Source organism: Desmodus rotundus, chromosome 8 (genome assembly GCF_022682495.2).
Source record: "Desmodus rotundus isolate HL8 chromosome 8, HLdesRot8A.1, whole genome shotgun sequence".
NCBI classification, from domain to species: domain Eukaryota; kingdom Metazoa; phylum Chordata; class Mammalia; order Chiroptera; family Phyllostomidae; genus Desmodus; species Desmodus rotundus.
The window spans coordinates 95533812-96512033 of NC_071394.1; the positions used below are offsets into that span (position 1 = coordinate 95533812).

The following is a 978222-nucleotide window of genomic DNA, read 5'->3' on the forward strand; positions in this document are numbered from 1 at the left end:
AGATGAGCACCGTGGCCCAGGCCTTTGGAGGTTACAGAGATTGGGGACCTTCGAGGCTTGGCGCAGGAACCCAGCCTAGGACTGAATGGGCGCTTCCACTCCTGTCCTAAGAGACCGGCGATAAGGGCAACGAACGGGAAGGGCTGGCACAGTGCTCAGCGCGCGCAAGGCGCTGGAAGGTGCTCGGCGCGCGCAACACTCTCGGCGCGCGAGAGGTGCCTGCCCGCTCCCGGCCGAGCCCCGCTGAGGCGGCGTGGGCGCCCTGAGGGCCGAGCCGCAGCGCGGCGTCCCGGTGCCTGCGCCGGGCCGGGTCGGCCCCTCAGCTCCTCCCCCTGCCTCCTCCTCCCGCCCGCTCTCGCCTCCTGAAAAGCTAGCCCGCCCGGGGCGGCGGCGCAGAGCCGGCCCGGCGCACGAGGCAGCCAGCGCGGCCATGACGACGGAGAAGGCGCTGCCTCTGGGTAACGGGAAGGCAGCTGAGGAGACGCGGGAGTCTGAGGCGCCGGGGGGCGCCGGGGGTGCGGTGACCGCGCGCGACCTGCGCGACAAGCGCGACAAGGCAGTCCACGAGCGCGGCCACTGGAACAACAAGGTGGAGTTCGTGCTGAGCGTGGCCGGGGAGATTATCGGGCTTGGAAATGTTTGGCGCTTCCCTTACCTGTGTTACAAGAACGGAGGAGGTGAGTCAGCCGGCCGGCGGCACAGGGGAAGATGCAGGGAGGGGAAACCAGCCCGTTGGGGGCGGGGAAGCAAGGGGTGAGGGCGACACCCCTCCCGCGCCAGTGCGTGGCGGGACCCTCGGGAGAATTCCCGCTCCCGGCCACCTGGCGCGCGAGCTTACCCGGGGAAGGCTTTCCCATTGCGCATGCGCACGTGCTCTTCGCACCTAAATGTGCCGCCTGTTGGCACGTGAGGATTTGTCCACCAGGTGGACCTGATCAGGACCTGTTTTGTGTGTGTCCTACCTTGCTTTTGGGGTCAGGAGACAGCCCCTTTGAGCCTCAGTTTTCCTAACTGGAAACTGCCATGAAGAAAAGGGGCTCGATTTTGAGTGCTTACTGAAATGCCAGGCTCTGTCCTGCGCTTCCCATTTCTTCCTTGAGAGTCATCTCACCCATTGTGCAGATGAGGAATCTAAGGGTCAGAGAAGCCACTCACTTAATAAGTGATAAGATGGCATTGTGACACCCAAAGGCCTTGTTTTACATTGGGATTAGAACGACAACAGGGAGAACTTTTTGCTTAGGCACTGCTCTTTGATTTGCTGCCCAGTCTTTCATTTGATCTTAAGGCCCTTTCTAGGACCTCTTTTTGTGCCACTCTGGTGGAAGAATTGGCACCAAGCACAGTCACCCATGACAAATAGCTACAACACTGATTAAACGTTTAGGAGATTCTTAAGAGACTGAGGGTAGGGGCCTTGGAAAGGAAGGTGATGAGATGATCCTTTGTAGTGACAAAATATCCAAGTAAGTTTGGTGGAGGTGCAGCAGTGAATCCTCAAATTTCTTGGTTCAAGGAATGGACTCCAGACTTTAGGAACCACCACCTGTCATTATCATGAGAACAGCAGCAGATCCAAGGCAGGGGACCTTGTAAAACCTTACTAGGTGGCATAGTTTCCCCAAGGAAAAGCCTGTATCTATGTATTCCTGTCTTTCTGTTTCTCTGCCCTCCCCCCACCCTCCAGCAGATCCCCAAACTTCAGTGAAGGTAGCTTAGAGTTGGCTGGCAGGGACCACGCTGTTAGGCTGTGTGGAGCAGGACTTCCTGTGTGAGCAGCTGCAGGGAGAGCAAGAACAGTACTGCTTGGCCTGAACTCTTTCTTTGGAGACATTCATCCTGAAGGCACTGGCTGCTCCAAGCCTGCTTTACACTGGTAATGAAGTGGCCACTGATGTTGTTGGCTTGGCAACAGGCAGAGAGGAAGTGGACTCCGGGACCCTGAATGTACCCTGCACCCTCAGCTGTGAATCCCACCTCTCTTAGCAGATTCAGCTTTCATAAACTGCCCTGTCTGCTTAAAAACCTTTAGGATAGCCCCAAACAAAAATTGTTTTATCATAATTTTTTGTGCAGGAAATTTTTATGCCAAAACTAAAAGCATTCCTAAAAGCAGAAACAAGGTAAGTTGGGTTAATTACAAAGTCTGCCAGAGATTTAAAAAAGTGTAGTGAGTAGTTTTAAAATGAGTCTTTTTTTTTTTTCTTTAACTTGCCAAGAGTCTCCGTTGGGTACACAGATATCCTGATTTCATTGAGCTAGTTGCCTTAAGGAATTACTAGCATACATAGACCAAAAGGCTTTCAAAAAGTGTCATTTGTTAGGTTCTAACAGGGGTGTCCGACCTTTTGGTGTCTCTGGGCCACTTTGGAAGAAGAGCTGTCTTGGGCCACGCATTAAATACATTGTGACACGTAATCACAAAATAATCTCATAATGTTTTAAGTAAATTTACAGTTTTGTGTTGGGCCACATTCATAGCTGGTTGGACACCCCTGTTAGAGGATTCACAAGTAAGTTACAGCATATTAGGGAAGCTGCTGCAGCTTGTTTTAATCACTTAGGTTAAATGCGGAAAACAGACCCTTTTATCCCCTTTCACATGCTTTTTGCCTTCTAATATAGTTGGGGTATCTGCTTATCAACAATTTACCTTTTAAAAAAATATCCATACAGCTCTACTCATAGATCCCAATAGTAGTTGAAAGTATTTCTTTCCCAATGTGAAACTTTAAAAATAGTGTCTTGCCCAGAAAATCTAAAAGCCTTTCAAAACCTGGTAGATATGGGTCTACTATCAGGATTGATCAAAATTGTTGCTATTGATCCTGCAGTTAGAGACTTCATTTTGCAAAAAGCAATTTCAGGTAAAGCCTTCACTCGTGAGATCAGATGATGGGGGAATGGCATGTGTTTTCATGCTTTGTTATTAAAGAGAGAGAATGAGGGATTTGGAAAAGTTCCTTCTGGTTTTAATAGCACATGCTCACCTCAGTTACTTAATTTATTTCACAGAAAGGCACAGGCAGTGGGTATTGTGTTTCAAGATAGGAGTAATAAGGCTTATGGTGGTCTTTTCTCAGGTTGATCCAAAACCAGCCTTTCTGGACAGATTCTCTCTGCAAACTCCTTATAACTCAATTTCATGCCTGGGCCTCGGGTATCGGGACCTGATACTGCTCTTTGCATACCTCCTTAAGAATGCTTTTCTTTATGAAAAAGATGTTTTGCAGGTCACTTCCAAAGTAAATAAGAAGGGGGCCCCTCACCTGGTCTTTTGAAGTTACTTTAGAATAAAAAAGAAGGATGCAGCATTCAGGGAAGGAATGAACTTAACCAGTGCTACAGGGTGACCTGTAGAAATAAAAGAAGCAAATAAAACATTTTCTTTTATATTATCATCTTATCCACACAACAATTCTGTGAGATAAGCAGTGCACAGATATTAGGTAAAGCCCCACACACACTACAGAGGAAGAAGTTGAGGCAGGGAGATGTGAGGTAGATTACTCATGGTAGTAGGGAGCAGAGGGCACAAACCCAGGGCCACATTTTCTGACTCTGGTCCTCATCATGGCAACCTGAACTCAAGCTTAGAGGATATTCTGTCTTGCTTGTAGTAGGTACTTAATAAAGATTTCTTGTGCTGAATATAAAATGGTGGGGGCAATTTTAACCTCATTTCCTTATTTTACATTCTTGCAGGGGCATTCCTGATTCCCTATGTGGTGTTTTTTATTTGTTGTGGAATTCCCGTCTTTTTCCTGGAAACAGCTCTGGGACAATTCACGAGTGAAGGTGGCATTACATGTTGGAGAAAAGTTTGCCCTTTATTTGAAGGTAAGATTGAGTTAATCAGAAAATAAAATGATACCTGGATGATGTCAGGGTGTGAAGAGTAGCTGAGGCTATTTATATAAGGCAGGCAGAGATTCAAATCACTCTTTTTCCTTGTTCTTTCAGGCATTGGCTATGCAACACAGGTGATTGAGGCCCATCTAAATGTGTACTACATCATCATCTTGGCATGGGCCATTTTCTACCTGAGCAACTGCTTCACCACTGAGCTCCCCTGGGCCACCTGTGGGCATGAGTGGAACACAGGTATGGCCCCGAAGGAGGGTTTCTCTGGAATTGAGGGTGTGTCTTTGTCCTAGAGACCAATCCTGGCCTCTGGCTTCTCTATGTGACCCAGATTTCACTGAAACTGGAGGTCAGTTCTGCACTATGTCTGGGTCCATTCTGTGGGTTGCAACCATGAAGACTGAGCTGAGCCCTGGTTGAGGAATTGGCATGTGTAGGTGATGAGGATGCTTTTTCCTTGCTTTGCCAAATACAGAGACTGAGTCTTTGGGGGCAAGAGTTGAGGTATGAGGGGTTCAGGCTCCAATTTCAGCCCTGTCTCTAGGTATTGAATTTTCCTTCATAAATGAAGGTTAGATTGGCTCAGGGGTTGCAAACAGGAGGCTAATTAGGCATTAGGTCAGTGACCAGCAAATATCAACAATGTGTTTGGTTGCCCAAACTATTGAAAAATCAGAAGACTTCACATGAAAACCCAGATTTCCAGCTTCTCTTGAAAAACTGAAAATATCTGGCAACACCAGACCCACATTCCCACATTCTTGCTTGGCAGCAATGGCTGTAGCAGAGAAGCGGCTGTTGCCCTCAGATGAGGCCACATAGTCCTCACCCAGTCCTTCCGCTTATTTACTTTACCTGTCCAACCCAGGTAGATATTTGAATTCATTACCCCACTGTACTGCTTGAATGAATACGTTTTTAGATTACTTTAAATTCTAATATACTATTTGCTTTCCAATTTCTCATCCTATCAGGACTAAGTATAATCCAGAGAAGGCAAATACCTGGAATGTGCCAACTCCTACCTCTAGTTCTGTTGTGCTTAGAGCAGACATCGCTAATTGATTATAGAACTCTTTCCTTTTGAGTCTAGTCTTGGCCTCAGAGCCCTTCTCAGCACTGCTCCGGCACCCATTGCCTTTTGGTTGGAATTGGCGTATGTGCTTTAAGCCACAGGTGGCAAACACAAGGCCCGTGGGCTGAATCCAGCCCTCCACTTCGTTTTATCTGGCCTGGCACCTCATTTCTACCCGGCTGCAGGGCCGAGCTCTCAGTTAACTGTTAAGGAGTAGTTACATTTATACAGTCCTAAAATTACATTTGACCCATTGAAAGCAACTACGAGGCTGATGTGGCCCCCAATGAAAATGAGTTTGACACCCCTGCTTTAAGCTATTCATCAGCCATGTGGTTAGGTTGTCCCTAGAAGTGGCCTATCATCCTGAAGGCTGAAGCATCATAAGATTGGGTGGTATGTCGGTCACCATCAGAAGGAACAACAGACATGAGGCCTAGAAAGTTCTATGAACCAGTTTCTAGCCATGCATAGCTTTGCCTTGCTCTCTTGCCTGTTGCATGTTATGGAGGTTTCACTGTCTTTCTTTAGGGCACTGATTCTTAACCTTTCTTTGGCCAGGGACCTCATACATAAGCTTATCAAACTAAAATTGAAGGACATATTCTTGGAGGCCTGTGAGCCCTCCATGATAATTTAATTGTGTACATTTATATTGAGGATATTCTAAAAATATGCACATGTTCTGGATCATTTGTACAACCACCTTGTAACTGAGGACAGTCAGATTTTAGTGCCTGACTTTGTGTGTGTTTACAATTGAAGATGTATGCTTGGTAAATAGGATGATGGCAGTCAAGGGAAAAAGAGCAGAGAGATTTAATTCATAAATTGTACATTAGTACTAAATGAAGTTCCAGTAGGAATAAAGGTTTTGCGAAAGTGTGAACAGAGAAAATTGGTGTGATAGAGTCTCAAATAGTGCATTAAAGAATAGGCAAGTTGAACCCAATAGACTCCGCCTCCTACCTGTCAGTATATTTTTCTGTTGAATCCACTAATATGGCATTATCTTTATGCTATCGATTTATGCTATCCGTTTGAATTGCATTGTGTCTGGAGTTTAGTTGGTATTTAATTGGTAAATTTAATTCTGGTTTATAGTTGTATGAATACTATATTACAAAGAATTTATGACTCATTGTTTATTTGTACATGATTAATGACCATCTTAATAAAAATACCTTGTCAAACTTGGGTGTCTGAGAAATTTTTTACTCTAGGAAAAAAAACTAGGAAAAGAAACATAATTTTAGAGAACCTGATAAAAGCCAAGGGCTCCTCTCTCCAGAAAAAGGCACAGGGCACATCTGCACCTTTTACCTATACTATCAAGTTTCCAGACTCCTCTCAGGACTCCCTGTGGGCTCCACAGATCACCTCTGTTCAGAATATGATTAACACTTGCCAAGTGGAGTGGGAAGCAGGCAGACAACTGGGGGAATTTTCCCCAGCAGACTGCAAACCTTTTCTTCCTCTGGTTTGCACTCTCCTTCTTCTAAAGGTGTGTGAACACTGGAGATATGTGAAACAACACATATAGGAGGTGCTTTCTGCCCCTGGAGATTGCAGATGTAGTTTGGAGGGTTTGTGTATGTGTGAGAAGTGCTATAGTGAAGCTGAACACTGGCTCTATGGCAGCCACTGTGTAGGGCGCAGGGGCTCTGGAGTGAGTGGGTGAAGGAGGCCCTGCCCTCGGGGAGCTTAGTTTGTCGTGGCCAAGGTGGCTTTGTCAACAGAGGGGGGTGCTATAAAGAGGCACAGGCCTCATGGTGGCAGACAGAACTGGACAATGACCATGGAAAAGGAGATGGAACCTTGGCTGGGGGTGATTCTGCTTTCTGCCTCTAACTGGCTGGTAACTTGTAGAGGAGGGAGAGGGTATGGGTGGAGGTCCCTTGAAAACTTGTGATCCTTACATTACTCCTGTTCAAAATAAAGGGAAATGGAAAAAGTGGTACCTTGGAGGGCCTTTAAATTCTTTCTTAGAATTCAGTTTAGGGAGATAAGGGAGGAGGGGTATATTGGTTGATTTGGGCCTTAAAGGATGATTTGGATGTTTTTACTTAAGCTTCAAATCTCCCTTGGTCATCAAATTTCCTGAAAGGAGAAGAGACATTCAGTAATTTCTTTCTTAGATTGATTGATTGAGGGAGGGAATTATCAAAAAAAAAAAAAAAAAAAGCTAGAGATTCTTTGCACACACCAATCATTTCATCCAATCATCACATATTTATGCCATCCACATTACTGCTGGGGCCACCGAGCAGGACAAGTAAATGTACGGGCAGGCTTTTGACAGGGAAGTGGAAAAAAGGAAAGGAGATTTGAGAATGAAGCAGGAAGAAAGAGTTTGATAGGGCACACTGAGTGAGAATGAGATAGAAAAGGTACCCTGCCCCCAAAACTTTTCCTTCAGTTTCAATGAGACCAAGCCTCTCGAACTGTAAGTTATTGATTTTACCCCTGTGTTCTTTGAGGCATGTTTACTTGGAACGGTGGAATGGTGAGGTGAAACTGCCTGGTTGCTCCATCAGCTTTGAATGTTGCCCAAGATCTGGCCCTTGCAGAAGTTAATCTTACATTTCTTGTCTTGTTTCCACTGTAGAGAATTGTGTGGAGTTCCAGAAACTGAACGTGAGCAACCACAGCCATGTGTCTCTGCAGAACGCCACCTCTCCTGTCATGGAGTTCTGGGAGTAAGTGGAATATGGCTTATCTCCCTTGGCCTGTGGGGGCTCCATCCTGGTTCTGCTCAGTTAATATTGCCCTTTCCCATGGAAAAAGCCTAACCCTTCTTCCAGTCTTGCACTTTCTGGCTTCCATGGGCATTTGACAGCATTGGAAGCCAGAGGGGAGCTCTTTAGAGGTTTCCCAAAGGGACAGCTGAGAGTAATGCTTTCTTGTTTTTTGATGACACGTCAGCATACCTAATGCTTATTAGAGCAAGAGGTGCTTGGTAAAATGATGGACAGTTTAAAATACTCATTTTTAACAAAAGAAAAGATGTTTGCAAAAAGCTAAGTCAAGAGCATAGTTAGCCTGGAAAGCAGAAATCTCTGGGCGAACAGGTTAGCTTTCTTTCAGTAGCTGACATAGATGAACTTTAATAGATAAGAGGTTATCAAGAGGCAGGTTTCAAGTGTGCTTAAGGGAAAGCATTGTCTCACAGCATTGTCTGTAAGTACTTCTGAAGGTTGTGAGCACTCATCTCCAGACGTGTTGACCAGTGTAAGGCTGCTGCTGATCATTGTTGGGGAGGTGTCTGAATCCATGGACATTAGAGGCAGTAATTGTATATATAGGTCACAGGTGGCAAACACAAGGCCTGCAGGCCGAATCTGGCCCTCTACCTTGTTTTATCTGGACCAGCACCTTGTTTCTACCCAGCAGCAACGCCGAACTCCTTGCCCCTAGTTAAGGAGTAGTTACGTTTATACAATCCTAAAATTACATTCGGCCCTTTGAAGGCAACCACAAGGCTGATATGGCCCCCGGTGAAAATGAGTTTGACACCCTTGGAGGTGGATATTTTCCAGGAGATGCCCATTTTTCACCAGCATTCCAAAGGGGTATATGACCTGGAAATTACAGGGCTGTCACATGTTACTTGTTCGCTGTACAACCCTAGCGGGATGTCATTAACACTGTGAAATGTGTGCTCCAGAATTGTGCAGTGTCACCCTGCATAACTGTGCGTGATCGACCTGACTTAGGAGTGTCTGTAGTAATGGTAGACGGATGCCTTTCCCAAGTACTGAAGAGGTTTCCTTTGTGGGTCATAGGCTGGCTAAATGTATTCTGAGGCTTTTTCATGTGAAAAAAGTTTGGTTCATTGAAGACCCTCCCCTCCCCTAATGCTGATTAATAGTAGCATAGAGGGGCAGTGGTTTTATTAGTGATTTTTATTTTTCTTGCCTTTCTAAAAGTCATTATGCTGAATTTATATTTATCATCCTTTTGTGTATGCTATATGTATAGATAAATCCCAAATAATACCGAGGTCTTTCTTGCATGTTTTAAAGTTTTACATTAATGGTACCCATTACTTATATTTTTACAATGTTGTTTCTTTGCTCAGTATTGATTTTAAGATATATCTCTATTGATACATGTAGCTTTGGTTCCATCATTTTTTTGGTTCCTGTTATATAGTATTTTAATGTATAAACAGACTACATTGTGTCCAGCCAGCTCCTCTGGATGTCTCATTTCCCACTGTTACTAAACACACTGAGTGAATGTCTTGTCTGAGCTTCTTTGTGTGCATGTGTGAACATTTCTAAGCCATATACCTAAGAGTGGAATTGCTGGGTGGTAGGGTGCATGCATTATCATTTTTTGCAGATAATGTCAAATTGCTTTTCAAAAAGACTACTCTAATTTTTTCTCCAAACAACAGTGTATGAGAATTTCTACTGGTCTACACACTAGATAGTACTTGGTCTGGTCAGAGTTAAGTTTTTCAGTGTAATGGGTATGAAATGATATCCCATTATTTTAAATATGCATTCTTCTATTTACTTGGCAGGTTGAGCATCTATTCACATTTTTTATTCCCTATTTGAGTGTCCTCATCTGTAAACTTCCTACTCATATCCTTTTCTCTTTGGATAGCTTATCTTTTCTTATAGCTAGGAAATCTTGATGTTGGGTTGGCCAAAAAGTTCGTTCGGTTTTTTCCCATAAGATGGTTCTAGTAGCACTAGACTTAATTGTCTTTAACTTCATTTGAAACAATTTTGTTAGGTTGCATTGTGACAGCTGTCATATCAGCATGCAGTTTTTTCAAAAATTACCAAAGTTGGTGAATTTTTATGTAGCCATTTTAATATTGAAGATGGAAGAAAATATATAACATTTTTGGCATATCATGCTTTATTATTTAAAAAAAGGTAAAAATGCAACTGAAACACACACAAAAATTGTGCAGTGTATGGAGAAGGTGCTGTGACTGGTTGAACATGTCAAAAATGGTTTGTAAAGTTTCCTGCTAGAGATGTCTTGCTGGATAATGCTCCATGGTCAGGTAGATGAGTTCAAGTTCATAGCAGTCAAATCAAGACATTAATTGAGAACAATCAACGTTATACCACATGCGAGATAGCTGACATAGTCAAAATATCCAAATCGATAGTTATTGGTGAAAATTTTAAAAAGTGTGTTCTTTATTTCACGAAAAAAATAATACGGGCATTTTGGCCAACATAATACATTCTAGATATTAGTATCTATGCTGCAAATATCTTTTCATAGTGTGTGGCTTTTCTTATTTATTTATGGCATACAGGAGTTTTAATTTTATTGAAGTCAAATTTGTCAATCTTTTTGGTTTGTACAGTTGGTGTCATACTTGAGGCCTATGTCTTTACCCCAAAGTTGTAAAAAATGTTCTGTATTTCCTTCTAAGAGATTTATAGTTTTCTTTTTTCACATTTATGAATAATATCTACCAGGAATTTTATTTTTGCATATGATATGAGGTAGGAATCCAGTTTTTTAAATATAAACAACCAATTTCTCCAGCAGTATTTACTGAATTGTTCATCCTTTCTGTACTGATTGGTAGTGCCATTTTTCATATATTGTTTTCCTAAAAGCACAGGTCTGTTTTGGGATTCTCTATTCTGTTCTATTGGTCTCTTTTGCTAATTGTGTGTTGATATTATACCTATAGTTTTATTGTAATCCTTGAGCTGGTAAGGCATGTCCCTCACTTTGTTCTTTTCCAAAATTATTTTAATCTTCCAAATAAATTTTAGAATCAGCTCATCAAATTTAAAAAAAAACAATAAAGAACAAAACAACTCTGTGGGAATTTCAGTTGCAAGTGTATTGAATTTACAGGTTAATTTGGGGAAAACTGATATCTTTATTCTTGAGCTTCTGTGCATAGACATGGTTTAGCTCTACACTTATTTAGGTCTTTTTAAATGCCCAGTGGAGTAGTGATATTTAAATGTGGTCTGCATAGTAGCAGCCTTAGAATCACTTGGTTAGAAATGCAGATTCTCCAGCCCTTCCCAGACCTAATGAGTCATAGTCTCAAATAGAGGATCCATGTAATATTGTGATAGAGAGGAGACCGCTGTGGGGGAGAGGGTGGGCCTGTGTGGCCTTTTTAAACCCCATCAGGCTACGGTTTCTCAGAGGACTGCCACATAGACTTCTTTTGGACCTGCATATTGAGGATCTATAAAACATGGTCCCTGTGCCCCCTTAGAGAGCCCCTCCTGAAATCCCAAACTGGAAAAGGTCTCTGTAATTTACTGTTGTTTTGTACCATTCATTTCCTTTGTAACATATATGAAAAACCTCAGTCAAGTAGTTATTTATGCTTTGTGCTAGTTTATTGTCTGAATTCCCCACAGGCAGTGATGAAGCAGCACCTTTTATGGCTTCATTTACCACTGGTGGTCTATGGGAGGCCCCCAATGAATGATTACAGAGTGGATAGATGCATGAGAGGAAGACAGGCAGGCAATATTTTCATGAAAATACTACATAAGAAGAGTCAAAGTGGGCTCTGGTAAGAACTCATCTTGTCACTCAGCTCTCCAGTGACAGCACTGATTAGTTCCAGGGTCCCTTTACAATAGCTATATTATACCTTTTTGCCTGTGACTTTGGTCATTCAAGATGAAAGCCCATGGGAGAATGAACCCGTGGTTCTAGTTTTGTATTTATATTGTATCTGTGTCATCTATGCAGTGCTGAATTCTACATCCAAAAAGTACTCCAATGCTGATGTGACACTCAGATGCTTTCGTCTGACAGCCCTAATTCATCTTTTCCCCAGAGAAGAGCTTGGAACGTAGAGAGTCTGGGAGATGTGCACAGCATCCTATGAAAAACTATTTGGGGCCATGTAAATTTGAGAAGAGTGAAAGCTAGGCCTTTCAGTAAGAGCGTCTGTTATCTTTGATTAATCCAAATTCCCATATGTATTTTCCAATGAAATCATTTGGAATCTTTCCCCTTCCCCACCCTGAATGCTGGCATTATACTAAACACGGTCTGACAAATACTTTGCTAAGAGGAAGTTCTTCCTTAAATTCAGGTGACAGTTGACTTCTGGAGCTTTGGAAAGAACAGGCCTTATTTCTTTCCTATGTGACAGCCCTTCAAGTATTGGACCAGATTTCCTCAAAACGTTTCTCCTCCTGTTCTCTTTACTGTTTCCATGTGTGGCTGGCTCACAGACACCCCACCTCTGTTCACGTATCCAGTGGGCTCCTTTTGTCCTTTTTTCACTTCCTGTAACTGTGGGACCTCATTCAGGGCCACACTGCTTGGTCAGAGTAGACTACATTGGCTGTCTGCATGCTCATTCATTTGGCAAATGTCTGGGCTCCTGGGGCACATAGGAAGGACACTGCACATTTTTGGAGGAGGCAGAAGTATAAGATGAGATTCTAGCCCTCTAGCACAGATTACCATAAAATCCTTTACAAGGTGCTGCTTCCCTGCCGATGGCCAGCCATGGCTTCACCTAGATCTTAGGCACCTGGCCCCTCCCACTCCCCATCTTGAAGGTCCATTTTCCTTTTCAGGGTATAATTAAAATTACTGGTTTAGCCAGTGAGTCAGTCCTGGATTCTGGCCTGGGCAGGAGGCCTATTGGAGTAGAGGTGGCCTGTCTTCCTAATTTCAGATTTCAAAATTAGGCTGACTTATTTCCCTTAGTATCTCATTATGCATCTGGTATCCGTGCATTTATCTAAATGTTTGCAGTTCTAAATTTTGAGCCTGTGTGTTCTGGTGGGACTGAGTACTATTATGTGCGTTGCCAGCATTGTAGCATCAGATGGGCTTTGGTCTGTTTTCACTTCCCTTTCTCAGGCCCTTGAATCCCTTTAGTCAAGGGTTTTGTGAGCAAGTTCACTTTCACTATGTATACAGTTGAAATCGCTTTTACATGGTGTCCATTCAACAAATTTTATTGAGCACAAATTGTGTGCTTGGCCTGAATTAAGCTCCATGTCTTTGTTCAAAATGTTTATGTACACTGGAAGAGTTTTTGAAAATTTGTTTATTTCTAAATCACACAGCCACTTGAGTTGATTTTTTTTTTTTTTTTTGGACATGAAACTGGAGAGGCAGAGGAGCAGGAGTGAAACCCTGCTGGTCCCTGCCTTTCTCTAAGACTCCCCTTCCCCTGCCCACATTCTTCCTCTATGCTGGCCTTCCTTCTGTCCTTTGTCTATACTGGGCTTGTCCCAGCCTCAGTCTCAGGCTTTTGTTGTTCCCTTTGTTTAGAAGATTCCTCACAAGGTGTTTGTGTGTCTGGTTCCTTATCATTGAGCCTTAATTCAAATGGCATTTGGGAAGTCCTCCCTGACGTTCAGCTGAATCAGCACCCATCCCTTTCCACCCACATCACTGTTTTATTGTCTTCATAGTACTTAGCTGAAATCCCCATGTCTTCATTTACCTATTTTCATTCTCCCTCCATGAGAGTATAAGCCCCATGCCACCAAGGACTATTCTGTTTTATTCACTATTATCTTGCCAGCACATTCTAGGTGCTCAATAAATAGTAGTTGAAATGGATGAGTGGAAAAGTGAATAAATGAATGAATGTTTCTTAACCCCTTGGCATTTAAGTTTTCTTGACTATAGATTGGAAATGATGACAGCATCTACCTGCAAGGTTGAGATGAGGATTAGAGAAGTCCTCACTGGTACCAAGCCCAGCACAGCTTAAGCCTTTTGGGAAGGTTTAAAGGCAGAAAGAGAATGTTCATGATTGATGCTACCATTTGTGGGATGGGGATTAACCTTGTTCCCTACCTTGCCAACCTCTTTGGATTGCTGTGAGGATGAAAGGAGAAAGTGTGTATTAAGAACTTTAATGGGTTGTAAGTGGGGTACCCAAGTACGGAGGCTCAGTGCCTTGTTCAGCCCCTTCCTCTGCCAGGGCAGATTCATGGCTGAGTCTTATATAGAGTTGGCCCGTGTGCCAACCACAGGGTCAGAAGTTGTCCCCCAGACCCTTTCCCTAAGCCAAGACCCATCACTGTGTGCCACTGTCTACTTCTGCCAGTTTGGATTGCCCCACCCCCAATATATCACCTCATTCATAGCCACAGCGTGACTTCAGCCAACAAGTTCTGGAGCTCAGTGTAAATCATGCTTCCTCCCCTCACCCAGTGCATAACCCTGGGCAGCTTAGATAGCCTCCCTGAGCCTCTGTCAGATCCTCTGAAAATGTGATGGTCATAGGACCTAACTCTCAGGGGTGCCAAGAGCATCAGATGAGGCCCATATGCCTTGCATGTGGTACATTTTTAGTATATGGTAGCTAAGCTTACAAGGAAAACTTTATTCAGGTCTCTGAGAGTCTACATGAGTACTTTTCAACATTCTTAGAGAAGGCCCAACCATATCTGTTTGCCTGTTATGGTGGACCTAGAGAACTTTCTTAGTGTATTTTCTTCCCTTGAATGTTCTTTCAACATTTTTTTGAGCACTTAGTGCATTCTGGGCACCTTATCAGTAGCCAGAAAGATGAGGGGTATGCTTTCTGTTCCTGAAGTAGCACACAGCCTGGTGGGGAAAACTGTATGTAAAAAAATTAAAATAAATAAAATAAATAAAGCTTTAGAAATATAAGGCAACATTATTTGTATGATGCTTGCACGGAACCAAGATGAGGAAGCCCAGATGTCTGGGCTTTGATGAAGGCTTCATGGAGTTGACAATGTTTAGCTGGGTTTTACAGGATGAATAGAAGTTTATGTGATCAATGGTGGGGTGAATGAAAGGCATGCTAGGTAGAGAAAATAGCATAGGCCAGAGCTCAGAAGAACTAAAGTTGTTTGTTGAGGTTTACCTGCAGTGCTACTGCCTCTGGAGCCTGAGGAATGGTGGAGGACTTTGCTGAGGAGGGAGACAGGAGCCAGAGTTTCTGATCAGTCACAAGCCTTTATTGAGCACCTACTATATGTCAAGCATCATTGTAGGTTCTGGGATATAATGTGAATAAAACAAAGACTCGCCCTGGTAAAGCTGACAGCACAGACAAACCAAATAAGCAGAAAGCATTCGGTTGACTTGGGATTAGTCTCCTGAAGAAAAAGCAAAAATGGAGTAGTAAGTGTCACAGAGTCAGGGAGGACCTCTCTGAGGAGGTGGCATTTGAGCAGAGACCTAAGAGAAGTAAGGGATCCAGCCATGCAGATATCAGTGACAAGCTCTGAGGCTGAGAGAGCAGGAAGGGCAATGACCCTGAGGTGGGAGGATGTTTGGGGACTAGCAGGCGGCCAGTGAGCCTGGAGCCAGGCATGAAGGACCTTAGTATTTTTTAAAGGGCTTGAAATGATCCTGTGGGATGCCTTCAGAGGCTATAGCATCTGTGGAGTAATATGATTACGTCTGGGCATAAGGCATCCCCAGGATGTCAGAGGGGCAGGGGCAGGGTTAGTGGGGTACTAGCTTCATCCAGGTATCTGAAGCTGAGATGTCTGCCTGGAGAGAAGGGAGATTGGGTGGGAAGTGGTACCCTTACCTCTTGGGGAAGATGGGCAGAATCAATCTTGCAAGGACAATGGTAATTCTGCCTGGCCATGCTATGCACCAAGGTGAGAAAAGAACTGTCCCTCTGATCTCTTAATGCCTTTGCAGCTACCCACTTGCACTAAGATATCTCTATCTGCACACTTCCTCGGTGAGCTTTTCCTGAGAAGGGACAACGGGAGGCTCCGTCTGAATGTGCAAACTCTCATGGCTTTTAGATAGCAGCAGATGTCATCTTAGCAATAACCCTCAGTACTTGGGCTGCACATATGCTTTGCCCCCCAACGTCTACTTCTGAAACTGTTCTACAGGCATGACCACAATAGTTATGAACAGCTTGTTGATGGTAACACTGTTTGTGATCATTAAGAAAAAAAAACACAAGTAATAAGTTCTTAAATATGATGCTGATTAGATAAATTATGGTATATTCCTGCAACAACTGCTAAAAAGGAATGAGGCAGAAAAGTGTTGATATAGAAAATATCTCTAAGATAAAATTAAGTGAAAAAGGCAAGATACAGAATGTTGACTATAATACCTGGTATATAAAAATACATGTATATGCCTTATTCCCATAGAATGTTTCTGGAGGGATACATAAGAAACGATTAACCTTGGTGATCACCTGAGAATGGGATGTGGGGGAAGAAAGAGTTTTACTTTTTGCTTTATACTTTTTTGTACTATTTGAATTTTTAAAGATTAAAAACCAGGAACATGATTATTTGATACTAACAAAAAGTAGGAACCATGGGGTCCTTGAATAAGTTGTCATTGATTATAATGATCCTCCTGTGTGAGTGACAAATACCATTTACAGCTCTGGTTTCACCTTAATAATCATTATTTATTTTACAAATTATTTTTGTTAACATTAATTTATTTAGTTTTTTAATCAGCCTTTTGAGATAAAAGAGGAAAAAATCTCCATTTTCCCATTATTCGAACATAATTTTGGAGAAGCGAGGGATTGCACCCCATATACTCAGAACACAAAGCCAGCCTCATTGGCTCCCACTGCCCCTCGGGCAGCCACAGTTTCCCCAGAAGGGCCTCTTCTTCGCGGCTGCCTCTCCTTGCATGTGTTGCCCCAATGGACAGAGGAGCTCACCTCTCAGAGAGAGGCTTCTTCTTGCTTAATCCTCCCCACCGAGGAAGCACTGGGCCCTGACTAGAGGAGAACAGAGAGGAGGTCCAGTTGAGGACGTAGATGGTTCTGCCACAACACAGATTCATTTCGAGGGAACAGGGCTTGGCAGCCCCTTACAGCTCTCAGGAGGTGCACCAAAGCAAATCCGAATCGGCACTTTGTTGCCTGAGCAGGGTGTTGCGTCATTTTTGTTTTATTTAATATTTAACTGATTGCAAAAATTGTGAATGTTGTAAGCAGTTAAAACACAACAAATATATAAATGTGATATATTTGTGTTTCAGATTGTACAATGGTCCCCCCTTATCTGCGGTTTTGCTTTCCATGGTTTCAGGTACCCACAGTCAGTCATGGTCTGAAAATATTAAATGGAAAGTTCCAGAAATGACAACTTAATAAGTTTTAAATTGCATGCCGTTCTGGGTAGCATAATGAAATCTTGTGTGATCCTGTTCTGTACTGCTCAGGACATGAATCATCTCCTTTTGTCCAGTGTATCCACACTGTACTGCTCCCTGCCCACTAGTCACTTTGTAGCTGCCTTGGTTATCAGATCGATTGTCTCAGCAGTGCAGTGCTTGTATTCAGGTAATCCCTATAGTAGCCTAACACTGTGCCACGGTGCCTGCGTCACTCACCTCATCTCATCATGTAGGCATTGCGTCATCTCACACCATCATGATAAGGATGAGTATAGTACAATAAGATATTTTGGGAGAAAAATTTACATAACTTTACAGTATTGTTGTAATTATGTTTTATTATTAGTTATTGTTGTTAATCTCTTACCATGCCTGATTTATAAATTAATCTTTATCATAGATATGTATGTATAGAAAAAAACATAGTACAAATAGGATTTGGTACTATCCATGGTTTTAGGCAGCCATTAAATGTCTTAGAATGTATTCTCTGTGGATAAGGAGGGGCTATTATATATTACTTATAAATGAGTCTTAATCCATTCAGGCCACTATAACAAAATACCATTGACTAGGTGACTTAAACAGCAAACATTTATGTGTCACAGTCTGCAGGCCGGGAAGTTCAAACTCAAGGTGCTGACAGGTTCAGTGTCTGATGAGGACTCATTTCCTGGTTCACAGAAGGCTGTCTTCTCACTGTGTCCTGTAACAGAAGGGATGAGGAAACTCTCTGGGGTTCCTTTTATGAAGGTTCTAATCCCAGTCATGAAGGCTCCACCCTCATGACCTAAGCTCCTCCAAAAGGCCCCACCTCCTAACACCATCACTTGGGGGGTTAGGATTTCAACATAAGAATTTTGGAAGGACATAAGCATTCACTGTATTGCAGTATGTTTCCCAATCCCTGCCCCACCTCCTAAGAGATGAACTCTGTTAATAATTGATAGTCTTTTTCTGCCACTACTTTCCTGTATATTTAATATCATTCTTCTTATTTTCCTATGATGACATCAGATCATTTATGCCCTATCTAGGATGGGTGAATTAAATCAAGTAATGTTCTTAGAGGACCATGCTCAGGGCCAGGGTATACAGTGGGTGCTTAGTAACAAAGTGTGACTTTGTTTTCATTACTGCACCCATCAGGACATAAAAGGAACCTGAGATAAAACTCTTCTGGTTCAGTAAATCACTGCTTTGCATTATTTAGTGTAAGACATCCATATTTGTTGGGGGGTAGTGATCAAAAATGAATAATAAATCACAGCTCTTCAGCACTTAGTAATCCCAATTACTGCTACCCCTACTGTACCCATTCCACAGACAAAGAAAGTGAGTCGCAGAGAGATTTAAGTAACAAGCCCAAGACTAATGATCAGAAGCAATGGATTCTGAGGCAGGGAGAGGTTAAGTGTCTTGTTCAAAGTGCCTCTCTTGGAGAATGAGAGCCAGACCTGGGCTGAGAGCAGGCCCCTCTGATCCTTGCCTGCCTCCCTCTGCCCTTCTGCCCTTCTGCACTCCTCCTGCCTGTCTGAAATGCTATCAGCTATCTGTCTTGGGCAGAATCTGACTGGCATGTCCCTCCTCTCTGCATTGACCTAGGTTCTGGAAGGAAGAGTTTTTCAGCAGATGGGGAGGTATAATTAGTGGAGGGAGGGTGGAAAGAAAAAGCTAATGGGGAATGACTAAAGGCAGAGGGCTCCGGTGCCTAACAAAAACAAAACAACTGTTGGGTTGTGTTTTCTCTGGGTTTCAAGGGGTTCCTTTAGGAAATGACTTGAACCATGCTTTTAAAAGAATTCTGTACCTTCCAGCTGAGCCAGGTGTTGAGTGTGAGACCTGCAGACTCTGATCTGCTGGGATGACAGATGTAAACTGAAGCTGGCCTCTGGAGTGTACAACTGATGGCCCTGCAGCTGGTAGCACAGGTGTTAACGAATGACTTTATTTCAGGCTTGGGCACAGAATAACTCAGAAGAGGCCGCTACAAAATTCTAGTGCATTATCTCTATTCTAGATGATTTTTAACAAAACCATGAAAAAGTATAAAAGTATGTAAAGATTTTCTCTCTCTCACTTTCTCTCTCTCTCTCTCTCACACACACACACACACACACACACTCACTCACACTTACTTCTACTCCATGCTTTCCCTGGAAGTCCTGGATGGAAAAGAAGTACCAGACCTGGGGCACAGACTGTCCTGCTTACTAATGGGGGCCCTGCATATGATTCTGAGCTTTTGTATCCTCATGGATGAAATGTGTGTACCTCTCCCACCCTTCAAGTGCCGTCAGTATGAAGTGATGGTGGTAGGTGGGAAGTAATTGGTCAACATTAGCTCCTCTCACTCCTGCATCTCTCTCATCTCGAGCCCATCCACCCTCCCCATACCACAGCTGAGGTGGATATGGTGACATTCAGAGAGCAGAAGTCTCCTGGTGGGATACATGGGAGCTGGCAGCAGACCCCCACTCCCCACTCTAGAGTTCCTCTCCCTGGGCTTCTCCTGATGGCACATGTACCTTTCTTGCTCACTGTCCTTCTGTGGCAAACAGTGGCTCTTTGCCAGCCTTAACTCAGAACATCTCAGAGGGGCCAAGGGGAGTTTACAGTGGCATGTGAGGCAGATCTGCTGTATCATGGGAGCCTGTCAGGCTGGGAAGCCTTGGGCAGCACTTTTGGGCTGTGCTGACGGAGAGAAAGGGTCAGGCATCTGAGGGTCCTGGGACCCCAGCCATGGGGCAGTAAGGCCCTATCCTCTGTAGGGGATCCGTGTCCCACGAGTGCAAATGGACTACCTTACAAACCCGTGGTGGAGTCCCACAGGCTGTGGCAGCTTTTCTGTTTCTCAGCCTGCCCCTCTGTCCTTGCCTCCAGACCTGCAGAACTTCTGTTCACATCTCCCTACAAGGCCCAAGTTTAGAGGCTTTCCCCTGTGTTCTGATGTTCTCACAGTCCCCACATCTAGACATACTCTCTTTTCACTGCCTCCTACTTCCCAGATCTCACCCTCCCACAGAGGGCCAAAACAGGCATTGAACTTGGGGTCAGGAGACTACAGTGCCAGGTCAGGCTCTGTGACTTACTAGTTTGTGATCCAAGGCAAGGTACCTATTACTTGGAGCCTCAGTTTCCTCAGAACAATGGGAGTGAATCAAGATGACATTCACAAGAGTGCCCTTCCGAAGTGTGTATTCTGCACAGTGTTAGGGAGTATTGCTTTGGAAAGGCAGACACTTAGTGAAGGGCACTTCCTTCTTAACAGCTTTTTAATAATTCTTAGGTATAATTTACATACTGTAAACTGTATCCCTTTTTAGTGTATAAGTCAATGATTTTGAGTAAATTTGCCAAGTGTGAAACCATCACCACAATACAAGTTAGGACATTTCCCTCACCTCAATCAGATCTCTCATGCGTGTGTACAGTCAGTCTCCATTCCTACCTCCAGGCGGCCACTCATTCACTTCTCTTCTCTGTGAATTTGCCTGCTCTGGACATTGCGTATAATTGGAATCATGCAATGTGTGGTCCTTTGTCACTGTCTTCTTTCACTTAGCATGATGTTTTTAAGATTCACCCATGTTATAGCATGTATCACTAATTTATTCCTTTTTGTGGCTAAATAATATTCCATTGTATTATGTACTACATTTTGTTTGTCTATTTATCCTTCAGGTGATAGAGAGTTGGGTAGTTTCAGTTTGGAGCTATTATGAATAAACTAGGAATGAAATTGCTGAGTTTTATGTTTAACTTTTTAAGAAACTACCAAACTGTTTTCCCAATATGGCTAAACCATTTTATATTCCTACCAATAGTATATGAGAGTTCCATTCCTCCACATCCTTGAGGACATTTGTTATTGTCTGTCGTTTTGACTATAGTCATCCTAGTGAGTGTGAAGCAATATCTCATTGTAGTTTAATGGGGAATACTTCTAAGTAGATTTGGGAAATATTGGGTTACCCAAAGCTTTAGAGGTGTCTTTATTTCAGGACTTCTCAGAGACTTTAATATTCTAATGAGCATTGAGACTCTTTAAGAAGGGCCACAGTGTACAGCATTTTCTCAAATGAGGTCCCAGTGTGACCTGAGAACTCAGGGTGTCTTGAAGGATTAGTGTTCTTTGGGAAGCATTTGACTAGAGCAGGGGTCAGGAGACAACCAGTCAAATCCCATCTGCTGCCTGTTTCTGCAAATAAAGATTTATTGGAAGACTGCCACATTCATTCATTCATTTACAAATGGTCTGTGGAGGCTTTCACAATGTAAGGATACAGTTGGATAGTTGGGCCAGAGACCACAGGCCTTGCAAAGCCTAAAATATTTACTTTCTAGCCCTTTACAGAAAAAAGTTTGCTGACCCCTGACCTAGCCAGTACCTGGTGCACAGCAGATGCTCACTTAACCTTTAGATGGAAGAAGGGACTTGTCCCAAGGGACCTAGGAAACATTTGTAAGGTTTTATATTATTCGAGCTGGTGCTTGAAGGACAGACGGAATTTCGAAAGCTTGGGGGAACTGAGAAGGACATTCCTGCCAGAGAGAGCAGTGAAAATGAATTTTGGAAAGTGAAAAAGTGCGGGGTGTGTTTGGGGACTGGTAGTAACTTTTATGTGGGCAGTTGAAGAAATTGGAGCCTTAGCTCTCTACCCCTTGGGCCTACTTAGGTCCTTAGTTACATCCCTTGAATGACGTGTTCCTGTTTCATCTTCCCCAAGTTGGGGCAGCAGGCCCAGACTTGGCCTGGAAGTTGAACAGAAGTGGCTTCAGGTTCTGCCTCTGCCTTTCTGAATATATAATATAAGTAATATTACTTCCCTAAGCCACAGTTTTTCCATCTATAAAATGGAATAATAGTTGCACTCACCTTAGGAGTAAGCATGAAGGAAATGCAAACTGTTGCCATCCATGTTGTTATCTTTATACTTTCGGGTAGTAAACTCACTGGGGGTAGAACACACCTGCTTTACTCATCACTGTAGCTCTAGTCCTCAGGGTCCTCAGCATGGGGTTAACACCCTGGAATTATCTACTGAATGAATGCATGATGCAGATAGCTCAATTTCTTGCCTAGGAGGGTCCTGAGTCCTGCACTGCTTTAGGGCTTCAGCTGTGGGCTTTGCAGGAGCTGGCCCCACACATGGGGAGAGTTGGGGGCCTGCACTTCTTTCTTCCCAGGAAAGTGAGCAGAACTCTGAAGGCAGAAGGATTGTGGGGGGCAAGGGAGGTGGTTGGGGGGAGCACTGGGAAGGCACATTTGTTTTGGAGATGGGCCTTTTTTGTTTGTTTGTTGCTTTGGGAGACCAGAAAGGAAGACTGAGCAAGGCTATTTATAGCCCAGCTCCTCAGTGCCAGCTTTTAGGGCGGTCTCTGCGTCCCTGGCAGTACTTTCTCTGTGGCAGGTTAAAGAAAGGTGATGTGTTTGCCCTCTCCGTGCCAGACATTAAGATGAGGCCTCCCTCAGGCCCCGCTGGGAGCTGTTCCCACAGGGCCTCTGACAGGCTCTCTGCAGTGGCAGCGGGTGGTGGCATCTTGATGGGGGGAGGGGGCTGCACCATCTCTGCTTCTTCTGGTCAGACCACCCCTCGCTCTGGATGCTGGAGTATCTGAAAGTGAAGCTTCAGGTATGAGGCTATTTCCTTCCCTCCAAACTCAGCCCCTCTGTGTGTAGGAGAGACAGGGAAGAGGAGGTAATACTCAAGGAATAAGAGAGGGCTTGAGCCCCTTGCCTCCTGTCACTGGGATCCATTTCTGGCGAGGCATTGGGTGTTTGGGCATCAGAAGAACCTGGTTTCAAGCCCCAGTTGGACAAGTTGCTTCACCTATCTGGGCCTCAGTTTCCCCACCTGTAAAATGAGTATAATAATGCCTTCATAATGAGAACTGAATGCCATGAGAAGTGAGGGCTCTCAGGTGGCACCTGCCACTGTCCCCTCCACTTCCAGCAACTTGTTTCTTCCTCTGAGTCTCTCAATATGGACAGAGCTTGCTTTTAAACTCCCTTGTTGGTTTCCCCAACTCTTTGCCTCCAATTCCTGTAGAAATGACATTTCCACCTATGGATGATTCTTTTCCTTCCTACATCTCTGGGACTTGTACCCCCTTCTTCCTCTCTTATCCCACATTCCCTCCTGTGATTAAAACTTATCCCTTCCTCTCTTCTCTTTTCCATTGACTATCCCAGTCTCACCAACCTGAAAACAAAACAAATATAAGTAAGACAGCTCTTGTTCTCTGTGGCCCCTTTAGGTACCATCATCTCTGACCCCTTAGAGCCCAACTTCCCAAGAAAGCCGCCTTATCAGGAGCTCACCTCCAGTCTCCTCCTCACCACATAATCTGAAGTCTTCCCCACCAGGGGACCAGCAGTCCTTGCCTCACCCACCCCTCCTGGTCCCAAATCTCACAGCCCCTCTCCCTCTTACCAGGCTGCTCCACAGCACTTGGCAGATGGGCTGCTTCCCTGTCTGGAATGCCCTCCTTTTCTCCCTCTGAGTTAGGGAATGCCACCATACCTGGTTGCACCCTGCCTTTCTGCTCACCCTTCTCCACCTCCTTCAAGGCCTCTTCCCTTCTCCTCTCTGCTCTGTAGATGTCGGGGTTCCTGAGTCTCTGCGGTAGACCCTCTCCCTCCCCTTCTCCAGCATTCCCCAGGCTGCCTCATGCTCTCCTAGGACACTGATCTCTGCCCTGCAACGCTTTTCTGAGCTTTGCATCTGGAGACCCATTTGCCTTGGAGCATTGCAGCTCCTTGGGTGTCCCACAAGCACCTCAAAATCATCTTATCTAAAAGATTGATTCTTCACTTCCTCTTCAACCCCACTGGACAGTTTATCCACTAAGTACAAACCTTGGTGTCAGTCTACACCTCTCTCTTCTCTGCTACCTGCTACCACTGCTGCTCTCAAACCCACCAGTTCCCTCCAGGGCCATTCCCCTACCTTAGTCCAGACCCTCCCTATTTCTTCTCCAAATTCAGGTAGAATTCTCTGTACTAGACACCCTGCTTCACTCCACCCTAACCATACATTCCACCCACTGTGGCCAGATAGTGTTCTGAAACATGTATCTGATGGGGTCTCACCCCTGTTTAAGATTCTTCTATCACCCTTAAGATGAAGCCCCACCTCCTCAGTTAGACTCACAGTCCAGCCCTTGCTCACCACTCCAGCTATGTCCTCACCTCCATTACTTACACTGGCTTCTATGGCACTGACCTGACATGCCATGTCCTGCCCTGGCCTCACTGAGCTTTTGTTTCAGTCTGCTTGTTGTTGCCCTCAGTGGCCTTTCTGTCCCCAAATGTCCCCTTTCTTCTTTGCTAACTCTCCTTTGCTAAATACCCTTCAGGCAGGACCTACCTCCACCTCTATATCCTGATGTTGGCCAGATCCCCAGTAAGGGTCCCCTGCTTTTCTCTGCCATAACCCTCTCCACACCCTGCTCTGTTAACTCACCTGCCTTCCTCATTAGACCACAAGCTATTAAGGGACCCCTGGGCATAGCACAGTAGCTGGCACACTGAAGACACTTTAATAAGTATTTCTTATATAAATTAATAAATGCATAAAGAACATATATAGTGTACTTTTACCTAACATACAAAGAAATGGAAGGTAGCTTTGGGGCATACATTTACCTTAGCTGTAATTTGTGAAGAAGAGAGGAAGGCAATGATTTTAGTGTTATAGGAGAATCTAGAAGTTAACATTGTGACTGAAAGTGTGGGCTCTAGAGTCAGGATCCCTGGGTTCAATTTATAGCCTTAACTTGCTCGTAGTATGACTTTGGGCAAGTTATTAACCTCTCTGTACCTCAGTTTTTCTGTCTTTGAAATGATGATGGTAATGGTACCTACTTCAAGTATTGTTGAGATGGTTAGATGAGTTCATGCTTGAAAACCTATAGAAGGGAGGTATCATCACTCCTATTTTACAGATGAGGAAGCTGAGGCTCAGAGACGTGATGTCCCCTATACAAAGTTACACAGCTGAGAAGTAGCAGCACTGGAATTTGATCCCATCCCATGTCTGTATCTGCCATGGGCTGGAGAAACATAGGTGTTATACTTCCAAGCTCTGAGATTTCAGCCTTTGGATGGAAATCTTTAGAAATATTGTACTCTTATGGCCTGAAAAAGATGCTTTCTGAAGAATCTGCTTTTGTGCCTGGCTCACAGTACGTGCACGATATTACTTGAGTAAATGAATCCCTTCAAAGGGCCCCATCTAGTCTTCAACATTTCCCGCTCCCTGATCAGTATTGGGAGGTCTGGTCCTGCGTCCCTTTTTTTGCCAGGGTGTTGGCAGCAAACTCTTCCTTATTCAGACCTTTCTTCTGTCCCAGCACTTTATGGGGGTGGGTCATTAAGAAAGCGCTTTCCCAGGAAGAGCTGTGCCTTCTCCAAGTCCCCAGAGCTGAGTGCCCAGCCCCCATCCTCTCAAAGGCTGCCCTTGTGGGTTTCAAAACAACCCCACAGCCCTGCAGGCTGAGAACCCTGCCCTCAAGCCCCCTTTCTTTAGAAACCCAAGGTCCATGGCTAGTTAGAGTCAGTGCTGGTAAAACCTAAAGAAAATAGTTTGAGGATGTTTTCAAATAGTGTCTGGTGAAACAAAAGAGCAATTCATTCTGCATAGCTTTTAGTAATCTGCTTCCCATTCTGGGAATTAGATTGTTCAATTAAGCGAGAGGGAGCTGAAGCAGCCTGCATGACTCAAAAGTTTGCAGCATCCAGAATGTGGAATAGAGGGGACCTGAGCCAGCCTACTCCTGGCTAGTCTGCCCCTTCTTTCTCCCTGTCTCTGTGTCTTTTCCAGCTTTCAGTTTTCTCAGTTCAGAAAGCAACTACATCAACAAGAAGGCATGTGTGTGCATGCATCCCTGCTAGCTGAGGACCTTGTGTAAGTGTTTCTTTGAGGAAAAATTCAGAGGCTGGAGTGGAGTAGGACAGAACACACCCAGGTCCTTTCCATCTGCAGTGGCACCCTTTCCTGCTTTGGGTTGTCCCTTCTCATAATGGGCTTTCAGGGCACTTCAGGGGGTCAGTTTGTAGATGGTGGGTATATATTGTCTACAAGGCTCTTAATCTGAAGACAAGGTGGTCAGTGAGCCCCCTGAAGTTCCTGCAGAATGTTGGGAGTAGGGAGGTGCATCAGGGTATTTCTTTGGGGAGAAAGTAGCTTCTCAAGGGATTCCTGACTCCCTCTCCCAGTCTTCCCCATACCCCACCCCCCAAAAAACATAAAAGGTTGAAAACCATTTTGGTGGAGTTCGTAAGTTACTCCTTCCTTGCCAGGAATCTCCTCTTCTGTGGTGCTCAACCCTTACTGTGCTTGAGTAATCCTTGGGGAAACGTGGCAAAATGCAGCTTCCCAGGGGCCATTCCGTACAGATTAAGACTTCATTGGTTCTGGGATGGGGCGCAGGAATTTTTCTCTTTTGGCAAACATCCCACAAGGATCATGCTTTGGGCCTGCCGCTCTTTTGTAATAATAGATACTCTTTGGGTTTCATTTAATAAGACCTGTAGTTTTTAAATGAATTAAAGCCAGAGGCTGCTAAGACATAAGAAGCAAATAAAGTGATCACTGTTGTAACTATGTGGCTCTCTCCTTTCTTAAATAACTTGGACCTCTTTTGTTTCTGACTTATCTTAGTCAAGCACAGAAGCCATACCATGCATACCTTCTTATCCTCAGTACCTTAGTATTAATGTAATGCCCAACACAAGTAGTTGTTCAATAAATGCATACTTATGTGGATGTTCCTATAGGTCTGGGAGCTGGTTTCCTTTTGAGTAAATCCATGGCCGCACAGAGCCCAATTTTGTTTGGGGGCCTGCCTGATTTCTCCTGTGGGGGTTGGGCCTGGAAGGAGCCTGCAGACCAGTACTAATTGGTGTCATTGAGTAATTAATGCAGAATCAGGCCCCAAGTGGATTCCCAGGGAGACAGACACTGAGGGAGGCTTTCATGCTTGGTGGGATGGGAGCTGCTTTCTCAAAGGACGTTCCCAGAGCACTGAGGCAACTGGCGTGGTCTGGTAGGGGTGGTTTGGCAGCCGGGATGGAGTTTGTGGAGCAAGTTTGGAAGGGGTTTGTGTTGGTGCCATGGTTCTGCACAATATGGAGCGTGGCAAGTTTGACTCTAAAGGAACACAAACTCCAGAAGTGGGTTCTGGGAGCCAGACCTGTGTCAACTCTGAAGAATGGATGGGTTCTGAGGGATGGCCATAGCTGGAGACTAGCTTCAGTGTGCCTAGGGGTCCTCTCTCTCCTGTAGCCTGGGGCCTTTGGGACACCCCTACTCCTTGGCATGCTACTCAAGGCTCCTGATGAGTCCTCTGTTTACTTTTTCTGTTTTTCCCTGTGATCCCTGTGCTCTAGCATTCCCCAAGTGTTCCATGCTCATTTTTTGGCCTTTGCTTATGCTATTCCCTCGACCTAAAATACTCTTGACCCCTATATCTCCTGGCTAAATTCCATCATCTTTCACAGTATCCTCAAATATTACTTCTTCCAGGAAGCTTTCCCTGGCCCCCTGTAGCAGTCAAGATAGGTTGGTTTATGCTACAGTAACAGACACCCCCAAAGGTCTCAGTAGCTTAAAGCAACAGAGTTCATTTCTTGTTCACCCAGCACTCTGACACAGGGTGGCAGGGGGGTTCAAGTAGTCACTCAGGAACTCAGACTTCTAGAGGCTCATCTTAACATATGCTTCTATCATGACAGCAACAGTAGGGAAAAGGAGACATGGTGAACCACACCACCTGGCTCTGAAAGCTTCTATCTGAAGTGACATAGGTACCATTGGCCAGAGCAAGTCCAGTGGCCACCCTTGAGTTCAGCAGTCCAGGGTGTGTGATCTCTGCTGAGGGAGGGACCTGAGTGTTTATGGACAGTCCTGTGGTCTCCTAGTACCCTGAAGTAGGCTAGGAGTGTTTTGGTCAAGCCAAAGGCCCTGTGCTCCTCCCATCATATCGTTACTATGTTGCACCGTAAACCTCCTGCTAACTGGGCTTCCATGAAGGCAGGGGTCTGGGTCTTGCCTTGGGTTTGGCTAAGAAGATGCTGGATTAATGGTGGGTGATGAGTAAAGGAATGAGCCACCTGTCCCTGCCTCTCTGAAGCACTAGTTTTGCTCAAGGTTTGGTTGAAGTGGGCCATCTCCAGTCCCTGTGATTCATGGCCCTTTCTTCTGCAGACGCCGGGTCCTGGCTATCTCAGATGGAATTGAGCACATTGGGAATCTACGCTGGGAGCTGGCCTTGTGTCTTCTGGCAGCCTGGACCATCTGCTACTTCTGTATCTGGAAGGGGACCAAGTCCACAGGAAAGGTAAGAAGTGTATCTTCAAGCAACTAGTGCAGGCAGGGGAAAGCATGAGTTGTCCTATGCCAGTACACAGGTGACCCAGAGAGTGCCAGCGAGTTCACATTGCAAAGTTGTCAGGTAGGAGGAGCACTGAACAGGTAGTCCTCTCAGGAGTTCAGAGCTAGAATCCCACTTATTTGTCACACAGCTCAGGGCTATTCACTTCTACCTTCTGAGCCTCAGTTTGCTAATCTGTGAGATAACAAAGCCTTATCCTGTCTTCTTACTTAGTTGAGAGCCACACATGGAAAGGGGAGTGAAAGCGCTTTGAAAACTAGGAAGTGCTCAACTACTACCACACAGTTTTTTTTTTTGTAATCAAGACTTGTGCTATAGGTGTGTGCTAGTGCAGGTAGTGCTGGCTGCCTCCACTGACAGACCCCAAGTTGTCACCTGCCTGAGGTCTCTGGAGGAAAGAGCAGATACTTCCACCTTGTTACTTTGCTGTGCCATCTGCACCATGTGGACTCCAGGGTTGGTGCCTCTTCAGTGAAGAGAAATGGGAGGAGGCAGTGGCTTTTAACTGCCCTGTCCTAAAAGTCACTGTGACTCCTCCAGTTATTGCTGCTGGCCAGAACCTGAAGCATAAGCCTGACCTAATGCAAGGAAGGCTGTGAAATGTAGGGGAAGACAGGGACGTCTGCTGAGCACAGCCATCCCGTGCCACAAGAATCAGTAGAGATTATAAATGTGTAGCTCATGGCCAAGTGCAGCCCACTCATGTGCTTTATTTTTAATTTTAAAGGAAAAAAATTAGTTTTCGACATTCAGAAATTAGGAAAATTCATGTCAAAAAAAGTCATAGAATTCTTGCATTACCATGGAAAATCGTAAGATTTGGCAATACTGAGTTTGCATACCTACATGGCAGAATGTGGCTGAGCTAGCAGCAGCTACCTCCTTCCAAGGATACATGGTTGGCCACAGTCCCCACCATTCCCAATTGCCCCTGATCCTGTGGCTGAGCATCCATGCAATTAGTTTCCTCCTTTGTGCCACTCATTTTTTCTTAAGGAAAATGAAATTTTTCTTATACTTGAGTCACCCTGACGAACCGCATCACTCCTTGCCTGCTTGCTTCTGGTAAGCAGTTGCTCATAAAGTTGATTGTAAGGTAGTGTCTGGGTCAGAGGCTGGAGACAAAACCTCTGAGAAAACAGGTACTTGTCAACTCAGGGCCCTTTTACAAAAGATGGTCCTTTGAGTTCCCCCAGTGGTAGGTGGAATCAAGAGGAAAGTGCTAGAATTTTGGCCGTACGTGGCCTATGGGAGGGGAGTTAGGAGAACACAGAAGAGATATCAACAAACCCCATGCTATGGGCTATAAGGAAGCTGAGGCCTGAGTAGAACAGAGACTCATGTCTCTTCAGCCAAGATGATTTTGCTGATCTTGGCTTTGTCTGGTTTGTATCATAAAGACAATAGGATTTTTCTGGTTTTTCAAATATAAAAATCATTGCAATCTGTATCTGTTTCTTCAGACTACTTATACATTGCCTCTGTCCCCCTCTTTGCTGCCTCTTCTGGCTAAAGAGGAGGAGAATGATGGGAGGGATTAAGAACCAGGGTCTGGTATCAGGATGTACATCTTAGGTCTGTCACTCACTAGCTGTGACCTTGGGCAGATCACTTAATATCTTTTCTGCAAAACAGGGATTGATAACAGCTCACTGTATGGGGTGTTTGCTAGGAGTAAATGCAAGAATGCACGTTCAGCCCATAGCAGGGTATGTAACTAATAGTAAGTGCTGAGTAATGGAGATTTTTGAAAATCTTGTTATAAGGTAAAATTTATTCATTCAAGAAATAGTTTCCGAGTATCTACTCTGTACCTAGTATTATTCAGTGGGTATCGAAAAATGAATAAAACACAGACCCTGCCCTACTCAGCTAATAGTGAAGGTGCACTGTGAACCATAAGGAGAAGAGAAGACGTGTCATGGTTGGTATTATTATTGCTTCTTCTATGATTACACATCCTCAGGAGTTGATGCTGAGGCCAGCGGGGCTTGGCTAGGTGGTGGTATGCATGGATGTGGGGAGGGAGTCGGGGGGGAGGGTGTGAGGTTGCTTGGACAAGGTTTTGCACATGCATTGAGTGTGTTGTCCATGTGCATATGTGGACTTGGGTGCTCAGGCCCAGGACATGGGTCATGGATTAGTTTGGTTTCACTTAGCCCTCAGGAGAAAGCTCAGTCCCACAGTGGGGCCAATTGGCTGGGTCATTAAGTCTATGTGTTAGAGATTTTTTTTTTCCTCAGAGAGTTCTAGTGCAGGAACAGAGTTTCAAGGAAGGAACTTGAAGGCTACATTCTTGGAGATTTCAGAAAAGGCATATGGGGAGGAGGGACCATTTCTCCATGGCCTTCTGTTCATTCCACACTCTGCCAGGGGCTTTTCGTCTATATTAGTACATGAAATCCCATGAACTGGGGAGATACTGCTTCTGTTTTATAGGTGGAGACCCTGAGACTGAGAGGTTGAGTAGCCTGGCCAGAGTTACATGGCAACTTTGTACCTCAATACTGACCCACTTTGCCTGTCCGTGGACTCAAAATTTAGAACATTGTGGTATGTTGAGTGATGTCCTTTTACCCAGCCTCTCCAAGTCTACTTTTTCTCATTTCTAGTATAAATGGTAATGATAGCAGTAGTGATAATACAATACTTATAAGTAATAATAGGTAATAGTTATTGAGCACTTCACATGCCCATTGCATTCAAACCTTGAAACAACCCCAGGAGACAAGGACTAGCATCATCTCCATTTTACATACAAGAAAACTAAGGCTTGAAGGGTTTAAGCAACTTGCTCAGGGACCCTGAGGTAGGAAGCTAAGGGCTGAGATTAATCCCAGGCCTTGGTGATCACATAGCACATGTTCTGGATGAGTGTACCGTCATGCCTGCCATGGGGACAATGACAGTTTTCTTATAGGCTGTTTTTGAAGAGGCAGTTAATGAGATAGCTTAGTACCATAGTAGGTATTCAATGGTTGTTGGTTGCAGCTGGATCTAAATGTGCTTTTAAGGTAAGTGCTAAAGTCAGATGAGCCAGTTAAGCATTTTCCTAAAGGCTGGGTTTTGAAGGCTCTTCCCATGTTCCATACCCAAGACCAGGTTTAGCATCCAGGGTGAGATGTGGTTTGCTGGCCCTGTGAGATTCCCTAGAGACCATGTGGTCCACCCTAACCCTTATTTGATAGATGAGGGAACTGAGGCTCAGAGATGGGAGGGAGCGTGTCTGAAGCCACACAGAGAGTGTCACATGTCGGGTCAGGAACTAGAGCCTGTGGCCCAGCTCCAGTTATATACAAATGACAGGTTCTGTGAGTCAAATCTGACCGTTTGGGGAGACGAAGCGTTCCTGGATTGGCACATGGGATCTTCAAGAGAGGGTCTGATGCTTTTGTTACTCTTTCTCACCTCACCTTGTACATGAGCCATGTCTAAAGGTTGGGTTTTTGTTTGTTTTTTGTTTTGTTTTGTTTTTGGATTCTGTGCAAAAACAGCTTAAAATCAACATAGGGTCATCTGAGTCTTCCTGAGAGGGCAGAGGTCACCCTGCCTCTTGCCTGCTGGACCCTGGCCAGAGCCACTTTCATGAAACTGTTCAAGGAAGGAGAACCCTATCTTCCCACTAAGTTCCAGCCCACTTCCTGGTACTCAGATCTCAGCAGAAATATCCGAAATTTTATTAATTCGAGAAGTAGTTCCCAACCTCCTTCTTTCTCCAGGGTAAAAACTGTAACCCCAACTTCAGTTCAATTCAAAGAGCCTGTCCCCAGCTCCTAGAGGCACATGTTTCAGGCTCAGCCTTTCGGCAGGTGGTTGTCTAAGCGGGATTTGAGCTCAGGTCACAACTAAGTAGATTGATTGTGAGGCTGTGACAAGGCCACAGATGAAATCCTGGCAGTGCTCTCCAGTGGCCCTGTGGGGAGTGAATTACATCAGTATGTCCTCCAGGGACAGCCTCTGCAGGTGTCCTTCAGCTCCATCCTCTCCTGTGCCCTCCTCATGGAGTTTACACTCTTCTGATGTCATAGAAGCCGACATTCAGGATCTCCCCAGGGTCAGAGTGAGCTCTTAGAAGAAGCTGCTCTAGGCTGGAGAGTACTAACTAGGGGCCAACTTCAGTATGTAGCAAGGTGCCCTGCAGCTGTTGCTTAATAAATATTTGTAGAATGAATGAATTCCACCTGTGCCTGGGCTCCCTACAAGGTGCTGGAATACAATGGAAAGGACAGTTGATAGTCTTGTCCCCCACACAGCATGCAACCTAGTAGGGCAGACACAGACAGGCAATTACAATTCAGTGTATTTATGTCAGCATGAAACAATAAAACAGTTAGAGAATTAGATCCTAGGAAGGTGAGGATTTTAATGGCTGAAAACTAGCTCTGAAATATTAGACTTATAGCAAGTCAGAACTGGATGGCACCTTAGTGTTTAAGTCCAACCCCTATTTTACAAATAAGGAAGTGGAAGTCTAGAGGGATTGCTAAGTTTTCCCAAGGCTACCCTGCTTGGAAGGAAGAGAGCTAGGATTCAAACCTTTGTCTCTCTACCTTCCCTAAGGCTGGTCCTTATCTGTACTAATACCTCCAGCAGGAGTTCCTATAGAGGTTCGATGTGAGCACGTTGATCGTAGTTCTGAGCGCATAGTAGGTGGCTCAGAAAGCCATTTATATTCCTGCCAGGGTGCAGTGGCTTCAGTTGTAGTTCTACACAATTCTTCTTCCTCTCCTTAGACACTATTAGAAATTTCAGACATCTGGGTTAAAAAAATGCATTAAAACTTTTCTTGATTGTATATTATGTCCTGAATAAATGGAGGATTCTGAAATACTTGCTTTCTTAAGAGGAAACATCCAAGCTGTTTGTAACTTGTCATCTTCTGGATGATAAAAAGTTTCACTCTGGATAATTGAAAAACAAATAATTGAAATCAGGTAACTAGAGAGAGCATGAAGACATCTGGGATTTTTCTGTGTCCTTGAGTTTTTTGTTTTTAAAGATTTTTTTAGAACATATTTAGGTTAATAGCAAAATTGAACAGGAAGTACAGAGACTTCCCCTATGCCCCCTTCCCTGTTAGCCTCCGCTATTATCAACATCCCTCACCAGAGTGGTACATTCATTATAGCTGATGGACCTACATTGACACATCATAAATACCCAGAGTCAATAGTTTTTACATTAGGGTTCACTCTTAGTGTGGTACATTCTGTGGGTTTGGATAAATGTATAATGACATGTATCCATCATTGTAGCACCATACAGGATAGTTTCAGTGCCTAGAAATCCACTGTGCTTTGCCTATTCTTCTCCCCCTTATCCATCCTCTGGTAAATACTTATCTTTTTACTGTCTCTTACAGTTTTGCCTTTTCCAGAACGTTATATAGTTAGAATCATATAGTATGTAGCCTATTCAGATTAGTTCCCTTTACTTAGTAAAATGCATTTAAGGTTCCTCCATGTCTTTTCTTGTCTTCATAGCTTATTTCTTTTTGTCATTGAATACTATTCCATTGTCTGGATGTACCAGTTTATCCATTCACCTATTGATGGACATCTTGGAAACTTCCTAATTTTGACAATTATAAATAAAGCTGCTGTAAATATTTACACACAGGTTTTCATGTGGACATAAGTTTTCAAATTCTTTGGATAAATACCAAGGAGCATCATTGTAAGAGTATGCTTTGTTTTGTAAGAAACCACCAAACTGTCTTCTGGAGTGGCTGTTCAATTTTGTATTCGCACCAGCAGTGAATGAGAGTTCTGTTGCTCTTCATCCTTGCCAGTGTTTGGTGGTGTCAGTGTTTTTGAATTTTGGCCTTCCTAATAGGTGCCTTGTGGTATCTCACTGTTGTTTTAATTTTCATTTCCCTGATGACATATGATGTGGAGCATCTTGTACATTTGGTGAGTGTCTGTTGGCCCATTTTATAATTGGGTTGTTTGTTTTCTTATTGTTGAGTTTTAAGAGTTCTCTGAGTATTTTAGATAATAATCCTTTGTCATATGTGCCTTTTGCAAACATTTCCTTCCAGTCTGTGGCTTGTCTTCTCACTCTCGTGACATTGTCTTTTGCAGAGCAGAATTTTTTAATTTTAATGAATCCATCCTATCAACTGTTTCTTTCATGGATTATGCCATTGGCGTTACATCTAAAAAATAATCACCATACGTGAAGTCACCTAGATTTTTTCCTATGTTATCTTCTAGGAGTTTTATAGTTTTGTGTTTTACATTTAAGCCTATGACCCATTTTGAGTTAATTGTATGAAGGACTTAAGGTCTGGGTCTAGATTAATTTTTTTGTATGTGGCTGACCATTTGTTGAAAAGACTGTCTTTGCTCTGTCCTTGTTTTTTAATTCATCAAATTCATCTTGCCCATCTCTGCCATCAGCTCCTCCCCCTGATCTCATAAGCTTAAAGCCAAGTCATTATCGATAACTTCCTCCTTTACAACTCACCCAATTATTGACCAAATAAACCTACTTTTGTAATCACCTTGTAAAACATTCTGTCCTCTCCATTTTTTTTGTCTATCTAGCCACTCACCCAACCACACATTTAACAAATATTGAGCCCTCAGTACCTCCAGAGTGAAAATTTCTCTTAGAATTTCCCTTTTGTACAGATACATTCCTGACATGCAGAATGACACAAATGAAATGCTTTGTATTCTAACAATAATTACAAGTAAATTCAAGGTGTGTCCTTGTCTTTATTCTATTTTAGCATATGATAGCATGTAAAGCAATGTTTCAACTTTGTGAAATCCCTAAAACCTGCCATGCCTATTTGTTGAAGACCGAAAAAACCAATTGTAACTGTGTCCTTCTCTTTTAACTTTGCTAGGCCTTAGTCTAATCCAGGGATTGGCAAACTATGACCTGAGGGACAAATCCAGCCCGTGGCCTGTTTTGTAAATAGAATTCTGTTGCAACAGAGCCACATCCATTCCCTTACACATTGTCTGTGACTGCTTTTGTGCCACTACAGCAGCAGAGTGGAGCAGTTGGAACAGAGACTGTGGCTCACAAAACCTAAAATATTCACTGTCTGATATTCACAGAAAAAGTTTGTGGGTCTTTCTCTACATTAACCTATCATGAATTCATCTAGACTATTTGCCATTTAACAGGAAACTAACATATAAACTGCTGTCACCCAAAGCGTGGACTGTTTCAAACACTGGAAAGCTACAGTGATGGTTTGCAATGGAGAGCTTTTCTGAAGGATACTTGAAATTTCACCCCAGCCTTTCCACCCCAAAATGTGCTATTTTTTAATACCCATAGGCTTACTTGCTATGAATGTTTCTTATTCACTCATTCTTTCACTTATCCAGTAAATGTTTATTGTGTACCTACTATGTGCCAGGCACCAGGCTGGGGGCTCTTTTCAGTGGTGAGTGAACCAGACCATAGAGCTATGACCTGGTAGAGGAGATGGAGCATGAACAAGTCACAGAAATGCTGTGGATGGGAGAAGGGGTTCTATGAGAGAAAAGAAGGGCAGGGGAGCTCAGAGGGGTCAGAGAAGGCTTCCTTGAGATGGGTGCTCCATCTGTGATGGGAAGGGTGGGAAGGGATTGGCCAGGTAAGCAGCACGCATGAAGTTCTCAAATGGGAAGGACTTGGTAAATTTGAGAGGTGAAGCTTGTTGGACCAGGTGGACCTGATGGTGGCATGCAATGAGGCAGGGAAATCAGTAGGGGTCAGACTGTGGATTTTATTCTAAGTGCAATGGAGAGCCACTGAAAGTTTTTAAGCAGGGATAGGATGATCTGATTTTTATTCTTAAAAGCTGGCTCTGGTTGCCTGTTGTGAATGGATGAGCGGGGATGGAGAGGCTGTGGGAGCTCTGTTAGTGGGTGACTGGGGAGGAGGAGGCAGTGGAATGGAGAGAAGTGGTCAGATCAGAAGTACTTTCTGGTGTGGCATTGTTGTTGTGCAGGACCTGCTGCTATCCTTTGACTTTTGAAGGGGGATGGCTCATTGAGCCTCTGGCCTGGGTGCTGTACCCTCTGAAGACATCCATCCTTGCCCACCAGATAGTCAGTGTCCCCTCATGCTGCCCTCCCTTCCTCCACAGCTGGGTCCTGTGCTTTGCTCTCTCCCTTCCTGGTTTCTTCTTCTGTCCTCCTCCTCGTGGTTGATTTATGGATTTTTCCCCCTAGCTTCCTGGTCTCTAGGAGCAGTGGTTGGGAGGGGAGAGTGCTGCAAAAACAATTCTGGTCCCTTCCCCGCCTCCTCCTATTGCCACTTTAAAGGAAGCTGCAGGATTAGCTGGGGTTTTAAGAAGAATCATGCCTTTTCACTGCTTTATGGCCCTGTTTTTATTCCTTTCAGAACTCTAGGACACCAAGGCAGGAAAAAAGAAAACACACACACGGACACACTCATACAGAAACAGCTGCAAATAGCCTTGAATTGCTCCTTTTTCTTTCCCTTCCTTCATTCACCAACAAGTAGAGGGTTTGGAGGGGGCACAAGAACTCCTAAACAGCCATGTTGTCTTGCATGATGATAATAGTAAAAACAAATGTTGAGTGACACTTAGTTTGACCCAGGTCCTGTTCTAAAGCCATTACTCCATTAACCCACTGAGTCTTCACAACAACCCTATGAGAAGGGTATGATTATTATCCCCGTTTCACAGGTGAGAAGACAAAGGTTTATAGAGCCTAAACTGCTTGACCTAATACCATGGGGGATCAGAGCCCACTGGGGTCAGGGAGGGCCAGGGTGGAACCCCTTGGCAGGTGAGGCCGTCGGCTGAGCCAGCCAGCCCTACTGCTGCCAGATGGAGATGCAGCCTTGTAGGGGCCATGGAGGCTCCTCCCTCCAGAGTTTGCCTTTTTCTCCTCCCTCCCACCACCACCAAGGCAGTTGGAGGTGCCAGCAAGGAAACCATCAGTAGCCTCACACGGAAAATTTATTCTTCTGGAGCACCCTATAAAGTGGCTAATGGATTCAATGAGGCATAAAGCAGGAGTGAAGGGGGCAGGGAGAATAAAAGGGAAAGATATGTGAAAGGGAAGAGAACAGGCTCAGGAACGGAACTGGGCAGCACTGTCTCTCGGCCCTCAAGTAGTCTTTGTTGCAGCCTGAAGCAAGCAGGGGACGGCGTTGGTGGCGGAGGCTCCCCGGGCAGGCTGATGTCTGCATTCAGAGAGGAAACTAGAGCGTTCATGAGATGCATGCAGAGAGCCCAGGCGGCCGCGGAGAGATCCCTAGGACCCTAGGACACCCAAAACCACAGCCACCCAGAGGCCTTTGTGCTGAGTTGGGTGTGCTTCTCACACAACTGTGGTTCAAGGAGAGCTGTAGGTTGTCACATTAAGTCAAAAGAGTTTAGCATCTTGATTCAGCTCTTTCTTTGGCCTTGAATGACAGCGCTTCACCTTTAGCAGGAACCCTGGCAGCAAGGAAGGTTGGAAAAGAGGGAAGCTTTGCGACTCAGTAATACCGTCTTTATTAAAGGACAAAGGCCCCCCAAAGTCTGGGTGGTTGTTGGGTGGGAGGAGTTCTGCAGGGCTGGCCACCTCCTGAGAAAGCCTGTAGAGGCACTGAGAGGGGCCTTGGGGGGGGGGCCCTGTTAACTCTTAGGGAATACCTCAGGCACCTGGCACTGTGCTGAGCCCACCCACATGCCTGGGTCTCCCTGGGACACGGGAACCCACCCTCCTGTGTGGCAGGGATAGAAGAGTCAAAGTGGCTTTGCACTCAGCGCCAGACCTAGTGCAGAGCAGTTGGAAAACTAAGCCAGAAATCAGTGAGGCATTTATTTTGTGCCTACTGAGTTAGCACTATGCTGGGCACTAGGGAAGAGGTTAGAAGACTTATTAGCTGTCTATTCTGCCCTTAAGAATTGTGCCAAGAAGATGAAGACAGAGATAGCGATGAGGAAGAATGGCACGAGCCAGTGTTTGGCATGGAGTCCAGCCCCACCGCTTGCTGGCTATGTATGGTTAAGTGCTGGCCATCCTGACCTTCTCTGGCTGTTCACGTCACTTCATCTCTCTGGGCCTCAGCTTCCACTTCTGTCAAGGTTAGCATGACAAGTGACAGGTTTGGGGGGCTGTGCTGGTGTCACTAGTAAGAGGATAATTCAGCCTGGGGTGGGTGCTGGCAGCCAGAGCACACTGTAGGGGGAGGAGAGCATGGGGTTAGCATGTCCAGGACACTCTGGGCAGGGGCTGATGTGACACGTGGACCAGCTCTGACATATGTGATGGGAACTGTGAGGAGCAAAAGCCTGAAGAGGCATTTGGAGAAGCAGTGAAGGATGACAGGGGCCTAGGCAGAATGTGGCCCAGATAGCCATGCAGGGGGCTGGCATGTTAGGGAGGCACCTATTTGATGTCAGCGTGGAGGCAGTTGGCCAGCTCATGCCAGTGCAGTAGGAATTGATGAGGAGCCACTGTCTTCCTCCAGCATGCTTGCTAGGTCCCCCCTTCCTCCCCACCCTGTTGCCACCTGTGTCAGTCGGCATTCAACCAGAGCAGCAGAACCAGCAGATGATATATTGTATTTTGCCATGTATAGTGCACACTTTTTTGCTCAAATTTTTGAGGGAAAAATGAGGGTGCACATTAGACATGGGCATAATGATTATATAACATGGGTATTATAATCCTGTGTATAATGTGCACAAAAACGTGGGTGTGCATTATACATGGCAAAATACGGTATATTAAGAGATTCAGTATGAGGAATTGGTGATTGTGTGGGCTGGCTGGACAAGTCTGAAGTCCATAGGACAGGATGAAATTCTGTGGCAGAAGCCAGCAGAGCTGCCCAGAGGCATAAGTTCTTCATTAGGGGAACCTCAGTTCAGCTCACAGGGCCTCACTAGGCCTTTCAATTGATTGAATCAGGCCCACCAAGATCATCTACGATAATCTCCCTTACTTAATTAAAGTCAGCTGATTGTGGACTTTAATCACATCTACAAAACTTCTTCATGGCAACATCTAGATTTGTGTTTGAATGACTGGGGACTGTAGCCTAGCTACCTTGCACATTACAGAGCCTTCCCATCACCTTCACCCAGGTGTGTCCCACCTCACACCTGGATGATGGCACAGTCCTTTACTGTGCCATGCTCCCTGCCCAGGCCCACTGCTTGTCTTCCACTGCCAGACTTGGCTTCCTTAATTGTGGCTTTCATTGCATGACTTGCCCTCAGAACTCTCCAGTAGTTCCCCATCCCCTATAGCACCTACACCAATTTTTTTAAATTTCCCAGACAATATTATAACAACGGCTGTTTCAAAGTAAAAGAATAGCCTCCCCAAGTTGTTTACATGTTGCCCTCTGATTCGTATAATCACATATAATCATAATTTATACCCCATTTGATCACAACATAATAGAATTCAGTATTTTGCCTTTTTCATTTTATAGTCCATCACACAGCATTTCCACCCATTTTGCCAAAAGACGATCTTTAAATTCCATTGAGTAAATATCCCATGACATCATAAACTATGCTATGGCTGTTGGACTCTTAGGATATTTAGTTTTTCCACATCATTGAGAATGTTAAAGGAAATATTTTATGTAAAGTGCTTTCCTGCCCTAGGAAGATTATTTTATTAGGAAGCTTACAAGGTATGAAACCTCTGCCAGAATTGCCTGCTTATCTCCCAGAAAATCTTTGCACACCACCTACCTCCTCCAGCAAGACTGGGCCCCTACTATCTATCTTCTCCTGCCTGGATGCCTTCTGGCCTCTAACCTCCTGACATTCTGCTTATGGTTGAAGGCCCAGCTCAAATCCTGTGTTGGTATTTGGGAAATGTTAGGATTGGATGGAGGAGATTTAAGTCTCCCTCACTCATTCCAAACAATGGTTCCCTCAGACCTGCCTCCCTGCCTCTCTCCCCCTCACCACCGGTTCACCCTATGTTCACTGGCAGGTGACTGGCAGCATATGGCCTTATTCCAGCTCTTGCTTCTTCATCCACTGTTTTTTTTCCTCCATCCTGCTCTCTTATTCTTTGAGGAAGCCTTCAGTGGCCCCTCCCATCCTTATCCTCCTTGGCCTTCTCTTATCTACCCAAGACTCTTGCAGTCAGCAGCATCCACCTGCCCTAAGTTTGCCTCTACTTGTCTCTTGACTGCTGTGCTTGTGGGCTCTGGGGAGATTTCTTACCCTGAGAGGCAAATATTTATTAAGCATGTCCTGTGTACCATGTCCAGTTCCCGGGACTGCAGATATCCACTCTAAACAAATTTAGAGGCTAGAGTGTAGGCAGACAAGTAAACAGGCAGTTACAAAATATCCCTGTGCCTGGGAGAAACTTGGCCTAGAGGCAGTGACATCTAAGCTGGCCATGAGGTATGGATGGTTATTAATTACCCAAGGGCAGAGGAGAAAGGGAATTCCAGGGGAAAGGACCCATGTAGTGGCCAAAAGTTGTATCTTTTCTCCTCCCACATCTCTTTGTTTTTCCTTCCCTTTTTCTTTCTCTTTATATATGTTGAGTGAGCATCAATTACATGTCGGAGGCTGCTACACATTTCTTTGTCACTAAGGTGAGCCACTGTGGTTCTGGGAATTAACCATCAGGTCCTCTGTTGGTTAGTTCAGTCAGTCAACAAGTGTGTGATGCCTATCACCTGCAAGGACCTGTTTGTTTGATTGGGGTAAAAGTTTCGAAGTACTTCCTGGCAGTTATACAACTAAGCCCTCCCCCCTACCCATGGCCAAGGTAACAGCAGAGGAAAAACCTGTCTTATGGGAAGGAAGTGAAAAATGAGGCAAGGTCAGTAGGAATTATGTGTGATCCCATGTGCAGTTGTAGGTACAGGTCCCTTTTCAGGGGGATGGAGGGAGATGGAAAGGGGGTCAACAAAGTTATGGAGTCAGATCGACCCAGGTTCAAAGCTTGGGTCTTTCCCTGTGAGCTAAAGAAACATTTACAGAGTGCTTATGTGTGCCCAATACCAGGCTCAGCACTCTACATTCATTATTTAATTTAGCCTTCACAGCAGACTGTCAAGTGAGTGTTAGTAAATCCCCTTTATAAGTGAAGATACTGAGCTACCATGGTATCATAGTACCTCTATGGGCCCATAGAGGTAAGCTATGTGTACAGGGTCACACAGCTAGAGGAGGAATCAGGATCTGAATGTAGACCTGCAAAGATAGATTCCCCAAACCAGTGTTTCACCTCCCCCCCCAATTGATGCCTGAATGATGCTTATTGTACAGTAAACATGCTAATCACTATTGCTTTCATTTTATTGCTTGTCATTTTTATAATCCATTCTTCCACTTAAAAATTTCACGGGCCAGTGGATTCACTCACTTGAAGATAATTAACACAATTTGGTGGTGTAGATTAACTGTCAAATAATAGCATAGTCCTTGCTGGTATGGAATTTGGATAAGGAAGTTACTATGTCCCAGACTGGTCTGTAAAGGCCTCCTGGAGGATGTGGGATGTGAGCTTCACTTTAGAGGACAGCCAAGTGGAGGGGCTGAGCTGCACCTCCAGGGGAGGAGGGGTAAGAAAGGGTAAGAAGGGTGGCTGTGGCAGAAGGGTAGTGATGGGCCAGATTTCAAGTTAGGGGGAGCAGAAGTGCTAGCCTGAGATCCTGGGCCCATTGAGGTAGGGAGCCATGGAGGGTTCTTGAGCAGGGATGTATTTGAGGAAAGTAGAGGGGGCACAGACAGGCCTCACACTGTGTTCTATGCTGCAACAGCAGCTGTCTTCCTTCCTGTTTGGCAACTATCCATGTGTAATGAAGTAGAACCCCCAGTGAGAACACTGGAGCAGATGATAAATCAGTCTGCAGAAGCCAGGCATAATCTTTATACTGAATCACAAGTATGTTGTGTCACCATTAAGATTGACCCAGAATGCTTACTATAACAGTACCAACACCAGGAACCAAGTGCTCACTCCATGCCAGTCCCAACATTGAGTCCTTCACAAGCCCCCAGGGCTGCTTAAGCCCCTCACAGGCCCAACAACCCTTGATGATGAGGATTTGAACACTGCATTTGCCACCCTGAAATGCAATTCAGAAATAATGTACTTGCACAGGTAAGTTTGAGAAAATTGATATAATACCCAACTATATTTTAAAGGAAAAGCAAAAGGGAAGCGCCTTATAATAAAAAAATGTGTTTTTCACGATGTAAAAATGCTCAGGCATACCACAAACATCATGGGGTAGGCAGGTGCTAGCCCACACCTGGAATGAATCACTTGGAAGTAAGACAAGAAAGCCAAGGTTCCATTGAATACTGTCAATACTTTTTCTCTATGGTTTATATCTTGAGATAGAGCTAACCACATACATTATTATAGAATCACCACAAGTGCAAAGGCTGCAAATGTGGACTGATAGAAGGGTGTTGCTTTGGCCTCTCAGATTCCACTCAGTTTCCATTGCTATTAGTGACAGGATTTTCTGAAATAATGAACACAGTTTGGTAAAGTACTGAATAAAAGAGAGTACAGCCTTTCCTCAATTTACATGGTAATTGCATTTCTGGAAACTCAGTTTACATTGAGATGTGCTTTGAGGTTATACTCGTATAGAAAACAGTTAGATTCTAGGCTTTATAATTATAATCAGCTCCCTGCCCCCCGACACACACATGCATGAGTATCTGGTGGAACATTTGGAAATCATAAGAAACGGGGCAGTTTTTGTTATGTGGGAACTGTCCAATGCATTCATTGCAGGAACACCAGCTTTCCTAGCCCTTGGTCGTTAATGCCATACCTGTCTTTGTAATGAGCTGAAATGGCCCCACATGTCTCCAGGTTGCCCTTTAGAAGACAGGACTATTTTTGTGGCATCCACTAATTCACATTCTGTCTAACCTTAACAACAACTCTCTCAAATAGATACTTTCATTCCCACCTTATGGTCACATACCTGAGGTTTAGAAGGTGCCATGACCTGCCTAAGGTCTCAGAGCTGGGACTGGAACCCACTCTGCTTTTCTGCTTCTCTGTAACATTTAACACTGCATTAGTGTTTTATGGAACCATGTGCCTTAAGATTAATTTACCATGCATTTATTAAACATCTCCTGAGGTCTAGGTACCCTAATAGGTCCTTGAGACACAGAGACAAATACCCAATATGTGGTCCCTGTGCAACATGTGGGGTGGTCCAGAGATAAAGAGTGTGAGAGAGAGCATGTGTCTCAGAAAGGCACAGAAAGAAGTTTGGTGTGGCAAAAACAGGCAATTCTTAAGAGGGAACAGAAAGAGACAGGCTAGATTGGTGGTCAGGGACCAACCTACAAAGGGTTTGTAAATGAACTTACTTATAAGTTGAGAGCAATGGAGAGTCACTAAAGGGCTTAAAGCAGAGAGGTGATAGGAGCAGGCTTTTCTTAGAGAAAGGTCACTATGATAGTGGCGTGGGAAATGGGTAGCTGGGAGCCAAGGCTGGATTTCATGTAATGGCAGTTCAGTAGGCAGCTATGAGGTGGGGGAGAAGAGCACAGGCTTGAGAAATAAGCAAGTGTGAATCAGCCCCCATGACTGAATATGGATGGTGAAAGAGAGAAGTCCTAGATGAAACACACATTCCTAGCTTGAGGGCTTAGTAGGGCTGCTGGACAGTGTGATGAGGTAGGAAGAGGAGGCTTGGCTGGAGTTGAGGGAGATACGAGTCTCTCTGGGGACCCATTACATTTGCAATGCCTGTGAGACTGCAAGTGGAGATGTTTGAGTGACAGATGAGGGTGTCTAGAGCTCAGGAAAGGGGAATATAGAGTGTAGTCTTGAACATGTATGTTAGGATTTCTTTACCTGGGACTCACAAATGTTTCAAGGGGCCTCTTAACCCCTTAGAATTATATAAAAATTATGGGATTATGTGGATATGTACACTTTTCTATGGTAAGGGTCTATATTTGTCACCTGCTTTTCAGAGGGGCCTGTGTCCCCCAAAAGATGAGAGTCCTCTGATGTGCCATATTTCATCTAAGTTACGCTGTTATCTTATATACCAGAAGGTACATAATGCTTCCATTAAGAAGGACGTTTACCAGAAACAAAAATACTTCTACCTAATCTGCTCTACTTTGCCTTAACCTTATTCTTGTGTGACATATGAAGGAACCACACCAGATTTTTGTTGCTTTGAATTTTCTTTATCTCTTCCCAAGGCCTTTGCAGATTCTTCTGTTTGCTCGTATATCATTTAAATTATAATAGCAATACTGCAGTACTCCAGTAACAACAAAATACAGCTTCATCTACTCATGTGTATCTTCCTTTCTTAAATCCATAAAGTACTTGGTTGTTTCTTTGCAAGAAAATATGGAATCAGACTTCCAGTCAACATGGAGGTGTAGCAAGACATGTTTGGCCTCTTCGTGCAACCACAGAGAGAATTACAACTAAACCTCAAAACAAAGAACACCCAGAACTTTCAGAAAATCAAACTGTATGGAAGTCCAACAACCAAGAGTTTAAAGAAGCCACATTCATCCAGACAGGTAGGAGGGGTGGAGATAGAAATGGGCAGAGAGGCAAAGAGATGCAGTGTGGCACGAGAGGTGGTGGCAGCACAAGTGGTCCCACATTCATGTGTGGTGGATGAAAATTGGGAGGGATACCTTGGGAATGAGCAATCCCAGCCCCAGACCTCACAGCCCAGGGTTCCAGTGCCAGGAAGATTAAGTTCGCATAACTTTTGGCTGTAAAAACCAGTGGGGGTTGGGGCAGTGGAAAAAATTGCCAGATTTTCAGGAGACTCTACTTAAAGGGTCCGCATGGTCTTAGAACATACACAAACCCACCACTCTGGGATTCAGCACCAGGGCAACAGCTGGAAGGGTGCCAGTCACATACAGGGAGTGGTGAAGTGACTAGAAATGGGGCAATCACTAGATAAACCTCCAGAACCAGCCAGGCAGCCAGGCAGCAGCACTGTCTCCTCTCCGAGCCCTCCTTCCACACAGAGCCACAAAGTGGTGAAGTGGGTTGCTCTTCCCTGGCAATTACCTAAGACTCCACTCCACACAATTTACAGGTGCCTTTTCTACAATAGGCCATGCTACTAAGACGGAGTCAAAGGAGCTCTACCTAATACACAGAAATAAACACAGTGAGGCTGCCAGATTGAGGAAACTAAGAAATAAGGCCCAAATGAAAGAACAGAACAAAATCCCAGAAAAAGAACCAAATGAAATGGAGATAACCAGCCTATCAGATGCAGAGTTCGAAACACTGGTGATCAGGATGCTCAAAGAACTCATTAAGTATGGCAACAACATAAAGGAAGAAATGGTTATGCTAAGTGGAATAAGGAAAAATCTACAGGGAACCAACAGTGAAGGGGAGGAAGCCAGGATTCAAATCAATGATTTGGAGCATAAGGAAAAAATAAGTATTCAGCTGGAACAGCAAGAAGAAACAAGAACTCAGAAAAACAAGGATAGTATAAGAAGCCTCTGGGACATCTCCAAACATACCAAAATCTGAATTGTAAGGATACCAGAATGAAAAGAGGAAGAGCAAGATATTGAAAATTTATTTGAAAAAATGATGAAAGAAAACTTCTATAATTTGGTGAAGGAAATAGACATACAAGTCCAGGAAGCACAGAGTCCCAAACAAGTTGGACCCAAAGACGACCACACCAAGACACATCATAATTAAAATGCCAGAGGTTAAAGATAAAAAGAGAATCATAAAAGTAGAGAGTTATCTACAAAGGAGTTCCCATAAGACTGTCAGTTGATTTCTCAAAAGAAACTTTGCATGCAAGAAGGGACTGGCAAGGATTCAAAGTGATGAAAAGCAAGGGCCTACAATCTAGATTACACTATCCAGCAAAAGTATTATTTAGAATGGGAGGTCAGATAAAGTGTTTCCCAGTCAAGGTAAAGCTAAAGAAGTTCATTATCACCAAGCTATTATTACATGAAATGTTAAAGGGACTCATTTAGGAAAAAGAAGATCAAAACTCTGAACATTAAAATGACAACAGAATCACAACTATCAACAACTGAATCTAAAAAAAACTAAGCAAACAACCAGAACAGGAAGAGCAGGAGGCAAGCATAGATGATTTTTCTTTCTGGAAATAAAGCTGTTTTGGAAGGGGCATGTTGCAACTAGCATGGGTGGCCTGAGAAGGATCTGTATTGCTCAGGGTGCCTGAGGGAGGACAAGAAGAGGCCTGAGTCATTGACCTGTGAAATGGATGACAGTCAGTCTGTCTTAGAGATTAGACAATGTTTGCAGGATCCAGACAGCTCCTTGCCCTTTCTGGTTGCAGATTCCAGCCCTGAGCATCAGCTGGTGCTCTCCTCTCCATACCTCCATCACCACACCCAGTACGTTGAAGAATACAATAAGAGGACATGGAGTGGTACTTCTCACCTGACAGCCTCCCTGCACTGGTAAATCCCTGCCAGGGATTTAATGGTGTGTTCTAATGGTGCCCTTGGTCACCATAGCAACACCAGCCTTCTAGTCCATGAGATGGATGGGGGCTAAATCATTATTAGCCAAGGTACTGAGTATGTTTTCCAGGCACTAATAGCTTCTAAAGCCAGTGTAAGCTTGGCTGGGCACTGAATGGAATATTTATGTTGCTTGTGCTTCTTTGAGGATTTGTTTTCATTTTTGTGATCTTTATGGTGGAGCAATGTAAAAATCAATAGCACTGATTCACCGTGAAATAGGCTTAAATAGTAGACTTCCCCATCTAGTGATATTTAGATCTCCCATAGACAAGAATTTGAATTGCGCTCAACTATCTTAATGATCGTGGTTGCTACTTATGTACCTTGTCACTTCGGGCCCAACTTCCCTGCCACCATGCAGTTTGTTTCTTTCGCTGGAGGTTATGTTCCAAGGTTGAAGTGCCTTGCATGCTCCACAAACCTTCTTGCTCTAAGGAATTTATTTGCACAATGCATTGTAGATCAGGACTCTTTGGAACAAGATGGACAGCCTGTTTCCTTTCAAAGCTCAGCTATGTCTAGGAGGACCTGTCTAGCCATACCTCATCACTTTGTGTTCTGAGTTCCCACTGCTGCTGTCCACTATGGTCCATCACTTAGCTGTCTGTGTCTAGGGCTGGCTTGTACACCCAGCCCATTCATTAGCATGCTCTCCAAAACCAGCTTAGGGCCTGGCCCACAGAGGACTCAATAAAGAACTGGTGAATAAATTAAATAGAAAGTTCTTTAGTCTTAGATGGAGAGGCTCAAGTGAGAACGGGGATAATTTACACCGAAGGCCCATTGAAGACACATGGGATTATATCCTGTTTTGTTCCATTCGTTCTCTCTGGGTTACTGAGGTCTGAATGTGTTCATTTATCAACTGTTTACAGTATATGTAGGACTTTGGGAAATGCATTTGGAGCCTGCATAGATGAGTAAGGCCCTTACCCTCCAATAGATCTCATCCGAGAGGAAGAGGCAGGTGTATGAGAAGGTGGAATGAAAGAAGGGTCATGTAAAAGGCTGGAGGGGAGCTGGTTACTAAGGGTTGATGTGTCAAGTCGTTAGACCTAGTGCTATGTAAACACTGGCTCATTTAATTCTCACATTTACCATGAAAGGTGAGAATTGTTATCTACAGTTTATACATGTAAGAACCCGAGGCTCAAAGGGATTGAGTTAATCTGCTGTATTATTATTTCCATTGTACAGAAGAAAATACCAAGACCTAGAAAGATAATAACTTGCCAAAAAGTCAGTCACATACCATAGAAAATACCAGAAGCTGGATTTGAACATGGTTTTTCTTAAGTGAAGTTAATCTGTATGCCATAGTGCTGAATGAGCTGTGGGTTATAGAAGCAGTGTTTTTTCTGGCCTGGATGACCTACTGCCGAGTCCTGGAAGACATGGTGTTTGAACTGGTCTTGAGGTTGGCAAGATTTGGTAAGTAGACAAAGGGCAAAGAACCTTACAGGTGAAGGAAATGATAAAAGCAAAGGCTTGTGTGCAGAAAAGGGCAGGGTTTGTTTAGGAATCACAGGAAGATGTGTTATGGGGTGAAGCTTGAATTCCCAATGGGGCTATGGAGTAGTTGAGTGCTGGTTTTGGAGTCGAATGGATCTGAGCTTGCATCCTCCCTTTCTTTGAGCTAGCTGTGCAGCCATGGGGCAAATACTCAACTTCTGCCTCAGTTTAAGTTCTGTGAAATGGAAATGATAACAGTCTCCATCTTGTAGAACTGAATCACATGAGAATAAAGCATCTAGGCCCAACAATAAGTATTAGTCCCATTCTTATCAGGTACATCTTGATCTTCCATTTCTCCTGACCTGAGCACTTTTCCTTGTTTGCCCTCTGCTTCCAACTAGGGTGTCCTTGATTACTAAATAATAAAGTTGTGGAATCTCAAGGTTGGAACAGGCCATGGGTGTAGATGATCTTTATGGCCCAACCATTTGCAGAAAGAAAGAGTAACACCATTCCCTGGGCTTATAAGATGTTTGGTTTCTTGCCCACAATGCCCCAGGTCCTGAAGATGCCTCATTGATCTAATCTTCCCCTTGTGGCCTACCACAGCTGAGAGTGGCATTTTGGGATAGGTATCTGATAATTCTCAACAGTTTTTCCACTGTGAGCTGCACTTGAGCTCCCAGCAACTGCATACCCCTCAACAGGGAACCCTCAAACTCCTCCTTTGCTGGGTTCCTGGAGCTTCACAAAGGTTGGTGATGCTCACTATCCTTGGCTTTTCCCAAAAGTCACCTCCCCTCTTACAGGGCAGGCTTTATCCCTGTCATGTACGTATCTGTGATGACACAGCTGGGTGCATCTTTCTGTCCAACTCAAGTTTTGAAAAGTCCCTTTTACCTTTTTAGATTGGAATTCAGTCTTGCCTGGTTTCATTCCACTATAATTCTCCAACTTCCTCTAAGTACTATCTGTACCCTAGCCCCTTAGCCTCCATAGCTGTTGGATGGAGTTGGGAGTCCAAAGGATTCTTGTTTGTAATTGCCATGTAGACTTACTCCTATTGTTCTCTGGCATTCATTCCAGAGCCTGGCTGCTGTAGCTCCTCAGGATGGCTATGTGTGTGTCTCTTCTATCCTGATGTTTTTCTTACCTCTGGGCTGTATTTACCCAGATTTTCCCCAGCCAGTGAATTACTACCTCTTTATACCAGTCTTTGGTTGCTGCCACATTTCCAGCCATTCCCACTGTCAGTGAGAGGATCCCTTAAGGAGTTTTGGGAGTCAGTCCTCTGCCCACCCTGCAGCTGAAGCAGTGCTTACTCCAGCCTCTCTGTTTGCATTCCTGAACCCCCAGATAAGTTGTTCTCTGCTGACCAACTCACTCTCCAGGCTGAAGGAATACTGCTTACTGACCCAATGATGGGCAACAAAGGCAATCACAGTCCTTTCAATTATTGAGCAGTGTCTGTGTTAGGTGCTTTGCCTGGTGATCTCTAATCTTCATATCCACCTTTGAGATAGGCATTGTCCTCATTTCACATGGGAGGAATATGGATACTCTGGAAGGTCTCAGAGGCCTTCTAAAACATGTACTTGATGATGGAATCCACAACAAATTGGCTGCCACCCTGTCAGGCTCATTTGCTACAGTGTGACAGAGAAGTTTAACACTTTGGCTCACCAAGAAATGGTGATCTCTTTGGCTGGTCTGTTCTAACTGCCCTTTTAATTTTACTGGTTAGATCTTTCTGGAGACTTCCTGACTCTGTTGCCATTCCTGGTTGACTTCAGGTGTAGAGGATGGTCATTCTCAAGAGTCTACCTTCAGGATTTTCAGAATCTTCACTTCATGTCTGAGTAGAAAGGAATAGTATGGATCATCTGGATTAGTGTCTTCATTTAACAAAAGATGATACAGAATTAAAGTGGAAACAGGACCTGCCAAAAATCACAAAGGCTATGGGTGGTTAGATATTTAATTTACATGTTTGACTCATTAGAATGGAGACCTGAGAGAATAGCAACAGAAACAAGGTAGTTTGTTTCTTTCTCCCATAACAGTCCAGGCATAACCTGCCTGCCTTACCTTAGGTGTCACCCTTATTTTCATGGTCTAAAATGACTCACTACTTAGTCTTCATTCCAGCCCATGGGAAGGTCAAGAAGGAAAAGAGAGGATGCCACCCTTCCCTTTAATGACACCATCTAGAAGTTGTACATGGCACCTTCATTTGTGTCTGAGTGGCCAGAACATAGTCACATGACCACACCTAGCTGTAAGGGAAGCTGAGAGATAACTGTTTTTATTGGGTCCAGTTGAAGATTTGGGGGTTTGTTACTGTAGAAGGCAGGAGAGCAGATCTTTGGGGAGGGCTTATGGTATCTATTGCTGTGATAGAATGGGGACTAGAACCTGGTCATGCCACTTAGCTTTGCTGCCTCCCAGTTGTAATCTTGTGTCTCATCACCCTTCCCCTCTTCTCAACTCAGCAAAGGGATGATGCCATGAGACATGGATCCCAAGGTGTGCTGGTGTTTCAGTATATTCCTTTAGGCTCCACACATGGGCTAACTTTCATAGCTAATGACAAACTACTTGTCATTATACAAAAATTGTAACTTTAACTCCCAATGGAAATATTGCTGCATTGCTAAAATACCATTATTTCCTTGAATAATGAATATCTTCATTATTTTCTTGTAAGAAAACATGATTTAATCTACCGATTGGAATTTAGTTGCTTAAAACAGATAGAATGATCTATGCACAGTACCTGTAAAGGTGACAGCAGTGGTGAAGAGGCAAGACATATCCATGGGGATCTTCCTTCTTCAGATTCACACTCCCCTAGCATCTTGTTCCCAGAAGTCAGTGATATCATAGGGAGGTTGTGCCACACTATTTGGTGCCTGCTATAATGTTCTTGCCTGGGAATTTATGTAGTGCTCTCTCAAAAACCAAAGCATGGAAAATCCATCGTTATTCAAAGAGTGATTTTCTAAGGATTAGATGTTCAGTACTATGCTTTTCAACCATATGGAATGGGCAGGTGTACTCCAGACACAGAGGCAAGCCTGACTGGAAGAGAAGTGGGGAGGGTGGGGCTAATGCAGTGTTTTTGAGATTGGGGCTAGTGGGCAATGATGGGTTACTGCCAAAATTCAGGCAAACAGAACCCTTGAGGACAGAGAGAGAAGAAAATAGGAAGGCAATGGTTGGCCAGGTTTGCATCAGAAAGCACAGCACGTGTAGTGGAGAGAGCAGGCTTTGGATCACTCATAGCTCTGTGACCTGGAGCAAGCCACTTCAATCTGTAATCCTCATTTTTTTGTTTTGTCTGCAAAATGGGCTCAGGACCTATTCAATGATACGCAGATCAGTTAGAGAAACTATATGACACATGTACTCATTAGGTGCTCAATTAATAGCAGTGTGTTCCAAGGCTTGGGTAGCTGGATCCCTGAAGGCTCAGCCTAAATCATTGCCAGAACCTTGGATAGTTCCATGGAGGCCTGGTCTTTTTTTTTTTAAAACAGCTTTATTGAGGTGCAATTGATACACAAAAAACTGTACATATTTAATGTATGCAATTTGATGGGTTTGAGCATATGCATACACCCCTGAAACTGTCACCACAATCAAGATAATAAACATTCATCACCTCCAAAAAGTTCTCTCATGTTTCCCCCAACAACTAGTTTTTATAAGAACACTTAACATGTTATGTGATTTGCCTCTTAACAATTTTTTTAAATTTATTTTTAAATTATGGTGGACATAACAATATTGTGTTAGTTTCAGGTACAGAACATAATGAGTAGACATTTGTATACCTTACAAAGTGATCACCACTCTAGGTCTAGTATCCATCTGATACCATATATAGTTATTATGATATTATTGACTATATTCTCTGTGCTGTACTTTACATCCACATGACTTATTTTGTAACTGGCCATCAGCTATGGAAGCAACCTAGGTGTCCATCAATAGATGAATAGATAAAGAAGATGTGGGACACACACACAATAGAATATTACTCAGACATAAAAAAGGATGAAATCTTGCCATTTACAACAACATGATGGACCAAGAGGGTATTATGCTAAGTGAAGTAAGTTAGAGAAACACAAACACTACATGATTTCACTTACATGTGTAATCCAAAAAAACAAAACAAATAAACAGAAACAAACTTACAGAGACAGAGTACAAACTGATGGTTGCCAGATGGGAGGGGCTAGGTGGATGGTGAAAAAAAAAAGAAAGAGGTTAAGAAGTCCTGGTGTTTTGAAAAGGGTTGTGGTTGACAATGGGGGTCCTTCCAGAAAACACTGTGGATGCTGGGAAGGACCTCAGGGATCCATCTAGTCTCTCCCACAAATATGGGAAATGTTCTTTTTACTAATGGTCTACAGGATGATTTTAGTGTACCGAGATTTAAAAACATTAAATCACACAAAGAAACAATATTCCCCTTTTAATGTCTCTTAAGGGAAAATGTACAGTGGGTTCTGGCTTATCATTTAATGCCTCTCTGACCCTTGCTACTTGTCAATGTAAGAAACATTCAAACCTGTAGAGAATTTTTGTGAGTTTCTCCGAGAAAAAGTGACAATTGCCAGGAAGCAAAACCTTAATGACTTGAGATAATGCTCCAGAGAAGGGCAGTTTTGCACCGTATTTTATACATTACAATCAAAAGAAGAGGCAAAGTGGAAGGTGCAGGCAACCTCTGGGATTGGATGAAAAGTAAAATGATAGACACATCTTTTACATAGGTGGGTACAGGATAGTAACAGTCAACAATTAACATAACAACAGCAATGAGGGGATTTTGGGTCTCCCCTTGGTGTGGTGCCTGTGCCTGGAAGGGTCCATCCAGAGAAAGGAAATTTGACATTCCAAAGGTATATTATCATAGTTGCCAAAAAACAACAGACAGGCTCAGTTAAGGTAAAAATTGACCTTTGTTAGCAAAAAATACTGGCCTAGGACATGACCACCCATCATGACCTGCTTTTAGTTAGGAAGTTTTTAATTTCAGACTATCCTGTGTGGCTACTTTAGGTCCCTGAGTTTGTAAAACCACTACACAGGCCTCCTCTGAACTTGTCAGGTTTAGTATGTGGCCCCTTTTCTTTGATATAATCTTGCTGTTGAACAAAGAGAAAAGAGAGCAGATTCAGAGCCTTTGGCTAAAATTTAATCATTTTATTTTTATTGCATTTATTTTTGCATTTACCTTCTATTTAAGCCAAGAGAAAATGCTTTTCTGTGTATGGTGTTCACAGTTTTATTACATATATTTATTTAATGTAAAAGAATATATTGATTTATAAAAATATGAAGTAAATAATACAAAAGTGATTCATGTAAGTCCCCTCCTCATCCCCGACCCAAAAAAGAATTGGGAAAATGGTGCAAGAGGGGCTGAAGTTGGGATTAGCTTTCTCCTGCCTCTTTGTAAATGGTAAAATGCCAGCCCAGAGAGGGTGTGGAACTTGCCCAAACTGCAGCATGTTGGATCTTCTAAGCCTGTGACACTGGTTCTTGTCCCACACCACCCTGCTTTCCTGAAGTCTTTTGAAGAACACTTGGCTTTCCAGTTGACCCCATTGTCCTGGAAAACTTAGGGAGGGGCAACTCTCCCACAAGTTTCGTGGCATTCCCAAGGACCAAACTCCCTGCTATGAAACAAACAGCAGTGTCCTGGGAGGAGGGGGAAAATACCCCACAATTCCAGCATTGGTATGCAAATGAGCAATTAGAGTCAATTAAAACAGGATACAGTGTAATTACCACCAATTGTGTTAACCTTTATATTCAGGAGGACTTGACCTGCTAAAAGGAAATTAAACAATAGTAAAAAACTCTCCTCACCAAGGGGTGTGCTTAGGACCAGAGTCTCATTTCAGGGGCCTGAGTGTTCCGACAGATTAAACCCTCCTTTCCCCACGCCCACCTGGGTGTGAGCCACCACTGGCAACAGCCAGGAACAGCCAGGCTTCGCGGTACCTTGTTAGTGACCTTATTGTGCCCATCACCAAACACTGCATAATTTAGCATAATGCCTGAGCCCTGCTTGGCTCTTCCAGACAAATCCATCCGGGGGACTCAGACATCTTGAAAGCAACACTGAACTTTGCTGGGAAGCATCTTGTAGCTGAACTTCTTTGCCCTCTGTATCTGAATTGGTCTTTCATTTTAAACCAAATCTCTTTGTGATGTCCTGATAAACACCTTTCTTCAAATCTGATTCAATTTTCCGAATCTCATTTTATGTGGATCCAGCATTTCATATGAACAGAATTCAAAGTGGTATTCTGAAGACCTGCCTTCTAAGAAACCTCAGAGTTCCAGGTCTTAGCTTGCTTATTTGTTTATCCTTTTTTAAATTTTATTTTTATTGTTGTTCTATTGCATTTGTCCCAATTTTCCCCTGTTGCTCTCCCCTGCCCCACCACACCCACCCCACCCTGCTCCCCACAGTCAGTCCCCACACTGTTGTCCATGTCCATGGGTCATTTATACCTGTTCCTTGACTAGATCCTTCCCCTTCTTTCCCCCTTCCCTCCTCCCCTGCCCCTCTGGTCACTATCAGTCTGTTCCTTGTTTACAAAGACTTATGAAGCACATTTTATGTACCATTTACTGTCCTCATAGCTGCAAAGTAAAAGACAAAGCTCCCTTTCCCTATAGAACTTATATGTTAGAAATCTGAGTCTTACACGGCAATAAAACAGCTGATAGAAATGGCTATAGTGCTGGGAGGATGCTGAAATGGCCGGGGGTGAATGTGGGATATGGGTCAGGGAGGACGTGGCGCTTTGGTCTCTCAACATTTGGGTAGATGGCACGGTTTATACTGATAGGCTAAGAAGATCAGATTGAGATACTGCAGACTGACATATAACGTAGGTAGGTCAGTGATATGACAAGTGGAAGGCACGGTCCTTGACTTTAAGGTCCCTCAGACTTGTGAGGATTTGGACATACCAAGGACTAATGTTGTAAGTGGGCCAGGAGCTTGTGAACGTTATGGACAAAGGGAGGTATGAAAAGGCAAGGAGGCCTGAAGGAACCTGCATGCTCCCCAACTCGAGGAACTTGACACAGTGGAGAATAGAGTGGGTGGGGAAGGGTAGCAACTGGTGAAGCCATACAGCAAGTCACAGCAGAGCCAGAATGGAACCCAGGGTCATCTGACTTGAATGTGGGGCTGGGGGTGAGGGGAGGACTCCAAGGAGCAGGAATACACATGCCAGATTCATGTGTTTGAAACCTGGGCCACAGTATAAACAGTGTAGGGCTGTTGCATGATGGAGAAAAAAGGTGATGAAGGGCCCTGATGATGGGGATGAAGAGGGGGTGTAATTTCAGAATATAGTTGGAGGTCAAGTTGGCAGCACTTGATACCAATGGTTGAATATGGAAGAACCTGAGGAAAGAGGCTGTCTCCAGCTTGAGCACCTGGAGGTTCCTAGACATCCCAGGGACAAGATTCTGTGCCCTTTTCCACATCCTTGGCTAGTTCCACATCTTCCCTGCCTGACTTGTCTTCTCCCGTTCTACTTACCCTCGGAGACTCAGCTTCAACCTGCTGTCAGTCAGAAAGCTGAAACTCTTCAACATCGACCATTCCAGCCTGGTCTCTCTGGTCTCCTTTTCTGCTTTCATCCTACTTCTGTGAGTGTCATGCATCACACACTCAGCAGTTCTTTGAGCACACACCTCAGTCTTACCATTCTGAGGACGGGGACAAAGGACCTGGAGGAGACTGAATGCATACGTGAAAAATGGACGAGCTTAAGGGTAGCCAAAAGTGGGCTTCTTCTCAACTGATTATGGGGGCTGTGTGGAGTCCTGTGTGGAGGGTCTGAGGCAGCATCCAGGCTTATCTGCAGAGTGTTGTGAGCAATTAGTGATGTCTGCCATGAATCCAGGAGGGTTATGGCAGTGTGCATGTGATTTATGTGCCATCTCTTGAAGACAAGATCTATATTGTTTGGATAGCCTATAGCTGTTCTCAGGAAAAATCAAAGATGACGCCCAAGTGTCTGGTATGGCTGGGGGTAGAAACACGTTAGAGGGGATTTTAAGAGAGCTGAGACCAGCGATAGATACAGACTGTCCTCAGCATTGCATTTCAACTTTCATACCCCTCTCCACTTGTGTGCATTGCATAATGATGCCCCTAAACCACCTTTTGTACCCTGACTCGAAACTCTCAAACCTCAGCTTACAAAGGAATTTTTCTAGTGAATGCCTGCCAGCCAGTAGTTCCATTTGGCAGCCTAATTTGTTGCCTGCACTGTGGTCTTTGGGCAATTCATCTGCATATTTTATTTCCTTTATGATTTTATAAAAGGCATATAAAAATTAAGGTGTGGATACCAGTGGAAGAAGTGTAGCCCTCCAAATGTAACATAGAAGCAGAGAATCCAGTTAGAAGTCTAAATAATGGAACTACTTCAGAATCATCAGTAGTGATTTAATAAACCATGCCACTGTGGTCACTGAGGAACAATCTTCTGTATATGTTACTGGTCAGGTTATAAGTGACCCTTTAATGACACCCCAGTGGCCCAGTCCACTCAAACCAGACTGGTCAGCCCTGAATAGCATGGCTCAGCGGGTTGGGCATCATCCTGCAAACGGAAAGGCTGCCCATTAGATTCAGGTCAGGGCACATGCCTGAACTGCGGGCCAGGTCCCCAGTTAAGGGTGTGTGGCAGGCAACTGAGCAGTGTTCCTCTAGCACATCAGTGTTTCTCTCTATTTCTTTCTCCCTCCCTCCCCTCTCTCTAAAAATTAAATAAACAAAATCTTTTAACAGACAGACTTATCAAATAATACCCAACAAGTTTAATCACATGAAGGTGACCCCATAGACCACAGCTGGCAAACACAAGCAAGGCCTGTGGGCCAAATCCAGCCCTCTACCTTGTTTTATCCAGCCCGGCACCTTGTTTCTACCTGGCGGTAGTGCCAAGCTCCTTGCCCCTAGTTAAGGAGTAGTTACGTTTATTCAGTCCTAAAATTACATTTGAAGGCGACCGTGAGGCTGATGTGGCCCCTGGTGAAAATGAGTTTGATACCCCTGCCATAGGCAAAAGACAAATTTCTATGATTTTCAGTTGTTCTTACATTCTACATGGTAACAAACGTTCTTTTTGTTAAATTTGTGAACACTGGGGTTTAAGATAGCCAAGCTCCAGAGATATCATTAATCAGGTCCTGGGTGGTCTGGATAATTAACCTTTGCCATGTAACAGACATGAAAGTGGAAATTATTTGGTAAAAGCAATATATTTTTAGCCTGACTTTTCATAGGTGTAAGCTGATTAACTGGGGGGATTCATTTTGAAGGAAGAGAATTAAGGATTTACATGAAATTCTTAAGATCTATGATAGACTTAAGATCTATGATAGACCTACGAAGGTAAAGGAAATGGAGATTTTATAGCATGTTAGTCCTCTGGGTAGAAACCAACAACCCTACTGACTGCTGGCCTCTAGTTTTTATTATTATTAACATCAACCATTGGCCTCTTATTATATATTTAACTTACAATCACCTTTTCTGGATTCCATTGGATATGACAACAGGAGATTGTTTGTACTGATTACATGACATGTCGATTGATCTGATGGTTGATTTGGAAATGGGTGCTGTAGTTGGTGGGGTAGAGCTCTGGGTGGGCTGAGGATGGTGCCGTCATTGTAGGTTAGGGACAGTGTCTGGATGAAATAATCTAGCCTACAGCCTGTATCAGCTGGATCCAATGATACCACCCCCTGCTGGCTCTTATTTCCTATTTTTGAGGACTGGCTTCATGTCACTGTCTTGTCACTTAGCAACCAAATGACTTATGTTTGTATTTATATACAGTATAGTATCTTACATTTCAGTTTGTAATTTAAGTGCAAAGAAATAGAAGTAGGTTGTTTTATAGTCTTTTTGTCCCTTCAATCCCTCCAATGTTATGTGCAATACTATATTTAGTGTTTCTATTTCAATTTTTGTAGGATGTTAATTTACATAAAAATAAAGTGAATACTAAAAGAAAAAATCTTGTATAAATGGCTACATTTATACAGCATATAGCCATTTCTACTGTTAGACATTAAGCACTTGGAATGGGATAGGATTTTGTTCTCTTCCTCCTTCTGTCCCCATTTCCCATGTCCTAAACTCCTATTCATCCTTTATGGGCCAATACCGAAGCCACCTCCTTGGAGAAGCCCTCCCTGACTGCCCCTATAGTTAGCTACTCCCTTCTCTGTGCTCCACCATCCTTTACATTCCCATGATTATATAGTGCATTAATTATCTGCCTACCTGAATGTCTACCTAGTCTTTCTATCAGTGGAGAAGCCTCTTGAAGCAGAAACTTCCATCCTGTGGCTCATTCTTATTTGTACATGCTAGAGTCTAGCTCAGTCTTTGATACATAAAGTATTATTGGTGTGTGAATGAGTAGGTGGGTGAGTGAGTAAATAAATAAATGAATGAATGGTGTGGAAGGCTGAACCACTGCTAGAAAAAAGCCTGGCTTGGAAAGGGGTGCGAGGCTACACTAGCACTGGAGGAATTAAGATGGTAGGCCTTAGAGCACAAGTTTTTATCGGAATTAGAGTCTCTGCATTGTCCAAAAACTTGTACACATGTACATGTCTGTGCACATTTGGGGGTAATGGAGAGAGGGTCCATAGTGGTCTTCAGAGTCTCTGAAGTGTCTGTGACTTCCAAATATAGACAAATTGTTGATCTAAGCAGATACAACAGGCAGGTCCCACTGAGAGGAAGTAATCATCAGTGATTGGAGGAACGCATGCAATAAAGGGAAAAAATTCAGAACTGGAGAGAACACTGCATCCTGTAGGGACATCAGGTAGGGGGCATGGCCCCAAGGACAGGAATAATAGTCTGTGAAGGTATTGCCCTGTCCTTCGAAGCATCTCTTTGTGAGGAAGCCCAGGGAAGATTTTGTTTCTTTCACTGTCTGGATTCTTAGACTGAATCCATGGGCTGAGGAAGCCTGTGGGGTTCATTGGCCTCAGTTTCATGCCTCCAAGCAGACCAGGCTGAAATGATTCCTGGAAAACACTGGGAAGCAAACATCACATCTTTCCTGCCCCAAACAGCTTCCCTCTCCCCCTTCTCTTTCCTATCCTATCCCATCCTGTCCTTGGCTATGAACACTGGCATTTCATTAAGAACAGTGCTTTTTAAGAATGTGGATCTTGGCCTCTTGGTGAATTATAATGTGAATTTAGAGGGTCATGACCAGATTTTTTTAAAAAAATGAAATAGTGTATGATAGAAAATATTGAGTGTATCACACGTTAGAGTGATATAGTTTTGTGGAACTTCCCTTTTTTAGCTCAGTGTGTACAGGGTTATGACGTGTGTATTTCTTTCTGTGAGTTGTGGTCAGAAATGTTTGAAAAGCAGCGATATCAAGCTTTATTGTAAGACCCAGCCCTTGAGGGGATAGTGGTAAGGGAGGAGGCAGGAGACTAGGCTGTGTGAGGGATTCACTTCTTGTTGCTACACAGGGAAGCCTTTTGCCCCACCAGAAGTTAGAGGCCTGCCACATTCCCTACTGCCGTCACCCCTTCTTGATTCTAGTCTCTCCTCTCTTGGGCAGGTTGTATATGTCACTGCGACCTTCCCCTATATTATGCTTCTGATCCTCCTGATCCGAGGGGTCACATTGCCTGGGGCCTCTGAAGGCATCAAGTTCTACCTGTACCCTGACCTTTCCCGGCTCTCCGACCCACAGGTAAGAGTCGTTTGCTCGATGCACTGCTGCCCACTACCACTGGGAAGCTTTCTGCAGGCCTCTGATGCCAACCACAGAGGCACAACAGCTGGTTGAGCAGTTAGAAGCCTGCAGACCCCTTCTCAGAATTACAAATGTCAATGCATAGATTAAGTATATAGGAAATTAAATATAGTGAAATACAACAACAAAAGCATTAAAAAAGACAAATTTGTGGCATGGTAATAATATACTTGCTTCTTTATCAGTACATTAAATAGCAAGACTCAGCAAGAGGTCCAATCATTTCTGTGATTTCAAGAGTAAATGCTATTTGGAGGTATCTATGTCATTGGAGGAGAACATCTGGGATTTCTACTGCTAACAGTACTACTGTTTGTTGCCTGCAGTCACAATTGAGGGAAATGTTAAATTTCAGTTAAAGATTAGTGAAAATAAAAACATATTTTCCCCCCATCAAGATCACAGCTCTCAGAAGTTATGCATCTCAGTGAGAGAAACTGGGTTTTTGTTGGCAATTGATTTTCTTTGTGGGGATGGCTCACAGAAAGAAATAATTGGTGAGAACTGGCTGGCCTGTCAGTTATCTTAGGTAAGGTACTGCCTATTCTGAAAAGTGAGTAGTAAATGCTTATGCCCAAGTTTCTGTAAGTGGGTAGGTACATGGTGTTATGCCTAGGGTATGTTAGACAAGAGATGAAAGCAGAGCATCTTATGGCCCCGGGGTCTCAACCACTGCTTCTTGTTAGAAGCTCCTGGGAAGGAAAATCCCATTTTTCAGAGCACAACCCAGACCAATTAAACTCTCTGGGGCTGGGTCTCAGGTGTCAGTATCTTCTAAAGGTCCCCAGGGAATTCCAGTGTGTGAACATGCTCAAGGATATTTGAGTGGGTGAGCAGGCACCCACTTTTCTATTAAAACAAACATAGATCATGCAGTAGAATGCGTAAGCTGCATTCAGAGAATATGAGGTTTGCAAAATATTTCAAGTCTATAATCTGTGGCTTCAAGACACCCCCCGTTAGGAGAACTTGGGTGGGAATGTTCATGGAGTGCTAGTTAGTACAGCTCAGATGTACCTCATTACTGTGCATTAAGGCCCATGATGGAGTGGCAGTGTGTGCTCACTTCTGTCTCAGTTCGCTGTGCTGTGAGGGGCTCCAGGTGCAGGGCAGCACCAGGCCCCTGATGTCAGTATCCTGAATTGCAGGCAGAATCCCTAGGAAGAAGGAAATTAGCTCCTGACTGTTGACCTTGCCCATTCCAACCTCTGATGGCGTGGGCTCAGTTGGAGAAGCGGTTTTGGAAAACATATTTCCAAAATCACTGGTCTATGTATTTTCGTTAGATCTACAAATTCTACCTTAATCCAGGACAGATTTTCCATTCTTTCCTCTGCACACAGGCTTCCTTATCCTACTCCTCAAGGTCAGTCAGGGTCCTGAGTATCACCCAGTTTCCATACCTGGCTGATCATTGGAACACCAGGAAATGTTAAAATGCAGATTCCAGGCCCCATGCCTGGAGATTCAGTTCCAGGGCCCTGAGATGGTACCTGGGCATCATTAATGATTATTAAGCTTCAGAGGAGATTCTAGTGATCAGAAAAGTTTGGGGAAACCCCATCAACACCTTTGACCTTAGAGCCCTACACATAGACACATGTGCACACACAAACACATACCACCCACACTCAGAACAAAGTGAGGCCAGGAGTTCACCATTCAGGGCGTCTGCCTCAATCATCCCAGTTCCTACCATCTCCTTTCTTCTGGACCTTAGCTCCCAGACCAGCCCTTACCTGCAGTGCCCCTCTCCACACAGACACAGTTACTCGGTGACTCACCAGAAGAGCTCACAGGACTCAGAAGTAGTTATAGTCTCAGACGTGGTTTATTTCCTTTACATCAGGCGGATTCTGGAAGGATCCACACACAGGGTTCCCCATGTTCTCCTGCCAGGAGGGGTTTCACAGAACTTGCTTATACTTCCTGCACCAAAATACAGCAGCATGTGGGCAGTGTTTCTGCCCAGAGGAGCCTGCTTGGGACTTGAAGTCCAGGTTTTAATGGGGGTGTTTTATTAACTGCACAGGTATTTTCTGCCTGCACAATCCATCACAGTCCTTAGAATTTCAGACTCTCAGAAGGAAAGCAGGTGTTTGCCATAAACCACTTTGTTGTACAAACAGCCTAGGCAGGATAGTACATCAGAATTCAGTGCCCCAGGCAGACAAAACAACTGAATCACCTAGTACCATAGGGAACATCTTAGCAAGTTCCTAGACACCAGTCAAGAGTAATCCTGAAAGCAGGCTCTACTGGTGAGCAATGTCAGGCGTGCTATGGTAACTCTTTCCTGCAGACCCAAAATATTTGTTGTTTGGCCTTTTCTAGAAAGAGTTTGCTGCCCTCTGAGCCCTCAGATGCCTATGAGGGGATAATTAATGGGCTCCGACCCTGATCTGACCCTCTGCTCTGTCACTGTTGCTCCCTGCCTCTGCTGCCACTAGCCTGGTCCACGCCACCATCCTCTCCTACTTGACAACTACAATAGTCTCTTAACTGATCTTCCAGAAATGCCTCTTGACCCCTCTAGGTCACTCCCCAACAAGCCACAGAGTGATTTTTTGAAATGTAAATCTGCTGAACACCTCTTTGCTTAAATCCCTTCTGGGATTCCCTGTGGCCTTTGGAATAAGATCCAAAGAGGGGGCCTCCGAGGTCCCTCATGAGCTGCCTTCTTGTTATATCTCCTGTTACTGTCTCCACCCTTCAGTTCATTCCAGCTATTGGCCTCCTTTCTGCCACAGGCCTTTGCACATGCTATTTCTCTGCTGGGAACACTCCTTTCTTACTCAGACTTTCCCTTCCCACCTTGTCTCTGCTTTTCTTTTAGGGCTCAGTTTAAACATCACTTTGTCAAGCAAATTTTTCTGAATTGCCAGCCATGGACCCCCAGTATTCTGTACTTATTTTCCAAAGTATTTATCATGTTTGCAATTAAATATTTATATAATTTTGTATATATTCATATTACATGTATGACTTATTTGTTTAATGTCCATTCATTTGCTCTACAGATATTTCCTGAGTATCTACTGTGTATTAAAGGTTAGTCTAGGTATTGGGCATATGTCAATAGACAGTGGACAAAACAGTGATCCCTGCCCCATGGAGTTTATATTCTAGTTGGGGAAGGGAGTAAACAAAATTAAATAGTAAAGCATGCAGTCCACTAGATGGTAACTGAGACCGTGGAGACAAAATATGGCAGCGAAGAGAGAGTGCCGGGGGAAAGGACTGCACTTTCCAACAGGACAGCGAGAGAGGCCTCGCTGAGAAGGCAGCTTAGAAACAGAGTCTGTATCTGCTTTGTCCACCACTGTGTCCCCAGTTCCTCGCTAGCTTAGTGCCTGGTACCTAGTAAGTGCTCAGTAAGTGTTTGCTGAATGAATATAAGAACCAGAGCTGTTTTGATTTTTGAAGAAAGGTTCTGTTGCTTTAGCAAAATGTCTAAAAACCTCCAACTCCCTACACCTGTGAGCTGTACTAATTTTTGATTCTGTATCAGTGATGGCCAGGAAATGTGTATGTGTGTGTATGTGTGTCTCCAAAAGCAACAGTAATAGCTGATTGTCTGGGGCAGAGATAAGGATAGTGACCCCAAAGGGAAAGCAAAACAAGACTCCATGTAGCTGGTGTTTTATGGAAGCTGCGGTGTGTCTCCGGATGGGCCCAGCATGGCTGGAGAGGAAGGTTCAAGCAGCCCTGAGCCTGCTCTCAATCTGCTCGGGGGGCTGAAAGGCTGGTGGCAGGGTATTCAGTCACGCTGAGTCTGAGAGAGGCTCTTGATGGCTACTCCAGCTCTGGAAGCTGGTGTGTCATATAAGGTGTGTCTCAGTGTGCTGAGGGAAGGCAGCCCATGAACAGGTCAGTAGAATGTCAGTACCCCACCTAGAATGTCTACTTGACCAAAAGAGAGATCCAGGTCAGAGAGGCTGACCCACTTCCTTATGGTCACACGGTAATTTAGTAACCCTATTATAACTTAGGGTTGCTGAGATCTGGGTGGGAGAATTTCTAAATAAAGGGAGGTGAGATCTTAAGTTTAAAAAAAAAAAAACACAACAGATCCACACCTCCCAATTCCAATGGTTCCCATTTGTGCATAACCCAGACTATGAGAAGCAGCAGGGCACAAGCTTCAATTCCTGCTTTCCCATTCCTGGTGGTGTGGCCTCAAGCAAGGCACCTCACCTCTCCGGGGCCAAGTCTCCACTTCTGTAGAATGAGGGTCACAGGTTGTATTTGCCTGCCCCATCAGATGGCTATGAAAGTTAAGTCTGATGACCTAGTTGGTGGAGGAACTTTTTTTTTCAGTTTATAATTATATATTTATTTTAATGTGCATTAGAAAAAAAATCATATCAAAACCATGACTTCGTAGCTCTTACTGTTTGTGATGCAGCCAGGGCTGAAAAATCATCCTGGGGTAGTGTTAGGACTTCAGGTAGCCCCGTGGTCCCCGCTGAGACAACCGAGGCACAGTTCTCAAAGTTAGGGAAAGTTGGCCAGGAGAGCTGTGGGCTGAAATATTTTATCAGGAAGTCAGTAAGAGACTTGATTTTGTGTATGTTGGTATTCTTTTACCAAGTCCAGTTGTGTTTTGTTTTTTTTTTTTAATTTTCTGAGTAATCATCTTGACTTAGTTTCCCATTTGCACTTCAGTTAGCACCAGGGAGGAAAGGTCCCAGAAAGTGTCACTAGGCCTGTGGTTTGGCTGGTCTGGGAGTGTGAAAACCCTAGTGTCTTGGTTGGGGATGATCTGGGAGTTGCAGTTTTGAAGCCTCCATGACTAGGAGGGACTAAAGGGTTGATTCTGGAGCCACTCTGGATGGAGAGATGGGAAGGAGATATCTGGGGAAGGTGAGCCCCCCAGAGGTCTGAGGGTGCTTCCAGAACATGTTCAGATCTGCCTCTGAGCCCTGTTGGTCCCCTGGGCTGTTCCATCCAGTCTCTGGGGGCAGGGAGGTAGTCTCAGGTGGTGGGATGAGCACACAATATGTAGAATGAGTAAGGCCTCCTTCTTCCCTAGGAGCCCACAGTTGGGTGAGATCAGAGTTTCTCATCCTTCCTTTTGGACTTTTGAGGGCAGATAGCTGACGTTGCAGGCATTAGACAGAACCTCCAGTGGCCTGGTCTCTCCTGCAGCCTGAAGAACCAGCCCTGTCCCAGGGCCGCAGTAATAGTTGTGCAGGTTGCACATTACCGTCAGAGCTTTACTTCTTACAAAGGTGACTGGGCTTTGTGAAGTCTGGGCTCTAGGGTAGGAGGGCTGGTGCCTTTGCCAGTCAGCTGGGGCGGGAGAGGCAATGATCCACAGGAGGAAGACAGCCCCCAGGGTGCCTTCCTGCCCTCTAGGACCTTCTCCCTGAATCCCAACCAGAGTGATACGGAGGAGCTCAATGCAGCTCTGCGGCCCCTCCCTGATCCAGGATCTCCATTCCAGTCCCACCCCAACTCCCCTTCCCTACAACTTATCAGGGGCTCAGACACACATATTTGCTGTTCATTTACATTTCTAAGGGACACTGGGTATCTGGTAGGTACAAAACTCCTGGGGGCTTCAACAAGGGAAGATTCACTTTGAGGGTCCCTCCTGGCCTTTCTGGGTTTGTGTGGCAGGGATCCCAGGTGAAGGCTGATTAAATGTTGGGCCAGAGGGTAGGTGAATTCCTACTGACCCTTTCCTTCTGTCTCCCCAGCCAGTAAGGCCAGAGAACTCCAAAAAGCGTGCAAAGAATGCTTTGCTGTGGGGGTCCTGGGAATGAGGACACTCATTGACCTCATAGTTACACTAACTATGAGGTCAAGAGAGACAGCCATCAAAGTTGTGTTAAGGTGTGAAGGGCTGTGTGCAGTGAGGGCTTCCTGAGCACAGTATTTAAAGTCACACCCCCTCATTCCCACCCACACATCCTGTCTACCTCACCCACTTTGGTTTTCTTGGAGACACTTGCCAACATCTCAGACACTTTTGTAGCAACAGCTTTACTGGCTAGAACATAAGCTTCATGAGGGCAGAGAATTGACCTCTTACGTTCACTATTAGGTCTCCAGCCCCTGGAACTGTGCCTGCCAACAGTAAGAGCTTAGAAATATTTTTTTTTTGAATGAATGAACAACAATTTCTGTCAGAGTCTGTGTGACTTTACGGTGATGTAGCATATACTATGGTTGTCAGTTGGCAACCCGAGAGAAGGGTTTCCGATGCAGTGGCATCTGGTATTGAGGGAAGGAAATTTGAGTCACTCTATTGCCATTGACCAGCTGGGTGGCCTTCAGCTTGTCCCTTTATCTCTCTGGGTCTCGGGACTCTCACCTGACCATTGGGGTAAGAGTATCTACCACACAGGGTAGCTGTGAAGCAAGTGTACACGTGAAAGCTAAAGCTCTTCTAGTCCTTATATTTGGAGCCCAGCCCTGGGCCTGGCACACAGTAGGACTCCAGGAACACTGGTGATGCTCCTTATTTTGCCTCCATGTCACTGGTGTTGGACAGGATAAGCCATAGCCCTGCAGCCCAAGGGTAAGGCTTTGAACTTGGAACCAAGTGCCTTTATTATGAATCTAGTAAATTAAGTTTCTCGTCAAGAACTTGAAGCGACACAGCAGCCCGCCTTCTTTGTCCCTTGGAAATTTGCATTCTGTGGTCTGTTTAAAAGTTTCTAAACATCTATTTGTCTTCACTGTCAGCCCTGTGTTCTCTCTGAAGTGTGAAGTGCTTCCACTCATTTTTTTTTCCCTCAAATTTTTATCTTCTGTCTTTTCAGTCTTTGGGGAATGGAGGGGCTCTTGCAGGAAATCACATTTTCCCTGCCCTAGATTCCTGCCACTCTCACTCATCATTGTGTTTCAAGTGTGTGTTTTCAGGGCAAGAATAGAAAGGCCTGTCAGGGATCCAAATTGTGGGGTCTGCTTTCCCAGGGCATGCACACGTTCCCCAAGTTGGCCTTCTCTGTAGGGACCCGGAGCCTTCAGCTAAGGTGTCCAGATCCTGTGGATAGGGTAAATGAGCCCCAGCAGTGGGAGTACCTCAGAACAGTAAATCTCCCTGACCTCCCCATCTTGCCGCAGAACAACAAATCAGGGTTTAAAACCCTACCTGATGAACCTGACAGACGTGACTGAGGAATTGCTGCCACCTGGTGGCAGTGTGCTGTGACTCCAGTCAAGGATCCAAAGAAAAATGGGCCTCTTGGCTATTGGACTGTCAAAGTAAAATGTGCAAAATTGACATTGACTTAGAGACATTAGATACGTTTTTTAAAAATATTGCAAACCTCGCTGACATAGGGACCACACCCTGGAACCCAAAATCCCCCAAGGTTTCCTTTAGGCATATTTGATTCTGGGTTAGGGTCACTTCTCCACTCAGTACCGGGCACTGGGGGTGCAGAATCAGATTACGTGTGGTTCTTGTCTTCAAGGAGATGACAGTCTCTTGGGAGAGACATATATTTAAGTCAGTGACAACAGTGGTGAAGGGTTGGAATTCATCTGACACAGGTGTGCTCCTTTAAGTTACCGGGTAAATTCCTCATAACTTACATGCATCCCTGATCTAATATCATGTGCACTTAAAGAAAGGTAGTAAATGCTTCCTTTTTTTCTTGACTGCTTGAAATTCCTTAAGAGTTGCCTGTCTGTGAAATCAGAATTCCTGCACACACCAATGACATTCTGCACATCACTGGGGCACTTCATTAAATTCTTTCAGCCACAGGTTCAGTTAAGGCGAAGTTTTGTGATTTTTGTTCTCAGTAGTTTCAGCAGCACCTTCTTAACCTTCAGTCTTAGTGGTTGAAGAGTGTTTGAACAAAGTAGTGATACTAGTTATCATTTCCTGATAGCTGACTCTGTGTCAGGTCTTTTGCTTAATAAACTCATCACTTAATATATGACTTAATCAGCAAGTAATTTTCCATTGAAAATTACAATATTCTAGATCAAAGGGTAAAGTGCTATAAAACTAAATTCTCATGACCAGTAAGATAAGTCTGTGAGGTCCTATCTTATAGGTGCTGAGAATTTTAAAACCTATGTCCTAAAGGTTTTACAGATGAGGGGACTGAAGCTCTAAGAGGTTAAAGCACTTACCTCATGATTGTACAGGTAGCAGTTGAACCAGGTGAGTCTGACTTGGCCATGTAAAGGATGGATGCAGTGCTGAGACTGTCGTCTCTCATTTTTCTGGACTTGCTCTGGCTCTTCCCAGCCCTGGGTTGGCAATCCTGGCTGTGGAGTCTTTGAGCATTCCAGACCTACATAAATGGTTTGGAAGAATCCCCATCCAGTGCAGGCATTGCCTCTGTAGTAACCTGGTCAGCCGCCGATGGGCCCTCCTATGACAGAGAATCCCTTCACCTCCACTTTGGGACAGTTCTTTACTCTCCTGGTTCCCAATGTTGAAGCATTCATTCATTCTTTCATTTGCTTATTTTTTTTTCTTAGCTTAACTGCTGTAATTTGTCAGTCCCCCACTTTGGGAATATCCACCAAGGGTGAACACACTAATTCAAATGGAGCCTAAACAACTGAGGCACTGGGCACCCTTCTCTGGGTTAATAGAATAGCCTCCAAGTTGGGTTCCATCCTCCAAGGTGGGCCTCTGACTCACCACTACTCCCTTTCTCACACAGAAGACTGAGGGAGCTTGGAAAAAGGAATCCCTGATTGTGCAAATTCGTGCTGCTGGTCTTTGAATATATTTTCCTTTAATGCTTTGAATATATTTATAATAGTCACTTTAAAGACTTTGCTAAATCTAACATTTTCTTTAGAGTATGGATTCTATTTTTCTGGGGTTTTTTTCATGTCTGGAGATTTTTGGTTGCATATTGTGAATTGTGATTGAATGTTGTGGATATTGTTTTGTAGATGTTCTGGATTCTGTTATCTTCCTCTGAAGAGTGTTGGATTTTATTTTAATAAGTAGTTCAATTACTGGCTGCCTTAAACTTATATAGGTTCAACAGTATGTTAGTTAGTGCAAATCTATGGAGATCCCAATCTGTTTTCCAAGCTCCTCTAACTTGATAAGACACAACAGGACTTAATAGGATTCTAAGCTGTGTCGCCCTTGTAAATCTTGACAGGGCAAGCCTTTAGGCTTTATTATGGTGGGTCTAGAGTAGTTCTTACTCTGCAGCGATGGTTCTCAACCAGGAAAATACTGCCTCCCAGGAGACATTAGGCATTGTCTGGAAATATTTTTGATTGTCACAACTTGGGGTAGAGGGCTACTGGCACCTCCTGCGTAGAGGCCAGGGATGCTGCTAGATATTCTACAATGCACAGGACAGCCCACACAACAAAGAATCATTCAGCCCAGAGTGTGCATAGTGCCATGGTAGAGAAACTCTCCCCTAGGGCATGGCCCCTGCTCCTAAGGAGAGGTCTTTCTGTGTCTTAGCTGGGTGCCAAGGGTGAATACTTGGGGTTGACCAGATCTGTCTACTCTAGAGCAGTCTGGGAGCCCCAGCTTCCTGGTAGTGCTCTTTACTTGGTAGTGTCCAGCTCTAGTGTCTCTGCTGTACTCTCAACCCTATAACAGCACTATCTAGAAAGCCTCGGGTGGTTTCACCCTGCATAGTTACAACACAGCCCTGTTCTACATAGCTCTCCCTGCTCTATATAGCCCCCCACTTCTGGTGCCCCACACTATAGATTTCAGCTGCCCTGTAGTCTGGTCCTGCTTCCTCAGCTTGGTGAGACTGTTTTCTACTTGGACTCCATCTCTTGTCCCCAGGAGAAGGGCTGGGCAAACCCCATTGAGGGGGCCCCATATCTCAGGGATAGCAGTCTTGCCCAGCATGTTATCCACTGCCTGAAAACAGTTGCCTCCTTCAACTATTTTCAAAGTGTTTTAAGCAAACACTTTGTCTGCTTTCTTGGTTGCATATGGCAGGAAGGCCATTCCTTTACCAGCCACTCATTCAGTCATAACCAGAATCAAAAGTCTGACTCTGTTGCTTACAGTACACTGCCCCCACCCCCGCCCCAATCCCTGGTAGCTTCCACTTGCACTAGGATTAAAATCCAGACTGTTCACCATGGCCAAGGTGAAGGAGTAGTGAGTGGCCTGGTTCCAACTCCCAATCAGCCTTGGACATCCCAGGCTCTTTCCTGCCAGAGGTCCTGTCTGCCTGGATCATTGTTCCCTTAGATATTTTCACAGCAAGCTCCCTCTCACCCTGCAGGACTTGGCTCCAAAGTCTGGTCATCTCTGACCAGCTGAGCTCAAACATCCCCAATAAACCCCATGACTTTTACCAAGCTCCTGTTTTATTTTTATTCACAGGGATAATGGCTGTCTGAAGAAATCTTGTGTTCATTTATTGACCCTCTCACTGTTAGTATCCCCTAGATAGAATGTCAGCTCCATATAAGCAAAGAATTTGTTTCTCTTGTTCACTGTGGACTCCCTGGTACCTGGCACAGAGAAGCACATGTTAGGCTTCCAGTCAATATTAGATGTGTGTCTGGGTAGATGGGTGGAAGGGTGGGTGGGTGGATGTCATATGGTGATACAGATAAAGGACTGTAGTAGGAAGAGAACAAAATTATTTCCAATTATCCATCCCAGAGAAGACATTATGAAACAGGTAACCTTTGATTTGGTCCTTGAAGGATGGGGAAGGGAAGGCTTTTTGGAGATAAGCAAAGACCAGAGAGCACATACATAAATGGTGTGGCTGTAGGTCAGGGATTTCGTGAGAGAGAATTATACATAAGATGGGTTGAGACAGAAGACTAGGGCCCCTTCATTGAGAAGCTTGGGTGTCAAGCCCAAATAGTTTAAGACTTCATTCAGTGGTCAGTAGGGGACTGTTGAATCCTTCTGGGCATGAGGTTGACTGATATGAATAAAGACTTCAGAAGATTATTCAGACAAGAAAAACCCCACAGAGCTTGGCAGCAGAGAGTTTTAGAATCAGAGATGCATTTAATGCCTGCCTCTCCCTCACCCACTGTGTGACTGTGAGCAGGTGACCCGCCCTCTCTGAGCCTCAGTTTCCTCTCACAGACTTTTATTCATCTCCAGTTCTTTCTAGATGTGATAAAGGTAGGTAAAATAGCACATATAAACTTCTCCAGGTGCAGAAAGAGCAAGAAAATAGAGTGAGTTTGGAAGTGAAGAGAAAAGAAGCTGAGGAGGTTTTACAGTGTCATAGGGGATGTGAGAGCAGCCCTCCAGCTGTGATGTCACAAGTTCATTGACATGATTGAGTTAGTGCCATGGTGTGAACTTGTCTAATGACTCCCAGAAGCCCAACTGGCACTACAGAGTAAAGAGACAAAGGGCTGCCAGCAAACATTCAAGATGCACCTACTGTGTGCCAGGCCTGACCGTAAGGTGGGAGTATAAGGGATGAATCAGGCTGTGTTTTTCCCTTGAGAAGTTTGAAGTCTTCTAGGAGAGAGACATGTCACAGGGTTGGCCACAGCAGGGGCTGGTGAGAGCTGCAGAGGGTGGTGACCCCAGCTGCCCCAGCACAGAAGAGGAACAATTACAAGCCTGTCTTCAGGGATTCTTACTTAGGCTGTTGTGTGGGTTGTGTGTGTGTGTGTGTGTGTATTTCTGTTTTGTTTAATTTTAGAATTCTAACCTTACATTCATTCATCCAGGAAGCATTTGAGCACCTGCTGTATGCCAGGCATTGTGCTAGGTCTTTGCTTTTTAAATGAATCAATAGAAATGTACAAAGTATCCACTCTTACCAGATATTTGCTGGGCTCTGTGGAAGTGGTGTACAGGGGCTGGATGAGTGATGTGTTCTAGGACAAGAGTTTTTGATTGAGAGAGAGTCTTTGGCCCCCCATTTCTGAAGTTGTATAGAAAATGTATGCATTAAGCATAAATGTATAATAGGTTATGCTATTACAGTGGTCCCAATGTTCCCCCTTCGACCCCCTCTGCAAAGTACTTGGTACTGCAAAGTACCCCCTATTCCCTCCAGCAATTCCCCCCCTTAGTTCATGTCCATGGGTCATGCATATAAGTGCTTTGGCTTCTCCATTTCCCATACTGTTCTTAACATCCCCCTTTCTATTTTGTACCTACTGATTATGCATCTTAATCCCTGTACCTTTTCCCCAATTCTCCCCCTTCTCACTCCCAGCTGATAATCCTCCAAATGATCTCCATATTTGTAATTATGTTTTTGCTTTGCTTGCATGCTTAGTTTGTTTTTTTTAAATTCAGTGGTTGATAGTTCTGAATTTATTGCCATTTTAATGTTCATAGTTTTGATCATCTTCTTTTTCTTAAATAAGTCCCTTTAACATTTCATGTAATAAGGGTTTGGTGATGATGGACTCCTTTAGTTTTACCTTGTCTGGGAAGCACTTTATCTGCCCTTCCATTCTAAATGATAGCTTTGCTAGATAGAGTAATATAGGTTGTAGGTCCTTGCTTTTCATCACTTTGAATATTTCTTGCCAGTCCCTTCTAGCCTGCAAGGTTTCTTTTGAGAAATCAGCTGATAGTCTTATGGGAACTCCTTTGTAGGTAACTATCTGCTTTTCTCTTGCTGCTTTTAAGATTCTCTTTATCTTTAACCTTTGGCATTTTAATTATGATGTGTCTTGATGTAGTCCTCTTTGGTTCCATCTTGTTTGGGACTCTCTGTGCTTCCTGGACTTGTATGTCTATTTGCTTTACCAAATTAGGGAAGTTTTCTTTCATTATTTTTTCAAGTGAGTTTTCAATTTCTTGGTCTTTCTCTTCTCCTTCCAGCACCCTTACAATTTGAATATTGGTATGTTTGGAGATGTCCCAGAGGCTCTTTAGCCTATCCTTATTATTTTTGAATTCTTTCGTCTTGCTGTTCTGATTGAATGTTTTCTTCTTCCTTATGTTCCAAATCATTTATTTGATTCTTGGCTTTATCCACTCCACTGTTGATTCCCTGTAATTTTTTCTTTATTTCACTTAGTGCAACCTTCACTTCTGTCTGGGTGTTTTTTATGCTGTTGAAGTACCCAATGAGTTTCTTGAGCATCCTAATACCCAGTGTTTTGAACTCTGTATCTAATAGATTGCTTATCTCCATTTTGTTTAAGTCTTTTTCTGGAGTTTTGTTCTGTTCTTTCATTTGGGCCATATTTCTTTTGGCTCCTTATTTTTGCAGCCTCTTTGTATTTGTTGCTTTGCATTAGGTAGAGCTGCTTTGACTCCCTGTCTTAAGTAGTGTGGCTTATTATAGAAAAGTACACCCATAAGTTGGTTGGGGCCAAGCCTTAGGTAATCACCACAGCAGGGCAACCTGTGTGGACCAGATTGATGGAGTCTCAGATATAATGTCTCCGCTCTGTGGGGGAGGGCTCAGGAAAGGGACAGCGGCTGCTACCTGGCCTCTGGGGTTTTGTCCAGGAGGAAGCCATCCCCCAGCTCTTGCCCTAATGCCAGACACCTCAGTTTCTCCCCCACATGACACTGGTGCCCTTCTGGCTGCTGACCCAGTGCTGAAGCCCAGAGGGAGTGAGTCTGCATAAGTCATAAGCCCATTCCAGGCCCTTTAAGAGGCCATGCCTAAGAATCCCAGTTTCTTCCTCCAACCCATCCCCCACTAGTTTTATAGCCAGAAGTTAGAGGGACTTATCTTCCTGGCACTGGAACCCTGAGCTGGATGGTCTGGTGTGGGGACTGCTCACTCCCAAGGTATCCCTCCCAGTTTTTATCCACCACCCATAAGTGTGAGACCACCCATTCCATGTGTCTGCATCTCCACCCTTCCTGCCCATCTGGATGAATGTGGCTTCTTTAATTCCTTGGTTGTCAGACTTCCATACAGTTCAGTTTTCTGACAATTCTGGGTGATACTTGTTTGGTATTTTATTTGTAATTTTTGCTGTGGTTGTGCAAGAAGACAAGCCGTGTTTACCTATACCTCCATCTTGACTGGAAGACCTAAGCATTTTCTTTTTTAATTAATAAACTTTTAAAAGTAGTTTTAACTTTACAGAAAAATTAAGCAGAAAACACAGATAGCTCCCATATCTCCCAATCCCCCTCCCCCCAGTTTTCCCTCGTATTAACATCTTACATTAGTATGGTACATTTGTTACATCAATTGATGTATTATTGAAACATTATTATTAACTAAATAAGTTCATCATTTACATCAGGGTCCACTCTTTGTGTTGTACATCCTATGGGTTTTGACAAATGCATAATGTCCCGTATCCATCATTATAGCCAGATGCAGAATAGTGTCACTGTGTTAAAAACCCTGGCACTCCACCCAGTCATCTCTCCCCAAACCGCTGGCAACCACAGATCTTTTTGTAGTGTGTTCAGATTGGCTTCTTTCACTTAGGGGTATGCATTTAAGGTTCCTGCCTCTTTTCTTTTTTATCACTGACTGATATTCCATTGTCTGGATGTACCACAGTTTGTTCATCCATTCACCTGTTGGTAGACATGTTGGGTACTTCTATGTTTGTCAATTGTAAATAAAACTGATATAAACATCTGTGTGCAGGTATTTTATTGGCATGTTTTTCTTAAAAAGTGTTCATCCATCCCCCAAAATTGAGATCCCTGTTGAGCTTTCACCTAGAGCTGTAGATACAGGGTGGGGCTCACCATCAGACCACTTGGACTTGAGTCACAGCTCATTCACTTACTAACTGTGTAACCTCAAGCAAATTACTTAGCTTTTCTGTGCCATGATGTCCTCATCTGTAAAAAGGGTTGTTGTGAGGATTAAATAAAGTAATGCTCATAAATGGTATGCATTCCTTGTGTCTAGTGCATAGAAAATGCTCAATAAATGTTAGCTATTTTTTTCTTTAGGAGATAAATATGCCTTTTATATTATTTTCTTGATCAAAACGTCAGGCATTTTTGTAGCATTATGTAGCATTTACTAATCTAACCCATCCTATTCTCAAAGAGTGTGTTTTTTACAGCCTAAAGAGAACAGATAGGGCAAAATAGAAGATACAGATTTGAATGTAAGCTATTGTTCTAGCTGTCGTTGTGCATATAGGCAAAGCTAACTGACATTTCAAGAAAACTGTCTAAAACCATATGCCTCCAAGTGTGGTCCCCAGACCAGGAGCAGCAGCAGCACCACCTTGTTAGAAATGCAGACTCCAAGGCCCCATCCTAAACCTGCTCCATTAAAGTCTGCATTTTGGCAGCATCCCCCTTTGGCTTGTGTAATACGGAAGTTGAGGAACGCTGGTCTGAGACACTTTCAGGGCTGGCCGAGACCTGTCAGACACAACAACAAGGGTTGTGGTCAGAGGAGGCAGAAATGCTGGGCTGAAAATGTGAACAAGAAGGATTTGCTGGCTGTTGGGGCCACCCACCTGTCTGCACTCACACTCCAGGGCAGAGGGAAGGAGAGCTCACTCCAGGAATTTCTGCAAAGGGGAACCCCTTACTCATGGGATTATTTGGGAGTGAGATTGATTCTTTCAAGGATTGCTACCCGCTAGAACTATAATGTCCAATATGGAGACCACAAGCCACATCTAACTCTTTAAATTTAAAGTAATTGAAACCAAATAAAAGTTAAAGTTCAGTTCCTGTTTCATCAATTAAATTTCAGGTGTTCAGTAGCTGCAAGTGGCTAGGGGCTATCATATTGGACAGAGCTGATATAGAACATTTCCATCACTGCAAAAACTTCCATCAGACAGTAATGCTGTAAAAGGAGAAAGGCTCAAGAAGCAGGAGAGCCTGTGGAAACTGAAACTCAAATTGTACCTGATACTTGGAAATTAAGCAGTGACTCCTGGCTTTCTGAAGGCATGCTACTGTGGGTTTTCCTTCTTCTACCCCTTATGGGCCTGGTTATTTCCAGAAAAGTTCAAAAAATGCCCACTGAAGAGTCAGGACCAGAACTGTGGCCACATGTATCTTGGGCAGAAAGGACTGCAACTGAAGGTCCCCCTGTGAAGTGCTGAGAAGTGTGTGGTAGCTGCATATGCAACAGCCTCAGGCTGGGAAGGAAGGGTCTCCCTCCAAGGACAGTGGGTAGACAGATGTGGGTGCTGAGTTAGATTGGCTGTTAACTAGCTTTGTCTTTCTGAACAAGAAAATACCATAAGACACAAATTTTCTTCCAGATTCCACACTCCCCCATTGTTCTTATTATTATTGCCACCTTTTTCATACTGCTTTATTACTTTTTAGAGTGGATACTTACTTGGATTTACGAAGTGTTTACCAATTTCTTTGCCCTTTATTTTCACTCCTTTTTACTGGGTTAAACTTCCTTTTTGTTGAAGTACACCCTTTAGTAGTTCTTTCAGCAAGGACTGTGGGAACTAAGGTCTCTTAGTCTGTGTTGAAAGATACTTATTTCACTATCACTCTTTTTTGTAAACGTTTTGGTTTTTTTTTTTATTTTTTATTTTTAGAGAGAGAAAGGAAGGGAGAAAGAAAGAGAGATAGATAACAATGTGAGAAACATCAATCATTTGCCTCTCATGTGCACCCTGACTGGGGAGCAAACCTGCAATGCAAGCATGTACCATGATAGGAATCAAACTAATAACCTTTCCATTTGTGGGTTGACACCCAACCAACTGAGCCACACTGGTCAGGGCTCACTATCACTCTTCAGTGGTAGTTTAGCTGAGTATGGAATTCTGAGATGGTAATTTTAAAGTTACGGTTTAAACTCGGATGCCCACGTTGCAGGAGCAATGTGGTCACATTCATACCTGGCACTTCATTGTTGAGCCCTGGGCTGAGGGTCAGTTTTCTAACATCTCATTCACTAGAGGACAATGCTTTTCTGGCTCCTAGCTTTTTACAGTAAGCCCACTCAGCTTTTTGTCATGCCCAGGGGCTATAATCTTACCTCTGTCCTCTGGAAGGGGTTTCAATCTCAGCCTGTCAGGCTTCTGTTTGTGTGTGTATTACCGTGGGTTGCTGAGGCTATTCCTCCTCCTCATCTCTTAGACTTGACTTTTCTCATTTCTGGCATCTGGGGCAACTTTCTATCTTCCTTTCAAAGAAGGCTATGAATTTTAAATTATTATTTTTCATAATTATATTTTCTATTAAAATGTTTAAACCTCAATATTTGCTTCTCTTCCTCTACTAGTCTTGAGTATGACATACTGAATGTTCAAGCAGGACATCAGTATTATGGGAGATTGACCTTAGTCATTCATGCTTAACAGCTCAATTTTATTCATAAAGTCATGTTTGTGGTGATTATTTCATATTTCATACTATCTACAAATACATTTTCTGACAGTAAATTTGCTTTTAACACATGGAGTAAAATCATATGCATCAAAGTATTTGACAAAAAGCTCTATAGAGCCCATTTATATTTGCTATTTTTAACAAGTTTGAGAGTCAATGTCTAGACCCATTTTCTTCTTTTGTGAATGAGTAGCTGAGTCCCAGAGAGAGGACATGACTTACTCACAGCCACAGCTGGTTGAGAACTGAACTAAAATGCAGAACTTCCAGTTGAAACATTTCCCACCCCTTTGAGCCTGTTCTCTCATCTGGGAAGTCAAGAGTTGAGATTAGGCATGGAATCAGGTCCCGACGCACTAGCATGTGACCTTGGGCACATCGCTGAACTTCTCTGGGCTTCCATGTTAATAAGCTCTATTCTCTACACTTCAAGTGACTGTCAAGAGTATCAAACAGGCTGACATGTACAGTAGAGCTCTAAGAAACTCGAGGGCTGCAGAGAGGTGCATGCAGTTCTGAATTTAGATGCTGTGACTGTCTCCTGCAGTTCCTCCTTGGTCAGAAAGAAGTGTGCTTTACAAACGCAATGTGTTCTGATGACTTCTGACCCAGCACAGATTGGAGCAAGGATTTCTTCTGTTTGTGAGTAGCAAGATGATGGGATTTGATACATCTTAGTTTTCAGGGATTATAACATTTGATGTTCTTCTCTTTGAAAACTCACTGGTGTGTGAACCTCATGTTCCACTTCCCTCACTTTTCATATGCAGGCCAAATGCTGGAAAGCCCTGCAGGGCAATTGCTGAGGCCTGCATAATGTCCACAAAGAGGTCAAACATAGTTCTGTCTCCTTGATTAGAACCTTGGCGACCATCCCAAATGTTAGAGGCAAGTGGACACAGCTCAGCCTCCAATGAATAAATGCCTAGTCCTTGCACTTCCCACCCTCCCCTGCTCCTAGGAGGCAGTTTGCATAGTGGGAAACTCTCAGGTTCAGAATCAGGGGACCCATATTAAACAGAGATTGTGTCTCCTTATGCCAGTGTTCCTTCAGCCATAAAATTAGGGCCTCAAGTCTAGTCTCTGATTTTCAGTCTTTTCACTATTAATAGTGATTTACTTTTCTTTCCTCCCTTTTGATCCATGCCCATGCGCTAGTTCATGCTACCAGGAAGTTCTTATTAGCAGTTGTATGTGTCTGATTAATAAAAGGTGGCATATCCCAGAATTAATTCTTTAAAATGTCCTTTGTGGAAAATGAGGCCCAGAAAGAGGTGAGATGATTTATCTGTGGAAATATGAATGTTTTTATACTATAAATCATCTGAAAGGGGAGAAGTCATATATTTATAGGATTATAGATGATAAAGTATTAAGATTTCTCAAGGCCATGAGAGTAAGTAGAAGGAGAGGTCAGATGAATGTCATTCTAAGCAGGTATATGGTTAACATCCTTAGGGAGATAATCTAAACTATGCTTGATCATCACCCAAGACACAGATAACATCCTCTTCCATCATACCACCCCCATGGTGGCTTGCATTGCCCAGCACATAGTAAGTGCTCACTAAATGCTTGTTTTAGAATGTGGTCATCTCAGCACTATGCTCCTGGCCAGGACAGTGGGTGCCATAGTGATTGTTTATACCTCAAAATAGGTGACAGAGTGGAGAAGACACAAAGAGTGAAAGAAAGAAAGGGTTCTCTAAGAAAGACAGGTGAGGAAAATAACATATGGGTTTCTTAGTGAATGTCTCAGAGATGGAATGTAAAATGAGCCCATAAAATGGTACCAAGCATAACTGGGGGATGTGTACTTATACATTCTAGTACATAGCTCCTTCTACGTTGAACCCTAGACAGTCGTTCCACCTCATCCAGAAGGGAATTGTGACAGAGTGAGGTTTAAGAACTGCTCAGACAAATCCGTGAATTGCAGGTAGATGATTTAAGGAATTCAGACCTGTTTTTAATCTTCGAGGTGATATCAAGGAGGGGACAAGGAAGTCCCAGAAAACTCCTAGGTTTTATGTTGAGGAATGAACACTGGCTTTGGCTGCTGTCACCTGGACAGGGCAGGGACTTCCTTAGATTACCCCCTCTGATGTGATCACGAAGCATACATCTTCTCGCTGAGTGTCCTGGGAAGCATTTCACTCCCCTCTCTGCAGATGTGACTCTTCTCCTCCTCAGTGAGCCCGCCAGTTCCTGCTGTGGGGATGGGAGCTTCCTCTCTGTTGTCCCGGTGCCCTGCCTGCACAGGGACACCCAGATAGCACCACCAAGATTCTGCCATTGACATTTTGCTGAGTCTGCTTCATCACAGACCTTTTCAAGCCTTCTCTCCATCCATCCATTTTATTTTCTTGATACATTTTAAAGTAAGTTGCAGACACCACACACATCATTCCCTAAAGACTTCAACATTCATACCTTGATTTATTTTTAAAATTATCGCTCTTAGCTGTTGCTCAAGCCCATGCCAAGGGAAATCACTGAGGGAGGTGTGAAGAATGAGGACAGCCCCCCTTTCCTGGTAGCTTTGCCCAGAGCTGATGCCACAGTCCTGGAGTATCACTTGGGAGGGAGTGTTGTGGCCGCCTGTCACATGTCCTGTTAGTCCACCTGTGAGGTTAGCCATCCCTCCTGTCTCCTCCCCCTCCAGAACGATGACTTCAGATGTTGCAGTGGGATGCCTGCCATGCTGTTAATGCTCAGTCACTCACCCATTCCCCCAGACACGCTCTGCCCTCTGCCCTCTGCCCTGGGTGCTCTGGGCTTGCTGCTTCATTAGTCAGAATCTCAAGGATCAGGTGTCATTTAAAGCTATCACCTCTCTGTTCAGATGAGCAGAGGAGAGGCAATGTGGATCAGGTGGACATGTGACCGTGAAGGTTGGCAAGGATACCGACAAGTGGAAGGAGAACAGTATGTGAGAGGACTCAGGCAGGTCACCAGACATAAGGCACCAAATCCATTTGGACAGTGGGCCTGTGAAGAGCCGACACGTGTGTGCCACTCTGGTCACCCTGGACATTCTCCTCTTGGCTGACATGGTGGCAGTCTCCTGAGAATATTGAAGGGAGAGCTGCAGGGTTAGATCTGGGTTTGAGTCTTCCACTTGCTGGCTGGCTGATTGAGAGGCACTTGTATAGTCTCTTGGGCCTCAACATCCTTATCTGTAAAGTGGAGATAATAGTACCCCACTCAAGGTGGTGGTGTAAGGATGAAATGAGATAAGCATCAGCCTCATAAGCCCCCAGCAAAGAGAGTGAGGTCTGCCAGGATTAGAGGGCCAGGTTTTCTGCCACTGAGATAATACAAGAAAATCCATTGCTTTCTTTGTTTAAGGGCATCTTTGTACCCCCAGGTGGAGCTCATGTGGGCAGCTTGTGCAGCTCCCCTAAGGCCCCTGCAGAGGTGGTAGATTTCCCCTCAATCTTCACACTTAATGCTACCCAGGGATAATGGTCCCAGGGAGACAGAGAGGCCCCAAATGAGACCTGCAGAGCCCACCTCCCTGGGGTTCATCCACTGGGCCTTCAAGAGGAGGTGTGAGCTCAGGAGTAGGCCAGGCCTCCTGCCCCTCTTTGGAGCACTCACACGTGGGTGGGGAGGAGGCTGGGGCTCTGGAACCAGTTTCAAATACTGATTTTTTTTTTATGCTTACCCTCCTGACACATGCCTACTCAGCCCCCAGACCCTTCAAAGGTGCTTTCTCAAGCCCGAAGTAATGATCCCTCTCTGGCCTTTCATCCCCTCCCGCTGGTTGCAGCACCTACTATGCCAGGTGCCAGAGTGTGCTCTACATGCATCCTCTTACTTATCTCCAGAACAATGCCAGCATCTTGGAGGCTGCTGTTATCCCCACTGCACCCAGGAAGAAACTGAAGCTCAAAGAAGTGGCCTCCCCCAGGTTGCCAAGCACCAGCCAGATCTGTCTGATTTTGTGATCTGGGAAGGTGCTTGTCTGACTTTGTTTTCCCTTGCTACATTGCAAGCCTCAGAGCAGGGGACTGGGTCTTCATTATCTCTATATTCTCCATGCCTGGCAGACATAAGATGCTCAGAAAATGTTGCTGAGGGGAATTGACTCACTAACTTCAGTTTCTAGCAGCAGAAAACCTTACAGACTTTCTGCCCTAACTTCCAGTGCAATGCAGGAGTTTCCCCACTCCATCCCTGACTGCGTACTTACCTCTAGCAATAGGGAGCTCATCCCAGTGTCAGACCTGTCAGCCAAAAAGGAAACTCTTCTGCTGCTGACTGTGACTGTCCTTACTTTCTAGCCACCATGGATCCCCTTTGGGAGGCTCCTGAGGGCGGAATTTGAGTGCTTTTCCTTTCACTGTCAGAATTCTATTTCACATGGAATTGAGTAGCTTTTTCCTACATCCCTGCTTTGACTGCCACAGGCATTTTCCAATTCAAACTCTGAGCAACTTCAAGCCAAACATAAAGCGATGAATGAAATACCAGCTTTGTGAATCCATGGGTCCGGGAGGGTGTGTCCCATCCCCTCTCTCAGTTCTTTGCTTAGAAGTGTTCCTGGTGGGCAACTTCACATAGACCTGTTTTTCCCCTACCTCTAGGCATTTGTTGATACCATTTGCACCACTAGAATATTCTTCTACTTCCTTCCATTCTTCCAGGCCAGGACAAGTGCCAAAAATCCATTGGAAACATCTATCTCCATGAGGGTAGTGTCATTCTCCTCTTCCTTTTATAAAGACCCTGCCCCTAGCATTTGACTTGAAGTTTGTCCCTTGGTGTTGGGCAGGAGCATGAGCTCCATGGTGTCATAGCCTTCCCATCATGTGCTTTCAAGACCATAAAGTTGAAACACACTAAGGAAAATGAGCCCCATCTGATCCTAAAACACATCCTTGCTATATAAACCTAGGATGCCAAGGCTAGAAGACCATTTCCCTCAGGTTTCGGCTTATTTACCAACTTTGACTGATGATAGACTTCTTCCACCATAGGTAGACTGAGGGCAAAAGAGTGCTGTGATTAGTTAGCAACTTTGGCCATCAGAGGAATTGATTAGTAATGTCTGCCACGAGCAGGAATAGGAGTAGGATGTGTGTGCCATATACTGTATTTTGCTGTGTATAATGTGCTGCCATATATAATTTGCACCCATGTTTTTGGCCCAAACTTTCAGGGAAAAAATCTTTCATTTTAACTTTTTATGTATTTATATTGAGATACTTTTTTGTATTATAAAGGAGTTTTAGCATTTATTTTTGAACATACAGATATCATTATTGCTTTCTAGAGAGACACTTTTAACGCATAAGCATAAACAATTTAAAAACATTTATATAGATAAGGAATTAGTACTATTAGTACTACCCATATACAATGTGCATCCTTATTGTTTCCCTCAAAAAATTTAGACAAAAATGTGTGGATTGTACATGGCGAAATATGGTATTTGCCACCTCCATTGCAGTCCAGTTTCCTTACTTTACAGATTAGAAAACTGAGGTCAGGAGAAAAGAAAAAAACTGTAGGGAGAAGAAAAGAAAAAAAACTGTAGGGAGAACACACAGAAACTTTCAGGGCAACCTGGCATTGGAACCTGGTGTCCAAGGCCCTCTCCACCTCGCACGTCCTCTACTTAACCTGGTAGCTAGGACACTGCGTGAGCGTCAGTGTTCCGTTCCTGTGTCCTGGGGATGGTAAGTACCTGTGGGCCTTCAACAAATATTTCTGAGTGTTTACCACGTACCAGGCAGTGTGTGAAGTGCCAGGTACGTGCAGCAATGAAAAAAACAGATGAAACTCCCTGCTCTCATGCAGTTTCTGTTCTACTTGAAGGAGCTAGACAATAAACAATGAATATAATAATGTGATTAAATGTATTTACTTCTCTATGGGCAGATGTAGAGGCGGCTGCCTTAACCAATCATGGCTGTTTTCTTTTTTTTTTTTTTTTCCTCCCAAGGAGTCCTTCCTTCAGACTAAAGTGTTTGTGATGGCTCAGGGAGCGTCCTGGCGTGCCCTTTCTTTCCCTGGCGCTCTGCCTCAAACCAGCTCCCTGATTATTAGAAGAGAGAAGTGGTTATGGTGGGAGATGATGAGGCTTCAAATCGGCTGCTTGCTCAGCTGACACAGGAGAACATGCCAGCTCGGAGCTTGGTTGGGAGCTAATGTCTGATTTATCCCAGGAAGACCCTGGCCTTGTGCTCCTCGGTGATGAGTTTTGGGTTCTGTATCCCCACCACTGATACCAGCTCAGCCTGCCCCTGCCTCAGTTGTTCTCAGCCAGGACTAGATAGGGTGCCCGGCCTGGGGTCCCTTAGAAATATGTATGGATTTCATTCTGGCTTCCACAACGACTGGATCTCCTCTAGCATTTAGAGTGGGAACCAGGGATGCTAAACCTCTTACAGTGAATAGGACATTCCTGCCCAATGAATTGTCCTGTCCAAAATGCCAATAGTGTTCCTCTAGAGGAGCATTGTCAGGGGAAGACCATGTCCTAATGTGTAGCCCCCCGAGGCTACATAGATAGCCCTAAGAAAAGCTCAGAGCTGAGAGTGTGCCACTTTCAGGCCTTGCCCATGCTTCCCATTGCTCTGAACCTCCTCTTTTTAGTTCTTTGGTAAAATGGGTTGCAATTATTTCATGCAATGGATTAAGGGGTAGATGTACATATTCCCCAGGATTCTACCACATAAGGCATGGAGGTCATTACCATTGGCACAGTGCCAGCGACAGCCTGTCCACTCCCTCTGTGCTCTGTGATAGGGACATGGCTATCTAGCCTCTGGGCAAAGGCCCAGCCACAGTGACCCTGCTCCCTGCTGCACACAAAGAGGCCACCAGGGTCAGCCTACACACCCAGGCTCCCCTGCAGAACTGAACAGCTCCTCGCCACCTGCAGTGCAACCCTTCAGCCCAGTTACAATTTACTGGCAGGGCCCGAGTCAGCCCCCAGGGCTGCCAGCCCAGGGAAGTGCTTGGCACTGAACCAGAGGCTGCAGAACATATTTCCAGTGGGGCTTCCAGGCCAGGAGCTTCTGCCCCTTCCCACCACTGTTCCTGCTGGCCCTTCGGCCTGCCCAGTGCATTAGCATTTAAATATATCCAGAGTCCTCTCCCCCCATGCCTGCTCCCCACATTGAGTCCACCAGGGAGGGAGCACTTGAATCCTCCTCCCTGAGACTCCCTTCCCTCATAATGGCCATACTGTATTCATCAGCTTCTGTATGTGGCATTAGCCAAAAGAAGGAGTGAGGGCGCCTAGCAACCCAGAGGGGGCTGAGAAAGAGGTGGGAAGGAAGTGATTTTCATGTAATTATTCACTTCTACAAAAGCCGTTGTCAGGTACACACTGGAAACACAGCTGTTGTATTATTCTCCTAACCTACTTTTAATCTTTTAAGAATCTTTACGAATATAAAAGGCTAAAAGAAAGAGCTTAGTTCAGCCATTTTCTGCCAGGCCATATAAGTTATGTTTTTGCCTCAATTGAAGGCTCCGCTTACAAAAGTTGTGTTGTGTGTGTTTTGTGTATATGTGTGTAGCTGTTTGTTTGAAAAGAAAATGTTAAAGGAAAAGGCTGTGGGGCAAGATCTCAAGGAGGGCCACCAAGCCGTGTCCTGGCTACTTGGATCCAGCGGCATGCATGTTGGGTCTGGAGGTTTTCACGCATCTTCTTCTTAGCTGGGCACTGGGACGGCAAGGAGCCTGGGAGCAGTGAGATGTTGGTTCCCTCTGCCCCTCACTGCTATACCCACGTTTGCTGCCCTAAGGGAAGGTGAATCTGCTTTAGTGATGGGCACTGCCATGTTTGGTGCTGTTCATAAAAAATGGTAAGTTCATTGGTGGAGAGGGGGCTGAGATGGTGGAAAAGATGTAGGAGCTTGTTTTCATAGTAGAGTTGAGAAGCATTAGCCACCCAAAGAAATCAGATTAAGGGAACCACACCAGATACCCCACTACGTCCCTTGTATTCACTGTATCTTATTTTCACGGACAAGGAATTGAGGCTCAAAGAGGTGAAGTAACTTGCCCAGGGTTACACAGCAGGTAAGTGGAAAAGCCCTTTTCATTAAGACCCAGCAGGGCTTGCAACCAGGCAGCTGATAAAAGCCATCTCATTTCATTTAGTCCCCTCTGCATGGTGCTTCAGTGCCTCTCCTGAAGGCAGGCCAGGTTCTGGAGGGCAGTTCCAGAGGTTCAATTTGTCCCTCAGTCAAAGGGGCCTCCTAACACAGTGGCCAGCATGTACATCTTTCCAAAGCTAAATGGACAAGTAACTTCACCTCTCTGGGTATTGTTAGTTTTTTCATCTATAAAAAGGGAATAATAATAACACCCTTTGAATTGAATCCCTGTAAAGTGCTTAGAACAGCCCTGGTATGTCATAGGTGCTGACAGAGGTGAGCTCGTGCCATCATGATTATTAGCATCACCGTCATCACACACCTCCTTTGCTGGTGCTTTTGTGGCAGGATGAGTTAATGCTGCACGTGTGGGAGACCTCAAAGTGTCAGTGCAGAAAACACCACCAACACCAGGGTGCAGAGTAGAAATACCAGGCCCTCCTGCTGGGGACAACTTTGATGACAAGCAGAGGCACTGCTCTTCTGCCCTGACGGGTGGCTCTGTTTGTAGACCTCGTGTCTGGGGAAGCTTCTTTTTGTAGCCCATGCTGCCTTAGACACCGTAAAAAATCACTCTTTAACCTTAATTCTCTTTCAGCTCCCCAGGTAGCAGCTGCACCTTCATCGGTTGAGTGGACCCTGGCCCCTACTGCCATGTACCCTCATCTCTTACAGCCCCCTGTTCATGCTTCTCCACCAGATATGCTATAGCTTAGCTGCCTTGTGCATGGTCTATCTCTCCTGCTAGAATGGAAGCTCCCTAAGAGCAGGAGCTCCTGGAACTGTGCCTGTCACATAGTGGACACTTGCTGCATGTTTATTGTGGGGGGAAGAAAGGAAGAGTCTTTTTTTTTTTTTTTCCTTTTAGATGTTTGAAGACCAGCATATCCTACGGAGGAATCAGTGTTGACTAAGCACTTGCTGTTCACTAGAGCTCATGGCTGGGTTTCTCAGCACTTCTTCAACACTCTCCAAGAGCCAGGCACTGAGCTGAATCTTGGTTTCAAATATATCTTTTTTAATCTTTTGTGTATGAGAGAAAGTGAGGGAGGTGCTAATCACCAATGTACAATGACCTCACCTCGACCTCCCCAGTCAGATAAGTCACTTCTCTTGAGGTAAGAAAAAGACATGAAGCCTTCTCCCTCAAACTTCTAAGAGATTAGACATTCTCCTTAATGGTCAAGGTTAAAATGTGGGGAGAGGGTGAGAATGTTTCCTCCCATACACACAGAGGTCTCTGACCTGAGGATAACGATGCCCACTGCAGGGCAGCATGTGGGTCACAGGACATAAGAAGGTACCTTGTAAACTGTAAAGTACTGTCCATATGGACTGGGGCAGCATATGGTAAGCGTCTATCATCACAAATATGTGTGAGCATGAAAGAATTCATCCTTGCCCGTCATCCTTCCTTACCTCTCCCAGATAATATCACTGAGGATGTACTCCATGTGGCCCTGTGCTGGGCCCTGAGGGTCTACTTATAAAGGTGGGTTGCATCCTGATCCATTGCTTTCTGCTCCTACTGTGCACCAGGGTTCATCGGAACCAGTTGCCCTGAAAGAGGTGAGGTTGCCCCAGAGCTGGAGGACAGGACCACCCTTCTTCTGAAGGGGCTCCGCTCCCCTGTTCCCATGCAAATCTGTCCTCCAAACCTCTGAATGTGGACTGCCCACAGCCACGCTGCCAGAACGCCCCCCATTCATTGCTGAAGAACATAGGGAGTGATCCGTTTCTCAGCTACTGACCCAGCTTCCTTAGGGTTTATTTTGTGGAGACTATTTTCCCTTCAAATTGTGTTGAGAAATAGGAAGCCCTTTCTCCTCTGAGCTGCCCCCTTTGTAACATCCTGGGACATGCTGGTCAATGGGGCTCAGTTGCCTGGTCTTCCTTTCATTGAGGTGGGGTTGCCTTTGTGCTGTTTGACTTGACAGCCACAGAGCCATTTAAATCCCAGCTGAGACTCCAGGACTGCTTGGCATACCAGGAGGCCTCAGTGCTTCTCTGTAAAACCTGGAGCCAGAAAGCGTTGGGTTCAAACCTCACTCTTTCCTTATTAGCTGTTTGACCTTTTCTGTGTCTATTTCTCTTGTATAAAAATGGAGATGATAATACTTACTTAATGACATGGTTCTGTAAATTATGAGATTGTTGTGTACATGAAAGCCTCAGGTACATAGTAGGTTTTCAACAAGTATATCTCAAGTTTTCTAGTCTTGAGGCATCACCAAACTGGTAGATGGGTTCATGAATGTTCTTTTAGCCTGTTTTAATTAGCTTCTCATCTCTACCATTGTCAAAACATTGCAATGGCTACCATGATGTTGTCTGATTTCTGGGTGTTTGTGGAGTACCTAGTTGAAGGAGTAGCCTTAAGTAAAAGCTACTTGAAATAATGACTGTAGCAGAGATAATGCTATGTTTTCACCAACCATTTATTGTTTCTCTTCCTGGTTAAATGGGAAGACTGAATATTCCAAACTCCCTTGCATTTAGGTTGGGGTCACGTGACTTAGTTGTGGTCAGTGCTATCTGAGCAGAAATGATATAAGCAACTCCCAGGCCTGACCCTTAAAAACTTCCAAAGCAAACTTCCAACACTCTGGTCCTCTGCCTCAGAGGCTGTGTTGACGTGGATGTACCAGAAGGTAGGAAGACTTGTGTCACTAAGTCACTGGGTAGAAGAGAACCCCTTCACAATCTGCATGTGGCTTTGGGGGGGCAAGAAATAAACTTCTGTTATGCTAAGCCATTGAGATTTGGGGGTTTATTGTTTAATTCAGCATAGCCTATCAGTAATTATCTTAACTAATGCAGTAGCTTCCTGATGAATTAATTAATTTTTACCCAGACTGAGGGGGGAGGCTGACAATGGGGGCCCTGTTGCATTTTCTCAACCACAGGCGTATGTTTAAGAACACAGACACACATTGGTCATGTCAGTCTTTTAAGGAGTCTGTGTTATTAGACTCCTAATGACACAGATATGTCCTGTGAGGACATATCATTCTTCTTTGTGAAACTTTTTCAGGGAAAACTAATCTTGAAAAGTTTTGGGCTCTGCATGCCCAGTGAGCATACACCTCAGCAGAAAAGTTGCTATCAATGTGGGTTTTCCAAATGTGAAAAATAAATATCGCCAGTGAAGAAAGTTTTGGATCTGGGGTCGGGGAGATGTTAAGTTATAACTAAAGTTTTGATGACTTCCAAACCTGTGTCCCTAGCCCAGACCTAGACATTTAGCCCTAGACTTTCCACCTGTCTCCTACACATCTTACTGTAGCTCAAACTTGCCCTGCCCAGAACTATACTTACCCATTTCCCCATTTTACACCTCCAACCTCCACTTCAAAAACTGGCTCATCCTCTAGTTTCGTACCCCATCCACCCAATTGCTCAATTCTGGTTATTCTGCCACCTTCATTCAAGACCAGTCTTATTTAATCTACCCTCTAAAGATTTCTTGAGAGCCATGGAGACAAGAGGGCAACAGGAAAAAAAGTTTTAAAAAATATTTCTCAGAATCTCTTCACCCAAATGGAGAAAGTAGGATAGTAAAACAAGCAAACAAAAACAATGGATAGCATAACTAGGTGACTCCAGGAACTACAAAATGTGAACAGGTGGGGCCAAATACCAACAGCAATAATGTCTGCATGAAATCAACTCTGTGGGATGAGATGAAGATGAAGATGAAGGCAAAGGGAATTCAGAATGAGATCCAGGAGACCTCGAAATCTCTAATGTGTACTCACCCCTAGGAGGAGAGGACTCTGGGAGTAGAAGCTTGGTGGAGCTATCTGAGGATGCCAGCCAAAACTAGGAGGGATATATTCAGGCTCCAAGTCATAGGTGAGTGTTGGAGGACTGTGGGAAGTTTGGGCCACGGTCTGGGCCCTGGGGCTCTAGGGACTGACCACCTGAGGCTCCATGGCCAGAGACACCCACACACTGAAGAGCAGGAGACACTAGAGAAAACAAAAAGAGAAATTTTGAATAAGACTGGAGGAAGGGAATAGAGAACAATAATTTCAGGAAGTACTGTCTACACAGTCCTATTTTTAAAGACTTTTTGGTAATAGCAGAAGAGGTAACTCTGGAACTGTGAGGCTAAAAAAAGAAATCTACCCTGGATTGCCCCTATTCCTCCATACAAAACCCTCTTCTAAGAATACAGAAAAATACATCTCACAGTTCAGCAACAAAAAAATATTGTGCTCAAATCTCATACAAAGCTATAAGAAGAATTATGAACACAGTAGTGTCCTTTCAGTTAATAAATGAATCTCACAAATACAGACCCATAAAACATCTAAACACTGAAACTTATTTCAAAAACAGCTAAAAGAAATTAAACCAACAGATGCTTTGAAACAATAGTGTAAGTGGAATTGTTAGACAAAAAGATTTGAAAAGATGGCTTTTGAAGGGAAGAGATATTTCAGGAGAAATAATTAAAGAGAAGGAATAAAGGAGTGAACAGACACCATGGGTAATACAATATAAGGTAAATAGATGATGAAAAAGGGAAAAATAAAGTCAGAAATGAGGAAATTTTTTTTAATGCAAGAAAAAGTGATAGGTATAGAAGATAGACAAAGAAGATCTAACATACAAACAACTCCCTAATTAAGAAATCCAAAGCAATGGAAGAGAACAAATACTAAACACAGATTTTTCCCCCTTGAAATATGAGAACAGATTTGAATTTGCACCTTGAATAAGTATATCACATGCCTGGGAAAATCAACCCAGAATAGTCAACATTAAGACAGGCTCTAATAAAATTATTGGACTTTAAAGAAAAAAGAAAAATCCTGTTGGTCATTCAGACCAATAAAAGAGTAAGGGCTTTGTAAGGGGAAACAAATTAGAGTGGCATCAGACTTTTCTGCAATAGCAGTCTGTGCCAGGAGACAACTAAGCAACATATTCAATATTCTCAGAAAAAGAAAAAGAGAACCAAGGATTTTATGTACAGTCAAATATGAAAGCCACAGATCAACTATTAAGAATGTGCAAGAACTATGGAAATGTTGTTTCCCATGAACCTTTCCAGAGGAATTTGCTAGAAAGCAAACTACAGGCAACCATATTGACTAGACAAGTATAAACATAAAGGCTAGGGGTGAGCATTAAATTTATAGTCATCTGTAGAACTCACACTAATTAATGGCTATGAGGGAGAAAATATTTTTAAAAGATTTTATTTATTTATTTTTAGAGAAAGGGGGAGGGAAGGAGACAGAAACATTATTGTGTTAGAGAGAGAAAGGTTTGCCTCTCACATACCCCCAACCAGGCACCTGGCCCATGACCCAGGCATGTGTCCTGACTGGAAATCGAACCAGCTGCCTTTCGTTTCCCAAGTCAGCACTCAATCCACTAAGCCACACCAGCCAGGGTGGGAGATAATATTTAATGGTTGTATGTTCTGTTAATGCAGATACAGTACAAGTATTAAAAATTAGGAGAGAATGGAGTGTGTATATGAAAAGTAGAATACATTTACAGATTGCCTTTAAGTGTTAACTGAAAACACATGGACTTTTTCTTTCTTTTTTTTTTTTTTCAAATTAGATGTCAGAGGAAAGGGAAGCAAGAGAAATAGAGGATACTGGCTAATTTCAATATTCCTCATGGTAGGAAACCAACAGACATTGCCAAAAAGAGGGAGGACTAAGCGTATTATATAAAGGTGTTGACTTAATGAAAACCATCAGAATAATAACAGGCTTTTTCCTACAGAGGTAGGGGAGCAAGAGGGAAAAAAATCATTTGAGAACGCATTCCCCTCTCACATGGACCTTAGGCCCAACACGTCTCCTCTCATTGTTTCTCTGGTCTTTAAAGGTATGCCTCCTCCACACAGCCTTTTCTGATTGCCCCAGCACATGCTAATCTTTCCCCTCATCTACCACTCCTAAGTACCAGTACCTTGTTCTCTGAATGTTTTATCTTATCTCATCTGCAGGCAGAGATGGAGTGTCATATTTAATGGTGCAGTGCCTTTTTCAGAGTCTGGCGCAGGGTTCTACACACAAGAAGGCACTCACTAAAGGGTTCCTCGGTAATTTAGTGTTGGTCGTAGGCTTTAGGCTAACAGCCTCTGGGCTTTTCTAAGAGCTTAATGTTGCTATTTACCACAGTTCTTTCAATTTGTAGTAACAGCAGTATCATTCAAATTGACTTAAGAAAAAGAGGCCTCTGAACTTGAAATGTTCTAGGGTAGGTCTCATTTCAGTTATGGCTGGACACAGTGATTCCAGTCATATCACCATTATCAGTCTTTCTTTGCTCTAGACTCTGTGTCTAGACTCAGTGTTGGCTTCATCCTCAGCCAGGCTCTTCTCTTCCCTCATGGTCAAGAATGTGTCCTATTTGCAATAGCTCCACTAAAAGTCCCAGGGTTGAGTTTCATTGTCTTGGTTTGTGTTACATGTTCATCTCTGACCCAATCATTGTGGCCAAGAGAAATGCTTTGATAGACCAGCCATGGGTCATGTGACCACCCCCCCAAACTATCTCTGAGTGAGGAAGAGGTAGGAAAATTGGGGTGCTGTTACCTGAAAAGGGGAGATGATGACTGGGCAAAACCAATAAACGTCTGTTTTAGTGTTGACATGCTCAGTGAGTAGACTACAAGAAAAATTCCCTATAGGTGAAAAATCATGGTTTGGGGCCCATCCTTGAGACATATGGGTGGAAAGCTCTCTCTGCTATATTCAAGCTCAGAGAATTTATTTACATGGGACCACTCACCATGGGGCCCAGTTCCGATGGAGAAACCAGCTTTCCCACATGGCTGGGGGGTTGTCTCTCTGGCCTGGGAAGAGGACATTTATTTTTTAGAGGCATTAAAAACAAGCATGAGGCTCGGGGAGCACTGAGCATCCCTGCAGGCATCTCCTGTGATCTGGTTTTGTTTCCTGAGTCACCAGCTGTACTGTGTTTTTCTTCTCTGTGTGTTTTACTGGACTCTGAGACTTGAAGAAAGCACCAGTGCCCGCTGCACCTTGGAGCTCTCCCCTTTCCAGGCAAAATACATGTATTTTCTCTTTGGGATTTTATTACCCAACACAGGTAATTTGGGTAAAGGGAATGCACTGAGATAGAAAATGGGGAAACAGAACAGGAGAACTTAAAAACAGAATCCATTTCTCTCCTAAATCTTCGACTCGTTTTTTTTTTTTTTTTTTTTTGCACTGGACCCTTCCTATCAACATTTAAGCATCTGCAGGCTTCTACCATTTAAAATAAATCCTCCTGCCCTGGCCAGTGTGGCTCAGTTGATTGGAGAATCATCCTGTACGCCAAGACAAAAAATTGAGGGTTCGATTCCTAGTCAGGGCACATACCTATATTGTGGATTTGATCCCTGGTTGGGGTGTGTACAGGAAGCAACCAATCGATGTTTCTCTCTCACATTGGTGTTTCTCTCTCCTTCTCTCTCCCTCTCTCCCTTTCTCCTCCTTCAGCTCTGTAAAGAAAAAAAAAAGTCCTCAGGTGAAGATTAAAAAAGTAAATAAAATAAGTTTTCCCTAAATTTTAATAACCCTTTCACTATCACCTTATCTTTCAACTCCCCTTTAAGGCAGAATTTCTTGAAGTTTTTTTATATTCCCGTTTTCATTTCCCCCTCATATTTCAACTCACTCTGATCTGCTGGAACTCCCCGTATCCCTCCAATACACACACTTTATGAAAAAGCTCTCCCTAAGCTCTTCATTTAGCTCCAAGACACTAAACCAATGACCCTATGTTAAAGGGGAAAAACATATCCATTTCTTGGGTTGAGAGCCAGCATTATGATCTTCAATTTTAATAGCTATTTGTTGAATGATTTTAAAAAAATCAAGCAAATTCAGGGAAGAGTGACCTGTCATGTAATCAAATCCCCAAGAAAGAGGAAATAGAAATATTTTGCCTGGAAAAGACAGAGTTCTAGGGTCCAGGAGACACTGGTGCTTTCTTCAGATCTTTAAAGTGCTACCACATGGAAGAGATAGATGTGGTCTGTGTGGCCCCAGGGCTAGGAAAACAGGAAGGGTGATTTCCTGTCATTTTAAGAAATGTTGTAATGGTCAGAATTCTCTAATGAAGAAAGGGGCTACATCATGAGATGGTGAGCTCCCTGTTGCTGGCAGTAATCAGGTAGAAACTGTTCCATCAGAGGTACCCAGAAGAGAGTCCTGTGTTGGGTAGGAGATTACACCTGAAGACTTCTGAAATTCCGGGATTGGTTAATCATGCTTCTCCAGAGGTGGATCTCCATGAACCACATCTGTCACTCCCAGCTTGTGTGGTCTGGAGCAAGTTACTCAACCTCCTTTCTTCAGTTTTCTCAGATGTAAAAGAGAGCTAATAAAAGCACCCACCACATAGGGTTGCTGTGAATCTTCAAATGGCTCAGCAGTAATGCATACAGGACTCAGCACCTGTGCCTGGCGTGTTGTGTTTAATAAATATTTGCTAGTGTTTATATTTAGTTCAAAGCCCTGTTCTCTAGGTGGCACTCGATTCAGAAGCATCAGTCTCATCAGTTGCATTTGGCTTTTATTTGTGGGTTTTCCTTCATAACTTCTAGCTCAAAAAGAGCCTAGGAGAAAGCGTCAGGGAAGCCACTGTAATTCCTGTTGTGCACGTCATGCTGTCGGTAGCAGTTTTTGTCAGAGGGGGTCTTAGGGAACAAGGAAGTAGTTTCCATATGTACCACATAAGAAGCCTAAAATGCATGTATTTTGAAGGGTGATAAACATTTGGTTGGCTTTCCATGCCACCTCTTATGCTCAGGTCAGCTATGGCAGTGCTTCCGTAAACAGAATCCTATGACAGTTTTTTTGTGGTAGTCTTAATCACAAAGAAGAAAAATTACTCATTTTGGCTCAAACATGCCAACAAGCATGCTCCACATCCCAGGGGCCTACATTCCATATTGCATAAATCCTCTCAACACTCCCGAAAGGGAAGTTCATTCCCACTTTGCAGATGAGGAGACAAAGCCTCAGAGAGGTTAAGTAACTTTTCTATGATTACACAGCTGAGGCAGGGTCCTAAACATCTAGTTCTTAATTCAGTGAACTGCTACCCATAACTTCTGAAAAATTTTGGAATTAATTAAGGAAATTTATATTTAATCAAATGGCCCCCAAGAATAGAACTCCTAAAAAACACATTCCTAAGAAGGTTAGGAAGTTTGGTTATCCCTTTGCCTAGTCTTATCAGAGGATGAGTGTGGATGGGGATTTCAGAGAACAGGGCCACTGCACATCTGACTTCTCTCTGCGCCAACTTCTTTGTGCCTTTTGCAGGTCTGGGTAGATGCTGGAACGCAGATCTTTTTCTCCTATGCCATCTGCCTGGGTTGTCTGACTGCTCTGGGAAGTTATAACAATTATAACAACAACTGCTACAGGTGAGCATTTCCCTGGGCCCTGCCAGCTTTCCACCAAGCCCTGAGAGCTCTTCACTCTGCCTGGCTAGCTTGTGTTTGTCTTCCTGCCTTATAGGGCCAGACAGATGGCTGTTTCTCAGCCTCTCCCTGCCCCACTGTCAAAGATAGGCCATGGAGGAGCTAGGAAAATAACAAACATGATCAGAGTGCATTCCAGGCTGCAAACAAATCCACTTTGGAATCTCACCCAGCCCTCCATCTCACCCTTTTTCCCAGGGTAGATGAGCAGCTTACCCAAGGTCATGCAGCTAGTAAGTGGCAAAGTTGGGACTTGAACCTAGGTCTTCTGACACAAAGGGCCTTGTTTTTTCTGCCTTCTGTTCATAAACCTGCTTCCTGCCCCTTCTCATTTGACAGTAGGGTCCTTTCCTGACCTACCTGCAATGGCCAGTGCCCTGCATGCCCTTCAGCCTGACAGGCCTCCCTCCCTGGCCTTCTGCAGCTGGCCACACCCAGCACCCAGTTGGGGCTCATGGGGAGGTGAGCCCAAGGCTGTCTGACCTTGGCTTCCTGGCCCCCCAGGCCGGCAGTCTGAGTTCTGCCACAAGGCTGAGACTCACAGGGGTCCAGGGACTTGCCCAAGGTCACCCAGCAGTGCATGGTACAGCAGAATTTTGCATCCCAATCTCTAAGTCTAGGCCCATGGTCTGTTGTCATGATGTCCCTGCACCCCTGAATTAGTGCCTGGTCACAGCAGATGAATATTCAGGAATGACTGGACAGCACCTCCCTTCCTTAGAGTTCAAGAGCTCCTTATTCAGGTATGAACTCATAGAATGATGACAATGAAGCAGCCTCTGATCACAGATTAGTTGATAAAGGAAGAGTTTTCAGCACATGATTCTGAGACAGGATAAGTATTTGGAGGGAAATAATCAAGGTAGATAATGATACTTTCTCTCACATATGTACCATACTAAGCGTCAGACTGATTAAAGAGTTAAATATTTTTTAAAAGGAAGCCATTCTAAAACGAGAAATAAAATTCTAGTATGCGTGATTTTTTCCCCCAAGCAATTCTCAGACCCCAGCTGGGTGTCCTTCAATTAAATTCAATTCTGATACTATCTACCCAGAGATAACACCAAATCCCACAAGTTAAGGGCTGATCCTATAAGACTGCCCCTCCCCGCCTCACACACCCATCACAAGTCCAAGTTGTCATCTGTGTGTCTGACTGACAGGGTTCGATTAATTTGCTAGAACAGCTCACAGAATTCAGAGAAACATTGTACTCACAGGATTACTGGTTTATTATGAAAAGATATAGCCCAGAAACCGCCAGATGGAAGAGATGCATAGGGAAAGGTATGAGGGAAGGGGATAGAGCTGCCCCTCTCCCCGAATCTCTGCATCTTCACCAATCTGAGACCTCTCTGAATCCCCTCCTTTGGGGTTGTGTGTGTGTGAGGCTTCATCACATAGGCATGATTGGTTAAGTCACTGGCCACTGGTGATAGAACTCAATGTCTAGCCCTTCTCCCTTCACTGGTGGTCAGGGGGTGGCATCCTCTCTGAAAGCTAGCTTCGTGATCACTTTCTTAACCCATTTGTTAAGTCAGCCATGTGCACTGTGTGTCTTATTAAGTGTGAGACACTGGAATTGGTACCTCGGGAGATACAGCAATGGCACAGCAGAAGTCTATAGTTTGTAAATTGGGGAAACTGAGGCACTGAAGAAGTGAAAGTGAAAGGTCCAACATGCTGAAAAGAAAAGATGTTGTGGAATCCAATACACAATCAGGCAGCAAGTTATATTGTTCCTGTGGGCCTTTGGGCAGAGAGGTGATTAGGCATGGCTGCACAGAGGCACACTGCAGAGACCAAATGTCAGACCAGGCTGTCCAAAAGATCCTTTCTACCTTCACAGTCTTCATGGGACAGTGGGTCTAGGGAATGAGAGGTGAAGCACTTGGTCAGCCACAATACATAGGGAAACCACGGACAGGAAGAGAAAGGCCATGGGACAGGGAGAGCAGCACAGCAGACCTCAAGTCCAGGTTGAGTGTGCCCCCCTTGGGATATTGGAGAGGGATGCTGTCTGCACAGAGCTACAGCACATCAGCAGCTGGCGTTCAGTGCTGGGCCCTGCAGAAATCACTCAATCACTGTTGATCACCTCAAGCTAGGTTGTCAGCTCATGAGGACACAGGCTGGGTCTTCTTGTTTGCCACCATCCCTTGAGTCTAGCATGGTGCTGCCTGACATGTAAGGAAGTGTGGAAGGGCCATACCATTATACAGATGAGGAAACTGAGTCCCAAGGGTAAATTGCTTGCTTACGTTCACATTGCCAGTGATGGAATGTGGCTTGGAACCTGGGCCTTTCTGGTTCTTTCTCCCCTATTCTTCACTCCCAGGGATGATCAGTTCTTTCCTTGCTACAGCAGTTGGTGTGGATTTAGCCAAGACTGCCTTGGCTAAATCCACAGCCAAGACTGTCAGGCTGTGTCTCATGGCAGTGGCAACTTTCTTCCCCACTGAGCACATGGGTGAACATGCTGGTCACTAATGATCCCTTCTGCTTTCCCATCCAACAGGCAGGTTTCACCTCCTCCCATCAGCAGAAGAAACTCAGTCCCCTAGGTTGTTGCCAAATCCAAGGGCTCATTTTATTTCCTTTACCAAATGGTTCCACAAGCAGTTCTTCCCAGCTCAGAGGGAGTAAATTAGTACCCTCTCTTCTGACAGCATAATAGCTTCTGGAGGTCTTCAAAGCTGGCTCAGCTGCTGCCAGCTTCACAGTGCTTGTTACATAAGCTTTTCACCTAGAAGGTGGTCTGTGGAGGAGGAATTAGAGGGATATGGACAGGGCAAACCAGGCAGGGAATATCCTCACTTCAGAACACAGGCAGCTGAGCTCCATCCCCTGAGGGTGTGGGTGCTCTGAGGGTGGGGGTACAGGACACAGGGCTGGAAGCAACCTCTGGCCTTGCAGGGCTTCCTGGTGGTGTAAGGAAACCTCTTGGGAGGCCTCTGGGGCAAGATGTCCCTTTGTGGTAAGGGACATCTGTTTTTCAGCAACCATATGAGGCCCAGAGATATTGTCCACAAGTTAGGACTTGGAAGTCTTGACTCTTAGGGAGCATCCTCTGTGTTTAAATGCTAGAAAAAGTGTGGGCTTTGGTGTGTGAGATAAGTGGATGCACATCTCAACTTCACCACCAGATAACTGTGAGACCTGAGTTGTGCCGCTCCTCCCTGAGCCTCCAGATTCTGTGACACAGTGCTCAAAAAATCCTAGCGCAGGACCAGACACATTGCAGATCCAAATTATACAGAATTCCTGAATGCAGAGGATGTGGAGAAAATGCTTTTCTCACCAGCACCACCTTGTTTCCCACTTTGGGTGAGGCAGTGTCGGGAAACAGGCACGAGGAGCAATCCCAGGAATCACTCTGCCCTTACCCCGGCCTGAGCTGAATTTCCTTTTGAGAGGCGGTACATCAGGCTTGCAGATAAAGTCCTCAGGTCTGCCAGCCCATCCTGCATCCACACCGCCAGAAGAGTTCTTTAAAGGAACCTGTATCTGTCATTCCGTGCCACAATAATGCTGTGTCGTAAACCACCCCAAAACTCAGTTGCCTACCCCAACAAGGCTTTGTTTTTATTGCTTGCAAGTCTGCTGGTCAGCTAGGAAAGCTCTCCTTTGGGCAGTGGATTGAGTGGAGGTGGCTCCAGGATGCAGGCCAGGCTCAAGTCTGGTCTGTGTGGGTACATTCTGGGTTCAGGCTGCAGGGACAGCAGTTTCCCTGCAGAACTTTTTTTCATGGCAAATCGCAGAAGGGACAAAGGAAAAATCAAATCACATAAGCATATCTGAAGCCTCTGTGTCACATCTGCTAACATCCATTAGCCAAAGCAAGTCACGTGATTAAGTCCAAAGTCCGTGGGGCAGAGAGATATGCTCCACCCCAACTAAGAAGTAGAGGGGTGACTATTTGCTGGAAAAGGATTTAATCTATCACAAGGCCCAAGAGTCAAGAGATTCAGTCTACCCAAGCACCTTGTCTTAGGGCTGCTTGGAGACCAGGACTGGAGAGAAGATTTTGCAGGGAGAATTGGAACCTGAGCCCCAGTCTAATGCCCTCTCCACTATGCCCTTGACTCTCAGAGTCATTGCAAGACAGCAGGGTGGTATGGTCACCGACATTAGTGTACCCTTTGGTTTTATTACAAAATGTATGGTGTCAAGAGAAGAGGAGGTGAGAGTCTACTCTCTTCTTGAGTCTAGTGCTCCTATACCATTGGAAGAGGGGCTGAACAAACCACAGTGTATTACAGATCATGAGCAGGATGTGGAACTGGTAAGGGAACTGGGATGTTTAACTGACAGAACAAAACTTCAAGGGGATACTTTTAGAACTTCCAAGCCTGAAGGAGCTCCAGGTTATTTGGGAAGGTAGAACTAAAACTTATTAAAGAAGGCTGGTTTTGGTCAAACACAACATGAAAGTTAGCCTGGAAGCAGCAGGAGCTTTCAATCAAGGGGATAGCACTCTGAGGAGGTGATGAGCTCCTGATATGGGGGGAGCAGAGGCAGCTGGCCACCTGTAGGGACACTCCAGTCTAGTCATGCCTCCAGCAGGGGGCTGAACAGGCCATTTGGGAGCTGCTCCCTTTAAAGTGGAGCATCATATATGTTATAAGACTAACTCCCAAGTATGCAGTCTGCAGTGGCTGAGCTCCTAAGAGGCTCATTCTCTGTCTTGGCCTCATGAGGTTGGGGAACCCCGGGTGGGAGGATCTGGGACTAGAGGGATCCATCTTCTTCATCTTGATAAAGTCATTTGTAGTGTGATTCTTCTAGGTCATGGCTTTCTGCTGGCAATTCTTTGCTGGTGAGCCTCACCCAAAATCAGGTTACAATCATTGCTCTGATAAATCTCTATGAAGGGCCTGGCCTGGAAGGGCTGCCTTCCAGCCACACCAGAGCAGGGACTGAGCAGTGAGGTCTGTGGGGTGCTGCTCTGGTAAAAAGCTTGGCCAAGAGGCACATCTCCTGAGTCTATGGGGAGCTTCCCTTGTGAAGCCCACAGGTGCTGCCTTGGCTAAGAAGCAGCTGTTTCTCAGAGGCTTCTTCTGCTCTCTTTTTTTTTTTTTTTTGAGCTCCTCTCCTACCAGGGGTTTGGAAGAGCATTGGTTTGTCTCCAGGTGTTTTCTTTCTAGTTGTACACTTTCCCACTAGCCAGCCTTCCTCCCTTCCCACTCCCTCTCTATGCTTCTGGTCTGTGACCTGCCTGTCTTCTAGAGGTGCAGCAGAAGCTGTGTGACCATGGGCCAGCCACCTAACCTCTCTGAAGCACAAGGGCTTCACCAGGCAAATGGCGCTTTTCGTGCCCTCACTGCCTTGCCTGCCACACAAGACAGCTATGGTGCTCAGACAGAATGTTCCAGCCTGTGCAGTCCACCCTGACCTGAGCCCCCTAACTGCTTCCCCTCAGGGACTGCATCATGCTCTGTTGCCTGAACAGTGGCACCAGCTTTGTGGCCGGCTTTGCTATCTTCTCAGTCCTGGGCTTCATGGCATATGAGCAGGGAGTGCCTATTGCCGAAGTGGCAGAGTCAGGTAAGTGCCAAAGGTGGGAAGGCTTTGGGTGATGGTTACAATGAAAGCATTGTTTCTTCTCCTCAGCTCATTCTCCTGGGTCAGGTCTCTGGCAGTGGCCCTACCATTGATCCTCAAACCAGGATGCTGGGAATTACCTGGGAGGGAAACCTTGACACCTCCTCACTCCAGAATCTCCAAGTTGTGTAGATTCCGCCTCCTGAATACTGCTTCATTTCATCCACTTTTCCCCAGCTCCAGTGTCTCCCCACCAGTCCAGACCATCATCACCACTCACTTGAATGACCACAGGAATTCACTAATTTTCAGAGAAATGCAAATGAAATCCACAATAAGATATCACCTCACACCTGTCAGAATGACTATCATCAATAAATCCACAAATGACAAGTGGTGAGGATGTGAAGATAAGGGAACCCTATTGCACTGTTGGTGGGGATGCAGATTGGTGCAGCCACTGTGGAAAGCAGTGTGGAATTTCCTCAAAAAATTACAAGTGGATCTGCCTTATGACCCAGTGATTCCACTTCAGAGGATTTATCTGAATAAACCCAAAATACTAATTTGAAAGAACACATGCACCGTATGTTCATTGCAGCATTACTTACAATAGCCAAGATGAAAATATGAAGCAACCCAAGTGCTCATCAATAGATGAATGGATAGAAAAGGCTGTGGAATGAAAAAATATATATACACACACACGTATATACACACATATACATATGTATACACATACACATACATGCATATACACACACACACACATATATATATAATGGAATATTACTCAGCCATAAAGATGAATGAAATCTTCCCATTTGCGACAGCATGGATGGACCTCAAGAGTATTATGCTCAGTGAAATCAGAAGAAGACAAATACCATATAATTTCACTTATATGTGGAATCTAAAGAGCAAAATTGAGAGGCTTCTGGCCAAGGTGGAGGTGTAGGTAGACACACTGTGCCTCCTCCCACAACGAAAAGAAGGACAACAACAATTTAAAAACAAAAAACAACCAGAGCTGACAAAAAATCAAACTGTATGGAAGTCCGACAACCAAGGAGATAAAGAAGAAACATTCATCCAGACCGGTAGGTGAGGTGGAGATGGGCAGCTAGGGCGGAGAGGACTCATAGCAAGGCGGCGGTTGGTGGACCCAGCAAGGTGGCAGATTATGGAACGGGGCAGGCCAGGCTGCAGCTAGCAGACCCCACAAGGTGGTGGCTGGCAGACCCTGCGGCCCCACATTTGCGCATAGATAAACCAGGAGGAACAGCGGGGGAGTGAAGCAGACCTCGCAACCCAGGGCTACAGCTTGGGGAAATAAAGCCTCAAACCTCTGAGTGAAAACACCCATGGGGGTTGAGGCGGCTGCAGGAGAAATTCCCAGCCTCACAGGAGAGTTCATTGGAGAGACCCACGGGGGCCTAGAGCGTGCACAGGCCCACCCACTTGGGAATCAGCACCAAAGGGGCCCAATTTGATTGTGGGTGGCTGGAGGGAGTGACTGAAGTCCGGCAGAGAGTGGAGCAAGCACCATTGCTCCCTCTTGGCCCCTCCCCCACATACAGCGTCACAGCACAGCAACCAGCTTGACCCTGCCCTGGTGGACACCTAAGGCTCCTCACCTTTATGTAACAGGTGCGCCAAGACAAAAAAAATGGCCCAAATGAAAGAACAGATCAAAGCTCCAGCAAAAATACAACTAAGCAACGAAGAGATAGACAACCTATCAGATGCACAGTTCAAAACACTGGTTATCAAGACTCTCACAGAATTGGTTGACTCTGTTCGAAAACCAGATGAAAAAATGAAGCCTATGCTAAGAGAAACAAAGGAAAATGTACAGGGAACCAATAGTGATGCGAAGGAAACTGGAACTCAAATCAATGGTGTGGACCAGAAGGAAGAAAGAAACATCCAACCAGAAAAAAATGAAGAAACAAGAATTCAAAAAAATGAGGAGAGGCTTAGGAACCTCCAGGACATCTTGAAACGTTCCAACATCCAAATTATAGGGGTGCCAGAAGGAGAAGAGGAAGAACAAAAACTTGAAAACTTATTTGAACAAATAATGAAGGAGAACTTCCCCAGTCTGGCAAAGGAAATAGACTTCCAGGAAGTCCAGGAAGCTCAGAGAGTCCCAAAGAAGCTGGACCCAAGGAGGAACACACCAAGGCACATCATAATTACATTACCCAAGATTAAAGAGAAGGAGAGAATCTTAAGCAGCAAGAGAAAAGGACACAGTTACCTACAAAGGAGTTCCCATAAGACTGTCAGCTGATTTCTCAAAAGAGACCCTACAGGCAAGAAGGGGCTGGAAAGAAGTATTTCAAGTGATGAAAGGCAAGGACCTACATCCAAGATTACTGTATCCAGCAACGCTATCATTTAGAATGGAAGGGCAGATAAAATGCTTCTCAGATAAGGTGAAGTTAAAGGAGTTCATCATCACCAAGCCCTTCTTATATGAAATGTTAAAGGGACTTATCTAAGAAAAAGAAGATAAAAAATATGAACAGTAAAAATGACAGCAAACTCACAGTTATTAACAACCACACCTAAAACCAAAACAAAAGAAAACTAAGCAAACAACTAGAACAGAAACAGAACCACAGAAATGGAGATCACATGGAGGGGTGTCAATAGGGGATTGGGAGGGGGAGGGGGGGGAAGGTACAGAGAATAAATAACATAAATGATAGGTGGAAAATAGACAGGGGGAGCGTAAGAATAGTGTAGGAAATGTAGAAGCCAAAGAACTTATAAGTATGACCCATGGACATGAACTATAGGGGGGGAATGTGGGAGGCAGGGGGTGGGCAGGATGGAGTGGAGTAAAGGGGGGGAAATGGGACAACTGTATTAGCATAATCAAAAATATGTGTGTGTGTGTGTGTGTGTGTGTATATATAAACAAAATTGAAACAGACTCAGACACAGTGAACTTGTGGTTGTGGACTGGAGGACTAGGTGAAAGCTGAAGGGATTAAGAAGTACAGTAAGTAGTTACAAAACAGTCATGGGGTGTAAGTACAGCATAGGTAATACAGTCAATGATGCTATAACTACATATGGCACCAGTTGGAGTACTGGAAATATGGAGGGAAACACTATGTAAAAGAAAAGATGGGCTAACTACCAAGCTGTACACCTGAAGCCAAGTCAAAATAAAATAAAATAGTATTCATATTTCAGAATCCCTAATGAAGGAAAAAACAATAGAACAGGTAATATTTAAAACTATAATTAATAAAACTTTTCAGAAATAGAAAAACAGGTTAATGTATACATTGAAAGAACTCTTTGGTTACCAGGGAAAATTAACTCCGAATGGTCATCTCTTCCATTTATATCCTAGTGAAGATATTTACCTTTCAAAGATAAAGCTAAAATCCTCAAGACTTCCAGGGAAAAAAAGATTAAATATCTTATAAAGGTAAAAGAATTAGTCAGCCATCATACTTTCCAAGACCAATATACAAAGCAAGGCAACTATGGAGCAGCATTTTAAAAAACATATGTATGCACAAAAAGAAGTGTGAATCAAGGATTTAATATCCAGCCATTTCTTCAAATGTGGAGGCTATTAAAAAAAAAAAAAACATTTTCAGCATACAAGAACTTAGAGACTTCCACACTCATTAGCCTTTTGGAGGAATCTATTTGAAGGTGAGCTTCATCCAACCCAACAACAACTGGGAAAACCTCAGAAAAAGAACTGATAGTGAGCACCTGAAAATATATAAGTACATCTAAGACTAAGACCAAGGTGGGGAAGAGGATAGAGGACTAATGTAGAAATGCTGTGTACTGTTATAAAGTAGAAATCATTCAACTAAAAGGTGGAAAGAGAAGGCAAGAAAAGAGGAAAACAGAAAAAACTCATTGTTGTGGGTGTGGGCAGGAGGCGGTGTTAAAGGATGGGGTGGGGATTAGGTGGGGACCAGGAGAGCCAGAGAGCAAAGGTTCAAGTAAGAAAACAAGGGCATAAGGACACTTTAAAAAGTGTAAGTGTAAAGGTAACCACTAGAACAAAAACATAAACCTTCCTAAATATCAAAAATCACTTACAAATAAAAGAAGAATACACAAAATATAACAAATATAAAAAATACACATAATTAGAAAATATTTTGTCACAGTTAAAACCAAATATATCAATCATATTAGTAAATGTGAATGGGCTTAACTCATCTATTAAAACATGTTCAGCTTGGCTCACTAAATAAGACCTACATCCTGTAAGTAAGAGACGCCTAAAACAGCGATCACAAAGAGTAAAAATCAAGGTATACACAACAATAGAAGTGCTGATATCAGACAAAGTAGAATCCAAGCCTAAAAGCATTAAGCATGACAAAGTATTTTTTAATGTTAAAAGCCACAATTCTTGATGATAGAGCACATTTGAAAATATATGCACCAATAACACAGCAATGATCTTTATGAAGCAAAAACTGTAGGAGATGCAAAGAGTCAAAGATAGAAATAGCACTAAGAAAACCATAATAAACACAGTTATCAATTAAAATAAAAGAATGATAATATTAAACTCACCATTCAAAAAAGCCACAAGAATAACAACAGAGTGACTCAAAAGAAAGCACAAGGAAGGAAATAATAAAGATAAGAGCAGAAATTAATGAACTAGGGAGCAGAGAAACCATAGATCTAATTAATGAAATCCTGAGTTTTTAAAAATTAAAATAGATAAATTACCAGATGATCCAGACCAAAAAAGAACACACAAATAACAAAATAAGAACTGACAAATAGAAAATAATTGTTAAAGCAGAAGAAATTTTTAGAAGTCATAAGATTACTTTGCAATTCTCTGTGCACATAAATTTGAAAACCTAGATGAAATGAATATTTTCCTCAGGAAACACATACTGCCAAAATTGACCCCATTTCATTTGGAAAGCTTAAACAGGCTAATTTCCATAGAGAAATAGACAAAGTTATTGAGGAGCCACCCCACACAAAACACCAGGCCCAGATGGTTTCACAGAGGAATTCTACCAAACCTTCAAGATCCAGATGCTCCCAGTGCTCAAGAAGTTACTCCAGAGCATTGAAAAGGAAGAAAAACTCCCTAACTCCTTATTGAAACATGTATATAATATTGATACCTAAACCAGCTAAAGACAATACAAAGAAAGAAAACTACTGATCAATATCACTCATCCGTATTGATATAAAAAATATGAAATAAAATATTAGCAAACAGAATGCAAAATCACATTAAGAAAGTAGTGTACCATGACCAAGTAAAATTTAATCCAGGAATAACAATGCAAGGTTGGTTTAATGCTAGGAAGTCCATTAATGTCATATGCCATACTAATAGATCTATAAAAAAGTCAGAAGATTAACAGATGTTGAAAAAGCCTTTGAAAAAATTTAACACCCATTCATAATTTTTTTAATCAACAAAACAGAAATTTAGGGATGTCATTTTCTTCAGCTTTTTGAGGTATAATTAATAAATAACATTGTAAGATATTTAAAGTGTACATCACCTCACAGACTTGTCTTCGTGGGGAGGTGAGGACATTTTAAGTCTACTCTCAACAATTTTAATTATACACTGTAGTTTTACCAACTATACTTAACCATGTTACACATTAAATACTCAGACCTTGCTCCTTGGTGAGAATGTGTACCCTTTTACCATCCTCTATTTGCCCCACCCCTCCAGCCTCTGGCAACCACTCTCCTACTGTTTCTATGAGTTGGACTTTTTCTTTACATTGCCCATGTAAGTGACAGTACTATGAAGTATGTCTCTGTCTGGCTTATCCCACTTAGCACAAGGCCCTCAAGGCCCATCCTTGCTGTAAATGGCAGTATTTCCATCTTCTCAGGGCTGAATAATATTCCATTACACATATACTACATCTTCTTTATCCACTCATCTGTTCATGAACACTAACATTGTTTCCATGTCTTGGCTATTATGAATAATTTACTTTTTACTAACTACTGTGAAGTTATTTATTTAAATTACAACTGTGTGTATGTATAAAAGTTTAAAAGCAAGTATCTGTAGTATCCTGCCTATCATGTAATAAAGAAGGGGATATAGGAAATACATCTGCTCATTTGTACAAAATAAATATAGAAAGATAAGTTAGACTCTAAAAAGAATGGTTATCTATGGGGAGTGAATGGAACAGGGGTAGAAAGAAGATAGCAATTAGAAATGGAGTAGTAAGGATGAGAGGGAAGCAGCAGTTCTGAGTGTATCTTTTTTTCCCATTAGCTCTGACTCGTAGAACCACAGCAAGGTTTCACATAACACCCAAAATAAATAGTTACCTTTTGTGGTAGAACCATGAGGGAATACAAACAGTAACAGATGAGTTTGATTGTATTACAAATGAATAATGTAATCACACCAAAAGGAATGGGGAAGGAAAGAACTAACCTAAGTAAATTTCAGGGAAACAGTATTTTGGCTGGATATTATAAGGCTAAAAATAAAAATAAATGTACTATATTCTTGTTATTAGTATGTTGGTATGGATTAGCAATTCTATAACCATTGTTTGTATATCTTAGGATTGAACTAACCAGTCAATATAGATAATAGAGACAAATTTTTCACTGTTTGAGAAAGAAGTTGCATATAAGAAAAGTGGAGAAGCTAGAATGAACTATATTAGAACTGGAGGTATCAGTATGGACTCATGGTTTTAATATACAGAGAGATAGATATAGAAATATATCTGTATATGTATGTGCAGGTAAATATACATACATATATTTCCTAGTTTGTGTGCTGAGAGGATCTATGAATAATGATACACCGTAGCATACCTAGTGGCCAGATTTGGTTTATAAACACCATTCTCCAAAAAAAGGGACCAGAGCTCCTTGGAGAGGCACTTAATTTGAACACTGGGGCAGGACGAGATGAAGCTAGAATATTTCGTGGTGCCAGAACATAAAGACATGTTTAGAAAAAGGATGGAGCATGTCAAAAGGGCACAGCAGTCAACCTTAAAAAGCTCCCAATGGCCAAACTGAACAATCTGAAAAGCAAAATAAATGATAGTATTGGATTAAGGTGCACAGAACAAACTAAATACCCATGAGTTTATACTCAAATAAATAAAAATTGAATAACTAAACAAATAAATGGGTGTGAAAGGACAACTCTTCCTTACAGAAAAACTCTAATTAATAAATATAGAAGGGATGAAGAAAATACAAACCCATTAGGCAAATACAACAGGAATAATTGTTGCAGGCAAAACAATCATGTAAGATCCACCAGTGGGTGCTAAAAATCAGTGGGTGAAAGTTTGACTTGACATCGGATATTTTCATAATCTCAAAATATCCTCCTCAAGATATTTATCAATTACAAAGGAAAAGACAGTAAATTTACAATGGAGAAAACTGGCAGGCGCCAACTTAACCAGGTGGTAAATATCATCGGTACTAAGGTTTACTGACTTGATGAACCTCCTAATGTGATACACACTGAGAAGGACACAACATCACTTTAATGGTGTTCTTAGCCTTCAAAATTGCCTAACCTCAGTTTAATCGTGAGAAAACGTCAGACAAACCCACACTGAGGAACATTCTGCAAGATAAAGGCCAATAATCATCAAAAATGTCAAGACCACAAAAGACTGAGGAACTGTTGCAGACTGGAGGATACTAAAGAGAGGTAACCGTGAAGTGCAATGTGGAGTGTGGAATTGGATACTGGAACAGAAAAAAGGATGTAAGGAGAAAAACTGGTAAAATATGAATAAGGTCTATAGCTTAATAGTACTGTACCATTGTTAATTTCCTGGCTATTAAATATTGAATGCTTTCCCCTAAAATCAGATACAAAACAATCATGTATGCTATTTCCTCTTCTATTCCATATAGTACTGGAGATCCCAGAGAGTACAATAAGGCAAGAAAAATAAATAAAAACATTAAAATTGGAAAGGAAGAATAAAAACTGTCTTTATTCATAAACACAATTAGCCAAATAGAAAATCCCAAGATAAATGAAGCTTACCTGAGGACATGCGAACCAAGCCTTCTGTTTGAAATAGCCAAAAGAAGTCAATGTGGACCTAGGAAATGAAGGGGAGAACAACATTTGTCCAAGCCTGGACTACTAACTACCTACAGAGGAATCATTGGTTGTCTAATCCCTGCCTCACCATACACTGACCAAATCAGAATCTCTGGGTTGGGCCTGAGAACCTGCATTTTAATAAGAACCCCTCTTGCCCAGAAGATAATAGTAGAGACAGGTTGTGCAGTGGAAGGCGTGTGTGTCAGACCAACCTGGGTTTGAAGCCTGACCCTTCCAGACCCTGGCTTACCTCTCTATGCCTCTGCTAGTTCACCTGCAAAATGAACATCATGGTAGTACCAACCACGTAGGGTGGCACGTAGGATAAAAGATATTTGAGTGAGAATTAGGCACAACACCTGGCACAAAGGAAGCACCCAACACACAATGGGTTAAAATAACAACTGAATGCGGGCCTGAACTCCACCCACCACCTTTCTCTCTCTCCTCCCTCTGCAGGCCCCGGCCTGGCCTTTATCGCTTACCCCAAGGCTGTCACCATGATGCCTCTCTCCCCACTGTGGGCCACCTTGTTCTTCATGATGCTCATCTTCCTGGGCCTGGACAGCCAGGTAAGGCACTGAAGGAAGGGGGCAGTTGAGAGCAGGGAGGCTCCGGGGGCTAGCCAGCACCTCCAGGTCCTGGTCCTCAGGGATCTGCTTACAGCACCCCCTGCATTTCTGCCAGCACACCTTCCCGTCCCCTAGGTGGTCTCCACCATCACCCCCAACACAGATGCTCAGGTCCCTCTAAGTCTCCCCAAACACTGTTTTCCTTACTGAAATTCCCAACACCTAATTCAGGTTTTAAAACACTTGTATCTGGGAAGTACTTCTGCCCAACAGCACCACCTAGCAAAGCAGAAGAAATTCTCAGAAAGTGGGCTATGGTTAGTGATATCTGAGGGCCTAACTAGCATGTGTCCCTGTCCCAGTCAAGTCATGCATGACACAGGGACATAGAAAAGCACCTTCTTCCTCCCTCCATGTCTGTATTGGGGCCACCATGACATCACCCACAGAGCCACATGGGTCTTCAGTTACCTCCAGTTCCCAGTCCCCCGACATCTCACCTGCCTGCCTCTGTTCTCAGTTCCCACAGGGCTCTCTCAGACCCACCCTCCATTTGGCAGCCTGCCCTCCTCAGTGAAGGGTGCATAGTTAGAACTAGCAATTTACCCATCATCTCACACAAATGCATGCACTTATATCCTCTCAGACTGTAAAACTCGCCCCAGCCTGCCCTCCCAATCCTCTCCCTGGTTTTTCAGCCAGAATCCTGTCGCCTTCAGTCGCTCTTCACTCGCTCTTCACTCTCAGAAAGGTGCCCTTCACCCTGCTGCCTCCTCGCAGCTGGTTCCCCTAAGAGACCCAGAGAATGTCCTCCAGCCAAAGCTGTGGCTTTGCTATTGGACTGGGGTCTGTTGGCAAGGTGCTACCCATTGCTCATGACCTTGTGCAAGTCACTTAGCATCCAAGCCCTGTGTCTGGCTTGGCTGTCAACCCAGCCAAGTCCAATTTCTTCCCCTGGATGGTTTCTCGGAAACTGCTAAGCTGAACTGCTAAAGCGCCAGGTGTTTCTGCTGATAATCTTCACTTCATTGTCATTCATAATCTTCCCTTCCATTGTGGTTGATAATCTTCCCTTTCATTGTTGTGCCCTCAGGAGGGGTCTCAGCTAGTGTGTGACAGTGACAGGCCTGCCTGGGCAGAGGGAAGTGGGGGGTGGGGCCTGGGTTCTGTGAGCCCCTGGGCTGAGTTGGCCCAGCAATTGGGCTGAGTTACTGTGTTCCCCAGGGCGGTCAGTGGATGTGGCATGGAGAGCAGGTGGCCGCTCGGCTCACCCCCACGTATGCTGTGCTTGCTTTGTGCCTGGGCTGTGTCCTCAGCTCCTTGTCGTAATAACCACTCAGGCTGGGGGCTCCTTTCATTGTCCTCATTTTGCAGATGAAGAAACTGAGGCTCAGAGATGTACAGGGACATGCGCCCAGGTCTGTGTGCCTCTTAGTCTACATGCTCTGATGTTTCTCTGAGTTTGATCCTGGGTGAGCACAGCCCCCCTTGCCATAGAGGCAAGGCAGCTTGGAGGGTAGGATCCTGGGCTTTGGAGTCAGGGCTGGGTTTGAGTCCCAGCCCTACAACTCTTGCCAGCTGTGTAACTGGGCTCGTTACTTCCCTCTGTGCTGCAGTCCTTTTGCACAATGAGGATGTAAATACCTTTTCTGAGGAGGTAGAATGAATCATAAAGGATTTGGGACCAAGAAATGGCTCCAGGGATAGGGAGCACCCCACATGGTGACCAGCAAAAGAATCCTTTATAGCTCCCTCCCTCCCTCCTGGCAGTGCTGCACAGTGGTTAAAGCCTAGCCTCTGGAACAATATTGCCTGGTTCAGATCCAGGCTCTATCATGTAATACCTCTGTGCCCTTGGCTGCTTATACTCCTATGCTTCTGTGTCTCACTTACAAAACAGGGATAATAATAGTACTTAGCACATAGAGATTAATTAAATCAATATCTGTTTACTGCTTCAGACAAAGCCCGGCACACAGCACGCACCATGTGTATGCCATTATCATTTTTTATTAGTTATCAAACATTTTCTCAGGACCTTCTTTGTGCCACTGGAAATGAGTGTAAGGAGACAGATATAAGCCAGCATGGGCCCCCAAAGGGTAAAGGGTGTGGCCTTGGCATAGAGGAGAGGAAAGAGGGCAAGGAGGGTCAGGAAAGGGCACATGCAGATCTGCCCACGGTGCTGGGAGGGCCCGGGGAGGGGTGATTAGTGTGTCAGGACATTTGGTCTGCATGTTGGTGGGTAAATAATGGAACTGATGCCGTGTGCCTGGCCCTGCTTCAACATGGTGGGACCCAGATGCTCAGTGGCTCGAGCTCTGCGGTCAGAGCCTGCCCAGTCTGCCCAGGCCCAGAGACTCACTCAGTGGCAACACAGGGGCTGGGTGCTGGCTTAGCTCTGATTGCCTCCACCCAGCAGAGCACAGGTCACCTGAAGCAAAGGGTGGGGGACTATCACAGTCCTGAAGAATGAGCAAATCAAGTCCTGCCCACCAAGACTGACCAGAACCTGCCACCCACAGAGCACTCAGCTTTCAGGACTCCCGTCTTGCCTCCCAGGCAGAGACTGGGTCTCATTTAAGCCATTGACCCCAGATCAGGGCCCAGCACAGAGGCCCTTGACAGGCAGCATGGGGGAGAAGGAGTACCAACCAGCTTGAGAGTAAAAGTCCAGTTCAGGTCCTGACCCAGCCCACTTCCTTGCTGAGTGATCTTGGGCAGGTTACTTCTGTTCTCTGAACCTCAGTTACATGGGCATGCTGGGGCCCTCTGCATGCTGGGACTGTGGCTGTTATTCCCAGGCCCTGCATCCATGTGAGTGAGTATGGGAATGAAGGTAAGCCTGGAGAGGGGGAAGCCCAGGGTTTAGGCCCCCTGTGCTCACCACAGCCAGGGCCACTAAAATGCCCTTATTCTTGGGCTTCACACCATTGTATCTACCCCATCCAGTTTGTGTGTGTAGAAAGCCTTGTGACTGCCGTGGTGGACATGTACCCCAAAGTCTTCCGGAGGGGCTATCGGCGGGAGCTGCTTATCCTGGCCCTGTCGATCGTCTCTTATTTTCTGGGCCTCGTGATGTTAACGGAGGTGAGTGACGTGTGAACAGCGTAGCACCGGGGGAAGTGCCTGGGCTTTGAGTTAGGCCGCTCTGATATCATACCCCAGTTTGAAAAGGACTGGCTCTGTGACCCTGGCCAGGTCTAGTACCTTTTGTGTTGACTCATTTCTTTTATCTGCCTAATGAAGTGTTGTCAGAATCTCCTGCAAGCTTTCATTAAGCCTCAGCACGACGTCTTTCATGTGTAAATGCTCAGCTAAAGGTCACTGCTGTCACTACCAGAGGGGCTTAAAGCTCGTGGAGGGAAATGCTGGGATTCTCTGGCGTTCTGGATGCTGGGGCCACCCCTAACGATAATATGGGGTGAAGGGAACAGTGTCAGCTACAAGCACCTCAACTAGTTACCATTATTGGGATAGAGATCAAGCAGGCTTTCCTGAAGCATCACAGAGAATAAATACACTTTTGATGATGTTTGGCCCCTTCAGGCACTGTGTATTCTAGCTTCAGCCCTCCTGTGTACCCGTGGTCTTAATGGGCCTGTGCATGAGGAAGGGCTCATCTTGACATCAAAATTAAGGTTGCTGCATAAAATCATGTTTCTCTTGCCCTACTGCAGCCATCCAAGTACCTTGAGAAGGTGACATTAAATATTTTTCTCCCTACACTCAAATTAATTTAAAAATCAAAAAAACAAAAAAACCTGTTGCCTAGAGACAAGAAGTTTAGAAGAAACAGGGAAAGAAATGAGAGAGCTCAGAATCAGTCAAAGCAGCTGCTATGGTACTAAGGTCAGCTTGTTGAACCTCCTCATCTCTACTTCTCAACCAAATGCCACCACCTCCTGGAAGCCTCCTCTGCTTTCCTTCCCCACAGCATTTTGTTCCAAGCTCAGCCCAGCCTCCCTCCCACTGTTACAAAGATGCATCTGTTCACCTGTCTCCTCTACCAGACCCTGAGGTCCATAAAGAGACCTTGCCTGGCTCTGTGCTCTCAGGGTGGGCACTTGCTGTGAGGTGGCTGGTGTTATTACCGCTCCTAGTCATTGTCACATTAATGGGAGTGATAATCAGCATTTGAGCAAATGAATGGTGTGGCATTTCTCATTTCCATCTAGCTTCTCCCCAGGCAGGAAAACTGGGGCTGCTGTGAGCAGGGCCTCATTAAATGCTGATTAATTACGCAAAGTAGAGTCTTTGGTCACACACAAATTGGGGAGGGTAAGCCTGGTGTGTTAAGGAGGCTGGTGAGGACAGGACTGCAAGAGCAGGCATTGACATGGAGCAGGCAGGTGGAAGGTCTTAGTGGCCCTCTGGCCCTGGGTACCACCAGCTTACAGAGCCTTCATGCCTACCCTGCACCTGAGGCTCTGGGTCTGCCCAAGGGTGCCTTGCCACCCCCAGGGCCCAGCAGGAAGCCAAGACTTGGCTGCCTGAGACCATGACTTCACATGCCAACCTTCTGCCTCCACGGAGGAATATCTGTGCACAATCACACAGGGGAAGTTCAAATTGCCAAATGGGCCGTGTCAGCCTTGGCCTTCACAGTAATTGCTGGCAGGATCTTCTCCCTCATTTATAGACATTTAAAGCTCAGCTCTAGGGGAAAAAAGTAGGCCACAAATTTCTTATGTTCTGCTGAGGCAGTAGTGAGTGGTTAGGGGGATGGCCACCTGGGTTCAATCCTCAGCCCCGTGACTGGCTAGCTTGATGACCTTCAGCAAGTGTTCTTACTGCTCTGTGCCTCAGTTTCCCCCTATGAATATTGGAGATAACAATAGTGCCTGCCTTGCAATAGGCCAGCTGAGTGTGTACCTCCTGGGCCTCCCACTGAACTTAAACATCACAGATTTGTGTATTACAGAGCTGGCCCACATCACTCCTGTATCCTATAAAGATTGGTTGTACACCTGCTGTGTGCCAAGCCCTAGGCCAAAATGAGAACACAGCTGTAGACAAGCCATTCAGAGTCCCTCCTCCATGGTCTCTCACTCTACACAATTCATTTTGCACTCATAGGGAACCTACTGTGAGCCAGACTCTGTAACGAGGGCCTTAGGAGAGGGCCCTAGTATGTGGGCCTTCCCGGCTGGAGCCCCGCACTAACTGAGCAGCTGAAAGGGGAGTACTTTTTTAAATTCTGAGTTCATAAAAACATGCTGTGGAGGCCCAAAGAAATAATGAGGCTGTCAGGGAGGGCTTCTTGGATGAGGTAGCATTTGAGCGGAGCTTTGAAGGAACTTACAAGTGAGAGGGAACAGCATGTGCAAAGGCACAGAGGCGAGACTGTCCCTCATTCTGTCCAGGAGGGAGCATGTTGCAGGTGGCTGGTGATAAGGGGTAATGAAGTCACGTGAGGAGGGTGGTCCTGACTGGCAGGCTTAAGGAAGCCCAAAGGTAATGTTAAACTGCAGAGTGGCGTGGTTGGATTGGCGTATCAGAAAGCTCCCTGTGAAAGCTGGTGTGCAGGTTTGGAGAGGGCAAGGCTGGGGGAGGCTGGGAGGCCCGCGGGAGAGGCTGTTAGAGCCATCAGGGAGATGTGCTGAGGCTGCTCAGCCTCCAGGCTCTGGTTTTCTATGTTGTTTCTGGCATTGGGAAACAAAGATAAGAAAGACCATCACAATCGCAGCAATTCCCAGAGGATGGTGTCTTAGGGATGCTCAGGTGCAGAGGGTGCAATGTTCTAGGGATTAGGGAGAAGCATTCTGCCCGGGAGGAAGTGACTGCTGGCTCATGGTAGGCATAGGGCAGAGCAGGGGGTCCTTTCCAAGGCCAGCTGGCTGACCCTGCTCCCCCGTGTGTCTCTCTATCACTCTGTCCATGTGTCTGTCCTCCCACCCCACAGGGAGGAATGTACATCTTCCAGCTCTTTGACTCCTATGCCGCCAGTGGGATGTGCCTTCTCTTTGTGGCCATCTTTGAGTGTGTCTGCATCGGCTGGGTGTACGGTGAGTAGAGGCCAAGCCCACCCACACTGCAGTGGCCCACATCGGTGCCCAGGGCAGAGGTGGGCTCAGGTTCTCTGTGGCCTATCTCTGTCAATGTCAACCTCATTCCTTCCCCCCAGGGACTCTTTGGCTCTTCCCACTTGGAATACCTTCCTGTTTTATACTCCCACAGAATCGCGAGGGGTTTCAGGCTTAGGGACTGTGACCTTGGGCTAATCCTTATGCCCCTGATACTTAGTTTTTCCATCTGCAAAATGGGGTCATCAGCACCATGTCTCCAATTGGAGGTAATGTAGGCAAAGCAGGCAGCACAGTGCCTGGCTCTCAGTCAGTACCTGCTTCCTGGCCCTCCTGGTCCTGGAATGAATTGGGTTTGATGATGCTGGACATTCCCATTGTGAACTTGGTTTAGAAATAGATGCCCCTGCAGGCCACTCTGCTCATTAGCCAGCCCAGCCAGGCCCTGGCCTTCAGAGCCCTGACCCCCACCTCCAGGCAAGTCAGCCAGCACCTCACCCTGCTTCCCAGGGACCACTTTCCACCATTCTCCCACAAACTCCTCACCATCTCCTGGGCCTCACTGCCCAAGGTCAGGAGGGGTCCTCCCAATATCAGACCAGAATCCCTCCTTCTATAGTTCATCCCAAAACCTCGCATAGGTATAACATCTGAATCATTTTAAGCAGTAATGATTAAGGTCCCTGCCACAATTTTTCTGTGTCCAGCTAGGACACACTCCTAGCCTTCCCACCGAGTCTTGTACAGAATTCTCAGGTGTGTGTGCCTGTCTGTTTTATTCTGGACAGGAAGCAACCGCTTCTATGATAACATCGAAGACATGATTGGCTACCGGCCATTGTCACTCATTAAATGGTGCTGGAAGGTCGTGACCCCCGGGATCTGTGCAGTAAGTGTCCACCCCCCCCTGCCCCCCACTTTTCCATTCCAGAGCCCCAGACCTGGCAGAGCTGTAAATGAGGAGATGACATTGCCTGGGTGACCCTCTGTGTACTCAGAGTCCAAGGCACCCTATATCTTCCTAAAGTGGAGTCAGGGCAGTCTCTGGGATCCCAGCTGTGCCACCAGCTTGCTGTGTGACCATAAGCAAGTCACCTCCCTTCTCAGAGCCTCAGATTCTATACCTGCAAACTGGGCAGCTGTGACCCCCTCCATGGGGGCTGAGGGTCACTTGAGAGACATTTGGCTTTGTTGTTAACTGAGAAAGCAGCACAACTGAGGGTCAAGTTGGGTCTCATGCTCTTCCCTCAGACCAGACCACGGGGTCAGAAGCCTTCGTGAGCTGACATTTAATAAAAAAACAACCCATTGCTCTTCACCCAGTTCTTGGCACTGGAAGTATCTCAAAGCATCTTCACAAACCATTGTAGTTCTGAAAGGCAGCTTTGAAACCACTCCCCAGAAATAGCTAGGAAAAATAAAACTCTCTGATTGGGCAGAGGCTGGGGATGAGGCTCTTGAGGGGTTGGGGGGTAGAAGAGTCTCAGAGCCCCGTGAGGTCCTGGGATCTGTGGGGGTTCACTTCCTCTGTCTCTGATGCTGGTGGGACAGGCCTAAAACTTGCTGTGAACCAGGGCAGAGCCTTGCCTCTCCAAGGCTGTCACATGGGGTAGTTCCTCTCCACTCCAGGCTTCCTGCACGCTGGCCCCAGGGACCTCTCCCCATCTGTCCACAGGGCATCTTCATCTTCTTTCTGGTCAAGTACAAGCCACTCAAGTATAACAACGTCTACACCTACCCTGCCTGGGGCTATGGCATAGGCTGGCTCATGGCCCTGTCCTCCATGCTCTGCATCCCCCTCTGGATCTTCATCAAGGTGTGGAAGACAGAGGGGACACTGCCTGAGGTGAGACTGGGGGAGGAGAGGTTGGCAAGGTGCAGGGCAGGGATTGGCTCTACCTCAGAACAGGCTGGTGAGCAGGGTTGAATCCATGGGCACCTCTCTGGGTTTCAGTTTCCTCTTCTGGACAATGGGTGTGGTGAGAACAGGCCCCCGTGTGTCTCTCAGTTAAACCATGGCTAGATCCTCCTTGACAAGTGTTCATCACAACCACTGTTGTAGAGACATCTCTGAGGCCTCAGGCTTGAGCCTGCTTCTCTGAGCTCAGCTTCAGTTTCCTCATCTGTAAAACAAGGACAGTGGCAGTCCCTAACTTACAGAGCTTTTTCTGAGCACTCTCTGAGTTCCTGTAAGGAAAGCACTTAGACAAGCACCTGAAACAGGGAGTGACCAAGTGTTAGCTCTTAATGTTCTGTTAATGCGTTAAGGACCCCACTCCCAGGGCAAAGGAAGATGGCATTTGGGGACTAACACCCATCCCACGTCCTCACCCTACTAGGTTCTCTACAGGTTGTGTATTCTTTAGTAATCAGAGCAAACCAAGGTGCTGGCATCATTTTCTGTATTTAATAGGTGGAGAAAAAAGCTCAAAGAAGTTGTCACTCAAGCAAAAATTAGTGTCACAGGGCCCAAAATTAGCAAACCAAGTTTTTTTGTTGAGATGTAATTGGAATGCATTGTATTGGTTTCAGGGGCACAACATAGTGGCCCAGTGTCCGTGTACATTGTGAAATGGTTGCCACAGTCAGTCTAGTTAACACTCGTCACCTCACACAGTCACAGTTTTTCTTGTGATGAGACTTTTAAGATCTACTCTCTTATCAACTTTCAAATGTGTAGTACAGTATTATTAACTGTAGTCAATGGACTGCACATTGCATTTCTGTGCCTTATTTATTTTGTAAGTGACAGTGTGAATCTCTTGACCCTGTTCACCCAATTGCCCACCCGCTAATCGGCCCTCTATCTTTGTGAACTCAGTTGTTTTGTTTTCTTAGATTCCACATGTAGGTGAAACTGGGTGGTATTGTCTTTCCTGGTCTGGCTTACCTCACTCAGCATAATGCCCTCAGGGTCCATCCCTGTTGTCACAAATGGCAGGACTTCCTTTTTTCTATCTGAATGATAATCTAGTGGGGGGGGTCACATTTTCTTTACCCATTCATCCATCTGTTGATGCACACTGAGGTTACTAGCTTTTGTAAATAATGCTGTGGTAAACATGGGGTGCATACATCTTTCCAAGCTGGTGTCTTTCTTGTCTTCAGATAAATATCCAGAAGTGGAATTTCTGGATCATATAGTAGTTCTAGTTTCAATTTTTTGAGGAAACTCCATACTGTTTTCCATAGTGGAAACCAAAAATTTTAAAACAAATTGTGTTTAAGTATGATAAAATCCACCCATTTGGGAGTACAGTTCAATGCTTTTTAAGCAATTTTCAGCATAGGGCATTTATCACAATAAATTAGTTTTACAACATTCTTATCACCCTAATAAGGTCCCTCATGCCCATTCACAGTTGACCCTGCTCCCACCCCCAGTATCCCTTCCGTCTCCATGGATTTGCCTGGTCTGGACACTTCCCCTCAATGGGATGGCGCAGTGTGTGGTCTCTTGGTGGCAGATGAATTATGCCCAAGCAGTCTCATCCCAGAGGGCTCGCTCTCTATTTACTCTCCTTTCCCACCTGCTGGCGGATCAGATGGTTTGAGTCAGTTTCTCCCTCATTTAGCAAACTGTTTGCAGTGTGCCAGACTCTATTCTAAGCCGTTTACAAACACTGAGCCATTTAATCCTCGCAGCAGTCCTGTGAGGTGGAGGCTCTTATTTGTCCCCATTTCACAGATGAGGAAGCTGGAGCACAGAGAAGTGAAGCAACTTGCCCAGGGGCACGCACAGCCTCTGAGTGGTGAAACGGATACTCTGGAGTCTGTGCTCTCATCCCCTGAGCTTTATGACCTCGTTCTTCTGCTGGACTGGCCGCACTCCATTGTGGAGCCCTGTCTCTGCCCCAGTGCCACACCCCAGGGATCTCAGGGGTTGACCTTGGTCTCCCAAGGCAAGGTCAGAGGGAGATGGGAGTGGGTGTTGTGTGCAGACACCCAAATGTGGCTGCCTACTCAAAATTGGCTTCACTTAGCCGGCCTGCCCACCAGGTGGCCTGGACTCCAGAAAAAGCTATGTATCCAGCCAGCAGGAGCAAGCCTGCTTGTGCTCCTAGAGCAAGTCAGGCTCCTTGGCACCTGCAGGGAATGTAGGTCAAGGGCAGTTGGTTAATTCTGATTTGGGACCAAACATGTCCAGAGGACAGTGGTCCTGCTCCCCTAACACCTCAACCACTGCAGGCCCCTGCCCAAACTTCCAGTGGCCTTTTGGTATTTAGAAGTGCCAGCATCTCCTGGAGAGTCCTCCAGAGATTCTCTCAGCCCTGTGTGGACTGGAGGGAGGAAGGGAGGAGTGGCGAGTTTGCTGAGTTCCCTCCATCTCCCTAAGCTCACATACCTGCCCGAGCCGAGAGCAGGTCTTATTAAAGACAGCGAAGTCTTTGGAGGCAGTCAGACCTGGTCCCCAGCCCTTCCTTCCTGGGAGAACTTGTGTCAGTTAGTCCACCTCCCTCCATTTCCACAAGTTCTGCCAACTGACACTGACAGGAAGGATGTGGAAGGAAAAATGGCGTCCATGGTCCTTACCTCAGAAAATTGCTATGAGGATTGATATTCTGTGCTAATCTGTGGCTAAATCAACTAATCTGAGCCTCCAGACAATCCTAGATGATAGTACCATTGTTATCCCCCTTTGATACATGAGAAAACTGAGCCACACAGAGGTTAAGTTTCTTGCCCCAGTTAAGTGGTAGATCTGGGGTTCAAATCCAGGCGCCTGGCTCCCAAGCCCATGCTCCTAAGCCCTGCCCTATATCAAGAGCCTGGTGCCATGCCTGGCATACAGGAGGTGTTCAGCACTGGTGAGTCTGCCTGTGAATCCCACTAGGACAATCTAGGTTCAGCCTCCTAGGCATGGCAGGATCTAGAAGAGAAAACAGACCCTAGATCATGGGAAATCAGCCACCCAAAAGTCTTCCCAGACTTCTGGGGAAAGGACATCTTAAATCCTGGCCCCATGTCTTCTCCCAAGAGAACCGGGGTGAGGAAGGAGACACACAGGAAGATGAGGGTGAGACCCCAAGGCAGGGCTGTGGCAGCAGAAGTGAGGGTCAGGAGTGCGCCCGTGACCACCACTTCCTCATTAGTGTAGTTGGGGACGAAAGCCATTTCATCTCCCAGCCCAGTGCCAGCCACTTTTCAAGGTGGCGTGAGGCTGTAGCTGTGAGTATTGGCATTAGTGATAGTGTTTGCATCTTCAAGTTGCGGCCCAAAGAGCACATGGCACATACCACATGTTTCCCTGGGTGGTGGCAGCATGATGACATCCCTTTTGTGGGAAATGCTTCCATTTATCCAGCAAGCATTATATAAACAGCCCTGGAGGTTCCTTAGCTCACCCTCACAACGGCTCTGCCAGCAGGTACTGTTATCCCATTTCACAGATGAGAAAAAAGCAACTCACAGAGGTTAATGACTTGCCCAGCACAGCTAGGGAGTGGCTTCTCAGTGATTCAGGCCCCAGAGCTCTGCTTCTACCAGAGGGAAGGGAAGGGGCAGTCGGCCCTGATTGCCGCTCTCTCATCCTAGTCACCTGCAGTAGGCCAAGGACAGGCAGAGCACTTCAACACCCCCTACTACTCACCAAAAGCTAGGAATGGGTATCTCCATCGTCCTCGTTTTCCAGAAGTAGAAACTGAGACCCAGGAGCTCAATTCATCGTCCAGGACAGAGCCCGAAGTGGCAGAGCTGGGGCCTGGACCTCAGCCCGATGACCCCATGCACCCTGGCTCTCCGCCCTCGTTTTCACTGTTAGGGTGGGAGAGGCCGAGGCAGGCCCCAGGACCCTGGCAGCCGCTCTCTGACAGCTCTTCTCCTCCTCTCCACCCACTAGAAATTCCAGAAGTTGACAATCCCCAGTGCCGATCTGAAAATGAGGGGCAAGCTTGGGGCAGGCCCACGGACGGTGATGGTTAATGACTGTGACACCAAACTCAAGGGCGATGGGACCATTGCAGCCATCACAGAGAAGGAGACGCACTTCTGAGTGTCCACCTGCCACCTCGGATGCCTCTGCTTCCTTCTCCTTCCCCGTGTGTACAAATGAATACCTGAGAAACGTACTTCACCTAATGATAGAGGCTTGCTCGTTTTGCACAGGACTTATTAACAAGTTAATTTTAAGGTGGTTGTGTACACTTTGGTTTAAAGTCACATTCCCCTCCTCACCTTCAGTTATCATGTAAGTAACATTGTGAAGAGTTAATACGGTACAGGGACTAGCAGAATCTTCTTGTGCTAGGACGGTTTAACCAGTGTTTTCTAGGGGTTAAGAAGAAATGTATCATATGGTCAAACTTTTATACTTGGACTGTGGGCAGGTGGGGTGGGAGCGATGCCTGACCTCCTCTGTCAGCCTTTTCAGTCAATCAATCCATGTCCTGTGTTTGCTCCTGACCATCACTGCCACCCCTCCTTCACACACCCAATGAGGCTGGGGGACTTTTCCTTCAAACCCTCCCTTTCCCATCCCCAACCTCTTAGCAGTGGGTTTGCAGACAGCAAGGCTATGTCAGAGAAGGAAAAGTCCCACCAGACTCAGGACTCCTGGGTTGCAGGTGCCCATCTACCCTGGCCCTACTAAGTGACCTTGGGCATTCCCTTCCACTCCCTGGGCTCAGTTTTCCTGTCTCCTAAGTGGGAGGGTTGGATCAGGTGATCTTGAGGTCCTTCCTGGCCTGGCAGCTTCTCTTGGGGACTCTTGTCGCATGCCTCGCTGACTTGCCGATCTGCCCTTCATCTTGGATTTTTCTGAAGACTCTCAGGCAGTCATCCTTGTACTCACCCTCCACCTGCTTATTTTAAATCAAGTTCATCATGGAAACAGTGTAGTGGTGATACATGTTTTCCCAAAACTCTAGTTTGATTTCATCCATGAACACTTTCTTCTCTGGAGACCAGCCAGGTCCTGGCCCCCATCCAGGCTCCTCCTGCACTGTCTGCTTTCACCCTCAGCTCTGCCTCTCCATCTTCAGTGGAGCTGGCTGTAGTTGGCTGGGCGCTGGCTTTCAGGCTTAGGAAGCAGCCTCTATTCTGTTTGTGGCCATTTGTTCTGCCCCCATTGCAGCCAGGATCTGTATTGTAGAACCTCCCACCAACCTCCCAGGGGAAGGAACGACAGGCAGGCCCAGAGCCTGGTGTCATCCTCTGGGCCCTTCTTCATGCCCCTGCCACGTCTTCTCCCTCTGGCTGTTGCAGGCCCTCCTTTCTCCCCCACCATCCTGATACCTCTCCCTCTGCATCCTTTCTGTTACCAGCAGAACCTTGGAACCTTCACAGAAGCTTCTTCCCTACCCTTTTTTTTTTTGGAGCTGTCCCACCTGCATCTCTCCCAGCAAGCGCTGAGAAGCCCCAGCACTTACTGGAGGGGAGACTGCTCCCTGTCCCTCCTCCCTGCAGGCCTGGGGTCTGTGAGGAGGCTGGCTGGCTCAGACCTCTCTGGCTGATCTTTGTCTTTTTTTCTTTAATTGGATTTGACATTAAGCCTCTACCTTGGATTTTGAGTTACTTGGGGACAGGGAAGGCACATTCTTTATCCTTTTCTTTTATGTTCCCAATTTTATTTGGTGAAAATGCAAGCTTTGTTCAAACTGAGGCTTTAGTTTCCTATAATAAACCTGTGTGTTTGATTCACCCAAAAGTTCCCAAACTCCCAGCTTCTCTGCTCTGGGCAGCCCCCCTCTGACCCTGAGCTTGCTGGAAGGGAAGTCCAGTGCTGTCCAGGCAGGCAGGACACCGGGTTCTGGTCCCCCGTTTGCACACACAGCCCAGGCCTGCCCAGCCTCTCCCTGAGCTCTTTGATCTGGTGGACCCAGGAAATGGACTCCAGAAGCTCAGTGCTCAGCTGGGCCCCCTGCTCCTGTCCGTTGTCATCTGCTCTTCCCCCAACAGGTCCTGGGGAGGCACCTCCCCGCTGCTGCTGCTACTGGTTCTCCCTCCGCCCCACGACAGCTCTCACAGATGCACAGCCCCGCAGCCTTGCCTGGCACACACCGCATTGTACATAAATGTGGCACTTAACATTCCACTCACTGAACACTACTAATGGGGCAGGGCAGAGGGAGGGCCTTTGTTCTTTGTTTTTTGTAATTTCCTACTAGTATTTGGGTAACTTGGGGGTGGGGAGGAAAATGTTGGGGCAGGGCAAACATCATTGTGAAGACTTTTTTGATATTCATTAGAAACAATACATCCTTTCGGACATATTTACAGTATTATTAAAAATGAAAAAGGTTGTACTGTTTTGTATAATGAACGTTTTTATTGGGTATTCAAAGGGCACATGGTTGTCTGCTTACTCATTTTTAAAAATTAAAGGAATGAACAAACTATATGTGGCTGTTCCCAGCAAAGTGGTATTCATTGAGCTTTTCTTCCTGTTTTTTTACTACCTTTGTCATATTCCTGCAAAAGCATCTTGGTTCCATATCTGGAAGTTGCAGTCCAATTTAGGATTACCAATTAGAAACACTCAGGGGTGTTTCAGGAGCCCACACTTTCTTTCATGTATTTATGACGCATTGAATATCTACTGTGTGCTGAATGCTTCCAAGTTACCTATTTAGCCCTCACAAGAACCCCATAAAGTAGGCACTTCCCCTACTTTATTCATGTATTACTTCCTCCACATTACAGATGTGGGAAATTGAGGCACAGAGAAGTCAAGTCACTTGCCCAGAGTCACACAGCTAGTAAACAGCATGAACAGAAAGAGAAAGTCAGGTCTGTCTGACCTCAAAACTCAGTCTCTTAATCAGTATGCCTGACTGTGTCTTGTGCTGCAAAGCCCCAAAGTAGGTGAAAGCCACTTTACAGCAGCAGCAACAGTAGCTGCCACAGAGCTCATGCCCCTGTCCTCTTAGGCAGCACTGTGTGTCTGAGGCAGGCAAGGGGGTAGAAAGAGATGAGGATTTGGACCATGCAGCCCAGGCTTGGCTATAGGATCTGCCCTGCCAGCCTCAGTTTTCTCATTTCTGAAGATCCCGTGAGCTCCAAGTATGAGTGATAAAACTGTGTTCACGCTGGTTATTATTACCCTGAAGAAATTGTGCCTACTCTCTAAAGGCTTGGTATTCTCAGACTAGACAAAATCTCTAAATCTGTGTCTGAGATTTTCAGAGTGGCTCGAGAGCACAGAGCATATCTTGTCCTGCGCGTTCATGGTACAGTGAGGTCACCTACAACGGTGTCTGCTCATTCTTGCCTAGTCGTCTCTTTTGCTTAAAATCCCTGATCTCTGGATCCACCTGAACCTGTCTTGGCTCCTCACCCTCTCTGAGGGGGTAATATCTGCTCACAGGGGAAGCATCCCACAAAGTTTCAGAATTCAGAACATCTTTGTGGTTCCCAGAGCGCCCCTGAGTACTTCCTAACTCCACAGAGCCACAGAGACGGGTGCAGTCACCTGTCTCCTGACACCATTCCCTCCTTGTGTCTGAAAGTGTATTGTGTTAAGCAGCTGTCAACAACACTCGAAGAGGCTGGGTCCTGGAAATGTGGGTCTCCGTTGTTCCCACGATATCTGATCTGCAGACTCTTAAGCTTACAAAATTGGTGACCTGAGGCATTAATTTACCCAGTAAACTGTGCAGGCTGCAGTGTGTGCTAGCAATCCTGTCAGCCAAGCCTGGCTCTGCAGCCTAGCTCTATTAGGCACTGCAAATAACCAGAGGATTCACCCAGCGCAGCTCTAGAAGTGAAGTCAAAGATCACTTCAGTCCTAAGAGATTTTTCTCTGTGATGGGGAAGAGGATCATGCACCAAAGAGCTGCCACTTTCTCCTGAGAGCTGCAAATTTTGAAAATAGGGTTGTGTATTCAGCAGGTTTTTACTGAGCATCTACTGAGTTTCATGCCTGGACCTAGGATTGGGCATATTGAGACAAGTGGAAGGGTCCCTTTCCTGGAATGTTCCTGCTCTTCTTAGTCAAAAGGACAAATGTCCATACTCCTCTGGATGGGGGTACAGCTCATGGGGAGAAGCTGTTCTGCCCTCCTGTTTACAGTTTTCTGGTGTGAGCATTGCAGTGTGGCACTGTGCAAGTCTTTCCACTTCTCTGGATCTCAGTTTAGCCATAGGTAGAATGATAAAAGAATGAGACCCAGAGAGGAAACATAGCTGGGTCCAGATTCCCTAGGAAGTCCTCTGCATCCCAGGCTGTTAAAACTCAAATAAGCCCTTGGTCTGGGCACCTCATTACCCACAGGGAGCAAAGTCGATCTTTATTGCCAACTCCTGGCTATCTCTGCCTCTCTTGAATAAGGTCCACTTTGTGAGGCACCCTTGGACACGTAATGCATGCACTGCTCTCAGAGCTTCCAGGCTAGCTGAAGTGTAGAATGACCACCACAAGAAATTACAGGGCAGAATATACCAGGAACCAAGAGCTCAGTGGATGCCAGGGATTCTTGAACCCCTACTATGTTCCAGGTGTCATGCCTGAATCACCTCATACAGCTGCAGAACAAATCTAAGAGGTGCTTTTTTAATCTCATTTTTAATGCAAAGGAACTAAGGGTTAGAGACTAAATAAGTTGCCCAAAGAGATATCAAATATACCTCCTGGAAGGTGAAGGAGCTGGGTAGAACCAGGTTTGCCAGGTCTGAATAGAGCTCAAATACCCAACCGCCTAACCAAGGATGTGGGCCTTGAGCTGTACTTTGAGGGGTGGGGAGAGTTCACCAGGCAGGGAAGGACGCTTGAGATGAGGAAGCAGCCTGAGCAAAGGTAGAGGCAGAAAAGTATCTTTGGGGGAAGAGGGTAGAAATCAAAGTCCTCCTCATCCCTGGTCTACCTTTATACCCCTTGTGTAACTTTACCTGCTGAGGCTGGGGTGGCCCCTCCCCAATTTCTTGGATAGAGCAGGGGGGTCAGGTAACACCATGCTCATTGGGGATGGCATCTGGTGTAGGCCTTGGCACAGAGTAAGTGCTCCAGGGGGCTGCAGCTTCAATGAACAAGTGTCCAGCTTGCCCCAGAGTGGAGAGCCATGGGAAAGGGGATAAATAAGCATTGAAGACCTAGTACTAGAAATCATACTGGGCCCTTTCAGGTGTTACCTTGCCCTCCATCACCCTGTGGATTTACATGGTGTTCACATTCTATCAATGAGGAAACGGGCTCAAAGAAGCAGAGTCCGCCACCCAGGGTCTCACAGCTGGATAGCAGCCGAGCTGTGGTATCAGAGCCAGAGGTCTCTGGCTCCAAGTCCCATGCATTTTCTATAGATCACTTTTGGAAGCCACTGCGTACCACAAGGCCATCAGCACTGCTGGATCACTCAAGGCCATGGAGCAATAGGTGGCATTGGAGGCCATATAGGGAAGGTCTCCAGGAGCCTTGAAACACCTTTGTTGATGCTAGGGACCTCTGGAAGCCTCCATAGTTCCCTAGAAAGGATATGCGCTGCTGGGGTTTGCGCAGATGGACAAGGGGATGTTTGGGGCCAGTGAGAGGCACTGAGGCTGGAAGGGACCATTAAGACGCGTAGAGATCACTAGGGATCTAGTAGAATTCTGTGGAGCCTCAGTGGGTGATGGGGCCTTTGGGAGTTGTGAGGGGATGAACCCACTGGAGGGTGGCATGAAGGTTATAGGGGACCAGTAGGGAAAATGAAGGGTCATTGGGGAGCACTTTACAGTCAGAGAGCCACCAAAGTTATAAAAAGTATTAGGGCCCTTGGGCATTATTGGGGGCATTGGAGCCATCCATCCAGAGTTCTAAGGGGTCCTTGGGGCCACCTTGCAGGAAGCATGTCTCTGAAAAGCACCCTGCAGAATGCAGCCTTGAGGAAAGAGAAGGAGGTGAGGAGGGTGCTTGGAAATGCTTTTGGAGGTGGGGGTTTAGACAATGGAGCTGACATGAATGTGAATGAAGAGGGGCAGTGCCCAGCCAGAATTGCAAACCATAAGAGGCAGGTGGGCAAGTTGGCCCCGGGCCAAGGACTTCATGACCTTGACCTATTGAAAATGGAGCTGGCTTGGCTTTTCTGGAGAACCCCGCCTGTGTGTGTCAGACAAATTCTAGCCAACACTTGGCTTTTCTTATTCTCACAGGAATTTCCTCTGCCTTTCTTTTGAGTCTCTTTTCAAAGCTAGCCATTTCTGGAGGGAAAAGCCTCTTGTATCCTTTCCTCAGCAGGATCTTGGGCCCCATCAGAGAAGGGTGACTTAGGGGAAGCCCAGCAGAGAGTCTGGGCCTGATCTGTGGGCCCGGTCAGATGGTGGACAGAGGGGCCAGAGGAAACAGTAGAACAAGGGCCAGTATCATTTATTGATCAACTAACATATCATTTGTTAAGTACCTACCATGCACCTGGGATAGGGTCTACTGTTAGTCTGCAATTGTAATTTATTCCCATTTTACAGATGTGGAAACAGACCTGGAGAGATAGGTGCAGAAATTTGCCCAACGTCACACAGACTGAGCTGGAATTGAAAGCCAGGTCTATCAAACCCAGAGTCCTCGTTTTTTGTTTTTTTTTCCCCCCCTCTCTACAAGGACAATTGGCACAAGTCTCTAGCAGGGAAGAATGAATCCTAGGCTTCCCTCCCCTCATCCCTGTCCTCCTACCCAGAGTCAGACTCTGGTGGCAGCAAATCAGCCGCCAGGTGGTGCTGTTGCCAAACCCAAGCCCCCGCCCTTTGGTCCAGGCTTTGATCAGGGAGTGAGTGAGGTCAGAACTAGAGCTAAGGTGGAAAGTCGAAACTAGAGGGTCCAGAGGCCCAGCCCTAGGTGCCCAGATGAGGGACAAAGAGGCTGCCCTTAAAAAAAGACACAGTTCACCCTCTCACCCAGCTCCACCCGTAGCTCCTGTTTGCACCACTACCCAACTAGCCAGACAAACCTGCATTCAGTTCTCAACTCCCCCACTCACTTTTATATTCCAAAAAATAAAATCCAGCCTGGCGGTGTCACTGAATGGATTGAGGACGGGCTTGCAAACCAAAGGGTCGCCGGTTCAATTCCCAGTCAGGGCACATGCCTGGGTTGCAGGCCAGGTCCCCAGTAGGGAGCATGCAAGAAACAGCCACACATTAATATTTCCCTCTCTTTCTCCTTGCTTTCTCCTCTCTCCAAAAATAAATAAATAAAAGCTTTAAAAAAACAAAAAATAAACTCCATAAACCCTTTTAAAAAAAAATCCTCTCCCTATCACTGAGAGGTTGGTTACTGGCTGCGTGGCCTCAGGCAATTGACTTCACCTCTCTGACTTCAGTTTCCTCATCTGTGCAGATGGACACAATAAGCCCCTTCTGGCAGGGACTTGAGAGGATTAAATGAGAAGATGCTGTGCCAAAAGTGTCTGGTACATAGAATATGGTTCTTGTTGCATGTCACTCTTCTCAGGCAAGTGGCATAAAGGCCCCAGCCAGTGGCATGAGACCTGCATCCTAGTTCTGAACTGCTATATGCCTTGGGCAAAATCACTTTTCCCAAAATGGGGCTAATCATAGGAACTCTCTCTTTGGGTTATCCTGAGGATTAAATGATATAATGGCTATACAGCATTTGTTTTATAGAGCTCCAAGTAAATAGGAAAGGTGATTATTGAAAATACTCTCACTAAAGATTCCAGGTGGTACAGTTGGATGAAGATGTAGATGGGGATAAGGTAAGAGAAGCACCAGCAGCCCCTCAGGCACTGACCAGGCCCATGGGACAGGTGTGGGTTTTGCTCTGACCGTGGACCAGCAATAACACTGGCCCCGTCAGCCTGATCCTGCCTTGGTACCTGCCCTGACTCCCTCCAGTCCCTACCTTCCTCCATCTGCCTTGGCACCCTGCCCCCAACCCATTTGGACACAAAAATCTAGAAAAAAAGATGAGAAGGCCAAATGCTGAAATGTGGATTATGATTATCTCTGAGTGGTAGGGTTTGGGCTGATTTCTATTTTTCCCCTTTTTTCTATACTATCTAATTTTTCTTTAACAAAGAAAATCTATTGCTTATATATTCCAAAAATAAAAATAAAATCAATAAAGCTATTTTTAAAATCCTCTCTGTACTACTGAGGGATTGGTTACAAATGAAGGCTTGCAAGGAATGAAAAATGGTTCTCCTATGGTTGGAAGAAATGCCAGGAGGGAAAAGGAAAGGAGGCATTGTCACTGCAAACATCCCTTCAGCACCCTGGCTCCAGCCTCCCCTGGGGACCTGGGCACCCCAGGATCTGAGATTGGATGAGGGAGAAGCAAATGGAGCAGGACCCCCCTTCTGGGCCCTATAGTTCTCCACAGCATTTACAGGAGTTCCAGCAGCTTTAAGCTTGTCACAGGAAGTTTGTGGTAGGTGTTTGAGAAGGAGAGAAGGAAGCAAACATGCAAGGCAGGCACACCTTGTTGAGGGATGAATTTCTACTGACCCCTTTTATTTCATCAAGCCCCCCTCTCCACACATGCCCGTTGAGGGAGGTGGGATTATTAGTAAAATTTATAGATGAGGAAACAAATGTGTGTGCTTATATATCTGACTGCCTTCTAGATATCTTTTTTAGGGTGTCTGTTGGAGCATCTCAAACTCAATTTTGCCAACTCATCTCTACTTCCCACTCCCACCAGCCTGTCCCTCCTTATTTCAATAAATGATACCACTTCTTCATTCAGCAAGTATTGATTGAGCACTCACTATGACCCTACCCTCATGGAACTTGTATTCTGGTGATGGACAAGACAAAGAACATTTTAAAGTAAAAATATATAGTATTACAGAAGATAATAAATAATCTAGCTAAAAATAAAGTGGGTATTAATATAGAGAGGGCCAGGGAGTATGGGGTGGGGTTGAAATTCTAAATGGGTTGGTCAGGGAAGGTCTCACTGAGAAGACAAGGGAAGGAGCCTGTGACTCTGGGGAAGAGCATTCCAGGCAGAGGAGACAGCACCTGCAAAAGCCCTGGGGTGAAAGCTTATCTGCAGTGATCCCAGAACAGCTAGGTGTCTGGGGGGCTGGAGCAAAGTGAGCAAGAGGAGAGTGTAGAAGACGAGGTAAAAGACGTGGTGGGCATATCATGAAGGGCCTGGGAGCCTGGTGTAAATGTGAGATGAGGAACCTAGGAGGGTTTGAGTAGAAGAGGAACATAACCCAATTTCTGTTTTAATTATACCCCTCTGTCTGCTGTGGGAAGCTTGGGTGGAAGTAGGGAGACCAGTGAGAAGGCTGCTGTCATCCAGGCAAAAGATGATGGTGGCTGGATGAGAGAGAGAGGGGTGGGGGGTGGGGATTGGACATATTTGGAAGGAAGACTGATAGGATTTCCTGGTGATGTAGAGGTGGGGTGTTAGGGGTGCCTGAGGATGACTGAGGCATGGGGCCAGCTGACCAAGTGAGAAATTCTCCTTACTCCCCACATTCTATCAATCAGCGAGTCTCCTTGGTTCTTCCTCTAGCAAAGCTCTCAAATCCACACACTTTTCTCCATCCCAGCCACTGGCCAGGACTATCCACTGTCACCTGGACATCTACTGTGGCTCTGTCTGGACTGTCTGCCCCCCTCTCCTCCAATGAGTTCCCCTCTTGTGATAAGACATTTCACAACTGTTAGTGCTCCTGGATGGGTGGACCTGAACCCGAGAATGTCCCACCTCATTCACCAACTGCTCTTAAGGAGCTTTCCTTCTGCTTGAGTTTCCACTCCAAAAGAAAAGCAGAGGGCTTCTGGTGCCAACAGAAGAGGAAATGCTTCTGGGTCACGGAAAAACTCACAAAGTCATACCTCCCTGGCACACCTGCCTGCCAGGGCCAACTCCATGATTACCAAGCATCATTCACAGGGGGAGATGGTAGTCCCAGAGTTGACAGGGAAGGCTTCCTGGAGGCAGTGGCAGAGTGGCCTTTGAAGAAGATCAGAGCTTAGTGATTTCAAGTGGGGGCTCTGGCATCTTATGGATGTGGGTTTGAATGCTGCTATACTACTTATACCATCTGGGTGACCTTGAGCAAGTCCCTTTACCTCTCTGAGCCTCAATTTGCATCATCTGCAAATTGAGACCAATACTATTCTGGCTTTGAGATGTTTGCAAGACCTGAGAGTTCCATTAATCTAGAATAATGTCTTCTAAGTTCCAATAAAAGGAACAGGCACTAACTTTGGAGTCAGACTAGATTCCCGTCAGAGCTCAGCCACTTACCAGGCCAGTGACCTACATCAAGACACCCACCTCTCTGCCTCCATCCCCTCCCCTGCAAAGTTGAGCCTACCTCTCACAAAAGAAGCAGCTAGTATTAGGTGCCCAGCCAAGGTGCTAAAGAATTTGGACTTTACCTGGAGGCAGCTGGGCCCACTGCCTGAATGGCCCCCTTCCTGGGCTGGGGCAGCTGCAGTCCCAATGGCGTGCTTTTTTATCTCTAAGCTGCAGTGGGCTCCGCAGAGCTCGCAGAGTCCCTGGGTAAGGACAAAGAGCTGTTGTTCCCGTGGATCTAAAATTGCCTCCCTCTGATTGCCGCTATACAAACCCAGGCGGCTGCTCGCTTCCCCCATCCAGTGGGGTCTATTTCAAGAACACGCTGATTAGCGCTGATTGCGCCTTGATTATGGCGAGCACAGCACCCAGCCTCTTCCTCAGGCTCCACAGGAGTACATGTTCCCACTCCCTCCACACCCACCCCCCTGGCACCCAGTGGCTACCAGACCCCACACTGGGGCTGGGGTCCTCATTCTGCATCTACCACTGGTGGGATCTGGGCAGGTCACCTCCCCTCTCTCCAGCCTCTATTTCCTCCAAAGTAAAATTCTTCCATGATCAAGAAGGCACCCAGCAAAATAGTGCCCAGGGAAATGTGGCTCTAATGGTGGGCTTTAGACACCTGTGATAGGCTGTGATAGGGAGGGACATGGTTTGGGCCAGGGAAAGCAACCCTTCAAAACATCCCATCACACCACATGTGCATGTGCACACATGCATACACACAAACGTGTGTACACAGACACACGCAGACTCATAGAGATGGCTCCTGCCTTTGCCTGTACTTGAGGCTGACCTTGGTGGAGTCGAATTACACTTTATAATGAGAGCTTCCTAGTTGTCTTGGGCACCTTATCAAGTGCAAACACCACAGCCATCTTTGGAGGCACACATTTTGTGCCATGTGCAGGTGAGGAGGTGATGTGACTTGCCCAGCATCAACCAACAGTCATCATCAACAGGCAGGTATCAGTCTGAGGAGGGGGAATGGTTGCTTGGCAACTGCTGGGGTCCACCTGAGCCTCTGGCTGGCTGTGTGAGGTTTGGAGCCAGCAACCTTCTCTCCCCTCAACTTCTTTCTCTCCCATTCCCCAGACTCAGACTCCAGCCCCCAGCTCTACTTCATGATGGCTGCTGGGAATGGTGAAATCGGGATTTGAACCAAGGTCACTTCAAGGGCAAAGCCTGTATTTTCCACCATCCCACACCTCACTCAGGGTTCTTCACCAAGTTGTAGGGAAATCCCAAATGGGAACAGTGTATAAGCCATCTAATGCTAGTTATTTCTATCTACTATGCTTGTCCCGTGTGATCCTGGGGAAGGTTTTTCCCCACCCATGGCCAGTTACTTCCTCTGTAAAACAGGGATTTGACTCAGGGTGCCCCCACATCTAAGCTGGTGCCCATGGTGGACGAGCTGATCCTTGGAATAACCTGAAAGCACATTTTAAAAATAAAGGTCTGGACTCCAACCATAGAGATCTGAAATCAATAGTCCTGGAATAGGCCTAGGAATTAGTGTTTTAAGGTGCTCTCCAGGTGAGGGTCAGTGGTTTTGTCTGACATCAGTCAGTTCTGCCCCCCAGGCCTATCCATTCACAAGACTTATCTGTTCTCTCAAATGGGCCTCCAGTCCACCCAGTTCTCTGCACCCCACTGCCCCTGCCTCCAGTCCATGCTCCAATCATTGTGTGCCTGGACCAGGGCCGACCCACCTCCTCGGGCTCCCTGCTGCCACTCTGACCCCATTTGGTCTGTTGCTTTTTTTTTCCCTTTTCTTTCTTTCCTGAGGATGAGTGCATTTAATCAAGTTGTGTCCAGTCACTCATCTCTCATTTTTTTCCTCCCGAAGACCCCTCCTAATAACCATCAAAGGGTCTATTTCTGTTTTGTTTATTCATTTATTTGGGGATTTGTTTTTAGATTCTACTTATGTTAGGTTATGCAGTATTTCTTTCTCTGAATTAGTTCACTTAGCATAATACCCTCTAGGTCCATCAATATTGCTTCAAATGGCAAGATTTTATTCTTTTCTATGACTGAGTAATATTTCATTGTATATATGTACCACATCTTCTTCATACATTCATCTATCAATGAACATGTAGGTTGCTTCCATATCTTGGTTATTGCTAGTAATGCTGCAATGAACATGGGGTCCATATATCTTTTTGAATTAGTGTTTTTTATTTATTCAGATAAGTACTCAGAAGTGGAATTGCTGAATTGTATGAAAGCTATATTTTTAATTTTTTGAGGAACTTCCATACTGTTTTCCAGCATGGCTGTACCAATTTACAATCCTACCAACTGTGCACAAGGGTTTCCTGTTCTCTATATCCTTTGCTGGTTTATTGATGATGGCCATTCTGACAGGTGTGGAGTGGTATCTCATTGTGGTTTTGAGCCTTTCCCTGATGATTAGTGATGTTGAGCATCTTTTGGCCATCTATATGTCCTCTTGGAAAAAATATCTATTCTGGTCCTCTGCCCATTTTTAAATCGAATTGTTTGTGGGTTTTTTTTTTTCCCCTGTGTTAAGTTGTATGAGTTCTTTATATATTTTGGGTGTTAACCCCTTATTGGATGTATCATTTGCAAATATCTTCTCCCATTCAGTAGGAGGTCTTTTTATTTTGTTGACTTTTTTTTTTTTGCTGGTCCATTTTCTGCATAGCAGATTGAAGGATCTTAAAATGCAAATGTGAGCACCAGTACTGCTCCCCCACCAAACATCCTCCAGTTTAAACTACCAGTGGCTGCCCATTGCTCCAGGGGTAAAGACTAAACTCCACACTGTGGCCCATAAGACCCTCCATGGACTGGCTCCTGCCTCCTCTCCTGCCTCATCTTATACCACCCATCTCCCTACCCGAAGCCCCTGGTTGCCTTCCAGATATCAGATTTTGATTCACTCTGTGCCTGTCCACCAGAGGGCCTTTGCATTGCTGTTCTGTTTTCTTAGACACCTCTCCCTTTTACTTCCATTTAACTCCTGTCCACTTATTACATGGAGCTCAAACCTCACTTCCTGGAACTATCCTGGGAAGAATTGAGTTTTCCTGAGGGTAGTAAGCTCCCCATGCAAGGGGGATTGCAAGAAGATTTTACATATCCACTTGAAAGGAGGTCAGGAAGATTCTTCTTCCCACTGAGGAGAGTCTGAAGCCTCTAGCACAGGGGTGTCAAACTCATTTTCACCTGGGGCCATATGTTACCTTCAAAAGGCCAAGTGTAATTTTAGGACTATATAAATGTAACTACTCCCTAACAGTTAAGTGAGAGCTCAGTGCTGCCGCCAGGTAGAAACAAGGTGCTGGGCCAGATAAAACAAGGTGGAGGGCCAGATTCGGCCCGTGGGCCATGTGTTTGCCACCTGTGCTCTAGGACAAGGGAGCCCTGCCCTTCAGGGGTTGTGGGGGGCAAAGGAGGAGTGAAGACTTGGCCCTGGTCCCCAGAATCCCAGGCAGCCTAAGCAAAACCCTGTTGGTAGCAGCAGGGGCTCCAGAGCTCTGGCAAAGAGACTGGAAGTCTCTTTAGATTTTCCACTTGGCCCCTGGGTCCTGGGCAGCGGTGGGAGGTGGAACAATCCAACTAGACTCCTGGTTGGCGGGCAGTTGCAACCCCGAGGGATTTTGGAGGAGTGTGCCAATCAGTTCTCTCCTCTCCTATGCTACTCTGACACCCCTTCTCTCTCCAGCATCTCCCATCCTTTTCCCCGCCCCCTTCTTTTTCTCTTCAATGTCTTCACTCCTTTCTTCCCTCCTCCCCACACCCATCTTCCTCTCCTCTTTCTTCCTTTCCACCCCCACTGTGTAGACTCTGTCTCCCCTGCACACTCCTCTTGCCTCCTCTTCCCTTCCCATCTTTCACACCCCCTCCTGTCTATTTGGTTCTTGTTTATGTCCCTCTCTGCAGCACCAACCCCCTTCCCACTCCCATCTGCTTGCCAAAACCAGGACCTCTGTTCATCCAGCCCAAGGTCCCAGGGAGGGCTGCAGGGGCCAGGCCAGACCAGGATGTTTCGGCAAATGGTCTGAAGTAATGACCTCCGTGTGGACAGAACAGGTAGGAAATTAGCCTGCAGCCCTGTGCTGTTCCCCACAAATTTCAAAACCCCCTAGGACACTGTTAGGGGCTGGGCTCCAATGTCACCATCCTGAGGAAGAAGAGGAGGGAGATACAGGCCCTTAGAAGTCCTCCCCAGAAGTTGAGTGGCCTCAGGGGCAGGGAGGGGACCTGGCTGTACAAGGAGGGCACAGAATAAATGGGGATCTGGAGGAGGCCTTATCAAGTTAAAGTTCAAGAGCACAGGCTCTGGAGTCACACAAGCCCAGGGTTCAAATCCTGGCTCTGCTACTTCCTGTTTGTGTGACCCTGGGTTAGTCACCTGACTACTCTAGGCCTCAGTTTCCTGTCTGTGAAGTGGAAATAAAGCTAGTTCCTGCCTCCCAGGACCATTGTGAGGATTCCATGAGCTAATAATGTATGCAAAGTGCTTAGCACCAGACCCCATACATATTGGGTTCTCAGTATCTTTAATGGGTGGCTAGGGACTGACCGTGGTCCCAAGCTTGACATCTGCATTAAGGTAAATGGGGGTGAACATCTGAGCCAGTCTCTGAGTTTCTAGATGAGCCCTCAGAGGGAGGAGGGTCTCCAGGGTTAACACCCCCCTCAGAACCATCATCTTCATAATCCTCCCAATGTCTCAGGCAGGTGGGGATGATTTATCCATGTTATACACAGAGAAAGGGACCTCAGGCAAGTGAGGCCATGTGCCCCAAGTCTAAAGAATGTCTATCCAGGCCTGGGCTTTCTTAAATGTGTGGCCTCTTAACACCTTTTTCACCCTCCATTGCCTGGAGCTGGGCCTCAGCACTGGGGACCCTCATGGGGCTGGCTCAGGGTCTCTAAGGCCCATGCCTGGGATGTGGGAGAAAGGTAGAGGTATTGCCAGATTCTGGGATTTTGCATACCCCACCAGCCCCCACCCACCCCCTGTTGCTAGGCAACAGCTACTCCTGGCTGAGGGTACAGGCAGAGGTTGAGCAGAGAGGCTGACCAGCTGGCTCTGTCCTTCACAAAGAGTCTGGTGGAAGCTGTTCCCAGTCCAGGCCCAGTGGGAATCTGAGCCTCAGAGATTTGTCAAAGGCCGTTAGAGACAAGGGTTAACACACCCTAGCACCAAAATGTCAGAGCTGGCATGACCCTTAGATATCAGCTCATAAAGAGCATATGCACCATAACCCTCAATTTCTCAGCCAGGGCAGACATTGCTAATCAATGACATAATTCTTCCCAGAGCCCAGCGTTAGCTTCAGGGTTCTCAGCACAGGGGTCAGGCAGTTCCAACACTGGATCAGAGCTGGCATGCAACAGAAGCCTTTATTATTTCTTATCTGCTTTGATCCTCTTATTTTACAGGTAGGGAAACTGAGGCAGAATGAGAGGCCATGGAGCCTGGGAGTCGGATAACTTCAGGTCTTAACTCTTTGCCATCTTAGTGTGACTGTGGGCAAGCCCTTTCACCTCTCTGAACCTCAGATTCTATGTGTGTAGAAAGGGTTTGAGGAGAGCAAGCCCTCCCTGTGAAAATTAAATGGGGCAAAATGGAGGAGTGGGTGCAAGCACTCCCCAGGGTGCCAGGCACAAAGGTGGCACTTGAGGAATTTTTGATGCTTTCCTTCCTTTCTTGTTTGTCTCCTCCAGGGCTTGGCAATAACCAGGCTGAAACCCAGACATCCCCCACCCCCAAGACATACCTTCCTCAGTTCTGACTCTGCCAGCCACTCCATTCCTGGGGCAGATACCTGCACAAAAATGGGTTTAAATGTCGGGAGGAGGGTGGGGTCAGAACTGGAGCTTACCAGGTCCTTGGTGTGGCTGGAAGATGAAGGAAAAGATGGTCACCATGGGCAGGAATTAGGCCCACAAGAGGGAATGGTTGCATGGCAACAGCTGGGGACCACCTGACTGTGTTGTTTGGAGTCAGCAAACCTCTCTTCCCTCAACTTGCTTTTCATCTCTCCTCAACTTCTTTCCCTCCCATTCCCCAGACTAAGACCCCACATCCCAGCTCTGCCTCCCAATAGCTGCTGGGGAAGGAACTTCCAAGGGCTTCCTCTCCACACACCACACACACATACACACAAACCACACACATGTGCTGATTTCCCCTACAGAGCTGTTTGTTTTCTCCCCTTGAAATGTTTCCATTGTCTTCTTGATCTTCTCATCTCAAACATGACCATTCCTGACTCAGCCAAGGAACATAGCAGGTCCTGATGTTGGCAGCAGCACAAGGGCCCCCAGGAATGGGCTGAGGCCAGGAGTTCTGTGTGTGCCAGGTGGCTGTGAGGAGGTCAATGGCCAAGGGACCAAGCGTCAGGGTCCCCACTGATCAGCTCTGCTCAGGCCCAGGGCTTGATGGGCTTGTCCCACCTGCAGGGAGGAGCCCAAGTCTTCACAGGGGGAAGGAGGAGGGGCTCCTGACCCTGGCCTAGTGGCCTCCTCTGCCCAGCCTCTCTGCCTGCACTGGTTCTCATTGCTCCTAATTTGGACAAAGGACTTTGTCTCAGTCTTTGTGTGTCTATTTTGATGGGCTTGGGCACTCTTACCAGAACCACTCGTCCCAGGTTTTTTTTACATTTTGTTGAAGTCCTCTATTCATTCAGAGTCTATCAGTCCTTTTTGTCTTTGATGTGCAAAAGATCCAGAAGTGACAGTCATCCAGGACCAAGAGTATAGCCATCCAGTTGAAGCACAAGTTTGAGATTGTTTATTAATTATTCATTACCTCATTAACAAAATTTTATTGAGCATGTACTATGAACCAACTGCAAGTACCATGCTGGATGCATGCTTCTTGCCAAATGGAGTATCTATACTAATAAATCCATCCATAAAAAATTAAAATGATAGTAATGATATGTACTCAAAAGGGATCAAGGACCTGATGCTCAGTCTAAGGCTAGGGAGGGTTTCTCCTGACAGGGTGGTCAAGAAAGGCCACTCTGAAAGGGACACTCAAGGGCAGAGAGAGCCAGCAAGGCACAGTGGAAAGAACATCATTGCAGGAGAAAGGAAACAGCCGATTGTAAACTCCAGGTGTGTGCGAAGGACAGAGAGGAGGCCGCACCACTGGAGGGTAGTGAGTGAGGAGAGACAGCAGGACAGAGGTTAGACAGGTAGCAGGACCTGGTGACGGGTCTTGTGTGGCCTGCAGGGAGCAGGGCTGAGGGAGAGAAATAGAACCATAGATGAGTCGATTTCTGCCTTGGGCAAATCAAAGCCACTGCTGTGATTTGTTGAGGGCCTACTATGTGCCAGACCCAAATGCCTCATCAAGTTGGTGTGGGGAGCCCATGGCTAACCCCTAATCTCAGCCCTGAGACTGAGTCTTCTGGCCACATGGGGCTTCAGACAGCATCTCAGGGCATGAGTTGCAAAAACACCCCCTCCTTGCTGCTTTCACCTGACCTTCAGCCACCCCTGGTACATGAGCCCCAGGTAGAGATGCTAGTCTGAGGCCTGCCTGCTGATTCAAACCTTAAGATCTTTCAGGAAGTCTGGCACTCAGAGGACAAATTCCCTCATGGTCCAGGGAATTATGCCATTTTGTTCCTTGGTCTCCCAATCTGGGAGATTCAACCTAGGCAAGGACAGATGGCCACTGGTGCCTAGTTACTAAGACCCTCGGCCAGCACTTACCTTCCATATTCAGATTGGGTCCCTCCTTAAAATGGGGCTGTCAATCCCACCGGAAACTTATACAAAATCCAGATTCCCAGGACCCATTCCTGGCTTGCCAGTTCAGTCTCGCCAAGGAAGTTCTGGGTTTTTAATAAGTTTCTTTGTGACTGGGACCCACTGCTCTGGAACAGGGACCTGGTGAGCCTCACTGTGGGACAAAGGGGGAAAGTAGGGCCCTGGAAGCAGAAAGCCCCAGGCTTAAATCTTAGTAGACCTACTGTGTCCCCTGGGCAACCTCCCTGAAATTCCCTTTCCCTGTCCAGAATGGGGAGATCAAATATGACTATAGTCCCTCCATCCACTGCAAGGATTATTTACAAGGAATGTCAAGTTCCTGGCAGATAGTTGGTGCTTAATCAATGGCAGAGTTTTCACAGCTGTCTTTGAGGTATGTCCTTCTTATGAATGTTTAGATAGAAACCGCCCCAGACTTCTAGTCAGGATGGCAGCATAACTACACATGGCTCACCTTCCTGCACAACCACATCAATATTACAACTAAAATACAGAACAACCATCACTCAGAACCGTCAGAAATCGTGTTGAATGAAAGTCTGACAACTACGGAATTAAAGAAACCATATCCATCCATACTGGTAGGAAGGGTGGAGACATGGAACAGGCTGGTCCCACATCCACATGTGGTGGATAAAAATTCAGGAGGGATATCTTGGGAGCAAGGAGTCCCATCCCCACACCAGGACCCACAGTCCAGGGTTCCAGTGCCAGAAAGATAAGTCCCCATAACTTCTGGCTGCAAAAACCAGCAGGACTGAATCAGTATAAGAAACCTCTGGAGTCCCAAGCAGTTCACCTTAAAGAACCCACACAGACTCACTTCCTCTAAGCTCCAGCACCAGGGTAGCAGCTTGAAAGGGACCAGTGGCATACAGGGAGGAACCGAAGTGTCTGACATCAAGGCAGAAACTGGTGGACAGCTTTCTCCCAGACAGAAAGGGGGGCAGAGGCCATTGTCCCTTTTCTGAACCCTCCCCCCACAGAGCTACAGAGCTGGCAGGCAGGTACCATACTGAGACTCCATCAACCTGGCTAACACTGTTAGCCTTACCATAGAGATTCCTTCAGGCTCTATCCCACCCAAATTATGGGTTCACCCAAGATACGAATGGCAGTTCTTGGCTCATTCTTCACAACTTCCTAAATCCTCTCAAACAAACAACAGCCAGCCTCAGTAAGCCCCCAACCCCTGGACCCAAGCCCCCATACCTCTTGCTAAGTGGCCCCAGGCCCGGCATGAGCAGCAGCCAGCCTAGATTCACAGCCGTGCTTCATCTGGGTTTCTCCAAGCCCAGCACAAATAGCAGCCATCTCAGATTGCTTTATAGCTCGTGCAGGGTGGCTCCAGGCAGAAAACAGGTTGGGGCTGACCTTCACCTGAATCACCTCGGAAACCCCAGAGCCTGCACACTCAGTGGACAGCTACAGACCACATCAAAGTACCAACACCATGCCCCTGCATAGCTGATCCTCCATGGAGGGTGGAGGTTGGTGGTCAGTGGTCACAGCCGGTCCTTGCAGCTAACTGGCCTGGGTAAATCCCTCCCATTGATCTGTCGACAGCAACCAAAGCTCAACAAGAGGAGGGTGTACTCAGCCCACACAAAGGGCACACCTTGAGTACCCAGCTCGGGTGATAGGGGAAGCTGTGCCATTGGGCACTACAGGACACTTACTACATTAGGAGCCACACTACCAAAACAGGGAGTCACAGCAGCTCTACCTAATACACAGAAACAAACCTAGGGAGGCAGCCAAAATGAGGAGACAAAGAAACATGACCCAAATGAAAGAAAAGATCAAAATTCCAGAAAAAGAACTAAGCAAAATGGAGATAAGCAATCTATCAGATACATAGTTCAAAACACTGGTTATAAGGATGCTCAAGGAACTTAGTGAGGACCTCAACAGCATAAAAAAGATCCAGTCAGAAATGAAGGATACACTAATTGAAATAAAGAATAATTTACATGGAAACAAGTAAATGTTACAAGAGTAGATGAAGCTAAGAATCAGATCAATTATTAGGAACATAAGGAAGCAAAAAACAGTCAATCAGAATGAGAAGAAAAAAGAATCCAAGAAAACAAGGATAGTGTAAGCAGCTTATGGGACAACTTCATGTTTTACAACATTTGCATCATAGGGGTGCCAGAAGAAGAAGAGAAAGAGCAAGAAATTGGAAATCTATTTGGAAAACTAAAGAAAGAAAACTTCCCTAATTTGGTGAAGGAAATAGACATGCAAGTCCAGGAAGCACAGAGTCCCAAACAAGATGGACGCAAAGAGGACCACTCCAAGACACATCATAATTAAAATGCCAAAGGTTAAAGATAAAGAGAGAATCTTAAAAGCAGCAAGAGAAAAGAAGTTAGTAACCTACAGGAGAGTTCCCATAAGACTGTCAGCTGGTTTCTCAACAGAAACTTTGCAGGCTAGAAGGGATTGGCAAAAAATATTCAAAGTCATGAAAAGCAGGGACCTACAACCAAGATTGCCCTAAGCAGCAATATATCATTTAGTATCAAAGGGCAGATAAAGAGCTTCCCAGACCAGAAAACACTAAAGGAGTTCATCATCGCCAAACCAGTATTATATTAAATGTTAAAGGGGCTTTTTTAAAGATCAAAATGATAAACAATAAAATGGCAATAAATACATATCTATCACCAATTGAACCTAAAAAGCAAACAAGAACAGAGACAGAATTGTGGATATGGAGAGCATTTTGATGGATGCCAGATGGGAAGGGGCTGTGGAAAAATAAGGGACTTGGGTGAGGGGATTAAGAAGAACAAATAGGTAGTTACAGAATAGTCATGGGGATGTAAAGTACAGTAGAGGAAATGGAGTAGCCAAAGAAACTACACATGACCCAAGGACATGAATAAGTTCTGGGGATTGCCTGAGGGAGTGGGGGCATGCTGAGTGGAGAGGGGGCAAAGGGAGAAAAATTGGAACTACTGTAATAGCATAATCAATAAAATATAAATAAAAAATAAAAATGAAAAAACTACCCCAAATGATTTCCCAGGGCCTACTGAGTTATCCCCTTGTTCCTGCTCAGACGGATATGCTGAAATCTCTCAGGCAGGTCTCCTCGATGCCAAGGGCACTAGGCATATGCTTTCCTCAGCAGAGGCAGAGAGGGAAAGATTGTCCCATGTTCCCTGAATCTCCTGCGGGAGGGGGAAAGCCTACTTACCCAGTCCTGCTGGGCAGGGGAGGAGGGGCCTGAGGAAGGCTTAGAGAGAGGAAATGAACCCCAAAGTGGGTCAACACTGCCCTGGACACTAACCCATTTCCACTCCCTCCTGCTTACAGACCCGCCGGCCCTGGAACTGTCAGCTTGCATTTACTCCTGTCCTGCTGGCGACGTTGACCCCATTTTTTATCTCTTGCCAGCATAGGGAGAGGGAGGCTTGAACAACTTGAGCACAGAGCATGGGGGTTGCAGGGAAGGCCTTATGTTTCATGCTAGGTGTTCTAACAGTGTTTGTCACCCATGTGTCAACTTTATTTGGAGTGGGGATTCTGGGGTTTTGAGTGGGACACTATCATGGTCAAAATAACACAGGCTTTAGGGCAGCCAGATGTGGGTTCTAAAACCAACTTCCCCACTTCTGGGTCGTGTGGTCTTTTGCAATTAGCTTCATTTATTCTGAGCCTGTTTCTTCATCCATAAAATGGGCTGTTGCAAAGTTCTATTAAGATGACACCTATAAAAATCCTTCCCTGGGGCTTGTGGAGAGGAATGCTCCGTGAACGGTAGCTGTGATTCTAGTGTGACAGAGGCTGTAAGGTCAGGCTTGGGGAGTAGTCGGACCTAGGCTAGAAACCTGGCTCTTCCCCTAGGAGTTGTATGATTTGGGACAGTGGCTTAACTACTGTCAGCCTCTGTTTCTTCACCTATAAAATGGAGACACTCACCTCCTGGGTCTGTGAGGATTAAATGCAATGACGTTTGTAACAGTCTTGTGCAGGGTAAACTCTCAGCCAGCGACAGCTATACTAATGATAATCAGGAATTATGTGTGAAGCTATTCACCACATGTTTTCTGAGCACTTCCCAGCACACACAGCACTGGGGGCTAGTAGGGATGAAGACCCTGGGCTCTGGGCCTCAGAGGTAGAGCTTGCTGACAAGTGGATGGACAGTCCCAGTGCAGGTCGTCCCCCCTCCATTCTCCATGATGTGGTGTGGGGAAACCTGGCTTAGCCCAATCCCTTTGCTCTGCAGAAGGGTCCAAAGGAGGGTGATGGGCCCCAAGTCACCCAGTTAGGGAAGGAAGCCAGGTGCCCCAGAATGCCATGCTGCCTCCCTGATGGCATCTGCCTCCCTAAATGACCCTTGACCCCTGCCCACCACATGCAGGCCTTGGGTCTCCAGGGAACAGTGTATTCAGAAGTAATGAGCAGACACTTGTGCTTGGCCAGCTTCCTGGCTATCAATGATCTAGCAACTCTCACCACTGCTGCTGGAAATCAAGCTGCAAAGGTCACTTGATCTGGGCAGCTAGTTCTTGGCAGGTCTTGTGCCCATACTTGGAGGATGTGAGATGAAGCTCTGATGAGACCATGTGGAGTAAAGAACCTGGAGGGGTCTACAGAGAGCAATCCCAAGGCGGGCCTGAAGGGGTGAAGAGACACTGCATACTGTGAGGGCCAGGGGCCCTCTTTTCCTGCACTCCAGTGCTGGTGATATGCTCTGCCCAAAAGCCCTCCCCAGGAAGTGACCTCAGCCAGTTGTTGGCCACATGCTGCTGAGGTAGAAATATTCCAAAATTCCTCCAGTCGGGTCAGGATTTGGGGTATCCAAGGAGAGTAATTAGAGACTCAGACTTGGGACCCAGGTTTGTATCCAAACTTCACCACTTACTACTTGTGCCTCAGTTTTCTCATCTGTACAATGCAAAAAACAATAATAGTACTGATCTCACAGGGTGGTTGGAAAGTTTAAATGAGTTCATAATGTTAAGTGATAAGATCGAGGCTTGGCACAAAGCAAAGGCTTAGTGTTATCTGGTATGATTATCAGAGTGAGCAATCCTATCAGAGGCAGGGAGCACAGACAGGTGAATTATCAAGGAGTTACCTAAAGGAAACCTATGCAAATGGCAAGTGCGTTTTGGTGCCTGAAATGCATTTGATGACTCTGATTCTAACTCACATGCTCTTGACCACTATTATCTCAGCACAGCTGTCTGTGCAGCCTCCTTCTCACTTTGCTCAAGCACATGCCAGAGCCTTTGCCTAAATGTGAGGGTGCCCGTGGAGCTTACTCGGACCTCATGCATGTGCAGCTCAGAAGTACAGGGGAGTCAGAACCTTGTCCCAGGAAACCCTTGACAAATAAAGGGACTGATGGGCAATTGGGGGTGGTATTCTGTATATCCCTTGGAAGGTGCTGGCTTCTCCTCTTTCTGGATCTCTCTCTGCCTGCTCCCCAAATCCTATACTTTGAATCTCCTTTCACACAAACAGCCTCAAGCAAATCCTTGCCTCAGATTCAGAGCTCAGGGGAAGCTGATCCTGGCTCAGGAGCATGAGTTCTACCCTGAGTCTGCCATCCGCATATAATATGACCTTGTGCAGAATGATGCCCCTCTGGGTCTTGGTTTCTTTGTCTGCTCCATGAGTGGGTTGGACCTTTGTGATAGTGACCTGCCACAGTGAATGGTGCAGGTGTTAGAGAGAATTCTGGGTGTCCTCTGGGTGACCACCCCCTCCACTCCTCCTCACCTCCCTGCAAGCCTCTCCTCCTGGCCTGCATCTATCTCCCTGTCTCACCCGCTATGGTCTTATCCTGCCATCTGCTTTTGTCTCACCCAGCATGGTGTGTGATGGCTCAGGCAGCCCAGGGGCAGGTGTCTGTCCATACATAGAGCCACAGGTGCATGTTCACACCCTGTGCACATGTGTTCAAGTTCTGAATCCATATGAACACCACATGTGCAAGTGTACGTGCAGGGATGTGCAAGCCCACTGTGCATGTACACATGTGTGCATGCTTTCCCAACCTCTGGACTGTGACCTAGGAGTTCTCACACCATCCAGCCACAGCTATAATTAGGCAGAGGGGTTCAAGGTGCCCATAGCCTGAGAGGGAGGACCACAGGTTACCTCTCTGCACTGCAGACCTAGCCAGCCAGCCCCAGGGAGAGTAGTGGAGGGCACAAGGAGGTAGATGTTCTCTGGCAGGGGTGGTGTGTAGCGGTGCTTAGAGGGAGGAAGGAGGAAAGGAACTGTTACTGGTACCAAGGGTTTGGTACCAGTAACAGTTGTCATCACAGGTGTCATCTCCTCTTGTCCTCACAACAACCATGCAGTAGGGAATATAAGCCCACTTTACAGATGGGGTAGTGGAGTGTGGCAGTGGAGGGGGACTGATATGGACTCTGAAATTCAAATCTTGCACCCACCACTCACAAGCCTTGGAAAAGGGCCTTGATGTCTCTGACTGTTGGTATGCTTTTCTATAAAATGGAGCTAATGATTCCTACTTCTCAAGATTCTAGTGGGTGGGGGATGCATACAAAGTGGTTTCAGTCTGGTACCTAGCAGAGAGGAAGTGATTTTAAATGATGGTGTGATTACAACTAGGATGACACAGATGGGGCAGAGACTATGGGTCCAGACTCCACCCCCTTCTCCCTCATTCCTGCCCCTTTGGAGGAACTCATTAGCCCCTTGGCCTTGGCAACCTAAGGTGGCAGGCAGCATTCCTGGAGGCCTTCTCTTCCTCCTCCCCCAAGTACACTCACTGCTCAAAAGCAGAACTTTGGGGAAGGCAGCTAAGGTCACACGAGCCCCCTTCTGAGCCTCTCAGTGACAAAAATAAAATGTGTAGCTGTCAGGAGTATTATGGAACTGTCAAAGGTATATGAAATCTCTCCCGTGAATTATTAATAAGTCACGGGCCTACCTATTCAGTGACAGAATAAAAATGACAAAAATATTTATCAAGACACAAAGAATTTTTTAAAGAAAAAAATATGAGCTGTGGGAATAGTTGTCCGTGAGTTTCTAGAACCAAAAGCCAAAGTACGTAGTGTTTCAAGAACATGGAAAGCGATGTGGATGGGAGAAAAGGGGCTTCCTCTCATCCGGCTCCTCTGATCTGGAGAACAGCAGCCTCAGCTGTCTGGATCTCCACTCCAGTGGCTTCCTGCTCCAACTGCAGTTGCCTTTGCCTAAACCATGGTCAGAGCTGACGACGCCACGAGCTGTAGCCTCGTCTCCCTAGACTCCAACTCACTGTGGAAATCACTGAGCCCAGTGACCCCATCACTACAGGTGAGGCTGGGGGTGCAACCTGATGATAATTGTCTTTCTCTGAGAAATTCAAGATAACTAATCATCACTATGATTCTGGCAGCTGTGACTGCTAATGGAGTTAGAAACTGTCAATCTGAAGGCATAATCAAGGCATAAATGGGCCAATACTCTTAACCCAGTGTGGAGATGAATATGAATTGTGGTGGCTTCAGGGTCTCAGGTAGAGATATCAACAACAGCCAGGAGGTGGGGTCACCAGCTCAGAAGGAAGACAATAAATGAGCAGAAACTGTGTGTGTATTCAGGGGTATTACTGCCTGAGTGTCCCCAAGAGATAGTACTTTATGTAAAATGCACCCCTGTTTTCAAGGCAGCAGTGCTCATCTTGGCACTTTTCCCAATTTATCTTTTGATGGATATTTACTGAGCACCTGCTGGGAAGGCAGCCAGAACTCATTCACAGCCAAAAATAAGTAAATAAATAAAAATTGAAGTTCACACAGTGTACTCCCCATCCCTCATTCCCCAAACCCTCAACCTCTTCTCACCCCCAAAGGAGTTTGATCTCTGTGTTTCAGAGTAAGGTGAGGGCTCATTCTAAGTTACTCATGTCTGGTAAGACTCCCTATGGAGCTCTGAGAATTTAAAATAATCATCTCTCTCATTTCTCAAAGCCATCTCTCAAACCATGGCAGGTGGTGGTTGCCTGAACTGTGTGCCCTGCCAATGGGTGTGTACAGGGAGAGTGGGGATGTGCATGATATGATCCCAGAAACACAAATGAATTATATATCACTCCCCAAGTGCTTGGTGTTTACCAAGACTATATATACATGCATTTAATCCTCCCCACAACACCCTGGGATAGTTATCATTATCATCCCCATTTGATAGAGGAAGAAACTGAGGCACAAAAATGGTTAAATAACTGCCTAAAGCCACCTTGCTAGTGAGTTCCAGAGCCAAAATTTGAATGCAGATGGCCTAAATCCAGAGTTTATGTTCTTAAATCTCGATTGAATAGAGGAGAGTTATTCTTGATGAAGTCAAACAACCATAACACAGCACAGTCAGGGAACAGAAGAGAAGCAAATCATACTCAGCACCTGATATGTGGAAGGCACTGAAAAGGGTACCGGGGCCACCAAGGGAACAAAGACTCTGTCCCTACCACGAAGGAACTTTCAGCTTGAAGCCAAGAGGGACCCAGACATGTAACACTGGGCTCCTGAGCAGTCACTTCCTGTGCTCTGAGTTTTAATCCTTGTTCCTCCAATTACCAGGTAGGTGCCCTTGGGTAAAGGTGTGAGTTTGAGTTCCCCCAGAAGCTGCACATGGAACAAAGATTTACATTTAAATAGTTTATTTGGGAGGTGAACCCAGGAAACATTGATAGCAAAGTGAGGAAGTGTATTGATTATCTACTACCACAACAAATTACCCCCAAAATTAGCAGTATAAAACAGCAAAGGTCTGTTATTTAATAGTTTCTGTGAGTCAGGAATCAGGAAGTTGTTTAGCTGGCGGTTCTGGCTCAGGGTCTCTCATGAGTTTTCAGCCAGCTGTCAGCCAAGGCTACAGTCATTTGGATTGACTGAGGCTGAAGGAGTCACACCAAAGACCATGGTTTTTGCTCTCATGGTTGTTGGCAGTCCTTGTTTCCTCACTGGCTGCTGGCTGGGGCCTTCAGTTCCTCACCACATAGGGCCTCTCCATAGGGCTATCCCTAACATGGAAGCAGGCTCACCCAAGAGAGAGTGAGGAGAGAGGGAGAATACCAAGACAGAAGTCACAGTCTTTTATAATCTAGTCTCATAAGTTACATACCATCACTTTTGTCATACTTATTTCACACAGACAAATCCTGATACAGTGTGGGAGGGACCACAGGGATATGACTACCATGGAGTGGGGATCATGAAGCATCTCACAGACTGGCTATGACAGAGAGTGAGATGGGGGAGGCAAAGGAAGCCAATAGATGATCTGTTTCAAGCCAGGTCTCACTGTAGGTGTTTAGCCACACCAAGGGACTCTGGGAGAGAATCTAGAACATGCCTCAGAGTTATCCCAACATACAGGCGAGGGTGATATGGCATCTTTCCATTCAAAACTCACCCATCATTGGCTGACAGGTGTTTCCATGGGCTTTAACTCCAGTTCTTTCAGCTTGCCCTGTGCACTAGGCAAGTTTGATGGGTGATAACCCTGACAAAAATTTTCTTCAGTACTGTCTCTTGCCCTAAGATTCCTGGTTTGTAAGCACTTTCATGATAAAGTAATTGTGCAGTGACACACCAGTGTTTGATAAAGCATGTGATGTGGATAAGGTAATCATTCTGATGGATGATTGCGAGGATGAAATGAGATGATGTCAACACCTCCTTTGTAAAATCTATTTTTCCTGGCTCCCATTCCTGTACTCTTTCCAGCTCAGCACATCACTTCCCAAGTCCATGCAGTAACACTCCAGGCCTTACTGCTCTAATACTTAGATCCCAGAGACAGACCAGGAGTGAGAACAGGTTATTTCTAAAGTAGCTGCCAACCTCAGCATCCAAGAGACTTGCGGGACCCAGGCTGTCCAGTGCAGTATCAGAACCTTGGACAGCTCCCAAATGCATGACCCTAGCATAAACTTGCTTGCCTGGTTTTATTCCTTCCTTGTCAGTAGTGCCTACACATTACTTAGATGTCTTAAGGCCCTTCTGTATGTCAGTAACATGGTTTGTCTGAGGCTTCATGGCTAGAAAGGGGCAGTCCAGGACTCAAACCCCAGGTATAACAGTCTTAGAGAGGTGGCTTGGCTCCCTGTGCCTCAGTTTCCTCATTTGTAACAAGGGAACAGTGTTGGCTTCATGGGCAAGTGATGTGGCTTAAATCACTCTTGTCACTTAAGGGGATGAGCATTTTTGTTTTGCCCCGAGCCCTGAAAATCTCTTAGCCAGTCCTGTGTGGGAATGATAATCACAGCACCTCCCTCCACTGGACCTGTTCTGTTCCTTACTCCAGATCCACTCTCCAGCCTTCTTCACCCTGCTCTGTGGCCCAGAGGTCTGGATTACACACTCTCAGGCTCTCTTGTACTCTGACAAACAGTTGGGTTCAGCCAATGGGAGGAACTAGCAGGAGATGGGAGGGCAGGAGGAAGGTGGATGCTTAGGTCTAAGAACATGCTACTCATCCCCCAGCAAGGTGCTTTTCCCCTGGTGCTTCTCTCCCTGTTGAGTCACGGCAGGTTGGCCACATTACTCTGTGAAGTTACAGCTCCTGCCTGGCAGCCCTCTCCTGGAGCTACAGCCCCTTTCACCACATTCCAGTACTGTCTCCTCTTGGTCCATGGGTTTGTATCACCATCATCTGTGCAGAATTTCGCCCCTTATCTTATGTATTTTATTGCTGTCTTCACATGGCCCTGTGTGGTTGTGGAAACTGTCATCTGCATTTTATAGGTGAGAAAACTGAAGCATTGAGATTACATACTTTCTCAAGATCTCATAGCTAGTCAAATAACCAAATAAATGAAAATTCCTTCCCCAACATAGGGCTTTAAAAGACAATGAGTGCTATGGAGAAAAATAAAGGAGGGCAGGAAATTGAGAAAACAAAATGAAATACGGTGATCAGAGAAAAGTTCCCTGAGATAACAACATTTGAGCCAAGACTTGAAGAAGGTGAGGGCAAGTAGGATCCATGTGAGGAAACCAAGTTCCAGGTAGAGTGAATGGCACATACAAATCCCTGGGGCAAGAGTCTGCCAAAGTATGGAGAACAGAAACAGCCAAGAGGCCAGTGTGGCTGAGATAAGGGGTTGGGTTTCCCAGAAGATGGGGATACAGGGCCAGATTATTTAAGGCCTTACAGGCCTTTGCAGGGACTTTGTCTTCCACTCTGAGGGAAATTACTTCTAATAAAGTTTACATTTAATAAAATCCTTCTGGCTGCTGGGTTGAGAAGAGAGTAAAGTAATGTGTGAATGGGTAAGTGAGTGGATACATGAATGAATAAATGAATGCATATCCTTGTACCTTTTAACAGATTCATTTAACCACTTACTTTGTGGAGAGACAGGAAACAAGAGAGAATAAGTGGTGGAAACCCACACTGCATACAGAGTCTGGAATTCGGGCCCAGCAGACAGGCAGCTGGGCCTGGCGGGAAGCTAATGGTCTTTGCTGTGTTCCCAGCCATCCCTGCCTTTCCTGAGTTCCTGCTGCCAGCACAACCTTGGGGAGCTGGTGTGATCACACACATGAAAGTGAGCACCCTGCAGAGAATATCATCACAAGACTTGTGACAACTGTTTTCCTTCAGAGTGTGCTTTCGTGAGGCCCCAGGCCAGCCCTTTTCATCCTTCTCCAACCCCTGTGCTGCCACCCCAGGCAGCAGGCTGAGGCTGCAACACTCTTACCCATCCTACCCAAAATGAGAAATAGCACAACTGCTGAAATAATAACACTCCAATGTAGGCAGCCCTGCTCTGCAGGGAGGAGGCCCACAGCTGCCTATGAAGAATTCTTCACGGGTGCTGGACAAAAATGTGGCTGACAGATGCCTGATCCCTCCAACAGAGCATTAGCTTCTTTGAATCAAACACTGTTCTCTCTTCCTCCCCTCCTCCCTCTCTCAATTATAAATTAGGAAGATTGAGAGAAACAAAGAAGAGATGAAGCTCAAAGACAAAGGAGAGCCCTGGCCAGTGTGGCTCATTTGGTTGGAACTTTGTCCCATAAATCTAATGGCTGCAGGTTCAATTCCCAGTCAGGGCACATGCCTCAGTTATGGGTTTGAATACAGTCCCTGGTTGGGGTGCATAAAAGAGGCAACCAATTACTGTTTCTCTCCCTCTCTCTCTTTTCCATCTGCTCCCTCTAAAGCATGTTCTCAGGTGAGGATTTAACAAAGAGAGAGAGAGAGAGAAGGGAGGAACAGAAAAGAAGACAGCCCTATGAAGTATCACATCCCTTTTATGCAGATGTGGAAAATGAGGCTCATAGAGGTTAAGTCACTGGCCCAAAGACACAGGGTGGGGAAGTGATGGAGCAGGGGCTCTGTGTTCTAATGTTGATGCTGCCTCCATACAGTGGTTTGATGTGGGGTACATTCTGTGCTGGTTCCTCAGCAGGGTCAGGATTCTGAGATCCCTGGAGCCTGGGCTCCAGGTCCAGTGATTAATGAAGCCTGAAGGTGGCCAGGAGAGGGGAGGATGCCAGGGGAAGGAGCCAGGGCTGTTCCTGTCTTTAACCCCCAGAGATTCCCTCTAATCCAGCCAGCAGGCCTCACTCAGCTCCAAGTGCCCTGCTTTCTCCACTCCACCACCACCCATGGTCTGGGCCAGGGTGGGGACCCTGAGAGAACTCAGACATCAGCGCTGCTCTCATGGGGCTATGGGTCTAGGGAGCACACACAACCTAAACCCAGAGTAGAAGTTTTCAACTCCAGAGGACCTTATTCAATCTTCAATGGGATTTGACTAATTCTACCCATACCCTACTGTTCCCTGAGTACCTCTCTATAACAGTATCTGTTCCTGACCCTGAGGCTACAGTGGCAAATAAGACAAGGTCCCCACCATCAGGAGTTCTTGGACAGGCTACCAGAGAGGCAAATGTGTAAACAAATAGATCCAGGGCAGGATTATTAATGCCTCTTGAGGCCATCTTTTTAGAGTTGAGTGGAAATTCAGAAAGAACTGATTGGAAAAGTAGAGTGGGCTTTGAAGCATGATTGGGAGTTTTCTCAAAAGAAGAGGTCTGGGTATTCCAGATAGAAGGAACAGCTTGAGCAAAGGCCCAGGGGTAGCAAAAGTCCTGGTGTGGCCCAGGAATTTCCAGAAAGCCAAGAGCAGCCAGAGTGTGTCCTATATCTCTTCCTTTCTCTTTTCTCCACAGTCTCTAAAAAAAATCCCTCTGCTGCTAGAGCAATTCTGCTCTGCCCTCAATTTGCATTCCTCAAGTGCTAATTAGTCCAACATTCCCACTGGAGATCTCACCCCCAAAAGCTATACAAGTATTTATCCAAATAAAATACCTTGCTCCCTAGGGAGAAAATAGGATTCTTAGAGTGTATGATTTTCTGCATATTGTTGCCAAAGAGCTGGGAAGACGCTGTTCATTCAGTTGAAGTATAAGAGTAGGGAAAGAGGCTACCGCTGTAGTTGGGGAGGCTAAATGATTAGGCATGGATTAGGAAGTAGGGGAAAGTGATTCATGAAAAGGTTAGAGAGGCTGGATCCAGATTAGGGAGGCGAGAAATCCAGGATAAATTGCTGACATAAAGTCCAGGGCAGCTCATTCAGCCTGGGCCCTGGGTGGCCACCCCAGACTTGCTTGAGGTGAGCAGTGTTGGCATTCAGAGCTGTCAGTGATTAACTCATCAACAACATAGCACACTGGAAAATTGGCTCTGACTTAGTGGCTCATTAATACCCACAGTGACCAGCCCGCAGATGTAGAAGTCCTTTGGCCACTCTGAATAAAGGGCAGCCTCCTGAGAGCTCTGGCATTAACCTTTCCCTGTCTCCCTTTGCAGGGCACACTCAGGGTCTGGAGGAAGTGAGCATGGGGGCTGGGCTCTGGGCCACCAGCAGTCTTTCAGTGTGAAGACAGACTCACATTCAGCAACTCTCAAGGGCCAGAGTCCCGTGGTGCTTGAAATGATTAGGCCCAACCCCTGCCATTTTGCAGGTGGAAAAACTAAGGCTCAGGGAGATGAAGGAGCTTGTTCAAGGTCACTCAGCAAGAAAGAGCCTGAACTTGACTCAGGCCTGAGCCTTTCCCACTCTGTCCTCTGTCTTCTAGCCCCTGATCTATACTTACCTGGGGTGCCAGTCACCACCCCAGGCAGTTGGAAAGAACAGAGTATGGTCACAACCACCCTTAGCTTTACTACAGGTAAATAGAAGGGACATTTCTGAGAGAGCAACAATCTTGTCTTACCTAACTCTGCACCCCGGTCCAGGGCTGGGTAGAGAGAAGTTGCTTAATAAAATTTAAAACAAATCCACAAATGAGTAAGCTCTAATTCATGCCAGAATGTGGACAAGTCTTTTAAAGTCAAGTACAAATTACTCTGTGAGTTTGGAAGAGGAAGACATCAGGAAGGTTTCCTGGAGGAAGGAGCATCAGAAATGGACCTTCAAGTAAAGAGGCCCAGACTGGCCCTGCCTGGGCATCTTCTCACTTCAGCTTCACAACAACAACTGTTATAATTAAAGTAATGAGTATATCCACTTTACAGATGAGGGAACTGAGGCCTGGTCAGGAGAAGTCCTTTACCCAAGGCTTCACAGCCAACAAAGAAAGGAGTTGGATTGTTAAGCCAGGTCCCCATCCCCAGATCACACTTGACCCCCCTCCTGCCGTGGGTTCCAGTCAGATGTGTCCATGGGGGAAGAGTTATCGTGACATCACCCTCCCCCCACACACCCAGCATGGGGCTCTGCAGACTGGGAGCCTCCACAGATGTCTGACAATGGGAATTTAACCCAGTGAAACCTGGGATCTCAACCCCACCCAACACAGAGGGCTGCTGTGAGGACTCCATGAGTAGAGACACTCCACCAACATGCTCAGTGCTAGGCACACAGTAAGCCTTATAACAGGGGAAGGCTGGTGGGCTGTTTATTGTTATTTGGACTTGACCAGCATTCCTTGCTGGATTAAAAATAATTTAGGTCCCCAGAGAAGGGCAGAGCAGGGGTGGTCACATGGTCACATGAGGTTCAAAGCCATTTCCCAACTCCTGACACCCCAGAAAGTGCTCCTTGACCCTCAGAAAACTGCCCACTCAGCTTCCATTGAATTTTGCATCCTTTGACAACATAAAAGCTCCTTCTAATAGATCATTCAAATGCAACTCCATCACAGAACCACGCATCTACTCCCATCTCATCCTGTCCCTGCCCAGCTTCCTGTTCCTAATCAGAGGTTGGATGCATCACATGTCAACTAGCCTGGAGTGTGCTGGGGAAAGTGGTTGAGCCTATGGGTGTGTGTGTGTGTGTGTGTGAGAGAGAGAGAGAGAGCGCACCTAGGGGAGTGTGTGTGTTTGTGATCTCCATAGAGTGTGTGTGTATGTATGTGTTGTTTCAGTAAGACAAAGCTGCACTATGCTGCAGTAACAAATGGCCCCCAGATCTCAGTAACTCACAGCAGCATAGATTTATTTTTCAACATCTACCAGTTAATTCACAGGTCACCTATGCACCCTATGGCTCTGCACCCTGTCAACTGCACCCCAAGTCCCAGAGTAAATGGGAAGCCCCTACTGGAACACTGCTGGTCACCATGGCAGAGGGACAAGAAAACAGAGAGGAATTTCTAGCTTCTCTTAAAAGTTCCTGATTAGAACTGACACATAGTAACTCCACTCCTATTTCATGGGATGGAGCTGGTCACATGAGCCGGCCTATCTTCAACAGGGTAGGAAGTAGACCCCTGTCTCTGGGAGGCCAGGAAAACCTGTGAGCAAAAAAGACGCCACTGTGATTCAGGTGTGTGAGAAGCCAATTCAAAGGAGCTTTTGCATCTCAGTGTGTCATGTGTGAGAAAGTACAAGGTGCACAAATCTACCTGCTGGGGTGCCTTCTACTCTGGATGTGGACAGGTGTAGGCTGGTGTTTCTGGGTGTTAAAAAGTATGTAAGGAGTGTGTAAGAGAGCCTATGCTGTGGAAGAATGGACAAATGCAAGTGTGCATGTGTGGGAAGAATGTAGGTCAAGGGGATGTTAGCACATAGGTGTGCCTGTGTGTGAGTGTATGTGAGTGTGTGTGTGTGTGTGTGTACATGCCCTAGCAGAGCACTGTTTGAGTCCATCTGAATGGGTACCAAATGCACCCCGCACACACCCAAGCATACGCTCCTTTCCAGAGGGAAGTGGATCTTGCAGATGGGAGGTGAGATGCTCAATTTCCCAGCTGATGATTTAGCAGTTTTATTCACCCCTCATTTGTGGCCATCTGTCACCTTCCACACAGCGGCTGCCTCCACCTGGCCTGTGTGCAGTGGCTGCGAAGGAATAGTGGCAGGACTTAAAGACAGGAATTCTGTCCTCAGCTACCAGCTCGAGTGTGGGGTCCACTTCCCAGTACTGGGACAGACCCTTTCAGAGGTTCCCTGGGAGATAGGAGCCCAGTGGGGGACAGACCCAGCCCTGAGCTGTCCCAAAGGACAGAAGGGATTTGGAAGTCTCCAAAGTGCCTCGGACTCCCCCAAACCTCCAGCAAACTTCCTCTTCTCCCATCTTGCCCCATCATTCCCTATAGGCACCTCCAGCCAGAACAAGGAAGCCCCTCATACTTGCTGAGAGAGTCGCCACTCCTCTGAGTGCTAGTCCTGAATCAGGCTCTGTGCTAAGTGCTTGACATGCACTGTCTCTTATAATCCTCACAAAACCTGAAAAACAGGTGTTATTGTTCTCCCTGTTAAACAGGTGACAAAACTGAGGCACAAAGAGCTGCCCAAGCTGACATAGGCCACTTGTAGCAAAATCAGGCCTGTGCTAAAGTCTCCCTGGTCAGCCGTTTAAAATGGGTACAGGACTGCGCTAGATCGCTTCTTCCATGAAGTCATCAGGATTAACATCCTGGAGGGACCAGGCCTGGAGCCATGTTGGGACAGCAGCTCTGGGTGTGGAGGCTGGGGGTAGGGAGGTGGAGCAGAGAGCACAGGTCACACCGTGTTCTTCTCTGACAGCCACGCCACCCCTTTCTGGGAAGAGAACCTCTCCTCAGACAGACCCCTCACTTAGCCCTGTCCTCTGAGTCTAGCACATCCTTGAAATGAGCCTTCCAAGCCTATAGCTGATGTTTCCATGTCCCTGCTCAACAGTTGCCCTGGTGCCCTGTCACCCTTGGGATGAAGTCCAGCCTCCCTAACATGCTGTAGCAGGCCCTGACCTTGGGCCTTGCCCCCTGTCCAACCTCATCACCCCCCTTCCCCTCCTCCCTTGTTCCTTCACCCATACTCCTTTACCTCTGATCCTCTGTACACACTGCTTCCTCTCCAGGAACACTTCCCTTCTCCGTCACACTTTCCAGGCTAACTCCTGACCACCCTGACTTCCTCAGGAAAGCCTTCTCAGTGTCCCAAGTCCACATCAGCGATCCCATCTCCGTGCTGCTGCAGTCCCCTCTCATTCTTTAGAAGGTGCCTCTCTCTTCCCAGCTGAATTCTAAGTTCCCGGGAGTCAAGTGCTACAGTACTGTTACTTGCAGTATCCCAAGCCAGTCACATGAATTATCAATCTCCCTCTACCTGAGGCCAGAGACTATTCTAGAGGGTAGTGATATGGAAAAACAAAAAAGATGGATTAGATGGAGCGTGATTAGTGTTTGGCTGCAGCTTTAAGAAAGGTGATCAGAAAAGAATTCCCAGAGGTGGTGACAAGAAGAAACCAGCCATGCAAAACCCTGAGAGTAGGAGACTCCTGGCTGAGGAAGCAGCAAGTGCAAAGGCCCTGAGGTAGGAGTGGGCTTGGCATGTTTAGGTTATGACCCTGTGGGTGGGGTGTAGAGAGCTGGGGAAGGGGGTGGTTCAGAGCAGTAGCAAATAGTTTCCTGAACATTTCTTCATTTTGTCTTTGCATGCTCTGGATCACCTCTTCTGGAGAGCCTTCTCTCACTGCACATTCCTCCTGCCTCTGAGCTCTCCCTACCCCTGATGACCCCAGTCACCTCTCAGTGCCCTTAAGATACAGGAGTGTCCAAACCCCTGTCATGTCCTATTCAGAGGATGTAAAAAGCATTTTACAACCAGGCCTTCCTCTCGTCCCAGGACCCATGGCCAGATTATCTGTCAGATTTGGAAAGGGTCCCAAACAGGACAGTTGTCCTCTGTGTCAGGTCCAGCTCCAGTTATCAGGTCCCTAGGCAAGGCAGGCTGGGCTGGCTGGGATGAGAGGCCGGGTTATTTATGGAATTTAATTTCCCTGGCTCCCTGCAACTCCCAGGAGCATCACAGGGAAGATGCAGAAAGAATTTTTTCTGGGCCTAGGAGAGGGATTCAACTGTCAAATGAATCAAATGCCCCTGGAAGGGCCCATGGACATTTCAGGGCAGTAGCTGAGGGACCAAGAGAGACAGAACAAAGAACTCAAGGCTGAGAGCCAGAAGACCTGGGTTTGAGTCCTGACTCTGCCCCAATTTTAAAGCAACCCCTTCCCTGGGCTCCAGTTTCCACTTTAATATGAGGTGAAAAAGATTGATCTAGGTCAAGGGTTGACGAGTATGTGTGTGTGTGTGTGTGTGTGTGTGTGTGTGTGAGAGAGAGAGAGAGAGAGAGAGAGAGAGAGAGAGAGAGAGAAAGAGAGAGAGAGAGTGAAAGTCCACATAGTAAATGTTTTAGGCTTTGTGGGCCATAGAGTCTCTATCACAATTATTTATTTTTTAAAAAACAGGTGGCAAGCTTAACTTGGCCTATGAATTATAGTTTGCTTACCCATAGTCTAAGTGACCTTTCTAGTATATCAGTCAGGAAACTTAAGGTTGCAAGCAACAGCATCCAACGGAAACTGGCTTAACTAAGCATTGTCTAAGAGAGGAGGGCTCTTTGGGTCACATAAGAGAAAAGCCTCAGGGAAACTTCAGGTGTGGTTGGATCCAGAGTCTCAGATGATATCATCAGGATGCATTGTGACTGAGTTTAACTCTACCATTCCTTCTTGAAGAAGAAGAACAAAGTTGGAGAACTGACACCACCTGACTTCAAGACATATTATAAAGCCACAGTAATCAAGACAATGCCGTATTGGAATAAGAACAGGCAAACAGGTTGGTGGAACAGAACAGAGAGCCCAGGAATAGACCCATACAAATGCAGTTAACCATCTCTGATAAACAAGCAAAGGCAATGCAATGGAGAAAAGATAATCTTTTCAAAAAGTGGTCCTGGAACAACTGGACATCCATGTGCAGAAAAAGTGAACCTAGATACAGACCTTCCACCCTTCCCAAAAGTGTACACAAAGTGGGTCATAGACCTAAGTGTGTAACTCAAAATGATAAAACTCCTAGAAGATAACACAGGAGAAAATCTATGTGATGTTGGGTATGGTTTTTAGATGGAACCCCAAAGGCATGATCCAAAATGTCTTTTAGAATAAATAAACTGTGCTACATTCAGATGACAGAATGTTATTCGGCACTAGGAAGAAACAAAGTACTAAACCATGAGAAGATGTGGAGGAATCTTAAAGGAATATTACTTAGTGAAAAAAGCCAGTGTAAAGATGGTATATACCGGATGATTCTGACGACATGACATTCTGGAAAAGGCAAAACTATGGAGACAGTAGAAAGATCAGTGGTTGCCAGGGACTTGGGGAGAAGGAAGGATGGGCAGGTGAAGCACAGAGCATTTCTAGGGCAGTGAAGCTATTCTCTGTGACATCATGATGATGGATGCATGCCATTCCACATTGTCCACACCCACAGAATGTACAACCCCAAGAGTGAACGATAATGTAAACTACGGACTTTGGGTGATGATGATGTGTCTGCGCAGGTTCATCAATCGTAACGAATGTCTCATCCCGGTGGGGATGTTAATGATTGGGGAGGTTGTGCATGTGCGCAGACAGGAGATAAACGGAAATCTCTGCCTCTCCCTCTTACTTTTGCTGGGAACCTAAGCCTTCTCTTAAACAGAAAGTCTTATAAAAATGTGGAAGAATGATAACAAGAGTACGATACTATTTTTATAATATAAACAATATACACACAAACCCAAACCACGATTTTAGTTTTTTCTAGGTGTACATATATTTATATGTATGCAAATGGAAAAAGGTCTAGAAGGACATGTGACAAACCGTTCCTATTATGTCTGGGAGGAGAGGAGGAGTGAATGAGGATTCAGTGGGATGATCAAAAAGAACTTCTATCTTAAATAGCATAGTGGGTTTACAAGGAGTAAATACCAGAAATACTTGTGCAATTAATAATATTTTTAAAGAGGAAAATGAAGGAGTACAAAATAGGGAAAGAAAGGAGAGAGAGGAAGGAAAAGTCAGAGAGAGGGTCAGAGAGAAAGTAAGGGAGGGGAGAAGGGCAGGGGAAGCAGATTGTGCAGAAACCCCTTGTGGCCTCCGCTTCCCTCACCTGCCGAGATCTCCAGCCCACAGCACCCTGGGGCAGACAAACTGAAATCCCGGGGCTCTGCAGTGTTCCCTTCCACTGAGCTGACAGGTCCTCTCCCAGGTCTTGCCTGCTCCAGCCCTGGCCTCTTGCAGAGCACTTTATTCCCTTATCAGTGAGAACCAGCAAGGACCACATTGCTGGCCCCACTGATTGCAAATTGTTTCTGAAGGAACATTTTGCAATGGGTTTTCCCTCTTCTGAGTCTATTCTAGGAATGTCAATAGCTTCCGTTTGGCATAAAAATGCTGAATCCATTTTTCTCATAAATAATTATATTGTGATCAGCTGCCATTCTGATAGCGGATAAAGAAAGTGGAGCACACATTTGCTGCTTCTGGATTTCCTAAGATAGAGATGTATGGATGCCATGAGTCCTGGTGGAGCATCCACTCTGTGCCAACCTTTGAGTCCATAAACTCCTTCCGCCTCTCAACACTGCTTCTGGAGAGCCATGGCTGTGTCTTTTTTAACTGAGAAAGTAACAGCGACACAGTAATGTCACCCAGCTGTGGACTCCTAGAATGAAACAGGGGCTTCTGAATCCAAGATCAGGATTTGCGCCCCTGCACCCCATCTGTCCCTTATTCTCAGAAGGCAAAAGTTCCAGAAAAAGAACAAGGGTAATGCTCCATGGCTCAGCCTCATTGGGCATCATCTACCTTTGCAGTGCCTATCCCTTCCCTCCTGGAGGAGGCACAGTGTGTCACCCATAACCTTGGATCTAACATTTCCCAGGGGCTCTGGCTGACCTCTCCCTCTGAAACCTGCAGCTCTGTGTCTGCTCTGCCAAGTGCTCACTGGTCCAGAAGTTCCTGGAAATTAGCACCCTCAGAGCAGTTCTCAAGCAGTGGCTGGCATCAACTAGTATATAAATACCCCAGCTTCCTCTCTCCAGGGGTGGAATAATTCTGAGGTCTGTGTGTTACACTGTTTCCTAGAGTTTCCCCACTGGAATTAAGATTCAATTGCCCATCTGGTAGCTGGCTGGCAGTGCAACCTAAACGGACTGCTTTCCCTTCCCAATCTCACATCCCACTTCCCTACCAGGCTCCCTGTGCCTCCCAAATAAACTGCTTGCACTCAAGTCCTTGTCTGGGGTCGGTCCCTGGGGAAACCGAAACAAGAACCCCTCTGAAGCCAAGATCCGGACACTCTAATAGAAGCTTTGGACACCAGCGGCAAATCTTCTAGAAGGAACTTCTAAGGTCAGAGCTGATTGCATCTTTCTCCAGACCCCCCTAGGTTAAGTTCAAACTCCTTAAGGTGGTATTTGGATATTTAGAAGTTTTGCCTGTTCAGAAATTATTTCTCTGATCGGGTTACAACCCCTTGTTTGGGGTTGGGGGCAGATTACTTCTCCCAAACTCAGTCCAAACAGGACAAAGGATAGTATCCTGAGCAAGACTGTGGTTGAGTGTGTGGATTTGAATCATGCCTGGGTGATGTGGGCAAGTACTTCACTTCGCTGAGCCTCTGTTCTTTATGTGAATTGTAACAAGGATAAGACCTCCCACACAGGTCTTGTGAGGATTAACTAAGTTCATGCACACAAGAGGCTGAGTACAGGGCCTGGCACGTGGTTCAGGGGGGATGACTCCACCCTGGGGTCCATGGAGATGGGGTGCATGTGACTCAAGCTTGGCCAAAGAGAACATAAAGTACCCCTGACCACAGAGACTAGCTCAGGAATGGGTCTGTGGTTCAAGTTAATTCAGTGAGAGTCAACCATGGGAATTTCCTGGTTATCCTGGGAATAAGAGCATCTTTCCTGATGAGAGGATAGGATGTTTGTCTGGGGCTGCTGGGAGCCACATTGTCAACACATGGGGGAGATGCTGCCACTCTGAGGAAAGCAGAACTGAGAGAGAGAGAGAGAGAGAGAGAGAGAGAGAGAGAGAGAGGAGATATGTGGATATACTGAACAGTTATACCCTTGGCATTTTGGTTGTTCAAGTCAATAAATTCCACTATTCCATTTGGTGTTTTGAGCTCAGATTCCATATCTTGCAACCAAAGGAATTTGGAACGGAGACTCACTCAGTAACTAAATTGAATGAGTCAAACAGCCTTTCGAGACCCTAATGTCAGTGACTTCTTCCTTTTATCTTTAGCCACCCCAAAATCATATCAAATAAAATGGTAAGAAACCCAGCTTATTAAAGTGGAACTGTCCTGGTTGAATCAGAGAGGGGGATCCTTGAGCCCTTCCGCCACCACCACTTACACATCGCTGCCTCCCAGAGGCATCACTACAGGAAGATCCAGGGAGCAGTGGGACCTCAAACCAGTGTCCTGTCTCAGCCCCAAAACTATCAGTGGAGGAAACAGAGCCAGACGGGGAAGTGACTTGCCCAAGGTCACACATTCAGACTGACAACTGGAATCCAGGTGAGCCTCGACTCCACCCTCTGCTGCTGTTTCCTAAGTTTCAGCCATTCACAGGCTACACTCATCATTTTTGTTTTTAATATCCATTCCCCACTTTAGGAATGTTGCCCGACCTGTACAGTACTCAGATCTTTCTCTAAATCAACCCCTCCTTAAACTGCAATATATTTACTTAAAAAGAAGCATTTCAGCACTGCAAATGGAAAGCCAATATCCGTTGCCAAAATAGAAACCAACTTCAAATAATTACAATAACAATAACCAAGAAAGAACAATGTTATTACATTCTAGGTTGCAGGAGGGAGGCTGAAGCCAGATCTTTTTTGTTAAAAAGGAAGATTAACAAGTATCCGAGGGGTACAAAGGCAAGGCAGCAGCAAGCCAAGAGTTTTATTTTGATGTGAATAGAGGATTGGAGGTGAGTGGAAGAAGCAGTCACTTTCCAAGTTTGAGTCAATGTTGTTTCACGCCATGTCTGGGTACCACCTGGAATCCCCTCCCGGTTCCCCAGTGGTAGACGTCTGACCCAAGGGAAACTCTGCCACAGTCCAGTGCTTATTAAACATAAATGTGCACATGAGTTTCCTGGAGATTTTTATTAAATACAGATTCTAATTAAGCAAGTTGGGGGAAGATGGCTGAGATTCTGCATTAATAATCAATAAACTCCCAGGTAAGGCCAATGCTGCTGCTAGTCCCTGGAGGGCAGTCTAGACCAGGAGTCAGGAAATATGGGCCATTGGCCCATGTGCCCCCTGCCTGTTTTTGTAAATAAAGTTTTATTAGAACACTGCCATGCTCATTTGCTTATATAATATCTTTACCACTGAAACTGAAGAGCTGAGTAGCTGCAACAGAGACCATGTGCCATGAAAGACTAAAGTATTTACCATCTGGCTCTTTACGGAGAAAGTTGGTGATTTACTGGTCTAGAACATGACACTCTTGTGCTGGGCAGGGGGTCCAGACCCTCCCAAGCCTCTGACTGTCCAAGGCCACAGAGTAAGGGGCCTGAGGGCAGTCAGCCCACCTGCCATCTTTGTCAACCCCTCCCCAGCTAGGGCTAGAAATGAAAACCTTGTGATCTAAAACAAATACACAAACAAATGAAGGTGATTGTACAGAATGCAGCATCAGCCAGAGTCACATGAAATGCTTAACCACTTTGATGAGTCAAGGAGCAGGGCTGTCAGGTCAACGTAGCCCTTGAATGTCCCTTTTGCGCTTGTGGATTGTGGACCCAGAGCCCCGCACTGTCATCTTCTGCCTCCCCTGGGCTGGGTGGGGAACTTAAATAAGAGCCCATTTCAAGGACTCTTTTCCTATCAAAAGAGGATGCTATGAGTTCTTACTCACAAGGACCCAGAGCTCTCATATGGGCTGCTGGCATATCTACCAAAGTACAACATACTCCCAGGACCAGTAATCCCACTCGAGGGATTGGAAAGACAATTCTGTGAGTGAGTCTTGGCTTAAAAATGCATGGCATTTTACCAGCGAGTCTGTGTAAAAGAAGACCCCTGAACAGAAATGTGTTCACATGTACACCAAAAGTCATGTACAAAAATGTTCTCAGAAGCACTGTTTAAAATAGCTTCAAATGGGAAAAACATAAATGTTCATTAACAGAAAAATACATAAATTATAGCATATCTGCGCCGGGGACTACTATACAACCCTGAAAAAGAACGGACCGTTATCATGCCCAACAGTATGGATGAATCTCAAGACATGATGAAAGAAGCCAGACACACAAGGGTATGGCTCTGGCTCTATTTATGTGAAGTTTAAGAACAGGCAAAACTAGTGGGGTACTTGAAACATCTGGGGGATCATTTTGTAACGTGCACGATTGTCTATCGCTATGCTGTACACCTGAAACTAATACAGAATTAACATTGAATGTGAACTTTAAATGAAAAATAAAACGTAACAATACTCATATATAGATACAAAAGGAATAGGCAAAAGTAATGTATAATGCCAGAAGTCAGAATAGTGATTACCTCTTGGATGATGTATTGACTGGGAATCTCTGGAGAGCTAAAAATGCTCCACCTCTCGCCCTGGGGGGTGGGTGCATGGGTGTGTGCTGTACGCACAGTGAACTATACACACAGGACCAGTGCTCTCTGTGCCTTTTAATGTGTGCGTGTTAGACCTGATTTTGAAACATTGTATGCAGGCTGCTTGGCTGGGCCAAAAGGTAAGGTGTGTTGGCTTCTATGGGTCACTGTAGCACCAGGGATAGGCAGGGAAGTGAGGCTTATAAAATCTGGCTGCTGGTGGCTTTGGTCACCCAGTTGTGGGCAAGGGTGGGGTCAGAGAAGCACCTAAGGGCTTGGCAACTAAGAAACGGTTTCCCCACTTCCTCCTTAAAAGGAGCCCATCCCTCATAGATGCTTATCTCAAAAGTTGCACTCAAGGTGCCACCTTTTTAAAGCCACCAAAATCCCTCTGCAAAGGGCTGCTATTGCATGAACTACCACCTTAGATGGGCACAGGGCACTTGGGACGCATCACCTTACAGGAAACAACCAAGCCAGCTCAAGAAGCAGACGCAACAATCTGAGCAACTTGCCTGAGGTCACACAGCTGCTAAGGGTAATGTGCTTTTTAGCCCTTTCTTACTTGACTAGAGCTTAAGCACATATCAATGCTCTATAGATAAGGCCAAAAAAATCCTTAGGAAGGTGTGACAGTTTATGAATATTAAGAAAGTGGTTACAAGCCCCAGCTCAACTGCCTGGTTTCAAATACCAGCTCCAGCACTTCTAGGTGGGCTCTTGGGCAAGCTACCTAACCTTTCTGTGGCTTAGTTTCTTCACCTGTAAAATGGGCATATTAATAGTACTCCCCTCCCAGGCTTGTGAAAGGATTGCTGTCAATAGAGCAACTAAACAGTCTCAAGCAAGTATGCTCTTGACCATGTTAGCTACTTGTACATTATTCAATAGCATTTACTGAGCCCTTCCCAAGGCTGCACACCCTTCCAGCCTATCTCACTCAGATTTCATGATGCGTCTGGAAGCTTCTATCTCATTCCTATTTCACAGACCATGAAACTGAGGTTTAGAAGGATGAATGGTTTTTATTAACTGAGGGCCCCCAGAGAGTGAGTGGCGCAGCCAGAGTTTGAACCAGGTCTTACTAGCGTTCAAACTCTGCGTGACTTTGGATAAGTTGTTTCACCCTCTGAATCAGTTTAATCTGCAAAATGGCAATAATGCCACCCATCTTATGGGGTCTTTGGGAGGGTATTGCACTGACTCATATGAAGGGTTCTGGAACCAAGTTTCTACTCAATAAATACTTAGGTAGTTACTTAGCATTTTAAAGGCATGACTTGCTAAAGTCGTGTAGCTGCTGGATAACTCCCCGGGGTGTGAGTCCAGTATTCCCATCCTGAGACCCATGTTCTTTCCATGGCACCAACTGCCTCCTTCTGCCTTCCTTCCAGGTCTCTGGTTTCTTTCCAGTCTGGTCACCTGGCTCCCCTCATGTCCTCCTGGGCTTCTGGAGAAGCCTCAGTATCCTCAGTGACCCTCATGGGAATTAACCTCAGTTGGTTGTCCATAGGTGACCAGTGAAATTCAGATCCAACCTGAGAGCAACTGTGATCCTCACCAGCTGGGCAAGGCTTTCACTCCCAGGAGCCTGGAAGTGCCCACAGGAGAAAAAAATAAGGGTTTTTGGAACTCAAAGCCTTTCTTTCACACTGTCTGTCTAGGGGCAGATGTGCAGGTCCCTGAACATGACACTCGAGTGGGGCATGAACACAAGGTTTTCACTTGTGCATTCCTCTGTTAAACAGATATTTAGTGGATGCTGCCTGTGTGCCAGGCATTGGGCTATTTACCCATTTCTGACCTCACACAGGTTGGAGTCAAGGAGGAGAGACAGAGGATAAAGCCAAGGGTTAGCCCAGTGTGTACATTTCTATGCAGAGTGAATGCAGCCAGGGGACTGAGCCAAGTCAGGAGGGCAAGAGGAGTCCTGCTGCCATGCAAGTTGAAACCTGCAGAGTAAAGAATAATTCACTAGAAGAAGAGGATAAGGGAACAGTGTTCCTGGCAGAGGGAACAGCATGTGTGAAGACCCAGAGGTGAGCACATTTTGAGGGGCAGTTGAAAGTAGCCTCATGTGGCTGGATACAGACAATGTGTGTGGAAGGAATACAAGAGTCCCAGGCTCTCTGCACTGGGAAGGAATGTAAGGGTGAACAAGTATTGAGCACCTATTGTGTGCAGGGTTTCAAGGGACAACAGTCCCTGCCCCCACCCAATGGAGAGCAGTAAGTACTGAAAGGGAGGCAGGAACAAGATCTGTATGGGAATTTGAAGGAAGAAGAAATCATATACAATTGGGTGAAAATTGAGCAAGATTCTTGGAGGTGGTAACATCTGAGATTGCCTTCAGCTCTCAATTGTCAACTGGAGACAGAGGGCAGGGCACTTCCTTGTGAAAGGCAGCAGGATAATAAATGTATTAAGCATTTACCATGCACCAGAGTGAAATCTGACTTTGTCTAGCAACCTTGGCAGGTAGATGCTATTATTATTCTCATTTTGTGGATGAGGAAACTGAGGCCAAGGAAGGTGAGGTCACTTGTTCGACGTTTGTCTAGTTCCAAAGCCAGCACACTACCCACAACTGCATGCTGTGGAGAAATGTTTATTGGGACAGCTACTCGGGGACAGACTAATTCACCACAGCTGCTCCCCGTCCATTTGCGGGGGGGTTGCCTCTTTGGAAGCAGCAGTCTGACCAAGTGATAAAGTATTGAACCCTGCTTAGTGCGACACACACAAATATTTGAACACTCAGCAACGAAGCCGCTGCCAGGGACCTGCCCCAGCATGACTTGGACAGGATAACAAAGTGATCTTATGTCCTATTATCTCCCGCAAGGTTTATTGTGGTTTTTCAAGTGGTTACAAACATTAATGCAGCGGTGCTTCTGCTAATGGGGAAGTTTCTGGCATGAAGGGAATGTGGTTAAAGTAATAATCCCCCTTCAGCAAACAAACATGAAGTCCTGTTTCCCCACAGAAGATGTTTTCCTAGATGGAAGGGAGGCCTCTCAGTCTTACTATAGTTTTGGGAAAGCTGGAAGATGGAATTTTGTCGTCCATGGAGACTGAGTTGGCTCCAAGCAGCTGATAGGGGTGCAGGCAGGAGGCCTGGACAAGGAGGTGGGGAGCAGATACGGGCTTGGCCTCCCCTGAGCCCTCACCCAACAGCCTGGTGACTTGGGATGGCAGCTGGGAAGTGCAATCTCTTTAATTTACAGGGAGGAGCCTGGGGCTCTGAGAGAGGAAAAGACTTGCCTGAGGTCACACGAGGGGGTCAGTGACAGATCTTGGCATCCTGATCTCACAGAGTCAACTGTGGCCTAATGGGAGGCTGTCTGGGGTGGCAGGAAAATCCCAGGGGCACTGGCTTTGGAGGTGGCTGGGCCTGGGCTGGACCCCAGCTCTGATTCTCTCTAACCATGTGACTTTGGGCCAGCCACTCTCTGGGCCTCTTTTTCCCCACGTGTTAATAATGAGCACAAAGCAAGTGCTCCAGAATGTAGCTAGTAGTCATCATCTTCCTGGCCCTGTCACCAGTTAGCTAGGTTCCCTTGGGCAAGTCATTGCCTCTCTCTGGGCCTCAGTTTACCCATTTCTAAAATAAAAAGATTCAATTAGGTAATATCTAAGGGCCATGTCCAGTCTGACACCCTGTAAATCTATGACTCAGTGAATTACCCTAAGTCAAGAAAGGGAGAAGGCTATACCAATAATATTAACAATAACTTTTCAATCATTTACTGAATGCCTACTGTGTGCTAGGAACTCTGCTTGGTGCCAGACTTCCTAATGTCACCCCTGAAATGCAACAGCCCCCACTGGTCTCCTGACTTCCAATGTTCTCCCATTCAATCCACCTTGCATACCTGGCCAATCTCAGCTTTCTTAAACCTTACCCTTCATGCTTCTGCTCCAGCACACTCAGTGGCTCTCCAGTGCCCCCTAAGGTCAAGTTTAATTCTTTCATGTGGAGGTTAAGCCTTCCATGCTCAGGCCCTGCTGTCTCTAATGGAGTCTCCTATCAACTGTGTTATCTCTTTGTCTAGATTTCCCTGTGGTGCCTCAAGCTCAGAGGTGCTCAATAAACATTTGCTGAGTGAACAAACACATGGGTGAAATGTTTCTGTAAATAAGCCTACTCAAACTTTAGTCATTTGCAAACCAGCCACAGGAGTTTTGCAAAAAATCTGTGTACTGTGTCTATTTTTATTTACTTAAATATTTTCCTTTTTTAGATTAAATAAATGTATCTCAAAAAGAAACTGTACATCATACTATAACTAGAAGATCAGTATTACTTGCCAGAAATAGGTCTCCATTAAAATAAACGCAAGGACAAATGAGCAATGCATTCAATTCTAACTCGATATTATTGTCTACCAAGGCTGGAGTCCTACCGCTCATCTCTCTTACTTAAAATGGGATTAGTACATGCTCTTAAGAGGTGTTAAGGACAAATTAGCACTAACCTGAGACTTGATCACGGACAGAAATCACAAGGATGTTACAGGCAGATGAGTATGAACGAGCTTTTGCATGCCAAGTTATTCTACTACACTGAAAATCATCCTAGTTACCACCAGTGGCTGCCAGCCCACATTTTGGGAGCCCTGCTTAACAGAACTCACCACTCTAGCCCATGGGGAATGCATGTGAGTTCTCTGAAAGACTTTAGCCTGGGCTTTTGGGAAGGACACAGAGGCCCTGCTTGCAGCCACCTCAGTTTCATAGTATAGTGTCCCTTATCTAAAGCCCCATTGCAGTTCTTAGAATTCAACCAATGTGAGTTTGTTGTTTGAAACTATTTGCCTGGTAGAATAATGAGGTCCCCATCCCTGGAGATGTGAAGGCAGACACTGGACAGTCATGGAGGTGTGGGGAGACGGGCAGGGAGCAGGGAATGTTGAGGAGACAATCTAGCATCAGATGGTCAGTCACCCTATGAGACTGCCCTGACAGCCAGAGTTTGCTTCCTTCCATATGTAGGCAAAATACACCCAGAGCAATGAAAATGGAGGGAAATTAACTTCTGAGCAGGAATACAGAAAAACAAAAAGAGACAAATTTTGTGTGAGGCTATTCAGGAGACCTGAAGAAAGGAAGGAAGATGGAAATGGTTATTATTATTCCTTTATATAAGTAATGCTTTATATATCTCAATCCAGTACTAGATTCATCAGGACTATTTTGGTTGTAAGCAACATAAAGAGAATTCAGAGTTGCTTAGGTGACAAAAAGAAACTTAAGGAAATTTAAATAACTAAACCACCTTCAGGCATGGCTGAACCCAGGGACTCAAACAATATTCATCAGGTCTTAGTCTGCTCTCTACCTCTCAGTTCTGCCTTCCTCTGTGTTGGCTTCATTCTCACATGGGATCTGCTCAAGATGTGAAAAAGACAGCTGCTTACAGCTCCAGGCTTAGAAACCACAGCAGAGACCAAGCTTCTGTTTGACAATAATTTTAGCAAAAGTCCCAGGGAGTGTTCTCATTGACCCAGCGTATGTCACATGTTCCCCTCATTAAGGTCATGGTAATGTGTTCTGGGTCACATGCCTACCTCTGGAAGGAGGGAACCCCATCCAGCCACATGAATGTGAGTGGAAGAGGGGAAGTTCCCCATATTAAAATTGAGGTGCTCCTTAAAGAAGTTGAAATGAATATCAAGCAAGTGAAAAACAGCCTCCATCTTTGCTTACTTCATACCCTTGCTCAAAGCTGTGCCCACATCTCCATTCAGATGGCTCCTATTCATCCTTGGACCACAAATGGTTCAAATGGTACTTCCTTGAAGAAACCTTTCCTGACCATCCCAAATTGAACTGGCAGCCCCTGAAACGTGTGCTTCTGGCAGATCTTGTCACTGGGCTTGTGTGGTTATTTGACAACAGCCTCTCTCTCACACTGGTCCAGGACCACCTTGAGGTCTGTGGCCTTTCTGTCTTGCCCACTGCTGTGTCTCCAGAGGCTAGGGCAGTGCCTGGCAATCAGAAGGAGCTCATAAATATTCATGAGAAGTACTGGTGGAGGTCACAAGGATCTGGTGCCCAGCGATGGGGGAGGAATGGATGGGTCAAAAAAGATATAAAGATTCCATGCTGTGGCCAAGAGTGTGGGGAAAGACACAAGAGAAGACTGGGTGACCTTGGGGAGCCCTGTGTGTTGTGGGACCCCAGGAAGGATGATCAGAGTGTGGAGCTAGGTGGGGACATGGGAAGTTAATCAGCAAATGCCAGCCCTGGGGACAGAGAGGAGATGAAGAGTAGGTCCAGGCTGGAGAGAAGAAATCTTCTGTGAGTCCTTGGGGGATACAAAGGGAAAAGCAGTCATGACCCCATTCCCAGGAGCATTTGTGAAAGGAAGATGAGGCCAGGACTTAGCAAGGGGAAGGGAGGGAGTCCTCAGACACTAGGCTGGGACTGGCTGGGAGAAAGACTTCTTTGGGACAATCGTCAAACCTTAAGAACTGGAAAGAAGAGTGTGTCTCCGGGTTCTGCTGTCATCCCTGGGTGTTTTTTCCAGGCTGTGTTTCCCTTTTCGGTCATCTGTTTATCCATCTGTCCATCCAAAACACACACAGCCACTTGTGTCTCCACGACCAACCCCTGGCAGGAGACGGGGAGTACCTTCCAACTCACCCCTCCCTGCCACAGCACACACTCAGCCTGGTCCCAAGAAGCTGTTAGCTCCAGGCCAAAAGCTGCGCTCCCCTTGCAATAGACAGCGGAGGTTGCTGGGGAGAAGAAGGGGGGCAGAGAGGAGGCAGGAACCCACACTGAGGACCCTGTAACCTACAGAAATGAGGAAGACAGAGAAAAAGAACAAAAAGACCAACAGAAGCAGACTTACAAGGTGGAAAGAGAAAAACCAAGAGAGAAATCCATGTTGAAAGGGACTGGGAGACTGAGACCAAGACAGCCTGCGGACCCCAAAGCCAAGGTAGGGACGAGGGCACCAGACTGGAGGAACAGGAAAGAGTGAGAGAGAGGAGGAAGGGAGCGTGGAGCCAGCCAGGCAGAAGAGAGGGTTGGGAGAGGGAGTGGGGAAAGGAGAGAGAGAAGAAAAGGAGAAAGAGGGGCGAAGGAAGGGAGATATGGAGGGGAAAATGGAAGGGGGAAATGGGAAAAAGAGGGAAGATGGGTAAGAAAAGGAGGGCAGGTGGGCTGAGGGAAAGGACCGAGGCTGCAGGCGAAGACGCTGCGAGGAAGCAGCTGGGAGCTCGGCCCCTGTGGGCGCTGGCGAGGGGGTGGTGGGGCCGTGGACCCGCGCAGGGGCCTGGAGGCGCGGGCAAGCCCCTCCCCGGGTGGGCGGGCTTCTGCGCAGCGGCCACGCCCCCGCCCGCGCTTCCCGCCCCTCTGTCCCGCGCTCCCCCGCTGCCCCCCTTCCCCGCGTCCCTCCTCCCGCCCTCGAAAGACCGAGCGAGCGGCGAGGTTGCGGGCGAGCTGCGCGGAGCGGAGGAACCAAGAAACCGGGAGCGCGGCGCGGACCGTGCCGACAGCGGCCCCGCGCCCGGAGCTCACCAGAGTGGCTGAGCTGCCCGCACAGCGCCCGCAGCGGGCAGCGCAGCCCGGGCCGCAGGTAGGAACGGACGGCTGGCGTCGGGGCGTGGGGCGCAAAGCCCGGGACAGTCGGCGCGGGACAGCCGGGTGCCCCGATACGCCGCCGTGGGCCTGGCGGGGTGGGGGGCGGATACCCGGAGATTCTAGCCCCCGCACTTCGCCTAGCCTGGGGCCACATGAAGGAGCCAGAGAACCGCTCCGCCCGTCGACGTTCATCCAGGCCATTCCCTAGGGAGGCTAGGAGGGCAGGGGACTCGAGGGAGAGTCACCAGAATCGCATGCCCTTTCCTTGTGGCTGGGCGGCTTGGACCCCCGGTTGGCGCTGGACTCTGCTGCAGCCGTCGAAGCGTCGCGTCCATTCCCCAGGGGGTTGTGGGGGACCCTGGAGTGAATGTTTGGGGGACCGTGCGCCACTTTTCTCTCTCAGAGTCAGCTGCGTCGAGATAGAGTAGTGCCCATCATTTATTCTCCAAAGGCTAAGGAGGCCAGCGACTTGGGGACGGGACACCTCCTCCCTATCCCAGGGCAGCTCCAGCTCTCAAGAAATGTTGGCTGAAAAGCACACCACAGCCTGGGCTGAGCGCACACAAGCTCTCGCTGCTCTCCCCACTCCTTTCCCCTAGGGATGTGGGGTGAAGGGGCTCCACGGGAGGTTTTAAGGACTGTGCCCCTTTGCCACCAGGGCACTGCTCTCATCTTGTCTTGTGTTCTGGAATTTACTTCCTCGGGATGACGACTGTGCCTGTCACGGCTGCCTGGAGGCAAAGACCGTCAGGTCTGCCTGTACCCCCACAGCTGGCACCCACAGATGCCCTGTCCTAGCTTGGGTTAGTCTTCAGACAAGGAACTCAGACCTGGCAGCCTCTCCCCCAGCTGAGTCTCTGAGCTAGTATCCTCCCAAAATAGACGTGAACCCTAAGGAGAAAACTGGATTTTAAAAAACCAAATGATAACACCCCGTTTCTTCCTAATGTGAGGCTGGAGCTTTGCCTTCCCGTCTCTGGAAGCTCAGCCTCATCCACGAAGAACTGGTGGGGGGAGGGTGCGCTGAATAAAATGGCTCCTGAGCTTTGGTGACACCCCCCAAATCAGAGATTGTCAGGCTATGCAAGTGGACTTTGGAACTGACCTTCATTTTTCTATGACACAAGGTGGGTGCTGGGTGAGAGAGCAAGTTCTCAGGTGCTAGGTATTGCCTAGCTTCTCTCTTTGGGAACTTTGGGAAAAATGTATTCATAATGGAGTCTGCAAAGGCTACCTCAACTCCCAAATTCCAGCACAAAGGAGGTCAGTGGGACTACAGGCTCCTCGCACCCTCTGTCTCCTGGAGCAAGGAGTGGGAGGGACCTTTTCCCAGAGCAACCAGGGCAAAATGGCTGAGCCTCCCCTGAGCCTCAGATATAAATTGTGAGGCAGGCGGCAAACAAAGAAAGCACTCTCTCCAGCAAAGCACTGGCTCAGTGGCCAGTCCTTGAAGGACAAACAGTGAGTTCAGCGGGACACACAGCCTGGCTTGTCTGGCATAGCATCTGCAGAGTGGGGCGATCCCTAAGAACCACACAGGAGGGAGGCAGCTGCCTGGGGGGGGAAGCGGGAACCATCTTTCCTAATGGGTGACTCTTTATGCCAGGACTGTAAGTGTGGTGAGAAGTATGTCCCCCAGGAACTCCACATGGGGCTGGGACGGGCTTCTAGAGGCCAAGGAGTTAGGCTACTCAGAGGGTAATGACAAAGAAAAAGACCAAGTCCATCAAAGCTGAAAGAGGCACAATAGCTGTTGCCCACCCCCCCCCAAATTTCACATGCCTGGCAACCAGGAGCTTCAAGGCCATGAATTTGTTTACGCATGGCCCAGCAGACAGCGGGCACTCAGGAAGTGTTTCAGAATAAAGCCAGCATGGATGGAAGGTGGACCTACCTACGACATATACCCGTGCTATTGAGCCTTCGGAGACCAGGAATGAGCCCTGGACAGGTTAGACTTGAGCCGGGGTGCTGCCATTTTCTGGCCAGGTGACCTTGGGGAAGTTCTTGTCCCCTCTGGGAGTAAGGAATGGAGCACCGAAAGCTTCTGATGTACCCAGCTTATAATTCCTCAATAACCTTGTGCAGCAGGTACAATTCTAACATTCCACTGCAGAGGTGAGGAAACTACAGTTCAGAGAGGGAAAGTGACTTGCCCAAGGTCACACAGCTAGACGAGGTAGGGTAGGGATTTGAACCCTGCTCTTCTAATTTCCCAGCCAACACTTGCCTCACTGCTGCTGAGTCTCTAGACGTGGGTCTTCACCTGCACAGAGTGATGTGGTGGGGTGATGGTTGGGATTTGATGACTGACAGTGAGGTCCCTCAGGTCTGCCATCAGGCTGTTCCTCTACGTTGCTGGCACGTGCTAGGAGCAACGTGAAATAAAGCATGAAAGCCAAGCGGCTTCTCGCCATCACATAAAGACACTTCCTGTCAGTGGAGTTAGAGGTGTCCCAAACCACTTGGACTTCGGACACACCCTTTCCCCTTCCCTTGCTTGTGTGTGCATCACAGGCTGAGTGTCAGCCCCTATCTATTAAGCCTTGCCTGCTGCCTCCAGCCCCTTACCTCCCAAAATAAATCCCCTTTGTCCTTGGGAGCAGGTGGGATGCCCAAGCCTGTCCCTGTCACCTGGCCCGAGGTATACCCAGCTTCAGACCTGTCTTTGCTCATAGCAGAACAGCCCCTTCAATTCAACCATGCAGTCCCTTCAGCTTCTCTGTGCCCAGAGGATGGTGGGTAGAGCACAGCCCTTGGCATGATGAAAACAACCTTCGGTTGACTCCAGTGGCAAAGAGCAGCAAGGCCCCCTCTCAGGAAGGATTTCGTCAGAATTTTGTCCACTGCCCTGTGGCATTTCTTGGCTCCAGCTCCACAAATGGGCCCAGCGTCAGCAGTCCCTTTTGTCACCTTTCCCCCATTCTCTGAAGGTCACTAGGAGGTAGAGGGAAAGAAAGTGGTGCAAGAAAGGGCAAAAGGCTAGGAGGCGAGATGTGTACTCCAAAATAGGGCTTTCCAGGAAATGTGCCTCAGTGAGCTTTATGAACTTCCAGCATGTTCTGTTGGAGCTCACCTAAAGCCCTCAGGAGCCAGGAGAAGGGGATGAGGGAGTAAGTGGGAAGCCAGCTAACAGCGGAGATAAGGGTTGCCTGGCATAGACCGTAGGTGTGAACACAAGCTGTGATGTTTCAGCGCAGGCTTGGATTCAGTCATAAACAGGAAAAAAAAAAAAAGAGCCCACTCAATATTGTTCCAATGATAATATCATCAATAATAATAGCTAACAGTTATTGCAAGTTGATGATCTGCCAGGGAATGTGGTGTGTGTTTTACTTAATATTATTGCGTTTAATTTTCACAAAACCCTATGAGGTGTGTAGTGGAATTGCCCCTGTACAGATGAAGAAACAGATAAGTCGAGAGCTTTGGGTGCTGGCTGCAGGGTTGCTGGCCTTCTCAATGGCCCTGGAGCCCCAGCTCAGCCACAATGGAAGAGCCCCTGGTGTTGTCACTTCTCAAGGACCATGGCTCCCCATTTAAGGCGCTGCACAGTTAGAGAGCACTTCCCATCCTTTTCTCTCCTTGGAGCTTTTCCAAAGCTCTGGGAGACCAGTAGCATGATAGCCACTGTTTAATAACTGGGGGAGCTGAGGCCCAAAGAGATGAATTTGTACCCAGTGTCCCTCAGCTGCTAAGTTGCAGAACTGGAATTCTCACCCAGCTGCCCAGCCTGTTGCCATGTATTTGTGACTTAGACTAAATTCATTTAAAACTGGTGTTGATGTTGTGCACCCAGCTATCTTTCCCTCATTCTTAGGTGTCCCCAATTTGTCGTCACCCTTTGGCTGTTCTGGAAGCCACTGAGAGTAGCCGACAAAGCCATCAGCTTCGTTTATCGTGATCTGACATGACGTGAAAGTGGCATCCAATTTGATGCAAGCTGCCTGCAGCGAAAGGCCTTCTATTTTTACATTTCTCACAAATTGGAAATTACAAGGAGTCCAGGTCTTGCAAAGCAATTGGCTGTGGTGCTCTGAAAGCAGGGGGTGTGCAGCTAGGTGGAACGAGCCACATTAGGGGTTCAGGGGCCCTCTTGGGTCTGACTCTTGGCAAAACGGGCCCCCAGCTTCCTGGGCCGGATGGGATCCTGGCACACAGGCCAGGTTGGAGGATGCTGCCTCGGACAGTGGCCTGCAGCTCTGCCCACCTGTCAGCTGCATAGTGTCTGCAAGATCAGAGTCACATGCCAGCTCTTGAGATAACTAAGCCCTGGCCAGAGGGACATTCAAGGTCAAAGATGCCCTGAAAGACATTGACAGCAGGTTGCTCTCATGGCCTTATTGTTTGGTGAGGAGGTTCTGTACAGGGAGAGGGCAGGAGCCACAAGGAAATGAGCAATGACATTTGGTATCAGCGTTGCTGTTTGCTGGGACTTGGGGCTTATAACAATATTCCCTGACATCAAAACGGTACTTTACAGTTTGCAGGGAAAAATACGCTCTTGCAGCTCTTCTTTCTTTTGATCCCGTATGAAGTATTCCAGGGGAAGAAAATATGGCTCTTGATATCCTGAGGAAGATTCTTTTTTGAAACAAAAACAGACATTTTTTAAGCTAGTTTTCTCATAAAGCTCAAATCAGAATGACCTTGACTCAAATAAGCCTCTTTGCACACACATGAGTACATGTACACTTAACATTTATATAGAATTTCATTAAGTGCTTTCTCAATTGAAGCATGCAATAGCCCCGGGAGCTCCAAGTGAAATATATTATTACCATTATCTCCATCTTTTGGATGGAGAAACTGAAGCTCAGGGAGCCCTGAACGCCCTTATCCTTGACCTCTGGTTTCCTAGCTGATAGGAATCACCTTTACTAAGCCCAAATCCAAATTCTCCAGGTAGCCCCTCAAGAAGGTGCCCAGATGAGCCAGGGTCTGTAAGAGGCAGAGCACAGAGGACACAGGGATGGATTTTGCAGGGAGTTTGTGGGGAGGCACAGCCTGAGGTTTAGGAGAAAAGAGCCATGGCGTCTTAGCTAAGCTGTGGCCGGAGGTGAAGGTGTCTTTGCCATGGTGGTGGCATGTGGGGAGAAAGGAAGGGATGATTCTCTCAGACACACATGCAGGCTCACAAGTGTGCTTATCCACATGGATTTGGGTGAAAATGAACACTAGGGACCCTGCAAGATTCTCTACAAGGATCTAAGGGCCTTGATAACCAGGAAGGTATAGGAAAGTGTTCAGACATGAGCCTCAGAACATTGGGCCCCCCCGGAGGAGTGCGCAGTGTGGTGCTGAGCCATGTTCAGACAAGAGGGTAGAAGGGGAGGGGATGTGGAATGGAAACCACTCATCCCGGCAATGATTTCACCTTCCCCCTGTCCTTGAACTGCTATCCGTGCTGAAGACTGTGACATATCACAAGTTTTAGGAACTGACTTCTGGGGTGTTAGGGGAGGCAGGGGTACCTGAGGATTTGACATGTCCCCTGTCTGTGTGGCCATCCTGGCCCCGACCACACAGTGTGGAGAGCCTCCTGGGCACCAGGACTGGGCTGCCTGGGGCTGGTGAGAACAATGCTAGGGGATGGATGCCACTGTCCCCGTGGGCAGGAGAACCACCCTGAAGCCAAGGGAGGTGGAGCTGCTAGCTCTGGGTTGCCCAGCACACTGAACAGCTGGATCCCTGTGCTCTGTCTGAGCTCCATCCTGCGATCCAGCCTCACTGCCGCCTGAATCCCTTTGCTCCCACATTGGATGTTTCCAGAGCTTGAGGTCAAGAACTCACCTATGATTAAAAAACAGAAGTGAGCTTGGGGTTGGGGAAGAAGTCTTACTGGAGAGAATCCTGTGACGATAGAATTTAAGTGCATACATGTATTACATGTACATGTTTAACAGATTGGTTCAGCATGGTGACCCAAATAATCAGATGTGTACAAGCCCCAGTTTTGAGCTCTGACTGCGACCCAGACACTGAGTGGAGCACTTTCCCAGCAGTGTCCCAGGATCCTCAATAAGGAAACTGAAGCCCACTGAACTCATGCAGTTGTCCAAGGTGGCCCCCAGCATGTGGCAGAGCTGCAACTCAGACCTGGGTGTGCAGGACCCCAAGGCCTGGGCTTGCAGACCCAAGAAAGAAGTGGGAGACAACATCCAGTCCGATAGCCTTGAGCCTGCTTGGGATGGTGGGCAGGGTCCTTCCCTTCTCTGGGATTTGTGTTTTCAGTCCATAAAGCCAAGGGGTTTGGACTGGACAGGACAATCAGCATTTCCTGGCATGCAGACGGGGGAAGGGAGGCTGCATGCCCCACTTCCTCCTCCATTTCCCCCATAATAGCCTCCCGAGACTAATGACTGGGGAAGATAAGAGCCCTTTCTCAAATGGCAGTGAATGCCACTAATGGCAGAGCAGATGTGGCACTGTTAATTATGCCATGGGTATTAAATGAGAATGCCAACCCCAGAGGAGTTAAATAGCACCACTGGGCTACAATGGCTGTGCCTAGAAGTGGTGCCATCATCCCGGGCCAAGGCAGAGCACCCCCTCCCTTGGAGCCAGACAAGAGTCACAGAGCCTCGTTCATACCAGTCTTGTCCCCAGCACTGGCTCTGCAGCAGCTCCTTGGAGCTGGAGTCACCAATGGCTACTCCAGGGAGATCTACACAAGTTATCAGCAGGAGCAGATGTGGTCAAACAACTCTACCAAATAAAACTTGGAGCACCTACTGTGTTCCAGGCCCTTCCATGGATCATGGAGGCATTGTTGCTGCTTTGAAGAGCTGCTCACAGTCAAAACCATAAATTTCCTGAGAGCAGGAATGCTGTGTCTTCTGGGTCTCCAGTGGCCAGCATAGTGGAGGACACATAGTAGGTACTTACCTCTTGCTTTTGATTGTGTGACTCTTTAAGTGAGAGCCAGAGGCCACACAGGTGGGAGCTGGAGCAAGATCAGCCATGGGCCGAGTGGGGCAGAGGGACAGGGTAGCGGACTGGCTCTCTTCTTTAGGCACCGACTTAGCCTTTCTGGATGGCTGGACTTTCTACTTGCTGGGTAACCATGGACAATCCCTTTGTCCTTCCTGAGCCTCAGTTTGCACATCCGCACACTGGGCAGAGTGAGGGCTGTGATGGGTGCAAGAAAATCTGTCTCCTACCCATCCCAGCCCTGAACATGGTGGGTCACAGAGATTGCATTCATGCCTGAAAAGTGACATTTTGCAGGCAAGCCAGCAGGAGGGGAGAGTGCAGCTCTTTGGAGAACCAAAGGCAGCTTCTGGTTCTTCTTGTGGACTTGAAATGTCACTCAAACCTCCAAGCCCTCTTCAGTAACTCTGTGTTCTCACTTCCTGGACCTCAAAGGCTATTTCTCAGGTTTTTCTAGGCCAGAGAAAGCCACAAAACCCACCCATTTTGGACACCTCTGCATTACAGATAGGTAAACCAAGGCTGAGAGAGAAGTCCTAGGCCCACAGGTACAATGACCTGGAGCTTCTAACCCCTAACCCAGTGCTTTTCCTCCTGCCCCAAGTCAGCCCAGCTCCACTGTTGAGAAATTATTAAATAGAGTTGGTGGAAGGACTCTGGTTGCCATGGCAACAGAGCCTGTGTCCTCTGGAGATAATGGCGTTGCACAAGGCAGAGTGATGTGTGTTGAATGCTGATTCGGGAGCTGCTGGAGCAAGCGAGAGAGTGGAGGGGACTGTGTCTAGGGTTTGAGATTCTCCATAAAGGATGCTCAGGGCTGGTGGGGCTGGAAGTAGGCATGAGGAAATGGCTTTGTCTAGTTTCATCCTTCCTATGACCTTGGCAGAAAGGGATAATCACCTTCTCTTCTTCATGAAGGCACAAAGTAAAGTGAAGAGAGGTGAAGTGACTCTTTCCCCAGGTCATGCAAGCAGGCCAGAGTGAAGCTGGGATTTAAACCCCAAACTACTGCTGAGAGTTGGGGGTGGGGGGGAGACTGGAAAGGGACACTGTGAGGGGGAGGGTGGTTGGTGGCATAAGGACCCAGAAGGGAGCCAGCTCTGAGTGCTGAAGTCAGAGAATCCAGACCTCTCTAAAGGCTGTTAAGGAGAGTTCTCACCGAGATCTGATGGGCCAGGAGGGAGGATTCCAGCACAGGAGGGATGGGGAAACAGAGCAGCAAGGTAGGTCCAAACCTCAGCTTTGGTGCAAAGTCAAAGCCCTTCCTCCCACTTCCTAGGTGTGCGACCCTGGGCAAGTTATTTCACCTCTCTGAGCCTCAGTGTCTTTATCTGCAAAATGGAGATAATAAGACTACCTCCTAGTATTTTTGTGAGATAAGGTAGGTAGAGCATCAAGCCCCACTCTTGGGCATAGATCAATCAACAGTCGCTATTATCATTAACCAGAGAAGGGAGGTAGGAAAAGGGTCTGTTGCTTCCAACCATGGATTGCTTCTAATTTGTGGGGTTTGAAGAGTGGAATGGCTAAAGCAAGACATGCTCTGGCTGAGTGGCTCAGTTGGTTGGAGCATTGTCCTATACACCAAAAGGTTGTGGGCTCGATTCAGGGTCCTGGCACTTATGGTACCTAGGTTTCAGATTCAATCCCCAGTCAGGGCACATACATGAGGCAACTGATCAATGTTTCTCTCTCGCATCAATGTCTGTCTGTCTGTCTGTCTCTTTTTCCTCCCATCTCTCTGCCCACCCCCTCTAAAACCAATAAACATATCCTTGGTTGAGGATTACAAGAATGACAAATAACAGGCTCTTTATTCCAGGCTGGTGAATATCAGAATGAACAGCCCTTATCACCAAAAATATGAATAAATATTTTTGCATTTGAAAAACGTGATTGATGTACCTCCCTGCAAATGTACTGTCCCTAAAAGTATATGTGCAAACCACACTAGGGGAAGTTGTGTTTTCTCTCTGTGGTTATCTAAATGACTCCATGCTGCAAACGCTTTTGGAAAATAAATACTCTCACCCACACACACCTTCATTTCACTCTCCTGCACAGCTGGCACAGTAGATTTACTTCCCTACTCGGGAATTGGAGAGCATGGGGTTAACACCCTGAGAAACCCCAGAGTTCATCATTTGCATGCTGGCAGAGATGTGATGAGAGCTGGCAGACAACCCCGTTCCATTCTGGAAGCAGAAAGAGGGTGCTGGACTCAGGCCTTTGGCTGTTTTGGAAGCAATGGTGAGCGCTAGGGTCCTGACCACTCGGAGGCAAGCAGCCATTTTGTTTGTTTCCGCAAACCTGTCCGCTCCAGCCACCCCAGAGGTAGCAACCTGTTTCTGGATTCCAGGAGGGGAGGGCCGTTTGCCCGCTGCTCGTCCTGGGGCTGGATGGCAGGGCGGGAGGCTATGAGCCTGAGACTGTGGCTTCCAACACTTCCATGCCATGAAGCCAGGAGAAGCGTTGGGAACAAATGAAGGCAGTTGAGGTTTACCCAGGATTTGAATGAATGTGCTACTCACAGGATAGGTGCACCGCACGTCCACTTTGGGAATCAAGTTTAATGAACACTTCGCTCCTCGAATTTGATTTGGTCAGCATCTCCCATTGGCTCCCATCATTCCCTTATATTGATTGCCTGTAGCTTAAGGCAATTTTGACATTCTACCCCGGACTTTCCCCCATAGCTATAAAAACAAAAACAAAAACAAAAACAAGTAATGCTAGACCTAATCAGGTGACTTACTATATTGTCGGCCAGGTGTCGAGCATTTACCGTGTCCCAGGTGGTATACATTATAACCACTTTACGTATTCTCCCATTTAATCCTCACAGCAGCCCTGAAAGTAGGTATTATTGCCTTTGTCTTAGAGAGATTAGTGACTAACCTTCAGTCACACAGTGCCTGAAGGGAGACTCGAAACCAGATTTACTGCCCTGGCCGGGAGCCCAGTTGGTTGAGCGTTGTCCCCACACACCAAGGTTGTGGGTTTGATCTCCAGTCAGGGCACATACAAGAAGCACCCAATGAATGCATGAATAAGTGGAGCAACAACTGATGCTTCTCTCCCTCTCTCTCTCAATATTAATTAAAAACAACAACAACAACAGGGTTTATTTCCTTTAGGCCAGTGCCTGTAACCGCTGCCTTGTTCAGCCTGCCCCTGTCATGGCTCATGACAAGTAAATCTCTGAACTCCCCTTGAATTTGTTTATTGTCCATGGAACCTGAGAACATTGCTCAGTAAAAATCCCATTTTCTCAGATGGGTAGGTTATTCTTGCTACGTGGAATGTTTCCCTTTATAAAGAAGGGAGGATTCCTGCTGCAAAGGTTCTTTTTGAAAGCTAAGTGAACGAATCAAGAACAGATGCACCAGATGCATTGGCTGAAGTGGGCATTCATTCAGTCTTTTAAAAGGAAAATTAGCTTTCTCTGGTGGGAAATATTTGAGACCCTGGAATCTGACCTTTAATTGACTCTGAAAATATGCTCCCTCATTCTTGCAAACTTTCCTAAAGCGGTTCTCTTGACATTTTTAAAAAACTAACTGAGCTTATATTAAGATACCAGTAGGGTTTGTTGTTTCCCAAATATAAAATGATAATACTGAGTGTGCTTTTGTAAACATCACTCCCCCCCAAGATTTTTGCATATCCTCCTAAGGAAGGGGCAATGCTAACCCGTTCCTTCTTCTACCGCTTAGAGAAAGAGCTGCCTGGATTGCATCATGTACATTAGGATTGCAAACTCAAAGGCCGTTGAGGGCCAGGCAGGTTAAAGAAATGAGTAAAGTGGTCGGGAACAAGACGGCAGTCATGGAAGGACTAGTAGTAAGTTGGAAAACATGTACCCACAAAGCATGCAAACACATATTTTAAAATTCTAAGCTGCTGCCACTCAACCAAACACAGGTGGGACCCATTTGGCCTGCAGGCCACTAGTTTGAGATCCCTGGTAGCTCTGAGTGCAACTTTGTGTGACCTTGGTCCAGACAGTTTACCCTTGGGGTTTCAGTGCGCTCATCTCTAGAATGGGACTGACAGTCTTCAGAGCTGTGGAGAGAAGGAAATGGAGTCCAGGTGTGGACACTTGGTCAGGAACCGTGGAGATGCCCAGGGCCACTGTCCCTGAGGTGCCATTCTGTGACACAGAGTCAGCTCTCCACTTGGGCTGTGTGTCTGTGTGTGATTTATTACAGGTTGTCATTTAGTTCAGCCAGTCCCTGCAGGGTTAATATTTGTTTCTTTTTCCCAAATTTGAGATCTTAAAGGGCCTTTATCCTAATGCCCTCCAGAGCCTTGCAATTGTATCTTGAACAAGAGAGAAGTTATTTAACTCCCTGGTTTTCTTATAAGTGTGTCTTAAAAACCAGAAAGTGATATCAGAGAATGCTAGGTGGTCATCATGTCACTTTTATTTTCTGATCTGAATTAATCCTTTCTGGCCTGCTGAGCCAGGGGCCTTGGCAGAGGCATCCCCTGGAATGGAAATGCTTGAGAATTCCCCACACCAGCCGGAAGAAGGTGGGAAAAAAGAAGCAACCTGGAACAGGACTGCGAGGTCTGGAGGCTGGAAACCTTGGTCGTCCCAGTGTGGGTTTCCTGTGTGCCTGGCGCGGGGTGTATCTCACTTAGTGCCTCGGGCCCTCCTTGGAAGGCTGAGACTGATGGGTTTACCCACCCAAAATCCCGGTAGAATCAATGGAAGGAAGTCAGCGGGTAGGCCCTTCGGCCTGGGTTTCAATCTGAGCTCCTCAGCCACTTGCAACCTTAGGCTCCTCCAACCCCAGGTTTCTTATTACTAAAATGTAGGCTCCCTTCCTCTTTGGGCTCTCGCAAAGTTTCAGGGAGATCACAGAATATCTGTGTTCCTTCTGTGTCCTTTTCCTTGTCACTCGGCTACTCTCCCTGTCTTCAACTCTCCTCTTGCCATTTTCTTCACTCTCCTTTTTCCTTCCTCCTTCCCACCTTCCTCAGTCCCACCCCTCCCCACTCCTAAGCATCCCTGTAGGGGCTCTAAACTCCTCCCTCCAGCTGCACCCACAGGAGCTGCAGCCTCTGCTCTGGTGCCGGCCCAGGAGGTGCTATCTGGAGCTTTCCCTACAGGAAGCAATCAAGAGCCCACTCGCGGAGTGTGCACATCTCTTCGCAATCCCGTGACCTCGTGGTGGTACCCAGAACTGGCTGTGGTGGGAGCGTTCACACCACAGAGATCAGCAGCTGCCCCAAATCGGGCCTCTTGTTTGCTCTCGTGAGAGCTCCTTGTTAAACACGTGCCAGCACGGCGCTGCTTTGGACACCGGTGCCACCTCCTCCAAAACAGACATTTCTTCAGGACTTGTAACAACAACGACCCCATCACAGACGCTGGAACTCAGGAGAGCACGTTTGTGTCTAGCACTGTTTGGGCTGCTGCAGGGAAGCAGAGGCAGTTGAAGACCGAGGTCCTGTTCATACAGAGTTGACAGTATAGGTGGGTACATAGGACAGAAGAATTAGCTATTAGGAGAAAAGCCAAGTTGTGTAGAGGGACCAGGCCTTGCCATGGCCCCCACCATGGTACCAGCTCAGGTGCTGTCCTCCCACCCCTCTCCCACTCACCCGCACAGCTGCCAAATCACTATCCGATGAAATCTCCCCACCTGAAAGGCTCCAGTGGCCCCAGACTCCCCTGATGCCCACAGTGGACAAGGGCCATTAGAAGCATGGGCTTTGGAATCCAGCTGCTGCCTGCTGGACCTGGGACCCTGGGCAAATTGCTTTATGCCTTGAGCCTCGTTTTCCACATGTGTGCAGTGGAGTTTTGTGAGAGTTAAATACTATCATCCATGAATGTATCAAACATATAATCAGTGAATAAATGACCTGTATGATCATTGTTCTATTACAGGGTATAACACCACCCCCTTTCCTACATTCAAAGCCTTTGGTTTGCTACTGGTCATCTCCCCGTGATCCCTAAATCACCCCAGATTCTAGCCAGCCAAGCCAAGCACCTCACCATCTCAAAATGCATTATGCATTTTGCCCTGTTCGCTCTGCCTGGAATGGACCAGAAGTCAAGAATTTTAGTCCTGCTTCAGTAGCTGTGATTGATTATAAAAGAAATGTCTCTACTTCTTTACCCTTCCCATCAGCCCAAGTGCCCTCCTCTCCCAGTTGCTTGCTAAAACCCAGGCCCCCTGGGCAGAGTGCCATCCCTCCTCTGGGCTTCAGGAGAACTTATCATGTGGATGTTGGTTTCATGGCCCATCTCCCAGCTCTCCTGAAAGCTCAGTGGCAGCAAAACTCAGACTCTGGATGTATCTTTATTCCCCTGCACCCAGCGTGGGCCCTGACTCCCTGGAGGTGCACTGGCGATGCGGGTTGGATTGGATTGGATTGAATTGAAAATTGCTGTGACAAAGCGAGGTGCTCAGTAAGGCACTGCAGACAATTAAGAGCCAGAACAGATGTTGGCAAACCACTGATTGTGTGAGCGAGACAACCAGGATGAGATGAGAATGAAGACAGAGGTTAGAAGATGCCCTAGAAGTCAGAGTCCAATTCTCCTTGCACAAGGAGGGAAACTGAGGCACAGAGAGGGAAAGGGACTGGCTCCAGATCACACAGCTAGTCTGTGGACTCCAGAGTCAAGCTAACTGTGCTTCCTCCTCTCCCATCAGTCCCTGGAAAAGCTCTCTCCCTGCAGACAGGTCCTAAGGCCGAGCCTTCTGGCTGCTGCAAACGTAGGGAATGTTTGCAGTTGGAGTAGAGCTGGGGCCTCCCAGAGGGGATTGCCACCCCTTGGGGTTGGCTGCCTCCTGGGAGACTCTAATTAGAGCCCCTGGTCCCAGGGGCCTGGTGAGAACTGCTCAGCCTAGATCCCATGTGACCTCTCACTGGCTCCCGGGATACCTGCAGGGCTTGCCCAATAGGACCATGCACGTTTCCTGGAGCCGGAGTTCAGAGGGTCTGGTGCTAGCAGCCTCTCTTGGGCTTCTTAAAAGGAGCAGCAGATCTTCTCCTTGTTAGGGTTTGTTTTGAAGGGAGTTGCCTGCTAGAAATGCGCCACTCATACACTCACCATAGGTAGGCTTGGGGGTTCCACAGGCACCCCATAGAAATGGCACACTGGAGTGGTTAAGACCATTGGCACAGGAGCCTGGCTGCCTGGGTTCAATTCTAACCCTACTAATTCTTAGCTGGGAGACCTTTGGCAAGTCAGTTTACCTTTCTGTGCCTCAGTTTATCCTTAAGTAAAACGGGGTTGGGTGATAATAGCAAGTTAATATAATAAAACATTTAGAGGCTCTGGCACATTAGTAAGTGCCCAGCTCACTTCCTCCCTACACTCTGAGCTCTCCTTTACTTTCCCTCTTTGTTAATGAAAAGTTGGGGATTTTATCTTTTTTAATGCAACCACAGAAGAAAGAGAACCATGGTTCCATGATTTCTGGAGTTCGTTTCCCCTTTGGATGGCTCTGTTGAGCTTTCAGCAATTATAAAACTGATTTTTTTCTCACACTGGTTGTTGGGGCGGGGTGTCCTTTAGCTTTCTCCTACATTCTGGTTTTGGAGGCACCCAGAACACCAGACGTCAGGCTCTGGGAGGCTGCAAGCAGAGGGAAAGGGTGGGAGCCTCTGTTTTCTTGGCTGTTGTATGACTGTGAGGCCAGGTGGACTGATCTCCGTGCAGTCACATTTCTCCCCACCCAGAACCCAGCAGGCAGGCCCAGGTCACAAGGCCACATTTAAGGCTTCAGAGAATTTCACAGAGGCCAGTGTGTGGGAGGCACCTGCTGGGTGAGCAGATACCACTGGACTGTGATTCAGAGGGCCTGGATTAAATCCCGTGTGACCTTGGGCAGCTCATTTGGCCTCTCTGAGCATCAGTACCATCATCTGCAATATGGGACTAATAATCATTTTAGCTTCGCTGTATTTAGCACTTGCTGGGCCAGGCACAGTACTAGAAAACTCAAATCTAGGTCTTATAGTGTGTGAAGTGGTTACCATTGGCCCTATTTCCTAATGAGGAAACAAACACTAGAGAAAATAAGTAACTTACTTGAAAGTTACACTGGGATGTTGTGAAGAGTAGGCATTCAATTAATGCTATTAAAAAATGGGTCTGCATATTATCTCTCAGGTATGTGGAGGCAGCTGAGGGGTTTGCTCCAAGATGTGGAGTTGCTTTCCTTAATCTCTTAAATAAGAGTGTGCAGTGGGCCAAGAGTTGGGGTGTGGAAGGTGTGGAAGGGTCATACCACTTGTGTGCTGTGTGACCTTGAGCCAGCCATCAGCCCTCTCTGTAGACAGCTAGCGTAGACCAGGTGTACTAGTGTGGCATGGACCAGGAAGGAGGCTGCGTAGTGCCTGGCCCCAAGCCCTACTGGCTGAGGGTCCCAGGATGAGAGCCTACCATCTATACCTGTAGCTGTGCATTTTGCTTACAACTTGCACCCTGGCAAAGATTGACTCCTTGCCCCCAAATTGGGCTTGAGCCTCTGAGGCCTAAGTCCTAAGGCTGTGGAAACCCTGTCCAGCTGCCCCTTCTCCATTAGAGCACCTTCTGCAGGGAGTTTTCCCTGACCTCAGAGGCAATGCATAACAAGGGCTGCCCACAGTACCTGCCCTCCACCTGTACAGTTCCAGCCTCCCTCTAACCTTCTGCACCTGATCATTAGCCATTAATTTGTCCTCAGATTCGTACGTTTTCTCAGTTACAAAGCTCTTCCATAGCCATTCATCTCGTTCAATGACACTCTAAGCTGCTATTTATTGAATATTTCCTGTGTGCCAGGCCTTCTGCGTTCCCCGGCCTCTTTCCATGCATTATCTTGCTTCAGTTTTGCAACAGTCCTATGAAGTATTACAGGGTTATATTTATAGATGAGGAAACTGAGAAGCAAGCTCAATATCTAGCCCCTGAATCAAGCTCCGTGAAACAATCAGGGTCATCCCTGCCCAACAGCTTCTGCAGCTGCCATGTGCACCTGAATCACAGGACCTGGATAACATGCAGCTTCTGATGCCAGGGTCTGGAGGGGGCCCAAGGTTCCGTACTTCTAACAGGCTCTTTGGTGATGCCAGTATGCCCCACAGGGAACCACACATTGAGTAGCAAGCAAAGTCCTGAATCACTAAGCGATTTCAGACTCCTTTGCAATGGAATGGCCCCAGGCTGGCAAACCTCAGTTTCCTTATGTGTCAGATGGGTGAATTTGCGTTCAGCTTACAGAGATGGAACGAGTAGTGGATGTTATAGCACCTGTGAAATGCCTGGCACACAACACGTACTCAGTAAATGCTGGCTCTTCTCCCTTGATAGGAGCTGGCATGGGTCTGGGTGCACAACAGATGCTCAATAAAGCGTTTTCCAATTGATTGGGCCCAGCATTTTTCCCTAAAGCAGAGAATAAACTGCATTATGTTTCCTCTTGGAATGAAGCCAAACCCAATATTAATTTTTTTCCTGAACTGCAGTTTCAGAAAGAAAGAAAAGCGAGTAGAGTAATTGCAGTCTGAAGCAAACCTCTGTAATTTCTGTAATTACAGAACAGAACAGGAGCAAAACAAAGCAGGAATGCGCACAGCATTATGGGAGGGAGTGGGGGCCCTACTCCCAAGCCCACTGCCTCTCTAGCTCTGCATGGCACCCCACTAGCTCCAAGTGCGTTCTGGGCCCAGTCCTGGCCGTGGACAATAGCAGTCCTGAGACTCTGGCCTTGGCCTTTTGGCCTCTGCCTAAGTCCCCACCCCACGCAGACTCCTGTCCCTCTCATGCAATGGGACAGAGGCAGATTGTTCAAGTGGCTGCCACATTCACCCCTCCCCCAGACTACCATCTAGCCCAGGGCAGGGCTGCTGACAGCCAATCCACCAGTGAGGCCTTCAGGCCCCACTTCCAGAATAGATCTTCAGTGCCACTCCTTACCACCTCCACCCTAGCAGCCACTGTTCAAGTCACCACCATGTCTTGCCTGGACTCTCAGCCTCTTAATGAACTTCTCTGCTTCCATCTTGTACCTCTTCTAGGCAGCCAGGGTGAGACTCACAAGAGAAAGTCAGATCACCCCCACTGCTTAAACCCTCCAATTTCTCCCATCCCATTTGGAATAAAATCTGAACCCCTAGCAGTGGTCTCTGGGACCTTGTGTGACCTGGCCCCTGCCTGCCTCTGACCAGCTCTGTTCCCTGCTGCATTGGACTGCAGCCACCTGGACCTCTGTGCTGTCTCTCAAACAAGCCAAGCTCATTCCTGCCTTGGGGCCTTTGCACTTGCTCTCCCTCTGTTTGAAATGCTGTATCCCACAGAGTCAAATTTCTGGCTCCTAATTCCAACTAAAAAAAAATTTGTTTGTTCAGGCCAAATAAAATAAGTCCTAGGGCCAATTTTGACCCATATTGCCACTTCTGATCTAGAGCTTTCCAACTCCATGTTTTATTTTTCTTACAAGGCATCTCCTCACTCAGGGATTGACAGAAATATTCCTTCTGCTTAGTTTGACCCATTTTTGTCAATGGCTTTAGGATTTAGTCATAGCACATCAGAAAAGGATGGGGCGTCATGGGGACATTTTTACCACCTTCCTTCCTTGAGTCTCTTTCTTTAAGTCCTTCCCAGAATCCCCTTGAGTGAGTCTTCTTCTATAATCCTAATCTGTTCTGTAATAATAGTCTATTATATAATCACATAATACATGATCACTCCTGTCCCATCCCTGCAGTCGGTCCCTAAGTTCCTTGGTCTGGCTTTCAAGGCCCTTCACAAACTGGCCTTCCAAGCTGCAAACCTCCCTACTTTTGTTCATGTATTTCCCTCCATTCAGGATGCCCTTCCCTCTTTTTGAGCCTGATGAACACCTATTCAACCTTTAAAACCCAGCTCAAATGTTCCCGCATCTGGGATACATTCTCTGGCTGAATTAACTCATTCCTTCTAGGCCTACAGTGTGTTATCATACACTCTTTCAGTACTTATGATTGTGATTAACTGTAGGCAGAAATATTTCTCCTTCTAGGCTGTGACCTTGTCAAGGTCATGGACCCTATTAATCTTTGCAACCTGAGTGTCCAGTTCAGCTGTATGTACACATTAGGCCCTCAGTAAGTATTTACAAAATTGAATCTTTCTGTTGGCCCTATTAGTTCACTGATTCAAATTCTGGTGACCAGAGTATAGTTCAGAATACAAAATGCTTGAAACAATTGTTCCATCATCATTGCAGCACATAGCATATGCTCAGTAAATACTTGTTGAGTGAATGAAGGTGCGAGTGAGTAGGTGAGTGACTACCGAGGACTTATCGCTTGTGGACTCATATTAACAGTGCCCTTTTAAAAGTTGCTTTGGTGGAATTCAGTTAATGATGGTATATTAAGGACCTGGAAGACCGTGGAACTAGGTTTTTGTCCACCTGATGAGGAAGAACTGAAAGACTCTGGAAGACAGCCTGGGAAAAATGCCCTGTGCCCTACATCATGAGTAGTGAGAGGCATTCCTTCTACCTGCTGTACCAGCAGGTGAAGGTGGGCCTCAGACTGGCACTCAGGAGCAGAGAGACCCACAGAGCCATCCTCCAAGCCAGAGCATCCCCTTCTCTGCAAAGCACAGGAGGCTGTTTCAGGAAAGGGGAGACAACAATGGTAAAAGGTTAGTTCAGCCTCAGAGAACATTAATCCTAGAAAGACAGCGCGTGCCTATGCTTTCTGCGTGCTCTTTTTCATGAGGGGAACGACAGGTTAACCCGCTGGTGTCAGGAGGTAAAATTCCCATGCAGCTCTTCCCCTAGGGTGCATGAGCGAGGCAGCTTCTGGACCTACTTTACATAAGCACTGGGTCCCTGGCTTTTTCACTAACAGGGGTCCCTTTATCCTTTTCTGCCCATCTACTAGATGTTTGGGTGTTTGCCTTTTTCTTACCAGACTTTGTTTATTACAGAATGATTCCTTTTTATTATTTTAACCACACACACAAATGTTCCACTCCCAGCTTCTGACTGGCCCAAAGTGATCAGCCAGACCACTTTGCATTGGTATAAAAAGAGCCAACACAAAGCACTTGACATTTTTATTAGTTAGTATTCCCCATGGCAACTAAAAGGATGATTTTCGACTGGGTTTTGAAAATGCTGAAAGATGCTGAAGGGCCTGAATAATAAACCCTCAGTAGATGTTAGCTGCTGTCATTATCATCACCATCATCATCATCATCTCATTATTATAGCCTCTAGAAAGCTCTGAATACCAGATTAAGAAGCATGATCCTTAACACAGCTGGTAACAATCACAATGAGGAAATAGTGGAGATTCCTAAACCCTCACTCTGAGCCACACATTCTTTCACATGCTCTATATACATTTAACGTGGTCTCATTTAATCTTCCCTGCAAACCTATGAATGAAGTGTTGTTATTATCCCCCCACTGTACAGATGAGGATCCAAATGGGGAAGTAATTGACCCAGCTTTAGTAAGTGTTAGACGGAGCTGAGGTCTGATTAGCACTGAGGTAGTAGCACCAATTATATAAACTCGTGGCTTTATGTCTTTGATCTTCACATATTGTACATGTTCTAAAAGGAAAACTCCACATACGCCTATGTGGCTCTTCATAGGGCAGCTATAGACATTTGGCTAAATCTGAATTCACTTTCCCATATTCTGGAGATCACACGTATGACTTCCTCATGCTGAGTCCTTCAGAGCAGCCACCGTCTCTGATCCCTCCAGGCTCAAGGAGGGGCTTGATATACTTGTGGAGAAGAGAACAGTATAAACTTCCTGGTGAACTGACCTCTTCCCCCTGACCTTTTGACCTCCTTTTGTGTTGATGTTGAATGGTTTCTTCAAAGGACGTACCCACGAGGTTTCCCCCTACTGAGCACGTCCTGCTGTCTTGTCTGCTCATGGGAAGTGAACCAGAGCTGCATCTGGCTGTCTCTGGCTCACTTGTGCACCCTCACTCTCCCGTTCCCTCTCCCTTTCTCTCTCCCTCTCCCTCTCTCTCTCCCTCTCCCTCTCTCTCTCCTTGAATGGTGTTGGGTGATTCTGAGGCCCAGGGCATGGCATCAGCTTAAAAACACCCAGCAGATTTTGGAGTTTGGTTTCAGTCTCCATGATAATCAACGAGTAAATCCAGAGTAGAGGCAATAAGTTGTTACCACAGGCCACAGGCATTGAGAACTTGGTCTAGTGGTGAGAGGTAGTGCGTAGAGAGTTGAGATTGTAGCAGAAATCCCCTGAGCCCAATGTAAGCAAAAATGGAGGTTTTATTTTATGACTGTGGATTGCTTTGTAATCCATGAGCAGGAGCATAACCCGCCTCTAGGATGCCTAGAACCACAAAGTAAAATGCCTTCAAGTGTCTCCATCTTTTGATCTCCATTTTCTTTCCTCCTCAGCAGACCAAGTCTCTCTGCTGCTGAGTACAAGGTGGTCAGAAGGTGGCTACCTCAGTGGTATCAAGTCGCTGGACAGACTGGCCTTCTTTCTCTGCTAAATTCCCAGGGAAGGAGCATTGATTGGCTAGCCAGGGTCAGGTGACCAGCCCTGGTCCAAGGTGGTTGGATTATTTTAAACAAACATGGCAGTTGACCTACACAAGGGTAGATCATGGGGACAATTAAGGGCATCATTGTTTTCACAGCGAATGGCTGATACCCCAAAGGGGATCCATTTCAGCCCCCCACACTTTTCTGAGGCTGCTCTCTCCCCTGAATATCCCAAGTCTCTATGGTAGACCACAGAATCGCCTGCCTCCTGCCATTTCTGACAGCGTGCGCAGCGGTCACCCTACCTGAGTCTGACGGTGCCATGCTCAAGCCAGGACCTAGACAAGCCTGTGGGTCATCCTTGAGAACAAGAAGCAGGGTTGTCTGAAGGTGATCTGGTTCTCCATGAACTCTAGGAAGAAACATTGGTGTTTGGTAATGGCGATTGCATGTGAAGGGCCAGAAGGCAAGTGCACAGCAAGCCTGGGTCCCCCAGCAGGGCAGAGCTGAGGGGAGGCAGCCACTTGGGGCAGGGGCCACACATTGCTTTGGCTCCTGCATCTGAGAGTCCACAGCCTAGTTAGTACTTCACATGTTCCTGTCTGCTCTGAGGGTTCCATAAGTTTATTCTCTGTGATTTTATTAATTTAAAAAATGTCATAGAAATTTAGAAATTTATTTTATCTATAAATTTTTGTAGAAATTTAAAAATAATTGTAGAAATCCAGAAAAGTGCAAAAAAAAAAAAAGAAGAAAAAAGCAAAAATCACTTATAAACTAATCACTGGGAACATATTAGGTAAAATCATTATGCTATTTTTTTTCCTTTTTTAATGAACAGATTTGGGGGGAGGGGTAAAATAGGAGCATACTAAATAAACTGTTTTGAAACCTGCTTTTCTCATTTCCCAAACAAGGGGCTCTCTCTCATGGTCTTGCATGTTTTTTCATAACATTACTGCAAGGTTGGATGGAGGATGTGGAAAATCATCAGCTGCATTCATTGGCTCCCAATGGAGCCCTGAGAAGCGGCAGCCCCTCTGTTATTTGACTTTCCTTTCTGATAAAATTATGGAACGTCTTCCTCACGGTGCCCTCATGCCCACTCTCACAGCTGTCCCAAAGGCATCAGGCCCCACTCCTGCATGTTCCCAGGACCTCATGGACCAGCCATGCTGCATGGACTCGCTGAGGTCACCCTGGCTGGGTGGCTCCAAGGGGCTCATACACAGCATAGAGGCTGGCAGGCTTCCTGCACCCCTGCTGCTCTCTGCCCAGGGCTGCCTGTCAGTGCCGCCTGCCAGTTCACTGCCCCTCCTCTCTTCCGCTTTGCAGGCTCTTACCCAGGAGTTGCAGAAGGAGCTGCTCTGGAGCTGACCCACCACAGAAAATCATCAGGTCATATCAACAACCAAAATCAACCATTTCCGAACCAGTCAGGTGAAAAGCATTCTTATAAGCCATGAAAGCTCATTTTTGCCACAATTCTACAAGGCAGATAGCCTTACTCCCATTATAGAGATGGAGAAACTGAGCCAAGCAATCAGGAGTAGTACCTGGGGCCATTCCGCTGGTAAAAGGCAGAGTGGAGATTTAAACCCAGGGCTGGACTGAGTCCAGTCTCCACTCCTCACTTTCTCTGGAACTAGAGGTCAGAAGTGTGCAGTAGGTAGAACATCAGCGGATGCTTGAGGGTCAGAGAGGTCATCTAAGCCAGTGGTCCTTCCTCGCCCGGGGTCTGGGGCTGGCTCCCCCATTATAAGAACCTCCTTTAGGGGATTTGTTAGAAGTATAGATTTGGGGCTCATCTCCTAGGCATTCTGCTGTGGCACATCTTGGGTGGGAGCTGGGAATGTGTCTTTATAAAGAGCTCCCCAAATGACTTGGAAATATAGCCAGTCTTGGGAACTGCTGATGAAATAGCAAAAAGTTCTCATTATTTCCCAGGCACAGTGAGTCTCAATAAATAAGTGAAGAACAAGAACCCAATGAGGGATATCTGTATCATCCTCAGTTTAAAAGGTAGGGAGAGTGGGGCCCAGAGAGGTCAAGAAGTTTACTCAAAGCCACACAGCTTGAAAGTGGTAAAGAGAACTTTGATCACGGTCAGTGTTGGTGCTCATATACCACCTTCACCCACCACCCGCAGCCAGGACACCTCCCTGTTCAGCCCCACGTTCAGATCTGCCATCGCTTACGCTGCTATGACTGTTACAGCATCAAAATGAAAATCTGCACCCTGGGAGGCAAAGACGGGGATCACTTAACTTTTCTCTCTGGAAGTGTGATCACCTTTGGCTTCTCCTCTGAGTGTGACACACAACGGAGGGCGCGTGACCTGGACGGCTGGAGTTGAAGCTAGTTCGGGACACAGCAGACCACACCCTTGCATGTTGTCTTTGGAAACAAGAGGCACCCCCCTTCCTCTGGGAGCAGAGCCTGGCGGGAGGCAGAGGGCTTATAGGAGCTTTCTTGGGCCCTTAGTTTTTTGTTATTTTTTGTTGTTGCTTTGGGGCAACTCCATAATCTTGCCTCCCTTCGTTGCCTGTCACCCCAGCCCTCTGTTCTAGGGTGACCTTGAGTTACAAAACTGCTGTCCACGTGGACTGGAGCTGACGTTGCACGTCCATCTGCCAGGACCCCTGCGTCCAGACTCCGAGACATGGCAACTAATGGAAGCAAGGTGGCTGATGGGCAGATCTCCACAGAGGTTAGCGAGGTCCCTGTGGCCAATGACAAGCCCAAAACCCTGGTGGTCAAAGTGCAGAAGAAGGCAGCGGACCTTCCGGACCGGGACACATGGAAGGGGCGTTTCGATTTCCTCATGTCCTGCGTGGGCTATGCCATTGGCCTGGGCAACGTCTGGAGATTCCCCTATCTCTGCGGAAAAAACGGCGGCGGTAGGTGCTGGCCTGGCCACTTTCCAGCTGGGCCTGGACCCTGCAGAAAGTGTCCCTCTTAGATGTTTTCTGGGGCAACCTTAGGGGAATGGGTCCCCTAAAGGCTCCAAAAGGAGTGTCAGGCCCCGCCTCCTGTTTCTTGCCCTTTTGTTAAAGGATTCCCAAAGGGCCATCGTACTCTGTCAATATCAGAAACTTCTTTTCATTTGCAAAGTGTGGGGCATATATTTTGAGCAGAGAATATCCTTGGGCCTCATTTTGGCTGTGGGTGCTGCTTTTCAGGCAGAGTGTAAGGAAATCATGGCAGGGACCCCAGAATGCCCTGCCGTGATGCTCTCTCTGACTGGGGCTTCTTCAAAGCTATGGGGCCACAAGCGTTTCTCTTCTTGACCCCACAGGGGCCTTCCTGATCCCCTACTTTCTGACGCTCATCTTTGCGGGGGTTCCACTCTTCCTGCTGGAGTGCTCCCTAGGCCAGTACACATCCATTGGGGGCCTGGGGGTGTGGAAGCTGGCCCCCATGTTCAAGGGTAAGTCTGCAGAGCGGGGCTGTGGGTCGTGGTAGTGACTTTGCTCACAGGATGGTGGTGAAGCCAGAGCCTTCTCAACACGCTTGACCCCTCTGGACAGAGGGAGCTGCTCAGCCACACCTGAGCAGAGTGGAGCTGTTACAAGGGGCCAGATGACCATGCTGGTAGAGAGGAGGACCCAATCCAGAGGCCCCCACACACACATCAGCCTGCCCTGTTCTGTGATCTCATTCCCCTGAGTTTCCCTGTCATGTGCTGGGTGCAGCTTTCTTAGCTTCCTTGCTCGTTGCTGACAGACACTCAGGTGAATACAGGGAGAAGCATGCTTGCTGGCAAGCCCAGACCTAGCCCCACCTTCAGGCAACCTGTGTGGGGAGAGGGGGGAGCTCAGACTCAAGGCCTGGCTCCCTCACTTGCCAGATGCATGTGACCTTAGCCAAGTTCCTGCCTCTTTCCAAGGTCAAGTGAGATTGTAAACGTTGTGTGAAATGATAACAGCGACACGCACTGGGGAAATTATGGTTATTAAATGAATATCATTATGGTGTGTTCACTCCAGGCGTGGGCCTCGCCGCTGCTGTGCTGTCCTTCTGGCTGAACATCTACTACATTGTCATCATCTCGTGGGCTATCTACTACCTGTACAATTCCTTCACCACGGTGAGTGGCCCCTCCAACTGCTCCTCGAGAAGGAGCCAGACCCAGAACCACATGCCATCCCCTGGGACCACTGTTCTGTGGACAGGGCTATTCCTCCAGCAGCCGGGGTAGGGGATGGACTTCAGCAGCCCTTGTCTCCCCACAGTTATAGCCCAGTGATTGAGCCCCTGCTCCAGGCCGGGCACTGAGCCAGGCACTGTGTGGGCTAACGTCTAACTCTCATGACACCCCTCTAAGGTGGGCATTGTTAGCCCACCTTATATGGGCCCAGGTTCAAACCCTGACCCTACTGTGTACCAGCTGTGCAACTTTGGGAATGAGGTCTTACCTCTCCGAGCCTCAGTACTCTCATTTTATAAAAGGGAAACCCACCTCCCAGAGTTATGAGAATTAAGGAGTAAATGTGTATAAAGTGCTTAGGTTTGTGCCTGGCAAAGAGCAAGCACTGTAAACTATTCACTGTTGACAACAGTGTACACAGGCTCCAATGAATGAGGCCTCTCGCCCAAAGTCACATACTGGGAAGTGGCCCCAAGATGACACACAAAACCAGTGGTGAAGCTTGGAAAGTTCATTTTCAGAGTGAAAAGTTACAGGTTCATATCTCAGCAATGGCACTTAGGAGCTGTGTGATCTCAAGCATGCTGCTGCTCCTCTCTGATCTCCAAAAAGGGGCTCACAGCATGGCATACATTTGGGAGCTGTTGGAAAGGGGGGTGAGATAATGGCTGTGAGGAGGCTCAGAGGACCGTAAAAGTGGACAGTGTGCTAGGACCACTGTTTCCAGCCCCTGGGGGTGTAACAGGGCTTGTCTGCACCACTGTTTCTTTGCAGACACTGCCGTGGAAACAGTGTGACAACCCCTGGAACACAGACCGCTGCTTCTCCAACTACAGCATCGTGAACACCACCAACATGACCAGTGCTGTGGTGGAGTTCTGGGAGTGAGTGCAGGGTTTTTGTGGTGGGTGGCATATCAGCCAGGGCCCGCAGGCACTGAGACACCCTCAAAAAGCTGCTGGAAGAGCTGAGTGAAGGTTTGTGGAGATGTGGGCAGGGCTAAGGGAGAAGAAAGGGTGAAGCCCGTTCCTCCCCCAGAGAGAGCTGAACCTTGGAAGGGCTGCTAGACGTGCACTAGACCTTTGACAGAGAAACCCAGCTGTAGACAAAGCAACAGCAGGAGGATAATCCTGGCATCTCTTTCCTCCCACCCTCCAAGCTCCTGCTATTGGTCAAACCCAGAAGAAGCCAGAGGGCAAGGGAGCCAGTGGCATGGAGAAGGGTGGACAGTGGCCAGCAGAGGGGAATAACCATGATAGGCCGAGAACTATCAACAGAGGAGGCTAATAATCCCGATTTATCCTGAAAACCAGTCCAGAGTCACCCGGCATGAAGACACACGTGCACACACACACTCCGTTGGTAGTGAAGGCCACACTGACTGTTTCATCATAGAAGGAACATTGGGAACATTAATTTCCAAAAAAAGAGGTCCTGGGACCCAAATCTCCATGGCACAAAGGGAGTATCTATGCCGGACAGCTTGAAAGGGTCTCCTGGGAGCGACCTGGTAGGTTCCACTGCACCTTGGAAAAGCTGCCAGGAGGAGCCATTCTCAGGAGGTGCCAGAACAGGTGACGCCGATCTCTTTGTGCTGAAACGTCCTTGGCTAGGCTGTCCCCTTACAAATAAAAATCACATTCTGCTCTGGCTGGTTCTGCTTTTAGACATCTCCCACATACATCCATCTCACACATGTCTAGGCTTTTCATTCAACCCTTTGTTCAATAAACATTTCTTGAGCACCTACTATGTGCCAGTCTAGTTAGAGACAGGGATAAGTAAACAGGCAGTGGCAGCACCAGGCAACCAGTGCTAAGAGGAGGAACACACGGCAAGCTGTGGGGACCCTAAGGAAGCACCTGGACCAGCCCAGGTAAGGAGTAGCATGTAAAGATGAAAAACAAGGTCGGGAAGACAGGTGTTGGCAGAAGGAGGAATATGCATGAAGGCTTGGAGTCAGGGGAGAGCAACCAAGGCTGGAGTGATGGGGTGACAAGTAGTCAAATGTTATGAGAGTTTGAGGGGCTGTGGTGAGAGCCAAGAGTAGAGAGAAACAGGGCCAGCTCCCCAAGGCTTTGCAGGGTCCACCTGGAGAGTTTGGGCTTCATTCTGAGAACAATAGGGAGCTATTCATTGCAGAATTTTAAACGGGAGTAGTGACATGACCAGCTTGCAATTAGCAGGATCCCCAGGGCCTGGAGTGGGGACAGAGAGAAAGTGAAGGTGGGGGGGTCCTACTAGGAGGCTACTGCAGCCATCCAGGTGAGTGACAGTGGTGGCTGAATTAAGGCATTGACAGGTCGGCACTTTCTACCAAATTAGTATAATGGACCCCACAGTCCCCACCCAGCTCTTAGATCTTAGTGCTCACAGATGTCAGCACAATTATCTTGGAGAACAGTGCTCATGTCCATGCACTGGCCCCCACTCCCCGGGTCACTCCAGCCCCACCTGACTACCTCCTCCCTCCACTGTTCCATCAGGCGCAACATGCATCAGATGACAGACGGTCTGGATAAGCCAGGTCAGATCCGCTGGCCTCTGGCCATCACCCTGGCCATTGCCTGGATCCTTGTGTATTTCTGTATCTGGAAGGGTGTTGGCTGGACTGGAAAGGTGAGTGATGTGCACAGTGGGAACTGGAGGGGGCTGGGTCTACAGAGGGATATCCACCCTGGGCAAGCAGTCTGTACCTCCCAGGAACACTATACAGTCTTAATTTAAGCAGGTCCTTTTGTCTGTCTATGCCTCAGTTTCCTTTCCTGTAAAATGGGAATAACATTACCTCTGCTGGGGAGGTGCGAGGATTAAAGGAAATAATGAAAGTCAGGTACCTAATGGAGCCAGGCTCACATTAAGTCTCTTGAGACCACCTCAGACCTGGCAGAGCCACCACGAAACAGAGGGCACATGCTTCTCATGGACCATTAAACAAATTGACCTTGAACACCTACTCTGTCCCAGCCTTGTCCTATGTGTGGGCAGGTCCAGGGGTGAACACTCCACATCCCAGACTTTGAGGAGCAGCAGAGATGGATTGATTAGTAGTCAAATACTCAGGCCTCGTATTCAAATAGTACTGAGTGCAGATCCCAACTCAGCCATTCACTGGCTGTGTGACCTTGGGCCAGTCACTTCATCTCTCTGAAACTTAGTTTCTTCCTCTACAAAGGGGGTTAATAGCTCTGCTTATCTGTTGGTTTGTTATGCAAATCAGATGAGCCCATGATTTTGTAAGGCACTCAGGAGCTAGCAAGGGGAGTTCTTGTTTTTGTTTGTATTACTGGCAAGGGCAGAGCCAGGCCACGTTGGGATGTTCGGCCTGAAGACATTGAGGGAGCTTGCTGATCAAACTAGGGGGAGGAAGACTGGACCCCTACTTCTTTCCCCCTTTAAGCCCCACCCCATGAGTCCAGGGACAGAAGGTGGCCGAGTCTCTCACTGGTCTTGGCCTAAAGAACTCAGGACAAGTGTGTTGTCCGAGGTCTTAGAGCAAGTAAGGAAGAGAAAGGATTTGAACTGACTGAGGCTGGAGACAGGGAGGTTCAGACTACCTGAGAAGCTAAATAAGCAGAATAGAACCTTAATGAACTCCATACTTGGGCATGGGTACAGCTGATGAAAAACTGCCCTATTTCAGTCTACTGGGAACTTAGGACCTAACAGGTTCTCAGATTCAAGGCGGGTGTCAAAGCAGTTCTGCTCTGTCCTCAGGCTACACAGGCAGGAGGAGGGCACAGTTGTCTCCAGGCCCAGCTTTTGGAAGCAGAAGAATGGAGGGCCTAAGGGCTTCAGAAGAGACAGCTGAGTTTGAATCTCAGTCCCTGGTTCCTAGCTGTGTGCTCTTGGGCAAGTCAGTTCACTTCTCTGAGCCTTAGTCTCCTCATCTGTAAGTGGTCACACTAATAGTGGCTTACAGCAGGGTTGTCACAAAGATGGGGGGGATAATCTATGCAGAGTGTATAGCAGATGCCTAGCACATAGTGGGCTCTCAACACAAGACATCGATTATAATCATTTTTGGGTGGTATCTAGAGTTCCTGCTACATTATGAAACTGGCTAGTTCTTGAGGACAGGAAGTATGGCCTCTCTCACTGCATCTTTTGAGTGTCAACCCATCCATCAGTAAGCATTTACTGAGCACCAACTGTGTACCTAGCTCCATGCTGAACATGAAAGACATACTGAAGTGCAAGACCGAGCAACAAATATTAAGTATGTTTTATGTCCTCAGGCAACCAACCTATCTGAGTAGCAAGGTGGATTGTACCTATTTTCCAGGAAAGAAAAAAATAGGCTCAGGGAGGATAAGAAATTGACCCAACGTCATGCAGCTTGTGGGTGACACGAATGGTTCTCAATCCCCTGTTCCTAATTCTAAGTGCGGTGGTTTTGCGATGGGATTATGGCCACGTTTCCTAACCTTGCAGAATCTCAGAGTCTAGGCAGGGGGATGAAGAGAACCCAGAGAGCAATTTATGCTAAGCATGCCTCTGAGGTACAAAGGTCATTGAACCTGAAGATTGCTCTTTCACACTAGGAGCAAAGCAGTGTAATTTCCGACAATGATCTCAGTCTTCTGATGATCAATTTGGCAAAAAAAAATTTTTTTTAAGATGATTATGCCCGGTGCTGGCATCTGTGCAGGAAAGGTCTGTCTGTGGCGCTGGACAAGCCTCGGTTTCTGGAGGGTAACCAGACGGTGTGGATCAAAAGCGTCCGAGAGGCTTATTCCTTTTTTCACAGTAACTCCACTTCTAGATATTTTCCAAAGGCTAGTATAATTGTTTTAGTATAACTTGTAGCAAATTTTTAGTATAATTTGCCTACTTTTGTAGAAAAAGTTTTATGTAGTATTATTGAGATTCACATAAAATTGGAGGCCATCTCCATGGATGGTGAAACCTATTAAGGGGCTACTTGGTGTAATTAAAGCTCACATTGTTATGAGACAATAAAACAATGTTTAGTAAACAAAACAAGAAACAAAGCTGTGTGTTTTTTAATTTTAACACATTAAATGAAAAGGTAAGTACATAATTTGAGCCTCACTTTGTAAGAAAATGTGATCATATATGCAAAGGGAAGTCTCAAAAGAGGAACAGTAAAATGTTCACATCCATGCACTTACGTATTTGCCTGGCATTTACTGAGCACCTGCTATATACCGTGGACTGTTCTAAGCACTGGAAAAACAGAGAAGTGACCAAGACAAGCCCTGTCCTTCATGTAACTTACATTCTATAGGCTGCTGAGAACAACTTTAATAGTGTGTTCACATGTGATTTTTAAATTTTCCTGTCACCACATGTATTACTTTAATTTAAACAGAAATCAGAAAGTAGGATGGGTAGGGGAAGAAAAAATTTAATGCTGAACTGGTTGGTTCTGACTCCAAGGAGGGGCTACAGAAAAGTAGCAAGCAGAACAGGTTAGGAATCCAGGAAGGCTTCCTGGAGGAAGAGAACTGGAACCAAGCCCAGAGCCACAACAGGTACAGATGTAGGTGAAGTGGGGAAGGAGGAGGCATAGGTGCGCTGGAGGGGGTGTGACCGTCACCCACTTTTCTCCCAGGTGGTCTACTTCTCAGCCACATATCCTTACATCATGCTGATCATCCTGTTCTTCCGTGGAGTGACGCTGCCGGGGGCCAAGGAAGGCATCCTCTTTTACATCACACCCAACTTCCGGAAGCTGTCGGACTCTGAGGTGAGCAGTCCTCCTGGCCCTGGGTACCAGAGGGCACCGGCCTGGTTAAGTGCACACCCGAGTTCTGAGTGAAGGCCGACCAGCATTAGCATAAGTTATTGTAGCTCCCTGACCCTCCTAGGTAAACTGGGATTGTTGCCAGGTAGAGCTGGTTAGCACGCGTAACAGGCCCTGGAGCACTGGGCTTTGTGATTACAATTTTGACTGTTTTTTAATCATTCTGCCTGTAGGTGTGGCTGGATGCTGCTACTCAGATTTTCTTCTCCTATGGGCTGGGCCTAGGATCCTTGATCGCTCTGGGGAGCTACAATTCTTTCCACAACAATGTTTACAGGTGCTAACGCACAGGAGCTCCTTCCTCTGGAGCCACGCTGCAGGCCTTTCTCCATTGTCAACTCCATCTTTCTCAGAGCCAATCCCCTTGGCCACGTCTTCTGGTTCTGCTCCTTCCTTGGGGGTGCGGGGTGGACCCCCCTGTCCTATAGCCCCACTCCCGGACACTCTCCCCGGCCCTGCCCTTTGCTAACCAGTTGCTCACCTTGCTGCCAGCACCCCCTCCCTGACTGTGCCCTTCCCTCTCTGCAGGGACTCCATCATCGTCTGCTGCATCAATTCATGCACCAGCATGTTTGCAGGATTTGTCATCTTCTCCATCGTGGGCTTCATGGCCCACGTCACCAAGAGGTCCATTGCTGATGTGGCAGCCTCAGGTCAGCACCACACAGGACCAGGGCTCCTGGAGAGGGAGGGGCTAACCGCCACCTTGGCTCGCTGCACTGAGGTCACTGTGTGCCAGGCAGCCCACTGAGCGTTTACATGGACTGTACCCCCGAATCTTTCTAACACTAGCTCTTGTTATCCCTGTTTCACAGATGAGGAAACTGAGACTCACTGAGGTCAGCTGCCTCAGGGAGCTAGAAAGGTGGTAGAACTTTGGAGTTGAGTCCAGACCTGGCTGATTACAAAGCATGGCCATGCTGGCTCTTCCCTCACAATCCTGGATCTCTGGGGGGAGAGCAGTCGCTGTTGCCCCCAGGGATATAAACATTAGTCCAACTCAAACATGTTCACCACCGTGACACAAAGCACCTAAGTCCATGCATTTTTCTGAGCTCCAAAAATATTCCCACCCCATGGGCTATGCCCACTCTGCTCTCCACAGTCTGGCACAGGGTGCAAAAAACCCCCCAGGCAACACCTCTCTTTCCTGCTCAGCCAGGAAAGCAGCACACAGGAGGACCCGTCACTCTGCGTGTACAGCAGAGGCCCAGAGGCTCGGGAAGGAAACATGACTAGCCACTTCCCCACTGTGGGCTGGCCATGTGGGAAGGAATGCTCTCCACTGAGGTCCTAATCGCCCCCACCGGGGCCATCTGCCACCTCATTTCTCTGGAACTCGCAGCCACCACCCCTCTTTCCAGAGCCAGACCCCAGGGAGATTAGAGTGTCTTTCCTTTTCCTCCCAAGGTTTTCCCTGATTGCTTGAATATCACCCCACCCAGATACTCAAACACAACATGTCCCAAACTGACCTCCTCAAGCCTCCTCCTCCCCTGTGCTCCCCACTGCAGGGAAGGGTTCTGCCATCCAGTGTCTAGGCTGGAGCCCCAGCATCACCCCGGACCATTCTGTCACCTTCACTGGCAAACCAACCAATGCCAGGACCTGCCCGTTGTGCTTCCAAACTAGCTCTTCATCTAGTCACCTCTCTGCCCCTGCACTGTCCCCACTGCTGGCCAGCCTCTGCATTTCCTCCTCTCACTGTGCTGGCCCCCTCGTCTCTGGACCCAACCCTGCAGCCTCCCCTGCCGCGCACACACTCTTTTCCTCATGTAGAAAGAGGGTCCAACGACACCCAAAAGCTTTCCCAGAAGACGAAATAAAGCTAAGAAAGTAGGTGGGCACTGAGTATGCTGTAGGTGCTTGGTACATTTTATTTATTTATTTTTTACCCTTTTCTGCGCAGGCCCCGGGCTGGCGTTCCTGGCGTACCCTGAGGCAGTGACCCAGCTGCCCATCTCTCCCCTCTGGGCCATTCTCTTCTTCTCGATGCTACTGATGCTGGGCATCGACAGCCAGGTGACGACCTTCTCCCTGGCACCTGGAGGAGCCCCTTCCCCAGCCTTGCCCATCTGGGAGAAAACAGGGAGAGGAGGCCACTGCCCTAGGCCCCCTGGGAAGATGGCCAGGAATTTCAGACCCCTAGAATGTTCCACTGCACAAAACTTCAGAAAACAGTTCGGCCACATTCCCCATTTTTGAGATGGGGAAACTGATGCCCAAGGGAAGGGACTCTCCTGAGTTCACAAAGGGAGGCAGAGGCAGATCAGGCCCTATTGTCCTGATGCTTCTGGGCTCTCCAGTCTCCTGCCAGAGTCAGGCTTTGGCTGGGTTGGGCTTGGGGCCCGTTGCGCAGCTGGCTGACTCTCTTTCCCCCTAAAGTTCTGCACTGTGGAGGGTTTCATCACGGCCCTGGTGGATGAGTACCCCAGACTCCTCCGCAACCGCAGGGAGCTCTTCATTGCTGCTGTCTGCATCGTCTCCTACCTGATTGGCCTCTCTAACATCACCCAGGTAAGCTCAGTCAGCTCCGGCACACCTGTGGTGCTGCATGCCCCAGGGCCACTCCCAGCCTTGTCTTAGTCCACTTTCCACATTTTCGTGCCAAGCCCAGCACACACTGCAACTCTAACCCTGCCTGGGGCACCAGGGCCTGCTTCCTGCAGGAGGGACTGCAGGGGCTCAGTTTCAAAGGACTCACAAAAATTAACTGGAGAGTCAGGTGGAGTCAGTTGGGCCTTTGAATTCGACACTGACCTTTCCTCTCATTCCTACTTTTCTTTTTCTATGGGTAGTAATGAGCAAGGCTGTCTGCATTCAAGGCCCGCTCCCTCCACCCGCCAGTCTACTCAGAAGGCAAAAGCATAACTGATGAACTGGGCAGTAAATACAAATGACCCTAAAGGCATGAGCTCAATTCTGTGCATCTCATTTATGATCCACAAAGCCACCCCTGGATCCAAATACAGTTCAGACTTAGAGTTACTGTTCATTCATCCCACGGTAGTTCATGAACACCTACTGTAGGCCTGGCATGACACTGGAGATTCAGCAGTTAACATGACAGACAGTATCTGCTCTCTCGGAGCTTCATTTTGGTGGACAAGACTGACATACACATTAGGTTATTAAATGCCTTGAAGAAAAGAAGATAGTGGAACAGAGAATGAGCAGCAAGGACAGAGGAATGCTACCTCGCTGGAGGAGTCAGGGGCAGTCCCTCTGAGGAAGTGATAGTTGAGCTGAGACTCAAATTCTAGGAAGAGCCAGCAAGGGGAAGATATAGTTAGGGGAAGAAAGCACAGCAGGTGCAAAGGTCCTGAGGTGGGCAGAGGCTTGGTGAACTTGAGCAACAGAAAGAAAGTCAGTGTGGTGGGGGCAGAGGGAGTCGAGGGCTAAGTGGGGGATATAGAACTAGAAATCATGCAGGACCTTCAAGGTCAGGGAATTTGGATTTTATTTTATATCTTTCTACTTATTTATGTATTATGTTATTGTCTTATTTAAGCCATGGAAGGTTTTAAGCAGGGGAGGGACCTGACTGATTAAACTGTGGACAGATGGCTCCTCTTTCTGCCCTCCAGTCTTACCAGAAATGGGACATTTCCCTTCACTCCCCGCACTTCTTCCCAGTCCCCAGAGAATCAACACTCACATCCTCTCAGGGTCACAAGTGCTTCCTGGAATCTACCCGCAAACCATCTTGCTGCAGTTTAGCCTAACCCCAACCTCAATGGACTGTAAAGTCCAAGCTGACTGTGAACTGAACGTGCTGGTCCCTAGCAAAAGTGGCGTTGCTCTCACTGCTTTTCCTCCTGCAGGGGGGCATTTATGTCTTCAAGCTTTTTGATTACTACTCTGCCAGCGGCATGAGCCTGCTGTTCCTCGTGTTCTTTGAATGTGTCTCCATCTCCTGGTTTTACGGTGAGCATCAGCCCCCTTCATTCCCCCACTCATTCATTCCATTTTTTCCCTTCTTCATTATCGTTCAGTCAATACAACTTGAACACCAGGCCCTTTCCATACATTCACGTGTTTAGTTCTCACACAATTCAATGACGTTAGCACAGGAGGTTCCATGTTTAGGAGACACCATAAGAACAGTTAAATAAACTCATTTAAAATGGAAACCAAAATTTCTTCATAAATTTTGGGATCAAATGGTTTGTTTGAAATTTTATCTAGAAAAGGGAAACCAAAACTACAAAAAAAAATTCTAAAGTTAAAAGTATGCACTATGTTAGAACAAAGAATGAAGGAAATAATGATTTTATTTGTTTATTTTGTGGCCTAAGTTTCCAGACCCAACTGCGTGCTAGTCAAAGGATATCCTTCCCCACACTTGATCGCAGCAAGGTGATGTGTTTGAGGAAAATGTTCTCCGAGGTCCCCCGTAGAACTTGGTGATCATGTGTCTTCTTTGCCACCTCAACCTCCTCATCATTTCTCTTTCCTCAACTCTAACTGGCCTGGGGCTATTGATCCTCCTGGTCAGTGCATTTGCTTGTAACATGAGCAGCACTCAGCATCACTTGTGAACTTCACGGCATCTGTGGGTCTTTGCAGGATTTGCGGTTCTTCTGTGCAATCACCAAGCGCTGGTAGCATCAGATCACCAGGGAAACCCGTCCCTACCCCCAGGAATGGCGGGAGAGATGTTGCCTGTGAGGGGCATTAACAGTGATGGGGACACGTTTTGTTAGTATATTCAGTTTTTGGTAGACATTTTCACATTAAGGTGATTTGCTTTCCCACACAACCCACTTGCTGTGGGGATTTGGTTATTGAATACTTAGATAACAAGCACCTTCAGAGCATTAGCCCCATGTTACAGTTAAGGAAACTGAGACTCAGAGAGGTTAGGTGACCTACCTGTGGTCATACTGTGAGAAAGTGACAGCTTGAGTTTAACCTTTCATGCTCACAACTCATCCATCCCTCCTGTTTTCACTCCAAATGTCACAGGTGTCAACCGATTCTATGACAACATCCAAGAGATGGTTGGCTCCAGGCCCTGCATCTGGTGGAAGCTCTGCTGGTCCTTCTTCACCCCAATCATTGTGGCGGTAAGGACAAGGCTTGACCAGCCCTGTTAGGATGAGGACAGACCGGGTCCTGGGGAGGCTCGGATCCAGAGAGAAACTTTCGGAGGCAGAGGTGGATGGACGAGACCCCAGACTCCTGTTCCCTAACCTCCCAATTGTTGAGCATCTGCTCTGTGCTCTGCATGAAACCAGACATATCACCTAATTTTCACAAACCTCAGAAAAATAGACAACATTGCCTCACTTTACTGCTGGGAGAGCACTTTACCAGCGCACCCCAGCCAGCATCACCCAGTGTGTCAGCGCTGCATTCAAACTAAGTCAGCCTAATGCTGAAGCCCAAGCTATCCACACAGGGAGGTCTCTCATTCTCAGCATCTCTCATTTCCTTCTGCAAGGGGAAGCTGAGGCATGAGCAGGCCTGGGAGGGAGCTGCCCCAAGTCCTTGGTGTGGCCGCTGGGCCACTGCACGTGTGTCCTGCACAAGGACACCCAGCCAGTGGGGATGGAGATGACATTCATCCTTCTGCTTGCCAAGCTGGATAATTTGGAAGAGGGGATGCTTTTTTCTATTGGTCCTCACAGAGAGGGTACCTTTTTCTATTGGTCCTTCCAAAGAGGATGTCTTTTTCATATTGGTTCTTCCAAGAAGCGTGCCCTTTTCTATTGGTTATCACAGAGAAGGCTTCTTTTGCTATTGCTCCTCCTAGGTGGGGTACCTTCTTCTATCATGCATAAAGGCACCTTATGTATTGGAAGTGGCCTCAAGTGCAGGATTCCCAAGATGTTGGGTCCTTGTGAGGGTCAGCCTCAGAATAGGGGTGGAAGACAGTGGACCTACCAGCTATAGGATCTAAGGAGGGGCCTTGATTGTCCAATAAGCATGACCGACTGCCCCCCACACCCTCTCCTCCACCCTCGCAGGGGGTGTTCATTTTCAGTGCTGTGCAGATGACTCCTCTCACCATGGGAAGCTATGTTTTCCCCAAGTGGGGCCAGGGCGTTGGCTGGCTCATGGCTCTGTCTTCCATGGTCCTCATCCCTGGGTACATGGCCTACATGTTCCTCACCTTAAAGGGCTCCCTGAAGCAGGTAAGCCCCTTCTCCACCCTTGCATCGTTGGTCCCCCTCCCCCACTGTATTGGGCCAGCCCCTACCCTTATGGAGCTCACAGTCTAGCTGGGGAGGCAAATAAATCAATAGCCAATGACAATGGAGTGTGAGAGGTGCCATGATTGGGTTAAATCAGAGAGGCGGGTAAGCCCTGCCTGGGTTGAGGAGGGTTGGGGAAGGCTTCCTAAAAGTGGAGATAGCTAAGTGTGAGCCAGAGTTTAAAAACAGAAGCAGAAAGAATGTTCCTCGAAGAGGGCAGGAAGCATATGCCAAAGCCCACAGGCATGAACTGATCAATGTGGCTGGAGGGTAGAGGGAGGAGGGTGCAGGGGGCAATAAGAGATGAGGCTGGGAATTTACGAAGGTCTGGCCAGATCACGGAGGGCTTTGAAAGCAGAACAAGAACTTTGGACTTTGTTCTGAGGATAATGGGGAGCCATCAAGGATTTGAAGCAGATGAAGGGTAGAATCAGATGTGTTGAGGGCTTACTCAAGACCTCATTTGTGAGCTCGATAAAGAGAAAACGTGGTCTTACCCTCGAGGAAAGACAAAGCGTGTGAGACACGCTGCCACCGGCAGGGCCCCACTAGCACCTACTAAGTCCATGCCAGCTCTTCGTTAAATTATATCAAATTCTTGAGTGAAGCAAGGCAGTGCGGGAGGTACCCAGGTGCTAGGGACATTAATGGAGCAAGTGCAGGTGGAGAAGATTTCTCTGAGGAAGGTGGGGAATCAGATTACACAGGGCCACAGCTGGGAAGACCCTGATCAGTGGTCCTCAACATTATTTCCCACCAACATGTACTCTCTAGACCCACCCAGAGTCAGAAGGAGGGGCTCCCAGGTCTGCAGTATAGGGAAGGTGGTGATGGGGTGTGTGCAGTCCCTGGAGTTGCTGGGTAGCCTCCTTTTATCACAGATTGAAAAACTGAGGCCAAGCGAGGAAACCACTTACCCATTCCTTATAGTAAGTTATCAGCACAGCCTGGGCTTGCAGCCCTTTTTTTCCAGCTCCAGGTTCAGTGTTTTTATTTTCCATTACCTTCTGCTGAGCCTCAAAAGGCAGTCAGGTCTGCATTTGTGCAGGAGAGCACAGCCTGGGCAAAGGCACAGTGGTAGGAAAGGGCAGGGCGTGTCAGAAGATGGCACATTATGGGACAAGGCAGGATTGCAGGGGGTGTGCGTGGAGAAGGTGGTGGGAGAGTCACCCACCCAGCGATTATGTATTGAACACCTACTATATGCCAGACACTGTCAGTACTGGAGACACAGCACTGAACAAAACAGGCAAAACCCCAGACCTCTACTAGAATGTAAGCTCCAAGAAAGGTCACCCCAGCCAGTGACCTTTCTTGGAGCTTACATTCTAGTAGAGGAAGATCAACAAATAACAAAATAAAAGCACATTAGATGAGGAGAAGGACTATGGAGAAACATAAAGTAGGAAAGGGTTTAGGGAGTGCTGGGGAAGGCCTCACCGAGGAGAAACACTGAGCCAAGATCTAAGGAGGTAGCAATGGAGCTGTAAAACTATCTGAAAGGAAGGATGTACCAGACAGAGGGTACAGCAAGTGCAAAGGCCCTGAGGCAGATGTGTGCTTGGTGTGTGTGAGGAGCAGTAAGGAGGCCAGCGTGGCTGGAGTGAAGTAAGTGAGGGGATGAGCGGAGGACAGGGAGGTCTGAGATGACAAGGGCCAGATCATATGGGGCCTTACAGGACTTTGGTGAAGTGGGAGTCCCTGCTGCATAACGAGGAGGGACACGATCTCTGACATAACCCTCCAACTGCTGTGTTGAGGATAGGACGAAGGGGATGATGGTCAAGAATGGATGCGGAGGGCCAGTAGGGAGTTGCTATAACCCAAGAGAGAGGGGGTGTGTATGGGAGCGCCGGAGGGTTTAGAGACACCCTCTAGAGAGACCTGGCCAGAGTCTGGGCACAGTTTGAAGGCAGAGCAGACAGAATAGACTTGAAAAGATGGTGGGGGAAGAGAGCGGCCAGTCTCCTTCCACCTCAGCCCGAATTCTCCCCGGTGCCCGCAGCGCATTCAGGTCATGATCCAGCCCAGCGAAGACATCGTTCGCCCAGAGAATGGTCCAGAGCAACCCCAGGCCAGCAGCTCAGCCAGCAAAGAGGCCTACATCTAAGGATGCGGGGAGGCTCCCCAACCCGACACTCTCACCAACTCTGCAGTCCCCCGCCCCCAGCCTGGCTGAGCAGGACCACCACTTGATGTCTGAAGATACCATCTATCTCAAGCTACCTCGAGTGGCGAGTCCAGACACCATCACCACACAGAGAGGGGAGGTAGGGGACAGTCTCACCCCTGGTGGGTCCTGCCGTGGGCTAACATACTTGATGGCTCCAGCACCCGAGGGCCGGTGACCTTTTTGATCCGGGCCCCACAAGCATCAAGCAGTCTGCATTTGTGACTGCCCTGGTAGATCATTTTTACCCCGCCAGGGAGTGTGACGCAGTGAGGCTGCACCCTCCTGGCTTTTAGTAGTTTCCCTGACTGTTCTCTTACCACTGAAACCCACGACTGTTATCTCGGATTTTGCAGGAGTTCGTTTCCCTCGGAACGCTGCTCTGTACACATGACAAGGGCATTTTGTATAACAGAGGTCTCTAGGGAGAGCTCACTCGTAAGTACCAGGGAGCCAGAGGAGCTCTTTCATTTTTCGGTTTTCTCCTTCCCGAGGCAGCTTGACTTTAAAACAAGCCCCAAGGACCTCAGTCAGCGTTCCCAGACATGCTTCCCAGGCAATCTGTCCTTTTTCCCTGCCACTGGCTGAGTGAGCACCTCTGCGGCTAAGCTTTCCTGCCCCCTCCTCAGCAAGCCATTCTGATTGCACCTGGCCCTGCTCCTTGGAAAACTGCCACAAGCACAATTAATTTTTTTATCGTCATTCTGGGGGAACTAAGATCCTGCTGGGGAAGTTCCCTAATCAAAGCCCCAGTTGCTCTTAGGATGCCTGTCTTTACAAAGCACAGAACAGTTGCAGAGGAAATCACGGTCAAGTCCTGTCCCTGAGTCAAAATGGATCCAGTAATCTTTTTTAAACTAACTCCCTCACTGCCACCCCATTCAAAGCTGCTGCCTTCTCACCTTTTCTGAAATTCCTCAGTGGGAATCCCCTCACTGCCACTAAAATCGACCCAGCCACTGACTGAGGAGCTAGTGTTGATCCAGGCCCCCACTCCCACCCCCAAAGTGCTTCCAAGAATAAAACTTGCTTCCCTGGGAAGTAGTTTATGTTCTTTTCCGGAATGGGCCCTGCGGTGGCGGCAAATTGGCAAATCGGGTGAGGACAGTTCCTTGCAAGCCCCAGTAACTCAGCGTTTCTCACTTGCTGGGAAGATGAGTTCCCATGTAGCAAATCGTCTGTTGTGCCCTGTAGCTCCTTAGCTAGTTAGTTCACAAACTGTGTTTTACAAATAATCCTTAATAACTGTGGTAAATAACTGCGACTGTGGGTTTTTTAATCTTTGTCATTCTCACCTGAAAGTGACCAGTGACCAGCACACCAGTTCTTGCAATAAGGTATTACCCTCAGAATATTAAGCACATTATTGTAGAGAAAACAGAAAGCACTTGCACACATCTAAATGCACACACAAGTACACTCGTCCTCATGCGTGGTTTATAGGGTCTTGTTTGACATTGTGTAGGAAATTGAAAACCTTTTCCTGCGGTCATCTGTAACATAGTCTCATTCTAAGGCATCCTGGATGCCAGCTGGCGAGTTCATGATTCAACTGCATATGCATTGCTAATGTATAGGGCTTAGACTGAAAGGAACCCTTCACTGTGTCTCACGGTCCCACCCCATCCTGTGTGAATTCCTTTAGAGTAAGGGCAGGAAGACTTCACACTTTCTCTTTGTTCTTCAATGTGAAACTAAGACCAAGTCTCTTCAAGACAAATGCAGTGTATTTCATGTTTGTAAGCACGTCTAAGTGCACTGTTTGGCAAGAAATCCCCTAACTGATTTCCATCCAAACCTACTCACATAGCACAATAATATGTGTCGTACAATTACTGTGAGAACTGTGAATATGTGTAACTTTTTTTAGTATTTGCCCTGGGGAAAAAAGATATTGTATTATCATATATGCTTTTTTTTTGCAATAAGGATTTATTCTCTGAACACCAAGTAAATCTATCTCTATATAAAAATATATGTAATATAAACATATTCAAACTATATACAGAGCCTGTTTTAAAAAATTACAGTATTATTTAGTAAAATTATCTGTTCTATGGACCAAATGTAAAATATTTATAAACGAAGATGCATTTTAAATGTCTATAAATGGTGTCATAACTAGAGCACGGACATTATGTACATTCCTAAGAATTTAGAGGAAAAACAATAAAGGTTCTATGATACACAGCATCAGACGTTCCGGTGTTTGTGGTGGGGGCACGGCAGCCTCTTTTTTCAGACTAACACACATGCGATACTGTTCTTCTCTGAAAGAGAGAGAGAGAGAGTTGGGCTCTAAATCCAGTGATACAGAGCTGGACTTCCAAAAAGTTTCAGAATGTGTGGATAAAAAAATGACTCTCTGCTACCAAAGGGAGGTATTTTTACTAGTCTAGAAAACTTGAATGTGGTCAACTAAATAAAGGTCTAAAAGCAGGATAATAGGAACACATAGTTAACAAGGATATTCATTTGCTCATTAATTCATTACTCAAAATATTATTATTTTTAAATTGTTTTGATTTTATTTTGAAAATCCTATTTAGGAAAATTTGAATTCCACAGAGAAGTTGTAAGGATGGTTCAGGGGACACCTGGATTCCCCAGTTGTTGCTATGGTGAGTGACACTTTAACTCTCTCTGTCAGTCAAAGTTCAGTCTGGAAAGCAGAACCACTGTGAGATTTGCAGAGTGAGGGATTTATTATGGGATCAAGAACTTATACAACTGAGGTTGAAGTTAGGAAGTGAGGGTCTGGAGAGAGAGCTGGGGATCAGAGCTAAGTCACTAACCAGCCTGAGCAAGAAGAGGTATGGGCAATAAGCCTGCCCCCATAGTTCCTGCTGCTCCTTTTGCATGTTATAATCTTGATGCCTGGTGAGCACAGACTTCCAGTGACCCAGTTGAGTGAGACTCAAAGGCAGCACCAGGTATGTGTCTGGGTCTACAACTGAAAAGCAGGGGCTCTGAGAGCCCTGAGAGGTCACTCCCTATCGAACTAGAACTTGGTTCCAAAGCAGAAAGAAGGCACTGGTGTTCTAAGAAACACCCATCCCCAAGGAACCCTCGTCATATGCTTTCTTACTCAAGTTACTTCCCTGTATTAGCCAAACACTTACACTGAAAATGATGGCATAGAAGGAAGAGGAAAGACATGGGAACCCATATGTTCTTTTTCTTATCAGTAAGCTGAAGACAGTGAGTATTGGCAGAATGTGAGAAAATCAAAGAAATGATATAAAAGCAACACAGTTTGTGCAGGTTTCTACTGTTCTGCTAATATCGACATGCATATGCACGTATAAACTTCAAATGCATATTGTGTAATTCACCTATGAATTAAATGCTCTTACATTTGCATACTATAAAGATGAACAGTGAAATTTATGCTAAACATTTGGATTTCAAGTTTTCCTTTGCTTAGGATGATATTAAAAAACACCATGACCAGTCAAGAGAAAGACCATGGAAGGAAGGAAAAGCTTTATTTTAGTACCTTTAGTAGCACTTCTTTCCTGCTTTTGAACAAGAGGTCCTGCACTTGCCTTTTGAACCGTACCCTGCAAATAAAGTAGTCGCCACGGGGAAAGTCTAGGGGAGGCTCTGGCCTCTGTGTAGCTCCCTGCTCTGGATGTCTGGTGGACACCCTGGGGCCACCAGTCAGCAGGACACTGGGAAGGGGAGAGCAAGGACAAGCTGGACCTCTCCTGCACCTCTGGGAGCACAGAGGTGTCTCCTTGCATCCGATCCTGAAGACCTCCAGAGAGCAATGGCTCCTGCTTTACTTCTGCCTTCCAAACCTTGGGCAGTGTTGCTTTTGGCCAACTCTAATCCAGAACCACACAGAGAAGGGGATTCTGGGAAATGCAGTTTTACCTTAACAAGTGGCTAGAACAATACAGCCCACCCCCGCCACACACACACACAAACACAATAATAATATGATGAGTTTGCTAATCCATTTGAAAGTAAGTTGCTGATATTTGGACTCTGCTTCTTTTCAAACATGAGTCTATCTGCTCTAAGAAAAAGAACATTCTCCTACGTAACCACAATACACTTATCAAATGCAGGAAATCTCACACTGTTACAATACAGTTATCTAATCTACACTCCATGTCCAGTTTCTCTAACTGGCCCGACAATGCCTTTTACGGCGATTTTTGTCTGATCCTGGATGAGACAGTGCATCAGGTTTTCATGTTTCCTGGCACACATATTTCAGTACCTCCACTCGCCAGGTAGGGATGACACAGTGAGACTCCCAAACTCACTGGAGTTTGATTTGGGGCAGGGGGAGAAGCCCTTGCCATTCTGTACTAGGGGGGGCAGGGACAGGTGCTGCCTCTGGCTCTTCCTCTAGACAGCCTCAAGCCCCGTTCCTTCCCTTCATTCAGGTCTCTGCTCAAATGTCATCATCCAGAGGCCTTCCCTGGCACCCTACTTAAAATAACACCCTTCCCTGTCTCTTTCTGTCCCCTAACTCTGCTTTATTCCTTATTATCAGTGTTCATATATTTATTAATTTGTCTGGCTCCCTCCAATATAGCAGAAGCTCTGGGAGGATAGAGACTTTTTTCTTGTTCACTGCTGTTTCCTAAATCCCCAGAGCAGTGCCTGACACACAGGAGGAGCCCCATAAATACATGAATGAATGAATGAATGAATGAATGAATGAGTGAATAGAGGGAATGACAATGTAGCAGTCATCAAGGTCTCTGGCTTTGGGGTCAGACAGCCCTGAATGTGAGTTTTGGCTCTACCACTCACTCTCCATGCATGTCTGAACATGTCAGTGAAATCTCTTTATGCCTCAACTTCCTCACAAAATTGTAGTTAAAGTGAAATGAGTTCAAACAAGGAAAGCACAAAGCATAGTGCCTGGCCCAAAATGAGTACACGAAGAATAGCAAGTGTTATTACAGCAATAGTGCCTGAGATCAAGGTTCATCCCCCACCCAGAGCCTTGTGTTTTGAAGGATTTTGTCTACCAAACTGTCACTTAATAATAAGTCCCCCCTTTTTTATCAATCAGATGTGGCTGCTAATTAGAGCTCCTGAGGTAACCGGGGTGACAGCACTGAGCTGTTGTCATTCCAGACAAAAACGAAGCCATGTGGCATTTCGGGCGCCCAGCTCACCCTGCCCGTGGGTAATTATGCGATTTCCTCTGGGCTCTGTGCATATGAAAAAGGAGGTTCCAGTCGCCCTATTGGTCTCTCCAGGGACCCTCACCAGTCCAGGGCCTCAGGTGGGGTCTGTATATCCATCAGCTCATGAAATACTTGGTTGCAGACTTTGCATTTCTCCTCTTCAAAATCAAAGCCGTGCGGATTCCTTTGAGGAGTAAACTTCCTGGCAGGGTGACCATGACCCTGGATGGAGCTAATAGACAAGATCACAAAAATGGCTCCCAGTCCTGAGGCTCAAATTGTGCGCTGATGGCTCTTTTCTTCAGATAAACTCACAGCAGTGGGACTGCTGAGGCGGTTTTGAGGCCTGTGCATTTTTAAGGGCACTCACACCGAGAGCTAAGTTGTCTTCCATCTTTATTCCCCCTAGAAGTACCCGTGGTGATGACTCCCCCACACTCTTTCCCAAACCAGGGCTTGTTATGTTCAAAATCATTTCCAGTTTCACAGCCAAACATATCTTAATAACTGAGCTGCTATTTCTTTGATGAATTCACTGATGCTGGTCTTTTCTTCCCCCACCCCCGCCCTCGTGCTTCTGGCTGTTAGTATTTATTTTGTCTCTCCCCTCTCTGTCCTCACAAACCATCCCTTTCATGATCCTCTTGGAAACTTCTCTGGGTCACACCCCAGGCTCCCCACGCTGCTGTGGGGCTGTTTAGAGCAGCTGCCCAGCGATGTTGGCAGTGATGGCAGTGACAACATCGACAATGAAAATGAGCATGTGCTGAGTCTCCGCTAGTTAGGAAGGAGGTGCCACCCCGCTCCCAAGTGTTTTCTCCTGACCCCTCCCGGCAGCCCACAGGGTGTAGATGATGCTCAGGTTAGTGGCCCAGCCTCACCTCCTCCGGCCTTTCCATGTCCGTTTTTCTGCACACTGGCCCCTGATGTGTCTTCACTCTGACATCTAACACCTCTCGCCTGTGCCACAGACACAGTATTGCTTTTTATAATGGAAAATACATAATAAACTGTATTTTTTTAAAAGCACAAAGCCACATGAGCTTGCCACTGTGGAGGGGGACAATTTACAGACAAGACCATCTCATTACGATGCTCACACAGCTAAGGACCGTCCACATCTGGCTTTGGGAGGAAAGTCTCCTTGCACTGAAACGTGCTCACGAGGGTGGGGGCCCCACCAGGATGGAAAACCTAGCAGCTTTATCCAAGGAGAAACCAGGGTCTCCAGCACTGTGCTCACTGGAGGTTTCACCTAACGTTTTTAAGGGGATTCACTGGTGTTTTCTTTGAGGTTTGGGTCAGTTCAGGTCTGAAAAGAAGCAGACACCAGGAGAGAATTAAAAATGGGATAGATCTGCTTGGGTGAAAGCCTTTAAATGGCACAGGAGATAAAGAGCAGGAGCAGGCAGGGAGATTGGCCACTGTGAGGCCAGGCACCTGTGCAAGGAGATGGGGAGGAGGGAGGCTGGGGGGGGGGGCAAGAGCCTCAGGCTACAGGCGATGCTGGGACACTGTCAGCCAGACCAGTGGGAGAGTATGGGCTTGTTCAAACACTACCTTGGATCCCAAAGTGCTGCAGCGGGCCTTCCCCTCCCACAGCGTCCTCCAAATCACAGGAATACAAGAACAAGAAAAGGGAAAGGACACCCCATTTCCTGCATGCCTTCTTCCTGCCCAGCACTTTCTCGTGGAATGCTGTTTACTCCCTCCACCAATCTGCCCCCCCCATGAAGGTTATTATTTCCTTTTACAGATGAGTATCCTGAGCTCAGAGAGGGGATGCAACTCCCCCAGGCCCACACAGCTGTCAGTCACAGGACTGGACACCACAGTGGCCTCCATGGGCAGAGACACACACGAGGCACCAGGCAGAGTGCAGGCCAGAGGGAGACCAGGAAAATCCCAGGGTGTGGATATTGGGGGCTTCTGCCTCTTTTCTGGGGGAGCCTCAGGGATTGTCCCTACCTTTTCTGGGGACAATCTGGATGTAAGGGCCTACACTAGCTCAGTGAGTCTGGAGAGAGTAGAAAAGCAAGACAAGTTTACAAGGACCATGCCAGGTAGCCCCAGCCCAGAGGCCCAGAGCACTGCCTCTTCAGAAGATAGCTTTAAACCAACAGCGCCCATGCGGTCCTGAGAGGGAGCCAGGTAAAGAGCTGATCCCCAGGCTCCACCTCCCCCATTCCAGTACAGAAAGTTTGAGCTGGAGCCCAGGGTTTGCCTTCTAAAAAGCAACCCAACCAAGAAACACTGTGTAAAACAATCCAGGAACCCAAATTGAGGAACGTTTTATAAAACCACTGGCCTATACTCTTGAAAAATGTCAAGGTCATAAAAGACAAAGATTGAAGAACATTCAGATTAAGGTGATGTGACAACTGAATGCAACGGATAATCTGAAATTAGATTCTGGGCCAGAAAAAAAATGCATTTCCTATTGTTGTAAAGGGCATTAGTGGGACAACAGGTGAAATTTGAGTAAGATATGTAGATTAGATGATAATTAGATAATTTTGTGTCTGTTAATCTGCTGGTTTTGGTCAATGCACTGTGGTTGTGTAAGAGAATGTCCTTTAGGAAATGCATGCTGAAGTATTCGGGGGTAAAGAGACATCATGTCTACAATTTATTCTCAAATAATTGAGGAAAATAATAATACACACGTGTGTGTGCAGAGTGAGAAAGAGAAAGATGAAACAGGTAAATGTGAAGAAGTAACATTTGAGAAATGCAGGTGGATGGTATACAGACTATTTATATTAATTCTGCAACTTGTAAGTCTGAAATGTTTTAAACACACAATCTAGGAAGAGCCTGGGTGTCACCGTCCTTTGATGAGGGCCCTACAGAGTGGTGGGGATGGGGGTTCCTGCAGGGGTGAGGGAGGTGGGGAGAAATGCAGGCTTGGGTCTGGATCAGGACTGCACCTCACTCAGCCACTCCTATCCCTGCGGCGGCCCCTCTTCTGGAATACTCCTCCTTCAGGTCTCCGCTGAGAAGGTACCTCCATGAAGCCTTTCAAAATCGCCATGGTCCAGGCTGTGCTGGGTGTCCCCTGCGCTCCCAGGGCTCCCTGTCACAGGATTTGTGTCCCGCACTGGCCGATGAGCCCCTCGGGGCAGGAGGGGGTTGTGGCCTGTATGTAATTCATCTTTGTGGCCCCAGTTCTGGCATGTTTACCACATGCCAATATTCAAAAGACATCTACTTTTGGTTTTCTGTTCCTGAGACCCAGCATTTTACAATATACACCACTCAGCCAAGCCCTGCCTAACCTCTGTGTCATTAGTTCCCATCAAACCCTATGCTAGGTCTGACTACTCTCATCCTACAGATGAAAATAGGATACTTAGAGAGAAATGAGCGACTTGCTTTAAAAACCATTCACTGAATGAGTGCATGAGTAAATGAATGAATAAGGCAGAACGTGCAGAGGGTTCTACGAGCAAGGGGCCAAAGGTGTGTTTTCAGGGTGGGAGTGGGACTCCAGAAGCCAGGTCCCAGTTGAACTGAAGAAAACACATTTTCATAGTCAAGATTGTCCAACAACAGAACAAACTGCCTTGGAAGTGTAGGAAGTGAGCTCCCCATCCCTGGAGGTGTGCAAGCAGAAGGCCCCCCCTTGACAGAGATGAAAGGAAGATGGGAGGTGGCTGCACACCTGGGAGGGACCACTTCTGTGATTCTCCTTGCAGCACGTTTTCTGAGCTGGCCCAGTGGGAGAAGGGACTTGGTTTTCTGAAAATAAGCATCTGCTCTCTTTTCCTCACTCTTGCCAACCCCCACCCTAAGAATAACATTTTTCTAATGACTGAGTCCTGGCCCATTAAAACATTAATTTAAAAAAATGGCCCTTGCACTTAGAGTACTTTTAAGCTGAAGCTTTGCAACAAAGCAATGGCCTCATTAGGCTTTATTTGAAGCCAGGAAGCGACCTCCATTGAGACTAATAGTGCTCACGTGGGGCCTGCAGCTGGCCCCATCTGGGCTTGAGAGCCAGCTGGGAGGTTCAGACCGCATCTTCTCAGCCTCAGCCAGAACCGGGCTGCCAGCCTCCACCTCAGACCCCCACTAGCCCTTGATGTGGGGCCCTCACCCGGGGCGTTGCCCCTCCAAATATAGTTCAACTCTGGCCTCTCCTTTTCTTCTCCCCAACCCAGGCCACCTCCGTGGTTTACCCAGTGGCTGCAGTGGCCTCTTAGCTGGCTGCTGGCTCTCACTCTTGACCTTCTAACCCATTCTCCACACACAGCTGGTGAGCTCTTTCTAAAGCTGAAGTCAGGTCATGAGACTCACCTACTGAAGACCCTCCAGCAGACTCCTGCGCTGAGAATCAAGTTCAGACTCCTCACTGTGCCCAGCAGGGTCCTGTCTGACCTGGTCTCCCACCTTTCGCCACATCCAGCTGCCCCTTGTTCTCTGCCTATTCTCATCCCTGGCTTTGTCTGTGCCTGCCCTCTGCCGAGTGCTCCCTGTGCCCCCATCAGCCCTGCTTTGTGAACTCCTGCTCATATTTCAAGACCCCCCTGGAGTGTTCTCTCCACCAGAACTGTTTTCTGAGCCAGGCCCCTCCCATGCTCAGGAGGACTCTGAACCGGCTTGGCTGAGCGCAGAGGCACTGTACTATCAACTCTTCCTGCTTTCATTCCCCAGCCAGACTGTCGGTCCCATGAGGCCAGGGGCTGTTCTGCTCACCACTGTTTCCCTGGCACCAAACACACGCGTGTCACATTGTCAAGCCCTGATAACCACGTGCGTATTGAAATGGGCAGATGTATGAAACAGTAAGAATACCAGAAGACAGATTAAACAGTTTCCTGGAAGAAACAAACCAACAAATATAAACAAAGGAATATTAACACAAATGATTAAATGGATGAATATATAAATGTAAATAAGTGACAGAACATTTCCTCCAAAATGTTTAAAGCAACGGCTCTCAATCCTGGCCACATGTTGGAACTACCTGAGGAGCTTTTAAAATATCCCTGCAGGCCCCATCTCCGATGACTAACTCAGAATCTTAAGTGGGGAGGCTGAGGCTTCAGACTTTTTAAAGCCCCTGGTGATTCTAACACGCAGCCAGGGTCTGGTGGCTCTCGGCGTGTGGTCCCGGGCACAGCATCAGCAGCTTCACCTGGAAGCATCGTGTTTCTCAGACCGGGGCATCATCACCACCTGACTTGGGAGTCTGGACTGGGTCCCAGCCATCTGGGTGTCTAACAGCCTCCAGATGCTGCTGGTGCTGCTGGTTGGGGGTGACACTTGGGGGCCCAGGGCTCTCGAAGTGCTCTTTCCCTCTAGCCCTTTGCTGAGAAAAGAGAAGGATGGGAGGGGTGACAGGTAATGCTTGCTGGTCTGGGGCAGGAGGCTCCACAAGGATAGGACAGAGATAGCGCTACCAATTTTTCTCCCTTTTCTTTACTTTCCCATTTCTATAGATGAGGAACCTGAGGCCTGAGGAGGATTAATAATTTGCCCAAAGCCCAGAATCAAATCTTTTTATTTTATTTATTTGCCAAAAAAAGATAACTTTGTTTACTTTTCCATAACTAAAGTTAAATATCTCAACCCCCCCCCCCCTTTTTTTTTCCTGGAAGGTAGAAACCTTACTCTTGTGAATAAATTCCAAGGTTTTTTCCAGGCATTTTAAAGTTCGTTTAATTCAGGATTTTTCCCACTTCATGCCTTACTCCTGTGAGGCATCTTTTTCCTTGAAGACTCACATGGCGCCACAGCATTACTGATGAGGGAGCGGCTAGAAGTGCCTTGTCAGAGCGGGCTGAGCTGTAACTCTTTCCATCTGATTCTCACGCTCCTCAATGCAGGTCACTCATCCATTAACGCAGGATCCACAAGACCTCCATTCCTCATGGGATGCCTGTCCTCCTGTGCCTGACCATCAGATCACTAGAGGGTCTTCTAGCTCTCTCCTAACCAACTTCTGTCTCCTAGAAACACAGATGCCCCCGTGCTAAGGGAGAATCTTGAGGCTGTCTTAGACTCACTCTAGGAATTAACTCCCAAAGCAGCCACCACATGTGAACAGCAAACCCATTTGGTTTGTAGCCATCCAAGTGTCAGATGAAAACTAGACATGAATCAAACCCTTTTAAAAATGTATATAATGGAATATTTATTGAGCACTTGCTGTGCCAGGCACTGCTGTGAACTAGAGGGAAGGCGCCTTAACTCAGCCCTACCCCCTTCCAAGTTGACACCAGTTCCCCAAGATTGGAACTTTAGGGATGAAAGGTCCTTGGTGGGGGCTCAGCTCCAACTCACCGGGTACCAGGGGAAGTCAAGGGCTGGGCCAGGCTTCCTGTTTCCCTCATATCTGGTTGGAAGAAGCAGATCTATCCTGCTTCCTGAGCTCCCAAGGCCTGCCAAGACCCATGGGGAACATAACCAAGAGCAAATGAGACAAGGGAGCCAAGTGGAGGCTCCTGGCTGGCAGGCCTCCAGGATGCATCCTTCCTTGGAGGATGATCAGGTTCTGCAAAGCCCATTTTCTGTCTATCTAGGTGTTCTTTGGAGATGCTGTGAAAGACCAGTTGGCTCCTGAACCAATTTTTCTCTTCTTCTTCAGTATGAAACCCTGATATCGTTCAGATATCAGGCAGCCTTGGGCTACATCCAGCTGGCTAACTTCTCTTTCAAATCTTGGCTTTGGTGCCACCTCCAAGAAACCTTCCTGGACTGTCGGCCCACCAAGCAAGCAGACCCACCAAGCAAGCAGAGAGGCAGTAAACCCTCACCTGTGCCCAGCTCTCTGAGACAAAGTCCTCATTCAGTTCTCTCAGCAATCTTTGAAGGCAGGTGGGATAGGCCTTCTCAGCCCCACTTGACAGGTTAAGAAACTGAGGACAGAGAGGACATGAGGCCCCCACAAAATCACAGCATTCTTTCTGTCTGAAAACAGGCCCCAGATTACACCTGAGGAATTTGGCAACAATAGCAACAAAAATAATATTTGCTGAGTTTTACTTGGCATTTATAATAAAGGCCTCTCAAAGTTTTATTATATGTATTAACTCATATAATCTTCCCAACAACCCTATGAAATAAGTATTATTATTATTCTCAATTTATAGGTAAGGGACCAGATGTGCAAAGAGATGAGAAACCTGCTCTTTAAATTACCAAGTACTCACCAGCAAATACCCAAATACCCATTTTTTCACCTAGTATCTAAAGCAACTGGAGAGATCTCCCTCATCCATTAAATACACGAGACTTCTAAAAATCGTATATGTCATTGTCAGCAAGGATGTAGTGAAATGAACACATTCATAGAGGAAGGACAGATGCCCAAATTGAAAATTGGATTCAAAATTATAAATACATAGTATCATTAATATTGTATCGCATAGTGTTGTGTTGTGTTTTAGTGTTGTGTTTTTTCTGTTGTACTATATTGTGTTCTGTTGTATTGATTGTGTTGTATTATATTGTTATATACCTGGAAGGAAATTACATACCTGGAAGGAAGTCTTCCCAAGAACTAACTCTGTGTGCAGCAGTATTGGCTACCTTTGTTGAACGGGGCTAGGCAGGGCATCCACTGATCTCCCTCCCCGCCATCGCAGCCCCTTGGACAGCCACCATTGCGTGATTCCCATTCAGATGGGATCACTGAGACACAGGAAATTAAGTTCCTCACCAAGGCTGGGACCATTTGACTCCAGAGCCTATACCCAGGCCCACACCTTCCACATTCTACTTCTCTATACATTCTCTTAGTATAGCATTATGGGTAGATAGTAAAGTTTTTTTATGTTTTTAAAACTATTGTCCAAGCTTTTTACAATGAACATCTATCACTTACATAATCATGAGAGAAAGGCAATAAAGTCAGTTGTTTATGCAAATTGTCCAGAAAGTTCCAAAAGGCTGTACACACCCAAGTGTTAGCAATGATTATCTCCAGCTGGCAGGAGCACTGGAGCATTCTGGACCCTTCATTTTACTCTATTTTCTCATTTTTCCATGGAAAGCAAGCACATGAATTATTTAAAAATCAGGGAAGTTTGGCACCTGGGGTTCCCTTGGGGTCCACAGTGGCTGGAGGGTCAGGCTGGCACCCCCAGACCCCTGCCCACCTTCTGCCCACCAGTCTGGGGCATGGCTGCTCCCTCCCGCAGGAAAAGCACAGAGCCAACACCAGATTGTGTCTCTCCTGTTCCCTCCCAAGAGAGCTGTATCCTTGCTCATCTGGAACTTTCAATTAATCAGGCACCAGGCTCCAGTTCAGAGGCTGAGCAAATGTTCCGAGGAGGAAAAGAAAAACCAGCCCAACAACTCCGAGAGGACAATTCCTGTTAATTAAAGTGAGGATCAGGGTGGCTCTAAAACCCTCTCTGATGAAACAAAAGGCTGGCCAGGGAGTTGTCCTTGAGACAGAAGAGCCAGGTAGGGCAGGGCAGGCAGGGGTGGTGCCAGAGGGAGCAGGGTAGGGGTGAGGAGGGATGAGGAGGGAGTTGCATTGGGGAAGGGTGCTGACCTCAAATGGCTCCAGTTATGAGACCCAGAGATGGGGTTATCACAAGCACTATTAGGAGTGTAGGAAAGGCAGGGAGAGTGTATGTGTAAACCTCGCTGAGAGCACAGAATCCAGGCATCCTTATTCCTTCTCTCATTCCATCCTGTTCCACTCAAGGATCCAGCCTGGCTTCTCTGGTTTTCTGCTCACCATTGTCACTTCTCTTGTCAGCTTCCCAGAGGCCTGGCCCCAGGGATGGATGAGGGTAGAAGACAATGGTGGCAGCGATGTGGACTGCTACAGTCATTGTAGCCATCACATTCTGAATATAAGTCCGACCCTGGGGTGCATAATAAGAGCACAGAGTTTTGAATGTGGCCTCTCTGGGCCTCAGTTTCCTCATCTATAAAAAAGGAATAATATCGAGGCCTATCTCACAAGACTGTAGTGAGAATTGTATTAGTAAATAAGTGTAAAGTGTAGGAAGAGTTCCTGGTACATGGCCTACAGTCAATAAATGTTAGCTGTTACAAGACACTTTGCACTTATTTGCACAGGTGAACTCATTGGTCCATGCCAATGTCCCACGTGGTAGTCACTTTCATGATCCCTCTTGATGACCGATTCAGACACAGAGGCACAGAGAAGCTAAGCAACTTGCCTCAGGTAACACCACTCACCTAGTAAGGAGAGGAGCAGGCACTATGGCTCCACAGCCCACGTGCCTGGCCATCATTTTATTCTGTTTCTCAGTGCGGATGTGTAGATGTGAAAATGCATGGATAGTATTTTGTAGCAACTTTTTAAAAGATGATGTATATTTAGGAAGTGCTTGTTGGAGTTGAAAGGGCAGGGGGCTGCGGGGTCAGGTAGGCTTTTGGTCAAGCCTCTGTGTGGCTGCTTCTAGGTGCGTGCCTTTGGGCAAGCCACCTGGCTCCTCTGTGCCTTCACTACCTACGGTGTAAAATGGGATTCCTGCTCCTTCCCAGGTCTGCAATGGAGTAAGAGGCGGTTGTGAGATGGGGGTAGGGAGGGGAAGGGCACCGGGAGGAGGACCTATAGATTCCCTGTGGGTCCTGGACCCCTGTCCCTGGAGGAGGCTCCTCCCCGCTCCTCCACTCCCTGCCCTTTACAGCAGCTCAGAGCCAACAGAGCAGCCAGAGGCAGACCCTCCGAACCACACAGCCACTGCTTCATAGGGAGGGATGAAGCATGAAGTCCTCGTGTCATCAGACCCCAGCGGGGGCACAGCACATAAAGGAGCAGGAAGGGGGGCTTTGTTGAGGCAGGGATGGGAAGGGGTGAGTGAGAACGCCTATCACGTGGGGCCATCTCAGTTCTGTCACTTCCGCTGGAGCCTGGACAACAACAATGGCTCCTGCCTGGTCCCCTCCTCCAGTCCTGCTACCTCAAACCCACCCTCCACCCTGCAGCAGAGGGATCTGTCTAAAACGCACACCTGATCTGATCTGTCACCTTACACGAAAACCCTCCACGGCTCCTGTCGCTCTCTGCATGACATCCAAACTCTTTGTCATGACCCCGAAGCCCCTATCCATCTGGCCCAGGACTGGTGTCCCTCTTCCAAACTTTCTGGACATTGCCCTCTCCAACTTCAGTCACTCAGCTCTGACCATGCTAAACATTTCTTTGTGCCCTGTGCTTTCACCTCCACATTTGACCATGCAGTTCCCTCTGCAAGGAGCTCCCTTCCTGCTCCCCAGCCCCCACCAAAACTCCCACACCTCTTACATCGCTTCCTTGAGGAAAGCCTCCCCAACACTCCCCGGACTAAACACTGAGTTAGCTGTCCCTGCTGAGGGTTTCCACAACCTCCTAAGCTTGCTTGCTTGCTTGCTTTCTTTCTTTCTTTCTTTTTTTTTTTTAGCATTTATCATACTCTGATGTAATTACTTAAAGGTGTGGTGTGTCTCTTCTTTTGAATTTAGGGAATTCCTTGAGTATAGGAACCAAGTTGGAGTTGTTTATTATTGAAATTCTGGTGCCTGGGACAGAGTAGATGCTAAATAGTCAGATGGATGGATGGATGAAGGAAGGGATGGATGGATGAAGGAAGGGATGGATGGGTGGGTGAAGAGACAAGCAGGTGAGTGGAGAGAGGAAATGATATATTGGCGGGCAAGTAATAAGAAAATAGATTAATTGCTAAATAGTGGGTGAGTGGGTGAATGGATGGATAGATGAGTGACTGGAAGGCTAGTGGACACACAGACAGACAGATGGAAGGATGCTGGTCCTTCCTCTAACATTAGAGGGAGAAAAGCTCTAGTCTTGGGCTTCGAGGTTTGAAAGGCCCCTGTGCTTGCACCCAGCCCTTGTCTTTAATGGTCACAACAGTGGTAACATATTCTTAAATCAAAAATTTTTAGAAATTGAGATGAAATTCATATAACATAAAAGTTAACAATTTTAAAGTAAATAAGTTGGTGGCATTTGGTACCTTCACAATGTTATACAACTATCACCAATATCTAATTCCAAAGTAGTTCATCACCCCCAGACAAAACCCTGTTAAGCAGTTTTTCTCCATCTTCCCCTTTCCTAGCCACTGGCAGTCACTAACCTACTTTCCATCCCCAAAATGTACCTTTTCAGTACATTTAATATAAATGGAATCATATAATATGTGACTTTTTGTGTCTGGCTTCTTAAATCAGGCTTCTTGTGGGCAATAATAAACTATTTCCTGAGGTCAGAGAGGAATCTATAATGTGGGAACACAGGAGCTCTGCTTGGCGGCTCCTGCTCAGAAGGCAGAAGAGCTTGTGGAAGCAGCTGGGACTGAGTAGCAGCCGGAGAAGGACGTGGAGACATGCTAACCTCTGGAGTTTTGCCAAGCACCTGGCTTAGAGTCTGGCAGTAGTGAGAACTTCATAAGCAGTAATGAGAACGTATTAAATAAGAACTGAATTGACCTTTAGTGAATGGAGTAAGGAGGAATAAAGGTTCCCCTCACCATCTGGCTCCGTACCTCTCGCCTCTGTTAGTAAAAAACACAGTAAATGCCAACAAACATGGAGTGCTTGCTGTGTGCCAGAAGCTTCAGCACTCTTTTCACTTACTCTTCCCTCAGCCCTGCCAAGGGTTTATCAGAAGACCCATTTTACAGATGCTGAAGTAGAGGCTCAAAGAGGTAAAGAGACTCACGCAACAACACACAGCAGAAAAGTGGCTGAGCTGAGCTTGAGCCCACGTTTGGTCCAGCACCAACCCCTTGTTCTTTCCCCTGCAGCATGCTGCTCCTGCCCCTGCCCCTCCTTTGGAGACCTTGCTGCCTATGCAGGACCCAAATCCTGAAGTACTGAGGCCCTGTATCCCTCCCACAGGAACTTTCTGCTGCCCCTAGAGCCCCAGATAGGCTACCTCTTCCCTGAGCCTTTCTCTCTCTGCCCCCTTAGGCTGGCCCCGGCCTGCTGGCTCAGGCAAAGGCTACTCAATAGCACAAGGCTGCCACCTGGTATCTGTGAGGGATACAGCAGTTACCAAGGGAAATACAAACAGCAGTCTGAGAACTCGTGCTCAGGTTGGGAGCAGCCCCTCCTCACAGCTCTGAGAGGACTGTGCAGGGTACTGGGCCCATTTCATCTGGGCTCTTCCTCTGTGTCTGGCCCTGTTAGGTGCCTTACTTGCACTGATCTCATTCAATTCTCACTTTAGTGCTACAAAAACTACTCTCTATGCATTGTAGTGGAGGCTCAAGAAATACATGTGGCAAAAAGATAAATACTGTATGATTCCCCTTATATGAGGTCCCTAAAGTAGTCACATCATAGAGACAGAAAGTAGGATGGTGGTTGCCAGGGCCTGGACAGCGGGGGTGGGTGGGAAATTGCTGTTTAGTAGGTACCGAGTTTCATTTGGGAAGACGAAAAGGTCCTGGAGATGGATGCACAACAATGGTTGCACAACAATGTGGGTACACCTAAAAATGGTAAAAATTGTAAATTTATGTCACATATATTTTATCACAGTAAAAGAAGGAATAGATGTGAGTGAATCAACTAAGAAATGAGCAAATGAATAAATGCATAAGTGAATAAATACAGAAGCATGATAATGGCTCTCTCATGCTCAGTATGTGTCATCATTGTGCAAAGTGTGTTTGAAATCAGTATGTTTACTGTGCCCTGTGATGTGCCCAGCACAGCGGAGGTCCTTGGGCACAGAGAAAGAGCCAAGTCCCTGCCATGATGGAGCTGACATTTTGTGGGAAAGACAGTAAAGAAGGAATATTAAAGTGTCAGATGGTGATTATGCTATAAAGAAGAAGTAAGCAAAGTAAAAGAATGAAGCATGGCTTGGAGGGAGATGGGGCAAGCTCTTTCAGACGGGCATAACTGGGGAAGGCCTCTCGGAGGAGATGGTGTTTGCGTGGTCCTGGCTTGATCCTCGCCATACCTGAGGCAGGTTCTAAGAGTATGGCCGTCTTACAGGTGAGGCATCTGAGGCTCAGGGGGAATGCTAGGGATCACACAGCTAGAAGGTAGTCCAGCCAGTAATGAAATTCAGGTCTGTTGGGTCCGAGCCCTGGAGCTCTTACTCAGGTTGTGAATAAGTGGAGGAATGATGAAGTCTCTCAGCTCACGCCCTGTAGGCACGTACTTCAACTCTTGGAGGGCCTCAAGGCTCAGTCCCAGAGAGAGAGCCTTACAGACAGCGCCAAGAAACACAAAGATTCATGTGTCCAGTAGGTGGCGCTGCTGCCCTCCCTAGCTGCCCCAGCAGGGCAAGCCCAAGCCCTAGCTTCTTACAGATCAGTCTCTGGCTGGCTTCCAAGAGGACCCTGGGCAGTAGGACCCGCCTGATGTGCAACTAGACCACTGGGCACTTCAGAAAAAGATGAAAAGCCTCCACAGTATTGCTATCGCCCTGCCTATGAGACAGGCCAGCTTTAGGACATCAGCTCTGTGAGTCACTTACTACTATGTCACCTCAGGCCAGATGCTGAGTCTCAGCTTTCTTCTAGGCTGATGGAGTTAACAATCCTTTCTTCACTCTTCCCAATATTCTGAGAAGATTTGAGGAGTTCATGTATTCACTCATTCAAACGAATTTTCTGAGAACCTCCTATGTGCCTGGCCTGGGGATTCAGCAGGAATCAAAGCCTACAAAAATCTCTGCCCTTGCGGAGACCCCATTCCAGTGGGGAGATAGAGAGTAAACAAAAGAAATTAGGTATGTATTCAATCAGGCAAAGATGACAAGCAAAAAAAAAATAATACAGCAGAGAAGGCAGTTGGGGAGTCTGTCATCAGAGGGTTAAACATTTAGATAAACTTAGATGTCAAGGAACACCTTGCTGAAAAAATGATGTTTGAGCAAAGGAGGTGAGATGGCAAACCATAAGGAAACAAAGAACGGCATTCTAGGTGGAAGGAATAGCAAGTTCAAAGGCCCTGAAGTGGGAGTGTGCTTGGTGTGCTTAAGGAATAGTGCAAAGGCTGGTGGAATGGCTAGGAGGAAGAGCTAGGAGGAGAATAGTAGGAGAGGAGGTCAGAGTGGGGCCCCAGCAGATGCAGGGTTTTCCAGGTCACAGTGGGAGGGGTGAGGTTTTTGCTCTGAATGAGAAGGGAAGCTAAGAAAGTCCTCAACAATGGAGTGCCATGAATCTTACATAGTAACATGGGCCTTCTAGCAATTCTATAAGGAAGGAGACTGGCACATAGTTGATGCTTAATAACTTGTGGCTTTTTATACCAGCCAGGATAGCCTAGGTTATGCTGGGTAACAAGTAACTCCACATCTCAGTGGCTTAAAGCAACCAAGAATCATTTCTGGCTCATATTACATGTCCAACAAAGGACTGGTTCAGGTTGGGGAGGGGAGCTCTCCACTTAGAGATCCAGCTGATTAAGGTACCCCCAATTTATTTTTTTAAAGATTTTGAGACAAGATAGTAAGAAGTAGGAAAATTCCGTGGCAAATGGAATAGGGAAACTGAGATAGTCGAACACAATGGCCAAGCAATTGACAGCCAGATACAAGAGGTTACCACCCTAGAGATAATATCCAAGCCTCGGTTATGTTTCAGCTCCAGGCCCAGAAAAGCAGCAAAACCAGGTGGGCAAGGACAGAACTAACTGCAGTGACTAAAGACCCCCTGCCCTGGTGCTGACCAATCAGAGAAGACCATGACTCTGAAAGGGCACACCTGGAGAACCCTCCCCTGATACCTCCCCTAAGATTCCAGCCTGCAAGAAAGACATAAAAGCCTCAAGACAAAGGACCCAGCGGGCTGCCTCTCTCTCTCTCTGGGAGCAGCTGGCACCATTTTCCTTTTCCTTCTTCTTCCCCCACTGCTTTCCCCACAGACTCGAGTCTCTTAAACTCTAAGGCAATGGGCAGCTGGCAGCTTGTCCCAGGCCAATCCCCTGAACCTGTCCCTAAGGCCCCTTCTCTCTGACTTCCCAGTGAGCTAAGGCAGCCCAGCCCAGGCTCTCCTGTTGCTTCTTCTATGCTAAGCCTATCTCAAGACTCTCAGCAGGCCCGTTCTCTTCCTTGAAGACGTATTAATGAAACTCTTACTCATCCATTTTCATCTCACTGATCTGTAATTCTTTACTGCATCAGTGAGAAGAAACAAGCTTCCAGCAACAATTTTATTTATTTATTTTTAGAGACAAGGGAAGGAAGGGAGAGAAACATCAACATGAGAAAGAAACATTGATCAGTTGCCTCTCACGTGCACCCTGACTGAGAATCAAACCCACACCTCAGGCATGTGCCCTGACTGGGAGTCAACCAGTGACCTTTTGCTTTGCGGGTGACTCCCAACCAACTGAGCCACACCAGCCAGGGCAAGTGCCACCAATTTATGATGCTGATGCTTTAACATAGAGTTCAGGGTTCATCAAGCCTGGGGAAAAGAAGGGTGAAAAGTTGAGCAGCCGCAGTAGCCACTAGGTCACTGCTTCTCACAGAATTAGTCACAGACCTATACCCAGCTTCAAAGGCATATTTTTTAGTTGAGGTTCTCCAGAGAAACAGAAGCAATAGGAGATATATAGATAATTTATATCTGTCTATCTAAACCTATACCTATATCTATGTCTATATAAAGAGATTTATCATAGGAATTGGCTCATGCTATTATGGAGGCTGAGAAGTCCCACAACCTGCCATCTGCAAGCTGGAGACTCAGGAGACCGGGTAGTGTAGTTGTAGCCTGAGTCCAAAGACCTGAGAACCAGGAGATGGTGTAAGTCCCAGTCAAGCAGTCGAGCAGAAAGAGAATTCTTTCTTCCTCTGCCTTTTTGTTCCATCCAAACCCCTAACAGACTAGATGATGCTCACCTGTATTGGGAAGGGCAGTCTTCATTATTCAGTTCACAAGTTCAAATGCTAATCTCTTCCAGAAACACCCTCACAGACACACCCAGAAATAATGTTTAGTCACGCCCTGGCTGGTGGGGGCATAGTCCTGCAAAGCAAAAGGTCCCGGTTTGATTCCTGGTCCAGGCACAGGCCTGGGTTGCAGCCGGGTCCCCAGTTGGGGGTGTGCAAATGGCAACCAATCAACGATTCCCTACCACATTGATGTTTCTCTCCTTTCTTTCTCACATCCCCTTTCCCTAAAAAATAAATAAAATCTTACAGAAAATAAAAATAAAATAGTGTTTAGTCAGACATTCAGGCACCCCGTGGTCTTGTCAAGTTTATACATAAATTAGCCATCACAAAGGGGGCAGGGAAGTATGAGCCTCCAGATGCTCAGGATTGGGGAAATCGAATTAGCAATAATATCACACTGATATTATTATGATTTCCACAATGAACCTCTGTTACTGGCTTAGTTTTTATTTAATTATTAAATTATAAAAACTGCCCCTTCCTTTTGGAGGACTAGGTAACTACCTCCACTCCGAGGACAAGAGGCGGTGCTGAAATCAGGTCGGGAGCCTTACGAAAAGGCAAATAAACGGTCCCTATTTCAGTACGTAGCTTCTCCATCCACCCAGCTCCCCACATCAGGAACCCAGGCTTAACAGTGAACTCTTCCCAATGTCCCCTCCCATGTCCAGTCATCACTTCCTATTTCCTTTACCTCCTAAAGCATTTCTCAAGTGTACCTTTCTCTCTCAACCTCAACCACAACTACTACCTGGCTCCAAGTCCCATAGTAGCCACAGTCTTCCACTGGTCTCTCCCTGCCCTGGTTTTGCTGGTATGGTCTCTGTAAATGTTCACTCTGATCAGGTCACTTCCTGCTTTCTCTCCAGTGACTCCAGACAATGTCTTAATAAAATCCAAGCACTTTCTCTGGACTTCAAGGTCCTCTGGAATCCAGCCTTCTCCTACTCTCTGTTAGGGTGGTAGGTGATATGGGCTAAGAAAGAATTCACAAAGAGAAGAAAGTGCAGAGAGTAAAGGGTTTTTATTTTTACTTTCCCATGGAAAGGAAAGGGGTAGTAGGTAAGGAGATATGAACCAGCATCAGCACCAGCACTGAGGGTTCAGGGCTTTGAGTTTTTATTGGGTAATGGGGTGATGTAGAGAAGGATGTTTCAGTGAGGCTGCAGCTTGTTTTGGTGTTATCTTTGGGTGCAGGGTCCGGTGGTCATTGTGGCCTGGTATGTCCCCTCCAAGCCTTCAGGGCACTTCCAGCAATTTTCTGGTCCTGAGGATAAAGGCTCATAAAACAATTAGGGTCAGTCATGCTTCATGAGATCCAGCCAGCTCTGGGAAAGAGGGTCTGAGAAAGTGGCTTTTGTCCTGTTACTCTCCAGTCTCCCACAATTTCTAGCTGCACAGGCTCACTGGTCATCTGGCTCTTCTCTCTGCTTTTTCATGCCTCTGCACTTTTGCACATGCAGTTCCCTCTCCCTGCAATCCTTTATTCTTCAGTGGAGAAACTCCTGTTCATGGTTCAAGACCTGGCTCCAATGTCCCCTTCTGTGTGAAACTTCCCTGATGTCACCCTGGCAGAGGCATTGAGCTCGGTGGGCACCCCCAGCACATACCCAATCTAGCAACAAGCACACAGTATTTACATTTTCTATGCTTCCTCCCCACCCCCCCAAAAAACATTTTACATTGAAATCCAGTGTCCACACTCAAACACACACTAGATGCAAAAGTTTCCCAAACACTGATTTACCGTGCTACCTGCTATGCTAATATTTCCTATTATAGTCTGTCCTGTTTCATTTTCTAAAACATGCTAATCAACACATTAAATCATTTTGCTGTCGTCTGAAATACACTGCCCTGGAACCTGCAGCAAGGCTGCAGGGATTGGGTTCTTAATTATCTTTCCTCTCCCTGAGCTTGAGACATTAATAAATGTGTGCTTAAATAAATAAGCAAATAAATGAGGAAATGGTTATTTAAGTATGAGTGGGTGAATGAATAATTGAATGAGTGAGCAACTAAACTGATAAGTGGATGAGTGAATGAGTGAGTAGATGAACAAGTGAAGTCATTGTTATGTTGTGGGGATCAGCAGCATAAAGCAGTGGGCTGCCTCAGGGGGCAGGGTTCCTCCAGGTGTGGTTTTTGCAGAGCATATAAAAAATGCAGGTGCCAGGTACCCACCTCAAACCTACTTTCTGGGGTGAGACATAGGAGTCTGCATTTCTGAAAGGTGCCTGGGTGATTTTGAGGTTGGCTAAGTTTGAAGGTACTGCTCCAGCACCTAGCTGAGCTGCCGTTGGAGGGGGCCTGACAAAAGGAGGAGAGCGGGGACTACAAAGACAGATAACAGCCTCCCTGGATCCTTCCCTGACCCACTTAGGAAGGGAACGGACTTCCAGTGAGCCTGCTCCTCCACCCCGCCCCCCACTCTGGGCCTAGCAGTGAGGGGGCGACAGAACCCCATTCAGCACTGCTGACATTTGAGCAGGAGGCAGTGGTCGTTGCCATGGCAGCACATTAAGAGATGCAGAGCCACCTCCAGTTTCAGCATCTGGAGAGGGTCAAGCCTTTGGAGCATGGAGTGGGAAGGAAAATCACTCCCCTAGCATCTCTGTAACTAACAAAACCCTTTCACAAGGATTACCTGAAAGAGACCCAGGAAGTGGTGTCCCCATTTTACAGATCAGAAAAGGACTGGAGTCATTTGCTGAGCCAGTCAGTGGCTGAGCTGGCGCCTGGATCTGCCTTCCTGATTTCAAAGCCTGTGCTCATGCTCTTCTAATAGTTGTGTGTGTTGGGGACGTGACAGGCAAAGACACAGGCTCTAGAATCCAGCTGGCATTGGCGTTTGGTGGGTGGCACATGCATTGCTTTGGCACTATCCTCAGCCCACTACACTGGGCACCCATTTAGGAAAGCTCACATTGCACAGACACACTAGCAGGGAATCTTCCAGAATGTACCTATGCATGCATAAATATAGCTCGTGTAAACACACTCAAAGAAAGTGTACACACACAGCAGTGTCACATGAACACACACCTATACCTGAACATACTTACGTTACATACAGATACACATACACCAGCAGACACATAAGCAGGCACACATCTGTACATAAAAACAGACATAGAACTGACTGCCTTAGCGGTCCTGAGTCATCATCTCTCCATGTATCCACTTCTTCTGAAATGAGACTTTGCAGTTCCTCTCCAGGGGGCAGGGTTATTTTCCTACCCATTGAATCTGGGTTCGGCTGTGGTCTTGCTCTGGCCAATGGAATGTTAGCAGACGCGACACAAGTAGAACCTTGAAGAAGTGCTTGTGTGGTTCTCTTCTCTCTCTTGATCATTGCCTTTACTGTGAAAACATGCCTACAGTGTAAGAGGATGACACATGTGGTGTAGGATCAGGTCACCCCGTTTGTCCCAGCTGAAGCCATACTAGATCAGACAGCCCATGGCTCACAATGGAGACTAGCTAAAACCAGAAGAACTGTCATGTTTCACCTGTGAGCCAAATAAATATCTTTGGTTGTGTTCCCCTGAAGTTTTTTGGTTATTTGTTACACAGCATTACTGTGCCAATAGATAACTGATACATATATACACCGAAGGGAATCTATCGTGATATGCATTGAACTTTTAAAGGCACTGCAAGGAGATCCTGGCACTGTGTTCACCTGATCATATGGTTTTATAAAATTTTCAAAAATAATATTCTTTTTAAAATAAGAGTTTGAGAAATAACTCACAAACCACAAAACTCACTCAAAGTATATAATTCTGTGGATTTTTTAAGCATATTCACAGAGTTGTACAACCATTATGACTATCTTATTCCAGAAAAAGAAACCCCATAGCCATTAGCTGTCGCTCCCACTCCACTCCCCCCTCCTCTGACAAACATTAATATACTTTCTCTATGGATCTGCCTATTCTGGACATTTCATATAAATGGAATCCTACAATATGCAGTCTTTCGTGTGTCTGGCTCCTTTCATTAAGCACAATGTGTTCAAGGTTCATCCCTGTTGTAGTATGTATCAGTACTTCATTCTTTTTGTGACCAAATAATATCCCATTGCATGGATTTGCCACATTTTCTTTAACCATTCATCAGTTAATGGAATTAGGGGGAAAGTAATACATTATAACTACAATTGGTTAAGACTGTTAGCTCTGACTTCCCCTTCTTCACCCTACCCTCATGACAGGTAGCATTTGGGGGAAGTTGAGTTGGGGCACACTTAGTTTGGGACTATGGAGGTATATGCATGTGGTTCATTGTCTCTTCCATCACAGTTTATTACTTGCCATGTTGGCATAGCAATGGCTCTTAGGTATAGTGCTACTGCCTGGTGACAACGTCCCTGCATTATGACATGCACAAGGGAGGCCTGAGGTTGTGCTGAAATATCTCAGTGTGTGCTCTGGTGCCTAGTATGCCAGAAATAGGTAGGTAAAAGAAAAGAACAAGAAAGGAAGTGTAAAGAGCCAGAAATTAGTTTTGGATATGGAAATGGTAAATTTTTCTAATCATCAGATAGGAGGTACTAAGATTGGATTCATTTCTCATGGCCACCTAGTCAAAACTTTTTTTCCTATTTGGGCATACACTTGATAAAGCAGCATATACCATTTCAAATACAAGTACATATATTTTTCTTCTTTTGTGTTGGGAAATATACAAAATACAGTTGATCAGAATTCCTGCATCTATGGGGCCCAAACCGAAAGCTGTGTTCAGCAGCAGATATGTGCTTGAACTCACATGTTTTATGTATCCTAACTCTTAATAGAAACAAATTTCAATCAGCCATTCCAGATAAAAGGCTGGCTTAGCTTACTTTTCTCTCTATAGGAAATATTATAAAAAGCATGCACATATGAAGAGACCATCAAAGAATATACAGCAAAAAAATGTAGGAAATGCATTTCAGATGCTAGCAGAGAGTTAATGAATATGTATGTGATTTTTCTAGATTTTTCAAAGTTTTGGGTATTTGCCTGATTTTTAAAAATTTGTAATATTGTGATTTTTTAAATTCTAAAAACATAGACACATGTATAACTAAATTTGTATTGATCATTTTGAATTTTTTGCCTTAAAGAGGGTTCCCCCAAATTGTACAAATTTAACCCCCCCCAAAACATGATCCATTCCTGATACACAGCAGTGCACAGGACCCTGTGCACCTGTGCGCACAGCTGCACATCAACAGGCCTGCATGCACCCACAGAAGGGAGTGGGGATCACAGCTCTGTCCTTGGGAGGGTGACCCCTTAGTCACAAATTTGACACCACCCTTCAGAAACCCCAGGACCATTCAGAGGCACTCCCCAGCACTGGCTCACCTTTGACAAACAGCACAATTACTTCTGCTGACAGTGTGGCTCTGCCTGCTCTGGCAATCAGCTAATTGGTACAGCTCTAGCAAGGCACTCAGGCAGCTTCACACTTAATTCAACCTCTCTCTCAAATAACACCAACCCAAGAGAAGCATTAAGATGGATGGGGCCTAGGAAAACTCAGGGAGAGGCAGGGCGGGCATCCCTGGAGACTAGCAGAAACATGCAGGCACTCCTCCCTCCACTCTTCCATAGCCCCAGTGCCTCTCTTGTTTCCTGTGCTTGGTTCATGCCCTCATCCTATGTTTCCTGAGTGCCAACATCATGCTAGTCTCAGAGGGTACAGCTTATGTTCTGGAAGAGGAGACAGAATTAACATGAGCACAGTTGTGGGCACATGGAAAACAGCCAAAAAATTTGTTGATGAACAAATGAATGATCAGTTGAACAAAAACAGTGTTTGAAGATGAAACCTGGTTCCACCAGCAGCAAGCAAACACATTTTTCTAAAGATAAGCATGCTGGGAAAGAGATCCCCAGAGTGAGCAACTACAACCTCTCGGCAGGGGGAGGTCCAATTGGGAGGCAGGATTGCCTTTGCCAAAACAAAAGGCATTAACAAATGATTTAATTTAAAAGTGGGCAGAGGTTCTGAACAGACATTTTTCCAAGGAAGACATACAGATGGCCAACAGGTACAGGAAATGTGCTCAGCATCACTAATCATCAGGGAAATGCAAATTAAAGCCATGATGAGATACCATCTCACACCGCTTAGAGTGGCTATTATCAAAAGAATAATAAAAGTGTTGGCAAGGACGTAGAGAAAAAGGAACCCTTGTGCCCTGTTGGTGGGAATGTAAATTGGTGCAGCCACAATGGAAAACTGTGGAGGTGCTTCGAACATTAAAAATGGGATACCTTAGGATCCACCAATTTTGCTTCTGGGTACTTCTCCTGCAAACATGAAAATACTAACTTGAAAAGATACCTGCACACCCATGTTCATACAGCATTATTTGCAATAGCCAAAATATGGCAGCAAACTAAGTGTCTATCAGTGGATGAATGGATAAGAAAAAGTGATTTACACATATATATATAATTATATATACATATATATTTTAATGGAGCTGTAAAAATGAAGGAAATCTTGCTATTTGCAACAATATAGGTGGAGATTGAGAACATCATGCTGTAACAGGTAACAGGGTGCAGCCAAAAGTGGGGGGGCCCAAATAGGGATTTGTAATGGGGTCCAGAACTCAAGGTGTCCAGGAAATATTAAAAAAAATATATAGGATGCCCTCACCCCCACAAATCTGAGCTTGGGGGAAGGGACACATGGAGCAGGGCCATTCAGAGCTGTTTTGTCCAGCAACAGCTGTGCAACTAACCTCTGGCATGGTCATTTAACATATCTGTAACCTTTAACTGGTTTCATGGATATGTTAAATAGCTGTGGGCATGCTTTGAGCCAGGGGGATGGGAGTGACTTCCACCCAAGATGTAACTGGGAGGCAGCTCCCTCTGGTTACAGCGCCTGCATGAGAGCTTGGAGAAGATTGGCTCCATGCCATGGGGCCACACCTGCCCAGACTTACTGTGGCAGCCCAGTAAAGCTGGAAGAATATGGGGATGCTGGCAGGTGTAACTGATTGTAGGAGGAGTCGGAAATGGGGCTGAAGAGGAAGACTGGTGCTGGGATTTAAACCCAGGTGCGGCAGCCATACCAGAGGGAGGACCACGCGGCTTTGGCGGAGTGGGGATCACATGGCTTAGGCAGCAGGAGAGAGTTTGCCAGGAAGAAAAGGGGAGAAAGGACTCTTGCTGGTGGGCCATGAGAAGGTGCCCCATGGTTTTGGATTAACTGGAGATCGTGGCAACGACACAGCTGATGGTGCCGGGAGCCTGAATCATGCACTTGTACTTCTTTTCCTGAGATACGGTACCCCAGACTGGGCAGAGAGAAAAGGAAGAACTGTGTGTGTCTGTGGGTATTCTAAAGGACTTTAGTATTTCAGTGAAGACATTTAAGTCATTACTCTAAGTCTGTATAACTTTTAAATAAATAATTCCTTTCCTTTTCACCAATCTGAGGCATTGAGAGATGTGTTTCCTCTGGCGGCAGGCAAGGCAAACCTAGTAGGTCAGGGGGAGGACCCCCCAGAGAGAAAGGGCGGGGGATCCTTTCAGTAATAGCATATCGTTCACTATAGGAGGCTGTTCCGCATGGCGTGGGCCCAGCTCCCACTCAGAAAAGCCAGTGGGGAGCGAGGTCTGGCACACAGGACCCACACCCACGGATAGGTTCTCCTGTGGGGAATCAGGCCCTCATTGTACCTAGGCCACTTTGAGACTTGCTTTTTGCTAAAATTCCCCCACCCTGAGTTGAGGCAGCCAACATTTACTGCGTATCTTTAAAGTAACCTCCTAAATCTATGTTAAACCTTCCAAGGATGAGTGTAACCAGTTCAACCACTTTTCCTTTACATTTGTAAATATCCTTCCTTTTTGATGTAATTAGCAACATCCTCTCCTTTGTTTACTGTAAAAGGTAACCACCTAAAGTGAACCTGTGCATAGTAAATGAGGACCATCCTCAATGTAATGTGCCCAGAAAAGCAATGAAAGCCTGTCAAGGCAAGGGTTTGGGCGCTCTCCTCTTTTGTTTTTTTTCCATGTTCACATTTTTTTTCTTTTTTTTGATACATTTATTGATTATGCTATTACAGTTGTCCCAATTCCCCTCCTTCACTCAACTCCATCCTGCCCACCCCCTCCCTTCCACATTCCCCCCCTATAGTTCATGTCCATGGGTCATACTTATAAGTTCTTTGGCTTCTACATTTCCTACACTATTCTTACCCTCCCCCTGTCTATTTCCCACCTATCATTTATGCTATTTATTCTCTGTACCTTTCCCCCCTCTCTCCCCCTCCCAATCCCCTATTGATAACCCTTCATGTGATCTCCATTTCTGTGGTTCTGTTTCTGTTCTAGTTGTTTGCTTAGTTTTCTTTTGTTTTTGTTTTAGGTGTGGTTGTTAATAACTGTGAGTTTGCTGTCATTTTTACTGTTCATATTTTTATCTTTTTCTTAGGTAACTCCCTTTAACATTTCATATAATAAGGGCTTGGTGATGATGAACTCCTTTAACTTGACCTTATCTGAGAAGCACTTTATCTTCCCTTTCATTCTAAATGATAGCTTTGCTGGATACAGTAATCTTGGATGTAGGCCCTTGCCTTTCATGACTTGGAATACTTCTTACCAGTCCCTTCTTGCCTGTAAGGTCTCTTTGGAGAAATCAGCTGACAGTCTTATGGGAACCCCTTTGTAGGTAACTGTGTCCTTTTCTCTTGCTGCTTCTAAGATTCTCTCCTTCTGCTTAATCTTGGCTAATGTAATTATGATGTGCCTTGGTGTGTTCCTCCTTGGGTCCAGCTTCTTTGGGACTCTCTGAGCTTCCTGGACTTCCTCGAAGTCTATTTCCTTTGCCAGACTGGGGAAATTCTCCTTCATTATTTGTTCAAATAAGTTTTCAATTTTTTGTTCTTCCTCTTCTCCTTCTGGCACCCCTATAATTCAGATGTTGGAACGTTTCAAGATGTCCTGGAGGTTCCTAAACCTCTCCTCATTTTTTTGAATTGTTTCTCCATTCTTTTCTGGTTGGATGTTTCTTTCTTCCTCCTGGTCCACACCGTTGATTTGAGTTCCAGTTTCCTTCCCATCACTATTGGTTCCTTGTACATTTTCCTTTGTTTCACTTAGCATAGACTTCATTTTTTCATCTAATTTGTGACCAAATTCTACCAATTCTGTGAGCATCCTGATTACCAGTGTTTTGAACTGTGCATCTGATAGGCTGGCTATCTCTTCGTTGCTTAGTTGTATTTTTCTTCTGGAGCTTTGATCTGTTCTTTCATTTGGGCCATTTTATTTCGTCTTGGTGTGCCTGTTACATAAAGGGGCGAAGCCTTAGGTATTCACCAGGGTGGGTAACACTGGTCGCTGCGCTGTGACAGTGTATGTGGGGGAGGAGTCCAAGAGGGAGCAATGGCACTTGCTCCACTCTCTGCTGGTTTTCAGTCACTCCCTCTGCTACCCACAACCAAATTGGGCCCTTCTGGTGCTGCTTCCCGAGTGGGTGGGTTTGTGTAAGTTCTAGGCCCCTGAGGGTCTCTCCAATGAACACTCTTGTGAGGCTTGGAGTTTCTCCCACTGCTGCCTCAACCCCCACAGGTGTTTTCAATCAGAGGTTTGAGGCTTTATTTCCCCACCTGGAACTCTGGGTTGCATGGTCTGTCACCTGGTCCACCAGCTGCTGCCTCCCTGGCCAGCTGCAGCTTTGCCCACCCTGCTCCACAATCTGCCACCTCACTGGGTCTGCCAGCCGACACCTTGCAGCATGTCCTCTCTGCCCAGCTGCCCGTCTCCACCCCTCCTACCGGTCTGGATGAATGTTTCTTCTTTATCTCCTTGGTTGTCAGACTTCCATACAGTTTGATTTTATGTCAGTTCTGGTTGTTTTTTGTTTTTAAATTGTTGTTGTCCTTCTTTTGGTTGTGTGAGGAGGCACAGTGTGTCTACGTATGCCTCCATCTTGGGAAGAAGACCTGAAAAATAGAGACATTTGTTAAAGACACAAGATACAAGAAACATTGTATGTAGGACAATGACACCTCAGTCCCCTTCAAAGTAAGGACCTTGACCTCACACAGTTCTTCCAGTGTTTCTTCCACTGTTAAAACCACTGTGCAAAATCCTTTGTTGGAATTGCCATCAGATGTCCCATTGTATTTTCATGAATCGCATCAACAGTCTGAAATCTCTTCCCTTTCAAAGGTGATTTTACTTTTGAGAAAAGCCAGATGTCACAGGGTGCTAAATGTGGTTTATTGGTAGCAATTTGAATCAAGCTGTTAGCAGCTGCGGCATGATGTTCCTTCTGCTCTGGTAGCAGAAGCTGTGGAATGCATTTTGCTGTAACACGTTACATGCCAACATTCTGTGTCAAAATCTCAGACATAGTAGTTTTTGGAATCCCCAGATCAGCTCCTAATTCTCACAGTCAGTCAGTCGCTGGTCTTTGTTGATTGCAGCCCCTACATGTTCAACATTCTCAGGTGTTCTGCTTGTTGCAGGCCTTCCAGAACGTGGATCACTTTCAACAGATTATTGACCATCTTTGAAGTGTTTGTGTCACATTTTTATTTGTGCTGCACTCATTGCATCATTCCAGAAAGCCTTCTGAATCATATGAATAGTTTCCATGGAGGAATGTTCAAGCTTAACGCAAAATCTGATGTAGATTCATTGCTGTACACAGTCATTTTGAGTGAGACAGCCACACAGTACACATGCTCACTCAATGGTGTCTACCACCCCCGTCTACTAGTATAGTGAACTTGTCATTGTTCATGCATGCACATTCCAGTCCACTCTCCTTGGCTGCCAGGTTACATCAATGTCATGCAAACTGTTCTATTATATTAACAATGGCTGGACTTTTTCCAGACAGACCTCAAAAAAAAAAAAGGGCATTGGCAAATAGCTTTGTTCACAGAGAGCCTGAAACAGCCTTGCCCAGATGCTGCCTCCAGAGAGGGAACACATGCCAAGGACCTGAGGTACCAGTGGCTTTAGAGATGAGGACAGTGAGGTCCGGTGTGGGAGATGACTGTCAGGAGGTTACCACCTGCTATGTCTGAAGACAAGCCGGAAATACTTCAGAGGAGATAATGTGATATGAATGTATATTCTTATTCAAGCTTCAGCTCCAGAGGAGTTATCAGTTGCTTAATCTGGAATTCAGTCCAGGAGTGGCCAGTTGGCATTCTCTCCAGGAAGGCTCCCTGGTTCCAGAAGCCACCAGGACAAGAGTTCTGCTTATCCTTTGTGTTGATCAACACTAGAGGCTTTGCTGATTATCATGACTGTTAAAAATACATGGGTTCTCAGAGGTGAAATCAGTGGCTTGTTAGCCAGCTTAATGATTCTAGAAAGAGGCACTTATTGATGAACCTGATGGTATTCAGAATATATAGCTTGGCTAACACATTTTACAGTCACTTCCTCCCCTGGCATGAACAAGAGGAAAGAATCCAGTGAGCCCCCAGCATGGCTTTCCAGGTTGGCCCATTGGATCTGCATCCAGACATCTGTGTGGGTGATTCTGGTTGCCTGACATGGACTCTAATGGTTGCAGAATGTGGCTCTAGAACATTCTTACATCTGCCTGAAATTCTTGAATTTAATAACATGTTGCATTAACTGTTTGGGCCTTGCTTGCTCATAATAGTTGCTTAACAAATGCATTGTGAGGGCAGATTTCTGCCCACAACTTGCTTTCATTATAATGTGGTAGCAAGACTGTGGGGAAACAGCAAACCCTTACTTGATCCTAACTGTTGGCCCCTGCCATCATTCACTAAATATAACCTCAATTGTGCATTTCATCTTGGCTTAGGTCTTTTTGCAATAATGTCCCAAGGAATCAGTGAACCTGGAACCAGATGCCATTGCTCAGTTGGGAGGGGCCAGGATGCAGCTATGCCACCTCCCTGAGGCATTTTCTCTCCAGTCCCATACCCCATACTGGCCCCTGGCCAGAAGCCATTTGCCTAGCAAATGGGCGGGCTGGGGGAGAGCAGGTTAAGGGTGGAAAGTGCCTTGGGCTTCCTGAATCTATTAGAGATAGCTGTGCTTGAGATTCACCTCCTTTGGGTTCTGTGGACTCCAAATGGCTATCTACCCATGACCCAAACTCCAGGCACAGGCCGCCCTCTGTCCTCCCTTGCTTGTCTTGGAATTTTCTACTTTCCAAAGCTTTTGAGAGTTTGGGAGTCAGGAAGTCCAGAGAGGAAGAGAAGGGAACAAATCTACTTCTCACGACTTACCCCATTCCCACCTGAGTCAACAGTGGAAGCACTTAGTGGGGAGAGTGCTCTGGCTGGTCACTCTGGTCTGGGAAATGCAGCTTTGGGTGGGACTCTGGAAGGCCCCAGGGCTTTGGAAAGGTGTACTGTTTCAGAAAATACTTCTACTCCAGGACTCAGAGGAGCCAGCAGAAACGCTGGGGATCTGGGGTATGACAGATTAGCCACCCCTCTGACAGGCTGGTGAATTTGGAGCTCCCTTGCTACCCGGCATACTCTCTGAAGACCCTCCAAACTGCATGGAAAATACTCCCTCCTCCCTTTGTGGGGGCACTGCCAGTTCCTCTGTGCTCTTCTTAGGTGGTCTCAGAAGGTGGCCAAGCTGCCCACAGTAATGACCTTGAGAACACATCTTCACATTGGCTTTCCTCCTGCCACAGCTGATCTTTCTCCTGCATTGCTGATCCCCAGGGTCCCTTCTCAAACAAACCTCTCAGACTCAGGCTGAGACCCTCCTCAGTCCTTCCCTTCCTGGGTCACCCCTATACACTCTGCCACCCCCTACACGTCCCATTTACAGTATTTATTACCCTTGTGATTAAGAAACTGAAACTCTAGTGTAGTTACCTACTCATGTCCCTCTCCCAGCTAGACTATAAACTCTAAAGGCCACCATAAGTCTGTCCTGTTAACCACTTTATGCCCAGAGCACTTAGTAGGTGCTCAATAAATATTTGTTGAAAGAATGATGATAGACAGGAAGTAGATGGAGTTGCCATCACATACCAATTCTGCCACTTGATGAACCTACCCAGAGCCTCCTGCTGAGTTTCCTCCCCTGCATGAGAATAAGGCCCCAGGGGGCTGTCCTGGGGGCTGAAGGAGACCTTGAGCCCTTTGAACATTGTAATGAACTGAGCAGAAGGGAATGATGGCTGTGATGTCCACAGAATTTCCAGGGCCTTCTAGTACCTGCCTGTGAGAGTCTGGAGGAGCAGGAATTAACATTTGTTGAGCATCTACTCTGCGCCAAGCACTTGGTTGACATTGTCAAATGCACATGCATTAACCTGTATCCTACAGAGAGACAGGAAGGGAAAGGCCTGGCTCTGCTCATACTGGAGATTTCACTATCGGAGGGTAAACCACAGGCCAGGCCCATCTTTATCTTTAACAACAATAGTGGAAAATACCACCAACTACAAGTGATGCCACTGACTTTGTAAAAGCAAGGTCAGGACCATTGTTATCCCTATTTCACAGATGGAGAAACCTGGGATCAGACCAATGATGCAGTCACTTGCCCAAGGGGATGCAGTTTAAAATAAATAAGAGAGATTCAAGCCCAGATGCCTCACCCTCCCCCAGAGCAGGCCTCTGTAGGCTTGTTTTGGATGGCCAGGGGAAGGCGAAGGAGCCAAGAATCCTGATTGTTTCCTGGAAGGTAGGGCTGTACCTTCACCTTGTGTCTGGCAGAATGCATGTGTAGAGGCAGCAGAACAATAAACAAATACCAGCATTCCATAAATGGCACGGAGTCATCTTCATGTCCTTGAGCCAAAATTTTGTTTACCACGACGGTGACTCAGACACGAAGGCAAGCCAGGAAACCCTGTCTGCAGGGTGCTGACCCTGGGCCAAAAGGTGGGCCAAGTGTTGGACCCGCACATGTCATCTCACCTTCAGGGGAACCCGACAAGGTCGGTATAATCACCCCCATTTCCAGAGGGGGAAAGTGAGGTTCAGAGAGGAGTGACTGCCTAGTTTCACACAGTGGTCTCAGGGCTCGACACTCAGTCTGAACCCAAAGTGCACATTCTTTCCAATTACCACCTTGCTCCCTTCTAGAAAGAGAGTAATTTTAAAAATAAAAGAGGCAGCATAGCAGTATAGAATTCAATTATATTGCTATAACTGATTAAAGCTCAATTATATTGCTGGGATTGTTAGACAGGGAGATTAAGGAATAGTGAATCCTTAACCACTGTCATCTTGCTCGGATGATGTCTGTGTCCTACCATTCAAGAGCCTTTGGTCGGCCTCAAATAGTTTTTTCTTTTCACATCCATTACCTTGTTGGTGCTACTCAACCAACCTGTAAGGTGAGTTTTAGTCATATTTCCATTTTACAAGTTTCCCAAGGTTACCCAGCGAGGAGATCAGAAGCTGCGGGGATCCAAAGCCAGCCTGAATCCTGTATTCTTTTATCCTTTGCACTTAACTTGGCTCTGTGTTAAGAGCTTTACAGTCATTACTCCTCATGATAATCTCGTAATATAAGGGAAATTATTCAATCCCATTTTAATTTTTTAAAAGATTTTATTTATTTATTTTTAGAGAGAGGGGAAGGGAGGGAGAAAGAAAGGGAAACATCAATGTGTGGTTGCCTCTCTCACACCCCCGTACTGGGGACCTGGCCCACAACCCAGGCATGTGCCTGGCTGGGAATCAAACTAGCGACCTTTTGGTTTACAGGCCAGCGCTCAATCCGCTGAGCCACACTAACCAGGGCTCAATCCCATTTTAGTTAAAGCAGAAGAAATTTGGAGAGAGGAAGACACTTGCTCGAGTCTCACAGCAAGCAGCCCCTGAACCCCAGCAAAGTCCCAGAGTCATACCCCTTGCTTCCTGGGAATAACAGCAGCCATGTGCTTCCATCATGAGTGCTCAGCTGTCTCCTTATCTCGAAGCTGGATACATGTGGTTTGTGCAGATGCCCGTGGAAGCTTCCTGGCTTGTCCTGGATTTAGGAAGGGGGTGGGGGGAGTGGTCAGGAACCTAGCAGCTCAATTATTTGGTGTGCCCTGGAGACTTTTCATCCATCAACTAGAGAAAGAGCAAAGAAATTCAACTTGACCCACCCCCACACTTTTCTCCCATTGTCATTCTCATTGGGTCCTCATGACCTTCCCAAAAGAAGTGACTTTCCCCACTTTACAGCTGAAGGAAGTGAGGGTCAGAGAGGGAAAATGATTCACCCAAGGCCACACAGCTACATGAGCAGGGGTCCCAACCCAGGGTGTCCAGCAAGCCAGGCTCCTCCCCCTACTCCAGACACCCCAAATCTTGAGGTCTTGTTCATGAGGAGCCCGAAAAGTTAAAGAAAACATCAGAGTTACCTACTTGGGACCTTTCTGCTTCTTATTTCTTCCTGCTTGGCCCTCCCCAGGCTCAGTGCCAGGCTGAGGCTCCACACCAAGGCCATCTCTGCCCAGCCCTGTGCCCTCCAGACCACATAAGCCTTGCTCTTTCCTGGCCTCTTTTTCTAAGATAGCACCCCAGTGGGGAGCAAAGCAAGTAGACAAGGCCATGTGCCATACTTCTGAAAGTCTTACAGCTCTTGCCAAGGAAAATATCAAAGTACAGGGAGAAAATGGCCTTGCACACACTCCTGACCATATTGCTACTTCCCAGCCACTTACATGCCTAAAAGGATATATCCTTCGGAAGTAAAGGATTAATTTTTCCACCTTTGTTAAAGAGTTTATGATGAGATATGAAGAGGAATAAAAAAGAGCCTCAACTGGCCAGAGAAGTGGAAGACCTGGTTTTGATCTCAGTTCTGCCCTGACAAAGCTGTGGGAACTTAGGCTAGTCACTTTACTTCTTTGGGTCTCTTGCAAAATAAGAAAGTTGAGACAGCTGATATCTCAGATTCCCTCCACTCAGCACTGACGTTCTGTTCATTTAAATAAATAAATAAATAAATAAATAAGTAGTCACAATGGAATACTATTGGCAGTAAAGAATGGTTACAGATAAGTACAACATGGATGTATCTCAAAAACATAATGAGTAAAAGAAACTAGACACAAAAGACTACAGGCTACATGAGCACATTATACAGAGTTCAAAAATAGGGAAAACTTCCCTGGGGGGATAAGAGTTAGATTGTGGTTGCTTTGGGGGGTGGTCATTGACTACAGAGGAGCCCAGGGGTCTTTTGGGGGAAACACTTCTGGGCGGTGGTCATACCAGTCTAAACAGAGGTACAAGGCATCAAGGTGTACATCTAAGATTTGTGCATTTTATTGTACTTTAATTATAACTTAAGAAAATATTGTTAATATATAATTATATAAATCCTAATATATAAACATTTATATACCTAAAAACATCATGTGTGTGTTTTGCTTCTACAACTATACACAATAAAAACCACTAGAAGTGTTCCAATGCCAAGTTTCCACAAAACAATTGATAAAGTATTATCCCCCTGGGTGTGATTAAGTTCTACAAGGAAGAAAAATGACCTGATCCTTCTTGATGAAAACAGTTTTTGGTGTGACCAAGCTTTGGAAAATGCCACTTTGTCCAAGTTGAGAGAAAAGAAAGCTTTGAGCTCGAGGAAGTCTATTTAAGGCTCAGGGGAGCCAAATCAGTGGCACATGGTATGAAAACATGAAGGAGCATGGCTGAGGAGTTATTATCCAGATGTGGAAGGATTGCCACCAAGCCCTGCCCTTCTTGGCACAGCCAAAGCCATTAAGGGAAGCTGACATGTCTGGTGTCAGGCCCTACCCAGCTTCAGGCCTCTGAGCACCTCTGGGGGCCATCTTCCCATCACCCCTAGACTAAGCCCCTTCCTAGGTTCACTGTCAGTTCTCAACTGAGAAACCACAGCAGCGTCTTAGCTGTCCCATTCTGTAAGTCTGCTCAGGTCACCATATGAAGTACTATGGACTGCAGAGCTGAAACAACAGGATATATTTTCCTTACAGCTCTACAGATTAGAAGTCCAAGATCAAGTTGTCAGTGGGGTTAATTTCTTTTGAGGCTTTCCCCCTTGGCTTGTAGATGGCCACCTTCTCCCTTTGTTTCTTCCTGTGACAGTTCCTCTGTTGTGCGTCTGTGTCCAATTTCCTCTTCTTATAAGGACACCAGACATCTTGGATATGGGCCCACTCACATGACCTTATTTTAACTTCATTATTTTATTTTATTTTATTTTTAATTGCTTTTAGAGAGAGAGGAAGGGAGAGACAGAAACATCAATTGGTTGCCTCCCCTATGTGTCCAGACAAGGGATCGTATGCACCCGGATGGGGGATTGAACCTGCAACCTAGATATGTGTCCTGATAGGAATCAAACCCACAACTATTCAGTGACAGGACAATGCTCCAACGAACTGAGCCACACCGGCCAGGGCAAACTTCATTACCTTTTTAAAGCTCTATCATCAAATGCAGTCACATTCTGAGGTGCTGAGATTGACTTCAACATAAAATTTTGGGAGGATGTAATTTAGCCCATAATACCTCTCAAGGACACTTTCTGCCCAATCTCCAAAAAGAGCATTCCAAAACACAAATATGATTGCATTGTTTCCTGCTGAAAAATGTTCATGTCTCCCCACCACCCTACCCAAATCCCACAACATCCCCAGGTTGCATTTCAAATTTCTTGCTGTGACTCAAGGTCCCACTCTGATATGGTCCTTACCTACTGTCCCAAATTCATCTCACCACTCTCCCCTCATTCTCTATGCCCACCACTGCCTCTTTGCTGCTCACCTCCTGCCCCAGGGCCTCTGCACAAGTGGTCCCTCTGTTTAATGTGCCTATGGCAAAGTGACTTATGGAGGAACTCATTTCTGACTCTCACTCCTGCAGATGACTAAGAAAAATAACAGCATTATTTCAAGATGGCGGCAACATAGGTGGGAGCGGAGTCCACTTCCCCTCAACGCCAGGGAAATACCTAGCTGATCTGAGGAGCAGAGCGAACAGCCAACAGTATTCCAGCATATACGAAGATCAGAGACCAAAGATAGAGGACACTGAAAGATCTGACGGTAAGAAGAGTGCTCAAGGACAATAAGGTCCCCGGGAACCGGGACCGCGCGGTACAAGGGCTGCAGAGGCGCCAGCCCTGGCGCAGGGGCTCCTGCAGGAGTCTTGGGAGAGGGCCAGGCTGCGCTGTGAGCAGCCAGGTGCTTGATTAGACCAGGGGGGCTTGAAAAGGAGGAATTACTCAAAAAGAAAAAGAAAATAGAGACACTCAGGGGCTAGTTAGAGAACTCTCTGTAGTAACCGAGGCCCCTGGCGCCCCTCCCCCTCCACCCCTGGACTGCTACGCTCACCTGAGGTCCGGCCGCGCGCGAGCAGATTAGCGAACGGGACCCACACTTGAAACCCCGGAGGGGCGCCCACACCTGAAACCTCCGAGATAATTTGGAGCAGAGACTAGCTGCTCCACCCACAGGCCCAAAACCTCGGAACCGAGTGCCGCGTGATTCAGTCCCAGGGCGGCCCCGCCCGCCCGAGAGACTCAAGCCCAGGGCGGCTGGATCGGCCCCCAAGCACAGAGCCTGTGGCTCAGCGGGCTGCGCGCGCGCACCAAGCACAGGGCCGGCTGGGTGCCTGTTTTCCAAATACAAAGCTGCTGGCGAGTGTCCTAACCCCAAGGCGGCTGAATCCGCCACCTGCGCGCCAGCGTCCCAAGCCCTGGCGGCTCGATTGGTCCGCCGGCTGCGCGCTCAGGGCACAAAATAACGTCACAGACCCAAAGCGGCTGGATTCCCCTGCTGCGCACGCACACGTCACAAGCCAAAGCGGCTGGATTGGCTGATCAACGGACTGATTGACTGCCAGGGACCACACCTACAAAACAGCGAAGAGTGTGACCCAGGAAGAGAGAAAAGTGAAACCAATCCTTCCAACCACCCCCTCCCGTTGCACAGACAGGACACCAGCAGAAATAACCTGACCGGTTTAAAGCCAACAGAAGATTTTTTTTTTTTTTTATCCTTTTTCTTTTTTTTCCTTTCCCCCTGAATTCCTTCTTCCTCTCTCTTTTTTTCTTTTTTTTCATTCCTTCTTCCTCCCATCCTTTACCATTTTTATGTCTTCTTCCTGCCTTCTTTTATCTATTTCTATGTTTTAATTTTTGCTAAAATTCCTTCTTATCTTGCCTCCGATCTTTCTTTATTCCTTCTTCCCTCCTTCCTTCCTTTCCTCCTTTCCTATTTCCTTTTTCCCTCCTTCCCATCTTTGTTTTGGTTTGTTTTGTGTGTGTGTGTGTGTGGGTTTTTTTTTTCTTTTCTTTTGCCCCCCCTTTCTCTTTTTCCCACAGGTGAGACAACAAAACCTGGAGTGCTGAAAAGACTAGAGTTAGACCGTGTTAAACACATAAACGTCAGCTCAAGACCAGTGAGCACAGGAGAGTAAGGAGACAGCACCACCGAATCCCATTGGCATTCTACCATAGAAGTTCATATCATAAATCCAGGGAGTCAGAACAAAGCAATTTAAGACGCAGAGGCCAACAAGAAGAGCCTCACAAACAATGGGAAGACAAAGAAACAATTCCCAAATGAAAGGAAAGGAGGAAGTCTCAGAAAGAATACTAACCGAAAAAGAGGCAAGTCAACTATCAGATACTGAGTTCAAAGCAATGGTCATCAGGAAACTCACTGAGCTCTCTGAGCTCAAAGAGAACTACCAGAAACTACAAGGAAACTACAATGAACTCACTGCAAACTATATCAACATGAAAAAGGAAATAGAAAATATCAACAAGAGCCAAGAGGAAATGAAGAATACAATTTCTGAATTGAAGAACACAGTAGAAGGAATTAAAAGCAGACTTGATGAAGCAGAGGATCGGATCAGCGAGCTGGAGGACAAAGTAGAAAAAAACACCCAGAAGGAGCAAGAAAAGGAAAAGAGGCTCAGAAAGAATGAAGAGGCAATAAGGGAAATGCAGGACAACATGAAACGTAACAATATCCGTATAATAGGAATACCAGAAGGAGAAGAAGAAGAGCAAGGGATAGAAAACCTGTTTGAAAAAGTAATGATGGAAAATTTCCCTAATCTGAGAAGAGAAAAAGTCACCCAAATCCAGGAATCACAGAGAGTCCCAAACAAGAGGAACCCAAAGAGACCCACTGCAAGACACATCATAATTAAAATGGCAAATTTCCAAGACAAAGAGAGGATCTTAAAGGCAGCAAGGGAGAAAAAGGAAGTAACATACAAGGGAGCCCCAATAAGGTTAGCAACTGACTTCTCAATGGAAACGCTCCAAGCCAGAAGAGAATGGCAAAAAATATTCCAAGTACTGAGAACCAGAGGCCTGCAACCAAGACTACTTTACCCAGCAAGGCTCTCAATCAAGATAGAAGACCAAATAAAGAGTTTCCCAGACAAAAGAAGTCTAAAAGAATACAGCTCCACCAAACCAGCTCTGCAAGAGATGCTAAAGGGACTGCTTTAAGGAAAGGAAGGAAAAGAGAAAGACAGAGGAACACAGGTAGGAAATAATGGCAATGAATAACTACCTATCGATAATAACCTTAAACGTAAATGGATTAAATGCTCCAATCAAAAGACATAGAACAGCTGAATGGATAAGAAAACATGACCCACACATATGCTGCCTACAAGAAACCCATCTCAGGACAAAAGACTTACACAGACTGAAAGTGAAGGGCTGGAAACAAATCTTCCAAGCAAACGGACAGGAAAAAAAAGCAGGGGTAGCAATACTCATATCTGACAAAATAGACTTCCAAAGAAGGGCCATAAAGAGAGACCCAGAAGGTCACTTCATAATACTCAAAGGAAGAATCCACCAAGAAGACATAAACATTGTAAATATATATGCACCCAACATAGGAGCACCCAAATACATAAAGAAAATCTTGGAGGATTTCAAGAAAGATATTGACAGCAACACAATTATAGTAGGGGATTTTAACACCCCACTATCAAAAATGGACAGGTCTTCCAAACAAAAGATCAACAAAGATATTGTGTCACTTAACAATACCTTAGAGGAAATGGACTTAACTGATATATACAGAGCTTTTCATCCCAAAGAAGCAAAATACACGTTCTTTTCAAGTGTCCATGGAACTTTTTCAAAGATAGACCACATGATAGGACACAAAGCAAGCCTCAACAAATTCAAGAAAATTGAAATCATATCAAGCATCTTCTCTGACCACAAGGGTCTGAAACTAGAAACCAACGCCAAGGGTAAAAACCCAAAACACTCAAAAGCATGGAGACTGAATAGCATGCTATTAAACAATGAATGGGTCAAGAATGAGATTAGGGAAGAAATCAAAAACTTCCTGGAAACAAATGAAAACGAACTCACAACAACCCAAAACCTATGGGACACAGCAAAGGCAGTCCTGAGAGGGAAGTTCATAGCAATACAGGCCTACCTTAAGAAGTTAGAAACAGTTCACACAAACAACCTAACCCTACGCCTACAAGAACTGGAGGAACAACAACAAAGACAGCCCAGAGCAAGCAGAAGGAAGGAAATAACCAAGATCAGAGCAGAACTAAATGACATAGAGACTAAAAGCACAATTGTAAGGATCAATGAATCCAGGAGCTGGTTCTTTGAAAAGATAAACAAAATCGACAAGCCTTTAAGTAGGCTCATCAAGAAAAAAAGAGAGAGGATCCAAATAAACAGAATTAGAAATGAAAGTGGAGAGATTACAACTGATACCACAGAAATACAAAGGATCGTAAGAAATTACTATGAAGACCTGTATGCTAAGAAATTTGAAAACCTAGATGAAATGGACACATTTCTAGAAAAATATAATCTTCCAAAACTGAATGAAGAAGAAGCAGAAAACCTGAACAGACCAATATCAGCAAAGGAAATTGAAGCAGTCATCAAGAAACTCCCATCACACAAAAGCCCTGGACCAGATGGTTTCACAGGAGATTTCTACAAAGCATTTAAGGAAGAACTAACCCCTATCCTTCACAGACTATTCGAAAAAATCCAAACTGATGGAAGACTCCCAAACTCTTTTTATGAAGCCAACATCATCCTAATCCCAAAACCAGATAAAGACACAACGAAGAAAGAAAACTTCAGGCCAATATCACTGATGAACATAGACGCTAAAATTCTCAACAAAATATTAGCAAACCGCATCCAGCAATATATTAAAAAGATCATCCACCATGACCAAGTGGGATTCATCCCAGGGATGCAAGGATGGTACAATATTCGCAAATCAATAAACATAATACATCACATCAACAACAGCAAAGACAAAAATCACATGATCATATCAATAGATGCGGAAAAAGCATTTGATAAGATACAGCACCCATTTCTGATAAAAACACTCAGCAAAGTGGGAATAAAGGGAGCAGTCCTCAACATAATTAAGGCCATATATGAGAGACCTACAGCCAACATCACACTCAATGGACAAAAACTTAGAGCTTTCCCACTAAGATCAGGAACTAGACAAGGATGCCCTCTCTCACCACTCCTATTCAACATAGTATTGGAAGTCCTAGCCACAGCAATCAGACAAGAAAAAGCAATAAAAGGCATCCAAATTGGAAAGGAGGAAATGAAACTGTCACTGTTTGCAGACGACATGATAGTGTACATGGAAAACCCTATAGACTCCACTCAAAAACTACTCGACCTAATAAATGAATTTGGCAAAACAGCTGGATACAAAGTCAATACCCAGAAATCAAAGGCATTCCTGTACACCAGCAACGAAACTGCAGAAACAGAAATCAGGAAAAAAATCCCATTCGATATAGCAACAAGAAAAATAAAGTACCTAGGAATAAACCTAACCAAGGAGGTAAAAGACCTGTACTCAGAAAACTACACAACACTGAAGAAAGAAATTAAGGAAGATACAAACAAATGGAAGCATGTACCATGTTCATGGATTGGAAGAATCAACATTATCAAAATGGCCATACTACCCAAAGCAATTTATAGATTCAATGCAATCCCTATTAGAGTACCCATGACATATTTCACAGATATAGAACAAACATTGCAGAAATTCATATGGAACCATAAACGACCTCGAATAGCTGCAGCAATTTTGAGAAAGAAAAACAAAGCAGGAGGGATCACAATACCTGATATCAAACTGTATTACAAGGCCACTGTAATCAAAACAGCCTGGTACTGGCATAAAAACAGGCACATAGACCAATGGAACAGAATAGAGAGCCCAGAAATAAATTCAAGTCTATACGATCAATTAATATTTGACAAAGGAGGCAGGAGCATAAAATGGAGCAAAAACAGCCTCTTCAACAGATGGTGTTGGGAGATCTGGACAGCTACGTGCAAAAAAATGAAACTCGATCACCAACTTACTCCATACACGAAAATAAACTCAAGATGGATAAAAGACTTAAATATAAGCCGTAACACCATAAAAGTCCTTGAGGAAAACATTGGCAGGAAAATCTCAGACATTCCACACAGCAACATCCTCACAGACACATCCCCTAAAGCAAGGGACATAAAGGAAAGAATAAACAAATGGGACCTCATCAAAATAAAAAGCTTCTGCATGGCTAAAGAAAACAGCACCAAATTACAAAGAGTACCAACAGTATGGGAAAACATATTTGCCAATGATACCTCAGACAAGGGCCTGATCTCCAAAATATATAAAGAACTCACTCGACTCTACTCCAGGAAGACAAACAACCCAATTAAAAAATGGGCAAAGGACTTGAACAGACACTTCTCCAAGGAAGACATACAGAGGGCCCAGAGACATATGAAAAGATGCTCAGCATCACTAGCCATCAGAGAGATGCAAATTAAAACCACAATGAGGTATCATCTCACACCAGTCAGAATGGCCAACATAAACAAATCCACAAACAAATGTTGGAGAGGATGCGGAGAAAAGGGAACCCTTGTGCACTGTTGGTGGGAATGCAGACTGGTGAGGCCACTGTGGAAAACAATATGGAATTTCCTCAGAAAACTAAAAATGGAACTGCCCTTTGACCCAGTAATTCCGCTGCTGGGATTATACCCTAAGAACACTGAAACACCAATCCAAAAGAACCTATGCACCCCAATGTTCATAGCAGCACAATTTACAATAGCCAAGTACTGGAAGCAACCGAAGTGCCCATCAGCAAACGAGTGGATCCAAAAACTATGGTATATTTACACAATGGAATTCTACGCAGCAGAGAGAAAGAAGGAGCTTATACCCTTTGCAACAGCATGGATGAAACTGGAGAGCATTATGCTAAGTGAAATAAGCCAGGAAGTGAGGGACAAGTACCATATGATCTCACCTTTAACTGGAACATAAGCAATAGAAGAAAAAAGCAAACAAAATATAACCAGAGACATTGAAGTTAAGAACAATCTAACAATAGCCAGGGCGGGGGTGGGGGGTGGGGGCGGGGATAGTGGGAAGAGGGTATTACAGGAACTACTATAAAGGACACATGGACAAAACCAAGGGGGAGGGTGGAGAGGGGGGAGGGAGGTGGGTTCACCTGGGGTGGGGTAGAGGGATGGGGAGAAAAGGCATACAACTGTAATTGCATAACAATAAAAAAAAAAAAAAGAAAGAAAAATAACAGCATTTATCAATTCCTCCTCTTGCCCCCAAATCCCTTTATGAATCTGAATAGGCTTCTGATATCTCCAAGAGCTTTTGTGTTTTGGAGCCCCAAACAGAACATTCCAGGTCTATGGAAGAACCCGCCTTCCCCAGACTTCAGATAGGGAGGAGGTTGCAGGAAGGGAGTCTGGGTTGGAGGCAGAGATCTAACTGGGGAGGAAGGGGGTGGTGGGTTTCTCAGGTTGTTATTTTTGCGAGGAAGGAAGAGAGGCAGAGTCCCTGTAATTACAGAATGCTTGGGGACAGGGGAGAGACAGCCCTGAGACCTTCAGTGAAGCCGTGAGGGTTTCCAGTGCCAGGCATGTGGCTGGTGGTGAGGAGAAACTTTTGGAGTCAGTGGGTGGATGGGGCACAGAGAAGCAGGCCAAACAGCTGCCTTGGGGAGCAGAAGGAGAACTGGCCACCAGAGCTTCTGTGTGAGGTTATGGTGAGTGGACTGGTGAACAGGCCCTATCCGTTTCCCTAATTGTTCCAGAAAGCCCCCATCCTTGATTCTTGTTTGTGCCTCAACAGGAGTAGCCCACAGAAACATGCCTGGGACTGAAACGCCTGCCAATCTGGTGAGAGTGGATAAATTGGACCTCCTTAAGTGACTGAGACAAATAAGATAATGTGACTTTTTGTATGCCCATATGTTATGGAGCAAATTGGTTGATTTTTTTATGTCAGCTTGGCTGGACTGAAGTTCCCAGATATTTGGTCAAACATTATTCTGGATGTTTCTGTGAAAAGTGGTTTTTTGTGTGATGAGATCAATATTAAAGTGATGGACTTTGAGTACAGCTGATTGCTGCCTATAATGGGGATGGGCCTGATGCATCCAACCAGTTGAAGACTTTAGTAGAATAAAGACTGACTGCCCTGAGTAAGAAGAAATTCTTCCACAGACAGCTTTTGGACTCAAACTGGGACTCTTCCTTGGGCCTCCAGCCTGCTGGTCTACTGTGCAGATTTTGAATTTATCAATCCTCCATAATCATATGAGCCAATTCCTATGTATACTGTCCTGTTTCTCTGGAGAATCCTGATTAATATACCACCATCCAGTTTTTAGCTTGTCCCAGGCCACACTGCTCATATTCTAGTTAATTCTGTCCATCCTTTCAGTTCTCTGCTTAGATGGCATTTCTTACAGGAAGTCTTCCCTGACCACTATCTGGATTAGGTGCTGGATTAGGTGCCTCCTCTGTGTTCTCATAGTGACCTGTAAGACCTGTGTTGTAGTGCTCATCAACCTGAGCTCTAATTTTCCTATTACAGAGCTTTTCAAACTGATTATTAATTACCTGCATCCTTGAGTAGATTGTGAGCAGAAACTAAGTATGTTTTACTAACAGGGCCCAATACAGAGTTGCTGAGTGATGAAAGAATAGAACAGAATAGAATAGAATAGAATAGAATAGAATAGAATAGAACAGGTAAATTTTTGTATGAGTTTCTGTCACTGCATTAACAAATTACTACAATCTCAGTGGCTAAAAACAACACAAATTAATTGTCTTACATTTCTAGAGGTTAAAAGTCCAACACAAGTCTCCTTGGGCTAAAATCAAGGTGTTGACAGGGCTGTGTTCCTTTATGGAGGATCTAGGAGAATCCACTTCCTTACACATTTCAGCTTCTAGAGACTGCCCACACCCATTGGTTTAGGCCGCCTTCCTCAGTCTTTGAAGCCAGCAACATTGTGACTCTTTGACCCAATCCTCAGGTTCTTTTGAAAACTTCTGTGATTATGTTGGACCCATCCAGGTAATCTAGGAGAATCTCATCATTTCAAAATTCTTAATTTAATCGCACCTGCAAAAGTTCTTTTGCCATGTAACATAACTTATTCACAGCTTCCAGAGATTGGAATGTGGACGTTTGGTGGGGGAGGGGAGGCGAGGATCATTGGTCTTCCTACCACGACACTTTGCTGCTACTTTAATAGCACTGTCCAGCCTACCCTCCAGGGTCTCCACCTCTACTGATGTGATAGGACACAGTTTAATGCCCCCATCTAGCAGATGAGAAAACTGAGGTCCTTGGACACAGGGGCATTTATTGAGTGCCTACTGTGTGCCAGGCCCTGAGCTAAGATCCTCACACGGTTTGTCTCACTTGATCCTCCAAACAACCAGGAAGAGATGTTTTATTGTGGTACACACAATTGAAGTGTTCTTCAACTGCAAGGGATGACAAGCCAACACAAGCTGGCTTTAGCAAAAAACAGTGATTAAAAACCCTGAGGTAGCCCTGGCTGGATGGCTCAGTTGGCTGGAGCATCATCCTCTACACCAAAAGGTTGCAGGTTCAATCCCCAGTCAGAGCACATACGGGAGGCATCTGATGTATGTTTTTCTCTCTCTCCCTTCCTCTCTCTCTAAAAATCAATGAAAACATATTCTTAGGTGAGGATTATTTAAAATTTTTTTCTAGCTCTGAGGTAGATTTTTAGGCCCAGTTGGGTCCAGATGCTCAAAGGATGTTATCAGGAACCTTTCTCACTCCACCTTACGGCTTTGTGTTGGCTTCTTTCTCAATCAAGTTCTTTCATCATGGAGGCAAAATGGCCATAAACAGCTATGAACACAAACCCTAATCTCTCTGAAACCCCATGGAAAAAGAGTTTGTTTCTCAACATTTCCAGCAGAAGTCTTGGAGTCAAGTCTCATTGAGCCTTTAGGTGTCTCGCATCCATACCTGACAATCAGGGAGGACATGAGGATGAAATATGCTTGTAGGCCAGGGAGAAATACTCACCCAACTTGAAGGCCAACTTTTTCCAAACACAGGGCCTGGATATGCAGAGGCCATTTCCCAGGAAAAGAAGGTGTTATTAGCAGAAGTGATGGTTATAAAGGAGGAAAAGAATATACTATTTGGGGAAAAAAATGGTCATTGTCATTATCATACTCATTGTACAGGAGTGGAAACTGAGGCACAAAATGGTCTATATGGTTTAGATCACACAGTGGGTAAGGTGGCCATACCAAGACCCAAACCCATCTCCCTTCCCCTTACACATGGCAGCCCTAGGATTCAGGGCAGGGCTCCTCCACACTTGGATCTCTCTCTCTCTCTCTCACTTTCTCTGACCCCCCAGATTCTATTTATGTTTTGTTGTTAGCTCCCTTCTGGACCCCTGGGATCCTGCCCTGACCTAGACCCTGACATTTATGACCAAGAAATCCCTCTTCGCCTGCAGGGGATCTGTAATAAAAGGAGGAAACAGGCGCTCAGGCACTGACCACCAGCCCCTTTGAAGTCCTCATCTGTGACGGCAGATTCCACATGGGACTCCTCTCCATCTTACCAGGATTCCAAACAAAAAACACAGCTTACTGGCAAAGGCTCCACTTCAGCCAAACCATCTTTCCAAGGAAAGGGCAGTGGCCGGATGAAGGGACAAAGTGGTACTCTTAAAATCGATAAGTGTTCTGCAGGAAGAAAAGGAAATATTTGAGTCTTTGTCAAGCAGTTACTGGAATTGGGGCCAGAAACGGACAGGACAATGATCCCTTCCCAGAGGGTCAGTTAGGGTAAATGAGCAGGATGAGCTGGGCCCTGCAGTGTGGGTGTTGATCCTAAAAAACTGCTCCTCCAGGGATGACAGAACCAGAGATACATCGTTCCAGAAGAGAAAGCAAAGAGCGAACATTTAGCAGGGGCTCACTATGTGTTGATCACATTATGTGATGATGCTCTTAATCCCAATCATCATTCTGAGCAGGCACATTAATTTATCCTTTTTTTTTTTTCCACAGAGGGGAAGCTGAGGCTCAGAGGGGTAAGGCAATTTGCTCAAGAGCACACAGCCAACCAATGCAAAAGCTGGATTCAAACCCAGGTCTGTCTGACTCCAAAGTTAGTGTTCTTTCCTCCCACGATGTACAGTAGGAGGACATATGGACATCCCAGTACATCTCCAGCTCACTCTTTCTGCAAAGTCCCATCAAAAGCAGAGTCCTGGGTTCAATGGACCTGGTGATGCCAAATGATCAATTGTCAAATTTTCAGCAGCACATATAGTAGACAAACATCAAGGGAAGGGGTGTGCACAGGTGACTAGAGGCTCACCTGCCTCAGGTAGTTGTGCATGAACAACTTTCAGGTGCATGGAAGGAAAGTAGAATGATGTGGCAAGTTGGTAAGACCAGATATTAGGTAGACACCGCCCCAAGTCCCTAAAGGGCCCCCTAACCACCACCCAACCAGTTTCCTCAGTAAGCCAAAACTTTCCAACTATCCAGGGAGCCTCCAGGTCCCAGCTGCCCTGTCAGCTACTGGTTGTTAAGTATTTTTGATTCTGCTCTGGCTTAGATGCATAGCCTTTAGATTCTCACCCTGCCTTAGTCCCTAAAAATGTTAAATCTACAATAGGCAGGGCTCACGTGTTTATGGTTCTAGGTACTCTTTCTCACGCAGCTAAGAGACAGATTATTTTTTCACTGCCTATTGAGTGATGGGTATTGTGCCCCTATCGTGATGACTGTTGGGGTCCCAACCAGGTCTCCATAACCAGGCCAGCACGCTCACCCTGTAGGCATGTGTTGTTTGCTAAGAGTTCTCAACATCCCCCTTCCCCAGAGAATTGCCCTCAGGAGCCTCCCCCATTTGTTACCTCCCTCCAAGAGCAGTCCACAGTCAATGCAGACATGGGTACAAAGGGCTGCCCCCCATCTCATCTGGGGCGGGTAACAACTTTGTGGTGTGATCACTCCCTCAGACCTCCATGGATGAGGTCAAGGCTGGACCTTTCCTGTAGTCTTTTCCCCCCTCGGCTCCTCCCCCTACCCCTTCCTAATCCCCTCACTCCTTACAGGTTTTTCGTAAGTGCACTTCTTCAATAAAGCAATGTACCCCAAACCGTAAGACACCCCACCCCATTTTACGGAACAAGAAACTGAGCCATAAATGGGATGCCCCCCAGCTTGGTCTGTCCCCAGATTTCAAGCTCTTTCGATTTTTTCATTCTACCTGGACAGAATGGAAAGAAGACAGGTCAGGAGCGGAAACCCCACGTCCCCACAGGGGTGGATAGCTTTTCCTTCCCCCGCTGCAGCCCTGGCCTCCTTGGGCAGAGCCAGGCTCGCCTCACTTCCTCCCCCGCACTGAGTCATCATCCATGCAGAGCAGTGAAAATCCTGGAGTGGAGCTGGGCAGGCAGCTGACACTTGAAATGAGATTTCTCAGAAGCCTCGGTACCACTCTACTCAGGAAAGCAGGGGGAGTGGGGGAAGGCTCTTCCCTACTCCTGGACCCCCCAGGACTAAAGATGGGGAGGTCTAGGGACTGCTGTGCCTCCAGCTGAGCCTCCCCTAGGTAACAAACTCGCCAAGGGGTTTCAGGAAGGATAAAGCAGGTGGCAAAGCCCAGATGCTAGGAACTAAGCTGACTCAGCCCCTGAGGCTGCACAGCAGGGTAGTGGGGACAGATACCTCCCATGTGCCCAGGGCCCCAGAACATCAGAAGTCAGCTCTGTAGCTTCGAATTCCTACCTCCTAGGGCTTGGCTGCAGACACCTTTCTTCCAGTCATCACTTCTGCCTCTCACCTTTTCCATTTCTTTTAATTGAAGTAAAATTTACATGCACAGAAACATACAGGTCTTGGGTGTACCAACAAATGGATTTTGACTAATGTATACCTGTGTAATCAGCACAGTTCTCAGCATATAGAGCATTTCCAGCACCACAAAAGGTTTTCTCGTGTTTCCTTCCCTCAGGCCATCCCTGTCCTGATTTCTATCACCGTAAATTAGATGTACCAGGTCTTAAAACATCATACAAATGGAATCACACAGTATGTACTTTTGGGGGTCTGGCTTCTTTCACTCAACACCATGTCTGTGAAACTCGTCCACATTGGGCAGGTAGCAACAGAGCGTTCTCTTCTGTTACTGAGTGGTATTCCACTGTATAAATTTGCCACAATTTCTTTATCCGTTCTCCTGTGGATGGATGTTTGAATGGTTTCTACTTTTTGGCTATTATAAAACTTCTATGAACATTATTAAGTGTTTCTGTGGACAAATGTTTTCATTTCTTGTGGGTTAATAATAACTAGGAGTGGAAACAGTGGGTCACTGGGTAAGTTATAAAAACTAACAAACTGTTCTCAAAAATGGGTGTACCTTTTTACACTCCCACTGGCAACGTTTGACATTTCGTGCCACTTTTTATCTTCATAAGCATTTGGCTTTTCAGTGCTTTTTACTTCAGAAATGCCATTTCCCTGATGACTTATAAAGCCAAGTACTTATTCACATGTTCATTGGCCATCGGTATATATTATTCTGTGAAATGTTTGTTGGAGTCTTTTGCTCATTTAAAAAAAAATGTGTTTATTATTTATTTTTATTTTTTGTTAACAATGTTTACATTTAAAATTAGGAGAGAAATATTACACAAATCATCCTTTCTTAGAGAGAGTTTTCTTTCTTTCCAATCTGTAGGCTTTTTATTTCTTTTTCTTGCCCAATTTTCCTGGCTAGGACCTATAGTACAACACTGAATAGAAGAGATGAAAGTAGACACCCTTGTCTTGCTCGTGACCCGAAAGCTTTCAGTGTTTCACCAGTGACCATGCTATTAGCTGTGTTGTCCCATAAATGCCCTTTATCGGGTTGAGGGTGCTCATTTCTGTTTGCAGTATGTTGAGTATTTTTTATCATGAAAAGATTTTTGGATTTTGTCCAATACCTTTTCTGCATCTCTTGAGATGATGATATAATTGTTTTTGGTTCTATGGATATGATTAATTGGTTTTGGGGTGTCAAATTAATTTTCAGTTCCTGGGATAAATTGCAGTTTGTTGTAGTGTATAATCCTTTCTGTAGATTGCTGAATTTGGTTTACTAGTATATTGTTGAGGATTTTGCATCCATACTCACAAAGGATATCGATCTGCAGCTTTCTTTTCTTAAGATGCCTTTTTCTGGTTTTAGGTGTTGAGTAGCACGTGTCCTTTATAATAATTTTTACTTCTATCAGATCAGCAGCATGTCTCCTCGGCTGTTCCTGATTTCAGTAATTTGATTTTTTCTTTTCTCCTGGTCATCTAGCCAAAGGTCTGTCCATTTGTTGATCTTTTCAAAGAAACAACTTTTTGTTGTATTAATTTTCTCTATTTTTTCTTGTTTTACCTTTTTATTTTTAAATTACAATTGGCATGCAATATTATATTAGTTTCAGGTGTATAACAAGATCACTAGACATTTATATAACTTACAAAGTGATCACCCTGATAAATCTAGTACCCATCTGACACTATGTATAGTATTAAAATATTATTGACTATATTCCCTATGCTGTACTTTACACCCCAATACTATTCTCTAACTACCTATCTGTACTTCTCAATCTCTTCACCTTTCTCACCCAACCTACCACTCCTTCTCCCATCTGGCAACTGTCAAAATGTTCTCTGTATCTATGAGTCTTTCTGTTCTGCTTGTTTATTTATTTTGATTATTAGATTCAAATACTTTTGTGTATTCCATTGAAATTTATTTATTGTCTTCTTTGCTATATTTCTTTGTATTAGTCTTCAGTGGGATTACAATATGTATCCTTAATTTATCATTGTCTACTTTACTTAGAATTAATATTTTATCATTTCATGTAAAATATAAGATTCTTATAACAGTGTGTGTGTGTGTGTGTGTGAGAGAGAGAGAGAGAGAGAGAGAGAAAGAGAGAGAGAGGGGTCTACTACCCACTCTTTATGGGATTGTAGTTTTATATTTTACTTCTACACATAGTATAATTCCATATATTATAATCTAATATAATCTTACTATTTTTCTATTAATAATCAGTTGCCTTTTTTAAAAAAAACTAAGAAAAAAGACTCTTTTATGTTTACCCACCTATTACTATTTCCTTGGTTCTTTGTTTCTTTCTGAAGATCTAAATTTTAATCTAGTACCACTTCCATTCAACCTAAAGAATTTCCTTTAGAAATTCTTATAGTGAATGTGTGTTTGCAAAAAAATTCTCTCAGTTTTTGTTTATGTGAAAATGTCTTTTGAGAGATATTTTTATTGCATGTATAAAAGGTTGACAGCTTTTTTCTTTCAGCACTTACAAATGTCATTCCTTTGTCTTTTCCATTGTTTTCAACGAAAATTCAGCCATTGTTTGTATCATTGGATCAATGCCTTTATTTCCCTGGCTGCCTTTAAGACTTCTTCCTTATCCCTGGTTTTGGGCGGTCTGACTGTGATGAGCCTGGTCAAGGTGTTCTGTGTATTATCCTCTTTAGGGTTCACTGAGCTTCTTAAATTGATAAGTCAAATTTTTTCCAAATTATGTTAATTTGGGTTATTATCTCTTCAACTATTTTTCTGGCACCTTCTTTCTCTCTTTTTCTGAATTTCAATGACATGTATATTAAACTGGTCACTAAGCCTCTGTTCATTTTTTCCCCCAATCTTTTCCTCCCTCCTTCAGATTGGATAATTTCTATTGATCTGTCTTCAAGTTTATTGACCCTTTCTTTGCATCCTCCAAATGCTGTTAGATCTACCCAGTGAACTTTCTATTTATAATATTGTGATTTTCAGTTCTAGAGTTTCCATTTTGTTCTGTTATATATTTTTCATTTCTTTACTGGATTTTCTTTGTTCACTCTAATGTCCATCATTTCTTTTAAGGCTCTGATCATCCATATCATAGCTTTTTAAGTATCTTTATCTTCTAATTCCAAAATCTGGATCATTTTGAGACATCTATATCTCTTCTATGCTTTTTTATCTTGATTATGGATCATACTTTCCTGCTTCTTTGAATGTCTAATAATTTTTTATTTTATTATGCACGTTGTTTATAATATTGTAGGAATTTAAGATTAGGTTTTCTTCATTTAATGAGCACTGAGTTTTGTTCTGATAGGCAGATAAGTTATGGTGTATCCCGTTGACCTTGTCAGGTCCAGTTTTGTTCTTTGTTGTGGCTAGTCTTTTTTGGTTTTGTCCTTAGCACTAGCATATGGCCCTAATCTTTGACTCATACTCTTGTATTGTGAACCTTCTGAGATCTCAACTGAATGTCCAAGGTGTTCAGTGAGGGCTGCTAACTATGACTGGGATGGAAGTTTATCATGTGATCACTAGTGTCTCCATTCAGCATTTTTTGCTCTGTGCTTGGCCTCGTTGAGTCTTTCCCTACGTACGTGTGTGTCAGCCCTTGGCCAAGGACCTACTAGAAACCTCCAACAGACTTCTCCCCCTGCCATCCCCCCTTGCATAACTCCCTCCTCTCAGGTACTCTGTCCTGAGGAAGTTAACTACTTCAGCAGATTCAAACCCCATTCTCTGCCTCCATCCGATATTCTGATCAGCAAAGTGCTTCCAGGCTGAACGTCAGGGTGAACAAGAGGTTCACCTATCATAGGTTCTTTTCTTTTAAGAATCACTCTTTCATGGGTGGAAGTGAAATTCGCATTATTGTTTTTAAAAGTTTCATACATTAATGTGCACACAGTGCATACAAAATTAAAAGTGTAAAGAAAGTTAGATGGTGAAGAGTGTCTCAGCCACATCTTATCTTTTCAGAGCTATTCTATAGATGTATATAAAGATAAGCTCCTTTTTTAAAACAGAAATAACACCATACCATAAGCACAGTCTAACAGGCACTGTTGATGTCCTGCCCATGCCCCTTCTACTCATCATTTCCATGCACACTGACCCTGTTTTCAACTCCAGACACCTGAATTTCTTTGCCTGCAGGTTTGTTCTGGCCACAGGAGTCCTCTCAGCCTGCACCAGGGTAGCCTCAGTGCCAGAAAGTTAATGCTTCCTCCCAAGAGCCAATCTCAAGCAATGACTAGCAGGAGTTGGTGTTCAAATACACCAGCCCTCTTGCCTCTCTATTGAGATCACTGAGACACATTTGACAGTATCCCAGAGCTCCCCAGGACTGAGCCTCAGTTGCTGAAAAGTTATCTGCTCAATATCACACCCTTTCCTGGTTCCCCTTCCTTCCCCATCTCACAACCAGTGTTTGCTGGGGTAAACCATTTACATCCACATCCTTGTCTCAGTGTCTGCTTCTGAGGACATGTGGCCCAAGACATTGTATCTGACATCTTCATTTGTTTACATAACAATCTATCTCTAGGTTCATTCCACATCAATGTCAGCATCCAACCACTTCTCACTGCTGCCATCTGGCTTAAGCCACCATTGTCTCTCACCTAGATGATTTCAGTGGCCTCCCAACAGATTTTCTTCCTTTCACTATTGCTTCCCATTGCCTACCTATCCTCAGCGGAGCAGCCAGGGGGTCCTGCTAGCTCCTCCAGCACTGCTTCTCTGCCCTAAGCCCTCCACTGCTCCCCATCATACGCACAGTAAAGACTGAAGTCCTTGATGCTCAATAACCTGAACTGGCCTCATTCCCTACACTCTCCCCCTCACTCACTCAGTTCCAGCCACACTGGCTTTCTTGGTGTTTCTGAAACATGACAGGCACTCTTCCATCTTGAGCTTTTGCACTGGCTGTTGCCTCTGCTTGGGGAACTCTTCCCCAGGTATCTCCATATCTCACACACCATCGCTTCCTTCAGGACTTCACTTAGATAACCCTTCTCTGAAAACCCTCCTCTAGAAAAGATATAAATTTCAACACCCCTCCCTGACCATTCCTATTTCCTTCCCTGTCTTTTTAATTTTTATTACCTTTATCACATTTTAAAAGCATACAATGCCTTGGAATATTTCTTATTCCTTCTTGAATTTCGATTATCTCTTCACTAGCTAAACCTGAAAACAATCACAATACAGTGTGTTAGTACTATCATCACCATCATCATCGTCATCACCACCACCTCCACCACCATCACTGCTCAGACCTGGTTTATGACCAGGGCACACCTGGTTGTAGTTGTTGCTCATATGTCTGTCTCCCTCATTAAATCAGGTGTTGTTCAAGGGCTGGGTGGACCCAGGATTGAGCTATGGACAGGGTCTGACAGAGCCAACGCCCATGTCATTATATTGTGTCCACCAGGATAATCTAGGACAATATCCCGAATTTAGGATCTGTAAGTTTAATTACACTGGCAAGGTCCTTTTGCCATGTAATATAACATATTCACAGTTGGGGTTGTGGACCTCTCTCTGGAGCTGTTTTATTCCCTCTCCTTTCTTCATTCATTCAACAAGTATTTTTTAGCTTTGTAGTCTCCCCATTGGTGCCTTCACTGTGTGCCCAGCCCAGCTTCCCACTGCCAGCACTTGCATGACCTGGCCAGAGGCTTTCTCCAGCTTCTGGAACAACTTTGCAGAGCCCACAGAGTAGGAGAGAAGTCTAGGGAGTTCACACCCACCAGGAGCAACATTCAACCTATGGGTGGATAAATACCCCACTACCATCGCCCTTCAGATGGGGTAACACTGAGGCTTGCGTCTACACAGACTCCCAGAAGACTTCCTCTCCAGTTGCCCTTAGTGGTGACAATTAATAAAGCATACTTTCAAGGCTATCTTCCTTTCCTGCCTTACTCCCTACTTCCTACCTCAGATATGCTTTATACAAAGTACTTCCACTGTTATCTTTGTTTCAGGGTCTGCACTTGTTACCTGACAGGCACCATTCAAGGCCCTATTATTATCTCCATTTTACAGATAAGGGAACTGAGGCTCAAAGAAGATAAGTATTTTGTCCACACAGCTAGCATCTGGCAATCAGGATTCAAATCTGGGCAGTCTGGTTCCAGGGTCCCTACTCTTATAAACTAGACCATACCACCTTTTTTTCCCAGCCATAAATTAGAAACCAAATTTTCTATCTCATAGTGTCACTGTGAGGATTAAATGAGACAGTGCTCGTAAAGGCTTAGTTATAATATGGCACACAGTGAGCACTCAATAAATGGCAGCTTAAAGCAACAATAACAACAATCCTACTACTGGTGGTGATAATAATAATAACTCTGAGGTCAAGGATTGGGTCAGTGTCCTGCCAGTCAAAGGGAACTGGCCACTCTGCAAGTAGATCTATTTTCTAAGAGGAAATGAACAGCCCAGATAAGTGCAGAGAAAGGTGGAGGATGTTGTTATGGCAACTGAGGAGTCTTTTTGTGTCCTCACAGTTGAATAGGTGGTAGAGCAAGGAAGGAAGGAGCTCCTCAAAGGAAGGCAGCAGGAAGCAAAGAGGTCAGACCAAAAGGAGCCCCACCTCCCTGCCCCATCCTGGTCCAGCAGCAGTGACTTCCATGTGGTGGGCTGAGACTGGAGGAGAGTTAGGCAGACTGCTTCTTTGCTGGGCTGGGGGTACAAAGGTGCTCAGAGACCAGGCAGAGAGTGAAAGCATGGGAAGCTATAGCCCTCAGACCCTTAATTTTGAGTACCCAAAGGCAGTAAGCAAGGAATTCAGGTCCTTCACCTTGAGTGGAATGAGTGCTCTGGAAGCACTATTCCAACAGCAGAACCTAGCATCTCCACAAAAGGACTGGTCTGACCCATGTGGAACCCAACATAAGAGCTAGGTATAACCATCCATGCAAAGAAACCAAGTCACTTCTCTTCCCCATTTCCTCTGTGCCTGGTATGGTACTAATTCATATGTATACATTGTCTTCCTCCATGAATTGTATAATCTCTTCATCCATCTATCTATGCATCTACTCATCCATTTCTCCATTTATCCAACATCCATTTATTTCTCCATCCATCCATTCAACTTTCCATTTATCTCCCTATCCATCCTCATTCATTCATCCATCTACCCATCCATCCATCCACCAGTCCATCCATGCATATATTGAGCCAAAAGAATTATAATCCCAGCCCTCTCAAACCTCAGGGTTTTATAAAAGAGACAGACAGACAGGCGGGCATTGGACATAAAGAGAGGGAGGCACATGACATAGGAGGTAGTCTGAGGGTTTCAAACTGGTGGCATCAAACTGATTAATATAATTATGGAATTCATCCCATTGATGTATTTTATTTGGCCTTCAGAATATTTTAAAATAAAAACATTTTACATAAAATTCCTAATTTTTTAAGTTCTCATGAAAAATCATGTGATCTGATCATTCTGAGCTTCCATTCTCATGTGGTGACAATCATTAGAACTTAATAACAGAACGCTTCAAGTTCTCCGCATGTTGTCCCATAGCAAGCCTGGCCTCTCCAGGTATTTCAATCAGCCTGCCTAGGAGTAGAATCAGGATGACCTCAATACAGCAAAGGTCTATCCTCTGCATAGCTAACACAGCTCAGCTGTGGTGGAAATCACAAGTCCTTGCTCTGGAGATGTAATAGATGGTGATATGTAAGCTGGGGAGAGGTGGGAGCAAAGTGTTCAGGGACCCTCAGGCTGAAACCACTAGGCAGGGAGTCCTCAGGAATATGAATTGCCCAGCCAAGTCTCCAAGCTTGGCCTAACTCGGGGCCTTCTCTGAGGTCACTGGGCCCCCAGGATGGTTCTGGGCTCTCACAGCACTCTAAGTTTGCCTTATCGGGATTTGGATTAAGTGATTAATTGTGCAATTTGTTGCCAAAGTTCTGTGCTTCAGTTATGGTTCTTAGGATACAAGCAACAGAAATGGACTCAGATTCATGTATAAGTCAAAGGGAATTTTAGTGGATATATATTAAGGGCTCAGAACCTAGGAAGGCTAGAGAACCTGCCTGAGACTGAGGCAGGAACCCAAGCAATGTCAGAGGGCTGGGATGTCAGGACCTCCGGAGTGGGACCATAGCAAGGGCAGTTTGGTGAGTGTGCCACCACCTGATGAGGAAAATCCAACCATTTTCTTTTTGTCCCTCTGTTCGGTTCCAAATCAAAAAGCTGTGATCAGAGGGCTAGTTGAGGGATCAAGGTCAACCCTTCAGCTAAAAGGAGGGTCCCTGGCTTGGCTCCCATTTACTGTAGCCAAAGGCCGGTGCTACATCCTCAAAAGGAAAGTGTCAGGGATTTAAGTTAAGCCCCTTTGTAGATTTGACTTGAAACATTAAAATATTTTATATGACTATGAAACAAAATTAAAGTTTTTTTAAATCACAAAAATAAAAGATAAAATTAAACAAATAAACCTCAGAAAAAGTTGGTAGTGTAACCACACAGTAAAGAATTATTTCTTAAAAACAGAGTAATTTGACTGTACATCCCTGAGGGGATATAACCTAAGAACCCTAAAACCAAAAATAACTTCCAAAATAAGGGAAAAACTGTACTAAGGGCCCACCAAACATCATATCTGTGTGAGACGTTACAAACACTGGTGAAGTAGGCAGACACTTCTGACCTCATGGAATCCGTTGTTTTGTGGCCTCTACTATCCAGTTCCTCTCCCTTTCCAATATTATCCCCATTTCATTAAAGAAAAAGTTTTACTATGAAAAATTTCAAATATATACAAAACTAGACAAAATGGTATAAAACCCACGTATCCATCACCCAGTATCACCCATTATCAAACTTGTTCCATTTTACCCCCACCCCCAAGATTCTGCCTCCTCCTGTGTTACTCTGAGGCAAATTCCAGACTTTGTATTATTTCAATATGCCTTCATAAATATTTTAGGATGCCTCTCTAAAAGATAATGCCTCTTTAAAATTAAGTAAGTAAGCATAATACCATTATCACACCTAGAACAAATAACTCTTTAATAGCATCAAATACCTAGTGTTCAGATTTCTAATTTTCCCATTATTTCATAAACACTGTAAAATGTTTCATGGATTGTTTGAACTGGAACCAAACACATTGTGACTGGATGTCTCTGAAGACTATTAACTTATGGGTTTCCTTTCCATTATTTCCCCCCTTATAATGATTTCTTTCTTTTTTAATATATTTATTGATTATGCTATTACAGTTGTCCCATTTCCACCCCCCTCACTCCATTCCATCCTGCCCACCCCATCCCTCCCACATTCCCCCCCTATAGTTCATGTCCATGGGTCATACTTATAAGTTCTTTGGCTTCTACATTTCCTACACTATTCTTACCCTCCCCCTGTCTATTTTCCACCTATCATCTATGCTACTCATTCTCTGTACCTTTCCCCCCCTCTCCCCCTCCCACTCCCCTATTGACAACCCTCCATGTGATCTCCATCTCTATGGTTCTGTTCCTATTCTAGTTGTTTGCCTAGTTTGCTCTTGTTTTTGTTTTAGGTGTGGTCATTAATAACTGTGAGTTTGCTGTCATTTTTACTGTTCATATTTTTATCTTCTTTTTCTTAGGTAACTCCCTTTAACATTGCATATAAGAAGGGCTTGGTGATGATGAACTTCTTTAACTTGACCTTATCTGAGAAGCACTTTATCTTCCCTTTCATTCTAAATGATAGCTTTGCTGGATACAGTAATCTTGGATGTAGGCCCTTGCCTTTCATGACTTGGAATGCTTCTTGCCAGCCCCTTCTTGCCTGTAAGGTCTCTTTGGAGAAATCAACTGACAGTCTTATGGGAAGTCCTCTGTAGGTAACTGTCTCCTTTTCTCTTGCTGCTTCTAAGATTCTCTCCTTCTGCTTAATCTTGGCTAATGTAATTATGATGTGCCTTGGTGTGTTCCTCCTTGGGTCCAGCTTCTTTGGGACTCTCTGAGCTTCCTGGACTTCCTCGAAGTCTATTTCCTTTGCCAGACTGGGGAAGTTCTCCTTCATTATTTGTTCAAATAAGTTTTCAATTTTTTGTTCTTCCTCTTCTCCTTCTGGCACCCCTATAATTCGGATGTGGGAACGTTTCAAGGCATCCGGGAGGTTCCTAAGCCTCTCCTCATTTTTTTGAATTGTTTCTTCATTCTTTTCTGGTTGGATGTTTCTTTCTTCCTTCTGGTCCACACCGTTGATTTGAGTCCCAGTTTCCTTCCCATCACTATTGGTTCCCTGTACATTTTCCTTTGTTTCTCTTAGCATAGGCTTCATTTTTTCACCTGGTTTTCGAACAGATTCAATCAATTCTGTGAGCATCTTGATAACCAGTGTTTTGAACTGTGCATCTGATAGGTTGGCTATCTCTTCCTTGCTTAGTTGTATTTTTTCTGGAGCTTTGAAATGTTCTGTCATTTGGGCTATTTTTTTTTTTTTTTGGTCTTGGCACGTCTGTTACTTTAAGGGGCGGAGCCTTAGGTGTTCACCGGGGCGGGGTAACTCTGGTCGCTGGGCTGTGATGCTGTATGTGGGGGAGGGGCCAAGAGGGAGCAATGGCGCCCGCTCCACTCTCCATCGGACTCCAATCTTTCACTCCGCTACCCACAATTAAACTGGGCCCCTCTGGTGCTGGTTCCCGAGTGGGTGGGCTTATGCATGCCCTAGGCCCCTGTGGGTCTCTCCAACAACCTCTCCTGTGAGGCTGGGAGATTCTCCTGCTGCCGCCCCAACCCCCACGGGCATTTTCAATCAGGTTTGAGGCTTTATTCCCCCCCGCCCCAGCTGGAGCCCTGGGTTGCGCGGTCTGCTTCGCTCCCCATCGTTTGTCCAGTTTATCTGTGTGCGAATGTGGGGCTACGGGGTGCTACCTGCCGCTCTGCCTGCCCCGCTCTCCGCCACACCGCCACTCTGAGTCCGGCCCTCTCGGCCTATCTGCATGAATGTGGGGCCGCAGGGTCTGCTAGTGGTCAGACTGCCTGCCCCGTTCGTCCCACACTCGGCCAGTCTCGGTCCCACCAGGGCAACGCGAGTCCTCTCCGCTCCGGCTGCCCGTCTCCGCCCCTCCTACCGGTCTGGATGAATGTTTATTTTTTATTTCCTTGGTGTCGGACTTCCTTGCCGTTCGATTTTCTGTCAGTTCTGGTTGTGCGAGGAGGCACAGCGTGTCTACCTACGCCGCCATCTTGGTTGTCCGATTTCTTTCTTTAAAATTTTTATTTATTTACTTATTTTTACAGAAAGGAGAAGGAAGGGAGAAAGAGAAAGAGAGAAACATCAATGTGAGAAAGAAATATCGATCAGTTGCCTCTGGTACACACCCCAACCAGGGACCGAACCCACAACCACCCAGGCATGTGTCCTGATCAAAAATTGAACTGGTGACCTTTCACTTTGTGGGATGACATCCAACCAACTGAGCCACACCAGTCAGGGCTACCTTATATTTCTTAAAAAAACAAAAAACCTGGATTACTTTTTCTACAGAGTTTTCCAGAAAAATCAGTTTCTGGATTTTGCTGACGACATCAGTGCAGTGTTGCTTCACATGTTCCTCTGTCCTCTGAATTTCCTGGAAACTGGCAGCTGATCTTGAGCTGTGCTGTCAGGGACGGTCGCCCCAGCCACATGGGGCTACCGAGCACTTGAAATGCGGCTCATCCAAAATGAGATGTGCTGTACGTGTCAAATACACACCAGAGTTTAAAGACTAAGTATGGAAAAAGCCTGGAAAATATTTCATTGATCATTTTTATATTGATTATATATTGAAGTGATAGTATTTTAGATATACTGGGTTAAATAAAATACATCATTAAATTAATTTCACCTGGTTCTTTTAACTTTTTTCTACAAAAAATTTGTAGAAAATTTAAAATTATACATGTAACATGTGTGGTTTGCGTGTGTGTGTGTTTATTGGAAAGTGCTGGGCATAGGGTCTGATTGGATTGAACACCATTTCTGGCCAAGTCAGGGACGTGTGGCGTTCTTCCATCAGGAGGCTGGCCTGCCTTTCGCTGATGTTTGCAGCCACTGACACTCAAAGCCTGGATCCACTAACCTACTGGAGGTTGTAAAATTATATTCTCATGCCATTCTTCCATCTTCACTTATTAGCTGCCATGCTATAAAGAAAAACTTCTAGTCATAGGGAAATTAAGTCAGCTCCTCAGAGAGGTCTTCCCCAGTGTCCCTGAATAAGGTGACTCATGGTAGTCCCATTCATACTTGTCTCCATTCTGGCCCTTTTCACCATTTGCCATTATCAGTTTATTTGCTTGCTTGAGTGTTGATTGGTGGCGGCCTTCTCTGTGGCATAAGCATCAGGAGGGGAGAAACTAGCTCTGGTTAATCACCCATGAAGTCCCAGTGTCCCAGCTTGAGGAGGTGCTAGGGAAATATTTGTTGAATGATGGAAGGATTCTGAAATGGACAAGGCTCCAAACCATAACACGGGAAACTTGAGCTCTAATCCTGGCTCTACTGGGTACTGAGGGTCAGTCCCAACCTCTGGGGGCCTCAGTGTCCTCATTTGGGGCAAGCAGGTGGGCAGCCTGGTCACTGAAGCATGGTTTCAGCTCTGAGGGGCTCTACCTCTCCAGACTGACCTCCCATCAGCTCATGCTTCCAGAGACCTCTCTCCCACAAAGACTGAGCTGGGGCCAGGTGGCAGATGATTAAACAGACACCCCACAGCTAAGAAATCTAAAAGCTAATTAACCCTGGCCCAGCAGACTCAAAAGAAGCCAGTCTGGCCTCTACCCTGATGGCGGGTGGCATTAATACCTAATGACTCATTCTAATCATTGTCTTCTCCCAAGTCTTTCCTGTTTCTCAAAACCCTTTCAATCAAGCAGAGTATCCACGGAGAGCCTCTGAGTCCTGTTCCCTGGGGGAAGAGGCCATGAAACAGAAAGCCACCCACCAGGAGCTAACAAGTGAACTGGCCAGACAAGCTTTAATGTTCAGAGAGGATGGAATGATGGAAGCAGGGCAGGGGGAGGGAGTATGCTGCACCTGCCTCTCAAAGTTGCCAGAAAAATTCAGGGCAGTGAGGGATGTGACAATTCTTCACACTCTGCCTGAAGGATTCTAAAAGCTCCTAATGAGTGAACGAGATTAACTTTGCTCTGGCCAGGTGGCTCAGTTGGTTGATGCATCGTCCCTTGCATGAAAAGTTTAGGGTTAGGACACATACCTAGATGGCAGGTTTGATTCCCAATTGGGTTGCATATGGGAGGCAACCAGTCAATGTTTCTCACATCTATGTTTCTCTCTCTCTCTCAAATCAGTAAAAATATATCCTCATTTTAAAATAAGGATTTAAAAAAAAAAGATTAACTCAGTTAACAGGATTATCCCTACCTGGCCTTCTGGAAAACTGGCCAAGATTATACAGCTAGTCAGGGGCAGAGCCATAAAGCCACCCCATACTACTGCTTTACTCATTTACTAAAAAGTATCTACAAGGCACCTGCTGTGTGTTGTACAGTATAGCAGGTGTGGAGAGTACACAGGTATCTCAGGGCAGGGTCCGGGGAAAGGAGCTGGAGTCAGGATGCTCATGCGCCCGATTCTCATGGATTGGGAACTCAGTGAGGATGTGATCACTAGGGGAGGTTGGCTTCAGCCTGGCTCTGCAGGAGTGCACCACTGAGTTGCTCCCATTTTGAGGCAAGGGCACAGGATTTTTTTCCCCATGTCAGTTATTCTTCACAGGCTGCCTGAGGTGTGGAAGGCAGTACCTCCCAAGCAAGGGGGCTCCCGTTCCCATTTGGCCAAGAGCAATTCTCAGTTAAACTGGGGCGGGGGGTACAAAGAACACACACTACACTAAGTATGACTGTAGGTAAAGAACGTAAGATGGGCTTGGTTCCTACTTTCAGAGTCTTAGAGTCGCAGACTAGAGTATCAAGAGAAACCCTCAAGAAACTCACCAAGACCTCCTGACACCACCACAGAAGGACAGTTTTACTTCTCATGGGAAGTAAAAGGGAGTAACAGTCACTTCAGACAATTGTGTGAGAACTACTATGTGCCAAGCCATAGTAGAAAAAAGAAAAATGCCAGAGCTTATACTGCAATGGGAGGCAGGGCCACCCTGTTGCACAACTCCAGGAGGTGACATTGCTCTATCACACTGTAGAGTTTGTAAATTGCAACTTCTGGAACTGTGCAGTGCACAGCCTGGGTAACAAGACATAGCTGTCCCAGTTGGGGGGACAGATAGGAAACAACATAAGTACAGTATGTACCATGTTAGATCTGAGGAATGCTGAGGAACGTAAAGTGGAGAATGCAGAAAGGATATGGGCACAGGGGAGGGTGCAACCGTAGATTGGGAAGCCAGGGACAAGCTCACCAAGACTGCTTCTATCAGTCAACATCCCAGCAGGAAACAGTAGGCATGTCAAAGTGAGTCATTGGAGGAGAATAAGCAGAGGAAGATTTGGGGCAGGATGGAGGGAAACTGCAGGCATAGTGCAGGGGGGCTGCTATCATCCTAAAACGAGAAGGGGAGGAGATGTGACAGAAGACAGAGAGAGGAGCTGTATGAAGACACTGTCACCTGGGGAGGGAACTGGGGAATAATTACCAGACCTCCCTTCTCTGTTACCTCAATCAAGGTGCCCTCCACAGCCAAATGCAGCAGAAGCAGCCTGTGGATTTAGTCCCTACAGTCAGCACCTGGGGGTCAGAGTGGACACAGGTATTGAGCGGATCCAGGCACACAAATAGAAGATACTCACTTGACATTTGAGCAGAGACCTGAAGGAGAAAGGTCATCAACACCTGGAGAAGAGCATTCCAGGCAGAGGGAAGAGCATGGGCAAAGGCTCCACGCTGGGAGTGAGCCTGGAACATTTATGCCACAGCAGCTGGCCTCCGCAGTGGCAGCAGAGTGAACCCATGTGGGTGGAATCAGAAGGTAACAGGAGTGCCTGGCTGATTGTCCAGGCTTTTGAATGAGATAAGAATCCCTGGGTGGGGGCTGACAGAGGAGGGGCATGCTCTGGCTGATGTTTTGACAGGACCAATCTGGGGGCAGAGATGGAGACTGGAAGGGAAGGGATGAAGCCATGCAACACCCAGGTAAGAGATGTTACAGGCTGAGACAAGAGTGAGAGGAGCAAGGTGGCGACACATGGTTGGACACTGATGCTATTTTGCAAGTAGAGCAATGGGATTTTCTGATGGATTGGTTGTGGGATGTGGGAGCAAAAGAACTTGTTAGTCTTGTCTATTATCCCCCAGCTGCTCATTTAGGGCAAATATGGTTCCTTTCTAAGCAGTAGCTTTCTTGTTGTTGATGGAGAAGGGGAACCTATGATATATACAAATTCCCTGTGAAGCCTCTTTGGAATTACTGTTGGCTGTGGGCAGTGGCTAGAACGTAATGATGGCCTTACAGTTCTGCCTAAAAGTGACATCTCTGTCCTTAAGGTTTATATACTTACAGATGAAATGATAAGGCTGAGATTTACGGCATAATAATATGGAAGTTGCTGAAGCTATAGAGGAAATAAAATCAGCCATATATTGAGAGTTGTTGAAGTTGGGTGATGATACATGGGTGTTTATTACACTATGCTCTCTATTTTTGTGTTATCTTAATTTTTCCAAGATAGAAGTTTTTAAAAATTCCCTGTTGTGGATCCTTGTGATGGAACTGTTTTGTATACTATCTCAGCTGTGGTGGTGGTCACACAAAAACACATGCGGGATAAATTTGCAAAGAGACACACACGCACAAATGAGAACATGTAAAACTGGTGACAACTGAATAAGGTCAATGGATTGCAGAGATGTTAATGTCCTGGTGGTGATATTGTGCTGCAGTTACCAAAGATGTTAACCCTGATGAAAAATGGGTGAAGAGTATATGAGACCTCCCCTAGTGTTTCTGGCAACTGCATATGAATCTATAATAATCTCAAAACAAAAAATTTGAAGTCCCTATAAAAATTAGAGGGAAAAAATGTTGGCAAGGATATGGAGAAATTGGAATTCTTGTGCATTGTTTGTGGGAATGTGAAGTGGTGCAGACACTTGGCTAAATGTATGACCATTCCTCAAAAAAATTAAACATAGAATTACTGCATGACCCAGAAGGTGGAAACAACCCTAATGTTTATTGACAGATGAATGGATAAAAAGAATGTGCTAAATTCATACAATGGAATATTATTCAGCCTTAAAAATGAAATTCTGACACTTGCTACAACATGAACAAACCTTGAAGACGTTATGCTAAGTGAAGTAAACCAGTCACAAAAGACAAGAACTGCGTGAGTCCACTTATGTGAGGTCCCTAGAGCACTCAGAATTATAGAGACTGAAAGTAGGACGGTGGTTCCCAGGAGCTGGGGCAGGGGAATGGGGAGTTAGTGTTTAATAGGCACAGAGTTTCGGTTTCAGAAGACGAAAGGTTCTGGAGATGGATGGTGGTGATGGCTGCACAACACTGTGAATGCGCTCGATGCTACTGAACTGTGCACTTAAAAACAGTTAAAATGTTAAATTTTATGTTACATATATTTACAACAACTGAAAAAAGGTTTGGGGAAAGCAAGTCCATTGATGTCTCAAAAAAGGTTTAAAAAAAGGAAGTTATAATGAGATGTCACCAGATTTCCTTATTTTCTGTCCAGAATGACATGGTAAAAGGCAGAAGGAAAGCTGTTGACAGGCTCTGTCTAGGGGCCCCGCCTTTCCCTTTCAGTGCCATCAGAGAGTCCCAGGAAGGGCTCTTTCAGACAACAGTGATATCCACAACATGAGGGAACCTAAGACAGTGAGAAATCAACCACCAAATGACCAGCCAACACCTGTGGTGACAGCCTCTAGGAAGGGCTAATAACATATAACAGGGGCCCGAGTAACTGGCCAACTCCTACACATCCTTCAGATCCCAGCTCCAATGGCCCTTTCTCAAGGACTTCCTTGATTCCTTGGACTAGGTCATGTTTTTCTACTTCAGGATCACTGTAAATCCTGGTTTACCCTGGACAGTCCCAGTTTATGCCACTTGTCCAGGCATAAATATTAATAGCAACCTTTCACTCCCAAAAGAATCCAGGTTTAGAGAAATGTGTCTGTCTTGTTCATGTATATTCACAATGTCTAAAACTGTTAAGTCCACAGCTTTATGTTTAATATGAGCTCAATAAATATTGGTTGAATGAATGGATATTTCCATTATTTGGTAAGTGTCTGTGGTGGCCATGGAGCTGTACCTTTCAGATTCCCCCCTGGATAGAGTGTAGTTGGCAGACTGCCGCCAGCTGCTGTCCCAGGCTGCTCCCAGACAAAGAGTGCGGAGGGAGAGGCAGAGCTGGGCCTTTCCTCCCAATGGGGGCTCCTCCAAAAGCCAGTCTTTGCTCTGGAGTTCCCCATCAGCCCCGCCAAGGCTTTCTCAACACTGCACCACAGTCTGAGGCTCTGTCCACCCAAGCCTCTTCCTCCCTCTCTCCTTTCACAGGTGTCAGACCTGCACTGTGATCTGAGGCTCTCCTGTCTACTCCCACTTGCTCTCCACTTCATTCCTCACAAGGTGCTCCCCAATAAACCCCTTGCACATCTATTGAACTGGTTCTGCTTCTCAGAGGACCTGAATAGCACTGTCACAATAGGACTGTGAGGTGAGAACCTGAGTTTGACTCTCTTATTCCCACCAAGACACGCCCCCCCCATCCCCTAGAAGGGGGCAGGCCCCAGTCCAGCCCATTTTTCCAGTACTCAGTCAGCAGTTGGGGAATACAATCTCTGGCCAGTTCTCTTGTTCTTTCACAGAGGACTGTTGCCCAGTTAGCTTAGGAAACTACCTTTCAGTCCCTTTCCCTCTTCCTATGTATCTTCCCCTCTGGGTCTCACCCTTTGAAAGTTTCTTTCCAACTCTTACTTCCTTTAGTGCCCCCCTCGAAAACTTAGCCTAATGGACATGAATTTTGCTTGCAACATAAACTAAATAAAAAACAAATAAGAGTAAGTAAGAAGAAACATATAACTTGTGAAGACTTTGAAAGCGTCCAGACATTGCCATCAGCATCTTCGCAAATGTCTCTATCCTCTAATTAAATCTGCTTTTCTCTAGCTGCAATATTCAAGATCAATTCAACAGATAAGGAGCATTGATTAAACTTCTATAGCCCCAGTGGTACACAAGCCTGGCTGCACATTAGAATCCCAGGGAAGCTTCTTCTTAAAAATTTTTTTAATTGTTTTTCAGTTACAGTTGTCCCAATTCCTACCACACCCCCGCCCAGTTGCTCTCCCCAGCCCCATCCAACCCCACTCCCAAAGAAAACCCCCACCCTATTGTCCTTGTCCTTTGTACATGTTCCTTGACTTGACTTTTCCCCTTCTTTCCCCAGTTATCCCCCTTCCACCTCCCCTCTGGTCACTGTCAGTTTGTTCTTTATTTCCATGTCTCTGGTTCTTTTTGGAGCATTGGTTTGTTTTATTGACTAGGTTCCACTTACAGGTGAGATCATGTGGTATTTGCTTCTCATCACCTGGCTTATTTCACTTAGTATAATACTCTCCAGTTCCATCCATGCTGCCACGAAGGGTAGGAGTTCCTTCTTTCTTTCTGCTGTGTGGTATTCCACTGTGTAAATGAACCACAGTTTTTTGATCTACTCATCTACTGATGAGCACTTATGCTGTTTCCAGCACTTGGCTATTGTAAATAACTCTGCTATGAACATTAGGATGCATAGGTTCTTTTGAATTGGTTTCTCAGGAGAATCCCAGGGAAGCTTCTTAAAAACAACAAGGCATAGGCCCCACCACTGAACAATTAAAATGCTGAGGCCCAGGCCATACCCCAAAAGATCCAGACTTAATTGGAGGGGGAGCCTGGATGTCAGCTTCCCAGGGGATTAAAACATGCAGCCAGGGTTAAGAATCATTGATACAAGATGTTTCCCACATGCTTTAGATAATTCTGTGATATGAGTGCTACTGTCTAATTTTATAGATGAGGAAATGGGGGCTCAGGGGCCTGGAGGAAGGTAGAACCCAGAAGTCCAAGTTCTGGGTGAGGTGCTGGGCAGCAGCAGCCTGAAACAGTGCTGAGAGTAACTTCCCTCTATCCCTTCCCCAGCCCACCTCCACTCCACCAACTCACCAGCTCTCATTTACAATGCTGTTTTCCACATTAAGACTTGAGGCCCTGTTTTTTCTTTTTTTGTTTTTTGGGTTTTCTCCCTTATGCAAACATCCTAAAACAGTTATTCAATTACAACCACTTCAGGGGTCAAATTCTTATTGGATGGATTTGGCTATATAGCCTATCACAGTGCTTGTAGATACTTCAAAAATGTTTGTTGAAAATTTATTTCGATGTATTTGGATGGGAGGAAGGGATAGTTGAACAGACATAAATGAATAGATGGCAATAAGCAGATAAATAGATATGGATGAATGAAAGGGCAGGTAATTGGATGGACGGGTGGATGGATGGATGCATGAATGGATGTTTGGGTGAATGAATGGGTGAACACAAGAATAACTTTGTTTAGACATTGCCTTGTGTCACAAAGAATTTGAGATAATTATAGCAAAATTAAAAAATAAAAATTTATCACTCTTTTTATACCTGGCTCTGCTCTAGACATTAGAATATATCCATGAACAAGAGACAAAGATTCTTCCCCTTGTGAAGCTTTCATTTCAGCAGCATGAGACAGACAATAATCAATAAACATAATAAATGAGTAAATTACAGTGTATGTTAGAAGGTTAAGAGGTATTGATGAGAGAGAAGAGCAGGGAAAGGGAGATTGGAAAAGTCAGAGGCGGGGGTGGGGCGCAATTCTAAAGGGGGAGATCAGGGAAAGCCTTATGGAGAAGGTGACCTCTGATTAAAGACTTTAAGGAGGTAAAGGAGGGAGCCCTGCAGAGATCTAAGGGAAAAACATCCTAAGTGGAGGAAAGGGTCTGTGCAAAGGCTTTGGGTGGGGGTGTACCTGTAGTGTTTGAGGGATAATGTCAGAGGCCATGCAGCTGGAGCAGAGTGAGTAAAGGGGAGAGTAGAGGATGGTCAGAAGTCATAGGGTGGCCAGGTCACATGGGGCCTTGCAGATGATGGTGAGGACTGTGGTTTCTATGCTGAGCAAAATGGGAGCCATGGAGGGTTACAAGCAGAGAAGAGACATGATCAGGCTTAAACTTTAAAATGATCCCTCTGGCCTCTCTGTTGTAAATTGACTGAGGGTAACTGTTGTAACCAGCCATAGCAGGTTAGGATAGAAGTAGGAGTAGCAATGAGAAGTCATTCAGGTAAGAAGAGATGGTGACTCAGACCAGGGTTGTGGCAGTTGAAGCGATGAGAGGTGCTCAGGTCCACACATATTCTGAAGGTAGATGAAACAGGACTTCATGGCAGTTTGCATATAGGGCATGAGAGAAAGAGAGGAAACAAGTTTGATGCTGGGGTTTTGGGCCTGAGTAACTGCAAGGAGTTGTGATCAACCTAAGTAAGGAAAGCTAGGGTCAGGTCAAGGTTTTGGGAGGGGAGAAATCAGGAATTTAGTTTTGGACCCAGGAGGTTTGGATGTGCATTGGATACCCAGGGGATAGATATCAAGTAGGTAGCCAATATTAGTCAAAATTCAGGAGAGGTCTAGGCTAGAGCTGTAAATGTGGAGTCACTTACATATAAATGGTATTTAAATTGGTAAGAATAGATGAGACACATGGGGAAGAGAAGAGGATTAGGGACTGAACCCCAGGTCACCCAACAAGAGATTAGAGAGAGAAAAGGACTAGCTGAGGGGAATGAGGAGAGACTAGCAGGGTAGGGGAAAGACTAGGAGAGCAGCTAGGGGGTCCCAAAATCAATTAAAGAAGGGAGCCATCAACTCTGCCAAGCCATACAAGAGACAAGGCCTGATAAGTGACCATGGATTTTGTCCAAGGATTTTTGGCTTTGTTAAGCCATTGGTGACCTTGACAAAGGGGCATCTGTGGAGAAGTGAGAGTGAATGTCTGTTTGGCATGGGTGGTGAACTCACAATACAATACAGATGCGTATTATAGGGTTGCACACCTGAAACCTATACAACTCATTAACTTATACCACCCCAATACATTCAATAAAAATGTTTTTTAAAAAGAATAAAGAAAGAAAAATGACAGGGGGAGTTGAAAAGATAGAGGATGGACAGTTTTTAGGAGTTCCACTACAAACGGGAGTGTGAAAGTTCATTGCTTTCACATTCCCTAACGACCTTGTCTCTTGGTATTTAAGTCATCATGTAGTCCTTTCCCTCAGATCTAAGCTATCCCTGGAAACACCTTTAACTGAGAATGGGGCAGAAGCCACACTGTGCTAATTCCAGGCCTAAGCCATGAAAAGGCTCGGCCAGCTTTTGCACTTTGGAAACCCAGTTACCACGCCACAAAGACAGGCTGCATGGAAGAAAGAATGGAGGCCCTCTGCTCAACGGCCCAACCAAGCTCCAGCCAATAGCCAGCACTAGCCACTGACCCTGGGACATCCTAACCCAGCGGAGTTCCCAGAAGGCTACAGCCCCAACTAACACCATGTGAAACAGAAAAACTACCCTGGAGAGCCCTGTCAGCCCACTAAATTGGAGAGATAATAAAATGATTGTATTTGAAAGCCATTAGGGTTGGGAATGGATTTTTACACAGCAACAACTATCCAAAACTGAGGAGACATGAAGTAGAGTCTATAGGGGGAGAGGGGTCAAGAAAATTATTGTTGTTTAAAGATGGGAGAAGTCACAGCATGTTTGTATGCTGGTGAGAATGATCCAGAAAAGGTTAAAAATGATGCTCGAAAAAAGAGGGAGGATGGCTGGAGAGACGTCCTTGAGCAACTGAAGGAGGATGGGGCCCAGTGCACAATACAGATACACAAGTGCATGGTCAGCTCACCTGGCAACAGGTAGGAGGCTGAATATGTGTGAGGAGGTGCTGGTGAAAGGGTCAGGGTGTGGTGGAAGACAGAGTGAGGACCAGAGAAGGGAGAGTTAAGGGTTTAGGAGAGTGGAGGAGTGAAATAACCATCCAGTAGAGCTGGAGTGCGAATGAATAGAAAGGAAGAACCTAATTACCAGGCAGCACAGAGGGCTCTCTTTACATTCAAGGACATGAATTTTAAAGTTGAGCAGAATTGGGCTGGTTATCAGCTTTTCTGCAGCCATGTTCATCTGCAGCTGTGTGGGGGTGGAGGCAGAGTTGGCTGAGAGTGGGACATGACCAAGATGTGGCTTTGCCAAGCGAACGTGGAAAACACAAAAAGTAAGTGAAGAAATAAAGACCTGAGGAAATGTGACTCAGATTAAAAGCTCAAAACCACATTAGAAAACAGACCATGGAAGTGGGGAGAGAGGGGGAGGAAAGAAAGAGAGAGAAAAAGACAGAGAGACAGCGAGAAAAGAAAAATAAGAAGAAAGTATGATCATGTTTGAGATTGGTGTCAGTAGGCAATCGCAGTTAAGTGCAGATGAAGTTCAGATCCTGTACCAAGAACAAGTTTTGATGTGAAGGATGGGCAGGGAGCCAGGAGCCTGGGGCAAACATGGAGCTGACAGGTGAAGCCCTTGATACCCCTTCTTTCATCTCCGACCCCACCCTGCCCCAGGACAAACTTGGCTCCTTTTTAATTTGGTTTCAGTTCACCCTAGGGTGGAGCTTCCTGTCCCTCTCGCACTCCTCCCTCACTCCCCTAAACCTCCCCTTCCCAAGTTGTTAGAAAGCTCCTCAGAGGAACGTTGCCCCAAGATATTTCTCTCCTAGAACATCTTTAACAGCCAACTTCAGAGGTGAGAAGTATTCCAGCAGCTTGGCAGCAGGAAAGCCAGCTTCTGGCTTCTAGGCTGGGAAAGCAAGGCAGGTGGTTACAGTGACCTCTTGCCAGAGGCACACTAAGGCTTCTGGGAAGAGAACCAGACTCTGTCCAGAGATGGGATCCCCTGGCTCTCCCACACCTTTCTGGGTGTCAGCTGCTCTCCTGCTTCCCAAGAGAATCATCTGTTAAAAAGTACAGATGACAAGGCTCCTACCCCAAGCTGGCAGTATGACCTAGAAATCCTTATTTTCAACTAATTCACCTGGTGATCCTAAGGCGCAGTGAAGGTTGGAAACTACCAATTCATCTCTTTGGGCCTCAGTTTCCCTGTCCATTATAAAAGTTAATGCAGGAGTCTACATGTGCTCCCCAAGCACAGATTTGCTTTTGAGCCCACAACAGGCTAGCAGTGTTATTATTCCCATTTTTGAGGTGGGAAGAATGAGGCTTATAGAGGCAAAAGGATGAAGTGGTGGACCACAGGATCTCTAATGGTGTTTGCAGTGCTTGGATTGGAGGAATCTGAGAGGATTGCAGTGGGCTGGCAGAATCTGTCTCCCAATGCTTGGGGCTGACTTAGGCTCTAACACACCCAGGAGACTCTCAGGAGACTTGGATGAGTAACAGGTCAGCATGCATTGTCCAAACATATCACTGCACATGTGTGAGTGAGGTTTTCTCCCCTCACCAGCATCCTTCCCCCTTCCCCACATAAGCTCCCAGTTCCTCCCTGATCAGTTGCTGCCCAACCTATAACCTATTTGGAAATCTCTGCTGTCATTTCTGAGTAAATGATTTATGCACAGTGCCAAGTGGGTGAGTTGGGAAATTGGGAGAAATTTCCATCTGGCTGAGTCACTTCAAGAGGGAGGGGGTAGAGAGCAGTCTCTAGCTAGGGGAGCCCCATGACAGGATCTGTTACTTAAGAAAAGTTACTCTGCTTGTGTGCAGATGAAGGAGAGACTGTTTTAGAAGAAGTAAGCCATAGTTATGAAGCTATGGATAACCACAGCCTGGACTGGGGTGTAGGGAGGAGGAGAGAATGGACATGTGATGGCTGTGGTGACTGATTGGATGGAGGCACAAAGGGGGAAGAGCCAAGGCAGTGCCTGAGGTTTTGGCTTGAGAGTCTGGGTAATTGCAGGTGTTGTGCATGGAGATAGGACAAGGGAGGAAAGGGACCGTGCTATCTTCAGATTTATGCTCCAAGTAACTGGTGCGTAGTGGACCCACTGTGAAGGGACTGAGGTGCTAGTATGTAAGACTTCTGAGAGATTTTCTGATTTCATGGTGGGAGAGTATCCAGTGCCCTGGCATCAGAGTTAAGGTCCCTACTAATCTCAAAGGTGTCCTGGTATGAATTAGAAAAAGGCAACCCCCAGAGAATGGGAGGAACTATTTACAAATCACATATCTGATATGGATCTAGTATCAAGAATATATTTTAAGAGTCTTACAAATCAACACTGAGAAGCAAACAAGCCAACTAAAAATTTGGCAAAGGATCTTAATAGACATTTCTCCAAAGAAGTTGAACAAATGGCCAATGAACATATTGAAAGATATTCAACATCATCAGTCATTAGGTAAATGCAAAGCAAAACCACAGTAAGATATCATTTTATACCTATGAAGATGGCTGTATAAAAGGAAAAAAGTAGAAGATGCATGTAGGCAAGGATGTGAAGACTTTGGAACCTCAAACATTGCTAACGAGAATGTACAAAGGTGCAGCTGCTCTGGAAAGCAGTTTGATAGCTCCTCAAGAAGTTAAACATAGAATTACCATGTGACCCACAATTCCCAGGTATGTCTCCACTAGAATAAAAAGCACATGTTACCATGAAAACTTGTACAAGAATGCTCATAGCAACGTTATTCATAACAGCCAAAAAGAGCTAACAACTCATGTCCACCAACTCATGAATTAATACACAAATGTGGAATATCCATATAATGGAATATTATACACCATAAAAAGGAGTGAAGTGCTGATATAAATGCTACAACATAGATAAACCTTGAAAACAGGCTAAATGAAAGAAGACAGTCTTGTTGGACAACACATTATAGCGTTGGTTCCATTTATATGAAAGTGAAGAATAGGGACATCTCAGGAGACAGAAAGATTGGTGGTTGCCAAACAATGGAGGAGGAGGAGAATTGGGAGATTCGGAGCTGGTCTGGGGGTGATGGAAATATTCTAGACCTGGATGGTGGCGAAGGCTGCACAAAATTTTGAATATACTAAAACCACCCAAGAAGGAAAATAAGTCCTTTTTCCAGCTTTAAACATGATGGTTGACTTTGGCCCAGCTCCGAGATCTTTTAGTCAGCACACCCTCCAGCTGAGTATTCCACTGAGTACTCAAATTCCTTAAGCCAAGCCTCTTCTACACACCCAAACATTCTCATTCTTTCCACTCCAGCTACACAACGTTTATATCCCACATATCTGCAGGAGCCTGCTGGGGACTCACCCTGCCCTCTCATGCCCTAGCCTCTGCACCAAGCCACCTCCCCATTTCAGAACCCTTCTCTCTGCTCACCTCTTCCCTGAACCTCTTTTAGAGGAACCCCACTGACTTCCCACCAACCCTTCGCACTTGGAGAAACACCCAATTGCCCTGGTTTAACCTGGGCTCTGCCTCTTAAAGCCTGTGTGACTCTGTGAGAATCTTATAACATCTCTGGGCCCAATGTCCCCATCTGTAACATGCACATTGCCACACGTCTCAATCACTCAGGCTGCCACAAAATACTGCAGGCTGGGTGGCTTAAGCAATAGACATTTATGTTCTCACAGTTCTGGAGGCAGGAATCTGAGATCAGGGTGCCAGCAGAGCTGGGTTCTAGTGAGAACTCTTCCTGGCTTGCAGACAGCAGCCTCTTCTCTCATCCCATCATGATCCCCACCCTCATTACCTCATTTGTCCCTAGTTAACTCCCAAAGGCCCCACTTCCAAATACCATCATAGTGAATTGGGGACAAAGGGGAGGAAACAAACTTTCAGTCCATAACACCATGCTCACTGCCAGATGCGATTCCACAAAATGATGGATGTATACATCTATGGAGGTGTATTATTTCTCATCATTCCTGTATAGAATGATGAGAAATAATCATGTATAGACAAGTTTCTCTGCAGGGAAATGCCATACACTATTCATAAGCATCTGACCTCCCCATGGCAGGTGATCAAGGGCAGGGGATGTGTCTGCTGCCTTTGAAGTGTTCTCTCAACCAATGGGGCCCAACTACCAGAAGCCAGAATCCAAAATCCAAAATGCCTCTCTCTCTCCTGGGACCCTAAAGCCATATTTTGCCTTGAGTCATGGATATTTGAGTGTCTGACTTTCAGTCCTGACTATAAAGTCCTTAAGTTCTGGGGCTCTGCAGGGAGAGACTTCACTGCTCTAAACCTTAGTTTTCTTGTCTGTAAGATGGAGATAATAAGAGTACCTATCTCACAGCCTTATTGGGAGGGTTAAATGCAAAAACCATGTGGGAAGCTCTCAATAAATGCCAGTGATGAAGATGAAGGTGATGTATTAGTTATCTATTGCTGCATAACAAATCACCCTGACACTTCATGATTTAAACATCAATAATCATTTTTTTCTTTCTCACAATGTTAGTAAGTGAAGAATTCGGTCAAATTCTTTTGGGACTCATGCAGTGCTTTTGCGTGCTGTTCCCTGTGCCTGGAATGCCCTTAGCCTTCTTCTTTGCTTCATCTTCAGCTCACATCTTTCAAAATTCAGTTGAGCTGCCACTTTCCCCTGGAAGCCTTCCTTGGGGGCCCCTCCATCCCTACCCCCATCCCATACAAAACTGTTTTTTTTAAATTGAGCTATAATTTGCATATAGAAAAATGCAAAAACATTAAAAGTTTTACCTATCTATACACCTGTATTATCATCCCAAAGATCAAAGCACAGAACATTTCCAGCACCCCTTCGAAAGTCCCTTCACAGTCAATAGCTGTCCCCCTTTCTCTGCCCCAGAGATTAGTTCTACCAGTTACTGAACTTCATATCAGTGGAATTATACAGTATTTAATTTTTTATGTTTGGTTTCTTTTATTCAAAATAATGGTTTTAACTTTCTTCTGTGTTGTTGTGGGCAGCAATAGTAATAGTTCATCTACTTTTTTTAAATCCTCACTCAAGGAAGGATATGTTTATTGATTTTAGAAAGGAAGGAGGGAGGGAAGGAGGGAGAGAGAGAAAAACATTGATGTGAGAAAGAAACATTGATCAGTTGCCTTCTGTATGCACCCCAACCAGGGATCAAACCCACACCATGTGCCCTGACAGGGAATCAAACCCTCAACCTTTTGGTTTATGAGATGACTCTAACCAACTGAGCCACCCAGCCAGGGCTAGTTCATCTACTTCTGTTGCTGTGTAATATTCCATACTGGGAACTTACCACAATCTGTTCATTCAAACTCCTATTAGTGGATATTTGATTTGCTTCCATTTTGGACTATTATGAATAAAACTGTTATGATTTATGTACAGTTTTTTTGTGGAAATATGTTTTACTTCTCTTAGAGCTAGCTACACCTAGGAATGGAATTTCTGGAGCATAGGGTAGATCTATAACAAAATTGCCAAGCAATGCTCCGAAGTGCCTGTACCATGCTGCATTCCCACCAGGTGTGTATGAGAGTTCCAGTGGCTCCACATCCTGGCCAGCACTTGATGCTGCCAGTCTTCTTAACTTCCGCCATTCTGGTGGGGTCATGGAGGAAGCTCATTGGGTCATTTTTTATTCTTGCTATTTTCTGTCACCCAGAAGCCCCCCTCTTAGGCTATTGTCTCAAGCCTACTGCTTTTTTTTTTCCTGGCCTTTCAGAAAATGAGAAGCTAGAATCTTTTCCTGGCTTTTAAATTTCAAAAGTCTAGAGTCTCAGGGGCAACAGGAAAAGATTCTTTTGTATAGATGACATGACTGATAAGGGAAAATGCAGAGGATTTAAGAAGGCTCCACCACCCTGAAACTAGGCAAGAGTTTCCAGCCAAGGGTGAGGGGGAGAGTTGGAGCAGCAGCAAGGGGGGAAATGGATAGTGCAAGTCCCTGAGCGAAGGAACACTTGAATATGACCCTTCTCTGAGCATGGCTCTGAGCTTGAATAGACTCCAGAATCCCCAGATAAATTCAAGAAAATAGAATGCAGAAAAGACCTGCACTCTTCTCCTAGGTGGACTCATAAGCAGACTTCTCCTAGGCATTTCTCTCTGGAGGAGAAATGGCTATGTGTGGCTGGGCAGAAGAACCTGAAATGTCTAACACAGTTATCTATGTCCCAGGGGACACTGGAGCTGAGCAATGGTTTCTGTGCATTCAGGGGATGTGGGTCCTGGGAACAGCTGAGAGACAGGATGAGATTTAGGAACAAGGGACAATTTAGAATGTGACCTGTGTGTTTGGGTCACCCCTCCTCAAAGAGGAACAAAGATATCTCAGCAGATGCCGATGTGGATAAGTGATGTTGCACCCCAGGTGCTCCCCATAAGATCCCTAGAACTAAGATACTACCCCCAGAGAAACAGAAAAAACAACTTATTGAGATTAGGGTATCTCACCAGAAGTGGGACTTCATAGTAGAGGCTGAGCTCACTTAACAAAAAATCAAGTTACCTTTCTTGCTCCTCTGAGTTCATGGACTGAAACTGGACCACTGTTCACTTTTCACACCGTATCTAGCTGGTCTCTTTATTTTCCTTTTCTCTCCTTGAGACTATAGGCAACTGGAAGTCAGGAATAAGCTCTGATTTGTCCTGAAATCAGTGACCTCCAGACCCAGAGCTTAGGGCCTGGCAGTGAAGAGGGGCTTGGTGAAGATTTGTCAAATATCGATTGTAAGCTCCTTGAGGGAAGAAAGAGGAAAATAGCTACAAAGTTGAACACCTGCTCTGTGCCGTGTTATGCACATTGGCCACTCTGTGAGGTCAGACTATGATTATCACATTTTACCAAATACAAGCCAACATTTCCTGAACCCTCAACCATGTGTCTGGCATCGTTCTAAGTATGTTTCATATATTAACTCATGTAATCCTCACTACAACCCAGTGAGGTTAATGCTGTTATTATCCCCATGAAACTGAGGCATGGAGCAATGAAGTGACTTGCTAAAGATTGTGATGGGATTTGAATTCAGGCTGCTTGATTCCGACATCCATATACCCATCTCCATTCCACACCAATGCCCATTTTTAACCCTGCTCCCATGCTCCCTGCATGGTCCACCTTGCCCGAAATGCTCTTCCTTCTTAATTCCTGCCCATCTTACTGGTGAATTCTTCACACTTTTTACATCTCCCCTGGTGTCCTTGATGCTAAAAAGTAGAAACATTCATTTCCCCCTTCCTTGATTCCTTTGTTCTCATAGCACTTTATTTTTAGGGTGTGTATAATTTAGGATTGGGTTTATCTGCATGTAAGAAAAGATCCAAAATATAGTGGCACAAGCAGGACAGAAGTTTATTCCTTTCTTATATAAGATAAGTATGGAGATATACACATCAGGACTGATATAGTAGCTCCATGGTGTCAGTAACTGAGGCTATTTTATCTGCTCCACCATTTTGGTATGGTGTTGCCTTCTCAAGGTGACATTATAGGTCAAAATGGCTATTACAGCTCCAGCCATTGCATCTATATTCCAAGCAATAGAAAAAAAGAGAGTTTTCCTGTCCCCCTTTAAAAGACTTCCCAAAACCCCCACAACATTTTCCTTTATATCTCATTGGCCAAAATTTAGTCACATGACCATACTTGTTGCAAGGGAGGCTGGGAAATATAATCTTTCAGTTGGATATTGGAAGAATCATTACAAAGGGCAAACCATAATCCATGCCACATTATTACTTTAGCATTTGTCACATCATACCTGGATGGTTTATTTGGATATATTTTCTGCCCAGCTGGTTTATTTTAAGGGCAGATTCTTGGCAGCTTCACTTTCAAATCCCAAAGTCTAGCACATGTTGGAGACACTGGAGATGGAGGAATAAGTTACTAGGTGTTACATTATTTTGCAGACCCTGGGGCCTGTAGCAGGCTTCTTTGCCCACAGCAAGCCTCCAAAATGGATTGAAATGTTTTTGACCTTAGTTTCCCTATTTTAAAAATGGTTATAAATGACCTCAAAAGTTAATTCCAGTTTGGGCATTCTCAGAGTCCACTGTATAAAATTAGAAAAATATAGCTAAGTATTTTAAAAATGAAAATTTAGCTGGAGTTAGGTACTTTGTGTAGCTTTCAGTCTTTTTCTATTTCTTCTGCATAAATACATATACATGTTTTGCATATAACTAGAATCCCACTGAACATACATTTTTGTAGCCAATCATTTTTACTTAGTGACATATGAGACTTCTGCTTCTGCCTATGACAAGCTAGCTTATACAGCTCAAACCTCTCAAAAACCACTAGAAAACCTGGATAAAATCATTAGAAAGAAAATGAAAATTTGTTAGAAGGCATCAAAGAACTATCCAGGAAGCCAGGACTTGAAGGATCAAGATCCCAGAGTGAAAAGAGACACATGACTTTCCCATGAATTCCTGGCTAGATGGAGCTAGATGGAGAGGCTGAGAGACTAAGAAGAAAGCACATACTAAGAGACATAGAAGTTAAGCAGGACTTTCAGCAGCCTGATAGGACTGGAGAGAGAAAAATACAGTAATTTGAGCTGAACACATTTCTGGGCCATTACATGTTCTCCTGAAGCATATGTAAATATTCACTGAAGCTCAGAGACCTTTTCCATACATAGAGTTTTGGCCTTACAAAGAACTCCAGAGGCAATGTAACCAAACACTTCATTTTATGGATGTGGTAACTGATGTCCAAAACTGCTGAGTGACTTGTGTAGGACCACACAGCAAATGCACACAGCCTTCTGTTGCAACCCTCTTGCACTGCCCTGCTCTGCTGCTGTTGCTGCTGGTCCTAGCCTTAACCTCCCCATTCCTCTCCACACCTTCTCTCCAGAGAGAAGGAGAGAGAGAGAGATCAAATTCATCGCACTTCTTGTTGTGATCTTTTAATAAATAGAAGTGCTTTTCTAAAAGGAATCCAAACACGAATCCTTTTATAACAATTATTGGACACTTTTCCTAATTATCAAAGTAGTACAAATTTACTGAGGAAATGTTAGAAAATACAGATAAGTGAAAACCAAAAGCACCTACAAAGTTTCCTCCCCTTCCCACCTATCACTGATACAACTACTTTAAGCTTTTTTATACACAAATATGTATACAAGTTCTGTCCAGAAAGTATCCAACCATGTGCTATGAAAAATAAGATATTTCTGAAGAAGATACAAGATACAAGAAACATTGAAAATAGGACAATAACACCTCAGTCCCCTTCAAAGTAGGAACCTTGGGACCTCACACAGTTCTCCCAATTGCCATCAGCTGCCCTGTTGTATTTTCCTGAATCTCATCAATGGTCTGAAATCTCTTCCCTTTTCAAAGGTGATTTTAGTTGTGGGAAAAGCCAGAAGTCACAGGGTGCCAAATGTGGGCTGTAGCAGGACTGAGCAACCTGGGTGACTTGATGTTTCACAAAAAAACTCTGCATGAGGCATGATGCAGGCATGGGCACATTGTCATGATGAGGCTGCCCATCACCAGTTGCCCATAGCTGCTGCTTTCTGAATCATCCCAATAGTTTCTGCAGAGGAATGTTCAAGCTTAACACAAAATTTGATGCAGGTTTGTTGCTCTACTTGTTCAGTCATTTTGAAAGCAAGGGCCACACCCTATGCATGCTCACTCAACAGCGCCTACACCCCCACTGACTAGTGCAGTGATGTAGTCATTGTTCACACATGCGCATTCCAGTCCACTCTCCTTGACTGCCAGATTACACTGATGTTGCACAGACCATTCTTGTTATATTAACAATGGCTGGAATTTCTCCAGACTGACTTTATATATTTTTGTAAAATGAGTTTACAAAAACCTTGTTTTTCGTGACTTGGCCTTTTAACTTATTCATATCATAACTAGTTTTTGCATAATTCCACATTCTTTAGTATGATCTTAACAGCTGCTATATCTATTCTATTGATGTACTATAATTTATTTAACTATTCCCCTATAGTTAGACATTAGGGCCATTTTCAATCTTTCATTACTATACACAATCTTGCAATGAATATCTTTATGTATACCTTGTTGGTATGATTATTTTCCCAAGAAAAACTCTTAGAGTATGGAATAATAGACTAAACATTTTTTAAATTCTCAACATCTGGTTCCAAATTGCTTTCCAGGAAGGCTGTATCGGTTTACGCTTCCTCCAGCAGTGTACACACCCAACCTGCGTGCTTTATTTAAGGAAGGATGGAAGGGGTAGTTCTTGTCATTCCAGCTAGCTTTCCAGCGTGCCAGATTAACTAAATTTAGAGTAGTTAGACTAGCCTCCCTAGGCCAGAAACTTTGGAACTGACTTAGAGCCAAGTTCAATTTCAGTAACTCTAAATAACATGCTTGTTACTTGGCCCACTTTGGCCCTGAACGATACATATCGGCTCTCACAAACTAAGCAGGAAATAAAAGAAGGAAAAGGCCATCTTGCTTACTTTGGTCAACTATATGAAAAATGACCACGGGATCTTTTTTTTAAAATTTTTTATTGTTATTCAATTACAGTTGTGTGCCTTTTCTCCCCATCCCTCCACCCCACCCCATCCAAACCCACCTCCCTCCCCCACCTCCACCTTCCCCCTTGATTTTGTCCATGTGTCCTTTATAGTAGTTCCTGTAATCCCCTCTCCTCACTGTCCCCTCCCCACTCCCCCCTGTCCATTGTTAGATTGTTCTTAACTTCAATGTCTCTGGTTATATTTTGTTTCCTTTTTTTTCCCTATTTATTATGTTCCAGTTAAAGGTGAGATCATATGGTATTTGTCCCTCACCGTCTGGCTTATTTCACTTAACATAATGCTCTCCAGTACCATCCATACTGTTGCAAAGGGTATAAGCTCCTTCTTTCTCTCTGCTGCATAGAATTCCATTGTGTAAATATACCATAGTTTTTGGATCCACTCATTTGCTGATGGGCACTTAGGTTGCTTCCAGTACTTGGCTATTGTAAATTGTGCTGCTATGAACACTGGGGTGCACAGGCTTTTTTGGATTGGTGTTTCAGGGTTCTTAGGGTATAATCCCAGCAGTGGAATTGCTGGGTCAAAGGGCAGTTCCATTTTTAGTTTTCTGAGGAAATTCCATACTGTTTTCCACAGTGGCCTCACCAGTCTGCATTCCCACCAATAGTGCACTAAGGTTCCCTTTTCTCCGCATCCTCTCCAACATTTGTTTGTGGATTTGTTTATGTTGGCCACTCCGACTGGTGTGAGATGGTACCTCATTGTGGTTTTAATTTGCATCTCTCTGATGGCTAGTGATGCTGAGCATCTTTTCATATGTCTCTGAGCCCTTTGTATGTCTTCCTTGGAGAAGTGCCTGTTCAAGTCCTTTGCCCATTTTTTAATTGGGTTGTTTGTCTTCCTGGAGTGGAGTCGTGTGAGTTCTTTATATATTTTGGAGATCAGGCCCTTGTCTGAGGTATCATTGGCAAATATGTTTTCCCATACTGTTGGTTCTCTTTGTAATTTAGTGCTGTTTTCTTTAGCCATGCAGAAGCTTTTTATTTTGATGAGGTCCCATTTGTTTATTCTTTCCTTTATGTCCCTTGCTTTAGGGGACATGTCTGTGAGGATGTTGCTGCGTGGAATGTCTGAGATTTTCCTGCCAATGTTTTCCTCTAGGATTTCTATAGTGTTACGACTTATATTTAAGTCTTTTATCCATCTTAAGTTTATTTTTGTGTATGGTGTAAGTTGGTGATCTAGTTTCATTTTTTTGCACATAGCTGTCTAGATCTCCCAATACCATCTGTTGAAGAGGCTGTTTTTGCTCCATTTTATGCTCCTGCCTCCTTTATGACCACAGGATCTTACCACTCAGAATGCAGAGTCCCCAGAGGAAGTGGCTGAATTCACAATGTGATGGATGGGGAACTGGACTGGGCACTCCATCCAGATCTAGCAGTCCAGAGCTTGTACAGTTTAGGAGTGCAACATGAGTGACATTTACTTCCTCTGGGTCTTCAGTGCTTTGTGATTTTCCAGTTTCCCCTGTGGAAACGCAAAGAAAGCGCCCATGGTCAGTGGGAAATCTAAAATTTCTCAGGTAAGATTTTAACTGGGATTTGTTTCAGGTCAGGTTCTACAGCTGATCAGCTGGATTCTGAGGCTGGTTAGCTGGATCATCACTGTAAGCAAGTCCCTTCCCCTCTCTGAATCTTCTTAGTTTCCCCATGTGAACAAGGAAGGAGCTGGCCTGGATTTTGTGAGCCATGAATTTTGTTTCCCATGGGAGAGGGAAGAAAGAAGGAGTCTCAGTGCCCACCAGAGCTAAGCACTTTACACATACAAGCATATTTAATCCTAACAACTGCTACATGAGGAAGTGGATATCTGTGCCTGTCCAGAACCAATGTTCCATTATTCTGCTATTAGCACCCTGATGTTCTTTTAGGGAACCATCCCTCACCCACTCCTAGTTCCTATGACTTAGGAGGGGCTGACTCTAACCATAGGCATGTGACTCAGGCTTGGCCATTCAGAGCAACTGTGATAGTTTCGGAGCTGAGCATGTGACCCAAGCTAGGCCAATGGGAGTCAATCCTGAGATTTTTGCTGAAAGTATTGGGAAGCAAGTGATCTCTTTGTCTTGAGGTTGCTTAATTGACCATTTCCACCTTCCTGTAGAAAGACCCATCCTGCTAATAAAACTAACACAAAGGAAAACAGAGTCAAGAGACATAAGGAGACAGATTCATGATAATCTCCTTTGAGCTTCTGTCATGGACTACACCTGAATGCAAAACAACTTCCTAAAATGTTCAGTTCAGAACCTTTTTGGGCTAAAGCCGGTTATAACCGAGTTTATATTACCTGCAACCAAAAGAATCATCACCAAAATCCTGGGTATGACATACGCATTATCATTCTCACTTACAGATGAAGAAATTGAGGCTCAGAGAAGCAGAATAAGCATAGAGCTAGCAAGTGGCAGAACAGATTTTTTAAATGTAATCTTTATTACATTTTTTCCATTACCATTTATTCCTCTTATACCTCTCTCCCCCCAGCAATCACCACACTGTTGTCCATGTCCACGAGTCCTTTTTCCTTTTTGCTCAATCCCTCCACCCCTCAGCCCCTACCCACTAGCTGTCATCCCGCTCTCCATCTATGAGTCTGTCCCCATTTTTACTGTTAGTTCAGTTTGTTCATTAGATTCCACATATAAGTGAAATCATATATTTGTCTTTCTCTGATTGCCTTGTTTCATTTAGCATAATTTTCTCCAGGTTCATCCATACTGTTGCAAAGGGTAAAACTTTCTTCTTTTTTACAGATGAGTAGTATTCCATTGTGTAATTGTCCCATAGTTGTTTTATCCACACATCTGCTGATGGATGCTGGGGCTGCTTCCATATCTTGGCAATTGTAAATAACAGTGCTTGGACTTTTACTATGTTCTTTTGAATTAGTATTTTGGGTTCCTTTGGATATATTCACAGAAGTGGGATCACTGGGTCAAAAGGCAGATGTATTTTAAATTTTTTGAGGTATCTTCATACTGCTGTCCACAGAAGCTGCACCAATCTGCATTCCCTTCAACAGTGCAAAAGGGTTCCCCTTTCTCCACATCCTCGCCAGCACTTTGTTTCTTGATTTATTGATGATAGGCCACTCTGACAGGTGTGAGATGGCATCTCATTGTAGTTTTAATTTGCATTTCTCTGATAATAAGTAACATTAAGCATCTTTTCATATGTCTATTGGCCATCTGTATGTCCTCCTTGGAGAAATGTTTATTCAGGTCCTTCGCCCATTTTTCAATTGGGTTGTTTGTTTTTTTGATGTTAATTTTTGTAAGTTCTTTATAAATTTTGTATATTAACCCCTTATCAAAAGTATGTGTTCTCCCATTCTGTGGGTTGTCATTTTATTTTGTTAATGATTTCCTTTGCTGTGCAAAAAAGTTTTAGTTTAGTTTAGTCCTATCTGTTTATATTTTCTTTGTTTCCCTTGCCTGGGGAGATATGTCCAATAAAATATTGCTAAGAGCAATGTCCAAGATTTTGCTGCTTATGCTTTCTCCTATGATTTTTATGGTTTCAGGTCTAACATTTAAGTCTTTGATCCATTATTAATTTATTCTTGCGTGTGCTATAAGAAGGTGGTCTAGTTTCATTTTTCTTCACATACCTGTCAATTTTCCCAACACCATTTATTGACTAGACTATCTTTAGCCCATTGTATGTGCCTGCTTCCTCTGTCAAATATTAATTGGCTATAAAGGTGTCTGTTTATTTCTGGGCCCTCTATTCTGTTCCATTGATCTGTGTGTGTTTCTGTTTTTATGCCACTACCATGCTGTTTCAATTACTATGGCCTTATACTGTAGTCTGAGATTAGGTAACATGATTCCTCCAACTTTGTTCTTTCTTAGGATTGCTATTGCTACGTGGGGCCTTTTGTGGCTCCATATAAATTTTTGAAATATTTGTTTTAGTTCTGTGAAATCCATCAATTGAATCTTGATAGGAATTGCATTAAGTCTGTAATTTGCTTTGGGTAGAGTAGAAACTTTAAAGGTGTTAATTTTTCCTATTCATGAACACTATTTGTGCTTCCACTCATTTGTATCTTCTTCCATTCCTTTCTTCAGTGTCTTATAATTTTCCAAGTACACGTCTTTTACATCCTTGGTTAGGTTTATACCTAGGTATTTTATTCTTTTTGTAGCAATTGTGAATGGGATAGTTTTCTTAATATCACTTTGTATTAGTTTGTTATTGGCATATAAAAATGCTACTGATTTCTGGATATTTGTTTTGTATCCTGACACTTTGTTGAATTCATTAATCAGTTCTAGTAGTTTCTTGGTGGAATCTTTGGGGTTTCCTATGTATAATATCAGGTCATCTGCAAATAATGACAGTTTTACTTCTTCCTTTCCAATTTGGATGCCTTTTATTTCTTATCCTTGTCTGATTGCTGTGGTTAGTTTTATGTTGAATAAGAGAGGTGAAAGGAGACATTCATCCTTGTCTTGTTCCCGGTCTTAAGGGGAACACTTGCAATTTTTGCCTGTTGAGTATGATGCTGGCAACAAGTTTGTCATATATGGCCTTTATTATGTTTAAGTATGTTACCTCTATTCCCACTTTGCTGAGCATTTTGATCATAAATGGGTGCTGGATTTTATCAAAAGCTTTTCATGCATCTATTAATATGATCATATGGTTTTTATACTTCATTCTGTTTATGTGGTGAATCACATGCTTTGATTTGAGAGAGGTTTACCAACTTTGCATTCCCAGAATAAATTCCACTTGATCATAGCTTATGATCTTTTTTGATGCATTCCTGTATTTGGTTTGTTAATATTTTGCTGAGGATTTTAGAATCTATGTTCATCAGGGATATTGACCTATAATTTTCTTTCTTTACAGTGTCTTTATCTGGTTTGGGATTATGATAATGCTGGCTTTGTAAAATGATTTTTGGAGCCTTCCCTCCTCTTGAATTTTATGAAATATTTTAGAAGGAGAGGTGTTAGTTCTTCTCAGAATGTTTGGTAAAATTCACTTGTGAATCTGTCCAGCCCAGGGCTTTTGTTTGTTGGGAGTCTTTTGATTACTGCTTCAATTTCACCAGGTGTAATCTGTCTATTCCGATTCTATGATTCTTCCTGATTTAGTTTTGGAAGATCATATATTTATCCATTTTGTCTAGGTTGTCCAGTATGTTGGCATATAGTTGTTCATAATATTTTTTTACATTCCTTTGTATTTCTTTGGTGTCAATTGTTATTTTTCCTCTTTCATTTCTGATTTTATTTGATCCTTTCTTTCTTTTTCTTGGTGGGTCTGGTTAAAGGTTTGTCAATCTTGTTTATCTTTTCAAAGAACCAGCCTTTGTCTTCATTGATCATTTGTATCATTTTTTAAGACTCTATTTTGTTTATTTCTGCTCTGATCTTTATTGTTTCCTTCATTCTATTCATTTTGGGCTTTGTTTGTTGTTCTTTTTCAAGTTCCTTTATGTGTAAATTTAGATTGTTTATTTGCCCTTTTTCTTATTTTTTTGAGATAGGACTAAAATGCTATGAATTTCCCTCTTAGGATTGCTTTTCTAGTTTCCCACAAATTTTGGATTGTTGTGTACTCATTTTCATTTGTTTCAAGGTATCTTTTGATTTTTTCCTTGATTTCATTGTTGACCCATTCATTGTTTAATAACATGTTATTTAGCTTCTATGTCTTTGCGTGGTTTTCAGTGTTCTTGTGATTGATTTCTAGTTTCAAGCATTGTGGTCAGAGAAGATGCTTAATACGATTTCAACCTTCTTAAATTTATTGAGACTTGTTTTGTGTCTTAACATGTGGTCTATCCTAGAAAATGTTCCATGGGCACTTGAAATCTTCTACTTGAAATCTTGAATCTTCTACTTTGGAATGAAATGCTCTGAAGATAGCAGTTAAATCCATTTGATCTAATGTGTCATTTAAGGATGCTGTCTCCTTGTTGATTTTCTTCCTGGAAGATCTATCCATTGAAGTCAATGGGGTGTTAAAATCCCCAAGTATGAGTGTATTTCTGTCGATCTCTCCCTTTATGTCCATCAGGATTTGCTTCACATATTTAGGTGTTCCTGTGTTGGAGCACCTACATATTTACTAGGGTTAAATCCTCTTGTTGGACTGTTTTCTTTATCATTATGTAGTGTCCTTCTTTGTCTCTTACTATAGCCTTGGTTCTAAAGTCTTTTTTGTCAGATATAAGTGCAGCTACCCTAGCTTTTTTTCCCTTTCCACTTACATGAAATATCTTTTTCCATCCCTTTACATTTACTCTGTGTGTATCTTTCATTCTGAGATGGGTCTCTTGGAGGGAGCACATACACGGTCTTGTTTTCTTATCCATTTAGCTACCCTCTGTCTTTTGGTTGGAATATTTAAGCCATTTACATTTAAGGTGATTGTTGATAGATACATGTCTAGTGTCATTTTATTGTTAGGTTATTTTCCACTGTTTTTTTTTTCTTTCTCTTTTTCTTCTTCTTTTTAAAGAAAACCCTTTAACATTTGTTGCAGTACTGGTTTGGTGTTAATAAACTCCTTTGGCTTTTTCTTGTCTGGGAAGTTCCTTATTTCTCCTTTGATTTTAAATGATAGCCGTGCTGGGTAAAGTAGCCTTGGTTGCAGGTCCCTGCTTTTCATCACCTTGAATATCTCATGCCACTCCCTTCTGGACTGGAATGTTTCTGTTGAGAAATCAGATGATAGTCTAATTGGTGCTTCCTTGTAAGTAACTACCTGCTTTTCTATTGTGGCTTTTAGAATTCTCTCCTTGTCTTTAAGCCTTATCATTTTAATTATGATATGTCTCAGTGTAGGCCTGTTTGGGTCCAAGTTGTTTGGGACTCTCTGAGCTTCCTGGACTTATGTGTCTTTTTCCTTTACCAGGATAGGGAAGTTTTCAGTCATTATTTCTTTAAATAGGTTCTCAATCCCTTGCTTGCTCTCTTCTCCTTCTGATATTCTCATGATGTGTATGCTGTTATGCTTCATGTTGTCCAAAATGTTTCTTAAGCTCTCCTCATTTTTTTTTTAAGTTATTTTTTCTTTCCTCTGCTCTGCCTGGGTAATTTTTTCTACCTTGTCTTCCAAATCACTTATTCAATCCTCTGCTTCATCTAACCTACTGTTTATTCCTTTCAGTATATTATTTATTTCAGATATTGCATACTTTATTCCTGACTGGATCTTTTTTTTTATCATCTCTATATGTTTTTTCGTGTTGTTGAGTATCCTTATAATCATTACTCTAAACACGCTATCTAATAAATTGCTTGCCTCCATTTAATCTAGTTCTTCTCTGGAGAATTATCTTGTTCTTTCATTTGGGATCTGTTTCTGTGTCTTTCCATTTTGGCTGTTTCTTTGTATTTTCTGCCTTAGCTGCTAAGCTATCATCGATATAACCTCAAGCTGTTATCAGCAGCCTGGCTTAACCACCACACGCAGGACAGAGTAATTCCTGTGGGTATGGCTATTGCTTCCCCTCAGGCAGACACCACTTGGAGAGGAGAGCTCTACTAGAGAAAGGTGGCTTCTGGAGTATGGGAAAGGACTTAGCACAAGGATCCTGGTGGCTCTTCCTTCAGTTCTATCCCCAGAGCCAGCAGCCCCAGACTCTCCTCAAGTGTTTCTAGTCCACTCTGCCCTCCCTCTGCCGGGACCCAGGATGAGTGGCAGTCTTGTTGTGGTGAAGTGGTTTCTTCTGTCTGTCCTTGGTGATAAGGCTTCTCTCCAGCTAGTGTTCAGTTGGTTATTCAGAATGATTTTTCTACAATTTAATTGTAATTCCAGATTTTGTAATCCCAGATTGGTCCAGGAAGGAGGTGGGTGTAGCTTCCAGTTACTACTCTGCCATCTTGAATCCAGACTCTTATAATCTACCTCTTTTTAATCTGTATCTCTAATTTCTGTACAGGAGCTCAAGTGGTTCCTTTTTCTAGCTTTCTTCCACAAAGCACAGAAGTAAGAATAAGCTTGTGGAGCTAGACTGATTCAGGTTCCAGACCAGATTCAGCTGCTTCCTAACTGATCCTAGAATGACTTACTAACTGTATACTCTGAACAAATCTCTTCATCAATTTGTGCCTCAGTTTTCTTATCTGAAAAATGGGGTGATAATAGTATCTACTTCACAGAATTATTGTGAGGAGTATATATACTCCTTTACTTAACATTCTTAGGACAGAGCTGGGCACATGGTAAGTATAACATAAGCGCTAGTTGTCATTTTTCATCTGCTGCCTGTATATTGTTAGTAAATTGGCTATCCCCTCTCCACCCCACCCACCCAGGATATGGCCTGAGTTATTTTATGTTATTTCAGTTCCAAATGCCAAAACAAAACATACATACCCTCGTCCCTAGGGGCTTCAAATAATGCCTAACATGCTATTTCTGAAATGCTGACATTTCTAAAAATGCGGATCACTGTGGGCTTAGCAACCTAAAAACAGCCCAGGAAGTGAAACTTTCAAGAGGAATTCCAAATAATCAAGCCTTTGCTGACTCACAGAAAGGAAGAGAGGGGATGGAAGTATACATGGCCATTTCCTAGCTTTTTTCCCCCCTCTCGATTCTGTCAGCCCCACAGTTTAGAGAGCAGAAATGCATCTTTCTTCGAGTTTACAAGAGCTGCTACCCCAGCTCTTGTAGTGAGTTACAAGAATTAACTCATTTTCAAAAGGTGCATTAGTCTAGTAAAGTATAAAATATGGAGGCCCTGGAGAATCACCAGGGAATGAGGGGGATCTTACTGTGGATTCAGAGTGAGTCCTGGTTTTGGGCTTATGCTATTGTATGGGGGGCTGGTCAGAAGAACAAATTGGGATGCCTTTACCACTCTGATTCATAAAGGTCAGAATTGGTACCCATGACAGTGACATAAACTGTCAGCTATCTTGAATCCAAAGTCTCCTATCTCTGAGCATCACCATCAGCCCTATAATCCCCACCCCGCAGATAGGCTCAGTGGCCAGTGAGCTACCATTAATGGAGCTCTTGCTAAGTCCCTTACATAAATGATCTCATGGAACTTTCTAGGAGCCCCATTGACATGAAGATTAGAGCACAATAATGATGACCTTGGACCTTGTAGCCAGGCTGCACAGTGTGGATTCCAAGTTCCTATGTACTACTAGCTGTGCGTCCATAAGCAAGTTACCTGACCTCTCTATACACTAGTTTTCTCCTCTGTAAAATGGGGATACTAATAGTTCCTTCTTATTCTGGCTGTAGTGAAGATTAAATGAGTAAGCATCTGTAGCACTGAGAAGAATGCATGACACAATGACAGCTGTTTTTATCAACCCTCATCTTATAGATGTGGACCCTGAGGCCAGAAAGAGGGATCACCCAGGCACCATACACAGTTTGTAAAGCCGGGCCTCAAACTAGCTTTATGTGATCCACTGAGTGGAATTGCCCTCTGCTCAGAGGAGGCTAAAACACCCCCAAGAAGCCCCAAACCCACACCCTAGCACACCCCCACCCCAGTTCTCTCCTTCTTAAACACCATCTTCTCCCTCTGAACCTGGGTGTATCTTTTGAAGTGTTGAGATTAAATCTGCACAACTGTTGCAGGTGTGTCCAACCTTTTGGTGTCTCTGGGTCACACTAGAAGAAGAAGAGTTGTCTTGGGCCACACATTAAATACATTGTGACATGTAATCACAAAAAAAAATCTCATAATGTTTTAAGTAAATTTTCGATTTTGTGTTGGGATGAATTCATAGCTATCCTGGGATGCATGTGGCCTGCGAGTCGCAGGTTGGACACTCCTGGAACTTAAGGGGTTCAAATGGAGTTTTCCTGGCACTGAGAAGAGAAAGAAAATTCTGCCTCTCTCCCAGCTTGGGAAATGAAGGCAGTGGGTATGAAACTCTGAAGCTCCCGGAGTCAGAGGGCAGAGACTATGGGCTGCAGAAGAACTACATCCCACCCTCACCTGTGCAACCCCACTGCCCCACTTTCTGCTGAGTCTGGCACAGGATGCTAAAAGAAACTCGTCATGTTTTAAAACTTGAGTTCATCTAGAGGGGCTAGGGAGAAACAGATGAGCGGTGTGGCTTTCTATACCCTGGGGTTGGGGGCGGGGAGTATCAAGTTCCCCAGGAAACCGCTAGGTAGGTCCTTATCTGTCAGTCTTAGTCTTTGTCTGCCTGGCTTTGGCGTCTACCTTTTTCTATTTTAGTCTTTCTAGTAGGGATAAAGGGAGATGGAGTACCACTATATGTGTTTGTCTACCAGTCGGTCTGTGGTTGACTTTGCCCAGTATCATCTCATCTCTGCTTCCTTATCTTGACGTACCTATTTCTGTCTGCCTGACTGCCCTCAGTTCTCGCCAAAATTCTAACCCTTCTTTCACCTCTCTGCAAACCCTGGAGCCGCCCCACTGCGCAGAGGTCGAGGCCCGGGTGCTCAGCGGAAGGAGCTCTCACTCTGTGGGGGGGGGGGGGGGGCGTGGAATAAGGTGTGCGAGTCCGAGGAGCCCCCCCAGGCGCCCCCTACCGGCATGGGGTGGCCCTGGAAGTGCCAAGCGGGAGGCGGAGGCGTTGCAGGCCCGCGGGGCCCGGGTCTCCGCCTCGTTCCTTTCCTCCTACGCTGTGAGGCTGACCACCTTATGCGCGGCTCCTCCCCCGGCTCCCCGCCTCTCCAGTCAGCTCCCTGGGCGCCCCCGCCGCTGTCCTTGCCACTGCCTAAGAGCACCAAGCTTTCAGGCCGCCGAGGCCGCCGCACCACTAAACTTTCCCCGGAGCCGGCGACGGTGAGTAGGAGCCGGGGAAGGACAGGGCGTGGGTAGGGGCTGTAGCGGGGCCGCAGAGGCGGGGTCAGGCTATGTGCTGGCCAGGCTTGGGTCTAGGTATCCCGGGGGAGCCTGGCAGAGACCCCCGGAGCTTGCCGGCGTGGGGTGGGCGCGCCTGGGAGACCTCGGGACGTGGGTAGCTTTTGTAGGGTCCCGTAGCACTGCTCGCTCCATGGCACCCTCCTGGATACTCAGTGTGGCCAGTGCCCCGACGCACAGGCACCTGTGGCTTCCCCGGAATTGGCCAGGGTGCGCGCCCCGCGCGGCTGCCTGCGGGCTCTGATGCGGACAAGGCGAGTCTCCAGCCCTCCCCGAGCTGCCCTGGACTCTACCCGGAGTTTGATGCTAACCTTAGTCCCAGCCCATAGGCGATGGGCATCCATGATCTCTTTCGATTCTTCCTGTCATTTGATGGGACCTTACGTCCCTTTTGTTTGTGGCCGGGTATTATCATACCCATTTTACAGAGGAGGAAACAGGTTCAGAGAGGGAAAGTTGTGTCCAGGAGCACCAGCGAGTAAAGGAGAGAGCAAGGATTTTGAGCCCGAGCCGCCTGATCCAAACTACTTCACACGCAGGCGAGCCCCGGGTTCAGCGTCAACAGAAGTCAGTTGTGGGAAGGGTCAAGAACACCGCCCATGGTCTCCTGCAGCCCGGCTGCACGCCCAGGAGCGGCAGACGTGCGGCGCGGAGGGACCTTTGGTAAAATAGGAGGCCATCACTACTGCCTGCGAGGTAGAAGCGCTTGGGGGCTGCTCGTCCTTCTGCGCAAGGGTGGGAGGGCACTAAATTCTGGAGCCGGACAGAAGGAAACAGCGCAGAGAGTTGCTCCACATTTTTCTCGAAGGAGCCAAGGAAGTCCGGAGTAGAAGCTGGAGTGCAGTTCTTCACGGAAGCCACTTTCCCTTTCTAGGTCATTAGCCTGTTTGTCCCACCACCCCGCCCCAAGAAGATCCCACCCTAATCCCTGAGACTGAGGAGTCCCCAGGGAGCTGATAGTGCAGAGATGCTCCAGGCAGGGCCGCTGTCTACCGGCAGGGGGCTCTCACCTCAGACCTGGAGCCGGGCAAAGGAGACAGCGCAGAGAGTACTGTGGGAGCAATGTCCCCTGGCGGGAATGTGCTTGGGGAACTCAGTCCGTGATTGGGGATAAGCCCCTGTGACTGGGGCACAGATGAAGTGCATCTCCAGAGCATGAAGGAGGGAGGAGATGAGGGTCTCATAGGGAGAGGCTTGGATGCCCCAATCTTGGCTTTAATCTTGGAGCCAAACAGGAACCAGCAGAGACTGGGAGAGGGAGAGTGGATGGAATGATCAGAGTATCATTAAATCCCATTTAGTTCTCACAGCAGCCTTGCAAGGTAGGCACCATTATTACTAGCCTCTTTAGTCTATGATAGTCTTTGAGGCTCAGAGAAGTTAAGTACTTGCATGAGGTTACCCAGCTGGTCCATGGCAGAGTCAGGATTTGAACACAGGTCTCACCTTACTCCTTTCAGATTATTAGTGACACTTAGGCTGCAGATGGGACCTTGGTCCCTCCTGCTTGTGGCTGTCAGAAGCAAAGGTGAAGACTAGAGAGATGCCAGCCAACAGAGTCCCTGTTGCCCCTACATGGGCTCTCCTCTCTCTCTGATAGGTGTCCTGCAGGAGGCCTACTGCTGAGTGGGTGATCACTCACCGGAATCCCTAACAGCTCCACGTAAATACCCTCATATCTTCAGGGCTTGCTAGACCTTCATACACAAGCTCAAGGCAGCCTGTTACTGCTGGCTGTCTCAGGACATATTTTCTTGGTGGAGGAAGAGTCTGTAGGGAAGCCTGTATCATTTTCAAGTATGACAGAGAATCCTTCCAAGGTGGGAGTGGCCCAGCACTGCCTGTCCAAGATTTCAGAGCTGGGTGGAGACTGGAGCTGCCTGCCAAGGTCCCAGTAGCCCAGAGGACTTTGGGCAGTCCTGGGCCAGGAGTGGTTCCTCTTAGGGTCCCTCAGCTTAGAGTCCGAGGTAGGAAGAACATCCTCTCCTTGGACTCTCAGAATTGTGTTTGTGCTTTCCTTTTTACCATCAAGGAGCGACTGAGGGAAAATGGTGTGGCTTTCCGTAACAAAGAGGAGGCATAGCCAAGAGATCAGATTGTGGATTCTGGAGCTGGCTCAAATCCCAGTGCTGTCACTGAGGAGCTCCGCAGCATTGGGCAGGTTGCTCTACTTCTCTATTCTTCAGTTCTCCATGAGCAGAACAGGAGCGTTCGTAACACCTTCCTCACTGGTTTGGTGAGAGAACTGTGTATATGTGCATAAAGCACCTAAATGGTGCCCGATAGTACAAAGAAGTGCTATTTAAAGCTATTTAAATGTTAGTTCTCATTAGTGTTACTATGAAGATCAAACAGGCTAGCTTTTATCCTGGCTCTGCCACCTGCAAGCTGCCCCACCTCTGCTAGCCTGCTTTGTCACCTGTAAAGTGGGCATAGGTCTAGATACAAATGTGTGTCCCAGAAGGCTTAGTGCAGTCTCACTTAGTGCAAGCTTTAAACAGCCGAAACCCGAAGTCTCAGTGCAGACTTATTTAAACTTCTGGTGCTCTACTAGGTACTCAGCAAACACTGGCATTGCCACAATTATTATGCCCAACCTCCCTCCTTCGTGCTGTGGCTTGAACTTCATGCCCTGGCTTGGCTCTGAGCAGCATGGATCTGGGACAGTTTTCTGGCTTGTGCGGGCAGGAAAAAAGCTCTTCCTATCTTTCAGCCCAAGTTCACTCTTAGTGGTTATTTCGCAGGTCCCCAAGGGACAAATGTGGGCCTCTTGGTGGTTGTGGGATGTCGGAGGGTGGGTCTGAAGTTCATTTCACAAGGTCTATCTACAGATGCCATGTATTCACCAAGGCAAAGTTTTCGGCAGAATACACCACCCCAGCTGCCTTTTGTGTTATCCTACTGATTGGGGATATTTTGTTTACCTTCCAGGTAAAGTGGATATATCCAGAGTTCGGAATTTTCTTTTTCCCTTAAAGACAGAATGGTGGAGTAAAAAAAAAAAAGAGAGAGAGAGAGAGAAATCAGCTTAGGGTTAGAACCCCAGCCTTGAACCTTTAAACTGAATGACCTTGGGCATCAGTTTCCTTATCTGCAAAATGGCTATTAATCATATTTTCCAATGTCTGTTTCTCAGGATGGAAAAACAGAGAAAAGAAGGGAAAATGCAGGTAGTTTAAATGGCAAAGAATTACATGCAATTGTAAGTAATTCTCATTAGCATTCAAGCTGGCCATTAGCAGTAATTGCTCCTGATCCAAGACATTGTATCTGAAAGATGTACCTGCAGAGGATCATTCGAGCCCTGGTCACCTGCTGCCCTCCTTTTCACAGTGATGCTGAACATTTCTGAATTGTGGAATATAATTATAATGAAGCTCCTGTATCTTCTTTGTAAGTGACTCACTTTTGCCATTAATGGTAGCAGAGGACTCAGGAGCACACTCATTGGGAACAATACCGCTGATGCTGAGGGAAGAGAGGCCAGGATGCCTCTCCTCTTTTCTGCATTCACTTTCCTTGCTGTAATTCTCCAGTGATAATGCACGAGAATCACATGGACCAGGATCGAAGCTGACAGCTCTCCATTTGTGCAGCAGCTTGGATAGCAAGGCCCATTGAAACTTGATGCTGCCAGTAGAAGGGATGTTAGAAATCATTACATCGCTTCAGAGAGGATGGAGCAGAGGAGCTTGAGGAAGGCACCTCTGGGGAGTGCCTTAAAAGCATAAACTCTGGTGTCCAACAGACCTGAGTTTGAGTCTTGGCTCTGCCAGCTCGTTAGTTGTGGTATGATTTTTGGCTACCTTCTTAACTAGACCCACTGCTCTGTAGAGCAGGGATGATGTCCGTCTTATTCACCAGGGTATTCACAGCTCCTAGCACCTAGAAGAAGCTCATGAATGCTGAATAAATGAATTAATATATTGATAACAAGTTCTTTGATTGAGCCTGAGCTTTGTCATGTGTAAAATGGGACTAACATAGCACCTTCCTTGTAGGTTGTTATGAGGACTAAATGAGGAAATGTTATGCACAGAATAAGCATTCAGCACTGCCCTTGGTGACAAATTGATGAGAGGAAACAAGAACACAGATGGACTAATCTGGGAGAGGAAACTTTTTCCCCACCCTCAGACCAACAAGGGGCGGTAATGCTAGTCATAGGAATCCCCTGCATTTATACAGCACTCTGCAAAGGGCTTTCGTATCCATTGACTCCTGACAACTAGATAGAATGGTTATTCCTGTTTTACAGGGAGGAAACTGAGGTTCAGGGGGGTGGTGGAACACCCAGAGCCACACATTTTAGAAGTAACAGGAGGTGGAATATACGCTCAGGTTGCTCTGATCTGCTAGCCGCTGTTGCTGAGTTCTCTATTGCTCCACAGAGGGTGTATGGTGCGGTGCTTATTTAGGACATCTTTGACTTCTCATGGTACAGTTTCCTGATTTTCCCTCGGTGGTCTTGCACATCTTCTTTTAGTTGCACTGCTAGTTATTTGATATTTTGCATCCTATTATAAATAATATATCTATTTTTAAACTTAATGCTCTATTGACTACTTTTTGGAAAAATATGTCTTCATTTTGCACATTGATTTTGTATCCAGAAATCTTGCTACTCTCTTACCAATTAAACAATGTAGTTTTAGATTCTTTTGGAAACACTACGTATATTATTATAGGAGGTGAAAATAACAGTTTTGGTTTTTTCTTTCCAATCTTATTGTTCCTTTTTTTCCCTTTATTTGTTTTCCCTTGCCTACTGTCATGGCTGTAAGACCTTAGTACAATAATGAACAACCCAGGCATGTGCTCTGACGGGGAATCGAACCAGTGACATTTTGGTCTGTGGAAGAACGCCCAACCTACTGAGCCACAGCAGTCAGGGCTGCTGACCTTTTTGTTTAGAATTTTAACATCATGAGTTCATGAGTGAGATCCATTGTCAATTTTCCTTTCTGGTGCTTACTTGTCAGTCTTTGGTGTCTAGGTTATGCTGGCCTCATGAAATATTGCGGGCAGTATTCCTACTTCTTTGGTTCTCTGGAAAAGATTGTGCAATCTGGGTGTTATTCTTGCTGAGTGCCTAGCGAAACTCACCAGTGTGGTCCCCAGTGAGTGGAAGCTAAAGTGTGTGTGGGGGGGGGGGCTGGGCAGCCCGTGCAGCTCACTCTGAGGAGGAACTTTCCAACAGTGGAAAGCTAGGCTGCCTCAGGCAGGAGTGGATGGGGACTGCGACCCTGGCTGTCCCGAGTGCTGCAGGGGGAGCTGATCCTTAGGCACTGGGTAGGGTTCTTCCAACCAAGGATGAAGGAAGCTCAGCCCAGGGTGAAAGTCTGATGCCTGTAAGTTCCATTTGAGTCTCCTTCTGCTTCTAAAATCGCTGCAGCTGCAGACAGTATTCTTGCCGTGAATTATTATTCCCTGGTGCCCACATGGAGGGACCTGACTCCATGGACCATTCTTCTTCCAGTTGGTAGAAGAGGCTTTCCCTCTCCGTGTTATCAGTCTGTCTGAATCCCCAGATTATAACCTGGGGCCACACTTTTCCTGCTGATTCCCCTTATCCACTCAGGGCTGCTATATTTGGGGAAGATTCTCAGCCAAATCTTCCCTCAATCCTCTTTTACTTAAAAGTATCAGGCACTGTGCTAATTTGTATCATCTCTCTTAATTCCCAAAACAATGCTATGAGGTAGTTACTCTTAGTCACATTATTTAGATTAGCAAAACAAAGTTTCTAATCGTCATTGTTTTAATGGTTGCATCTTTCACACTAAGTTATAACTCTCTAACCTGTTTGGGTTTAGGTATAAGATAAAGGTCTAAATTAATTTTTTTGTTCCTATAGGTACCAGTTGTCCCCATCCTGTTTACTGACTCACTCTTCCTTTTCTCATCTATGCCACCTGTATCAGACACTAACTTACTCCACATCGTCTGAAGCAGAGCTGTGGCATTGCACAGCCCCAGGGGGCACCATTCGTAGGCCTCAAGGTATGTGACCTGGAAACCCTGCCATTAGTAGCAGGTCTCTTTCCAGGCTGTCTCTTCTGGTGTTGAACTTTCTGCTGGTTCTAGTGGATGACCATTATCAGGGTAATGGCAGGAAACAGGACAAAGGCCAACGAGGCACAGCCCAGGTGGAGGGGAGGAGTGGGGATCTGGGCCATGCTGCTTTGATGCATAGAGTATGTTTTCATAGCTAGCAAAGGCATCTGCTTTCCTCTTCTTCTCTCAAACTTTCTAGACAATTTTCACTTGGTGTATTCTTTCAGGAGAGCCTCATTTATTTACTAGCTGGCTTTTCTCTGTTCCTGGAAAGAATCATCATTTAATAAATCTACCTGCTGTCCCTCTGCCTGAACCCATGTGAAGCACAGTTCCATGCCCAGCCCATGTGTGGTCTGGAGCATCTGTTGATGTGACTGTTTGTTGATCCTGGACCCATAATGAAAGCCTCACTTTTCTTTCCTCTGTCTACTGCCTCTAACTGCCTGTATGGCAGGGCCAGCCTGAGGGGCCCATCATGGGCCTCTGACAGATCCCAGTTTCAGTCTCCTTGGAAAATGACGATCTGGCTCTTCAAAGCACCTCCCAGGGGCTCCCCAGAACAAATTCAAGGGAAACCATGAATTCTGCATTTAAATCAGACCACCACAATCTCCCAAAAACAAGTTTGTGCACGGCAGAAAGAGACAGAGACAAAATGAGATTGTAGGTGTAAATTCAGTTACATAAAGGATGCCCATATATTCAGTTTACAGTTATGGGCAAAAGTTCCAGGCCCAGATGCTGTAGATCCCAATCTGGCTCCCACACTTTCCAGAGTGTGTCACAGAGAAGTTATCCAGCCTATATTTGCTTGGATTGCTTCGACTGTAAAATGGGATTAGTGACTGCATCAACAGAAAGGCTCGTTATGAGTGTTAAATGAGTCATGAAATTCCGAGGAATTAATATTTGAGAAGCACTTACCAACAGAGCCTGGCAACTTGTAACTGTTTATTAAAGAAACCACCTGTTTTCAACCAGTGTACCGTGGCATGGATGTGCCACAAGAATTTTTAAAACATGCAATACCTGGCTATTTAGTCAGTGGCACTTACCTCTCTTCCCTCAAATTGTCTAATAAGAAAATGACAACAGCCAACATAACAATAGCTGTCTGGTATGAATAAATCAAAATTATACCTATTTTTTGTCATATTGGCAAAAATATTTTTCGATGGGTTGCAGAATTTTAGTAATTAGTTTATGTGTGCCTTGACATGAAAAAGGTTGAAAATTTCTGAAATAAACCAATTAATAAAGTCATTTTGTCATGTTCCAAAACAAACTCTATTGGCTTTTCATTATTTGAAATTGCATCAATTCTGCATATCAGTTTTTGACCTGCCTTGTGTAATTAGTGTTTTTCTGTGTAAAGATGTTTTCTCTCAAATTAGACTGGAAGCTACTTCAGGGCAGCTATGTACCACTTTCCTGGAGCTCTCCAAGGTAAGGTTCTTTTTTAAAAGTGCTAGAACCAAGAAGCAAGTGGGTTTGGTGGCATTAGTTGAGGTTTCAGAGGCTGGACCTGGACTCACATCTGATGCCATCAATAGTTACCATTCTGATCTCAGAGGAAGCTTTTTAACCTCCCTGGCCTCAGTTTACTCATCTGTAAAAGGGGAATAATAATAATGACAATGATACTCATCTCACGACATTGCTGAGAGCCTCTTCCCACAGATCTTGCAATGAATAACACCTTCTTATGGCTGAAAACTCAGATGGCCCTTCCTTCCCTGGCCACCCCATTTTTACCCCCACACCAATGCAGTTATTCCCCATTGATTTTCCTTAGACCCTCTCTCCCCCACAGACTGCCAGCTCCAGGAGTATAGGGACATTATCTGTCTGGTTTGCTGCTAAACCTGCAGTGCCTTCATCAGTTAGCACCTGGCACCTAGTGAATTTGCAACAAAAATTTATTCAATGAAGGAAGTAAGATTACGTTGAGATCCTTAAAGATAAGAGCATGACCAGAGTGTGCAAATGGTGGCGAAGACCACCAACATGGTGAGTGTCCCAGGTGCATTGTAGCATTCACACACCTGAAACTGCGATTAGGCATTTTGAAAGTAGTAAGAAACACTGAGCAAAGATGAGCTCTTCTCACGATTGTATCAGGAGCTCAATAAATATTTGTCAGTCATTTAGTGATTGATTCTTACAGCATCCAGCACTAGGCTTGACCGAGGCCCTGAGAAGCTCCAAGAAAGAGTTAGGAATACAAGACAAGGTTTTCTCCCACTGCTCAGTCCTGTCGGGTGATGGGATGGGATATAACTCCTTCGCCTGGTGTGAGTTCTGGACCAACTGAGAATTAAGATGAAAAGCAGGGCAGCTGGAGAGCAAATGTCACAGTGGCTGTGCTGACATTGGGGCATGCAGCTGGCTAATGCTGAAAGCCAGAATGGGCGGGTGTTCCTGCTGGTGCAGTGCAGGCAGTGCTGGGGCCCTGCAGAGGGGCCCCTTCTCCTTCCTGGTAGGTAGGGAACAGGCCCAGATGTATGCTCCCTGCAAGCAGCCTGGCTCTTATGAGGAGCAGAAAAGAGCCTGAGTTTACTTTACCTATTTCATCTCTCAAACTCACTCATAAATATGTGGCCCCATGCACAAATGAGGAGGGGGAGAGAGGCAGGGGTGTGGAGGTAGTAAAACTCCCATTACTTGAAAAGAAACATGAGGAAGAAAACAGGGTAAGAAGCCCTGTGTGGGGGGAGGTGAGCTCAAGAGAGGCAGGGAGATCCAGAGACCTCTAATGCCTGATTATTATTCATACCAATAGAGTATGAAAGAGAGTCCCTGACCTTTCTGATCCCTCCGATCCATCTGACAGAGTAAAGGAACTGTCACCTATTAAGAAAGCACTCCTGGCCAGGGCTTTCCAAGCATTATGTTGCCTGGTCTTTTCTACATCCCTGTGAAATAAGTATTAGTATGCTCATTATATAGATAAGAAAACTGAGGCTAGAGATATTAACCAACTTAGGCTAGACTGAAACTGGGGAGACCCATAAGGAGGCTATTATAGTAGTCCAGATGAGAGAGGATAGTCACTTGGACCAGGGGGTGGTGGCAATGGAGAGAAATGGACAGACTGAGATGATTTTGGAGTAGACACATCAGGATTGACAGGTGGCTGAGTGTGGTGAGGTTGCGTGGGGCATTACTGGAGGACTGTTAAAGCAGTGCTGTTGGGTAACTGAGATTTTTTTGTTTTGTTTTTTGCTCTTTGGGTAGAATAGAGGTGGCCCTCCTGGGCAACAATTATTCAAAGAATTAAGAATTCCACAGGCATCACATCTGCACATCTCAGGGGAATTGAAACTGATGATCACTCTTTTTTTCCAAAAGACTTTATTTATTTTTAGAAAGAGGGGAAGGGAGAGAGAAAGAGAGAGAAACATCAGTCAGTAGCCTCTTGCATACCCCAACCAGGGACCTGTCCTGCAACCCAGGCATGTGCCCTGACTGGGAATTGAACTGGTGACCTTTTGGTCTATGGACGACACCCAAACCTCTGAGCCACACCAGTTGGGGCAAGAATTCCACAGGCACCACATCTGCACATCTCAGGGGAACTGAAACTGATGATCACTCACTCTTAATTGGAAGTGCTAGCTGGAGCATACTTAGAATTAAAACATGCAGGGCTAAGGTAGGGGGGGCCTAAAGGGAAAAGATGCCTTCGGTCTATAATACTTGTAAGAAAAGGGATCTGGAGACACCTCTCCCTCATTTCCTTCTTCCCTTAGAGGTAGCGGTTGCTACACCCCACTGTCCTGTCATGTTCCTGGTGTCCAGCCCCCTCTCTGCATCCTCCCTATCCCAGCTTGAGTTTAGGCCTTGTTCTCCCTCCCTAGAATCTCTAACATAGCTTCCAGCCCCCAGGCAGCCACCTGCCATCCCCAGAGGGCTTTTCCCAGGGATGAATCTAATCATGTCACTTCCCTCCTCAAAATCCAGTGACATCCTCTGCAGTCATTAAATAGAATGAAACCTGAGTAGCACCACCTGGAAAGATGTCCATGATAAATGTATTGTAAAGTGAAAAGAGGAAATAGCAGACACTGACAGCATAAGGTGGCCAACTGTAGTGGTCAAAAGCATTGGCTCTGGACTCACCCTGAATTTGAACTCCAGTTCTGCCACTTACTAGTTGCGTGACCAGGAGCAAGTTCTTAACTTCTAATTTGGATAAGGACATCTGAACAACAGGAGTACTCACTCCAATAGGGTTGTGAGGACTAAAAAGGCAATAATCTGAAGTAGTTAGCCCAGTGCTTGGCTCCTAGAAGTACTCAATAAATGTCAGTTATTTTTTTTAAGATTTTATTTATTTATTTTTAGAGAGAGGGGAAGGGAAGGAGAAAGAGAGGGAGAGAAACATCAATGTATTGTTGCCTCTCATGTGCCTCCTACTGGGGACCTGGCTTGCAATCCAGGCATGTGCTCTGACTGAGAATCCAACTGGTGACCCTTTGGTTTGCAGGCCCGCACTCACTCCACTGAGATACACCATCCAGGGCAATGTCAGCTATTATTATGGCCATATCATATCATATATAATTATGTTCACATACATTTATATGTGCCATTCTCCCTTTTCACCTCATTCTTCAGGACTCAGATTAGAAGTCTCCTCTTCCAGGAAGCCTTCTCTGAACACAATCAACCAAGGCTGGGTTAGGACCTTCCTCTGGACTAACAGCACCCTCTGTACTTACATCGACCACACATGTATTACTCTTATTGTAACTATCTGTCTCCCTATGGCTGTAAGCAGCTTGAGGACATGAGCTGTGGCTTCCCCACTATACTCCCGGTGCCCATCACAGTGCTGGGCACAGAGTAAACCCTCAGGAAATACTTGTTGAATGAATGATTAGATGGATGAGTGTGAGCAGGGCTTTGAAACATAAGATTTCAATGGGGAGAGGTGTGGAGGAAGGATTCCAGGAGGGGGAACAGCATGAACAAAGGCAGAGGTAAGAAGGCACATGCTCCAGGAAGAGCAAATGGCCTGGTCAGGTATTGTTTTGTGAAAAGTCAGAGTGGGGCAGGGGACATGATATATATATATAGAAAACCCTAAAGGCTTCACCAAAAAAACTACCAGAACTAATTAATTAATTCAGTAAATTTGCAGGATACAAAATTAATATACAGAAATCTGTTGCATTTTTACATACTAATAACAAACTATCAGAAGGAGAAATTAAGAAAACAATTCTATTTACAATTGCTTCAAAAAGAATAAAATACCTTGGAATAAATTTAACCAAGGAGGTGAAAGACTTGTATTCTGAAAACTAAAAGAAATTGAAGAAAGGAATTGAAAAGAACACAACTAAATGGAAGGATATACCCTGCTCATAGATTGGAAGGATTAATATTGTTAAAATGTCCTTAATATCCAGACCAGTCTACAGAGTCAATGCAATCCCTATGAAAATATCAATGGCATTCTTCTCAGAACTAGAACAACTAATCCTAAAATTTGTATGGAACCACAAAAGACTTTGAATAGCCAAGGCAATTTTGAGAAAGAAGAACGAAGGAGGAGGTATCATACCCCTTGATTTCAAACTATACTACAAAGGTATGGTAATCAAAATAGTATGGTACAAAAACAGATATGTAGATCAATGGAACAGAATAGAGAGCCCATAAATAAGCCCACACCTAAATGGTCAAATAATATATAACAAGGGAGACAAGAACATACAATTGGGTAAAGATAGTCTCTTCAATAAGTGGTGTTGGGAAAACTGAACAGATGCAAAAAAATGAAACTGGACTGCTTTCTTATGCCATATACAAAAATAAACTCAAAATAGATTAAAGACTTAAATATAAGACCTGAAACCATAAAACTCCTAGGAGAAAACATAGGCAGTAAACTCTTTGACATCACTCTTATCAATATCTTAAGGATATATCTTCTGGAACAAAGAAAACAAAAGCAAAAATAAACAAATAGGACTATATTAAATTAAAAAGCTTCTTCACTATGAAGGAAACCATCAACAAGATAAAAAAAGCAACTTACCAAATGGGAGAAGGTATTTGCAAATTATACTCATATATCCAATAAGGGGTTAATAGCCAAAATATAAATTCATACAACTCAACATCAAAAAAAACCTGATTAAAAAATAGAGTACATGAACAGACATTTCTCCAAAGAAGATGTATGAAAGGCCAAAAAATACCTTACTAATCATTAATGAAATGCAAATTAAAATCACAATGAGATATCACCTGTTAGAATGGCCATCATCCAAAAGATATAGGATAACAAACCATGGCAAGTATGTGGAGCCCTCGCACACTGTTCACGGGAGTGTAAATTAGCATAACCACTATGGAATACAGCATGGAGGTTCCTCAAAAAATTAAAAATAGAGCTATCATTTGATCCAGCAACCCTACTTCTGGGTATTTATGCAAAGAAAATGAGAACACTAATTCAAAAAGGTATATGCACCCCTATGTTCATTGCAGCATTATGTATAATAGCCAAGGTATGGAAGCAACCTAGGTGTCCACTGATAGATGACTAAAGAAGATATATGTAATATATGTATAATGTAATATTGCTCAGAAATAAAAAGGGATGAAATCATGCCATTTGTGACAACATGGATGGCCCTAGAAGCCATGATGCCAAGTGAAAGAAGTCAGAGAAAGACAAATACCATATGATCTCACTTATGTGTGGAATCTAAAAAGCAAAACAGATGAGCAAGCAAAACAGAAACAGACTCATAGACACAAAGAAAGAACTGATGGTTGCCAGAGAGGAGGGGTGTGGGGGGATAAGTAGAAAAGGTGAAGGGAAATAGAGGTAGGAACTTCCAGTTATAAAATAAATAAATCACAGGAGTGTAATATACAGCACAGGGAATCTAATCAATAGTATTGTAATATTGCATGGTGACAGATGATTACAGACTTAACATGGTGATTACATTGTAAGGATCAAATCACCACATTGTACATCTAAAACTAATACAATATTGCATGCCAACTACCTTTTTAAAAATTCACAGAGTGTGATCAGGGAGGGTTACAGCAGTTAAGGTGGGCATGTTGGATAAGGGATATAAGCAATGCTCTGTGTAAAGCAAGGTAGCTATAATAGGGGTGGGTATGGAGAGGCAGGTGATGTACTGGGAGGCATCATCCCCTTCTTTCATTTATACTGTGATCCCCAGACTGGCTTAGGTGCTTCTCTGACATTGTGTACTCATCACTAAACTCCTTGAGAGATGGAAATTTATGTGTTTTTTCTAAAACTCTTCTTGCCCACAAAGATAAACTATGTCCTCTCCCCCAACACCTGCTTCCCTCCATCATGTAGGGCTACAGATATAGAGCGGGTTGTGCACTTTGATGTCTGGATCTTAGCAGAAGTCACCCCAGTTTTTGTAGGAGTCCAGGATTTCTAGCTTCTCCACTGAATTGAACCCATTCACTTGACTCTACTTTTTTTATGGAGTTCTTGAATCAAGCCAAAAACAGAAACAGCCTTGCAGTGCATTCCTGGGTCAGATGGTGACATCAGCCTTTTGACCTGTGACCAATAGGATAAAAGTTCTCACTTAAATTCTTGGGGTTGAATGGAATTCTTGCTAAACCCAAACAGGCAGTGCCCAGGCCAGCAGCAGGGGCGCAGGAAGGGAAAGCTGCTGTTGGAGTCTGTTCATGTTCAAGTTCATTCTGGGGACAGAATGACAGGGGCCAGACAGACACAGTCATGCTTTTATAGGGTGATGGAGAAGTAGATGCTGGACAAGTAACAATTAAGCAGAATGTAATGTTCTCAGATGGGATCTACAGTGCTAAGGGAGGCTCAGAGAGGCTCAGTGACTAGCCCAAGGTCACACAACTAATTTAGCCAAGTTGAAGTTTGAACTGAGATACTCTGATCCTTTCCCTCTGGCCTATAGAGCCCCAGAAGGTATGATGCTAATTGCCTGAAACATTTGGAAATTGCTTAGCATCCGGTAAGCCTTCCAATTCTTCCCTTGGTACCTTAGACTGCGTTTGTCCATTCATTCCCTTCTGTAAATATAAGAAGTAGCTATATCCAGGTGCTGGATGCCATACCCTTTTTCCCGAGTTCCGGGCTAGATAGTAGGAATAAATCACAGAAGTAAGTATTAAGTTTTTGATGTTGAGTGCTCCCTGATGCCCAGAGATTTTGTTGTTTCCTCTCTGTTAGAAGCAGGAAAAACACACAGGCAAGGAGGGAAGAAAACTCAGGTGAGCATTAGGCTCTACAGATTGAAGCAAAAAGCTTGAATGAGTTACAGGGATGTGGACACCCCCGGCTTGGAGCTGACATGGAGCAGCATTGGAATCAGTGAGGAATGAAATGTGTTTGTGTCTGAGGGAAAAGCATTCTGAGCAGAGGGAACAGTTAAGACCCTGGGCTGGAGGTGGTTTGGTATATTCTAGAAAGAGAGACGAGGCCTGAGTGGCTGGAGCAGAGTTTAGAGGATGGGGTCATAGGGGTCATGGAGCTAGAAGCTTAGGGCCTTGTTGGCCATTGTGAGGGCCTGGCTTTTGTTCAGGAGCCATTGGAGCCATTGAGGGTTTTGAGCTTCCAATGACACAATCAAACGTATGATAAAAAGCATGGCCTAGCTGCTGGGTGGACAATACACCAAAGGAAGGGGAGAGTAGTGGCAGATCAATGCCATGAAGGGCTAATGCTGTCATTCAAGCAGGGGGTGGGGGTGACCAGGTATGACATGGAGGTGATGAAAAGTGATCAGTTTTCAGATCTATTTTGGAGGTAGAGCTGAGCATCATGGAGGTCTCTCTAATACGCTGTGTCCCCGTCGCCCAGGTAGATGCAAGCTCTGCCTCCTCTCTGCTCCTGAGGTGCCATACTGGGTGCTACTGTTGGGTTTCCTGATCTGTAACAAGAGAATAATAACCATGTCTCCCTCCCAATGTCATTGTGAGCATGCAGGGACCTAGCAGGACTCCTGGCACAAAGTGGATGCCCATCAAATGAGAGCTATTATTAGGAACACTGGGGGCGGGGGGCAGCATGCAAGAAATGGCACTGGGTCAGACTTCTCTCAGGGGATTTGAGCAGCGCTGGCTCTGCTTCATCCAGGGGCCCTGGGATTGAGGTCTTTGCAGTGGGAAATAGAAGAACAGATGCCTTTACTGAACTCCAACCAGGAGCCTGGGGCTTTTCAAGCTTATTGCAATCCTCACGGCCCTCAGAGTGGAGAGACACACCAATCCCATTCTGCAGACTCAGAAGTGAAGGGATTCAGCCAAAGGCCCATGGCAAGTGGCAGAGCTTGAGCCTGAGCAACTGAGCCCTGGCCGAGAGGCAAAGTTATAGTGATTAAAGGCCTAGTTTCAGAAAACAAGTTTGAATACTGGCTCTGCCACTGACTGGCTGTGTGACCTTGGGCATGTCCCTTTCCCTCTCTGTGCCTCAGTCTCCTGATCTATAAAGTGGGTTCCTTGCCTAGTGGGGTGAGGAGTAAGGGAGATGACAGATGTGAAGTATCAGGTAGGACCCACACAGAGCAGGCACTCAAAGGTGGGAGAGCTCCCTTTCCTCACCCCCAGGCCTGAGTCTATGTGGCTCCTGCCTGGCACCTCTGCCAGCATTTTGAAGTAGATGCCTCATTGCCAGGTGCTGTCATGGCAACCAAGAGATGGGGAAACAGGAGAGGCCCAGAGGAGGAATAGGGGAGGGGACATCATTCCCTTGCTCAACCTGTGGCCCACCTCAGCCAGCTCATGGCAATGATGGCTCAGAGGAACAGAGTGGGGTGGGAAGTGAGGTGATGGTGGAGGAAACAGGCTTTGTTCCTGCCGGGAGTGTGGGACACAGGGCACCACCTGTGGGGCCACTGACAGCTACCTCCCAGACCCTTGAAGCCTGGGGAGGCTGGAGCCAGGATGTGACTCATTCTGGAATCCCTTGTCCATCTGCCATTCTTTCTGCACTCTTCAAGAAGAAATACGTTGTCTTTCCCCTTGAAACAACCTTCCATGCCTGACTAGTCAAAGCCAATGACCCTTCTGGCTGTTTCTCTGAATCAATGTCAAAATGTATTGCTCACCATCTTGCAGGCAAGAACAGCTCCATTTGGGTACCTGGTCCCCTATCCAGGTATTCTTCAATAATTAGATGCCTTTGACACCTTGTTCCTAGAAAAGGGTCCCTTCCCCCTTCTGCACATCCCAGCCCCTGGGACTCCATCCTACAACTCTTACTGCCTCCTTTTCCCCCAGTATGTCAACATTGCTAGGCCTCCCACTCCCTTAGAATGTAGACCTCAAGCTTTGCAGCTTTTGGGAGGAACTCAGGAGAAGGACCCCTGGGCTTGGAGTCATACAGAGCTATATTAGAATTCGCTCTTGCTCAGCCACTTATACATTGTGTGACTGGTCAGTGGCCCTTGTGAGTCTCAGTTTTCTTATCTGTTCAGGGCAGACTGGCCTCCCAGGATTCAGTGAGTTAACCCAGATAAAAAAGTATTTGCAAACTGCATTACTGTTACCACTTTCCACCTTTTTTAAAATTCAGGAACAAAGAAGAGATAGAAAGAATCTGCTAAACTCTTCCTTTGGAGAAGGTGGTACCAGCTTTGGAACAGTTTGCCAAACATTTTCTACGCACATACTATGTGCCAAGCTGTGTGCTAGGCACTGGGGAGACAGAGGAAGACAAGGCGTGATACACACGTTTGAACTTACAGCCTGGTAGGGAAGGCAGACCTAGACGTAGGAAGTCTGAATACAATAAGATACGTGTTATGGTCTAGATGTTCACAGGGTCAAGTGTGCTCAGAAGCTGGGGTTAGGGTTGGGGTTAGGAATGGGACAATTATCTCAGCCTGAGAGTGTGCCAGCAGAGTTTTGAAAGATGAGTAGGACTTAATTCAGCAAAATAAGGTGAGATGGGCTTTCCAGACAGAACATACAAACTGAGCAGAACAAAGTGGCAGCCAAAATAGCATGGTGTATGCAGGAAACTGTAAGGAGTTAGGCTTTGCCAGAGAATAAAGTAGAGCTTAAGAGCAGGGGGTGGCAGGAGATGGACACACCTAATATAAGCAGCCTCTCAGTCTTGGTCTAATCTGGAATCTTTTCATCACAACGAGTGAGTCTCAGGGTTAGCAGGAGACCAAGGGGCGTGGAAGGGTTTTAACTGCCCAATTATTATCTGGAAACTTGCTCTTCATGGGGTAGTTCTAGGACCATCAGCACAGACATCACATAGCTTTTTGGAAATGCTGGATCTCAGGCCCCACCCCAGACCCACAAAATCAGAATCTATTTTGACAAGGTCACATGTATGCACAATACAGATTGAGATGTACACAGTGCCAAAAAGCATTCAGACATCGCCCACTCTGCTTCTAGCTCCCTGCCAAAGGTGGGCTTTTTGCTACTCAAGTAGCCCAGGACCCCTACATAGGCAAGTGCCATTAGTCTTAGAGGAGGACTGGGTGGGGATTGGCCCAGCTCCAGGAGAGCTCTGAAACAGGATGTGTCTAAGCTTACCTCCCTGGGGCTTCTTGCTTCATCTGAAGCAGGATCATGTGGGATATCTAAATGCAACTTTTACTTACTGGATAAGGAGAAAGGTTTTCTCTCTTCCTTGTTTTAGTCACAAGTAGTCTCCAAATAAGAGATATTTGGGCAAGAGATTTGACAGGTGCTGTTACTGACTTTTTCTTGGAGATGGTTTACCTTTGAGGACAGGGCACCCAGAGTTTGTCTGTCACTCGCTAAACAGCCCCCATTTCTCATCAGCATGTTCTCCTAAGACAGGGAACATGACTGCAGAGTCTGCCTTACTTCCAGAAACCATGAACATCAGGCCAAGTGATTGGGAATTCTGCCAGGGGCACTCAGGAGCCCCTGAAGAGTTCTACGGAAGGGAGCAACAAGTTGAGTATTGCTTGTTGAAAGGTCGCTCTGCTGGCCATTAGGAAGTGGCAGGAGTGTCTGGAGACATCAGCGCAGAGGCTGATGGAGCCTGGGTCTGACCGGTGGCCCTGTTTTGGTCACACTGCTTATGCCCTCAGAGGGCCCATACTTCTTCCCGCTACTCGGGCAGTAGCTTCAGGACTCTGAGTTCATAACCTGTCTAGTCTGCTGGAGACTCAAGCAGCAGCTAAGTTTGAAGCAGCAACTCAGAACTTGGCTGAGAATAAAATTTGGAACCCCCTGTGGGTCATATGCAGCCAATGTGATTTTCTGTTTAGATCTGGGCAGGTTAGGGGCTGCCGGCTGGAATCTTGGCCTCTTCTGGGAATCTTTCCTAATTCTCACACCAGCCCTTGGAGTGACCACAGAAAGGCCTTCAGAGGAACTCAGGGCCTCCAGGCTCAGCTGAGCAGGGGGAGGAAGAAAGAGAAGCAGAGGCCCTTTTGTTGCTTTTGGTTAATCCATGGGGAACAAACTAGAACGGTGTTTCCCAAAGTCGATGTATGGATTCCTAGGTGAAAGAAAGTTCCATGGCCAAATAAATACATAGCACTTGGAAATGCTGTGTATCATATTTACAGTGCCCAGTAAAGTGCAGAGACTTTGGGTGGCACACATCCTGGCTTTGAATCTCAGCTTCATTATTTACTGTGTGACCTTGGGCAATAAACTTCATTCTTGGGTTCCTTCAGTCTCCTTGTCTGCAAAATGGGAATAATGGCAGCATTGATGACATGGAGTTATTATGAGGATTCATGAGGTGATGATTGCACATTAGGAACACTAAATAAAGGGTAGCTATTAAGTTATTATTATATTTTAATATTAAGTTATTGGTTATAAAATTTTATTTTATATATATAAATTATTTTACCTTTAAAGCCTCTGAGAATTCCTACAGTAAAACCTGCTTTACTTTATTAACCCAGTGATTCTGAAATTTATTTAATCTTGGAGTCTCCTTTTTCACATAACATATAAACCTTTCCTAAGGAATTCATGCTCTGTGGGACCCTGGGAAATACTGAGTTTTCTGTTTTGGGAATAGTCTGGGGAAACCAATGTCTCTGAGCCAGGATCCATTTCAAACATGGATTCTTCTGGGTCTAAAGAGTTATGTTTCATCCTGTTCTTCCTCTATCTCTTCTGCCCCCCAAATCATCACATGCCAGAATTGTAGCACTTGAGACTTGAGAGTCTAGCCCAGGCCTTGGAAAACTCCTACTCATCCTTCAATACCCCATTCCAGTGTGCATTTTTCTTGAAAGACTTCCCATCTTTCCCAAGTAGAATAAGTTGGCCATTTCTGTGTGAGAAGGCCCAGTGTAAACCTGGCACTCATCACGTACTACATTGAACCTCATGCTGAATCATAGTCATCTGTTAGGTGACTGTCTCCTCCTAGGTAGACTGTGAACTTATTCAGGGTTGGCATCATGTGTGGGTCATCTCAGTATTCTAAGAAAGCGCTTGATTAAGACCAGGTTTTATTCATTACCTTCTAGGGATTCCTAATGACTTAGCCAAAGAGAGGAAGAGTGAAGAGATAGCTCTGGGCCTTCTTAGCCTGGGAGTGGCCCTGTCAGCTCCAACATCTCTGCTGGTTCCCATTATCCTGGGGAAAAGAGTCAGTTCTCTCTGATCACCAAATGCATCATTCAAGACCTTTCTGGGGTCTCTGACTGCAGAAGCCCAGGAAGCAAGACAGGATAACTGGGATTTCTGCTGCAAAAGGGCAAAGAGAACCAGAAAGGAATGATGGTAAGAAAAGCCAGCTCCCAGTGCCCACTCCAGATTTCATATACCATGAACTGTAGGATTGGTGGCTTACTGAGAGCTAACAGAGTCCTGTGGATGCTTTACCTTGGAAGGAGACAGCTGTCCCCAATGCTCCAAGTGCAGAGGAGCCTGACTGATTCTGGATGGCTCAGAGGCCAGAGCTGGAACCTGAGAAGAGGCTCCTGGCTCATCCCCACAGCTTCAGGATTGAGCCCAAGCATGCCAGGACCCCACCAGTGGTGGGAAAAGTGGGGAAGGTGAGCTCAATGCCAGGAGGAGGCTGGAAGAACTGTTGGGCCCTGGGCTGCCCAGGGCAATGTTCAGTAGAGAATGAGGCCTGGATCCAACAGGGTCCCCATAGGGGAGTCTTAGTTTCATGGTTCATGTGGATCAAGACCCCTCTCCGCATTGGTGTCTGGAGATCCAGGATGCTGAGTCAAACTGTAGGAGGGGTTTGGGGTTGAGATGCTAATACCTCATCACATGTCAGGGAACCAGCTGGGGAGGATTCCTTGGGGAAGTAATAATAATGATGATGATAGCAGCTTCTGTTACTACTGGACACTGAATTTGTGCCTTTTATGATGAACCTCATATAACCCTCACTATGACCCTTTAAGGTGGGTATTTCATTTCTAATTTGCAGATAAGAAAGCTAAGGATCAGTAAGATGATACAAATTCCCCTAGGTCATGTCGCTAGTAAGCAAGAAAGCTACGGCTCAAGTTTAAGTCTTTCTGGATCCCAAACCCTAGCTCCTGTCCTTAGGCTGTGCTGTCTGTCATCCCAAGGGGAATGGGTTAGATGCCAGTTGTGTGGACTAGGGCAGTGGGTCTGAATCCTTCAGAATCCAATGCCCCTCTTTATAACAAAGAGCTGGTGACCCTGAAATGCAGTTCATACGTAAACCATATAATCTACCTACAGATGCTAAAATTAGTAATAAGCATTCTAGACATTAGTCATATGGCAAAGGAGAAATAAAAGGAAAACCATTTCTAAAAATAATAATACACATTTCACTACACAACTGCTCGGGTGTGCTCACATTCACAGAGTTCCTGGAGCAGACACATGTGGACAGCCACATGTACAATTGGGCGCACACACAGCTACAACACAGAGGGATACAGGTGTGTCGAATTGGCAACTCAAACCCCCTCCAAGTGACTCAACCATGGTAAAGTGCCAAACAAAAGAAGGTATAGGCGTACCTCATTTTATTGTGTTTTGCTTTATTGCACTTCACAGATACTGTGTTTTTTATAAATTGAAAGCAAGACCCTCCATTTAGCAAAAATATCATGAGTCTCTTTATTGTGATGGTCTGGAACCACACCTGCAATATCTCTGAGGTATGACTACACCACCTTCTTTCAAAGGACACAATCAGAACAATCTCAGACAATTCAGAGAAGATTAAAGGTGTGCAGTGAGTTTTTGTATTTACGTGTAAGTGGAATTAGGGATCTGGATTTAGATCATTATAAACAGGTTTTCCACCAACATAGAGTCCAGGGAACATTTGAAAGGTAGGCAGGACAAAGGACAGTGCTTATTCTGAGGAACTTCACTGGCCACTGCCCACTGAATGCCAGTTGTATCCTCCAAATCACTGTGATAACTTCAAATGCCCCATCCATTTGCAGATGCACCCCCATCACCACCACTATCCCTGTTGAAACCCACTCTTTTAGGCTATATAGTGGGGTAGGGTCTGAGGTTTTGAGAAGCACAGGGATACCCCTCCAACACACACAATAAATTCCAGGCCTCTGGCTACTGTTCCAGGAGCCACCTACTAGTAGGGCTAAAGGTTGGCTCAAGGATTGGCCAGGCTAATAAGCCTGTAGCCACGTAGGAAAGGTGGGAAAGAAATGAACAAATATTGAGTGTTTACTCTCAGTTGGGCCCAAGGTCAAACTGTTATTGAGTGGTTAAATAAGATGCAAACAGGACTAACTACAAAGAAGACAATTTCTACATTGTTTTAGAGTCTCAATATAGACACTGTCATATAGTATATGGAACACAACTTAGATTCAAGTACAGCCCTAGTCCTACTACTCGTCAGCCAAGTAACTTTGAAATGGCACCAACCTCCTTTTCTGGTGACCTTCTAATCCATCTCACAACAACCCAAATCAAACATCACCCCATTCATGAGTTATCCCCAGCTCCTCCAGGACAAGGGAGTATTCCCTCCTCTGGGCTCCATGCTCCCATCCACAACTCTCACCATGACACTTACTACCCTGTGTTGTGATTCCTGTATCTGTCTCCTCTGACGGATGATGAGCTTCTTAAGGACAGAGACCTTGTCTGATTCATTTTAAGATTTCCCAGTCCCTTCCCTCCAGTCCTGATGTTCACCATAGTGCATCACAGGCATGAATAAGTGCAGGAGGAATGATTGAATTGATTGAATCAATTCACATTGCTTCACAGAGCAGGCCCTTCGTGCTGGGTGACAAAGCGGAGTAGGTCACAATCACCTGGGACTTACGGGCTGTTTATGGCTTCTCTTTAAGCACAGCAGCTTCTCAGTTGGCCAGAGACAGGAGTCAGCGTGTTCCTGCCACAATCCAGCCTCCCTTTGAAGAGGTTTATTCAAAAAAGTTCCCTCTGTGGGCTTTCTTTCAAATACATTTTCATCCTGCAGTCATCTCAGTCTCTGCATTCTGTTACTGGGTCTGTCTACCCCCAAACAAGCTTTCAGCAGCAGGTTGGTTGCATTTAGATCCAGTCCATGGAAGGAGGGGCACTGCTTGCTGACCCCGTCATCGTCCTTTAGTACCCAGTCCTTTACATCACGCATACTTTGTTATGTCTCTCTTAGGTTCCAGGTTCATGTCTCTCTCCAGCCTCTGGCTGCTGGGCACTGTTCTCATTTTCTTCTGGTTCCAGCTTGTCGTTCTCACAGCTGTGGTCCATATGCCAGCCCAGTTCATGGCAAAATCCCTCTTGAAGAACATAAGGAGGCCATGGGCTTTGGGAACATACCTGGTTTCAAATCCCAGGTCCCTTATTTCCTAGGCAGGTGCCTAGGGCAGATAGTGTTGGTTTTCTGCCCTGATCTCCTTTACAGTTTCCATGCAACCTTCCTCCAGCCTCGCTGTGCTATTGCCTCCAAAGGCATGCACTGCAACCCTTCTCTGGAAGGCTGCTACTGGCCTATGAGCCATTTTGTTCACACATGCAGAGATCCAGAAGTGCCTGAGAATTGACACCTCCCATCCCCAGCCCCTTGGTCCTTGTTGGGTGAAAGCCCATCATCGCCCTTGTCTTGGCTGGCCACCTTGCACTTCAGAGCTCCCCTGCAGGGTCAGGCCAGGTTCTGCCTGAGATTGAGTGCTTGCTCAGCTCCTTCCGCACCTGCCCCTTTCTGCTTTCTCCTCTGACCACTTTCTGAATACATCTCTTTCACATGAATCCTTTGTCTCTGGGTCAGCTTCTGGGGAACCTGAGTTAAGAACAGCAACTTGGGCAGGTCACTTCACATTTCTGAGCCTCAGTATTCTCATCTGTAACTTGGGGTTAGTTGCATACTCCCTAGGGCTGTTGGCAGGATTAAGTAAAATAGTGCATGCAAAGTGCCTGGCTTGTGGCCTGTAGTAGGTCCACAGTTCCTTCTAATGACCCCTCTGTTCAGAAAGTCAGCCAGAAGGGCATTGGCCTGGGAAGTGGGAGTCCTGACTTCAGTTCTAATCTTGCTGATTGTCCTTCTATAAGTCTTTGTCTCCTCAGGCCTCCACTTCTTCTTTCTTCCTTCCTTTCTTTCTCTCTATTTTTTCTTTCTTTCTTTCTTTCTTTCTTTCTTTCTTTCTTTCTTTCTTTCTTTCTTTCTTTCTTTCTTTCTTTCTTTCTCTTTCTTTCTGACAGCTTTATTAAGATATAATTTACATACTATAAAATCCACCCACTTAAAGTGCATGATTCAGTGATTTTTAGTATGTTTAGAGGTGTACAACCATCACCACAATCTAAATTTAGAACATTTTTATCACCCTAAAAAGAAGCCCTACTCATTGCAGTCACTCCCCTTTTCCTCCCCACCCCAGCCCATGACAATCACGAATGTATTTTCTGTCTCTGCCTATTCGGAACATTTCATACAAGTGGGTGCATACAATATGTAGTCTCTGTTGGTGTCTGGCTTCTTTCATTTAGCATAATGTTTTCAAGGTTGATCCATGTCACAGCACGAATCAGTACTTCACTACTTTTTATCACTGAATAATACCCGTGGTATGGGTAGACTACTTTTTTTTCATTTATCAATGGATGGGTATTTGGGTTGTTCTCACTTTTTAGCTATTACGAGTAATGCTTCTATGAACAAGTTTTTGTGTAGATGTACCTGTTTATTTCTCTTGGGGGATACACACACACAAGTGGAATTCCTGTGTCATACGATAAATGCATGTTTAAATTTTTGAGAAATTTCCTGCTTTCCAAACAGGCTGTACCTTATAGTCTCATCAGTATGTATGGAGGGTTCCAACTTCTCCACATTCTTGTCAACACTTGTTATTGTCTATTTTATTTTAGCCTTGTTAGTAGGTGTAAAATGGTATCTCATTGTGATTATGATTTGCATTCCTGATGACTAATGATGTTGAGCATCTTTTCATATGCAATTGGCCATATATCTTAGTCACGGAAATGTCTATTCAGAGTCTTTGCTCATCTTTAATTGAGCTATTTGTCTTTTTATTATTGATTTGTAAGAATTCTTTATATTTTCTGGATATTAGTCCCTTATCAGATAGAGGAGGCCTCAGTTCCCTCATCTGTAACTTGCTGTATTCTTTAGATTAGACACAAAGTATGCAAGATGCCTGTCGTTTACTGGGTAGCTGTTAGTTATTAGCAATAATAGAACATTCTTTTAAATTACAGAACTTCAAGTCCAGATAATCCTCCAGATGTTATCCAGTCTGTCCCTCTATCTATTCATTTCATAGATGAAGCAACTCAGCCCAGAGAGGGAAAGTCACTTCCTGCTCTGAGCTTCAGAAATAGTTTGAAGCAGATCTGGAATTAAGCCCAGCCGTGTGATCTTGGACAGGTCCCTTCCTTTCCTTGCACCTCAGTGTTTTCATCTGTGAAATGGAGGTGAGGAAGGGGTTACAGCTAACCTGCACTGGGCATCTCATATGTGGCAAGCATTGTCTTAAATGCTTTCATGAACATAAGCTTGTTCAATCCTCCCAAGTCATAGATGTTCCTACCTGCCCATTTCACAGAGATGGAGACTGGTACTCAGAGAAGTGAAGTCCCTTGCGTGAGGGCTCATGTGTGGGAAGGGACAGCATCAGGATTCAATCCCAGGATTTTCCAACCCACATACCCCTCCTCTTTTTCACTGCCACACTTTGACTCCTGACACACTCCATCTCCTGAGTCACCCCAGGAAAGCACTTTTCCCTCTTTCTTTTCTGATTTTTATTGTAATTATATCAGAAACTTTCTAATAACACAGAGAAAATCTGAGGAAAAGGGAAAATGCAGTCCCACCCTTCATATACAAGGTCTGTCCAGAAGGTATCCAGCCATGTAATATGAAAAATAGAGACATTTATTGAAGAAGATACAAGATACAAGAAACATTGTACACAGGACAATGATACCTCAGTCCACTTCAAAGAAGGCACCTTGGGACCTCACACAGTTCTCCCAGTTGCCATTAGATGCCCCGTCATATTTTCCTGAATCTTGTCAATGGTCTGAAATCTCTTCCCTTTCAAAGGTGATTTTAGTTTTGGGAAAAGCCAGAAGTCGCAGGGCACCAAATCTAGGCTGTAGGGGGGCTGAGTCACCTGAGTGACTTGATGTTTCACTACAAGCTCTGCGTGGGATATGGTATACAAGCAGACACGTTGTCACAAAGAAGCTGCCAGTTGCAACTTGCCCATAGCTGCAACCTTCTTAATTATTCAAATAATTTCCATGGGGGAATGTTCGAGCTTAACACAAACTTTGATGCAGATTCGTTGCTCTACTCGCCCAGTCATTTTGAATACAATGGCCACACAGTACACATGCTCACTCAATGGTGTCCGTGGCTCCCAGTGACTAGTACAGTGACGGTGTCATTGTTCACACATGCTCATTCTAATCTACTTTCCTTGGCTGGAAACCGTTCTCATTATATTATCAATGGCTGGTCTTTTTCCAGACAGACCTTGTATGATGCTTTCATCACCTTTTAGATTACAGGATTTTGAATGCGATCCAGACCCACCCCAGTGACGTGGGGAGGCTGGAAGTTTACCCACCCCCAAGGCCAATCCCAGCCTAAACTTTGCTGGGTTTGGGGGCAAAGATCCCTTAGGCCTCTTCTTTCAGACATCAGGCAAATCTGCTTTCTCATTGGGCAGGGGTTGGGGATGAGATTGGGGGTGTCTCTTAGGCAGGACCCTTCAAATTCTAAAGCATTGGTTCTCAGCCCAGGGTGGTTTGCCCCAGGGAGGTCATTTGTCAATGTCTGGAGGCATTTTTGGTTATCACAACCTAGAGGATGGGGGGAGGGGTGCTACTAGCATCTAGTGGCCCAGAGACGCTACTAAACATTGCACAAGGCACAGGTGAGCCCCCACCCAAACAGAGGCTTCTCCTGCCCACATAATGTTTCCAAGCACAAGGGAGGAAATCAGACTAATTGTGACAGGCTAAATGGGCATGGGGTTTATCCCTTGGGCTTCTGGCTTTATTTTTCCATTGCATTTAGAGTTTTTCTAAAACTAAACAATGTTCATTAAAAAAAAAAAAAAGAGCTGCCAATAGCTGTCCATTGGATGGTGGGTTCCTAATACACATCCTCAAATAAAAACCTGGGGATTATGAAAAAATTCAAATGCCTGGGTACTAGCGCTACAAATTCAGCTTCGGAAGGTCTCAGATGAAGCCAAAGAATAGGTATTTCTAACAGGCTTCCCCAGAAATTCTAAAGTACAGCCTGGAACCTGGACCATAGCACTGGGAAATAAAACTCCTGCTCATCACTGATGATGAAAGCATCCTTTAAGTTCAGTCTCACAAGCTGCCTCTGGAAGCCTTCCCTGATTCACAGTGGCCAGTTGTTCCTTCCCTGATCTCTCACAGCACTTTGTGCACCCATTACACTTGACATCACAGAGTAGTTAGTCATTTATTTGGTCCTTTAGAGGAGTAACATTACCTTACCTCTGTACACCCAGCACCTATTCCAATGCTGAGTATGAAGCTGGTAATTGATGAATGTTTATTAAACAAACAGATGACTAAGCGAACAGTCCAGCCCCTGTCCTGAGCTCCTCGGGATATGTCCCTCAGACTGAAAAGACCTGAGTTCTAAATTTTCCACTTTCTTACCTTTTAAATTATATTTTACCAATTATGGCATTACAATTGTCCTGACTTTTCCCCCTTTTCCCCCTTCCACCCAGTGCCCCCAAAACCCAGGCAATCCTCACACCATTGTTCATGTCCATGGGTCATGTGTATAAATTCTTTGGCTACTCCATTTCCTATACTGTACATCCCCATGGCTATTCTGTAACTACCTATTTGTACTTCTTAATGCCCTTCCCCCTCCCATCTGGCAACCTTAAGGTAACTGACTTTTTTTCTCTTGCTTTTAAGAGTCTCTCTTTATCCTTTAATCTCTCTTTAACCTTTGGGCTTTTAATAATGATCTGTGTTGGAGTGGGCCCCTTTGCATCCATCTTGTTTGGGACTCCCCGCATTTCCTGGACTTGCATGTCTATCCCTTTCAACAAATTAGGAAAGTTTTCTTTCACTGTTTTTTCAGATAGATTTCGAATTTATTGCTTTTCTCTTCTTTTGGCACCCCTATGAGGTGAATGTTGGACCTCTTATAGTTGTCCCAGAGGCTGTTTATACTATCCTCATTTTTTTTTTTTTTGGATTCTTTTTTCTTCTTGTTCTGTGTGGTTGTTTTTTGCTTCCTTATGTTCCAAATCATTTATTTGGTTCTTGGCTTCATCCATTCTACTGTTGTTTCCCTGTAAATTGTTCTTTATTTCAATTAGTGTATCTTTCATTTCTGACTGGGTCTATTTTATGCTGCGGAGGTCCTCACTAAGTTCCTTGAGCATCCTTATAACCAGTGTTTTGAACTTTGCATCCGATAAATTGCTTATCTCCATTTCATTTAGTTCTTTTACTGGAGTTTTGATCTGTTCTTTCATTTGGGCCATGTTTCTTTGTCTCCTCATTTTGGCAGCTTCCCTGTGTTTGTTTCTATAAATTAGGTTGAGCTGCTTTGACTCCATGTCTTGTTAGTGTGGCCTAATGTAGTAGGTGTCCTCTAAGGTTCAGTAGCACAGCCCCCTCTATCACCCAAGCTAGGTGCTCGAGGTGTACCCTTCGTGTAGGCTGAGTACACCCTCCTCTTGTAGTTGAGCCTTGGTTGCTGTAGGCAAATCAATGGGAGGGATTCACCAAGGCCTGTCACCTGCAAGGACTGGCTATGACCACTGACCACCAGCCTATGTCCTCTGTGGAGGATCACCTGTGCAGGGGCAGGATGGTGCTCTGGCGTAGTCTGTAGCTGTCCACTGGGGTTTCCCAGATGGTGCAAGTCAAGGTCAGCCCCAACCTGTGTTTTGCCTGGGGCACCCTGCTTGAGCTATAAAGCAACCTGAGATGGTTGCTACTTGTGCTGGGCTTGGAGATTCCCAGGTGAAGCAAATCTGTTACTCTAATATGGCTGCCACTAGGGCTCACTGAAGCCCACTGTTACTTGTTTGATAGGATTTAGGAGCCGAGATGAGCCATTCTTTTGAAAAAGCAGCTTGGGTGGGCCCATCAATTAGGTGAGATAGAGCCTCTGTGGATCTCCAAGGTGGGTCACACCGTATTAGCCAGGTTGATGGAGTCTCAGATATGACACCAGATATGACATAGATTCTGTGGAGGTAGGGCTTAGCAAAAGGACAATGACCTCTGCTCGCCCTGATGCCAGACACTTCAGTCTCTCCCTGTACACCACTGGTGCCCTTCAAGCTGCCACTCCAGTGCTAGAGCTCAGAGGAGTGAGTCTGAGTAGGTGAGTCCATGTGTGGGTTCCCCAAGAGGAACTGCTTAGGGCTCCAGCAGCCTCCTCCACTGACTCAATTTGCACTGGTTTTTGCACCCAGAAGTTGTGGGGGCTTATCTTCCTGGCACTGGAATCCTGGGCTGGGTGCCTTGGTGTGAGTCTGAGACTCCTTGCTCCTGAAATATCCCTCCCAAATTTTTATCCACGTCCATATGGGGCCAGCCCAATCCGTGTCCATGCCTCTCCTACCAGTCTGGAGGGATGTGGTTGCTTTGATTCTGTAGTTGTCAGACTTCCATTCAACTTGATTTCTGACAGTTCTGAGTGATGGTTGTTCTATATTTTAGTTGTAATTTTGATATGGTTGTGCAAGGAGGTGAGCCATGTCTGCCCACATCACCATCTTGACCAGAAGCCTCTAAATTTTCCATTTTCTATCATCTTGACTTTGGGCTGCACATGTGCTCTGAGTCTTGATTTCTTCATGTAGAAAATAGGGTAATATTAATCCTTCCCTCTTAAGAGAGCTCAGGTGACATAGGCAAACAGTGTGGAGGTGTTTTGTAAACCTGAGGTGCCATACTGGTGTGGGGTATGGTGTTGCCCCATTCTGGAATGTGGGCACTCTGAGAGAGGTGGTTTGCATTGACTGTAGGCTCTCAGCCTAACTTCCCCTGGGCTCACAGCACTTGGTGAGGGCAGATGGAAGTTCCAAATATGAGCATGTAATACCTCCAGGAGACACCATTGCCAGGCCTTTTGGTGTTTTGTGGAAGCTTCAACCTCTAACCACCTTCCCAGTTTTCCTGCTCCACCAGGCTTCCCTGTTCTTCCTGTTCACCTTGCAGAATCCCTAATGGGTTCTTGGTCCCTTCTAAGCAGGACGAGGCCCTATTCTAAGCCCTTTTCAGCACTCTAGCTCTAAGGTCAGGCTTAGCATCCCATGGTTCCACCCTGTCCTCTTCTGAGGAACTTGACCTTGGGAGTTCAATACCCTTGGGATATGAGCTGTCAGAAAGCTGCCCAGCTTGGTCTCTGCTAAATTTTTGTAGCCAAAGTGATGGGCACTATTTGCCTCAGAGCAAGGGAGAGCAGTTCTGTTACGATGGCATTGCCCTCAGTCATTGTTAATTGCTGCTTTTACTACCGCACCTTTGTCCAATATCAGATGATGAAATCCTGGAAACATGACATAGGTATTATAATTATTTCCATTTTGCAGATGGAAAAACTGAGGCTCCAAGAGGTGAGCTAACTTACTCAAGAGCAAACCACTTCACTCTTGAGAAAGCTGGAGTCCTGCTAAGAGCCGGCTGATGCTACTCATTGCCTCTGAGTGAACGAAGGGGAAGGAAAGATTAATGCCCAGTTTGTCACCCTGCCTGTCTCTGGTCCTCTCTGATTCCCTTTCAGAGTCAGGAGACCATCTCCAGCCAGGTATGAGAGATAAAGTAACACAGGCTGGTTCTCACCTTTCCTGAGCCACAGTGTGCATTAGCATCCCATGCATGAAAGTACCTGGCTCCAGAATGGATAGGCAGACAGATAGCACAGAATGGAAGAGGGGCCAAAAGTAGACACAAATACACATGGGAATTTGGCATGTATTAAAGGCGGCATTGCAGATCACTGGAGAAAAGAGAGATTGTTCAATATATGGGGTGGAGTAATTGGAGAGCCACCTGGAAAGTATTAAGTTGGACTGCAAATCACTCCTTTCACCAGAATGAATTCCAGGTAGATCAAAAATTTAAAGAAAAAAGATAAAATTCAATCTACTTGAAGATAAAAATCTACTTAAAGAAGATGAGAGATTTAAAAAAAAATAATCTTAGAGTAGAGAAGGCCTTTCTAAATATAATATATAATCAAAAGTACACCAACATTTTTAATAAATTCTAATACCTAAAAATTTTAAATTGCTTCATCACAACACTATAAATAAAATCAAAAGGCAAATCAGTCACCTGGAAAAAATAATCACAAATATATATTCCAGACATGAGCTAGTTTTTTTCACATTGAAGAGTCCCTACCAATCAATAAGGAAAAGATCAACCTCATATGGAGAAAAAAAGCCAAAACAATGAGCAGGAAAGGAAATACAAATGGCATTTAAACACGTTAAATGATGCTCAACCTCCCTTACTGAAAGAAGTGCAAATTAAACTACAGAGGGATATCATTGTAACCTATCAGGTTAGAAGGTTTAAAAGTTAGACCAGACATCCTGTTGTCAAGGCTGTGCAGAAACAAACACCCTTGTGAACTGTCAATGCTGTATAAAAGTTCAGCCTCCATGGAGAGCCCTATGAATCTTACAAAATTTTAAATGCACAAACCTTTGACCCAGCAATTCCACTTCTAGAAGTCCATCCTACAGACAGAGTTGCACATGTGCAAAGCAATGATTATAAGAGGAGGGTCTGATGTGGCAAAAGTTTGGAAACAACCATAAGTACCCACCTATTGGATAATGGTTAAATAAATGATCGGAAATCCACATACGACTTACTATACACTGTGAAAAAGAATGAAGCCAACTCATATGAACTGATATAGAATGTTTTTCAAGGACCATTTGTTTAAAAGAAAGAGAGGAAGGGAAGAAGAAGGAAGAGAGGGAAAGAGAAAGAAAAAGAGAAAGGAGGTAATAAAGAAAGGAGGAAAGAAGACAGGGAGGAAGGGAGAGGGAGAAACAAGAAGGGAGGGAAGGAGAAGCAAAGAGCTTATATGGACAGTATGCTGGTATGTGCATAGGCTGGCCCTGGAAAGATACACAGGATACTAGTAACAGATGCTTCTGGGAATAAGATCTGAGTGGATGGGGAATAGAACCTGTTTTTTACTCTGTTTTCTTTGGTACTGTTTTTTCTAATCCTGTGCATAAAAGTATTTATGATATATTCAAATTAATAAAAGAACAAAACAACACAAAAATTTCTGGCACACAGGAGGTGCTTTTTTAAAAAATTGTTTTATTGTTGTCCAACTACAGTTGTCTGCAGTTACCCCCCCACTCCCTCCCCATCCCAGCTATCCCCACCTCCTTCCCCTGATTCCACCCCTCCTCTTGGTTTTGTCTATGTGTCCTTCATAGTTGTTCCTGAAAACCCTTCCCTCCTTTCTCCCCATTATCACCTCCCCCCTCCCCTCTGGTTACTGTCAGATTGTTCTTAATTTCAATGTCTCTGGTTATATTTTGCGTGCTAGTTTGTTTTATTGACTAGGTTCCACTTACAGGTGAGATCATATGGTATTTGTAATGTATCAGTTCCCTTCCCCCTCACTGAACCACTGTTTCCCTTCTGCTGAACTGGAATGCTAAGTTCCAGCACTGCCATCCTCTCTGGGCTCTTTTGAGAATCAAATGCAGCAGTCAAAAAAGAACATGCTTTGAAAGTTGTCTGATGCTCTACTAAAGTAATAAAAATACTAATGTCATTGTTATTTAAGGGTTTTATGGGCACACCACAGGCCTGGCTTGCTTGTCCAAGTGACTGAAATTCTCTATCTCTGGGCCTCAGTTTTGTCATCTCTATAATGGGCCCATTCCCATCTAATGTTGGGTGATTTCTGACCCTGCAGGTTTGGAAAGCTTCCTGCTTGTTCTAACAGGAGCTGCCCCATCTCCTCCCCTCCCGAGTCCACTGGAGGCCCCTCAGGATTATTCAGTGTTGCTTCCACTGGCCCTCCTTTTCTCTGTTCATTAAGGTGCCAACAGAATTATTTAAGTAAATTAAAAGTTTTTAATCTCCTGTGACACAAACACAGATGTTTTTAAAAGGATACAGGACAATCCTAAGGAACTGGGATTGCCTATTTGGAAAGTCAACTGTGTCTTTAAAATATTTTTCTTCTAAGTACAAGGAATTACAAAACATTTGAAAAATAGAAGAAAAAAGATACCTTCAGAAATCCCAACCCTTAAATGTAACTCCTACTATGGTTACTATGGTTGGAATTTTTCTGTAGTTGTAAATATGTAGACATGGTATACATTTACTTGTACATCTATTCTTTTTTATTTAAGCAGTTTTCCATGTTGCTAAAGTCTCTGTATCCTCAAATTGTAATAACTATTCCATCAATTGCTTGTGCCTAATTAGCTTCATATTTCCCCTTGTTGGACATTAGATTTCATTTCATTTTTTCTATTACAGAAATGTGATGCAGAGATTTCCTGTATATAATATAGAAAATGGTTTGTTAGAAGAGGGTTAGTTAAGACAAAACAAAAAAAATACAACTGACCAGAAGATATTTGAGGGGGAAATATTCGATTCATTAATAAATAAATTAAAATCACAATAACCATGAAATATCATTTGTTCAACTTATCAAATTAACAATGTTTCAGGTGACGAAGCTTTTTGATTCTGGTTCCCTGAGTGACTACATGGAGCAGAATCCCCTGCTGACATGCATTGGCCATTTAGCATGAGTGAGACATTAACCTTTGCTTTGTTATGCCTCTGAGATTTGGGGGTTAATTTGTCTCTACAGCATAATGTAGCCTATGCTGACTAATACAGTCCCTAACCTCAGAAAAAAACAGCTGCCATTTATTGAGTGCATTCTGTGCCCACACACTTTATTTGCTTTATCCCATTTAATCCTAAGAGACAACCCTATGAGAGAGCTATTAGTATGTCCATTTTCCAGATAAGAAGCAGAAGTTCAGAGAGTTTTGCTTCATCTCACACAACTGATAAGTTGAAGAATCAGGATTCATCCTTAGGTCTATCTGACTTCATGTATTCTGCAAGGTGAAGATTGAAGGCTAGAGAGACCAAACGAAGGGGAGGTCCTCAGTTTAGGATAAGAAGGAACATCCAGGCCCAAGATCCCAAGTTAGAATGCTGGTATTATAGAGACAAAAATGCCACTTTAAATTTGATTTTTGCCTGTGTAGACTCATCACTGCTTTTGCTCCCACCAGCAAGAAGACTCCCTAATGCAAGCTGTTTGCTATTTCACAAATATTTCAGCCCAGAAACAAGGTCAAAGTCATAAAACATTAGAATGAAAAGAGACTTCCTCTGAGATGCCCTCATTTTAGGGTTGAAGAGGGTGAAGCCCAGAGGCAGGAAGTCCTCAATTTCAGATCACATAGTATGTTCCTGGCAGCCCTCTCAGTGGTGCCTCTAATATTTTGCCCAGGTATTTGCAGAAATCTGCAGAGAAAATGTGTGTCTGGTTTGCCTTTCTTCTATAAGATCCTAAATGCTCCCTGAAGGCAGGAGTAGCATCCACTCATCCTGTCCTTTCATGTAAATGTTTGCCAAACACTAAGCGTTTCACATCCGTTATCTCCTCTGACTTTCACAGAAACCCTCTGGGTGAGCAGAACAGGTCTTGTCCCCATTATATGGATGACAGAAAGTTCTCAGTGAGGTAGAGTAGTTTGTCCAAGGTCACACAGCTCATGTGTAGCTGCAACCCAGATTTCCGTGCTCTCAGATGAATGTGTCACCCTTATTTATCCAGGATACACCCTCAAGCTTACATCATAGCCCAGCCCAGTGATTCTGGCTGTATATTCACAATGTCACTATTTCATTGTTCTGTGATTCAGTTTCTTCATCTGTAAGATTGGGAGGATAATAGTACCTGGCTGAAGAAGAATTAAATGAACTAATATATAGAAAGCTCTTAGAACAGTTCTTGGGACACAGTTAGTGCTTAGTTGATATCAGCCAGTCCTCTAATAAGATACCTGGCCTCACTGGACATAATAGTTTGGCAGTTCTCAAGGGATCCCACTGGTTCATGATGGTAACGATTTGTTGTTTTGCTGAGACAGGAGTTAACTGCAGAATGATATTATGATGATAATTTTAAAACACACATGCACACTTCTTTGTGAAAAATGGCCACTGAGAGAGTGAAAACAGGTAAAATTCAGGTACTTGGAGGTGAGATGGATGGGAGCACATACTTCTAGAATGACTGTGTGATAGGGAGAAATCCAGGAGCCTTCTGGTGTGGTATGGGGAACCTTTGGGACACCATTATGGATGTTAGTAGAAGTGTGTCCTCCAGATGGCATTTAGCCAGGGGCCCAGGAACACCTAGTCCTGCCATGCAGGTTCCAAGAGGGAATGTAAGTGCCCAGAGGACCCTGAGCACTTACATTCCTGGACCCTAAGTGAGCATGACCAAACCAGAACTGAAGGTCCCCTTCCCTGGTCCACACCTGGGCCTCAACTTTTACTACTCCAACAATGAGAAGAGCACTGGCCGCCACATGCTGCCCCAAGGCCATGCCGTCCAGGCTGCTCACCTTAGGCTTCCTGCGGCCAGGGCAGTGGGCTAGCCATGTGGAAGGAAGAGCTGGTCTTGAAGTTTATTGGTTTGGTTCTGGGTTTCCAAGCACAGGTGCAAATAGATATGTGGCATACATGTATGCATTGGGGTAACATGGACCATACTTCAATCTTGGGTCTTTATGAGGCATTTATATGAAGGATACTTGTTTTTTCTAGAGGTGAGAGAGAGTGGTTTATTGTTAAGGCTGTTACAGTGCTTAGAGAATCTGAGACTGAAGGCAAACAGACCTATGTTCAAGCCCCAACTTTGTCACTTTCTAGTTGTGTGCATTTGGACAAGTGTCTTCATTTCTCCTGGCCTGTTTTTTTTTTTTTTTCCAACTCTTGGGAACGATAATCCCTACCCTGATTATTGTAAGGATTAGAGATGACATAGGCTCCTGCTAAGTGGTGGTTGTCACATCGGGGCTCCTACTCAATGCCAGACTCTAAGCTGTAGGCCCCCCTACCTTTCATCTCAATGGTACTCAAATTTCACAACTTTTGCCTAGCTTGTAAACCAACTGTCTTTACTTAATAATTTTCTAAGTCAACTTACTTTTTAATTTAAGCCTCAACCTGAGCAATACTAGCCATGAAATTATGGGTTTAATGTGCTTTTTTCCTGATAGGCCTTAAAATAAATGCATAACCATTAAAACAACAAATTTTCTTGTTGAGACAAAAAAAGAAGAATCACTCTGCCTACCAATACTTCTGTGCACACCATACTTTTGGATGCCCTGCCCCTAAAACTGTCAAGATATCCTGCCAGAGGAGAACCATCCCCCTTTAAAAGACAAAGGTACAGGTTTCCCAAGCAGTAACATGCATGCAGTCAGCACCTTTGAGAGGTCAGTTTGACATTCCTTCAAGACATTTCCTTTTTAAGAGAAATCTTTCAGACCCTGAATCCTGTTCGTGCCTGTAACCAAAAACAGCAAAACACTGTAGCTTTCTGCAAGGTTGTTTTGCTTTTGAAAAGATTCATATTCTTCTCAGTCCCTTGTAAATCAAACCCAAATCTCCAACGTGAGAAGAAACATAAACACCTTTGAATGGGGCTGCCTGGACAGTGCTGATCTTCAAAACCATTTTGTCTTTCCAGCTGTGATGATATTTAGACATTTCTGTCATGGGGTCCCTTGACAACACCCCCGTACTAATCCCCACCCCCACTCTGAAATTTTCCCACTCCTGGGTTGGCTAGAAATTTCCTCCACCTCAGTGTAGTGGGTGGAAATGACCTAGTGTGGCCCTGCTGGAGCTCAGGAATCTATGTGCATTTGTTTGAAACAAGCAACTTTCTGATGTTGATGTCATTGGGTTAAATTATGGGGGACCCTAATCTTGGGGCACTGCTGTTTGTCTTTGCAGTGCTCTGGCACTTTTGAAAGCCCGAGTTTGGCTGTGCTGCTGGATTCTCTAGGACTCTCTGGTTTGTCAGGGACAGAAACCACCTCCACCAAGGAACGTCTATAAGGAGACAGAGCCATCCCAAGGAAATCAAGGTAGGACAGCAAAAGAGCCTCAAGTAGTTCTGGAACCAGAGGCTGAAATGCAGCAGAGCACCCCCACTTCCACCCCACCCCCACAGCTGTTTCGCTCCTCCACCTCCACCCCTGCAAGTCCTCTGTCACCCAGTTACTTCCTGTGTGTCTGATTCATTCTCTGTTCTTAGCAGACTGTCTGTCCCTGCTTCCAGCATCCTTGGACCAGAAAGTGGCCATCCACAGCTTCAGAGTTTTATGCCACCTAGAGAGAGACTGAAATGCCGTCTCTATTACTCTGGTCCCACACTCCCATTGAAGAGACTATATATGCTCTGGCCCCTCCAGTCTCTTCTCTGCCCTACAGCCAGAGAGGTCTTATGGTATTCTTTCTCCACCTTAAAACTCTTCAGCAGCCCCTCGCACTCTTAAGACTGGGCAAAACTCTTCACAAGGTCCTGCATGGGTTGGGTGGTCCTGGAGCATCTTCCCACCCCACCCCCCGCCAACCTCCTTGACTAGGTCACGGCTCCCTATTGGACCCTCAAAACATTTGTTGCAGGTGCAAGTTTATGGTGGTCTGTATTATGATTTTTTTATTTTTACTCGCTGCTAACCTAAAAGCAAGAGGCCTTTCGAAGTGAGAGACAGCAAGCATTTATTTGAGGCCAATAAGAATAGCTATTCAGGAAGCATGGATTCAGACAGAAGCCCAAACAGTGTTCTTTTTCTTTTATTTTTAATTTTTAATTTTTTAAAATTTTTATTGTTATTCAATTACAGTTGTATGCCTTTTCTCCCCATCCCTCCACCCCACCCCAGCTGAACCCACCTCCCTCCCCCACCTCCACCCTCCCCCTTGGTTTTGTCCATGTGTCCTTTATAGTAGTTCCTGTAATCCCCTCTTCCCAGTGTCCCCCCCCCCCCCCCCGCCTGGCTATTGTTCTTAACTTCAGTGCGAGTGGATCCAAAAACTATGGTATATTTACACAATGGAATTCTATGCAGCAGAGAGAAAGAAGGAGCTTATACCCTTTGCAACAGCATGGATGAAACTGGAGAGCATTATGCTAAGTGAAATAAGCCAGGTGGTGAGGGACAAATACCATATGATCTCACCTTTAACTGGAACATAACCATATAGTGTTCTAATTAGGGAACAAAGGCAAGGGGTATTTATGAGACGGGAGGGGAACAGTTACCTCAATAGACAGAAGACATTTCTACTGGTAGAGATAAAATTACATAGGGATATTAATTCTAAACAAAGTTTTAAATTTTTAGTCTGGTTTTCATCAGTCCCATAGTCTTAATATCTGCTTTCTTGCTGTCTTTGCAGACTATTTTGGGGCACATTCATGGAAATCAAGTTGCTTTAGTCCCAGTCCAAATGTTATTTTGCCCTGTTTTTAATATTCCCAGGGTTTGAGGCAGGTGCTCCTCTGGTATGGCAGCTCCGGCTCCATTTTAAAGTGGCTTCATTTATTTTATCTATTTGACATTGTCTACACCCATTCAATGACTCACTCCATCAGGATGGGGACATGTCTGTTTAATCTGCTAGTGCATAGTAGGTACTCCTCAGTAACAGCAACATTAATACTTGAGCCTTAAGTTATCTCTCAGAGCCTTTCTGAGCACCTGTGCTTTATATACATGTCATACATTTGAGATGCTGCCCTTCTGGAAACTGCGTATGATGCTGTCATAGGGAATGATATTACAAATCATAAGTAGCCATTCAGCTTCAAACTGTGGTCCATGGGTCTGCACCATCGGCATCCCCTGGGGGCTTGTTAAAAATGCAAAATCTCAGATCTGACCCCAGCCTTACCCATTTGGAGTCTGTCTATTAACAAATGACTCGTGTGCATGTTAAAGGTGGAGAAGCACTGGGTTAGCACACCCGTTTATGTGCTATAACATCTCTTGATGTCTCTTCATTTATAACTGTTTCTTTAATGTTGGACTTCTATTCTAGACTGTGAGCCTCCCAAAGGCTGGGACCTGGCTACTTTGCAAACTCATTAACCTTGGTGCCTGATATATGGCCTGGCATTGCCAGGCAAAGATTTTCTTTTTCCTGTAAAATTATTCCCCAGGAAAGGGGAATACAAAATCTTTCATATTATAGGAAGCTCTATAAAGTACTTTGTTTTGAGCAAAGAGTGTTGTCTGTAAAAGGCACATTAGTCTGAAAATAACTTCAATGCTAGTTTGGGTGTTTATAATGGTCACTCAATGGATTTAATTTAAGCAGGTAAAGAAATGCAACCCAACTTAGTCATCACTTCTGGAAAGTATGACTTCACATTTGTAATTGCTGGATATCACTGTACATGTGCCTTTTGAAGATCATCTTTAAAAGTATTGCAGTATGTGGTTATGTTGGGTGGTCATGACATATATCCACAGAATTGATCAAGAGAAACAAAACAGATCATCGAAGACTTCCCTCCCATCTTCACACTCTTTCTAACACTACAGTGTTAGCTCTCAGGAAATGAAGAGGGAAGACCACATTTGGCAGGTCGTGACAGGAACATCCCTACTCTGCCTTTCACTAGCTGGTGATTACAGGAGAGTTTTTCAGCTCAATTTCTTCACCTGGGAAATGAGGGTGCTGCTCTTGACTCTGCTTTTGTTTTGGATTCATTTATTCCACTGTCTAGCTGAAGGCTTGGTTATCCAGCTCTCCACTGGGCCCTCATCTACCCCCCTTCACTTCCTATAGCCTCTGCCATCTGTAGCACAGGGGGATGTGGAGACCCTGGGCCCTGCCTTCTGCAAGGCTGTGAGGTCCTAAGAGCTGCAGTTGGTTCTCTATGTCCTCACACTTTTTGTTCTTACACACCCCTCCACCTCACATGCCCACCATGCTTGCTCGTTGTCCCTCCCCATAAGGTCCCAGCCAGACAATCTTCCCTTCCCCACCCTCACTTTCCAAACACTCATGCTCCAAACATTCTCTCCCTCTGATCTAAGTCCCATTTTGTTAGGGCTGTGCTGCCAGGATTTTATTTAATGAAGGAACCAGATGCTTAGAGCATACAAATGACTGAGAGACACATCACATTACTATAATAATTGCTGCGGTGTATCAGACATTTGTTTTGGCCTGGCTCCTGGGTTGCACATTAGGGGGTGGTGCCGTTTTTTGGGATGGAGAAGAGGAGGGTAGGGACTTCCTATTAAAATGGGTGACTGACCTGATGAGGATCCCTGGGCCCACCCCTAACAGTTGTGGGGCCCAAGGCAAGAAAGAGTACAGATGATCTGGGGGGCTACAGCATAGGTGTTGAGGGAAAGGTGGGAGTTGAGGTTGTTTGAAGCCAAATTGTAAGAGGTCTTTAATGTCAATGATGGAATCATTCATAGGACATTGGGAGCCAGTGAAGAGTTTAATAGAATGGCATCATGATCTGATTGGAATCTTAGGAAAATCTTTCTAATAACAACATAGAAGAAGGATTAAAGAGGGCAAGACCAGAGGCAGGCAGACCAATTAGGAAAGAATCTTCATATTCCTGCCAAGAGACATTGGCCACCTGAATGAAGACAGTGATGTGAGAATGGAAGGAGAGGGTTGATGTGCAAGAAATTTCCAAGGCAGAAACTGGTGGTGAGGAAAGAGAATTACTGAGGATGCCTTTTGTGCTTTACAGGTATAGGGCTCACAGGTGGGGAACCCAGTCACGGACATAGGTACCCCAGAAGGAGGCTTGGGAATGCCAAGTTTGAGGTGTACCACCAAGAGGTGTTATCCAGGAGGTGTTTAGATATGTGGGCATGGGCTTGGCAGATCTGGGCAGATTTTGGAGTCACCAGATCAAAAGTTGAGGCAGGAACAGAGGGCCAAAGTTGCTGTCCACACCAGAGATGATGGTGGCCTGGCCAGAAGTGGTGGCAGAATGACTCCAAAAAGTGGAATTGAGAAGCACTTAGAAGGTAGAATGGACAACATTTAAAGATGGTTGGAATGTGGGAGGTGAGATAGAAGTAAAAATCAAAGTTGACTCCTAGTTTTCTAGCTTCCACAACATCTAAGAGGAGGACAATGCAATCCCTGGGACAAGAAGTCATCTAGGGGGAAAGATGACGACTTTATCTGTGTTCTCCCCAAAGCAGACTGAGCCAAAGTCTGAAGAGTTTATTAAGGAGGTGATCCCAAGTGGGAATGGGAAGGGAGCCAGGGAAAAGAATAAAACTAATGAAAGGTGAGTTAATGCACAGATTACTCCCACTGGCAAGGCACCCCGGCTCTCCCGGGAACTCACTGAGACACTGTGGGCCTTGTCTGAGAATGGTCTTATAAGGCTGGTTGAGCCTTGCTACTGGGGGGTTAACCCTCCAGCACTTCCAGCCTGCCCTGCATGGCAGGCAAAGAGAGAACATTCTTGTGTGGAGAGACCCCATCAGAGCACCCAACTGTCTCGAAGTAGACCAAGCCATTATGGGACAGACACCAAAGGTGTGTACCATAGGTGATGAGACAGCTCTCTGATAAGCTGAATCCCAGTCATCTGAAACTTCCATCTGGAGGTGTCCCCAAATAGAAGGCAACAACACTGTAGTAGCCTGAAGGAGTCCTGGACTCTGTGCCCTGGAAGAGTGGGTCCCTTCATGTTTGTGTAGGGCCCTCAAGTGTCCATGGTCTGGTTGGACCTGGCAGGTGGAGCCATCCCTAGACCCTGGGGGTGGCTGCAGAACCAATATTTTAGGGCTCAGTTCTATAGTCATAGACCATTTCTACACCTCTGCCCTCCCTTCTTTTATATCGAGAGCATCACTTGTCAAGTGTTCCAGGAAATGGGACTCATTAAGCAAAGGAGAAGCTGGGGACCTGGGAGAAAATAGGCCCATCTAAGAACAAACCACAGACTGAAAAACAAGAGAGAGTGAGTGGCGAGTGGCAAGTGGCCGTGGGGAGCACCACTTCCATCACATTAGCAATGCTAAGTGAGTTCCCAGCAGTCTGAGGACTGTGCAGAGAGGAGCTTGAGTGGATTGAGCGATGGTGGGTGTGTCCCTGGGCTCTGCTGCAGGCACCGAATGGGTTTGTGTTTCTATTTCTTTGCGTTTACAAGGGGATAATGTGCCTAGCCCAGCACTCTCCAACAGAAATGTATGCGAGCCACAAATGTCATTGTAAATATCCTAGTAGCCACATTTTAAAAAGTAAAAAGAAGCAAGTGTAGTTAATTTCAATAACACATTTTATCTTACTAGATATTTCCAAGGTATTATCATTTCAACAGGTAGTCAAAATAAAAAATTATGAATAAAATATTTTTTCTTGTGGGGGAGGGAACTGAGTCTTCAAATTCCAGTGTGTGTTATACTGGATAATATCTCAGTTCTGACCCACCACACTCAAGAGCTCACTAGTCACATGTAGTCGGTGGCCACATATTGGGTGGTGCAAGCCCAGCCTGTCTACTGGTAGCGAACTATTCAGAGAAGCCTGTTCAGCCCCCATCCATCTCTCCTGGTGCATCTCTGTATTATAGGGTCCAATCCTCATAAGATAACTGCAATAACTGAACATTTACATTGTGGTAAGAACTTTATAAACAGGATCTTATTTGAGCCTCACGCCCACCCTATGAGATATGTATTACTATCCCTATTTTATAGGTGAAACAGTACAGGCACTAGAAGGTTAAGCAACTGGCCTATAGTCATGCTCCCTATTTGTGATGACTCCAGGATTCAAACGCACATCTCTCACTCAGACGTCTTGCGTGTACCCATGAAGCATATTGCCAATCCTAAGAGACACTTGCTCTCATTCAGTTCAGGTCCTTTGCAGACGCTGTTCCCTCTGCTTGCATTTTTTCCTTGCTTGGGTAACTCCCACTCCTCCAGGTAATGGCTTAGACTATACCTCTGGGAAGACTCCCTGAACATATCCTCCCTATCTTGGGCAGGGTGAGCAGAGCGAGCCATCTCCCCAGCATCCCTGCTCCCCTGCCGGAGCACGCATCACACCGTGTTGTAATTGCCTGTTTAACTCTCCTCCTACGCAGAGAACTGTGTCTGTATGTCCCAAAACGTAGCATAGAACCTGGCACATGACAGGGGCCCAGGCTTATTTGTCACATGCTGTTATGGACCTAAGACAGTGTGTGGCCGAAGAGATGCACAGTTGACCACCACTGTTAGTCCCATTTCAGATGTTCCCCAGGTAAAGAACCTGAGAAATAGCCATGTTGTTTGATATGTGTAATAGTCACAATTGGCAGCCATTCCCTGGCTAACAGAATCTGCATTTTATTTGGGTAAGCACCCCTCAGGGAAGGTGACCTGTTCTTAGCTCAGCCAATCCCAGGAAATTTAACCCTGTTGCTGATGATTCATTCAGTAGTGAGCATGAGACATGAGGGAGGTTGGTGGGGCTGGGATCCAGGTGTTTCTAGTAAAGGTCTCCTGGATCTTAAGAAGGAAATGCATGTTGTGTTCAGGTGTGACCTCTGGGCCTGTGGCAGCCATCTTTTAAACAGGAGGTAATCTGGTTTGAGGACATTCATGATGGACATGGAGGATAGCAGAACCAAAAGGTGGAAAGTACTGGAGTCCTTGATGACATCCTTGAGGTGCCCCAACTTGAGACTTATTGTTAAAAGGAGAATACATTTTTTATTACTTAAAACAAGTGAATTGGGGCCCTGGCTGGTGGTGTTCAGTGGATTAAGCACCAGCCTGCGAACCAAAGGGTTGCCAGTTAGATTCCCAGTCAGGGCACATGCCTGAGTTGTGAGCCAGGTCATCCCCAGTAGGGGGCGTGTGAGAGGCAACCACACATTGATAGTTCTCTCCCTCTCTTTCTCCCCCCCTTTTCCCTCTGTCTAAAATAAGTAAATAAAATCTTTAAAAACAAACAAACAAACAAGTGAATTGGGTTTTCTGTGACTTTTAGCCTAAATCATCCCAACAGTTACACTGTGCCTTGGGGAGATAGTATAGTCTGAGACCAAGTGGAGAATAGAGTAGGGACATGGGCTCCAGCTCCAGCATCGATGGGCCTGGGATGTCCTTTGTGCAAAGCGGTGTCCTTTGGGTACCACTTTTCCACAAAGCCTTCCTAGAGGCCCCACCAGGAAGTCATCCCTCCCTCCTCTGGATTCCTCTATGTGTGCATTTTGATGGCTATGCATGCATCTTCTCTCCCTGCTGCTTCTGAGATCTCCAAGAGTAGGGCCTGGGTGTGGGTCATTTCTATACCCACATGGCTGTACCTTGCACACAGTAGGTGTAAGTGCTTGAAAAACGATTGGAGAATGAGTCAAAGGATGAGTAATTTAATATTAAAAATATATATTAATATCACTACTTCTTATTCATAGTAGAGAAGGTATTGTATTTCCCCTAAGTATTCCACCTGGCTGACAGGTGAGTAAATCATTTCCCTGGGACTCAGCTTCTTCATTTGTGAAATAGAAAGATTGGACTAGATCTCCAGCTCAGAAAAACTCCACGACTTAGTAACACTTTATTCCAAGGGCTGCTATGTGCAGAATTGTGCAAATACTACAGGAAAGAATTACACACATTTTCTTCCATCGAGATGCTGAGGGCTTAGGGTGGAGGTTCTTTACCTTTAAGGAAGAAAAAGACCTCTTTGATGGCCCCTCCCAAGAAAGATGCTCCTGCCCTCAAAAGCTGTGGCCAGTTTTAGGGAGCCCATCAGTGGATTCAGCTGGACAAAGGCATCCAGAGGACCCCTTCCTGCCTTCCAGCCCTGTCTGAACTGGAGCTAAGGGAAACAGAAGAAGATACCATCTTTCTCAGAAAAGCCTTCCATGCAGAAGGGAAGGCAGGTGTGCACATAAACCAGTCACCTCCAGGTTGAGAGGTGCTGACAGAGGCAAGCCCTGGCAACAGCTGGAAAGGGATTTGTGTTGCCTGGGAATGCAAGGGAAGGCCCTACTGCCTGCATATGAGTTCACCAGGTGCTGAGAGGAAGGTCATGTAGGCAAAGAGAGCACCCCGAGGTGTGGCAAGGCACTACTCATTATAGAATGGGGAGTAAGTGTGCAGTTAGAACAAAGAAGGAGCCGAGACTGGGGCGGTGAGTTGGGAGAAGGAAGGGGCAGAGAAGGGCTTGTGGAGGGGAGCCGAGAGGAGGTGGCCAAGTACAAGATACTGTGGGGTCTGCCATAAAAGTGGGGATCAGGGCTGGAGATCTCTACAGAAGTGCATATGGACCTAACAGCACACGTGGGCTTCCCTGTCTGAAAAAACAGCACAACCTCAGACTCTGTGAGGAAAGGGCCACTTGTAAATTTAAGGTGTCACCAAGGCTGTCACTGGCCCCCTGAGGGGGAACTGCCAGGCAGAAAGCTCCTGCTCCCCTATCCTGGCTTTGTCAAGTGCCTGCAGAGCTGCCCACAGAAAGCATGTCTAGCTTGGAAAAAAATACCCGCAAAAAGTAGAGACCTTTCCCCTTTGTGTGGTCCCACAGTGGCTTTTAACTCAGGCCCTTGTACCCGGCCCTCGGAGGCTGTTGCATATATTTCAGGAAGTTAAGGGAAATGGTTTGCCTGCTGCCCAGACCGGCGGAGGCCCTGGCTTTTGCTGGAATCGCCTTAGCAGTGTCTCCATGTGGCTCCCCTCACACTGGGCAGGCGCTGGCTGATAGAACAGGATGTCTTTGAGTAATTCAAGGCTGGGAAAGTGGATTCTTCTCTGATAAATGTAGTTTTGTGGTGGATGAAATTATTTCATGGCAGGAAAAATTAAAAGGAGCCTTTGGGAACCAATTAACTAGATAATTTCTCAAGTTCCTTCCAGCTTTTAGCATCCTGACCCTTTGTGGTGTCAGCCTTTGGGCTCCTCTCCCCACCCCAGCCCCCATCCCCTATGCCCTAGCCAAGCTGCTCTTTGGGCTAGCTATTTTCCTGATTTTGACTCCTCCTAAATCAAAAGGAGTCAGGGAATGAAGGGGTGGTCCATCGAGGACCTGCTGTGTACCAGAAATTGTTTAATCATTTCACAAAACCATAGGGTGGGATTATGATTCCCATTGAACAGATGCATTCGCTGAGGCTCAGCCAGATGTGCAGATCCATCCATTGAACAAACATGAATTGAAGAGCTACTTTGTGATAAACCCTGAGCCTGGAGCTGGAGATACAACAGAGGGCAAAATGGAAATGTTACCTACACTCATGGAACTGACTACCTAGTAGGAAAGAGAAGAGATGTAATTAAATAATCCCACAGATAAATGATGTTAGGAGACTTTGGTCTGAGCTAAGGAAAGCTTCCTGGAGGAGGTGATATTTGAGCTGAGGTTGGAAGCATGAGTAGGTATTAACCAGGGACCAGGTGTGCCAAACAGAAGAGACAGCACATACAGAGCCCTTGAGACAGGAAGGAACTTAGAACTTTCCAGGCACTAAGAGGTGTGCGTCACTGGAGCATGGAATGTGAGGTGATAGGAGATGACACTCACTGAATCACGGAAAGGGTCCGTGGGATCAGCTCCACACCACCTCCTGGACCTCGAGCTCATAGATATGGAGAACAAACTACATACCTGGCTCTGTGCCAGACACTGTCATGCCCATGATCTCATTTGCTCCCTGCGGTCACCCAATGGTAAATGTTTTCACCATCCCATTTTACACATGAAAAAACTGAGGCTCAGAGAGGGCAGTAACTGCAGGTCACACCACTGGTCAGAGGCAGAGTGAAGCTTCCCACCCACTCCTGACCCCAAAGCCCAGGCCCCCTTCATCTCCTCATCTCAGGAGCCTGTATCCCTGATGCCCCAGCCACCATCGTGCTGCCTGGTGCCTTGACCCTCCTTTGCAGGCACAGGATTCCCTGTAGGGAGAGCCCTGCCAAGCTCTCCACAGTCCCACATTTTTGGCTTCTGGCCCGTCTCTGTGGCATTCTTTCTTGGAAGCTGAAAGAGAAACTTGGGGTCTGATAATTGTATTCCATTAAGCCTAATTAAGATGCAACTTTGTACAGTTAATGAAGAAGGCAATTTGGAGGCAGTTTCCCCGGTGTCATGGGACTCTCATCAGTATTTGTCTTCTCAGTAGGTAGATCTGAGGATATGGGAAATGTACGCACTGCCCCCCACCCAGCTGCATCTGGCTGGTCTCCAGGGATCAATTCTTCCCACCCCAGGTAGAACATATTGTGCAGAAACTACTCAAATCACGTGATCCCTAATGTGGGGATCACCCAATCCCGGGCCCCTGCCACCTTCCTCCCCTCCAGGTCTCTTGACCTTCACCTTCAGGCTCTGCACCACCCTGGCCCCTGATGAGGGGCAGAGGTCCTGAAGCGTTTCTCTGGAACCAGTCTGCCTGGGTTCAAACCCTGGCCCTACCACTCACCAAGTGTGTATCTTTGAGCAAGTTTCTTAACTTCTCTGGGTCTCAGTTTCTTCCTCTGTGAAATGGGATCCTAGAAGCATCACCTGATAACGTTGCTGTGAGGATGAAATGATAAAATGCGTGTAAAGCACTTTGCAAGCACATGGCACATGAATTTGGATGTTTTCTTTAGCTCTGCCGGTCTCCCACGTACCACATGGGAAGAGTTCTGCCCCACAAACTCCAGGTTCATAGATTTCTTCTTGCTGCTGTCAGAAGCTTGCTGTCTAAGAGTTGGACTTTCCCTGGGTCCTGGATGCCCTTACCCTGTGGTTGATCTGACTGTGATGCTGGGCTATACCTGATAGCTGACCTTCTGCATAGATGGCCACCTGTTAGTTGGCTGTTTTCCCATCTTTGGGTTCCAAAATTGGCCTGCTGGCCTGGACTTCCTTCTGACACCTGCCCCCACTTCCTCTCACTCTCTCACTCTTCCTCCATTTTTGACCATATTTACTGATAAATAAATTACTCAACCAACATCTTATTACTATAGCTAATATTGGTGGAATGTTCACTATGTCAAGCTCTTCACCTATAATTGTTACTTCATTCTTATAACAGTTTACAATGAGACGCAGAAACTGAGATTCAGAGAGGTAGAACAACCTGCCCAGGGTCACACAGCTGGTACAGGGTGGAATTGGAATTCAAACCATGTCTGAATTGCCCCTAACCTCATTTGTAAGCTCTCTAGTCAAACTGCTCTGCAATTCCCAAGTGCCTGCTGTGTGCCAGGCCCTGTGCCCGGCTCCTGGGGCAGAGAGACCGTGTCTTCACCCTCGAGGAGAACACAGACTTACAGGAAGGGACAGCCAGGTGGAAGGGCTGCAGTGAAGAGAACCCAGGGGAGTGGGGTATGTGGACCGTGAGGAGGACCTTTGTCTTCCTAAGGACAAATCAAGAAAGGAGGAGATCACAGAGCAGGGAACACTTGGCCTGCGAGGTGAAGTATGGATGGAAGTCTCTGAGAGTTTGCAGTGGGAAGGGCATTCCTACAGCAAGGCGCAGTAGGTGCGGTGGCATGAAGGTATGGCACCTGGGTGTACTGAAGTCAGGGCCAGGGAGCAGCAGTGGGAATGGGAGGCAGGAAAGTTAGGTAGGGGCCAAATCATGCTGATCCTCAAAGGCTAAGTCAGAATTTACTGGAGGTTTTTCAAGAATCAGACAGACCTGGACTGGTGCCTGAGCTTCTCCACTTACTTGCTGTGTGACATTGAACAAGACACTTTATGTCTCTGAGCCTTGGTTTCTCCATCTATAAGATGGAGGAGAGATCATCAAAAGGCCTCTCTCTTAGGGTAGTTATGAGAAGATGCACAAGAAACATAGCACCGTCTCTACAGAGTGAGCCCTTGGTCAGGACCAATAGCTCCCCTCCCTCAGGGGCATAGGGAGCCAACGTGCCCATGCCTCCGTGCCCAATGGGTCTGTCTGCCCTGTGCCCTGACCACTGTCAGGAGAGGAAGGTGTGGGCCACAAAAACTGGGCCAATAGTTTTAGAAAAGGGGGAGGCTTTCTCACTCGGAAGTTTATCATGTAACGGCAAGAGCAGGTAGTCTTTCAACACCGTGGTGAGCAGGGTGAAGACTTTAAAACTTTGTTTCGCAAATGTTCACACTCCCCTTTACAATTTTGTCATGTCTCCTTACTACCATTCTATTATTTCTTCAACACTTTTCTTTAAATCAATTTTAAGTTGACTCACTGTTTTCCCCAAAGATGACCAAATATTTTTATTAGAAAATTAGATACAGATCATGAATTTAAGATGTTGCTCTTACAACTGCTCTTTTTTTTTTATTTGTGTGAGATTGTTTATTCTTTGGAGATAGAATAAAGCAAGTTTTCAATTATTCATCATTGTTTTGTATATACTGTAGACTAAACTCAAGCAAACTCTCTTGTTTAAAAAAGTATCCTATCCTCCTTTGCTTACTGCCTAGAAGTGTATAAATAGAAAACAAAAACTAACACAAAGCAAATTTTCCAAGTATAGTAAACTTCAAATATCTCTTATTTGGAATTATTTACATCATTGCTCCCTTTTACAAACTTAGTAATGGCGAGCCAAATGTGTGTAATGAGCTGCATGCTATTTTAAAAAAAAATTCTCGAGATTTAGATCGTCTCTCTCTTGGATAACACTTCACAATTTACTTTAAAAAAGACTATAATGTAAAAGGAAGACAGTGACTGAATGAAGCACATTTCTTCAAGGGTTCTTTTTTTCCTCGAATGTTTACTTAGTTGTTTAAAAATGAAGTCTTAGGACCTAGAGCAAAGTTACACACTGAGAGTAATTTATAAAATAGTCTGTCTCTCTTACAAAGTAATTACTGGGTAGCAGTAATGCTACATATGTGTGTTTAAATCAACTGGGAAGAAAATTTTGGAAGACATTCTGAAAATAATTGAATGAATTTACCTTTTCCTGGAGGTTTAGAAATTATAGCATTAGCCAACACTGTCCCTAGTAGCTTTGAAACTGAAATTCACACATCATAATTGGAACCTTCAAGGGACCTAAAACACAGTGTGGCCACACCGTCCGGGTCTGTACTCCATATAAAACTGGCCTCATGGGATTACAGGAACTACTATAAAGGACATATGGACAAAATCAAGGGGGAGGGTGGAGGTGGAGGAGGGAGGTGGGTTCAGCTGGGGTGGGGTGGAGGGATGGGGAGAAAAGGCATACAACTGTAATTGAATAACAATAAATTTTTTTAAAAAAATTAGTAAAAAAAAAAAAAACCAAACTGGCCTCATTCTGAAGTTCAGGAAAACACTGGTCAAGTGGGAAAACAGAAATTAATGTAAAACAAACTATAAATGCCAGGTTCAGATCTACGTCAGTTGTAGTAACTATCAGGATCTAACAAAAAATAATACACAAATCTAAAGTTTCTAAATAACGCTTACAGAGACAATAAATGAATACTTATTCAAAGTCCTTAAAGCAGTATGTCCACATAGTGTGGGAGGAGGAGGCTGTAAACAATGTCTTTCCAACGAGACTTGGCTATGAACAGTTGTGAGAATAATCCCAACACAATCAACTCTACTATCTAAGCAACTATGTTTATAAGGCATGAGAGAAACAAAAATAAATCACTTTCAAACAACATAAACCTTACATGTAAATTTTAATTGACACAATTACACAGAGGAAGCTTAATAGAGTAGAAGGAATACTGAGTAATTTGAACTCACTGCCCTCAAAAATGTGCTGCTAACTACCTGATGAGCTTTGGGAAATTCGTGTAAGTCTCTGGGTTTCAATTTCCTCATGTGCAGGTGAGATAGTTGATTACCAAAGTTGCAGCCTAAGGTGATGGGGATGTTACTAGTGTTTTCACAGGAATAAACTGTTTTGATTTTCTTTATATTAATTTTTAGAAATTCTGCTTGTTAGACCACTCACCTTTGCAGCAGCACAACAGACAGCCATGGACTTATCCGTTAAGCAGGACCCAGCAGCTTTATAAACATCCCTGTGGCAAGGTGCAGCAGCTGCTCCAAGTCTTTTCAATATATTTTGCAGACTCAGCATAATCTCACATTGACCTTGAGACTCTGCACTCATCATAGCTTTAAGAACATTCCCCACTGTATCAGTAAAGGTGATACCCACTATTTTACCCAACTTCTTGTACAAGGAACCCAAACATACCACAGAAGCAAGTTTGGTGAGAAGGTAACTTGGAGACAATCAACCCTTATTGATTGTCTCATAGACTGAGAATGTGTCTCCAATAATATAAAGAATGCCTCGATTCTTAGCAAGGAGTTTGCGGGTAGGAGGCCCTGGGGAGCTGTTCAACAAAGATAGGAGCTGTTGAACAAGAGTCTTGTTTCTCATTTACATCACTCCTGCTGGTTGCTAGCAAGAGTTTCTCCAAACATCTCAACCAATCAAAAATAAACTCTGCCTTCTGAACTTCACTTAGTTGATTGTATGCTTCTTCATTCAGCAGTAAGCTATGAGCTAATTCCATTCTTTGCAGAAAATTCTAACTGGTCACGATTGTCCTCATTAAATGTCAGTCAATACACCTAAAGAAAAAATGGTGCAGGCTCCCCTCCGTTGTCCCTCTCAGCCAGCAGGCAGCAGGGACACCGCCACCGCACAACCAGCCTGAGCTGCCTCCACTAGCGGGATCCCCAACTGCTTGTCCTGGGAGGTCCCCCACAGCTCAGCATCCATCCCAGTCACACTATGATACCGGTTACTCAGCGCAGGTATTTGCAAGCAGCGGTGAGAGGGAGTCAGCAGAGTGGGAACACAACTGTTCTCTTATTATACTTATTTTTTATTTTTCAATTACAGTTAACATTCAGTATTATTTTATATTTGCTTCAAGTGTACAGCATAGTGGTTAGACAATTATATAATTTCAGATGTGATCCCCCTGATAATTCTAGTACCCACCTAGCACCATACATAGATAGTACAATATTTTAAAAGTATATTTTATTGATTATGCTATTACAGTTGTCCCATTCTTTTCTCCCATTTATCCCCCTCCACCCAGCAACCCCCCTCCCTCTGGCCACCCTTAGTTCATGTCCATGGGTCATACACATAAGTTCTTTGGCTTCTCAATTTCCTACACTATTCTTAACCTCCCCCTGTCTATTTTGTCCCTACCATTTATGCTTCTTATTCCCTGCACCTTTTCCCCATTCTCTCCCCTCCCCATTGATAACCTCCATGTGATCTCTATTTCTGTGATTCTGCTCTTGTTCTAGTTGTTTCCTTAAGTTTTTTTTTGTTTATTAGTTGTGAGTTGTTGTCATTTTACTGTTCATATTTTCGATCATCTTCTTTTCCTTAGATAGCCCCCTTAACATTTCATATAATAAGGGCTTGGTGATGATGAACTCCTTTAACTTGTCCTTAACTGAGAAGCACTTTATCTTCCCTTCCATTCTAAATGATAGCTTTGCTGGATACAGTAATCTTAGATGTAGGTCCCTGCCTTTCATGACTTTGAATACTACTCTCCCGCCTCTTCTTGCCTGCAAGGTTTTTTTTGAGAAATCAGCTGATTGTTTTATGGGAACTCCTTTGTAGGTAACTGTCTCCTTTTCTCTTGCTGCTTTTAAGATTCTCCTTATCTTTCATCTTGGGTAATGTAATTATGATGTGCCTTGGGTGTGTGCTTCCTTGGGTGCAACTGTGTTGGGACTCTCTGAGTCTCCTGGACTTCCTGGAGGTCTATTTCCTTCACCAGACTGGGGAAGTTCTCCTTCATTATTTGTTCAAATAAGTTTTCAATTTCTTGCTCTTCCTCTTCTCCTTCTGGCACCCCTATGATTTGGATGTTGGAACATTTAAAGTTGTCCTGGAGGTTCCTAAGCCTCTCCTCATTTTTTTGAATTCTTATTTCTTCATTCTGTTCTGGTTGCATGTTTATTTCTTCCTTTTGTTCCAAATTGTTGATTTGAGTCCCAGTTTCCTTCCCTTCACTGTTGTTTCCCTGTATATTTTTCTTTATCTCACTTTGTATAGCCTTCATTCCTTCCTTTATTTTGCAGCCATACTCAACCAATTCTGTGAGCATCCTGATTACCAGTGTTTTGAACTATGCATCTGATAGGTTGGCTATCTCCTTGTCTCTCAGTTCTATTTCTGGAGTTTTGATCTGTTCTTTCATTTGGGCCATATTTCTTTGTTTTGGTGCACCTGTTATGTTATGTTAAAGGAGCGGAGCTTTAGGTATTCGCCATGGTGGGACAACCCACATCGCTGCAATGCGGCGCTGTATGTGGGGGAGGGGTCAGACAGGGAACAATGCCACTTGCTCAGTTCTTGCCCCTCTTTCAGTCTCTTCCCCCATGTCCCACAAGTGGATTGTGCTCTCTCAGGTGCTGATTCCCAGGTGGGTGGGTTTGCGTATGTTCTAGGATCCCATGGGCCTTTCCAATGGACTCTCCTGTGAGACTGGGAGTTTCTCCTGCTGTCACAACCTCCCACAGGTTTTTACAGTCAGAGGTTTTGAGGCTTTATCTCCCTACACTGGAACCCTGGGTTGTGTGGTTTGTCTCACTTCCCAGTTGTTCCTCCCGGTTTGTTTATCCACACGCAAACGTGGGACCGCCAGGTCCACGAGCCACCACCTAGTTGTGCATCCTCTCCGCCCCAGCCGCCTGTCTCTGTGCCTCCTACCAGTGTGGATGAATGTTTTTTCTTTAACTCCTTGGTTGTCGGACTTCCATACAGTTTGATTTTCTGGCAGTGCTGGTTGTTTTTTGTTTTTAAATTGGTTGTTTTCCTTCTTTTGGTTGTGCGAGGAAGCGAAGCATATCTACCTACACTTCCATGTTGACCAGAACTCTGTATTACAATATGATTGATGATATTCCCTATGCTATACTTTACATCCCTGTGAATATTCTGTAACTTATTTTTCTTAAAAGATTTTATTTGCTTATTTATTTTAGAGAGAGGGAAAGGTAGGGAGAAGGAAAGGGAGAGAAACATCCATGTGTGGGAGAAACATTGATTGGTTGCCTCTCGAACACTCCTCAACCAGGGACCAGGCTGCAACCCACATTTTGTAACTTCTTAATCCCTTCACCTTTTTCACCCATCCCCCTGCCCCCTCACCCACTTTCTATCTGACAACCTTCAGTTTGTTCTCTGTGCCTATGAGTCTGTTTCTGTTTTGTTTGTTCTTTAGATCCCACATATGAGTGAAACCATATGGTATTTGTCTTTGTCTTTGACTTATTTCACTTAGCATAATACCTTCTAGGCCCACCCATGTTGTCACAAATGATAAGATTTCATTTTTCATATGGCTGAGTATTTCATTGTATATATGTACCACATCTTCTGTATCCAATTATCTATTGATGGGCACTTAGGTTGCTTCCATATCTTGGCTATTTTAAATAATAATGCAATGAATATAGGGGGTACCTATGTCTTTCGAATTAGTGGTTTGTATTTTTTAAAAATATTTCCAGAAGTGGAGTTGCTGGTTCATAAGGTAGTTCTATTTTTAATTCTTTAAGGAACTTCCAGAGTGGCTGCGCCAATTTGCAATGACTCACTTTTTGTTGTTGTTGTTAACTTTATCTTAATGCAATACTTTTATTAAAACAAAAGTTTGAAAAAACACTTGAAATCCTTTTTCTAAGTTAGAAACCAACTGTGAACGTTTCAGGGAACTTTTCTCCAAGCAATTATACATACTCTGTTACATACTGTTTTGTTGCCTTAATTTGATAATCATATACATCTTCCCATGTCAATAGAAAAAGCCACATCATATGAATAGCTGCATATTTTTCAGTGTTCTTACATGCTAATATTTAACCAATTTTATAATGACTGGTGGTTATATTGTTTCTAGTTTTCTAAATAATATAAAGAACACTATGGTGAACATTTTTTTGTACCCTGTGGGATGAAAGATTCTCAGAAGTAGAATTGCTGAGACAAAGGATATGCACATTTTAGAGATTTTAAACAAAAATCACTGAACTTCACTCCTGGAATAGAGCCCCAATCTGTGTCACCCCAATTATAAGATGCCAGTTTCTCTTACCCTCATCTGTCTTGTATTGCTCTTAGAGATGCTAAAGTAAAAAAAGACTCAATTAGGAAATATTAACAGAGAGGTTTGGAAAGAATTGGTTTGTAATGATAATTTTTAATCCCTTAAAGATTCTTAACTCTTTTCTTGGCACATCTGATCTGATAATAAAATTGTTTCTGGTTCATATGATGGAAGTAAATGTACCAGTAGTTCACAGTGTTTGGCTAATAGCCCTATGATTTACAGAATCTTTATTGTCTTAGCTCAGGATGCTACAACCAAACACCATAAACTGGGTGGCTTAAACAACAGACATTATTTCTCACAGTTCTGGAGGCTGAAAAGTCCCAGACCTGGGTGTTGGTATGGTCAGATTTTTGGTGAAGACTCTCTTCCTGTCTTGTTGACAGCTACCTTCTCACTGAATCTTCACGTGCTGGACAGAGGGAGCTCTGGTGTCTCTTCCTCTTCTTAAAAGGGCACCAGTCCCATCACAGGGACTCCAACCCCATGACCTCATCTAAACCTAATTACCTTCCAAAGCCTCATCTCTAAATACCATCACATGGTGGGTTAGGGCTTCAACAAATGAATAGGGGGAAAACAAACATTCAGTCCCTAACATCTACCATGAGGACAAGTCTGGGGACCAGTGGGCTGGATCATTGCTTTGGATGTGGGTCTTGTCTTCCAGTGGTAACCAATATGCACAATTGTTAATTGAATGTTTAGTATGTACCAGGCTCTGTTAGGTAAACCCTCCTTGTGAACTATGTCACTGAATCATTAAAACATCCCTCCAAGGCAAGAATTATTAGATCCATTTTACAGAGGTGGAACCTGAGGCTCAGCTAATAAGGGATGGAGCTCAGGTTTGGAAGAAAACTGCAATTCTCTGCTCACGATCACTCTGCTACATAACCAGGGAGACTATGAACTTATGGAGGGTATGGCCTGGTCTTGCTTACATCTGGATCCTATTCCAGTGTCAACACTAAACAGATAACATCAGGTCCAGCTGCTAAGGGTTAGAGCAAAGACTTCAGCATTAGATGACTTGGGTTTGAGTGCCACTGCTGCCCTTTACTGACTGTGTGGCGTTGGCTTTGTTTTTCCCGTCTCTTAAATGGGGTTAATAATCCCTACCTTATATAACTGCCTTGAGGATTAGATGAAATAGTTTATGCACTGGTACATAGTAATCACTAAATTAATGCTCTGGTACATAGTAATTACTAAATAAAAGGAGATGTCGTTATTTTTGGTATACTCATTTGGTCTCCAAAGACTCGTGGAACCCATGAGTAGAGTTCCATAGAGTTAGAGATGGCTCCAGAGACCCTAGAGCATAACATCATTCATTCACTCAGCAAATTTCGATTGAGTGCCTATTCTGTGCCCAGCATCAAAATTCAACAGTGAACAAGACAAGATGCCAGCTCCCAAAGAACCTATTTATGGGGGCAGTTAAGATAAAAAATAGAGTAGCAGGCAAAAAAAATATGTTCCATAATTCAAGTAGTGCTGGGTGCTATTAAGAAAAATACAGTGAAGCAGACTTAGAGAAAAAAAAATTATGCAGGCTAAGGGCTAGAAATAACAAGAGAAAGGGCTCAGGGAGAATTATTTAGACTGAATGGGTGAGGAAGGCAGCCTCTGTGCAGAGATCCGAACAAAGTGGAGTGAACCACAGGAAGATTATCATTAAAAATTTTGGTGCCCAAATCAGCTAACAGGGCCCTAAAAGCCAATGTTGTAAGTCATAAGGAAGGAGGTACAGCTCCTGATTCCAGTGCATTATAATCACAGATGCTGAGCTCTTTCGTTTTCAACAGCTGTGAGAGTACCTAGTATCAATATGTAACTTGGATGAATTGAGAAATGAAACAGAATTTCATAATTACAGTTAGGCCTCTTTGTTACCTTTCACTACCAGAGCCTTAGACAAGGTCTGACACCCTGTCCAGTTATGGCTGCACCAGGGACAGCTACCATCCCAGGGCAACTGCAAACCCCAGGGTGAGGGCCCTCCTGGGTATGACCCAGAGAGCAAACCCTGGGGAGTGCTTATAACTCCAATCAGGATGATAAATGTAGAGGACTCAGTTAACTGTTGGGATTTCAAGATTCTCCTCTGCTCTGATTTGCCTAGGAGAGGTCCTGGCCCTTCCAGGAGCCAAGACATGCTTCTCATGGTCTGGGAAAGGATTTGGGGCACTTCATCCTGTAAGCCTCAATGCAGAAAGATTGTACTCTTAGGGCTGTCCCTATGGTTTGGGGCAGTGTTTCTCAGACCACTGACATCAGAATCTTCTGGGATTCTACTGAAAATGCAGCTTCCATTCCTGAAGCTGCAAAAGAACCTATGCACCCAATGTAAATAGCAGCACAATTTACAATAGCCAAATACTGGAAGCAACCTAAGTGCCCATCAGCAAATGAGTGGATCCAAAAACTATGGTATATTTACACAATGGAATTCTACGCAGCAGAGAGAAAGAAGGAGCTTATACCCTTTGCAACAGCATGGATGGAACTGGAGAGCATTATGCTAAGTGAAATAAGCCCGACGGTGAGGGACAAATGCATTTTAACAAGTTTCTTTGTAATTCGTATATACCCCAATATTAGGGAACAGTTGGTTGGTGGAGCACCAACCAGAGAATATTTGCAGTCATGATTGGCCTGGGACCAGCAGGGCACGTGCTCACATCCTCCTGTGAGACGGCACTTCCAAACCAGGTTGGTGGGTACTGGACACATCCCCAGATTTGTACTTTTGCCTCTGAGAGAACTGTGCCAGGAGTAAAGGCAGGAATTTCAGAAGATGGTGTTGGTCGGGCTGAGAGTTAGTGTGTGTGAGAGAAAGCTCTGCCATACTTCAAATGAAAAGGAAAAAGGAGAAGCTTTTATATCTATATTCTGGAGGCAGATGTGCCACTTTCAAATGGATTCTTTCCCAGCCTGGACACAATTTCCATTTCTCTCTGGTGAGTCATTGCAGTAGCTGCCGTTTGCTCACTGCCTCTTGTGAGTAAAGGACACATTTCAGGGAGGGACTGAGACCTCCCCAGGGACAGGACTGGGGAATTTCTTCTTTGTCAAGTTCAATAAGAGGACCCACTGAGGCTATCCTAAGTCCTGTGCTGTGGGGACCCAGGCACTCCTGATAACCAAGGGGATAGTCATTCTCCTCACCCCTTAATAATTAGCCTCCTTGTTAGCTCAGATCTTGCCCTCTCTTGGGTTGTTTTCAGACTGTGTGAGTGCCATCTTGCTGGTTTTAATGAGAAAATGTCCCCAAGCATTTTTTTAATATTCACCCATGTATCAGTCAGTAGTATAGCACAGTAATTAAGAGCATAGGTTCTGGAAGCTATCCTCCAGTGGCTCCCCATGTCACTCAAAGTTAAAGTCAAAATCCCTAACAGATCTGCAAGGCCCTGTGTTGTCTAATCCCTGTCACCTCTCTAATTTCATCTCCCTCTTACTCAGCTGCAGCCATACTAACCTTCTTGCTGTTCATCAAACACGTCAAGGATACGTGCACCCCAGGGCGTTTGCACAGGCTGTTCCATCCTCCTGTGATGCTCTTTCCCCCAGATCTTGACTCATTCCCTCACTTCCTCTAAGTCTCTGCTCAAATATCACCACTTCACCTTTATGAAATAGCACACCCATCCCAGCCATCACTAATCCCTTTTTTTACCTCAGAGTATCTATCACCACTTGACATAGTATTTATTCACTTGTATCTTTTTATGATTCCTTTATCTCCATTAGAATGATAGCTCCTTGTGGATGGGAACCTTGTCTAACTTGGTCACTGCTAATTTCCCAACGTCTAGAACATTTCTGGTACGTTGCAGGCCCTTAATGAATAATGACTGATTGACTGAATGAATGCTTGTCTCTGTGTGACCTTGAGGTCTTTAGCATCTCTAAGCCTCAGTTTCCAAGTCTATAAAATGGACATAGTTTTGCATGTTAAATGAGACAATAGATGTAAATCCTTTGCATGGTGACCAATTCTCCATAAATGATGACTGGCCTTAGTCTATTATCACTTAGACCAAAAAATAAGACAGAATATGGTAAAGGAAATGAAAGAGGTTTACAAAGGGCACTCCTGTTGAGAGACATCAGAGGTGCCACCCAGGTGGTTGAAATCAGGAAAGGCTTCTCAGCGGGGGGAACATTTGAGCTGGAGCTCTGGATTGGGCCGGATCTCAGCAGGTCAGTCCTGAGTTTGTAGAATGGTGGTACAGGAAGAAGGAACAGGGTGAACAAAGATGCAGAAGGGAGAAAGATCAGGAGCTGGTCAAGTGTGCTTCTCAAACTCCAGGGACTTCAAAAACAGGGGGAAGGGGAAGCAGAATAAGGAGATGGAAGCCTTCCTGGAAGAAGAGAAACCAGCTGGTGCTTTCCAGTAAGTTGTGCAACAACAGAAGAGAAAGGAAGTCTGATTTATACCACCCCTCCTCCCTTCTTGGGGCCAAGTTCTTCACAGTCAGTAAAGCAGTCCCTGAGCATCATTTTGTTGATTTGTCATAACCCTTCTTGAGGTAGGCAGAATTTATTAGGTGTTTGTTAATCCAGTCTGGCAGCAGCTGCAAATAACCCTGAATGGGATATCAAGTCCAAAGAACACCACTGGTAGTGGTGGGATTTCTGGGAGCTATGGCATCCTACTGGCTTGAGGACTGGGAAGAAATTCACATCACAGGTGCAAGGGGAAACCAAGAAGGATGGTATGAGGAGAAAACACTGAATGGCTAATTTTGGAAAGCAGAAGGACATGCATTTATTCATTTGTTAATTCATTCATTCTGTGAACTCTGAGCACTTATTATATACAAGACAGAATATTTAGGCCAAGGGTCTATTGGCCAGGACTTTAGCCACTTTATATATGTTTAGTTTTCTACCTAATTAAAAAAAAGCTCTGCCTTGGCCAGGTGGCTCAGTTGGTTGGAGCATCACCTCATACACCAAAAGGTTACAGGTTCTGTCCCTGGTCAGGGCACATACCAAGGTTGCAAGTTCAATCTCCAGTGAGGGTGCTATAGGAGGCAAGTGATCGATGTTTCTCATCTCTCTCTCTCTCTCCCTCCCCCCACCCCCATCTGCTCTTTCTAAAATCAATGAATATATCCTCAGGTGAGGATTTAAAAAAAAGTTCTGTCACTTAAGGGAGGTGTGGGAGGCAGCCTAGTTTCCTCTCAAATGTCAACTTCAATTGATTTATTGTGGATGCCCAGAGAAGGTTTCTGAGACTATAGTATGGACTCAGCAGGAAGGAATCTAGTAATTGATTAGTGATATGTGCCATGGTTTTAGGAGGGGAGAATAGTGGGTCAAATGCCATATACTTGCCGCTGTAGGAGTGAGTTTGTATATAACTGTAACATACCAGAGGGTTTGCAACAGAATAAAATAGTTTCTTGACTCTGTGCAGTTAGTGAGCATGATGTTGCTGATAACTCGCCACGGAGAGCTGTGAACATTCAGGGCAATCAAGGGGACAAGAACGGATGCCCTGTGGTGATAACTCACAGAGGAAGTTCCCCTGAAAGCTGTGGTATTTCCAGACCTTTACAAGCATCTCATCTACTTCTCATTTGACACTTGTTTAATGCCTCTACCCCAAGCATTCAACTCTGTTTTTCTAGGGATATTCTTTTTGCACTCATATTTCACAGTGTTGTGACATATGTAATTCATTCATTGATACATAATAAACACAACTGGAACACACAAGTTTGGAAACTGTGTCTCTTAGTCAGTACAACTCTGGTTGGGAATGAAGATGTAAAGACTAGAGATTTTACAAGGTAGGGGGGTGATTTCAGTTAATCCAACGAATCAGTTAAGTAGAGGTTAGTTAAGAGAGAGAGCTTCTCCTACAAATATATAGTTGTATTTTGGGGGGGAAAAGATTTACACTCCATATTCCACTTTGTAGCCCTTTTCTCTTGACTTAAGGAAATATTAGAGGTATCTTTTCATATCAAATACTCTCTTATAACAATACCATGAATGGATACATGGGAGTCAATAATGGGGATCTACCATGTCATTGATCCCTTGTTGTTGGACTTTGATGCAATTCCCACTTTGGGTCTATTAAGAATGTTGCGAGAACCAAGATGGCGGCATAGGTAGACACACTGGGCCTCCTCGCACAACCAGAACTGACAGAAAATCCAACGGCAAGGGGGACCAACACCAAGGAAATACAAAATAAACATTCTTCCAGACCGGTAGGAGGGGCAGAGACGGGCACCAGGGTGGAGAGGACTCACGTTGCTGTGGCGGGACTGAGACTGGCGGAGTGTGGGACGAACGGGGCAGGCAGTCTGACCACTAGCAGACCCTGCAACCCTACATTTGCACAGATAAACCGAGAGGGCCCGACTCAGAGTGGCGGAGAGCAGGGCAGGCAGAGCAGTGGGTAGCACCCTGGGACCCCACATTCACACGCAGATGAACCGGGCGAATGGCAGGGAGTGAAGCCAAGTGCACAACCCAGGGCTCCAGCTCCAGAAAATAAAGCCTCAAACCTCTGATTGAAAGTGCCCGTGGGGGTTGGGGCAGCAGCAGGAGAGACTCCCAGCCTCATGGGAGAGTTCGTTGGAGAGACCCACAGGGGCCTAGAGTGTGCACAAGCCCACCCACTCGGGAACCAGCACCAGAGGGGCCCAGTTTGATTGTGGGTATCGGAGTGAAAGACTGAAATCCGGAGGAGAGTGAGGCGGGCGCCATTGCTCCCTCTCGGCCCCTCCCCCACGTACAGCGACCAGCCTTACCCCGCCCCGGGGAACACCTAAGGCTCCGCCCCTTAAAGTAACAAACGCTCCAAGACAAAAAAAAAAAAAAAATGGCCCAAATGACAGAACACTTCAAAGCTCCAGAAAAAATACAACTAAGCGAGGAAGAGATAGCCAACCTATCGGATGCACAGTTCAAAACACTGGTTATCAAGACGCTCACAGAATTGGTTGAATTTGGTCGAAAACTAGATGAAAAAATGAAGGCTATGCCAAGAGAAACAAAGGAAAATGTACAGGGAACCAATAGTGATGAGAAGGAAACTGGGACTCAAATCAATGGTGTGGACCAGAAGGAAGAAAGAAACATCCAACCAGAAAAGAATGAAGAAACAAGAATTCGGAAAAATGAGGGGAGGCTTAGGAGCCTCCAGGACATCTCGAAACGTTCCAACATCCGAATTCTAGGGGTGCCAGAAGGAGAAGAGGAAGAACAAAAACTTGAAAACTTATTTGAACAAATAATGAAGGAGAACTTCCCTAATATGGCAAAGGACATAGACTTCCAGGAAGTCCAGGAAGCTCAGAGAGTCCCAAAGAAGCTGGACCCAAGGAGGAACACACCAAGGCACATCATAATTCCATTACCCAAGATTAAACGCAAGGACCTACATCCAAGATTACTGTATTCAGCAAAGCTATCATTTAGAATGGAAGGGAGGATAAAGTGCTTCTCAGATAAGGTCAAGTTAAAGAAGTTCATCATCACCAAGCCCTTATTATATGAAATGTTACAGGGAGTTACCTAAGAAAAAGAAGATCAAAAATAGGAACAGTAAAAATGACAGCAAACTCACAGTTATTAACGACCACACCTAAAACAAAAACAAGAGCAAACTAGGCAAACAACTAGAACAGGAACAGAACCATAGAGATGGAGATCACATGGAGGGGTGTCAATAGGGGAGTGGAAGGTGGAGAGGGGGGGAAAGGTACAGAGAATAAGTAGCATAGATGATAGGTGGAAAATAGACAGGGGGAGGGTAAAAATAGTATAGGAAATGTAGAAGCCAAAGAACTTATAAGTATGACCCATGGACATGAACTATAGGGGGGAATGTGGGAGGGAGGGGGTGGACAGGATGGAGTGGAGTTGGGGGGGAAATGGGACAACTGTAATAGCATAATCAATAAATATATTAAAAAAAAAAGAACGTTGCCTTTCAGTTCCCAGTGTGAGTAGCGGGGGGCTCAGAACGCCCCAGGGTGGTGAGGAGTGGAGATGGACATCGAAAGGGAATGGAGGGTGGGAACTTAAAGTGGTGTAGTCGCCATGGGAAGCAGGACGGTGGTTCCTCAAAAAATTAAACATAGAGTCACCATATGATCCAGCAGTGCCACTTCTGGATCTATGGAGATAATATATATGTGTGGAAGAATTGAAAGCTGGGTCTTGAAGACATACTGGTGTACTCCTTCACAGTAACATTATTTGCTACACAGTCAAAGGGTGGAAACAACCCTGGTGTCCATCAGCAGATGCAGAGATAAACAAAATGTGGTCTATGAATGCAGTGGCATATCATTCATTCTGACACATGCTTCAACATGGGTGAATCCTGAAGACTTATGCAAAGTGAAATAAGCCAGTCACACACGGACAAATATTGCATGATTCCACTTATATTAGGGGCCTAGAGTAGTCAAATCCATAGAAACAGGAAGTAGAATGGAGGTTGCCATGGGCTGAGAGAGGGGGAATGGGAGTTGTTTAATGGATATAGAATTTCAGTTTTGCAAAATGAAGAGTTCTGGAGATTGGTTGTGCAACAATATAAATATACTTAACACTACTGAGCTATATGCTTAAAAAGGGTTAAGGTGGTAACATCTATGTTATGTGTGTTTTACCTCAATTAAAAAAAATTTTTTAAGGGAACATAGGAGGAGATACAGGCATTAAGTATCAATAGGTGCTAAGACTATTGAACAATTCAACAACCAGACAATGTGTACCTCCTAAAGAAGCCAAAGCCCACCTGTACTCTTACCAAGCAATCGACTCTGAGTCTGAGCAGTCTCTGGAACCAGCTGTGGTTTACAGGACGGACAGAGGACAGAGTCGAGTAGTAAACCGAACCCTGAATGCAGCGTCAGCAACGTCCGGCTGTGGAAGACAAAATTCCCAGGTTCTTCCAGCAAACCTGTGCAGGGATATAAAAGGGATGGGAGGAGGAGAGTACAAATTACAAGAGACTTCAAAAACATGTCAAATTTTTCTAACGTGCCAGAACACAGCGTCTAGGGATGCACGGCTGGGTAATAAAACAATTTTAAAAGACACAGAAGGTGCTTCCTAAAGGTCAGGATAGTGATGACTTGTGGGGCACGTGAGGGGGATGGGACATATGCATGGGGCTTCTCAGGGTGGGGGCAAAGTTCTCTTTCTGGACCTGGATGGTGTTTGCGTTATAATAATCCATTAATCCATATACTAGATTAGCATGGTTTTCTGTGTTTATGCTTTACTGAACAACAACAACAACAAAAATCCACTTTAAAAAAGACACGGGGAGGTATTGGGTACAGAGAGAGGAGTCAGACAGACCTGGATAAAAATCCAACTTCACCTACTGTTAGTACAGCAACCTTTAGCAAGGTACGTAACCTCTCTAAGCCCCAGTTTTCTGATCTGGAAAAGAAATTACAATAGTGCTCAGCTCACAGCACTGAAGTGGCATTTTCATAAGACAATGCACCCACTCCCCTAGCACGGCACCTGGTCCCAAGTAAGCGCTATAAAACTTGGTTGCTGATCCGGAAAAGAAGTGCCCAGATATCTGTGCCCAGATATAAAAGCCCTGAGTGCGATTGTCACCTCTAACCCTGACTCGCTGTGTGGTCTTGGTAAAGTCTCTTCACTGTGGACTGATCCCTCCTAACTTTCCCAATAATCCCCGCACCTTGTAAGAATGATAACTGAGGTGAGGAACCTACCACCCAGGACTCCTGGTGCTCCTCCTCCAACAATGTGCAGAGCCTCCAGTCACCCCAGGAAGCAGCAGGCAAGGCGTGGAACTGCCCGGCTTCCCGTGTGTGCCAGCACATAGAAATGTGCCCCAGACAGACAATGGAGACGGTAATTGTGTTCTCTGTGCAGGAAAAAATAATGCTGTTTTTACCCGTCTAGTCTTGGGCTGTGTCTCTTGTTTGCCCTCCACTACCTTTAGCAGGCTGTGTGAACTTAATAGATAAGTGGAGGGTAGTTACAGCAACGTCAGGGAAGGAAGGATTACTGGACTATCAAAGTTTCACTTTTTATGAAAAGTGGGATTTCATTTAGAATCCCGCTTCCCTGGAAACATGAAGAGACAGCTGGCCAACCCCTGATTTTTTAACAGAGCAGATCAGGGGAAATCAAGTCAGAGAGAGTGCGTGAAGTCCCTGCACCCTGAAATATCTGAGTGTGGGAATATGGGAACGTAAGGAAACCTAACTTCATGTGTAACGATCGGCGGTGCACTGGCACCTGCTAGAAGACACTCTTTTACTCTACCCTGAATTCCCAGGAAGAACCCTCCGAAGATCCCTTTCAATTGACAAATCCTGTGATGTGAGGCCCCCTCAGAATGCTGTGAGGAGCTGCTCAGTTCTGATTTGTTTGTTTGTTTATGACCATCGTAATATATACATAACAAAAATTTACTGTTTTCACCATTTTTAAATGTACGGTTCAGTGGCATTGAGCGCATTCACAGTGTTGTGCCACTGCCACCGCCGTCCATCTGCAGAACCTTTCATCTTCCCGAAACCGAAACTCTGTGCCCATTACACACTGACTCCCCATTCCCCTCCCCCAGCCCCCGGGAACCAGCTGTTCTAGGGGTCTCATGTAAGTGGAAATACATAGTATTTGTCCTTTTATGATTGACTTATTTCCCTTAGCATAATGTCCTCAAGGTTCATCAATGTTGATGCCTGTGACAGGGTTTTCTTCCTTTTGGTTGCTGAGTAATATTCCATTGTACGGATACCACACTTTGTTTATACGTTTGTCCGTTGATGGACACCTGGGTTGCTCCCACCTTTTGGCTATTGTGAATATTGCTGCTATGAACGTGGGTATATCACTTTCTCCTTAGAATTGTGCAGTCATCCTTTATTCCAATTACTGTCAGGTTGTTCTGATTACACAGGGTACTAATATGTACTAGTAGTCAGCTAATACTTCTCTTTAACACCTGCATCCTGGGCTCAGGGACTGGGGAAATAGGAAAGCAGCAGGTGACAGGGTGAGGGTTAGGGGCAGCCAGGGCTGGGCCAGGACCAGGAACCCCAACATGCTATTCACAGCTATAATTTCCATGGATTGGGAAAGTTCTCTTGGCAACTTTTATGAACATTATTACAATATGATTATTTTCCATTTCCTAGCCTCCGAGCTTGTTTTCATAAGAAGCTAAGTAGTTCCTATGTGATTATAAATCCCAGGTGTTGTGTGGGATTTTAATTAAAATACTGCAATCTAGGGCAATTAGCCTATATCACCCATCCATTTGTTCAACTTCCTCTGAGTTCACTGCACCATTTAAATGTTTATAGTGAGTGCAGGTTTCAGTAAGTTCTGGAAAACAAGAGTAGGAAAAAAATTGGTGGGGAAAAGTAAGACTGAAGCAGATACCCCTTTAGGAAAAAAAATTGCAGGCTGACAGGAAGGTACAGTGGCCCCATTTGCTCACTGCAGACATATGTGTCAAGGCACAGCAAGCGGTCCCCTGTGTCCAGTGTGGTTTCAAGGCCCTGGGAAGCATGCACCCTCCATCCTGAGACAGTCCTACCCCTTCCAGTGAAGGCCCCTCACATTCCATATTCAGGCACATTAGACAATGGATAACAGTTGTCCAAACGTGTCAGAAAGAATTTTCCCTTTTCCAAGCCATTCTCTTAAAATGCAGATGTGCCTTAAAGAACAATCTGAATTTTCAAGTTATGAGAACTTTTAGGATTCATCAACTTAATTGTTATCAAATTCTGCTATGAGGAGCTTTTGGGGAGTCTGAGGCAAAGAGGGAGGGGAAGAGCCAGACAAGTGATGCTCTCAGTCCCTCGCTCCTCCGCTCCAGCCAGAGCAGTCTGCTTTTACCTGTTTGGTATGCATCTGTACATGAACCTATAGTTGCTCTACCAAGAAAGGTGTGGGGGGCATTTTGAAAGCCTTTGAATTAGTGCCCCCTTGTTTGACAAAAGAGGCCCAGAGAAGTTGAGACAAGGGTTCAAAGTCACACAGCAAATTCATTCAACAGATACGTGCTGAGCACCTACTATGGACCAGACTCATGCTGAACAAAGATGAGTGCTCTAAGCCTCTGCCATGGCTCTTCAAGGATGGCTCCTCTGCACCCCTGGGAGGACACATGGGGTGACATCAGTGGGGAACTGGACAGCCTTCCCCTGACCAACAATATGTTCCAGCCAAATGATCCTCACACTCCCTGCACACACTCCCCCCGTGGGTGATGCCATCTCTCTGGTGCATGCAAAGGGGAGCAGACATATGTTCTCTTTAGTATATTATCCCCCCCATCATTCCATTTCATCCTTGCTGAAGCCCTGGGATATGTGTACTATTAAAAAAAAATATTCACCCTGGTTGGTATGGCTCAGTTGGTTGGAGTGTTGTCCTGCAAACCAAAGGGTCATGGGTTCGATTCCTGGTTGGGGCACATGCCTAGATTGCAGGTTCAGTCCCCAGTCAGGGCTCATTTGGGAGGCAACTGATTGATGGTTCTCTCACATCGATGTTTCTTCTCTCTCTCTCTCTCTCTCCCTCCCTCCCACTCACTCTCCCTCCCCCTTCCTCTTTCTCTGGAATCAATGATATATCCTTGGGTGAAGAATAAAGATATGGAGGAAGGAAGGAAAATGTTCAAAGACTTTTGTTAAATATGAGAAGTCAGACTTTATTCAGGACCATTGTCATAGGTATTGGGAACACTGCAATGGAATTGTACAGTGGGGGAGAGAGATGGGGCTCAACTGTGAACACAGCATGGGCCAGTGGGATTTATAGCCAGAGAACAGGGTGGGGATCCACAGATGGAAAAGTACTAGGGGGAAACATCATGAGTAAGGGGGATGCTGGCTTAACAGACCTAACACAATTCTTGCTGAATACCGGCCAGGGTGATCAGACATCACCTGGGGTACAGCGGAGGATGAGAAACCTGGTTAGATATCAAGAGTGATCATATATCAAGGTGAGGGATTCCTATTAGACAGACTTAGCAAGGTTTTTGCTAAAAGCTGTATTTTACAAGGGAGCACACAGATGGGCCTAGGAGAAGGTTCAGGAGCCTGACTAAAGTGTGCCCAGGCAAAGAATCTTTGTCAGTAACTACTGTGTGCCAAGCAGTGCTAGCATATGAGGCTATAAAGGTGATTAAGACATGGCTTGGTTCCCAAGGAAATTCCAGCCTAACGGGGGAGAGAAAAGCTCTACACAGATAACCACAATGCAAAGACAATTCTAAATACCATAATGAGATACTGTTAACTGTGCTAGCCTTGGAGCTGGCACTGGGGAGAGAACAGACACATTTAGCCATGAGAAGTGGTGTTGGAACTGGGTCTCTCCTATCTTCCCAATTTTTAGGTAAGGAGTTTGGAAGTTGGAGTCAGGGAGCCCTTGTTTCAAAGCCCAACTGGGCAAGGGATGGGGACTGTCTCATCTGAAAAATGTGGGTGATAATAGTTTCTACCTCAGGGGGTTGCTGTGAGGATTAAATGACACCTGTCCAACTGTTAGCCTTACTAAATGTAGCTCTTATTTCTAGACTTTAGAGGTAAGCCACTGCTCAGCACAGTGCAGAAAGTGGAAAGCAAACATTGCCGAACAGGATGGTTGGTCTGCAGGTTCGAAGAGCAATGGAAAGGAAGGCATGCTGGGAAATGCCATGGGAAAGCTGGGGCCAGGTGACACGGTGGCCCCTTCAATGCCAAACTGAAGATGTGGGACCCCTGAACTCCTTTATTAGCTGTAATAATTGTCTTGTAGATTCCCTTAGGATTTTCTATGTACAAGATCATGTTATTTGCAAATATAGTTTCGTTTCTGCTTTCAAGTCTGAATGCCTTTATTTCATTTTTGCACCTAATTGCTGGGCTGCTTTTAGCTCCTTTCAATTTTGGCTAGGTGAGAGCCAACCCTGGCGAAAGTCAGAGAGAGATAGGGCTGGTCAAATAAGGTCATAGCCAGGTAAGTGCCAGGTAGATCTCTTGAGCTCTGATAGGACACGTGCTTCCAGGCGCCCTCACCTGATGAGCAGAGAGGCGAAGCACAGGTAAATCCTTTTCTGCAGCACTCATCACTGGGGAATGTTTCTGGAGCATCCAGTAACTGTTTATGGAGCCCTTCCCTGGTTCTTGGGGCTGAGGACACAGAGGTGATTCAGACTTAAATTTGGCACTTACAGACTAATGAAATAGTCTGGTCAGTAATTAAGGAATTATAACACAACTTGAAAAGAGTTATAACAGTGGCCTGTGCAAAGTTCAGAGAAGTGCTGGGAAGGAAGCAAATTAATCCTGTCTGGTGGAATTGAGAAAAGCTTTAAAGGAAGTGACATCAGAGCTGGAGTGTAAATAATTGATTAAATGCCTGCCAGGCTGAAAGGAAGGGACCAGGCATCCTGGCAGAGAGAAAACCATCTGCAAAGGTATGGGGTGTGAAAGAGCAGGTCTATTTAGGAAAAGTGGTTTATCAGAAGATGAGGTTACAGGGTAAGTTGGGATGAGATGGAAAAGTCTCCTGGGTGGTAGGGTTAGTTTCCAGAGTAGAACCCGTTTTTGAACACTGCTTCTCAGGCTTTTATTGTGCTGATTGGAGTAGCAAACAAAGAAGAGAAGTCACTGAGAAAGCCAAGTGGGTTTCTATTAGAACTGCATGGTGCTCTCCAATAGATCATGAAGACTGAAAAGTGAGACAGAGAAAGAAAGAGGGAATAAAGCAGGAGCTGATGCAAACTAAAGTTTTGGAGAAGGGGCAGGGAGATTTGAGGGGGAGCAGCTGACACAGGAAATGGCACTATGGGGTGATAGATGGGACAGAGGTTCTTTAGGATATTTCTTGCCTTTTTGAGAGTCTTCATTAAATGTTTATTTTCTATCATTTTTCTTCCTGGGTGTTGGACTTGCATTCCCATTGACTGTAATTCCATGGGTAGACTAGACACAAGGCTATACTTGTATTGTACTTTGTATCCGTAGGGCTTATCTTATGTATCCTATTATCCTGACAGCAGTGGCAAGATATTAAAGAATTCTGAATAGGGGATGGGTTATTGGCTTTGTGATTTTAGGATTGTCTAGCATCTGTGGATAGGATGGCTTGAAGGGACCAAGACCAGGATCAGGATGACCAACTAAGAAGCTGTTGCGACAGTTGAGAGGAGCTGTCATCGAAGGCTAAACCAGAGTAGTGGTAGCACAAATGATCATTGTGTCTGCTCTTCAGTAAGCTGTGATGCAGTCTTAAATCAGGCCTGAGTGTGAGGTGGCAGCAGCTGGGAAGAAAACGCCCTTTACCCATGGGGTGATTAAGATCCTAATCATATTTGAAGGCCTTCAGTTTTCTTTGTGTAAGTCACGCCCAGAGGGAAGCCCATTAAAGCAGCCAGGACTTTGGTCTGGCACCTGCCAGACTCACCATGCACTTCTGCAGCACTTGAAGAGATCTTGACAGCACCACTTTCCTTTTGGTCTCATAGACTCATGCATAACCTCCAGGAACACTCTTTCTTTCAGAGTAAATAGAGTCTGTCCTTACATTTGCCAAAGAAAGCAGCCCAAAGTCAGTCAGTCGCTAAGGAGGTGGTTGCTGTTGGGGCTGGCCAATTAACCAGCCAGACAGAAAGTTCTTGCATGAAGAGGGACACATGTCCAGCTCTCCCTAATACACATGGAACAAGGGAGAAAAGTGGGAGGCTTACTCATGTTTTCATCTCCACCAGCTTGGCCTAGCCTAACACCTGGTACTGCATTCTTGCTTAATTAATAGTTCCTGAATATATTAATGAATTAGCATAACATGAAACCCTGAAAATGGTCTTGTTGGTTCAAGATTGTGATGTGTTAAAGGCACGATTCATCCATTCACTCATTCATTGTTTGGTGAGCTCCTCCTACCACTCAGCTGTGGTTCACAGTCTTGGCTACATCCGGAGAGTTTTTTAAAATCAGTCCACACTCCAGACCAATAACCATAAATCAGAATCCTGTCTCTTTAGGGAATGTGGGTTATCAGAAGATGAGGTTACAGAATAAGTTGGAATTAGTATTTTTTTAAAGCTCCCCGTGTGATTCCAAGGGACAGCCAAGACTGAGAACCACTGTTAGAATTACAGGTGAATATCATATTGCCCCTGCCTATAAAAGGATCGCAGTCTAAGGGAAGGATGCCCAAATTTACCCATTCAGTCAGTGGAATATAGACTTATAAATGATTTAATAGAGATATGGAGACAATACTGTGGGAACACAGAGGAAGGAGTCCTTAGATGTGGCTACAGGATTCAGGAAAGCTTCAAACAGGAAGAAACTTTTAAGATGGGTTTTTGTTAGATAAATAGAAGTTTATCAATATCTCCCTTCTTTCCTGCCTTCCTTCCTTCCCTCCTTCCTTCCTTCTTTCCATCCTTCCTTCCTGTCTTTCTCTCTCTTTTCTTCCCATCTTCTTATATCAATCTTTCCATACCCCCTTTCTTTTTTGATCCTCCTCACCCACTTTATTCTAGTCAGGCTCTGAAGTTGACCCAGAAGGAGACAATAGTAAACAAAAATGAAGTCCCAACCCTCAAAGCCCATGCTCTGGAGGAGGGAATAACATGCACAGACCTATAAAGGCTGAAAGAACCTGGGGTGTTTGGGGGCAGTAAGTTCATTTTTACTGGAGTAAAAGGAGTCAAACTCCTTTTTTTTGGAGTCAAACATGACTCCAAAGTCAAACATGAAGGAAACATCATGCCAGCAACCTAAGAAGTTTGAACTTTTCCTTAAAGGCATCTGGGAGCAAAATGATTGTGTGATGAAATTTAAAAGTGTTTATCACATTTTAGGCAGTACCTAAAGTGGTCTAAATCAGCATGTTGTTTATGTCCAGTCTACTCCGTAATCTCATTTTGGTTGCTGTCACTGCAGAAAACCCTGCTTCACAAAGATAAGACATTGGAAATGGAAGCAGGCTTTTCAGTGCTTTTGTGGCAATCCCAGGGTATTATGCCTTGACTTTAATCCAGAACATATACAGATTTGAAGTTGTCTTAAACATACTTTTAGGGTCACCATCATTTGCTGTCTCAAGCAGTAGATCCTCTTCTAGCTTGGACAACATTGATTCACCTGCTAATGATAATCTGTATTTGCAACCACTCCCCAGTGCTCATCACCACCTCCGTTCTGCTTCAGATCATCAGGCATTAGATTCTCATAAGGAGCATGCAACCTAGATCCTCACATGCACAGTTCACAGTAGGGTTCACGCTCCTATGAGAATCTAACGCCGTTGCTGATCTGGCAGGAAGCAGAGCTCAGGCAGTAATGGGAGCTATGGGGAGCACATCTGGAGCTTGCTCATCCACTGCTCACCTCCTGCTGTGCGGTCCAGTTCCTAACAGGCCACAGGCTGCTAGAGGTCCGTGGCCCAGGGGGTTGGGGACCCCTCGTCTAAATGGTGCATAGACGTGGCATTAATACTGACTGCCACTGGTTTTCAGTCCTTCGGATTATCTCCAGGAGAGTCTCCATTTGGTGCTGGTAGGTCTTTAACATCCACCTTACACTTCCCTATCTTTCTTTTTAACAAAGCAGAGCCTTCTTCAAAATGTCTGGGTAGAACTTATTCACATTGTTTTGTTGTTATCCTATTTATTTTCATGGAAACCTTATATATGTGACAAAATAGTAGACAGCTGGTTGTTCATGTCATTGTGAAATAAACTTAAGCTAAAATAAGTGGATCCATTTTAAAAATAAATAAAGTATATGATGGTATAAAAGACATGTAGATCCTAGTGAAGGTTATGATGGGGACAGGTAAATAACTGAAGGATAGATCCAATTCATCAATATTTCTCTTTATGGGTCGAGTTTCTGGTGTCAAGTGTAAGGACTCTTTGCCTAGCCTTAGACCCCGAAGATTTCTCTAATGTATTTTTCTAAAACTTTTATGTTTTTATATTTAAGTCTGCGAACCATTTTTGTGTTACTCTTTAAATGAGGTATGAGGTTTTGGTTGAGGTTCAGTTTTTCTCCTGTGGATGTCCAACTGCGCCAGTGCCATTTGTTGAAAAGGCACTCTCCTTGATTAAATTGCTTTTGCATCTTGGTCAGAAATTGCTTGGGCATATTTGTGTGGGTCTATTTCTTGGTTCTCTATTCTGTTCCACTGGTCTGTATCTGCCTCTCCTCCAGTACGAAAGCCTTGATTCCTGTAGCTATGAAGGTCTTGAAATTAGGTAGACTGATTTCTCTCCTTTTATTCTTCTTTTTCAAAAAAATTTTAGCTATTCTAGTTTCTTTGCCTTTTCATATAAATTTTAGAATAGTCTCATCCATATCCACAAGAGATCTTGCTAAGATTTGGACAGGAATTGCATTAAATCTGCACATCCATGTAGGGAGAATTGACATTTTTCTATGCTGAGTCTCCTAATCCACGAACACCGTGTACTCCCCCACTTATTTACATCTTTTATTTCTTTCATCAGCATTTTGCAGTTTTCAGCATGCCAAGCCTGTACAAATTATTTGTCTGAGAATGTACGGATTTCCCCTCATTCCTTAAGGGCATTTCCACTGAGTCTAAGGTTCTGCGCTGGCGGTTGCTTTCTTTCAGCATAGGAAGAACCCTGTGTCCCTTCCTTCTCATCTCCAGGTTTTCTCATGAAAAATCTGTTGTTGTTATCATCATGGGAAGGTGTTGTTTTTCTGTGGCTGCTTTCAAGATTTTTTTCTTTGTCTTTAGTTTTTAGAAGTTTAATTATTATGTATCTTGATTCTGTGGACTGATGTCTCTTCCAAATTTAGAAAGTTTTCAGCCCTTATTTCTTCAAGTACCTTTTCATCCTCACTCTTTTTCTCACCTCCTTGCAAGGTGATTACGTGAATGGTAAATCTTTTGTTATAGGCCCACAGGTCCCTGGGACTCCCTTCCTTTTTTTTCCAGTCTATTTTCCCTCTGATGTTCAGACTGGGTAATTTCTATTGTTCTGTCTTTCAGTTCACTGGTTCTTTTCTCTCTTCTCTCCATCCTGCTGTTGTGCCCAACCATTGAGTTTTGATTTCTTATAAGATTTTTCAGCTCTAAAATATCCATTTGGTTCATCTTTTATTTTCTGTTTATCTGTTGAGGCTTTCTAGTTTTTCATTTTTAGGATGATTATTTAAAAATATTTGTCAGATAATCCTAACTTGTCATCTTGGCATTGGTATCTATTGATTGCTTTTTAAAAATCCTATGTGAAATCTCTCCATTATTGATATAGCAATTAATTTTCTATTGAAATATTGACATTTTAGGTATTATATTACAAGAGACTGGATCATATTTAAGTCTTCTGTTTTGTCTGGCTTTACGTGACACTGCTGTGGCAAAGGTGGCAGAAGGCAGTGGAGAGAAGGTACACTGCCTCATCACTCCAAGGTGGGGGTAGAAGTCCAGGCTCCCTACTCGGCTCTGTGACACCTGAAGGGAGAGGGGTCTTTATTACTGATGTGGGGGCTATTTTTTCTCCTCTCTAGGCTTCTTCACGGGGATAAATCCCTGGCTGTAAGATATGCCTACTTACTGTTCCCCATGTGGCCCCTTCTGACACTGTGGGGGATGGGTGTTCATCTCCACCTGGTGGGGATGAAAGTCCCAGCTCCTGCTAGGGATGGTAGGGACACTATCCCAGCAGGGGTGTTGGGTCACCTTGTTGCAACTCCCTACTTGGCCTTTGCTGCTAGGATGGGAACAGGGCTTCAGTGTTTTCTGTGGTGTTTGGCTGCAGTAGAGAAGTTATTGCCGGAAGTTTTCTCTTTGGTAGGCTGCCTCTTTCCTGGTCCTTTGGAAAGAGGCAGCAGGCTTTGCGGGGAGGGCAGCTTTCAGTTTTGTCTGTGCCCATGGGCACCAAGTTTCTGAGTGGCCAACTTCTTTAGCGGAGGGTCTAACTAGAGAACCCAGAGAACTAATTATTGTGTCATTCTTTGGACCCCTTCCCATTCTGGAGATCCTGGCTGGGCTGCCTTTGCCTCTCCACCTTTCAGAGTCATATTTGTTTTAAATATAATGTCCAGGTTTTTATTTGTATCTAGCAAAAGAATAGGAAAAAGCACCATTGCTTCCTCTTCTCTGAAGATGTGTCAGTGTGTTTTAAAAGCTTTCCAGGAAGCCCAGGTTGAGAATCACCAATATAGGCTGTAAGCTCCACAAGGGCAAGGATTGTGTCTATCCTTTACTTATATAACACCTGTACCTGATCTTTTAACAAAGATCTTTTGGATGGATGCTTGGAAGAATGGATAGATGGTGGATGGGTGGGTGGGTAGATGGATGGGTAAATGGATGCATGGATGAATATCAAAATGGAACCGACAGCCAAACTGACTCACACTCACCTGTACCCTTGTGCATACAATACATACTCCTGTCTAGATATGTCTGGCTCCAGAACCAGCAAGAGAGCTTGACCAGCAGGTGGCGCAGAGGAGCCCACAGGTGTGCGGCTTGGGCTGCTGCTGTAGTCAGACACCAAGTCATTTTCACCAAGAGTGAGAGACAGACATTAAAGAAACTCCTAATTACCTAGGAACTCTCTCTTGAAAACATCACATCTGCCTTTTCTTTCTCTTCTGGCAGTTCTTTTATTTACTTTAATATCACGATTTTTTTTCTCAAGAAGAGAAGAGCCTGGACAACTTTGGTCTTTGACAGTGCCTTCCTCAAGGCTTAATCTCCAGAGATTTGGAACAAAAAGAAAACATTATTCATCATGTCCTAAAATAATATGTGCGTGTGCTGAGCTTGGCATGTGTTCACTGTGTTCCTGTCTAATGTTAGTGTGGGTATTTATATTTCCAGTACCATGAAATCTTTTTTTAAAGTGTTGATTGCCTTCCCTTTTCTTCCTACCATAGTGAAAAGGGGGTGGGGATCTGAAGCTCATTCAAATGACTTAGGAGGTAGGTGCCACTTGGGCCTTTTTAAAATTTATTTATTTATTTATTTATTTACGTTTTTTCATTTGGGCCTTTACTTGAAGCTTGATCTTCAGTCAATCTAGGATCTCAGTGCAGGGGCACCAATGCCTACATCCCGTTTCCACATCTCTAAAATGGGGGCAAAAGTGATTCCTTCATTGGGAGGTCACTGGCACTGTGCGGATTAAATGAGTCAATAAGGAAAACCTCCCAGCCCAGTGCTGATATGTACAAAGACTTTGAAATATTACTCTTCTTTTTATTCATTGCTTTATAAGGCCAGATGGTAAGAGATAACAGGCTGGGCTTGACATACTTGTTTTGTTTGCCATTTAGTGGTGATTATCCTTCAGCTTCCTTTTCCTGTGCCTAATTTTAAAAATCCCAGCCTGTCACACCACAGATGGAGGATGGGGAGAGCAGAGAAACAATCAAACAAATTCAACCTCCTACACACTTAGGCCAAATTATAAAATAAGAGCTGACAGAGGGACAGGAGAAAAAGAGTTGATGCAGCTAAGCCATTTCAATCCTTCCACTCCTGACGATTAAGTCAGAGTTGTTGTGTCCCCTTTATGAGAAACCACAAGATACATCAATCAAAAACTTAGGACCAGCTAAAATTGTCCTTCTGCTAAGCCATTAGTTTGCTTTCATTTAAATGACACTAGAATCTTTTATTTAATCCTCTTTCCCTCTTTGCTCTGCCTTTTGGGAAACTCAGATTTGTGGCTCACCTGGAGAGGTTCTTTAGGACCCGCCCTTTGTTTAATCCATATTTGCCTAATAATGCTTTATTTCCTAAAAACAACAACAACAACAAAAAACTAGTGCCTGTAGGTATTTTGAGGAGCAACTGATTAACATAAATAGATTTTAAAAACAGAGATATGGGAATCCAGGCAGCCTCTTTCTTGGTTCACTGATTTTTTTTTTCAAAACAACTTTATTAAGGTATAATTTACACACCATGAAATTCACCCATTGTAAGTGAATCATACAATTCAATTATTGTTGTTAAATTTACAGAATTGTACAATGATCATCAGAATCCAATTTTAGAACATTTGCCATCAGTCACAAGAGACCCCTTCCCATTCCTGTCCCTTATCCCAGGCAACCACTAATCTACTTTGTCTCAAAGGGTTTGCCTATTCTAGACATTTCTTATAAATAGAATCATACTACGTGTTGTGTTTTGTGTCTGGCTTCTTTCACTTAGCATGATGTTTTTTGAGTTCACCCATGTTATAGCATGAATCACTATTCCTTTTTATTGACAAATAATCTTTCATTGCATGGTATACCATATTTTGATTATTTGCTTACTAACTGATGAATATGTATAATGTTTCCACTTTTTAACTTAGTATAAATAATGCTATATGAATATTTACATACAAATTTTTGTGTGAACAGATGTTTTCAGTCCTCTTTTGTATACGTGTAGGTATGCAACCCTGGGTCATATACTAACTATGTTTAACTGCTTGAGGAACTGCCAGACTTCTCCACAGTGGCTGTACCATTGCACATTCCCACCAGCAGTGTATGACGGTTCTAATTTCTCCACATGCTTTTAAAAAAAAATTTTATTGTTATTCAATTACAGTTGTCTGCATTTTCTCCCCATCCCTCCACCCCACCGCAGCCAAACCCACCTCCCTCCCCCACCTCCACCTTCCGCCTTGATTTTGTCCATGTGTCCTTTATAGTAGTTCCTGTAAACCCCTCTCCCCACTGTCTCCTCCCCACTCCCCTCTGGCTATTGTTAGATTGTTCTTAACTTCAATGTCTCTGGTTATATTTTGTTTGCTTTTTTCTTTTGTTGATTAGGTTCCAGTTACAGGTGAGATCATATGGTATTTGTCCCTCACCGCCTGGCTTATTTCATTTAGCATAATGCTCTCCAGTTCCATCCATGCTGTTGCAAAGGGTATAAGCTCCTTCTTTCTCTCTGCTGCATAGAATTCCATTGTGTAAATGTACCATAGTTTTTGGATCCACTCATTTGCTGATGGGCACTTAGGTTGCTTCCAGTACTTGGCTATTGTAAATTATGCTGCTATGAACATTGGGGTGCATAGGTTCTTTTGGATTGGTGTTTCAGGGTTCTTAGGATATAATCCCAGCAGCGGAATTGCTGGGTCAAAGGGCAGTTCCATTTTTAATTTTCTGAGGAAATTCCATATTGTTTTCCACAGTGGCCTCACCAGTCTGCATTCCCACCAACAATGTACTAGGGTTCCCTTTTCTCCGCATCCTCTCCAGCACTTGTTTGTTGATCTGTTTATGTTGGCCACTCTGACTGGTGTGAGATGGTACCTCATTGTGGTTTTAATTTGCATCTCTCTGATGGCTAGTGATGCTGAGCACCTTTTCATATGTCTCTGGGCCCTCTGTATGTCTTCCTTGGAGAAGTGTCTGTTCAAGTCCTTTGCCCATTTTTTAATTGGGTTGTTTGTCTTCCTGGAGTGCAGTTGTGTGAGTTCTTTATATATTTTGGAGATCAGGCCCTTGTCTGAGGTATCATTGGCAAATATGTTTTCCCATACAGTTGTTTCTCTTTTTATTTTAATGCTGTTTTCTTTAGCCATGCAGAAGCTTTTTATTTTGATGAGGTCCCATTTCTTTATTCTTTCCTTTGTGTCCCTTGCTTTAGGGGACGTGTCTGTGAGGATATTTTTGCATGGAATGTCTGAGATTTTCCTGCCAATGTTTTCCTCTAGGACTTTTATGGTGTTACAACTTATATTTAAGTGTTTTATCCACCTTGAATTTATTTTTGTGTATGGTGTAAGTTGGTGATTGAGGGTTTTTTTTTGCACGTAGCTGTCCAGATCTCCCAACACCATTTGTTGAAGAGGCTGTTTTTGCTCCATTTTATGCTCCTGCCTCCTTTGTCAAATATTAATTGACCATAAAGACTTGAGTTTATTTCTGGGCTCTCTGTTCTGTTCCATTGGTCTATGTGCCTGTTTTTATGCCACTACCAGGCTGTTTTGATTACAGTGGCCTTGTAATACAGTTTGATATCAGGTATTGTGATCCCTCCTGCTTTGTTCTTCTTTCTCAGAATTGCTGCAGCTATTTGGGGTTGTTTATGGTTCCATATAAATTTCTGAAATGTTTGTTCTATATCTGTGAAATATGTCATGGGTACTTTAATAGGGATTGCATTGAATCTATAAATCGCTTTGGGTAGTATGGCCATTTTGATGATGTTAATTCTTCCAATCCATGAGCATGGTACATGCGTCCATTTGTTTGTGTCTTCCTTAATTTCTTTCTTCAGTGTTGTGTAGTTTTCTGAGTACAGGTCTTTTACCTCCTTGGTTAGGATTATTCCTAGGTACTTTATTTTTCTTGTTGCTATATCAAATGGGATTTTTTTCCTGATTTCTGTTTCTGCAGTTTTGTTGTTGGTAGACAGGAATGCCTTTGGTTTCTGAGTATTGACTTTGTATCCAGCTGCTTTGCCAAATTCATTTATTAGGTCGAGTAGTTTTTTGGTGGAGTCTATAGGATTTTCCATGTACACTATCATGTCATCTGCAAACAGTGACAGTTTCATTCCACATGCTTTTTAACACTTACTGTCTGTCTTTTAAATTACAGCCATCCCAGTGGGTATGAAGTGGTATCTCATTGTGGTTTTGATTTGTACTTGCCTGTTAAATAATGATGTTGGGTGTCTGTTCATGAGCTTATGAACCATTTCTGTATCTTCTTTGATGAAATATCTATTTATATTTGGTGTCCATTTTTTTACTTGGGTTGTCTTCTTATTATTGAGTTGGAAGAGTTCTTTATATGTGCTGGACATCTCAGATGTATGTCAGATATATGACAAATATTTTCATCCATTCTGTAACTTTCTCCTTTTTTAGTGGTGCGTTTTGAAGCACAAACATTTTAATTTTTATGAAGTCCAATTTAGCAATTCTTCCCTTTATTTATTATGCCTTGGTGTTGTATTTAAGAAACCTTTGCCTACCTAACTCAAGGTCACAAAGCTTTTCTCCTATGATGTCTTCTAAGAGTTTAAGTGACTCTTACATTTAGGTCTGTTGTCAATTTTGAGTTCATTTCTGTGTACTGTGTGAGGTAAAGGTCTAAATCCGTCTTTTCAATGTAGACATCAGTTATCCCAGCACACTATCATTGCATTTGTCTGCTGCCTGCTTCCATCCCTTCCTCCACTTCAGTGTGCCAAGAGATGAGCCACACCTTGCCTCTGTGGCAGCCTCAGTCCCCAGTTCCCCATCACTTCAGTTCATGAGACCAACAGACCATCTTGAGAGCACACAATCCCAATTCCAGTTTTCCAAAAAGAGAATTGTACTGATTGACCTATTTTGGGTCAGATGACAATCTCTGGTCCAATCATACATGCCCAGGGGTTGGGGTTATGTGGTATAACTATGGCTGCCAGGGCTCACACCTAGGTGGATGACGGATCTCAAAGAAAGAAGCATGTTGTGAGCTGAGCAGGTACTTCAAAAGGTGTCGACTCAAGAGTCATTACATCATATTCAGTGTTCTGGATCTGATAAACTAGCTTGACATTTCCAGGGAGGGGCTCACAGGTCATGTTCCCAAAATTTGTTCTTTCTTGACCTGTGTTCAAATGTTCATGAAAACAAAGGAAACAATTGAATAATTGACATTCGAAAACTAAAAGATTTCATGTGAAAATGCAGCTTTATTCTTCATTTTAAAAACAGGCAGATCTGGGCTTAAAGCAATTGGTGGCATGTGAGTGACAGCTGTAGCCTTCAGACAGAGACCATACTCTCCAGGTAACCCCAGTCCCCACCACTCCCTCTTGATCCATGCACAGTCCCCTGGAGTAACTTTTCCTCCCTCATGCTGTAGACATTTCAATGTGTGTCACCACCCTCTGAAAAGCCTGTTGCCCACAGCGTCATATACCTCTTGCATCGTATCCAGAGGATAACTCTTACCCCAGCACTGCCCTAGATGCTAAGTCCAAATCCTGCAGCACTGGGCTCCTAATAGAACTCTGCTATTTGCAGCCAGTGGCATTGATAATCCTGAGTGTTTTATGGAAATTATGCTCTGACCAGACTCATTGAGAATATGCAGTATTTGAGGCACCCCCATGCATGATGCCCTTGTCTCAGAATTAGAGCAAAGAAATTAATACTCTTGACTTACTTGACCAGAATAACCAACCAATGCAAATGTAGCAGAGGGTAGAGCAGTTTGGACTGAGGAAAGAAAGGGTACATTCTCACATTTTACTAAAGAAAATAAAAGATGTGCTACGAATGTGAAAGGTATTTCCTTTTTAAAGGTTTTTCCAGTGGAGTAAACCTATTTCTTGTTGTTGTTTTTAAAAATGAGTACAGTTAGTTCTTATCTCCCTATTATAAAACCAAGACATTCTCATTGTTGAAGTCTTGGGAAATACCAAAAAATAATAAACATCAATTACTACCCAGAGGAAGCCAGTGTTAACATAATATAACAGAGATTCACCCTTGTTCTAACCCTCTTAGTTAACAGAATTGGCACCATCTTGTACGAACAATGTCTGTGGCAAATTTAATCTCATCATAAGCATTTTCCTGTATCATTACTGGGGCTCCACAAATGTGATTGTCAATGACTACATGATATTCTATTCTGTAGCTATCCTGTAATATCTTAGTCCCCAAATGTTAGATCATTTCCTATCATAAATAATTTTGCAGTGAGCACTTTTCTGCATAAATTCTTATTCATGTTTTGAATTACCATGAAAGAAATTTCTAACAATCAAGTTTTCAGGAAAAAAATGGGAAAGTTAGCTGAAGGTATCAATATTCACCAGTAGGGTAAATCTTATCTGACATTTTTTGTTGGTTTAAACATCCTTGTGAAAAAAGTTCCCACACTGTCTGCACTTAGGTCCTTCTCCCTGTGCCTTCCTTATCCATTTGTGTCTCATTTCCTCAGAACCCATGCAGGAAACCTCTCCTGAGTATCTATCAGGTGTCAGCCTGGTGCCAGCACAGGAGAATGGCAGTGAGTGAAAAGGTGTGATCCCTGACATCAAGGAGGGGGCATCCCCTCCATGGTCACGGGTATCACACTTTGGAAACAGAAGCAGTGGACACACTCCATGCCTCAGAGAGGCTCCCTATTTACTTAGGGAGAATCAGCTAAAGATAGTATGATAAGATAGGTGTTATAAAGAGCAGTGTTAGACTTGCCGTGGGTACACAGAAAAAGGAGCAACTAAGTGCTTCAAGGCAAAAGGGTGCTCCAGGCATTGGAGACGGCACAGGCAAAGGCACAGAGGTATAAAAGAGCTTCCTTACACCATGGCCCCAACACGTCTTTCCAGACTCATCATTCCGCATTCTACTCACTTACAAGGATTTCCTCCTAAATCATTGAACTCAGCTGTGTACTTTTTTTTTACTCCTCACCCAAGTATATGTTTATTGATTTTAGAGAGAGGAGGGGAGAGAGAGAGATATATATATATATATCGGTGTGAGAGAGAAACATCAATTGGTTGCCTCCAATATGTGCCACAATGGGATTGATCTCACAACCTAGGTATGTGCCCTGACTGGGAATTGAACCCACAACCTTTTGGTGTACAGGACAGTGCTCCAATTAGCTGAGCCACCTGGCCAAGGCTTAGCTATGCACTTTTATTCTTTCTTTTTTACTCATCCTTAAATTCATCTTCCTTCCTCCTGGTGAACTTCCTCTCATCCTTCTCTGATATTTTTCTTGACATTAATGCTCTACCTTGAGAGAGGAAGTTGCTTCCTCCTCTGTCCTGTCAACTGCTTTGATCTTACCTCAGTCAATCACACTTTTCCCAGTTGAATTCTAGAATTTTTAATTCAGTTTTTGATGCTGTTTATCTTTTATCTTTCTTTTTATGCTAATTGACAAAATTCTTAAAGTCAGAGGCGAGTATCTGTTAGGATTCCGTTTGGCTGTGTGTGATGGAAAACCCAAACTAACCCAGAAATGGAGAGTCCTGGCTAGTAGGGGAGCCCCATTATCATCAGAGAGCTCAACTTTTTCCAAATTATAACTTTACCTTTCTTATTTTGTGGCTCTTCCTCATGGTCCCAAGATAGCTGCTTAAGCTCTGCTTATCCTGTCAACATTCCAGCCAGTTGGAGGAAATAAAGGCCACAGAAAAGATCACATTCTCCCTTTCAGGCTGCTTTCAGAAAGTTGCAAACTACATTTTATTTCCATTTCTTTATGACTTACTCATATAGTAATCCCCAGCTACAAAGGAGCCTGGGAAATGTAGTCTTTGTTGTAGGCAGCCATGTACTCAGTTAAAAGCAGAAGTCTATTCCTAAGTAGAGAACTGATATTAGATGACTATTAGCAGTTTCTAACATAGTGAAAAACAGGGAAAGGTCAAGGACGATCCCAAGAGCCAGACGGGACTGGCTGGCTGGGGCATCCCTGGGTCACTCACAAAGAAATGGAAGAAAACACAACAGTGACTATTAACAGCACTTCCTGTATGTCAGGTGCTATACTAAGTGCTTGCTTTATCCCCTTTTTTAGAGGTGAGGAAAACTGAGTCTTGGTGAAATGAAATATCTTGATCAGCTAACTGGGGCAGGAAGAGGATCAGAGCAGAGGTTTACTAGTTCATAAAGCCCATACCTGGGTTCTTAACTGCTGCCTGATTTTACCACTCAAATGACCCAAGCCATGAGTGGACCAGCAGTGCTAAAATGGGAGGGGGTGAAGCCATTGGGAAAATCTCTCCAAGTCTTCTAATTCCTCTTACCTCCTCTCTTTGGCTATTAGCAAAGAACCTTGCCCATAAGTCTCTTTTATCTAAAACCAATGTCTGCAAGTTTTTCTTAGGAAAATAATTACCACTGAGAAAGTAGGAGTATTTTGGAATCGGATCCAGGCCTGTTCTCATATATCTCTCATCATGGGGAGCTTACTATCTCTCAAGGCAATTCATTGCATTGTTAGATAACATTTGTTTTTAGAAAGCCTTCCCTTACCTTGAGCTGAAAGCTGTATTCTTTGGCATATTCTTCAGTTAGTTCAGTGGTTCTCAGTGAAGGATCATTTTGCCCCCCAGTGGATATCTGGCAATGTCGAGAGATATTTCTGGTTGTCACCACTAGAAGTGGGGGAAAGGTGTTACTGGCATCTAGTGAGCAGAGGCCAGGGATGCTGCTAAACATCCAACCAGTGCACGTGCCAGCTCTTCACAACAAAGAATTATCCAGTTCAAAATGTCAATAGACTGAGGGTTGAGAAACTCTGAGTTAGATCGAACTAGGTTCGAGTCTTGGCTTCACCAACTGCTTTCTAGCTGTATGACCCCTGCAAGCCTGAGCTGACTGTTTCCTCCTCTCTACCTTGAAGATCATCAGAATACCTCCCTATGGGCTTGTGGTCGGCATTTAATAACCAATATATGAAAAGCCCAGGGCTTGGCTTCCTACTGTCAAAGCTGCCCCAGTCAGTGTTCCCAGGATGTGAAAGGAATGCTGACTACCTTTGTTGATCTGTTTGGCACTTGGACCTGATTGGATTAGAATGTTTGTTGTTGTAATCACTCTAGTAAAAGTCCCACTGTAGCTAATGGTTTCAGAACAGACTAGTTGCCTTGTTTGTACACAGAAGTCTCTGGGAGAAAAAGGGTCAGTTTCTGCTTGTCACTGAGTGGAAGTTACCTAGAGGTTAGCAGAGCATTGTCTCCACTGATCCTCAACAGCCCAGGGAGCGAGGTCATGATATTTTTCCTACATGACAGCTGAGGAAATTGGAGACCTGGCTGTTTACTCATGCTCCACACAGCCTCTCAAGTGACAGAGCCTGGGTGATAGGAGAGGGCTCTCCTTCCATCACCTGCTTTGCTACAGACACGGTGCTAAAGAACCTACAGGTTCCCACCTTCTCAAAATGCCCTGTCCAAAGGGCTTCTTCTAGCTTCCATTCTCTCTCCACAGAAGCATATCCTCTGGCCAGGCAGCACCCTCTCTGAAGGCCTGGCCTGGACCCCAGAGAGGGCAGCTCAGAACCCGATGGGGTTCTGACAGCTTGTGGGGAACGTGGCCTCCTGTGTGGCAGGAGGTGCAGTAAGGATCCATGTCCCCAAACACCTCCCACACTCTGTCAGAATGCCAGAGAGTTAGTTATCTCACTGAGTAGAGACTGTTCATGGACTGGGTGAGAGGAAGAGAGACTAGGAATGACTTAAGGGGCCTGTGACCCGGGTAGCCGCACGGGCCCTGAGCTCAGGATTCCCAAGCTTGGCTTAATGTTCTGCTGTCTCCATCTTGAAATTCTTAACTATTTTATTTTCAATTTGTACTGGGCCCTGCAAATTATTCATCTGGTTCTGATGTGGCCAATCCTGCTGTCCTCTTGGCTGCCTGCCCTGTGGGGCCTGCTTTTTTCAGGCTCAGTGCTGGGGTCACATGTTCCTTCCCTCAGGATTCCTCTTCCTCCCCTGACACCCCTCCCCTCAGCATTCATCAGGAGAGGTAAGCCTGCAAGTGCCATTTGTATGCACTGTGGGTGCTACAGTTGCCTTTCCTGGAGTCCTCTTTCAGAATCCTGTGGTTTAGAACAAAAGTGGATTTGCTTGCTTCTGAAATAGACAACTGAGCTGAAAGGAAGCTTTCACCAGTAAGTATCTGTTGAATGAATAAGTTCTGAGCTGAGATATTTCAGACCATCCTACCTCTCACTGTTTATTCACTTAACAAATATTTATTGATCTTTTGCTTTTATGTTTATGCAAAATAACATGTCCAAACTATGAGGGAGAAAACGTGACAAAGCATTGAGGTTACAGTAATAGATGAGGAAGATAACCTTATGCTGTATTAATTTTCTTCAACATTTTATTATGAAAATTATCAATGAAATAGAAAAGTTAGAAGCATCATACAATAAACATCCATATACCCACTTCCCAGGTTGTAAATTGACATTTTGCTCTTTTTCCTTAACATATCTGTTTGTTCATCCATTCTTTTAACCAGTTATCCATCCAATATATTTTTTTATTCATTTCAAAGTTTACAGACATCAGTAGATTCTACCCCTAACTAAACACTTGATATATGACACTAATTTTTAGTTCAGTGATCTCAATTCAATCATAACACTTTTTCTTTTTTAGTGAAAAATTGAAAATATATAGATTTTCATGTAAAAACAAATCATTTTTTCTCCAATATAATTATGGAATGATAGTTTATGCACAATGAAAAAAAATACTGATTCCCCTCTGTGCACAATGAGCCAAAGGGAGAAATAAGAGAGAGAGAAATTTCCTCAAGGCAATGAGGAAAAGAGGAATGAGTCACTTCTGCAGGAGGGGAAGGTCGAGTTGCCTTGGGAAGGCCAAGCTATGGCAGTGTTTGAGGGAACCACTTCCTGCTTCCTTCCAATCAAAACAATAAAAAATAAAATCCCGGAGATGATACTGCTTTCACCTTCTTTCCCTCTTCCTGAGGTGACCGTGGACAATTCCAAGGGATTTCGGCTTGGTCAGGGCTGAAGGTGTATTGACTGGGTTTTGGACATAGGAGTGGAGAAAAGGGACAGGCTGAAACTGTAACTTTGGGAGCTGTCTTCACAGAGGTTGTGTTGGGGTGGCAGGCGTGAGTGGATAAGGCCTCTGGGAACAGGAGCTGAGGGCAGGACTGGGACACAGGAGGAGAAGGTGATGCTGTTGAAGAAGTCAGAGGCAGCACACTCAGAGAAGTTTCTCAGAGAAGTTCGGAGTGTTTCTCTGACTGCCCATTCAGAGCTGGAGAAGAACATGGGAAAATACCTAAAACAAGACTCTAAAAAGGAGACCTGGAAAAGCCTTTAGAGATCACCTACCTCACCCTTCACATTTGACCAACGAGAAAAGGCAGGCTGAGACATGACTCAGAAAATTAGTGGCACAGCTGGGCAAAATGAAGGCCACCCAAGTGGTGCTTTTCCAACAAAGTAAATCAATGGGTTTCTTCCACAAGGACCAATGCCTTGGCTTTGATGTTTATCTTTAAAAAATATGAATTTGGCCAGGATTTTATCTGGTGCTGCCTTAATGTAAAACTAGTATTTTTCTAAATTATTGAGAGAGATTTATAATCACTGTTAGTGTTTCTCAGTCTTCTTTCAACGCACCAGTTTAAAGAATATAAATATAAAAAATGTAAAATATGAATATATAAAAAATACAAATATAAAAAATCTAACAACCCCTTCTAGAAGTTTTAATACCTACTTCTACTTCCCACCCCAACTGAGGAGTCCCGATAACAGGATACAATCTGTTTTCAGTATAGACTCACTAGCAAAAGAGGTGTTACATGTGACTTTGCATAGTTTTATGTGATAAAATTTTTTTGAATATAAAAAATAAACAATAAATATGCGTTCTCAAATAACAATCCTCTCCCCATTTGAGAACCATTTGTCTAAGGAGATGGGCTCATTTTATTTCACACTTTGTGTACCCTTGTAACCTCCTCCATATCAGTTTAGGGGTGCTTTTAGTTGCAAGTAAAAACTCCCACAATAGTTACTTAAGCAAAGAAGATATTTAATTATTTCCGATAGTAACCAGGGTGGAGGAAGAGGATTCCAGATTCTGTTCAGCAACTCAGTGATAACAGGACTCTCTGGTTTAGCATCTCAGTGGTTTTCTTGGGGTTTGTTTCCCTTATGGCCCCAAGATGACCTCCATAGCCCCAAGCATCACTTCCTGTAAGGAATAAGGCCAGCAAGTAGGAAACAATGCTTTTCCTTGTTTTGTGCATTTGTTAGAAAGGAAGCACTTTCCAGAATCCCATGCCAAGAGACTTTCTCATCTACTTCCTTGGCCACAGTTGTGTCTCCTAGCCCACTCCTAGACCAGCCACGAGCAATGAGGAACTAGAGTGCTATACTCAGCTTAGACCAATTATGATGCAGCCCACCTGCCCAGAACACGTGCAACATGGGACTTATACACACTTCACCTTGGTTTTGCCCAACCCCCTAACTAGAATGTAAGCACCTTGAGGGCAGAGATTTTAGTTTCGTTCATTGCTATATTTCCAACACCTGGAACAATGCCAGGAATTCAATAAATAGTCACTAAGTGAAGGAAGGAATAAATGACTAAGGAAGAAGGGGGTATAGGCTATAGGTAACCAGCGTGTCCACTGCCCCTGAGAGCACACAACCCTAGTGTAATCAATGTGATGGGACTAGGTGACTACTGATCACCAAGACTCTAACCTTAATCCTTGTGTTTTTCCTCCCAGGGAGTGAGTCATAGCTGGAGGTTACTCTTGTGCCAATGACCCTTCCCAATTCCTCCAGTGTCACAGAAGACAAGATGTGTGAAGGGAACAAGACCACCAATGCCATCCCCCAACTGATGCCCCTGGTGGTGGTCCTGAGCACCATCTCCTTGGTCACAGTGGGGCTCAACCTGCTGGTCCTGTATGCTGTGCGGAGGGAGCGGAAGTTACACACTGTGGGGAACCTGTACATCGTTAGCCTCTCGGTGGCAGACCTGATTGTGGGAGCTGTTGTCATGCCCATGAACATCCTCTACCTCTCCATGTCCAAGTGGTCCCTGGGCTTGCCACTCTGCCGCTTTTGGCTTTCCATGGACTACGTGGCCAGCACAGCGTCCATTTTCAGCGTCTTCATCTTGTGCATTGATCGCTACCGCTCCGTCCAGCAGCCCCTCAAATATCTGAGGTATCGCACCAAGACCCGAGCATCGGCCACCATCTTGGGGGCCTGGTTTCTCTCCTTCCTCTGGGTCATTCCCATTCTGGGCTGGCATCACTTCATGCCACAGATGTCAGGACGCCGGAAGGACAAGTGTGAGACAGACTTCTATGATGTCACCTGGTTCAAGATCATGACTGCCATCATCAACTTCTATCTGCCCACCTTGCTCATGCTCTGGTTCTATGCCAAAATCTACAAGGCTGTACAGAAGCACTGTCAGCACCGGGAACTCATCAATGGGTCCCTGCCTTCCTTCTCTGAAATTAAGTTGAAGCCAGAGAACCCCAACATGGGGGTCAAGAAACCAGGGAAGAAGTCTCCCTGGGAGGTTCTGAAAAGGAAACCAAAAGTTGCTGGTGGTGGACCTGTTTTGAAGCCACCATCTGAAGACCCAAAGGAGATGAAATGCCCAGGTGTCTGCAGCCAAAAGGAGGATGAGGAAGTGGACCAACTCCATTCTGTCCCCCTTAACATTGTGCAAACACAGACTGAGGCAGAGGAGAATGGCAATGGCTACGTAGCCATCAACCAGAGCCAGAGCCAGCTTGAGACGAATGAGCAGGGCCTGACCATGCATGCGGCCAGCGAGATGTCAGAGGATCAGATCCTAGGTGATAGCCAGTCCTTCTCTCCGACAGACTCAGACACCCCCACAGAGTCAGCATCAGGGAAAGGCAAAACAAGAAGTGGGCCTAGCACAGGCCTCAATTATATCAAGTTCACGTGGAAGAAGCTCCGCTCACATTCAAGACAGTATATGTCTGGGTTGCATGTGAACCGAGAACGGAAGGCTGCTAGACAACTGGGTTTTATCATGGCAGCCTTTATCCTTTGCTGGATTCCTTACTTCATCTTCTTCATGGTCATTGCCTTCTGCAAGAGCTGTTGCAATGAACGTGTGCACATGTTCACCATCTGGCTAGGCTACATCAACTCCACATTGAACCCTCTCATCTACCCTTTGTGCAATGAGAACTTCAAGAAGGCATTCAAGAAAATTTTGCACATTCGCTCCTAAGGGAGGCTACAGGGGGATGCAACTAAGTGTCGCTTAGGATGACCCTGAAGAAAATGGAGGGTGAAAGCCTATGAGTTGCCAGGTAACTGGGCTTTCTGGAGTTAGAATAGTCTTAGGCGCTGGGTCATCTGGAAAGTTCTTAGGCACCACTGGAAGAACTGCAGATGGCAGTGGTCAGCAGAGAATGTACTCTGAGTACAAAGCAGAGCGTTTCCAAGAGAATCGAATCTGAATGAGTGCCCTTGCTCCTCGGGAAATGTGGGAGCCTCAGACTCTCATTGTAATTCAAGTTTCCAGAATTGAATTAACTGGCAATTGAAGAGACATGTGGGTAGAGTTCCTCTGGATAATTAGACAGAACTCTAGAGCCCTCCTGGAATGGAGCTATATGACTGTACAGAGACCTTACATGTGCAGATAAATGATGACCCCTTCCAGGGGTCACCTTGAGAGGCATAACAGCTATTCCACTGTGATGACCACCTCTCTTCTGATCCTCTTTTGCAGCTTTCTCCAGAATCAATGTCTGAACCACCCTGGAAATTCTGCCTTATTCTTACTCACACATGTCTCAGAGTTGATAGGAAGTAATGCAGCTTGCACACTCATTATTTTCAACCCCAAATTCCTTTTAGCTATTAAAAAAAAAAAGATGATAAAAGCGGCCCTCAAAAGAAAGGGAAAAGAAAATTTTAATGGTTTCACATTAAAACATTTTAAAAATGGAACGGGAGAAGCAAGCCATATATCCTGAGGGCTGTGCCAGGCTTATCTCATTTAAGCCCCATGACCCCCTCGATAGGGGGGTGGTATAACACGAGAGGCAAACTGAGGTGCAGCAAGGTGAACTAAGGTGCCCAAGGTCACATAGCTAGTTATGTGAGACAGCTGGAATGAAAACCCTGTGGGGTTCCAGCTCCTTGCACACATTTTCTGCAAAAAGCAAAAATTTGTCCTATTAAGTACATACACACACACACACAATATTCCTGAGAGTGGTGGCAATTCTCAAAAGAATATGTTGTGAGCAGGAACAGCTGACAGAGTATGTCTGCAGCCATCGAAGGCGATACTTCGGAGGGGTGGTGTGTTATTTATGTGTGAGTTCCGCTGTGTTTGCCCCAAAGTGGTCATGTTCTTTTATAGGCACATCTCTCAAGTAAAAACTAGCAAAGGCATGTAAACATACAGTTTTACTTTGGTGCTTATGTTACAGTCTGGTGATGATTTATATTTTAAAATTTGATGCTAAACTGTAATATATGTAGTAAATGGAGTGTCCATACAAGCTGGTATTTTCTGTCTTGTGTTCTTGTTTGCATGATCTGTTAAAATGAGAGGTTTTTTTACCTACCTAAAATACGATATTTAAAACTACACCGTTTTACTTACTTAATGTCACCATTCTGAGTCTCTTGGACAGAGATGTATTGAAAGTATTGTCAAATGTTACAAGAACTGATGTAGGGTTTCTCTTTGGTTTTTGATCCCGTTTGTAAATGTCTTTAGAAAAGGACTTACTTTTTATAACTAGCTTCCTCTCACTCTGCTTTGCACCCCCGAAAGCTCTTCTTGTTCAAAACTGTGGGAGCTAAGGAGACTTTTATCCTGGTTTTAGAAGCTGCAGCTGGTCTTTTCCCAGGTCAGAAGCTGTTTCTCAGGAGGCCTGTGAAAACGTTGCTCCCTGGGATCCCTCAGGACCAAGGAATACCTAAAAAAGATCACTCTACACAGACAAATGGCCAAGTGCTCATCATTTATGTTGATGAACAGTTAAGGAAGCCAGTGAAGAGAAGTGGTTATGAGCTCTGACTTTGGTTCAAAGAGACCTGGATTTGAGCTTGACAAGAACAAGAAACGATCAATATAAATTGTCAGAGCATAAAGAACCAGGTCCACGCATTACTGTACACAGTGTTTACAATACTTGTACTGTGGCTGGTACACAGAGGGGACTCACATGTGGTTTTCAAACAAGTGAGTGTATACTATGTGCCAGACTTTGTACTTTACCACTGTTACCTAATTTAGCCTTTATACCAATGTCATGAAGGAAATTTCCCTGTTTTCACAAACAGGCAAACTGAAGCACAGAGACATTAAGGACCAGCTGTAAGATCTGATTCTGGAATGTGCTTCCTTGCCACAGAATCAACCTTCTATCCCAACTCCTATCTGAATGGTTGAATTCATTTTTAATGTATGAATGAACGAAATTTATAAGAGATAACTCAGTCCCAGTCCATTCAGCAAACAACCAGTGGCTGATGGCCTGTACAAAGTCCGGTTGAAACCAGGCTTTCTGCCCTAAATATTAAAATAAATATCTTCTAGGAGAAGGCTGTTATAGAGACCTTTGCTGTAGATAAGAACTTGCAATTTAGAAGCTCTTTTGGGTTTCTTTTTATAGGCTTAAAGCTGATCAGCTTAACGCCAATTCCTCATTTGGCCAGTTTGCCAAATTCACCAAAAGTTGGCTTCTTTTTAACTATTTACAAAGTTTACAACAATGCATATAGGATGAGGCTTTTAAGAACACTTAAAGGTATAGTAAGTGATTCTCATTTTCTTTCACAGCCACATATTGAGGAAGGTTCAATATGTGTTGTCCCCAGTACACTGCTACTGCAGGGATGGACTGAGTTGTAGAGAGGGGAGAAATAGAGGTGATGAGACTAAGGGTAAGAGAAGGGGACAATGAGGGGTAGAAATTAGAAGAAACTAGAGCAGACAGGGGAAACAGAGGGTCATAGAGGACAGACGAAGGGGAAGAGATGATGGATACCAAGGGACAGAAGAGGAAAAGAGGTGGAGATGGACGTGCAAAGGACAGAGAAGGGAAGAGATTAAGGGGCAGATAGAGAAGATTAAGAGGTAGAGAGATGGAGATAGTTAGGGGGAGTCAAAGGGAGAAACTGAACTATGGGAAGGGAGACACAAAAGAAAAAGTGGAGTGGGGGATGAAAAAAGTGTAAACCAGGTAGCACAGTATACACTCAAGAAAAAAATCTACAGGTGTGCGAAAGGCAACCACACATTGATGTTTCTCTCCCTCTCTTTCTCCCTCCCTTCCCATCCCTCTAAAAAGAAATAAAATATTTAGAAAAAAGAAAAAATCTACATTCAAGAACATATTCTTCATGAATGTATTCATAAGTTAAATTTATTCAAAGGAAGACTAAACTATTTTTAGCTTTTGATAAATAGAAAATTCCTTCAAATCCTTCTCTGAAGACACATGAAAACCAGTCAGCTACCACAGCACATAAATCTTTAAAAGCTTGGGAAGCCAATCTATCCAACAGAAACTGTTGTAAACCTTAGAAGTTGGAAGCACTAGCAAAGTGTGCATTCAGAAAATCCATGAGTCTGCAGATTGGCTACTTGGCTTGCAGAAAATTGCCGGTTGTCTTTTGAAGGAGGTAGATTTAATAGTCGTAACAAAGAGTGAAAAGATTCTGGGGGGCTCTTCTGGCTGTAATACACTCTAAGTTCTATAAAGAAACAATACTGTTAAGATCTAACTCGTCAACAAGTCATTCCACAATGTCTCTGGATTTCAAAACCGAGGTTATATGGTGTATGGTTCCCATCTGTGGAGAGTATGTGCTCTCCTCAACTGAACTACAATACTAGAATGAAAGTAGACTGACCTGAATCACTTGAATAAGCATCACTGTCTTATTGTCCTGCTGTGTCTGAGAACATCCTCTACATTTTTATGGCTTCTGGTCTTACACTTTTCTTGATGCTCGACCATCTTGGTGTCTCAAAGGTCTGACTCCCCCATCCTGGGCAGGAGGGCAGGTCTTCTGCTCAGACCTCACCCTAACTCCCTGCTAACAAGAAGGCCACATTTGTGACTTGAGTGACCATTTATTTGGGATGCCCAGACATCATCTGTTAATTTAACAAATACTTCTTAAACACTTCCTGGGCTAGCCCTTCGTCCATGCACTAGGAAAAAATGGAGAACAAGAGCTACTTTAGGGTTGCAAGTGACAGAAATCAGCTTTGTGAATGGCTACTGAGATGTTCTGTGCAATCTAGTAATGTTTTGGATGACCTTGCCTGGGGAAGGGCTTCAGCCACATCAGCCACAGGAACCTCAACAAGAGAAGTTCCCTCAAGAATATTGCTATTGACCTATGTGACTTATTCCTAGTACTACTCTCTATGAGCATCCATTCAAACGTCCAAAGCTCAGGGTAAAGAATCATCCTGTGTTCACCTCAGCTGCAATCAACTGTGAATGGGGGGTGGGAGAGGGGGAGCAGGTGGCACATGCAGTACAAACATGGCTGGAGGACAGCAGTTCCCAGAGAAGTGGGAAATATTGTGAGCTGGGCAGAAACCCCCAAAGATGTTAATTATAAGGCTCTCGAAGTCCAGCAAGGGAAACAAGCTTATAAAAAACTAATTTCAACCTGTCCTTGTATATGCTCAATAGAGTGAAGCCTAGGGGTGGTGGTTGTCAGGCAGTTGTCAGTTCACATAGCAGGTGACATCCCTACTGGATTTTTAAAAATCAAATATATTGCATTAAATATATACAGTAAAATGCACCCATTTAAGATGTCCATCTCAATCAAGATGCATAGAATACTACTGTCATCCCTGAAGGTTGCTCATGCCCCTTTGCAGACAATACCTCCCTTGATGCCCCAGGCATACACTGATCTCACGTCTATCACTATAGATTAGTTTTTCTGATTCTGGAACTTAAGTGAAATCATATTATATGTTCTCTTTTTTCCATCAACATTTTGCCTAAGATTCACTCACATTTCAACTGGATTTTGAAGACGAAGAAAGGGTTAGACAAGCAGAGAAAGTGTGAGGATATTGCGGATGAAAAAATAAATAAGCAGAATGTGCTTAAAACACCAGAATTAGTTTAGTGTGACCCAAACATGCAGTCTGAGGGGGCAGTGGCAGAAGAGGAACCTGACAGAGTGGGGAGAGTTGACAATAGCAAATTTTACTTGAGCCCCAGGCTCTTAAAAAACAGCAACGGTTAAGAAATCCCTCCCCCACCCAACACACACACACACACACAATTTTGTGCTTCAGAAATGGTTCACTGCAGAGAAACATCAATTCTCATGACTTAGATAAGACTCATGGATGCTTCCTTGTTTACCTGTGGCAAAGATCAGAAAGTCTTGAATTTTTATTCTTTGCCTTATAAATGATTAGCTGAACTACTTGTCTCCATTGATCAAGCCAAAAAATGCCCATTAACCAACTTTAGTTAAGCTTCTGTTATTCCCCAGGTTCCTTAATTTGGACCCTACCACAGGCTGAGGGATGACCCACTTACAACCCCTGTTGAGAACAGGCTGGACACTGACAACAGTGTAGTGACCGCCAGGGGGCAGGGCAGTGGGAACATAGGGTTCTGGATGGAGGTGGAAGAGGGTATAGAGGGGATAAATGGTGATGGGAAAAATAAAATAAAATAAAATAAAAGAAAGAGCATTTGGAGGAAAAACAGTCTCTGATTGACTGTGTTTAGGTCAAGCCACCCTTTCTTCCCACTTTCCCAAGCCCAGTTCCTTCTAGTCTTCTTCACTCTTCCCTAGAGAAGAAACTCTTTTTTCCTAACCCTTGAGACATAAGCAGACCTTTTGGTCAGAGGGGTCTCCCTAGTGCAATATTTCCCTACCTTTTGCAGTGGTCTCTCCACTCTCCTACCCCACCTTGTATACAAATCCTTTCGAATAAAGTATCTCCTTAATAAGTAAAACAGGCTTCGATTAGAATTCTGGCCCAAAAGTTCTTTAATCTTTCTTCAGCAAGCCCCTTAACTTTTCCTTGCCTCCATTCTTTCATATGGGAAATGGGGATAATATGACACCTACAATACTTTTCTGGACCTTTAAGTGTCAATTAGTGATGTGAAAACCTGCAAACATGGTAGATAATCAATAAATAGCAGTCATTACTCTTGTTATTATGAGTCTATAGAGCTACAATAGAGGCGCTTTGCGAATGGCCTAATATATCAGATTAGGTTTATACTCACTATTGTATTTTCGACACCTGTCCACTGCTTGGCACATAGTATACGCTCAATAAATAATTTAGATTAATAACTTTATCCCATTGACAACGGAGAGCTATGAGAATAATGCCTAGTTTAGAAGGAGCAGGTTGGTCACTGTAGACTTTCATGCCTTTCACTTATTAAAATTTTCATCTTCTGTCTACCCACACCTGTCTCCTAATGGTCCCTGTAATACATTTGGTGCTGCCTCTCCTGGAGCACTTTTTTAAAAGCCAAAGGAGCATATACTCGTACACAATCCCAGGTCTAATGAGGTAAAGATTCTCGATAACAGCTCTCACCAGGGCGCCTCTCCCACCTCCAGACGCCCCGCCTTCCCCACGAATCAAGTTCCTCCCACTCAGCCCGGTGCTAGGGTCTCATTTACTAGGCTGGCCCGCAGCTCCTTGTGCGCCTGCGCACCACTAACCCCAAACCCTGAGCGGGCGGGGACAGGTTGCGTCATCGGGGCGCGCTCCGCGGACGACGCCGTGGTTGCCGGAAGTTGAGCGGCGGTAAGTGAGCCGCGCTGGTGAGCGAGTGCAGGGGTGCTGCGGGGTTTGTCTTGGGAGGCCTGGAGGGAAGGTGCGAACTCGGCGTTGAGGGCGAATATCGGAGAGGGTCTCAGGATCCTCCGTCCGTCAGGGAGTAACTGACTCTCGCTCTCACCCTCCTTCTCCAGCTGCGTCTTCTCCACCTGGTTTAGCCCCGGGTCTTTTGACTAGGAAGCTCTTTCTAAGTCAGTCCCTTCTGTCCTCGGACTAAGAGTGCTCGGAATGTCCGGTGTTGGAACACGGGAGCTAGGGCGCCAGATGCTCGTACTGGCTTTGCCCTGATTTGCTGTGTGACTGGCACCTCACTCCCTCTTTCTGAGCCTTCTTCCCTCATCTGTAAAATGGGAGTGCTAATAACGTTATTTATGAAGCGATGACATTACTTACATTGGGCTTTTCTAAGCTAAGATTTTTGATTCCTCGGTTTGATCCAAGGGTTGCAAACTTTAATGGTTATTCAGGTAAGGTAAATGTAGGTGTAAGAAAATTTCTATGCCATACATAAATAGAGTCAGATTTTTATTTTTACTGAATTGAGTTTTCTGGGCACAATACTAACAGACGATGTTGGAGACATGAAACTAAAACTGCAGTATGGATGTGTTTGCGCCTGTGTGCGCGCGCGCAGGCAGTCTCTTGGTTTTTTTAAACCGTGGCGACTGATTAAAATTTTTTTAAACTTAGTGCAACTTAAACCAGGCATATCTGTGCGCTGCCAGTGTGGGAACCTTGGGTCCCATATTCCCTTTCCCATTGAATACTTGCATTTCTTCTCTGACACCCCCACTGGTTAAATTTCTTAAGTGACAGAAGCTCACTACTTCTGGCTGCTCCTATTTGGTGTTCTCCCAGCTCTGACTCTTGAAAGTCGTAAGTTGAACTGAAAGCGGTTACCCAGTAAGTTCAGCCCGTCCCTCCTTCGGGCTCTTAAGGATCTCACTTCCATTTTATTGCCCACAGATGTTTGAATGCTGCTAGTTTGTCTTCGTCTTCCCACCTCTTCTCCAGACTAAGCACATTTGATTTTTTTTTTAACCTACACAACAACTGAGAATCTTGTTACATGTTAGGCACTACTGTAAGCCTTGGTGATGTAGTAAAGTAAATCTGTTTCATGGGGCCTTCTTGATCATGGTGGCAGCAGTTGTGGCGATAGTAATATAATATTTTTAATGAGTGGTAGTTGTATCAGATCCTGATAGATGTTATTTAAAAAACAACAGTAAAGGGGGGAAGAAGACTAAGCTTTTCTCTGAAGTGATAATTGAGTTAACACCTGATTGAAGAAAAAGCCATACTGGTGAAGTCCATTTGCCTAATTGTTTCCCCATCTCTCAACTCTGTGCCCCAGTCTTATTAAACTGCTCACACGCTATGTCTCACCTGTAGCCCTTCACTCCTGCTGCTTCTGCTGCCTAGAAACAGAAGCATCTCATTCCACTTCCATTTTTCTTGGGCAGCTCTTCCCTGCCCCTCATGTGACATAAATTTGAAACCCTTTAAGAACTTGAATATAGGGCTCTCGTTCAGCCACAAGGTCCTTCTGCTCCCAGCCAGCTCTCATAATAGAGAATAAGCAGGAGTATTTATTGAGCTCCCACTATGTGCTTGACACTGCTCTGCAAGCTGGAAATACCAAAATGAGTAAGATACACATCCCTGTCCTTAAGGAATTGTTACTATTTCTTAATTCAAGGAGACAGACAGCAGCTGTTGTAGAGGTGTGCTAGAGAATTCAGGGTATTCATAAGTTAGGCTCAGGCATCAGAGAAGCCTTCTTTGAGGATCTGTTGCTTTATCGAAGTCCTAAAGGATGAGCAGGATTAGACAGGTGAAGAAGCTAAGAGGTGGGAAGATACTGCAGACATTAGGAGTGACGTGACAGTGCATGACCTACAGGTAGTAGGAGTTCACCTGAATTGGAGTGTGGAGTTGCAGGATAAGAGGTGACTGATAAGGTAAGCAGGAGGCAAATCATGAAGGGCCTTGTGGGCAATAGCATGTTAAGAACACACTTTGGAATATAAAATAATTCTGTACCAATACTAGCTTTGCCACTGAACTAGTTTTGTGACCTTGGGCAAGTCACTCTTTCTAAGCTTCAGTTTCCTCATCTGTGAAAAGGAGGAATACAATATGAGCTTTTCCAGGGTTGCTGTGAGAATTAAATGAGATGATATTTGTTATTCACTTGGTGCTGGTAGATTGTAAACAGTAACTGTAGCAGTTAACATTGCCATGCTGAGAAGTTTGGACTTTATTTTGAAAGTGTGGTGGTGGAGAGTGGGGCATTGAAGGGTTTTAAACGGTGCACCATGCTCTCACCTGTTTTAAATTACCCTGGAGTATTGTGGTGATTACATGGAACACGGTGGGACCAGCAGGCACGCCAGTCAGGGCATTGTTGCCGTGATCTAGGTGACAGAGGCCTGAATGGAGGCAATGGCTGTGGAGAGGGAGAGGGAGAGAAAGGTGGGTGGATTTGAAAGATAAAGGAATGGGATTTGCTGAGCTGGTAACTGAGTGACTCTACACTGGGGAGAGGAGGGAGATAAGAATCAAGATATTTGGGTGAGGGAGAATGAATCCTCTGCGTGGTAATAGTAACAGCGTTTGTTCTTTGATTAGCATTCCCTGATTGATTATTCCTGACCTTCTCTCAGATTGCCTCTGTCCTCCAACTTTACCCACAGATGAGTGAAGTTCACAAATACCCTCCTTGTCTTCTCTACCTCCCAATTCTTACTTACACTTTTCTCGATGGAAGTAAGGCCCAGTTGTGATTCAAGGGAGAATAAGTAGGTGCTGCTTTGTTACCAAGTAGATAATATGCATCTCCATGGTCTTGGCAGATTGGATAACAATCTATTCACTTGGTCTTGGTCCAGCCCCTTCCTTCTGATTACCCTCTTTTGAACTTGCTCCTCTTTACCAGTCTGTCTTTGTGTGGTGTAGGAAGTCAGTCCTCTTTCCTCTAGGAGTCTGATCATGCAGAGCAGGACTTTACTTTTCTTGAGGTAACCTAAGGTCCAGCCTGGCTTCATAGTAGACAAACACATCATACCCTTGACACTGTCAGACTGTGGGCACTGTGCATTGTTCAGTGCTTCTCATGTGTTCATGGGCAGCTCTCTTGCCCACCTCCTCCTTGTCTAGCACATTTTCCTTTCTCTCCCAGCCTCCTAACCTTGCCTTTGACTCTCCCCACTCATCAGATGGCAGTATTGCCAGAACTGAAAGCTTTTCCTTCCTTATGTTTTGAAGTCTCAGCACATCTGATACTGCTGAATTCATTCACATATGAAAACCACTCCTGCTTTGGAGTATCTCTCTGGTCATTTTCCCCTCAGATTCTATTGTGGGCTCTTTTCCTCTTTTTGTCCCTTAAATGCTAGCTTTCTCCAAGTCTCTGCCTTCTCTTTTTACCCACAGCTTCAACTCCAGTTTATGTGCCAGTGATCCCCTCCCGGCTCTGTATCTCAAGCCTACTCAGATCTCTCCTGAGTGCCAGCTCTGAATCTCAAAAAGTTCAAAACTAAGCCCAGCATCTTCCTACCAAACCTGCAATTCTTTCTCCATTCTTTAGTCTCATTCATTCTCCTTTTTCCATTTAGTCATTTCAAACAGAACCCAGGGAGTCATCACCAGCTTTTCCCTCATACCATCACTCCCTCTCTCCTTCCCAGCCCAGGCAGTCATCACAATTCTACAGATTCTACTTCCTTGATATCTCTTGACACATCTCCATTTCCATTCCCACTGCTCATCTCACTTCCTGCCTATACTCCTGCCTTGCCTTAGCAGTGTGGCCCTCACTGGTGTTTGTGCCCTTTCTAAAATACAGATCCCTGTTTCTTCAGTCTAATTTAGATATCCCGCCTTCCTTCTCCCATAACACTGTGTACAGACATCACACTGTACTGTACTGGTTTTACCCACAAATTTCTGTACTGTCACTCCTGGTCTGTCTAACCTTCAAAACTATTAGATCCTTAAAGGCAGGGACCATAGCTCTTTTTGCTATTGAATCCTGAAATATAGCACAGGGACTAGTACATAATATGAATGTTGATTAAAGGAATAACTAAATGAAACCCCAATGGCTTCAGCACATGTTTTGTTGATAATAATAGTTTTACTTTTTTAAAAGTATATTTTATTGATTATGCTATTAGAGTTGTACCAATTTTCCCCCTTTGCCCCACTCCAACCCAGTATCTCCCTTCCCTGTAGCAACCCCACCCCCTTAGTTCATGTCCCTGGGTCGTGCATATCAGTTCTTTGGCTTCTTCATTTCCTATACTATTCTTAACATCCCCTGTCTATTTTGTACCTAGCATTTATTCTTCTTATTCCCTGTACCTTTTCCCCATTCTCCCTCTTGCCCCTCCCCACTGATAACCCTCCAAACGATCTCCATATCTATGATTCTGTTCCTGTTCTGGTTGTTTGCTTAGTTTGTTTTTATTTTTGTTTTTTACATTCAGCTGTTGATAGTTGTGAGTTTGTTGTCATTTTAATGTTCATAGTTTTGATCTTTTTCTTTTTTTAAAAAAAAAGATTATATTTATTTGTTTTTAGAGAGAGGGGAAGGGAGGGAGAAAGAGAGGGAAATGTCAATGTGTGGTTGCCTCTCGAGTGCCCCCTACTGAGGACCTGGCCTGCAACCCAGGCATGTGCCCTGTGACCCTATGGTTCTCAGGCTGGCACTCAATCCACTGAGCCACACTAGCCAGGGCTGATTTTCTTTTTCTTAAATAAGTCCCTTTAATGTTTCATGTATTAAGGACTTGGTGATGATGAACTCCTTTAGCTTTATCTTGTCTGGGAAGCACTTTTTCTGCCCTTGCATTCTAAATGATAGCTTTGCTGGATACAGTAATCTAGGTTGTAGGTCCTTGCTTTTCATCACTTTGAATACTTCTTGCCAGTCCCTTCTAGCCTGCAAAGTTTCTTTTGAGAAGTCAGCTGATAGTCTTATGGGAACTCCTTTGTAGCTAACTCTCTGCTTTTATCTTGCTGCTTTTAAGGTTCACTGTTAATCTTTAACCTTTGGCATTTTAATTATGATGTGTCTTGGAGTGGTCCTCTTTGGGTCCAACTTATTTGGGATTCTCTGTGCTTCCTGGACTTGTATGTCTGTTTCCTTCACCAAATTAGGGAAGTTTTCTTTTATTATTTTTTCAAGTAAGTTTTCAATTTCTTGCTTTTCCTCTTCTCTTTCTGGCATCCCTATGATTCGGATGTTGGCACTTTTGGAGATGTCCCAGAGCCTTCTTATTCTCTCATTTTTTTGAATCCATGTTTCTTCATTTTGTTCTGGTTGACTGTTTATTTCTTCCTTATGTTTCAAATCATTGATTTCAATCCCTGCTTCCTCCCCTTCACTCTTGGTTCCATGTGGATTTTTCACATAGTGTAGCCTTCATTTCTTCCCTTATGCTTTTGCCATACTCAATGAATTCTCTGAACATCCTTATCACCAGTGTTTTGAATTCCATCTGACAGGCTGGCTGTCTCCATTTTGTTTTGTTCTTTTGGAGGGGGGGGTTGTTCTGTTCTTTCATTTGCGCCATAATTCTTTGTCTCCTCAATTAGGCAGCCTCCCTGTGTTTGTTTCTGTGTATTAGATATAGCTGCTTTGACTCCTTGTCTTGGTGCATGTGTTAATCACCATGGTGGGACAACCTGCTTTACCACTTTGTGGCACTGTATGTGGGAGAGGGGTTGGAGAGGGGACAATGCAGCTACCTGGCTGCTGGAGGCTTGCTAAGTGCTTGCCCTGTTTCCAGTCACTTCCCCACTGTCTGTATGTGACTGGCTGTTGCCCTGGTAGTGGTTCCCAGAGTGGGTGGGTTTGGGTGTGTTTTAAGACTGTGCAGGCCCTTTAAACAGGCTCTCCTGAGAGACCAGCTGTTTCTTTTGCCACCTCATCCCCCATTGTTTTTTACAGCTAGAAGTTATGAGGCTTTATTTTCCTAGTGCTAGAACCCTGGGCTGCACTCTAGCCTAGGGCTGGGATCACTTGCTCTTCAGGTGTTCCTCCTCATGTTTTTTATCCACCTCATGTGAGTGTGGGACTGCCCTTCCCTCCAGTTGCCGCCATCGCCTTGCTGCCCCCACAGTGCATCTTCTCCACTTGGGCTTCCTGTCTTCACCCCTCCTAATCATCTGGATGAATATGGCTTCTTTAAATTCTTGGTTTAAAGTTGGACTTCTGTGCAATTTGATTTTCTGGCAGTTTTGGGTGTTTTTCGTTTTGAGGTTAGTTGTGATCCTTCTTATGGTTGTGCAAGGTTGCAAAGCATGTCTACCTATACCTCCATCTTGACTGGAAGTCAGTAGTTTTACTTTTGAGCGCCTTGTGTCAGATACATGCATTTTCTAATTGAATTCTCACAATAATTCTGTATTATATGTGGTGGCCTGTCTTACAGGTGGGGAAACAGGCTCAGAGAAGTTAAGTGACTTGTGTAAGGTTGTGTGGCTAGAAGTACCACAGGTGGGATTTGAACTTGGGTCTCTGTGGCTTATGAAGCTATGCCCTTCTGTCTATTGTACTGTCTCCAGTGTGTCCGATTGCACTGTTTTCTGATTGTGGGATTTTTTTGGACTGAGATTTATGACCCTGTATTACCTCTATGAAAATTTTAATCTTGTTAAAATAGTCATGTCATTCCAGGTAGTCACAATCTTTTTTTATCCTGAATTTTTGTTACCCTTCATACTGCCTATTCCTTCCTGCTTCATGTTGCAGGGGAGCTTTGTCCAGCAGAGCCCCCTGGCCATCACGGATGAGAATGAGTGTACCAAGATGTGATCTGCTTGGGGAGGAGAGGTGGCCAGTCTCTCAGATGAGAAGGGCCATGAGTCTGTTCCTCAATGGGCTTTTATTGGGTTCAATTCACACAGGAGTACAGGTAAAGCTAATCAGTTGTTGTCAGGCAGTAATGATCAAACAATAGATAACATTCAAAGAACTCTGAGGGCTTATTCTGAGTCAGGGTCAGATAGCTAAAGGGCCATAAAACTTTGGAAAACAAACTCATTTCATGCTTGGACCCTTATCAGAAAATTGAGGGCATTCGTAGTAAAGCAGGTTTCATAGGATTTTATGCATTCTTTCTTAGGCCTGATTGCCCTGGGGAACCATCCATTCCTGCCCAGGGCTACACCACCCTCTGGCATTGTTTCAGGCTTAAGTCAGGAGGGGGAAGTAAGGCAGCCAAGAGATTAGGAGACTTCTTGCAGACAGAATGAGGACTCAGGCTATGTCAAAGCTGAGGGGTGAGGGTCCATCACCCCCTTTTTCTATAGCCCCCCAAGCCCTTCCCTGATGGCCCCATCGTGACCATGCCTGTCTTAGGTCATCCCTCACTTGAGGAATCTTACCCGTCATTGGCTAACCAGTCATCTGCCCGGGGCCAAGCAGGGTGAAGTAAATGGAGCAGAGGTGCCCCTGCTGGGAAGATATCCTTTGTCTCCTTAGTGGCTTATGGTCCCAAGGTCCTTACTTAGCCTTAGCCATGAGGGGGTTACAGCTCCTGAAACCAGGCAGGGCGGTTCCCAACATCATGTCACGTGTAGAGTTGATAAGCAAGCATACTGTTATCCAAGTCACTGATAAAATGTAATAACAATACTTTATTGAATAGATTTGTTTATGTGTCTGTTTTACTGATGTAAGCCTCTGACACAGGTTCAGTACACATGAAATACTTAGTAAATACTGATGAATAGTCATTAATATAGGTAAATAAAAAACAGTAGTCCCTCCTTATCCATGGGGAATACATTCTGAGAATCCCAGTGGATGCCTGCAACAGTGGGTAATACCAAACCCTATATATGTAGTTTTTTCCTATACATACATGTGATAAAGTTTGGTTTATAAATGAGGCATAGTAGGAAATTAATAGCAATAACTAATAATAAAATAGAATAATTATAACAATGTACTGTAATTTAAGTTATATGAATGTGGTTGTCCTCTGTCAAAATATCTTATTTACTGTACTCTTCTTCTTGAGATGATAAGAGGCCTGTGTGGTGAGGTGAATGATGCAAGCTACCATTAGGATGCTACTGATCTGATTTTACATCAGAAGGAGGATCATCTGCTTTGGGTAATCCCGGATCTTTGAGCTATGATGGTGTTGGTGGTTGGATGTCCAGAGCAGGTGATATCAATGGTTGAGAATCCTTGACCATTGAAGGGGTTTGTTTGTTTAACTAACAGGTGGGTGGCATATACATTGTGGATATGCTGGACAAAGGGATGATTAACAACCATGGCAGGATGGAGCTGGACAGTGCAAGATTTCATCACCCTACTCAGCAAAGTGTAATTTAAAACTTATGAATTGTTCTGGAATTTTTAAATTAATAATTTTGGACTGTGGTTGATCGTTGGTAACTGAAACTGAAAAGTGGAACAGTGGATTGGGGGGGACTACTGTAAAAATAAATTGGACAAGACCAAAGACTGAGCCAAAGACTTAGCCCGTTTCTTATTAACATTAGTTCATTCCTTAGCCAACATTTTTAGAATAAGATTATTTTGCCAGTTCTTAATTTCTCTAATTATGTTAGTATGTAATTCCTACATCTTCATCTGGGATATCTGGGGCAGTCTTGTCGGAGACCTTGCTGAGGTCCGGATATCCTGTATCCTGTGTTTATGGTTCTTCTGTGATCAAGGCAGAAACGCAGTTACTCTGTAACGCCTTGTTCTTAAAGAAACCATGGTGGCCTCTTGCTATTACTCAGGACTGCTGCATACATCTGAGGGGGTTCTGTGTAGCTCATAGGCATCACAGATGTAATTTTGTAATGATAATTTTTTGTCAGACAAGGGTAGAATGCCTAGAGCTAACTTAGTCAATATATTATAACAATTTTCTAAGAAAAGGAAGTAAAATGTCTTGAAGGGGTACAATTTTCTGATTGTACAAAGGTGCCATGTGGACTAGAGTGGCTCATATAACACCTTTCCTGAGATCAAAATCTCTGTTCAGTGGATTACAGAATCCATCCTTGTTCTCATCTTCGAAAATCAAGTATTTGAAAATCTGAAATCAAGTGTCGGCTTGTCCCAACTTTTTAGCGCTTCTCCTATTTTCTAGGATTCCTTAAAAGTCCCCAGAAATGAAAACCACAGAGACTGTTATTCTGAAACAAGCCTTCACTTTTCAGCCAGCTTTTAGGAAACTATCACAGATTTTAGTTGTTGGTTGACATGAGGGCTCCCCAGCAATTCAGATGAATCCAGGTGGCTGTCCCTCGTGTACAGAATGGGACCAATGTGTAACTGTTCATTGACGGAGGTAACAACAAAGACTAAAAAGTAGACATACTGTTCTTCATCATCCTTCTCTTGTCCCTTTCCCCTCTTTTCAAGATTTTTTTCAGCTTTCACTTCCACTCCCTCATAGGCATGCCACACCCCACAATGCTAGTATCTAGTGTGTCCATTCTTAAAAAAACAAGCCTAATCAACAAAACAAACAAGCAAAATATAATCAGAGACATTGAAATAAAGAACAAACTGACAGTAACCAGAGGGGCAGGGGAAGGGGATAATGAGGGGAAAAAGGGGAAGGATTGTCAAGGAACATGTATAAAGGACCCATGGACAAAGCCAAAGGGGGGAAGGATTGAGGGTGGAAGATGGGGATGGGTGGGGCTGGGGGGAAAATGGAGACAACTGTACTTGAACAACAATATTTAAAAAAAACAGGCTGGATGAGAGCAGATTATTTGTGAAGGTTTGGGTTATTACAACAGAAGGAAAAGAAAAGAAAAGACAACTCCCAGAAGTAACCAGTGAGAATGCAGGTTATAGCTTGAACACTATGGAGGTGACTGATTGACCTTCTGAAGAAACGAATGTCGATTCTGTAGGGGTAGGTGGCTCACATGGACATGAGAGGACAACTCATCCGTAATAGCAATTATCCTGCCTGCTTATATGACATCTGTTCCCACCTAACAGCACAGTCACAAAAAACCATTTTGGATGACTTGGTGTTCTTGTGGAGACATCAGTTTGGCTCAGGGGCATCTTGACTTTAATGCAATTTTTAAAAGGAATTGAGGCTTCTGTACCCAGCTGATTCCCCCATAGGAGTCCTGATTTTTTATCTTCCTGTAAAGCCTAATCTTCTAAGTTTGGAACATCCCCCTCTCCTTTTGGAAGGGAAGGCTTTTTAAATCCCTTTCTTTAGCAGCCTTGCAAATTATTTCCAGAACCCATGAAGTTGCACGAGCATCATTAGCCGGCAGAACGTGCATTGGCTCCATATGCCAGATGGGGCCTCTCCCCACTTCTGTCCATCTCCACCTCCTTTTTACCCATCAGCAGCTAAGAACATACACTGTCAGTGGGAGTTGGTCATGTGGTTTGGTGCTTATTTATTTTAATGACTGCCAGAGCTTGCAGCCCCACAGCTGGGAAAATGAGAACAGAAGCCTGCTTCATGTGCTCCATTTTAGCCAGAGAAGCTACTTCCGGGCCAAGTTGTAGTTATTCTGGCTTTTCTGCTAAGTGAATGGCCCCACATGGCTTCAGAGAAATTGAACACACAGTGCGCCTAACCCCTTAGAACAGGGGTATCCAACCTTTTGGCATCCCTGGGCCACACTGGAAGAAGAAGTGTCGTCCTGGGCCACACATTAAATACACAAACACTAATGAAAACTGATGAGCCAAAGAAAATGTCCACGCATAATTTTTGTGGTATCCACCACCACAGATATGCAAAAAAGTCCTCTCACAATAACCCTAGTTATGCAGCAGCCCTTTTGATAATCTTTTAAAATCGTCAAGCATATCCCAAATTTGTGATCACTAACATAGAAAATGTATATATCTAAGTAATAAAACTTAGTATAAAACTTAGTAATAAAACTAAGTAATGTTTTAAGTAAATTTATGATTTTGTGTTGGGCTGCATTTATAGCCATCCTGGGCCACATGTGGCCCAGGTTGGATACTCCACCTTAGAACTTGTCCCCTTGACTTCCCCTTGATCCATAGCAAGAGACCATCCATTTCATTTTAATTAAACCTCTGCTGCGACTACAGTGAAGGGGGGTGAGACTCATATAAGGTGTGTTTTGAGGCAGAGAGAATTTCTCTAATGAGCATGGGGAAGGTCAGCCACATTAGTCAGGCACTGTTGTGTGTGGGGGTGGGAGGGTGACAAGAAAAACTAATGGCAGCTACCGTTATTGACTGCTGGCTGTATGCCAGGCACCATGACATACATCATACACATTCTTATTTAGCCCTTCCAGCAACCTCCTGGTTGGGTGTAATTATCCTTATTTTGCAGATGAGGAAATCGAAGCACAGGAGATGACATTACCTGCCCAAGACTATTCAGCCAGTGAGAGGTGGAGCTGGAACTCAAAATTGGGTTTGTCTGACTGAAAACAAGGCTCCCAAATACCTTAGCTTTTTGCATTTTTTCTCTGAACCATTCAAAACTCTCCTGCCTGCCCAAGCAAACAAAAACCCATGGTCTCTACGGTTCTAGTTTTCCTAAAGACAGATTTTGTTTGGTGTTTTTTTTTTTTTTTAAATCTCTGATCGCTATTTATTTATTTATTTTGCCAATTCCTCACTTCAGAAATCCTACACTGGCTTAATATTTACTGTGTCCCATTCTATTGGTCCCCCATGGAAGAAGAACAGTTGGGCAGACTCCAGGAAGCACTTCTATTCCAATTTTATAAGCAGCAAAGCCAAGATACTTCCTATCATCTCTAGCATCTTTAATATCAAAATGCTAGGAAAATGTATGGAAGTGATATTTCATTTAGACTCCTTGTTTAGAGCAATGAATTTCTCTCCACCAAAGCTAGGTTTAAATGGGTCATCTGTTAACTGTTGGATGAATACAGGGAGGTTCTTCGTAGGTTTGGTATAGCTTGAATATTAGGTTTTCTATTCTACTTTTTTGCTTGGGTATAACGTACATATAGTAAAGTGCACTCATGTGAATGAACAGCTCGTGAATTTTACATATGTATGTGCCTTATAACCACTACCCAGCTCAGGGTATGTAGAATATTTATAGCTCCCCAGGAGATTTCCTCATGTCCCTTTCTAGTCAATAGCCCTACTCCACCCTGTAGTTACTATTCTAACTTCTGTCATGTCATTTTTCTATGAACATATCATAGGCTGGGTGTGTGTAGGCACTCTTAATATTTTACTTTGGAACAGTTACAGGAACCTTACAAACATAAGACAAATACCTTCCATATACCCTTCTCCCAGACACTACGCTCAGGTTTCGTCCCAGTAACATTCTTTGTAGGCGACCGTCAGTCTAGGATTCACGCGTTGCCCGCAGTCATCATGTGTTTTATAATCTTTCACGCCGGAACAGTTCTTTAGACTCCTTTGACTTTTAAGACCTTGACAGTTTTAAAGATTATAGGCCAGCCAATCCTAGTCATTTTGTAGAATATTTTTTAGTTTGGGTTTATCTGATATTTCCTCCTGATTAGACAGACCCAGGTCGTATATTTTCAGCTGAATACCATTGATACGATCTTTTCAGTGCATTCTGTTGGATGGCACACAGTATCTGTTTGTTCCACCACTGTTGGCGTTAACCTTGATCCCTTCATCAGGATGGTGTCTGCAAGATTTTGTCACTGATGGGTCACTTTGTCTTTCCTTTGTAATTAATGTTTTTTGTGTGTGTGTGTGGAGAGATACTTTGATACTGTGAATGTAAGCTTTTAACTTATATACCTACTGTCAGGAAGAAGTATTTATTCTTTATTACTTTTGTATTTGGTGGAGGAAGTTTTCATTTGAATTGCTTTGTACATGCCTATTTCCTGTCTTCTAAGATGTTAGTCCTTAAAAAAAATAAATAAATAAATAATAGGTTTAGAGACCTTTCAGGCCATTTGGCTTATCTCCATATGTTCTTAACTTCTTACTCCAACCTCCATATTCCATAGTAATAACCCTGGAGTTTGTCCTCTCAATCACAGAAGCCTGGGTTATTTTTTTCTCTTGTTTCTCTTGGGATTCTAGAATGCCAAAAGACTTCTGGAATTCATCTTAATAACATTTTAGAGCCATTCTGCAAGGGACTAAGGTATATTGAGAGGAATATGAGCCAGAATCTGTATTTGTAGACATTACAATTAGGTGGATGGAATGGAGGCAGATGGATTAACAATACTACTAAACGGAGAGGTAGCTTAGAGACAGAAGTGATGAACTACAGCTGATGGCAGGAGCATGAGAAGAATAAAGAGAGTGAGAGGCCGCTCTGGGAAGGTTTGCTATAACAGATAACCTCTGATCTGGATTTTAAAAAGTCCCAGGCAGTCATGGGTGCTGGGGTACCTTTTAGACAGAGAGGGCTTTTGTTTTTAGGGTTGTGGAAGCAGGACAGCAAGTGCGTTAGAGGAGCACCAAGCAGCCCAATGTTTCTTCAGCATCAGATCAGAGGTGGGGAGTGTCAGGACCACCAGGGTGGCACCAGAGAAGCTGGGAGGCAGCCGCCGAGGTTCAAGAGAAGGTAATGAAGGAAGCCATCAGCAGTGTGGTCACATGCCTATTTAGAATGAGAAATGCTGCTGATGCAGTCTTCCCCACATGGTGCAAGCTTCAATAAATATCAAATGAGCTTCACCTCGGCTTAATGATGCTGACATATGTGTGAGAGTGTTTTGTGTAGACTGCATTTACTAGTTCACAAGGACATATTTGCAGCATTACAAGGTGCGTATTGTAGATCAGCAAATGTGGCCTTGGAATCTGGCCTTGCAATCTGCTTCCCCCTCAGCAATCCTTGCAGATCTCTACTACCCTCTAAAAAGAATTTTCCCCCAAAGTCATTCTCCTTAAAAACAAAATACATTATTGTCACCTTCAAATAATAAAAAATAACAGGTTTGGAAGGTCATTTAGTCCTGGGGTCAGCAAACTACAGCTTGCAAGTTAGATCCTGCCCAGGGCCCCTTTTTATTTTTCTTTTGGTGCCGTGTATGAGCTAAGAATGTTTTTCACATTTTTCAAGAATTGTAAAAAAGAAGAAAGAAAATGTGACAGAAACTGTTTTGGCCTGCAATGCCTAAAATATTTACTATCTGGCCCTTTTCAGGAAAAGCCTGCCAACCCCTGGTCTCACCTGACTGCCTGATACAGTAATCCTTTGTGCAGTGTTACTTGGCAAATAATCATCTAATATATGCCTGAACACTTCCACTAATGGAAAATTCATTATCTCTCCAGTCGATCTATTTCCTATTTGGACAATTCAGACTATTAGCAATTTTTAAACTCTGCTGAAATTTGTCTCACTATAGCATCCATCCTTTGGCCTTTTGGTGGCAGGGTGGGGGAAAGCTATTATTTTATGTCAACATTTACTGAGCTAATATATTCTAGGTGCTGTGCTAATTGCTGAGTAAAGATGCATAAGGCATTTTTTTTTTAATCAAGGATCTCCCAGGTGTTGTTTCTTGGCACTAAAGCAGTTGAGCTGGCAGTTTTCTCTCTCTCATTCCCTGTCTTTGTGCCATTGGGTTAGGTGTTTCTTCTTTAATGATTTCACTTCTTTTTTAATTATTATCCCACATACAGAAAATTCAAAGGGCGAAAGGGTACTGCAGTGAAACTAAGCCTGTCCATACTCCTGTCTCTTAACCCCATAGCATCTTTCTTAGGAAACACCCACTAATACACATTTCCTGTGGGGATTTCCTGTTCTTTAATGTTCTTTGACATTAAAGAACAGCACAAACACAAGATTTAGGTCCATTTGGACTGAAACTTTTAAGTCCAATGGCACCTTCTAAAAAATCTTCTATTTATAAGTTGCTGAGCATGATTTAGTTTTGTTTTCATAAAAACTTGAAATTTGCACCAAGTTTGGGTGGTAGACACAGCCCCAGAGGGTCCATGTTGCTTGCCCACCCACCTGCTTTTTCAGTTTAATCTTGACTAGATGTTTTGGTCACTGCTGTCTTTCTTGTACAGCTGGGATTCTTTCTCATGACAGTACTGAATCCTCATCAAAGCCTTTCCTCTTTCAGTGGATGTTACACGATCCCATCTTGTGTAACTCCTGGGTTTCACATCCTGAATGTGATAGGAATAGTTTGAAATAAAATTGAGCCATACTTATAATGATGCCTCTGTCAGTTTCTTTCCTTGAATATGTCTGTATGTAATGTTGAAGGTCGATAGAACTAACGTTTTAGCTTTCTAGGCTGAGCAGAGGCCAGAAGTGTCACCTGCACTGTCTAGGGTTATACAGACAAGCCTTAATTTTTAGGAAGCAGGTAATGTTTGGACTAGGTTAGTTACACAGAAATGACTTTGCATCAAGTACTCACTTCCCACTCCCTCCATAATTCCCTCTGATCATTATTTCTTTAATTTTCCCTTCTGGTTTAGGGAAGATGGCAATGTGACATAGATGTATAGGAGTCTAAGTGATACAGTTATACTTGAGTATCCTGTTTAGATGTTTCCAGCAGATTCCTATGCACATGTTGCTGCTGTTGCTTAAGACCTTCCTCTTTTCTTAGCTTGTTGAGCAAAAGTTCATCAGCTGAACACCAACCATATCCTTTTGTGAAATAGGCTCTTAGGTTCTGTTTGGAATTTCTCAAAGATCAAGTAAGTCAGAAAATATTTGAAGGATGTGCCTCGTGCAAATTACTTTCTTGGTATGCCTGTCCTTTATCTTCCAAGTGATCATCCTGAGTCACTTTTCCTCAGCTGCTGACATGCTGTATGAAATAGAGTTTTCTCTTTTGCCTCTGGCACTGGTAAAATTCCATCTTGATGACCTCAGTAGGTCATCCAAATGATGAAGAAAACAGGCTGCTGTAGACCTTTAACAGTAAATTGTGGATGACTAAAGTGTGTAGGGGCCTGATGACCCATCACACACAGGATTTCAGATGAAATCCATTTGTATCACTGTCTGCTACCGTGTTGAGTTCCTTCCATATTGTGTGATTGCCCTGGCCACTGTCTTTATTCTTTTGACTCGGTTGTAGAGGAAGTTAGTATGTAAAGGTTTTTTCAAAATAATTGGTTATTTTTTAGTATATCTGGGGCTGATGGGCAGTATAAATGTCATGAAAAAAGGAGGTGCTTCTTCCTTCAAAAGTGTATAGTACAGTGATGAAAGTCAGAGCTTTGAAGCCATTAGACCTGGGTTATAAACTTAGCTCTTCCACTTCCTGTGTAAGGGCAAGTTACTTAATATCTCACTTCTTCTGTTTTCTTTTCTGCAAAGTAGGCTTCATACAACAACTTTGGGGATGTCATAGATAATGTAAAATGTTTTGTGTAGTGCTTGGCACAGAGTAAGCATTCAGTCAGAACCGTTATTATTACTGCTGCTATTGCAGAGGTCCTCCCTTATCCACGGTTTCATAGTTTCGTCTACCTCTGGTTAACCTCATTTTGAAAATAATTCATAAGTTTTAAATTTCATGCCATTCTGAACAGTGTGATGAAATCTTGTGCCATCCCACCTGGGACATGAATCATCCTTTTGTTGAGTGTATCCATGCTGTATGTGCTACCTGCCTATTAGTCACTTAGTAGCCATGTTGGTTATCAGATCCACTGTCTTGGTATCACAGTGCTTGTGTTTAAGTAACCCTTGTTTGTACTTAACAACGGTCCCAAAGTACAAGAGTAGCAATGCTGGCGATTCAGATATATGCCAAAGAGAAGCCATAAGGTGCTTCCTTTAAGTGAATGGGTATGAACGTATAGGAAAAAAACATAGTATATATATACTGAACCATATATATATGGTTCAGTACTATCTGCAGTTTCAGGCAACCTTACTGGGCATATCCCTGCAGATAAGTGGGGGATGACTGTATTTTAATAGTTTTTAAAAGGGTATGATCAAGAAAAGCAAGTATGATTCATGGTGGTAAATGCTGTATTGGCAGTTTTCATTTGGAGAATGGAACCACTGATACCACTGACTCTGGGTGTTAATGAGAGCTTCATAAAAATCTTAAGAGATGAGAAGGAATTTTCCTGGTAGACAAGGGGAGAGGTTTCCTAGGAGCATCAGTAGGGCATAAGGTTGGGACACCGGCAAGCCAAGGCAGGGATGACACCTGACTCACAAGTCCAGTAAGGGTTTGTTTGTTTGGTTGGTTGGTTAACAAGGGAGCCAGCAGTGCAGATCAGTTCTGGTGGCAACCTTTTGTGTAGAGAAGAAGAACTGAAGTCAATGAACTGTGAACATAGTCCTGCAGAAGCAGAGGTGTGAGATAATGGGGCCTGACAAGAGGCAGTAGGAATGGAGAGAAGGAACGCTGAGCTGGACAGGAAGCATGAAGTTGCATGAAGAATATGGGCATTGAAGTAACACTGGATTTTGAATCCTGGTCCCCTCACTTACTATACAGCCCTCTGTAAATTTCATCTCTTTCTTTTAATCACAGTTTCTTCCTCTACAGAACTGGAACTTCACTTCTTTGGGCAGTTGGGAGAAGTGTATACTCCTGCAGTAGTGCCTGGTCCTGGTCCATACTCAGGAACTGCTACCTTTATCTCATTCCATAAAACTGTTAAGGCTTTGCCTCTAGCAATTAGCTGGTAATTGGATGTGAGAGAGGAAAATTCAAGATGACTTTGAGGTTTCTACCTAGAACGTACTAAGTACTTTACCTTGAATGTACTTAGTGCTTTACACAAGTACTAAGTAGGACATATGTGAAAAGGGGCAGAATTTAGGAAAAGGTACATTTAGTTTCAGTTTTGTTGAGTTTGAGATGTCTGTGAGAAATCTCAACAACATGGCTGTTGAGTATGGCTTCCCAACATACTTAAATAAATATATGTTTGGAGGTTAGCACTAGAAATACAGTCCCGGAATTCATTGGCATGCAGATAGATATTGATATAAAGATGAGTAATTTTGCTTTTGGGAAAGTTCATAGACTAAGGACAGGCCCGAGCATGGAAACTTTCAAAAACCAACAATAGAAGAAAATATGGAGACTTCTGGTCAAGATGGCTGCATAGGTAAACACAGCTCACCTCCTCGCACATCAGAATTACAACTAAAATATAGAACAACCATCTCTCAGAACCATCAGAAATCAAGTTGAATGGAAGTCTGACAACTATGGAATTAAAGAAACCACATCCATCCAGACTGGTAGGAGGGGCAGAGATACAGAATGGGCTGGTCCCACACCTACATGTGGTAGATAAAAATTCAGGAAGGATATCTCAGGAGCAAGGAGGCCCAGCCCCACACCAGGCCCCCCAGCCCAGGGATTCAGTGCCAGCAAGTTAAGTCCCCATAACTCCTGGCTGCAAAAAATGGGGATTGAGCCACTGGAAGAAACTTATGGAGTCCCAAGCAGTCCCTCTTAAAGAACCCACGTACCTACTTACTCATATTCACTCCCTCTGAGCTCCAGCACTGGGGTAGCAGCTTGAAAGACCCCAGTGGCATACAGGGAGAAACTGAAGTGTCTGGCATCAAGGCGGGATCTGGAGGACTGTTTTGCCTAGACAGAAAGGTGGGCAGGCGCCATTGTTTCTTTTCTGAGCCTTCCCACCAAGGAGACACAGAGCTGGCAGGTAGGTGCCGTATCTGAGACTCCATCAACCAGGCTAACACTGTTTGCCCTGCTCTGGAGATCCCCTGAGGCTCTTCCATTTCACCCAACTTATGGGCCCACTCAAGCTATCTGCAGAGACTTTTCCATGTGAATGCCTGGTCTTGACTCATGCTTACTATCAAGCAAGCAACAACCAGCCTCAGTAAGCCCCCAACCCCTGTATCTCTTGCTAAGTGGCCCCAAGCCCAGCACTAGCAGCAGCCAGCCTAGATTCACCACTTGGCTTCACCTGGGAATCTCCAAGCCCAGTACAATTAGCAGCCATTTCAGATTGCTTTATAGATCATGCAGGGTGGCCTCAGGCAGAACACAGGTGGGAACTGAACTTGGCCTGCACTACCCAGGATACCTCCGGGCCTGCACACCCAGTGGACAGCCACAGACCACGTCAGAGCACCAACACCATGCCCCTACACAGCTGATCCTCCATGGAGGGTGGAGGTTGGCAGTCAGTGATCACAGCCAGTCCTTGCAGCTGACTGGCCTGGGTAAATCCTCCCATTGGCCTGCCAACAGCAACCAAGCAAGGCTTAACTACAAGAGGAGGGTGTACTCAGCCCACACAGAGGGCACACCTTGAGTACCTAGCTTGGGGTATAGGGGAGGCTGTGTCACTGGACCCTACAGAATACCTACTACATTAGGCCATACTACCAAAACAGGGAGTCATAGAAGCTCTACCTAGTACATAGAAACAAACACAAGGAGCCTGCTGAAATGAGCAGACAACGAAACATGGCCCAAACAAAAGAACAGATCAAAATTCCAGAAAAAAGAACTAAAGAAAATGGAGATAAACAATCTCTCAGATGCAGAATTCAAAACACTGGTTATAAGGATGCTCAAGGAACTTAGTGAGGACCTTAGCAGCATAGAAAAGATCCAGTCAGAAAAGAAAGATACACTAATTGAAATAAAGAACAATTTACATGGAAATAACAGTAGAGTGGATGATGCCAAGAATCAAATAAATGATTTGGAACATAAGGAAGCAAAAAAAACCCCCCAAAACAAAAAACAAAAAGAGCCAATCAGAACAACAAGAAGAAAAAAGAATCCAAAAAAACAAGGATAGTGTCAGTGCTCTCTGGGACAACTTCAAGAGGTCCAACATTTGCATCATAGGGGTGCCAGAAGGAGAAAAGAAAGCAAGAAATTGGGAGTCTATTTGAAAAACTAAAGAAAGAAAACTTCCCTAATTTGGTGAAGGAAATAGACATGCAAGTCCAGGAAGCACAGAGAGTCCCAAACAAGATGGATGCAAAGGGGCCCACTCCAAGACACATCATTATTAAAATGCCAAAGGTTAAAGATAAAGAGAGAATCTTAAAAGCAGCAAGAGAAAAGCAGTTAGCTACCTATAGGGAAATTCCCATAAGCCTGGAGGCTGATCTCTCAAAGGAAACCTTGCAGGCTAGAAGAGATTGTCAAGAAATATTCAAAGTCATGAAAAGCCGGGACTTAAAGCCAAGATTGCTCTACCCAGCAAAGATGTCATTTAGAATTGAAGGGCAGATAAAGATCTTCTCTGACAAGAAAAAAAACTAAAGGAATTCATCATCACCAAACCGTTGTTATATGAAATATTAAAGGGACTTATTTAAGACAAAGAAGATCAAAAAGAAAAAGAAAAAAATGGCGATAAAAACATATCTATCAACAATTGAATCTAAAAAACCAAACTAAGCAAACAAGAAGAACAAAGACAGAATTGGGGATACAGAGAGCATTTTGTTGGTAGCCAGAAGGGCTGGGGGTGTGGGAGAATGGGTGTAGAGGTGAGGGGATTAAGAAGTACAAATAGGTAGTTACAGAATAGCCATGGGGATGTAAAGTCCAGAATAGGAAATGGAGAAGCCAAAGAACTTAAACACATGGCCCATGACATGAACAATGGTATGGACATTGCCTTAGGGAGTTGGGGGTGCTGGGTGGAACAGGACAAGGGGAGAAATTGGGACAACTGTAATAGCATAATCAATAAAATGTAATTTAAAAATAAAAAAATATATAAAAACTTCAAAAATAAATTAAAATGCCTCCTTCACCCCCCAAAAAGAAATTGCTAGTTGCATTTTGGAGGAGAGAGGAGAAGGGAGCAAATGGAGGTCCAGGAAACCAATCAGGAGGCTGTTAAGGTATTTTAGGCAGCATTTTCAAAGTGTGGGCACCAGATCACCTGCATGAGGGTTTGCTTTTCCACTGGGCACAGAAGCCTTAGTGCACAATTTTTCAGGGGCTTATGAAGGTAGGAGAGACCTGCAAAAGAATGACTATTTTGAAAGTGCAATATTATAAAAAATCCTTTCAAACAATTAAAAGCCAGAAAGTATTTAATATGAGATGAAGGTGTATTTAAATATGTTTGATATGATTTAGAGGTTGGGTCTCCAAAAGTTAAGAGTGTCAGTGTCTTAAAGGCATCAAGATAGCATCAAACTTGAATCTGAATCACCAGGGGGCACTTGTCATTCCTCAGACTCCTGGCCACTCTTCTTTCTCTCCTCCAGCAGGTTTCCTCATTTTTAAATAAGCCTTCAAGGTGGTAAAAGTTTGAAAATTGGTGGTCAGGCATTGTCTTGTGCACCATTCTGCAAATCCATGCTGAGGTAGCAGAGAGTTTTAAGGGCAGTGATTCACTGTCCTTTGTGATCAGCTAAGCTTTGTGATTGTATAGAAAAATATTTAATTATTATAGTTCCCACTTCTTGTTTTCTGTTTGTCTGTCTGAGTTTGTTAAGTCCCATTGTAAAGTTTTATTAATTCTTAATTGGATTTCTGTTGCCAAAGCATATTTTTAAATGTGATAAACACATTAAGCCTGTTGAAAAACATCTATCAGTTAGGAATCCAGTAGCAAACTAAACTGGCCCTCCTGGGAACTTGGAGGGACACAGTTGGTTACTTCCCCACGCTGATCTTACCCTTAACAGCATGTTGTGTATTTAACAGTCTACCCCCAAATTCCACTTTAGAAAGCCACCACCAAGCTCCTTTTAAAAATTGAAATCCAATGGCATTGACAGGCCTCATTTTCTTTTTTACTTATAGTGTTCTTTGCCACCTTTTGTTATTACTGTCTTCAAACTTTTTTATTGCTTTGGGTCAGTGGATAAAAATACCATCCTGGTTTCCAATTAGTGCTCTGCACTGTCCTTTGTGTGTCCTTTGCTCGTGTTGGTGCTTTACCCGCTGACTGTGGGCATTCTCTCTAGGACAGTGATTTTCAACCTTGTGCTGCAAGAATTTTTAAAACATGCAATACCTGACTAGTCAGGAACACCAACTTCTTTTCCCTTAGATTGTCAAATTAAAAAAAAAAATGACAATGGCCAACACAACAAGAGCCATCTATAAGAATTCATCAAAATTATACCTATTTTTTTGCCAGATTAGCAAATAGTATAAAATATTTTTTGGTGTGCCACAGAATTTTAGTAATTAGTTTGTGTGCCATGAAATGGAAAAGGTTGAAAATCACTGCTCACGGACTCTGTTGGGCTGTGACTTTTCTTTCTCTGAGTAACTTATAAGAACTGATCATTCTCTCCTGCATTTGCTGTTATATCAGTGTAAATGCCTCTGAAATTTCTCTGAGCCTGCCTCCTCAGGCCAGCCTATAACTGAACACAAGTCCGGCTACCTGCCGCTTTGAAAGCCAATACTCGAGAGGCTGGTGCTGATGTAAAGGAAAGTGGTTTTATGCAGATGCCAGCAACCTGGAACATGGAAGGCTCTCATCTCAAAGCTCATCTTGACATCTCAAGCATCGTGGAGAGTTTATATAGGGGAGTGTGGGAAGAGGAGAACTAAGAAATTTCTGGCGACATGAAGTTTCTCAGCTCTGCTCTTGAGTGGTTTCAGGGTTATCTCCTGCATGTGTTATCATTTAATTTCATTGTTCCTTTCACAGTTTCACTGCTGATGTCTGGGAATAGGACATGGAGACAGTGTTTCTGCTGGTTCTGATATGAGTCACTGATGCTTGCCCAATTTCTTGTGGTCAGGGTCATTCCTTGGTTAAGCAGGAACTAGAACTGCTGATGTCTATAAAATACTTATAAAGGAACTTTTAATATATGAATCTTCTATAAGTTTGTTAGTACAGCTTATTCTATAATTACCACCTGATTAGCATATTGTGTTTACTTCAATTACTGTTATAATTCCCCACTGTTAATTTTCCTCCATGTCTATGGAGCTGTTGATGTCCTCTGAGTCTTCTGGGGGAATGAAAAACTTTAGCTTTTTGTAGAGCAAAGTTTCATGAGTTGAAAGCAGATATATATTTTTTACAGGCATCTGTTGACCAGATATAATTTTTCTGGTATGGGAAAACAAGTCATAAGGAGGAGGTTTAAAATAATAAAGACAAGCATTATAAAGAAAAGAATGGTTAAACCTAAATTAAAATTCCTTCTAATATGGACCGAGTCCTTGTAGCCATGGAAATAGACTTGCAAACCAATCTTCACTTCACTCAAAAGAGGGGTGTGATGGTCCAATGTTTGTTGAAGCCAGGTAGCCTGTTGCCTGATTTTGTTGGTGCTTGTTTCCTGCTGAGGTGTCAATGTAAGTATAACGAGCGGAGTTGATGGTCATTCAGACTCGTTCTTGTTCTCCTAGTGTGTAGTCTAAGGCAACTTGATTTTCTAAGACAGCTTTAGCTAGAGAGTCCAGAGACTTCTGAATATTAGCAAGTGAGGTTGGCAGTTTCATTGACTATGATGATTAAATTCTTGGAGAGATTTCAAAGTATATGCTCATGTGCAGCTACTCCTCACCAGGGTAGTAGAGTACATCTAAAGAAATATTCATTACCATATGGAATTTCTCTTGGGAGATCTCAGGCCATTTGGGTGAATGTTGATTGCTTGCTCTGGAGTCCCAGCTGCACAAACTGTTTTACTTACTTGCTTACAGATCTAAGGAGGGAACAATTTTCTTCTGGCTCCCCCTGAACAGATTAAAAACATCTGGAGTTGGAGTGCATGCTTTGGTGGGGCCTGTAGGAGAAGCTGTTGTCTTTAAGGAGAGAAGGTTACTTGGGGAGACAATTTACAGAGTGAGTGCCATCCCAGCAGAAAGATAGGACATTAGGCAAATAGAGCAACCTGAGAAAGCTGTGTGATAACTTAAGATCTCTGAGTTGGCATTCTAAAGGGTTGTTGCTGCCTTCATCTCATTAGCCTTCTGACCCAGACTGTTGTGGGCTTTTTTTATTCCCAGTTTGGTGTGGGATACAGGGTACATGGCTCCCATGTCTACTAAAAGTCAATCAACTTGTTCCCCACTGCCAGTTGTATCTGGGGCTCCTGTGGGGAAGTAATGAAGGGTTGGGAGATGTCTAGAGGAGCTTTGGGCCGCCTCATTCACCATTCCATTTCACCACCTGCCTATGTGTCTCTTTTTACTTACTTCTTTTTTCCACGCCTGTTGCTAGCTACCTGAGCTTTCTGCCTTGGTGACTTTCTGCACCTGGTCTATCACCCTTGCTGCGATCTTATCTGTGAATAAGTAAAAAATAAAGTTTTAAAGAAAATTAACTGAACTAGAGTTTATTATCCATAACTGTGTATTATAGTCTGTTGAAACATAACTTTTCCCCCTAAAATTACCCTCATTTTTATCAAACAGCAAATCAAGACTAATTCATTTACTACATTAAGTCCAGTTTCCATTCGGCCTGATTATTTGCATAAACACAACAGGACGTGCAGGCAGCGTTTCTGCTGGTTCTGATATGAGTCACTGAGGCTCGTCCCAATTTCTTGTGGTCAGGGTCATTCCTTAGTTAAACAGGAGCTGCACCTGCTGATGTCTATAAAATACGTGTAAGGGGAATTTTAATATTGGGTTGGCCAAAAAGTCCATTTAGTTTTTTCTGTAAAATAAGACACATTTCTCATTTTCACTAATAACTTTACTGATTTGGATATTTTGAGTATGTTGGCTATCTCTCACTACTGGCTTCTAGTGGGTAGAGGCCAGGGGTGCTGCTAAACATCCAATGTGTAAGACAGCCCCACAGCAAAAATTATTTGGCTAAAATGTCAATTTACTTTGTCAAGAAACTCTGCAAACCATTTTTGACATGTTCGATTAGTCACAGCACCTTCTCTATACACTGCACAGATTTGTTTATGTTTCAGTTGTATTTTTACCTTTCTTGAAATAAAGCATAGTACTCTGAAAAAGTTGCATATTTTCTTCCATCTTTAATATTAAAATGGCTGCACAAAAATTCACCAATTTTAGGATTTTTTTAATGCATGCTGATATGACGGCTATCATAATACAATCTAACAAAGTTATTTCAAATGAAGTTAAAGACAACTAAGGAGAACCAAGATGGCGGCGTAGGTGTTCCCACTGCGCCTCCTCGCACAACCAGAACTGACGGAAAATTGAACGATAAGGAAGTCCGACACCAAGTAAATAAAAAATAAACATTCATCCAGACCGGTAGGAGGGGCAGAGACGGGTAGCTGGGGCGGAGAGGACTCGAGTTGCCCTGTTGGGACCAAGACTGGCAGAGTGTGGGACGATCGGGGCAGGCAGTCTGACCACTAGCAGACCCTGCAGCCCCACATTCGTGCAGATAAACCAAGAGGGCCGGACTCAGAGTGGCGGAGAGCGGGGCAGGCAGAGCAGCGGGTAGCACCCCGCGGCCCCACATTCGAGCACAGATAAACCGGACAAACGGAGGGGAGTGAAGCAGTCCAGGCAACCCAGGGCTCCAGCGCAGGGGGGGGGGAGATAAAGCCTCAAACCTCTGGTTGAAAATGCCCGTGGGGGTTGGGGTGGCAGCAGGAGAGACTCCCAGCCTCACAGGAGAGGTTGTTGGAGAGACCCACAGGGGCCTAGAGCGTGCACAAGCCCACCCACTCGGGAACCAGCACCAGAGGGGCCCAATTTGATTGTGGGAAGCGGAGGGAGTGGCTGGAACCTGGTGGAGAGTGGAGCGGGCACCATTGCTCCCTCTCGGCCCCTCCCCCACGTACAGCGTCACAGTGCAGCGACCAGCATTACCCCGCCCTGGGGAACACCTAAGGCTCCGCCCCTTTAAGTAACAGACGTGCCAAGACCAAAAAAAAAAAAAAAAAAAAAAAAAAAAAAGGCCCAAATGACAGAACACTTCAAAGCTCCAGAAAAAATACAACTAAACAAGGAAGAGATAGCCAACCTATTGGATGCACAGTTCAAAACACTGGTTATTAAGACACTCACAGAATTGGTTGAATTTGTTCGAAAAGTAGATGAAAAAATGAAGCCTATGCCAAGAGAAACAAAGGAAAATGTCCAGGGAACCAATAGTGATGGGAAGGAAACTGGGACTCAAATCAACGGTGTGGACCAGAAGGAAGAAAGAAACATCCAACCAGAAAAGAATGAAGAAACAAGAATTCGGAAAAATGAGGAAAGGCTTAGGAACCTCCAGGACATCTTGAAACGTTCCAACATCCAAATTCTAGGGGTACCAGAAGGAGAAGAGGAAGAACAAAAAATTGACAACTTATTTGAACAAATAATGAAGGAGAACTTCCCCAGTCTGGCAAAGGAAATAGACTTCCAGGAAGTCCAGGAAGCTCAGAGAGTCCCAAAGAAGCTGGACCCAAGGAGGAACACACCAAGGCACATCATAATCACATTAGCCAAGATTAAGCAGAAGGAGAGAATCTTAGAAGCAGCAAGAGAAAAGGACACAGTTACCTACAAAGGGGTTCCCATAAGACTGTCAGCTGATTTCTCCAAAGAGACCTTACAGGCAAGAAGAGACTGGCAACAAGTATTCCAAGTCATGAAAGGCAAGGACCTACATCCCAGATTACTGTATCCAGCAAAGCTATCATTTAGAATGGAAGGGAAGATAAAGTGCTTCTCAGATAAGGTCAAGTTAAAGGAGTTCATCATCACCAAGACATTATTATATGAAATGTTAAAGGGAGTTACCTAAGAAAAAGAAGATAAAAAATATGAAGAGTAAAAATGACAGCAAACTCACAGTTATTAACAACCACACCTAAAACCAAAACAAAAGAAAACTAAGCAAACAACTAGAACAGAAACAGAACCACAGAAATGGAGATCACATGGAGGGTTATCAATAGGGGATTGGGAGGGGCAGTGAGGGGGGAAAGGTACAGAGAATAAATAGCATAAATGATAGGTGGAAAATAGACAGGGGGAGGGTAAGAATAGTGTAGGAAATGTAGAAGCCAAAGAACTTATAAGTATGACCCATGGACATGAACTATAGGGGGGGAATGTGGCAGGATGGAGATGAGTGAAGAGGGGGAAGAGGGACAACTGTAATAGCATAATCAATAAATATATCAAAAACAAAAAAAAGATAACTAAGCAGTACTAGAGCCATTGTACAGAAAAAACTAAATAAATTCTTTGGCCAACCCATACATAAATCTGAGTTTGTTAGGGCAGCCTATTCTATAATTACCACCTAGTGAGTATATTATGTTTACTTCAATCACTGTTGGCAAGCCCATTTCCTTGGACCAGCTTCACTTTACCTTACTATTGTTCCTTGTTGAAAGTGTCTTTAACTTATTACTACCTGTTTGCCTCTCAAGTGTCTTTCCTTTGTGGAGCTGCCATTGTCCTAGCCAGGGGCTTTTTCCTCTTTCATTCTTTGAGTCCACCAAGATACCAAGTGTGGTCACCTTTTCTCTGAAAACGTCCCCAATGAGAGTCGCGTTTTCATTCTGGCTTCCTCTGCTCTAATTGAGGTCTTCATAAATTCTTAAGCTCTTAACTACTTTTCCCTATCTGCCTCCTTCAGAGCCATTTTGTCGCTGCAGAATTCTATCTGCCACTGGCTTCCTACCGAAGAGTTCTGCAGCCTCACTTCTGAAGCTAGAACCACATGTGCGAGCATTGCTGTTGCACAGTACCAACCCTCTACTAAGAAGAGCCAGGCTCATTCTTCCCCGTTTTTACTACAGTGGTTCCCCCGTTGTTCTTGCTCTTTCAGCCTGCTGTCCATCTTCCCCCATCATGCCCATCTTTTTTAACCTAACTCTGTGCCCAACTCCTTCACAGAAGCTTTCTCCCCATGCTGCTCCACACTCCTTGATTTTTAGCACTTTTATGTAACACTGACTTTGCATTTGTCCATATAGATACTATCAGTCCAAAGCTCCTTATCTGTAATTTTAAAATCCAACAAGTTTGGAAAACTGAAAGCTATTTAATAACCTTGGCACAAAACTTGGGAAAAACCTCTCTGAGTGGATGTGAACTATCTTTATTTATTTATCTTATCTAGTGTGACTGTTTATACATTCTGCTCCAGAAATATGAATCTGGTTACAGTGCAGTTGGACAGGATAGAAAGTGAAGGGAACTTATCTATCCTCACTTTTTGGAACTGCCAAGTTCCTCTAGTATTGTGCTTCTCAGACTGGGGTACCTGTACCCATGAAAGTATGCGGGGAGCATAGGGAGTTCCAGTGTATACCTTCTTGATTGCCAGGAGGGTCAAATTTATTTGATGATTTGAGGGAAAGTATGGAATATTAAAGAAAATGTAGTAAGGTACAAAATTTTCATGCATTTAAGGGATAAAAGGTAAAATTTTAGAGAAATGAGGGTACTGATGTTAGGTGGGAAGAAATGTGTTCATCCTCCTTGACTGGGGTGCTCAAGCACGGTTCTTATTCAGAACTCAAACAGTTTGCATTTTTGTGTTTCTAACTGGCTGGACTCTGGGTTTTGTTCTTGTAAACTTCTCCAGGACCACACAGGATGGCAAAAACTGCTGAGACTATGACTGTGTGGAAGAAAGAATAACACTAGTGCATCAATCACACTGACTTTAACAAGCAAGGAAGATATCAAAAGTGAAGGCCAGGAAGGGTTACTTAGAAAAATCAGCTGTGCCCTAAGAAGGCTAAACTTGACAACACTGGCAAATTACTCAGGTTGGTTTCCGAACTTGTGTCTTAGGTAGTACAATTACCTCTCATACTTTTTGTTTGGTTGGTTATTTTTCCCTCTGTTTTATTGACAAATAATTGGCATATATTCCTGTATTAGTTTAAGGCACACAGCACGGTTGAATGATTACCACAGTAGGTTCTGCTACCTTCCAGCTTCACATAAAGATACAATAAAAAGAAAAGGAAGAAAAAGGAAAAAAATTTTCCTCGTGATGAGAAATGTTAGGATTGAACTCTGTTAACAACTGTATGTCATACAGCATTGTTAGCTATAGCCATCATGTTGAACATCATATCCCTAGTATTCATTTATCTTATAACTGTAGTTTGTTTGTACCTTTGGACCACCTTCCTCCAACTGCCCCTCCCCCCACCCTCCTCTTCTGGTAGCAAGTCTGATCTTTTTTTCTACGTTTGGTTATTTTTTCTTTTGTATTTAGAATACACATATAAGTGAGATCACATAATATTTTTTTTTCTCTGCTTGACTTACTTCACCTAGCATGATGCCTTCAGGGTCCATCCATATTCATCAAATGATAGTATTTCCTTATATTTTTTGAAGTATATTTTATTGATTATGCTATTATAGTCCCATTTTTTTTCTCCGATTTATTCCCCACCTGTCTGCACCCCCCCCACCAGATTTCCCTCCCCTGTCACTCAGTTCATGTCTGCAGGTCATACGTATAAGTTCTTTGACTTTTCCATTTCCTATACTATTTTTAATCTCCCCCTGTCTGTCTTGTACCTACCATTTATGCTTCTTATTCCCTGTACGTTTTCCCCCATTCTCCCCCCTTGCCCTCCCCCCCTGATAACCCTCTATGTGATCTCCATTTCTGCGATTCTGTTACTGTTCTAGTTTGATTAGTTTTGTTTTTTTATTTTTTAAGTTCAGTTGTTGATAGTTTTTTGTCATTTTACTGTTCATATTTTTGATCATCTTCTTTTTCTTAGATAAGTCCCTTTAACATTTCATATAATAAGGGCTTGGTGATGATGAACTCCTTTAACTTGACCTTATCTGGGAAGCACTTTATCTGCCCTTCCATTCTAAATGATAGCTTTGCTGGATACAGTAATCTGGGATGTAGGTCCTTGCCTTTCATGACTTTGAATACTACTCTCCAGCCCCTTCTTGCCTGCAAGGTTTCTTTTGAGAAATCAGCTGACAGTCTTATGGGAACTCCCTTGTAGGTAACTGTGTCCTTTTCTCTTGCTGCTTCTAAGATTCTCTCCTTATCTTTAATCTTGGGTAATGTTATTTATGAGGTGCCTTGGTGTGTGCTTCTTTGGGTCCAATTTCTTTGGGACTCTCTGAGCTTCCTGGACTTCCTGGAAGTCTATTTCCTTTGCTATATTGGGGGAGTTTTCTTTCATTATATTTTCAAATAAGTTTCCATTTCTTGCTCTTCCTCTTCTCCTTCTGGCACCCCTGTGATTTGGATGTTGGAACCCTTTAAGTTGTATCAGAGGTTCCTAAGCCTCTCCTCATTTTTTGAATTCTTGTTTCTTCATTCTGTTCTGGTTGAATGTTTATATCTTCCTTTTGCTCCAAATCATTGATTTGAGTCGGTTTTCGTTCCCTTCACTGTTGGTTCCCTGTATATTTTCCTTTATTTCATTTTGCATAGCCTTCACTTTTTTCTCTATTTTGCAACCATTTCTGTGAGCATCCTGATTACCAGTGTTTTGAACTCTGCATGTGATAGGGTGGCTGTCTCTTCGTTGCTTAGTTCTATTTTTGGAGTCTTGATCTGTTCTTTCATTTGGGCCATATATCTTTATCTCGGTGCACCTGTTGTGTTGTAAGGGGCGGAGCCTTAGGTATTTGCCAGGGTGAAGTAGCCTACCTCACTGCATTGTGGTGCCGTATGTGGGGAAAGGGTCAGAGAGGGAACAATGCTGCTTGCTCAGCTCTCAGCCAGCTTTCAGTCACTTCCCCTGCTACCCACAAGCAAATTGGGCCTCTCTGGTGCTGATTCCCCGGTGGGTGGGTTTGTGTAAGTTCTAGGACCCTGTGGATCTCTCCAATGAACTCTTCTGTGAGGCTGGGAGTTTTTCCCACCACCACAACCACTACAGGTTTTTACAGCCAGAGATTTCGAGGCTTTCTTTTCCCATTTTGGAACCCTGGGTTTGGCGGTCTGTCTCACTTCCCAGTTGTTCCTCCCAGTTTACCCACATGCAGATGTGGGACTGCCTGGTCTTCCAGCCAATGCCTTGTGCACGTCCTCTCCACAGTGACTGTTTGTCTCTGCCCCTCCTACCAGTCTGAATGAATGTTTCTTCTTTAATTCATTGGTTGTTGACTTTCATACAGCTCACTTTTCTGGCAGTTCTGGTTTGTTTGGTTTTTTTTTTTTTCAAAATTGTTGTTGTCCTTCTTTTGGTTGTGCAAGGAGGCACAGTGTGTCTACCTATGCCTCCATCTTGGCTGAAAGTGCCTTTCCTTGTTTTTTTAATGTCTGATTAATATTATACTATACGAGGTCTGTCCAGATCATATTCAGCCATGTAATATGAAAAATAGAGGCATTTATTGAAGAAGATAGAAAATACAAGAAACATTGTAAATAGGACAATGACACCTCAGTCCCCTTCAAAGTAGGCACCTTGGGACCTCACATAGTTCTCCCAATCACCATCAGCTGCTCTGCCTTATTTTCCTGAACTCATTGATTGTCTGAAATCTCTTCCCTTTCAAAGGTGATTTTGTTTTGGAAAAGCCAGAAGTCATAGGGCGTCAAATCTGGCCTGTATGGGGGTTGAGTCACCTGGGTGATTTGGTGTTTCACCAGAAAACTCTGCACGAGATGTGATGCATGAGTGCACGCTATGTCATGATGAAGGTCCATAGCCTCGGCCTTCTGAGTCATCCAAATAGTTTCCGTGGAGGAATGTTCAAGCTTAATGCAAAATGCGATGCAGATTCATTGCTGTATTTGCTCAGTCCTTTTGAATGTGACAGCCATACAGTACACATGCTCACTTAACATCATCTACCGACTCCACTGACTAGTACAGTGAGGTCATCATTGTTCACATATGCACATTCCAGTCCACTCTCCTCGGCTGCCAGGTTACATCGATGTTGTGTAAACCGTTCTCATTATATTAACAATGGCTGGACTTTTTTGGGACAGACCTTGTACGTATGTGTGTACGTATATATATCACAGATTCTTTGTCCACCTGTAAATGGATGCTTAGGTTGTTTCCACATCTTGGGTATTGCAAATAATGTTGCTGTGAACAAGGGGGTGCATCCATCTGGTTTTATTTTAATCCTCACCCAAGGGTATGCTTATTGATTTTAGAGAGAGGGGAACAGAGGGAGAGAAAGGGAGAGAAACATCAATGTGAGAGAGAAACATCCTTACATTGTCTCTCATATGTGCCCCCAATAGGGATGGAACCTGCCACCTAGGCATGTGCCCTGGCTGGGAATTGAACCTGTGACCTTTTGGTTTACTGGACAATGCTCCACACAGCTGAGTCATACAGGCCAGGGCAGCAGCTGTCTTTTAGAGTTATTTTCATTTCCTTTGGATATATTCCCCAAATGGAATTGCTGGATCATGTGGTAGTTCTATTTTTAATTTGTTGAGGATCCTCTTTTCCATAGTGGCTATACCAATATACAGTCCCCTGAACGATGCACAAGGGTTCCATTTTCTCCACATTCACTCTAGCACTTGTTATCTCTTATATTTGGTGATGACCATTCTAATAGGCTTGAGGTGGTATCTCATTGCAGTTTTAATTTGCATTTCCCTAATGACTAGTGATGTTGAACATGTTTGCATGTACCTGTTGGCCTTTCATTTATCTTCTTTAGAGAAATGTCTATGCAGGGTCTTTGCTTATTTGTTCTTTTGCTCTTGAGTTACATGAATTCTTTATATATTTTGGATATTAACCCCTTATCAGATACATGGTTTGAAAATATTCTTTCCCATTCTGTAGGTTATTTTTCACTTCAATGATGGTTTCTTTTGCTGTGCAGAAGTTTCATGTAGTTCCACTTGATTTTTTTGCTTGTGCTTTAGGTCTCATAGCCAAAATATCATTGCAAAGACATATGTCAAGGATCTTTATTCTTACATTTTTTTTACAGGAGTTTTATGGTTTCAGTCTTACATTTAAGTATTTAATCCATTTTGAGTGCATTTTGTGACTGGTGTAAGATATGTGTCCAGTTTTATTCTTTTACATGTGAATATCCAATTATCCCAGCACCATTTATTGAAAAAAATGTCTTTTCTCCATTGGCGATTCTTGGCTCCCTTGTCAAATAATAATTGGCTGTATATGCTAGGGTTTATTTCTGGGCTCTCAATTCTGTTCCATTGGTTCATTTTTCTCTTTTTATGCCAGTGCCAAACTGTTTTGATGACTTTGGCTTTTTAGTATAGCTTGAAATCAGGAAGTGAGTTGCCTCCTGCTTTGTTCTTCTTTCTTAGGATTTTTTTTTTTTTTTTTTTTTGGCTATTTGCATTCTTCTGTGCATCCATATAAATTTTAGAACAGTTTTTTTTTTCCTATCTCTGTAAAAAAAAATGCCAGTGGAATCTTGATAGGGATTGTATTTGAATATATAGACCTCTTTTGGTAGTATTGATATTTTAACAGTATTAATTATTCCAACCCATGAACATAGGATACCTTTCTATTTGTGCCTTCTTCAATTTCTTTTAGTAGTTTTCAGTGGAGATCTTTCACCTCCTTAAATTAATGCTAAAAATATTTTATTGTTTTTGATGCTAATGTAAATGGATCGATTCCTTCATTTCTTTTTCAGAAAATTAATTGTTAGTGTATAAAAACACTACTGATTTTTGCATGTTAATTTTGTATTATGCAGCTTTGCTGAATTCATTGATTAGATCTAACCATTTTTTGGTTGAGTCTCTAGGATTTTCTATATATAAAACCATGTTATCTGCAAATAGAGACAGTTTTACTTCCTTTTTGTTTGTTTTAATTAAGCATTATTAAAAATGTTTATTTTTAACATGTTGTGTGCTATTTTGTGGTCTTCTATTTTGTTTTTTAGTAGGTAATAAATAATGGCAGTAGCTATGGGAGATCCTGGACTCTTCAAATTGCAGTTTGCCCCCTTTAGCAGTGCCTTGGATGTTGGATTTTGGCATGAGTTGACCCAGAAGAAGCTGAATGAGTATCGGCTGGATGAAGCTCCCAAGGACATTAAGGGTTATTACTACAATGGTAGGCAATACTAACCTCCATCTTCTATCATCTTCTGTTATCTTTTATTCCCTCCGGTATAGGGTCAGCTTTCCTTTAACAAGGGACACTCTTGTCTTTTATGATTAATGGTCTTCACCAATTTCTATTTTACTTCCTAACTTCTGACCCAAGTTTATTTTCACTTCTTTTTCCCTGTTTTGGAGAAAAGAAGGGGCAAAATAAGACCCTAGTTATTAATCCAAAGAATTAATACTGATTTACATAGTACTTCTGGGGAGAGAATATTGGATATTTTTTTTCCAATGAATTTTTCTCTATATCCTTGGAAAATTTCTTAAATTCACGAAAACTCTGTCATTTTAGGCTAAGTCCCTGTTTAGTTTGGATAGCCAGGAATTGGATGAGGCACTTTGGGCTCAACAAAGAAAACAAAATTGCTCACAAATGTTTTCATTATAAATGCTGCTATTAATGACTTATGATTGAAAATATTGTAATGCTTCTGTGCAGGTGATTCTGCTGGGCTGCCAGCTCGCTTAACATTGGAGTTCAGTGCTTTTGACATGTGAGTATTTTTTGCCCGAAATCTATAGTGAAGAATGCTATTTGCTTTTTTCAAGGAATGAGCATTCTTAACCTCCCTCATAGGTGCATCACGAGGCAACTAGGGATGCTCCTGGTGAGCAGGGTCAGCTCCTCATGATATTTTTACCTCTCCTAACAAAGAGACAAGTGCTAAATGCTTAAGACTTTCTGATTTATTTTTTTCAGCAGGTATTTATCACAGCCTGTTTGGTGTCAAGTACCATGTAGATTGATTGAGGCTCAGATAACATCTCTCCTGATTTTGATTATAGTTAATATTTTGTGATTCTTTATTAGTACCTCTTGACTTATTCCTTTAGTTGCTTATCCATAGGGATCAATAAATATTTATTAGGCTACTTCTGTATAGAAGATACTGTACAAGGCATTATAGCAATACGCATAGAAATACCGCATATGCCCTCAAAGAGTTTTTTGTCTAGTTGGAGGTGATGGGGAGTTGCTGGAGAGAAGAGAGGCATTTATTGACTTAATTAGCTAGGCATTTTCACGTACATGATCTTTTCAGACCTGCCAGGTATAATTTTTCTCTTTTTCAGATGAGGAAACCATGGGTCAAAAGGTAAAATGGCTTTCTTAAGGTCACATGTAGCCTAATTTAGGAAGCACACATGAGAGAAAGTTAAAAGTATTTCTGAGGTTGCAGTCTGAGTAGCTAGGGGCATTTGGTTATCTTCTACAGAAATAGAGAAACGAAGAAGGGGGCTAAAATTTAAGGTGGAGGTAAGTTTGGTTTAGAACATGTTGAGTTTGAGATGACAGCATCCAGTAGAAGTGTCCAGAGGCACTGGAGTCAAGCAGGGTGGGTCAGACCAGATTAGGGAGTCTTCCTTGAAGAAAAGATCACGAGGCTGTAAGAGAGGAAGAGACTCTAGTATAAAAGAGCAAAGGGCCAGAGCAGTGTACGTACCTGATTTAGGGAGGGCAAGAAGATACAGATCTAGCAAAGGAGATGGGAGTTGTCAGAGAAGAACCAGAAAAGAGGTACAGAAATCAAAGAAGGAAATGTTTTCAGGATGGAAAGAGATGGTCTACAATGTCAGAAGCAGAAAGGTCAGAGTTCAATGCAAGGGTCATTGGATTTGCTGATTAGGTCTTTTGTGGTCCTTGAAAACTCAGTTTTCCAAACTGAATTCTATGAAGCAGGATCCTTGTTGGGCCTATAAAACAATTGAGAGTTGGAGACTCAGAAGCTTCAGGGAGGGCAACATTTTCTGCTTTCTTGTACCTTAGCACTGCTAAGTTGAGGGATTTGGGGAAGGCATAGAGGTTTTTCTTTGCAAGGACTGCTTGGTTTTTGAAAATGGCAGTAATCAAGGTTAGACTATTTCAAATAAAGTAGCACTAGAATTGTTTTTTAATTTCTCCAGAAGTCAACACATTTTATTCCTTTATCAGAATCAAATTGCAAAATTAAATTCCCTAACATAGATGCAACAATGTTAGTCTCTATGTCTTTAAAAGGTTAAGTGTTAGTTCATAATAAATTCCTGTGATTATTTGTCAACATAAATTAAATCCTAGTAATCCCTACCTTGTTTTGGTAAAGACTAACTTAATTTTGGAGCAATTGCAAGGTAATGAGGGAAATACAGACAGTGTACAAGCAATAAATTGTCCGAAGATGGTAAAGTGGGGAAAATCAGCAGTATAGTTTTCACATAATCCGGAGAGTCTAACATTCATCATAGCCTCATTCCTCTCTTTATTCTGTCCTCGACTAGAGGTTATTTTTAAAAGGTATTAATAGTTTTGTTCTTTGGCCAGTAATAATAACAGAAAAATGCTACAGCTAGTTGAGATCTTACCGGTGCAGGGGGCTGTGCTGGGAATCATTGTGTAAGCCTCACTGTATTTGATCCTCATCATGTTCCGATGAACTAGGTGTCATTATCTTTTTCAAAGTGTTGAATCTGAGACACAGAGAGATAAAACAACCCATGCAAAGCTGAACTGTGTGAAACCAGGATTTGAGCTCAGGTTTGCCTGGCTCTAAAACCAGAGCCAATCTATGATGATCTTAAGAATTTAATTCTCAGACAGCAATCTGGATTCCCTCATTAAAATAATAATAATAATAAATAATAGTTTTGTTCTTTGGAACACAGGACAAAGTCAGTTCACAGAAATTAGGCTTGATCTTATTATAAAATCCAAGCATCTTAAACTTTAGTGATCTAGAAATTTTAGTTGAAGGAGGTAAGAAAATCTGTGATCCTACAGCTATGACTTGCACACAAATTGCTTGGTTTTTCTGGTCATATATATTTTTAAAGATTTTATGTATTTATTTTTAGACAGAGGGAAGGGAGGGAGAGAAACACCAGTGTATGGTTGCCTCTCACATGCCCCCTACTAGGGACCTGGCCCACAACCCAGGCATGTGCCCCAACTGGGAATCGAACCGAGGACCCTTTGGTCCACAGGCCAGCACTCAATCCACTGAGCCACACCAGCCAGGGCTCTCATAATATTTTTTCATTTAGCTACTGAATACTCACAATATGTGAGGCTCCCTGGTAGGCACTGGGGGAGATGAGCAAGAATAATATGTGGTCCCTAGTGTTGTGAAGATGGCCCTGGATTTGAGATTTGAAGATGTAGTATCTGTCTACAGCTGATTAACGAAGTTACCTAGAATAAGTCCTTCTAGTTTTTTAGCTTCAGTTTCCTCATCTCTAACTCTCAGCTTTTAATGTTCCTTCTAGTTTTAAGTTTGTAATTTTCTGAGTCCCTCTTTTTTAGGATGGTTGGTGCTATAATCTGAATGTTTGTGTATCCTAAAATTCATATGTTGAAAAACCTAATGGCCAAGGTTATAGTTTTAGGTGGTGGGGCTGTTGGGAGGCGATTAGATCATGAGGGCAGAACTCTCACAAATGGGATTAGTGCCCTTATAAAAGAGGCCCCAGAGGGCTAGCTCCCTCCTTCTGCCACGCGAAGACATAGTGAGAGGTGGGCAGTCTTTGACCGAAAGAGGGCCTTCACCAGAACCCAGCCATGCTGGCACCTTGACCTTGGGCTTTCAGCCTCCAGAACCATGAGAAATTTAATTCTGTTTTTTATAGGCCACCCATTCTGAGGTATTTTGTTACAGCAGCCCAAACCGACTAAGTGTGGAAGTTTATTATTGTTGTACTTTCTGTATTTTTATTACTGTGCCTCTGCACAGGTTTGGAGGAAAATCTTTATGAATTTACTCCTGAAACCCTGACTGCTTCTTATGTGAAGGATGTGGAGATGTTAGGAATACAAAGACTTACGAAACACGGAGCTCTGGAGGGGCCCTGGATAGAGTAGAAGACAAATATTTGCATTATAATGCACTCTATGCTATAATGAATATGAAGGAGTGATAGTTATTTCAGGAGTATTAATGGTTTCCTCTGTGTCTTGACAGTACAACAGAATGTACTAGCACTGGGCATACAGAGAGGAATAAGGTACCTGTTGAATAAGGAACTACCTGAGGAATAAGTTGAATAGCCACCAGTTTTAGTTCTCACTTATGGATGCCATGAATATCTCAGCTTTGCAGGGCACCAGACAAATTCCTTTTACTCTGGTCCCTGGAAGCCTTGTGGATCTCCGCCAGAAGGTAGCAAAACAGGATCCTGTTCTCTGCATTGTACTAGGTGAATGATAAGTCAAGTACTAGTTTAGCAGGCACCAACTGTCTTAGGGTAAGATGTACTGCTGAACTAGACCTCAAAATGTAGTGGCTCAAAGAGAAAGGAAGTTCATTTCTTGTCCACTTCATTATCCAGGGCAGTGGTCCAGTCTTCTATCCTCTTACGGCTCAGTCATACTGAGGGGGTGCTTGCCTTTATGTGCTGCTTAAAACTGAATTGTCACTTTCAGGTAAAAACAGACAGAAAGGGAAAGAGGGCTGGGGTGAAAACAGGTGGAAGAAACATACCCTGTCTCTTAAAGGCTCTCACTGGGCAGGGACATGCATCACTCCACTCAGATTCTGCTGGGGAGAGCACAATGTCTCAACTACCATATTTTGCCATGTATAATGTGTACCCATGGGTTTGTGCATATTATACATGGGAATATTATATTCATGACATGTAATCATTAAACACATGTATTATGTGCATCCCTTTTTTCCCCTCAAAAATTGGGGCAAAAAAAGTGTGCATTATACACGACAAAATACAGTATCTTGCAAGGAAGCCTGGGAAACGTGGTGCCCAGCTACCAGCATCTTGTGTGTTTTCTGTGACTGTGTGTGAAGAGGAGAATAGACTTTGGTGGCCTGTTTCTGTATAAACATGAAGCTGGTTTTTAAGAAAAAGTTTTTCTTTCCCTGAGCCTCTTCCCTTGAGGAACATTTATCTTTTTGAGTCATAAGAAATATTTTTATTTTCTAAGCCTCAAGTTGGATTCAGTTAGAGAAAAGAAAGACGTAACACTTGTCCTCAAGTAACTTAAAAAGTAGCCAAGGAAATAAGACTCATATGCAAATTATCTGTGTGAGGCACAGGTTGTCTCTTATTCTCTGCTATCTGGCTAGTACCTAACACAGATCCGACGTGTACTAATTGCACAGATAATTGCTGCATTTAATTACAAGCAGTATAAGTGTATGGCTGATAAATGGGATATGGTGTGGTTGATAGAAAGATACCAATGGACTGTTAGAAGATGTTATAATCAGGAACCCAGATTATTATGGAAGGCAGCAGATAATGCAGCATGCTCTACCGGCATGCTGAGTGTGACTTCCCAGGTCCCCAGAGTTCCCTGTGGCCATGCAAAGCTGTGGAGTAAGATTCCTGCAGGTGTGGAAAGCAATCTCTGCCCTTCTGGGGTATTTATTCTGTCTGGCCACCTCCACTGCCTGTCTGTTCCAGAGGCTCTGACCATATGGCTGCCTTTGGCCAAGTGCAAATAACAGGGACAAAACAGTCAGTGCTTTTCTGAGCAACCACTGGGATACCAATTGGCCAGTCACTGGGGGTGAAGGCCAGTTTTCAGAGATAACAGGCCTGGACTCAGGCCTTTATGACATCCAGTCTTTACCAGGTTAATACACACATCATTGTGAGTTCACGGTTGGCTTTAGGGAAGATTTCTAACTCTGACTTTTTAAACAGCATTATTGATACACGATTTGTATACTGTAAAATTCACCCTTTAAAAATGTACAACTCACTGGTGTTTAGTATATTCACAAGGTTGTACAGCCACCACCACTATCTAATTCCAGAACGTTTTTGTCACCCTGCAAAAGAAACCATGTACCCTTTAGCAGTCATTCTTCATTCCTCTCTTCTCCACCCCCAACCCTAGAAAACCACAAGTCTGCCTTCTGTCTCTGTGGATTTGCCTATTCTGGACATTTCATGTAAATGGGATTGTAGTAAAACTAAACTAGTCTGTGTTCAGGACTAGAATTTGGACTAAATGCTCTCTTATTTCCAAGTCAAGACCTTTTTCCTGTTTTCACCTGAGCCACCTCTTTGTAGAACAAGTAGAACTTGAAACTTGAGAAACTGGTAGAATGGCTTTCTCTCCCATTATCACTTTTTTCCCTCTTTTTTTCTTCCTTTTTTATTGATTATACTGTTATAGTTGTCACAAGTTTCCCCCCTTTGCCTCCCCTCCACCCAGCACCCCCAATCCCTCTGGCAGTCACCCTCTCCTTTGTTCATGTTCGTGGGTCATGCATGAAAGTTCTTTGGCAACTCTCTCTCTTATACTGTTTTTAAAAGGGTACTTTTCTCCTCTTGTGCTTGTGTCCAGGTTAGATCTTAGCCTCCTTCCCTCTGTTTCAGCATCCTGTTCTAGCAGTAATTTCATAAAGCTGTCGGAATGTCGAAAGCCTAGTCTACCAACCGCTCCACTTTCTTCTTCTGCCCTCTAGGCTTAATTGCGCCTTTTGTTGATGACCTTGTTTCACTTAGATGAAAATATTCTCATGTTGGAGTAGTGTGGCGACAAACAATGTAGGTTTGCTGCCGACTTACCCGCTCCCAAAGAAGGCTCTGGCCACTGAAAGTTACTTCGCTCCTGAGACTTGGCATCTGAGCCTTACAGTCAGCATTTGGCAGAATCTTTGTCATTCATTGCACCCCGTCATGCCCGTTCTAGCTTAGATCTGTTCTTGAAGCTCCCCAAACCCAATTTGATGCAGACTTTGAATGAAGAAACACTGCGTCTTTTAAACACAGCTACCATCAGTGCAATAAATAAAAATTCATTCTTCACACAGTAGTTGTTAAGCAACGACAATATTTGGCTGCTAATGAGATGACTATTTTAATTTTAGCACCTGTAACCACTAAAAAACAGTTAATCATTTTAGAGAAGAGGCCAGATTTCTCCACATCTGAGTTTTTGTTCAGAATGTTTTCGTCTTTCCCTCTCCTGACTTGGATTACTCTGGAGCCTCTGAGGCCTTCTGGGGCGCCGTACAGTGCACATGCGGCGTGATGGATTGGCAGGTAGCACAGGTGTAACACATTTTGTCTCTGTGACTCAGACACCCACCGGGGGTTTGCTAAGCAGAGCTGTGCAGAGCCTGTTTGGGCTGGGCTCAGTTCTGGGGCAAGTTCCCTGCCCTCAAGGAGCTTACTGTTCTCTGGCTGGGTAGATGTGAATGTCTGTCCTGAAAACACTCTGAATTGTTATGCTCAGTTTTATGTACAAACCATTATCAGAGGCAATGGGAGATGGCCTCCTGGAAGAGAGAGGTTTGGAACAGGGCCCTGAAAGCCTGGTGAGGAGGGGTCAGCACACCACCTTGGAGTTAACTAATTCTAATTTAGATTCCAGCTCTGCTTATTCTTATATGACCTCAGGCAAGTTACTTAAACCTTTAAGTGGGAGAACAAGTGTTAGGAGCACTCAAACCTTGTACAGTTCTTGGCATAGTAGAAGCTTAATAAATAATGCTTCCCATTCAGGTTAAAGATGAGAAAGAAGAAAAAATAGAGAAAGAACATATATTTGGGAGGCAGTGGAAGAGCAGCATGCTGAGAGGTTAGGGTAGGGGGTTCTAGAGGCTTTTGGGAGATGTAGTGTCTGTTTTTATTTTTTAAGCAATGTTATTTATCTTTTTCCAAAGAAATGTGCCCTGGATCTTCTATTTGTCCCTAAAGAGCACCGTCCTCTGACAGTCACTGTTGGGCTGGTTTGTCTGTCACTCCTTGGCTGTCTGGGTCCCAGCTACGCCTGCTTCACCATGTTTCTCTCACATCCAGGAGTGCTCCCACCCCGGCCCATTGCTGCCCTGCCTTCGGAACACTGCATAACACCAACACACTCGAGGCTTTCAAGGCTGCAGATAAGAAGCTACTTTTGGAACAAGCAGCAAACGAGGTTAGCTGGGAAAGCATGATGTATTCGTTGTATTTTCCGTGGTCCCACACGCATGGTGTTCCTGATCAGGTACAGAGATCTGTGTGTCATAGAAACTAGTACCAACTAGTATACAGTTGGTACTCAAGTTGGCTTCTGGGTGGTGGGCAGGTCAGGGAGAAGACCCTGAGACTCTTCTCATTCCTTTCTTCACCTACCTTTTTTTTTTCTCCTCTTTCCTCAGGACATGATGTTCTCTCTGCCTGGAGTGTCTTTCCTTTACTTCTTCACATCTGAGTTAGTGTGAGGACTTGAAATGGGGGCAAAATTTATTCCAGTTCCCTCTAACCCACTTAATCAAGTGAACTTCACACTTGTCCTAAAAAACAGAAGAGTGTTCTTTATGTGGGTGCCATGGTCAGAAAAGGAAGTTTCCCACCTTTGGTCTTGAAGAAGGTGTCCTTATTATGTCCCCCATGATGGATACAGCACATGACTCTAGTGATGATGGTTGTTCTTCTTGGCCTGCAGCTTAACTGCTTCTGGGCTCCTGCTTTGGCTGCACATTTAAAAGGCCATCTCCAGAGTTGGGCCAGGTCTTAATCCATCATGGAAAAAGCAGTTTGCTCCCCACAGGAATCCTCACTCCTTGCCCGGGGCTCAGCTTATCAGAAGTGAGGGCCTGCCTGCTCCTTCAGTGGTCTAGCTCCTCCACAGTTATTATTTCAGTAGCAGGAACATCTCTTTGCTTATTTCCTTCTTCCACCTATTTGTGAGGATCAGTTCTTATTGGCACAGTAAGAACCATTTGTTTGTCTTGCTTAGTGGCACAATGTTTAGCAACTAATCTTAGCTACTGAAACATCTCACAACCAGCAGCTGCAGACCAGCACCAGCTTCTGCTTCTAGTCACAGTACTTGCTGAATATTCATACATTTAAAGTTCATTCTCTTTCCTTCATATCTCAGTGTGAGATAATCCCAAATAAGACTTTAAGAAATCCCCTCTATATAGTTCTAGTCACTGCCTCCCAGGAGCCCTCCCTGGCTCTTTTCCTTCCCACTTCCCAGCCCAGTTTGATGTTCCTCCCACAACTCTTACATCCTTCTGTGGTAGCACGTCCTACCTGGTGGTGTGCTTGGCCATTTATTCCTGTATCTCTCACTAGACTATAAGCTTCTAGAGAGTAGGGAGTGTGTGTGTGTTTTTTTTTAATTTCCGTAACCCTCATGTGCCTAGTATGTACTAGCAAACAAGTAAATATTTGTTGAAGGAAAAAACAAAGGCACGAAAATGGCCTAGGTGCCTCCTCTGATGCTGAGTCCCACTGAGAGGAGGCCTCTGGGTTCTCTCACTTTCCTCAGCCTGGTAGGAGACTGTGGCTGGTGGAGAGGAGTGGGAAGTGGGCAGAGTGAAATACCCCACTTCATTGCCTGGGGTAAGTGGTGCCGGGCCTACAGGAAAGAGGGGTTTGGTGCTGTACAACTTCGGGCCTCGCTCAAGTGTGAGAAGCTCAGAGATGCCTGATAACCTACCTTGACATTTTCTTTTCTTCCGGCAGATATGGGAATCCATAAAATCAGGTGCTGCTCTTGAAAACCCCGTCCTCCTCAACAAATTCCTCCTTTTGACATTTGCAGTAAGTAAATAGACTCCGTGTCACACTTAGATTGCTCGACGCCCTGGCCGAGCCCAGGGTGCCAATAGAACAGTCTGCTCCCTCCTCCTCGAAGCTTTTACCTTGTGTCATTCAGTCATGGCTGTTAAATAAATGTTCATTTGGTTAGTAGTCCAGTAGTGCTAGCCCTTATTACCAGTGCAAAATTAATTTATCCCTACTGATCATAGTACTGTTAATGATTGCATGGTTTATATAGCACATCCAGGACACAACAGAGTCCGATTCAGGGAGTAGTGGTTCGGTGCTGCTGATGACTTTGTTAAATACAGTCCATCGACATAAAGAAAAGGTGGTATCTCAGGGACTCTGGCCGTTCCCAAGCAGCTCTGCACTAGAGGACATGGCACTACGTTGCTTGTCCACAATATTGCATTGTTTGTTTTTTGGGTTTTTTTTGAAGAAAGAAAATGTTTAATATAAGTGAGATCTAATTATAATGAACATTGAGGATAGCTTTGAAGAGGAAAAGAAATCACATTAGGGTAACATCTGCTGCCTAGGGAAACGAGGGAAAGAAACTGGTCTCAGTGAGCAGGTAAGGATGGGGTAAGAGCTAAGGGTTGATTGTAAAGATGCCAGCTACACGTACACACACATGCATGTGTATGACACATATATATGCACAGATAATACCTTGGAAATATTGGAGGTTTGGTTCTACAATAAACGAGTCATAATCTTTTTGCCGGTAGAGGGTCTTGCCTTCAATTTGTAAAAACGCAACATCTATGAAGCACAATAAAGCAAAGTTCAGTAAGATGCTGTATGTTTTATATGTATGCATAGCTGTATATATCTAGACATGAAACTAATTTTTCCTCTACAGTAAAGCACGACACTATAATATTCTGTCAAGCGTATATTCCATAGACTCTTGAATGACTAGATTGTTTCTAATACTATTGAAAAAATTGCTGCAGCGAATAACCCTGGCCATACTGATTTTTCCCCCTGTTCATTTTATTCCTTTAGAATAAGTTCTTTGGAGGGGACATATAAACATATTGATATTGGTATATACTTATTGTGTGTCATTTCACTACAGCTTCATCAGCTTTGGATGTTAATTCTCTTTCTCACATTTTTCTTTTGTTTTTATTTATTTATTTATTTTTGCCATGTTATAGGTCTTGCTTTTCTCCCTCCCTGACAAATGAATCTTCCATTTCTTCCAAATGCAGCCTCTCTGATTTACTGAGGGAATGATAAGCATCAAACCACAGGGTGGCTATCTAAAAGGAGCACATTTCTAACAGGATAGAAAGTAGATACAGAGGTAGATACAGACACATACTGCTTTATGTGTAATACCGGAGGGATAGAAAAATTTTAAATTCTTCATGGGATTACTAGGTGCAATGTGGCATGGATAATTAGCCTGTAAACTAAGTAATTTTGTAGGTTTGCTACTAGAATATATATAAATAGTGCTGGTTAAAAGTTTCTGGTTTTGTTACTCTAACATCAATACATTTTCTACACCTAGAATTCTAGTTAATGGAATCTAGTTGACAATTTGCGCCTAAAGAGAGAAAAATAACATTAATTCTTAAGGTTTTAAGGCATTTCCCAGTCACTATGGGTATCGGCCTCCTGCCCTTTTACTGAGCATTCTTAACCTGACTTTAAAAGTCGTTCTTTTAAAATCTTCAGGCACAAGAGCTTTATGTTTAATTTAATCGAGGCCTCTTGTATCCTGAAAAGAATCCTAAGAAATTCAAACCTTTAGACTATCACCTGATAAGCTTCTTAGAAATTGTGAAGTCCTTCATCTTGAATTGTTTAACCTTTTACTAAAGATCAGTTATGACAAATCATTTAAGTACAAAAAAGAGAGAATAATTTCTGGAGGTATTTTTGTTTTTTTTTCTTCTGCTGTTTTTAGGACTCAAAGGAACAGACACTTCATTTATTTCAGTTTTGCAGTTTGTTTTGCTATTGTCAAAAGATAATTTATTCCTAGTTGGTCAATTTCTGGCAAATTTAAAGAGAGCAGAAACTGTAGTTACTAGACTTTCTCATCTGGCTACATGTTTACATATAAGTTTATATTTTAAAAAGTCACCCAATATGATTTAATTTATACGAAAAGTCCAGAAAAGCAAATCCAGAGAGACAAAATAGATTAGTGCTTTCAGGGATCAGGAGAGGGGGCAATGGGGATTTTCTGTTAATGCAGTGGTTTTCAGCCTTTTTCATCTCACGGCACACATTAAGTAATTACTAAAATTCTACAGCACACCAAAAAATATATATTTCTTGCCAATCTGACAGAAAAATAGGTATAATCTTTATTCATTTACACCAGCAACTATTGTTGTGTTAGCTGTTGTCATTTTTTTATTAGAAAATCTGAGAGAAAAGAGGTCAGTGCCCCTGACTAAATAGTCAGGTATTGCATGTTTTAAAAATTCTTGAGGCATACTTGTTGAAAATCACTGTGTTAATGATATTTATTTATTTATTTATTTATTTATTTATTTATTTATTTTTGTGGGAGGGTGATGAAAATGTTCTAGAATGGGTGGTAGTGGTGGTACAACCTTGTCAATATACTAAATAAACCACTCAATTAATATACTTTATCATTGTAAATTTTGTGGTGTGTGAACTATATCTCAATAAAAAAGCTATGGAGCAACCATGAACTTTTAAATTGTAGCAAGATTCAAGAAGAAATATTAATTAGGCAAATACACTACATTGTGGTCAGTGGTAACAGACTGGCAGGTAAGCTGTCAAATAGCTGTGTAACTGGGATCCTGCATGAGGGATTTAGGCCACAAACGCTGCAAGAGTTCAGGAAGGTGGGTTCGGCTGGGGTGGGGTGGAGGGATGGGGAGAAAATGCAGACAACTGTAATTGAATAACAATAGAAAATAAAAATTAAATTAAATCAAAATTAAAAAAAAAAAAGAGTTCAGAGGCAAGAGCATTCAACCTGAGCAGAAACAGTATCTAGGACAGCTTTGCAGTCCTTTCTTCTGCATCGCATGCCCTGATAGGGGAACAGTCGCACTCTGGAAGCTATAATCTCTTCTATTGTGGAAGTTCCTTAGTTCTTAGACCTCTTCTGTGGCACCTGTAGCACTCACTTTATCTCAGTTTCCTGCAGAAAGTGATCTGCCCACGGGTTGGGACTGGGTTTTATTCATCTTCTTATTGTCAGTGTCTCATGTTTTACCTTGTACATAGCAAGTACTTCATAGCTGTTGACTTGAATTTCACCAATAAGGTATTTCTTTTCTTTTTTTGTTTTTATTTTATTGTTTTATTATTTTTTTTACTCTTTTAAAAAATTGTTGTTCGAGTACAGTTGTCTCCATTTTCCTGCCACCACTTTCCCCCACTCCACCCATCCCCCCTCCCACCCTCAATCCTTCCCCCCTTTGGCTTTGTCCATGGGTCCTTCATACATGTTCCTTGACAAACCCTTCCTCTTTTTTCCCCCATTACCTGCTTCCCCCTTCCCCTCAGGTTACTGTCAGTTTGTTCTTTATTTCAAAGTCTCTGGTATATTGTGCATGTTTGTTTGTTTTGTTAATAAGGATTTCTGAAAGCAACATTATCTCAGCACCTATAGATTGTGAATAGGACAGCTTCTTTAATAATGTGCTTAAATGCTTTGATTATAAAGAGAATGGTAACTGTGTTTGCAGGTCTTATCTCCACAGATGGAACATTAAATGTGTTTTGTATCATGAACAAAAGATTAAGTTTTGAGAGCAAAGGGACCCCCTCTCTGATCCCCTCTCTGTCACTTACTGTCTTTGTTTTGTTCAAGTTCTTCAGCCCTCTGTAAGCTTTAGTTCTCTGTCTATAAAATGGAATGATAATAGTTAACTTCCCAGCATGGTTTTGTGAATTAAACAGTGATGACAATGATGGCAATTTCTTACTGAACACTTTCTGTTAATACAGGGCCAAAAGTATATATTATGTTTATCGTCATGTAGTGTGGTGTGTGAGAGTGTTTTGGGATACCGACAGAAATTCAGTACCCATCATGAGTTCTGTTGGAGATGAGAACTTCTGACAAGCGGGTCACATCTTGTGTGCATCAGTCTTTGTCTTACATGGCTACGGGAAGTTACATTAATAGATGCATTTCAGTTTAGTCATTAATGCTATGTTAATATCCTGTATTATATTCTTTCTTTTAGGATCTGAAGAAGTACCACTTCTACTATTGGTTTTGCTCCCCTGCTCTCTGCCTTCCGGAGAGTATACCCCTCATTCACGGGCCAGTGGGCTTGGATCAAAGGTTTTCACCAAAACAGGTATCAACAAATAAAGCAAAATGCAGGTACAATTGGGTTTAACGTGCAAGCTTAGTTTATCTAGTACATTCTAAAGATAAATAGGCATTTGTCTGAATGAAGAGGTGGTCACTGTGGAATCTTCTAAAAATGGTACTAGGGACAGATTTATTCACAAAATATTTATAAAATCATTTTGAAAATGTAATAAGCAATACTTTTCCAGGTTTTCAGTGACTTAGGATTTTGGTAAAATCCTAAGCCAGTAGGGAGGAATTACAAGGATGTTTTTTTAAAACTGTAAGAATTTGCTAAAATGTGGTGGGGGGATCATAAGGCAATATACTTTGGGATGAGAATCTCTGAAACCAAATAGAAGACATTCTCTTTCCCTCAAGCCAAGTTGCAGAACTTCTGCATCAAGAATGGTACATGTAGAGCTAGTCCTGCAGTTCCAGAAAGATAACGAGGCTATTAGAGATGGTCCCAAGAAGAGCAATGAGAATAATCAGGCTTGTAGAAGACAGACCCTAAGCCAAAGGATTCGGACTGTTGATGAGGAAAAGTTGAGTGGAGAGATAATTTGAATTCATGAAGCTGGTCGCTAAAATCCTGAAATCCGAAGCTAGGGAGCAGCCCTTACTGATTAAAAAATAAATGTTTTTACTAAGAAAAATCAAAGGTGGTGCTTTTGTGGAACAAAATTCCCAGGAAGAAATAAAAGTTGAGGAACAGGCTTATGCATGTGGATTGAGTGCTGTTGGTGTGAGGTTTCTCTTAGAGGGAGCAAAAGTGTTCTCAGATCACCGTGGTTATGGTTATCCTGGGAACGTGCTAAAAACAGCATTGACTTGTGCACTGTAACTGGGTCGGTTGTTGGTAAGTGCATATGTCTCAATAAAGCTGTTAAAGATTACAGAAAGGTTCAGGGTAAAATTCACCAATGGTATATTCATGCCTGGTTATTCCAGAAGAGAATTAATGTTTGGTTACCTCTCTCAACCTGTGTGGTTCACATCTTAGAGAACCACCGTGCTGTACCATAAAATGTCCCTTTGTGCCCCTAAGACGCACCACCATGCACGTGAAAAATGGTACATAAAAGTGAAGTGGTATTGTTTGGGGCACCTGATCAGTCATTTCCAGCCCTCTGGCTTGAAATTACCTTTTATTTTATGTTAATTTTTAGCTCAGAACCAGATATGTAATTATCTGGAGAATAACTCAGTGTTTCCTACTTTCAGATTCAAGCCCTCGAGTGCGCATATGATGATCTCTGTCAAGCTGAAGGAGTCCCAGCGCTACCTTACTTCTTAATCAAATACGATGAGGACACCGTGCTGGTTTCCTTGCTTAAACACTGCAGTGATTTCTTCCAAGATCAAAGGATAAAGGTCAGAGAAACTGTGAGTATCATTTTTTTATCCAGTAAAAAAAAAAATTCGATGTTCATGTTATGATAGACCACTGCCAAATTCAAACTCAGGTAGATTTCTTTAGCTTTCCAAAGACTGTTTCAGAACATCTTGTTATCTTCACCCTCTCCCACCCTGCAGTTCCCAGATGGGTTCCCGCTTTAGATTTCTCTAGCTCTGTTGCACCTCAGAGTAATTTTGGATTCCTTGCTTCCCATTAGTGATGAAGTTGTTTCAGTTTTCTTTCCTGATACATTTTGTATCTACGTTTAATTTATTCTCAGAGCTACAACTGTAGTTCAGGCCCTGTTTATCTCACTCTCAGACAGGTGGAGTCTTCTTGCTTTCATCTTGTGCACCACTACTGAAGAAGAGCCTCAAACTGCTCATGTCCGCTATATCATTTGTTGATCAAGAGTTAATGGTGTCTTCCTTCTGGCTCCAAGCTACCTTTCCTGCCTTGTCTTCCACTTTTTCCCTCTTAAACCGTTTTTCCAACTAAGCGTGTCTGTTTTTCACCAGACAATGCCCCTAATCAAACATACCTAGAACTTTTTCTGTATATGTCTTTGTCTTCATGTTGTATCCTCTTCTCGAAACTTATTCTACCTGTGAAAATCCCAAGAAACTGTCTTTTTATTGAAATCCTACCTCCATTGTGAAGCCTTCTCATGGTGGGGCCTTGTGGAACCTATCCCTTTATGATCTCTTGGCACTTATTACCTGATCCTCATTTCCCATGCAGCTCCCTTGTACAAGTTATTTTTGGCACTGTATTCGTCTGTAAGCTCCTAGCAGGAGGAACCATGTCTACACAGTGTCTAGCTATGTGTCTAGTATCCTGGGCACTCAATAAAATTTTTGAATGAGTAAAAGAGTACTGTAAGTGTCCTTCAGAAGCAATGAAATATATAGTAAGCTGTCTTAGCCATACAGAAAATTGTAAATTAAAAATTAAAAATTCATTAGTATTATGAATTTGAAACCCACTGGATAATTTCAATAGCCATGTCGATCTATCTGAACTGAGAGAAGAGAGGCCTCTAACTGATGGCCTGATTAGTCCTTAGCCTGAACTTCAGCCACCTTTTACTTTAAGTACACTCTTTTTCAGAGGAAGCCCTTTTTAAATTGGGGGCTGAGATTGAAGTTTTACTAAAATTCTTTTCTTTCCCCCCAGGCAATTTCACAGAACTTAGGTAAATTAGTAGCAACAAGACCAACCATTAATAATTTAAAGTACAGTCTAAAGTAAGGTCCTACTGTGATAGCAGGCAGGGTTAAGTGGCCCGTGTTTGAAAGCAAGCAGCTGTCGTTCAGATTGTGTGCGGTCCATGAGAGGTCCTTCCTCAAAGTGCACCTCTGCCAAAATAATAACAATTTGCAGAGCACTTTACAGTTTAAAGGGGGCTTTAACACACTTGATCTTGTAATAACTTTGTGAAATAGGTGTTATTAGTATCTGCATTTTCTATCTATCGAAAATGAGACTCAAAGTCACATGGCCCAATGGTCTAATTCCAAAGCTTGTGTACTTGCTTCTATTCCATTTTCTCATCATTTGGTTGGAGATTGACCTTTGCAATCAAATAGATCTGGATTTGACACCAAGCTTTTGCCACTTACTAGCTTGGTGACTTTGGGGAAGTTGCATAATCTTTCTTTACTTTAGTCTGTCTGTCAAATAGTGGTAATACTACCTCCTACAGGCTTTGTGAAGATTAGACATGATAATGTGACTAAAATGCCCAGCGCATAGCAGGTGCTTAATATGCATCCACTTCCTTTCTTCTTCAAAGCAGCATCATTTTAAGGACTAAACAAATCTCCGGAGTCTCCTTTGAAGTGCTCTGGGCGAGTTTACCAGTGCTGTGGCCCTGAGACCAATCACTTACCAAGTTCAGGCACAGAATCCTTCACTGGGTTAGGGTCACATCTCAGGAAAACTTGGATTAGCATATATGTTCCCACAGAATCTGAGATCTTCTAGGGAGATTAGACATTTACTTGTGGAAAGTTAACTAGAAATTCAGGGAGCAGAAAGTGCCTACAAAATGATATGGTTGATACTGTGGACAGGATCTATGTCCTGTCTTGTTCTAGAAAGGTTCATCAGAAACTGTGCAGATGGGTAGCCTCATGGGAGTTTCATGGCCTCCTGGCCAATCTCCCCACCTGTGGTTCTGAATGTCCCATCCATCCCCCACAGTGCTGCCCAAATGCATTTTCTACATGTTAGTTTGACCATGTTACTCTTCTACTTAAAGCCTTTCTACAGTTCCTGTTGGCTTCAGGATAAAGTTAAAACAAATAAGCTTGGCATTCGGGGCCTCTTCAAACCAGTTCTTGCCCATCGCTCTAGCTTCATCTCCCAATATTCCCACAAGTTGCATCCTATGTTCTGACTACAACTATGCCCTCCAAATGCACCATGCTCCCCCTAACCTTGTGCCTTCAGACATGCCTCTCTCTGTCTCTCTTCCTTCACCTGGCTAGGACCTCACCCCCCTTTCTGATTCATCATTCCTGGGAAGCACTGGCTGATTCCTTGCACTATTTGATAGTCCTCTTCTGGGTTGGGATAGCAGCCTCTCTCCAGCACTGACTGAGCTTCAATGTCACTGTTGGTTTGCTTATGTTCCTGCTCCCTCTCTCTGACCAACCTGTGAACAACTTTGGCACAGAAATCATGTTTGACCCCACACTGTGTCCTCAACATTTAATGGAATGTCAGATACTTAATGGACACCTGGTGTGTGAATGTTGGGAGGAGGGAGAAACCATTGTGGACTGGTCTAATCACAAAAGGCTTCAGGGAAAGTAGAGTACTGCGAAATCTAACCATCACTTCACTTGAAGTCTTTCCTGCTTTTATTGTATTAATCTAGTTTACTCTTTCGCATAATTCCAGTTTCTCTTCGGTGTTCCTAGTTCATGAAATGTTCCTGAAGGCTTTAGGGCTATATTCAAAAAACAGGCATTTTTTTCAGTGTGGACTCCTGCAGTTGTGCTCTGGCTTTGTGTTTTACTCTTTCCTCTGCCTCCTGCTCTTACAGGCACTTTGAAGCTGCTGGGGAAGCCACTGTTCCTCTGTGAGCCTTGGTGTCTTCACATGTAAAGTGGAGAAATGTCGGCATCCCTCCAAGTTTCTCTCTTCTCAGTCTGTTTTCTTTGCTGAGGGATCTCATTGTGTTTGTGATGCCTGTGACCACTTCCTCCACCATGAACCTCACTCTGGACCCCAGACCACATTATCCAACTGCCTGCTTTCTCCAGCCCCTCAAATTCAGTATCTTCAGGTTAAACTCATCATCATCTCAAATCTGGTCCTCTTTCAGACATCACTGTCTTGCAGTGAAACCACTTTCTCCCTAGTCATGAGAGCCAGAAGTCTGGGCAGCCTGCCAGGCACCTCTCTGTCCTTTACCATCCCCATATCCTGTGGATTTCCTGTCCTAAACTTCTCTCAGTCCATCACCTTCATATTTCTTCTGCCACCACCCCAATCTATATTGCTGTAATCTTTCATCTGCTTCACTGCAGTAGCTTCCTAACCATCGCTTTGGGACTTCTCTGACCTCCCTTTAATCCCTCCCCGTATTATCTGAAGCAAGCCTTAGAAAACAAATCTGATCATGTCACTCTCAAGATAAAAACGTAGCAATGTCTTCTTCCTTGAGCTCTAAGAATAATAACCTAATTCCTTAATATGGCACACTAGACTTTCCATGGACTGCTCCCTGTGCAGCTCCAACCCCAAGTCAGTCCATACTCCCTCTTGCTTTGCACCTCTACCCACCTCAGAGTTGCTGCTAAGGCTGTCCTGCCACAGGGTTTTTGCAAGTGCCTTTTGCCTGGAAAGCCCTCTCTCTCCTTTCTCTTCTGACTATTCCACCCCCCTCCACCCTTCCCCTTTGCCCAGTGAAGTGTTTATTCTTTCTTTAGATTTAAACTTAATCATGATTCCTCACGGAAACCCTCCCTGACCTTTGTAAAAAAGGGTTATTCCACCTATATTGGTCTCTCTTAGCACTGTGTAGCTTTTCTTTGTCATATTTATTACAATTGTAATTGTACATTTTCTTGGGTGACCTCTGATTAATATCTTTTCCCTCATTAAGTGTAAGCTCCTTGAGCACAAGTTCCCTATCTTCAATTTTTCACTATTGCGTCTGCATTTTGTCGTAACTTCCCTGGCCTGTAAAATATAATGGAAGAATGGATGCGTGTGTGCATGAGTTGTTGTGAGGGTTGGAGCTCACTATGTGAAGCCTCTGGGTCAGTGCCTGGCACAGAGTAGGCCTTTAGCAAGTACAATAGTAGGTTGCTCTTAATATGGCTCATTATAATGTTCTCTTTAATGTTAGTGTTCTTCTGTCTAAGGCCATGTAGCTTATAAAGTCTTTTACGAATTGTTTGTGCACAGCTTATGTCTAGTATGAATGACAGACGTGCTTAGTGTTGTGACAAGACAGAATATGAGGGAGCTGTGTCATTTGCAATGGGTAGTTTGGAGCAGTAGTTCTTAATGTTGGGCAAGGGTGCTGGTGCATAACATCTTTGAGAATTTGGTGGAAGCAATGGATCCTCATGCCGGAAAAATACATCTATACATAGTTTTATTATGTAATGTCAGAGGATCCACAGAACACTGAAATCCATTCATGGATCCTATTTGGGTCCCTGGCTCAGAGGAAATTAAAGGGAAGGGTAGGGATTAGCTTGCCTGGGGGGATCCTGTGGGATTTCTGAGAACAGGAAGAGGATGACCCATCTCTGTTCCAAGCCAGAATGGGACTTGGCCTCCAGAGATACTGCTCACTCCTGTCCGGAGCCTCAGTTTGCTGGGAGAGAGAGTCGGTACCTGCCCCTGAAGAGGGCACACTGCCCACTGAGCCAATAGCAGCTGTAGCTACCAGGTTCTGACTGTGTGTCCAGCACAGAGCTGGGTACTCATATATGCTATCCATAATCTTTCCAACATTCTGCAAAGTGAGCAGTATTTTTTCCCATTTTATAGATGAAGAGTGGATGGAAGTGTTTGCTTCCTGATTTTGAAGTGTTTGCTTTTTTTCATGGTGTCGGTACTCCCGTCAGAGCCAATGTCAAGTCACCATTGTGAAGTCACATCTAGCAGAGATGGGAAGAGAAAGCAGCAATCGGCTCTCCCAAGCCTGTCTGAGCCATCTCTAGCACACCCCTGCGTGTAATAACTATTGCCCCAAACTGCCAATTTTCTGTCTTGCCAGCGGTGCACTTTTACCAGCATTAAATGTTACATACATTCTACACATTTTTGTCAGTTGAAAGTGAGCATAGTTTAAGCTCTTATTTCCCTCAATAAAATGTTGATTCCACTTACCAGTCACGGTGGCACTGCATGGCTACAACAAGTAGTTCTTGTGATTACATTAAAACAGCCCAAATCGCTATCCCATTGCCATCTTTCTGGAAAGCTTGTTTGAGTCTTCTGCTTTCTTCAGAGCAATTATTGAAGATTTAATGTTTGGGAAATGTTTTGTAGTTTCAAAAACATTAGCCTTTAATTCTAGGCTCCAAAATCTTTAGACAAGAGCACTAGCTTTGGTATGCTTTTAGTAGGCCCTTAGCGATCTTTGCATTTTGGCAGCCATCTGTGACATCACCGGGCATTAGAGATTTGAATTTTTTTCTTATTCTTTTAAAACACATACTCTGTTTTGTGCATTTCTTGTTATATCAAATGTTTGGGTAATAACCACTTATCAGATAAACATGTTTTATGGGATCGGTGTGGAAATTGTTAAAGACCATCAGGTTGACAATCTCTCCCCTTACTCTTGTTGCGCTTTTCCAGGAAACTGTTGGGTGGACCATAGCCAAATGTGACTTGACCCTTCAATGGGTTGTATGCTCTCAGCCAAGTAGAAAGGAATATTTATTTCATGAACCTTTTAAACAAAGTTTCTTTTTTTCAATTACGTTTTGCTTCTTTCTGCTGATTTGCCTTATAAAAGAAAATGATTTGTCCAAGTTCACACAAGGAATTTTCAGCAAAGCCAGTCCTAGAACCCAGAACTCCTGGTCAATGATTATTCTGATTGCCGTTAAAAAAAATTTTTTTTTTATTGATTAACCACATAGTTAAGCTGGCTTACCTAGCATTGTGCCAACTAATTTCTACAATGACTGAGCTTCCTGATTTAGTTCCCACAGCACTTAAGGATTTTTGGAGTCACTTTTGGATAATCAAAGGGATATTAAAAGATATTCAGCCTAGTGTCAAATGGATTCTGTCATTTTTCTGTCCAGATTCTTGCTTTTTGTACTTATGCCTGCCTCATGGGAGTAGGAGAGTTACGTACTTCAAAGCATTTTCATGCTGACCTCCCTTTGTGGGTAAGTGACAGATTTCTCTTTAGCAATCATTCCTGCTCTGTAGCTCATCTTAGGTCATGTTGCTTTAAGAACTTATTCCTTGTCTTTTCTGCTCAGAAAAAGAAATTTTGTTCTTATTACCTTCCTACCGCATTGCCTAGTGTCGGAAGTATGCTTATTCATTGAAATTAGGCATCCGCTTGTAGCATGTAATGTAGCATTCTAACTTACATACTTTAAGTACCACTTAGTCCCAGCTCTATATTTACAGTTGATAAAACCTAGACCTGGAGAATATTTGGTTAACTAGAATTAATCCACTTCTTCTCTCTACCAGTTAAGAAAAGATAACTTTGCAACTGAAAAGAGATAATTATGTAATGGTGATAGATTAAACTGAACAAATAGGTCAATGAAGTTACCACAATAGAATTTATTTATATTGTTATAGTCACTATTTGTTGAGTGCTTGCCTTGTGTCTGTACTAAGTGTGGGTAAGAGTTATCCTATGGATGAGAAAACTAAGGAATAGAGAGGTTAAGTAAATTGCCAAGTGTTGCATTAGAGTAAGTACTCACATTTGATAAGAGCCCAGGTTTATAGAGTCATGTTTTAAAATTGAAACTCAGAATCCCTATATGAATGGCATTAATGCTGTCTAGGTTCTTCCTAAATGAAAGTTGAATAGCTTTTAAATACCCTGTAAAATTGAACCTTGATATAATGTGTTGGTTTGTAATACATGGAGGATTTTTTTTCTCTTTAATGTTCTATGAAGTTCTATAATTCTGGAGCTAGAAGGAGTCCTTTGATGTAAAATGATTCAACTCCTCCATTTTACATGTGAGAAAAGAACTTCCTGAGGTCTTAAAATCAATTAGCTGCAGGATTAGAAAACATAATCCTCCAGCCAGTGCCTTTTTGTTTGTTTGTTTTGCTGTAATTTCTTTTCTGATCTGTTTCAAATGTTAGAGAAGTAGAATGCTAATTTTTCCCTTCTCTCTCCTTTTCTTGCTGGGTAACAGAGTTGTAAATGCCTTTAGTGAATTTAAAAAAAAAATTGAAGTTCAAGTGATGACTACTTAACAAGTGTAGTTCATCCAGCAGATACCAACCTACCGTCTGTCATGACTGACAGAGGGAAACAAAATAAAAAATGTTTCAGATGGTGGTGGTGGTGGTGGTCTACTGGACCTGAACCACTTCAGGAAAACAATTTCTTCATTTGGAGGGAGCTGTAGGCTGGAGATCTCATTTTCAGAGTTCTCTTGCTTCTCACAGGAAATCCTCTCTTAGACCTGTCACATTCTCACCAAGGTGAATTTCCAAGTGTTAAACACTCGCCAAGTGTTAAATTGTCACTGAGTGGAAGACCTGCAATTTTGGGAAAGGAAAAGAAACTAGCCAAGATTCTACATCATGGTTTTACATGTAAGCTTCGGGCCTCTTGGTTAGACATCATCTTTCCCTCTCTAGCTGCCTCCCAGGATCCCTGACCAATGTCAGGGAATGGGGAGAGAGCTTTTCATATATTGAGTCCTGGAGTAATTGACCAGTCCTGTCATTTGTTTAAAATCTATTTGCTGAGTGCCAGGTACTGTGCCAGGTCCCAGGGATGGAAAGATGGATATGACAGACGTTGCTCCTGCCCTTGAAGAGCTTGTAGAGCAGCAAGAGAAACAGATATAAAACGCATCCTGTATTTTCTCCATTCTCAAGTGCTTTTTCCTCATAATTTTTCTAAAGTTGGGAATTTCTTACAATTAACTGTGTACATTTAATGTGGTAATGTTTCTCCTTCTGTCCTATTTGAAAGTGCATTTTATAACCTGTGGTGTTTTTGAATCATAAAATTACAGAGCTTCAAAAAATAATCACAGTTACCATAAGGAAAAATATAGGGTTCAATGAACCCTATTTTAAGGAAGCACTTGTTTTCTTTTTTTTTAATATATTTTATTGATTATGCTATTACAGTTGTCCCATGTTTCCTCCCTTTATTCCCTTCTGCCCTGCACCCCCCCTCCTATCAGCATTCCCCCCCATGTCCATGTGTCATACGTACAAGTTCTTTGGCTTCTACATTTCCTACACTATTCTCAACCTCCTCCTGTCTATTTTGTACCTACCATTTATGCTTCTTATTCCCTGTACCTTGCTCTGTACCTTATTCCCTACTCTGCCCTACCTTGTACCTTATTCCCTACTCTGCCCCCATTGCCCTCCCCACTGATAATCCTGTGATTCTGTTCCTGTTTTAGTTGTTTGCTTAGTTTTTGTTTTTGTTTTTCTGGTTTGGTTGTTGATAGTTGTGAATTTGTTGTTTTACTGTTCATATTTTTAATCATCTTCTTTTTCTTAGATAAGTCCCTTTAACATTTCATATAATAAGGGCTTGGTGATGATGAACTCCTGTAACTTGACCTTATCTGGAAAGCACTTTATCTGCCCTTCCATTCTAAATGATAGCTTTGCTGGATCCAGTAATCTGGGATGTAGGTCCTTGCCTTTCATGACTTTGAATACTACTCTCCAGCCCCTTCTTGCCTGCAAAGTTTCTTTTGAGAAATCAGCTGACAGTCTTATGGGAACTCCTTTGTAGGTAACTGTCTCCTTTTCTCTTGATGCTTTTAAGATTCTCTCCTTATCTTTAATCTTGGTTCATGTAATTATGATGTGCCTTGGTGTGTTCCTCCTTGGATCCAGCTTCTTTGGGACTCTCTGAGCTTCCTGGACCTCCTGGAATTCTATTTCCTTTGCCAAATTAGGGAAGTTCTCCTTTATTATTTTTCAAATAAGTTTCAATTTCTTGCTCTTCCTCTTCTCTTTCTGGCACCCCTATGATTCAGATGTTGGAACGTTTAAAGTTGTTCTGGAGGTTCCTAAGCCTCTCCTCATTTTTTTGAATTCTTGTTTCTTCATTCTGTTCTGGTTGAATGTTTATTTCTTCCTTCTGCTCCAAACCGTTGATTTGAGTCCCAGTTTCCTTCTCCTCACTGTTGGTTCCCTGTATGTTTTCCTTTATTTCAGTTTGCCTTCACTTTTTCCTCAATTTTGCGACCATATTCAACCATTTCTGTGAGCATCCTGATTACCAGTGTTTTGAACTATGCATCTGATAGGTTGGCTATTTCTTCGTCACTTAGTTGCATTTTTTCTGGAGCTTTAATCTGTTCTTTCACTTGGGCCATTTTTTTGTCTTGGTGCACCTGTTAAGCAGTAAGGGGCAGAGCCTTAGGTATTCACTAGGGTGTGGCAACCCATGTGGCTGCATTGTGGCGCTGTAGGTAGGGGAGGCATCAGAGAGAGAATGATGCTGCTTGTTTGGTTCTTGGCTGACTTTCAGTCATTTCCTCCACTACCCATAAGCAAATTGGGCCCTAGTGGTGCTGATTCCCAGATGGGTGGTTTTGTGTATGTTCTAGGACACTGTGGGTCTCTCCAACAAATTCTCCTGTGAGGCTGGGAGTTTCTCCCACTGCTGCAACCCCCACAGGTTTTTTCAGTCAGGTTTTGAGGCTTTATTTCCCCCACGCTGGCACCCTGGGTTGCATGGTCTGTCTCACTCCTCAGTTGTTCCTCCTGGTTTATCCACATGCAAATATGGGACCACCTGCTCCACCAGCCACCACCTTGCCTCAAGTCTTCTCCACCCCGACTGCCTGTCTCTTCCCCAGCTGCCCGCCTCTGCCCCTCCTACCAGTCTGGATGAATGTTTCTTCTTTACACCTTGGTTGTTGGACTTCCATACAGTTCAATTTTCTGGCATTTCTGGCTGTTTTTGGTTTTTAAATTTGTTGTCCTTTTGGTTGTGTGAGGAGGCACAGTGTATTTACCTACGCCTCCATCTTGACCAGAAGTTTGTGTATGAATCTGTTTTCTTCTTCATAGACTGTAGGTGGATAGTGTAACTAAGATTCACATGGGGAGGTCACTGAACATGCACTTAGGAAGATCTGGGATTGGGTCAGTGTGGTACAAGTTTGAAGAACTGCCCAGGTGGTCTATGGTGGACTCTCAAGTAGTGATTTGCAACCTGGCTGCACATTAGAATCACCTGGCGAGCTTTCAAAACAACCAATGCTCAAGTTGTGCCCAGATGAAATCAGAACCTCTGGAAGTGAGAGCCAAGCAGCAGGATTTTTAAAGCTCCCCAGGTGATTCCCACACACATTCAATTGTGAGAACCAGCACTAGAGAGGGTTGAGGAGTGGAATGGAGTGGTGACTGTCAAAGTGCAGTGTGCCTGGGAATGACCTGGGTCCTTGTTAAAGTGCAGATCTGGATTTAGCAGGGCTGGGGACAGGGGCTGAGATTCTGCATTGCGGACATGCCCCCAGGTGATACCAACGCTACTGCATTTTGAGGAGCATTGGGAAGACATGGAGCCAATGCAGAGGTTTTTTAAAAATTCTTTTGTCTATAAGACCACCTTCTCTAATAGTTCACAAATTCATGTTTGGGAACTGGACCAACTGTATCAGAATTACTCAGGCGTTTTATACAGATACAGATGGTTAGTCTCACCACTGGAGATTCAGAGTCACTAATAATGATGTTACTAGCAATATACATGTGCAGCGCTTTTCATGTTCAGTACCATCTCATTTAATCCTCACTATAACTCTATGAAGTAGGTACTATTACTTTTCCCATGATTCAGATAAAGTGAGCCCTGGAGGAGCTGACAGATTTTCCCTAGGCCACACATTAAGTTAGGGGCAGTACTCAGAACAGCCTCTGTAAACCCATTTTTAATAGTTCCCTAGATGCTAATGTTGTATCTTCCCATGAAAAGGGAAATCTCAAATAATGATACCCTGTATTTTCTGAAAGGATGGCCATACATATGAATCTGTTTATATTGAATTAAATAAGAATCTATTTGCATTTAATACATGAAAATGCATCTAGACATAAAGCATATCTTTGAAATAATGTGGTAATTATCTGATAAGACAGTAATAAGACTTTGCAGAGATTTATTGAGCATAGATGAAGGGTACTCAATTGTCCTTCAATAGAAAATGGAAAAAGTTGAGGTACATCAATATAAGGGAATGCCATTCAGCCACTACTGACAGTGGTTGTAGAATGACATTTATTAGCATGGAAGAGAGTTCACAATACAGTGAGAGATATAAACAGTATTTATAGCATGATTCCATTTTTGTTTAAAAGTCGTAATTATAAAAATATATCTATGTAAAGAATAAAGTTAAGGGAAGTTATACGCCAAGGTGTTAATAGTGTTTCTCTCTAGATGGTGGTGGTGTACATCTTCCTTCCTTCCTTCCTTCTTTCCTTCCTTCCTTCCTTCCTGTTTTGTCTCAATCTGAATATTGGTTTAGCACCTTTTTTATGGCTGAAAACAGTGTTCAGCACTGTGGTAAATAAATAGAAGTGTTTGGGTTGATCCCATACTTGCAGAACTAATTGGATCTAGAGTAACCAAAAGTTTATCTGCCACATTTCTATTTAACCCACGAGTATACCTCTAAAGGACACCTGTAGGTTAACTTATGGTTCACTGCCAGCCATCTCTCCTACCTCCTTCCTTTCATCCTTCCATCTATCATTCATCCATCCTTTAGCCATCTGATCAGTGCGCCAACCATCCAACTTTTTTCATCATTCAACAAATGTTCACTAAGGATCTGCTTGTATCTATGAACCAATCGTGGAGAGACAAAAAAGATATTCCTTTTCTCTAGATGTTCATTGTCCTGTTTTTCTTAAATAAACTTTTTATTTTGGAATAATTTTAGATTTACAGAAAAGTTGCAAAGGTAGTACAGAGAGTTCCCATATACCTTCGCGTTGTTTTCAGTTTTTTTCTGTTATCACCTTAAATTACCATGGTACCTTTATCAAAACTGAGGAACTAACATTAGTACATTATTATTAACTAAACTCTAGACTTATTCAGATTTCACCAGTTTTTCCAACAACATCCTCCTTGTGTTCCGGGATCCACTCTGGAAGGCTGCATTGCATTTTCTTGCCAGGTCTCCTTAGTCTCCTCTGGTCTATAGTAGTTTCTCAGACTGACCTTGTTTTTGATGACCTTGACAGTTTTGAGGAGTACTGGTCAGTTGTTTTGGTAGAATACTTCTTAATTTGGGTTTATCTTAGGATAGACTGGGATTATAGGTTTTTGGAAAGAATATCGCTGAGGTAAGGTGCCCTTTTCACCACATTATATCAGGGGTTATCTGGTATCCACATAGCATCCAGGGTGATGTTAAACTTGATCACTTGGTTAAAGTAGTATATGCCAGATTTCTCCACTGCAAAGTTACTATTTTTTTTGGATGTGATTCACTAACTCCAGCCACTCTCAATAAGGAGAAGAAGGATTAAGCTCTACTGCTGGAGGGGGCAGTATCTACATATATATTTTGGAAATCTCCTGTAAGGAAAACTTGTTCCTTTACCTTTATATATTTATTTATCCCACCATTTACTTATATCAGAATGGACTCATAGATATTTATTTTATACTATGGGTTATACCCCATACTATATAATTTTATTTTTTTGCCCATATTGGTCCAATCTTGGCCATTGAGAGCTCTTCGATTGGCTCCAGTGTCACCTTAACAACCCCCATCCTTCTCTTTGTTGAGCACTTCCTTACTTTCTAATATATAAGATGCTCCGGGTTCATCTTGTTATTTTTCCTACCTCAGCCCTAGAACTAGCTATGTGTCCAAGGAGTCCTGATTCTTTATATCAGAGAATGTTATTTAGAAATCAAGAGCTAAGTGCTCAGTACTCATTGTCTTTTGAGAGAAAGGAGACCCAATAAGGGAATATGTTATATATAATATACAAAATGTTCTGGAGGCAGAGAGAACAGAGGGACTACGTCAGTCAAAGGGAGTCATCACTGAAGAAATGGTATTTGAGTAAAGTTTTCCAGACAGAGGTCAGAGTTGTGGGTGTTGGAATGGGATGGAGTGGGAGGAAACACGTCAGCGATCAAGGGCATCTGGCTTTTTAATTTGATCTGACCATAGATGTACAATGGCAGTGGCGCTTTGATTTTTCTCATTATATAAAAATTAGTAATTTTCACAGATTATCTCTTTAAGAGAGGATTTCCTCTATGTGAGCCCTGACAGTTGACAGTTCTTCCCTCCCTCCTTCTCTCTCCCTCCTCCTGTCTTCCTTTCAATCTTTCTTTCTTTTAAATGTATCTAGTTCCTGCTCTCTGCCAAGCCCAGTGCGAGGTACAGAGAAGAATTTGACAGCTCTGCCATCAGGCAGTTCTGTCATCTGTACCTACATTATTTTGCTTTCTTCTCTTCCCTTTTGTCCTTCACCAAGTGTCTAATTGTAATGCTTTTACAGAACAGCATAAAAGGGGAAGAGGAACTATTAGCTTTATCTATATTGTGAATCTGGTATGACACTTGACCCACTCAGAAAGTCTTTTCTGTTCACAGATAACAATTGGTGTATACGACCCCTGTAACTTAGCCCAATACCCCGGATGGCCTTTGAGGAATTTTTTGGTGCTAGCAGCTCACAGATGGTATGGTATTTATGTGTGTGTGTGTCTGTTTGTATGTTTTTGACAATGTGTCTGCTTATATCTGCATTTTTTCATTTCTGGCACAGAAACCAGATGATGTCAATTAAATCAGTTATGGTCCAATTTCCATCAGTGGTGAATCCCTAAGTGGGTCTGTTACAGGGTTGCAGACTGTGACCATACTGTACTAAATATTTTAGAATACAACAAAGCAAGTAGTCAGAGGTCCTGACCCTGAAATACTTTTTTTAAAAAATTATTTTATTGTTGTTCAATTACAGTTGTCTGCATTTCCCCCCACCACTCCCCTCACCCCAGCCAAACCCACCTTCCTCCCTTGCTTCCATCTTCCCCCTTGGTTTTGTCCATGTGTCCTTTATAGTAGGTTCTGAAAACCCTTCCCCCCATTACTCCCTCCCACCTCCCCTCTGGTTACTGTCAGATTGTTCTTAATTTCAATGTATCTGGTTATATTTTGCTTGCTTGTTTGTTTTGTTGATTATGTTCCAGTTAAAGGTGAGATCGTATGGTATTTGTCCCTCACGGCCTGGCTTATTTCACTTAGCATAATGCTCTCCAGTTCCATCCATGCTGTTGCAAAGGGTAGGAGCTCCTTCTTTCTCTCTGCTGTGTAGTATTCCATTGTGTAAATGCACCATGGTTTTTTGATTCACTTATTTACTGATGGGCACTTAGGTTGCTTCCAGCACTTGGCTATTGTAATTTGTGCTGCTATGAACATTGAGTGCATAGGTTCTTTTGGATTGGTGTTTCAGGGTTCTTAGGGTATAATCCCAGCAGTGGAATTGCTGGGTCGAAAGGCAGTTCCATTTTTAGTTTTCTGAGGAAATTCCATACTGTTTTCCACAGTGGCCTCACCAGTCTGCATTCCCACCAACAGTGCACTAGGGTTCTCTTTTCTCCACATCTGCTCCAACCCTTGTTTGTTGATTTGTTTATGATGGCCATTCTGACCAGTGTGAAGTGCTGATCCTGAAATTCTTCTCCCTTCAGCTGTCTGGCTTGCTTTTAGACAGGATTATCCTGTTGCTCCCAGCCTCTTTTTGTCCTAAACCTAAAATAATTTAAACACTAAAAGGGTACCTAAAAGGCCAATGCACATTTGAAAAGATGCTCAACATCATTGGTCATCAATTAAATAAAATGAAATACTACTCATTAATAGAGAAAATAAGATACGATAATGAGATACTGCTACATCCCACCAGCATGACTTCATAAATGACAATACCAAGTGTTGTAGAAGATGGGGAGCAACCGAAACTCTCAAACTACTGGAAAACTGGCAGTATCTGTCAAAGTTAATATCTATAGCTCAGCAGTTCCACTTTAAGGTATATATTGCACATAAATGTTCACTCAGATTCAAGCAAAACACATATACAGGAATGTTTATAGCAGCATTATTCTTAGCAACCCCAAACTGGAAATAACCCAGATGACAGACTTCCTGTCAAGATGGAGGTGTAGTAGATAGACATGCTTCACCTCCTCATGCAACCATGGAAAAAATTAAAACTACATCTCAAAACAGGTAACACCCAGAAGCATCAGAAAATTGAGCTGTATGGAAGTCCAACAACCAAGGATTTAAAGAAACCACATTCATCCAGACTGGTAGGAGGGGCAGAATCACAGAGATTCTGTGAAGATACAGTGGCAGCAGCAGAACAGTCTCACATTCATGTATGGTGGATAAAAATTGGGCAGGATACCTTGGGAGTGAGCAATCCCAGCCCCAGGCCAGACTGCACAGCCCAGGCAGGGTCCCAGTGCCAGGAGGATAAATCCCTATAACTTATGGCTGTAAGAACCAGTGGGGGTTAGGGCAGCAAAAGAAACTGCCAGATTTTCAGGAAACTCTGTTTTAAAGGGCCCGCACAGACTTAGAATATATGCAAACCCACCTACTCTGGGATTCACCACCAGAGCAACAGCTGGAATGGCACCAGTTGTATACAGGAAGTAGGTGAAGTGACTGGAAATGGGGTAAGTGCCAGGCAGACCTCCAGAAACTAGGCAATGGCATTACCCCCTCTCTGAGCCCTCTCCCCACACAGAGCCACAAAGTGGTAAAGTGGGTTGCCTTGCCCTGACAATTACCTAAGGCTCTGCCCCACATAATTTACAGGTGCCTTTTCTACAATAGGGAGTCAAAGCAGCTCTACCTAATACCCAGAAACAGGGAGGCTGCCAAATTGAGAAGACAAAGAAATATGACCCAAATGAAAGAACAGAACAAAACCCCCCCAAAAGAACAAAATGAAACGGAGGTAGCTTACCCATCAGATGCAGAGTTTAAAACACTGATGATAAGGATGCTCAGAGAACTCATCGAGTATAGCAAAAGCATAAGGGAAGCAATGAAGGCTACACTATGTGAAATAAAGAAAAACCCACATGAAACCAGTAGTGAAGGGGAGAAAGCCAGGATTCGAATCAATGATTTGAAACATAAGGAAGAAATAAACAGTCAACCAGAATAAAATGAAGAAACATGAATTTAAAAAAACAAGGACAGAATAAGAAGGCTCTGGGACATCTCCAAAAGTGCCAATATCTGAATCAGGGATGCCAGAAAGAGAAGAGGAAAAGCAAGAAATTGAAAAGTTATTTGAAAAAATAATGAAAGAAAACTTCCCTAATTTGGTGAAGGAAATAGACATACAAGCCCAGGAAGCACAGAGAATCCCAAACAAGTTGGACCCAAACAGGACCACACCAAGACACATCCTAATTAAAATGCCAAAGGTTATAGATTAAGAGTGAACCTTGAAAGCAACAAGATAAAAGCAGAGAGTTACCTACAAAGGAGTTCCCATAAGACTATCAGCTGACTTCTCAAAAGAAACTTTGCAGGCTAGAAGGGACTGGCAAGAAGTATTCAAAGTGATGAAAAGCAAGGACCTACAACCTAGATTACTCTATCCAGCAAAGCTATCATTTAGAATGGAAGGGCAGATAAAGTGCTTCCCAGGGAAGGTAAAGCTAAAGGAATTCATTGTCACCAAGTCCTTATTATATGAAATGTTTTTTAATTGACTTATTCAATTAAAAAATCAAAACTATGAATATTAAAATGTCAACAAATTCACAACTATCAACAACTGAATCTAAAAAAACAAACTAAGTAAACAAGCAAACAGGAGCAGAACAGGAACAAGCAGAACAGGAATTAGAATCATAGATAGAGAGATCATTTGGAGGGTTATCAGTTGGTAAGGGGAAGGGGGAGAATAGGGGGAAAGGTGCAGGGATTAAGAAGCACAACCCGGTAGGTACAGAATAGACAGGGGGCTGTTAAGAACAGTGTAGAAAATGGAGAAGCCAAAGAACTTATATGCATGACCCATGGATGTGAACTAAGGGGGGATTGCTGGTGGACAGGGGGGTACTATGAGGAAGGGGGCAAAGGGGAAAAAATTGGGACAACTGTAATAGCATAATCAATAAAATACATATTTTAAAAAGAATAAGAATAAATTTGAAAAAAATTTTTTTAATCCAACTGACATTCAACAATGAAATGAAAGGAATTGTGGTATATTCATTGCAATGGAATGCTATGTGGTGAATCTGAGTGAACTACCATGTATCAATATAGATGAGTTTAAAAATCATAATGTTTAGTGAAACAAGCTGTATATAGGAATATATACTCTTACGGGTCCATCTATGTGAAGGTCAAAACAGGCAGAAGCCATGTATGGACTTAGAAATTAGAGTAGTAGTTACTTTTGTAGAGGTGGTTAATAACTGGGAGAAGCCATGAGACAAGCTCCTTTATATATAAAATTTATGTAGTTGATTTTGTGGCTGCTTTACTTAAGTAAAAATATTTACTTTAAAAAATGAAGATAGCTAAGTTATAGATTGTCCCCAGAAGGAGAATACTTACTTATCCAGGTGGTCAGTCTATATGGTGCAAATGGGCTTCCTACCTACTTCTAAGACAGCAGTCCCCAACCTTTTTGGCACCATGGACCGGTTTTGCGGAAGACTGAAGGGGCCAGGGGCAGAACACAGGAGGCCCAGCTCAGGTGAGCTTTGCTTGTGGCCCAGTTCCTGACAGGCTGCGGGACAGGTACTGGTCCACGGTCTTGGGGGTTGGGGACTCCTGGTCTGTGTTGGTTTCATAGAATGTAAGTTCAGATGGAGAACAGGGCATCAGAAGAACCTGCCTGGCCATTCTTTTTAATGTCTTGTGAGCTTTTTTCCTTCTACATTTAAGATTCATTTGCCAGAATTATTTTTGTGCAATGTGGTTATTATATAAAATTCACCTAGAAAGAAATCATTGCCTATTTAGCCTTCCGCCTCTAACCACTGCAACAAAGGAAGCATTCATGGGTGTGTTCAGAATCTCCCAAAGGTTAAGGCCATCCCCCCAGGGTGTCAAGGAGGCATCATTAGAATGAATTGCACTCTCTCCTACTGGGTTTGCTGAAGTTCTTATGTGACCTCTTTCTTTTTCTTCCTTTAAAAAAAATGGGGCCTGACACCAGGAGTAGTAGTTTCCAGTCTGTTGAAGTCCTCTGCTTCCGGGACCGCACCATGCAGGGCATTAGAGACATCACCCACAGCATCATCTTCGAAGTGAAGCTTCCAGAAATGGCATTTAGCCCAGGTAATTTGCTGGTCTCTGAGAATGCATATAATTATTATTTATCAGAAACCTAATCAGGTGTAACTTTCCTTTCATCCTTTTACAATGGCAACAGAAGAGATAGGAAAGTACAATTCCCACCTCTTTATTTTTCTTTTTAATTTTAAAAAAATTGTTATTGTTATTCAATTACAGTTGTATGCCTTTTCTCTCCATCTCTCCACAGGAACTACTATAAAGAACACATGGACAAAATCAAGGGGGAGGGTGGAGGTGAGGGAGGGAGGAGGTGGGGGAGGGAGGGGGGAATTCCCACCTCTTTGCCAATGCGATCACCTCCCTTGAACAGAGAGCAGTTCTGCTAGGCTGACAGGAACCAAGGCAAATATTGTCCCCAGGAAATTTCCTCCAGGCTGGTTCTTCAATCTTGAGGATGATCCCCCCACCCCCAGTTTTGTTTTTGTTTTTGGTTAAGACACAGTCTTTATTCCTGAGTCTTCTTAAAGGAAGAATGAAATATTAATGTACTGACACATTTATTTGTTATAAACTTAAAGTTGTGTGTGATACCATTTTCCATGCAGTAAACCAATGAGCAAAAGTGCTGTGTCTCTTTCCACATTTCATATTTTTCATTTGGTCCTGTGGTGGACATCAGCTATTATCCCCCGTTTCTTAAGTTAGGAAACTTAGATATATGTGTGTGTGCATACATTTATGTTTATATACATGTAACAGAGATAGAACACATACTGAAGTTTGAAAACATAAAGGTAATGTTAGTACCCACCACCTGGAGTATTCCTTATGAGGAATCTGTCCTATATAAAAGACAGAACACAATGTCTGGCATGTTACAGGTGCTTTAATAAGTGGTGATTTATGTTAATTTCCTATCACACTAAGCCCAGCATTCTCCAAAATGATCTCTCAGATTTTCGTGACTTACATGCTTTCCAGAGTACTTTCATATACACTGTTTCATTTGCTCCTCACCGTGTCCCACATAGTTTCAAGGCACTTTGCTTTCTTTGATCCACAAGTCATGTGCCTTGAAGTGTGTAAGTATTGGGAGCAGGGGGGGAATGTTAAAATTTCTTCTGAGATGGTATTTCTAGAGTGCAGAGGTCAAAAGGATCCAGGATTGGCTCTGATGACATTTTATCAGTCATTCTTTGCTGTGGCGCTGAGAAACGTCTTAAATAGACTTCTCAGAAAGATTGAAAGAGAAGTGCTGATTGGGCAATTGGGAAAGCTATTTACTTGGTACTTCAGAGCCATAAGAAATCCATTGCCTCTCTGCTATCTTCAGATATTGCATTTGACTTAGCACCCTCTTCTGGCACATTCTAAAATAGCTTCCATGTGATGTTACACCTTTGTTAATATTAAGCCACAACTTGAGGATAGTTCTAGGGGAATGAGGTTAACTAACAAGTAATGCAGGCCTGGTCTACCCCTGGCAGGCTTCCATGCACCTTCCATACTTAACTCACTTAATCCTGCCAACCACCCTTGGGGGAGGCACTTTTCTTTCCATTTTTGAGGTAAAGTCATTGAATTACTCTTAACTCACCACTCCCAATATTGCTGATGCTTGATGAAGCTGGCAAACTCAAGAAACACTGTACTTTTCCATTTGAAACAGCTTTTCTATGGTCTGATAATGCCTCAATCCATCTTAATTTTTAATGCTCGATGTTGAGTGTAGATTATTTAGTTTAGGAAAGGCAAATTTTCTTTAACTTTTTTTCATGAGAAAAGATTCTCCCCTTAGCCGTAAATTAAACTTAGTAATAAAAAAACCTTTCTAAAGAGTTATTCTACAGCATCGTGTGAACCAAAGGTATTAATTAGAATGGCAGCACTTTTTAGCATTTCTAAGATATCCCGTAGTTGCAATGGCAGTAGTATCACAGGTATCCCATGTCTTTTTATGCTGCTCATGGTTCGGCCAAGCCCCCCACCCTCCATCGCTGATGTAAAGAGTATCCTAGCAACAGAGGGAGGCAGCAGACCCTGCCGAGAGTGGTAGAGCCCTCATTTTAATTCCTGTCCTGGATGTGCTCCTCCTGGTTGCCCAACTGTGGGAAAACAGGTCCTAAGTTTTCCCTAAAAAGTATCTTCTCATTAATTTGGGGTATGACTTATAAGAGGCAGATATGATAGATTAAATATTGTCAAAGTAGTGTATCTAATTTTCTCAGAAATGGCTACAGTATTTTGAGTACTGAGATGTTTTAATTTGAAATGATATTTTGGTTTTGCCTTATGATTATTTATTGGGTTGGCCAAAAAGTCCATTTAGTTTTCTTTGTAAAATAAAAGACACTTTTCATTTTTACCAGTAACTTGATTGACTTGGATATATTGAGTAATTCAGCTGTCTCCCACAATTGGCTTCTAGTGGGTAGAAGCCAGGGGCGCTGCTTAACATCATCCAAAGCATAAGACAGCCCCATAACAAAGAACTATTTGGCCAAAATGTACCAAGAAACTTTGTAAACCACTTGTATTTGGCTAAATAGTACCAATCACTTTTCACATGTTCGATCAGTCACCACACCTTCTCCATACACTGAACAAATCTTTTTTTTTTTTGCATTACAATTTTTTTTACCTTTCTTGAAATAATAAAGCATAGTACACTGAAAATGTTGCATATATTCTTCCATCTTCAATATTAAAATGGCTACACAAAAATACACCAATTTTGATCAGTTTTTTAAAAAATGTATACTGATATGACAGCTGTCACAGTGCAGTCTAACAAAATTGTTTCAAATTAAGTTAAAGATAACTAAGTCCTACTAGAGCCATCGTACAGAAAAAACTAAATGAACTTTTGGCCAACCCCAACCCAATATAACAAGAGAAAGCTTAGACTGGAGTTATGAATTACAATACTAGACTGTTCTTGTCAAGTTTCTTGTGCCATGTGTTAGGGAAGCACTTTTTATTTAATGTAAGAATAGTAAGAAAATATGACTTAGTAGAAAGTCCGAGCTTTACCTGAAAAAGAATTTTGAAGTCTTAACCTCTTTATGAACTCAAATTTATTATATCAGTTTTAATTTTTCATGACATTAAAAATAGGACCACACCTGAGACCTGAGTTAAAATGAGAAGGGACATTTGTTTTCTGGCTTCTTTCTGTGAATGATGCCCCAGCCAAATTGTCACCCAAGTAGCTTTCGAGGATAATTGCTCCCAAGGTTTTCCATTGGTCATCCTACCCCGTCTTTTCTTCTCACAAGAAAAGATTGTGTAAACAAAATCAACACCTTCTAGGTTCCATCATTATATTAAGCAATATTATTTTTAAAAGAAACAAAAGTCAAAAGGTAAAAAGCTCCCAAGGAAAGAAAAAATAGAGGTATTGATAGAAATCTAAAAGTTGGAGAATGGCCAAAGAACACAGTGCTCAATTGGAAACAAACAAAATTTCTCCCATTAGTCCTGTACATCTTAACTCTTAAGTCAAGGAGTTTTGGTTCTTTCAGAGACTTATGTAAGGCAGACACTGGAGCGGATGCTGGAAGGGTGGGTTGTGGCTGGGTGAATTCCCTGTGAAGAATTGAGACTTTATTGTGAATTTAGGGGATTCAGTGAGAAAGGACTGAGATCCTGAGGTGTGAGGAGCATAAGAGAGTGGCTGCACCCCATTGTCAGCCTTCCTCCAAGAAAGCCATGTTTCCATTAAGGTGAAGAGGTAGCAAGAGTGTTGTACAAAGTAACTGATGTTTTTAAGAGGATTTGCAACAGTAGAATAGAGCTGAATTTCCCTGACCACTGAGGGAAGGAGATACTGAGGGTCAGGTAAGTGTGGGACACACAAAGCCAAATCAGATAAAGTGGTTCCTGTACTGTAGGCTTCCAGAGGCTTAGATGGTGGTAAGGAGTGGAGAGGGAATGTAGAAATGGGTCTACAGGGATTTGCCAGGTTCATTAGCCACAGGGTCCTTATCTTCTCAGAGCATCATGCAGGGCACACACTGAGAACTGTTAGAATTGGAGTCATAGAGGCACTCAGAGCAGAGGTTAAAAGAGATAAGTCAAGGAAGAGGAAAGTGAATGGATAAGGATGAGCTTAAAGGGGAGGGCGGCTTAACAGAGGGACAGTCCTCTTGGACTGTGATCTGCCCACAGGTAGATAGATATACACAATGATGGAGTTGAGTGGCTGAGCAGAGGGACACGATGAAGATGAGGAACAGAAGGGACCTACTGTTCATATCCCATTGGGAACGTCATCAGAAGTTGTACTGCCATCATAGCAGCCTGTTAGGAGAACCTTTCACAGGGTTATACCAATCCCAAATATGACTGTCTTTATTCAAGCAACTTCCAGTAACTGCAGAAATCAAAGCAACTTGGGCTAGACTTAAAGGCTATTTCAGAAGCCCCTCTACAGGAACACTGTACTTGGTCTGCTGGCCTCTAAACGAGATTCCTAGTAGCCATGGAAGATGGGGAGGTAACTGAGGCAAGTAGATGCAAATTCAGGCCTAACAACCTCTTCGAGAAAGAGGTGAGCCAAAAGCTTATCAGTGTATGAGCCATCTTGCTATGACTTATTTGTTTTTATTTGTTCCTTCATTAAACTTATTGTTTTATTTGCTTTAAGATTGTCCCAAAGCAGTTGGATGGGAAAAGAACCAGAAAGGAGGCATGGGACCGAGGATGGTGAACCTCAGTGAATGCATGGACCCTAAAAGGTATATTTGGGAAGATGTTTTCTCCAATGGAGCTTTTGCACAGTTTAGCCCAGGGGTGCTATGCACATGAATAATGAGTAGTATTGCGTTCTTTGCCGCATAACTCTTCATTTAACCTTGGTTGTTTGGGTTGTGGATATTTATGATGGATATCCTGAAGGGCCCACAGTTTATCAGTTCATCTAGAGTCTAGACCTTAGACCTTCTAAATTTTGTTCTTGCTTCAAGCTCAGACTCTCAGATCTTACCATGTTTTAGTCCTTTATTCATTGCCCTTTAATTTTGTCCTAGTAGCCTGCATTGAAGGACATTATAAAAAATATTTCATGGAAACCAATATTGTATTTAAGGGAGAATATAAGTGTACCCTTTATTGCGGGACATGGAAGAAATTTCTCTGTCTTCAGTATTAGGAAAAACTTTCCTCTTAAGCCAGTAGCTGGTGTGCTTTTATTTATGGACACAGTGCTTCCTAGCACCAGTCATACTTCTCTTTTCATCCGGCCCCTAGGAGCTCAGTATCAAATACGTGGCCTGTCACTAACAATTGCAGAGGGGTTCAATGGCATTCTGCACAGCAACCTTTTTCCTCCCTACTCACCCTCAAGCTTAATCTTATTTTCCTTTGATCCTAATTTCCTTAGTATTTGTTTTTTCTTTTCTCATACAGCTACTTTCTATCCAAAAAAGACAAGATTGGGGCATAAATGAGTGATTGACTGAATAAATAAATAATTCTCTCATTTTCTAGGTTAGCTGAGTCATCAGTGGATCTAAATCTCAAATTGATGTGTTGGAGATTGGTGCCTACTTTGGACTTAGACAAAGTTGTGTCTGCCAAATGTCTGCTGCTTGGAGCTGGCACCTTGGGTTGTAATGTGGCTAGGACACTGATGGTAAGTTTGTGGGGGCCCAGTGGGAAGCTGTGGCTTCTCTTCCCATTGTACTATATCTGATTGCCTTCCATCTCCCAGATGCCTCTTCTCCTCTCCCCCGCCTTCCTTTTTTCCCTCTCTCTCCTTTCCTTTTTTCTTTTTTCAATATATTTTTATTCATAAAAGGAGTACATGCTTTTATTATAAGGTGGAAACACAAAGTCTCCCTCCATCCCCATCCCAAGTCACATTTCCCAGAATTAAGTAGACTTTATAGATTACCATGCAGTATATCTGCCCCTTAGGTCTTCATAGGCATTTACAAATAGACATTTATCATGTTTGCTGTTATGTATTTATAGTTGTGAAATTGGATCATAGTATACTGTCTATAACATATTTTTATTTTTAACTTAATGTAAAGATAATATTGTGTCTATGTATTCCATATTATATATATATATAATATTTTACTGTAAAAGTGTGTCCTCAGTTTATTTTATCAGTGTCACATATTTTTTTAGAGGTATTGATGACATGAACATTTTTACATTTATATCTTTACATATTCATAGGATTATTTCTTTTGGGGCAAAGTCCTAGAAGTAGAATTGCTTGGTAGTAGAACTGCTATGATATATATTTTTTTCTTCTTCCCAAACTAAATTATCTTCCAAAAACATACTAGTCTGTGCCCCTAGAAACATGAGGAACAGAATGTTTTATTTGCATTTCTTTAGTTAGTGAGGGTGAGTCTTAAATTTTATTTCTTTTTTTGTAAAGTTTATATCTTCTATTCATGTCCTTTAGGTTGTGTAAGGTTTTTCTTTTTTATTGATTTGGAGTTCTTGTTATTATGAATATTAACTTTTTTCTCTTATATGAATCAAATAAGTTTTCTCAACTTATTTAAAGTATATTTAAGCCATATCAAAGTTTTTAAATTTTTTGTGATTAATTAGTTTTTTTCTTTCTGATTTACAGCCCTCTTGTGTAAAAGTTATAAAATAAAACAGGAAAGATATTCATTTTCCTACCACTTTTTCACTTACTTCCTTTCAGTGTTGTGTTTAATAGATATTTTATTTTATTTTTGATTTAGTCTTTATTATATTTTTCCCATTACCATCTAGTCCCTTTATATGCCCATTCCCCCAGCAATCACCACACTGTTGTCCATGCTCATGAGTCCTTTTACGTTTTTGCTCACCCCCTGCACTCCTCACCTCCCCCGACTCCCACTCGCTGTCATCCTGCTCTCCACCTATGAGTCTGTCCCCATTTTCCTTGTTAATTCAGTTTGCTCATTAGATTCCACATTATGAATGAATTCATATGGTGTTTGTCTTTCTCTGACTGGCTTATTTCACATAGCATAATGTTCTTCAGGCCCACCCATACTGTCACAAAGGGTAAAACTTTCTTCTTTCTTACAGCCGAGTAGTATCCATTGTGTAAATGTCCCATAGTTGTTTTATCCACTCGTCTACTGATGGACACTTGGGCTGCTTCCATGTCTTGGTGATTGTAAATGAAGCTGCAATGAACACAGGGGTGCTTATGTTCTTTTAAATTAGTGTTTTGGGTTCCTTCAGATATATTCCCAGAAGTGGGATTGCTGGATCAAAAGACAGATGTATTTTTAATTTTTTGAGGTATCTGCAAACTGCTTTCCACAGTAGCTGCTCCAATCTGCATTCCCACCAACAATGCAAAAGGGTTCCCCTTTCTCCACATCCTCACCAGCACTTGTTTTTTGATTTATTGATGATAGGCCATTCTGACAGGTGTGAGATGGTATCTCATTGTGGTTTTAATTTGCATTTCTCTGATGATAAGTGACACTGAGCATCTTCTCATATGTCTGTTGGCCATCTGTATGTCCTCTTTAGAGAAGTGTATATTCAGGTCCTTTGCCCATTTTTCAATTGGGTTGGTTTTTTGGTGTTGAGATTTGTAAATTCTCTATAAATTTTGGATATTAACCCCTTAGCATATGTATTGGTGAATATATTCTCCCATTCTGTGGGTTGTCTTCTTATTTTGTTGATGATTTCCTTTGTTGTGCAAAAACTTTTTAGTTTGATGTAGTCCCATTTGTTTATTTGTTCTTTTGTTTCCCTTGCCTGGGGAGATATATCCAGTCAAAATTGCTACGAGCAATGTCTGAGATTTTGCTGCCTATGTTTTCTTCTAGTATTTTTATGGTTTCGGGTCTAATATTTAAGCCTTTGATACATTTAGAATTTATTCTTGTGTGTGGTGTAAGAAGGTGGTCTAATTCCATTTTTCTGCACATATCCATCCAATTTTCCCAACACCATTTTTTTCTTTTTTTTATTGTTGTTTAAGTACAGTTGTCTCCATTTCCCCCCCACCGCTCCCCCACTTAACCCATGCCCACCTCCCACCCTTGATTCTACCCCCCCCCTTTGGCTTTGTCCATCTGTCCTTTATATGTGTTCCCTGATGACTCTTCCTCCTTTTCCCCCTATTACCCCTCCCACCTCCCCTCTGGTTACTATCAGTTTGTTCTTTATTCCAATGTCTCTGGTTATATTTTGCCTGCTTGTTTGTTTTGTTGATTAGGTTTCACTTAAAGGTGAGATCATATGGTATTTGTCTTTCATGGCCTGACTTGTTTTACTTAAATAATGCTCTCCAAATCCATCCATGCTGTTGTGAAGGGTAGGAGCTCCTTATTTCTTTCTGTTGTGTAGTATTCCATTGTGTAAATGTACCATGGTTTTTTTTTTATTGTTGTTCAAGTACAGTTTTCTGCCTTTTTCCCCCAGCCCTCCCCACCACCCTCCCCCATTTCCACCCCCCCTTTGTTATTGTCCATATGTCCTTTATAATTGTTCCTATAAGTCCTTCCCCATTTTTCCCCATTATCCCCTTCCCTCTCCCCTCTGATTACTGTCAGCCTGTTCTCACTTTCAGTGTCTTTGGCTATACTTTGCTTGCTTGTTCGTTTTGTTGATTTCAGTGTCTTTGGCTATACTTTTCTTGCTTGTAGGTTCCTGTTAATGGTGAGATCATATGATATTTGTCTTTCATGGCCTGGCTTATTTCACTTAGCATAATGCTCTCCAGTTCCATCCATGCTGTCGCAAAGGGTAGGAGCTCCTTTTTTCTTTCTGTTGTGTAGAATTCCATTGTGTACCATGGGATTTTGATCCACTCACTTACTGATGGGCACTTAGGTTACTTCCAACACTTGGCTATTGTAAATTGTGCTGCTATTAACATTGGGGTGCATAGGTTCTTTTGAATTGATGTTTCAGGCTTCTTAGGATATAATTCCAGCAGTGGAATTGCTAGTTCCATTTTTAGTTTTTTGAGGGAATTCCATACTATTTTCCACAGTGGCTGCACCAGTCTGCATTCCCACCAACAGTGCGCTAACGTTCCCTTTTCTCCACAACCTCGCCAGCACTTCTTGTTTGTTGGATCATTAAAGATAACCATTCTAGGGCCAACACAATTTATTGAGTAAATTGTCTTTAGCCCTTTGTATGTGCTTGCTTCCTTTTTTGAATATTAATTTACTGTAAAGGTGTGGGTTTACTTCTGGGCTTTCTATTCTGTTCCATTGATCTCTGTGTCTGTTTTTATGCCAGTACCAGGCTGTTTCAATTACTCTGGCCTTATAGTATAGTTTGATATTTGGTAGCATGATTCCTCTAACTTTGTTCTTCTTTCTCAGGATCTCTGTTGCTACATGGGGTCTTTTGTGGTTCCATATAAGTTTTTGAAATATTTGTTCTAGTTCTTTGAAATATGTCATTGGAATCTTGATAGAAATTTCATTGAATCTGTAGATCAGTTTGGCTAGTATGGCCATGTCAATGAAGCTAATTCATTCTATTCATGACCATGGGAGGTGCTTCCACTTATTTGTATCTTCTTCCATTTCTTTCTTTAGTGTCTTATAATTTTCCAAGTATAGGTTTATTCCTAACCATCCTTGGTTAGGTTTATTCCTAGGTATTTTATTCTTTTTGTAGCAATTGTGAATGGGGTTGTTTTCTTAATTTCCCTTTCTGTTAGTTTATTATTGGCATATAAAATGCAAGTGATTGCTGGATATTAATTTTGTATCTTGCTACTTAGTTGAATTCATTTATCAGTTCTAGTAGTTTCTTGGTAGAATCTTTGGGGTTCTCTATGTACAGTATCATGTCATTTGCAAATACAGTTTTACTGCTTCCTTTCCAATTTTGATGCCATTTATTTCTTACCTGATTGCTGTGGCTAGGACTTCCAGTACTTTGTTGAATAAAAGATGTGAAAGCGGACATCCCTGTCTTGTTCCCAATCTTAAGGGGAACGTTTGTAGTTTTTGCCCATTGAGTATGATACTGACAGTGGTTTGTCATATATGACTTTTATTATGTTCAGGTATGTTCCCTCTATTCCCACTTGGCTGAGAGTTTTGATAATAAATGGGTGCTGGATTTGATCAAGTGGTTTTTATCCTTCATTTTGTTTATGTGATGAATTACATTAATAATTTGCCAATGTTGTATCAACCTTGCAACCCTGGAATAAATCCCACTTGATCATGTTATATATTATTTTTGTTCATTGTTGTATTCAGTTTGCTAATATTTTGTTAAGGATTTTAGCGTCTATGTTCATCAGGGATATTGGCCTATAAATTTCTTTCTTTGCAATATTTTTATCTGGTTTTGGAATTAGGATAATGCTAGCCTGGTAAAATGAGTTTTGGAGCATTCCCTCCTCTTGAATTTTATAAAACAGTTTGAGAAGGAAGGGTGTTTTTCTTGGAATGTTTGGTAAAATTCACCTGTGCAGCCACCCATTCCAGGGCTTTTGTGTGTTGGGAGTTTTTTGTTTACTGCTTCAATTTCACTAGGTGTAATCCATCTATTCAGATTCTCGGATTCTTCCTGTTTTAGATTTGGAAGATTATATTATTCTTGGAATTTATCCATTTTGTTCAGGTTGTCCAGGTTGTTGATATATAGTTGTTCATAGTATTTTCTTACAATCCATTGTATTTCTTCCATGTTAGTTATTTTCTTTTCACTTATGATTTTATTTACTTGGGTCCTTTCTCTTTTTTCCTTGATGGGTCTAGTTAAAGGTTTGTCAATCTTGTTTATCTTTTCGAAGAACCAGCTCTTGTTTTCATTGATCTTTTGTATCATTTTTTGGACTCTATTTTGTTTATTTCTGCTCTGATCTTTATTATTTCCTTCCTTCTACTCACTTTGGACTTTGTTGTTCTTTTTCAAGTTCCTTTAAGTGCGGAGTTATACTTTATTTGAGCTTTTTCTTGTTTTTTGAGAAAGGCCTGTAATGCTATGAATTTCTCTCTTAGGATTGCTTTCCCAGTGTCCCACAGATTTTGGGTTGTTGAGTCTTCATTTTCAGCATTTCATGGTGTCTTTTGATTTCTTCCTTGATCTTGTTATTGACCCATTCATTGTTTAATAACATGTTATTAGGCTTCCATGTCTTTGCATGTTTTTCAGTGTTCTTGTGTGTTTTTTTTTTATAGTTTCATAGCATTGTGGTCAGAGAAGATGCTTGATATGATTTTAACCTTCTTAAATTTATTGAGACTTGTTTCATGTCCTAACATGTGGTCTCTCCCAGAAAATGTTCCATGTGCACTTGAAAAGTATGTATATTCTACAACTTTGGGATGAAATGCTCAGAAGGTACCAATTAAATCCATCTGATCTAGTGTGTCATTTAAGGACTCTGTCTCCTTTTTGATTTTCTGCCTGGAACATCTATCCATTGAAGTCAATGGGTGTTAAAACTTCTGACTATGATTGTATTTCTGTCGATCTCTCCCTATATGTCCATCAAGATTTGCTTCACATATGTAGGTGCTCCAGTGTTGGGTGCATAAATGTTTGTGAGGGTTATATCCTCCTGTTGGATTGATCCCTTTATCATTATGTAGTGTCCTTCTTTGTCTCTTATTATAGCCTTGGTTTTAAAGTCTACTTTGCTGGATATAAGTACTGCTACTTTTCCATTTGCATGAAATATCTTTTTCCATCGCATTACTTTAAACTAATCAGGCCTTAAAGTGATTGGTTTTAATGTAATCAAGCTGTGCTCAGCAGCCCAGCTAAAGCTCCACAGGGTGGGGCTGTTGCTGTCCCTCAGGCTGATGCCTCTCAGACTGGAGTCCTCTGCCTAAGAAAAATGGCTTCTGCAGCATGGGGAATGACTCAACACAAGGATCCTGGTGGCTGTTCCATCAGTTCTCTCCCCAGAGCCACCAACCCCAGACTCTCCTCAAGCATCTCTAGTCCACTTTGTCTTCCCTCTGCTGGAGCCCAGAGTAAGTGGTTGCAAACGAGAATTTGTGTGTTAGCCTTTTAAGAGCCACAATGTGTCTCCAGCCATCTCTCTGGCAAACAGAAACCCTGCTGCTTTTCACAGCTGTATATTATCTGGGTTCCTTTTTGGCTCTGATGCTTTATGCTAGGGATCCCAGTTTGGGTTCTAGATCCCACACTTCTCAGGGATAACCCTCAGGCCACTGAAATATCCCTCCAGAGCATCAGCTACCACCCATGTGAGCCCAGGCAGCCCTCTTGCGTCTCCTCTGCACTCCCTACCAGTCTCATCGTAGTGAAGTGGTTTCTTCTATCTGTCCTTGGTTATAAGGCTTCTTTCCAGCTAGTGTTCAGTTGGTTATTCAGGATGATCTCTCTACAGTTTAGTTGTAATTCCAGATTGGTATGGGGAAGAGGTTAATGTAGCTTCTACGTACTCCTCCACCATCTTGGGTCTCTTGTTTAATATGTATTTTAAAATCTCATGTGATATATAATAATGTCCTTTACTTTCATTAATTAACATTGTAAAACTTTCCCATGTCATTAAAAAGGATGTCTATTAGGACTGTTGAATGGCTTTAGAATATGCCTTCTTGTACGATGAACATAATTTACTGAGACATTCCCCTAATATTAAGCATTAACATTGGTTCCGATATTTTTATGTAAGTGTAAATTTTTACAAATTTTTATGTAACTATAAATTATGTTGCAAAGAACACCTTTGTAATATCATCTCTGTCAATGTTTCAGATTATTTCCTGGGATAGATTGCTGGAAGTAGGTCAAAAGTGTGAACATTTTAAAGACTCTAGAAATATTACCAAATTGCTTTCCAGAAAAATTACCCCAATTTACATTCTCAACCAGTAAAACAGGTTTTTCACTACCACATCCTTACCAGCATTGAGTATTGTAATTTTCTTTAATCTTTGCAGATTAACCATTTAAACTGTGTAGCATTCCAGGAAGCCAAAAGTTAAGTGTGAAAGTTTACGTGCATGTGACTAACCTGTGTCGTGTTTGTAATTTATCTAGCTTCCTTCCCACTGCCCAGCATGTTCCCACACTGCCTTCCTTGCTATCCACTCAGCTTGCTTTAAGGAATGCAAAAATACTTCAGAAATAAATATCCCTAAGCTAAGCACAAGTGACTTCTGGGTTTTCCATACCTTTCTTCCCTGTCCATAGTAGATCACTTAGCTGGGTGAATAGGCCAAAGAGTTACCTGTGGACATCCAAACAAACAGCCAATCTAAACTATGCTTTTGAAAGAATGGATTCTGGCCTGTCTTTCTCAACCCCAGAAACAAATCTAGGGTCTTCATTGATAGTCCCCCTAGAATCATTAGTCTAATTGAGGCCCCTAATAGAAGTATATTGAAATGAGAGAGAGAAGAATCTTAGATTTATAGTTAATCATGGCAGAGCTTCTCTTAGATAATTATGCTTATTTATATCTACTGAAATACACACACCCCACCTCATTCTCCGAAAAGTAGGCATCTTCATTTGATTGCAACTCTGCAGATCTCATTTCTTCCCCATAGTTAACTAGAGACCTTAGTGAGTTACTTTTCTTTTCTGGGCTTTAGTTTCCATATCTGTAAAACCAAGTAATTGGACTATGGATTTTAGAGACCCTACCCAACTTTAAAGTTATGTGATTCTATAAGACTTTATAGGAGATGTAACTGAAGTGCATGAAATCATGAAAACTATTTCTGAGAATATAGAATCATCCCCTACATTCCAGATAATTATGCTTTTGCCTCTTGGAGAAGTAATACAAAATCTTTTACAGTGTTAGTGGGAAATGTACGTCATTTTTCCCAAGAGTTAATTTAGGCTTTAAGTGAGTCCAAAGATGAGCTGTTATTTATACTTAATTTTTCCTCAAGGGACAGCAAGGACATTTGGGGCTGTTGCTAATTCTTTAAGACAGCAACATAGACAGTTGTTATGAGCCTCACCTCCAAATCTTTCTCTGGTGCTATTGTCAAAAGTAATGAATTATTTGTTAGAGCCACTCTGACATTTCTTAATTCCATTACTACAGGAAACCAGGCACTGGACATATAATTATTTTGTCTTTTAAAGGAAGTTGATATTCTATTTATTTATCAAAAACTTAATTTGCACAATTTAATTTCTGAAGTTCCCTATATTTTGAGGTTCCTAAGCTGCTCCAAAGAAAACTCCTTTTAGGGATTTCAGGAAAGACACCCTGTGAATGTTCACCAGAAACACACAATGATGTCTTGTTTTCATGCAGGGGTGGGGCGTCAGACACATTACATTTGTGGACAATGCCAAGATCTCCTACTCCAATCCTGTGAGGCAGCCCCTCTACGAATTTGAAGATTGCCTAACAGGTGGCAAGCCCAAGGCCGTGGCTGCAGCAGACCGGCTCCAGAGGATATTTCCCGGAGTGGTATGTTGATGCTGTTTGGTAAAGTCAGAGGTTGTCTCCTATATCTTTAACATTTAAGTTTTGAGGAATGAGGCCCTATGGTATTGGTGAAAGACAGTCAGACAGTTATCCCTTGCCACCAGGCTCTCATCATGTGGCTGAGCTTCTGTTTCCTCATCTTGGAGATGGGGATTAAAACACAAAACAAAACTTCATGCATTATTGTAAAAATGAAATGAAGAGTGTATGAAAAATATTTTGTAGGTTATCTGACATGAAGTTAGAAGGTGGAAGTGTAAAAGCGTTGGTGAAAACTTTCCACACCTATATCTCTTCAAGTCTTAGCTCGATAGTGGTGCTGTGCAATGGTCTCCCTCTCCGTCACCAAAGTTAAATCACAGGCCCACACCCGGAGTCAATGGGGGCGGTCAGTACACTTTGCCTTCCTTGTAAGAGGTCCTGCAAAGTCATGACAAAGGGCGTGGACATATAATTCTATTAGAGGGAGGTACATAGTCTAGAAGAATAATCCAGTCTGTCACCAAAGAGTGTTATGGACTCCCCTTAGGGTCCATCCAGACAGACCTGGCTTTGAATCTGAGCTCTGCCACTTATTTGTGGCCTGAAATATTGGCTTGCCCAAACCCTAGCTATTGTCTGTGAGGCAATTCAGTCCCCTCTATTAATCTGTTGTTATTCTATTACTCATTCATCAAAATATTTAAGGCCTACTATGTACTCAGGACTGGGGAACAAGACAAAGTGTCCTCTTCCTTATTTGGAGCTTATAGTCTAGTGGGGGAGACAGTCATTAACAACTAATTTCACAAAATATTATAATTGTAATAAGTACATGGAGCAAGAGCTCGGTTGCCATGAGAATGTTTAACAGGAAGGCCTGACCAAGACTAGATTTCCTTGAGGAAAGTAAGTCTTACAGGATGAGAGGAGTTAGCTAGACTGAGGATGACAGAGCTGTCTGCCAAGGGTGGCATGGTGCTTCTGTGTAACTGAAGGAAAACCAGGGTGGCTGAAGTATAAAGGTCAAGGAAGACAGACAAGAGGCTGGGGTGAAATCAAGGGCCAGATAATGGGCCTTAGAGATCAAGTTCAGCTTTTTTTGAAAACATCAGCCTGCCAAGATCAAGCCTCTTCCTCAGCACTTACATCATGTTATTCTGTTTTCTCTATTGGATTATTAAGACCTGGAGTCAGGTCCATTTTTTATCCTTCATATCTATTAAGTAATAATAAATAACATATAGAACCTACCAAAGTAGTGTAGTTTTTTTCATTCAACGTATTCATTACCTTCCTTACACTAGGCCATGGCCAAAAGGCTAGTCCTAAGTGAACAAGATGTGAAAAGAACTGCTCCACTACAAATACCATGCCTAATTTGGGGCTGAACTAATTGAATAAGAAAACGCCTGACCTTTAATAAGTCACATAACTATTTGAAGTTACCATTTTTTTAAAGACAAGGCAATGAAATGTAGCATTACAAAGCCACACTAAAGGCTTTAAAACCCAACCCAGAACATCTGCTTCCAACCCTGATGAGTAACTGATATTGGACTAGCTCTTCTAACATAAAAATTATGCACCTGGAATATATAAAATGACTCTAAAGACAATGAACAATAGGCAATGAAAGACCGGGATCCTAGACAGAAGGGAAAGAATGAATGTTTGTCCCAATTTATTTCATGAAGGCATTTTCTGGCCCATGCCAGAGCCCATGGGATATTCTTGGTCTTGATGAGCTGAGGAAACTGAAGTCAGAGTTCAGAGCAGCTAAGGTGGCTGGAATTTGCAGAGTATCAAGACATGGGAGAGCTTTGCAGAGAAGGAGGTCCAGAAAACTGTCTAGGCAGTACCTTGAGTCTTTGAATAACAAGTCCTACGTGCTCAGGCCACGAGATTCCTGAGCTCCGACAAGGCTGGGGAACTTTGGAGTCCCACCTGTCCAGCAGGAAGAGATCTCATTGAATACTCTGAGCCCTTAGGTGACACCCCAGTAAGGCCATGGAATTAAACATAAAAGCTAAAACTGCAAAGCCTCTAAGAGTAAGCAGCTTAGTGATCTTGTGATAGACAAAGATTTCTTGGGACCCAGTAAATACTGATCGTAAGTGGAAAAATGTAAAACTTGGACTTTATCAAAATTTAAAACTTCTACTTCTCAAAAGAAATCATTAAGAGAATGAAAAGGCCGGCCAAAACAGAAAATACTCATAGTATGTGTATTTGGCAAACATCTTTATCCAGAATACATAAACAACTCTTACCACTCAATGATTTGAAGACAAACTTTTTTTAAGGGGCAAAAGAGATGGACAGGCACTTATTTCATAGTGAGGATCTACAAATGGTCAGTGAACACCTGAAAATGCTCAACATTCATAGTCATTAAGGAAATAGGAATTGAAACCACAAAGATATGTCACTGCCCACCCACTAGAATGGATAAAATTAAAAAGACCGACAATGCTAAGTGTTATCAGACTGTGGAGGAACCAGAACTCTCATTGTTTGCTGGTAAAACAAGCCTTTTGGAAATCAGTCTGACAGTTTCTCATGAAACTAAACATACACCTACCTAGTGACCCCAAAATTCCACTTTTATATATTTAAGAAAAATGAAAATATATATACATGGGTGGGCAAAAATGTGTACAATTGTGAGTTGTATTATTATTTATTAATTATTGTATTATTTATTTGTATTGTCTGCCTTTTCCATATGAACAACTGTAAACCCATTTTTGCCTATCCCTGTGTACTAAGTTACTTACACCAGAATGTCTACAGTAGCTTTATTCATTATAGCCAAAATTTAGAAGTAACCCAAATAGCTATCAATAAGAAAGTAAATAAACAAATTGAAGTATATTCATACAACAAAAAGGACTGTACTATTGATACTTACCAATGAAGATGAGCCTCAGAAATGTCATGCTTAGTGACAGAAGCCAAACATAAACAAGATACACTGTGGGATGCCATTTATATGAGGTTCTAGATTAGGCAAACCCAACCCAGGGCTTAAAAAGTCAGAATAATGCATAACTGTGTGTATTACAGCATTATTTACCGTATTCGAGCTATGGAAACAACTTAAGTGTCTGCTGATAGATGAATGGTTAAAGAAGATGTGGTGCATATATACAATGGAGTATTACTCTGCCTTTGAAAGGGATTAAATCTTGCCATTTGTGACAACATGGACGGACCTAGAGCAGAGGTTGCGAACACAAGGCCTGTGGGCCGAATCCGGCCCTCCACCTTGTTTTATCTGGCCCAGCACCTTGTTTCTACCCAGTGGCAGCGCTGAGCTCCTTGCCCCTAGTTAAGGAGTAGTTACATTCCTACAGTCCTAAAATTACATTCGGCCCTTTGAAGGCAACCGTGAGGCTGATATGGCCCCCAGTGTAAATGAGTTTGACACCACTGACCTAGAGGGTGTTATGCTAAATAAGTCAGGCAAAGAAAGACAAGTACCACATGATTTCACTTATATGTGGAATCTAAAAAACAAAATAAATGAACAAGCGAAACAGAAACAAACTCATAGATACAGAGAACAAACTGATGGTGGCCAGATAGGAGATGGTTTGGGGGAAGGGGTAAAAAAGGTGAAAGGACTAAGAAGTACCAATTGGCAGTGTAAATAGTCACAGGGATGTAGAGTACAGCATAGGGAATATAATCAATAATCTTGTAATGATGATGTTGGTGCCAGATGGGTACGTGACTTACCGGGTTGATCACTTCGTAAGGTATATAAATGTCTAATCACTATGTTGTTCACCTGAAGCTAATTTAATGTTTTATGTTATCTGTAAGTGAAAAATAATTTTAAAACATGTCAGAACATCAGGGATGGGGAGTAGCGAGGACTGACTGAGAAGGGGCGCAAGGACACATTCTGGGGTGATGGAAATAGGCTGGGTCTTGGCAGGTGCAGTACAGCGGTTCATCTGCAGTTTGCCAAAACACGTTGAACCTTAAACTTGAGATCTATGCATTTCACCCTTTCTATAAATTATACCTCACCCCAGCTACACAATTGAATGATCTGGGGAGTTTTAGAAGTACTGGTAGCTGGCCTCACTCTCAGGGATTCCAATTTAAATGGTCTACGGAAAAGCCTGGCATTAGGAATTTATAAAACTCTCTGAGTGGTTCTAGTGTACAGCCAAGGTGGAAACCAACTATGTTGGAACTTGCTGAATTCCAGCCTCAGATGTGTAACATAAATGATGGGCTAAGGACTACAGACGCTTATTGGCTGAAATTTTAGCAAGCAGAGAATTATTTAGGTTAGCAAAGTGAATGCGCATGAAGATCTGTATTATTCAATAGGTCAGAATTGGTGCTGAGTAATTATGCTTTAATCTTGATGTCATTAAAATACCTAAATAATAACTGTTTGGATCAAGTTACTACCATTTAAAATGCTTTGCCAGTTGTAATGAGGCAGTGTGTTATTATTATTATATATTTTTTATTATTATGGTGGTGGTTGCTTTTCTTATTGTTTCTTATAGCACCCTCTTGGTAAACGGTAGATGCACCATACTTAATCGATGAATGAATGAATCCTGAGAGTTGGCTTTGTGGTGTTCTCATTGTTAAAATGGACTTGTTTTGAACTTCTATTCTTTCTGAAGTCCTTTCTGTCTGGCATCCTTTCCTAATTTGCTTGCAACTTTTTGTTTTCATTCTTTTAGAAATGTTGCTGTTATCACTATTATCCCTTTCTTGAATTCAGAATTTAAGGTTAGGAGAAAATAGCTATACTGTACAAAATAGATTTTCCTTTGTAACAAGACTTATTCGCCCTGCCCCCTGAGCTATTTTTACAGTAGGTGAGGGGTCTTGGCAAAGGAATGAAAAAGCTGATGTTTTCATGTATTTCCCTGTGGCCAGCTCTGTGCAGGGGATCAAGGGTGCGGTTTGTGATTCTAGAACACTTTTTTTTCTGTGGAAAGTTAATGTCCCAGGCTTCATTGGCACCCATATGTGATTCCCTATTAATCTGCCAAGACACTCTGGGCCAGAAGGAGCAAATGGTAAATTACAGAGCTGTTCTAAAGCCCCTGTGAAAAACCTGGATCCCTGCACTTGGAAAACCCAGGTTGCCAGGCAGCTTCTACTTTTGGGCAGGGAATGAGACTTCACTTCAGTACCGCACTCTGCTATCCCCACCTCACCCTCACTGTCCACCTACCTCCCCAACAAATATCTACATACTCCTAAGTAGATTTTATGGCGGAAAGTTAGAAATAGAGTCTTTGGTTTTGAGGGGTTTATTTTTTTAATGTTTATAACCCTAAGAAGATTAAGGTAAGACTAATGTTCATTCTAATTGTAAGTGAATTTATTAAATCAAATGATTTTTGTTACAACGTCCCATTTGGAGATGTTATACACTAAGGAAATGGATGTCAGGGCAAGTTGGGGACAATCAGGAGAGACAGCTCGGCTGGACAGAGGGGATTTGTGCAGGCAGAGGGCATTTTGATGAAGTTTCTTGGCCTCAGATTGTAGGAAAGAGCCAAAGATAAACAGTTTTCTCCAGGGTTCTTGCCTCAGGTGGGAAGTGCCCCCTACCCACTTTGAAACTTGTGTCTATATTTCTCTGTTTGCTGCTTTATCCAGACTTAAGGACCCTGGAGTGACAGGCCAAAGAGGTCTAGGATACAGAGTTAAAGAAGGTGCAGGACATGGGTAGCAAAAGGAAAAAGTAGCATAATGATGCATGGAGAAATTTCTGGTTGCAAGTGACCATACATACGTAGTTATGGGGGGACATGGGCTCTATGATACCACCTGTACCTCTGCTTTGGACATCCATATATCTTGGTGTTTCCCTAGAATGCCAGAGGGTTCAACATGAGCATCCCCATGCCTGGCCACCCAGTGAACTTCTCCAGCGTCACCCTGGAGCAAGCCCGCAAGGATGTGGAGCAACTGGAGCAGCTCATTGAAAGCCATGATGTTGTCTTTCTGTTGATGGACACCAGGGAGAGCAGGTGGCTTCCTGCCGTCATTGCTGCAAGCAAGAGAAAGGTAGAGTGTGTGGATCCTGGGGCTTTTGTCTCTGGTTATAATTTAATGTGCCATTGCCCTACAGGGAGAAGTGTCTCCAGCCCACCCTCCCTCCAAAAAAGACATGTGCTTTGTGTGTCCTAGTGACACAGTGCAAAAGGGCTTCCCCTCCAGATTATCTGCCTCACAACCATCATCCAACAAAATAGTTATCCTTTACTGTTTAATTTTCATAGCCTTTGGAGGTACTCTGTACTAGAAGGAGTATTCACACTAAAATGTAACCTCCAAGAGGGCAAAGATTTTGTCTTATTCACTACTATTTGGTCAGTGACACCTTCAACAGCAACAGTACTGATGTTTAAATTAATCATGGTATACACGAGGTCTGTCCAGAAAAAGTCCAGCCATTAATATAATGAGAACAGTTTGTGCAACATCAATGTAACCTGGCAGCCAAGGAGAGAGGACTGGAATGTGCATGTGTGAACAATGACGATTTCACTGTACTAGTCAGTGGGGGCAGTTGACACCATTGAGCGAGCATGTGCACTGTGGCCATCACCTTCGAAGTGACTGAGTGAGTAGAGCAACGAATCTGCATCAAATTTCGCATTGAGCATGAACATTCCCCCAAGGAAACTAATTGGATGATTCAGAAGGCTGCAGCTATGGGCAACTGGTGATTGGCCGCTTCATCAAGACAACGTACCCACTCATGCATCACATCTGGTGTAGTTTTTTGGCAAAACAACCCAGGTGATTTAGTACCCACTACTGCCCAGATTTGGTGCTCTGTGACTTTTAGCTTTTCCCAAAACTAAAATCACCTTTGAAAGGGAAGAGATTTCAGACCATCAATGGGATTCAGGAAAACACAATGGGGCAGCTGATGGTGATTGGAATAACTGTGTGAGGTCCCAAGGTGCCCACTTTGAAGGGGACTGAGGTATCATTGTCCTGTGTACAATGTTTCTTATATCTTCTCCAATGAATGTCTCTATTATTCAAATTGCATGGGTGGATACTTTCTGGACAGACCTCGTGCATGTGATGGAGTAATATGCAGCCATTCATAACAATGTTTTCAATGAATTTTAATCACTTGGAAAATACCACGTTATGTTAAATAAGCAGGGTAAAATATATCCTATATATTATAAACATATAGGTATATATACAAATGTATATATTTATACATTTATAAATATATATATAAACATTCATATCTATGTCTGTCACAGGGGGAGCAAGCAAAAAGTGGAGAAAGGGATGGGGAGGAATAGCAGATAAAAGGAAAAAATAATAGGAAGAAATACCCCAAATTATTAATAGTAATTGTTTGAGCTATAAGATTGTGAGTGACTTGTTTTCTTTTCTGGTATGGTTTTTCTTCATTTTTCTAACTTTCTATATAACCAAAAATTTGGGAGAATAAGCCAAATTACAACTAAGAGAAGTTCTTGTAGTATAAATTTTTAAAAACTGTTCTTAAAAATGTATGAGAAGGGTGAATTAATTGTGTAGTATGTGAATTATATCTCAATAAAGCTGTTACCAGAAAACTCTATGTAGAGAGGACATAATGGTGGAAAGAATGGGCTTGAGAAATATCAAAATGCGGTTTTATACCCCTACCTCTTACCAGCTAAGTGACCTTGAACAACTTATAGAGGTAACCTCTCTGACTTTCAATATCCTCATCTTTCAATAGGAAATGTTTCTTAGGAGTTTTAAGTGAAACTAGAAGAGATACTTTATTTTAATCACTTGTCAAGTCTTTTGCACTTAATAAGCCCCCAGTATCATATAGCTTTCACCAACATTATCATCTCGTATCTAATTACACTTATATTCAAATACTTATAAAATAAAATTTATGAGTTGACCAAATATGAGCGATGGCTTAAAATATGTGTCTCTTAATTCTTTTCTTTTATTTCTTGAAACCCATAGCTGGTCATCAATGCTGCCTTGGGCTTTGACACATTTGTTGTCATGAGACATGGCCTAAAGAAACCTAAGCACCATGGGGCTGGGGACTTGTGTCCCAGCCACCCTGTGGCACCTGCTGACCTGGGCTCGTCGCTTTTTGCCAATATCCCTGGCTACAAACTTGGCTGCTATTTCTGCAATGACGTGGTGGCCCCAGGAGATGTAAGTGAATTTCTTTGTGGTTCCAAATATTTCCTACGGCTTTCTTGCCCACGAGGGCAGAGAGACTTGGCTTCTCCTTGATGACTATTTAATTATTGTCTTTTAATGAAGAGAAGAATTCTTCAGTTTGGGGGGTGGCATTATCCCATTGTGAGCCTTGATTGGCACCATCAACCGTGTATAGCCGTTCCCTGTTCATCAACAGAAATGCAACAACAAACCATTTTTGCACAAAGCACAGCAAGGAAACTGCAGGGTGGACTGGTCCCTGGCAGCGCTCAGCACTGTCTCCTGTGTGTCTCTTACTGAAGAGAGCATTAAATGGGGAGTAAGACCCAGATTCCAGTCCAGGCTTGGGCCCTGCCTCATGGGGTAATTTCAAATAAGTCTCTTCGACCATCTGTGCATCTGCAGAATGGGGCTGGGGCCCATAAACTGATCAGATTTAGCGGGTAAAAATAGAGGATTCCTTGTTAACTTCGAATTGCAGGTAAATAATGAATGATATTTTAGTATAAGTATGCCCCATGTAATATTCAAGATCTACTCATACTAAAAAGATATTCATTGTTTATTTAAAATTCAAATTTAACTGGGCATCCTGTATTTTATCTGCTAAACCCACAGGGGAAGGAAGAATACTTTCCCTGACTACTCCCAGTGCAAGGTGGGTCAGACGTGAAAGTGCTCTGAACAGCAAGCACCACACGGTTCCACTGTAAGATACTGCAGCATTCATGCCACCACGCCAGGCAGAGCCTGTAGGAATGGTCTTTTATTGGAACAGACAATCACTTCTAGTGGAAAACAGCAGAGGTGTTTTCTGTACTCTCCCCTCCATTTTCCGCTTTTTAAAAAAACATGTTTCTTAATAACTCATACCTGTGTTGGATGACAGGCTTTTATGTTCTCCCAGTATAAAGAAAAAAAAGATAAACATTCTCTTATGCAAAGAAGAATGGCTTATACCACCAAGGATCTCCCTCATGGTGCTATAATACATAGCTGGTCCTGTTATTTCATTATTAACAACTAATAGAATTAAGGGTCTATTGCATAAAGTCACTTATGTTCATAGGGTAAAAATTTCAGTCAAAATTATCCCCTATAACCCCTTTTAATTTGCCCAGAGTTAGAATATGAGAATTTCTTTGGTTGAACTATGTTTGGAGCCGTGTTGTAACAAAAACACTTACGTGTGATTAAGCCCAGGATCACACCTAGGATGACAAGATGCCCACACTGTGAGAGGTGCACAGGAACTGAGGACTGCTCCCATCTCATGGGCCCTCTGCATCATTAGTGCAATTAAAATGGCAGGACAGAATCATTTGTGCTAATCAAACCATTATTCTTCTCTGTGTCTCTGTCTCTCGACAACCAAGCACAGGAGAGTTGAACTGAGTCAACTAAAAAGGCACACGATGCAGTTCCACATATGAAAGAGCTAAGCCCCGGATCTTTAATTTGTTCATAATTGCTACTACTTTTTAGCAGAATACCTAATTTAGTTACCTAAATTATATGTTTTATTTTTCTTGGAACTTGCAAGAAATGGTATTATTTGAGGCTGAATGTTCTTTGCCAGTAGTGAGCATCTGGTTATGCTGTATAGCTTTATCATAGAGGAGTTTCGTGCTTCGTACAGCTAGGGTTGAGTGGGATCGACCTTTGAGCACACGTCAATGATTGTCTCTCTCTAGTCAACCAAAGACCGGACCTTGGACCAGCAGTGCACTGTGAGTCGTCCAGGACTGGCCATGATTGCAGGAGCCCTGGCAGTGGAATTGATGGTTTCTGTTTTGCAGCATCCAGAAGGGTGAGTTTGCTGTATAGAGGTGGATATTTAAACAAAGAAAGCTTTTGTGCCTCCTTTGTCCTTTTCTCAGCCTCACTCTTCTAAGAATTGTGTTGCTCTTTCTGTCCTAAAAAAAATAAGACTAAAAAACCTGGTCTGATTCTTTGGCCTAGAAGAACTCGTCATGTAATCTTTGGGGCTACCTCTCTGCATCATCCTTTTGGAATTGGACTCTCCTAGTTCAACTTGGTGACGGATGATACAGAAGAATAAAAATTTTAATAGGGGTCTTAGGACCTTCATGCTCTTATTCTGTTAGTAAGTTTTACCTCCTTAGCCCTGAACATGTATAAGGCAACACCTGAATCACATATGATAGAAACTGCATTTGGCTGCATGTTACAGAAATCCATCTTCAGTGACTAAGCCAAGCAGGGCTTTATTTTTCTTATGCAGCAAGAAGCTCAGAGGCGGGCAGTCCAGGGCTGGTGCCAAGGTTCCGTTATGCCATCAGGGACTTGAGTTCTTTCCTGTCATTCACTCAGCCACTCTTAGCTTTCTTCCATATGCTTGTCACCTCGTGGTCAAGAGATGACTGCTCTACTTCCAACATTGTTTCTGTGTTACTGTTAAGAAGAAAGGAATAAACAAAAGATAACAGCTGTGTTCAGCTGAGGCTTGCCTATCTTTTAAAGAGCTTTGCTGGAAGACTTACCCATTCATTCTAACTTCGGTATCACATGACCTTTCACTCTTAGCTCTAAGGAAGACTGACAGATGAAGTTGCTCTGCTGGGTGTATTGCCTCTCTGAATAAAACTGATAAGATAGAAGTGGAGAATGTCTGCCTAATTATTTTTTTTTAATTATATATATTTTAAGCTCCAGGAGATATTATTATTGTTATATAGTTGGTATTCATTTAGTTTTACTAATGTTTTCCTTTGTTACTTTTCATTTCTTTCTCCATCTTCAAGCTTCCAGCTTCCGGTATTTTCCTTCTGACTGAAGAACACCTTTTATCATTTCCTTTGGAAATGCTAGTGACAAATATATTTGTTTTTGTTTGTCTGAAAATGTCTGTTTTATCTTTAAGTTTGAAATGTATTTTTGCTGTGTATAGAATTCTAGACTGGAGGTACTTTTCTTTCAACATGTTTAAACCATGGTCGTATTGTCTCTGAACTGCCTTTGTCTTCCTTGGGGAATTAGGTGTTTGTTTCATTGCTGCTCCTTTGATGCACTTTGTTTTTCTTCTTCATCCCCTCCCCCAGTTGCTTTTAAGATTTTCTTACTGTTATTGAATTTCAGAAGTTGGACTATGCTATACCCACTGTATTTATTCTGATTGTGTTTTCTATTGCTTCTTGTATCCATGCTTTGATTTTTTCATCTGTGTGGATAATTATCAGCCATTATCTATTAAAATATTTTTCTGCTCCTTTCCTTTTGAGTCTAATTGCATATCAATTACAATCAACCAATTCTCTTCCGTATTTTCCATCACTTCATCTTTCTTTGCTTTGATCTGACTTATCTTCCAATTTACTAATTCTCTCTTTTTCTGTTTCTAATATGTGTTAAAACCATCCATTGGGTCTTTAATTTCATTATTAAATGTTTTAGTTCTAGACTTTCCATTTTTTCTTATATGACATATGTCCTGTTCTTTGCTGAAATTGTGAGTTTGGTCTTTTTATTCCTTGATAACATTTAACCATGTTTTTCTTTCAAGTTCTTGTCAGATAGCTCTCTTATCTGGATCTCCTATGGGCCCTTTTCTATTGTCTATTGTTGTTGTTGGATTTTGTTTGTGTATTGTCTCCTCATAAAGCAGGTGTTTTAATTTTTTATCAAGTTAAAACACAACCAATTTAACCAATTACAACCAAAAAAAGGATCACAACCAATTTAAGAAACAAAAAATCAACCAGAAGTGCCAGAAATACTCAAATTGCATGGAAGTATGACAACCAAGGAAACATTCATCCAGATTGACAGCGTCACAACACAGCAAAGAGGGTTGCCCCTCCCTGGTGAATACTTAAGGCTCCATCCCTTACAACATAACACCTGTGCTGAGACAAAAAAAAATATATATATATGGCCCAAATGAAAGAACAGATCAAAGCTCCAGCAAAAGAACTAAACGACGAGGAGATAGACAACCCATCAGTGCAGAGTTCAAAACACTGGTAATCAGGATGCCCACAGAAATGATTAAGCTCAGTCACAAAGTGAAGGACAAAATGAAGGCTATACAGAGTGAAATAAAGAAAAATATTCATGGAACCAACAGTGAAGGAAGGGAAACTGGGACTCATACCAATGATTTGAAACAAAAGGAAGAAGTAAACATCCAACCAGAGCAGAATGAAGAAACAAGAATTCAGAAAAATGAGGAGAAGCTTAGGAACCTCTGGGACAACTTTAAATGTTCCAACATCCAAATCACAGGGGTACAGGAAGGAGAAGAGGAAGAGCAAGAAATTGAAAACTTATTTGAACAAATAATGAAGGAGAACTTCCCCAATCTGGCAAAGGAAATTCTCTTCTTTCTTCCAGGAAGTCCAGGAAGCCCAAAGAGTCCCAAAGAAATTGGACCCAAGGAGGAACACACTAAGGCACATCATAATTAAGTTACCCAAGATTAAAGATAAGGAATCTTAAAAGCAGCAAGAGGAAAGGAGGGAGTTACCTACAAAGAGTTCCCATAAGACTATCAGCTGATTTCTCAAAAGAGACCTTACATGCAAGAAGGGGCTGGAAAGAACTATTTGAAATCATGGAAGGCAATGACCTACGTCCAAGATTATTCTATCCAGCAAAGCTATCATTTAGAATGAAAGGGCAGAAAAGTCCTTCTCAGATAAGGTAAAGTTAAAGGAGTTCATCACCCTTATTATATGAAATGTTAAAGGTACTTATCTAAGAAATAGAAGAAGTTCAAAAACGATGAACAGTAAAATGACAACAAACTCACAACTATCAACAACTGAACCTAAAAAACAAAAACTAAGTAAACAAATAGGACAAGAAGAGAGTCACAGAAATGGAGATCCCATGGAGGGTTATCAGTAGGGAGGAGGAGGGGGAGAATGTGGGGGAAAGGTACAGGGAATAAGAAGCATAATATGTGGGCATAAAATAGACGGGGTGGGGGGAAGTTAAGAATAGTATAGGATATGGAGAAGCCAAAGAACTTGTATGTACGACCCATGGACATGAGCTAAGGATGGGGGGAATGCTTGTGGGAAGGGGGTGCAGGTTGGAGGAGGATAAAGGGGGACAATTGTAGTAGCAAAATCAATGAAATATACTTAAAAAAACAAAGCCTTCTTACTATGGAAAATCAAACATATGAAAGAAGATATACACATAAAGTAATAAACCTCCTTGTATATATCGCCCAGCTTTAACAATACATGGCCAGTCATTTTCTATCTATACTGCTATCCACATTTTTTCTCCCTCCCACTGTCTAATTTTAAAGCAAATCTAAGGCATAGCATTTCATTCAGAAAAATGTGTCTTTTCAGTTTGTGTGTCTACTATTTTTACATGAAATTAAAGGCAATTTCTTAATATTACCACTTGTCCAATTAGCATTTAAATTTCTTCAATTCCTTGAATCTGCTTGGTTATTTTTGATTGAGTACTGGATGTTATATATGAAAAATTATAGATATTATGTGATTTACATTTCTTTCTGGCAAACTGCCAGGGCAAGTGGACTCTCAGTCCTAGACACCTAAACACAATTAGGATTTGTCTGTTTCTGGTTCACCTTTGCTCTCAGGTTCTAGCCCCAGCTCAAAGCCTGGGATATTTTCCATAGTTTCTCCTTGGCAGACCTCAAACTGTAGTTTTTCCCTCCAGCCCCATGAGTCTGTCGGAATCACTGTTCAGCTTCTGATCCTATGCGTACTGCTTTTGGAGGCTGGCAGTCACTTTATAGGAGAAAGTTTCTTTTGCAAATACCTCGTTTCCCTCAATGGGCTTCTCTCTTTTCACAGATCTTGGTTCTGCAATTCTTCCTTACCTTGGTAGCTCTGTGATGTTTTCAAATAAAGATTTTTATATTTTGTCTATTTTTTCTGTTTGTTCTCAATGGAAGGGTTGGTCCTGACCACCTAGTCCACAATGCTACTTTTAAAAATAGCAATTAAAAATTTCTTTTTTAATGTATTGAGCACTTATAGTGTACTAGGTTTGCATGTGAGAGGAAAGAAACGTTAGGCTGGTATTCTTTGTTTCAGCTTGACCTTGGGCCTTTTAGTCTGTATGTTTTACACATTGTATACGTATTATATTAAAGATACAAAAATTATCACAATTGTGATCTTGACCCCTGCCTTCTCCAAGCAAGGAGATCTTACTTTATGACTTACAACAGAATTAATTCATCTTGTAATAAACAGAAGTGAGACAAAAATTAAATTAATTTTTAAAATAGAATCAGTGATTTAAAAAAGAAAGAAGGAGAGAAGAGAAAAATAAAGGAAAGACAACCAAAAAAGAGAAAAGAAAGAGAAAAAAGATTATCTCACTGTCTGCCTGGGACTACGCTGTCAAATGTCATGTGGTGAAGACAGAGACGGAGGTCAAACAAATATTTACAACTAACCGTATGACAAATATACTGTAATTTATTTTGTTTTTCAAACACATAATGATTTCTTTGTGCTAGGCACTGTTCTAACCATCTTACCAATATTAACTCATTTAATCCTCATAACAAACCTGTTAGGGAACATCTATTATTAGTCCCATTTTCTATGGGGAAATTGAGGCATAGACAGGGTACATTGCTGAAATTCATATAACTGATAAATGGTAAAGCTGGGCCTTACCTCAGTCAACTTGACTCCACACTTTTTTTTTCAAGGCAACAATTTAATGTTTATTGATTTTAGAGAAGAAGGGGGAGAAAGGGAAACATCAATGTGAGAGAGAAACGTAGATTGGTTACCTTCCATGTGCATCTCAGCTAGGGATTGAACCCACAACCTAGTATGTGCCCTGACTGGGAATTGAACCCCCAACCTTTTGTTGTATAAGATGATGCTCCATCCAACTGAGCCACATCAGCCAGGGCCAAACTTTGTTTTTAATCACTCCCATGTTGTTAGTAATACAGGCTGGGGAGGATCGGATTTTAGAAAGATTTATTTTCCAGTTCATGGAAATTAACATGAATATCCTATTTATTGTGTGACTCAGTTTTTCTACATAGAGATGTAGAAAAGATGGCCTCTGCACTATGTTGGTATCATATGTTACTAGTAAATATACTCCAGAATTAAATGAAAATAAGCAGCTTTTTGTTTTTTGTCTTCCACTCACCTCTCTCATTTTCCTTAGCTATCCATGCCATCTAAGTTTAGTGTGGCCTCCTAACAGGAAGTACCAGCTTGGAGAGCTGATTTCTGATTTCCTGACACTGATTCCTCTGTCTGCCGTGTTTTCACTGGTTGTAGGCTGAAACCAGGTCCTGTGTCTCATGGCTTCTGTGCCTTATGTAGTTACGACACCATTGTTCAGAAAGGAATATATTCATTCTCCTGCCCAATTACTTCCTCACTCTCCTTTCTCCATTTTGGTAGCTTTTACAAGAAGCTTCTTTGTACAAGATTCTTTGGTAGCATCACCTCAAGGAGTTATGGTTGGAAAGTTTTCCATTTCAAATTGCAATGTGAAAACGTGCTGTAGTGTTTTACAAGACTGTTTCAAGATAAGCAAGTTATTGGTACTAAACATTGCACTTGGCAATTTATCTAACTTATTCCTCGTTTATTTCTCACAGGCATATTATTCGTATTTTGTAGATGGTGGACCTGAAACACAGAGAAGTTAAGCAACCTGCCTATGGTGGCAAGCTCTGGTCTTTCTGACTCCAAAACTCAAGCATTTTTTTGGTATTCTTCTGCCTTCCCTACAAGGGAAATCAGTTATATGCTGCCCAGCAAGGGGCGTTCTGCTTATCCTTATAAATCTTACAGGGACTGCCTCCAGATCACTCTCACATATGTTAAACATCAACTTTCATTAAATGAGCTGCTCTAATTATTTCCTTTTCTCAGGGGCTACGCCATTGCCAGCAGCAGTGATGACCGCATGAATGAGCCTCCAACCTCTCTTGGGCTTGTGCCTCACCAGGTTAGTGATTTGAAAATGAAATCACAATTCTGGACCTGATCCCAGTGGTGCGGGGGAAAGTATTCGGGGTCACTTTATATGCCATCAGCTCAGCCCACCTCTTCCCCACCCTACTTACACTCCAGCCTCCCTGGAATTTCAGTGGGAGTGTTTATGACCACTAGGAAAGTATCCCATTCTGCAGGATGGTGACGAGAAGAAATCATGAACAAGCGGCAGTACCCGGAGTCTTTGATGCATTTAGCATGTTGACTAGAGATCTCATAATGGAGGAGAAAAAGAAAGAACAGGCTTAGAAGTCAGCCAGACAGAGTTTAAATCCCAGCCCTGCAGTTATTAAATGGCCTTCCTTGGTCAAGTCACTAAACGTCTGTAAGCCTTAGTCTTCTTATCTGTAAAACAGAGACAAGAATACCAATCACATTGCAGAGATAAGGGATGATATAGAAAGGACTCAGCAACAGTGAGTTCCTGTCACAGCCCCTCAGTAACTATGGCTGCTATGTTGGTTGCTGTGGTTTGTTATTACTGACTCCCTAGGCAAGTACAAAGCCTTTATAGGCGTGCCTGGGAAAACCATCAGAAGTGTGCAGCATCACCAAAACGTGGGGTGTCTTTTCAGGAAAAGAATCTGAAACATCCTAAGGAAGGTCAATTCCACTGAGAGGGAAAAAGAAAAAAAGTAGTGGAATGAAAATTTAGAATTCATCTTGCCTCTACAGTAATTCTCTTATTCTTTTTTCTTTTTCTTTTCTTTTTTTTTTTTTTTTTTGAGGAATGAAGATGTTTCCTAGTCTTATGTTTTAGAGATCATTTCTATGGATTTCATGCACACATGTTAGTCTGTAACAGGCAGACTGTCTTCGTGCATGAAGCGGTGATAGTGCCCGAGAGTCCTATCTGGGAATTTGGGACAACAGACTCACAGATGAGCGCAGGCAGCAGGGTGACTCACTCAGTTCACATCTGTCTGTCTCTGCTTCCCCTCAGCCCGCCTCCTGCCATCCGTGACAGTCCTATCATTTTCCAGTTAGAGATGAGAATATGAAGAAGGGAAATGACTTGTCCGTGGTCACAGGGTGAGATAGTGGACAAGCTGCCATCTAGACCTAGACTAGGCACTCTGACCAGGGCTCTTGCTGAGATTTTGTGAGTGGAAAGAGCCCTGGCCTGCACGTTGGAAGGGTTAGCTTCGAATCACTACTGCAGCCCTCTTGCACTATGTTACCCTCCATAGACCTGTGTTAGGTCCCTTACCATCCCAGAGCCTCAGTTCCGTGTCAGTAAAAGCAGGTGCTTTACCTGTGTCCAGGGTTATGTCTGTAAGGAGGCTTTGTAAACCATGAAGCACCGTGCAATATGACCTTTCAGCCTGCCTCACAAAGGTGACATTAATTATTTGACATGAATGTGTCGATCTTCTCTACAGAGACATTTTGAGTAGAACCCAACAGACACTGCAATAGCCCTCCGTCCTGAGGAAGTGGTCCTCCAGAGCCAACCCTGCTGGATACACTGTCCTATCGCATTCTGTCTCCCACCCTCTTCTCCTTTTCACATCTCCTCCCCTCTCCTCTGACCTTGAGATGTGCCCTCATCTCTGTTACAGATTTCACACAGAGAAGGGCCTTAATTAAATTTTCAGTCATGCCCCTGCACAGGTTTCCTTCTTTACGTCCTTTATGTTCAACTTCTGCAGTTGCAGTCTTCTCAGTGCTGAGACCAGAGGGCAAAATAGCCTCTGAATGGAAGGGGTCCAGTGTCAGAATGCGTGTGCATGTTTTTAAAGTACTATGGCAACTAATCCCTCTCACTGTTATTTACCCCATTGAGCCTTGCAATTGTTTGTTATTCATCAACTCTTCTAGTTCTTTCTCCTGGTTTTCAAATGTCTGAAGGATTGTTTTGGTTGTTGGCCATCTCTTCATCTAGTCTTTTCAAAGACTGAAGAATAACGCAGCCATATATGGGGAAAGCCCAGTGCGTGTGTGGGATTACTTGCTTACATTATTTCAAGCTTCAAGCCTTTATTTTTAGCTACGTTCTAAAAAAGAAAGTGGAGAAAGAACTTTACAGTTATTAATCAGGGTCGTGTGGTCTCTATTTATAGGCTTAAAATTTCTTTTTTTTTAAATGGAGTGCGTCCATTTATGCAACTGTGTTTTGATTAGGAGAACATCATTTCTACAAAAACACTGGGCTGTACTGCAGTGCCCCTTTGCAGACTCAGCACTTCCCTCCTCCTCTTCCTGGCTCTGCGAGAGACTAATGGTTTCCTGTTGGAAAGGAACTCAGTCAATCCCTTTGTGTGCTTTGTGTACAAAGAATGACCAGTGACGTCCCCTGGGCTCGTTTTCCTCAGTCCCCCAAAGGGCTCGTTTTCCTCAGTCCCCCAAAGGAGAGTGTTTATTAATTGTCCCTTGTGGAATGAGTTGTAGCAGGAAAGTGATAGTCCTTGGACGGAGAATCGCAGGGTCCCCCACCAGCAACTCATTGTGTAATCTGGGCGAAGCTGCCTCAGGCCTGCGCTCCCTGCGCCTCTGCTCTCCTCTGCCTCTGACCTGAGAGGCTTAGGATTACTTTCTTGATCTCTCTGTGGGACCACAGCCAATGTTTCGTCCATTCAGAGATTGGCCAAGTGCAGAAAAAGACTTGATTAGACCCTGAAATTCAGTGATATTCAGCCTGGGGGGACAAAAAAAAACAACCTCTTATTGAATTTGAAAACCATGAAAAACCCATTTGAAGGTGAGAAAACAGGCTTATGGGTTTGTTCTTTTAAAAAATTCTCTGGCACAGTGTACATGGATGGCATTCTGTAAGCAGGCAGCAGCAAGTATAAGCCACTTTCTGTCTATAAAGAGTGATTGGTTATCACATGTATAAAAGATGGGTAGAGAATCACACAAAGTCTTAAGCAGGCAACTAATGATCACAAATTGAACACACTCACGTACCCAGCAAACAGATCAAATAAAATGTTTCCAGGCATCCCCGAAGCCCTTCTTGTGCTGCTTCCAATTATTATTGACTCCTTCCTACACAGAGGCGAGTATCTCTTGACTCACCATGGAAACTCTTGTCTAATTATGGACTTTCTGTAAATGAAATCATAGACTATATAATCTTCAGAGTCTGAATTCTTTTGTAGAGAGAACTTTTTCATTGTAGTTTGTTTCATTGGATGTTTCACTGTAGATTGTAACATAGCGTTGTTCCCTCTGTTTCCCATCAAGTGGGTATTTTATTTTTTTAAAAAAGCTGTCTTTTCCTGGCTCCTGGGGTGGCGGCTGAGTACTGTGAGACCAGACCTTTCTCCTGGTTCTTTGGTGGGAAGCATAGCTCAGGAGTTATGAAATGTACAAATCACTCCGGAAATCTCCAGGAAGTTGATTTGAGAGATTCTGAATGTGACAGAAATTAGCCACCTGTGAAGCTGCTATCATTTCACTGGACATCCCTTAAAGAATGAAGAAAGGTGGCAATACAATAGTCATTCAGACACCACGGTCATTAATACAGCAGTCCTGCTTTTATCCCTCTTGTGGACCAGGCAGTTCACCTCTTTGTGTCTGGGTGAATGTACTCTTGGTTCTTAAGCACTGATGAATAGAGACCCTGAATGTGTATGCTCTTCCTGGGTGTTTGGACTTGCCAACCCCATGGTTCTCTCAGGCTCTTGAATTCTTGCTTTTAGTTACTTTCAGAAAAGTAGAACAAAGCCCAAAGTAGGACAGGACCCTGGGAGGGGCCTGGCCTGGGAAATCTCTACTGAGGCAAATGCTGAGATAGAACTGTGTCTCTCCAGCCAGGCCTCGGACTGCTCTTTATTTGGCCTCTCTGCACAGGCTGTGTCCTGCAAATCCTCAGACCTTTATCTTTTCCTGAGGTCTCTTCTGTGCTCAGAAATGCTTATCTCAGTGTGTGTCTAGGGATATAGACAGACTGCTGAGAAAGGGAGTTAAGAAGATAAGTGATAAGAACATATTTCCTGGGATGTAGCCCAAGAAATGGAATTTCCTTCCTCCTCTGGTTCTTTCTATTCCCCTCAGATTGATGACTATGGAAATGACAGGAAAAATGGATGGTCCAAATGTCTGCTCCTTCACATATCAGCTGTTGTGGTTAGTAACCTACTCATCCTCCCTCCCTCCATTCAGTCATCCCTTCTACAAATGATTCCCAAACACTGACTGTGTGCCAAGCACCATTTGGTTCAGAGAAGTTAAGTAGTTGGCACAAGATTGCCCAATGTTTAGTTTCATTGGCCTTTGGAGTCATCTAAGGTGTTAGATGTACCCATTTGGATGTGGTGAAGTCTGTTCCGGTGGGGTGGCACCTGGCTAGAGGGAGGATCCAGTACGAGACCTGGCAATGTCTGGGCTTCCTGTGTGTGGGGTCCTAGAAGAAGAGAGGGGCTTTCCTTTTCCTTGGTCCACAAAGGTGAGGTTAAAATACAGATAGTGTCAGGGTTCAAAAGCATCCTAGATAGCATTCCTTGTCCCAAGAGGACTTTCGAATAACATTATCAGTTGAAGGATTTACTTATACCCTACAAGTTCTGCTCACCTTATGAGGCTGTCTTGTTCACGAGAGGTCCCGTGTGTGAGGCAGCCTCGCTCGAGGCTATGTATGTGATCTATGTATGTGATCGTGCAGATCTGATTAGAGTCCCACCTTTGCCTCTTAATTCCATTCTCATTCATTCATTCATTAGCTCAGTTTACAAAAGGATTTGAAGCAGCTCTTGCCACTTGTCTCCGAGTGACCTCTCTGAACTTCATTTTTTATATCAATTAAGTGGGGATAATATAATAAATTCCTGGAATTCATGTACAGAATAAATTATATGACGTTTACTAAGCACTAGCCCAACTCTGAACACATAAGAGGCACTTGTAAATGTTGGTTTTGTCTTTCACTTTTAATTAAAATTTTAGGAGCTTATCTACTCTCTTAAAAATTAAGTTACAAAGAATTTCATAAAACTTCCGGAAGCCGTGGATGAGCAGGAAAGGGTTGGGAGGATTAGCGCCACTTTGCAGAATTTTCCTGGTGATGACACCGGCTCGCTTCTGCGTCACCGTGACTCCAGTGCGATAATGAGAGGCAGGTCAGTGGTGGCAGCTGAAGCTGTTGTCCGACACAAAGACCGCTGTGGTGTGCGCAGGGTTTTGCAATTGCCAAATCTCCATTTTGGCACTGATTTTGATTAAGAATCTCTTCAACATCCAAGAGCAATCTGGTGTTTGGAGTCAGTTTTTATTTATACAGACTCCAACCTCTAGAAATATTGCCGGGCCTACCAGAAACTGGTGTGAATTAAAGCAGTAAGTTCCAGTTGTTGCAACGGTGCCTTCTCAGAATGGCTTTCTGTTTCTGGGCGTTGGATCTTCACTTTCCATCAAGGTGAGACAGGCTTGGAGCTCAGGTTGGTTTTACTCAGCTGAGGTGTAAACTCCAGAATGGACGGGACCCCTTCTATTCCTGTCTGTTTATTTTGTAGCAAGCTGGGCATAATTGACTGGAGATGATTTAATCCCACCAGGCCCTGATACCAACCATTGAGATGCTGAGTTTTTGGTTTTCAGGGGTATTTTTTGAAATCCTCCGGCCTTCTCTGTCTTTTCTCCTTTCTTTTTACCCTCTTCTTGCTCCCCCCACCAACCCCCCCCCCCAACTTTGGAGCAAGAAAGAATAGAACTGAGTTTCCTGGCCTTGCTACTTGATAGTTATGGAAACTTGGACAAGCCATGCCACCTCCCTGAGCCTTGGTTTGTTTACCTGGAATGTGGGGACAGGTCACAGGATGGTAGTGAGGCCAAAATGAGAAGGATGGATGGGTGTAAGAAAACATCCAAGAGCACTAGGCACAAGGATGACAAGATAAATGTCAGTGCCCTCTTCCCTCCCCCAGACCATCATTTTCCACATTATTTCAGGACACGCCTTCCTGCCAGGATTAGGAGGGAGCAGTTGCTTACGTGGAAGGGAAGAGTGGGAGGAGTAAACACTTTCCGGGAGGCACAGGAGAGGTGGAGAAGATGGGTGAGAAGAGTGTTCAATGAGTTCGAAGCTCCTAAAGGCGGCTACTGTATCTGTGTGAGAGAGAGGTGGGGACCACAGTGGAGGACGAGGCAGGATCTCATTAGGACATTTTAAAGACTGGAACCTTCCACCCAGAGGCAGCAGGAAGCCAATGAGAAATCATAAGCTAAGTCGTGGTAAGGTTTGGGTGCTGCACGGAGAAGAGACTGGAGGCAACGTGAGTAGAGCTGGGTATAGAATTAAAATCTTTAGGCACTAAGTGGAAGACAACCTGATCCAGGGTCCCCCACATCTGGCTATGTATCAGAATCACCTTGGGGACCACTTCAGAATATACATTTCCCCTGCCAGATCCATAAAGTGACAACCTACAGGGACATTAGGCATTTGAGAACCACAGCTTCAGTCTATAAAAATGGCTTCTTGGTGGCATCCTGTGGGACAAAGTACATAACTCATCGAGGTGATACAGACCAAATCCTGTTCTTTGCACCTGTCTTTGAGTTGTACGCTCCCACAAACACTAGTTTCATTTTCAAAAGAACCCTTGACACCTTGTCCCAGCACACACACCCCTATCCCAAGCAGGTGTTTCTGCCCTGGAGCCCTTGGATGCTAATTAGACGCACACTGGTGCATGTATTGAATTCACCCCACACTTCCCCCTTTCCTGCTTGGAACTGCCAGAGAGTGAGGCCAAACCAGCATTTAAAGGTCCTTCTGATGCTTTTTCTTTTATGCTGTGTTTTTACTCACGGTGAGGAGAGCATGTCCTGTCTTATGAGGCCCTGTTAGCCAAACACAGATATCACTGAGTGCCTCATGGGTGTCTGACAATGGGGATTTCAACTCAAGCTGCTTTTGCCCTTCATGGGGCACAGGTGCTGATGGGTAAAGAAGCCAGGAAACCATAGCTAATTGTATTTCTTCCAAGTTCTGTCATTACCAGGTGGGTTATTAAATATTCAGATGGTAGCAAAGATTCACAGACACAAAGTATTTTTTTTTTCCTAGAAGGCTACGCAGGAAAACTGATGTTGCTGATTATTTTGGGAAAGAGAGACTGGGGGCTTTTGGGACTTATACTTTAATTTTGTATCTTTCTATGCCATTTTGAAAATGTTAATCAAGATTATAAATTATGCACTGGCTGGTGTGGCTCAGTGGATTGAGTGCTGGCCTGTGAACCAAAGTGTTGCTGGTTCAATTCCCAGTCTAGGGCACATGCGTGGGTTGTGGGCCAGGTCCCCAGAAGGTGGCGTGAGAGAGGCAACCACACACTGATGTTTCTTTCCCTTGCTCCCTCCATTCCCCTCTCTGAAAAATAAAGCCTTAAAAAAAGATTATAAATTACTTTTCTACATCACCAATTTTTTTTGATATATTTATTGATTATGCTATTACAGTTGTCCCATTTCCCCCCCTCACTCCACTCCATCCTGCCCACCCCTTCCCTCCCACATTCTCCCCCTATAGTTCATGTCCATGGGTCATACTTATAAGTTCTTTGGCTTCTACATTTCCTACACTATTCTTACCCTCCCCCTGTCTATTTTCCACCTACCATTTATGCTACTTATTCTCTATACCTTTCCCTCCACTCTCCCCCTCCCGCTCCCCTATTGATAACCCTCCATGTGATCTCCATTTCTGTGGTTCTGTTTCTATTCTAGTTGTTTGCTTAGTTTTCTTTTTGTTTTAGGTGTGGTTGTTAATAACTGTGAGTTTGCTGTCATTTTTACTGTTCATATTTTTTATCTTCTTTTTCTTAGATAAGTCCCTTCAACATTTCATATAATAAGGGCTTGGTGATGATGAACTTCTTTAACTTGACCTTATCTGAGAAGCACTTTATCTTCCCTTCCATTCTAAATGATAGCTTTGCTGGATACAGTAATCTTGGATGTAGGTCCTTGCCTTTCATGACTTGGAATACTTCTTTCCAGCCCCTTCTTGCCTGTAAGGTCTCTTTGGAGAAATCAGCTGACAGTCTTATGGGAAGTCCTCTGTAGGTAACTGTCTCCTTTTCTCTTGCTGCTTCTAAGATTCTCTCCTTCTGCTTAATCTTGGTTCATGTAATTATGATGTGCCTTGGTGTGTTCCTCCTTGGTTCCAGCTTCTTTGAGACTCTCTGAGCTTCCTGGACTTCCTGGAAGTCTATTTCCTTTGCCAGATGAGGGAAGTTCTCCTTCATTACTTGTTCAAATAAGTTTTCCATTTTTTGTTCTTCCTCTTCTCCTTCTGGCACCCCTATAATTCGGATGTTGGAACGTTTCAAGATGTCCTGGAGGTTCCTAAGCCTCTCCTCATTTTTCTGAATTCTTGTTTCTTCATTCTTTTCTGGTTGAATGTTTCTTTCTTCCTTCTGGTCCACACCATTGGTTTGAGTCCCAGTTTCCTTCACATCACTATTGGTTCCCTGTACATTTTCCTTTGTTTCTCTTATCATAGGCTTCATTTTTTCATCTGGTTTTCGAACAAATTCAACCAATTCTGTGAGCGTCTTAATAACCAGTGTTTTGAACTGTGCATCCGATAGGTTGGCTATCTCTTCCTCGCTTAGTTGTATTTTTTCTGGAGCTTTGAAGTGTTCTGTCATTTGGGCCTCTTTTTTTTTTTTTTTTTGTCTTAGTGCGTCTGTTACTTAAAGGGGCGGAGCCCTAGGTGTTACCCGGGGCGGGGTAACGCTGGTCGCCGTGCTGTGACGCTGTACATGGGGGAGGGGCTGAGAGGGAGTAAAGGCGCCGCTCCACTCTCCACTGGATTTCAGTCTTTCATTCCGCTGCCCACAATCAAATTGGGCACCTCTGGTGCTGGTTCCCGGGTGGGTGGGCTTGTGCACGCTCTAGGCCCCTGTGGGTCTCTCCAACGACCTCTCCTGTGAGGCTGGGAGTCTCTCCTGCTGCCGCCCAAACCCCCACGGGCGTTTTCAATCAGAGGTTTGAGGCTTTATTTCCCTGCGCTGGAGCCCTGGGTTACGAGGTCTGCTTCGCTCCCCTCTGTCCGTCCTGGTTTATCTGTGCGCGAATGTGGGGCCGCGGTGTGCTACCCACTGCTCTGCCTGCCCCATTCTCCACCACTCTGAGTCCGGCCCTCTCTGATTATCTGTGCGCGAATGTGGGGTTGCAGGGTCTGCTAGTGGTCAGACTGCCTGCCCCATTCGTCCCACACTCTGCCAGTCTGGGTCCCGCCATGGCCACGCGAGTCCTCTCCACCCCGGTGCCCGTCTCCACCCCTCCTACAGGTCTGGATGTATGTTTCTTTTTTATCTACTTGGTATTGGACTTCCTTGCCATTCGATTTTTGTCAGTTCTGGTTGTGCGAGGAGGCCCAGTGTGTCTACCTACGCCGCCATCTTGGTTCTCCATCCATCACCAATTTTTGAGGTATAATTTATATATAATTAAATGCACCCATTTTAATGTGTATTTTAATGAGTTTTGACAAGTGTATATACTCGTATATAGTCAGCACCACCACGAACAAGATCTAGAACATTCCCAATCATCCCTGAAATTTCCTTTGGGCCTCTTCCTAGGTAATACTCCCACCCTCAGTCCCAGGCAACTGCTCGCCAGGTTTTCATATGGGCTGTTTTAATTTTTTCTGTATTCTTTTCTGTATTAAGAAAAAAAGCTTAATTTAAACTTTAAAAAATGAAAAAGTGCAGTTAGGCAGGCAAGGTTTGACCCCGTTAAGGAATCCCTCTAACTGTCCACAAAGCCAGGTAGAGGGACACGTACATGCATGTTTGTGCAATTGGCAGTTTCTCCCCAGTAGGGAGTGGGGAATTGAGAAGCCAGTATTCAGAAGAGAACGTTTAAAAGGAAGTTAAATATTTTATTTAAAAAAAAGAGAGAAATGGCAGTAAATATGCTGTAGGAGGATGGGTTGGTTTTTTGTTTGCTCTTTTGTTCTCTGTCGTGTTTATGTAAAGTTAAAATTTTAAAATAGCTGACTAATACCTACTTTCCTATGAGGAAAGATTGACAGCAAATATTGGTAACAGAATAAGAGTTTACAGTAAGCTGTGTGCAATGCCAAAAGTTAGAGAGTTTATCTTGAGCACTGTCAAGAGGCCTTGGTTCTTATGTGAATGGAGAAATGACTTCATTTTGTGAAGCATTTTCATCTAAATGTTAATTTAGATGTCAGCTAAATTAGGTGGGTGTGGTGGTGCTGTGCTTACAAAATGTGAAAAGAATGAGAGGCTTGCTAACTGCTTCCATCTGTTTCCTGACATCCAGCAGGTGATGTTAAGTTGGTATAGACAAGCCACTGGAAGGTGTAAATAAGGTCGGTAACTGAAAGCATCTCGTTTCACATGCTTGTCTGATGAGAATCACCTGGGGCTCCTGTCAAACATACAGATTCTCAGGCTTTACCCCAGGCCTTTTGAATCATGTTCCAGGCGATTCTTCTGATTAGGCAAGCTTAGAAAAACACACTTTGCACACTTCTGAGTGGGAAGGTGTTGGTGAAGTTTTGTCCAGCCAAGGAAGGGACAAATAAATGCTTATAACTTCTGTGATTGTAAACTAGGGCCTGGTCTCTCTAGATTGCTATGAATATATTTCTTAAGATTTTGCCTATGGAACCTGGAGTTTACATTTCTCTGGGATTTCTATGGATGTCTGAGGAAATTTTAAGTGGTAACTCTGCTCTTTAACTTTTATGCATTCCTTGTAAGATTGGGGGAATGTAGGTCATGTTGCGGAGGCTCAGTACATTTGCAGTACTGGAGATTTAAAAAGCATTACTGTTGGGGAAGGGCTTCAAATTGCCTGCATGGTGGTAAGTTGAAGTTTTTCTTGCGGTTTATTCGGGACGTGTTTTCTCTGTATAGTTTATATTTGAATAATTTAGTAGGCTTTGGGATATTTGTGGTTTTCTCATTCATTGATTTTATATTGAATAATATCAAGTATCTTTTATGAGCAAATCACTGTGCTTTGAGCAAAAGCAAATAGTTCAACCTGTGGCTTGTCCTGTAAAAACAAGAGAGGTAAATAATTAAAATAACTATAGCACACAAGTTGATCCTAAAATTTTTATGGAAAGGCAAAGGACCCAGAATAGCCAAAATAATCTTGAAAAAGAAGAACAAAGCTGGAAGATTCATACTTCCCACTTTCAGAACTTACTGTAAAGCTACAGTAATCAAGGCAGTGTGGTGCTGTCTTCGGATACAGAGGTAGGGAGACAGATGGAACAGAACCGAGAGTCCAGAAATGAACCCTCACATTGATGGTCATTCGATGACAGTTCAGGGGGTGAGGGGGGAAGAGCAGTCTTTCCAGCAAAGGGATGGCACAGCTGGATTTCCACATGCAAAACAGTGAATTTGGACCTTTACTCTGCACCATATACCAAAATCAACTCAAAATAGAAGACAGACCTGAATGTAAGAGCTAAAACTGTAGGACTTGAAGAAAGCATAACAGAGCTTCATGATCTCGGGTTAGACGATTATTTCTTACATGTGACACCAAAAGACCAAGCAACCAAAGAAAAAAATAAATAAGACTTCATGAAAATGAAAAAGTTTTGTGCTTCAAAGAATACCATCAAGAAAGTGAAAAGATAACCTACAGAATGGAAGGAGATATTTGTGAATCATATATCTGATTAGAAACTGTATCCAAAATATATAAAGAACTCTTCAATTTAACAATAAAAAGAAAACCCAATTTAGAACTTGGCAAGGAATTTGAATAGACATTTTTCAAAAGATATGCAAATGGTCAGGGAGCACATTGGAAAACACTCAAAATTATTAATTAAAAAATGCAAATCAAACCCACAGTGAGGTGCCACTTCACACTCACTAGAACGGCTATAATTAAAAAAAAAAAAAAAAGACAATAACAAGTATCCACAAGAAGGCGGAGAAAGTGGCAGCCTCCTACTGGCATGAGTGTAACATGGTACAGTCACTTTGGAAAACAGTATGGTGGTTCCTCAGTATATTAAGCATATAGTTAGCATGTGACTCATTAATTCCATTCTGTGGAAAGAAATGTCCATCAATTGATGGATAGATGGATAAACAAAATGTGGCATATTTGTATAATGGAATATTATTGGGTAATAAGAGGAATGAAATACAGATATATGATACAGTATGCATAAAAACATGCTGAGTGAAGACAGTCTTATATGATTCCACTTACAAGAAATAAAATAGGCAAATCAATAGATTTAGAAAGTAGATTAGTGGTTGTCAAGGTCTGGAGAAGGTGGAGAATGGGGATTAATATGAGTTCTAGGTTTCTCTTTGGGGTGATGAAATGTTCTTAAACGAGATACTGGTGATGGTTACACAACTCCATGAATATACTAAAAGCCACTGAATTGTATGCTTTAAAAAGATGAGTTTTATGTTATATGAATATCTCAATAAACCTTTTTTAAAAAAAATAATTATTACACAAGGTATTTTGATGATAAATGCCAAAAAGAAGAATTTCAGATGGTGGAGACGTTATTTCTAAGTTGGGTGGTAGGTTGAAGGTTTATGACAGTAGTGTGTTTGAGTTGAGTGGCTTTTAAGGAAGATGAAGATTTGGATGTAGCTATTCCCAGACGGAAGAGTTCTAAGTCCCAGAATTCAGCTTAAGACAAGATGAGAAACACGAGAATGTCTTTGGAAGGGAAGTTGTAGTTCAGCTTAGCATTTGTATGGGGCCAGCGAAAAGATTTAATTCAAGACATAATCGGAAAGGCAGGTTCTCTGCTGTATTTGGTCAGCTCCAGGAAGCTCATTGAAAATGACACACCTCAGAGCCGTATATTTGAAAGATTAATCAACAGCAGAGTGTTGCATTAAATGGAAGTGAGAGAGCTCACCTGTGAAGATAACGCATTAGGAGTCTGTTGCCACTGATTTGAGAAAAATTCTTTCCTCTTTTAAATTGCCTAAAACTGGAATTACTTTGATTAAGTTCTGGGCCTTCTGATACCAAGTTGGTGAATTTGAAAGGCCTCAAACACACACATTCTACTTCACTTCCTGGGAAAATGAATCACAGTTTCCTAGCAGAGCCGTCTGGGCTGCAAGACAATGGTGTGCAGGCCCTTGCTTGGCCAGCCTGGTCGCTTTGGCTCCTTTTTCTTCCACTGCTCACCACCTGTGTTTCTGTTTTTATTTTCTCTTCCCTTCCTTCCTCTCCCTTTTCTCCCTCCCTTTTGTTCCTCACTGGGTCTTTTGTCTCCCTTCCCTTCTGCTTTCCCTCCCTACCTCCAATCATGAGACAGTTTAGCAGAGAAAATTACCAGTACTTTTTTGTACAACATAAAGAAAGCTTGATGGCAGCTATATGAAGGAAAGAAAATGAAGAAATCTTCTCATTAAGCATTAATATACAGGTGGCGTCAGTGAGCATTTTAATGGAAAATATGCTACTAATGATAAACTTTTTTATAGGCAAATTTTATTTTAGATGAAAATTCTTTCAAGCCTGTAACTTCCAGATCTCACGAGGATCTCAACATTCTCATTTGCGCTTACCATGAAAGTCTTCTCCTTCAGTCTGTTGTCCTCTGTTTTGATGTCCTGGACAGCAAACTTAAGACCCAGAAGGTGCCTCAAGCACTGCATTCTTAAGTGGTCGTCACATTCCTGAGACATAGGGAACAGAAAGATTGTCATATTTCAGAGGTTCAAAGTGAGGTTATCTAAATTATCCCAACTATCTAATTTATAGTTTCTAGCAAACACTTTTGATCTTGGATTACAATGATAAGGACATTTTTGTTTGTTTGTTTGTTCTATTCATAAGGACATTTAAGAGATGGCCGCAGGCATTTTTGTCCAGGTTAGATTTTTCCGGTATGCACAAGCAGACAGACTGTTAGCTGCAGAGTGGGTATACAGATGGAGTTACCCAAACTCAGAAGGAAGTCTGTTTCTTTAGAAAATTAGGCTTTGTTTGTTTGTTTGTTTGTTTGTTTTTGGTTTGTGGGGAGTGTTGGTAGGGTGGCTAAGGGCAACACTAGGTGGGTTGGTTCTTTTGCTGTATTCAAGTGAGAATATTAAGTTTGTGTTGAGACCTAATATTGAAGACAAATGCTGTGATATCCTGAGATAAAAGGAAGGAGGCAATGAGGGACAGAAACAAGGAGGGAGGTTTGGAGTCAGGAGGGCCACTTTTGAATCTTAGCTCTGTCACTTTGTTCTCCTGACCTAAGTTGCTTCATTTTTCTGAGCTTGAGTTTTATCAACATAAGACGAGGTAGTTGGGAAGATCAAATAAATTAACTCATGAGAAGACATGATGTCTGACTTACTATAAACATTGAGTCCTGTGGAGACTTTACAGAGTTTGCCATTCATATTTTGGTAGTAATATTTTAATGATATATACAACAATTTAAAACTCCCCCTTTTGGGTAAGTGTATTTCCAGAGATACAATTTTCTGAATAAATTAGTTAAACCATAGTTTGTGAAACCTGGTTACAGCTGATACTCAGTAAATGGAAATTGGGTGTAGTCCAGAAGTTTATGCTCAAGGTGGCGCTGTTTCCCCATAAATGTGGTGACATTTTGCATTTTTATCCCTATCTGCTCCAAGTCAAGCAAATAATTGGATATATATTTAGGGTGGTGTTGGCCTTCTGTAGTCCCCAGGCCTTCTTACCTTGTGGGACCTTACCCAATATCGCATCCTAGAAATACACACATCTCATTTATTTACTATAACTTGTACATGAGAGTTGTCATTATAAACTAATTGACCTGATACATTTGTTAAGACATTTATTAAAATGATATTTAAGATTTTATAGCTTTCTTTTTGTATTTTGGAGTCACTTATGGTTTTAGATCTCAAATATGTGAGGAGCTTGTAGGCCCTGGCTCCTAGTGGGATAAATGACCTAATATAGTTCTTCCTCACACTGATTACATAGTACAAGGGAAAATATTCATGCTGAACTTCGTTTTTGCTAGTAATCTGTGTCAAGACCATCATATTAATTGTTTCCAGCTTCTTGTCTGAAACCACACAATTATTTTACAGGTGTCATCATTCTGAGATTGATGTGAATTATTTCGTTTTGTTTGTTTTTAGATCCGAGGATTTCTGTCACGGTTTGATAATGTCCTTCCTGTCAGCCTGGCATTTGACAAATGTACAGCTTGTTCTTCCAAAGTAAGTCATTCTGAATTTTAGGGACTTGTCTTTTAAAATAAGCCCATCAGCCTTACTAGTCAGAGGCATTAAAACCAACTGAGGGTTTTTGGGGGGAAGGGGGGGTGTCTAAAAAACCAGGAAGGGCTTTGTTTTCATTTATCTGTATTCATTCTCATAGAGTAACCAGCCTGAGACAGTTTGATTTACAGTGTACAGAGAGACTGAATTAGATGTTTTAGTTTTGTATCAATACTTGCATCTGGTAATTTTGGCTTGAGTTTTACTGGTCTTTGTTCTTTCCCAGACAGTTCCTCCCTCTCATAGACCATCAGAGAGCAGCTTTTAAGTGTTACTCAGAGATTGGGGAATGCCAGGCAGTCTTGGTGGTGTGCCTTTTGGAGAGCTATATAATGACAGAGAGAAGTAAACGGAGGTTGGGAGCCTGGAGGGGGAGCCAATAAAAGGGCCTGTTCGGCTTTGATCTTTCCAGAGGCTCTAAAAATAGATCTGGTATGTCCTCCATTGTAATGGGGTACGAATAATATATCTCAGAACTACAGTAATGGCATCTCATTAATAGGCTTTGAGATAGTCTGAGTTATTTTTACATTGTTTGCTGCATGTTATAGTGAATTTCCTTTTTGGTGTCTCTTTAAGCCTCTTAACCCCCAGTGATTTAACCTGAGCTTTCAAAACTCATGATTCTTGATAAAACTTTAATGTTCAAGGATTATGCAAAATAGTGTTGTGGTCATTAATCTGAAGCTCTGGCTTCTCACTTATAATTCGAGACCTCTTTGCTGTGTAGCCTACATCTGGCAGTATGCAAGGGCTTAAATTCTAGGGAGATTTTCTCTGCTCTGTCTTGACAAGCTTTCTTTGAAAACTTCACTTGGGTCATATCTTATGAGAAGTATAATCCTGACCGGTTTCTCTAAAAAGTTAATTCAGACTGACAACAAGGTTGGTAAATTTGGTTAATATTATGTGATCAAAAATTTAGAGGAATTTTTTTTTTTTACTTCAAAAGTAAACTAAGCTCCTGCTTTATCAAGTGTCTATGTTGAAATTTGAAACATACCATTTGGCAGTAGTTATTCATGAGCACATTTTTTCCTGTAGTTTCTTTAAAGGTATCTTAGATCTGCTCGGGTCAAGGTTTCAAGGATGTCTGTGTGCACTTCTGTGTTCAGAAATGCAAGGTTTAGGGTTATATGCTTTTGAGTGGAGCCCATTTTTTTTTTCTTTGAATGGCTGAGCTAATTGATCTCAAAATAACTTGGCAGTAGTAGTAATTCTCCTACTGAAATCGTTTGGCGCAGGTGCCAGTTTTTCTATGGCTTTATGTAGCTCTGGCTAGTCAATGAAGTAAGAGTAATTGGGCTCCCTAAATGAAACGCAAACACTCATGCTTTCGTGTTCTCGTTCTAATTAAATTAGCCCTTGAGATCCTGTTTATAAAAGAATCACAAGCATACCCGTTAACTGAGGTCCCTTATATTGTATTTTTTGAAAGAGAATAGCTTTGCATTTTGTTTTCACACTTATTGTAAGCATTACATTTAATATATATACCACTTTTTTGTTAGCAAAATTATTTTCTCTTGGTGGTCATTCTGAGAGTCCTGCTTTACATAAACAAGCTGGCCGATTTAATACAAACTGACTTGGATTTTAACAGCTGTGCTCTTCCCATAGTAATCACTTTTCATGTGGTCAGCGTATTAAATTTCTTTTGTGCTGGAAAGGTTGCTTCATTGGTACACGTATTTCCTTACAGTAGAAACACAGCGTTTACTTACTTGGCTAACTTCTTTATTCACTTAGGAGAATGTCATTCTCTATTATCTGCAAACCCAACATTAATACTGTGAAATGACAAATCCAATTACATTTTCATCTCTGTGCATATGAATTTTTCTTAATGCATACTTAGCATAATAGTTTTTATACTGAGTCATATCATAGTTGTTACTGTTTTAAAAAGATTCTTTGGGCTAAAAATGACTTTTGAAAAATTCTCCTTTGCCATCTATGAAGTAATTTTTTCCCTTGGTAGTTTTCACTATTAAAAAAAAAAAAATAGAACTGAGGCCATTCTTGTCTTGATTGAACCACAGATGCAGACAGAAACATTGGGGTGGGGGTAGAATAAGTTTAACTGAGTAATAATGCTCTTGCTCACATGTATAAAAATAATATTTAGACTTTTTATAAGGCCTGAGATGGGGAAGAATACAGTTCTCTGCTTCTGTGGCAGAGAAGGCTGAATCATCTACACACATATCATTCTCACCCTGTTTGATTTGAGCTTGGCATGTAGCCAGGTGAACAGTTCTATCTCACTGGAAAGTTGTTGAAGAATCTGGAGGGAGGGGCATGGTGAGCAGTTACTTTCATTCCAACTTCTGTTGATTACCTTGCAGGGCTTTCTAAAATGGTAGTATGTGCCACTGGGATTTCAATAAACCCTATTGGAAGGTACATGAGGTTTTGTTTGTTTGTTTGTTTTTAATTTCTAAAAAGGGATTTAGAACCAACTAGAGTTTTGTGGAATTAGGGAAAAGTACCATTTTGAAACCAATATTCTTGAAAGTTTCTCATAATACATTGAGTTAGTTTGTTGTTGTTAGCCTTTCACCTAAATATTTTCGGGGGGAAGTTAGGGTATTTTTTGGTAATTTCCTATTTTGATATAATTTTAAGTTTCAAGAATAGTACAAGGAATTCCTGTATACCCTTTACCCAGATTCAGCAGTTGTTTATATTTTGCCCCATTTGTGCCTAGAAGCTACTTTCCCTCCCTGCTCTTCCACTCCCCTTTCTGTTTCTCTTAAAACTTTGAGATGAAGTTGGAGACATTGTAGTCTTTTATAACTAAATACTTCAGTGTATTTCCTAAGAATAAGAACAAGGATGTTCTCTTAACCTAAACACAATACAATGACCAAATTCAGGAAATTTAATGTTTATACAACACTGTTACCTCATCCACAGTCTATATTTCAAATGTTGGTATTTGTACCAGTAGTGCACTTTATAGGGTGGGTTTTTTTTTTCCCCTTCCAGACCAGGATCCAATTCAACATCAAATTATTGCATTTAATTGTCATGTCTCTTTTGCTTCCCTCAGTCTAGAAACGTTCCTTAGCCTCTCTTTGTCTTTATTAACTTAACATTCTGATATTTTGCCAGTTATTTTTGTAGAATTTGCCTTGATTTGGATTTGCCTACTGTTTCCTTATGATCAGGTTCAAGTTCTGAATTTTTGTTAGGAATACCAGAGAAGTGATGGCGCATCCTTCTGTCAGGAGGCACATGATGTACTTTAACCCCTTTAGTGATTAACATCACTATCCTCCTTTCTATATTTGTAACTGACTTCCCCAACAGTGAGAAGCCTGGATCCCATTACCCTGGATATATTTATTCACTTGCTCAAGTCTAGATTACACAGAAAGTAGCTTCAAAATTGCTAGCCCATACTACTGCAGAAAGTAAACCTACTAACTAGAGTTTAATTGTGCATGGTTCTTTTTTTCCTCAGGTAAAATTTGTACACAGTGAAATAGATGATTCTTAAGAGAATCCTATAAGTTTTGACAAATGTATCAACACCCATGTAATGTACATTTCAACCAAGACATAGAACATTTTCATTACTCCAGAAGGTCCCCTTGTTCCCCTTCCAGCCAGTCCTGGGGGAGGGAGGCAGTGTGTTGATTTTTGTGACCATTTTCTATCCCTATAAGGAGAAAGCCAGGCACCTTCTAGTGTTTTATGTTACGATGGCCTTGTTTCTGGAACCCAGAAGTTGACTAGAAACTTTTCTCAGATATGCAGTCAAGAGCGGGGCTCTGCGTAAAGAGACTGCATGCAGGGTATTCTTGCCCCTGTTGCATAGTTCTATCACACACAACTTTTATGACGTTGCAGGAATGGCCTATTATGAAGAAGCATGCCCCAAACCTGGTTTGCATTCAATCTGGGACCTGTCTGCTTCACAGATGTAGTAGGATGTGCCCAGAAACCTAATCTTGAGATTTTGATTAACGATTGGCAACCCTAACGAGAGACTCACTGTGGTGTGTGCTATGCAGTGGGCTCTTCTGTTTGTTGATGGCTTATGATTAAACTTCTCAAAGTGTCTTATTAACTTTTTGTGTGCATCTGTGTTTGCGTCTTGAGGACTGGTAGAGAGGGTGGTGTAGGAATCGTAGATGTTAGCTGGTATCATCATTTGGTAAATTATACTTTATTTTTGCCTTTGTCCTAGCCAGCCTATCCATTTATCTTTTGATATTATATAATCCTACCTTTTTTCTGTCATAATTTCTTTGTAAATTAAAAAGCACAAAATGTCAGTATTAAACTTGGCTATTTAAACTTTAAGATTGTCCCAAAGCAACCTATTGCCTAAGAGTTTTGCAAATGTACTATTTTGAAGCTAGAAAGGCAAATCATAGATTTGCAAGGAAAAGCTTAAATCTTCCTGTTTGTCCATTAGCAGGCGTTCATTTATTCTACTGACATTTGAGTCCCTGCTGGGTGCCAAAGATACAAAGATGGTTAAAATAGTCACTGCCCCTAAGGAACACTATCTAGAGGGTGAGACAGGCATATAAACCAGTGATGATTTCCCTTATATTGCCATATGCTCCACAGTCAAGGTACCTCCTCTTGTTTTGGTGTCCTAGTACTAATTTATAAGTGGAAAAGACCAGTGAAGGCCTTGCAGAGAGTAATATCTGAGTCGATATTCAAGGGTGAGTAGGAATTTCTAGAAACACATGGGAAAGAGGACAAGAGGAAGGCATTCTAGGCTGGGGGAATTGCATGAATAATAACCAGAGGCAAGAAAACATGGCACATGTATGAAGTTGTTCAGTATAGCGGTTGTGACAGCCTGAGACACCTAATTCCCTATAAATTGTCCTCTTGTCTTTGTGAGTGCCACTTCAACTTCAGCTATTCTTGATTTGGAAGCTGGTGTACTTTGTCTAACACTTGAGACTGCTGTTTTGAATTTTATAATTCCACATAAAACTCCTTACCTTAGGGGGTTTCCTAGCCTTCGGAACCCAGCAGCTGCAGCAGGGTGGTGTGGAGGCCAGGAAGCTGGTCCGGGGATTTCCAGGGTCCTGGCTCTCCTCCCTCACTGGCCGGCCCAGTGGCCACGAGCAAGGTGCTCCCCCCTCTCTCCGCCTCCATTTCTTCTTTCGTTAAATGAGTCAGTTGGATGAGATAAGCTCTGGCTCTTTATTGACGCTCAAAGTTACTAGCCTTTATATTTTCTTAATTTCATTTTGTTTGTTATTCCATAGCAGTCCATTTTAATGATTAAAATAGCAGAAAATATATTTAAGGATAAAAAAGGATATTAAGGATAATCACATTCCAACCAGCCAGATCACCATTAACTGTTAATCTCTACCCTTTTGGACTTAGAAAAAAATCTATGTGGATATAGGTACATGTGGATCATTTTTCTCTCTGAACATTCCTATTGTAAGTTTGACATTAGCTTTAGCGAGAGGGATTTATGGTGCTGCATCAAGGATACTCCCTGCTCCGCTGATATGATAGGGTTTTAAATCTCAGTCGTTTACAAGGACTGGCCAGAGCCCAATCGGAAGAGCTCTCCAAAGCCTGTGCCAGGAATTTTTGCATAAAACTTCTCAGTGGCAAATATTACTCAAAACTAGACTGCAGACAGGTTTTCCTTCTCCTTTCCAAAAGGGACATAAATCTCTGATTTGGAAAATGATGAGTAACCTCCAGGTTCCCTTTCCCTATCTCCTTTACCCAGTGAGGCCTCCAGTCTTCTGTTTCAATGTGTGATGGATTCCATATGTACGGTCGTATGGTGTAAACTGTATCCCACATCTTATCCTTAGCAACTAGTGTTTCTCCAATCTCCAGAACTGCTTGTTTCCCAAAAGGAGATGGAATATCTAGCCAGAGCCAGTGTGGAGTATTTAGTTACAAGCTCTAACCTCAGAGCTCTTGGCTCTTCACCTCCTTGAAAAACCTTGGACATTTCTCCCTTTGCTTCAATTTCCTCATCCATAGAGTGGGGAAAATATTTTCTGTTTCCCAGGGAAATTGCAATGGCTGACGTGTCTCCTGTTCCCTGTGACCAAGTACCAAGGCCTTTGCCCACTCTTGGGACTGATGTTGACATCAGAAATTAGAAGAAAACAAAGACCCCTGTGATCACATTTCGTCTCCTGGGGTCTTTGGAACCCTTTCTGGGCTGTTTGTTCACAAACAGGTACGGTGCAAGTCCTGATTGAAGGTCAAGGCGCCCTGGGTTTGAAAGGCAGCAGAAAACTTACATCAAAACTCATGACAACTACTGCCAAAACCTTTTCCATGATTCCAGAGAACTCAGCCTTGCTTATTACTTCTGACCTGTGGTCTTCTGAGACCAACCAATCAGTAGTTAAAGCTTGTGCTGCTTACACTGCTCCCTATCACCTGTGGTCACAAAGACACACCAGCTTGCCTAAACACCTTTTTCTCACGGGATCCTTTTCACCATCCAGACCAGAAAGATTAGGACTGTGTGCTCTTCCATGGTTCTACTGGCTGCCAGGCCCAAGCGTAGTCTTCAGATTATTGAAAATATGGGTTCCTTTTAGTTTGGAATTATTCTCATTCACTTTAAACCTTCCCCCCACACCCATCCCTTGACATAGGGGTTCTTAACACTTTTGAGTCACGAGCCTTGTTTAGGCTGATGGAAGCAGTAGACCCTGCTCTGCTGAAATATGCAAAGCCAGACAGTTTTGCAGACAATTTCAGTAGCTGCATGAAGTCCCTGAAACATGCCTGTGGGTCCTAGTGGAGCACCCTTGTTCTGTGAGTTTTTCTTCGGTGCCATTTCCACGCTCTCCTGGATGAGACACGGGAGAAGCGTTGCAGCCAGCCCCACCGCCACCGTGACCTCTCCTGTATGGCTTTGGAATGTCACCAGCTCTCTAGGAGGACTCGTTTTTCTCAGTTATAGTAAAGGCAGGTGCAGGAGCTGATCTACCACTAGATTTTGTTTTATGATTCTGAGGTTGTTGTAGAATTTCTTGATCAGCTATTTCACTTTTTTAAGCCCAACTGCATCCCACGGAGGAACAGGGAAAGAGACTGACTTTGCTCAGAGTTCTAAGAGTTACTTCTCCCTCCTCTGGCAGTGCATTGATTTGCCTCCTGATGGGCAAAGAGCTCCAACTATCATGCGTTCATGCTCCTCTTTTCCTTTTTATTTACATAATACATTCATCTTCTTCCCTTCTCTCTCTACCATTAATACCTTTTGGAAAGTGGGGGGAAAGGAACATGGCAGTAACTGCTAGATTTTTGAAATAAGGGAGCCATCAGCTTGAATTGAGAAACTTTTCATAGATGTCCATGCTTATATATACATGGGTTGTATCCAATATATGACTATTTACGTTGAATGCTTAAAACACCAAAATACATATTTATAAGAGTTTATTTTAATCACTATTGTCATAGCAGCCCAGTTCAACAAACATTGGAGCTCCTATTTTATGATATGTTTTTGGATGTTACAAGGGTGAACAGGGCAGCCTCTGACATTTTTGATGATAACCTCCTGCACAAGATAATAAAGTTATATTGCATGATTATACAATTCAAACATATCAAATTATTTAAACATCTTCACTCAAGAAAAGTTCCTAGCTTAGAAGAGGTACTAATTCCTTGCAAGTGGTAGGAACTGATTAAGTATGTTTGAATGGTGAGAAAAAAGAATGAATGATTTGGGAGATAAATAAATGAACAACTGGAGGGGAAAAAAGGAAGATAGCTTGCACCCTCCAGGAACTCACAGTCTGGTAGGTCGCTAAGACTCAGTAAGCAGAGCACTCTTTGCTTAATAGTATGGAGGTATAATTTATCATTAAGCCATAAATGGTAGCTGTTATTGAATGCTAAATTTCAGTGTTCTGAGTATTTATTCAGCTGAGCTTCTTTCCAGCTCTTACTATCTCAGTTGCTTTAGTTGATGCTTTTGATGATTTGTTATTGTGTTGGAAGATCATTTCCAGAGTATACTAAAACAGGGAGCCTTTGGGGTTCATCAAGGATGATTTAGCATTTTACGAAAGGACACATTTTGGCAATGAGTTCTTTGAAAGGTTTTGCTTGCTCTCCTGCAGGACTTTTTAAGTGTCTCACCATGTTATTTTTTTTCTAAAGGGCCTTTCTATGTCATGTCCAGGTATTTCTAAAAGTACTCGTAACAGTCTTTTTTTGCTGGAGAATATGTGAAAGAACTGTTTGAGAACATCCTATTCCTGAAGTTACTGTCCTTCTAACTTGTTTATATAACATTTTATGTGATGATAGTGATAAATTCTAGAATGCCTGGCCTTCCCTAGTTTTTAGAAAGTCTTTTGTCATAAAAGTTTTGTTCAAGTTTTTTTTCTTAATGAGAAGACTACATGTTTCGTCTTGAATTTAATGTCTTGAATTTATAGCCATCTGACTAAAATTGGAAAATACCTCTTCTGTAGCCTAAAATGGCTGGAAGTATGCTAAATATGAACAGTTGTAGGGGAACAGATACAGCAAGTTTTGCAAATTAGAGGAACCATCTCGACCCTATGTGAGCGTGTGCTTAACAGGCCTTGAGGAATGCAGCATCACTGGGATAACTGCCCATTCTTCCGTGAGCACTGCTTCCAAGGGTATGCTGAGTAGGCACAAGGCCTGTAGTCGGAACTTACCTGTCATCATCATTCTAAATGGTTTAGGTGGCTTTGTAGTGGACTCTGGATTCACTGGGCCATTTTGATATTTTTAAGATCTTTATCAACACTCCAACTTGGGAAAGAAATCCATGCAAAAATATATTTGTGTTATTTGTAAAGGCAGGAGAGCAAATTTGGGTTTCTCCCAGTTCTCAGTTGTACTTCACATTTGTCTTTCCTTTTATGTTGTCAACTCTTTCATGAAGGACCTTGAAGGGAGATGGTAACCAAAGTGAGGATCGAGGCAAGTAGCAGTTATGAATCGATGCATTAATACCTCTCTCGTATCCCAGGTGTGGAACATGAGCACAGTGTTGCTGTTTCTTAAAGAAGCAAGCCTGACTAAAAACCACCCTAGGACTGCTACTGCGTGCCTATCCAGATCTTCTGTTGGTTCCATTTGACCTGACAGACTCGACTCCAATCACAGTGCAAGCAGATTCTAAAAAATAAATGAATGCAAAATGACTTACGAGTAGAATAACGTACGTAAGAAAGAAAACAAAACACACCACGTCACTTGGCTATACTAGAGGAGTAAGAGTTACTTCACATCTGCTGTTCTTTGCCTAATCACTCACTGCTTCCTGTTACTGAGAATATTCCAATAGGCACTTACACCTGAAAAATGAGACCTACACCGCCCTCTTACTCTCCCTGCACAGGGACCGCAAGTCCCAAGAAATGGGCCCTTTCGCAGTGTTCCCTGGGGGAGGCGCTGTGTGTGTTTCAGTTCTGCTGTGCTGAAAACAGTCGACAGTTCTTCTTGGGAAATTGCTTCAGATCTCACAATATTTTCCTCCTAATAACCTCAACAGTGGTGAATTCTTGACCTGTGAGGGTGAGTTCGATTTTTTGGAAAAAGCCTAAAGTAATTTGAAGCTATGTGTCATGAATAAAGGGAAAGAGCAAGAAAAAAATTAAAATTTTATAAAGAACTGCAAGAGCTTAAGATAGCTCGTGAGTCTGAATAAGTGAGAGCGGCAGTTCGAGGGAACTGCAAGCACACTAACCTTCTCACTCAGAGCTGGCAGAGAGAGAACGCCCTTTGGATATGGTCCTTGCCGTAGACGTGAGCACTGGCTTCGAGAGAATGGTGTCTGCTAACTGTGTGACCCGGAACAGGAATCTCAGACTTTCTGAGATTCAGTTTCCTTTGGTGGAAAATAGGTAACCTACCATTTTAGTGGGGATGAAGATTAAAGGAGAGCTGCTATGCTGAGTGTCATGTAGAAGGCACACCGTAGATCTTTCTGATTGCTCCTTTGTACGAGCAGAGGTCAGATGCCATTCCCATTGCCTTTCATAATGCTCTGTAATTTGCAGTGATAAAGCCTTTAAACCTTTAGAAGCTGACAAAAAGGGAGGGGAACAAAAAACGATAAGCAATTCTTTTAAAAGGGCATGGTCTCAATAGGTGAGCAAATATTAATTTGCAGGTTATTAGATTCTTTGTCTTTTTCTTTACTTTTCCCTTTTCTTTTCAAGTAGGCTCTTCACGTAGGGGTTTCATTATTATCCAAGATGAAGTTGAGGTTTAATGTTCCTAGTAGTGTGCACTGGGGGAGGGGGTGAATCCTCTCATTTCCTGAAGTATCTGTGACTCAAGTCAGACCCTCAACTTGAGAGATGAGCTGACATAAACTTTGGGAATGACCGCTTGGCTGTGTTCCCTCTGAATTCTGAAGTCCTCTGTGCTCTTAGAGGCAGGGACATAAGAGGCCCAGGATGGCAGTTCTGTGATAGCACCAGGCCTGCTGCCTGTCACTGCAGTGGCTCTTGTCCCTGTCCCAACCTGCTTCTCAGAAGCCATTCCAGCCTTGCTTTTTCTTGCTGTTGCTATAAATGGGTTGGAGGCCAGTGGAACAGGAGCAGGAAGCACCAGCTGCCTTGGCTTAATCCGTCCAAGTGCTGCAGCATTTCTCTCTTCCTTTAGCATCATGTTATGGATGTTTTCATTGTCCCACTCAAACCTCCGGAGAAGCCGCTGACAAAAGGGCTTCCCAGTCTGTCGGGTGGGGAGATCTACAGGCTCAGAGAAATGACCTGAAGGTCCAGGATTTCCAACTCCCAGTTCAATTATCTACCCTATCAAACATCTCTCAGACAGTGATGTAACAGGATTAGTTCACACTTCAGAATTTCAACGTAGTCTTTGGTGGGGAGAGGGGGGAAAGATTCCACTTTAGATTTTTAGCAGTTTTGAAAACTGATTGGTTAAGCTCCTTAGTGAACCATTTGGTAACTTTCTTTGTAGGACTTTTTTTTTTTTTAAGGGTAATCCTGACACCTAGAAGAATGTGTTTCTTTTTCTTTTCTTTTCTTTAAGATTTTATTTATTTTTAGAGGGAGAGGAAGGGAGGGAAAAAAAGAGGCAGAGAAACATCAGTGTGTGGTTGCCTCTCACGTGCCCCCTACTGGGGACCTGGCCTACGACCCAGGCATGTGCCCTGACTGGGAATCAAACCAGCAACCCTTTGGTTTGAGAATGTATTTCTTATAGTAACGTCTTTAGACTGTGTCACCAGGAAAATCACGTGGGCTAGAGCAACTTCTTGGTGCCTCCGATACATAGGCAGGGGTGGGAGATAAGTGTTTCATATTTTTTCTTTAAGATATTGTTTTTGACAAACAGCTCACTTTCCCATTTTGGTTAATTTTCAGCTCAAATACACTTGTTAAAACATTTGGAGGATAGGGACATGCAGCTGCTAAGAATCCAAGAAACTGCTGCTTTGAAAATGCAAATATCTCTGTTTTGCATTTACTTGAGGCGGTAGGATAGTTTGCCTCCCATCTATGTATTCCTTTGAATACAGATACTCTTTAAATGGCATTATTTTGAGTTGAGTACAAAGTCCAGCTGGTTTTGGGGAAATCACTGGGTCAAAATAATTGAGTATCATTGCATTCCAGGGGCCAAGAAACAGAATGATGGTATTTTTGGCAGACTCCCAGATGCAGCAAAACCCACACCCCAAGGCTGTCTCCATAGTTTCCTGTGGTTTTCTCACTAAAGAGAAATAGCCTTTCTGTTGCAGGGTCCAGGATGACTAGTTTGTACCTCATCAGCATGATATTGCTGCTTTGAGGTTATGTCCCAGTAGGCTTCATTTGGGAAATTTGATGCACCACAATTGTTGCAAACCGAATTGAGCCAGCTTCATTGCTTCCAGTCGCGCAGATATTTTTGGGAGAAATCGGTAGCTTCTGATGATTACAGGCTATCGTGGTACCAAGTGGTCTGTCACAAATCAAGTCTCAGACCAAATTTTGCCACACAGGTGAACGTTTTTTAGCAAGCAGTCAAGTTAGTCATTCAACCTGCTCTTATAGACTGAGGAAAGCTCCAACCCTCATCCTTCCCGTGTGCCTCTCACATCAAAGGTTCAGCAGAGACAGATGCAGACATATTCTTGTTACATGATATGTCATCTGACCTTTCAGTTGGATCAGGTGATGAAATCCTCTGGTAAGTCTCCAGCCCCAGGACCAGAGCCTCAGGCCTAGAGTGCCACTCCAAAGAGTGTCTGCCCGGTTTCCCAGATTCTTACAGCCCACATGTATATACAAGGTTAGAGGTCCCTGTGCAACATTTCCAGCCAACCCATACATCTTGAACACTATTACTTTCATCAGAAAAATTATTTCTCTGCTTCTTTGTATTCATTAGGGAATCCCCTAGTACAAATTTAGATATCTGTGGTTGATACACTCTGATTCTGGAGGCTGGGCTTCTAATTAGTCTTTCAAATGTGAATATATCACACCTGGGGTGTGCATTCCTGAGTAGCGTACTTCAAATACCAATTAGCTACTCCTAGGAGGTAAAGGGGGAGTGTGTGGAGCATCTCGTGTGTCTGCACACTATCATGCTGAAGTATTTTAAAATAAATTATGGATGCTGTAACAACAGGTATCCCTTTCTTTGACCTTGGAACATTGTGTCTTCTGTAATGTTGCCACCCACTGCTGAATGACCTCAAGTGTCAGCTGCCCACTGGCCTGTCACGATGAATTAGCCAGAGTCATGGATGAATGGTTCACCTATAGGGCAGAGAAAGGAGGGAAGAGAATTATAATTCTTGTTAGTTTGTAGGCTTTGTAAAGCTCTTTTGTGTTCTTTCACCTGAACTTCTGATATGTATGGAAGTAGTATCTCTCCCACCAAATTTTTCAAGTTAATCTTTGTCTGGATTCATAGAGTGAGTAAATTATAGGAACTGTGACTTGAACCCTTGCCCTTATAGTTCCTCTGCACTGTAAGGATAAGTTGCCATCAAGCAGAGTGATCATGATTCTTTAAAGCATGCCGTAGCACTTTTTCACCTGGGAGCAGGTGTTGGCACGGTAAAGCCGCATACTAAGGATATAATACATAAGAGAATGCTAGGAGATTAGTACTTTAACTAGTGGTGAGCCACATGACTCAACCAGCTCTCTTACTGATATCAACCAAAGGGACTAGATAAGTTATTTTTCAACAGTCTTCTTAAACATAAAAGAACTAATAAATTACGGGGAATTACTGAGTCGAGATTTGGGAAAGAATGTGGACACGGAGGAGTGAGCACAGTAGCACTGGCGCCACTTTTGTCTTACGGGTGTTTGCTGATGAGGACAAGAAAGTTAAGAGCCTGAGGTCACCTCTGGTGTCCTTTCAAGTTTAAAAATTGTAGTTAGGGTGTCGTAAGGCCTGGAAAACCAGGTAAACCATTTCCCACTTTGAGTTGGGAATTCCCTGAAGAGCTGCTCCTAGGAGTAAGGTAACTGGAAGTAAATCAACTTTCGCATTGGCTGCAGCTCAGTTCCACATTGTGTGAGTGGCCCAGAAACCTTAAAGCTTACTTGTTGATGATACTATTTTGCTAATGCCTATAGGTGCCAGTTAAAAGCAATGAAAGCTTCTTAGAGGAAGGTATCATGATTCTAGTCCTCAGATCACTTCTGCAAATAATTTTTTAATTACAGTATCATAAAAAAAGATAAAAAGCAAAGAAAAACGTAAATATGTGGGTAACTCTAAGTGAACATTGACTGTGTAAGACAGTACAACATTGGGTTTTTTTAAATGTAGAAAGATTTACAATATGGGACAAAAGTAACATAAGTTGGGAGGTGGTAAATGGAAGTAGTCTATTCGAAGGTTCACATTGTCTTGGGAGAGGGTAAAGGTGTTAACACTTACCTATGATAGTCAAGGGTATGTGTTGTAAATAATAGACTTAAGATTAAACAGATAGAGAAAATGTGTAACTTCTAACTAATGATGGGGAAAATCTAATGAGAAAACAATTTTAAGGAAGAAAAAAGGAACATAGAATGAGTAAAACAGATATGGAACACAAAGGGTGGTGGTAGACGTAAACCCACCGACATCAGTAATTACATTAAACATAAGTTGACTAAAGGTTGTAGCCGAAAGACAAAGATTATCAGACTAGATTTTTAAAAATTATGTTTATTATGCAAGCAATATATCTTAAGTATATGGATACAGAGTAATTAAACATAAAAACATGTGGAGCTTCTGGGCTAACAAACACATGGAGATTCAGGGAGAGTGGCGCCCCTTCCCCATACCTTGCCTCGTGCATCTCTTCCATCTGGCTGTTTCTGGGCTATATCCTATTACAATAAACTGGTAATTTAGATTAGCAAGTTGGGATCCGGTAACGATTTTTAGATGTTCTTCCAAAGACATAGAATTGTTTTAGACAGAACACAGTATACTAAAAATTGAGCAACAAACAAATTCAGCAGTTATCAACTGTATCACAGTGTCTGTGAAACACATGAATTAATCAGAAAGCTGTATGATTCCGCTTTTGAGAACCAAGTCACTGTGGCCCAGGTTTGAGGACCGATGGTATGCAAATGAGTCAATTTCATAGTTCCCATTTTGACTGTCAGGTTTACGCTGATAAAATTTATAATATTTCAATGAAACATCCACAAGAAATGAACACACACAGCATATCATTTGATTCACTTTTTTCTGCAGTGAAGAATTTTTAGAAAGTGTTTCTAAGTTCAGGGAGAGGTATCAAGACTTGGACAAAAGCAATCCAATATTATTGAGAATTGTGAATGATCAACTGATGTTTCTGAATGAGCTTTTATTAATCACTTAGGATTATCACACAGGCCTCTCTATAGGCATGTCATGTATGCTCCAAGCAGCCGCAACAATGTTCCAAGGAATCTCTAATGCTCTGTTTGATATCAGAAGCAAGGCACATCCTTCCAAGGCCTGGGGAGAAGTGAAAGGCAGATTTTTCTTGCAGCCTTCACAGTGCAGGCTGCAGCAAGGATTCTGAGAGAAGTAGCTTAAGAGGGTTCTTTAGAGAGCCCATATTGAATTGTTATGATATATCATTCAGAAAGAATCATGATGGGTGAACTGATAAAAATAAAGTTGTGTGTATATATTTAAAAGAGAAAAGAAAAAGATGTAAAAATGTATATAGTGTAAAATGTGTACAGTGTAATACTAATCACAAGACAGCTGGTGTAGCCATGTTAATATCAGACAAAATAGACTTTAAGACAAAAAGCATTACTATGTATTACTGTTAACTTTCTTCCCCCCTCAGTTGAGGATTTATTTATTTATTTATTCAAGTGAACTCTTTTGTTTGTTTGTTTTTTAATTTTGTTGTTATTCAATTACTTTTGTGTGCCTTTTCTCCCCATCCCTCCACCCCACCCCAACCCCCCTCCCTCCCCCACCTCCACCTTCCCCCTTGATTTTGTGCATGTGTCCTTTATAGTAGTTCCTGTAATCCCCTCTCCCCACTGTCCCCTCCCCACTCCCCCCTGGCTATTGTTAGATTGTTCTTAACTTCAATGTCTCTGGTTATATTTTGTTTGCTTTTTTCTTCTGTTGATTATATTCCAGTTAAAGGTTATTATTTTTTATTTATTATGCTATTATAGTTTTCCCAATTTTCCCCCTTTATCTCCCCTCCGCCCTTCCCCTAACCCTCCAGCATTCCCCCCACCACCCCACCCACCTTAGTTCATGTCCATGGGTTGTACATATAAGTTATTTGAGTCCTCTGTTTCCTATACCATTTTTCTCTCTCCTCATCTATTTTATGCCTACTAATTATGCTTCTTCTCCCCCACCCCCGTTCCTCCCTTCCCCCTCCCCACTGATAACCCTCCATGTGATGTCCATTTCTCTGATTCTGTTCCTGTCCTAGTTGTTTGCTTAGTTTTTCTTTTTGTTGTTGTTCTTTTCTTTTAGGTTCATTTGTTAATTGTTGTGAGTTTGTTGTCATTTTACTGTTCATATTTTTGATCTTCTTTTTCTTAGATAAGTCCCTTTAGCATTTCATATAATAAGGGCTTGATGATGATCTCCTTTAACTTGACCTTTTCTGGGAAGCACTTTATCTGCCCTTCCATTCTAAATGAAAGATTTGCTGGATACAGTAATCTTGGATGTAGGTCTTTGCCTTTCATGGCTTCAAATACTTCTTTCCAGCCCCTTCTTGCCTGCAAGGCTTCTTCTGAGAAATTAGCTGCTAGTCTTAGGGGAACTCCTTTGTAGGTAACTCTCCTTTTCTCTTGCTTCTTTTAGGATTCTGTCTTTATCTTTAATCTTGGGTAACTTAATGATGATGTGCCTTGGTGTGTTCCTCTTTGGGTCCAACTTCTTTGGGACTCTCTGAGCTTCCTGGACTTCCTTTGCCAGATTGAGAAAGTTTTCCTTCATTATTTGTTCAAACAAGTTTTCAATTTCTTGCTGCTGTTCTTCTCCTTCTGGCACCCCTGTAATTCCGATATTGGAACATTTCAGGTTGTCCCAGAGGTTTGTAAGACTTACTTCACTTTTTTGAATTCTTGTTCCTTTCATTCTGTTCTGGTTGTTTATTTTTTTCCTTTTGTTCCAAATCATTGCTTTGAGTCCTGGTTTCCTTCCTGTCACTGTTGGTTCCCTGAATACTTTGCTTTATTTCATTTTGGGTATCTTTCACTTGTTTTTTCATTTTTCGACCAAGCTCAATCAGATCTGTGAGCATTTTGATTACCAGGGCTTTAAATTTTCCATCTGATAGGTTGGCTATCTCCTCATTGCTTAGTTCTCTTCCTGAGGTTTTGCTCTGTTCTTTCATTTGGGCCATATTTCTTCATCTTGGTGCAGCTGATAACTTGTAAGGGGGCAGAGCCTTAGGTATGCATCCAGGCAGGGCAACCCTCCTTGCTGCGCTGCAGCGCTGCCTGTTGGGGAGGAGCCAGAGAGGGAACAATGCAGTTTGCCTGCTTGTCTCTAGTGCACTTTCCAAGGGACTGGGAGTTTCTCCCACCACGGCAACCACCATAGTCCACAGTCAACTCTGAGTCTCAGTTTCCCCTTAAGTCAGCCCTGCCCTCCCAATCTGCCACCTTGCCTCAGTTTTTCTGAGCTGGCCAGCGTGGTCCACTGCCTTCCCAGTCTGGTTGTTCTGGTTGATTTTTTCTTTAATTCGTTGGTTGTCGGAGTTCCATACAGTTTGATTTTCTGGCGCTTCTGGTTGTTTATTGATTTTAGATTGGTTGTTATCCTCTTTTTGGTTGTGTGAGGAAGTGAAGGGTTTCTACCTACACTTCCATCTTGGCCGGAACTCTTACTGTTAACTTGTAATGATAGGGTTTAATCTACCAGGAAGATAGAATTCTAACTTTGTATATACCTAATAACATCATCAAAATATATACAAAACAAAATTTTATAGAACTATCATTAGTAGAAATAGACAATCCATAACCACAGTGGAAAATTTTAACAAATCTGTCTCAGTAATTGATGAAAGAGCTGTAATGGGGGAAAAAACAACAGGTTTTTTCCCTCCTATGTAGGGAAAAACCCAGTTCTTCCCTACTGTGTTTTGCTCCTGTGTATCTCCTTTACTACTCATGCAGAACATTTTACTTCTGGTCACCAATAGTGTTTTTCTCCACCCCAAGCAATTCTCTGTAATACCAGCTGGGTGTCCTACAATATAACTCAATTTTGTCATATCTACCCAGACATGTCATCAGATCCCATAGGTTAAGGCACTGGTGGCAAACACATGGCCCACGAGCCAAATCCGGCCCTCCACCTTGTTTTATCTGACTGGGTGCCTTGTGTCTGTATGGTGACAGCTGAGCTCTCGCTTAACTATTAAGGAGTAGTTACATTTATGCAGCCCTAAAATTGCATTCGGACCTTTGAAAGCAACTGCAAGGCTGATGTGGCCCCTGGTGAAAATGAGTTTGACACCCCTGGAAGGGCTCAGTCTTACAATACTGCCCCACCACACAGATGCCAGTCATAACCCAGGTTATCACATGTGCTTCTGACCAACTGGCTATAAATCAGAGGTTCCCATGACACCCTCCTTCCTTAGGTTTGATTAATTTGCAAGAGTGGCTCAAAAAACTCAGAGGAACATTGTACTCACTAGATCACCAGTTTATTATATAAAAGAATATACTCAGGAAGAGCCAAATGGAAGAGAAGCATAGAGCATGGCATGGGGAAGGGTATGGAATTTCCATGCCCTCTCCAAACTGTGACATTCTTTGAATCTCCATGTGTTTACCAACCAAGAATCTCTTTAAATCTCGTACTTTTAGAATTTTTATGGAGGCTTTGTCATGTAGGTATGAGCAATCATTTTCTTCATTTTCAGCCCTTCTCAAGAGAATGGCTTCTAATCACAACTTGATCTTTCTGGTGACCAGCCCATATCCAGGAGCCACCCCGAGTTGCTTCATAGAACAGATGATACTCCTATTACTTAGGAATTCCAAGGTTTTCACAAGCCCTGTGTTAGGAACTGGGATCAAGGACCAAATGTTAGAATAAGAGATGCTCCTAGTGTTCTTAGGAAATTACAAGGGTTTTTTTAGGATCTCTCTGCCAGGGACAGGGGCAGAGACCAATATATTTTCTATTATCTCTCAAAAGCATACAAAAAAATTAGTAAGGGTTATTGAAAATTTGATTAACATAGTTAATAAACATATTCTAGTGGACACACTGCACCAACTGTGAAATACACGTTCTTTTCATGAATATATGTGACATTTTACAAGAATTTACCATATACTGATCATTAAGCAAGTCTCAACAAATTTCAAAGATTAAAACTATACACAACAGAGCACTGGCTGGTGTGGCTCAGTGGATTGAGTGCCAACCTGTGAACCAAAGGGTCACTGGTTCAATAACCAGTCAGGGCACATGCCTGGGTCCCCATTGGGGGGCGTGTAACAGGCAACCACACACTGATGTTTCTCTCTCCCTTCCCTTCTGTCTAAAAATAAATAAATAAGATATTTAAAAAAAAAAAACTACAGAATATGCCCTGACTGGTGTGGCTCAGTGGATTGACTGCCAACCTGCAAACCAAAGTGTTGCTGGTTTGATTCCCAGTTAGGGCACATGCCTGGGTTGTGGGCCAGGTCCCCAGATGGGGCATGCGAGAGGCAACCACATATTGCTCTTTCTCTCCTTCTCTTTCTCCCTTCCTTCCCCTCTCTCTAAAAATAAATAAAATCTTTTAAAAACTTAAAAAAGAAAACAAATATACAGAACATGTGCTCTGATTCCAGTGTAATTATGCTAGAAACCAATAATAAACAGATAACTAGAAAATTGTCCACATGTTTGGAAATTCAAATATATATCCCTAAATAACTCATGATTAAAGAAGATACAATAAAAATAAATATTTACACGAATAATAAAAATTATTCAATATAAAAATTTATAGGCATACCTCAGAGATATTGCAAGTTTGGTTCCAGGCCATAGCCAATAAAGAGAGTATCTCAATAAAGTGAGTCACACGAATTTTTTGGTTTCCCAGTGTATATAAAAGTTATGGTTACACTATACTGTGGTCCATTAAGTGTACAATAGCATTATGTCCAAAAAGAAGTACATGCCTTAATTAAAAATACTTCATTGCTGCTGCCCTGGCTGGGTGGGTCAGTTGGTTGGAGTATCGTCCCGTACATCAGAAGGTGGTGGATTCAATTTCCAGACATACCTAGGCTGTCGTTCGATCCCTAGTTTGGGGTGCATATGAGAGGCAACTGATCAATGTTTCTCTCTCTCTCCCCCCCTTTCTTCTCTCTAAAATTCAATAAAAACATATCCTCCATTGAGGATTAAAAATTTTTAATTAAAAAATATTTTAAGTACTTTATTGCTAAAAAATGGCAACCATCGTCTGAGCAGCGTTGCCACAAACCTTCATCCTGTAAGAAAATGCAGCATCTGCAAAGTGCAGGGAAGCGGAGCACAATGAAATTAGCGATGCCTGTATAGGATGGAGGTAAAGCAGTACTGAGCAGAAAAATGGATAGCCTTAAAAGAGAAAAGGTCCAAAATTAATGAGCAAATATGTATCTCAAAAGTCAGAAAAAGCACAGTAAGTACAAGTAGAAGGCAGAAATTACTAAAAAGAAGAGCAGAAAGAAGATCAACAAAGCCACAGGTTGGCTCTTGAAAGGCCTTATAAAATTGGTGAACCTCTCGTGAGGCTGATCAAGAGGAAAAAGAAGACACATCAACATGTATCTTAATATTATCAGATTTTTACAAGTCAGATAGGAAAGAATAAATGTTTAAATTTGGCATTCAGAAGCAGGCAGAAACAAGGGAAGCAGATTCAGGTGGAAAAATTAAAGAGAAGAGTACAGAGGTGATTATCACACAAGTGAGATCTCAGAGTCAAGCAGGGCATCGTGACTGGCTTTGTAGGGACTCTTATGTGCTGACATTCGTGATTAGGTGAGAGTTATACAGAGGTTCACTCATGCTACAGTATTTTAAGCTATATATTAAATTTAGTTGTCTGTGTTATTCCACATCAAAAAAAGGTTAAAATGACAAATAGGCATGATGCACGCAGGTTTTTGCAGGTATGCTCATCATTTACACTGTTCTTTTTGCAGACAGGTAGGGTCTCAGCCTGACACGTCTCTACCTGAACCACAGCTTTTCAGGGCATGCTCATCCCACCCTGAAGTTTTCCAACATGAGGATTTCCGAAGAGGAGAGGTGGCCCACTGGTAGATCACACAACTTAACAACCTCAGGCCATAAGAGACTGGATCCAAAGAAACTTACCTATGCCACACCTAATTTAAGCCAGTGTTTATGTTCTCTTTGAAATTGAGATTCTACTATCTGTTCCCCCTTATATCAGGCACCCAAATACACAAGATGCCAGGCTGATAAATAAATGATTTGAGAGGACTAGGTTGAAGACCAGGGGAAATGAATGGGAGCTGTGGCCAGATTCCCACAAATTCTCTCTGAAGGACAGCTGCAGGCCAATTCTGGCTTATTGTTGACTTGCAGAAATTTGGGAATAGTGTTGCCAGGTATTCTAATTTTTTTTAAGGGTAGGGGGAAATCTGAATTTTAATGTGAAAGTGTCTAATTTTAAATGTTGATTCAAGCATATTTTTCCCCAAAATACTACATGAATCAAATCAAACCTGTGTCCGGGCTATTTCCAGCCAATGGCTGCTAGTTTATGGCAGTGACCTGAAGAGCTGTGTAGATGGAGGTAGAGAATAATGTATAAAATAATTTAACATAGTCAAGTTCCTGATTTTTCTCAATGGAGCTTGCCTGCCAAATATGCGCTTGTATAATTCTTAGTTCCAAAATTCAAAGAAACTTGCTGAACCAAAATTTATACATTATAAATTCACTGAGGATAATAATTTCTTTTTCTGAGACCTGGCTGTCATGCAGGAGAACTAAAAACTTTCTTCCAGAAAAGATTTATTAAAGAGGTTGACTAAAACTGCTAAATAAACAATAATATCATCTACAGTAATTTCTTTTAGGAGGAACAGCTAAAAATGAGTTTTTAAAGTTAATTTAAAGGGAGCACACAGGCTTCTGCGTGGGTTGAGTCTTAAGAGAAAGTGCTCCTGTTTAGATGTAGCAGGCATTGGAAAGTTCAGTCCTAGGATGTTCGGCATCAGTGTCATCTGGGAACTTGCTAGAAATGTAAATTCTTAGACTCCATCCCACACCTAATAGTCAGAAACCGTGGGGGTTGTGCCAAGGTCTCAGAGTTTTAACTAGCCCTCCGTGAGTTCCGGTGCATGCTCCAGTCTGAGGATCACTGCTCTGTAGTTTTTGTGCTTTGTGACTTATTTTGAGGAATTATTTTAGGAAGTTGTACCTTGTCATATTAATGTTTCAACTGTATAATTTTAAAGCCCTGGAATCCTCCAAATGATCCTTCAGAGTATATCTTCAGTTTGTTATAATCAGTAAAAATATATGATTTGGTTTAAAAAGATGACTGAGAAAGAAATGTTGAATCGCTAAAAATTCCATTTTAAAGAGAGATTTATATACAGTAGATGCAATTATATCCTCTTTTCCCCTTTCTCATTTACTCGAGATGAAATAGATGCATTTTTCAAGGATATTCAAAGGCATTACTGGGAAGGTAGTAAGAGAGAGGTGATCAAGAGATTATTATTTTTGAGGTGGTGGGCATTTCAGCTTGTGTTAAGATGAGAATATGGACAAGAAGGGATAGTTCTTGTATGGTTCCTTCTGTTTAGATAATGAAGGATGAAAAGAGGCCACTTAAGAAACATAACTTGTACCTAATATAAACTTTTAATTTAAGTGTTTTGGCGGATTTTTTTTCTCTGAGTTACTTGCATTTAATTGGGGCAGGGGAGTCTACTTTTACATGTTATTGTTAATTAATACTTAAGTTTATGAGGTAGTCTGACTTAGTTTTCCTTGACTTGGTTTTAGAAATTAATGAGAATGTTAATGAAATGGCAAAGAAAATAAAAAACAAACCAACAAACATTAGTGTGTAAGCAAACCTGAGACCAAAGAATGAGTATCACAAGTGCAAAAATAGTTCTGCATGCATTGTGCATTACAGTGGTTATTTGGTTATCTCCATGACAAAACACGGCACCCCTGTACATCCCTGTCCGTCGCAGCATTATTCACGGTAGCTAAAACATGGAAGCAACCCAAGTGTCCATCGACAGATGACTGGATAAACAAAATGTGGTCTACACAGGCAGTGGACTCTTTTTCAGCCTTCCAAAGGAGGGAAATCCTGACACATGCTACAATATGGATGAACCTTGAGGACATTGTGCTAAGTGGAGTAAACCAATCACAGTAACACAAATACTGTATGACTATTTAAATGAGGTACTTAGAGCAGTCAGACTCAGAGAGACAGAAAGTAGAATGGTGGTTGCCAGGGGCTGCGGGGAGGGAGGAATGGAGGTTATTGTTAAATGAGTATAGAGTTTCATTTGGGAAGATGAAAAAGTTCCAGAGATGGATGGTGGTGATGGTTGCACAACCATGTGAATGTATTTAATGCCACTGAACTGCACACTTAAAAATGATTAAGATAGTAAATTTTATGTGATGTGTATTTTACCACAATAAAAAATTGGGGTGGAAAAAAGGATGGTTTCCCTTATGCAGAAATACACTGTATTTCCTGAAGAAGCCTGTAACCTAGAGCAGGCTCTCCATAAATATTTGAAAGAATGTATTGAATGGATTGGGCTGTAATAATTCTTGGAGATACTTTTTTTTTTCCATTTTTCCGATTTACCTCCTTGTTGATGTTTACTGATATTAAAATAAGCCCCCCTTGAATTTATGACCTACAATAGCATAAGCCTAAAAAGATTAGATTAATTGGTCAGACCATCCATTTGTAAATATTTTTATTGTTATAATATCCTGTTCATTGACCAGCTCAATATTTTTAACCAACTCAATTTTGTAAAACCTAATTATTTGAGAAAATCTTATTTTGCTTTATGATAGAAATAAAAAGAGCTGTTTTATAGATTTAGATAAAGTTGCTTGTGGTAGATTAGCTATTTTTTCTTATTTGGGGGGGCGTAGGAGGACAGGTTAGCTTTTTAAAAAAAAATATCTTATTGTTACTCTATTACAGTTGTCCCAATTTTTCCCCTTTTGCCCTCCTCGACCCAGCTCACCCTCTGCTCCCACAGTCAATCCCCACTCTGTTGTCCGTGTCCATGGGTCATTCATACAGTTTTCTTGGCTAGTCCCTTCTCCTTCTTTTCACCCTTATCCCCTTCGTCCTACCCCTCTGGTCACTGTCAATCTGTTCCTTGTTTCCCTGCCTCTGGGTCTATTTTGCTCGTTAGTTTATTTTGTGCATTAGGTTCCTCTTATAGGTGAGATCATATGGTATTTGTCTTTCACCAACTAGCTTATTTCACTTAGCATAATGCTCTCCAGTTCCATCTGCTGTTGCAAAAGGTAGGAGTTCCTTCTTTTTCCTATTGCGTAGTATTCCATTGTCTAAATGGGCCACAGTTTTTTGATCCACTCATTTACTGATGGGCATTTAAGCTGTTCCCAGCACTTTGCTATTGTTAAGTAGTGCTGCTATGAACAAAGGGGTGCATAAATTCTTTAAAATGGATGTTTTGGGATACTTAGGGTATATTCCCAGCAGTAGAATTGCTGGGTCAAACGGCAGTTCCATTTTTAGTTTTTTTGAGGAAATCCCATACTATTTTTCACAATGGCTGTGCCAGTCTGCATTCCCACCAACAATGAACTAGGGTTCCCTTTTCTCCACAACCTTACCAGCACTTATTGTTTATTGATTTATTAAAGATTACCATTCTGACCAGTGGGAGGTGATATCTCATCGTGGTTTTAATTTGCATCTCTCTGATGGTTAATGATGTTGAGCATCCTTTCATATGACTCTGGGCAAAATCTGTGTCTCCTTGAAGAATTGTCTATTCAGGTCCTTTGCCCATTTTTTAAAAAAGATTTTATTTATTTTTAGAGAGACGAAGGGAGGGATGAAGAGAGGGAGAGAGGGAGAGAAACATCAATGTGTGGTTGCCTCTCACGTGCCCCCTACTGGGGGCCTGGCCTGCAACCCAGGCATGTGCCCTGACTGGGAATCAAACTGGCGACCCTTTGGTTTGCAAGCCAGCATTCAGTCCACTGAGCCACACCAGTCAGAGATCATATTTTCTTTTAGTTTCTTATCCATGGTTTCTTTTAGTTCTTTGGACATACTCAAAATAGATGGTTTAAAGTCTTTGTGTACTAAGTTCCTCAGGGACAGCATCTATCAACTGTTTTTGTTTTCTGTGTATGGGACATACTTTCCTGTTTTTATGCATATCCGTTAATTTTTTGTTGATAGCTGGACATTTTAGATAATATAATGTAGCATCTCTGGGAATCATATTCTACCCTCTCCCCATGGTTTACTGTCACTCTTTTTTTATATAATATGTTTTTAATCCTCACCCAAGGATATTTTTTTAAATTTATTTGAGAGAGAGGATGTGAAGAGAGAGAGAGAGAGAGAGAGAAACAGAAACATCAATGTGAGAGAGAAACAGCAATCTGTTACCTTCTGTACACATCCCAGCTGGGATCAAACCCACAACCTTTTAGTGTTTGGAGGACACTCCAACCATCTGAGCCACCCAGCCAGGGCTAGTTACTCTTTGCTGTTGTTGTTTTTGTTATTTAGGGATCTATCAGAACTAATTCCACTAATTTTGTATTCTTTGCCCTGTGTGACCATGAAGTTTATGCTCAGTTAGCTTAGTGGTCATCTAATAATTGGACAGAGATTTCCTTAAGTGCTTGGAAGCAATAAGTTTCCCAGTCGCTTCTAAGAGGCTTTGTGTGCATATTGGAGCATGCTTTCAGTGTTCGGCAAGGCAATTAAGAATTCTGCCTTATGTTTCATCTCCTGTTTTACACAGCTCCTCAAGGTCAACTAGGGGTGAGAGCTTAGGGCCTTCTCTGACCTTTCCTGAGTATGTGCATGACTTGGGGCATTCATTTATCTCTATGTCAATATGTGGTCTTCTAGATTCCTTAGAATATGATACTCCCCTAGGTTTTCCTTTAAAGTTTTTTAGTTAGCTTATTGTTATCCCAACCGTTATCTACCACCTCAGGAGATTCTGATATTAAACAATTGCCTCTAATAATTCTCAACACTGGCCCCAGGAAAAAGGTTCTCACACTGAGTTCTGGGTTAGGTCAAATAAATACAACCTGCAAGTGGGGTCTTCCTTCCAAACAGGTGACAATTTTCTGAAAATGGGGTTGGAGCTCTCTCAAAGCTCCTGTCTGTTCCTTCCAGTTACTGCCAGACTGGCTTTAACTGTGATTATGTGTTAGTTGGTGTTCAAGGCCATAGCTAATCTGGAAGGCACTTGTGTCTTTTTGTCATGTATTTTCTACACTTATCAAGCCCTGTTTGATGATAAAATTACGTTCTAAAAGTAGTAAGTGCAAAGACAAGGTAAGAAATGCATTGCATTTCTAATGCCCTTTGTAAATTATTCTTGTCAGTGATGGAAATCATGAAATCTTTTTTGTATCTCAGTAAGTGGGGAGATAGGCATGGAATCGCATCCCCATTTTAGAGATGAGCAGGCAGGCTCAAAAAGGTAGTGTTTGCTGTTTTGCCCAGTGTTGCCAAATTACTTCAGTTGCATGTTGACCCCTAATTCTTATTTCCTTTTCTTCTACCCAGTTGACTTCCACAGAATTCTGATTTGGGTATGTGAAAATACCAAGATGTAATATTATTTGGTTCTCTTTTAGCACAGTTATGTATTGCATCCTAAGAAGTTCAATGAAAATACTAAAATATTGTGCCCATTTTGCATTTGGATGCCTATGAATAATGTGCACTATACAGTGACTTTAGGGAGAGAACAAGAGGCTTATCTATTCTGTATTTTTGCCACATCAGTAATTATCCCAATTAATGCTATAGTTTTGACATACTATTACCTATCTTGAACTCACTACATTATCTTGAATTCAGATTTCTCCCTTTGGACACAACCAAGATCTTGCTTGTGTCCAATAGAGCAAGTTAATAGCAACAGATGTAGTTAGGATGATAGTTTCATATTTCCGTATGAAGCTATTTTCTCATTTATTATCTGCTTTATATCATTGACATATATAGAAAAACAAAGTTATTGAACATCTGGTTGATATTTGAAAATGCCATCAACTCTTGATTATTGGGGATAGTGAGTCACATTCTCTTCAATCCTTTGGCAACTCAATGTGCCTTGGAGAGTGGGGAAAGAAAAGATCATAGAGAGTAGAATTTATCAGGGAAGACTTCTTGCAGGAGTTGATAACTTGATAACTTGCAGGAGTTCAGCTGAGCTTTGATGGAAGTAAAAGATATCATTTAATGCAGAAGATAGGAGATCATTTCAGGTAGGCAGCACCAAGAGGGAATGAGAAAGGAGTTGAAACTTTTCAAGGTGAGGGTCATGTGGAGGAGCTGGGAGCAGTGAAAGTGGTACAGCATTGTTGTAAGTGCTGCCGAAATTAGGGCTTTGTTCTTCTTTGATTACCTTTATTATGATAAAAATCCCAGGACACCAAGCGACAGAAACTGATTAAGGGTTTCCTGGTTTTATTAACAGTGCTTCCCACTCATTATCTGAATTGGGGCTTCTCTGCCCTGGAATGGCTCACTTAGCAACGGTTTTGGAAACACAAAAGGGTTTTCCCTCAACTTGGAGCAAAGCCTGTGAAGACAACTGGGTGACTGTCTCTAAGTGAAGAGTATTTTGACTTTCCTTTTGTGGATTCTTGTAGGATGGGAATTAAGGGTCCCGGCGGCTTCCATATGCTTTTATTACCCTATCTGGACATTGGGGAAGATTTACTTACATTTTTTAGAAATCAGAACACATACAAGGATGTTTTTAAATTATCAAGAGCAAGTAAGTGACAATTTTTGATCAACAGAGACTAAGAGTTTTGCAGACACTGCATGTTTCCTTTTTGCTTTGAAAATATACAAGCTATTTTTTTTTTTTTAGATAGAGTACACAGTTCCTGGTGTCCTGTTTAAGAATTATAAGGAGTTGTAAACTCTAAGTTCTTTCTGCTTCTCATGAAATGAAAATGATTGCATAGTGTTGTTAGAATATCTTAGACCCTATGAAAATCATTCTTCAGAAAGTCATTCAAAAGTAGGGAGTTATGGAGGGACTTAAATGCCTAGCAGGAGAGTAGGGGTTTGATCTAGTAAAGAGTCACCACAGGGAGGGGCCCAACATGCTGGTGTAGAAACACCCTGAACTCATTTCCTCCCACTGGTGTACTAAATATACGCTTACATATACAGTGTTTCTTCCTGAAGAACAACTGAGGGCTGATTGATCAGCTTCTTTACACACACAAACACACACACAGAGCAGGGAGAATGAACCACATAGAGAAGGGTAGGGGAGGCAGGTACGCAGTAATCATGGGAACTCTACCCAAACAGTACTACCTAAGTGTGGGTATCACTGAGAGGCCTACTCCAGCACACTTGCCTGCTCTAGGGCACACCAACGAAACAGCTATTTTATTTTATTTTATTTTATTTTATTTTATTTTATTTTGTTTTATTCTATTCTATTCTATTCTGTTTTATTCTATTCTATTCTGTTTTATTATTTTAATTTTATTTCTTTTTTTAAAATTTTTTGTTGTATTTTTTCTATTACATTTAGTCCCCTTATACCACTCTCCCTGACACAATCACTGTTGTCCATATTCATGAGTCCTTTTCCCCTTTTTGCTTAATCTCTCCACTTTCTAACCTCCCCTCCCCCCACTTAGCTGTCATCTTGCTCTGTATCCATGACTCTGTTTTGCTTGTTAGTTCAGTTTGCTCATTACATTCCACATATGACTGAAATCGTGGTGTTTGTCTTTCCCTGACTGGCTTGATTCACTTAGCGTAATGTTTTCCAGGTCCATCCACACTGTCACAAAGGGCAAAGTTTTCTTTTCTTTTTTTTTTTATGGCCAAGTAGTATCCCATTGTGTAAATGTCCTATAATTATTTTATCCACTTATCTACTGATGTACACTTGGGCTGCTTCCATATCTTGGTGATTGTAAATAACGCTGCAATGAACACAGGGGTGTTTATGTTCTTTCAAATTAGTGTTTTGGGTTCCTTCGGATATATTCCCAGAAGTGGGATCGCTGGGTCAAAAGGCAGATGTATTTTTAATTTTTTGAGGTATCTCCATACTGCTTTCCACAGTAACTACACCAGTCTGCCTTCCCACCAACAGTGCAAAAGGGTTCCCCTTTCTCCACATCCCCGATAGCATTTTGTTTGTTGATTTATTGATGATATCCATTCTGACAGGTGTGAGATGGTATCTCATTGTGGTTTTAATTTGTATTTCTCTGATGATTAGTGATGTTGAGCATCTTTTCACATGTCTGTTGGCCATCCGTATGTCCTCTTTGAAGAAGGGTCTATTCCGTTCTTTTGCCCAATTTTTAATTGGGTTGTTTGTTTTTTGGTGTTGAGATTTGTAAGTTCTTTATAAATTTAGGATATTAACCCCTTATCAGATATATTGACAAATATGTTTTCCCATTCTGTGGGTTGTTGTTATTTATTTTTAGGCAGAGAGGAAGGGAGCGAGTAAGAAAGGGAGAGAAACATCAGTGTGTGGTTGCCTTTCAGGTGCCCCCCTCCTGGGTACCTCGCCCACAACCCAGGCATGTGCCCTGACTGGGAATCAAATCTGCGACCCTTTGGTTCACAGACCAGCTCTCAATCCACTGAGCCACACCAGCCAGGGCTGGTTGTTGTTTTATTTTGTTGATGTTTTCCTTTGCTGTGCAAAAAGTTTTCAGTTTCATACAGCTCCATTTGTTTATTTTTTCTTTTGTTTACCATTCCAGGGAGATATATCTGATAAAATATTGCTATAAACAGTGTCCAAGATTTTACTGCCTATGTTTTCTTCTAGTATTTTTATGGTCTTGGATCTAATATTTAACTCTTTAATCCATTTTGAATGTATTCTTTTCATTCAAGAAGAAGGGATGTAAGAAGTTGATCTAGTTTCATTTTTCTGCAGCTATGTGTCCAATTTTCCCAAAACCATTTATTAAATAAACTCTCTTTAGCTCATTGTATGTGCTTGGTTCCTCTGTTGAATATAAATTGACGATAAAGGTGTGGGTTTATTTCTGGGCTCTCTATTCTGTTCCATTGATCTGTGTGTCTGTTTTTATGCCAGTACCATGCTGTTTTGGTATAATGGCCGTATAGCATAGTTTCATATTAGGTAATGTGATTCCTTCAACTTTGTTTTTCTTTCTCAGGATTGCTGTTGCAGTATAGAGCTTTTTGTGGTCCCATATAAGTTTTTGAAATATTTGTTCTAGTTCTGTGAAATACATCATTGGAATCTTGATAGGAATTGCATTGAATGTATAGATTACTTTGGGTAGTATGGACATTTTAATGATGTTAATTCTTCTTATCCATTAACACAGTATGTGTTTCTACTTATTTGTATCTTCCATTTCTTTCTTCAGTGTCTTATAATTTTTCAAGTACACATCTTTTACATCCTTCGTTAGGTTTATTCCTAGGTATTTTATTCTTTTTGAAGATATTATGAATGGGATTGTTTTCTTAATTTCCCTTTCTGTTAGTTTGTTATTGGCCTATAAAAATGCAGCTGATTTCTGGATATTAATATTATGTTCTGCTACTTTGCAGAGTTCATTTATCAGTTCTAGTAGTTTCTTGGTAGAATCGTTGGGGTTCTCTGTGTACAGTATCATGTCATCTGCAAATAATGACAGTTTTACTACTTCCTTTCCATTTGGGATGCCTTTTATTTCTTCTTATCTGACTGCTGTGGCTAGGATTCCAGCACCATGTTGAATAAGAGATGTGAAAGCGGACATCCCTCTCTTGTTTCCTGTGTTAAGGGGAACGCTTGAGGTTTTTGCCCGTTGAGTATGATGCTGGCAGTGGGTTTGTCCTGTATGGCCTCTGTTATGTTTAGGTATGCTCCCTCTAAATCCACTTTGCTGAGAGTTTTTAATCATAAATGGGTGCTGGATTTTAACAAGTGCTTTCTCTGCATCTATTGATATGATCATGTGGTGTTTATCCTTCATTTTGTTTGGTTCACATTTATTGGTTTACAAATGTACCAACCTTTCATTCCCAGAATAAATCCCACTTGATCATGGTGTATGATCTTTTTGATACATTGCTATATTTAGTTTACTATATTTTGTTGGGGATTTTAGCATCTGTGTTCATCAGTGATATTAGCCTAGAAAGTTCTTTTTTTTGTAGTGTCTTTATCTGGTTTTGGAATTAGGATAATGTTGGCCTCATAAAATAAGTTTGAGAATCTTCCCTTCTCTTAAATTTTTGGAATAGTTTGAGAAGGGGAGGTTTTAATTCTTCTTGGAATATTTGGTAAAATTCACCTGTGGGTTCAGGGCTTTTGTTGGAAGTTTTTTGATTACTGCTTCAATTTCATTAGGTGTAATTAGTCTATTCAGATTCTCTGAATCTTCCTTATTTAGTTTTAGAAGATCGTATGTTTCTAGGAATTTATCCATTTTTGTCTAGGTTGTCCAGTTTGGCATTGGGTGTTCATAATACTTTCTTATAATCCTTTTGTATTTCTTTGGTGACAGTTGCTATTTCTTCTCTTCCATTTCTGATTTTATTCAGTTGGGTCATCTCTCTCTTCTTCTTGATGTGTCTGCTTAAAGCTTTGTCAATCTTGTTTACCTTTTCAAGGAACTAGTTCTTGGATTCATTGAGCTATTGTATCATTTTTTTGAACTCTATTTTATTTATTTCTGTCCTGATCTGTATTATTTTCTCTTTCTACTCACTTTGGGCTTTGTTGTTCTTTTTCAACTTTCTTAAGTGTAAAGTTAGAGTGTGTATATGAGCTTTCTCTTGTTTTTTGAGATAGGCCTATAATGCTATGAATTTCTTTTTTTTTTTTAAGGTGATGATATGTTTATTTATTATTTCATTTTTTAGTATGTTTAATTGATTATGCTATTACAGTTGTCCCAATTTTTTTTCTCCCTTTTATCCCCCTTCCACCCTGCACCCCCTACCCTCTAGCATTCCCTTCTCCCCCTTAGTCATGTCCATGGGTTGTACATATAAGTTCTTTTGCTTCTGTATTTCCTATTCTATTCTTTACCTTGCCCTGTCTTTTATGCCTACCAATTATGCTTCTTATTCCCTGTACCTTTTTCCCTACTCTCCCCCCCTCCCCACTGATAACCCTGCATGTGATCTCCATTTCTGTGATTCTGTTCCTGTTCTTGTTTTTTCCTTAGCTTTCTGTTTTTAATTTTTAGGTTCAGTTGTTGAGAGTTGTGAGTTTGTTGTCATTTTACTGTTCACAGGGTTTTATCTTCTTCTATTCATTAGATAAGTCCCTTTAACATTTCGTATAATAAAGGTCTTGGTAATGATGAACTCCTTTAACTTGTCTTTATCTGGAAAGCACTTTATCAGCCCTCCCATTCTAAATGATAGCTTTGCTGGATAGAGTAATCTTGGATGTAGGTCCTTGCCTTTCATGACTTCAAATACTTCTTTCCAGCCCCTTCTTGCCTGTAATGTTTCTTTTGAGAAATCAGCTCATAGCCTTATGGAAATTCCTTTGTGGGTAACTGTCACCTTTCCTCTTGCTGCTTTTAAGATTCTCTCCTTATCTTTAATCTTGGGTAACTTAATTATGATGTGCCTTGGTATGTTCCTCCTGGAGTCCAGCTTCTTGGGGACTCTCTGGGCTTCCTGGACTTCCTGGAAGTCTATTTCCTTTGCCAGATTGAGGAAGTTTTCCTTCATTATTTGTTCAAATAAGTTTTCCATTTCTTGCTCTTCCTCTTCTCTTTCTGTCACCCCTCTGATTCAGATGTTGGAACGTTAAAGTTGTCCTGGAGGTTCCTAAGCCTCTCCTCATTTTTTTGAATTCTTGTTTCTTCATTCTGTTCTGGTTGAATGTTGATTTCTTCCTTTTGTTCCAAATCATTGATTTGCGTCTCATTACCTTCCCTTCACTGTTGGTTCCCTATATATTTTCCTTTATTTCACTTTGTATAGCCTTCATTTCTTCCTTCATTTTGCAACCGAACTCAATTGTTTCTGTGAGCATCCTGATTACCAGTGTTTTGAACTCTGCCTCTGACAGGTTTTCTATCTCCTTGTCACTTATTCTGGAGTTTTGATCTGTCCTTTCATTTGGACCATATTTTTTTGTCTCAGCACACCTGTTCTCTCCGCCAGGTTGCCACGGTTCTCTCTGCCAGGCTGCCCATCTCCACCCCTCCTACCAGTCTGGATGAATGTTTCTTTAAGAACTTAGTTGTTGGAGTTCCATGCAGTTTGACTTTATGGCAGTTCTGGTTGTTTATTGTCTTTAAATTGGTGTTATCCTTCTTTTGGTTTTGTGAGGTAATAAAGTGTTTCTACCTACACCTCCATCTTGTCTGGAACTCTGCTATGAATTTCCCTCCTAGGATTTCTTACCCCATATCCCACAGATTTTGGATTGTTGTGTTTTCATTTTCATTTGTTTCAAGGTATGTTTTGATTTCTTCCTTGATCTTGTTGTTGACTCATTCATTGTTTAATACATCTTATTTAGCTTCCATGTATGTCTTTGTGTGTTTTTCACTGTTCTTCTCGTGATTGATTTCTAGTTTCATAACATTGAGGTTGGAGCAGTGCTTGATATGATTTCAGTCTTCTTAAATTTATTGAGACTTGTTTTGTGTCCAAACATGTGGTCTATCCTATAAAATGTTCCATGTGCACCAGAAAAGTATGTATACTATGCTGCTTTGGGCTGGAATACTCTGAAGATATCAATTAAATCCATTTGATGTAGTGTGTCTTTTAAGGCCACTGTTGATTTTCTGTTTGGAAGATCTATCCACTGAAGTCAACAGGGTTTTAAAACCCCCATCTGTGACTGTATTTCTGTAGATGCCTCCCTGTGTGTCCATCAAGATTTGCTTTACATATTTAGGTGCTCCTATGTTGGGTGTGTAAATGTTTACTAGGGTTGTATCCTCTTGTTGGATTGTTCCCTTTATTACTATGTAGTGTCCTTCTCTGTCTCTTACAAAAAGCTTGGTTTGGGGGTCTAATTTGTTGGACATAAGTATTGCTACCCCAGATTTTTTTGTTTTTTGCTTTCCATTTGCATGAAATACCTTTTTCCATCTCTTTATGTTTAGACTGTGTGTATCTTTTGATCTGAGGTGGATCTCTCGGAGACATCATATATTTGGGTCTTGTTTCTTATCCATTTAGCCACCTATGTCTTTTAGTTGGAGCATCTAAGCCATTTACATTTAAGATGATTATTGATAGATACATATTTAGTGCCCTCTTATTATTAGATTATTTTCCTCTTAAAACATCAATTTGATGTGCACCTACACTCTACATGAAAAACCTATTTACTAACTCCAAGGCACCTGCCATAAAGGTGAAAAAGTGTGGGAACTCTCTGGGATTTTAAGAAACTCTCCAGAATCATAGGTGCCAGTCAGCCCTATTGCTTACTTTCTCCTCCATCTAGACAGCATGGTCAGGAGCACTCTAGCTGGCCTGCAAGGCCACCATAGTGTCTATGGGCCACCTTGAGCAGCAGCCACTGTAGACCAGGTTAGCTGGCCACACAGTGTGCCCTTGGAGCCATGTGCCCAAGCCATCTCAGCACCTGTTGCACATCTAGCCAGTCAGATGCCCAGGGTGCCCCTGGTACCACATTCACTCATTTAAGCTCCAGCCAGCCTGCTAAAACCACCTGACACATACATTCTAACCAGAGGTTGCTCCTACACCAAACCTCTCCTTCAAAATTGAGAGAGATAGCTGTTTCAACTATCAATAGAAACAAATACAGAAAATCAAACAAAAATAAGAAAGCAGAGAAGTTGTTCCAAATGAAGGAATAAGAAAAAAAATTAAAAACCCTAATGAATGGGAGATAAGTAATTTCCCTGATACAGAGTTCAAAGTAATAATCATAAAGAGTCTCACCAAACTTGAGAGAAGAATGGAAGAACTCAGTGAGAACTTCAGTAGAGAATTAGAAAATATAATAAAGAACCAATAAAAGCTGACATAAGTGAAATGAAAAATACACTAGAGGGAATCAACAACAGATCAGAATTTACAGAACAGATCAGCAACATGGAGGTCAGAATAGTGGAAATATCACTCAATCAAAACAACAAAAAGAAGTAAAGTTTATTTTTTAAATGGGAATAGTTTAGGGGACCTCTGCAACATCAAGAATACTAACCTTTGCATTATAGGGATTCCATAAGAAGACAGTGGATCAGCCATTAAAAAAGCTAGTATAAAGGTCAAAAGACAAAAGTAACAAAACCAGAATTAACTACAATAAACAGAGGACATGCCAAACAAAGAGATCTAAAATATGATGCAAAAACATAAAGCATAAAGGGGGTACTAAAAATGTACTGCTTTTAGAATGCATTTGAACCCTCAGTTTAAAATAGACTGCCATAGATATAGATTGATATGTGTGTATGTATCTGATAGAGATCATGGTAACCACAAGTTAAATCCTACAAAAAATACATAAAAAATAAAGAGAAAGGGACTCACACAAAACACTAAAGAAATCTAGAAAACCACAGGGAAGAGAATAAAGGAACAGAGAAGAACTACAAAAACAGTGCCATAAAACAACAAAATTATAATAAGAACTTACCTATTAATAATTACTTTAAATGTAAATGGACTAAACGCAACAAACAAAAGAAATATAGGGAAGTTAAGTGGGTAAAAAAGAAAAGATAAAAAACCAAGACCTACATATATTCTGCCTACAAGAGACTCATCTCAGGTCAACACACACACAGACTGAAAGTGAAGGGATGGAAAAAGATATTCCATGCAAATAGAAATGAAAAGGACATTGGGATATCAATACTCATATCAGACAAAATAGACTTTAAAACAAAGACTCTATGAAGAGACAAGGAAGAGTACCTAAGTGTATAAAGCAAATATTAGCACACATAAAGGGAGAAATAGAAAGTAATACAATGATAGTAGGAATCTTTAATACCTGACTTACATCAATGGATAGATCATTCAGTCAGAAAATCAATAAGGAAAGAGTGGCTTTATAGAGTACAGTAGAGATAATGAACTTAATAGATATTTACAAACATTTCATTCAAAAACGACAAAATACACATTCTTTTCTAGTGCACATGGAATATCCTCCATGATAGATCACATGTTAGGCCACAAAATATGTCTCAGTTAATTTAAGAAGGTTGAAATAATACCACGAATGTATGTTTTCTGACTACATGGTATGAAACTAGAAATCAATTACAAAACGCAAAGTGGAAAGCATGCAAATGTGGAGACTAAACAACATGCTATTAAAAAAACAGTGGGTCAAATAAGAAAGTAAAGAGGAAATCTAAAAATATCTTGAGACAAATGGAAATGGAAACACAACTCCAAAATCTTTAGGATACAGCAAAAGCAGTCTGAGAGAGAAATTCCTAGTGATACAGGTCTACCTCAAGAAACAAGAATCCCCTCCCCCCAAAATCTAACTTACACCTAAAGAAATTTAAAAAAGAAGAACAAACAACACCTAAATTGAGTATAAGAAAGGAAATAATAGAGATCAGGGCAGAAATAAATGAAGTACAGACTAAAATTAAAATATAAAACACTAGTGAAACTAAGAGGTGGTTCTTTATTTGACTTTTTGTTTGTTACTTTTTATTGAAGAGATGGTTCTTTAAAAATGTAAACAAAATTGATAAATCTTTAGCCAGACTCATCAAGAAAAACAGAGAGAGGGTCCAAATAAATAAAATCAGAAATGAAGGAGAAGTTACAACTGACACCACAAAAATACAAAGAATCATAAAAGTATACTATGAATAGTAGATGAAGAAGATGATTCATATATACAGTGGAATATTACTCAGTTATAAAAAAATTAATGTAATCTTACCATTCCCAACAGCATAGATGGACCTAGAGGGTAGTATGCTAAGTAAAATAAGTCAGTCAGGGAAAGACAAATGCAATATGATTTCACTTATATGTGTAATCCAAAGAACAATATAAATGAGCAAACAAAACAACCAGACTCATAGATACAGAGAACAGACTGATCGTTGCGAGGAGGAGGGAGGTTGGATGACTGGGCAGAAAAGGTAAAGGGATTGAGAAGTACAGATTGGTGATGGAGATGTAAAGTACAGCATAGGAAATATAGTCAGTAATATTGTAATAACTATGTATGGTGCCAGGTAGGTACTGAAAATATTGGGGGGAACACTTTGTAAAGTATATTATTGTCAATAAATCCTCACCCAATAAAAGTTAAATTAGATATAACTTGTCACCAAGGAGCTTATGGACTTGTATGAGAGAGAGCATATAAATAAGCAATCACAAAACAATATGGCAAATCCTTGATCTATCAGATTCTGTAAAAACAGAGGGAGGCCAAAATTTCAGGGAAGGAGTGAAGGTAAAAGGTGACATTTAATGGAAATGCTACTTAGTAATATTAGAAATACAAGTAAAACATTCTATTGATAATTTCACTACCAAAAAAGAATATTATGAACCATTACATGCCAACAAATTGAATAACCTAGAAGAAATGGATAAATTTATAGAGACATACAACCTTCCAGGACTGAATCAAAATGAAACACAAAATCTGAACAGACTAATTACTAGCAATGAAATTGAGTCAGTAATCAGAAAACTCTCAACAAAAAAAGTCTAGGACCAGTTTCACAGATGAATTCCACCATACATTTAAAGAACAATTAATAATAATCCTTCTCAAAGGATTATTCCCAGAAACCTAAAGAAGAAGGAATACTTCCCAACTCACTCTACGAAGCTAGCATTACCCTGATGTCAAAACCAAACAAAAACACTACAAAAAAAAAAAAGTATAGGCCAATATTTCTGATGAACCTAGATGCAAAATTCCTAACAAAATAACAGCAAACTAAATTTAACAATACATTAAAAGGATTGTATACCATGATCAAATGGGATTTATACTAGGGATGTAGGAATGGTCCAATACCCACAAATTAATGAACATTAACAGAACCAAGGATAAAAATCATGTGATCATATCAATGGATGCAGAAAAGGCATTTGACAAAATTTAACATCCATTTGTGATAAATATTCTCAACAAAGTGGGTCTGGGGAACATACCTCTACATAATAAAAGCCATATATGACAAACCCTTAGCTAACATCAAACTCAATGGTGAAGAGCTGAAACCTTTTACTCTAAGATCAGGAACAAAATGAGATGCTCATTCTCACCACATCCAATTGGAATAAATTGAAAGTGTTAATATTGGAAGTCCTGACAACAGCAGTCAGACAAGAAAAAGAAATGAAAAGCATCCAAGTTGGAAAAGAAGGAGTTAAAACTGACACTATTGGCAGAAAGCATGATACTATATATAGAAAACCCTAAAGACTCTGCCAAAAAAAGATTAGAACTGATAAATAAATTCAGTAAAGTTGCAAGTTACAAAATTAATATTCAGAAACCTGTTGCATTTATATATACTAATAATGAGCTAGCAAAAAAAGAGAAAGAAACAAATCCCATTTACAATTGCATCAAAAAGTATAAAATACCTAGGAATAAATTTAACCAAGAAGGTGAAATACCTATACTCTAGAGACTAAAAGACATTGATGGAAGAAATTGAAGATGATGCAAATAAATGGAAGGATATACTGTGCTTATGGGTTGGAAGGATTAATATAGTTAAAATGTCCATACCACCCAAAGCAATCTACAGATTTAAAGCAATCTCTTACCAAAATACTAATGACATTTTTCATAGAGTTAAAACAAATAATCCTAAAATTATATGAAACCACAAAAAACCTTTAATAGAGGAATCTTGAGGGAAAAAAATTAAGTTGGAGGTATCATCTGTACTGATTTCAGACTATACTACAAAGCTACAATAATCAAAACAGTATGGTTTTAGCACCCAAAAAAGACACATAGAGCAATGGAAGAGAAAGGAGAGCCCAGAAATAAGCCCTCACTTATATGGTCAATTAATCTACAACAAGGGTGGCAAGAACATACAACCGGGACAGTCTCTTTAATAAATGGAGTTGGGAAAAGTGGACAGATAGCATGCAAAAAATTGAAATGGGACCACTTTCTTACATCATATACAAACATAAACTCAAAATGAATTAAAGACCTAAATGTAAGACTTGAAACCATAAAACTCCAGAAGAAAAAAAAGGCTAGAAAGTCTTAGACATGGGTCTTAGCAATATTTTCTTTGGATATATCTCCCTAGGCAAGGGCAACGAAATAAAAAATAAAGGGGACTACATCAGACTGAAAAAAAGCTTTTGCACAGCAATGGAAACCATCAACAAATAAGACATCCTATTTGAAGTAGAAGTAGAAGATATTTTCTACTTCTAGAGTAGAATATATTTTCAAATTATCTATCAAAAATATATAAAGAACTCATACAACTCAATATCAAAAAACCAAACAACTCCAAAATGGCCAGATGACCTAAATTAACATTTCTGCAAAGAAGACATAGAGATGGCCAACAGGCACATGAAAAGATGCTCAAAATCACTAATCATTAGAAAAATACAAGTGGAAACCATGGTGATGTGTCATCTCACACATGTCAGAATGGCTATTATCATAAAAGTTAACAAATAAGTGTTGGTGAGGATGTGGAGAAATGGGAACCCTCATGTTTTGTTGGTAGGAATGTAAAATGGTGGACCTATTTTGGAAAACACTGGAGGTTTCTCAAAAAATTAAAAATAGAACTACCATAGGACACAGTAATTTGGGGGGGACATTTATCCAAAAAAATACTAATTTAAAAATATGTATGCACCCTTATATTTATAACAGCATTATTTACAATAGCCAAGATACAGAGGCAACCTAGGCATTAATGGATAGATGATTGGATACAGATATGAGATACACACATATACATATATGTATGTATGTGTGCATGTTCATATGTATATGTAATGAATTATTATTTAGCAATAAAAAATGAAATATTGCCATTTGCGACAACATGGATGGACTTAGTGGATATTATGCTAAGTGAAATAGGACAGACAGAAAAAGACACATACTGTATGATTTCACTTATATGTGGAACCTAAAAAAAAACAAACAGAATCACACTCATAGGTACAGAGAGATGCCAGAGGGGAGACTGTGGGGGGGCTGGGTGAAGAAGGTGAAGGGGAATAAGAGGTACAAACTTCCAGTTATAAAATAAGTCACAGGAATATAATAACAGCACAGGAACTCTAGTCAGTAATATCGAACCGGTAATAACTCTTCACAGTGACAGATGGTTAGTAGACTTAGAGTGGTGATCACGTTGTAAGGTATATAAACGTCAAATTGCTATGTTGTACACTAAAAACTAATATGATGTTGTATGTCAACTATAGTTCAACTTTTTAAAAAGTGACCAAAGAATCTTAGCAAGAAAAGTGATATTCCTAAAATCATCTTTTAAGGAGACATATACCACCTTTGTCCAAGGGCATGCGCTCATATTACGAGAAAAGATAAACTAGCCTTGTAAAAACAGTTGAGTGAGGAAAATTATGTCCATCAGGAAAGGATCTATATTGTTATACTAAAAGGGTCATTATTACTTCTGTACTTAGCGAACTATCCCAGAACCATTGGAGTATTTAATACCCTACCAGAAGGTAGTGTTGACACATCGCAGGACCTTGTGTTATGTAAGTCACTGGAGAGGTGTGGTACATGTTATGTAGGTTGACAGGTTGTTGCAGTGCTCAAATTCATTGTGATAGCATCTTGGGTTTTGGTTTTGGATTATGTAAAACACACATTTTTCCCCTTTAAGACAGTTAAGCTGTTTGTAGGGAGGGAAAAGTCCTGGTACGTTTTATAAGCTGCTTATACTTGTAACTCAGATTAATTTCCCAGCACATAAAGGGAATACTGGAAAACCCTTGCATGATTAAGTATGCCCCTAGAGGATTAAGTTTTTCCACATATTTTTCAAGCCAGGGCTATTAATAATGTTTCAGCACTAAACTTTCTGTACATCCTGATTCTGGGGAAGGCCTTTACTCATTCTGTCCTTGCTGTTAGTTTTTCCACTGTCCAGATTTGTGACACCACAGAGTTATCCGTGGAAACATAGACTTGAAAACTGAAGGTTTAATGAAGTCTAACAAAGTATCATCTCTGGAATTATTTCAGCTTTTTTAAACTTTTTGTCCATTTTTCAAACTCATTTCTTCTTTTACCTCGCTGGAAACCTATCATAAAGTAGCTATTTCGTGAGTTTAGTGGTTCACTTAGAAATAAGTGATCACTAAACATAGCTTTTATCATTTTGAAAAGGCCATTCAATTTCCACATACATTTCTCCTGAGATAACAGTCTGGGTTGTAAGAAATCTTATTTCTGAGGGATTCAGAAGTGCCTTTTTATCCAAGCAGTAGGTTGTCAAATTAATTTACTGTGGTTAATCAGCCAAAGACTATTTTGTACATGCCTTGTGATGTGACAGTCACCCCCATTCTTCCAGCCCTTCTGGATCCCAGTCTGTCTGTTCCCTCCATCCTGTAGGTTGTTTCTTACTGGCCCTGGATCCCATCTTGGTATTCACCAGCCCTTCACTTTCTTTGACCTCTGTCTTTTTCACCCTTATCCTGCCAGGCCCCAAGCTTAGATGGGTCCTTAACCACCTTTCTCTGAAAGCTTACATTATCTGTCCTGAGCAGGGGCCTTAGATTGCTCAGCACTCTTTCTGATTCTGATCTGCTTCCTTTCTCACATTCCCCAAGTAGCTGTCCCAGACCATTACCACCCTCTGTAGCCCACCCCAATCTTCTCTCTAGCAGCAGATGGCCTGGTGCCCCGCTGTTCAGATCCTAGAGCTCAGCCCAGTTTCCTAATCCCGTAAATTATCACTACAGCTGCTCTGTGCTTCCTGTGGCTGAGAGAGGACTGCCCCTCCTTTCTAGCTCCAACTTCTTCATGAGGACTTTAGAGTTCTTCCTTCTCTTCTGAGACTTTTCTCTAGCACTGGAAAAAAACCCCACCTAAACTAAGATTTTAATATTATTTAAATAAGTAATATATGTACATGGTCTTAAAAATTCAAGTAATATAAAAGAATATACAGAGGCAACTACTTGATGCCAGTTGTGTACGTGTGTGTATTCTTCCAGAGATGATATATGCATAAATAAGCATATGTACATTTCCGCCTCTTCCTCTCTCCTCCTCCACTTTTATTTTTAAAACATTAATACTAGACACATGATTTGGGCATTGTTTTTTTTAACATATAAGAGCATGTAAGTGTTAAGTCTCTAAAGTTGTTGCCTCATTTTGTACTCCCATGAGAATGCTGGTAGTTACACATCTTCGTCAGTGCTTGGTATTTTCTGTCTTTCCCATTTTAGCCATGCTGGTAGGTATAAAGCAGTATTTCACTGTGGTTTTAGTTTTCATTTCCATGATCACTTGTTGACCTTTGGGTCTCCTCTTTTATGACGTACCTGGTGAAATTTAGTTGTACACTTAAAAAAAACAATTTTTTTATTACGATTGGCTAGTGAGTAGGTCACATTTCTCATCTTTCTGTCCCTTCCTTTCCCTCTATCCTTGTAAAAAAATTTTCTTGGCCCTCCTCTTGCTTATTATTTTCTAACAAGTGAATTTTCAAATCTGTAACCCCAACTCTTCTAGAATTTTTAGTGAATTTGCACATAACTTATTTTATTTGAGAAAACTTGTCATTGAAATTGGAAGATAGCCCTGACTGATGTGGCTCAATGGATTGAGCGCCAGCCTGCAAACCGAAAGGTCGCTGGTTCCATTCCCAATCAGGGCACATGCCTGGGTTGCAGGCCAGGTCCCCAGGACAGGGTATGAGAGAGGCGATCAATATATCTCTTGCACACTGATGTTTCTCTCCCTCTCTTTCTTCCTCACTTCCCCTCTCTAAAAGTAAATAAATAAAATCTTTTAAAAAAATTGGAAGATAATATTGTCATTCTTTCTGAGAAAGAAAAAAGTGATAAATACTAAGTTCTCCTAGTTTTTTGCCCAACAGATTGATTATCCCCTTATTTAACACTAGTTTTTGTTTCATTTTTGACAGGTGCTTATTAACAGTGAAAATCTTTTAGTATGAATTTGAAATCTACGGCCCCTTTAAAAAATGTAAATGTTTTACAGGTTCTTGATCAATATGAACGAGAAGGATTTCATTTCCTGGCGAAGGTGTTTAATTCTTCACATTCCTTCTTAGAAGATTTGACTGGTCTTACATTGCTGCACCAAGAGACCCAAGCTGCTGAGGTAAGAGTCAAACAAGCTTTAGGTACTGCAAACTGGTATGTCTGAAACCTATTTGATATTCAAATACACAGAAAAAGAAGGAAGCAGTGAATTACGATTTTTTTCCCCTTGGAACAAACCTGCAACTGCTAGATGCTGATGTGTGCAGGTTGTTGTGTAGTCGGTGTCAAATGCAAAAAGTTGCTAATGAAGGAAGCACAGGTTATTGATTCCCAAGTACCTCTGTTTCTTATTGAAAAGCAGCATGCCTGTGGCCATTGCACAGTTGACTGTAATGTCCATTAATCATAATGTAATTCAGAGAAGCCATTGGACTCAGGCACTGTTCTTCAAAGAGAGCACACCTGGCTTTTATTTCACAATTCAATCAGTCTTCTTAGGCCATTGAACCCCACCATGAAATGGCTTCCCCAGTTACACCCTAAGAGAGTTATAGTTACCTTGTCAATTTGAATATTTTGCAGATCTTAATTTCCTGGGTCACTATAATCATGTTTCTTTTAAAGATTGGGAATTTTTTTAAAAAGTTATTTTGTTTTTCCAAATGCTCACTGTTCTTAGAAAAGGGTATGCTGTGTGTGGTGTGGATCTATTTGTGTCATATGGCAAAATGGATAGTTCCTCACAATGATTAAATGAGATTAAATCAGCATCCTTCTACCCTGGGTGAAAGGCTCTAAGGAAAAATGTGCCCTATCATAGCATTTCCAGAAGCTACATAAGGAAAACTTTAAATGCCTGTGTCCTGCAAATTACCAGTAGTCCTGTTGTCTGATTTATTGATTACCCCCCACCCCACCCCTTCCCCCAGGGTATATAATTCTCACCACTGGGGGAGGTCCCAGGGGTCAGTGAGTAAATAGATGGTCAGGCCCAATGCTGGACCAGCTGGTGGTAAAAAGGCTGCTGTTTGGGAGATTGGAGCTAGCACTGAATATAGGAAAACCAGGTGGAAATACCAGTCACATCCTTTGAAGCTTTCAGCAGACTGGGGCGAGAATTTTAAGCACACCAGAGCAGCAAGATAGTGCATCTCTAGTGCTAGACTTACAGCTGAAACTTGTTCTTCCTTAACTTCCTTTGGCTTTGATGTCCTGGGCATTCAACCAATGCAGTCTTCCACTGATGACCAGTAGTTAGACCCACGTTCGTTTCAGAAGATGAATGGCATCTCTGTAGGACTTTAAGAGACTTTCCGATTTTCCCCAGAGCTTTGACTGGGTTCCCAGAGAGGGTTCAGAACTTCATGTTGATCGTAGCCACCGTTTTGTCTTTTGAACAGCATTGTACTGCCTGATGACAAGGGAAAATAACATAGGTCTTTTCAACCATGCAATCTTGGTTGCAATCCATGCAATCTTCAGCCTTGGCTAGTTGGTTGGGGGAATTTTTCCACCCAGCTAGAAATAATTCACATACTTTTCTTTAGTTGGCTAGAAGAAATGAAACTTGAAATTGACCCCATATTTCACTCTTTAAAACAGAGCAGATGTTAAAATAATGGGCACATTTCTTGATTAAACCTGGCTTATTTTGCATTTTAGTTTGTCAAACATTAACAGCCTTTTAAAAGACCCTGGAAGAAGTATAAGAGAGCCACAATGACTAAAGCAGTGTGGGGCAGTATGGGGCATGGTTTCATCACAAGTCTGAGGGTTTTTTTTAAGTTTTCCTCAATTAAATTATATTTATAGTTTTGAAATCATAAGCCACATATCAAATTTTTGATTAGAGATGGTAAACTTGTTGGCAAATGAGCCAGATATGGCTTGCAGGTGTGTTTCGTTTGGCCTGCCCTGTGTGTTAAATTCTGAATAAAGCCAACATTTTAAAATTATGAGTTTTATATAAAAAATCAGAATTTTCTCATTTATAACTTCTTTGAAATATCAGATCTGGCAATGCCAGGCCTGCATTCCTAAATAGTGATGGTTATCTGGAGCCAAGAAGCAAATTGTATCAATAAATAATGTATTTACTTGATATGAAATTTAAAGGTATAAAAAATATTCTGTGTGAAAAGGAAATCTTCTAAACCTTTTTCCTTACCACCCAGTTTTCTTAGTGGAGACAAAGACTGTTTTTAGTTTCTTGCCTAAAGGTATTCTTTTTTAACATTTATATATTTATTTTTCTATTTTTCAGTTATAGTTGACATCCAATATTACTTTATATTAGTTTCAGGTGTATGGCATAATTGTATAATTTATGAACTGATCCCCCTGGCACCATACATAGTTACTAGAATGCTATTGACTACATTCCCTGTGCTGTACTTTACATCCCCATGACTATTCTGTAACTACCAATTTGTACTTCTTAATCCCTTCGCCATTTTCACCTAGCCCCCCAACCCCTCTCCCAGCTGGCAACTCTTAGTTTTTTCTATGAATCAATGAGTCTGTGTCTGTTTCATTTGTTTATTTTGTTCTTTAGATTCTACATATAAGTGAAGTCATATGGTATTTAACTTTCTCTATCTGACTTTTCACTTAGCATTATACCCTCTAGGTTCATCCATGTTGTCGCAAATGGTAAGATTTCACTCTTTTTTATGACTGAGTAATATTCCATTGTGTATATGCCCCACATCTCCTCTATTCATTCATCTATGGGTTGCTTCCATATCTTGACTATTGTAAATAATGCTACAATGAACATAGGGGTGCGTATATCTTTTAAATTAGTGTTTTGGGCTTCTTTGGCTATATTTCCAGCTGTGGAATTGCAGAGTCATAATGTAATTCTCATTTTGATTTTTTGAGGAAACTCCATACTGTTTTCTACAGTGGCTGCACCAGTCTGCATTTCTACCAACAGTGCATGAGGGTTCCCTTTTCTCTACATCCTTGCTAGCGCTCGTTTGTTGATTTATTGATGATAGCCATTCTTACAGATGTGATGTAATATCTCATTGTGGTTTTAATTTGCCTTTCTCTGATGATTACTGATGTTGAGCATCTTTTCATATGTGTATTGGCCATCTGCATGTCCTTTTTGGAGCAGTGTCTATTTAGGGCCTCTCCCTATTTTTTAACTGGATTGTTTGGGGTTTGGGGTTTTATTTTTGTTTGTTTTTTTGGTGATGAGTTGTATGAGGTCTTTATAAATTTTGGATATTAACCCCTTATCAGATGTCGCATTAGTGAATATCTTCTCCCATTTAGTAGGTTGTCTTTTCTAGTTTGATGTAGTCTCATTTTATTATTTCTTCTTTTGTTTCCCTTACCCAAGGAGAGATATATGAGAAAAAATATTGCTATGAAAAATTTCAGAGATTTTACTGCCTATGTTTTATGTTTTTTGCATTTTCCATTTAAGTCTTTTAAATCCATTTTGAGTTTATTCTTGTATATGGTGTAAGAAAGTGGTCTAGTTTCATTTTTTTGCATATATCTGTCCAGTTTTCACGACATCATTTATTGAATAGACTGTCTTTACCCCATCATAAGTACTTGCCTCCTTTGTCATAGATTAATTGACCATGTAGGTGTGGGTTTATTTCTGGGCTCTCTATCTTGTTCCCAAAGGTACTCTTTAGGTGATGTTCTCCATTTAGATGATGCTTTTCAGTTAATGATCCTTGTAGGTATTGGTATTTATAGCCCCTGTCTTAGAAAAAGATCATTACTTTTCTTAAAAAGCTATTAATAGGACTGTATTTGAAGATAATGCTCACCAGAGGACCTTATAACAACAAAAATCATTATCCTATCCACATTAATTTACAGTACTGTGAAAAATATGTGTGTGCATATAAATAAATGTTTGGCAGAAAATATACATGTATCTGTTTAGTGTTTTGATTTCCATATTTTATTCCCAGTGCATTTGTAAATGTTCAGTAATAAAAACAAAATACTCTGCATCCCATATAGAAAGGTCCCAACTTACTCATTTTAGCAACACAATGAAGAATGCCCGATGAATTCTCATCTTAGGCTGTTTTCAGGCATCAACATTATATTCAACCAGATAATTATATGTGACAGAATTACACTGTTTTTTAAAAAGAGAATTACTGAACATCTTTTGAAAATTTGATAGCAGGGTACTATGCTAGTGACTGACTACAGAAATAATGAGGTGAGCTCATGGTCTAGGGTGAGAAACAGACGTAAATAGGGTACCCTAATATCATTACAAATGTTTTAGTAATTTATATATTAATTGCTGAGAGAGCAGTTGCTTCTGCCTGGGAGAGTAAGGATATCAAGGAAAGCTTCACCCAGAATGGAACAAACATTCCAGTTAGGTTTATAAAATTAATTAATTAATTGTTTTAATTGAGGTGTAATTGACATATAACATTATATTACTTTCAGGTGTTCAGCATAATGATTTACTACTTGTACATACTGCAAAATGGTCACCACAATAAGTGTAGTTAAAATCCCTCACCAGTTAATTTTAAAGGATAAGTAGGCTATCTTTAAAAATAAAAGTTGGATTTGGGCAGGGGAAGAGTAGGGGAGTAGGGGAGGGCATTCTAGGCTGAATAAAAAAAGCCTCGTGGCGAAGTGTTTAGTGTGTTACTCATAATCATGAGCATGGAGCTGGGGCCAGACTTTCCTGAAATAAGATAAGGTTTTTTTAAATAACAGCTTTATTGAATTATAATTCACATACTATGAAGTTCACCCTTTTAAAATGTACAATTCGGTGGGCTTTTTTAGTGTATTCACAGAGTTGTGCTACCTATGACTTCTACTCAGCGTAGAACATTTTCATCACCCCCGAAAGAAACTCTGCAGCCACTAAGCAGCCACTGCTCGTTCCCTCGCCTTCTGGGCCTGGCAGCCTCTGCTCCACTCTTCTGTCTCCATAGCCTTGCCTTTTCTGGACGTGTCACGTAAATGGAATCTCACCGTCTGTGGCCTTTTGTATCTGGCACCTTTAACTTAGCATGATGTTTTCAAGGTTCATCCATGTTATGGCAAGATAATTCTCTTTTAGTTAAAAGAGAAGAACTTGTGATGCTATTAAATTTTCTCATATCCTTTAATACTGCTGGTCTGAGGAAATCATAACTGATCCTACTAGAGACTGCAAATCTAATTATTTTCACAGAAAGGGCACAGAGATAATGGATTGGAAGATACTTTATTTATTTGTTTATTTTTATTTATTTATGTTTGAGAGAGAAACATCGATTTGTTGTTCCATTTATTTATGCATTCATTGGTTAATTCTTGTATGTGCTGTGACCAGGGATTGAACCTGCAGCATTGGTGTATCAGAACAACACTCCAATCAACTAAGCTACCCAGCCAGGGCTTGGAAGATATATTTAAGACAGAATTATGTAGATCTATTCAACCCAATTTTTTTGCACCCATCCCTCTTCCAAAATTCAAAAACAATTGCCATTATTTCAGTCTAGGTTACTAGTATAATAACACTGCTATTGAGATTAGCAGACAAATCACCAGGTCAGTTTGTGTTGCAGGAGGGCTTGAAGTGCAAAATGCAGAGCAGGGACTGGGCATGTGGTGGAAGGGGTCGCCAGACTTACAAAGATGAGTTTGTTTTGGGTAATGATGATTTTGAGGTAATGGAGTAAATGAGCAAAAATGGATGGTATTAGAGATAGGATGGAGATAGAGCTTAGAAAATAAAAACATAACTGGTAGGTTGGTTTTGCAGAGAAAGGAAAAGTATCCTGCTTCATTTAGTGAAATGAGGAGAAGCTGCTGAGCCAAGATGAAATAAAAATATTTAAATGAGAAATATGTGTGGTAGATATTTGCCTTGAACTATAGATTAAAAAATTAAAAATGCCTCATAAATGCTTTCTCTAATGTTATATTTCATAAAGCACAGGTGTTAGACAGAGACCGCTTTGTCTATAGTCCATCTAGCTGCCAAATTATAGTTACATTCTACCCATGAAGCATTAGAAAGCCTCACAGAGGAAAAGGCCCACTCATCTTTTTACTCTCTTAAAATGTTGCCATCTGAATAGGGAATTTTGCGTGAAGTTCTGACCATTACTTTCAAGACCCTTAGAGAGAATGATTTTGGATATTTGGAGACTGAGCCCAGTTCCCTATTGCTCCTAGACATCTGTTTATCCCAGTTGGAACCAAACAAATGGCCTTAAAGTTGATTGGACAAGATGTCCAAGTCGTGGCGCTGGTGAAGTACTCACCAAATGCTCTTTAAATTGCTGAATTTGTTGAAGAAGGACTCAGTCTAAATCAAACATGGGAATGACTTAATCATGTTTTCATGAAATTTGCGTGACTTGTCTTTTTTAGGGTTATTTATCAACTAACTACCAGTTCACATGTACTGATTTCATCCCAGCTGTGGGTTCAACTTCAACAGTGTGCTGTGGGAAATGCCAAATAATTTTCAAGCTCTATCTAACTAGAGAGAAAAGACTGATTCATAAGATAATTAATAAAGCTATATTGGTATATACTTGAGAAATTCAAATTTCAAAATCCCATAATCCAACTTCCCTGAACTACTTCCGTCTCTTTCTTGACAGTTTGCCAGTTCTGTGATTTCAGGATTAATCTTAGGCTATGTTTCCTTTTCTTGCCTTGACCGTATTATCAATATTTCATGTTGTATCATATAGTTATGTTTTCAGGATTGTAGTTATAGCACTCATTTAATGTAATTGTAGAATTAGGAATTAATGAAAGATCATTTACAAAGAAAGTTTAGCGCCAACTTTAACATAGGATGTAAAATCATGAACAGGCTGGCAGAGAGGAATGAGGCTGAGCCCATGGCTTGATTCTGATCTAAAACTCATATTCTGACTCATCTACTACAGAATTCAGGACTGTAGAAAATAAAGTGCCCGTTTTTCTCATAGCAGGAAAGTCATAAGAAAAACATTATAGTCATGTGATATGACTTCATTGGCACGACAATTTACTATTCAGCAAAGTAAATAGCTCAATTAACAAATGTTTCTGCTGGGCCTTTTGCACTTACACTGAGTTTTTGGCCTCTCCCACTCACAGCTGGTTTTGATTTGGTTCCTGTGGATTATTTGTTTTGTTTTGTTTTGTATTTAACAACAGTCAGATATTTATGCACAGCTTCATCAAGAGCCTCTGATGACAAATAGCCTTTGGAGGCCAGTAGAAGCTGTGGGAAACCCCGTGTCAGCACTTAGACCTGTTTCCAATGGAGAGGAATTGCTCTGGGGACTGACCTGGCCTGCTCGTGAGTCCAGTTCTCTTTTCCCAGAGCCTTCTGCTAGCCCCTGTCCAACCTGCACTGGCCCATCCTCCGACTGTATCTTCCCTTGATTTTTCCTTATGAAACAATCCGTCAAGACACAGCCTTGGCCTTCTCTCCTAAGTGAGGGGGGAAAGGCAAAAACAACAGGCAGAAAGCCATTTAATTCTTAGATTGGGAACTACAGATTAGTTTTTGAAATAAGGTTTGGCTATACCTCTGCAGAACTCACTTTATAAAATGAGTCCTTTATTTGCTGTCAGAGTTATCTACATGGATTTGACATGTTTTGGTAAGTTGGCATTCGGGAAGGATTCCAGTTGGAGGACAGGCATTGAAGTCTGGGCAGAGTTCCCCACCCTTAAGGAGTCTTGGATGGTATAATCCATTTGGAGGTCTGTGGGGGAGAGAAGGGGAGAATCATAAATGCTAAAAGCAGCGTTAAAACAGGAATATTAAGAAATAGAACATGAAAACTGTATTCTCCTTAAATTTTAGTTCTTGTTTTGCTAGTGTTCTCATGAGTACTTGGGTGAATAATTTAAACATTTTGTGTATCAGTTTCCCCACTTACGATAAGAGGATTGAACCATATGTGAAATCCTTTTTAGCTCTAATAATTCAGTGATTTTGACTCAAATATACCCAGTATGACCAAAAAGTAAAGAAGTGGCTAATTCTTATATCAAAAAATGTTTTAAAATGGCCCTGACTGGTGTGGCTGAGTGGGTTGGGCTTTGTCTCACAAAGGGGAAGGTTGCCAGTTAGGTTTCTGGTTAGGGCACATGCCTGAGGCCAAGTCTCCAGATGGGGGTGTATGGGAGGCAACTGATTGATGTTTCTCTTGCACATCCAAGTTTCTCTCCCTCATTTGCTCCCTCCCTTCCCCTCTCTCTAAAAAGAAAGTAATAAACCTTTTTTTAAAAAGTTTAAAAATGTATGAGAGTGATTACTTTTTGTGCATTTTATAAATATCTCTGGTTTCTATCATATCTGGCTGCCATTGCTAGAAGCATTTTTGGTCACATTCTTTTGAGATTTAGAACTACTCTGAGCCTTAAAAGAACATTTCTCATACTGTGTATTGGTTGGTGTGTGTAGCAGTGTATATAAATCCAAAATGGTATAATCCAGCCAACTGACCTCATTCTCCAGACTTGGCACCCAGGACTTCTGGCTTCTTCATAAACTCAAGTCTCACCTCACCATAATTGAGTACGTTCATAAAGATGAACGCCAAATCTCCCTTGTTTTAAGTAATGGCAGTATTCTTAGAATGTTGAATGTGTAGTAGGTGAAGAGTTTCTTTAAAAAGCAGCCATATTACACTATAACACGCAGGATGAATGGGTAGCCTGAACCCTGGCCTGACCAGAAGGCCCGAGTTCATATCTTCACTCCAACAGATGGCTGAGACTGCTGTGTTCAAACGTACGGGTTGTGCAGGACCGGACCGTGTGTGGCGACCCTATGTGAGCCCTGGGTCATTTCCTGAATTTCATTGAGCCTCACTTTCTTCATTTGTAGAGTGGAATAAGTAATTCCTACTTCTCACAATTACTGTGACCATTAAATAAGAAATCATCTTTCAAAAGAAAAGGTAGATAAATTAAACTACATCAAAACTTTGCACTTCAAATAGTTTTTTGCAAGTTATATATTTGATAAGGAACTGATATTCACAATATATTGGGAACCCTTGCAACTCAACAATAAAAAAAAACATAACCCAATTTAAAAATGGGCTATGGCCCCAGCTGGTATGGCTCAGTGGATTGAGTGCCGGCCCGTGAACCAAATAGTTGCTAGTTCAATTCCCGGTCAGGGCACATGCCTGGATTGCAGGCCAGGTCCCCAGTAGCAGGTGCATGAGAGGGAACCACACATTGATGTTTCTCTCCCTCTCTTTCGCCCTCCCTTCACTTCTCTCTAAAAATAAATAAATAAAAAATATATATTTTTAAGTGGGCAATGGGTTTAAATAGACATCTCTCTAAAAGTTATACAAATGTCCAATGAGTACATGAAAAGATGCTCAAAGTCATTAGCCACTAGGGAAATCAAATCAAAACCACTGTGAGATACCACTTCATACCCACTAAGATGACAGTAATCAAGGAAACAGACAGTAAGTATTGAAGAAGATATAGAGAAATTGGAACCCTCATACACTGTAGGTGAGAATGTAAAATGGCACAGCCACTTTGGAAAACAATCTGGCAGTCCCTTAAAAAGTTGAACACAGAGTTACCATGTGGCTCAGAAATTTTACTCCTAAATATATAACCAAGCAAAATGAAAACACATGTTTATTCAAAAATTTGTATACCAATGTTCATAACAGTATTGTTTATTCATAATAGCCAAAAAGTAGAAACAACCCAGAGGTCCATCAAACTGGTAAAGGAATCAACTATTATAAAATAAAGGGATATTATTTGGCAATAAAAAAGGAAGAATTACTGTTACGTGCTTCAATGTGAATGAACCCTGCTAAGTGAAAGAAGCCAGTCACAAAAGGCCACATATTACAGGATTTCATATATAAGAAATTTCCAGGATTTTAAAATACATAGAGTCAAAAAGCAGATTAATGATTGCCAGGGAGTGGGAGTGGGAGATTGGGGGAAAATAAGGAGTCACTACTTGTGGATAAGGGCTTCTTTTTGAGATGATGAAATGTTCAAATCTGGGCTTGTGGTAATGGTTGTACAACTTGAACATACTAAAATGTTGAATTATATACACTTTAAATGGGTAAATTGCAAGGTATGTGAATTATATCCCAATGAAGATTTTTTTTAAAGGAAGAAAAGAAAGCATGTAGCCCCAATATATACGCTGGGATTCTCTGTGCTTCCTCCTCCTTTCCTTGCCTCTCTCTGGCTCTCTGAGGGCAGTGATGATTTTCTGTCTGTGACAGGCTATTGGAGCATGTTAATTAATTGTTTGTAGAGGTGACAATAATATGTACCATTTTTATTGTGCCTCAGTGTTCAAAGCCTTAGTCTTTGCTCACCTTTTAACTCTTTCTTATACTGTGGATAGCCAGTAAGTACTGAGAGTGCGGAGGAAGGAGGGAGAATATGGAAGCAGGGTCCACTGGCCAAATGCCTCCCTGGCAGGCTTTATAGACGCAGAAAGTCAAAATGTCAGTTCCAGCCACAGAGACCCTCATGGAGTTGTTAGGGGAAGGTGAGGGTGCTTTGATATCTATTATTTTAAGCTGAAGTATGTGTTTCAAAGATCCATATCCCAACCTGGACCTGAATTTTTTAAATTTCCCTCTTTATCACAGGATTTAGTATTTTCCCAAGACCCTTTACTTTGAAATTCTTGAACATACAAAAAGTTTTTTAAAAAGGTACAATAAATTCCCCATGTACCTTCTACCTGGATTCAACAATTAACATTTTGTCACACCTAGTTTCTGTCTCTCACACACACACAGACACGCACACAATATGTGCACACACATACCACATCACATACATACTCACATGTTTTCTCTTCCTGAACCATTTGAAAGCAAGTTTCATATACAGTGACACTTCAACCTAAATGTTTAGCATAACAACTGTCCAGAATACAGACATTTTTCTATGTAAACAATACCATTGGTGTCACAGAACAACAAACAATAATTCCATATCACCTAAAGTCCAGTATGTATTCAAGTTTCCCCAATAGTACACAGGATTTTAAAGGTACCTTTTAAACTGTTGTTTGCTTTTTCCTCAAGTTTACAACTTATACCTATAAAGTTTTTTTAAATAACTTGTATATAAATCTGGGCATATCTATTAAGCTCTTGACACCCTTCTCTCTAAATAGGGAGACTTGGGACTTGGTTGTCCTTTTTGGCAGTGCACCCCAGAGATCCTGCTGTTCCAGGCAGATCTCTTCCAGCCCTGAGCAGTGGTTCCTGCCTACACTCCCCCAGGGATCCCCATGCCTGAGGCTTTTGAGGAGGTAGGGATGGGACTGGGGAGGCTATTTTCCATATGTTGAAAAGCCTAACAGAAATAAAACATTTATGACATTGAGGTACATTGACCAACTAAACTATCAAGTTATTTTTTGTTTTGTTTTATTTGTCAGAAGCTCTGATTGGCAGTTATGTATGCTTTTGAATTAGAAAAACAATAAGATAAAGTAGTGCCTTTTGTTGGGTAGGAGAGGTTTTTCTGAGATCTAGTCCTGTGAGAAAGATAGTGGGAATTAGGGAGTGGGAGCCACCGGCCCTGATTTCCTGACTGCATCAGCAGTGGAGGGTCCCAGGGAGGTTCTTACAGCTTGTCCTGTGGCCATTATTCTAGGGGCTGTATTTTTACAGCTGACCCTTCTCACTTGCAAACAGAGCAGCTGCCATGTGTTGAATTTGGGGGCTGTCCATGTTTTGACACTGTAAAATTAAATTGATTTTTTGGTTCCGAAACCTTAGTGTTGCTTCATCTTATTTCTCAATTAGCTGTGGGAGAGCAAGGAGGAAAGGGAATACGAAATATTCTAAGATACATATATGTACTTATTTATTTTGATCCTCACCTGAGGATATGTTTATTGATTTTAGAGAGAGAAGAAGGGAGGGAAGGAGAGTGGAGGGGAGAGAAAGAGAAAGAGAGAAAAAACACCATGTGAGAAACATATATCAGTTACCTCCCATATGTACCCTGACTGGGGATCAAACCTGCAACCTAGGTATGTGTCCTGACCGGGAATCAACCCTATAACCTCTAGGTGCATGGGATGGTGCTCCAACCAACTGAGACACCTGGCCAGGGCTGAGTTGTATTTTTTTTAATTAAATACTGTCAGGTTCAACCATAACTTCTATCAGTCCATCAATACTTATTAACCCCTTGCCAAATTCATGGTGGTGTGGGGATTCAAAGAGGTTTTAAAGAGATACACGCCAGGCCTTCAGGAGGCAGACATGGAATAATCAGGGGAGTAGGATGGAAAAGTAACTGAGACTGCAGGGCAATGGGTGCGTCAGAGAGCTAAATGCACGGTACAGTGAGTCCTGCCAGATTTTAGGAACATCAGCTACAGAGAGACGGCTCCAGGCAGGAGTTGGATTTTGAGCTGGACCTCCAAGGTTGGAACTCCAAGCATAAGAGAGGAGAGAAGGCATTCCAGAAAGGCCCATGACATGGAAGCATCCAAGATCTCTAATAAAAAGTATTAGGAGGGATAGAGCAACCAATATTGATTACATTATCTGTATTTTTTAGGAAATTTTTGTACCTAGCCTTTGGATGCCCACAGCAGTCTTGTCAGGCATCTGCTACCCCATTTTATGGATGAGGCTGTCAAGGCTCAGAGAAGTGAATTGATTTGCTAAGTTGACTGGACATTGTTAAACTTAGCTGTGCTGTGTTCATATACATCTTGAGGTTTACTTCATAAGCCTGTATGCGTTCTACTTTACAGAGACTACCTCTACTTTCAGACTGAGCAGTTCATCAAAGCCCTTTTGCTTTCTGTTTCCTTATACCTGCACTCTTGGATAGCATGGTTTATTTCAATGTACCATCCTGGGGACTGGTCAGCCAGCATCACTGCGCTTTCTTACTGCTTTAAGAATAGATTGGTCTCTAATAAAATCAGTGGGAATGAACTTTTTATTCAGTCGTGATTCCAGTTTTGGACTATACAATAAAGAGTATAGGTTGGAATCATCTTTATATAGATGATATACATATAGATAGATATAGGTATAGATATAGATATAGGTATAGATATAGATGTAGATCTCCTGGGGTACCTGTTCAACATTTCTGTAGGTCAGTGTTTTTCAACCCTTTTTCCATTATCACTTCTCCTAAAGAGAAAATTTTATTAATTTTAAACTTTAAAAATCAAAAGGTTGAAGGTCTATTAGGTATATAATAATATCTCATTATGCTTTTAATTTGCATTTTCCTGATTACCAGTGAGCTTAGACAGCTTATGTTTATTATTTATCTGAATTCCTTTCCTCTGATGGTTTGTTTCTGTACTTCTACTCTGAAAATCCCCATATGTTCTGCTTATGTAACCCTTGTTAAAAGAAAACGCAATAGGATGACCTAGTTATTCACTTGAAAAATACCATGGAATGCACAGACCTGTGTTCTAATCCCAGATGAGCTGTTCAACCTCGGCAGAGTCCTGTCTATGCCTCTGGTCCTCAGTGTCCTCATTTGTTAAATAAAGATATTGGCTGGGTTAGAACAGTGGTTCTCAATCTGGCTGCCCGTTAGAATTTTACCTGAGGTGCTTTCTAAAGATACTAATGTTTAGAGCACACTTCCACCAGAAAGTTTGATTTTATTGGATTAGCAGTTTTTATATCTTTTCTAACCTAATATTCCATAATAATGATAAAATATTTTTAATACCTGGGTTTCATGGTTTTGATTGTCCCACTTGTGTGCATGCTAAATTAAATATGGCAGAGAGTTATTTTCTATCTTTGGAAATGAGTTATAAAAAGGAGGAAACTCCTGAATTTAGTCCACAGAGGAAACGTGGTGTCAGCAGCAGAAATTTTTTTTGTAGGTGATTTACTTTCAGCATTAGCAGGGTTTTCTTTCACTGACAGCTGTCATGACAAAATGCACATGCAATGGCAATATTAAGAACTCATAAATGAGCCTTAGGAGGAATGAGTCACATGTCAGGTGAGGGCCCAGCGCAAGTCTGAGAAAGCTGTATTCATGAATTCCTGACAGTGAACTTCCCACTCTAAGATTCTATCCCATGGCCGAAGGCCTTACTTGAAATTCTGGAGAAGGGGCTTCCCAGGCCTGGGATCGTGGTACAGGTTGTGCTCCAGGAAGAGCTGGCCGAAACCACTGCTCTCCTGGACTGGACCATGGGTGAGGCTGTCACTGGGGCTGGGAAAGGCACCATGAGAAGGCATATACCATTCCATCTGCCTCTTTGTATTTCCAAAAGTCTCCATAATGAAAAGTTGTCTTTTTTTCTCCTGACATTGGGTCAGCAGTGTTTTCTAGTACCTACCTGCCACTCAACATGTCATCAGTATCTGAAAAGTCGTGTGGCACTTGTATTTTTCAGAATGGGTTTACTTGCATTTGCTCCATTGATCACCATAGCAATCATATTCGATAACAAGCCTTTGTAGCCTTTTAGACCCTGACTATGATAGCAAAAACCAGAAGTTCAAACTGGGTTTAACATAAACAAGGAAATTGGACTGCCGGCCAAGATGGAAGCATAAGTAGACACACTGTGCCTCCTCACCCAACCAAAAAAAGGACAACAACAATTTAAAAACAAAAAACAACCAGAACTGACAGGAAATCAAACTGTATGGAAGTCCGACAACCAAGGAGATAAAGAAGAAACATTCACCCAGACCGGGAGGAGGGGCGGAGACGGGCAGCCAGGCAGAGAGGACTCGTGGCAAGGTGGCGGATTGTGGAGTAGAGTGGGCAAAGCCGCAGCTGGCCTGCGAGGCAGCAGCTGTAGACCAGGTGACAGACCACACAACCCAGAGTTCCAGCGTGGGGGAAATAAAGCCTCAAACCACTGATAGAAAACACCTGTGTGGGTTGAGGCGACAGTGGGAGAAACTCCCAGCCTCACAGGAGAGTTTGTTGGAGAGATCCACAGGGGCCTAGAATGTACACACACCCACCCACCCACCCAGGAATCAGCACCAGAGGGGCCCAATTTGATTGTGGGTAGCAGAGGGAGTAACTGAAAACCAGCAGAGAGTGGAGCAAGCACCATTGCTCCCTCTCAGACCCTTTCCCCACATACAGCGTCACAGCACAGCAATGAGCATTACCCCACCCCGTGAACACCTAAGGCTCCGCCCCTTTATGTAACAGGTGCCCTAGACCAAAAAAAAAAAAAAAATGGCCCAAAGGAAAGAACAGATCAAAGCTCCAGAAAAAATATAACTAAGCAACAAAGAGATAGCCAGCCTATCAGATGCACAGTTCAAAACACTGGCAATCAGGAAGCTCACAGAATTGGTTGAATTTGGTCACAAATTAGATGAAAAAATGAAGACTATCTAAGTGAAAAAAAGGAAAATGTGCAGGGAACCAATAGTGATGGGAAGGAAACTGGTACTCAAATAATGGTGTGGACCAGAAGGAAGAAAGAAACATCCAACCAAAAAAGAATGAAGAAACAAGAATTCAAAAAAATGAGGAGAGGCTTAGGAACCTCCAGGACATCTTGAGACATTCCAACATCCGAATTATAGGGGTGCCAGAAGGAGAAGAGGAAGAGCAAGAAATGGAAAACTTATTTGAACAAATAATGAAGGAGAACTTCCCTAATCTGGCAAAGCAAATAGACTTCCAGAAAGTCCAGGAAGCTCAGAGAGTCCCAAAGAAGCTGGACCCAAGGAGGAAAACACCAAGGCACATCATAATTACAATTACCCAAGACTAAAGATAAGGAGAGAATCTGAGAAGCAGCAAGAGAAAAGGACACAGTTACCTACAAAGGAGTTCCCATTACACTATCAGTTCATTCCTCAAAAGAGACCTTACAGGCAAGAAGCGGCTGGCAAGAAGTATTCCAAGTCATGAAAGACAAGGACCTACATCCAAGATTACTGTATCCAGCAAAGCTTTCATATAGAATGGAAGGGCAAATAAAGTGCTTCTCAGATAAGGTCAAGTTAAAGAAGTTCATCATCACCAAGCCCTTATTATATGAAATGTTAAAGGGATTTACCTAAGAAAAAGAAGATAAAAAATAGGAACAGTAAAAATGACAGGAAACTCACAGTTATTAACAACCACACCTAAAACAAAAACAAAAGCAAACTAAGCAAACAACTAGAACAGGAACAGAACCACAGAAATGGAGATCACATGAAGGGTTATCAACAGGGGAATGGGAGGGGGGGAGAGCGGGGAAGGTACAGAGAATAAGTAGTATAAATGGTAGGTAGAAAATAGGGGGAGGGTAAGAATAGTATAGGAAATGTAGAAGCCAAAGAACTTATATGTATGACCCATGGACATGAACTATAGGGGGGGAATGTGGGAGGGAGGGGGTGTGTAGGATGGAGTGGAGTGAAGGGGGGAAATGGGACAAATGTAATAGCATAATCAATAAAATATATTTTTTAAAAAACATAAATGAGGAACTTGTAACCAGGCCATGGAATCCTGGCCCAAAGGATTCTAGGTTGGGGTGGGGAGTGTTTAATGTCATGTCCATCTTTTTCTTCATTGCTCATCTTTGTTTTCTCCCTGTCGATGTCAATCTCTCTCATTGCAAGCAGTTTCTCTGCCCACCCCCATGTAGCAAAAAACATGGCCTCAGTTACTTCCACAATCTCTTCCTTTAAGAGCATGTTCCCCAGTGGCTCCAAAAGGAAAACCCAGGACACAGACTGTGATTGACTAGGTCTGAGTCACATGCCTTCTCTGGGCGACTTGTAAGTAGACAGGGATGGGCTGTCACGATTGGCCAGCTGGGACTACAGGCAGGGTGTGGTGATTGGCAGCCTCCCTTAGAACCACGTGCTTGCGGTGAGATGGGCACAGTCCACCCCAAAGGAGGGGGCACTGATGTGGGTGCATGGGTGCTGGGCTTATGTATAAGAAGTCCATTCTAAGTCCAGTCTACTCTGAATTGTGCTGTGTCTGTCTTTGGACCTCCTATACAGTTCTTTTCTATGAGCAATTTCAAATTAAGGACTTCAGTGCAAATTTCAAAATTCTCTTCCCCAGATTTGCCCCCAAGCTTGACTTACTCTGAATTTACCCCATCTTCTCGCCTAACCACAGCTACCATAAAAGAACTCTTCACATTGAATTCCTTAGCTAACTAGCTGCAGTCACCTCACCCCCCCCCCCCCACCAAACAAAGAGTTTTCTCCAAGACTGAAACATAGGGCTTCTCCCCTTCTCCACCAATACAAGTGTCTTATTCTTGTTAAGACTCAGCTGTTCCTCCTTCCAAACACCCACACAGCACTGTGAGGCCACACCTCTTATGGTGGGGAAGGGGAGTGCCCTGATTTCCTCTGCTGCCCAAGTTTGGGCTGGGGAGCTAGGGACAGGAGGCCAGTGTGAGGCTTCATCTTTCAGCCCAGATGGTGATGGTCAGTAACAGTGTCACTGCCTTAGGACATGTGCCTTCAGTCTCTGTAGTCTAAAAAATTACTTGCTATGCTGAAACTTGTTGATAAACTAAGATCTGTAATTAGGAACATAAGCTACACAAAACAGGCCTAAAACAAATGAACAGTGGTGGGGTATTATGGGCCCCTGTGGATTATTTGACTGAAGAAAAGGAGAGGGGAAAAGCTGGTTGCTGTTGAACAAATTGCTACCAGATGTAGATTTCAATAAACACCACACTGTTGTTCCCTTGCCCGAAGGTGCTATGAATTTCTTGAGGCAACAGAGCAATCAGTAAACTGGCGACTAGTCCAACTTGAATGGAGCCCCCTGGTGTTCCCTGGTCTGGATGTTTGTCCACAAAATGCAAAGCAGACCCCGGGTGTGGGGGGCTATCTCCCCTACCTGACATTTTACAGGAGAGTAATATACTTTCAAATGTAGCAACCAGATCCCATGGAAACTAAAAGAAGTGGGAACTGTGGTTAGAATATTGCAAAAAGAAAGCGTCACTGAGAGGCTGCTTTAAGAGAAAAGGGATCAGTGGTTTTTCTTACAGAAGCTAATTATAACAGCCATAGGACAAACCTGCTTCAGTCAATAAATATTTGAAAGTCTGCCCATGCCACATGAGGAAGAAAGCCCGCTTTCCTTCCCCACCTTCATGAAACTTACAATGAGAGGAAGAGGGGTACTGATGTGGTAGTTACAAGTAAATAACGGATGACTTTGTGTCCTGCCCTGTGTGGATTTGCAACATGGGGACTGCTTGTCTGCCTTCACCAACTGCTGCCATGGGCTGGCCAAAATATGAGCCTGGGAATTTGAGACTGAAGGTCCCAGAGCCACCTCAGGACTTTGCCATACCTTGAAGGAATGGAAAGGAGAGAGATCAAAATTGAGAGGGGGAGGGAGAAAAAGTACAATTGATTTTAGTTCAGTACAAACTTCTCATGTTACTTAGAACAGAGTGATTCTGGATATGGTGATTTCCCTGACCTTTCTCTTGGTTATGACTCTGTAATAAAAAGTCACATACCACATGGATGGTTGGTCTAAATCCAACACATGAATTCACCACTATGTGGTTCTCTAATCCCTTCTTCTCAATTAGATGTTCAGCTTCTTGAGGGCAAGGATACCTTTCCCCCTTTGTATTCTCATTGACTAACAGGTGCTTTGTACGTAAGTACTCAGAAAAGTATACATTGGTTGTATGGGAAAAAGAGCAGTTCTACAAGAAATAAAACCATGAGCTATTGAGACAACACTTTTGTTTCAAAGTGTATATAGAAGTATAAGGGGCATGGGAGCTAAGTCTGGAGTTGAAGTAAATTCAGCAGCATCAGGGTTGTATTTGTATTTGTCCCTCAATTGATACTTGATACTTTTTTGCCTTGACTTGAATTCTGGGCCATACGGGGTAGTTTGTTTTTCTTTGGACAAAGATGGTATGATGGCTAACTTCTGACAGCTTGCTATGTTCCAGATGTCATACTAAACATTTATTTGGATTATCTCATTTAGTCTTCGTAGCCATTTTATTTGATGAAGAAATTGGGGCACATGGAGGCTAAGTTGTGGGGTTTTTTTTTTAAGTTGTGTGTTTCTTTTAAATTTATTTATTATTAGAGAAGAGAGGGAGAGAAACGTCAATGTGTGATTGTGTGGTTGCCTCTCATATGCCCCCAATTGGGGACCTAGCCTGCAACCTAGGCAGGCATGTGCCCTGATTGGGAATTGAACCGGTGACGCTTTGGTTCACAGGCCAGAGCTCAACACACTGAGCCACACCAGCAAGGGCTAGAGGCTGTGTTCTTAACTACCACTTTGTAGTGCCTCCCTTACACATTAGTTGTGCCTGCTTATAGCCAGTTGAATTCCTCTTCTGAATGATGTTCCGAAGGTCATGGTTTTTACATGTCCCCAAACCTCTGTTCTCCAGACTCTTGCTTTAGTAGATCATCATGGTCCATGGGTCCTACCTCTTCAGCTCAGAAATTCAGTTAGCATGAAGGTTCTCAGGAACTAATTCCAAATAGCCAAAATCATAAGAGATTGATACTGTAGACTAGGCTATTTAATTTGTCATGTCTGTCACACCCGCTGTGTACATGGGGAGAGAGTTGGTAATCAGAAGATTTCATGATCGCCTCATAGAGCTAGGATGCCTCAAGTACTGAAGGGATCTCTTTTCCAGTGAGATCATCTTGCTAATTTCTAGAGTGGCAAAGATATCAACAAATTCTTGCTCCCTCTATCTAAACTCCACATGGGCCCTGCTACCATCTGTGAACAATCTTCTAGAGTTATGTAGGTTTTTAGCTTTTTTAATTAAAATATATCTCCTGAGATTACTCCTTTGTTACTTTGATTAAAGGTGGAAATCCTCAATCTCCTCAACTGCTTTTCCACAGCCTTTTCAGATGACTAACTTTCACACACGGCTGATGTCCTCCAAGGGCATGTCAGTTCTTACTATTCCATTATCCAAGGCTGACCTTATTTTCAAGATATGTGGAACCCTCAGTATGTCCTCCCCCTGCCATATAGGTGGTAAGTACAGTCATTATCACACAGGAAAACCTCAAATAAGTTATTGGAAACCTGGGAAAAATATTCCTTTGATCTTAAGAGAAAGAAAAAGACAAATTGAGTACATTTAAAAACAAATGAAAACTTCTGAGTCTTTATCAAGGAGGTTGTCTTTTGAAAAGGAGAGGTCAGGTACAGGGGCTTGATCAAATAGGAGTAAAGTAGACATTTGTAGGACATTTGAGTAGACAACTCCCAATGGAGTTGAACCCATAGGGAGATGATGGGCCTCTTGGCCTGAATATTCCACTGGTACAAAGGGCCTCTGCCAGAAAATATGAATGTGGCTGTTGTGCCCTGGATTTTCTGTACTCAGCAAATGTTTATTGTTGGACTGCAAGCAACTGGGAAGCAGGCAGTAGTAGATTTTACTCAAGTCTGATTCCAGCACCTGGCAAGAAAACTGACATACACAGAAAATACAATGAATATTTGTTTTTTAAAAAATGAATGAGATTCCCTTTATATGAAACATCCAGAATAGGCAAATCTATAGAGACATAAAGTAGATTAGTGGTTGTCAAGGGCTGGAGGGGTGAGCATATGGGTCAAAGAGTTGGGGGGGGAAAGGGAGTGGCTGCTAATGGTACTGAGTTTCTTTGGGACATGATGAAATGTTCTGGAATTAGATAGTGGTGATGGCTGTACAACTCTGAGTATACTCCAAACCACTGAAACGTACCCTAGTGGGTGAATTATATGGTATGTGATTTATATCTCAATAAATTTAAACCGTATGAGAGGTGAAACTCATAAAAAGGCCCACTAGACATCACACAAACTATATGGTAGGGAAGAGTTAGGGACACCCTGAAAAACAATTCATTCATGCTAATATGATCTACTAGAATCCTTTGGAGTCAGCCCTTGAGGAATGGAGAACCAGTTAACTAGCTTGTTTACACAGGCTTGAGATCTGTAATAAAGACCATTTCAAAAGTTGAGTTACCCTAGGGTTGAGAATTTGTTAGGATTGGGTCACTGAGATTTACAGAATAAAGTGGAAGAGATGAACACTTTTCTGGAACACAACTATTACAGGTGTTAGTGTTCACACCCATTCTCTGTAGTATTTTTCATGCACAGTAACATCTCCAAGTTACCCACAGTATTCCACAACTCATCAACATTCACTAAGTGCCTACTGTGTGCCAGTTGCCAATCCAAGGGAGAACCAATTCTTGTCTGCTGGAAGTGCACTGTCTCCTGGGCTCCAGCAAACACAGGGCCAGTCCAGTGGGGACAGGCCTACTTGCCGCTAAGCTGAGTGATCTGTTAAAACCCAGAAAGGATAGTGGAAACAAATAACCCTCACTTTCTTAGCAAGCATGGAGTATCTACAGCTCTCTCTACCATGCCACAGTGAAACTGGAAGATCCCTTGTACAGTAAAAGAAGGAGTGGCCATTTGGATGTTGACGGGGCCGAGAGTTCTCTGGATTCCCAGGGGAGGGGAACAGACAGAGTCATGGGCCTTCTTGCCATGTGGCCTGAGCACTGAATGTCCTTGAAGTGTGGAAAGTCCTGTCCACAAGCTTTATTAATTTTTTTTTCTATGTAGTAATAAGCCAAGAAGTTTCAGAGTAATCCAGAGTCATCTTCACAAAAGATAATACCAGAAAACTCAGAGGGATAAAAAGATAAGCTTGTTAGGAATATTTCCCAGCCTTGGCTGGCCCTTTGAGCCAACAAAGCAAAACCTCAGTCATTATTTAATGAGCGAGAGAGAATAGCTAGGAAAGGGTGGAGAAGTAGGCAGAAGGAGGCTATTTAAAAGACCTTAAAGTGCTGCAGCTGTTTTGGCTAATTTTTCTCTATTTCAGTGATGTTCCAAGCTCTTTGTCTTCTATGTGGGGTGAATTCATTTGGGTCCCTCATGAGTCATCCAGCCCACAAATAACCGCTCTTGGAGTAGCCCTCATGAAAATAGACGATTCACATTGCATTGTGTGAATTGGCACTTGTGTGTCCCTTCCCTGGGTGGGCCGTGCTGCGTCTGCTCTGCCTGCCTCCACACATGTCAGGACTTCTAACGCTAAGCACACGCTCAGTTTGTTCGGTGGGGGGTGGGGTGGTGCACAGAAGGAGACATCTGGGTACAAAACTGAGGCAGGCAAGGAAGGCTGCTCCATCCTAAGTGTTTCTAGATTTGATAGATACAGCCTTCCTCACAAGGGTTTTGTGAGAATTACCTTGGAAAAGTGGACAATATCAGAGGAAATTCTGTGCAAATAAATGTTACTATCATTTCCACCTGGATCTTGCCAAATGAGTATTTCCCATTAGATGGTATTTTCTTTACTATATGGCCAGCAGATCTGACCAGCATTTTTACATAAGATTTCCCTAGAGACACTGAGATCTTAAAGCATAGACTAGAATGGATATCTTTGTTTTTGCTGCCTAGCAAAATTTTCTCTTCCCTAACGAGTATCATGATTTTACTCTGAGAAACCATCTGGGACTCACTGTCATCCCATGTACTTCTCTGGTGGAGTTGACTCTGCTTTTTTGGTTCAGGGTCAGAGTGTGTAGCTGAGGCCCAAGACAATCAGCAAGAGCGTCATATTTCCCTGACCATAAAGATTGGTTCAGAAATGGGCATATGACCCAGTCGTAACCAATGAGATTCAATGAGACTTTGGCTAAGAGGCCTGAAACAAGACTTGGAGCTCTGCCAGCCTGAGCTGTGGGCTGGGGCAGCCTTCAGTGATGTGAGTGGAGAGACAGTTTGAGCATGGACACTACACATGGAAGAGAGCCGTGTCTAGCTGAGCTGAGAGAAGACAAGGGCACTCATGGTGTTAGCCTCAAAGCCTAGAAGGCACCATTGTCCTGGTCTTTCTAGGCATGTGAACCAGTAAGTTCCCTTTTGGTTTGAGTAAATCAGGGTTGTGTTTTCTGTCCCTTGTGCCAAGAGTTCTAACTCATTCAGGGCAGCATTTCACTCATACCCAGCATATTGCAGAGTACCTGGTGTGTAGAGGAAGCTCAGTAACATAAATTCTCATTTAGTTGAACAGATGTTTATTGAATATTTATGAGGAGCAAGATATAAGCATACCTTACTTGATGGAGTTTCACAGTTCCTTTTTTTTTTTTACAAATTGAAGATCACAACCTCCGCCAGCAAAAAGATTGTAACTTGCTTTATTGCAATACTCACTTTATTGCGGTGGTCTGGAACCAACTCCACACTGTCTTTGGGGTATGCCTATGTTGTCTGGATCCCATAGGGCTGCACTGTTTAATACAGCAGCCACAGCCACATATGGCTCTTCACATTTAAATTTAAATTAGTGAAAATTCAATAAAATTAAAACTCCAGTTCCTAAGTCACACCACCCACATTTCAAGTGCTCAATAGCTGCAGGTGGCAAGTGGCTACCATCTTGGACAGTGCGGATGTAGAACACTTCCATCACTGCAGGAGGTTCTAGAGGACCGCAGTGCTGTAGAGAATGCAAACGTGCATGAGACTCAGACCGCGCCTCCAAGAAGCTGCGTTTCCTCAGCTGTTTGTTTGAAATTATCAAAGCAATAAAGAGAGCATAACATGCAGGATTATAGTCTGATTTACTGAAAAGACTGATTTGTGAAAAGTCAGCTTTATTTCTTTCATGTGTAATTATTTACCCATAAATTCTAATTAAGTAGTTTAATGAAAAAAATTACTATGTAAAGCCATACATTATACAAAGTAAAAAGTGCCTAAATGTTCTTTAACACAAGAGGAACCAGAATTTACTGGGCCTAGAAACTGAAGGTACTCAGAATACCTTGTTGACTTTTGGAGACTTTGTAGAAAATAAGTCACTGATTTTAAGTGAACCTTCACTTGAATAGTAAGGCCCTAAAATTTCTTACAGAACTTGTTTCTTCTCGTTACCCAGTAAGACTCACATGTGCTAAACCGTGATGATGACAGTTCTGACACAGCGTGGTCCAGAGTAATCCATTCTGTGGATGGCCACTGGATGTCCAAGCGCTCCTCTCCTGCTCTTTTGTGTCCCACATCTGACTCTTCACCATCCCCTCCTTCAGAGTGGGGTGCCTGAAGCATTGACCTCCAGCATAGTCATTTGAAGAGGTATGAACGTTTCCCCGCAGTTCCTTCCTCCATTTCTCCTACAGTTGTGAAAGAGGCTGACCAAGAGTCTGTCAACTTGTTCCTTGTTAGCCTGGAAACCATCAGCACTGGAAAGGCTGAATGGATTCTACCCTCACCAGGGGCTATATTCAGCCCCTAAGATCTAGCCTACTCTAGCCACAACTCTACCTTCAGCATTGTCTCCTTAGGTTTCCACTGAAGGCTCCCGCCTTAACCGGGCTGGTTTATTCACACTGCCAGAGCATCTCTGTCCTTTGGCTCACACTGTCTCCCTGTCCATCTCCTCTATCTCCAGTTAAGGATTTCTCCTCAAAACTTAATTCAAATATCTAACCTGCCCTTATCATGCTCTTTCAAACCATCCAAGCCAGAAATTCTGTATCCTTTCGTTAATCCTCTAAGACAGCACTGTTTTGGGTTTTGGGGGTTTTTTGGGTTTTTTTTTTTTTTTTGCTAACAATGAATTTACCCTTTTTAAATGTACAATTCAATGTTTTTAAATATAGCAACCATCACCATGATCTGTTTAGAATATTTTATCCACTCCAAAAGAAACTGTACTCTTTAGCAGTCAGCTCTTGTTTCCCTAAGCCCCACCCCTACCATTCCCAGACTTAGGCAATGACCAATCTACATTCTGTCTCTATAGATTTGTCACTTCTGGATTTATATAAATGGAATTCTACAATATGTAGTCTTTTATGACTGGCTTCTTCCACTTAGCATAATGTTTTCAAGGCCCATTCATGTTGTAGAATGTATCAGAACTTCATTCCTTTTGAAGGCCAAGTAATATTCCATTTTGTGGCTATCCCACATTTTCTTGATCCAGTCATCAGTTGATGGTCATTTGGGTTGTTTCCACATGTTAGCTATTATGAACAATACTGCTGTAGACATCTGTGTACAAGTTGTGTGTACATACATTTTCAGTTCTTTAGGGTACATGCTTAGGGGTGGAACTGTTGGGTCATACTGTGTTTTGTACCATTCTTTTGGCAATATTATATATTCCTGTATTTAAATCCCATGATTATTTAGCTTAGTACTACAACACTTCCTTAGGCAATCTAAGCCCTTTGGGGCAGAAAAAAGAGCCTTATTTTTCTTTCTGCTTCACCCAGTAATTATCATCATGTCTGCCTAGCAAAAAGAAAAAAAAAAAAACCCCACATAGTCATTGTTTGGGCATGAAAATGGAATGGAAAGTAGAGACTTGCAAAGTTCTTTTCCTAAGTTATGTCACCTTTTTCTGTTTGTGCTGCATCTGCACTCTTTTCTAAAAGCATTTGGCCTCTCTGAGGCCCAGGCATTGGAGGTGACCTGATCTGCAAATGCACGTAAGTAGTGTGTGACAGACACCCCGCATGTCTGAACCTTCTGTGGGAGATGTAGCACAAAGAAAGGGCAGCTTCTAGCATGTCTCCTTCTGGACAACACCACGCACTGATCCACACTGCTGAGAAAGGTTAGCTGTCGGGTAATAAGGCACCTACAAAGAGGGGCTTCACAGGGTCTTTACCCATTTATCGCCAATAATTAAAATGTTTAAAGACACAGTAAAAGTCATTAAAAGGAAAAGACATCCTCCTGCGTTTTCTCCCTTGGTCAAACCCTAAGAAAGCAGCTTAAACAAATGACAGGGAAGATACCAGGCTTATAAAACGGAGGCCCTGCAGCTGTCTTTGGGTCCACCTTGACGTGAGGTCAGAAGTATTTTTTTCCAAACTCTTACTGGCAGGAAGAGCTATACTAGGTGGCATTGTCGGTAACTGGCTCTTTTCTCAGTTGGCAAATCACTGGGTATGATAAGCAGCTGCTTTGAAGTAAGGGCGCAGCAACTCTGTTTGAGTCTCCAGCAGCAGATGGCAACTGTGGGTGATGACAGACGTAAGATAGAGGGCTGCGCTGCCCAATCTGAAATTGAAATTTCGAGTGGAAGAGGACTGAGGTCTCTTATTGGTGCATAATTAGTCTTTCATGAGCCATTATCAAGGATTATCTCAGTACCTAGAAGAATTGTTCCTCACCCAGGAGTTTAACCAATGCTAAAGGAATGAAAACATTTATGTTCTTTTCTGAGTGGGGGAAATCAGGGTTCTAGTACCTACAATAAGAATGTGAAATGTCATAGCATTTAATAGGCATGTAGTAACTATACTAGTCCAGGGATGGCAGTTTATGTGTCCCTCCTATCAGTTGCTCGTGGCTGCTCGGAGGGTTGTATTGGGAAGGACTTTTGAGGCCCGTTTCAGGCTGAGCAGGAAAGATGGTTATATAATGAATTTGTGGTGTCTGTCATGAACTCCTAAGAGAATAAGGATAGCACATATGTCGAATATTTGCCTTAGACCTTGAGCTCCGTGATGACAAGGACAGTGTCTTAAATTGGCATATCCTCAGGACCTGGTCACTGTCTGGCATGTAGTAATTAAGCAGTAAGTATACATTGGTTGAATGAGTGATTTGATTTCCTAGTTTTGGGATTGGCTTCTGATTCTAAGTGAATGACACACATTAAAGGTCTTAACAAATAAATTTTGCAATAGAAATATTTCCCAGAGGGCTTTGATTTTTGTGGAGCTATTGCCTTGATGTTTTGAAAACATCACTGTAGCCCTCCATTTTGCTACAACAAATAATGCATTTCAAGAGTTACAATTTAAATTGGCTGCTCAGAGCAAACCTCATCTTCTGTTTCAGTGGTCTGGAACATCATCTTGGCATTTTACAAGGAATATGGATCTGAAAGTCAGATTGAGGTTTTACTTACATCTCGGCTGCGTGCAAATGATATGACGTTAAGCTAGTTACTTCTCTACTGTGAGTCTCAATGCCCTGTGTAAAGTTAGAGAATTAAAGTCAACGAGCTCTTTGAGTCTACGAATCAGGATAGAGGATGAAAAATGAGAATGAGTTTCAACAAGATAATCCATCTGTCTTCGGCCTTCTCTGATTTCAGCGTCACTTTCTGTCCTAGGAGTAGTGATCCTAGGGTAAGGAGGTGGGAATGACATTTTTAACAATGATCACTACAGTGAAATATCAACATAATGAAAGCCTTTTCTGATATCTCTGGAGAATGTTACATGAGATTTGTCCTGTATTCCAAGATGATTATGGTGCATGTGATTCATAAAAATATAATGTATCATCTCTGACATAAGTCTTGGCTGACATTCAGCACCAAGAATCTAACAAATACAAGTTTTTATATTTATGTACATCCTTCTCAATTCCAAAAAAAAAAAAAAATTTAAGATAATTTTACTCGAAACCATAGAAATAATTAAGCCTAAAAGCCTTTAGAATGAGAATAAAAGGATAAGAGCCAAGTATTTTTTTAAGTCAATATTTTAGGAAACTTCAACTGAAGAAAGCTTCCAAAGCTGAACGTGAAATGTATCTCCAAAGCAAAGGGGAGAATAATGGGTAGTTACCTAGTTCTCCTTGTCTGATAACAGCTAGAGTAATTGGCTTTGGGAAAAAGTAAATGCAGGCACAATTTGTCACCATGCCAGACCTGTTCTAATGGCCACTTATCAAGGCACTAGCCATCGGTTAATAATGAAACCACTGAATTGCAAAAGGAGAGTGCCCACACACACTAACCCTTATTTAATGGGTAATGGCTATTTTACTAGTTGTTCGGTAGACTTTAGCCAGGCCACATACAATAATAGTAGCTGATGCTTACTGTTTACAGTGCTTTTGTGCCAGACACTGTCCTAGACACCTTACATACATCCTTAAAACAGCCCTGCGAGTTAGGAACAATGCTCTGAGGTCTGTGATCTTAACCGCGGCACCACACTGCCTCTCACACGTCTGCAATCATGCAGAGATGTAGCTTAACCACCACTTCCACAGCTAATCTCTGGGCCATCTCAAGACAGAATGTCTCATTTAGAGCAATAATAACCAGTTAAAAAGTAGGCAGCTGCAGTGTCCCACAGCTGCATGGGTCCGTTGTCTGCTCACTGAGTTAGCTGGTTCTTTTCACATTGTTTTAACGTGGCACCTTGAATTTTAAAGGAATAGGGTAAGCTCTCGCTGAGCATTCTTTTCTACATGCTGGTGTCAGCATCAAGAGTATCATACATCATGCACAAGTGTGTGTCTTCGTCAGCCATGGTCTAGTGCAAGATCAGGGTTGCCCTCTAAACTCCATGGCTTCTGAGATTATTTCTTTTCAAGACGAGAATAGAATGTAGTGATTCACAAATTCATTCATTCATTCTACAAATTTATTGAATCCCCGTTTTGTACAAGCACACAATTGAAAAATGAACAAGTCAAAGTCCCCGTCTCCAAAATTTATTCCAGCCAGAGACATATAAATTTGAACAAGTGATTTCTGCATGGTGAGGTAGTTATTCTTGTAAAGCTCTATGGGAGAGCACAAAGGAAAAAGCCGCTGTCTGTGCCTGGGAAGGACAGACAGGCTTCACAGAGAAGGTGCCAGTTGGTCCAAACCCTAATTCGAGCCGTGCGTGGAGCCTATCGGGAGTGTATTTTTACAGCCACCTGGCATGACCAGTGTTCCCAATTTCTTTTTAGCTGTCGTATTCAGAATGCATACAGTGCCACATTAGTAAGTCACTCTTTTGACTTTCAATGCAGTTACACACCTGGGAAAAGAGGCTCAAACTAATCTATCATGATGGGGAGGATGAAGCCAGGGATATAGTGAGTCCGTACTGGGCAGGTGAACAGGGTGCTAAATGAGAAAACCAGAACTGTCAGAAGCCAGCACTGGCATTTCCTCCAAGGCCAGTTCTGTCTATTTGGAAACATGTCCTCTATAGATATGTGGAAATTTCAGGGAGCAGTGATTGGGGTCAGAAATGGCACTACTGGAACTGAAAAATAACATCATTTTGGAGATAACTTTTGTATTTAGAGAGATCCTATTTAGGATTTCCACAGCATTTTTTCTTCTCTTAAGAGAGGTCAAAAGACTTCCACTTTTCACTTCTCACTGCCTTGTGAAGACAGATATCCAAAATCTTCACTTGCAGGTGAGAAAACGGAGTTTGTGGTCTGAGATTGCAAAGACTCACAAGGAAGTGCTTAATCTCTCTCACCCCCACATTTGCTCTTAAATTTGATGGTTAGAATAAGGAGAGTTCGTCTTGGTGATTTTAAGAAAATGATAAGGCTTTATACTATATTTAATCATCCAGAAAAAAACAAAACAAAACATTAAATCCAAGAGGACACTTTGGAGATCATCTTATCTGTCCTCTTATTCTAAAGATGTGGAATCTGAAAACGAGAGACAGCCACTAAAACCTATTCAGCCCTCAAGGTTTCTGTTCCTTGGAAGTCAGTGCCTCCAGGAGTTGTTTAAGAGCCTCTGCTTCTCCTTCTGGCACTCAATTTATGAACTTCAGGGGCCCTAGAAAATTCCCCTGCCCTCAGTCTGCATGTGAGTTCTGGGTCTTCCCTTCGCCATTGTTAATGGCCTTGGCTGATCTCATATGTTTCTGTCCATTTATTTATCAGACTCCTTCCATTTCCCTAACAACCACTGATTTCAGCTTGCAACAGAAAATTCAGTCTTTGCAATTGAAAAGGACTCAGATTGCTGACCAAAAGCAGAAGAGGCCTGCCTTTAAGGTGTTATATGCCAGTTCTGCAGTTCCTTATCTGCTTCCAGGTGGGCCAGCTTGCCCTGAAGCATCTCTTTCTTATCCCTTAGAGAATGTTTGAATAAGTAGACAGTGCTGTCCAAAAAATCTGATACTTTCCTAGGTCTCCTAAACCTTCAGACTTGTTAAACCAGTTGTTTTACTACCTTGTAACAGCAATTCGGAATTTTTCCACCCTGGATGGGGTATTTCTTATGGCCTCCCCTTCTACCGTATTTCATCTTTTTTTTTCTTCTTCCATTTAGACTTGGGTACTTGTAACTCTCCATTTCTGGTACCATTTCTAACTTACTCAGGATTGTTGGTTTCAAGTGACATATACCCAATTTGAATTATTGTGGTCAAATGGAAACAGTGAAACATTGAGAACAATTGAAAGAAAGGTCAATCAAGAAAAGCTTAGGAAAAGCTGCAGTTCAGGAGTAACAGGAACAGGTCTTCTCCCTGCAGACAGGCTTCTTCTCCATGGTAGGAAGTATGGCTGCCAGCAGCTCCAGAGCCTGCTGGCTGATTCAGGTTCCATCATCTGGCTGGCTCACATCCTTAGGTCCCAGATTCAGAACTCGGCCCAGCTTGGATCTGTTGCTCATTTTGGGGTCAGTCAGGCTGGGCCAGAGAGGCAGGGTTTGTAAAGGAACATGGTCAGCATGGGGGCGAAGAGGAGTTCCCATCAAAAGCTGTTTGCCATACCAGAAAACAGGAGAGCATTGGGTAGAGAAAACCGAAGGTGTCTGTTGCAAACCTTAGAGTCCATCAGGAGAGGAATGATTTAAGTAATTTAAGTGACAAGAGCAAGTTGAAAAACAACAGGTATAATAAGCTTTTAAAAAATATTTATATTCAATAAAGTTTTCCTAACCAACTTTCCCTTAATTGACTCTCCCATTAATTAACCCTGCACTCCCTTGTTAAAGCATGATCTGGTGTCCACAGCAGGCAGATGCCCCCAGCCAGGAGGGTGGTTTCTAGGATACCTGTATATTTCTGCTCCCACCAGCTGAGGCGTACACTCTCCAAGAGTCTTCTGTGTTTCTTGCCAGACCTGGGAATGCCAGAAGGACTTGTTGTTGTAATTATACCATTTAATTAAATAGCCATCAAATGAAAAACCAAAGCAAAAAGAAAGTGATTTCTATGAAATCAAGTTTAATTCAGAAAAATTTGATGACAGCAAATTGCTAGAAGCAATGGCGCTCTATAGTGGGAAAAGGGCTTGCACCATTTATTCCAGAATGGGTTCTGGACTCCAATCCCCTATGTTCAAATTCTAGCTGTTTACTAGCTGTGTAGCCTTTGGGCAAGTGGCCCCTTTACTGAAAATGGAAATAATAACAGCTTGTTGACGAAATGTTAGGATTAAATAAGATAATGTATTTAAAGTATTGGGTTGGCCAAAACTTTGTTTAGTTTTTTCCATACGATGGCTCTAGTAGTGCTTAGTTGTCTTTAACTTCATTCAAAACAGTTTTGTTAGATCGTATTGTGACAGCTGTCATATCTGTGCATTAAAAAGAAAACTTACCAAAACTGGTGAATTTTCGTTCACCCATTTTAATATTGAGGATGGAAGAAGACACGCAACATTTTCAGCATAATATGCTTCATTATTTTAAGACAGGTAAAAATAACTTAAACACAATAAAAGATTTGTGCAGTGAATGGAGAAGGTGCTGTGACTGATCATACGTGTCAAAAATGGTTTGCAGAGTTTCTTGGTACTATTGATATTTGGCCAAGTAATTCTTTGCTGTGGGGCTATAGTATGCATTGGTAGATGTTTAGCAGCACCCCTGGCCTCTACCCACTGGAAGCCAATAGTAGGAGATAGCCGACACACTCAAAATATCCAAATCAATCACGTTTTTGGTGAAAATGAAAAGTATGTCTTATTTTATGGAAAAAACAAGAGACTTGTTGGCCAACCCAATACCTAACACAGTTCCTGGCACATAGTAAGCATTCAATAAACTGGATGTCTGCCAACATTGTCATCATTATAATTATTATTAACAGCTGCAACTTGAAGTGAGACATATATTTATATTTATAGTGTTTCAAACTAGTTTTATATTACATGGTATAAAATGAGGATGTTTCCATTAAAGAATTTAATAAATTGCGGGCCAGGTCCCCAGTAGGGGTTGTGCAAGAGGCAACCACATATTGATATTTCTCTCCCTCTCTTTCTCCTTCCCTTCCCCTCTCTCTAAAAATAAATAAATAAAATATTTTTTAATTAATAATTTTTTAATAATAGAGAGAAGTGGTTATCTGACCATAATGAAAAATCATGTATCTATTAAATTAATCCCTGAAAACCTAAATATTTTTTTTTGTAAAAAGATACCTCCAGAAAGTTCTAGAACTACATGAAACCCTGGTTTATTAGGATGAGCCTTTAGTACATCCTCCTTCCCTGGTAATATGTTTGGCTTTTATAAGAATAAAAATGCCAGGGATATGAAGCAGGGGAGATAATTGGAAGGTCTCCAGGCAGCTTTAAGATCTCTCAGTGAAACAGAACCCGTGTTAGCTCTATTTATAACTTTGCCTTCTGGACCAGTATTCTAGAAGTTGATACATTCTTTTCATTTGTGTCTTTCACAGAGGGCAGTAAAATTGAGTTCTAATTATATTTGGGGCATCTGGATTCTAGTCAGTGTTTCTGGCTCCGTTTTAGAACCTAAAGTCTGTGGCTTGTTCCTAATGTGGAAAATGGAATAATCCCCCAGGCATGAGAAGAAGAGCTCCAGCTCTCAGGCTGCTGTTACTATAGCGAGACACCGCTGCAGACATCACAAGACTTGTTATACAAGGAAACATGATTACAGTGGATTAGAGAAACTTGCCAGGCCCTTGAAGGATTTATTACTTTTTGAATTCTGAATGAGACATAAATATGTTTTTCCCCTCTTAATTCTGGACCCCATTCGGAGAAGGTGAGAAAATTCTTCAGCAAATTCTAGAATGTTTAAATTGCCAAGGATCAGTTGGGTATTGTTTCCAAGTCATATTGCAAAGGGCATGAATACTTGCTTGGCAGAGATGCAAAACAGTCACTCCTTTCTATCTACACTGCCAAGTTAGTTACTGCCTTGTCTCCCAGTGGGAGAAAAATGGAGCTCCTAGGGGAGTCTTCTGGAAGGCAGCATGGTGTAATGGAAAAGGCGATGTGCTTGGAAGCAGGAGGCCTGGATTACACCTTCCGCATTTATAAACTCTGTGATTTTTCAACAAGTTACTTAAACTCTCTGAGCCTTAGTGTTCTTTTATGAAATACAGGGACAGTAATTCCCACCTCAGAGGGTGGCGTTCAGGATTAAAGTGTGTTAAATATGTACAGAATTTGAAATGTTAGTTGTGTTAGCATCACAGTGGCAGCCTACACCACACTCGTGTGAGTTTATAGACATCAGAATTGTGCTGATGTCTTAAAGGGAGGGGCTTTTAAAAAGAACGATGGTCTCTCTCGTTATTGTTCTCCAGATTCTCTTATTTCTCTGGGAAATGAATAGATAGCATGGGATAGTGTTTAGGAACAACTTTGGACTCAGACAGACTTGAGTTTAAATTCCCTGCTTACTAGCTGGGTCTCCTGGAACAACTCACCTGACCTCTGTTTTGTCTAATGTAAAATGGATATAAAAATAGTACCCCAACCATTCTTTCTTTCTTTTTTTACGCTTTATTTTCTTTATGGCACTTAGCACTATCTGCAGTTATTTATTTGTGTATATTTTTGACTCCTACTCCAGCCCCCACTCAAATATAATCCCCATAATACCCTGGCCGGGTGGGTGGCTCAGTTGGCTGAAGCGTCATCCCATATACCAAAAGGTTGTGGGTTCGATCCCCGGTAGGGGTGTGTAGGGAGGTGACTGATGGATGACTCTTTCTCATATCAACATTTCTCTCTCTCTCTCTCTCCCTTCTTCTCTCTAAAATCAATAAACCTATCCTTGGTTGAGGATTTGATATATATTCCCCATAAGGGCAAAGACTTTGTCTTGTTTACCACTTTATGTGTCTTGCCTACGACAGTGACTCATACATTGTTGTTATTTATTCTTTTCACCTTTGACTTCTATTTTTAAAAATTCCTCTCCCAGTGTCATGGCTAAATTTATATACAGTAGCTGAGTTGGAAACTGGGCAGAGATGTTTTGCCTTTGGAAATACCTGTCATTTTTACAGTTGAGTTTCTGTTTCCTAAAGATGCTTACTCAGTCTTTCATGGCACAGTTTGGCTTGTGACATCAGAAGACTGACAAGCAAACGTCTGACTCAGGGATTCGGCTAGGAGAGTGCGTGACTTTCAGCTTGGCTCACCGTGTGAAGGATGGCTGGACGAGGCTCAAAAAGACCTAGGGTTTCAATTTATCTAGGAAGGTATTTAGCAAATTATTTTTAACCGTTTGGATTCGGTACAGATCATGGAAAGAATCTGCAGTCTCTGCATGAGTGAAAAATGAGAATGGAAGAACTCAGCGGAGCTGAGCAGGAGAACAGGCTTCCCTCCCCAGGGAGGGCAGGGTGTTGGGTGGCTGTCTCCAAGGCCTGGGCTGTGCCTCTCTGCCTCTTCACCTCGTGCTCCCAGAGCATCATCCTCTTGGACTTTTGCTTACTTAGCACCTTGGAAATCACTAAGATTCCAGGGTTTTCCACAGCCACTCAGAGTTAGGCACTGCAGACAGATAAATGTTTGGGCTCTGAATTTCACATCAGTCATTAGCCCTTTGCCTGCAAAGAGGTGGCACTCAAGGCAATGAACTGTGTCATGGAGAAAATTGAGCCCTGAGAGGAGGAATTCTCGACTCTCCTACCTCTTCTCTCGAGCCCTGTAAACTGTTCCTTTGAATCCTATAGAACCAAGATGGACTTGCGGGGGGGGGGGGGGGGGGGGAATGACTCCCAAACACCCAGGGATTGTGTACAAAATGTTGCGTGTATGTGTATTGGGGGAGGTTTAGTGTCATTAAAATTCTCAAAAGATATCACCTTTGGTCTAAAATAGGTTTGCAACTACTGCCCTAAATGGACTTAATATATTTTTATGTGTTTGCAAACTGCAGATTTGCCCCTCTGCCACTCAAAGCTCTGTGTGGGTGGGTTAAGAACGGAAATGCTGAAGCAGTGGGCAGCTGCCCAATCTTGTTGAGTTTTTGCTTTATGTCTTTCTCATCTCTTATTGAGTTTGCTTTTTTGCACAAACAATTAAGCCAGGCCTATTGGTAACCAGGTCCTGATTTGTCAGCAAAGTGCTTGGGTGAAGAGGATAATAGGAAATTCTGTAAATAAGATACCTCCATAGATTTGACTTAAAGAATCAAAAAAAAGCCACATCACCCACTAGCGTACCTGTTTGTCTGCTGAGTTCTTCCTTCAGTCACAAAACGTTCTCCAGCCATTCCCATCCTCTTAGAGAAAGAGTGATGATACATTTGACCTTGTCACTTGACAGGTGAAGTATGGAAGTTGTATTTCTGCATCTGGGAGCATTAACACGCCTCTCCTTGTCCAGCGCCATTCATGGTAGCCTGGATTTGTTATGGGCCTTCGGAAATAGTGCATTTGGGTTAGTCCATATGCTGTAATGACTCAGTAAAGAGCTGCATCGCTCTTATAACAAAATTCAGTTAACTGTAAGATCCGAAAAACCTTGGCAAGTGAAAAAGGGGCTCTTGTGTGAGCGTGTCTGTTTCTTAGTAGTGCAGTTTGCTTCATCTCCAGCAGGCGTATGGCAACTTCTGTTTTTGAGTGTTCACCACACGCCAGGCTCTCTGCAGAGTGCTGTATGAAATTTGTCTCATTTCATTCTTATCCTGGGGTAAATGTCAGTATTCCCCTTTCACAGGTGAGCAAGTTGAGGTTCAGAGAGATGTAGTAGGTGATCAGGTCTAAAAACAAGTATAGGATGCCGAAAGAGTGTAGAGGGACTAAGGGGCCACCAGCCAATATGGAACAGAGGCCATCCCTAAAATCAAGCCAAGGTGAATGGAATTTGGGGAGAGAATTTAGGATGGAGAGCTGAGTCCCAGAGTCCAAGGAAGCATAGGCATTTATTCCCCTCTCCCTACATTACTCTTATTTGGTCTTTGTCCTTTAGGATGCGGATAATCTTCTTGACAGGAATTCTTCTGAAGTCATCTGCATGGGGTTAGTTTTCAGTGCTTTTTAGGTTAGAACTGTAGACACTTGCCTTCTGCTCTGGACTGGTTTTTCTCCATCAAAGTCCCTACAGCTTCCCATTGATGATCACAGGACCCAGTGAGTCCTGCCTTCAGTCTCTGTCTCCTCCAGTCCATGCCCCTGCCCCGCATCCTTTCTGACACACAAATCTGAGCCTGTTGCTCAGGAACTCCCAAAGCCTCAGCGTTGTTTCAGGGTAAGATCAGCACCTCAGCGTGGCCCTCAAAGACAGCTCTTCCAGCTGCTCCAGCCCGCCTCTCAAGCTTATGTGCCCTAACCACCCTGGACTTTTCACACTTCCTGCCTATTCCTTTGCATTTGTTCTCTCAGCCTGGCAGAAACCTCTTCCTTCAAGGCTTCATCCTTTCTGAGTGTCTCGTGGATCCCTTCTCATGCTTGCCATGCTGAATCATTATTATTTGTTAGCTCCTTGAGAACAAAAACTATGTCTTACTCATCTCTTATCCTCAGTACCTAGCATAATGCCTGACATTTATTTGGCACTTACTGAGAATATTTTTGAATGAATGAATGGATGTTGAACTCTTTGATGGGCAGATGAAGATAAAAGATCAGGCAGGGACATAATAAATAGATCTCCTTCTGTCTACAGTAACTTCATAGTGTAGCACAATTGTCTCCTTTACGCTCAACAGAATACACACACACACACACACACAGTTTTGGTCAAATGGTATTGCTGGTATGAGAAATGCAGGTGATTCCCTAGTATCTCACATATTCTAACTCTAACTCTTCCCTTTTTTGAGAGAAAGAACTCAGAAAAATACTTCATGAACTGCCTTTTTTGATAACACCTTTAGGATTAAACTCTGCAAGATTACTTACTGTATCAGTCAAACTCTTTTAGTTGGAAGTTAGACGCTAACTCAGAGATTTAAGCAAACATGGGGATTTATTTTTTTAAGTTACTTAGAATTCATAGATAGTTTTAGCTTTTGGCATCTCTAGATCCAAGTGTTCAAAAAAAAATGTCAATAGTGACTTTTCTGTCACCTTCTCTTACCTGGCTTTTCTCTACACTGTTTCATTTTTATGTAGTCTCTGGCCTCGTGATAGCAACATGGCACTGGTAACTGCAGGCTTACACCCCCGACTTAGCAACTCCCCCTTGGAGAGCACCTTGTTCTCCATGGTGTTAACTAATGTCCTACATACTGGCTACTAGTGACTCAGTCATGGTGGGGGCAGGAAGGTAATTCTCATTGTTCAGATCTGGGGTATATACCCACCTCCAGTGACAATGAGGTGAACAGACCACCTAAACACATGTTCTGAGAGTCAGAGATAAATAGGTGAAAAATTAGAAAACTAGCGTGCTTGACATAAGGATAATGATACTGCAGGCTGAGCAAACAGCGTGACAGATTTCAACTATGGTAACCTTTCCTTTTTTAAAAGAATGTGTTTTATTGATTATGCTATTACAGTTGTTTCATTCTTTTCTCCCCTTTATTCCCCTCCGCCCTGTACTCCCCTTCCCGCCAGCATTACCCCTCCTTCGCTCATGTCCATGGGATGTACTTGTATGTTCTTTCGTTTCTACATTCCCCATACTATTCTTAACCTCCCTCTGTCTATTTTGTACCTTCCATTTGTGCTTCTTATTCCCTATAACTTTTTCCCCATGCTCCCTCCTCCACCTTCCTGCTGATAATCCTCCATGTGATTTCCATTTCTGTGATTCTGTTCCTGTTCTAGTTGTTTGCTTAGTTTGCTTTTGTCTTTTTTAGGTTCAGTTGTTGATAGTTGTGAGTTTGTTGTCATTTTACTGTTTGTATTTTTGATCATCTTCTTTTTCTTAGATAAGTCCCTTTAACATTTCATATAATAAGGTCTTGGTGATGATGAACCCCTTTAACTTGACCTTATCTGGGAAGCACTTTATCTGCTTTTCCATTCTATGTGATAGCTTTCCTGGATAGAGTAATCTTGGTTGTAGGTCCTTGCCTTTCATGACTTTGAATACTTCTTTCCAGCCCCTTCTTGCCTGCAAGGTTTCTTTTGAGAAATCAGTTGTTAGTCTTACAGGAACTCCCTTGTAAATAACTGTCTCCTTTCCTCTTGCTGCTTTTAAAATTCTCTCCTCATTAATTTTGAGTAATGTAATTATGATGTACCTTGGTATGTGCTTCCTCAGGTCCAACTTCTTTGGGACTCTCTGATATTCCTGGACTTCCTGGAAGTATATTTCCTTTGCCAGATTGGGAGTTCTCCTTCATTATGTTTTCAAATAAGTTTTCCATTTCTTGCTCTTCCTCTTCTCCTTTTGGCACCCCTATGTTTGGATGTTGGAACGCTTTAAGTTGTAATCAGAGGTTCTTAAGCCTCTCCTTATTTTTTTTGAATTCTTGTTTCTTCATTCTGTTCTGGTTGAATGTTTATTTCTTCCTTCTGCTCCATATCATCAATTTGAGTCCCAGTTTCCTTCCCTTCACTGTTGGTTCCTTGTATATTTTTCTTTATTTCACTTTGCATAGCCTTCACTTTTTCCTCTACTTTGTAACCATACTTAATCATTTCTGTGAGCATCCTGATTACCAGTGTTTTGAACTCTGCATCTGATAGGTTGGCTATCTTTTCATCCCTTAGTTCTATTTTTGGAGTTTTGGTCTGTTCTTCCATTAGGGCCATATTTCTTTTCTCAGTGCACCTGTTACCTAGTAAGGGGCGGAGCCTTAGGTATTCACCTGGGTGGGGCAACCCAGGTTGCTGTATTGTGGCACTGTATTAGGGGAGGGGTCAGAGAGGAAACAGTGCTGCTTGCTCAGCTCTCAGCTGGCTTTCAGTCTCTTCCCCCAATACCCACAAGCAAATTGGGCCCTTTTGGTGCTGATTGTCAGATGGGTTGGTTTGTGTACATTCTAGGACCCTGTGGGTCCCTCCAGTGAACTCTCCTGTGAGGCTGGGAGTTTCTCCCGCTGCCTCAACCCCCACAGATTTTTACAGTCAGAGGTTTTGAGGCTTTATTTCCCCTCACTGGAACCCTGGGTTATGTGGTCTGTCTTGCTCCCCAGTTATTCCTCCTGGTTTATCCACACACAAATGTGGTATCCCTCGGTCCTCCAGACACTGTCTGTCACACCCCTGTCCTCCAGCTGCTGCTCCTTGCCACAAGTCCTCTCTACCCCAGCTGCCCATCTCCACCCCTCCTATCAGTCTGGGTGAAAGTTTCTTCTTTAACTCCTTGGTTGTTGAAGTTCCATACAGTTGGATTTCCTGGCAGTTCTGGTTATTTTTTGTTTTTAGATTCGGTGTTGTCCTTCTTTTGGTTGTGCGAGGAGGCAAAGTATATCTACCTATACTTCCATATTGGGTGGAAGTCCCTTTCCTTTCTTTTTTGTTGCCACTATTTCTCTCATTTCCTAGGGCTTGATGTTAGGAGACCCCCAAAAAGTGACTTGTCCTTTTCCTCTAAATATCTGCCCCCAGGATTGTTGAAAATAGTCAGTTCACTTCTTTCTTTGATTTACTTTTCACCTAGCCTTTGTGATTACTCCAGCAGCTACAGCTGTTTGTGTTGGAGCCTTGGAATGTCAAACAGAGTGATTTGAACACAAGAATTTTTCCTGATGGCTTGCATTTCTTGATAATATCAAGGAATACTTAAATTCCCATTGGTTTTTTTATTGGAATCCTGCCATGAGTTCTCTGATACTGTGGAGGTTTAAGGCAAATACATCCTCAGGAACATACTTTCCCTTTCCTTTCCCTTTGTAGTTAACCAATGATTTCTGATACTCAGTGACTTTCTGATACTCAGCCCTCACTGCCACTTGTCACTGCGATCAAGCCATAAAATGCCAATGTTTGCGGATCTTTCTTGTACGGAGAGTAATAAGAAATGTTATAGCACTTTGGGCCTTGTTTTATTTTTTCCAGATGATACTTTGAGTTTTTCCTGCCACTCTTCGTTATGCTTGTTTCCTGGCATGCTTTCCACCTCAATTTGGCTGTCACCTAGTGGATATTTTTGGAACACCTACCATCTACCCAGGAAGGCAATTGTAATTTGTTGAGTACCTATTTTCTATTAAATACATCAAAAGGCTTTTTATGTAAATCATCCCATTTATTTCTCATATCATTCCTTTGTGGAATGAGTGCCATTATCCACTTAAAAGGTGTGGAAATTAAGGCTAAGAGAGGATAAATAATTCACCAGTTCTAATGTCTTAGAACTGATGGAAGATATAGGATTCAGTTCTGAGTGTTCTGAACTTCAAAGGTCTAGAAAAGCATGAGATCCAATTTCTGACCTGAGGTTGAAGGGATAAGACTAACATATTTGAAACAATGAGAGTGAATTCGAGATAGGGTTGTTTCTTTCTTTCTTTTTCCTCATTAAACCTTGTTTTAATGAGTCTCAAAATTCTGTGACAAATTTTTGTCAAGTTGTTTCTGTTAACGAGTACTGATTTTAAAAACTAATAACTTAAAAACTGCCCCCCCACACACAAATGATCTACATAACATTCTCCTTTCCTTCTGAAAGTTTTACGATGCATTTTAATCACTAACTAGTCTCTTACTGTTAAACTTAAGTGGCCAGTTGAGACAAATAGTTCTTTCTGAGACCCTTCTTCTACCACTGATTAAGACTGGGGTGGCAGCTATGGGAGATAATACTCATTTAGCCTTCTGAACTTTCTGGGCAGACTTGGTTACTTTGCCAGCTCCTTCTTTTCCACTGCTTTGATGACACCCATAGGCACTGTCTCATGTCATGAACAGCAAAGTGGCCCAGAGGAGGATAGTCAGAGAAGCTCTCAACACACACGGCTTGCCAGGAACCATACCAACAATGGCAGCATCACTAGATTTCAGAAACTTTGGGTCATCTTCTAGATTTTCCCAGAACAATGACGATCAACCTTCTCCTTCAGTTTGGCAAATTTGCAAGCAACATGAGCTGTGTGACAGTCCAGCACAGGTGCATAGCTGACACTGATTTGACCTGGATGGTTGAGGACAGTCACCTGAGCTGTGCAGCCAACTGCTTCCATTGGTGGGTCATTTTTGCTGCCACCAGCCACATTGCCACAATGAACATCTTTGACAGACACATTCTTGACATTGTCCCCAGGAAGAACTTCACGCAAAGCATTATGGTGCATTTCAACAGACTCTACTTCTGTTGTAACACTGACTGGAGCAAAGGTGACCACCATGCAGGGTTTGAGAACACCAGTCAATCCACAGGAACAGTACTAATACCACCAATTTTGTAGACATCCTAGAGGGGTAGATGCAGGGGCTTGTCAGTTGGATGATGTGGAGGATGCAGTCCAGAGCTTCAAGCAGTGTGGTTCCACTAGCATTGCCATCTTTACAGGTGACTTTCCATCTCTTGAACCAAGGTGTGTTAGCACTTGGCTCCAGCATGTTGTCGCCATTCCAACCAGAAACTGGCACAAATGCTACTATGTCAGGATTGTAGCCAATTTTCTTGATGTAGGAGCTGACTTCTTTAACAATTTTCTCTTACCTCTTCTGGCCATAGGGCAGCTCAGTGGAATCCCTTTAGTTAACACCAACAATCAGTTGTTTCACACCCAGTGTATAAGCTGGAAAGGGCATGCTCATGGGTCTGCCCATTCTTGGAGATACCTGCTTCAAATTCACCAACACCAGCAGCAACAATCAGTACAGTATTCAGCCTGATATGTGCCTGTACTTGTATTTTTGATAAAGTCTCTGTGTCCTAGGGTATCAATGATGGTCACATAATACTTGCTGGCCTCAAATTTTCACAGAGATGTATCAGTGGTGATACCATGCTCACGTTTAGCTTATCTGAGACCCAGGCATAATTGAAGGAACCCTTCCCCATCTCAGCAGCCTCCTTATTAAATTTCTCACCAATTCTTTTGGTGATCCCACTACATTTGTAGATCAGATGGCCAGTAGTGGTAGATTTGCCCAAATCTACATGTGCAGTGACAATGATGTTAATATGAGCCTTTTCCTTTCCCATTTTGGTTTTGATTTAGTGATGATTTTTACAACACCTGTATTTTGGCAGCAAACCTGCTGCAAAAAAGCAAGATAGGGTCATTTCTAAGTGCTATAAGAGATAGTATAGTTTATGGTGCTATTCAAGTTCAGAAAACAGTGAATTCTGCCCTGGCCAGGTGGCTAAGTTGGTTGGAGCATTGTCCCATACACCAAAAGGTCACAGATTCAATTTTCAGTCAGGGCACATACTTAGATTGCACGTTTGATCCCCAGTTGTGGCGCATACAGGAAGCAATTGATCCATGTCTCTCTCTCACATCTCTCTCTCCCTCTCCCTGCATCTTTCTATAAAATCGATTTTTAAAAAATCCTTGGGTGAAGATTTAAAAAAATTTTTTTAAAGATTTTATTTATTTTTCGACAGAGGAGAAGGGAGGGAGGAGAGAGGGAGAGAAACATTGATGTGTGGTCGCCTCTTGTGCACCCCCCATCGGGGGACCTGGCTTGCAACCCAGGCATGTGCCCTGACTGGGGATCGAACCAGCGACCCTTTGGTTTTCAGGCCAGCACTCAATCCACTGAGCCACACCAGCCAGGGCAAAAAAAAATTTTTAAAGAAAAGAAAACTGATTTCTGCCTCCAAATCCCACTCTACTTCTATCTGAACCTGACTGGGAATTTATATAAATATTAAAAGAAGAGTTTGTTTTAAATGTAACCGTGACCCCAGTTTCACTTTATGCTAATGTACTGTTTTGCTTACTGTGTGCTGTGAATTTAGACACTTGTGTCTCCTCACCCTTTTGTTGAACCCAGAAACATTGGTGAGCCCTAAGTATATTTACATACATTCACCCTCATGCCCACTGTCTTTTAGGTCCCATATACTCCTTGATAAGCACAGGTCACGGTTATGAGCTCTTGATGGTACATCTGATCTGAGAGGATAGTGCCAAGAGAAACTTTTTATCTGTACCCTGGATATCAGCCACTTGGTTGAATTCAGTGCAATTCAATTCAGTTAAGGCTTACTGAGTGCCCAGTAAGTGACTACCAGTGTACAAGGCTCTGTGGGGGATACAGTATATGATGAGATCTGTCTGGAAAAAGTCCAGCCACTGTTAATATAATGAGAACAGTTTGCACAACACCAGTGTAAGCTGGCAACCAGGGAGAGTGGACTGGAATGCACATGCATGAACAATGATGACTTCACTGTACTAGTCAGTGGGGGTGGTAAACACCGTTGAGTGAGCTTGTATACTGTGTGGCCATCACATTCAAAATGACTAAGTACAGCAATGAATCTGCGTAAAATTTTGCGTTAAGCTTGAATATTCCTATGCGGAAATTACTTGGATGATTCAGAAGACTGCAGCTATGGGCAACTGGTGATTGGCAGCTTCATCACAACAACATGCCTGCTCATGCATCGCGTCTCGTGCAGAGTTTTTGGCAAAACATCAAATCACCCAGGTGACTCAGTCCCCCTACAGCCCAGATTTGGCACGCTGTGACTTCTGGCTTTTCCCAAAACTAAAATTACCTTTGAAAGGGAAGAGATTTCAGGCTGTCGATGAGGTTCAGGAAAATACAATGGAGCAGCTAATGGCGATTGGGAGAACTGTGTGAGGTCCCAAGGTGCCTCCTTTGAGAGGGACTGAAGCATCATTGTTTATGTACAATGTTTCTTGTGTCTCATATATTCATTCAGTGTCTGCTGTGTGCTCGGCCCCTTCCAAGCACTGGAGATATAGTGGTAGTCAAGAAAAGGCAAGGTCTCTGCATGAAGCTTATTTGATTTTAGTTCCATAAACAAGTAAAAAAGACATGTTCCACTAGTGATGAGCACAATGATGGAAACAGAGCAGGATGCTGGGATAGAACGCATTGGTGTGGGGCATGGAAGATCAGAGAACAGAGGTCAGGACTTAGACAATTTAGACTGGCAGGTCTGTGAAAGTGGCTTCTGAGATGAGACCTGAGTACAGAGGAGGGCGTTAGACATACGAGGATTGGGGGCAAGAGCCTGTAGTCAGAGGGAACATCCTGTGCAAAGACCTAAGTTGGAAGTAAGATTGTTTACTTTTAAGAATTGGGGGAAATGTAGCCAGCATGGCGAAAGCACGGTGAGTTAGGGGGAGAGTTGTAGGAAATAAGGTTGGAGACACTGGCAGAGACTAAGCGATATGGGCTCTCGTGGCCATGAGAACAGCCTGTGCTGTGTGTGAAGCGGGAGGTTGACAGGGAGTGTGATTCACATTTTTTTTTAAGTCTTGGCTGCTATGTGGGGAATGTATTGGGGTATAGAAAGGTAGAAACAGGAATGTTTAGAGTGAGTGGCTGAGCAAGATAAGTTATATTGTTATAATTATTGACTCTATCACATACCTGGCCTATAAATTTGAATTTAAATTTTCTTCTAAAGGGAGTGATGTGTGTTAATAATAGCTCCCACCTATTGAACACTTACCAGTACCAGACATGTGGCTTTATATGCGTTCCTCACCAAGCCCACACTCACACTCACACTCTCACACCCTCACACCTTATAAGCTGGGCTTATTATTGACATCAGCTTTTGCAGAGGAGAAAACTGAAGTGGAGAGAGCGTAGGTACTGCCCTGACCGCTGGTTAGTGAGGAAAGGGAACAGGAACTGCATAATCCCAGGTACCCAACTCCTAGAAGGGGAGACTCCTCAGGAAGCACAGGGAAGGCCACTGGAGGTTGGCAGTGACTTTGAGATGCAAAGAAGAGCTGCTCCTGCTGACTGGTGAAGAGCCTGGTGAGAAACGCTTATCAAAGAGCAGCCTGCACTGTGCATAAACCACTGTGGTAAATGCTACGGACAGACTTTGATAAAACAGACACTGATGCTGTTACCCCCAGCAATTTACAGGGCAGAAGGTAATTAGATATACCTGTAACACAAACTAAAAGCAGGAACTTCCTGAAGGAGAATTTGTCGATACCCTTAACTTAGAATGTCAGAAAAAGCTCTGGCGTCATAATTGAATTCCTATACCTTCTCTTAGGTTAGTTTTAAGCTAAAATTGTCTTAGAAAATCTGTCCTGGCCTGTCCTGTCTGTATCCTGTACCCCAGGTAAACAGATCGTGGGGTTCCCCCCCCCGCAGTTAATCTGTGTCTCTTTGTCTCTGTTACACACAAGCGCACACACTTAAGCACGTATGTATCCACACACTAACGTCCCAGGACCTGGACATTCTGTGGCATCTCAAGAGTCCTGGGGCAGCTTGTTGGGCCATGAATGTTCATATTAGTAGGACAGAGATGATCCCCAGTTGTGATTTTGTTTGTTTGTTTTTTATTCTCGCCTGAGGGCATGCTTATTGATACTAGAGAGCGAGACCTTACCGTTCTTGTACACATCCTGACCAGGGACTGAACCCTCAACTTGGCATGTGCCCTGACCGGAAATCCAACCTGCGACCTTTCAGTTACGGGGGCCTAAATCTGCTCTCATGCATAGGAACCATTGTGGGTTTCATTTTTGCTTTTCCTTTTTATTCTTCCTTGAGAGGACTGACTGTTGTTTTAGTTTTCTCTCAGCATTCACTCTAGCAAGCCCAGAGGTGCTGGTGTTTATAGTTGGCCCGGCTGCATATCAGTTCGTAGAAAATGGCTGCGATTCTGGGAACTGCAGCCTTGATTTGTTAGCCAAACACTCCATGCAGCAGCAGGGGCAGGAGCTGCCAGTGGGTCTGAGTTTTATGTGGTGAGACTGTAGTTGGGGTTTTTCTTTTCCCCTCAGATGAGAACTACTGTTTGCTGACGCTGAGATCATCAAAACCATTCCAATTAAGACTGTGTGTGAGAATATAATTACACCTCCCAAAGATATAAGCCTGACTTAGTGAAGTGAGAACAAAAATAAATAGGGTCAATACAGAAGAAATATTACTGGTACCAGGTAAATTGAATGGAAACTCACTCAGTTTCAATGATATACAATTTAAGTAAAATCCTGTTCCCTTTTATTATTTTAGCTGAGTATTCTTGTCCAAAATGAAAATCAGATGTTTTTCTTCTTTTTCATTTTTTTCCAAAGCAAATGGTTACAAACACTTACTTAATATAATTTACTGGAGCTCTTTTCTAAAAGAACATTTACATTACTTTGTTTTACGCATGCAGTAACTTTTGATCAAAACATGACTCCACTCCCTTGTTTAATGTTGAGCATCTGGATTAAAGGCTTCTTTTAATCTTAAACACAGATTATGGCTCTCTTTCCCTTTAAGCAAACCGCCATAAAACTTTGGCCTCTTTCCAGTTTTCCTCATTAAAGTTCTCTTTATTATAGTGTTTTCCGATGGCAGTCATTAAATGATTGTTATGCACAATGGGCACTTGATTATAATTATTTAACTGGCAATCAGTTATTGCAGCAATTTGGTTGCGTAATTAAAAGGGAGCATGTTTGTACCTGCCAGCTTGTCTGAGACGTTCAGCTCTGGGTTCGGGGAAGAAGCAGAACCTAACCATATGGACAGGAAGAATTGGTACTTCTGTGAATGAAGCTTTTCTTTTATTCTTCTCCAATCTGGTTCTTGTCTTCTTTTGTTCCATAAGGTTATGAACAATGGCGATAAAATAAGATGTGGTTAAGCATGTTTGTGCTACAAACTCCTGACTCGGTAGATACCTTCAGTAACTAATGCTAACTTTCTCTATGTGCTAAGAAATGTGAAATGGGTAGAACTATATTTACATAATTCTGCTTGTTCTAACACAACCATAGGAGAGTTTTTGCCACTCTGATTTATTAATTTCAGCGTTTATTTTTTGACATATGAATTGATATGAGATGCCACTAACAAAAAGTTGCTATAAAAGATACTTGACACCTGGAAAGCCAGTAATCACTAAAGAAGTTAGTAACAATGTGATTCCCAGGCGAAGATGAGCTCCTACATTATTCACAACTCTTTCAGTTGTAAGTGACAAAGACCTGATTGTTACCAACCTTAGCAAAGAGGGAATTTCTTGGTTATGTAGCTGGGATGTTACTGGAACTGCTTATAGGATAAAGGAGAGCTGCAGGAACCAGGGTTCAGGGTTAGGATGTGGGATTCAGCCCCTCCAAGACTCAGTGAAAAAAAAAAAAAAAATCAGTGAAAAAAAAAAGTCCTCGGGCAGGGATTAAAAATATAAAAGAAAAGAAAATCTCCCCTCCTACTGCCCCCAACACACACACACACACACACACACACACACACACACACACACACACACACACAATGATCTAATCAGTCTTCCTTATGAGGAAAGTATGAATCATCCTATTTATTAAGCAAATAAAGAAGTCGATTGAAATGTACAAGCTCAAACTTGAATAAGAGTAAAGTGATTCTCAATTTCCTATTTCTCGTATTAATCGGTGCACATTTATTTTGTGTTATGTATTTGTACAGCTGAGATATTTAAGACCAGGTTAACTTAAATGACTAATCGAATACTACCTGAACTCAGGGGCTGCGGATCAGCTTCTTCAAACCAAACATGTGCATATATATTTACACACACACACTTTTTCAGTTTGTGGATATTGGACACCGCTAGAGGAGTTTCTTGGGAATCTAATCTTCTCAATGGCAAGCTCCTGCTTTGCCTTTGCCAGTAGTTTAGTTCATATGGACTCAATGCCAATTTTCTTTTCACATATGTGAAATAACAGTTTGGCACATAGCAGACAAAACAGTGACACCACAGAGAAGACTGGTGCTTTTTAAGAATTGAAATAGGCAGATTCAGAACTAATTTTTTTCTTTAGGTGAACCGAGTTTAAATTAAATTAAATGTTGTAAGAGATTACAGTATTTGTGTGACTCTCAAGAAGTCAAAGGCCGTGGCAATGAAGTATTTTCATTTTATAGAGTTTTTCTTGGAAAGGGTGCACACCATATGACAGCAGAGTGCTTAAAACCCAGAGCTTGGTGCCAGCACAAAATCCAAACATCATAAATTTACTTCCAAAGCCCAGATATTCATTGGTCCCCTCTCTTGCAATAGAGCATCTGTCAACTAGTCCCAGTCCACCAGCTCAGAATCACCTTCCCAGCCTTGGGTTTTGAGTATGATGCACCAAGTAAAGCATGTTCTCCAGGAAGGAAGGAAAAGCTATTTAACAATTGTCAGATGAGTCAAAAACCACAGACAGCAACATTGTCCCAGTGGAGAATATTTTTCTTTAGCAAAAACTTTTCTTTAGCCAAAGGAAGTCAAGGGGGGCCAACTAGTGGCTGAGTGGCCATTGCTGTGTGCGTTCCTGGTCCCTTAGTCAGTTTTTTTTAAAACCCAGTGAACTTCCCTCTAACAAATAGGCTACCTCTTAACCCTGTCCCCTTAGGGCTGCGTGCCATTACCAGATTAGAAAATTCTAAACTGAAGGAGCCATTTATTCAGGCTTTCCATGCTTCCGCAGTGCCCTGGCAGCAGTGAAAAGCCTTGTAATCCTTGTTTATCTGCTTCCCCAATTTCACCCAAAGGGTACTGGGGAGGCCTTTGCCTCCTCTCTAGGCTGCTTATGTGCACAGAGACTTGAAAGCTTTGCTCACCAGGACTTAAAATTCAGGCTCCTCAGTGAATTTCCATCACAGGGTCACTGCCAAGTCACACAGATCTGCCAAGGACAGCTTCCTAGGAGAGCACAGAGTCCCTATCCGCTGGGTGACAGCTCGACAACTAGCCTCCAGTGCCGGCTGGCCGGGCATCTCCTCTTTCCTGCTCCCCGCTTTAGACTTCACCACCACCTGCTAATGCATCTAAAGAGAACACGAGGTCTTGGTCAAAACAGATTATTAGAGCTGATGCCAGAAGGGTAAACAAGTCATAAATTACTCTTAATTCTTCTTGGCTGTGGATGCTATTAGTCTTCAGTTATGGAAAAATAGATTCCCTTTAATCTTGTTTTATTCATGTAATATTGGTCTCCTTTATGACTATAAAGCTCACTTTTCTTCAAGAAGCATTTCCTAAGTCTGCGCCCTATGCGAAGTGCTGTGTAAAACGCTACTCTCGAGCACAGACCGGGGAGTTAGTGTTTGCTGGCACCGGGTGTCTGTTTGGGGATGAACAAGTTCTGCGGGTCGATGGTGGCCGTGGTCGTACAACACTTGAATGTAACGATGCTGCTGGACCGTACACTTACGGATGATTAAATGGTGGATTTTGTTACGTATATTTTACCACAGTAAAAAATTTGGTTTCTTATACCTTTTTTAAGTCAAGGTTAATTATTTATTTGCTATAAGTTATATATTTCATGTATAGCAAAATGTAAGTGTATGTGACTAACCACAAACACCTAAACTTGTACGTTTCTTATATTTCACATAGCAGGTACTGAGGTCATTATTTCACTGATTTCTCTTATTATCAGAATACTATATGAAGTCTTATTTAAGTTGATGAATAATTACCTCTGTAACAGAAGTGAAAACAGAATCTCAACTAATGGATGCATAGTGAATTCCTGGGTAGGGCTTAGATTTAAGGTCCATGCCAGAGTGCCCCAAAATGGTGAGAGCTTTGTTGAGCATGGAGAACAGAGATTCAGATCTTGTCCTGAGCTTTGGTAAAGGGGAGAAAGTTCTGGCCTTTGACCAGCGGTGTGCCAGTAGGCCGATCACGTCATCTCTGTGAGCTGCAGTGTCTTATCTGTAAAATGAGAGTGAAGACGCCTGCCTCTGAGGGGTTGTCAGGACCAAAAGTACAAGCAGGTGGAGAACACTTGGTGCCATTCTGGGGACAGTGTAGGTGAGTCTATGCCACCTCCTGTCTGTTGAACCGCCGTGACAGTCAAAGGACTGTAATGCGGTGGGGTCTGAGACGGGCCCCACTTCATCCTAGGTATGTGGGAGCATGTGAGTGCCTCCTGAAAACCCTTTTCTCCCTCTCCTGACACCAGGGCCCCTCTCCTGTCATTCTCTGGACTCTCTTCTCCTGCTCTGCCTGCCTTTGAACTGGGGAGTTCGTGATAGAAATGCATTGATGTTGTGAGAGGGGGAAATGGCCCACCCAGAGCCCCTGGCCCGGCGCCAGCAGCAGCTGTGGAAACATGGCGATGCCTGATGGAGTTTGGGGCCCTTGTTCGTCCAAGGCCCCAGGACTTCACCTCTCTCCTCAGACCCACCACCTTTCCTTGGGTCAGCATCTCTTCCCCTTGGTTTCCTTAGACCTCCCATGCCTTAATCTAAAGCCAGCAGACCCGTGTCTTTTCGGTGGGTAGCTTGGCCCCAGCAGGCCTTCTTCCCCAAGGTCAAAGATGCTGCCCAGCACCTGTCACCCCTCCTTCCTTGTGAATCCATGCTGTTCCTCCTGGCCCCAGGGGACAAGCTGGCCCTGCGTCAGGCCTCACCGGTTTGTTGAAAGATAAGAGAACTTTGATTGGTGGTATATTTTATCAGCCTCCTCAAGTTAATAACATCCTTTCGTATCTCGTAAACATCTCAGTGATACACTGTGTGCCACCCCCTCCATACCAGCCCCATGAGTTGCAGGGGACAGCTAGGCCCAGGCTAGTAAGCCAGTGGTACTCATCCTTTTATTATTTTTTTACCCTTTTAATTGAGAGTTATATAATTTATATACAATTAAGTGCACAAGTCTTAAGTGTACATCTCAGTGATTTTTTATTACCTATACACCTATGTAAAGACCACCCAGATCAAAATTTAGAACATTTTTTAAAGCCTCCCTTGACCCCTTGACAGATAACCACTATTCTGTCCTTTATCACCCTAGATTAGTTTGGGTTCTCAACCTTTTTTTTTAATTATACTCACCCCTAAGTTCCCCTCTCCTACTTAATAAAATTTAAGAATTCAAAATTAATTATTTCCTGTTGTGACCAAAAAACCCCAAAGTAATTGTAACATTAGAAATGCTTTTCCTACCCCTCCCTCCCATACACATTCTAATAAACTCTCTGTCCCCCTGCCTTACCCCACAAACAGGTGGTGGGGTGGGATGGGGACATCCCCATCCTTTCTGGGCAATCATGCCCAATCCTAAAACCTGGCAAAGAGAAACACACTCCCCAGGACCTTAGTGCTATTTTCCTGGTGCCCAAACTTCACGTTAGAGTGTTTTCTAATCTGAACAAGTGTGTGGTTCTTAGACTCTTCAGAGAGCCCCCGAGGTGCCAGTGTGCACAGATTCTTGCTTGCCATTTCCTGTCATAGTAGGATTTTTCCTTCCCCTGATTGTGATTGGAGTTATCTTGGAAATGGGGGTCACATTTAAAGAGGAGTATTACCGTTGCATTCCCCTTTCAACATGTTGATGTTGACCATCTTGTTGCTCATGAGCAACATTATGGGAAGATTATTTTACAGGAGATACACAGAAGCCCTCATTTTGGCATGTACTGACACACTCAAATCCTTGTATTTAGAAGTGGGGCTTAGTGTGTTTATCCTACAGTAAAAATATCTACAAGAAGCTATTATTATATTGACATTAGAGCCAAACAGGAAATCAAAGGATTCACAGATGTTATCTCCTTTAATGCAATGGGTTTTCTACAAACTGACCTTGCAACCAATCAGGAAGACGCTACAAAAGGAATTAAAGAACATGTTATTGACATAGTGTTTATTCCTTGGGCTTTGCAGGCTACATTGTGTTCTCAGAGTTCTGAGGGCTAAAGAGAAAGGGAGACTTAGAAAGAGAGAGATGAACCCAGCAAGAAAGAATTTAGATAGAGTTCATCATTACCATGAAAATATAAAAATTTTTTGATATTAGGTAGAATTTGGTATAATTCAACAATTATGGATAAGCATTTATTATATGCACAGTACGGCACGATGCATATTTGGGACCTAAAGGGAAGGAGATATGCCAAAAAGGTTAAGTCCTCAAAAACTGGCTTTTTCAGCATTTTATCCATGATTTGGATTAAGACAAAACTGGCACATCTAGCAAATCCATGGATGATGCTAAGCCGGAAAAGAACTAAAATCAGGATCTAAAGAGACCATGACAGGCATAGGCTGAGCCTAAAATGTTGAAATACAACAGGCACAAGTCTAAGCCCTTAGATCTTTTAAAATAAAAAAGTTTCCACAAGTACAGGATGGGAGAGATGTAATAAGTAGCACCTGTGAAAAGAGGTTTTCGATGCTCACAAGTAACATGACTGAAGCAGTGGTGTGGAGGGGCGCACTAACATCGCTTATGGCACTGTTGAAGGTGCATTTCTAGAAACTGAATGGCCAGCCCCACCCCTGGAGTATTTGACTTCAAATTACTACACTTAAAGATGCCAAAGGATGTTGACAACCAGGATCAGGAACCATGATGTGAGGAACATTCTCAAATAAAGAATGAGCAGTTATACCCTGGCTCAGTGGATTGAGTGCTGGCCTGTGAACCAATGGGTCCCCGGTTCAATTCCCAGTCAGGACACATGCCAGGACACGGGCCAGGTCCCCAGTAGGGAGCGAGCGAGAGGCAACCACATATTGATGTTTCTCTCCCTCTCTTCTCCCCTTCCTCCCTCCCTCCCCTTCTCTCTAAAAATAAATAAAGTCTTTTAAAAAAAAGAGAGAGAGAAAAAAAAAAGAATGAGTGATTAGGTGAAAGAAGAGAAAACCAAAGAGATGCCGTGTCCTGTCCTCAAATACCTGTAGGGCTGGCCTGTGTGTGAGGCATGTGGAGGCCAAGCTACGACTAGGGGGAAGTTACAGAGAAGGGTCTCTAGTTCAGTTTGACAAAGACCTTTTCCCACACTCGAAGGTGTTGATCCAGAATGGAATAGGTGACCTCATGACTGGGCACGGAGGTAGAGGACTGCTGTTTGTGGAGGATGTAACTCATTCCAGTCCTCATGCCAATCGTAGGTCCCCCAAGGTGCTGTGGATGGGATTTGTGCACCCTAGATGTTTGGGACAGATGCTCTGTAAGGCCTTATCCAACCCTGATATTCTCTGGTTGCTTATGTATGCACATGGTCAGACAACAGTGTAGGATCTGGTGAGTTCTAGTAAGATGGCCATGGGTTAGAGTGCCTGGGGAAGGGGGCAGGACTTGACGTGCACCTGGTAGTGCGGACAGAACTAAAGAGCACAAGATGATTGGAGGCTTGAAGGCAGGCGTGCACGGGGGTGAGATGTGAGGTTGGGAAATAATGAGAGAGACATCTGGACAGATAAGGTGGGACAACAGAGTGGAAAATGCTGAACAGGAAACGGAGCTTTGAGCTTACAGCTACAGGTCATCGTGCTCTGCCGATGGATGTTATTGGGAGAGGAGTAAGGTGCATGCATAGTCCCGCAGAGGGGTGGGCACTGAAGTCCGTGGATACCCTTGTTGTCACATGGTTTTATATAAGGGGGCAAAATGATGAAGACCCTGCCCCTACAACCTTGGTGATGCCAGCAGCTCCCTGTTCTAATGGTTGATAAAGAGTGGGGATACCCAGACCAAACATCTCAATAGATATTTCTGCTACCGAAGGGTCGCAGACAATTCCCTAAGACTGTGCGGGAAAGGCACCGTGTTCGGACATGAGGAACGAGGCTCATTTATTTACCTGCAGCCACATTTGAGATTTTGTGTTTGCACCAGTGCTACCTCTCTAAGCTCTCTGAATTGAAGTCATCATTCCTGGTGCCCCTCAGTCTAACAGCCATGGCTACCAAGTTTCTGTGTTGCCATTGTTCATAAATGTGGCTCCAGACGGCTCTTCCTTAGTTCTGGCCACCAGCACACTATCCGGTTTTATCTAATGACCCTTATTCACCCTTTATTTTCTTTTAATTGAATGGCCAGCAGATGCAAAGTATATACACTGGTGTTAACTTGGCTTATTTGCACTGTGAGGACTTACACTATATTGTATTATACCTTTTGCAGGCGCACCACAGTTTTATTTCCAGGCATTTTCCCACACAGCAGCCCTTCCACCTCCTATGTAAATCAATCTGGGCTTACTCCCTGTCCCTCAGGGGAGGAGGGTAAGTGATGCAGTGAGAATATCCCATTTCCTGAGAGGCAAGGCCATTGGAAGGAGGACGTTATCACTCTTTAACTAAAGAAACATTCGCAGAGAGAGGGTTTGGCATTGGCAAGGCCAAATTAAACAGGATACTGCATTCTCTCCAATGTTTCCACCACCACACCCCTCTCTTCACACTGACGCTTGTGGGTCACTTCCTAATCCATGAATGGGTTCACTGACCTGTAAACAGGGGTGGGAGACGGAGATTTTATTTGCACAAATTCATAGAGGGAAGTCATTTTGCAGGTTTCCCAGAGATGAGAGTTCTTTCTTTCCCGTTTCTAACTGCCTCCTCCCTTCCCCCACTATAAAACATCTTCAACCTCCCCACCCTAGCAAAAACTGTGACACAGACCTGCATACAGATGCTGGCTATGGCCACGATTATCCTGGTCTTCTCTGAGACCTGCTGAGGCTGGGGCTTCCTGCCCCAGTAGACCAGTGCCTCTAAAAAGACATTTCAGGGCTAGCAAAGAGACTGCACTATCTGGGGGCCATTGAAAAAGCCAGAGACCATTCTGTAACTCATCGTTAAGCCCTGACATTTACTAATCCCATCACTTTAGAGGGCCCCAAATGCTGTCTCTTTTGATCTTATACCCAGTTTGAGTAAAGAATCGGGAGTGCTTTATGGGCTAACTCTGTAGGACACATCGTCATTTCTTCTGAAGCTAGAAAGGAAACATAAAGCTCTTATTGCTTAAATTCAAATAAAATAAACAAAAATCTGTAAGACTTTCATGTTCTTTCTGATGCGGCCTTTATTGGGTATTTCTTGTGTTCATAATTATTTCAAGTTCTAAGTTTGTTATTCTGCCCCTGATTTCCCCTGATTTTCCATAGTCTTCACCCCATCGAATTTGTCTGCTCCTACTCTGTCTTAATGCAGATTGTACAGAGCCCGTTTGTTCCCTGGAGACACAAAGCAGATCAGTGGCTTAATTTTTATTTTAAATGTTGACTGTGAGCCATCATCGTGGGCAACTTTGGTAAATAAGGTTGATTTTTGTTCACCGGAAGTCTCTGCCAATATTCTGGTCTGTTGTGTACATTCACTGCTATTATACTAGTAATTGTTTACAGGAGCCCAGACTATGATATTTTAATAATATAAAGCCCTTTGTTGACATAAATGCTTGGTGCAAATTGGAATGAACTGTTAAAACCACAATCTTGGCCCTATTTACCAGTACACAGAAAGACTGGACCTGACACATCGGATAGACTTGAGCCTTTTACTTGGTGTTTCTTCTTACCTCACTTCCAGAGTCCCCGTTACCAGAGTGGCAAAACCGAGGCCTAGGACCACTCTTTGGTGAGTTTGTGGTCAAACTGAGATTCAACTCCAAGTCTCCTGACTCCTAATCCATACTTTCTTCCTCCTATTCCATGCTTAACCATTCTTTTATATACTTTCCTAGGAGCAAGGCTCCGGTCTCCAAGCAGAATTTCTAAAAACTTGATTCCAATGTGCCCCCGTTATAGAGAATCCAAAAACGGCAGTTTTCCCAGCAGATCTTTGGGACTATAGTTTGGGGAATTCTACAGCATGTGGTAAGGCTGCTGCAGGACAGGGACACCTGCTCTCTGTTGCATCTGGCTTGTACTGTGTAGGTACATTGCTTTTCTGGTGACGTAATTTCCTACCTTCTCACCCTTCCAGTCCATCCACTACCCCTGCTGGGATTAGTCTTCCTTAAACACTGGCTTTTACAGGATCACACCTGTGACCTAACACCTTACCCACTTTGTCCAGATCACAGCTCCAGACTCCTCAGCTGTTCCTCTAAGGCCCCCAGCCAGACCAGTGTCCTCATTCCCAATTCTCTTTGCTCTTGTAGAGGCATTTTCTCCTGTCTGTGGTTCAACCCTTCCTACCCTGCAGTTGGCCAGGCCAGTCCTACTTGTTTGACTCTGTCCCAGACGGTGCCCCCGTATTCTTAATTCCTGAAACGTCTGCTGGTTCAGTGAGAGTGTGTAAGTCCGACTCTTCACGTCCCGACTGCATCACTGTCCTGACTGGTCTCTGAAACTCAGCTGTAAGCTACTAGAGACATCCTCAAGCTTTCTTGGCTCACAGTGCTCATGGAGTCTCAGGAATTGTTTCAGAGAGCCCCTTAGGCCAAAAGAAATACATAGCAGTTCCATTTATTAAGTAGTTAGGACCAAGCAACTTAATGCATAATATCAGTTGAGTAGCTATTTGAAAAAAATGAGCAGCACATAAGTTGAAAGAAAGTATCACCTCTTTATTCTGAAATCATCACAGAAGCTGTGCACAGCTTCCCAAACCTTGGAATCAGGTATGAACCTGCCACACTCCTTTCCTATGTTCGATGTTGATTTTCACATAAAACTTGCTGTTATAAAACGACTCCCACAAACCCAGTTTTGCAAAGATAGGAGATCATCAAAAGGAATGTAGCACAAACTAATGTTGAAACTATGAAAACTACCTTGATCTGATAGTTTGTACAGTGCCTGACAGGTTGTATATCTTATCATTTCCCTCAAAAATTTAAAATACCACATGGAGCGAATTCACTGCAGTGTCCTGAGGCACTGAGGCACACAGTTCCAGAGCTCGAGTGTAATATCATATTTTTCTTGTGTGTTCCCCAAAGTTCATTGGGCAAGGCAGTCCTTATAGAGTAGGTACACAATAAATGCTTTGTGAGGATCTTAATCCCCGACCTCCTGATAGAGGCCACACATGCCACAATCTGAGCAGCAGGCTGAGTTCCCTGGCTCAGCAATAATTCACGTTAAACTCATTCGAACACCTTTTAGGGATGCTGTAAAGGAAGTTCCTGTACTGAGTGGAGGTTGGCTTAGATGCCCTATAAATTCCCTTCCATGACAGTGGTGAGGATGAAATGTCTCCAATCCCCATGCCAAAAATATAAAAATATTCAAACTCTAACATGCTGAATTTGGTTTGGAGGAAAGGAATAGAGACATAGAACTGCTATTCCCTTAATAACTTAGATTAATTGATAAACCACATTCTTTTCAATTGCCACAAAAAAGGAACATATGGTAGGACACTGAGAAAACTACCATACTAAAAAAGTTGAAATACCAAAAAAAATCTGATCCCTATGTAATACAACTGACAAATAAAATTTTTTAAAAAATTAAACCTGGAAATAAACACCACTGGGAAGCATAAAAATTCTCCTTGAATCGCCCTGGCTGGTGTGGCTCAGTGGATTGATTGAGTGCCAGCCTGCGAACCAAAGGGTCTCTGGTTCAATTCGCAGTCAGGACACATGCCTGGGTTGCAGACCAGGTCCCCAGTAGGGGGTGTGTGAGAGGCAACCACACATTGATGTTTCTCTTCCTCTCTTTCTCTCTCCCTTCCCCTCTCTTTAAAAATAAATAAGTAAAATATTTTTAAAAAATTATTCTTGAGTCAATAAAGAAATCAAAATCAAAATTATAGACTATATAGAAAATGTGAAAATTCTATACAATTTGTTTTTGATATAGCTAATACAGCGTAGGAAGATTCACCAATCTATGTTCTTTTGTGAATAACAAAAATGAGTAAAATAAAAGAAATACGTCAAACTTACAAAGTTATAAAAAGAATAGGAAAGCTAACTGAGGATGGGAGAAAAAAAATCTGAGTAAAGTTACTATATAGTAAACACTCAATAGATATTCGCTCTTACCATCGGTAGTTGTCAAGTAGATTGAGGAATTTCTATTTATATGGTACAGAAAAATCTCCAGTATATAGCGTTAAGTTTAAAGAGCAAGGTTTGTCTGTAGCCATACCACCCCGAATGCATCCGATGTTGTCTGAAAAGCAATGTTCGTTTTTGAGACATTTTGGTGAATTTAAATATGGGCTCTGTAGTAGGTGATATTATTGAATTAATGTTAATTTTCATAGGTGTGATAATATTATTGTGGGTGTATAAAAGAATTTCCTTATTCTTAGGGGATGCATGCTAATAGATTCAGAGGGTGTGTCATTAATGTCTGCAGTATCCTTTTCAGTGGTTCATGGGGAGAAACATGTATTAAAAGAGAGAAATGTGGGAAAATATTAATAGTTTATTTATATGAATCATATAGAAGTGCTTATCAAGTTTTCTCTAAGTTTAAAACTTTTCAAAAGAAAAATAACAAATGGTATCACAAAAAAAAAGTACAGAACACTTATATGATGTTTTTCTAAATCGTGTGTGTGTGTGTGTGTGTGTGTGTGTGTTTATATACTTGGCCGTGCATTAACTGTCTCTAAAGCATATACCAAGTGGTTGCTACTGGGGAGGGGAACTGGTTGGCTGGGAGCAGGACAATAGGCTGAGCTTTTGAATCTCATACTATGTGTTTACATATTCTGTCTTAAAAACATGCTATTATTGGATTGTGTTTTTAAATTTTAAACCGTTTGTCCTCTGCTCAGTCTTGTTGTTGTGCCATCAGTGGATAAAAGAAAGGCCAGGAGGCGAGTTAGGAAGTGCCTTCTCTCAGGACAGATTCCTTCTATGGTTTCTTCCTCACACGGTCCCCACTCCACTGTTGATCTTCCTGCGGGTGAGCAGCCTGTGTGCTTCCTGCCCCAGCATCCCGCCCCACCCGCCTGGACCAGCCCTTTGGCCTCGGCTCTGTGGGGATTTCATGAAGGCGTTTTTACAGCTGGTGGAAGGTGGTGGGCACATGGGATGGTCCTCAGAAGAAATAGGTGTGGGCTTCCTGTTTTCGCTGTGACTCAGACATGTGGGAGAACTCTTCTGTAGAATACTCTTAGCAAATAAGGTGTTTACCCTGACACCCGTGCGGCTCCCAGTGTCGCAGCTGGAACTCAGAGCTCTCCTCCATGGTGAGAACTGATAGTCTGATAGTCTTCGGTATGGCTTGTGGTGCCAATGATTGCAGAGCTGAAAAGCACTTACCTGAGGGATCCAAACCTCTCACTTCACAAAGAAAACACTGAGGCCAGGGGAGGTCTGCTGACGGCCGAGTGGCACAGCTGGTCACCGTATGTCCCCTGAGCTGCCTGTCTCCCAGGCTTCTTTCCATGGCAGTTCAGACTTCAGACTGCCATCAAGGTCTCCCCTTGTTTTCCCTATTTTAAGACTTTATATAGATAGTGTCAGGTTGCCCATGCCCTTCCACAACCTGCCTTGTTTTTTTCACTCAAGGATGTGTTTTTGAAATTTATCTATGTTGCTGCATGTAGCTCCACCCAGTTCAGCCATTTTCACCACAGCATGGTGTTTTATTGCTTACGTACTTAAAAAGCCATCTATTCTTCTGCTAAAAAACATTGAGGTTGTCCTTCCAGGCTTTTGATCCAAATAATGCCCCCCAAAACATCCCTGTGCTTGCTTCTTGTGCCCACAATACACATCCTTGAGGGCTCTCAAGGATTTGAACCTTTTCTCTTCTTGCTGTCTACGTGTCCTTCAGTGAGCAACACTCCAAACAAATGGTTAGGGCTCTTTGTGTTTCAGGAATTCGTGACTCATAAAAGTGGGCATTTGTCTGAGAGAGTGTACATTGGTTTGCCTCAGGCTTTTTCACTTGGAGAGTGGTGCTAAAGTCACCTGAAAAATTGTTTTCCTTCAAAATAAAGTCGGGACTTGACCTCAGACCCATTGAAGTTGAAATTTCTTAGGGAAATTTCTATATTCTCTCTCTCTTTCTCCCTGTCTCTCCTTCTCTCTCTCTCTCTCTCTCTCTCTCTCTCTCTCTCTCTCTCTCTCTCTCTCTCTCTCTCTCTCTTTTTCTCCCTTCCTCTGTCTGTAAAAATCAATATTTTTAAAAAATTAGAAGAGCTAGTAGGACTTTACCAGAGAATATGCACAATGACAACAGTAGGTTCAAAGGCACAGTTTTTGCCTTTTTCAGGTAACGGGAGGGTAGGTGCATATAAGGGTTATGCAGAGAGATGGAGCTTGAAAGGTAGGAAGGCAGGTGGGATAGGGTGAAGCTAGGGAGCATTGTGAATGGACTTTATCCTGAAGATGTGAGGGAACCCAAGAATTGAGTTGAGCAGAGGAGAAAGATGGTAAGGACTGTTAGGAAAAGCCTTTGGCAGCAGGAAAGGCATGAATTGGGAAGGGAGAGCTGAGGCCTGATCAGGAGACAGGAGGAGGCAGTAGCAATAGAAAAAAGGAGGGAGAGGATGATTTCGAAGGTAGCTACTCTGTCATAAGTGAGCAAAGTAGATTGGTAGACAGAAGGCAGCTTTTGCTCCTTACCCTTTTTCTGTTTCTTCTCATTTTGTCAAACTGAGGTCAGAACACAAGTAAATAGCAGCATGTTTTTATCAATACCCAGGGCTATGAAAACAAAATGGAGTATATAATGTGGGTATAATTGCATAAAGATCTAAGCAGGGACAAGACTTTGAGGCATATAAAGAAATGAGTGTCAATTAAAAATGTTAGAGTCATCCTGTGTGTCCTAACTTTCACGTGTTCATTTCTGCACATGCTGAACTCAGGAAATGAGAAAAGGTCTCGGCATTTGGAATCAGAGAGCCAGCGTTTAGTGTTCCTGCTCTGCTTTCCACAATCCCTGAGGCTTTGTGTTAGCCACATGACCTTTCTAGACTTTGGTCCCTCCCATGTTAAAACAGGATTTGTCTGTTGCCCCAGGATTCCTTTCAGACCTAACTTCGTCCAGACTCTGCTTCCAGCTCGTTAGGCCTTTCCCCCGGGGCATGTCTGTGTACATATCACCCACCGTTTTCTTTGCCAAGAAGAGGAACTGCTTACTGGGTTTCTGTAAACCACTTCTGTAGGTTGTATGATTTATTTCTAAATCTGACTCACTGATAATATATGTGCCTATGTTGGGTTAGGATCAAGAAAGCTTCTAAAGGATTCATGAAGCAAGTGGTGGTATACTTCCCCTTACCTTTCAGCTAAAGAATTAATACAGAGCTAGTGGACCCTGAGGAGTGGTTGTGCTTTAATTGGCATTCAGCTGTGGTACAGGGGCAGAAAGAACTTGGCAGGGCACACTCAGGTGCGTGCCTACTGCGGACTACTGCCCTGCCTTTGAAGAGTGCCTTTGTGTTACAGACGTGATAAGATATTTGTTTCCAGGGTGGATTTTTTTGTATACATTTGAATTCTAAATTCAAGTATTCTATCTTTCCATCCAGTTTGTCTGGTTTTTTTTTTCTTTTTTAACATATTATTCATAGCTATTTTGAAGCCCTTGTCTGCTAAATCAAATATCTGGGTCACCTCTGATCTGCTTCTATGTACTGTTTTATCTCTCAATAATTGGTCACTTTTTATTGTTTTGGGGGGGAGGGAGGCATATTTAGTAATTTTCTGCTATATGCCAAACATTGTAAATGGTATGTGTACTTTGGATTTTGTTACAGTGTTACAGTGTTTCATTATCTTCTTTCAGTCAGCCAAACTGCTAGGAGAGCACTTTGATTCTGTGAAGACCTGGCTGAAGCTTAGCAGGGCAGATCTATTTCAGTGTACCCCTTACTCCTGGAGTGGGGTTGACAATCTTATAGGTGGCCTTTCTGGAGTTCTCATAAGTGTTCGATATCTTCACCTATGTCTTCCACTCTCATTTGGCCCCAAATTTCACATCTCCAGTACTGTTTAATATCTGGCATTTCCTCTCAACCTTAGCTCTCAGCTTCCCAACATGTACTTTCTCCTCCAGACTTCTAGATATCTCGCCCTTCACTCTGAAGCCCAATAATTAGCCAAGGTTCCAATTTCCACGCAGATTTCTGGGTTTCTTCCCTGAGGTTCACCCATCTCTGCAACCCTACTTCCCAAATCCCAGCATCCTTAGCAGCATCGAACTCTGATTTCTGCCTTGTCCCTCTACCAAGACCATTGTTCCCTGCTTGAGGTTTTGTATTGGTTGCTCTCTGAGCCTGGTAACAATTATTTTGCATATTTTGTGAAGTTATTATTATTGTTTATGACGAGAGTAAGTCTAATACAATCTACATTATCATGGTCAGAGCTGGAAGTCAGCATTTTGCTATCTTGATTTCAGTTACATTTCTTTATATACTCATTTTTAAAAAACTACTTTATGGCTTATTTTGATTGTGAGTTTGAGTTTACTTCATGATAGTTTTATTATTCAGTAATGTTTCCCAACTATGGAATGTGGACCCTGGGTGCCTTTATTATTTAAATAGAAAGTGGTTATTTTTAGCAGAATCTTTATTAATGTATGAATGTTTTAATTGGTCTGTTCAGTTTTGGTGCTCACTGTATTAAAAGATTGCTTCTTGGGCATTTGCTTGGCTTGAATTTTGTAGAGTTTTGAGAGTCCATTTTGGTTTGACCCGATGTTCCTGTAAGCACGATCTCAGTAACAGCACATCTTGGCTAAACTGATGTGTTGGGTAATTTCCGAAGTGGCAACCACTAGAGTTTAATTCCTTTGGCCCCAAGTTTTATCTCCTGTGACAATTCAGCCACTTCAGGGAAAGAACGGCAAAGTAGGCTATATTAGTAATTCACACCACTGGGAGAACAATTATCAGATCCCGTCTTATGGAGTGAGTTTAGTAATGAGTGGGAAGAAGTTTTTGTGGTTACGCTTTGGTGTCTGAGACAGTGAACAGGACCATAAATGGTGGGAAAGTGTACATACTGTGGAAGGGACAATAAAGATAAACTTTATCATTGTTTTAATCCTCCCCAAGGAGCTGGTCTCCTTTAGTTTTACATCTCTTTCCTCACTGCAGTGTGACAGGTACTGTAGTAGTAAAGCCGAGTCACAAATCGTGCAGATAGACTGACAGTATAGAGCAAGAACTGAAATGATGAAGGCAGGCGGGAGGGACGCCAGGAATCAGTGGCACTGGTTTCTTCCTCGGACGGAGGGTTCTTGGGTGGCTGGTGCTTCAGGACGGCCGTGAGGGAGACTTCATTATATACTCTTTCCCTCTGAAGCTTGAACCATGTGAATATATTAACTCCAAAAATGGCAATCAAGAATATTCATTTATTTTGATCCCTCTTATAATATCCTAAAATAACAGTAAAGGGATATTTTTTTAAAAAATTCTCAGAGATAATGAGAGTAAGAGAGCAAACAACAACAAAATAATGGATTCTGGAAAGGTGGTGCTGTAGACTGAACGTTTGTGCCCACCCCCAAATTCATATGTTGAACCCGAATCTGCAGTGTGATGGTGTCCAGAGGTGGGGCTGATCAGGTCATGAATAAGTGGCCCTAAAAACGAGACCCCGGAGAACTCCCTTGGCCCTCTGCTGTGTAAGGGCACCAGAAGATGCCCATCTATGGACTAGGAAGCAGGCTGTCACCAGACACCAAATCTAATGGCACCTTAATCATGGAATCCCAGTATCCAGAAGTATGTGAAATAAATTTTTACTGTTTATAATACCAAAAATGGTATTTTTGTTATTGCAGCCCAAATGGACTGAAACAGATGGATGATAAGAAAGTTAAATTCTAAGCCAGCCAGTGGAGAAATCCCATATTTTCTACCTAAAGGCTTGGGAATTGGAGATAGCAGATTACTCTGAAAGCGAGAGGTAAATATGAAGCTTAAAGCAGGAGAGTTCGTGGAAAGTCTATCTTAAGTAATTAGATCCCCAGCTCCCCACTCTAGCTTTGCACAATGGGACAACTGCCTCCCCTATTCCAGTTAGGAAACTGAAAGTTTACTTTCTGGTAACAGTACACAGAGTTTGTGGACCAGGACACATCAGCCAGAGTTGAGAGTAGGCTGTATGGCACTGAAAATGGGATTAAAAGAATGTTTCCATATCGAATACAGAGAGATCAAACCTTCTCCCCACACGGGGCTCCCATAACATAGACCATCAAACTTAAATACCTTCCAGACAGGAGAATGGATGATCCTTCTCCAGAGAATCTGACTAACGCCCCCCAAAAGATGTCAGAGACTCTGTGACATGGTAGCTCAGCCAGCTGACCCAAAGTCAAGTCCATGGTCGACTTCAAACAGTCCAGAGTACCTCCTTGATAGGAGCAGAAACCAAGTGTTATCAGGCATCGAACTTGAAAGACAGAGACCAATGTAAATTTGAAGGAAACAGAGTATGCCAAGAGATGAAAATTTTAGATAATCCAAAAAATTCATTATCATTTATGTTCTCAGTGAGACAAAAGAGATATTATGTAGAGAGCAGGCTGACCACCCCAGGGGTGGGGGGTGGAAGAATTAAGCAAAAAGGGAAAAAAAGAGAGAATAAAACTCATGGACACGGACAACAGGGTGGTGATTGTGGGGGCGAGGGGGTGGGTGGAGGTAGATGAGGGTATGGAGAGGATAAATAGTAATGGAAAAAATGTAATAAAAATAAAATTTAAAATGTTAAAAGTAAATAATTTTTTGCAAGAATATATAAAACAAATGAGAAAAAGAAGTATGTATTAGAATTTAATAGGTTTAGAGCAGAACCATGTGAAATATATACTAATCTACAATGCTTCTCTGAAAACAAGTCAAAACATTTTTATACTTAAATCAGACATTTTCAATAAAAATTTTGAAATAAAAAATATTATATTCATGAAACAAGAACAAAGGCTATAAAAGGATACTCAGGTAATTTTTTAAAGGTCTCGGAAATTAAAATTTTTTAATTTAATAGAAGGATTAGATGATGAGGTTCAGAATATCTTCCAGAAACTAAAGCAAAAGGCCAAAGAAATGGAAAATAGGGGAGAAAAGATAAGCAAATTAGTGGAGCAGGCAAGGACCGCCAAGATCCAAATAATAGAGGTTGCAAGAAGAAAAGCAGACCAGAAAAAAAAAGTAGGTAATAAAGAAAATTTCTCAAAATTGAGAGACACAAAATTGAGTTTCTAGATTGCCCAGAATGGTGAGTGACAATAGAATAATACCGAGGACCCTCACAGTGAAATTTCAGAGCAGTAGGGTCAAAAAAGACCTACAGCTTAAAGAGAGGAAAAAAATAGGTCATATGCAAAGAATCAAAAGTCAGAATGGTTTTTGACTTCTCAGTAACTGCACTGGAAACTAGAAGTCAGTGGTAGAATGTTTTCAAACCATAAAAGAATATTATTTCTAATCTACAATTCTATATTCAGCCAAACCCTTAATTGGGTTTGTAGGTAGAATAAAGATATTTTCAGGTATACAACGATCTCAAAAAATTTACCTACTATTCACCCTTTTTGAGAACCCTCTGAAGGATGAACTCCAGAACAGCAAAAGGGTAAACCAAGAAAGAGGAAGACTTACATTATAGATACTGGGGGACGGTGCACAGGAGGGAGTCAAAGGAATCCTTAATAATGGTGAAGGGAGATCTTAGGATGACAGTTGTGCCTGAAGCACTGAGAGAAACTAGAACAGATCAAAGCAGATCAGAAGGCCCCAGCATGGATTTCATTGAGAAAATGAAATTGCTTTAAGATGTGTTTGAGCATATATTTAGGAAATTTAGACAGTTGGCAGAAAGGTTGGGATTAAATTATTCATAAGTACTCAGGAACAAAATAAAACAAACAAAAACGGACAATTTTAACTTCAGGGGAAGCAATGCTGTAGAAGAAAGAAACAGGAACAGTATATTATAGTGCTCACCTAGCCATAGCAATTACATAGTCCTAAAAATGTCAACACTGGATATTGATCCAATTAAACATATAATGTAATTATGTTGAAAGGATGGGAGGGCAAGAAGGTTAGAGTTTGTGATCATAGGGTTGAGGGGGCACTTATCAGCGAAAGAGAGCTAAATCTTCATTTACTAAAATGGGAAATAGATACATAATGCTTAAACTTAAAAAAATAAATCAAGAGGTAACAATATAGACATATTATTTTAACAAACAGAGGTAACTTGAATAGTGTCAGGTAACTCGCTATGAGGAATGGAAGATGGAAACGTGTTTTTCATAGCAAGCCTTGGAATTATTTTTTTAAACTAGGTCCATATATAGTTTAGAATCAGATGAAAAATTAAAAAGAAGAAAACAAAATGGAAGAAGTGATCATGACAGTTGGACACTGAGATTTGGGAGGATGAGAAGGAGTTCTGTAGGCCAGGGGAATGGAGGTGTGTGCTTAGTAGGTGGAGAGAACCAAGAGTGGGAATCAGTAGGGTAGGTGTAGCCTGGCCTTTGAAGGAAGCTTGACTGAGATGTGGAGTATAGTCACACCTGTGTATTAGTTCTTCTCTCTTTGGTGTCTATATATTGTCTAGAATTAAAGACATGGTCCTTTTGTTACTGATAAAATGATAACCTGTTACTATGTTTGATTATTGTTAATAAAGTAACAGTAATCTATGTACTAATTTCAAAGGGAGGAAACTGAACTTGTCATTGAAATGATCTTCACAGTAAGGTTTACTGAAAAGGCAGTGTCATTCACAAGTCCTTACCTGGACATCAGAAGAGTCTTTTAACTACCACTCCCAGCCCTCAGCAGTCCTTGCAAGACAACAGACGCCAAAGGAAATGGGCATTTTGCCAAAGACTTGGGAAATTCTGATGCCTGCAGCATCTGAAAGCACCTAGAGCCTGAAAAAGGACTTGGCATACCTTTGTGCCATAAAGACAAATGGACACCTGGCTAGTGGTCAGGTGGTTAAGTGCTAGTTGTAGGTCTTTTGTAACGTGGTCACTTCCTTCTGCTTACTGCCATGGGAGGCATTCAAAATGCTAGAAAGCACATGGTGTGGTGGTAAGATCTAGAGTTGACTCACAGCTCTGCTATCTTTGTGACTTCAATAAAATCACCCAACTTCTTTCAGAGTAAATGGGGGTAATAATCACAGGGTGATGATAGGTATCAGGTAAAATAATATATATGGGAATGCTTTGTAAATAGAAAACTCCTATTACAAATCTTGATTTCAATTAGTAAATTTCTTTACCTGTTGAGTTTGTTTCTACAAATGTGCCTTCTTTCTCTGGTATATGTATTATTGACTCCAGGTGAGCTTGTGTATTGGTTAAGGTATTATAACAGAGAGACCCAAAAATATGACAGGTGAAGCAAGATACAAATTTGTTTCTCATATAACAATCTAGAACTCTGCTATCCAGTATGGTAGCCACTAGGTACATGTGGCTATTTACATTTAAACCAATTAAATTTAAATAAAATTTAAAATTCTGTTTCTCGGTTGCACCGACCACATTTCAAGTGGCCACTTGACTAGATGCTGTTGTATTGAACAGCACATTGGAATATTTCCATCACACAGAAAGTTCTTTTGGGCAGCCCCGATCTAGAAGAGTGGTCCAGAACTTGAAGGGTGGCCCTGCTCTACAAGATCATCTACGGACCTGAGTTCCCTAAATATTGCTGCTCTGTTACTCCTTCGGTAAGGCTTCATAATGTCTCCTTGTGTCACAAACCCCTTTGGCAGTGTGACAAAGCCTACATGCCACTTCACAGAGTAATATTGTTAAATACGTAAGATAAGATATATAGAATTGCAAAGTAAAGTTGAAATACAATTATCAAAGTACTAAAAAATAAAACAAACTCATGATATAGTAATACATGCTTTATTAATACATCAAATAATGATCTAGTGGCAAGTCTAACGGCTACGGTACTTTCAAAATAGTGATGAGTATATATGATATTTCAAGATAATCCAGAACAATTATATTGGAACATGAAAATATCTTTTTAAAGTGTATTTTATTGATTATGCTATTACAGTTGTCCCATTTTTTTTCTCCCTTTTATCCCCTCCACCCTGTACCCCTCCTCCCTCCAGCATTCACACCCTTACCTTCATGTCCATGGGTTGTGCATATAAGTTCTTTGGCTTCTCCATTTCCTATACTATTCTTAACCTACCCCTGTCTATTTTGTACCTACCATGTATGCTTCTTATTCCCTGTATCTTTTCCTCCATTCTCCTCCTCAACCACCACCCCCTGCTGATAACCCTCCATGTGATCTCCATTTCTGTGGTTCTGTTCCTGTTCTAGTTGTTTGCTTAGTTCGTTTTTGTTTTTGTTTTATAGGTTCAGTTGTTGATAGTTATGAGTTTGTTGTCATTTTTATTGTTCATAGTTTTGATCATTTTCTTTTTCTTAGATAAGTCCCTTTAACATTTCATATAATAAGGGCTTGGTGATGATGAACTCCTTTAACTTGACCTTATCTGAAAAGCACTTTGTCTGCCCTTCCATTCTAAATGAAAGCTTTGCTGGATAGAGTAATCTTGGATGTAGGTCCTTGCCTTTCATGACTTTGAATACTTCTTTCCAGCCCCTTCTTGCCTGAAAGATTTCTTTGGAGAAATCAGTTGATAGTCTTACGGGAACTCCTTTGTAGGTAACTGTCTCCTTTTCTCTTGCTGCTTTTAAGATTCTGTCCTTATCTTTAATCTTTGGCAGTTTAATTATGATGTGCCTTGGCGTGTGCTTCCTTGGGTCCAACTTCTTTGGGAATCTCTGAGCTTCCCGGACTCGTATGCCTATTTCCTTCACTAGTTTGGGGAAGTTTTCTTTCATTATTTTTTTCAAATAGGTTTTTAATTCCTTGCTCTTCCTCCTCTTCATCTGGCACCCCTGTGATTCAGATATTGCAACATTTAAGGTTATCCCAGAGGTTCCTAAGACTCTTCTCAATTTTTTGAGTTTTTGTTTCTTCATTCTGTTCCGGTTGAATGTTTATTTCTCCCTTCTGTTCCAAATTGTTGATTTGAATCCCAGTTTCCTTCCCTTTACTGTTGGTTCCCTGTATATTTTTCTTTATTTCACTTTGTATAGCCTTTGCTTCTTCCTTTCTTTTATGGCCCTACTCAATCATTTCTGTGAGCATCCTGATTACCAGTGTTTTGAACTCTGCATCTAATAGGTTGGCTATCTCCTCGTCTCGTAGTTCTTTTTCTGGAGTTTTGATCTGTTCTTTCATTTGGGACGTATTTCTTTGTCTCCTCAATTTGGCAGCCTCCCTGTGTTTGTTTCTATGTATTATAGGTAGAGCTGCTTGACTCATCTTGGCACACCTGTTACATTATAAGGGGCAGAGCCTTAGTATTTGCAAGGGCAGGGTAACCGACTTTGGCTGCATTGTGGCTCTGTATGTGGGGGAGGGTTTAGAGAGGGAACAATGCTGCTTGCTCGTCCCTCACCCCAATTTCATCACTTCCCCTAATTCCCACAAGCAAATTACACTCTGCTAGATGCTGCCCTGGTGCTCATTCCTGGGTGTGTGTGTGTGTGTGTGTGTGTGTGTGTTCATTCTAGGACCCCATGGATCCCTCCAACAGACTCTCCTGTGAGACTAGTAGTTTCTCCTGCTGCTGCAACCCCCACAGGTTTTTACAGTCAGAGGTTTTGAGGCTTTATTTGCCTGTCACTGGAACCCCTAGAACCCTGGGTTGCATGGTCTGTCTCACGCCCCAGTTGTTCCTCCTGGTTCTTCCTCCCAGTTTATCTGCACATGAATGTGGGACCACCAGGTCCACCAGCCACCACTTTGCTGCACATCCTCTTCACCCTAGTTGCCTGTCTCTGCCCCTCTTTCCAGTTAGATGAATGTTTCTTCTTTAGCTCCTTGGTTGTCAGACTTCCGTACAGTTTAGTTTTCTGACAGTTTTGGTTGTTTTTTGTTTTTAAATTGGTCGTTGTCCTTTTGGCTGTGTGAGGAAGTGAAGTGTATCTGCCTCTGCCTCCAACTTGGCCAGAGCCCAGAACATGAAAATATCTTCAATATTAGTTGGTGACAGAGTCATGTATACTGCTAATAATATTGTGGTTTGTTTCCTACCAAACTGAAGGAAAGGGTAAATTTCAGACAGATAGAGGATAGTGAAAATAAAATTTTACAGTTTTTTCCGCACTCAAGTTTATAGGGCAACAATTTTATTTCTGGACCCCAGGGGCCCTGCAGACTCCAGGTGAAGAAGCCTTGCCGGATGTTGTAAAAGCTGGGTGGGCAATGCCAAGTCTACACTCTAGAATGTAGAAAAGAGAAAAGAGAGGAAGCAGAGGGCAAATGATTTCCCTTTTAAAGGACACAACCTAGGACTTGATCACATCCCATTGGCCAGTAGTTAGTCACATGACCACCTGTAGTTTAAGGCAGGCTGGGAAATGGAGTCAGCAGGGCATCTCTGCACTTTACTGGTAAAAAACTGGGGGGAGTTCTAATAGTAAAAGGAAGAAGTGAAGAATGGATATAAGGATAAGTAGTCTCTGCCACAGCTGGGCTTGTCACTCTGGAATTAAAACAAAAAGTATTTATTTAAAAATGTGCTTTTTACTCTAACATTTTGTACAGTGACACCTGTACACTGAGACTTGAAGTCACAAGTCTAAGTCAGAAATGCCAGGAGGAGTTTCACTCTGGCTGTGGACAGGCTGCCATAGTATGACCAGCTCTTAAGGCACCATCCAGTGTCTAAGGGATGTATTCAATAAAATATTCTGAGTTAATATTCTCCAGTTTAACGGATATGCCTGCAGTCACTGGCAACATTGGTAGCAGCACAGAGAGGACATTTTCCTCAGTGTCAGAAGTGTGTTCCTTATTTAAAGCAAACTCAGTGTGCTAGGACCTGTACTTACAAAACGAGTAACAAACGAGGTGTCTGCCCTGTCACCGATGGCCAGTATTCTATGTGCAGGACAGCATAAAGTAGCAGGCCACAGGCCTTTTCCAAACAGACAGATCCCTTGAGCAAATGCCCTTTAAAGTTTAAAATAACAACCCCTTGGGTTGCCCAGGCCTTTAACTTTTCAGAGAGTTGTAAGTACCTTAATTCTTCTTATTAAAGCTCCCCAACATGGGATTATTTTTTGTTTTTTTCCAAGTTAGTTAAATAAATAGCAATTATGACACAGCACCACACAGACAGCAGCTTTTAGCCTTTAAACAGAGGGTTTGGAAAGGTGCACTTGGAGGCAAACTCGGTTGGCTTCTGCGGGACGGCGGGAGGCAGAGCTGTTCCAAGCCCAAATAGCACTTCAAGGGCCAGGTGATCCTTCGTGGGCCACCCTCCTTGTCTCCATCCAGGAGGATGTTTTTCTGATACAGTGTTCCGTGTCCTGGACTGTGGACTGTGAAGAGGCTGGCACTGAGGTCTTCGCAGCCCCACGAAGCCTGGTAGAATTCCTTGTATACCACAGGCGCTAGACATATGTTTGCTGACAGATCATTTCTATTTTATAAGCATTTATAATAGCCTTTTAAGTACGTGCCATTTTAAAGTTTGCTGAATGAAGGGTAGTTTTTATTTAGTCTTAGGGTCATCATTGTTTTGTTTTGTTTGTATTTTTGGCTACCCCTTCCCCAGTCCATCTCTAGTTTTAAAATGTGATTCACTAGGAAAATATGACTCTGTTAATTGAATTCATTTTAGGGCCAACTTTTCAGGAACCTGTCTATTTCTGTAAACTGAAATCCACTTGCAAGTGTCGCCTTTGGTGCCAGCACTCAGATTCTCCCTGACTCAGTTGTTCCAGTGGTGTTTGAAATATCGCCCCATAAACCAGGCAGCCAGCGCCCCATACATGTAAGGATTATTTACTGGGTCTCAAAATTCAGCCCAGGATCCTGATAGTGATCTCGGACAAGTGATATAAATAGGCTAGGGTTTGCCAATGGCTATTTTTATAAGGGAAGTTTTCTAAGTTGATTTCTTTGAACCCAGGATGACTTCCTTCCTCTGGCTTCCCCTGTTTTCCTCCACCACTGGGGAGATCCCCTCTTCATTTTTCCTGCCTGTCTTTCCCCCTCCCCCAGCCAGCTGGTGTCTGCAGAAATCAGAAGGAAGGTACGTGCCTGACACAGAGTTGCTTGAAATCATATATCTTCAGCACCTTTCGGGATCATCTTTCTTTCATCCGGCCCAAGATTGGCACCTACCCCATCCATCAGGCCCAGGATCTCTGAGAGCGGCTGCCTTGTCTAACATAGATCCATCCACCAGCTCTCAAGCAGAACAATCCCTACATTCATACCTGAATGTATATTTTAGAATACTACCTCTTGTTTGTCTTTGTAGGGTTTTCCCTGCCCCAAGTTTTTTTTTTTTAGAAAATCCTAAGTAGAGTTATGACTAATGAACAGTAACAGTAGAGTTACTGCCTCGTTTGAGTTCCCCTACTCTTTTTCCCTAACCCTAACCCCATTGAGCCCAGCCTTCAGTTAATTGTCAGAAGAAGGGAAGAGAGAAAATAAACCTAACATACCTACCTTAAGTGGTACAGATGCTGGGGTGCCTGGTCAGGCGAGAGCTTCCTTCTCTCCTTGTGGGATTCCCCACCCCCACAACCTTCCTAACTCCCATCCACATCCATCACAGTAAGTATACATCAGCCAGGAAAAGCTTGCCTTGGAGCACAGCCCTTTCTTTGCATCCTTTTCCCAGGTTTTCATGCTGAAAACATCACATTCTCAACATGAAACAAAAATTGGTTCTGCTCTTTTTACCTTATGTTTTTGACCATGCTGTTCTTGGCAGTCAAACTTCCAGGCTTGGGAGTAGAATTGATAGCTTAAAGTGTAAATGTTAAATTGGTTGGCAACATGCCATTTGGAGTCTTAGCTGCCCTGGATAATTTACCAGCATCTGTGGCTTCAACCCACCCGGGCCTGGAGTGTCTCCTTAACTTTACAACTGGCTTCCCTCTTGGATCTTCCCCCACCCCTCGATTCCCCAGCCGGCCCTGAGCGCTAGAGCCCTTTCTCATTTCCTGGGCCAAGTGCTAGAAGTATGAGACTGTTTTCAGTCTCTGAGTTCTACCCCGGATCAAGGACCTCGGAGCCTGACACTGAGGTCCGGCCAAAGGAACCGTGAAACCAGGTCACCAATGATGTCCCTCCATGCTCTGAGTTTTGGTTCTGCCTTTGCGTGGGATGAACATTCCATCTTTGACTAACTTGAAGATCAAATGAAATAATGTTTTAATACTTGAAATGCTTTATAAAAGGTAGAGAACATAACAATAGCAAGAATAAAAATAGTAGCCACTATTTTCTAAAAATCTACATGCCCCAGGTACTGTGTTTAGTGATTCATGGAAACTATCCACATTAAACCTGACTACTCTTTAAAAGTATTGTAAGCCCACTTTATAGAAAGGAAAGGGAGACGCGAAAAGATAGTTACTGGTCAACATTGCATGTCTGAGGAAAACGGTGATGTCAAGTCTGAGTCTGCCCAGCGTGGCGTTAGGGCCCATGTTCTCATCTATTAAATGCAGTATTTTTCTTCCAATTTCCAGATTTGTAAGAGAAGCAGCATTACCTTTGAAGATGTACGTACGCTAGTTGTTCTTTTCCTTGTGACACATTTTATTTTCAGATCAACAAGCAGTTCCCTGTGCTCAGGATTTGTTCAGCAAAAGGAACTCAGTGATTTCCTCACTGGGAGGAGACAAGAGATGTGGCTGCCTCTTCCAGGAAATGCACCACTCTTGTCACCCATGCTGAACCACCCTGACACACTGACACACTGACTATATGTTAGCCAGCTCAGCTGGGCTCTGTTGTGTAAGCCACTAGCTGTCAGGGTGACTAAGGCCCAGGAAGTGCTCACTACATTTCTGTGTCTGTGGTTGACAGTGGATTAGTAGGGCATTTAGAACTGCTCTGCTTTTAAGAGCCTTCGGGCACATATAAGTTCACCCAGCCCCTGGCATACCACTTAAGTAGCCACAAGGAGAATTAGGAATAAAAGGCTTGATTCCTGTGCAGAGTCACGATCCTGTGGAAAAGACAGGACAGGTATTGTGACTAATTGTTGTGAGTCTATTTGGCAGTATAGGATTAAGTGCATCAATGCAGAGAATTCAGAGAAGGCTGGGGTAATGGGGCCTTTGGGGAAGGCTTCATGAAAGAGAAATCGATCTGGGCACTGGTATATATGGGTAGATTAGTGAGAAGAGAGAATATTGTTACCAATAAGAGAAACAGCCAAGTGTATCTGGTCAAGGTTTTGAAATGCTTCATTCTTGAGAGGAGTTGATATAAACTGAATTTTAGTCTTAATTCAAGAAATAAACACATGATGAAACTTGCCACTTTTCAGGGTGTTCGCGTCTTAACTGAGATGAGAAATGATGCAGTTCTGCCAAACGTGTTAACTGTAGTGGCGAGACACGGTCCCAGGGGCAGTGAGGGAACTGAAAGTGAGTGAGGTTGTGGTGGTGGTGTTACACAGACACGTCTGTGTGTTAAAACTCATAAAATTATTCACCAAAACGTCAGTTTTTCAGCAGATGTAAATTTATAAAATAGTAATTTGTAAAATGTATAAGATGAGTTCCTTCCCCTCCAAGGAGCGTACAGCTAATGAGAGTTAAGATAGTAAACGCTTGCATGGCTGGTCTATGCCACAAGAGAACAAAAGAATGTTGTGGGGGCTGAAAGCCACTGCTGGCTGCAGGGAAACCTAAACCGTCCTGACAGTTGGGTGGCATATGCAGGGAGAGTGTGGAATGGCCAGAATAAAGGCATGGGAGCAGGAGGTACATTTTGGGAACAGCTCACATTCCCTTTTGTTTTTTTTTAACATAGGACATAATTCCTAAGCTTATGTTCAGTGAGCACCAACTACTGTGTGTAGGTGCTGGGGACACCGAGCAGTCCCCATGTACATCCCCGTCTCACTAGAAAAGCTATACAGATGGCGAACATGCATATGAAAAGATGCTCCAGATCGTCTGTCATCAAGGAATTGCAAATTAAAGCAGCAATGAGATACCACTAGACACCTATGAGGAAGGCCCAAATCCAAAACACTGGCAACACCAAGTGCCAGTGAGGATGTGAGCAACAGGAACTGTTATTCACTGCTGGTGGGAATGCAAGACGGTAACAGGCACTTTGGAAGACAGCTTAGCAGTTTCTTATAAAACTAAACATACTCTTATCATCTACCCAGTAATCATGCTCCTTGGTGGTTAGCCAAATGAATTGAAAACTTATGTCCACACAAGAACCTGCGCACATATTTATAACGGTTCTTTTCATAATTGACAAAACTTGGAAGCACCAAGTTGTCCTTTAGTGAGTGAATGGATAAACAAACTGTGATACTCCAAACAATAGAATATTATTCAGTGCTAAAAAGAAATGAGTTATCAAATCATGAAAAGACAGAGGAAATATACAAGTGTATTACTAAGTGAAAGAAGCCAGTCTACAAAGGCTACTCACTGTGTGATTCCAACTATGTGACCCTCTGGAAAATACAAAACAGTGGAGGCAGTAAAAAAGAAGTAGTTGCCAGGGGCTGGGGGGACAGAGGGGCAAGTAGGTAGAGCAGAAAAGTTTCTAGGGAAAAGAAGACTTTGTTTTTGTTCCCCGTCCTTAAGGATATCTGGACCTTACAGCTAGAGAGACAGACACACAGCTCGGCAGGAGATGCAGGAAGTACAGATTCTTCCTCTGTACCCAGAGGAAACCAGAGGAGGGAACTAACTGGCTCTCAGGAACTTCACTAGTGGCTTTCTAGCGGAAGATACGTCTCCAAGGTATACTGGAAAGAGCTGCAAACAGAAAGAAAGTGAGAAGAATATTCCAGGCCACAGAAATTACACATGAAAATGCCTAGAGATAAGAGAGAGGAATAGAAACCCTCTGTGACTTGAGAGCAGCTCAGCAGAGCTGGGGTGGGGGTGGGGGGTGTTGGACAGAAAGGCTGAGGCACAGACAGCCTGGATCAGGCAAGGCGTGGCTGGCTACACAAGGCCTTGGAGACTTTGTACTGAGAGCCGAAGGGAGGACCAGGGTTTTTTTGTGTTGTTTTGTTTTGTTTTTTTAAATATATTTTATTGATTATGCTATTATAGTTGCCCCATTTTTTCTCCCCTTTATTCTCCTCTGCCCTGTAACCCCCCTCCCATCAGAACACCCCCACCTTAGTTCATATCCATGGGTCATACATATAAGTAGGTAGGGCGGGACAACCCACATCACTGCATTGTGGTGCTGTATGTGGGGGAGGGGTCTGAGAGGGAACAATTCTGCTTGCTCAGCTCTCGGTTGGCTTTCGGTCACTTCATCTTCTACCCACAAGCAAATTGGATCCTTCTGGTGCTGATTCCTGGGTGGGTAGTTTTGTGTACATTCTAGGACCCTGTGGGTCTCTCCTGTGAGGCTGGCATTTTTCTTCTGCTACCGCAACCCCCTCAGGTTTTTTTAGTCAGAGGTTTTTAGGCTTTATTTCCCCTCACTGGAACCCTGCATTGCACTGTCTGTCTTGCTCCCCAGTAGTTCCTCCTGGTTTACCTGTGTGCAAATGTGGGACCACCCTGACCGCCTCACTCGCTCCGGTCCTCCAGCCACTGCCCTTGCCTCAAGTCTTCTCCACCCTGGTTGCCCATCTCCACCCCTCCTATCAGTCTGGATGAATGTTTCTTCTGTAACTCCTTGGCTGTCGGAATTCCATATAGTTCGGTTTTCTGGCAGTTCTGGTTATTTTTTGTTTTTAAATTTGCTGTTGTCCTTCTTTTGGTTGTGCAAGGAGGCACAGTGTGTCTACCTACACCTCCGTCTCAGCTGGAAGTCAGGACCAGGGGATTTTGAGCAGGGTCACATAGTCAGATTCCTGTTTCAGAAAGACGACCACAGGGTAGAGGACAGATTAGAGATGATAGTCTGGGTCAAGGAGAACAGTGGCCTGACTAAGAGCAGGCTAGAAAGAAGTAGATGAATTGAGAAGGTAGACTCTACAGGCCCCTGTGATGAGCTGGATGGTGGGTGAAGGAAAGGAAGGAGACTATGAGGCTCTTCGGGTTCTAGTTCTGGTTCTGGTTCAGACAACTGGCGGACATGGGGGCTTTCACAAAGAGGATGAGGAACTGGAAGAGGAGAACAGGAAATAAAGCTAGAAAGGTTGATTAAACCATGCTGTGAGAGTACTGAATGCCAAGGTAAAGACTTCGTAAACCCAGGGCAGGGCAATCTTGTTGCAAATCACTGTTGCTGCTCTTTTCTTTGATATATCGACTTTGACCGGAACCTGGGATAGAGATGGACATCTGGGAGTTTTTGGATTTAATAATAAACATTGGACAGCCTCTGCATTCCCGAAGTGGCCCATCCCCAAACTGACAATTGGGGATTTGCTGAGCATGGGGAAAAGCTTGATATGAGCCTCAAAGCCAATGTAGTTAATTAAAAGAGAATAGCTTGTATTGCAGTTTTAACAGTTATTTCTTAAAATATTGATTTTAAATGATAATGTAAACAATAGAAACAACCTATATCTCTCAATTTTCTCATCTGGTATGCATGAAAGAGAAAGATCTGTTGATCTCAAAGTTCCTTTCCAGCACTGAAATACTAGCTTAATAAAACTTTTCATCAAGATTTTTTTAAAAAACCTCTACTTATGTGAATAAACAGAGTATAGCATCATCCTTTATTGAGCCTCAAATATTTTTATCCAAAATTTTAATTTTTAAACTCTAACTTGCCAGATTTCCCAGAGTATAAATCCCTTGACCAGTGAGCTGACTGATACTGTTTGAAAATATCTTAGCCTCTGAAACACTGACTTCATCTTGGGAGGGAGTTAGTTCCATTTTACCAGCAGTGACTTTCCTGATGCTAATATGACAAAAAGCTCATTGTTGTCTTGTGTCATACAAAGGAACCGGGGTACAATAATAATCCCCATTTTAATGATAAGGACATGTAGATGGAGGTAATTATTTTAGACCCTCTGCTTCCTTGGAGGAATGTTTGTGGATAGTGTATCTTACTCAGCTTTTGTCCTGGTGCTAGTTTTAGAATAGACGTGAGAAGCGATCGCAGCCCACTCCCTGTCCCAGTGCAGATGGGCACAGTGGGTCAAGCTGTGTTGTGTTCATGCTCACGCTATATATGACTTGTGTCATCACTGAATCCAGTTGGTGAGAGGAGTTTTTATACTACCTTAAATATTTTTTGTTTCAACACAATTATCTGCACTTTCTCCTTCCCCTCTCCACTTTCAGATGACACAATTTTTTTTGCATTTTTAAATGCTTTGGGACCACATTCATACAGCTTAAGATTGTGCTGGTCTTGCAGTGAGTGAGGGAAGGAGGGAGCCTGTCAGATACCCAAATGGCAGCTGTGTGCTTTTTTTTTTTTTTGCCCATAAACTCATTTAATTTGCATAAAAGTTTTGTGAGTTAATAGAACTGAGTCTCAGTGAATTCAGTAAACTTGCCCAGAGTCACACAGCTTTGGAGAAGAGCTAGGATTTGAACCCACTTTAGGCAGACCCCACCCTATGCTCCTCCACTCAGCATGCTGCTCTACTATGATTGGGGGAGCCCAGGTTGAAATCCCTTTTCCAGCAATATTCTCAAACCAGCATGCCTGAAATGCCACTGTCCTCCTTTTTTTATTCATTCAGCACACAAGTGGAGATGATGCCTCTGCCTGCCTCATCAGGAGATTTTAAGGAGTAAAGAGATACCTACACAAGTTTTGGTATACTTCTTGGCAGTAAGTGCCTGTTCAATGGTCGCCTTTATGGCTTCTGGCAATGGCTGCCGTACCAGGCACCGTAACAGGCTGGGGATGTAGCGTGAGGAAGACATGTCCCTGCCCTGGAGGAGCTCACAAACAAGAGAAGGATTTGGCCCCAAAACAAATAACAAGCATATAGTGAAAGCAGAACCCCAGCCTCTGAGGTACTCTCTTATTTGTAGCAGCAATTGCAATGACCCCACACACTTGGTTATGGAAATCACTCTGGATATCAGGACCTCACCTTATTGGTAACCAACAATGTGTCTGGGATGTGTTTTTTTCCCCCTCTTTAAAAAGTCAGCATTTAGTAGGAGGCCTCACCCTCCTCTACCTCGCATCTTCCTTTGACTCGCCCCTGAGAACTAGGCACAGATGCTTGAGTTCTCTTTAGGCCTTTACATTCTGCAAGCAAGTGAGCATTTTCTAGCACTTAAGGCTGCCACGTTAGCCTAAGCAGGGAGGGGGCTTTTGTTCCTGTGGGGATTGGAGAGGGAGAAGAAGAGTGGACAGCTACAGACTCTTGGGTTCATAGTTGCCTTCTCTGTAGCACGGGATGATGGTAATATGTCAGCCTAGCAGAGGTCTTGGGGGGATAGTCCCAGCAGATCACAGATCACGAGATAATAGGTGTAACACATTAAGGTCTGTAAAGCACTTAGCAGAAGTTATTGGCCATCAGCAATCAAAGCTGGGAAGGCCAGTAGCACAGGAAACCACTAGCTGTATGAGAATGCTGGCTGTGCACGTTAGACACCGACAAAATACTAAGGGAAATCAGAGTCTGGCTAGGACTGACCCGGAAAAGGGTGGCTAAGAAAAGTGTCCCAGAGGTAGTGACTCACACTCAGAGACTGTGGATATGCGGTGGTGGAGAAGGATCTGTGGAAATTCCAGTCAGGGGAAAGACACACCGAACGGCAGGGTAGCAGGAAGTAGCAAGCTGAATGAGGGACATTGAAGACCCTCTGATGCAAGACTCTGCAACCAAATGGTCTCTCTTTCTCTTCTGCTGCTACGGCCTGCCATGGGATCACCTTTGCGTGGCCATCGCAGGAAGCTTCGTGGGGAATGTTCCATGCATTTAGTGACTGTAAATTGCCACTACTGACAACATTAACAAAGCGGATAGATGTTTGAGTGCCTACTGGTAGTGTACTAACTCTTTATGTCATTGGTGTTCACTACCACCCCATGAGGTACCTACCATTAATATCCTCATTTAATAAAAGGGGACAAAGAGCTTATGTGATTTGTCCCTAGGTCATTAGCTAATAAGTGTCTGAGCCAAGGTTCCATTTCAGATCTGTCTATCCCCAGAACCCAAGCCTTTTAACCCAGGAATGTAAGGCTGTGTTTGGGAGGAGGAGATTAGTATGCATCCCAAACCCACTCATTTCCTTTCGTCTAGTTATCGTTCATTGAAAATGTTTCTGTTGAAGGGTTAAGCCACACCAGCCATGGGCAAAGCCTGACATCCTAAAACTAAGAGTTGTGTGTTTTTGGAACTTCCCACCCTTTAGTGTCTTCACTCCCTTTTCCGAACTAAAGGTGAGTTTATAGTAATTACAAGATGATTCTGTGCTAGAAGGTACTGGGGAATTCCTCAATAAGCTCCAGACTTATTAACCAATCGGACAAGTGGATGAGCCTCATGGAGCTCACAGTTCTGCAGGTTAGCCGAGTGAATCACAGGGGATGGGCAAGGCCACTAAGACACTCTTGTCAGGAGCTGCACAGGGCCGGGAGGGGCTTGAATCGGAAGTAGTCAAGCCCCAAGGCAATAGACATGTCTATTAATGGAGTTTAGACTAAATTCTATCAAAATGGTGCACCCAATTTTACAAGTGTTTACTGGGCAATTCCATGTGATTATGACTAATTCGAACAAACCACAACCTTCAACCAGCCTATTGAATTCTCATTGTGTGTCCTCTACTCCGAGTCTGAAGTCCCTGCATTTAGCATGGCGGGGTCAGTGGCAGGGCTGTCGGGAGATACACAGACTGTGAACACCCACACTGTTTAGATTCACTGTTTGAAGGCTCCTTTTCACAAAGTAATAGACAGCTCTGCACCTAGAATCAAACAAAGAGGAGGTCAAGTGCTAACATGCCATCTACCAGCTGTGTGGCTTCAAGCCACTCACTGTGCCTCCCGCAGTATTTCCTCACCTCTGCAGCGGACATAATGATTCCTTGTAGGGCTTTCCAGAGGAGCTAATGAACGAGTGTGACCACACTTTATACAGTGCCTTGTAAATGCTGACATAATTTTGTGTCGTATAGGAAATGCTTCCTCGGGTGCTTATCACGCCCAACTTGAGTCATTCCTGAGAACATCCCCAAGTTGTAAGAATCAACCAGGAGTCGTGATTGATGGTTTTGTAAATGTTTGGCTTATAAACTAAAATTAGTACCTGTCATCTCTCATTCTTGGGACGGGGGAGTAAGGGATGTTCAACTCTGTTAAAATGCATTTCATAAAATTCTTAGACAAAGACTGTTTCACCCTCTTTCCTGGTGACCCAGCACATTCGAGGCACAGTCACCTAGTCTGTCTCTGTTTCCAGGCTTAGCGAGAGGAAGGGGAGGGGTGCTTTTTAACGTTGACCATATGCGTGAGTGTTCCCAGTCTACCTTAGGCAGAGGTAAAGTACTCCCAATGTTTGATGTAGAGTAAAAGGGAAATCTTCCCTGCCATTCCTCAGGGAGCCCTAAATGTTGATTTGCCTTCGGGAGGGTGGGGTGTAAGTGAAACCCGATTTACAGCATCACCCTGGTACCGATTTCCTTTCATCTACTCTAAAGGAAGTGCTCCGGAGATACTGGCACTGAACAAGTAACAGGTTTTTAAAATATCAGCTCTGGAAACAGAGCTGCACCTTGTGATGTTAGGAAAATTATACCACACTTGATCTCTGATTACAGCCAAAACAACAATGGCTAAATCCAGCTAACATGGAAAAACTGGAAAAGAAGGCGGGAAATCAAACCCTTGACAAGGGACAGAGAAAGGGGCCTCAGGTGGACACAAATCCTTCTGTTTCCACTTGTCGGGAACCAACTGCAACACCTTGTGGCCCAGCCCCCACCCCTTCCTTTCCTGCAGCCCTGAGAGCTCTGTGCTCTGCGTGTTGACACTAGCTGGGGGAACTCGATGATTTAAAGTTGAGTTGAAAGAACTGCTTTTATCATTTTAAGTATGCAGCTCCAGGCCAAAACAGACGAAACAATTTTTAAAAGTCTCAGTTCAAAAGCAGTTCGAAACATTCTCTGTGTTTCTTACGTGAGTGTCTCCACCAAAAGGAGCCCCAAAGCTGTCCACTGTTCTGGGTGCCCGTCCTCTGATTGTCTGCTGGGAAGGCTCCCCAGGTTAACTGGTTCCCCCGGGTTAACCGTGGTCTAGTGAAGCTGCCTTTGAAGCATGTAAGCTGAAGGAAGGGGTTTCCGTGCAACCACCAACAAAGCAGGCCGTGCCACTGCTGTCACCCCTGGGAAACCTGTGTGGGAGTGCTGAAAAATGGGGTTTGGGCTTTCCCTCCAGCTATGGCATCTTATAGGAATAGGAAAGTGTCGTGTAAAAATGGTGGCAGCTGCTACATGGTTCTAAAAAAAGCAGAAGAATTCTATTAAAGAATGTACAGCCTGTTTGTAATGCTATTAATAAATACCATGCATTCTGAGTCTGTCGCAGACGCCCCACTGTGCTGTCATCTTCCAGGTGATGCCCCATCCTTTACAGGTCGCTAAGAACGTGACTCTTAAAACAAAACACAGAAGCAAACCCCATGCTGCTTCCTATCGTCCCTAGCTGCTTCAAGATTTGGGATGGAATTTAGGGGCATTTATTTCCTGCCTGCTCAAATCTTACACTGACATGTTTTTTGAGGGTCAGAAACAAAGTAGCCCTCCTCTTTACCCAGAGTGCTTGACTTTACTCACAGGAAGTTCACAGTCAATCATTCGTGGGGGGTTTTACTCTCTGCTCCTCCTATTTGATAGATACCCACTTGTTTATTGATGGACTGAGCATTTTTTATGCAGCCATTATGAGAGCTAGTTATAGCCATTTTTGAATCAAAAGACTGGGTACTGCGAAATTTTGTAACCTTTATTTCCTCACATACAAAATAGAGATTCTGCTCCTCTCACAAGATTATTTTGAGGATCAAAAATGCTATTGTGATCATTGACTACTAGACTCAGTGAAAGGAAGTGGTTTCTCCCTACTCAAAGAATATTCCAAATGTGTAGGTGTTTTGCCCACACCAAGCAATTCTCCAATTATCTGCGGACACCAACCAGGAGTTCTACATTTCACCTTCATTCTGACACTGTCCCCCTGCAAACAGCATCAGATCCACTTCATCTGTGGGCCTTCTGTCGCCTTCTCATTTGGGGAACCTTGGGAATATGCATAGCAAAGAAAAGGAATGTATTAATGAAGTAAGGTTCTGCTTACTTTTCTAATCTGAGAGGTAATCATTTCACAAGGCAAGGTTCTCTGTACTGAAACTTGTTTTCAGCCCACAAGATTGTTGACTTCATTCAACAAATATTTATTGAGCTGCTGTTATTAAATCAGCAAGTGTCAGACTCTGCTACTGTGTTCAGGTATGTCGAAGTTACAATGGCACATACCTCACAAAAGCATAAGTCATCCCTCCTGCCTTCGGAGAGCTTACAGTCAGTCATTTATCTAAGTCAGGTGGTCGTGTACCTCCTGTGCTCCAGCCAATGACGTAGACCTGAGAGACTACATAGTAAACAAGGCTTGTCCCTGACATCACAATCCAATGACCAGCCCAGTAGGGAAGGCAATGCAAAGTGCATGGAGAAAGTTAAAAACAACATTACAAGATTAAAATCCCAATTCAAGGACACAGCGTAAGAGAAGTCATAAATAGCCAGCCAGAGGGGATGAGAGAGAGAAGGGAAGGCGTTCTGAAAAAGAGACAGGAGATACGACGCTGGGCTTGGAGGACAGTTCAGGTAAGCGAAATACTGCATTGAAAGCAGAGAATGGTATATCCACGTGACAGTGGGAAGGATCCAGTGTAGCTGGACAAGAGGGCACGTGAATAGGGTGGAAGACAGGACTGGGAATTAAGGCCCCAAAGGTCATATTTGCAGACACCTCAAAAGCCAGCCTGGGTGTGGAGTTTGGATTTTCACCATAGGGTGCTGGGGCTGAGATGTCTCCGTGACATTCCGTCAACCTCAGGTGCCCAGCTTGCCTGTTCCTAGTTCTCACAATGACTGAGCTTCACTGTCCTGTCCTGATGAGAAAGGAAGAGTCCATAGACCTCTCTTGTGCTCTCTCCTCTTTAATTTGAAAGTGGTGGGGCAGGTGTGCTGTTGGCTTTTGTGGTGCTGCCTCTCTCTCTGGCTGGAGGGTGTTGACTCAGAGGCAGGCCCGAGGACTGGTTGCCCTGTGCAGAAGGAGCCAGCACAGATGTGTTGAAATACCCTTCCCACCTCAGCAGACATGACTAAACAAACTCTGTCTGCTTTGAACAATTAATTCATTTGTCAGAGCAGCTCACAGGGCGAGTGAGGCCTTGCAAGCAGCAGCGTGTTCTCAGCAGAAAAAGTTCTGGCTGTGTGTCTGCAGACTTCCTTCTGGGGAACGTGTTGGCGGTCGGTGTGTTGAACACTCTAAGATAAACTTTTTAGGAAGTGCAGCCTTTTGAATTTGAAGAGCCATTGTGACCTGAGCTGTGTGTTGCCCTAGAAGTTGCTTTTAGACCTCCTTTCATCAGTTTTCTGAGAAATTTGGAAGCTAAATTATGAAGTAATGATTTGCTTTAGTTGGAAACAGAAATGCAAGAAAAATTCAAATTCTTTCAACCAGCACCCAACCCAGGCTTCATCATGAAATGTGCGCTTCCTGTGAGGTCACTACTGCGCTCTCTGCCCCACCTCCCTCAGTGACCCCCACTTAGCCACAGTCTTTGTCTTTCCAGTTCTTCCTAATAACAAATATAAGTCTTTTTTAAAAAAAAAATACCTTATTGATTATGCTATTATAGTTGTCCCATTACTTTCTCCCCTTTATTCCCCTCCGCCCTTCACCCCCTCCTCCCACCAGCATTCTCCCACCCCCCTAGTTCATGTCCATGGGTCGTACATAGAAGTTCTTTGGCTTCTCCATTGCCTATACTATTCTTAACCTCTCCTGTCTATTTTGTACCTACCATTTATGTTTCTTATTCCCTGTACCTTTACCCCCATTCTGCCCCCTACCCTTCCCTGCTGATAACCCTCCATGTGATCTCCATTTCTGTGATTCTGTTCCTGTTCTAGTTGTTTGCTTAGTTCGTTTTTGTTTTAGTTTGTGTTTTTAGGTTCCGTTGTTGATAGTTGTGAGTTTGTTGTCATTTTACTGTTTGTATTTTTTGATCATCTTCTTTTTCTTACATAAGTCCCTTTAACATTTCATATAATAAGGGCTTGGTGATGATGAACTCCTTTAACTTGACCTTATCTGGGAAGCACTTTATCTGCCCTTCCATTCTAAATGAAAGCTTTGCTGGATAGAGTAATATTGGTTGTAGGTCCTTGCCTTTCATGACTTTGAATACTACTCTCCAGCCCCTTCTTGCCTGCAAGGTTTCTTTTGAGAAATCAGCTTATTGTCTTAGGGGAACTCCTTTGTAGGTAACTGTCTCCTTTGCTCTTGCTGCTTTTAAGATTCTCTCCTTATCTTTAATCTTGGGTGATGTAATCATGATGTGCCTTGGTGTGTGCTTCCTCGAGTCCAACTTCTTTGGGACTCTCTGAGCTTCCTGGACTTTCTGGAAATCGATTTCCTTTGCCAGATTGGGGAAGTTCTCCTTCATTATGTTTTCAAATAAGTTTTCTATTTCTTGCTCTTCCTTTTCTCCTTCTGGCACCCCTATGATTCAGGTGTTGGAACATTTTATGTTGTCCCAGAGATTCCTATGCCTTTCCTCATTTTCTTGTTTCTTCATTCTGTTCCAATTGAATGTTTATTTCTTGCTTCTGCTCCAAATCTTTGACTTGAGACCCTTTTTTCTTCCCTTTGCTGTTGGTTCCTTATATATTTTCCTTTATTTCACTTTTCATAACCTTCACTTTTTCCTCTATTTTGTGACCATATTCAACCATTTCTGTGAGCATCCTGATTACCAGTGTTTTGAACTTTACATCTGATAGGTTGGCTATCTCTTCTTCATCGCTTAGTTCTATTTTTGGAGCTTTGATCTGTTCTTTCATTTGGGCCATATTTCTTTGTCTCCGTGTACCTGTTACATTGTAAGGGGTGGAGCCCTAGGTATTCGCCAGGGAGGGGCAACCCACATCACTGTGTTGTGGCGCTGTATGTGGGGGAGGGGTCAGAGAGGGAACAATACCACTTGCTCAGATCTTGGCCGGCTTTCAGTGCTTCCTCCTCTACCCACAAGCAAATAGGCCCTTCTGGTGCTGATTCCCAGGTGGGTGGGTTCATGTATGTTCTAGGACCCTGTGGGTCTCTCCAGTGAACTCTCCTGTGATTCTGAGAGTTTCTTCTGCTACCTCAACCCCCACAGGTTTTTTCAGTCAGAGGTTTTGAGGCTTTATTTCCCCGCACTGGAACCCTGGGTTGCACAGTCTGTCTCATTCCCCAGTTGTTCCTCCTGGTTTATCTGCCAACACCGAATGTGGGACCACCCAGTCCTCCAGCTGCTGCCTTGCCACACATCCTCCCTGCCCCAGCTGCTCATCTCCTCCCCTCCTCCTTCTTCTTCAACTCTTTGGTTGTCAGACTCCCATATAGCTCATTTCCTGGCAGTTTTGGTTATTTTTTGTATTTAAATTTGTTGTTGTCCTTCTTTTGGTTATCAGGGAGGCAAAGTATATCTACCTATGCATCCATCTTGGCCAGAAGTGCAAATAAGAAGTCTTTACATTTGTTTTACTCTTCAAGACAAGGACTGCCCTCCCCTCCTTGATCCCTGTGACTGCCTCCTCACCACAGGACTGTGGAGTTAGACAGAGAGGCTTCATCTTCCTCTGCCCAGTGTTCTCAGCTAATCAATTACACAGGCCAGACTAAAACCTGGTTGTCCTGACCTGGTGTAGCACTCAGGGGCAAATGTTGCTGTGCAAGGTACACAGCCAGTACAGGAGTTGGGGTGGGGGGACAAGGAAGAATGTGAGCACAGAGGCCTGGGACTCCCATCCTGTTAGCCTGAGAGGTGGGGGACCTAAGAACAGGAAGGAACCACACTCTCACTTCATGCTTGGCAACTCTAAGCATATGTGTAAATGGGCTGGGATGCAACCTTCCTGGGGAAGCCAAGCACCTTTGTCGCTGCACCGCCCACCTCTCTGCACCCGACCTTTGCTGGGTGACACTAACAGTACTCACCCACTTGTGAACGTCCTTAAGCCCAAGAACAATCAAATGGTCCATGGGTCCATGTGTTGGCTCTCACTGAACTCCACCCTGACAACGTAACATTTCAAAGCTTTTCCAATAGCTAAAAATGGTCTGGCAATAATAATAGCAGCAGCCAACGTTTAGGTGCCTACTATGTGACAAACACTTGTTCTAAACACTCTGTTGGTTTCTAATTTAATCTTCCCCAGAATCATCACTTAGAAAGTGATCACTTGTTAAGACTTAGTGACCTGAAAAGATTACATTATATACCCACAGACAGACCAATCCATCACTAAGCCAGGAGGGAGGTGCTAGGTGCTGAGAGGGCCTGCTGGCACTGCAGGAAGGAGGGCCCTTCCTCAGGGGTTTGACATTCAAAATTCAAGAAGAGAATTTACATAGTGTGGATCGTGGCTAAGAGTGGACATGCTTTTTATTCCCTCATTCAGCAAGCATTCTTGGAGTGTGACTTATTGAGCATTTGTATGGGTACGAAGCACTGTGTGAGATGCTGCAGACACTGGTCTTGGGTGCACCACCTGCGATGAATAAACCAGAAGCACAGTGCGCTGGAGGCCCAGGGAGAGAAGGAGGACAGAGAGGGAGCCGGAGTCGTTGATTAAGAACATGGGCTTTTTCCCAGAGTTAATGAGAACACCTGTCTCCCTGTGGGGTCAGGGTGGGTCTAGATAACACCAGTTGTGCTTACACAGTGCCTGACGGGCAGTCAGCAGGCAAAACATGAGCTGCTTTGTTAACAGAGTAAATGGGCTTTGGTGTAGGCTCTGAGTTTTGTCCGTTTGTCGGTATACCACCCCTAGTTCTCAGTGTTACCATTGGATCACATTCACTAGGTACCAGGATCTAACCAGGATGGTGTCCCAGGGAGTTGGGGAGAAGAGCATGCCCCAGCTGGAAAGGGAAGGACTGGAGAAAGGGCACACATGGGGACAGCCTGGAGGGCTGCCTCTGGGCAGAGCAGAAAGCAGTGCTCTTTACTCTGGAGTCTGTGACCTAGAATTGCTGCCTCCTGTGGGTCAGAGGGCAGACAGGACCCCGCCCCCCACACCCCCACTGTGCCGCCTGTCAGGCCCTGGAGGCAAGTTGGGCTGGGAGTGTCTCAATCACTGGTGGCCACGCAGAACTGTTTATCCCCCAGCCCTCCTCTCCGGCTCCTTTCATCATCGCTGTGCGTGTTCATTTAAACTCAGCAAGACCCATGCCAACGTAAACAAATAGAATGATCTCTTAGCGGTTATTTATATTGTAAACCTCCTCTGGAGTGATTTTTTCCCAGTCCAGCTTGCAGTAATTTATTAAGAAAGATAAAGTGATTTTTAAGTGTGATTTTAAAGAGTTAGGCCCATACGTAAGCTCGCTTTCTGTTATTCTTCAGCTTGGGTTTGATGTTGTTCCCAACGTGAACTTTCATTGTCCTCCTCCTCAGGGCAGCGTGGGACTGCTGAGAAAAGTCCACGTTCGGTAAAAGCAGCCTTTGCATAAATACATTGAAGCAGAAACTCTTTTGCTTCATTTCCTTTGAAAAGACTAAAAACTGTCATTAAAACTGCCCTCTGAGAGAGAAGAGATGGGAGGGAGTGCCTGGAGCTGACTTTTTATAGATGTTGTTTTTTGAGGCCACATTTGCTCTCTCTTCTCTGTTAACCAAAATGAACTTGGTGCCTGCTGTTCATCAACGAACTGAGACAGAGAAAAGAGAGAAATGAAGGGGAAAAAAACCTAGGAGCAGAAATCTCTGAATTGTTTATAAAGTAGATTTTTAAAAAGATACTTATTAAGAGAACAAACTACCCTTTCTTTTCTGTTCTTAAAATTCTAAGCTCTTTCAAGTGATAGCCAATTAAAAAACCTGGGAGCACATCTGGAGGCCCAGGTTTCCCTCCAGCAGAAATGTGCAGCCATGAAGGAAATGTCAAGACTTAGAGCTGCCTGGGCTGGAAAAGTACTGACCGGAGGAAAGCCTCCGGTTGGGGCCAGTGAAAAGCTGCGTATCTGTCCAGTTCCATGGCTCGGCCCTTCTGCCAGGCCAGCCGTCTGTCATCTTCACCTGCAGCAGAGGATGTTCATTCAATCTGAACAAGAAAGGAACTTGAGATTCCAGCAACACATAGTGAAAAGCTCCAAGAGTCTTAACACTGTGCCCTTCTACTGTGAGTTGGACTGTGCGGTTCTGTGGCAGCAGGCAAATGCCCGTTCTGCACAGGCATCTATATTTAGGTGTGGGCTGAGATTGCCAAGGTAAAGAAAGGCATGGTCGGTGTTGCCTCAGCACCCTGTTTGTTTTGGAACTGAAGCCCTCACTGTCTGTCCTCCCATCTCTGCCACAGGCAGGCCCTATGTTACCCCACGGGTTAGACTCTGTCACGGAGGAGGAGGCATCTCCCCAAAGCCCAGGCAGTTGGAAGGCAGCAGAGCCCATCCTGAATGACTCTCCTTCATGCCGGGTGGCTACGTGCTCCTGGGCAGGGACCAGACACTGTGGTTTCCTATTTGCTGCTGTGCAGGCAGCTGCTGCAGGCTCTTTCTCAGCAGGCGTACAGTTGACCCTGAGGGGCTCAGCCATGTTCAGTGGCTCGTCACCTTCAAAAGTAGACGTCCCTTAACCCACAGTGGGAAGCTACTCTCTCCTGGCTTGGTCTCCTGGGCCTGCTGCCCACTTGGGGACAGAGCCCCAGTCATTATGTTCCTGGCCTCCTTGGGACCTCCTCTGTGTCCCTCCCACCCTGGGGAAGGGCAGCTCCACTCAGCAGCCTTGCCCTAGGCTCAGCAGGCCTTAGCTTGACCAGCAGCCCAGGTGCTGCTTCTCCCAGCCTCAGGCCCCCACCCAGAAGCCTCCCCTGCCTTTGTTTTTCTGACGACCTGACCAGAGCCTCCACACCAGCTGGCCTTCACCCTCATCCTATATCTCCTCGCCCCAGTGTTCTCCTACATCACCCCAGCCGTGCTACCTCATTCATTTGTGGATCAGCTCCTCCAGGAAGCCTTCTGTAGAAGGCTGACTGATTCCTTTCTGGGATTCTTTAATTGGGGCCTCCCTCAAGGCCATGCTGGCATTCCTTCTAGAATGTTCTGTCCTCAGGGCCTAGACTCAGACCATCCTTAGCCCAGGCCACTCCCCTGTGCCCATCTCTCTGAGAAGGGCATGGCCCACTGTTCTCAGATCTGTAGGTCTAGGCTCCTGGGCATAGCTGCAGGGCCCCCAGGGATGAGCACTCCATGTTCCAGCTCCTGGGAGAGATGTTGAACTGTTCCCTGTCCCGCCTTCCAGAGAGCCTTTAAGGTCACTTCACAACACCCCTGGACCAGGGCTTCTGCTAGCCACCCACCCTCATTCTCATGGTGAGACACATCAGTCCTTTTATAAGAATTTGTGCTGATCCCACAAAAAAATATGAACCCTAAAACTTACCATCCTCAGCAGGGAGAAAGCAGTTCTATATGGGAGGGACAGAGCCCCCTGCCAAACTAGCATCAGGCCTGGCAGAGGCTCAGGAGGGAGTGGCCTCAGAACTCCCTCACTGAGTGGGGCGGGGCCACCAGGTCAGTTCCTGACTTCCCTGGGCCTCTCCTTTCCCCCTTGGCACCTGGGTAGAGGGAGTTTGGAGGCACTGCCCCCTGGAGCCAGGGGAGCAGGGCTGGAGGGGAACTTATTCTTGGGGGTTCAAAATAGCTCACTAGGGATGAATTTATGGTCAAAGAAATGTCTGTAAGGACTGCCGTTAGCGAGTAGAGCCATCTCCTCCTGAACACTGGTGCTGGTCCTCTCAACACCCCCTACCAAAGTGGGCTCAGCGGGGCAGGCTACCCCTTGCCAGCGCCTTATTCCATCAGGAGCAACCATCATCACTGACTCTGCCTTTTGTTTGGTCCTGGCGATGTAGCCTAGATTTCAGGCTAGGTCTGTGCCTTCCCAGGACCTTCCTCAGGACTTCAGGGGAAGAAAGCCAAAACTTCCATTTCCCAAGAAAAGTGCAGTTTCACGCACACCTAGGGAGGATGTTTGTGTTCTATGGAGGTCACTGCCCTTGTTTTCAGAGTAAATGTTTATGTGAGCAAAGTCAGTGGGGAGCGGACCCTCTCACCTCTGTTTTCCCAGGCACAGACCAAGCAGCAGCTGAGGACCACCCTGGTAGTCTAGTGTTGTAGGCCCAGCTCTGCCATTGACCTTATGTAGGTCATGTCCCCTCTCTGGGCCTCAGTTTCCCCTTCTGTAACAATGGGAGGTGAACTTTATGCTGTAGGATTATTTCCAGCTCTGACACTTTAGGGTTCTGATCTTGGATATTTATGAGCAGCCTGCTGATTCTCCCTCCAAAGTGTACTGCTAATATGTATGAACACTCCTGTCTGTTTCTCCCGGCCTAGTCCACGATCAAGTCTCTTCCTGAACTTAAGTTCAGTGGCTTAGAATAAACCCAGACTCCTTACCATGGACTCTCTGATCTCATACATCCCGCCCCTCTGCCTTGGGCTTTTCCCACCCCAACCACATGCTCTGTTCTCATGGTGAAACACATCAGTCCTTTCAAAAGAGCTTTTGCTGATCCACAGCCCCTGGAGCACACCGCACCCTTTCCTGCCTTCAGATCTTTGCACCTGCTATTCCCTCCGCTGAGAACCACCCTCCCTCTGCGCTTTGATGGGCTGGCTCCTTCCCATCTTTTGGAACTCAGCTTAAATGTCACCTCCGAGAGGCCTTACTCACAGTCCCTGTTGAAATTAAGTGCTCCTCGGTTCTGCCACCTCTCACTCCGTGGTTCTTTCCCTCACGCTGTATAGATGTCTCGGAGCTGTTTGCTTAGATCTGGTTATGTGTCACCTTCACTAGAATGTGAGCTCACACAGTGGGGACCTCCCAAGAGTGGGGGCCTTACCTGTCCTGATCCCTGCTGAACACCCAGGGTCTAGCATAGGGCCTGGTACACAGTAGGTGCTCCATAAATGCTTGTTGAAAGGCCGAGTGAGTGAATGGATGGATACTTCCTCCATAAAGAGCTTCGTTTTCCTTCTTGACCTCTCGGTCTCAGGCCCCAGGTTCCCTCAGGGATCTGCATGTAGCAGTGATGGAGATTATAAAACAGACCAAATCCAGTATGATGTCCTTTGTCAACAGCCAAGAGGGTTTTTTACTCCCCCCCCCACCCCTCCACCCCCCCCCCCCCACTGCTCGCTCCCATGGCCTCAGCACAGTTGGACTCAGATTTGTTTGACATTTCCTAAGGGCAGGCTTGCTGCCAGGTTCTGGATGAATGCTTTCCAATCATGATTTTATTTACCCTTGATGACCTTTGTGAGGTTGATGGTGGAAACTGAGTCTCAGACAGATGAAGTGACTCTCCCTAGGGTCACAGAGCTAGCAAGTGGCAGAACCCTGGTCTGAACTTAGGAGCTCCTTGTCCGAAGCCCAGTGCTGGCTCCTTCATCCCCAGGGCCATAGCAGGGGCCCAGGAAGGGGGAAAGGGACTGGTGTGTGGTTTCAAGATGGCCTTTCCTGTTCACTGAGCTAGGACAAGCACAGGGCCCAGGGCCGCCTGATGTCCCAGAGTGTCATGGGAACCTGACATCAGTCTGTGGAATTTCTAGAGCGCTGCCGTCGTACGGAGCATGGGGTTGTGCTCAGGTTCGTGGTCACTGAGAGCCCAGAGACCGGCTGGGTGGTGCTGCCCTCTCAGCAGTGACCGGTCAGCTGCTTCAGGAAGATCTCTCGGAGGCCAGCACAGACAGTTTCCCTTCAGGAGATAGTTCTCTTGGCAAGACATCCACTTTGAGCCTCAAAATGGACCTATTTGCCAGAAGCTGCAGTGGAGACGAGAACGTGGGGCACAGAAACAGACAGACCTGGACTCGAATCCAGGCTGTGCTGTGGGCCAGCTGTGTGACGCTGAGTCGTCTGCCCTCTCAGACGCGTAAGCTCCTTATCTGTAAAGATCCCACAGTGTAATAGAAAATAAAGAGTCATATCTGAATATGACACAGAATCTGCACTTAATAATTCTCGTGAGTGAATGAGAAAAGGAGCCACTCTAAGACGTCCTCTTGTAGGAGAAGAGGAAGCCGCTCCATGTTATTTTCAGCGTGAAAAGCTTTAATTGGGCGATTATATGAGATTGACACCTTCCAACAGCTTACCAAAAAATGTTAGTGGTGCAAACAGGGATTTTTTTTTCAGGCGGTAAAGTTGTGTTCTCCGTAATTTTAAACAAGTAACAGCACATACTCACATGTTTACTGTGTCAGGCACTATTCTGAGCACTTTATATCCCGTAACTCATTTAATTGTTGCAATAACCCTGTGAGGGAGATACCATTTTTGTCTTTGTTTTCCAGATGAGAAAAGGGAGGCACAGGGAGATTAAGTAAGTTGCCCAAGGTGACCCAGCTAGTAAGCGGCAGAGCAGGGACGAAATCCAGGAAGTCTGACTTCAGAGCCCTTAACTCCTGGGCTAAACCCATGGTGTTGCTTGGTGACATGGGGGGTGGGGGGGTCCTATGCAGAAGGTGTGCTGTCCAGCTGAGGAAGGAAGAGGGTGCTAGACTGTAACGATTCTGTTCTGCTTAAAGGGGTCAAGAAATGAGACTTCTGGATAAAGTGGTTGGGCAACAATTTGGGTGCTGAAAGGGGGGATGGGGCCCCCATTCAAGATTGCCCACCCTCTGCCTTCTTTCCCATTTTGGAAAGGATACAACATTCCTTTTATGTATTTTGGTATTGTACATATGTATTTATATTCTGTGAACTCCCCCATTTTAGCTAGATTTCTTTTTTTGCTGAATTCTTAAAAAAACAAGTTCTTGAGGTATAATTTACAAAAAATGTATGTAAAAGTGCACTTTTTTAATGAGTTTTTACAAACTCACTCACCTGTGTAACCACCACCACAGTCAAATAGGAGTGGCCCTGGCTGGTGTGACTCAGTCGGAGCATCATCTGGTAACCCAAAGGGTTGCAGTTCGATTCCCAGTCAGGGCACATGCTTGGGTTGCATCAACGTTTCTCTCCCTTTTTCTCTCCCTCCATTCCCCTCTTTCTACAAAAACAAATGAGCATTAAAAAAGGGGGGAAGATTTCTATCATCCCAAATGTAAAGATTTTCTTGGGACCCTTTGCATTGAAATTCCCCACCAACCAGCCCCAGGCAATCAAGGGTCTGGTTCCTTTCACTACAGGTTACATTTGTATCTTCTAGGGCTCCATATAAGTGAAATCATATTTTTGTTTTATTTTTATTTTAAAATTTATAGAGATATAATTGACATGTAACCTTGTGTAAGTTTAAGGTGCACAACGTATTGATTTGATACTTACATATTGCAATATAATTACCCCCATAGCATTAGCTGACACCTCTATCACCCATCACATCACAATTATCATTCCTTTTTTGTGGTGGGGACAGTTAAGATCTAGTGTCTCAGCAGCCTTGAAGTTCATAACACAGTCTTGTTATCTATGATCACTATGCTGTGCATTAGATCCCCAGGACTTATTTATCTACTGGTTACAAGTTTGTACCCTTAATCAACATCCCCCCACTTCCCCAACCCCCTACACCCTAGTAGCCACATTCTACTATGTTTTTACGAGTTCAGCTTTTTAAGACTCCACGTACAAGTGAGATCATACAGTATTTGTCCTTCTCTGTCTGACTCATCTCACTGAGCACAGTGCCCTCAAGGTCCATTCATGTCTCAGATAGCAGGATTTCTTTCTTACAGCTGCATAATGTTTCTCTCTCTCTCTCTCTCTCTCTCTCTCTCTCTCTCTATATATATATATATATATATATATATATATACACACACACACCCATATATATACATGTATATATGTATGTATGTACTTATATGGAGAGAGATGATAGATTAAGAGACAGATACAGATATATATCGCATCTTTCAGCGCATTGACACTTAAGTTGCTTCCACATCTCGGCTACCGTGAACCCTGCCGCGGTAAACATGGGAGTGCGTATATGCCTTCAGTGTCCTCTTTTCTCTTCCTTTGGCTATAGACTCAGGTGTGGAATTACTGGATCACATGCAGTTCTATTTTTAACTTTTTGAGGAATCTCCACTGTTTTCCATAGTGGTTGCACCAATTTACATTCCCAACAGTGCACAAGGGTTCCCTTTTCTCCATATCATCCCTAACACTTGCTGTTTCTTGCTGTTTTGATAATAGCCAGTCTCACTGGTGTGAGGTATCCCATTCAGTTTTGATTTGTATTTCCCTTACGACTAGTAATGTGGAGCACCCGTTCATGTCCCTGTTGACTATTTGAATGTCTTCTTTGGAAAAAGGTCTATTCTGATCCTCTGCCCATTTTTGAATCAGATTGTTTATATTTTTGTTATTGAGTCATGTGAGTTATTTATACACAAGGTCTGTCCAGAAGGTATCCAGTCATGTAATATGAAAAATAGAGACATTTATTGAAGAAGGGACAAGATACAAGAAACACTGTACACAGGACAATGATGCCTCCGTCCCCTTCAAAATAGGCACCTTGGAATCTCACACAGTTCCAGTTGCCATCAGCTGCCCCGTTGTATTTTCTTGAATCTCATTGACAATCTGAAATCTCTTCCCTTTCAGAGGTGATTTTAGTTTTGGGAAAAGGAGTAAGTCACAGGGCACCAAACTTGGGCTGTAGGGTAGTTGAGTCACCTGAGTGGTTTGATGTTTCACAAAAAAACTCTATATGAGACATGATACATGAGCAGGCACGTTGTCGTGATGAAGCTGCCAATCACCAGTTGCCCATAGTTACAGCCTTCTGAATCATCCGAATAGCTTCTGCAGAGGAATGTTCAAGCTTAATGCAAAGCGACACAGATTCGTTGCTCTACTTGCTCAGTCATTTGGGATTTGACAGCCACACAGTACACATGCTCACTCAAAGGCGTCTACCACCCCCACTGACTAGTACAGTGAAGCCATCATTGTTCGCACATGTGCATTCCAGTCCTCTCTCCTGTGGCTGCCAGGTTGCATCAGTGTTGCACAAAATGTTCTCATTATTTTAACAATGTTTGGACTTTTTCTGGACAGACCTTGTATTTTCAATATTAACCCCTCATCCAATATGTGGTTTGCAAATATTTTCTCCCATTCTGTAGGCTGCCTTTCATTTTTTTTGATTCTTTTTTTTGCTGCGCAGAAGTTTTGTTTTGTTTTGTTTTTTTAATCCTCACCTGAGGACATGCTTACTGATTTTAGAGAGAAGGCAAGGAAGGGAGAGGGAGGGGGAGAGAAACATCGATCACCCTCCTCTTGCACACACCCCAACCTCGGACCAAACCCACAACCCAGACGTGTGTCCCAACAGGGAGCCGGGAACTGAACCCACAGCCCTTTGGTTTATGGCACGACGCTCGAACAACTGAGCCACGCCAGTCAGAGCTGTGCAGAAGTTTTTCAGTTTGATGCCATCTCATTTGTTGATTTTTTCTTTGTTGTTTGTGCTTATAAATTAATGTCATATCTAAAACCCATTGCCAAAATCATATGTTAAGGAGCTTCTTTCCTGTGTTTTCTTGTAGGAGTCTTACAGTATCAGGTCTTGGGTTTACGTTTTTAATCCATTTTGAGTTAACTGTTGTGAGTGGTGTAAGATGGGGGGTTCAACTTCATTTTTCTGCGTGTGGTTATCCACTTTTCTCAGCACCATTTGTTGAAGGCACTACCCTTTCCCCAATAAATGTTCTTGGCTCCCTCCTCGAATATTAGTTGACCATAAATGTGTGTGGGTTTATTTCTGAGATGTTCTGTTCCATTGGTCTGGGTGTCTATTTTCATGCCAGTACAATGCTGTTTGAATTACTATAGCTTCATATAATTGGAAATCAGGCAATGTGATGCCTTCACCTCTGTTCTTCTTTGACTATTTGGGGTCTTTTGTGATTTCATACAAATTTTAGAATTGTCTTTTGGAATCATATATTAAGTACTCTTTTGTCTGGCTTCTTTTGCTCCGCATAATATTTCTGAGGTTCATTCATGTTGCTGCATGTGTCAGTGGTTTGTCCCTTTCTACTGCTGAACAGTGTCCCATTTTATGAATATACCATTATTGTTTATTTACTCACCTGTCACTGAGTATTTGAGTTGTTTCCATTTTGAAACTGTTAATAAAGCTCCAGTGTGTTTGTGTACATGTCTTTGTGTGGACATTTGTTTTCATTTCTCTTTTTTTAGATACATTTTATTGATTATGCTATTATAGTTGTCCCACTTTTTTCTCCCCTTTATTCCCCTCTGCCCTGTACCCACCCTCCCACCATCATTCCCCCACCTTAGTTCATGTCCATGGGTCATATATATATGTAAGTTCTTTGGCTTCTCAATTTCCCACACTATTCTTACCCTCCCCCTATCTATTTTGTACCTACCACTTATGCTTCTTATTCCCTGTATCTTTGCCCCCATTCTGCCCCCTACCCTTCCCTGCTAATAACCCTCCATGTGATCTCCATTTCTGTGATTCTGTTCCTGTTCTAGTTGTTTGCTTAGTTCGTTTTTGTTTTAGTTTGTGTTTTTAGGTTCCGTTGTTGATAGTTGTGAGTTTGTTGTCATTTTACTGTTTGTATTTTTGATCTTCTTCATTTTCTTAGATAAGTCCCTTTAACATTTCATATAATAAAAGCTTGGTGGTGATGAACTCCTTTAACTTGACCTTATCTGGGAAGAGATTTATCTGCCCTTCCATTCTAAATGATAGCTTTGCTGGATAGAGTGATCTTGGTTGTAGGTCCTTGCCTTTCATGACTTGGAATACTTCTTTCCAGCCCCTTCTTACCTGTAAGGTCTCTTTTGAGAAATCAGCTGATAGTCTTATGGGAACTCCTTTGTAGGTAACTGTCTCCTTTGCTCTTGCTGCTTTTAAGATTCTCTCCTTATCTTTAATCTTAGGTAATGTAATTATGATGTGCCTTGGTGTGTGCTTCCTCGGGTCCAACTTCTTTGGGACTCTGATCTTCCTGGACTTCCTGGAAATCTATTTCCTTTGCCAGATTGGGGAAGTTCTCCTTCATCATGTTTTCAAATAAGTTTTCCATTTCTTGCTCTTCCTCTTCTCCCTCTGGCACCCCTATGATTCGGATGTTGGAACGTTTTAAGTTGTCCCAGAGGTTCCTAAGCCTCTCCTCATTTTTTTGAATTCTTGTTTCTTCATTCTGTTCTGGTTGAATGTTTATTTCTTCCTTCTGCTCCAAACTGTTTTTTTGAGTCTCAGTTTCCTTCCCATCACTGTTGGTTCACTGTACATTTTCCTTTATTTCACTTTGCATAGCCTCCACTTTTTCCTCTACTTTGCGACCACAGTCAACTATTTTTGTGAACATCCTGATTACCTGTGTTTTGAACTATGCGTCTCATAGGTTGGCTATTTCTTCATCGCTTAGCTGTATTTTTTCTGGAGCTTTGATCTGTTCTTTCATTTGGGCCATATTTTTTTTTTTTTGTCTTGGCGGGCCTGTTACCTAGTAAAGGGCAGAGCCTTAGGTATTTGCCAGGGTGGGATAATCCACATGCTGAGTTGTGTGCTGTATGTGGGGGTGGGGCCTGAGAGGGAACAATGCCCTTGCTCAGCTATGGGGTGGCTTTCAGTCACTACCTCCAGCCACAAGCAAATTGGGCCCTTCTGGTGCTGATTCCCAAGTGGGTGGTTTTGTGTACGTTCTAGGACCCTGTGTGTCTCTCCAACAAACTCTCCTGTGAGGCTGGGAGATTCTCTCGCTGCTGCAACCCCCACAGGTTTTTACATCAGAGGTTTTGAGGCTTTATTTCCCCTCACTGGAACCCTGGGTTGTGTGGTCTTGCTCCCCAGTTGTTCCTCCCAGTTTATCTGCACGCAAAGTGGGACTGCCCAGTTTACCAGCCACTGTCTCTCCTGGTCCGCCAGCTGCTGCCTTGCTGCACATTCTCTCTGCTCCTGCTGCCCGTCCCTGCCCCTCCTACCGGTCCGGGTGAATGTTTCTTCTTTAACTCCGTGGTTGTCAGACTTCCATGCAGTTCAATTTTCTGCTAGTTCTGGTTATTTTTTGTTTTTAAATTTGTTGTTGTCCTTCTTTTGGTTGTGTGAGGAGGCAAAGTATATCTACCTATGCCTCCATCTTGGCCGGGAGTCAAATGACTGGTGTTTTCATTTCTCTTAAGTGATTAACTAGGACTATAATTATTTCATTATTACATGAAATAAATATGTTTAATTTTTAAAGAAACTGTTTTTTGAAGTGGCTGTATCATTTGCTGTTCCCACCAGCAATGTAGGAGAGTTCTGGTTGCTCCACACCCAGGCCAACACTTGGGGCTGCAGTCTCTAATTTTAGCCATACGGGTAGTTGTGTGGTGGTATCTTGTGCTTTTAGCCACAGGTCTCTGATGACAGTGGATGCTGAGCATTTTTTCATGTACTTATTTGCCATCTGCACATCTTCTTGTGTGACATTCCTTTCACATCTTTAGCCCATATTTTCATTGAGTTATTTATCTTCTTATTATTGAGTTGTAAGAATTCTTTGTATTTTCTGGACATAGGTCCCTTCTCAGATGTATGTATTGCGTATGTATTGCGTATGTTTCCTCCGTGTCTTTGGCTTGCCTTTTCATTCGGTTAGTGTTGTCTTTAAGAGAGATAAAATTTTGAATTTTGTTCGTGTACAGTTCATTAAATTTTTTATTTTATGGTCAATACTATTCTAAGAATTCTTTTCCTATCCCAAAATCTCATGACAGTTATGTTTTCTAGAAGTTTTATACTTTTAGTCTTTACATATATGTTTATGATTCATTTCAAGTTAATTTCTACGTATGGTTAAGGTAAAGGTGAGGTTCATTTTCCCCCCTATTGTTATCTAATTGTTCCAGCACCATTTGTTGAAAAAAGTCTCCCCACTGAATTACCTTGGCACCTTTGTTGACAGTTGACCCAGTTATATGTGGGTCTATTTCTGCCACTCTACCCTTTTCTGTCCTTACCTCACTGCCACACTGGCTGGTTCCTGTAGCTTTATGCAAGGTCCCGGGTCAGCGTCTGTCTCATCCCAGGGTCCCTGCCGATCAGGCCCAGAGGCGGGGCCCTTGGGAGAGTGCCTGCCTGAGATTGAAGCCTGGCCTTCACCTGATATCCCAGATCACCTGCATTTGCATTATTTAAAGTTTCAAAATTATCTCCTTGCCAAGTAACGTCTGTGTATGTTTATATTCTACATTCACCTCACTCTAGAGCTCTCTCAGGCTTTTCTCCCTTCTCCTCCTCTCTCCAGGGCTGACCCCAAAAACCCTCTGAGTTAGAAAACAAAAATGCAAGTGTCCGCCTTTTTAAAGGGGCACCTTTCAGAAACTTTTCTGAAGAACCGAAAAGAAGAACTACATAATGGAAACCATTTTTGCAGCCTCCAGCGTGGCCATTTATCTCAATAACCATTTCATTTAAAATGTGGGCCAAACGTATAAATCATATCTTGAAAGAAAATATGTTGGTGCCACAGAAATTGCCCTGTATTCTTACCACCTAATTTGAAAAATGTGTTTTGAAGCTTGGAAGAAAGCAAACAAGCCTGGGGCCCAGCCGTCCTTCTCCCTCACATCCCTTTTCTCCATTTCTTCATTCCATCCCCAAAATAAATCCTTGCTACTCCCCAAACTAAGCGGGGAAGCTGAAGCACATAGGACACACCCTGTTGTTAAGTCGTTCTCTGCTGCTGCTGCTATTGCTATTGTGAGCGCTCCCACCTTTTGAGTGTCATTAGGTCGTGAGGAGTTGAGAGCCAAAGACAGGCTGCTCCTCATGGGTCCTTGGAGTAACCCCTCTCAGAGCATGGCCACCCTTGTCTTTAGGCCATTTACTCGAGTTGGAGTTACTATGTATTGGTGCTCACTTAGGATTTGGCCAGAGGGAGGGCGCTAAATATAGCAGAGCCCTGAGGCCCATTTTCCAGACTAACCAAACAGGGAGGCACTGGGCAGCCTGTGCTGTGGGCTGGGAATTCCAGGGTCTCCCCATTTAAACCTCACCAAGGAGTCTGTGGCTAAAAGGGCAGTGTTTCTCCTGTAGCAGGTTTCTTACTTTGCTTTGCAGAACTTCCTGGAAGGGAAAAACAAAGGAGATCAACAGGTAGCAAGGCCCGGTGCACTGTGGCAGCAGAGTGCTTCCAGTAGCCAGTGCTCTCTCCCAGAGTCCCCGGGGCTTCAGGAGGCCCTCTCTTTACATTGCTTTTTTCCCCTGATTGTGAAAGTCCTCTGGGAGCATCTCAGATAGAGAATAAAATTAATATCCATTATTCCACCACTTAGAGGTTCTGGTTTGCTTCTTAGTTATATAGACTTTTATTTTTTAACCATGCATGCATGTGGCTGTGGTCAGACTAATCATAGTTTTATTTCCTCTTTTCATTTTACAGTTCCTGATCATGTTCTCACATCATTAAAACTTGCTTGAAAACATCCTTAACACCTGCCTAATACTCATCCTATGCATGGACCAATCTCTCCCATCACCTCGCCTGGTAGTGGGGGGATTCCAACCCTGACAGCAATTTCTTTTCTGGCCCAGAGGATCACCTGGTCCTCCTGTCCCCCATGGGACTGATGTTCTCCCCTGTTCCCGCATCCCTCCTCCCCAGCCTTTAGCGGCCCATTCGGCCTCTGGTGGGAAGGTGGAAACCAGGAGCCCTTCTTCACGTGGATGTCATGGGCCGCCCTGCCACTGGGTGACGTGCCTGAGACCTGCACCTCCCCAGACCTGCCTTGCTCTCCACTCTTCCTCCTCCCAGCCTACTGTCTGCTCTCTGCAGCCTGTCCCCTACCTCTTCCCTCCCGTACCTCCTTTAAGACGAGACTGCCTAGACACCCTCTTCCAGGACATCCTGTCCCTGTCTCTTCGTGTTTCAAGTGTGAGCTGAGTTCTTGGTATTGGAGCAGGGAGTTCAGGAACTGCTGAGCACCACCCCGCACTTCTCAGAGTGGGTGGGCCGGTCCTTTTCTCTGGATCTAGGTTCTGAAGCATGAGGCCATTTTTTTTCAGACCTCCCTTTTTATCAGTTGTAGCCCACAGCACCTTTGTAGGGGGACCAGGGAAAATTGGGGGTGGTCTGAACAGGCACAGGCCCTGCCTCCTCCATGAGCCTTCGATCTGTGGCACAGGCTGTAGACAGACAGAGGCACCCTCCTAGCCCAGCTCAGTGGTGGAGGCCCTATCCTGCCAGCAGCATAAAGCATTTCCTTTCTCCCTTTTCTCCCCTCACCACTGGCAGCCCCGTGTGCTTTGTATAAGTCATTATTTGCACCTTCCAGCTGCCTCAGCCATGACTGCTTCTTTCTAATAAACGTTAACCTTGTTCATGGAATCCCTCGAGCAATGGGGTCGTGAGGAAGTGCATTCAGGGCCCCTGAATTGGCACCTTTGGGGGAGGGGTGGGGATGGGAAAGGCTGGTGGTAAGTTCTCCGCTGGAAGGCTCTAGAGCTAGAAGTTGCCCCAGAAGTTCTCGCTAACCCTCATCCTCCTTCCATCCCCCAGCCCAAAGCTGTCTGGTGTCTGAAGGCAAGTTTGAGGCTGAGGTTCCCTAAGAAGAAAGGTTAGGTCTTAATTCCTCTCCCAAATATGGTGTACAGCAGAGGCCAGGCTAGAGGAGGCAGTGAGTGGGTGTAAGGGCAGGATGGCAGGTGGGCATCTTTCAATGGGGAGGTGCCAAAGTGGGGGTGTGGACCCCTGAGCATGGGATCAGGAAAGAGGAATCATTTCATCTCCACAGGGCGGGGTGAGTGGCCTGGGGATATAATGGGAGCCAGGGCTCTGGCTGCCGGGCACAGAGAGCAAGGACACTCGGAGGTCCCCTGTGAGGCGTGGGTTGTCAGTCCCCAGGGGAGCCCTCCCCATCCGCTGCAGCCTTCCTTGTGCAGACTCTCCACCCTCCTCTTCCCTCTTGTCAGTTCCCTTCAGGCGTCATCTGCTCACACCAGCAGGCGCCGGCAGTTCACACCAGCCACCCTTGGCCAAGGGGCAGAAGGATCGTGAAACTTTCAATCCCATGGTCACTAGGGGACTGTCCTCCTGTCCCCCCAGATTCTGGACTTACTGTGACAGAGAGGGCGGGGCTACTCCCGAGTTGGTTCAGCTGTCCACCGTGGGGCAGGGGCTCCAGGAGGGCACCTGGGTACTGGGGAGTCAGAACCTGGGTCTTTACCCAGTAGCACCTCCTGGTCCCCCTGCTACCCCAGGCACATACTAGATGGGTGGGTCACAGGTTAGCCTGCAAGGCCACCATCTAGAGAAGTCCCGCAGCTGCTAAGTATAGAGCATCCTCTCTGACCAGCACCAATCCTGCCTTGGGGCTTCTTAGGGTCCAGAAGCAAAACTTTTCCATAACTCTGCACCCTGTGGTTTCATTTGAGACCGAATGGTGGCATCCAGGAAGGAGAATAAGGTACTGTTATGGTCTGGAGCTAAGGCCTTCCTCAGAAAGTGGCTCTGCTGTCCCCTTATCCCAGGGACTCCCACCAGGAGATGACCGCAGCCCTGCCCATGTCCTTTGGGTCTTGGAGGCCAAGGGCATGACTTGCCAGAAACCAGTTGTATTGAGGGACCCTTTCTTTACTGTGTGATTCTTGGGTATTATATTTACCCCCAAAATTCCCCTTTCTTTTCTCCACTGTGGAATCATGTCCAGAGCAGATGGTTCTGAATCATTGTTTGTTCTAAAGCTGTGTTTTGGGTGGGGCTCTGCACCAGGGTTGGGCACACAGGGGTGAACCAACAGACTGGGCCCTGCCTTCCCGCAGCTCATGGTCCTACTCCTATGGGGAGTCAGGCAGATGCGCTAACAGAAATGTGGTGACGGATTACAGTAGGTCCTCTGGAGGAACCAAATGGGTTGTTTGAGCCAGAGAATGAGGGGGAGGCTCTTTGAGATGGGCGATCGGAAAGACACCAAGAGCTGCGCACAGCCAGTTTGTGGTGAAGAGTCCTGGGCGGGGTCTCCCATGCCAAAGGAAAGCATGTGTGGGCCCTGAGGAAGGAGAGCTTGGGGAGGTCAGCAGGGCCAGAGCCTAGGGACTGGTGGCCCAGAAATGCCTACGGACCACACTCTCCCCTGTGTGCCAGGGAAGGGCTGCAAAGGCTGTAAAGCCGGGGCACGACGCTGCGGGATTTTCTGAGAAAACTAGTCTGATGCGGTGTGGGTGGGAACAGTACCACAGGGCTGTGGAGATGCAAGGTGAGCAGCCAGGGGTCAGTGATCTCTGAGGAGGCTGTATCCTGTTCCCTCGTGGGCACTTGGAGCCTGCCCGGTGGCCCCGGAAGCAGCCCTGCCCTCCTGCTGGGGGTCCTAGCAGTGTCTGTACCCAGCAGAGAATCGTGCCTGTGAGGATCCAGCAAGGAAGTGTCAGGAGCAGGCGAGATCTAAACATTTCCATTTTTTTTATTAAAAAATAGAGAAATGCCAAAACTGGGTTTCAAGAACTGTGGTAATTTGAAATGTTTACATTTAACAAATGAACACTTTTAACACACAAATATAATTGTGCCATTCACAGAATAATTACAGTGTTTATAAAAAAAAACCCTTGGTCCATGGCGCGCTTCAGGCAGTGCGGTCCAGAAATAGGACACAAGTTGGAAACTGGATGACAGACAGCTCCGCTCCAATGTGCTGTCTCCTTTGCAGAGTGGAAAGTGAAACCTTGAGGCCCTCGGGGGGTGTGCGGTCCAGCCACACACCCTCCCTGGTCCTTGTGATGAGCTCCAATGAGTGGGAAGTCCTCCCGGTTTAGAGCTATGCGCCCAGACACTGCTGCAAGGCAAGGGTTGGTTTGGGCCCTGACAGTGGGCACAGGCCCCCCAGCTGGCCCAGAGCAGGGCAGCCTACTGCCCGTCTGAGCCCACAGTCCAGGCCTCAGGACAGGAGCTTAGGATCAGCTGCCCAAAAGGGGGCAGAAGACAGAGGTGGGGACCCAGGAGGCAGTACAAGCAGAGGTGGCTCTTGCCTTTCAGCCCCCTGGGTTTGCCCGTGTTCCGGAGTGGGCCGTGGGCCCCGGGCCCCGCCCTGGGTGTCAGCATCACAGTGTCAGTCCAGGAAGCAGACTTCAGACTGCCCTTCACTGGATTTTAGAAGGAAGTATGAACAAGATGGAAGTGGTGAGAGAAAGTGGAAAAAGCCTTTCTCCTACCCCTAACCAGCTCTTCAAGGTCTCCTCGACAGTTACATCGTTGCCTCTCAGCTTGAGTGGCCTACGTTCTAAAATGGGGGTGGTCACAGCAATGTCCTCCGGGCTCCTCAGAAGGCTGCGTGCAGGCGGCACTCAGCTGAGCAAGGCACGGCTGTGCGGACAGACCGCATTTCCCACTGACCCACTGGTGGACATTTGGGCTGCTTCCACATTTTGACTATGACAGGTGATGCCGGGAACATTAATGTAGAAGGTCTTATGTGGACATAGGTTTTCATTTCTCTTGGGGGTGCCCCCTAGAGTGGAATTGCTGGGCCACATGTAGCTTTCGGTCTAACTTTTTGATGAACTGCCATCTGTTTTCAAAGTGGCCGCACCATTTTACACCTCCCGCCACGGCGTGGAAGGGTTCCGGTTTCTCCGGACCACAACCAGCGCCTGCTGGTGTCTGACTTCATGGGTGCAAAGTGGTGTCTCCTTGTGGTTTCGACTGGCTTTTCCTGATGCCTGATGATACGCAAGTATCCGTGTGTGTGTCTTTGTGCTTCTTAGCCGCTTACACATCTTTCCTGGAGAAATGTCTGTTTAACTCCTTTGTTCATTTTTAATTGGGTTACTTGCCAATGGTCTAGATGCAAGTTCCTTCTCAAGATGTATGATTTGCAAATAATTTTCTTTCACTCGAGTCGTCTTTTCACTTTAATAGTGTTCTTAAATATATCCTTTTTAAAAGTTTTAAATTTTGATAAAGTCCAATTAATTGTTTTGTTGCTGTGCTTTGGATTATTTTTTTAAATTAATTTTTAAATATGTAAAGTGCTTCTTTGAAGCTAAAGTTACGAGGTGTGGTCAGAGCAGTCTCCCGGCACCCAGTCCCCACAGCTGCTCGTTTACATCACTTTGTGTTTATTTCTGCAAAAGAGAAGAAGAATTCTAACGCTGGCCACTGGCTCAGTCGGAGTGCCATCCCGTACTGCAAAAGGCCACGGGTTCTGTTCCTGGTCAGGGCAGAGACCTAGGTGGCGGGTTCGATCCCCGCGTACAGGAGGCAACTGACCAATGTTTCTCTCTCCCGTCCTCCTTCCCTCTCTCTCCCCCCTTAAAAAAATTAATGAACAAATCCTTGGGTGAAGATTAAATTTTTTTTTAAGTATTCTATTTTTTCTTTTTACACAACAGGTGGAATGCCATAGATACTCTGCATCATCTTTTTCACTGAATTTTGGGAATTGCCTCCTATCAGTGCATGGCGTTCTTGCTCTCTGTGCTTTGGGGCCACAGTGGCCCATGGTGTGGACATGCAGTGAGTGGTTTAATTAGTGGCTCCCACCTGGGCCGTTCACAGTCTTTCCTGTAATTAGTCATGCAGCAGAGAATGCTGTCCTTTTGTGTCGTGGAGGCGCAGCTTTAGACAGACTCCTGACAGTGCGCTTGCTAAGTCAACAGTTACGGCAGAAGTGATTCTGCCGCCGCAGCCAGGTCTTTCCTACTCAGGGCTACGCTGCTCACGCCCCACCCCAGCACCAGAGCGCTCTTTTCCCGCAGGCTCCCCAGCACACTGCTGTGAAGCATCCGGGTTTTTGCCAATCTGCTGGATACGGCAATTGTTCCCTCTATGTAGCTTTTCTAAAAGGTCAACTTTATTAAGGTATATTTTCATACAATAAAATGCAGCCATTTAAAACGTATAGGCTAGTGAGTTGTGACAAACGGTGTACTTTGTCACCATAGAGAGTTTGCCCCTGCTAGAATTCCACGTAAATGGAGGCACACAGTACACCGTCTCTCGTGGTGGGCTGCTTGGACTCAGCAGAAGGGGTCTGCCGTAAGTACATGCTGCTGTGCGCTAGTGGTTTGTTCCTTTGACGGGGAGTGGCGTCCGCTGTGTGGCTATCCCAGTTTCTCTGCCTGTTGACACGTCTGGGTCCGTTCTAGCTGGTGCGTAGCACGAGTGAGGCTGCTGTGACGACTCTCGCACAGCCATCTTGCGAGCATGTGTTTTCCTTGCTTTGGGGAAACAGGAGTGGAGTGTTGGGTCACGTGGTGACCGTGTGTTTCACTTTCTCAGCCATCAGGCCTTTCTCCCGAGCGGTTGTGCCAGTTGACGTGCCCACTAGCAGCCGTGTCTGAGTTCCCAGCCTCTTTCATCTCGGTCTTTCTAGAAGGTGGGGTATGCCGACTCTTTGTGGTTTAGATTCGCATTTCCCTGAAGACAAAGGATGCTGAACATCTTTTTAGGTTCTTATTGGCCATTGTTGTTCCTCTTTTGGGATGTGTGTCTTCACATCTTTTGCTCACTTATAAAAAGTCAGGTTGTCTGTCTCTATTATTGAACCGTAAGAGTTTTCTGCATATTCTGGATACGAGTCCTTTTAATACACAGTATGGATATTTGCTCCTCGGCTGTGGTTCGCTTTTTCACTTTGTGTTATTTTTCAGAGACCAGGATTTTGTGAGGTTCCAGTCAGTTGGTCTGGTATTTCTTGTGTCCTAAGAAATGTTAACAATTTCTATTACGGCTGAGCATCCGCCTACTTTAAAAAAATCAGTTATTGTCTTTTTCTTCTTGATTTTGAAGAGCTGTGTGTGTATTCGGGAGATTAGCCTTTTGTGGTGTGTTGCGATGTGTTCTCCCAGTGTGGCTGCTTCTTCAGCTTTGCTTATAGTGTCTTTTCCATGCACAGTTTCCCACGTTTTTACATAGTCCAGTGTATCTGCGTTACCGCTTACGGGTTTTAGGTCAGGCTCCCCACTCCCAGGTTATAAAGGAATTCACTCAGTTTGCATCTGGTGTGTGTATGGTTCATGTCTACAGTTCGATATCTGTCCCATTTGCAGTTTGTTTTGATGTTCAGTGAAAGGCATGGAATCCATTTTGCCATTTTGAAAATGACGACCCAGTTGTCCCCGTACCACCTGTTAAAAAGTCCATTTTTTTCTAGTGATGAGGTCACATTACCCATACCTTTATCATCAAAATACTAAATCTCCGTATGTACTTGGACATTGCATTCTGCTCTTTCTGGACTCATGGTGTCCCACTGGCCCATCTGTCCATGCTCCCGCCAACAGAACCCTCTTAATTACAGACTCTGTGACGGGTTCAAACATACAGCAGGGCAACCTCCTCGTTGCTCTTCTTCCCAAAGGTTTTCCTAGATAATCTTGTTTTTCCACCTAAACTTTAGAACCAGCTTGTCCGGCTCCAGAAAAGATCCTTGTTGATTTTTAAGGATTGAGCCTGTGTGAAATTTATACCTGAGCGTGGGAAAGGTTGACACCCTGACTGGTGTTGAACCTCGCTGCGCACGCACAGAGGCGCCCGGTCACCCGCTTTGTCAGACTCCCGCCAGGCTGTCACAGGACTGCTTTGAAGAGCTGTTTTTTGTGTTTATTTTCTCATACAGATGTTGTGCGCTTCATGTTAGGTCTATTCCCTGGGAGTCGATCTTTTTCACTGCTCTTGTGACGAATGGGTTCTTCCCTTTCGTTACATTTTCTAGTAATTGTTTTATATAATTTGTTGTTAATGTCTTATCTCACTGAATGTGCCTCATGGTCTGTACTCATCTTACTACTTTCTTGGGCTTTCTACGTATACTTGCATATCACCTGCAAAAAAAGATTATCTCTTCCTTACAGTATGAACATTTTTAAAGATTTGCATTACATATTCCCAAATATTTTTTTAAATTTATTGCCAATGTATATTCCTTCTGGCAGTGTTTCACCGCACCCTTCTCAGCACAGACTATTCGCATGTATTAACATTTTTTAAAAACTGCCAATTTAATAGAACCTTCATTTACTAAGAGAGCACGCACTGGGCCTCTTCTCTGCCACACGCTATGTGGACCCTGTAGGGAACAGACGGACCTCAGTCCCCTCTGGGGGGTCCACAGCCTAAGAGGAGACAAGGCTTACGTTTCCTACCCCCTCAACTTCATTGAGTAACAACTGACAAACAGAAATTGTGTATTTGTAGGTTGTACAACGTGGTGATTTAACATATATATACATTGTGAAATGATTACCACAGTGAATACATTCCTCACTTCATACTTTTTAAACATTTTTTGTTTATACTTGGTATACAATATGATTTGACATTTCCTACATGTGATCACCCCACTAGTTCTAGTAGTCATCTGTCACCATGCAGGTTTACCACAGTGTTATTGACTAGAACCCCCTTCATCTGTCCCCCACCCCCTCCGCCACCCTGTCCTTTGGTCTCTGTAAGTCGATTTGTTGTTATGTTTTCTAGATTCCACGTGTAAGTGAAACCGTATGGTATTTGTCCTTCCCTGACTTACTTCACTTTGTGTAAATAACCTCTAGGTCCCTCCACATTGTGGCAAACGGCAGGACTTCGTGTAACATCCCGTCACATGTATAAATCACATCACATCTTCTTCATCCACTCGTCTAGGAAACATTGGCTGCTCCCACGTCTTGGCCATTGTAAATAACTCCGCAGCGAACATACGGACGTCCATATATTTTCAAATTAGCGTTTTCATCTTCTTTGCATAAATACCCACAAGTGGAATTACTGGGTCATACAGGAGATCTATTTTTTAGTTTTTTGACTAAAAAAACCCTAAATTCGCCATTTGCCACACTGTGGCTGCATCAATTTTTAGTCCCACCGATAGTGGACAAGGCTCCCCTTCCTCCACATCCACGCCATCATGCTATTTGTTGACTTTTTGCTAACAGCCGTTCTGACAGGTGCGAGGCGGTACCTCACTCTGGTTTTGATTTGCATTTCCCTGATTAGTGACGTTGAGCATCTCTTCACGTGTCTGTTAGCCATCTGTATGTTTTCTATGGAGATACGTTTTTTTGTGTCCTCTGAATATTTTTATCAGAATACTTGTTTTTTGTTATTAAGTTGTATCAGTTTCTTATATATTCTGGATATTAACCCCCTATCAGCTGTGTCACTGGGGAATACATTTTCCCATTCAGTAGGTTGCGAACCTAGTTACTTGTGTGTGTGTGTGTGTGTGTGTGTGTGTGTGTGTGTGTGTGTGAACACTTAAGATCTTTTAGCAAATCTGAAGTATCTAATACAGTATTAACTACAGTCCCCATGCTGTACATTAGATTCCCGCAACTTATTCCTCCTGTAACGGAAAACGTGTGCCCTTCGACCAAAATCTCCACACTTCCCCTGGCCACCCCACCCACCTACTCTCTGGTTGAGTTCAGCTTTTTTAGATTCCACATGTAAGTGAGATCATGCTGTGTTTCTCAAGGCTGAAAGTTTCTGGAAATTTAAAAGACAGACTGCTGCTGCCTTCCTGAGCCCAGCTGATAGGAAAAGGACTGGCTGCCCCAGTGGAGGAGCCCATCTCAGGCCAGGGAGTTCACTCTGGAAAATCCCCGAGCAGTTATGTAAAATCCATCTCCTACCCTTTCTGTAGAGTCCCATCACAATAAGCCCTTTGGGTGCCTGACTTGATCCCCTGCACAGCCTGGACCTCCCCTACTCAGGCCAGCTCTCTCTTCCCCCTGCTGTATGCCAAGACGCTTCCTCATGACTGAGATCCAGTAAAATGGACGGCGGTTCCTGCTGTCCATACCGCCCTTCCCTGGGCCCCCAGAGTCCTGTGAACAACTTCATCGCCCATTCGCAGAGGGCATGGCTCATTGTCATGGACTCTGCACAGCCCTGGCTGGTAGCTTCCCAGGAGGTTGGGCGGGAGGTCGTGGAGGGTCAAGGCCACCTATTCCATGCAGCCTGCCTGCCCCAACCCTGCAGGTAGTCCAGGCAGCCCTTTTTGTTCACATAACCTTTTCCCACACACCTGGGCTCTCTCTCAGCTCTGTACCTTACTTGCTGTATGACCCCAGGCAAGCTGCCTTACTCCTCTGAGCTTATTTCCATCTGCGTCTCACAGGCTGTTGTGAGGAGTGTAGGAAGGATTGCTGCGTCAGGTCTGCACAGCTCATGGCACGGGGACAGGCTCCATAAATGGGTGTTTATGGAATGACAAAGTGAAAGAATGAGTGAATTCCACTGGCAAACCCTCTGGTGGCTCGTTTGCCTGCTTAGATGGTCAGAACTGGAGGATCACCAGGTCCAGGGGCTCCTAAGTGCAGCCTTTGTTCCAAATGCAGCCACCTTGCCCCCTGTCAGAGACCCACTCCAGGAGGCAGGTCCGAGAGTCTTCAAGCCCTGCTGGAGATGAGCTTGGCCCCAAGGAGGGCAGGGCCACAGGCCTCTGAACCCCAGACCGGGCTTTCCACATCCCGACCCTGCTCCTGCAGGCAGCTGGGTGTTGGCCTTGCAGTCTCATCCCGTGTCCTCAGACAGCAAGATGTATATAAAAATGGGGGCAGGGTGTGAGACGCACACCCACCAGCCCTCAGGCCTGGGCTGCTGGGTCCTCAGAGAGAGGAAATTTCCTTCTCTTATTTATTTTCCACATCCTTGACTTTGAAAGCCAAGCTGGTGTTGATATTTACCTTGGCTGGGCCTCCGTCTCCCTGGGCCAGCCTCATGTAAACATGATGTTCCTTCCCTCAGCTCAGCTAGCATCGAGGTGGCCTTTTGCAACCAGTTCTAGGAATTCTGAAAGTCTGGAGGCGTAAGTTCAGGGACCTGCTCCTCAGGGAGCCCAGGGTACGAGGAGCCTGAGGGCCTGCCTCTGTGCTGGCCAGAGAGAAGGAGCTAGCCCAAGAGGCTAGCGGGCTGTGCCTCCCTCCACTTTTTCTGGTTTCTGTGGGGGATCCTATTTTCCCCATATTCACATTTCCCCCCACCTCAGGTTAGACTGAGAAGTCCCAAGCTATACACACTGAGACAGGCAAGATCTGGCTGTCTGCACTGTCCTGCCCAGGCACCCACTGGGACTGGTGGGGAGAAGGCTAACTGTGGAGGGGATGCCAGTTCTTTAGCATCTGGGGCATGTGGCTTTTCATCTGGTTGGCACCTGGACCACAGTTCGCATGGATGATGGAGCAGGCCACCTGGGGTGGGAGCCTGCAGGGATGGGACGTGTGCACAGGCTGGCTGGGCCCCATTCAGCAAGTACACAGCCCAAGTCCCTGCCCTCAGGGAGCTTGCCTTCCACAGAGCAGGTGAACAGTAAGAAGGAAACGATTAAAAAGATAAGGCAATCTGGGGTCATGGTCAGGGCCATAGAAACAAGTGAGCAGGGACTGACTGGGTCAGGGATGGTAGCCCCACAGGGGGTGCTGGAGACCTGAGGAGGCGGTCACACTCCCTGGGGCCAAATCCCGACTCTCCCCTCTGGCTCTGCCACTGGTTGCTCACTCCCCAGAGATCTCTTGAGCAAGTGACTTCATTTCTTTGAGACTTGCTTTCATTATACAAGTGGAGTTGTCTCCAAGTGGCAAGGGAGTGTGTCACCTGCTAGTGGAAGTCATTTTTCCTTCGGCTGTTGACACAAGTACACAACTCTTGAGCATCAGTGGGCAGCACCGAGCCACTGAACACTCTGCTGAATATCTCCCTTCTCCATGCAGATCTGGGACATGAGTGACGACGAGACCGTCTGACACAGCCCGCCCTCACGCGGCCACCTTCTCCCTGGTGCCTGCTGAGGGCTTTCGGTGGCCGGAGCAGGACTGCCGCCCTAGGACTGGTGACTCTGGGCCCTGCGTCCCTCTAACCTTGCTGGTCCCTTCCTCTCCATGCCTTGAGGACTGTGGCTCTCCCTCTGCTGGCAGGAGCTTCCGATGCTCTCCATTTCTCGTGCTTTATGACCCCACCAGTTCCGAGCTAAATAATAACCTTGGCTTTGGCATTGCCATCAACCTGGGACTTGGTTTCCTCCACGATCAGTTCTTTTTTCTTGTTGTCACAGTGTTTGATAGTCAAGATCCCCAGGACCCATTCTGCCTCGGCCCCCATGGGGTGACGGGGGGGGGGGGGGGAGTCAGCCTAACTGAGACTAAATGGGGAAGCGGCAAGCCACCTCCTCCTAGAGACCATGTGGGGCTGCACTGCAAACCCCATCCCTGCCCATCTGCCACCTGGCCCAGCCCTCAACTGACACTGCTCTCCCCCTCCCGGGGGTCCTGATGGTGTCTCTTGGAGGCCCTGACTCCACTGTGGGGTGGCGGCTGTGTGTCTGCCTCTGTCTGTGGCCAGGTGTCCAGCGGGCGGTGAATTTCAGATGGGCTCTGCCATGTGTCACTCAGGCTCAGACTTTTTTTTTTAGCCTCAGCCTGCACACCTGTGACACCCACAGATTGGGGGGCGGGGCGCGGTGTGAAAGCCCACGAGAGAGGAGGTGCCCTTCCCATGTTTTCTACCCGAAGTCTCAGGCCCGGAACCAGAGTCAAAACTAGACTAGAATTTCTGTAGGTTAGGTTTTAAAGGATGCTTCTCACAGAGTTAAAATTAGTTTTCCAGTCAATCAGGGTGTAGATAGGGACACCTCTGTAGTCAGGCACAGGGCTGCTAAGTCCCGTGTCCCCTCCCCATCGTTCTTCCCAGCAAAAGCCCTGGTGCTGTCACTCCAGGACCCAAGGGTGACGCGTACAGTCCATGGTTTAAGAGCACTTTATTATTGTTCTTAAGGCTACTTTTAAGTACAAAAAAAAGATGGCCTGCCAAACTTTTTTCTTCTTCTTCTTCCAGGAAAAACAGGCCACAGAGAATGGTATATTACAGATTTACAAACATGGCGAGAACTGCCCGACACCCTGCAGACGGCGCGGCTCTGTGAAGAACGCACTGTGCTCCTCCTGAGGCCGGGGGGCTCTGTCCTCACCCAGCGAAGTGTTTGGTTCCTGCTTCCCCATCTGCCCGAGGCCCCCTCTGGGGCACTGCCTATCCCAGATAGGTCAGTGCACCGGGGACCTGGGCGTCAGCACCGCTGTCCCCTCCCAACGCCGTGCCCGCGTTACTGACAGAGCTGTCTGAGGAGCCCTTCTTCACAGAGCCCGCCGGCAGTGGGGTGGTTTCCTGTGGCGACGCTCAGTAGCCTGTAGCAATAACAAACTAGTGGCTATTAAGGCAGATGCAGTGTTCTCGTAGAATAACTGTGTTCCTGCACTTTTACAGACAAATCTACGACAAAAAAAAAAAGATCAACTTTTTTTTCCAAACAAAAAAATATGAATGATTACAATAGGAACGGGAAAAATTAAATAGCTACATATCATTAACAAATTAATTGTTCTTCAAAAAATACCTACAAATTTCTCTGTACATTCTTTACGCACAGCGTAATGATGGTCTTAAAGTTACCTATATAAAAAAAGTGTTCTCAACAATTTTTCCTACAGAAAATACAGGGGCCTGAATGCGAAAGCCTGGAAGCCCAGTTAAGTGGGAGTGAAATGTGTGCAGGGGCGAGAGGACAGGGCTGTTCTTCCACGTTGCCAAAGACCTGCAGCCACCCTGTGACCACAGCAAGAGCCAATCCTCCGACCTTTTCACCCAGTGCCAATTTTCAAAATGAACCAACTAACCTGTATTTTTCTCATGCGGAAAACCAGCCTTGAGGGCTCCCATGAGTCCACAATTCCTTGCGGGTGAGGTGGTCACGTCACCTGGCCAGGTGACGATTGGCCCTCAGGTGAGCGAGGCTGGAATGCAGCCCGGCGGAGGGGCAGGGGGATAGACACGTGCGTTTGCCAAAAGAGCAGCAGCTGTCGAACATCCACAGCTGTGTCTGTCATGCTTTCTTCTTCACCTAATTGCTAGTTAGTAGCTATTACTAGAGCAAACGATAATAAATGCAGTAATAACTGTATAGAGTCAGAGGAATGTATACTGCCTTGGCCCCAGCGTGCGAGGAAGCGCACAAGATAGCACACCACAGATTGTCGGTAATCTGCTGTTCAGCCAAGAGAGTTCAAGGGAGCAGTTTCTGCACGGAGGGTAGTTGGTAAACACAAGTCCCAACTCCCCTGGGAACTAGTAATAAGCAGACAGGGATGCAAAAAATAAATGATGTGGTCAGCCTGCAGCAAAAATTCCAGCATCCTACACCGTGGCTGACCGACGAATGACTCGACTGCCCATCGTCAGGGCCTGCCCGGGGCCGCCCGGCCCCACACTACTTGGGAGCAACATGAATATCAAATACAAATCTTAGAGTACAACTGTACCAGCAGTAAGTATATCTAGGACCGTAACTGACAAAAATAGACTAATTCTGAACAGAAGCTAGTAAGTATTAAGGTTTGTGTTTACTGTCTATACAATTAATAGAAACCAGCTATTTTTCTCCCTTAAAACATGCATCGCGTTTAAAGCACTACGGAGCCTCCCACCTCAGCTCTAGTCTAACAGACCGCGGTGTTTGGGAAAATGCCCGTGATTGGTGGAGTCTGCAGTCCAGTTGCAAGCACCTGAAATCTAGAGAGAAAGACCTATAACCTGTATGAGACTTCCCCTTCCAAAGCTGTTTTGTCTAAATTTAAAAAACAAAAACACACAAATGGTCAGAAATGTCATCCTTAAACCCTTTGTTTTTCAGCAGTTTGCCGTCAGAGTATTAGCATCTCACATAGAGTTGTCAAGCAGTCCTCCTCCAATAGTGCAAATCAGACACAACAGTCCTCTGTTCAAGTAGACGCACACACAAGCACACACATGCGGGCTGGACCGAACGCACCACGGAAGCTAAGCCACACATGCCCCGGTCTCAAGAACCAAATGGAAAAGCACAAAGCGTTTGGGTCACCAATGTCATGGCTTGTGACTGAGAAAGTGCGCGCCATGGAGTCCCGGCCCTGTGGGGCAGCAGGCCTGCATCAGAGGTTTCTTTGGTAACTGAGGCAGGAAGTTAGGGTGCTACGTGAGACAGGTGTTCCACATGCTGTTCCTGCTATCGTGTTTGAGGGCCCTGGCGTACGGATACCAAGCAAGCACAAAAACAGAACAAAAATCCCACTGACATGGTTTTTGCGAATAAACCATCCCCTCCCTTCCCCCCACCCCACTCCCATGAATATTTTTTTGTTTTTTTTTAAGCATTGACTGTTCAAAGCGCAGGCAAACCATGCAGATTGACATCTTGCTCGAGGACGGTACTCCCTTCAGGAGACCACAGACGGGGAGTGACTGTGGCTGACCATGTGGGCAGAGGGGCTCGTGGACTGGCCCCTGCGTGAGGCTGACTCGGGGCTGCTGGCCGCGCCATCCTTGGCTGCCTTGATCTGAAGCCACGTGTCTCCCAGGGCTTTGGCAAAGTGGTCGTCCACAGAGCCTGTGATGGACACTGAGTTGGCTGCCGGCTCAGGTTCCTTGTAGTTCTTGCCCAAGCTCCTGCGGAAATGCTCCTCTACCACGGGGTCACAGGTGGTGGTGGCTGTGGGGGAGTAGGACAGCAGTCAAGGCTGGGATCTGAAGACAGAGGGTCCATCTCCACCAGCTCAGTTGGGCACATGTCTCTGAACCTGTAACCTGGCGACGCCTGCTGCTCTGGGCTAGCTACGAGCTCAGAACGTGGTGTTCAGTGATGGCAGAGCCTATTTTTTACCCCAACTAGAGAAAGATCCCGAAGGTCAGGGCCAACATGTGTCTTATCCCTTTCCCACCCAACCCAGGCACAATGCTAGGGGCATATACGCTCCAAAAGTCCCACTTTTTCTGTCTCAATTAGAAATAAGCTCTGGGAACTAGAGGTTTCCATCTATAGCCTGAGATGGAAGGAAGAAAACTCCATTAGAAGTCGTGTGGACTGAGGAAGCCCGAGCCCACCCGGCTATCCCCGTCCCCGGGACACTTACAGCTTGGGGCCCTCCGGTAGCTGGCCGGGCCGGCCATGCAGCCACTGTGCGCGATGGGGCAGTGGGAGAGGTTGCAGTTGCGGGCGCTGGCAGAGGCGCAAGTGATCACTGAAGGCCGGTTCTGGGGAGAGGAGAGACTGGTGTTGGGCTTGGGCTTGGGAAGACGGCATTCGGCTTCCCCAGCCAGGGACCCCGGTCCTTAGACACCTGCCACACTGAGGCAGGGGCACCCCTCCCATACCACAGCTGGGCACTGGTCCTGCCTGGGGAGCCAAGTGTCACCCACCACCTTGGTGCCCAAATCCCGTTGTTGGACCCCAGCTCCTGCACGCAGGGCCCTCACCAGCACCACCCCCCCCACCACCACTCTGCTGTGAGCTTGTCCTGGAGCCTTTCTAGACTGAAAGCAAGTTGAAGTCCAGCCCACCCACCGCCTCCTACTTCAAAACTGGAGTCAGTGCTAAAGGACACCAGCAAGTCCATGGGGAGGGAGCCTCCACTGCTCCTATGGTTGCGGTCCCCCTGTGGATGTCCCTGGAGCAGCAGTCCTGTCTTCTCAGTCTGCCACTGTACCCTAGAGGTTCTCTGAGTGGTCCCTGTACCCTTCAGACACTCGGTTTCCGCTCAGGCCAAAGCCAGCTTAAGTTGGCTTTTATTATGGACGCACAAATGATGGAGATGGGAATGCAGGAAATACTCATACATCAGAGTATGTGAATCACATGTATACCACCCCTTGCTCTCCTTCCCCATAACCACTACACTTTGTCTGGCAAACTCCACTCTCCTTTAAAGCCCTGTTTAAATACCATCTCTGTGACCCCCACCCCACCCCGACTCAGCAAGCAAAGCAGCCTTTCCAGGTGTACCCGTAAGACACCAGCACCTGCCGTCTCCTCTAGACCCCACACAGTTCAGAGCAGGGACCAGACCCTGCTTCTGGATCACAACACCTTGGTGCAGTGCCTGGGGCAGAAAATATGTGAACCAAACTGAGTCTCCTCAGGGTCCAGCCAGGAAAGGTGTCTCTGCTAGCCCTGAGGACAAGGATGTGTGTTGAGTTCTAAGACAAGTGAGGAGCTGGTTAAAGGGCCCAATGCCCAGAGCAGTGTCAACCGAGGGGAATCAGGCTTGCCCAGCGAGCTTTTCTTTAAAGCACAGATGGCAAACAAGGCCCACGGGCTGAATCCAGCCCTCCACCTTGTTTCTACCCGGTGGCAGCACCAAGCTCCTTGCCCCTAGTTAAGGAGGAGTTACATTTATACCGTCCTAAAATTACATTCAACCCTTTGAAGGTAACCGCGAGGCTGATGTGGTCCCTGGTGAAAATGAGTCTGACACCCGCTGCTTTAAAGAGTCGACCAGTGGCCAGTATAGATACGCGAAAGCTTCACAGCAGGCCTTCCCTCGGCGGGAACAAACAATGATACGGTGGGAAGTAGGCACAAAGTAAGGGCCCAGAACCAGACTCAGATCAGCAGGCAGCTACCAGGAACAAATGGCTTTAGAAGTTTCGTGCTTTTCCTTGGACCCCTTTTCAGTGCCTAGCTGTCTACAGCCCCCACTCCCCATGTCTTCAGCTTACCCATCTGCCCCCTTGATATGTAAGACACCTGAGTTTTTTGCTCTCTTAAGATGGATATGAGAATTAGTTCTCCCATCTTCTGAAGCTAGGCTTTCTCAATCAACAAACCTTTCCTTGCTCCAAAAAAAAAAAAAAAAAAAAAAAAAACATGTTCTGTGATACAGATATGAATCTAGCAGGAACTGGGATTAAACCTGAGGGCCTGGCTCTCGCTGGTGTGGCTCAGCGGGTTGAGCACCAGCCTGCAAACTGAAAGGTTGCTGGTTCAGTTCCTGGTAAGGGGTGTACAAGAGGCAACTGAATGATGTTTCTCTCCTCTTTCTCTCTTTCCCTTTTCTCTGAAAATAAGTAAAACCTTTACAATTTTTTTTTAAAAACCTTTAAGGGCCTGGGCTTGGGTCTAACAAGAAATCACACACATCCAAGACAGGGGAAGATGGGGCTTAGGAGCAGCATATGAAAGAAAGAAGAAAGCTGTTAATAGTGCAACTCACCAGCAATGGAGACGGGCCACCACAGACAAAAGTGGACAAAAACAGCTGAGAGGTGACAATGTGGCTTTGAGGCCAGGCAGACCTGCAAGGGCCTGCAGCACGCTAAGCTTCCTCCGCGTGTGAAACAGGAACAACAGCGCCTGACCAGGGGCTGGGGGACCTATCTCCCGGGACGAGGGTGTGGAAGCCTGGCCCCTGGCCGCACACAGGAGTCGCTCAGATTGCACCTGCAGGACAGCCTACAGCTTGGAGCCCACCTCTCAAAGGGTCCCTGAGCCCACGATCGCCTCCCCTCCCCTCCCTTCCCTTGGGAAGGTGCCCTCCACCCACAAGGTGGGGCTAAGGCAACCATGTTCACCAGCGACCTTGACCCTTGTGCGGGTTGGAAATCTGACCCAGGCTGGGTGCCAACTATTAAGCTTGACTCATAAGAGATTCAAGTTGATCTCAGCAGCTGTGGGACAGTGGGACAGCCACACTGGGCTGGCCATGTGTGTCTCAAAGCAGAGACCCGGACAGGCACAGAGCCAAGGGAGGAGAGTCCTGTGCCCTCTCCTGCTCTCCCAGGCAAGGGCCAGCCCTTCCTTCCTCAGCCTGGCTGTACCCATGACCCTCCCAATAAAACTCCCTTCCTTTTGTCCTTAACACAACTCAGACTGGTCGCTGTTCCTTGCAACCAGAGTCCCGACTGAGGCGAATGTTGGGAAGTGGGGCTGTGTTTGGGGGAAGAGTTTGGGAAGATGAAGAAATGCAAAGTGTTATAGACTGGACACAGGGAAGCTTAGACTGAAGAATAAAGTCGACATCCGGCCTGTATGTCAGTGCTGTCCAAAGGCGGGAAAGGCCACCCCAGGAGAGAATGTGGCTCCTCCCAACTGGGTGCCCAGCAGGGTAAGACGACCATCAATGTGGGGATGCAGCAAAGAGATTCCAGCAGCACCCCATCACCTCTTGCAAACGGCAACTGCCTGTGCACCCTCTCTTCCCCACCCCCAAACCCAGGCTGCAGTGCGGCCGGCTGAGATCTTCTGGGACACACCAAACACCTTCCTCTTCTGAGCTCAGGGTCCAAGCACCCTCCCCGAACTTGGGCTGAGGGCAAGCTGGGCCTTGGTGCCATGTGCCCACCTGAAGCAGGCCTCGTGCTCCAGATGGCAGTGCTTGTGCGCCCACATGGCCCAACACCCTCCTCCCAAATGGGGGAAAAGGAGGTCAGAAACAGGTAAGCTGCCAGAGGTTCACAGCAAATGAGCAGCAGGGCCAGGGTGAGAACCTGTCACTTAGCTCCACTCCCACCTTGCCCCACCTGCTCTGGCTGCCCTCGGAAAGAGCGTCCATGTGAGAATAGTCCAATGTTCACTGTACCTTGGGTTTTACTATTTAATCTTATCCTGTCTCTCCTTGTTTGCTGCTGCCCTTGAGGCCACCCTCTTGGTATCTTTTGTGCCTTCTTTTGGAACACTCCATGTCTTCAGAGCTGCCATTACTAAAACATAAAGTGGGGTGGCACTTTCTGCAGCCTCCCCAGACGCGCCTCTCTGGGAACTTTCCAGTCCCAGTTCCCAGAGTTCTGAGTCACATTTTCCAACACACGAAGGAAGGCTTCCCTGCATGGCCTGCCACACAGCGCTCTGCTCCAGGAAGCCCCCTCCCCACCTCATTTCCCTTGCTCCCAGCTGCGGGTGGCAGGCACCCTTCCCCCAACAGCCATCCTGCCTGCTCACAAATGAAACAGAACTCCCGGAAGTAGGGGGATGTCTGAGCTACTGCAGAATAGGCACTGTACTGTGTCACTCATCTGTGTCCTCGGCAGAGCACCTGGCACAGAACCCAGTAAAATGTCCGTGTGAAGCTCAGGTTGTAGCCGGCTGTCCAGGCCACACCATGCTGACACAGGAAGGAGCTCAAGGAACAGTTACTATGTACATGAAACACGTGTTGACCAGCAGTCAAGGCGAACGTGAGGCAGGACAGTAAAAAGCTAGGAAAATTCCTTGGCAAGTGGAATAGGGAAACTGAGACAGACAGCTGAACACAATGGCCGAGCAATTTACAGCCAGGTGCAGGGGACAAAACTGGGAAAACAAGGACCTCACTCCCAGGGTCACCTTTCCTCCCTGGAAATAACACCCATTCCTCAGTTACATTTCAGCTCCAGGCCCAGGAAAGCAGCAAAACCAGGTAGGTGGGCGACACCAGGACCAGCTGCTGTGACTACTACCACCCTGCCCTGATGCTGACCAATCAGAGGAGACCACGATCCTGAAAGGGCACACCTGGAGAACCCCCCAGAGACCTCCCCTAAGATTCCTGCCTGCAAGAGAGACAGAAAAGCCTCAAGACAAAGGACCCAGCATGCAAGCTCTCCCTCTGGGAGCAGCCAGCACCATTCCCTTTCCCTTCTTCCCCCCTGCCTTCCCCACAGGCACGAGTCTCCTAAACTCTAGGCAACAGGCAGCTGGCAGCTCGACCCAGGCCAATCCCCTGAACCTTCCCCAAGGCCCCCTTTTCTCTGACTCCCCAGGGAGCTAAGGTAGCCCAGCTCAGGCTCACCTGTTGCTTCTTCTATGGTAAATCCTTCCTTGTTTCCCTGCCCCCAGCTTTATAATAAATGCATCCTCATAGTCTCCTGGACTTGTGTTGTGAAATCTCTCCTACACGAAGTCAAGAACCCACTCACTACAGCTGACCCGAGGCAGCGCCACTCACAGCCAGGCCCCTGTCTGGTAACAAAAGGGCAGGCCAGTAACGTCTTTACCACTAACCCCAGCCTTAAATTAAAGCTCAGGTCAGTGGCCACCACATTGGGGAAACCAGAGCCATTGTGCCCATCCCAGGAAAGCTGTTGGCTTGATAGCCAGGAATCCCATGAGGACATAGGTGGGAAAGTTCAAGGTTTCCCACTCTTAGAAACCCTGCTCCCCAGCCCCACCGCACATCCTATGGGTGGGGGAACCTCTGCTGGAGTAGGCACATTTTAGGACACGATTGGAGAGACCACAGTAAAGAGAGCCAGGTCACTAAGAGTACACCTTTCACAGAGCAACTGATTAGAAACCAACCAGAATATCCTCAAAAGCCTTCTCAGAAGCTGAAGAGCAAGCAGGGCCCGCCAAGGGCCACCCTGTTCTCTGGGAGGCACTGGAGCTTCCTCCCCCGGCCACCACAGGCTCAGAGATGAAACTTCCCAGTGGACTCCCGCTGCCCGCCGCCCTCCTCCGCGGGGAACTCTCGCCAGCAGTGGCAGGAGCCAGAGGGCTGAATTCCCTGGATCCTAGAAACAAATTCTTTTTAATGCTTAAATCACCTCCACTTGGCCCCTGTCACCCTAGAGAGCGGTCCTCTCCTCACACACTTTTCCCTTACTGGACCGTGAGCTCCTTCTGGGCAGGAACGTGTCCCGCACATATCTCTCCATACCTCCAGAGCTTTGCAAAGAGCCCAGGACATGGTCAGCCCTAGTAATGTTCAATAAATGAAGGGCAGGGATAACTTGGCCCTGTGTTATCAGAGTAAGTGGCTGTTAATGGCCATATTAATAGTTAAAATACCATAGTTAATTATTTGATTACCTCTCTCCTACAGACTAAAACTGTGAGTGCTGTGTCTTGCTTTACTGGCTTCTAGCATATTCCCTTCAACATACAGGGGTCTATGACTTTTGTTAAGTGAATAAATGAAACACACAGGACCACGATGGCAGGCTCCAAGACATAAGGCGCAACTGCTTGTCAGCCTTACTGAGAATCACAGGCATCCGTACAACCTCTCTGCCAATGCCCAGGTCAGCCCACAAGCAGACCAGAAACATGCCAGGCAGTAGTGGCTGGGCTGGGGTGCGGCTGGCCCAGGCAGAGAAGCTGTCAGAAGCCCGGCCTCGGGCAGCGAGGTGGCCCTGCAGGTGGGGCACTTGGTGGGCTGCATCAGCAAGCCTGGAAGCCGAGGCCTGGCCTCTGGGTGCGCACAGCACATCCTCTGCTCACCGTCAGTCAGTCCTAAGCAGACACTGACTGAGGACCCGTGAGGTCACAGACCGCAGAGGTTCAGAGAGAAGAGCCCTGGGCTCATGCAGTGATGCCAAACCTCAGCGTTAATGTCTCCTCTTAAAAATGGGGTTCCTGAGGAAATTTTTAAGACTTTTTTCCTATCAAGCAACCTGTATTTTTAAAATAACTTAATTTTCTGATTTTCCTTGAATGAAAAACATCGCTATCTGCCAATCACAGGTTTCCAACCAGCACGAGCTAATAACCATTGTGACCGCTCACTTCACGGGATTCCATCCCAAAGCAACCTGACGTTTCCCTTCGCCTGTGTGACATCACAGTGGGTAAGTGTGTGGCTGCCATTAGGGTCATTACACTGATCCTAATAAAAACATAGACAAGCAAGGAAAACATCTAGAACACACGTAATCTAGACCAACCTTTTAGTGAGGAAACTAAACCCCAGAGATGTTAAGCACCTCGTGCAGGGCAGTTAGACCTCGGAGCTGAGACCTGGCAGATCCAGGTTGGCATTAAAATGTGAGGTCATATTTAGTACAAGGACCCCTCCTGCTGTTACTGCTGCCGCTCCCTTGTCCCAAGTGCAGAGCCAAGGCTGAGAATAGACTTAACCACCACCTCTTACCACTCCCCTCACGGCTGCTGCTCGGTGCCCCAAGCCCCAAACCCACTGCTGGCCACCAACCCAAGCCCTACTGGACAAACATACCTGCTGCCGCTCCACCGGGGTCAGTGTGGGCGAGATGCCCGTCGGCCTGCTGGCGTCCATGCTATTCTTGGTCAGTGCAAGGGGCTGCTCCATGCTGAGGCTGGGGAGGGATGTGTACAGGTGGTTCCCATGCAGGCTCATGGTGGGGGCCACGGCCCGCTCAATGGGGCTGCGGCTCCGCTCCCGGGGGTCTTTCCGGCAGTCTCCATTGGCGGTCTTGTTCCTAAAAAAGAGGAATCACTCAGATGGGAATACTTGTGCATTGCAAAAGGTACAGGGGGTATGGCCATATGCCAACCACTTCACACAGATAATTTCATCTAATTCTTCATCTTGCTGTGGATAAATATCATCCTCACCATCCCCGTTTTCTGAGGTCCAGGTCAAATAGCTCGCCAACCAGTAAGTTGAACCGGGACGCTAACCCGGGTTGGGTGGCTGCAAAGCCCTGCCGTGCTGGGAGGAAGTGCCTTCCTCGGGCTCTGCTCAGCAGCCTGCCCGTGCAGGTTACGTGCCTAGCTGAGCACGTCTACAATAAACTCCAGTTGCTCCGAGCCAAAAGAACTAAACTAGGTGCTCAAGGCCAGCTTGGTTTGACAAGGATCTGCCATCGATAAGGATGGAGATGACGACGATAACCCAAAGTGACCAAAATGATTCTAAGGGCCAGTCCTGCCCCACAGGTATCATTAGTTCATTTGACCTTCCGAGCAGCACTAGCGTACTACCCCCTTCCCAGATGACGAAACCGAGACTCAGCGCAGTGACGGTCGCTCTGGCCACCGTGTGCACGCACACAGTCCTGTCTGGAGAGCAGAGAGCCTGCGTGCAGCTCCTGAAACCAGAGTGCATGGCAAGTCATCTGCTTTAGGAAAGCTCAGCAGCTGGTGCCCACAGAGGCCTCGGATGTGTGCCGAGCACATGGCCGGTGCTGCGAGGGGCCCGGACAGGATGGTAACCACCACCCTGCCCCTGCTGCGCTCCGGTGAAGCTGCTCTAAGGCAGTATCTCCTGTTGCACCTGTTAGAGGACGACACAGCCCCGGTAATGGTAAGGCGGGGCCAACAGAGGACCACAAACTCTACTCCGGGATGGGCCCAGGTCCGTTCTTCTTTTCATTTATTCCAGGGTTCTTTCTGCCTCGAGTCTCAGCCCCTTAAACCCACCATGTTCTCCGGATGCCAGAGCAATCTCTTAATAATGAATGAGCAAGTCTTTTAACTAAGAATGTGGTAGACAATGATTTCTGTGACTTTTCTTTAAGAAATGCAAATTCTCCGAATTCTCAAGTAGTCATCCTCTTGCCTCAGCAGACAACCTATTTTATGGCAGAGAAGCCTGAGAAACCCAGAGAGAGCAGCTGCAGATCCTGCGGCCGCCTCAACTGGCCGAATGAGATGATTGAGCAATTTTATGTACGTGTGTGTGTGTGTGGTGGCGGGGGGAGAGGGGGAGAGAAGGAGAGACGGGGAGAGAGAGAGAGAAGCACGCTTTTTTAAACTGTAGACTCACACGTACCCTTTTTACGCAGTTGCCCCTATAGTGACATCTTGTAAAGCAGGCTATTGAGACAATCCACCAAATATTATTCAGATTTCCTGCTTTAGCTGTATTCATTTCAACACAATCTTTTTAAAAAGCAGATCCAAACACATCAAGCCCTTAGTTGCAATTTTCAGCAACTCAGCACTGTCTTCAGTGGCCTCCTTGGCCCTGCCCACTCTGGTCCTGACCACCTTTCTGTCCTTGTCCGGGTTCCGTGCCCCCAAGCGTCATGCTCAGTGCTCAGCCGTTAACAACCGTCTGCTTGCTGTTCCTCAAATAAGACACCACTTCCTGCCTCCTACTGTACATAATCTGCCCCCCACCCCCCGCCCCCGTGCGCATAGCAGGCCATGCCGCGCTCTGGATCCCAAAGTGCCCCACACAAACCTTTAAATAGAGAACCCATCACACCATCATCAACGATTTCTTTATCTAGGTGCACACTTCCTCAATTAAATCATTATCTAACCGCTAGAACACAGGTGGCAAACACAAGGCCCTCGGCCGAATCTGGCCTCCACCTTGTTCCTGCCCGGCTTGCCCCTAGTTAGGGAGTAGTCACATTTACGCATTCGGCCCTTTGAAGGCAACTGCGAGGCTGAGGTGGCCCCCAGTGAAAATGAGTTTGACACCCCTGTACTACGCTCTACAGCTGAAACTAATATAAAATAATATTGAATGTCAACTATAATTGAAAAATAACATTTAACCATTTCCTTCTAAATTTGGATAAGTAAAATTTTGATGTTTGACAACAAGATATGTGAATTGATTCCCTGACACAATATTCTCCCCTGCTCCCTGCATAAAATGGAGGTTTCTGAAGGCCATTTAATGAATGAGGCAAACTCAGGGAACAGACTACTGGCTTCTCAGTCAGAGTTCTCCTCTGTCCAATTCAGACTCCAGTGTATTCGACCAGGGTTAACTGAGCCCCTATTTTGTGAGAGTTACAGAAAGTAAGACACAGCCCTGCCTTCTCCTGGGGTACAGGTGAGGTAGAATGTGCCAGAGAAGCTGGCGGGAAAGAGTCAAAGGATGAAGACCCCCCATACACTACTTCCCACCCTGCCCCCTGCCAGCAGGAAGGAGCAGCCTAAAGCTCCCGCAGCATCAGTCCCTATCCAACACCAAAGTCACCACCAGGACAGACACACAGCCCACCAGTCCATCGTGCTGACGCCCACATGGCACCTGAACACCGGCAAACCAAGGCACGTGCGTCACTCGTCTGAGCCCCCTGGATCGGAGACCATGGTCCAGGGGACTGCTCAAAGACGGCGGTGAGCTGTCCAAGGGCACACAGCCAAAGAGGCAGTGCCCGCCCGCAGCTGCCACCAGTGCCCCCGAAGACCCGCTCTGCACCCACACTGCACGGGGGACGGGAGAAGGGACTCTGGGGGCGAACAACAAAAGTCAATGAAACACGACACAGCGGGGCATCGTGGAGCAGGCGAAAACGCTGAAGACACACAAAGAAAACGCCTGAAGAACTCGCTGGTTAATTTTAGTAAAATTATACATTACTCACATTTCCAGCTCATTTTCTTAGTTCCTGGGGCTTAAAGACAGACATTGTTTTCCATGTTCCCCCCGAGTGAATCATATCCCGGGCTCCGCGGCTTCCCCGAGCACCGTGTGCTCCCACGGCCGGCAGGCTCAGACCGCACGCTTCCTGCCCAGGGGCGGGGGGCAGTCGGAGGGGCCTCTGCAGAAACACAGCTGTGGCCCCGTTGGGGCCTAAAGGACACTGAGCACCACCGATGTCACTGAGGCTCCAGGGCACCCTGGCCCATCCACACACTCATCCTGGGGAGGGCATTTCCCCTGCCACTGTCTTAGGAGAGGAAGTGGAAAAGGGAGACAGAAGTAAAACGGTGTAGGAAAGAAGACACCTGCTCTCCTGTCCTCCGTGACAAAGAGTTCCGGGGAGCGGACGCCACATGCTGCCCACTCCACCCTCCTGCAGCTGAGGAAAGAGGTATCTACAGTGTCTGGGGGTGCGTCGCCCAGATTCTAAGCACTGAAATGGAAAGAATCCATCACATGAAAGAAGTGTACAGCGCCACTGGGTCCTCACTGAAACGAGACACCCCGCCCAGCAGAAGCTTTGAGTGGAGAGCAAACCCTCGGGAAGGTACTGCAGCACAGACGTGCCGTAACTGAAGTCCGTTAACTATGGACGACTATTACCCGGACCAACGTGAGTGAATTTGCATGACGGGAGGGCACATGGGTATGAGGCGTTTTAGTTAGTGCTTTCAAGGAAATACTCTGGGATCCTGCGGGACCCAGCACTGTAGGCACCTGGCACAGTCTCAGGGCAGGTCCCTCGGCTCAGGTGAGTGAAGCAAGGACCGGTCCAGCTCCGCATCTCCCCCGCCCCAGCCCCCAGAAGGCACAGAACATCCCCGAGGTGACAGGGGCCCTGCAGGACGCCAGACCACACCCGGCAGGACTGAGCTGAAGGCCTGGAAGCAGTGGCGAGGCCAGCAGGGTGCAGGGGCCTGTGATGGCCACAGCCAAGACAGCTCCCCCCCACCGCCCCGTGTCACTGCCTGCACAAGCCTGCCCTCTGGGAACCTGCCGGAGAGTGACAAACCTTCACAGCCCAACACTGATCACGACAAAGTTGTTAAAGCACGTTTCATTTTTAAAAGCTTCCTCAGAGAATATACTTGATGCCACCGTACTGTGGCTAAAAATGGCTAAAATGCCACGCATACTTTACCACAATTAAAAATAACAACAATTTTTTTAATTAAAAATAAGCACCCCACAACCATTACTTACTGAGTCCTTAGGTGTATGATGTGGACTGGTTAGGTGGCACTACCCCAAGTTTACAGAAAAGAGGACCACAGTAAAGAAGGTAAACACTTCGCCTAAGATCAGGATGGAGAGAGGAGCCACCCAGACTCGCCCTGCCCTTCAGCTACGCTCACCCCAGGCCCCTACGACAGCCTCTGCCCCGCCTCTAAAGCTTCTAGGAGGCTCTCCCTGACCCCCCAAACTGCAGGGACAGAACTAACAGTGGGAACACGGACAAGCATGAAAACGCCAGCCCCCCAAGGCACACCCCGTTACTGTGTCTGCCTTGCTCTCTTAATCAGCCAGCTTCACGTAGCTGTCCCCAGGGCCCCGCCCAGCCTCCCCAGGGACAGGACACTCTGAGGGCCCACGTCTGCAAGCCCTGCCTCCTCCCCAGTGCTGGGTACAGAATCGAGCACACAGCGGATGTGTTAACAAGTACTGAGCAAGCGAATCATTAAAGTGCGTACACTATGTGTAAGTCCACGTAACAGACCCTGTGGTGAGCGAAAGGGTATTCAGGACATTTCAGAGAACGCTCCCAGCAGGAAAGACTTCTTTTCCTGAAAAAGCAGAGTTCAGGAGACATTTAAACATTGGGCATCAGAGGTAGTGAGATGTTTTCTCCCTTTAACTACCTTCTCTAGGTTTTGTTTTCCTCCCCCCACTTCTAAATGCCCCCTAGCTGGTCCAAACCTCACGCACTCAAGGGGACGCATGCACCACCCCCTTCTTTCTCCCTGTGAGCAGGACACTCTTCCCAGCCGAGCGGGAAGGTGTGTGGCTTTGTCTGCAAAGACATCCCAGTCCAGCCTCATCACTCCTCGGTACCAATTTCAGATGGGACACATGGGGGGTGTGGACACCACCGCCAGGACGCTGTGACTCAGAGGGAAGGCCTGAGTACAGATGACATTTGTAGGTGGAGGTGCTGGGAGGTGACACAGACACACCCCCAGGGCAAAATAAGGCAAGTTGTGTGCCGTGGGCAGAAGCTGGGCAACACCAGCACCCGGGGTGTCCCAAAGACTTGGAGCAACCAAGGGGCTGTCCGCTTCAATGCCAAGCACATCCTGGTCAGCAGTGAAAAGGGGCAGAGACTGCCTTTCCCTTAAATGTAGGGACAGACCGTGTTGCCTAAGGTAACTGTCACCGCTACACATCACAAAAAATCAGGAGCATCACAGCGTGGCCAAGGCTCCAGCGAGTGTGAAGGACACTGCAATGGGCTAATCTCACAGCTGGCACAGCCCCCCCCGCCCCACGTAACATCTTCCCGATGAACTCCAACAAACGGGCATCCCCCCATCCCCCTTTCCACTAGTTCAGACTTCAAAACTCAACTCCACGGAACTAAGCAACACCACATTTGCTCAATCATGTGACTTGGGACTTGTCCCAGGGAGAAAAGCATATACCATTGCGATGCCGCCCTTAGAAAGTGGTGTCCAAAAACAATGTGCTAAAAGTCGGGAATCCCTGGGAGCGAATTACTCACCTTGATTACCCTCACTATCCTGCATGCCGGGCCAATCCTGGTCCTCGTCACCTTATTAAGTCCAACACAACACTGCAAAATACACATCACCACCCCCATTTTGTAGATGAGTAAACTGGGACTCAAAGAGGCTGAATAACTCATCTGAAGTACAAGGAATCTAATTCATATTTGACTGGTTCCAAGGCCTTTCTCTCCCATTTTCCCCGAGAGAGGCTGAGAAAACTACAAAGACCTATGCAGCTACCACCCAGAGCCCACAAACGAAACCACACTATCGCTCCTGCTTCCGACCTTTTCTCCCCTTTTAAAGGAAATGCTGGCAGTGAGCAGAGCAGGGCAGATGCAGGTGCAGCCCCTCTCCCCCCACCCCGGCCCCGGCCCAGGCCCCTGCTTCACCCAGAGGCAGCTGATGGCCAGTATTTGGGGATATTCTTCCTATATGTGAATGTGTCGTTAAATAACACACAGCCCGTTTTACATTCACATCACGGAATCACACTGTATGTGCTGTCTTACAACCTCACTTCTTCTCCTCGCCTGGTTTTGGGGCTGTGCCCACGACCTGACCCAGACAGCTGGTTTATCCGCCTTCTTTTCCCGTTGTGCCACACTCCTCCTACACACGAACGCACCAGGATTTACCTACCCACCCCTGCAGGGACGCCACGTGGACAGTCCCTGGCTTCTCCTTACTGCAAACAGCCCCACAGTGTTTATCCCCTTGCACACGCCTGTGCTGGGAGCCAGGTCTCCAAGGGTCGCTCAGAGAGATCTGGAGGTTACCAGTGTAACTAAGGATCTGTTCATCCATTTATTAGCCGTTCTACTTTCTTCTTTGAATTGCTTTTAATTGTTATGGGTTGAACTATGTCCCCCCAAAGATGTTGAAGTCCCAACCCAAGACCCCCTTCCTGCAAATGACCTGGTTTGGAAACAGAGCCCCCGCAGGTCATTAGGGTAGGCCCTCATCCAGTCTGACCAGTGTCCTTACGAAAAGCAGAACTTTGGACACAGTGACAGGCATGTACAGAGGAAAAAGGATGTGAAGACAGAGGGAGAAAGCTTTCTTTAAGCCAAGGAATGCCTGAGGCCACCGGGGCAGAGAGGCCAGGGACCGTTTTGCCCCCCCAGCCCTCAGAGGAAACCAGCCCTGCTGGCAGCACCTGGCTCTCGGACTTCGGCCCCCAGAACTGTGCGAGCTCTGCTGTTCAAGCCGCCCCCACTGTGCACTTTGTCATGGCAGCCCCAGCAAACTAAGACAGTTTCCATGCCTTTTTTTCACCCCGCTGCTTTATACATGTTCAGATATTCTCTACTCCCTTGCTCTTCCTGCTGCATTTGTGGCGATCCTGTCCTTCTACTAAAAAAATTGTAGAGCTTCCTCTGGACATTTTCAAAGAGGTCCCCCCCAAGATCCACTGGCCCTCAGGGACGCCTGTCACTCATGCCTGTCTTTGTTGGGCACATTTAATAAGCACCGAGCGAAGACACCAGGAGTCGAGGCCAGTGTGTGCTTGAGGCCAGGCCTGCCAGCGAGAAGTGGGAGGGCCAGCTGCCCCCTGGCTTCTCCTCCAAGTGCATGCAGTTCAGAAGCCAGGGAAGGACATCCCCACCCTCCCCTACATACAAGAGGGAAGCAGTTTGTCGGCCAAGTTATCATCCAAAACCTTTTGGCTCAGGAACATTTGGGACAGATGAATGAAGGGATGAACTGGCAGATCTTTTTATCAATCCTGCACTGATGGGCCTCTTGATGACAAACACCCCGAGACCACAGGCCAACTGTGAGTAGCGCCCACCTCTCTCACGCAGTGCTGTGCCAGCCCTGGGGCGTGCCCGCCGCCGTCCCCACGGTACAGGGAGGGAAGCGGAGCTGAGAATCAGAACGCTCAGCCCAGAGTCCCATGGCTGGTAGGTGGTGGGTGGGGACTCAAATCAGGTCAGCCCTTCCTCTTCTGCAGAAATTGCCTGTGAGGGTTTCAGAAATAACACATTTCTGTGGTGCCACAGGGCAAATCAACAATCCTGGACAGTGTCAGAGGAAACGTAACTGACTCGGACTCTTCTCCGTCACTGAGTCAAGGATTTCCAGTCAAAGCCGTCTCGGGAGTGGGTGGCACTGAATGGGCACAACCCAGGCGCCCGTGTCTCCTGCAGCCGTCAAGGCCCCTCTGACCTCCCTCCACCCCTCAGGCAGCAGTCAGCCCCGAGGAGCACTCTGTCGAACGTGCTCTTGCCACTCCTGCCCGCCTTTCTCCGCGAGGTTGGAAGGAGCTCCGGGGGAAAGTGGGCCCCCCTTTTCCTCGGGCGCAATGACTACGCAGATCTGCCTGAGCAACCCAAGGGCCCCCAGGAAACCTGACACAGCACATGGAGTCACAGGACGGTCACTTAAGTAAAACTTCCCAAATGTGAGCCTCAGAGCTAAAACACTTTAAAACTGTTTTATCTAGCAACCTGTCTGAAACGTCCTACAGTTTATTCTTTCCCGTCTTGGTGACTCAGGGTCTTTATCATAAACGTTTTCAGACGTGAAGCAGGAGGCCTCCAGGACAGGCCCATCCGCTCCATACTGTGTCCCCTCGGGTGGCTCAGCTGCTGGTGTCCTCCGATCAGCTCCTCACTGTGAGCCGGTTTCCTCTCCTGGCTGATGTAGGGCCATTCCTGGAGCAAGTGTGCCTGCCACTTCAAGGACCCTTATCTTTCCCTTCTCCTCACGGTGGGCCCAAAAGCCAGGCAACCAGGTGTGCTAGAATGTGTGTGAAGTAAGTGTACACAGGCTCTGAGAGAGGGCAGGGCCTCCCACACTAGCTTTTCCCACCTCCGATTCCAGCATCCAGAGGTTTTATTTGCTTGGGAAAGTGAGGGCTTCCTAGGCCTGCTGCCTATAGAGAAGCACACTCGCCCGCAAGGTCAGCCAGCAGAGCAGAACCCTTACACGTTGCTGGGAGACTCACATTTCTGAACTGCTCAGCTCTATGTAAATAAGGTACCAGTTTTCTCCGACTACAACTGTCTGCACATGTGTTCTATCATTAGCTGAGAGGAAAAACTGAAGTTCGAGAAAAGAGGCTGGCCCTGAGAACATGATTGGTAAAGTACGGTAAAGTCCCCCGTCCACCCCCCGCATCAGCAGCTGTGACCACGAAGCAGTGGGTGGGGCTCCACCTGGGCTGGGCCCTGTGGACGTGCTACGGACAGAATGGCCCACATGTGTCCACTCAGAGTTTCCACATGAATGGAGATGTTGCCGAGACTCCTAAAACAGAAATTTAAAATTCCCACTGCTACTAAATTTGTGGTCATTTTTGTCATTATGTATTCTCTCAGTGAATGAAGTAAGAAATTCTCTCACTGAATGATGTGAAAAAATACAGCCGTCGTCGTTTTTGGCATTTAACAGTCCTTGCACCAGAGGAGGGATGGAAAACATTAGGAACCCAGCTGCAGGGTCTGAGGGGGCGACAACCGAGCAGAGTGTACCTGCTTCTCTGCATGGCGGCAGGCAGGCCACCACGGTGACTCTCCGCCTGGCTACCCTGTCAGTGCCACTTGAGAAGGAAGCCAGGTGAGGACCAGAGAAAGGACAGAAGGAAAGGGATGCGCCCACTGAGTCTGTCCAGAGGGGCTTTCACACGGACAGCTCAGCTGGCGGTGACCAGAAGCTCGGTTCTTCCTGCTGCTCCCCTCCCCCCACACTCCCAAACCCTCAATCCGAGTCTGAGGCCCACTGGCACAGGTGTACTTGTGGAGGAAGGTGAAGTGTGGAACTAGATGCACAGGAAGGCCCAAAATGGAATCATTCTCTTTCTTAACCATCCACCAACCTGAGACTCAGAGAGAAGACCAGCTCCTTCTGGACAGGCCTGGAGTGAAGCAAACTAGGGAAAGAAACTCTAGGCCCAGTGCGTTGCCCAGAAGCTTCCGGAAGTCAGGGTCTACCACAGTGCCTGGCACACGATAACCAATTTATGCGCGAACCAACCACTGGCAAACCAGCAGCAGTGGTTTCGGTAGGACGGAGGAACTCGTGAAGCTCCAGGCAGCAGCACCTGGCTCGGGTGTGGCAGGAGAACGACGCCAGCCCTCGCCAACCCTCCGGAAAGTAATGGTCTGAAGAGTCCTCCAATCGCCATTTCCACTCTCGCTCTCCCGTTTGGTACCAAGCCAGCTTTCCTAACTCCACTCAAATTCTTTTGAAGGCTCGTTGTTAGCTTTTACTCCACATTTTGCAGCAAATTGCTGGAAAACTATTATAGAGCCATCAAGGTTGGATGCTTTGTCCTACTTGCAAGAAAAGAGCTTCCTGGGGAGGTGGCCCTGAGTAAAGGAGGGTGAGGGGCTGCAGCACACACCGGCCCTTAACTGCCCCTCTAAGCAACCCACTCAACCACTGAAAAGCTTCCATAAAAGGTTCTTCCTCCTAATGAATGAAATCTGCTTTCCAGTAGGATTCTTGGGTTGAAGGTCTGCCCTTTGGAAAAGTTCAGTGAAATCTATTCCTTCTCCCAATTACTAGACAGCTGCTTCTACGTCAGCCCTGCCATGCCCAGAACTCTCTTCCCCAAACAAGAATCCCTCCACACGACCCTAATACCAGACCCCTGTCCTATCACCAACTTCCACATGGTCTCCAAATTAACATTCATCTTCCAGCGTGGTGCCCAGAACTAGACGTAATGCTCCAGATATAATCTAAAGAACAGAGTGCACAAGAAACGATAATTCCATTCAACTTATGGAAGCTTATTTCTGAACCAAAAACCAGGGCATAAGTTCTAATTAGTAAGCACTGAAGTAAACAAAACATTTGAAATCAGGATTGTTCCAGGCACTACAGGCAACCAGAATTCCCCTTTCGGAATGCCAACAGTTACTCCCGCAGTCCTGCCACTTCAATGAACCCGCCTACTTGGTTTTTTTTCTTTTAATTCCGCTGTATTTGTGACCCCACGCTGGCTAGAGATAGGACTAAGTTACCATGTAGCCTGCATCGCACGTGCATGCGGATCGCATCGGAGACGAACTATCAAATGTCCTTCCTGGGCCATGTGGTTGGCTGCAGTCCCCTCCTCCCCTGCAGGCTCCCAGACGCACCAGCCAGGACCCAGCACCCCAGTCAGGCCTGGGGGTGAGCGGCCTCCCCAGGTGTCCAGCCCTGCTGGTGTGGGTAACCAGTTTCAAATCATTTTGTGGACTTGTTGATATTAGGGGATCACCAAAAATTCAGCACATTTTTTCAACACTGAACAAAAATTAGAAAGCCAGTTTTCCTTCTAAAACTACCCACCTACCCTGACTGAATTGGTAGGCAAAATTAAATTATCATAAAAAGTTTGTGAGTATAAGTATTTGAGTATATACAGTGATTAAATAGTCACCTAATAAAAAGTATCCAAATATTTTTGAAAATAGTCACCACTGTTAACATTAAATTACTAATTACTATAATTATTCATTATAAAATTATTATTAAAGGACCTTCCATCTGAGAGCAAACCATGAAGCGCACTAATTCCTTCTGAGCATCCAGGTGGTCTTGGGCTGAATTCCAGCTTTCTAAAAACTAGAGGAAAAGGTTGGTGAAGCTATTTTACTTAGATCATATGATAGGAACTGATCTAAATTACTTAAAAAGTATTGCAAGGACCCTCGGTGCTTCAAAAGGCTTCTAACATATTGACAACTGATAGACAAATTACCAATCTATTGTTAAAGCAAAATTCCCAAGGTACCTAAAAAAAATTTAAAAAACCAATACTGACGGCTGGCTTCATTTTTCTCTGATTCATACATCCTATTTCTTTACAATTATTCTCAAACTGTTCACAGCATTCAGAACTGACTTCTGCTGTGCTGTTTGCTTAGCTCCGCTGTAACTCCTCCAACACCGAAGCAGTGCCCTGTCAAAATGATACTTAATCCAAAACCTAGACCCTGAAAAGAAGGGAGAAAAGGAACCTGATGATTCCATCCAACTCGGAAACTGCATTTTCCCTCCAAACTCTTGAGGTGATGATTCTAAAAATGCCTTCAGGAAATCCATGACTGCCATCCCCCAAAACCCTAAAGGACATAAACTTTCCTTCTCGTGAGCCAGGACTTCCGAAACCAAACGGTAACGGTGAATCCTAACCTCCCTTTACGTTGAAATCTCCACCACAAAAGCCATCACACTGCGATTCCCCATTATTAGGCACCAAACATCATACCCATGGGGCTGAACCTCCGCCCTCCACACTGCTCGCTCCCTGCCGGTGCTCCACTCACCCCTGCGGAGCATGGAATACAACGGCTGGGCCCTGCTTTCCATCCTTGTGGATAATAGACTCGTTGTTTATTCATGAAGTTAATCATTAATCCTTAAAAGGTATTTTAATTTATTTTTTGGTAGTAAAATACACATAAAATTCCCCATTTTATTTTTGAGCGCACAGTTCAGGGGCATTAAATATATTCACACTGTGTGTAAGTACCGCCACCATCATCTCCAGAATTTTTTATCTCCCCGAACTGCAACTCTGAGCCCATTGAACAGTAGCTCCCCTTGCCCCCTCTCACAGCCCCCGGCAACCAGCATTCTACTCCCTGTCTCTATGAACTTGACTCCTCACAGAGTGCAACCACACACTATCTGTCCTTCTGTGACTACACACTTCACTCAGCATAAGGTCCTCAAGGTTCGTCCACGCTGTCGCCTGTGACAGAATTGTGTTCCTTTGTAAAGGCTGAATAATATTCCACTGCATGAAGAGCCCACATTTTGTTTATCTGGATGCAGTGATGGACATCTGGGTCATCTCCACCCTTCGGCTTTTGCAAATAAGGCTGCTGTGGGCGTGGGTGTAAAATCTCTCTCTTCAAAACCCTGCTTTCAGTTCTTCGGGCTTTATACCCACAGATGGACTTCTTGGATCATATGGTAGTTGTACGTTTAATTTTCAGGCCTTATGAGTTTTGACAAGTCACTGGTAGTAAAGCAGATTGGAACTACAGGATGCATTTTTCACTACATGCTTGTCCCTCTCTACTAGGGAAAAATAAAAGGGTTCCAAAAGGAGGGGTCTCACCTACAACGAGTCTTAGTAAACACAGTCCGAGTGGTTCACGAGAGAAATGCTCGTGAATAATGTAAACGTTTGACATGAAAGTTAAACAGAGAACATCCATCACCCAGCTCACTAAATCCGGCAAACACAGGCACATGGTCAGTGGTGCTGCAATCAGCACTGAGCACTGTGGGGACTCACAAGCTACATATTTGCGGTTCTCATTTCTCACTACGGGCCTTTAAAAATTACTTCAAGTCATCCGAGTATGGCTAATGTTAATAATACGCAGTAATAACTACCACTTGTATGACATTAGTGTACAGTTTTACAAAGTGCTTTGCACATATATTATTGTTAACAGATCTGCCATGTGCAGCTCCTCCGCACGGCCCAGAAAACGTGTTTCTCAAATGATGAGACACAAGCCCGCCATACCTATCTGTGCAGGCAGGTGAGGGCGCCGAGACCCGGGCGCTCTCCATTAGAAGCTCAGCTTCGTTTCAGAGCAAGGAGGGGAGAGAAGGGCGGGAGGAGTGACTGCTCTGTGGAGCCACTTTACAAGTTACCAAAAGATCAAACAAAAGCATTCAATTTCTGTTAAACGTGAAGGATCTCTTGATGTCTAATGGATCCTGTGCACTAAAACAACTCACAGGGGAGGGACTCAAGTAAAATTTCCATGGAGGGAAGTGGTCAAATAGCTGAGGTCAAAACCTCCAGACTTCAATTGTGGCCAAGAGCTTTTATTTCCCTTGTAATTTTCTTTAAGAATAAATGTTAAACCTAAAACATACCCTCTTTGGGAGGCAATCCTGGCATCTGAGCTCAGTGGGAAGAAAAAGCACCCTGTCCTCCCCAAATCAGCAGCCCCTCAAACTATGCACCTTGTCCAGAGGGGTCACGTGACAGCCCAGCCCGGCAGCAACATGTCAGCCAGCACCTGAAACCTGGCTACTTCCAACCCATTAAGGAAACAATTACCCGTGTGCACGAACCCTCCCAGCTCACGTGTGTGATCTGCGGCCAGCGCTGCAGCCCCACTAACGGCCCTCTCTCTCCGTGCAGTCCCCTCTCAGAAGAAACTGTACATGGCATGGATCTGATTGGGACAAGGTGCCGTTCAGTGAGGGGTGAGGGATGAGAGGGAGAAATCACTGCTGTCCCTTCTGAGCAAAATCAACTCTACCTCTCCCAGCACTTGCTGCCTCACAGTTTAAATTAATTACAGCTGAAAATACAGGGTTGCCATCTGGTTTGAAAAAGCAAGGATAAGGGGATAAAATGAAAGGGTTTTTGGTACTAACCTCACTTTAATCATTGCCAAAGAGCATGAAGACAGCCCAGCGTCCTCCCACAAGAAAGCCTTGGGCCTCACAAACTTGGCAAGCAGTCCCGGGCACAAAACTGGATAGGCGGAATGCCTGTCAGAATAAAAGTCCCCGGCCGAAAGGAGACTTGCAAGGTAAGGGACCTGCCTGCCCCCACGCTGGCTGCAGGAAAAGTTTCCTATGGGTCCTGGGATAGGTTAGCAACTCCTGGGAGGGTTTATTTACAGAGGATGACTTGCCAAGATGTTACATGCGTCATTACAGTTCCATTTTGTGAGAAAAGAGGTCTGCTGTCAGAATTATAGTATGTGAGTTCCCCTTTCTTTGTTTCTCTGTATTCCATAACATAAGCCTTTTATAAAACTCCAAAATAAGGCTAAACAAAATGCAGGAGAGGAAGGTGGCTGGAGACGGGAGCCAGCTCTGACAGAACAATGCACGCACCTCCAAGGCACCCTTGCAGCTGGCCCCTCGGAGAAGGAATGTCAAAAATCCCCATTTTTCCTCAGCTGCAGCCACAACTAGTCTCACTAGTGTTTTGTAGGAAGCAACTTCCTTCTGCTTTCCTCCCACAGGCAGAATCCTGGATGAGAGGCTCTTTTCTATTTGGACTCTGGGGCTGCAGAAAAATGCTGACTGCAGGCAGGGGAAGGCAAGGTACCACAGCAACCCTTGGTCTGATTCGGTGGGCTGTAGGTGGGTGCAAAAACATGCTGAGCCTGCAGCTTTCTTAACCATTCCCAGCGTCAACGAGCCCACAGAAGTGGACCATCAGTTAGATTTTCGGTCCAACGTAAAGTTCCACCTGCCTGCTACCCGAGTTCTTTTCGTCCCACGTGAGTTTTTCCAACAAAACCTGTATGTACTTAAGTCCAGCTGCTTTTGGAAAGCAAATGTCCACCGAGGCACGTGGTGTTTACTGAAGTAAACTGATCAACCAGTCACAGTCCTTATAAACCAGAGATTAGAACTGAAACAGAGAAGATAAAAGTAGATTATCTTCTGCTTTTAGAAAAAGACAAGCATTTCTGTTCTGGGGAAAAAAACATTTTCAACCCAAAAATGATGCAAAAGTTGTCCAAATCCTGCCCTGACAGAACCCTGGTCAATAGCAACAGTGTCCATAACATTCAAAATCTCAGGAGTGTAACTTTCGAGTAAGTGGTACATCTGTCAAACCACAGGAAACATCTGGTAAAATGGTTAAATAAAAACAGAATTTAAACTTGATTTCAGAGCTTGCTTATGGTACCCAACAAGAGACTACTGAAACAAATACCAAAATCTTTCTGACCACTCCCTCACAGTGCTCCACAGGACAGTGGGGCACGATGGCCCTGAGTGGGATGGGCGGAAAGCTGCAATCCGGTGTTTTCGTGGAGATGGCCGTGCCCCTGTTCTCACAGGACTGTGGCCACAGCCTTCTGAGGGCCAGGGCAACCTGCGCTCCGCCCGCACATGGCCGCCCCTGAGACTTCCTCAGGCACAGCTGTTCCGTCCCCTAACCAGGGCTGACTCCTACCCACACATCCACATCCCCCAGTGCCACCAACCCAGTAGGCACTTGGCAAATGTTGATAAATGAACCAATGACAACACAAACAATACATTCTCTTCATTCCACAGCTAACCTGCAGTAAGCGCATACAACCATCCTCCTATCAACACACACTGTACGCACATGTAACAAGGGACCAGCCAAAATATTTCAGTCCCTTCTAGAACACTTAAGCCTTTACCATTAAAGATTTAATGATTTACCACTTGCAAATTTTTTAAAATCTGTATTTCAAAAACACAGTAAAGTTGAAAAGCAAATAGAAAATTAGGAAACTGGTTATTTTCCTAACACATCTGACAAAGGATCCTTAATATGAAGTGTTAACATCAATAGAAAGATGATAAACACCCTAATTTTCTTTTTTAAAAAGATATAACCAGTCACAGATGAAGAAACCCAAATGGCCAGTACGCATGTGAAAAGACCATTCAAGTCCCCTACTAGCAGGGAAAAAGGTAGGTTGTGACACAATGACGCCCCCCAAACCCTGCAAACATTAAACGCCCAGGGACGCAGGGCGCAGGCGCATGCTGACAGGTGCTGGCGGGAAGGTAAGGCAGTAAACCTACCAGATACCAAATTGGCAGCATGCACCAGGGAAAGCAGAGATGCACGCCCCGGCCCTGCAACTCCACTTCTTAAGAAAATGGGGAAGTGAGATATGAACAAGGACGGAAGTACACGAGAGCCCTAGAAGTTCTACAAATGACAGTGAAACACTGTAACAACCTGAATATATGAATTTGTTAAAAAGTTCTTTGGGTTACAAGCAACATAAAACAAGGCTGGCTGGCTTATGGGGAAAAGGGGGAAGTTCACTGGAAGGATACTGTGCTACATTTCTTGGAAATGAAGGAGTTGAACCAATCCTTGAAAAGGAACAAAAGGAGGCAGCCCTAGGATGTCAGCAACTGGCGGCAGAAAGAGCCCTGTGCCCCTGTGAAACTCAGGGGGGCCTGCTCCTGCACCAGCGCCCCGGCAGGATGCTGACACCACCGCCGACTGTTACCACTCAGTGACCACGAGAACCAACATCACCTTTCTAGGTCCTACATATACAGTTGACCTTGAGTAACAAAGGGTTAGGTTCACTGACCCACGCCCATCCCACCAAGTAGAAAATCCTGTAAAACTTTTGACTCCCACAAAAACTTTACTAATAGCCTACAGTTGACTGGAAGCCTTACTGATAACATCAACAGCAAATAACACATTTTGTATGTTATATGCATTATATACTATATACTGTATTCTTATTATAAAGTGAGCTAAAGTAAATATTAAGAAAATCATAAGGAAGAGAAAATATGTACAGTATAGTTTATTCATTCATGGCATACTTAACTTTTTCAATATTTCTAGGCTATGTATTGCATCTGTTTTTCCAAATTGTCACAAATCTCCATAAAATGTCCCAATATATTTATTGGGGGAAAAAAATCTGTGTGTAAGTGGGCCCGTGCAGTCCAAACCCGTGCATGTCATTTCAGGTCAACTGTGTACCCGTCTCCAATCACAGCGCCCTTAAGGAGTTACTAACATTAGGTCTTAAAAATTCTGAGGTTGTTTTTATTAGATATACTATGTTTTGCTAAAAATTAAAAACCGCCCCCACAAACACACACAAATGCCACCAGTTTTCACAGTGAGACTTCACCTAAGCTTCAAATGAATTATTTCTAAGTAAAAAACTAGGGATTTTACAAGAGTGCAATCTACTAGGGTTTTATTGGGGGTTTCTAGATTTAGGGAGAAAAGGGAACAGGGGAACGTTCCACTCTGTCATCAGTAAATGAAAGCACTGCATTTTTTAAAAAGTAAAACCTAGAACTGTGGGCTAGAAATACAAATGAGCCTCTGGAGCAGTAATAAAAAGGGATGGAACGGTGACTTCAGTTAGGGCAGGCACGAAGATCAGAACTGGTTCCTCAGATCTCAGCCATTCTCATCTCCCAAGCCCTTCACCTCCCTCGTCAGCGCGCCTTCTCTCCCTCTCCTTTGTTCCTGTTTCCGAACTCCCACTTCCTACCCCGCAATAACCACACGCATATCCTGAACAGTTCATTCATCTGTCACCTACAATGTCGTCCCTCCCAGGGTTGACAGACACGCTCCCCACCACTGGTCCCATGGGCTTTCCAAAGGGAGACCTCACCAGGACCTGACACTCCAGAGCAACACTGCCACCGCCGCCACCCACCCCTGCAACACGGGAATGACTATTCTAGACTGAAGCTCTCCGAAAAGACAAGACAACCCAATGCAATGTGGGATTTGTAACTGAATCCTGAATTTAAAAGAAAACACCTGTAAAGGGCATTTTGCGTATGAATATATAGCGTACTAGACCATACCACTGTCTCCAACACACGCGAAGGAGAGCGAATGCGGCAGAACGGTAACAACAGGCGAGTCTAGTGAAGGGAATGTGGGTACTCATTACGCCAGTTCGCTGCTTCTGCAGACCTGAACACTCTCCCAAGATAAAAAGCAGGGCAGGCAGTGCAGGGAGAGAAGGATGTCGGGTCAGATCAGCAGCAAATTTGGACAGAATGTTTAGAATGATCTATTTAAAGTACAGGCAATGTGGGGTGCTGGAAGCCCTTGAATAGTCTTCAAAGGCACGACCCAGGATATGAGGAGGAACCTGCGTGATGGAGAGGGGCATGCCACACCTGTAAGATGCCACCAGATGCAATGCTGCGCTTCAAACATCGGCCTCAAATAGGAAGTCAAGAGGCAGGTTGGACAATCCACCTTGAATTGTGAGAGTTGCTTCTCACACTCTGTGCAGTTTGCCAAAAAGCATGTGCTGGCAGAAATTTAAGTAAATTATTTTTAACATTAACCACAGATAAGGAGTCTTTAGATAATTGATAGTCCAAGGAGAACATCTACTGAGAAATAATACTAGGGAAGGGAGTTTGTGACAGATCACCAAAGTCCTTGAAGCCACCCTAAACAAGTCGTTGAATTTTATACTGTAATCCAAAAGGAGCCAGAACCATGGCCCGCCAACAAAATCTGCCATGTCCTCCCAATAGGCTCACAAGAAACACCTGCTGACTGAGGTTTCCCAGCCATCAGCCCCTCTCCCCAGCCTGTCCATTCCCCAAGTACACGGCCCCTAGAGGATGTTTGTGTTTTAATCACATTTTAATGTTTAACTTGCTCTAAAGCGAACAGCCTAACACAGAATGATGCAGTGTCATTACCAACATTCAGGAATGAGGGCTGTCAGCGACGCAAGCCCGAAGCTACCCCACACAAATGCGACAAATGCAATGGCTCTACTGGAAAATAGTTAAAAAAACACTTTGGCTTTGAGAACTTTTTAGGGAGATTTGAAAAACACCAGAAGTAGTTAACACTTGGGCAGAGATCTGTTTGCTTTTCTAGTACGAAGAGATCTATTTTGGGGGTGGATTTCCACCCAGAAGCAATGTCTAGCCATCTCTCTGACCTGGGATGAACACCCAACTGAACCCAGTCTCTGATTTCCATAAACCTTACCTATGTTCACACTGAGATCAGAGCAATATAAACAGAGAAGTGGAAAAAACCCATTTCATTCATACAAAAAATTTAAAAAAAAAAACACAAAACCCTCTGAAGGCTTATTACTCAGAGTCAACATTGGGACAGGATCATTTGATCCAAAATAAGCATCGCAGCTGGGCTAGTGACTCACTATAAACTCTATTTGCCCAGGTACCAGGGATCTGCACGGTTCTGTGTCGGGGGAGCAGGGGTGGGGAAGGCAGTAGAGGTCGTGGTAGTTCTAGCATGTTCCCTGAACTAAACATCAAGGCTACAAGGAAAAACTGGAAGTACAAGAGGTGGTGCCACTCAGGGTTTATTACATACTTATTTGAAAGGAATTCTTATAATCTTTCCCAAAGGTTAGAGTGCTTGTCAGTGCTCTCAGAGTGACTCATTTTTCATTCAAGCATGTATTTAGCACCTAGAAGGCATCAGGCACTGGTCTGGGTGTTAGTGGGACAGACATGAGTAAGACTCAGCCCATGGCCAGGAGGAACAATGCAGCCTGAGAAGGTGTCAGACAGATGGGCACACGATTACACCAAAGTGCCATCATTTTACACAAAGAAATGGTCATCTCAAAGCAGAAGGAATCACCATTTGCCAAGAGAAGGAGGCAAGGAACATGTGGGAGGACAGAAGGGCAGGCGCTTGGGCTTACGTCGGCAAGGCGGAGCTCCTGGAGACACATCTGCCCAATGTTTCCTGGAGATGACTGGGAGCCGTGGAAGAATTCCAAGCAGAGAGTAAGACTTCAGAAAACTTCTCCTGACACTAAAGGATCAAGACCAGTATGGGGAGTGCTGCTATAGAAATGGGGGTCCAAACTATGGCCTAGACCAGGTCCTGTGTAGAAAACACTTAGCAGACAGATTCCAGAGGGCGTGACAATGGATCAGACTTGGGAGATGAAACAGAAGAAGGAACGAGGCAACTTCTAGGCAAGTGGAAAGATAGCTGTCCCACCATGAAGATGGGGGATAGACTTTGGAAAGTGCTAGAAGAAGGAAGGAGGGACTAAAATCAATTCCAGTGAAGCAGCACTGAACTTGAGGTCTACTGCTTCACTGGACCTCAAGGAAGACAGCTCTACAAGTGTGAAGGTTAGGTGTTGGCTGGACATCAAGACTGGGGGTCATCCATCTATTGTAGTCATTCAAGCCATGAGCTGGCAATGTCAACTTCATTAGGAGGGTCTGTACAGCGAGGATGGAGCTCTGGAGAATGGTGATAATGATGTGTCTTTGGATGATTCTGAGTAGAGTGGCCACAAAGTGGGAGGGGATCCAAAGAAAACCAGTCAGGGTCCATGGAACCCAAGACAGAAGAGACTTACAAGAAAGAAAAGGTCAAGCAGGATAAGGAATTGCAGGTCTCCCCCAGATCAAGCGATTAGCAGGTCGCAGGTGAGTGGGGAGAGAAGTTTCATTATTAAAACTGTTGGTAAGGATCACAGCCCTGGACTGCAGAGTAGAGATGGAAGTGGAGATAATCTGCTCTCTAGAAACAACTAGGAGTGAAGGAGAGACACAGAGACGGAAGACGAGGACATGAGGTCAAGGGAAGACAAAGACCTCCAGCTTCCTCAGTTTCTCTAGCCTTGGTGAATTTCCCTGAAAGCCCCAGTCTCGAAAGATGGCACCCAACAATCCCAAATCAAGAAATTATACAATAATTTTATTACAATAGTTAAGCTGTGCAGCACCAAGCTTTGTCAGTCTAAATGTTTATAACAGCATTTTGAAACCAAATAAAACGTTCATTTTGGCAGGCAAGTATGCCCCCTGGGATAGTCCTAATAGGGCTCACGAAAAAGGAATAAAAGGTTCCACAGTTACATTTGAGAGACCCTGGACTGACCAATGTTTTGTTCATCGGACTTCTCAAAGAGTCTGAAATGTGCTAATGCACATGAGCAAACCCAGAAGATCAGGTTAAGTCCTTCCCAAGCTTTGGCCAGGTCTCCTTCAAACATCTTGAGGCAAGAGTGTTCTGAAACAATCTACGGCCTGTGGTGCTTTGAATTCCCGGGGGGGGGGGCAGGGGGCAGAGGGGTGTCACTTAACAGCCATGTGTAACCAAGGAAATCACTCCTAATGCATTAGAAAACTCTAGGACAGGAGAAAATTTAGGGAAGCAAAGAGGTTTCCAACCTACTTGTAAAGTGACCTGAACTAACTTGGCCTCGACCCATTTTCTGGAGCCGATTTCTGTGCGGATCCATTAGTTGTACTTCTCAGGTCTCTTCAAGGAAGGGAAGGCAGTGGGAAAGGTCAGTTACAGGGGAGATGGGAGCACTTTGTTTTCTTCTGCTCTGTAGCACATTTCGGTCTGTTGGGGCTATGAAAGCTTGGATCCAGAATTCAGATCCCTTGTTTGGCAAGGTTGCTAGTTACTGCCAGACCCAGAACATTATTACTGCAACATTAAGTTCTCTAATTATGCTGTAGAGGCAATCTGTGAAGAAATTTCAAAATGAAGGAAGAGAGAGAATGTGTGTGTGTGTGTGTGTGTGTGTGTGTGAGTGTGTGTGTGTGTGAGAGAGAGAGATTGATTGATCTACCAAAGAAGATGGAGATGAAGTACTGGCATTTATTAAATAAAAACAACACTAGACACAGAACGCGGGGCTTGTAAACGACCTCGCTCTGTTCCAGCTGCATGTAGCACAGGCAAATGATTGATTTACAAGCAACATCCTAGAGGAAAATAAAAGAACCACCGACACTCGCACACAGGCCCATTTCTTAGCATTCCCCCTCCTGGTCCTCAATCAAACCCACTGAAGTGACAGCACGCTGCAAGCCTTTCAGGACAGACTGGCTTTGTACTGCAGTAAGGAGAGGCCTGTGTGGTCATAAAACATCAAGATTAATCCTCTAACTATGTATAAAAATAGCTGCCACTGGTGTTCCCGGCGCAGAAGCATCTTCATGGAAACAGCGCTCTGAAAAGGGCTGAGTGCTGGGGGAATGGGGGCGGGAGGGGACACAGGCAAACCCTGTGCTGTTCCGTCTCCTCAGCTTTTGAACAAATGCCTTTGACTTAATCCACAAATCTAAAAACACTCCTTTTTCCAATTTTAGTGGGTCATTTTAAAAAGTGACTTTCACACGCTAATGAAAGCTCTGATATATCCCAAATGTTCTTTAATTCCTCTCTAGGAAAAAAGTCCTCCTTTTTCAAGGTTCTCATCCCAGTTCTATAACCTTCGTGACACAGAATGAGCACCACTGAGGTCCCCAGTGGGGACAAGAATAGACACACGATCGGTTCCTTTTGTTCATCTCCTTTGACTCTTGGCTCTCTTGGCATTTCTTCACTCTGTGTTATTTGGCCAGAAAAATGCCAGTAGCAGGATGGCTATCTGCCCTCCCAGCTCTCCGCAAAGACTCTTAAGGCAGAAGTGATGCCTGCTGGGAAAAGGCTGATGTCAGCTCTCAAGAGCACACAGCTCCCTGCTCGGATAAGGAGGTCTTTGTTTTTGGCTGAACTGTGAAAATGAGAAAAAGCCTCTAGCCTGACAAACAAGAAAACGCACACGACACAGGTAAGGCCTGTGACCTTTATTTCAAGGTACCACACTGCATTAGCAAAACACTTGCATGTCACACACAGATGCGCCTGTAAAGTCACGTGGGAGCGGCCATGAAAAGCCAGCTTCATTTCCATCCTGGTTCAGCCGGACCCACAGCAAAAACTGAGGCGTTAGGGGAGGAGTCAACCTCACGAGGAGTTCTTAGATTACACCTCCCCAATGGGAAACGTTTATTAAAGACCCAGGCTCCCTTCTAATTTATGTTTTTAAGTAAACACACATACTTGTTTTATACAGTGGGGGGATTTTTTAAAAATCCCTATTTAATAATATCCCAGTTTATGAGTTAGTTATTCAGGAGAACTAAAATTAAGGCTCTAAAATATCCTCTTAAAATATCCCAGAAGTTTTGTGGGGAGTACTTGTAAGACTGCGTGTGAAAGTACAGAAGGATAGAGAACTTCAGGGCTAAAACTTCCCAAGTTTGAACGACGCCAGGAAGGATGTGGGAGAAAAAGAGAAGGCACATAGTCTGAGGGATTCTATTTCAAGAAGAGTATTTGATTTATGAAATCTGGAAAGGGGAAAAAAAGATACTCTGAAAGCAAATTTTAAAACACTCCAGTTTGAATCTTTCAGACTAGCGTTACCACTGTTAGCACTAACTTATAATTAGATCAGATGTTTTCAACAAGAGCTAGAACAATTTAAAAAGCACTTTCCTAAGTCTGAAGGAAACCCCCGTTTGCTCTCACAGGGTTCCTGCCTGTGCAGAGACACCACGTCAAGCCCCTTCAGGAGATGAGCAGCTGCTCCTTTCATTGTCTCTGAAGGGAACCATTACCGAGTGGCTGGGAGGGTTTCGCCTCCTCGGCACTTTTAATTACTGACGACCTTCATCACCTCATTCCATGCCCCCCCAACCCCTGTTACTGAGTGCTAAAATGGATGGTCTCCACCCCTCATCTCCAAAGCATCCTTCGACTGTGCTTTTAGAGTGCTTACATCTTCTAAAACTCTAAGGCGTTAAGGAACTCTATCAACTGATTCACAGTATCTGGACGCACAGGCTACTGATAAAAGGTAACGAACGTGGTTGCTGAGAGCACTGACTCCACAAACAGCCAGCCTGGGTTTTGATTCCTGGCTCCATTACCACTGGCCAGCTGTGCAACCCTGAACCAGTTACAGAACCACTCTGAGACCCAGTTTTACCACCCATGAAAGAGGTACACGTCACGGGCTTGTGAGGATGCAAAGAGATCAAGCTAATGAAGTGTTTGCACAGGGCCTGACACACACTGAGGCTCAATAAATAGCCGCTGTTACTAAGTTTTGACACGACGGCTGTCACGATTCCCCAGATGCCAAAAATCCTGACCCCTCACCATCCGCAGTAATGAAAAGTTCACCTGCTCTAAGGCTCGCACAGACATGAACACAACAGTGACACAGGTCCGCTTACAGAGATGTATCACTGTTTACCTTACGGAGCCCCAGTTGGGCCAAGGGACTAAAATAACGACAAGTTTTCAATCTCCTCTGGGTCTAGTTTCAACTTAAAATGGGGAAATGCTTCCTGCACTTCCACAGGGTTTGTAGAACAAGCAGTCTCTTGGTAAGTATGTCCACGCACGTCCAAACCAAAGGTGCTGAAGACAGGGATCACGGGCTCACCAAAGGGTGTGTGGCAGATCACGCTGCCAAGCGTTATCATCAGATATTACTGTCAGGGACATCCCAAACCACAGGTGCTCTCAAACATCATACAATCAACTCCACTGCAAAAAAATGAACAAAACCTAGAGGGAAACCCCCAGACCCATTTTAGCCGACCAACAACCACTTCTTGAATTGCGTCTCTATTACACGCCCAGCACTTGATTTCAAAGGCTCCCCCACCCTCTTGTCAAGATGAAAGAATTACTGGTTTTGAGTTTGTCTGTTTTCCCTCTTTCTATTTCCCCTTAAGGAGGGAAGAGTGAAGTGACTGGGGCCATGGGGCGGGGGGCAATAGTTAAGGTTAGGGGGTGGAGGAAAGAAGAAAAGAAAGCAAAGGAGAAAGAGAAAGGAGGAAGTATAAGAGGAGGAGCGAAGGAAACATAAGTCCTGAGATTGGATAATGCACTCAAGGATAAACCAGAGTTGGCTACATGGACTTTGAGAGAAAACTTCAAAGGAATGGCCGCAGAAGCAAAGACAACAATGGACACATTTCGCACCAGGACAGTATTTCAAAAGAGCACCAGCAGTGAGAGGAGGGAGTGTTTTCCTTCGCTAGGCCCTTCCTCATTCAGCAGCTGGTTACAGCACAAGGCTGGTGTCCACAGCTTTGATCCCAGTGTGAGCTTCTGAGTTTTGCCCTGTTCTGAGGCCAGGGGCAACTACTCTGCAAATGCACACCACTGATCAAAAAGGGGACGCCTCCTCCAACTGGAACATGAGCTCAGAGAGCACATTCTCTGGATAGCGGGTGCAATTCAATTCAACACAAATTATTTAGCACCTGCCATGTGTGGGACATTTGATTGGTCAAGTGGCATGCTAAATATATGATGCCCATCTTTAAGTGCATGTAAGCGTGTCTAAGGTAAGACAAAGCTATGGCATAATCAAATGTGTCATTGATTTTGGTGCTACACACAGCAGGGTTAATCCCAGCTCTACCACTTTGCAGATACTATCCTCTCGATTTCTACTTCTGTAAGTAGAGCCTACACACACACAAACACACACACACAGCAAGACACACCATCTTAATCGGACACCTTTAGTGTTAGAGTTAAATGAGATAACACATTTGAAGTGTCTAGCACAGGGCCAGTATAAAGGTAGGCACTCAGTGGATATTCTCATCCTTTCGCAGGTGACTGAGTTAGCAGTTCAGTAGCCAGCCCTACTACAAACCTGCCCACACACGAAGTTGAAAACTGCTTTGTTTCCAAAAGTCATCTTGGACTGTTTTCAGCACAGAACTCTCACTAGGTTCTAACAGTCAAGCAGCCTCAAAAGTCTCAAAACCAATATGGATTTAGCATGCTGTAACACTACATCAATTGTCAACCTTCAAGAGTTTGTACTGTATTACAAAAACGTAAGATGTAACAAATGCACATTATCCACTGCAGCACTAGTATTATAAAATATTGGAAATTACCTAAATATCCAAACCAAGGAGACTTGGCGGAATGAACTTTGGCACATGCCTGCGGTGGACTGCTATGCAGCTGTGAACAAGGATGGGGAACTGGCAGGAAAAGATTTCCGCAATACATCGGTGAATGAAAACACCAAAGCTTAAAAACAGAACCAGAGGCATTGAAATAAAGAACAAACTGACAGTGACCAGAGGGGCGGGGGAGGGGGTAATGGGGGAAAGAAGGGAAAGGGTCAAACCAGGGGACATGTAAAAAGGACCCATGGACAAAGGCAACGCTGGGGGGTGGGGGAGGACTGAATGTAGGAGGTGGGTAGGGCATGGGAGGGTAATGGCGGGGAAATGGGGACAACTGTAACTGAACTAGAAAAGAAAAAGAAAAAGAAAACACCAAAGCTCAAGCCCTGATCAGGTGGCTCAGCTGATCAGAGCAACTCCCTGTGCACCAAAAGGTTGTGGGGTGATTCCCAGTCAGGGCACATACTGTCTGTCTGTGTGTCTGTCTGTCTCTCTCCAATAAACATATCCTCCTCAAGTGAGGATTTTTTTTTTAAAAAAAGAAAACACCAAAGCTCAAATAACTATATAAAGTGTGCTAACTTACGTGTAAGAAATAAGGGGAAATGAGAAACCACTCATGTATCTGCTTACTTTTAACAAAGAGAAACACAAGAAGGATGGATAATCATCTATATGGGCAGGGAACAAAAGAAGTGAAAAAGACAGGGAAGGAAATAACACTTCTCTAAGTACTGTTTGTTTGTTTTTAAGATTTTATTTACTTTTAGAGAGAGGGCAAGAGAGGGAGAAAGACAGAGAGAAACATCAATGTGTGGTTGCCTCTTGTGTGCCCCCTACTGGGGACCTGGCCTGCAACCCAGGCATGTGCCCTGACTGGGAATTGAACCAGCAAACCTTTGCCTTGCAGTCCGGTGCTCAATCCACTGAGCCACATCAGCCAGGGCTCTAAGTACTTTTTAATACAGCTTTGACTTTTTTTTTCTTTCAGGTTTATGGAGCTACAATTGACAGACAGTACTGTGTTAAGTTTTAAGAGTATATAGAGCATAATGACTCACATATACTGTGAAACATAGTTTCCACTTTAGAAGCATGTTAATGTTTTACATATTCAAAAAATGAAGTGAAATCAACAATAAGGATGAAAAATCTACAACTGAATTAAACAAATTAACGAACCCACAAACACACACACACACACACACACACACACACACACACACACACACACACACGCTAACGACTATAACACTGAAAGGTGGGGAGAAGCAAGTTTTAAAGTTGGTACTTTGACCATTTTCCCTCAGCACAAGGAAGAAAAGAACTGCCAACAAACCCTGAACTCTTTTTAATAGGTTTGTTTTTCAAAATGATACGACCATCGCAATTCTTATTCTAGTTTATGTGCACTGTAGGACTGAACAACAAGGAAGCACGTCGATGTTGTTGGGAACCAGGGAGACAGGAACATGGAAAGGGGCGGGTGAGGAAGAACACTGTGGAGTGTTAATATGAACTCATCATTTCCTAGCTCTCCCCACTGAAAGGGTCCAGAGACACGGCTGTTCGACAGAATTTTCTGAAAGTAGAAATGTCCTATACATGTACTATCCAGTACGGCAGCCACTAGCTACCTGTGGCTTCTGAGCCTGAAATGTGGCTGGTGCCACTGAGGAACGGAATTTTTTATTTTATTAAATTTTAAATGTAAAATGCCTTATGTAGCTAACGTCTACCATGTTAGACAACTCAAATCCAGAAGCAATGACACCACAGCACCTGGCACCCAGCTCCCAGCTTCGAAACGCTCTTCCCCACAAAAAGGAGCCAGGGTGCTCTGGAGAAACGGCTGATTCCATGGCTGAGGCAGGGGGTTTATAAGATGAGCGTCTTGTTTGCCAGAAAATAAGAAAGTGCTCAATTAAAAAAAAAAATGGAGGCACGTAACAAGCACACAAGAGCCAGCCGAAGGGAACCCTTATTTGCCAAATCAGGGGCAGCTACCACTCTCTGAATACAATAGGAATCTGTGAGTCCAAATGAGTAACAGCTGGCAGGAGAAAAGGGAGCGCTCTTCCCTATCAAATCATACTTGGATACCAAGGTCACAGAAACAATTACTTACTGACACTTCCATGAGAGGAACCCCAACTCTACCCACCCCACTCACCCCTGCCTCATACCTTAATTCACTTGCTTTCTAAGTGGCAGACAGAGTACTTTTCAACTTCCAAAAAAGACATTCATGTTAACAGTTTTCTTAGGAAACAAACAAATAAACAAAAATATATACGTATATATATTTCTCAGGGTCACCATATCAACAAGACAACTAATGAAGAGTTCAAATGATCCAGGTTTGTAAACGGCTGAACCCAGTGCCCAGAAATTCTCAATGCCCAAGCTCTGGAGAGATCACAAAAGGAAACCTGTCCTGTCTCTCGCCACACGCCCCCCCCACAACCCACCAAATCAGATGAATCTAGTCATACCCGGTAGCTTCCTACTCTGGCTCAGAGCCACTCAATCTCTCCATGTCTCTACTGGAAAGTATTTCAATGTGATGGCTGTAATGAAATGCAGCCAAAGCATACATCTTTAAGACCCCCTCAGCACGCTGTCAAAACTGTTTTTCAACAACACTTCTTCCTCCACAATTAGTGATTTCTTTACTGATAAAATAACAAAATACATTTTCATTACATGATATTGACGTGTTCTAAGATAAAGGGCAAAAATCATTTTGTAAGCTCCTCAAACAAATATACTACACCATTCTTTTCCAAATACACATGAATATAATTTATTATTGAAAAGGTCCTAGACATCGTAAATAAAAAGGAGGGAATATGCAATCCCTCAAATAGTACACATTTCATCAAATCAAACAACAGTTCTTCCTAAGTACTATCCAACATGAAGAGTTAGAGATACAGCATCTTTTCAGTCTGTCTGCGAAACCTGTCATCTGGCTCGTAGCAAACACAAGCAGAAATACTGGTAATGTTACCGAAATGAATAACTATCACATGGCAAACAAGTGACACCAGAAGAAACTGACCACACACTGATCACGTTTCCTTCTTAGGTCCCGGGAGTCTGCCCATGGGGGTGGCCACCATTTCTATTTTCCTAAGACTTAGCATGATGATGTCAATTGTAAATTGCACAAGAAATCTAGCAACTCTATTTTTATTATTTACACTTCATTTAAAGTGTCATCATAGACCTGTACTTCAAGGTCGTATTTGTAGCAACCCAAGGAATTACAGAATCATTTTCAAAATGCTTTAACATTCTAATAATACTATTAATAGTGACTAAAGCTGGGTGCTTTTAAAGCACCTACAATCATCCTATGAGGAAGGAACTATGATTACTCCCATTGAAAAGTAAAGCTGGGATTTGAACCCAGAATTTCTTACTAAAATGCAGCAATCTGAAACATTAAATTCACCATAATAGTATTCTTATTTTCTATCATCAGTACCAGTATCTGAATAATGGACTTAATGAAAGTAACACCTACATCAGCTGAATATTAATCATACTGTGTCAAACTCCTCGCAAATTTTAACTCTGTTGCTCACAGTAGTTCTCTACATGAACTATAATCACTGCCATTTTACAAAGAAGGATACTGGGCCCAGATATATTAAGGAATTGTCCAAGTCCACACAGCTGGTGTCAGATTAGGACTTCAACTGAGGCATGTGTGATCCCAAAACGTATGACCTCAGGGCTGTCTCCTTCCTTCCTTGCAAACCCCCCTCAAAACCAAATGTCTTTTATTTGGGTTTGGGGAAGAGGGGACGTGAAGAAAAAAATTCCTAGTAACAAAAGAATAAACTCCAAATAGTTGAGCGCCCGAGATCTAAATTATAAGCCAAGAGTGTTTGCAAGAGCTCATTGTTTTGCAGTGCCTCGTTGCTAGATTCCTTCCTGAGTGTAGCAAATTCCAGGGCTTCAGACTGCGGGCTCAGCCTCCAACACTGCCGTGATTTATTGGAGGATAAATACCTCTGTCACTGGGTCTTATGACTGCACACAACAGTCCAAGCGGCTGGAATGCGTGGAATGCCAAGGACTGCTGCCGCTGAGGCAGCAGAGGGCTGCTGGCTCTATCCACCACCTAACTGCGTAAGGTCCCCTCCTCCAATGAGGAAATGAGAACTCTTGGGGCCTCACAGTCTTGCGAGAAACAGGAGCATCCTCGGAAATCAGAACCGGGGAAACTGAGTGCCTTGAATAATTACAAAACAGTAGCTCATGCATGGGAAGTGGGAAAGCAGTAGAACCTTTTTACCTGGACACGCAGAGAGGCTCCTTCCAGTAACCAGAGCTCCCTCCCCACCTCTGCCAAGACCCCAGACCCAGACTGCATGAACCGGCCACAACCACTGCCAGGCAAACTCTCCTGGCCCCTGGCAGGGCGTCTCCAACTCCTGAAAATATGTGAAAAGCATTCTGCTTCCTTTTCAAAGCACGCGCGTGGTGGAGGAGAGTGCTAATGGAAAGCCGGAACATAGTGCGCAGAAACACAAGCTGTTTTCCAAATATAAATGTGGTAAAGGTTGCACAGATCTGGAGCGCTTTCGTCTCAACCCCTTCATTACATAAATAAGGGAACTGAGCCCCAGAAAGATGTAGCAACACATGTCGTGAGTGCAGAGAATGTTGGTGGCACATCGAGGACTGGCCCCAAGACGAGAAGGGCTGCAACAGGCTCACGCGGCAGAAGTAATGAACAGAACCTTACCACGAACACAGAAAGCCCTCTTTCCTACTTTGGGAAGATCTCAAGTTCGTACCACAAACACATAGGGTGAGAATGAATACTTCTTAATGTGTTCGATTCTAGGCTCCTAAGTAAAGCATCTTACAGAAGGCTGCTCAGGCGCCAGCCATCCCATCCATGTCCCTGGCACATAAAGACATTCACCAAAGAGCTGACTCTCCTAATGACCAGTAGCACCAGCGAGAAAAGATGTTTTTAGACAACCACCCCAAGAAACAGTAAGTTCCTTAACATCCGTGAGGAAAACATAACCAATGGTCGGCCACATAAGTGGGAAGGAAATAAGGTAGCTCTCAGTGAGTTATTAAAATCTCTTTAATACCCCCTCCTGGCAGATGAGCGCCATTCGCTCTTTCGCCGTCGACACAAAGTTGCAAGAAATACCACCCCAGCATCGCAGGAACAAGCAGAAATCAGAACGCCCACACTTCAGAACAGGGAACTTACAGATGAGGGTTGAAGATGCGACTTATCTTGGAAGCATGGTCATTTTCACAGTCCAGGTCATCGTCCCCTTGCTCCATGCCAAACTTCCTCTTGCTGGGACTGATGGGTGGGGGGCCTGTGCGGTGACTGGTGAGGGCAGACACCACAGGGATGGTCTGCATCCTGGGTTCTCCCCTGAGAGCAGCTTCACCTACGCAAGAGAAATGATGTAGTCACCAAGCAGGAGAAATATCCCTACCTCAGGCCCCGGCTCCCTTCTCACCCGGCCCCTTGCGAAACTACTCCCAGTGGAAAGTTTTTGGCAGTGTGACACGCGGCCCGCCATTCTCAGAACATGGTCCGAGCACGGGGTTAGCTGCCAAGCATGAGACATTTTACATAAACGAGGCTTTCTACCACAATTACTCTTTTCCCCCCAGGTGTAGCGAGATGTAACTGACATACAACATTATGCAAGGTGTACAACGTGTTGATTTGATGCTTATATACTGAAAAACCATTTACCACCATAGAGTTAGCTAACACCTCCATCACTTCACACAATTACCGTTTCTTCAATAACTCTTAGGGTAGAGTTTAAAATGAAAAGTTGCAATAAAGTAATGGGAAAAAAGTACTGACCATAAACCATCTCAAAAGTTAATTGAAAACATGAAACGACTTTTGACTTATGGGTATTCAACGCGATACCTCTAAGAGAATGACCTAACACAGGGTTCATTAGAACACTACACCAAACTCACTTTTCTTACTCGTTACATTTTTATTATAGCTTTGGTATGTTGTTTTTTAAAAGAATAAGGAAAATGTGTGGGTTAATGATTCACATATTTGCCAAAAAAATTAAAAGAAATAAAAATGCATTGTTCAATGAAAATAAACATTTTGTTCCTAGAGAACACTAAAACTCGCATGTTAAAAATACATTATCATCTGCCGAGTTTCTGCATATAATTTATAACATGCTCAATCTACAGGTGCAGTTCTTAGAACATTTTTCAAAGTCAGACACTCAAATCAGAGTTCACATTTTGATCTGACGTGACATCTTGCTGTTTTTCATTACTGTTTTAAAAAGGTTTTGTGCCTCATGAAGTAAAACAAGTATGCTTTGTATGCTTATAATAAAGGTCGTGTACCTTCTAAATTTATAAACAAGAATTACAACCACTTTAAGAGAAAACTTTAAGCTTTCTAAGTCATATGGGGGCAGGTAGATCTAGATTTTTCACAAATAATATAAATAACCCTTTTGTTGTGCTGTTCACGTTGGTCTCCAAGGCCTAACCAATTCAGGTCCCACTTGGTCACAATTCAAGAGTAACATCAGGATAAAGTCAACTTCATCTGGGGCCCTGTGGTACCTAAGAAAGAAAATCTCTGTTTGCCACTGCTAATTTTCATATCATCACAGATGTGTGGACAGTCTCGACAGTCGTTTGCTTCATACGCGTATGACAAATATGATGTTGTGAGGAAAAGGGGTGAGGAAAAAAACCTTCTGAATGTTTACCAGGAAAAATAAAAATTTTGCCAATTGAGTCACCAAGATATAAACTAGCAAATATACAGTGACCCATAATACACCTCCAGTAAGGATTTCTTTTTGGGATTTTTGGCCCCAATGTAAACTGGAACTTTCCATTTTACATGAAATACCTAAAAAACAGGACCTATGCTGGACTGCTACACTCAGAAATTCAGTAGGAGTTTGGTTGACCTCTACTTCTAATTTAGTAACTTTGGATTTAAACAAACAAACAAGCAAACAAAGCAGTGCTAATATTTATGCCTTGATAAATTAGAAATATTTTTTCCAAACATGCCTGTCTTATACTCGCCCGCTCCACAGGGCAGGGAGGAGTTTCCAGGGTAAAGCATCTGTCGCCCCAGCTAACTTCTGGAGGAGGAGGAGCCCTGATGTTGCCCCCAGGAACTCAGCCACTGCGAACCAAACCTCGCCACCACGCCGGGGCCACCAAGGCAGGGCCACCACGCCCTCCGCCCAGTGTTTCTCCACATCCTTGGCAGCATGAGGGGAAGAGGAGTACTCCTGCTCTGTGCGGACCCCTGGGACTTAGGAGCCATTTCATCAGATGCCAGAAGGGTGGCAACAGCAGTTACCATGGAAAACCACCACCACAGCAACAAATTCAAATCACTCCAAAAAAGGAAGAGTCACTCATCACACAGCAGACACTGTTACACAAAAAGCAAAACTCTTGGGGTAAGAACAACATTCCATTCCACTCTCCAGTTTTCATCCACTGGAAGGTCCAGTGCTTGTTTGCATTACAAGTTTGTCCAATTCATGCTCTGCCTGTCGTTAAGCCTGAAACACTGGTGTCTGACAGAGAAGACGGTCCACAGGAATACTTTGAAAACACTGGAAATTTCTAAGCTGGGGGCTAACAGACCCACAGAGGAACCACAAGCCGCCCTTCTCCCCTAGGGGCAGCGACACAACTCTACCAGATCCCACAGAGATGACAGGGCATGCGAGCTGCTGGCACCGGAAGGGGCCTTATGCACACGGATCCCCTCACACATATTCCCTCACACATACTTTGGGCTTTGCTGCCCTAGTTCAATATTATACAAGTAATAGTTTCTTATGAATGCTGGTTGCTTGCTCGGTGAATTACAGGACTGCAGATCACAGAACTGGATCACTAATTCTAAAGGATGAAGGAATGAGAAAACTATGTCCTAAACAGAGAGAGAACTACTCAGGGTCACACAGTTAACAGGTTCACTGTAGGCAAGACCCCGACCCCCCTGCCGATTAGCATGACACTGCATCGCCCCCCCCCCCGCCAAGGCTTAGATTTAAAAAAAAAAAACAACAAACAAAAACCCACAGGTAGAAGGAAAAGAAAACCCACAGAAGGGCTGACAAAAGTCTGGTCTCTCATGTGCCTTCATTCATCTTTGGGCCTCCTCCTTTGAGGCCCCTGCCCACCAGTTTGTATTGTAGAGCAGAATCTGTTGTTATTATTTTTATGTAACAAAAGAAGGTTGAAATTATTTTGGTAAAATTGAGGAGAACATTTGGTCTGGTAGTCAGGACACTCCACCTTTATTTAGGACCAGGTGACTACGGGCACACACTTCCCCTCTAAGGCCTCCGTACAAGGAGGGGACGGACTAGCTAATATCTAACATGCCTTCCTTCGGCTTTTACAATCAGTGATCCAGTTCTATGACCCACAACCCTACAACTGACCAAGTAGCCAACCAACCTTTACTAAAAAAATCATTATTTGTATAATATTTAACTAAGGCAGCAAAACCAAAGTTGTACCTGAAAGAAATGTCAAAATCTTGAAATTAATTTCACAGGTGTTTCTTACCTACAGGCCTTCTTGTCTCCCAATGCACGTCAGTCTTCACAACTGAACACGGCAGCGCCGCTGTCAATCACCTCCCAACCCAATCGGCATCCACACTTCCGCGCGGTCTTCCCAGGCCCCATTCTGAGCCCCTCAACCCATCCTAACCCCAAACATCCAGGGGCTCATCAGTCGTTGATAAAATGCTATTCAGGCTACATCTGCATTCATAATCAACATGTGGTCCCAACTGCCTTTCTGGTTTTGCTCTTTTTAAGCTCTGAAATTTCAGCCCTGAAAGTAAAACTAGTCTACTTTCCATTCCACAGAGAACACACTATCTAATCTCAACTCAGATTCTTCCCCCAATCTCTTGTCTTTAAATCCTATGCACCCTGCAAGAGTCACTTAAAACACCTCCTTCAGGTTGTCTTCCTTGACTCCTCAACCTGAAAGTTATATCTTCTGTTTTCTCAACACGCACAGAAATTTACTGCTCCAGTACTTCAGTGCCTGCTTTGTTTTGTGCTCCTTGAAGCACGGGACATTTTATTCATTTTATATACCTGAGGGCAGAGAGCACAATACCTTCCACACAGAGCTGGTCAGTAAATACTGACTGAATGAATAAATCAGGCAGGGCGATGTGGTGCCCAGGCTACAGAGTTTTATGCTATGTTAAAGATCAAAGATGCCACAGAAATGAAATCCTGAAAGAGCAATTTAAGAATATGTTTATATAAAGACTCACAACTCAACAACAAAATGGTAAGCCGATTTAAAAATAGGAAAGAATACGAAGAGACATTTCTCCAAAGAAGATATGCAAATGGCCAATAAGCACATGGAGAGATGTCCAACATCATCATCAGCCATCGGGAAACAAAAATCAAAATCACAGCTGAGGTATCACTTCACACCCACTAGGAGAGCTATAATCAAAAGACAAGTAACATCAAATGTTGATGCGGATGTGGAGAAGTCAGAACCCTTGTGCACTGTGGGTACAAATCTAACACGGTGCAGGTGCTGTGGAAAACAGTTTGGCAGTTCCTCCAAGGGAAAACATAGTTACCACACGACCCAGCAATTCCACTCCTGGGTATATACCTTAGAGAAATGAAAATAAATTTTCACTTCCAAAAAAAAAAAAAAGAAAAGAAATTTTCACCAAAAAACTTATACATGTGGGTCCACAGCAGCATTATTCATAACAGCCCGGTACCCAAATGTCCATCAACTGAAGACTGTATACCAAAACTGTGGCATATCCACACAAGAGAGTATTTAGCCATAAAAAGGAGTGAAGCACTGATTCATACTTTGACATGGGGGAATCGAGAAAACCGTATGCTACGTGAAAGAAGCCAGACACGAAAGGGTATAGATTCCTGATTCCATTTAGATGAAATATCCAAAATAGGCAAATTCAAACAGACAAAAAGTGGACTAGTGATTGCTAGGGGCCTGGGAGAAGGGGGACTGAATGTAAAGGGACTGCTAACGAGCACAGGGCTTCTTTTGGGGATGATGAAAATGTTTTCAAGTTGCTTGTGGTGAAGGTGTGCAACTCTGTGAAAATACTAAAAACCACTGACTGCATACATTAAATGGGTCAATTGTACGGTATGTGAATTACATCTCAACAAAGCTCTTATCCCCCCACAGTGACAATGTATGTGTAAGTAGATGACAGAAGACCTCAGTATTTCACACTTAACTGTTAAATAAGGACAAGCATCCATTAATTTTCCCTGAAGTAAAAGAAAACCTTTTGTTACTATAGCTGTATCTCTCTACTATGTTACAGTCAGATAGGCTCCAGTTCAGCCTCTAATCAGACTCAGTCTGAGAGCCTGGGACGTGGGGAGGGCCGTGTGAAGTGCCGTCAGAAAACAATGATGACATTACACAGACCCTGCCCACAGCAGAGGAGGGAAAAAAATACACACCAAAGGAACTTATCTTGGGAGTCTAAAAGACTTTTTTCGTTTGTACTAATGTGTATCCTAAATTTCACAATGGTTTGGCACTTGAAAAAGGAGAAAAGATTATCTTTCCTTTTCAAGAATAAACAGGAGAAAGGAGATTCGAGCTGTCTAAGTAACCCAGTATGTGAAGTCTCGGAAGGTGGCTCAACCACAGCCGTCAATTTAACGTTTTGAAAAATTTACAGTTACAATAAAAGAAGTTTAATTTCTAAAATGTTTCTGGCCTTTTAATCTAGGTGTGTTACTGAAGTAACAGATACAAAAATTACCTACCTGCTGTGCTGGTTACAGTGGCAGCTCCAATATATGAAGCACAAATACTGCTTTAACTACTTCTCCCGAATGAAGATGACCAAAGATTTTGGTCCAAGATTTCACAAGAATCAGCATATGTTCATTTCAATTTTAAAAATCTTAATGCAGAGAAACAAAAAAGAAAATAACTGGCCCTAGCTGTGCCGCTCAGTTGGTAAGAGCACCACCCAGATACGCCAAGGTTGCCAGTTCAAGCTCCGGTCACAGCACACACAAGAATCAACCAAGGAATTCATAAATCAGTGAAACAACAAATCAATGTTTCCCTCTCTCTCTTCCCCCCTTCCTCCCTCCCTTCTTCTTTCTCTCTAAAATCAGTAAATTAAAAATAAAATAAAGAAATAATTTTTTAAAAAGAAAGAAAATCACTAAGTTTTAGTATGTGCTATATAATGATTTTGGTGAAATAGTAGAAGAAAATTCTTTCAAAGTCAGAATGGAGAAGATGGAAGAGACCCAGGAATATGGAGCGTGGTTTTAGAACTCTATTATTACCACATTCAGTGACTATATAAGTCTTTATTTCCTATATTTTAAGATAACTAAGACTAAAATTTATATTATATTTAATTGGTGTATTTTAATAGGAGGACTGTTTATCTTAGTGGGAGGTAAAATAATGGTTCATCTTAGATTGCATGCAAAGTGGAATCTAACTGGCAGGTCTTCAAAACGGAACTCATCTCACCAGCCACAGTTTCCTCGTCTGTAAAATTAAGTGGTTCAATCTGATCATCTTAGAGGCCTAACTTGGGCTCTAAGAGTCTATATTCTACATAATGTACGAGGGGGGGACCCAAAAAACCCAGGATTTATTTATAAAATATTGTGTATTTATTCTTACATGTTTAAACTTCAGTCACCTTCAAAGTACTCTCTATTTGATGCAATACACCCAGTCAGAAGATTTTTTCCCCCAGTGCTCAGTTTCTGAACTCGTTGATTTTTATGTCTTTTAGTGCTTCTGCCATTTTTTGTTTCACCTCTTCCACATCAGCAAAACATTTCCCTTTGAGGACTTTGTTCATCAGGGGAAACCAAAAAAATGTCACTCAGGGAGAGATAGGGTGAATAGGGAGGGTGGGGCACGGGGGTGTGTGTCAATTTTGGTCAAAAACTGCTGAACACTCAGCATGGTGTGGGCAGATGCACTCCTAAATCATGAAATAGGCAAACACGTTGAAAGAGTCTTCCAAAAAAATTTACTGAAGCCAAACGCAGCCTCTCACAACAACGCCAGCTGGTACACTGATACAGATGGGTTCCTAGAACACTCGCCTAGCAGGGAAAACCTGTACTACAAAGGGGCCCACTCTCCAGAATATAATTCGGGGGGTTTTTGGGGTCCCCCCTTGACTATCTTCCAACGTTCAGTCTTGGTTTAATTGCTGACTAAGAAATACTAAACTTTTACAGGACACACTTTAAATGGTAGGGGAAAAATTATTCTATTAAGTATTCTTAACTAATAATTTACCTCACCATTAAAGAAGACAATTAAAAATCAAGTACACTTTCTAATTCTCAGTGTTCCAACTTCATCCATTATTCACATATTGTAAGAAAGTTGTATTTAGTCCACAAACCAGCGATGAATAAAACCTGGTCCACAAAATCCTATTCAACTTTCACACAACTGAGTGATTGAGGCCAGGACCTTCAACATGGAGACCAGGCGACTGATTTGGTTTCCGAGAGGCTAACGGAGCGGAGGGTTAGGCAGAAGCCACATGACGGCCTGTGTCTCTCGCCCCACCTCCACCCCTAGGCATCTCTGCCCAGTTCTGGGAGATGGCCAGACAGGGCCGGGGACTGCATTTAAAACGGCAGCATGACTCAAGGGAAACTCGCCAAAGTAATGGCATTTACTGTCATTTTATGAAGGTTAGTCAAACAGCAGAAGGCTGAAATGCCAACGTCTCTGTGTTCATGGAAAAGGGGAAGGCGCAACTATGCTAAAAAGCGTCCTGCTGAAACCTTTACGGGTAGGTTTTGCACAAAAATCTCTATGCCTTACCCAACAGAGTTTCCTGCCACAATTTAAATCTTTGCTGTGTCCAAGACTTTATGTTCTACTCCCCTCCCCACCCCTTTTATCGTGTCTGAACCTAAATCAAAGAAGTAAAACCACAGCTCAGTCCCCCAAGCCAGCCGCTCGGCTACGCGGGTGTCTCCTGTCTGACCACAGCCCACGGCAAGCAGGCTGACGTCACCCTCCTGGCAAGGGAGCGCCCTGATAAAACAACTCTAACGTTTCACGGCCCAGCTCACATCTCTCAGACTCATGACCGTGCAGGGCCGGAGCCCTGGCGGCCAGGGCTTATTCATTTTCTTTCGAATAATACTTCTTTGTCTCTCAGACTAGCAGCTGGGGAGAAGACAGTGAAGTCAACCTCTTTCAAACAGTTCAACTTGTGGCTATCCCCATTCTGGTTAACTTTTTTTTTTTTTTTTAAACAAGGAAGGCTGTTAGGCAACACGATGAAACCCAGGCGAGCCAGCGGAGATAAAAGATGTGACGTAGTGTCTGCCAGCACCGCAAAGGCTGCACACGACTCTACAACCCAGGGACGAGCGCCCTTTCCCATCACCCCTGGGGTCCAGCACAAGTGCCATTCCCACTGCCCCTCCCAGGCAGACCCAGACCCGCAGCAGTAAACCTGCAGGGCCTGGTCTTACATCTGGAGGCCAAACCTCAGCTGAAGGTCCCTCGTATCCAGTCAGCCAGGCAGGGGAGGCTATGCCAAGTCCAGCCCCCTTACTGAGTTCGGTTTGAACAGATCAGATCTTGTGTTTTCTTTAGAGCAACAGTGAGGTTGCTGAGGAAAACCCCCACCACCTTGTATTGCTGACTGCTAACAATATAACTAAGAACAACAACGTAGTAAAGCCTGGGGGGTTGACACATGTGCCATTTTAATTAGAATTTCGAGTAATCCACATAATCTGTAATCATTACATTTTGTCAGAGCTTTCCTCTATCTTATAATAAAATATTTTGTTAAAAGCATTTAAAAACACGAGCCACTGTTCCAGTTTTTCCTTACTACAGTCCCATCTGACAGCTAAGGAATGAGCATTTCAAGAGTTAGTGAATTGTTCGACATCAGAAAGCTGGTTAACGGAAGAGCTGGAAGAAGAACGGTAGCGTTTAGATTTTCCCATTTTATATTCTTTCTAGCAGTACAGGATGCTTCTGCAGGTTAAGGAAAGAAGTGAGGGGAAGACAGTTGAAGATGAGGAGGAGGAGGAGATGAATGGGAAGGGAGAGGGGGAGGAGGGAGTGAGGAGGAAGGAGAGACAGGAAGGGGAGAGTGTGGAAAGGACTGCTGTGAACGGCACTGCGTACCCGCCTAATTCATGTGCTGTAGTCCTAGCCTCAGAACCTGAAAATGTGACTGAGTCTGGAGACAGGGTCTCTAAAGCGGTGATGAAGGCTAAATGGGGTCGTTAGGATGGGCCCAAGTGTAACATGACTTAAGTCCTAATAAGGAAAGGAGATTAGGACAGAGACAGACAAGAAGACTGTCATCTACAAGCCAGAGAGGTGCCTCAGAAAAACCAGCCCTGCAGACACCCAGAGGTCCAGCCTCCAGAACTGGGAGCATAAATCTTGTTTAGACTGCCTAGCTGTCATGTGACCATGGGGTGGCAGGCAGAAGGTAACAGCAAATAGGGGAGGAAGGGAGGAGAGGCGGGGCAGAGGTGAGGACAGGACTGAAGCCTAGTCTGTCTGCTGGATAAAGCTCTTTATTTTGGTCCACCACTGAGTCTACCCGGACTAGCACAGTGGGCCCGGTCAAGGAGGAAACCACCTCATGCACAGAGGCATTTCTGGACTAGAACCCACCAAGGTGGGGAAGAGACCAATGGGTTAGCACTAAAAGCAAGTGGACTTCTTGGAGTCCTAGCTCCAGAGAATCACGCTGTGCCCGAGGGCAAAAGAAAGCACAGGAAAAACCAGGGCTGCCTCTGAAAAGCACGGTGAAGGGGAGGGTGCCTAGGAAGCAGGCAGAGGTCTCCTCAGGCTGGGGCTCCATGTGGCCAGGGGGGCGCCTACTTCCAGACAAGCCTGAGGGTGGACGATGTCCACAACCCTAATGATTTTAAATATCTGGGATTATATAGGGGCAACAGAGGAAAGGGTGAAAGAAAAAAATAACCCCGAAGTGGTGGACAGATGTCTATAACCCGCAATGTCCATTCCTAATACATACTAAAATGTTAAATAGAAAAGTTAATCTCAATATCAGAAAACACTAAAAACATTTTAAAGTAAATTTAAAATTGTTCTAGTCACATCCACACATCGCTATTCATTTAATTAGCAAGTTCTACATTCTCTAAAAGAATTCTGTTATATTCAGGGTTTTAAAAAGTCCCTAGAGCCTCACGTACCCAATTGAATCACTCTGTAACTGAACAGTCTCTTCGTGGATCATGTCCTACTAACCCTGGGTGAAACTGTAACAAAGAAGAACTCAAATCACTGTCTTACTATACATTCCATCTCAGCTTAAAGAAAAGTGCAGGCCCCTGACGGCAGCACAATTAGGCCAAAGACCTGCAGACCTCAGTGTCAGGCTGGGTGTCGGCTTCAAAACTAGTAACTGGAATTCAGAAAGATCAAACACCTGTCTGCGTCCTCGGTTTCCCGAGCCAGATCTAATGACCGCAGTGACTTCTCTTCTTGGTCCTCCAGCCCCAGGCTGCCACTGTGACTGGGGCTGCAGAGGGTTCAAGTTCGTCAGGGGGCTGCGGGGTCTCAGAGAACAGCCCTGCTCTCGCTGCCCTGGGGAAGGTGGAAAACTGTCTTCTGATCCACGTCCCCACCCGAGGCCCCAGCCCTGGCACATGACCTGTGAACCCCAAGCAGGTAACAGCAGTTCAAAACCCTTTAATGTCAAGTGCACAGTACCCTGCTTAATGGAAAAGACACTGTAAGCCTATCAGAAATGGTTCACTGTATTTACTTGCAAATCTACTTTTGTAACATGTTATTGATAATGAGAAGGAAGAGAAATATGAAAGCAAAGTGTGTGCAGATGGAATTGGAATCAAGCACTTTGCTAGGGGCCCAATTTCCTCTCTGGTTAGGACTTATTATGTGTTTAGAAGGAATCATTAAATGATGCTCAATCTTACCGCTTCAACACCGGAGCCACCTCCTGCGGTATTCCAGTTGCCATAAGGCAGAGAAATTAACCTTAGGAGAAATGGTCCCACCCCTTCAAAATGTGAGTAAAAATACCCAAAGAAATTCTCTTCAAGGTCTTTGGCATGCAACAAGCTAAACATCTAAGGTAACATGCTAGCACCTGTATCTTCAAAACATTCTTTAATTGAAGGGAATTCTGGGGGGGTATGACTGGACCAGGGACCCTGGGATGGCTGAATCTTACAATCAGTCACTGGCCAATGAGATGGGGGAAAAAAGAGACAATTCTGATCTCCCATAACACTCTGAACTCGTGCCTACGTATTCAAATCAATAAAGTGATTCCCTGTGTCTGCTCCTCTTTGTGACACCTTGAGTGTGATCAGAGTGCTGCCCTGTGGGGGTGGGGGTGGGATTGGGATTAGGGGTGGGGGCCGTTGCTGAGTCACTGACCACACTAGCCCAATGCAGAGAAACGGGGTACATGAAGCAGGCTTTGCAACCAGAAAAAGGTGTGACCTCGGCAAAGTCTCCCCATCTGTCTTGAGCCTCTATTTCTTCATGGACCTTGAAGGGTTTTTAGGAGAATTGATGAAAACTTACACAAAGTTCCTAGAACCGGTTTTGGTTTTTGTTTTTAAATACTCATTGTTGAATTCCATCAGTTAATCTGACTCCCATTTAGAGGATACAAGGATACAGGAGCAAGGGGAACTTCTCCAAACATCGCTCCACTAGTCAGGGGTGTCTCTCTCCTCTGATGAACAGCACACACACAGTTTCCACCAACCAATCTACAAGGTCAGGAGATACAGCACCAAGGAGCTCGGGTCAGTGAGCATTCCAAATCTGCTCCACCCAGAGCCAGCAGGTGATCTCGGGGCTGCTACCTGACTTCTGTGACTCTTTCCACACGTGTGAATATTCACACGGAGACCCTGAGCTAGTTCAAGGATTAAACAAGAAACCTGGCACAGTGCCCAGCGCTCCCTCCTCCCCAGGTACCCACTCTCAACTCATTTGCTTGCTTCCATTCACCTTTCTCCCCACTAGAATGTGTTCTGAAATCCTCCTGGCCAATTCGTATTCATCTCAATTTTCAACACCCAACCCAAGGGCACTGATACTTTCTGGCTGGGCTGAGCTGCATGGCAGAGCCCTAGCGACATCCTAATACTGACCTCCTCCAACGCAAACACTACAGATTCCTGAGCAATACTAACATGTCTGCTATCATCTCTCAAGCAATAAACAGGCAATCTTGTTCTCTGCAATATATTCCAGCCCAGAACCTAAGGAACAAGGCAAGGTTTCTGGGAGCCAATTCAAAATACTTACACAAACTGGCACGTGGACTGCTGAAAGCCATGGCCCAGCCTACCTACTTCAAATATGCAACACCAGTATCAGCTCCAAGCTCCGGACAGCAGGAGCGGGCAGGCAGCTGGGACGTGATCAATATTCTAAGTCTAGAATCTCAGAAAACCATTCTACTGCCCCTTGGAGATGTATGAATGTGCTGTTTTACTTAACATTGCTAAATGTTAACATGCTGGTTCCAAAAGCCCCAGAGTGAATTTTCCAAGGATTAAAATAGGACACAAATTTCAAAGACTCCACAATTCTGAGAGTGAAAGCAGCACTAAGGACTCAGGCACGCACATAATTCAAGCGCCCAGTAACCACGAGGACTGGTAAATGAGTGATGTAAAGTAAGATTTTGTAAACTTTATCACTGAAAGGGCTAAGTCCCTAAGTAAATAATTCTATTTCACCCAACTTCTATTTCCAAACAAATTAACCTACTGAAAATTTGAATGAACAGACAATGAACATCCCATTCCCTTCAGTTTAATTGTTTGTCAGTTTCTCTACACACATAAACTTTTTGGCTCTAATTGCTACAATTTTCTTAAGTAACCTGTAGAATATCAGACTTCCCTCCTATTTCAACAAAAGTCTTCTGAGAGCAAGCCATTCTCTTTCATAGCCACAATACTATTACCACACCCAAGAAAATTAGAGTTGATACATTGTCACTAATATCCAAGCCATATTCAAATTTCCCCAACTGAACTATTTCTTTTGGGGGGAGGAGGTGGGGGACATGGCATCAGGGTAATCCAGGGTCCAATCATGAACCACACAGCGCTCAAGGGAGTGGTCTCTTCTCTTTAATTAGATTTGAGTTGAATGATTCTGGTGAGAACACTATGGAGTGACCCTGCATGCCCCGGAACATCACATCGGAAGCCACCATCTCCTCCCGCTAGTGAAACTAAGTTTGATTACTGGTTAAGGTGGTGCCCACAGAGTTTGCTAGTGTAAGAAAATAACATTTCCCCTTTCACAGTAATAATATGGGGTTGGGCATCTTGTCATTTTCACTCATCTCTTGCTCATTTATTAAGCATCGTTTATTTGCTATGCAAGAGACTAGAGCTCAGCTGGATAAAAACAGTACAGTACCCGATGACAAACCTGCACATACATGTCTGATTTGGGACACAACATGTTTTATAAAAGACAGTAAGAGAAAAACATAAGAAAATACCCAATGTGATCAGGACCGCTATAGTGTATATTCTTCCTGAAATATAGCAGGTCCTCAATGAAGACATGACCTGTATGGATCAGGCAAATAAAAACTAGTGCCACTAATTGGCCATCCTTTCAATTCCTCCTTCAGTCTTTCAACATGATCACCCAGCCTCCTACCGTGAGATTAAAGTCCCTGATGGAGTGGGTTGCTGGAGTAAATCTAAAACTTCTCAACCTGGTAGTCTAGATCTTCACTGCCCATCCCTTCAGCCAGATGCCTATCTTTCTGGTCTTCACACTCCTCCCAGACTCCGCTGCTCAAGCTGCTCACTCATGCTGGGGATGCTCCTCTGGCTTCCCTCCCACCTACCCCAAACCTCCCCTCACTTTCAAGCCTGGGCTAGAGTGCAAGTCCCACCTTCTTCATCAAATTCTTCCTTGGCAAGTCAGCATTCCTTGGTCTTCACTACCTTAAGATATTTGTAAGCCTTATTGTCTGCATCATGTACTGTGGCTCTTAATCGTGTCACCGAGCAGTAGCACTACTTACAAACATTCTGACAAAGCTGGCAAGCCAATGGGCCACTTCATGAAGCCAGGTTCCAGGGGAAAGCCCTGTTTTGCTTTGTTCTGAAAACTGCCACCCAAGCTCTTTTCTTGAGGTGGTCCTCACCCCAAAAGGATAGTTAAGCAGACCTTGTAACCCTGACAAAGCATCCTAGCAACGACACACAGAGTCTTTATCTTAAAGGCTAATTGCTAATTGTTAAATATAGCCCCATCTACACAAGATACATGAGATTTAAAACTAGAAGAAAAAAATGCGGGGATGTGACTCAGTCAAAAACAGTTTAGTGCCTGGTATGTCTGCAGGACAATGCCAGGAACTAAGGAAATCAAAAAGACATTTGAGATCTGGTCTCTGCCTCAGGGAACTTCAGTTCTGGCCGTAGTGATAAGTCATGGAGATAAATAACTTAAAGGAAAACACAATAAATTCCAAAGTAAAAGAGATGCTTTTTAAATTGGTAAACTGTATGAGAGTGAATCACACCTCATTAAAACTGTTAAACAACAACAAAAATCATTGAGGACCATAAATAACTTTTGCTTATATAGATTATATCTATCAATAATTACCATATTAGGAATTAAAATGGACACAGGTGTTCAAATAGTAATTAACCTGAAAATAAAAACAGACAAACTACATTAAAGAAAGAAGCTATGGGCGTTTTGTATAAGGAAGACATTAATTCTAGCTCTAATAGGAAAAATAGGTAGGATTTGACACTTGGAAATGGTGAGTATGGGCATTCCAGGTGGGGACAACTGCATGAATAACTGGACAGAGCAAGAATGACATCATGTGTGTGCGAGATCAACCTCACTGGAACAAAGGACTCGTTTCTTTAGCAGGAAACTGAAAAAATATAGATGGGTCAGATAATAAAAGGCTTTGAACTCAGGCAGAACCATGTAGACTTGCAGCCATTGTACATGTTGGCACAACGGAGGCAGAGCTCCAGAGAAAGGTGGTCGAAGGGCACGGTGCCAGAGGATTTCTTGGGTGACACACCTGAGCAGGGGCAAGGCAGTGATGCCTGTGTAAGAGGCATGAGGTTCAACAACGTTCCCTCTGCGACAGTAGAGAAGACACAAGTCCAAGAGACATTTTAAAGAAAGACCACAGAACTGGAAACTGTTTGGCTAGTATGGTCACCTGACCTTTCCAAAACAGGCCACCCTCGTCTTCCCATTAATTCCCTCAATACTTGGTGGATCTGTTCTTCATTATAAATCGAGAAACTATACAGATTGAAACAGCCAGACACCTACACTTTGCTTCTGGCCTATCGACCTGTGAGAGAGAGGAAAGACTGGCAGTACAGCTCCGTATCTTAAGCTCTACAGGTTGATGTAACAAAGTCTCCTTAACCTTTCACGTCCAATTTATTACTGTTCACATTATTAATATTTTATGATAATTTTTATTGGTGGCAAAAAGATCAGTGCACCAAAACTCATTTTCTTTACATTTTATTTATTTTTGGAGAGTGGGAAAGGGAGGGAGAAAGAGGAGAGAACCATCGATGGGCTGCCTCTTGCATGCAGGCCAACCAGGGCCTGCAACCCAGCCACGCATCCTGACTGCAAATCAAACCCAAGGTCGTCTGCTTCATAGACAACGCTCAACCAACTAAGCCACACTGGTCAGGGCCAAACTTCACTTTCTTTAAATAAAATAATACAGGTGTCATTATTTTAGTGACATGGATTATCAACATCCATTCAATAGATATTTTCTGGATAACATCTGAGTTGTGAAAAATATCAAACACCTCAAATAATAATGCATACTTACAGAAGAAAATTTCTGAACAGTGATTTAAAGCAGACACCAATAAAATCTACACTATATTCAAGTAAACCAGTTCTAAAAAATTATAACATCACCTTCTTGACACTTTCCCTCCTTGCACAACCAAAAGAAGGACAACAACAAATTTAAAAACAAAAAATAACCAGAACTGCCAGAAAATCCAACTGCATGTTAGTCCGACAACTAAGGAGTTAAAGAAGAAACATTCATCCAGATTGGTAGGAGGGGTGGAGACAGGCAGCTGGGGCAGAGAGGACTCAGGCAAGGCTGCGTGTGTCCGGAGGACCAAGTGGTCCCACATATGCATGCGGATAAACCAGGGAGAACTAGGGAGCGACACAACCCACATAACCCAGGGTTCCAGTGAGGGGAAATAAAGCCAGAAAAGCTCTGACTGATAAAACCTGTGGGGGTTACAGCAGCAGGAGAAACTCCCAGCCTCACAGGAGAGTTTGTTGGAAAGACCCACAGGGTCCTAGAACATACACAAACCCACTCACCTGGGAATCAGCACCAGAAGGGCCCAATTTGCTTGTGGGTAACAGGGGAGTGACTGAAAGGTGGCTGAGAGCTGAGCAAGCAGCACTGTTCCCTCTCTGACCCCTCCCCCACATACAGCACCACAACAAAGTGACGTGGGTTGCCCTGCCCTGGCGAATACCTAAGGCTCCGCCCCTTACTACATAACAGGCAGCCAAGACAAAAGAAAATATATACCCCAAATGAAAGAACAAATCAAAGCTCCAAAAACAGAACTAAGCAATGAAGAGATAGCCAACCTATCAGATGCAGAGTTCAAAACACTGGTAATCAAGGATGCTCACAGAAATGGTTGAGTATGGTCACAAATTAGAGAAAGAAGTAAAGGTTATGCAAAGTGAAGCAAAGGAAAATATACAGGGAACCAACAGTGAAGGGAAGGAAACAGGGACTCAAATCAACAATTTGGAGCAGAAGGAAGAAAGAAACACTCAATCAGAACAGAATGAAGAAACAAGAATTTTTCAAAATGGGGAAGGGGTGGGGAGAAAATCAGACAACTGTAACTGAACAACAATAAAATAAGTGGGGAAAAAAAAGGAGGTCAAAAAAATGAAGAGACGCTTAGGAACCTTCAGGACAACTTTAAACATTCCAACAGCCAAATCACAGGGGTGCCAGAAGGAGAAGAGGAAAAGCAAGAAATTGAAAACTTATTTGAACAAGTAATGAAGGAGAACTTCCCCAGTCTGGCAAAGGAAATAGACCTCCAGGAAGTCCAGGAAGCTCAGAGAGTCCCAAAGAAGTTGGACCCAAGAAAGTACACACCAAGGCACATCATAATTACATGAACCAAGATTAAATATAAGGAGAGAATCTTAGAAGCAGCAAAAGAAAACGAGACAGTTACCTACAAAGGAGTTCCCATAAGACTGTCAGCTGATTTCTCAAAAGAAACCTTACAGGCAAGAAGGGGCTGGAAAGAAGTATTCCAAGTCATGAAAGGCAAGGACCTACATCCAAGATTACTCTATCCAGCAAAGCTATCATTTAGAATGGAAGGGCACATAAGTGTTTCCCAGATAAGGTCAAGTTAAAGGAGATCATCATCACCAAGCCCTTACTACATGAAATGTTAAAGGGACTTATCTAAGAAAATGAAGAAGATCAAAAATACAAACAGTAAAATGACAACAAACTCACAACTATCAACAACTGAACCTAAAACAAAAACTACAACAAACCAAGCAAACAACTAAAACAGGAACAGAATCACAGAAATGGAGATCAGATGGAGGGTTATCAGCAAGGAGGGGGAGGGGAGAATGGGGGAAAGGTACTGGGAATAAGAAGCATAATTAGTAGACATAAAATAGACAGGGGGAGGATAAGTACAGTACAGGAAATGGAGAAGCGAAAGAACTTTTAAGTCCCATGGACATGAACTAAAGAGGGGAAAGGCTGGTGGGAGGGGTGGTGCAGGGCGGAGGGGAATAAAAGGGAGAAAAAAATAGGACAATTGTAATAGCATAATTAATAAGATATTAAAAAAAATAAAATGATAATCAAATCTGGAAAAACAAAACAAAATATGACATTCTTCATTAAACTGGTGCCAAGCTAATATACAGTTTTGTCAGGTTTTTCCCACACTATGCAGTATACTTTGGAGGCCTTTTATGAACACATTTTATTTAATAACTGTAGTTTCCATAAGCTATTAGTAAAAAGGTGTTTGCAATCCCCAACCAGTAACTAAGAGACTATTGGAATGAAAGTAAAAAAAAAAAACATACTGACTAGCTTAAGAGAATATTAAAACATGTATTGGAGATTTACTGGAGACACAAGAGCTAATTTGATATGGATAAGGGTATTTAATATCAAACTATATTTTTACTTCATATTAGTAACAATGTGCAGCAAACCAAACAATCTGTGAGTTTCCTTTTTAAGGAGCTACTACAGATTCGTACCCAAGATTTTAATATTAATTGGAAATTTTAAGATTCTTATGCAAAGATTCTATCCAGTCAAGGAAAACTTTTTGTATCCTTACCAAGTTCCAAGAAAAGACTATAAAATAATAAACTAAAAAGTCATAAAATTTAATCTGAAAACCAATACTCCACACTAGCATGTGGTTTCTGCATGCTAGCGTGGAATATATGATTTAGGGTGTTCCCCGAATCATATTTAAACAATTTCAGATACTGGGGGAGGGGTATGTTCCTTCCGTTTTATTTCTACTTCCCTCAGTCCTGTCCACCCCCACCTTTCTTCTCAAGTTTACACTCTCCAGTGAGCAAATTTTATCAATGAGCGGGCAGGAAGGGCTGCCTCCCTCTGGTGTATTTACTTAAGATATGAAGGTCAAACAACCATTGTGCTCATAAAAGTTGTGGCTGCTTTGGGGCCCACTTCAGGTCTTTCCTTACCTCCAAGTGACTCATTATGAAGCAAAAAAAGAGAGGAAAATTGAGCTGATCAAAGGCCGGCTGTCATTAAGAGAAAATGATGGAAGATGAAAGGCCTGCCCTCCACTTCAAAGGTACGCTGAGCTCAGGGGAGCTCACAGCAAGGCCCTGGCTCGGAGGTGCAGACGGCAGTGTGATGGACGAGATGGAACTCCTGGAGCCGGTTACACGTATGCTCAGTGTGCAAAACAAACGCAAGGATGCACACGAATTCAAACGTTTCCTCCTTGCTGTACAGAAGTGAGTAACCCCAACTTATAAAGCAGCAACATCATTTCCACACTTGCGAAAATGAAAACGCAAAAAATCTAATACAGTTCAAGGACTGCTGAAGACGTGGCCATCGCTGAAACAGCGTACAATTATATTTCAGCAGAATTCTTCCTTATGCCCTTTGGTATATAATGAAATCCATCTTACTTTTTTTTTTCATCTTAACTTTGAGAAAGTCTGGATGTAGCCCTAACTCTCATTCCCCAGCAGTTTAACGAGGACACTTAGTATGTTGAGGCAGAAAGACCTCTGGATTTGCTTGAGGCTTTAAGGCGAGTAGAGCTGGTAGAGAGCTGGGATAGGGATGGGGAGGAAGAGTAGGAAACCAAGTCCTTTATTATTCCACAATAGCCCCCTAACCCCACCCTGCCCTTCCCTGTACCCCACACTTACACCCATTCACCGTACAATCAGAAGCACCTTTAGGCAGTAAAGATTTTACATTATAAGGGGCCCTTAAGTCATTTAGTCTTATCTCCTCCCTCAAATAGACTTCCAGGAATGACTATAAAAAGGGGTAAATACATGTGCACTCCTCATCCCACCCCCTTTAGCACATGGAACAACCTTACATACACAGTTTTGACCAAACTGGAGGCTTCCCAGAGAATTTACAGGGTTCCTCCCAGCACCACCACCCCCGGTAAGTTACTGTTTGTAATGGAAGTCCAGAGGAAGCAAAGAGGCAGGGGCCACCCTCTCTGCCCGAAATCGATAACCAGGATGAGAGGTAACACTTAGGAGCACTGAGCTGGTGCCTGGACATGTTCCAAAAGCTCTATATTCATGCATTTGTTTCATTCTCTTAATTACCTATGAAGTCTCATTTTACAAAAGAGGAAATAGAGGCCAGAAGTGACTTAGCACTTTTTGCCCAAGGTCACACGCCATTCGGAAAGGCTTAATGGAGCAGATCGAGCTCCAGCTGAGTCTCCAGGATGAACAGGAGTTTGCCAGTGAACAAAGCCTGCAGGCCAAAGGAGCAGAGCAGTGGGTGCAGAGAGGTGGGAACCAGCCTGGCAGCACTGAGTCACTGCGGCGGTTTACAGGCCAATGGAGGAAAAGCACAAGAGACAAGGGCAGATGAAAGAAGACCCCTTTCAGTGGTATTGGGGGACAGGTTTGGCTTTGGCAATCCAAAGGCTATAGCTCCTCCAAGACCCCCTCAAATCAATACTCATACTCATTACAAGGTAAACTTAACCTGCTACGCAGACTCCTGAAGACAAGTCCATGCACGCTCTCTCTTCCAGTCAGACTGCCTACCAGCAGGGAAATTCTGGACAGCCTCTTATACTTGGCCACGCTAAAGAGCGAGCTTGGACTTTCCTCTGCAGGCTACGGGAAGCCAATGACAACATTCAAGCAGGAAAGCAAAATACTCAGGTATAATTAGCCATCTTTAAGCATTTGCCCTTGTTGACTGCCTGCCTTACCTAGGATTCCATCCTCTCTTCTCCTCGCCCCCAGTTTCCAAGAACCCCCCACCCTCACCACCCCACACAGCTTACTCTCTATAAACATTATCTTAATTTACAGCATGCATAATGCCACTTTATTTCTTATAAGATACCTAGTACTGATTATAAAGAAAACACGATACCAGTCAGTCAGCTTCTTGAGAAAAGTTGTATTGTGTTGGACAGTGAATGCTCCCTAGCACTGGACACAAAGCCAGCACTCAAATATTCAATGAATGCCCTATGGCACAGGTGGCAAACACAAAGCCCGTGGGCCAAATCCGACTCTCCACCTTGTTTTATCGAGCCCAGCGCCTTGTTTCTACCCAGTGGCAGCACCGAGCTCTTGCTTAACTGTTACGGAGTAGTTACATTTATACAGTCCTAAAATTACATTCGGCCCTTTGAAGACAACCGCGAAACTGATGTGGCCCTCGGTGACAGTGGGTTTGACACCCCTGCCCTATGGGTACCAACAGTAAGGTTCGTAATCAAGCTAATAATACTTTGCAAAATATTTTCATGTAAACAAATGGATACACATACAACTTTGCAAAGAATCAAATGAAGTTATAGTAACAAATATTCCCCATTTCAAATCTCCAAATTTTACAGTAGCTTGAGATCCATAAAGAAATACAGCACACTAGTAATAACCTGCAGAATCTGTGTGTTTTGCCAATCTGTTTTGTTTAAAACTATGCTGACAACAATAATTAGAACTGCATCCATGCTACAATGCTCCAAAATTGTTTTAGCCTTGACACAAGGTCAATGGGAATTAGACTAATGAAGAGATAAAGCAAAACTGAAACGTTTTAATTTGGGGTCTACTACATTAACTTTTCTAGCAAGTTAAATGGATGAGCAGTTTGCAACCACTGACATCTGTATTTCACTGTTCTCCAGGCTCCTTATTCTCTCTGTGCCATTAACCGTGAGGGCCTAGCTCTTTGTCACCCTCACGTCAACCATGCTTTCTAGGGATTGCAGATCAGTAATTCACCGGCGCAGGATGGCACAAGCCCAGTCAAATCGAGAGACAGATGTGAGCTGCTGTAACTGAGAGGTTGCCATCTGCTGCATTGAAAGCTGAGGCCTGAAAGACTCCTGTTTTTTCTTTCTTATACTCATTCAGAGCTGTTCAGGTTTGGGGAGATGATTTATTTATGCACTTGCTGTTTCAACAAATATCTTTTTTTTTTAATCCTCACCTGAGGACATTTTTTTTTTCATTGCTTTTGAAGAGAGAGAAAGAGGAAGGGAGAGAAACATTAATTGGCTGCCCCCCCCCTCCCGTACATGCCTGGACATAGGCTCCTAACGCACCAGGACCACTGGGGACTGGCCCTGCACCCTAGCTATGTGCCCTGACTGGGGATCAAACCTGTAACCTTTGGGCCTCGGGACGACGCTCCAAACCAACTGAGCTACACTGGCTGGGGCTCAACAAATATCTTAAATGGCTAACATTTCACCCTTTCTTGCCAAAGATAGATTGATGTCCGTTGAAGATTCTCACATTAGACTTATTATGAACTGCAAAGGTGGCTAAAATAAAAGCACAGAGGTGGTAATCCCAGATGGAGAAAGTGACATCAGCTCGCACACATCCAAATCGCAGCCTTCCGCACAGAACCAGGCTCTCTCACTACGACGGCAGACCGTCTACTGGGCCACTGTCAAGGCGCTGCAAATGTGCTGGGAGAAACAGAAGCTATGAAGTAGAAACAGCAAAGGATCTTATTTTAGCACAGAGTTAGAAAAAAATAGGTGTTGTCTACCAGTGGTTCCCTGACCTTTTCGGCACCAGGGACCAGTTTTGTGGAAGACAGGGTGGGGAGGCGGGGCTGGGGGTGATGAGCAGGGGGCAGGGGGCAGGGCGCAGCGAGCTTCACTCGTTCCCACCAGGCCCATTCCTAACAGGCAGAGAGCAGACTGGTACCAGTCTGCAGCCCGGGGGGTTGGAACCCTTGCAGTACACTAAAGAGAAATTATATTCTTTATCTCAGGATTTTCTGTAAGCTGCTGATCTAAATGTTTTTATGACTTTCCACGTCAAACTGACTTCATGTGAAAATTTGGGAATAAATTAACTTTCAGTTAAATCTGATCATGATCTACTGAGCTCCTATTTAAACGAAATTGGGTTATTTTCATTAATCTGTGGAAATTGTCCTTATTGGTTCTCATTTGCTCCTATTTACCACTTAGTGAAGTGCTTTTCAAAGTGTGGCCCCTGGGCCACCTATATCAGAATCACTGGAGATACATATTTAAAATGCATATTCCTAGGCTTGACTCCAGACCTACCTAATGAAAAAGTTGTCCAGGAACCCTAAAAATCTGTTCCTTTGCCATGCATGCTAGTGTCAACACTCTGATCAACCAGTCAGACGTATCCCACTGCCCGCCAGGGGTTCTGGCAGTGACGCAGTGGGAGGGAGAACTGAGCTCCACGCGGGGGTCGGGCTCTGCCTGAAGAACCAGGTTCAGAGGGCAAGATTCAGGGCGTCCTGGTTACCTCCAGCCAGCAGCAACATGCCCAACAGCTGAAGATCGCCTTTAGGAGAGATCACTTCTGTTTCAAACAACGAGATATTTCTCTACAGGGTCCATTGTTTTTAAAAGCGATACATTTCTCTAATTTTTAAAAAAATATTCACCTCTTCAGAGGTCAGAACTTTAGATAAGTGACGCCCCCACAGGTGCTTTGGTTTCCCCAAAGAGAAATGGGCATTCTACACCCCCTGCTGCTGTTTATTCCCTATAATAATGCAATTCCACCATCAACTTCCTGGTGTCTTCTAGAAACAAAAGCTCATCCCCACAAAAGCCTTGAATCGGGCCCCCAGTAAGAGTCGCAGACACAGTCCATAGCGACCAATGTGTAAATTCCTCAGTCTAGCAAAATGAGAGGGGCAGGGAAGGAGGCAAAGAGAAACTTCTTTAACTGTAAAAACTAGTCTCAACTTGCTCAGCAGGAAACCGCCAGCGCTCCCGTGGCTGGCTCCTCAGGATGAAGCGGAGGCCGGCCAGAAAGCCACGGTGAGACGCCACGGAGGTAAACTGAGGATGGAGTTAAACTGGTGTCAGAGATTAAAACGCTCTTTAGGGGACCCACCTGTTAAAACATCTCAGTTCATTCTGTAAATATTTTGAAACAAGAAATAAAATAATTTAGAAAGAATCATATGCTAACTTATACCAGTTTCTAAAAATTCAAAACTGCCAGAGGGGTTTTTTTTGTAGCATATTGTTTTTCAAATGCTACTTCATGACAGAAGGGGCAGCTCCTGAGAGCAAGACACTGCCATTTGGGTCAGCTAATTCATCTATGGCGGCATGCTGCTTCCAGACCTTGAGACATCCTGGCATTTGACAATCTACCTTATTTGACCAAAGACCATAAGGCACTTAGTAGTTTATAATCCATTACGATTTAGGTCGAATGATATTTGGTTCTGAATTCTTCCAAAGTACATGTGTGAAATGCCAAAGATTTTTTGTCAATATGTATCTATATATCTAGATAGCTTTTTAAAACATATAATTTATATGTAATATAAATTTTCTAACTACAGATAAATATCTATACATGGACAGACATCTATGTGAAGTCAGATCTAAAATTAAACATCCAATTTTACTGCCATATATATACATATACTCACATACATATGTATAAGTACATAGTTACATCTGTATAATCACCATATCTAAAGTGTAGATTTCTTGAGAAAGGGGCCTGCCAATTTCACAGTTGGGCATTGCTTGTGCAACATATAAATGCGTGAGCAAAACTGAACAGAATAAACACAAAGCCAGAGACTGCCAATCTCCTGTGAGCAGAAATTACCACTCAGATATTAAAACTCAACCATGCCGTTGCTCCAGAGGGGTTACATGGTTGGGACCATGACATCTGCTGGGAATCAAGTGCAAAGCAGCAAACACGATGGCATGTTTTTCTCCTGCTTTTTCATAGCTAAAGAAAAGCGAAGAAGGAATTATAGTCTGATCACTACTCAGAGCCACATTTACCCAACAGCTATCACTGCTTCTTAATTAAAAACAAAACAACAACAAAAAAACCCATTATCTTTTGGGTTAAATAAAATGTGGTATATCCAGACATGAGACTATTAAGTTATTCAGCCCTGAAATGGGATGAAGTACTGATATCATGCTGCAACAGGCAGGAACCTTTCATGAAAAAAGCCAGTCACGTAAGACCACACATTGTGTGATTCCATTTGTGTGAAGTGTCCAGAACAAGCAGATCTACAGAGACAAAGTAGACCAGGTCACTGGTGGCCTATGGGAAAGGGGAAGGGAAAGAGACTGCTAATGGGTCCAAGATTTCTTTTGAGGGGATGAAAACGTTCTAAACTTGGATGGTGGCAATGGCTGCAAACGTGAATATGCTAAAACTACTAAATCGTACACTTTAAAAGAGTGGATTTTATGGTATATCTATTACATCCCAGTCAAGTTGTTTACAAAATACAAATTTTTTTTTTAAAACTATCTTCTTTAGAAACCTACCACAGAAAGAGTCAACACAGGGGAGAGTGAACACAGCAGCTCTTCGCCTTTCCAAGGCGCTCAGGAGGCCCGAGGCCTTGCCAGAGTCAGACAAGCAACGGTCACGGCTGCAGTGGTAGGCAGGGCGCAGGGAATCCCACAGGGAAGGGACATTCTTCAGAGCCCGAAGACATAAACCGTGCTACACACACAAGACGCAAAATCAGAACAGTGTGAGTTCCCGGACGGGTGCACACGGGTCTAAGCGCTGTCCCTCACATCACCAGAGGCTCTCTGACTCTCCCCATTTGTAAAAGATCTGCTCTGGGCAGGGCAGGAACTTGAAGGGTTACTGTGTGCTTTTCTTTTCTCATGACATATGAGATCTGGCACAGCTGGAGACTTCATAACCTTTAAAGGCAGTAATAAATACTTCAAGATGCCATGAATATTCCCTGAACTGTACCCTGAAACACCACTGTGGTAGTTAGGAGCTGTGACTACCTCCTCGCCACTTGTTTCAATGGGAATAGGGGATTCATTCTTAAAAAAAAAAAGAAATCACTTACGGACAAGATGTGAGATAGCATTCACATCGTCTATAAAGTGAGGTGAAGAACAGGTTGCTAGAACTTCACCAACAAATGCCCTGTGCAACACACAAATGAGTGAGCAAAGCTGATCCAGCAAAAGGCAAAGCCAAAGACTGTCGGTCTACCTAGTCTAACAACCAAATGATCTTAGCCCTTGAAAACGAGGGCTCTGTGATCTTGAATTACACATTTACTTAGTGCCTATCACGTCACAAGCAATGACAGTGCCACTGGCAGAGGGAGACCATTAAAAGATGGTAGACTCCTTGCTGTCCCAAAACATACATTTTAATTGTTGTTTTTAAAATTTTACTTATTTATTCTTAGAGAGGGGGGATGGGAGGGAGGAGAGGGAGAGAAGCATCAATGTATGAGAGAAACATTGATCAGCTGCCTCTCTCACATGCCCCTACTGAGGACCAGGCCCACAACCCAGGCACAAGCCCTGACTGGGAATTGAACCAGCGACCTTTTGCTTTGTGGGCCAACAACCAAACCAACTGAGCTATACCTGTCAGGGCACGAAGCATACACTTTAGATGTGGTGATTTTACATACATACACATAATATGAAATAATACATATATATTGTATCTATGTAGAAGTATACATGTAGTATATATAATTTATGTATATAAATGTAGCAGTGAAATTAAAATTTATTTTTCAGTAAGCATGCAAATGAGCATTGTCATTTTCTAAGTAGTCATTCTAGAATGACTTGAACTTACTTATTCAAAAAAAAAAAAAAGTCACTGATTAAAAGATATTTCCAACTCCACTTGCAGAACTGGCTTTAGAATGACATAGGAAAAAACTAGCTCATCATTTTATAGGCCTACTTACATGGAACTGTGCCTGGCAAAAATAGGTGCTCTGTCAATGTTTGGTGTGTGTGTGTGAGTGTGTAATTACTGGCCACCCTTTAAAAAGGAAAAGTACCTCAGACCTTGAAACCAACTTCTAAAAAAACCAACAATGTTCTGAGAATGAGATCATCACAGCATCGTTAAATGTGTAATTTTCCAAAGTAATGATTTTAAAGACAAACTTGAACACCTTACTTACTGTACTCAGAGGATGTATAAGTTATAACATTTTTGTTTTCAATGTCATTTTACTTACATTAAGGATTATAAAATAAAAAGATATAACTGCCAAATGATAGCTATATACTACAAACTCCACAGAAATTCAAAAGGAAATATAAATATCATAAGGCATTGAAAGAAGACAAGTCATCTTGAGAATTTAAAAGGTTACAGTACAACTCCTGCCTATAGAAAGCTGCAAGTTAACTTCTGTAAAGGGAGGCTGAGCTACACCCTGAAGAATAGAATTCATGTCACTGGAAAGGAGCAAGGAGGGCGTTTCCCAATGGGAGGGAAATTGAAAGAATATAAAGAAAGAACGAAAGACAGACCAGAAGAAAAATGAAATTGGGTCTAAGAGCTTAGTCCCTGAGCTTTATTTTAACAGTGGTTGGATGAATCATTAGCAAATACGAAATAAAGCAAAGCAGCACTATACTAAGGGAAGTGTTCCCAAGAGAGTCCTCTGTGCCACGCTGGTGTTTGTTCACATCCTCCAATCTGGCTGCCTGCTGGCTTCTAAGGCTGGATTCACCCATCTGGGAAAACAGCCCTTTCTTTGACAGTAACAAAATCACTGCCTCTGCCCTGAAATGCGACAAGAAACATACATATTCCAAACTCTAGCTTAGATGATAACCTTATCGAAGGTGGAGACTGTCTTTTTTCACATTGTACCAATAAGCAATGTGCTCCAACAACTAATGAATTAAGAAGTTAACGATGAAAAACACCTTAAGATGGTCCATAAACCCCCAGCAGGGCTAAACTTTAAGACGGCAATATCAAGTACTAGTGAGGATGCAGGAGTCCCTATACACTGCCAGTGGGAAAGTGAGATAGTACAACCGCTTTGGAGACCAGGCATTTTCCAAAAAAGTTAAACATACCCAGTGACCCGGCAATTCCACACATATTTATCTAAGAGAAGTGAGTGCCCATGTCCACCAGAAGGCTTGTATGAGAATGTTCAGGTCGCATCATGAAGTAAACGTAGTTAACATCACTGAACTGTACGCCTAAAAACGGTTAAAATAATAAATTGTATGTTACATACATTTTACCACAATAAAAAAATGTTTAGAGCAACTTTATTCATAACAGTTAAAAACTGGAAGCAACGCACATTTTCATCAACCTGAGAGTAGTGTGGACACGGGACTATCACAGCAGGACCATCTGAGTGCGGCCAGATCCAGGAGCTACATCCTGGCCAAAACGGGGACTGCTTCCCCAAATCCCTGCAGAGACTGTGGGAAGGGCCTTGCCCTGTGCGCCCCATCGAGTGCTGGTTTGTGCTGGTTCTAGAAGTAGGCTGTGGCCCTCCCAGGGCAAGCAAGCATTCCTCTGGCCTGGGGCACATGAAGCCCCAATACCCCTTTCCACCCTGTCCTGTCCTCTACAGCCACTCACCACCTGCCATGCGCTGCAGTGTGGAGGACACCCCTCCTTGCTGTCTTGCAACCAAGGCCCAAGACAAGCCCTGTACGTTAGTTCCCATTATAAACTCTTGATGCAATGATTGAGTTGTCAGCCTTTTCCCAGTCTCTCAGCCCAGGGGAATTTCACATAACAAACAGGTAAGCAAACTGTGACATACTTAACACAAGAGACTACAGCACAGCAGTAAAAAAACTACCCATTCCTGTAAAATCATAGGTGAATCTCAAAAATACGTTGAGAACAAAGAGTTGGAATCAAATTATATGAAGCTCAAGAGCAGGCAAAGCTAACCTATGACCATGTAAGTCAAACCAGTGGTCGTCGCCCTGGCCAATGGGGTTGTTGGTTGGAGCGTCATCCCACTGACCAAAAGGACACAGGTTTGATTCCTATCAGGGCACGTAACCAGGTTCCGGGTTTGATCCCAGGTCAGGGAGCTTTCAAGAAGGCAACCAGTCGATCTTTCTCACATCGATTATTTCTCTCCACCCACCCCCACAAAAAGCAATGAAAAAAAAAGTTCTCAGATGAGGATTAAAAAAAAAAAAAAACTGGTTATCTTGGGGAGGATGTGTATTGATTAGCAAGGAAGCATGAAGGAACTTTGGGGGGATGGAAATGTTCTATTATGTTGATCTGGATGGTGGTTACAAAAGGTACAGATGTAAGAAAAATTTCATGAAGCCATGCCCTTAAGATTTCACCATAATTAACAATGTCTCAATAAAAATAAAGGAAGAAAAAAGAAAACCCAACTTGTGGAACACCCCAGTGAATGCTTCCACATTAAGCCCAGGGTTTACATTTTGTCGCCCTCACCAAATATGCTATTATCACAAACACACAATGAAAAGTGTCCCTGGGGTATTGTACGGTCTGTCCCATTCAGGGCAATATCTTTTTAAGGTATAACCAGAGTAGTTTAAGAAGAACATATAACATATCTATTGATTTCTTGAGCCTTTTTAAATTCACTGAATTTTTTAATTCTAAATATATTTTATTCCTATTAGAACCCAAATGATCATTTGACCTTATGTTTTTCAAGTTCATAATACCCTAACAAATGCTAGTTCCCAATAAGTGCTGTTTCTTATAGCTTGTATCTTCTTCAAAAACAGAAAGGTGTAACGTCGTGAGGCATTTGGACTCTTGGACCACAGTTAATAAATAAACTAAGGACAAAATTCCACACTTGTATTCGTTTATTTTTTTTAATATTTTATGTATTTATTTTTGGAGAGGAAGGGAAGGAGAGAAACATCTACGTGTAAGAGAAACATCGACCGGTTGCCTCTTGCACATGCCCCAACTGGGGACCCAGCCCACAAATCAGGCACATGTCCCAACCTGGAATCAAATCGGCCAGCTTTTTGCTTTGTGGGACGATGCTCAACTGAGCCACACCAGTCAGGACAGATTCCACACTTTTATTGGGTTGGCAAAAAGTTCATTTAGTTTTTTCCATACGATGGATTTAGTAGTGCTTAGTTGCATTTAACTTCATTAGAAACAATTTTGTTAGAGTGTATTGTGATAGCTGTCATATCAGCATGCATGTAAAACAAAAAATTACCAAAACTGGTGAATTTTTGTGTAGCCATTTTAATATTGAAGATGGAAGAAACTACACATTTCTGGTGTGTTATGCTTTATTACTTCAAGAAACATAAAAACACAACTGAAACGCAAAAAAAAGACTTGTGCAATGTATGAGAAGGTGCTGTGACTAATGGAATTTGTCAAGAGTGGTTTGCAAAGTTTCTTGGTACTATTGACATTTTGCTACAGGCCTACCTTAAGCATTGGAAGATGTTTAGCAACACCCCAGGCCTCTACCCACTAGAAGCCAACAGTGGGAGACAGCCTTACGTCTCCTTAACACACAAAGTCTGTCCAGAAAAAGTCCAGCCACTGCTAATACAACGAGAACCATTTGTGCAACAACGACATAACCTGGCAGACGAGGAGAGTGGACTGGGATGCGCATGCATGAGCAATGACGACTTCACTGTACTAGTCAGTGGGGGCGGCAGACACCACTGAGTGAGCATGTGTACTATGTAGCCATCTTATTTGAAATGACTAAGTAGAGCAACAAACCTAAATCAAATTTTGCGTTAAGCTTGAACATTCCTCCGTGGAAACTATTCGGATGATTCAGAAGGCCTCAGCTTCATCACATCTCATGCAAAGTTTTTTGGCAAAACATCGAATCACCCAGATGACTCAGCCCCCCTAAAGCCCAGATCTGGATCCCTGCAACTTCTGCTTTTTCCCAAAACTAAAATCACCTTTGACAGGGAAGAGATTTCAGACCATTGATGAGATTCAGGAAAATACCATATGACAGAACAGCTGATAGCTATTGGGAGAACTGTGAGGTCCCAAGGTGCCTAACTTTGGAGGGGCCTGAGGTGTCACTGTCCTATGTACAGTGTTTCTTATATCTTGTATCTTCTTCAACAAATGTCTCTATTTTTCATATTACATGGCTGGATAACTTCTAGACAGACCTAGTACTTTTAAATTCTTCACAGGTCCATGAGAGAAATAAATTATCCACTTAAATCTATATTCTGAAGTTTGAAAATAAAATCAGTTATTTTTAAGTATGGATTCAACTATTCTGAACAGTATACCAGCTAACACACATTTACCTATAATAACAATTTTCATAATCTGGTATTATCTTATCTTCCCTGCTAGAATTTAAGCTCTGAAGAGTCGAGGATCTTGCTATGTATTTTGTTAACAGTTATATCCCCAGCCCATAAAATAGTGCCTGGCACATAGTAGGTATTAAATATTTTCCCATAAATGATCAATTCATTTAACAGATCATCCAAAGTAAAGTAACTACAAAACAAGATGAGCAGGGGCAGTTATTTCCAACCAACCAGACCACTTTAAATGTTTCTCTACAGAAATCGAGCCTTTTAAAGGGTTTTCTTTTCTTTCTTCCCTCCTTGTTTATATCACTTCTTTCCCAACAATTTGGTCCTTTCTCTAAGAATAGCATTCTAAGAGTTAACAAATTCACTGGTGTTAACCAACTGAGTATCCCTGGATTAATCACACAATTTCAATGTTTCTTTATCTTTAATGAAAAGACACTGGGATAGATTCATACATTAGCAGATACAAAGGAGCTTGACACTAAGAATAAAGAGAAGAAAGGCAAAGCCCTGGCCCTCCCAGAGCTGGGCAGACAGGTAAGTATGTAACACAGGGAGGTAAATTCTCTGACAGAGCATGCATGGCATGCCACGGTACTACAAACACAACATCTAATCATGCCAAGAAGACTCAGACAAGAGGGTGGGTCACTGTCCCCGGGAGATGTCTCTGCCCTTTAGGGATAAATAGAAGCCAAATGGGCTGTGGGATTTCAGAGAGAGGCAAGGCTCACTCAAAGGAAGTAGTCTGATATATCTGGACTAGAGGCTGTGGGAGAAGGAAGGGAGGGGGAAGATAAGGATGTGGGTGAGGGCATGGCAGGAGATAAGGCTGGAGAGGTAAACAGAATAGTACTTCGGTAATATTGTGGATGAATGTCCAAAAGGGAATAAGATTAGAGGCAGGGATCAGTTACAGGGTTATTATACTAACAAAGAAGAAAATTAATGAAGACCTAAGAGTTCCTATGACCTCTTCATCTTCTCATTCCACAGCACTGTTTGTTCCTAGGTGATCATTCTTGCCCAAAGATTCCTTTTTTTCCCCCTATCTCAAACCATTATCTCCAGCAGCGGCCTCTCCTGACATCTAGACCCATATACCCCAACTTTCCAAAACTCATCTCCTCTCTGAAACCTCAAAGATCCTTCAGATTCAACATATCCAAAACTTAACCTCATGATCTCCCCCCAGAATCCAATCTTCTTCCTGTGTGTCCTCCCTTTGCCAAGGGAAGCACCCTCCATCCACTGGATAAGCTGGAAACATGGGAGGCACTCTCCATGCCTTCTAAGTCTTCTCCGTCATCCCCTGCTTCAAGCTAGCACAAGGCCCTGCCAGTCTTCTCTCCCAACACCGTACAGATCTGTCCATGCCTGTCCTTCTACACAACCACAATTTGAGTAGCTACCATCTCTTGCCTGAACTATGGCAACAGGCTCACATACTCTACTATTTCTACATCCTCTCCTCATCCAATCTATTCTCAAGCTGCAACCATAGTTTATTTTTAACGTCCATCAGCCTGCCTCGCTCTTTTATGCCCTCACACCCACCACCAGGCGCTCCAGCGAGGTCCTGTTAGTGCTGCTCACCAGTACCTCGTTTCCCCATGGAGTGGGTATTGGTTACCGTATTTTTTGGACTATAAGACACACCGGACCATAAGACGTACCTAGGTTTTAGAGGAGGAAAATAGGGGGAAAAAAACCCGCTCCGCAGCCACTGCCCCTCAAGTGAGAAAGGTAGGCTACATTCGGACTATAAGATGCACCCGCACTTTCCTCCCAGGGGTGTGTCTTATAGTCCGAAAAACACGGTAAGTATTTGAGCCAAAAGATGTAAGAATGTTAGGAATTTGGAAGGAGTCAGCACCAAATGGCACAGAGATGAACTAAGGTGAGGACTAAGAAGTGTCCCCTGAACTTGTACTAGGATGTCATTTAGTAACCTTGTCCAGGACAATTTCAGTGAAGTGGTAGGAGCAGAAGTCAGGTGACAGTGGATCAAGAAAAGAATGGGCAGAAGGGAAGCAGAAACACATTGATCTTCATCTTCGGATAATGTGGATGGCAAGGAAGCATGCCTAATAGCTGGAGGTGAACACAATGTGTAGGTATGGGTTTGATTTGGTTTTAAAGTGGGGAGAGATTGTGCAGGAGCACTGATGAAGACAAAGGGGGGGGGAAGAGGAGGAAACTAGAAAATAAACAGATCATTGATAAGTCAGTCCCTGAGGCTAGAAGGGTGGGGACTTGTGAGAACCAATAGGAGAATTAACCTCTAACTGAGCCTAAGGGAAAGGAAAAAAACTGTGCAGTTGGATTCAGAAGAGTCTGCAGGTGGGAAAGCCTAGAAGATGTGGTGGTTCCTCTATTTCCTCCTTAAATGATGTATAAGAATTCTTCCAGCTCTGTAAGAAGGCACTCTCTCTGTTATCGTTGGACAAGTACCGTATGAATATTTGTGCGTGTTCTACATAGTTTTATCTTGTGTTGTATTTATTAATGGACTCCAAGAGCAATGTTTGATGTCCAGTGTTCGTTCTGGAACTCACTTCACTCCACCTCTTCCCGTACCAATACCGGCCACCTCTCCGTGGTACGAAGCCTCTAACAGTAAAAAGGCTCCCATCATGGTCTGAAGAAACCGGTGGTGACTGTTCCCAGTTGTGAATTCAGCAGAGTGGTGCTAGAAAACCTTACATAGGTTGTATACCAAGAACGACTACTATTTTCCATCCCTTTCACCCTCTGCTCAATAGAACTTAAAACCTGATACAGCTGCTATTACATATTCCTTTTTAAAAAGCTACCAAATCACTCTCATGGGTGATTTTAAGCACTGGCAAAGAGGTCACAGCTTTTCAGCAGGGAAATAAACCCAGGGTTCTCTGTAGGGTCAGCCAATAGTTTATCAGTTACTCATCAGAAAAAACAATAGTTTAAAAGGACACACATAGTAAGAATGGGAGAAAATGGGTACAGGAAAAAGCTGCTGACATGAAAATAAAATTTAAAATTAATCCCTTGTCACTTTAATGGTACTGCCACATAATGGAAGATGTGTTTGTTTGCAAAGGGGGGAAAACATCCAGAAACCTGCACTCATCACCCCCTCAACTGCTATCGGGAAGAAGTGCAGACTCTGTCCAGCTGGATTTGGGGCAGTGTAAACAACTTTGCTAAATTGCTTGGCAGGGTGCGTCTGCATCAAACCATTAAATTCTGGAATTCACTCTATTAAAATCAAATCATTAGCCAAGAAGAATTAGCAGGCAACTATTTTCATGCAAAACAGATATAAAATAAAAACCAAGAGCAATACATATGGATGACTCATTTTCATTCAGAATTTTAGGTGGTGTATAAGGCAGGCTATTATTTTAGATCTTTGCTGCTCTTTAACAGCCGTCTCTATACAATGTAGAGTATTGTTTCAATACTGGAACAATTTAAGCTTTTTCTCTGTATCTAAAAGTGCCTGGATTAACATCCAAAGAAACCTGGCACTGCAACAAAGCTGATTTGTAACAAGTCTCAGCCTTTAAGTAAATTGCTTATTGATGCAAAACTGAAGTTGCTGTTCAGACCCTAAGTAGTAAGCCATCTATACCCAGAAGTATCCCCCCAACTTCACACTTCCCAAAACTGCGCGGAATTTTCTAACACACAATTTTCCATTACAGCATGGATGGCGGAGGCTTTAACAGGTGGTGAAAACCTGAACAGAACACTGATGAGAAAACAAAAGTTCAGACCAAAGCATCACCAGGTAATAAACAACGCAGCAGCAGCAGCAGCTAAGGGGGGCTGGGACATCTACATGCATTCCACAGCCAAGAGTCCCCAGACTCTGAGACAGGCTGGCATCACATGGAAAAGACAGACTCCTAGAATATGCCCACTGCTTTAAAAGAGCTCCAAAACGAAGAGACAGCAGAAGATTTACAGGATAATTCCAATTACATAAGGCTGAGTGGATAAAACAGCGGTGGTACCCTTACACAATGGACTACTACTCAGCCGTGAAAAGAAAGAAAAGTTTACCCTTTGCAGCAGTATGGATGGGCCTGGAGAACCTCATGCTAAGTGAAATAAGCCACTCAAAGAAAAACAAGTACCATAGGACTTCACTCATATGTGGAATCTAATGAACAAACTGAACTCAGAAGCGAAACAGAGACAGACTCATAGACAGAGCACAGACTGACAGCGCAGGGTTGGGGGTGGGAGACAGATGGGTGTGGAGAGAACTGAACAAAAAAGAAAAAACTCATGAACACAGAAAACAGTGGGGTGATTGCTGGGGGTGGGTAGAGGTGGAAGAGGGTATAGGGGGATGGAAAGTAAAAAGACACAACTAAGCTAATTTGTTTAGAACTGCACAATAGGTAGTAAATGTATTTTAAAAAAGCAAATTATAATTGTGATGACCTCTTGGGGTTGGGAGAAATAGTGATTGGGAAAGAATACTTGAAAGAGGCAATTATTATTTCTTGACCTGATGATGATTACAAGGTTTATTTTTTAACTATAAAGTCACATGTTTTGTGCACATTTATGTGTATATAGTATTTCATAATAGAAACTGCTGAGAAAGAGAGTCAGACAGTGACAAAAAGCCACCCCAAGACCTAGCACATTCCTCAGCAGAGTGCAGGCATTCCACAAACGCTGAAGAGAATGCATGTTGGGTGACAGAAGGGCGGCAGGGAGCGTCCTCTGTACACTTACTAAATATATTCCAGGTCGTTGTTTCCAAACTTTTGTGCAAACAAATGGGTGAGATGTTAAAGAGTTCGGGAAGATCATATAAATAGCAACAAATGAAGGAGAACTTTAAGACTGGACTTCCTATTTTATAGGGTAAACAAACATTTTTTCAATGAGTAGGGATTCACATAATTAGAATTAAAACATACCCTGTATACAATACTCTGAAATTAAAACAATCTAAAGAATTATTTTTAATGCAGAAAAGGCAAGAAAAGCAAACTGATGGAAATAATTCTTTAGAACTTAGCAGAACATGCAATATTCAGGAAGGCAGAGAGGAAGAGAGGGAGAGAGAGAGGGAGGGGAGGGGAGGATGGAGAAAGAGAGGGAGAGAGAACAAACAAATGGAGAAAATCATTTCCAGACTCTGCTTTCAAAATTAAGTGTCCATGGGTGAAGTGTTTTGGGGCGGGGGGGGGGGGGGGGGGCTGAAGGGCAGGGTTGGGGGGCTGATACATTAGTTCATTAAAAAATAAAAGAGGGAGGCTATTCTGTAGGAAAACTGACGATGTTGCTGAGCAAGACTAGAAAATAGTTCCAATGAACTCAAGATGCACTAATACACAGATACCACTAAATATAAACAGTCACAGAATAAATGTTAACATACGTAGAGATAAAACAGACAAAGCCAGAAAACAATCCCTGGTAAGACTGGTTTTATATATTTGTGTACATGCAGAAGTGCTAAATCTGGATCTAATTTCTTCATGACAAAACCCAGTTTTCTGCAACATCCTCACAATCCCAGAGGGAATTTCTTTTCATCTTATGGCATGTTTAAAAAAATAATAATAAACTTCACAGCAACAAATTTAAGCTCCCTAGGAGAAGGTCATGCAGACAATAGGGAAGGGAAGGAAGAAGGAAGGAAGAGAAATCTGCCTTCCCAAACAAAGCCATGTGCAGGCTCCAGAGGATAAACAGCCAAGTAAAATAATCCTTCCAGAAGAAGACAGAGAAACAAGGGTGGGGAGCTGGAAGAAAGGAGGGTGTGATCACACCTTCCCTCCACAAACTGTAATTAGAAGAAGCACTAACTGGCCAGATCTCTCTCAGGAGATCTCTTGGGCTCACCTGGGCCTGTTTTATTAATCAGGCTCCTCCCCAGTATCTCTCCCTCCATGGCCCCCCGCCTCCTCTTCTCCCTCCCTCTTCCCTCTCTCTCTCCTACAAACAAAAAGCTAAAGTAAAATGAATCTCCACAGCAAAACAGTTGCAGATGTTCCACCTTGGAATACACCCCTGGATCAAGAGCTGGTCACTTGATATGCAGGGCTGGGGACCGGAGGCTGGTACAGAATGGCTCTCTGCTCGGTGGCCTTTTCACCTTCATAGCACCCAATGCTCCTAGGTTTCCTGATGCCTCTGAGCTCGGGAGACAAAGCACAAGGGAACCAGGACTCCATTACACTGCTGCTGGTCAGACTGGCAGAAAACAGAACCCTCGCCCAGCCTTGCTCACACTCCCAGCAGAGCCCCACTCAACTCAACAACTCCTGTCCTGTGTGTTTTCCTTTCGATTCCAGAAAATTAATTTAACTGTAGCCTGTGATGAAGTAAGTGATAATTATGTTCTAAAACAATGAGCAGCTCTAAAGTGTGAAGAACTTAGAATACTCTTTTCTTAAGCTTTCAGATGATCATAACATGTGATTTTTTACTTTCTCCCAACATAAATCACGCTAGTAAATTAAAAAGGGAGAATTCTTCTACCAAATTACACACTAATGGCGCCTAACCCATAATTAAAGTATCACTAACAGCAGCTTAAAGCCACAGTCAACCATGAGCACATTTATTAGGGCCTAAGTTTTCAGCACCAAGTAATTATGCAAATATACCATCAGCCATCTTGAGAAAAGGCCGAGCTCTACCCAGCGCCCGCTCCCGTGGGGAAATACTCTTTGTGAGCTGGCATTACACAGGGCCTCCTCCGCTGCACCATCTGAAAAACTTACAGCACACTTCAGTGCCAGTGCAGCAACAAATAAATGCCAACGAGACTGGTCACCTAGAGTTCTCATTACCGTCTTTCCTGAACATCTCAAGAGCCTGGGAACCTGGACCAGCAACTAACTGGCTTCAGAGCAACGCAGGGTCCAGGACGGCTCGACTGTGCGCTGTAATCCAGCACGTCCCTGTGCCAGGACTGTGACGGTCCCGGGGTCTCTAACATCAAGGAGCTAATAATTAAGAAGACAAGCCACTAAATAATTCTGGAGAGGAAGTATGCTATAGGAGAACCATGGAGTAGTCAAAACCACTGACTGGGTTCTCACCACAATTCAATTGTTACAAACTTCCTTAATACACTTGCACAATTTACCTCCCTGGGCCTCAGTTTCCTTGACAAAAACAAATCAAATATATTAGGTGATTCCAAGGCTCTGCAAATAATTAGATAATTAGAGAATGCAAGATAGTATATAACCAAGACTGAATTACACAGGAGCAACTACAGCTGCTACTGAAAAGATTTTGATGAAATTTTTTTTTTTTGAGTCAGTCACTTGCTGAGAGTCATATGAGGCACCATGCCAGGACTGAGAGATCCAGCAGTCACCCAGACAATGCTGTGCCTTCAGAAGGCTTTCAATCTCCTAGAGGAGTATTATGAGGAGAGTTGAGAGGGCGGAACAGGAAGGCTGGGGGGGGGGGGGTTGCGATTTGACTAGAACCTTTCATGGAGATGGAAGCGAAACTGAGATTCAAGTGAGTATAATCTGAACAGTCAGTGATGTGATGAATAATGAACTGGTTAACTGTTGAGGATTGTAGCAATAAACCATGACGTTTTCAAACAGACACAGTAACACAAGCAGAGAGTTCTGCTAATTTGCTCATCACCAATGAAGGTAATTAGTTTCCAGAAATTAGCCAGACATACGTTCTTTCTGCCCTTTGCCAATCTTCTACCCCAGGGGGCCCCCACCCCAAACCTACTATTCGCGGTTAACTTTTTAAATTCTTTTCAGTTACTTCTGGAGTAACTTTTTATTCTCTTTTCAAGTCCTTCTGGAGGACTATGGTGAAAGTCAGGTGCCAGAGAGCAGTCACCCAGCAGAGTCCATACTGAAGCCATGCAGGGTGTAATCCCTTACACCGTGGGGTTTTAGGGAGACGTTGTGTGCTACAAGACAATTGGCTTAAAAAGACCCATTTTTGTGTAAGTTGCTAGAGGTTGAAGAAAGATGGTGCAGTTTATTTTGTGGAGTAGAGCTGTGGGTAACACAACTAAGGAACATGGTACAACTAACCTAGAGAGTAAGAATAACCATCAACATCTTAATTTTTAAAACTAAAAATTCAGAAAACTTGTGCCTTATTCGTTTTTAAATCCTCACCTGAAGATACGCTTTATTGATTTGAGAGAGAGAAGAAAGGAGAAAGAGAAAAAGACACAGATGTGAGATAGAAACATCAACCAGTTGTCTCCCATATGCACCCTGATCAGGGATAGAACCCACAGCCTAGATATGTCCCCTAACGGGGGATCGAACTCTCAACTTTTTGGTGTATGGGACCACGCTCCAACCAGCTGAGCCACCTGACCAGCGCTGTCCCTTATTCTTAAGAGAGGTGAAATCTGCCTGTGCCCTAAGTGAAATCAAATGCTGCCTACCAACTGTACATTCCATTTTCCAAATAACTTCCCTGGAATGCTGGAGAGCTGATATGTTTAATACAAATGTTCTTAAAAGTGCTGAGTTTAAAGGAACAATAACTTTCAACTTTTCTTTTAAAAAATTTCCATCTAAGATTTATGTCCATCTCAAAAATACCCTCTGAGTTCAGAGCAGATGTGTGCCGTGTTTGCAACGAGAAAACCACCAGGACATAAACAATCCACCATAAACACCACTCAGCTTTTGCTGTGCTTTTCTTCATATCCTGTGTATTTATTTTGGTGTTAAAATAATGTTAACTTTCATAATAAAGAAAATAGCAGCAGATGTTGAAACCAAACAGACTATACAGCATATCATCCCACATATCTACTTGACTTTCAAAATCGAAGTTTCTTCCTCCCTCACAAATAAGGAGGGAGGCCAGAAGACTACTCGTGTATTTTACATACTAGAGAACAACAAATCAACCTGGGGCAGCTTTCCATAAGCTTTTCCTCACCACCACCAACCGGAGACATAAAAAATTAACATGGTATCAATTTCCTGACAATCTTTATATCCCTTTCTTAAGCTGATCATTATATTTTGTTTTGAAAATATCACATTACTCGATGACAAAGATAAACAGAAATTGCCTGAAAAGTTTTTAATTTCTTGCTCACTAAAAAAAAATTTTTTTTAAACTAACTGCAGTAACTTAATTTCACAGGAAACAAGTCCAGCCACTTGCTATTTAGACTATTATTAAGAAATCTGCCTTTTAAATGAGTTAATTCAGAAGCAAGATGATACTTACTGCCGCAGATTCAAAGAAAGCAATTTACCAAAATTCTCATTAGTGGGACAAGTGGGGGTGGGGGTCCTTTAAAAAAAAAACACAACTTAATTATAAAATCCTTATCCACAGAGTTAAAAAAAAAAAAAGCATGAATAAGATTTTTTTTTCCCCTTGAAGGGGAAAGGATAAATTTTCAACTGATTAGCAATAAGCCCGAGATTTTTTTACATGTAAAGTACAAGTGGACTGGCTCACCCTCACAAGTTTCTTCAATGTTTTTCTTTTTCAAGAGAAATGCTCAGTTCATTATAAGAGAAAACATGGAAACTGTTCCTGCTGAATTAGAAAAGAGATGTCTCCTCTATTTGTATGTCATTACAACAAAAAACTCCCCCTGCCAAGCTGAACTCCCCCAGGGATGCCTCTCAGACCACTCAAATCCAGGCCATTACCACTTTTTCCTATCGCACGTAGATAATGTTCCAATAGATTATTAAGAAATCACTTTTTCTCTTCTTACTACCTGCAAAGACAGCTTGAAATACTACAGCGTACTAGGGAAACACTTCATGGTTTAGGAAGTGGTAATAAACAGTAAGAATTCAGAGCTTTTTTATTTTTTAAGCTTTCTCGTTACTGTGTTGTGCAATCACAAAGGACCAGAGTGTGGAGGGGAACATCCTTCAATGTCAGAACTCTCTTGGAGCTGTACAGGAAATGGGAAATGAGACAAAGAGCCAGTCTGTGCTCTGTGACATGAGTGCCCTTCCAGTCCCCCAAAATGAATAGAAAAATTCTTCATTGTTCAGGACAATCGGTCTCAAAAACAAAAACTCACTGTAACTTTCTGTTCCCCTCTACATGAAAACCCAAAGCACCGGTGCAATACAACACAAATACTGTAGATGGTGTATGTTTAAAAATAAGTATCAATGCAAAACAACAACAAAAAAAATCCCCACACATTTAACTTTTACCTGGGTCCTAAAAATTCATCCCCTAAAGAAAACACCAACAGAAACTTTAAAAAACACATTTTTAAATAGTTAAAAATCTGAGGAGTTAGTATATTACTAGCATAAAGCAAACTTAAGTTTATATTTCACCTCCTCCCCACCCCCAGCCCTCACCACTGTACCCCTGAAGACTAAGATACAAAGAACAAACTTTAAAAGTGAAAAAAGTACAGAATAACTCGCTTTCAAAGTACCCTAAACTCCCCAAAACAGAACAGAAAGCACAGAAGACATTCAGAACCCTACAGGAGGAGGGGTCTTGGTAAAAGCAGCAGGATAGCGATTTCTAGAACAGAACCTCTACCTTCATAGCACAGAATGCCGATATTGTTGTTCATCTTGTCCAAGTACTGGTAGTTCAACAGGTCCATCTTCATAAATAGCATTTATTGGGCTAGCACAGAAAACCAGCTCTTTGCTTTTGCCCCAAAAAGAGTACGTTTCAAAAATCAATTATTGCTGAGTAGCTCCTGGCTCTTCTCTTAAAACTTCACCAAGACGGAGGCCCGGCCTCAAAAGAGCAAAACAAAGTATGTAAAAGTTTAAAAAAAAAACACGCAGGCAAAAAAATTGAACACACAAAACCCTTCAAGGGTTTAGTTGTAGACAGTATACGTTTTGTATCCTCAGGGGAGCATTTAGAAATCGTTTCAGAAGTCTTTACAAGTCTTTCTTCGAAATAAAAAACGAGTGAGAAAGAAAAGCTCGAAGCACATTTCCTAGGACAAAGCCCCGCTGGCGTCCCTCGCAGCCCGCTGCAAGTTCACTGCGCTGACATGCTGGCTATGCGTGGTATGACTCGTATGTAAACGAACTTCCTCTTCCCAGCGGGAGCGCGCGCGAGCATGCGCACTGAATCCCCGGGGCTCTGCAAATGTCAGGGATATTTTCTGCACAAGATCAGCCTCTAAATGTATTAAGTGTTTGAAAGAAAGAGAAAGAGGAGGTGGAGAGTCTGTACGGAGGGGCCTCAGCGGAGCTGCTCTTGACAGGAAGCAGCCCTGCCACTGAAAAACCGTAGGAGGAAAAAGAAAACCCAGGCAGTTTCTTTTTCAGAAGCTGAGTAAAAAGTAAAAAATCCATCATGGAAGCAAACTTCCATGGAATTTAACTCTACTGTAACTTCTTTGGAGTTTCAGAAACCCAATGTATTTTGCTATGGTACATACCCCACAAATATTTTGAAAGGTTTTCTTTCTTTTTAAAATTGTTGTATAATGTCCATGTACATTTCATCTGCATATTTAAATTTCTGGTGTTAATATTACATAAATTTCATAAGCCTCAGAACTTATGTGGACAGGGCTGGGACAGTATCACCTTTTCACAGTAGAAGAAACTTAGGCTCAGAGGGATTAAATGACTGGCCCGTGGCCCCCCAAATAGTTGGGAGAACCACCTTTAGAGTGATTTATTCTCCTAGTATTATAACTTTCTAGAAAACTGGGAAGGGAGAAAGGAAAGCTGTTCATCTGCGTATTACAAGCATGGCAGCATGCTACCATGTTGTTCCTTATTGGAAGGACTGGACTTGGGGCTTTAAATTTGCATCTGCGAAATCTAGCACAGCAAGCAGGTCCCCAAAAGCAGCTCTTCACTGAATGAATCACTGAATGTTCAGAGTCTTCAGCACATGAAGAACACACTAGCAAAATGGGGGTGGGGGTAGTTTTTACCTTTGTAGATTTTGGGTACCATAAACAGACTAATATATTTCATTATAGGAAGTGTTTCCATACTGATATTATTACATGCTATTTGGAGATTTAGAAAATATCAAGGGGTATCCTAAAATAAGACCTAATTTTAATGCCCGAAAATAAGATTTGAATATATCATTTAAAGGGGTCATATGTTAAAAATTCAGCAATAGTTGCATTTGGGGTAATGGGCCCATTCACAGCAAGTTGTTCTAAGTTGTTGAATCTTATCTGGAGATTAATACGGCACCTAAATACTGTGGCCATCCTGCTGCAATAGTAGTCACTGGGACAGCAGCCGGTAAAGTAGGCAACAGAAAAATCAAGATTTTACAAGCTTTAATTTATAAGGGTATTTAATGCTAGATAGTAAATAAGCTATATTGAAAGACACATATACCACCAACTACAATTAAAATACCTGATGGTATTTGGTGGGAGGGTAGGAAGAAAATTTATAGCATCTAGTGTACACAAGATTATTGCACTTACGTAACAGTCTTACCATTTTTAAGTGCCAGATTCACATTCAACTAAAAGCTTTGGAGTACAATCATTATGCTATCTGTTCTTTGACCTAAACTCTCAATCAGAAAACATTAGGCGCCATTAGCATATCCTGAGTGGATGACAGTTGGCAGCACATTGGAATCAACACAGAGCTGTTAGAAATTCTGGTGCTGAGCTTGCATCCCAAACTAATCTGCGGGGGTGGAACCCGGCACCAGGATCTTTTTAAAAAATTAAGAGTCCCAGGTGACCCTATTATAATATGCAGCCAAGGTTAAGAACCATTGCTTTCGTCTGGGAGGGGAAAATTTACCTGCCTTAAAATACTTTGTTATACACTTATTTTGAGAAAGTTTTCTTTTTAAGATACTGTGATTCAACCAGATTCAAATTATACCATAGTAAAGATATGTGTAAAATATTTAGTAACCTCCCTTTCATGACTCAGTATCACTTCCCATGTGGTTCAGCCTCTAAGTGGAAAGCATCTGTGATTCCCTTGACTTCTTAGAATGATCTGTGACAAAATTCCCAGCCCCCCGTCACATCCTTCCCACTGCTCCGGGATGCCAGTGCGGTGCTACTTGAGTGTAGTCCACCAAGAGTTCAGAACGGGCTGTCACTGTCCTCAACAAAGTGAACCTTTCAAAATCTTTACAGTAATTTGACAGTAATTTTGTCTCCCAAACATTAACTTTAAAAAATTAAAGGTTGTATTTTTCCATAGTTCTACTTAGTAAGTTTTGCTGCATTTTACAAAGTATCAATCTGCAATGAAGTGGGTGAGGGGGAACCTGGTCATCTACCCAGACAGTCCAAGACGCCCTGTGCTGGAGGACAGGTAGCTGGACAGGTAGCCTACAAGGGCTGGACTCTGCAGTACAGTCAACGCCCTCGGCAACCCGCAGCTGGTCCACCTCACTCCTCACGTCTTACACCTAATGCTTCAAGCACACTTAACTACAATACTTAAAGTTACTCTTAAGAAATCACATTATTTCACTTCTTCATGCATGTTCTCTCTTTTGTGAAAGACTTTTCCAGCCTATCTGCCCAGCAAACCACCCATTCTTCCTCAAGACTCGGCATACACCTGTCTTGTCCTGTGGGAGGCCCGTCCTTCCACCTCATCCCTCCTGCTCTGCGCCATCACTGTTTCACATACACACTTCTAACCAAGTCCAGGCTTTCAGAGCAAGGGCTATGCCTTCTTTACCTTCGCAAGGTCAGTTAGGCGTAAGCCTGGTACATGGTAGGCCATTAATAAATACTTGTTAAATGAAATCAGTAAGATTAAAACTTCTCAGAGGCATGATTCTCTCCCCCTACTCCCAAAAGCACTGGATTATCTAACATGATGCTTCTCAAGATGAATTGTCAATATCTTTTAGGGACCACAAGTTCTCACATTTGAAAAATACTCATCTAGATTCTGATCAGTCTTTAGTTTACAATCCATTCATTTTAAAAATCCTAATACTGGAAAGTGCCAATGCTTTAAAGTTCATTCATAGGCTAATATATTCATAATTAAAGTACAAGTAGGATTGCTTTTAAGTAAATTGGAAGGATGGTGCTAAATTTTATCTATAAAAACTCAGGTCAAAAATGTATTTTTTTTAAGAATAAAGAAATTTGAGTTATCAGATATTTAAAACATAAAGCCATAAAGAACGTCTGGGTACAGAATAAATAGCACTAAACAGACACTGTCATGAAGTGAAGTTTTTACTGTAAAAACTGTGAAAACCATAAGAATATGCTCAGACTAATTTGGAATAGGGAAACATTTTCCTAAGCCTTAAAAAAAAAATCTGAAAGAAAAGAAGTCACAGAGGAAAACACTGAAGAATTTGAGTGAATATACAAATTCACGTTTTTGTTCATCTGAAAACACCAAAACCAAGTAGAGAGGCAAACCACAAAAAAGGATATATTTGCAACATATATTACAATGGATGAAGGATAAATGTTCTTAGTATATTAAGAACACTTAAAAGTAGAAAGAAAAAATCTAAATTTTTTTAAATTTCATGTATTAGCAAAGAACATAAGAAATGAATAGCCAATACACTGTTGAAAAACTATTCAATCTCACCAATATGTAAAAATTTTAATTATGAACAATGAAATAAAAAATAAAAATAAATTTTAAAAAATTAAAACATTTAATTAAGTGATTTTCCATCTGCCAGTTTAACAAAACAAGAGGACTTCTTCAAACTTACTTCATGCTGGTGAGGCGAGATGGATGCCACTGGAATTTGTGTTCAATGCTAGTGAAGTGCAAACAGTAATGTCTTTCCACAAAGCAGCCTGGCATTCACATTACGCTACCTGCAATGCTGAAAATGTTCACAACCTTTCCTTACACTGGACCCTACTTCTAAAACTCTGCCTTATGAAAATAATTAGATTTGGTCAAAGAGTTACATAAAGATGCTTTGCATCCCTCTATGTATAATAATGAAGACTTGAAAACCTAACAGCCCCCAAAAAAGGGAATGCAGTGACCCTGAGGCATGTCAATGCACAATATTATGCAATCCCTTCAAAAATATATAATGGCATGAGGAAATGCTATATTATATACTATATAATAAGTACTACACACAGGTTAACTGAAAACAATAAAAATAGGATATAAAAGATATATACACTCTACATCAATTTAGCTTACACATTGAGTATATATACATATATAGAAAAAAGCATACACGTGTATTAAAAAGACTGGAAGGAATACCCAAATGTTTACACGAGACTTTGTCTGTATTTCTAATTTACCTATAAAGAGTATATTCCTTATACGATTAAGGTGAGAGTGAATGAAGTTCCCCCACTTTTTAAAAAGCAGGCACATAGTCTATAGGAGCTACTATAAAGGACACAAGGACAAAATCAAGGGGGAGGGTAGAGGTGGAGGAGGGAGGTGGGACTGGCTGGGGTGGGGTGGAGGGAAGGGGAGAAAATGCAGACAATTGTAACTGAATAAAAATAAATTAATTAATTTAAAAAAATAAAATAAAACATTAAAAAAGAAAAGCAAGCACATAATGAGAAAATATGCCCTGATAAGGCATAAGCAATGGATCACAGATCTTATTTTTATTTATTTGTTTATTTATTTCCTTGCCCAAGGGCATTTTTTTCATTGCTTTTAGAGAAGAAGGGAAAGAAATATATCGAGGCAAAAGAGAAACATCAATTGGTTGCCTCTTGTATGCACCCACATCCAGGACTGAACCTGCAATCTAAGTATGTGCCCTGAGCAGGAATTGAACCCACAATCTTTTGGTTATGGGACGACACTCCAACCAACTCAGTCATACTGGCAGGGCCTGTATATCTTACTTTTAACATCACAATATGTGCTTCTGACTTAGATTTAATGACTAAAGATAATAAAATTCCAAACATTTATTATTTAGACCTTTATAAAGTTCAAGGATGTTTACGCTGAGGTATTTGTCCTAAAGAACAGTCTACAGAAGAAACTATACTTTTTTTTTAAGATTTTATTTATTTCTTAAGAGAGAGTGGAAGGGAGGAAGAAAGAGAGGGAGAGAAACATTGCTTGGTCGCCTCTCGCATGGCCCCAACTGGGGACTTGGCCTGCAACCCAGGCACGTGCCCTGCCTGGGAATAGAACCTTGGTTCATACGCGGTCACTCAACCCACTGAGCCACACCAGCCAGAGCGAAACTCTCTGTACTTTAAACTTTCAGAGTACACTGACATGTATGCACATGCCCTTTATCTTCTATTATTTACTAATTATTTCATGTATTAGTATCAGTTCCCCAAACTAGACCATAAGTCTCTGAAGGAAAGAAAAACTAAGCTTCAGTTCTTGGTGCAAAGCTCCCCACAGCAAGTACTCCCTCCACAAATGTTCATTAAGGCGGCATCTCAGGACCTTGGTGGAATAATGATGGCACAATGATGATAAAAGAGAACCCAGACTAATTACTAGGTTAAATTGTTCTATGTGCTAGAGTTGACTATCAGTTTAGAGTAGAATCACCCAAACTTTAAGGTGTTTATTATTAAAAACCAAATGATCACAATCAATCTCAAGACACTTTTTAAAAAAATACTGTGCACCCTGGCCAATGTGCTCAGTCGGTTGGGCTTCGTTTGCCAATTGAAAGGTCACAGGGTTGACTCCCGGCCAGGACACATGCCTGGATTGTGGGTTCAGTCCCCAGTCTGGGCGCATGTAAGAGTCAATCAATCAATGTTTCTTTTCTCTCTCACATCGATGTTTCTCTCCTTCTCCTTCTCCCTCCTTTCCCCTCTCTCTAGAACCCATTAAAGAAAAAAAGTCATTAAAAGTAGAATAAAATGCCTTCATTATGGCACTTGCAAAGAAGGGAATACTTTAATGTTAAGTCTAACAATGATCTCCTCAAAGACCCCGAAATATAAGTAATCCTACTGAATCTGGTTTGTTTAACAGATTCAATTGCTCTCTTCTTCCCAGTATTCTAAGTAGGCTAGATATTTAGCTAATGCTTTCATTTTAAAGATTTTTTTCTCCTTACAACACATTTCTTTTTTTTAATCACTTTAACCTGATGTGTAAATAATGATCAAAACAAACCTTACCAAAGAAAGAAAATGAGTTTGACTATATCTTGACCTGAACTTTCAGTTCAACAAGAAATTGGATGTATAAAAACATCATGTGTAAAAGTATCTCTAAAACCCATTGCCATTTACAGGTACATTCCTCAGTATAACATGAACTACAACGGTAATAACAATGACAACGACGATGCCTGTAAACACTTCACTGGTCAAGGCACTTGCACTTTTTATATTGTACTTTTTTTATCCAATACCTTAGTTACTAAGACAAGGTTGTGAGAAGGAAAGCACAGGAACGGTTACTTTAAATGAAAACCAAGCATTCAGTAGTAAGAATGAAGACTTAAAACCAAACCTCCTTTTCTTTTAAATACAGGGTGGGGCAAAAGTAGGTTTACAGTTGTGAGTACACAAAACATGGAGTTTATTCTTATATTATTATTTATTATTGTATTATTTTCCATACAAACAACTGTAAACCTACTTTTGACCCACCCTGTATTGTTTAGAATGCAATGTTCTGTGGCTTCTACATAAAGGCCTAGCTAAAACCCTACCTACTCCAAGAACCACTTTAGCTAGAATTAATCTCTTTATTCCAGTATATTTAGGTTTATACGGCCCTTAATTCTAAAGAAAGGCAGACTGTAAGGTAATTTATGTGCCTCTCCCCATCAGATTATAAAGACTACTTTGCACACAGTAGGTCTTCAACAACACAGCCACTGAATTACAGAAGACACCAAAACAAAACAATTTTCAAATGTCTTGTGTACCAAATGTGAATCTGAATATCTATTACCTTATTACCTAATAACATAAGTTACCTATGTTATTACATTTTTACTCAAGGAAAGGATTCTTAAATATATCATAAACTACTGCTTATTTCTCTAGCTTGGAATTGTTCACACTGAAATGACAATGAAAAATATACAGTATTTTGTCAAATTTTCACAAAAGCAAATACCATTAAGCTTATGTCCTGACTTTTACTGTTTATGAAATAATACCAGTTCTAAGTAAAACATTCTCAATTTCTATTAAGTGGTTACTAGGTCATTTTCTGTAAAATAGTGGGATTTTAGTATAAACATACATATTTTTAATAAAAACCTAAAAATGGTTCTTCAAGTCAGATTTAAACTTTCAATACAACAGTACCCCCTAGGGGTGAATTTTAAATTGCAAAGAAAATTTTGAGAAAGCAAACTATGTATTTGGGCCACTCTCCCCTGGTGTGTATTTCAAATACAATAGCCTCTTATTTTATTTAATAAAAATAACAGCAAATATCTTTTAACACACAGTCGAACCCTGACTAAACTTCGCAAAAATTAAAATAAAATACTACCAATTCACATGATATCAAGTGGTTGAATAGGAAATCTGCTTTATTAACGTGAGTTTGATGTAACTACTATTTTAAAGCACCTACTAGGACCTATGTTTTAAATAAACCAGAATAAATCAGTACTGGGGAAGGGAATTTAATTAATTGGCATTCCCAAGAAAGAAACTTTTTGCAAAACACTATAACCTGTTAGTTTTAGTAGTACCTTAAAATGCCTGGCAACACAATTGTTTTCTTGCAAACAAAAATTATTCTAAGCCCTGGCCGGGTACCTCTGTTGGTTAGAGCACCATCCCGAAATGCCAAGGTTGCAGGTTGGATCTCTGGTCAGGGCACATACAAGAAGCAACCAATGAATGCATTAAGTAAGGGGAACAACAAATCAATGTTTCTCTCTCTCTCTCCCCCCCCCTTTATGAAATCAATAAATAAGAACAAAAATATTATTTTAGTGGTTTTCATTACTAAAAACAATAGGTTCAGTAATCCCAAATAACCCTCACAAACATTTTTCTGATATTCACATTATCAGAAATTATAATTATCCACAGATGTATTCCTGCAAGGTTGGCTAGAACTAACTTCCATGGTAAAATTAGAAGAACCTCAATGGTGGAAAAGTCCTAAGTATTTAACATTTGAAGAGTAAAGATCACTGATATTCCCAATCTTCAATTAACAGTTTGGTCTGCCTTCAAAGTACTTAATTATGCCACATTTTTCTACCTCTAGAATCACCCTTTCAACCAGTTAAGATCCAGTCCAGAAAACAGACAACACACCTGTTATTTAACAGGCAGATTTTTAATGCCTCCCCCACCTTGTGCCCCCTTCCAGTAACTATCCCCAAAAGGTAACTACTACCCTAACCTTTAAGAGTACAGATTGGTTTAGCCACTTTACATAAATAGAATAATATGCCATGCACTCTTCTGTAACTGGATTCGAGTGCTATCCTTATTTTTCTGTGCAGTGTAAAGAAATCATTCATTTTCATTGCTATATAGTAATCCATTGCTCTAATAGAGCGTACTTCATTCTGCTGCTGATGAGCATTTAGGTAGTCTCTGTTGGGGGTAATTATAAATACTGCTGCAACAAGTATTTTAGTACATGTCTTTCATGAGCATATGACCGCATTTCTGATACATACTTAGGAGTAAATACATTTCATCATAGCGTAAGCACATGTTCAGCTTAAGCAGATATTGCCAAATAGTGTTCCAAAGCAGTTGTACCAATTTATATTCCTGCCAGCAGTGTGGGATTTCAGGTTGCTCCACATCCTCATCAATACTTTTCTGTCTTTGCCATTCCCACTACTCTGGTAAATATGGAACAGCCACACCATATTAGTACTTTGCACTTACTGACCAATAGTGAAAACTCTTAAATGCGTGTTAAGAGGCAGAGGGATTCACCCTGCAGAACAGAGAGAGAAGGGTCTAGGCCAGTGCCTCTCAACCAGGCCAATTTCGCTTCCCCACACCAGGGGGCATTTGGCAATGCCTGGTTGTTACAGCTTCAGGTATTGTAGCATGTTAGGCGTCATCCCTGGCATCTAGCAGACGAAGGCCGGGGATGATGCCAAACATGCTACAATACACAGGACTGCCCCCCTCAACAAAGATTTACCTGGACCACGTGGCGATAGTGCACAGTCAAGAAACCCTGATCAAAGCAAACCGTTATTAGCATTTTTCTCCTTAGCCATATAATCAGTCAGAGGTACAGCTCAAGGGGCCAATTTCCTATTTTCTCAAAGTGTTATTTCCTCCCTAAAGGAACAGAAAGAGAAAGGACACTTACCACATGTTGGGCATGGTACATGGGATAGAGCTAGGCGGTTTCCCATACCTTGTTTCTTTTTTAATCCTCATAACAATGCTGTCAGGTACTACCACCACTTTATAGGTGAGGAAACAGATCGCCAGGCTAAGCAGCTTGTCCAAACACACACAAAGAGTGGCAGATCTGGGATCTGAAGCTGAGATTTTCCACTATACCCAGGGTATTACTTTTAAATAAAAATAAAAAGAGTTTTTTTAAGTCCATAATGATGGTTAACTTGCAAGGGGCAAGTTTTAAATTAGACTTGTAAAAAGCAACTGAATAAAAACTGAGTATGAAAAACATTTGTGCCCTAACTGGTGTGGCTCAGTGGATTGAGCACTGGCCTGCAAACCAAAGGGCCACCAGTTCGATTCCCAGTCAGGGCACATGCCTGTGTTGCAGGCCTGGTCTCCAGTAGAGGGTGCGCAAGAGGCAACTACACACTGATGTTTCTTTCCCTCTCTTTCTCCTTCTCTTCCCCTCTCTCTAAAAATAAATAAAATCTTTAAAAGAAAAACATCATTCTCAATGTGAGGGTTAACATGCATCTGTAAGAAGGATACCTTAAAATTTTTAAACCAATCCTCCTCCCACCATCCTGGGATCTCTCTGAAGTTACAGCCATGTCTTATTTTTCTTTGCATATGTCCCATTGCCTGTAGGAGTAGGCATTTAGAGTTTTCTAGATTAATTACTGATCTAAAACCCCAATGAGAGAAGACAAGCTTCATAAAGCAAGCAGATGGTCCAGATTTTATTTTTTTGCCAAGCCAACTATATTTAGTAGTATGAAGTATAATAAAATGGATTTTGTTGCAAATATATGATTGAATCAAATAATGGTCAAACCATCAAATTCTTTTCACAACAATTCCATTTTTCCAAGGATGGACTGCCAAATACAGCCATGTCAGTCATCCTTCAGATGTTTTCACTGATGCCTGTTTGTAAGAACATAACAGTCACAGGGACACCAGAAATCAACCCATTACAAGCGCAGTTTTAAACCCTGGCCAAGAATTAGAAACATGCCTCATATTTAGGGGTTAATTTACTAAATCTGGGGTGGGACCCAGAAAGATGCATTTAGAATTTACACCCAGGGAAAAGCTACATTCAGAAGTATAGTTTGAAAACAGCTCCCCATATAATTTTCACACGTGCCCCTCCCCTAGTGGTTCAGAACCTCTGGGGGGCAGGGGCAGCAAGGTGATTCTGAACTTAATTTAGTAGAGCACCTGCCTTCCACACCTACCAGAGTTCAAGAGCATCCCACAGAGTTACTCCTAGGCAGGACTAGGGGGCGATGTGAGCCAGCCTAAGAAACAGCTCGACTTCCCACTGGGAAGTGACACTTGGAAATGGATAGTTTGAATTTACACAATTCAGTCTTGCCTTACAGGGAAGGGGCAAAGAACTCCCTCATTCTCAGCCTCTCTTCTTAAACTACCTTAACTGCAATGCTTGCCGGTATTAACACCAGAAAAATACAAACCAGGATTGCCGTTTATCTTCTTGTGGGTAGGAGTATGAGGGGTCCTGGAAATGAGACAGCGTTTACTGGAGGGGCCAAGTAGGGTTCCATGGTGTGAGTGCCCAGTTAAGGCTGGTGGTGGTTGACTTTTAGAGATACACGGCACCATGATGTCCTCCCCTTCAGAGAACTAAGGCAGCTGTAATGTCACGAGAGCGGGCTCCTCTAACACCCCCCTCCCAGTTTTCCTACTCGTTTCCCCAGCACTTAACACAATGCCTGGCACCTGGTAGGTAGAGATGGGAGAACTCTAGAAACTAAGGTGGGAATGGAGGAAAGCCGCAAGCGGTCAGACGCCCTCAGCTCTGGGTCAGGTCTAGGGCAGTTCGAAGGGGACACTGACTTGACAGCTTGGTGAACTCTGCACAAGAACTAGGTTTCTAGCCAGGCTTAGAGGATGTGTGACACTGCAGCCTCCCAGAGAAGAGCTGACTGCTGGGGCCCCAGTAACAACAAACCACAGCCATCAATAGAGAACTGAGCCTAGAGAAAGAGAAGAGGGTCTGAGCACTATGGACCAGGAAGAAAGGGCTACAGGGGAACATGGCATCTACCCACGAAGCAGCAAAGGAGGAGAAAGAAGGTAGAACCAAAAGCTAAGAAAATGACGAGCCTATTTTTTGAGCTCTCTGCAATCTCAGACTGGCTTCCTAGTAAAAAAGAGCACTAGATATGGAGTCAGAAAAGGTAGGTCCTCTCCAGCTCTGACCCACACTTAACCACGTGATCCTGATCAAGGAAGGCTGCCTGTTCCAGCCTCAATTTCCTTATCTGCACAGAGGGTATGATAAAAACTTGCCCATCAGAGAGGACTGCCAAGGACCCAGTGAAATAACAGCTATTATTACAGTGTGCCAGAAACTACAAAGTACATACAAATGTTGGTAATTATTTTTAAGATTTTATTCATTTATTTTTAGAGAGAGGGACGGGAAGGAGAAAGAGAAGGAGAGAAACATCAATGTGTGGTTGCTTCTCGCACATGCCCCCCCCCGACTGGGGACCTGGCCTGCAACCCAGGCAAGTGCCCTGACTGGGAATCGAACCAATGACCCTTTGGCTCAATCTACTGAGCCACACCAGCCAGGGCCAAATGTTGGTAATTATTACAGCCATTCTTCCCAAATATGATGGAACATTCTCGCTATTCCATGAGAAGCTAGCTAGAGGCCTATTCAGGTAATAGGGCTGCCCTGCCCCCACTCCCACCCCAAAAGAAACATCTATAAAAAGGTGGGAACAAAGACTGTCTTTTGAGCAGATAGCAGTTTCCTTGTGCTTCCTTAGACGGAACATGGATTCCTAAAAGGAGCATCAGGGAATGCCACTGCCACATCCCCACCTGTCCATCCGTGGGGGGAAGATAACTAAAGACAGATGTGGATCTGTGAAGGAATCCACGAACGCCTTTTTTTTTACTTTAAAACTATGATTATAACATATGCAGAGTTAAATTTAGCATTCTTACCTTAAAAGTTGTCAAATATTCAAAAATCACATTAACTTCTTACCAGTAATATAAATGAAACAAAAGTATATTGTGAAGATTGCATTAAAAAGAGGGGTTTAATACTGGAATAGATTTGCTCTGTCCACTTCACATCAAATGTACCACATTTACTCACATATCTCCCCTAACCTCATCTCTTCTCTCTAGTCCACCAATACATCCACCTCGATAAACAATACTCCTTTACCTGCCACCTCTATGGTTAGGCTCATAGATAATTCCTCTCTTCCCTTTTGCCCCTCATCTCCACTCATCCAGAATCTGCCACTTTCATTTGTGATCTCAAGAGAATTTAGTATTTTACATAATAAATGGTGATTATTATTTAGGGAGGTGTTTTCTGCCGGGTTTATGGTAGTCTTTCTTTCTTTTTAAAGATTTTATTTATTTTTAGAGAGAGGGGAAGGGAAGGAGAAAGAGAGGGAGAGAAACATCAATGTGTGGTCGCCTCTCACGCACCCCCTACTGGGAACCTGGCCTGCAACACAGGCGTGTGCCCTGACTCAGAATCCAACCAGCAACCTTTTGGTGTGCAGGCCGGTGCTCAATCCACTGAACCACACCAGCCAGGGTTGGTAGTTTTTCTTTCTGAAGGAATGTGGGGAGTTATGAGCTGTACCTCCCAGGACAAAAGAGAGAGAGAGAGAGAGAGAGCGCGAGAGCTAGAGAGAGATGTTTTTCTCATAACAATAGACATGAAGAATATTGTTTTGCTCATTTTCCTGATGGTTTCAATTAACAATAGTAACAATAACAGTGAGAGGCCTTAACATAACTGAAACGTCTAAGTTTCTTTGGGAAGGACACTGAGGCAAGCCATCTGCTACCTACAGGGATCTGGCTTTTCTCTTCAGTAAGAGTAGAAAACAAATCCCTAAAATTCCTGGTTGCCTCAAGTTCTAGGTGAGGTTGATAACTCAAGTGTTAAAAGAGTCTAACCACTCCCCTCATAAAAGTTTCAGTTATAATCCCCTTATTTTTGAATGGCTATCAGTGTACTTTGAAATTCTGATTACTCAAGGATTACTGCTACAGGATACCTGTGCTAACAGCCCTGTGGTACAGTCTGCCAAGAAGAAAATTATGATCCTGGTTGCAGCAATGCCAGTTACACCCTATCTAAATAAATGAGCCTGGCTGCTCTCTCTCCCACATTTTCCCAGTGAAAAGAAGTTTGAAAATGAGAGAGAGAAACATGAGAAAATACGGCACTGCACCTGCACACTTTCTGGTGTCTACTCCCCGCTGAAATACCCAAACGGCCATAGTTTATTCATACAGGCTCTACGGGTATAACTGCTTGAACCACAGGCTGAAACACTTCTAGTTTGGCCTGGGATTGCCATGGTAAGGCACAATAATATATTTCTTGTAGAAAGGCTGACACAAAACAGACATTTACTCCCTCTTATTTAAGAAAACCTCCCAATCAGCTTCTGACAGAGCACCGCCATGTTTGCTGTTTTGATAGCATGGTTATTTAAAGATCCAGCCACCAATTTTAATAAACTGGGAAAGCCACAGAGAAAAAGAATACATGGACTCTTTCTAGACCTTTCCTCTTGTTCATCTGGCATGTGGCCCACTACTCTTCATAAAAGATAAAAATCACCCCCTAAGTTTTCACTCATAAATGCACACTTAGTTAACACTGAACAAAGAGTCTGGTTAACTTGGTCCAACGTGCGCTCGCAAAACGTTTAAACGCCTTCTATGTGCAGCTGGTAGGTGAATGTGAAAACATTCTGAAGAACTGAAAAGGGCTATTTGGCTATTGAGAAGAGACACAATACGAAGTATAGCACCTAAATTTTTTTTGGGGGGGGGGCAGAAGAATGCTGTAGAACCCCAAAAGCAGAAACATCAACAACACTCCCCATACACATCGGCCCCACTCTACAAGCTTCAGCTACAAATTCATCCAGCCCAGTCATGACAGAGGTAGAAATCTGGAAGTAAAGCCAACACAGTATAATTGTCATGTCTCCAAGTACCGTTTATTTGTCTAAGGGACCCTAGACATAGGACAAGCAAAGCAGCCAGTAAACAGTACGGACAGAGTGCCAGGCTAACACAAGTACCACTTCACTGGCCTAAAAGTAAAGGGTCCAAAGATGAGTAAGATATGGTCCCTGTCCTTAAAGAGCTTATAATTGAGGACAGACTACAAAACCTACAAACAATACAGTAGTTACCCCTTATCTGCGGTTTCACTTTCTATGGTTTCAGTTACCTGTGGTCAACTGCAACCCAACATTAAATGGAAAATTCCAGAAATAAACAATTCATAAGTTTTAAGTTGGGCACCATTCTGAGTGCCGTGATGAAATCTCAAACCACCCTGTTCTGTCCCACCCAGAACGTGAATCACCCCTTCTCCAGGCCTCTTCACCCGTCAGTCACTCAGGTAGTCACTGAGTAGCTGTCTTGCTTATCAGATTAGTTATCAGGGAGAGAGAGACAGAGAGACACACCATATTCCCATCGCTTTTAATACAGCAAGTATATTGTTATAACTGTTCTTTCATTTTGGCTATTTTGTTAATCTCTTTGTCTAATTTATACTTTAAACTCTATCATAGGTAAAGTTTGTCATATGTATGTATAGGGAAAAACATGGTATGTATAAGGTTCAATACTATCCATAGTTTCAGGCATTCAAGGGGCGTCTTGGAATGTATCCCTAGTGGGTAAGGAGAGGACTACTGTAAAAGGCAGAGGAGGGAGAAAGCCTGTTTTCTGAAGGGACTTAAGTGTGAGGTTCATAGAGAAAGTGGCATTTGTCCGGGCCCTTAAGTGAACAAAATTTCAAAGCAGGGTTGAGGACACTGAAGGTATTCCAAATAGAGTATTTCATTAGACACAATACTTGATATCACTCATTAATATTTTCAGAGGCATATGAAGGGAACTAAGTGATTACACAGGACAAAAGTAATTTAAAATATACAAATATTTAAAATATCCAATCCTGGGGGCCAGGAGTTAGCCAGAGGCAGGTTCCAATTTGGTTCTGTCATACACTAGCTATGAGAGTTTAGGCATATCATTTAATAGTTTAGGCATATTATTTAATCTCTCTGATCTAGTCCTCCGTCTTTGAAAAATGTGGACGATGACACCACCCACAGAAGACTGGTAACTCTACCTAGATGCCACCACTGTTACCATGGCGTTTAATGAAGCCTTTATCTCCCCTATAGGCCAAGACCAAGAGTTCCTTGAAGTTCAAAGCCTATATTTACTGTGAAATGCCTAGCACACCCAATAACTACCAAGTTCCCTTCCTTTCCACTGGATTTCTACTTACTATAAAAGCATTTTCTTTCATACTGTAAAGTATGCTATTTTTCAAATTGCGAAATATCCCAATTTCAAAATTTGAGGACTTCCAGTCAGGATGGCAGCATAAGTAAACACAGCTCACCTCCTCACACAACCACATCAAAATTACAACTAAAATACAGAACCATCACTCAGAACCATCAGAAATCGAGCTGAATGTAAGTCTGACAACTACGGAATTAAAGAAACCTCATCCAAGCAGACTGGGGAGGGGAAGGAGGAGGGAGGTGGCGGAGACAGGGAATGGGCTGATCCCACACCCACCTGTGATGAGTGTGGTGGATAAAAATTCGGGAGGGATATCTCGGGGGCAAGGAGTGGCAGCCCCACACCAGGCCTTCCAGCCCAGGGTTCCAGTGCCAGGAAAATAAGACCCCACAACTTCTGGCTGCAAAAACCAGTGGGGATTCAGTCAGTGAAAGAAACTTCCAGAGTCTAAGCAGTTCCTCTTAAAGAACCTACACAGGGACGTAATCAGACTCATTCCCTCTGAGTCCAGCACTGAGATAGCAGCCTGAAAGGCACCAGTGACATACGGACAGAAAGTGAAGTATGTGGCATCAAAGCACGAGCTGGGGGACAGCTTTCTCCCAAACAGAAAGGCCAGCCATTGTGGCTTTTCTGAACCCTCCCCCCACAGAGCCACAGAGCCACAGAGCCGGCGGGTTGGTGCCATATCTAAGACTCCATCAACCTGGCTAACACTGTCCCACCCTGGAATTCCCAGAGACTCCCTCCCACCCAATTTACAGGCTCATCCAAGCTGCTTTTCCTTATGAGGAGAGGAGAAGAGGTGAAGGGCTTAAGAAGTACAAATAGGTAGTTACAGAATAGCCATGGGGTATAAAATACAGTGTGAGAAATGGAGTAGCCAAAGAACCTACACATGACCCATGGACATGAACCATGTGTGGGGACTGGCTGAGGGAGTGGAGGTGTTGCATGGAGGGGGATCCGGAGGGCAGAACTGGGACATCTATAACAGCATAATCGATAAAACATAATTTTAAAAATTTTTTGAGTTTTACCTTGCACATTTCAGCATCTCTATTCCAGCAGGATTTTGTTTTGTATAATTAATGGTATACATTTTACACACACACATACACACACACAAACACACCCCCATCTCTCTGGAGACTTCAGTATATGAAACACTATTGGGAAATCATTTAAATTTAGTCCTAAAAATTAAAAATTAAATAACGCTGGCATCCCAAGAGAAGACTCTTAAGCTTTATGTTAGCTAAACTTTCATTGCAGCTGTGTTTCCAATAGGTCGAGACAAACACAGAGCACCGAGCAGCAGTAAACACGGTCAGTGGCACACTTCAGTTCTGTCAGCGCAGCAGGGGGACTGAACAACAAGGGGCCACACACAAAGCCCTCTTTATAAAATGGGTACACACACCCTGACTTTTTATCTACTCAAAAACTATGTGAGAACAACCTGGGTCTACTGGCTTCATCAATAGTCAAAATTCTTGCTACCCTGGAAAGGAGAAAAACCCTCAGGATTAAGTCCTTGTAAGAAAGTGTTCTGAGGCAACAGACTGAAACTAGGGCTGCCTTTAACCCCCGCACTCTGCCCAAATACTCCCCAATCACAACCATTCAGCAAATCGCTACCCTGAAAATAACAATCCCCATCTAAAACTGAGTAATAATGAGGCAGGAACTATCACCAATTGATGCAAATAACAAACATGACAAAAGAAAGGAACACTACAGAGAGCAAGCAGTTGAAGAAAACATACCAGGGAAATTTACGCTATGAAGAATTTGAAATATATGAACCAATATTTCTCTCTGAGACCTTTTTTAAAGAGGGCATAACCTTTCTGAAATAAGGGGTTAAAGAAGAAATAGTAAGACAATAGCAGAAATAAAAAGATAGCTGGCCATGTTCAGGAAAGAATAGAAAATAAAAATTAGCCTATGACAGAAATGGATGTCACATTAAAAGTGGTAAAAGAAAGAGACATTGATGAAAACCCACTTAGGTGTTCCTGAGGGGCAGGCCTGAAGAAATCACAGCGGTCCGTTCAAGGATGAGCACTCACCCTGCAGACCTTTGCTGTGGACTTTGGAAAGAAGCCCAAGGCAGTGTCGGAAGAGACATTCTTCTCTGGCTAATATGGTAGACCCATTCTGCTCCTACCCATGAGGGCAGCCCAGGGACAAAACCACACACCAAGAAAATCACAGAGAAATGAACAGCCAGAGCCTGACGAGACCAGGATCCTTTCAATCGAACTGCACCTGAAGCCCACGCTACCTTCAGACTGTTCGGCTATGTGAATTAATAAATTCCTTTTATTCTAAGAATCACTTTGATTGAGTTTCCCATTACCTGCAATTGAGAAAAGGCAAAATTTTCACAATTTTAAAATAACACACTAGGAAGACAAGAGACACAACTGAAAAAGTATTCAAAACAATGAGAATGTAGTGAAGTAGCTTGTTATAAAATTAACTTGTCAAAATCCAGTATAAAAAGAAGAATTTACGTGTGGTAGATACAAACTCAAAATATACTCCCAACTCCCTTCTCCCTTATTTCCTCCACGAGGGGACTGCGAAAACGAAATACTCTCTCTGTTCCAGAGTTTCTTGCAGTTAGGAGTACCCGTGTAACACAGGCCTGGCCAATGAGACATGAACCAAAATCTGCTTTGGTCTTCTGGGAAAGCTTCTGCATTTCTTAATAAAATGATCAGATAGAGCTCATGACACCTTTTTTTCTCCCTTGCCTTCAGGGACTTACAGTCTTGAATGCAAATGTGATACCTGGAGATAAGGCAGCCACTTTGTGACCATGCCTTGAAAAGCTGAAGAAGGCTACAAGAGAAACTTTAACAAAGTTACCTCTCAAAAGCTAGGAATTTGAGATGGGAAGGTTTTACTTCACTGACTGAATTTTCCTTTTCTTTTTTTTTTTGTAACGCCTTTTATAATAAAAACTGGTAAAGAATGATAATTATCTTGGAAATACAAAAGAAAAGATTATTAGGGATTATTCCAAGTAATTAGGAGGTTATAAAAAGGCAACCGAGTATAAGTAGAATGAGTAGTAGAATAGCAGGGGAAAAGGTGTCCAGGCTATCAAAATGACATGAGCCATGAGCTTACTGAGGCAAAGGGTTTCGGGGGGTGGAAAGTAGAAAATATAACTGAAAAGATAGAGGGGGCCAGAGGATGAGGACCAGGAATAAACCAGACAGAAATGAGACTTCACTGTGTGTAGTAACATAAAGAAGCGAACAGTTTCCATAGTTTGTTTTGAGGAAAGGGAGAAAGTGATACAGTAAAATAATGCTTGAAGATCCATCCAGGATACAGAATAAGTTCGACAACTTGAGAAAGAAGGAAAAAAAAGTGAGAATCACAATTTCAAAATTGTATTAGCAACACTTGATAGAAAATTCTGTTGTAAATGTCGAAGAATTTGGACAACTCTGTTATTACACTCTTTCCTTACATATCATTATTTCTGAGATTTGCAAACTGACGGAGTTATTCTCATTGCTGAACGCTAATATAAGAGAATGCATTTGCCATTTTTTTCTCTATTTCATTCTAGGTATAAATTGCATCCTAAACAGCTCCAAAAAGGACAGTAGCTGGACACAGACTGATCCCTAAAAGGACAGCAGCCAGGGTCCAATGTGCTACTTTTGCACAGTGATGCACTGAGCGGAGCACACAAGCAGAGTCTGGAGACACATGCTGTAGGTTCACGTCTACCTCCAACTTCGGTAGGGTCCTGGGCAGACACCTCCTCTTTCTGAAACTCGCCACTCTCATCTATAAAGGAGATACCCCAAAACTGCGCCATAGTCCTTTTTAATTCAGAAGAGAATTGGCCAATAGAATGAGATTATTGTTTCCTATGATCCAATGCTTTTAAAATTTTTTTTATTGATTGATTTTGGGGAGGGAGGGAAAGGAATATCAAACCCACAACCTCTGCATATCGGGATGAGGCTCTAACCAACTGAGCTACTCAGCCTGGTCTGATCTGATACTTCTATACTATTGATTCTTCCCTCTCCTTAACTTCCTTTTCAGTATTATGCCTCACTAATTCTCTCCTTTAGATTCCTTAGTCCTTGCTCCTGGGAACAAATGACATACACCAAAACAAAGCAAAAAACAAAACTACCACAATGTGAAAACACATACATACCCACAGCACTGGATATTATTTACTAGGGAACTTTCTAAATGTATTTGAGAAAAATTAGAACTGGTAGGACCTGTCTGAACAGAGAAATCTTATGCATCAGAACCCAGAGAGTAAATTACCTGATAATTGCTATTCTATTTGCTTGTGGAATTTTGCCAAGTAAAACTATGGTATAATCATGCTTAGAAACAGATTCCTTAAAAATTAGTACTGTTTTGCCCCTTTCCCCAGCTGCCACAAAGGTGCTCAGTCCTTCGGAGGAAGCTAAGGCCAGCACTTGCCCAGCACTCGCCCACACTGTGGCCTCTGTCTCAGGGATCGCCTGCCCTTCTACTGCAGGGGGGAGGATAAGATCAATGCCCTCATTAAAGCTGCTGGTGTAAATGTTGAACCTTTCTGGCCAGGCTTGTTTGAAAAAGCCTCTGGCTAATGTCAACACTGGGAGCCTCAAGTGCTACGCAGGGCCCCCCCCCCACGGCTGCCCCCCTGACAAGAAAGTGGAAGCAAAGAAAGGAGAAGCAGAGGAGTCTGCTGATGACACGGGCTTCGATCTTTTGGACTAAACCTCTTTTGTAACATACTCAATAAAAAGCTGAAATCTTGAAATAAAAAATTGGTATTATTTCATCAAGATAAACATTTTAACTTCTCGTCAATTTAAATCACCTAAATGACATTCAAACTCAATGACACAGGCTTCCAGGGTGGTTTTAATATAAGAAAAGCTTGGGAGAAACAGAAAATTAATTAAATGGTCTGATTAACTGAAAGTTACCATATATAAATAATTAATTTTCAATTACTTGGAAGACAATCACAGAACAAATGTTTTAATAAACACCCAGAGCAAAGCACACAACAGAATCATAACCATACAAGATAAGCTCAGCTTCCTTTGACGTCTCTCACTCAGGAGTCACGATTTAATATATTAAAATCTCTGTACGTGAATACAAATACACACACACGCGCGCGCAACGTCATTCGTAAAATCCCTCCTAGGATTTCTGATGTGCCCCAGAAGTAAAATGCTCTCCACATAAAAGAAACACTAGTCTAGACTTTGGAGATAGAGACAGACTTGTCTGTCAAGGGCTGTTACTGGAAATATCCTCAAAGAGAACAGGGTCCTGGTACTAAACATCTCACCAAAAGTAAGTGGTAAAGATGAGACGTTAATCCTTGAGGCGGGTACAAAATGCACGTTTTCTCCGTTGAAATTCTACCAGCTCCAGATTCTCTCGGAAAACAAAACCAACGTCAGATACAACCACATAGTTATACCACTCACAGCCAAAGTGTGTTCCCATTCGTTTTCCTCAAAAACAAGGCATCCTCCTCCCTCCATCTCTTTCAGGACATATGAGTATGGAGCGACTTTTGGAGATTTTGTTAGAGACTATTGGAGATCATCTTTAATGTCTCTAGTTAATTGGTAAGTAAGTTCGATTAATTCCAAAATAGTTTCACACACTGCTTACCAAAATGAAAGAGACTCAAATGTCTTCACTTACTCAAAAAATTCCACCATATTCAAATCCCAACATGCCTTCCTGCACGTATCAACTTTGCCAAGGCCAATTTACACCCTGCTGCCAGCCCACAAACTGGAGGATGAGTAACTTCTGAGTGGGCAGGAAGAGCTGGCTGAGCAGCTGGGGAGGAAGGAGGAACCGAGGACTGCCCTTCTAAAAAGAAAGTCAAGTCCTCTCCATGCACACAGGTGCCTAACAAAGTCTACAGCAGAACACCATCATCCAGGGGAAGGATGAGATGGCATCCCCTCCCTCAGCACACATTTACTCATCACTTGCCACGGACCAGGCACTGTTCTAGGCAGTGGGGTTCTATACTGAACAAAACAAGACGAAAATCCCTGCTCTCATGGATTGTACATTCTAGCGTTTATGAGAGATAACTAAGATAAAAATAAAGCAGAAAAGTGCCACAAGTCACAGATGGACAGAGACAGAGAACAAAGAAGGCTTCTCTGAGAAAGTGCATTTGGGTGAAGACATGAAGCAAGGGAACCACCCCTGATGGTATCTGAAGGAAGATCATTCTATGCCGACTGAGCAGCTAATGCAAAGGCCCTGAGGTAGGAACAATAATTAGGCCACCTTGCCTTAGAGGCTACATAAGAATATCACCTCTTATTTCTGCATGAGATGGAAAGCCACTGGAAGGTTTTTGAATAGAAAAGTGGCATAATCTGATTTATACTTTTAAAGGATCACTCTAGCACCAGAGTTGAGAACAGACTAAAAGGAGACAGAGAAGTAGAGACAGCAACTGGGAAACTTCAGCAACAGCCCAAGCGAGAGATGACAGCCTGTGGGCTAGGGTGGCAGCAAAGGTGACGGTGAAAGGTGATGAGATTTAGGATACGTCTAAAGGCAGATCCAACAAAATTTGCATGTGGACAGTTTCTGAGATATGAGAGAAGTAGTCGAGAATGACCCTAAGCTTTTTGGCCTCCATATCAGACTTTTCAGATGTATTATTTGGGCACGACTACTATCCACACTGAAAACAGGCTTGAAATCCACAGCAAAATAGACCTCGCAAGCTATAAAAGGCATGCATCTACAGGGACCTATAAAACTATAGGCTTCTAAGGCTCCATAAAACACCACACTTAGAGAGAAATTCACTGCAATAGCATGTCACAAGACACTAATGCTACTATAGTTTTACTTATTCACAGTCTATTCTTTGCAGAGATTCTTATGAATTTATCAGCAATTTATTTATTTCATAAACCACTAATAACACATTCTTTACTTCTCTCACTCTTCTTAACTGACCTACAGCTGACTGCTAACTGGCCCTGCGTGAGGAAATTCCCCTCAGCCTCCACAGTGCTCTCCTGGTACTTGCCTTCCCGAATCCGTCCCTGATCCCGCTTTCTTATTCAACACACCTTGATGACCATTCTTCCCAAAGATCTGTCCTGTCTATCTCTTCTGTCCCCATCGTCTTTCACTTCAAGCCAACAGTCCCTTCAAAGTAAACAGCACACAAATTTACATCTCTAGCCTGACTCTCGTTGGAGCACAGGTTGCTATTTCAAATGGCATCCTTGAAACTTCTACTTAACATTCTACAGCCTCTCAAATTCACTAGGTCCTAACCTGAATTTGAGTGGCATTGCGTGACAGACTACACAGCTTGGACTTCACTTGATAGCTAATATGAAGCAAAGTAAGACTGGCGAATTTCCTGATATTCTTTTCTCACCTTTCCTTCTGAGTTTACGTGTTATCTGTCTTATTTTTACAGTATATGTCACTTTCTACGTGCTAAAAAAGTAAAAAGTGACATTCTATTTACAGGATGAGGTCAAAGTAGGTTTACAGTTGAGTAAACGAAACACAGAGTTTATTCTTGCATTATTTATTATTGTATTATTTTCCATACAAAACGTAAACCTACTTTTTGCCCCACTCTACATATCTATATACATTACATATGCCCTAATTATCTACTCTATGTATCTATTTATTTATACATAACTACACACACACATATACTATGATATATCCTACCTGCCCCATTAATGTGATTGCTTTATCTTCACTATTACATATACAATCATTTAAGACCTTTGTGACTCGCTTTGTATAACTTCTGCGGAGTAACCCTGTACGGTCTTTGCACAGAGAGAGGCCACGGTATTTGTTGTATCACAAACAAATGTAAAAGACGATGGAAACTGGCCCAACAGCAAAACCAACTAACTAAAAATGTCTTCAAAAGGTGCTTCCTCTTAAACTCTCTAAATATTATTACCAATTGGGCTGCATTGTGTTTATTATGCAATTAACAAAAGTTCCTTACAAACAGGGAACTTTCTGACGTATTTCATGAGGGTCTCAAATTCCTATCTCTAAGCCACAGGAAGCAACCTATTTCCTCAAGATATAAAAAAAGAAGAAAGAGAAAAAGAATAAAAGGGGGGGGAACAATGGAGACAATTTTAAACATCAAAACAGCTTTACTCTTATCTTCTAAATCCCAAATGCAGCCTTTTAGACTAAGCACCATTTCTAAATGCACCCGCTTATTACTATTGTTTCAGGAAACTTCCTTATTGAAACGATCTGATCCATTCTCACTTTGCTACTAAAAGTGAGGCTACCCACAGCATCAGCAACATGTGGGAGCTTGTCAGAAATGCAAATTAATGGGCCCTTCCCCAGAGCTACAGAATCAGACAAATTCTTCAGGCAAATACTGGAGAAAGACAGCTCTTTCCCAAACCGACATTTTGAAAACACACCTTGTCATTGTCATCTCTCTCATGAAAAACCTTCAATGGCCACAGAATAAAATCCAAATACCTTAACAAAAGGTGAAAGATCTTCATAATTTAATTGCAACCAACATGTGTTGGCCACCTGCTTTATGCCAGGTACTTCTGCAGACAGAGAGGATGCAGCTGAAGTCCCTGCTCTCATGAGTGGAGAAACTGCTCTCAGAACTCAACTCCCTCCAGCTACTCCACCACCTGGGTTCTACTCACCCTTCTCCAAATACGTCCATGCTTCATGGCATATTTCATGACATCCTGTTTCCTTTGCCTAAGAACTCCTTCCACACCTGTAAAAACTCCTTTCAACTCAAATGCCATCAATAAAGCCACTTCCACCCATCCCAGGCCCAGCCCCTGATTCAATACCAACCAGGCTGAAATAATCCCTCCTTTCTCTGCGCTTCCTCTTATGCTCCAGAACATTTAGGGTTGCGTCCCTAAATTGTGGTTTGTATTTAAACACCTGTTTCCCCTTCACAGGGTGGTATGTACCTCAAGGGTAAGATTATATATTATTCACTGCTGTAGCCTTGGCACATGGCTTGGAATCAATAGGCATTTAATTAAATGCTTTTCAAAATATAAATACTGTCTTTGTTCAAAACTCTTCTTTGGAAATCTTTACATTTTGCTCTAAAGTCTATGTCACTCTATGACATATTTTTTTTAACATCTGATTTATTTATTCTTAGAGAATAGAGAAGGAAGAGAGAGAAACACAAATTGTGAGAAAAACATCGATCAGCTGCCTCTCATACACGCCCCAGCCACGGCCCGGGCCCACAACCCAGCATGTGCCCTTGACCGGGAATCGAATCGCTTTGCAGGACAACATCCCACAGACTGAGCCACACTGGTCAGGACTATGACATACCTTTTTAATGGCATTCTTCTAAATGATGAAAATATCCTTTGGAAGCATAATTAGAATTTTAGAAAACATCTAACCTTTTAAATATAAGTGGTAGGAACAAAGGATGTGATTAAGATGGGTAATACAGCTGCTATTCCAAACAAAGCCTCAATATTAACATAATTGATTATTTTGGTGCATTTTGTAAATTATCCCCGAAGGCAACTCCAAAATGTCTTGAATAGTGACAGTATCACTACATATATTGTTATTCTAGAGTAATGGTTGTAACGACATTCTTGTGACTGTATCAATTCTGGCATGCGTCTTTAAAATGAAATAAATCCCTCTTCCAGCAGATAATATTCTCTTAAGTAAATCACATGTTTTCAGAAACGAATTATGCACAAAAGTGGGATCCTCTTTGCTTCCAAAACAGATAAATGCAAAATATTCAGACTGGAGACAGGCTACCAGAACCCCTTCCTACCATCCTTCTTCCTTCCACCCCATCCATACCTTTGGCATCTGAAGCACCCCAGAGAAACCCCAGGTTCCCTGGAGGACATTCAAAAGCCGAAGAAACACTGGAAAGAAGTTGGAAAACCTCTGACCTAGTCCCAAGTATCAGGACCCTTAGGAAGGTCAGTTTCTTTACATATAAAGTAAGGAAAACTAAGGATACTTCCCACTGAAAATACTATCATTCTCAAATATCGTCAACTCTGGAGACAGAGCACCGGCTAATTTACCTGAATCTCATGGGCCCTTTCAGGATGTACATATATGGTTACTATTTGGATTTGATTTCATCAAGAACCCATCGTTTAGGATTTTCATACCCCAAATAGATTTGTTTTAAATTATATATAAGTAAGTCATGAATGTCTATTAGTAAAGCTCAGGTTCTTTTTCAGAAAAAAATACAAATAAATAAAACTTCTATATTGACTTCCCCCATAGTCTTTGGAGCCCACTGACTGAGAAGAGGGCAGTAACTGCCCCGCCCCCACGCTGACACCTGGGAGTGAAGGACGCTGAGCTGAGGGGGTGGAGTCAAGAGGAGGTAGCAGTAGTCTCTGTCCTTAGATTGTAATCTGGTCTCAAACACAAATGATTTTTATCAAGTAACAAGGCATTTATTTAGATAAACAAACAGGAAAAGCACTGCAATACCATTTTGCAATGTCAATTTTTAAAATGTGACAATTTTTCCAATGTGGATGATGGATGTGTTAACTTGTGTTCATCACTTCATAATGTATATGTATATCAGACCTTCACATTGTACACTTTAAATATATACAATTTTATTTGTCAGTTATACCTCAAGCTGGAAAAAAAAAACAACCAGTTTTTCTCCTCCCTCTACCCACACCCCCCAAAAAAGACGACAGTGAAAATAATGAGAACATTTTTACCATGGTGTAGAGTTGTGCTTCTCACATTTTAAAGTGCATGGTGGGAGGCTGTGGGGAGGGCGGGGGTTGGTCACCTTGCATCTCTCAATCAGTAGTTCTGCTGTGAGGACCATACCGGCCTTTCTAACAAGCTCCCAGGGGATAATGCCAGGGAGCACACTGGAGTAGCACAGAGGTACGGAATATCTTCTATGCAGCCATGTGTTTCCTCAAGGATCTCATTCTGAGAATATATCATCTAAAATTTCATTTTTTTTTCACTTCAACTGAGAAAATTCCATTAAGCCAGATCCTGGCTCAAAGCCCAGGACCCCAGGCCCATGCCTTCTCTTAAAAATAGGTTTTCAAAATGCTTAGCATTTTTTTTTTAAAAGAATAGGATATTTGCCTAAAATTCTAGCAAAGATTTTGATACTCACCAATCTGATTATTATATTTATTAGCCTAACCCTTGTTTCAATTTTCACTTTCTGCTCTACCCTGTCATTAAATTGTCTCACAAAAATGCTAAATCTCTACTTGCTTTCCAGGAGACAAATCCCTTTTGTCATTTGCTTATTTTCCACATATCAGACAAGGATTTTTTTCCTGGCAAGTTTTTTAGTCTTTTAAAAACATTTTTTTAATTTCAGTTTTACTGAGGTATACTGATATGAAATTGTAAGATATTTAAAGTGCCCAGCATGGTGAGACTTGATATTGTAGACACGATGAAAGGGTACTCCCACCTAACTGTTTAACTAATTAGCACATCTACCACCTCATTTATCGTTTGGGGGTGGGGGTGGGAATACTTAATTTCTACTCTCTTACCAAATTTCAATTACACAATACAGCATTATCAACTGTAGTCACCATATTATACATGAAATCCTCGGGCCTTATTTCTCTTACAGCTAGAAGTTTGTACCCAATTCTCTAAATTCTTTAAGATTCACAAAGGTACAGCGTACTTATCACACAGCAGAGTTATGGAATTAGGAAACTAAAGAGAACTTCTGGACTATCTGAAAGTCTTGTGGTTACTTCAAATCATCATCCCATAGAGAGGTCTATTATGGGTCCTCTTTGCAAAGCAAAAACACAGGCTATTTAACTATGAAACTAGAATCGAAGTACTGAAGGTCAATTTCAAACGAATTCACGATACAAAGTTCTTTCACTCAGGCAATAACTTGATTTTCTAAGGCTGTACTCCTAGTATTAAAACAGCTCAAGAAGAAAGCATGTGCTTCTATTTAGCATTTTCCTTCTTCCTGTTGTAAATTCTACTAACTTATTATTTTCTTATGTCTAAAAACATCTTCATTCGCATTCACTATCCCTGGAGCAATGTCCCTGGCAAATTCTTCACAATTCCCCCGGAATCTTCCAGCACAGACACAGGCTTCCAAGTCAAAACTTGTGCAAACGTCACCTGTCAGAAGTCTGTAAGGTAATGACACACACACCCCGAGCTCTATCATCATTCCTGTACCAAGACTTTGTTAAAATTCTTAGCACAGCAAGAGGCTTTCAAAGAGCTTTCTCCAGCCCCTTTATTTCACAGGTTAAGCAACTAACTCAAAGCTGCACTGCTATTGAAAATAGTCTCCTGGCCTCTTCTGTGCATTTTCTAATAATCTACAGATAAGCAGAGGCAGCCAATTTTGAGAAATAAAAGCCCTCCATTTATAAACATTTACCAAAGAAGTTACCAATAAAAACATCTATAAAAGGAAAAAGGAGAGGGCTGAACTCTTTATCTTAATTGAAAAAGAAAGGGCAGACATCACACTGAATTCTTAGGCCAGTTACTCATACAACTGAATTTAAAACAGCAAATTCCTCCTCATCTATTCTACAGGCCAGGTTTCACTGCAAATCTCTACTATTAAGTAAAGGAAACAAATCCTTTTTTATTAAGTACCATTGACCCAATCAGGGCAAAAGAAAAATCAATGAAGGATCATTAATAAGTAAAAGAACTGAAGTTTAATTTCTCAGAAAAACTTAACTGGGTGTGCAACTTTTTAAAACAGGAACAAAGACCACTGAACTTCAGTCAAGATGTTCATGGATTTTATCATATACTTTTACTTTATATTGGAGGCAATTAAATGAGGCGTCTCAGATTGAAGAGCTGAAAGTTCCCTGTCACTCCATGAGGGCAGGGTCCCCGCGCCTAGAAAAGCGCCAGCACAGAGCAGGTGCTCCACACACAGGTTCAACAAATACCTCGAAAGAGGAAGGGAGGAAGGAGGAAGACAACCGCAGCACAGATACATACATGAGCACACTCGGACGGCTGCTCATGGGGATGTGATGGAAATGGGGCTCAACAAATCAGTCAGGCTCGGCATGGGTCCGTGACGGGTAATATGCCACGACTCGAGGTTTGACCAAGGGAAAAAGAAAAACATTTGGGGGAGACGAGGAAAGGCTGGGATGGCCAAGAATAAGTGAGGTGCAGTCATTAGCAACTACCTCCTCTGCCTTCAGAGGCCTGAAAGACAAGCTGAGGCCCAACTCCTGCCCTTACGTTCTCAATTCTGCACTCCTGACAAATACTTACTAGTAAGTGTAACTGAACAGGAAGTTCAATTCCAAATAATAATGATTAGTTTGGAAAGAAGAAACCTCGGAATCCTATGTATCTGTATCCCATTTTTTTAAGTGTGCATCTTCAAATCCAGCTGAACGAACCTAAGGATGAAAACAACTAATATTGCAGCTGATCATCGAAAACAACGTGGGGCTGTTTCCTTAGCTAGTTCTCACTAGTCGACTACAGGAATTTGGGCCCTGAGAATTTTTTTTGAACACCCAAATCATGAACAAGTATCTTCCACAAATACTGTGTATCTCTTTCCTAAGCTACCATATTCCCTCTATCATAGCCCTAATCCCAAAAAATCACACCACATAAGAGACCCCGCTGTTCCTCATGAATTCAGTGCATACTTTACTTATTCTAAATGCCGTCAAGGCTAGTTCCATTAGCATTAGCAATGCCATCTTTCAAAAGCTAAGGGCTTGAAAATAAGCTAACAAATTTGGTCCTAATTTTTAAATACCCAGAGTTCCAAGAGCATTGTATACTTTTTAAAATACTTTCACAAGATCATCTCACAGGAAGCTCATTTGAAGCAGACAAAGCAGGTATTTATTAGTCCCACTTAAGACAAGTATTAATATGAAAAGGTTAAATAAATAACAGTTATTGCCAGAGCAAGGGCTAAGCAGCAGGTCTCTGAAACATTATGTATTTAGTCCAAACTCCATCATTAGCTCAATGTTTTTCTACTTCAACCAACCAGCCTTGCAATCACGTACAAAAGGTGACAGTAAAAGAGGGGTTTGGAAAGGGGAGAAAGCCCAAATAAGCATTCCAAGTGGAAGTCCATCTGTTAAACAAATTCCGGTTGGAAGCCTATCACAGACCAGGCACTGTTCTACACACTGTGGCTTCAGCAGTGAACTAGACAAGGTCCTGGCCCACACAGAGCTTGTGTTCCAGTGAGGGAGAGAGAAGATGTACAAATATATAATATAGTATTCAGAAGTAACAACTGCTGTCAAAAGAAATGTCATTTTCACCTATACATGGAATCTTAAAAAGCCAAACTCATCAAAACAGAGGAAAATGGTGATTGCCCCAAACTGGGGGTTGCCGGAATAACAGATGTTGTTTAAAGGTACAAATTTGCAACCATAGATAAGTCGTAATGATCTAATGTACAGCATAGTGAAATCAACAAGGGGGGACCTCAGAAAACCTGGTATTACTTTCTGGAGGGTCGGCCCCTTGTAGTACAGGCTTCCCCTGCTAGGTGAGTGTTCTAGGAATCCATCTGTATCAGCGTACCAGCTGACCTTGTGAGAGACGGCATTCAGCTTCAGTGGGTTTTTTTAAGACTTTCAGGGCATCTGCCCATTTCATAATGGGAGATTTACAAGTGCACCTGCCCAGCCACGCTGAGTGTCAGCAGTTTTTGACCAAAAACATCATGACCCCTGTGCCCCACCCTCCCGATTCACTCAATCTCGCTCTGAGAGACTTTCCTTTTGGCTTCCCCAAATGAAAAATGTCCTCAAAGGGAAACATTTTGCCAATGTGGAAGAAGTGAAACAAAAAAACTGCAGAAGCACTAAAAGGCATCAAAAATGAAGAGTTCGAAAACTGTTTTGAGCAGTGGAAAAAATGTCTTGATAGGTGTATTGCATCAAATGGAGAGTACTTTGAAGGTGACTGAAGTTTCAACATGTAAGAATAAATACACAATTTTTTATAAATAAATTGTTTTTGGGGGGCCCCCACATGTATAATTATCAAACTTGCTAAGAGACTGAATTATTCCAACCACAAAAAAAGAAACTGTAATTATGTGATATGACAGAGATGCTAACAATGGCAATCATATTACAATATATAAATGTATCAAATCAATATGTTGTATACCTTAATTTAACACAATGTTATACGTTAAATATATTTCAATAAAAGAAAAAATGCAGGTTACACAACACTGCAAATATACTACTCTGGAATCCACCTAACCACCATTGAACCGTACACTACAAATTGTACAGTAAGTCAATCTCAATTATCCCTGTAAAGTTGTTTTTTTAAGTGCAGGGTAAGGAAATAATAAACAATGGGGTTGAGTATTAAACTTCACAATTTTTTGCTACTTTAAGCATTGAGCCGAGTGAAGATGGCAGATTGATTACAAACCCTCCCACTTGGCTCCCAGAATGCTGCCAGACTGCGCACTCTGGGTGACTCTGAGAAACTGGACCAGCCCAAGCAAGCAGACAGACCCACGGTACTGAGACTGGAGGTTCCCCCAACAGATGGCCCTCAAACATCACCCTACAGTATGGCTCCGAGTACAAGTACCCCTCCTCTTATTAAACTCAGTAATTTCTGCCCTGACCCTAATCACACACAGACAGCTAGAAATCTGAAGAAAGTTACTGACATGGAAGACAGTAAATCAAACCAAAATCCAACCAAAAAAAGCAATCCAAGGACACAAAGACTATGCAAGAAGGAAGGCTTTTAAAAATATTATCAACTGACTCAGAGAGAGAGAGAGAGATCTATGAAAGAGGGTATGAATTTGAAAGACTTCTAGAGAATAAAAAACATGAAAGCAAAAGTTTTAAAAAATAATTAATAGAATTGGAAAATAAAGTTAAGAAAAATCTTCCAGGAAGAACAAAGTCAAGAAGGATAAAAATAGAGGAAGGTGAAAAAATTAAGACCAGTTTAAGAGGTCTAACATCTAAAAAATAAAGCTGCCAGAAAGAGAGAAGAAAACAAAAGGTAAGAAAAATGACTAATGAGCCCTGACGTGTGTAGCCAAGTGAGTTGGGTGTCGTCCTCGCTGGTTCGATTCCTGGTAACAGCACATGCCTGGGCTGTGGGCCTGGTCCCCAGTTGGGGACACGTGAGAGGCAATGATCGAGTTTTCTCTCCCTCTCTTTCTCCCTCCCTTCCCCCTCTCTAAAAAATAAGTAAGTAAAATCTAAAAACAAACAATGACTAATGAAATTATTTAAGAAATTTTCCCAGGAATGAGTTTCCAGACAGAGTAGCTTAATGAGTCCCCAATAGAATGAATCATATGAAACCCACAACTTACAGCACTGAGAAATTTCAGAACACTGGGAACAAAAAGACAATTCCAAAAGTATCCAGAAAGAAAAAAAGTGGTCACATTAACACATAAGAAATCAGAATACCTTCAGATTTCAACAGTAAGACAATGCCAGAAGGCAATGAGGCTTGCTCCAAAATTCTGAAGGAAATTTTCCAACTGAGAATTCCATAACCAGTTTAATTCTCAATCAAATGGGAATGTAAAATAAAGGTGTCTTCTGTAATATCTCAAAACGCTTATCTTCCACAAGCTCTTTCTCATAATCAACTCTGCAAAAATAAGAGTAAATCTGAAAGAGAAACACAGGAGACAGAAGACAGGAGAAAGGTAAAGGAATCCACAAAATCCAGTTCAGAGGGGTGCCAGGAGGGCTCTCACGTGTGTCCCAGACCCAATGGACAGCCAGGGGCGTCCAACTCATTTTCACCAGGGGCCACATCAGCCTCATGGTTGCTTTCAAAGGGCCGAATATAATTTTAGGACTGTACAAATGTAACTACTCCGTAACTAGGAGCAAGGAGCTCAGCGCTGCTGCCAGGTAGGAACAAGGTGCTGGGCCAGGTAAAACAAGGTGGAGGGCGGGATTCGGCCCACGGGCCTTGTGTTTGCCACCGTAACTACTGGTTCTAGACAGCCCAGGGCCTATGAGCAATTCAAAATCCCCAGGGATTTGTACAATCAAAAAGTAATTTAAATACATCTTTTGGTTAATAATCAAAGTACAAAAGAATGTGAAACTGAAATATAGTTTGTCAACTGAACCATAAAAAAGAAAACTTGGAAAAAGAAAAAGTCCAATATCCAATACTGAGGTAAGTGAAACTGATATAAATGTAACTATTCTGTATAACAAACAATAGATTGATACAAACCTTTTAGAAAGCTATGTAAAAAAACACTGAAGAAATTATATTGTTTTACCCAGGAACTGGCTTCCTGGAAATAGGATGTAACTAAAGAAAGGGAAAATGCTATGAGGCAAGAAAACAGTCACTATCTACATAACCAGTTATGAACAACCCATTTAATAAAAAGGGGGATGACTAGTAAGTAAATCGCATTATATCAATTCCATAAGAGCCCTATGAAATTAGTTAAAGTGTTTGATACTTTTATATTTAATTAATTCATTAATTTTTTTTAAACAAAGAAAAATATCAAGTAAAAACCACTCATTATCCTGGCACTAAGAGAAAAACCACAGCTAAACCTGATACATGTTTTCTCCTACATGACAACACACTTTTTTAGCAGAATTCGAGTCGTATCATATGCATAGTTTCATTTTGAAATATTTAGGATGTTTGCAATATTTAATGATGCCACAATAAGCATCACTATGCAAATCTCAGATTATATTATTAGGAGAACTAGTAAGTTACTAAGTATGAACAGTCTGCTAATTTGTAATTCATCAGTGAGTATGAATATGACTTGTTAAATTTTTTTAAGACTGAAAATTTTAAAAACTGCAATAATGAATAGAACATATGTGAACAAAAAGAGAATATACAGGTAATTGTTTTCAAAATTTCATTTAATGTTGTAGCCATATTGTTTTACAACTTAAATTACTAATCCCATGGGCTAGCTTCATGGAAACCATTGTGTTCAGATCTCAATTCTCAGTACAGAACCCCTGAAGTGTCACACCAAATAAAACATCTCTGACCCCTAACTAAATTCTTAATATTTCACTCCAGAGATAACACAGTACCAATTCTGACCTACATACTAATTATCTTTCAGCAGAAATGCTGTTCCCAGTCACAATGTTCCTTTCCTTTTAAACTTGCTTTTGTTTTAGCTGGGACCCTCAATGTATCATCTTAATCCAGTTGAAGGGTATAAGAGAGCCCATTATAACATTCTCCCTATTTGTTCATGCTGAAAATTTTTCATAAAACAGATTTTTAATTATATTCATTTTTTAAAGTGTAGCAAAGGGATGTTGCTAAGAAAAGCCATCTTAGCCCTGGCTGGTGTGGCTCAGTGGATTGATTGAGCGCAGGCCTGCGAACTAAAGGGTCGCAGGTCCAATTCCCAGTCAGGGCACATACGTGGGTTGCAGGTCAGGTCCCCAGCAAGGGGCGCACGAGAGGCAACCACACGCTGATGTTTCTCTCCTTCTCTTTCTCCCTCCCTTCCCCTCTCTCTAAAAATAAACAGATAAAATCTTTTAAAAAAGTCATCTTATTTTTAAGTATCCCTATTATTACAACCATGCATTATTTTCCATAGCAGTATGATAATCAAATATCCCAAAACACTACCAGATTCATACCTACTAAGAGGAGTAACAACATTCAATTTAAAATTCAAAAATTATTTTGCTTAAAGTACCACATGCAGATACTCCAGGAGATCACCATGTGTGGGGAAGATGACAGACTGATGATATACAGGGATACCAAGTCGGAGGCAAGGGAGACTATACGAAAACATGGGGTCCCGTAATACTCCAAGACCGATTCCAGCAGGGCCGGGGCTGGGGGGAGTGAGAAGACAACTACAGCCTTTAGTGGATACCGTTTCGCCACTTTTTTCTCATCTACAGCACTTATGCCCAGTTCCTTACCAAAATTCTAAATGAAACGTGCATGACTGACTCCAAATAGTCAGTGTTTTGTTCGCCTACACTTGAAGTAGCACAGTGGAAAGGATATGCACAAGGAAATCAATTTCAACGACAGGCAAGTCTGGTTTCCCATCCCATCTCGGCCACCAAACTGTAATGGGATGATCGGCAAAGTCCTGGTCTCTGCCAAATGGGGATAACAGTGTCTACCTCTTACTTAGCATGGCATCTGACGTCCTAAGCATTCAGTAAGAATGAATGGACAGCTGGGTGGTATTGCTGTGGGGATTAAATGTGGAAAAGCTCACATCACTATACTAGGACTCAGTAAATGGCAGCAGCCCTCCCTTCCCTTTCCCAGGGCTCAGTACCAGCCATGTTCTCATCTGCTGGGGTTCTGCTCCCCCTCAAGAGATAACCCATTCCCATGGAGTCAATGTTGTTATTGTTTTTTATAGGGTTTCTTGGGGTTTCCGTTAGTCTTTAATATAACTCCAACTCTTTACTAGTAAACAATGATGTAAGTACAAAACACCCAAACATGATACCTACCTATCAGCAGTTCTGAACAGTCACAGCGATCACACTGTCGGAAGAGCGGTCACTGACACTTTAAGGAAACAGGGTCTACCCTATTTCAGTGAATTCATGCTCTGGCCATTGAAAGGAAGAGGTGAGGTTTATTTTTGCGCAGTGTCCCCACCCCAAAACCAGCTTTCTTCTCTCTCCTTTACCTGGCATTTTAGAAAGCTGTTCATTTTCCTTTTATGTTAAAGGTTCTATAAGATCTGAAATAAAATTAACTATATGAGTCACAACATTTCTGGCTTAACTTTGCTAGTTAAGTTCCCTCAGAATTAGCAATTTATAGAAAATTAAATGTTAAGAGAAGTTAGAACCCTTGCATACCAAAAAGCACCACTTTGAGTTCACAATCCAGGGCTCTGTGGTACAAAGTGCCTATGAGCAGCTTCCTATCATATACTGAGACCACAGAACTTCCCTGGAGTATAGATCTGTTGTCGGCGTAAACTGTAGTCACCGTAGGCTTCTCTCATAGAATATTCTGGATGCCAAGAACCTCGGTCGAGGGAGGACTGTTCAGGTCATAAATAAAGGGCTTCTGGCCGTTAGGATGGCAGTCTACCAAGACATCCCCCAAAGAAGCATCAACAGAGAAATCACCCACCAGTGCTTCGAACTTGAGTACCTTTAGTTGAGTTAAATTCTTATTAGTATGTTTTTCCAAAATATGAATTTCATGTGCCTATATATTAGCAACATAGATGTACTTTTTATCAGGTGAAATATTGATACCATTTGCCAAATCAAATCCTTCTGCTACCACTTTAACTTCATCTGGACTATAGCAAACATTTGTTCAGTGTAAGTTCAAGTAAGAAAGGATCAGAGAAACAGTGGTCACGGGAGGCAGAGAAATGTGCAGGTGCAACAGCTATGGTATCATTCACACTTGGAAGAAGCTCATGTTCCATTGTTCCTAGGTGCAAAAGAGAATTATCTTCTTCACATTTAAAAATTTCCATTGTATTCTTGAATTCTGGTTGGTTTCCACCAAGAGGTAAACTGCTGTCGCCTATGAAAGTGCTGATACCACGTGGATTAAACACGCCAAATTAAACCCCCGGCTGATTCTAAATTTCAGTGTCCTCGGGTTTTTTCATCTTTTAGATCCATCACTAGTATTCCTCCAGGCATATCTGGTGCAAAACTGTGGTCCTGGACACTGAAGACCCACAGTAAAGAAGGCCAGACATTGGGAAATATGTCACTATCCTCAGAGTCAGCTTCGATGCAGTTTAGGTCTACAGATCCTACTCCACTGGAGGCTTTAAGTTGATTCCTGAGTGCCAGGAGCCTCTCGACCAGCAGCACCAGCACTATCCCCAGCAGGTTCAGACCCACCAGCTGCCCCATGGCACAGGAACAGCGCCCTTCACTTGGGTCTGGCAGGGTAGCACTGTGGGCGGTGCCCAAGTCCGGCTCGGGACACAGGAGGCTGTGTTCTGCCTCACCTCCAGCTTCAATGAGTAGTCTTTAAGGAATAAATTCCAAATTCCTATTTCTAGAGTGACAATCTAATCTGGTATCAATAAAGTTTTGTCATATTCTCCCCGGAATTAGCTTCCCTTCTAAAATTCTTTTTTCTCAACCAATCAACCAAAACTAAGCACCTGGTATGAGTTCTATACTGTGGTAGGCACTATGAATTAAGAATATAGAATCCCAGCCTCAAGAACTTTTGCCTACTTAGAAATAATAAACTGACATGTGAAGCAATAAATAGAAAGTAGTAAGCTATTAATTCCACTTATCAAACAGTTATTTAACTGGAAGTTCAACTTTATGTATAAACAGCCAGAGAACAGTTTAAAAAAAAAAAAAAAAAAAGGACAGCCACAATAGACGTAGTAACGATAGCACAGACACACTGTTGGGCTAATTATTCACCTCTAGGAACTTACCATAAGGAAATAACCCTAGAAGAGGAAGGAGATGGAAGAGTTGACTGAATAAAAGATGCTCACTGAAGCATTAGGTATAAAAGGGAAAAATCAGAAATAACTTTATAATTTTAACAATAGAGGAGCATCCAGCATCTGTTTTGACCAATGCCCTGGATGATATATTACACAACATTAAAGTATTTGGGAACATTTCCTAACATTAAAAAATATGGACATTATATGACATGGAAAAATATATTAAAAAGTGTATCCAGCATCTAACAGTGATGGCATTAAACAAGAAAGTATGCGCGGAGAAATGGTAAGTAACAAAGCAAAATGGATTCTATGGATGGTGGGATTGTGATTTTTTTTGTTTGTACTTTCCTGAACTTATCAGACTATCCTCAATGAGCAGGTATTATTTATATTTTAAAAACTTAATAAAGGTGTAAAACATTTTAAGAATATACAATTCTCATGTATTTTTAACTTTTTTAAAAATCTCCACCCAAGGATATGTTTGTTGATTGTATTTTTAGAGAGAGAGAAACATCGATGTGAGAGAGAAACAGTGATCGCTTGCCTCCTGTAGGTGCCCTGGCGGGCGATCAGACCTGGACCTGTTGCGGTGTTCGGGATAACACTCCAACCAACTGCACAACCCGGCCGGGGCCAAGTCTCATATGAACAGAGCAGAATTCTTCACGTGGAGCCCAGTGGCTCCTCTTTTCTTCATTTATTCATGAACCTGACTCTTCTCTAGACACTAAGATTACAGCAGTAAATAGGGTATGTTTCATAATATCATGTGACAGCAGAAGGAGTGGCCATTCAGGCTGACAGGTAGGCACAGTGCCTGCAGCCCTCAATATTTGGGGGTCACATGAAAGTGGTTTTAATTGTTTTCAAAATCAGAAGGAACATATGAACTGTTAGACTGAAGAGAATGTTTTAATATATAATATTAGTGTATCTTTATATCAATAGTCATAAAATATAATTTTTAATTTTTTTTCAATTTTTAAATTATCTTATTGTTGTTCAATTACAGTTGTCTGCATTTTCTCCCCACCTCTCTACCCCACCCCAGCTAAACCCACCTCCGTCCCCTGCCTGTACTCCCCCTCTTGGTTTTGTCCATGTGTCCTTTATAGTAGTTCCTGAAAACCCTTCTTCCCTCTATCCTTTCCACCCTCCCCTCTGGCTATTGTTAGATTGTTCTTAACTTCAATGTCTCTTGGTTATATTTTGTTTGCTTCTTTCTTCTGTTGATTATGTTCCAGTTAAAGGTGAGATCATATGGTATTTGTCCCTCACCGCCTGGCTTATTTCACTTAGCATAATGCTCTCCAGTTCCATCCATGCGGTCGCAAAGAGTATAAGCTCCTTCTTTCTCTCTGTTGCATAGAATTCCATTGTGTAAATGTACTACAGTTTTTTGATCCACTCACTTGCTGATGGGCACTTAGGTTGCTTCCAGTACTTGGTTATTGTTAATTGTGCTGCTATGAACATTGGGGTGCAGAGGTTCTTAATTTTTAATACTTTTTTATGAGGGAAGGTATGTACAAAGGCAAAAGTGCCACAGGCTCATGAAAGCCATACTGTGGCCCCATCACTCAAGCTGAGGACCAAAAATAAAGAAAAAGCCAGCAATTCAGATTTGGGAGAGTATTTCAGGTACAGAGAGAAGTTGGTGCAAAGGTCCTAAAATGAGATAACAAACTAATAGCATGTATGGGAAATGTAGTAATATCACAAAGGACTGGTCTGAATCACATTTAAGAATAAAGACAACTTTCTATAAAAAAACATATAGGGAATACAACAAGTATTGCACCAATCTTGATATCTAGTGGAGACAATATATTCTAATTATTTCCCACTTTTTTATTTTTTATTTTTTTATCCTATCACCCGGAGACATGCTCACTGATTTTAGAGGGAAGGGAAGGGAGGGAGAGAGAGAGGAGACAAAAACAGCAACGCGAGAGAGAAACATTGACTGATTGTCTCTCATACACACCCGACCGACACCAAGCCTGCAACCTACGTATGTGCCTTGACCAGTAATCAAAACTGCGACCTTTCAGTGTATAGGACAATGTTCAACCAACTGAGTCACACCAGCCAGGGCACTTCCCCCTTTCTTTCATCTAAGCATAAGCATTCCCAAACAAACAACTTTTCAAATATTTAAAAAAAAATTTTTAACAGACAACTTGAAACACAATTAAGAATATAAATGGATTTAGAAATTTAACCAAAGAGAGGAAAGATCTCTACACTGAAAACTGTAAGACAGTGATGAAAGAAATTAAAGATATAAGTAACAGACACAAATAAGTGGAAAGATTTCTTATGTTTATGGATTGGAAGAATTAATGTAATTAAAATGTCCATACTATCCAAAGCAATCTACAGATTCATTGCAATCCTCAAAATTCTGATGGCAGTTTTCACCAATATAAAACTAAAATCCAAAAATTCATATGGAATCACAAAAGATTCTGAATAGTCAAACCAATCTTGAGAAAGAAGAACAAGGCTGGGGTCATCATACTCCTTGATTTCAAATTATATTACAAAGCCATACTAATCGAAACAGCATGGTATTGGCATAAAAAGACACAATGGAATAGAATCAAGAGCCCAGAAACAAACCCACATATACACTGTCAACTAATCTATGTCAAGTGCACCAAGTGTACAGAATGGGAAAAGGCTAGTTTCTTTAATAAATGGTGCTGGGAAAACATGCAAAATAATGAAATTTAATCCTTGTTTTATGCCACAGGCAAAAATCAACTCAAAATCAATTAAAGACTTAAACATAAATTCTAAAATGGTGAAACTTCTAAAAGAACACATATGGGATAAGCTCTTTGATTTTGGTCTCAGCAATGACATTTTGGATATAACACAAGTATAGGAAACAAAGGCAAAAATAAACAAGCAGGACTACATCAAATTTCTACACAGCAAAAGAAAAACAAAATAAAAAGTTTACCCATGAAATAGAAAAAAAATGCAAACCACTATTTGATAAAGGCTTAATATCCAAAATATGTAAAGAATTCATATAACTCAATAGAAAATAAATAAATAACTTAATCAAAAAATGGGCAAAGAACCTTCATAAACATTTTTCTAAAGAAGACATACTAATGTTCAACCAGTATATGAAGAGGTGCCCAACATCACTAATCATCAGGGAAATGCAAATCCAAAAACCAATTGTCACATCTGTTAGAATAGTTATTATCCAACAGACAAGATAATAAGTATCGGCGAGGATGTGTTGAAAAGAGAACCCTTGTGCACTGTTGGTAGGAATATAAATTGGTGCAGCCACTACGGGAAACAGTATGGAGCTTCCTCAAAAAATTACAAATCGAGCTGCCATATATGATCCAACAATTCCACTTCTGGGTATATATACACAGGAAATGAAACCAGCATCTCAAAGAGATATTTGCAATTCCATGTTCACTGAAGCATTATTCACAATAACCAAGATATGGAAATAATCTATGCATCTGTCAGCAGATGAATAGGTAAAAAAAAAATGGAGTATATTTGTGTACAATGAAATATTATTGTATACATAAAAGAAAGAAATCCACTTGAGACAACATGGATGAATCTAGAGGGCATTTTGCTAAGTGAAATAACCCAGACAAAGACAAATACAGTACAATCTCACATATATATATATGTGCAATCAAAAAAGGCAAACTCATAAAAACAAAGTAGAAAAGTGGTTGCCAGGGACTGGGGCGAGAAACAGAGAGATGCGGGTCCAGGGGCACAAAGCTTCAGTTAACAGATGAGTAGGTTCTGGGGACCTAATGCAAAGCAGGGTGACTACAGTTAACAACAATATACTGTACACGGGAAATTTGCTGAGAGTAGTTCGTAATTGTTCTCTCGGCAAAAAAAAACAAAAACAAAAGTATGTCAGGTAGGTAATGGATGTTAATTAATTTGATTGTGGTTATTACTTAATAATGTACATATATATCAAGCCATCACAGCATACACCTTAGGTATATACAATTATTTGTCAATTATACCTCAATAAAGCTGGTTAAAAAAACACATCATATAATAAGTAGGTGAAAAAGGAGGCATTACTATAGGATCAGAGAAAATTTAGGGGAAACACAACCTCCTTCAAATATCCCAAGAATGGAGACTGGAACAGTTCCAAGGACTGGAAGAGATGTTCTAAGTTACTGCGGACAGAAATGTGTCCTAGGAGAGAAAAGTTACTTGGACGCAGATTTCCCCATAATAAAAAAACTGTTCTAACTCCTCAAAGTGTTTAATGGTTGACAGTGTAATGAAATAGGGGCACCTGAGCATTAGTGAGAGGACTGAACACGGGGATAATCAAGGTACTATCCATCCCAGCAATCCTGAATTGCACAGAAGTGCTCAAATGAAAGTAGAGGTCTTCTGCAAGTTAGGCTCCCTAGAGAGAAGGTGAGATGGAGATAGCAGGGAGGGAAGTGTGTAGGGGAGTGCTCTCCGGATCGTCCCTGTAGGAGCAGGGAAGGAAGCAGAAGCAGAGAAGTTAGGCTATGATGACATCATAGCAGGGCCTCAGCCTACCCCTTCAGAGTCAGGGCAAGAGAGTTGGCCGGACCTTTATACCACTTCATCTGCCAGTCCCTGAATGCAGACTGCACCCAGGAAGGGGTGTAAACCTGGAAAACCAGACTCCCTTCAGCTGAGAGCTAACAGCTGAGAACCGCAGGCTGGCACATGACCAGCGGCAGGTGGGATCTGGGAGGTGCAGCACCCACTACAAAACCTTACATAAAATTTCTGCGTATCGATTGTTTCAGTAGGATGACACACATCAAATCCCAAAACCAGCCTTTGGCACTTCCAACAGTCTGCTGCAAAATATTCAGTAGCTCATTGGCCTCACTAGGAATAGCACAGCACACAAATATTATTACATTTACAAATGAAACTTTTAAAAACTACTTTCATTCTTACTACAGAAAGATCCTATCCCACTCTCCACAGCCGAAGTTTAGATTCTAAATGTACGAATCTTCACCCCACAGCATTATGGTTGTGTAAATTTTGAAGTTCAATCCCCAAGATTAACCATTAATATTCAAATTAAATGGAAAGCCAAATATTTTTTAAATCCTTCCCTCCCCTCCACAATGTAAACAATTAATGTACTCACCCACAGAAAACATGTTAAGTGTACATGCATTCAAACTCCACTGATTATCTTCTAATTGATAGGCTTTAACTGTGCTTATTCCCTCCTGCTATTAATATTAGGGCAACTTATTTATAAAATTATTTGTACCACACATATGACATGTAAATATCAAATCATGAGACTGCCATAAGTCTAAACTGAAATTCAAGTTCAATATAATGAAATATAATCAAATTCATACATGAAAATAAAATTTAACATACTCTCTAAATATGTGCATACTTGAGGAGTAATTATCAATTCCTTTATATTTCAATTACATACTCTTGAAAAATAGGTAATCAACATCTAGTCCTCTCCAATCAGAACAGCTGGATTTTCAACAAATGTCAAGAGTAATTTACTGTGCTTGGGTAAAATGCTGCTAATGGAATATACTCAGTTATGATAAATATTACAAAGTCTTTCCTTTTGCTTATAAAATTTATATTTACACTACAGAAAAAAAAAATTAGGTGTTATGGATATAGGCAAGCAGAGCCTGACCTCAAACCGAATTATCTACCTCTCTGGTGACCAGAATGATCCATTTTTAGGGGGAAAAAAAATAGCTTACAATTTACTACAGAAAGACTAAGAAAATATGCTGTACTCATGTGAAGGTAAAGTAGCTCCTTGTAATTTATCTCTGAAATTCCTCTAAAGCTCTGACAGAAGGGAAACAATGTGGAAAAGTAGACCTAACCTGCCCGTCAAAACAAAATCGCTAAGTTCAGGAATATTTAGAGAAGCCAAATTAAGATCAATGGAGCAATAAAATAAAAGGGCATGTTGTTTTGAGCCAGTAGAGTTTGTGGTAATTGTTACAGCAGCAATTGAAAACTAATACAATTGCCTATATTGAAGTCTATCTCTTGCTAGATATTAAGAGTTATGCCTTACACATTTTAATGTGTTCTGTTCAAAGCTTAAGCAAGGCTCTCTGTACAAATCTGACCCTCAATAATACCTTTCGAATGAATGAAATCTTGTAAATCCCCTCAGTGCCTTCACTAGAGGAAGAATTATATTAGAACCACTCTAGATCGAATTTCTTTAGTAGGGCTCTTTGTCACAAACCCAGAAGCTACAGACCCCCACATTTTTATTGTATTGCTCATTGATCTCAATTTGGCTTCTCTAAATGTTCCTGAAATACAAAAACCTCTATAAGGTTGTTTCTTAAATGAGGACTGATTTTCTAATAGCAAATAAACTGAAGTATCTAATTACACTAAATTGTTCAATGCCTACTAACTTAACATTGAAGGCTCAGGTACTATTTTTGGTTCCCAGTGTTCGCTGGGCGAGTCCGAACTCACCAGCATCCCCTGTGGACAACGGAGAGGGTCCACTGCACAGGTGGCAAACAAGAGGCCTGCGGGCCGAATCCGGCCCTCCACTTTGTTTAATCCAGCCTGGCGCCTTGTTTCTACCCGCCGCAGCACGTAGCTCTCACTTAATTGTTAAGAAGTAGTTACATTTATACAGGCCTAAAATTACATTTGGCCCTTTGAAGGCAACCTTCAAGGCTGATGTGGCCCCTGGTGAAAATGAGTTTGACAGCCCTGGTCTACTGTGTAAGGAGAAAAGCAGAGATCATTTTATTCTTTACTTACTGTTATTATTATTTTGGCTGTTCATTTGACTCATACATTTCCTATTTTTCCAATAAATGAATCTTCTTCTCAATACTTTTTTGCCCTCATCCCACAGAAACCTCCGTCTGTGACAATGTTTAAGATCCTGGAGTTGATCTGTATTACCTCCTAATTTCCCAGTGTACGCACAAACTTTGTTGCCTTTCTTCCAGATCACTCAATTTGTCTTTAATCATAACCATTTGATTCTCAAACCAACCTATTTATGTTTTATGTTCAATCATATTTTACACTTCCATGAAGTTTGTTGTTTAAGTGATCTTTTTTCATAGCAGGCTACTTTTATTTAATATATTCACTATCTCAAACTTCTCAGAAGAGACCAGCTAACATGTTTTTTTAGCTTTTATATTCCCCCAGTGTCTGCTTACTACTCTGGGTCTTTTCTTTCATCCTGTTTTCCTGAATGGTCTAATGATCCTTTAATATTCACTCATACTTAAGAATAAAAGACTGGGCCCTGGTTGGTGTAGCTCAGAGGATTAAGTGCAGGCCTGTGAAGAAAAGGGTTGCCGGTTCAATTCCCAGTCAGGGCACAGGTCTGGGTTGCAGGCCAGGTCCCCGGTGGGGGACCCATGAGAGGCAACCACACATTGATGTTTCTCTCCCTCTCTTTCTCCCACCTCCCCTTCTCTCTAAAAATAAAATCTTTAAAAAAAGAATAAAAGACTGGGTCAATCAACAAGGGCAACTAATGCATGCTTCCTCTCTAGTACTGGGACTCTCCTTGGGGAGGGTCAAATACAGGTTGTACGCAGAGTATCAGAGGTATCCAGTGATGGAGTTTGCTGAGTTTAGGGTATGTAAGTGGGGAGCAAGCAGAAAGGCAGGTTGGAAGAAAAACATACAAACCTGCCAAAATAAAGTCTTTCCTCTAGCAGCAAAGGACTTCAGTAGATACTGCCCACCGTTTTCCCCAGCACCTTTCTTGTTGGGGGTGTCCGTGGTGACCTTCAACTCTACTCTGCTGCTCCCTCAGATCCCTAAACTCTTATGAGGAATGCTTTCAAGACAGATGTTTACTTTCTTGACAAGCACAGATCCTAGTTCTTAGCCAGGGGCTCATTGTTGTAAGTGGAATACATCAATTTCCTGGCTTTTGCCCCAGGGCTCCTTCCTGTTGGTAGTTGTTAGTCACTGTAAACTCTGCTTTTACTTCTGTTTTCTTTTGCACCTGTGTTCTGGGTTATGCTTTTTTCTTTTCGTTTTTGTTTTCATTTTGTCGGTCTAATCCCATCTGTTTTTAGTTTTCTAGAAATTCTTCCTAACTTTTGGTCTAGTGAAGATAGGTACCTTTTCTAGTTTTCCAGTAGTATTACAAATTCTTTTAATGTCTATGTTTTGTTATTTTAAAGGATTTTTGGTAAGAGGGCAGCTAGAAGCACTTGTTCAGACTTGCCATTTTACTCCAAAAATAGTTTGTTCTCCTGAATTCTAAATGAAATGTTCCTTTGTAATTTAAACTGTTCTATTCAAAGTACCATCAACTAGCACTCTGCTAAGAAAATGAAAATTCATTCTTCTCACTCCTTGTTTATTGGTGAACAAAACAGTAAGCAAGGGGTAAGAATGAGTTTTCATCCCTTGTCTAATTCATTAAAAAAAAATGACTAAAACCCAGTTAAACAAGGTTAAGTACCATGAAAAAAGTGACATGTAATCTATTTTTCAGAGACAACAAACACATATACATAAAGTCTGATGGGAAAGGCAGTTCTAGAGAAATAAATAGTAATTTCTCCAGATTTCAAATAAGATATATTCTTTCATTTACAAGGACTCAAGAGTGTGATCCAATAAAAAGGCAGTTACAATAAATCTAAAGCCACAACGGATGTAACAAGTTTGATTTTTCAAACTAGATTCAATATCCACATCGAATGCCAGGTCAACAGGTATCCCGTGAGTATGTCACATAAATCTTTAAGAAAGCAAAAAGGAGAAAAGATGTGGCCTTTGTGTTTTAACAGAAAACCTGAATGGGAAAAAACACATATCCAAAATAGTTTCCACACTCATACATAATGACAGGTACTAGGAGAGGCACCTTTTTCAGCTCTTAAAGACTTGCTGTAGAAACTCACAGCTACAGTGGGGGAGAGGAGAGAAGCCAATGCAGGCTGAGTTAAAAAAAATAATAATAAAAACTACTGTTATTTTAGATTGTTTTAATAGAAGTATTGAGACTATACCAGAAAGTACGTAGTAGATAATACTTACAGCTCCAATCCTGGCAAGGGAACTACTCTTTGGCTCACATGAAAATTCAGAATATTTGACAAATCCAGCCCAATATTCCCATTTAAAAGCAGTCAGCTGGAGCCAGTGACATGATACAGGCATGCCTCAGAGATACTGCAGGTTCAGCAAAACGACTTATCCTTTTGCTAGTGGAGGAGCTTGCCTTCAGTTTGTAAAAGACGCAACACCTGCGAAGCACAACAAAGCAACGCCCAAGAAAGGAGGGTGCGCCTGCAAACGGCAGCAACGGCTCTATCAGGAGGAAAATCAGAAAAAGCCCTGATCTGATCTGTAGCTCCTGCCATGTTATAAATACCCCCACAATGAATGGTTTTAAACCCAATGTGAAGTTCAGAGTGGGGAAGAGACGCAGAGTCAGCTCTCATGAGCCACCTCTGACATAGCACTGGCTGGAGCCAGGTGTGGCTGCCCCTTGCAAAGGAGTAGAGGCCTTCTGTTCTCCAGCGTTCCCACGGCTCCCTACAGTTTTACACCTGGTCACCTCACGCACTTGTTACCAGTCTGCCTTACTCCCTTCAGACCCAAGAACTCTTGGACAAAAATCACAGTTGGTGGCAGTCCTAGGAACACTATACTAAATTTGGCCACTTGCAAAACTCAATGGTTGGTCTGAATGTACCATCTTACAGGACGGACGCTAAGGAGCCAGGTGGGTGGAAAAGACACCGACTTTCACATGAGTTTAGAAGACACCCAACAAAGAATGGTCGCTGGTACTGAACGGAGAGGAACATGCTGAGAGGCAAAGCGGTCATCCACAAAGATATGTATCGTCAAATGAAAAAAAGCAAATACTTCGCCCAAAGTTTCTTGACTGTATTTTCAACTGAATTGTAAAGGACATTAAAATAGCTCATAGCACTTTCATGTGTATTAAAGGAAAGCATGGGTTTCTAAAGGTAGAGTAATATTAGTTTAAAGGAAACACAATAAATCATCCTCAGTGTTAAAGAGCTATTTGGTGGAAGAATCTATTTTCAGCATCCATTATGCTAATTACAAGCCATTATTTTCACCAGCGGAGATCCATTTCTAACCTTTATTATGTTAATTTCATCTGATATAAAAATAGCGCAGACATTTGTAATAGCCTTCTTATTACATGCCAGGTATCTACCCTGGGAGGCAAACTTTAATTAAAGCAGCTGACCATACCTACACTGTCTTAAAGATGCACATAATACTATCCCACCTTATGTTTTATGCAACTTTTTTAAAGGAAAATAGATTGAGACGTATTTTCAACGTCATTGTTCATGGAAAATAACTGAAGACACAAAACATACTATTAGTGACTCCAACCTTGAGAAAGGGCAGTAAACCCTCAGTCCTTGTTTAAAAATCAAAAGGCGGCTTGGGAACAAGGAGTCAGAGAAGGCAGCTCCCCAAGACCTTCTGATGTCTTGCCCTGGAGGCCTCTGCATTACCCAGCAACAGCTGATGGACTGACGGATCGCTATTCTGATGATCGCAGCATATGACTGCACGCGAGGGCATGGGGTTGGGGGGCGGCACATCAAGCTTCTTTTCGTTGTAAACATTTTAACCTTGAGTTAGGTATTCAACTTCTTCGAGCTTAATTTTTTTCTGATACCCACTCCCACTCAGCCCACTGCAAATATTCTTGTTATAACCACCAAATAAAATGTTTTGCAAATAAAACGAAGAATTATCAAGTGGAATAGAGCACTCTTTTGAATTTGTACATTATTAGGAAGAGTGATAATCGCACTGAGTCATTTTTGCTAGTGCTAAATAAATTATTTCTTAGAGATGAGCCTTTCACTCCAGTGGTTTACTTCATTTCCAACAGATATTTCAATATTAAATGCTGATCATACACACCAAATGGTACATGCTTGGAATATAAAGCAATATGGAACAGGATCCTTGCCTTGAACACATCTCGAGTCTAATGTAGACTCATCGTGTCTTGGGTCAAGTCCAACCACCCACCCAATTCTCCTCTGTGGTCATCTTGTCGCTACTTGAACACTTTGGCAATGAAGAATGGGAGCAGAGATACTCTCCTTAACTGGGGTACTTACTGGAAACAAAAGTTCAATACAAAGAGAAGGTCTGTGGCTGTGTGTGTGTGTGACAGAGAGAGAGAGAGAGAGAGAGAGAGAGAGAGAGAGAGAGAGAGAGAGAGAGAGAGCGCGCGCGTGAGAGCCACCACCAACTGGGAGGCAGTCTCCCCAGCTCTGAGTACCTGCTTCTGCCCACCCTGAACATCTGCCTGAGGACAGACAGCTACTTAATGCTTTGAAAATGTTATTTCACTGCCCGGGAAATCTTTTCCAAGTGAAAACCCCTTTGCTGACTTATTAGTGGAGGTAGTATATATAGTTTTATTTTCTTTCGTTTGCATTTAAAATCAGGAGTCAAGCCTTCAATGCCCTCTGAGAAGGTAGAGAAATGAAGAGCTTAGACTTTTGGAGTCAGGATATCCTTAAGTAAATTATTTAAGGTATGTAAACCTTAGTTTCCTTATCTATAAAAGGGAACTAATAATAGTATCTACTGAATAGGGCCATTGTGAGAACTAAATGAGATAATTCCTAATCCTTAAACTGAGGCCCACAGACAAATACTCAGTGATCTGTGAGGAATTTTTACTTGTATTGTTATTTCAATGAGAATCTTTTTTAACAATCTGACATAATCATGTTCTGACTCATACACCTAGTGTATAACCAAGCACTGGCACACAATTTCAGTGAACGTGTTTGCATTTTTCTCTCATGAGAAAAGGAAAGAAACAAACCCAATATGAAACTGAGGCATCTTCACTAAGAGTTATGTCACCATAATCTGTACAATAAAATAGTTTCTAAGAGGTCACGAGATAAAAGTGGTGCGGAAGCCCTGGCCAGGGGGTTCAGTTGACTGGCGCACCATCCGATACTCCACAAGGTTGCAGGTTCTATGGCCCGTTGGGGTGCATAAGGGTTTCTCTCTCATGTTGATGTTTCTCTCTTCTCTCTCTCTCTCTCTCTCTCCCTTCCCCTCTCTCCAAAATCAATGAACACATCCTTGGGTGAGGATTTAAAAAACAAAAATAAAGTTCATAAATTGTGTCAAACGACACAGGGCAGTACAGGCACAATGACATTAAAGAATCACACCCTGGCTGGTGTGGCTCAGTGGAGTGAGAGCTGGCCTGTGAACCAGAGGGTCCCTGGTTACATTCCCAGTCAGGGCACATGCCTCCGTTGCAGGCCAGTCCCCAGTGGGGGGCACGGGAGAGGCAACCACACATTGATGTTTCTTACCCTCTCTTCTTCCCTCCCTCCCCCTCTCTAAAAAATAAAATAAACGAAATCTTTTAAAACAAAGAATCAAACGTGGCCCAGTAGCAGTGAGTGCTTAGAGGGAAGAAGGTGGAGTTGTAGCAGGTCGTCTCTATTGTATCGTGGCTTTTATGGGCTATAGTACATTATAAATTCATATTCTGGTAATGAAGTTATAAAAGAACTATAAGCATAAAGATGTAATGCCCCATTTTATCCTTCTACACAATCAACATTTTAATGAAGATAATTATATTGTGGTTATGAAAGAATATTCTCATTTGTAAGAAATACATATTTAAGAACTTAAGAGTAAAGAGGCATATCTCCCATTTACTCTCAAATGTTTCAGGAAAAATAACACACACATCCCTCTGGGTGTGTGTGTGTGTGTGTACACAGTAAGTCCTCACTTAACATCATCAACAGGTTCTGCCACTTTAAGTGAAACAATGTATAACAAAACCAACTTTACACAAGCTAACTGATATAAGCAAGAATTAGGCATCTCATAAACATTATAACAAAATGTTAGACAAAACAAAATTATTCAAGGACTGTGTGTGTGTGTGTGTGTGTGTGGAGAGAGAGAGAGAAAGAATATGATAAAGGAAATGAGACATAATATCAACAACTGCTGAATCTGGGTAAAGGATACATCACAGACAAAGAATTAGTACACCTCATACCTAGAAGGATCTAGCCCCTCCTTCTTAAAGACACAGATACAGAAGGCCTCTAGGAATCCCATTAAACCAGTGGCTCTCATCTGGGGGAAGAGACCAGCATCAGAATCACCTGGAAAGGCATTTTCAGAATGCTTACAAATATCTTCCTCCTCTCTTTGAGAATCACTACTACTGAGAGCAGCTGGTACCCCTTTCAGCCATTTAGGATACAAAGGATAAAAATCACAAATGCAGTGTCCGAAGCTATCAAATTTGTCTACAAAGAATCAGATCAGTGTCCTCTCAATCACCCTCCACTAGACAGTCTCGATGGAGCCATGGCGGCAGCTAGGAGCACTCTTCAGGGAACAAGCGGGAGCTAAATAGGTTCAACCAAAGGGGACTGACCATTTTCTGGAGTACTGACTCTAGAAACCAGGAACAACATCAGCTTTGAATGGAGAGGAACTGCCTCTAATGGAGTAGTTATGTATGCTTACAATTGCTGTGCCAAGTCCACTAGTGCTCTTGAAACAGAACAATATAATGATGTCATTCCTGTCCAGTCACCGATAATTCCAGCATGTCTAGTACCCTGGGCTCAACGGCCCATGCGTTAGTCGAATCTTTCCAGTACATAAAGGGAGGAGCCAGAAAGAAGTTTATCAAACAAAGGAGATATAAACAAATCACGTTTTTCAACTGCAGGTTTGAAATCATCAGTGGATCCTAAAATCAATTTAATGAGTCATGACCCAACTTTTATTTAAATATAGTAAATGCAAGAATAAAACAGGTAAATCAAACTACACTGTGCAAAGTCAGCATAAATACCGTTTCCTGAAGCTTGTGTATCAGTTATGTCACTATATGAATGTAAGGGTCACAACGTCAATGTTTTTTCACTGTGCCGTAGTCAAAAATGTTTGAAAGCCACCATATCAGATACCAAGAGGAAAGGCAAGAGAGTAAAGGGGAAAGGAGAGGGGAAAGGGGGGCGGGGATCAGATGCAGCTCAAAGAAAAGCGCTGGCTAAATCGCCATAACCTGGGCACAGAGCAACTACTGGTTTCCCTTCCTGACACAGAGGCTGACAAAGTCACCGTGATCCTGAAGAACTCAATCCGAGAAAACAGTGTGAGTGCAACTGATCCGCGTGTTACCATTAATCGGATAGGACAGGAAAACTTTCCACACATGTGGGCCTCGGTCCCCATGATCATAAAAGCTTGCGCTCTTAGGAATGCTTGACTCAGATGGAATATGGTAATTTATGCTTTGTCAATTAGTCAGCTTTCAGCCGTCTTCACCGAACAAGGTGTTAGGGAATTTCTAGGAGCAATAGCACCGCCTGGAAAAGCTGCCTTCTCTTCCTGTTCCCCCTAAGTCACTCATTCCTAGAGTTTATTCAGCTTTTTCTTAGTGTATACATACTCATTAGACCAGATCAAAAGTACTATCCCCCTCCACCAAAATCCTCAAAAACAAGCGGAAGAAAGTCCCAAGAAAGATGCCTGTAATCATTATATTAACATATTGGCAACATTTGTAAGAGACTTTTCTTGCTGTGGTGCTCTCTTAAATGTATTCTAAGTGAGGAAGTCAGAAGTTACAAGAGGCTCTTATAATCAGAAGATACAAGAACAAAATCTGTACCAAAAATAAAACATTGTGTAAGCATCACAATAAAATGAAGGATCGTGTTAAAGATGCACAAGGTGGTGTTTTAAACGTGGGTGCAAGTGCCCTGCCCTCAGGTTCGGTCCAACTCTGACTACTAAAAACAGAGCTGGAAACAAGGCAGGGTCTTCCCAGCACCAGCGTTAGCGATCACTGAAAGGAGAGATTCCTCAAGCCCAAGGAAAACTGGCAACCTCATGTTGTATTTTCATTAAGTACCTTCCAGGATTACCCTGGACGCCGATTAAATCAATGTCTCATGAGCAGTGGAATGATTATTTTAAGTAAATTTATTCCTTCTAGGCCATCCAGATAAGTGACTATTGTGTTACTACAAAACCACCATTTCACTATTGACTTTAGCTCCACAGTGTACTATTGAGATATGTCTTTTATTCTCCACTAGTAGATATAACGAAGCCTTAAGGCCATCAGGTATTATATACTCAAGTCCTATTAGGTACTGTTCTCTTCAAAATGCTAAAACAATAACATCTTCAAAAATGCCGAAGTTTTCGGTTCTCCATGAGCAAAAGAAAAGAGAATCATTTAGGTCACCTACATGAGTTGGGAAACTGATCTCAACTACTAGAACATTTTTCTGTTTGGAATCAGACACCCAAATCAGATTACATATACAAGACTTTTTAAAGAGTTGAGGAGAATGTTAAGTGTGAGAGCAATTTATAACAAAAGCTAAAACAGACTTAATCTACAGCAAAGAAAGCTGAATCGAGCTCAACAAGCCCAAATAGGTCTTAAGAAATGTACTTGAGAGACTGAACCTAATGCTCAACTTTGTCTGTGAACTACATGAGTTTCGCATACTTACATTACTAAGTAATAGAAAATACAATGAATGCCTGGTTTTTGAGCTCTGTGCTCCTAAGAGCGGAGCACACAGCCCCACAGGAAAAGTTTTTCAAAAATGTTGCCTACATGTTAATAATAACAAGTATAGACATCTTTGTACTTTTTTTCTCTTTAGAAGTAAAAAATGATCCCAAGAAGCTGAAACCAGAACAAAGGGATTTCAGGATTATGACAGCCCACTCCTGAGCCAATTGGAATCACCGGAGTCCAAAGAAGAATATTCCAGAATAAAGTCTACTTTATGGTCACTCTAACCTGTTATATGCATATAGCTGTCCCTCTGTACGCACAGGGGATCGGTTCCAGGACCCCTGTGGATACCAAAATTTGAGGATGCTCAAGTCCCTTGTGTAAAATGGAACAGTATTTGCACATAACCTCCACACAACTTCTATCTGTACATTACTTAATGCTATGTGAACAGCTGATATTACTGCATTGCTTAGAAAATGACAAGGAAAAAAATCCTGTGCATTTTCAGTAGAGACCCAACCTCATAGGCCTAACTACAATGTAACATTTTTTCCGAATATTTTCCATCCGTGGTTGGCGGTATCTGCAGTTGGGGAACAGGAAGAGAGAGAGAGCCAACTGCACATCCTTACTCTACAAAACACTAATGGCTGTGTTCGACACAGGAGGAAAGTAAGAGTTCCTCCCTCCCTTGGAAGTATCATTCTGTTTTTATGAGAACCACTCTCCCAGACTGTGGGCTCCACAGAGGCCCTGCATCTACGCCACCAAGTATGCCCAGACCCCCCTTCTGTGCATTTAATAGCCAGAAGTGTCTATACTCTGTAAGGTCATAAGCTCCATGAAGACAGAGACTGCCCCTGTCCATCCGTATATGCCCCTGACACATAAGCACTCAAGTGTTGCTCCGTGAAGTGGAAACTACACAGGCCTCCGACCTGAAGAGAGTAATCCCGAAGCTGGGCTCTAGGAGAGAACCTGAGAAGGTAGCAAAAAAGACAAGAAACTTACTCTCCACACTCAGGCCACAAAGGGCTACCGCCCTGAGGTCATTCCTTCTATTTTTCATTTGTACAAACAGTAATGTCTTTTAATAATCCTAACTAAACATGAGCATTGTAAAACAAATTCAAAAGTCTTATATAAAAACTTCTAAATTAACTACATTAACGTTTAACAAAGTTTGAAACTAACTATTCAAGTCATTGCAACTTCCTGCAATCTTAGAGGCACAAAGGAGTTTTCTGATGTTAAAAGAAGTCTACAACCTGAGCTGCTTCTCCCGAGTTCAGTGTGCTTGGGAATGACGTTGAACAGCCCTGAGCTTCAATTTCCTTAGGAAGGAATAATCATACCTCATTGTTGGGTAGTTATATCCTCCCAACAATCAAAAGCTAAAAAAATATAAATTACAGAAGAGGTCAGAAAAACAACCTTAATGTTATCTCATGCAATCACTAAAGATAATCTTGAGTGGTGGGGGGGGGAGATGAAGACACACTGATAACACAGCAAGACACTAGTAATAAAGAATAAATCGTATCAGAGAGCTGACAAGGTACCAAGAGGAAAGAGGGCAAAGCAGTCCCCACTCCTTAGGAGTTGAGAGCTAAGGTAGGCACTATCCACACGACAGCCCATTTAGTCCTCCCAAACACTCTGCCAGTAGGTATTGTTTCATGTCACTAACGAAGAAACTGAGGCTTGGGAGAAAAAAACATCTTAACAGCTAGTAAAAAGGCAGACCTTACATTTTTTAAGGACTTGTATTTCCAGCTGTCAATTCATTAGCAACTAAACTGGAAAGGCGCTCATCTTCCAGAACTTATTATATATAAATGCTCAACCTCATATATATTTTTGTTCTTAGTATTTTAATGCTTAGGGAAAAAATATGCAGCCTTGTTGCCACATAAAACAGTTATTCTTGCAAATATGGTTCAGTAAGCAATTTTAACTTTGAATAGAACTTTAAAAATAAAAATAGCTCTGGTGTGGTTCAGTGGATTGAGTGCCAGCCTGCAAACCAAAGTGTCACCAGTTCAATTCCCAGTCAGGGCAGATGCCTGGGTTATACCCCCCAGTTGGGGGCACGCAAGAGGCAAGTGATCAATGTATCACTTGCACATCCATGTTTCTCTCCCTCTCTTTCTCTCTCCCTTCCCTTCTCTAAAAATAAAATCTTTTACAAATAAAAATACCTTAGGATGAACAGGAAAATCACTTTAACACATTACAGAACACTCTTCCAATGTCAATGTTCATTCTCCTTTTGCCCCTCCCCCACCACATTAATGAATGTTTTTCCCCAAATACGTGCTCTCTCTCAGCTATGCGAAAGGAATTTTCACAACTGTTTTTCATTATGGTACGTACTGTACACTTCCAATGACAGGAATGATCTTGGAGGATTCCTCTCCATCTCTAGTTCTCTGATGGTCAATTAGTCTATCAACCAACACATATTTATCTAAACTTCTAGACACTCCTCCTCCACTCCAGCCCCTACTGAAAGGACCTGGGAAGGAAAGGACTTCCTGGAGTTAAGTACTTAAGCCCCAGGATCCAAAGATAACATTTAAGATTTACATGTTCTGGCACTTAAAAATAAAATGAAAGATGCCAAGCTGTTATCTCTAAGAAAACAACCAAAGTTAACAGCACACAGCCACACAAAGCCATGTAGAGAACGTGTAATTTTGCGATCATGCAGGAGACTAGGGGGCGTAGTAAAAATGATGTAAAATAGACTCCTCACTTACGTTTTTCATCATCAGCATGCACCAGAGATGCTGCCCTTGACAAAACATCCAACGGCGTCTCCATTCCTGGCTAGAGCCTAAAAGGAAAACCAAAGAGAGAAATAACAGAATTTAAACAAAATTCAAAAAGACACTTTTAAGAATACTGGTCATTAACAATTGGAATGATTCCCCCACAAAATGCAGATCACTCTCCTGATGATGAAATTCTTCCCATTCTGGGAAGAAACTGAATGGACTAGGTTCGGGAGCACACAGAGACAAGGCTTAAATTCCATTCCGTCTACTATGCTAAACCTTGCTGTTCCAGGAAGCAGCTCCTGTCAGAAGTAAAAGAAGGGATATTGTGAATATTCATGCTCATGTTATTTGTGCTTATGTTTACGTGTGTGCATAATAACATGCCTGTACAGACATACCCACTAAAAAATAATTTTCGGAACAAAGGCAGTTCTATGAACATAGCATTACCACCAGTCTGAGATTTTTGTTGTGCTGGTAGTGGTAGTTGGTTTATTAGTTTTAACAACAATTACTAAGATTGAACCATTCTGTTATCTCACCTCTTTTAGCTGAGAGAGACTCTGCATGACCTCTGCAGCTTAATGTGTGCAGTCTGCTCATGAAAAGTTGTGTGTGGATTCCATCGGTGAGTCAAATGGCATTTCAAATCCCACAGGAACCTTTATTTTAAAATGTCACATTTTGTAGTGTACGTACTATCACCACCACCTATTACCAATTTATCTAGCACCATGATTTTATTTTTTTATTTGCTTTTGTTTAGATTTTCTTTACTTATTTTTAGAGAGAAGGGAAGGACAAAGAGAGGTAGAGAAACATCAGTGTGTGGTTGCCTCTCGCACGCCCCCTACTGGGGATCTGGCCTGCAACACAGGCATGTGCCCTGACTGGGAATCAAACCTGCGCCTGTTTGGTTTGCAGGCCTGCGCTCAATCCTCTGAGCTACAGCAGCCAGGGGTCTAGCACCATGTTTTTAAATAAGCCTGTATTTTTATTTATTTATTTATTTTTTACAGAAAGGGGAAGGGAGGGAGAAAGAGAAAGAGAAACAACAATGGATGAGAGAAACATCTACCAGTTGCCTCTTGCCTGCTCCCAAATTGGGGACCTGGCCTGCAACCCAGTCATGTGCCCTAACTGGGAATTGAACCTGTGACATTTTGGTTGACAAGCGCTCAATCCACTGAACCACACCAGCAATGGCTGTATGTTTACTTTTAGTTGTTTTCTTAAATTACAGCATACCTATAAAAGCAAAAACAGCCAAAATTTTCAAGATGGCAGAAAACCTAGAAAACCAAGCTACCGTTGCCCAGTTTTCCTTCTCTGGACTTAAACACAGGCGCGTGCATGTTCACGTGCAATCGCCGGGAAAACAGACACAACTTCTTAGTTCAACTAAAAAAAATAAAATAAAAAACCTTAACTGCACCCCTTTAAAGATGCTCAGCATTTATCAGCATTCTTCAACATTTACTAATTACCTACTGTGTATGTGCAGTTACAAGATGTAGCAAACCAGCTTTCTTTATAATATTCATACATCAGGCATCCAAAGAAACATCAATTCTTAATCTTGCATGTGATTTCACTCAGTAAACATTAACTATCTACTAGGTACTAAGGCAGGAAGAATAAACACAGCCCAGTGGGTGCCTTCAAAGAGCTTTCAATCTGTACAGCAGACATGCCTAAAAGAAATCTAGTTTAAGGCAGTATTTTTCCAGTGTTTTGCATTGGATGTTCATATTCCGTAAGAAAAATAGTTTTCTATGATAAATAAATTTCAGAAACACTGGAATAAACCAAATTAAGCCACTTATTTTCCTTCCTGAGCTTTGGATACACTGCCTGCTATACCTGACAGCAGGGGCAAAGGCAGTAGGGAGGGCAGCTCTACGTACTCGAAATCTTTCAAACCTCACTGGCTATTCTTTTCACCTGAAACACCTCTTAGGAAATAAGTAGGGAAATAATGGATTTAGGCAAAATGTGCTCGGTGTCAAACAGTGCTATGAACTAGTAAGTCCCACAGAAATACACATGAAGTCCGAAGGGCTCTGTGGAGAAACAGAGCTTGAGCTGAGCCTCTGAGGAACAAACACAGAAGCACGCCATACAGAAGGGAAGAACATAAGCAGAATCCATTGAAGAACAAGGTGCCTAAATCAACTAGAAAAATGAAATAGGGTTATAAAGTAAGAGACAAGGATGGAACTGTATCTTAGAAGGGCTGAGGGCTTTGATAGGATTCGGGCTTGATTTTGTATGCATTAAGGGGTCACTGAAATCTCAGAAAAATAACTTGGTTGTCTGCGTGTTCTGCGCAAATTATCCTGGCAGCGCTGCGCAGAGTGGAGTAGAACCCTTCTACCGAATGGGAAGCCAAAGGCAGGGCGAGCAATGTGATGCAGAAGCTAAAGGGATGTTATCCTGGGAGCAGTGGGGACAGGACAACAGAGCTGGCGTCTTGGAAAGTCTCAAGTTGGGAGAGGAGAACCACTGAAGAAGATTCAGTGACTGGAAGGAGAATGGACATAAAGAAACCAAACTGAGTTTTCATCCTCCCTTTTCAGAGACAAGGGAGGATGAGTAAAATCAGAGGTGTAAGACAGAAGAATGAACGACACTCAAGAGTCCTAATCTTCTGTTTAAGATAGGAAAAATCATCTTCCGTGAGTAGGACTTGAACTTCCAAGAACTCAGTTAACATTCTCTTCACCTATGCCAGCTTCCTATTCAGGCACGATTTCAGTTTAAAGTCTTTTATTTTGATTAAGTAAATACTGATAAGCATTCTACTCCTTAATGCAGTATTTAGACTCCGATTCCTTAATCTGCCCAAGTAGACTGAAGGACACTTTCAAAATTCTAAACCCAAATAGATACATATTAACATATGCATTAAGTATGCACATAAGTGTTATGCATAGAGGCAAAATGTCAAAGTATAAATATATCAAATAACATAAAGTAGACCCAGAACTCTAGCATTGTAGAAGATTAGATATTTAAGTTTATTCAGATACTATGAAATCTAAACCAAGCAACTTATGTTCAAAGTAGGTAGATAAGAAATTAGGTGTTTAACGTTCAACTACAAGGCACCTGCCATCTGCTGCAACCTTATTAGTAAAACCAACCAATTATTATTGCACAATTACTCTGAGTTTAGCAAAGTACTCAGGAGAGGTTGAAGAAAATAGAAGATATATGATCCCTGTTTTTAAGGAGTTGTGATCTTGTTTGTAAACCAAAAGAATGTGGAATAGGGTAAGAGACAAACTTAAAAGAACATAATAAGAAACTAAATGTAGCCCAGGCTTGTGTGGCTCAGTGGGTTGAGCACTGCCTGCAAACTGAAAGGTCACCAGTTCAATTCCCAGTCAGGGCACATGCCTGGGTTGTGTGCCATGCGAGAGGGCAATTGATTTTTTCTTTCTTTCACACATTGGTGTCTCTCTTCCTCTTTCTCCCTCCCGTCCCCTCTCTAAAAAAAAAGTAAATGTATTTTTAAAAAAGAGACTAAACAGAATTTACAACTAAAACATGGACTGTGTGGTGAAAGAGAGATCAGTGTGAAGTGGTTACCTTGTGAACATCTAAGGTGGGTGTGTGTATATGCGGGTGTGCAGGTATGTGTTTTAAAATGCCAGAGCAAAGGTTTCCTTCCCCAGTTCCTTTCCCCTGGGCAGTCACTCCCTCTCTGACCTCCCTTACTCACCTGTAGATCACACCGATTATTTCCTGGTGCAATGAAGTACTGCACCCAGGATCAACAGCCTAAGGGAAGGGACAGAGGCAGGAATGAGAAGCTGGGACAGGGACACAGACCAGACGGTTAAAACTGAGGATCCTTGTTAGGAACTAGAAGCAGCAGCTAAGTTTGGGTGAGCATAAAGTGGGTTTAAGCTCTTAAAGTGGGAGGCAGTCATTATCAGTCCCTGGCAGTTCTGGGGAGGATGGTTTGACCTGAGGGAATGAAGCGAGGAGTCACGGGAGGCAGATCAGTTAGGAGGCTTCTACAGGAACCAGATGTAAGATAAGGACAACAGGGCTGGTAATAACACAGTAAAACAGATGGGAGATGAAGACAAGGGACTAGGCGTTATCTAGCCACAGAATACCTAAGCAAATAAAGGTGAAAGATAACTAATTTTTTTTAAATCTTCTGAATTTTATGTACAATATCACAGCCCCAAAAAACCAATAAAACATACTAGTAATATGGCAAAAGAAAAAAAAAAAAAAACCTATGGTTACAGCATTTAATGGAGGGTCACACTACATTGAGAGGCAAATTAGCATGGTGGCTGTTTGAGAGGATGACCTTTGGATGCCAATCTGAATTTAAATCAGCTCAGCCTCTTTCTGTCTGTGCAACCCCGGAAAATGACTTCACCTCTGTGTGTGTTTCTTCATCTACTAAATGCGGTATTAACATTACCTCCCTCATTGGGTGTTACAAGAAGTGAATGGACTTTATATATATTAAAATAATTATTTGTCAAAATACAAGGTCTGTCTGGAAAAAGCCCAACCATTGTTAATATAACGAGAATGGTTTATGCGACATTGATGTAACCTGGCAGCCAAGGACAGTGGACTGGAATGCACATGCGTGAACACTGATGACTTCACTGTACTAGTCAGTGGGGGTGGTAGACACCGTTGAGTGAGCATGTGTACTGTGTGGCTGTCACATTCAAAATGAGCAAACAGAGCAACGAATCTGCATTAAATTTTGCATTAAGCTTGAACATTCCTCCACAGAAACTATTTGGATGACTCAGAAGGCCGCAACTATGGGCAACTGGTGATTGGCAGCTTCATCATGACAATGTGCCCACTCATGCATCACATCTGTCTCCTGCAGAGTTTTCTGGAAAAACATCAAATCACCCAGGTGGCTCAGCCCCTCTACAGCCCAGATTTGGTGCCCTACACCTCCTGCCTTTTCCCACAATTAAAAGCACCATTGAACGGGAAGAGATTTCAGAACGTCGACGAGATTCAGGAAAATACGATGGGGCAGCTGAGGGCAATTGGGAGAACTGTGTGAGACCCCAAGGTGCCTACTTTGGGGACTGAGGTGTCACTGTCCTATGTACAACGTTTCTTATATCTTGTCCCTTCTTCAGTAAGTATCTCTATTTTTCATATTACATGGCTGGGAACCTTCTGGACTGACCTCATATATGCCAACATATTAAATAAACTGCAAACGACAGTAAATGTATTTAAGAAAAAACCGGGCACTGGCCACTACTTTAGAGTAACCTGGGAAGACTCCTCAGGAGATGAATGACAGCTGAGAGCTAAAGGACGCACAGAATCAGCACCATGAAGGGGGTGGGGGGAGAACAAATAGCATTAAAAAAAAAAAAAAGACAGACTAAAGCTGGACATTCGGACGTGGACAGTGCTGTGACCTGACCACAGCTCAGGGAGCCAGGGGACAAGACAGGAAGTGAGGTGGGAAAGTGGGCAACGGTCAGATCATGCATGCCTTGAACAGCTCATAAAGCTCAGATTTTATTCTAAGGCAGTGAAAAGCCCTTGAATGGTTTGAATGGTTTTAAGCAGAGGAGTGACAAGTCTGGTTTATTTTAATGACCTTTATGAACCATAAATCATCTACTTACCTTTTGCAAAAGATTATGCAACATCCAGAAAACAAATCTAAGTACATCCCAACAGTCTTTTCATCTCTGTGATAATTTTTATATTATGAGATCATGATAACCAAAAATACAGCCACCTGAAATGCTAACACCTGGGACTTAACAACATTAAAGTGAGAGAGATGCGCTTCTGGGAAAAGACAGTGCATTTGTAAGGGTGTTCTGCTGTGCTGAAAGCCATTTCACTCCATCCATTCACCTTCTTTCACGGTTGCTGTCAACACGAACATCAGTCATGATGAATAGAACATACATTGTTCTGTTAGTTCTTTTTCAAGCAATAGTCATGTATTTTCTCTGCCACCTCACATTCTTTTCCTCAGACTCCCTTATCTTTAACAATATGCTCTTCCAAATAGCTTAAGGTTGAGAATTAGAAAACAATGTTTCAATTCTAAAGCTACTAAAACTTAGGGGCATTCAGTGCTAATAACAAGCTCAACTATATATTTGAACGCCATTACTCTGGCCTTCCACAAGGAACAGTCCCATTTTGATCAACGAGAAGACAAGAGCACAGAGGGGACAGAATTATGGGGTGTATCAGGTTATATTTCTTCAGGCAAGGGAACGGAATTTCAAGATACGTTATGGAAGTGTTCCAAGGAGATTTCCAAGGCAAAAGCTACATACAGCACCAGTCTTGCCTCCCGGCATGGCTCTTCCAGAACTAGTGGCTAAGCACTGCACAGTTAGCAGAGCTCGTAACAGGGAGCAGGAGGTGGAGACCAGTGGGGAGGGGCAGAAGCACATTCAAACCTCTGGATGTTCCTGCCACTCTGTCACTCGGCCAAAAGCCAGAAACAGGAAGGCATCACACTCCTAGGAAACTGATGGCAGCTGCACCTCCAGATGCACACTCTTCAGTATCCCTAATTCCTGCTGGCCCTGATCCATCGCTCTATCCACCCATCGGGACCACCCCCTGGGCTAATACAATGAGGCTTCACTAATCAAGTACAACCACAGGACAAGCCTACAAATACGGGCCAGCAAACCATGGCACAGGGTATACGGCTTTTTTGACTGTCAATAATTTAGAAGCTTCCATTGGGTATCTCCTCTCTGTTGAGTATCATATATAGGCAATACAGAAAAGGAAAAGGAAACTTGCCGCCCTGGAGCGATTTACAGGGAGTCTGACCACACTGCGGTCAATGCAGCAGTCCATCTCAGACAGAGGAATAAGTGAAATAAAATTGCAGACCAATCACCACGAGATTCTGGTGGCCACAGGCAGGCATAGCTTCACCACATCGGATAGATGTGAATCAACATCCTCCTAGCTGTTTCTTCCCTACGGTGTGTCCCAATTGTTGCCCGACTAATTTCTTGCAACATATATTCTTCCTGTGAACATCAAATTCTCAGAACATCCTCTCTCTTCTTCCTGCTAAAAATCTCTTTCATTTGTGTTAAGGTTTTTTCTTCTTCTCACACTTCACCATTGGTTAAATCAGCTGAGCCAGGACTTGACCGAAGTTTGAGCTCTAGTTTAACATTTTCACCCGTTCAATTAACAATGAATCACTGAAAGCCTATTTTGTTCTAGGCTTTGCTCTAAATGTCTACACACAAAATGTATGGGCCAGTCACTGAACCTCTCCAAGCCCAAGTTTCCTCAATTAAAGAAAATCATAGCAACACTGCCTGCTTCATAGTTAATAAGCTTGGCATGTGGATTAAATGATAAAATGTAACTAAAAATGCCTCGTAAACTCAAGAAAGAGATGCCCTCCTACCACTACCACCATCTCACGGCTGCATAGCGCACACTATTTCAAAAACACATTGACATAAATTACCTCTTGGATTCTGTGTGTTGATCAAACACGAGTATTAATATTCTCCTACAGATGAAAAACCACTGTGCCAAGAATGTAAGTGACTTCTTGAAGATAAGACTGGAATCCAAGTCTCCTGACTCACCATTGAATGCTATTTTTACTATTCTTATGCTGATTTTCACGAAGTCCGTTTTGCAGGAGAAAGCACAGACTAGCAGTCTCGCCTTGGTTGCTGAGGGAAAGTTGTTTTTGTTGTTGTTCTGATACAAAAACAACCTTCCCTCAGCAACCAAGGCGAGACTGCTAGTCTGTGCTCTTAATCCTACATCTCGAGATACAGATCAGGCAATAATAACCTGGTAGTTTCCAAAGTAAACAAAGGGAAGCAAGACCTCTCCTCTTGGGCATATAAAAACCATGCCTTATTTTACTTTCTTTGAACACGACAGGCATGGAGTCACATGAGTAGTAACTACGACGGGTAAGAAGATGTTCACACCAAGTCAGGAGATGGGGAGAGGAGGGCAAACAACACAGACTGCAAAGCTGCTGGATCCTGGGGCCGCAACCACACACAGTAAGTAATTAAACACGGGCCCTAATGACTTCCAGCTCCAAAAACTGGCTCGGTACTAGGAAGGCTAGCTTCTAATACTTAGCCATGCTCAATAAAACCTGTTAATCTGCAGTGGATAACTATTAAGGTTATCCAGCAGGGTATCCAAGAACTCTACTTAACTCTGATACTATCGACCTAGAGATAGAATCAGATACCACAAGAAGGTCACCTGGGCTTCTGACAAGCTGGCTGTAAGTAATCGGTTCTTGCAACCCCCTACTGGGTTATTGTAAAAGGAACAGCCAGATGACAAGAGACGCACAGGTCAAGGTCTGTGGGAAGGGGCCCGGACCGTCCTTGCCCTCTCCAGGCACAGCACTCTGTCCCGAATCCCCCAGTGTTCACCAGCCCGGAAGCATTCTGAACCTCCCCCAACCCCTTGGAGGATTTTTATGGAGGCTTCATTGTATGGGCACAACTGATTAAATCATTGGCCGCTGTCTATTCAGTCAACCTTCTGCTCCTCTCTTCTCTTCTCTTCTCCTCTCCTCTCCTCCCCTCCCCTCCCCCCAGAGGCAAGGGCAGGAATCAAAGTTCCAACCTTCTAATCACCTGGCCAGTTCTCCCCGCACCCAGCCCCTATCCTCAGGTGCTTCCACAAATCACCTCATTCACATAACAAAAGACACCTTTATCACTCTCAAATCTCAGGAAATTCCAAGGGTTTGGGAACTGTGAGTCATGACAGCAGATAAAGACTAAATATTGTATATAAATATATATGAAAAATATATTTTGGTCATTAGTATCATTCAAAATACTCTTTCCACAGTCATACTACCAAAGATAGAACATAACGAGATGGATCCTTTGCTAAATCCAGCTTTCCTTCTCTGGGCATGTCCCAGGCACGAATTATTGACCCACACTTGCCGTAACTGGCAATATACCAGGAAGCACCATACCAGGTACAACGTCGAAGGACCTGGCCAGATTCCCCTTACATCCAACCCCTTATTTTTACACAGTCATTCCTGAAAATTCGTTTCAAGGCCAAATGTCTAAAATCTGAACAATATATTCACGTTTTATGCTTATTTTCACAGAATTAAAATGTGTGTGTAAAATCCCTTGTTAGGCTTCTTTCAGGTGCTTGTCAACCTCAAGCATTCGCCCCAGAATGAGAGCCAGCTTTGTTGGCAGTCCTTCCACTATCTTAAAAAACTGATCCACTTGGCAAATTAATACAGGGATGCACTCTTCTCATAAGGGTTTAATGCCCCTCCAGGGAAACCTCTGCAGGAGGCAGGTTTATGGGTTGGGCAGCCAACAATTTCTTTATCTTTCAAAGTGGGACACATTACAAATCAGGAACAAGTAACCTCAGGTGCCTGCCATCAACTCAGCTCTGCCTTCGCTCATCTCCACCTTCCATCACATCAAGAGACTGAGGTGCCTGTTAGCGTGGGCTGCGTATGGGTACCACTCTGGTGGAAACCCCCGTATGAATGCTAAATGGCAAGACTGACTCTATGGACCTCCTCAGCCCCAGGGTTGGGGGAAGGGGGACAACAAAAGAGGACAGGGATGTGATATTTAGTCATCCTGACCCTGGCAACAGGAGCTGTCAAACACTGCCTCCATGCAATGACTAAAATTTTCAGTTATTATCAAATACACTTTGCTATCAGCGTAAACTGTGAAAGTGCCCCGACCATATGAAATGAAAGCTGACCACGGGTCGGCTGAGGGCCACCCATATAGGCGTAAAGCTGCAAAGCCAAACTCAGGTTAAGCATACTTCATGACTTTCATGTGAGGCTGCCCAGGGCTGGTGTTAAAATTCTTACTGCTGGCTGAGGTTCACACACCTCCCTACAGTGTCCCCTGGGAAGCAACTATGGTGAGCCCAGTGACACCACTGTGTCCAAGGAGGAAAAATAAAATTCTGGACCTCTGGACTTGCTGAGCAGACTATGAATTCCCACCATTTTTGCAACACTGTTGTCAAATAAAAACGAGCTATCCTCTTCTGTCTCATGTTTAGGCTATTGCGAATCTGTCTCATTTTCAAGACTTCAGCCGTGTACAGAACCACATAAGAAATAAGAGAAAAACTGGCATTTTTAGTTTGCTCTGGATATGCTTGCTCTTGCCATTGATTTTATTTGGATACTTAGACTTTCCTACTCACAAGTACTGAGATGCCTCATCCTCTCAGAGATTCTTCCCCCACCCCATCCCCAAAAAATGAAATACATAAATTTGCATCATACTCCAGGTTGGCAAACTTCCCCTAACACCTCAGGTCTAACTCTCCAACTCTGAGGCTATTAAGAGCCTAGACAAAGTATTCTAACCCATGAAGCCTTCTAACACATTGTATCATTAGGAAGCACTCTAGTTATCAACATCAGTAAATACAGCCAATTCTCATTATTCCCAGTAGTTATGTCCTATAACGCCTCTGAGAACACTGAATTAGCACATACGGAACCATTACTCCTAGAGGAAAGACAGGGCTAGGTTCCTGCGAGCCCCTGGTTACAACATTTTTGTCAAATGATCAATAAATACATAACCTTGTTTTATGAGTGTTTCTATTTAAAGACAGCGTATTTGATATCTCTTGTTGATTCATTAACATTGAACTCCCAGCCAACACACTGTAACTCACGCCTGGACAAAGCTTATCTAATGCACTTATCTTTTGTGTAAGGCACATCACAGCCTTCTTGTTCCTAGGAACACGACTGCATTTCAGTATTATGCTTGGGGGCCATTTTAAAAAGCAAAACCACCAACTTTTGCCCCTGAATGGGAAAAACGTGGCACTCAAAAGACCGCAAAAGCATACTTGTTTACAGTGTGAGAGCTGAGACACGGAGGCAGAGTGTGATTGCCTTGTTCGACCTCGGCCGCGAACATGCATCTCAGAGATTTAAGGTTCACACTCCGAGCATGTGCATGGATGACTGCAAAAGTGCTACAAATACTGATTTAGGAACCACAGAAAGATTGCGGTAAGTCGACAAATACTCAAATACAGAGTCCACAAAAAATCAGAATAATGAGGATCTGTTTATCACACCTGAGACATGAGATAGAGACAAGGCTTTTCCCCTTTGCAGCAGAGCTGTTCTACTGTATCCCAGCTAGAAAGAATTTTTCTGGGGTCAGCACCTCCCTCATACAACCCCTTGCTTTCCCACCTTGGCAGTTTATACTATCAAGATTTGGCAGTCCAATTTCTAAATTGTGGTTGCTTTACTGTGGACAGATCCTAAATGGCGACGGACTGACAAGCGCACTTATTTGTCTCTTCCATTAAATTCCCACATGTAGATTCATTCATTAACTTTAGAAAGGCTCCCTACAAGAATCACAAATGACCTTCAGCCCATATATCTTGCAGAAACATCTTATCACACAAGAAAAAAAACCTTTTCTGTCACCAGGTTCCAGCTGCAACAGCTTATATCTAACACAGGCCAAACACGGACAACTCAGTATGTTAAAATCGCCAGTTTCAGAATTTTAGTGCCATTAGAATTCTGCCAGGAGTGGGCAAAAGTATGTTAATAATAAATGATACAATAATAAATAAATCATAACACAAGAATAAACTGTGTGGCGTGTACTCACAACTGTAAACCTACTTATGCTCATCCCTGTGCATAAGGGACTTTTACCTCCTAAACTTAAAACTCTTATTAGTTGCCCTGGCTGGTGTGGCTCAGTGGATTGAGTGCCAGCCTGCGAATCAAAGGGTCGCTGGTTTGATTCCCAATCAGGGCACATGCCTGGGTTGTGGGCCAGATCCCCGTTTGGGGGGGTGTGAGGGGCATGTTTCTCTGCCTCTCTTTCTCCCTCCTTTCCCCTCTCTAAAAGATAAATAAATAAAATATTTTTTAAAAAAAACCTCTATGATTTTATTGTCATACTCAAAGTTGCAAAACAACTTTTATTATGGTTATTTTACCTAGTATTTGATTAAGGCAAACCAAAAGTTGCACAGCAAAACTATCCAGGAGAGAAACCTGAAAAGGCAAAATATAAAATCTTCCTTTGGATTTGTTTTGGCAACCACCAGACTCCATAAGGAGATAAAGGGAATTTCCCATTACAGAACTCTTATCGCACAGAACATTTAAAAGTGAAAGTTTTAGTTTCATACCTACAATGTCTGTAAGAAGTGCTAAAATCTTAAGGTAAATGCCTAGTCCTAAATCAGTTGGGACTGTGTTTATGCAGCTCTCTCAAATCTTCAAGGACTTTTATAAATAACAAACACAAATGCTTTTCAAAGCACATTATTCCCCGTAATTCCGACACTCTGTAATGTATTGAAACAGATATTATCAGCCCTTTACAGAGGAAAATAAAGCTCAAAGGTTAAATAGAAGTAACTTTTTCTGGTCACAAAGTTACTAGGTAACAAAGACGAGACTTGAACTCAAGTCTCCAGAAATAAGCCACAGCTGTTTTTACAACAACACACACAGTTTTGGAATGTAGTCCATGGTTATTTATAGCAGAATTATTTTCTTAATTGTATTGTGTTTTGGTCAACATAAAAATTAGTCTGCATCCCTTCCAAATGGAAAGCAAAGGCAGGCTGCCCAGAATGGGGGGGGAGGAAAAAAAAAAACAGTGATAGGGAAAATCAGCCTGGGATTAAAATTTTGCCAGAGTTAAACAAAAAAAATGAGGGGTTTACACCATTTCTACAAGGAAGGAGATGACTTTTCAGCCAGACTTAACAGGAAACACGCAGAAACACACACACACACACACAGTGTGTCTTGAGTATGAGACAACAAACTTCCTAGTGAAGTATTTCTAAATCCATTATTTAAAATTAGAGCACTGAGATTTAGAGATGATAAATACAGCAATAAGGCTGCTGACCCCAAAGCTCTCTTAAAAGTACCCACACTAAACCCCTGACAATCATGCGCAGACTTCATTAGCTGCAAGCAGGAAACAATGAACATTACAAGTCTACAGACTCAAAGACTAAAGAGTTAAACTTCAGTATGCTAAAATGTATGCAAAACTGACCTTTAAATACTAATAGAAAAATTTACATGTAATGTTTTTGTCTTTGAGTGTCAGAGGAAACAAATGCGAGCCTTCGTTTTCGTCAAGGTAGGCTTAGGTTTAGAAAAAGCTTATTCAAAATCTCTACAAATCGGGTGGTAGTACATTCCAAATAAAGGGGGCAACCAGCTGCTGATAAAAATGAGAAGAGCGGCCTCCACCCCCGTCCCGCAAGCTGCTGGTTCTTATTAACCAGAGAAGGAAATACAACCAGCAAACATACAGCACCAATGATCAAAGTGAAACCGATGTTTTAATCATCTAGCTTAAACAGACGAACACATGCCAGTAAAGCGCATAAAACTGTTAATAGAAGTACTGTCATCCTAATCTAAGACATTTAAATGTCTTAGTGTAATGAATCAAAGAAGACTTTAAGCAACACAAAAAAGGAGAGACCTTTGCTTTTCGGCGAGGCCTGCACTCGGTGCGGAGGAGTGTGCGGTTTGGTTTTGAGGAGGGGGCAGGAAGTGTACGGAGAGGAAAGGGACAGGTCCCAGCAGCCCGTCCTCAGCCCCTTCCCGTTGTCTCCCGCACCACAGCCCTCCTCTGCCGCTGGCCAGGACCAAATGGGATGCAGGGCGCACCGGGTCGCTTTCCTGGCCCCACGCCTCCCACTCCCAGGACAGCTTCCACGCGGGACCTCTCCAGAAGCCAGACCTCTCCCTCAGAGATCGCAGACGCTTCGGTTCCCACCGGCAGTCTCAAGTTTCCCGCCTCCTCCCTGCAGGATGGAAGCCCTCTGTCCCGCTCCGAGTCAGCCCAACCCCTTGGTCTCCCGCAAGCCATCCCTCGCCCGTCCTCGGTCCCACCAGCCCGACTCTCGGGCACTCACCGCTCGGCGGCCCTGGGCGCGCCCGCCTCCGGCCAGCAGGGCCCCGTAGGGCCAGGGGCGGTACCGCCGAGCGCGCGGGGCGCACTTCGGGGACGCGCCGACGCACAGGCGCGCTCGCGCCCGCGCTCCCGCACCGACTCCCCCTCCGCACACCCACACGCACACGCGGGCGGCGCGCGCCGAGCCGGCGCAGCGGCTTACGCGAGCTCCGGAGCCCGAGGAATCCCAGGAATGAGGCGCCGCCCGCTCCCTCCGTGGCTCTGCGGGGCTCCGCCGGGCCGCCGCGGCCCGCCAGGCCACGCCCCCAGCCCCGCCCCCCCCACCGAGCAGGTGGGGCAGAGCCCAGGTGAGCCTGCGGCGAAGCGGGAGTCGGGCTAAGCGCGCGGGGAGAGGCTGGTTTCCCCTCCCCCGCCTGCAACGTGCCCGGAGGCGGTTAGCACCGACCCGGCGGGTACGGACGCGCTTGGGGTGCAAACGGCCGCGAAGGGCCTGGTGCAGCACTGGGCCCCTCAGAGAAGGTTCCAGTTCCAGAGACTGCGGTGAGCCTGCGACTCCCGTACATCACAACCCCCAAGGCCCTGAGAGCACACGCGCAAACACAAACGAACCTTTCGTGCGCTCCCAGGTGCCTGCCGCTGTGGGTCAGGCACGTTCCTCACACGCACACAGTTGGCTCTCGCACCCGTGGACACAGCACACGTGACACGGACGAGCCACGCTCGGTACCCGTGCACCAGCCGCCACTTAACCGCCACAGCAGCCAAGTGCCAGCGCGTTCGAGCCAGACCTACAGCACCTCCGCTGCCCTCGGCTTTAGAGCCGCACCGTCCCGGCCTTGCGCACAGACCTGCCTGGGAAGCAGCCCCAGGAAGAGCGTACAAGCCTTCGGGCGCCCTGGGCTCGGCGTTCACACCGGCTCACCCGCCAGACAGCGGCTCACGCGGGGCCTTCCGCCTCCCGGGTCTCCAAGCTCCACCGGGCCCCGACCTGGGACACCACCGCTCCCTCTCGTTACCCACACACACCCCAGCCACACTGCCGAGACAGGCCGAAGACCACACATACCTGAGGGTACAGGTCGTACTCGCTTGTGTAGGTAGGTGTGTGCTCAGGTGCCCCGGAGATCAGAACGGACGATGCAGTCCAGGACACTCAGAAGCGGCTCGGTTTCCTCCCATTACAGCATGTTACACTCCACCACTCCACTTTTCACACACACACAACACACACACACACCAGACGCTCCGCAGCGTCTTTCCTCCCCCTCGCTCGCCCAGAGGAGGAAGTCCTAGAAAATCAAAACAGTGTGGAAGGGAGGGAGCAGAGGAGGAAGGGACGGAGATCGCAGGGGCAGGAGTCCCCTCCAGCCGCTCACACACTAGCGTTTGCTGTGTTTGGCAAACTCCTGGAGTCCACATCTCAGTCTGCTCTGAAATGAGCTGAGGGGAGGAGCCGAGGGGGGAGGAGGTGAAACATTTCTAATTGGTGCAGGTTCTTATTACAGCAGCATTGTAGACATGTGACCACGAAAAGAAAAGGCCTGTCTTTAATTTTTTCCTGTCATTCTCTGGAGATTTAGTGCTGGGGGCTGGGGGTGGGGTGGAGGCCTGATACTCCCCCTTCCCCAGCAGCCCTTGCCCCATTGTTTTCTCATGCTGCCACAATTAAGAAAACATTTGCTTAACGTATCCAGCTGCTAACTTCATAAAATAAATACAGACTGGACTTCCTCTGGTTCGCTTTAGATGGCTTCATGTTGCTTGCCGTCTAGCTGTTCTCAAACCTCAGTCATTATTAGTGTCTCCTACAATAGGGCTCTCTCTGGGAAAGCGCTCTCCAGAGAGGAAGTGATAACCATAAAAACAAATACCAGTTTACATTGATGCTGGGGGAAAATGCTTTGCAGTTTTTAAACTGTTTTCTCATCTACTACATCATCTCAACATATAAAGTCACAACACATAAACTTTGATCTTAAGGCCTGTTGGGCATTCATAGTTCCATCTTATATCAAGATTTAGATGGTTTACATAAAACAGATAGAGGCATCACCTGAACGAGAGCCCAGGTCTGCTGGTCCCTTGTAAAATTTGCTCTCTTCTACTCTACACAGGGCCATGGTAGATGGGGCAACCCAAGTGACAAGTCTACCCAAGCATAGCTGTCCCTGGTTGCCTGGTTCCCAGATTAAAATTCACAGATTAAAGCCAGGAGGCTCCCAGTCTTCCCAAAGATACTCTTACTTAAACTCCATTTTAGTTCATCAGTAGTCTCAGACTAGGGGGAAAACCCTGAGAAAGATCATAAAGAGGAGGTTTTCATCCCACCAATAATTGGACAGTGTATGAGGAAAGACTGAGGACTGGTTTGGTGAATTTCGAAAGTGTGGCAAGATGGAAAAAAGGTTTTAGACTCAAACAGACCTGGACTTGAATCCAAACTCCACCTCCAGTAGTTAGAGGACTTTGGGCATGTTATTAAGCCCAGTTTTCTCATCTGTAAAGCAGAGATAATAATTCTTACTTTAAAGAGGCATTGCAGGGAGTAAGGACTAGGCCGAATATTCGAGAATATTCACATCTCCTTCTTTCTCTCTTCCTGCCTTAAATCCAGTCCTATTGGGACGCCTTCATAAGCAGGCACCCACCTTAATCACAGAGAGATAGGAAAATGATTTGCCCAGACAGTGCAAATGAATAATGATAGCAACACCACCACAACTACACATTTATCAACAGGCTCAGGGACTTACAAAGTGTTCCCACATATCATTATCTCATTTGATCTTCATGACAACTCTGCCATCTGTATGCTGTTAAGTGATTTCCATTTTTGGGTCAGTGTAGAGGTCCTAAAGCTTCCTCTTTAGTTTCCATCACAGCTTAGAGCAAACCTTACTCTGCAGATAAATCACGGGGACACAGGCCCTTTTCTCATGGATGTGACCGGTCTTCGACCTTTCCAAGGATTAATCTCACCGCTTCCTTTACATCAGCATCAGTGTGACTTCCATCTGGCAACATCTAAGCATGGTTGTTTTAGTCTGGCTGTTTTAGTCGTGCCCCCTTTCTCTTACCTTAACACACTCAGGTTAAGGTAAGAAAAGGGGGGCGTGCTGTGAAGATGTGGACTGTCACTGGGACGCGCCCCGTATATAGACTATTCACACAATGGAGTATTGGATAGCAGCCTAAACTAATGATTTACAGTGATCCGCAACAATAGGGACGAATCTTGACAATATTAAGTGAAAAAACAATCAGTTGCAAAAGACTGCATACAGACAGCATAATATACTATTGGTGATGTTTAAAAAATGAAAAATAATTGTGGAAGTACATACACCTGCAATAAAACTATATTAAAGGGGCTCTGATGGGGTAACTCAGTCGGTTAGAACATCGTCCCAAAACGCCAAGGTTGCAGGTTCAAGCCCTGGACAGGGCACGTACAAGAATCAACCAACGAATGCATAAATAAATGAAACAGCAAATTGATGTTTCTCTCCCTCTCTCAAATCAATAAATTCAAAAACTATATACATAGGGAATGATGATGGGAAGATGTCAGAGTGTCATCTAGGGAAAGGGCCTGATGGGATGGGTGGGATGGAAACATTTGGTCAAATGTAGATTATTGTCAAGATCTTAGTTTTTGGGTGAAGGCTTCACAAGTTCACTCTTTAAAATAACCACTTAGGTGGTATTTGCACAACAATGTGAATGTATTTAATGCCACTGAACTATACACTTAAAATGGTTAAAATACTAAATTTTGTTATGTATATTTTACCACAATAAAAAAATATAAGGAATTGAAAGGGGGAAATGGGCAAATTTCTAGAACTACTTAAATAGCTAACTATGAAAATAAAGGCAGGCAGTACATTGACCACTGATAAGAATGTGTTTCACACCAAGGATTTTGTACATGCACCAGAAGTTTATTTTAAAAAGTAAAGTAATCCAGGAGGAGAAACTAGATTGGCCCTGAGTTGCTCATGATTGAAGCTGATGATGTATGCAGGTGGTGGTGTTATACTGTCTGTCTACTCTTGGATGTGTTTGAAAATTTTCATATTAAAACATTTAAAAATTAAAAGGAAAAGAAAATGCAGAGGGCAGAAGGATGCTCTATGGATCATTATTCTGCCTTTTCTATGGGCCACAAAGTCATTGGCCAGGCTCCCTCTCGGTTTCTCTGTGCCTCCTCCCCATTTCATTCTCTCATCTCTCTACCAAGGAGTTTTCGCATTGCTTTGGCTGCATTATCACTGTCCCTACTTTTGGCTTTACCCCTGCTGGCAACTGATTCCTCTCATACCTTCATAGTTCGAATTGCTCAGAAAGAAAATCTGATTATCCTACTTGACTAATCCATAGAAAGGGCTACAATTTGATCTACCCTGAAGTCTTGTGTCCTTGAGGCTCTGTGAAGTCAGCCATGGTCCAGTGATGAGAAATGGGAGGAAGAAGGGAGAGGCAGAATTACCAGGTATATAACATAGCAGCCAGCAGGCAGGGGTGGGACAGCAGCAAGATTGATGTGGCCAATGCTACAAGCCGAAAGGCTCTAAGGAGTTCAGTCAGGTAAGAAGAAGATCTTTGCCTTTCCAATGACTCCTTATGAATTTTAAAGTTCCCCCAATTAGTGAGCAGTGTAAAAAAAAAAAACCTCTATACCAACTTCCCAATAAGTAGTTTATTTTTCTCAATTTAAAACATATTTATTTATTGACTGTAGGGAGAGAGAGAAAGAGAGAAATAGTGATTGGCTCTTCCACTTATTTACGCACTCATTGCATGATTCTCGTATGTGCCCTGACTGGGGCTCAAACTCACAACCTTGGCACATGGGGATGATGCTCCAATAACTAAGCTACCTGGCCAGGGCAGTAGTTTATTTTTCCATTCGTCCCCCCACGTCATACTTTCAAGGTGGGAATGAGGGAGACACCAAGAGCTGGCCGCCACTCTGAAATGTGCGTAGTGCACATAGACTCTTACTGCGTCAATGCACTCACATCACTTTTCTCATGGAGTGAGAACAGGGGGCTTTCTACTCTCCTGGGGAACAAAGCAACCAGTGGAAAAACTCGAATGATCTGACTACAATGGGAGAACACAATAAGAAATGATCTAGAATAATGATACCTAACATTTAATGAGTGCTCTTGCTTTGATCCTAGCACTGTTCTCCGTGCTTTAAGACAATTATCTAGTGTAAGCCTTACCAGAGCCCTATAAGGTAGGGACTACAAATACCTCCATTATGCAAATAAATAGAAAGCATGGGGATGTTAAATAACTTGGCCAAGGTCTTAAAGATAATAAGGGTGCAACTAGAATTACACTCTGGTGGTGTGATTCTGGAGGCCGTGTGCTTAGCCTCTATCACTTCCCATCAGGCATCCACGGGGAGCTTGCTAGTAACGCAGACTCTCAGGCCACACCCAGACCTACTCCAACAGAATCTGCACTTCAGCAAGCTCCGCAGGTGATTCATATTCACATTACACTTTGAGAAGCACTGATCTATAACATATTGCTTCCCGAAAGAATATTAACTATTATTAAATATTTACAATATGCATGTATTGTGCTAAACATTATGACTATATAATTGCATTTAATCTTCATAAAAATCCTAGAAAGGAAGTCCTATAAGATCAATGAGTTGATCAAGATCAATATCCTGGTTGTGTTATTGTACTCAGTTTTGTAAGATGTTACCTCTGGAGGAAAGGCTACATTGGACCTTTCTGTATTACTTCTTACAATTGTATATGAATCTACAATTCTCTTGAAGTAAAAAAATATGTAATTTAAAAACCCTATGATGTAAGTTTTATTTCCCTACTTTTATCGTTAAGGAAGTAGAAGTCTTAAAGAGGCTAAGTAAGAAGAACAGTAGTATTGAGGCCCTACTGTGTGCAAGGCACTGTCCTAGGCACTGGGGATACAGCAGTGAACAAACACTGCCCTCGTTGACCTATCATTCTAGTATGGGTGGTCAGAATTCAAACCCAAATCTGGCTTGCCAAGTCCTCCACTGCTCAGATCTCAGAGATGTGGGCACAAGATTGGAGCATGGTAAATAATAGAGCTATGAATGGTTAATTAAAACTTTTGCAAAATTTCTAGGCAGATGTATATGAAAGAATCTAACAGTGCCAGGCACTCAATCAATTCCCTTCATTCCTTTCCTTGCAACTGTCTCAGAGTCCAAAAATGAGCCTCACCTCCACCGTGACCCAACATGGATTTTACCCTTCACCCAGCTGGACAGAGTCCAGTGATGGAGCCATGGTGGGTGGTAGTAACCAGCCACTTGTGGAATCTGAGGAAGAGCTATACTCGAGGGCAATGTTCCAAGGTTTGGGGAGGTACCGTTTGAAACCTGTCAAGGATTCAGTGGTGAGCATTTTTCTGAACATCATCTCTTTTCACAGCATAGCTCTGGATGAGTCCCCTTAAGCAACCCCAGATTTATGGCCAGAACGATTACTCACACCTCGAATCTCTGAGTGATACGTAGTAACACTGACATAAAGATTGGATTTGTCCTCACACAAGAAATTTTCCTTCAAGTACTATAAGAACGATTCAGTATGGCAATATATTCTTTCTCAGAGACAAACTTCAGTGGAATGGGGCAGGAGATAATAGGAGCAATTTTCCACAGAAAAGAATGTTGCAGATGCTGGATTCAAGGCCAGCCAGAATTTGACCACAGTTAACAATCTACCTCTCAGACAGAATGGTTTGAGTTGGTGAACTTAACAAAAATGAACATGTATTTTTTCCTGAATATGGATTCACTCGAAAAACAGCACCACCTCAAAGAAAAATTCTTCAAACTGAGATTGCCACGTCTCTCTTGGCTCCAGTTTCTTCTTTTGCATTCAGCTCTTACAAGCATGTGCTATATATAGGCAGGAAGAAAGTAAACAGGGAAGAAAGGAGATCAACATCACTGGGTGCCAACTATGGGCAAGGCACTGTGCTCAGCATTCCCATTCAATGTCTGAGGACATTTCCGACTCCACTGCACAGATGAGGAAGCGGGGGCTCCCAGTGGGTACAACATTTTCTTTAGTGCAACTACTCGAGTAGTGCAGACCCAGGGTTCAAACCAGGTGACCTGACTCCTCATTCAACGATCTTTTAGAAATACCAGTAAGTTCACCCAGGAAAGACCCCTTTGATAATCTCAATAAATCACTGAATCTACTCTCATAGACCAACACTTGGATTCCGAAGGAAAATAGCTCCTCTTGGTTTCCCATCCCTGGAGGGCTACTATGTGGAATTGAAATTTGCCAGGGTTCTAACATCATTTTTGACATTGTTTGTCAACGGGTGGAGAAGCCCTTGGCACGTGAGAATTGCTGAGACTTGAGCAGCAGACAGACCGGAGCTCCAACCTTGGGCCCACCGGTTTCTGGCTGCATGGCGCTGGCACAAACGTGGAGAGTGCTCAAACTTCCATCTCTCACTGACACAATGGGGGGGATTCCTCCTTAGAAACATGTTTTTAAAACAAACACACACATGGAAAGACATACATTGTATAACCTCACTTAAATGTGGAATCTAAAATAGAAAAAAAAAAAAGCTAAACTCATAGAAAAATAGACCAGATTTGTGCCAACAGAGGCGGAGGGTAAGAGGAGGTGGAGTCGGGTGAAGGGGCCAGTGGGTGCACATGCCCAGTTACAAGATACATGCGCACTAGGGATGTGATGTGCGACCACAGCCCACGCTGCTGCCAATGCAGTGTGCAAGGGGAAATCCTAAGAGTTACATCACAAGGAAGAATTGTTTTTCTTTTCCTTTTGCATTGATGAGGTAATGGATATTAACTAAACTTATTGCGGTCATCGTTTCATAATATAAGTAAGTACAGCCATTATGCTGTACACCTTAAACTTACACAGGACAAAAAGCCCTAACCGAATTTTTCAAAAAGATTCAGGGTTTTTAAAAGTATTAAGTACTTTAAAAAGTATATTTGCATCTAGTGAGGACTGGCTTCTTTGTTCTTAGACTCTCACATGGTGGAAGGGGCCAGAGACCTCTCTGGGGCCACTTACTAGAGCACTAATCCCATTTATAAGAGGTCGGCTCTCATGACCTAGTTGCCTCCCAAAGGCCCCCCCTCCGAACACCATCACATTGGGTATTAAGTTTCAACGCAGGAGTTTGCAGGGGACACAGACATTCAGTCTATAGCAGCAAGGGGGTTAAGTTAGGAGACTTTCACAATCTTCCAGATGAGAGAAGATGGTGGTTCAAAATAGATTGAGAGATTAATAAAGACAAGTGGACAGATTTTAGATACATTTTTGGAGATAGATATACAAGTTAAGGTATTGCCAGTTACAGTAACAGATAACCCTGAAAACTTGGTGGTTTTTCACATAAAGTCGAGCAAGTGGTTCTCCTCCAAGTGGTGACTCAGCGACACAGAATCCTTCCATCTGATGACTTGGTCAATCCCAGAATCCTTTGCAGAATCCTCTTCACTCAGCAAACAGATGGAGAAAGAGAGTATGGAGAAGGCCCACATGTTTCTTAAGCACTTGGTTGTGGCACTTCCATGTATGTCCCATTGATGAGAACTGGCACATTGTTTCCCCTAAATGATGGGGAGCCATGAAACCCAGTCCCTGTGTGGGCAGCCACTCTCCAGCAACACAGATCTTTGTGTTCACTTGGCCATTTCTGTCATGGTAGAGCTGGCGAGCTTTCTGGTGGATTACACACAGGGGTTGAAGGAAACTGAGGCACCCAGCATAACTCCTTGGCTTTTGGCCTCAGCAAAAGCGGAAGGTGACTATTACCTGAAACGGAAGTTGGAGAAGAGCAGATTTAATACTGGGAATAGGGGTATTCAAAAGTTCCATTTTGGACACATACAGTATGAGCTACCTGAGACATCTAAAAGGAAATGCCAAAAAGGCAACTGAGTGTTTGAGCCAGGACTACACAGGAGGAGTCAAGACTGAAGATTTAAACATTGCATTTCCCCTTTACCCAGTGGCTTCTCATACTAACACCTCCTCACAGAGTGGTATGGGTCCCTCATTGCCCTTGACCTTCAATGCATTAACTGCATTAGCACAGCTTTATTGCTCTATTAGAGAGAATGTTTGTAAATCTGTTACTCATGGAATGATATCGGTTACTAGGACATGCATCCACTCACTCAACACATAGTTTATTGAGTGTCTACTACATGTCAGCCAAGTATGATTAGCAAGGAAGAAGACTCAGTCTCTGCCTCATGAAGATTGCATTCTAATAGGTGAGGACAGATAATAAACAAAAAACTAAGTGTACAGTGTGTCAGGTTTCTTGGAGGACAATAAAGCAAGATAAATGAGAAATACTTGGGAAATTGGGGGACTAGAATTACTAGAAGCAGAAAGATATCTATAATAAGAAATATTTGGCCCTGGCTGGTGTGGCTCAGTGGATTGAGCGCTGGCCTTCAAAACAAAGGGTTGCCAGTTTGATTCCCAGTCAGGGCACATGCCTGGGTTGCAGGCCGGGTCCCTGGTTGGGGGTGTGCAAGAGGCAACTGATTCGATGTTTCTCTCCCTCTCTTTCTCCCTCCCTTCCCCTCTCTCTAAAAATAAATAAATAAAATCTTTAAAAAATATATTTGAGCAGAAAGTGGAAGGAAGTTGAGTGAGCAAATCAAGTGTCTATATGGGAGAAGAATGTGCCAGGCAAGTACAAAGGCCCAGAGGCATACGAGAACCTGGCATGTTTGAAAAACAGCCAGGAGGCCAGTATGCGTGAGGTGGGGTGGGAATGGAGAAGACTGGCAGGGGATGAGGTCAGAGAGGTGAGAGGCGGGAAAACCATGCAGTAGCGAAAGCAGGCTTTCCCCCACCAACTCCTTCATGTAAATGAAAAAGGAGGAAGAAAAACAAACCCTGTCCAGGTACAGAAATCTTTGCAGAGCGAGCAATGGACAATCAGGAACTTCCTGTGCAGTTCCCAAAGTGAAGCACCTTTAAAGTGGAGGACTTGCAACCAAAATGAGAAAGGGTAACAGTCTTATACTATGGAGCACAGAATGTACAATTTTCCCTTGTGCAGCAGGTTTTCTTCACAGTTAATTGCAGCCACATGTGAAGCACTGCGGGGAAGCATTTTTAGCAAGCGCCATCAGAGACCTGGACAAACGCTCCCCATCCCTCATGCTTGGAGCAAAACCAGTTGTGTGATTAGCCCAGAAGGATGGGAACATAAAAATCCTGCTGTGATAAAAACTATGGTTTCTGAATTTCAACTCCAAAAACTGAGCCAGAGGCCTTTTATTAGCTTGTTTTTATAAATGTCTGAAGAAGCTGGTTTAAATGAAAAAAAAAATTTTTTTTCAAGGAAGACGTGGTTTCTCTATTAAATTTCCTTTCATGGCTCCCTCCTGATCTGCCCACTGTCGTGAGGATCATGAAACGAAAGCACCGGTGATGGAAGCTGGGCCTTTCACCACTGATCTCGATCGCAGTGGGGCCTCATTAAAGGCAGCTCATCAGTAACCGTAAACGTGTGGACAGGGCTTTATGGTTGGTGTTCACGAGGTTGTTTTATTTAATGCTGACATCTCTGGAATTGTCCCGTTTTCTCTGTTTTATAGGGGAGTGTACATAGTCGACATTGTCTGGGTTTTGGCTCCCCAGCATCTAGAGTTCCTTCCTATTTGGGAGAAATTCTCCATCGGCTGGGTCTACAGAAATCAAAAGAAGCCACATGGCCCCTCCCTGGCAGCCAGGAGGTAGGCAAATGACCAAGGCTCAGCCAACTGGATGTTCCTGCCTGGGATCTTCACTCTTTTGTTTGTTTGTTTGTTTTTAGACAGAAGGGAACTGAAGGACAAAGAGAGGGAGAGAAACACCAGTGTATGATTGTCTCTCATGTGTCCCCTACTGGGGACCTGGCCTGCAACCCAGGCATGTGCCCTCACTGGGAATCAAACCCTCAACCTTTGGTTCACAGGCCAGCGCTCAATCCACTGAGCCACACCAGCCAGGGCTGATCTTCACTCTTGAGAGAGTGATTTGAAGTCTTGGTGGTGGCAGGAGCAAGGGTCCTGGATTGGCAGAGCCTGGACCTAAGTAGTGAATCAATGTAGGAGAGTCAGAGCTTCCTCCACCAGGCAGCTCTGGGGACAGCCCTGGCCACCCTCTCTAGCTCCTGACCACTTCCTGAGTCTGGTTCTCTAGCCTTCCCCTCTGTTCTTCAGTCACTCAATACCCACACAATAAATTGCTTATATTAACCAGAGACCATTTCTGTTGACTACAACCCAGAAGCCTGGCTTAATCTTAAGTAATTTGCAGACCCTCACTGATGAAGAATAATTCCCCTAGACTTCCACAGTTGACTTACATTATTTTTGTTCTGATTTAACTCAAAAATCAACTATAAAAGTAGACATACATTCCTTAGAGGCTTGTAGCTTTTGAGTAACTATAAAACACAAACACATTTGCAAGTTAAATACAAGCAATGCCACAAAATCAGCAATGTTGCATTAACAGCATTAACTTAATATGGCATATGATCATGAAACTAAATAGCTATTAGCAACGTGAACAGGGAACTGATTGATACGGGTTCATTGTTTGTTCGTTTGTTTGTTTTTTAACTTACCTGGGCCACTTACTGACTTAACTTTTCTACCTCTTTTCTCCATTTAAACCATAGTGGACAATCCATTCATACAGCTTATCTCGAGGTCCTGTGCCCTTTACTTTGCATGGGCACATCATTCACAAATGAAGACTACTGATCTTCTTTTGTCATTGGGTTAGAACAATTTAAATTCTTCTACCTGGGCCCTGACCAGATAGCTCAGTTGGTTGGAGCGTTGTCCCTGTGGGTGTGCTCAGGTTGCGTGTTGATCCTGGTTGGGCGAGTGGGAGCAGCAACCAATGAATGCATGGACGGGGGAGCAGTGGTCCATGTATTTCAATTTCTTTCTCTCTCCCTCCCCTGGTCCCTCTCAAAAATCAGATCGGCTCCAATGTTGTCACCGTAAACACAAATGCAAATGCAGAGTCTGAAATCAGCTAGAAATGTTGTTCAGAATATCCAATATTTGCTTTAATGAAATTTTAAAAGATTAATATTAATACTACTAAATTTTAAACATTCTCATAGAAACCTTACAAATTCCTGAAAATATATTTGTAAACCCCAGTTTCAGAAATCATGACAAAGTAGTTAGAGGCGTAAGCTTTGAAGTTAAAAAAAAAGAATTCTGGTTTTGAATCCTAACCTGACCCTTTAATTGTCTTGGGATCTTGAGCAAGTTACTTAATCTCCCTGAGTCTTAATTTTCTTACCTGTAAATTGAAACAATAACACCCATCTTTTAGGACAGTTGTATTAAACAAGATGACTGTGTAGCTATTTAATAAATGCTACTAAATATTGTCACTGATGTCCTAACTGACATTCAGGCCCAGTTCATATAATCACTTGGTCACAGAGGCAAAACGGGAACCCAGACCCTTTCAACACCTAGCCTTTGGCTTTGGATGCTATCTGTGCTGAGTGAGCAGTGTGATGCCCCCGGGGCAGCTGCCTACCTTTTAGGGCTGTGCTGATAGGGAGCTGCTGTTTCTGAGGGATTTACACTCTGCAAAAGATCACTGAGTCCAAAGGTTGATCTTATTGGTAATCCTTCTTAAAAAAAAAAAAAAAAAAAAGGTCACATTATTTTCCTATGTGAAAACTCCTGTCCAGCTTCTCTATTCCTTATACTTGTGGTTCTCCAAATGGGGCCCCCTGATTAGCAGGGACTTATTAGAAAGGCACAGCATGATCTCACCTTTAACTGGAACCTAATCAACAAAAGAAAAAAACCAAGCAAAATATAACCAGAGACACTGAAATTAAGAACAATCTGACAGTAACTAGAGGGAAGGTGGGAGGGGATAATGGGGGGAAGGGTTTTCAGGAACAACTACAAAGGACACAGGGACAAAACCACCAGCGGAGGGTGGGGGTAGGGGAGGGGAAGCAAGGGAGGGAAGTGGGTTTGGCTGGGGTTGGGGGGAGTAGTGGGGGATAAATGCAGACAACTGTAATTGAACAACAAACAATAAAGTAATTTAAAAAAAGAAAGAAAGGCACAAGCAAATTCTCAGGCCCCATCCCAGACATCCTCCATCAGAAACTCTAGCAGGGGAGGGGGAGGAGGAGGGGACAAAATCTGCATTTTAACAGATGACCCTGACGCATGTGAAAGTTTGAGAACTACTGGTTTATAGGACCAAGTCCAAACTCCTTAGCACAGCATTCAAGGCTCTTCCCGTTCCAGTCCAAGCCTACTTTTCTAGGTTCGTCTCCTGACACTCCTGAAAACACTTCATGCTCTAAATAACAGCACTGAGACTTTACTCTCCATCTTAAACGTGACTGGTCCCTTTGCACTGTGGTACGGGTAGTGCAGTCCCCTCTGCTGGGCGCTTCTTCGAAAGGTCTCGGTCTCGGTCTCTGTGCGGCCTCCCCTGATTGTGTCAAGGCTGCATTTGTGGCTCTGCAGCTGTTATGTCACACCTCCATTACACACACAGGTACATACCACGCTGCGTTGTCACTAACTAGTTACTTGCTTACCTCCCCATCTAGATTACAAGATCTGTGTATTTAAGACTGTTGGTTAACAATCATTGTCCGTTCCCTCCTTGTCCCAACAAGAGCATCCCAATTTCCCAGCTCCTTTGCAGACTGGAGTGGTCAAAGAGATACAAATGGAAGCTGATGAATGAACTTCCCTGGAGGGTTCCCTAATGGGGTTTGGGGAGCTTAATGATACAGCTGGCAGCTCCCCTGCTGCTCTTCCTTCCTTCCTTCCTTCTAATTTCAAATGAGCTGCAATGCCCACTGTGCAACCATGAGGTAAGCTTGAGGATGGGAGACAAGTGCTAAGGATGATGGAGCAAAAAGATAGTAGGAGCCTGGGACATTCGTGATATTGTAAGGCCATTGCACCAACTCTGGACCTTTGTCCCCAGTCTTCAGGTTACATGATATTCACATAGATGCCATTCTTATTAGGACCATTGCTGTTTTCTTCCCCAGGATCTCACAATGCAGTTTCTCAAAGGCAGGACTGTCTCATTAACCTCTGAATCTACAGTGCCCGGCATGCTTGCCTGACCCATAGCAGATGCTTAATAAATACATGTGGAAGGAAGGAAAAAAATCCTTATCATTTCTGCTGCAGAAGGAATCAGAGCTCATTTATTGGTCCTAAAATTGCCTTCCTGGAAACTCTGGGAAACCACATCAGGTTTTTAAAGAGAACCAGATCTTTTAAATATTATTTTAAGTTAAAATGTCACAGTTATAACTTAAGCCAGGATAATATTATCTTACCATCGGACAGAAAATAAGTGCTAAATGAAGACACGTGTCACTGCTGCTTAAAATCCCTCTGTGGTTCCCCACAGCTCTTCAAGTCCCAAATCCCTAAGTCTTTTCTGACTTTCCACTGATTTTTAAACTTCTATAGCGATAATTGTAGATCCACATGGCATTGTAACAAATAATAAAGAGAGGCCCTGACTGGTGTGGCTGCGATGGTGGGGCGTTGTCTCGCACAGCGAAGAGTTGCCAGTTCAATTCCTGGTAAGGGCGCCTGCCTGGATTGTGGGGCAGTCCCCGGTTGGTCAAACAATTGATGTTTCTCTGTCACATAGATCTTTCTTTCCCTCCTTTCCCCTCTCTCTAAAATAAAGAAATAAAATCTTTAATAATAATACTAATTATAAAGAGAGATCCCCTGTACCGTTAGCCCAGTTTCCTCCAACGCTGACATTTCACAAAACTATTGTACGACAGTCTGCGTGTGTGTTAATTCTATAACATCTCATTATGTGTGTAGGTCCATGTATCCACCTCCACAGTCAAGATATAGAACATTATATCTTTAGACCCATACTCACCTCCTTCCCACTGCGCCCTCTCCCCAACCCTGACCCTTGGCGACCACCTGTTTGTTCTCCATTTCTAAAATTTTGTCTTTTCAAATGTTGTATAAATGGAATAACATAGCATGCATTCCTTGGGGATCAGCTTATTTCGCTCAGCATAATCCCTGGAGATCCATCCAAGTTATTGTGTGTATCAATAATCTATTCCTTTTATTGCTGAATAATACTCCTTGGTATGGATGGACCATTTGCCTGTTGAAGGACATCTGGACTATTTCTAATATGGGGTTATTATAAATAATAAAGCTGTAATGAAGCCCTGGCAGGGTGGCTCAGTTGGTTAGAACGTTGTGCTGTACACCAAAAGGTATTGGGTTCAATCCCTGGTGGGGGCACATGTGGGAGGCAACCAGTCGATATTTCTCTCGCAACAATGTTTCTCTTTTTTTCTCTCTTTCTCCCTCCCTCTCTCTCTAAAATCAGTGAATACATTTGAGGACGAGAGAGAGGGAAAGGAAAGGAAAGGAAGAAGGAAGGAAAGAAAGGAAGGAAGGAAGGAAGAAGGAAAGGAAAGCTGCAATGAACATTCTCTTACAAGTTGTTGTGTAAACATTCCCACTGCTTTTTGAATCCTTTCTATCACCCGGGAAGTTCCCTCCCTCGTGAGTCCTGCTCTGTCAGACACAACCGCCCAAAAGTCTGTTCAGAAGTGAACTGTATGAGGAAGCAGGCTCTCCAGAGAATCCATTTTAAGACAAGGATGGAAGCAGAAAAAACCAGCTTTGGTGGGAAGCAGCCGTAATGGAGGTTTGGGTTGGGGGTCTGTCACTGCAGCTAGTGAGCCCCAGTGACCGCGTCAGCAGGGGGTGGCAATAGGGTCTTTGCCGGAAGTCTGGTGGGATGGTCTGGGCATTGTTCCTGGTCCCGGGGCCTCCAAACCTCACTCTCTGGCCCTCTTGAAGATATGAACTACCTGATATCCTTTTACAAATTCATTTTCTGCTCAAGTGCGTTTTGTTTGCAATTCAGGACTCTAATCCATCTCCCTCTCCAGCCTCACGTCGAGCCATTCCTTCCACTCGACGCTCCAGCTATCCGCGACTACTCAGCTTCCCAAATAACGCAGACTAGCATCATGTGCCTTTCTTTTATGGCACTTGTCATAAAGGGAACATTGCCTGTTTACTTATCTGTCTCTCTAGGAACTATTAAACTTGTATCCCCAGTCACACTGCTACTGTCCTTAACACATGCTAAAGCAATATTCAAATAATTGCTTGTGTTTATCTTTGATGCGATAAGAACAACGCCTGTGACCAGCACCATTATGGTCACTGTGGCACTCTGAACTAAAGTTTCCCTGTCTATAAAATGGAATAACTACTGAAAGGAGGACAGTTGAGAAATTAGTGATATCCACAACAAACAAACAAGAAAACATACCCAGTTAAGCTATGGGCAGAGGACTTAGATATTCTCCAAAGAGGATATACAAATTGCCAATAATCATAAGAAAAGATGTTCAACATCACTAATCACTAAGAAAATGGAAATAAAAACCACAGTGAGCTACTACCCACTAGGATGGCTGCTGTCAAGAAGCCAGGAAACAAGAAGTGTTGGGGAGGACGTGGAGAAATTGGAACCCTTCCACACTGTCAGTGGGGACGTAAAACGGTGCAGCTGCTGTGGAAAACAGCATGGTGATTCCTCAAAAAATTAAAAACAGAATTACCACATGATGGGGAAATCTCATTTCTGGGTATATACCCAAAAAATTAAAGCAGGGATTCAAAAATATATTTGTATACTCACATTCATAGCAGTATTATTTGCAATAGTCAAAAGATGAAAGCAACTAAGTGTCCACTGATGAGTGAATGGATAAGCAAAACATGGTATGTACATACAACAGGGTATTATTCAGCCTTAAAGAAGGAGAAAGTTCTCACATGTGCTATGACATGGATGAAACTTGAGGACATCATGCTAAGTAAAATGAGCCAGCCACAAAAAGACAAGTACTGCGTGACTCCACTTACACGACATACATAGAGTAGTCCAATTTATAGACAGGAAGTAGAATGGTGGTTGCCGGGGAATGAAGGGAGAGGGGAATAGGAAGTTAGGGTTCAATGGGCACATTGTGTTTTGCAGGATGAAAAAAGTTCTGTGGGTGAATGGTGGTGTCGGTAACGAGACAATGGGAATGCACTTAATCCTACTGAACTTTAGACTTAAAAAGGGTTGAGATGGTAAATTTTATGTTTTGTATATTTTACTACAGATTTTTTTAAATAATGGGGATATAAGTCTCTTTTACATTATTATTTTATTTTTAATTTTTTTAATCCTCACGCAAGGACATTTTTTCATTGCTTTTAGAGAGAGAAGAAGGGAGAGGGAGAGAAAAAAAGAGAGAGAAAGGTTTATGTGAGAGAGAAACATCGACTGGTTGTCTTCTCATACGCGCCCTGACCTGGGATCACACCTACAACCTGGGCATGTGCCCTAAATGGGAACTGAACCTGTGACCTTTTGCTCTACAGGATGATGCTCCAACCAACTGAGCCATAGCAGCCAGGGCTATTTTACGGCAAATTTTAAAAAATTAGTAATAAACCACAGTGAGTTGTCTCCTCATATCTACTAAAATGGCTAAAACAACATCAAATGTTAGCAAAGATGGGAAGCAATTGGAACTCTTATAACAGCAACTGTTAAGCACTTTTTATAAATATTTAAAAATTTAAACATACGTGTATACTTATGATGTGACTGCAATTCTATAGCTAGATATAGTCCCAAGAGGAATGAAAAGTTCCAAAAAGATGTGTAATCATATGTCAGAGCAGCTTTACGTATAATAATCAAAAACTGAAAACAAGATGGATAAGCAAATTGTGGGATAGTCATACAATGGAACCCTACGGAGCAATAATGGAATGACTACTGATGCATGCGCTGACACAGATAAACCTCAAAACCATCATGCAAAGCAGATACAAAATACTAAATACTGTATGAAAAGACAAAACCAATCCTTGGTGCTAGAGATGAGTTCAGCGCTTCCCTGGATGGCACTTAGGATGCGTTGACTGCAAAGAGTCATGAGGGAACTTTCTTGAGTGGTGGAAATAGTTTATATCTTGATAGGTGGTTACATGAGTGTATACATTTGTCAAAAGTCCTTGAGCTGCCCTGGCTGGTGTGGCTTAGTGGATTGAATGCCAACCTGTCAACCAAAGGGTCACTGGTTCAATTCCCAGTCAGGGCACATGCCTGGTGTGCAGGCCAGGGCCCCAGTTGAGGGCATGCAAGAGGCAACCACACATTGATGTTTCTCTCCCTCTCTTTCTCCCTCCTTCCCCATTCAGGAAAAAACAAAAAAAAAGGTTCTCAAGCTGTACACTTAAAATAGATCTAAATTATACTTCAATAAAGCTGAAAAATGTTAGTAGGATATAGACAAGAAGCATCTACTCAGTGTTTACATTTGAAACACTAGAATCTCACTCTTTGGCATCAAAGAAATTAGAATGTCTCATGTTAACGTTATTTATGTTTTTGTACTTTTACATGCAGCAGTGAAATGATGGAGGAAAAAAAGAAACAGAAAATGACATTTTTGAGAGCTTTCTCTTCTGTGGGTCATCTGCATGGTATGGTGGAGAGTGTGAGATTTGAACCTGTGGCAAGCATTTTGCTCCCACAATGAGAGCCTACAGGGTATGCTGCTTGGCCTTCTCACATGGGTATTATCATTTAACCCTCAACACCTCGGAAGATTTATTGCATTCATGTTTACAGTTGGGCAAGGAGGCTCAGATCTGTTAAATAACTTTCTTGTCACACAGTAAGTGGTGGAGCTAGGATTTAAACCTAAAACTGTCCCAGGTCTTTTGACTACAAACCTGGAAACTGGAATCCTATATGTATAGATATTGGGTCCCAGCCACCAAAACCTGTTTCCTTTGTTTTAAAATGATTAGGGTCTCCCCAGGAGAGTCCCCGAATTCTGTGCAACTTTGACCTATGTAGGTAAGACACAGGGAAGCCAGCCCATTGTTTCTATATTTCATTAGGATCTACTGGAATATTTCTTTTCTCTTTCAGCAATTTCTTTCTTTTTATTTACAGTTGTGTTCAATGCACACCATTTCCATAACAGAGAAGTTACTATGAATCGAAGCATAAATACACACGCAATGTACAATCCAAAACAGATGCACACCAGTCAGATATGAAGCAAAACATAGTAGCTTGAGATCTATTAAATCTGCTGTTTCCATGTTGCTTTCTAAAGATGGCCAGAATTGACTTTGGTTATTAAGAATACTGTGCCCATGCTAAGTACTAGAACGTCTTAGCATAGTGTGTGCCCAGGTGAACAGAAGGCTTCATGGAGTGTCTATTGCTAAAAAAAGTTTCTCTGTATTGAGGCAGTTATAAAACATCTATAGTTGACCCTCAAACAGCACAGGTTTGAACTGCACTGGTCCACTTGTACGCAGATTTTTCTCAATAAATACCTGGACTGTTTTTGATCTGTAGTTGGGATGAAAAACAGATGCAGACGGCCAACTATATGCATTCATCTACTTCATTTTATATAAGGGACTTGAGCATCTGCAGGTGTTGGTATCTGTGGAGGGTCCTGAAACCAATTCCCTGCAGTTACTGAGGGACAATCGCTGTAAGTTTTGGTGGGGTCAAAAGTTACACAGAAATTTTTGACAGTCAGGGGTCAGCACCCCAACCCCAGTGTTATTCAAGCATCAAATTTATTTCTCAGAATCAGGTTCCCCTTAGGCTTCAGCCCCTCCTAGACCCACGTTCTAACCCTCTGAAGATGTTGACTGATTGTGACATGTTCTGATTGCTTACCTTGATCTGGTGACAAAAGACTTGTGGTTTAGATTTACATCCTAGTTCAATTAAATCTGTTGAAGTTCTGGTTCACTCTCAAAAAAAAAGCCCCATTCATTCTCAACTCACCAGACGCACAGGTTGACATACTAGTTCTATAGGTCAGGCCTCTTCTTCATTCATAAAAGGAACTGATTTACTCGTGGAACTGAAGTGTCCAGAGGGAAGTTGCTCAGACAGGGCTTGTTCCCAAGGATCCTCCTGTCACTGAGGCCTCACTTACTTTCTCCCTTAACTCTCCCTCCCATGGGACATGGTTTATCTGCAGGCTCCACACTCTGCCTTTGTGGAAGCAACATGGCAGCCACAGGTCCAGATCACATAGTCTTACACCACGACATCCAGCGGGAGAGACAGTGTCTTTTCCAGGAATTTCCAGAAGAAACTTTACTTAGGAGCCTGAGCGAACATCTTCTTGGATGTCCTTGGCTGTGTACGGTCCTGAGTCAAACGCCGTGAGAGGCAAACATATCACCAGACCAGTAACCTCCAGCTCTGTTGGGTCAGTCCCCTCAGACCACATGGTTGAGGATGAGGGAGAATGAATCCCCACAGGACCATCAGGGCAGTGTTGGTAGAAGATAGGGGTAGACGCTGGAAAGCAACTAGCACATTTCTTCCCAAGTAGCTTCTTCCATGCTCTGAACTGACCAGCTCAACCCCAAAGAGCGTCCAGCCTGGAGGTTCAGTCCTTAGATCGCTGAAACTCCCTGCTGCATTTGCCACTGTTGACCCTTCTTGAAATTCCCCATTCTAAAGGTTCTCAACCCTAGCTGTCATCTGAGTATATCAAAGTGGAGAATTTTTTTTTAAGATTTTATTTATTTATTTTATAGAGAGGGGAAGAGAGGGAGAAAGAGAGGGAAAGAAACATTAATGTGTGGTTGCCTCTCATGCACCCCCTACTGGGGACCTGGTCCACAACCCAGGCATGTGCCCTGACTGCAAATTGAACCAGTGACCCTTTGATTTGCAGGCCGGTGCTCAATCCACTGAGCCACACCAGCCAGGGCTCAAAGCGGAGAACTTTATACTTAACAGGGAATTTAGATTTGATGGGTATGATATCAGGGCAGGCAGTAGGCATCTGTATACTTACAAAGCTTCTTGAGTTGACTTGGATACAAGCAGTCTCAGTTGAGAAACACTGCCCCAGGCGGATCTGACATCACCACCCCCTGGCCCACTCCTTCATTCTGCAGGTATTTACGGAGTGTGTACCAGGTGCCTGACACTCAGGTAGGTGCTGAGCAAACAGATGAATGAGGCAGATAAGCTTATTGTCTTTATGGAGTTTACATTTTAGTGGGGGGTGTGGAGAAAGGCAAATAAACAAAAATACGTTCCAAAGATTTCAGATAATGCTACGAGCTATAAAGGAAATAAATCAGTAAGAGGAGGAATAGAGACTTGCCTTAAAGAGGATGGTCAGGAATGGCCACCCTGCATTATTCAGAGCACCCAAGATATGGAAACAGCCTAAAGGTCCGCTGATGGATGAATGGATAAAGAAAATGTGGTATATGGACACAATTTGGTGTTACTCAGCCTTTAAAAAGAAGGACACCTTGCCATTTGTGATAACATGTATGGACCTGGAGGACATTATGCTAAATAAAATAAGCCAAACACAAAGAGACAAGTAATGCATGATTCCATCATATGAGTAATCTAAAATAGTCCAATTCATAGAAGGAGACAGTAGAATGGTGATTGCCAGGGGTTGGGGGGAGGGGATTGGGGAGGTGATGGTCAAGGGCCTAAAGTTTCAGTTATGTAAGATGAATAATTTCTGGAGATCTATACAGCAAGCATAGTGCCTATAGCTAACAATATTGTACTGTATACTTAAAATTTGCTGTGAAGGTAAATCTTATGTTAAGTGTTACCACATACAAAATAATAATAATAATAACAATAATGATAATATAATAGTAATAATAATAATAAAAAGTGGGACAGAGGAAGCTTTGGGAGGTGATGGATACATTTATGGCCTTGATGGTGTTGATGATTTCACAGGTGTATACTTGAACCCCCAAACTCATTGATGTGTATCCATTAAATCCATACAGCTTTTTACATGTCAATCATACCTCAATAAAGTGGTTAAAAAAACTTTTTGCCTCGTTGCAGCAGAGAGAGCAAGATGGGTCACCAGCAGCTCTACTGGAGCCATCCTAGGAAATTTGTCCAGGGTTCTCGTTCTTGCCGTGTCTGCTCAAACCAGCACGGCCTGATCCGGAAGGACAACCTTAGTGTGTGCCCCCAGTGTTCCTGTCAGTACGCAAAGGATATAGGCTTCATTAAGTTGGACTAAGTGAACTTCTTTGAATGGGTCATTCAAGACATCTACCTTATCATAGAATGTCTAGCTCTTTCCACATAAAAATTTAAAAATTCAAAAAAAAATTGCTGCCCTGCAAAGTAGTGCACATCAGAAGGAGTAGACCTAAAACAAGAAGGCACTTGGTGCACCTGAGGAAAGAGGAAGGTCATGTGTCTGAACCGAGTAAGGAAGGGCAAGAGACGAGAAAATAAAATAGGCAGGGCCAGATCATGCCGGGCCCTGTGGGCAGCATGAATTCAGATTTTTTCTCAATGCAACGGGAAGCCCCACATTTTTGTCATATCTTGTTTGTCTCTGTTTTTTTTTTGTGGGCTTTTTCCCTGCACCTGCCCCTTAAGTGTTGCTGTTCTCTCAGCCTCTCACCCTGGCTTCTTATTCCGCTTGGGGGAATTGTGATTGCTCTTGGTTGGCAAAGGAGACCTTTCTCCTGGGCCTTGTGTGTCCTACACAGTGTCACCTTCCACCTGTGCATCCCATAGGCTCCTCAAATTTGTGCAAAGTCCCACACCCTGTCTCTCCAGCTCAGTTAATAACACTACCTGCTGCCCAGGCATCCACCTGGAAACCTGAGCATCGTCGTGAGTCCCTTCCTCTACCTTACCCCCTTCAGCCAATCAATGACCAAGTTTTTAAAACTCCTAAATCTCTTTTTAGGCACTATCCTGCCTAATCCAGAAGGTAGTCCTACACCAGATGACCACTGTTCCTCCATGGATAGCTGCAATAGCCCCCTCATGTGCCCCCCACCCCAGTCCCATTCCCCTCTAATTTGCTCCTCTCACTGAACCTGCTAAAATGTAAGCCTGCCAATGATGAACCTGGGAAAGTCTGAACTCGTGCCCTTCCCACCCCCATCCTCCTTCCAGGCTTTGGCAGATGCCTAAGTAACAAAAGGAAGCCTTGGGAATGGGATTCAAATAGAAAAGGAGATGAGACTCAGCATAATAACACCTAGGAGATATGCCACTCTCTCTCTTTTTTAAACATATTTTTAATTTGTTATTTTTTTGAGAGAAAGAGAGAGAGAGAAACACTGACTTGTTGTTCTACGTATTTATGCATCCATTGGTTGCTTCTTGTATGTGCCCTGACGGGAGATTGAATCTGCAACCTGATCTGTACTTGATGGCCAGCACGGAGGCTACTTGATGATGTGCCTGCCCCTCCTCTCACTGTAGAGGGTCACTGTGCTGCAAAAGGCCCTCCACCCACACACCTCTCCCACCTTCTCTCTCACCTTGCCTGGAACGGACTGTTGCCCTCCTGTAAGCGTCTCCTGGCTCATGCTTCTCCAATATTTCCTGCAATGATTTCACCACATACAACATACTTCCCTGCCCATTTTCTGGCTATTTATTGTCCATTCACCTTTATGACAAACATTAGATGTTTAAATATTACAGGATAGGAAGAAAAGCCATGTTTGGGCATCACTCAGTCCTGGATTAAAACTCCAGCTTTACTGTTTACTCACGGTGACACCTTAGCAACCATTTCGTCTCTCTTCTTATCAGTAAAATAGTGATGATCACTTCTTGCAGGTCTTTCTGAGGATTAAATGAGCTTATTTAAAGTGCCTGGCACATAGCAGGTACTCAGTAAATGTTAGCTCTCTTTCTTGCCCTTGAGATACTCAATAAGTGTTCCAATTCTAGTCCTTGAATAGCTACTGTTCGTGGGATGTTACTAACAGTGCCTGTTAGCACTCCCTTTCCCTTCTTTCTTGACCTCTCTTTAGTAGTTAACTTGAGTGCAGTTCTAATTTATTATGTACTGGAAGTGATGCATTTTTCATGCAGAGTAGTGTGCAGGAGCTATCATTTACTGGGTGTCTACTCTGTGCCTGGCCTTCATTAGGTGCTCTCCAGGTAGTCTCTTGGTTAATATTCACAATGACTCTTGGGGGTCAGCAGTATTAATCACTATTCTATACATGTCCAAATCAAGGTTTTGAGAAGTTAAATAACTTTCCTGAAATCACACAGCAAGTAACTGATAGAGTTAAGATAGAAATTCAGTCTTCCAGATTCCAAAGCCCATATTTTCTCAAATAGACCACACTTCCGGCCAAAGTGGCAGTGTAGGTAAACATGGTATTTGCCTCCTCCCACAACCACATCAAAATTACAACTAAACTACAGAACAACCATCATTCAGAACTGCCTGAAATCTGGCTGAATGGAAGTCCTGGAACTAGGGAACTAAAGAAGCCACACTGAGACTGGTAGGAGGGACAGAGATGCAGAATGGGCTGTTCCCTAGCCTACACTCACCTGTGGCAGATAAAAATTGAGAGGGATATCTCAGCCACAGAGGTCCCCCGTGAGGAGCAAGGGGTCCCAGCCCCACACCAGATTCCTCAGCCAAGGGCTCCAGTGCCTGGAGGCGAAGTTCCCATAACTTCTGGCTATAAACACCAATGGGGATTGAGGCTGAGGGTGGAGTCCTAGGCAGTTCCTCTTAAAGGGCCCACACATGGACTTGGACTCACTGTCTCTGAGCTGTAGCACTGGGACAGCAGCTTGAAAGGCACCAGAGATACACAGGAAGGAACTGAATTGCCTAACATCAGGTTGAGAGCTGGGGAGGTCAGCTTTCTCCCAGACAGAAGTGCTGGCAGAGGCCATTGTTTCTTTGATGAGCCCTCCCCCTAAAGGGCCAGCAGGTGGGTACCATATCTGAATCTCCATCAACCAGGCTCATACTGTTTGCCTACCCTGGTGATTCCCTGAGGCCCTGCCCCACCCAACTTTTAGGCCCATCCAAGCTATTTACATAAGCTTTTCCATACGAATGCCTTTCTGGGCTCATAATTCAGATTTTCCTAAAATCTCTCAAACAAGCAGCAGCTGGCCTGAGCATGCCCCATACCTCTTGCTAAGTGGCTAGCAGCAGCCAGCTGTGGTTCACCTCCAAACTCAGCACAAGTAGCAGCCATCTGCAGGTCACTTTGTAGCTCATGCTGGGTGGCCCTGGACAGAATACAGGCAGTGGCTGACCTTGGCCTGCACCTCCTGGGAGGCCCCAGAGCCAGCTCACCCAGTGAACAGAGTCAGACCACGTTGAAGCATCACCACCCAACCACTTCCACAAACAACACACTCAAGGGTAGAGTCAACAGGCATGAGAGCCCTGCTGAAGTAAGTCCCGCTCTATGGGTGAGCCCCTGCCCAGCTGATCCTCCATGGTGGTCAGGGGCTGGTGGTCACAGCCAGTCCTTGCAGCTGATTGACCTACAGGTATATCTCTTCCACTGATGTGCCAACAGCAATCAAGACTCAACTATAAGAGGAGGGTATACGCAGCCTCTGTGGTGGGGGGCAGCGACAGTAGCACAACTCCAAGTGCCCAGCTTGGGTGACTGGGGAGGCTGTGCCACTGGATTTTACAGAACACATACTATATTACACCACTCTACCAAACCTGGGAGATGTAGCAGCTATACTTAATATATAGAAAAAAAAACAAAGGGAGGCTGCCAAAATGAGGAGACAAAGAAACAAAATGGAGACATGCAATCTATCAGATGCAGAGTTTAAAACACTGACTATAAGGATGCTCAATGAATTTAGTAAGAACACAAATAGCATAAAAAATGACCAGTCATAAATGAAGGATACACTAACTGAAATGAATAATTTACAGGAAGTAAAAAGTAGAGTAGATAAAGCAAAGAATCAAATCAGCAAGTTGGGATGTAAGTAAGCAAAGAGACAGTTAATCAGAATAGCAAAAAAAGAATACAAAAACATAAGGATAGTGTAAGGAGCCTCTTGGACAACTTCAAGCTTACTAATATTCATATCATGTGGGTGCCTAAAGGAGAAGAGAGAAAGCAAGAAATCGAAAATCTATTTGAAAAAATGATGAAGAGTCCTGGGTTGTATGGATCAGTTGGTTGGAGCATTGTTCCATAAACCAAAAGGTTGTGGATTCAATTCCCAGCCAGGGCACATGTCTAGGTTGCAGATTTCATCCCTGGTCGGGGCAAGTATGAGAGGCAACCAATTGATTTTTCTCTCTCACATTGGTGTTACTTTCCCTCTCTTTCTCTCACCCCTTCCCTCTCTCTAAAAATCAATGAGCATGTCTTTTAGTGAGGATTAAAAACTGTAATAATAATAATAAAGAAAAATTCCCTAACTTGGTGAAAGAAATAGACAAACAAGACCAGGAAGTGTAGAGAGTCCCAAATAAGATGAACCCAAAAAGGTCCACATCAAGACACATCATAATCAAAATGCCAAAGATTAAAGACAAAGAGAATCTTAAAAATAGCAAGAGAAAGGCAATGAGTTACCTACAAGGGAGCTCCCATAAGACTATCAAATGATTTCTCAACAGAAACTTTGCAGGCCAGAAGGGATTGGTGAGAAATATTCAAAGTGATGAAAAGCAAGAATCTACAACCAAGATTACTCTACCCAGTAAACCTGTCACTTAGAATTGAAGGACAGATAAAGATCTTTCCAGACAAAAAATAGCTAAAGGAGTTCATCACCACCAAGCCAGTATTTTATGAAATGTTAAAGGGTCTTCTTTAAAAAGAAGAAAAAAAAGATGAAAAAAATATGAAGAAAATGGCAATAAATGCATATCTATCAACAATTGAATCTAAAAAAAAAAACAAAATAAATGAGCAAGCAGAACAGAAACAGACACATAGATACAGAGAACATTTTGACTGGTGCCAAATGGCTGAGGGGTTCGGGAGATGGATGAAAAAGGTGAAGGGTTGAGAAATACAAATTAGTTGTTACAGATAGTCATGAGGTTGTAAAGTACAGCATAGGGAATATAGTCAATAATATTCTAATAACCATGTATGGTGTCAGAGGGGTGTGAGATTTATCAGGATGATCACTTAGTGTGTTATGTAATGTGCAATCACTAAGGTGTACACCTGAAGCTAATAATAGTGTCAACTGTGACTGAAAAATAAAAGTTATTTAAAAATGGAAAAAAGAAAAAATACAATATAACAATAATAGTTATAGTTAACTATTATTATAACTATTATTATAGTTAATGGAGAATTTAACACTTAGTGATTACCTATTTGCTGGGAACTATTATAACTCTGTATGTGTATGAATTAATCTCTGCAAACATCCCATGAAGTAATTACTAGTATTAGCCTCTTTAGAGAGAAGAACTGGAGTATAAAGAGGCTAAATAACTTGCCCAGATCCCTAAAAGCTGAATTTGTTTGTATATATAATATGTTGTAAAACATTATAATCATCAATCTATGTTATTTCTTCAATGAGCATAAGATCAGTGATCAAAAGAGAAAGAGAACAAGTAGAAGAGTTTTAGAAACCTTGATGTCCCAGAGGGATGCTTGCTATTACGTTGAAATTAAAGTGAGGGGAAATTCTGAGCATACCCAGGGTTTGAAAAACAGTGAGCAAAAGTACTGCTCTGGAACTCTGCAAGTGGAGTGGAGGCCATCACCTCATAGGGCAGGCTAGATCCTGAGGGTCACGCGGAGGGCGGAAGAACTGGGACACTGAAGTCTGCCACCCATCCCTGGAGACCTATAGAATCATCAGCCTTGCAAAGATGATTAGCAGCCCAAGAGAGCAAGGACAGACTCTTCCAAACAGCAAGCAGAGCCAACAACTTGCACAATCCCCTAGGGTGTGTGTGACCATGATGTCACCTTGTTTATTCCCCGCATGGGAAATCAGGGCCCACTGGGGCTTGATTAACTGCCAGCCACAGACAGCAAAATGACAATGCATTTTAACTTATTCTTCAGACCATCAGGAGCTCCCCATCTAAAAGTCACTCTGAAGTAAATCACAGGGTTGTTTAATCTTTGCTCTGATTCTGCGATTTAGAAGCAATTCTGTGTCACTTCCCTTCAATCACTGGACATGTCACCCCTTAAGTGCAATGTGAAAATCATTCATGCAGACAACATGTATTCATTGAGAGTCTCTTATATGTCTTCGCTGAGTAGGTGCTCAGGATAAGTTGGTGAATAAAAATGATAGGAACTGAATCTAGTTGGGAAGGAGGACATTAAGAAACAGTTAGAGTTTTATTAGACATTTCTAAAGGAGGTGTGCAGAGAGCCACGGGAGCATACAGCAGGGGTCCCAACTCAGTCTCAGGAGGGCAGAGGATTCTTCCCTGCAGAACTGATGTCTTACTGGGGCACAGAGATAGAGTAGGAGTGAGGCAGACAAAAGAAGGAAAGAATAGCATTATGAAGGCAGGAGACAGCAAAGCCCAAAGGTTGGAGACATTTCCAATTGTGTAAAGAATAGAGAGCAATAGGGAGACCAATATAAGGAGAGGCAGGACAGCTTGGTCAGGCAGATCACATAGACTCTGTAGGTCAAGTTAGGATGTGAGGAGTTTCAGGGCTTTTTGTTTTTTAAGGGCAATGGAAACACTCATGGATTTTAAGCAGAGAGTGTGACTTGATCATATCTGCAGTGTGGGGAATGAATGGACCATCCTGGCTGCAGTGTGGGGAATGAATGGACCATCCTGGAAGTAGTGTGGGGCGTGGATGGAAGGGAGGCAAAAGGAGAAATGGGCAGACCAGGCGAGAGGCTACCATAGCTGTGGAGGTAAGAAATAAAGGTGTCTTGGACTAGGATTGAGGTGGTGGAGATGAAGACAAGTAAAAGAGTTTGAGAGATATTTAAGATCAAGAATTAATAAGAATTGGTAAGATTGCAGGGTATACTGATGAAAAAGCAATTATATTTCACCTTTCTCATAAAAATATGCATTAAGGGATTCACCTGCATATGCTCAGTATTACTTTGTTCCCTTCTGTAGTAGGTGAAAGGAGTGATCGCCCATTTAGGAGCTTATAGGTTGATCAATGGGGATTCTATTCTTTTGGGAAACACTCATTAGGCATCTTTCATGTGCCAAACACTGTTCTAGGCACTGGTAATACAGACATAAATGTGATACAGTCTCTGTTTTGAAGTGCTATGGAGGGAAGAGCATTGGAACAGGAAGACATGGGTTCAAATTCCTGTATCATTACCTCTGGGGAACATTTGATTGAACTACTTTAAACTTTGCAGCCTGTTTCCTTATTGTAATACAGGGATAAAAATGCCTGACTGCCAGAGTTGGTATATAGATTAATGAGAAAATGTATGGAAAAAATGTACTGCATGTTGCTCAATAAATATTCATTCCTCCCAACCGACCCCAGCTCCTCCACCATCCAGGTCTAAGCATCTAGACAAAAACTAAATTCTATAATCAGGTTTAAGAAGGCATTCCTTTGTAGAAGAACCACAGAGAGATGAAGGTTCTAATAATAATATCTCTAGAAGACACAATTGTAGTCATTCTGGATGGGCAAGTTGCTGCTCTCTCTGGAAGATTTTCAATTTAAGGAAATATTACACCTACATTGTAAAACACAAAGGTTGTTTTCTTTCCTATAATGTAAGCAATTGCCTACTCCTCACCCCAAAGTTGGGACACCAGACCACTGCCATTTCTGGCGTTAGCCCAGCAGCTAGTGAGTATGCATCCCAAGTCACGAAGAGTTCCTGGTAGCAGTCCTCTAATCCTAAAGGCAACTAAAATTTTCCTCCTGAGTTCAACCACCACATTCAACCACCACTGAGAAATTATTGACACACCACTTTTATTTTGAAATCTCTTCTCCTTTTTTAAAAAAAAAATTAATAGATGCTATTTCTCCCTATAATCCTAAAAGGACTATAAACATAATCATTTTAAAGTCAGCTTCTGGTTGCTTTATTATTTTCACTCATTAGAAGTAAATTCATTCCTTGATTGTTGATTTTGTTTGGCTCTGTGTTTTAGCATTGATTTGCCTTATAGTCTTGGGGATTCTGATTTGCATATTCATTTTATTTCCCCTCTTGACCACCCCAGTCTCTCTGCTGCATTCCTTCTTCCCTGTCCAGCAGTTTCTAGTTGCCTCCATCAAGTCCCTCAGACTCCTCGTCCAGAATTAAGTATCATGATGGGGCCTGGGCTCTCCACCCGTATGGGGGAAATGCAAATCTAGGCACCAACTCACTGAAAAGGCTTACTGAGGTCTCAGTTTCACCATCTCACAGGTAACCTAGCTTTTTAAGCCACAAGTCTAAATAGCTGACAGTTGCGGATTTCTTAGCCTCCTTTCCTAGGCGGAAGGTACATGTGTGGGTGCACAAGTGTGTGCTTGTGTGTGTGCATGTGTGTGAATGAAAAGAACCCCCGTCTTCAGTCCCTGATTTCAAGCAGAGGGCCTGATTCTGCCTTTGACACTGCTTTGTGCCCTTGCCATTCCTGCCACTACACAAAAGCCCGATTCCTGGCCACCTCTGCCTGCTTTCCCGCCCAGAGCCCACCAGTCCATTTATACCTCATGTATGTGTTTCATGTTTTCTCCACAGAGATGTGATATACACACATGCACACATACTATGGCTATGTCTTTGCTCTTTCAATATTTTTATCTATAATTTTATATATCTGGAGCAGGAGAAAGCCTAAAGTTGCAGGAATAAAGAAGTACAAATTGGTAGGTACAGAATAGGCAGGGGGATGTTAAGAGCAGTATAGGAGAAGGGGTAGCCAAAGAACTTACATGCATGTCCCATAGACAGGAACTAAGGGGGAGGGAGGATTGCCAGAGGGGTACTGGGGGATACTGGGTGGAAGGGGGTAAAGGGGGATAAATCAGGACAACCGCAATAGCATAATCAATAGAATATATCTTAAAAAGAAGGAAAAACCAACACATCTAGAAACAATACAGTTCTGTGATCCTGTGTTATCTACAAATAGCCCACAACTGAGAACATTATATGTAATTTTCTATGATGTTTCCTTCTGTTTGAATAAAATTCACTTTCTCTTATTTAATTTCGTACTAAACCAAAGTAGGTTTTATTGTTTATTTTTTACAAATGAGGAAGCTGCAGCACAGAGAGGGTAAGTGGCTTGACCACGCTCACGCAATAGGTAAGCTGCAGAGCCCGCACCAAAGCCGAGGTCTTTTCGTCTCTAATCTTTGTATTGCCTTTTATATCAGCACTATTTCTACTCTTCTACTGTTTTTCTAAAACAGTACTTTTCAAGTGCTGGACACATAAAGATGACCTTCCTAATTATTTTTTCTTTCAATATTTTCTTTGATTAATATGATAAAACATTCACAAAATCACTGGGTTTCTTTTATTTATTACAGATCCTTATTTTTTGTTGTTACTGCCTTTTTGTTTCTTACATTTGATAGGTTCAGTACTGCGCGTGCCTGAGGACTGGGACTGTTCTGTGTCCTCAGTGAGGTGCCAGGCCCTGACACATGTTTGCACAACGGTTTCAGCTTTCCCCAAGGTTACACAACCTTAATGCTCAGGTGTGTGCTGAGTTTCCAAAGTCACATCATCTTCCTTTTTAAAAAATAAAGATGACTGAGAAAATACATAACCAAATTTCAGTTGTATATAAACCTTTTCATATATAAGACACCACAAATCACACATGTTTTTAAAAATAGCTTTTTAAAGAACAGGTATCCTGAGTTTTAGCAAGGAAAATATAGTTGTGGGATCACGATTTGTGTAAAATGCTTCGTGACTCAGCCAACCTCTAGCTGACCTCAGAATGCAAACCTTAGCTGGTCTCATCACTCCTGTGGTTTTTCCACATTGTTGGTAGCTTTCATTTAAAATAATATTAGCTTGAGCCTCCTGTGTAACCAGGCCTTCGTTCTCCTCTGATTGTTCCCCTAGCAGAACTGACAATAGAAGCCTTTTCTCTGGTTCTGGTTAAGTAGAAACCCATCATCAAAGTGGATTCAAGGACCTACTGGGCTCAAGGCTTTTACCACCTACCCCAGTCACCTACAAATATATGTCAGGGACAGCAGTATATGAACCACCATCCTGGTATTGCCGTTGTCCTAATATCTACCACTCATTGAGTCTTTACTGTATGGCAGGTGTTCTACTGAACCTTTTCCATGAGTTAGCTATTCATTCAATTTTAACCTTCACAACAGCTCTATGGCGTAGATTCTACAATTTTCTTTCTACAGATAGTGAACTTGAGACTCAAGGAAGTTAAGAAAATTATCCAATGCCACAGAGCTCCAAGAGGTAAAGACAGGATTCAAACCCAGGTGACTTCTGGTTTTGAATCTTTATGATACTCACATTAAATATTAAGTATATATAATAGACACACAGAGAGAAATATAGAAGTTGGCCCTTTCTGTCTCTGCAGCCACCATGGTTCCTGTGAAAAAGCTTGTGGCAGAGGGGGGCAAATGAAAGAATCAGGTTTTGAAGTTCACCCTTAACTGCACCCTCCCTGTAAAAGATGGAACCATGGATGCTGCCAATTTTGAGCAGTTTCTTCAGGAGAGAATCAAAGAGAACAGGAAAGCTGGGAACTGGTGGAGGGGCTGTAACCATTGAACAAAACAAGAATAAGATCACTGTAACTTCTGAGGTGTCTTTGTCCTCAAATACCTTGAGGTATTTGAAATATCTCAAAGTGGATTTTGTGGGTAAAAGGTACAGAAGAAGAAGAAGAATTTACATGACTGGTTGCTAACAGCAAGGAGAGTTACAAATTGGGTTACTTCCAGATAAAGCAGGATGAAGAAGAGGAGGAGGAGGAGAATTAAAACTCATTTATCTGACACATACAAGTTCTTGAATAAAACCTAAGAACCAAAAGGAAGAAGGAGGAGGAGGAGAAAGTTGAGTTGCAGTTGACTATTTAATATAAGATCATATTTTGCATATTTATTTAAACATAGGTTATGATTTTATGGTTTTCTTTTTTAAAATATTTTATTTATTTTTAGAGAGGGGGAAGGGAAGGAGAGAGAAAGGGATGGTTGCCATCCCTCTCCAATGGCATCCCTCTCACGCACCCCCCATTGGGGACCTGGCCTGCCAACCAGGCCTGTGCCCTGACTGCGAATTGAACCGGCCACCCCTTGGTTCACAGGCTGGCACTGAATCCACTGAGCCACACCAGCTGGGCAATTTTATGGTTTTCTTTTCACATTTTGGAGTTAGTCAATACTTCTGGTGCATCCAACGCTTCAGTCAGCTCTGGAAAGATTCATAGGATCTATGAGCTAGACCTGTGGTTTCTAGAAGGTGAAAGATGCCATCAAATTACACCAGCATTTAAAGAACATGTTGCTCTGGGAAATTCTTATTTCAGGGGGCAAGGAATAGGAAAGATGCAGAGTATGTTTTTAAATTTTTAGATCATTGCAGATATACATGCAGTTGTAATAAATAATAGAGAGAGGAGATCCCATGTACCTTTTGCCCAGTTTCTCCTAAGGATAACACCTTGCAAAAAACTGTAGTACAATTTCCCAACTAGGATACTGACTTGATAGAATTCACAGATTTTAGCTCTCATTCAATGCGGCATACTTTCTTTTAAGACACTTATAATCCACATAGCACAAAATTAACTCATTTAAAGTACACAGTTCAATGATTTTAGCATATTCAGAGTTGTACAACGATTGTCACTACCTGATTCCGGAACAGTTTCATAACTCCCTACCCATTAGCAGTTCCTGCTCATTTCTTTCCCCACCCCTAGCCCCACTGAAAACAGACCACCACTATTCTGCTTTCTGTCTCTATGATTGGCCTATTCTGGACATTTTGTATAAACGTAATCATACATATGTTGCCTTTTGTGCCTGGCTTCTTTCACTAAGCACAATATCTTCAAAGTTCATCCATCTTGTAGCATGAATCAGAATTACATTACTTTCTCAGGCTGAAAAATATTTCATTGTGTGGAATATACCACATTTTATTTATCCATTTACCAGCCCATGGACGTTTATGTTGTCTCTGCTGTTTTGTGATCATGAATAAAGTTGCTATGAATATTGCTGTACACGTTTTTTGCGTGGACATACATTTTCATTTGTCTTGGTTATATACTCAGGAGTGGAAGTGTTGGGTCACAAGGTAACTCTATGGGGCGATCAAACTGCTTTCTGCAGCATCAGCATCATGTTGCACTCCCATCAGCCATGTAAGAGGGTTCCAATTACTCTACATGCTCACCAACACGTGTTATGTCTTTTTGATTCTAGCTCTTCTAGTGGGTGTGAAGTGGTAACTCATCATGGTTTTGATTTGCTTCGCCCAAATGGCTAATGATGTTGAGTATCTTTTCATGGGCTTGTTGGCCATTTGTACATCTTCTTTGGATGGAGGTGGGTTATTTTTAGAAGTTCTGAATGTACTTGATGATAAAGTAAATGTGACAATGTGTTTACTGCATTTTGATGTTAGAAAAAATGTGTTTTATCCATTTACATACTCATTCATTAGACATCTTCCGAGCACATATGATATTCCAGCTACCAGAAGTACAGAGAGAAGAAATCAGACAGTCAGTCTTGAGAAGTGGCATAGATAAGGTTCTGGGCACTTTTATAAAAATCTGTTTCTGACTTTTCATCCTGATGATTCATCTACCTTCCTGGCAGGGGCAGAAAGGCAAGATAAGGTCCTTGATCTCTAATAGCTCACTCTCTAGCGGGGAATACAAACACATTAACACATCACTGCAATCCTATATGGTCAATACAATGGCAGTTGTTTATCTAAAGAGCCATGGGAGCATAGAGGAGGAAGGAATTAATTATGCTAGGCATCTAGGAAGGATGCATAGGGGAGGTGACATTTGAGTTTGGTGTTGTAGAATGTTTAGACGTTTGACAGAGGGAGAAAGCAGAAGGGCATTCTAGGCATCAGGCAGAACGTGAACTGAAGTAGAAGGCGCAAAGTAGGGATGGAAGGGAGTGTGGGCCAGGCTGTATAGAACCACACAAAGGAGCTTCTATTTACAATGTGGATTTAGGTTAAAAAAAAAACATTATTTACTTTTAGAGAGAGGGGAAGGGAGGGAGAAAGAGAGGGAGAGAAACATCAATGTGTGGTTGCCTCTCACAGGGCCGCCCCTGGGGATCTGGCCTGAAACCCAGGCATGTGCCCTGACTGGGAATCGAAGTGGCAACCCTTTCGTTCACAGCCTGTGATCAATCCACTGAGCTACAGCAGCCAGGGTTAGATTTCTTTTTTAAGCAGTAGAATGGTGCTATTGGATCTGAAGTTTAAGGGATTACTCTGGGGGCAGCCAAGTAGATGAATTAAGAGGTGGGCAAACTCCGTAAAGGCCCAATTAGTAAATATTTTTGGCCTTGCCAAAACATGATCTTCATCACAACTTCGCAACGCTGCTGTTATAGTGTGAAAGCGGCATAGACAATACTTAAACGTATACACCTGGCTGTATTGTAATACGCCTTTATTTACAGAACCAGGTGGGATGGGTTTATCTGGAAGGCCACGGTTTACTGACTCCTAGATTAGACCAAAGGGAGAGTGAAAGTGAAAAGACCTGACTATCTAGAAGTTCTCTCATTCGTGGTAAAAATCAAACTGGAGCAAGGGAAGTGTGACTTTTAGCAGAGGCAGAGGGTATCTTTTTACACTTCAAGAAGAGTCAGGTCCTCAGTGTGGTTTGGGCTGGAAAGTGGAACTGTGCTCCCCACCCCCAGGCAGGTGTTTCCTACAAGGCAAGGCAGAACTCCCTATCCACCCCAGAGCACATCACCCATTCAGACCACATCAGTTCCTGTGTCAGCAACATGGAGGTGTTGACCAGTGACAGTCTTGTCAAGGACCCTCAGCCAAGGAAAGGAGAAGCCTAGATAACGAGGCATAAAGTCTTGGCAAAGATCATTTGGCCTGAGGCAGGGAGGCTTGATTCCAGTTAATTTAAGTGAAGAAGAATTTGTTCAGGGCACTTCCTAGAACCAAGAAGTGGGATGTGCAGGTGGTCCTGGACTAGAGCCAGGCCTAGAAAGTTAGGAGCAGGTGCCCTCGTTGGCCTCTCTCGGGCTATATCAAGTCCTCTTCTGGCATCTGCTGCAGGCCTTCTACCTCCGTGTGCAGCCGCTCATCAGTCAGTGTGGGATGGAGACACGGAAAAGGTTTATGAGTGGTCCTATAAAAATGAGAGCGCTTTCAAAAAGCCCTTTAAAAGTCTCTGCCTGCTGATGAAAACTGCCAAACTTCTTTGCTCTTGGCTAGGGTTATGTCAACTCACAGTAGTAATACTGGTTATCCCAGACCAATCACCTGCTCTGATTGGCTGCTGGTGATGTAACATAAATTCCCCAATGTGATTGGCGGGCCAGCCGCTGCAGCTGAGCCACTGAGCTGGAGTAAAGTGGAGAATGTGAACAGCGCATGCCCAGAATGAAAATAGCCCCATGGGGGGAAAAAACCAACCAACATCCTTTAAAGCACTGGACCTTGTTTTAAACAAAAAAGAGGTCTTCAAGCTTGTGAAATCTATGTACGTCCCTGAGGTTCACCTGATTTCCTTTGTTTTGCCTCTGTCTCCCCTTTTCACAGGTGTGTCTTTCTTTCTCTCTCTCCCCTAGAGACTGGCAGACGGGTGCTGACATGTCTGCTTCCTCTCCCATCCCCTCTCTCTGCCCAAACATGCTCTCTGGAGTCCTTAGGTGGGCAGGCAACTTCCCCCGCCTCTGCAGCCCAGGCCAGGCTGAGCACTTGGGTCCTTCCCTGCTCCAAGTGGCTATGATATCAGCATCTCAAATTGTGGCCTTGTGCAACTGCAGGCACCCTCCTCGACAAATTCCCCAAACAGAGCAAAGCCGCAGCAGGAGGAAGAAACCTAACAGGAAACACTAACGTATGGGCACAGTTGGGAGGAGAGTGTTTTCTTTAACAGGAACAGTAACTAGGGCTTAGGGACCGGCTCACCTGGTGAATCATGGCACATTCTCTCCTCTTGGCCGGCTACCAAAAGAGAAGAGAATGCGTGCAATAGCTGGTGGCCTCAAGGGACAGCGTGAGGCATTTTAGAAAGGCTCTGGGTTTGCAGAAGAGAACAGCACAGCACAAGATGGTAGGGAAGCTGCTGTGGGTTGGGATTCTGTTCCTGGCTCTCAGGAAATCTGCTGTGTGGTTTGGGGCTTCCTCGTTGAGTCTCGGTTTCCTAATCTGCTGAATAGGGGAATACAACCCAATTGTATCTAGGCCTTTTCCAACTCAGTTTTCCCCTCCTCATGGAACACTGGAATTTAAAGAGCTGGATGAAGTGTTCTGATGCCAATAATATTATGCATCTCTGTCCTTTAGTAGGCCTCCTACTACGCTAGGCACTGTGCCAGGGGCTTTACATACATTGATGCTAATCTTGAGAATAATCCTACACAGTAAGAAGAGAAAGCAGGTTCCAAGAGTTTTAGTAATTTGCCCAATGTCACACAGCTAATATTCTTGATTTAAACTCAGGTCTTTCTGACCCCAAATTCCCCCAAATATATATATTTTTCACTTTGATTTGCTTTTTAAAAAAAATGCCCTGGCCAAATAGCTCAGTTGGTTGGAGTGCTAGGATCGTGGATTTCATCCCCAGTCAGGGCATGTACAAGAGTCAACCAGTGAATGCACAGAAGGGTGGAACGACAAATCAATGCTTCTCTCCCCCTCTCTCTAAAAATAAACAAAAAAATGTGAAGAAAAGCTAGTTTTAAGTTTTTCTACCAACATTTTTACTTAATGACTACTATCAAGTGTTAGCAGAACATTCAAAACTATTGGCAAAGGATATTGGAAATAATGTCATGAGGACACTTGGAAGCTGGGACCCGAGAAGTTCAACAGCTTGCTTTCTCCATGAGCCAGTATGCTTATGGCTGTGATTTTGTCATTTATAACAGTTTGCACAGTTAATTAAGCAGGCATTTCTAGCCCAACCCAGATGCTAAATCCATCAATATATTCTGAGCTAAATCATGTTTCATATAATGAGCAAGAGAAATGCCAGTGTTTCATCATCTTCTGCAAAGGAAGCTGACTTTCAGGTGCTCTGCCACCTAAAACAGGTTTGAGCAGCCTTGTTCCCCCACTCTATGAATGCACACTTTATGCCCAGGAAAACTTCCTGGACAAAACACAGCAAGGGAGAGTTTTCTCATCACCTTAGAAGCCATAACCCTGGGGGTTGTTTTCTTCTCTTCCCTGGAATCAGAAGATGTTCTTCCCTTTACACATGCACCTGAAAAGTTTCCCATCAAACCACCCTGACATAGTCAGGCTCTCCACCCTGCCAACAAAACCCGTAATTGAGTTCAGTGTGGCTATGAACTAGATGACCAGGCTTGCGCAAGATCAACTAGTTGTGCCAAGGGCAGAAGAAGGAGCACTTTCCATGAAGCAACCACACGCTGCAGGCCCAGGGGTATAGCCTGCAATCTCCTGACTCCCAAGACTGCCCCTGTCCCACTACTCTCCCTCTGAGGTTGAGGCTATGAGCTGGAATACTTTTCTTATTACTATCTCCAAATGACCTCCAGACACTCCCTGTAAGCTTTGGAGACCTGCGCACCATCTTTCTTTCTGTCACATTCCCTGCCACTCTCTTGGAGATTGTCTGTATCCATCTGAACAATTCACCCTTTATCTATGTTTTCAGGACAGCATTATAATGTCATCAAGGTGGCTAGGACCTGGCTATTCTATAGTCATTCTTTACTATAGAAACTGTTAGAAATGCTATGAGATGTATGTGCTGAGAAATTTTAAAATAAAATCATGCCAGGGTGCTGGTGGAATTCAGATCTGGATGTCAAGACTATTTACTGAGCTAATGTGAGCTGGACCCTAAAGATGACATTTGAGCTTTTACTTTTTTATTTAGAGCTAATCTAACTCTAAAAAGGGGTTGGGAATCTCCGAAAAGGAGTTGAGGTACTACTAGTGATGTCAGGATTAATACCACTGCAGTTTTACAGTAAGAAAACTGAGTATTAGAATAAATGTTGTCCCCAAGATCACATAGTAATTTGTGTAATGAACACTTGGTCTTAAATCTAACACTTGGACATAGTGATGAAAGCAGAGTGCAAAATGGGAAAACTAATACCTGACAGGACTATTGTAAGGATGTAAGGAAAATGATACAACTTACGTAAAGTGCAGGGGCAGGGCTGGTGGAGGGAGGTGGGGAAGGGAAGGGTGGGATGGGGCAGTTAAGCCATGTTACTTTCCACTCAGTCTTCAAATTCAGAGCTCTTTCCATTACACCACACTGCCTCTTCATCACTGGAATTCATCAGAGAGGTTATTATATGTAAGTTTTATGATGGATAAAATACTAAAATAGTCATTTAATTTGAGCCTCATGCCAACCCTTGCAAGGTATGTATTATCCCCATTTTCCAGGACAGGAAACCCAACTTCTCAGAGGATAAGTGACCTGCCAAGGCCACTGAGCTGATAAGCAGTAGGGCTGGGATTTGAACCCAAGTCTGACTAGCCCAGAGGACACACCTTTCCCATTAAGCCACACAGACACTTTCTGAGTTGATAACTAAGCTTCTATTAGCAATAAGCATAGGAAGACTATGTATATGTATTTCCTTTAGATAAGATAATACTATGTGGAAATATTTAGGAACTGGAAAGTGGGAAAGCTTTCCCTCTGCTACATAATCATGTGTACACATGTAATCATATTTAAATAACCACATAGTTCACATATCAACCTGAGGGAAACAACCTGCTTAGTACATGTTTTTAAAATAAATGTATTTTAAATGTATAAATGAGTTAAACATTTATAAAATTATCATTCTTTTATTGGAAAAAATATCTGCATTTTTGTCTAAACATATGTTTGTTGTTCTAGTTAAATAAAATAATCACAATGGTACTGGCATAAAAACAGACACATAGATCAAGGGAACAAAATAGCCCATAATAAACCCAGGCATATGTGGTCAATTAATTTTTGACCAAGGGGCCAGGAATATGCAATGGGGAAAGGACAGTCTGTTCAATAAATGGTGCTGGGCACACAGTAACTTGCAAAAGAATGAAACTGGACCCATATCTTGCACCACACACAAAAATAAACTCAAAATTGATTAAAAGCTTGAATGTAAGGCCTGAAACCATAAAACTCCTAGAAGAAAACATAGGCGATAAGGTTCTGACATTGGTCTTGGCAATGATATTTTGGATTTGACACCAAAAGCAAAAGCAGCAAGTGCAAAATTAAACAAGTGGGACTATATCAACCAAAAAAGCTCTGCACAGCAATGGAAACTACCAACAAAATGAAAGAGCAACCTACTGAATATGAAAACACTTGCAAACCATGTATCTGGTAGGGGGTAATATCCAAAATATATAAAGAAGAACTCATGCAACTCAACAGCAAAATAACAAACAAACCCCCAAACCAACCAACCAACCAAATCAACAAAAGCCCAAAGGAGTCAGATTAAAGAATGAACATGGGATCTGAATAGACATTTTTCCAAAAAAGAAATGCAGATGGCCAACAGGTATATGAAAAGATGCTCAACATCACTAATCATCAGGGAAATGCAAATCAAAACCACAGTGAAATATCACTTCACACCTGGTAGAATGGCTATTATCAAAAAGACAAGATAATAAGTATTGGTGAGGATGTGGAGAAAAGGGAACCCTTGTGCACTGTTGGTAAGAATGTACATTGATACAGTCATTATGGAAAACAGCATGGAGATTCCTCAAAAATTAAAAAAAAAATAGAACTACCAGATGATCCAGCAATTCCACTCCCGGGTATTTATCTGAAAGAAAATACACTAACTCAAAAAAAATATCTGCACCTCCTTGTTCAATGCAATAACCAAGGTATGAAAGCAGCCTAAGTGTTCATCGACAGATGAATGGGAAAAGAAAGTGCTTATATATATGTAGTGGAATATTGTTCAACCCTAAGAAAGAATAAAATCTTGTCATTTACAGGAACATGAATGGACCTTGAAGGCATTATGCTAAGTGAAATAAATCAGACAGAGAAAGACAAATACCATATGATCTCACTTATATGTGGAATCTCAAACAAAAACAAAAATAAAGCCACGCTCATAGATACAAAGAACAGACTGGCAGGTGCCAGAGGCAGGGGCTTGGGGTGAGTAAAAGGGATGAAGGGGGTCAAAAGGTACAAACTTCCAGTTATGAAATCAGTAAGTCATGGAGATGTAATGTGTAGCATGGTAGCTATGGTTAATAATAATGTGTTTCATAACTGAAAGTTGCTAAGAGCATAAATCTTAAAGCTCTCATCACAAGAAAAAAAAAGTCCTGTAACTATGTATGGTGAGTAATGTTAACTAGACTTACTGTGGTGATCATTTTGCAATATATACAAATATTGAATCATGTTTATACCTGAAATTAATATAATGTTGTATGTCAATTTTACCTCAATTTACAAAAAAAAAAAAACCCAACCCCAAACCATCGACATCTCTTCATTTGTGCTAGCTGTGACTATACGCCTATTAAAATAGTGAAAATATTTCCCCAAGACCTTCCCTGACTTGCTGAATTGGAAATGGTTCAACTCCCAGTGAATTCACAGGTATCTGCTTCAATTAGCTTTGTATTCTGGAACAACTCCAGAATTTGAAAGACAAATTTTTTGCTACACCAGGTCCTCCCAAAAAGAAAACCTTAAAATTATTTTTGAGTTACAAAAGATGCATAATAAAGTTATGTTAAATGACTAAAGTGTACTTACAAAGGAAAAACTTAATATGGAATCTCCTGTGCTAGGGATCGAATGGGGTCTAAATAAGTATTTAAATCACAATGTAAATGCATTTGATTAAAAAGTTCAATCAAGGTCTTTGAGCTAAGGGATAGATTGGAACCCTACTCATTTTGGTCTCAATTAGTTTTTCAATATAATAAATATTTAATTGGCCAAGGAACAGAGGTCTAAACTTCAAATCCCATAGGGTTGGGCAGCTAATGTAAACCAGAGTTTGGAGAGACAAGAGTTTCCTCCCTTGTAAAATGAGGATAATAAAAATATGCATCTTACAGGGTTGTCATGAGAATTAAACTAGAGGATGCCTGTGAAAAAGTATTCAGAGACATGTTTACAGCCGGGAAGACTCTGCACAAACAGTAGCCATTGTTATTGTGTAATCTTTGCCAACTGCCTTTTTAAATGACATCACACCCTAATAAGCTACCCTTTCTTAAATCACCCATAATCTTTCTCTTTGCCCATCTGTGATGAAGCTAAGAATCTGATAAACAAAATAGCATAGTAGCACCTAAAAGAGGGGAGTCACCCTGGCTCCGTGGACAGAAAGGTCACCTGTTTGATTGCCGGTCAGGGCACAGGCCTGGGTTGTGGGCCAGCTCCCCAACTGGGGCTGTGTGAGAGGCAACTGATCGATGTATCTCTCGCACATTGATGTTTCCCTCTCTTTCTACCTCACTTCCCCTCTCTCTAAAAATATATAAATAAAATCTTCAAAAATATACAAAAGAGAGAAGTAAAACAAAATTGGGATGCTCTTGCTTCATATTTTTCCCCAAAAAATCTTTTGTGAGAGCTTACTATGGGCAAGGCATGGTTGACTAGAAGAAATATAGTTCTTACCAGTTATCAGATGAAGGGAGAACCACCTTCTTCCCACTTCAGAAAGAAACCAGAGTATAGACTCTCTGAAAATGTCCATGACAGCACTGTGCAGTGGAGTCTAAATTGTTTAGTAGCACATTTAAAAAAAGGAAAAAGGGACTTCTGGCCAAAATGGAGGTGTAGGTAGACACACTGTGCCTCCTCGCACAACCAAAAGAAGGACAACAATTTAAAAACAAAAAACAACCAGAACTGACAGAAAATCAAACAGTATGGAAGTCCAACAACCAAGGAGATAAAGAAGAAACAATCATCCAGACTGGTAGGAGGGGCGGAGCCGGGCAGCCGGGCAGAGAGGACTCAAGGCAAGGCGGCAGCTGGCAGACCCAGTGAGGTGGTGGGTTGTGGAGTGGGGTGGGCAAAGCTGCAGCTGGCCAACAAGGCAGCAGCTGGTGGATCGGGTGACAGACGATGCACCCCAGAGTTCCAGCATGGGGAAATAAAGCCTCAAACCACTGACTGAAAACACCTGTGGGGGTTGAGGCGGCAGTGGGAGAAACTCCCAGCCTCATAGGAGAGTTCGTTGAAGAGACCCATAGGGGCCTAGAGCATGCATAAGCCCACCCACTTGGGAAGCAGCACCAGAAGGGCCCAGTTTGATTGTGGGTAGCGGAGAGAGTGACTGATAACCGGCAGAGAGTGGAGCAAGCGCCGTTGATCCCTCTCGGCCCCTGCCCCACGTACAGCATCACAGCACAGTGACCAGCATTACCCCGCCCTAGTGAACACCTAAGGCTTTGCCCCTTGACATAACAGGTGTGCCAAGACAAAACAAATGGCCCAAATGAAAGAACAGATCAAAGCTCCAGAAAAAAATACAACTAAGTGACGAAGAGATAGCCCACCTATCAGATGTACAGTTCAAAACACTGGTAATCAGGAAGCTCACAGAATTGATTGAATTTGGTTGTAAATTAGATGAAAAAATGAAGGCTATGCTAAGAGAAAAAAAGGAAAATGTACAGGGAACCAATAGTGATGCAAAGGAAACTGGGACTCAAATCAACAGTGTGGACCAGAAGGAAGAAAGAAACATCCAACCAGAAAAGAATGAAGAAACAAGAATTCAAAAAAATGAGGAGAGGTTTAGGAACCTCCAGGACATTTTTAAATGTTCCAACATCCGAATTATAGGGGTGCCAGAAGGAGAAGAGGAAGAGCAAACAAATAATGAAGGAGAACTTCCCTCATCTGGCAAAGGAAATAGACTTCCAGGAAGTCCAGGAAGCTCAAAGAGTCCCCAAGAAGCTGGACCCAAGGAGGAACACACCAATGCACATCATAATTACATTATCCAAGATTAAAGATAAGGAGAGAATCTTAGAAGCAGCAAGAGAAAAGGACACGGTTACCTACAAAGGAGTTCCCATAAGACTGTCAGCTGATTTATCAAAAGAGACCTTCCAGGCAAGAAGGGGCTGGAAAGAAGTATTCCAAGTCATGAAAGACAAGCACCTATATCTAAGATTGCTCTTTCCAGCAAAGCTATCATTTAGAATGGAAGGGCAGATAAATTGCTTCTCAGATAAGGTCAAATTAAAGGAGTTCATCATCACCAAGCCCTTCTTATATGAAATGTTAAAGAGATTTATCTAAGAAAAAGAAGATAAAAAATATGAACAGTAAAAATGACAGCAAACTCACAGTTATTAATAACCACACCTAAAACAAAGACAAAAGCAAACTAAACAAACAACTAGAACAGAAACAGAACCACAGAAATGGAGATCACATGGCGGGTTATCAACAGGGGAGTGGGAGGGGGAGAGAAGAGGGACAGGTACAGAGAATAAATAGCATAAATGGTAGGTATAAAATAGACAGGGGGAGGGTAAGAATAGTATAGGAAATGGAGAAGCCATAGAACTTATAGGTATGACCCATGGACATGAACTATACGAGGGGAATGTGGGAGGGAGGGGGTGTGCAGGATGAAGTGGAGTGAAGGGGGGAAAATGGGACAACTGTAATAGCATAATCAATAAAATATACTTAAAAAAAAAAGAAACCAATCCTGCGGAAACTTTGATCTCAGACTTGTAGAAGATCTCCAGAATTGTGAGAAAATAATGTCTGTTGTTTAAAAAAAAAAAAAGAAAAGAAAAAGAGAAAAGAAACAGTGAGGTTGGTATTAATATTAGCTTTAATAATATATTTATGTAGTCACTATATCTAAAATATTATTTTAATATGCAATCAATATTAAAAATTTTGAGACATTCTACACTTGTTTTTTTCATACTTAGTCTTCAAAATCTGGTGTGAATTCTATACTTACATCACATCTCAGTTTAGACCAGTCATATTTCAGTGGCTCTGTGGACACATGTGTCTAGTGGCCACCTAATTGGGCAGCACAGATCAGTGAGACCTTTGGAGAGAATTGCTAAAGAAAAGTATTAACATATAAATGTTTAATATTTGAACGTGGGCCCTGTATTACAGGGGCTCTAAAGTTTTATAGCTGACAAAGGTCTAGGAGCCCTTTTGACATCAGCACCATCCAGATTTCCCTCCAGAAAAGGAGCAAACGTTCCTCCAGGGCCAGGGCTGTTGGTAGCTGATGGCTCACAGCTGAGTCTTTCTGTGGGCCTTGCCACTGGCAAAAAGAAGTCCCCTGGCCAAAAGTAGGCCCCACATCCAATAACCAGTTGTTTCCTTGGTATAAAGGCCAGCTTCCTTGCCTCCATTGGGACCACCCTGCAAGGCCATCCAGCTCCAGAGCTTCCCTGGAGGAACAGCTGAGGTCTCTATTGCAGCTGCATCCCAGCCCAAATTCTCCCTGCTGCCCTAGCTTTCTTACAGGTATTGTTATTGAGAGTATGCTCTTGATAGACCTCCTGCAGGCAGAGCCCCTTCTCAGAGTGTGTTTCCCGGGGAACCTACCTAAGACTTATGTCCCCAGTGTTATGCTGTCCTCAAGGGAAGTGGCTGTGTCAACAGACTCAGACTTATGTCTGTCATACGGGCATACGGACACCAAAGTCTGTGGGCCTCTTGCCAGATGATTTGTTGCATATCGGCAGCAAAGGAGGAAAATATGTAATCACTGCAAATTCCCTCTTAAAAGTCCTTCCAGTTTTAGGAATCATATTTGCTTCTCCAATTTCTACATAAGGATAGTGAGAAACTTGTTACTCAATATAGAAGTGAGGTAAGATTGGTTGTCACTATGGGCCCATCATTTCGGCCCTGCTTCCTCACCTGGGGAGGTCTGCAGATACTCAACTTGAAGCTCCCAGCAACCTCTCTGAGAGTAACACTAGCTCTGAGTTACCGTGTCCTGTTTTCCAGTGGAGGGCTGCAAGCAATGGAGCTGATATCCAGGTATCTTTTGGCACAGCATTTGAGAGGAAACACCCTTGGATTTGTCTCTGAGATCTAAAATCTAGCTTGGCTTAGAGACAACACGCAGCTTTGGTTGAGACCCTAAAACAAAACTAATTTCTCAGGCAAAAAAAAAAAAAGTCATACTCCCTGTTCCCTGCCACTCCTTACTTTCCCACCTTTATTTCTTGTGTTACTTGTTCTTTATCCACTTTCTCAACTCCTACCATTTCTTTCTTTAAAAAAAATTTTATTTTATGTTTATTTTATTTTATTTTAATTTTATTATTCAATTAGAGTTGTATGCCTTTTCTCCCCATCCCTCCACCCCACCCCAGCCGAAACTCCCTCCCTCCCCACCTCCACCCTCCCCCTTGATTTTGTCCACATGTCCTTTACAGTAGTTCCTGTAATCCCCTCTCCTCACTGTCCCCTCCCCACTCCCCCCTGGCTATTGTTAGATTGTTCTTAACTTCAGTGTCTCTGGTTATATTTTGTTTGCTTTTTTCTTCTGTTGATTATGTTCCAGTTAAAGGTGAGATCATATGGTATTTGTCCCTCACCGTCTGGCTTATTTCACTTAGCATAATGCTCTCCAGTCCCATCCATGCTGTTGCAAAGGGTATAAGCTCCTTCTTTCTCTCTGCTGCATAGAATTCCATTGTGTAAATATACCATAGTTTTTGGATCCACTCATTTGCTGATGGGCACTTAGGTTGCTTCCAGTACTTGACTATTGTAAATTGTGCTGCTATGAACATTGGGGTCAACTCCTACCATTTCTTTGAGCTATCTCAAGTGCCTTTGCCTCCATGAAAACTTTCTTTTATTTTTAACAGCATTATTTGAGAAATAATACACATGCCACAAATTTACCATTTAACATACTTAAACCATTTAATTTAAGTCGATGGTTTTCAATAAATTCATAGACTGGTGCAATCCTAATCCTAATCCTAATCAATTTTAGAACATTTAAAAAATTTTAAAGATCTTAATTATTTATTTATGTTCTAGAGAGTGGGGAAGGCAGGAAGAAAGAGAGGGAAACATCAATGTGTGGTTGCCTCTCGCACACCCCCTACTGAGGACCTGGCCTGCAACCCAGGCATGTGCCCTGACTGGGAATTGAACCAGTGACCCTTTGGTTCACAGGCTGGCACTCAATTCACTGAACCACACCAGCCAGAGCTTAGAACATGTTTGATAACCTAAAAACAAATCCCGAATCCTTAGCTGTCACTTCCCAGCCCCCAATTGCCCACCTTTGGCCCTAGGTAAGCAACCTCTACTTTCTGTCTCTGTATCTTTGTCTATTCTTGGCATTTAATGTAAATTGAATATACAAGATATGGTCTTTTGTGTGTGGCTTCTTTCACTTATTGTAATGTTTTCAAGGTTCAACTATATTGTAGCATGCATCAGAACTTCATTCTTTTTTATTGCTGAATAATATTCCATTGTTGGGCTACACCACGTTTGTTTATCCATTCATCAGTGATGGACAACTGGGTTGTTTCCACTTCTTGGCTATTGTGAATAAAGGTGCTATGATATTCATGTACAATTTTTTTTGTGTGGACATGTTTTCATTTCTCTTGGCATATGGCTAGAAGTAGAATTGTTGGATTATATGGTAAGTCTGTGTTTAGCCATTTGGGGGTATACCAGTCTGATTTTCACAGCTGCTGCAGTATATTCCATTTCACAAGTGAGGGTTTCACATCTTCACTAACCCTTGCTATTTTCTGTCTTTTTCATTCTAGCTACACAGTGGGGGTGAAAAGGTATCTCATGATTTAATTTGAATTTTCCTGATGACTAGTGTTGTTGAGCATCTTTTCATGTGTTTACTGGTCATTTGTATGTCTTCTTTGGAGAAACGTGTCTTCAAAACTTTTACCCACTTTAAAATATGGTCATTTGGCTCTGACTGGTGTGGCTCAGTGGATTGGGCATCATCCTGCAAACTGAAAGGTTGCTGGTTCTATTTCCAGTCAGGGCACATGCCTGGGATGTGGGCCAGGTCCCCAGCTGGGGGCATGGGAGAGGCAACCAATCGGTGTCTCTTGCACACTGCTGTTTCTCTCCCTCCCTCCCCTTCTCTCTAAAAATAAATAAATAAACTCTTTAAAAATTAAAAAAATAAAACATGGGCATTTATCTTTTTGTTATTAAATTTTAAGTCATTTTTATATTCTTAAAAGTTATTTATACATTCTAGGTACAAGGGGACCTTATTAGATACATGATTTGCAAATATTATCTCCCATTCTATGGGTTATCATTTCATTTTCTTGATGATGTCCTTTGAAATACAGAAGTTTAATTTTTTATGATGTCCAGTTTCTTTTCTTTTGTTTCTTGTGCTTTTAGTGTCATGTCTATGAAGCCATCGACTAATCCAAGGTTATAAAGATCTAATCGTGTTTTCTTCTAAGTGTTTTATAGTTTTAGCTGTTACATTTAGGCTTTGATCCATTTGAGTTCATTTTTTAAAAATATATTTATTGATTATGCTATTACAGTTGTCCCATTTCCGCCCCTTCACTCCATTCCATCCTGCCCACCCCCTCCCTCCCACATTCCTGCCCTATAATTCATGTCCATGGGTCATACTTATAAGTTCTTTGGCTTCTACATTTCCTACACTATTCTTACCCTCCCCCTGTCTATTTTCCACCTATCATCTATGCTACTTATTCTCTGTACCTTTCCCCCCTCTCCCCCTCCCACTCCCCTATTGACAACCCTCCATGTGATCTCCATCTCTATGGTTCTGTTCCTGTTCTAGTTGTTTGCCTAGTTTTGCTCTTGTTTTTGTTTTAGGTGTGGTCGCTAATAACTGTGAGTTTGCTGTCATTTTTACTGTTCCTATTTTTGATCTTCTTTTTCTTAGGTAACTCCCTTTAACATTTCATATAATAAGGGCTTGGTGATGATGAACTTCTTTAACTTGACCTTATCTGAGAAGCACTTTATCTTCCCTTCCATTCTAAATGATAGCTTTGCTGGATACAGTAATCTTGGATGTAGGTCCTTGCGTTTAATCTTGGGTATGGTAATTATGATGTGCATTGGTGTGTTCCTCCTTGGGTCCAGCTTCTTTGGGACTCTCTGAGCTTCCTGGACTTCCTGGAAGTCTATTTCCTTTGCCAGATGAGGGAAGTTCTCCTTCATTATTTGTTCAAATAAGTTTTCATTTTTTTGTTCTTCCTGTTCTCCTTCTAGCACCCCTATAATTCGGATGTTGGAACGTTTCAAGATGTCCTGGAGGTTCCTAAGCCTCTCCTCATTTTTCCGAATTCTTGTTTCTTCATTCTTTTCTGGTTGGATGTTTCTTTCTTCCTTCTGGTCCACACTGTTGATTTGAGTCCCAGTTTCCTTCGCATCACTATTGGTTCCCTGTACATTTTCCTTTGTTTCTCTTAGCATAGGCTTCACTTTTTCATCTGGTTTTCGAACAAATTCAACCAATTCTGTGAGCGTCTTGATAACCAGTGTTTTGAACTGTACATCTGATAGGTTGGCTATCTCTTCCTCGCTTAGTTGTATTTTTTCTGGAGCTTTGAAGTGTTCTGTCATTTGGGCTTGAGTTCATTTTTGTATGTGATATGAGGTGAGGCTCCAGCTTCATTCTTTTGATGTGGTTATCCAACTGTCCCAGCACCATTTGTTGAAGAAATCACTCTTTCGCCCACGGTATGCCTTAGTAACCTATCAAAAATCAACTGACTGCATGAAACCTTTTTTGATCCTCCCAACTGAATCTGACCTTTCCCACTTTATCAGTCAGGATAGGTTAGGTTATGCTGCAGTAACAAGTATTTCCAAAATGTCAGAAGCTACAACCACATATGTTTGCTTCTCACTTATGCTAAGTGTGCATCAGGGTTCTGCTCCAGGTGATCTTCATTCTGGACTCAGACTGAAAGAGTAGCCTCTACCTGGAACATTATCAGTCTTGTGGCAAAGGGAAATGAGACACTCTGGGCTCATTCTTACAGTTTCTGCTCAGAGCTGACACGTCACTCCCACTCTCACTGCATTGGCCAAAACAAATCATAAGGCCAAAATTGAGGTTTGTGGGAGAAGACAATTAATCCGCCCATGGGAGGGGACACTGCAGGGAGGAAAAATCAATTATTCAGGGGAACAGTAATACAACCTAACGCTCCCTCACCATCCCATGTATGACTGGACACACAATTCTCCTGGTTTTCCTCTGACCTCTCCGTTACCCCTCAAGTTTCTTTGCCTGTTCCTTTCATGTTAGTGTTCTCCAGTGCTGTGACCTTGGCTCTCTTTCCTTCATACCTGTAGGGTAGGTGGAGGGAGTCTGTCTTCCTCACCAGGTGTCTGGGTAACTAAGGGAACCAGTGTTCCCATAGCCTTGGAGGGGCCTGATAACCAGTGTTCCCATAGTCTTGAGACTGGGTCCGATAAACTGTTCGTATAACATGAAGTAGGCTTGCATGAGCAAAATTATGCTGTGTTATGTAATGTTCTGGCAGTCTTCTGGCTTTGTACCCCTCTAGCCTTAAACAGGTAGGAACTCCCTGCTGGGGGTGATGATGAGAGACACGCAAGGGGACAGCTGCCACAATGAGTGCCACGCTGGGGAGCGAGGGCCCTGACATGTGCCACGCAGAGTCATGCAGATAGACACGCAGCTTGCAGCATGTGTGGCTCACCCACCTGTGAATAAAGGCATGCCAGACATCCCAACGGCTCTGTGGGTATTTTTCCATCTGCACAAATACCATGAACCCGCCTGGCCTTGAAGGGTCGCAACACAATACCTACAGACTTCCTGGGGGAATCTCATCCACTCCCACGGTGTCTTTAACCACCATCTATTAGCTGCCAACTTTCCCAATTACATTTCCAGCCCCAGACCTGTGTAGCTACCTGTCTACTGAACATCTCCACCTCCCCCAGCCATTTCAAACTCAGCAAACCCAGACCTGAATTTATCACCATCCTCATGCTATCTCCACGTCTGCTCCTCCTCCTGAATTCCTAACTTAGGAAATAATACACCATTCTCTCAATTGCCGTAGTCAGACCTTGTCACTACCTTCTCCACATTCAACTGTCAAGTTGTACCGGCAGGGGTGTTCAACATTTTGGTGTCTCTGGGACACACTGGAAGAAGAAGAGTTGTCTTGGGCCACACGTTAAATACATCGCAACATGTAATCACACATAAAAAAAATCTAATAGTGTTTTAAATACATTTACAATTTTGCGTTGGTGCGCACGCACACACACACACACTCAGACTGGGAAAATTTAGACTCTCTGATGAACCTCATGTGCTCATGTTTGGGATGTGGGAGGAAACCAGAGCACCCAGAGAAAACCCATACAGACACGAGGAGAAAATGCAAACTCCACATAGATAGAGGCTCTGGCCAGGAATCGACTTTTTCCCCTCATCAACGTCATAACGAAATGACATTGAAAGACACAATGTTATTCGAGGACCTGCTGTATTTCACAAACCAAGGTATCTTCAAATTTAAGCAATGGGTCAAAGTAACAAACACTGTTTTGTTAAAAGGGAACACTTTATTCACCTATACATGTATAAAAACAAGCAAAATCAGGACGTTTTCCTCAGCCATCCTTTCCACATTTTATGCAGTTTCAGTGAACTATAAAGCAATGATTTCTTCATGCCTAAAAGAGAAAAGAAGAGACAGTGAGAAAACTGAGGCTTACTGAGTGGATACTCGGCTAGAGGTTCCGTGATATTCAGACCAGAGGCTTGTCTTTGGAGTGGAGCAATGATGGGCTGACTGAGGTGTCTGGGAGACCCTGGGAGCCAAAGGTTATTAAAGGTCACCATGATGATGGGGGGAAAAGATTTGATTTAGGTATTTATTAAAACAGTGATATGGATGTCAAAGGTACCTGAGTTTCTGGGGTAAGTGAATCTTTTGAGATACGAGCATATTGGCAGCCTTTGAATTTAGCAGTTCTTTTTTTTTTTTAAGATTTTATTTATTTATTTTTTAGAGAGCAGAGAAGGGAGGGAGAAAGACAGGAAGAGAAAAATCAATGTGCGGTTGCCTCTTGAACATCTCCTACTAGGGACCTGGCCCGCAACCCAGGCAAGTGCCCTGACTGGGAATCGAACCAGTGATCTTTTAGTTTGCAGGCTGTCACTGAATCCACTGAGCCCTACCAGCCAGGGCATGAATTTAGTAGTTCTTAAAAAGGAGGAGAAAGGAAGAACAGAGGCAAGATCTGTATGTAAGTGGGCGTCCTTGGCCCCTTTCTGACTCCCGCTGCCTGCATTCCAACCAAACCCAGCTCACTGCTCCGTGTAGCTGCATGAGCTGCTGATCTGCCCAGAGTGAATGTTGGTTCCATCACTTTCTGCTGGGCAGACATCGAATCCCCATTCAGATTTCTTCTCTACAAGTGTCTTCCTTTACTCCCCAGGCCAATTCAGACACTGCTCCCCCTGGATCCACACCACCTGTGCTGACGCATAGCAACTCACCCCACTGTTTACTAACCTGTCCCCCTGCCTAGCCTGGGAGTTCCTTGAGGTCAAAGACCTTGTCCTATTCATCCCTGTTTCCCCATCACCCAGTATAGTCCCCAGCACATAGGAGGTACTTGGTAAATGCTTTTGAAATGACAGAACAGATGCACCTCATTCAGATATCTGACCTTCCGGCACCCTCTATCCACTTAACCACAAGTACCAGATGAAACTGGAAAAGCTGTCTGGGGGACTCACAGGAAAGCAGAAAAATGGGAGGGATAGAATAAATGGGATGTTATTTGTCTGTCAGATCCAATAGGATCCTATTTGCAGACAGTATTATGGGCTCAACTTTTTTGGGGTTGAGAATGAGATCATTCAGTCTGTGTTTCAGGGTGGGGCCCAAAGATCCAAAGAGTCTTTTTCACGATGAGGCACAAACTGCAGTGTGAGCTGCGAGTATGAAACGCACACCCATGAAGTGCACTTGGTCAGCATGCTAATGAGGAGTCCCTGGACAGGGTCTGTTCCAGACTCTTAGCACTGGGGTTTGAGAGATCTCTTGAAAATACCTGGCCATGTTTACCTGTAAGCTGCCTAGTCCACTTAGAACCTTTTAAGAGGCTACTGCAGGCAGAGGCAGGTTAAGAGGCAAGGTACCAGTAAAATCATTAGCAAATACTTGTAGAGACTCTGGCCTGGCTTGTTTACTGACTGGCGGACTACTTGAGAACTGACATAGCCTAGTCAAGAAACTCAGGGCTTCTTTCCTTGCCTCCACCCCTTTTAATTTTCTCCCTGGAGCAACCACTCTGGTAAACCTCACCCACTTGAGCATTGAGACTGGAAAGTTGTTACGTAAGGTGCTTTTTAAAATTCCAGCCAGAACCAATCAAGACACTGAACAGTATACAGGTAGTTGTATACAGTAAGGTTCAGCACAGCAACCCCAGGGCACTGAGTCACAGCTAGAGGAAGATGCATCAACCGTGATAAGTCCCAGTTCAGCTTCAAAAAATTACTCACAAACTCCTTGGAGCTTAACATTTAAGTTAAATACATAAAGTACATCAGAGGCACCATGTAGCTTTTTTTTTTTCCCCCTGCTAGTCCATAGAAACCTCCCTTAATTGAAAACAGCCTCTCCCTTCAATGGCTCTGCCAGAGAGAGTCTCAGAGAGACTGCAGCAGGGACCTGTGTTACAAAGAGCACTGGGATAGCAGTCAAGAGACTCGAATTCTAGTCCCATCTGGGCCATAAACTTACAGTGCAGATCCCCCTCTCTGGCCTTGATTTCCCCATCTGCACAATGCCTGGCTTGGACTAGGCCGGGGTTCTCTAACAAGGGGCCCATGGACAGGCTTCGGCATCAGTCCATGAAGTCCCTGAGACTGTAGGTAGCAGCCTGCGGTGCAGATGCACACGTGCCCTTCTGTGCAGAGTTTCACAGGGAACTGGGATTTGCAAAAGGGCAAGAACCAACCGACTAAGGAGCCCTTTCTGCCTCAATATTCTAATTGCAACAAAGGTGAAGGACTTAAACTTCATAAACCTGGAATAGGCCAAATTTTGTAAATAGGACACAAAAAGCTGCTAACCATAAAGGATGAACTGGATAAATTGGGCTGAGTAAGAACTTCTTTTCACCGAGAGACGTCATTGAGAGACTGAAACAACAAGCTCTAGAGAGGGAGATTTTTGCATTACACATGTTCCACAGAGGACCTGTGTCCAGATGACACGGAGAAGTCAGTAAGAAAAGGCAGACAACTCCAAAGAAAAGTGAGCAAAAGACAAGAATAGGCACTTCACAAAAGAGATCCAAATAAGCATACGAACAAATGCTCAGCTTTATTAGTCATCAGAAAATGTAAATTAAAACTCGAGTATAGTACCACTACTCACTGACCAGAGTGCCTAAAATGAAACAGACATATAATATTATCAAATTTTGGCCAAGGAAGTGCCGCACCAGGAACTCTGCTAGTGGGAGTGTAATTTGGACAACTGTTTGTTGTCCAAATTCTATATTCTACAGAGCAAACAGTTAAACATTCACACACTTTATGATCCAGTAATTCTACCCCTAAGTTTATACCTAACAGAAATACATAAACATGTTTACCAAAAGATGGGTACAAAACCAGCGGCACTACCGTAGTAACCCCAAACTGGAAACAACTCAAGAAGGCATCAACAGCAGAGCAGATAAACTGTGTACATTCGCACACTGGACTGGATGCAACGAGAATAAATGAGCTACTGCTATTCCGCACACCATGATGAATCTCTGACGTTACGAGAAGTGGAAGACACAAGAGAGTGCCTATTTATGTAAAGCTCAAAGACGGGCAAAACAAAAGCAAGGCATTAGAAGCCAAGACAGTAGTTAGTTACTCTTGGAGGGGTAGTGGCTGTGACTAGGGATTTCTGGGAGACTGATTGGTACCGTTCTATTTTTTCTTCTGGGAACTAGGTTCATAAGTGTGTTCACTTTGTGAAAATTCACCAATTTATGACTTGTGCACTTTTCTGTACACATGGAGATTTTCCATAATTCCATAAGACCTAGAGTCTCTCATTTATTCAGTCACTGAAATACACCAAATGAGTATTTATTGAGCACCTATATATAAGACGCCGAGCGAGTTGCTGGGAATGGGGTATGAACAACAGGTACAGTCTCTGCCCTCAGAGTGTTTACAATACATAGAATTCTACTTGGCCTACGTTAAACTTGCTTTTGGTTTCTGCTTCCTTTCTTTAAAAAAAGATGGTGATTTAGGAAGTCTGTATTTAGAAAGTATCTTGAGGGAAGACAGCCTCCTAAAGAGAGAAATTTCACTCAAAGGCCCATCATCATCGTCTTTGTTCCTTCCCCAATGAATGAAGAAGTGACATATAAAAACAATATATCTTCTTTAGACAAGTGCTTATTTACCTACAGCTAGTCGTTGTGAATTCTGGTTAGTATCTAAAGTCAGGATTTTACTTTGAAAGGATACAGAAATCAATTTCAATATATATCTTTTGTTGATTTCCAGCTTGTTTTATGTGACCTACAGCGAAGTTACTACAAATGTAATACTATGAGTCGCCTATGTGACCTCAAACTGATGGGTCCAATGACAGACAAAATTCTCTAGGAAACCATGTGAGGCAGCGATATGAGCAGGTTATGGGGGGTGTCTCTGCTTTCCCATAATTCTATATTTCAGATCTTTAGCAGAGAAAATCAGTAAGCCCTCACCGTTCTTCTGATTAATTTCCAAACAGTTAAATATGTCTACAAAAACATCTCTTCTGAGGCAGGAGTACAACTTACAACTTAAAAAACTTTCAAGTTCAAGTGATCTTGAAAGTTTTTACCAGAAAAAAATCTTGAATGTTATTATGTGTTCTCCTTATTTAAATATGTAGGTACCAAAAAATAGAAGAAATGTTTTAGTTACAGGAAAGCAGGAGCAGAGAACAACGAATGATCCATTCTGTCGTGTTCCAGGAAAGGGCTGGTAAGAATCAACTGAGGCATGCCAGAGCCTTCTTAGCAACAAGACCAAACCTGTTTTGTTAATTCAGCTGAATCTTCTGAAGCTGGAGAAGTAAATAGGTATCTGTCCCCAGAGTTAATTCTCACTGACCATAAAGTCAGGTGGGGAAAAACTAAAGATTTCAAAAATTAAAGTCATTATCCCCTCCCAATCTTCCCCATCTCCTGAAATGGCACCACCATCTGCTTCCCAAGCCAAAAACCTGGGAGTTATTTGTGACTTCCCCCTCTCTCTCACTTCCCATATCCCTCCAATCACTAAGACCAGGCAATCTGCCTTGTAAATATTGCTGCCACCTCATCTCTCTGCCTCTACTGCAATGACCTGAGTTCAGGCTGCCATGATTCCTCACCTGGCTCACTGCAACCATATCTAACCAGTTCCCCAAGCAATAGCTTTAATTCCCCTCACTCTGTTCTCAGTTCTCTAGGGATAGTGGTCTTTCTATAATCCTTCAGGGGCTTCCCTCTGCCCTCATTCCCTTTCATGGCTTTTAAGGACTTCTCTTGTCTGGCTCCTGCTTACTTTTCAGTTTAATCGCTAAATGCTTCCTCCTCCCCCAACCCTGCCATTTCTCTTCTAATTCCCACACCAGAATACTCAAACAGTTCTACTTCTCTCCAAGCAGATAAAAACATAAAAGACTGCTGGTTCTCCGAATATGACGGTCTGCTTTAGCTGGTCTTCTGTTATCAGTTTGAGATGTGATGTCATCTGCTGCTACTATGAGAGGCGGCTCAGTCCAGGATTAGGAGGCTGAACAGTCTTTCACCACTGCTGAGCTGGCTGGCTCCAGCTGCTGATCCGCTGCCCCAAGAACTATGCTATTCCACCAAACAGCACCGTCTAAGAGAAGTCAGCATTATTTTTTAAATGATCAAAACTCAGGCTAAAGGGAAAAAATAGTGTTTGGTTTGGGAAGCATTTCTCTACTCACTTCTCTGGGTGTATCTGATGGTCAGGGAATTTCAAGGGAACTCACGGAGTGTGAAAAGACTGCATGAGAACACGCTGCCCTGTTTTCCAACACAGTTTATAAGGAAAGGCAATCCTCTGAGCTGCTTATAGCTTCCTGGCTTCCAGCTTTTCTAGGTGAGATTTAGATTTAGACTCACCGAAGTTTATGGAACACCTACCAGGTACTGGGTCACATAGTGGACACTCTCAGAACACATTGTGAACTGAATATTAGTAGCCCCATGTTTTCAAGGCAGAGGGCTAATTAACATACCAAGGTTACAGGGCCAAGAAATGAATAACTACAACTTCAAGCCAATGGCTTCTGACCCAATCTTAGCTCCTCAGTTAGCTACCTGTCTGAATTGAATATAAAAGATAATTGCTTTTTAATATTCCTTTTTACCCCTATATGAGTAGGAGGTTGAAAAGCAGCAGAGTGATACTGGGTACAAAGGAATAACATCTCAACCCAGGGATACACTGGGTTTTCTCACCCTGCAGGTGATTTCATCCCTGTCTGAAAAACTGAACAGAAGTAGAACTTTGGGGATGCAGTGGAGACAGCTCTAGCAAAAGCAAGGCAGAACAACAGCAGCTACAACCGCAACAAGGGGACTTCTAAAGAACAAAGTGCCGGGGGGTGGAGGTCCTGAAGCTTGCTGTGAAGTTGGAGGGAAAAGAAACAGACAAACTGGCCACTCAGTTCCTTTCCCTGCTGGGGTACTCCAGCTGGAGACCGGGTTAAGGGGCTAATGCTATCTGAATGAGACAGTGCTAAGAGCCATGCTCTAAAGAGATATCAGGAAACTTTTCAATAATGATTAAAAATAAAAAACTAGGCACAGTACTAGATACTTTTATATATTTAATTATCCCCATGAAATTAAATCTGAGAAGAATTAGGTAACTTGCCTACGTCAAAGTAGTTAAGTTGGAATTTGAGCCCTAGTCTCTGGGACTCACAGACCCCTGCCCGTGGCCTGGGCCGCCTTCTTCAGGCCACAACCATCATGAACCAGGTAAGACAGAGCATAAGGTAAGTAAACCTGTAGAATCTGAAGGGACACTCAACCACTTTCCACAATTTCTGCAACCTCAGTGCAGGTTACAGACATTCTAGTAACTCTGGACTTCCTCAACCCAATGAGGTATCTTCAGAAGGAAAAGGGCAACAGGCATTGAGCACTCGGGAACCTGCACTGGGCACTCACTCACTCCATGGTCACAAAGAAATCTGGGTTGTGTTCTGTGAGGTGTTACCTACTGCCCTCTGCTGGTCACTGGAAAGGAGTGGAGAGAGGACCGAAGGTTTATTTCAGTGTGTCAAAGAGATGATTATGATTTTTAAAAACCTTTCATGAGAGAAAAATTTAGTAATATAAAAGAATAGTATGTTTCCATGCATCTTCATCCAGCTTCAACAATGTTTCAAGTCATGACCAATCTTGTGCCATCTACTCTTTTCCCACTTCCCTCCACCAAGTCTTACTTTGAAGCAAGTATCAGACATCCTGTCATTTCATCTGTAAATACTTTAGCATGTATTTCTACAAAAAGGGAATTTTTAAAAACTCCGTCCTATTACCATTCTCACAACAACAAAAAAGTCACCAATAAATGTGGTAATTCCTTATGTAAGTACATGAAGCCAAAAAAAAAAAAAAAAGGAAAGAGAAAAAGAAAAGAAACAAAACCGCCCGAAGCATTCAGCCTCACCCAAGGAGGTATATTACAGAAAGGGAGCTGCAATCATGCAAAACACAGATTAACAGCCCGAACCACCCAAGCAAACAAAAGCACCTCATCTTCAACTTCGCCAGGATAAACCAGCAGAAGCACAGATTAAGTACTATCTTAATTGGAAATACAAAGCTATCTACCCTTGGGTGGTAGAAATATCTTCAGATTTGGCACCTGTGCTATTGAATTGTTCTTAACTCTTTGGCCAAATCTTTCCAAAGATTCAGGAGGGACCACAGAGTGTCCCTGGGACCAAACACACAGCTGTTTATCCAGGCAGTGGGGTTGGAGGCGTGGCCATGCCAGCCCCTGGCAATCTCAACCCAGGGATCAGAATCAGGCTGAAAGATCACTCCCATCTTTGAATTACTACCGCTGAGTCACTTACACCCTAGCGTGACTGCAAATTTCTATTTACATGCCTGTCTCCCTTTCCAGACTATGAACTGCTTGACGGCAGGATGGTGTTTTGAGTTCACTTTGTATACTGTGTGGCTAGCACATGAGAGATGTTAGTAGACAGTTACATAAGGAATATGGAAATAGAAAAGCCCATCATTTGACAATACCAAGCAATGGAAAGAATGGAGAGAAACAAGAACTCTCATTTATGACTAGTGGCATTGATATAACTACTTGGGAAGGCAATTTGGAATATTCAAAGATATGTTCAAATGTTTAAGCCCATAAATCAAGAACAGAATGTTTTAAAAATTTTTAAAAAGGATTATCCAGGGAACAGCAACAAAAAAAGCAAATTAAAGAGCTCCTAGAAATAAAACTATAATAGAAACTTAAAAACTCAATAGAAGGGTTGGAAGCTAAAGTTTAGAAAATCTCCCAGAAAGCAGGACAAGAGGACAAAGAGATCAAACATAGGAGAGAAAAGAAAACCAGAGGACTAGTCTAAGAGGTCCAATATTTGAATAAAAGGGGTTCCAGAAAGAAAAAAGACAGGAGAAAAGTAAAAAGAATAAATGAAATTTTTTAATATTCTGAGTGTCTAAAATGAAAGAGCAATGGGTAACATAACAGATAAAAAGGGACTGTCATCAAAACACATCAGAGCCCTGTAGGAAAATGAGGACCTAACAGGCCTCCAGAAAGAACATATACAAAGGATTAATAATCAGAATGTCTTTGGATTTCGATAGCAATCCTGGAAATGAGAAGATAGTTGGAGCAATGATATCAAAATTCTAAATGAAAGTTATTTCCAATTTATCTCTAGCCTAAGTCTCAATCGTGTGGGAGGGTAGACTAAACGTTTCTTTAGACATACATGTTCTCCAAATTTGCCTCTCATGCACCCTTTCTCAGAAAATTACTAATTTGGTGGTGTGCTTCACCAAGACAAGAGCATGCACCGTGAAGATAAAAGAATGAGATAAGGAAAGAGGGTATCCCTCGCTTGAGACAGGTAAAGACAATCTCTGTGGGCAAAGAAAGTTCTACAGGGGAGGCCCTGGTTGGTGTGGCTCAGTGGATTGAGTGCTGGACTGCCCTGGCTGGTGTGGCTCAGTGGATTGAGTGCCGGACTGCGAAGCAAAGGCTCGCAGGTTTGATTCCCAGTCATGCCTGGGTTGCGGGCCAGGTCCCCAGTGGGGGGCACGCAAGAGGCAAAGAGGTAACCATGCATTGATGTTTCTCTCCCTTTCTTTCTCCTCCCTTCCCTTCTCTCTAAAAATAAATAAAATCTTAAAAAGAAAAAAAGAAAGTTCTACAGAGAAGGAAAAGTGTATTATATGGCTCACCTATGACTCTCATTAACATAGTCATACAGTGAGAATTCAGAAGACTGACTTTACTAGAGCTTCAATCCAGCTGTATTAGGAGGACAGAGGGATGGGAGGGGTGAGTGTGTGTGGTGAGGTAGGGTAGAAGAGTTGAATTCTAATCTACCACAGTGAGAAATAATGCCTAAAACTGAAAAGCAAAGCAGCAGAAATACAAGCTTATTCTTTAGTGAACTGGCAGTGAAAAGGAAAGTAACCCAGTAAGGGAGTTGACAGGGGCTGTCTCTGGAGCGGGGAAGTGGCAGAGGGGCAAGGGCTGCTGCTTCTGCAGCGATGTGCACGTGCGACTTTCGTAAATAAAAACACGAGGGGGAACCTGCCCACAAGGGGTTATTCGGGAAACCCAGAGGGGCAGTAAAGCCTTCCTACAGTACCTCTTACGGTTTTACTTTTTTCAGATGACCAGATTACAGTGGCGTCTGTCTGTCTGTACATTAGTGCAATATCCTAGCTTATGACCATCGAAAGTCAGCATTTCAGAAGTACTTGCAGGACACAGACTAAACTCTCCATTTTAACCAGGGGCCCTGAGGCCACGCAGTCCAGCAGCATCTTTAAGTATGGGCTTTCTAAAGTTCTTACCAGCAGTGAAAATGCCTTTGGTGCTCTGTCTCAGACTAGAAGGCCTCACGATTGCTGAAAGCCCTGTGAAAAAAAAATCAACAAGGATGCCAAAAAACCCAGATGTTAGTCATCTCACACTTTAAAACCTGGAAGTAAATATTCTCTCAGTTACCCATTGAAACCAGCAAGTCCATCTCCATCCTAGTGTCACAGAATGACAGCGGGAGAGTGTCAGGACTGAGGCTCAGGAGGCTGGACGGGCCAGCCGCGTCACCGACCAGCCATATGAGCACAGGCCCCTCTGGGCCTGGGCCTCCTCACGGAAAAACAGGGTGGGCTAGGTGACCTCCAAAGGTCATTTTATGACTTTAAATATCCTTAAGGCTGCTGGTTCTCAATTCCAAGATGTAAAAAGATTAAAAAAAAAAAAAGAAACAAAAATAAAAAAAACAAATGTTTCTTCCCAGTAATAAAGCTTTCATTCTGAAAACCCACAGACAAGACTCCTCAGTGAGGATCAACAGTACGGGCCCTCATGCCCCGTGAAAGGCAGCAGCGATCATGCCGTGACCAGAATGATGTTAAAATGAAAAGAACAACAAGCAAAGAATATGCCTCCATCTTTATCTTCAGAACAGGTGTCTGGTAACCTAAACCTGTGCTCCGACAACCTGGGGCAGGTCCTGAGAGTGTGCATGGAGTCTGCCTGTTGCAATTAATGTTCAGTGTTGTCACTGTGAATATCGAGCACACACACAGCTCGCACCTTGGAGGATTAAGCTCAGTTAAGTACTCAGTGAAACAGGAAAATGTGCACATCTGAGGGAGGGAGTCATTTCCAATTTCAAAATTATTTCTATACTGACTGACCTCATAAATTACCTTTAACACTTCAAAGGGAAGTGGGTCTCTGAAGATAAGGTTCAGATTTTTTGGTAAATATAAGGGAGGTCCAAGAATAATGTGGAGAACATAGGCCGTGTCAGATGGAACCTGCTGAACACACTATGAGACGCACTAAATGGGAGCTGGCTGATGAAAGCTGCGTTTTTAATGTTATCTGATGCAAGCCGTGTTCTTGGTATTAGAAAAGCATTAAACATGCCACTCATCTCCTTCCTTCTCAGACCACTATGAAGAACACTTGCCTTTGAAATAACTGCTAGAAGTTATGCTCTTGGGACCAAAGGAAACATTGTTTTTCCCCTTTGACAGTGATTCAGGGCCCAGGAAATTGAAAATTAGAAATACTTTTACACCAACCTACTGCAAATGAATGCAAGTTTAAATCTGGAAACCCCCAGATTGTTAGTGCTTTCTTCTTCCTAGAAGCAATCTATTTGTTGATCTCACCAGGTAAGAAAGAATAAAGGATACGTCACATCACAAAGTTTGCTTTTAACCAAGGCCAGCACTTCCTCAACGTCAAATTCAAAACATACCTAGTCGCACCACCTCTCCACAGTCAGGATCGTGAGCAAGTTGTAATAAAGTTTCTTCCACATCTCTGTTTTTTCCAGGAGGGTCCATAATATGATTTATTTGTTGCTGTAAGGTTTTGGGCAATGTCATTAGCTGAGTGAACTGTCCTTCTGGGCTTTTATCTATCTAAGGAAAAGAAAATAAGATGATGTTTATGGAGCGTACTTTGAATTCTGTAAATATTGAAAGACCCAGGGCTTCTTTTCAAAGTCACACAAACATATATGAACCCATATGCTAGACTGACAGCAAGCTAAGGAGACAGTCTCCTTTCTGAAATGAAATGCATAAGTGTTCAGAATTCTAAGTTCCTACAAAAAAAGCCAATGCTTTACTTAAAATATTCCATTTTTACATGAAAAAAGAGATGCCTCTTTCAAGGACCGATTTCTGATTATCAGTTTTAAAATTTCTATTTGTCTTAAATCCAACAATTAAAGGAAGTAAGGCTGCAGCTAACAGTCATTGCGGCCCCAGCAGATCCAGGCTCTCAAATTACTTCTTCTCAGTGTCAAACACAACGACACTGAGTGACAGCCAGGACCACAGAGTCAATAAGAAGCAGTGGCGCCTAAAGGTAAGCCTCTTGTTTTACATACCATGATGTATCTCATAAACTGTAGGAATAAACTGATGATAAAACTAATCATACTCCTTTTAATCCCCTGGCACATAGTAGGTACTCAAAAAACAAACAAACAAACAAACATTAGTTGAATAAGGGAGTGAGTAACTGCATCGGTAAACGTTAGTTGTCATTACTTCTTAAATAGGAGTAAGTTGTATCAGTGGTTTCTGTTCCCGCCATATTCTAAAATACATCAAACTGAAAGATAAATACAGAAATAAAACATAAAAAACTACGCATCGAACTTGACTTAGAAATCTTTAAATCAAAATTCAGTCACAGAGCTGAGGCCACACCTAGCTTCTCTAATTCCCAGTCTAATATACTTCACGGAACTAAAGTTCCACAAAATCCTGTAGACACTGCCTGCCAAGTTGAGAACCAGCAACGCTGCCCTCAGCAGCTCATCTCATTATCTTCCAAGTAAGAATCTTTCTTGTATTCCTTTAAACAAACGTTTAGGTTTTAACTTTAAGAGAACAGAAAGAAAACAATTAGACAAATGAATGTACTAAATTTTACATTCAGTTTTTCCAGACATGACAAATTTTCTTAATTAGAGTTCTTTCTTAATTACTCATTCTACCACTGTTTGCACTCAACAAATATTTATTGAATACATGCCAATGTCTTTATTTTCTAGGGGATTTTTAAAAATTTGCTTTTAGAGAGAGGGGAAGGGAAGGCATAAGAGAGGGAGAGAAACATCAATGTGTGGTTGCCTCTTACGCACCCTACTGGGGACCTGGCCTGAAACCCAGACGTGTGCCCTGACTGGGAATCGAACCAGTGACCCTTTAGTTTGCAGGTCAGCACTCAACCCACTAAGCCACACCAGCCAGGGCTGATTTTCTAGTTTTATCTATAAAATCTATGCAAAGAAGAAAATGCTATTATTTAGTGGCTCCAATAAAGGTGAAGGTTTTTTTTAACCTAAATATTTCATATTTATCATTAAAATGGTTCTAAATTCACAGAATTCAACCTCTACTTAGCTTTGGCTAGAGAATGACAAAAAAGTGGATATTTCTGTAAAATATGCTATAAGTGATATTTATGGACTCATATTTTGGAGCTGAATATTATAAGTGAAAAGAACTATATATTTCTGTAAAGCTTTATCTATAAAATTGCTAGGAATTTTGGAGAAGCCAAGATGACTCGAGTACTATGAGGAATTAGAAAATAGTACTTGCCACCAGTTTCTCTTGCAGAAAAGAATGAACTGGAATTTTTGCTTGGGAACATGTTTAAAGACAAAATATTAGGTGACATGTTCAAATAAATCGTTAAATTCTAATTATCCTTACTATTTAATTCTTCATGTTTTAATGACATGAAAGTGAAAGTATTGAGTTAAATGATGAGTCAAATTGAAGCTTTAAAGCAGATATGGGAAAAGTCCACATGTTGTATTTACATGAAGTATCTAGACAGGCAAATCAGCAGAGGCAAAAGTACATTAGCGGTTGCCCGGTGGGAGGGGAACCTAGGGACTGCTAATGGGTATGAGATTTCTTTTTTGAGTGGTAAGTTCTAAAATTAGATTGTAGTGAGGGCTGCGCAACTCTGAATATACTAAAACCCACTGAATGTTATGGTATGTGTATCTCAATAAAGCTGATATTTTTAAAAAGCAGGTAGTGGATGCTGTGTTGCATTGCCCAGATCTGGCTTCAAGACCAAAGTACTTGTTTCAGTGGCAGCTGGCACTTTGAGTCCCTCCCAGAACTGTCCTCAGCTAAAGTGAGCTGCCTGTGTCCAATGACTGGAAAATGTAGAAGTACAAAGGCCTGGTATCTCTGCCTGGTGTTGGGACAACTAAGAAGCCCCCCCCCGCCGCCCACCTCCACAGTACCACCAGAGGATCAGATGAGGTCTTTGTTTCAAATCTGCCCAATCCTGATCTTACACGCTGGTACCAGCAATGGTCCTAGAACCCACACTCTAAGGGGGCATCCTGGAGCGGTTAGAGTGTGGAAAGCGAAGTGGGAGCCTCGGAAACTGCTATTCTCATCCCCTAGCCAGAAGAGTAATTAAAAAATAAAAACGTCCTGAAAGATATGACAGAGATTAGTGTCACTTGTAGACCTAAAAGTGGGGGTGTGATGTTTAATTTAATGTGTCAACTTGGCGAGGCTATGGTGTCCAGTAGCTTTGTTACATCCTAGTCTAGATATTACTGAAAAGGTATTTTTTAGATGTAATTAACATTTAAGTCAGTAGACTTTGAGAAAGGCAAATTACCCTCTATAATGTGGGTGGGCATTATCTAATCAATTGAAGGCCCTAAGAAAAAGGACAAGTATCTCCTGAGGAAGAAGGAATTCTGTCTCTACATTGCCCACAAACTCAAAACTGCCACATACTCTTCCCTGGGTCTCCTGCTTGCCAACTGGCCCTGCAAATTCCAAACCTGCCAGCTCCCCACAATCATGTGAGTCGATCCCTTAAAATCTCTCCCCCTCTTCTCTCTCTCTCTCTCTCACACACACACACAGATCTATCTATCTATAGAGAGATACATTCCTATGACTATTCCGTAACTATCTGTACTTCTTAATCCCCTCACCTCTTCACCCACTCCCCCATAACCCCCTCCCATCTGGCAACCATCAAAACACTCTCTGTATCCACGATTCTCTGTTCTCCTTGTTTGCTTAGTTTGTTTTAGATTAAATTGTTGGTAGTTGTGAATTTATTGACATTTTTTGTTCATAGTTTTGATCTTCTTTTTCTTAAATAAGTCCCTTTAACATTACATATAATACTGGTTTAGTGAGGATGGACTCAAGTTTTTTCTTGTCTGGGAAGCTCTTTATCTTCCCTTCCATTCTAAATGAGTGGAGTGCTTTGCTGGGTAGAGCAACCTTGGCTGTAGGTTCCTGCTTTTCATGACTTTGAATATTTCTTGGCAGTTCCTTCTAGACTGAAAAGTTTCTTTTGAGAAATCAGCTGACTGTCTTATGGGAACTCCTCTGGAGGTAACTAACTACTTTTCTCTTGCTGCTTTTAAGATTCTCTCTTTATCTTTAACTTTTGGCATTTTAATTATGCTGTGTCTTGGGGTGGGCCTCTTTGCACTCATCTTGTTTGGGACCTATTGTGCTCCCTGGATTCACATGTCTATTTCCTTCACCAAATTAGGGAATTTTTCTTTCATTATTTTTTCAAATAGATTTCCAATTTCTTGCTCTTTCTCTTCTCCTTCTGGCACCTCTATGATGTGGATGTTGGATCACTTGAAGTTGTCCCAGAGGCTCCTTGCACTATGCTGATTGGGGGGGGGGGGGGTACTTTTTTCTTCTTGTTCTGATTGGTTGTTTTTTGCTTCCTTATATTCCAAATCATTGATTTGATTCTTGGCTTCATCCACTCCATTGTTGGGTCCCTGTAAATTGTTCTTTATTTCAATTACTGTATCCTTCGTTTCTGACTGGGTCTTTTTTACGCTGTTGAGGTCCTCACTAAGTTCCTGGAGCATCCTAATAACTAGTGTTTTGAACTCTGCATTTGATGGATTGCTGATCTCCATTTTGTTTAGTTCTTATTCTGGAGTTTTGGTCTGTTCTTTCATTTGGGCCATGTTTCTTTGCTCCTCATTTTGGCAGCCTCCCTGTGTTTGTTTCTATGTATGATGTCAGGAGAGTGTCCAACCTGCAGCCCATAGGCTGCATGCAGCCCAGGATTGCTATGAATGCGGCCCAACACAAAATCGTAAATTTACTTAAAACATGATGAGGGTTTTTTTGTGATTATGTGCTGCAACGCATTTAACAGATGGCCCAGGACAACTCTTCTGCATCCAGTGTGGCCCAGAGAGGACAAATGGTTGGACATCCCTGTGTTGGGTAGAGCTGTTTTGACTCCATCTTGGGAGTGTGGCATAATTGTAGCAGGTGTCCTGTAGGGTCTAGTGGAACAGCCTCCCCTATCACCCAAGTTGGGTACTTGAGGTGTGCCTTCTGTGTGGACTGAGCACACCTTCCTCCTGTAGTTGAGCCCTGGTTGCTGTTGGCAGGTGAATGGGAGGGATTTATCCAAGGCAGTAAGGACTGGCTGTGACCACTGACCCAACCTCTACCCTCCACAGAGGATTAGCTGTGCAGGGGCAGGGTGGTGGTTGTCTGATGTGGTCTGTAGGTGTGTCTACTGGGTGCTCAGGTTCTGGGGTTTCCCAGGTGATGCTGGCCAAGATCAGCCACAACCTATGTTTTGCCCAGGGCCACCCTGACTGAGCTTTAAGGCAATCTGAGATGTGTGCTACTTGTGCTGGGCTTGGAAGTTCCCAGGCAAAGTCAAGCTGTGAACCTTGGCTGGCTGCTGCTAGTGATGAGCCTGCAGCCACTTAGCAAGATGTATGCGAGCCAGGGGCTCACTGAGGCCAGCTGCTGCTTGTTTGAGAGAAGTTAGGAAGTTGTGAAGCATCGGCCAAGACTAGCCATTTATATGGAAACGCTATTGTTACCAGCTTGGGTAAGCTTGTAAGTTGGGTTGGGTGGGGCTTCAGGAGATCTCAGGGATGGGGCAAACAGTGTTAGCCAGGTTGATGGGGTCTCAGACATTGCCCCTGCCTACCAGCCCTGTGGCCTGTGGGTGAGAGTTCGGAAAAGGAAAATGGTCTCTGCCTGCCTTTCTGTCTGGGAGAGAGCTGTCCTCCAGCTCCCGCCTTGATGCCTGACACTTCAGTTCCTCCCTGTATGCTACTGGTGGCTTTCAAGCGGCTACCCCAGTGCTGGAGCTCAGAGGGAGTGAGTCTGAGTAAGTTCATGTGCAGGTTCTTTAAAAGGAATTGCTTGGGACTCCAGAAGTTTCTTATAGTGACTCCATCTCCACTGGTTTTTGTAGCCAGAAGTTGTGGGGACTTATCTTCCTGGTACTGGAACCCTGGGCTTGGGAGGGCCTGGTGTGGGGCTGGGACTCCTTGCCCCCGAGATACCCCTCCCGAATTTTTATCCACCATATGTGGATGTGGGACCAGCCCATTCTGCATCTCCATCTCTCCTGCCAGTCTGGATGGATGTGGTTTCCTTAAATCTGTACTTGTTGGACTTCCATTCAACACAGTTTCTGAGGATTCTGAGTGACAGTTATTCTATAGTTTAGTTATAATTTTGATGTGGTTGTATGTGGAGGTGAGCCACGTTTACCTACACCTGCATCTTGACCGGAAGTTTTAAAGGAAATCCAAAAGTGTTTTGTTCTTTAAAAACAGGCCATGAAAAACATCCAAACATATGAGGAAAGCCAATTCACTAACAGATGTGAGTGAATCAACAGCAAAAGGAACAAAGAGAAATGGAGACAATGTAGAGAGGAAGAAAAATCTTCTAAATTATAATAAAGATCATTAAAGAAATAAGGAAAGATAATAGTCATAAAACAGAAAAGAATATAAAAAGAAAATTCAGAGGAAATTAAAACATCAATAGAAGTATCAGATGATCAATTTGAGAAAATCTTCTGGAAAGCAGAAAAAAAAAGAACCCAAGGAACCAAGAGGAAAGAAAAACAAGAGATCAAACTAGGAGGTCCAACAACCTACTTACAGGAATTTCAGAAAGGATAAACTGAAAAAAGGGAATTGAAGAAATTATTACAGAAATAATAAAATTTCCTGGAACTGAAGGTCATGAAGTACCAGAATAATAAGTGAAAAATAGACATATAAAAAGACAAAGGCAAATCATCACGAAATGTAAGAATACAAGGAAAAGAAGAAACAATGTCAGAGATAAAATGGTCACATCCAAAGGATAGGGAATCTGAATATCATTAGACTTTTTAATGCAACACTAGAAACCAGAAGAATTGAAGGTATGATTTTAAAATTCTGAGGAAAAATTATTTCCAACCTAACTTTAGTCCAAACTGTCAATCACTGCAAGGGTAGAATTTTCATATGTACATGGTCTTAAAAAATTTACTCTTCTCACAACCTATGTTAGAAAAGTATACTTCATTAAAATTAAGAGAAAACATGAAAGAAGAAGATAAAAGATTCAGAAAGTCAAAAACTAGCAAAGGAGAGAGGCAAAAAAATTCTCAGGGTGATAATGAGAAGTTCCAGGAGAAGAGTTAGTTGTGCAGCAAGGCTTCAGAAAGGAAGGGGGATTACAGGGCTCCAAGAAAATGTCCCCAAGAAAAACCAGAAACAGAAAATTCCTGATGAGTTTGTCTATAATAGGAGAAGTTTTACAGAATTGTAAGAGACTGGAATGATGAACTACTGACAGGTATGAAGATAACCCAGCAAGTGAAAAAAACAAGACAATTATTAATTCCAAGCAAAAAGTTGTACAGGAAAGGAAATTTCATAGTAGTATATGTCAGCAATAAAGAAAAACTAAGTTGTCATAATAAATACTGAATATTAACCTAAGCAAAAATCATGAAATAACTACTGTATTTTGCCATATATAATGTGATCCCATGTTAAGTGTGCACCCAGATTTTTGGCCCAAACTTTCAGGAAAAAAATCTTTCGTTTTAATTTTTTAATTCAAATTTTATTTATTTTTATCTAGAAACAAAACCAATGATCATATTCCAGAGTATTATTTTGCACACGGATATTGTTATTGCTTTCTAGAGTTAAACTTTTAATGTGGAAGCATAAATAAAAGAATTAAAAACGTTTATATAGATACAGAAATAGCATTACCCATGTATAGTGTATATCCTGATTTTTCCCTCAAAAATTTGCACATTACATATGGCAAAATACAATATACGTGGAGCAAAAAGGAGGTGGGAGAAAAAGTGTGTGTGTGTGTGTGTGTGTGTGTGTGTGTGTGTGTGTGTGTTAGTGAGGGTGGCATAATAGTCAAATATCCTCATCCTTCATAGACCTCATCTTTTGTCACGACAAAAGCAAAGTATAAAATTTAAAAACCAAGAAATGAGTCAAATCATTATGCAGAAATACAGAGGTAAACACCAGAAGAATCAGCTAATGAGAGGAAAGCAGTTGCCTCTAAGAAGTAGCATGGAGACATAGGAAGGTATATAGCAGGAAACTCCAATATTTTGTTATAAGCTTTGAGGTACCATTTGTTTTTTAAACCACGTGCACGCATTGCTTTGAGAAAAGTGAAAATTGAAAATAAAAAACCTCAATCTGATGCAAACACGGCAAAGTCTGCTCAGTGGAGTGGTGGGTATTCTGGGCATTTCATGATACTCTTTTCTTTCCTTATGTTTAAAATAATTCTTATTTCTTAAAGTTCCCTTGCGGTTCTAAAAATTCCATTCATTTTTTATCCAACATAATATTAGTTGCCCCTATTATTTGGAAGAAGAGTATAAAAAGGTAAAATGCAGCGTTCTTTATGCTAAATTTTTTTTTGAAAAATCTGAGGTTTTGGCCCTGGCCTTTGTGGCTCAGTTGGTTGGAGCACTGTCCCACAACCGAGGGGTTGGGGGTTTGATTCCAAGTCAGGGCGCGTACCTAGGTTGTGAGTTTGATCCCCAGTCCGGGTGTGTACGATCTGTGGTCTGAGCGCTTACGATTCCCAGTCCAGGAAAACACAGGAAGCAACCAATCGATACTTCTCTCTTGCCCTTCCTCTCCCTCCAAAAGCAATGAAAAAATAAATGTCCTTGGGAGAGAATAAAAAAAATAAAAATGAATAAATAAAACCTGACGTTTCTATAGTTAAAATAAATATTAAACTCAATTTATTTTTCTCAAAGGAAACAATCTTTAATATTTATTTTCAAATACTTAATATTACCTTAAAATACCTTGAAAGTTTTATTTAATGTATCAAAAGGAGAGTCCCAAGACATAATAAATATAACAAATGGAGGATAAAAACAAGCTTCAGAGAAATACATTTGAGTCTATTTATGTAAAACAAAACCAAAGAAAAAAAGGCCAAACCATTTTATACATGTATATAGGTACAAAAACATACAAAAATGCATGCCAAAAAATGTGGAAGTTCAAATGATAAACTGTCAGAAAGGTTATCTCAGGAAAGGCAAATGGGATTGGGGACAGAAAGAGTTTATTTTCACTTGTTTTTGACAGGTAATTAATATGCATAGTGAGAATTTCAAATGGCAAAAGAGATATATTGTGAAGTCAAGCTGCACCCATATCAGCCCTTGGTTCCCTTCCCCAGAGATGGCCTCTTATTACCAGTCTCTTTTGTTACTTTTTTCAGTATTATTCCGAAAATACAGAACAGGTTTATACACAAAACTTACTTTTAAAAATATGTTTTCAGATTTCTGGCCAAGATGGAGGTATAGGTATATACATTTTGCTTCCTCACACAACCAAAAGAAGGACAAGAAATTTAAAACAAAAAATAACCAGAACTTCCAGAAAATTGAACTGTATGGAAGTCCGACAACCAAGGAGTTAAAGAAGAAACATTCATTCAGACTGGTAGGAGGGGCAGAGATGGGCAGCTGGGGCAGGAGAGGACAAGTAGTGAGGGGTCGGCTGGAGGACCGGGTGGTCCCACATTTGCTGCAGATAAACTGGGAAAAACAAGTGGGGAGGGAGACAGACCATGCAACTCAGGGTTCAAGCGTGGGGCAATAAAGCTTCAAAACCGCTGACTGAAAAAATCCACGGGGGTTGCAGCGGCGGGAAAAACTCCCCTCACAGGAGAGTTCATTGGAGAGACCAATGGGGTCCTAGAACGTACACAAAACCACCCCCTGGGAATCAGCACCAGAAGGGCCCAATTTGCTTGTGGGTAGTGGGGGAATTGACTGAAAGCTGGCAGAGAGCCGAGCAAGCAACATTGTTCCCTCTCTGACCCCCCCCCCCCCATATAGAGTTCCCCAATGAAGCGAAATGGGTTGTCCCACCCTGGCGAATATCTAAGGCTCTGCCCCTTCCAACATAATGAGTGCTGAGACAAAGAAATATGACCCAAATGAAAGAACAGATCAAAGCTCCAAAACAGGAATAAGTGATAAAGATATAGCCAACCTATCAGATGCAGAGTTCAAAACTCTGGTAATCAGGATGCTCACAGAAATGGTTGAGTATGGTCGCAAAATAGAGGAAGAAGTGAAGGCTAAGAAAAGTGAAATAAAGAAAAATATACAGGGAACCAACGGTGAAGGGAAGGAAACCAAGACTCAAATCAATGATTTGGAGCAGAAGGAAGAAATAAACATTCAACCAGAAAAAAATGAAGAAACAAGAATTCAAAAAAATGAGGAGAGGCTTAGGAACCTCCGGGACAACTTTAAACATTCTAACATCTGAATCATAGGGATGCCAGAAGGAGAAGAACAAGAGCAAGAAATTGAAAACTTATTTGGAAAAATAATGAAGGAGAACTTCCCCAATCTGGCAAAGGAAATAGACTTCTGGGAAGTCCAGGAAGCTCAGAGAGTCCCAAAGAAGCTGGACCCAAGGAAGCACACACCAAGGCACATCATAATTACATTACCCAAGATTAAAGATATGGAAAGAATCTTAAAAGAAGCAAAAGAAAAGGAGAGTTACCTACAAAGGAGTTCCTGTAAGACTATCAGCTGATTTCTCAAAAGAAACCTTACAGGCAAGAAGGGGCTGGAAAGAAGTATTCAAAGTCATCCTACATTGAAGATTACTGTATCCAGCAAAGCTATCATTTAGAATGGAAGGGCAGATAAAGTGCTTCCCAGATAAGGTCAAGTTAAAGGAGTTCATCATCACTAATCCCTTATTATATGAAATGTTAAAGGGACTTATCTAAGAAAAAGAAGATGATCAAAAATATGAACAGTAAAATGACAACAAACTCACAAATATCAACAACTGAACCTAAAACAAAAACTAAAACAAACTAAGCAAACAACTAGAATAGGAACAGAATCACAGAAATGGAGATCACATGGAGGGTTATCAGCAGAGAGAGTGTGGGGGGAGAAAGGGGGAAAAGTTACAGGGAATAAGAAGCATAATTGGTAGATACAAAGCAGACAGGGGGAGGGTAAGAATAGTATGGGAAATAGAGAAGTCAAAGAACTTATATGTATGACCCATGACATGAGCTAAGGTGGGGGAACACTGGTGGGAGGGGTGGTACAGGGTAGAGGGGAATAAAGGGGAGAAAAAAATTGGACAACTCTAATAGCGTAATCAATAAAATATGTTTTTAAAAATAAAATAAAATCTTACATAAATAAATAAACAAAAATATATTATCAGTCTGTGATGGTAAAAAAAAATTGCCTAGCCCAAGAGACAGAAGGGGAACTGCAAAGAAAGCACTTATGGTTATAAACAATGTTTCTTTAGTCCTCATCTGGGTCCTGAGGCCTGTGATTGGACCCAATTTTTCATTTGTGGTTGTTTGTTTTAGGTAATAAAACTGTTCCTTTAACATAACGGAGACTATTGACAAAATGTTATCATACTAGCTATACTGCTCTAATCCTTACTTTCCCTCTTACAATAGACCTTGCTTTAAAACGGTAGACGCTGTTTACCACAGAGTTACCTCCAGTCTGCCTTGCTGGACTTTATACACCACTTGTGGATTCTCCTGTAGAATGTTGCCGTAGAGCTCACGGAAGTGGGCTACGTTGGGCTTTACGATATTCAATACTTTTGTCTTATCCTCTCCGACCACCATCCTAAAGTCACCTGGTTAAAACAAACAAAAACACCAAAATTTTCACTGATGATCCACACTCGGACCTATGGACTACAGCTCCACTTCGATCTGGCACTAGTTTGAGATGGCAGCACCCTCACTCGGAATAGTTCTTCCTCCTTAAAACTGTGAACACATCCCCAAGGAATGCAGGCACTGGTTTGGGGGAAAAAGAAAGCCTCTCAAATCATAAAGCCCTTTATGACAGTTAAAATACAGTAACCTAAGGATAAGAGGTAATCATCATTGACAAGCTAATTTGTTTTTGCTTTTCCAATGCAGACGCTTCTGTACAAACTTCCATTGTGTGAACAGAACATTGCCTGTGACCCAGCATGGAAATCACCTTCGATGTGTCCTCGTTATTGCTTCCTTAGCTTGGACCTGTTTGCAGTGTTTGCCTGAGGGCTTTTGAGGTGCTTTATGAATATAAACACCTTATTATATTTGATAAAGGCAAGAGCAGCAAGTGTTAAAAGTCCTAGTATCTTGTTTACATTTAAGATGAACTTGAAAGCAGATATAATTTTTAAAATTTTAAGTGAAGAAAAATGAGAAACAGAACATTTTCCTGTGGAATGAATTAAGCTGCAAAATATATCATTCTGAAGGGCAAAGAGAAACTTCTGAAATAAATGTAAAGCGCCCTGTCCTGCCTATGCCACTGACAATTATCAGCAAGATAGGGAGGGGAAAGATGATAAAATGGGAAAACTGGAGCAAATGCATATTAGGATAATGTTAATTCAAGGCTGGGTACATGTGAGGATCTCCCACCTAGATGAAGCTTGGAGAAAGCAATGTGGCTGAAACCTTTGCTGGACAGGTAGAAGTTGTGTACGGGGGTAACAGGGGAGCAAGTCAATCAGATACCCCAGCTGCTGAGGAACCCTCTGGGATGAGATGACAACTTAATTTACTATTCAAACTAGTTCACTTTTGAGGATGAAGGGAGCATTATAAATAATTCCACAGGGACAAGTACAAACTGGCAAACCAGGACAAACGATTACCCTGGCTGATGTCTTTTGCGGGGGTAGAGAGGCACGGAGGGGTCATCAAAATCATTACATGCCACAGTACATTTTCCTAGAGCAAGCTGTTGGTTGTCTTAGAAAGTAAGAAGATATACAACAGTGTGTGTGTATATATACATATATATACATATACACATACATATATGTATACACATGTACATTTCAGTAAGGAATAAAATATCTCTGGTTTTTAAGACCAACTTACGCTATAACTTGGCGGAAAGCGGTTGAATCACTAAAGCTTGGTGAATCACAGAAAGCTCAGGAAAGCATACTCAGGAAGGTTGGGGCCTCTGGAACCCAACCTTCCTGACATGAGTTTGACTCTTCAGGGCAATGAGAGCAGTGAGTTCTGTTCACAACAAGCTGCCAAATATGGATGACCCCGTTTTTTCACTATTGTTTTTTAAAGGGAGAGAGACTTAAATATTTAAAACCTGGGATGACTGCTGTTGTCATCATAAATTGCTAAAACCCATCTCTGGAGAGCAAGTCTGAAGAAATAAACCCAAACAGAAGTTAAGAGGTAATTTACCGAGCATCTGGTAAGTGTCAGGCACTGTTCCAAGTGCTCTGTTGTATTACCTCATTTAACCCCCATATCCACCCTGTCAGGTAGGTACTATTCTAACCGCAGTTAGTATCAAGGCAACAAAGACACAGAGCTGAAGTAAACTGCCTAATATACTACATACACACAACTATTCACTGAAACACTATTTATTGAAATACTGGAAGCAACCCAAATGTCCAACAACAGGGGAATGGATAAGCTATGATGGTACATCCATACCCAACCACGGAATAGTGTACAACCATTAAAAAGGAACTACTATAAAGGACACATGGACAAAACCAATGGGGAGGGTGGAAGCAAGGGAGGGAGATGGGTTTGGCTGGGGTGGTGGGGAGTGGTGGGGAGAAAATGCAGACAACTGTAATTGAACGACAATAAAGTAATTCATAAAAAAATTACATTAATTAGCCCTGCCTGGGTAGCTCAGGTGGTTAGAGGATTGACCCAATATGCCAAGATTGTGAGTTCCTCCCCAGTCGGGGCACATAAAAGAATCAATCAATGAATGCAAAAATAAGTGGAACAACAAATCAACGTTTCTCTTTCAAATCAATTTAAAAAAATTACAGTAATCACACAGAGCAAGAGGAAAATGGCCATATAAGAAAACAGGATACAAGCCCTGTCTGGGTGGCTCAGTTGGTTGGAGCATCATCCCATACTCCAAAGGTTGCAGGTTTGATCCCCAGTTGGGGGGCGGGGGATGGGGGGCACATGTGGTGGTGGGAGCAGGGGGTGGGGGGGATTGGGGGCAGCTGATCGATGTTTCTCAAATCGGTTTGTTTCTCTCTCTCTCTCCCTTCTTCTCTCTCTAGAATCAATTAAAAACAAACAAACATATCCTGCAGGGAGGATTTAAAAAAAAACCCAACAGGATACAAAACTACAAGAAAACAACTTGGTTAAAAAAAAAACCCAGGAAAAACAAGACAAAGGAACTACTACATAAAAATGGTTATGTTTGCTCTAATAAGATGTGTTTATCATGGGCTTTTGTGTGTACTTTACATTTGCTATCTCGTTTAGTCTAATTATTCCCAATTGTGCAGGTGAGGAGAGACTGAGGCACGACATTCAGCTGCCTTTCAGTATCAGTGAAGTGACATTTGAGGTGACTAGTTTTACTCCGTAATTTTCCTCCACTGCCCTCGCTTCTGTAATGCTGGCATATCACTTCTAGCATTTTAAAATAAATTCACAGGATGCTGAGATGTGATGACCTGGCAACAGTGAATGGAAAGGAAGCTGGATTTCGACAGTGTGAATACTTACGCTTTTGCTTAGAGTCTAGAAATGGTTCTGTTGATCTGTGAGGGGATGAAATGTCAGCAAACTCTGAGTCTAACACGGCTGGCTCTGATGGGAAAGACCAGTTTGGATCACTGGTGAGTCCTCAACATTTGTGTAATTTCTTCTTTTTTTGTACATTCAACCAACAAACAATTCGTATGCTTTAGACAGCAACTTTCTGAGAGAGGGACTGCATTATACCAAAACGTAAACACAAACTAATCCAAATCCTCCCTGAACAATCGCATGCCATGATTAAAGGGCTTGGACAATACTAAGGACCCCCTGAGAACGAGGACTGGGGTTTACTCATCTCTGTCTCCCCAGCTCCTTGGTGTACTGCCCGGCACACGGAAGGCACGTCAATAAGTATCTGGGGAATTGAATTTCTCCAACTGCTGTGCAGCAGAACTAGCCCAGCCACAGGGAACAGCAAGCACATGGGCTTATTACCCATTTCTTCAGAATAAAATAAATAAAATCATGGGCACAGCATGAACCAGCATCTGATCATAAGAATCAATTTTTCTTACTGTCAGAGATGTTTGCAACAAAACACAGAAATTGAGAAGACTGCTGACTTTTATTTTATGCCTCTACTGATGGGTTTAACTCTTGACTGCTCAAGCCAATTTAATAAAATAGGTAACCAAAAGGATAATTTCTCTTTGACTCTGGAATGAGACAAACTCAGAGGCTTGTAAACCGAGTGTAGTTGGCTTGCCTGCTCTGTGCTTCCGGCAGGCCGTCAGTGGGCAGGGGCCTTATTATGAGTGTAGGGATGTGAGAGGCTGTGCAGTACAGTGGAAAGGGCCTGGCTTTCAGGTCTGGAAATGTCCCATGGTGACTGGAGATTAACTTTTCTGAGTTAGTTCCCTTCTCTGTAAAATGGCTGTTAACAATCACACTAACCTGACAAGGTTGTTTTTAGATTTAAATGAGCTAATGTATTTGAGAATGCTCTGTAAACAGTAAAGCAGGAATTGTTATAATACACACACACACATAGACACATGCATCCACAATGGGCAAAGGATAGGGGGAGAGGAAGCCAAGCCTTTGAAGATAATGACTGGCTAACTTTTCCCCTCTCACACTGATGGCAGTCCTGCTGTTATTTCAGTTCAGTAAATATTTGGGTGGCTAGTAAGCACAACGAGCTGCGCTAGACATTGGAGACATAAAGATATACAACCTCCCTAAGGCAGCAAGGGCTATGAAACTGATCTTCAGTGCCGGTTACGGCAGGGGGGGATTTCTTACGTGGTAGTGTTTAAGAACAGGGGCCCACGCTGGAGGTTAATAGGGCAAAACAATATCCATTTTTAACAGCTTTTTTTGAGATATAATTTATATACCCATATAATTCACCCAGGTGAAGTATACGATTCAATGTGTTTTAGTATATTTACAGAGTTGCGCGGCCATCTTATTTTAGAACATTTTGACCTCCCTGAAAGAAATTCTGCGTCCATTAGTAGTCATGCCCCACCTCCCTCTACCCTCTCACCGCCAGCCCTAGCCAAAGATAGACTATTTTCTGTCTCTTCAGATTTGCTGATTCTGGGCATTTTATTTACTTATTTAATTATTTTATTATTGTTTAATTACAGTTGTCTGCATTTCCCCCCCACCACGCCCAGCCAAACCCACCTCCCTCCCTTGCTCCCTCTCGCTTTTGTCCATGTGTCCTCTATAGTAGTTCCTGAAAACCCTTCCACCCATTGCCCCCTCCTCCCTCCCCTCTGGTTACTGTTAGATTGTTCTTAATTTCCATGTCTCTGGTTATATTTTGTTTGCTTTTTTTTCTTTCTTTCTTTTTTTAACATTTTATTTATTTATATTTTTTTTTAAAGAGGGGAAGGGAAGGTGAAAGAGAGGGAGAGAAACATCAATGTGTGGTTGCCTCTAGTGTGCCCCCCAGAGGGGACCTGGTCCGCAACCCACACATGTGCCCTGACTGGGAATCGAAGCAGTAACACTTTGGTTTGCAGGCCCGCGCTCAATCCCCTGAGCCACACCAGTCAGGGCTGCTTTTTTCTTTTGTTGATTATGTTCCAGTTAAAGGTGAGATCATATTCTGGACATTTTAGATAAATGAAATTGTACAACATATGGTCTTTTATGACTTAACATAAGTTTTCAAAGTTCATCGTGTTGTAGCAGTCATCGGTACTTATTCCTATTTATAGCTAAAAAATATTCCACTGGATAGATGTGTCACATTTTACGTATCCATTCCTCAGCTGGCCATTGCGGTTGTTTCCACTTTTAGCCTATTCATTATGAATAATGATGCTATGAACATCTGTGTACAAGTTTTTGTGTGGATGTATGTTCTCATTTCTACTGGATAGATAACTAGGAGCAGAATTCTGGGTCACATGGCAACTCTTGTTTAAAATTTGGGGAACTGACAAACTGTTTTTCCAAAGCAGCTGTATTTTTTTAATAATCCTACCAGCAATGTACGAGGGTTTCAATTTCTTTGCATCCTCACCAATACTTATTCTTGTCTGTCTTTTTGATTATAGCCATTGTAGTGGGTGTGAAGTGGTGTCTCTGTGGTTTTGATTGACATTTCCCTAATGAGTAATGATGCTGAGCATTTTTTCACGTGCTTATTTACTATTTGTATACTCTTTTAAAAAATGTCTATTAAATCCTTTGCCTATTTCCATACTGGGTTGTCTTTTTATTGCATTATAAGAATTCTTTATATATTCTGGACACTAGTCCCTTATGATCAGATATGTGACTTGTAAGCCTTTTATCCCATTTTGTTGGTTGCCTTTTCATTTTCTTGATGGTATCATTTGCAGCACAAAATTTTAATTTTTATATAGTGCCATGTATCTACATTTTCTTTTGTTGCTTGTATTTTTAGTGTGTATCTAAGAAACTACTATCTAACACAAAGTCACTCATTTAAGAGTATTATAGTTTTAGCTCTTAAATCTATAATTCATTTTGCGTTAATTTTTTATATGGTATAAGTTAGGGGTCCAACCTCATTCTTTTGCATGTGGGAAAAATTATATTTATTCAAAGATGACTGAGGCAGTATTTCTAGGAGGCAATCTAACACACAATTCAAAATGCATCTTCAAAAATATCTCCATGGCTGCAGAAGACTAATTCACATGTGAAAGAGAATGAGATAAGAATAGCTGATGTGCCCTGGCTGGTGTTGCTCAGTGGATTGAGCGCAGGCTATGAACCAAAGGGTCGCTGGTTTGATTCTCGGTAGGGGCACCTAGCTGGGGTGCAGGCCAGGTCCCCAGTGGGAGGCGTGAGAGGTGGCCACACATTGATGTTTCTCTTCCTGTGTTTCTCCTTATTTTCCTCTCTCTCTAAAAATAAATAAATAAAATCTTAAAAAAAAAAAAGAATAGCTGATGTACTTAATGATATACATTTGAATCACTTTTTCTTTTACGCACTTTACAGAACACAAAACGGTGTGCGAAAGAATGGGGCGAAATCAGGTTTATGATGCTGGTTCAGGAGGGAACCAATATCACAACTATTCACCCATCCATTCGTTCATTATTTACTGAGCACCTAGCAAGCACTGGAATAGAGTGAGCAAAACCAGACAAAAATTTCTGCCCTCTCCATATATAGGGTGGAACATAGACCAAAGACAAGCAAACCTACAAATAAACCTACAAATAAAATAAATAGTTTTAGGTGGTGAAAGTGCCATGAAAAAAATACAAGCAGAAAATGATAGGGAGTGGATGGCAACGGCCCTCAGGGGAAGAGTGTCCTGGCTGTGAACCAGGAACGACATTCACCATGACAAACCCTCTGTACCACAGTGAAAGGTTAAGAGCAAAGGTTCTCGAACCAGACTGCCTGTGCTCAGATCCTAGCTTGGGCCTTACAAGCTCCAGGACCCAGGACGAGCTGCTTAACTTCTCTGGGCTTCAGTATCCTCAAATGTGAAATGGAATGTGGAATGTAATCCTTATATATTTCACAGATTAAATGAGTTAATACGTGTAAAACACTTAGAACAATACCTGACAGGTGGGCACTAGAATTATTGGATCACTTCATAAATTATGTAATTGTTGTCTAACACTATGCTGTACACCTGAACTCATGTAAAATAATATTGTTATCTGTAATTGAAAAATAAAATAAGTTAAAAAATTACAATATCTGACAAGCAGTAAATAATCCATAAATGTTAGACATCACTGACAATTAATATTCCTTCAGGAGTGTTGCATTCTCAGAAATTAGCAAGTAACAAGTGCAAAGAGTCCCAAATGAGGCTTCGGCAAAAGCTAAAGCTTGCCAAGCACTGAGAAATACGCTTCCAAATTTCTGAAATGCCTAAACCCTAATATGCAAGTCATCAAATGACACCGATTGCAAGTTTCAGATAGTGTGACTATCATGGAACAAACCCTAACAACTCTCACTCCAGAAAAAATTTACTGACTTTTACCAGGACCCAGAAATGGGATGTTTATTCACACTTTAGAGTGCTGGCACCCATTTCTAATTTTTTTCTCCAAGAATCAATCACTCAACTGGCAACTAAACTTCTTCACTGCTTTGTCTTATTCCTAGAAGTAACTGAGCCTGGGTGCAGATGATCTGGCATTGAAAGAAACCCATTCTCTCTCTTACACAAGAGTGCTGGAAGGGGCTTTCATTCCTAAGGGCAGTGAAGGATCAAATAAATCCACCTGATGTCAGTATTCTGCTAATTTTGACAAACATTATTTATCAACATGTGACAAGTTTTGTAATTTTTTTTCAAAGATTTTATTTATCTCTATTTTTTAGAGAGAGGGGAAGGGAGGGAGAAAGAGGGAGAAACATGGATGTGTGAGAGAAACAACCATTAGTTGCCTCTTGCACACCCCTCCCTGAGGACCTAGCCCACAGCCAGGCATGTGCCCTCACTGAAATCGAACTGGCGATCCTTTTGGTTCACAGGCCGGCACTCAATCCACTGAGCCGCACCAGGCAGAGCAAGTTTTGAATTCTTATAATTACATAATTCCACTTTGGAGAACATATCTGAGGACGTCAGTGTACCTTGTACCCCTTCCCCTACCAAAGTAATTTGTACAAAGTGATTCATAGCAGTGTCACTAATGAAACAATGACAAATGGAGCCAATCCGAGTGTCTGTCAATTACAGAATGAGCAAAACATTGTGTCTCACCCTGGGAAAACCTACGTGGCCAGCAATTATACATGATAATAGTAATAAATAATAATAGCAATCATTTTCTGAGCACCAACTACCAATGAGGTATGATGCTCAGGGCTTTTATGTATATTATCTCATTGAAAATCTTTTTATGAGATAGTTATTTCCCGTTTACAAATAAGAAAATGGACTCAGAAAGGTTCAAGCACCTCTGCAAAACTGGTATTCTCACTCAGGTCTGAATGTAGTATTTACCTTTCTGCTGTCTATTGTATCAAGCAGCTGTGTTAATAAAAGCAAACACGTATCTAAAATAATGGCTAACATTTATTGAGCATTTACCATATGCCAGGCACTGTGCTAAGCACTTTATATAATTTAATTTGATTTATATAAAAACCTTTTTTGGAGATAAAGAAACTGAGTCATAAGGAAAAAAGAAACTCACCCAAAAAAGTTAATCAAGGGTACAGCTAAAATTTAAAGCCAGGCATCTGATTACAGAGCCCCCCGGTTTTAAACATTTCGCTAAGGCTGCCTTCCATGAATTAATATTAAGTTTTTAAAAAGCAAGGTTCAAAATAGGATGCTTAATTTAAGTAATTAACGGTTTAATGTTGATTGTTTTCATGTGAAGTTGCTCACTTCACTGAGGTGCTGCTCTGGTTCAAGTCCTCGAAATCATTCAGAGACCCTGGTCTCCCTGTCCATCCACCCAACAAATACGTACCCAGAGTGCCCACTACGTGCCACGCAGTGTTTCAGAGACAGGACACAAGGGCAACCAAACACGGACACTGTCCTAACTATACTCCCAGTGGGCTCCTCTCCACCGGGACAGCTGTCATCTGGCTCTCCTAACAGGTCCCCATGTATTCGTGCTCACTTCAAGTGTCACCTCCTAGAGAGGCCTTCCCGGAGGTCATGTCCACCTCCTTCCCCTATTCTAGTGCTGCCACTGTTTACTGTCTGACTTTTCAAACAGAATGAAAGAAGCATGAGGGCAGGGGCAACAACTGCCTTATTTCCTGCCTTTACCTCCAGAGTTTAGAAGAGTGCTTGACATAGGAGACTCTTGTAATTATTTGCTGAATAAATTAAGCTTTTCCCTGTTTTTAGTTTCTTTCTCTCCTGCACGGTGGTGGCAAAATGATCTTTTCACAGCAACAAATCTCAGACTTCCTTGCAACGCCTGAAAACTTCTATAGCTCCCAGTTGTGAACAGCTTGTCAAATTTCACTTTTTTTCCACTTTGTATTCAATGCCCTTCCCAACCTGACGCGGGTCTAACCTCTTCTCCTAAAAATCCGAGAAGCAATGAAATTAAATGGTTAGAAGTATGGGCTGAAGTTTCAGCTCCAACACCTACTAACTTACCAGACAACTGACCTTCGACAGATCTGGGCCTCAGTTTTCTATACAATGTGTCAATAATACAGCTCCCAAATCAAAGGGTTGTTGTGAGGATTAAACTAGTTACTAGCTCAAAAGTATTGAGAGTCATTTCTGGCACAAAATAATAAATGCGATTTACTCCTGTCATAAGCCTTGGACTTCAGTCACATCAATCTACTCCTTCCTTCCTGGACAAGCCACTCTCTTTCACCCGCTCCCTTTCCTTTTCTTACACGTGTTACTTTGTAAGTCTACCACTGACTCACTAGGACTGCATGTGCTGATCAATGCGGAGTTCCTTAGAGCAAGAATTGTATCTGCAATTCTTTATAAGGTATGAAATGCTGATTTGCTTGATAAATGTGAAACCAGGATAATTACCTAAAATTAGTCCTTTTAATAGTCTGTACTTACATAAGAAAGTTCAAGGTGAACTTTAAAGTTTATTTGGTTTTCCTTTTCTATTCACTTAAATGCTGACTTCTAAGAATAACTGAAGGATTAGAAAGCTTTCTCCTCGGCCATCTTCCACCTACTCCTTTCTCACCACCATGTACAACACTAATGCCATAAATACCGACCCAGGGCAGTCAGAGTGACCCTTAAATCCTATATTAAATGTAGGGGCTATTATTACCACTAGTAATACTGATAGATCTTGCCTCTGCCAGTAATTACTGGCAGGAACTCGCCCAATAACATGGAGAAACACTATTTTTTTCTGGTTTCCCGCCCCCTATCCCTTCCAGGGAGAAATGTTAAACTTCACAGGTTAGGGACAACATATTGTCTCTCAACTGGAAACAGGTGAAAAATAAATGGCAAAGTTGTAAATAAAATGAGATGGGTAGGTATTTTAAGGTCTGGAATATTCTGAGGGCTTGGGAGCTTTGGGTGATTTGCCAAAGGGACAGAATCGGATCCATTCAAGGATACTGGGTTCTCAGAAGCCTAGGAAAGGCAGGAGGAAGAGCATGCCTTTCAACACATCGCCTTGGGCAGATTTCGTACCTATGAAAGATACCTACCTTCAGGGCCAGGATCCTTCCCTAACCTCACTGTTCTAGCCCAAATTCCAGCATATTATAGGGAAGGTAATCATGAATGCTACTGTGCCCTGGCTTAGGAACAACCATTGTATGTATTATGTTGAAGACTTTTTGGAAAGTGTCTCATTCATAAGCTAGTGCCTGCGGAGAGTTGTAAGCAGTTCCCTCTGGAGAGGATTTGCCAAGTAGCGTGTCCTAAGTTTTGCAGTAAGAAGCCAACCTCCCTGAAATGAGTATTGTAGAATACTTGGCCAAATTCTCAGATCCAAATCTGGGTTAAGCAATAAATAATATAATGGCAAGAAAATAAGAGGAAACTACATAGAAATGGGAGTGCCTGGAAACGGAGACAGCTGGAGTCAGACACACAAAGATTTGAAACCAGACTCCTAACTCCCCTCCTCTGAGCGCCTTTCTCCCAACAGTCCAGGGCTGCCTTTATCACCAGCGAGATCTCAGCTCAGCTGTCACCACTGACCGTCTGTAGTGAAGATGGCCCCACCCTCAACCTGATTCACGTTCTTCTCTTCGTAGCTTTTAACCACTATCTGAACTTACCTTATTGATTCTTTATTGTCTCTCTCTCTTAAAAGAACATAAACTCCCCGAAATATTTCACTCATGTCACTAGAGTATACCTACGGCCTAGCACAAAATGTGTGGCACATGGGAAGTTAAACATTTATTAAACAAATAGGGCTATTGTGTGAGGATCCAATGTGGAATAAATTAACCATCTACATTCCCACCTACCCACCTCTCTGTGTCTGGTACAGTGCTGCTAGACAGTGGACATTAATAAATACTATCAAAGATACTGTTATGAGTCAGAAAATAGTTACTGAACAACTCAGATATTTCTCATAGCACAGGAGAAAACCAGGAGTATAAAAACATGATTCTTCCAGGAGGCAAAGGAAAAATCAGCTAAAGACCGGTAGCAACTTGAATGCTAACTTGAAGTCTGCTAATAGGGAAAAGCAGTTATGTCATCAATAAACTTCTTCAGTCAATGTTCAGAATTTATAGAAAACTTCTAGAAGCTGCCTAATCCTATGCTGATGTTGACTACATGGGAAAACATTGAAGAGTGGTTGTGGTGTAGGCAAAGCAGAGAACGGTTCTGCATTTTCTTCCACAAAGTCAGTGAAAGACTCCTGGTCCATCTTTCTCACAGGGAGCAAGGTGGGGGGATTCCCTAACAAAGTGACCCCATTCCCCACATGTTGCGTGTAAACCCGTTCATCCAGGTACGTACACAGCCACACTGCTCTTTGCCCCTCCCCAACCGTCTGTTGAACAGCGGGGGTGCTGCCCCGTGGAACTGGAAGCAGCCAAAGACTTCCCTTCTCCACAGCATTGCAGTTATAGCTGTGGTCATGCTAGACGCATTTTGGGAAAACACTGAAGACTGACCTTCAAGGTCTCTTTCAGCATTACATTTCCATGAAATCTTATCTGTACAGGGATTCAAAAAATTACCAAACTGCTTTCGCAATATTTTGAGCATAGTTTTTTGACTAAAAGTTGGAAAAGAGGATATTCACTTAAGATAGTGGTTTTCAAACTATTTTTAAAGTAGAAGGCTACTTTTTTTATAAATGAAATTTTATATAGCTCCTTAATACAATAAACAGGTAAGTGCGGCACTCCTCCAGTCACAGCTGGGGCAAGAGGCCAGGGCTCTACCCTCTCAGCTTTCCCCTTGGCTCTGAAGGGGCCCCTGACTTCTCTGAGAAACACAGCCGGTTAAGTGAAAGGGAAAAGAAGCTAATATTTAAGTAAATAAATAAATAAATGGGGAAGAAAGGGAAGGTTTCCCTTAATGAGGAGGAGGAGGTAGAGTTGGAAAGTTACCACTTTGTAACCATCATGGTAAAAAGATGGATTTGAACAAGAATCATCAATGGATGCTTGACCTAGGAGAAACAGTTTGAGGAGAAGCAGGATATTTACCCCTGGCTGGTGTGGCTCAGTGGATGGAGCACTGCCCTGAAAACTCAAGGGTTGCTGGTTCGATTCTGGGTCAGGGCACATGCCTGGGTTGTGGGCATGAGAGGCAACCATGATGTTTCCACGAGGAAACATCAATAATGTTTCTCTCCCTCTCTTTCTCCCTCCCTTCCCCTCTCTCGAAAAATAAAACCTTTAAAAAAAAAAGAAACAAATACCTCAAATGTCTCTCTAAATTCTTTAAAAGAGAAAAAACTGCTTATCAGGGAATAAACAATGTCATATAAGACAAAGAAAGGCTGAGGAAATATTTCAGACTTTAAAAGATAAAAGAGACATGACATCTCAATACAATATATGATCCTGGACTGGATTATGCACTGACTGGAGGGGAAAAATACCATGGAGGACATTATTGGGACAACTGACAACACTTGGAATATGGATCATCAATTCGATAAAAGTACTGAATCGGTGTTAAATTTCCTGAATTTGAAAACTGTACTGTGGTTATGTAAGAGAATGTCCGTGTTCTTTGGAAGCACATATTGGAAGTATTTGGCCTAAAGGGAACACGATATGTGGCCTACTTTTAAATAATTCATAAAAAATACATAATACAGTGTACTTATATATACGGAGAGAGCAGGGGTTCTCAAAGTGGGCTCCCTGAAGAAGCATTAGCAATACCCAGGAACTTGCTAGAAATATAAAGTCTTGGGCCCCATCCCAGACCTACTAAAAATTAGCTACCTGGAGTGGGCCCAGTAGTCTATTTTAACAAGCCCTCCAGGGGATTCCACACTAAAGTTTGAAAACCATGGATACAGAGAAACAAATGTGGTGAAATGTTAAAATTAGTAAATCTGGGCAGAGGATACACAGCGCTTCTGTATTATTGAAATTTTTCTGCAAGTTTGAAATTGTTTCAAAGTAAAAATTAACAACAACAAAAGGATTACCCTGGGGTAGTTCATGTACAGATGTGGAGGGGAAGAGACTTTGGAGGCAAGGAGGCAAATCACTGGACTTTTGCAGTAACCTACGCACGAAGTAATGGGTTTTGGAACTAAGGTTGCTACAGCTCCATTGTAGAGTGAGAAGTGGGATGTTTGTACAGTCGTCAAACAAGAAATCTTCTTGCAGAAAATTTGGGAACCAAACGTACTAACCTGAATAGGAGAGTCCGGCAATCTCTATAAACAGGTCTTCTTCAGAAAAGCTTTCGGGGAGCATGAGGAAAGCAGCAGTCACAGCGCTCCTCAGATTTTTATCCAGGGCTGACCTGAGAATGACATTCTCATTCATTGCTATGATTTTCACCTGAAAAAAGGACAACATTCAGAAGAAAAATTCCAGAAGAGTATTGCTCAGCCTAAGGGGTTTATAATGGAACATGCAACAAAACTGTCCCAAACTTAGCCCTGAAGATCTTGGAATATTAGGCCAGTGGACACAAAATAATAATTATCCTAATAAGCAGTCCCAGAACCTCCTGTTTTGTGCCAAATCAGAGAAATCATGACACAGGAAAAAAATAAAAATTAAAATCAATCAATCAATAAATCTCTTAAATGATGTTTTAAAAAGAAGTTGGTAGAAATGGAATAAAGGTCCTTTTGGAAATTTAATTTTTATTTTATAATCTCATTGTTTACTTAATTTTATGATGGACAAAGGCAAAATTTTAATTCTTTATTTAGAACTCAACTGTTGTTACCCATATATAACCTGAGTAGTTCACACTCTATTTTGAACTGGTTTTGAACTTGACTAAGGAAAAAGGAAAGAAAATTATCTACAGTAGAAAGAGCATGGGTTTGGGGTATAGGTATGGGCTCAAGTCCAGGTGTTTACTAGCTGTGTGAATTTCGGCGAATTACTAAACTTGGCATCTATAAAATAGGGATAACAGACATGCATCAAAAAATTGTTACAAAGATTGAATGAGATAATAAGTGTAAAGTGCCTAATGTACTAGTGAATGCCTTGATCAATAAAATAAATCTTTCTCCTGAATATACAGCAGAGGCTGCTGTCCTTGACTTTCCACAAATTCAAGAAAATATAAATTGCTCTAGTCTGTTTGGAGATTCTAGGTTTTAAAGACTGCACGGTAGTTAAGAGAATGTGTTCAAGTCCCAGCTCTCTCTCTTACTAGCTCTGTGACTATGGACATTATGTGTCAGCAGTAAAATGGGGTTAATAACAGAATCAAGCTTATAGGTTGCTGGCAAGATTAAATGAGATAGTACATGTGAACCCTTAGCTGAAGTAAGCTTCCATACGTGTTTCTTGGTGCATACTGCAAGACTTTCTCTAGGACAGAGGTTCTCACTTTTAGCAAGCACTAGAATCCCCTAAAGGGCTTGTTAAAACACATATTATGAGGCCATTCTCCAGAGTTTCGGATTCAGAAGGTCTGGATACGACCTGAAAATGTACATTTCTAACAAGTTCCGAGGTAATGTCTGTGCTGCTGGTGCAGGGGCCACGTTATGAGAATCACGGCTCTAAGGTATATACTTAGAACTGCCAAATTGCCCTTTGGCATAGTTGTTCCAATTTATACTCTTGCCGTAATTTTTTAAAACCACCTACTTTTTTTTTTATTTTTATTGTTATTCAATTACAGTTGTATGCCTTTTCTCCCCATCCCTCCACCCCACCCCAGCTGAACCCACCTCCCTTCCCCCTCTCCACCCTCCCCCTTGGTTTTGTCCATGTGTCCTTTATAGTAGTTCCTGTAATCCCCTCTACCCACTGTCCCCGCCCCCACCCCCCCACCCCCGCCCTGGCTATTGTTAGATTGTTCTTAACTTCAATGACTCTGAAAACCACCTACTTCTTCTACTGATTTTCTACAAGTCCCTGATAAGAACTCCACAAATCTCAAATGTATCTACCATCTCTAAACCATCTAGTGCCACCACCAAATTTTCCTCCTATTCTAGAAAACAGGGCTTAAGTTACCTTTTATTTGTCGAATAGAGATAATTTATTTTTTCAACTATGTTTTATTGATTATGCTATTACAGTTGTCCCATTTTTTTCTCCCCTTTATCACCCTCCACCCTGCAACCCCCCACTGTGTTAGTTCATATCCATGAGTCACACATTTAAGTTCTTTGGTTTCTCCATTTCCTGTACTATTCCTAACCTCCCCCTGTCTATTTTGTACCCACCAATTATGCTTATTCCCTGTACTTTCCTCCCCATTCTCCCCCTCCCCGCTGATAACCCTCCATGTGATCTCCATTTCTGTGTTTCTGTTCTCGTTCAGTTGTTTGCTTAGTTTGGTTTGTGTGTATGTTTTAGGGGCTCAGTTGTTGATAGCTGTGTGTTGTCATTTTACTATTCATAGTTTTTTTAAGTATATTTTATCGATTATGCTAATAGTTTCCCCAACTTTTCTCCCCTCCGCCCTGCACCCCCTAACCCTCCAGCTTCCCCCCAACTTAGTTCTTGTCCATGGGTTGTACATATAAGTTCTTTGACTTCTCTGTTTCCTATACCATTCTTAACCTCTCCCTGTCTATTGTATGCCTACCCTTCTTCCCTGTACCTTTCCTCCCCTTCACTCTTTCCCTTCCCCTCCCCACTGAAAACCCTCCATGTGATGTCCATTTCTCTGATTCTGTTCCTGTTCTAGTTGTTTTCTTAGTTTTTGGTTTTGGTTTTGTTTAGGTTCAGTTGTTGATAGTTCTGAGTTTGTTGTCATTTTACTGTTCATGGTTTTTGATCTTCTTCTATTTCTTAGATAAGTCCCTTTAACATTTCACATAATAAGGACTTAGTGATGATGAGCTCCTTTAACTTGACCTTATCTGAGAAGCACTTTATCTGCCCTTCCATTCTAAATGAGAGCTTTGCTGGATACAGTAATCTTGGATGTAGGTCCTTTGCCTTTCATGACTTCAAATACTTCTTTCCAGCCCCTTCTTGCCTGTAAGGTTTCTTTTAAGAAATCAGCTGATAGTCTTATGGGCACTTTATTGTACGTAACTGTATCATTTCCTCTTGCTGCTTTTAAGATTCTCTCCTTATCTTTAATCTTGGGTAACTTGATAATGTACCTTGGTGTGTTCCTCTTTGGGTCCAATTTCTTTGGGACTCTGGGCTTCCTGGACTTTCTGGAAGTCTATTTCCTTCACCAGATTGAGGACGTTTTCCTCCATTATTTGTTCAAATAAGTTTTCAACTTCTTGCTCTTGTTCTTCTCTTTCTGGCACCCCTGTGATACGGGTGTTGGAACTTTATAGTTATCCCAGAGGTTCCTAAGCCTCTCTTCATTTTTGTGAATTCTTGTTTCTTCATTCTGTTCTGGTTGGATGTTAATTTCTTCCTGCTGTTGCAGATCTTTGATGTTGAGTCCCAGTTTCCTTCCCTTCACTACTGGTTCCCTGTATAGTTTGCTTTATTTCCCTTTGGGTAGCCTTCATTTGTTCCTTCATTTTGCAACCAAGTTCAATCAGTTTGGTGAGCATCTTGATTACCAGTGTTTTGAACTCTGCATCTGATAGCTTGTCTATCTCCTTGTCGCTTAGCTCTTTTTCTGGAGTTTTGATCTGTTGTTTCATTTGGGCCATATTTCTTTGTCTCAGCACACCTGTTAAGTTGTAGGGGGCGTGGCCTTAAGTATTCACTTGGCCAGGACAACTCTCTTTGCTATGTTGTGGCATTCTATGTGGGGTAGAGGCCTTAGAGGGAACAATGCCGCTTGCTCAGCTGTCATCTCACTTTCAGTCACTTCCCCTACTACCCACAAGCAAATTGGGCCTTTTTGGTGCTGATTCCCAGGTGGATAGGTTTGTGTACATTCTAGGACCCTGTGGTTCTCTCCAACGAACTCCCCTGTGAGGCTGGCAGTTTCTCTCACTGCTGCAACCCCCAGAGATTTTTACAGCCAGAGGTTTTGAGGCTTCATTTCCCCACTCTGGAACCCTGAATCGCACAGTCTGTCTCACTCCCTAGTTGTTCCTCCTGGTTTACCTGAACATAAATGTGGGACTGCCCCGTCTGCCAGCCACTGTCTTGCCGGGTGTCCTCTGTGCCCCGCCTACCAGTCTGAATGAATGTTTCTTCCTTAACCCCTTGTTCGTCCGACTTCCATATAGTTGGATTTTCTGGCAGTTCTGGTTACTTTTTGTTTTTAAATTTGTTGTTGTTCTTCTTTTGGTCATGCGAGGAAGCTAAGCGTATTTACCTATGCCTCCATCTTATCCGGAAGTCTGCCAGGTCTGAATAGAGATAATTTCTGACAAAATTAAGATAGTACATAAAAGGCACATACGTATAAGAAACTCCAAATTAAAATTTTATTAGACAACAAGACACTGATGTATATCTCAAAGTACAGTTTCTTTTTAAAAAATTAATTGTAAAAAGCAGTATCATAAAACATAACTATTTTATAAATCAGGCTTAAGAACCTAAATTTTATCTTTTTACCTTTGGTCTCTACTTTTTTTTTACTAAGGGAATATTCATAACATAAAAACCTCTCATAGTTAGGTAAGTCACTTAATAATACCACCTCCTCCCTTGTAATTACAAGGACTTAACAACCCTTAATTAAGCCTTTCAGCACTTGGGGGAATTCAGCATTATTGCAATCATCTGCAGAAAGTAAAACCAAGAAGCAGCCCAGCAGCAAGACTTGCCCGAGGTTGCATAATGAGTTGATGGCAAAATCAGAGTAACACCCTTATACTTGGCAAATCTGGCCCTAAATGATTTGGATTATTCTCATGCACCAGTTAGGGATCTGCTCTGGTTAAGTTCCTTTCTTTAAAGATAATTAAAACAAATGTTAAGGTCCTAATAATAACTCCTATGTTTATTTCTTGAATAACTTTCCCAAACTTTGTATTCCATATAGAATTATCAATGTAGGAAGGTAACCTCCTCATCTTACTCACAGGGAACCTAAGGCCCAGAGGATTAAAAGATTTCTCCGTGAGAAATATTGACACAACAAATGAAGATCCAGGTCCCTGATCAGTTCAGAGCTCTTTCCAAAAGTTTGTAAAGCCTCACTTCCATATTCTTATTCCTCCTCCTCATTCTCCAGGTCCTGTTCAATAATTCTCCTCCTCTCTTTTTTTGCTAGTTTTTATAGAAACTCCATGAAAACAGAAGCTATTTTGAGATGCTAACAACTCAAAGTTACAAAGGAAAGAGTAAGTTTGAGGAAACTTTCCTATTTAACATGATACCACTTATTCTCTAAGAAAATTGTTCTACTTAGTTGATAAAAAAAACAGGCTGTTTGCTATTTAAGGTTAAGAGAGTATAAATAAAAGCATCCTTACTCAAAGGAAAAATGTCAATTCAGAAGAGTCTGCTACTGTGCTGATCTGGTTCTCCAATGTAAGGTGAACTAGGAACTTGTCTCAGCAGCACTGTTATTTGTTGCTCAGAGTGAAAAGCCAGTGAACTCCTGGGACACTGCCAGAGAGGCCTGGGAAAAAAAGAAAGCCCTCAGATGTGTGAATAGCTGTTTGTATCTTACTGGAAATGGCCCCATCTGAACCGCATAAGATAGCATTAGCACTACTGCCAAGGAGAAAATCTTTACTGGACAGAGGAAGGGGCAGCACTTAAAGGGACTTTCAAAAGCCCAACTCGAGAGATTTGTGAGTACCTTTCAAGATAGAAAAAAAGAGAAAGTCACATTTGGTCTCCTCAGTACTTGAATAGCAAACAGTGAATTTATGGTCACAAAGAACAGCCCGATCTAGTGTTCAAATACCCAACCACGAAGCAAATGACCCTTCCCATGGAAGTTTTTCACTCCAAATGGCCAAAAAGTCTACGTTTTCTAAATGGTCATTGCCTGCGGACCAAGAAGAAACACTGAGCTGGGGGAAACCTTATTAATCACCTATTGGACTATATGGCCTCTCTCAAGATACCAGTGTGGTGGTTGTTTATTTTCTTTTTTAATTCCTTTGGCATACACAGAGAAGAAACTTAGTGGTCTTTTAAATAAGTAAATGAATGGCTCAGTCTTTGCATTTCAACGGTTAGAGGCCCAAAGATTTGCTCACAGCTGGGCAGAGCCAAGACTAGTAAGCCAGGTTTCCATCTAAGTCAGGGATCTATTCTACTGCTGGGATTTTTCTTTTCTATTTACAAAACGTAAATCAATAGCTACAATGTGATGATAGTTGCAAAATTGTGAATATGCTAAAAACCACTGAATTGTTTGGTATGTGAATGATATCTCAACGAAGCTGTTATATACTAAATATGAAATGCAAAAATCCAAACTTATGTTAAATAAATTAGGGAAATGACTATTAATATTACTTTGGAGTCCTTTTGACTTAAAAAAGGATTAGCCATAAGGTTCTATTAACTATTTTACATTTTGTTGTTCTTTATTTGAAAATGACTTGATAAATAACTCAGAAACTTAGGGCTGCACTAAAAATAAAAATCGGTTATCTCCTCAATTATGAAATAAGTTAATAGTAAAGTACTGTGTTGGCCAAAAAGTCCATTTAGTTTTTTCCGTAAAATAAAAGATACATTTTTCACTTCTACCAATAACTTTATTGATTTGGATATTTTGTGTATGTCAGCCATCTCCTGCATGGTATAACACTGATTGTTCTCAATTAATGTCTCAATCCGATCTCTATCAACTTCAACTGGTCTACCTGACTGTGGAGCATCGTCTAGCAAGAAATCTCCAGCACGAAAACTTGAAAACCACTTTTGACACATTCAATCAATCACAGCACCTTCTCTATATACTGCACAAATCTTTTTTTGCATTTCAGTTGTATTTTTACCTTTCTTTCTTTTAAAAAAATATTTTATTTATTTATTTAGAGAGAAGGGAGGGAAGGAGAAAGAGAGGGAAACATCAATGTGTGGCTGCCTCTCATGTGTCCACAACTGGGGACCAGGCCCACAACCCAGGCATGTGCCGTGACTGGGAATCGAACCAGCCACCCTTTGGTTCGCAGGCCCACGCTCAATCTACTGAGCTACACCAGCCATGGGTATTTTTACCTTTCTTGAAATAATACAGCATAAGATGCTGAAAATGTTGCATATTTCTTCCATCTTCAATATTAAAATGGCTACACAAAAATTCACCAACTTTGATGTTTTTTAAAATGCACACTGATATGACAGCTGTCACAATATAACCTAACAAAATTGTTTCGAATGAAGTTAAGACAACTAAGTGCTACTAGAGCCATATTATGGAAAAAAACAAATGAACTTTTTGGCCAACCCAATACGATAGAAATTTAATTTACATTCAACATGTTCCAGAAATGTCCATCTTTTAAAGCAAGGTACTCATTTAGTGTCCTCTTTTTTATTAGTAAACTTTATAGAGCAGTTTTAGATTCACAGCAAAACTGAATGGAAAGTACAGTTTCCAGGCTCTGTGTATTTTAAACAAATTGTTAGTGATTAAGAAATTCTATTCTAATTGCAACATGAAAAATAATTTTAGAGCTTTAGACAATATCACTGAATGTAACTCATTTTAAAATACATAAAAACAAAGGATTCACATTCATATTCTCATAATTCCTTCCTAGGACATGAACCCATTCTTGTTTGACTAATGTTTGCTGCCACCTAGAGGTAAAAATAGTTTGTTTAAAGAGATTTATCTTTAGCCCTAACCAGCATGGCTTAGGGCCAGCAAAAGCAAAAGATTCCTAGTCAGAGCACAAGCCTGGGTCGTTGGCTGACCCTGGTCCCTCGTTGAGGTATGAGCAAGAGGCAAATGGTCAAAGTTTCTCTTACACATCAATGTTTCTCTCCCTCTTTCTCCCTCCCTTCCTCTCTCTCTAAAAATAAATAAATAAAATCTTAATTAAAAAAAGATAGTTATCTTGAGAATGGTTAAGAGTAATTGCTACTAGAGAGGGAAACTAAGAGCAGGAATGCATGGAAGAGTTAATTCACCCACTTATGCTTTTTTTCCTACCATGTGTATGGTCAACACTTTGAATGATTTTTTGGTTAATCCTCACCCCGAGGACATTTTTTCCATTGCTTTTAGAGAGAGGAAGGGAAAGAGAGAAAAATCTATTGGTTGCTTCACATCTGTGCCTGGACCAGGGATTGTAAGCACCCAGAGCAGGGGTCAAGCCTGCAGCCTAGGTATTTTCCCTGACTAGGAATCGAACCTGCAATCTTTCGGTTATGGGATGATGTTCCAACCAACTGAGCCACACCAGCCAGGGCTCAAATAATTTTTTTTAAGCTATCCTGATTTTCTTGTGCTAGAAGTGTAATAAGCCTGAGAGATAGTCATTGTTATCAATAACATTTTCTTCTCCAAGTTAGCTGAGAAATGCCATTTTGCATGATATCAGTGTAGCTGCTACTACTTGTCTTCAATTGTTGTTTTTATTTTATCAGGATATATGACATTTAGATAAAATCTGAGGTCATTTGCAGTGCTTATATTCTGAGATTTCATGTTGTTTTCAGTTTTCTAAAGTCTTAAAAAAAAAAAAAAAAAGGAACATTCCAAGCACAAAACACAGCACAGAGGATAACATTTCCACACTGAGTACCTCATTTTGCCTCAAAGTAACCCTGAGATGAGCAAGGACAAAGGGAAGTAAAGGATCATTTCCTGAGTGTCTACCTAGTACCAGGCATTTTAGATCTAGGTTTTTCTTTGAGGTCAGTGTGATCAGCCTTATCAATAGATGATGGTGTTCCCAGGCTCATGGAGAATAAGTCACTGGTACAGGGTCACAGAGCTGGGAGTGTCAGAGCTGGGACCCAAACCGTGGATCTGTCTGATCCTAAAACACTGTTTCCTGCCCAGCATTACCATTCCACTTCTCCTTTTCGACACCTTCTTGAAGCAGGCGGGGTGAATACTATAGTCCCCATTCTACAGATAAATTACCAGAGGTTCAGAAAGATAAAACAAGTTGCCCAAGTTCACATAAATAGCTAACAAGTGGCAGGAACAAATAAGACCCAAAGATTCTCTCTCATTCCACATTCATTATTCTTCCCGTCAAGTGACATATCTTGTAAATTAAAAAAAAAAACTTGGAAAGAAAATTAATATTTATAAATTTTCAGCTACATTTGCTTATTTATGAGCTTTAGTAGTTATCCAAAGTAGAAACGAGAAACTCATCTAGATAGATATGAAATTATTTTGGTAAGCCTATTGTTTCTGAACTTTAGTGTTTTTACTGAAGTAAAAATTACGCACAGTGAAGTATACAAATCTAACAGGTAAAACTTGACAAATGTTCACAAATGGGTATTTCCATGTAACTATTGCCCTTATCAAGTGTTTCTGAACATTTTAATGAGCTACACCATTATTATTTTCTACATGGAATTTTATTTATATATTTTCCTTTTTATTTAATTTATTGGGGAGACACCGGTTAACTACATTATATAGGTTTCGGGTGCATAATTCCACATACACCAATAAATTTTAAGCACAGATGCAAGGCAAGAGAATCCTGACTACCCATATATATCGATAGAGATTTTTATAACACAACCAAGTAAGCTAAGATTGTATAAACCTCTCTAACTTTTTGCCGTAACTAACAAAAGGAGGAGCAGCAGAGTCACTCTTTTGGGAGACATTTGAGAACCATCCATATATTCTCTTTCAGGGCCTGAGACTCTCTGACAACACAAAGAAATTTTTTCCTTCCTGTGAGGTTAGCAATTGTGACTATGTCACATAGTTCTATGAAAAGACCCCTTCTCAGAAAATAGGCTATATATTTGCAAAAAAGAAGAAACATGACTTTTGCAAATACAAGTCCAAAGTTCAAGTTCTCTCCACCTTTTTTCCTGTTTTGTTTGTTTTCTGTTTCTATTAAAGCCTGGGAGACACCTACCCCACTATAGCCTCCTCTAGCAGTATCCCAGGTGAAGGAAGGATGCTATGGCAGAATCTCACCATTGGCCTGAGGAGGGTAACAGTGGGGATTAGAATCCACCACCCCCCTCAGCATGACCACCTGGTTCATTCATTTATTCAACAAACATTTGTTGAATGCTAACTGTGTGCCAGGCATTGTCCCAGGCACTGCTGGGACACACGAGTGGACAAAGAGTGCCCTATGGCACTTACACTCTAGAAGAGAAGGTGATCTGGGTCAAGCTGAGAGAGGCTGCCCTGAGGCACCGGGCATTTCATCTGCCATCCTCTCCAGCCCAAAGGACTGACTCAGAGCCTGATGCGCCCAGACAACTGAAGAATCTTTGGAGAGAGGGCAGGAGTAGTGTGGGTCATATCTAGATATTGTTTGGCAATGAATTTTTAGGCAGGAAAAGAAGTCTAAAACTCATTTCTATTTCCTGGAGTTCCATCTCATTGCAATCAAATATCAAAGTAAGGCCAGGTGCAGAGAGGAGAGAGATCCCTAATTGTGGCAGCCAAAGGAAACACTCACCGGTTTTTGGAGTCGTCCAGCAATGTATAAGTTATTCCAGTTAAGGAGATCTTCAATCAACATACTAGTGCTAATAACCCCATATTTTATAAGCTGGAAAAGAAAAGAAATGGGCATAAAAAGGAGCAAAATGCCATACTGTTGATTATGCAGATACAAAATACAAGGTAATACATTTCTGCCAGAGTAGTACCTGGATTTCCAAACCACTCAAAATGCCTACTTTGTAAAAAAAAACCACACGTCTCTACCAAAATTTTCCACATAGGATAAGTTTCCAAGACTGATTTGTCCCTTCAGGTATATGGAGTGAAGGGACCACTATTTTAACTTAGACTCTTGCGATGTTAAAGGCAGAATGGCTCTTAGAGGTGATCAAGGATCAGTACTCCAGGAGTCAGAAATAAAAATGGGTCCTTCGGCACAGACAGTTTGAGAAGCAATAATAAATGTCATGCTTCTCATTTGAGAAATAAGAAACCCAGGGCTCAGAGTGAATAAATGATACACCTACAGTGGCACCGTTAGTAGCAGAGACAAAACTAGGTTCCTCAATTTTAGTCTGGTTTTCCAATGTTCATTTTATCACAAAGTACAAGAAATGATGTTTAGGTCTTTACTGACAGCCTTTACAGCAGGGGACCCAACCTCTGGGCCAGGGACCCATACCAGTCTGGGCCTGTTAGGAATAGGCCGCACGGCAGGAGGTGAGCTGGAATGTAATGTGCTTGAATCATCCCAAAGCCAACCCCACCCTGGTCTGTGGAAAAATTGTCTTCCACGAAACTGGTCCCTGGTGCCAAAAAAGTTGGGGACTGCTGCTTTACATGGTGAGTTTCTCTTTCACTATTGACTCTTCCAAACACTCTTATACTTACAAAGCAACATCCAAAAAGAAAACCTCTTTATCAGTTCTGAACACATGGAATTACGGTTAAGTTCATGCAACAGTAATTTGTACAAACCCTGACTGTAATTGTTCCACGTTACAAAATCCCGTTTGTCTCAACAAATATCTCTGGCCTCACTTTGCTGAACTTCAGTATCCCTAAGGCCTTCGCAGGCTGCAAATACCTGAAAAGTAGCTAAAGAACTTTAATTAAAAAGTACAGGCCCGTTGGCATATAATCATGCCCAAATATTTGGCTACTGGAGCTTTTAACATTGTTTGAAACTACTAATTAGAGATAGGCTCAGCATCGTATTAATTATGAAGAAGTTAACAAAGCTACGTGTTTGGCATGACTAAGTGGCCATTGGAGGCTGTGCTGAATAACCTTCCCTCCATTCTGGCCACCACACTGCAGAAAGCCTTCTTGCTGCAGGCCCATAAAAGCTGGGAGCTAACAGAAACACCACTGGCCTAGAAGTCAGGGACCTGTCACTATCTAGCGGCATGAGCCTATGGAAGTTACTTTTTTCTCTCTGAACCTTGTTTTTTTTTTTTTTTCATCTGCAAAGTGCAGGTGGAGCAGGATTGGACCTCAACCAAAAAAGTAAATATATGGCCCAAAGGTCATGCACACACCACCAATCAATCACAGCACTCATTCCTGCCAAGTTAGACAGATCTTCGACATCCTTCTCAGTCAGTACTCAACGTCTCGGCCTTCAAAGTGTGGTTCCCTGACCAATAACATCAGCATCACCTGGGAGCTTGAAAAAAATTATAGAATCTCAGGCTCCATTGCAGGCCTACTGAATCAGAATCTGCTCCTCAGGTGATTGTCTGCACATCGAAGTAGGACTGCTCTGAGCAATCAGCATCGTTGAGCAGAGTTAACATGGCTGGTGGAATCTGTATGTCATTCTTCGCCAGGGGTGTCAAACTCATTTTCACCAGGGGCCACATCTGCCTCGTGGCTGCCTTCAATGGGCCGCATGTAATTTTAGGACTGAATAAATGTAACGACTCCTTAACTAGGGGCAAGGAGCTTGGCGCTGTCACCAGGTAGAAACAAGGTGCCCAGCAAGATAAAACAAGGTGGAGGGCTGGATTTGGCCCGCGGGCCCTGTGTTTGCCTCCTGAGTTCTTAGTCCTGCTCATCCCCAGGAGGCATTTGATTTAGTCCCCGTTGATCATCTTAGGCCGGGATCCTGCTAAGTTCTCGGCAGCCCTCTTAGAGATTGGGCCCCTTCATCTAAAAGACGTTCAAGGTTCCTGCTGTCAGAAAACCTTCTGCCAGGATCTGTGCATCTTCTGTGTTCTCCAACCATTACCAGTACCAGTAATCATCAAATTCCACCCACCTGCTGGCACCACACGCTCCCAGCTACCTATGACATCCTCTTCACTTCCGCATTCTTCCCGCGAGTGTCAGCCCCTTGTATAGATAAGATTAATTTCCATTCTGATCCTTAATGGGCCTGCCTGTTCCTCCCACTGACCAAACCACTGGTTCTCAAAGTGTGTTTTCCAGACCAGCAGCAGCATTATATGGAAGCTTGTTAAAAATGCAAACCCTGCCCTGGCTGGTATAGCTCAGCAGATTGAGTGTGGGCTTCAAACCAAGGAGTAATTGCTTCGGTTTCCAATCTAGGGCACATGCCTGGGTTGCAGGCCAGGCCCCCAGTAGGGGGTGCTCAAGAGGCAATCATACATTGATGTTTCTCTCCCCCTCTTTCTCCTTCCCCTCTCTAAAAATAAATAAATAAAATCTTTAAAAAAAGAAAGAAATGCAAATCCTCATTGCTAGGATAGTACATCTTTAAACTTCGTATCACAAGAAAAAAATTGAAACTAGGTGTGGTGATGGATACGAACTAAACTTAATTATGGTGATCATGTCATAATATATACATATATCAGTGTTGTACACCTAAAATTAATACAATGTTAAATGACAATTGTATCTCAATTTACAAAAAAAAAGCAAAGCCTCAAACCCTGCCCCAGACCTAGTGAATCGGAAGCTCTGGGGTGGGGCCCAGCAATCTGTGTGTCCAACAGGCACTCCAGGGGATTCTGATGCACATTAACATTTGAGAACCACTTGGCCAAAGGCAAAAAGACAAAAGACCATTACACTTGATTATCTTCATCCAGCAGGAGCTTGAACATTTCCTGACTGCAAAAATACACATATTTAGTTGGTATTCTAGTCACAAAGGTTAGTAACAACCCAAGTCAAGGCAAAAGCCCAAAGTCACTTACCCTACCATCACACATGATCAATGTATTGTAGTAAACTCCGGCCCCATAATTATTCTGGATAGTGGTGATAAACTTGGGCCCCAAAACTTTTAGGAAAGAGTAATGGTTCCAGTTTTTCTTCAGGTTCTTTGAATGCCATGCAACAGGGTCATCTACTGTGAACACAAAATCCAGCATGGCATCCTGAAAGGTGAAGAAAAGAGAATGATTTTAGTTTTAGTTCCTGGAAAGGCCCCCAGATAGACTGAAAAGCTCTAAAATTCTATGCTGCTATGATTAATAAAAGATCAAGGATTGTCTTCAGAAATTTGAGCAAGTCTCTGGAACCAATGTGAGCTTAGTTTTCATCAATACACATAGTAACAGCAATGCTTATGTAATGTGTACTGTCATGCCAACACTCCTCTAGACACTTTATATATTATATACACAGGAACTCATTTTATCCTTGAAACAGTTCTACAAGGTAGGCACCGTTATTACTCCAATTTATGGGAAAGGAAACCAAGGCAGAGTAAATTCCTTGCTGAGGGACAGCTAGTGAGTGGCACAGTCTGGTTCCAAATTCTGTGTGTTGGACCACAATTCTACACTGCCTCTTGTGTCAGTGTTGCCGAATATGCTCCACTTCTCTTCCACATGAAATAACCCTACACGGATGAACTCTATTCGGTACTACGTAAAGGGAAGTTATTTTAGCTTCCAGTCACTCACCAAATACTCACTGAAGGCCTATCATGAGTTCTGATAGACCCAGAGGTAGTGGTAAAGAGCTCAAGACTACTGGGGAAAATAGACAAATCAGTAGATGGACTTGATAGAAGAATGCAAAATGTACTAATTGCACAATTGGGTCAGAACAGGAATCCTAAATTTTCCTATAAAATTACATTCTTCAAGACTCTGATAAATCTGAGACTTGAAGAATGAGCAAGAGTTAAGCAGAGCTGGTGGAAGTATTAGGAGAAGCACGGGGAAGGGGAGTCCTGTTGGAGGAAAACACTCTTCTGGATATGAGAGCTGAGCATGTTCTGTGTCTACCGCTGGAAGAGGATGCAGGCAGGGGAGTGACGGGAGATGAGACTAGGGAGGGAGGCTGGTTGCCATGCAAAGACGTTTTCCTGCAGAAGAACTCACTGGAGGGAGGAGAGAATAGAGGCCAGGAAACCACACGGCAGGCTACCTGCAAGATTCCAGGTGAGAAAAGAGAAGATAGTAAGGCACTAAATAAAGGGTATAGAGACTGATCTGACAGGGACCTAGGTGTTGGAAGCTACAAGACTTGTTCACCTGAAGGAAATGAAGGTGAGGGAAAGCAAAAGAAGAATCTTTTCTTGGAGGGAATTCCACCTCTGCTTAAAGGAAAATTTTCATGAAAAAAATGAAGAGGTGGCTATAGAATCAGGAGGCTAAGGGCTGCTCTGAGTTTCCCAAATGTGACCCACAAACCACTGGTGACACTTAAGATTTTGGAGGGGACATGTTTTTAAAAAATTTATGTTATTGTATTTAGAAAAATGACTAGCCTATAATAAGCTATAATTTACACACCTATAATCTATAAATTCTCATATGCTGTCAGTTTAAAGTGTTACTTATAAACTAGTGTAGGTAGGAAACAGCAAATCCAAGCAACGGTATAGATGGCCAGACAGATTACAGCCAGGTATTCAAATCCAGGAGGCCCTTTTGCAATCTGCACACTTCCATTTCCCTAATTTATTAAAGATGACAATGAAGCGTTAGGCTGTGCATTAACTACAGTAAGTAGACATGCGGTCCAGAACATAAGTTGCACACACAGAGAACAACTAACTCTACTTAGACTTTTGCCCCTTTTATAGTAATTCAGCAAAAGCTCTACAGCCCTGGTAGAAAAGTAACTAATAGTTTTGTTTAAATGGAAAATATTTGCCTTTCACTCTTCTGCTGTCTTGAATCCTGTCTTCACCTTGGAAACAAACTTTATTTTCCGAAAAAAATCTTCCATCACTAGGAAAACTGTACCTTCACCACTGTTGTGCTCAGCCAACTCTGAAGAGTAGCAATGCCTAATCCTAAATAGTCTTGTTCAATGCCCTGAGCATGGGTAAATATACTGGCCACCCACTGATTTTTACTCTTAGTTAAGTTCACTGCACCTGCCTAGCCCTACAACAAGTCCATCAGTTCCCTTAAGTCAGGAAGGTCGTTTTCAATGTTCTCTTACAGATAGAGACACTCACTCAACCTCGGCTGTGCATCTGAATCACCTGGGAAGGTTTCGAAATTCTTGAAGCCCAGGCCTTCCCCTAGACCAATTCAATGAGAATCCTCATTGGTGGAATGCTGGCATCAGCAATTTTTAAAGCTTCTCAAAGAATTCTATGCTCACCCAAGGCTCAGAACCTTAACTAGCACCTAGCAAGTATTTCTTCTCCTTTCTACCACCTTGTCTCTGCACCAGCTCTCCCCTCCGCATAACTGCATCTCCTGCTCTAAAAGAAAGTGGACTCCTGCTTATCCTAAAAACTCGGCTCACGTTGTTATACTAGGTACACTTTCATACAGTTTGTACTTTGCTAGCTGAGACGTGGAGAGCGCAGAGCAGACACGCGTCTCTAGGGTTCTGAAGGGATCAAAGCAAAAGGAAAACTCGGGCTCACAGGCCGATTCGCGGGGTGGGGCTGGCCCCGGGTCGGGCTCACCTTCTGGTTTGAACTGGGCCCCGCCTGACGGTACACCCCGGAGCCATAGGCGAAAGCCAGGCTCAGCTCCTCGGGGAAATGAGACAGGATCTTGCGGAAGGCCACCCCCGAGCTCTGCAGCGCCTGCAGAGCCATGGGGCGGAGGCTCAGAGACAGGGACCCTTGGCAGGGTAGGGCAGGGGAGAGGACAGGGGGGCGGGGAACGAATACTGCGAATGAGGTTAAGGGCGGGGAGATGAAAGGCGGGGGACGGCACAAACGGGACAATGCTGGAGGCAAAAATAAGAACCGGTGAGACCCGCAAACACTAGAGTAACAATCCTGCCGGCGAGCTGCCAAACCCAGGCACACCTCTTACGCACAGGCGTTACAAAGCTGCAAGAGCAGGCCCTCGCCCATGTGTGAGGATGAGAGGGCTTTGTAGAGACCCCTGGTGGTCGGAGGAGCGCAGTGCAAGATGACAGCCGGGGACTGTGATGAACATACTGGTGGGAGCAGTGTTGACTAATTGAATTGCTTTTGAGAATCATTTTTGGTCTCACTTCAAACCACATTTTCTTTTTTTAATTTTAATTTTAATTCTTTATTATTAGAGAGAGGGGAAGGGAGGTAGGTAAAGAGGGAGAGAAACATCAATGTGTGGTTGCCTCCCACCCGCTCATCACTGGGGACCTGGCCTGCAACCCAGGCATGTGCCCCGAATGGGAATCAAACCAGTGACCCCTTACTTCACAGTCTGGCTCTCAATCCACTGAGCCACACCAGCCAGGGCTCAAACCACATTTTCATAAATTACTATAAAATCGTGCGTGTTTATTGCAGAAGATTTTTAATGAGGTGAAATTCACATAACAAAATTGTACACTTTTTGTACATTTCAGTGGCATTTAGTACATTCATCATGTCGCGCAACCATTATGCATATCCAGCTCCAAAACTAGATTTTCAAGGTTTAGGAAAACACAAAATTAAAATCACGCCCAATTCCACCATCCAGAGACTATCGCTCTTAAGATTTGGCTGTGATTTCTTCCCATTAAAGTCCTTTTCAAGTCCGATGATGGGTATGAAAGTGCTCCATAAATGGTAAAGGTCTGCACCAATTCCTCTGATATTTGTATTTAATTTTAAGGGTGGAGAAGAGTTTCTGCCCCTTTTCTTTGGGGATTAATCTCCAAAGGGCACATTAATGTTTTCTGGGAATAAACAAGACCCCAGGCGAGAGCTCATCTCTTTATGTGTGACTGGAGAAACTTGCTCAGGATCACAGGGCCGTTCAGGATGTAGTTTAACTTCCGGGACAGAGACTTTGCAGATACTCTCCTTCTTCCTTATACACTGCCTCTCAAAAATAAAAATGGTTTTAGCTAGATTTGAGCAATGATGATGAATTTTTCATTGAGTTCCCTCTGCTGTCTTGTTGGAGAAAGTTATTGCCTCCATTTTAGGAATGAAGAAGCTAAGTCAGAGAGAAAAAGCAATGTGCTTAGGATCACATCAGCTTGTGGCAAAACTGGAGCTAAAACCTAGGTCTGACTCCACATCCTACAACTCTACTCTGTTCTTGAAGTGTGTTGAGCAGGGATCTGTTCCCTGGATTAGAGTGGGGAAAGAGAAGGCCAGTAGGAGGCTGTTGCCATAGTTTCACCATAAGTAAAAGACACCTGGCCTGGGGTAATAAAGGCAGGGATGGGATTAATTCAATTTGAAAAATGATTATTTGAATTCAAGCCCTGAACCTGGCACTGAGGTAAGCACTGAGGATTTGAGGTGACTAGAACAGGGCTGCTGCTTTACAGACGCTCAGGGTTTATGGAGGAGACAGACAAGCAAACCCAGAATATAAGGTGCAATATGAATTTGGGTGCCCAGCAACCTGTACGACCTCTGATGATGGAACGTTAATTAGTTCTGTGTGTGCAAGAAAAGACCCAGGGAGGTTTCACAGTGATGGCATCTACGTCGGGCTTTGAAGGATGAGTAGGAGTTTATCAGACAGAAGATGGATGGGAGAGATTCTACCAAAGAAGAATTGATAGGATGCAATGACAATAATAATAACTGACATTTGTTTATTTACTATTCCCAAGCTCTTACAATACTTATCTTTTTCATCATTCCAAAGATCCCATGAGACATGTTCTCTAAGAGTATCATTTTTCACATGAAGAAAGAGAGGGCAGAAAAGGAGAAGCTAATTTCCCGGATTCACAGTTAGGAAATTTGAACCCAGGGCTCCCAAATGCCAAAGGCCAAGCTATTTACCATCTTGTTTTGGTGACTTCTAAAAGAGGTGGTTGTGCGGCAAGAGAAAGCAATGGAAAATCAGCTGGTTCCATTGGCAGCAAGAACGGCACCAGGTGTTAGACCAGTGGAGTCAGATTGGACCTCAGTTCAGCAACCTTGGTACTTGAGTTCTGGCTAAGAAAGAATTCAGAGTCAAGACTCAAACTACAATAGAAAGTTTATTTCCAAAGTCACACAGGTAGAAGAAGTGAGTTGTAGAAGAAATGGGCTCAGAAAACAAGTTATAGAGGCAAAAAAAAAAAAAAAAAAAGGGCTCTTGGAGATTAGGAAAAAGAGAGACAAAGAACACACATGCACCTGGGGAAAGGGGATGGGGAAAGCCGCACTGGGTCCTCCTCTAGCAGGGGTGTCAAACTCATTTTCACGGGGGGCTACATCAGCTTTGCTGTTGCCTTCAAAGGGCTGAATGTAATTTTAGGACTGTATAAATGTAACTGCTCCTTAACTAGGGGAGAGGAGCTCGGCGCTGCTGCCAGGTAGAAACAAGGTGCCGGGCGGGATAAAATAAGGTGGAGGGCTGGATTTGGCCCATGGGCGTTGTGTTTGCTACCCGTGTTCTAGAGGGTATTTATCTGGAGGTCTTAGAGGAGGATTCTAGTAGAATATTCATCAGGTTCCCAAGTGTGTCCTTTCAGGGTCATGACTTTACTGATCCGTCCGTGCCTGGTCAGGGGTCATTAGTCAATGCAGCTTGTCCTGATGTCAGCAATGACAACACTTGTCTGGTTATGCTGCTTTTCTGGGCCTGGAGCTGAAACACAACTGAGGCCAGATATATTTGATGTGGGTCAGAACCTCATTGTCCTGGGGGCTTAATGCTTAAGGGCTAATCTCTGGCTCCATTGTTTTTACCACCTCTAAGGGGATCTAACTTGCATGACTAGCAACATGCCGGGGAAGCAAAGGTCAGGGGAGGGTCCTAACTGAATGACCAGCAATATGAAAGGTCAAGGAGTCTAAACCACATGCCCAGTGACATTCTAGGAGAGGGTAGGTTACCGTGGGAGTGAGGTCCTTGTATCCCCAGCTTTGCTCATTGCTGGGCACCCAAGGCTTTCTGCTCTGGTGACCTTCTGTACCTGGCCCATAGTGCTTGCTCTGCTCACGTCTAACTACCTACCCAGTTCCACTCCATCGGCCCAAGTCAAAGAGCAGTAGCAGTAGTTAAAGAGACAAGCGAGACCAGAATAAGGATGGCAGGAGGGGGACACAGTGTGTTTTAGCCTCTCTATGTGAGCACAGTTGTTCTGGTTCATTCTGACTGAATATCACCCCTTCCCGATTGCCAGAATCTGAAGTGTGTTTACTGCAGAATTACACTGAAACTTTTTCCCCAAAGATAGTGAATAAATCTCTACCAGCCATGTTATATTTTTGCTTTCCTTCCTTGTAGTAATACTTAACTTTGTTCTGTTTTTGCATCCTTCTTTGCAAAAGTAATCCACGCTCATAAAAAATGTAAACATTACAAAAATATGTATACCATCTCCCAGAGATAGCCACTGATAATCTTTGGTACATATTCCTCCAGATATTTTTCTATACATATATTAACATTAAAAACATTTTTAAATGGAATTGTAGGATAGATGCTATTTTGCAGTTTGCTTTTTTTCACTTAACATATCAGGAACATCTTGCCATCTCAGAATATTTAGATCTGTCTCATTCTACTTATTAGCAGCAAATTTTTCTAAAGTATGGATATGCTATCATTTGTTGAAACATTTTTATATTGACGGGTATAGAGTATTTCCACTTTTCATACATGCAAACAATGCTTTAGTGCACATCCGTGTGCACAGACCTTTGTGTACGTGTGCAAGTTGCTATGAAGTGGATTCCTAGAAGTGGAATTGCTGGCTCAAAGTGTCAGCACCTCGCTGAAATCCCATCTGAAAGATTGTACAAAGTTCAGCCCTTGACATAAATGAAGATTCTGCAGTGTTCTTTACTTTTCAGTCTTACGGGCTTTCACACCTAATTATCAGTCATTTTCACAAACACTCTCCTTCCTGATAATGTGAAATCACCAGCTGGAAAATTCCATCACATTCCTGTGTGCATTTGCCTCTCCCCCGAAAGAGACAGAAGCAATGTAGCAAAGAATACATTTTCATTCTCCAGCAGAAATCTCCCTGCTCCTAGCAGTTCATCCGCTCCCTTTTAAATTACTGTGGCTTGTGAAGTTAGAAGCTATTAAAAAGCCCTGGTGTTCTATTAATTGCTTTAGGGTTCTGTTGGAACTCTCATACCAATGAAATAAAAACATTAGAGAGCCATTTTCAAATACAGATAAATGCCACTTGATTTGAGTGAATGTAGGGCCTCATTTTTCTGATTTATCCAGCTATTGGCTTTGTATTTCTTAACAATGACCTTATCAAGGCTGGGTTTCACTAGGAGAATGTTCATCTATTCCATTTTTTAAAAAGTCCTGTAAAATCTCTATAACTTTTATGTCTGAGTCTTTCTTCTAATCAGTTTTCAAATAAAGACAGAAAATGTTTGGGGAAAAAAATCCAAGCCCTGTGGTTCCTACAATTAATCACATGCTCAGTTTGTCCACTGATGCGAGAGGGGACTAGATCAGAGGAGGGTCACCCGTCGCATCAGTCCAAGTGTCATATCTTGGCCAGACTGAGCATCTTTAATACATCTTTAGTCTCTGAGGTACCATCTGGATTTGAATCTGGGCCCCAGGAGTTAACACAATAGCTGTTTGACCTTGGGCAACACAAGCTCTTTGTGCCCTTTCCGTCATCTGTAGGATGATCATAGTAATAATGCCTGCCTTACGGGATTGCTGGGACAGTAAATGAAACAGGATCCAGAAAGTACATGGAATGGTGCCTGCCCCAGAGTGAGCTCTCAGTAAATGTTCTCCATCTTATTTAATTCTTAAGAGGCAATGTACAAAGAGAAATTCAGAAGCATAATTATGGCATTTAGCATTTTACACAAAAAATTTTCCAGACATGATTTTATTTAATACTTAAGACAAATCCTGGGAAACGAGTGGATATTATTCTAAAATTACAGAGGGATAAACTAAAACATAGGAAAAAAATGAAGTGATTTACCTGAAGTCACAGGGCTAATGGCAGTACTGTTAATAGTCTCCAAGTCTAACCCTTTTCCTCTTGCACCATAAAAATAGCACAAATTGTTCATTTCCCAAGGGACTCATCCATTTTCCCACTGAAATCTTCCTCTTCCTTTAGTCCCAGATCAAATAACACTCCTTCTAATTAGAAGTAAATTTTCTGTCCTCCGTGCCCACATAACCCTTTGCGTATAACTTTCCAGCCTCTGTCTTAAATATCAGATATGTCCATCAAAAATAGGCTTGGGGCTCTGGCTGGTGTGACTCAGTGGATTGAGTGCCGGCCTGTGAACCAAGGGGTTGCCTGTTCGATTCCCAGTCGGGGCACATGTCTGGGTTTCGAGCCAGGTCTCCAGTGGGAGGCGCATGAGAGGCAACCACACACTGACGTTTTGCTCCCTCTCTTTCTCCCTCCCTTCCCTTCTCTAAAAAATAAAATAAGTAAAATCTAAAAGAAAAAAAGAATAGGTTTGGGGACTCACTGAAGTCGGGGACCATCTTTCATTCATCTGTCTACCATTTAGGGCCAAGCATAGTGCCTGAAACAGAGTTTCTGTAATTGAGAACGTCATTGGCTGGTGACAAAATATAAGCATACATACAAAGCAACCGCAGTAAAATACAGACAACATCTGCACCACAGCTCTTCAGATTTCCTGAGAAAGCCTCTTGGGTTGGGGCAGGGAGTTGATATTTGGGCTAGATCTTAAAAGATGACCAGAGGTTCACTAGACAGGAAAGAGTAGTGATAACATTCAAGCAGGGGTGTCCAACACACGTCCCCCGGGCTGCATGTGGCCTAGGATGGCTATGAATGTGGCCCAACACAAAATCATAAATTTACTTAAACCCTTTTACTTAAATCTTTTTCTTTGCTCATCAGTTTTCATTAGTGATTGTGTATTTAATATGTGGCCCAAGCCAACTCTTCTTCCAGTGTGGCTCGGAGACACCAAAAGGTTGGACGCCTCGGTAGAAGAAAGAACAACTTCTGTACTGAGTCCTGGAATTCTCACCCCGGGAGGACACTGTGATTTCCAATGGAGTTCTGAAAGACTACAGACTCTCTAACACTAAGAAAATGAGTGGATAATGGTAGAATTTCAGGGAGCAGCGTGGGTAACTTATCTAAACGGCAGTATAATATGGTGGTCAAGAGTGTTAACTCTGGTTCCAGACTGTGTGTGTCCTTGAGCAAGTAGCTATGTACCTCGGTTTCCACATGGATAAAAAGGGGATAATAATAGTGCTTACTCACAGGGTTATCAGAATAACTAATCTGGTTAACATAGATAAAGTGTTTGGAAAAATACCTGACATGTACTGAGTACTATGTTTGCATTTGCTGCTATCATCATCATCATCATCATCATCATCACCATCATCATCTACTGTCCTTAAAATTCAAGCAAGTCAGCAACTGTCTACTTTCTCTTTGTAAAACTTGTCCTGAATTTTGGGATAAACTGAGTTGGCAAAGAACCCAGGTAGAAGAGAAAGAATTAACTACTGTATACCAAGCCTGTCTCTAGCCACCAAAGTCTGGAGTCTGGGTTTCGGGTAGAGTAGCATGTCCCCAAAGTGGGTTTCATTGAATTATTACTTGGAGTTATTTGAAAATAAAAATTCCACTGTCATCCAGGTTTGGGAAATTGGGTTAATTTAAAAGAGACGAATCAATTTCTTTGCTGTGGGATTTCTCAGAGCATTAATATATTAATATGCATTGTGAATCTCCAAGAGAAAATTGAACATGTAGCATTTTCCAATTTCCCAGACTATGTTTTCTTCTCTTTGTCTCCTCCCTCCTCTCTCAACACTTCTGGAATTAATGTTCTGTGGCATCAACTTGGGGAACATTGGTGCCAAGCACTCCTTTGCTATCACAGAATCAGCTCAGTGTCCCAGACTAATCAAGACTAATTACATAAATTTCTTTTGCCTGAAGGCACCAAAGAATCTCATAACCTATGAGAAATTGAGGAGCTTCCTGACACACGAAGTACTGTTATAATTTATAGTTGTAAAACCCCAAGAATATCTATGCTTTCGATTCTTAGGATGTCTTTGTTCAAACATAAAACTGACAAAACTCTAGGAACAACCTCGTTTACAGTGAGACTCACCACATATCTGGGGGTCTGAGCATTTGACCCTTTCACCTGGCATCTCACTACTTTGGGCATCGTCTGGGGCCCTTCATAGATGGAAGTGACTGAGGAAGAAAGACTACAGCTGGTGCACAAACACCTCGTTGTCGGTACTTCCCTGTAGGAAACACCAAAGCCCTATGAGAACAGTACTCTTATTATGATGTTATTTTTCTTTTAATTTTATTTTTTAATTATCATTCTTTTTGCCTTTGTGTTGATGTGTAGTTCTATGAGTATTAATACGTGTGTGGGTTCATGTAAATGCCGCTACAGTCAGGGTATAGAATAGTTCCTTCTTCCCCAAACATCTTTTTGTGTGCTTATTCATCACCTGTATATTCACTTTGTTGACGTGTCCAAATCTTTTTTTATTGTTGTTGTTGTTAAATTGCTTTCTTGCTACTGAGTTTTGAGAGTTCTTTATATTATGGATACAAAAAAATTTTTTGTCAGATATGTGATTTTGCAAATGCTTTCTCCTCCTCGGTAGCTAATCTTTTCATACTCTTGAAAGTGTCTGTCACAATGCAGAAGTTTTATTTTTCATTGAGTCCAATTACCAACAGAGGAGACCCTTTTCTTTTAAAGGTCATGATTTTAGTGCCATGTCTCAAAACTCTTTGCCTTACCCTAAAGTACAAAGATTGTTCTCCCATACTTCCTTCTTAGAGATTTATAATTGTTCGTTTTACAGTTAGATCTATGATCCATTTTGAATTAATTTCTATATAAATTGTGCAGTATAAGTTAAGGTTCATTTTCTCACATATGTATGTATAATTTTCCCATCACTATCTGTTGACAAGATTGTAATTTCCCCATTGAATTGTCTCTGTACTTTTGTGAATAAAGCAATTGGTTATGTTTTATTTGGGTGTGTTTCTGAATTTCTGTTCTGTTCCATTGCTCTGTATGTCTGTTCCTTCTTTAGTACCACATTGCTTTGATTAATGGATATTTATGATGTCTTACAGTTGGGTAGCATGATTCCCTCAATTTTATTCTTTTTTTTCAAAATTGTTTTGTATTCTAGTTCCTCTGCCTTCCCCTATATTTTAGAATCAGTTTGTTTATATTTGCAAAAGTCCTGCTGAGATTTTTACTGGAATTATGTAAAATCTACAGATCAATATGGGAAGAATTTACTTTTTTATTATGTTGGGTCTCTGATCCCTAAACATAATGTGTCGACTTCTCCATTTATTTAGATTTCTCTTCTAGTTTCTTTATCTTTTAATATTTTAAATATTTCCTAGTCCTTGGCCAGAAAGCTGGGGATTTATTTTATGTTGCTCTGCTACTCACTTCCAATGAACATACCTACAACTGGGATAAAGAAAGAGAAAAATAAGCAGATTTCCCTCACACCTTGGGGACTACAACTCCTCTTATAAGAGAGGAAATTTCCCACTGTAATCAATACATAGAATATTTTCATCGCTCCAAAACCTCCATCATACTTCTTCTAGTTAATTTCCTAGTTGTATTTCTAGCTCCTGGAAGCCACTAATATGATTTCTGTCTCTATAGTTTTGGCTTTTTAAGAATGTTATATAATGCTACATAATGGAATCATATAAAACATAGGCTTTTATCTCTGGCTTCTTTCATTTAGAATTAATGTTTTGAGACTCATTCACATTGTGTATGTGTGTACGAGTATTTTGTTCCTTTTTATTACTAATAGTATCCTGTTGCATGTATATACCACTTTATTCATTCACTTGTTGATGGATTTTGATTTGAATTGTTTCTAGTTTCAAAAAATTATAAATAAAGTCTACATTGTTTTTTAAATTGAGGTAACATCGGTTTATAACATTACATGTTATTATCAGGTGTACAACATTATGATTCTATATCTGTAAACACTATAGTGTGCTTACCTCCAAACGTCTATTTTCCTTCCATTCATCACCATATATTTGATCCCCCTTTCCCCATTCTCCGCTCTTCCATCCCCATTCCCTTCTGGTAATGACCAACCTATTGTCTGTATCTATGAGTTTGTTTCGGTTTTGCTTGTTTATTTGTTTCTTTTTTGTTTTATATTCTACATTTATGAATGAAATCACACAGTTTTTGTCCTTTCCCACCTGAAAGTCCAAATTCTTAATCACTATATTATGTGTCCTAGAATAACAACATAATTACATTTAAAAGGAGCCATCAAGTTGTCCTGGCTTAGTTGATTCAAATAATCTTTATGACGATTTCCATTTATTTACTAGGTGCCAGACCTTGTGCTAAGCATTTTATATGCACCAATTACCTTATTCAGACTAATTCTCACAATGTTTCTGTGTTTATTTTACAATGCTTAGATAAATTCCCAACTTTCTTAGCACTAAGGACCCGTTTTTGTGATTTTGTGATGTATTCATTTAACAAATGTTTTTTTAAGTATGTGTGTACATCAAACTGGACCCTGGAGCTATAGCAAAGAAAAGACATAATTTTTGCCTTCTTTTTTTAAATTTTATTTTAAAATTATAGTTGACGTACGCCCCGACTGGTGTGGCCTAGTGCATTGAGCTTCGGGTTGTGAACAAAAGAGTTTTCAGTTTGATTCCCAGTCAGGGCATGTGCCTGGGTTGCGGGCCAGGTCCCCAGTAGGGGGCAAGCGAGAGGCAACCATGCATTAACGTTTCTCTCCCTCTCTTTCTCCCTCCATTCCCCTCTGTCTTACAATAAAACAAATAAAAATAAAATAAAATAAAATAAAATCAGTAAAAATATCCTCAGGGAGGATTTAAAAAATAATAATAAAATAAAATTATACTTGACATACAATATATTAGTTTCAGGTGCACAAAATACTGATTAGACATTTATATACTTTACAAAGTGATCACCACTTATTAGATGAATAAGTCTAATAACCATCTGACAGTTATCACAGTATTTTTGACTATAGTCCTTATGCTGTACATTACATCCCTGTAAATTATTTTATAATTGTCAGTTTGTACTTCTTAGTCTTCTTCACCTTTTTCACCAATCCCTGTCTGGCAACCATCATTTTGTTCTCTGTAGGTATGTTTGTTTCTGTTCTGTTTGTTCATTTGTTTTGTTTTTCAGATTACATATATAAGTGAAATCATGTGGTATTTGTCGTTCTCTGTCTTACTTATCTTACTTAGCATAATACCCTCCTCTAGGTACATCCGTGTTGTCACAAATGGCAAGGTTTCACTCTCTTTTTTATGGCTGAGTAATATTCCACCCTGTGTGTATGTGTGTGTATATATATATATATATATACCATATCTTTATTCATCTATTGAGGGACACCAGGTTGTTTTCATACGGTTGGCTATTTTCTGCCTTCTTAATGATTACAATCTACTGTAGCTCAAGCCCTGTGAACTCTATGTTTTAAAATAATTTCTATCTCACAGACTGCATTTGCTAAATATAACCCCATTTCTTCATCTGTAGAACCCTTGGAATATGAGTAAGTTCATAGGATTAGCAAACTAAGTCTTTCAGTTCCCACCCTTATACTTTGAGAGGTATATCCATTGGGCTACTTTCTACTTCACATAAATTCAAAGATAAAGTAGGCTTCAGGTGTAGAAGAGGGCTCTGACTCCATTTTTCTATTCTTCTCTAGGTTCTAGCCTCCTTTAGCTTGCCTTCCTGGTTTCAAGATAGTCGCCAGTGTCAACTGAAGCAGCAGGCTTCTTCGTTCCATGACCAGTAGGATATATCAAAACTCTGGCTTCCTTTGTCTATTCAGCTGGATTGGTTCACATGCCCACCCTTGGAAAAGTAACAGTTGACAAGAGGATGATATGCACTGGTTGACTTGAGCTGGGATATCTGAACCAATCACTAGCAAGGCACATTGTCTCAGTCTAACAGTCTCCTAAAGCTGATGGAGGTATCAGCTCTCCTCTCCAACTGCTCCAGGAGGAGTCAATCCCTTGGACAGAAACAACATGTGCCAGGAAGCATCCAGCAATGCCACTTCTGGGTATAAACCCAAAGGAAATGAAAACAGGATACTGAAGACATATATGCACTCCCATGTTTATTGCAGCATTATTCATAATAGCCAAGATATGGAAACAACCTGAGAGCCTGTCAATGGATGAATGGATGAATAAGACGTGGTATACACAGGCATGCATCACTTAACAGTGGGGATATATCCTGAGGAATATGCTGTTAGGTGATTTTGTCATTGTGCAAAGATCATAGAGTACACTTACATGAAGCTGGGTGATGTAGCCTACTAACGCATAGGCTGTATGGAATAGCCTCTTGTTCCTAGGCTACAAACCTGTGCAATGTGTTACTGTACTGAGTACTGTAGGCATTTGTAACACAATAGTATTTGTGTATTCGTATATTTAACTAAATATAGGAAAGGTACAGTGAAAATACAGCATAAAAGATAACTTACCATGAATGGAGTCTGAAGGATTGGAAGTTGCTCCAGATGAATCAGTGAGTGAGTGGTGGGACAATAGGAAGGCCCAGGAGGTTACTGTATGCTACTGTAGATGTTATAAACACTATACACTTAGGTTACACTAGATCTATTCGAAATATTTTCTTTCTTTAATAGTAAGTTAATCTTATATTACTGTAACATTTTTACTTTATAAACTTAAACTTTTTTTAACTTTTCAACTCTTTTGTAATAAACTTAGCTTAAAACACAAATGCATTGTATAGCTGTACTAAAATATTTCTTTCTTTATATTCTTATTCTATATTGATAGCTGTGAATAAGGCATTAGGCTATGACATTGTGATGACCATGACATCACAAGGTGATAGTAATATTTCAGTTCCATTATAATCTTATGGGACCACTGTCACATTTGCAGTTCCTTGTTGACTGAAATGTTGTTATGCAGCACATGGCTATGTATGCAACAGAATGCTATTCACTCCTGAGAAAAAAGGAACTCCTGCCTTGTGCAACAACATAGGTGGTCTATGAGGACATTATGCTAAGTGAGGCAAGTCAGACAGGGAAAGGAAAACAGTGTATGATATTACTTATATGTGGAATTCAAAAAAGCCAAACTCATAAAAACAGAGAATAAAATGGTGGTTACCAGTAACCGGTACTGCGGGAAATGGGAGAGATGTTGATTAAGGGTACAACCTTGCAACCCATAGTAAATAAGTCCTAGAGATCTAATATACAGTACAGTGAATAAGAACAATAGTGCATTATAATTATCAAACTTGCTAAGAGACTAGATTTCAATTATTCCAATCACAAAAAATAAATTATAATTATGTAATGTGATAGAGGTGGTAACTAGTGCTACAATGACTATCATATTATAATACTATATAAATTTATCAAACCAACATGTTATACACCTTAGTTTTTTCATTTTTTTAAATTTTATATTTTATTAATTATGCTATTACAGTAGTCCTGATTTTTCCCCTTTTGCCCTCTGACCCAGCACCCCCCACTCCCTCAGGCAATACCCCCACCATTGTTCAGGTCCAAGGGTCATGCGTATAAGTTCTTTGGCTTCTCCATTTCCTATACTGTACTTTACATCCTCATGGCTGTTCTGTAACTACCTATTTGTACTTCTTAATCCCCTCACCTCTCCACCCATTTGCCGACAAACCTCTCCCATCTGGCAACCATCATAATGCTCTCTGTATTCATGATTCTCTGTTCTTGTTTGCTTAGTTTGTTTTTTAGATTCAGTTGTTGATAGATATATATTTTGCCATTTTATTGTTCATAGTCTTCATCTTCTTGTTTTTCTTAAATAAGTCCCTTTAACATTTCATATAATACTGGCTTGGTGATGATGAACTCCTTGAGTTTTTTCTTGTCTGGGAAGCTCTTTATCTGCCCTTTGATTCTAAATGATAGCTTTGCTGGGTAGAGCAATCTTCGCTGTAGGTCCCTGCTTTTCTGACTTTGAATATGTCTTACCAATCCCTTTTAGCCCTCAAAGTTTCTTTTGAGAAATCAGCTGACAGTCTTATGGGAACTCCCCTATAGATTACTAACTGCTTTTCTCTTGCTGCTTTTAAGATTTTCTCTTTATCTTTAATCATTGGCATTTTAATTATGATGTGTCTTGGAATGGGCCTTTTAGCATCCATCTTGTTTGGGGCTCTCTGTGCTTCTTGGACTTGCATGTCTATTTCCTTCACCAAACTAAGGAAGTTTTCTTTCATTATTTTTTCAAATAGATTCCCAATTTCTTGCTCATTCTCTTCTCCTTCTGGCACCCCTATTATGTGAAATGTGTTTGAAGCACAAATATAAGTTAGCTAGGAGACTGGTGAGTAAGCTTATACAGAACCTGGGGTGAGAGAGAGAGACAGAGAGACAGAGTGAGGCTGAGAGATGAGGGACATAGAAAGAGATGAAAAACAGAGAGACAGGCCAGGAGAGATGAGACAGAGGGGAGAGCCAAGAGGGAGAAGTTTAAGGGAGTGGTGGGAGAGAGAAAGAGAGGGAGAGATCAGAGAAAGATAAATGAGAGATAGGACAGAAAGACGGAGACAGATTAAAAGATATATTGAGATTGAGAGAGAGAATGGGGATGGGAGATGAAGCATGAAGGAAATATAAGTAGTTCAGTTCTGTGAAGAAAGTGGAATAAGCAGCGAGAAATGAGTCTGGAGAGATAGCAGAAACTGGGATATGAAGAACTTCTTAAAGCAGACTAAGTCTTTTTCCTGATTTCTGAAGACAGGATCCTGTTTATTACTTTGTCCCCATATGCCCAACTGTAACTGAGGGAGAATGATGCTTCAGTTCTCCAGTCAACAGTGTCAGATTAGACTCTGTGTTCAATAGTCCTCAAAATATATGTGTATTCACCTTCCCCCAGAGAAGATGGCTGCTTGTTCCTTTAGGAAAGAACTTGGGGATCATTATTGTGTGCCCTGGCCATGGTGTTACAAGGGTCCTTCCTCCAGGGGAACTGGTCTCCTATTCAGTTAGTGAATTGTAGATCAAAAAAACTGGCTCAGGTCTGGAATTGGACAAGGGATCAGCCCATTTCTTAAGCCAACTGTCCTAAACCTCCAGATTATTCCTCCTTGGTTTCTTCTGAAGGTACAAGCTGCCTATCTATTTTGTCCTAGGACGTTGTGCACTATTAACCAGCTCTGTGGGTCAGGCCCTTTGGCTGCCACTCTGGTCCTGCTGTTCATTGTGATAATTGCATCACCTGGCTTTTGGTGACTAAGTGCCACCACCTGGCCTCTATGTTGGGGTTCTATCATCTCTACTGCTATCAATGAGCCTAGTTCTTACCAGTCTTTTCTACTGTCAGTCCTGGCTTATGGAGGACAGCCACCCAACACTGAACTTTTAGTAATGCTAGTGTCCCTCTCATCAACCCATTCTTTATAGTGTTGGTAGATAATATAGCCTTTGGGCCTTCCTATGGAACAAAATCTTCTGGTGAGTCTTTTAGTTTGTCACAGTCTATCCACTTCCTTAATCATTTTATACCTTCTTCCATGGTCAGCCACGGCAATTGCAACTTCACTTAGCATGGGCCATAGCTCTTCCCATGCTTTCAGGAACCATCCTAAGGGAGAGTTTGCCTCATCTCCTGGCATTAATTCCTGTATCTTAGGAGTGTATTTCAAAATTAATCTTCAGAATACAATCTTATGTTCTTGATCATAAGTTCCCTTAATCAAACATTCTCAGAATCCAGCCCTACATGTACCACCCCCAGTCTCCTGTGGACACATGCTAGCTAGGTCTTACAGTTCTCTGGGGGTATAGCCTCTTTCCTTCTTTACCAGGCCTAGTACGTCCCTTAGCTATAGACCTGGTGTCCAGGAGAGGAAGTGGAGGCAGATCGTAAGTGGAGATGCTACTGTCTTGTTGGGGAGTGGCAGCCATGAGGAGAGAGGCGTGGACCAGATTCTCCCTCAAAGCCCCCAGAAGGAACCAATCTGCTGTCACTTTGACTTTGGATGTCTGGCCTCCAGAACTGTGAGAGATCATATTTCTATTGTTTTAAGCTGCCACATATGTGGTTACAGCAGCCCTAGGAAACTAATGCTTTATCCAATTCCATTGTCCTCATAGGTACTTCTTACTGGTACTTCTCAAACACCTGATAATCACACCAGCTTGTGTTTCCCTTTCGCCAGCACATGCAATCCCAGTCCACCACAGGTGAATGTTTTAACAACGGGACCATCATCACCTTGTAATGCCTGTACTTCACCTACTGTTAGTGACAAGGTCTTTATTGGTGAGTGATCTAGCTCCAAACCCTCTTTTGTTGCCTGATTTCTCAGACTTTTCCTGATACCAATGGTCACAGATTGGGTTCTCTTTAAGCAGTTGCTGAGATAGGGTTTGGCATACAAGTTATTTATATATTAGGGATCATTAGCTGTGGAAGGGAGAGAGGAAGATGAATTGGGCAGAGAGAGAAGTTGAACTGTGATGTAGACATGACAAGCCTTGGCCAGCCCCATTAGAGCTATGATGCCATGGGATAAAATGAGTGGGATCTTAGGTTCCCATTGCAATAGTTTTCGGGTGAGGACAGGCCGTGAAGACCACCCTGCAGGAGCTGATAGCTGGGGCTTCTTTGAGGAGGCATCTGAGCAGCTAATCTTTGTGTTTACTACTTCAGCGTGAAGGTGAAAAGGTTTATTATCCTCACTAACAGATGAGGAAACAGGTTGAAAAAGGCTAGTTAATTAGTCCACTGTAGCAACTAGCAGAATCAAACTATGGTTCTTCAAAAAAGAAGGAAATTATGATTCCAAGTAGCTGTATGACAGGAACTTGAGGAAATTTTACATATATCTTCGTGTTGGTTCCTTATAACAACCTTGAGAGGCATTCATTACTTTCTCTAATTTTAAAGAGAAGAAAACTAAAGCTCAGCGGAGTTAAGCATTTTGCCCAAGGTCAATAGAGTTGGTAAGAAATGAAAATAAACAGAATCTGAACCAAGGTCTGTGTGACTCTATAATCCTTTAAGAAGCCAAGAAGGAACATTGTCTCACTTGTATTTATAGTCAAAAACCCGGAGAGGAGCATACCATAATTAGCTAGAACTCAACTATTATCTAGTGAAAGGCAGAGTGTGTTTCTAGCCTGTATTTAGAACAACAAGATTGCAGGCAAAATCTGAATCAGAGATATCATCTGGCAGCTTTGCAGGAGGCTCTTTGCTGGAAGGTTTGGCTCTTTCTTGGATGATATGGAATGGGATGAGGGTTTAGTCACAACACGTGACAGAAAAACACGACTGGCTTACTGGAAAAAAGCTAGGGGGAAAAAAAGGATTTAAAAAAAGCACTGACAGTTTGCTATGAGAGAATCCTGGTGTTGGAGTTAGAAAGCCTTGGATTTAAAAAAAAATTTTTTTCTGATTACAAAAGTAATTTGTGTTTTTTAAATATATTTTATTGATTATGCTATTACAGTTGTCCCAATTTTCCCCCCTTTGCCCCCCTCCACCCAGCACAACCCATTCCCTCTGGCAATTCCCCACCTCACCTTAGTTCATGTCCATGAGTCATGCATATAAGTTCTTTGGCTACTCCATTTTGTATACTATTCTTAACATCCCCCTGCTTATTCTGTACTTACCAATTTGTACTTCTTAATCCTTGAACCTTTTCCTCCATTCTCTCCCTTCCCCCTCCCAACTGGTAACCTTCCAAATGATCTCCATATCTATAACTCTGTTTTTGTTTTACCTGTTTGCTTAGTTTGTTTTTTAGATTTAATTGTTGAAAATTGTGAATTTATTGCTGTTTCAATGTTCCTAGTTTTGATCTTCTTTTTGTTAAGTAAGTCCCTTTAACATTTCATATAATAATGGCGTGGTAATGATGAACTCCTTTAGCTTTACCTTGTCTGGAAAGCACTTTATCTGCCCTTCAATTCTAAATGATAGCTTTGCTGGATAGAGTAATCTAGGTTGTAGGTCCTTGCTTTTCATCACTTTGAATACTTCATGCCAGTCTTCACTAGCCTGCAAAGTTTCTTTTGAGAAATCAGCTGACAGTCATATGGGAACTCCTTTGTAGGTAACTACCTGCTTTTCTCTTGCAGCTTTTAATATTCACTCTTTATCTTTAACTTTTAGTATTTTAATTATGATGTGCCTTGGTGTGGTCTTCTTTGTGTCCATCTTGTTTGGGACTCTCTGTGCTTCCTGGACTTGTATGTCTATTTTTTTTTCACCAAATTAGGGAAGTTTTCTTTCATTATTTTTTCAAATGAGTTTTGGATTTCTTGCTCATTTTCTTCTTCCAGCACCCCTATGATTCGAATGTTTGTACATTTGAAGTTGTCCAAAGGGCTCCTTACCCTATCCTTGCTTTTTTGGGACTCTTTTTTCTTCTCGTTCGGATTGAATGTTTTTTTCTTCCTTATGTTCCAAATCATTGATTTGATTCTTGGTTTCATCCACTCTCCTGTTGATTCCCTGTAAATTGTTCTTTATTCCACTTAGTCCAATCTTCACTTCTGCCTGGGTCTTTTTTTATGCTGTTGAAGTACCCAATGTGTTCCTTGAGTGTCCTAATAATCAGTGTTTTGAACTATGCATCTGATAAATTGCTTATCTCCATTTTGTTTAGTTCTCTTTCTGGAGTTTAATTCTGCTTTTTCATATTTCTTTGTCTCCTTGTTTGGCAGCCCTTCTGTGTTTGTTTCTATGTATTAGGTAGAGCTGCTTTGACTCCCTGTCTTAGGAGCATAGCCTATTTTAGAAAAGTGCACTGGTAAGTTGGATGGGGTAGACCTTAGGTAATTGCCAGGGTGGGGCATCCTGTGTATACCAGGTTGATAGAGTCTCAGATATAGTGCTTTCGCTCTATGGCTCTCTGTTGGGGAGGGCTCAGGAAAGGAGCTACCTGGCCTCTGGAGTTTTGTCTAAGAGGAAGCTGTCCCCTGGCACTCACCCTGATGCCAAACACTTCAGTTTCTCCCCATATGCCACTGGCGCCCTTCAAGCTGCTGCTTTGGTGCTGGAGCCCAGAGGGAGTGAGTCTGAGTAAGTCTTTTGAGTTCCCAAACCCTAGACTTTCAATGTGTTTGTGTGTTAAGCTAAGTTTATTACAAAAGAGTTGAAAATTTTAAAAACTGTTTAAGTTCATAAAATAAAAAAGTTATAGTAAACTAAGGTAAATTTATTATTAGAGATAAAAAGTATTTTAAATAAATTTAGTATAGCCTAAGTGTACAGTGTTTATAACACATGCAGTAGTGTGCGGTAATGTGCTAGACCTTCATACTCTCTCACCACTCACTCACTGACTCACCTGGAGCAACTTCTAATCCTGCAAGCTCCATTCATGGTTAAGTGATATGCCACCTAACCTTTTACATTGGCAAACTTACAGGTATGCCATTTTTCTCTTTTACATTGTACTTTCACTGGATCTTTTCTATGTTTAGATATGTTTAAATACACAAATACCATTGTGTTACAAATGCCTACAGTACTCAGTACAGTAACACATTGCACAGGTTTGTAGCCTAGGAACAAGAGGCTATTCCATACAGCCTATGCGTTAGTAGGCTATACCACCCAGCTTCATGTAAGTGCACTCTATGTGTCTGCACAATGACAAAATCACCTAACAGCATATTCCTCAAGATATATCCCCACTGTTAAGTGATGCATGCCTGTGTATACCACGTCTTATTCATCCATTCATCCATTGACAGGCTCTCAGGTTGTTTCCATATCTTGGCTATTATGAATAATGCTGCAATAAACATGGGAGTGCATATATGTCTTCAGTATCCTGTTTTCATTTCCTTTGGGTTTATACCCAGGAGTGGCATTGCTGGATGCTTCCTGGCACATGTTGTTTCTGTGCAAGGGATTGACTCCTCCTGGAGCAGTTGGAGAGGAGAGCTGATACCTCCATCAGCTTTAGGAGACTGTTAGACTGAGACAATGTGCCTTGCTAGTGATTGGTTCAGATATCCCAGCTCAAGTCAACCAGTGCATGTCATTCTCCTTAAACAAGGAGAAAAAAAGAGGGATATATTGGGTTGGGGGGGATGAAGGAAGATTTCAGTTGTTTTCTCTTCAAATCTTCTATGCCCTAGGAAACACAGCAGAGAGTCTGGTTAACTTTTCATAATGTCAGAAATGAAATCCCACATAATCCTAAATCGTCTGTCATTTGTGATTAAACCTTCAGAAGACTCCTAGAAATTAGGGCAGAAACAAAAGAGAAGTAAATCTTGATTTTATCCAATATAAAGACTAACCCCTAATAAATAAGGTACTTGCTTGGAAGCCAGGTGAATTGGTTACAGGTGAGCAGGGCTGATGGGCCATGAGAAGGATAATGAAAAGTGTGGACATTTATTGGCCAGCAGATAATTTTGACCACAGAGCTAATTTTGTATCTATCTATCCAATCACCAAACCATTTATCATGCATCTGTCTAAGTATTTATTCAACAGCTATTTTCTGAGCACATGTGTTACATGAGAATGAACAAAATAAGTTCCCCTGCTCAAGAGAGGCTTCCAGATACAGTTGTGGAAGGTGTACATGGCAAAACTTCAGGGGCCACTCTTTATATCATTGCCTCTTATGAGTTGCACAATGTATAAACCATGCAGCTATGCCACAGTCTGAAGAGGAAGCAAACAAGTAAGCAGACAGGTGCAGTACATTGTTCCTCTTCTCTGCTCCCACAGTCTGCAGTACAGGTGCAGACTGTGGGAGCAGAGAAGAGGAACAATTAATCAAATTATTGGTCAGGGTGTTGGGTTTCAAATAAGGTTTCCTGGAGGGAATGATATTTCAGCTGAGCTCTGTGTATAAATGGGAGTTAGCCAGGTGGATATGTGGGTGGATAGTGTTCCATTCAGCTTTTGAATAACAGCTTTTTTTGTTTGTTTTTGGCCCAATGCATGTAGCCTTTTATTTTTGTTTTAGTGATTTATGTGTAAATTATCCCCATATTTTCCTTCTTATTCAATAAATAATTTTCAGGCATAGAGTCCTTACAAAATTCTCTACTTACAAAAATTAAGGCATGAATTTGCAAGGTGGAGATGATGCCATTTTTTTCTAGCAGGAAACAATAGATATGAACCCATTTTTTAACTGAATTTACTGGGGTGACATTGGTTTACAAAACCAATAGGTTTCAAAAGTACAACTCAATAAAAACATCATCTGCACACTGCATTGTAAGCCCATCGCCCCAAGCAAAGTCTTTTTCCATTCTCGTTCCACCCCCCTCTTTGCCCACCTCCATCTATGTCCACCCCCTCTTTCCTTCTGGCTATCACCACACTGTTATCTGGGTCTGTGATATTTTTTTGCTTGAAAGAAGGTGAAAACAGCTTTTGAAAAGCCCTGGAGGTAAGAGAAAGCTTGGTAAATTCAGAGATTTGCCAGCAGTTTATGTGGTTGGAATGATGAGGAGGAAGGGATGGGGCAGGAATATGACTGATGAATTTAGAGATGTTTGCAGAGGACACATCACAGACAGTGTTAGGCCAAGCTAAAGAGCACAGAGTTTTCCTGAGCCCAGTGAGAACCAGCTGAAGGAGAAAAGTGACACATCAGAGTTGCTCTTTAGAATGATCACTCTGGCTACTGTGTAGAAGATAGATTGGAAGAGGACTAGCTGGCAATCGTGGAATTTAGTTGGGAGGCTGGAGCAGTAATCCAGGTGTAAGTTGAGAGGGCCTAGAGTAAGGTTGTAGTGGTGGGTTTGGAAAGAAGGGATCAAGCTAGAATATTTTAGGATGTGTAATATAAGAATTTGGTGATTGGTTAGATGCCAGAGGCAATAGAGAGGCTAGGAATGAAAGATGACCCCTGGGTTGCTGGCCTGACCCTTGGGTAGATAATGGGGCCACTGATGGAGCTGAAGAAGGGAAGAGAGGTTTGTGAATATGGTGATGAGCTCCATTTGAGATATCTGAGTTTGAGGTTCCTGTGGGACCCACGTGTGGAGATGAAGGTAGCACATATAGTTCTGATGGTCAGGAGGGTTATGTGGGGGTCCTCATATTCCCACATATGAAGGTCATTGGAGGCGATTGCCCAGGGACCCTGTGAAAAGTGAGAGGAAAAGAAGTCCCAGACAAGAATTCCAGAAAGTGCCAATGTGTATGAGACAGACTGAGGTCAAGGAGAGGAGATTAAGATGAGTGACACCATTTTTTTATTCTTCCCTCTGCTTACTGGATTGCCAGGTTTGGTTTTGACCAAAGTAGAGTGGAGTCAGGGTGATCTCTGAGCTCTTAAAATATTCATCGTTGCACTCCCAGAGATTGGCAGGGAGCCTGACAAACAGAGGGACTCATTGGATGTTGGTTGAAAAAAAATGATCGAATGACTAAATTAAAAAGTGTGACTATAAAGCACTGAGACTTTAAAAACAACATACATAACCAGTGTTTATACACCCAAAAACATGTTGTTCTCTGCAAAGCAGTTGCCTTAGTGAATATTTATCTCCATGTAGGAAAGGCTTTTTAAAGTACAGAAGCAAAGACAAATACCATATGGGAAAAGATCTATATATCTGACTACATAAAAGTAAAAAATGTAATTTAAAAATCATTAAAGATTGAAAGTCAAATAACAAACTAAGAAAAGCAAAGTACCTCACATATAAAGGGTTGGCTTCTTTAGCATATGAGCATTCCTTTAAAAATAAAGATAAATACAAAGTCATGAATAAGCAACCCACAAAAGAACACACGCAGTTAAGAAATCTATAAAAAGTTGCATCTCATTAACAATCAAAACAGCCACCTTAAAATAAAATATCATTTTTTTTGTGTACCAACTTGGCAATGAATTTTGAAAGTTAAAAAAAATACACATACTTTTGGTCCTGAAGTACTTCTTCTAGAAATTTATATTAAAGAAATGATCACAGAGTTGCAAAATATATATAAATACAAAAATACTCATTGATCATAATTTTAATGGCGACAAAATTGTAAATGACAGAAACAATAACAGAAAATTACAAATAATTTACATTTTTGTTTTTGGTCTTTTCTATTTTCTACTTTCTACAGTAAAGATATTGGGTTGGCCAAAAAGTCCATATGGGTTTTTCCATAAATAAAGACACATTTTCATTTTTACCAATATCATGATTGAGTTAGATATTTTGAGTATGTCATCTATCTCCCACTATTGGCTTCTAGTGGGTAGAGGCCAGGGGAGCTGCTAAACGTTTTCCAAGGTATAAGGCAGCCCCACAGCAAAGAATTATTTGGCCAAAATGTCAATAGTACCAAGAAATGTCACAAACCGCTTTTGTCATGTTCGATCAGTCACAGCACCTTCTCCAAACACTGCACAAATCTTTTTTTGTGTTTCAGTTGTGTTTTTACCTTTCTTGAAATAATAAAGCATAATATTCCCAAAATGTTACAGATCTTCTTCCATCTTCAATATTAAAATAGTTGCACAAAAATTCACCAATTTTGATGTTTTTTTAAAAAAATGTACACTGAAATGACAGCTGTCACAACACAATCTAACAAAATTGTTTCGAATGAAGTTAAAGACAACTAAGCACTACTAGAGCCACCATATGGAAAAAAAAACCTAACAGACTTTTTGGCCAACCCAATTAAAGGCTTTTGCAAAATCAGAAAACAAATAAATGCTGCTTTTGGTTGTTGTTGTGTTGTGTTGCAAAGGGAAAATATTTAGGAGGACTACCAGTATTCAAAATCTTCAGGGTCTCTCTTCATCAGTGTTAAGAGCTAATTTCTGAAACAGAAGAAATTGATCTTATTACTCTATAGCCATTATTTCTTTTGGATCAAATCCAGCTGTGATTCAGTTCGATTGTCCACTTTACTCATCTGCCTCTACACCAAATGGCTTAGGGTCTTGTGAAAAATTACTCTCATAAAGGATGAAAATTTCCCTTTCACTGGAGAAATGCAAAGGGACTGTTGTTTGGATTTTAGGACACATACGCACTTATATGCTTATCACTGTGCTCAGCATATGGAGCTCAATAAATAGTAGAATTGTTATTCTCCTTTTCTTATTTGGTTTTATTTATTTCCGCAGTTGTCTAGGAGGCCAGATTGCTGAGGCCAGATGGGTGAATTCTCCAGCCAACGCTTTTGATAAAATACTGACTCATTCCATTAGTATTTTTGGGTAGACATTCTGTAGCCTCCCACCTTAAAATGTCAAGATTCCAAGACCCAGAGAAGCAAATAAACAATGTCTAATTAACTGCCCTAGCAACACCCATGGACTATGGGAGTGGACATTGTAATTCCTCAACACACATCAATAAATGATCTTTAAAATGAAAGGCAGAGATCGGGGCTGAGCCTTGGTCTGCTCTCCACTGCCATCTGGGGGTGGGGAGGGGGAAATGCTGCCTCTTCTGCCTGGTAATACCGTTTGGAGAACATGGATTACATAATGTCACCTTTAGAGGGTGCTCAAGTTTGTCTTCTGTAACTCCACAACTGGGTGTGGATGGAGATGAGAGATAAATTGAATCCAACTCTGTCACTTACAGTTGCATGATCTGGAGCAGTCACTTTCTCTGAGTTTCATCCTCTGTTAAAATGGGTATATAATAACAGGGTGTTATATGATGAATTAACACAGCAAAAATAATCACCTAAAATAAGGTCTGATATCCTGCAGGTGCTACACAGATGGCAACTAAAGCAAAAGTTTCAAAGCACATGATTAGGCCATACTGGGAGGGGGTGGGGAGGTGTAAAGTTATCATAAATAGAACTGATTGGGGTGGGAAACTCTCTCGGTCTTTTTTTCCTTGAAATTTCATGACTGTACTTCCCTCTCTTCCTTCCAATGAATCCAATGCTGCAGCTGCTTCTCCAACAGGCAAACTCTGGCCCCCGGGAAGACCTACCCATGTTGGAGAGAGTGGAAGAAAGAGGGGACTGGAAGGCTCAGGAGAGCAGTGCTACCCAGAGTCAGAAAAGCCAGGATCAGAGTGTGGGGCTGGAAAAAGGAAACCAGGAGCAGCAAAGCATTTTCATTTTGCATACGCAGTCTGATGTGAGAGTGGGTGAATGTGCTGGAAAGGAATCTGGGGATGGATTCAAGAATGAGTGATATCAGTGGAGTATACAGATGCTGTATTATAAAGTTGTACACCTGAAATTTATATAATGCTATTAACCAATATTACACCAATACATTTCATAAAATAAAGTAAATCTTTAAAAAATTGTAATGAGTATTGTGATCAATTAGCAATGTCTGCTGTGCTTGTGGGATAGGGAATTGGTGATGCATACGGCACATATTTGCCCCTTTGTGGTCTGGCAAATACTATTCAATAGTGGTCCATGGGTCAGTGCTGATCTGTAAGTTGTCTGAACTGGTCTGCAACCAGGACACTTGAAATTGAAATTGAGAATGTTTAGAAATTTGTGTAACAATTTGACAGAGTAATTTTACTGAATCTATTAAATCTAATTGAATCTATTGAATTTATTGAATCCATTGAACCTAATAATAAAAGATCCAAGCTTTTTTAAATGTCTTTTTTCTTATTTTTTCTAGTAATTCACTTTTATTTTATTTTATAAAATTATCAGCCCATGACAGATTGAAAAAATAAACGGTACTTCACCAAGAGACTTTAGAAGCACTGGCTGAGAGAGAGCTTCAGGCAAAAGGAAAAAAGGAGTCCTTTCTGCTCCTCCATGGACCACCAAGCTTATTAGGAGACAACAAAGTAATAAGGAATGGATATTGCTTAGATTTCTGCAAATCCCTCTCATGAACTGGCAGTGGTAACTGGTGGAGAGTTCAGAAGTTTGAGTTCAAAGACTGGCTGCCTTTGCCTCAGAGACAGGTTAATGAACTGAACACTCCCATTTGGTTATTTATACCGGTTGTCTTCCCAAGAGTTGATTGCTTTTGGGGAAACTGAGGCAGCTCAACAAACACAACAACATAATTTCTGAGGTGGAATTGTTGGCATGCATATAGCCTCCCATGGAGATGATGGGAAGAGAATGCACACACATAGGTGTGTTTACAGGTCTCCACAGGCCTCCTGTGTGGCAGGACTGAGATGCACCAATGTGTGAATGACAGAGGTGGCAGGTATAAGTGAACTACCTGCTATCCCCGTTCTGTATCCTTGGTGATGAGGGTACATTTACTTCCCCATTCAACTTAGCTGTAGATTTTTGGGCAATCTGATTTCTACAGTAGGTTGAACAGTCTTGGGAATGACAATTTCTAGTAAATCACTTATATTGAAAGAATAAAATAAGTCTATGTAGGGGGAAAGCAGAAAAAAGCTGGAGGCTTAGCAGAAAATTGTAATCATGGAGGTCCCTCATCTAAGAGCTGGTTCCATTCCACCAAGAAGCAAGAATATCTTTGCAGCTGAGGCTTTGCACAGTGGCTCCAGAGGCTCCATTCTCAGGGAGTGTGGGCCCAGTATTTGTAGAGGCACATGGCATAGTGGTCCAGAGTCTGGGACAGAGTGAGACATACTCATGTTCTAATACTGATCCATTTCTGTGCCATCCTGGGCAAGCTGACTCACAGTTTGCTCATTTTTAATATGGGGATAATATTAGGACCTCCTCCTAAAGTATTCAGAAGTTGACAGATACTGAGGGACAAATACTGAGAGCCCATTGGAGAATTCCATTGGCACATTTTCACAGGGTGGGCTCTAAAAGGAGTTGGGCTGGGTTGAACATGAGAAGCCATCTGGTCCAACTCTCTTATGGTTTCAGTTGGGGAAACAAAAGTTCAGAGAGGGGAGTGAAATGACCTAAGATTAATTTGCCAATCTGTGTCAGGATTTGGGTCTAGACCCCGGGTTTCTTGACTTGCCAGTTAGCTTTAAAAAAAAAATGCGATACTGCTTTGTCATCTAAGTTCAAAAGTGCTCTGAAGCCAAAATGATTACCTAGTTTCCAGCTTACTTATTGTGTGTAGCCAGAGGCCAGCTTGAGCCTGAGTGGGGATTCTGATCAGAATCCAGGCTCTGGGAAAGAACTCATCCTAAGGAGGGGGGTGGGCAACCAGCATAACCAGTTTGACTCACTAGTAAATTCTGGTCCTTAGAGGGGACTATGTACACAGTATGGTGGCTCTCACTTGGCTCCGGGCTCAGCCCCAAACACTTGTGTCGAGGTCTTTGCAAAGGAGAGGATTATAAGAGATATGTTTTACTAAATATTCTAGAATGTTTTGAGGGTGAACAGCACAACTGTGTGACAATTCTCATAGAGCTAAGTCGCACAAAACAACGTGAGAAGCATTCACTCCAATTGGTTGCTATGTTACAGGGCAGCTTGACACCTGGAGGCTTCAGCTGTGGCAGGAGATGTTGTCCAGAGGAGACATAGGAACACCCAGTGGGTGTAAGAGAGAGCAGACAGAAGCCTTTCATGGTGGAGATAAGTCTATTTGAGATATAGTAGACCCTGCTGGTTGCCTACCCAAATACCATCCCTTCTTCTTTCCTACCTGAACTACCACTTTGTTCAGAGACAATGTGTCTGGCCCAGATTATGGATGTGGTCTAAGTCAATTATAACAATTCCGTACCCTTCTTTCTCAGGGTCCCTTGAGGTTAGTTAGGAATGACCATGTGATCTAGTTCTGGTCACTGCACTCGAAGGGACATATGCTCTGGGGACTTCTGGGAAAGTATGCAGGGTACAAACGTAAGGACCCTGGCTCGAATGTGGATCTGACAACCAGAGCTGCAGCAGCCACTTGTTAGAATCTGTGAGGTGACTCAGGTAAAACAAAACAAAACAACCTTTTATTTGTTTATGCCACAAATGTCAGGTTTTTGTTCTTTGGGGCAGAAAGCATTCCTAACTCAATAAACAAACACAAGATTATGCACTGGGGGATCCCAGGAATGGCAGACTTGGGAGGAAAGTGGATTTTCATAGATAGGTCCGGTGTTCTGGATAGCGATTTGGATTAGAGCATAGTACTTCAGAAAAGAGCTCTAAAGCAAGAAAGATTAATAAAAGGCATAGTTATTGGAAAGGAAGAAACAAATATGTCACCATTTGTAGATATTAAGCTTGTGTATATAAAAAAATCTAAACAAATCTATTCAAAATGATTAAATTAAGTGAATTTACCAAGGTCATTGGATGCGAGGTCAGTGTACAGGAATCATTTTATTTCTAAATACCAGCAACAAAGATGAAATTTTAAAATCTATTTATAATGGCATAGAAGACAGCAAATATCTAGAGATAATTTGAATGAACAGTGTATAAGGCCCAAGAAAAAACCCTATACAACATTATTGAGAGAAATTAAAGACAATCCAAAAAATAGAGGGCTATTTCCTTTGGAAGACTCACTATTGTAAAAATGATGATTCCCACTAAATTTGCTCATAATTTTAATGTGATCCTAGATTTAAAAAAATCCCAACAGGTATTTTGGTGGAGACTGACAAGCTTTGGAAAGGGTCAAGAAGAGCCAAAGCAATCCTAAAGAAGAACAAGTCTGTGTTAATTACTATGGTTTTATCACTACTGTCACAGGGGGGCACAGGTAACCAGGTTCTTGATGATCGCGGACAAAGAGTTGAACCGAACACACAGAGTTTATAGCATAGAGACAGAGAGCAGACTTATTAAGCGATAGTACATTCCACAGAACATGGGAGTGGGCCAACTCCAGGCAGAGACTGACCTCAGGGGCTGGATGGATTCTGTTCTTATAGGATGGATCCTTCCTGGCTAGTTTTGGCAGGGTTTTATTGCGCATGTAGAAGTAGTTATTTCACTTTAAAGCTACTGCACATGTGGTCTCCCATGATTTTCCTTGATTGGCCACCGGGGAAGGGGGTCGCACAATGCTAATTTATTGTAATGTTATTATAAAGAAGCAGGGGTCGTGTAGCATCTTCTGTGCAGGTGCATTCATGAGTCACCATGATCCAGCACTTTTCCAGAAATCTGAAACAACCAGTCTTAGAACAGGGTCTCTGTCCTGTATGGATGTCCTGTATCTTAGCCTTGGCTCACCTCTGGAGTTTCCTCCTTCCTGACTATCTCCTGCCTCACTGCCAGATGTGAAGGTGTAATAAAAGCTGTAATAATTAAGACAGCGTGGTATTGGTTCAAGGATAGACCAACAGAATGGGATAGAGAAGCAACTGCATGGATGAATCACAAACATTATGAGGAACAAAAGAGCTAGACACAAAAGGTTACATATTGTATGATTAAATTTATATAAAGTTCAAAAATAGACAAAGGACAAAGATTCTTAGCAGGAAATCAGTCTACCAGTTACACTGGGGCGAGGGAAGGGACTGGAACTGAGCAGAAGGGCATTCTGGGGCCTGATCGTGTTCTGTTTCTTTGTCTGAGTATCCGTACTGGGTTATGCTCACTGGGTGAAAATTCTTCGAGCTGTACACTCCTGACTTGTGCACTTCCCTATATATCTGTTCTCCTATAAAATGCTGACAATTAAAATTTTAAGAGTGTGGGTTCTGGAATCAGACTGGTGAGGTTCAAATTCTGACTTGGCCTAGCTACCTTATGTCTGTGTCTCAGTTTCTTTTTTCTTTTTTTAAAGATTTTATTTATTTATTTTTAGAGAGAGGGGAAGGGAGGGAGAAAGAGAGGGAGAGAAACATCAATGTGTGGTTGCCTCTCATGAACCCCCTGCTGGGGGCCTGGCCTGCAACCCAGGCATGTGCCCTGGCAGAGAATCAAATCCATGACTCTTTGGTTTGCAGTCTGGCCCCCAATCCACTGAGCCACATCAGCCAGGCCTGTGTCTTGGTTTCTTATATGTAAATTGGAGATGAAAATAATACCTGCTTCACAGAACTGTTGCAAGGAGTTCATATATATAAACGAGTTCATACATATAAAACTCTTAAAGCTGTGTCTGGCAATTAATAAACACTCTATCAAGATTGGCTATTACTCCTATCATGTGACCAATTTGCAACTGAAGCCTGGTGAGGAAAAAAAAGGTTACACTTGATAGCTAGGGAAAGATCTGGGGAGAGATTAATGTCTTGGTTTTGTAGCCAGATGATTAAAAAATCAAGATGGTCTCCCAAAGTATTTCTTTGTATGCTTGCTAGCTAAAGAATTTCCAAACCAATATGGATCTGAGCAACCAAGAGTTTGAAATTCACCGTGGAGTTCATTTATTCAGTAGCTTGTTAGCTAGCTCTGAACTTGAGGGAAGAGGTTTCCTCATTAGCTTGCAAAGTTTTTTTTTTTTTTTAATAAGGCAGTTCAAATTCTCTGCTTGCTAATTAGCTAGCTAAAAGCCTAAAATTGAGGACTACTCCCAGCTCTCTGCTCACAGTTGTCCTTGCCAAGATATTCCTAGTTATGAGTTGCTAAAGGGCAGACTCAGAATTTGTCATTGCTGGCTGGAAAGACCTCACCTTGCCATTCTCCTGGCTATCTGCCTTTAATCCTTGTCCCTAATTATGGGAGGAAAGCTTTTGTCCTCCTGTGAAAGGGTTTTCAGGCTTCAGAGATCAGCCAGGGAAGGCAGAGAATGTTGTATCCTGAGAATCACCTTGGTGGAGGACATAGAACTATGGATGCCCTGCAGTGGAGGGACGAAACAAGAGCGAGTAACAATCCTGCTCTTTAGGACAAAAGTCTGCCAGCTGGTTCAAATGTTACCTGCTTTTTTTTTTTTTAAGATTGGAAATTAAATGACCACACCTGTTGTTGTTTCCACATGAAGCCTTTGTAACCCCAGGGTGTGTCTTTCCAGATCCCTGGGGCAAATTAAAACAGCAGAAAGCTCTGATGGAAAAACCAAAGACAAGCCTTTCACTGGTGCTGGCACTCTTCAAAGCCGAGTACATTCTATTCGTTTCTCTCTTTGGGGCCCTGCACCCATCTCAAAGTCAGTCCCTTTTCCTCACTGGAGAGCAAGCACTTGGAGAGATGAATGTGGGTACGGAACAGCTGAGCTCAGCGGGGATAATTATGATACTGCACAGTCGAAGGAAGAATATTTATTTCTTTGTTTAAAGGCCAAAGTAGGCAGTTATCTATGAGGCTCAGCTACAGAGTTAGAAAGAAAATAAAAAGTGGTTAAGAGCCAGGGTGAGGTTCAAACCCAGTGCTGTCACTTAATAGCTGTGTGACCTTGGGGCTTGGGAACTTGAGTCCCCTCACCTATGCAGAGGGCCCAAGAGTACTTACTTCAGAGGGTGGTGGTGAGGATTAAATGAGATAATGCGTAAAAAGTACTTAGCATGGAATCTGACACACCGCAAGCCCTCCCTGAATAATAGCTTTTATTTTTATTATGTATATTAAGTGGTGCCTCTTCTTTGACATCCCTTCTCTGCTTTGAGTCTTCCAAATGAATTTTGTGGTTGGAATGTTTGTCTGTCTCCGGTGGCCTGGCATTCTAGTTAATCAGGCCATGAACGTCTATCCCTTCGGAGACATTCTCCCAGGATAATTGGTAAGAAATTGAGTTAGGGGCTGTTACGGGTTTCTCTGGGTTGTCCAAGTGTGCCTCTCGCACATCGGGCTGGCAGCCTGGCTTTTGTTTGCATCTTCAAAAAGCTGTAAGCGTGGGTGTGAGGTGAGTTCAGGCCTTAGCAGCTGCTCATGCCATTTGGAGGGGTGCCAGTGAGAGAAGGAAGTGGCACGTACCTGCGTTTGTCTGCTTTTGTCTGTCCACAGCTGGGAGAATAAGAGTAGGGAGCTTTCTCTCAGACCATACCCTGCTCTGACTGCTGGCCTGGCCCATTTCATGCGTGCACGTTCCAGATTTTGACCCCAGACTATTTTGCAACTTATTTCTGGGGTCTCCCTCAAATAATGATAATATTAGTAATAATATTAGTTAGCATTTTGTATCCTCTTCTCACAAGATATTTGTCTATGGGGTCATGTCCTGGCTTGGCTGTTTATTACCTCTATGAATCCCAACTATAGTTACCCCTTAAACAAGGTGGGGGTGGAGTTAGGGGCACCAACCACCACATAGTTGAAAATCCACATATCACTTTTGACTCCCTGAAAACCTAACTACAATTGGTCCCTTGGCATCTGCAGGGGATTGGTTCCAGGACCTTCAGGGGAAAACCCAATCTGTGGATGCTCAAGCCCCTTATATAATAAGTTGGCAAAGAACAATGAATACAGTTGACCCCCCACATCCACACATTCCCAACCACAGATGGAAAATACTGTTTTTGATCCATGTTTGGTTGAGTTCACAGATGGGAACTTCAGGATACAAAGGGCTGACTATATATTTATGGGGGAAAAAACACCAAACAAGTATGAGTAGATCCACACAGTTCAAACCCGTGTTGTTCAAGGGTCAGAGCTGTGTATGGCTTTTACCTAAACCAGAGGTTCTCAAGCCTTGCTATACAGTGGAACCATCTGGGGAGGTTTTAAATGTTCCAATGCCCAGCCCACACCCCCCTAATTACATCAGAACCTGTGGGGCAGAACCCAGGCCTTAGTGTTTTTAGCTGACATCCACATGCAGCTCTCTGAGCAAGCTAACCTTGGGCCCGCCCCTTGCGCTCAGTGTTGTCCTCGAACCAGCTGCATCGATATCACCTGGGAGCTTACCATAACCCCTGGACCTCAGGCCCCGTACCAGTCCCACTGAATCAGAATGTCCAGGATGAGAGTTTGGGAACCTATATTTTTATCATGTTCCCCCACGTGATTTGTATAATTTGGAAAACTGAGTTATAACCCTCAAAGAATTATTGTCAGGATTGAGAAAATAAAACTCTTTTTTCATTATTGTTATTATTGTCATTTACTATTGTGTGACACAATGCTAGTTGCTTTAGGTTCACTTTGATTGAATGAGATAAATATTATTGTCTCCATTCTACAGAGAGAGAAACTGAATTTCAGAGAAGAAAAGTGACTTGCTCTAGGTCACACAGCTGCAGCACAACTAAGCTAGGCTGACACGGAAGCCTGAACTCACCACTTCCTGCAATCATGGAAGTTCGGTTCAAACTTTTCTTTCCTTTCAGAAGAAATTTCACCTTCAAGTCAGCTATAGAATTCCAGATTCATCTACCAATTCACGTATCCACCTAACTGGTCTATTCACCAAATATTTATTGAGCACCTACCATAGGCAAGACACCATGCTAGGCAGTGAGAATGCAGCTGTGAACAAGGCCAGCATGGCTCATCGGAGCACAGAGGTCAGTGAGGGAGACAGGTGACATACAAGTCACCCCACCACAAGTCGGTAATTAATTGTAAATGAGACATGTGCCAGAAGGACAACATGCTCTAAAAGCACAAAATAAGGGACTCTAACCTAGTCTGTAAAGCCAGGGCAGGCTTCCTGGAGGAAGCCACTTTGATATTCCGAATTGAAGCATGAAAGGAATTACTGAGTGAAGTGGAAAGGGGAGAGTGTAGCAGGCAGAGGGACCAGCAGTTGTAAAAGCCTGACGTGCTCCTAGGACCAACAGAGTGAGGTTCCCAGCTTCTGACCCAGGGTTTTACTCACATGAATGCAATCTCTGCCCTGGTGCCAGAGTGATCTAAAATACAAATATTTCCACCCTAGCCCACTGTTAAACAACAACAACAAAACCCTTAAACCCAACTGGCCGGTGTGGCTCAGTTGGCTGGAGTATCGTTAGGTAGCCCAAAGGTGGCAGGTTCAATTCCCAGTCAGAGCCCATTACTAGGTTGTGGATTTGATCCCCAGCCTGGGTGTGTGCGATCCCCGGCCTGAGCACGTACAATTCCCAGTCTGGGTGTGTAGGGGAGGCAGCCAATTGATGCTTCTCTCTCACAGTGATTTTTCTCTCTGTCCCTTCCTCTCTCTCTAAAAAGCAATGAAAAAAATGTCCTCTGGTGAGGATTAAAAAAAATAAAAAACACCTCAAAGGTCTCTTACCAGATTAAATCCTAACACCTTGCCAGGAATTTAAGGCCCTTAGTTGTCTTCCCACTGCCATCTGATGATATATATCTTACACTCTGGTCCTGTTAAACTAAGCACAGTCTCCTCAGTGTCTTTTTTCAATGAGTTCGTCTTATCATAAGCGAGTCACGATCTATCTACACCTCTGTATTTCCTTCCTTCCTTCCATCTATCCATCCATCCATCATGGGAGAGGAGGGGACTATTATACTCATTATTTAATATAGAGCTCAAACATTGTTCCTTTTTCACCACTTTCTGGGTGAAGTTATTTTGATCCATGCTCTAGGCTCCCATGGTAGTTCGTTCGTACTTTGCTATAGCCAAGGCTGACTATAGACGCACAGGTACCTCAGGCAGTGTTTTACTGGGATAGACCAGATTACGCATTAGTAGGAACAAATTAGCCCTGAAACTCAGTGGTTGAACCTAACAAAAATGTATTTCTTATTTTTAACAGCTATATTGAGATGAAACTTATATGACGTAAAATTCACCTATTTAAATTCAATGTACAATGTACAATTCAACACTAGTTTTTTGTTTTTTGTTTTTAACCTCTGGGGAGATTCACTTTGGCTTGTCTTGCATCTAGAAGCAAGGGCACCTTGTCTTGGCTAATATGGGTATTAATGTGCATTTATGTTATATCACTAGATACAGCAAATGGCTTTGAATATATTCACAGAGTTGTACAACCATCACCACTATCTAATTTTAGAACATTTTCATCATCTCAAAAAGAAACTCTGTGCCCTATTCCTTCTCCCAGTCCAGCCCTGGGCAACCATTAATTTACATCCTGTGTCTGTGGGTTTGCCTAATCTGGATGTTTCATATATGTGGATTTATGCAATATTAGGCTTCCTGTGTCTGGTTTCTTTCACTTAGCATAACATTTTCAAGGTATCTCCATGCTGTATTATGTGTCAGTAGCTCTTTCCTTTTTATTGCTAAATAATATTCCATTGTGTTATGTACCACATATTTTATATATCCACTTATCATTTGATGGATATTTGGGTTGTTTTACTTTTCAGCTATTATGGGCCAATTTATTTCTTGGTTAAGGTTCACTGAGACCCCTTCCAGCTCCCAGGTCAGGGTCCTCTGTGTGCTGACACCCAGGGATCCAGGTGGTTTCAGTTCCGTGGCTCCACCATCTCAACACAAGACCTCTATATTCACCATGGCGAGGGGAAGAGAGGAGCAACAAGAACTCACATCTGCTCTTGGGTGCTTAGGCCTGGAAGTGACACATGCAGCTTCTACTTACAGCCTGCTGAGCAGACCTAGGCACATAGCCCTGTATAACTATAAGGGCTATGGGGTCTGGGTCGTATACTCTTCCTGTGGGCTCAGAAAGAGGAACAGAAGAACCAGATGCTGGTGAGCATAAGTAATGTCTATCCCAGGCAGGCTAATAATCTGACATCTCTTTATAAACCATTATTCTTCAAATATTTGTTAAACGGGTATTTAGAGAAGAGGCTGAATGTTATTAGGTATTAAGAATGAAAACAAATAGGACTCCTCTTGGCAGTATTTAGTCTTTCTGTTGTCCAATAAAAACAGCTCTGGAATCAAACTTGCATCTCCATTTAGCAAAACAAAAGGCCTGCTATTAATCTGAACCCTCCTTCCTAAAAGATGAGGTAGGGACTCATTATTATTGGACCATGCTTCTTGAGTGTCTTATCATCTGCCTAAGTGATTCATGAAACAATCCTTCCCAACCACGCACAGTACTTCCTCGGAAGGAATTCTAAGGATGGAGTAGTAGAGACAGCTAACTGCCTACACAGCATCCATTCTCCTTTTCTTCTTTCTGTGGACGGTATGTTAGTGAGAGCTAGCTGCCTACCCAGTTACCATTTTCTTTAATCACAGGACTCCTTTGGGAGTGACAATGTGCACACATGAAACTGTATTTCTCAGTCTCCTCTGAAAATAAGAGTGCCCCCCTCCCGCCCAAAAAGAGTGGCCAAATGACAGTACTTGAGTACATCAAATACCAATCAAGAAACTTTCACTTATGCTGTTTCATAATATTACCAAATTAGCCCTATTAGTCCTACTTTCATTTAACAGATGTAGAATTTAGGGCCCAGAGAGTTGAAGCAACTTTCTCAAGGTTTCATGGGTAGCAAGTGGTGGAATCAGATCTTGCTCTTTCCAGTGAGTGACACTTTGCTGAGGATGACAGCTGAGAAAAGGTAGGCAGAGTGTGAGGAGGGAGGACAGAAGAAAGAGGAGGCAGGAGGAAAGGAAGGAGGCATGGACAGCCAATATAGGCTTCATGGGAACCCAAATCAATGTTGCTTAAATCATGGGAATTAGGGCTGTTGTGCCTGTGCTTAATTAACCTTCACTAGCCTCTCTGTCAGTGTAACTATGAAGTTTTTTTTAAAAAGATTATTTATTTATTTATTTTTAGACAGAGGGGAAGGGAGAGAAGGAGGGATAGAAACATCAATGTGTGGTTGCCTCTTGCATTCCCCCTACTGGGGACCTGGCCTGCAACCCAGGCATGTGCCCTGACTGGGAATCCAACCAGAAACCCTCAATCCACAGCCACATCAGCCAGGGCTGAAGTTTAATTTATAAGCTTCCTGATGTTGAACAACAAGTTCACAGAGTAGAAACATCTGAGAATTTGGATACCTTCATTCTTTGTTCAGTATTGTCAGTAATTTGCCATGTGTTCTTGGAAATATCATTTTACTTCTGAGCTCTACTTTCTCTTAAAACAAGGTTAAGGTTATTTGGGGCAAGACATTGGCATATCAGATGAAGCGGTGTAATTGATTTCTAAGCACTGTTTATTTGTATTTAATGAAATATAGCACCTGTTATAAATTCAATATTTGTCAATAGTGGAAAAAATTAAAAGCCAAAGGTAGCAAGGAGAAAAAAGAATGTAAATATCTTTTATGATTGGCACCATTGGTTGGCTAACCCAATATGAACCCTCCCCACACCCCACTCCAACTCCTCCCTCCTCCCCTTCCTCCTTTCCTCCTTCTCCACTCCCTCCCCTGCTTAGGTTTCCAGACTCCTTTGCAGTTGGAGTGGTCATGTGACCCAGTTCTCACCAATGAGACGAAAGGCTTTTGCTTTTCTTGTTCCAATGAGCAGATGGGGCTCATGCCATCTCCAGTCCCTTGAATGTGGGATGTAATGTTTGGAGTTGCAACCATCTTGAGACCACAAAGAAAGGCCAAGGGAACGGCACAGATGGCTGGCCCTGACAGTGTTGTCTTGCTGAGCCATCCCAGGAGCCACCTACCTCCAGACTTCTTATTTTGTGAGAAAAATAAACCCTTGTTATTTTAAGCCACTGTTAGTTGGGCTTTCTTTAACTATAAACATAGCTATTACCCTCATCATCCAGACATCATAACTGATAACACCTCAGCCTGGATCCTCTCAGATCCTTTCCAAGGCATATATAGCAGGAAAATATTTTGAATTATTAAGAGGTTGCTACCTTGTACCTTTTGTGTTCTACACCCACTATTTGGGCATTTTCCAGGGACTATTCATGAGGGACAACAAATACGATCGAAAAACAAAAAACCAAGGCTACTCCTAAGGTGACTTGAGAACCTACAGCAGGGATAAAAATTTGGAAGCTAAAGTACTTTTGACTTACAAGAGCCAGGATTTTTTTTTTTCTTCAACAGAAAAAAATGTTTATCTACAGATTTGCAGTAGCCTGATTTTATGTATCAAAGAGCAAGCCTGGAAGCCTCAGAACACAGAAGAATGCAGCTACACAAGATGGGAGTTGGAATATCTGGAGATATAAGCGAGCATTGAAGGTATGAGACCAGAGCTGACATATTACCTAGGTTGAGAACTCTGCCCCACACTTGAGACTGGGTGGTAAACAGGTTTAGTGTGAATATAAAAACAGAAGGCACTGGAGGGTCTCTTCCCAGGATGTAACTTCATTCCAGTTGCTCCATGTCAAACTTGTTACTTTGAGGGGCAAAGTAGCCATTGCACGGGTGGGGGACAGGGGCGGAGAGCATTCTTTTAGATATGGGAAAGCATCTAAGAATGTCCCCATGGATCCCTGTGATGGGTACCAAATGGCCTGAGAATAAATTGGGATAAGGTAGACCAGGAGTGATAGACTTCTCAAATGCAGGTAAGATAGGACCACAGACATTAGCAGCAGATGCCCGAGTTAATGATGGGGACCAGATAAGATGAACTACTGAGCTCAGGGAAGAGCAGAGGGTAGCACAGGACTAGATGCCACTCCTTTGGATTCCAGGACTATACATCTGTTCGTGAAAGTACTAGAGAAGCAGAGATAAAGCAAGAAATGGGGAGGAACTTGAACTAACTGCCTTAAATTAGGAAGTGTCTGGGTTACTTTGAATTGCAAGATTAAGTTTTCTAAAGTCAGCAGGAATGTGGGATAATAGCCTAGTTCAGTTTAAAGAAATAGATAAAGCTTACCTTTTTTTGATACTTAAGTATGTATTCTGTACATTTTAGGTCACTACCAAACCCTTCTCCCCACTGTCCCCTCCCCCCTCCCCTCTGGCTATTGTTAGATTGTTCTTTACTTCAATGACTCTGGTTATATTTTGTTTGCTTTTTTCTTTTGTTGATTATGTTCCAGTTAAAGGTGAGATCATATGGTATTTTTCCCTCAACACCTGGCTTATTTCACTTAGCATAATGCTCTCCAGTTCCATCCATGCTGTTGCAAAGGGTAGAAGCTCCTTCTTTCTCTCTGCTGCATAGAAGTCCATTGTGTAAATGTACCATAGTTTTTTGATCCACTCATTTTCTGATGGGCACTTAGGTTGCTTCCCACACTTGGTTATTGTAAATTGTGCTGCTATGAACATTGGGGTGCATAGGTTCTTTTGAATTGGTGTTTCAGGGCTCTTAGGGTATAATCCCAACAGTGGAATTGCCAGGTCAAAAGGCAGTTCCATTTTTAGTTGTCTGAGGAAGGAATTTCTAGTTTTATTAGGGATGTTTCCACTGCCAGTAACAAAATACCCAAATAACAATGGTATGTTTTTCTTACATAACAAAAGATTCAAAGGAAGCAGCCTGGACTCAATAATGCCACCAAGGACCCATACTTTTGCTCTCTTTCTGCTCTGTTCTGTTTAGCTTTTTGTCTAGTCACCTCATGGTTACAAAATGACTGCTACACAGCCCCAGATACCATGTCTTTGTATAAGGCAGGATAAAGAGAAAAAAGGCAGTGCTTTAAAAAAAAAAAAAAAGATTTTATTTATTTATTTTTAGAGGGGAAAGGAGGGAGAAAGTGAGGGAGAGAAACATCAATGTGTGGTTGCCTCTCATACGCCCCCTACTGGGGACCTGGCCTGCAACCCAGGCATGTGCTCTGACTGGGAACTGAACGGGTGACCCTTTGGTTTGAAGCCTGACACTCAATCCACTGAGCCACACCAGCAGTGGTGGCAATATGTTTTTTATCAGGAAAGCAGACTTCTGACTTTTCTAGCAGGGAACTTAAGGAAGAAGAGTGTTGGTGGGGGGTTTTGGGTTAATCAGTCTGCTACACAGGGGCAAATTTCTGAGCATTGTAAAAGTTTATCTACAGAGGTAACATATTTGAAAGGGCTTAATAAACAAAAAAATTCTGTACAAATTTGAGGTATGTAATTTATTAGAAGTAATGCTGTGTTTCTCAGCAGATCAAATATGTAGTTTCACTGCTAATCCCTGGGTAACTGCTTTGCTAATTGGTCACCTCTTAGACAGACATTGTTAAAAAGCTTTCTTCCTAGAAATAGCTTTTCCATACCCAGTGACCAAATGACTTGTTTATACCCCATTTTGATATTTCAGTCACTTACCACTGGGATGTCGGAGAAACAGCATTAGGCATGGGGTCCAAAGACCTGTATTTATTTCTTAGCTTTGCCATCTGACCACACAGAATACAGTTCTCCAGGCTTTGGGCTCCTTACCTCTAGGATGTGAAAAATAATTTCTACTTCATAGCATCACAAGAGGGGCAAGATGAGACTATGGACGAGAAAGTGCTATGAAGAATAGAGACACTTGTAGCTGTTGTTTAGCAGTCATTCTTACTGGCCGTTTTGAAAGCTGTCAAATCAAAGCTAGAGCCTACGGTTTGCTGGTAAACCGACTCTCCAAAGGGGGAAAAAAACCCAACACTTGATTTGTAGAGATTGGTGATATCCATGGAATAAATACTCTCACTATGGCCTATTTCAAGCTACCAACAGTTTAATAAGCAGCTGCAAAATTTCCAGATGTTTAATAAATCTTGTTAGTTGGTACAAGCCAGTTCCAGCAGTCCACTGGACCACAGAGCAGCATCCGCTACCTGGTAGTGAAGTGTCCTGGCTGGGCCAGAATCAACATTTGGGTGTACCTAGCAAGTGTAGTTATTACTCATCTCTCATTTTATCCTCCCCTTCTGCAATATCTATTTTCTCACGCACACTCCCAGATGTGTGAAAGGGTTTGTAAACTCCAAAAGGCCATACTCATGCAAGTTGTTTGATGAATTGATTTTTAGCAGTGAATAGGTCTAGGCCTACAAAGAAAGGATTAGAATTACAAGTAGAGAGAATTCGTTGAGAACTAATCCTGTATGTGCTCTTCATTTGGTTGGTAAGTGGCAGAAACCCAACTTAAATTGATGTAAGAAATAAGGAAAGTCTATTGACTCCTATAACCAAGATGTTCAGAGCTCGTTTCAGGCAAGCCTGGATCCAGGTGCTCAGACAATGTAAGCATCATATCAGGTGGGCTCTCCCCTTGCAATGGCAAAACAGCTACTAGCAATTCCAGTTTATCAACCCTGGTGAACAGAGAGCACTTCTTTTCTCATAGCCCTAGTAAAGTGGAGATGACCAACCACAAGTCAAGTAGAGAAGACACAAACCCTGCAGACAATTTGATGTTGGACTTCTAGACTCCAGAAGTGTCAGAAAATAAATTTCTGTTGTTTAAAAGGCACCCGGTCTGTGGTACTTTGTTATGGCAGCCTAGCAAACTAATACAGCCAGGAATATCTTGGAAAGAGAAGAGTCAGAATTAAACGGTGTTGAGATGGAGATATAATGCCTTTTGTGGATTTTTAAAAAATTGCCTAGATGATAATCCATGCACATTCAAAAGGCGTATAATCTCCCTCCTACCCTGGCTGGTGTGGGTCAGTGGTTTGAGCTCTGGCCTGTGAACTGAAAGGTCACTGGTTTGATTCCCCCTCAAGGCACATGCCTGAGTTACCGGCCAGGTCCTCAGCTGCCGGCAGGTATGCCAGAGGCAACCGATTGATGTATCTCTTGCATGTTGCTATTTCTCTCCCTCTCTTTCTCCCTCCCTTCCCCTCTCTCTAAAAGTAAATAAATAAAATCTTAAAAAATATATCTCCCTCCTACCTCTGCCCCACTCCCATCCCACCCCCACCTGGTTTCCCTCCAGGGGGGCAAATGATCCTTCCTGTTATTACTTCTTTTACTTTCCACGAACACCACAAATGAATATTTAAATTATTTTTCTTACCCTATCTATACACACAGTTTTGTACCTTGCTTTTCTGTTTAATGAATCATCCTGAAGATCCCACAAGAATGACTTTAACAAAGCGTGTTTGGAAAGTCAGAGTGAATCACCAACATGATTAAAAACTAAAAGCAATGCATTAAAACAGCACCACCACCCCATCAGATATTTTGAGCCTGCTGCCTTCTGTGAGCAGTGCCAGGAGGAGAGGCGTCACAAGTAGGTGAGCAGGGCATTGTCTGAACCATCAGCACTCTGGGGAACAGCCTGCCTGCCTCTTTCAGGAGGGCACACCTTTGGTTATTCATTTGCTCCCCTCTCTGTCCTTTTATCTCCCCCCACACAAAGTAGGTCAGCTGGAGAGACACTGCCTTGAGCGAGCAGGAGGGAGAATGGTCCATGCTGAGTGGGAGGACACGATTCTGGGCCCATATTGGGATGCCATCTGTAATTGTAGACTCTCAGAGCTGCTTAAAGATCATCTTGTCTAATTCCTTCATTTTACAGATGGGGAAGCTGAGCCCAGAGAGGGGAAAAAGGAACTTACCTGAGGTCACATACTAGGAGGAGACAGAGCAGGGACTAGAACGTGGATGTCTTGCCTCTCAGGCCAGTGCTCTTTTTGTGTTGCTATAATGCCTCTGCTGGTTTTGTAGTCTTTTTGTAGATGTCCTGATTTTGCTTTGTCTTCTTTGTCATACCCTTGATGTCTCCCCTGCACAGTTAAAAATAAGTGAACAGATCCTGAAGTCAGACTGCTTGGGTTTCAATACTGGTTCCACTCACCAGCTGGGTGGTATGGGGCAAGTTAATTAGCTTTTTTTGTGCCTTCATTTCCTCTTCCACACAATGGAGATTATATACTTCTTAGGGCTGATGACAGGGTGGCCATGTAGCCCGGCTCCAAGCAGCACCATTCACAGCGCAGTCCGTCAGGTAGATGCTGTATAAGTGGTGACACCCAGAACTGTGCAGCGCAGTACACAGCTTGGGAGACCATCCATGGTGGTCTTGGCTATGAAGAATGAAATGAGAGCATATTAACAGCTCGCTAAGTGTTGACTATCATCATCATCATCATCATTTTTCTTGTCATCAGAAAGAACCGATTATTTTATTTTTAGAAAAAACAAGGAATGGGAGAACTGAGGAGAAAAGTGATCTTTTAATAAGTTTTATTTCTATTGTAAAAATAATAAGCATTCGGTACAGAAAACCTGAAAAACACGTATTAGAAAAACCCAAACAACTAAAGTCATGTAATCCCATGAACCAGAAATAACCTCTTTTGATTTATGCTGTATGTGTTTTCAGACTTTTTCCCCTCTATATGCTTTTTCACTTACCAGTACATTTGGGAATGTTTTCCCATTTCAGTCAATGTTCATCCACAACATCAGTTTCAATGAGAGGACTATAGCCTAGTGGTTAAGAACATAAGCTCTTGATCCAGATGTCCTGGGTTCAAATGTTAGTTCTAACAATTTGCTAGTTGTGCGACCTTGGGCAAGACAATTGACCTTAAACTCTTTGTGCTTTAGTTTCCTCACTCGTAAAGTGGGGCTAATAATAATAACTTTTACTTCATAGGTTTGTTGTGAGGGTTAAATCAGTTAACTTATCTAAACTTGTTAGAAAAGTACGTAAGACAGTGTGCCATATTATTGTTTTTTAAATATACTATAATTTGCTGAGATGGCCTCCTATTGTAGGCCCTTTTGATGGTTTTCATTGTTTTTCCTATCATAAATAATGTGGCCACAATTATTCTCAACCATGTATCTTTGAGCACATCCATGGTTATTTTATTAAATTCCTAAAAATGGAATTGTTGATTTATAGAGGCTATGCTTGCTAAATTATTCAAGATTTGTATCAATTTACATTCTGGCAGCATTTAAAGGGAGAGGAGAGAGCAGCATGAGTCCCTGTGGTCCTGAAAAACAGAGCAGGGGACAAAATTTGGGGCTAGGAAATGTATTTTAGTAGTTAGTAGATCCCTGTAGTCCCCTGGAGATGTTATCCATGTCTGCCTTTTGCAACCTAATACCATGTTCCCCAGACTTCAATCATTTAAGTACCATTTCCATGACTTTTTCCATCTCCAAAACCATCTATACCATAATATATTTAATATTTTAAAACAGATTTACTTTAGCTCTGGCTTGTGTGGCTCAGTGAATTGAGTGCCAGCCTGCAAACCAAAGGATCGCCAGTTCGATTCCCGGTCAGCATACATGCCTGGGTTGCAGGTCAGGCCTCCAGTAGGGGGCGCATGAAGAGGCAACCACACACTGATGTTTCTCTCCCTCTCTTTCTCCCTCCATTCACCTCTCTCTAAAACTAAATGAATAAATAAAACCTTTAAAAAATACATTTACTTTAAAAAAAAAACTTTAAACACTGCTATAAATGCAAAACAGAATTATTCCATAAAAAGAAAGTAAAAATAAATATAACAAAAGTAAATGTGATTAAATTGTAGCTACGCACTGTTGCTTGGGAATGGTCTGAGCTCCAGGCCCTGAACTTTGTCTTGTTAATGAAGGAGACTGAGGAATTAGCTGGTGATAGAGAGCTGTTTGAGACTTACTAGCACCAAGCTGAAACTTTCTCCTTGGTATAGTCAGAAAGATCAAAAAGTATAGTCAGAAAGAAAAATCACATTGAAAGTGATTTTTTTTTTTTCCAGAGGGAGGACATGTGAGTTTAAGTTGAAGGACCTGTGAATTTACTTCCTAAAATTTTCTCTTATAGTCATCATTTTCCTCACTTTGGGAAACACCAGCCAGAATTGCCTAAGGGACAGCTACCTAGATGTGAAAAAACTCTTACAGCACACGCTCATGTAATCTTCCCAATGACCCTATCAAGAGAGTGCTGTATCACTTCCATTTTACAGATGAGGAAACAAGCATAGAAGGGTGAACTAACATGCCCAAGATTGCTATTGCTAATTCGTGTGAGAGCTGGGATTTGTAATGCAGGTGTTCTGGCTCCAGAGTCTAAGCTTCTAAATAATAGATTATACTGGCCCCGATGTTCCCATTACCGGTTATGAGCTGCATCTCTGGTCTCATAACTATAAAGGTATATTTAGACAATGGGACTCACTTTGTATCCCTTTACCTCGTCTGATAACTGGCTTCTCACCTTGCTAGTTTGACCCTGCTTTAACCTTGACCTTTCCTTATTACCTGGACTGGCGACTTGGAGACTCTGAAACCCTCTGCTGGCACTGAGGACTGAAGACCTTCTTGCATTAGGGATTCTTGGGTCTAGAAGAGAGTATTCTATTTGTGTGAGCTTTGTGGGGGCTACAATGGGGAGGGGAGTGCCAAGGGTTGCAGAGTGAGTTACTGACAAAGTCTGGACTAGAACCCAGATCTGATGAGTTCTACTTGGATCCACCACATTCTGCAACTTTCTTAAGTTATGTGAATAATTTACCTTCATAACAATTGTCTTATTTGCTTTTCCCAGCAATCTAGGGAGATAGGTAGGTATTATTATGAGAGCTTTATAAATGAAGAAACTGAGGCTGTGTTCAAGGTCACGTAGCTAATAAGTGGCAGAGCCTATTATATACATTAGAGGATATTCTGTCAGAAAGCAATGTGCTTAGGACTAGAGCCCAGTCCTGTTTGGCTTTACGTCCAGATCTGCTACGAAATGCCCCATTTCCATTTCAGCCTCTTCAGTTCCCTACATTCATTACAGCTACCATTTCCTAAGCCTTTTAATCTTATCTCTTTTCTAAGGGATGGGGAGTGGTGCCAAGTATGAGTGATCCATACTGAAGTATAAATGACTATATTTAGCTTCATATGTTTCCCCATCTGGGTGTGTTTGCATTTAGAGAGGATGCTCTTTAGCGCAACGGAGGGATTCACTCCTATATTTGTGATTTATTGCTACATAACAAATAAGTCTAAAACTTGGTGGCTTGATGCAACTATAATCATTTATTATCTCTCATAATTTCTGTGAGTTAGGAACTTAGGGTAAAGAGGAGAAGTCTCGACTCTGCTTCATGATGGTCGTTAACTACAAGACAAAAAAAGGTGGGAGCGGGAATCATCTGAAGACTCATTCACGCACAAATCTGTTCGTTGGTGCTGGCTGTCAGCTGGAACACCCACTTGTGGCCTCTCCATCTGGCCAGAACTTCCTCTTAATATGGTAACTGGGTTCCATGGGCAAATGTCTCAAGAGAGAGCCTGACAGAACTCATATTGCCTTGTATGATCTAGTCTTGGAGTTCATGCAGTGTTGTTTCTGCCTCGACGCATTGGCTGAGGCAGTACCTGTTGACATAAGAAATGCCCGTACCTGTAGAGAATTTATGTAAGATTTTATTTGAGCCAGTCTGATGACCTAGGGAGAAAATCTCAAATGCTCCAGAGAATAACAGTTTTGCAGCTTCTTTTATACACTTGAAATGAAGGAGGGAACCTAAGCAAGACTACAAAGAGGTAGGAGAAATCAAGGCAGGGATTGGATTACAAAATAGTTGAGATTATGTGCTCTTTTGAGGGTTAATATCCCCTTTGGAGGGTATTACTTCTGGCATTTCAAAGGCGTGTTAACCTAGATGCACAAAAACAATGGGCGGGACTGGCATGAAACCTTTCACTAAAGAAGTTAGAGGCTTGAGGCATGACTACCTACCATCATCTGCCCAATTACAAATTTATAATCACATCACCCTGTGAGGTTTCTGTCCATTGAACCCCCTTTTTTTTCCATCCAAATACCAAAGGTCTACCCAGTTTCAAGGGGAGGTAACATGGATCCTACTTCTCAATGAAAGGATGTTAACATCATATTATAAGAAGGACATGCGGGATGAATATTATGGGTGCAGCTGTCTTGGGAAAATACACTGTGACATAACTCTCTAAGGGTGGCATTTCGTGCACATGTCTGGTCTGTAGAACAGATATTTGGGCAATGGGAGTCCTCTTGGTGTGGCTCCAATCAGATCCCATTATTCCTGGGGTTGCTTTGCTCCAGCTTCCTGCGTTCATAATGGTGCTTTTCTTTGCTCTGCATTTACACTGCAGTTAGTTGGTGATCTATTTTTCTCAGACGGTTCAGACAGAGCTCACCACTGATAGACAAGGGCGTGATCCTGCCTGCCAAGAGGACCTGACATTGACAATAAACAGAAATATAAAGTGTGATTGGCTTGTGTGCCGTCAGATGGAGCGCAGCCAATAATGATGATGAAGTTTCCTGCTTTAATGTAGGCCTTCCCTGGGCCCAAGGAGAAGCTTAAAGACTGAAGGTGGGCTAAGCTCTGGTTAAGGGAATTTGTGTGTTGGGGGTTGTGTGGGTTATTAAGATCTGTTCAGCAAAATGGTGGCAGTTCCAGAATTTCTATATGGTGGCATTATGGGCAGCAGTTTGGTGGGAAGAAGGAACAGGAAGTTTTATTTGCCTAACACTTCACATATAAGAAAGCATTATTGTCTATTTCAAAGATTTGGGGTGGCCGGGTGCGGTGGCCTGCGCCTGTAGTCCCAGCTACCCGGGGGGCTGAGGCAGGAGGATCGCTTGAGCCCAGGAGTTCTGGGGTGTAGTGCGCTTATGCCAATCAGGTGTCCGCACTAAGTTCGGCATCAGTATGCTGACTTCTCGGGAGTGGGGGCCACCAGGTTGCCTAAGGAGGGGTGAACCAGCCCAGGTCGGAAAACAGAGCAGGTCAAAACTCTCGTGCTGATCAATCAAAGATTTGGGGTGGAAGCTAGGTGCGGATTTTACCAAAACGGATCCCGAGATATAGATTCAAGATCGAGTAAGTGAGAAGGCAAACGACGGTTATCCAGTCAGCTATCATTTGGGGTGAATGGAGCTTATCTTGCTGGGGAAACAATGGCAGCCGGTGTAAAACCCTCACCTTCAGAGTTATCCCACCTGAGAGGCGACAGGGCTGCGGTATTGGTATTCCAGTTGCCATCAGGGCTGTTCCCATAGGGCAGGGTTCAATTTATCCTTGTATTTTGAGCAAAGCAGGCTTCCAAGGCTTAGGAGAAAGTTTTTAGACAAAGAGGTGCAGGAATTGGCAGTGGGAAGGCAGCTGGTACACTCCTGAGTGGTGAGGAACATGGGCAGGGCATTGATGATGTTTCCTTCCTCAGCACTGATGATGAACAACTGCTCCAAGTTTACCAGGACCAAGAATATTTTGAGATGTGGGATTTTCAGTTTTAAAACCAGGAAGGTCCCAGGCAAACCCGAATGAGGTGGTCACAGTAGCTACAGGGGCAAAACAAAATGGGGAACTAAAGCTCATCCATCACCCAAAGCTACTGTCTGGGAAGAAAGGGTCAAAAAAGCATTTACAGGTGATAAAAATGGTCTGAAATGAGATAGTGGTGATGGTTGCACACTCTTGTGAATACACTAAACACCACTGCACTGCACACTTTAAAAGGGTGTTGGAGCTGCTCCTGTTTCTTTTCATCAACAACTCCATACTTAAAATCCCTAGAGAGAGCATCAGCTTGGCCTAACCTAGGTCAGGTGCACAGTTCTCTGGTTGCCAGAAGTTCTGAGACTGAAATTGTATCTGGGTTTTTCAGCTTCTACATGGGGAGGCCACCTTTGACTTCCATTAAGAGTTAGAGAGTGGGGGATTTTCCAGACTAGGAAGGGGATCAACCAAACTGCCCCTCTAAAGCAACAAAAACCCAAATCAACAGGAACAACAACTATTAGTGCTATTATAATTACTGCTACTAATAAAGCAAATGTCCACTCCAGGGACCATTAAAGGGTTTTGAGCAGGGAAGTGACATTATCAAATATACTCCAGAACGATTGTTTTGTTGGCTAAATGTGGATTGGATTGAAAGAGGCCAGGCTGGGGGCAGGGAAACAAATGAGAAGCCACTGGGAGTGTGTCTGTGGAAGTGCCACATCTAGCACCATGTGCGAGCCTGTTAGAGATGCAGAATTTGGGACCCCACTCCTGACGCGGTCTAGTGCAGCGCTCTTCAAACTTTGAGGTATCTATATAAGTTATCTAGGGGTCTTATTAAAATGCAGTTCTAGATTCAATAGATCTGGGGCGGGGCCTGCAATTCTGCATTTTTAATAAGTTCTCAAGTGATGCCAATGCTGCTGGTCCATGGATCACATTTGAAGTAGAACAAATCTAGGTCATACAGGATGAGGGGTTGGCATAGGTTAGTGGCAGTGTGTTGGAGAAATGCCAGATTCCACAGCTATTAAGGAGGTGAAATTGACAAGATCAGGTGATTGTTCTGATGTGTGGAGAAATTGAGGATGACTTCTAAGTTTCTGGTTTGAGCAGAATTTGGGGGATTTATTCTTCTTTTTGTTGATCTATATTTCTTACAAAGAAACTCTCTCTACTTGTGCATTAAAAAGAGGGGATGAACCCTGGCTGGTGGCTCAGTTGGTTGGAGTGTCATCTGATAAACCAAAAGATCGAGAGTTCAATTCCTGGTCAGAGCACATGCCTAGGTTACGGGTTCAGTCCCTGGTCAGGGTGTGTATGGGGGGCAACTGATGGATGTTTCTCTCACATTGATGTTTCTTTCTCTCCCTTTCCCTCCCCCTCTCTCTAAAAAAATGAGAAAAATATCCTTGGGTAAGGAAAGAAAAGAATTAAAAAATAAAGAGGGGATGAAAAGAAATTAATGATACTGTAAAAAATAGGGCAATAAAGAGGTGTTTTAACATACGACAAACATTTTAACTTTTGATGAATAAAATACACACTTTCCTGTTGAATAGTTTTTTTTGGTATGATTCATGTTGAGTTGTTCCAAACTATTGAGCTGCTACAATCCAACTTTATTCCCAAGAAGACTTAATGAAATGTAATATTTTTCTTTCTCGTTAATTTAAAAACTAATCATGTTATAATGCTGATCAGATATGATATACTGATTTTTCTTTAAAAATACTTTCCAGGGAGCTGACTATAAAAACATAAGGTTAATAATGTGCTTCTTTCAATACCAAACCCAATTAATTTCAGTGACTCATAAATGCTAGGTGAAACATTAGCATAGTAAACCTCCATTTGTTTAAGAAAGAAATCATTTTTATTATTCTCGATAGACTTCCAATTGTTTTGGATATAAATTTCTCCCTGCAGTCAGGTTCGAGAATTCAGAAAAACTAAAAGAAGTTTCAGAATTGACCTTTGTTGAAAGACTATCCAACTATCATGTGACAGGTTGCTGGCTGAGGAAAAATTGATCACACTTTAACAGAGGGTAATGATTATAATAGCCAATATTTATTGAGGTCTTTCATGCACCACACAAGTTATTGAATTTCTCGTAATACTCTGAGGTAGGTGCTTTTAATTCCCATTTTATAGATGGGGAAAGTAAGGCTTTGTGAGGTTCGATGACTTGTCAATTTCCTCCAAATGGTAGTGGCAGAGATGACACTCTAATCCAGGTCTGACTGCTTGTGGAGCTGTGACCCTTAAAAATCCATCCTGAAGTCTAGTTGTAAGAGTTTATAAGACACAATCTCCATTTCTTACATATGAGGAAAACAGCGTTCAGATGATTCCTGGTCCGCTGTGGTTTCTGACGCACCATGCTGCCTTTTACAGAAACTGGCCCAAATCCATAAAGTTGGTGAAATAGATCTGATTTGTAAGGCATATAGGTGATCCACTGTTGATATGATCCACTATTGATATGATCCACTATTAAGGGCCTTGGGAAGACTTTGTTTTCCTCAAGATACACTTTCCTCCATTAGATGGTCTCTACCATTAAATATTTACCTCTAACTTAGGCCGTCCTTACATCCTTGTTAAAATGCATTTGCTTAAGCATTTCAAAGTGATATGTGCAGTCTTTCCTGAGAGCAGGTTTTAATTGAAGGGAGGGAACCAGGAGGGAGAATAGGAGCAGACTGAGATGAGTAACAGGAACATGGAAAAAGGTAAAAAATGGGGGTGGGGGTAAAGTCTGAGGACCTGAACGACAAATCTCCACTCTAACTACTTTGATGAAGAACTGCTTTAGACTGAAGGAAGACCGTTAGTGTCAGTGATAAATTTTTGTTTTGAGTTGGGATAAAGACAGCATTAAACAGATCTGACTTCTCTAAGGTCCCTACAATTACAACCTAGATGTGGAGCACAGCTACAAAGAGCTTAGAGAAGAAGCCCCAAATCTGATGCTTCCTTGTTGTGACCTTGAGCAAGTCTTTAGCCCAGCTTTAGCATTTAACCAACGTTGCTGTCAGGGGAGGCCAGATAGGAATGGTTAGAGCTGAGGATTTGGCTGCTGGGTAGATGATATTTTTGAAACACTCTGAATCTCTCCTAGCATTAACTCCTTCTAGAGCTTATCCGTGCTAGACATGCTTTGAACAAGGTTGACACTAAACATCCTTCCAGAGACGTCTTAATTCCCAGTGGCTTCTCTGTTTCATATCCCTCTCCTGCTAGCGATCATTAGTGGAGCAGCCTCAGCTGTCTTAGCATCTGGTTCAGTCAGAGAAGTCTCGGCCATGCTCCTTTTCCTAGAGGGGTCCTCTCTCACCTTTGGGTGAAGCAGAAGGAAAAAGAAACAGTTTACGTAATGGTGTGATCACACTGATGCTCAAACCCTTTTTCTCTCCAATTACCACATTTTCTGACAGCCAGTTTAGACGTTATTACCAATTTTTTTCAGCCAGAGAGCTTTCAGTTATAGATCCAAGTTTATCAGGGCATAACTTTAAAAAACATATTTAAACAGAACTTCAGATTTTAAAACAGAGATAATGAGTGCTTTTTCACCAGAAACAGATTGTGTAAAGGGTGATTCCTTCTCTGAGGAACCTTGTAAAAAGATGTTAATGTTTGGGAATTTCCCCAATTAATCTTATGGGCGAAATTCTTCTTAAATCAGCTTACCTTAGATTGTATCTTGGTTTTGCACGGACCTATCTGTGTGATAGACCGATCTACACAGCTGATGAAAGTGAAAAGCCTGACACAACAGGCAGGGCCCTGACCACTAGCAGGCATTTGAGTAGTTGGTGAAACCGAGTGTTTGACATAAGCCTTGTAGATAACTGTCCCCTGTTGTTACATGGCCATGCTGGGACAGAAGAATGAGTTAATTACAATTAAAACTGTAGAAAAGCATTCTGCTGTGAAAAGAACATGGGTTTAAGAGTCAGAAATACCTGTGTTATACAAAAATATTTGAGGCCG

The 978222-nt window shown here is 43.2% G+C and overlaps 7 protein-coding genes and 3 pseudogenes across 22 annotated transcripts; 7 read left to right on the plus strand and 3 right to left on the minus strand.

The window, feature by feature from the left end:
• Window positions 1-299: 299 nt before the first annotated feature.
• SLC6A11 (solute carrier family 6 member 11) lies at window positions 300-121283 on the plus strand. Its single transcript, XM_024556602.4, has 14 exons — window positions 300-677; window positions 3706-3840; window positions 3964-4104; window positions 7548-7638; window positions 28246-28378; window positions 60011-60145; window positions 94822-94925; window positions 100408-100532; window positions 109096-109208; window positions 112161-112298; window positions 115114-115216; window positions 116023-116123; window positions 116910-117080; window positions 121074-121283. Exons 1-14 carry the CDS (start codon window positions 431-433, stop codon window positions 121224-121226), a joined length of 1890 nt encoding a protein of 629 aa, XP_024412370.3. The 5' UTR covers window positions 300-430; the 3' UTR covers window positions 121227-121283.
• A 49675-nt stretch (window positions 121284-170958) lies between these two features.
• Window positions 170959-212557, plus strand: SLC6A1 (solute carrier family 6 member 1). 5 transcript variants are annotated; one of them, XM_045192404.3, is made up of 16 exons: window positions 170959-171016; window positions 193418-193522; window positions 194640-194982; window positions 195381-195512; window positions 196072-196172; window positions 197007-197116; window positions 198719-198851; window positions 201811-201945; window positions 202176-202279; window positions 202531-202655; window positions 203912-204024; window positions 204388-204519; window positions 205827-205929; window positions 206971-207071; window positions 207975-208142; window positions 210208-212557. In XM_045192404.3, the coding sequence occupies exons 3-16, from the start codon at window positions 194745-194747 to the stop codon at window positions 210310-210312; spliced, it is 1800 nt and encodes a 599-aa protein (XP_045048339.1). In that variant the 5' UTR covers window positions 170959-171016; window positions 193418-193522; window positions 194640-194744; the 3' UTR covers window positions 210313-212557. The 5 variants fall into 5 exon arrangements, with proteins under 5 accessions (XP_045048339.1, XP_053786293.1, XP_053786295.1 ...); XM_053930318.2 differs by lacking the exon at window positions 170959-171016 and adding an exon at window positions 171503-171655; XM_053930320.2 differs by lacking the exon at window positions 170959-171016 and adding an exon at window positions 171503-171655 and having other exon boundaries at window positions 193418-193480.
• Window positions 212558-304710: 92153 nt separating this feature from the next.
• Window positions 304711-396447, plus strand: HRH1 (histamine receptor H1). Of its 3 annotated transcripts, XM_045192415.2 has the most exons (3): window positions 304711-304906; window positions 341537-341670; window positions 392883-396447. In XM_045192415.2, the coding sequence occupies exon 3, from the start codon at window positions 392918-392920 to the stop codon at window positions 394379-394381; it is 1464 nt and encodes a 487-aa protein (XP_045048350.2). In that variant the 5' UTR covers window positions 304711-304906; window positions 341537-341670; window positions 392883-392917; the 3' UTR covers window positions 394382-396447. The 3 variants fall into 3 exon arrangements, with proteins under 3 accessions (XP_045048350.2, XP_045048351.2, XP_024412470.2); XM_045192416.2 differs by lacking the exon at window positions 341537-341670; XM_024556702.3 differs by lacking the exons at window positions 304711-304906; window positions 341537-341670 and adding an exon at window positions 373886-374081.
• A 4432-nt stretch (window positions 396448-400879) lies between these two features.
• On the plus strand, window positions 400880-670088 carry ATG7 (autophagy related 7). 3 transcript variants are annotated; one of them, XM_071222289.1, is made up of 20 exons: window positions 400880-400945; window positions 434663-434835; window positions 435328-435382; window positions 442638-442755; window positions 444297-444374; window positions 448580-448696; window positions 449920-450081; window positions 456382-456468; window positions 463900-463988; window positions 468515-468636; window positions 473243-473333; window positions 474085-474229; window positions 482816-482974; window positions 488837-489031; window positions 490967-491167; window positions 492871-492986; window positions 499048-499123; window positions 514245-514325; window positions 557282-557404; window positions 669791-670088. In XM_071222289.1, exons 2-20 carry the CDS (start codon window positions 434676-434678, stop codon window positions 669821-669823), a joined length of 2208 nt encoding a protein of 735 aa, XP_071078390.1. In that variant the 5' UTR covers window positions 400880-400945; window positions 434663-434675; the 3' UTR covers window positions 669824-670088. The 3 variants fall into 3 exon arrangements, with proteins under 3 accessions (XP_071078390.1, XP_053785504.1, XP_071078391.1); XM_053929529.2 differs by lacking the exon at window positions 669791-670088 and adding an exon at window positions 612543-612664; XM_071222290.1 differs by lacking the exons at window positions 456382-456468; window positions 669791-670088 and adding an exon at window positions 612543-612661.
• LOC112301042 (putative N-acetylated-alpha-linked acidic dipeptidase pseudogene) lies at window positions 521138-529418 on the plus strand (annotated as a pseudogene).
• Window positions 670089-670816: 728 nt separating the features above from the next.
• VGLL4 (vestigial like family member 4) lies at window positions 670817-824723 on the minus strand. Of its 5 annotated transcripts, none has more exons than XM_024556430.3 (6): window positions 824372-824723; window positions 809315-809391; window positions 712112-712301; window positions 680810-681032; window positions 674015-674135; window positions 670817-673593 (listed from the first exon to the last, which is right to left on the minus strand). In XM_024556430.3, exons 2-6 carry the CDS (start codon window positions 809376-809378, stop codon window positions 673322-673324), a joined length of 870 nt encoding a protein of 289 aa, XP_024412198.1. In that variant the 5' UTR covers window positions 809379-809391; window positions 824372-824723; the 3' UTR covers window positions 670817-673321. The 5 variants fall into 5 exon arrangements, with proteins under 5 accessions (XP_024412198.1, XP_053785508.1, XP_053785507.1 ...); XM_053929533.1 differs by lacking the exon at window positions 824372-824723 and adding an exon at window positions 823508-823527; XM_053929532.2 differs by lacking the exon at window positions 824372-824723 and adding an exon at window positions 823307-823463.
• Window positions 784284-791957, minus strand: LOC112301128 (serum paraoxonase/arylesterase 2 pseudogene; annotated as a pseudogene).
• A 20623-nt stretch (window positions 824724-845346) lies between the features above and the next one.
• On the plus strand, window positions 845347-845517 carry LOC112301312 (small ribosomal subunit protein uS14-like). The gene has a single exon (XM_045192414.2). The coding sequence runs from the start codon at window positions 845347-845349 to the stop codon at window positions 845515-845517; it is 171 nt and encodes a 56-aa protein (XP_045048349.1).
• A 10268-nt stretch (window positions 845518-855785) lies between these two features.
• On the plus strand, window positions 855786-856186 carry LOC128781537 (large ribosomal subunit protein eL22-like; annotated as a pseudogene).
• Window positions 856187-874972: 18786 nt separating this feature from the next.
• On the minus strand, window positions 874973-927346 carry TAMM41 (TAM41 mitochondrial translocator assembly and maintenance homolog). Of its 4 annotated transcripts, XM_071222291.1 has the most exons (9): window positions 927009-927346; window positions 924322-924504; window positions 921168-921260; window positions 916050-916198; window positions 910908-911058; window positions 897100-897245; window positions 885975-886140; window positions 884551-884613; window positions 874973-875103 (listed from the first exon to the last, which is right to left on the minus strand). In XM_071222291.1, exons 5-9 carry the CDS (start codon window positions 911041-911043, stop codon window positions 875027-875029), a joined length of 588 nt encoding a protein of 195 aa, XP_071078392.1. In that variant the 5' UTR covers window positions 911044-911058; window positions 916050-916198; window positions 921168-921260; window positions 924322-924504; window positions 927009-927346; the 3' UTR covers window positions 874973-875026. The 4 variants fall into 4 exon arrangements, with proteins under 4 accessions (XP_071078392.1, XP_024412306.1, XP_045048334.1 ...); XM_024556538.3 differs by lacking the exon at window positions 916050-916198; XM_045192399.2 differs by lacking the exons at window positions 916050-916198; window positions 927009-927346 and having other exon boundaries at window positions 924327-924413.
• Between the last annotated feature and the right edge of the window lie 50876 nt (window positions 927347-978222).

What these genes read in the sequence shown, in the direction of transcription:
- VGLL4 (XM_024556429.4), bottom strand. Translation starts at nt 753,444, where the DNA reads ATGCTATTTATGAAGATGGACCTGTTGAACTACCAGTACTTGGACAAG. An exon ending in CGCATCTTCAACCCTCATCT is followed by an intron (nt 681,033 to 712,111) that starts GTAAGTTCCCTG and finishes CCTCTTTTTTAG; the next exon opens with GAACAAGACCGCCAATGGAG. An exon ending in CTACCGGAGGGCCCCAAGCT is followed by an intron (nt 673,594 to 674,014) that starts GTAAGTGTCCCG and finishes ACTCCCCCACAG; the next exon opens with CCACCACCACCTGTGACCCC.
- LOC112301312 (XM_045192414.2), top strand. Translation starts at nt 845,347, where the DNA reads ATGGGTCACCAGCAGCTCTACTGGAGCCATCCTAGGAAATTTGTCCAG.
- SLC6A11 (XM_024556602.4), top strand. Translation starts at nt 431, where the DNA reads ATGACGACGGAGAAGGCGCTGCCTCTGGGTAACGGGAAGGCAGCTGAG. An exon ending in CCTGTCATGGAGTTCTGGGA is followed by an intron (nt 7,639 to 28,245) that starts GTAAGTGGAATA and finishes TTTCTTCTGCAG; the next exon opens with ACGCCGGGTCCTGGCTATCT. An exon ending in CAGAGGGGACACTGCCTGAG is followed by an intron (nt 117,081 to 121,073) that starts GTGAGACTGGGG and finishes TCCACCCACTAG; the next exon opens with AAATTCCAGAAGTTGACAAT.
- ATG7 (XM_053929529.2), top strand. Translation starts at nt 434,676, where the DNA reads ATGGCAGTAGCTATGGGAGATCCTGGACTCTTCAAATTGCAGTTTGCC. An exon ending in GAGTTCAGTGCTTTTGACAT is followed by an intron (nt 435,383 to 442,637) that starts GTGAGTATTTTT and finishes TCTCACATCCAG; the next exon opens with GAGTGCTCCCACCCCGGCCC. An exon ending in AAAGGTTTTCACCAAAACAG is followed by an intron (nt 448,697 to 449,919) that starts GTATCAACAAAT and finishes TCCTACTTTCAG; the next exon opens with ATTCAAGCCCTCGAGTGCGC.
- HRH1 (XM_045192415.2), top strand. Translation starts at nt 392,918, where the DNA reads ATGACCCTTCCCAATTCCTCCAGTGTCACAGAAGACAAGATGTGTGAA.
- SLC6A1 (XM_045192404.3), top strand. Translation starts at nt 194,745, where the DNA reads ATGGCAACTAATGGAAGCAAGGTGGCTGATGGGCAGATCTCCACAGAG. An exon ending in GGAAGCTGTCGGACTCTGAG is followed by an intron (nt 201,946 to 202,175) that starts GTGAGCAGTCCT and finishes TTCTGCCTGTAG; the next exon opens with GTGTGGCTGGATGCTGCTAC. An exon ending in CTCCATCTCCTGGTTTTACG is followed by an intron (nt 205,930 to 206,970) that starts GTGAGCATCAGC and finishes CAAATGTCACAG; the next exon opens with GTGTCAACCGATTCTATGAC.
- TAMM41 (XM_024556538.3), bottom strand. Translation starts at nt 927,143, where the DNA reads ATGGCTCTGCAGGCGCTGCAGAGCTCGGGGGTGGCCTTCCGCAAGATC. An exon ending in TGCCGGACTCTCCTATTCAG is followed by an intron (nt 897,246 to 910,907) that starts GTTAGTACGTTT and finishes TGTTTTAACCAG; the next exon opens with GTGACTTTAGGATGGTGGTC. An exon ending in TCCAGCAAGGCAGACTGGAG is followed by an intron (nt 886,141 to 897,099) that starts GTAACTCTGTGG and finishes TCTTTTCCTTAG; the next exon opens with ATAGATAAAAGCCCAGAAGG.